The 932,392-nt window shown below is 37.5% G+C and overlaps 3 protein-coding genes across 6 annotated transcripts; 2 read left to right on the plus strand and 1 right to left on the minus strand.

Moving 5' to 3' along the window:
- Positions 1 to 25,939: 25,939 nt before the first annotated feature.
- Positions 25,940 to 375,976, plus strand: LOC150084658 (uncharacterized). Its single transcript, XM_090375393.1, has 17 exons — positions 25,940 to 26,457; positions 62,217 to 62,389; positions 67,826 to 67,896; positions 82,241 to 82,407; positions 104,039 to 104,133; positions 117,456 to 117,565; positions 143,012 to 143,114; positions 176,299 to 176,385; positions 185,262 to 185,352; positions 237,596 to 237,647; positions 257,168 to 257,277; positions 282,905 to 283,074; positions 287,755 to 287,852; positions 314,633 to 314,774; positions 330,292 to 330,375; positions 346,549 to 346,658; positions 375,850 to 375,976. Exons 1-17 carry the CDS (start codon positions 26,130 to 26,132, stop codon positions 375,893 to 375,895), a joined length of 2,037 nt encoding a protein of 678 aa, XP_090231519.1. The 5' UTR covers positions 25,940 to 26,129; the 3' UTR covers positions 375,896 to 375,976.
- Polr3F (RNA polymerase III subunit F) lies at positions 346,576 to 661,775 on the minus strand. Of its 4 annotated transcripts, none has more exons than XM_090375396.1 (12): positions 661,278 to 661,493; positions 659,612 to 659,678; positions 612,500 to 612,569; positions 603,273 to 603,390; positions 574,623 to 574,687; positions 519,131 to 519,198; positions 500,293 to 500,405; positions 474,770 to 474,913; positions 460,372 to 460,479; positions 446,785 to 446,970; positions 430,206 to 430,270; positions 346,576 to 346,626 (listed from the first exon to the last, which is right to left on the minus strand). In XM_090375396.1, coding segments are annotated over exons 3-12 (930 nt in total). In that variant the 5' UTR covers positions 612,562 to 612,569; positions 659,612 to 659,678; positions 661,278 to 661,493; the 3' UTR covers positions 346,576 to 346,625. The 4 variants fall into 4 exon arrangements, with proteins under 4 accessions (XP_090231522.1, XP_090231523.1, XP_090231521.1 ...); XM_090375397.1 differs by lacking the exon at positions 346,576 to 346,626 and adding an exon at positions 381,629 to 382,013; XM_090375395.1 differs by lacking the exons at positions 346,576 to 346,626; positions 661,278 to 661,493 and adding an exon at positions 661,670 to 661,775 and having other exon boundaries at positions 430,193 to 430,270.
- A 5,924-nt stretch (positions 661,776 to 667,699) lies between these two features.
- Positions 667,700 to 896,375, plus strand: Psn (presenilin). Its single transcript, XM_090376534.1, has 10 exons — positions 667,700 to 668,086; positions 702,108 to 702,355; positions 730,297 to 730,438; positions 767,263 to 767,330; positions 780,396 to 780,616; positions 816,827 to 816,925; positions 842,485 to 842,589; positions 868,983 to 869,174; positions 882,244 to 882,356; positions 896,064 to 896,375. The coding sequence occupies exons 1-10, from the start codon at positions 667,943 to 667,945 to the stop codon at positions 896,217 to 896,219; spliced, it is 1,488 nt and encodes a 495-aa protein (XP_090232660.1). The 5' UTR covers positions 667,700 to 667,942; the 3' UTR covers positions 896,220 to 896,375.
- The last annotated feature ends 36,017 nt before the right edge of the window (positions 896,376 to 932,392 follow it).

Consider the following 932,392-nt stretch of genomic DNA (forward strand, 5'->3'; position numbering starts at 1 on the left):
GTTCCGGGAGTGTCCCGCTATATAGTGAAGAGTTCTGACGGGCATGTTCCTGTGCTAGAAGTTAATCTGGAAGCTGAGTAACAAGCCAGTCAGATAGTGCCCTGGCTTCTACTACTGCTGTGGTAATTTCCTTCAGTATTAAAAAAGAACTGTTACCAAAATAAGACAGTACTAGAAGAAAGACTTCACTGTGCTTCATGGAAGGAATCCACACAAAGGAATCCAACCGTGAAAGAGAAGGAAGGCAATTCCTCTGAACTCTGTTGTATTGAAAAGGGTGCTTAGATAAAACTGTAATTATTTTAAAGGATGAAGTTTAAGAAATTACAAGAATTCACAGAAATGTTTAGTATTGAGTTGGCTTATTGGTTGAAGTTGTAACGAAAATTGATTAAGTCAGCTTATGGATTGCTGTTGTGAAGAGAATTGATATTGCTGATTAAGGGAAATATGAGGAAGTGATTAAGATTAAATTAGTTTAGTGTTTGCAGCTGTAGACAGAGTTGTTATTGTTAATTGAGAGAAATTTTATGGAAATGATAGCATGTATTAAAAGATTAAATGAGAAAATTAAAGATTAGATGTAAATGAATATCAATTATGCATATACTGTACTTGTAAGTAGTTTTGTATGATAAATGATTTTTGTTTTATAATATTTGTGTAATTGCTCATGAGAAACTATGGGGAAACCTTCTGCTCCTTTAATGTAGTCAGGCTGATGCTACATAAGCAAGCTTATGTAGCATCAGCCAAAAAAAAATTTCCTCATTTCACCCATCCCCTCACTCCAAATGTTTGTCAAGTTCTGCCTTGAATCTATTTAAGCCACCAACTTCTACAACGACAGATGGAAGTTTGTTCCAGCCATCAACAACCCGCTGGCTAAAGACAAACTTCCCCACATCTATCCTACAACAGTCTTTTCTCAATTTGAATTTATGCCCTCTCAGGTGATTATTCTGAGCAAGAGGAAGAATTCCATTAGCACTGAGCATGCTCAAACCATTCAAGGCTTTATACACTTCAATCAGATCATCTCACAGGTGCCTAGTTTCCAGACACTGTAATATACAAAACTTAAGCCTTTCTTCGTAAGAGCAACCCTTTGTTCTGTTCACTAATCTTGTTACACTTCTCTGTACTCGTTCCAACAGCTCTACGTCCTTCTTAAAATGAGACCTCCAGACCTGTATACAGTACTCAAGGTGTGGCCTGACCATTGCCTTATACAAGTGGATAATCACCTCCTTATCCCTGCTAGAAAAATTCCTGTATATCATTGACAAGACACCATGAGCTACTCTTGCAGACCATCTGCACTGCTCAGAAAACTTCATATCTGCCTGTACAATTACCCCCAGGTCCTTTTCATTCTGTACCACTGTCAGTATATTACCACAGAATTGATACGTTACTCTGGGGTTACTGCTTCCCATATGTAGTACGTCACATTTGTCAATGTTAAACTTCATTTGCCACCTCTCAGCCCATCTGCTCAACTTTTCTAGATCCAGTTGCAGCAATGTACTGTCATTAGTGTCCTTAACAACCCTGCCAACGTTCGTATCATCTGCAAACTTGGACATTAAGCCTGATATACCATCATCAATATCATTTAAAAAATACAGAAAACAACAATGGACCCAACACCGAACCCTGAGGGACTCCACTAACAACATTAGTTTGTTTGTCTGATTGGCTTTTATTGGCGCATCAGCAACTATGACTATAATGCGCCAAAACCTTGTCATAAAAAGTAAAAACTTCCAGTGACCTACTGAATTAGGTCACTACGTCAGGTTATAAAAATACGTATAAACTGCAAAAGACAAATATCAGTAAAAAGTAACAATAGTAAATCTTAAAATAATAAGATTTTTTTAAATATGAGGAAAAAGGTTTACTGATTTTAGGAAATTAAAAATAGCAGACACATGGTCATTGTCGAATAAAATCTGACTGAGTGTATACAGCTCAGTCAGATGGTTAAAAGCGGTAAAACGAGCATTTCTAAAACTGGTACAGTCAACTAAAATGTGTCTGATTGTTAAACTTGTGCCACAGGACTCACACATAGGAGGGTCATCAGCCCTCAGCAAAAACAAATGTGTCAAATGACTATGTCCTATGCGGGTCCGGGCAAGAACAACTTCCTCCTTACGATTCCTGCGCAGACTAGACTGCCACGGTTCAATTACAGGCTTTATACGATATAGTTTATTTCCAGTCTGTCTATTCCACAAATCCTGCCATTGGGAGTGTATTTTCTCGTGTATTATTTGCCTGTAGTCTGTATAGGGGACTGACAGGCAGAGATTATTATTGGGGATCGCTGATTTGGCTGCGGTGTCAGCCAAATCATTTCCCCTAATCCCAATGTGGCTGGGAATCCAGCAGAAGCGGATATCATATTCACGTTCTCGGAGGAATTGAATCTTCTGCTGAATGCTAGAAAGAACCGGATGAGGATTATACCTCACAGATATTAAAGCCTGTAACACACTGAGAGAGTCAGAATATAAAATGAACCGTTGGTATTGGCATTCACTAATATGATCCAAGGCTAACTCTATAGCGTGCAGCTCTGCAGTAAATATGCTGCATTCAGAGGGAATCTGCTCCGATATAGAGCTGTCTGTAAAGACAGCAGCAGATCCCACATATGAGTCCAACTTCGAACCGTCTGTGTAGACTGGCGCGAAGTCGGAATATTCAGTTCGATGTGCTGAATGAAGCTGCAGGTAGACAGATGATGGAGTGTCCAACTTTCCCCAATTTCTAAGAGATAAGTCACATGCCAGGGTGGAAAGGGTTGCTTTGGTGTTTGGGCAACCTTGTCTACCTTGATATTAAGTTCATTGAGTAGCTCTTGGAGACGAATACCAAAAGGACGATTGGCAGTCTTACGAGTATTGTACAAGTTTCCCCATCGTGGCTCAAAAACGAATGGCCACGTTGGATGGTCTGGCAGGGATTTCAGTTTTAAAGCGTACTTTAAAGACAACTGCTTACGTCAAACCAATAACGGTGGTTCGTTTGCTTCGACGTATAAGCTCTGGACAGGAGATGTTCGAAATGCTCTATTAGCGATACGGAGAGCCTGATGATGGACAGGATCCAGCCATCGAAGTACACTGTCTCTGGCCGAATTGTATACCAGGGACCCGTAATCTAGTCTGGATCATACAAGTGCATGATAGACGCGTAGTAGGGTGCATCGATCCGCACCCCAAGATGCTGAGGAAAGAGAGCGCAGAATATTCAGCCATCTTGTGCACTTTGTGCGGAGTTGATGGATGTGATCCAGAAAGGTCAGCTTTTTATCGAATACGAGTCCCAAGAATTTTGTGTCTGCTGCTACTGGAATTGCATTTTGTCTGAGCTTTAATTCAGGTTCAGGATGAAGATTACGCTTACGACAAAAGTGTATGCAAACGGTCTTCTCCGGCAAGAACCTGAAGCCATTAGCAAGAGCCTAGGAGTTGAGGCGATCAATAGCTTTCTGCAGTTGTCTTTCAATAACCCTAATGTTGCATGACTGACAAAATATGCTAAAGTCATCAACATAGAGGGCACTGTTTACAGTTGGAGGAAGTTGTTCTGTGATGGAATTTACTTTGATGGCAAAAAGCGTGACACTTAATACTGATCCTTGTGGTACTCCCTCCTCTTGGCTGAAGGAACGAGAGAGTGAGGATCCCACACGAACTTGGAAAGATCGATTGGCTAAAAAGTTTTTAATAAAAATGGGGAGTTGCCCCCTAAGGTCAAGGCTATACAGATCTTTTAAGATGCCAAATCTCCAAGTTGTGTCATACGCTTTCTCCATGTCAAAGAACACCGACACCAAGTGTTCGCGTTTTAGGAAAGCATCCCGGATGGATGTTTCCAGTCTAATAAGATGGTCCAAAGTGGACCGGTTCCTTCGGAAGCCGCACTGGATGTGGGAGAAGGAGGTCATTTGATTCTAAGTACCATATTAAACGAGAGTTAACCATTCTCTCCAGGATTTTGCACAGACAGCTAGTCAGAGCAATAGGACGATAGTTGGTGGTGACTTTTGGATCCTTTCCTGGCTTAGGAAAGGCAAGAACGATTGCCTTTCGCCAGGAGTCCGGAAACTGCCCTTCAGTAAAGATTCTGTTATACAGAAGGAGCAGACAATCCATAGATTTTGGTGAAGGATGTTTAATCATTTCATAATGGATGCCATCTGGTCCAACGGCACTTGCTTTGGAAAGAGAGAGGGCTCTTTTCAGTTCCTGAATAGAGAAATCCCCGTTGTAGGGAAAAATGCTCTTAGATTTAAAGTTAAGTGCCTGTTTTTCGATTTTATATTTCAGAACCAGGAACTCTGGAGAATACGAAGATGTTGCAGAGATGTTAGAGAATGTTTCCCCATGAGAATTGGCTATTGCAGCTGGATCTGCAATAGCGCATCCATTATAATCTAGGATTGAAGAAGGGTGGGATGTATATTTTCCCTTCATTTTCCGGATTTTATCCCAGACTACCTTAGAGTTGGTAGACTGGTTAATAGATGATGTAAAACGGATCCACGATTCCTTTTGACTCTGACGGCTGATATATCGTGCTTTGGCTCGTGCACGCTTGAAGGCTATTAGATTAACAGTGGTAGGATATCAACGGAATATCCCCCACGCTTTGTTTTGAGCCTTTTTTGCTGCTGTGCATTGTGAATTCCACCAAGGTTTGGGAAATAGTGGAAACCGGGCAGATGTTTTTGGAACAGCATTCGCAGCTGCTTGGACAATATTTTCTGTGATGTACTTAACTGCATCATTGATAGGCTCTTGACTGACTGTGCTAAGATCAAAATTTGCCTGATGTTGGAAGGCAGTCCAGTCAGCCTGATCAATCTTCCACCGTGGTAACCTGAAGGGAAGACATGGTCTCCCACTGTGTAACGAGGTTATCACAGGGAAGTGATCACTTCCGTATGGATTCTCCTCCACTTCCAAAGTGAGTGAAGGGAGTAGAGAAGGGGAGCAGATAGAGAGATCAATGGCAGAAAAAGTACGGGTAGGCACGTGGAAGAAGGTTAGAAGGGAGAGGTCATTGTCATTGAGCATACGCTCTATGACTCGTCCCCTTCCGTTGATGTTAGCACTACCCCACAGGGTGTTATGTCCATTAAAATCCCCAAAAAGTAAGAAAGGGGGAGGCAACTGCGTTACAAGATCATCAAGGTCTTCCTGGGAGATGTCAGTCCCAGGTGGCAAATAAATAGAGCAGACCGTTAATAAAAATCCCACTGTAAGGCAAATTGCAACAGCTTCTATGCTAGTTGTAATTAGCAAGGGCTGAACTGGGGTCTGGTTTCCCACAAGGATACCCACTCCTCCATGAGCAGGACCATCCGCAATTCTATCCTTACGAAAAAATGGTGGTGTTATGCATTGTGGGATCATCATTTGCCTTTAGGTAAGTCTCCTGCAAGCAAAAGCAAACTGGCTCGTGCTTTTGCAGGAGGGCCTTGATGTCATCAGTATTTCGCCGGAATCCACGCAATTCCACTGTAGGAATTTAGCCATTATTTTGGCTTGGTGGGTCCTGAACTCTTGGTGGGTCTTGGACCCACCAAGAGTTCAGGCGAGTTCCAGAGTTCAGGCGGCTTCCGAGGTGCTGAGGGCTTACTTTTATCAGTCTTGGGTTTATCTTTTTTTGGGAAGAATGGTCCCGTGTCCATTTCTTCCTCCGCAGAGAGTTCCAAGACTGAATCTTCGGGTACCTTCTTCTGCTCGACATCCATGTTTACTTGGGTAGTAGGGGAGACTTCCCCTTTCTTATTGTTTTCTTTCATAATTACCTTTGTTACTTGTGGAGCATTAGGAGGTACTGATATAGGAGTGGCAGCTGATTGGTCCTTCTGTGCAGGTTTTTGAGAACTTAAGAGATAACGCGCGACGGGAGTGAAAGACTCCTTTGGAGGAATGGTCATGTCCGTCTGAGTTCCGACGGAACATCTCCCTGCTACCTTCTGGGCGTAGGTAGGTCTGTTGATATTCCGGGGTTTGACCGATTTCCTTGCCTCCTGGTATGATATATTTAGCTCTGCCTTCAGCCGTTGAATTTCTTTTTCTTCTTTCCACCTCTGGCATGCTCGTGAATGGGCCGGGTGTTCGCCTTCACAGTTAATACAGGTGGATTTTGCGGCTGAACATGCTGTTGTTTCGTGGTCCTTTGCACCACGAAAGGACTCCACGGCAGGCCATTTGAGAATGTCCATACTTCTGGCATTTAAAACACCGTAAAGGGTTCGGAACGTATGGACGCACTGAACAATTGATGTATCCAGATTTAATCTCATCAGGAGGTTTAGGAGAGTTAAAAGTCAGGATAACGCTCCTGGTTTTAACAAGTTTTCCATCCCTTCGCGCAGTAATTCTTTTGACGGCAATAACTCCCTGTGGTTTTAATTTGGAGCAGATTTCCTCCTCGGTTACGTCGAGAGGGTCCCACTCCGAAATGACACCTCTCGATGAATTGAGTGTTCTGTGTGGTGTCACTGTTATAGGGATTCCTCCGATTGACGTTGTTCGGAGTAGATGTTCAGATTGCCTGGCATTTTTAGTTTGAATTAAAAGGTCTCCAGAACGAAGCCTCTTAACTGATTTGGGTGAACCTGCTAATCCATCTAACCCTTTTTGAATAAAAAAGGGCGACATTTTACCAATCGGTGTTTCATTTGTAGAATGTATGATTAAGAACCTTGGGACAGGCCCTGATGGTAATTCGGTTCGCTGCCTCTTTTTAGCAATAATGCTATCTGCATCTTTTTCATTGATTTCTGATAGGGACCGGGTTGGGGTCCCTGAAGAAGTAAGTTTATCAGGATTCATATAGTTTTTTAAATTGTTCAGTGCCCGGGCTCCCCACCCACCACGGAGCCCAAAGGGCCGCCCACTACCCGGCATGCAATAAATGCGCTCGGGAGTGGGACGCCAGGGCTACCCAGACACTATACCCACACTGCAGCCATCCTGAATCCTGTCCCTCGGACCATGAGGGTAGGGGCGTGGCATTGACACGGTTGACCCTCGCAGGCGAGCCTACTAGCCGATTGATCCTAGCCGGGCCTTCCAGGACCACCCGTCTTGTCGAAGCAGGGGCCAAAGCGGTGTATTGAAGCTGGGCCCCTCAACCACCAGGATCCCCCTTTCCGAATTTCCACGGGTTGCAGCGCACGGCAAACACGCCGGATTCCATTGATGTAAGCCTGGAACCTAGGCTGTGGGCGTTGGATCCCAGTGATGCTAGTCTGGAAGTCCAGCAGCATCACTGGGAGGTCCCCTCACCATGTACAGGTGCCCACGTTGAGGGGAACAACATGAGTCCAAGAAGAGCAGTGTCCATTGATTACCACTCTCTGTCGTCTCCCACTGAACCATCCCTTTATCAATTGTAGCAACTTACCCCTTAATGATATACCTCTCCAAATTGTACAGCAGTCTTTCATGTGCAACAGTATAAAAGCTTTCCTGAAATCCAAGTATTTGATATCAAAATTATTTTTGGCATTCAGTTCCTTTGTGACCACATCATAGTATCCAATCAAATTGGTCAGACAAGACCTCCCCTTAACAAACCCAAACTGTGTCTTAACTATTACTGTAGTCTTGTGTAGATGATTCTGCAATGCTTCTTTAACCAGTGATTCCATTATCAAAGACACAAGTCATTTAATTTTTGGGGACATTTTTCCATGGGGACCTCCCCTGATTCCAAGGAAGCTCTCATAATTATGGCTAAGGGTTTGCTTACTTCCTTTGCTACCTCCTTTAATATAACTGGATAGATCCCATCCAATCCAGGTGCCATCTTTATGTTTAAATTCAACAATTTCTCCTCCACTTTGCAACACTGCCTCGGTAGCATCAGCAAATATTCTCAGTTATTACAAAATCACTTAGCTCCCTGTTAGCGTTTGATAAACTTCTGGCACTCCCCTCATTGAATAACTCCTCATGTGTGAATGTAGATGCAAAATACATATTCAGTTTATCAGCTACCTGAGCATGATCATCAATAGTCAACCCATCTATGCTAAGTGGTCCAATCTGATTCATTCCTTTCCTTCTAGAGTTTACATAAGTAAAGAACTCTTTGCTGTTTTTCTTTGCATCCTTTGCCAAAGATTTCTCGTAATCTGCCTTTGCCTGCCTAACCTCCTTTGTGACTTGATTACAAACTAGTTTATACCTGCCATAGGCTTCTGTGTCACCTGATACTATATATGCATCCTGTACATTTTTCTTCTCTGCCACGAGCTCATTAATTCATCTGACATCCATTGAGGCCTAAACCTTGGACAGTATTCCGTAGTTGGAATGAAAAGCCTAGTAGCCTCCAAAATTAAGTCCCTGAAGGCTTCCCATTTAGAATTCAACGTTGGTAACATCAACAGTTGATCCCACTGTACAGAATTTAAAAACTGTCTGAGACCTCTGTAGTCACCTTTACGAAAGCAGAAGCCCTTCCCTTTAGCCTTGATGGTAGTTAGATCTTTAAGTAATTTCCAAATCAGTACATTGTTATCACTGTCACCCAGTGGTTCCTTTATCTGCAAATTCTTAATGCATGAATAATCACTGCTAATAATCAGATCAAGAGCATTACTCCCTCTGGTTGCCTCTCGAACATGTTGCTGTAGAAAACAGTCACCAATAAATCCACAAAAGTCCTGCTAGTGTGCAAGTGACCAACCCACAAGTTCCAGTCAATATCTGGAAAGTTAAAATCCCCCATTATAAGACATTCTGATTTACTAGCCCACTATTTCTCTGCACAATTGCTCATTATATTCATCATATTCATTAGGCCTATAACACGCACCTACTCTCATTTTTCCTTTCCCAGTGCTTATTTCACATCAAACAGACTCAACATTGCGTTATCTAACAACATCAACTGGATGCACTTTCTTAGATTTTGTGTTTCTTAACTAAAAGCATAACCCCTCCTCCCTTCCTGTCCTGTCTATTCTTCCTATACACATTGTACGCCCCAAATTCCAATTCTGCACTGCTTATATCTGTGTGACACCACGTCTCTGATATCTCAACAATATCTGCCTTTGATGTCTTGACTAGCACTTCAAGCTCATCAAATTTATTAACTATACTCCTAGCATTGGTGTACATGCATATATATACACCTGTTCCTACTCTTGGTCACCCAAACACAGCCCATGTATTTACTTGTTTCACTATTACTCCCAACAGCCCTGGAAATCTCCATTACCTTGCTTTCCAGGCTGCTACTCATTCTAATCGAAGTAGCGCAAGAATCATTTTTGCCTCTGCCTGCAGCCACTGTTAACCTTTTAGTCTGTGTATCCCGCCCTCCCCAAGCTAGCAGTTTTCCAACCCACCTAACACTGCCTCAATAGCATCAGCAAATATTCTTGCAACCTTTCTATTAAGTGTACCCCATTCTTGTAGAAGCAATCTCTCCTGTCAACAAGGACAGACCACGCTGAAAAAATATTCTACCCCCTGAGCCTTGCACAATCTCTCCTGGGCCGAATTAATTTGCATTAGCATTAGTAGAGGCATATGGTGCAAGAAAGCAAGTTTATGCAGCATCAGCCAAAAAAAAACCACTCCCATTTCACCCCTCCATTCGTTCGAAATACCTGTCCAGCTGAGCCTTAAATTTATTTAGGCTATCAACTTCCACAACAAGGGATGGAAGTCTGTTCCACCAACCAACTACCCGCTGGCTAAAGGCAAATTTCCGCACACCTATCCTACATCTGTCTTTCCTCAATTTGAATTTATGCCCTCTCAGGTGATTATTCTGAGCAAGAGGAAGAGTCCGATCGCCATTGAGCATGCTCAAACAATTCAAGGCTTTATACACCTCTATCAGATCACCTCGCCGGTGCCTTATCTCCAGACACTGTAATTTGCAAAACTTCAGCCTTTCTTCCTAAGAGCAACCCTTTGTTCCGTTCACTAATCTTGTTGCCTTTCTCTCTACTTGTTCCATCAGCTGTACATCCTTCTTGAAATGAGGCCTCCACACCTGTATGGTGTGGCCTGACCATTGCCTTATACAAGGGAATAATCACCTCCTTATCCCTGCTAGAAAAATTCGTGTATACCATTGACAAGACACCATGAGCTACACTTGTGCCCGTCTGCACTGCTCAGAGAACTTCATATCTGCCTGCACAATTACCCCCAGGTCCTTTTCATTCTCTACCACTGTCAGTGTAATACCACAGAGTTGATACGTTGCTATGGGGTTACTGTTTCCCATATATAGTACTTTACATTTTTCAATGTTAAACTTCATTTGCCACTTCCCAGCCCACCTGTTCAACTTTTCTAGATCCTGTTGCAGCAGCAGCGTACTGTCATTAGTGTCCTTAACAACCCTGCCAACATTCGTATCATCTGAAACCTGGACATTAACCTTGATGTACCGTCATCAATATCATTTATAAATACAGAAAACAACAATGGACCCAATACTGAACCCCAAGGGACTGCACTAATAACATTAGTCCACAATGAGCAGTGTCCATTGATTACCACTCTCTGTCTCTCCCACTCAATCATCCCTTTATCCATAGCAGCAATTTGCCTCCAATGCCACAATGCTCCAATTTGTGCAGCAATCTTCCATGTGCAACAGTATCAAAAGCCTTTCTAAGATCCAACTATATGATATCAAGGTTATTCCTTGCATCCAGTTCCTTTGTGACCACATCATAGCATTCAATCAAATTGGTCAGGCAAGACTTTCCCTTAACAAAACCATGCTGTGTCCAAGCTATAACTGAAGTCTTCTCTAGATGATCCTGCAGTGCTTATTCCTGAGTCCAAAGAAGCTCTCATAATTATGGCTAAGGGTTTGCTTACTTCCTTTGCTGCCTCCTTTAATATAACTGGATAGATCCTATCCACCCTGGGTGCCTTTTTTATGTTTATCTTCAACAATTTCTCCTCCACTTTCCTCTCAGTTATTACAAAATCATCCAGCTTACTGCCAGAGTTTAACTCACCTCTGGCTTTCCCCTCCCTGAATAACTCCTCATGGGTGAATGTAGATGCAAAATACTCATTTAGTTTGTTAGCCACCTGAGCAGGATCATCAATAGTTGAACCATCAATATCCAGCGGACCAATCTGATTCATCCCTTTCCTAATTACAGACACTTTCATATTCAACCCTAACTCGCAACTTTAATTGACAAGGCTCTCATCATATACACCCTCCTACTGTGTCTGGGCAGAATTACAGACACTTTCACATTCAACCCTAACTCGCAACTTTTTTTCAACATTGATTTGTACTTGTTGAGTAAATCTGCAGATCTCTTACTCTTAATGTCATTAATTCCAAATTGTACAACAATATCACCTTTTGTGCCCTTAATCATCAACTTTTGGCCCTGGCAGACATACCCTGGTCCGGTTCCATCTATCCTTCTTACATAGTATATTCCCTGTCTCCCTCCCAATAACTATTTCCATTTGGACCAGCACATTCTGCCTTGGAGATTGCCTCTGTTTTGCCTGATGCACAGGAGTAAGCTCTGTCATTGAGCTGGGCAGCTGAGAGCTTGATGGGTCCCTCATATTAATTTCATTTTTTGAGGACATTTACCCTACACCTCAAGCTCTTGACACTAGACACTTAGCACACACACAAAGGCATCCTCCTTGGCTAGATCATGTCCTGTTTTAGAAAGGTTGGCAAACATTTCACATTTCACACATTTTTTGGAACTGTGATGCGTTGGAGAATCGCACCCTTCGTTTCTTCCCCAAGTCACAGCACTCCCACTAGTCTGTGATCTTTGCGTTGCAGCTCTAGCCTGGGTCATGATTTCCGTTTAAATACAATTTAATTAACAATGAATTTTAATAAGATTAATATTATTTTTGATTGATAATACTATAATAAGCTAACAGATTCCTAATACAGTGCTAGTTAAAAAATATTGGTCCCAACATTGGGATTTGTAACTTTCAAAAATCTCTAGTTAAATTCAAAATAAGAAGTTAACGAACGCTATTAAACTTATTTAATATCTCTGTAAAACACAATGTACTATGTTAATTAACGAAGAATACGGTAAAAATTAAAAATACATCCCTTTACAGCAGCCAAAAATCCACCACAGTATTAATAAACAAATCTGATTATGACAGCAAACTGACAAACCTCCTACAAGATACATATACATACCAAAAACTAGAAAAAAATCCTATTCCCACCATCAGATCAAAAAAGAATTAAAAAGATTACAAGCAATTTGCACACAGATCTCTCAGCCCATAACATCTTTGCCCTACACCTTCATAAGTTACACAAACCCGACAAACTATTAAGGCCCATAGTAAGTTTCAAAAACATGTCATCAGCAAACTTGGCAAATGTGACTTATAAAAAACCTTTAATGAATTATTCGAAATATCACAAACAATATGGAACACCTATTTCCATCAGTCAATTGGAACTGGATGACAAATTATATTCCTTTGATATAAAATCACTATATATAAATGTACATGCACAAAAAGCAGTGAAGGCTACTCGGCATTTGTTACGCAATGATCCCACAACAAAAAACAGAAAATTAGAAATCACTGACATAACAAATTTACTAAACATTCTGTTTTCTGCCAATTATTTCACCCATGAAGGAGTCTTTTACCAACAAGTCTTTGGGGTACAAATGGGTGGTTCCATAAGTGGACATCTCTGAATTTTGTCTCTTGGAAATAAGAAAATCAACATCATTCCAAGTACTCTTCCCCATCCCTGAAATTCTATGGAAAGTATGTTGATGATTGTCTGCTTATAGGAAAACCGGATACCATAAATAAAATCTTTCATGAATTGAATACTGTAGATGAAAGGCTACAATTCACAACAAAAAATGAAAAAACAATGGCATAAACTTCCCAAATCTAACATTAACAAGAAATGCCACCAAAATCAATACTAAAATATATCACAAACCTAAAAATAAGGGAAATTATTTACATTTTGACGGCTATGGCCCCCTTTCTCACAAAAAAATCAATCCTAATAGTACAGTTCAGCAATGCATTCAAGTATTCAACTATACAGGATGACTGTAAACAGGAAATAGAATCACTTGACAGATTCTCCAATCGTGGTTATGGCTCATAAAGGTATTGCTCAAAACATCAAAGGCAGATATTGTTCGGATATCAGAGATGTGGTGTCACAGAGATATAAGGAATGCAAAACTGGAATTTGGGGAGTACAATGTGTACAGAAAGGATAGACAGGAAAGGAAAGGAAGGGAGGTGGGGTTATGCTATTAGTTAAGAAACACATAAAATCCAAGGAAGTGAAGGCAGTCGACATCGTTGGACAGTGCAGTGCCGAGTCAGTTCGGTGTGACATAAGCATTGGGAGATCAAAATTGAGAGTAGGAGTGTGCTATAAGCCTAATGACTCTGATGAGTATAATAAGAAACTGTACAGGGAAATAGAGTGGGAGAGTAAATCAGAGAGTCTTATATAATGGGGGATTTTAATTTCCCAGATATTGACTGGAATTTGTGGGTTGGTCACTCACACACTAGCAAGGCTTTTGTGGATTTATTGGATGATTGTTTTCGACACCAGCATGTTCAAGAGGCAACTAGAGGGAGTAATACTCTTGATCTGATTATCAGTAGTGATTTTTCATGCATTAAAAATCTGCAGATAAAGGAACCACTAGGTGGCAGTGATCACAGTGTGCTGAAGTGGGATTTATTCAAAGAGGTAACTACCATTAGGGGTTAAAAGAAAGGTTTTTGCTTTCGTAAAGGCGACTACGGTGGTCTGAGACAGTATTTAAATTCTATACAGTAGGACCAACTGATGATGTTACCAACAGCAAATTCAAAATGGGAAGCATTCAAAGAACTTATCTTGGAAGCTACAAGGCTTTACATACCAACTAAGAAATATTGTTCAAGCATTAGGCCTAAATGGATGTCAGATGAACTAATGAGACATGTGGCAGAGAAGAATAATGCATGGGATACATATAAATTAATGGGTGACACAGAAGCCTATGATAGACATAAGCTGGTCTGCAACCAAGTTACAAAGGAGGTTAGGCAGGCAAAGGCAGATTATGGGAAATCCTTGGCAAAGGATGCAAAGAAAAACAGAAAAGAGTTCTTTACCTATGTAAACTCTAGAAGGAAAGGGATGAATCAGATTGGTCCATTGGATATTGATGGTTCAACAGTTGAGGATCCTGCTCAGGTGGCTAACAAACTACATGAGTATTTTGCATCTACATTCACACATGAGGAGTTATTCAGGAAGGGGAATGCCAGAGGTGAAGTAAATTCTGGCAGTGAGTTAGATGATTTTGTAATAACTGAGAGAAAAGTGGAGGAGAAATTGTTGAGGATAAACATAAAAAAAAGGCACCCGGGGTGGATGGGATCTATCCAGTTATATTAAAGGAGGCAGCAAAGGAAGTAAGCAAACCCTTAGCCATAATTATGAGAGCTTCTTTGGACTCAAGGGAGGTAACCATAGACTTGAGATGTGCAAATGTGACCCCAATTCACAAAGGAGGATCAAAAGCTGACACAAGTAATTATAGATCTGCGAGTTTAACTTATGTTCCAGGAAAATTAATGGAGGCACTGGTTAAAGAAGCACTGCAGTATCATCTAGACAAGACTTCAGTTATAGCTCGGACACAGCATGGTTTTGTTAAGGGAAAGTCTTGTCTGACCAATTTGATTGGATACTATGATGTAGTCACAAAAGAACTGTGCAGGGAATAACTTTGATATTATATATTTGGATCTTAGAAAGGCTTTTGATACTGTTGCACATGGAAGACTGCTGCACAAATTGGAGCAGTGTGGCATTGGAGGCAAACTGCTGCTATGGATAAAGGGATGGTTGAGGGGGAGAAGACAGAGTGGTAATCAATGGACACTGCTCATCGTGGATTAATGTTATTAGTGGAGTTCCTCAGGGTTCGGTGTTTGGTCCATTGTTGTTTTCTGTATTTATAAATGATACTGATGATGGTATATCAAGCTTAATGTCCAAGTTTGCGGACAATACAAAGATTGGCAGGCTTGTTAAGGACACTATTGATGCTATGCTGCTGCAACAGGATCTGGAAAGGTTGAGCAGATGGGCTGAGAGGTGGCAAATGAAGTTTAACATTGACATATGTAAAGTACTACATATGGGAAACAGTAACCCCAGAGCAACGTATCAACTCTGTGGTACTACACTGACAGTGGTAGAGAATTAAAAGGACCTGGAGGTAATTGTGCAGGCAGATATGAAGTTCTCTGAGCAGTGCAGAAGGGCTGCAAGGGTAGTTCATGGTGTCTTGTCAATGATATACAGGAATTTTTCTAGCAGGGATAAGGAGGTGATTATTCCCTTGAATAAGACCACACCTTGAGTACTGTATACAGGTGTGGAGGCCTCATTTTAAGAAGGATGTATAGCTGGTGGAAGAGTTATAGAGAAGGGCAACAAGATTAGTTAATGGAACAAAGTGTTGCTCTTACGAAGAAAGGCTTAAGTTTTGCAGATTACAGTGTCTGGAGATTAGGCACCGGCGAGGTGATCTGATAGAGGTGTATAAAGCCTTGAATGGTTTGAGCATGCTCAATGCTGACGGGATTCTTCCTCTTGATCAGAATAATCACCCGAGAGGGCATAAATTCAAATTGAGGAAGGATAGATGTGCGGAAATTGGCCTTTAGGCAGCGGTAGTTGGTTGGTGGAAGAGACTTCCATCCCTTGTTGTGGAAGTTCATAGCCTAAATAAATTTAAGGCTCAGCTGGACAGGTATTTCGAATGAACGGAGGGGTGAAATGGGAGTGGTTTTTTTTTTTTTTTTTGGCTGATGCTGCATAAGCTTGCTTTCTTGCATCATATGCCTCTCTACTAATGCTAAAGGGTGCTTTCTTGTTGCTTCAACTACAAGATTGATACTTCAATCAATGCTGTTTTCCAGAGACATTTAGATACGTTGCAATCGCAAGTATACATCTCTTACTTTAGTTATTATAAATCCATTGTACCTTGTGTTTCAGAAATTATGAAAATTTCTGAATGGTCAATAAAATATTTACAATAAAAAAAGCTCTTTTATTTCATAATCAATACATACAAATCAAAATTCCTAAAAGAAACACGACGGATGTTTCACATAAACCATCTACCTTACATGCTCGGCACACCTGCAACTTTTTTATTCGTCTTTTTTTTTTTTTTTTTTTTAACAACTAGGGAAATGTAATGGATACATTTTTTTTCATGATAAAATTTTAATATTGCGAATAAAAAATAACATGAAATATTTCCCATATCACAAAAAACAAAAACTATGGCAAAACATTCCAGAATATAAAAACAAATATTACATAAAAAACAAACTATTCTAGAAAATGTATACAAAAATCACAGATTACATGAAAAAAAATTATTACACAAATATTCAATAAAAATTTATTCTAAAAACTGCCATATACAATTTACTTCTTTATTAATAATTGTTGTAAATCTTCTGCTTTGCTGAATAGCTGAGTGATGATTACAGAGGAATGATTTGATGTAACAATCCAGATCAAACTGAAGCAACAGTTTTCCATTTAGATCATATTAATCTGTAACGTGTTTAATTGTCAACATTATTCATTACGCTGAAAGCTTGCTCAGCTTCAGCAATGGCTTCAAAGATATTTCTTGCCTTCTTAATTGAAAAGGGAATTTCACTCGATTTTAAAGATAAACCATCGTTGACAAAATCTCTAAAATTATTAATTTTTATTTCATATTTTATCAGAAAACTTAAATTTCTTATTCCACGATTTCAGATAGCATATGTTTAAAATTTTTTTTTGATTCCTCGTCGTCAATGATATCATTATCTAATTTAAAATCATTCTGTTGCATTAATAACTTATTGTTTAAGGATAAAACAATGCATTTATTAACTTGTCACGAGGTAATTTTTTAAATGTGTCCTTACTTTCGAATTTGATTCCTTCAAATTCTTTCTACTTGAATGCTCTCAATTTTAGCTTAATAATTTCTTTCAGAATTTTTCAAATTAGCTATAGAATTGATAGTTCGAATAATTAATTTATCTGCTTTTACCATAGTGATTCTGTAAAGCTTCTGAAAGGTAAGAGAGCTCCTGCAGGATGTCTATCATTAGTGCTAAATAGTTAAGAAATTCCAGATTTAAAAGTCGATTTAATAATCTGGAATATTTAACTTCTGATTCAAATGTTTGCACAAAGCGGGATAATTTCTCTAACCGTCAATTGCCATCTGCAATTGTTAAAAGTTCTTTAACAATCATCCTTAATTCGCACTGGGTTTTTGGAGATTGGTGATATAACGCATCGTTTTTTTTTTTTTTTTTAAATTATTGCCTGTATTTATATTTTAGAACATTTTTTACACAATGAAAGGCTCCACGAAGTTTAAAAATCTGCCAACATTTCATCTTTGTGAAGTTCATATAATATCTTAGTTGACTCATCCCCCCCACCCTCTATGTTGCTATTGTCACTAGTTCTTCAACTATTGTGCAAAATGCCAGAATCACATAGATATTCAGCTACTGTGACCATGTAAACATAGACAGGAGAAATTTACTGGAAGGCAATGGATCACTCACTTCTCCGAAAAACATATGCCTGTTTGTCGGAGTAAAGGGAAACCACAACACAGGTTGACCAGAGGCTATTATTCATGTTGGGAATCTTAATCCTCTGACTGGCTATGGAAAGCATATTGTGTAGTGTGTGTTTAGTGTCAAACGGCACCGGGGGGTTTCCCTCATCTCCGCATAGAATACATTGTAGGTGTGAAACAGAACACTGTCTGTGCCACAGGTTTAAAAATGGACCTTGTACATGTGTAGTGTCGTGTACCGTTGTTCCTCTGGTCATTTGGCCGCTGAGCCCCTAATGGGACCCAACATTGCTTACACTTCGCCCAGTGGAGGAAGACCAGGTACACGAGTACAGGTGACCCCCGCTTAACGCTGATCATTCGTTCCGGAAAAACAGAGCGCTAAGTGAATCCGCGCTAAGCGAGCGCCGCTTTCCCATAAGGTAACATATATATTTGTGAGCTGTGGTCGGTGCCATAGGATATTTCCTAATCAATAATAAATGGTAATGAAAAGATGCACAAATGTCGGTCAAAATATTTAATATTCAAATATTTGCACATATAAAATATTCTGCATTACATACGTATAATTATATGGTAACTACTTGCGTATCAAAAGTAAACTTAAAATTCTAATTAAAATAATGAATTTAATTGATTTAATTTAATGGATGAATTTAATCATGAAAAATGTGTGGATTTGAGTTGAACTTTGGCCCTCTTCCAAATAAACTAAAAGGGGTATTAATTTTAAATGGCCCGCAGCATTACCACCCAACAATAAAGTCAACTGATCCTTCGCCGCTTTGAAACTTGGCATGTTTTTTTCTTCTTTCAATACGAAACTTCTTTTAGGCATTCGTTTCCACAAAAGTCCCGCTTCATCTATGTTAAAAACTTGTTGAGAAGTATAACATATAATACCCCGCTTCAATAATTTTAACAAGTTCTTTTTTGAAAGTTTTGGCTCCTTGATCTGAACTAGCGGCTTCTCCCTGGATTTTAAATCTATTCTACCAGCCCTTACTAGTTTTAAATGGTTCCACATTTTTTTTTTATTTTTTTTTTAGGCAAGTTTTCTTCAGATCATCATATTGGCTAATCTCTTTCTCTTTCTCTCTCTCTTTTTTTTTTTTAAATATTTAACTTGACTGAATTCTGCATTGGAACATTATCTTCAATAAAATTAGTCTTTCCATTTCAATCCTAATAGCCGGCCTAGTCCTAGTTGCTTGCAGTGGAACAGCTATCTTTCCCGCTGCTAAAATTAATTCTTTATTTTTTTTATAATTGTTCTTACAGTTAAAGGTGCAAGTCCTAAATTATGGCACACATCCGCTTGTCGTTGACCGGAATCGATTTGCTTCAAAACGTCTAATTTAATTTTCAAATTCAGTCTTTTTCTTACATTTATAGTCTTCATACTGCGCCCAGACGTTGTTGCCTTTTCATTCCTGTCGGTCATTATTAGTTCTTCGAAAATATAACTGCGTTGGTTGAATTAATTATGATACAATGTTCAAGTAAACTTTCCGTTACGCACGATGTCTAATACTGTACTGAATGATGACTAGACTTCGGATAAATGCATGTAACGCAAATATTACAAACAATATATTTGATCATTTTTTAAAATTTTGATCTCGGAACTACGTAACAAGTGACTGTACTGCAATTAAATTAGCGTGAGAGAAAATTTCACTGAGCGTGGGAAAATTCCTCAAGTCGGCGTGGGAAATGTTTTAATGCTGTTTTGCTATTCATTTTCAAGCTATCGACTCCATCAAATGAAACGATTTCGTTAAATATGTCAAAGTGTAATCTGTAAAAGAGCGTTATAGTGATCTGTGACAGCGTTATAGTCAGATACGGTTTATAATATAAGAACAGCGTTATAGCGAATCAGCGTAAAGCAAACCGCGTTATAACGGGGGCCTGCTGTATTATAGTTATTTACTCTGGCAGGTCCTGCCACCTAATTTCCTGAGATTTCAGTGGCTAGGATCTAAAAAAAAACAACAAAAAAATTTTTTTTGGGTGTAGGGCTCAAGCAATTTAACAATGATTTGAATGCTAGTAATTGTAAGTTAGAGGAAACTGAAGGCTGGGGGAAAAAGAGAGATATGGAATCAATAGAGAAGATGATCCCCAAATCAGTGGAGCAGGCCTGCTCCACCAGAGAGGAAAGAAGGGGCAGCGAGGGGGGGAGACCAGAGATAAGCTCCCCTCCCGCCCGGGGAGTGGAGGCAAAGACCATGCAAGGAATGCCTAATGGCAGCAGCTGAGCTCTGCTTGTGGTTGTATCCCACCAGGGACAGCATTCCACAGCATGCTGGCTAGGAACAGCCAACAGCATGGATGACCTTCTGGTCCATAAGGTTCCCATGGCCATCTGTCCATCTTGTGGAGAGGCTGGAACAGAACATGCAATTTATATCATTTGCTCACACACAAATTTTTTTTCCCCCTACATTTCAAGGCAACATTTTATAGTTTTTACATTTTACAACTTTTTTAAACTTTTTTTCCCCCTTCTTTTTCCATTCATCCATCATTCTCATCAGGGAGGGGTGACTTATTAAACAAGCAAAATTGACACCAAGCTGTCAATTCCGCCTGTCCAACCATTGCTTTAAAGACAAAGCAATAATTTAAACAAGCAATTAATTTAAAGAAAGCTCACAGAATTTAAATGACATACAAATAATAAAAAAAAAAAAAAAATCCACACACATTAATATAACAATTATACTAATGCTAAATTTTTTTTTCTCTTTTAAACAAACTTTCTATTATACTTTTACATTCTGCTTTCAACATTTATACATTCAACACTATTTCTCGCATTCGTTCACTCATCCAGGCCCACTTTTACATTCACACAGCCCATTTCACTCAGACTCCACAGTCATTTGCTAATTTTACTCAATTTCCACATTTACTCTTTCAGCACTCACCCCTTCTCACACATTCATCCCTCTCACACACACACAGGCATAAATTATTATTCACTCACCCTTCCTAGCATTTCCTTTCATACTCTTGCCTTTACACTCACTACATTCTCATTCATACTAGCCCAGTTCAGAAACCTGCAGCTAACTAGTTTTTTCCAGCTGACAGGTAACCCTGGCGGCATGTCTATACCAGTCTCTTTAAAGTCCTTTCTGTGAGTATTGTCGTGTTTGGGAATTCAGTCTGTTTTGGTCGGATGTATACTATGATGAGGGCTGTACCAGCCTGCCTTTATTCCCATCAGTCACATTTGGTTATTTTCCAACCTCTATGGTCCACTGGCAATGAGCCAAAGGAGTCACCAAGGGGCAGGGTGTCAACTCTAGTAAAGTCCTGGTAATTTCTGAGTCAATTCAGTCATGTAGTGATTGTGTCATTTGCTGGGCATGGGGAGGGAAATGGGCTGGTTATATATTTGGTCTATTGATTTGCTACAGGGACTGGTTGAAGAGCCTGTCTCTGCAAGGTTCGGCAGATTTCAAAAATGGTTTGAGCATACTTGAAGGCCTTATAAAAGACCTCCTCCATGATGAATTGGTGTTCTTGGCCCCCTAGGAAAGGGTCCAATTTCTGTGATTAACTGTCTATGTTGATTTTCATAGATTACACATTCATATAGAATGTGTGCCCAATCCTCACTTTCGCCACAGGTACAGTTGGGGGGGGGGGTCATTGGCCAGTCCCAAAGAGTGCAATTTAGCTTTAAGGGATCCATGACCTATCAATAGAAATGTGGTATAAAGTCCTGGAGCATACCACTTAGGTGGTTTTGGGCTAACCATAGCCACCTGTGGAAAAAACGTTTTGGTAGTAGCACCTTTGGTCTCTTGCTCCAATTCAGTTTGCCATATCTGATGTAGTAGTGTGGCAATTTGTCATTTCTCTGCCATGATGTCATTGGCAAGGTTTGGGATTATGCCTAGGAAACCCACAGGGATTCCTTTTTTAAGTCTTTAATATAGCCCCTTTTTTGCAATTTCAAGGTGCATTGGTAGGGTGCCAGCCAAAACTTGCAGGGCCGGGATACTAACTGTACAGCATGCTCTAGTTATTGTTAATAAGATTGTTCTTTGAATGCTATTTAATTTTGCTCTGTTTCTAACTATGGCTGTGCGATGGAACCATATGCCAGCACCATAGGAGATTACAGGTAAAAACATTACTCTGTAAATGAGTGCCAGGGTTCTGCGCTAGAGACCCCAATTGGCTCGGCTGATTCTGGCATAGTTTTAGACTTTTTTGGCCAAGTACGACAGGTGTGGATAGAATGTTAATTTGGAGTCTAGAATTATGTTAAGTATTTCAATTCTTGGACCATGTGAATTGAGGCATTACCTATTTTTATCACTGGTGGTCATCTTATATTTAGATTTCCTTTTAGTAGGATACATTGTTTTTTCTGCTGAGATTTTGAGCATGTGGGTTAGCACCCATTCCTGCAGTTGTTTGAGTGCCACGTTTGCTCTTTTTTCCACCACCCTTCTGGTGTTACCTTTTACCAATAAGACAAGGTCATCAGCAAAGTCGACACTGTCTGTAAGGCCTAAATCTTTTGTCAGGAATTCATTAAGTACACAGGTCCAAAAGACCTAGTACTGAACCCTGTGGGCAACCCTTTTGTAACTGAGCGTTTTATTTCTTGGAACTGTGTGCAAACTACTACACGTCTGTTACCAAGATACGTGTTTATACATTGATATAGATTTTTTGGTACATTTGTCTGGCGGAACCTTTGAGGATACTTGGCCACCAGAGGGTGTCAAAAACGCCAGCGAAGTCAACAGGTATTGCCAGCATGTACTTTTGATCACTATTATTTACTGTTGTCAGGATATAGTGCATGGCATCCTCAGTTCAGGATCCTTGCTTGAAACCAAATTGCTGTTCAGAATTTAGGTTGGCTTCAGTATAATATAAATTAAGTCTATAGAGGAGTAGGCATTCCATTATTTTTCCTAGAACAGGCAATAAAGCCATAGGTCTGTATGATTTAGGTTCAGTAAGATTTTTTCCCAGATTCTTTAAGATTAATCTAATTATAGCCAGTTTCCATGCTTGTGGGAACAAACCCTCAGCCAAGCAGTGATTAAATAAGTTCAATAGAGTACCAGGAGAAATTTCTGCTAACTTTTTAATGGTTTCTATTTCAATTAAGTCAGGTCCAGGGCACTTATTGTTTTTGGTTTTTAAGAGTGCTGTTTGAAGTTCTTCCACGGTGAAGGGTGGTTCTATTGACATATTGCTATAATTTTCATTGCTGACCATTATGTCACTCTGAGTCTGGGTTAACCTCTGGTTCTCAGACTGGAATAAATTATCTAATATGTTATTTGTGGAATCTGCCCAAGTGCGAGTTGCAGTTCCATTTGCCTTAATTGTAGAATTCACCACATCACCTCTTGGCTGTTTGTTGGTGACAATCCTGTAGCTCACACCCCAAGGTACATGACCATATCTTATGAATGGGGGATGCAATCACTGCTGGGTTAATCTGCAATGTTTGATATGACAAGGAAACTTCAAAATGGCAACACAAAATTTAAGATTTAAAATATTACAATGCTCTTTGAGAAAATAATTCTCTTTTTTGGATTGGTAAAAACTTGACACTTTTACATATTACATATTGCAAAATGGTAAGTTAAATCCACACAATTAATTTAGTTATATTTCTTTCAAGACCCCTGATTGAGGTTCTTGAAATTGAGGATTGGGGAAAATAGTGGTCACTGTTTAAAGAAGCACTGCAGAATTATCTAGACAGGACTGCAGTTATAGTTCAGACACAGCGTGGGTTTGTTGAGGGGGGTCTTGTCTGATCAATTTGATTAGATACTGTGATGTGGTAACAAGGGAACTGGATGCAGAAAATAATTCTGATATCATGTGCTTGGATTTTGGAAAGGCTTTTGACGCTGTTGCACAAGTTGGAGCAGTATGGCACCGTGGGCAAGTTGCTGCAATGGATAAAAGGATGGTTGAGTGAGAGAAGACAGAGTGGTAATCAATGGACACTTCTCTTCATGGACTAATGTTATTAGTAAAGTACCCCAGGGGTCCATGTTGGGCCCATTGTTGTTTTCTATATTTATCAATGATACTGGTGAAGGTATAAGATGTTTGCAGATGATACGAAAGTTGATAGAGTTGTTAATGACAGTAAGGATGGTACGCAACTGTAACAGGATCTAGAAAAGTTGAGCCGATTACATTTGTCAATGTCAAACCTCAGCTGCCATCGGCAGATGGGCCAGTAGCAGCTGAGGTTTGACATTTACAAATGCAAAATACTGTGTGTAGGTAGCAGTAACCCTGGAGTAACATACCAACTGTGTGGTACTACACTCAGGATAGTGGAGAATGAAAGCGACCTGGGTGTTTTTGTGCAGTTGGATGCGGTATTTTCTGAGCAGGGCTGCAAGAGTGGCTCATGGGGTTGTCAGTGATATATAGGAGTTTTTCATTATCCCTTGTGTAAGGCAATGGTTGGGCCACACCTTTAGTACTGCATACAGGTCTGGAGACCTCATTTTAGAAGGGATGTTGAGCTGCTGGAGTGGGTGCAGAAGGATTGGTGAGTGAGTGGAGCAGGGGGTTGCTGTTCCAAAGATAGGCTTGACTTCTGCAAGTTGTGCCGTTTGGAGACTAGGCACTTGCGGGGTGACCTGATTGAGGTGTATAAGGCCTTGAATGGTTTGAGTGAGCTCAACGATGGGATTCTTCCTCTTACTCAGATTCCAAACCTGAGGGGGCATAAATTCAAATTGAGGAAAGACAGTTGTAGAATAGATGTGTGCAATAGATTTGCCTTTAGTCAGCGGGTGGCTGATTGGTGGAAGTTGACCGCATAAATAAATTTAAGGCTGGAACTAGACAAACTTTTGGAGTGGATGGATGAGTGAAACGGGAATAGTTTTTTTTTTTTTTTTTTTTGGCTGAGGCTAAATAAGCTTGCTTTCTTGCATCATATGCCTCTACTAAATTTTGTGGCATGGTATGTATGATGGCGTGTTCTGCAACTCTTCCAACCAATGTCAGATGTGGCTACAGCCCACTGCACTAACGAGTCATCCCCCCCCCCCTCCTTCCATATACATACACACTTTAGCAGTTCTTTGTTCTACAAAATACATTTTAATAAAAATATTCTTTCGTTATGGACCATTTATTTAAGCAATTTTTTGCTCAAATACATTTACATGAATTTCATTGAAAGTATTTACATTTCAATAATCCCACAAAACAAAGTGAGATGAATATTAACATAAATAGGCCAGATAATGGCCTTTTATTTGAAACATTTTATTTGAAACAATACCCATTTCTTGTGTTTTATTTCAATTGATAAGAGGGATATGGTTAATTTTTTTTTTCATTATGGAGATAATTTAAATTTCCTTCATTAGGCAACCACCACAGTTCTGTCCATTATTTAATGGAAATATATAAGGAAAATTGTAGCAAACATGAAACGTATTGTCTCACCTACTGAGACATATATGCAACTAATAGAAAATATACATATCACAGTTTACTGAACATAAACTTCATGTTTCGAAGAGTTATAATGCGGAGTGGCGAAACTAATAATAATCAGCTTTTTTTTTTTTTCACTTAATTGATTATTTTTATTTCGACTTTATTTTTATATATTTTTTTATTACATGGAAATTAAATATTTTAAAATGTCCATTTTTAATGTGTCAATTAATAACCTCTAATTGAAAAAAAAAACATATCATTATGATATTTTACAAAATACGTAGATTTTAACTACAAGCTCTAATATGATTGTAAAGTTTTTGCCTCCGTTTGTTTCGCGATGTTTCAAAAGTCGCGAAGCTACGAATTTAGGCTTAAATGGGACAGCAACTGCTAGGTCAGGGTTTCGGCGAGTGCTAATGTTTAAGATGTGACAGTAGCTAGTCAACGTTACCTGTTCTGATGTCGTTTATCATACGCATCGTACATCCAAAATAGCACAAATATATACATTTATATATCAAATACTACATGTTGTAAATAAAGGTTCTCAGAGATAAAAAAGAAACAAATACTTACGTACTCTATCACTGCCTATTATTACCTGCCGCCATTGATTTAAACAACCTTGAAAATCTCGAACCAGAGTTTGTTACATAGAAGAATGAATAAATGAACAGATTAAAATGCAACTACCATTTAAAATGAGCAGTTCATAGGAATTCAATATTTCAACAAATATATATGTTGAAACAAAATATATGTATACTCAGCTTAAATGCGAGGGTATGCTTTCATTGTAGCGGAAAAAGGTATTTTGTTTACGAAATAGTTATGATATTATCCCCTTCAAATATTTCATTGAATTGTGATTTTTGTTTTTTTTAATTCAGTGGTGTAGTAAAAATCCTTTTCGTGTTTTGTGTGCCAGAAATTTCTGAATATGTCAGATGTGATAGATGATATTTTAAAACTATTGTGTGGTTCTATGAAATTGCAACGTGATCATGGACTGTCAGAACTACAGAAGTATTTGATTAGCACAGATAATGAATCATTTCATAGTTTACAAAATAGTTTATGCAGCTTGCTAGAAAACGAAAGTTCTCCTTGGGAAACCAAGCATGGTGCATTACTTGGAACTAAAGTTTTGATACCGTATATGAAGCAAAATACCTCACAACGTGAAACACGTATATTCTTGAACAAAGTGCTATGGATTTCAGTTCATATCTTGCAGGATTCAGAAGTTAGAGTGAGATTAGCGGCAGGTAAGAAATATTTCATATTTAAAAAGTTAAGTTAGATTTCCTCACATGCTAGCGAATTTTAGAGGTTGTGTCTACCAAAAATGCAATTTGGAGTTTAGAATGGAACTCCAAAGTACAGGCTAGATTCTCAATGTCGAATTTTTTCTGTATAATGTAAACCAGCTTTACTCAAACTAGTGCTTATTGATACTCGAAGTGCATGCCGATTTACATCCAAAATTTATTAAAAATATTTTTAAGTTTTGCAACCTAAACATAGTATCTTTTAAACTTATGTAAATAATAAAAGGGACCTCCATTTGGTCGCTAAAGTGTATGAATCGTTATCGTGGCACTTTTTTTTTTTTTTAATTTTAAATCCTTGGCTTTTTTTTTTTTTTTTTTTTTGCAATTCTATTGCATCTACATTCACACATAAGAAATTCTTTTAGGGTAGGAAATGCCAAGTTTATCAAACTCTAACAAGTAGCTAAATGACCTTGTGATAACTGAAAGGAAAGTGGAGGAGAAATAGTTCAGGAGAACATAAAAGCCACCTGGGGAGGACGGAATCTATCCAATTATAAGAAAGCAAACCCTTAGCCATAATTATGAGAGCATTCTTGGATTTGGGGGATGTCCCTATGGACTCGAGGAGTGTGAATATATTCCCAATTCTTAAAGGGGGATCAAAAGGCAACATGAGTAATTACAGACCTGTTAGTTTAATGTCTGTTCCAGGGATAATAATGGAATCATTGATTAAAGAAGTAAATGCAGGACCGTTTGACAGGTATGCAGTTATACTACAATCAAAGCATGGAATTGTCAAGGTGGTCTTGTCTAACTAATCTGATAGGTTGCAGTGACCAAGGAACTGGATGCAAAAAATAATTTTTCCATCATATACTTAGATTTCAGGACAAATTTTGATACTGTTGCATGTAAAAGAATGCTTTACAAACAGGAGCAATGTGGCATTAAAGGCAAGTTACTGCTATGGATAAAGGGATGGTTAAGTGGAAGAAGACAGCTGTTATCAATGAGCACTCCTTTCACAGACTAATGTTATTAGGGGAGTTCCCCAGGGTTGAGTGCCGGGTCCATTGTTGTTTTCAATATTTATCAATAATATTAATGAAGGTATATTAGACTTATTGTCTAAGTTTGCAGATGATACGAAGGTTGGTAGGGGGGGATAACAACAGTCATCAGGTTGAGCTACTGCAACAAGATCTAGAAAATTTGGATTGATGGGCTGAGAAATGGCATTTGAAGTTTAACATTAACAAATTCAAAGTACTGCAAAAGGTATAGCATTCACCCCAGAGTAACTTATCAACTGTGTGGTATTACACTCAGGGTAGTGGAGAATGAAAAAGACCTGGAGTAATTGCACAGTCAGACAAGAGATTCTCTGAGCACTGCTGACATGCTGCTAGGACAGCTCATGGACAGTCAATGATAGAAACTTTGCTAGCAGGGATAAGGAGGTAATTATTCCTTTGTATAAGGCCATGGTTAGGCCACATCTTGAGTAATACTGTATACAGGTCCAAAGTCTTCACTTTAGGATCTACTTGAATTTGTGCAGAGAAGGGCAATCAGATTGGTGAAGGAACAAAAGGGTGCTCTTACCTAGAAAGGCTTCACTTTTGCAAATTGCAGCATCTTGAGACCAGTCACTTGTGGGGAGACCTGAATGAGGTGTTTAAAGCCTTGAATAATTTGTGTAAGTAGTAGTAGTAGTGGCATGTGATGCAAGAAAGCAACTGTATGAGCTTATGCAGCATCAGCCAAATAAAAAAAAAATCGCACCATTCCCTCCAAATGCCTGTCCAGTTCCTCCTTAAATTTATTTAACCTATCAACTTCCACAACGACAGATGGAAGTTTGTTCCAGCAATTAACCACCCGCTGGCTAAAGGCAAATTTCCGCACATCCATTCTACATCTGTCTTTTCTTAATTTGAATTTATGCCCCCTTAGGTTCGTAATCTGAACAAGTGGAAGGATCCCATCAAAATTCAGTGTGCTAAACCCATTCAAGGCCTTATACACCTCAATCAGATCACTGCGCAGGTGCCTAGTCTCCAGCCACTGCAATTTGCAGAACTTAAGCCTCTCTTGGTAAGAGAATCCCTTCATTCCCCTCACCAATCTTGTTGCCCTTCTCTGTACACGCTCAAGCAAATCTACATCCTTCCTAAAATGAGGCCTCCAGACCTGTACGCAGTACTCAAGGTGTGGCCTGACCATTGCCTTATACAGAGGGGCAATCACCTCCTTCTCCCTGCTAGCAAAATTCCTATATATCATTGACAAAACCCCATGACCGGCCCTGGTAGCCTGTCTGCATTGCTCAGAAAACTTCATATCTGACTGCACAATTACTCCCAAGTCTTTTTCATTTTCTACCACCTTAAGTGTAGTACCACACACTTGGTACGTTTCTCTGGGGTTACTTCTACCCATATGCAGTACTTTGCATTTGTCAAGGTTAAACTTCAGTTGCCACTTCTTAGCCCATCTGCCCAAATTATCTAGATCCTGTTGCAGTAGCACACTGTCATTAACAGCCCTGCCAACCTTTGTATCATCTGCAAACTTCGACATTAAGCCTGATATACCTTCATCAATATCATTGATAAATATACAAAACAACAGTGGACCTAACACCGAACCCTGTGGGACTCCACTAATAACATTAGTCCACAAAGAGCAGCACCCATTGATTACCACCTTCTGTCTTCTCCCACTTAACTATCCTTTTACCCATTGTAGCAACTTACCCTTAATACCATTCTGCTCCAATTTGTGCAATAGTCTTTCATGCGCAACAGTGTCAAAAGCTTTCCTGAAATCCAAATATATGGTATAAAAAATATTTTTTGCATCCAGTTCCTTTGTAACCACATCATAATATCCTATCAAATTTGTCAGACAAGACTTTCCCTTAACAAACCCATGCTGTGTCCGAATTATTGCTGCAGTCTTGTCTAGATGATCCTGCAATGTATCTTTAACCAGTAACTCCATTATTTTCCCTGGAACAGAAGTTAAACTAACTGGTCTGTAATTACTCGTGTGACCCTTCGATCCCCCTTTGTGAATTGGGGATACATTTGCACATCTCCAGGTGCCTTTCTTATGTTTAACTTCAACAATTTCTCCTCCACTTTGCTCTCAGTTATTTCAAAATCATTAAGTATCCTGCTACAATTTGATAACCTTCTGCCATTTTCAAACCTTAATAATTCCTCATGTGTGAATGTAGATGCAAAATACTCATTCAGTTTGTTTGCTATCTGAGCAGGATCATCAACAGTCGAACCATCGATGTCAAGTGGACCAATCAGATTCATCCCCTTCCTTTTAGAGTTTATATAAATAAAGAAATCCTTGCTGTTTTTCTTAGCATCTTTTGCCAAGGATTTCTCGTAATCTGCCTTCGCCTGCCTAATCTCCTTTATGACTGATTACAGACTAGCTTATATCTGCCATAGGCTTCTGAGTCGCTTGATAATTTATATGCATCCCATGCATTTTTCTTCTCTGTTACGAGTCTCATTAGTTCATTTGATAACCATTTAGGCCTAAACCTTGAACAATATTACTTAATAGGTATGAAACTTTTAGTAGCATCCACGATTAATTCCTTGAATGCTTCCCATTTGGAATTTACTGTTGGTAACATCATCAGTTGATCCCACTGTACAGAAATTAAAAACTGTCGGAGACCACTGTACTCACCTTTACGGAAGCAAAAACCCTTTCCTTTACCCCTGATGGTAATTAAATCTTTAAGTAAATCCCACATCAGTACACTGTGATCACGGCCACCTAGTGGTTCCTTTATCTTCAAATTCTTAATACACGAATGATCACTGCTGATAACCAATCAAGAGTATTACTTTCTCTGGTTGCCTCTTGAACATGCTGCTGCAGAAAACAATCATCCAATAAATCCACAAAAGTCTGACTAGTGTGTGAGTGACCAACCCAGAGTCCAGTCAGTATCTGGCAAGTTAAAATCCGCCATTATAAGTCATTCAGATTTACTAGCCCACTCTATTTCTCTGTACAATTGTTCATTGTACTCATTCGAGTCATTAGGCCTATAACACACTCCTACTCTTATTTTTACTTTCGCAGTGCTGTCACACCAAACTGACTCAACAGTGCACTGTTCATCTATATCAACTGGATGCACTTCTTTTGATTTTATGTTTTTCTTAATTAACAGCATAACACCTCCTCCCTTTCTATCCTGTCTATCCTATCTGTACACATTGTACTCCCCAAATTCCAGTTCTGCATTCCTTATATCTGTGTGACACCATGTCTCTGCTATCCCAACAATATCTGCCTTTGATGTCTTGGCCAACACTTCAAATTCATCAAATTTATTTACTATACTTCTAGCATTGGTATACATGCGCCTACTCCTATTCCTAGTTACCCTAACACATCCCATATACCCATCTATTTCAGCTTAATGTTAATGGTATTCTTCCACTTTCCGAGACTGGACAGATGAGGAGGCATAAATTCAAGTTCAGGAATGATGGTTGCAGGACAAATGTGTGGAAGTTTACCTTCAACCAGGAGGTGGTTAATTGTTACCACAGGCTTTTAGAACTAGCATTAGCATTAGTAGCGGCATATGATGCAAGAAAGCAAGCTTATGCAGCATCAGCCAAAAAAAAAACCCACTTCCATTTCACCCCTCTGTTCGTTCGAAATACCTGTCCAGCTGAGCCTTAAATTTATGTAGGCTATCAACTTCCACAACAAGGGATGGAAGTCTGTTCCACCAACCAACTACCCACTGATTGTTGGTCGCTGGCTTCCATCTATTGTTGTTGAAGTGGATGGATTGAATAAATTAAGGGAGAACTAAACAAATTCTTGGAGTAGATGGATGAGTAAACTGTGTTTTTTTTTTTTTGGCTGATGCTATATAAGCTTGCTTTCTTGCATCATTTGCCATTACTACTAATTAAATAATTAATGATGCAGATTGAAAGTGAATACCATATTTAAAGAAAATTTAAAGTGATATTAAATATTATTGTTTTAATTAGTACACCATCATGTATGCACACACCCATCATGTGGCCATTGATATATGACTACCTACCTAATGATATGCTGGACCTCCTCAATTTTCGAAATCAAAGCTTTCTTTTGTTGTGGGCTTACAGAATTACATGACAAATGACAATGTTTTCCCATGTTTGCTAAGTTTCCTGTAGCTGGAGAGATCCAAAAGTAGTATTGCAGTTGATAGCTAAGTGGGATAACAGTAACGAATATTAGGGTTTTTGAAGGACTTGTTAGCTTTCTAAGTTGAAAAAAGGTGCTCTCCACCTTAATAGATAACTTGTGTTTAGTCTGTTGTCACAAGAAGTCTGTGTTGTTTCCCAATGCTCAAGGCCTTTTCTCTAATACAGCAGTCCCTTGATTAATGCAGTTTCAATTAATGCGATTTTGAATTTAGTGCACTTTATAGTTTGACACCACATTTCAGATAACATGGATCCAAATTCGATTAAGTGCACTTTGCCTGCATCTTGTATGATGCACACACACACACACACACACACACACACACACACACACACACACACACACACACACACACACACACACACACACACACAAGAGCAGGTGTTGAATACACTAAGATAGATTCATGAGATGAGTATGGTTCTAAGTGTCCTAGTGTGAGCATTATTTGGCTATTGTTTCCCCGCCATTGCATGTTTTATTTTATATTATTGTCTTTACATGATACCCTCAATGATTATCGACAAAAGACGGTGAATAGTAGCAATAAAAAGAAATGTTGATTACTTTTGATTAGATTAGAAATGTTGATTACTTTAGAAGAAAAATTTGAAATAATTAAAAAAATAGAAATATGATAGCAAAGCAAAATTTGGTCAAGAACTGGAATAAATGAGTCAGTAGTATGCAATATTTTGAGTAAAGCAGATCAATATAAGGAAAGGGGCAAAGTTGCATCAAATTCAGTAGAAATGCAGACAACTGGGAATAGAAGCATTATGAATGAAATGGAGTGCCTTTTTGTTTATATGGATTGAAGATTTTAATGAAAAACAAATTGGCACCTCCGTGGGCAGGAGCAGCAGTGCATAGCACACACTTCTTGATCAGACCGAATGCGGAAAGGTCAGGAAATAACCACCGCATATCTGGAGCAATATGGCCTTAGTTGCTAATGCTCCTAAAAAACAAATTCTGCTCTGCACTATGACTATCAAAGCGAAAATATGTAAGTCTTTTCTCAACTGTGAAAGAAAATGGAACGAAAACGTGACTCAGGCGGAAACTGAAGAAATTTTTCTTGTAGTTCTGGCTAATTTGAACATTTTAAAAATCAAACAGGACTGCATACTGTTCAAATGACAGGTAAACCTGCAAGTGCTTATAAAGAAGCTGGATTAAAATATCCAGATATTTTGAAGAAAATAGTGGAGGAAGGAGATTATAGTGTTGAACAAATATTTAATGTGGATGAAACTGGGTTGTTCTGGCAACGAATGCCTTTATAGGCTTTTTTTTATCACAGAAAGAAAAATCTCAGCCTGATTTAAGGTGTCAAAATCATTTAACACTTTTTTTTTTAGGAGGTAACAATGCTGCAGAAGATTTGAAATCGAAGCCAATGCTTGTGTATCGTTCACAGAACCCCAAGGTTCTTAAAAGCTATAACAAACAATCACTACCAGTAATTTGGTGTGCTAAATAAAAAGGCAGGTTGACCGAAGGACTAAGATTGGTTTCCCACCTGTTTTTGCCCTACAGTTGGAAAAATATTGTAAGAAAAAAAAAATTTTGATTTTGGATAATGCCCTTAGTCATCGCACTGCACTTTTGGTAACGTGTGAAAATGTTAGTGATATTTTTGCCTGTGAATACTACATCATTATTCCAGCATTGGGTCAAGATGTACTTGTAACTTTGAAGACTTTTGCAGAACAATTAAAGCTACAACAGGAGAAAATGCAATTTTGTTGGTAGAATTCTAGAAGAAATATAATGTAAAAGATGTGGTTTAAAAATATTCATGAGCAGTGGCTTGAAGGGACAGCAAGCAGTATGAGAGCTGTGTGGAAGCACATTATGCTGCATTGTGCAAATGATCTTATGGCTTTCCGGCTCAGGTGTAAACTGTTATTGAAGGAATCACTGACATTGGAAGAGAGCTAGATTTAGATGAATTAGACACTGCAGATGTTTGTGAATTTCTTAAATCCCCGAATTACATATTATGGGAGATATCTGGACGATGTACTTATTATCACTGATGATGATAACAGTAATGACGTTTTAAATTAATAAAGTTCACACAAGGTTGCATTTTACGCTTGGAAAAGGAACATGAGACTAAGTCTCTAAATTTCTTAAACTTTACCCAAGCCATACTGGTATGCTTCTCCACTATAATAGTTACCATCCATTTACATACAAGAGATCTGTCATATTTAACCAATTCCTCAATGCCTATAAATATTCCACTACACAGCCTGCCTTACACTTAAGAGATTGAAGAATTAACCAACAGGTTTTTGAACAGCAGTTACCCTCTCACTACTATTAATAGAATAAAATTGCAGGTCAGAAAATACCATGCTAAGCAATAAAATTAATAAAAAATACTTTATTTCCATACCATACATAGAACAATGGCATAAGCAACTTAGTAGACTCTTTAGGAACACTGAAATTACACTCCATACTAAAAAATCATACTATCCTTTCCTCCTTTTCAGTACAAATAAATGACCCCGTATATAACATTTCATGTACCGAATGTAGCTCCACTTACCATGGCTCGACCAGATGTATTCTAGACCTGAGATTGCAGCAACATGCTGCATTAGTTCATGCTTCACGTGCTACAGTGTCAGAATTTTCTTTTAATGCAGTAAATGAAAATCATACAGTCCTATTTAATGAAGCAAAAATTCTAAACATCCAGCACAACTATACTAAATTATTAATCACCGAAACCTTGGAAATGAAGTTGCATGATAATTCTATCAACGTTCAACGTCCCTTCCTCATTTCCGATTCATGGTCATTCACACGCAAGGTAGGACAAATAATCTGTTATTAATTAATCATTTTCCAACCCGTGAACAAGACATTAGTTGAAGCCCAGTTTGCTTAAGGGAAAGAAATCATTCGTAAAATAGTTTTATCTCACCATAATGATTTTAAATTTATATCATTGTCACGATCAATTCTTATGCATTAGTGAATTTGACACAAAAATGTCTTTATCACTCAGAGTTTCGTGGGGGTTTGATATGTTTGGGGCCTTCAGCTATGATCCAGGGGTCTCGAATTGTTTGTGTGGAAGTGGAAGAATGCATTAAAATTATTTTAAGTCGGTTATATTTGGAGTGTCATATAGAAGATATCCTACCTAGCTGAATGAGGTAATCTCTGTTATATTTTTTAAAATTGCTTAAATCTTAAAGACCGAAGAACTCAGTAAATAATGACCTTATTAATTTTTGAAGTGAGGACAATTGTGAAGCAGATGAAAATGAACTCAAAGGAGTTCACTTTAAAAGAATTCAAAGAAATATTTTGCACTCTTGGAGGCTTTAAAGCAACAAATTATAGATGCAGATCCCAACATTGAATGAAGCCTGCAAGTTTGCCGAAACCGGGAGAAAGATATTAGCTGCTACAGAAAAATGTATGAGTAGAAGGAAAATTACACGGTTCAAACTTTGCTGTTGAAGTATTTTACCAAAAAATAAATTACATAATTTTTGACAATTTTTTATCTATGTATCTACAGCGGAATCTCGTTAATGCAAAGTTCAAGGGACCTAAATTTTCACGTTTTGTAGTAACAAGGTCCCCCAAAAGTGTCAAATTTTTTTTTTTTGGTAGATGCTGTATATCTAAGAATGATAAATAATAATAATATCAAAAATAAATTAATAAAATAAAATAAAAACAAAAGCCTCGTCTAACAATACAGTAATAAGAATAACATATTTTTTAAAGATTTTATTTTATTTGTAAGATAAACTAAGAGAAAAGTAATATTAACGGAATTGAAAATATTGTACAATATATATTTTGATATATACAATATTTTAGTATCACAGTAAAAAAGAATTACAATCTTAATATAAAAGGAGACATACAAACCATTAACTTTTTAATAAATTAATCTAATTTAAAGAAAGAATTCAATGTTGTTTGCACAGTTAGCATTAGCATTAGTAGAGGCATTTGATGCAAGAAAGCAAGCTTATGCAGCATCAGCCAAAAAAAAAAAAAAAGAAAAAAACCACGTCCACTTCACCCCTCTATTCGTTCCAAATACCTGTCCAGCTGAGCCTTAAACTTATTTAGGCTATCAACCTCCACCACAAGGGATGGAAGTCTGTTCCACCAACCAACCACCCGCTGGCTAAAGGCAAATTTACGCACGTCTATCCTACATCTGTCTTTCCTCAATTTGAATTTATGCCCTCTCAGGTGATTCTTCTGAGCTAGAGGAAGAATCCCATCAGCATTGAGCATGCTTAAACCATTCAAGACTTTATACACCTCTATCAGATCACCTCGCTGGTGCCTAGTCTCCAGACACTGTAATTTGCAAAACTTAAGCCTTTCTTCGTAAGAGCATCCCTTTGTTCCATTCACTAATCTTGTTGCCCTTCTCTGTACTCGTTCCAGCAGCTCTACATCCTTCTTGAAATGAGGCCTCCAGACCTGTATACAGTACTCTAGGTGTGGCCTGACCATCGCCTTATACAATGGAATAATCACCTCCTTATCCCTGCTGGAAAAATTCCTGTATATCATTGACAGTACTCCATGAGCTACTCTTGCAGCCCGTCTGCACTGCTCAGAGAACTTCATATCTGCCTGCACAACCACCCCCAAGTCCCTTTCATTCTCTACCATTGTCAGTGTTGTACCACAGAGTTGATACGTTGCTCTGGGGTTGCTGTTTCCCATGTGTAGTACTTTACATTTGTCAATGTTAAACTTCATTTGCCACCTCTCAGCCCATCTGCTCAACCTTTCCAGATCCTGTTGCAGCAGCATAGTGTCAGTAGTGTCCTTGACAACCCTGCCAACCTTTGTATCGTCTGCAAACTTGGACATTAATCCCGATATACCATCATCAATATCATTTATAAATACAGAAAACAATAATGGACCCAACACTGAGCCCTGAGGGACTCCACTAATAACATCAGTCCACGATGAGCAGTGTCCATTGATTACCACTCTCTGTCTTCTCCCCCTCAACCACCCCTTTATCCATAGCAGCAATTTGCCTCCACTGTCACACTGCTCCAATTTGTGTAGCAGTCTTCCATGTGCAACAGTATCAAAAGCCTTTCTAAGATCCAAGTATATAATATCAAAGTTATTCCCTGCATCCAGTTCTTTTGTGACTGCATCATAGTATCCAATCAAGTTGGTCAGGCAAGACTTCCCCTTAACAAAACCATGCTGTGTCTGAGCTATAACTGAAGCCTTGTCTAAATGATCCTGCAGTGCTTCTTTAATCAGTGCCTCCATTAATTTTCCTGGAACAGAAGTTAAGCTCACAGGTCTATAATTACTTGTGTCAGCCTTTGATCCTCCTTTGTGAATTGGGGTCACATTTGCACATTTCCAGTCTATGGGTACCTCCCCTGAGTCCAAGGAAGCTCTCATAATTATGGCTAAGGGTTTGCTTACTTCCTTTGCTGCCTCCTTTAATATAACTGGATAGATCCCATCCACCCCGGGTGCCTTTCTTGTGTTTATCTTCAACAGTTTCTCCTCCACTTTACTCCCAGTTATTTCAAGATTCTGTAGCTTACTGCTAGAGTTGAATACACCTCTGGCATTCCCCTCGCTGAATAACTCCTCATGTGTGAATGTCGATGCAAAATATTCATTTAGTTTGTTAGCTACCTGAGCAGGATCATCAACACTTGACCCATCAATATCAAGTGGACCAATCTGATTCATCCCTTTCCTTCTAGAGTTTACATAAGTAAAGAACTCTTTGCTGTTTTTCTTTGCATCCCTTGCCAAGGATTTCTCGTAATCTGCCTTCGCCTGCCTAACCTCCTTTGTAACTTGGTTGCATATCAACTTGTATCTATCATAGGCTTCTGTGTCATGTGTTAATTTGTATGTATCCCATGCATTTTTCTTCTCTGCCATATGCCTCATTAGTTCATCTGACATCCATTTTGGCCTAAACCTTGAACAATATTTCTTAGTTGGTATGTAAAGCCTAGTAGCTTCCAAGATAAGTTCTTTGAATGCTTCCCATTTTGAATTTGCTGTTGGTAACATCATGAGTTGGTCCCACTGTATAGAATTTAAATACTGTCTCAGTCCATCGTAGTCGCCTTTACGGAAGCAATAACCCTTCCCTTTACCCCTAATGGTAGTTACCTCTTTGAGTAAATCCCACTTCAGCACACTGTGATCACTGCCACCTAGTGGTTCATTTATCTGCAGATTCTTAATGCATGAAGAATCACTGCTGATAATCAAATCAAGAGTATTACTCCCTCTAGTTGTCTCCCGCACATGCTGATGTAGAAAACAATCATCCAATAAATTCACAAAAGCCCTGCTAGTGTGTGAGTATCCAGCCCCCAAATTCCAGTCAATATCTGGGAAATTAAAATCTCCCATTATAAGGCACTCTGATTTATTGGCGCACTCTATTTCCCTGTATAGTTCCTTATTATACTCATCAGAGTCATTAGGCCTATAGCACACTCCTACTCTCAATTTTGATCTCCCAATGTTTATGTCACACCAAACTGACTCCACACTGCACTGTCCAGCGATGTCGACTGGCTTCACTTCCTTGGTTTTTATGTGTTTCTTAACTAATAGCATAACACCTCCCCCCTTCCTATCCTGTCTATCCTTTCTGTAGACGTTGTACTCCCCAAATTGCAGTTCCGCATCCCTTATATCTGTGTGACACCACGTCTCTGATATCCCAACAATATCTGCCTTCGATGTTTTGAGCAATGCCTCAAATTCATCAAATATATTTACTAAACTCCTAGCATTGGTGTACACGCAAGTATACCTGCACCTTTTTGTTTTGCAGTTTTTGTCCTATATACATTTTTAACTACAGCACAGACGTTATCAAATGCAATAGTTGTTTCTTTATGAGCATTACTGCAGGCCAACACATTCTCTATTCTGTTAAATGCATTTTGGGCATCTTTTTTAGATGGCAGTGTGCGCTTCTTCACTTTCGCTGTCACTGGTAACAAAAACATTGTTTTGTTTGGTACCCAGCAGCTCTTCTGGTGTTGGCATTGCAGTGGTAGCAGCTTCATCATCCACCCTCACAAACCCTTCAAATTTGCCAACAACATCCATATGCTCCTTCAAATTCCTCCTTTCCTCAGCGTTGCTATCACATTCATCTGCTGGACCATGTTTTTCAATGATATTCTTTCCAAAGCCACTCTTTCTGAAGCAGTTGATTATTACACTTGATGTAATACTTTCCCAAGCAATAACAAGATTACGGATACTATCCAAGATATTCCAATTTGGCTGCAAATTGTTCCCTCCTTCTGTGTTGCAGATCAAGTACCTTATCAGGCGGGCTCTATATGCTCTCTTGAGGTTATAAATAATGCCTTGATCCAGTGGTTGCATTAAACTGGTGGTATTGAGGGTAAAAACAACAGCCATATATTTGTCAATTTAAGTTTCTTGGTAGAATGCTGTACAACGGTCTAAAATCATCAAAATGTTCCTTTTTTTCTGAAACCATTCTTCTGTCCAATTTTGATAACCAAGACCGAAAAATTTTGACCATAAGCCAAGCACTTCCGTTGGTCTCATAATCACAGGGAAGTTGGTTAACTGCTTTAAAACATCTTGGCTTGGAAAACTTACTAGTCACAAGTGGGCGTAGTTTTGTACTGCCATCTGAATTGCAGAATAACAGAACAGTGAGTCTTTGTTTACCAAATTTTCCACGACAAGACATTTCCTTGAACAGCAAATGTTTTGTTTGGCAGCAAATTATAAAATAAACCTGTCTCGTCAAGATTAAAAATATCCTTTGCCTCATAATTTTCAAGGATGGACTGTACAGGACACACCCTCTCCGTAACCTATTCTTTGCCGACTAATCCAGACGAACTGCAAACATTTCGCAAAACCAAGTTATTTCTGTCTTTAAATCTTTGGAGCCAGCCACTTCTGCATTTGAAGTCGCTAATCCCATGTTGCTAAGCTAGATAATTTGCCTTTTCTTGCAAAATCGGATATTGGCACATTAGATGCACGCATTTGTTGGTACCACTCGAAAAGTTTTGTTTCAAGCTCCTTGTGTTTTGCACCACAAATTCATTTCCTGTTTTTCATCGCTGCTCCAGTGTCACACACTTCAAGTCTTTTTCGTTTTTTCAGTATTGTAGTTAAAGGGATGTTGTATTCCTTTGCAATGTCCGTTTTGCTTCTTTCCATCCTATCAGCCTCTTGTATAATTTTTAGTTTAATTTCCAGGCTTAATTCTTTCCCTCTACGCTTTGTCATCATAACACTGCTAGATAAGGTTTAATATAAACAAATTTTAAATTAATTTAAAGACAAGTTCCAAAAAAGACATCAGCTCATATAAAATGGCACAAAAAATAGATTGCTGTATACGATAGCAAAAGACTCTTTGAACTGGGGTAACAATTACAACTGACCTTATTCCCGTGGAGAGCAAGGGAGTGCATGTAAACAACTTAGAAAATCTTTTTATTCTTTTGTTAATTTAACAACTCATCCTACAGAAAGATGTTTTTCAGAGTTCACTTGATGTTGTAGTTGCCATAAACTGCTTTTGTTTACACAAAACTAATTTCTAACAAGTCAGTGCCATTTTTCGGGAAGTAGGGAGCCAGGTGGCTGGGGCAATAATCGGATCGCTCTGCCAAGATTTGTATTAAACATACAAAATGACAATATTTATTTCTCAAGGGGTGAAAAAGAACTTTGTAATACATATTAACCAAATTTTGTAATAAACGAATATATATACATAGAAAAGCCTATCCTTTCGCAGGGGAATGGTATGTGCTTCATATAAACGAGTACTTTGTATAAACTGAGTTTGTATTAACGAGATTTTACTGTATATGCTTTTGTAATAAAATACCGTTCTGGTGCTTACGATGTGGTAAGCACCAGTCATTGTGATCGTGCTTGCGAATTGAATTTTAATTCGATTAAACGGCGATTCTGATAAGCAAAAATAGGAGGAATATTATCCAGGCTATTAAAGTAAAGATTACAAATTTACACTTTATTACATTACTAATTAATAAAATTAAATGACTCTTGAAAATTGGAAGAATATTTTCCACAGATTAGCAAAATAAAAATAAATTTACACTTACATACATAGCTTAATTAATATTGCAATATGCATGCTAACTAACTGATATTTCTGTTCACTGACATTTTAGGGTGGGGGTTGTAAAATTTAAAACAAGATAAGAACTCAATAACAAAAACATGGCATGCACAAATTGGAACCTGCGCGATACACATGAGATACAGAGTAACAAGTTTAAGAAGCTTAAAAAGTAGGAATGAAAAGAAGATTCTGAAAATTTATTTATATGTTTTACATGATTGAAGGGGAAACACATTCCACTGTAATAAGGTAAAAACTCACAGAATTCCAGTTATTCGTATTATTGCAAATGCAATAAATTGAGTTTTCTACTCGTATATAGCTTGCATGGTGAATGTAAAGAAAGCCGATATGAGAACCATGGCAAACTTTTGGACACTTACCGGAACAACTGGTTTCCCACTATCGCAGTTTCTCCTTGCATTCTAGATAAACAGATAGTGTGTGTGTTATCGGTAGTGGCAGTAGAAGTCAATAACTATGTATTGAGTTTTTTTTCTCATTATTAAAAGCAGATTATTGGAATTCATGAGTGTAATGCCTTCGCAGCTGAAATTTACTTACAGGTACACCCTCCAGACTGCCTCATCTTAGGGTGTTTATCCCCCCCTTCCAGCTGTTTTAAAATAGGAAACCGACTTCTACAGACAGTGTGTGTTATTGATAGTGGCAGTAGAAGTCGTTTTCCTATTTTAAAGCAGTGGGAAGGGGGGATAAACACCCTAAGACTGAGGCAGTCTGGAGGGTGTACTCGTAAGTAAATTTCGTCCGCAAAAACACTCATGAACTCAAATAATCTGCTTTTAATAATGAGAAAAAACTAATCAATACATCATTATAGACTTCTACTGCCACTACCAATAACATTCACAGTCTGTTTACTGAGAATGCAGGGAGAAACTGCAGTAGAGGGAAACTAATTTGTCTGACAAGTTTCCAGAAGTTTGCCGTGGTTCTCCCCAGAAAATTTTTCCAGCTGGGTGGCATTATGAAGTAACTTGGGCAAGTGTAATACTTTGCATAATATGTTTGAATTAATATTGATCGAGATCAGTGAGCAATACGATACGGTACCACGAGAATCACTTAACTTTTAGCTGGGCAGTCAGTTAAATGGGGTTTGCCCATTCGATAGGTCCTGGGGAGAACACTGAACTGGAAACTGCAAATTGTTTTTATTGTGTTATGGTCGTGACCTCCAAAAATGTGCTTTAGAAAAATATCACAAAGGCATTCAAAATTAATTCTTATATGATAACGACGAAAGTATAGTGTTTTAATGATTTGAATTGGTTTTTTGAAATTTTATTATGTAAAGCAGCTAATTCTACTAACCAGTGATCATGTTAACTGGCACTTATTTCACCTTACAATAGAATGGGCTTACAATTGTCTCTGACCATACCACATGGTCCCTCCTCTCAGCCAATAGCAGCGTCTGTAAACGTGTTGGCCACATGTTTGTTTTTGCATCCTTCAGTTGAAGTGATTTTTTATGTTGTGCTTTAATCAGTATATTAGTTTTAATCATTTTTTAATCAACATATACAATTTCCATTATAAAAATCACCTTTTAGAGAGATAAATAGCTTAGTTGAAAAGCAAAAATTTCAATTTTTGTGGTCTTGGAATGAATTACCAAAAAACAATGTGTTATTGGGTGCACATTACGATATTTTCACATACGATGGTGTCTCTGGAACAGATTAATATCGTAAAGTGGGGGTTCACTGTAGTTAAAAAATGCATTTTTATAAATTTAGTGCATATTTTGAGAATCTTAGAACCCACCCAATTTTTCTTTGAACATTGTTTTCATTTAGTGCAGCACTTTCCAGGTACATAAAAAATTTAAAAAAAAATAGTTTATTTTTATTACTTTGTTTTGCAAAGGAAGGTTCAAGAGCAGAAAATAAAGTTTACAAAAATATTTTAAAAAATGCATATTCTAATAAAAATATCTAAGATCAAATAATATATGTAAATTTATTTAAAAAAAAACAACTCAATTTTCATATTTTTCTCATGAATGTACTTTTTTAAATATCATGCTCATCTTTTAAAAAGTCATAAAACTGCATACAACTCATATCAAAATTGCATTTATTATAAATGCTTGCTTCCACTGTTTTCGACTTTTAGTTGTATATTTTTGTTGGTCCACATATTGTTTATAACCAAAAATATTCTCTCAGTAGGAGCATTTGATCCTAAGAGAAAGGCAAAATTCTGCGATTTTTAAAAGATTTGTTTAGTAATAAAATATCTAAATATTTCAACCCATTTATGATGGCAGATCAATTCCTCATTTTGTTGCCACTCTTTGAGTTTTTCCTTAGTAACATAATTTTTAACACAACAAACTTCATTCAATAACTCGCCATCGTCAATTTTCAGTTTTCTTTTATTTGAAATAAAAGAAACGCTCTCTTCAATCTTCATCCACAATAGAATTTCTCACAAAATGATCCATTCAAATACTTCCGTTTCTAGGAAGCCGCTGTCCCATTGATTCAAATAGTCAATGCAGGTTTGGTAAAATGATTAAACTCATCCCTTAAATAATTTTACATCAACATTGTTTTGTTTTTTTTTTCTAATTCTGAAATGATTTTCTTAATATTCATCGGTAAAAATTCTTGATGTTTTCGTTCACTCAACTTTAATTTCAATTTATTTAAATTGACAAAAGTTTCACACATAGAAATATCTTGGAATCCAATTTTTAGAACATGTTTATAAAAAGTTGAAGCTTGACTGTGAACAAAAAATAAACATGATTCAGCTAATGGATCATTAAAAAAGTTTTTGAGAACTGTGGGACATCTTTCTTGTTCCAAAAAATACAATTTTAGCTGCTTAAAAAGTTTCAAAATCCTTTCTAAAGCTGGTAGAAGAATCAACCATCTAGTTTTGCTGTAATCTAGTAGTTTTTATACTGAACATGTATACAGCAAACCCCTGCTATTCGCGGGGGTTACGTTCCTGAGAAATGCCGCGAATACCGAAAACGCGAATACTGAGTTATGACTCCCATAGTAATAAAGGGGTTCCGTTCCAAAGGATGAAATATATAAGAAAAACTATTCTAAAATTTTGTCTATGTATGTATTATATGTACCTTCATAATATGACTATGTACATATATATATGTACATATATATAGTGAAATGCATTTCACTATATATATGTACATATATATATAGTGAAATGCAAGCATATGGCATCAAAATGAAAATAAGAAACAATTTAATATTAAATGTATTATTTATTAGAAATTTCAAACCAGCGTCTTTGCTAGCTAAAAAACTTATCCCGCCAGTGCTATCACCTGTTTCGCTAAAATATTGATGAAGGAGTTTTGCCTTTTCGCGAAAGATTAGTGAACTTAATGGAATTTTATTTTGAGTTCGGTCTTCTATCCACAGATTTAAAGCTTTTTCCATTTTTTTATAATTTAACATCACGAGTTACAGAGCAAATTTTTGAAGCAATTAGCGCGTTTTCACGGACACTATGGCGGATTTTTTCTTCCGATTTCTTGATTGATCTTACCGTTGACTCATTGATTTTATAATGTTTGCCACTGAGGAGACACTTTCACCATTAGAAATTTTATCTAATAACTCAATTTTATTCGCTTAAGTTATCACTTTCTTTGATCTTTTCACATTTCCCTTGTTATTCGTAGCCATATTTTTGTACGGGTTAGAAAGAACTTGTCCACAATAAAGTCACTTTCTTCCATTAACACACTCAAAAAAGTTTGTTTTATACTGCAGAATGGTAGATTTATCACTTTTGTAAGCATATCAATTTATAAATTGATAAATTCATTCAATTTATAAGCATATAAATTAAAAGCAAACGACGAAACCTTCCACGACAAGCGCATAACACATACTAAACAAGGATTAGCTATAAACATCCACGCTCACGATTTTGTCACCCCTCTTCCCCACCCACCGAGCGCTGTTTTGACCGGGAATGATAATTTTAGCCACGCCCATGTTTTTCTATGGCGGAAAATGTTCATGGTGCTTTAAAATTCACATTTTTTTAGGTTTCATTTTATATTAAATCAACGACTGTGAATACAGATACCGCGAATAGCGGGGGTTTACTGTATCATCACTTATTCCCTTAAATTTTTCAATTCTAATTGTGTTCATGTAAAAGTATGAATAAATTTTGGTAAAACTTTAGAACAGGGTTCCCTTCCAAAATGGTGGCAAGAAGAAGAGGAAGCAGGCAGTGACTGACATGCCTAACCCACTATGGTTAGTGTTTATCTCCCCCTTTGCCTCTGTTTTAAAATCTGGAACTCGAACTCTTGCCTCTATTTTAAAATCTGGAACTCGTTTCCCTACTTTTAAAACAGCAGAAGATAGGGATAAACCCAGTGGTGGGATTCAGCCAGTTTGCACTGGTTCGGCAGAACCGATACCTAATTTTTTGTTGAGTTCGGCGAACCGCTTGTTAAAATGGCACTTGTGATCAGAGTTCTCTCTAAGGTGGGCGCCTGGTATTCTATGCCATTTATTAATTCAGCAAGAAATTTTTGTTTAGTATCGATAAAATGAAGAAAATGTATTTTCTGACTGATGTTTATCAATGGTATAAGCATAGTGCTTTGTTTATAAAAGTTTATGATATGACCACACGGGGACAGAACCAGTAAAAATATTCAAATATATTGGCACATATCCGCTCCTACTCTATAATATATTAAAATGAAACATTTTTAAATTTTTTTTGCAGTAGCCCTTAAAAGGATGAAAAGGCAACAGAGTTTGACAGATTTTTTTCAATAAGAAACCAAAATCAGAATTTGTTGTATTAGAATTGGCCTTGGATTCAGTTACATCACCAACAATTTTCGTTGAACTAGTTGAATTGGAAAAAAAGATGCAGAGACAATATGTTTTTCAGTTATGGAAAGTTTAAATAATGTTGGGCTTACTAAGAACTACCTAGAAAAAAAATTAATAGGATTTTGCTCCGATGGTGCCAGCTTTATGCTTGGGAGAAAATCTGGAGTGAGCACTAGGATTGCAAAAGAGTTTCCAAACATAATAATATGGCACTGTTTAAATCATCGCCTCCATCTTGTTTTAGATGATTCGATAAAGGAAACAAAGCAAGTAAATCATTTTAAAATATTTATTGATAAGATATATACTATTTTTCATCAATCCAATAAGAACCAAACTGAACTTTCCAAAATATCCGAACAACTTGGAATTGAAATTATAAAGATTGGTAGAGTTTTGGGACCAAGATGGGCTGCCTGTAGTTTAAGGTCAACCCTAGCTGTGTGGCGCGCTTATCCAGCGCTACATCACTATTTTTATTCAAATAAAAAGTACTTAGGTATGGCTGCCCGTCTTGAAAATATATATTTTATAACTGATTTGGCATTGATGATTGATATTTTAAACGAAATTTCTCTTCTTTCAAATGCACTGCAAGCAAGAAATATAGACATAATAAAGGCTGAAAAACTCGTGATAAGATCTATTAAAGCATTTCAAATGCTTGGAAAGGAAAAGGTTCCATACGAAAAAAAAGTTGATGAATTAATTACTTCAGAAACCTTCAAAAATATAAAATTTGTAGAAAATCATCGATTTGTCTCGGGCTTCCTCGAGAAAGACTTTTAGAAAACATCATAACGAATTTGAAAAAAAAAAAAGACTAATGGATTGTGAACATTTAAAAGCATGTTGTAGCCAATTTCAAGAGAGGAATAAATTACAATTTCTCAATTTTTTGGAGCCAGATTACTGGAATATTGAAGAAGTACTAGTTCCATGGAAAGCAGCTGAAGAACAATTGCTCGTATTTAATGACATTTTTAATTACCAAATTGATATTAATGATTATCGAGATTTCTTGGAAAACGTTTTAAAAAATTCCCAGAATTATGCAATTCCTGAAAGTGTTCAAAGAGCTAAAAATATTGTCAGAACAATTGCTGTAAGTTCAGCAGAAGCGGAAAGGGGTTTTTCAAAGATGAACATAATGTTCAGAGAAGAGAAGTCACCTAACTGTTTCTAATATATCAAACACAATGACTATTAGTCTAATCGGCCTACCTCTAAAGGAATGGGATCCTACTCCTACAGTGGTTAAGGATAGATCACTCAGCCAATGATGCTCGGATAAAAGCGAAGAAAATTGCAAGCGAGGATACCAATCAAGAAGCAATATGGAAATATCTTAAATAACAGTTTTAGTTTTTTGTCAGGTATTCTTTAATATTTTTTCATTAATATTTTAAAACTCTTTCTTATAGAGGTCCACAAAACATAATCTAGTTTTGTGGACCTCTTTTATTGTTCTTATTTAAGTATTAACTGCATGAAATAATAAACTACCTTTCGGTATATAGTTTTTTATACTTAGAACGGTCATTAGGGCAGCGAACCGGTTGTTAAATTATTTGAATCCCACCACTGGATAAACCTAGTCTTAGGGATAAACACACTAAGACTGAGGCAGTCTGAGGGGGGCCCTATTCTAAAGATCAGCCACTAAAACAAATACAACTATAAATACTAATTCAATATCAACTTCATCGGCATTTTCCGTGCGAAGCGTACTCGCTACATCGGGTCTTTCTCGAAACACTTGTGTAATACTAAAAACACTAACGCATTTTAAGTGAGCCATGACATTATAAGAATCGAATATTAGAAAAGGATTTTGTGGAATCAGACCATGTATTAAGTGGTTCCATTTGTACAATAAAAGTTAAATGATAAACAAAAATAAAGGATAAAAGTGGGTTTTTGCATAATAAATAAATTAGGACAGCTTCCTGAAATAAAGGACTGTCCTTTATAATAAAGGATGTAGGGATACCATATACTGAATTTCAGCCTTTCTATGGAAAAAAAAAAAAAAAAAAAAAATATATATATATATATATATACAGGGCGTCTCAAAAATATTAGTACAAATGTTTAGGGAAGGTAATTAACATCTAAAGGAATGTGAATCGCTTAGGAACCCATAACCGGAAATGTCACCGTAAGTCGGTAGATGGCACTGTTCATCAGTTTGCGAGAGGAAAAATTTCTGGTTTACTTATTTAAGCAGTACTCGCAGCACGAAGAGCATGCATCGATATATGAACTGTGAGCTGGCAGACATGCACCTAGTGTATTGCCCTCTGCTAATCCATACACTAGACATGCACCTAGTATAATCCTACTACCCGCACATGTGCCATTGCCTCTGCCTTATGAGTGTCTCGTTGCAGTGTATAGCGTGTCTGGCACGACGATTCCTTACACTCCTTTCATCTCCAAAGGGTTCAGTTACTGCTACCCCAAGGTCATCCTGCACGTGTGGCTTTTGCGCAGTGAATTCTCCAAGAAAGTGTTCAAGGCTTAAATTTTCCAGCCTATGTTTTTTGTTCACAGATGAGGCTTATTCAATCAGCACAATGCTCATGTGTGGGCTCGCGACAACCCACACGTGTGTGCGCCCCCATGCAGCACAACATCGCTTCGCAATAAATGTGTAGGCAGGTATGCTCGGTGACTGCTTAGTCGGCCCATACTGGTTACCATCCCGCATGAACTCCGCTAAATATCGGATCTTTCTTGAACAAGTTCTACCAGGGTTACTTGACGATGTTCCAGCAAATGTGAGATGCAACATTATGGAAGGTGTGTTCGTGACCATTTGAACAGGCGTTTTGGGCATCGATGGATTGGCCGTGGTGGACCCGTTGCCTGGCCCCCATGCTCACCTGATTTATCGAGCCTTGATTTCTTTCTGTGGGGGGGGCCCTCAAATCTATCGTGTATGAATCGACTGTGGAGACGGAAATGGATCTCGTGGCGAGACTCGTCTGCACTGCTACTACTGTCAGAAACTCCAGGTGTTCGACCGTGTCTGCCAATCCATGCTGAGTCGGTGTTACACATGCATAGTGTCTCGTGGCGAAACCTTCGAGCAACTGTTGTAACATCATGAAATGCATCCATCTCGTACTCCATTGTTAATATTATGTCAAATAAATGTTTGCCACTAATTACTGTCTTGTGTTATTTCTGCTTCTTGTGCCTCTGCTACTACTTTCCCGTGACGTTTCCGGTTATGTGTTCCTGTGCGATTCACATTCCTTTAGATGTTACCTACCTCCCCTAAACGTTTGTACCAATATTTCTGAGACACCTTGTGTATGTATATATATATATTTTTTTTTTTTTTAAGAAGTTTGATATTTTATTTTGTAAGTTTAGTTCAAAGAAGTCAATATATTTAACTTATATTTTGTACGTGAATATTTTTTATATATAATAAAATTTCTGTATAGTTTCTGGGGGTGAAAAATTCCCTCCCCCCAGATGTCTTGCATTGGAATGCTAAAGATCTAGTCACTTTATCCTACATATATCTTTACCTTCCGGTATCCTGCATAATAGAAATCTGTGGAGAATATTCTTGTTCTCTGAGAATGTTTTTTTACCCACTTCATTATCCCTTCCACTTTTGAGGTGACTTACAAAACTAACTACAGTTGATTCTGGTTATTTGGGACACATCGGGACTAGTGCATTTTGGCCCGATTAAGTAGCTGCCCCAATTATCCGAAGTTTCACGTAAATAGTTAAAAATACAATGTATCCCCTCCTTTACAATTAGTTCATTGTGCAGTCAAATCACGTTACGACGAACTCACCATAGTAAAGTACCGTTCACTATTTGATGTGTAGTAAGCGCCGGTCATTGTGATCACGTTCGTGAATTGAATTTTAATTCAATTAAACAGCGATTCTAATTAGCAAAAATAGGATATTAAGCACAAATTTACTCTTTATTACCTTACCAATTAAAAAATTAAATGATACGTGAAATTCGGAAGAATATACGTGAAAATCGGAATAATTAATACGCACTGTAATATGTACATACTAACTAAACTAGTTGACATTTTTGTTCACTGACATTTGTGGGTGGGGGTTAAAATTTAAAACAGTAAAAAGATAAGCAATCAATAACAAAAAACACGGCACACACAAATTGCAAGTAACACAATATACGCTGCCAAGTGAGAACGGAGTAACGAGTTACAAAGCTTTAAAAATAGGAATGAAGAGAAGATTCTGAAAATTATTTTTTTTTATATAATTGAAGATTCCACGAAAGTGTAAACACATTTCACCATAATAACCCACAGAATTCCAGCTGTCGGTATTATCGCAAATTCAATAAGATTGAGTTTACTATCCGTTTATGAAAGATTGCACTAACAGAAAAGCCCAGTAAACAGGTGACTGCTAATTGTTTTATGGTTGTGACCTCCAGAAATCCGACCAAACTACGTGGTATGATCAGAGACAATCGCAGGATAATCTCCGGTACTGAAGTCTCCTGCCCCGATTAAACAGCATTTTGTCCCAATTAAGCTAAGTAAACCCTGGCTATTTTCTCGATTGGTTTCTGTTTTTTAAGATTTGCCCCGATTAACCGGTGGCCCAAATAACCGGAATGCAATGTATTTGTTTCTGCAAAATGAATTCTGTGCCATTTTTTTCAGTATTTTCTTGAACCCTAATTATATTTTCTTCTGGTTGCTTTCCCTTTATAGAATACTATAATGCAAAACATTTTAATGACTATTCGAGACATCAGTTGTAATATGTATAGTACAGGTTCAACAATCATGTCTCTAGAGAAGTCATTGAGATCCATAAAGTCAAATACACTCTCATATATATACACTGGTGTTCAAAGAAAGTGCATAACCCTTAAAATTGTAATTGTCATCTGAATAATGTAAGTATATATGAGAATATTTCTTACAGATTACATCAGATAAGATTGACACGCGTAGGCGATGATGTAATATTGCATCAACTGTTACTTTCAGCTATATAAGCACGCTCTGCAAGAGTTGCTGTCATTCCCTGCTTGTGTGAGGATGACAAGTTACATGCAGTCAATGCCACGGAGAAACAGTTCTATTGTTATATTACGTGAGGAAGGACGTTCTTCCCGTCATATTGCTTATAGAGTTTTTTAATCAGTCGACAGTGAGTAGATTTCTTTCCAAACCAAAGAATACTGGTTTTGATGATAGGAAAAGAGGAACTGGATGCAAATGAGTCTCTACGTCAAAAGAGGACCGCATTTTGAAGTGCTTATGCCTTAAAAACCGTAAAGTTTGTTCGTCTGAGATGAAAAGAGAACGGGAAGAATATACACGAGTGGTAGCAAGTGCAGTAACAGTCAGAAGATGCCTATTCAAAAATGGAGTTGTAGCCCGGCATCCTAAGAAGCCCTCCTCACACAAAAAATGAAAAAGGCCTAATTAATTTGGTATAAGGAGCATGTCAAATGGTTCCCCGAGCAGTGCAAGTCAATTATTTTTCTCAGATGAGAAGAAATTCAACCCGCATGGCTCTGATGGAAGACAAACTATTCGCTGTAGATGTGGTGAAGAATGCCGTGCAGACTGTGTGGTGTCTACAGTAAAATTCCCTACCAGCTAAATGATATGGGGGTGGAGGGCATTTCGTATCGCAGAGTAGGTCACCTGCAGTTTATAAAAGGTTCCGTAAATGTCAATAGATACCTGGCTATATTGGAAGGCAAATTGCTGCCAACCATTAGAGAACATTTTAACCTGCAAAGTAACTGCATCTTTCAGGATGACTCTGCTCCTTGTCATCATGCGAAAAGTGCAAGTAGGCACTTCTGTTGTTACTTTAGCTTCATTTCTGCATTACAGATTTGACAGTAATGTCTTTACATTTGTTACAGGTTGAAAAATGGTTGGAAGAATGGTCCATTACAACTCTTAGCTGGCCAGGAAACAGCCCTGACCTGAATCCTATAGAGAACCGTTGGCATCGTGTGGAATCTGCAGTTGCCAGAAAGAAACCAAAGACATTTCGTGAATTTCAGGAAGCCATAATTCCTGTTTGGAACCACAAACTATCAATTGATTTTGTCAATGCCTCGATGGTGTGCTGCCATTTTAATATCAACTAAATATTAGTTTGCACCTGGTGAACTTTTCATTTTGTTTTCCATTTAAAATGATAAACTGAAGCAAATTGAGGGCTTGTGATGACATTTCAGCCATAATTGTCGTGTTTACCAAAACTGTTGTATAAAGGTTGCAAATGCTCATTTTGGAATATTTTGATAGCACCTGTAAAATATTACTTAACTTTGTCTTAACTATTAATAAATATCTTTTGTTTATATTTCTATTTGCGATGCTAGTCATTAATGTAACATACCAAGCCAAAAAGATTAGAAATGTGAAATTCCTCGGCGATGCACTTTCTTTGAAGAACAGTATGTGTGTATTAGTGATAAACAACTGTTAAGAACAGTTGTTTATCACTAATACATAAATAAACAACTGTTGGGTGTGTAACGACCAACCTTACACACCCAGTAAGTTCAGTATTTTTAATGACTTTTTCTACACTCTTTATCTTTATACTGTCTTTTTCTATTTTTTCCCGTTACGTAGAACTATTAGTGTACTATGAACTCTCCGTGTATCCTCAATTCCATCGCTATTTTCGCCTTCTTTTGACCATCTTTTCCTCTCCCCAAGAATTTTACCATTCCCTATACCATTGGCTTGTCTACACTTTTCGTTCAAGCTTCTAAGAATTTTAATTTTCTACCACATTAACTTAACAACCTTCCGCACATCACATTTGTATTATATTTCACTTTACACTTTTGTAAATTTGTATTTATTTTAATTTACGTGATTAACTTTATTTTTACACTGCGTAGGGATTACCTTGTCTATTAATATTACGATAAAGGCTGCATATTTGCTTCCCCCTTTTTGTAATACTATAGACAAGGTTGTAAACGCAGTGCCTGGTACATGGTGAGGAGTAGTCCCCTGATGAATTTCTTGACTATGTATCATTTTTTCATCTAAAATATTCAGATATTGCATATTTGCCACCCCCTGATTTGACCTTTTGCAAAATTGCCCTCCCATATCTGAATAGACTACCACTGTAGCCGAGTGGTCAGGAGTGGGAGTGCAGTAGCACACGCTCTTTGAGTAGACCGGGGTTCGAGCACCTGACTGCTGAATACGGTCGATCTGCCAACCCGCACTGGACCAGCGTGGCAGATTATGGCCCATTTCCCTTAGCATGAATTGTTGAGGAGGCTTCAATCCTGCAGTGGGTTGATAATGGCTGCAGTCTGAATATAGTGTTTTTCTTTATTTATTTATTTATTTGTTATTTTTTATTATTATTTTTTGCTACCTCAGTCCCAGTTCATTTTTGAACTAGGTTTTTCAAATTCTTTCACCTGTTTAACCACTACTTCACTTCCTTTTTCGATTATTCCTCAATCTTCTCTTAGTTCAGGTACCTTGTGTACTTTTCCATTTTCCCAGACTTAATCTATTTTACAAACCACACATTATATATATGTATAATGTGTGTCTGTGTAATGCCATTCTGATTTTTGGGAGGTTACAAAGCAAAAGAAATTTGCTAAACATTGGTTTGCATTTTTAGTAATGAAGTTATATTCACTTTTAATTATAAGTTTCATGATATTACACTTTTATCTTTTGTTTGACTGTTTATAAAAAAAGTTTTCATTAATATTTCTGAAATCATAAGTTTCATATACAGGGTGTCCAGGCTAGAGGTATCCAAAATTAATGGCTTATAATGCGAGATTCACTCATTATATTTTCTCAAGCAAAAGCACAATCGATAGGAAATCTCTCCAAGATTTGTTTCGTCACACTGTCAAGGTCACTAGTGCAGGTGCATCACCAGTAGTTGCACATGAGCAAAAATGGCATAAGACTGGCTATAGCCTCAGTTGAGATGTGGACGCCACAGCAGGAGGTGCAGTGTGTGCTTTGGTAAGGCGGCATGCACAAGGGGAATGGAATGTGGATCCTCCCACATCCAAATCCATTCTTCAGACAGATAAGACTAAAAGAGACAGGAAGTTTTCATCGAGATGTTACCACATTTTTGAACAACACTTAACTGGATAACCAATTACAAAAAACAGTTGGCAAACCATAAGATGGAAGCTTGTTGAGATGTCAAGGGCAACTGCTTGTGTTTCACCAAACTTTTACATTGAATTTGTCCATAAATGGGTAACATAAACCAGAATATCTCCAGTGGATCAACATTGAAAGAATCCATACTGGCAATTGTTGAACCAATTGAATCAATTAACTGGCAGTTAATTGATTTCACCATTACTTTAGAAAGAGTAGAAGTAATTGCAATGGGACGATAATTGGATGGGAGGGATTTGTCACCCTTTTTAGGAACTGGCTGGATATGAGCAAATTTCCAAGCAGAAGGAAAAACACCTTTGGAATAAGAAGTTGAAAAAACGCAGCAAAGAACAGGAGCACAGGTTTTGAGAACAATTAGAGAAAAACAATCAGGACATGGAGCTTTCTTAGCATCAAGGTTCGTCAAAATCCTTCTGACATCCTTTTGACAAAAGACCACAGGAGGCATTGAATGGAGCGTGTTGGGAATGGTGGGAGGTGTTTTACCAAGATCATTAATACATGAGTTGAAAAAAAAATGGATGCTAGCAGGTCAGCTTTATCTTTGGCCGAAGTGACCACAGAACCATCTGGTTTTGACAGAGGTGGAAACAGAAATCGGCAAATGTTGCGGCCAATAGCTTTGGCAAGAGACCGGAATGCTCGGCTACCATTAGGGCAAGAAGCATGTTTTCTGCCCTTAGCCTGTTCAAAATATAGTTAGGACTGATTAATAACTGTTTTACAATTGTTGCGAGCTTTGGTGTATGCAGAAAATGAAACTGAAGAATTGGAAACAAGCCAATAATGATATGCAACATTCTTCTCTTAGCACATTTATTGAAAAACCAAGGTTTAGATAAAGGACGAGAGTTTAAAGTGGAGTGGGGGATAAAGGATTCCATTCCTACAAGAATAATTTCACGGACACTGACGTTGACATCAGAAGTTTTGAAATAGTAGTCCGACCAAGGAAAAGAAAAGAAATCTCGCAGATCATCTCATTTTGCATTCTTGTAATGCCAAAAAACACAAGGTTGGGAATAATCACAAGATAAAGGCTTCATTGGAGAAGAGACAATCACCAAGTTGTGATCTGAGGTGCCTGAAGACCACTCACTTCGATTGTTTACTTAGAAGGGTTTTTGCAAGAAAAAGATCAAGTGTGTTGGCCCTACGGTTAGGATTGTCTGGTATTCTTGTAGGTAAATGAACAATCTGTACAAAGTCATTAGTAATTGCAAAAGCCTCAGCATCACGACGAGCTGGGTCGGTGTGACTAGCAAATGGAAGCCAGCTGGACTTGTGAACATTAAAATCACCAAGGAAAATTACCTCACTGTTAGGAAAGTTGAACTGGAGAAATTCAAGTTGCAAAGAGAGGAAGTCGAAGAGCTCCAAGTGCTTAGTGGAGTTGGGAGAATGGTAGCGACAACAGATGAATTTGATGAATGAGGTAGAGATATTTTAAGCCAGAGAAGATCGAAAAGAGGAGATTCCAGATTAACAAGTCTCTGACAGGGAATATTGGAACGGACATATGCACAAGTACCACCTTTGAGGTGAAAGGAATCATACAGCGAATAATTTGGGCAACTGAGATGAGCAGTAGTTGAATCAACCAATAACTGAGATTCTGTCAGAAAAAGTACATGGCATTTGGGAGACTGCAAGTGGAAATGGACATCGTTGAAATTAAAATTGAGACCACGTATATTTGTGAAATGAATTAAGAAGTGCTTGGGAGGTTTAGATCTTTTTGCAGATAAGCTTGTTCTATTAGTTTGACAGTTCATGGTGTATTCAATGGTAAGAAAAAGTGGGTGGGACAGTAATGAAATTTTTGGATATGGCGTACATGTGGTAAGATTATACCCAGATCCTTGACATAACGTGGCCTCGACAATGCGCCCCGCATACACACTACTCGGACTCCCTCCAGTCTCTATCTGGTAGATTAGAGGTAGCAAGATTATACACTAGCTGATCCGGAAGCCTCCTAGAGAGTTACCAATAGGTTCAGTCCGGTGTACTAACTAGCGGCCGGCCTGCGAACACCGTTTTAGAGCTGTACCCTCGAAATGTAAGGAATATTGGATCTCGCCACGACGTTCATCATAACCTCAAAAGTCATCAGTCGTACTGCATGAATTTGATAGAATGATGGAAGAGATGGGGAAGGGTTGACTGGAACTTAGCTCTGGAGACTAAACATGTGTTCCACCACTTAAAGCCTCCAATAAGCAAAACGGTGGTATTGCACCAGTTCATGAGAGTCATCTACCACCTAGTATTGCTTGGTAACACAGAGGGGGGGCCATTCCTTCATGTGTTGTGGGGGCCACAACTCGACCCCTGCTTATGTTGGTTCACACCTGGTTGGTCACTCACAGTGTGCTTGTGTATGGGGGTTATACCCAGGATTACTAACAGTCCTACCATCGTGAAGGTGCAAGCAGAGGATTTGGCTGTCACAGACCATCCGGACTTCACCGAAATTGGGTCCACTTGACTTGGGGGGTCACCCGAATATCAGTTCCATCAGTGTTTTAGAATCCTAGGTAGCAAGTACAGCTTGTCTGGCATATCTGAGAAAATGTCTCCGACAGCCTCAAAGGACCAGTCAGCAATGATAGAAGTTAGGTGTTCCCACTGAACTGTCAGTTAACAGTGATCAGAGCATGCCATGAAAACAGTCCCAAAGCCACCACTTCCAACCTGCTGAACACAAACAGTGCATCCAAGTACCTCGATCTCATGTTACTTTCTCCAAATGCTGATATGCCAATCAGTATGATTGAGTTGGAAACAGGATTCATCAGAACAAGTAATAGATTTCTTCATGTTTGGAGTCTGGCTTCTTGTGTTTCGCAGTGAGTATGTGTACCTCTGATGGCTATCAACTATAGTCTATACGAGCTAATATTATTGTACAGTGCATCTGGATATTGGTCTTGCTATTCATTCATTGTACTGGTTGGTTAGCTGGACCACTGTGCTGTACTGTTGCTGTGTTACAGCCACATTACTGTGGCTGTTCCATGTGTGATCTTTGCCTGGTTGTTTGACTGCTGAATGGTAGACTCATGGTGCCTCAGAAGAACAGGAGCTCTTAACATGTTGGCTGTTTTCTAGATACTGGCATCTTTCCCTCACAATCATTCCACATTCAAAGTTGAAAAGATCTCGATGCTGGTCCATTCTTCCTCACAGACTCAAAAATTGAGTGCACACATGCAAATTGTCTGTCCCCAACTTTGAGCCTTCACTAGCATCACAGACCAGTCCCTACACAAAGGGGCATTTCTAATGCAACCAACAGTGTATATGCCGAGCTATCAGTGGTATAAAATAAATTGGGGTGGGAGACCCCGTCCCCATCACTTTGAAGTCGAAGCAGATCATTATTAAAACAGTGTGAGAGAATTTTTTTTTTATATATTGCAACCTCAACCGATCCTTCGCCGATTTGAAGCCTGGTATGTTTTTTTCTTCTTTCGATGTGAAACTTCTTTTAGGCATTCGTTTCCAAAAAAGACCTGTTTCATCTATGTTAAAAACTTGTTGAGCAGTATAACACCCCTCTTCAATAATTTTGATAAGTTCTTTTTTGATAGTTTTTGCTCCTTCTTGATCTGCACTTGCGGCTTCTTCCTGTATTGCTACATTGTGTAGGTTATAGTGCTTTTTAAATCTATCAAACCACTCCTTATTGGTGTTAAATGGTTCCACAGTTTTTTTGGGGTGAGCTTCCTTAAAATCTTCATATAGGCTCTTCGCTTTTTCTTTAATAATAATTGAACTTAATGGAATTGTGCGTTGAATATTATCTTCAAAAAATTATTTAGAAGTTTTTATTATTATTATTATTATTATTAGCCATATGGTGCAAGGAAGCCTGAGGCTTATGCTGCACCAGCCAAAAAAAAAAAAAAAAAAAATCCCTGAGAGAGAGAGAGAGAGAGAGAGACAGAGAGAGAGTCAGAAATAGAAAGGAATCACCAAGAAAGAGAAGAATGATGATATCCAGCTCAGGACCCTGGGATTGTTTGTTCATTTCAATCATAATAGTTGACTTAGCCCTAGTCAATTTAGTTGCCAGCAGGGGAACAGCTGTTTTTCTGGCTGCTAAAATTGATTCTTTATTTTTTATAATTGTTCTTACAGTTGAACCTGCCCGTCCTAAATTATTGCACATATCCACTTGGTGTTGACCAGAATCGATTCACTTTAAAATGTCTTTAATTTTCAAACTCAATGTTTTTTTTTACCTTTCCAGTCTTTGTACCGCGTCCAGATGTTGCTTTTTCATTCTTATCCACCATAACTCTCTGAAAATGTAACTGCGTTGCACTGATTGTGATATGATGTTCGAGTACAGTAAACTGTCTGTATGTCTACCACTGTATATACTGAATGATGACTAGAATCCTACTGGCAATTGAGCTGAAGACAGCGACAACAAGTGTTTTTATTTTTCTGGAAAGTTTGATTTTACCTTGTGGTAAAATCAAATGGTTGTACAATAATCCTTTATTGCATGAAAAGTACTGTAATCAATTATGGTGGAAAACTGGAGTTTTTCATCTTTTTTGATTACAGATTTTTCTGATTGTACGAGTATATCTGATATATAATAAAGGGATAGGTGCATTATAGCCAAAGCAGCTTATGCACCATTAAACTCCCACAACAACCAGCCAATCAATTATGGTGTGAGTCGTGGAGAATATTTTGTGCTTCAAACGGATGGAAAGTGCTTGTCAGTATTCCATCTGGAAATAATGTTGGCTAAGGTAAAGAAAGTCAACACGAGAACGACGAGAAACGCCGGATAACTTACACAGAAAATTAGTTTCCCAACATCGGACTCTAGCGCTGCTCGCTCGGTAAACAGACGGTAGGTGTTATCAGTCTGGAGCCGATATTGAGAAGGATATATTGATTGACAGGTAGGCATGGCAAATGATGAAATGATTGGTGGTGGGCATGACAGAGGATAAGCTACTGTGTAGTCATTGGTTGGCATTATAATGTGTATTTTTGAGTAAAGAATGGTGCATAATAGTTTTGTAATGAACGGTAAACAGGTAATAGTAGCAATGAATCTTTTAAAGATGGAAGAAATTTGTAATGAAAATAAAATGTTGGTTGATTTTTTGATGAAAACTAAATTAATAAAAGTTTCGTTCTGTTCATTTTTATGTTTTTGATTATGTTTTTTTTTTTCTCATTATTAAAAGCAGATTTTTGAAGTTCATGAGTGTTTTTACTATACTGTTGATTTAGGTTTGGTTACGAAAAAAGGAAAAGGTTTCTTTATTTTTCGTAACTTGATCTTAAATGGTAGGTTAAGAAATAATAGAAACAGTTTCCTTATGTTTAGTGACCTAACCTTAAACGTTAGGTTAGGAAATAATATAAGAAAAGAAAGAAAGAAGCAAAAAATATTGATTGAGGTGTTGATTGACGTTATGATATGTGTGTATCCACACAAGTGTCTTTAAAAATAAAAGTACAGTAATAAAAAAAATATTTTGTTTATTTTTGTTAAAAAATAAACAATTTATGCGCATGATTCTAAAGAGAAAAGGTTAAGTTACCCCTTCCATTTTGGGAGGGGTTCAGGCTCCCATGGGATTCAAGTGGAGGTAACCTGACCTTTTTTGCCATTAGGGCATACTATTGAACAAGAAAATAAAAATACAGTCATAAAAAAATTTATCTTTTTATGAATGTATTTCTAAATATGACTGTGATTCTAAAGAAAAAGGTTAAGTTACCCCCTTCATTTTGGGTAAGGTTCAAGCTCCCATGGGAATCAAGTGGAGGTAACCTGACCTCTTTTCACCATTATGGAAAGTGTTCATTAGAGCAGGTTACCATTAGTGCTTCTGAGTGCTACTAAAATGATACTAACCCGATGTTATAGTGTGTTGTGTTCGCTCACTAATCAGCACATCATTTTCCCTGCCTCCTGTCAATCAATATATTGTTCTCAACTTTGCTCCAGACCGATAACACCTACCGTCTGTTTCCCGAGCAATCAGCGCTAGAGTGCTGTATCGGGAAACTAATTTTCCGCGTAAGTTATCCGACGTTTCTCGTCGTTCTCGTGTTGGCTTTCTTTACCTTTGCCATAATGTTAAGTAGCATGAAGACAATAACAATAGGTATTTTATTATGTTATGTTACCGAAAGTAATTCGTTACGGTGGGGGAATGTAAACTTCTTCTAATAGATGTATTTTCCAATATTCCCAAAGGGGATAATCTCAAGGCAATCCAGCTGAGAAGATAGAATGGAGTACATATGGCCATTTGGACAGTAAAACAAACAAATTTTCTGTACTTCGGGATGACCATACTGTCAGAGGAGTTCAGAAGATAAGAGAATACAAGCAGCAGCACTGCATTTAACACTCGTGGGGTTGATTGTTTGAAATAACCTTTTCACAAGTTATAGTTCCCAAGTAAAACAAAAGAAGAGATAAGAAGTAAATCCATTTTTCAATCGGATATTTCTTTCTATTACAGGTCAGAACAGGAAATGCAGACTTAATAACAGAATATGACACTGGATGGTGAATTTTTTCAGCTTGTGTACTAAAAAAGAATTTCTCCGTTGAAACTTTGTGATAACATCAAATCCACACCAAGAAAAGAGCATATTGAAAGTTTCAATTTTTTACATAGAGTAGAAATTATAAAAATAATTAGTTAATTTCATGATGGTTATTTTCTCCTTTTGCCAAAAAAAGGCTTAAAAACGGACTTGACTGAAGCAGGGTTTGTCAAAAATTCAATCTTTACACTAGTAAAATAGCATTATAGTGAGTTGTGTTTTTTTTTTTTTTTTTTTAGTTAGTTGTTGGTGCATCGGCTTCTGTGGCCATAATACACCTCCCAAAGTTTTTGCAGTACTCTGATCCAAGCCCGAGGCGGGATTCGAACCCGTGACCTTTGGGTTGCCAGGCTGGCACTTTACCCACCCGGCTAGCCCGGTCGGCAATATAGTGAGTTGTGACACATTATAGTGTGATATGGGTTATAATATAAGAACAGCGAATTAGCATAAAGCGAACCACGTTATAACGAGCGACTGCTGTATAGCAAATTAATGATAAATAAAGTTATTTTTACATATTTATGTAAAAATAAGAATAGTTTAGTTGTATTAAACATAAAACTTTGAATTTTCTTTTCAGAAAACCCAGTATTCATACATATATACATACACACAGAACCATATACAGTATATATGAGTCAGCAAAATTTTTTTAATTTTTGATGAGATCCGTAAATTTTTTTTTTTTTTTTTTTTTTTGAAAGGGTCTGTAGATCTCAATAGTTTGGTAACTACCACTGAGATAGCAGGTGGTCTTTAGTCAACACACAGACAAGTGTTAAAAATTGTTCCATTGTTTACTTCTATACAAAATCAATTTTGAAAGTTTTCATGTAGCTAAAGGGCATTGTATTATCTATGCACTAAGAGTTGAGTTTTTTGCTTAATATTTATTGAAAACTGCTTAACCTCTAGGTAATACTAATTGGTATACCTCTGAAATCTGGCCTCTCTTAAACCCGAAGTCAGGTTTTAAAGAGGTTACTGTATTTATAATTTATTACATATATGAACCAGGCCTCCATAGCCGATTGGTCAGGAGCAGGAGTGCAGTAGCACACGCTCTTTGAGTAGACCGGGGTTCAAGCCCTTGCTGCTAAATACGGTCGATTTGCCAACCCGTATTGGACCAGCGTGACAGATTATGGTCCATTTCCCTCAGCATGAATTGTTGAGGAGGCTTCCATCCTACAGTGGGTTGATAATGGCTGCAGTTTACCTTTTTTACAAATATGAAATATTTTTACGCATATATATATACATTTGTTTATCTTGATCAGATGAAAACAGTGAATGACATTCATCAGTAGTTAAGTTTTTCAGTTTATTTCTGGAGTTTTTGAAAAGTGGCTTTCAAGACAATTTCACTTAATTTCACTTTGTCAAAATAAGAAGAAAAAAAATTACATTTAAGAGTATTTATATATAAGGCTTGTTATTCAAAGTTTATTGACTACGCTTGCTCCTCAGTGCTGGCTGCTGGTGGAAAACTCACTGCTGGTCCATGCATGTTTAGGAAATTTATTTTGAAAGGGTTAACAATTTCATTAATGTACTGTAGGCATATGGTGATTTCTTAATCGCTTTGTGTAGTAATTGATCTTTACTTTCTAAAAACATTTTATGCATTCGTTTCAGGAGAAGTGTTAGGAAGTCTTTGTCAGCTGCTAGGACCTTCAGTATATGAAGAATGTAAAGATGCTGTGCTTGATTTAGTTAAGAATAATTTAGAAAGGGAAGCTTCTGATGTCAGCAGTGCACAGTCAGCAAATTCAGAGCAGAGCGAAAATCAGGGTGAACAGTTGCAATTAGTATGCATTTTCAGAAATCTTATAATAGTGTGTTATAGTTTGTAAATAGCATAATGAAAATAGATATTGCATTCAAACTTTAGCACTTTGACTTTTTATTATGTTATCAGTAAATTTAAACTACAGTTAACTCATGATTTCTAAGGGTGGGAAGAGGAAGCAAATATAATCAAGAAACAAAATGCAGAAGTTTCTTCGATTTTTGTCATATGCTTTTTCAGAATAAAAATGCCAAATGGAATTTATAAAATCATTTACAGAATGTTATTGTGTTACTGTAACTTTATCAAAAGTACTGTATGTCTTATTTCGTCTCATCTGCTGACAACCGATAGCAAAATATAACACGTCTCCATTATGTGGATGATATTCGAATGTTTTAAATGATGTTAAAACTCGATGTTCTGATACTTGATTTTAAAATAAAAAATTAAGCAGTTATACTCTTATTAATGCACAGAAGATCTGTGCGGTAATAAGGAAACCATTTAACAAATAATGCTCTGATATTTGAAGAAAGGGTCTGTGTGCAGTTTGTTCCACATATGTTAACAGATAGTCAATAACAGGTGTGCGTTTAACACTGCAGAAAACTCTTTGAGGCTACTGAAAACAATGCCAATCATTATTAGTGAAAAGACATGGTGTTTTCAGTTGAATTCCATGGCAGAGTGGAAGTTGATAAACTCACCCAAAGCCAAAATAAAGCTCTTCAAGAAAGGTCAAAAGTCAAAACTGTGTTCATCACTTCCTACAATAGCAATGGAATTGTGCATAGAGTTCATGGCCAATGGTCAGAGTGTTACTACTGCCTACTATTTAGCCATTTTGAAATCTCACAGATTGTTTTAGAGTATCTGTCATGTGCAGCCTCAGTATGGAGAAGATGGCAGTTGGCTCCTCTCGCACCACAACGTACCATGCCACAAGGCTCTCGTTGTTCGGGGGTTTTGGCCAGCAAAAAAGTCTTTGTGTTTTTGCACTCACTGTATTCACCAGACTTAGCCCCGTGCAACTCCTTTTTGTTCCCAAAGCTCAAGGCACCACTGAAAGGCTGTTATTTTTATGATATCGACACTATTCAAAGAGCTGTGATGAGAACGTTGAAAAAGTATACCAGTCACTGCCTTTCACCAGTTGTCTCATTCGCTTTGTGAACATTTTTTTTTTTTTTTGTAGTTGTTTGCGCATCGGCTTCTGTGGCCATAATGCACCTCCCAAGGTTTTTGCAGTACTTTGATCCAAGCCCGAGGCGGGATTCGAACCCGCGACCTTTGGGTTGCCAGGCAGGCACTTTACCCACCCGGCTAGCCGGTCGGCTTGTGAACATTACATGCAGTGTGTGAATAAACCAAGGTTAGTTTACTTATACATCAGATCATTATTTTTTCTAGCATCACTCTCAATTTTCCAATTGCCACACTTAATGTGTATTAGGCTATACCATTATGCTCGTAAAGTTATAAGTTAATTATAATAGCTAATAAAATTGTCTATTTGTTTAACGAAGTTATCTATATATTTGTGGTAAATAGGCATACAAAATTTTGCAATGCCTATTTACCACTAATAAACACTAGAATTTCCCTGTCACACATAAGTACAAAGTTACGAGATATATTTATTCAAATCACTGATACGAGGGTCCTATGTATATTAAGTAATAGCTTACAAATGCTCTAATTAAATCAAAAATTAATGAATGTGATTAGGACTATAAACCTATTTATAGAATATGATTTAATATGCTAATTAATTAATAAAACAAAATATTTTTGTTTTGGCAAAATATTTTTCAAAAACCTATCTGTTCCGAGGTGTTCAAAATGCTTTGACTAGTATGTGGAGAGATTCAGAGTAATCTACCTAACCATACTAATACTAAAAAGAAGCATATGCTCTTTTCTATTGCAATAACTGGCAGGAGACTAAACCTATTCTTGGGTGAATATTGCCAACATGCAGTGCTGCTTGCTGTGTACTATGTGTACTGATTATATCTGCTTCTTTCATTATCATTTCAACCCTACTGTTTGTAGACTTACGAGCACCATCAAAATTCACCCTGCAAGAAGTTCAAAAGACAGCCTTCTTTCTGTAAAGTCATGGTGATAGTGTTTTGGGACAAAGATTGGGTCTTGCTTGTGGACTTCTTGGAGCCTGCCACAACAATCAACTCAGATCGACATGCGGAAATGTTGAAAAAGTTGAAAGCCTGTATCCGTAGAGTTTGACTTGACAAAAACCTTAATGAGCTTCTCTATGACCCTACACCAGTCTGCACGATGGAAGCCATTGCAAAACTGGGGTGCACTGTTTCTTCCTCATCCCTGTCATAGCCTGTATCTTGCCCCTTCCAACTCTTACCTCTTTGGCCCTCTGAAGGATGCACTCCATGAAACCCATTTTGCAGACTACGATCAGCTCATCAAGCCCTCTGGAGCAAGAGTAAGGACTTATATAGAATTGAGATACAGCATCTGACTCAGAGGGGGGGGGGAAGTGTATAGAAAGTGATGGTGACTTGGTGGAAAAGGAATAGTGTGTTTATTAATGAACAAGGATTAATTGATGTAAAAGGCATAGTTGTAAGAATTAAATTTTCTGAGGGAAAAAAATAGGAAGCATTACTTTCATACCACTCCTTGTAGTTTTGCCTGAGCATTGCTGAAAATATAATTCACTGAATTTTCCTATGTGCTCTTGTTTTTAACCTGTTATTCCCCCTCTTCAGCACTTGACGAGTCATACCTTTTGCAGTGGGTTACTGCTGCTGCTGCCCCAGAAAGGCAGGTTTACATTCTATAGACAAATACACAGATGAGCTAAAACATTATGACCTGCAAGTTGTTATGCAAATCGAAGCAACTGCAGGTGAACTACGGCGCATGCACGGGTCGGGACACAGTATAAAAAACACCTGATATTGAGCTCCGTTAATCAGCGTTACTCTTTTTCTTCAGATGGGAAAGGCAGCAGACTTAAGCGAGTTTGACAAAGGCCAAATTGTAATGGCCAGACGACTGGGTCAACACATATCCGAAATGCCACGGCTGCTTACTATCAGCCGTGGTTAGTACCTACCAAAAGTGGTCCGAGGAAGGGAAACCCACGAACCATCTGCGAGGTGTTGGATGACCACGGCTTATCGATGCTTGAGGTGAGCGAAGGTTCTCCCAGTGTCGTGCTTTGGGCGGTGTTCTGCTGGGATACCCTGGGTCCAGTCAATCATGTGCTGGGCACTTGTCTGGGTAGACGTCATGTCTACCACCTACCTAAACATCATTGCTGACCAGATACACCCTTTCATGGCAATGGTCTTCCCCTCTGGCGGTGCTGTCTTTCAGCAGGATAATGTGCCATGCCACACCGCCCGGATTGTTCGAGACTGGTTTGCAGAACGTGAGAAGATTTCCAGGTATTGCCCTGGCCTTCAAATTCCCCAGACATCAATCCCATCAAGCATCTATGGTTTGTTTTGAAACAGCAACTCCGATCTGCAGTGTCTCAACCACGGACCTTAGAGGAGTTAAAGGATTAACTGTTTAAATGTTGGTATCAGATACCGCAAGACACATTTAGAAATCTTGTAGCGTCCATTCCTCAACGAGTACGAGCTGTTTTGGCTGCACGTGGAGGACCAACATAATATTAGGTAGGTGGTCATAATGTTTTGCCTCACCGGTGTATACCAAATATACATACGCTGAACATAACACTATTTTTCACAGCTCCATAAAATATAAATTGCATGCATAAAACTCACTATATATCAAAAACCACAATCTGTTTACTTTTTTTACGTGCACTATTTACACTCATACAAGATGGACATTATTTATACACTGTATACACAGTTGTAAACTATATATATATATAATTAATATTAACAGGTTGTAGTGATTACTACAGAATGTCTAAAAAAAAAACGAAAAAAATAATAATAATATCTTAGAATGGATTATGGATCCAGGACACTTCTAGTAATAGCAGAAATGCCCAACAACCATAATGAAATATATAAGCAAATAGATTAGATAAATGTATGGGTGCTGACCTGACAAGTGTGACAAAAATGAAAAATTTAAAAAGCCTGAAAAATAAAGGCACATCACATAACTGATTAATATAATTAAATTAAAAGAAAATATGTAAATGGTACTTAATGCTGTATGTCCCAAGATTAACTATGTCATCAAGGGCCGGCAGCCAAAATCAAAGGATGCATAGCAAGGTCTCCGTTTCTGTTATGATGTATACATGGCAGACAGAAAAAGTGAGCAGGCATATACATCATAGCCGACCAGACAGAAAAGAAATAAAAACAAAACCAATATAATACTAAAATAAATATAAAAAAAAAAGTAAAATGCAAAATTACACTAAAATTAAAACCAATTGATACTAGTTAAAGAAAAAATGAAAGACAGCAAACAGTCCTATGTGAATTTTTACAAAAAAAAGTGTTATTTCGGGACGAAAGAAAATAGTCTGGAAATAAAAACTTACTGACGAACCAAAGGAAGCGAAAGCAACAAGGCTGTAACAGAGACAAAAGAAGTTAGCTGAAAGCTCCCAGTGAATTTTTAAAAACTGAAGTAACTCCGAGTGGAGGGGAGAAAAATATCTCGTGAACGATTAGGCTGACCGAAAGCAATATTCAAGATGCTATTTTTCTGCTGTTACTCCTTTTTTCTTCTAAAGAAAAGTTTAGAGTCTTTTCAGCACTACTTTGTTAGTCTAGATTCATTTGTTTAATTGCCAACTTCTCCGTCATGCGGGTATGGTTCACTCTGACTAATTTACACCTTCCCCCCACCCCACACGGGGTTACTTCAGTGGTTATAAATTCGTTGGGAACTTTCAGCTAACTTCTTTGGTCTCCGTTACAGTCTTGTTGCTTTTGCTTCCTTTGGTTCGTCAGCAAGTTGTCATTTCCAGACTATTTTCTTTTGTCCTGATATTATCCCTTTTTGTTAAAATTCATGTAGGACTGTTTGCTATCTTTCATTTTTGCTTTAACTGGTATCAACTGGTTTTAATTTTAGCGTAATTTTGCATTTTACTGTTTTTTATTTATTTTTGTATTATATTGGTTTTGTGTTTTTATTCCTTTCTGTCGGGTTTACTATGATGTATATGTCTGCTTTTTCTGTCTGCCCTGTATACATCATAACATAACATCATAACTTTTTATACAGCAAACTCTCATGTGGGACTAATTTGGATACATTATGGTTGCATGTCATATATGACCCTTTCTTAGTATCATTTTAAATAAATTCACACTGAAGCAAATTGTTATTGTGGAGTTAATGATTGTACTTCATAATAAGTTGGCGATTGGTGATCTTAATAAATTGTAACCTGAATATGTGTTCAAAGTTATTACTGTAAATTTTCTACTCCTTATGATAAAGAGTTCATTTACTTTAGAGTGGAAAAGCAAATGCTGCCCAGATTTTTCATGATACTGCAGGATGGAAATGTCTAGAAACAAGTATGAAGTAAGTACCATTAATATTTACTTCAACTTCAGTTGCAAGATGAATTTTTGTTGACAGAAAATTATCTGTTATTAAAAATATTTAAGCATCTTAATTATTTGATGATAAATATATAAAGAAAGCTTCAATTATTTATACAATTAATTCATAACCTTTGCTCTAATGAAAATGTATATCAAATACCAATTTTGGTATACAGTGATTAGTTCTTTATCAAATTGAGTTCCTTTTCAAAATTTGGTGTAATATACCATTTGTTTTGCAGTATGTCTTTTACTTAATCAGGACACTTATTTTGAGTTGAAGTCATCGTAACATCTGTTTGGGGGAAAATTGTGTACTCGTAAATCATTAATTTAGTTGATATTTACGGTGAATTACATATCAGTTGTTTTTGTTGTTGTTTGGTTTTTTAGGAGCATTAGCAACTAAGGCCATATTGCTCCGCTACATATCAGAGACAATTGCCTTAACATGGACTCCCATACTGACTGATGTTCTTGGGGCTTCTTCAACCTGCTTCATGATATTTCCATAGGCAAAATATGTGAAGTACAAAGTACCTTTTTTATGATTCATCAAAACATTCCATGAAGTTGTGAGGCTGTCCACGAATACACAAATCATGATTCATGGAATTGGTTGTTTGATTGAGGTATTACCTACAATTTAAAGGGGTGCCTCCGTAGCCAGGTGGGCAGGAGCAGCAGTGCATAGCACACGCTTCTTGATTAGACCAGGGTTCGAGCCTGTGATCACCAAATACGGAGGATGCGGAAAGGTCAGGGAATGACCACTGCATATCCCCGGAGCAGTATGGCCTTAGTTGCTAATGCTCCTAAAAACCAAATAAACAAACAAACAAACAAACAAACAATTTAAAGGTATTTAACTGTAGGTAATACCGTAATGAAGAAAAAGTCGGGAAGCCTTTTATTTCATTGGAAACTTAAAGGTTTGCATAAAGGACCTTTGACATCAGTGGGACTTCGAAAACTAATAAAGAATTTTGAAGCGACCAGGGAGTTAAGTGTAATTCCAGGAAGGGGATGTCTATGTATCAGAACGGAGGTAGTGGATGAAGTGGCGGTTGCAATGGCCTCCAGGTCAGAATGTGAAACACTACCAGTCAGTAGTGCCAGAGGTGTGTCAAGGGGCTCGAACCTTCCTTGGTCTACTGTATGTAAAGTGCTTCGAATAATATTACACTGGTTACCACACAAGATTCATGTAGTGCAAAAACTAAAGTCTTGTGATCAGCAACAATGAATAGACTTTGCTCTACGATTTCTTGCTCGTATGGAACTCGAGGATACATGGGCTCGAATGATCTTCTTGTCTGATGAGGCACATTTCACTCTTCATTGGGCTGTAAATGCACAAAACTGCTGAATATGGGGAACTTCTCATCCATCTGCTGCTCATAAAAGACCACTACAAAGTCCATACATTACAGTATGGTGTAGATTCACAGCAGACTGTTTATAATCGGACAATTTTTCTTTGAGGAATCTACACGTCATGGCCCCGTAAGGTGTACTGTAACTAGTGCACAGTACTGCACTCTTCTAAGAGATCACATTATTCCCACTCTGGAAGAAAGGCAATGCTTGGAGACCATAGTGTTCAGGCAAGATGGTGCCCCTCCCCACGTTGGTCGACAAGTGAAGGAACTGCTCTGTTCAACATTCGGAAATGATCACATCATTTCTAGAGACTTTCCGCAGCTGTGGCCAGCCTGATCAGCAGATCTCAATCCTGTGATTTCTAGCTATGGGGGATACCTGAAAGATAGAGTTTACCGTGGCGGCATATAGACGCTTGTCGATTTGAAAGCAAGCATTAAACGGCATGTAGCCAACATCCCCAATGAGATGAAAATGTGAAACTGTTTCACACGCAGTCCTAAGTTTTCAGAATGTCATCTCAAGTGAAGGAAAACACATAGTGAATCACTCAAGTGAAGGAAAACAATATCTGTAGATTTCTAAGTTCCGATTTTAAAATCTAATCCTAAGTTAAATATTCCATCTCATTTTTACAGTGCCAATTTCTCCCCCTGGTGGCAGAAATTTGAACTATTTTTTTTACTTCTACAAATCGCTTCCCCATACCCTAAATGACATACCCACCAATTTTCCCAGCGCTATCTCTAACCATTTTGACACTAGGGTCTCCCGAATAGTGTAACTTATTTTAAAATCACTTGGTATATATATATATATATATATATATATATATATAACGTACTTTGCATAAATTGCATACAGTAATTTTCTAGTAGAAGTTTGGTATATGTAATATTAATTTTAACATAATAGTAATTTGATTTATTCTTTTTTCTTTCTGTTCTTAAAAAACAGCTCATGTATGGTTTGAGGATTGTTTCTGGTAGAGTTCCTGAAATGTTTGTTTGTTTGTTATTTGGTTTTTAGGAGCATTAGCAACTAAAGGCCATAATTTTTTTTATCTCATGTGCAGGAAAAATTACAAAAGTATATAAAATTACAAAAGGAGAGAGAGGAGGTACACAGTAAACCTCCAGTCAGCTATCCATTTCCCAGGCTGAAGCCTATTCTTGGTTTTAGACTAATTGGGTTCTTATATCATAGTCTTTAGAATTCAACTTATAACACAATATAATAAATTTTAACTCAACTCAAAATATAAAAATTTATAATACTTTAGCATCTTGAAAGAAAGATCTAATATAAAATTGCTTCCATGATCTTAAGGTCAAGAGTTACCGCCCCTACCGCTATGAGGCGTGGCTCTACTATCTAGCTGTAGATGCCCTCTTCTTTTAAAAACCGCGGCCACATAATTATTGAAATAGGAAAATAACCGTTTATCTGTGAATAGGATCCACAAGGTTCCCCCTTCCAAGATTTCCCATAGAAACCTCCAATTCATGTCTCAAATCAGTATACCCTGCACAATCTAACATGGGCGCCTCCGTAGCCAGGTGGGAAGGAGCAGCAGTGCGTAGCACATGCTTCTTGATTAGACCGGGGTTCGAGCCCGTCACCACCAAATACGGAAGATGCGGAAAGGTCAGGGAATGACCACCGCATATTCCCAGAGCAATATGGCCTTAGTTGCTGATGCCCCTAAAAACCAAACAACAACAACAATCTAACATCATATGCGTAGATGTTTCCAATTCACCACAAGTGCAAACCCACCATTCCTCACCCCCAACTGACAAAGTCTCAAGACAAGTCCGTGTCCCGTCAAAAGAAATGCCACATGCATCCCAAATTGTAGCCAGGGTTTCCTTTTGCTATCAATTATATCCACTCTTGGTATAAACTCATAAGTTTCCCTTCTTTTATCTGTTTCATTCCACTGCACTTGCCATTTCTCTTTTATTTCATTCAATATCCTTTTCTTTTCATATTTCACATCCATAGCAGTGTAATCTCGATTTATATCTGGGCAAGATATTATATCCATATTAGTTTTTCTGATATTCCTTTTTGTAAAATATATCATGCCAGACAACAAAACTTCATACCAGACAGGGACCCTTCCTGAGACCACCTGTAAGGCCTCTGTAGAGATGGTTCGACATGCTCTAGTTATAGACAATAACACGAATCTTTGAGTCTGACTTAAATGTTTTTGAACCAGAAGAGTTGACACTCTATGCACCCAAGCTGAAGAGGCATATGTTACAATTGGGATAAATAGGCATTCATATAAAATATTTATAGCTTGGCCTTTTATTCCCCAATCAGCTCTTATCACCCTCCGCAACTTCGCATAGAATGCCCTCACTTTTTCCTTTAAATACTTAACATGTTCAGTGAAAAATAGTTGCTCTTCTAACTTTAAACCCAAATACTTGGTTACCTTTACATATCAAACCGACTCACCCAGAAGCCTCACTGTAGTGGCATGGTTCATACTAAGTTTACCTTTTAATAGCATTTGCACTGTTGTTTTCTCTTGATATTTGCAGTCCATACTTCAGAGTCCAATCCTGGAGTGTATTTAAAGCAATTTCAGCCAACGTTTCTATTTGAGATCTTGCATTCCCTTTTACTATTAAGACAAGGTCATCAGCATATGCAATTTTATCAACACCAACCGATTCCAAATTTAAATATTCATCAAACACAATGTTTCATGCAAAGGGACCAACCACCGAGTCTTGTGGACAACCTCTATATACATTCTTCTTAAACTCAGTATATTTTGTTCTTACTACAACTTCATGATTCACAAAGTAATTCCTAAAAACAGAATATAACTTATTGGAACACTCTGTCTTGCCTATCCTATTCATAATGCCCTACCACCAGAGACGGTCGAAAGCACCTTTAAAATTGACAAATATATCAAGGACATATCGCTCATCACTGTCTCCCACCATCTGAACCAGTCTATATGCTGCATCTTCAGTAGAGCAACCTTTTATAAACCCATACTGATTTTTAGATGCTAGACATTTATTTTCATATCTAATCATTATACAGTTCATACATAACTGTTCATATGTTTTTGCCAGAACAGAAAGGAGAGCAATGGGACGGTATGTCCCGGTTTCATTTAGCATTCTATCCGTGCTTTTAATCAATAATATTATTTGTGCAATTTTCCATACTGGTAGGAAAGCCCCCTTTATCTAAACATTTATTATATAATTTTACATACAATTCAGGAAACATCCTGAATGTTCTCTTAAACACCTCTACCTCTATTTTGTCCAGACCCGGCGATTTGCCATCCTTTGCATGGTCTACTGCGTTACTAACCTCCAAAATCGGAAAAGGCTCATCCTCTTCATTCGAATTATATCTATCATTTTCTGAGTTCATTTGTCTTTGCAGTATACTTTCCTGATCATCATTATCCCGGGAAGAGTTCCCCTAAGATCCCATTCACAGAATCTTTCCAAGTCAGTGTTTCATTATCATCACTTCCTATTGTATAAGATATTTTTCCTAAGTGCTTTTTATTATTTAAAATTTTAAATACTGAATTCCAAGGGTCCCTTGATCCTTGCTCTCCCACATACTCCCTCCATTTAATTACCTTGCTTTTGCAGACAGCACAAACAAAGTCACGCCTTAAACTTCTATATTGTTCTCTCACAGTCTCACATAAATCCGAATCACCAAATCTTCTTAATCTTTGAAACTGATGCCTCTTCTTAAACATTTCTTTTCTTTTCCAACCTAATTCTTCAGTCCACCAAAACACAGGATAATTAACAGATTTCGTAGTCTTCATACTCTTTTTACCTGATCTCTGTATAAATTCATTTAACTTATTCACAAATTGTTCTGATGTTAAATCATTCCATTCATTTAACGAAACACTATTCCTAAATTCATTGTCAAATCTTGACCACATCGCACTTTTTACTCTAAATATATCAATATCACAATATCCTCTTGTATTATTACAATTTTCTATTGCAAAGGAGATGCCATTATGGTCACTTGTACTACAGTTTTCTTGACCCTTCCAATTTCTAATATTACGTATCACAGAATATGTTGCAAGAGTTATATCTATATATGACTGCCCATGTATTGATGAATAGGTAGGCAGATGTCCAGCCACATTCACTATCTCCAATTGAGAAGCAGCAATGAATTCCTCTAGTAATACTCCTCTTTCATCAGATACATCACTACCCCATAGTGGAGATTTAGAATTAGAATCTGCCACAACCACCAAACTGCACGATCCAACAACCCTGCATAATCTCTCCAAATAATTAACATATATTTCTATATCTTCTGTAGGTGGACAATAAACAATTGCTAAATACACTCTTCCAAAGTTGCCTATAATTTCACAACACAACCAGTTTTCCTGGCATAATGACACAATGTTTGTAACAACCAACTTATCCCTTATTATAATCGCAGTCTTTGGATTACCACCTTCAGATATGATACGATATTTTTGAGGATATCCTCTAATTTCACCATTTACAGAGCATGGCTCCTGCAGCAAGGCAATCGCAACATCCTTTTCCATTACATAATATATCTGAGCAGCAATGGCTTTTGCTCGTTGCGCATTTATCTGTAATATTTTTGTATAACTACCCATAATTAATTCTCTTTTTGTAATTTTCTAATGCCTTATTGTACTGTGGACAGCTCCTATCCACCGCCACATGCACAGCTACAACATCCTTTTTCTTGCAATTAATACAAACTCGTTCCTTATTTTGATCATTACAGTCCTTAAATGTATGACCAGATTTTGCACAGTGGCCACACAACATCTTCCTCTTACAGTACTTGGCAACATGGCCAAAATCAAGGCATTTATAGCATTGCGTTATTGAATATATTTCTTTAAACTTACAGGATGACCATCAAGCAAACAAATGAGTCCTATCACGTAATTAACTCCACATTTCCTCTGTAATCTGCACTATCCAATTATTTTAACTGAGTTTTCTTATTCCTATTTACAGTCAAAATTTCAACACTTTCTTGAAACTTCTTTTCACTGATTTTAAGTTCTCTTTCCACAACTGACTCTTTAGTTCATCCTTATCAACATCTTGTTGCATATCAAAGAGAACTATTCTTCGATATATTTCCTTTGGAGAGAGAGGAGGCAGACAACATCAGCAAGTTTTACCTTTCGAGCATTGTTGCCAGAATTAACTCTCCAGCTGATAAGCAAGCCGCTGTGGAGATTTAGACGGAGTTTTTTCCAACATATCACAAAATTCTTTGCAGCTGCAGAAATGGCACTGTCGACTTCACCACATACATTACTGTTTTGGAAACCGGTGTGATTCTTGAACCTATTAAACCACTCATTGCTTGTCACGAACTTGGCTTGGGGTTCGCTGTATTTATCCTTAATATCTTCATAAATACTTATTGCTTTTGCTTGATTGACCATTGGACTTAGGGACACTTTCTTCTGAATCTGATTTTCCATCCATATTATTAATAGCTTTTCCATCTTTGATATAGCACCCAAATGCTGTTTTTTGATCACTGTTGATCTTAAATGCGTTGATCCTTTAACATGTTCTTTTATATGTGCACTGTCCTTTAAAGTAGTATTCGCTGTTGAAGCAGTGAGACCTAATTCCATGCAATGGATGCCAAACTTTATCCTGCTTCGTACATCTTAATTAATCATGTTCATTTCTAAAAAAAAATTGTTTCGTTTCCCAGCACTGCCAGCATTGCACTTTCTTTTGTTTTCTTTCCCTTCACCATTGTAATAAGTAAATAAGAATGATCAGAAGAGAAGATTTTGAAAATTTATTTATGTTTTTTATATGATTGAAGATTTCAGTGAAAGGGAACTCATATCACCATAATACCGTAACGTAAAAACCTACAGAATTCCAGTTATGGGTAAGGCACCTCTGTAGCCAGGTGGGCAGGAGCAGCAGTGCATGTCACACGCTTCTTGATAAGACTGGGGTTCGAGCCCATGACCACCAAATACTGAGGATGCGGAAAGGTCAGGGAATGACTACCGCATATCCCCGGAGCAATATGGCCTTAGTTGCTAATGCTCCTAAAAACCAAATAACGACGACAACAGTTATAGGTATTATCTCAAATACAATAAGATTGAGTTTACTTTATAGTAGATTGCACTAACAGAAAAGCCCAATAAATCGGAAAGTGTAAATTGTTTTTATTGTTTTAGGGTAGTGACCTCCAGGAATGTGTTTTAGAAAAATATCACAAAGGCGTTCAAAATTGCGCCTCCGTAGCCAGGTGGGAAGGAGCAGCAGTGCGTACCACACGCTTCTTGATTAGACCGGGGTTCGAGCCCGTCACCACCAAATATAGAGGATGCGGAAAGGTCAGGGAATGACCACCGCATATTCCGGAGCAATATGGCCTTAGTTGCTAATGCTCCTAAAAAAAAAAAAAAAAAAAAACCAAACAACGTTCAAAATTGATTCTTATAACAGAACACATGATAATGATGAAAATGTAGTGCAATTTCCATTATAAAAATGACCTTTTAGAGAGATAAATAGCTTAGTTATATAGCGAAAAATTTCAACTTCCGAGATCTTAGAACGAACTACCAAAAAAAAAACAATTGTTGTTGGGTTCACATTACAATATTTTCACGATACCTCCATTTATTCCTACGGATGCAAAATACATTTCCATGATTTTTTTTAAGTTTGCATCGGTCAGCAAAAACTTATGCAAAGTCGAATTTCTTTAAGTCGAGTATTACGTAAGCTGGGGAGCTTACGTAATACTCGACTTTTATGTAATATTGCGAAAATTACGTAATTTTCCATACACACAGAAATAAGTATATGGAAAAAATAATGGATACACGTAATGTGAAAGTAGTAGTTTCTGTAATGGCTGTATGATATATTTGTGAACATGCAGTGAGGTTTTTTTTTTTTTTTGATTTTTGATTTTTTTCCTTACAGGTAGTACTGTAAAGAAAGCTGATTATTTAAAAATGATATAAAAACTACACAACGAAAATAACCAACCTGTCTGAATTCTAAAGAGATCAAATTGCTGGTATATGTTTAACAGGGACATCATTGAATAAAAACCCCTGATTTTTTTTTTTTTTTTTTTTCCTTTTTATATCCAGAGAAACTATTAAAATTGATGTCTGCATTCAGAAAGTATAGAAAAACAAAATCTGATGGGACAAATTAGGGAAGAAAATCAAAGCTGATTGAAAGAAACTGCTGGACATGAAGAGGGATTGTAGCCCAAAAACATACAACTATTTAGTCCTTGAAGTTGTCAGAGACATTCTCTCAGATATGCCAGACAAGCAGTACTTGCTACCTGGGAGTCTAAAACACTGATGGAACTGATATTCGGTTGACACTCAAGTCAAGTGGCCCAGTTTCGGCAAAGTCCAGACAGTCTGTGACAGCCAAATCCTCTGCATGCACTTCACGATGGTAGGACTGTTAGTAATCCTGGGTATAACCCCCATGCAAAAGCACACTGTGGGTGACGACCCAGGTGTAGCACCCACACCACATGAAGGAATGCCGCTCCTCCCTATTACCAGGCAATACCAGGTGGTAGATGACTCTCATCAACCGGTGCGATACCACTGCTTTGCTTATTGGAGGCTTGAAGTGGTGGAACCCATGTTTAGTCTCTAGAGCTAAGTTCCGGTCAACCTTCCCTATCTCTTCCATCATGCAGTATGATTGACTTTTGAGGTTATGATGAACGTCGTGGCGAGATTCAATATTCCTTACATTTCGAGGGTACAGCTCTAAAATGGTGTTCGCAGGCCGGCCGCTAGTTAGTACACCGGACTGAACCTATTGGTAACTCTCTAGGAGGCTTCCGGATCAGCTAGTGTATAATCTTGCTACCTCTACTCTGCCAGATAGTGACTGGAGGGAGTCCAAGTAGTGTGTAAGGTGGGAGCATTGTCGAGGCCACGTTATGTCAAGGATCTGGGTATATTCTTAGCATGTGTACACCATATCCAAAAATTTCATTACTTCGTATGGCATGTCACCCCCCTTTTTCTTTTTCTGAGGCGCCTCCGTAGCCAGGTGGGAAGGAGCAGCAGTGCGTAGCACACGCTTCTTGATTAGACCGGGATTCGAGCCCGTCACCACCAAATACGGAGCATGCGGAAAGGTCAGGGAATGACCACCGCACCGGAGCAATATAGCCTTAGTTGCTAATGCTCGTAAAAACCAAATAACAACAGCAACCCCCCTTTTTCTTACTATTGAATACAATATGAATTGTCGAACGAAGCTTATCTGTGAAAAGATCTAAACCTCCCAAACACATCCTAGTTCATTTCACAAATATATGTGGTCTCAATTCTAATCTCAACAACATCCATTTCCACTTGCAGTCTGCCAAACCCCATGTACTTTTTCTGACAGAATCTCAATTATCGGTTGATTCAACTACTACTCATCTCAGTTGCCCAAATTATTCGCTGTATGATTCCTTTCGCCTCAAAGGTGGTACTTGTGCATATATCCGTTCCAATATTCCCTGTTAGAGTCTTCGTAATTTGGAATCTCCTCTTTTCTATCTTCTCTGACTTAAAATCTCTCTACCTCATTCTGTCAAATTCATCTGTTGTCTCTACCGTTTTCCCATCTCCACTAAGCATTTGGAGCTCTTCGACTTCCTCTCTTTGCAACTTGACTTTTTCCAGTCCAACTTTCCTAACAGTGAGGTAATTTTCCTTGGTGATTTTAATGTTCACAACTTCAGCTGGCTTCCGTTTTGTAGTCACGCCAACCCAGCTGGTTGAGATGCTGAGGCTTTTGCAATTACTACTGACCTTGCAAAGATTATTCATTTACCTACAAGAATCCTGGACAGTCCTAACCATACAGCCAACATCTTTTTCTCACAAACACCCTTTCTAAGTACACGGTCGAAGTGATTATTAGGCATCTCAGATCACAACTTGGTGATTGTTTCTATCCCAATGAAGCCGTTATCTCATGGCTATTCCCAACCTTGTGTTGTTTGGCAATACAATAAAGCAAAATGGGATGACCTGCAAGATTTCTTTTCTTCATTTCCTTGGTGAGATTACTGTTTCAAAATTTCTGATGTCAACGTTTCCTCAGATCGTGTCAGTGAAATTATTCTTGTAGGGATGGAATCTATGTCACACTCCACTTTAACATCTCGTCCTTTATCTGAACCTTGGTTTTCCAATGAATGTGCTAAGGCTGTTCAAGAGGAATGTTGCATATCGTAATTGGCTTGTTTCCTATTCTTCATTTTCTGTCCACATCAAAGCTCACAACAATTGTAGAGCAGTTATTAATCAGTTCAAACTAGATTTTGAACAGGCTAAATGTAGAAAACTTGCTTCTTGCCCTTATGGTAACCGAGCATTCTGGTCTCTTGCCAAAGCTATTGGCCGCAACTTTTGCCCACCTCTGTCAAAACCTGATGGTTCTGTTTTCACTTCAGCCAAGGATAAAGCTGATGTGCTAGCATCCCATTTTTCTTCCAACTCATGTATTAATGATCTTGGTAAAACACCTCCCACCATTCCCAACATGCTCCATTCAATGCCTCCTGTGGTCTTCTGTCAAAAGGATGTCAGAAGGGATTTGACAAATCTTGATGCTAAGAAAGCTCCACGTCATGATGGTATTTCTCCACTTGTTCTCAAAACCTGTGCTTCTGATTTACTCCTGCTCTTCCGCCTTTTTTCACTTTCTTATTCCAAAGGTGTTTTCCTTCTGCTTGGAAATTTGCTCATATCCAGCCAGTTCCTAAAAAGTACAGCAAATCCTTCCCCCCCCCCCAATTATCGTCCCATTGCAATTACTTTTACTCTTTCTAAATCAATGGAGAAATCAATTAACTGCCAACTCTTAAACTACCTAGAAACCTTCTGTCTGATCAATGATCGCCAGAATGATTCTGTCAGTGCCGATCCACTGGTAATATTCTGGCTTATGTTACCCATTTATGGACGAATTCAATAGAAAAGTTCGGTGAAACAAAATCATCTCATGTTTGGCATAAAGGTCTTCTAAACAAGCTTCCATCTTATGGTTTGCCTACTGTTTTTTGTAATTGGTTTTCCCGTTTTCTCTCTGATCACTGACTGAGGGTGATGGTAGATGGCTCTCTGTCTTCTAACTTCTCCACTAATACTGGTGTCCCCCAAGGTTCAATTTTTTCCCCCACTCTTCTCCCCTTGTATATTAATGACCTTCTTCCATTGACTGGAAATCCTATCCATAGTTTTGTTGATGATTGCACGTTGCATACCACTTTTGATTTTTGAGAAACCTTGCCCTGCTCAATCAGCTTCAACTTCTTGAATATCCGCTACCAATTCCTTTAAATACTGATCTCCAGTGGGGCAAAGACAACTTAGTTGATATCAATCCTTCTAAAACTCAGTCTTGTCTTATATCTTGCAAAAAGTATTCTTCTACTCCTATGCTTATCTTTGGTGACACTCTGATTTCTAGGCAAGATGATATGTCTCTTTTGGGGATTACCCTGACTTTTAATCTCTCTTGGCACAAGCACATTGCAAATATTGCTTCCTCTGCATCTAAAAAAACTTGGTTTTCTCTTTCGTTCTCTGCGTTACTTTTCTTCCAAGCAGCTGTTCTCTCTGTACAAATCGCAGATTCGTCTTAAAATGGAATATTGTTCCCACATCTGGGGCTGTGCCCCCAAAACCTCTCTCAGGCTTCTAGATTTCATTCAGAAGAGGGCAGTGCGGTTAATTAATGATTCATCCCTAACAGAGTCTCTCCACTCGCTGTCTCATAGACGTACTGTTTCTGCTGCATGCCTTTTGTACAGATACTTCCATGGGAAATGTTTTTCTGAATTAGTTTCTATAATTCCCACTCTTCAAAACAGTTCAAGTCCAATGTCAACAAATATCTTCTTTTGTCTTCTCAACCTCCAACCCAAGCACGGTACTAAATACTGTAGGATCTAATACCTTTTTATAAAAAAAAACTACTGCCCTCAAAATAACTGCAGGACCTAATGTAAGTCTTAGCAATTCAGTGAGAACTTCATAAAGATGGAATTTTGGCAGATCCTGTGCATGTGAATTGCTGCCAGGGCAGGAGCAGCAGTGCGTAACAGACGCTTCTTGATTAGATCGGGTTCGAGCCCATGACCGCCAAATACGGAAGGTGCGGAAAGGTCAGGGAATGACCACCGCATATCCTCGGGGCAGTATAGCCTTAGTTGCTAATTCTCCTAAAAACCAAATAACAACAACATATTGAATCTCTTCTTTATTTGTATAATACAAGCTACGGTCCATTCCGGTTATTTGGGACACATCAGGACTAGTGCATTTTGGCCTGATTAAGCGGCTGCCCCAATTATCCGAAGTTTCACATAAATAGCTAAAAATACAATGTACCCCCCCCCTTTACAATTGGTTCACTGTACAATCAAATCACGTTACGATGAACTCAACATAGTAAAGTACGGTTCACTATACGATGTGCAGTAAACGCCGGTCATTGTGATCACATTTGTGAATTGAATTTTAATTCTATTAAACAGGAATTCTAATTAGTGAAAATAGGAGGAATATTATCCACAGGCTATAAAAGTAAAGATATATTAAGCACAAATTTAGCCTTTATTACCTTACCAATTAAAAAATTAAATGATAAGTGAAAATCTGAAGAATATAACTAGTTGGCAGTTCTGTTCACTGACATTTGTGGGTGGGGATTGAAATTTAAAACAGTAAAAAGATAAGCAATCAATAACAAAGAACACACGGCACACACAAATCTATGCGATTCACATTCCTTTAGACGTTACCTACCTCCCCTAAACGGTGCCTCCGTAGCCAGGTGGGAAGGAGCAGCAGTGCGTAGCACACGCTTCTTGATTAGACCGGGGTTCGAGCCTGTCACCACCAAATACGGAGGATGCGGAAGGGTCAGGGAATGGCTACTGCACATTCGTGGAGCAATATGGCCTTAGTTGCTAATGCTCCTAAAAACCAAAAAACAAAACAAAACAAAACCTCCCCTAAATGTTTGTACCAATATTTTTGAGACACCCTGTATATATATAATTTGTATTATGAATTGCGATTTTTAATTCTGGGAGACCTTTTGCACGACTGCTTTTAAAATTGGTATTCAAAACTTTAAATACTTTCTCTCATTTAGGTAACCATGTGCTCATTCTTAGCAATCAATAACAAAGAACACGGCACACACAAATTGCAAGCGATACAATATGCGCAAGTGGAAACGGAGTAACAAGTTACGATTTAAAAATAGGAATAAAGAGAAGATCTGAAAATTAATTTATTTATATGATTGAAGATTTCATGGAAGTGTAAACACATTTCACCATAATAACCCACAGAATTCGAGCTGGCGGTATTATCGCAAATTCAGTATGATCAAGTTTACTGTCCATTTATGATAGATTTCACTAACAGAAAAGCCCAATAAACAGGTGACTGCTAATTGTTTTATGGTTGTGACCTCCAGAATTTCGACAATCGTAGGGTAATCTCCAGTGCTGCAGTCTCCTGTCCCAATTAAACGGCATGCTGTCCCAGTTAAGCAAAGTAAACCCTGGCTATTTTCTCGATTGGTTTCTGTTTTTTAATATTTGCCCCAAATAAATGGCTGCCCCGATTAACCGGTGGCCCAAATAACCGGAATCCACTGTATTTTAAAAGAAAAGGATGTGGCCCAACACAGTATTAGTGTATACCCGTGTCTCTTATCATAGCTGTTTCCATTATTCCCTCTGCCCTTATATGTATGTGTGAATGTGCCTAAAAATACATACCATTTTCTAAAACTGAAAAATAATTCAGCAAAAACTTATTTTTTTATTATTGTTATTTATTATTTTTTTTACAGAGCTTTGGAAGCAATGATAAATGGATGTGGAATTCATTTTCATTTTTGGATAGATCAGTGTTTACTGGATCTTTTGTTTGAAACTTTGAAACACACAAATAGATTTGTTAGAGAAACAGGATTTTATGTGATAGCATCTCTTGTGAGCTGTGGAAATTCTGAATCTGGTAAGTATATTATGTTTTTGTGGAAATTTATGAAGAACATTCAGAAGGTTTCCAGAATAATTATAATTTTTTGAAAAAGAGAAAATGTTATTCCTTTTAAACAGCATTTCCTTTAACCCAACAGTGACGGCATTTGTAAAATAGGTCCATCAGTAAAATATTTATTGCTGGTTTGGAATTATTAGTTGTTACACCCTTTATTTCTTTCTAAATATATGCAGGCTTACACGAGTGATTTTTTACACAAATAAATTTACACAGTAACACACATGGTGGTGTTACTGTTTTTGTCTTCCACCTTGTTTACACAATTTCAGTTCTCATCAGGTGATTGATGCTATTTCTATGGTATTTTACAGTAGGTTAGATGCATTAGCTTTGTTTGAATTATTATGTAAATTGGTTTCCTGTTTCTGATATTATTGTTTATTTTATTTAATAAACATGTTTTTTTACATGCACATGTGTAAATTAATTGGATGGAAGTTTTGGCTGATGCTGTATAAGTTTGCTTTCTTGCATCATTTGGCTCTACTAATGTTAATTTGATTTATTCCTCACTTGACAATTTTATAAACTTGAAAATGGAAGTTGCTAATAGTATTGTGCTTAAAATACTTATATTTCTTTTTATTATTTATCATTAGCAAAAATAACTAAAAGTTCTGTTAACCCTTTACTGGGCATGTTGGTGATAAATGTCCACTAAAGCAATATATATTTGAAAATAAAAATAGCTATTAAAATGACATTAGTGTGAAATTTAGTATTTCTTTATTATTGATTTGATTTTCAATCTGTTTTGTTAATAGAGAAACATTGGCCATAAAAAAGAAATAAATGAAAGTTTTAAGTAGTGGTGGCAAATGATGCAAGAAAGCAGCCTTATACAGCATCAGCCAAAAAAATCTAGTATCACCTTCCCATCCCATCCAATAGTTTTTCTAGTTCTTCCTTGAATTTATTCAAACTATCCACTTCCACAACAACAGATGCAAGTTTGTTCCAACAATCAGCGATTCCTCTTCAATTTGAATTTATGCCCCATTGTGTGTAGTCTGAGCAAGAGGAAGAATGCCATTAGCATTGTGCTTACTCGATCCATTCCTAGCCTCAAATACCTTAGTCAGATCTCCTTGCCTTGTCTCCAGATGCTGCAGTTTGCAGAACTGAATATTTTCTCAGTAAGAACACTGCTTTGTTCCCCAAACTAATCTTGTTGCCCTTTTCTTCACACGTTCCTGCAGTTCACCATTCTCCCTATAATGAGGCCAACAGACCTGTATGCAGTACTTCAGATGTGGCCTGACAATTGCCTTGTGCAATGAGATAATCACCTCCATAATCCTGCTAGCAAAATTCCTATATGTCATTGACAAAACCCCATGAGCTGTACCAGCAACCTGGCTCCACTGCTCAGTATTTTGCATTTATCAATCTTAAACTTTAATTACCATTTCTCCTCCCATCTCTCTAATTTTTCTACATTTTGTTTACTTGATTACTGTCATTAACCACCTGCCAGCATCTTTATCATCTACAAACTTGACATTAAGCCTGATTTACCTTCATCAATATCATATATAAATACAGAAAGTAACAATGTGCCCAGCACAGAGCTCTGATGAACTCCACTGATAACATTAGTCCACGAAGAGCAGTGTCCATTGATAACCACTCTCTCTCTCTCGCTCTCGCTCTCGCTCTCTCTCTCTCTCTCTCTCTCTCTCTCTCTCTCTCTCTCTCTCTCTCTCTCTCTCTCTCTCTCTCTCTCTCTCTCCTACTCAACCATTCCTTTATTCATAACACTACCTTGCCCTTAAAGCCACACTGCCCCAATTTGTATAGCAGTCTTTTATGTGCAACAGTACCAAAGGCTTTTCTTGAAATCCAAGTATATGCTTTAAAAATTATTTTTTGCATCCAGTTCCTTTGTTTCTGTTATATCCAATCAAATTGATCAGACAAGATAATTCATTAAAAAATCCACAATGTGATTGAAATATAACTGCATTCCTGTCCAAATAGTCCTGCTTTCTTCTCTAATCAGACCCCATTATTTTCCCCTCTAACAAACAGAAGTCAAGCTAACAGGTTTTAACTTAATGGAAACTAAACTAACAGTTGCATAATTACTCGTGTCAGTCTTTGATCCCACTTCCACCTTGTGAATTCAGGCTGCATTTGTCCATCCCTGATCTTCAGGAACTTCCCCTGAATCCAAAGATACTCTTATTATTATGAATATTGATTTGTTTACCTCCCTTGCTGTCTCCTTTAATATAATTGAATGGATTTCATTCACCCCAGTTCCTGTTTTCATTTTTAGATTCACCATTTTTTCTTCTCCTTTCCTCTCAGTTATTATATCATTTAGTTCCCTGTTAGACTTTGATAAAAGTCTGGCATTTCCTTCCCTTAATAATTTCTCATGTGTGAATATAGATGCAAAATACCTATTCAGTTTGTCAAACAACCTCAGCAGGGTCATAAATCATATCAGAGGTTAACCATCAATATCAAGTTACTAATACATCAATGAATGTGATTCTTCCTTCTAGTATTACTGCTGTTTTTCTTTGCATTCCTTTCCAAAGACCTCATAATCTCTTAGCTTGCCTAAACTTCCATTGTGAAATGATTACTGACTAGTTTATCTTTCATATGCTTCTGTATCACCTGATAATTTATGTGCATCCCATGTTTTCTTCTCTGTCACAAGTCTTATTTGTTCATCTGACATCCATTTAGAAATACTGTTCAAGGCTAAGGCCTTGAACAGTATTTCTTAGTTGGTATGAAAAGCCTAATAGCTTCTATCATTATTTCCAGAATTCTTCCCAGTTAGAATTCTGGTAACATAATCAGTTGATCCCATTGTATATAATTTAAAAACTGTCTGAGACCATTGTACTTTTATCACCTTTATGAAAGCAAAAACCCTTGATGGATGATAGTTACATCTTTAAGTAAATCCCACATCAATACATTGTGATCACTGCCACCTAGTAGTTCTTTTATCTGCCAAATCTTAATGCTGAAGAATCATTGTTGATAATCAGATCAAGGGTATTACTCCCTCTGGTTTGCCTCTTGAACATGCTGCTGAGAAAACAGTCATCCAATAAATCCACAAACGTCTTGCTAGTGCAGAAGTGACCAATCTACAAGTTCCAGTCAATATCTGGAAAGTTAAAATCTGCTATTATAAGACTTTTTAATTTACTGGCACATTCTTTTTTTCTGTGTACTGGTTTGTTATACCCATCACAATTACTTATGCACTCCTACTAATGCAATTACTAATGCACTCCTACTCTCATTTTTGGTTTCCTACTGCTTATGTCACACCAACCTGACTCAATATTGCACTGGCCATCCATATCAATTGGATGCACCGTCTTAGATTTAATATGCTTATTACGTAAGAGCATAACCCCCTCCCCCCTTCTGTTCTGTCATGAGGAAGTGACCCTCAGTGCCACTTGATAATGAACACTATACTCAATGTCCTTTCTTTATCTTGTGCTTACATCAGCAATCACTCTGGCACCTTCACCTGATCTTGCTTTACTGCAGGCCCATGGAAGACATCACTCCCAGCATTTGCTACCTGAAAAATATTCTTTTGTCTCTACCAGACCAGAGCAATCTGGTGGCAATGGATGCCAATTGCCAATCCAGACTGTGGCACTGCCTGACTGAGGACTGTGCTGGTACTCAAAATGGCCAGATTTTACAAGATTTTCTTGCATCAACAACTCTCTCAGTTCTGAATAAACCACACCCTCTGCCCATCCTCCTTAGTTCTTCTATGTGGGAATCAACAATTGATATTTATTTTCCCTACTACAATAAGGTTCGAGCCTGTCACCACCAAATACGGAGGATGCTGATAGGTCGGGGAATGACCACCGCATATCCTGGAGCAATATGGCCTTAGTTGCTAATGCTCCTAAAAACCAAATAACAAACAAACAATCCTAAAAACCAAATAACAAAACAAACAACCTGTAGATGATCATGCTGTTACTTTTGACCAACAAGGAATTTGTTACAATAATTAGAATTACAGTGCAGAAATAGAACCTCCCTTTTCCCAGGAAGAGCTAAAGGCAATTTTAGAATATACAAAAAATAACAAATGTCCAGGATACATTATTATGTATATAACGTTATTCAGTTAACTTTAAAGTGTTTGTTAACCTTAAGTAGGTGTTACGGAGGTACTTCTGGGATTCTGTGTTGCTATATGAAGAGAGGGAATTCAGGTGCTCCTAATATTTTTCACCATCAGTGTACTTATGGTTCTTTTAGGCACCATTGACCCTTTAATATGTTCTAAACTTTCGTCTAGCTTAATGTATCCATCTAGTGGTAAAATAGGACAATAATCTTGTATATCCTAAATATTTAAAAGTAGGGGAATCGCCCTACCAATAAATATTGCGATTTGGATTAGCATTGTGTTTACATTAGAGACTTCAGTTATGCAAATTAGCTTAAAATCTCTAATGCCACAAAAACCTTTCTTGATTCTAAAACTGGTTTTTCCTCTGGTGTAAATGAAGTGGTAGCAGAGAGATGGACAATCATTTCTTGTAGCAGCTTAAAACATTTAACATTTATTATAACAGCTTAAAAAAACAATCATACATCACACTTTCCATCCAACAAGATTAAACAGATCAAAGACATGAACATATATGATATTTATGAGAATAAGACAACATAGTAATTAGTTATGGTGGTCACTCGCTTTTGCCCATATTATAGGAGTTACAAATAAGTAGCAATCATTATTGCTTTACCTGAGTACATAGAAAATGCATTACTGATAGTATCAATTCATTTGGCATATCTATTAAGTTACAAAAATGCTAAGTGACACAAGATATACTAGGCATAAAACATTAAGAAGAAATGTATATTCTTAGGAAGAAATCATTGTTCCTTATAGGTAAGAATTAACATGAATATTTTCTGTTCGTTATCATTTACTCACATTCCTTGTTTGTGAGTAAGTTGAGTTGGGCGGTGGCCTTCTTCTTTGCAATGGCACAGCACTACACCACAAAGAAAATACTTATCACGACATGTTTTGCGCACTGCGTTCAAAAACTGCACTGACGACACCTCTCGACATTTCTCCTTCACTGCTGCTCCCCTGGGTCTCCCAGGACCCAGTTTCTAAAGAGAGAAGTCTCTTCAAAGTTTACGCAAACCTGAGATTCCATTGGACTCTCCAGCAATCGTCCCATGCACCTGGACAGCACGTGATGAAAAACCGCCTTGAAGAGGGTATGAATGCGGATTCCTCAGTCTCTATTAATGGCATTGCTCTCAGAGGAGTAAATCTGCAAGCTCTTGAGCCATTTGCGGTCCCAAAATCTACGTGCCCGTCGACGATAACAGCTTCGTCTGGGAAGATTTGATGATGCTCCTCCCAAAAATGTTCTGCCACAGCAGACTTCCCATAATCTGTGGTCTTTATCACATTCATATGCTCCCCCAGATGATCTTTAAACCGACGTTTCACCAATATAACATTCCCCACAATCCGGGTACCTTATCTCATACATGACCCCACTTGTCAAGGACCTCATTCCCTTGGTATGGGGTGACCTCTGACACAACTGTGTGCAATCTCCGCCCTGGCATCTGCACACAGCTTGTCTGGCAATCACGCAATACCTGAACTATATGCTCAGTTAGGCCTGAATAGTAGGGAATGTATGAGGTGGCAACTGGTGTAAATGGTTCTCTTCGTCCGTGCTCCGCTTCGCAGATATATTTATCTATGATCCTCTGTGGGTAGCCGCATTTTCTGAGATCTGCTGTGACACATTTAATTTCTTCTTTTCTATCCTCAAGAGGTGTTGCAATGGGACCCAGCCCTATCCAACAATGCCCTAATAACACTGTTCTTATGATGGTTGGTTTGTGCCGTATTGTAATGCGTATATTGGCCCAGCACATGGGTTTCCTATATACACTGGTTTTCACCCTTTCCTATGTACCAACACATCAGAGAAACTACTTCTACCTTCGAGATAAACTGAATAAACAGGGAGAAGCTATTGAGGAAACTAAGCACCTCATCCTTTCTCCCCCTCCGAATAATTGTAAATGTATCGTTTCCATGCACGCATGGGGAGAACAGATCCATCAAGAATCCTGGCTTCGAGCTCCTCCATAGCTAAATTTGCTATGACAGCACTAATAGCGGAACCCATTGCTGCGCCGTGAACCTGCTTGTACATTGTGGTTTGAAACACCATGGTGGTACTTGAGAGACAGAGCTCCACCGCACTACAAATGTTCTCTATGCTATTGCTTAGGGTGTTATCCTTCTCTAATGCCATACATGCACATTGCACCCCATGGTCAATAGGAATGCATGTGAACGAAGGATATCACATCGAATGATACCATGGCTTTGCCCCCTTCTATAGTCTGATCCCTTACAAATCGCATGAAGTCTCCACTATCCCTGATGGTAAAATCGGAACATCCAACAATAGGAGAAATTAGTCTGGCTGAGAACCTGGACAAAGCATATGTAGGACTGCCTATAAATGACACAGTCGGCCTAAGTGAACCCCCACCTTACGAATCTTTATAAGGCCATAGAACCTAGGTAATTGGATCCTGTTGCATCAATGTCCAATAAACATCTTTAGAAATCTTTTTAGCCTTCAACCAACCTTATAGAGTCTTGTTTACCTGCCGTTCCAAACCAACGAATGGATTCCTACGAGTAACACTGTATGTCGCTCTATCATTCAAAAGTACCAATGTTTTTATCTGTCGAATGAGGTTTTTCACACTTAGTGATTCTGTAACCAACCCTTATACAATGCAAACAATCCTTTTTGCGTCACAGACATTGTTTTTGAAAAAAAAGTTATTTTTTTATTTTTTCTCATTAAAAGCATATAATTTTCTCTGGAAAATTCTCATCTCGTAAATGTATTCTGCATGTACACTTTCAAGATGTTGTTTCAATTTATTAGGTTTCATGTTTTCAGCAGCTAAAACATTCATAGAAAGCAAACATAGCAGTCTTTCCTTTTTGTCAATAATAGTAGTTATGAATCCCAATGATAAAGAAGAAAGAAAGGAAGGGTGCAAGGATATTTACTGATGCTATCGAGGCGGTGTTGAGTGGGTCGAGGGACTGCTGGCTTGAAGGGATTCACAGACTGGTGGATTAACATTGACGGCAGGCGGGGTTGAGGGTGATTCTTCGACTGCTGTTGTAATGAGCGGCGGCATGGAGAGCGGGGTGCTGGGGATTTCCAGGACTGCTGGGGGTTATCATGGAACAAGTGGGTACATGGTCTGTGTTGTGATAACTGGGAGTAAGAATGGGTGCATGCGTACTTGCATATATGCCGGTGCGGGGAGTGTAGTGAATGAATTTGTTGAGTTTGCAGTGCTGGTGGGGGCATCGAAGGTGAATGTTGTTGGGATATCACAGACGTGGTGTCACACAGAGAGAGGGAATTTAGAGTTGGAATTTGGGGAGTACAGAAAGGATAGAAAGGGAGAAGGGGTCATGATGTTGGTTAAGAAACACATAAAATCTATGGAGGTGGGCAGCACAATGTTGAGTCAGTTTGGTGTGACATATGCACTGGGAGAGCGGAATTGAGACTGGGAGTGTGTTACAGGCCTATTGACTCTGATGAGTACAATGGAAAACTATACAGAGAAATAGAGTGCGGCAGTAAATAAGATTGTCTTGTGGTGGGGATTTTGGCTTCCTAGTTATTGACTGGAGCTTGTGGGTTGGTCGCTCGCACACTAGCGGGGCTTATGTGGATTTATTGGATGATTGTTTTCTGCAGCAGCGTGTTCGGGAGGCAACTAGAGGGAGTATTATATGCTGATAATCATATCAAGAATGCTCTTGATATGATTGTCAGCATTGATTCTTCGTGCATTAACGAGTTGCAGATGGAGGAGCCGCTGGATGGCGGTGGCCACATTGTACTGATGTGGTCAACACAATCTGGTCTTTACCCCTGATGGTAATTGCTTAAAGATGTAACTGCCATCAGGGATGAGGGGAGGGGTTTTTGCTTTTGTAAAGGTCACTGCAGTGGTCTGGGACAGTTTTTGCATTCTGTACAGTTGGACCCCATGATGATGTTGCCAATAGCGAGTTCTGGGTGGGAAGCATTGAAGGAGGTAATCTTGGAGGCTACTAGGCTTTTTGTTCCAACTAAGATATATACTGTTCAAAGTTTAGGCCTGAATAGATGGCAGATAAACTGGTGAGACTTGTGGCGGAGAGGAGGGGTGCGTGGGATTCATATAAATTTTCAAGTATGGTAGATATGGGCTGGTCTGTGATCGGGTTACGGTGAGGGTTGGGCGGGCGAATGGGGATTGTGGGGGGTCTTTGTCAAGGGATGCAGACAAGGGCAGCAAGGACTTGTTTGATTATGTAGACTCTGGAGGGAAGTGGATGAATCAGATTGGGCCCCCTTGATATTGATGGTTTGATTGTTGATGGGCCTGCTGAGGTGGATGACGGGCTGAGGGAGTGTTTTGCATCTATATTCACACATGAGGAAATCTGTAGGGAAGTGGAAGCCAGAAGCTTCTCACACTCTAGCTGGGAGCTGAATGATTTTGTAGTGGCTGGGAGTGGGGTGGAGGAGAAATGGTTGAAGTTGAACATGGGGGACCGCCTGGGGGGTGTATGGGATCTGTCAGGTTGTATTGGGGGAGGCGGCGGAGGAAGTAAGCGAGCCCTTGGCCATAGTTGTGGGGGCTTCCTTGGACTCAGGGAAGATGCCGATGGACTGGATGTGTGCGGGTGTGTCCCCGGTTCACAGGGGGGGGATCGCAGGTTGATATGAATAATTATGGAACTATTTGTTTGGCTTATGTTCTAGGGGGAATAATGGAGTCACTGGCTAGGGAGGCACTGCAGGATCATCTGGATGGGACTGCAGTTGTGGTTCAGACACAGCGTGGATTTGTTAGGGGGAGGACTTGTCTGACAGATTTGGTTGGGTACTGTGGTGTGGTCGCAGGGGAGCTGGATGCGGGAAATGGTTTTGATGTCATATGCTTGAGTTTTTGGAAACCTTTTGCTACTGTTGCGCGTGGAGGGCTGCTGTGCAGATTGGAGCAGTGTGGCGTTCGGGGCGGGTTGCTGCAGTGGATGGGGGGGATGGTTGATTGGGAGAGGACAGAGTGTGGTAATCAGTGGACACTGCTCTTCGTGGACTGGTGTTTGTTGGTGGAGTTTCCCGGGGTTCGGTGTTGGGCCTAATGTTGTTTTCTGTGTTTGTCGGTGATATTGATGGGGATATGTCAGGGTTGGTGTCTGAGTTTGCGGATGATATAGGGGTTGGCACGGTTGTTGATGAAATTAATGATAGTGTGCTGGCGCGGCGGGATCTGGAAGGGTTGTGGAGGTGGGCTGGGGGGTGGAGATTGATGTTTGACATTGACAAATGTAGAATGCTGCATGTGGGTGGCGATGGCGGTGGCCCCAGTGTGGTGTGCCGGCTGTGTGGTGCTGTACTCAGGGTGGTGGAGAATGAAAGGGACCTGGGGTGGTTGTGCGGTCAGATGTGGAGTTTTTTGCGCGGTGCAGACGGGCTGAAATAGTGGCTCGTGGTGTCTTGTTGGTGATGTATGGAAATTTTGCTGGCAGGGATAAGGAGGTGATTGTTCCCATATGTATAGGGCTGCGGTCGGGTCACGACTTGAGTGCTGCGTGCAGGTATGTAGGCCTCATTTTGGTAAGGATGTGGAGCTGCGGGTACAGAGAAGGGCGATGAAGTTGGTGAGGGGAATGAACTGTTGCTCCTGCCAAGATAGACTTTGGTTCTGCAAATTGCAGTGTCTGGGGGCTGGGCACATGCGGGATGATCTGGTTGAGGTGTATAAGGCCTTGAGCAAGCTCAGTGCTGATGTGCTGATTGAATTCTTCTTCTTGCTCGGATTGATCACTTGAGGGGGCATGGATTCGGGTTGAGGAGGGACAGTTGTGGAGTGGATGTGCGGAGATTGGTTTTGGCCGGGTGGTTGATGGTTGAAACGGGCTTCCGTCTGCCGTTGTGGAGGTTGAAAACCTAAATGGGTTCAAGGTGGAACTGGACAAGCATTTGAAGTGAAAGGATGGATGAAATGGGAAGGTTTTTTTTTTTTTTTACTGATGATATATAAGCTTGCTTTCTTGCATCATATTCCTCTACTAATGCTAAAGTTCCAAGGCTTTGCTACAATATTCTTCTTTTTCAAAGATCACCGTTGACCTGTCCTTATCTGCGGGCAAGACCACAATACTACCATCTTGTCTAAGCTCCTTAAGCGCTTTCCTCTGACTAATTCTGAGGTTGGAGGGAGCTGCCCGAGCCTGACTCAGAATGGCTCAGGTTCTTGTACGGATTTCATTGGCCATGACCACAGTAACTTACTCACAGCTCTTTTGATGCCCATAGCCACTTCCACATTTGATGGATTAGGAGGGATCACTGCAAATTTTGTACCTAAGTTTAACACCCCCTCTTGTTCCTTAGTTAATTGTTTGCTGCTCAAATTGCATATAAAGTTACTGGTCACATTACCACTTCTACGTTTGGCCGCAGCCTCTTCCATTAACCTGTTAAACTTGCCTTTGTCTGTAAATATCTGAAATTCGGGTTGCTTTGGCTGACACTATCCTCATAATAAGCAAAAAATGTGCAGGAGTCACACTACCACTTACATTACTCAAAAACAAACGATACGTTTACAATTATTCGGAGGCGGGGGAGAGGATGAGGTGTTTGGTTTCCTCAGTAGCTTCTCCCTGTTTATTCAGTTTACCTCGGAGGTGGAAGTAGAGGGTACCCTCCCTTTCCTGTGTATATAGGAAACCCATGTGCTGGGGCCAATATACACATTACAATACAGCACAAACCAACCATCATAAGAACAGTGTTATTATAGCATTTTTGGATAGGGCTGGGTCCCATTGCAACACCTCTGAGGATAGAAAAGAAGAAATTAAACATGTCACAGTGGATCTCAGAAAATGCGGCTACCCCCAGAGGATCATAGATAAATATATCCGAAAAGCGGAATGCGGACGAAGAGAACTGTTTACGCCAGTTGCCACCGCATACATTCCCTACTATCCGGGCCTAAGGGAAGATGGATCTGCGGCAATTTTGGAAGATATTTAGCCTCCTTGATGGAATGTGCATTTCAAGAGCCTGGAATGATGTGACAACAACTTGAGCGGAGTTTTTGGGAAAAACTTCTTCTAAAGCATTTTGAGCATAACAAAGATGAACTGATGTCTTCTGTTGCCAAAGGAATTGTAAACTTAGCCCAAGTGGACTGGTCCTGGTGGACTTAGATGTAGATGAGCTTATGGATGAAAGGTGATGATTTAACAGCAGAAGACATAGACCACTTGAACATGCAAAGAGTTGACGAGCGAGGGAGAGCTGAATCTGTTGAGGAATCAGAGCAACCCAAGAACCAAGAAGCAGTTTAAATTAAAGGAAATGGCAGAAGCATTTTGTAAAATTCAGGAAAGTCTCTATGTTTGATGCAATAGATGAAAACACCAAACCTTTCTTGAAAATAGAAAGAAAAGTTCAAGATTGCTTATCGGCTTATTGCGAAATTTATGAAAAAAAAAATTATATGAAACAGATGGAGATTGAAGAGTTCATGTCACGTACTACCTCCCTAACCTCTACTCAGCCTACAGCACCCTGTGATTAATGTATCTTCTTAATGCTTCAGGTATGTTTTAATTTACCTTCACTTCATCACCAGACTTTGATTCATTGTGTGGTTTAGTCAAATTTTCTTAAATATGTACACTTTGGTTTTGATTCTCTTAGTAGCCTTTATAAAGCTTACATGGCATACGAAATACATATCAGTTTTTACAGTAGAATAACATCCCTTTTTTTCTTCCTTTTATGTTTTCTTTTCTTATGTGCCACTCAGGCTACTTGACTGCTGTCACCAGATAGTTTTTAATTGTTATGATATATAACTATTTTTCTTCATTCTTCTGAGGATATTATATGGTTTTGTTAATTTTAGAATATCAAAAATATAGTAGCAATATTTTATTAGTCATTCCTGATTTATTTAAAACACGACATATGTAAGGAGTCCTGGAACGTATCTCTTACGTATATTGGGGATTTACTTACTCTACATGTCGTGATTTTTATTGTGTTAATATCACAGATTCCACATGTCCAGTTGCAGGGTATATTGGGGGGGGGGGGGAATTTAGTTTGATTAGAGCAGCATTTCCAAACATTTTATTCATTTATGTATGTTCCAAAAATAATTTTTTGTGCACTTTTTTTTTTTTTTTTTTTTTTGTATCTCATCTTCAATCCTTTAATGACTAGATGCATATATGCATTGTCACATGTGGGTCATTACTTATATGTGTGTCACATATAAATAATGTGTCTACTTATAAGCAACTATCTTGAAATCTTCAAATAGGTATTGCCGTACTGTGATAGCTTTGAAAATTCATGACTATTAATGGGTGTTGGCCAGCTGGGTGCATACAAAATCCAAAGTTGATAAAACCGAATCTTGTGATATATAGATGACTCTCATCAACCAGTGCAATGCCACCACTTTGCTTATTGGAGGCTTGAAGTGTGGAACCCATGTTCAGTCTCCAGAGCTAAGTTCCTGTCAACCCTTCCCCATCTCTTCCATCATGCAGTATGACTGATGACTTTTGAGTTTATGATGAACATCGTGGCAAGATCCAGTCTTCCTTCCATTTCGAGGGTACAGCTCTAAAACAGTGTTCGCAGGCTGGCCGCTAGTTAGTACACCTGACTGAACCTATTGGTAACTCTCTTATACACTAGCTGATCCGGAAGGAGGCTTCCGGATCAGCTAGTGTATAATCTTGCTACCTCTATTCTGCCAGATAGTGACTGGAGGGGGTCCGAGTAGTGTGTATGCGGGGAGCATTGTCGAGGCCACGTTATGTCAAGGATCTGGGTATATTCTTATCCTGTGTGTGCCATACAAAAAATTTCATTACTTCTTACAGCGTGTCCCTCCCACTTTTTCTTACTATTGAATACACCATGAATTGTCAAACTAATAGAGTAAGCTTATCTGCGAAAAGATCTAAACCTCCCAAACACTTTCAAATTCATTTCACAAATATACGTGGTCTCAATTCTAATCTCAATGATGTCCATTTCCACTTGCAATCTGCCAAACCCCATGTACTTTTTCTGACAGAATCTCAGTTATCGGTTGATTCAACTACTGCTCATCTCAGTTGCCCAAATTACTCACTGTATGATTCCTTTCGCCTAAAAGGTGGTACTTGTGCATATGTCCGTTCCGATATTTCCGGTCAGAGACTTGTTAATTTGGAATCTCCTCTTTTTGATCTTCTCTGGCTCAAAATCTCTTTACCATATTGTGTCAAATTCATCTGTTGTCTCTGCCATTCTCCCAACTACACTAATCACTTGGAGCTCTTTGACTTCCTCCCTTTGCTACTTGACTTTCTCCAGTCCAACTTTCCTAACGGTGAGGTAATTTTTCTTGGTGATTTTAATGTTCACAACTCCAGCTGGCTTCCGCTTTCTAGTCACACCAACCCAGCTGGTTGAGATGCTGAGGCTTTTGCAATTACTAATGACCTTGCACAGATTGTTCATTTACCTACAAGAATACCTGACAATCCTAACCGTACAGCCAACACGCTTGATCTTTTTCTCACAAACAACAATTCTAAGTACACTGTTGAAGTGAGAGGTCCTTTAGGCATCTCAGATCACAACTTGGTGATTGTCTCTTCTCCAGTGGAGCCTCTATCTCATGGCTATTCCCAACCTTGTATTGTTCGGCATTACAAGAATGCAAAATGGGATGATCTGCGAGATTTCCTTTCTTCTTTTTCTTGGTCTGATTACTGTTTCAAAACTTCTGATGTCAACATTTACTCAGATCGTGTCAGTGAAATTATTCTTGCAGGAATGGAATCCTTTATCCCACACTCCATTTTAAAATTTCGTCCTTTATCTAAACCTTGGTTTTCCAATAAATGTGCTAAGGCTGTTCAAGAGAAGAATGTTGCATATCGTAATTGGCTTGTTTCTAATTCTTCGGTTTTATTTTCTGCCTACACCAAAGCCCGCAACAATTGTAAAGCAGTTATTAATCAGTCCAAACTAGATTTTGAACAGGCTAAATGTAAAAAACTTGCTTCTTGCCCTAATGGTAGCCAAGCATTCTGGTCTCTTGCCAAAGCTATTGGCTGCAACTTTTGCCCATCTCTGCTCCCACCTCTGTCCAAACCAGATGGTTCTGTTGTCAATTCAGCCAAGGATGAAGCTGACCTGCTAGCATCCCATTTTTCTTCCACTCATGTATAAATGATCTTGGTAAAACACCTCCCACCATTCCCAACACGCTCCATTCAATGCCTTCTGTGGTCTTCTTTCAAAAGGATGTCAGAAGGATTTTGATGAATCTTGATGCTAAGAGAGCTCCAGGTCACGATGGTATTTCTTCACATGTTCTCAAAACCTGTGCTCCTGAACTTACTGCTGTTCTTTGCCGACTTTTTTCGCTTTCTTATTCCAAAGGTGTTTTTCTTTCTGCTTGAAAATTGCTCATATCCAGCCAGTTCCTAAAAAGGGGGACAAATCCCTCCCATCCAATTATTGTCCCATTTCAATTACTTCTACTCTTTCTAAAGTAATGGAGAAATTAATTAACCGCCAAGTCTTAAACTACTTAGAAACCTGTCTGATCAATGATTGCCAGTATGGATTCCGTCAATGTCGATCCACTGGTGATATTCTGGCTTACGTTACCCATTTATGGACTAATTCAATGGAAAAGTTTGGTGAAACACAAGCAGTTGCTCTTGATATCTCAAAGGCTTTCAATCATGTTTGGCATAAAGGTCTTCTAAACAAGTTTCCATCTTATGGTTTGCCAACTATTTTTTGTAATTGGTTATCCAGTTTTCTCTCTGATCGCTCACTGAGGGTGATGGTAGTTGGCTGTCTGTCTTCTAATTTTTCCACTAATGCTGGTGTCTCCCAAGGTTCAATTCTTTCCCCCACTCTTTTCCTCTTTTATATTAATGACCTTCTTCCGTTGACTGGAAATCCTATCCATAGTTTTGCCGATGATAGCACATTGCATTCCACTTTCCATTTTGAGAAACCTTGCCCTGCTCAATCAGCTTCAACTTATCGAAAATCTGCTACCAATTCCTTAAATGCTGATCTCCAGGTAATTCTCCAGTGGGGCAAAGACAACTTAGTTGATTTCAATCCTTCTAAAATTCAGCCTTGTCTTATATCTCAGAAAAATGATTCTTCTGCTCCAATGCTTATCTTTGATGATACTCCAATTTCTAGGCAAAATGATATATCTGTTTTAGAGATTACCCTGACTTCTAATCTCTCTTGCCCCAAGCACATTACAAATATTGCTCCCTCTGCATCTACAAAACTTGGTTTTCTTTTTCACTCATGGCATTACTTTTCTTCCAAACAGCTATTCACTCTGTACAAATTGCAAATCCGCCATACCATGGAATGTTGGCCCCACATTTGGGGTGGTGCCTCCAAAACCTCTCTCAGGCTTCTTGATTTCGTTCAGAAAATGGCAGTTAGGTTAATTAATGATTCGTCTCTAACAGAGTCTTTCCACTCGCTGTCTCATAAAAAGGTAAAGTGCAGCCATTATCAACCCACTGCAGGATGGAAGCCTCCTCAACAATTCATGCTGAGGGAAATGGACCATAATCTGCCATGCTGGTCCAGTGCGGGTTGGCAGATCGACCGTATTCAGCAGTCGGGGGCTTGAACCCCGGTCTACTCAAAGAGCCTGTGCTACTGCATTCCCGCTCCAGACCACTCGCCTACGGAGGCCGCTGTCTCCTAGACGTACTGTTTCTGCTGCATGCCTCTTTTACAGATATTTCCATGGGCACAGTTCTTCCGAATTGGCTTCTATAATGCCCACTCTCTCTTTCAAAACAGGCCGAACATGTGCCGCCACCAGCCAAAATCCATTTACTCTCTAACTTCAAACTCACAGAAAAAACTTTTCATCTTCCTCGTTTATTCATTCAACTGCCATTTTCTGGAACAACCTTCCTTCATATGTATTTCCTGAAAATTACAGTCTACAGAAGTTCAAGTCCAATGTCAACAAATATCTTCTTTCTTCTTCTCGACCTCCAACCCAAGCATGGTACCAAGTATTATAGCTTCTAATAACTCTCGTGTTTCGGGTTTACATAAAAAAAAAATAAATAAAAAAAATAAAAAATATATATTTCTGCATTGAAATACAAAATATTCATAAGCTTATTTAATTTTCATGATTTGATTTGCATTTTGTTTGAAGTAAAAATAAAACATTAAGTTTTGGGTGTGAAATGTTTATTAAATTTCAAAATTCTCCAAAGAAACTCTCTCCAGAGAGTCTACTACTATTGAAACTTGCCTGCATATGCACAGTCGCATTCCAAGAATCACTCTGGAAAAGTTAAGTTGAATTCAAATGCAGCAGGAGCAGTTTCCTTTTCTTTAAGCCACAAACATCTAAACAACAGTAAGAAATAAGGAAGATTTGGTGTACTTGAGCATAAGCTTAACCAAGGCAGTCTGAAATTTTTGACTGTCTGAAACTTTTTTGTTAATTCGTAGAATTAACAAAAAAAGAGGATGGCACTTGATAACATATGCTAATGCTTGAAGGCACTTATTTTCTTCTGAAATCAAGAAAAAAACTTCCGTAATATATCTGACAGTAAAATAAGGAACTACTTGCTAAATCAAAACTTGCAATTTCTTCTAGAGAGGAGTGTAAATTATGCAGCAGTTACAGCATGGATTTGTTAATCTTTTCTTACTAATTAGATTGGATACTATGATGGAGTAACAAAGGAACTAGATGTAAAGAATAATTCTTATATCATATACTTGGATTTCAGGCAAATTGATACTGTTGCACATAAAAGACTGCTTTACGAATTGGAGCAATGGTGGCATTAAGGGCAAATTACCGCTGTGGATAAAGGGATGGTTAAGTGGGAGAAGATAGGGAGTGGTTATCAACGGACATTAATCTTCATGGACTAATGTCATTTATTCAGTTCCCCATCCCAGGGATCAGTGCTATGCCCATTGTTGTTTTCTATATTTATTAATGATATTGAAAAAGGTATATTAAGCTTAATGTTCTAAGTTTATAATTGATGAAAAGGTTGGCGGGATGGTTAATGACAGCAATCAAGGTATGTTATTGCAAAAAGGTCAAAAAAAAATTAGGCAGTGGGCTGAGAAATAGCAAAAGAATATTAACATTGACAAATGCTAGGTAATGCTTATGGTGATTGCAGTGATCAGTTTCAGTGAAGTGTGATTAATGTACCAACAGTGTAGTACATTAATTGCACTGTGGATAATAAGAGAATGAAAAAGACTTGGAATTAATTGTGCAGTCAGCTATGACAGTCTGTCAAGTCAGCTCAAGGAGCTTTGTCAATGATATACAATAATTTTGATAGCAGAAATACAGAAGTGATTATTCCATTGTACAAAGCAATAGTGGTCAACTCTTGAGTATTGCATACAGGTCTGATGGCCACATTTTAGGAAGAATGTAGAACTGCTGGAATGAGTGCAAAGAAGGGCAATGCGATTGGTGAGAGAAACAGAGATTCTTACCAAGAGAGGCTTCAGTTCTGCAAATTGCACCATCTGAAAAGAGAGTGGGCTGACTAAGGTTTTTAAGGCTTATCAATAATGATGGCATTTTTCCTTTTGTTCAGATTGCATACACACACACACACACATTAGGGGACATAAATTCAAACTGAAGAAGGATGGGTGCAGGTTATATGTACATAAGTTTGCCCTCTGCCAGTGGGCAGTTGATTATAGGAACAAAATTCCATCTTTTGTGGCGGTGGAGAATGGTCTGAATAAATTCAAGGAAGAACTGATCAAATTATTGGGGATGGGTTTTTAAGGCTTATCAATAATGATGGCATTTTTCTTTTTGTTCAGATTGCACACACACACACATTAGGGGACATAAATTCAAACTGAAGAAGGATGGGTGCAGGTTATATGTACATAAGTTTGCCCTCTGCCAGTGGGCAGTTGATTATAGGAACAAAATTCCATCTTTTGTGGTGGTGGTGGTGAATGGTCTGAATAAATTCAAGGAAGAACTAATCAAATTATTGGGGATGGGATGGGCAGGCAAAATGTTTCTTTTTTTTTTTTCTTTGCTAATACTATTAAATGTATGGTCATACCAGTACTGTGGTGGTGGTGCATGACCTTGATTGCAAATGGCATTAAACAGTTCTAGTATCTCTTAACTTCCTAGAATCAAATTTGAAGCTAAAATGTATTATGTATGTAAAATGTATATATCATCTTGGTTGCTGCTTTGGCTACAACAAAAAGAAATCTCTCTCTCTCTCTCGCACGCGCGCACACACACACAGCTACTCATATGAATATCACTTGATACATTCTTGATTATGTTATAGGAGTTTTTAAACCCTTGGTTCACATTATTTAATAAATTGAACACACCTGAAATGTAATGTTTATGTTTATATTACCAATCTTGTTTTAATATAAAAGCTATCTCCGGAAATACGAATGGCTTATTTTCCATATTCCTCACACTGATGCCATTTTGTCTCTAGACTTGAATGGGAAAAACGATAACCTATATTGGATGGAAGCACATGTTCTTTGCTTCCTTTGGTGGTATGCTTGGCATAAACTTACATGTTTCTTATAAATGTATGACATTTAATTCAGTTGAATAGTTTGAGGCTTTCTGCCTCAAATCTCATTTGCAGGGGATCCTCATTATCCGAGGATAATTGCACAAATTAATATTAATTGAGTGAGCAGTATCATATGGTACTGCAAGACTCACTTAAGTTTTAGCCGAGTGGTCAGTTAAATTCACCAGGCAATGCACCCATTTGATATGTTCTGGGGAGAACACTAGTTCCAGAAAATTCCACTTAAAACGGGGACCAATTTTTTGTAATGTGTATTTTTTACTTTTACATAGTAAAAAATAGATTAAAGGAACTGAAAAAGGAGACAATTATTTTATTTGACATTTTTTATTGGGACTGAAAAATGAAACAATTATTTTATACTTTTTTTATTATAATGTGTTGAACATCGTAAAGTTTATTGAAGGTATACTATTTTACAGTTCTATTAATAAAGAATGAATCCAGAATTTGTTTTTTTGCCATATTTTTTCAGATAAAATTATGTCATACCATTTAGTTATGTCTTTAACTTCGTGCTTAACTTTTGCATGATCATGAAGAGGGTCATTCTCACAAAAATATTCAAGTGCTTGGTCAATTTTCTGAGTGGTTTCCTTTAATTCTTTAATTTTCAAATCCTTATTCTCTGGTAATTCAATTGCGTCATCATTTTCGGTTTCCTCTTCTTCTGTTGGTACCTGGACTAATTCTGCTAGCTCCTCATTTGTAAATGGTTTTGCACTTGATTCAAGCAGTAGTACGATATCTTCATCATAAACTTTGTTGAATCCCACTTCTTTTGCAAGACTTTCAATTTCATTTTGTAACCCGGTTACAATGCATTCTTCATATTCATGAACAGTGTCAGGGTATAATTTTTTCCATGAGCTATTCATTAATCTACACGAAATTTCTTTTCAAGCTTCTCCAATCATACTGTGCAGAATATTAAAACTTTTCCAGAAATCATCCACATTATTTTCATTATACTTGTATCAGTTTCAGAAATTAACTTTCTAAATGTAAATCGAAGGTAATAAGCCTTCAAAACAGCAGTAACTCCTTGGTCCGTGGATTGCATTACTTGATGTCATTTGTGGCAGTAAAAATATAATTTTAACATTAGGGCACAAGTCATTGTCAGCTTCAATGTTATGAGCTGTGGCATTGTCTACAATAAGAAGGACCTTGAACTCTATATTTGAACCCTTGCAATATTTTTTTACTTCAGGCACAAAGAAATGAATAAACCAATCATGAAATATTTCTTTCTTAATCCACACTTTTTGTTGGGACTTCCATTTCACTTGTAGCGAACTTTTTGGTATGTTTTTTAAAGCTCTTGGATTTCCACTCCTGTAGACAAGTAAAGGCTTTAGTTTTTTGTCGCTGTTTGCATTTCTGCCAAAAAATAAAGTTATGCAATCTCTTGACATCTTGAAACCAGGTGCTGCCTTTTCTATGATTGATATGTACATCTTTGACGGCATTCACTTCCAATTTAATCCGGTTTCATTAACGTTAAAAATTTGTTTAGGACAATATTGTCCCTCTTCAATGAGTCTTTTAAATTCTAAAGGATAAGATTCCACAGCTTTTGAATCTGTGCCAGCAGCTTCTCCTTGAATTTTGACATTTTTGAATCCGTACCGTTTTTGGAATTAATGAAACCAACCTTTAGAAGCTACAGAATTTTGGCTACATTCTCTCAATTCTCTTTCTGTATATCCTCGGGTGATGCCATGTCTCTCTTTCCTCATATGAGCATTATGGATCCTCAAGCAGTCTGAGGGTTACAAGTTTGTCGTTGAAGGGTCCATGGCCCATTATTTAACCTCAGAATGCTGGATCACATTCTTCCCTCCGCTTTCCATATCTCCTTCATTAATTAGGATGGTGTGAATTGTTGTTTCCGGGATCTCAAGGGAATGCGTGATATTGATTACTTGTTCTCCAATTCTTTTACAATGTATAACTTCTAATTTAACATCTAAACCATAACTTTTTTTTTTTTTTTTTTTTTTTCCCGTGATGTTTTATCCTCAGCACTTCACTTTGTTTAATAAAAATAAGAAAACCAAGAATTCACTTAATGTAAAAATTATCGAAAATAACAGACGCAAATACTACAAGCAAGAGTAAACGAGAAACTGACCATAGGTAGATTGAGTCGAGTCAACAGGATACAAGTGCTTCAAATTTGAACACCTCTGATATATTTTTAAAGCACATTTCTGGAGGTCACCATCATAAAACAATAAAAACAATTTGCAGTTTTTGGTTTATTGCCCTCTTTTGTTTGTACATTGTATAAATGGGTAGTAAACTCGATCTTATTGCATTTGCGATATTACCGATAGCTGGAATTCAGTGTGTTTACATCATTATGGTGAAGTGCGTTTCCCCTTCACTGAAATCTTCAATCATATAATAAACATTAAATAAACTTTTAAACTTGTAAACTTTTTACACCTCTGTATATCACTTGCGCATGTCATATTAGTTCCACTTTGTGCATACATAGATACAATATAATAGTATCTATGTGCCTTACATAGATACTATTATATTTTTTATGTTTTCGTATTTTTTTAATGTATTATTTGTAACCTTGTAACTATAGGGACTCGGACAATGAATACTCGAATATCAGGGACCCCCCTGTATATATAAACTTTGTAGAAAATATAAAGCATCAAGATATCAGTAATTTAATGGACTTTTATCACATGGTGCTGATGTTTTACTATGAATTCTTTAAGAAATTTTTGTATTGCCTTAAATTATGCTTTCTCCCTTCCCTCTCCTGCAAAGATACCACTTCTGCACCTTCTCCTTTACAAGCTGAACGGTTTGGTCATCAAGTTAGCAGTGCTATTGGTAAAGGCCTTGGCGATAATTGGAGTCAGGTGAGTGTGGTCTTCTTACAAATTTCATATGTAATATTGTGCTGCATGGATCACTGGAAATTTGCATGCAAAAATTATGAAGCTGTCCAGTACCGTTCGTTGGGGGGGGGGGGACCTTGGACTATACACTGCCGACAACCCAAAAGGGAAAAGTATCTATAACACTGAACAGAAAATTTTGGCTCTTATCTTGTTACGGGCATGAAAGTAGTTTTACTTGATAGATTTTGGGGTGCTAAACACAGAAATAGTGCTTAAAATGGCAGATTGGCTCTTGTTTCGGAAAAAAGTAGTTTTTTATATTTGTGCAAGGTATTTTTTATTTATGTGGTAGTAAGACGTAGCTACGAACATACCATGTATCAAACATGGGACCTTTTTTTCACTTCTCGCTTATATTCAGAGCATCCCTTTTCATCATCCAACAATAATCAGAACACAATGGCACTCCATTTACTTTTGTATCTTTGTTCCATTGCTGTGATGTCTTGGTGGAAATGCTCACCATGTTCATCACTGATGGCACCACAGTTTGTGGGAAGAAATCCAGGTGTGATGCAAGAAGTGCATCTTCAATAACATGTTGCACCCCAGTTTTTAATAAGAAGTAAAGTGTATTTAGTGTCAATCAGCACCAGGGGTTTCTCGCATCTCCGTGTTCCTTTCATTGTAGGTGTAACAGTTCACTGTAAAGGCCAGAGATTTAAAAGTGTATGGATCATGTATATGTGTCCATTTAGCCGTTGGGCCCCTGATGGGACCCAACATTGCCCGCACTTGGCCCCGTGGAGGCAGACCAGGTACCCAGTAGCTCTATATTTTACTCTGGCAGGCCCTGCCACCTAGTTTCCCGAGATTTCAGTGGCTAGGGATTTCCCGAGATTTCAGTGGCCTATGTAAAAAAAAAAGAAAAGGTGCGGGATGCTAGAATTGAAGGCCAAATGTTGTTGATTGCAGTTCAGTTTTCGTGATTAAATTTAGACATACGCTGGTGTATAGATAGAGTAGGGGAGGAGACTGAAGGCTGGGGGAAAGTTAGAAGTATGGGGGTGACAGAGAAGATGTCCCTTGGTGGTCAGTGAGGCATGCCCGTGCCTCACCAGGAGAAGAGAGGAGCAGCAGGGGGGGGGGAGACAGTTGTCTCTTCCCAATGCCAGGGAGTGTGAATTAAAGTGAGCCAGGCTAGGGCCCAGTTTGGATTACCCATTGGTGCATTGTCAACAAGGTTTATTGTCCTACGTTGGTAGTTGGTCTAAATCTTGTTATTGTCATGTCAGGTCGAATGTTGTACTTCAGCTGATGATCTCGTTCCTGTGCTTGGTCTCATCTGGGTTGTTGGTCACATTCAGGAGTTGTCATGTCCTCTATTATTATTGGTCCACATCCTTGGGATACGGCATTGGGTTTTATTTTCATTGTTGTCTATTTCTTGTTACTACTGTAGCTCTTCTTCTCATGAAGAGGTGTTGCACATACTTTGAGGAGTCCAGGGGGTGGTGTTCCCAGTCCTGGGATATGTAAGCAAGCTGTGTGATGAAGTTCCCATGCAGGTCCTCATAATTTGGGCATTGGTGCATCAGGTGATGCCATATCTCTATTTCCCCACATGAGCATTGTGGGTCCTCAAGCAGTCCGAGGGCTACAAGTTTGTCGTTGAAGGGTCTGTGGCCTGTTAGAAAATATGTTGAGTATAGTCCTGGTTGGAATCAGGGTGGTGATTTTAGATAGAATTTGTCGACATTGGGTAGGAACTTATGTGTTCTCTCTCCATTGGTTGAGGTTGTCCAACAGTTTTGCCATTCCTGTTTCCGATGAATCGCCAGTTGGATCTTTTCTCAAGAAGTAATGAGATCTTCCACAAGCTGCCTATAGTTGCTGGCTTTAACATTTCCTAGAAAACCAGCCGGAAACATTTAGAGAGGCTTTCCATGCTGATTTCTCACCATCACTAAGAACACATTTGAAATGTTCGTCTTTGAAAAGTTCGAAGTGAGTGGTCCTGCATTCACATATTTGTATATATTCTCTGTACTAAGTCTTGGGAATTTGTCTTGCAAATATGTGAATGCAAGACCACTCACTTCGAAAGCCTTCTTGAAATTTTTCACGAGCCACAGTTGATGTGGAGTGGTGGATGCAAAACTTTATTTGTATCTACCAGAGGTTCAAATGCTAAGTTCTTCATTCCAGGTGTTAATGATTTTAGTTGAGACCAACTCCTCTTCTCATAGTGCATATCTTTGGCATGACTTCCCACTTGCAGAGAAAACAACAATACTTAGTGTACCCTTTTTTAGTCCTAATAAAATGGCAATTACCTTTAAATCACCACATATATGCCACTCATACTTCTGAGAATGCACACTTTAGAGGACGTTCTCCATGTTTCCGTACGTTTCTTATTTGTGGATGTCACACACAAGAGGTATTGAAGGCATCATATTTCCATAATAACACAGTCTTAAGGCTAACCTTAGAAGCGTCTATAAATAGCCGCCATTTTTCCGGAATGTGCTTCATGTTCATTGCTGCCATTAGACCATCAGCATTCTTACAAACAGTGAGTTCACCTTCTATTTGATAGAATTTATCATAGCCTTTATTTTGAAGTATGAAATGTTGTCACTTTCACAGAATGATCTAGAAGATTCCACTGGTGTAGCCTTGAGGCCAAAAGCTCTGCCTTATTCTTTGGCAGTTTGATCTCCTGAGGACATTAAGCTCACTTTGAGTGATCTTATGTGGTTCAAAGGATAAAGGTTTGGATAAAATGATGTATCTCTTGGCATGGATGGCTGCTGTACTTCTTTGTGTATATGAAGTTAATGTTCATCAGTGTCTTCATCTTCATCAGATTGTATAGAAAAATGATCGGATGGTTTAGGAATAGGTAGTATTTCACTGTGAGGCCAGGGATGAATTGCAGATGGTATATGGCACACTATGGCTGTAGATGCCGATGCACCTAATAAATCCCCAAACAAACAGGCAGATGGTATATTTGGGTACATCACTGTCCACTTTTTATTCATTGTCATCCCTTTTCTAATAGGAGGCACCATACAGAAGTAACAGTCTCTGACGTGATTTGTTGATTCCCTCCATATCGTGGGCACTGCGAAAAGCATAAACATCCCTTTCGGTTCATCCACTGGTTGAATTTTGATGAACAGGTAGTGCATCATATGTGTGAAGCCCAGTTCTTGTCTCGGTTGCCTACTTTACCACCCAAAGTACAAGAAGTAGGCCTTCAAAAACTTCATGAATCCGGAAAAATACATTCCTTCTGTGGCCGCAACTCGGTCCCTATCTCAGAATTTGACAGTTGACAGCCATTACAGATGCTATTGCAAACACTTTCATTGGTTTCACTTTCCCCAACGTCAACATACAACATGAGGTATGAGGTATGAGGTATATTGAGGGTCTAGCGGCTCCTGGGATTTCTCCCATCTCCGCGAATGTTCTATGTATCGGTGACAGTACCCTGTCAAAGCCAGAGATTTAGAAGTGTGTGGGTCATGAGTAGTGTTATATGTTGTGCCCATTGTTTATCCGGCTTATTGGCCGCCAGGCCCCTAATGGGACCAGACGTTGTCCATACCTCGCCACGTGGAGGCTAGCCGGGTGTTACCATTGAGTCAATTGTACTCTGGCTGGTCCTGCCACTTACTTTCCTGGGATTTTAGTGGCTAGGACCTAAAATAAAATTGGAACGACCGCGGTTGATTTTAAATCACTTACATTAAAGCACTAATATGGGGTTGACGCTGAAAGCCTGTTTCTGAAGTGCCTAAAAGGTTGGGCGAAATTTTTTGGTGTATTTAAATTTGGACGTGTAGGGCTATACGCTGTGCAAGAAAAAGTGCTGGGAGGAGAGAATGAAGGCTGGTGGGTGAAATAGGAAGAAGAGGGTCGATAGGGTAGGTGACTCCCAATTTTTCAGTGAGGCATGCCCATGCCCCACCAGAGGGAAGAAATGGTGTGGCAGGGAAGAGAGGCGACAGCAAGCCGTCACCTCCCACCCCTGCCGGGTGTGGGAGTAAAAGAATTGCACTGCACAAGAGAGTGCAGAGCATAGAGCCAATATGGCTCCGTTGAGGCAGCAACTTGGAGTTCTCTATCTTCGGTGGTCTTCTCTGTCATTGGTAGCCATATTTTTCCTCAGCTATGAACACTGGTCAGGTCCATTGTTGGTCTGTTAGCTATGGCTCTGGTTCTCTTCATCATGGGAAGATCCACAGCTCCATGGGGTTATTCTTGCGATCGCTGGTTTTAGATGATTAGTAGTAAGCAGGTTCCTGGGCGAGGTTCTCCTTGAGTCCTCTCCACGCATGTTCTGTGTTTTTTTTTTTTTTTTTTTTTTACCTTCTGTAGATGGCTATCAATGTTTTACGCCTACCAAATAGTTTTTGGGCATATTCCTTTAGTTCCCTGTATTCCTCAAGTGAGTCCAATAGATGTGATTCCAAGTTCTTGGGGAGGTAGTGTATTGCAGTGATCAGTCTGCACCTGAGGTCCTCATAATGGGTGCAATCATACATAATGTGCTCCCAGCACTCAAGCTCCCCACAGGCACATCTCGGATCCACCTCAATCCCCAGCGCTGCCAGCTTGGCTGTAAAGGCCCCGTGACCAGTCAATAAATAGGCGGTGTATAAGCCAGGATGAAACCAAGTTGGGGGACTGGGGTACATCCTGTCGATGTTCGGAATGAATTTCCTGGTGATATTTCCCTTATTTGAGTTGGCCCAGCGCTCCTGCCAAACTTGCATCAGGTGTTTTTGCAGCCTTGTCTTTTCATTTTTTTGTGGTGCATTAACGTCCACAGTATAGCCATGGTATGTACAAGGTATTCCTTTCTCTATGTGGTAGTTCATTCCCCTACGCATGATCTCTAAGTCAAGGGGAAGAGCTCCGGCCAAGACCTGCAGCGCGTGGGTACTGGTTGTCCTACAAGCACGTGTAACTGTCAGTAGGATTGTTCTTTGCGTTGCATCAAGGATGCGTCGGTTTACTACAGTTCCTGTTTTGGAAAACCATATTGCTGCGTAAGTGATGATCGGTAGGAAGGTTGTTTTATAAAGTGATGATCGGTAGGAAGGTTGTTTTATCAGAGCCAAAATCTTTTGATTTTGGCTCTGATATAAGTTAGATGGTGTTTAAAAGTAAGATTACCATCCAGTATAACTCCTAAATATTTTAACTGGGTCACTAATTTTATTGTGGTAGGTCCCACCTTTATTTGTGGCGGTCTACGTATATCAAGCTTGCCTTTTAGCAGGACGGAGGACGTCTTTGTTGTTGATATCGTCAGGCAGTGGGTTCTGGTCCAGTTTTGCAATATCAGCATTGCCTGATTGGCCTTTTCCTCTAGCTGGGCCCGGCTATCTGCAGCAATGGTGAGGACCAAATCATCAGCAAAGGCCTGGGAGCGCACATCACCAAGGTGCAAAGCCAAGAACCCATCCAAAACCATATTCCACAGGAGCGGCCCCAGAACAGAACCCTGGGGACAGCCCCTGTGGACATCACGATTCACTCTACCATAAGGTGCTTCCACGATGATGCGTCTCTCAGAGAGATAAGACCTAATTATGGAATATAAGTTGATCGGCACATGTGCCAGCCTTAGTCTTGCCAGTACACCCGGCCACCAAATGGTGTCGAATGCCCCAGCGAAGTCAACAGAGATGGCTAGAAGATATTTATTATTGCAGTTTGCTGCTGATTCCGATAGGCTACGCAAGGCTTCCACAGTAGACGAACCCTTCTTGAATCCGTATTGCGATGTCTCTGTGAGTTTCACTGCCTGGTAATGCTGATTTATCCTTGTACAGAGTAGTCTTTCAAGCAGTTTGCTTGCAACCGGCAGCAGGGCTATTGGCCGATAGGAGTTTGGCAGGTGGGGTGGTTTGTTCGAATTTTTGGCGATTAATTTTACCTTTGCTGTCTTCCATTTTTTGGGGAAGATGCCCTTAGCCAAGCAGCTGTTATATAGGTGTAAGAGGAGGTCTGGAACGATCTCCACGGTCTTCTTAATAATTTCGGGTTCTAAGTAGTCCAGGCCTGGACATTTATTATTTCTTATCGTGGTTGCCATTTGTTGTAGTTCATCCCGTGTGAAGGGTGGCTCCTGAGTGTCTGTTGAGTAAACTTCATTATCTTGACAGATGATAAGTTGCTCTGGCAGTGATGGCTCTATTGGTTTCGGGAAGATGGCATCCAATATATTGCTTATAGATTGTTGCCACGTGGTGGTATAATCACCTTGTGGTGTCTGGGTGGTTGAAATGACTTCCCCCCTGGGAAGTTTATTCGTCACTATCTTGTATACCACACCCCAGGGTTCGGTGTTCCCTGTTGTGCTTACAAAGGTCTCCCAGGCCTTGCGTTTGCTCTTGACGATCGCATTTGTGTAGCTGTTTCTGGCTTCTCTATATCTTTCCCTTAAAGCTTCAACCTCATGGGCCGGCCATGTACGCCTTGCCCGTTGGAATTGTTTTCTTCTTGTAATTGTTTCCCGTCTGAGCTGTTGAATTTCCAGGGTCCACCACGGGACAGCCCCCCGGATCGGGCTTCTTCTTTTTATTGCTGCGTTGCTGGCTTCTGTTATTATCTTGGTTACTTTAGTTTGGGTTTTATTGGGTTCCTCGAGCTGATTTGTCTCAGTTAGATGTTGGGCCGTTGCTGGTATTAGGATTTCCTTAAAACGTTCCCAATTTGCTTTGCGAATGGCATATCGGCTCTGTATTTGCTTGGATATTGGGGCTCTGTCAAGTGACCTTGCTATCTGATGGGTAATCACTCTGTGATCGGACATTGTCCACGAATCCCGAACAAGCCAATCCTTAATATAGCCTGTGACGTTCCTAGTGGACAGCGTGACGTCGATCGTGGCCTCCCACAGTGTGTTACAGAACGTGGGCAGTTGGTGTGGCCGATTTAGTACCATGATCGGGGAGTTAGAAAGATATTCGTCTAGTATTTGCCCGTTCCGAGTTCCGCTTCTGTCCGCAGTCAGGCTGTGCCAGGTGGGGGATCGGCAATGGACATCTCCCCCTATGATTATTTTCTCGTCCGGGAGCAAGTCTACCAAAACTTGAAGGTATTGTGTAGCTGGGGTAATGTCCTCCCCTGGTCTACAGTACAGTGCCACTATGTAGAACTGGCCTAGTGGCGTCAATACGTGGGCACAAGCTGCCCATGACGAGCATAGTTGTTTAACTTTCGTGACTGTGTAGTCTGGGTTGCGTACCACTACCGCCGCCCAAGGGGTATCTTCCTCTTCGTGTACTATCTTATATGTGATTGGGTATCCACACACCCGTTTAGAGTGGGTGTACGGCTCCTGGAGTATGAGGATGTCTGCATTGATTTCGTCAGCTTTTATCCTTAGCTGTTCTGCCACTGCTCTGGCTCTTTGTGCATTTTGTTGGATGATCTCTATTTTGGATGTATTATATTTCTTATTGTTTGTCTCCATAGTTGGTTCTCTTTTGGTATTGACCCTTTGCTTTGATATAGACCGGGCAATTTGGATCTCTGATCGAATGTGTGTATTCCATTTTGGCTGCTTTACAATTGGCACAGGTTGGATCCTGTTCCCTGTTGGGGCAAGTTTTGTACTCATGGCCCTTGCCAGAGCAATGGCCGCAAGTAGGCGTTGTCTGAGTACAGGTGTGGGTTGTGTGTCCGAACTTGCAGCACCGAAAGCATTTCGGCACCGCTGCATGCTCCCGGAACCGGTGGGATCCCCATTCTATATATATTCTGTTGCAGTTTTTCAGCTGTTGCCATGCAGATGGGTCTAGTTCAACTACCCAGTTCCTATTGGTTCCCGATCTGGTACCGGTTGAATACCTTGGTGTTACCGTGCATTTTTTTTGTTCTTCCTGGGCTAAATTCCTTAAATTTCTGGTGACAATTTCAGTTGCTAGTTGTTCAGGCGTTACGTCTTGGTCTACATTAAATATTATAATTGAAGGCCCACGCTTTTTTGGCGGCTCCGCTGTTAGCCCTAACTTGACAAGTTTTGGGTTTTCCATTATTGCCTGTATATCTTCCTTATTTTCTGTTTCTATTATTAGTCCCGTGCTTCTTGTTTTTCTTATTGTTTTAATTCTAGTAGTCCTCAAGTCATCTTTCATCTCTTTCATAAATTTAACCTTCAGTTCTTCGCTGGATTGGACATTTTCAGCGTTTTCCAGGGTTGTCGGTCTGAGAACCACCAAGTTTGGTGTTTTCAAGAGTGGTTGCCTTTTTTCTTGTTGCCCTTCTTCGTTTGGTTGTAACTGGTTTGAGCCATTCCTCAGCGCCTGGACATATGTGGGGGCACGCTGTTGCATTTGATTTGCCCCACATTGTTCGTAGATTTGTATCTTCACGTTTGCCTTTTCATTTTCCAGGAAGGTCTCTATCAGCATGGCTTCCATCTTACTAAAAATGTTTGCAATCCGCGATCTAATACCTGTTGTAATTCTGTTTGATGGTTCTTTGAAAACATTCTCTAATGCTGTCTTCAAGGCTAGAGATTTTTCATACACTGTGCCATCAGGCAAGGTAGGATCCAAGGGAACTTCTGTTGACTTCTCTTCTCTGGTGTCCTTATGAGATGTGGTTTGCATACTTTACAGCTCGCAATCCGTGATGGTCTGAAAGGAGCTCATGCAGCTAATCTCATAAGTAAGTTGCGCCAGGTTGCTGTAGCTGCTTGAACCCCCAAGATTGATGCTATTCTGAAGAGGTGCTGTGGAAAAGGAGCTCTAATTGATCAAGCTACTAGATGGGGCAGTGTTTATTTAATGATCAAACGTCTTTTGTAATTAAAGTCTCTATTTATTGATATGGCAAATCCTGAAATAACTTTATCTGATCATGAATGGGAAGAAGTTGAGTAGCTTGAAAGATTACTTCGCCACCCATATAATGCAACTTCCAAGAGTCTTACTTAACACCTGGATCATTCTACAAAGAATGATCCAGGATACAAAGTCTAATCTTCAAGTTTTCCCAAATTGGTGGTCTCATTGCTGATGGAATCAAACAGTCTATGGAACACAGAGAAACTAATTTAATAGAAAATGATATCTTATTAGCAGCAATTTATGTTGATCCAAATTACAGAATTTTGCTATCAGAGGATTAGGTAGCCAGAGGAAAAGCTGCACTACTTGATTTAAGTGAAAAAATAACAGGATTAAAGCAAGAAGATTATGTGGCCTCCCCTGAGCTTGACACATCACCTTCTTCTTCTAGTTCAGAATTTGATGAATGTGATTTTGAAAAACAGCTTGATCACCAAAAAAAAATAAAAAAGAGATGCATTCAAGCTAGTAATACAAATACCAACAAAGGAGAAGCTGCAGCACTGGAAGCAACCAGTTATGAGAAGTTCCACTTTGATTTCTATCAAGCTTTAACTTTAGTGGAGAAAGTAGGTCGTACATCAAAGTTACATGTGATAGATGCAATAAAAACAGATCCACTAATAGTTCAAGATGCAGCCTTTTGCGTTACTGCTCTACCACCTACCCAAGTCAGTGTTGAAAGGCTGTTTTCAGAACTCACAATAATAAAATCTGATTTACGTGCTTCGATGAAAGAAGATTTGATTGAGTCCATACTGTTTTTGAGAACTAACTCAATCTAAAAGACAATGTATAGTTTAGTTTTAGTTTTTACTAGTTTTTTGCTCTTTTTGTATTAAATAAAATTAAAAATTAGCGTATTAGTGCATTGTATTGAATAAATAATGTTTGTATCAAATATATATTGTGTAATTTCAAATTTGCATTAAATAAAAAAAATATAGCTACAGCCATTTGAATTCTGAATAGTGATTACCATATAATCATAATGTAATCAGAATTCCGTGATTACGGAATTCTGATTACATTATGACAACTGTGATTACACTGTGTCAACTATTGGTTCCTTTATCTGCAAATTCTTAATGTATTTATAATGACTGCTGATAATCAGATCAAGAGTATTACTCCCTCTGGGTGCCCATCGAATATGTTGCTGTAGAAAACAATCCTCCAAGAAATCCACAAACGTCTTGCTAGCATGCGAGTGACCAAACCACAAGTTTCAGTCAATATCTGGAAAGTTAAAATCCTCCATTACAGGACATTCTGTTTTACTTTCCCACTCTATTTCTCTGCACAACTGTTCATTAGTATTTATCAGAGTCATTAGGCCTATAACACACTCTTACTCTGTTTCCCTTTCCCAGTGTTTATGTCACACCAAACTGATTTAACATTGCACTGTCCACCCATGTCAACTGGATTCTCTTCCTTAGATTTTGTGTTTCTAAACTAACAGCATAACTCCCTCCTCCTTTCCTACCCTGTCTTTCCTTTCTGTACATATTGTACTCCCCAAATTCCAATTCTGCACTGCTTATATCTATGTGACACCATGTCTCTGATATCTCAACAATATCTGCCTTTGATGCCTTGATCTGATGACCCTGGTCTGTCAAGTTTTCATATCTTGGTCGATTTTGGATTGTATTGTCCCTCTTCCTGGTAAACTAAAAGGGGTTTTACTTTAAATTCCCTGCAGCATTACCACTCAACAATAAAGTCAACTGATCCTTCGCCACGCTGAAGTCTAGCATGTTTTTTTCTTCTTTCGATATAAAACTTCTTTTAGGAATTCGTTTCCAAAAAAGTCCTGTTTCATCTATGTTAAAAACTTGTTGAGGAGTATAACACCTCTCTTCAATAATTTTAAGAAGTTATTTTTTGAATGTTTTGTCTCCTTCTTGATCTGCACTTACTGCTTCTCCCTGAATTTTAAATCTATTGAGCCAGCCCTTACTAGCTTTAAATGGTTCCATATTTTGTTTTTGTTTTTTCAGCTTTCTGAGCTTTCTTCAGACCATCAGATAGGCTAATTGCTTTTTGTTTAATAATATTTAACTTAACGGAATTGTACGTTGGATATTACTTCAATAAAATTATTTAGAAGTCTCTCCATTTCAATTATAATAGCCAGCCTAGCCATAACTAATTTAGTTGTTTGCAATGGAACAGCTGTCTTTCCCACTGCTAAAATTAATTCTTTATTTTTTTATAATTATTCTTACAGTTGAATCTGCCAGTCCTAAATGATTGCCCACATCTACTTGTCGTTGAACAGAATCGATTCACTTCAAAAATGTATAATTTACTTTTCAAATTCAGTCTTTTTCTTACCTTAGTAGGCTTTGTACCGCATCCAGACATTGTTGCTTTTTAATTCTTATCTGCCATTATTCATCTTCGAAAATGTAACTGCATTGCATTAATTATTATACACTGTTCGAGTAAACTGTCCGTTACCTAACACTGTACTGAGTGATGACTAGACTTCGGATTAATGCATATAATGCAAATATTACAAGCAATATACTTGATCATTTTTTAAAATGTTGATCTCGGAACTACGTAACAAGCCACTGTACTGCAATTAAATTAGCATGGAAAAAATTTTCACTGAGCATGGGAAAATTTTGCAAGTTGGTGTGGGAAACTTTTTAATGCTGTCTTGCTATTCATATTCAAGCTATCGACTACATCAGATGAAACGTTTTCGTTAAACATGCCAAAAATTTAATCTGTATGCTGGTAAAAGAGCATTATAGTGAGTTGTGACAGCGTTACAGTGAGATATGGGTTGTAATATAAGAACAGTATTATAGCAAATCAGCATAGAGCGAACTGCATATTATAACAAGGGCCTGCTGTATTAATTAATCTTCTATCTAATATGGAAAAAGCTATATAACCTAGTTAAAGTCCAAGTGTTTTCCATAAATATATGGAAAGCTTTTAGACTATTCACTGCAGTTACCAGTGTGCTGTCTGCAAAAACACATTAGTGGCCCTGGCACTTTTTAGGTGTGTTAGCGCTTAATGTTTTCACCATGTCCATCTGTCTGTTCATTCATTGCAACAGATCTTTTCCCAGTGGATGGATGTTTATAAAATTTTATATTTAAGTCTTTTAAAAACTTCGTTAAGCCATCCCAAATTTCTTTAAACTGAGACAAATAGAAATATCCAGCAAATATTTTTCCTGTCATTGCTTTTTTCTAAAAATTTTTATGGAAAAAAGAAGTTCATGGATTTAATATACTTTTAATGCAGTATCGTTAGCTTTACCTAGTCTATGCACACTTTGCATGTATGTATTGTTATCTGAGAAGAGAGGTATTGCTTATGAAATGAGACAATGAGAGATAGAGAAGAGAGGCTGAAAAAAAATTGTATGTGAAGAGGCCAAGTTTAGGGAATGTAAGACATATAGAGTTTTATTTTATGTTCTATAAAGTTTTAATCTTAGTCATTAATTGATAAGAAGATATTTACTTTTCACTTCAGTTAATCATAGAAAAAAAAATCCAATTAATTTTAAAGAAGAACCTAGACTTCACCTGAAATGTAGCACATTGCATAAGTTACCTAACTTGGTAATGGAAGTATGTCGTTGAATGTTTAGACATTCTTTAATAAGAAAATTTTCAATCGATTCCACATTTTCAGTGTATATTTTGTTGGTCTCTGGAAATTTTTAAAATCAGTCATAACCCACCACCACCACCACAGAAATCTATTCATATGAATGAAAGTATATTTTGCATATTAGTCTAGAAGGAAAAGTGGGATCAAGGCCAAATTTTCAAACTATTTTGTTGTTCTTTGGGAATATTTAAGGTCTAGTTATGATTTCACAGCCCTAGTTTCCCCTTACAAAAATTGGCAAAAGTGAAAGAATGGTTTTAACATATATTCTTTTGGTCCTTGGAACGGTTCCAAGTTCAATTCTGATTTCATTGCATTCCCTCCCCAGTTTCCCCTACAGAAGTATTGCTATAAATTTGGAACAGGAGCTCTGATCCATTTCAAAATTTCAATGCTTACTTGGAAATTTTAGGAGTCTAACAGATTTTCATATCAATTGGTTGACTTATTTGTGACATAATGAATTTTTACTATTTGCTAACTTGCCTGAAATTTAATGCACTTTGTACATTAAACTAACTAATCACAAAAGGAAAAGAACTAAATTTTAAACAAGTGTTTTAAATTTTCCATCATTCATAAATGAGATTGGTATCCTTGGCTATCTAATGAATTTTGTGAATTTAAATGAGTATGCTCCCCCTTTCCTAACCTCCTTTATTCTTTAAATACAGTATATTAAAGACCACTTGGTCAATGTTATCTCCATTTTATCTCCACAAAGTATTTAATGCATATGTGTTATGCTATTTTTAAATAACTGTCAATAAGCAAGCTGAATTCTAACTGCTTTTGTAATTTTAGGTGAGACTTGCAGCTTCTGAGGCAGCCAGAAAATTTCTTCTCTCCTTCAAAACAGATGCAGACAGAGAAGTATTTTTTCCAGAATTGTTGCCAAAAATGTGCTTGAACAGGTTATTTTTTCTCAGTATAATTATATCTTGACTAAACTGGAAAAGATATATTTAAAGATAATTTTTTGTATTTCCCAAAGTGTGGTCCACAGCCTAGTCCTTAGAAAATATACAAATAATCGTGCAATCTTATTATTATTATAGGGCAACATTCGTGAATGCAGCAAGTCACAGCATATAGGTGTGAAACTAGTTTGTCATTGATTTTCCCTCAACAACAAGTATAGAAATAGATAATGTCAAACCAAAATGAAGAATAAAATTGTCTTTGAAATCAAGTTGCTATTTGGTTAAATGACATCTTCATTCACTTTAGTTCTGTTCTTGGTTATTTAAAAGCTATAAAGGAAACATAATGAATGACATTATTATAAGATTAAATAAGGAGTGAATTTATTATTTTTTGCTTTATTCTATATGTGTTGATATTTTTGGGCCACAAAATATAAGGTACTGGGAAAAAAATAAGTCTCATAACTATCTAAACCATTCTCCAGTTATATAACATTTAGCAGATGCTGCTGTGGAATGAAAGAACATTATAATAAAAACAAAATTCTGCATTGAGGGCTGCAGAATGATTTATTGACCTATTTATGCCTAGCATTCTTTTTATAAGTATAATAGTATTCATAGAAATGTGCTTACATAGAAAATGGAAAAGTACTATGCCCACGTGTTCCAGGAATTTTTGGAGAAAATATACTCAGTGTTGTTTGCAACTTTTAAGTGATAGGTTTATTGTTGGCTCTTATCAAAAAAGCTAAATTTTTGAGTTTCAATTTTCACACATATCCTATTCACACAGATAAGTGTTTGAGTATTTGTCAGTTCTAAAATTCATTTTTTATGTTTATTTTAATCAAAAAGCATTAAATTTTAACCAGTATAAGTTTTAAGTTTATCAACAGAAATGAGCTTGGGTTGTATGCATTTACAAATCAGTGTTGTATATTTAGGATGCAAGGCATTTGCATAGCAAAATGTCTGATGGTAAGGATATTACAACCGTTTGATTCTTTCAGTTTACACATATATGCAATACAAGATATATTCATTCTTGTCTATATACATAAATAGATATGTGCATACATTCACACATACATATTGACATCCCCCGCCCCCAGCAGAATGGACCCTAAACAGTTCAACAGTAAATCCAAATTTACTCAAAACTAAATGACATTTTGGATTCAGCTGAAGATAGCTCTCTACCCATGATAAAGAAAATAAATTTTATTACTATATTACCATCTGAGAATTCAACTGGAAATATTACTGATGAAGGTTCTGGTGAAGAAGATGGTCCAGGAATGATAAATAATTTGCTTGTAAGCATGATTAATGCGTAAGCTGCTTTAGATGATTCTTCAGTTGAAGATGAGGAATAAAAAATCCCCTCCAAAGGAAAAAAATGAAGAAATATCTACTTAAGTGCAAATGAGAAAAGAGAAACATTGAGCCTAGAATTGCAACTTGGTCAGCAGAAGACATTCACATGGAACAACTCAAAAACCAAAATCTGTCACCATCACTATATTTTGAATTATTCTTTGATGATGATATAAGTGTATTTGCCACAGAAATCAATAGGTATAGTTTTCAACAAAAATCAAAACTTGCAGGTAACGAACAAAGAAATGAAGTGCTTCTTACTTAGGAATTCTGTTTGGCTATTATTCAGCATCAAGAAGGATGTTTTGGGAAAATGCATCTGATACTCATCATTCTTTTGCTGCCAATGTAATGAGACGTGATAGATGTGAGGCAGTCTTTTCAAATTTACACTTTACTGACAACACTAAATTAGATGATTCTGATAAATTTTCTAAACTCAGACCTCTGATGAATCATCTGAATGAAAAGTTTTTTTCAGTATACCCATGATTTCCAAAGTATTCACACTTTGACAAGTCAGTGTGTGAATACTTTGGAAATCATTAGCATTATTCTTGAAAAACAGTTGTCAAAGTATAAATGAAAAGGTTTTGGAATGTGTTTCAATAGAATTTCAGCAAATCTGAAAACAATATATTCCCCTAACACAAAGCCCATTTCTATTTCTGCTCCAGTTGTAGGATTTCTTCCTTGATATGGTTCAAACCATGCCAAATGTCCAAGTGTTGTAGCAATGCACCACATCTTGTAACCAAAACGAATTGGTTTTCCACAAATCAACTGTTTACATTCTTGATCTGGTTATTAGCAGTGATCATTCGTGTATTAAGAATTTGCAGATAAAGGAACCACTAGGTGGCAGTGATCACAGTGTACTGATGTGGGATTTACTTAAAGATTTAATTACCATCAGGGGTATAGGAAAAGGTTTTTGCTTCCATAATGGTGAGTAGAGTGGTCTCAGAAAGTTTTTAAATTCTGTACAGTAGGATAAACTGACGATGTTACCAACAGTAAATTCTAAGTGGGAAGCATTCAAGGAATTAATCGTGGAAGCTACTAAAAGTTTCATACCTATTAAGAAATATTGTTCAAGGTTTAGGCCAAAATGGTTATCTAATGAGACTCGTAACAGAGAAGAAAAATGCATGGGATGCATATAAATTATCAAGGGATTAGAAGCCTATGGCAGATATAAGCTAGTCTGTAATCAGGTCATAAAAGAGGTTAGGCAGGCGAAGGCAGATTACGAGAAATCCTTGGCAAAAGATGCTAAGAAAAACAGCAAGGATTTCTTTACTTGTATAAACTCTAAAAGGAAGGGGATGAATCTGATTGGTCCACTTGACATTGATGGTTCGACTGTTGATGATCCTGCTCAGATAGCAAACAAACTGAATGAGTATTTTGCATCTACATTCACACATGAGAAATTATTAAGGTTTGAAAATGGCAGAAGGTTATCAAATTGTGGCAGGATACTTAATGATTTTGTAATAACTGATAGCAAAGTGGAGGAGAAATTGTTGAAGTTAAACATAAGAAAGGCACCTGGGGTGGATGGGATCTATCCAGTTATATTAAAGGAGGCGGCAAAGCAACTAAGCAAACCCTTAGCCATAATTATGAGAGCATCCTTGGACTCAGGGGAGGTTCCCACGGACTGGAGATGTGCAAATGTATCCCCAATTCACAAAGGGGGATCGAAGGGTGACACAAGTAATTTCAGACCAGTTAGTTTAACTTCTGTTCCGGGTAAAATAATGGAGTCACTGGTTAAAGATGCATTGCAGGATCATCTAGACAAGACTGCAGCAATAATTCAGACACAGCATGGGTTTGTTAAGGTAAAGTCTTGTCTCACAAATTTGATAGGATATTATGATGTGGTTACAAAGGAACTGGATGCAAAAAATAATTTTGATATCATATATTTACATTTCTGGAAAGCTTTTGACACTGTTGTGCATGGAAAACTATTGTACAAATTACAGCAGAATGGTATTAAGGTTAAGTTGCTACAATGGATAAAAGGATGGTTAAGTGGGAGAAGACAAAGGGTGGTAATCAATGGGTGCTGCTCTTCGTGGACTAATGTTATTAGTGGAGTCCCATAGGGTTCGGTGTTGGGTCCTCTGTTGTTTTGTATATTTATCAATGATATTGATTAAGGTATATGAGGCTTAGTGTTGAAGTTTGCAGATTATACAAAGGTTGGCAGGGTTGTTAACGGCAGTGTGCTACTGGAACAGGATCTAGATAATTTGGGCAGATGGGCTAAGAAGTGGCAACTGAAGTTTAACCTTGACAAATGCTGCATATGGGTAGAAGTAATCCCAGAGAAACTTACCAACTGTGTGGTACTACCCTTAAGGTGGTAGAAAATGAAAAAGACCTGGGGGTAATTGTGCAGTCAGATATGAAGTTTTCTGAGCAATGCAGACAGGCTGCCAGGGCAGATCATGGGGTTTTGTCAATGATATATAGAAATTTTGCTAGCAGGGAGAAGGAGGTGATTGTCCCTCTGTATAAGGCAATGGTCAGGCCACGCCTTGAGTACTGCATACAGGTCTGGAGGCCCCATTTTAGGAAGGATGTAGATTTACTTGAGCGTGTACAGAGAAGGGCAACAAGATTGGTAAGGGGAATGAAGGGATCCTCTTACCAAGAGAGGTTTAAGTTCTGCAAATCGCAGTGGCTGGAGACTAGGCACCTGCGCGGTGATCTTATTGTGGCGTATAAGGCCTTGAATGGGTTGAGCACGCTGAATTCTGATGGGATCCTTCCACTTGTTCAGATTACGAACCTAAGGGGGCATAAATTAAAATTAAGAAAGGACAGATGTAGAATAGATGTGTGGAAATTTGCCTTTAGCCAGCGGGTGCTTAATTGCTGGAACAAACTTCCATCTGTCGTTGTGGAAGTTGATAGGTTGAATAAATTTAAGGAGGAACTGGACAGGCATTTGGAGGGAATGGTATGATTTTTTTTTTTTTTTTTGGCTGATGCTGCATAAGCTCATACACTTGCTTTCTTGCATCACATGCCACTACTACTACTACTACATCCATGATTTCCAAAGTATTCACACATTGACTTGTCAAAGTGTGAATACTTTGGAAATCATGGATGTAATTACTTATTACATATTACTTACTTACTTAATTACTTATTACAAGATTTGGTGCATTGCTACAACACTTGGACATTTGTGTGGTTTGAACCATATATCAAGGAAGAAATCCTACAACTGGAGCAGGAAAAGAAATTAGCTTTGTGTTAGGGGGATATCTTGTTTTCAGATTTGCTGAAATTCTATTGAAACACATTCCAAAACCTTTTCATTTATGCTTTGACAACTGTTTTGCTAGAATAATGCTAATGGAAAAGTTAAGAGATGTCGGTCAAAGCTACAGGAACCATTCGTGATGACACACTCAAATTGTTGAGTGGAAAATAAAAATTATTTAAAAAAAGGGATAGAAGCTCATTTTACTTTTTATTACAGACTTAAACGATGAAGTATTGGTGTGCAGATAGAACGATAATGTTGTGAGCCTTTCTTAAAATGCAGTGGGGGTTAAACCTATTATTCAGGCTTCACACTACTCATCGGTATCTAAAAGTACAGAACTGGTATTCGAGAAAAAAAACAATGGCATTCTATGATTATTACATATATGATAGATGTAGCTGTGAATAATGCCTGCAGCTACATAGAATAAGCAAAGTGAAAGATACAGTGGACCTATTAGGTTTTTGTAGAACTATGGCTAGATCTTATTAGAGCGATATTGCAATACATCACAACAAGGCCAGTGAGGAAGACCACAGCAAAACTTGAATGAAAGTCGATTTGGCCTGCATACACATTGGGTTGTTCTCCAAGAAAATCAAATACAGTGTGCTCATTGTCACATGAAAACAACAACAAAAAAGATGTGAGAAATATAATAGAGGGTTAGTTACATGTAAAAATGCTTCAAGGCCAACCATATTCAGTAACACTTAAATAAAATAATATATTTTTGTAAGGTATTTTCCTAGCATCCTATATATAGGACACCTTGCATTTTCATTGTAAATCATATTTTGATGAATAAAACTGCGTTTCTCATGTCATTAGATTTTATTTATCCTTCTTTCTCACATAATTGTAAAAATCATAAAAAATTCTGACTTCAGGCATAAATGGGTTAATTTATATTCTAACTTAAATTAAAGCAAAGGCTTATGTTGAGACAACTCAACTTCACTGCTTTCAATGGTAAAACTTTGACTTAGTGGACTATATGGAGTTATGTCTATTAACTTTAGAAATAATTTTATTAAGCCTAATCCTATGTAAAGAGGAAGCAATAAAATCTTTTTCACTATCAACTAGTGGCGAATGATGAATGTTCTAGTAATATGTGCTGTTTCAGATTATCAGTTCTTGACAATGTAATGGGAACCCCTTGCTGTGCTTTTTTACACAGAAAACAACAATATTTTCTTTGAAGTTATGCTTGGACTTAGATCATCCCTTAAGTCATGAAAAACAGTCTAGAAGAGTGAGATATCCTGTCATAGAAAAAAATTAAATCACCTTTGCAGCTACAATATCCACATATGGTTTAGTGTTGTACTATGTACCATCCTTGATGGAACTTGCTCACTCAACATATGGAATCCAAGAGCTCAGCTTGACTCTTAGAAAGATGCGAATCTCAAATCAGGTCATTTAGTTCCATTTGGATAATCAAAATGAGGTTCTCTCTTGTGGGATGGTATATATGTTTTTTTTTTTTATTATCAGATACTACCATTTGTTCATCTCCACAAGATGATATATCTTCATCCAAAGTCTGTGTAAAGGTGTTTGAGGAGACTTAGGAATTGTCATGTCATCAATTTGAGCTACTGACCATATTGTGAGGAAGGCAGACCGGGGCATATATTAAATCCAGATCATTAATTTCACAACTAAGATCTAACACAGGCAGCACAGAGCATCAACAAGTAGTGCAGGTGTCCTTCCTCCTTTCCCCAGTGGCAAGGGACAAGAATTATCCACAAAGTAGACCAGTGGCACGTTCACAAACACAAATCTCTACAACTTAGATGATGTTAGCAGATTATAGGGCGATCCCAGAGAACCCTGTAAACGGATAAATGATACAAATATGTAGATAAATAGACTAGATACATTTACAAAGATAAGACTAAGTTAGGACTACAGATATCTTACTTATTAGATATATAGCTGGATTTGATAAATATTCCTGATTATCATATCATTACACTCAACACTTGGTATCTGCTTTTGTGTATGTGTAATCAGCAGATGTGTAATTTCATTGTAATAGCTTTCACTAAATTGATGACTTCATCTTTAGCTAAGTCTCTGCTACTATTCCAGATGTTTTGGAATTCTGTGGTGCCTTTTTCCTGTGGAATAATAATTAAACTATATAAGAGAATATATTTAGATATCTACAATCTGATAAATTATATATTGTGTACTTCTGTTACAAATTCTGTTACATGATGAAATTAAAGGGAAATTAATATATAGAAGGAAAAGACTTAGGACTAGGCACTCTGGTGGTTGAATATTGCTTTGTTGTCTGATATTGATTTTTGGCTTGTTTTGGATGAGCCTTCCTAGATGAGAACAAGTGAAACCAATATCAAACAAAATAGCAAGCTTATACAGCATCAGCCAAAAAAAACCCTTCCCATTTCACCCATCCATTCACTCCAAATGTGTGTCTAGTTCTGCCTTGAATTTATTTAATCTGTCCACTTCTACAACGATAGATGGAAGTTTGTTCCAGTAATTAACCATCTGCTAGCTAAAGGCAGATTTCTGCACATGTATTCTACAATTGTCTTTCCTCAATTTGAATTTATGACTATTAATCTGGGCAAGAGGAAGAATTCCATCAGCATCGAGCTTGCTCAAACCATTCAAAGCCTTATACACCTCAGTCAGAGCACCTTGCAGGTGCTTAGTCTCCAGACACTGTAATTTGCAGAACTTAACTTTAACCTTTCTTCGTAAGGGCAACCCTTTGCTCCATTCACTAATCTTGTTGCCCTTCTCTGTTCTAGTTCCAGCAGCCCTACATCCTTCCTGAAATTAGGCCTCCAGACCTGTATACAGTACTCAAGTTGTGGCCTGACCATTGCCTCATTCAAGGGGATAATCACTGGCATGTCCCTGCTTGAAAAATTCCTGTGTATCATTGACAAGACACCATGAGCTACTCTTGAAAACCGTCTGCACTGCTCAGAAACTTCATATCTGGCAGCACAATTACTCCCAGGTATTTTTCATTCTCTACTACCCTGAATGTAGCACTGCACAGTTGGTATGTTACTCTGAGGTTACTGCTACCATATGCAATACTTTACATTTGTCACTGTTAAACTTCAGTTGCCACCTCTCAGCCCATCCGCTTGACTTTTCTACATACTGTTGTAGTAGCATACTGTCATTAACAACCTTGCCGACCTTAGCGTACTGTCATTTGTGTCCTTAATACCCTACAAATCTTAGTATCGCCTGCAAACTTAGACATTAAGCCTGATATATCTTTCAATACAATTAATAAATACAGAAAACAACAATGGACCCAACACTGAACCCTAGGGGACTCCACTAATAACATTAGTCCATGAAGAGCATTGTCCATTGATTATCCCCCCCTTCTCTCTCTCTCTCTCTCTCTCTCTCTCTCTCTCTCTCTCTCTCTCTCTCTCTCTCTCTCTCTCTCTCTCTCTCTCTCTCTCTCTCTCTCTCCTCCCACTCAACCATCCCTTTATCCAGTGCAGCAACTTGCCATTAATGCCACACTGCTCCAATTTGTACAGCAGTCTTCCATGTGCAACAGTATCAAAACCGATCCTAAGATCCAAATGTATAATATGAAAATTATTCTTTGCATCCAGTTCCTTTGTGACAACATCATAGCATCCAAACAAAATTGGTCAGCAAGGCTTCCTCTTAACAAACCCATGCTGTGACCATACTATAACTGAAGTCTTGTCTAGATAATCTTGAAGTGCTTCTTTAACCAGTGCCTCCATTAAATTAATTTCCCCGCAACAGAATTTAAACTAACAGTCTGTAATTACTCGTGTCACCCTTTGATCCTCCTTTGTGAATTGGGGTACATCTCCAGTCCATAGGTACCTCCCCCTGAGAGTCCAAGGAAGCTCTCATAATTATGGCTAAGGGTTTGCTTAGTTCCTTTGCGAGGCGCCTCCTTAGCCAGGTGGGAAGGAGCAACAGTGCGTAGCACACGCTTCTTGATTAGACCGGGGTTCGAGCCCGTCACCACCAAATACGGAGGATGCAGAAAGGTCAGGGAATGACCACCGCATATTCCCGGAGCAATATGGCCTTATTTGCTAATGCTCCTAAAACCAAACAAAAACAAACAGTTCCTTTGCTGCCTCCCTTAATGTAACTGAAAAGATCCCATCCACCCCAGGTGCCTTTCTATTTTCAACAATTTCAGCTACACTTTGCTCTCAGTTATTACAATATCATTTAGATCACTGCCAGAGTTTAATACACCTCTGGCATTCCCTTCCATGAATAACTCCTCATGTGTGTAAATGTTGATGCAAAATACTCATTCAATTTGTTAGCTATCTGAGCCAGATCATCAACAGTTCATGTGGACCAATCTGATTCATCCCCTGATTCAAGTGGACCAATCTGATTCATCCCCTTTCTTCTAGAATTTACATAAAGAAAGAACTTTTTGCTGTTTTCCTTTACATCCTTTTCCAAAGATTTCTTGTAATCTGCCCTTGCCTGCCTAACCTCCTTTGTGACTTGATTACAGACCAGCTTATGTTTACCACAGGCTTCTATGTCACCTTCAATGGGTGCTGCTCTTTGTGGACTAATGTTATTAGTGGAGTCCCACAGGGTTTGGTGTTGGGTCCACTGTTGTTTTGTATATTTATCAGTGATATTGATGAAGGTATATCAGGCTTAGTGTCGAAATTTGCAGATGATAGATATGTTGGCAGGGTTGTTAATGACAGTAATAGCAGTGTGCTACTGCAACAGGATCTAGAAAATTTGGAAAGGTGGGCTGAGAATTGACAACTGAAGTTTAACATTGACAAATGCAAAGTACTGCATATGGGTAGAAGTAACCCTAGAGGAATGTACCAACTGTGTGGTACTACACTTAGGGTGGTAGAAAATGAAAAAGACCTGGGAGTAATTGTGCAGTCAGATATGAAGTGTTCTGAGCAATGCAGACAGGCTGCCAGAGCAGGTCATAGGGTTTTGTCAATGATATACAGGAATTTTGCTAGCAGGGAAAAGGAGGTGATTGTCCCTCTGTATAAGGCAATGGTCAGGCCATGCCTTGAGTACTGTGTACAGGTTTAGGAAGGATGTAGATTTGCTTGAGCATGTACAGAGAAGGGCAGCAAGATTGGTGAGGGGAATGAAGGGATCCTCTTACCAAGAGAGGCTTAAGTTCTGCAAATTGCAGTGGCTGGAGAATAGGCACCTGCGAGGTGATCTGATTGAGGCGTGTAAGGCCTTGAATAGGTGGATCATGGTGAATTCTAATGGGATTCTTCCACTTGTTCAGATTACGAACCTTAGGGGGCATAAATTCAAATTGAGGAAAGACAGCTGTAGAATAGATGTGCGGAAATTTGCCTTTAGCCTGTGTGTGGTTAATTGCTGGAACAAACTTCCATTTCTTGTTGTGGAAGTTGATAGGTTAAATAAATTTAAGGAGGGATTGGACAAACATTTAGAGAGAATGGTTGTGTGAATTTTTTTTTTTTTTTGGCTGATGCTACATAAGCTCATATGCTTGCTTTCTTGCATCAGATGCCATTATTACTATTACCTGTTAATTTATATGTATCCCATGCATTTTTCTTCTTTGCTGTATGTCTCATTAGTTCATCTGACATCCATTTAGGCCTAAACCTTGAACAATATTTCTTAGTTGGTGAAAAGCCTGGTAACTTCCAAGATTAATTCTTTGAATGATTCCCATTTAGAATTTGCTGTAGGTAACATCAGTTGGTCGCACTGTATAGAATTTAAAAACACTCTCAGACCACCGTGGTCATCTTTACGAAAGCAAAAACCCTTCCCTTTACTCCTGGTGGTAGTTACTTCTTTGAGTAAATCCCACATCAGCACACTGTGATCACTGCCACCTAGTGGTTCCTTTATCTGCAGTTACTTAATGCATGAAGCATCGCTACTGATAGTTGACATCCTGACTGCTTTGCCCCAAGTTGTTTGCTTTCTCACACATTCACACACACACACACACACACACACACACACACACACACACACACACACACACACACACACACACACACACACACACACACACACACACTTCTTGACTTCATCATCTCTCTTAGCTGTAATAAAAGAACTCAGTGTATACATTTTCTGAACGTAGATATTTTAATTAGCTCTACTATATAGTTTAGCTATTTTTCCACAAAAGTAGGCACCATAGTGTTCTAAAAAATCTGAAGATTGCAATGTATGGTTAATCAGCAATATGCTTACTAACCATAGATCTCCTGTAGATTATTAAATATTTAAATTATGTTCTTTCAATGGAGGGCAATATGTTTCTTCATGAAATTATTATTTTCTGCATGCATAATAATGTCCTTCAACTCTTGTCATTTGAATAATATTTATTTTATTACCTCCTTCATGAGAAGGTTTTAGGCATTTTTCATGTATTTTTATAGGAATTTGAGTTTTTAAGAATTTAAAAATTATGCAATATTGAAATCCTTTTAAATGTTGATTATTTTTTAAATATTAATAATTGATTATTAAAATATTAATTATTTTAATATTAATCATGACCTTGAAAATACTAGAGTAGGATTATTACCAAAATTTTTTAAAAAGTTATAAACCACATAAAAAATAGTCAATTTTTCTTTGCAGTAATCTTTGATGCTTATATATCTATTATTGGACTCAGTTTTTTTCAATCTTCAGGATCCAAATTTCAAAGAATTATTTCAATTTTAGCTTGTGTCTCAAATCTTGTTAATAGACTGCATATTTCTGTGTGATTTTCAATATTCCTGTAAATATAATAATGACAATGCGTATCTCTAGAGGTTCAAGGGAATTTCCATATAGGCAATAATTTGTTGATATATTGTATTGGACAGGAAAAAAACTTCAAACATATATATATATATATTTGTATACTCGTGAAAAGGCTACCTTAATCAGTACTTAGTACTGATCAAGGTAGGAAGAGGGGAGAAAAATATACTTCAGTCAAACTGGGACTTACTTACTTGAATGAATAAATGTAAGAGAGAATATACAAATTGACTTCTGTTCATAATAGATTTTATAATAATATTTACTTGAAGGAAATACTATCAAAACATTTTAGATTATACATAAAATTTGCCCATCATCATGGAAGGTGTTCAAATTAATTGACTTTCCTCCTTTGAAATAGTCTCTTTTTGCATACAAAATTATCAATGCCTCAGGAGGTTATTGAAGCAGCTTTGGAAGTCCTTTATTGGATTATTGTTCATACGGCGTGTTGCAGAGTCCATTCTGCTGAATTGTGTGTGGAATGTCTTATACAGTAGAGGCCCGATTAACTGAAGTTCTGCATTATCTGAGGTGAATTGTTGAAAAGTTTTATATACAATAGAACCCAGATAAAAAATTTTCCAGTGGACTGGAGGTTTAGAACTTCGAAGGAAAAATGACCTAAAGGTATGAAATATTTACTATACAAATAAAAATGAAAAGATTCACATACATGTGAATTGTAGGGAAACTATCAAGAATAAAAATTGTCATTTAATGCAAAACAATATTTATTAGTCATGATTTAATAAGAATTCAAAATTATAACAAGGATGCAATGAGAAGAAAGGTAATGAGAATAATAAAAATCAATTACAATAATTACAACTAGTACAAAAAAATAACTAAAAAATGTTTAGAATTTTTCAAGTAGTTTTCCAGAGAAGACTGCTTCAAATATTTTGGGGAGAGCTTCATACAGAATAAATAAATTTCCCTAACACATTTCAACATTGACTCAGGATCATCAGGCACACTATGAATGAATTGCTGCAGTGAAGAGAAGCCAAGCATTGCATCTCGGAATGTTGGTACAGCAGGCTCATCTTCTTGTTCAGACTCACTATTAGTCATCTTTTGATCTTCATTGCAAATATCTTCAATATTTTGCAATTCACATGCAATGACATCATTGTCTATAGCAACATAATCATAAAAATTTACTGTAAATCCCAAACTACTCTGTAAGAAATCCATTCGTCAAAAGGAATTTCTTCCTGTTCATCACTTTCAACACTAAACATTTTCTTCTATATCATTATAGATCCCAGTCTTTTTAAAGGAATTAATTATAACAGTAGGGCTCAGTGTGTCCCATGATGCTTCTAAATAGTTCATTGCATTTAGCAAAGAAATTTTGAACTTTTTAGCTTTTCCATTCAGTTTCACAAGGGTAAGCAATTTATGTACAAGGTACTTATGAAAATGTATCTTTAAAACTTTGATCACTCCCTAATTGGTTGCACAACTGACGTGGAATACCCAAGGAAGAACTCCACATGGACATTGTTTAAGTGCTCGTTGTTTTTCGGATGAGCGGGGCATTTGTTGACAAATAAAAGAATTTTTCCATCCTCTCCTGCCATCTTTGAATCTAGAGCTTTTAAATACTCATCAAAAGGAGCATAGGAACAATAAAACATGCTGATTTATTGTTCCTTTATTTACATGGAAGCGTTTTCACATGTTTAAAACAGCTGGGGTTACTTGTCACAAGCAATGGTAGTTTCTCTGAGCCATCCATATTAGCCCCCACTAGCACTGTAAAACTTTGCCCCATGGTAGTTCTGTCCTTTGAATGCATGTCTTATTAGGAAGTAGGTTATAAAAGAGTTCTAATCATCAACATTAAAAATATCACACTTTCTATATTGTTTGATCAAAACATGTAGTTTCCTTTTTCTCCACTCATCAACTTGTAACATATTCTCACTAGAAGAATCTCTGCAAATTACTTTGTAAACTAAACCATATTTCTTCTTAAATCTATCAATCCACCAGTTGGAAGGAATGAAATCCACTCCAAGCCTATCAGCAATTTTGATGCCCTTCTTTCTCAACAAATTGCTATTAACTGGAACATTTGCAGCAACAGATATCTTCTTGACCCAAACCACTAATGCCTTCTCCACATCTCCATATTTTCTAGTTCATCTCCTTTTAACTTTACAGGAAACATTAAGGGCATTTGAGTTCAACACTTTTTTTCATGACATAATTCCACGTACTGTAGAAATTGCCATATTAAGTTTTTTTGCCACCTCGACTCGTGTGCAGAGGGATTTGATTCTACCGTTTTTGTGACATCAAGTTTTTCTTTTAATATCAAAGCCTTTCTTTTTATTCCTTTGTAGTTCATCCTTCCAAATTATAAAATAGTATAATTAATAATTAATATTTGTAGCGTTCAGATAAAATTGCCAAGGAGAGACGAATAATTAGAGCCAGCATCGTAGATAGACAAAAATACGGTTATTCTTTAAAGATTTACCAAAAATACTAATGGTAATCTACAGAAATAAATAAAGTACAGTATTATAAGTTTAGCTTTCAACGTACCTTAAAAGGTCACAATTACAATAAGACACAGCAACAATCCAGTAAGTAATTCAGAAATGTGAGAACTTAACGGCAAAATCTTCGCATGGTTGACGTGTGTAGAAATAAAGAATTTTTATATTTAAAAAATGTATTAAGTGGGAACACATCATTATAATAATACATTGTGTATTCTTTATCACAAACTTTTTACCTGGGAAACTTCTTACGTGGGAAAATAATGCATTACAATATATAAAGTTGAAGGAACTTGAGAAACCAAACCTAGTACAGGGGAAAACTTCTTATGTGGGAATTTCTTATCTAGATTCTACTGTACTTTGTGATCAAAGGCAAGAGTATGTGGTTCAGTACAGAGTAGGAACTCACACCAGTTGACTGTTGAGCAATGCTGATTGTTTATATTTGTTGATATCATGGCTTTTTACTCTTTAATTTTAAAGATTTAATAAAAACAATTTAAAGATTTAATTAAAGATTAAATAATAAAGAAATAAAGATTTAAAAATTTTACTCTAATTTTCCAATTTTTTTTTATTTGCCATGTTTCATCTAGGGTTAGTATAAGCACTATGCACTTTCACTCCCCCTCTTATGGCAGTGAGAGGATCACAGTGGAAGCAGAGGGTGCTAAGAATCTCGGGGTACGTCCAGGCTGCCATGCACGGAAACTGAACTTGGCCTGTTACACCGTAAGATTGCTCATCGGTGAAGACAGGATATTAGAGCTGGAAAAGGAGTTAGAAAATGTGAATTGGAATATCATGGCTGAAACAAGAAGAAGAATTGAATCATAAGTTTATCAAGTGGAAATCTGCTGTACACCAATGGAAACAGTGAAAGTAGCGAAGGTGGAGTTGGCTTTCTGGTCCATAAAGATATAAAAAACAACATTTTGGAATTCAAAAGTACATCACCAAGGGTGTCTAGACTACTACTCGGGATTTCTAAGTGATACAAGCTAAAGGCTATAATGATTTATGCACCAACATCGAACCATGATGACGAAGAGGTTGAAGAAATATACACAGAAATTGAGAGTCTTCTAGACGAGCAGAAAACCCACTACACTATCATTATGGGGGACTTCAGTGCTAAGGTTGGAAAGAGACAAAACAGTGCAGAAAGGGGAACTATAGGAAATCTTGGAATTGGTGAAAGAGATGAAAGACTTGTGGAATTTGCAGAATCTCAAGGATTGTCAGTAATGAACACATTTTTCAAGAAATAGGTGAACAGAAAGTGGACATGGAAGAGCCCAAATGGATTAACAACTAATGAAATCAACTTCATTCTCACTAACAGAAAATATATTGTGAATGATGTTACCATACTGAACAAGATTAATGTTGGAAGTGATCACAGAATGGTAAGGTGCACACTTGTTATAGATCTAAGAAAAGAAAGGAAAAAACTGACTTGAGTAAATAATATGAAGGTCTTTGAGATAACAGAAGAGGACAAAAGCAGTATGTACTGGAACTTAAGTTTGAGCTTCTGCAGACTGCTCAGGACCAAGATATCGACGAGGAATATTATAACTTTCTGAAAGTGATAAAACCAAAGAAACTTATAAGTAAAAAGAAATCCAAAGAATAAAAAATTAGTCAAGAAACGCTTGTCATGATGAACCGAGGATGACAAATGAAGAGCAAGATAAACACTGACAAGGAGAAAATTGAGTATACTGAGTTATGCAAAGCCATTAGACAGAGACTCAGAGAGGACATATGAAGATTTAACACAAGAGAAGTAGAACAAGCATTAAGGGAAAACAAAGGACTTAAATCAGCAGCCATGAGCAGTAATACAGAAAGACAAATGATACTGAAACTGAAGAATAGTGATGGTTTACTTATAAATAGCAGAGAAAGCATAATTCAAATAGCAGAAGACTACTATAGAGAATTATACAAGGAGCGAGGGAATGGTGCCAGCAGTGGGAAGATGGATCACAAATTAGTAGCACATACGACATACCCAATATCCTTCCTGATTAGGTAGAACATGCGTTGAAGATAATGAAGAATCATAAAGCCCCGTGGGGGGGGGAAGATGAAGTTACTGTAGAGTTGTTAAAATTGGGAGGAAGAGACATAACACACAAAATTCATTAGAAAAGGCACACCTAAAGAGTGGAATAATGCAATCATAGTTCTGCCGCATAAGAAAGTAGATAAATCAGAAATTGGAAATTATAGGCCAATTAGCTTGTTATCCCACATCTACAAGTTGTTCACAAGGGTCATTACTAACAGATTAGAAAGAATACTTGATGAAAATCAACTGAAAGAGCAAAGCTGGCTTTAGGATAGCATTCTCAACTATGGATCACCTTCATGTAATATCACATCTAATGGAGAAAGCAAATGAATATAAAACACCATTATGCCTGGCATTTGTGGATTATGAAAGGCATTTGATTCCATACAGCATAAGGCAATGTTTTGGGCACAGGAAAGACAAGGCATAGATACCTCATATATTGTGATTTTGAAGAAAATATGAGAACATTACCTCCTTTATTAGACGAGACAAAGACAGTAGGAAATTTAAAATTGAGAAAGGAGTTGACAAGGAGACAATATCTCCAAAGTTGTTTACAGTCGCCCTTGAGAAAGCTTTCAGAAGATTAGACTGGTCGGAGAAAGGAGTAATTGTGAATGGAGAGTACTTAAACTATTTACGATCTACAGATGACATTGTGGTCATAAGCCATGATCCCAAAGAATTAGAGGAAAATCTTAATCAGTTATGCAGAGTTAGTAAGGATTTTGGACTAAAGATGAATATGGCTAAAACAAAAGTAATGATGAACAAGTATGCCACAGAAAGGGATATAATGGTTGAAGAAGCAGTAATTGAAAAGATGGAATCATATACTTATCTGGGACAAGTCATTAGCTGTAATAATGATAACTGGCTCGAAGTCAAGAGAAGAATAAATTTCGGATGGATAGCATTCAGGAAATATAGTCACATACTGAGAAGCAATATCCCAATTTGTCTGAAACATAAAATCATTATATCCTGTAAAATAATGAACCAATGTATACTCCCCACCATGACTTATGGAAGTGAAACTTGGCCACTCACCAAAAGAATGGAAGAGAAGCTGAGAACAACACAGTGAAGAATGGAACAAATTATATTGGGAGTCAGACTGTTAAGAAGAGAAACACAGGGATTAGGCAGCAAACTCAACTAAAGAACATTCTTATCAAAACTAAAGAACTAAAATGGTCTTGGGCAAGACACATAGCTCGAAGACATGATGACAGATGGACTAAGAAAATAACAGAATGGTACTCGAGGAGCTAGAAGAAAACTTGGAAGACAACGACGGAGATGGACAGATGAAATTCATGAGTTTGTGGGTAGTAAATGGATGGCCATTGCACAAAACAGAAGGAACTGGAAAGTTGCTGGAGAGGCCTTCATCCTGCAGTGGATTGAAAATGGCTGATGGTGATGAAACACTATGAGTGGAAAACAGAAGTGTGTTGCTGTTGTGTCTTTAGATATGAAGTTGAATGCAATCAAATGCTTGAATCAAGAAAAAACAAAAGAAAAATGGCTAGAGACTTAGATTTTAAAGTAACTGGAGGAGAAAGGGAGCAAAAATTGAAAAATTTCCAAAAAAGTTCACAAAGAGAATCTGTGATAATGAAAATTTGAATAGAAAAATAATGGAGGGAGAATTTGAACAAACTGAGCTCTTTTTTTGTGGTTCACACAGATGAGAGACAAAGGAAGCCTGATTTTACAGGCTGAGGTTTTAGAATATTGTAAGCATTTTAATGATTTACCACAAGTATTGGTTGGTTGGATCTTTGGAACAAAAGATTTGTAGTTAGAAATCTGAACATCGTGGGGAAAAATTATCAGCTACTACGGATGAAATAGCAACATTTACTGCCAAATTAGCAAAAATTATTCAAGAAGAAAATTTGAATTTGGATCAGATTTACAATTGTGATGAAACAGGCCTGAATTATAAAATGCTCCCATCCAAAACCCTTGCAGCTAGAAAAGAAAAATCAGTTCCCGGTTATAAACGAAGCAAGGAGAGAATGATGGTACTGACATGTTCAAATTCATTAGGATGGTATAAGCTTAAACTAACTCTCATTGGAAAATCAAAAAACCTCAGAGTTTTAAAAATGTAAAATGTTTGCCTGTTAACTATGCAAATCAAAAAAATTCGTGGATGGATTCAAGTTTGTTAAAAACATGGTTTCGTGAAGAATTCATCCCTAGCACAAAAAAAATATTTGAACGAAAAGAAATTTCCCCATAAAGCAATTTTAATTTTAGACAATGCTCCATCCTATCCAGACGAAAGTGAGCTAGTTTTTGGTGACAGAGCTCTGATTTTGCCACCTAATGTGACATCCCTTCTTCAACCTCTGGATCAAGGTGTTTTTGAACTTTGAAACGCAACTGTAGGCGACATCTACTTAAAAATCTTGAAACAGTGACTAGTTGTTGAGAATCTTAAAAAAAATAAACATCAAGGACATTGTTTACTGGTTGGCAGAAGCGTGGCACAACGTTAAAACATCTACTCTTATTAAATCCTGGAAAAATATTTTATGATTCCAAAATGAAGCCAATGAGAACGAGATGGCAAATGAAGATGAGAGAAGTGAGGAAACCCTTTTAGAACTATCCAATAACCTTAAATAAAAGTGTCCTATTTTGAACACTTACTACAGAAGATATTAAAGAGTGAATGAATTCTGATTAACAGCTTGAAATGACTGATGACATGATCATAAAGCTTGTTGATGAAAGTGACGATGAAGAGTGTACAGAAACTACAAAAAAAAAAAGACACACACACACACACACACACAGAAGGTCTAAATGCTATTGAGTCAGCTTTACATTATATTGTACAGCAGGAGGATACCATGCCTGCTGATGTTTTGTTACTTAGGCGCCTACAAAATATAGCAGCTAAAAAGTGAAGAGCTTCTATGAAACAAACTCATTAAGGAATTTTTTATATGATATTAAGGTGTAGTGCTAATGACTGTAGGTGTACATTTTTCTTGTCTGTGACTTGTAATTTTTATACATGTATTATTTTTTCAAAATTTTTATATTATAACAGTTGTTAATAAAATTAAGTGTTTTATTGTTTGATTTAAAAGTTATTATGTTCGATAAGTAGGTCTAACCTGAAAATGGTATACATCATCATGTTAATGTATTCAAATCTTGTTTATTTAATAATAATTTACCAAACCTTCCGTGTTATCCGATTTTTTGATTATTCAAGGTTCCCTCAGTCCATATTACATTGGATAATCGGGACACTACTGTTTTGATGTCCTTTTGTTGTTATTTTCACCTGTGGGAGCAGAAGAAAGTCCATTGGTAAAAATTCTGGTGAAAAATACATGGATCAGGTAGAAATGTTTGTCTGAATCTGTTGGGAAGACAGTTCTTTGTGTCTACATGCACATCTTATGTAAGAAACAATTTTTCATATTCCTGCATCGCATCGCAGGGAGTATTTGTGAGTAAGCAGAATTTGCTTACTCACAAATACCTTGTAAAAAGCTCTTGTAAAAATCTTGAATAATAGTTACATTGGCAGGAACAAATATGCACAATTCCCTTTACATCAAAAAATGAGTAGGAATTTCAATTTTGACTTCTAATCACAAATTTTTTTTTTCAAAGGATGCAATATGATTCCTCTCCGCTTGCAATTCTGTCACTTTATTGACATGTCATATTGAAAGTAACATCTTTCATCTGCATTGAAATGGAAATAACAATGATTTAATCATTAAATGAATAACAACTATTTCATTACTCCATTGCTTTTTTCCAAAGTAATAGAGAAATCACATAAACACTGATAGAATCCATTGGAGATACAGCCTATGGTGCCTGTCTATGAACAACTTCAATGGAGAAGTCTTGTGGAACTCAAGGAGTTGCTCTTGACATTTCTAAGGCTTTTGATTCCGTCTGGCCTAAAGGTCTTCTAAACAAGCCACCATCTTATGGATTGTCAACTGTGTTTTGTAATTGGGTATCCAGTTTTCTCTCTGACTACTCTTTCTGCAGGTGATAGTAGATGGCACTGTCTTCTAACTTCTCCACTAATGCTGGTGTTCTCCAAGGTTCGATTCATTTTTCCCCACTCATTTCCTCTCTTATATTAATGACCTTTTTTTCCCGCCGACTGGAAATCCCATCTATAGTTTTGCTGATGATACCACATTGTATTCCACCTTTCAGTTTGACCTTGCCCTTTCACAAACATCATCAACTTCTCAAATATCCACCACCAGTTCCTTAAATGCTGATCTCCAGGTAATTTTTCATTTGGGCAAAGATAACTTAATTAATTCAATCCTTCTAAAAATCTAGCCCTGTCTTACCTCTAACAAAGAAGAGTCTACTGCTCCTGTTCTTCTCTTTGGTGACACTCAGATTTGTAGATAAGAGCCCATCTCTATTAGGAATTACCCAATTTAATCTAATGACTTCTAATCTGATGATTTCTAAGGATGATATAAATGCAGAACTGATCAAGTATGTTGGAATTTTTTTAAAAGACAGGATACTAAATTTATTTAATAAATGTTGGGAACAATATAAAATACCAGAAGAATGGAAGATAGCAAAAATTATTTCAATATTTAAAAAAGGAAATAGAAATAATACAAAGAATTATAGAGGGATTAGCATACTAAATATATATAAAATTTATAGCAAAATAATAAATAATAGAATTAAAATTATCTCTGATGAAATATTAATAGAAGAATAGGCAGGATTGAGAAAAGGAAGATCATGTACAGATAATATATTTATATTAAAACAAATAATAGAAAAACAAAAAGAAATTAATTTAGAAATGCATTTAGCATTTATAGATTATGAAAAAGCATTTGATTGAGTAAACAGACGAAAACTATGGGACATATTGAGTAATAAAGGATACCCAAAGCATCTTACAAGAATAATACAGAGTTTATATATCAAGGAACAAAAATAGTAATAGATACAGGTAATAAATTAACAGAAGAAAATATAATAAATCAAGGAGTTAGACAGGGATATAGCTTGTCACCAATGCTGTTTAACATATATATCAAGGATATAATAAGTAAATGGAAAGAAGAAATTAATACAGGTATATATTTAAATACAAAGAATAGGATTAATACACTGTTATTTGCAGATGATCAAGTAATTATTCAAGATAGTGAAGATAATTTACAAAGAGCAGTATTTAAATTAAACCAAATAACAGAAGAATATAAAGTTAAAATATCAATGATGAAAACTAGAACAATGGCTTTTAAAGGGAAAAATATGGTGAGAACAAAAATAGTTATAGACAAAATATTAGAACAAGTAAAACATTTTAAATATCTAGGATGTGATATAACATATGATGTCAAAGAAGATATGAACCAGAAATTGCAAAATTTCAAAATATATATGGAACAATAAAAAGAACTCTGGCTAAGAAAACAAACACAATTGAAATTTTACAAAGTAATGGTAATACCAACACTTCTTTATGGTTCTGAAACATGAATACCGAAACAAAGAGACATTAATAGAATACAAGCTGCAGAAATGAAATTGTTAAGTTAAGTTAAAGGATGTACAAAATTAGATAAAATACCAAATGTAAATATTAGAAAGGAATCAAAGATTTACTCAATGAAAAATTATAATAGAAGATAATAGATTCCCTAAATTAGCTTACACATAGAGCAAAAGGAAAAAGAGACAAAGGAAGACTGAAGAAAAGATGGCCTCTATGAGATCGGAACAGGTGGATTGCCTAAACCGGGAAGGAAGATAAGATAAGATAAGACTTCTAATCTCTCTCTCTCTCTCTCGAACTGCTTATCATGGAACATTGTTCTGAGGGTGGTGCCCCCAAAAACCTCTCAGGCTTTTAGATTTCATTCAAAGGAGGGCAGTCAGGTTAATTAATGACCCATATCTTACAAAGTTCATCCACTCTGTCTCGTAGATGTTCTCTTTCTGATGTATGCTTTTTTTATAAATACTTCCATGAGCAGTGAATCTGTAATTCCTCTACTCTCTGAACACATGTGGTAAGCAGACAGTATCCATTTTACTGTCCAACATCAAATTCACGGAACCAACTGTTCTTCTCCCTCATTTAACCCTTCACCTTCTGTTTTCTCGAACAGCCTTCCTTCAGATTTATTTTCTGGCATACTACAGATGTCATTAGGTAGCTTTAGTCTTCTCAACCCATCTATAATACTAAGTATTATAAGTTCTAACATCTCTCTTGTTTGGGGTTTACATTAAAAAAAAAAAAAAGTGAACTGTTCCTGTTCATCTCCAGTCACTATCAGACTAATCGGGACCAAAACAAGCTGGTGCAAAAGTATCAAAGGAAAGTGCATGCTGCACATGGCATGACATTTATGAATTTGCAAGAATTTGAATGAAAGTAGAGAATTTAATAAATAAATGTGAAGGAAGGCAGTTCCAGAAAACAGAATTTGAATAGTAATAAGGAAGAAGAAAAGCTGATTCTGTCAGTTCGAAATTAGACAATAAATGGATGCTGACTGGTTGTGGCATGTGTTTGGAGTGATTTGATTTTGGAGTGGGTGTTTGATTGCTGGAACAAACTTTCCTCTGTTGTTGTGGAAGTTTATAGCTTAAATAAATTCAAGGAGGAACTGGAGAAACATTTAGAGAATGAATGTGTAAAATGGGTGTTTTTTTTTTTTTTTTTTTTTTTTTTTTTGGATGATGCTACATAAGCTTGCTTTCTTGCATCACAAGCCTCTACTACTAATGCAGTTGAATTGGTTGCATCTTGAATATGGTGTGCAAGTCTGGAAGCCTCATTTTTGGAATGATGTGAATCTGTTGGAATTGATGCAAAGAAGAGCAGTAAAATTAGTCATTTGACAAAAAGAGTACTCTTATGAAGGAAGACTACAGTCTTTCTTCATAAGGCTACACTAAATTGCTCTAGTCACATAAATTCAATCCATTTAGAGTACATAGTGCTTTAGCTGTATTAATAAACTAAACTTTAGCTGTGTGAATAAACTAAATGCTGATGACATCTGTACTCTTCATAGGCAATGAACATAAGGGGGGACATAAATTGAAAAAAATATGGTTGTAGGATAGATGTGCAAAAATTTATATTCATCCTGAAACTAATTGATTGTCGGAACAAATTTCCATCTGTAGTGATTTGATAGTTTGTATAAATTTAGGGAACAGACAAATTATTAGAAATGGACGGATGATGTGGATAGTTTTTTTATATTATAAACTTGCTTCCTTACATCATTCTCCACTATTATTATAAATTTATTGATGTTGGACATTGTGGGGGCACGTATATATCATGGCAAAACTACTGTACAGGCACTCCCTGACTTATGTAATACTCGACTTATGGAAATTCGACTTTACATAAGTTTTTGCTGGCCATTGCAAACTAAAAAAAAATCATGGAAACTTATTTTGCATCCCATAGGAGTAATAGGAGGCATTGTGAAAATATTGTAATGTGAACCCAATGACACTTTTTTTTTTTTTTTCGTAATTCATTCCAAAACCTCAGAAGTTGAAATTTTCACTATACAACTAACCTATTTATCACTCTAAGAGGTCATTTTTATAATGGAAATTGCACTACACTTTCATCGTTATCATATGTTCCATTATAAGAATCAGTTTTGAACGCCTTTGTGATATTTTTCTAAAACACATTTCTGGAGGTCACTACCACAAAACAATAAAAATAGTTTACACTTTCCGGTTTATTAGGTTTTTCTGTTAGCACAATCTATTATAAATGGGTATTAAACTTGATCTTATTGCATTTGTGATAATACCGATAACTGGAATTCTGTGGGGTTTTTATGCTGCGGTATTATGGTGAAATGAGTTCCCCTTCACTGAAATTTTCAATCATATAAAAAAACATAAATAAATTTTCAGAATCTTCTCTTCATTCCTCATTACTTATTACAATGGTAAAGGGATCAACAGAAAGTACAAGTACTGGCAGTGTTAGGAAACAACAAAATTGATTTAGAAATGAAGATGATTAATTAAGAAGGGCGGAGCAGGACAAAGTTTGTCATCTATTGCACAGGAATTAGGTCTTGCTGCTTCAACAGTGAATACTATTTTAAAGGACAGTGTGCATATAAAAGAACATGTTAAAGGATAAACGCATTTAAGCTCAACAGCGATCAGGTGCTATATTGAAGATGGAAAAGCTATTAATAATATGGATGAAAAATCAGATTCAGAAGCATGTACCCCTGAGTCTAATGGCCATTCAAGCAAAAGCAAGAAGTATTTATGAAGACATTAAGGATAAGTACGGCAGATCCCAAGCCAAGTTCATGGGAAGCAACAGGTGGTTTTATATGTTCAAGCATTGCACTGGTTTCCAAAGCATTAAAGTATGCAGCTACAGAGAAATTTTGTGATGTGTTAGAAAAAACCCCTTCTATATCTCACAACCCTCAACTTCTGCAGCGGTGTACTTATCAGCTGGAGAATTAATTCTGGCAACGATGCTCGAAAGGTAAAACTTGCTGACATTATGCCTGTCTCCTCTCTCTTTTTGTAATTTTGTACACTTTTGCAATTTTTCCCACTCATGAGATAAAAAAAATTGAATAAACATTTCTATGTACATGTTCGTCGAACATTTATTTTTTGCTTCAATCAAATTCAGTGTGCATAGTTGCGAGTGCTGCATAAACATTTTGGGAAATTCCGACTTACGTAGAGTATCGGGGAATGCAACCCTTACGTAAGTTGGGGGGGGTGTACTTCAAGCCCTACATGGGCATGAGGATGCATTGCTAGTTCAGTATGGTTTTTGAAGATCATACAAAGTCCACAGTTTATAGTTTTGTCTTTGACATAAATATATGTTATTTTTGTGTGATCTCCTTGTGGTATTTATGTGTGTAAATACCACAAGGTTTTATCTCATGAGTGGGGGGGGGTGTACTTCAAGCCCTACATGGGCATGAGGATGCATTGCTAGTTCAGTATGGTTTTTGAAGATCATACAAAGTCCACAGTTTATAGTTTTGTCTTTGACATAAATATATGTTATTTTTGTGTGATCTCCTTGTGGTATTTATGTGTGTACACAACTTTTTGAAAGTTGTTTTTTCTTTTGACATCTGTTTATGTTCAAATTGTTTAGTGATATTCTGTAATATGACCTACTTTTCACATGTGTCATTAAACAGCAAAAAAACAGCACTTAAATTAAGTTTTGCTGTTATTTTTTAATCACTTCAAGTGAAGCCTGTATTTTTTCCATGTAGATATTATGTGGCTGATGGAGTTAGAATATATTCTCAAGAAACTTGGAGAGCAATTGCGAAAACAGAAGGACGAGAACTAGTGCAAAAGTACATCAGAGAATTTGTAAGTGGGTGTAATCTCTATAAGTGAATTATCTTAAGATATTTAATATTTTAACATTGATCCATTCATTTGTTATGCTCCCACCTTTATCACTGTTTGGTCCTATATCTATTGTTTATATAATAAATCAAGTATTATTCATTTAATAATAAATTATATAAAATAAACTGTAAATTTCTGAGTTTGAAAGTTGATTTTAATTACTTTTCAGATTAAACAAAAAAGTGTGCTTTGTTTGTTTGTTTGTGTATTTATATTGCATTATCTCTTTATGTATGAGGTGTGGCTATGAAATAACAGTGTCTATTGACTGTAACTACAGACACTAAACACAGTGCCACCTGTGAAACAAAGGCACAACAATTGACCGTGAACCTTTCCCTTTTTGTCTGCCAAGTCATGTTCCAATATGCTCATTCATTTTACAGTGAGACAGGTTTTCATTACCTTACATGCAGTTTGCCAGAAAAATGACAAACAACCTGCATGCGTACCTCCATGCACAAGCACACTGTGGGTGACTACCCAGGTATGAACCAACGTAAGCAGGGGTCGAGGTATGGTGCCCACACCACATGGAGGAATGAGCCCCTCTGTGTTACCAGGCAATATTTTGTGGTAGGTGACTCTCATCAACCGGTGCAAAACCACCACTTTACTTATTGGAGGCTTGAAGTGGAGGAACCCATGTTTAGTCTCCAGAGCTAAGTTCCGGTCAACTCTTCCCCATCTCTTCCATCATGCAGTATGATTGATGACTTTTGAGGTTATGATGAACGTCGTCGTGAGATCCAATATTCCTTACGTTTCGAGGGTACAGCTCTAAAACGGTGTTTGCAGGCTGGCCGCTAGTTAGTACACCAGACCGAACCTATTGGTAACTCTCTAAGAGGCTTCCGGATCAGCTAGTGTATAATCTTGCTACCTCTACTCTGCGAGATAATGACTGGAGGGAGTCCGAGTAGTGTGTATGCGGGACATTGTCGAGGCCACGTTATGTCAAAGATCTGAGTTTATTCTTACCACGTGTACGCCATATCCAAAAATTTCATTACTTCATACAGCACCCCCCCCTTTTTTCTTACTATTGAATAAACCATGAATTGGCAAATTAATAGAGTAAGCTTATCTGCAAAAAGATCTAAACCTCCCAAACACTTCCTAGTTCATTTCACAAATATATGTTGTCACAATTCTAATCTCAACGATGTCCATTTCTACTTGCAGTCTACCAAACCACATGTACTTTTTCTGACAGAATCTCTGATCTCTGTTATCGGTTGATTCAAATACTGCTCATCTCAGTTGCCCAATTTATTAGCTGTATGATTCGATTCACCTTAAAGGTGGTACTTGTGCATATGTCCATTCCGATATTCCTTGTCAGAGAATTGGTAATTTTGAATCTCCTCTCTTCAATCTTCTCTGGCTTAAAATCTCTCTACCTCATTGTGTCAAATTCATCTGCTGTCTCTACCATTCTCCCAACTCCTCTAATCACTTGGTGCTCTTTGACTTCCTCTCTTTGCAACTTGACTTTCTCCAGTCCAACTTTCCTAACAGTGAGGTAATTTTCCTTAGTGATTTTAATGTTCACAACTCCGGCTGGATTCCGTTTTCTGGTCACACCGACCCAGCTGGTCGAGATGCTGAGGCTTTTGCAATTACCAATGACCTTGCACAGATAGTACATTTACATACAACAATACTGGACAATCCTAACCATGCAGCCAACAAACTTGACATTTTTTTCACAACCCTTCTAATTACACGGTTGAAGTGAGTGGTCCATTAGGTACCTCAGATCAGAATTTGGTGATTGTCTCTTCTTCAACGGAGCCTTTATCTCATGGCTGTTCCCAACCTCGTATTTTTTGGCATTGCGAGATAACAAGAATGGCAGAATGCAAAATGGGATAACCTGCGAGATTTCTTTTCCTTGGTTGGACTACTGTTTCAAAACTTTTGATGTCAACGTTTGCTCTGATCATGTCAGTGAAATTATTCTCGTAGGAATGGAATCCGTTATTCCAAACTCCACTTTAAAATCTCGTCCTTTATCTAAACCTTGGTTTTCCTATAAATCTACAAAGGCTGTTCAAGAGAAGAATGTTGCATATTGTAATTGGCTTGTTTCCAATTCTTCAGTTTTATTTTCTGCCTACCCCAAAGCTCGCAACAATTGTAAAGCAGTCATTAATCAGTTCAAACTACATTTTGAACAGGCCAAGAGTATAAAACTTATTCTTGCCCTAATGGTAGCCGAGCATTCCGGTTTCTTTTTTCAAAAAGGTATTGGCCGCAACTTTTGCCTATGCTCCCACCTCTCGAAAAACCAGAACAATCTGGTTTTGACAGAGGTGGGAGCAGAGATAGGCAAAATTGTCATTTCAGCCAAGGATAAAGCTGACCTGCTAGCATCCAATTTTTCTTCCAACTCATGTATTAATGATGTTGGTAAAACACCTTCCACCATTCCCAACACGCTCCGTTCAATGTCTCCTGTGGTCTTCCTCAAAAGGATGTCAGAAGGATTTTGAGAAATCTTGATGCTAAGAAAGCTCCAGGTCCTGATGGTATTTCTACACTTGTTCTCAAAACCTGTCCTCCTGTACTTTGCCGCCTCTTTTCACTTTCTTATTCCAAAGGTGTTTTTTCTTCTGCCTGGAAATTTGCTCATATCCAGACAATTCCTAAAAAGGGTGACAAGTTCCTCCCATCGAATTATCGTCCCATTGCAATTACCTCTACCTCTTTCTAAAGTAGTGGAGAAATCAATCGACCACCAACTCTTAAACTACCTAGAAACTTCCGTCTGATCAACGATTGCCAGTATGGATTCCATCAGTGTCGATCCACTGTTGGTATTCTGGTGTATATTACCCATTTATGGACAAACTCAAATGAAAAGTTTGGTGAAACACAAGCAGTTGCTCTTGACATCTCAAAGGCTTTTGATAGTGTTTGGCATAAAGGTCTTCTAAACAAGCTTCCATCTTATGGTTTGCCAACTGTTTTTTATAATTAGTTATCCAGTTTTCTCTCTGATCGCTCACTGAGGGTAATGGTAGATGGCTCTCTGTCCTCTAACTTCTCCACCCTGGTGTCCCCCAATGTTCAGTTCTTTCCCCCATTGTTTTCCTTTTTCCTTTTGTATATTAATGACCTTCTTCCACTGACTGGAAATCCTATCCATAGTTTTTCTGATGAGAGCACATTTCATTCCACTTTCCATTTTGAAAAACTTTGTCCTGCTCAATCAGCTTGAACTTCTCAAATATCCGCCGCAAATTCCTTAAATGCCAATCTCCCGGTAATTCTGAAGTGGGGCAAAGACAACTTAGTAGATATCAATCCTTTTAAAACTCAGTCTTGTCTTATATCTCGCAAAAAAGATTCTTCAGCTCCTATGCTTATCTTTGGTGACACTCCAATTTCTAGGCAAGTTGATATCTCTCTTTTGGGGATTACTTTGACTTCTTATCGCTCTTGGCACAAGCACATTACAAATATTGCTTCCTCTGTATATAAAAAAAACTTTTTCTTTTTCGCTCTCACCATTACTTTTCTTCCAAACAGCTGTTCACTCTGTACAAATTGCAAATCCACTCCTACCATGGAATGTTGTTCCCACATCTGGGGTGGTGCCCCCAAAACCTCTCTCAGGCTTCTTGATTCCTTTCAGAAGAGGGCAGTTAGGTTAATCAATGATTCATCTCTAACAGAGTCTCTCCACTCACTGTCTCATAGATGTTCTGTTTCTGCTGCATGCCTCTTCTGCGGCGCCTCCGTAGCCAGGTGGGAAGGAGCAGCAGTGCGTAGCACACGCTTCTTGATTAGACCGGGGTTCGAGCCCGTCACCACCAAATACGGAGGATGCGGAAAGGTCAGGGAATGACCACCGTATATCTCGGAGCAATATGGCCTTAGTTGCTAATGCTCCTAAAAACTAAAATAACATAACAAAATAACAGCCTCTTCTGCAGATATTTCCATGGGCACTGTTGTTCTGAATTGGCTTCTATAATTCCTGCTCTCTCTCTTTCAAAACAGTCCGAACACGTGCCAACACCAGCCAAAATCCATTTACTGTCCAACTTCAAACTCACAGAACCATCTTTTTGTCTTCCTTGTTTATTCATTCAACTGCTGTTTTTTCTGGAAAAATCTTCCTTCATACGTATTTCCTGAAAATTACAGTCTACAGAAGTTCAAGTGTAATGTCAACAAATATCTTCTTTCATCTTCTCAACCTCCAACGCAAGCATGGTACTAAGTACTATAGGTTCTAATACCTCTCATGTTTGGGGTTTTCATAAAAAAAAAAATTGAATAATGAATCAACCTCACATTTTTATCAAAACTAAAGAAAACACCAACTGAAATTTATGAGTTATAACAAGTTTATGGGAAAGATACTATGTCAAGAGCCTGCGTGTTTGCATGATATTAAAAGATTTTTAGAAGGAAAAGAGAATGTGGAAGACCATGAATGGCCATCCAGTATTCATTAAATCTTGCTGAAATTGTGAACTGGGTAAGAGCATTGATTAGAAGTGATTGCCATTTAAGCATTAGAATGGGTGTGTCAGAACTCAATATGGACAGATTCCTAAAATTATAGGCATGAAAGATGGTCTGAAAAATTTTGAATGAAAATCAAAGAATGAGAAGACATGGTTTCTGAAGATGTTTTTTAAAAAAAATGAAGAAGATCCAGACTTTCTGAGTACTGTAATTACTTGCAATGAAAGTTAGCTGTTCCAATATGACCCAGCAACTAAAAGACATTCAGTGCAATGGAAGACAAAACAATCCCAGAGACCTAAAGCAAGAATGTCAAAATCGAAAATGAAACCATTCTTCTTGTTTTCTTTGATATTAAAGGATTTATTGTTGCTGAATACATCCCACCAAATCAAACTGTAAGTCAAACATACTATGTTGAACTTCTGATGAGGCTGCATGAAAAAATTCAAAGGAAGAATGGTTGGATTCTCCATCAAGATAATGCCCCACCACACAAACGTTCTCTGTTTGCCAGTTTCTGCCCATAAAAGAAGAAAAAATAAAATAAAATATCCCTTTGTGTGAACCCTTCTTGCCAGAACTAGCTCCGTGTGACTTTTTTCTCTTAAACTGAAAAGTATACTTAGAGGGAACCATTTTTGGGTCCATTGAAGACATTCAAAAGAAACGTCCAAAGTGTAAAAAACACTTACAGAAGATGACGTCCAGAAATGTTTATGTGCTTTGAGGAAACTTATGTAACATTGTGTGTACGCCAAGGCATTTTGAAGGGGATAACTTGTAAGGTACAAAATATTTATTTTACTGCAGCGGTCTCATTATTTAATAGCCATACCTTGTATGTGTTAAGTCTTAGGTGGCCTGAACTGAAAACAGCTGTGGTAAATCCACGATCTGAGCATATACCACAGCTGTGGTAAAAACACCATCATGACAGCCTTGTCGATCAATTCGACCCAGGAAAGATTGTGTAAGGCTCAAAGGGTAGAATTTTTTTCAGCCTGGTCTGTACTTGTTAACAGGAGAGACTGCTTCTACAGGGATGGGATAAACTTAAATAGAAAGGGTGCAAGAATATTTGCTGATGCTATCGAGGCAGTGTTAGGTGGGTCGGAAAACTGCTAGCTTGGGTGGGATACAAGGACTAATAGATTAACAGTAGCCACTGGCAGAGGTGAAAGTGATTCTTGCACTGCTTCTATTGGAATGAGGAGAAGCCAGGAAAACAAGATGCAGGATATTTCAGAGAGTGCTGGGAGTCATTGCGGTACAAGTAAACACATGGGTTGTGTTAGGGTAGCTAAGAATAGGAACAGGTGCATGTATACTTGCGTGTACACCAATGCTAGGAGTTTGGTAAATAAATTTGATGAATTTGAGGTATTGCTCAAAACATCAAAGGCAGATATTGTTGGAATATCAGAGACGTGATGTCACACAGATATAAGGAATGCAGAACTGGAATTTTGGGAGTACAATGTGTACAAAAAAGGATAGACAGGATAGGAAGGGAGGAGAGGTTATGCTATTAGTTAAGAAACACATAAAACCCAAGGAAGTGAAGCCAGTTGACATCGCTGACAGTGCAGTGTCGAGTGAGTTTGGTGTGACATAAGCATTGGGAGATCAAAATTGAGAGTAGGAGTGTGCTATAGGCCTAATAACTCTGATGAGTATAATAAGGCACTGTACAGGGAAATAGAGTGGGCCAGTAAATCAGAGTCTTATAATGAGGGATTTTAATTTCCCAGATATTGACTGGAATTTGTGGGTTGGTCACTCATACACTACCTGATGCCTTTAAAACCATGGTGTGACTCTGTTTTATATTTTTACTTTTGAAATGATTTTAACTGCACCCCTTACAGCATTATTTTTCATGCTGTAGGAGTCAGGCTTTCCTAGCAAGGCTTTTGTGGATTTACTGGATGATTGTTTTCTACATCAGCATGTTCGGGAGGCAACTAGAGGGAGTAATACTCTTGATTTGATTATCAGTAGTGATTCTTCATGCATTAAGAATCTGCAGATAAAGGAACCACTAGATGGCAGTGATCACAGTGTGCGAAGTGGGATTTACTCAAAGAGGTAACTACCATCAGGGGTAAAAGGAAGAGTTTTTGCTTTCGTAAGGGCGACTACGATGGTCTGAGACAGTATTTAAATTCTATACAGTGGGACCAACTGATGATGTTACCAACAGCAAATTCAAAATGGGAAGCATTCAAAGAATTTATCTTGGAAGCTACTAGGCTTTACATACCAACTAAGAAATATTGTTCAAGGTTTAGGCCTAAATGGATGTCAGATGAACTAATGAGACATGGCAGAGAAGAAAAATGCATGGGATACATATAAATTAACATGTGACACAGAAGCCTATGACAGATATAACAGTTGATATAACAGAAGCCTATGACAGTTGATCTGTAACTAAGTTACAAAAGAGGTTAGGCAGGCGAAGGCATATTACGAGAAATCTTTGGCAAAGGATGCAAAGAAAAACAGCAAAGAGTTCTTTACTTATGTAAACTCTAGAAGGAAGGGGATGAATCAGATTGGTCCACTTGATATCGATGGTTCAACAGTTGATGGTCCTGCTCAGGGAGCTAACCAACTAAATGAATATTTTGCATCGACATTCACACATGAGGAGTTATTCAGGGAGGGTAATGCGAGAAGTGTATTCCACTGTGGCAGTAAGCTAGATAATCTTGTAATAACTGAGAGTAAAGTGGAGGAGAAATTGTTGAAGATAAACACAAGAAAGGCACCCGGGGTGGATGGGATCTTTCCAGTTATATTAAAGGAGGTAGCAAAGGAAGTAAGCGAACCCTTAGCCATAATTATGAGAGCTTCTTTGGACTCAGGGGAGGTACCCATAGACTGGAGATGTGCAAATGTGACCCCAATTCACAAAGGAGGATCAAAGGCTGACACAAGTAATTATAGACCTGTGAGTTTAACTTCTGTTCCAGGAAAATTAATGGAGGCACTGGTTAAAGAAGCACTGCAGGATCATCTAGATAAGACTTCAGTTATAGCCCGGACACAGCATGGTTTTGTTAAGGGAAAGTATTGCCTGACCAATTTGATTGGATACTATGATGCAGTCACAAAAGAACGGGATGCAGGGAATAACTTTGATATTATATATTTGGATCTTAGAAAGGCTTTTGATACTGTTGCACATGGAAGACTGCTACACAAATTGGAGCAGTGTGGCATTGGACGCAAATTGCTGTTATGGATATTGGGGTGGTTGAGGGGAAGAAGACAGAGAGTGGTAATCAATGGACACTGCTCATCGTGCACTAATGTTATTAGTGGTGTCCGTCAGGGTTCAGCGTTGGGTCCATTATTGTTTTCTGTATTTATAAATAATATTGATGATGGTATATCAAGCTTAATGTCCAAGTTTGCAGACGATACAAAGGTTGGCTGGGTTGTAGGACACTACTTGACGCTATGCTGCTTCAACAGGATCTGGAAAGGTTGAGCAGATGGGCTGAGAGGTGGCAAATGAAGTTTAACATTGACAAATACATATGGGAAACAGCAACCCCAGGGCAATATATCAACTCTGTGGTACTACACTGACAGTGGTAGAGAATGAAAAGGACCTGGGGTAATTTGGAAGCAGATATGAAGTTCTCTGAGCAGTTATGAACTGCAAGAGTAGCTCATGGTGTCTTGTCAATGATATATAGGAATTTTTGTAGCAGGGATAAGGAGGTGATTATTCCCTTGTATAAGGCAATGGTCAGGCCACACCTTGAGTCGTGTATACAGGTCTGGAGGCCTCTTTTCAAGAAGGATGTAGAGCTGTTGGAATGAGTACAGAGAAGGGCAACAAGATTAGTGAATGGAACAAAGGGTTGATCTTACAAAGAAAGGCTTAAGTTCTGCAAATTACAATGTCTGGAGACTAGGCACCGGCGAGGTGATCTGATAGAGGTGTATAAAGCCTTGAACGGTTTGAGCATGCTCAATGCCGATGGGATACTTCCTCTTGCTCAGAATAATCACCTGTGAGGGCATAAATTCAGATTGAGGAAAGACAGATGTAGGACAGATGTGTGGAAATTTGCCTTTAGCCAGCGAGTAGTTGGTTGGTGGAACAGACTTCCATCCCTTGTTGTGGAAGTTGATAGCCTAAATAAATTTAAGGCTCAGCTGGACAGGTATTTGAAACGAACGAAGGGGTGAAGTGGAAGTGGTTTTTTTTTTTTTTTCTTCTTCTTTTTTTTTTTTTTTCTTCTTTTTTTTTTTTTTTTTTTTGGCTGATGCTGCATAAGCTTGCTTTCGTGCATCATATGCCTCTACTAATGCTAATCTTCATGATTTGCTATGTTGTGTTTCAAAGGTTTTATTTACATAGTCTTCATTGTGCATACATTTTTTTTTTAATAATAATTCCAAGTACAAGAAGGCTAGACCTATAGCAGTAAAAAATATAGTAATTATTATTGGTGACAACACTATTAATTTTTTCATTCAATGGCCATTGCACTTAGAATCATACTGCTGAATAAATATAGTTCCCATGATTAATATTGAGAGAGATAATTATTATGCCAAAAGAAATAAATCTTTAAAATAAAATTAGTAAAACATATATATGTCTTTTGTACTGTGCTGCACTTTGTGAAGTTGATTGAATATAAGAGTTATCTACTTAATGCAAAACAGTGTTATTTGCATTAAATCTGGAAGAAGATTTTCCACATAATATATGTAAAAAAGCTTACATTATGTTGCTGTTATACTAATATAGGTTAGTGAAAACGCATCATTTTAACGTAGCCATCTACCAAAGCAGTTAAATTAATTAATTAAATTGTCATCATTTTGGTTATATCTCATATTGTGAATGCCTCACAACGAGTTGCCATGGTATTGTACTACCTCAAATAAGTAACACTTAATCAGTGGAGAAGACTACTGTTGCTTATTCTCAGTGGATACCACCACCACCACCACCACCACCACCACCCAGACGGCACTATTTCAAAGTTTGTTGGCTTCTCCTCGGTAGTACAATACCATGGTAACTCGTTGTGAAGGCCTTCACAATATGAGATAAAACCAAAGCGATGCAAATTTAATTAATCAATTAAACTACTTTAGTAGATGGCTACGTTAAAATGATGCTTTTCCACTAACTTATATGTTAGTCATTCTACCTCGTTGCATGAAGCTTTTGCCCTTAAATATTTTATGGTCTGTATCTTTGCACACCATCAGCAGGTGGTAGATGACTTTCATCAACCGGTGAAATACCACCACTTTGCTTATTGGAGGCTTGAAGTGGTAAAACCCATGTTTAGTCTCTAGAGCAAAGTTTCCGGCATCCCTCTCCCCCCATACTTCTCCTTCAACCCATGCACAGTACTAAGTACTATAAGTTTTGATACCTTTCGTGTTTGGGGTTTTCATTAAAAAAAAAAAAAAAAATTCTCATATTGTGAAGTTATACTTCATAATTGGGTTGTCAATATTGCAACACCAGGGTACCTGCCCACCCACCGAGAAGAAGCCAACAAGCTTTGAAACGGTGCTGTCTGGGTGGTGGTGGTATCCACTGAGAATAAGTAACAGTAGTCTTCTCCACTGGCGAAGTGTTACGTATTCCAGGTAGTACAATACCATGCAAACTTATGAAGGCATTCATGATATGAGATATAACCAAAACAATGTCAATTTAATTAATTAATTTAACTACTTTGGTAGATGGCTACGTTAAAATAATGCTTTACACTAACTTATATGTTAGTCATTCTACCTGGTAGCATGAGGCTTTTGCCCTTAAATATTTTATATGTTGCTGTTATACTTGTTTTGCAAGATGTTGTGGAACTGTCAAAAGCCTTTCTAAAATCTATGAATAAATAATGTCAAAATTATAATTATTTCTTGCATCTATTTCCTTTCTGATTACCTGATGCCTTTAAAACCATGGTGTGACTCTCTTTTATATTTTTACTGTTGAAATGATTTTAACTGCACCCCTTACAGCATGATTTTTCATGCTGTAGGAGTCAGGCTTTCTCAGCCTGTAGTTGTCGAAATCATTCTTAGAGCTTCTGATTTGTACAGGAAAGATATTTTCATATTTCAGTAACATCTGCTGAACTTCACAGGAGTCTAGAGGTAGGGTGACAAAATCTCTTGTTTTGAATGGGATTATCCCATTTTTGAGTGAGGTGTCCTTTTGCCATGACAAAGGTGATACAGGATAGATAGCCCCCGTTTTTTTTTGAACACTGCCATTTTTATTTAGGAGTTACATAATTTTACGCATGCATTTAAGTAGTAATTTTATCAGTTTTCTTTGATGGGTCAAATTGACTGCATAACATGAAATAAACTGACACTACTGGGACTAAAACATTTAAAATACATGTTCAGCAAATTTCAGACTAATTGTTCTTGCTTCTAAAGCACATGCATAGTTACATCATGACAGTTGGGTTGCTACACAATGCTGTCAAAAAATACTACACATTTAAGGGAAAGATAAAGTTATACACACATTGAGTTTTTTGTAAAATAATGAGGAGTTTACCTCAATATAGTACGTAGAACTCTTCCGTATCATACTCTCCAGAAATTCAAACAAAAAAAATTGAAAAACTTACATTAGAGTAAGAAATAATTAAAAACCAATTTAACACAATTAAAAATATTAAAACAAATTTAACGAAAATATTCAAAATGATTTTTTGAATATTTTCGTTATACAGTAATACCCCGACTTACGCTACCCCGACTTACGCGAACTCGGAGTTAGGCGGTTCTTGATTTTTTCGTTTGGCAACGCTGCCGCCCACTATCTTCAAGGTCGTTTTTCGTATGTTATCGATATACGGTGCGACGGCGGAGATTGAGAGCGAAAGATGAACAAAATTCAACTTTGCTGCTTTTATGTTTTTTATATCAGTGAAGGGGAAACACATTTCACCATAATAACGTAAAAACCAACACAATTCCAGCTATCGGTATAATCGCAAATGCAATTAGATCGAGTTTACTACCAGTTTATAACAGATTTCACTAGAAAAAACGCAACTGGAAATTGTTTTTATTGTTTTATGGTAGTAACGCGTGAGGTGTTAATAGCGTATCTCTGCCTTTATGGTGTTGTTTATTCAGTTGCTACAGGCGCGCAGCTTTGTTTATGCGTATCAAGCGTGCCTCCTCGTTTTGTAATTGTGCTTTATTCCCTAAAAATGAGTAAAATACTTAATTAAAAGGTGTGAAAAGGAAGCGTCCTGGTGAAGACACTGCAGATTCAGAGAGAAAAAGAAAAGCAATTATCGATAAACAGAGGCGGACTGGATCAAAAATTCTTACCCGGGAAAATTTATAGTGGCCTCACACTATGGTTTATGGCCAAAATCACACCGGCCTCCGGCCCACCGGGGTTTCCCCGGTAAGGCTTATGGCCAGTCCGCCTCTGTCGATAGAGAAAAAATATGAAATTGTGAAACGCTTTGAGCGAAATGAAAGCCCATGTGATATTGCACGTGCTACAGGCCTAAATGAAGCAACGGCGAAAAGCACATGACAATTGCAAACTTGACAGGTTGAAAATTGAAAAGGGCTCAATTGTAAAGGGCTTAAAAATTTTAGAAAACATAGACTCCAACGAAGAACGCGTTATAGCTACAAAGCAAGGAATAAAAAAATTATTAGCTTGCTACGAAGAAATTCTGCGTGAAAAAAAGAACGCGCTGTGTCGTCAGACGAATTTGTTAGATTTTATGAAGCCATCGACATCGAAATAACTTTTTTACGTAAGTCATTTGTTTTTTTAATACATATTTTGTATTAATATGTATAAAGAACTGCAATTTTATTAAATATTTTTCTTCTAAACTAGTGTTTTTGTTAGTCCTTGGTCCCAATTAAGCAAAATTTATATGTATTTATATGCAAAGTTGTACCCCGACTTACGCGAATTCGACTTACGCGATTTTCGTCGGACCCACCTATCGCGTAACTTCGGGGTATTACTGTATTTTTAATATTTTCGAGGAAGGAAAATCGTTTTTAATATTTTCGTTAGACTCTTTTGAGGAAGGAAAATTGTTTTGAATATTTTCATTAGATTCTTTTTAGGAAGGAAAATCGTTTTGAATATTTTCATTAGATTCTTTTTAGGAAGGAAAATCGTTTTGAATATTTTCGTTAGATTCCTTTTAAGTGAGGAAAATCGTTTTGAATATTTTCGTTCGTTTCTTTTTAATATTTTTAATTGTGTTAAATTGATTTTAATTGTGTTAAAAGCAAGGAAGGAAAATCGTTTTGAATATTTTCGTTAGATTCTTTCTAATATTTTTAATTGTGTTAAATTGGTTTTTAATTATTTTTTACTCTAATATAAGTTTTTCGATTTTTTTTCGTTTTAATTTCTGGAGAGTATCATACAGAAGTGTTCTACGTACTATATTGAGGTAAACTCCTCTTATTATTTTACAAATATTAATATCAATGTAGAACATATTGAGCATTACAGCTCTGATTCATACTATCTAACACATTGAGTTAGTACACCACAGTCAGTGACCTGTTGATCAGGGAAAATGTTAATTATTAATCTGCTGTAGTGGTCTCTCAGTTAATAATGAATAGTGCCTTTGATTAACAATATTTGACTTTATAATGTGCCATTTATAGAAGATCCCTTATGTTTCATTAATGATGTTAGGCTCAATTAATTGCATCAGTATGATGCCATCCAGAAATCATTTTTGACCAAGGAAAGAGCTTGTAAGCCATGTATAATTTTGTTGTAATTGTGCAAACACACTACTCCCCCCCCCCCCCCCACACACACACCCAAAGTTTAAGCTCTCAGTGTCATGCTTAATTATAAGATTTTCTCTCCATCTGTTCCGTTCTGTTCTAAGCATCAGCATCTGAACACAGTTACGTTGGTAATAATTATACTGCAGCTACTACTCTCTCTCTTTAGCTTACTTTAGTTTTCTTTAAAAGAAAGCTAAAGTTTTCTTTAGCTTACAATTTCGTTTTTAACATACCTTTTATCAAATGGATTGATTGTACTTCTTTTATCACAGTAAGTACAATTAATAAATTTTCTGTTATTTGAACATTATCAATTCCACCATTGTGAAAGCATCAAAACTATCAAGTTCAATGAACAGGGCACATCATCAAAATTTCAGCATCAGAGAGTAACATATCGCCAATTTATTCATTTGGAAGAAATAATTATTAACTTAACATGCTTAACATTTAAAATTCTCAAAACACAAGGCATGCATTTCTTCCACATATCTTCCATGTCACAATAAAAAAAAATTTTTACTTGTAAAAATTTTTTTATTAATACATTAAACATTTCAGTGAGCACATTACTGACTTTCCAGTTAACAACATGGATCATACAAGATACCTACAAATCCTTTAGTCCTTCAAAGATCATCATCGGCCATTCTCAATCCACTGCAAGATGAAGGCCTCTCCAGCAACTTTCCAATTCCTTCTGTTTTGTGCAATGGCCATCAATTCACTACCCATGAACTCATGAACTTCATCTGTCCATCTCTGTTGCTGTCTTCCTGATTTTCGTTTAGCTCCCCTTGGGTACAATTCTGTTATTTTCTTAGTCCATCTGTCATCATGTCTTCGAGCTGTGTCCTGCCCAAGACCATTTCAGGTCTTTAGTTTTGATAAGAATGTCCTTTATTATTTGTGTGCTACATAATCAATGTATTTCTATTCTTATCCAAGAGTCTTATTCCTGATATAATTTGTTCCATTCTTCCCTGTGTAGTTTTCAGCTTCTCTTCCATTCTTCTGGCGAGTGCCCAAGTTTCACTTCCTTAAGTCATGGTGGGGAGTATACATTGGTTCATTATTTTACGTTTCAGACAAATTTGGATATCTCTCCTCAGTATGTGACTAATTTCCTGAATGCTATCCATCCGAAATTTATTCTTCTCTCGACTTACAACCATTTATCATTATTACAGCTTATGACTTGTCCCAAATAAGTACAGTGGTACCTTGGTTTGCGAGCATAATTCGTTCCGGAAACGTGCTCGTAATCCAAAGCACTCATATATCAAAGCGAATTTTCCCATAAGAAATCATGGAAACCCAGATGATTTGTTCCAAAACTCAAAAATATTCATATACTGTAAAAATGATTAATACGAAATACATACATACCTTTTCATATTTTTAATATTTAAATTTAATATACATAAAGCAATCGGATTTGTGGTAGGACGACTTTCACTGTCACTAACGGAATCACTGCTATCTGTTGACTATTTCTTTTTGTGCGACTTTAACAAGGAACCTCTCCAATGACACTTGCCTCCTCTTGAGGATTTCGCAGAAATATGACAATTGCATTGTCAAACAGATTCATCGCTCACACTATTACAAAATGAGGAGGCATGCTTGATACACATAAACAAAGCTGCGCGCGTGTAGCAATTGAATAAACAACACCGTAAAGGCAGAGATACACTATTAACATCTCACATTTTACTAAAGCACATTTCTAGGGGTTACTACCATAAAACAATAAAAACAATTTCCAGTTACGTTCCTGCTAGGGGAATCTGTTATAAACTGGTAGTAAACTCGATCTAATTGCATTTGCGATTATACTGATAGCTCAAATTGTGTTGGTTTTTACGTTATTGTGGTGAAATGTGTTTCCCCTTCACTGATATAAAAAACATAAAAAAAAATACATTTTCAGAATCTTCTCTTCATTCCTATCGTGTTGCGTTCAGTTGGGGTGATTCTGCGTTCGACTGCCATTTCTTGTAAACACAAAGGCGAATTGTGCATAAGCAAATTCGGTTCGTGTTATATAAGCTATTGTTCGCGTATTTATAAATCGTGTGTGATCGAATTCGTGTAGTGTAAACACATGTTATACGAGGACTGACTGTACTCGTATTGCAAGACCGCGCTCGTTTATCAAGTTAAAATTTATTAAAAATTTTTGCTCGTCTTGCAAAACACTCGTAGACCAAGTTACTCGCAATCCAAGGTACCACTGTATATAAATCCACCATTTCAATTACTGCTCCTTCAGTGATTATATCCCTTTTTGTGGCGTACTTTTTCATCATTACTTTTGTTTTAGCCATATTCATCTTTAGTCCGAAATCTGTACTAATTCTGCATAACTGATTAAGATTTTCCTCTAATTCTTTGTGATTGTGGCTTATGATCACAATGTCATCTGCAAATCGTAAATGGTTTAGATACTCCCCAGTCACATTGACTCCTTTCTGTGACCAGTCCAATTTGTGATCCAAACAGTGGGGAAGATCCCACTGCTTGCATAATTTCCTTGCTCCTTACATAATTCTTTATAGTAGTCTTCTGCTATTTGAATTATGCCTTCTCTGCTATTTATAAGTACTATCACTATTCTTCATTTTCAGTATCATTTGTCTTTTTGTATTACTGCTCATGACTGCTGATTTAAGTCCTTTGTTTTCCCTTAATGTTGTTCTGCCTTTCTTGTGTTAGATCTTACTCTTCTCTGAGTCTCTTTCTGATGGCTTTGCATAAATCAGTACACTCAAATTTGTCCTTGTCAGTGTTTATCTTGCTCTTCATTTATTGTCTTCGGTTCATTATGTGTTCCTTGACTAATTTTTTCTTCTTTGGATTTCTTTTTACCTGTAGATTTCTCAGGCTTTATCACTTTCAGAAAATTGTATTCTTCTTCGATATCTTGGTCCTGAAAGGTCTTCAGAAGCTCAAATCTGTTCTTAAGTTTCAGTACATACTGCTTTTTCTCCTCTTCTGTTATCTCCAAGACCTTCGTATTATTTACTTGAGTCAATTTTTTCCTTTATTTTCTTACATCTATATCAAGTGTACACCTTACCATTCTGTGATCACTTCCAACATTTACCTTGTTTAGGACCATAACATCGTTCACAATATATCTTCTGTTAATGAGTATGAAGTCGATTTCATTAATTGTTATTCCATTTGGGCTCTTCCATGTTCACTTTCTGTTCACCCTTTTCTTGAAAAAAGTGTTCATTACTGACCTTCCTCAAGATTCTGCAAATTCCACAAGTCTTTCACCTCTTCCATTTCTTTCACCAATTCTAAAATTTCCTATATTCCCCTTTCTGTGCTGTTTTGTCTCTTTCCAACATTAGCATTGAAGTCCCCCATAATAATGGTGTAGTGAGTATTCTGTTCATCTATAAGTCTCTCAATTTCGGTGTACATTTCTTCAACCTCTTCATCATCATGGCTTTGATGTTGGTGCATATATCATTATAACCTTTAGTTTGTACCTCTTAGAAATCCTGAGTAGTAGTAGTCTTTACACCCTTTGTGATATACTTTTGAATTCCAAAATGTTGTTTTTTTACTTTTGTGGACCAGAAAGCCAACCCCAACTTTGTTCTTTTGACTGTTTTCATTGGGTCTGGCAGATTTCCACTTGATAAACTTATAAGTTATTCATTTCTTCTTCTAATTTCAGCCAAGCTGATGATATTCCAATTTGCATTTTCTAATTCCTTTTCCAGTTCTAATATTCTATCTTCCCCAATGAGCAATCTTATGTTCTAATGTTTGTTCGGTTTGCCACAGGCGCCTCCGTAGCCAGGTGGGAAGGACCAGCAGTGCGTGGCACACACTTCTTGATTAGACCGGGGTTCGAGCCTGTCACCACCAAATACGGAGGATGCGGAAAGGTCAGGGAATGACCACCGTATATCCCAGAGCAATATGGCTTTAGTTGCTAATGCTCGTAAAAACCAAATAACAATCGGTTTGCCAAGTTCAGTTTCCACGCATGGCAGCCTAGTCGTACCCAGAGATTCTTAGATCCTCTGCTTTCACTCTGATCATCTCGCTGCTGTAAAAGGAAGAGTGAATGCTGCTGGGAACAGAGGGCCATTTTGTTTCGTCGTGTGGTCATGTGCTGGAGGGTTTGGTCGTTTCCCCTTCACGCTAACCAGGCATCTTGAATATCTTCAAAGATCATAGTTACATACAAAAAATACACGAAACTAACTTTAATTTTAGAAATTACCTTTACATTAACATATAACTACAATAGTAGACAATTTCCAATCCCATCATGATTGGTTTGGAAATTGTCCTCAAACAAAAGGGAAGGATTGTTTATATTCAAATATCACACCCTGCAATTTCTGAGATACAAGTTAAATGTGTTCCATGACTGCTGTACTACCATTGTCCATTGCTATTAAGTGATGAACCAACCTCATTAGTTTTCAACACCCTTGACAGCGCAAATCCTGATTAGGAGGTTGACTTGTCACAGGCTTTGACAAATTGTATTCTTCTAGTCTATTGACAGCTTCAGTTACACTTGCCTCACCTCCAAGTAGTGGTGATTGGCAACACTGGGGTCCCGGTAGCAATTATGCTTTTCTGGCTTTTACAGAGAATCTGCTAGTTAGGGTATTATTTACATGCATTTATGTTATATGGATCAAAATAACGTTTGCAAATATCTCAGAAATTTTTTATATATATATATGGCCACAAATTCTGATACAAGATGCTTTCAGGTTATAAAGTCTCCAAATGTGTTTGTAATAAAGTACACAAGGTACACAGATTAAACTTGCTTCACTTTTCAACAGTGTCTCCTAGAAGCATCACACAATTTTCACACTTGTTCTTCCAAGCTGTGAAGTCCGTGGCAGACCTTTCTTTGTAGGTATGTTGATCCCACTGGTAAATGACAGAAGCAGTGCTTGTCAACTAGGAAACCTTCTACCACAAAGAGCATTCTCTATCGTTGGGAATAGTAAAAAGTCACTAGGTGTAAGGTCACTGCTGTTTTCTTTAAAAAAAATTTTGCATATTTCCAGAACGATGGGATGAAGCATTGTCCTTATGGAAACAAATGTGATTCAGTCTGTGTGGATGTATTTTCTGAAGTAGTGCTGGGGGGAACTTTCTTCAGAACTTTTTCCTATAAGTTTCCTCTCACTGTATTGCCCTTAGGTACACAGTGTCTAAGGATTATTCCAAGAAAACAGTAACCATTGTTTTCTCTGTACTTGCAGAAATATGGAACTTTTTGGATGGTTGTGAATCAGTATGCTTCTGTTGGTTAGACTGACATTTCATTTCTGGATTGAAGAGTAGAACCCATGCCTTATCCATTGTAACATTTGAGGAAAAGCAAGATCCATTCACTGCAGCATCTCAAGTGAGCGTTGCTTCACACAAGTTGACAGACCGGCCTTTTTTGTGGATGTCTTTTTGATGAGTGAAGGATGTCATTTTAAGTATTATGAACATAGTATACTCTTTAGGGCACTGCAACCAGTGTGACATACTGCATTGTGCTGCCATCATCTGAAAACATTTAGAACTAATTAGCAGTTAAACTAAAAGCATTCCCACACATATACTCAGATTATTTTCTGAGAAATGAATTTGGAAACCTTATAACTTGAATGCACCTTGTATTAGTAAGATCTTCTGAGGATAGCGATGCCTCAACCAAACAGGAACCGATCCTAGGGATAACAAGCTTAAATAACTTCAGAAGACTTGTCAGGGCAGTCAGCTATACAAGAACACAGCCTTAACTGTATTTACAGTAATGTCAGGAATATTTTCAATAGTACAAGGGAATTTCAAGTCTTGGTTGAATCAACTGACATAGTCAAGCAAACAGAAATGCAGTGTCCCAGAAGCAGGGGATGATCAGTTCCACTGTGGTATGTATAATGTACTTAGGAAAGGTGGGCAAGTTAGAAGAGGTGTGGGTGCTGGTGCCATGTTTCATATTAAAAGCAGTCTGAGAGCAACATATGTATGCCAGCATATAATCTGTGTGGTGTGAAGTAGCTGTGTGCAAAAGTAAAATGAGAGTAGAGGGTGTGCTGCACCCCAAAAGATTGTGAATTGTATGATTAAAGCCTCTATGTGCAGATGGAATTGGAGAGAAAGTGTGAATTTATGATTGGAGCAAGTCTGAGGGAGACTTGTTGTGGAGGACAAAATTTTTAAATGAGCCTCATGATTATTATTTGGCATGTCAAATGATTTGATACACCTGATACCCATAAACCAGATAACATCATAAGGTTTGCAAAACCATTAGTGGGAATGATCCTACAGTCCTTAGTTGCAACATGAAAAGAAAGGTTATGGTTGTTAAAGATATGGGTTTTAATTTGAAAAAAAGAGGATTATGGCTGTTTAAAACACTTTATAGCCTTCAACTATGCTCTTGGGGGAGTAGGATGGATAAGTAAAGAGCTGGCCAGTCTAATAGAGTAGAAAAAGATGCTTGGGAAAGTGATCTTTGCAGACAAAAGACTCTTCATATTGGAAGAGGGTGTGTGGGTGAGACCATCAGTATGAAATTAGTGATACTATCGAATCTCATTAATACAAAGTTCAAGGGTTCTAAATTTTAATGTTTTGTAATAATGAGGTTTCTGGTCACAAGGTCCCCCAAAAGTGTCAAAATTTCAGCTTTTTTTTTTTTTTTTTTTGGTACATTAGTATTAGCAATGGCCACATGCTTCGTGTGGCTTATGCTGCACTAGTCAAAAATAAAATAAAATAACAAAAATAAATAATATAAAATAATAAGAGAAAACAAAATAGACAGGCTATGCATTTCCCTCCTCCCGTAGGTAATTATCCAGCTGACCTTTGATTTCCCCAAACTGTCAACCTCTACCACCCATGTAGGTAACTTATTCCAGTAATTTATAACTCACTGGCTAAAATAAAACTTCCTGCAATCCAGTCTAAACATCTCCCCTGTAACTTGAATTTGTGTCCCCTAGTAATAGAATCATTTATAACCGTGAAAGTTTCATCCTCATTCAGTTTACTTATGCCTCTCAGAGCCTTAAACCTCAATCGTGTCTCCTCTAAGGTGCCTAGTTTCCAAGCTCTGCAACCTATATATTCAAAGTCTTTCCTCTTGTCGATGCCCCTTTGCCGATCTCACCAGGCGAGTTACCCATCTTTGGACCCTTTCAGGAAGCACAATGTCTTTCTTTAGGTGTGATCTCCATACTTGAACACAGTATTCCAAGTGTGGTCTAACAATAGCTTTATATAATGGGATTATGATGTCCTTCTTGCAATTCTTATCTCTACTTGCAATTGTACAAAGTTATTTTGGTGATACTGTTCCCCAGGTGCAATACCTTACACTTTGCTGGATTAAAGCATAGCTGCCATTTTTCTGACCATTCCTGAAGTCTATCAGGGTCACTCTGAAGGAGCTCTGCTTGGCAGTGATCATTAACTACTCTACCAATCTTTACTTCATCTGCGAATTTAGACATCACGTCCTCTATCCATTCATTGTTGCCAAGCTGATAGAAATTTCCCCTCAAAGGCCTTGCAGAGTCCTTTCAGTCTTGAGTTAATCCACAAGGCTTTCAGCATATAATACCTCCTGTCGTGCCTGGGCAGAATTGCAGACACATAGACATTGTGGGTTAACTCACAACATTTCTTCAGCATGGTCCTATATTTGTCTAACAAATCGTCAGATCATGTATGCTTAATGTCATTAGTCCCCACATGAATAATGATATTTTCTTTACCCCCTTAATGTCTGACAGTCTATTATTGGTGACATCATTAATACTTGCTCCCGGCAGATATACCCCAGTTCTACGCCACTGATCCTTATTACAAAAAATATTTCCATTTTCCCTGACAATGGAGTCTCCTAATAAAACTAAGTCCTTTTGAACCAGAGTAGTTTGCATTTGGTTATTTTGTTCTGGGACCCAAATCGGGAGTGCATCATTTGTTGGGTTACTAAAGTCTTGAGTCCCTGATGAGCTCCCAGAAACATTATTCTCGAGGGCAAGCACACCCATTTTTTTCAGTGACTCAAATTATTCTAGCTGTGCACTAAATTTTAACTTAAGGTTGATGCACTTCTTACAATGGTGACAAAAAAAAGAATCTCTAAGTGAGCTAGGATTATCCACTAGGTCAACCTTGGAATACATACCACAGGTTCTGCAAGGGAAAAAATCATGACTCACCCAGGAATCACCATCAGCTATTTCCGTATAAGTTATGGTACCCTCTGACAAAGTGTTCAAGGTGGATCTTGTAAGAACCATTATAAAATTTATAATATTAAAAAAATCAAACTATTACAGGAAGAAAACCTGTGAAAATAAACTTTACAATATACAGGCAGTTCTCACTTTACGAGTTTTTTTTTTTTCCCCAAGTATCAAGTATCAACAAAATCGAAAATATGAACATTAATTACAAAAAATGAATGCTAAACAGCCATAAATACTGCATTCCAAATCACGTGCATAGCTATACAATACAGTGCACCCCACTTTACGATATTAATCAGTTCCAGAGACGCCATCATATCGTTAAAATACCACAATGTGAACCCAATAACAACATTGTTTTTTGGTAATTCATTTCCAGATCTCGGGAGTTGAAATTTTCACTGTATAACTAAGCTATTTATCTCTCTAAAATGTCATTTTAAAGGTCACGAGCGCGACCTTAAGACTATATAAGAGGTGGTGTGAGTGTGGTTTGTAAATTGTATTAGTTACCAATTCAAATCATTAAAATGCACTACACTTTCATCATTATCCTATAAAAGAATCAATTTTAAACGCCTTTGCGATATTTTTCTAAAGCACATTTCTGGAGGTCACCACCATAAAACACTAAAAACAATTTACACTTTCCAGTTTATTGGACTTTTCTGTTACTGCAAGCAATTATAAATGGGTAGTAAACTCTATCTTCTTGCATTTGCAAAAATACCGATAGTTGGAATTGTGTGGGTTTTTATGTTGGTGAAACATGTTTCCCCTTCATTGAAATCTTGGCGACTCCGTAGCCAGGTGGGAAGGAGCAGCAGTGCATAGCACACGTTTCTTGATTAGACCGGGGTTCGAGCCCGTCACCACCAAATACGGAGGATGCGGAAAGGTCAGGGAATGACCGCCGCATATCCTGGAGCAATATGGCCTTAGTTGCTAATGCTCCTAAAAACCAAATAACAAACAAACAAACATTGAAATCTTCAATCTTAAAAAAAACAAATAAATTTTCAGAATCTTCTCTTCATTCCTTTTTTTAAGCTTTGTAAACTTGTTACTCCTTGCAAATTGTGTTAGTTGCAATTTCTGCATTCCTTTAAAAAATGCTTATGCATGCTATTGAAATTTATAAAGAAAAGAGATTATCTTGGAAACACGCCTCTTGAAACATTTCTGAAGAAGACGACTCCTTGTGCAACAAAACAAGAGTGTCGAGCCAATAATGAGTGATCAACGAGTGTGCATTTAATCGATGATGATGAAGAATAAACATTCTTTAACATTTGTAAGTCGTAAATAATTTCTCTATTATTATAAAAATTGCTTGATTTTACAGGCTAGCTACGTTTTCATTTATTTCGATAAATCAATCATTGTTTAAACATAAACTAATTACCGTATTTCCTCATGTATAAGACGCACCCTTTTTCGAAAAAATTTGGGTCTAAAAACTGGGTGCGTCTTGTACGGTGGTTGTAGATTTTTTTACTTGAATTTCCCACTTTTTTGCGCTTGTTGTCTTTGTGCTCATTGTTTCGCACTTGTTACGAGTATATTAGGTTACGTTTTTTCGCGTTCTGCCCAGAAATGGCTCAGAAAAGATTTTCGTACAGTGCTGAATTCAAGTTAAAAGTGGTCTAGTTTGCAAAAGTGAATGGAAATCGTGCTGCTGAACATAAGTTTGGTCCTTCTCCAACTGAGAAAACAATCCGAGACTAGCTACGGGAAGAAGAAACCCTACTGAAAACGCCATGGCAGAAGAAGGCCATGAGAGGCAAGTCAGCAAAATGGCCTGATTTAGAGAGGGAATTGACAATATGGATTGAAGAGCAAAGGGCAATTGGAATTCCTGTGTCCACAAAGATGGTTCAGCATGAGGAAAGAAGAATTGCTGATGAAAAAGAAGTTACTGATTTCAAAGGAAGACACAGCTGGTGCTTCAGGTTCATGAAATAGAATGGACATGCGTACACGCACCAGACTTGCCTAAAATATGCCTGAAAGCTATGAGCAGAAGGTCCTTGAATTTCATAGTTTTGTCATTCAATGTCGGAAGACATATCAGTTTGAGTTGGGACAGATTGCAAATATGAACGAAGTCCCCCTTCAATTTGATGTCCCAAGTAACAGAACTGTTGATAAGAAGGGAGTGAAAACTGTAACTGTGAAGACAAGTGGACATGAAAAGAGCCATTATACAGTTGTTCTAGCTTGTTGTGCCGACGGAACCAAGCTGCCTCCTATGCTGATTTTCAAATGCAAAACAATGCCAAAAGAAGACATTCCTCGAGGAGTGATTGTCCACATTCACGACAAGGGTTGGATGGATCAGGATGGGATGAAGATCTGGTTTGAGAAAGTTTGGAGCAGGAGACCAGGTGGGCTCTTATGCAAACCTGCCCTATTGGTGCTTGATCAGGTCAGGGCACACATAACAAAAAACACAAAGAAGATTGCTGCAGAGCAAAAAACAAAACTTGCCGCCATACCTGGAGGCTTGACATCCCAGCTCCAACCACTTGATGTCAGCATTAACAAACTCTTCAAAGCTGCCATGAGAGACGAATGGAACTGATGGATGAAGTCTTCTGGGGACAATTTGACACCAGCAGAAAGAGTGAAGAAACCAACTATAGGAGAAGTTTGTACCTGGGTGAAAAGATCCTGGGTTAACATCAAGATTGAGATCGTTGTCAAGTCATTTAAGAAGTTGGCATTTCAAATGCCATAGATGGAACTGAGGACGAGGAAATATATGAAGACAGTGATTCGACATCAGACACAGATGAGGAAAAGCTAATGGATGGGAGTTTTGACAGTGATGGGTTGTATGAATTTGATGATGAATAAAGCTTGAGTTCAATAACTTTATGTAATACATTTTTTTTCAAATTTTGGACCCCAAAATTAAGGTGCGTCTTATACATGGGGAAATACGGTAGCTAACTAATTTCATTGTTGAGAACGTAACTCCTATTTTTAACCTTATGTCTATGGGAAATAAATTTCCGCTTTATGAGTTTTCACTTTACGAGTGCGCACTAGAAACGAATTAACTCAAAGTCGAGAACTACCTGTACTAAATAATCTTTGAAACCCTGCTCTACTTCACTAATCCTGCTCTAATCCCCTCTTATCTATATTTCTTTGCTGATGCTATGAAGAGCTGTAATAGGCACCAAACTATATAGCTATAAGCATACTATATAGCTAAGAATAATATTATCAAAAATAAATTAATCAAATAAAATAATAAAAATAAAAAATAATAAAAACCAAAGTCTTGCCTGACAATAGAATAATAGGAATAATCCTTTTTTAAAGATTTTATTTTATTTGTAAGATAAACTAAGAGAAAAGCAATTAACAGAAATGAAAATATTGTACAGTATATAATTTGATATATACACTATTTTAGTATCACAGTAAAAAGAATTACAATCTTAATATAAAAGGAGATGTACGAACCATTAACTTTTTAATAAATTAATCAGATTTAAAGAACGAATGCAATGTTGTTTGCACAATTTTTGTCCTATATGCATTTTTAACGACAGACATAATGAAATGCAATATTTGTTTCCTTATCAGCCTTACTGCAGGCCAACGTTCTCTATTATGCTCAATGTATTTTGGGCAGCTTTTTTATATGGCAGTTTGTGTGCTTCTTCACTTTTGCTGTCGCTAATAACAAAAACATCATCATTTTGCTTGGTGCTCAGCAGCTCTTCTGGTGTTGCTGTGGTAGCAACTTCCACCTTCACTCTCTTCAAATTCACCAACAAAATCCATATGCCCCTTCAAATTCCCCCATTCCTCAATGTTGCTATCACATTCATCTGCTGGACCATGTTTTTCGATGATATTCTCTCCAAAGCCACTCTTTCTGAAGCAGCTGATTATTATACTTGATGCAATACTGTCCCAAGTGATAACAAGATTATGGATAGATATTCCAATTTGGCTGTAAATTGTTCCCTCCTATATTGAGGATCAGGTACCTTAATAGGTGGGTCCTGTATGCTCTTTTGAAGCTATAAATAATGCCTTGATCCTATGATTGTATACAATTGGTAATATTGGGAGGTAAAAACAACATATGTATATTTTTCAACTTAAGTGTCTCACAGAATGTGCTGTACAATGATATAGAATGATCAAAATGTTCCTTTACTTTCTGAAGCCATCCTTCTGTCTACTTTTAATAACTAAGACTGAAATATTTCCCACTAGGTAACCCACAGTTAAATGGCCGGAGGAACACATCCCACTGCTGCACTATTCAGTCTACCAAAACTCACACTCTCTGGCCTTTACAGAGTTGAGTACTCCAGTAGGTCTCTTTCCCTTAAACCTGTCCTGGGACAGGGTCAAGGGAAAGAGACCTATTGGAGCACAACTCACAATTTACAGGCAGTACATATTGATACATTGTGGTCATAGTCTCCCTGTTGCTTATTGTGAAACTGCTTTTATCCTGTTTTCAGTAAAAGATATATATAATTAATATTATAATTAAACATATTATCAATTAATATTATAATTATATATATTAATCCTTCAGGCTGTCACAGACATTCTCTCAGATATGCTAGACAAGCTGTGCTTGCTACCTGGGAGTCTAAAACGCTAACGGAACTGATATTCGGGTGACTCAAGTGAAGTGGACTCAATTTCCGTGAAGTCTGGACGGTCTGTTACAGCCAGATCCTCTGCTTGCCTCTTCACGATGGTGGGACTGTTAGTAATCCTGGGTATAACATCCATGCGGAACAACACTCTGGGTCATCACCCAGGTGTGAACCAATGTAAGCAGGGGTCGAGGTATTACGCCCACACCACATGGAAGAATGCCGCCGTCTGTGTTACCAGGCAGTACTAGGTGGTAGATGACTCTCATCTACCGGTGAAATACCACAACTTTGATTATTGGAGGCTAGAAGTGGTGGAACCCATGTTCAGTCACCAGAGTGAAGTTCCAGTCAACCCTTCCCCATCTCTTCCATCTTGCAGTATGGCTGATGACTTTTGAGGTTATGATGAACACCATGGTGAGATCCAAACTTCCATACAATTCAAGGGTACAGATCTAAAACGGAGTTAGCAGGCTGGCCGCTATTAATACACTGGACCAAACCTATTGGTAACTCTCTAGGAGTCTTCTGAATCAGCTAGTATATAATTTGCTACGTCTGCTCTGCCAGATAGTGACTGGAGGGAGTCCGAGTAGTGTGTATGCGGCGAGCATTGTCGAGGCCACGTTATGTCAAGAATCTGGGTATATTCTTACCATGTGTATGCCTTATCCAAAAATTTCATTACTTCATGCAGCACATCCCCCCCCCCCCACTTTTTCTTACTATTGAATTCACTATGAATTGTCAAACTAATAGAGCAAGCTATCTGCGAAAAGATCTAAACCGCCCAAGCACTTCCTAATTAATTTCACAAATATACGTGGTCTCAATTCTAACCTCAACGATGTCCATTTCCACTTGCAGTCTGCCAAACCCCATGTACTTTTTCTGACTGAATCTCAGTTATCAGTTGTTTCAACTACTGCTCATCTCAGTTGCCCAAATTATTTCCTGTATGATTCCTTTCGCCTCAAAGGTGGTACTTGTGCATATGTCCATTCCGATATTCCCTGTCAGAGACTTGGTAATTTGGAATCTCCTCTTTTCGATCTTCTCTGGCTTAAAATCGCTCTACCTCAAAGAGTTCTAATCACTTAGAACTCTTTGACTTCCTCTCTTTGCAACTTGAGTTTCTCGAGTCCAACTTTTCTAACAGTGAGGTAATTTTCCTGGTGATTTTAATGTTCTAGTCACACAGACCCAGCTTGTCAAGATGCTGAGACTTTTGCAATTACTAATGACCTCGCACAGATTATTCATTTACTTACCAGAACTGCAAAATCCTAACCATACTTCCAACACACTTGATCTTTTTCTCATAAACAACCCTTCTAAGTTCACTGTCGAAATGAATGGTCCTTTAGGCACATCAGAGGCGCCTCCGTAGCCAGGTGGGAAGGAGCAGCAGTGCATATCACACGCTTCTTGATTAGACTGGGGTTCGAGCCATCACCACCAGATGTGGAAAGGTCAGGGAATAACCACTGCATGTTCCCGGAGCAATGTCGTTTGCTTTTAATTTATGTGCTTATAAATTGAATAAATTTATCAATTTATAAATTGATATGCTTACAAAAGTGATAAATCTACTGTTCTGCAGTGTAAAACAGACTTTTTCGAGTGTGTTAATGGAAGAAAGTGACTTTATTGTGGACAAGTTTTCTAACCCGTACAAAAATATGGCTACAAATAACAAGGGAAATGTGAAAAGATCAAAGAAGATGATGACATCAGTGAATAAAATTGAGTTATTAGACAAAATTTCTAATGGTGAAAGTCTCTCCTCAGTGGCAAAACATTATAAAATCAATGAGTCAACGCTTTGATCAATCAAGAAATCGGAAGAAAAAATCCGCTGTAGTGTCTGTGAAAACGCGCTAATTGCTTCAAAAATTTGCTCTGTAACTCATGATGTTAAATTAGAAAAAATGGAAAAGGCTTTAAATCTGTGGATAGAAGACTGAACTCAAAATAAAATTCCGTTAAGTTCACTCATCATTCGTGAAAAAGCAAAACTCCTTTATCAACACTTTAGCGAAACTGGTGATTGCACTGGCGGGATAATTTTTTTTGCTAGCAAAGGCACTGGTTTGAAAGATTTGTTTGAAATTTCTAATAAATATTACGTTTAATATTAAATTGTTTCTTATTTTCATTTCGATGCCATATGCTTGCATTTCACTATGTACTGTCTATGTACATAGTCATATTATGAAGGTACATATAATACATATATAGACAAAATTTTAGACTAGTTTTTCTTATATATTTCATACTTTGGAACGTAATTCCTTTATTACTATGGGAGCCATAACTCAGTATTCGTGACATTAGTATTAGTATTTTAGTATTAGTAACGGCTGCATGGTGCAAGAAAACCTATGGCTTATGCTGCACCAGCCAAAAAAAAAAAAAAAAATCCAAACAAAACAATGATAAAAAAAAAAGAAAAAAAAAAGGAAATTAAACCTATCATCCTACGCGCTTCCCTTACCTGAAAGTTCTATCCAGATGACCTTTGAATTTCCCCAAACTGTCGGCCTCTACCACCCATGAAGGCAACTTATTCCAGTAATTTATAACTCGCTGGCTAAAATAAAACTTCCTGCAGTCCAATCTAAACATTTCCCCCCATCACTTGAATTTATGTCCCCTAGTTCTAGCATCATTTATAATCTTGAAAATTTTGTCCTCATTCATTTTACTGATGCCTCTCAGAGCCTTAAACACCTCAATCAAATCTCCTCTAAGGTGTCTAGTTTCCAAACTCTGCAACCCACATATTCGAAGTCTTTCTTCATAAGGACGGCCTTTAGCCGATCTCACCAGGCGAGTCACCCTTCTTTGCACCCTTTCAAGAAGCTCGATGTCTTTCTTTAGGTGCGGTCTCCATACTTGAACACAGTATTCCAAGTGTGGTCTAACATAAGCCTTATATAATGGGATTATCACGTCCCTATCTCTACTTGCAAAAGTTCGATAGATCATCGATAGGACACCATGGGCCTTCCTTGCAACCTGTTTATAATGCTCAGAGAACTTCATGTCTGACCGTATCGTAACACCCAAGTCCCTTTCCTCCAGTACTGGGTTTAGTTGAACTGCACCAAGTGAATAAGTTTTTTTGGGATTACTCTTTCCCAGGTGTAATACCTTACACTTTGTTGGATTAAAGCACAGCTGCCATTTTCTGACCATTCTTGAAGTCTATCTAGGTCTCTCTGAAGAAGCTCAGCTTGACAGTGATCATTAACTACTCTACCAATTTTAACATCATCTGCAAATTTAGACATCACGCCCTCTATCCCTTCATCAATGTCGTTTATAAAAATTAAAAACAACAGTGGTCCTAATACTGATCCTTGGGGAACCCCACTTCTTACATCAACCCAATCTGAGGAATAGCCATTTATCACAACCCTCTGCCTCCTGCCCTGAAGCCATCCTTCTATCCATCTAAGGATTTTCCCAGTGATTCCAACCTGTTCCAGCTTATAAAGCAACCGCTCATGTGGGACTGCGTGAAAAGCTTTGCTGAAATCTAAATAAATAGTGTCGAAATTATTCCCTAAATCCAGCTCGTGAGTGACCCTTTCGAAATAGCGAACCAGATTTGTTAAACTTGATTTTCCCTTTACAAAATCATGCTGAGTATCCTTGAGAATTTCAGTTCGATCCAAATGATCCTGAATTCCACCCTTGATCATTGCCTCCATGATTTTCCCTACTACTGAAGTCAGACTGACAGGGCGATAATTTCCAAATTCACTTTTAGAGCCACCCTTATGTATGGGAGATACATTTGCACTTTTCCAATCTGAGGGAATCTCCCCAGAGTCTAGTGATACTCGCATAATTAGCCTCAATGGTTCAATGCACTCGCTTGCCGCCTCTCTTAAGATTATAGGGTATATTCCATCAACTCCAGGAGCCTTACTGGTCTGTAGGCTCGAAAGTTTTTTCATTAAATAATCTTGCGAAATATCATTAATTACATATTTTTTAACTTCGCTCCCACAATTTCCCATTGCCACAAAAGGTTTTTAATTTGTAAATATCGATGCAAAATAACTGTTGAGTTCATCTGCAACGGCAGCTGGTGTATTTATTACTATCCCCTTTCCCTTACGTAAAGGTCCGATCTGGTTTGTCCTGCTCTTCTTGGCATTTATATATGTGAAGAATTCTTTATCCCCCCCCTCCCTCTTTGCTCTGTTTGCTAGTGATTTCTCATAAACTGCCTTTGCCTGTCGAACCTTTTCTGTGGCTCTATTACATATCACCTTGTAGCTGTTATAGGCTTCAGTACTTTTTATTGCTCTGTAACCTTTCCATGCCACCTTTTTCTGCTCAAGTAATGTGGCAACTTCACTATTAATCCAACTTGGAACCCTTCTCGTGGAGTATTTTTTTAATGGTATATATGCATTTCTCAGGAACATAACTCTGAGGGTTTACTGTATATAATTGGCTATCCAGTTTTCTCTCAGACCACTCACTGAGGGTGATGGTATATGGCTCCCTGTTTTCTAAATTCTCCACTAATGCTGGGTCCCCCAAGGTTCATTTCTTTCCCCCCACTCTTTTCCTCTTGTATATTAATGGCCTTCTTCAGTTGACCAGAAATCCTATCCACAGTTTTGCTGATGATTGCACATTGCATTCCACTTTCCATTTTGAGAAACCTCACCCTAATCAATCAGCTTCAACTTTTCAAATATCTGCTATCAATTACTTAAATGCCGATCTCCAGGTAATTCTCCAGTGGGGCAAAGATAACAGTTGATTTCAATCCTTCTAAAACTCAGTCCTGTCTTAGATCTTGCAAAAAGGATTCTTTTGCTCCTATGCTTATCTTTGGTGACACTAATTTCTCGGCAAGATGATATATTGCTTTTGGGGATTACCCTGACTTCTAATCTCTCTTGGCTGAAGCACATTAGAAATATTGCTTTCTCTGCATCTAAAAAACTTGGTTTTCTCTTTCGCTCTTCGCATTACTTTTCTTCCAAACAGCTGTTCACTCTGTACAAATCACAAATCTGCCCTACCATGGAATATTGTTCCAACATCTTGGGCGGTGCCCACAAAACCTATCTCTCAGGCTTCTAGATTCCATTCATAAGAGGGCAGTTAGGTTAATTAATGACTCCTCTCTAACAGAGTCTCTCCAATCTGTCTCATGGACATTCTGTTTCTGCAGCATGCCTTTTCTACAGATACTTCCATGGGCACTGTTCTTCTGAATTGACTTCTATAATTCCTGCTCTCTCTTTCAAAACAGTCTGAACCCGTGCTATCACTAGCCAAAATCCATTTACTGTTCAACTTCAAACTCACAGAACCAACTTTTTATCTTCCTCGTTTATTCATTCAACTTCTGTTTTCTGGATCAATCTTCCTTCATATGTATTTCCTGAAAATTAATCTACAGAAGTTCAAGTCTGATGTCAACAAATATCTTCTGTCTTCTTCTCAACCTCCAACCCAAGCACGGTACTAAGTACTATAGGTTATAATACCTCTTGTGTTTAGGGTTTTCATTAAAAAATAAAAAATAATAATAATATTATAATTATTAATTAATAATATTAAAATATATATATATATATAATTTATTATATTTAATAGAATAAATAACTCATCTGGTATCCTGTTTTCAGTAAAAGATATACAGTAAGTCCCTAACATACGTAAGAGATATGTTCCAGGACTTCTAATGTAAGTCGAGTTTAACTTAACTCGAGGATGACTAATAAAATATTGCATCTATATCCCTGATATGCGAAAATTACATATCAGAGATATAGATGTGGATATAGATACCACATAATATCCTCAGAAGAATGAAAAAAAACATTTATTTTTTTTTTTTATTTTAGTTATAAATTGTAAATTAGTTCAATTAAAAACTGTGGGAACAGCGGGGAAGTAGCCAGAGTAGCACATAAGAAAAGAAAATATAAAAGGAAGGGAAAAAACGCATGTTATTGTAATGTAAAAACTGATATGTATTTCTTAGCCATGGTTATTATAGTTAACATCATTGGTGCCGATCCCTTCACTGCTTCTTGTATTCTGTCTTTATCCTTTATTATTGTGTTCACTGTTGACACTGACAAATCTAAATTACGTGCGATATTTTATAATGTGTGACCATTTTCATACATCCTTATTATATTTACTCTCACTTATTCCTTTGTCGGCACCGTGATAATGGTCAAAATGAAATTTTCTATAAAGAACTTCATAGGGTTAAGGCAGAAACACACTATTATCACCCCACACAAGTTCACATGCTCACATTTTACTAAAGCACATTTTGCAGTCACTATCATAAAACAACAAAAGCAATTTGCAGTTTCCTGTTTATTGGGCCTTTCTGTTAATGTAATCTATTATAAACAGGTTGTAAACACAATCTTATTGCATTTGCAATAATACCGATAGCTGGAATTCTGTGGGTTTTTACGTTATATGGTGAAATGTGTGTCCCCTTCACTGAAATCTTCAATCTTATAAAAAAACAATAAATAAATTTTCAGAATCGTTTCTTCATTCCTATTTTTTAAGTGTGTTACTCCGATCCTCACTTGTGCAATTTATGCATGCTGTGTTCGTCATTATTGATTGCTTTTGTTTTTTTATTTTTAACTGTTTTAAATTTTACAATCCTACAAAAAATAAAACATAAAAATTGAGTGAAAAAAAATTTAGGTAAGTCCAAAGTTACGTAACTCATTGTTACGCAAGTCAGAGACTTACTGTATAACTGTATATAATTTAATTCTTTTAAGAGAATAAACGTACTGTAAAGATAATTCTTTTTGTTCACCTGGTTAACTTATTAATATGATTCAGCTATAATATTTTTCTGTAAATTTCAGCATCACAATCAACTTTCATTAAATATATAATTTTCTATTTAAGGTTAATTATTATGTCTCCCAGACACAGGCCAACAACCATGCAGTTAGAGAAGCTGCTTGTGCCTGTATAGCTGAATTAGCTTCAAAGGTAAGTTTCTTAAGAATTTTATATATTTAAGTTTCTGAACAAATAAATAAAAATAATACAAAATAATAAATAAATAAAAATAATACAAAATAATAAATTACTAAAAATAATACAAAATAATATATAAATACAAATAAAAATAAAATAATTTATTTGTAACTGAATGTGATTTATTGATAGGTGTTACAAACCCATCTGAATAATAGATCCTAATTTGTCCAGAGAGCTAATATTTGATTGTAATAACTAAGATAGTTACCTATGAACACTCACCATCCTTTGTTATTTTTGAACTTCGTTTTTCAGTTGAGCTATTACTGTTTGGTTTGAGGAATTATTTTGTTTTGAAATTATTTTGCAATTCAGTGTGAAAAATTTGGTATAAATGCCAAAATGAAATTCCACCATCAGTCATCCTTACCAAATTCCAGCTTATATTTTTTATCCAAATTGCCTCTTTGTTTTTTTATAAGCTCATCTGCCAGAGGAGTTGCCTGTTTATGGCAAAGGTTCTCTTGCATTACCCATTGCTTGACGTAGCTCAGTGGTCAGGAGCGACAGTGCATAGCACGCGTTCCTTGAGGGGACAGGGGTTCAAGCCCATGCCTACTAAATACGATAAATATTTGTATTAAATAAATTGTAATAGATGACAACCACTGTAGTGGTTTGGGGCTATTAGTATTAGTTGAGGCATATGATACTAGAACGAAAGTTTATTGAGCATCGGCCAAAAAAAAAAAAAAAAACCTTCCCATTTCACCCATCCAGCCACTCCAAATGTCTAGTTCAGCCTTAAATTTATTTAAGCTATCAACTTCCACAGCAGCAACAACAACAACAGATGGAAGTCTGTTCCAGCAATCAACTACCAGCTGGCTAAAGGCAAATTTATGCACATCAATTCTACAACTGTCTTTCCTCAATTTGAATCTGTGCCCCCTCAGGTTCTTAATCTGAGCAAGGGAAGTATCATGTCAGCACTGAGCCTGCTCAAACCATTCAAGGCCTTATACACCTTGATCAGATCAACTCGCAGGTGCCTAGCCTCCAGATGCTGCAACTTGCAGAAAAGTCTTTCTTCGCAAGTGCACCCCTTTGTTCCTCTCACCAATCTTGTTGCCCTTCTCTGTATGTGTTCTAGCAATTCTATGCTTAATAAAATGAGGCCTCTGGACCTGTACCCAGTACTTGAAGTGTAGCTTCACCATTGCCTTATACAAAGGGATAATCACCCTCCTTGTTTCTCCTAGCAAAATTCCTGTATATCACTGACAAAACTTCATGGTCTGGCAGCCTGTCTGCACTGTTCAGAGAACTTCATATCTGACTGTACAATTAACACCAGGTCTTTTTCATTGTCCACCTCCCTGAGTTTAGTACCACACAGTTGGTACATTTCTCTTGGGTTACTGCTGCCTATGTGCAGTACTTTGCATTTGTCAATGTTAAACTTTGGTTGCCACTTCTCAGCCCATCTGCCTAACATTTCTAGATCCTGTTGCAGTAGCATACTGTCTTTACTGTCATTAACAACCCTGCCAACCTTTGTATCTTTTACAAACTTCAACATTAATCCCGATATATATCTTCATCGGTATCATTGATAAATACACAATACAACAATGGGCCCAGCTCTGAATGCTGGGGGACTCCACTTATAACCTTAGCCAACATAGATCAATTTCCATTTATTAACACTCTGCATTCTCTCACTGAACCAACCCTTTATCCATTGCAGCAACTAGCCCTTAATGTCATATCGCTCCAATTTGTATAGCAGTCCTCCCTGTGCAACAGTATTGAAAGTTTTCCTGAAATCCAAGTATGTGGAGTCCTCCAGCTCCGAATGCTGGGGGACTCCACTTATAACCTTAGCCAACATAGAGCAATTTCCATTTATTAACACTCTCTGCATTCTCCCACTGAACCAACCCTTTATCTATTGCAGCAACTAGCCCTTAATGTCATACCGCTCCAATTTGTATAGCAGTCCTCCCTGTGCAACAGTATTGAAAGTTTTCCTGAAATCCAAGTATGTGATATCAAAATTATTTTTTGCATCCAGTTCCTTTGTGACCACATCGTAGTATCCAATCAAATTGTTCAGACAAGACTTCCCCTTAACTAATCCCTGCTGTCTGAACTATTTTTTTTTTTATGTAAACCCCAATCACGAGAGGTATTAGAACCTGTAGTACTTAGTACCGTGCTTGGGTTGGAGGTTGAGAAGACGAAAGAAGATATTTGTTGACATTGGACTTGAACTTCTGTAGACTGTAATTTTCAGGAAATACGTATGAAGGAAGTTTGTTCCAGAAAATGGCAGTTGAATGAATAAACGAGGAAGATGAAAAGTTGGTTCTGTGAGTTTGAAGTTGGACAGTAAATGGATGTTATCTGGTGGCGGCACGCGTTTGGACTGTTTTGAAAGAGAGAGCGGGAATTATAGAAACCAATTCAGAAGAACGGTGCCCATGGAAATATCTCTAGAAGAGGCATGCAGCAGAAACAGTATGTCTATGAGACAGCGAGTGTAGAAACTCTGTTAGAGATGAATCATTAATCAACCTAACTACCCTCTTCTGAACGGAATCAAGAAGCCTGAGAGAGGTTTTGGGAGCACCATCCCAGATGTGGGAACAATATTCCATGGTTGGGTGGATTTGCGATTTGTAAAGAGTGAACAGCTGTTTGGTAGAAAAGTAAAGTATAATATACATCAATGCTAGGAGTATAGTAAATAAATTTGATGAATTTGAAGTGCTGATTAAGACATCCAAGGCGGATATTGTTGGGATATCAGAGACATGGTGCCATTCAGATGTAAGGAATGCAGAATTGGAATTTGGAGAGTACAATGGGTTATGCTGTTAGTTAAGAAACACTTAAAATCTAAGGAAGTGCATTGAGTTGACATCGTTGGACAGTGCAATGTTGAGTCAGTTTGGTGTGATATAAGCACTGGGAAAGCAAAATGGAGGGTAGGAGTTTGTTATAGGCCTAATAACTCTGATGAGTACAATGAACAATTATATAGAGAAATAGAGGGGGCGAGTAAATCAGTGTGTCTGATAATGAGGGATATTAACTTCCCAGATATTGGCTGGAACTTGTGGGTTGATATTACGTATCACTCACAAGTATGGCTAGTTGGTATCACTAGCAAGGCTTTTATAGATTTATTGGATGATTGTTTTCTACAGCAGCACGTTAGAGAGGCAACAAGAGGGAGTAACAGTCTTGAGCTGATTATCAGCTGTGATCATTCATGCATTAAAAATTTACAGATAAATGAACCACTAGGTGTCAGTGATCACAGTCTACTGATGTGGGATTTCCTTAAAGATGTAACTACCATCAGGAGTAAAGGGAAGGGTTTTTGTTTTCGTAAAGGCGACTACATTGGTCTCAGAGATTTTTTAGGTTCTATACAGTGGGAACAACTGATGATGTTACCAACAGCAAATTTTAAATGGGAAGCATTCAAGGAAGTAATTTCGGAAGCTACTAGTTCTTTTGTTCCAACTAAGAAATACTACCCTATGTTTAGGCCCAAATGGATGTCAGATGAATTAATGTGACTCGTGGCAGTGAAGAAAAATGCATAGGATGCACATAAATTGTCAGGCAACACAGAAGCCTATGGTAGATACAAGCTAGTCGGTAATCAAATCACAATGGAGATTAGGCAAGCGAAGGTAGATTTTGAAAAATTTTTGGCGAAGGATGTAAAGAAAAACAGCAAAGATTTCTTTACTTATATAAACTCTAAAAGGAATGGGATGAATCAGATTGGTGCTATTGATATCGATGGTTTGACTGTAGATGATCATTCTCAGATAGCTGCCGAACTAAATGAGTATTCTGCATCTACATTCACAAATCAGGAGTTAATCGAGGAGAGGGCCAGACGTTTATCAAACTCTAACAGGGAGTTAAATGAATTTGTAATAACTGAGAGCAAAGCGAAGGAGAAATTCTTGAAGTTAAACATAAGAAAGGGTAGATGGGATCTATCCAGTTATATTAAAGGTGGCAAAGGAAGTAAGCAAACCCTTAGCCATAATTATGAGAGTATCCTTGGACTTGGGGGAAGTCCCCACGGACTGGAGATATGCCAGTGTATCTCTAATTCACAAAGGGGGATCGAAGGGTGATACGAGTAATTACAGAGCTGTTAGTTTGACTTCTGTTCGATGGAAAATAATGGAGTCACTGGTTAAAGAAGCATTGCAGGATCATCTAAACAAGACAGCAGTGATAATTGAGACAGAGCATTGGTTTGTCGAGGGGAAGTCTTATCTGACCGATTTGATTGGATACTATCATGTTGTCACAAAGGAACTGGATGGAAAAAATAATTTTGATATCATATACTTGGATTTCAGGAAAGCTTTTGATACTGTTGCACATGGAAGACTACTGTACAAACTGGAGCTGTATGGGATTAAGGGCAAGTTGCCACATTGGAAAAGATGGTTGAGTGGGAGAAGACAGAGAGTGGTAATTCATGGGTACTGCTCTATGTGAACTATTGTTATTAGTGGTGTCCATTAGGGTTCGGTGTTGGGCCCATTGTTGTTTTGTATAATTATTAATGATATTGAAGAAGGTATATCAAGCTTAATGTCAAAGTTTGCAGATGATACAAAAGTTGGCATGGTTGTTAATGACAGTATGCTGCTGCAACAGGATCTGGAAAAGTTGGGTTGATGGACTGAGAAGTGGCAACTGAAGTTTAACGTTGACAAATGCAAAGTACTGCATATGGGTACCAGTAACCCCAGAGAAATGTACCAACTATGTGAGTTGGTACATATAGTGGGTAGTACATATCAGGGTAGTGGAGAATTAAAGAGACCTGGTGGTAATTCTGCAGTCAGTTTTAAAGTTTTCTGAGCAGTGCAGTCTGGCTGCCAGAGTAGGCCATGGGATGAGGTTTTGTCAATGATATTCAGCTATTTTGTGAATAGGGATAAGGAGGTGATTATCCCCTTGTACACCGATGAGCCAAAACGTTATGACCACCTACCTAATACGATGTTGGTCCTCCATGTGCAGCCAAAACAACTTGTACCTGGCAAGGCATGGACGCTACAAGATTTCTAAATGTGTCTTGTGGTATCTAGTACCAACACGTAACCAGCAGATCCTTTAACTCCTGTAAGGTTCATGGTTGAGAAGTGGTAGATCGGAGTTGCTGTTCCAACACAAACCACAGATGTTTGATGTCTGGGGAATTTGAAAGCCAGGGCATACTTGGAAGTCTGCCTCACGTTCCACGAAACAGTCTCGAACGATCTGGGTGGTGTGGTGTGGCGCATTATCCTGCTGAAAGACAGCATCGTCGGAGGGGAAGACTGTTGCCACGGCGCCTTCCTTAGCCAGGTGGGCAGGAGCAGCAGTGTGTAGCACACGCTTCTTGATTAGACTGGGTTTGAGCCCGTGACCACCAAATACGGAGGATGCGGAAAGGTCAGGGAATGACCACCGCATATTACCGGAGCAATATGGCCTTAGTTGCTAATGCTCCTAAAAACCAAATAACAAAAATAACAATAGACTGTTGCTATGAAAGGGTGTGCCTGGCCAGCAATAATGTTTAGTTAGGTGGTAGATATCAGAGTGGCAGGCGCATGGATGACTGTACCCAGGGTATCCCAGCAGAACATCGCCCAAAGCATGACACTGCAGCCACAGGTTTGGTTTCGTACCACGGTGCATCCAGGCACCATAACTTCCCCAGGTAAGCGATGCACGTGTACCCGTCTGTCCACGTGGTACAACGTGATTCATCTGAATGAGTCCAGTTTCGATGCTCGCTTGCCCATTGTAGGAGCTGTTGCCGGTGAACTATGGTTATCATGGGCACTCGAAGTGGCCTGTGGCTATGCTGCTCTATTTTCAGCAGGGTTCTCTGTACTGTGTGTTGTGACACATTACTCCCATCACCGGCATTCCAATTAACACTAAGTTGTGCCACAATCGCCTTTCTGTTGCCACATGCCATCCGGGAGAGCCTTCGCTAAGCTCGAGTATTGATGAGCTGTGGTTGTCCAACACTTCACCATCCGGATCATTGGTTCTCCCTCCTCGGACCACTTTCAGTAGGTACTAACCACGGCCTGCTGTGAGCATTCCACCAGCAGTGCTGTTTCTGATATTCTCTGATCCAGTCATCTGGCCATCACAATTTGGTCTTTGTCAAACTCGCTTAGGTCTGCTGTCTTTCCATCTGAAGAAGAACAAGAGTAATATTGATTAACAGAGGTCAGTATCAGCTGTTTTTTATACCGTGTCTTGACCCATGCACATACCGTAGTTCACCTGCAGCTGCTTCCATTTGCATAACGACTCGCTGGTCATAATGTTTTGGCTCCTCATTGTATAAGGCAGTTGTCAGGCCACACCTTGAATACTGCGTAGAACTCTGGAAGCCTCATTTTAGGAAGGATGTAGAGTTGCTTGAATGAGAACAAGAAGAGCAACAAGACTGGTGAAGGGAACAAAGGTGTGTTCTTATGAATAAATGCCCAAATGTCTGCAAATTGCACCTTCTGGAGACTAGGCACGTGCAAGGCGATCTGATTGAGGTGTATAAGGCCTTGAATGGATTGAGAAGGCTCACTGCTTATGGGATTCTTCCTCTTGCTCAGATTACAAACCTGAGGGGGGAGGGGGGTGTAGATTCAAACTGAGGAAAGACAGTTGTAGAATAGATATGGGGAAGTTTTCCTTTAGCCAGTGGATAGTTGATTGCTGAACAGACTGCCATCTCTTGTTGTGGAAGTTGATAGCTTAAATAAATTTACGGTTGAACTAGACAAACATTTGGAATGAAGGATCAGCGAAACGGGAAGGGTTTTTTTTTTTTTTTATACCGCTTCCTTAATAACTTCAGTAAATATTCTTCAACCCTTTCTATTTAACTGTATCCCCCTCTTTGTTTTGTTTGGTTTTTTGGAGCATTAGCAACTAAGGCCATATTGCTTCTGGGAGATATACTGTGGTCATTCCCTGACCTTTCTGCATCCTCCATATTTGGTGGTCATGGGCTTGAACCCCAACTAATCAAGAAGCGTGTGCTACTCACTGCTGCTCCTGCCCACCTGGATACGGAGGCTTCCTCCCCCCCCTCTCTCTCTCTCTCTAGAAATATTCTCTCCTTAGCAAGCACAGGCGATGCTAAAAAAAATTCTATGGATTCCATCAGTGTTGATCCACTGGTGATATTCTGGCTTAACTTACCCATTTATGGACAAATTCAATGGAAAAGTTTGGTGAAACACAAGCAGTTGCTCTTAACATCTCAAAGGCTTTCGATCATGTTTGGCATAAAGGTCTTCTAAACAAGCTTCATCTTATGGTTTGCCAACTGGTTTTTGTAATTGGTTATCCAGTTTTCTCTCTGATCACTCACTGAGGGTGATGGTATATGGCTCTCTGTCTTCTAGTTCTCCACTAATGCTGGTGTCCCCCAAGGTTCATTTCTTTCCCCCACTCTTTTCCTCTTTTATATTAATGAACTTCTTTCATTGACTGGAAATCCTATCCATAGTTTTGCAGATGATAGCACATTGCATTCCATTTTCCATTTTGAGAAACCTTGCCCTGCTTAATCAGCTTCAACTTCTCGAATATCTGCTACCAATTCTTTAAATGCTGATCTCCAGGTAATTCTTCAGTGGGGCAAAGACAGCTTAGTTGATTTCAATCCAAAAACTCAGTCTTGTCTTATATCTCACAAAAAGGATCCTTCTGCTGCTATGCTTATCTTTGGTGACACTCCGATTTCTAGACAAGTTAATATATCACTTTTGGGGATTACACTGACTTCTAATCTCCCTTGGCACAAGCACATTACAAATATTGCTTCCTCTGCATTTAAAAAACTTGGTTTTCTCTTTCGCTTTCGGCGTTACTTTTCTTCCAAACAGCTGTTCACTCTGTACAAATTGCAAATCCACCCTACCATGGAATATTGTTCCTACATCTGGGGTGGTGCCCCCAAAACCTCTCTCAAGATTCTAGATTCCATTCAGAAGAGGGCAGTTAGGTTAATTAATGACTCCTCTCCAACAGTCTCTCCCCACTCACTACTGCCTCATAGAAGTACTGTTTCTGCTGCATGCCTTTTTTACAGATACTTCCATGTGTACTGCTTTTCTGAATTGGCTTCTATAATTCGCGCTCTTTCTCTCTCTCTCTCTCTCTCTCTCTCTCTCTCTCTTTCAAAACAGTCCGAACATATGCCGCCACCAGCCAACATCCATTTACTGTCCAACTTCAAACTCACAGAACCAACTTTTCATCTTCCTCATTTATTCATTCAACTGCTGTTTTCTGGAACAACCTTCGTTCATATATATATTTCCTGAAAATTACAGTCTACAGAAGTTCAAGTGTAATGTCAACAAATATATTCTTTCGTCTTCTCATCCTCCAACCCAAGTATGGTGCCAAGTACTATAGGTTCTAATACCTCTCGTGTTTGGGGTTTTCATTAAAAAAAAAAAAAACCTAACAGTAATTATATTTCCCCCTCCCCCACCACTTTAGACTTGTAAAAGTTAAATCATTCACCAATACCAGACTGCAGAGTAATTTTTGGAAACATTGTTATTAGTGACTCTTAATGTAAACATCCATAGAATAAATTTTATAAAAGCAGTATGTATTTAAACAATGTTGTTTCTTATGAACTTTCCTTCCAATTTTAATTTTTGTAATAGAATTTTATTAGAACTTTCATCAGCAAGGATATAAATTAATTTGTTAATATACCTACTGATATCTGTGGTTAATCTCATTTCTCAGTTATCTATACTTTGGAATTTTACTAGCAAAAAGTGAATTACTGAACTGTTTTATAGATCAAGCAAGATGTATTGAGTCCACATGTATTATATCTGTTGGAAACTTTACTGGAATGCTTTCAAGATGATAGCTGGCCTGTAAGAGATGGTAACTATCATATTAGAAATTCTATTAAAAAATTAGTAGTTATGGTTAGTATAGAGGTTATAACTTCATATTATATCACTTATCCAAATTGTGTTACAATTCAGCATATAATTTTGCTGCTTAAAAAAAAAAAAATGAAAGTATTTATAGCAAGACATGTTGATAAAATATTAAATCCAGTAATAACTTATAAAAGTGTATAAGACATGGATATAAAATATGGCTATTCCCTGCTTTAAATCTACATCAGTCAGATTTAATTCCAACACACTAAACACAGTTCTGCTAATATATACATTTCATTGTTTGATATCTGAGTCTGGAGATTATCAGATCGTTGCACAAATTTCTGCATTGCTACATGCCTTTGCTATGGATACTTCCACAAGCACTATTGTTTTTTGAATTAGCATTGTGTTTCCAGAAAAATTCATCAGAAAAATTCCACAAAAGCATCTTCTGTGGGAGCACAGAAGATGCTTGTATCAAGCATCTTCTGGCTTCTCAGCCTATATACAGTATTAGAGTACTGTAGGTTCTAATACTTTTCATGTTTGAGCCCACCATAGAAGAGATGGGGGAACAGTAGTGAGCTATAGTGGGCTCATGAGAGCCCATTGTCATTTTTATTTAGTTTATTTTATTTATTTATTATTATTATTTTTTTAATTTGCAAGTTTATTGTCGAAACAATCATTTATCTTACAAATTAAATCCTGAATTCAATCATCACGATTATGCGACATAATCATGGTTGTCTTGTATTTGTCGGCTACATTAATTTAGCATGCATATTTTACAGAATTTGCCAATTTTCAGGAAGCAGAAGCAGAAGAAGAAGAAGAAGAAGAAGGCTATCTGAACAGTCTTTTGTCCTTTCAAACCGAACAACTCTCAAACGATGATGCTCAAAAGCAGAAAATGTCCTAGCTTGTGGATGAGGTTGCACTTAGTCAATCAAATATAACATCAGAACAATCTACTAGTACAAAAAAACCAGCATGATTGCTAAAGAACTTGATGTTAAAATTATAAAGATTGGTCGTGTTCAGGCCATGTGGGCATCTTGTAGCTTGCGGATGGCAATTGCGGTTTAGAGGAATTATCCCGCTTTGTGCAACATTTTAAAACAGAAGTTAATCTGATTAGCATCCTGTTGAATATTCAGGATTATTAAACAGACTTTTAAATCTGGAATTTCTTAATCATTTAGCACTAATGATCGACATCCTGCAGACCTCTCTTACCTTTCAAGAGAATTACAGAGTTGCAACATCGCTATATTAAAAGCAGATAAATTAATTATTCGAATTATCAATGCTATTGATAATTTGAAAAATTCTGAAGGAAATTTATGAAGCTAAATTTGAGAGCATACTGAAGTCAAAAGAATTTGAGGGAATCAAAATCAAAAGTAAGAACACATTTAAAAAATTATTAATAAATCAACTGCATTATTTTATCCTTAAAAGATAGGTTATTAATGGAACAGAGTAATTTTAAATTAATTAAAGAAAATAATGATATCATCAACGGTGAGGAATTGAAAAAAATTTTAAACATATGCTACCCAGAAACGTGGAATATGGAAGAACTTTCATCTCCTTGGCAAGAGGCTAGAAAAGGTAGACAAAAATCTGTGATTTTTGTGTACCTTTTCTAGAATAGTTTGTTTTTTTATGTAATATTAATATATTCTAGAATGTTTTGCAATAGTTCTTTATATTATTTGTTATATGAGAGTATTTCAAGTTATTTTTTATTTGCAATATTAAAATTTTATTATGAAAAAATATATATCTATTATATTTCCTTAGTTGTACAAAAAAAAAAAAGGATAAAATGTCGGCAAAACTGCGAGCTCATCGTTAAAATATTCACAATTCACCACTGGTGGGGAACCTCAGTTCAGTAGACAGAAGTATAAAAATGCAGATTCCTTCCATTGAAATGAAGGCTTTCTGAATCAATGAAATGTATAAAGATTTAAAACTGCAACATTATAGTGCTGTAGTAGTAGTAGTAGAGGCATGTTATGCAAGAAAGCAACTGTGTGAGCTTATGTAGCATCAGCAAAAAAAAACAAAAAAACAATTTCACACATCCATTCCCCATAAATGTTTGTCCAGTTCCTCCTTGAATTTATTTAAGCTATCAACTTCCACAATGACAGATGGAAATTTGTTCCAACAATCAACTACCAGCTGGCTAAAGGCAAATTTCCTCATATCTGTTATACAACTGTCTCTCCTCGATTTGAATTTATGCTCCCTCAGATTCGTAATCTGAGCAAATGGAAGAATCCCATCAGAATTGAGCGCGCTAAACCCATTTATCACCTTATACACCGCAATCAGATCACCTCACAGGTGTTCATAGCCTTGCCTAGTCTCCAGTCGCTGCAATTTTCACAACTTAAGCCTGTCTTGGTAAGAGGACCCCTTCATTCCCCTCACCAATCTTGTTACCCTTCTCTGTACTCGTTCACGCAACTCTACATCCTTCCTAAAATGAGGCCTCCAGGCCTGTCCACAGTACTCAAGGCATGGCCTGCCCATTGCCTTATACAAAGGGATTATCACCTCCTTTTCTCTACTAGCAAAATTCCTATATATCATTGACAATACCCCATGACCTGCTCTGGCAGCCTGTCTGCATTGCTCAGAAAACTTCATATGTGACTGCACAATTACTCCCAGGTCTTTTTCATTTTCTACCACCCTAAGTGTAGTACCACACAGCTGGTACATTTGGCTGGGGTTACTTCTACCCAAATGCAGTATTTTGCATTTGTCAATGTTAAACTTCAGTGCCACTTCTCAGCCCATTGTTAAAATATTCATAGCTCATCATGTGTGGGGAACCTCAGTTCAGTAGACAGAAGTATAAAAATGCAGATTTTTTTCCATTTAAATGAAGGCTTTCAGAATCAATGAAATGTATAAAGATTTAAAATTTCAACTGTATAGTGCTATAAACTGGATTATCTAAAGAAGGTAAACAAATGGCAATCAAAATCACTGCTAATATTTGGAAACGGAACAAGAGTCTCAAAAAAGATGCACAAAATAGAGGCAGGACATATAATTTCTTATTCCATTACTAGGAATCACAAGACTAGAAAAAGCATGAAGAATAATCTTGATAAAGTTAGAAAAAGTACAAAAAGTTGGAGAGAATTAAGGTGATATGAAACTGATTAGCAGTATGAGCCATTGAAAATAAATCAAGATTAAAGAAAAACAATGAAGTCTACAGACCAGTTTATATATTATTATTGAATATTTTTACCTCATTAGAAAGTGTTCTCTATCAGGGCAACTGGCAAGGCCATGAACAGTGCAGTCAAAGAATTCTGAGTTCTTAAAAACAGATGTTTTTTTTTTTTTTTTTTTAATTTTTTTTTTTTTTTTTTTTTTTTTTTTTTGTTTCCTTTTTTGGGCCGACTGGGCTAGCCGGGTGGGTAAAGTGCCTGCCTAGCAACCCAAAGGTCGCGGGTTCGATTCCCGCCTCGGGCTTGGATCAAAGTACTGCAAAAACCTTGGGAGGTGCATTATGGCCACAGAAGCCTATGCGCCAACAACTACCAAAAAAAAAAAAAAAAAGTTTCCTTTTTGTCATTTTTTTCACTCTTAATTAATGTACTAAATTGTGTTTGATAAATAGCTTTAATACCCCTGATCATGTCTGTTAGATTATTTTTAATATTGGCTAGGCATTTAATAAATTATAACTTAAAATTCTTAGAGCCCTTGTAATTAGTAACTTGAAGTGTAGTGCACTGTAGTATTTCAATTATAGTAGTAGTAGTAGTAAATAAGTAGCTAGAAGGTTCTTATTGTACAGATTGGAATTTTTTTTATTGCTAAAAAATTAGAAAGGCAATACCATTATTTGAAATGTAATAATGTGCCAAAGACCAGAATAATGCATCAAAGCAAAAAGCCCAAACTGGTGGAAATGCTTTGGCTTCAGAGAGAACAGTTAATGGTGGTTCTTTTATGAATCATAGGTATATCTGTTGTGCTAATCTTTTTTGCTGAGTTATCTGTAGTGCGACATGATATAAATAAATTTTCTGTTTATACTCGGAACGACCACACAGTCAGAGGAGTTCACAAGATGCAGAAAATATGAGAAAGTACTGTATTTAGCAATCACAGGCTTGAACCCCAGTCACGCAAAGCACATATACTTATGTACCTTTGCACATGGCTACAGCAGCTGTGAAGCCACTCATAATATATCAGAACAGTGCTGTAGACTACACTCATACAACATGAGACATGACAAGATCCTTTGATCCACCGAGGGACTTCATGAAGTTAAGAACAACACCTGGACCTAAACCATCTCATCCTAGCTGAAAACGTTTATCTGCATTCAGTCTGTCAAGGACATCCCTCACTACATTACTAATTCAACACCAGGACCCATTGTTTCCTGCAATGGAACACTCACATTGATATCAGTGTTGAGCATGCTCCAGTACAGGACTAAGCTTGTGATGTTATTTGGTTTTTAGGAGTATTAGCAACTAAGACCGTATTGCTCTGGGGATATGCGGTGGTCATTCCCTGACCTTTCCGCATCGTTCATATTTGGTGGGCACGGGCTCGTACCTAAACAGGACTAAGCTGGGTGCATCCAATCCAGATAGGTACCAACAGGGAACACACATTAATCTCTCCATCTTTCAACTTTCACCCTGTGCAGGTGTTAGGCCACTGCAGGGGATCTCCTCTATTCCCCATTTCCTCCTTTCCTGGTGGACTCCCCATCTCATCCCTCACCATTTCTGGACTGTGTCCCTTCTCTTCCTGGTCCTTTCAGTTGTCTCTCTTTTTATAGTGATCCCCAGATTGCCTTTGTTCCTGGGTGACATACTGCCAGAGAACAAACTAAGCCCTTAGTGCCCTGGCTTGTCTCCCTGTGACAGGACAGTAACTAGAGATTGGTGGTGCTCTATAGCCTCTAGGCTAAGTGGCCAGATGAGCATCATAACAACATGTCCCACACTAACTATTCGGCCCTAAAAGAGTGCTGTATAAATGCAGAGGTGATGGACACCCACTAATAACATTAGACCAAGAAGAGTGGTACCCATTAATAACAGCCTTATGTATGCCTCTCAACCATCTCTTCATGCCACGCTGTTCCAATATATACAATGGTGTTTCATGTAAAACAGTATCAAAACCTTTTCTGAAATGTAAGCATATGATGACAAATTATTTTTTTGTCATAATAGCCAATTAGATTGGTCAGACAAGATCTCCCCTTACCAATTTCATACTGTGATTGCCATTTGACTGCATTCTTGTTAAGGTGATGCTGCATTACCACTTTAATCACTGATTCTGTTATTTTCCCTAGAGCAGAAGTCAAGTTTCATCAGGCCTGTAATTTTTATTAAATATTGAAAACAGTAAGGGCTCAGACTAAGCTCTGAGGGACTCCACTAATAACATTAGTCCAAGAAAAGCAGTGTCCATTAATAGCTACCCTCTGTCTTCTCCCACTCAATTATCCTTTTATCATAATAGTAATTTGCCCCCAGTGCCACACTGTTCCAGTTTGTACAGTAGTCTTTCATGTGAAATAGTGTCAGATGCTTTACTGAAATTAAAGTATATGATGCCAAAGTTATTTTTTGTATTTGGTTGCTTTGTTCCTGCATCATTGTAGCCAATCACACTGGTCAGAGAAGATCACCCCTTCAATAAATCCATGCTGTGATTTGCACTCCTGCTAAGATGATTGTGCAGTACTCCTTTAATCCCTGACTCTCTTATTTTCCAGGCGCCTCCATAGCCAGGTGGGCAGGAGCAGCAGTGTGTAGCACACGCTTCTTGATTAGACCAGGGTTCGAGCCCGTCGCCACCAAATACGGAGGATGCGGAAAGGTCAGGGAATGACCACTGCATATCCCCGGAGCAATATGGCCGTTGCTAATGCTTCTAAAAACCAAAATAACAACAAAATAACAATCTCTTATTTTCCCTGGAACAGAAGTCAAATCTTACAGCTGCTGTAATTACTCACATTTCACTGGCCACAAGAGCCGAACATTATAGTGGTCAAGTCATTCTTTGTGTGATCTGAAAAACGATTTCTGAAAACTACAGTTTGTTTTTAGTTTTGAAAAGTTTTTCTGCTGTTCATGCTAACTAAGGTAGATTTCTTGCATATTTTAAGCTAATTTCAGAAAGGAAAACGTTCCTTTTATTACTAACTAACTTTATATCGCTTAGTCACTCTAGAGCAGAGGTTCTCAATGGGGGTGAAAATTGGTTTTTTTGGAGGTAAAAAAATCATGGGTATTACAATGGGTACATCTATGAGACATCTATGAGTACATCTATGAGACAGCGAGTGGAGAGACTCTGTTAAAGATGAGTCATTAATTAACCTAACTGCGCTCTTCTGAATGGAATCTAGAAGCTTGAGAGAGGTTTTGGGGACACCGCCCCAGATGTGGGAACAATATTCCATGGATTTGTACAGTGAACAGCTGTTTGGAAGAAAAGTAACGAAGTAAAGAGATATATCATCTTGCCTAGAAATCGGAGTGTCACCAAAGATAAGCATAGTAGCAGAAAGATCCTTTTTGTGAGATATAAGACAAGACTGAGTTTTAGAAGGATTGAAATCAACTAAGTTGTCTTTTCCCAACTGGAGAATTACCTGGAGATCGGCATTTAAGGAATTAGTAGCAGATATTCGAGAAGTTGAAGCTGATTGAGCAGGGCAAGGTTTCTGAAAATGGAAAGTGGAATGCAATGTGCTATCATCGGCAAAACTATGGATAGGATTTCCAGTCAATGGAAGAAGGTCATTAATATATAAGAGGAAAATAGTGGGGGAAAGAACTAAACTTTTGGGGACACTAGCATTAGTGGACAAGTTAGAAGACAGAGAGCCATCTACCATCACCCTCAGTGAGCGATCAGAGAGAAAACTGGATAACCAATTACTAAAAACAGTTAGCAAACCATAAGATGGAAGCTTGTTTAGAAGACCTTTATGCCAAACACGATCGAAATCCTTTGAGATATCAAGAGCAACTACTTGTGTTTCACCGAACCTTTCTATTGAATTAGTCCATAAATGGGTAACATAAGCCAGAATATCACCAGTGGATCGACACTGACGGAATCCATATACTGGCGATCGTTGATCAGACAGAAGGTTTCTAGGTAGTTTAAGACTTTGCGGTTAATGGATTTCTCCATTACTTTAGAAAGAGTAGAATTAATTGCAATGGGACGATAATTGGATGGGAGGGATTTGTCACCCTTTTTAGGAACTGGGTGGATATGAGCAAATTTCCAAGCAGAAGGAAAAACACCTTTGGAATAAGAAAGTGAAAAAAAAAGGCGGCAAAGAATAGGAGTAAGTTCAGGAGCACAGGTTTTGAGAACAAGTGAAGAAATACCGTCAGGACCTGGAGCTTTCTTAGCATCAAGATTCGTCAAGATCCTTCTGACATCCTTTTGGTGGAAGACCACAGGAGGCATTGAATGGATCATGTTGGGAATGGTGGGAGGTGTTTTACCAAGGACAGTAATATGTGAGTTGGAAGAAAAATGGGTTGCTAGCAGGTCAGCTTTATCCTTGGCTGAAGTAACAATAGAACCATCTGGTTTTGACAGAGGTGGGAGCAGAGATGGGCAAAATTGCGGCCAATAGCTTTGGCAAGAGGCTAGAATACTTGGCTACCATTAGTGCAAGAAGCAAGTTTTCTACTCTTACTTTTTCAAAATCTAGTTTGGACTGATTAATAACTGCTTTACAATTGTGCTGCGCCTCCGTAGCCAGGTGGGAAGGAGCAGCAGTGCGTAGTACACGCTTCTTGATTAGACCGGGGTTCGCGCCCGTCACTACCAAATACGGAGGATGCGGAAAGGTCACCGCATATCCCAGAGCAATATGGCCTTAGTTGCTAATGCTCCTAAAAACCAACAATAACAATTGTTGCGAGCTTTGGTGTAGGCAGAAAATGAAACTGAAGAATTAGAAACAAGCCAATTACGATATGCAACATTCTTCTCCTGAATGGCCTTAGCACATTTATTTGAAAACCAAGGTTTGGATAAATGACGAGATTTTAAAGTGGAGTGTGGGATAAAGGATTCCATTCCTACAAGAATAATTTCACTGACAAGATCTGAGAAAACGTTGACATCAGAAGTTTTGAAGCAGTAGTCCAACCAAGGAAAAGAAGAAAAGAAATCTCACAGGCCATTGCCATTTTGCATTCTGTAAAGCCAAACAACACGAGGTTGGGAATAGCCATGAGATGAAGGCTCCATTGGAGAAGAGACAATCACCAAGTTGTGATCTGAGGTGCCTAAAGGACCACTCATTTCGACTGTGTACTTAGAAAGGTTGCTTTTGAGAAGTAGATCAAGCGTGTTGGCTCTATGGTTAGGATTGTCCAGTATTCTTGTAGGTAAATGAACATTCTGTGCAAGGTCATTAGTAATTGTAAAAGCCTTAGCATCAGTTTAAGGGAACACCCCCTTAAAAAGCCGTTGGCTTATGTGTTCTCCCTTCCTTTTTTGCTGTTATCTCCCAAAAAAGTGTAACATAAAATAGGGATAAACAAATTATTATTATTATCTCGACCAGCTGGGTCGGTGTGACTTGAAAACGGAAGCCAGTTGGAGTTGCGAAAATTAAAATCACCAAGGAAAATTACCCGACTGTTAGGAAAGTTGTACTGGAGAAAGTCAAGTTGCAGAGAGAGGAAGTCAAAGAGCTCCCAGTGATTAATGGAGTTGGAAGAACGGTAGAGACAACAGATGAATTTGACAGAATGAGGTAGAGAAAATTTTAAGCCAGAGAAAATCAAAAAGAGGAGAGTCCAAATTACCAAGTCTCTGACAGGGAATATCGGAACAGACATATGCAGAAGTACCACCTTTGAGGCGAAAGGAATCATACAGCGAATAATTTGGGCAACTGAGATGAGCAGTAGTTGAATCAACCAATAAAGTATAATATCTTATTTCTTAATATTTAATTTATGTCATTTGGTTTTCTTTTCCCCTGACACAACTGATTTTTATCATATAGGTATATTATATTAGGAATGAGTGAGAAATTTTAAAAAATGAAGATGGTGGGCATGATTTGATTCAACCACCATTGGTTTTTATTAAATATTAAAAACAGTAGGGGCGTAGATTGAAATTGCTTTTCAACGCATAAGTGCTTATGCATTATATGTCTCCACAATCCTTGGCATTTGCACCTTTCTGACAGCTGTGACCTTGGAGATGGCATGGGTTATTTATTTATTCTTTTGTTTCATTGGTCAGTATATGAGGCATGGATGGGATTAGGAAATGTTTGTCTATTGTTTCTACTTTCTAAGTGACAATTAGTAATGATTTATTATTTCCTTGTGGAAGTTGTTTATTTTTCATCCACAGTGCTTTTGTGAGTGACATGGGCTATGAGAGTTTAATAAAAAAAAATTTTAACCATTTTTGATACGATGATTAGTTTTTTTAGAATGTGAAGGAGACATGGATTTAGCAAATGAGATTGGCAAACACAAAAACAACATATGCTGTATGGCTTGGATTTTTCGAAAACTTAATGAAGTATCACTTTAACTTCAAGGGAAATTATTTATGGTGATAGCTGCAAACACATATTAAAAGCTTGCACTGAAAAACTGCAAATATTTTAAAGTAATTTAATGAGAAAACAATTTCATGGTCTGCAAGAGTTAGATGAAATCAATGAATCTTTCACCGAGAATGATCTTAAGAATTATTCAGATCATTTGTGTTCTTTAAGAGGTGAAATGAAAAATAGATTTTTAAATATGTTTTCTTTTGAAGTGAAGCCGTAAATGTTAGATCCAATTGGATGCGACACTGGGTTCTGCTAGTGAGGAAATTCAAGGACTCAGTGAATTAAGTAATGAAGAATGCAAATATAAATTCGAAAAACGTGGAATGGCTGAGTTGTGGTGATCATAAACAACTAACTTCATTATCCAACAATGTGATTGAAATGGCCAAAGTACTTCTTTATTTTCCGCTTATATGGTTGAAAGTGGTTTTAATTCAGTAAATAAAATAATAACAAAGGAAAGAAAACAATTGATATATGTTGATGAGGGGACATTAGAAATAAACTTACTAACAAGTAAGTTTAATTGCTAAGAAGCATCAGGCTCAGGAATTCCATTGAATAAAAAGAGTAAGTATAAAGTATTTTCTTGTTTAATATTTCATGGGGCGATTAAGAAAAAAGATTATCTAAAAAAGCCCTTTTGGGGGCAATAATTAAAAAAAAGGTTGAGAAACACTGCTCTAGAGGCATTGGTCCTGTCTCCTCGTGGCAGGGCTGGAAACCTGGGTGGTAAAGCTAACCACCCAGGGTCAAAATGCACACAAGGGACTATCCACCATGAGAGAGAGAGAGAAAAATTTTTTATTACACCCTAAGAAAAAGTTGTTACAGAGAACTTAATGTTGCAACTGACCCATCACAGCACACATGCCAGTGGTTAACAATGCGAAGACATAATTTGAAGTAAACAAACAAAAAAAAAAAAAAACTCAGTCCAACTAATGTCATTGCGTGGATTCTATATCTTTTATCACATGCAAATTTGTTAATTTGCATGTGATAAAGTATTAAGAGCTATTTAGCTCCCAACAAAATTATGTACACTAAATTGACCATAACCTCTTTCATCAGAAGACATTAAAAAAGGACACAATCATTCAAGAACTTCCAGCTTCTTGATCATGCACTTGTTATCTGAACCTCTGAGCAACTCTCCATTCATTGTTCAAAGGTGTCTTGAAAATGCAGCAGGGTTGCCCAAAATGATCAAACTACTCAAATCAGGTTATCTACTAATAGAGACTAGACAACCTGGATGCTAACTTCCATAACCAAAGCTAAGACAAAGCTAAAACCAAAGACAACCTAAGCTAACTTCCTTAAGTGGAATTCCAGTCACAGTCACTCCACATGCCACTCTTAACTCTTGTAAAGGAGTTATAACTGAATAGGACCTGCTAAATATTTCATGAGAAATAGTCCAAGTGTTGCACGAGCAGAAAGTGATGCAAGCCAGAAGAATTTAGATTCAAAAAAGATACTAATCTAGTTCCAATACATAACATTATATTAACTTTCAGTACACTGAATTTGCCAACTTCAGTAAAAGCTGGTTACCTAAATTGCTGGGTCCAGCCCTACATTTGAAATTCCATAAGATGCTACAAATGTCAAAAATTTCACCTCTCAAACTACTTGCCAGTGTAATGCTACCTGTCCAAACTGTGGATCAAAAAGTCGTATCCAAATGGAATGCATTTCATCATCACCACTCTGCCCTATTTGCAACTGTGATGATCCAGCTTTTTCTAAAGCATGTGACCTATGGAAATTAGGAAAAAATATACAGAAATATAAAATCAAAAAGAAATTGACACACCAAGAGGTGAGAAAGCAAGTGAAGGATTGAAGCTGCACTTCAATCCTAAAAGATTGAAGACTGACCAGATGGATCAATGCTTTTTAGTCATTCCTTTTGTAGAAGAACCTGTAAAGTTTTGCAGGATCTCCTAAAATGATTAAGAGACTGTAATCAGGGGACTTATTAATAGAAACTCTGAACCAAAGGCACTCTGAAAAACTTATTACTGGAATCCCAGTGAAAGTATCTCCCCATGCACTACTAAATACAGAATCGATACAGATAAGGATATTAGTTTATCCAGTTGTGTGTGCTGGATATTACAGAAGAAGGAATAACCCAAGAGTACAGGAACAAAATGTAATTAATTCAAGCCAAGCAAATTATGATTAAAAAAAGATAATAAACTTACCCCCACCAGGGATATTATTTTCACATTCAATACTCCCAACTTATCCTCATCTAAAAGTAGGTTATCTATTTTGCTGCATTTACACCTACATTTTTGACTTGGTGCATTATGGCCTCAGCTGCCAGTGTGCCATTAAACACCAAACCAACTAACTAATCTCCCTACGTTCCCAACCCTTTGAGATGTAATAAATGCCAAATATACAGCCACTGTCAAATGGCATGCAGAGCAGAGCAGATCATATGCCTCAAATGTGGATCTCCAAATCATATATAAAATGACTGATGAAAACAATGACCTGCCCAACTGGAAAGGTGACCACCCAACTTGAACATACTTTAAGAAATATTATAGGTGAAAAAGCGAGAAAAGAATAGTTAAATAAAAAGTTGAACACAAATTTATCACGAAGCAAAGAAGCTAAATCCAAATGTACTGCCTGTGCCAGATGTGTTACCTCACAAATTTCTCTCTCAATAAAGACCTATTCTCTCCATCAAAAGGATCATATTACAACAGATGCTGCCTGTGCTGTTGTGACCATCTTTTACCTATGTTTATTATTTGTACAAAAACATCAAACAGCACTCAAAATAATGTCGCAGTTCCTACTAATATATCAATCCCCAAATTGGGCTTGAACCACCATCTCTCAGCAGTAACTCAGTGTATCTCAATAACCTAAGCTAATACTCTGAGAATATCAGCATTATCTCCTCCTCCAGTGATTGCTACCACATCCCATAGTTCAAATTCAAATGTCACAAAGAATATTATAGATGTGTCAATGGACACAGATGAACCATCCAAACAGAAAGATCCTAGAAAGATACTAGAAATTTATGTATAAGAAGATATGGAACTGTTTGTCCTATCTTTCTGAAAAAAGACAAACTGAAGTCTGAATGATATAAACCAGCCACACATTAAAAACAATCAGATACAGCTTTATCAGATAAATACAAATGTTGCCTCCTATCACATAGTGGAATTGCAGCACTGACGAAATCCAAGATTTAATTAATCACTATTTTCCAACTGGCCTCACAAATTTCCCTTTCAATTGAGAACTAATCTCTCCATCAAAGAGGTTATATTACAACAGATGCTGCCTGTAGTATTGTGACCATCTTGGTAAATTCACAGATCCCAGCTAAACATGTCACTCTTCTGACCCTGATAGAAGCTGTTGCGTTACATCTAATTATTCATGTTGCGATAACACTTTGCTCAATCTCTCTATCCCCAAACCATATTTATTCATTAACACATCTAGAAGATTTCATAATATAGCTACCTCTATCTCTCTGTATACTAGAAGATTTTAATGGGCATCGCCCTTTATGGGGGGGGGGGTCCACAAAAGTAGATGCACATGGCCAACTAATTTGAAAGCCTTCTGGAGACACAATATCTTGCCATTCTCAAAGGTGAAAGAAGATATTTGACATTAGACTTGACTCTCTTCTCTTGAAAATTAGGTTGTAATTTTCAGGAAATATGTGTGAAGGGGAAGTTGCTCCAGAAAACGATAGTTGAAGAAATAGTAGTAATGGCAAATGATGCACAAATGCAAGCTTATATAGCATTAGCCAAAAAAAAAAAAAAAAAAATCTCCACTGTTTGTCCAACCATACCCTCCAAGAATTTGTCTAGTTCTTCCTTGAATTTATTAAACCCATCCATTTCCACAACAGATGGAAACCTGTTCCAACAGGTTTCCATCTGTTGCTGAAGGCAGACTTCTGCACATCTATCCTACTCCTATCCTTAACTTGAATTTATGCCCTCTTATGTGTGTAGTCTCATCAAGTGGAAGAGTGCCACTAACATTCACCTTACTCAATCCTTTCAAGGTTTTGAACACATTAATCATATCTCCTGCAGGTGCTTATGCTCTTTCTGTGTAAGACTATCCTTTTGTTCCCGTCACCAGTCTGGTTACACTTCTCTGCACCTGTTCTAGCAGATCTACATCTTTCCTAAAGTTAGGGCTCCATACCTGTATACAGTACTCAACATGCAGCCTGACCATGGCCTTATACAAAGGGATAATCACTTCCTTATCCATGCTGTCAAGTTTCTTTATATCACTGACAAAATCCCATGAGCTGTCCTGGCAGCATGTCTGCACTGCTCAAAGAATTTCATGTCTGACTGCACAATTACTTCCAGGTCTTTTTCATTCTCCACTACCCTGAGTGTAGTACCGCAGAGTTGAGTTGAGTTAAGTTAAGTTACTCTGGGGTTACTGCTGCTGATGGTTCTTGTACTTAAACTGTGTGATGTCATCTAATTCGTGAGGGATGATGAGGTCAAGAATGTTCTCTCTACTAGTATTATCTCTGACTTGCTGGAACAAATAATAATCTGGTTTATTTAGAAACATTTTTCTCTGAGTTGAGTTCCCTTCCACTTATTCCAATCAGTCTGGGGCAGATTGAAGTCACCATAATAATACATTCACGCTTGCTTGCCCATTCCATTTGCATGTGAAGACTCTTCATATTCTTCACAATCTCGTCTGTAGATTTTTCTCACTCTCATTATATTTTTGCTTTCAATTAACTCACGCCACACAGATTCTTTGCTGGCAGATGTAACTTCAGACTTGGCAAAAGCTCTTTTCACACTCAGGCTGCTTTTGATAAGAATCATGACCCCACCACTCCTCCTATCTTTCCTAAATACGTTATACGTACTGTAGTGGAACTTGCCATCCCAATTCCCAGGTGGCACCATGTTTCTGTTAGCCCTTATTATGTCAGTATTAGTTGTCCTAACCAGGAGTTCAAATTCTGCAATTTTATTGACAACATTCCAGACATAACTGTAGACACAGTTGAGACTAAGTATTCTTCTGTAGTTTACTGTGACACACCCTTTGAAGTTATTTATGCTTGTTTCCCCTATCTTTCATATCCTGTTCATATGAAACATTTCTACACTCAGAACTTTCATCTTGCAAGCATTGGCTGTTGAGGCAACAAGCAACAATTCTTGAGGTAAGTGCAAGCATTACTTTGACCCATATCATCATATAAATGCAGATCTGTATTGCCCTTCTCCCCCAACTAGCAGTTCCCCTGAACCCTTAAGGTATCCTCAGTGATTTTCTGAGGATACCTTAAGGGGCAAAAATACATTAAGGGTACTGGAAAAAATCCTTGCACCAACTTTGTTCAAATGCATACCATCTCTACAAAATAGATTCCATATACCCACAGGTGAAGGCCACACTGATAAAAATTTCACCCTAGAGTCTTGCAGATTCCCTAAAGTCTTAAGTTAATCCACAAAGCTTTCAGCATGAATCCCTCCCAGAGGCATAGCTAGGTTTTCGGCACCCTTTGCAAATTCGTGGCTACGCACCTTTTTTGATAATTGGTAAAATCATAATAAATAATAAGTACAGTCGGACCTCTGTTTAACAAACTTCTTTTTAGTGAATTGTTCTATTTAGAGATAAATGTTTTCTTTTTACTGAATTTTTTTAGAATTCGATAAATAGAATTTTATTTTTTACTGAATTTTTTTAGAATTTTTTAATTTCTTAGTTTTATAGAAACGAAAATTTTCTTCATTTGTAAAACGAAGAAAATTTCCATATAACGACTGCATTATGAGATTTAACTGGGTACACACCGTTTGCACCCTTTGCACCCATTGGCCTTCAAGCAAGCAATAGTGCTGTTGTTATACCCAAATTAAAAGATAGAGATTACCATCTGTAACTCAGTGGGACCCTAAAACCTATCCGACTACCTATCCCATATACCGAGAAGTTGAGCTGGTCAACTACTTTCTGTGTATCCATAGCCAGTGGGCAGACCAAGGCTCTGGTCAACCTTCTATTGTAAGCACCCTGTTAGAGATTTAGAAGAGAGTGGTTTTCCTTTATCCTGACAAGTAGTCATCTGTTGTTTCATGGAAGTGAAATGGCACCGTTTCAAAGCTATTGGCCTATCATCGAGCACAATATGAGATACAGAGGAAATGATGCCTCCCACACTACTATCGTAGTTTTTTTTCTTAAGAGTTATCTATGGTGTATCCACACCGATATTATATAGATGTAAAACTCTTACTCTTAACGTATTATGACTTGTTGCATTTAGTTATTTTAAATTATTTCACTTTGTACTTTTGTTGGTAACAAATTAATAAATTCATTCTGAATTTCTGGAGATAAATAATTAGTGTGGTGTTTAATATGTGATTCCAGAGCATTTTTCATACCAATGTCAAATTGGCTAACAAATTTTATCAAGTTTTAAAATACGCCACAATTTTTTTTCCTTCGGTATCGATATTACTAGCATGTCCACAAAATGCCAAATTATTTTCAGCACAGAACAATATACATTTCAATATATGACTCCATTTCGCTTCTTAGTGCTGCTTGTGCAGCATCATCAATTAGTCCACCTTTTTGAAGACCCTTTTCTCATAATTTCCATTTTGTGAAATTGTTTTATGTGTTGTAATGAATTCTCATGAAAAAGAACTTTTGGGTTTAGATGTTTCCAATCCTTAAATCCATCTGAGCTGCAAAATGGAACATTATTTGTGCCAGATACAAATAAGAGGTACGGAAAACAATATATTGCATCTTTGTTTTTGCAATAAAATAACCGCTTCCTCTTTGTTTTTTTTTTTTTTCAATACCTTTATTTTTGTATTTCCACGAATAGTTGAAACATCGGCCATTAGTGACAGGATACGTATTTAAGACTATATGTTTGGAACTGTGTTGCACCATAAGAGATCTGTTTTTGTAGGTATTAAAGTTCCATGTGGTTGGATCATTAAAATTTAGACTTACATGTTCCATGTTAATATTATTGCTGCCATCATTTTCTTCTGCCAACTGTTGTTGGCTATTGTCCACACTTTCTAGTTCTTTTAAAAGAACTTCAACTGTTTGAGCTTTTTCTTGGACTTCCATTTCAGTGGCATCATCATTTGTTTCTTCTTCATTCGAATCATTTTCATTTCCTTTGTCACTTTCAGGGTTGGAGTGACTTATTGTAATCCAGTTTTGTAAACTAGTGGAATGTTTTTTTCTAATTTCCTCTTTATGCAGTCTTTCTACGTGGTTCTGATGTCCACTTTTTTTCTTTGGTGGCATGTCTAAAATTAATCCGGCCTGTATTGTTTTATTTAAATTATAAATCACAATATCACAATCAGATGCTACTAAAAGTTTCATCCCTATTAAGAAATATTGTTCAAGGTTTAGGCCGAAATGGTTATCTAATGAACTAATGAGACTCATAACAGAGAAGAAAAATGCATGGGATACATATAAATTATCAAGCGACTCAGAAGCCTATGGCAGATATAAGCTAGTCTGTAATCAGGTCACAAAGGAGGTTAGGCAGGCGAATGCAGATTACGAGAAATCCTTGGCAAAAGATGCTAAGAAAAACAGCAAGGATTTCTTTACTTATATAAACTCTAAAAGGAAGGGGATGAATCTGATTGGTCCACTTGACATTGATGGTTCGACTGTTGATGATCCTGCTCAGATAGCAAACAAACTGAATGAGTATTTTGTATCTACATTCACACATGAGGAATTATTAAGGTTTGAAAATGGCAGAAGGTTATTAAATTGTAGCAGGATACTTAATGATTTTGTAATAACTGAAAGCAAAGTGGAGGAGAAATTGTTCAAGTTAAACATAAGAAAGGCACCTAGGGTGGATGGGATCTATCCAGTTATATTAAAGTAGGCGGAGAAGCAACTAAGCAAACCCTTAATCATAATTATGAGAGCATCCTTGGAATCAGGGGAGGTTCCCACGGACTGGAGATGTGCAAATGTATCCCCAATTCACAAAGGGGGATCGAAGGGTGACACGAGTAATTTCAGACCAGTTAGTTTAACTTCTGTTCCGGGTAAAATAATGGAGTCACTGGTTAAAGATGCATTGCAGGATCATCTAGACAAGACTGCAGCAATAATTCAGACACAGCTTGGGTTTGTTAAGGGAAATTCTTGTCTAACAAATTTGATAGGATATTATGATGTGGTTAGAAAGGAACTGGATGCAAAAAATAATTTTGGTATCATATATTTGGATTTCAGGAAAGCTTTTGACACTGTTGCGCATGGAAGACAATTGTACAAATTGGAGCAGAATGGTATTAAGGGTAAGTTGCTACAATGGATAAAAGGATGGTTAAGTGGAAGAAGACAGAGAGAGGGTTTATAAATTGAAGTTTAACCTTGACAAATGCAAAGTACTGCATATGGGTAGAAGTAACCCCAGAGAAACGTACCAACTGTGTGGTACTACACTTAAGGTGGTAGAAAATGAAAAAGACCTGGGAGTAATTGTGCAGTCAGATATGAAGTTTTCTGAGCAATGCAGACAGGCTGCCAGGGCAGGTCATGGGGTTTTGTCAATGATATATAGGAATTTTGCTAGCAGAGAGAAGGAGGTGATTGTCCCTCTGTATAAGGCCATGGTCAGGCCATGCCTTGAGTACTGCGTACAGGTCTGTAGGCCTCATTTTAGGAAGGATGTAGATTTACTTGAGCGTGTACAGAGAAGGGCAACAAGATTGGTGAGAGGAATGATGGGATCCTCTTACCAAGAGAGGCTTAAGTTCTGCAAATTTCAGTGGCTGGAGAGTAGGCACCTGTGAGGTGATCTGACTGAGGTGTATAAAGCCTTGAATGGGTTGAGCATGCTGAATTCTGATGGGATCCTTCCACTTGTTCAGATTACGAAACTAAGGGGGCATATATTCAAATTAAGAAAAGACAGATGTAGATTAGATGTGCGGAAATTTGCCTTTAGCCAGCGGGTGGTTAATTGCTGGAACAAACTTCCATCTGTCATTGTGGAAGTTGACAGGTTAAATAAATTTAAGGAGGAACTGGACAGGCATTTGGAGGGAATGGTGTAAATTTTTTTTTTTTTTTTGGCTGATGCTGCATAAACTCATACACTTGCTTTCTTGCATCATATGCCACTACTACTATATTCACAATTACCTGTTTATATTGCAATCACAAAAACACTATAACTTATAACTTATTCAGTTTGTACACAATGCTTGAATTGCGAACTACTATGCATTCGAGCATACTCTGATGAAGTGATTGCCTGATTGGTCCCTTGAAAGTTACATTCTGGACAGCAAATAGATCTATGATGCTATGCAGTATGTACTCAGATGTAAGGATGCATGCAGGTTTGAATCGCCGTGTGAAAAATAATTTTCACCCTCCCTGTGCTGTCATCTTGATTCGACATCATCGAGGGGTGCTAATTCGTCAGCTAGCCTTGGGTGTCGAAATAGCTTGGCATTGTACTGATGTGGCCTGTCAGTGACGCCCTACTCCTGTCGGCGCCCTTTGCACCTGCCCCAATGCCAAGGCATTCCTACACCACTGATCCCTCCTATCATGTCTGGGCAGAATTGCAGACACATTCTGATCTAAAGTGCAGCATTTTTTTTTTTCAGCATTTTTTATCCAAAAAATGTTCAGGTTGGGTTCGTTTAATATCGTTAGTCTCCACATGAATAGTAATGTTCTCTCTCTCTATTCCCCTCCTTAAAATTTGATACTGTGTTGTAACATCATCTATTGTTGCCCCTGGCAAACACACCCTGGTTCTGGTTCATCTACCTTTATTACAAAAAAATATTGCCTGTTTACCTGATAAGAGTCTCCTAATAAAACTAGATCACTTTCAACCAGAGTGATGTGCTCTTGACTATTGTTATCTGGGATCCGAATCGGGGCTGCATCACTCGACAGGTCATGAGATATTTGAGTCCCTGACAAGCTCCCAGTTACATTTGTTTCTTCAGTGACTCAAATTCTTCTCATAATGCACCAAGTTTTAATTTAAGATTGGTACACTTCTTACATTGGGTGCAAAGAAAAGAATCATCAGTGGAGCTAGGCAAGTTCACTGGACTCCTTGCAGCACACGCTTCTTGATTAGACTGAAGTTCGAACCCGTGACCACCAAATACGGGGGATGCAGAAAAGTCAGGGCATGACCACCGCATATCCCCGGAGCAATATGGCCTTAGTTGCTAATGCTCCTTAAAAACCAAATAACAGTAACAACTGGACTCCTTAGAATACATGGCACAGGCTAATACAAATGATGAACTTGCGACTCACACAGGAAATGCTTGCAGACATTTCCATCTGGTTCGCTATATCCTTGGGCTTTGTATTGTAAGTGGATCTTATAGCAACCATTATTAAGGTAAAATTTGAACTTTCGAAAGGTTACAAAATTTAAATTTACAATATATTACAAAATTTTAATTAACAAACTATTACAGAAATGAAAGTTTTGACAAAACTTTAACCATTAGAGAAGTTAAATTTAAGCTACTAAACTAAAGTTACAAAGTTCCTGCCAATATATCTATAACAACAGCTGTCTGAATATTAAGCTGTAGGTTTTTGAATACTTAAGAAAATTTAAATTTACAATATATTACAGGATTTAAATTAACAGAACTTTAGCCAGTGAAGTTAAATTTAAACTACTAAACAGAAGTTACAGTTTCTGTCAAAGTTTCTATAACAAAGGCCTTTTGAATATTAAGCTGTAGCTTTGTAAATACTTAACTAAATCTAAAAATAAACTAACCTTTGTGACCAAATGGATCCAAACTATGCATTAACTGTACTTTAGCATATTAAATAAATAAAATCAAACTCAAAATTATTCCAAAAACTAACCTGCTTTGAAGTTCCGAAATGTGCAACCACCTTATACAAACAAGTGCACTAACAATCTTGGCATGAGCACATCACTAGCAAGTTATATCAGATAAAGCCTGTTATCCAACATTGGCAGTTGAGTCTGTGTAGGAACCATAGAGAGGAAGTTGTTCTAGCTCGCCTCCGCATAGGACATAGTCATCTTATTCATGCATTTTTGCTGAGGGCAGATGACTCTCCTATGTGTGAGGATTGTGATGCCTTTTTAACCATACGTCATATTTTAACGTTTTTATCCATCTGACTAAGCCTTATACACTCAGTCAGGTTTTATCTGACAACGGCAATGTGTCAGCTGTTTTTAGGTTTTTAAAATTAATAAACCTTTTTGCTTGTATTTAAATATATCGTTATATTAGTTTACCATGTACATATTTATATTTTTATACATACTCTTGATTTTTAAGAGTCCTTATGTGCTGTAATGCAATAACTAGATCGTATATATAGCTTCTTTCAGCACTCACCTCATAGTAATCCGCTTAGCTGGTGGAGAGTTTTACCACATATATAGTGGTTATAGGATTCTAATACCTTACAGGGATTATGGATTTAAAATTAAGTTATGGGCTATAAAATTTTTAAGAAAGGAAAGTGCACCTTCCATTCTATGGTTGCCTAATTAAATTAAATGAAGAGAAAAAAAAAAAAATAGAAGCTAATAATCACGCACGAGCGACTTTCGAGATTCCTCGTCTTCAGTTAGCTATAGTGGGGGTGGGGAAAGAGAGCGCGCTTGTGTTATATACGGGTTGGGTTCCCGAAATGCATTTCAGTGCACGTGGAAACTTAATACGTGCTAAATTCCAAATGGGGGAGAAATTGGCGGGAATCTTTTCAAATCACCAAAGTTCATAATAACACTAATAACCCAAACAAAATTATTAACCACGTGAACAAGAATAAGATACATAAACCCCTTATCGCGCTCCCATATCATCAACAATACGCTAGAAGACTTCAACAGATTTTTAAAAATACAGATATCAAATTAATATTCACATCTTATAACAAATTAAGTTCCAAATTCAATTCATACAAGACAACACACGAGTACGAGACACAAGATTACAACAACATTATATATTTGATCAGATGCCAATCAGATTGCCAAGCATGCTACATAGGCAGTACAACAGCAAAATTCGGGACATCAAAAATTTCCAACACGCGTGCATACTACCACTTTAATAGCTTCAAAACTAATTCAGCAAGTACAGAACTAACACAACACGTCCAATCTCAAAATCACAACCCCCTCATCGATTCAGCCATCACAGTAATTAAATTAAATTCTAGCTACAAAATCCTTGAAAACGAAGCCCTCGTCATCGAATGGTTTAAGCGCCATACATCACTCAACGTGTTAAACAAAAAGATTCCCGCCAATTTCTCCCCCATTTGGAATTTAGCACGTATTAAGTTTCTACGTGCACTGAAATGCATTTCGGGAACCCAACCCGTATATAACACAAGCACGCTCTCCCCCCCCCCCCCCCACTATAGCTAACTGAAGATGAGGAATCTCGAAAGTCGCTTGTGCGCGATTATTAGCTTCTATTTTTTTTTTTTTTTTTTTTTCTCTTCATTTAATTTAATTAGGCAACCATAGAATGGAAGGTGCACTTTCCTTTCTTAAAAATTTTATAGCCCATAACTTAATTTTAAATCCATAATCCCTGTAAGGTATTAGAATTCTATAACCACTCTGTATGTGGTAAAACTCTCCACCAGCTAAGCAGATTACTATGAGGTGAGTGCTGAAAGTTAAGCTAAGCTATATATACGATCTAATTTTTATACATATTGACATAGTGATCTAAGCAATTGCATCACTACAATTTTTACGGTTATCTTGTATAGGTCGTGGTTTTGGTGCATTATAGCCCTAGTTGTTGATGCACCATTAAAACCCAAACAACCAACCAACCAAATAAGTGCAGCAATGTACTATATGTGCACTGGTTAACCAATGAATGTGTATAATTGAATTGGAATTCACTTCCTAAAGTGAATTGGAGTATTTCATTATTTTGATTTAGATTTTGCTGAGATAAAGTTGTATTAAGAAAATATAATCGTTTTTTATGATTTAGGAATAGGCACATTATAGCCAAACAGCTTATGCACCATTAAATCCCCACAATACACACTCAAAACAAACAAAAAGCAGCTACCACGGCAATACCTCAATTATATAATGGAAAACACAAACATGTTAATTACTGGGGAATGGTGTGCAATAAAGGCAAAAGAGAAAGAAAGAAATAAAGCATGGAACTTCTTTTACAAAGCACCCCATGACAGCAAACCTCATTAATTATAAAAGACTAAAAGCCAAGGAAGACAAGTAAAGCAAACAGCAAAATAAATAATCATGGATACACTTTGCTTCTACTGTTAAAAAAGATACATATACTAGATTAATTTGAAAAGGAATTTGTCATTAAATTAACAAATATCCCCCGACATCCTCAAAGGTTGAGTGGGCAGGTCGTATTTTTCCTCCTGGAGATAGCATTTACTGATCAGTGGAAATGTTCCTCATATGATGACCAATTTGAACCTTGGGGAAAAAATTCATTATGTTCCAGCAACATTGCTCTTCCCATTTTCGGCATTATCAAAGATACACTGATGGTTCAAAAATGAGACAAAAATGTTACTGTATTGACACAGCAGCAGCAGTATTTCATACATTGTATACTGGTCTCCCAACCCTTAGAATTGTAGTATTTATATTGCTAAACTATATGCTCTTAAAAATGACTTTAGAAGATGCTAAGAACTTGTCTATTTCACAGACCATAATATTGCACTGATTCTCAGAGCACAGTAACTGCCCTGAAAAAGAATTTTTTCTCATTACACCCAAATGAGCCCACTTAATGGAATTTTAAGAGGTGGGGGAACACAGTCATGTTCTGTTGGATTTCAATACATTTTTCATCCCAGGGAACGAACAAGCATCCAACTACAACAAACATGGCTCAACTCTTTATACCATACGTATTACATATATGTTACATGTAACAAACTTTTTTAGATCAAGCAGCTACCACAACCATATCAATCTTGTTTTAGAAAATATTGGCAGGAAGAAGTAATTTTAGGACAGGTCTATGTCAGCCATGCACATTTAACTCATCTATATTTCTTAATAGAGAAAATACTCCTCGGTGCATATGTTGTTAGATTCAACTTATTAAGAAGGATTCAACTTATTAGAAGGGTGTGTTTTATATTTATATTTAAATGTATTTATTAGTAAAAGTAGCACTTTGTTGTAATTTCAATGCATATATTAATAAAAATTTGTGAAAAATCAAATTTTTGTGATTTTTGAAGTAACCCCACGTGATGGAAACAAATGAGTCATTTTTGAAATCAGCATTAGAAAATGATTCAGAAACACTTTTCTGTGAAAACATCAGTGAATTTTTTTCAAAATGCAGAGTAGTGTAATCGGAGGATACTGCTTTTCATGGACTAATGTTATTAATGGAGTCCCCCAGGGTTTGGTGCTGGGCCCATTGTTTTCTATATTTATTAATGATATTGACGAAGGCATATCAGTCTTAAATATCCAAATTTTCAGGTGAGGTTGCAGGGTGGTCAATGACAATAACCACCAAAACATCTCATAATGATATGCTACTGCAACGATCTAGAAAAATTAAGCAGATGGGCAGAGAAATGGCAGTTGAAGTTTAATGCAGCATCCTATATGCAGTACCCTGTGCATAGTACCAATTGAGAGGTGTTAGGCTCAGGATAGTGGAAAATGAAAAAGACCTAGGGATAATTGTGCAGTCGAATATGAAGTTCTGTGAGCAGTGCAGACAGTCAGCCAGGACAGCCATGAGGGTTTTGACAGTGATAAACAGAAATTTTGCTAGTCGGGCTAGACAATGGTCAGGCTGTATCCTAGTACTGCATATAGGCCTGGAAGTCCCATTTTAACAAGGATGTAAAACTGCTGAAAGGGGTACAGAGAAGTGCAACGAGATTGGTGAGGGGAATAAAAGGGTGCTCTTACCAAGAAAGGCTTCAGTTCTGCAAATTACGGCATCTGGAGACTAGGCACCTGCAAGGAGATCTGATTGAGGTGTTTAAGACTGAATGGATTGAGCAAGCTCAGTGCTGATGGGATTCTTCCTCTTGCTCAGACTGTGCTCATGAGAAGGCACAAATTCAAATTGAGGAAGGATTGTTACAGAATAGATGTGAGAAATTTACCTTCAGTTAACAGATGGTTGATTGCTGGAACAAACTTCTATCTGTTGTTGTGGAAGTGGATAGCTTAAATAAATTCAAGGATGAACTAGACAAACTATTGGAGTGATTAGATAAGTGAAATTGGAAAGTTTTTTTTTTTTTTTTTTTTTTTTTTTTGCCGACACTATATAAGCTTGCTTTCTTGCATCATTTGCCACTGCTAATACTATTAGCAGTCTCTGTGTCGTGGCTTACAGTTCTAACTAAATGTGGCTTAGTTGTAACTCTCATCAATCGGCGCAGTACCACCAATTTGCTTCTTGGAGTCTTGAAGTGGTTGAAATCCATGTTTAATTTCCAGAACAAAGTTTCTGACATCCCCCTTCTCCTTTAATCCATGAGTAATAGTACTAATATTAACTAACTAATACCATTATCAATACTAATATAAAATTACACTAATAATACAATACTATAATACTAATGTGTACTAACACCATGTATGTGATTTACATTTAAAAAAATAATAATAATAATAAAAAAATTAATTCTCTGCATAACCTGTGATATTGCAGAAAGGGGCATGTGATATTGAAGTAAGTGGCCTTGGAGTTCCAAGGCTACTCACTTTAATATCACATGCCCCTTTGGTACCCTTTCCATTATTTACCTGTATTGTCAAAAAGGCATTGAAATTAAGCAATATCTTAATTACCTGGAGCAGGCAAGAGACATCAACTAATATAATAATAACAACTATGAATGCAATTGCAAAATCTACACTCTGGTATAATGACAAAACAAACCAAAATGCTCAAAATCTAGAAGGCTTCATAAATGCAAAATCACTCATAACACTGGACCATCCTGATGATCCTAAGGCTTACAGTACTGGGCATGGTCAGTCAGATGTTGATCTCATCATTTTGCTATCTCTAAAATGGTATGCAGATTTTTGGTTGTGTACAGTGGATCATAGAGCCATTTTATTCACATTGAGCACTGCAGAATTTAAAGAAAGAATTCCCATAACAAAACTGATGCAATTACAGTAGAAATTGGCTGCTGATATAGGACATATTCAAAACTCCCTTTATTAAGCTTCCAACTTAACCATGAAGAAAAAGAAAGAATAAAAGACAATTAGCCACTCTATGGTGGACAAATGAAATAGCCAACCTCAGAAGTTTAATGAGAATACCAAATGAAAAGATAAGCTAGTCGGCTAAATAAATTAGATAACTGAAAATAAATTACTCAGAAACGACACTATAATATACCAAAGCAATAAAACTATGAAAACAAAAACGCTGGATAGAACCACTCATGATGGCAGAAACCGAATGAAGAACCACAGGATCTGATATACAAATCATCCACCAGTAAGATTCAACCTGGAGAAATAATTATTTTAATACAAAATGCATCCTCCCAGAAAACTACTACTTAGGAAGTGCCTATGGATAAAATATAAAATATTAAAATAATAAATCAAATCACCACCAAGGATAATAATGAAGGAAACTGATCAAAATAGAAAGTTATTTGTTAGGAGAATCAGAATTAATTTAAGTCATCAAATGCAGACATTTTAGGAATAGCTGAGACATGGTGTCATTCAGACATAAGTGATGCTGAATTTGAATATGGTGAGTACAATGCATACAAGAGAGGTAGAGGGGTTATGCTCTTAATTAAGAAGCATATTAAATCTAAGGCAGTGCATCCAATTGACATGGGTGACGAGCGCAATGTTGAGTCAGTTTGGTGTGGTGTAAGCACTGGGAACACAAAACTGAGAGTTGGAGGGTGTTATATGCCTAGTAACTTTCTGAGTATACCAAACAGCTATACAGAGAAATAGATTGGGCCAGCAAATCAAAATGTCTCATAATGGGGGATTTTAATTTTACAGATGTTGACTAGAATATGTGGATTGGTCATTCACACACTAGCAAGACTATTGTTGGATTTTTTAGATGACTGGTTTTCACAGCAGCATGTTAGAGAGGCAACAAGAGGAAACAGTGATTCTTCATGCATTATGAATCTGCAGTTAAATGACCCAATTGGTGGCAGCATCACAGTGTACTACTAATATGGAATCTAATTAAAGACGAGTGTCAAGGATGAAGAAAAAGGCTTTTGCTTTCGTAAAGATGACTGTAGTGGTCTCAGACATTTTAAATTCTGTTCAGTGGGAACAACTGATGATGTTACCAACAGCAAATTCTAAAGTACAGTAAACCCTTGATTTAATGAAATAATAGTGGAGAAGGGGAGTCCGTTAATGCTGAAAGTCTGTTAAATTGAATGTAACCTGGGGGGAGGAATTTTTTATTGTAAAAAAAAAGGTTTAATACAATATACTCTACTGTACAATATAAAATTATGTTGCAATTTGGCCTTTGATTTACAGATATCAGAAACAGTTTGTTTTTTTACGCTGTAAATTCCACAAACACATTCTACTGAGACACCTCATTATAATTTCTCAATTAGCCATTTTGATCCCATTTGAAATTGAAGGATTACAAAATTATTTAATAAATAAAGTCACAAATCAGAAATCACAGAAACACTCTCTGGCTTAAAATCTCTACCTCATTGTGTCAAATTCATCTGTTGTCTCTACCGTTCTCCCAACTCCACTAATCAATTGGAGCTCTTTGACTTCCTCTCTTTGCAACTTGACTTTCTCCAGTACAACTTTCCTAACAGTGAGGTAATTTTCCTTGGTGATTTTAATGTTCACAACTCCAGCTGGCTTCTGTTTTCTAGTCACACCGACCAAGCTGGTCGAAATGCTGAGGCTTTTGCAATTACCAATGACCTTGCACAGATTGTTCATTTACCTACAAGAATACAAGACAATCCTAATCATACAGCCAATACGCTTGATCTTTTTCTCACAAACAACCCTTCTAAGTACAGGGGCGAAGTGAGAGGTCCTTCAGGCACTTTTGATGATAACTTGGTGATTGTCTCTTCTCCAATCGAACAGGGAGAAGAGACAATCTCATGGCTATTCCCAACCTCGTGCTGTTTGGCCTTACAAGAATGCAAAATGGGATGATCTGCGAGACTTCTTTTCTTCTTTTCCTTGGTCCGATTACTGTTTCAAAACATCTGATGTCAACATTTGCTTAGATTGTGTCAGCGAAATTATTCTTGCAGGAATGGAATCGTTTATCGTTAATCCTTTATCCCACACTCCACTTTAAAATCTCGTCCGTTATCTAAACCTTGGTTTTCCAATAAATGTGCTGAGACTGTTCAAGAGAAGAATGTTGCATAATGTAATTGGCTTGTTTCTAATTCTTCAGTTTCATTTTCTGTCTACACCAAAGCTCGCAACAATTGTAAAGCAGTTATTAATCAGTCCAAACTAGAGTTTGAACTGGCTAAGAGTAGAAAACTTGCTTCTTGCCCTAATGGTAGCCGAGCATTCTGGTCTCTTGTCAAAGCTATTGGCCGCAACTTTTGCCCATCTCTGCTCCCACCTCTCTCCAAACCAGATGGGTCTGTTGTCACTTCAGCCAAGGATAAAGCTGACCTGCTAGCATCCCATTTCTCTTCCAACTCATGTATTAATGATCTTTGTAAAACACCTCCTACCATTCCCAACACGCTCCATTCAATGCCTCCTGTGGTCTTCTGTCAAAAGGATGTTGTTGTTATTTGGTTTTTAGGAGCATTAGCAACTAAGGCCATATTGCTCCGGGGATATGCGGTGGTCATTTCCTGACCTTTCCGCATCCTCCGTATTTGGTGGTCACGGGCTTGAACCCCGGTCTGATCAAAAAGTGTGTGCTACGCACTGCTCCTGCCCACCTGGCTACGGAGGCACCCGTCAAAAGGATGTCAGAAGGATTTTGACAAATCTTGATGCTAAGAAAGCTCCAGGTCCCGATTGTATTTCTCCACTTGTTCTCAAAACCTGTGCTCCTGAACTTACTCCTATTCTTTGCCGCCTTTTTTCACTTCCTTATTCCAAAGGCGTTTTCCTTCTGCTTGGAAATTTGCTCATATCCAGCCAGTTCCTAAAAAGGGTGAAAAATCCCTCTGATACAATTATCATCCCATTGCAATTACTTCTATTCTTTCTAAAGTAATGGAGAAATCCATTAACTGCCAACTCTTAAACTACTTAGAAACCTTCCGTCTGATCAACGATTGCCAGTATATGTATTCCATCAGTGTCGATCCACTGGTGATATTCTGGCTTATGTTACCCATTTATGGACTAATTCAATAGAAAGGTTCGGTGAAACACAAGTAGGTGCTCTTGATATCTCAAAGGCTTTCGATCGTGTTTCGCATAAAGGTCTTCTAAACAAGCTTCCATCTTATGGTTTGCTAACTGTTTTTAGTAATTGGTTATCTAGTTTTCTCTCTGATCGCTCACTGAGGGTGATGGTAGATTTCTCTCTGTCTTCTAACTTCTCAACTAATGCCGGTGTCCCCCAATGTTCAGTTCTTTCCCCCACTCTTTTCCTCTTGTATATTAATGACCTTCTTCCATTGACTGGAAATCCTATCCATAGTTTTGCTGATGATAGCACATTGCATTCCACTTTCTATTTTGAGAAACCTTGTCCTGCTCAATCAGCTTCAACTTCTCGAAAATCTGCTACCAATTCCTTAAATGCCGATCTCCAGGTATTTCTCCAGTGGGGCAAAGACAACTTAGTTGATTTCAACCCTTTTAAAATTCAGTCTTGTCTTATATCTCGCAAAAAGGATTCTTCTGCTTCTATGCTTATCTTTAGTGACACTCCGATTTCTAGGCAAAATGATATATCTCTTTTGGGGATTACCCTGACTTCTAATCTCTCTTTGGCACAAGCACATTACAAATATTGTTTCCTCTGCATCTAAAAAACTTGGTTTTCTCTTTCGCTCTCAGCATTACTTTTCTGGGGTTGTGCCCCCAAAACCTCGCTCGGGCTTCTTGATTCCATTCAGAAGTTAGGTTAATTAATGATTCATCTCTAACAGTCTCTCTCTACTCGCTGTCTCATAGACGTACTGTTTCTGCTGCATGCTTCTTCTACAGATACTTCCCTGGGCACTGTTCTTCTGAATTGGCTTCTATAATTCCCACTCTCTCTTTCAAAACAGTCTGAACACATGCCGCTACCAGCCAACATCCATTTACTGTCCAACTTCAAACTCACAGAACCAACTTTTCATCTTCCTCGTTTATTCATTCAACTGCCGTTTTCTGGAACAACCTTCCTTCATACGTATTTCCTGAAAATTACAGTCTACAGAAGTTCAAATCCAATGTCAACAAATATCTTCTTTCGTCTTCTCAACCTCCAACCCAAGCATGTAACTAAGTACTACAGGTTCTAATACCTCTTGTGTTTGGGGTTTACATAAAAAAAAAAAAAAAAAAAAACTCTATATACAACCTGACTCCACGATAGGTTGAATCAGACTGAAACAAAGCGAGTCGGTAGACGTGCAGTTTAGTGTCCCGAGTCATGTTCAGCTCTCAAATCACTGCCTGCTCTTATCTGTTATCTGTAATCTGGGAAAACAGGTATTTGAACATGTTTTCTGAAAGAATAAAAAACAATTTCCTGAATTCGATTATAAAAATAAAAGTAGGTAATTATCAAAACAATAATGGAAATAGGTAATTATTATTAATTTTTAATTAATAATAACTCTGAAGTTTTGTTTAACCTAAAAAAATAATATGGTCGAGATTAAAATGTATATTGCCGTATTATTGTTTGTCTGGTCTATTAAATCCAAAATCCATTCCGTTAAATTGAGGGTTTACTGTATTCAAAGAAGCTACTAGGCTTTATATACCAACAGCAAAACACTGTTCAAGCCTTAGACCTAAGTGGATGTCAGATGAACTATTGAGACATGTGGCAGAGAAGAAAACTACATGGAATACATAAAAATTATCAGGTAATACAGCAGCCTATGGTATATATAAATTAGTCTGTAACCAAGTCACAAAGTAGGTTAGGCAAGCCAATGCAGATTATGGGATGTCTCTGGCAAAGAATGCAAAGAAAACCAACAAAGATTTCTATGCTTATATTAATAATAGAAGGAAAGGATTGAATCACATTGGGCCACTTGATATCTATGGGTTAACTGTTGATGACCCTGCTCATGTTGCAGACAAATTGAATAGGTATTTTGCATCTACACTCACATATGAGCAATTCTTTAGGGAAGGGGTGCCAGAAGTTTATCAATCTAACAAGGAGCTAAATGACTTGGTGATAACTGAAAGGAAAGTGGAAGAAAAATTGTTGAAGATTGATATGAAAAAGGCATATAGAGCGGAAAGAATCTATTCATTTACATTAAGGGAGGCAGCAAAGGAGGTAAGCAAACCCTTAGCCATAATTACAAGAGCATCCTTGGAGTCAGGGAAGGTCTCTATAGACTAGAGATGTGTGAATATATCCACAATTCATAAAGGGGAATCAAAAGATGACATGAGTAATCACACAGCTGTTAGCTTAATATCTGTTCTGGGGAAAATAGTGGAAAACACTGGTTAAAGAAGTAATGCAAGACTATTTGGTCAGGCATGCAATTATACTGCAATCAGAGCATGGATTTGCCTAGGGGTGTTGTTGTCTAACCAATCTGATAGGTTATTATGATGCAGTCACTAAGGAACTGGATGCAAAAAAATAATTTTTACATCATATAGGATTTCAGGAAGGCTTTTGATACCATTTCACATAAAAGACTGCTGTACAAACTGGAGCAGTGTGGCATTAAGGGCAAGTTACTGTTGGGGATGAATGGGTGGTTAAGTAGAAGAGAACAGAGAGTTGTTATCAGTTTACACTGCACTTAGTGAACTAATGTTATTTGTGGATTTATCCAGGTTCAGTGCTGAGCCCATTGTTGTTTTCAGTATTTATCAATGATATTGACAAAGGTATATCAGGCGTTTTGTCTAAGTTTGCAGATAATGCAAAGGTTGGCAGGGTGGTTAATAACCTTCATCAGGGTGAGTTACTGCAAAAAGATCTAGGAAAATTGGGTTGATGGGCTGAGAAATGGCAGTTGAGGTTTTACATTGATGGATATAAGGTTACTGCATACGGATAGTAGTAACTCCAGAGTAATTTATCAACTGTGCAGTACTACACTCAGGGTAGTGGAGAATGACAAAGACCTGAGGGGGGGGGGGATGTGCAGTGCAGACATTCTGCCAGGACAGCTCATGGGATTTTGTCAATAATATACAGAAACTTTGCTAGCAGGGATAAGGAGGTAATTATCCCTTTCTATAAGGCCATGGTTAGGCCACGTTAAGTACTGTATACAGGTCTGGAGGCCTCACTTAAGGCTGCATATCTGCTAGAACGGGTGCAGAGAAGGGAAACCAGTTAGTGAAAGTGACAAAAGGGTGCTCTTACTAGAAAGGCTCCAGTTCTGCAAATTGCAGTCTTGATATATCTGTTGTTGTGGAAGTGGATGGGTTGAATAAATTCAAGGAAGATCTAGACAAATTCGTGGGTGGCATGGATGGGTGAACTGTGTTTTTTTTTTTTTTTTTTTTTTTTGGCTGATGCTGTATTGCTTTCTTGCATCATTTTCCATTACTACTATAACACTTTTGAAACAGAACTGAAAGGTAATTCAACAAGATGTGAAATTTGCAAACATTAAAATGAAAAACAGGACCTGCCCCCAGGTGAAGAGCTAATTGAAGGTGAGATAATCAAAAAGGTTACAGAAAATATCTCTCTAACACTGACAACCCTGTACAAAATCTGTCTTTCAGAATGCTCCTTTTCAAAACTCTGTCACAAAGCACTATTAAAAATTATACATAGAAGGCATGAAAAACCAGAAACTGACTACATTCATACGATTGCTCTTCTCCGTATACTCAGAAAAACATGAAAGAATAATAGCCCAAAGAATAATAGAAATTCTTGTGACTCAGGGTACTCAGTTCTCTAACCAGTTTGGTTTCATTTCTTTTTTTTTTTTTTTTTTTTATATCTTTTCAGGCCCATTGTGGTGTTCTGATTATCAGAGTAGGATTTTTTGCTGTGCACTTGTCCCTCTCTTCCTGTACTTTGTGTAGGTATTCTCATATGCTATGGATGGAAACCAGATGGTTGCAACCATCCTTAGTAAATGGCCAGTCATTCAAACCAACAACAAAACCCAACACCACCACTACATTGATTGCTCTTTGTCTAGTATGATATCTGCACATTATGCATAGTATGTAATTTTCTAAGTTTATTCCCCTTCCCCTTTTTTATGCTTGGATTAAAAAAAAAAAAAAAAACCTCCTAACCTTGGTAGATAGTAATCTGTCCCCCCCCCCAAATAATAACTATAACAATGCATAACCCCATCCCTCTACCTGTTAATATCCCACTCTCGCTCCCCCCCCCCCCTGCTCATGTCATGTCACTCCCATATGCCACTCCAGCTATAGTGGCATATGGAGTATTTCTTTCATATTACATCTTATGCAGTTTTTATATTTTATTTATTTTTTATCTTTTATTTATTTATTATTTTAGTATTCTTATATTCCTCTCCTACACCCTCCTTTCCTTTATGGGCACTCCCACTGTATTCCCAAGGTTGTGGCAAGAGGACCAAAAACTGCGATTAATTTTTTACAGAAGATGGCACACTTCCTTATTGCAAGGACAGGTGCCAGCCAGCAGATTTCCAGGTGACTTTTGCTGACTCATTGCAAAGAAGCCAGCCATATAACAGAAACTGACACAACATGCAATATACATTTATAGCTTTGCAGAGATGCTCAACCCAGAGACACAAAGCAGGTTTGGGTTAATTCTTAGGGATTGTTGTAACAAAGTTACTCATATATATCCTTCCTGTACACATTGTATGCACCTTTTTCAAATTCTATACCCCTAAATCTGAGTGGCATTTCCAAATCCCTACAATGTCTGTATTTGATGATGATCACTACTTCGCCACTAATGCTACGAGTATAGTAAAAATAACTTGTACACTAATACTATGAGTATAGTAAATAAGTCATTTTTAATGTACTCGTAATATTAGTGTATAAGCATGTACATGTGTTCCTGTTTTTGCTCTTAGTAACCCAAACGCAACCACATCCCATATACAAAGGGTACTAGGAAAGTTTTGCAATACAGCTTTGTTTATTTAATTTTTTCAAAGTAATTTCCTCTACATTCAATACACCTCTCCATCCTCCGAAACCAATCTTTAAACCAGTTCTGCCAAGTTTCACTAGGGAGTAAAGCACACTCGTTGTCCCAAGCCCGTAGAAGGTCCTCATCACTGGAAAACCGCATCCCTTTTAGCTTCATTTTCACATGCGGGAACAGTGCAAAGTCGCAGGGAGCAAGGTCTGGACTGTAGGGAGGGTGCTCGAGAAGTTTCAGTCCTGTTGTGGTCAAATATTCGGTGCAGGCTTTGGCGCGGTGAGCTGGAGCATTATCGTGATGGAGGTACCAGGTGTCCATTCTTGACTTTGGCCGCAGGTTCTTCATAGATCCAATGACTTTAGGCAGCATTGTTCAGTATACCACTTAGCTGTGACTGTCTTCTGCGTGTCCAAAATGACACGTTCCACAATTCCACTCGATTTGAAAAATACAGCTATCATTTTCTTCTTTACAGATCGGGATTTTCTGACAATTACGGGTGTGTCGTCATCATCAAAGACCCAAACTTTGTTTTGAGCCTTGGTCGGCAGATCGTAATAGTACAGCCAAGTCTCGTCACCTGTCACGATGTTGTCACATACCGAGATTGTCCCTTATCAAACCTTTTTAACATCTCCCGGCACCAAGTCACACGTCGTGTCATCTGCTCTTCAGTCAGTTGATGCGGCACCCAGAGAGAACAAAGTTTCTTCACGTGCAAATGATCTTGCAGAATCGAACGAATTGCTGGTGCATTTAGGCCCAAAGTATCCTCTATCTGTTGGTAGGTCACTCGCCTGTTTTCGTCAAGCATTTTCCTCACAGCAGTAACGTTTTCCTCCGTAACTGACGTTCGTGGCCTTCCCGGCCTCTCAGAATCCTCCAGAGTGAAATTTCCCCTTTGGAATTCTCTATACCACCTGAATATCGTTGTACGATGTGGACAATCATCATCTAGTGCAAGAGTCATTTCTTCTAAGCACTGGTCTATGGTTAAACCACGCACGAAATTATACCGCAAAACTGTCCTTATCTCATTTCGTGACCACGATGCCATCGCAAGCACTTTACACTCTCACTACTAATGAATAACTGAGCCCATCGATTTGGCGCGGCGGCTACTATGCACGTATGAACATGTCTCAACATGCAGCAACAAGCAGCTTCCTGTGATTTGTTGTTGCGTCATATTGCAAAACTTTCCTAGTACCCTTTGTATTTGCTTGCCCTGTGAGGACTTTTCCCTTCCCCACAGGTTTTGTAATCCCCAGCATCATGCTTTCCAAATTGTTGCATGACCTAGTAGAAACATTGTAAGAATCAGTTTCACCTCTGTTTGCAGCTGCCATTAATCTGTTAGTGTGCATATTCCCCCTCACCCCAAGGTAGTACTTTTCTGACCCACCTAACACTCCTCAATGGTGTTAGCAAATATTCTTGTACTCCTTATATTTAAGTGTATCCCCCCCTCATAAAAGTAGTTAACAAGCACAAACGATGCCGAAAAAAATTGTATACTCTTAACCTTGCATAATCTCTCCAAGGTTGAATTAACTGACTGGGCTCTTATTGTATACTCCCTCCTATCATGTTTGGTCAAAATTCTAAACATATTGTCAATTTTATGACTTTTTTTTTTTTTTTTTTTTTCAAGATTTCTTAATATTGCTCCGTAACTGCTAAGCAATCCTCATATCAAATATTCTTAATGTTATTAGTACTAACATATGCAACAACATCCTTGTGCCATTAAAAGGTAGTAGTAGTAGCAGTGGCATTTGATGCAAGAAAGCAAGTGTATGAGCTTATGCAGCATCAGCCAAAAAAAAAAAAAAAAAAAAAATCACACCATTCCCTCCAAATGCCTATCCAGTTCCTCCTTAAATTTATTCAACCTATCAACTTCCACAACGACAGATGGAAGTTTGTTCCAGCAATTAACCACCCGCTGGCTAAAGGCAAATTTCCGCACATCTAATCTACATCTGTCTCTTCTTAATTTTAATTTATGTCCCCTTAGGTTCGTAATCTGAACAAGTGGAAGGATACCATCAGAATTCAGCGTGCTCAACCCATTCAAGGCCTTATATACCTCAATCAGATCACCGTGCAGGTGCCTAGTCTCCAGCCACTGCAATTTGTGGAACTTAAGCCTCTCTTGGTAAGAGGATCCCTTCATTCCCTTCACCAATCTTGTTGCCCTTCTCTGTACACGCTCAAGTAAATCTACATTCTTCCTAAAATGAGGCCTCCAGACCTGTACGCAGTACTCAAGGCGTGGCCTGACCATTGCCTTATACAGAGGGATAATCACCTCCTTATCCCTGCTAACAAAATTTCTATATATCATTGACAAAACCCCATGACCTGCCCTGGCAGCCTGTCTGCATTGCTCAGAAAACTTCATATCTGACTGCACAATTACTCCCAGGTCTTTTTCATTTTCTACCACCTTAAGTGTAGTACCACACAGTTGGTACGTTTCTCTGGGGTTACTTCTACCTATATGCAGTACTTTGCATTTGTCAAGGTTAAACTTCAGTTGTCACTTCTTAGCCCATATGCCCAAATTATCTAGATCCTGTTGCAGTAGCACACTGCCATTACTGTCATTAACAACCCTGCCAACCTTTGTATCATCTGCAAACTTCGACATTAATCCTGATATACCTTCATCAATATCATTGATAAATATGCATATAACTGTTTTACAAGATCATTCACTTTTGTTCCTCGTAGACATACTTTGGTCCTATTCTGCCTATTCTTTTTGTGAAATATATTTCCTTTCCTTAACAGTAGAGTTGAGGGAGATAATTGCTCACAGGAAGTAGCTGTTGTTACTAACAATAGCTACAACCTTTTTGTCTTTGGGGATGCTGGAAGGCAACAAGTGTTGATTTTTGTGCTGCTAAAGTAAATGCCGACATCACTGACATCATCCCTGATAGTGCAGAAGATGAACAAGATTTTCCAATCTTGATTGAAGGCTGACTTCTACTGACAAGGCTACTTGACTAAATGCTTTCTCTGGAGATGGAGAACTTTTATTTATTGATTTAAATTTATTTATTAGTATTATTTTTTTTTAACTTGATTTAAAATTAGTAATGTATTTTTTGTTTCTTACTTGGCCCTTGTAATTGTGCTTAAAAAAACCACAGTCAACTTCTGCTGTCATTGTGTTAATAAAAATGTTTGAATTTTGCCACCATTCTTTTAGTATTGATATAGGGGACTCTTACAGGTTTCTACGTAGCATTATACAGTGTAATCAGTATTAGAAGAGGCTTATAAACTATAATTTATAGCAATACATATGTGTTTTAATAACTTAACTTTGTCACATAATGCATAATGTACGACATTAATATTCATAGAGCTTTTTGTATTGTTGATTTGGAATAAATATAGTACTGCGAATAGGTCTCTCAAAAGTTTGAATCATGTAGGTTGGCATTAGCTTGATTAATTTATTATCTATTATAACTACTTAGAAATTACAAATGTAATGGGGCGCCTCCATAGCCAGGTGGGCAGGAGCAGCAGTGCGTAGCACACGCTTCTTGATTAGACCGGGGTTCAAGCCTTGACCACCAAATACGGAGGATGCGGAAAGGTCAGGGAATGACCACCGCATATCCCCGGAGCAATATGGCCTTAGTTGCTAATGCTCCTAAAATCAAACAACAACAACAAATGTCCTGAAAGAGGCCTCTGAGGTCGGGAAAACTCATATCTAGGAAATAAACTCATACACCGACCATGAATAAAATTTTACTGTAACTAAAATTTTACAAATAATATAAAAATAATAATATAAAATCAAAAACAAGTTATTTACAATGATTGTATATTGCGGAATACTAAAAACTGTAATAAAAGATCATTTACAATAAAATAAGCTAAAATATAAAATTAAAAGCGCTAAAAACCTGGAGCTTTCGAGAGCGTCAGCTCTCTTCTTCAACAGTAATATGAATTCCTGCAACATCTCCTTAAATAGCAGGTTCACGGTACCTTCACACGTGGTATTTCTCCACGTGGTTCAATCGGCACATGGTCAGAACCGGAAGCGGAAATGTCTCGGGTGCGTGGCAAAGAAAATCGTTCATCCGAACTTAATACAATTGCTTCAAAAATGGGATGAATACGCATGCCTCTATCTCTGTTCATGGTATTCTTATTGGATGAGCCAATCCGTAAACCCTCGAGCCATTTACACTCCCAGTATCCGTGTGCACGATCCAAAATGATAGCGTCCTCCGGAGAGATTTGATGCTGCTTCTCCCAAAAATGTTCGGCCACGGCAGACTTATTGTAATCAGCGGTTCTTATGGCATTTAAATGTTCCCCCAGACGATCCCTAAGCCGTTGTTTTGTTTCCCCCACATAACACTCCCCACAATCCGGGCATTCTATTCTATAAATAACTCCGCTACTGAGATCTTTTGGTATACGGTCTTTGACCTGAGACACAGCTGTGCACAGCCTCAGCCCAGGAAGCTGTACACAGCGTGTCTTATAACCCCGTAAAATTCTTGCCAGATGCTCAGTAAGGCCCGGATAGTAGGGGATGTATGCGGTGGCTACCGGGACGAACGACTCCCTACGCTCGGACACTCCTCTATTATATCTATTATCTATTATTATCCAGGATCCTCTGGGGGTATCCGCACTTTCTAAGTTCTGCCGTGACACGATTAATTTCTTTCTCTTTATCTTCAGAAGTGGTACAGTGTGATCTTACTCTGTCAAATAAAGCTTTTGCTACACTATTCTTGTATTGTCCAGCTTGTGCTGAATTATAGTGGGTGTATTGACCTCTACACATGGGTTTTTTAAAAACTGATGTCTTAAGCCTAGAACCCACCCTAGAGACCAATACATCCAAAAACGACAGAGTACCGCCCGTTTCCACCTCTGAGGTGAATTGTATAAATTGGGAGAAGCTATTAAGCCAGCAAACTGCATCATCCTCCTTCCCCTTCTGGACCAAGGCAAAGGTATCATCAATGTATCTTCTCCAATTCCTGATAGGAAATGAACACCCACTAAAAACCCTACTTTCCAACTCCTCCGTGGCCAAGTTGGCCACGGTGGCACTAATGGGTGAACCCATGGCCGTACCGCGAACCTGCTTATACATAGTTCCTTGAAATAACATGGTAGTGCTAGCTAGACATAATTCTACCCCGGTACAAATATCTTCCACACCGAGAAGTGATCTATTACCAAGTGAGGCATCCCTGGTCAATGCCATTTTTACACAATATACTGCATGATTAATAGGAATACATGTAAATAAAGATACAACATCAAAAGAGATCATGCTCTCATCATCATTTATAGTCAAATTCCCCACAAAATTCACAAACTCTCTACTGTCTTTAACAACATACTCGGACTGACCCACTATGGGTGCAATTAATTTGGCCAAGTACCCTGATAGTGCATAGGAAGGACTCCCTGTAAATGAAACTATAGGTCTCAAGGGTACTTCTGCCTTATGAATTTTTGGCAGTCCGTAGAATCGTGGGAGTTGACTACCTGTAGTGTGTAATGACCAGTAACTCTCCTTGGAAATCTCCGTGTTCAACCAGGATTGTACCAATTTATTGACTCGCCGTTCCAGACCCACCAATGGGTTCCTCTGGATCACCTTATAAGTGTTATTATCTTGCAGAAGTTCCAATGCCTTCTTATTATAATCCTCTGTATTTAGGACCACTGTTGATCTCCCTTTGTCTGCTGGTAAAACAACTGTTCCTTTGTCTCTTCTCAATTCTTCTAGTGCTCTCTTTTGACCAAGGCTGAGATTCGGGGATGCCTTCCTCACCTGACTCAACGCTGCAGCAGACTTCACACGGATTTCATTAGCTAAAGGCTCAGGAAACTTATTAATGGCCCGTTCAATACCCATTGCTATCTCCGCAATGGGGGGTTTCCAAGGAACCAGCGTGAACTTAGGGCCTAAACTAAGGACTGCCTCCTGTTCTTTCGTGAGTTGTCTATTACTCAAATTATGTATAAAATGGGTGTTCCTATCATATCGCTGTACCACATTTTCACTCACCAACCTATTGAACTTCATAAATTGTCTTTGCCTATATGATTCTGCTACCCTAGCAACTTTATCCGAGACTAACCTTCTGATAAGAACCCGGTGTCTAGAAGAAACATTACTACCAATATTAGCTAAATACATGCCAATTTGCCGTCTAGTAAATCTGAGATCTTCATGCAGCTTACGAATCCAAACATTCATAATACTCTTTTGAAAACGCACAGTGGCCCGTACTAGTCGAACATCCTGGAAAAGTATTTTAACCCTAAACCCATGCGGTACCAGCCCATGCGCTCTGCAACGGTACGCAAATCTTAAATGCTGTTGTTGTCTAGCTTCTTTTACACAATACTTCTGATACTGTCGGAGATGCTGCACAACTATATGGCCATAACTACTCACAATATCCTGAAAGAGGCCTCTGAGGTCGGGAAAACTCATATCTAGGAAATAAACTCGTACACCGACCATGAATAAAATTTTACTGTAACTAAAATTTTACAAATAATATAAAAATAATAATATAAAATCAAAAACAAATTATTTACAATGATTGTATATTGCGGAATACTAAAAACTGTAATAAAAGATCATTTACAATAAAATAAGCTAAAATATAAAATTAAAAGCGCTAAAAACCTGGAGCTTTCGAGAGCGTCAGCTCTCTTCTTCAACAGTAATATGACTTCCTGCAACATCTCCTTAAATAGCAGGTTCACGGTACCTCCACACGTGGTATTTCTCCACGTGGTTCAATCGGCACATGGTCAGAACCGGAAGCGGAAATGTCTCGGGTGCGTGGCAAAGAAAATCGTTCATCCGAACTTAATACAATTGCTTCAAAAATGGGATGAATACGCATGCCTCTATCTCTGTTCCTGGTATTCTTATTGGATGAACCAATCCGTAAACCCTCGAGCCATTTACGCTCCCAGTATCCATGTGCACGATCCAAAATGATAGCGTCCTCCGGGGAGATTTGATGCTGTTTTTGATTTGTTTTTGATTTTATATTATTATTACATAAGGAACTATGTATAAGCAGGTTCACGGTACGGCCATGGGTTCACCCATTAGTGCCACCGTGGCCAAATTGGCCATGGAGGAGTTGGAAAGTAGGGTTTTTAGTGGGTGTTCGTTTCCTATCAGGAATAGGAGAAGATACGTTGATGATACCTTTGCCTTGGTCCAGAAGGACCAAGGCAAAGGTATGATGATGATGCCGTTTGCTGGCTTAATAGCTTCTCCCAATTTATACAATTCACCTCAGAGGTGGAAACGGGCGGTACTCTGTCGTTTTTGGATATATTGGTCTCTAGGGTGGGTTCTAGGCTTAAGACATCAGTTTTTAAAAAACCCATGTGTAGAGGTCAATACACCCACTATAATTCAGCACAAGCTGAACAAAACAAGAATAGTGTAGTAAAAGCTTTATTTGACAGAGTAAGATCACACTGTACCACTTCTGAAGATAAAGAGAAAGAAATTAATCGTGTCACGGCAGAACTTAGAAAGTGCAGATACCCCCAGAAGATCCTGGATAGATATAGTAGAGGAGTGTCCGAGCGTAGGGAGTCGTTCGTCCCAGTAGCCACCACATACATCCCCTACTATCCGGGCCTTACTGAGCATCAGGCAAGAATTTTACGGGGTTATAAGACGCGCTGTGTACAGCTTCCTGGGCGGAGGCTGTGCACAGCTGTGTCTCAGGTCAAAGACCGTATACCAAAAGATCTCAGTAGCGGAGTTATTTATAGAATAGAATGCCCGGATTGTGGGGAGTGTTATGTGGGGGAAACAAAACAACGGCTTAGGGATCGTCTGGGGGAACATTTAAATGCCATAAGAACCGCTGATTACAATAAGTCTGCCGTGGCCGAACATTTTTGGGAGAAGCAGCATCAAATCTCCCCGGAGGACGCTATCATTTTGGATCGTGCACACGGATACTGGGAGCGTAAATGGCTCGAGGGTTTACGGATTGGCTCATCCAATAAGAATACCATGAACAGAGATAGAGGCATGCGTATTCATCCCATTTTTGAAGCAATTGTATTAAGTTCGGATGAACGATTTTCTTTGCCACGCACCCGAGACATTTCCGCTTCCGGTTCTGACCATGTGCCGATTGAACCACGTGGAGAAATACCACGTGTGGAGGTACTGTGAACCTGCTATTTAAGGAGATGTTGCAGGAAGTCATATTACTGTTGAAGAAGAGAGCTGACGCTCTCGAAAGCTCCAGGTTTTTAGCGCTTTTAATTTTATATTTTAGCTTATTTTATTGTAAATGATCTTTTATTACAGTTTTTAGTATTCCGCAATATACAATCATTGTAAATAATTTGTTTTTGATTTTATATTATTATTTTTATATTATTTGTAAAATTTTAGTTACAGTAAAATTTTATTCATGGTCGGTGTATGAGTTTATTTCCTAGATATAACAACAAATGTAATGGTATAGTGTAATACATATACCGTAAGCTCAATATTACAATGTATGAATATATTAAATAATGTAAACTTCATTGCATGACTGGTGTAGTGTTATTGCTGAATTAGTTATGTGAGTATAGTGTAGTATTTTTAATTATATTGAATTTGAATGGAAATCATGTATCAGACCATAGCAGCAAAGTAAACGGCTCAAGATAGTGGGACTGCCGCGCTCGGCAGAGAATTGGGCGGAGGGAGTTATCCTTTGAATCACAGCCTTATGAAATGTACAGCTTGTTTGATGTTTGCAGAGCATCAGGAATGGGATACGATATTGATATCTTCATGTGCGCTTGATGTAAACAGCTTGGGGATATTAAGTGCCGACTTTATGTTGTTGTTGTGGACATTTATGAGAGCTTGAAGAACAGGGTGGATGCCCTCATAGGATTAAAATTGGGGCCCATCAAGCTCTCAGCTGCCCACATCAGTGCCAGAAATTGCACTTGATTATCAGGCAACACGGTGGCAACCCTTAAGGCAGAATGCACTAGTCCCGTAGGTGCCAGTTGCTGTCGGCAACTTATCAGGGAAAGGGGGAGAAATATATTGTGCAAAAGGATAGGTGGAATAGGGCCAAGATATGTCCGCCAGGGGCAAAAGTTGATGACATTCTAGAGCAGATACGAACTTTTAAGGCAAAAAAAAAGGTGATATTGTTGTACACATTGACATTAAGAGTAGGAGATCTGCAGTCTTATTTAATAAGTTCAGGTTGATGTTGAAAAAAAGTCATGAGTTAGTGTTAAATTTGAAATTGTCTGCAATTCTGCGCGTACACAATAGAAGGATGTATATTATGAAAGGATTGTCAAGCAATTCGGCTATGGAGAGAATGTGCAAGGGCTTATGGGGTAGAATATTTCTTAGTATGGCCTGTGCTTATTAACAGGAGAGACTGCTTCTACAGGGATGAAATATACAGGATCTAGAAAATTTGGGCAGATGGGCTGAGAAATTGCAACTGAAGTTTAACATTGAAAAATGCAAAGTACTGCATATGGGTAGAAGTAACCCCAGAGAAATGTACCAACTGTATGGTACTGCACTTAAGGAGGTAGAAAATGAAAAAGACCTGGGAGTAATTGTGCAGTCAGATATGAAGTTTTCTGAGAAATGCAGACAGGCTGCCAGGGCAGGTCATGGGGTGTTGTCAATGATATACAGGAATTTTGTTCACAGGGAAAAGGAGGTAATTGTCCCTCTATATAAGGCAATGGTCAGGCCATGCATTGAGTACTGCGTGCAGATCTGGAGGCCTAATTTTAGGAAGGATGTAGAGTTGCTTGAGCGTGTACAGAGAAGGGCAACAAGATTGGTGAGGGGAATGAAGGGAATCCTCTTACCAGGAGAGGCTTAAGTCCTGCAAATTGCAGCAGCTGGAGACTTAGGCACCTGCGAGGTGATCTGATTGAGGTGTATAAGGCCTTGAATGGGTTGAGCATGCTGAATTCTGATGGGATTCTTCCACTTGTTCAGATTATGAACCTAAGGGGGCATAAATTGAAATTGAGGAAAGACAGATGTAGAATGGATGTGCCTTTATTCAACGGGTGGTTAATTGTTGGAACAAACTTCCATCTGTCGTTGTGGAAGTTGATAGGTTAAATAAATTTAAGGAGGAACTGGACAAATGTTTAGAGGGGATTGTTTTGTATTTTTTTTTTTTTGGATGATACTGCATAAGCTCATACGCTTGCTTTCTTGCATCACATGCCACCACCACTACTACTACTGAAGTAGAAAGGGTATAAGAATATTTGATGATGCTATTGAGGCTGCATTAGATGGGTCAGAAAGCTGCTGGCTTGGATAATATTCAGACTAGCAGATGAACATTAGCTATAGGCAAAGATGAAAGTGATTCTTGCCTTGCTTCTATTAAAATGAGCAGCAGCCTGGTAAGCAAGGTACTGGGGATTTCATGGACTGCTGGGAGTCATCAAGGAACAAATAAATTCACGGGCTGTGTTAGGGATAACAAAGAGCAAGAACAGGTGCATATTCACCAATGCTTAAGAGCATATTAAATAAATAAATAAGAGTACAACAAACAATAGTGCAGAGAAATAGACTGGACCACTAAATCAGCATGTCTTATATTGGGAGATTTTAACTTTCCAGATATTGAATGGAACTTGTGGTTTTGGTTTGGTTTGGTTTTTTTTTTTTAGGAGCATTAGCAACTAAGGCCATATTGCTCCGGTGCGGTGGTCATTCCCTGACCTTTCCGCATGCTCCGTATTTGGTGGTGACGGGCTCGAACCCCGGTCTAATCAAGAAGCGTGTGCTACCACTGCTGCTCCTTCCCACCTGGCTACGGAGGCGCCATGGAACTTGTGGGTTGGTCACTTGCGCACTAGCAAAACTTTTGTGAATTTATTGAATAACCATTTTTCTACAGCAGTTCGATAGATAGGAAACCAGAGAGAGAGTAATACCCTTGATCTGATTATCAGCAGTGATTATTCATGCATTAAGAATCTACAGATAAATGGACCACTAGGTGGCAGTGGCCATAGTGTACTGATGTAGGATTTACTTACAGATGTAATTACCATCAAAGGTAAAGAGAAGAGAAGAGAAGAGAAAGACTTTTGCTTTTATAAAGGTGATTAGAGTGGTCTCAGACAGTTTTTAAAATTCTGTATAGTCGGACCAACTAGTGATGTTTCCCATCAGCCAATTCTAAATGGAAATGATTAACCCCTAAGCGGATTTTCCCGAGATATCTCGTTTTTAGTTTTAAAAGTTATTTGAAATTACACAAAATATCTCGGGATACAATAATTCCTGAATCAAACAATAATACCTCCAAATTTATGATTGAAACATATTTTCTCGGCCATTTATCTGTCTAATTTTGCATTAGCCAGATAAATCCCGAGATTTCTTGGGATTTTCTTACGTCTGGCAGCAGGCGACTGGCTTTCATTTTACTTATATTTACTTATTGTACAGCAATGTCAGAAGAGTAGTGCACATTCCTATGTGTCGCCAGTAAGCAAAATAAAATTTCCGTCCTAAATGCTGAATACTGATAAGCGTTAACCAATTAGAAAACTATATCAAAAAATTTTTCAGCGCCCTCTCGAACTTCCGCCTGAAAATGATGCTTACCTCGCCTATCCACTTGCGGCGGCCATGTGTCAGAATGTAGTTAATTCACAGTTATTGCTTGTCGTGGGAGGTTACTGCTTGTACATTCCACTTGATTTTTTAAATATATTTATATAATGAGTAATGAAGAGTGTTTTTCTCTTCCTTTCTTTTAGCTCAGGTGCAAATTTATTTAAAAAATCTGTATAATTTGCAAACTTTTTGGCATACATAAGATTTACTCAAAGAGATAACTACCATCAGGGGTAAAGGGAAGGGTTATTGCTCTCATAAAGGTGACTATGATGGTCTGAGACAGTATTTAAATTCTATACAGTGGGACCAACTGAAGATGTTACCATCAGCAAATTCAAAATGGGAACCATTCAAAGAACTTATCTTGGAATCTACTAGGCTTTAGATACCAACTAATAAATATTGTTCAAGGTTTAGACCTAAATGGATGTCAGATGAACTAATGAGACATATGACAGAGAGGAAAATTGCATGGGATACATATAAATTAACACGTGGCACAGAAGCCTATGATAGATACAAGTTGATCTGTAACCAAGTTACAAAGGAGGTTAGGCAGACAAGGGATGCAAAGAAAAACAGCAAAGAGTTCTTTACTTATGAATGACCGTTTTATAGGCAAAGATGAAATTATGTAAACTCTAGAAGGAAGGGGATGAATCATATTGGTCCACTTGATATTGATGGGTCAACTGTTGATGATCCTGCTCAGGTAGCTAACAAATTAAATTAATATTTTGCATCGACATTCACACATGAGGAGTTATTCAGTGAGGGGAATGCCAGAGGTGTATTCAACTCTGGGAGTAAGCTAGAGAATCTTGTAATAACTGAGAGTAAAGTAGAGGAGAAATTGTTGAATATAAACACAAGAAAAGCACCTGGGGTGGATGGGATCTATCCAGTTATATTAAAGGAGGCAGCAAAGGAAGTAAGCAAACCCTCAGCCATAATTATAGAGCTTCCTTGGACTCAGGCGAGGTACTCACAGACTGGAGATGTGCAACTGTGACCCTAATTTACAAAGGAGGATCAAAGGCTGACACAAGTAATTATAGACCTCAGAGTGTAACTTCTGTTCCAGGAAAATTAATGGAGGCACTGGTTAAAGAAGCACTGCAGGATCATCTAGACAAGACTTCAGTTATAGCTCGCACACAGCATGGTTTTGTTAAGGGGAAGTCTTGCCTGACCAATTTGATTGAATACTATGATGTGGTCACAAAGGAACTGGATGCAGGGAATAACTTTGATATGATATATTTGGATCTTAGAAAGGCTTTTGATACTGTTGCACATGGAAGATTGCTCCACAAATTGGAGCAGTGTGGCATTGAAGGCAAATTGCTGCTATGGATAAAGTGATGATTGAGTGGGAGAGACAGAGAGTGGTAATCAATGGACACTGCTCATCGTGGACTAATGTTATTAGTGGAGTCCCTCGGGGTTCAGTATTGGGTCCATTGTTGTTTTCTATATTTATAAATGCTATTGATGATGGTATATCAAGCTTAATGTCCAAGTTTCAGATGATACGAAGGTTGGCAGGGTTATTAAGGACACTAATGACAGTACACTGCTGCTGCTGCTTCAACAGGATCTAGAAAAGTTGAGCAGATGGGCTGGGAGGTGGCAAATGAAGTTTAACATTGACAAATGTAAAGTACTACATATGGGAAACAGTAACCACAGATCAACTCTGTGGTACTACATTGACGGTAGAGAATTAAAAGGACCTGGGGATAATTGTGCAGGCAGATATGAAGTTCTTTGAGCAGTGCAGACGGGCTGCAAGAGTAGCTCATGGTGTCTTGTCAATGATATACAGGAATTTTTCTAGCAGGGATAAGGAGGTGATTATTCCCTTGCATAAGGCCACGCCTTGAGTACTGTATACAGGTCTGGAGGCCTCATTTCAAGAAGGATGTGCTGCTGGTACAAGTACAGAGAAGGGCAACAAGGTTAGCAAACGGAATGAAGGGTTGCTCTTACAAGGCTTAAGAAAGGCTTAAGTTTTGCAAATTACAGTGTCTGGAGACTAGGCACCAGCGAGGAGATCTGATAGAGGTGTATAAAGCCTTGAATGGTTTGAGCATGCTCAGTGCTGATGGGATTCTTCCTCTTGCTCAGAATAATCACCTGAGAGGGCAAAATTCAAATTGAGGAAGGACAATTGTAGGATAGACGTGTGGAAATTTGCCTTTAGCCAGCAGGTAGTTGATTGGTGGAACAGACATCTATCCCTTTTTGTGGAAGTTGATAGCCTAAATAAATTTAAGGCTTGGCTGGACAGGTATTTTGAATGAACGGAGGGGTGAAGTGGAAGCGGGTTTTTTTTTTTTTTTGACTGATGCTGCATAAGCTTGCTTTCTTGCATCATATGCCTCTACTAATGCTAAAAGTTAACTCGGGATAGCCCAAATGGATTAATTACTCCCATATATTTTTGACTAAACAATTTATAAAAAACACAAAAAAACTATACAATGACTGTTCGCATGATGCATACTTTTAATGTGTAAAATAAAAAAAGTTGATCCATTATGGCACATTTTCAGGAAAAAAATGTTCCAGGAAGGGGTTAAGGAATTAATCATGAAAGCTTCTAGGCTTTTCATGACAACTAAAAAAATACTATTCAAGGTTTAGGTCTAAGTGGATCTCAGATGAACTAATGAGACTCGTGGAAGAGAAGAAGAATGCATATAAATTATCATGTGACACAAAAGCCTATGGTAGATGTAAGCTAGTCTGTAATCAAGTCACAAAGCAGCTTAGACGAGTAAAGGCAGATTACAAGAAATCTTTGATAAAGGATGCAAAGTAAAACAGCAAATACTTCTTTACTTATATGAACTCTAGAGGCAAAGGGTTGAATCATATTGGTCCACTTGATGATCCTGCTCAGGTTGCTGACAAACTGAATGCATATTCAGTTTGTCAGCAACCTGCATAATCTATGTTCCAAAATGAGGAATTCTTTAGGGAAGTGGAGTCCAAAAGTTTATCAAACTTAGACAGGGAACTAAATGATTTTGTAATAACTGAGAGGAAAGTGGAGGAGAAAATGTTGAAGTTAAACATAAGAAAGACACCCAGGGTGGATGGGATCTATCCAGATATATTAAGGGAGGCAGCGAAAGAAGTAAGCAAACCCTTAGCCATAATAAATATGAGAACATTTTCGGATTCAGGGCAGGTCCCACAGACTGGGGATGTGCAAATGTATCCCCAGTTCACAAGGAGGGGGTGACAGGAGCAATTACAGATCTGTTGGTTTACCTTTTTACTTTCTGCTGGGAAAATAATGGAGGCACATTGGATAAAGAAGTAATGCAGAATCATCTAGATAAGATCACAGTTACACTTCAGACACAGCATCAGCATGGATTAAGGCAAAATCTTGTCTGACCAATTTAGTACAGTGCAGACAGGCTTCAATACTACTATGTGGTCACAAAGGAACTGGATGCAAAAATAATTTTGATATCATACACAGTCGAACTTGGTTATAACGAGCATCAAGGGACCAGCAAAATTTCCTCATTATAACCATTACTCACTATATCAGTGGTGAATTAAATTTACCTCCTTTTTTTTTTTTTTTTTTTTTTTAATTCTCAGTAACTTGTTAAAAAAATAGATTCAAAAAACAAAAGAAATATTAGAGAGAAAAAATATATTAGTATATACCTACATATTATTTGTATTGATATGCATGTATAAACTACAGTACACTTAATATTGAACACAATTTATTTGTCTGTAATTTTAAAACCATACACTTAATACTAAACACAATTTCTTGTTTTATCAGCATTGTAGATGTCTTGAAATCGAAATCTTTTCTGATTTCTGCCCAAACACGGTCAATCCTTTGTTTGCCATTATTGGATCTGATTCTCCACTAATTTTTGCATAAACAATGTTATGTCGGTGGTTAAATTGATCCAGCCAACCATTGTTACATACAAAGTCATTGGGTCCCAATTGTTTAGCAAATTTTTCCACTTCTGCCTTCAAGATCAGGCCGTCTATTAAAAATCCAGCCTTTTTTGTATAGTGAAACATTGAAGCAATGCTTCATTGATACTGATTTTTTTTTTTTTTTTTTTTGTTATGTTCCTTTCCAGTGCCGATATGTAAACATGTTTATTCGTTTACAATGTCGGCACTGTTGAAGAGAACGAAGAAAAACGCTTTACACACTTTAACATTTTTTGCACCATGTTCTAACTCACAAATGATTTCGATTTTTTTGCGAATCAAAAGACTTTTTTTGTTAGTAGACATATTTCTGAAGGAAGGGTTTGTTTCTAACTGATTTTACTTATAAATGACAGTAAAGTGATATGCATACAAACAATTGTTTCAAAAATTCTTATAAGTTCCAAAATCGATTTATGGGTGAATACAAGCGAAGCCACATCGATACAAGACAATCTGTAAATAGGGTAATTCAGCCATAGAAATTACAAGCAGAATGCCAATGCTCTATTGTATAGTCCCCCCCCCCATCCTCTAAAGGACAGGGGCTTTACAGTAGCCCCGGACGGGGTTATAAACCGGCCTCTAATCTGATGCAGGTGGTCATAGAAGCTAAGCTGCCCCTTTCATATTTGTCTATTCAAAGAATTGGGTTTATTCAACTACCAGAGCAATTAAGAATGTTTGCATAGTTACCAAAATTTGTACAGTATATCCGTGTAGTACGCTCGTTATAAGTGAGTGATTGTATGGGAATACACCTAAATTAAAATCATTATGGCTTTTTGCTCATTACAGCTGTGGCTCGTTATTTCCATGCATGTTATAACCAAGTTCGGCTATACTTGAATTTCAGGAAAGTTTTTGGTACTGTTGCACATAAAATACTGCTGTACAAATTGGAGCAGTGTGGCATTAAGGGCAAGGATGGTTGAGTGGGAGAAGACAGAGAGTGGTAATTAGTGGACACTGTTCACAGAATGGAAGTAACATAATGGGAACTTCTTAAATCCTTTGAGATTATTTAATATCTTGGCAGCTAAAAATGAGTTACAAATGAATACTTTAATCAGAAGAGGCCTCCGTAGCCAAGTGGTCAGGAGCGGGAATGCAGTAGTACACGCTCTTTGAGTAGACTAGGGTTCAAGCCCCTGACTGCTAAATACGGTCGATCTGCCAACCCGCACTGGACAAGTGGCAGCCGACCGGGCTAGCCGGGTGGGCAAAGTGCCTACCTGGCAACCCAAAGGTCGCGGGTTCGAATCCCGCCTCGGGCTTGGATCAAAGTACTGCAAAAACCTTGGGAGGTGCATTATGGCCACAGAAGCCGATGCGCCAATAACTACCAAAAAAAAAAAAAAAAAAAGACAAGTGGCAGATTATGGTCCATTCCCCTCAGCATGAATTGTTGAGGAGGCTTCCATCCTGTAGTGGTTGATAATGGCTGCAATTTACTTTAATCAGTAAAAATAATCCCAAGAAATACTTTATTTCCGTCCCGTACATAGAGCATTGGCACAAACAACTAAACAGACTTTCAGGGATACAGTTTAAAATTGTGTCTAGAACCATTCGGAAACTACAGATTGAACTAAACAATCGAACAATACTTTTGTCATTTTCAACACAAATTACCAACATAGTATACATTTCATGTAAGGAATGTAATTCATCGTATCAAGGGTCCACAAGGTGTATGAAAAGAACGAGACAACATTTAGTGTTCCGTGCCGTCAACAAGAATTGCACCTTTTTATTTGGCAAATCAAAAATACTTAGTATATACTGAGGAATTACACTAAATTATTAATTGCGGAAATGCTGGAAATCAAATTACAGAAGAATTCCATTAATGTCTGTCTGCCATTTCTCATATCAGATTCGTGGTCATTTGTGCCCATGTGCCAAGATATTAAATAATCATGAAGGGTTTAAGAAATTCCCATATGTTACTTCTATCCTGTGACCAAGACAGACCGTTGAAAAACCCCAGTCCGCTAAAGGAAGAAAAGTTATTCAAAATTGAGTTGAATTATTTTAGCTAATTTTCAAAATTTTAACTTTTATATGCCGCAATCATTTTAATGATTTCAATGATTTTAATATTTGACGAGATGTCTTCTGACTCTCACGGTTATGTGGTGGTGGTTTGATGTGTTGGTGGTCGGGTTGGGAGATCTTGACTATTGATCATGGATACGTCGGACTTTCATATGTCTATGAAGGAAGGGAGCCATTGAATAATAATTTTACGTCTAATTGAATTTAGGAGGGTATTGTAGTGAAGCATTCTACAAAAAAGCATTGCGGTAAATTCCTCTTTATTTCTGTATATTAATATAAATGTAGGACTCATTGAACATTATAGCTCTGTTTTATTTATCTTAATTACTTTTGAATATACCCATGCAGTAAAAATTAAAATAGTATTCTGTGTATATCTTAAATCCATTAACAGAATATAAATGGTAAAATCTGGTGTATCATTAAAATTCTAAGAAATTGTTCTCTATCTGTCATCATCCAGCTGCTTGTCTGGCTTGTGGAAAGTTTATTGTATGCTACCCTGAAGAATCAAGGTAATATTTTTCTACTGGTCATATCTTAGCTGCTTTTAATAGTAAAGTGTGTCTTTTTAATAGTAAAATATAAATAAGTATAGCATGACATTTAGAGGTAACTTTTCTCTGAGAATATGATATCCATTATTTTCTTTCAATTTGTGTTTTGAACAACTTTTGAAATCTTAAATGTAAGTATAGTATATAAAATTATAAAAATACAGTGGTAACCACATAACTTGCATCACCCTCTTAAATTTTAATATTTACTTCTCTCTCTCTCTCTCTCTCTCTCTCTCTCTCTCTAGGTAAAATTATTTCATTGCAAGATACTGTTACATCATCTTGTAAAATTAGTGCTGTTACATATTCTGTAATATTTGAGGGGTATTGCCTCATCTTGTTTATAAAAGCATCCACCTGCTGCTGCATGTCTTCACTTCCTATATTCTGTAGCAGCAGCATGGCATATATTCACTTAATTCCAAGGAAGAAAAGCAAAATTATTGCTTTTGATAGGGAGGATTTTTCTAGTCATCACATTGCTAAAAAGGTTGGCTGTAACCAGCCTGTTATGTCAGGGTTAATGTCAAGCAAAATTCTGGAACCAGACCAAAATGGAAGAGTACTGCAGCACAGGACAGAGTTTTGAAGCATCTGTGACTTGGATGATCATTGTGCAAATTACACAGACCCAAAATTTATGTGGAAGGAACTTTCTGGGGTAAATGCAAGTGATAGAACTTCCCAACAAAGACTGGTGATGAGTGGTCTGAAAGCATATTTACTTTATAAGGACTTCTTATCCAAAAGATAAGAAGTACTTTATAAGGACTTCTTATCTTCTTATTGACAAAATCCATGAGGGGAAAAAACAATTAATCTTGTCTAAATAACATACTAATTGCACAGTTGAGCAAATGGAATCTGTAATATTCTCTAAATCCAATTTTAACCTCCACAGATTGAATGGTAAATGCTACATTTGGCATAGATCTAACAGAGCTTATTATTATTATTAGCCATATGGTGCAGCATAAGCCTGAGGCTTATGCTGCACCAGCCAAAAAAATTTCGGAATTACCCCGAGAGAGAGAGAGAGAGAGAGAGAGCGTAGAAGGGAATCGCCAAGAAAGAGGAAAGAGAAGAATGATGATATCCAGCCAGGACCCTGGGAGTGCCAAGCCCATACTCACCAGATGTGAGCCCCATCTCCCTGATTGTACAACAGTAAAGTTCCATTGAGCAAGGTTATTTGGGGATGCATAACAAGCAAAGGAGTGGACAGAATGCATTTTGTGAATGGTACTGATACAAAAAAATTTTAAAAGAGACCCCTCTGCCCATCATTGTGGACCTCTTCAAGAGCAGAAAATTGTGTTTTCCAACATGGCTCTATTCCCTGCTCTGTTGACACTGACTGTTTGAAACAAGTTAAAACTGAAACTGTTTCACCATTTTTTTTAATATATATATCTTTAGGTAAAGAAGTTCATGCAAGACTGCAATATCCAGTCTTTGTCATTCCGGGAAATAGTTCCAGTTTTGAACCCAATTGAAAACTATTGGAGTGTTATGGGACAAAAAATTCTTGCAAAAAAAGCCATCAAGCAAGAAACATTAAGAAATATTCTCTTGATCTCAATCCAATTGAATACATGTGAGAAGTTTTGGAACGAGGAGTAGGTGTATAGACATACATCCATCATCTATTCTGACACTGTGGAAAGAATTGCCAATCCCTACAGATGGCTTCAGAAATCTAGTGGATTCAATGCCTAGGTGAATAGCAGTTCTTATCTGTGCAAATGGTGACCCAACACAGTATTGGGTAGGTGGTCATAATTCCATGATCACTCAGTATAAGTCACTGGAGTGTCATACACCCTATCACACTGAGCACATAATTTTGATGTATAAATAAAGTTTAAGGTCATTTTGGAATATAATTTATTATAAAGTTATTTGAAGATTAAATGCGCAAGGCATAATATGATATGGGTTTAAATCAACTATATAATATTAGTATAGATGCACCATAGTTTACCCATAAATTTAACTACATATGTGGTGTAACGGCATCATTTAATTTAATCTCATATTGCGCCTGCCTTCACAACGAGATACCAAGTATTGCGCTACTTTGAATAAACGCTGCTCTAGTAGAGACGACTACTGTTATTTATTCTCAGTGGGCACCACCACCACCACCCAGACGGCCATTTCAAAGCTAGTTGGCTTCATCACCGCAACTGTGATGGCTTGTTTGCATTATCAGGGTACCTGCCTGCCCACCAATGATGAAACCAACTAGCTTCGAAACAGCCGTCTGGGTGGTGATGCCCACTGAGAATAAATAACAGTAGTGTCCTCTACTAGAGGAGTGTTATTTATTCAAAGGAGGAGACCGGAATTACTTAACAAGTACAGGTCACTGTTGAAAAAAAGCCGTGAATTAGGGTTGAATTTGAAAGTGTCTGCAATTCTGCCCAGACATGATAGGGGGGAGTATATGATGAGAGCCCTGTCGATCAATTCAGCCCTGGAAAGATTGTGCAAGGCTCAAGGGGTAGAATTTTTTTCAGCCTGGTCTGTACTTGTTAACAGGAGAGACTGTTTCTACAGGGATGGGATACACTTAAATAGAAAGGGTGTAAGAATATTTGCTGATGCTATCGAGGCAGTGTTAGGTGGGTCAGAAAACTGCTAGATTGGGGGGATACAAGGACTAATAGATTAACAGTAGCCACTGGCTGAGGTGAAAGTGATTCTTGCACTGCTTCTATTGGAATGAGCCACAGCCTGGAAAATAAGATGCAGGATATTTCAGAGACTGCTGGGAATCATTGGGGTACAAGTAAACACATGGGTTGTGTTAGGGTAGCTAAGAAAAAGAACAGGTGCAAGTATAGTTGTGTGTACACCAATGCTAGGAGTTTAGTAAATAAATTTGATGAATTTGAGGTATTGCTCAAAACATCAAAGGCAGATATTGTGGGAATTTCAGAAACGTGGTGTCACACAGATATAAGGAATGCAGAACTGGAATTTGGGGAGTACAATGTCTACAGAAAGGATAGACAGGATAGGAAGGGAGGAGGGGTTATGCTATTAGTTAAGAAATACATAAAATCCAAGGAAGTGAAGCCAGTCGACATCGCTGGACAGTGCAGTGTCGAGTCAGTTTGTTGTGACATAAGCATTGGGAGATCAAAATTGAGAGTAGGAGTGTGCTATAGGCTTAATGACTCTGATGAGTATAATAAGAAACTGCACAGGGAAATAGAGTGGGCCAGTAAATCAGAGAGTCTTATAATGGGGGATTTTAATTTCCCAGATATTGACTGGAATTTGGGGGATGGTCACTCACACACTAGCAAAGCTTTTGGGGATTTATTGGATGATTGTTTTCTACATCAGCATGTTCGGGAGGCAACTAGAGGGAGTAATACTCTTGATTTGATTATCAGTAGTGATCCTTCATGCATTAAGAATCTGCAGGTAAATGAACCACTAGGTGGCAGAGATCACAGTGTGCTGAAGTTGGATTTACTCAAAGAGGTAACTACCATTAGGGGTAAAGGGAAGGGTTATTGCTTTCGTAAAGGCGACTACGATGGACTGAGACAGTACTTAAATTCTATACAATGGAACCAACTGATGATATTACCAACAGCAAATTCAAAATGGGAAGCATTCAAAGAACTTATTTTGGAAGCTACTAGGCTTTACATACCAACTAAGAAATATTTTTCAAGGTTTAGGCCTAAATGGATGTCAGATGAACTAATGAGACATGGCAGAGAAGAAAAATGCATGGGATACAAACAAATTAACACGTGACACAGAAGCCTATGATAGATACAAGTTGATCTGTAACCAAGTTACAAAGGAGGTTAAGCAGGCGAAGGCAGATTACGAGAAATCTTTGGCAAGGGATGCAAAGAAAAACAGCGAAGAGTTCTTTACTTATGTAAACTCTAGAAGGAAGGGGATGAATCAGATTGGTCCACTTGATATCGATGGGTCAACTGTTGATGATCCTGCTCAGGTAGCTAACAAACTAAATGAATATTTTGCATCGACATTCACACATGAGGAATTATTCAGCGAGGGGAATGCCAGAGGTGTATTCAACTCTGGCAGTAAGCTAGATAATCTTGTAATAACTGAGAGTAAAGTGGAGGAGAAATTGTTGAAGATAAATACAAGAAAGGCACCTGGGGTGGATGGGATCTATCCGGTTGTATTGAGAGAATCAGCAAAGGAAGTAGGCAGACCCTTAGCCATAGTTATGAGAGCTTCCTTGGACTCAGGGGAAGTACCCATGGACTGGAGATGTGCAAATGTGACCCCAATTCACAAAGAAGGATCAAAGGGCGACACAAGTATTTATAGACCTGTTAGTTTAACTTCTGTTCCTGGAAAATTAATGGAGGCACTGGTTAAAGAAGCACTGCAGGATCATCTAGACACGATTTCAGTTATAGCTCGGACACAGCATGGTTTTGTTAAGGGGAAGTCTTGCCTGACCAATTTGATTGGATACTATGATGCAGTCACAAAAGAACTGGATGCAGGAAATAACTTTGATATTATATACTTGAATCTTAGAAAGGCTTTTGATACTGTTGCACATGGAAGACTGCTGCACAAATTGGAGCAGTGTGGCATTGGAGGCAAATTGCTGCTATGGTTAAAGGGGTGGTGGAGGGGGAGAAGACAGAGAGTAGTAATCAATGGACACTGCTCATCGTGGACTAATGTTATTAGTGGAATCCCTCAGAGTTCAGTATTGGGTCCATTATTGTTTTCTGTATTTATAAATGATATTGATGATGGTATATCAAGCTTAATGTCCAAGTTTGCAGACGATACGAAGGTTGGCAGGGTTGTCAAGGACACTACTGGCACTATGCTGCTGCAACAGGATCTGGAAAGGTTGAGCAGATGGGTTGACAGGTGGCAAATGAAGTTTAACATTGACAAATGTAAAGTACTACATATGGGAAACAGTAACCCCAGAGCAACGTATCAACTCTGTTGTACTACACTGACAGTGGTAGAGAATGAAAGGGACCTGGTGGTGGTTGTGCAGGCAGATATGAAGTTCTCTGAGTAGTGCAGACGGGCTGCAAGAGTAGCTCATGGTGTATTGTCAATGATATATAGGAATTTTTCTAGCAGGGATAAGGAGGCAATTATTCCCTTGTATAAGGCAATGGTCAGGCCACACCTAGAGTACTGTATACAGGCCTGGAGGCCTCATTTCAAGAAGGATGTAGAGCTGCTGGTACAGAGAAGGGCAACAAGGTTAGTGAACGGAACGAAGGGTTGCTCTTACAAAGAAAGGCTTATTACAAATTACAGTGTCTGGAGACTAGGCACCGGTGAGGTGATCTGATAGAGGTGTATAAAGCCTTGAATGGTTTGAGCATGCTCAGTGCTGATGGGATTCTTCCTCTTGCTCAAAATAATCAGCTGAGAGGGCATAAATTCAAATTGAGGAAAGACATATGTAGGATAGACGTGCGGAAATTTGCCTTTAGCCAGCGAGTGGGTGGTTGGTGGAACAGACTTCCATCCCTTGTCGTGGAAGTTGATAGCCTAAATAAGTTTAAGGCTCAGCTGGACAGGTATTTCGAACGAACAGAGGGGTGTAGTGGAAGTGGTTATTTTTTATTTATTTATTTTATTTTTTTGGCTGATGCTGCATAAGCTTGCTTTCTTGCATCAAATGCCTCTACTAATGCTAATGCTAAAAATGCTAATCTGTATAAAAATAATAATAAAGTTGAGTTGTTTCACACATAAAACTTGGAATTTTTCCTTTCGGAAAACTATGCTCACACACACACACACACACACACACGCATACACACACACTGGTGTTTAAAGAAAGGGCATCACGTAGGAATTTCATGTTTCTAACCCTTTTTTGTGATGGTATGTTATATTAATGACTAGCATTGCAAATAGAAATATAAACAAAAGATATTTTTTAATAGTTAAAGCAAAGCTAAGTAATATTGGATAGATGCTCTAAAAATATTCCAAAATGAGCATTTGCAATCTTTATACAACAGATTTGGTAAAACCGACATTTATGGCTGAAATGTTATCAGAAGCCCTCTGCTTTAGTTTATCATTTTAAACGGAAAACAAAATGTAAAGTTCACCAGGTGCAAACTAATATTGAGTCGAACCACTCTGGCCCTGATGACAATAGCACACTGTTGACAAGATCAATTTCTGAAGATAATTAACTGATAGTTTGTGGTTCCAAACACGAATTATGGCTTCCAGAAGTTCACAAAGTGTCTTTGGTTTCTTTTTGGCAACTGCAGATTCCACACGATGCAATAGTTTTCTATAGGATTCAGGTCCAGGCTGTTTCCTGGCCAGCTAAGAGTGTAAAGAACCATTCTTCCAACCATTTTTTTCACCTGTAACAAATGTAAACACAGAAATGAAGCTAAAGTAACTGCAGAAGTGCCTACTTACACTTTTCGCTCGATGGCAAGGAGCAGAGTCATCCTGAAAGATGCAGTTACTTGGCAGGTTGAAATGGTCTTTAATGGTTGGCAGCAGTTTGCCTTCCAGTATAGCCAGGTATCCATTGGCATTTACAGAACCTTTTATAAACTGCAGGTGACCTACTCCGCGATACAAAATGCACCCCCATATCATTTGGCTGGTAGGGAATTTAACTGTAGACACAATACAGTCTGTATGGTATTCTTCACCACGTCTACAGCAAAGTTTGTCTGCCATCAGAGCCATGCATATTGAATTTCTTCTCATCCGAGAAAATAACTGACTTCCACTGCTCGGGGGTCCATTTGACATGCTCCTTACACCAAATTAATCTGGCCTTTTTTAATTTTTTTTGTGAGGAGGGGCTTCTTCTAAGGATGACGGGCTACAAGTCCATTTTTGAAGAGGCGTCTTCTGACTGTTACTGCACTTGCTACCATTCCTGTATATTCTTCCCATTCTCTTTTCAGCTCAGACGAAAAAGCTTTACGGTTTTTAAGGCATGAGCTCTTCAAAACGCGGTCCTGTTTTGGCGTAGAGACTCGTTTGTGTCCAGTTCCTTTTTTCTATCAGCAGAACCAGTATTCTTGAGTTTGGAAAGAATTCTACTCACTGTCGACTGATTACAAGACAATATAAGCAATATGATGGGAAGAGCATCCTTCCTCACGTAAAGCAACAATAGCAGTCTTTCTTCTTGGCGTCAACTGCACATAACTCGCCATCCTGACACAAGCAAGGAATGACTGCAACTTTTGCAAAGCTTGCTTATATAGCTGAAAGTAATAGCTGATGCAATATTACATCATCACCTATGCGTGTCAATCTTATCTGATGCGATCTGTAAGAAATATTGCCATATACTTAGGTTATTCGGATGACAATTGCAATTTTAAGGGGTGATGCACTTCCTTTGAACACCAGTATGTGTACGGGTCTGCAAACTTGTTTTGATTTTTGAAGGGGCCCGTAATCATAGCCCTTGGTGTTTAGTGGAAAGGGTTTTCATCAGGGGAGAAGTTGGGGGGATGGTTTTTACCATATTTTAAATGGTGTTAGTTGTTGTAAATCTAGTCTTCATCAGGGGTGAAGCAGGGGAGGGGATTTTTACCATATTTTTAACTGTGTTAGTTCTTATAAATCTGGTGTACAACCCATATTTTTTTGGCTAAGTTTTTGATCTTTTCACTAATTTCGAGAACACGAAACTGTTTTTTTTTTTTTTTTCTGGTTCTTTCTCTGATGAGTATATGTTGAAATATCTCTTTTTGTTCTGATATGGAGATATTTGGGAATTTAGCAACTCTACAGTCCTTTCAACTGTTCAACAGTATCATAGAAGAAATTGCAGTTAGATTGATGTCTTTTGAAGTTATGATGGGCGCCATGTCAAGATCCAGTCTTCCTAACATTTCGAGGGTATGGCTCTAAAACGAGTAGTGTCTTTATGTGGGAGACATTGTCGAGGCTACGCTAAATCCAGGAGCTGGGTATATTCTTGCCACATACACACTATATCCAAAAATTTCATTACTTCATACAACATGTCATCCCTACCTTTTCATTACTACTGAATGCATCATGAATTGTCAAACTAATAGAACAAATTCATCTGTGAAAAAAATGTAACTAAACTTCACAGACTCTTCCTTGTTTATTTCACAAATATACGTGGTGTCAGTTCTAATCTCATTGTCTGTTTCTGCTTGGAGTCTGCCAAGCCTCACGTATTTTTTCTGACAGACTTCCATTTATCAGTTGATTCAACCCCTGCTCATCTCAGTTGTCCAAATTATTTGCTGTAATTTTCCTTTTGCTTCAAAGGTGGTATTTGTGCATATGTCCGCTCAGATATTTCCTGTCAAAGACTGTAATTTCCTCTGGCTTAAAGTTTCTCTATCCCATTATGTCAAATTCATCTGTTGCCTTTATCATTCTCGAACCCCAGTAATCACTTGGAATCCTTCGACTTCCTATCTTTGAAACTTGACTTTCTCCAGTCCAACTTTCAAAACAGTGAGATAATTTTCCTTTGTGATTTTGTTGTTCACAACTCCAGCTGGCTTCAGTTTTCTAGTCACATGGACACAACTGGTCAAGATGCTGAGGCTTTTGCAATTACTAATGACCTCTCACAGATTGTTCATTTACCTACCAGACAATCCTAACCATGTAGCCGACACACTTGATCTTTTTCTCACAAACAACTCTTCTAAGTACACAGTCAAAGTGAGTGGTCCTCTAACCACCTCAAATCACAATTTGGTCTTTTCTCCAATGGAGGCCTGTCTCTCATGGTCATTCTCAGCTTTGTGTTGTTTCACATTACAAGGATACAAAATAGATTGATCTGCAAGATTTTTATTTTTCCTTGGTTTTTGAACAGCTTGAGGCTAAGAAAGCATTGAGTTCTTGATCTCTGCATAGCCCTAAGAAAGCTCTAAGAACAAAACTATTAAGGATGCATATTTTTGTGTTGCCTAATTCCAATCACCCCATGAAAGAATCATGAATGATTCTTTTGTGTAGATGTAAAGAATTTAGATATTTGTAAAAGTTGCTTTATTCTTCTAATCCTATGTCATTGAGCGCCTTTGAAGTATGCTCACGATGATTTCTTCAGGAAAGGGAGAGAGAGGGGGATTGCCCATACTTAGTCCGACTTTTTGTTTATATAGAGCATTGGTCTTTGAGGTTGTTACAGACATTCTCTCAGATATGCCAGACAAGCTGTACTTGCTACCTGGGAGTCTAAAACGCTCATGGAACTGATATTCGGGTGACATTCAAGTCAAGTGGACCCAATTTCGGCAAGTCTGGATGATCTGTGACAGCTAAATCCTCTGCTTACACCTTCACGATGGTAGGACTGTTAGTAATCCTGGGTTTAACTTCCATGTACAAGCACACTGTGGGTGACCACTCAGGTGTGAACCAACGTAAGCAGGGGTGGAGGTGTGGAGCCCACACCACATAGAAGAATACCGCTCCTCTGTGTTACCAGGCAATTCTAGGTGGATGACTCTCATCAACTGGTGCAATAGAACCACTTTGCTTATTGAGGCTTGAAGTGGTGGTTCCCATGTTTGGTCTCCAGAGCAAAGTTCTGGTCGACCCTTCCCCATCTCTTCCATCATGCAGTATGTCTGATGACTTTTGAGGTTAGGATGAACACCATGGCAAGATCAAGTCTTCCTTACATTTCGAGGATACAGCACTAAAACGGTGTTTGCAAGACAGCCGCTAGTTAGTACACTGGACCTAACCTATTGGTAACTCTTTAGGGAGGCTTCAGGATCAGCTAGTGTATAATCTGACTGCCTCTACTCTGACAGATAATGACTGGAGGGAGTCCAAGTAGTGTGTATGTGGGGGGCATTGTCAAGGCTACATTATGTCAAAGGGCGACTCCATAGCCAGGTGGCAGGAGCAGCAGTGCGTGACCACCAAATACATCCTCTGTATTTGGTGGTCACGGGCTTGACCAGGGTTCAAGCCCGTGACCACCAAATACAGAGGATGTGGAAAAGTCAGCAGCAATGTGGCCTTAGTTGCTAATGCTCCTAAAAATCAAATAACAAACAACATTACGTCAAGGAGCTGGGTATATTCTTGCCCATTGTTTTTATATATATATAAACAATGGGCAAGAATATATATAAATATATCGTATGTAGAAAGTGCGAAGATGAAGATTTTTGTTTAAACCTACTGAATGTACGGTATACACCAGAAGTGAACTCAGTTAAATAGATAAGGAATGTAATGATATATGGTAGGATGAGGCGACCAGGTAAGATATGAAAAAGAGAGAGATAGATAGTTGCCAAGGAAATAAAAATGAGAAATGAAAAGGCAACCAAATTAATATTATATTGCAGTGTTTTTCACAATTTCAAAGTCTTCATCAGAGGCCATCCACCGAAATTATGAGAAAGATGGCAATGTTCTTGCTTCTGTTTCTGACATGTTCTGTATGCTATGGTACACATGTGCTGCAGACATGTGTTGAGAACAAAATTTTAAAATTTTGAAATTTTGCGGCAAGAATAAAGGCTAATAAATTGTGCCAATAAATGTAATTATATTGCGTAGGGCATACAGATCATGGATGACCGGCGCCTCCGTAGCCAGGTGGGAAGGAGCAGCAGTGCGTAGCACACGCTTCTTGATTAGACCGGGGTTCGAGCCCATCACCACCAAATACGGAGGATGCGGAAAGGTCAGGGAATGACCACCGCATTTTCCTGGAGCAATATAGCCTTAGTTGCTAATGCTCCTAAAATCCAAATAATAACAATAATAATATCGTGGATGTCCTTACAGAAGCAAGTAAAAAGAATTAAAGTAATGATATTGGAATGTAGGAATAGGCAAGAAGAAAGGAACTTACTGTCTTGTAACGGTAAGTTCTTTCACACTTTCTACATACGATATATATATACACACACACACATTATGGCTGTAGGGTGCATTTTGCTAATGCAGTGTCCCTGATCTATAATCAACATTATCTTCCTTTTCGTATTGTTACACTCCACCCTCCATGATTACTTAGCTTTTTAATACTATTATTCTTTTATTTTATATATATAAATATATATATATATATATACAGTGAACCCCCGCTATTCGTGGTATCTGTATTCGCGGTCGCTGATTTAATATAAAATGAAACCTAAAAAAATGTGAATTTTAAAGCACCGTGAACATTTTCCGCCATAAAAAAACACGGGCGTAGTTAAAATTATCTTTCCCAGTCAAAACAGCACTTGGTGGGTGGGGGAAGAGGGGTGACAAAATCGCGAGCGTGGATGTTTCTCGCTAATCCTTGTTCAGTATGTGTTATGCGCTTGTCATGGAAGGTTTCGTCGTTTGCTTTTAATTTATATGCTTATAAATTGAATAAATTTATCAATTTATAAATTGATATGCTTACAAAAGTGATAAATCTACCATTTTGCAGTGTGAAACAGACTTTTTCGAGCGTATTAACGGAAGAAAGTGACTTTGTTGTCGACAAGTTCTTTCTAACCCGTACAAAAATATGGCTACGAATAACAAGGGAAATGTGAAAAGATCAAAGAAGGTGATGATATTAGCGAATAAAATTGAGTTATTAGACAAAATTTCTAATGGTGAAAGTGTCTCCTCAGTGGCAAAACATTATAAAATCAATGAGTCAATGGTAGGATCAATCAAAAAATCAGAAGAAATAATCCGCCATAGTGTGTGAAAACGTGCTAATTGCTTCAAAAATTTGCTCTGTAACTCGTGATGTTAAATTAGAAAAAATGGAAAAAGCTTTAAATCTGTGGATAGAAGACCGAACTCATAATGAAATTCCGTTAAGTTCTCTCGTCATTCGTGAAAAGGCAAAACTCCTTTATTAACACTTTAGCGAAACTGGTGATAGCTCTGGCGGGATAAGTTTTTTAGCTAGCAAAGGCGCTGATTTGAAAGATTTGTTTGAAATTTCTAATAAATATTACATTTAATAATAAATTGTTTCTTATTTTCATTTCGATATCATATGCTTTCATTTCACTATGTACTGTCTATGTACATAGTCATATTATGAAGGTTCATATAATACATACATAGACAAAATTTTAGACTAGTTTTTCTTATATATTTCATACTTTGGAATGTAATCCCTTTATTACTATGGGAGCCATAACTCAGTATTCGCAGTATTTCTCAGGAACGTAACCCCCGCGAATAGCGAGGGTTTACTGTATTGGCAATCTGAAACAATTATATGTTTCAGACAATAAACAATATTGGCATGACCTTATGTTAGGCATAACGACTCGGACAATCACGGGTCGTTATGCCTTAGAAAAGCTATACTGGCCCTTTTCCAGGGATAACAACCCATTTTTATTAACCAGATTACAGTACATTTATATGTACTGTAATCTGGCCCACAGACCAAGGCTCGTATGAAGAAAAATTAACAAAATGAATATAACCTGCATATAATGAACCATGTAACCAACCTTTTACCCTATCAGAACTCAGAAAAGTACTTTTACAAACAAAGAGTGCTGACTCATATTATAACCACCTCGGGAATATGCATCACTTATTACTTTCTTACAATATACATTTAAGAATTCATTTCTGCAAAAAAATGGCATCATGCACAAGTCCTTACTTTTCCTAAGACAGGCAAAGATCCCAAATCCAGATAATTACTGCCCGTTAGTTCTCACTTGGGAAAATCTAAAAATTTGAATGTTTATGGGATAAAAATGAAGTGTGAAACTTATTCGTTATCAAAGACTTATTAGGCAAAGTACATCACATAAGAAGAAAGACAAGAAAAGACTGGGATTAGGTTTGCATCCCATTACAAGATGCCAATACCCCATTGATTTGGAAAACACTTTAAAAAAAAAAAAAAAAAAGCTCAGCTGGAATGGACATATCTCTCGAAAAAAAAAATAGCAAACACCTTTGCACAAATTTTCTCCTAGGTGTTTGTGACTATGATGAAGCCATTGGGATAAAACTAAAGGAATAAATAATAGACAACATCGTAATAGAATATGTCTGTGCAACTGATGCCACTCACCTGCTTGGGTCATGTTGTGCACACTAGTGATGCTCCACAAAAAGACTTTTGGTTTTCAGATAAGGGATTGTGGTCTTTACTACTAATAATAATAATTTTCAAGAGATGGATAATAAAAAATTTTATCAGAGCGATGTTGATTTAACCAGTTATTGCGAATAGATTTCAAAATAAAGGGAGGGGTCATGAAGGGGATTAAGATAAACAATACTCAGCTGCAGAAGATTTGTAAATAAAATACTTTTCTGTAAATTGAATTGTCATCACTAACAATTGCAACGACATTATATTCTAACAAATTTTTTCTGCAGTAATCTTTTTTTACAAATAAAATATAAATGTTAGTTTTGTAATTTGACATTTAACTTTGCATTATAAATACATAACCACGTGTAGCAGCATCAGTTCTAACTAAAGAATTTCCCCAATATGCTTCTGCCTTTATAATCAGAATAGGGTTGCAGATGAATTATTAAACTAATTTTGTAGAAGTTAAAGTGTTTAGAGATCATCAGAAAATCATTTTTTTGCTGCTCAGCTGGAATGTTTCTGTAGAGAGAAGAGCAAAGTCTATGAATAGTACTTGGGGTTGGAATGCAGAATGCTGTAGAAATTTGTAAACATGTGGAGAAATTGAAAACACCAAAGCAGAAAATATTAATACTTCAGCAGGATATCTGTATGCATTCCTTTTACTTTGTAGCAAATGTAATTGTTTGTATGAATTTAAGCATTGTTGCTTTCTCACTAAAAATGTCTTCTGCAGTTGAATTCAACAAACTATAAGCAGCATATTGTTCATAGGAAGTTTAAATGACTTTGGCTTGCCTGAACTGTTAATTTTAACACTCTGAGCAAATAACAACAGCATCAGATCTTCACGAATTAAATCTGGCAATGAAATAGGCAATGAAAGGTGCTTTACTGATCTTAAGTTCTCTTTGTCAGCATCATTCTAATGGGCATACTTCATTAAAATTATGATTCTGATCAAGGTACCCCTTTGATAATTCATTCTGAATTTTCTACTTCTCTAAACATTATAGGGAATTCTTTTCATCACAGGGAAAATAGTCAAACAAATGATGGATTTATTTCGCTTGTTATAAGGAAAGTTGTTCATATTCATCATTTTGGGAAAAGTTCATCACATGAGGCATCCTTGGTTGTGTGTCCTATAGGTAGATGAGCACATTTTCACTTCTTTATTGCTGGTCTGTATTCCGACAATGGATGGACTCACTTCTATATTCCGACAATGTCTGCAGTATGCCGGCATAATGGGGGGGTGATGCAGTCATGGCAATAAAGTACAGTACATTGTAGCAGTTTAACTTTAGTTCACATGTGAAAGTTATTATTCCAAAGTGACTATTATTTAAAAAGATTTTTCATGTCAAACTTTTAAGATTTAAGAATTTTTTTTAAGAAAACAAAAAAATAGTGCAAGAATTAAAATATTTTTATTTAATTGACAAAATGCAGACAAGTTAAAATTGGTATACACATAAAAGTATTGTATTGTTGTATTTTATGTATTGTTGCATTTTACGAATAATCAAAAATCAAAAGTTTTGGTTTATCAGTTTTGATTGATTCATCATATGATTTTAAAAACATACTTTTTGTTTGACTTTGCTGCTTCGAGGATATCCTTTTCCTTAAGCACAAATGTGTAAAAGTCTTTTTTATACAAAATAATTTGTCCATAATTCGTTGATAGGTGTGTTCAAGTTCAAAAATACAACAGCTTCTTTGAAATCAGTATGTTAGTTCCTTTTTCAGCTAGAAAAACTGGATTTTATACATTTAGTCGTCAGAAAAATCAAACCGTTTTTTCAAATATTTAAGAGATTATTCATAAAAGGCAAGGAAAGTTTTTCTTGTTAGAAATAGAATGTTTTCTATCAAGTTTTAACAACATCTCTTCCATTTTTCCCCCAATAAGCATGGCTTTTCTTTGGCCAATTTTGTTTTTCAATTTTTTCATTGGGAGAATACAGCTCTGGTGCAGTAATATTATCCTGTTCTAGTTCTTTTATTGTGCATTGGAAAGGTAAAAGTGTGTTTTTAAGAAAGGCATAGTACAGTATGCTGGTATTACACACATTTCCTCTCTGGCTGCCACTCCACTCTCACACATCTTCAAATACTTCTAAATCTGGCGAGGACAGTTGTACCCCTTCTAATGACAGCAAATACAGTTTAACAGCCTTTAGGTCACAGGATATAAAGTTAGTCATCTAGTTCCCATGTGATGCAATAAATTCTCATAATCTTCATGAACCAAAAAAGCCAAATATTGTTTTTAGCCCTTCAGTACATTTTGCAGAAGAAAAGTTATTAAATATCTTTACAACAAGACTTTCAATATCAATCTGTAATTTGTCACCAGCTTGTTTAGTACCATTATGCAAAATGTAGTAGTAGTAGTAGTGGCATGTGATGCAAGAAAGCAAGGGTATAAGCTTATGCAGCATCAGCCCAAAAAAAAAAAAAAAAAAAAAAGAAAAAAAAATTCACACAACCATTCCCTCTAATGTTGTCCATTTCCTCCTTAAATTTATTTAACCTATCAACTTCCACGACAGATGGAAGTTTGGTGCAGCAATTAACCACCCGCTGGCTAAAGGCAAATTTCCGCACATCTATTCTACATCTGTCTTTCCGCCCCCTTAGGTTTGTAATCTGAACAAGTGGAAAAATCCCATCAGAATTCAGCATGCTCAGCCCATTCAAGGCCTTAGATCACTGTGCAGGTGCCTAGTCTCCAGCCACTGCAATTTGCAGAACTTGAGCCTCTCTTGGTAAGAGGATCCTTTCATTCCCCTCACCAATCTTGTTGCCCTTCTCTGTACACGCTCAGGCAAATCTACATCCTTCCTAAAATGAGGCCTCCAGACCTGTACGCAGTACTCAAGGCGTAGCTTGACCATTGCCTTATATAGAGAGACAATCACCTCCTTTTCCCTGCTAGCAAAATTCCTATATGTCATTGACAAAACCCAATGACCTGCCCTGCCAGCCTGTCTGCATTGCTCAGAACACTTCATATCTGACTGCACAATTACTCCCAGGTCTTTTTCATTTTCTACCACCTTAAGTATAGTACCACATAGTGGTATGTTTCTCTGGGGTTACTTCTTCCCATATGCAGTACTTTGCATTTGTGAAGGTTAAACTTCAGTTGCCACTTTTCAGCCCATCTGTCCAAATTTTCTAGATCCTGTTGCAGTAGCACACTGCCATTACTGTCATTAACAACCTTGCCAACCTTTATAGGTGCCTCTGTAGCCAGGTGGGGAGGAGCAGCAGTGCATAGCACATGCTTCTTGATTAGACCGGGGTTCGAGCCCATCACCACCAAATATGGAGGATGCGGAAAGGTTCAGAGAATGACCACCGCATATCAGAGAGCAATATGGCCTTAGTTGCTAATGCTCCTAAAAACCAAAAAACAAACAAACAACCTTTGTATCATCTGCAAATTTCGACACTAAGCCTGATATATCTTCATCAATATCATTGATAAATATACAAAACAACAGTGGACCCAACACCAAACCCTGTGGGACTCCACTAATAACATTAGTTCACGAAGAGCAGCACCCATTGATTACCACCCTCTACAGAAATTAAAACCACCCTTAGTAGTTTTAATTTCTGGAAAACCAAATTGTGCTTTGCAAAACTTACACTATCATTGTCTGTGGAGTAAGAGGAAATAACAATGCTTAATGAATTTTCGAGGAGTCTTTTTAATTTGTTGATATGTCCCAGCTGATGTTTCATCCGGTCATCATAAAAATCTAGGACTTTGTTTTCTACACCATATTTTTGTGTTCAGTACTTTAATGTGATTGGGAACAGTTTGGTATGAACATGTTCGGAAGCATCACTTGCCATAGAATAAAAAGAAAGATAGTTAAGAGTGTTTGCATATCTTTCAAGCATATTTATTATTTCCTTTACAGCAGCTGGTGCTAAAACTTCAGTTACAATTGCTTCACATTTTGTACGACTACAAGATATTTCGTCATAAATAAAAAAGCATTTAATTTCATCCATGGTCGAGTGATCTGTAGGAATGCTCATGCTGTACAGAAATATATATTTGAGCCAGATCAGTGGCCATAACTTTATCAGAATTACTGTCTCAGCTAGTTACTAGTTTTTATAAATGTAGATAACAACTGATTTAACTGACCTGATTATGGAGTTGTTGCTGCTGTGTTCCAGAAGCATGCTTTTTTAATATCATTTTCTCCTCCATGAGATTTAGTAAATAAATTATTACATACCTTGCAAAATGCCCTTGAGTTATTGTCAGGTAGTTGTTTCAACCATGCATATTTTACTAACCATTCATTATGAAAAATACACATTGTCTTAGGTTTCTTTGAAAGAATCATGTTGTCCTGTAAGCATTTAAGTTTTTACATGGTAAAAACTTAAATGTCAAATGATTATACAACTAAAAAATATCCCTGCAGGATCTAATTTAAAACTTCAGCAAGGATAATTTTAGTTTGTTCACTACCAGCGAACATAGAGTGGTAACAGCAGTAACAATAGCCAGCAAATGAGTGCATCTGGAGTGGGGAGAACAGATAGTTCCCAGAACAGATAGTAATATTATCTTGCAGATAGTGGTACAGGCTCCCCTCAGTGTAGTAGCTAAACAGTGTTGCCATTTATATTTTATGGAGAAAGTTCATTTGGCTGATTGCGGGACATTTCAACTCAGGCTTACATGGGACACGAATAAAATCCAGTTTAACAGCTATCACCTGTTCACCTACAAAAAGTCTTATCTTTAATCAATTTCTCAATGTCTTTAAATATTCTACGACGGAATCTGCTTTGGGCTCAAAAATACAGATATTAACAGCAGATTCTTAAACAGGGGTAACCCCCACCCATGCTTCAATAAACTGAATTAGGATACAAGCTAACTACATCCTTCAAGCTAACTACAACAATAGTAACATCAAAAAATACTTTATTTCTGTACCACGAGTTGAACAATGGCACAAACAGCTTAACAGACTCTTTAAAGATACTGAATTTAAAATTGTGGCCAGACCAATACGGAAATTACACAACTGATTGCTGAACAATTGTTCAGTTGTGTAATACTGAACATTTGCTTAGTCCTTTACTCCTTTTAGTCCTTTCCTCGTTTGAAACACAAATAAATTACCTGGTATATAACATTTCTTGCGGTGATTGCGAATTGTCTTTTTCTGTGCTGAGGATCTATGTGGTTCCCTCTGAATTCATGTTAAACAGCACGCATCCTCAGTTCGTGCTTCCCGTTCAGCAGCATCAGAATTAGCCTTTCATGCCGTTAATGATAAACATACTTTTTTATTTAATGAGGCCAAAATACTTAAGTGTCCAGCTTAATTATACGAGACTATTAATTGCAAAAACCGTCAAAATTAAATTACATGAGAATTCTGTTAACATTCGCCATCCATATCTAATCTCCGATTCGTGGTCTTTTACGCACATGAGCGAAGACAAATAATCCCTATTTAAGATTCATGCTCACACGTATTCCGTAATTTTCATTCCTGTGATCACGACATAAGGTCAAAAAGCGTTGTCAGCTTCAGGAAGGAAAATCATTTTGCAAAATTTGTTAAATTCTTTTAGTTAATTTTTTACTTAATTTTTAATTGCATTCAATTGGTTTTTTCATTGTGTTTAATTGATTTTTTAAAATTGTTTTCAATTTATTTTTTAAAATTGTTTTCAATTTATTTTTTACTGTAATGTTTATTCGTTTTCATTTCTGGAGAGTATCATCTGGAAGTGTTGTATGTATCATATTGAGGTAAACTTCTCTTATTCTTTTACAAATATTGAGATCAACATAGAACGTATTTGAGCATCACAGCTCTGGTTTGTACTATAAAAGGTTTTTAAAAAAAGTGAAAAAATGTTAAAAAGTCCATTCAAATAAAACTTTGATTATATTTAGAAGGTACAGGAAAATCACAGGTTTTATCAACAACTAACATAAGCTTGTTATTTTCGAGAGGAACTGCACAGATCCAACCCTACTACTGCAGAGTTAAGGTCCCTTGAAAGCTCACAGAGTGAAACATAGGAACTTTTAGTTCACAGTGAAACATAGGAACTTATAGCAATTCCAAAATAAGAATATAAGAAATGCTTCCAGAGGTTGCAGAAGCATCAGGAGTATACAGTGATGAGAAAGACTACTTTGAATGGAAATACATCTGAATGACCAGCAAGCTTCATCATTTCCCAAATATTATTTCAGTGCCTTGAACTCTTTGTTCACACCTCTTATATCTACTATAGCTATGTCATATTAATAAAGTACTTTTTTCTGAGCATCCTCTTTTGTTACCAGTAATATTATATTTTTAAATTACATCTGTTTCAGAACTACAATGAAACAGCTATATCCATTGTTCTTCATTAATCTGCAAGACTGTATTCCTTCAGTGAGACAAGGGGCTGCAGGAGCATTGGCTAATGTAGTTAGAGCTTATGGTAGGAAAGTTTCTCCCCAGGAGTGGGGATAGAGAATTATTTGTAGGTTATTATTATTTGTTTCATCCTTACTTGAATAATAATATTATCTTGCAAGTATTAATATCCATAAAAATTAAATGTAATTGATATAAACAAAATTATTTGGCTAAGGTAAAGAAAGCCAACACGAGAACGACGAGAAACGTCAGATAACTTACGCAGAAAATTAGTTTCCCAACACCAGACTCTAGCGCTGCTCACTTGGTAAACAGATAGTAGGTGTTATCAGTCTGGAGCCGAAATCGAGAAGGATATATTGATTGACAGGTAGGCGTGGCAAACGATGAAATGATTGGTGGGCATGACGGACGACAAGCTACTGTGTAGTCATTGGTTGCATTATAATGTGTATTTATGAGTAAAGAACGGTGCATAATAGTTTTGTGATGAACAGTAAACAGGTAATAGTAGCAATGAATCTTTTAAAGAGGGAAGAAATTTGTAAGGAAAATAAAACATTGGTTGATTTTTTGATGAAAACTAAATTAATAAAGGTTTCGTTCTGTTCATTTTTATGTCCTTCATTATGTTTTTTTCTCATTATTAAAAGCAGATTTTTGGAGTTCATGAGTGTTTTTACTATACTGTTGATTTAGGTTTGGTTACGAAAAAAGGAAAAGGTTTCTTTATTTTTCGTTATATTTCGTAACCTGACCTTAAAAATAAAAGTACAGTAATAAAAAATTTATATTTTGTTAATAAACAGTTTATACACTAGTCCACCCATGATTCTAAAGAAAAAAGGTTAGATTACCCCCTCCATTTCAGAAGGTGTTCAAGCTCCCATGGGATTCAAGTGGAGGTAACCTGACCTTTTTTCACCATTATGGAAAGCATTCATTAGGGCAAGTTACCATTAGTGCTTCTGAGTGTTATTAAAGTGATACTAAACAGATGTTATTGTGTGTTGTTTTCATGCACCAATCAGCACATCGTTTACTACGCCTGCCTGTCAATCAATATATCGTTCTCGACTTTGCTCCAGACCGATAACGCCTACCGTCTGTTTGCTGAGTGAGCAGCGCTAGAGTGCCATATCGGAAACTAATTTTCTGTAATTTATTCGATGTTTCTCGTCATTCTCGTGTTGCCTTTCTTTACCTTCGCCAATTATTTTAATATAATTACCAAAGCATATTATGTGGAAGCTTTTTTTATGTTAAATGGGGAGATATTTAATCCATGTGTTGAAAACATATTTTAGTATTAAACATGCAGGAGGGTAGTAAAAGGTGAAAAGGGTGCACCTTGACTCAATTTACCAAAATCTGTGTACCTTGGTGTTGGCTGACCATATGCTGATGGCACAAAAATGAATTTAAGCCTAAAATCTGGGATAATGGGAACTTTGTGTGTAGGTAATTGTGCTCTAAAAATGAAAAATAAATATTTATAAAAGAGAAAATATTTTTTGATATACAGTCAGACTTCTATACAACGAAATCGATTGTTCCATTGAAAAAATGTGTTAAACAGAAATTTCATTATAAAGAAATATGACCTTTTCAACAATGAAAATTTACCATAATTCAACATTCAGAAAAATAGTGAAAGATGGGAAATAAATCAGAAATAAGTGGGAATTAATAAATTTTCTAACATTTTCAAACAATTAATTTATTAATATATATATAATAAAAAATAACTACTTACATGATGTGCACAATATATTAGTACACTTTTAACAATTATGTCATAAAATATTTGGTTATTTTTTGATGTACACTGGATTCTACTGTACACCATTCATAAAATGTTTGCATTAGTTTAAACACTCAAATATATTTTCTGTTACATTTTCTTCCTACTGAAGGCTTCAGTGCAAAGTTTCAATTGCTGCCAGCATTTCTTGTTTGGAAGGCTTAATATTGCCCTCATTTTCATCTAATCATCATCAATATTGTCACCAGTTCTTTAAATACACTCCAAAATGTTGTAGTCATTCAGATATTCAGCTACTCTGACATCATTATCAACTCCTAAAAATTCGTCAAGAGCAGTTTCTCCACTGATCATACCTCACTTGGAACTCTTCCTGAGATTGCTCAATGTCTTGTAGCAGTTCATCCCTCTTATCACTGTTAATTAGCCTTTTAGCAAAACCTGCTTTTGTGAAACAATTCTTAATTGTTGTTTCCGTCACGTCTTGACTCCGATATGCAAATCCGCAAATCTATAACAGGATCTATAGGTTGGTTCTTTTCTATTGTTAGTATAATTTTTTTTCAGTATATACGCCTTTGGTAGTGCATTTTCAAATTCTTGATAATGCCTTGATCCATTGGCTGCAGTTTGTACAGGGTATTCTGAGGGAAGAAAACAAGCTTCACACTTGTAAGTTTTGAAATTACTGAGTGAAGATGGGCACGGCAATTGTCGATAATCAACCTGATTTTTCTGGGTTTTTTTCGTCAACTTTCTATCGAAATTTAAAATCCACTGCTCAAAAATTTCACTTTTCATCCAAGAATTTTTGTTGTAGTTGTCCAACTCTAACGTCTTTACTCCTTTGAAACATGGGGGTTGTTTACTTTAGCCCAGTGGGTCACGAACCCCTGGGGGTCCACGAAAGTGTTCCAGGGGGTTCGAACTAAAAATTCTGTAATGGCATCTGCTTAGATTTACATAGGTATATTTTTAAACGATAAAATATAACTAATGGTAAACAAAGTAAAATAAAATTAAATATAAAGAATTGCCAAAGAAAGAAACCACATCTCCCACAATTCCTTATACTGTAATTAGTTTACTATCCTACAGTATATTGTGTTAAATATGTTTTTCATACTAAATTTTTTTTTCATTTTCAAAAACCATTGTTATGTATAGTTACTTGATAATAATTTTTATTATTACACAATATCGCTTATAAAAGCATAGTATTGGAAATATTTTATAATAAAAATTCAGAACTATTATACGATTTCAGAGAACATAGGCTTAGTGGTTTGCAATAAAAATATTATGTTGAAAGGGGTTCACGATAAAAAAATATTATGTTGTGAAAGGGGTCGCAAGTTAAAAAAAGGTTGGGAACTGCCTGCTTTAGCCTGTTGCCAAACGCTTCAGTTTTTCATTACCAGCTATATTTTTACCAACCAATTCTCTCCTTACTCTTTTTACCGCCTACATATTTATCAATTTTAAAAGTCAGTGTCTTGTTCGGTAAAAATTTAAAAAATAGAATTTCATCAACATTGAATATGTTTTTGGGCTCATAATTCTCCATTAAATTTTTTTTTTTCAAAACTGTTTCTTTCCAATCTGTATAGTCTTCTACGATTGCAACTCCACTGTCATAAGAAATAACTTTTTTGAGTAAGCCATGGTGCTCTTTAAATTTGTCCAGCCAACCAGAACTGGCTTAGATTGTTTTATGTCACAGAAAAGATGCATAGCCTTTTCTTTTATTAATGGCCCTGATATCGGCACATTTGGTCTCGAATCAACTTCATCCACTTAAAAGCTGCTTCACCTACATCTTCATAATTTCACATGCTTCAGACTGGGTCCCATTTCCTTAAACAGTTTGAAAATCTAAACACAGGTTTTCAGAATGGTTAATAGACAACTGGCTGGAATACCAAATTTTCAAGGTAGTCCCACTGGGACTACCTTGTCTACTAGTATTACGATAAAGGCTGCATATTTGCTTTCCCCCTTTTTCTAATACTACAGACAATTTGGAAATGCAGTGTGTGATACGTGGTTAGGAGTAGTCCCCTGATGAATTTCCTGACTATGTATCATTTTTTCATCCACTATATTCAGATTTTGCATATTTGCCATCCCCTGATTCGACCTCCTGCTAAAATTGCCCTCCCATATCCGAATATAGTGGTATTTATTTTTTTGTTATTTATTATTATTATTTTTGTACTAGGTTTTTCAAATTCTTTCACCTGTTTAACCACTACTTCACTTCCATTTTCGACTATCCCTTCAACTTCTCTTAGTTTGGGCACCGTGTGTACTTCTCATTTCCATTTTCACAGACACTTTATCTATTTTAAAAACTTCACATTATTTATATCCTTTTGCTTCCTTTACTGCTGCACACTGTTTTGGAGCATTAGATATACGATAACTTTTGTTATTTTCCTTCTTAACAGTTGTATATTACTACTATATATACAGGGTGTTTCAGTTAAACGTTTCAGAACTTCTAAGAGGGGTAGGGTACATCCTGACAACTCGAAATCATATAGCAATGTGGGGTCGGAAATGCTTTCCTGAAGCGGTATTGTACACAGAAGTCGTTGTGCGACGTCGTGCAGCACAGATTCGATTTTCGGTCAATGTATGGGCCGGTATTATGGGAGATCACTCATCGGACCTTACCTGTTACCGTGTCGTCTAACCGGACCTATCTACTTGATCTTTCTGCAGCAAGTATTGCCACAACTTTTGAGAGATGAACAGATTTCTGCATCGACGCAACAGACAATGTGGTTCCAACACAATGGAGCCCTTGCCCATTATAGCGGAGATGTTCGTAACTACCTGGATGTCACATTTGGTCAACAGTGGATTGGACGTGGTGGTCCAGTGTGTTGGCCTGCTCGGTCACCCGACCTATCATGTCTTGATTTTTATTTCTGGGGTCATATGAAATCGCTAGTTTATGACACCCCTGTTGACAACGCTGAGGAGCTGGTTACAAGAATCGCAGTAGCTGCCGAAGAAATTCGAAATTCGCCTGGAGTATTCCAGAATGTTCGGATGTCCATGCGTCGGAGATGTGAGGCGTGCATTGTAGCCCGTGGAAGAAACTTCGAACACTTACTTTATTCCATGTACCTTTTGCTTCTTTTCATGTATTATTAAAACGATTTCTCACTTACGGTCTCTTTTCTTTATGGTGCTTCTGTGTACAACACCGCTTCAGGAAAGCATTTCCGACCCCACATTGCTATATGATTTCGAGTTGTCAGGATGTACCCTACCCCTCTTAGAAGTTCTGAAACGTTTAACTGAAACACCCTGTATATATATATTTTTTTTTTTTCTGAAATCAATATTTGCTTTGGGAACTCACACACTAAGAATAATTTTTTATTGTCCACGGGTGCTTGCTAAACACAATTAGCATCCATTTTTGAGCAAAACATGCAAAAACAAAAATAGATTGAAATGGAAGAGTTCCTGTTAATTTTTCTGTCATTGTATATATACATGGAAGTAATGTAAAGAAGGATGTTGTTTCAGTAGGACTTACTTGATTGATCCCACTGAAGCTTAAGTACATGAGCTGGATATCATCATTCTTTTGTTTCTTGGTGATTCCCTTTTACTTCTCTCTCTCTCTCTCTCGAGGTAATTGATATATACAGGGTGTCTCAAAAATATTGGTACAAAAGTTTAGGGGAGGTAGGTAACATCTAAAGGAATGTGTTTCACATAGGAACCCATAACCGGAAACGTCACAGAAAAGTAGTAGCAGAGGCACAAGAAGCAGAAATGACACAAGACAGTAATTAGTGGCAAACATTTATTTGACATAATATTAACAATGGAGTAAGAGATGGATGCATTTCATGATGTTACAACAGATGCTCGAAGGTTCCACCACAAGAAGCGATGCATGCGTGCGTGACACCGACGCAGCATGGATTGGCGGACACGGTCGAACACACCTGGAGTTTCTTTGACAGTAGCAGCAGCGCAGACGAGTCTTGCCATGAGATCCATTTCCATCTCCACAGGCGATTCATACACGATAGATTTGAGGGCCTCCCACAGAAAGAAATCAAGGCTTGATAAATCAGGTGAGCGTGGGGGCCAGGCAACGGATCCACCCCGGCCATTCCATCGATGCCCAAAACACCTGTTCAAATGGTCACGAACACACCTTCCATAATGGGCAGGCACCCCGTCATGTTGAAACCAAACGTTGCATCTCACATTTGTTGGAACATCGTCAAGATCCGATATTTAGCGGAGTTCATGCAGGATGGTAACAGGTATGGGCCGACTAAGCAGTCACCGACAATACCTGCCCATACATTTATTGCGAAGCGATGTTGTGCCACATGGGGGCGCACACTGTGTGGGTTGTCGTGAGCCCACACATGAGCATTGTGCTGATTGAATAAGCCTTCCCGAGTGAAATAAGCCTCATCCATGAACAAAACATATTCAAGTCTTGAACACTTTCTTGGAGAAACCACTGCGAAAAAGCCACACGTGCAGGATGATCTTGGGGGAGCAGTAACTGAACCCTTTGGAGATGAAAGGGGTGTAAGGAATCGTCGTGCCAGACACGCTGTACACTGCAATGAGACACTCCTAAGGCAGAGCCAACGGCACATGTGCTGGTAGTAGGATTATTCTGGACGGCATTCAGCACACTTTCTTCCATGGCGGGAGTTCATGTCGAATGTGGTCTGCCCGCACTACTCCTGTTACCTCTAAATGACCCATAATTGCACAAATTTTGATGCACACGCGCAAACAAATGGTGGTTTGTTTGCACGTGTTTGTCTGGGAAGCATTCTCCATAAATTCGTTGAGCGGCTCGTCCATTGCCCTCTGCTAATCCATACGCTAGGTGCATGTCTGCCAGCTCACAGTTCGTATATTGATGCATGCTCTTTGTGCAGCGACTATTGCTTGAATGAGTAAACCAGAAATTTTCCCTCTCATGAACTGATGAACAGCGCCGTCTACCGACTTACGGTGACATTTCCGGTTATGGGTTCCTATGCGATTCAGATTCCTTTAGATGTTACCTACCTCCCCTAAATGTTTGTACCAATAATTTTGAGACACCCTGTATATATTTTTTTGGCTGGTGCAGTATAAGCCTCAGGCTTCCTTACACACCATATAGCTAATAATAATAATAAAGTTCAATATGAGATTATATGTAGATGGAAGTGAATGCACGTAATGATAAGGTAAGTGCTAACAAGGTGAAAATCTTTGCCAAAAATATGTATGAATGAAATAAAGCAAGGACATTGCATTAGTAGTGGCTGTGTTCAGATGTCTAAACCAGTGGTTCCAACTTTTTGTCACTTGATTCATACTTGGACTCATCAGACGTTGTGTTCATAACACAACTAAAGAGTCATTGCTATTGAATATGTGGAGTTTCTCCTAATCTTGTAGTACAGTTTAAGAAGATTGCAGCACCAAATTTCACGACATTTGGCGTGCTGCAGATTGGAACTATTGATCTAAAAGGAAGATTTGGAGCTTGAAAGACCTTGTTGCCGAAGTCAGAGAAGATTAAAAGAAGAGAAGTGGGCGATTCTCCAATGCATCACAGAATATTGCACATCTAAAAGAATGTACAATTTGTGAAATTTTTGTAGACTTTCTGGAACAGGACATGATCTAGCCAAGGAGGATGTCTTTGTGTGTGTTACGTGCTCACCAGAACTCGGCGATCTGGTGAGCATCTATGAGAGTTTCAAGATTAGGGTGGCCGACCGGGCTAGCCGGGTGGGTAAAGTGCCTGCCTGGCAACCTAAAGGCGCGGGTTCGAATCCCGCCTCGGGCTTGGATTAAAGTACTGCAAAAACCTTGGGAGGTGCATTATGGCCACAGAAGCCAATGCGCCAACAACTACCAAAAAAAAACCAACACCAGAACTCACTCTTGTGCATCAGGCAACACAGCTGCAATCTTTGGGACAGAATGCGCTGGTCCCACAGAAGCTAGTTATTGTTGGTGACTCTATTGTCAGGGAGACGCGAAATATATTGTGCAAAAAGAATAGGTGGAACAGAACCAAGGTATGTTTGCCAGGGGCAAAAGTAGATGACGTAGAGCAGATATCATCTTTTAAGGCACAAAGAGTAATATTGTTGTACACATTGACACTAATGACATTAAGAGTAGGAAATCTGCAGACTTACTTAGCAAGTACAGGTCAATGTTGAAAAAAAAGTCGCAAGTTAGGATTAAATTTAAAAGTGTCTGCAATTCAGCCGGGAGAGATTGTGCACAGCTGATGTGGTAGAATTTTCTTAGCATGGTATCTGCTTGTTAACAGGAGAGAGGAGAGATTGCTTCTACAGGGATGGGATACACTTAAATAAAAGGGTGCAAAAATATTTGCTGATGCTATTGAGGCAGTATTAGGTGGGTCAGAAACTGCTAGCTTTGCCGGATATACTGACTAAGAGATTAAAAATAGCTGCAGGCAGAGGTAAAAGTAATTCTTGCACTGCTTCTATTGGAATGAGCAGCAGCCTGTTAAGCAAAGTACTGTGGATTTCAAGAACTGCTGGGAGTCATCATGAATTTGAAGTTCTGGTCATGATACCAAAGGCAGATATTTTTGGGATATCAGAGACATGGTGTCACACAGATACAAGGCATGCGGAATTGGAATTTTGGTAGTACAGGAAGGATAGGAAGGAAAGAGGGGTTATGCTGTTACTTGAGAAAAGCATGATATCTAAGACAGTGCATCCAGTTTACATGGCTGGACACTGTAATGTTGAGGTCAGTTTGGTGTGACATCACAGAGAAACCAAAAATGAGAGTAGAAATGTGTTATAGGCCTATATCACTCTAATGGGTATAGTGGCTAACTGCACAACGAAATAGAGGAGAGCCAGTAAATCAGAATGTCTTATAACGAGGGAGTTTAACTTCCCAGATATTGACTGGAACTTATGGGTTGGTCACTCGCACACTAGCAAGTCTTTTGTGGATTTATTGGATGATTTTTTTCTACCACAGCATATTTGATAGGCAACCAGAGAGAGTAATACTCTTGATAGCCTTGATCTGATTATCAACAGTGATTATTCATTCATTAAGAAGCTGCAGATAAAGATACTACTAGGTGGCAGCGATCATAGTGTACTAATGTGGGATTTACTTAAAGATGTAACTACCATCATGGGTAGAGGGAAGGGCTTTTGTAAAGATGACTACAGGGGGGACCAACTGATGATGTTGCCAATAGGAAATTCTACAGTAGAACCCCATTAATCTGGATCCCAATGATCCAGACTTTCTTTTAATCTTGACTGGATTTTCAGTTGGGAAAAATTCTATCGAAAAAAATATATACAGCAGGCCCCCGTTATAACGCGGTTCGCTATACGCTGATTCGCTATAACGCTGTTATTATATTATAACCCGTGTCTGACTATAACGCTGTCACAGATCACTATAACGCTCTTTTACAGATTACATTTTTGACATATTTAACGAAATCGTTTCATTTGATGGAGTCGATAGCTTGAAAATGAATAGCAAAACAGCATTAAAACGTTTCCCACGCCGACTTGAGAAATTTTCCCACGCTCAGTGAAATTTTCTCGCACGCTAATTTAATTTCAGTACAGTGGCTTGTTACGTAGTTCCTAGATCAACATTTTAAAAAATGACGAAGTATATTGCTTGTAATATTTGCGTTATATGCATTTATCCGAAGTCTAGTCATCACTCAGTACCGTATTAGACAACGTGCGAAACGGACAGTTTACTCGAACATTGTATCATAATTAATGCAACCAACGCAGTTACATTTTCGAACAATGAAAAATCAACAACGTCTGAGCACAGTACGAAGACTATAAATGTAAGAAAAAGACTGAATTTGAAAATTAGACGTTTTGAAGCGAATCGATTCCGGTCAACGACAAGCGGATGTGTGCCATAATTTAGGACTTCCAACTTTAACTGTAAGAACAATTATAAAAAAATAAAGAATTAATTTTTGCAGCGGGAAAGGTAGCAGTTCCACTGCAAGCAACTAGGACTAGGCCGGCTATTAGGATTGAAATGGAAAGACTTTAATTTTATTGAAGATAATGTCCAATGCAGAATTCAGTTAAGTTAAATATTAGGCCTGACGTAGCCCAGTGGTCAGGAGCGAGAGTGCATAGCACGCGTTCCTTGAGTGGACTGGGGTTCAAGCCCGTGACTACTAAATACGATAAATATTTGTATTGACGATTTATTGTAAACTCTACTGACTTGGTTGTCGTGCCGGAGTATAAACAGAAAATTTATTTTTATTTTATTTATTGAGAGAGAGAGAGATCGAGATCGATCTGAAGAAAACTCGCCTAAAAATGTGGAACCATTTAAAACTGGTAAGGGCTGGTAGAATAGATTTAGAATGCAGATCAAGGAGCCGAAACTTTCAAAAAAGAACTTGTTAAAATTATTGAAGAGGGGTATTATGTGTTATACTTCTCAACAAGTTTTTAACATAGATGAAGCAGGACTTTTGTGGAAACGAATGCCTAAAAGAAGTTTCATATTGAAAGAAGAAAAAACATGCCAAGTTTCAAAGCGGCGAAGGATCAGTTGACGTTATTGTTGGGTGGTAACGCTGCGGGCCATTTAAAATTAATACCCCTTTTAGTTTATTTGGAAGAGGGCCAAAGTTCAACTCAAAATCCACACATTTTTCATGATTAAATTCATCCATTAAATTAAATCAATTAAATTCATGATTTTAATTGGAATTTTAAGTTTACTCTTAATACGCAAGTAGTTACCACATAATTATACGTATGTAATGCAGAATATTTTATATGTGCAAATATTTGAATATTAAATATTTTGACCGACATTTGTGCATCTTTTCATTACCGTTTATTATTGATTAGGAAATATCCTATGGCACCGACCGCAGCTCACAAATACATATGTTACCTTATGGGAAAGCGGTGCTCGCTTAGCGCGGATTCACTTAGCGCTCTGTTTTTCCGGAACGAATGATCAGCGTTAAGCGGGGGTCACCTGTATTTCTGTTCACTGACATTTGGGAGGGAGTTTAAAATAGAACAATAAAAAAAGATAAGCAATCAACAACAAAGAACACCGCACGCAGAAATTGCAACTAACATGATATGTGCAAGTGAGAACGGAGTAACAAGTTACGAAACTTCAAAAACAGGAATGGAGAGAACATTCAAATTTATTTGTTTTTGATAAGATTGATGATTTCATGGAAGGGGAAACACATTTTACCATAATAACATAAAAACCCACAGAATTCCAGCTGTCGGTATTATCGCAAATTCAATACAATCGTGTTTACTATCCGTTTACAATAGATTGCACTAACAAAAAAGCCTAATAAACAAGTGACTGCTAATTGTTTTTATTGTTTTATGGTTCTGACCTCCAGAAATCCAACCGGACCATGAGGTATGTCTGGTCGGAGACAATCGTAGGATAATCTCGAGTGTTTGCCTATTCAGTTGACAGCTGTAGCTAGCATTGTACACGTGTTAATTTTGAAAGTGTTTCCAAATTAAAGCAAAAAAACATTGAGGACAATTTCAAGTAAACTTCTCGAAAATAATTATTTGTGTTGTAATTTTTTTTTTTTTTTTTAGTTTTTAATTTTGTGTAATATAATGTTCTACATTAAAACTTTATCGCTTTGTACAGTATTTTGTTTACTTACCATGTTCTTTTACTTTTTATAATTTTTACTTTAAAATATTGTTTTATTAATTTAATATAAAAACCAATTTAGTTAAAATTTTGTCATTTAGTTACTTTAAATAAAAAACTGGTACGTTGAAGATAGCTTCTGGTTAATCTGGACTTTCACTAATCCGGACCGAGTGTTTTCCCATCAAGTCCGGATTAACGGCATTCTGCTGTTTATGGGAAGAATTCAAGGAATTTATCTTAGAAGCTAACTAAGCCTTTCATACTGCCAAAGCCTTTCATACTGCCAACTAAGAAATACTATTCAGGGTTTAGGCCTAAATGGATGTCAGATGAACTAATGAGGCTTGTGGCAGAGAAGAAAAATGCATGGGATACATGTAATTATCAGACGACACAGAAGATTATGGATGATATAAGCTAGTCTGTAATCAAGTCACAAAGGAGGTTAGGCAAGTGAAGGCAGATTATGAGAAATATTTGGCACAAAGAATGCAAAGGCATCTTTATTTATGTAAACTCTAAAAGGAAGGGGATGAATTGGATTGATTCACTTGATATTGATGGTTCAACTGAATGAGTATTTTGCATCTACATTCACAGATGAGTATTTTTTTAGGGAAGTGGAGGCCAGAAGTTTATCAAACTCTAACAGGGAACTAAATGATTTTGCAATAACTGAGAGCAAAATGGAGGATAAATTTACGAAGTTAAACATAAGAAAATCACCTGGGGTACATGGGATCTATCCAGTTATATTAAGGGAGGAAGAAAAGGAAGTAAGCAAACTTTTAGCCATAATTATCTTCCTTGGATTCAGAGGAGGTACCCACGAACTGGAGATGTACAAATGTATCCCCAATTCACAAAGGAGGATCAAAGGGTGACACAAGTATTTACAGACCTTTTAGTTTAATTTCCATTCCAGAAAAAATAATGGGGTCATTGCAGGTTATCCAGACAAGACTGCAGTTATAGTTCAGATACAACATGGGTTTGTTAAAGGGAAGTGTTGTCTGACCATTTTGATTGGATACTACGATGTGGTCCTCAAAGGAACTAGATGCAAAAAATAATTTTAATATCATATACTTGGATTTTAGGAAAGCTTTTGATACTGTTGCACATGGAAGACTGCTGCACAAATTGGAGCAGTGTGGCATTAAAGGCAAATTGCTGCTATGGATAAAGGGATGGTTGAGTGGGAGACAGCAGAAAGTGGTAATAAATGGACACTGCTCTAAGTGGACTAAGGTTATTAGTGGAGTCTGCCAGGTTTGGTGTTGAGCCTGTTGTTGTTTATATTTATCAATGATATTGATGAAGGTATATCAGGCTTAATGTTCAAGTTTGCAGATGGTACAAAGGTTGGCAGGGTTGTTAATGACAATACACTACTGCAACAGGATCTAGAAAAGTTGGGTAACTGAAGTTTAACATTGACAAATGCAAAGTACTGCATATGGGCAGCAGTAATCCCAAAGTAACGTAGCAACTGTGCCGTACTACTCAGGGTAGTGGAGAATGAAAAACTTGGGGATAATTGAGTAGTCAGATTTGATGTTTTCTAAGCAGTAGTGCATGGGGTCTTGTCAATGATATACAGGAATTTTGCTAGCAGGGATAGGGAGATGATTATCCCTTTGTATAAGGCACTGGTCAGGCCACACTTTGAATACTGCATACAGGTCTGGAGGCCTCATTTTAGGAAGGATGTAGAGTTGCTAGAACGAATACATAGTTGAAGAAAGGCTTAAGTTCTGTGAATTGCAGGTTTGAGTCTAGGCACCTGCAAGGTGATCTGATTGAGTTGTATAAGGCTTTGAATAGTTTGAGCAAGCTCAGTGCTAATGGGATTCTTCCTCTTGCTGAGATTGCGTACTTGGGGGATGAATAAATTCAAATTGAGGAAAGACAGTTGTAGAATATAAGTTTGGAAATGTCCCTTTAGGCAAGGTGTAGTTGATTGCTGGAAGAAACTTCTATTTGTTGTTCTGGAAGTTGGTAGCTTGAACAAAACTTTTGGAACAATTGGAAAGGTAAAATGGAAAGTTTTTTTTCTGTTTTTGTCCGATGCTGTATGAGCTTACTTTTTTTGTATCATATGCCTCTGCTGATGGTAATCTACTATTTTCTTTCTTCGTTGATTCAGTTTCATATAGCTATATATCAAGTTTAATTAGGTAGACTTATTGCATATAGCACACAGAATAGTAAAACACTCATCAGTTGAAATAACATTAACTCCTAGAATGATCTCTGAATATATACCACTGGCTGTTTAAATGATGAACTTATTATTACTCATGGGGGATTTTCCTACGGCCATTTCTGTCTGGGTAATGATATCCTGTAACAAAACATTTGAATTGATCCTATAGTAACCATTATTAAAGTAAGAATTTAACTTACTTTAATAATACAAAAAATTCAGAATTAACCTTGCAAAATATAACAGTAATTAATTCATTTTACTTCCCACATGAATAGTAATACTCTCTTTACCCTCCTTAAAGATGGACAACCTCTTGGTAATATTTGTTTGCTATTTTTCTGGACTCTGTTATCATGTTATCAGTGAATTTCAAATCATGATTATTCTGAAGAACTTTATTCTTTAGGGGTGTATTTGCCCTCACATTGGTGTCTGTCTTTCTTTCTTGGACATTGTACTCCAAGTGTGACCTCCCCTTCTCTGCAAGAAATTTCCTATAAAACTTTAGTAGGACACCATGGGCTTTCCTGTCTACACTACATGTAGAAAACTAATGTCTACCTGGATAGGACCCTCCCCCAAATTGACTTATACAAAATGATTTATTTCTGAGGTGCAGAACCTTTCATTTCGCAGCATTAAAACATAGCTACTACTTTTCTGACAATTCTTAAAGCCTATCGAATCTGCTGATTAGCACTATTAGACCACTCTCCCAATCAAGTGCAAATTTTGACATCATTCTCATTCACTGTATCTCATTGTCAGTATCATGTAACAAAATGGAAAACAACAACGGTCCCATTACTGATCCTGGAGGGATACCACTTCTGACACAATGTCAATCTTAAGAGTAACTATTAAGCACAACCCTGTCAGTCCTGTCAGATCATGTTACAACATGATCCAGTTTATACAGTAACCTGTTGTACAGGACAGTCAATTGTTTTGCTGAAATACAAATAAATGTGAAAATTATTTCCGACATCCAGCTCATGAATGACTCTTTCATAAAAGACTAATTACATTGGTTAAACAGGATGTTCTCTTCACAAAACTATGCTGTTTCCTTCAGAAATATTATTCCTTGCACTGCATTTATAATTATCCATGATTCAAAATGCATTGCAATGATTTTACCTACTAATGAAGTCTGATGCTGCATAAGCTTGCTTTCTTGCATCATATGCCTCTGCTAATGCTAAAGTTTGGTTTGTAGTTGCTCACTTCGCTCTTAGATCTGCATTTATGAATTGGTGCTTCTTTAATCCAAAGGGCCTTCCCTGATTCCAGTTTTCCCTCATAATTAATCCTAACGGTTCAGTGCATTCTCTCACCACCACCACTTTCAACATTTCTGGGTATACACTCTCAATCCTTACTTGCCTTTAGGTTCAGATGTTTTTCCAATAAGCAAGCTTCTCTAATTTAAATATTGCTGATTACATACTGCTCAGCTTACTCCATAGTTTCTCCACTCAGTGAAGGGTCTTTCATCTGTAAAGATAAATGCGAAGTACCTGCTAAACCCTTTTGAACCCAAGCACTCTGCATTTGATCAGTCTACCCAGGGTTATGAATTGGAAGTTCATTGCCTGGTGGGTTACTAAATGCCTGAAGTTCTGATGGATCCCAGTTTAATTCATTTCTAGTGGATCAATCAGTTTATTCCGTGATTCAGTTTCATCTAGCAATGCATCAAATTTTATATAGAATCTGTGTGGTTAGAAGTAGTTTGAAGCAAAGAAAAAAATGAGAGTTGAGGAATAAAATATGGCTCCAGACCTGTGTGCAGTACTCAAGGTGTGGCCTGATCACTGCCTTATACAAGGGAATAATCACCTCCTTATCCCAACTGGCAAAATTCCTGTATATCATTGACAAGGCCCCATGAGCTGCTTCTCTGCACTGCTCAGAGAACTTCATATCTGAATGCGCAATTACACCCAGAACTTTTCATTCTCCACTACTCTGGGGTTACTGATACCCATATGCAGTACTTTGTATTTATCAATGTTAAACTTCAGTTGCCACATCTCAGCCCATCTGCCTAACTTTCTAGATCCTGGTGCAGTAGCATACCACATTACTATTATTAACAATCCTGCCAATCTTTGTATCATCTGCAAACTTAGACTGACTGATGAAGCCTCATATGCCTTCATCAGTATCATTGATAATTATAGAAAACAACGAGCCCAACACTGAACCTTGGGGGGGGGCACTCCACTAATAACATATGTCCACGAAGAGCAGTGTCCATTGATTATCACTCTTTGTCTTCTCCCACTCAACCATTCTTTATCCATAGCAAAACTTATCCTTAATGCCATACTGCTCAAATTTGTACAGCAGTCTTCCACGTGCAACAGTATCAAAAGCTTTCCTGAAATCCAAGTATATGATATCAAAATTATTTTTTCCATCCAGTTGCTTTGTGACCACGTAGTATCCAATGAAATTGGTCAGGCAAGTCTCTCCCTTAACAAATCCATGTTGTATCTGAATTATAATTGCACTCTTGTCTAGATGATCCTTCAGTGCTTCTTTAACCAGTGATTCCATTATTTTCCCCTGAACAGAAGTTAAACTAACAAGTCTCTAATTACTTGTGTCACCTTTAGATCCTCCGCTCTTGTGAATTGGGGATCCATTTGCACATCTCCAGTCCATGGTGACCTCCCCTGAATCCAAGGATGCTCTCATGATTATGCTGCCTCCTTTAATATAACTAGTTAGATTCCATCCACTCCAGGTTCCTTTCTTATGTTTAACTTGAACAATTTCTACTCCACTTTACTCTATGTTATTACAAAATCATTTAGCTCCCTGTTAAAGTTGAATAAACTTATGGCCTCTACTTCCCTACAGAATTACTCATGTGTGAATGTAGATGCAAAATAGTCATTCAGTTTGTCTGCTACCTGAGCAGGATTCATCAACAAAGAACCATCAATATCAAGGGGACCAATCTGATTCAGCCCCTTCCTTCTAGAGTTTACACAAGTAAAGAAGTCTTTGCTGTTGTTTGCATCCTTTGCCAAGGATTTCTGCTTTCGCTTGCCTAACCTCCTTTGTGACTTGATTACAGACTAGTTTATATCTAACATAGGCTTCTGTGTCTGTCACCTGATAATTTATATACATCCCATGCATTTTTATTCTCTGCCACAAGTCTCATTAGTTCATCTAACACACATTTGGGCCTAAACCTTGAACACAATTTGTTAGTTGGTATTTAAAGTCTAGTAGCTTCCAAGATTAATTCCTTGAATGCTTCCCATTTAGAATTTGCTGTTGGTAACACATCAGTTGGTCCCATTGTATAGAATTTAAAAACTGTCAGAGACTTTCGTAAAGGTAACACTATAGCTACCTTTACGAAAACAAAACCCTTCCCTTTACCCGTGATGGTAGTTACATCTTTAATTAAATCCCCCATCAGTATGTGATCACTGCCACCAAGTTGTTCCTATATCTGCAGATTCTTTATGCATGAATAATCACAGCTGATAATCAGATCAACAGTATTACTCCCTCTGGTTGCCTTGCGGTCATGCTGCTGTAGAAAACAATCATCCAATAAATCCACAAGTGTCTTACTAGTGTGCAGGTGACCCACCAACAAGTTCCAGTCAATGTCTGGGAAGTTAAAATCCCCCACTATAAGACATTCTGATTTACTGCCCTATTCTGTTTCTCTGTATAGTTGTTCATTGTACTTATCAGATTCATTTGGCTTACAACACTCTTACCCTCATTTTTGCTTTCCAACTGCTTACACACCAAACTAACTGAACATTGCATTGCCCACCAATATCAACTGGATGCATTGCCTTAGATTTTGTGTTTCTTAACTAACAGCATAACCCCTCCTTCCTTCCTATCCTGTCTACCCTTTCTGTACACATTGTACTCTGCAAATTCCAATTATGCATTTCTTATATCTGTGTCACACTGTCTTTGATATCCCATCAATATCCGCCTTTGATTTCTTGACCAGCACTTCAAATTCATCAAATTTATTTACTATACTCCTAGCTGGTTATTGTTTGTTGTTGTTGTTGTTATTTGGTTTTTAGGAGCATTAGCGGTGGTAATTCCCTGACCGTTCCGCATCCTCCGTATTTGGTGGTGCTGGCTCGAACCCCAGTCTAATCAAGAAGCGTGTGCTATGCACTGCTGCCCCTTCCCATCTGGCTACGGAGGCGCCTGTTATTGTTTGTTATTTTGGTTTTTAGTAGCATTAGCAACTAAGGCCATATTACTCCGGGGATATGCAGTGGTCATTCCCTGACCTTTCTGCATCCTCCATATTTGGTGGTCACAGGCTTGAACCCCGGTCTAATCAAGAAGCGTGTGCTATGCACTGCTGCTCCTGCCCACCTGGCTATGGAGACGCCTATACGCCTAGCATTGGTGTACATCCAAGTATACACACACATCTGTCTTACTCTTAGTTACCCTAACACAGCCCATGCATTTACTTGTTCCATGATGACTCCCAGTAGTTCTTGAAATCCCTAGCAATTTGTTTTCTAGGCTGCTGCTCATTTCAATAGAAGCAGTGCAGGAATCACTTTCACTTCTTCAATCAATTATTCTGTTAATCCCCCCCCCACTCCCCCAAAGATATCAGTTTTCTGAACCACCTAATGCTTCCTCAATAGTATCAGCAAATATTCTTGCCACTTTTCTATTTAAGTGTATCCCTCCCTGTAGAAGCAGTCACTCCTGTTAACAAGCACAGACCATGCTGAGAAAAATTCTACCCCATGACCAGAGGCAGCTGGGTCAAATATTCTTACTGGGGGAAAACTTGTAGTGGCCTTATACTAGTGTTTGTGGCCAAAATCACACTGGCCTCCATTGGTCTCCGGTCTACCGAAGTTTTTTCCCGGTATGTCTTATGGCCTGTGTGCCTCTGCCCATGAGCCTTGGATTCCCCACAATCTCTTCAGGGCTGAATTGATTGATAAGGCTCTCGTCATATACTCCATCCTATCATGTCTGGATTTCTTACATCTCTCATTTCTAACATGATAGGATACTCCATCCTATCATGTCTCTCCACTCCCTCTCTCAGAGATGCTCTGTTTCTGCTGCATGCTTCTTCTATAGATACTTCCATGGGCATTGCTCTTCTGAACTGCCTTCTGTAATCCCCCCACCCTCTGTCTCTCTTTTCCAAACCAATCCAAACATATGCTGCAACCAGTCAACATCTAATTACTATCCATCTTCAAACTGAGTGTGCATGCGCCAGGAAACTGACTGGATACGTATTTTTAGCTCTCTGTTTTACAGTTTTTTAGTATAAATATATTGTTGTTTACCAGTGGAAATTGATGTCAACTGATTTATTTCTTCCTGTGGATCTCCCTGGGAAGAAAAGGTTTTACTGTCTACAGGTATCCAGCCTGATTTGTAGCGTTATTTATCCGTCTATATCTATGATTCAGATAAACACGCTGCCGTAGACAGGACATTGGAGTGTTATTGGTTATTTGGTTTTTTTTTTTTAGGAGCATTAGCAACTAAGGCCATATTGCTCCGGGATATGCGGTGGTCATTTTTTTTTGACCTTTCCACATCCTCCGTATTTGGTGGTGACGGGCTCGAACCCCGGTCTAATCAAGAAGCGTATGCTGTGCACTGCTGCTCCTTCCCACCTGGCTACGGAGGCGCCTACATTGGAGTGAGTAGTGTTCTGCTGCCACACTACTTTGAGTGGGGAGAGGCACCTCTCTGAGTGACCGTGAATGGACAGACTGTTCCTTCGTTCTCCGTTATCTCCTGTTTTCTATACTGAAAATTACCTTCTTGCATTTCCCCCATTTTGTCCCCCATTTTGCTATTTCAGGAACCATGCCTTGGAGTGAAAACTCTCTTCACTTGGTAAACCTCTCTACCTTAAGGTCTACACATAGTGACTTTTCTGTACTGCTATCAAGCAAAGAAACGCATCATTTTAATTTGCTCAAGAAGTATTACAGAATTATGTGTTACTGACTCGTTAATCCGTGTTTTGGAAACTTTTCACACCAGGTGCAATAATGTCCGATTTGCACTTGGCGTGTGACAGGAAGCATGCTGATCCCTCAGCTTGGGTCAGGTGTTGTTTAACACCTCATGACTTGAGACAGCTTAAAGGAAAAGCAAAAGATGAACCCTAAAATTTTGTATGGATTCCCCACCTACCAAGGAACTGGACTCTGATGATGAATCCAGTGAACCTGAAAGAGATGACACCAACACTGAACCCCAAGGGACCCCAATTGATTAATTCCTCCAACTTAACTCTTAAAAATATATGGCAAAGACAATCAAAAGAATAACAGTAGCCACTAGGACCGACATAGTAAAAATAGGGTTCAAGACGGAGGGGATAATCTTACACCTCCGTACAGATAATGAGTTCCTGACTGCTAAACTTGAAATGCTCACCATGGAATGGAAAAATAAAATGCCATAACATTCCCTTTCCTACTCAGAGACATTGAGGAGCAGACAGCCAGAACTACTTACTGTTGTTAAATAACAGATTTGTTAGGCCACAAAACTAGAGTCTACACCCCTAGAGTCACATTTATATTAGTGAAGCCCACAGACATGTCAAAGCAGTCAAAAGTGCTCTCATATCAAATTTTAAGGGAGCAAATGAAGACCTTAAAAATCATGAGTATGAGAAAGACATGCTTACCCAGACTTGTCATAGATACAGCTACCAGGGAGGAGGAGGTAATTTGTATTCTGCAGACCCCAAGCACCACTTCAGGTTTAAAAGTAGAGGTTCCGAAACTTAAGGGACCCTGAATCGTTTTGTTTGGTATTGACAAAATAATCAATCCCAAAGAACTAAAAGAGGAATTACACTATAAAAACCTCCCCACCTGAGTGAGGAGGGAGCACATAGACCAGAGCCTTATTCCAAAGTACTGTACCAAGACTAGTTCACCATCAACAGTAAACTGGATCGTAGAATTATCTCTGGATACCTGGTAAAAATGTTAATACATTTTTACCCAACAGGAAAGAGTCTTTGTGGGCTGAGGTTGCCATCAGTTTAAAGGACATGTCCCAGTCCCTAAGTGCTTCAAATGTCCCAAGTTTGGATAGACATCGCACACATGTAAACAACGGCAGTCAACCTATGGCCATTTGCCCAACACAGGCATGAATTCATCACATGCTCTAACAAAGACCAACCCGCCATTTGAATATGCCCTTATCACACATGCCCTAATGAACGCTTGCCATAAAAGTGACCTGCCCTAATCATGTCCCAATGGTAAGGGGTGGTGCTACTGTCAGTTGTCTTAAACAAGTATGTAATTGCATACCTTCAATCCCTTTCACTCTAATGACCCTTTACATGGGGATTGATGAGCAATTGAGGAACCACTTACACCTCTACCTGCTGCTGCTGTTAATACATTAATAATCAATCTAATAGCCTTGATAACATCAAGAAATAATCTTGCACCCCTTCTATTTAAGTTTATCTCATCCCTCTAAAAATAATCCCTCCTGTTAACAAACCCAGACCACAAAATGTAAAAGATTCTACCCCTTAGCCTTGCACAGTCTTTCCAAGGCCAAATTGATGAACAAGGCTCTCATCATGTACTCCCTGCTATCCTGATGGATTTAGAATTGCACACTTTCATCCTCCAGTTTGCAAATTTTTTCACAATATTGCTCTGTATTTGTTAATTAAATCCTCAGATCCGCCTGCTCTTAGTATCATTTGTATTTCCTGTGGCACCAAGGATCTCTGGTTTGGGCAGCTGAGTGATTGATAGGTTCTTCTCTTGTAATCAGTCAAGAACATCAACCCTATTCAACTGTCATGTGAGCCCATCAGAAAACTGAATTTGATCTTAACTTCCTCATTCTCTGTGCAACGAACATACACAAAGGCATCCTCCCTGGTTGTACTATGATCTGCTAAAGAAAGCTTCCTAAAAAGAGAAGCTCCTCCATAGCCAGGTGGGAAGGAGCAGCAGTGCGTAGCACACGCTTCTTGATTAGACCGGGGTTTGAGCCCATCACCACCAAATACGGAAGGTGCGGAAAGGTCAAGGAATGACCACCGCATATCCCGGGAGCAATATGGCCTTCGTTGCTAATGTTCCTAAAAACCAAATAACAAACAAACAACATCGGATAAAGAGAACAATTTGTGCACGTTAGGTGTATGTTTACAGGAAACCTTTTTATGTATTTTGATTTGCAGGAGAAGTCCCCTTGAAAGTTCTTTCCCAAACCAAGGCATTCTTTTCGTTCAGAAGATAACTTTTGTGACTCACCTAACCTCATTTTCTTAGGAAGTTCAGATATTCATTGTGATTTAGAAAACTGAACTTATTGTCATTAATTAAGCGGCGCCTCCATAGCCAGGTGGGAAGGAGCAGCAGTGCGTAGCACACGCTTCTTGTTTAGACCGGGGTTCGAGCCCGTCACCACCAAATACGGAGGATGCGGAAAGGTCAGGGAATGACCACCACATATCCCGGAGCAATATGGCCTTAGTTGCTAATGCTCCTAAAAACCAAATAACAAACAATTAATTAAGCTTGAGAAATGGACAGTAGGGAATATAATATTGAGAGTTCTCAGTAATTCTAGTTCATGGTATAATTTGAGTTTTTCTGCTCATCGAGGCAATAGCCACTTATGGCATCCGCAGCCCTATTTTATTGATTGAATTTGTTGTTCAGTGTAGCCCATAATCTGAGAGTGACATGATATAATAAAGTACAACATAGCAGGAAACTGTGTATAAGAAAAGTTAAAGATTGTTATAGGCCAAGCATGTGCAGATCTTGAAGAACCTCTTATTGTTTACAGTATTTATTAATGACATTGATGAACACATCAAGCTTATTGTCTAAGTTTACAGATGATAACAAAGGTTGGCAAGGTGGTTAATTACAAGAATCAAGACTTACTGCTATAGCAAAGTAGACCTAGGTAAATTAGGCAGATGGGCTGAGAAATAGAAGTTGAGGTTTAGCATTGGTAAATGCAAGGTAATGCATATGGGCATCAGTATACTCCCAGAATAACACCAGTTAGGTGGTACCACACTCAAGGTTGTGGACAAAAGTTCTCTGAACAGTGCAGACAAACTACCAGCATGGGCAAAGAGATTATTATTCCAATGTGTAAGGAAATAGTTAAGCCACATCTTATGTACTGCATACAGGTTTGAAAGCCTCATTTTAAGAAAAATGTGGAGCTCTTGAAATAGGTGCAGAGAGGAGCAACCAGCTTAGTCAAGAACACAAAAGGTTACTCTTTTGCAATTTGCCAAAGACTTTGATTTTGCAAATTGCAGTGCTTGGAAACTAAGCACTTGCAAGACCTGATTGAAGTATTTATGTAAGATGTTTATTTAAGGCTTTAAAAGAATTGAGTAAACGTAATGATAATGATAGTCCAACACCCCCCACCCCACACACACACACACACACACACACACACAAAGGAGAGTAATTGATTTTAGGAACGAACTACCATGTTGTTGTTGAGGTGGGTAGTTTGAATAAATTTAAGGAAGAATTAGACATATTTTTAGATGAGATAAACAGCATTTTCCTCTCTCTCTTTTTTTTTTTTTTTTGCCGATACTGTATAAGCTCATTTTCTTGCGTCATTTGGTACTACTACTATTAATAATAATTATCATAACAATAACAAAAACACCAGCAGCACTCTTGGTGTTTGAGGTCTTTTTGATGTAGAGGCATCTCAGATACTTTCAAACTGCATACTGTTTTTCACTCATTAAAGTTTGTGATTCCAGATACAAGGAGTGGTACGAAAGTAATACCTCCTATTTTTTTCCTGAGAAAATTGAATTCCTACAACTATGCCTTTTGCATCAATTAATCCTCAGTCATTAATAAACATGCTGTTATTTTTCCACAAAGTCACCATTATTTTCTATGCGCCTCTGCCATCTCTGAGTCAGACTGTATTCCAATCCTGTAAAAGTCCTTACTCTTGCTCCAGAAGTATTTGCGGACACTGTGCTTCAGCTGGTCGTCATCCACAAAATGGGTTCCACGGAGTGCAGGCCAAAGAGGTGATAGTCAGTGAAAGATCCAGGCTATAAGAGGGGTGAGGAAGAACAGTACACCTCAATTTTGCAATTGCCTTCATCGTGCGCAGACTGGTGCATTATCATGGAGAAGAAGAACCTCATTAAGGTTTTTGTCCGGTCAAACTCTACGGATGTAGGCTTTGAACATTTCCACATATGGATCTGAATTGATTGTGGTGCCACGCTCCAAAAAATCCACAAGCAAGACCCCATCCTTGTCCCAAAATACTATCACCATGACTTTACTGACAGAAGCCTGTCTTTTGAACTTCTTCTTGCATGGTGAATGTAAGTGTCTTACGCAATGTCTAACTGTACTCTCATCTGCAGTATTGTCACTATAAACATTTTTGACGAGCATGGGGGTCACTCCTTGCTTGGCAAATATTTCAATCACCACTCTTTGCTTGATACATATATCTGTAAGGTCCACCATTTTGAACTATCCGTGTGCTGCACTCACTATACCAATCACAGCGCCACTCAGTTTGGTAAAACTAGTAAAACTAGAGATCTAGTAGCCAAGCAGTGACACGTGAAATGATCTACGATGGCATATTTGAAAGCAAAAAATTACTTTCGTACCGGTCCTTGTATGATTTTGTTTTCTGACAAGGGGATGGTGTTATCATAATTTGTTCTACAAGGTGTCATTGTTGATGCAGCCTACTACCAAGATGTTTTAAAATGGTCGAAAGACAATCCACTGTTGAACAACTCAGAAAAGCGATGAAATGGTTGGCTCCTTCACCAGGATAGCATGCTGTGTTACACATAAGTTGCCATCCAGCAATTTTTGACTGGCAAAAAAAAAACATTCCCATTGTAAGTACACACGTTTATTCACCTGATTTGACACCATACAACTTCTAAAGGCAATTTCCAAAATTAAAACAGGACATGAAAAGAAAATGATTTGAGTTAATTCAAAATATCCAATTAAGTGCAATGAACCACATAAAAATATTCATGAACAATGACTTCCAAAAATGTGTTGATTGGGTAAGTACAATGGATGAAGTTGTGTGGCTGCAGAAGGAGATTATATATTGGACAATATTAATGCAAACATTTATTATTTAATATTTAATAAAATGGTTTTGCAACATTCATTGAAGTTTTAGAACAAAAACCTCATAGAATATCCTATCAGGACCAAAAGTACTGTTACTTAAAGCTTTTTACACCGCTGACATAGTAAATGGTTGGTTATGAGTTAGTGAGTTTTTTGTATTAAAGTTTATTCTCTCTCTCTCTCTCTGCTGGTTTTTTTTTTTTTTTTTATGGTTCATATGAATCCACTGCAGGATGGAGAACAATTTTGGAGAAGTATATGCTATTTTTTTGGGTGGTAATATATTTTATCCATTCCAACTGAGAATAAGGAGTAGAGTGATGGTGATTTGCCATTTAGTTTTTTAATGTATTTTAAAATCAGTCTGGTATTAGCATTTTTAATAATAGTAGATGCAAAGCACATTCAAGAGTCCATTCTTACCTTCCTTCTTGCTTTGGCTTCAAGTCTTATAAGGTCATTGAGTGCAGGATATTTGTGGAATGGATTCCATGCTTTTTTTCCTTTCTTGCATTTGGACATTGTATATCCACTAATAGTGTGGCATACCCTATACTCATTCCAGAAGCAAATCTTCAGGAGACTATGAATGCTCCTGTCACTAATCTTGGGAAGAATTTTTACTTAATGAAGTATGTAAGGGATGATTAATTATGTTTTCGTCATTATTATGAACCTGATGTCGTTCTTATTTTTATGTAAAATTTAATTTTGTTATTTTAATGCTATTTCATGATCATATTTATTAGACTTTAATGTAATGAATAGTTTTGGATTTATATTGCATTTGTGCACTATCTAGGTTATGAAGCATTTGACGTGATTGACCCAAAGATAAAAGAAGGACTTAAGGCAGTAGAGAAACAACCATCTGAATCAGAAAAATATGGAAGCCTTGACAAAAATCCTGCAACATTTAGTGTTGTTAAAAAGTTGCGCGACAATGATGTTGAGCTTCACACAGATAGACAGGTAGCATTACCAATTTTACATTTAACTAACTAATGATTTTCAGTTTTAGTATAATTGATGATTGAGTATTCTTTTTATTTAGCAAAGCACTAGCTCAACTTTGTTGTTGATTTATGTTGATAATTCTGATTCAGTTTACTGCGATTTTATTATACAGCAGGCCCCCTTTATAACACGGTTTGCTTTACGCTGATTCGCTATAACGCTGTTCTTATATTATAACCCGTATCTGACTATAACACTGTTACAAATCACTATAACGCTCTTTTACAGATTGCATTTTTGGCATATTTAACAAAATCGTTTCATTTGATGGAGTCGATAGCTTGAAAATGAATACAAAAATAGCATTAAAACATTTCCCACGCTCAGTGAAATTTTCTCGCACGCTGATTTAATTGCAGTACAGTTACTTGTTACGTAGTTCCGAGATCAACATTTTAAAAAAATGATCAAGTATATTGCTTGTAATATTTGCGTTACATGCATTTATCCGAAGTCTAGTCATCACTCAATATAGTGTTAGACATCGTTCGTAAAGGACAGTTTACTTGAACATTGCATCGTAATTAACGCAACCAATGCAGTTAGATTTTAGAAGAGTTAATAATGGCCGATAAGAATGAAAAAGCAACGTATGAGCTCAGTACGAAGACTATAAATGTAAGAAAAAGACTGAATTTGAAAATTAAATTAGACGTTTTGAAGAGAATCGATTCCCGTCAACAACAAGCGGATGTGTGCCATAATTTAGGACTTGCAAGTTTAACTGTAAGAACAATTATAAAAAAATAAAGAATTAATTTTAGCAGCGGGAAAGATAGCTGTTTCACTGCAAGCAACTAGGGCTAGGCCGGCTATTAGGATTGGAATGGAAAAGACTTTAACTAATTTTATTGAAGATAAAGTTCAATGCAGAATTCAGTTAAGTTAAATATTATGAAAAAAAAAAAAGAGAGAGAGAGAGAGAGAGAGAGATTAGCCAATATGATGATCTGAAGAAAACTCACCTAAAAAAAAAAAATGTGGAACCATTTAAAACTGGTAAGGGCTGGTTGAATAGATTTAAAATATAGGGAGAAGCTGCAAGTGCAGATCAAGGAGCTGAAACTTTCAAAAAAGAACTTGTTAAAATTATTGAAGAGGGATATTATGTGTTATACTTCTCAACAAGTTTATAACATAGATGAAGCAGGACTTTTGTGGAAACGAATGCCTAAAAGAAGTTTCATATTGAAAGAAGCAAAAAAACATGCCAGGTTTCAAAGCGGCGAAGGATCGGGTGACTTTATTGTTGGATAGTAACACTGCTGGGGATTTAAAATTAATACCCCTTTTTGTTTATTTAGAAGATGGCCAAAGTTCAACTCAAAATCGACATATTTTTCATGATTAAATTCATCAATTAAATTAAATCAATTTAGATCAATTAAATTCATGATTTTAATTGGAATTTTAAGTTTAATTTTGATACGTAAATAGTTACCACATAATTATATACGTATGTAATGCAGAATATTTTATATGTACAAATATTTGAATATTAAATATTTTGACCGACATTTGTGCATCTTTTCACTACCGTTTATTATTGATTAGGAAATATCCTATGGCACTGACCGCAACTTACAAATACAAAAGTTACCTTATGGGAATGCGGCGTTCGTTTAGCGTGGATTCACTTAGCACTCTGCTTTTCCGAACGAATTATCAGCGTTAAGCGGGGGTCACCTGTATTTCATTCATCTTGCAAAATAAAGTGTAAAATTTCTGAAAAAGAAAGTTTAAACAATGAAACTTTATCTCTTTAAGGTTCTTACTTTTTTGACTTTATAGTGTAGCACATAGGAACTTGATGGGATCACTGAAAAATGCTTGAGTCTGAGTACCATTTAGACAAGAGGAACTTTTATTATTATTATTATTATTGTTAGTACAGCCACTCCCCGACTTATGTAAGATAAGAGTTGTGTTCCGTGGAACTCTACGTACATCAGAATTTACCGAAATGCTTAAGCAGCACTCACAAATTTGATTGAAGCAAAAAAGAAATGTTCAACGAACATGTAAATAGAATTATTTATTAAATTTTTTTTATCTCATGCACAGGAAAAATTACAAAAGTGTACAAAATTACAAAAATTTCAAAATTTTGAAATTACAAAAAGAGAGAGGGGACAGGCATAATGTCAGCAAGTTTTACTTTTTCAGAATCGTTGCCAGAATTAACTCTCCAGCTCATAAGCATGCCACTGCAGAAGTCGAGGGCTATGGCGATTTAGAAGAGGTTTTTTCCAACACATCACAAAATTTCTCTGCAGCTGCAGGATTGGCACTGGCGACTTCACCGCATACTTTAATGTTTTGGAAACCAGTGTGATGCTTGAACCTATTAAATCATCCATTGCTTGCCACCAACTTGGTTTGGGGTTCGCTGTACTTATCCTTGATATCTTCATATTAACTCCAGGGGCTCACATCTGGTGAGTGGACTTGGCACACCCAGGTCCCTGAGCTGGATATCATCATTCTTCTCTTTCTTGGTGATTCCCTTCTCTCTCCCTCTCCCTCTCCTCTCTCTCTCTCTCTCTCTCTCTCTCTCTCTCTCTCTCTCACAGGGTAATTAAGAATTATTTTTTTATTTATTTTTATTATTTTTTTTTTTTTGACTGGTGCAGCATAAACCTTAGGCTTCCTTGCATCATATAGCTAATAATAATAATAAATACTTCTTGCTTTTGCTCGAATGGCCATTGGACTCAGGGGCACTTGCTTCTAAATCTGATTTTCCATCTACATTATTAATAGCTTTTCCAATCTTTGATATAGTATCTGAATGCTGTTTTGTGATCACTGTCGATCTTAAATGCGTCGATCCTTTAATTGTTCTTTTATGCATGCACTGTCCCTTAAAATAGTATTCACTGTTGAAGCAGCGAGACCTAATTACGTGCAATAGATTAAAAAATTTGCCCGCTTTGTACATTTTAATCATCTTCATTTCTAAATCAATTTTGTTTCATTTCCTAGCCCTGCCATCTTTGGTTGCTTTCCCTTCACCATTGTAATAAGTAAATAGGAATAAAGAGAAGATTCTGAAAATGTATTTATGTTTTTTATATGATTGAAGATTTCAGTGAAGGGGAACTCATTTCACCATAATACCGTAACGTAAAAACCCATAGAATTCCAGTTATCAGTATTATCGCAAATGCAATAAGATCAAGTTTACTGCCTGTTTATAATAGATTGCACTAACAGAAAAACCCAATAAACTGGAAAGTGGAAATTGTTTTTAGGAAGAAAATTTTGCCTGTCTCTGTTTACATGGTAGATACAAGTGTGGGCCCTAGGGTGTTAAGAAAAGAAATTGGTTTAAAAATTTGCTAGCACCTCATATGCTTGTTCATAAGTACTGTCCTGGCTATGGATAAAGGGATGATTAAATGGAAGAAGACAGAGAGTGGTCATCAATTGACACTGCCCTTCGTGGACTAATGTTATTAGTGACCTTCCCCAGAAATCAGTGCTGGGTCCATTTTTGTCTTTACTATTTATCAATAATATTGATGAAGCTATATTGGGCTTAATGTTTAAGTTTGCAGATGATGCAAATATTGGCAGAGTGGTTAACGACAGTCATCAGTATGAGTTGCTGAAACAAGATCTAGGAAAATTGGGTCGATGGGCTGTGAAATGGTACTGCATGTGGGTAGCAGTAACCCCAGAAGTAACCTATCAGCTGAGGGTAGTGGAGAAAGAAGACCTGGGGGTAATTGTGCAGTCAGACATGAAATTCTTTGAAATTCTAGCAGTGCAGAAATGCTGCCAGGAGAGCTCATTGGGTCTTGTCAATGATATACAGAAACTTTGCTAGCAGGGATATGGAGGTCATTATCTTTGTATAAGGCCATGGTTAGGATGCATCTTGAGTATGTATACATGTCTGGAGGCTTCACTTTAGGAAAGATCTAGATATGCCGGAACTGTTGCAGAAGAAGGGCAGTCAGATTGGTGAGGGGAACAAAAGGATGCTTTTACCTAGAAAGGCATCGGTTCTGCAAATTGCAGCATATGGTGACTAGGCACCTGCAGGGCAATCTGATTGAGTTGTTTAAACCTTTGAATGGATTTGAGTAAGCTGAATGTTAATAGTATTCTTCCGCTTTCTGAAACTATACACGAGGAGGAATAAACTGTAGTTGACGAAGGATGGTTGCAGGATAGTTGTGTAGGAGTTTGCCTACAGCCAACGGATGGTTGATTGAATAGGCTTCCATATGTTGTGAAAATCAATGGGTTGAATAAATTCAAGGGAGAACTAGACAAATTCTTGGAGGGTACGTATTGGTGAACTGTGTTTTTGTTTTTTGGGCTGATGCTATATAAGCTTCCTTTCTTGCATCATTTGCCATTACTACTAAAAAACTGCCAAATGCACTTTGTAGTTTTGTTTACCTTGTAACTTATTTTAAATAGAAAAACAACAACCAAAATTCTGATGTTCAGTTTTGAGTTACTGAGAGCATACTGTATTTATACATTTATTTCTTTTTTTAGCAAGAACATTCGAATCTTGCTTTTTCCTCTTTCTACTTATGAATCCCTGAAATTTGCAAATACAAATTATTATATGTGTGTATATATATATAGCAAATATAATCTTTCTGACTTTTACAGATGTATTCTTGTGGTTCTCTTGCTCCCAAGATGGGACGTGGTGGTAGTTGTGATCGAAAGTTCAGAAAACCATCAGAACCTTGGGAATTAGCAGATGGGTATATATCTATTTTTCTCTCCTGAAAATAATTAAAGTAATATATTGTTCTCATTTTTAAATGAAAAAATACAATTTGTAGTAACTGCTTTTATTAATTTGCTTCAATTATTCTGAGGTTATGATTGATTAACCTCTATTTTTTTTGTATATGTTTGTTTTGTTATTATTAAAAGTCACAGCCATTTGCTTGGTATTTATTTCCAAAATAGCTCTGTGTTGAATTGTGAGACAAAACACTCACTAATGAGTTTTTATTTATACAAAAATATTTTCTATACTGACATGAAATGAGTTTTGATTGGCTTTAACCCTTTTCAGCTACAATTGATACTTCAGCCACCTGACTAGCACAGTGACCTCAGTTATAATGACCTTCAGTTAAGAGAAAATGATAAATAAATAAGAAGTTCATTAATCAATCAGATGAAATCTCTCTCTCTCTCTCTCTCTCTCTCACACACACACACACACACACACACACACACACACACACACACACACACACACACACACACACAGTATTTAACTGAGAGGAGGAAAGGTTTGTTTGTTATTTGGTTTTTAGGAGCATTAGCAACTAAGGCCATATTGCTCCGGGATATGCGGTGGTCATTCCCTGACTTTTCCGCATCCTCTGTATTTGGTGGTGACGGGCTCGAACCCCGGTCTAATCAAGAAGCATGTGCTACACACTGCTGCTCCTTCCCACCTGGCTACGGAGGCGCCTAGGAGGAAAGGAGTACTTGGAAAACATGAGTTGCCTAGACCCATTGATGACCATTGGTAATTAACATATCGGCTTACCTACTTAAATGTGAATAACCAAGAAAAGCTTAAAAATCAAAATGAAATAATACAGAAAATGGACAATACAGCATCAACGACTCTCTCAAAATATATTGCAAGATATGAGCCATCAAATTTCAGGAAAACATGACCTCAAAAGTTTTACTAATCTTTTATGATTCTTCATCCTGAAAGAAGTAATGTGGTGTGAATTAAATTCAAGAAATTCAATACAAAATTATTCCTTCACTAGTAAACTCCCTCTCCTTTACAGGAGAATTACAATACAGGAAGTTTTAGTGAACTGAATTAAAATTACCATAGTTTTCTGCTTCCATTTGAACTTTTTTTAGTGTATTTGGAATTAGGTATAAATTTAAGTTAAAGTTAAATTTAACTCCAATTAATCTTATAAAACTTCAGATGCATGGTGTGTGTGTGTGTGTGTGTGTGTTAATTTCTGTTATGATTAGTATTCAATGTGCTCATTCTGGTGGCTCTTCGTCCTTCCTAGAGGGAGTCTTGCAGGCCTGTACGCAATGCTCAAGGTGTGGCTTAACCATTGCCGTGTGCAGGACGATGGTCACCTCTTTGTCCCTGCTCGCAGTGTTCCTGTGTGTCATTGGCAGGACCTCATGACCCACTCTGGCAGCCTGTCTGCACTGCACGGAGGGCTTCATGTCTGTCTGCACAACTGCTGCCTCTTTCGTTCTCCACTGCCCTGAGTGTGGCACAAGCCAGTTGGTTCATTTCTCTGGGTTGCTGCTACCCATGTGCAGTGCTTTGAATTTGTCAGTGTTGGTCTTCAGTTGCCACTTCTTCCTTCATCTGCCCAACTTTTCCAGATCCTGGTTTTTAGATCCTGCCACCAGATCCAGCGGCATGCTGTCATTGCTGTTATTAGTCCTTCCAGCCTTTGTGTTGTTTGCGGGCTTTGACATTGAGCTTGATATGTCTTCATCATTGTCATTGATAGATGTGCAGAACAGCAATTGGGCCCATTATATCTAAAGCACCTTAAGTTATAAGATGTGTTCATCAAATTGCCTTATAGCAAACCACCAGAAAATGTATGCCGAGATGCAAACTTCAACTACTGCTCATCTGAGTTGCCCAAATTATTCACTGTTTGATTCCTTTCACCTCAAAGGTGGTACTTGCACTTATGTCTGTTCAGATATTCTTTGTCAGAGACTTGGTAATTTGTGTGAGGATTAAAATCTCTCTACCTCATTCTATCAAATTCTTCTGTTGTCTCTACCATTCTCCCAACTCCACTAATCACTTGGAACTCTTTGACTTCCTCTCTTTGCAATTTGACTTTCTCCAGTCCAACTTTCCTAACAGTGAGATAATTTTCCTTGGTGATTTTAATGTTCACAGTTCCAGTTAGCTACTGTTTTCTGGTTGCACCAACTCAGCTGGCTGAGATGCTGAGGCTTTTGCAATTACTAATGACCTTGCACAGATTGTTCATTTACCTACAAGAATACTGGACAATCCTAACCATACAGCCAACACGCTTGATCTTTTTCTCACAAACAACCCAGGTGCCTCCGTAGCCAGGTGGGAAGGAGCAGCAGTGCGTAGCACATGCTTCTTGATTAGACCGGGGTTCGAGCCCGTGAGCCACCAAATACAAAGGATGTGGAAAGGTCAGGGAATGACCACCGCATATACCTGGAGCAATATGGCCTTAGTTGCTAATGCTCCTAAAAACCAAACAAGAATAACAACAAACAACCCTTCTAAGTACATGTTCGAACTGAGTTGTCCTTTAGGCACCTCAGATCACAACTTGGTGATTGTCTCTTCTCCAATGGAGCCTTTATCTCATGGCTATTCCCAACCTCATTGTTTGGCATTACAAGAATGCAAAATGGGATGACCTGAGAGATTTCTTTTCCTTGGTCGGATTACTGTTTCATACCTTCTGATGTCAACATTTGCTCAGATCATGCTAGTGAAATTATTCTTGTAGGAATTGAATCCTTTATTACAAACTCCACTTTAGAATCCCGTCCTTTATCTAAACCATGGTTTTCAAATAAATGCTGTTCAAGAGAAGAATGTTGTATCTCGTAATTGGCTTGCTTCCAATTCTTCAGTTTCATTTTCTGCCTACACCAAAGCTCACAACAATTGTAAAGCAGATATTAATCAGTCCAAATTAGATTTTGAACAGGCTAAGAGTAGAAAACTTGCTTTTTGCCGTAATAGTAGTCGAGCATTCTTGTCTCTTTCCAAAGCTATTGGCCGCAACTTTTGCCCATCTCTGCTCCTACCTCTTTCAAAATCAGATGGTTCTATTGTCACTTCAGCCAAAGATAAGGCTGACCTGCTAGCATTCCATTTTTCTTCCAACTCATATGTTAATGACCTTGATAAAATACCTCCCACCATTCCCAACACATTCCATTTAATGCATCCTGTGGTCTTCCATCAAAAGTATGTCAGAAGGATTTTGACAAATCTTGATGCTAAGAAAGCTCCAGGTCCTGATGGTATTTCTCCAATTGTTCTCAAAACCTGTGCTCCAGAACTTACTCCTGGTCTTTTCCTCGTTTTTTCACTTTCTTATTCCAAAGGTGTTTTTCCTTCTGCTTGAAAATTTGCTCATATCCAGCCAGTTCCTAAAAAAGGGTGACAAATTATCATCTCATTGCAATTACTTCTACTCTTTCTAAAGTAATGGAGAAATCAATGAACCGGCAACTCCTAAACTATCTTGCAACCTTCCTTCTGATTAACGATCACCAATATGGATTCTGTCGGTGTCGATCCACTGGTGATATTCTGGCTTATGTTACCCATTTATGTACACATTCAATGGAAAAATTTGGTGAAACACAAACAATTGCTCTTGTAATCTCAAAGGCTTTTGATCGTGTTTGGCATAAACATCTTCTAAATGAGCTTCGATCTTATGTTTTGCCAACTGTTTTTTGTAATTGGTTATCCAGTTTTCTCTCTGACCGCTCACTGAGGGGGGGGATAGTAGATAGCTCTCTGTCTTTTCACATCTCCACTAATGTTGTTTCCCCCCCAAGGTTCAGTTCTTTCCCCCACTCTTTTCCCCTTGTATATTAATGACCTTATTCCATTGACCGGAAATCCTATTCATAGTTTTGCTGATGATAGCACATTGCATTCCACTTTCCATTTTGAGAAACTTCACCCTGCTCAATTAGCTTCAACTTCTCAAATATCCGCTACCAATTCCTTAAATGCCGATCTCCAGGTAATCCTTCAGTGAGGCAAAGACAACTTAATTGATTTCAATGCTTCTAAAACTCAGTCCTGTCTTATGTCTCACAAAAAGGATTCTTCTGTTCCTATGCTTATCTTTGGTGACACTCCGGTTTCTAGGCAAGATGATATATCTCTTTTTGGGATTACCCTGACTTCTAATCTCTCTTGGCACAAGCACATTACAAATATTGCTTCCTCTGCATCTAAAAAACTTGGTTTTCTCTTTCGCTCTCACCATTACTTTTCTTCCAAACAGCAATTCATTCTGTACAATTCGCAAATCCGCCGTACCATGGAATATTGATCTGGGGCAGTGCCCCCAAACCCTTGCTCAAGCTTCTAGATTCCATTCAGAAGAGAAGAGGGCAGTTAGGTTTATTAATGACTCCTATCTAATAGAGCCTCTCTGTCTCATTGACGTACTGTTTCTGCTGCATGCCTTTTCTACAGATACTTCCATGGGCACTGTTCTTCTGAATTGGCTTCTATAATTCCTGCTCTCTCTTTCAAAACAGTCCAAACACGTGCCGCCACCAGATAACATCCATTTACTGTCCAACTTCAAACTCACAGAATCAGCTTTTCATCTGCCGTTTTTTGGAACAACCTTCCTTCATACGTATTTTCTAAAAATTACAGTCTGCAGAAGTTCAAGTCTAATGTCAACAAATATCATCTTTCGTCTTCTCAACCTCCAACCCAAACATGGTACTAAGTACAGTAATTTCTATTACCTTTTGTGTTTGGGGTTTTCATAAAAAAAAAAAAAAAAAATTATAGCAAACAGTTGGAAAACCATAAGATGAAAGCAGCTTATTTAGAATACCTTTATGCCAAACACGGTCAAAAACCTTTGAACTGTTAAGAGTTGCTGCTTGAATTTTATCAAACCTTTTCCTTGTATGATATATCTCTTTTTGCTATTACCCTGACAATAGATGGGAAATATAAACCAATATATCACCAGTGGATCAACACTAGTGGAATCCATTCTAGTGGTCATAGATCAGATGGAAGATTTCAGATTGATTAGTAGTTGGAATTTGATGGACTTCTTTATTGCTTTGGGAAGAGTAGCAGTAAATTCAGTGGGACAATAATTGGATGAAAGGAATTTGTCACCATTATTAGGAACTGGCTGAATATGAGCAAATTTCCAAGCATAGGGGAAAACATCAGTGGAATAAGAAAGTGTTAAAAGTTGACACAGAACAGTAGTAAGCTCAGGGCACAGGTTTTCATGTCAAGTGAAGAAATATCATCAAGATCTGGTGTTTTTTTTGCATTAATGATTACAGCATATTTAGAAAATGTTACAAAGTAAGTATATCGCTTAAGTTCTGAAAAACAATTTTTTTTTTTTAACATACATATTCTCAAGCTTTTTTGAGATCCAAAAAGTTTAAGAATATGTATGTTAAAAAAAAATTGTTTGACCTCTAATTTTGCATTGTATCCCATAGGACTAAAATTTACTGAGCCTAGCAATTTTGCCCTTGTTAGAAGCATGTCTGAATTTTTTATTTTTATTTTCTGAAGGTAAACTATTCTTTTTAATTATATTTTAAAATAGGGAATGCATTTACCACTTATTTTTGTGTTATGTTCATTTCTTTTTATTATTATTATTTTTTTCTTTGTAAATTTCACCCAAACATATTTGATTATACATCTTTAGGTGATAAGTTCTGAAGGAGCCTAAACTGGGTATTATTACTTTGGCAATGTAATTACTTTAGAATGTAACACTGTAACAGCTACAGTTAGCTGTTACAGTGATCAGTTGCAGTTATCTTGTAGACCTTTCTTTCCATGCATGAAGAGAAATTGAGTAAATACTTTAAAAAAATTACCTCATTCCCATCACATCAGCTAGTAGGAAGTAGCAGTTAAAACATATGCATGAATAAATTAAATAATTTACCCATAAATTTTATTATGTAGATTGTCAGCCTTGTTTGTATTTAGCAAATAAAATATTTTGGAAATTTTTAGAAAGAAGAAAACATAGAATACAAGAAATAAGTTTTCTAAAAGGTGAAGAAGGGTCTCTCAATCAGTTGCTCATCTATACTAATTCTTTACAACCAATAAAGAATTATTATAGTCACCATTTTGTTGTTAGGTGATGTTATTCTATTGTAAACAGGGTGGTTAAGGCATTTTCTTTTATTACTCATTTCACTTTTGATTTAGTGTAATAAGGACATGCAGTAGTGGTATCTGGTGGGCTAGTTGTTGTAACCTGACAGTCATTCTGCCATAATTTGTAACAGAAATGGCCACACTACAACTTGGACTTACAATACTGAGATCCCGTTCATTTTGTTCAGCATTTTAAATACCAATATTGATTCAAAAATACCGGTTTTTCGGCATTAATTTAAAAAAATAATTGTTTATGATTTATTCACATAAAGGTTATAAATCAACAGCAATAAATCATTAATATTACAGAATTTGTAACAGAGGGATTGTTATACACAATATAAATGCAACAGAAATCTGAAAATTTCATGAACTTGTAAGATGTAAAATCTTACAAATATATTTCTCTTAGTGAGTATAGTGTGTGGAAGTAGGGCATTTCCCAAGTATGCAGGGAGTGTGGAAGTAAGAAATAACGATAACATAGTTAAGGAAATATTTCCATTAGTGGGAGTAGTCCTGTTAGGGCACTTAAGGAATATGGTAAACACTTAGTGCATTTTGGTAAAGGGTGTCAGTATGGAGCAGTTCAAAGGTATTGTCAACAGGTGATCTAGAGGTAAAAGATGAAAGCATTTCGTTATGTGGAAAAAATATTCTGTTTTTTCCCATCAAAGGAAGAAGAGTGAGTTTCAAGAATAACACCGCGATTGGGTCAGATTTAAATTAGATAGGTGGAGATACATAAATTCATGCAAACCATATGCTTACATGCAAACCTAAGAGGGGTTTGCACATAAGCTTGCATATAAAAAAGTAGCGTGCAAACCCCTCTATACAAGGGGTGATTGTAACTCGCAATCAACTGAATAAATAAATAAATAAATGAGAAGGAAATAAATAAGGGTCTCACACCAAAAGATGGGGTTGTAGACTTGCAGTGGTAGTTCTGGGAGTGTCCCACTATATAGTGAAGAGTTCAACTGGACATATTCTTGTGCGAGAAGTTAATCCGGAAGCTGAGTAACAAGCCAGTCAGATAGTGCCCTGGCTTCTACTACTGCTATGGTAATTTCCTTCATTATTAACAGAGAACTATTCCTGAAATAAGACAGTAGTGAAAGAGCTATATGCAAAGTTCAGTAAGAAGATGGACTTCACCGCACTCCGTGGAAGGAATCCGCACAAAGGAATCCCACCGTGAAAGAGAAGGAATGAAGAGTTTCATCTAAGTATCCTTTCCAATACAACATAGTCCTATGAACTATGTTGTATTGGAAAGGATACTTAGATGAAACTGTAATTATTTTTAAGTAGGGATGAAGTTGAAGAAATTATGATAAATTTACAGAAATGTTTAGTATTGAGTTGGTTTATTGGTTGAAACTGTAAAAAAAATTAATATTGCTAAGTTAAGAGAGATATATGGAATTGTTAGTATTCTATTCAGTAAGCTTATGGATTGCTGTTATGAAGAGAATTGATATTGCTGATTAAGAGATGTGAGGAAGTGATTAAGGTTGAATTAGTTTAGTGTTTGCAGCTGTAGAAGAGAGAGTTCATATTGATAATTGAGAGAAATGTTATGGAAATGATAAATTTTGCATTGTATCCTGTTAATACATAAGCAGATTACATTGTATGTAATCTGCTTATGTATTAACAGATTAAATGATAAAAAATCAGTGATGTATATACTTGTAAGTAGTTTTGTATGATATATGACTTTGGTTTTATAATATCTGTGTCATTGCTCATGAGAAACTGACAGCTTACTTACACACACACACACGTGCGCGCACCTGACATAGCCGAGTGGTCAGGAGCGCGAGTGCCATAGCACATGCTCTTTGAGTAGACCGGGGTTCAAGCCCGTGACTGCTAAATATGATTAATATTTGTATTGATTGATTTATTGTAAACTTCACTGACCTGGTGGTTGTGCTGGAGTATAACCAAGAACATTTAATATATACTTTATGGGAAAATCTCTCAGTGCTTGAGGGGAGCTGCTGTATGAAAATCATAATAATGGCCACTGATGGCAATGTACAGGGAAATAAAAATTAATAAATAAATAAATAACCCCTACATCTCAGATTTGGTTTCCTCACCAAGCTTAAACATCAAACCCTTTCTTTCATTAATACAGACATAGAACCATAAAAAGTCAAAAAGGAAATAAGATATTTTGAAGATGAGGGAATGAGGTGGGGGGGGGTAAACTGCAACTCGTCTACAACTATCTCAGTTCAATAGCACCAACCAGCACAGAATCCAAATGGACATTTTCTGCCGCTAATCAAATATGGACCAAATTAGATCCAGTTTAAACGATAACACTATTGATTGCTTATGTTTATGCAGAGCTTACTTTATTCAGACAGGTAATGTGGATGCTTAACTAAATTTAAACATAACTAAATTTGCAGTATCAATAATATGCATATTTTTTGTTTTTAAAATAACTGTATTTTTAATAATTTTTTGTCAGAATACTTATTGCAATAAAAGTTTCATTTAAAACACGAATTGAAGTAATTACTTGTTTTTTCCATAATTTATTGTACCCAATTGTCATAAAAATTTATTGAGAAAAATGTTTTTTTTTTTTTTTTGTTTTTTTTTTGGAATACCAGTATTAAGATTTTGACTGGTATTGTGAACCCTAACTACAACTGACAGGTGTCCAACTTTCTTTTTTATTTCTGAAAAAGGTTTTTGGTAAGAAGTAAATATAAACAGAATATTTGGAATTCTGTTTAGATTTACCAATGTTTGAATTCTCTTTGGATTTACCAATTTTAGGAATGGATCGTATTGTTTATTATATTTGTTATTATATATTTATTATTATTATTATTATTTTGGGAGACTCTGAAAGAGGAATAAGTTCTTTAATGTCTTTATATAAAGTTTTTTGCAAGGTTTTTAAATGTGAAATAAACAAGATAATAGAAAATAAATTGAAAATAAGATGAGAAAGAGAAAATAAGATGAAATCAAAACAATAAATTTTATCAGGTATACAGGAATAATAAATAATATATTTAGACTATGCAAAGAAAGAAAGAAAAATCTGAATAAAAATATAAAATATATTTTTAAAATCTATATTAATTTATAGAAGTGAAACATGGACAAGCAAAATAGAAACACGAGAACAGGATTCAGAGTGCAGAACTAGTATTGAAGACAGTTTATAAATATAGACAAAAACTGATTCAACATAGTGTCTCAAAAAAATATGCACACTCATTTTAGGAAGTAAATAAAATTAATTACAACCTTCACTCCATACAGATAGAATGAGAGATGATAGATTACTAAAGTTGATCAAAAATTATAAAATATAAGAAAAACAAAGAATTGATTGATAAAAAAAGAGAGAATATGAGACAGGAACAGTTTGCTTGACCCAACTTCCTGAAAGGAAAAAGAAAAGAAAAAAATATTTTAATTTTTTTTAGTAAATTACATCATATGAATTTAGAAGACATTTATACCAAACACGATCAAAATCCTTTGACATGTCAAGAGCAGCTGCTTGAGTTTTACCAATCTTTTCCATTGAATTTGTCCATATATGGGAAACATAAAGCAATGTTCTTTACTTGTTATTTTCAATTAAATAAAACTTTTATTAATATTTCTGAAGTTATTAATTATTGTTATTAATATTTCTTTTATTAATTATTGATTAATTAATTTTATTAATTTAATAATAATACTTTTATTAATATTTCTTTAAAGATGTTATAAATACGAAGATATTAGTCCTTTCCACTTTATAAAACATTTAAGCATGCAAAATTCCAAAGCACACATTTCTGCTTATATACACACTCACAAGTGTACAATGTTTCAGTTAAAAAAACAATCACTTTTTAACTGATACAGTGAATCTACCTCATGTATTTTAAGGTTTAGATTATTTGTTTTTCAGGCCTTTATTGACATATTTGGACTAAAATTGTTTAAATTAAATTAAAATTTTGTTTTACTTGATGTACATATATATATATGTGTGTACTTCTGAAACAAAGGTAAACCAATTTTGTTTGAAGAAAAAAATAGTAATACACTGCTTATAGTGGCAAGACTCAACACAGGCTACTGTTTTACAGTTGTCTGCTCTATGCAGCTAAACACTTGTACTGAAACATACAATCATTAGCATTAGCAAATTATGCAAGAAAAAAACACCACCTTACATTTCACCTATTCATTCACCAAAAAAATAGTTTGTCTAGTTCTTCTTCTTCTTCCTGTCCAGTATTAAGCCTAGTGGCCTGTTATGATCTCACTCCATCTTTGTAGGTGTCTGCCTCTTGTCTCTCCTTCCCCAGCATTTGTAGTTTAGAATCTCTTTCAAATAGCATCCATCCTCCTTTCTCTCTACATGCTGGATCCATCTGTTTCGGTATGAATCGATAAAATTCAGTACTGAAGTTGTCTCCAGTTCTGACAGGATGTCTTGATTTATTTTCATGTCAAGTCTGGTATAACCTGCAGTTATGCACATAAAGCACATTTCTGCACCAGTCACCCTCCTCCTATCCCCTTTGCTCATTGTCCATGTCTCAGAGCCATAGGTTAGGATAGATCTGGCGAGGGTATTATGCATTTGGGTCCTTGTTCTTGTCTAGTTCTTCCTTGAATTTATTTAATTTATCAACTTCCACAACAACAACAGATGGAAGTTTATTCAAGCAATCAACCACCCGCTGGCTAAGGGCAAACTTCCACACATCTATTCTACAATTGTCCTTCCTCAATTTGTATTTGTGCCTCACTCATGTGTGTGTTCTGAACAAGAAGAAGAATCCCCAGATTGAGCTTGCTCTGTCCATTCAAAGCCTTAAATACCTAAATCAGGTCACCTCGCAGGTGTAGTCTCCAGATGCTCCTCGTTGCCATTCTCTGTACTCATTCCAGCAGTTCTACATCCTTCCTAAAATGAGGCCTCCAGACCTGTATGCAGTATTCAAGATGCCTGACCATTGCCTTATACAATGGGATAATCACCTCCTTATCCCTGCTAGCAAAATTCCTGTATATCATTGACAAAACCCCAGAAGCTGTCCTGCTCCAGTTTGTACAGCAGTCTTTTTATGTGCAGCAGTATCAAAAGCTTTTGTGAAATACAAGTACAGTAAGCATTGGTTATAGTGATCACTGGTTATTAGAATCAGCCGTTCAATAGAATCAAATTTCGAAGAACCGATCCAAATCAATAAAATGCATTACACTTTCATCGTTTACTAGAATCACATTTTCAGTTATAAGAATCAATTTTGAATGCCACTGTGATATTTTTCTAAAGCACATTTCTGGAGGTCACATTTATAGACGTCACAATCATAAAACAATTTGCAGTTTCCGGTTTGTTGTGCTTTCTGTTAGTGCAATAAATGGGTAGTAAACTCGATCTTATTCATTTGCGATAATACCGATAGCTGGAATTGGTGTGTTTGCAAGTTATTAGTTATTATGGTGAAATGTGTTTCCCCCTTCGCTGAAATCTGCTCTTCATTTCTATATCTAAACTTTGTCTCACTTGTGTGTGCCGTGTGTTTTGTTATTGATTGAAGATTATCTTTTTTACTGTGTTTTAAATTTTACTACCAAAAAAAATGTCAGTGAACAGAAAGGGAGTGAATTTGAGTGTAAAAGATAAGTTACGAATTATAGAAATGTACGATAAATTAAACTTAGGCAATATGTCTCAAAGGGAAGCAGTAGTAAAATTAGGAGTGTCTTAGTCATCTTTATCAAAATTATTAAAATCATTAAACACTAATGTGATTAGTGAATCCAGAAAAAGGAAAGTGTGATGGGAAATGCCAAACAGTAAATGAAGCTCTGTTCGTTTGGTTCAAACAGGCTAGCTCATTTAATGCTCCAATCAATCATAGTATTCTTCTTCAAAAAGCTAATGATTTTGCTGAAAAACTACACAGAGTTTAAGGCGATGGAAGGAGAGGCATGATATTGCTTACAAAAAAACTTTACAGGGAAAAACAGGATTCCGATGGTTCTGCAGCTGACACCTTATTGAAAACCTCTTGGCAAACTGTGTTAAGCACTTATAATTCTGAAGACATTTTTAATACAGATGAAACAGGGTTGTACTACAGGGCTACCCAAGACCACTGCATGATTTTTAAAAATTCCTCTGCGTCTGCAGGAAAGAAGATCAAGTACAGGATTACAGTTCTTTTAACATGCAACATGATGGAAACAATCAAGATGAAGCCGTTAGTTATCGGCAAGAGTATATCGCCTAGATGTTTTAAAGGAGTAAAACAGCTTCTTTATTTGAAGATTATCTTTGTAAATAGGTTTTGAAATTGGATAAGAAAAACAAAAAAAAAAATTGCTTTGGACAACTGCCCAGCTCATCCAAAGTTGACTTTCAGAAACATTGAATTAGTTTTTCTACCTTCAAATACCACATCACTGATTCAACCTCTCGACTAGGGAATAATAAAAACCTTTAAGACATTTTATAGATCGAATATGAGGAAAAGAATCATCCAGTCTATAGATGAGGGTTTGGGAACATCATCGACATCGCAAAGCAGATAACTGTTCTAAATGCACTTCATGTGACAATGAGTGCCTGGAATGGAAGTTTCCGAAACCTGCATTAGCAACTGTTTCAAAAAATGTGGATTAATTATTCATGATGGACAGCTAAGTCACGATAATGATCACGTTGAAAAGCCCGAAGACATGGGTGAACAGGAGTTTAATTATTGGGTGGACATAGATGGCGATCTACAAGTTACTACAGCTTTATCAGATGAAGAAATTGCCCAGTGTGTTATGATAATTTTGTCGAGGAGGAGGAAAATGAAGATTAACCCAAACGAATGCCAGTTACAAACTAGTGAAGCTATAACTGTCATGTGGAGAGCGTTGGAAGAAACTGGTGCAAGTGATCGTGAATATAGACTTTTATACAATATTGAAAAAACATTAATAGACTTTGTAGTGATAATTTAAACAATCTAAAATAAGTGACTATTTTAAATTATAATCATATTACAAATTACAAAGATATTACAAATTGTTATGTGTAATTGATATATTAATTAAGATATGTAAGTATAAATTTATTTTTATTTTGCTAACCTGTGGATAAATTTATTTTTATTTTGTTTGGAACATACAAATCAGAATATTCTTCCGATTTATACATATCATTTAATTGGTAATAAAGTGTAAATTTGCTTTATATCTTTATTTTTATAGCATGTGGATAATATATGTCAATTTTCGCTTATTAGAATTGCCGTTTATTTGAATAAAAATTCAGTTTGCAAACATGATCACTATAACCAGCGATTACTGTATATTATTCTTTTGTTTTGGATGGTTTCTTCAAATAAAATCCGTTTTTATTTTAGAAGTACACTAAGTGATTTTTTAGACAAAGCTGAGGATGGTAAAAACTTTCCCATTGAGCAAAATTCAGTTGATTAGACAAATTTTTAATTTAGAAATTGCTAAAATCTAAACAGCAAGATTTATGTATACTAATTTTAATATCAAATTCAAAACTTTCAGCCCAAATATGGCAAAAAATAACCCTGATGCCTTTTCATTGAAACACCTATATATTGGATACTATACACTGAAGTTCCATTTTACAGGTTTTCAAGAATTTTATTGCATAATAAAATTTCAAAAATTTGCACACATTTCTGTTTATATATTATGTGGGGAAAAAATATAAAAAATAAATTTAAGAACCACGTCTACATGGATTTTGCATACACAAATGTGTATGCATACACATTTTCAATATTTGCTTGCATTTTTAATATATATATTTTTTTTTTTGGAGCAACACATGTGAAGTGTAGCACAACCACTAAACAAAAAAGGAAAAAAGTTACACGAACAGTTGCCCTAGAGCTGATAGCTGCTTTCGTGAAGTTAATCTTCAAAGATTGCAAAATTTTACTACAAAAACTACTCTAGTAAAATTGTTTTATCTTTTGGAAGATAAAGTTTTAGTAATTAAGTAATAAAGTTTCAGTAATCAACCTTTAATCAAAAATTTTGTGAGAAGATCCTTTTCATGCTACATCTGTCAGGTGTACTGCAACCACTTTCAGATTAATATCCTTGTATGAGTGTATTAACAGAATTTTTGCTTGCACTTTGTTCTTTAACTCCTTCATGGATTATCCCGAAATATCTTGTTTTTAGTTTCAAAAGTTAAATGGAACTACACAAAAATATCATGGGATGTAATAATATCTGAAGCAAACAATAATACCTCCAAATTTAGGACTGAAATGTATTTTCTCTGGCATTTATCTGGCTAATTTTGCATTAGCCAGGTAAATCCCGAGATTTCTCAAGATTTTCTTATGCCTGGCAGCATATGACTGGCTTTCATTTTACTTATATTGTACAGCAATGTCAGAACCGTACTGTGCATTCCTGTGCCGCCAGTAAGCAAAATATAATTTGCTGTCCTAAATGCAAAATACTGAACCCACGAAAATAATTCACAAAAACAATATCAAAAAATATTTCAGCACCCTCTTGAACTGCCGCCTGTAAGCGATGCTTACCTCGCCTGTCCACTTGTGACGGCCGTGTGTCAGAATGTAGTTAGTTTGCGATTATTGCTTGTGGCGGCAGGTTACTGCTTGTGCGTTCCACTTGATTTTTTAAATTTATTCATATAATGAATAATGAAGACCTTTTTTTGTGCCTTTTTTTTAACTCAAGCACTAATTTATTAAAAAAATCTGTATAATTTGCACACTTTTTGGCATACACGAAATAACTCGGGATAGCCCAAATGGGTTAATTACTCCAGTGTATTTTCTACGAAAAAATTAATAAAAAACACAAAAAAACTATACAGTGAGTGTTCGCATGATGCATACTTTTAATCTGTAAAATAAAAAAAGTCTGTCCGTTACGGCCCATTTTCGGAAAAAAATTCCGAGAAGGAGTTAAAGTTCAATATAATAATTGTATTTTGAGATATTTCTTTAATATATCACAATTTAATAGAACATGTTTATTATAATGTATGTAATTGTAATTTTTAACTGCCATCGAGCCCTTTGCTTACCCTGTTGCTTCATCCTGAAGAAGAGAACCCGTTAATCAATTTAGCTCTCAAGTTTTTCTAGTTATGTTTCTAAATCATTTTTACTATTTATTTACTGTGATAATTGTAGAAGTTTAATTAAGGATATTAGTTGTTTTTACTCTTTTTCAGTCTTCGTTTTATTATTTTGCTTTTCTCTTAATCACAAAAACATGGCTACTTGCTGCTAATCTACGCAGCAAGTAGCCATGTCTGAATTGTCTTCTTCTTCTTATATCATCTACCATGCTGACTGCAATTCTAGGGAGCAAGAATTTCAGTCTCCTTCATTAAAATATAATATTTTAATAATTATACAGATTGATAGTACACTACTGCAACAGGATCTGGGAAAGTTGAGCAGATCTGCTGAGAGGTGGCAACTGAAGTTTAACAATGACAAATGTAAAGTACTGCATATGGGTAGCAGTAAACCCACAGAAACATATCAAATGAATGGTACTACACTCAAGATAGTGAAGAATGAAAAGGGGTAATTGTGCAGTCAGATACGAAGTTTTCTGAGCAGTGCAGACAGGCTGCAAGAGTAGCTCATGGTGTCTTGTCAATGATATTCAGGAATTTTGCTAGCAGGGAGAAGGGGGTGATTGTCTCCTTGTATAAGGCAATGGTCAGGCCACACTTTGAGTACTGTATACAGGTCTGGAGGCCTCGTTTTAGGAAAGATGTAGAGGAGGAACGAGGAGGACAACGAGATTGGTGAGCGGGACAAAGGGTTGGCGTTACCAAGAAAGTCTTAAGTTCTGCAGACTAGGCACTCAATTAGATTACCTCACCTGTGAGGTAATCTAGTTGAGGGAATAAGCTTTGAATGGGTTTGCGCAAGCTCAGTGCTAATGGGATTCTACCTCTTGCTCAGATTACTCATCTGAGGGAACATAAATTCAGATTGAGGAAAGAAAATTGTAGAACAGATGTGTGGAAATTTGCCTTTAGCTAGCAGGTGGTTGATAGTTGGAACAAACTTCCATCTGTTGTAGTGGAGGTCAACAACTTAAATAAGTTCAGGGCAGAATTAGACAAACATTTGGAGTGAATGGACGGGTGAACTGGGAGGGATTTTTTTTTGGCTGATGCTATATAAGCTTGCTTTCTTGCATCATATGCCTATTCTAATGCTAAAATGTCAAAGTTCTTTCTTTCCGGCACTTCTTAATCTTAGAAAGTTTATCCCTGCTAGTAAGTTTCAGCAAATATCAATTTTTCCTCATGTTATTTTATCTGCCTCCTCCAATTGGCTTGGATGTGGCGTGAATTTTGGATGACGTTATCGATGAAGTATGTTGACAAAACCAAACAAGTCCCATTGTTATTGGTGATCTTAATATTTCTAGGCTTTTGATTCTGTATGCTAGCCTACATCAACTGTTAGTTCTGCAATATTTGGCTCAACAATAACTTAACTCAGATTTGTTCATTCTCAACCCAACCAGGAATCATACTTAGCTTGATTTAGTTTTTACACAGGTTCCAGTTGTCCTTAATGCATCACAGGGAGATGAGATCATGCCATCTGACTATATTCTAATCATACTGAATTTAGATTTTGATAATACCAACTACATAGTTTTAGAAAATATCATTGTGCTGTTTCAGATTAGGAGATTGGATGTGTCTTAACTGATTTTTTCTCAGCTTCTGACTGGCAGAACTTATCTGATTTCAGTTCATTTGACTGTTGTCTTAATTTATTTTATGACCAGCTGTATGGTGGGATTCAGTCATTTGTTCTCTTAAGATCTAAAGCAAAAAAGGCTTCCCCCAATGGATGTCTAATAGCCTTATAACTTATGATCCATTCCAAGAATCTCTATGTAAGTGTTTTGTTAAGAATCGCCCAGTCATATGTGGCTTTATCAGATGAGAGGTTAAAATTCTCAGTACAGTCTATACCTTAGATCCATTTAATATGCTTTACATGACTCCAGCTTGTCTGGGGTTTTGTTAAAAGTTTGACTAACTCAAAACATATACCTACTCTCTTGCTTTTATTCTTGCTATTCTTCACCTACCAAAAAGGCAAATCTTTTTTGCACAAGTTTTCTCAGCTTCTTCCCTCAATTGTAACACTGGTTCTGAACACTTCTCGGTCAGTAGTGAACATTCAGGATTGTGTGAATTTATTTTTTTACTTCAATCCAACAGTTTTCTTAACTTTAACTGTTTAACTGTTATTTCTAAAGTCAGACCATAAAGTAAAAAAAAAGTAAAGTGCAGCCATTATCAGCCCACTGCAGGATGGAAGCCTCCTCAACTTTTCATGCTGAGGGAAATGGACCATAATCTGCCACGCTGGTCCAGTGCGGGTTGGCAGATCGACCGTATTCAGCAGTCAGGGGCTTGAACCCCGGTCTACTCAAAGAGCGTGTGCTACTGCACTCCCGCTCCTGCCCACTCGGCTACGGAGGCTTACCATACTGCTGAGGCTTACCATACTACGGAGGCTTACCATACATAACCCCCGTCTACTCAAAGAGCGTGTGCTACAGCACTCCCGCTCCTGCCCACTCGGCTACGGAGTCAGACCATACTGCTGAAAAACTTGATGTGCTACCAGTCATTCTGTTTAAAAAATGATCAAGTATCTTAATGCTTTCAGATGTTTGCACTTTTCCTATTTTCAAAAGTTATGGAGATAAATCTGATCCTTGTTATTACTAACCCATCTCAATTATTAACTTTTTAGCCAGGATCTTTGAAATTTAATCTTCAAGAATTTGCATGGTACATCCATCCTCATAAATTTCAGTTTGGGTTCAAACGCTGCTACTACTTTCAGAAAAAATTTCCTACTTTGGAAAAAAAGATATGTTTTCTTTGTGCAGTGGTAACAGTAAGCACAACTGTTATCTAATAATATTAAGTAATACTTGATATCAGTTACTGAAACTACTGTAGTTTAGTTTCAGTACACTGAGTATCTTTGTGGTATGTGTGCCCGTGTGTGTGACAAAGAAAATTGTCCTTTGTGATGAAAATATTAAAGATAAAGCTTTAAGAAATAATTCGAGTTCTCTTTGACAGTGTGGTAATTTCATCACTTGTTACTTATTTAGAGAGATCTTAGTTTGATGCGTGTCAACAGCTGAAGAATTTATAAAATTCTCTGCAATCAAGGCAATAGTTAGCTGATCTTGGGCAGAGAAAGTAGGGTCTTCTCCTATAAGTTATTCTGCATTTTTTAACCCGCACAACATGCAGTCAATCCATGAAAAATTTTTAGACACAATACACAGTGATGCAATATGGTCATAGTTGTTGATTTGCCTAAATCCCAGTGACAACCAAGTAACATAATTGATGCCATAAAGTAATTCCTCATGCACTTCTCAGACACATTTGAAATGAGTTAATTCTCATGGACAAGAAGGCAAAGATTGGAAAAAATGTGCATCCTAATGGTTTGTTAAACATTCAGGTTTGTATTTAACCCTTTCCAAAGTGTGTCCTTTTATGAGTTTGAGCACCATACAATAAGTTTACTGTGGGCAGCAGCTCTGTGGAGTGAGTTTTCTTCAAGAAATTTTGAAAATTTTAAAAATGAAACTTTATACATAATTACTTTTAAATACTAATTTGTTCTTATTTTGATGTGGTTAACCAAGGTGAAATTATTTCACAAATCAAATCATATTAAAAAAAAAAAAATAGCGAAATAAATCTTAAAAAACTTTAAGAAATCAAAAAAATCATAAAAAATTCGTTATTACCTCTTTTATACTGTAATACAATCATCTGCACATTCAGTGACATAGTGGGCTTTTTATACTAAGAATTACCATTCATGGCTTAGACCTTAATACCTGATTAATGGGTTTTGACAATTTGTCTAGTTCTTATTTGCATTTATTGAAGTTATCAACTTATTACGCTCTGTTATTCGAAATTGAGTTATCAACTTCCACAATAACAGATGGAAGTTTATTCCAACAATTCACCACACTGGCTAAAGGCAAATTTCTGCACATCTATTCTGCAACTGGCCTTCCTCAATTTGAATTTATGCCCTCTCATGTAGTCTGAGCAAGAGAAAGAATGCGATCAGCACTGAACATGCTCAATCCATTCAAAGCCTTAAATACCTCAATCAGATCACCTCACAGGTGCCTAGTCTCCAGATGCCACAATTTGCAGAACTGAAGTCTTTCTTGTTAAGAGCACTGCTTTGTTCTCCTCATCAATGTAGTTGCCCTTCTCTGTATTCGTTCAAGCAGCTCTACAACCTTCCTAAAAGCAGGCCTCCAGACCTGTATGTAGTACTCATGATGTAGCTTGATCATTGCCTTATACCAGGGGTGGCCAACAAGTCGATTGCGGTTTTAATTTCGGTCGATCATGACAAATTTTAAATATATATAAAAAATAGATTAGTCAAAAATCTAAATATTATTATTATGCACCCCACTGCATACGCTTATTACAAATCTGTTGAAAATGCATGCAGTTACATTGTGGCGAGCATGTGTATGTGTTGAATTCTTATTAAGCTTACTTAATATTAATAACTGGACAGTACTTATACGTTAATTTAATAACCCTTGATTTAAAATTAATACTGGAAAAAAGAGCAAAACATATAATTTTCATCAAGACTGGGAACTAGAATACTTCTTTGTAATGATAAAAGAAAAATACTGTTGTTTGATTTGAAATGCTTGCATAGCTATACCCAAAAAAAAGGAAATTTAGAAAGGCACTTAAATGCACTGATTAGTAGTATTTCTGCATATAAATATCAATTTTTGGCAATGGCTAAGGATCTCAAAGGGAAAAAAAATCCGATCATTTTGCAAATATGCAAGATCATTTGCAAAAATATCCTGTTTTTGAATTTTATAGAGTGGAAATATGTTTCTGAAATTGAGAAAGTTGTGGATGATTTTAAAACCAGATTAAGTGATTTTAAAACAATTGAAGACATTGTTCAATATATTTCTTATCCATTTAATGTCGACTTAGATACGCAACAAATTGCAGAAAAAAAAGGCTGAGATTTTTCGCATGGAGAAAATATTACTTGAAATTGAAATTATTACATTGAGAAACAATATCTTCCTAAAAGCCAGATCATCAGAAAAAGAGTTTTGGAAATATGTTTGCCGAGAAAAGTACCCAAATGTAAAAAAATGCAGTGAACTTTTAAATTTCTGTTTTGGTTCCACATATTTATGTGAATCAACCTTTTCATATTTGAAGCAAACAAAGACGAAGAATCGCTCTACTCTTACGGACTTGCATACAGAAGATCCTTTACGGTTGGCGTTATCACAGTATATCCCCGATTATGAAAGCTTGGCAGATGACATGAAGACACAAATTTTGCATAAATTAAAATTTTAAATACGTATGAATTTAAAATAAGAATTCTGAATTGTATTTAATTTTAAACCTTTTTAACCATGTGCAATGAAATTCTTGAGATGGTAGATTATGGCACATTTTGAAAAAAAAAAAAAAAAAAAAGTAGATTGCATCACAAAAAGTAAGGTGGCCACCCCTGCCTTATACAATGGAATAATCACTTCTTTATTCTTTCTAGCAAAATTCCAGTATCATTGACAAAGCCCCATGTGCTAACCTGGCAGCCTGCTCAGAGAACTTCATGATTGCACAATATCCCACTTTCCACTTACCCTGATAACAGCTTAGTACCATACAAATGCAAAGTACTACCCATATACATTACCTCGCATTTGAAAATGTTAAACTTCAATTGTCATTTCTCGATCCTGTTGCAGTAGCATACCATCATTACTGTATTAACCACCCTGCTAACCTTTGTATCATCTGAAAATTTGTACATTAAGCCTGGTATGCCTTCATCAGTATCATTGATAAATGTAGAAAACAACAAAGGGCCCTGGAGAAATCCACTGATAACATTAGTCCATAAAGAACAGTCTCCATTGATTACCACTCTGTCTTCTCCCACTCGCCCATCCCTTTATCCATAGCATCAACTTGCCTTAAAGCCACACTTTTCCAATTTGTTCAGCAGTCTTTTATGTGCGACAGTATAAAATGCTTTCCTGAAATCCAAGTATATGATACCAAAATTATTTTTTGCATTCAGTTCCTTTGTGGTTGCATCATATTATCCAATCAAATTGGTCAGACAAGATTTTTCCCTTAACAAACCCATGCTGCATCTGAAGTATAACTGCATCTTGTCTAGATGGTCCTGCATTACTTCTTTAACTGGTTACTCCATTATTTTCCCCGGAATAGAAGTTAAACTAACAGGTCTGTAAAATTACTTGTCACTCTTTGATCCCCTTTGTGAATTGGAGATACATCTGCACATATCCAGTCTGCAGGGACTTCCCCTGAATTCAAGGATGCTCTCATAATTATGGCTAAGGGTTTGCTGCCTCCCTTAATGTAACTGGATGGAACCCATCCGCCTGGTGCCTTTCTTATGTTTAACTTTAACAAAATCATTTAGCTGTTAGAGTTTGATAAACTTCTGTGCTCCACTTCCCTAAAGAATTCCTCGCACATGAATGTAGATCCAAAATACTCATTCAGTTTGTCAACGACCTGAGCAGGATCATTAATAGTCAAATCATCAGTATCAAGTGCACCAATATGATTTATCCTCTTCATTCTAGTGTTAATCCATCCATCTAATACTGCCTGAATAGCATCATCAGCACATATTTTTGTACCCTTTCTATTTAAGTGTATCCTGTCCCTGTAGAATAAAGAAGTCTTTGCTGAGTTTTTTTTGCTTCCTGTGCCAAAGATTTCTCATAATCTGCCTTTCCATACCTAAACCTTCTTTGTGACTTGATTTTATCTATGAGCCTCATGGCAGAGAAGAATTTATATGCATCCCATACATTTTCTTCTCTGCCATGAGGCTCATTGGTTCACCTGACATCTGTTTAGGACTATACCTTGAAGAGTATTTCTTAGTCAGTGTTGTTGTTATTTGGTTTTTAGGAGCATTAGCAACTAAGGCCATATTGCTCCGGGAATATGCGGTGGTCATTCCCTGACCTTTCCGCATCCTCCGTATTTGGTGGTGACGGGCTCGAACCCCGGTCTAATCAAGAAGCGTGTGTGCTACGCACTGCTGCTCCTTCCCACCTGGCTGCGGAGGCGCCTCTTAGTCAGTGTGAAAAGCCTAGCAACTTCCATGATTAATTCCTTGAATGCTTCCCATTTAGAATTTACTGATGGTAACAGGATCAGTTGGTCCCACTCATCACCTTTATGAAAGCAACAACCCTTCCCCTTACTCTTGATGGTAGTTAGATCTTTAAGTAAATCAGACATCAGTACACAGTAATCACTGCTATCTAGTGGTTCTTTTATCTGCAGATTTTTAATGCATGAATAATCACTGCTGATAATCAGATCAAGTGTATTACTACGTTGTGTTGCCTCTATGGTATGCTGTTGTAGAAAACAGACAACCAATAAATCCACAAAAATCTTGCTAGTGTGCGAGTGATCAACCCACAAGTTCCAGTCAATATCTGGGAAGTTAAAATCACCCATTATAAGACATTCTGATTTACTGCCCCACTATTTCTTTGTACAGTTCATTGTAATCATAGGAGTCATTAAGCCTATAACATACTCTTGCTTTCATTTTTGTTTTCCCTGTGCTGACGTCAAACCAAAGGCCACAGAAACCACAAGAACAACACAACCCAAAGCTATACTACGCAGACCAACACTAAAAGTCACACTGTCTCTGGCCTTTACAGAGTTTGTACACAATATACTTGTGACACAGTATACAAACATGCAGTTAGGGGTGGGGGGAACCTGGGGCTGTTTGACATTGAACTCTATATACTATATCCTTTCTGTAGACAATGTATTTCTTATATTCAAATTCTGTATTCCTTTTATCTGAGTAACACCACGTGTCTGATATCACAGTGCCTGCATTTGATGTTTTGACCAGCACTTCAAATTCATCAAATTTATTTTCTGTGCTCCTAGGATTGATGTATATACAAGTATACATGCATCTATTATTACTTTTGCTTATCCTAATAGATCCTGTGTATTTACTTGTTCCATGATGACTCCCAACAGTCATTAAAATCGCTGTCACCTTAACTTCCAGGCTGCTGCTCATTTCAATAGAAGCAGTGCAAGAATCACTTTTACTTCTCTCTGCAGCTATTGTTAATCTATTAGTCTATGTCCCCCCCCAAATTCCTGACCCATCTAATACTGCCTGAATAGCATCATCAGCACATATTTTTATACCCTTTCTATTTAAGTGTATCCTGTCCCTGTAGAAGCAGTTTCTCCTGTTAACAAGAACAGACCACGCTGTAAAGAATTCTATCCCATGAGCCTTGCACAATCTCTCTAGGGAAAAACTAATTGACAGAGCGCTCATCATATACTCCCTCCTATAGTATATGGGCAGAATTGCAGACAGACACTATCAAATTTAACCCTAACTCGTGACTTTTTTCAACATTGCCCTGTACCTGTTAAGTAAGTCTGCAGATCTCCTAGTCTTGATATCATTAGTGCCAATGTGTACAACAGTATCACCTTTTGTACCCTTAAAAGATATCTGCTGTACAATATCATCAACTTTTTTTCCTATCAGACATACCCCTGGTCCTATTCCACTTATCATTTTTGCAAAAATATATTTCCCAGACAATAGAGTCACTAACAACAACTAGCTCCCGTGGGTCCAGCACATTCTGACTTGGGGGTTGGCACTGTGCTGTCTGATGCCCAAGTGCAAGCTCTGGTGTTCTGATGGGCAGCTAAGAACTCGATGGAACTAATTTAAATCCATCATGAGCATCCATCCTATTCTTCAAGCCCATAACAATTATTATAAAAGCTCATAACAATTCTGAGTTGGTGCCTAATATCCTCACACTCTTTACATCAAACACACACACACATCACCCTGGCAATATCATGTCCTATCCTGCATGTATTACAGGGTATTCCTTTTGACCATTCTTGATTTTAAAAGTTGGTTAAAATTCATGTGTTGTACATTTGGCAACGTAGTGGGAGCCAGTAGAAGGAATATGGTCAAGTTTCATTGTTGATGTTTTGAAATGCGCTGTGACTGAGGCTGTGGTGCTGCTGCCATTTGTGTACAAATGGCATTAGTGCAAGATAATGCAAAGACAGTGTGGTTTTCAGAAAGCAAATCTGCTTTCACAGTTCAAAGGCAATTTAGACATGTGTTCAACAAAGATGCACCTGACCCAGAGTCTATACAGAGATGGTACAGGACATTTTTGAATGCCAGTAGTGTTCAGAAGCAACATGGAGGAGATCATCAAAGCATTTCAGAAGAGTGACTCGAAGAGGTACATGCTGCCTTTATTCGAGCATATGGAACTCAATCAGGCATGCATCAAGGAAATTGAACATGCCCCATGAAACTCTGCACAGGGTCATACACAAGCAGCTACATTTGTATGCCTATAAATTGCAGAATGATTCAAGAAATCAAGCTGAGTCACAAACCAATGCCACAAAACTTCCCTATTCATACTATTGATCACATTGACCAAAACTACAATTTTTTGAGTCGTTATTTTTCCAGTGAGGCAACATTTCACATCTCGGTTAAAGTTAACTGACACAGTGTTCAAATGTGGGGTTCTTAAAAACTGTGCTCTATCCAAGAGCACATTCCTGACAGCCCAAAACTGAATGTGTGGTCTTATGAAGAACATGATTATCAGACCATTCCTCTTCTTCTTGGTGGATACCGTTACATGAATCACATACCTAGACATTCTGGAACAATAAGCATTTCCTGAGATTGCACACCTACAGCACATTGTAATCTTTCAGCAAGATGGAGCACTGTCTCATTTGAGCTTGCAGGTGTGCACCGCTCTGAATGACATGTTTCCAGACTGTTGGATTAGGCATGGTGAGCCAATACAGTGGCCTCCTCATTCGCCTAACGTAACTCCATTAGATTTCTCCTTCTGGGCTATGTGACAGACATGGTTTATTCCAACAATGTGTCTAACATTGCCATATTACGTATGCATATTTTGCTTGCACAATGTGTGTACATAATCACATCTGCACTGATTGCCATCATCAGTGCAGGTGTGTTGGAATAAACCTGGTCTGAAATCAAGTATCATTTGGACAGGGGCTCATGTAGAAGTCTGTTGACTTTATTATAAACTGTTTGGGTTTTCTTTCCAAATAAAAAGTTATTAACACATCCTAGTGCACTGGGTTTTTTTTTTCCAAGAAATTTATGAGGGCTGTTCCGAAAATATGCGGACTGAGATCATTGCTCTGAGTCTGAGTCACTTGGGAGATTGGTTTACATTCTATACACCTTTTACAGCAGTTCACTAGCTTCTGAAACACATGCTGTAGCTCATTTTCTGAAAGGTTAAGCTCTGTTATGAGAACAATCCTTGGAAGCAATTCAGGAATAGTACTACTTGAAAATATCAAGAGTAGGCGCTCATTTGCAAAATGGGTTTCACAATTTGAAAAGGTTTCAGATTAACAGGCATATTACCTGTAGTTCTTGGCAGAAGAGGGTAGCACTTGAAGATAATAAATTGAGTGGAAATGTTTTCAAGTTCAACAAAAAATGCTGAGTAGTAATTGGAAAATGAAATGACATCCAGTTTCTGAATAAAGTGTGAGAAAGATGAAAGCAGCATTTGTGATTTTTGAGATTACCTCACAAACATTTAAAATTTCTGCTAAACACAGAACCCTAGAAATGGAAGCATTACCTTAAACTGGTTTATTGCCATGAACATTTTTCTCATTTCTTATTTGTAACAAGGAAAATAAAGCAAATGAATAACAACATTAATGCTAACATTCAAACAATGCTCGTATCATGAGCACTAAAAAAATGTGTCAAAGTGATATATTGCAGCATTATATTGTCTTGTTTTTTTTTTTCTTTTTTCTTTTTTTTTTTTTTTCAATTTCAAATTGAAAAACTATTCAGAAATAAGAAATAGGTAATACCTTAATAATAAATATTTTCATTACCCCTTTTGTTTTTTGTATTGTAGGAAATATATGTAACACTATTTGCATTTTCTTAAATTAGTAACAAGTAACTGTTATGAGCATTAGGCCAAATATTATAATGAGAAATGCATTATTATTTGATGGCTGATCTGTTGTACATCAGACATTTTTATTGTAGTTTAGTAGATATACAGAAAGTTAAACCACAGTGGATAGCTACTGCCCATTTTATATATCAGTCACCATTAACATTAGCTATGGCTACTCGTAGCACGCGCTTCTTGATTAGACCGGGGTTCGAGCCCGTCACCACCAAATACGGAGGATGCGGAAAGGTCAAGGAATGACCACCGCATATCCCGGAGCAATATGGCCTTAGTTGCTAATGCTCCTAAAAAAAAAAAAAAAAAACAAAAACAAGCTATGGCTACTAAGATAATCTTATATGATCATTGAATTCATTACAGGTGCATACATCTGGTTGCTGAATTAGCATTAGTGACAGATATGGTTCAGAAAATCCCACCATTTCTTCCTCTTATCAAAAATGCCATTAGCTACAAGCATTATACACATCATGTGTGTTTACTGGAAACACTTTGCAAGCAGGTCAGTCAGTTTTTAAGTATGCTTAAAAAAAAAAAAAAAATTCTTACTTAAATTATATTTTGTTTTATTTTTATATATCACTAGTAAGTCTGTATAATAAAACTGTGCCCCAAAGGTTATGTTAGAGAATCATACTTTATTTTTAAATTATTAATATTACAGCCTACTTCTATAAATAAATAAAATTAATAATAAATAAATAAAAACTTGATTTGTTAATCTTTTCTAGAATATGTGTATATACAATCTTCTTTAGTCAGCATGGTAGAGGACATATATACATTTTTCAGTCATTTTTCAAATGTTAAAAGCACATTAGAAATATTCTTGTAAGCGTTGCCATCTCTAGTCTCAATTCAAAGTTTAACTTAGAATTACAGATGTTCTTTTCAAATTGCAGGCTTTAAATGGTTCAGAAGCATACCTCCTTAAAGATGCAAAATACAGTAACACTTTCTCAGCTGATGTTAAGTAAGGAATTTCTTTGGCTGAGGTGAGCCTGTATGGTGCTGCTTTGGACTTGCACCTTTCCTTTCTGGTGCATATGTTACGCTGAGCTGTCTGCACAGGTAGCACAGTGGTATCGTCACCGTACTCCCCACACCAGGTGGAAATGGCCTGGGTTCGAATCCCGTCGATGATGCGAGGAAGTTTAATGGGCTTTTTTCACTCCATGGCTGAGTTAGTTGGTCTGAGGCATAGATAGCAAGGTTTTTCGTCCAGCAAAACAGGCAAATCAACCAGAGAACATACGCAATTTACAGACAAAATACATATATGGATATATATTAGAAATAATGGGTGGCCCTAGTATAATAATTTGAATTTTTTTGTGTTATAGCTGCCAGCTGTCCAGGTTTATGATGGTAATTGGCCCTTTTTTTTTTTTTTTTTTTTACTCTAGTCGCTGAGAAAAGGTTTCTCCATGATTTTGTGTAAACTCTATATTTAGTTCATCTTTTGATTTTCACAAAAAGAAAACTATGTTAATATTGAAATTTTAAAAATATATATGCAAATTTTGTTAACAAATGCCTGTTTTCATTAACAACTTGGCTATCTGGTTTGCTGTGGTAGTGGTTTTTTTTTTTTTTTTTTTTTTTTGGCAAATAAATAAACATACACAGAAAGAAATGCAAAAATTAATATTGTTTCATGTTAAAAATAGATGTTGTGTTCTACATGCCATATGTTTATTGACATATTTTATTACAGAACGTAATCTTTCTCTCAGTTGTGCTGATTATGCAAGCATGGTGTTCAGAAACATGTTTCCCAATAGTGAAATTTAAAAAAACACTTTTGGAAGAACAAAAAACAAATGGTATTGCTAGTGAAATTGCACAGATAGGGAAAGAAAAGGTTGTGATGGCTCTAAAAAATGGGCCATTTTTGATGCATATTACTGAAGGTGACAGTAATCAAAGCGATTCTATGCTATATTCCGTTGTGGTGCCCTTTTGTAATAAAAAAAAAAACCGCGTGTGTACCCTGTACGCATGAAAGATGTTTTACGTGAAAACATCTTTGACGGAAACTTGAACCATTTTAAAATCGAACAGCTAGAACCGAAGTTATGAATAATGTGAATGTTTATGCTAATGCCCGCTACTTACTCTACCAGATCAACATTAGCATCATACTTTAGTATGAATGATGTAATGTTTTATGCTCATGCCTGCTACTTACTCAACCAAATCAATGTTTGGAAGATCCAAACTAATAGCCTAATTACCCATTTTATTGTAGCCATTTGTTGAATAGTGACATCACAGTCATACAAGTATTTGTATTGTTGCAATCTGCATTTTCATTACGTTCCATTGTTAGGTGCCGCTATAGATGTTTTCACAACAATAATTTTCTTATTAGTGAAAGGGACTGAATGCCACACTGCTGTAGTTGAGTGTTCAATGATGCCTGAGTCAAATGCAGAGCGATGTCGAGAGTATCGAGCAAGCCAGCCTAAGAAAATAAAGACAGAAGTAGCAATGAGTGTGTGAGAATGACAAAGACTATTGAGATTGAGTAAAAGACAAACAGAAAATCAGTCGTTGGATTTAGCAGTGCCTTCAACCATCATGTCACTCCATCTAACAATGATGTGCCCGAAATGAGTATTAATTATGTACAAAGGAACATTTCTCAGTTGTGGAGCAGACGAGTTTAAATGATCATGCTCCTTTTCCTTACGCCGGCTACTCTTTACATAAGAATGCGCATCGAGAGTTTGAAAAGAGATTTATTATGAAAAATGATTTCTGTTCTATATATTACATATATAGAAGATCCTGAAAACGATATATATTACATATATTACATATTTCTATATATTACATAGATGATCCCGAAAACGATACAAAGAAACTAGCTGCTAAAGATGCACCTTTTCCTGTTGTTGTTGTTGTCAATGGGATCCTTGTGTGTAATAGCTGCAGAGGATCACTTAAGAACAACACCATTCCAGAGCTGTCTAAGTTGGACTTTGTCTACCAAGAAATTCCATTGCATTTACCGAAGTTGGATTTAGTCACAGAGAGGATCATTTCTTGTCACTTACCGTTCATGCAGATAAGGCACCTGAGGCACGCATACGGACAATACAGCATTCTGGGTCAAATAATCCATGTGCCCATTTCAGTCAATGCAATGGTCCATCACTTGCCAAGGAAGATTGATGACAATAATTGTATAACCATGCATATAAAATGCAAGAAAATACACAAGTCCAGCTATTTGATCAGATTAGTAAGAAGGCGAGTGGTTAAAGCATGCCTTCAGTATTTGGTCAACATGCCTCTCTACCGATTGTATCAAATCATGATAGATCAGTCATTCTTTGTGACAGTCACACGGAAATTAATTTGGCTAAAGATGACATAAGTGAAGCAGTTCCAATCAAGGAAAGTCTCATCACTCAACAGCAAACATTGTTGTGGAGCAGCGATAAATATCTTAGAATCGCCCCAGGAGAAACTAACATGCCACAAAGCTTATACTGTGTGATGAGCACACAGAGGAACTGGCCTTTCGCAGCATATATCTTGGACAATTCGGAACATTCACTGCAAATTTACATGTGATTCCATTCATGGTGGCAACAAGCGAGCTCGGATGATCTGACTAACGTAGTATTACTCCATATTATCTCCTTCCTTTATATAGCAATGAAGATAATGAGATTGCGAACGTCTTTGATGGTGGCTTTCAAATACATAGGTAAAGATACTAAACTAAGGACAATTCCAGACTCGACCTACTGCTGGGCTCATCGTAAGTGCAATCTATTCACTATGATTAGACAGCTAGGTAAACCTACTCTGTTCTTGGCTGTGAATGCCAGTGAAATCGGCTAGCCGCACGTGCTTCAGCTATTGTACAAGTTACAAAATAACGGGCTCCATATTAGGAAGTGGCATAATTTATGTAATTTCCACATTGCATTTTCACAGCAAATTGGTTTTACATCAGTCTGAAATTTAGTAGGCCCTGCCAAAGCTGTTTTCACATCAAAAACCCCTCAGATCGAAATCAGCTTGCTCTCAGTACTAGCATTCAAAGGTAACCCTGTAGGGTACATCATTGGACATCACCTGAAAACATGTGGAATATCTTCAAAACTGGATTATCAAGGGTGTTAAAAGAGGAAATTGAACACTTGGTGATAATATGGTGTCTTTGTCATCTTAGTAATTTGTGTGCTGAAAAGGGATCTACATGCCTTCCATTGAAAATGGATGTCTATTTCGGGGAACATTTACTACTATCGAAAGAGAGAGAAGCGCTAAAAGGAAAGCTAGATTTAAACAGTTTTAACCATTGATGATGCCACTGAAATAAAGAATATGAAGTATGAATGTATACATTGGCTATCTCTTGTTAAATGTCAAACTACACTGGTAGAACAATAGAAACCTTTGATAATTATATTTAAAGAAGTGGTAAGAAAGCCATATGAGCACGTTTCAGAGTTGCCAAATTGAAAAGTACAACAAATAGTCACTACCAGTATGCCACTGACTTGTATCCAAATCCAGTTCATATCCAAAAGATTTGAAAAAACAGAAATTAATGAACTCCCCAAGAAAAAGAATTTCTGAATCACAAAATTCTGGTGAAAGCAATCGTAAACAGGCCAAGGAAGTTGATAATTCTAGACATGTTATTCTCACTCATGCAGAAGGTCTGTTCATGTTTGGCTTGAATAAAGCAATTTCTTGTTTCTTTTAAATGTTGTGTTATGCCAACATTTGAAAATCCAAACATAGCTCATCAATCCAACATACCTCACATCCATGTACTGAGGTCATTATTCCTAGATATGTTGAAGAATGTTACATGCAGATTTACTTTACAAACGGTTTTGAAATATTCCAATTCCATTTTGGCAATTGATTACCATACCAGACTAAACTAGAATTTATATTGTTTTTGAGAGTAATCTCTTGTATACAACAAGAGAAGACTGTTCTTTTGCTTGGTGAGGAAGTGCTTTATGGCTGCGTGTGACTACATGGTGCAGAAGTTGACATTGAAATGATGTTCTTATAAATGCCAAAGTAGCACAAATTTCATCAATTTGTAATGTATTGTTTTCCAATTTTGAAAAGGTACCATTACTTTTTTTGATGTTATTAAAAATAAAGAAATAGATGAAGATATAGATGTTTTGTTGCATTAATTCTATCATTTCTACTGTGAGAGTCTACCAGATGCTATTATGAAAGAAGAAAGAATTGATGTACAGTGGTCCTGGGTTGAGGAACTGACAATACTAGAGAAATGGCCTCAAGCATTCAGGTTATTATTATTATTATTATTATTATTATTATTAGCCATAGAGTGCAAGGAAGCCTGAGGCTTATGCTGCACCAGCCGAAAAAAAAAAAAAATTTTGAATTACCCAGAGAGAGAGAGAGGAGGGAATCATCAAGAAAAAGAAGAATGATGATATCCAGCTCAGGACCCTCGGTGTGCCAAGCCCATACTCACTAGATGTGAGCCCCTGGAGGTTAAACATACTAAAATAATATTGCCTCAGCCAACAACTGATAAAAATTTAAATAAAAAAGGTTTATTGAAACAAAAATATATAATTAAATATTAAACTATTAAAAATATTAAGTATTAAAAACGTTAATTATTAAAAATATTAAATATAGACTGCTAAAAAAATAAAATTAAGGCAAATTAATTAAAGACATTAAAATTACAAAGTTAGATTAAAAACATAGACAGGATAGAAAGGGAGGTGGTGTTATGCTGTTAATTAAGAAAAACATAAAATCAAAAGAAGTGCATCCAGTTGATATAGATGAACAGTGCACTGTTGAGTCAGTTTGGCATGACATAAGCACTGCGAAAGCAAAAATAAGAGTAGGAGTGTGTTATAGGCCTAATGACTCGAATGAGTACAATGAACAATTGTACAGAGAAATAGAGTGGGCTAGTAAATCAGAATGTCTTATAATGGGGGATTTTAACTTCCCAGACATTGACTGGAACTTGTGGGTTGGTCACTCACACACTAGTCAGACTTTTGTGGATTTATTGGATGATTGTTTTCTGCAGCAGCATGTTCGAGAGGCAACCAGAGAAAGTAATACACTTGATCTGGTTATCAGCAGTGATCATTCGTGTATTAAGAATTTGCAGATAAAGGAACCACTAGGTGGCAGTGATCACAGTGTACTGATGTGGGATTTACTTAAAGGTTTAATTACCATCAGGGGTATAGGAAAAGGTTTTTGCTCCCGTAAAGGCGAGTACAGTGCTCTCCGACAGTTTTTAAATTCCGTACAGTGGGATCAACTGACGATGTTACCAACAGAAAATTCTAAGTGGGAAGCGTTCAAGGAATTAATCATGGAAGCTACTAAAAGTTTCATACCTATTAAGAAATATTGTTCAAGGTTTAGGCCTAAATGGTTATCTAATGAACTAATCACACTAAAATTATTAGCCATAATTATGAGAGCATCCTTGGACTCAGGGGAGGTTCCCACGGACTGGAGACGTGCAAATGTATCCCCAATTGACAAAAGGGGGATCGAAGGGTGACACAAGTAATTACAGACCAGTTAGTTTAACTTCTGTTCCGGGTGGTAAAATAATGGAGTCACTGGTTAAAGATGCATTGCAGGATCATCTACACAAGACTGCAGCAATAATTCAGACACAGCATGGGTTTGTTAAGGGAAAGTCTTGTCTGACAAATTTGATAGGATATTATGATGTGGTTACAAAGGAACTGGATGCAAAAAATAATTTTGATATCATACATTTGGATTTCAGGAAAGCTTTTGACACTGTTGCGCATGTAAGACTATTGTACAAATTGGAGCAGAATGGTATTAAGGGTAAGTTGCTACAATGGATAAAAGGATGGTTAAGTGGATGAAGACAGAGGGTGGTAATCAATGGGTGCTGCTCTTCGTGGACTAATGTTATTAGTGGAGTCCCACAGGGTTCGGTGTTAGGTCCACTGTTGTTTTGTATATTTATCAATGATATTGATGAAGGTATATCAGGCTTAATGTCGAAGTTTGCAGATGATACAAAGGTTGGCAGGGTTGTTAATGACAGTAATGGCAGTGTGCTACTGAAACAGGATCTAGATAATTTGGGCAGATGGGCTAAGAAGTGGCAACTGAAATTTAACCTTGACAAATGCAAAGTACTGCATATAGGTAGAAGTAACCCCAGAGAAACGTACCAACTGTGTGGTACTACCCTTAAGGTGGTAGAAAATGAAAAAGACCTGGGGGTAATTGTGCAGTCAGATATGAAGTTTTCTGAGCAATGCAGACAGGCTGCCAGGGCAGGTCATGGGGTTTTGTCAATGATATATAGGAATTTTGCCAGCAGGGAAAAGGAGGTGATTATCCCTCTGTATAAGGCAATGGTCAGGCCACGCCTTGAGTACTGTGTACAGGTCTGGAGGCCTCATTTTAGGAAGGATGTAGATTTACTTGAGCGTGTACAGAGAAGGGCAACAAGATTGGTGAGGGGAATGAAGGGATCCTCTTACCAAGAGAGGCTTAAGTTCTGCAAATTGCAGTGGCTGGAAACTAGGCACCTGCGCGGTGATCTGATTGAGGTATATAAGGCCTTGAATGGGTTGAGCACGCTGAATTCTGATGGGATCCTTCCACTTGTTCAGATTACGAACCTAAGGGGGCATAAATTCAAATTAAGAAAAGACAGATGTAGAATACATGTGTGGAAATTTGCCTTTAGCCAGCGGGTGGTTAATTGCTGGAAGAAACTTCCATCTGTCGCTGTGGAAGTTGATAGGTTGAATAAATTTAAGGAGGAACTGGACAGGCATTTGGAGGCAATGGTGTGATTTTTTTTTTTTTTTTTTTTGGCTGATGCTGCATAAGCTCATACACTTGCTTTCTTGCATCACATGCTACTACTACTACATAAAATCAAGCAAACGGGCAAGTAGCTTTTGAGGCAAAGAGCCTCTTTGTGAACTTATTGAAGCCTACGAGAGCAGGTCACCTTTAATACAGAAATGTAGCCTTGCACATGGATATAAATACCCAGCTGTGGGCTGCACCTAGCCAAATAAGAAAGTAGGGAGGGGGGAAAGGAATAACGGAAGAGGACATTAACTACCAGACTTAGTGTTGTTGTTGTTGCAAGGCATATTAGGAAAGTTGTTAGGTCACCGCCTCTCTCGTCACGTTGTAAAATGACAGCCTGCATAATAGGATGCATTCAATTCAATTCAATTTATATCCTTACCTCTTGTAGCACAATGCTATCTGAGCCTTTGGCTCATCCACATTACAGTCCTTATTTATAAATATACATAATAAGAGATAAATATATATACACAAAGATAAACAAGAAAAATCGTTTACACGGCCCAATAAGCCATATGTACAACATTCAGGTAAGGCTATCATGTTCAAAATTTCATCTTCAAAAAATATTATAATAATAATAAATAAATAAATAAACTCTTAAACAAATATTATATAAATTCTATACAATCGTCCCATAAAGCATCGTGTGCACTATATAATAAGACAATCATATATACTTATTCACAATCTTCTAAAAGAATACATTTAATTGTAAACCTATACACCTATAATGTAAATCTTCAAAATAAATTAAGTAAAACCATATAAACATTTATATATACCTATACAAAATGTATATACAACTTATTTATATGATATTTACATATTTATAATCATACAGTAGGCCCTCGATTTAACAGACTAATTGGAGGAAGGGGTGCCTGCTTTTGCTGAAAGTCCGTTAAATCGAATGTATTTTAAAAACATATATTAATAACGAACTTACATTGTACAGGATGTATTAAAATGTTATTATAATGTATAAGTATGAATAAAATATTATAATGTATATTGAGTAATTTATACATGCCACTAAAACATCTGTTAAAAATATAAAAATTAATTTACGACAGGAACTAAACTTTACTTTAATTAAACACGTCAAAAACTATGGAGTGTTTCCACCACACAAAGTTGTTTTCAATGTGAGCATTAGTTTTTTCATTTAAATCCATATTACAGAGGGGAAAAATTCACTGGTGTTCAAAGAAAGTGCATCACCTCTTAAAATTGTAATTATCGTCCGAATAACATAAGTATATGGCAATATTTCATACAGATTGCATCAGATAAGGTTGACATGCATAAGTGATGACATAATATTGCACCAGCTCTTACTTTCAGCTATATAAGCACGCTCTGCAAGAGTTGCAGTCATTCCTTGCTTGTGTCAGGATGGCAAGTTACGTGCAGTTGACGCCACAAAGAAAGAATGCTATTGTTGCTTTACATGAGGAAGGATGTTCTTCCTGTCTTATTGCCTATAGAGTGTCCTGTAATCAGTCGACAGTGAGTAGATTTCTTTCCAAACTCAAGAATACTGGTTCTGCTGATACGAAAAAAGGAACCGGTCACAGAGGACCACGTTTTGAAGCGCTTATGCCTTAAAAACTGTAAACCTTCTTCGTCTGAGCTGAAAAGAGAATGGGAAGAACATACAGGAGTGGTAGCACGTCCAGTAACAGTGAGAAGACGCCTCTTCAAAAATGGACTTGCACCCCATCGTCCTAAGGTGAAGCCCCTCCCCACACAAAAAATTAAAAAAGCCCAATTAATTTGGTGTAAGGAGCATGTCAAATGGACCCACCCCCGAGCAGTGGAAGTCGGTTATTTTCTTGTATGAGAAGAAATTCAACCTGCATGGCTCTGATGGGAGACAAACGATTCGCCGTAGACATGGTGAAGGATACTATCCAGACTGTATGGTTTCTACAGTGAAATTCCCTACCAGCCAAATGATATGGGGGTGCATTTCGTATCGCAAAGTAGGTTACCTGCAGTTTATAAAAGGTTCTGTAAATGCCAATGGATACCTGGCTATATAGGAAAGCAAATTGCTGCCAACCATTAAAAGCCAGGTATCCATTTCAACCTGCCAAGTAACTGCATCTTTCAGGACGACTCTGCTCCTTGTCTCCTTCTTCTCTTGTCTTACACTTTTCTGCTCCTTCGAGCGAAAAGTGTAAGCAGGCACTTCTGTAGTTACTTTAGCTTCATTTGTGCATTAGAGGTTCAACACTAATGTGTTTACATTTGTTACAGATGAAAAAATGGTTGGAAGAATGGTTCATTACAACTCTTAGTTGGCCAAGAAACAGCCCGGACCTGAAACCTATAGAGAACTGTTGGCATCGTGTGGATTCTGCAGTTGCCAGAAAGAAACCAAAGACCCTTTGTGAACTTCTGGAAGCCATAATTCGTGTTTGGAACCACAAACTATCAGTTGATTATCTTCAGAAATTGATATTGTCAATGCCTCGATGGTGTGCTGCTGTCATCATGGCCAGAGGCAGTTCAACTAAATATTAGTTTGCACCTGGTGAACTTTTCATTTTGTTTTCCATTTAAAATGATAAACTGAGGGCTTCTGATAACATTACAGCCATAATTGTCATGTTTACCAAAACTGTTGTATAGAGGTTGTAAATGCTCATTTTGGAATATTTTGAGAGCACCTGTCAAATATTACTTAGCTTTACCTTAACTATTATGTTTATATTTTTATTGTGATGCTAGTCTTTAATGTAACATATCATTGCCAAAAAGAGTTAGAAATGTGAAATTCCTAGGCGATGCACTTTCTTTGAACACTAGTGTACTTTAAAATTCTTAAACTCCATTGAATAAAAATCGTACAAGAAATGTTAAAAAAAGATACAAAATATTCAATATTAATATTAACTTAATTGAAAGAATTGCAACTTTCAGAGTCAGAAATAACTGTTATATGGAGTGAGAGTTGTTAATTCCTTGCTGGTAGAGAGTTGTGGTGAAACAGGTCCAGTTGCATTACACCTTGGTGCTGCTTCCTTATTACTGTAGATCGAAATTCTCTAAAATGTTCATAAGGAAGCACATCAGGGTCTGAGGATGATTCAATATAATGTATGTCATCCATATGTTGTCTTAAACAGACAATTTAGGATGAGGTGCAACTGATTCTTCATCTTTGTCATCATCGTCTTATTGCTCTCCATGAAGAACATTTTCAATAATCCTCAGAAAAAATTTGATAGCCTGGATCATCTTCATCATTTTCTAGCCACTGTTCCACATCATTCTCAGTTGTATTTTTGTTGCTGCCCCTCAGGAGAGTGTCCTGAAAATTAGGCACCTCCATTCCCTCAAAGACCATTTCAGATTCTACGTCATACAACAACTTCTTGCAATCATTGACTAAGGTAGTAATCTTCATATCTTTCCACGCAGCTGCTAAGTTGAAGATAGCAGATCTGATGTTGTATGCATGTAAATTTTGCAGTGTCCTGGTGCCTCTTGTATCTTCTTCTGCATCTTCCAAAACTATCATCACCTCTTCCAAAAATTCTTATACTACCTCTTATAAGCAACGATTACACCCTGATCCATCGGCTGTATCAGTGGAAACACATTTAATTCTCCCATACCTGCTAACTAACTCCTCAGCATTAGGGTGAGCAGGTGTATTCTTTAGCAGTAAAATAGCCTTTATTTCATTAGAAGGAATTTTCAGAACATCAGACGGGTGCTGTCTGATGTGCGACACTATCAGATATAAATAGGTTCTAAATTTTTCCTTTAGGACAGAAATTTTTTGTCCATTAAATCGAGGGCCTACCTTTTTTCAATCCATACATATTTACAATCTCTTAAAAGAATATATATTCATTTATGAAACTAAAACTTAAAATTCAAGATAAATTAATTAAAACTGTATTATTTAAATTCCGTACCATATTTCCATAAAAATAAGTGCACTTTATATAATAAATACACTTACTTATATATTACAATTTTTCATAAGAAATACACACTGTATAAACCACATATTTTACAAAATCATGATATTCACATATTTACATTCATTTTCTGATCCCACCATAATAAGCCTTCCTTTTTCAAAAACTTCTTTCACAAAGATCTTAAAAATTCTATAGGAGTGAATACTTTGTGAATATTTTACAAAATCATGATATTCACATATTTACATTGATTTTCTGATCCTGCCATAATAAGCCTTCCTTTTTCAAAAACTTCTTTCACAAAGATCTTAAAAATTCTATAGGAGTGAATATTTTGCATGACTGCAAAAACTGCACTTCTAATTCTTCGTACATTTTCCTGCGGGCTATCTGATATCTACAGTGCCACAGTATGTGTTCTGAAGTTTCCAATTCCTCACAGAGACATAAGCCAGAAGGTACTAATCCCAGTTCACTTAATCTAGCTCTTAGCCCATGACCAGTCACCACCATGGTCTCATGCAAACCCATATCCGGCCATTCTTTGCATTGTTTCATGTTAGTTACACAAGGCAAAAATCCATAGGTAACCCTCCCCTGCTCAGAACTGTTCCATCACTCCTGCCATTTATACTCTAATTCCTTACTAATTCTTCTTTCTGTTTTTAAATCTTTTCTTTCGTATTTCTTTTATATTACTATATCTTTCCCTTCAATAGCGCATGATTGAGTTCCCATTATTTCTATAGGATAATTCCTGACCATAGCATATTCAAGATATTTCCTTATTACAATTAAATTATTATTATTATTATTATTATTTAGTTTTTAGGAGTATCTGCAACTAAGGCCATATTGCTCCGGGGATATGCAGTGGTCATTTCCTGACCTTTCCGCATCCTCTGTATTTGGTGGGCACAGGCTCGAACCCCGGTCTAATCAAGAAGCGTGTGCTACGCACTGCTGCTTCTGCCCACCTGGCTATGGAGGTGCCTACGATTAAATCTGCAGGTTCTTTACCTGAAAGTACCTGCAAAGCAACACTTGAAACAGTCCGGCAGGCTCAGGTTACTGCTAGAAGAGCTTGCCTCTGAGCTGATATTAGTTGTTTTTTAATTAAGCTATGCTCTGTTTTTATTACATCTCCGATTATTACATATGCCAGCAGCATATGTAATAATCGGCACAAAAAATGCAGTTATATAGCAAGTTAAGAGACCTTCCTTTCACACCCCTTTCTACTCTCACAGTTCTTCTTATTTTTCAATATAAAATTCTAATCTTTTCTTTAATATATTTAACGTGGAGCAGAAATGTTAGTCTCTCATCCATCGTTACTCCCAAGTATTTCACCACGTGGGCATAATTCAGGAATCCGGTAGGAGTTTTGACCACCAGGGCTCTGTTTATACTCAGCTTCCCCTTCAGCGGTACCATGCAAGGCTTTGGCATAGATAATTCTAACTTATTCTGCTCCGTCCATTTACAAATTCTATCCATTATTTTTGTAGCCTTTTCTTCCAACTCTTTTCTAGAATTGCCTCTAATTAAAACAGCAAGATCATATGCATAGGCTACTATTTCAGACTCTCCCCAATCTTGACTTAATAATTCATCGATTACTATATTTTATAGACAAAGTCCCACAATTGAGTCCTGGGGAAACCCCCTAGTTACCTGCATATATATATCTCGTCATATTTTGTTCTCACTATTTTTCTGTTACTTAAGTAAGTTCTCATAACTTTATATAATTGCCCTCGTAATTCCATGATTCTAAGTCTCCTCATGACACTCTCCCACCAGATCCTGTCAAATAATTCTTTAAAATCTAAAAACACTCCCATCACATATTTTTCTAAACTATATTTTGTGCCGTTCACCATTTTCTTTCTGGCATCTTCAGAGGACCTTCCTTTCCAGAAACCAAATTGTCTCATGGAATATAGAACTCTTTCTTCATATTGAACCATAATACGCTTAATTATTAATCTTTTAAATAATTTGCCAATAACTGGCAACAGCGATATGGGTCTGTACGAGCCAGGCTCTGTAACATCCTTATATGAACTTTTTATTAGTATTCTGGCTAATGCCTCTTTCCATCTTCCCGGGAACACGCCCACTTGTACGCATGAGTTATATAGATCTAGGAGTATCTCCAGCCCCTTCTTTGGAAATCTAATTATCAACTCTGCTTCAATCATCTCCTGTACAGGTGCTTTCCATTTCTTAATTTGTTTTACTGCTTCATTTAACTCCATCTCACTAAAATTAATCTGCTCATTACTTCCTATATACACTTCATTCACATTCTAATTTCTTTTTGATAATCACTTTCATCTTGCTCACAGTCCTGAGGAGACAGATTACTTAATATTCCACGTACGCTCTTTTCAACCCAAAATACACCCTTGCCCAGATGCCTTTATTGTAAAAAATATTTTGTCCAGTTTTATTTTATCTATTATGATTCTATAGGGTAATCCTGTGTATCTCTATTACCCACTTTTTCAACAAAATTTTTCCATGCATTTTGCTTTCTTCTTATTATTAATTGGACATATGCTCTCCTTTGTTGAATATATTCCCTCTTAAATCACTCTATTTTGTCTTCTATTCCTGCACTCTTCTTCTTTATCTTCGCCTTCTTCCCACGTTTATATGGGGGTCAGCATTTCCGTCCTTAATTCTTTTCCTCCATTCCTCCCTATTCTGGGCTTCCTCTCTCCTCCATCCTGTCTCTTTTAAATCCTCTGCCACCTTGTCCTTCCATCTTCCATCTATCATTCTGAAACTGCCTTCTTAAGCTGAAAACTTTGCTCATCTTGACCGTAAGCTCTGCATTGCAGCATGCCACTGCATTATTATGTCTTTTCTTTCTTCTCATAGAGCCATGCAAAGCATTAACAAGCATGTAATTTATAATCTTGGCTTTCTCCTCTGCCCCACTGCCATTCCAAATTACTACTTTTTCATTCATCTCTTTCTTAATCAGAATTTCAAACTTACCCCACTTCATTGTTTTAATAGCATACCAATCCAACCGATATATCATATGTTGACTCTCTTTGTCCACAATCCAAAAGGTGATACAGCGATGATCACTAGTTGTCCACCCACACTGTACCTTCCTATTCTCAATTTTCCAATAGGATGTATGTGAGTTACAGCATTACGAGTGATGGCAGAACCTGCCACAGCTGTATGGAGGGCTTCTAACCATGAAAGAATTGTTAGTCTGATATATTATTTCAAGGTGGAACAGAGGTTATAGTTGAAATGCCGCTCATACCAGCAATGCTCAGAAATGGCTGAGCTGTCAAAGTCAGCATGACGAATAGCCCCTCATGCTCATAAATATGATCACCCAGTCTGCTTTTGTTTGACCAACATAACACACTTCACAATCCGAGAAAGTAATCTGATATACAACATTTGCAGTATGCAAAAGTGGAAAGCTGGTTTAACTTTGGATAAAACCAACTGCAATTTCCAGTCAGGGAACTGCATGTAACCAATATGGTATCTGTGCAACACCCTGTGCAGACACACCCAGATAGTGGGGAATGTAGACAGTGGCAACCAGGTCATTACCCCGATTAACATGACAAACAGACTCATTGTCAAATATCTGTAATCTGAAACGTCACTAATCTTGCACATTGTGGCGGTTTCTTTAATAGTAATGCAGTAGTTTCCCTTTTTGAGTAGCTCCACTGCCATTATGACTTCTTCTGTAATAATGGCAGTGGAGCTACTCAAAAAGGGAAACTACTGCATTACACACACCAACCATATAAATTTACTAATGATTGGTGTGTATTTAATTGAAATGCTTAACTTTAATGCTGAAGAAAAACTGAAAAATTTCTAGAAATATTAATCTCTTAACTTTAGTTCAGGTATATTAATATTTACCTGAACTAAAGTTAGGTAAATATTAATTATATAAATTCTATTGGATGTTTGCTATAAGAGGATTAAACAAATGCTGGCACATTCAATAGTGTTTTGCATTTATCGTGTCCTATCCTATCCTTCAGAATAACAGACAGATTAAAAAAAAAAAAAAATTAATATCTCATGCATGATTCTATTGTATTATTTAAGATTTTTTTTTTTTCTATATTAGTTACTGAATATTTGTTAAAGATTTTAGATAAGCAGGTTCTTATTTTTTAATTTTTCTTACAGCTACCAAATATTGCTAAAGGTTTGGGAAAAAGAAATTTCAAACCTTGTTTATACTTGTTTTTGGATCCTATTTTTTATAGTTTGGTAAGTTGAACTTTTTATTTATATATGAATGGGCAGTATATGGATAAAATCTATAATTCCTTGTTTTGTTTTGTTTTTTATAACCCCCCTAATTCATACAGTTAAGTAAGTTCTGTTCATCTTAAATGTCCATCTCTGCAACTATTTCTTTGATGTTGTACTCATTATAATATATTGCCCTTTTTAATTATTTTTAACCAGACTGTTATAAAAACAGTTTTCACTAACTGATCATTTTGATTTTGCCACAAAAGGATATATTTTATATAGTTTATAGGAAATTTTCCACTTTAATTTTCAATGCAGATGATGCCATCCATCATTTGCATGATATTATTTGTACAAAAGGCTGGTAAGGGGGATACAGTGGTCCTACTTAATAAGAATAATTATATCGAAAAATTACATATCATCGTATCGGACACAATAACATATCAAGAGGTTAACCCTTCTGTTTTTTATAATTTAGTAAATAAATATAACAAAACCCTAACTATATTACGATATCACAACTTAAGCAGATTAAAGCCCGCAACTATAATGTTCCCAACCTTTTCAGCAGAGTAAAGTTAAATAAACCAGGTAATCCTATCTGCCCAATTGTTTCTTATAAAAATTTGGCCTTTTCGTCTTTAGCAATGTTTATTCTATTATAAAACCATGTAGAGAGATTCTAAAATATGACTCACTTTTTATGAGATTAAAGGATCACAAATTAAGGAAGACTCCAAATTATATTCTCTAGACACAACATCTTTATACATTAATGTTAACATCCCATACTCACTAGATATTATTTGGGACCTACTTACTGATAAAAATATTAATATTATAAAAAACGGACTCCCCAAAAGATAATATTTTCGAACTTACCAAGTTATTAGTTACTGCCAATTACATTTTATTTCAAAATAAAATATACAGACAGATCTTTGGCTTACTAATTGGCCTTAGTATTAGTGGACTCGTTGCAGAACTATACCGGATAAAATAGAGAACATATATTTGAATCCATTTATACCACAAATCTCATATTACAAATCTCATATTGTTCTTGTCATAACAAATCATAATACTATAAATTCTATTTTACATGTTCTTAATAATATTCATACTAGATTAAACTTTACGTTATAAATAGAGAAGGAAGAAACTAAATCTATTCTTCTTCTTTATCTTCGCCTTCTTCCCACGTTTATGGGGTCAGCATTTCCATCCTTAATTCTTTTCCTCCATTCCTCCCTATTCTGGGCTTCCTCTCTCCTCCATCCTGTCTCTTTTAAATCCTCTGCCACCTTGTCCTTCCATCTCAGCTTAGGTCTCCCCCTTTTCCTCTTCCCTATCACCTCCAACTTTTCACACCTCTCCCCCACATACTCCTCACTTCTTCGTTCCACTTGTCCAAGCCACCTCAACCTAGATTCCTGCATTTTTTTACTCAGAAGTCCCACCTTTACCGTACTCTGATGTAGTCATTTCTTATCCTGTCCTTCCTTATCACACCACACATCCATCTTAGCATCCTCATCTCCATCACTTCCATCTTCTTCTCCTGGGCCCTTGTAATCGTCCATGTCTCAGCACCATACATCAATGCAGGTCTAACCACAGTTTTATACACTCTTCCCTTTATTCTACAATTTACTTTCTTATCACACAGCACCCCACTCATCTTTCTCCAGTTCAGCCATCTACATTGCACTCTATGCTGTATTTCTGCACTCAATCCTCCATCCCTCTCAACGTTTGATCCCAGATACTTAAATTTTGAAACTGATGGTAGCTTTTCCTCCTGCAGTTTTATAGAACTCTTATCTTCTCCATTCAATACCATATATTCTGTCTTTGTTCTACTTATCCTCATGCCTCTCTCTTCCAACGCTTTCCTCCATTCCTCCAATTTCTTCTCTACCTTTCCTTGGGATGATTCGCACAGTACGATATCATCTGTGAACAGCATACTCCATGGTGCTCTACTCTTCACTTCTCTCACCAACACATCCATTACCAGATCAAACAGATATGGGCTGAGAGCTGATCCCTGGTGCAGTCCAACTTCTACAGAGAACCCCTCAGTCATACCTACACTACTCTTAACGAGTCACCACTCCCTCATACATTTCCTTCACAAGCCTTACATACTTTTCTGATGCACCCTTCTCCCTCATGCATCTCCATACCTCTTGTCTGGGCACTCTATCATATGCTTTTTCCAGGTCTATGAACACCATGTGCTACTCTACTTGCATCTCCCTGTATTTTTCCATCACCTGCCTTAAAGCAAAGACTGCATCTGTTGTTCCCCTTCCCGGCATGAAACCAAACTGTTCCTCTCCTATTTCTGTCTCCTGCCTTATCCTTCCTTCCACAATTCTTTCCCAGATCTTCATCGAATGAGACATTAACTTTATTCCCCTGTAGTTCCCACATTCCTGCACATCACACTTTCCTTTATAGATTGGCACAAGTATACTTTCCCTCTACTCATCGGGTATCCTCTCCTGCTGCAACAGTTTTTCCATAAAGTCCCATAGGATATCGATCCCTTCTTCTCCCAGACTTGTCCATACCTCTACTGATATCTGATCAACACCTACTGCTTTCCCCCTCTTCATTTTTCTGAGTGCTCTTTCCACTTCTTTCCTGCTTATGCCTTCCCCTACTCTTTCATTCGTCTCTCCATCCTCACATAATGCTCTTGGGTTTTCCTCATTTAATAACTTCTTAAAATATTCTTTCCACCTTTCCTTAACCTTCTCCTGGTCCTGTATAACCACTCCCCTCTCATCTTTTATCTGTTTTATTGATGAGAAGTTATTTGATGCCTTGTCTCTCACTTTGGCTATTCTCATCAATTGCCTATCTCCATCTTTCCTTTCCAGTTCCCCATAGGCCTCGCCTTTGCTATTGCCACAGCCCTTTTTGCCTCCTTATTTGCTAATTTATATGCTTCTTTATCTTCCTGGCTACCTGTTAAATCCCATCTTTTCTTCATCTCCTTCTTTTGTTTTATCACCAATTGCACTTCCTCATTCCACCACCAAGCCTCCTTTCCCTCCGGCACCCCCTTTCCTGATGTTTTCTCCAAACTCTTCTCCAACTTTCCTTATGATACAACTATTTAACTTCCACCACTCTTGCACGTCTTCCGGTAACTTTATTCCTTTTAGCACCTTTTCTCTAAACTCCTTCCTCAACCCCCCCCCCCCTCTTTCAATCTCCACCATTTTTTCTTTATTTCCCTTCCACCTTGTCTTTTGTAGGCATAGGATCTTCACTCTTCTTCTTTGCATCAAATCAACAATCTCTCTACTCTTTCCATTCATCGTCCCAATGTTCCTGTTCTAACACTTCATCCTTCTTCTTCTCTAGCTGGACTAACTTCTTTAACCGAACCCATCCTTTGTTCGGTAGCCCTGACCCTTTTCTCACAGTTTCCGGGCGATTTAACTTCCACCACTCTTGCACGTCTTCCGGTAACTTTATTCCTTTTAGCACCTTTTCTCTAAACTCCTTCCTCAACCCCCCCCCCCTTTCAATCTCCACCATTTTATCCTTTTCTCCCTCTGTCTTGAATATGACTGCACATCGCTTAGTAGTAGTAGTAGTGGCATGTGATGCAAGAAAGCAAATGTATGAGCTTATGCAGCATCAGCCAAAAAAAAAAAAAAATCACACCATTCCCTCCAAATGCCTGTCCAGTTCCTCCTTAAATTTATTCAACCTATCAACTTCCACAATTACACATGGAAGTTTGTTCCAGCAATTAACCACCTGCTGGCTAAAGGCAAATTTCCGCACATCTAATCTACATCTGTCTTGTCTTAATTTGAATTTATGCCCCCTTAGGTTCGTAATCTGGGTACGCCCTAGCCATTCCACATCTGGCTTAAGAAACTAAATCTATTAATTTTTCTTAATTTTACATTACAGAGGGTGGGGGAAAAAACTAAATTTTAGTATCTACAGGAAACAGACTGATATGGGCATGTTACTACATTATAATAGCTATCACCCATATACATACAAAAAATCAGTCATGCTCACTCAGTTCTTAAATGATTTTAAATATTCAACCACATCGAATGCACTACAATAAGAAATCAAGGCATTAACAAAAATATTCCTCAATAGAGGTTACCCAATTAACTCTATCAACAAAGTTAAACTGAATGCCCAGGAAAAGTTAACCAGTAATAATCAGAAAACAAATATTGAAAAAAAGCATTTTATTACAATCCCATATGTTGAAAAGTGGTATAACAATCTGAGTTATTTATGTAAGGGGAATGTTGAAAGAAGATTTATATTCAACCAGAAGTAGTTGTGATAAAAGATCAAAACAAACACCATGTATTACACTTTTTCAACATAGTCATCAGATAAAATGACACACTTTAGCCACCTCTCAATACACTTCCACAGTTTTGTGGAAGCCTTCTGATTGTCCTTCAAATTAAGTCTTGGCACTGGAAATCATATCATCGTCAGCAGCATCAGACTGTTTTCCACAAAGGAGTTCAGGGCAGGAAAGAGGAAGAAATTGGAAGTTGCAAAGTAGGGTGGGAAATAAGCAGGATGTGGCAGTATTTCAGCTTTTCCTGGCACGTTGACAATGTTTCACGTGCACATTATGCACTTTCCCTCTTCTGGTAAGGGGTCAGAAGTCTGGGAACTCGTATGCAACTGTTGATGGATGATGTTCTCCACAGACCCTACACTAATGCGTAGTTCTGCAGACAATAAGGCCTATACTACTTCAGATTATTCATTAGTTTTTCCTGGTTTTAAGATAATTTTAAGGAATGTTTTTCCACAAGGTAGACTAGACGTCAAGCTCCAGACATTTATTAATGAGACAGAAAGTAATTAGAGCGAAATGAGTGAAGGAATTCAATTAGATCATTGTCTGGGCAGTTGTTCTTGAGTGGTGTGGCAGAATCCAGCTTCTCAACAGTGTGAAGAGAAAGAACAGTTTCCATTTTCATGGTGAACAGTACAATGAAATGGGGAAAATAAGAACAAAATGAAAATCAGATAATTTAAAAGCAATTATGTATAAAGAAGATATTTTACAAATTTTCAAACTCCCATGAAGCAACTCACTCCATAGAGCCAGGCACTAGTGGAAAACTTGCAACCTAGAGGCCACTTTCATTAAACTCACACCTGAAATAGTTAATAGACTTCCTTGCCTATTCCAAAACTACTTAGTCGTTCACTCTGTCAACACTCTGGTCATGTAATAGATTTGAGAGCTTGTCTTAGGGTGCACTATACAAGGAATAGCTAATTCCCCAATAGAGAAATTTCTTCATAGAGGAAACCATCTCCATGACTAAATCATTTCCATAACAATTTGAGATGATTTAGACACTTGATTATATAGGTGGTTTCAACTCTGTTTTTGTTCCATTTTTCCTTTCATAACTGACATCTGGAACTTCTCTAATCAGTGTAACTTATTAGTATTCCACCTTCCCTGTTGGCATTATTTTCTTATTGGATATCTTGATGAAATCTTTTGTCATTTTAATCACTTTGCAGCACTCATAGCTGATTTGGGGGAGGTAATCTAATGCAAATGCCTGAAATGTATATTTAATATTCCAGTGCCAATTTTAGGTTCATTAGTTAGATGCAAGAATATTTGCTGATGCTATCGAGTTAGTGTTAGGTGGGTCCGAAAACTGCTAGCTTGGTGGGATTCACAGACTGTTTGTTTGTTTGTTATTTGGTTTTTAGGAGCATTAGCAACTAAGGCCATATTGCTCCGGGGATATGGGGTGGTCATTCCCTGACCTTTCCGCATCCTCCATATTTGGTGGTGATGGGCTCGAATCCCGGTCTAATCAAGAAGCATGTGCTACGCACTGCTGCTCCTTCCCATCTGGCTACGGAGGCGCCGATTCACAGACTAAAAGATTAACAGTAGCCGCAGGCAGAGGCAAAAGTGATTCTTGCATTGTTTCTATTGTAATGAACAGCAGCCTAGAGAGAAAGTTGCTGGAGATTTCGAGAGCTGCTGGGAGTCATGATGGAACAAGTAAATACATGGGCTGTGTTAGGGTAACTAAGAGTAAGAACAGGTGCATGTATACTTGCGTGTACACCAATGCTAGGAGTATAGTAAATAAACTTGATGAATTTGATGTGCTGATCAAGGCATCAAAGGCAGATATTGTTGGAATATCAGAGACATGGTGTCACACAGATATAAGCAGTGCGAAACTGGAATTTGGGGAGTACAATGTGTACAGAAAGGATAGACAAGATAGGAATGGAGGTGGGGTTATACTGTTAGTTAAGAAACACATAAAATCTAAGGAAGTGCATCCAGTTGACATGGGTGGACAGTGCAATGTTGAGTAAATACAGCTACTCCCCAACTTACGTACTACTTGACTTACGGAAATTGGACTTTACGATGTAAGATTTTGCATCGCGTAGGAATAAATGGAGGTATCGTGAAATATTGTAATGTGAACCCAAAAACACATTTTTTTTTTTTTTTTTTTTTGGTAATTCATTCCAAGTCCTTGAGAATGGAAATTGCACTAAACTTTCATCGTTATCATATGTTCCATTATAAGAATCAATTTCGAATGCCGTAGTGATATTTTTCAAAAACACATTTCTGGAGGTCACTACCATAAAACAAAAACAATTTGCAGTCTCCGGTTTATTGGGCTTTTCAGTTAGTGCATCTAGTTATAAATGGGTAGTAAACTCGCTCTTTTTGCATTTGCAATAATCCCGATGACTGAAATTGTGTGAGTTTTTAGGTTATTATGGTGAAATGTGTTCCCCCTTCACTGAATGCTTTGATCATATAAAAACCATTAATAACTTGTCAGAATCTTCTCTTCATTCCAATTTACTTATTACAATGGTGAAGGGAAAGGAACTAACGGAAAGTGCAAGTGTTAAGAAACGAAACAAAATTGATTTAGAAATGAAGATGATTAATTAATTAAGAAGTATGAAGCAGGACAAAGTTTGTCATCTATTGCAAGGAATTAGGTCTCGCTGCTTCAACAGTGAATACTATTTTAAAGGACAGTGTGCGTATAAAAGAACATGTTAAAGGATCAACATATTTCACACCAGGGCACATCCACCCCAACAGTGATCACAAAACAGGTTCAGGTGCTATATCGAAGATGGAAAAGCTATTAATAATATGGATGAAAAATCAGATTCAGAAGCCAGTGCCCCTGAATCGAATGGCCATTCAAGCAAGAAGTATTTATGAATATAACAATAAGTATGGCAAACCCCAAGCCAAGTTCGTGGCGAGCAATGGGTGGTTTAATAGGTTCAAGCATCACCCTGGTTTCCAAAACATTTAAGTATGCGGTGAAGTCGGCAGTGCCGATGCTGCAGCTGTAAAGAAATGTTGTTGTGCTGGAAAAAGCCCCTTCTAAATCTCCACAGCCCTCAACTTCTGTAGCGACGTGCTTATCAGCTGGAGAGTTAATTCTAGCAACAATGCTCGAAAGGTAAAACTTGTTGATATTATGCCTCTCTCCTCTCTGTTTTTGTAATTTTATAATTTTGAAATTTTTGTAATTTTTTACACTTTCGTCATTTTTCCTGTGTATGAGTAAAAAAAAATTGAATAAATAATTCTTTTTACATATTCCTCGAACATTTCTTTTGTGTTGCTAACAAATTCAGCACGCATAGTTGTGAGTGGGAATTTCCCTAAATGCTTATTTAGGGAAATTCCAACTTACGTAAAATTCAACTTACATAGCGTTCCGTGGAACACAACCCTTATGTTAATCAGAGAGTGGCTGTACTGGGAAAGGGAAAATGATAGTAGGAGTATGTTATAGGCCTAATGACTCTGATGAGTACAGAGAAAGAGTGGGCCAGTAAACCATAATGTCTTGTAATGGGGGATTTCAACTCTCCAGATATTGACTGGAACTTGTGGGGGGTTGTCACTCGCACCCTAGTAAGGCTTTTGTGGGATTTATTGGGAGATTGTTTTCTACAGCAACTTGTTCAAGGGGCAACCAGAGAGAGTAATACTCTTGATCTAATTATGCATTAAGAATTTGCAGATAAAGGAACCACTAGGTGACAATGATCACGGTGTACAGGTAGTTCCCGACTTTGAGTTAATTTGTTCCTAGCGTGTGCTTATAGAGTGAAAAATTGTAAAACAGGAATTTATTTCCCATAGACATAATGTTAAAAATAGGAGTTACGTTCTCAAAAGTGAAATTAGTTAGCTAATTAGTTTATGTTTAAACAACGATTGATTTATCCAAAAGAAATGAAAATGTAGCCTGTAAAATCAAGCAAATTATAATACAGTAAATAAAGAAATTATTTATGACTTATAAATGTTAAAGAATGTTTATTCTTCATCATCAACTAAATGCACTCTCATTGATCACCCATTATTGGCTCTGCACTCATTGGATTGTTGCACAAGGAGTCATCTTCTTCAGAAACGCTTTAAGAGGCATTTGTTTCCAAGGTAATCTTCTCTTTCCTTTATAAATTTCAATAGCATGCATAAGCATTTTTTAACGGAACACACAAATTGCAACTAACATTATTTGCGAGGAGTAACAAGTTTACGAAGCTTAAAAAAAGGAATGAAGAGAAGATTCTGAAAATTTATTTATGTTTTTTATATGATTAAAGATTTCAGTAAAGGGGAAACACATTTCACTGTAATAACGTAAAAAACCACACAGTTCCAGCTATCGGTATTTTGGCAAATCAATTACATGGAGTTTACTATCCGTTTATAATTGCTTGCAGTAACAGAAAAGCCCAATGCACAGGAAAGTGCAAATTGATTTTATTGTTTTATGGTCATGACCTCCATAAATGTGCTTTATAAAAATATCACAAAGCCGTTCAAAATTGTTTCTTATAACAGAACATATGATAACGATGAAAGTGTAGAGCATTTTAATGATTTGAATTGGTAACTAATACAATTTACACTATAAAAATGACCATTTAGAGAGTTATATAGCGAAAATTTCAATTTCAGAGATCGTTGAACGAATTACCAAAAAAACAATGTATTATTATGTGTATATTTTCATGATACAATGATGTCTCTGGAATGGACTAATATCACAAAGCTGGGTACACTGTATTGTATAGCTATGTGCTTGGTTTTAAATGTAGCATTTATGAATGTTTAGCATTCATTTTTTGCAATTAATGTTCATATTTTCGATTTTGTGGATACTTGAAAAAAAAAAACACGTAAACCCAGGAACTCGTAAATCAAAAACTCGTAAAGCGGAAACTGCCTGTACTGATATAGGATTTACTTAAAGATGTAACTGCCGTAAAGGTGACTACACTGGTCTCAGACAGTTTTTAAATTCTATACAGTGGGATCAACTGATGATGTTACTAACGGTGAATTCTAAATGGAAAGCCTTCTGGGACTTAATCTTAGAGGCTACTAGGCTTTTCATACCAAATTTCATAAGAAATACGGTTCAAGGTTCAGGCCTAAATGGATGTCAGATGAATTAATGAGGCTCATGGCAGAAAAGAAAAATGCATGGGATGCATATAAATTATCAGGCAACACAGAAGCCTACGGCAGATATAAGCTAGTCTGTAATCAAGTCACAAAGGAGGTTAGGCAGGCAAAGACATTATGAGAAATCTTTGGCAAAGGAAAACAGCAAAGGGCTGTTTACTTATATAAATTCTAGAAGGGAGCAGATGAATCAGATCGGTCCACTTAACGTAGCTGTTTTGACTATTGATGATCCTACTCATGTAACTGATAAACTGAATGAGTATTTTGCATCTGCATTCACACATGAGGAGTTATTCAACGAGGGGAATGCCAAAAGTTTATCAAACTAACAGGGAGCTAAGTGATTTTATAATAACTGACAGCAAAGTGGAGGGGAAAGTGTTGAAGTTAAACATAAAAAAAAGGTGCTTGGGGTGATGGAATCTATCCAGTTATATTGAAGGAGGCAGCATAAACAATTTTCCATCTTAGATGAATTCAATATGGTTATGAAGAACACTGCACAAGAACGCACTATGAAAGAAGCACTTGGTGGCATTAGTCATCTTACCTGGCAAACCTTTTCTTGATGAACATCAGTGTGGAACTGCTAACTTTCCCTTATTAGTCAGGTGGTTTCAGACCACACAACATGCAGATTAGCCTGGTTATGTTCAGGGGCCAATTTATTGAATGTTGATTTTGATAAGTTATGCATACTAAAAGGTGTAAGCAACAAACATCATGAACTAAATTAACAAAATGGTCAGGAATGTGTTGCTTACTGGTTGCCATAGTGTAGGATCTACATCCATTCAATTTAAGCTGTTAATAAAAATGCTACATTCTTCCTTCATGAATTGTGGAGTGCCTTGGCATTAGCAGTACTTCTTTGCCTACTTGGAGTGCACTGGGAGCTGAATTTCTCTTTCCGTATCTTTTTGAAGAGGCAAAAGCCTCGGTGGTGCCTAGTTACCACTATCTCTAAAATCTCTAAAATATGTATGCGTTTTCAGTGAATTACTGATAAATGGCAACATATACAGTCAGACCTCTCTTTAACGAACTTCCATATAGCAAAATTTTCTGTTTACCAAACTTTTTTGATTTCCCCTTGGTCATTACATTGAAAATAGTTTTCGTATAATGAACTGATTTCGAGAGACCTGGTTACGCATTGTTTGCACCTCTGGCCTGTAGGCAATAAAGCTGGTGCTGTAGAAAGCATGAATTAAGAGCTAAAAGGATTAAGCATTAATCCCTTTAGCTTTTAATAGCTAAAGGCTTTAATTCCACGACTTAAGAGCTAAAACATTTTAAAATTTAATGGTGCCTGTAAAACCCTGCAGGAGGAAACTGGTCAACCACGGGGTGGGATAGAAAAAGATGGCAGTTTGGGAGAGAGGCCTTTGCCCAGGAATGGCTAAAAAGAAGTAAAACCTATACAACTTATACACTACTATGCTGAGAAGTGCCGCTGGTTAGCTGCCCACAGCCATTGGCAAAGATCAAGACATATTCCCGATGTGGGCATTGGCTCTGTTCAACCTATTTTCTACCGTAAGCATCCTATTAGAGAATTAGGAGAGTAATTTTCCTTTTATCTTGGAAATTCATCTGTTGTTTCGAAGAAATGAGTCGTCCACACTTTCACTAAATTTCACCTGTCTCTGTTTACATGGTAGCTACAAATGGTCCCTAATTTCATCTTTGTTTTAACTGCTGTGCAAATAACCTTACAGTATCTAATAAGAAATCCTTGAGTGTAGTGTGAAAAAGTGGAAGTGCTTAATACTGTAGATTGCAGCATTAAAAAAAAAAAAGAAATCACTTTAAGATTTGATGTCCCTGCCAGTAGTGTGTCAACCATTCTGAAAACAGCCCTGTTTCGATTATCAAATTGTTTGAGGAAATGGGACCTAGTTGGAAGCATGCAAAATTATGCCTTTGGGAAGATATAGATGAAGCAGTTTTTAAATGGATGAAGTTGATTCGAGACCAAAACATGCCGATATCAGGGCTATTAATAAAAGAAAAGGCTATGGAGTATGCATCTTTTCTGGGGCACAAAACATTCTAAGCCAGCTCTGGTAGGCTGGACATAAAGAGCATCATGGCTTATTGTTGTTTTGGACGAAAGTGGAGTTGCACTCGAAGAAAACTATACCCATTGGAAAGAAACAGTTTTGAAAAAAATTATGGAGCACTATGAGTCCAAAGACATTCAACATTGATGAAACATGTCTATTTTTTAAACATTTGCTGAACAAGACACAGTAAAACTGAAGCTTTTGGTAACAGGCAAAAGTAAATAACCTCGATGTTTCAAAGGAATAAAGTCTTTAGAGTTGGAATACAACTACAACAAAAAAACCTTTTTTTTTTTTTTTTTTTTTTTTTATGTGAACCCCAAACACGAGAGGTATTAGAACCTATAGTACTTAGTACCGTGCTTGGGTTACGGTTGAAGGAGAAGTATGGGAGGAGGGGGATGCCAGAAACTTTGCTCTAGAGACTAAACATGGGTTTCACCACTTCAAGCCTCCAATAAGCAAAGTGGTGGTATTTCACCGGTTGATGAAAGCCATCTACCACCTTGAATGATAAGAGAAATATTTGAGCAGTGGATTTTAAATTTCAATAGAAAGATGACAAAAAAAAACAGAAAAGTTGCGTTGATTGTCGGCAACTGCCCTGCCCTGCCCACCTACACTTGGTAATTTTGAAACAAGTGAGAGCTTGTTTTCTTCGTTAAACAGTAGAATCCAGTGCAACAAAAAATAACCAAATATTTTACGATACAATTCTTAAAAAAGTGTAATAATAAATTGTGGGCATCATGTAAGTAGTTATTTCTTAATATGTATGTATTAATAAATTATTTTAAAATGTTAGAAAATTTATTTATTCCCACTTCTTTCACATCTTATACTATATTTTTGAATTTACAGTATTTTTCATTGTTGAAAAGGTCCTATTTCTGTATAACGAATTTTTTTAAGGGAACGATCGATTTCTTTATATAGAGGTCTGATTGTATCTCCTTAGGAATTCTGCTATTTACCTGAAGTCTAAGACTGAGGTGATTTAACATGAGTTAATCCAAAAAATGAAATTGCATCGTGTAGAAAACAGTTCGCTCTTAGCTGTGCATGACTTTGCCAACTTGTGCTATGCTCAATTTTAAGTTTTATGTGACTCATGAAATGAAAATGATTTCCTCCTCATGTTTGTCATATTTATATATTTTCATTGTCATTTTTTATGGTTCTTTTATATTTTGGCCTTACTTGTCCACAAAATATTTTCTCCATGATTAGTATTAAAGAGGCAAAATGATGGAAGGAAACCAGGTTCAGTAGTGAGTTTGCTACATTTGGGTAGCAAACTCTTAGTTCTAATCTCAGCCATAAAGTAAGGTTTCGCCCCCACCCCCACAAGTTATTCCTGTTGTTTCAACTCTGCACGCCATATAGCAGCCTGTGAACACAAACTTGTATACACTGACATGGTTTGGCTTACGTTGCTAATACACCATAAAACCAAAACTATACAAGTCAGAATTAAAATAAACCTTACAAATCTTAAAATACTTTTTTTAAGTACAGTCCATTTCTTTTACCAGACCCACTTCTATAGAAATAAGTGTACGTCAGAATGTGTGGTACAACTGCTTTCCGTTGTTTGATTGGCAACTATGTTTCTGATAAATAAATGAAATTTTCAGGATAAAAGAAATGTTTCAGAGCCCAAGAATTTATTCTCTGTACCTCTCAAGTAGCGAGCATATCACTGTATATATCATATAGTTAAAGAGGCCTGTGGCTCTGTATTCATTATGATGAGTTCTTACGTAGCACAGAGTGAAGCGGAAGACAAAATAAATAAATGACAAGTTTAATATTAAATTGTAAAACACATATATTAAATACATACAGTACAAATAGCTTTCAGTTATTAGGTAACCTTCATCAGTCAAACTGACAGTTTCGGAACATAGAACATAAGGGTGTGTAGTGTCAGTCATGTATAGTGAACTGCGTGATGTAGTAGTTAACTGTTTAATGTTGAAGCCTGTGGTAGTGACCTATGCGAATTTGTTACACGACTTCCACTGCTTCTGTTGACTGAAGTATTAGAGCAGGTGATGTTCAATGACTCCAACCAGGCATGCCGCCAGCAATGGCGGGACCGATCAATAGTCACGACATCACGGTGTGGGTCAGTGTCATTTTGGGTTGACCAGAAGTGCTCCTCCATGGCCGAGCATTCTATGTCCGCTAAGCGGATGGCTCTTTTGTGTTCTGAAAGATGTTTGCCGAGCCGTCTCCCAATTTCTCCAATGTAGCAGCTAGTGCAATCACGGCAGACTAGTCCACTTTGTAGTAAGGTGGGAACCGGTGTTTTCACTTTAGAGATGAGGGATCGTAATTTCCTGCCCGGGAGCTGTACCCACTTTATCCTATGTGATTCCAGGACCCTAGAAACCTGCTGTGACAGGTTTGGGTAGTATGGAATAAAGGTGCTCGTGGAGTCATTACCTTGACTGTTCCTGTTAGTTGCCATGTGGTCATGTGTCTGAAGGTCACACCTGTCAAGGGTACTGGTGGGATAGCCACACTTCGCAAGATTTGCCTTGACCTTAGTGATCTCAGTGTGCCTCTCATCCACAGAACTAGAGTCGGTCCAGGCATGGGTTAACAAGGTCCATGCAGTGCCAAGAAGATGGCTGCATGCGTGCATGTGCTGACTGATAGTTGGTAGATTGGCCAGCACACATTGGTTTGCAGTAGACAGTTGTCTTCAAGTGCATGCCCTCACGCCGGACAAGGGTGTCTAAGTATGGTAGAGTATTGTCCGACTCTAGTTCGATGGTGAATTTTATGAAAGGCAACAGAGAGTTGAGGTGGTCTAAGAGCCGGTCGCTCTTAGACCACCTCAGTAGACAGTTGTCTTCAACTGTCTACCGCAAACCATTATGTGCTGGCCAATTTACCAACTATCGGTCAGCACACGCATGCACGCAGCCATCTTCTTGGCACTGCACAGACCTTGTTAACCCGTGTCTGGATCCACTCTAGTTCTGTGGATGAGAGGCGCATCGAGATCGCTAAGGTCAAGGCAGATCTTACGAGGTTTGGCTATCCCACCAGTACCCTTGACAGGTGTGACCTGCAGACACATGACCACATAGCAACCAACAGGAACAGTCAAGGTAATGACTCCACGAGCGCCTTTAATCCATACTACCCAAACCTGTCACAGCATGTTTCTAGGGTCCTGAAATCACATGGGATAAAGTGCGTACAGCTCCTGGGCAGGAAGTTTCGATCCCTCCCCTCTAGAGTGAAAACACCGGTTCCCACCTTACTACAAAGTGGACTAGTCTACCGCATTTCTTGTCATGACTGCACTAGCTGTTCGGAGAAACTGGGAGACAGCTCGGCAAACATCTTTCAGAACATGAAAGAGCCATCCACTTAGCAGACATAGAACACACGGCCATCGCCGAGCACTTCTGGTTGACTCGCACCATGATGTCATGGTTGTCGATCGGTCCCGCCATTACCGGCACCACGCCTGGTTGGAGTCTGAACATCACATGCTCTAATACTTCAGTCAACAGAAGCAGTGGATGTCGTGTCCACCCTATTATTGAAACAATCATTTTCATAAGTGACAAATGTTGGCAATGTTCTCATACACCACAACCACAGGCTTCAACAACAAACAGCTAACTACTACATTACGCAGTTCACGACTGGCACTACACGCCCTTAGGTTCTACATTCCTAAACTGTCAGTTTGACTGATGGTTACCATAATAACCAAAAGCTATTTGTACTGTATGTATTTAATAAATATGTGTTTTAGAACTTAATATTAAACTTGTCATTTATTTATTCTGTCTTCCGTTTGTTTCGCTCTGTGCTATGTAATAACTCATCATGTATATGTCATAGTTTATATTGTACTCTGAGGCTTTCTTATGTCGTGAATAGGCAACTTCACATATATGATGACATGTTAATGTCACAGGAAAAAGTATTGAGTGACTAGAAAAAAATTTTTTTTTTAATATTCGACAACTATTCTGCATTAACATGGTATTCATTTTATGATATTTGATGATGGTGGATTAAGTTTTATACTGTGAAGTCTTCTAGAGAGGGAATGGAGAGTTACTTTATTCATGGCAAAGGCAAATTAACTCAAAAAAGCTGTATTGCTAAACAAGTAAGAATATTCCAGAGAAAACAGAAGGGCTGAATGAAGAAAGCAATTTGATGAGTTCAAAATGTGGTGATGAATGGATTATGAGTGTTTATTTCATATATTATAATAGTTGTAGATCTATTATAACAAGACATTTTAATGTATTCTTTAAAGGGAAATGAACAATAATAAAGATGTTAATATTTATAAAAGGCAATTCTATAAGATTGGAGACTTTTAATGTGATGTTGTTTAAAGATGATTGAATAAATAGTTTATCACCAAAGTGGAAAAGAGTAATAAAGCATATTCCATTGCTTGTTCTTAACTTTGTTTCTCTAACTAGTTAATTTTTTTTTATATATAAAACAGTTAATGTTGGCACCTCTAAAAGCATTTTAATGATAGTGAATTAAAAAATTTCTTTTTAAAATTCTACATAGACCTGTGAGAATGCACTTACCTCAAGTGCTGCAAGTCAGTGTTTAAACCAGCTGTCTAGTTTTCTTGGACCAAATATTCTAAGAGCAAGGGTGGAACAACATAATCCCAGGTAAATGAGTTCATATTTCAAGGATATATTTCTTATTTTAATTTATAAAAATGTATACAAATCATTTCATTCTAATTCTAATGGATATTCTCAGAAACTATTTTTAAAGATCCATTACTTGTTCGAATAAATTGTTCTGTACTTTTTTAATATACAAAAGTAATAATTTGCAGTTTACTTATTCAGAGTATTGTTTTTGAATGCATATTTTATAAGGCATACCACACGTGCAGAAATAGGGTGCAGTAGATAAACTTACTGTAATATTTCACATATTAATAAAAATATATCTTTGTTAATGTTCTGCTTTAGCACAATCAAAATGTATGGGTTCAGATTGCACAAGTTGAACTAGATTGATAATTCTGATATTTTTTCTTTAGTGAACCACTTACAGGAATATTCCTAGAACAAAAAACTTGAAACCATGAGGCCCATTCATTATGGCACCATATCTACTTTTCATGTTTTTCTTAAAATCCCCCCCCCCCCCCATGAAATGATAACACACCATTCCCTCTCTTTAAGTAATGGCACACCATTACTTAAAAAGAGGGAAGGAGCATTCGGGCAGAAATGTGAAAAACAAAAAATTTGGTACAAAATTCTTTTGCTGCATCTTTTAAAGGCCCCTGTGCCAAGTGTTTGTGACTGAACGATTTCTCTGTGACTTTCAGTGCGATTTCTTAAAAGTGATATACAGTTATTTTACGTTCCTCTCGTTAAGCAATCTATTTATTTAATAACAGCTCTTGTCAAAAAAGTTCTTGTACAGAGCAAGAAAGGGAAGTCACCTTTCTTTTTTCTCATAACTTTATTACTAATCCCATACTACTTTATGCTTAGTCACACCAGGCACTGCTCCTGCCTCCCCGTGGCGGGGCCAGAAACCTTGGCAGAAAAGCTCATCTGCCAAGGGCAAAAAGGAGCAAAATGTGTTTCCACCTCTAGAGCCGACAAGCTCTCGGCCAGAGAATGATACTGATTTTGACATGACACAACCAAAGTGGTTGAAACCTAATTCACCAACAACAGAGTTTCCTGCTTTTCTAATTATGCACTCACTTTCAGACCAACCTGTCAGCAAGTTACCTCCTTTCCTCATCCAGAAAAACCTGGAGAGTATTGCTGGATCTCCTAAGACTGTTAAAAGGCTACAATCTGGAGACCTACTATTAGAAACAGCAAACCGTAGACATTCAGAGAAACTTTTACAGCTGACAAATTTTGCAGGTATACCAGTTAGTGTATCTCCCCATAAAACACTAAATACATCTAAAGGTGTGATATCTAGCTGGGATCTGTTGAATGTGACGGAGGACGAAATAACTCGAGAACTTCATGATCAAAATGTTATTGGGGCTAAAATAATCATGATTAAAAAAGACAATAACCTTACACCCATTAGGAATATTATCCTTACATTTAATTCCCCATCATCAGTGAAAGCTGGTTATCTTCTTTGCCGTATTCGTCCATACATACATACCCAATCCTTTGAGATTTTACAAGTGCCAAAAGTATGGCCACTCAAACGACATGCAGAGGAAACCCAGTATGTCCCAACTGTGCATCTTCTGATCATACACAATCTGAATGTTTGGCGACAGAAACGACTTGCCGCAACCATCCTGCATACTCAAAAACGTGTGACAGATGGAAGATAGAGAAAAAAATTGTTAAATATAAGGTTGAGAACAAGGTAACCTATCAAGAAGCGAGAAAAATAATTGCTCCTACTATGCCCAAACATGCCTATGCTAATATTACACAAAAACAACAAACTGTGTCCCCCCAAACTGAAGTTACAGCCCCTTAAACATATCAATCTCCAACTGGGCTTGAGCTGTCCTCTCTCAGCAATAGTCCAGTGTCCCTAAGCAATCAGACCAGGCAAGTAACACACCTCTTACAGTAATGGTGATTAGGAGGGCGCTGACTCTCTTTAGAAAATACAGCTGCGAGTTACAGGCTCCGAAAAAAACGATAAGTTTTTGCTTATTATTTACATAATTGTTATTTTATATTGTACTTAATACGTTGTCTTATAGTTCTAATTACGCTGGTTATTTTTATTTTTATTTGTATAAACTGTTTTTGTAGATATACGTAATACTTTATAAAACCGTTATTTCATTCGAATATTGCATGCATTGTTTTGTATATAGTGATCGGGAATTCAAATTTTTAATTGAGGTAGTTAGGTAGCTCTAACGTATAATTATAGAAACAGTAATATGCTTCACTGTTTCTATTAGATAGCATAGTATTGACATTTAATTTAATTTAATTTATTGATCTTATTAATTTAAAATATCATGCCCCAAACTAGAGTAGCAAAGCAATGGGCACAAAGTGGCAGGAGTGCTGTGACTCGGGGGAGAACTGAGGGGGGACGATTCTCCAACGCATCACAGCCTTAAAAAATGTGCAACTTGTGAAATGTTTGCCGAACTATCTGGAACGGAACATGATATTGCCATGGGGGATGTCTTTGTGTGTGCGCGATGTAAGGAGTGTAAGGAAATCAGGCGACAACTCAGTGTTGTTATGTGCCTATATGAGAGTTTGAAGGACAGGGTGGATGCCCTCGAAAGATCTAAATTGAGGGGCCCATCAGGCTCTCAGCTGCCCACATCAACGCCAGAGCTTGCACTTGGTCATCACGCGACACAGCGGCAACCCAAGGCAGATTGCGCTGGTCCTAAAGGAACTAGTAGTTGTTGGTGACTCTATTGTCAGGGAAATGGGAAACATCCTTTGTAGAAAGGATAGATGGAACAGGACCAGGGTATGTCTGCCAGGGGCAAAGGTTGATGACGTTGTAGAACAGATATCATCTTTTAAGGGCACAAAAGGTGATATAGTTGTACACGTTGGCACTAATGATATTAAGAGTAGGAGACCAGCAGAATTACTTAACAAGTACAGGTCACTGATGAAAAAAAGCCGTGAATTAGGGTTGAATTTGAAAGTGTCTGCAATTCTGCCAAGACACGATAGGAGGGAGTATATGATGAGAGCCTTGTCAATCAATTCGGCCCTGGAAAGATTGTGCAAGGCTCAAGGGGTAGAATTTTTTTCAGCCTGGACTGTACTTGTTAACAGGAGAGATTGCTTCTACAGGGATGGGATACACTTAAATAGAAAGGGTGCAAGAATATTTGCTGATGCTATCGAGGCAGTGTTAGGAGGGTTGGAAAACTGATAGCTTGGGGGGATACAAGGACTAATAGTTTAACAGTAGCCGTAGGCAGAGGTGAAGGTGATTCTTGCACAACTTCTATTAGAATAAGTAGCGACCTGGAGCGAGGGGGTGTTGGGGGTTTCAGGGACGGATGTCAGTCATCGTGAAACAGGTGGGTATATGGGATGTGTTAGAGTGGCTGGGAATAGGAATAGGTGCAAGTATACTTGCATGTATACCAATGCTAGAAGTATAGTAAATAAATTTGATGAATTTGAAGTGTTGGTCAAGACATCAAAGGGGGATATTGTTGCGATATTAGAGACGTGGTGTCACACAGATATAAGGAATGCCGAACTGGAATTTGGGGAGTACAATGTGTACAGAAAGGATAGACAGGATAGGAAGGGAGGAGGGGTTATGCTGTTAATAAAGAAAAACATAAAATCAAAAGAAGTGCATTCAGTTGATATAGATGAACAGTGCACTGTTGAGTCAGTTTGGTGTGACATAAGCACTGCGAAAGCAAAAATTAGACTAGGAGTGTGTTATAGGCCTAATGACTCGAATGAGTACAATGAACAATTGTACAGAGAAATAGAGTGGGCTAGTAAATCGGAATGTCTTATAATGGGGGATTTAACTTCCCAGATATTGACTGGAACTTGTGGGTTGGTCACTCACACACTAGTCAGACTTTTGTGGATTCATTGGATGATTGTTTTCTGCAGCAGCATGTTCGAGAGGCAACCGGAGAAAGTAATACTCTTGATCTGGTTATCAGCAGTGATCATTCATGTATTAGGAATTTGCAGATAAAAGAACCACTAGGTGGTAGTGATCACAGTGTACTGACGTGGGATTTACTTAAAGATTTAATTACCATCAGGGGTAAAGGAAAGGGTTTTTGCTTCCGTAAAGGCGAATACAGTGGTCTCCGACAGTTTTTAAATTCTGTACAGTGGGATCAACTGACGATGTTACCAACAGTAAATTCTAAGTGGGAATTTACTGTTGGTAACATTCAAGGAATTAATCGTGGAAGCTACTAAAAGTTTCATACCTATTAAGAAATATTGTTCAAGGTTTAGGCCTAAATGGTTATTTAATGAACTAATGAGACTCGTAACAGAGAAGAAAAATGCATGGGATGCATATAAATTATCAAGCGACTCAGAAGCCTATGGCAGATATAAGTTAATCTGTAATCAGGTCACAAAGGAGGTTCGGCAGGCGAAGGCAGATTACGAGAAATCCTTGGCAAAAGATGCTAAGAAAAACAGCAAGGATTTCTTTACTTATATAAACTCTAAAAGGAAGGGGATGGATCTGATTGGTCCACTTGACATCGACTGTTGATGTTCCTGCTCAGATAGCAAACAAACTGAATGAGTATTTTGCATCTACATTCACACATGAGGAGTTATTAAGGTTTGAAAATGGCAGAAGGTTATCAAATTGTAGCAGGGTGCTTAATGATTTTGTAATAACTGAGAGCAAAGTGGAAGAGAAATTGTTGAAGTTAAACGTAAGAAACGCACCTGGGATGGATGGGATCTATCCAGTTATATTAAAGGAGGCGGCAAAGCAACTAAGCGAACCCTTAGCCATAATTATGAGAGCATCCTTGGACTCAGGGGAGGTTCCCACGGACTGGAGATGTGCAAATGTATCCCCAATTCACAAAGGGGGATCAAAGGGTGACACGAGTAATTACAGACCAGTTAGTTTAACTTCTGTTCCGGGTAAAATAATGGAGTCGCTGGTTAAAGATGCATTGCAGGATCATCTAGACAAGACTGCAGCAATAATTCAGACACAGCATGGGTTTGTTAAGGGAAAGTCTTGTCTGACAAATTTGATAGGATATTATGATGTGGTTACAAAGGAACTGGATGCAAAAAATAATTTTGATATCATATATTTGGATTTCAGGAAAGCTTTTGACACTGTTGCGCATGGAAGACTATTGTACAAATTGGAGCAGAATGGTATTAAGGGTAAGTTGCCACAATGGATAAAAGGATGGTTAAGTGGGAGAAGACAGAGGGTGGTAATCAATGGGTGCTACTCTTCTTGGACTAATGTTATTAGTGGAGTCCCACAGGGTTCGGTGTTAGGTCCACCGTTGTTTTGTATATTTATCAATGATATTGATGAAGGTATATCAGGCTTAATGTCGAAGTTTGCAGATGATACAAAGGTTGGCAGGGTTGTTAATGACAGTAATGGCAGTGTGCTACTGCAGCAGGATCTAGATAATTTGGGCAGATGGGCTAAGAAGTGGCAACTGAAGTTTAACCTTGACAAATGCAAAGTACTGCATATGGGTAGAAGTAACCCCAGAGAAACGTACCAACTGTGTGGTACTACACTTAAGGTGGTAGAAAATGAAAAAGACCTGGGAGTAATTGTGCAGTCAGATATGAAGTTCTCTGAGCAATGTAGACAGGCTGCCAGGGCAGGTCATGGGGTTTTGTCAATGATATATAGGAATTTTGCTAGCAGGGAAAAGGAGGTGATTATCCCTCTGTACAAAGGGTACTAGGAAAGTTTTGCAATACAGCTTTGTTTATTTAATTTTTTCAAAGTAATTTCCTCTACATTCAATACACCTCTCCATCCTCCGAAACCAATCTTTAAACCAGTTCTGCCAAGTTTCACTAGGGAGTAAAGCACACTCGTTGTCCCAAACCCGTAGAAGGTCCTCATCACTGGAAAACCGCCTCCCTTTTAGCTTCATTTTCACATGCGGGAACAGTACAAAGTCGCAGGGAGCAAGGTCTGGACTGTAGGGAGGGTGCTCGAGAAGTTTCAGTCCTTTCGTGGTCAAATATTCGGTGCAGGCTTTGGCGCGGTGAGCTTTAGCATTATTGTGATGGAGGTACCAGGTGTCCATTCTTGACTTTGGCCGCAGGTTCTTCATAGATCCAATGACTTTAGGCAGGCATTGTTCAGTATACCACTTAGCTGTGACTGTCTTCTGCGTGTCCAAAACGAGACGTTCCACAATTCCACTCGATTTGAAAAATACAGCCATCATTTTCTTCTTTACAGATCGGGATTTTCTGACAATTACGGGTGTGTCGTCATCATCAAAGACCCAAACTTTGTTTTGAGCCTTGGTCGGCAGATCGTAATAGTACAGCCAAGTCTCGTTACCTGTCACAATGTTGTTCACATACCGAGATTGTCCCTTATCAAACTTTTTTAACATCTCCCGGCACCAAGTCACACGTCGTGTCATCTGCTCTTCAGTCAGTTGATGCGGCACCCAGAGAGAACAAAGTTTCTTCACGTGCAAATGATCTTGCAGAATCGAACGAATTGCTGGTGCATTTAGGCCCAAAGTATCCTCTATCTGTTGGTAGGTCACTCGCCTGTTTTCGTCAAGCATTTTCCTCACAGGAGTAACGTTTTCCTCCGTAACTGACGTTCCCGGCCTCTCAGAATCTCCAGAGTGAAATTTCCCCTTTGGAATTCTCTATACCACCTGAATATCGTTGTACGATGTGGACAATCATCATCTAGTGCAAGAGTCATTTCTTCTAAGCACTGGTCTGTGGTTAAACCACGCAGGAAATTATACCGCAAAACTGTCCTTATCTCATTTCGTGACCACGATGCCATCGCAAGCACTTTACACTCTCACTACTAATGAATAACTGAGCCCATCGACTTGGCGCGGCGGCTACGATGCACGTATTAACATGTCTCAACATGCAGCAACAAGCAGCTTCCTGTGATTCATTGTTGCGTCATATTGCAAAACTTTCCTAGTACCCTTTGTATAAGGCAATGGTCAGGCCACGCCTTGAGTACTGCGTACAGGTCTGCAGGCCTCATTTTAGGAAGGATTTAGATTTACTTGAGCGTGTACAGAGAAGGGCAACAAGATTGGTGAGGGGAATGAAGGGATCCTCTTACCAAGAGAGGCTTAAGTTCTGCAAATTGCAGTGGCTGGAGACTAGGCACCTGCGCGGTGATCTGATGAGGTATATAAGGCCTTGAATGGGTTGAGCACGCTGAATTCTGATGGGATCCTTCCACTTGTTCAGATGTAGAATAGATGTGCGGAAATATGCCTTTAGCCAGCGGGTGGTTAATTGCTGGAACAAACTTCCATTTGTCGTTGTGGAAGTTGATAGGTTGAATAAATTTAAGGAGGAACTGGACAGGCATTTGGAGGGAATGGTGTGATTTTTTTTTTTTTTTTTTTTGTCTGATGCTGCATAAGCTCATACATTTGCTTTCTTGCATCACATGCCACTACTACTACTACTACTTCTACATGTCCTTCCCCACCAGTGATTGCTACTGCATCACATAGTAAAAGTTGCATACAAAAAGTTTCAAAAAAAAAAATAAATAATAATGATCAAGACACCTCCATGGATACTAATTACTCATCCAACCAGGAAGATCCGATTTCAGAAATATATGTGGAGGAAGAAATGGACATTGGTCAGTCTACATTTTCAAAAAAAGACAAAAAAAAAATCTGACCGACATAAAACTACCATACTGAAAAAGCAGTCAGATACAGCTCCTTGTTCTCATCAAGTAATGCCTTATATTTTACAGTGGAATTGTGGAGGACTTTGTAGCAATATCAACGATATTCATTACCTTATTCTTCGCTACTCTCCAATGGGTTTCTGCTTGGAAGAAACCTATTTAACTTCCCAAATTTTCACCTCTGTAAAGAACTATTCTATATATCGAAAAGATCGCAATACATCAAATGCTGCCCGTGGTGGTGTGGTGTGGCCATCTTGATCAACTCGCAGATCCCAGCAAAGCAAATTGTTCTTCAAACAGAAATTGAAGCTGTCGCTGTACGATAATGATAAAACTAGTTTCAATCTATCTTCCACCAAATCATACCTTCTCTTACCAAGATCTGGAAAACCTTCCACTGCAGTTACCTTCCCCTATCTGTCTGTTGGGGGATTTCAATGGTCACCATCCTTTATGGGGATCTTCAAAATTAGATACACATGGCCGACTGATTGAAACTTTTCTAGATAGGCAAAATCTTACCATTCCTAATACAGGTGAACCTATGTACGTGCAATTGCCAACGTGCAATTGCCAACTGAACAAACTTCTGCAATTGACCTCTTAATATGCTTCCTGGTACTGTTTTCATTCATGGAATGGTCTGTTATGAATGATCCCATGGGCAGCGATCATTTCCCAATTATTTGTAATTTGCTTACTGCACAACCACCATTAGCCAAACCCTGCCAGAAATGGAAATTTTCTCGTGCCAACTGGGTGAAATTTCAGTCAGCAATTAAACTGAATGAGGAAATTATCCGATTACAACCCATAGATGAAGTGACAGAATATATCACATCCCCATTTTTATCAGCTGCTAAAAACTCAATCCCATTGACGAATCCCGTGGCCCGGCGTCGTTTTAACTACTGGTGGACGATTAATGCACGAAAACAGAGGGAAAAAAATAAAGCGTGGAATTTATTCAGACAATCCCCAGCCACAGCTAATCTCATCAACTATAAGAAAGGCGCCTCCGTAGCCAGGTGGGAAGGAGCAGCAGTGCATAGCACACGCTTCTTGATTAGACCGGGGTTCGAGCCCGTCACCACCAAATACGGAGGATGCGGAAAGGTCATTCAGGGAATGACCACCGCATATCCCGGAGCAATATGGCCTTAGTTGCTAATGCTCCTAAAAACCAAATAACAACAACAACAACTATAAGAAACTAAGGGCAAGCGCATATCTCATTGAAAAACAAGCCAAGAAGGACTCCTGGACTCGATTTGAATAGAAACACTGACTAAAAATTAATATGGAAGAAAATTAGACAGCTTTCTGGAAAGTTTCCAACAATCCCTTCCTGGAATGGGCAACAACTCTCTGCTCCTCTGACTATAGCAAATGCCTTGGGCAAAACGTTTGCTCAAGTCTCAGTTACATCAAGCTATTCCCCGGAATTCCAGAAAATCAAGAACATCACTGAACAGTGACCCATCAACTTTCTCACATCTGTAATCTTACCATATAACCAGCCTCTTCGGTAATTGGAACTTCTACAAGCCATTAGAACAGCATGCAGCAGGGCCCGATAGAATATATTACATCATGTTACAGCACCTTGATGACAAACAATTGCAGCTGCTGCTGTTATTTTATAATCAAACATTTCTGGAAAACATCTATCCTACGTCTTGGCACCATGCCACAATTTTGGTCTTTTTGAAACCAGTAAAGATTCCTCCAGTCCTTTTAGTTATCAGCCAATTTCCCTTTCCAGTTGCCTCGGTAAAATCCTTGAGAAAATGATCCACAGACAACTCGTTTGGATAATAGAAGACCAAAATTTAATGAGTAATAGTGAACATGGCTTTCGCCAAAACAGGTCTGCCTTAGATCTTATGATCAAGGCTGAGTCCGCGGTTCGCAATACCTTTGTCAGAAATGAACACCTTGTTATGGTCTCCATCGACATAGAGAAGGCATTTGATACCACCTGGCATCACGGCATCCTTAGAGACCTTCATGCCCTCAGTCTACAAGGCAACCTGCTTATATTCATTAAGAACTTTTTATGGAGTCATTCTTATCAAGTACGATATTTTAACTCCCTTTCTACGACATTCTTGCAGGAAGAAGGAGCTCCGCAAGGGTCTGTACTGAGTGCAAATCTTTTTGCCATTAGAATTGACTCCATTACTAAAGAACTTCCAAATACTGTTGAGGCTTACCTTTATGCTGATGATCTTTCTCTTTCTTGCCATTCTCAGAACATGAGATCTCAATTGCAGATATCACGAAATAAAATACAAAAGTGGGCAGTGCTCAATGGCTATCATCTTTCACAACAGAAAACTGTTGCTATACACTTTTGCAATCAATACAGATTACATTCAGATCCTGAACTTCACATATCAGACTTTACCATTCCGATTGGCAACAGCATCAGATTCTTGGGATTAACCCTTGACAAGAAGTTAAACTTCCTTGAACATATTAAATTCGTACGTAATACCTGTCTCAAAAAGCTCAATATACGAAGAGTTTTATCTGCCCTGTCTTGGGGAGCAGATCATACCTCATTGCTTCGACTATATAGAGCATTGATTAGATCACGTTTGGATTATGGTGCTCTAGTCTACGATTGTGCCTGAAAGAGTGTACTACGCTGGCTGGATCCTATACAACACAGTGCATTACGGATTGCACTTGGAGCCTTCAGGACATCTATACATTGAAGCTCATGAACACCCTTTGCACCTCTGCAGAAAAATTTTACTACTGGAGTATGCAGCCAAAAAAAAAAAGTTGCTGTTCCCATCCTATTCACCCATACCTCTTCAATCCTCAACTAACTAATCTCTACAGAAATAAACTAATAAAATAAGGCTAGAAGGTCTACGGCTTTTTGAAATATCAGAGTTGGAAAGTTCCTCTTCACAATAGTCAACAGGTAAATGAATTACTTTCATCCACCTTGAACTACCCCTCCCCAACTTAAATTTGATACTTATTTTCTTCGATGGGGTAAGAATCTTCTACCGACTCTCAACCTGAAACAACTCCATGCAAGTCATATTCAGAGCCATGTTGATTTCCTGCCAATATATACCGATGGGTCCAAATCTCAATCAGCCGTTGGAGCAGCAGTAGTGTTTCCCTCCACTGTTATTTCAGCTTCCCTTCCACCTGAATATAGCAACTTTTCCACAGAACTACATGGAATAAAATTAGCTCTAGAAATTTTGAATCTTTACCTATCTTCAAAATATTTAATTTACACAGACTCTCTCAGCTCAATTAGAGCAATGTAAAATCCATTCCATACGAATCACCCTGTTTTAAACCAAATCAGGAACTTTCTCTTGAAAATTGAACGTCAACAATTAGTGAACTTTTGTTGGATTCCAGCACATTCAGGGATAAAGGGAAATGAACTGGCGGATATATCGGCAAAAAATCCCTCCACATTAAATTTGACCTCTGCTCATATTCCAGCCTCTGACCATGATACCATCATAAAAGCAGCATGCCTTGAACAGTGGAAAGAGCTATGGTACACCTAGACTAATAACAAACTTTTCCAATTGAAACAGGAATCAAAATTTTGACACTCAAGCATCCAACCAACTAGAAGGGAAGAAGTGGTACTTGCACGGGCAAGAATAGGACATACTCACCTGACCCACCTCCATCTACTCACAGGTTATGATGCTCCTCAGTGTCCACACTGCTCAGTACATCTAACAATCAAGCATACTCTAGACAGAACATCAGTCGCTTTCTCTGAATAAACTATAAGAATCAATATCACTAGAGCATATTATATATGCTCTAGTGATATTGGTTCAATACAAACATTAATGAACTTTTCTGTTTTCTGAAAAAAATTGGAATTTATCATCGCTTCTGAATAGTTTCTAAAATGACATTGAAATGCCGTCAGTTCTGAATTATTTCTTAACACATGTCTATGGACAGGTGCACTATAGCCAGTGTAGCTTATGCGACATTAAACACCCATAACACACACACATCTTTTAAAACTTCCATTTCCCCTTCCCCCAAATAATACTCCTGTGTGGTGAACCGCACAGTGTCATTCATAAATTTCTAATAGTTTTTATTTTGTTGTAAATCAGTGTATTTTAGACATAGGTAAACTTGGAAAAAAAAAATTTTGTTTATATTTATTGTACTGAAATTTTCTTCAGAACCATTTTGTTCAAACGAGACACAAAATACTAATAATAAGGAAAGTGGGCAGCCAAACCTAAAAATCATTTTGTTATACTTAAAATTTTCATTAAAACTGTATTTTTTTTAATGTGATTTTATTTATTTCATAATATTCAACAATTATACTTGTCAAGATTCACAAAACATCATAAAGCACAATTATATCCAGACATGTTGCAAGATATTACAAAAATTAAATTTCAGGGCTGTCCATAAATAAAGCAACATATTTCACTGTAAATAACAACACTATTTTAAATATCTATTTTAATTAATGCTATGGAAATTAATTACACAATAGAAAGGTTATATATAGACTTAAAAAAAACTGTTCAATATGGCCACCATTTTGGTCTTTACAAAATTGTAGTCTTTTGGGTACAGAGCGACACACAGTAACAAATAATTCCTCAGAAATTTTCTCAAATTCTTTAACCATTTACTGCTGAAGCTCCAGCAGGAACCTGTTCTTATTACTAAATATATTATCCTTTAAGAATTCCCACAAAAAGTAATCACAGTGCGTTAAATCTGGAGAGTGTGTTGACCATTCAGTTGAACCCCACTGTCTGGTGCCTCCGTAACCAGGTGGGAAGGAGCAGCAGTGCGTAGCACACGCTTCTTGATTAGACCGGGGTTCGAGCCCATCACCACCAAATACAGAGAATGCGGAAAGGTCAGAGAATGACCACTGCATATCCCGGAGCAATATGGCCTTAGTTGCTAATGCTCCTAAAACGCAAATAAAAAACAAACAAACAAACCCCAATGTCCGATCCTTTGATCTCGCACCTTTTCATCTAGCAATTCACAAACAATTTTTGCAAAATAATAAGAGTTTACCATAATATGGTACGTAGAACACTTTCGCATGGTACTCTCCAGAAATTAAAACAAAAAAATTGAAAAACTTACATTAGAGTAAAAAATAATTAAAAACCAATTTAACACAATTAAAAATCAATTTAACGCAATTAAAAATATTAAAAAGAATCTAACGAAAATATTCAAAACGATTTTCCTTCCAGAAGCAGACAATGCTTTTCTACCGTATGTCGTGATCACGGAAAAGAAAATTACCGAATAGGGTTGAACATGAAACTGAAATAATGATTATTTGTCTTCCCGCATGCGCGTAACGGTCCACACATCGGAGATCAAATATGGCCGATGAACATTAACAGAATTCTCTTGTAATTTAATTTCTACGGTTTCTGCAATTAATAGTCTTGTATAATTATGTTGGACATTAAGTATTTTCGCCTCGTTAAATAAAAAGTATGTTTTTCGTCAATAGCATGAAAGGCTAATTCTGACACTGCTGAACGAGAAGCACGAACTAAGGCTTTGTGTTGATTTACACGAATATTCAGAGAAAAACGCATCGAACCTTGGTAAGACAAGTCGCAATCACCGCAAGAAATGTTGTATACCAGGTCATTGATTTGTGTTGCGAATGCGGAAAGAACCGAGCGATTGTTCAGTATAGTGTGTAATTTCCGTATTGGATTGGCCACAATTTTAAAATCGGTATCTTTAAAGAATCTATTGAACTGTTTGTGCCACTGTTCAACATATGGGACAGAAATAAAGTATTTTTTTGATATTACTATTGTTGGTTGGTTTTAGTATTTTGTATCCTATCCTTAGCCTGTACCCTAATTCGGTTTATTGTGGCAAGGGGATAACCCCTGTTTAAGAACCTGCTAGTTAATATTTGTATTTCTGAGCCCAAAGCAGATTCCGTCGTTGAATATTTATAGGTGTTTAGAAATTGATTAAATTCTAATATAATCAATCCTTTGTAGATGAACAGGTGATAGCTATTATATTAAGGCCGCTGTAGCCTAGTGGTCAGGTGCGCGGGTGCATAAGTACACGTGCCTTGAGTGACCGGGGTTCAAGCCCGTGACTGCTGAATACGGTACTGTTTCTTGTATTCTGTGTATCTTGTAAACTCCTCTGACCGTTTGGTTGTCCCGGAGTATAAACAGAAAATTTATTTATTTATAATGTAGAAGCATACCGGTGTTTGTAGGTTTTCGATAGATGCTAAATTGGATTTTATTCGATTCCCGGGTAAGCATGAAATTTAGAAAGTTTAATGACTTTGTATCCATATTCTCCCTTTCAAATGTAAATTTGAGTCTAGAATGAATATAATTAAACGAATGTAAAATGTCTTGGATAGTACTACAATCAGTAATAACTAGAACATAGTCTAAATACCTCCCGTAGTATGAGATACAGGGTCGAAAATGTGTCAAATGTATAGTATCAATTGTTGAGAGATAGATTTCTGACATTAAGCCTCTCAGGTTGAAACCCATTGATAATCCAAAAATTTTTTTGTACACCATGTCTTGAAAGGTGATATAGTTGGCCTCAACTAACAGTTTAATTAAGTGAAAAATTTCCTTAATAGGTAGCTTCGTATAATTAATTGGTATCGAGTTATTATTTAACATATCCCAAATAATATCTAATGTGTATTCAACATTTACATTCGTATTTAACGCAGTAACATCTAGTGAGAATAAATTGTCATTGTCGCCAAGTCTACAGTCTTTAAGATTTTTAAATAATGTATCGTAGTTCTTAATCCCAAATTGCATTACTTGTGTAAAGGGTTTTATAATGCCATATACATGTGTGGCTAAGGATAAAAATGCTGAGTTCCTGTAGGAAACAATAGGTCGAATAGGAAATCCAGTCTTGTGTAATTTTACTTGACCGAAAAGTGCAGGAATATTGTATGTTCTGGCCTTCAATTCCTTTAACTGAGCTATAGTAATATAGTCGTTTTTTTGATACGTGGTTAACGTTTTATTGTATTCATTGACCAAATTGGTAAACAGTGCCAGGTCTACTTCAAGATAAGTGGAGGTATCTGAAACAACTAAATCTAACTTATTGATTTAATTAGGTTTATCTAGTATTACCACTGTATCTCCTTTATCTGCCCTCTGTATAATAATATCTTTATTTTCCCAAGGTTCTCGTAAAGCTGAACCGTCATGTGTATTCAATTTAGGAAGTCGCGTTTCTGCACGTAACTTGCCATACTGGCACAAGCAAGGAATGACTGCAACTCTTGCAGAGCGTGCTTATATAGCTGAAAGTAATGGCTGATGCAATATTACATCATCACTTACACATGTCAATCTTATCTGATGCGATCTGTAAGAAATATTGCCATATACTTACGTTATTCGGACAACAATTACAATTTTAAGAGGTGATGCACTTTCTTCGAACACCAGTCTATACTGTGTTGTGTTGTGTTGTAAAGCAATTATCGCACTGAGTTCAATAACTGCTTTACAACACAAATATCCCTGCTCTCATCCAGTTGAAAAAAGAAATCTGAACACAGTTGATAAATCTCACAACTCTAGCTCCCAGTTGAATAGACAAGAAGCAGTTGTCCTTGCAAGGACACATGCTTTGAGCATTCATCTCAACCATATTCACTTGTTAACAGGTGAGGCTTCTCCTGACAGTCCTCAGTGTCTTTGAACAAAACTGAAACTTACCTTCCTTGACTGTCCCCAAAATAAAGCCTGCTTAACTTCCAAATTTTAAATTCTTTTAATGCAGCATAATTCATTAGAACTTAGTCATATTCTCATCGATAATGCTAATCTGACTGACTTATTTAGTTGTTTAAAACAGATTCATTTATACGAACATTTTTAACACATGCTCAGAAAAAATCCAATATATCACCAGATCCACTGGTGATATATTGGATTATGAGCCAATCTATGAACAAATTCAACAGAGAAGTTGAAACACAAGCAATTGCTCTTGACAACTCTAAGGCTTTTGATTGTGTTTGGCATAAAGTTCTTCTAAACATGCTCCCATCTTAATGATTGCCAACTTGTTTTTATAATTAAGTATCTAGTTTTCTCTCTGCAGGCGATGGAGATGGCTTCTCTGTATTCTAACTTCTCCACTAATGTTGGTATTCTCCCACTGTATTTCCTCTTGTATGTTATTGACCTTCCACTGATTCGAAATCCTTTCTATAGTTTTTACTGATGATAGCACATTGCATTCCATCTTCCAGTTTGAGGATCCTTTGCTATGCACAAGCAGCCTCAACTTCTCAAATATCCACCACGAATTCCTTAAATGTCTCATTGGAGAGAATTTCAGATAATTTTCCAACGGGGCAAGATAACTTAGTTAAATTTTAATCCTTCTAAAACTCAGTCCTGTCTTATATCTTGCAAAAAAAGAGTCTGTTGCTCTTATGCTCATCCCTGATGACATCTGATTTCTAGACAAGATCACATAGAGAATCTTTATCACTCTTAGCATTACTTTTCTTCTAAACAACTACTCACTTTGTACAAGTCTCAAATGTGTCCTATCATGGAATATTGCTCCCAAAACCTTTCTCTAAGGTTTCTAGATTCCATTCAAAGGAAGGCAGTCAAGTCAAGTATATAAACCTCTTAAAAAGTGTCTACACTCTGTCTTATAGAGATTGTTTCTGCTATATACCTTTTCTGTAGGTACTTCCAGGACTACTGTTCTTCTGAATTGGCATGCGTAATTGCCCACTCTGTTCCAAACCAGTCCAAATGTGTGCTGCAACCAGTCAGCATCAATTTACTGTCCAACTCTAAACCCACAGAACCAACTTTTCATCTTCCTCATTTATCTCTTGAACTTCTACTTTCTGGAACAAGCTTCCCTCCCCCATATTTTCTGAAAATTACAATATGCAGAGTCAATCTTCAGTCTTCTCGTGTAATGTAGGTTCTAATGGCTTTTGGGTTTCAGGGTTTCATTTAAAAAAAAAAAAAAAAAAGAGCATTAAGCTCCAATACAATTAACATAATATATTTTGTTATAATGCATCCACCTATGCTATTTTTTTAAGGAAAATTAAGGATAACCACATAGTGGTGATTGGAGGAAGTGGATGCAAATATTGGCAGCAGTAGGTCTTCACAGCTGAAGCCATTGCTCAAGACCAAACAAATATGCTTCTGGACTAAGATTCACTGATATTTTGAAGCGTTTGTGTTTAACTGTTAAATGTTAAGATGGTATTAATAGTGGCAAGTGATGCCGGAAAGTAAGCTTATACAGCATCTTATTTCACTTATCTTGTTCTTCCTTGAATTTATTCAAGCTATCCATTTCCACAATAACAGACAGAAGCTTCTTCTGTCAATTAACTGCCTGTTGGCTGAAGGCAAAGTTCTGCACATTCTGCAACCATCCTTCCTCGATTTGAATTTATATCTCCCCATGTGTATAGTCTGAGCAACAGGAAGAATCCCATCAGCATTGAGTTTGCTCAAGCCATTCAAAGCCTTAAACAACTCAATCTGATAATCTTGCAGGTGCCTAGTCTTCAGATTCTCCAGTTTGCAGACCTGAAGCCTTTCTTGGTAAGAGCATCCCATTGTTCTGTACTCATTCCAGCAGCTCTACATCCTTCCTAAAATGAGGCCTTCAGACCTTTATACAGTACTCAAGACGTGGCCTGACCATTGCCTTATACAATGGGATAATCACCTCCTTATCCCTACTAGCAAAATTCCTGTATATCAATGACCAAATCCCATGAGCTGTCCTAGCACCTGTCTGCACTGTCAGACAGGCTCCAGGACAATTAACTCTAGGTCCTTCTCATTTTCCACTGCCCTGGGTGTACTACCACACAGGTGATATATTACTCTGTGATTACTGCTACACATATACAGTACCTTGTATTTGTCAATATTACCAGTTTCCGTTTCTCAGCCCATTTGCTTAGTTTTTCATGATCTTGTTGAAGCAGCATAACCTTCATTACTGTCATTAACCACCCTGCAAACCTTTGTGTCATCTGCAAACTTAGACATTAAGCCTGATATACTGTAATCAATATCATTAATAAATGCTGCTGCATAAATTGGAACAGTGTGGTGTTAAGGGCAGTTTGCTGCTAGGGATAAAGGGATGGATGAGTGGGAGAAGACAATGAGTGATAACCAGTGGACATTGCTCTCTATGGACTAATATCATTAGTGGGGTCTCCCAAGTGTTGTTTTCTATATTTATCAATGATATTGACGAAGGCATATCAGACTTTATGTCCAAGTTTGCAGATGATACAAGGGTTAAAAAAGGGTGGTTATTGACAGTAATGATGGTATGCTACTGCAATGGGATCTAGAAAAGTTAGGAAGATGGGCTGAGAAATGGCAACTGAAGTTTAACATTGATAAATGAAAATTATTGTGTATGTGTAGCAGTTATCCAAGAGTAATATACTAATTGTGTAGTAGTACTACACTCAGAGCAGTGGAAAATGAAAAAGGCCTGGGGATAATTGTGCAGACAGGCTGCAAGGACAGCTAATGGGGTTCTGTCAATGGTATACAGGATTGCAGTATTTAAGATGTGATTATGCCATCGTTAAGGCAATGGTCAGACCACATCTTGATTATTGCAAGTCTGGAGGCTTCATTTTAGGAATTATGTGAAGCTGCTGTAATGAGTACAGAGAAGGGCGAGATTGGTGAATGGAACAAAGGGGTGCTCTTACCAAGAAAGACTTCAGTTCTGCAAATTGTAGCATTTGGGAAATAGAAAGCAGAGGGGTCGATAGGGAAGGTGACCCCCCATTTTTCGGTGGGGCATGCCCATGCCTCACCAGAGGGAAATAGGGTTGGGAAGGGGATGCGTGTCTCCCACCCACCAGGAATTAGGGTTTTAAAGAGATCCCGCAGGTGCGAGATTTGATAGCCAGGTGGCACTAGTTCTGATGTTATTCCAGTTTTTATCATTTTCAGGAACTTCATCGTTGTGGCACATTTGTATCAAGTCCAGGGTCAGTCCATAGGATTCTTGCTTTGGTCTCTCCCAAGAGGAGTAGCCTTGCACAGGTCTCTTGAGGTTCAAATGGCATGTTTATTTCTTCATGCTGAGGTTATTCCTTTGCTCTTGCTTTGACTCTTTTGTGTCTCTCCTTTATTTTTAATTCGTCCATGACATTTGGTTTCAGATATATCTATTGGGTGTTATTGCCCTGCCGAGGATCAGGTTGCATTGCGATAATTGTTTTCCTTCTTGTGAATAATTGTATTGTGAAGTTACGTAAGCAGGGGTCAAGGTGTGTCATCTGCACCACATGGAGGAAAGCCATCCTTCTGCTTTACCAGGTAATATTAGGTATATTTAAAATTAGCTATATTTAGCTAAATCGGATATAGATGACCGGTGCAATATGACCACTTTGTGTATAGGAGGCTCAGTGATGGAACAAATGTTGTCTTTAGAGAAGTGGTTCCTAATCTTTTGTCACTCAAGTCACACTTTAAGTTAAAAGACGAATATTCATGGCACACCAAAATAATGATTGCCATTGAACTCAATGGAATTTTTCCTAATCTTGTGGTATACTTGGAAAGGGTTGCAGCACGGCAATGTGCCACAGCACTCTGGTTGGGAACCAATGCTCCTTCTACCCTTCCATCGTGCAGTATGACTAATGTCTTTTGAGACTATCTTGGGCATCAAGATGATCCAGTCTTCCTTATGTTCCAAGGCTGCAGCTCTAAAACAGCATTCACAGACCACCGCTAGATAGTCCACCAGACCTTACCTATTGGTAACTCTATATGATGCTTCTGGATCAGCTAGTATATAATCTTGCTGCCTCTGCTCTGCCAGTTAGTGACTGGAGGGAGTTTGAGTGGCATGTAGGCAAGGAGGCATTTCCAAGGCCATATTATGTCAAAGAGCTGAGTATATTCTTGCCATATGTACAACACATACAAAGATTCTATTACTTCATATAACTTGTCCTCCCCCACCTTTTCTTACTAAATATATTGAGCATAGTAATACTAATAGAACAAAGTTATCTGAAAAAAAGATCTGAATCTTCCAAACACTTTCATGTTAATTTAATCATGTGTGGTGAATATGTGGTGTCAATTCCAATCTGAATGATGTACAGTCTGCCAAACCTCCATGTACGTTTTCTGACAGAATCTCAGTTGAACTAGTGGCATAGCTACCATGTAGGCAGGGAAGGCAATTGCCCCCGGGCCCTTTAGGGGCCCAGCATATTTGGCTGTCTCCTCTTTTTGCAATTTTCATTAATTAAGTAGGGACTCGAACATGTTCTTTGCCTCCAGGCCCGAAAAAGGGTAGCTACGCTACTGAGTGCATTCATCACCAAAATACAGTATCTACCATACGGCCAGGAGCACCGCATCTTGGACACCAGGGAGGAATATCAGGCTTCTCCAAACTATGCACTGGCCCTGTTCACAAGACAGAGAGCTCTTATTGCAGCAAACCGCAACCAACCACTGACACAATAAGGAAATTAACAAACCTCAAAGGCAGTCGTCCCACAGAAGACGCCTGGAATCCAGTGGCCTCCGATGATCAAGGCACCAGCAGCTCTGCTGCCAAATGCTATATGGTGATCTAAATGGGGTACCCTAACCTTATTCATCTTTACTTCCCTATCCCTGGCAGGAGGGAGAGGAGACATGCTCTGTTTTCTGCCAACCCATCTCTTCGCCTGGCGAGGCATGGGTTTGATTTGGTAGTTGTTGGCGCATCGGCTTCTGTGGCCATATTGCACCTCCCAAGGTTTTGGCAGTACTTTGATCCAAGCCCGAGGCGGGAATCGAACCCGCGACCTTTGGGTTGCCGGGCAGGTACTTTACCCACTCGGCTAGCCCGGTCGGCGGCGAGGCATGGGTCTGCCTCACTGACCACCTGGGGTCACCTTCTCTATCATCCCCCATACTTCTGCCTTTCACTCTCCCCCCACTCTACCTATATACCCTATCCATGGCAAGGGGAGATAACTTTTCTTCGTCTCCCCCACCTGCCATCCAAACTTCCCTCTGGTGTGGCATAGGCATGCCACACTGCCTAGCAGGGGTCATCTCCTTCAGCCTCCGTAGCCAGGTGGGAAGGAGCAGCAGTGCATAGCATACGCTTCTTGATTAGACCGGGGTTCGAGTCACCACCAAATACGGAGGATGCAGAAAGGTCAGGGAATGACCACCGCATATCCCGGAGCAATATGGCCTTAGTTACTAATGCTCGTAAAAATCAAATAACAACAACAACAACCTCTATCAACCCCTTACTTCTACTTCTACCCCTCCCCAGTCTTCAGCCTCCCCTCCCCTTCCACTATTATCTTTCATCTAACATATAGCCCACACTTCTAAATTTAATAACAACAAAATTCTGCCCGACCTATTACACCTTTTAACACATCTCTCTAGCATTCAACCCCAACCAGCGATTTCCTAACAGCAATCTTATTAAGAATTAACGTAAAATGTGTGGATTTTTTTTTTTTTTTTTTTTTTAGGTCCTAGCCACTGAAATCCCAGGAAACTAGGTGGCAGGACCTGCCAGAGCAACTTGTCATGATTCTGGACACACCCGGCTAGCCTCCACGTGGTGAGGTATAGGCAACGTTCGGCCCCACTAGGGGCCTCGCGGCCAATAAGCCGGACAAACAATGGACATCACACAGCACAGACATGGCCTACACAATTTCAAGTCTCTGGCTTGACACTGTACTGTCCTCGATACAGCGAACACACGCAGAGATAGGAGAAATTCCAGGTGCCGTCTGACACGAACATACCTTATACTGAGCTGAATTATTTATTCACTGTATGATTCCTTTCGCTTCAAAGGTAATACTTGTGCATATGTCCCCTCTGATATTCCCTGTCATTTCAATCTCCTCTTTTTGACCTTCTCTGGTTAAAATCTCTCCACCCCATTCTGTCAGATTCATCTGTTGCTTCTGATGACCCCAACTCCACTAATCACTTGGAACTCTTTGATTCCTCTCTTTTAAGCTTGACTTTCTCCAGTTCAACTTTCCTTTTCCTAGTTACACAGACCCAGCTGGTTGAGATACTGAAACTTTTCCAATTACTAATGGCCCCCTCACATGTTGTTCATTTATCTTCCAGAATACCAGATAATCTTAACAACACACTCTGGATCTTTTTCTCACAAACAACCCTTCCAAGTACATGGTTGAGGTGAGTGTTCCTGTAGGCACTTCAGATAACAACTTGGTGATGGTCTCGTTTCCAATGGAGCCTTATGTTTTTCCAAACTCACTTTGTATGGCATTACAAGATTGTGAAATAGGATGATATGTGATACACCGATGAGCCAAAACATTATGACCACCTGCCTAAGATGATGTTGGTCCTCCACGTACAGCTAAAACAGCTCATACCCAGCAAGGTATGGATGCTACAAGATTTCTAAATGTGTCTTGTGGTATCTGGTACCAACAAGTAATCAGCAGATCCTTTAATTCCTGTAAGGTCTGTGGTTGAGATGCCACAGATCGGAGTTGCTGATCCAACACAAACCACAGATGCTCAATGGGATTGATATCTGTGGAATTTGGAGGCCAGGGCAATACCTGGAAGTCTTCCTCATGTTTCATGAACTGGTCTCAAACAGTCCGGGCAGTGTGGCATGGCACATTATCCTGTTGAAAGATGGCACTGCCAGAGGGCAAGACCATTACCATGAAAGGGTGTACCTGGTCAGCAATGATCTTTAGGTAGGTGGTAGACGTCAGAGTGCCTGACACATGGATGACTGGACCCAGGGTATCCCAGCAGAACATTGCCTAAAACTTGACACCGCCACCACTGGCTTGTTTTCCTCCCATGGTGCATCCAGGTGCCATCACTTCCCCAGGTAAACGATGCACGTGTACCCGGCCATCCACATGGTGCAACAGGAAACACGATTCATCGGACCAGATGACCTTCTTCCAATCACTCAAGATCCAGTTTTGATGCTCGCATGCCCATTATAGCCGCTGTCACCGGTGAACCATGGTTAGCATGGGCACTTGGAGCAGCCTGCAGCTATGCAGCCCCATTTTCAGCAGGGTTCAATGTACTGTGTGTTGTGACACATTACTCCCGTAACCAGCATTCCAATTACTGGTTAGTTGCGCCACACTCGGCCTTCTGTTGCCACATAAGAGCATTCGAGTTGTTGTAGTTGTTATTTGGCTTTTGCTCCGGGATATGCGGTGGTCATTCCCAGACCTTTCCGCATCCTCCATATTTGGTGGTGACGGGCTCGAACCCCGCTCTAAATCAAGAAGCGTGTGCTACGCACTGCTGCTCCTTCCCACCTGGCTACGGAAGCGGCGAGCATTAAGAGAATGCTCTTACGTTAATTCTGTTGCCACATAAGAGCATTCGAGCATCGATGAACTGTGGTTGTCCAACACCTCGCCAGTGGTTCATAGGTTTCCCTCCTCAGACCACTTTTGGTAGGTACTAACCACGGCTAACTGTGAGCACCCCACCAGCCGTGCCGTTTTGGATATGCTCTGACCCAGTTGTCTGGCCATTACAATTTGGTCTTTGTCAAACTTGCTTAGGTCTGCTGCCTTTCCCATCTGAAGAACAACAGTAACTCTGATTAACGATGCTCACTATCAGGTGTTGTTTATACAGTGTCCTGATCCACGCATGTGCCGTAGTTCACCTGCAGTTCCCTCGATTTGCGTAACGACTTGCTGGTCATAATGTTTTGGCTCATCGGTGTATTTTTATTCTTGTTTTCATTGGTTGGATTACTGTTTTAAGTCTTTCTGATATCAGTGATTGCTCAAATCGCATCATTGAAATTGAAATTATTCTTGTAGGGATGAAATCCTTTATTCTGCACTCCACCTTAAAATCCTGTCTTATTTGGTTTCCCAATAAATGTGCTGAGGCTGTACAAAATAAGAACACTGCATATCAAAATTGGCTTACACTCAAATCTCCAAGTTCATTTTCTGCATACACCAAAGCTCGCAACAATTGTAAAGTAGTTATTAATCAGTCCAAACTAGATTTTGACCAGGTTAAGAGTAGAAAACTTGCTTCTTGTCCAAATAGTAGTCGAGCATTCTGGTCGATTGTCAAAGCTTTTGGCCACAGCTTTTGTCCACCTCTTGCAAAATCGGATGGTCCCATTGTTAAAATAAAGCTGACCTGCTAGTATCCTTCTTTTTTTCTAACTGGTGTATTGATGATCTTAGAAAACCACATCCTACCATTCTCAGTACACTCCATTTGATACCTCCTGTGGTCTTCGTCAAAAGGATTGCAGAAGAATTTTAAATAAAGCTGACCTGCTAGTATCCTTTTTTTCAAAAACTGGTGTATTGATGATCTTAGTAAACCACACTCTACCATTCTCAGTACACTCCATTTGATACCTCCTGTGGTCTTCGTCAAAAGGATTGCAGAAGAATTTTGAACAGCCTTGATATCAAGAAATCACTTGGTCCTAACAGTATTTCTCCACTGGTTCTTGAAACCTGTGCTCCTGAGCTTACTCCTGTTCTGCTTCACCTTTTAAACTTTCTTCTTTCACTGGTTTTCCCTTTTCCTTGGAAATTTATTCATATACAGCCAGTACCTAAAAAGTATGACAAATTCCTTCCATCCAATTATCGTGCCATTGCACTTCTATTTTTTCTAAAGTAATGAAGAAATCTATTAACTGCCAACTCTTAAACATCTAGAAAACTTCCATTTGATCAATGATTGCCAGTATGGATTGTCAGTGTTGATCCGCTAGTGATATACTGGCTTATGTTACCCATCTATGGACAAATTCCATGGAAAAATTTTGATGAAACTCAAGCAGTTGCTTTTGATATTTCTTAGGCTTTTGACCATGTTTGGCATAAAGGCGTAAATAAGCGTCTATCTTATGGTTTGCCTTTTTTTTTTTTTTTTTTGTAATTGGGTATCCAGTTTTCTCTCTGACTACTCACTGCATGTGATGGTAGATGGCTCTGTCTTTTAATTTTTCCACTAATTCAGTTGTTCCCCAAGGTTCAGTTCTTTCTCCCACTCTTTTCCTTTTATAGTAATGATCTTCTTCCATTGACTGGAAATCCTATCCACAGTTTTGCTGATGATAGCGCATTGCATTTCCTCCTTCCGGTTTGTGAAACCTTGCCATGCTGAACTTTTTGAGCATCCACTACCAGTTCCTTGAATGCTCTGACTGCTCACTGCAGGTGGTGGTAGATGGTTCTCTGTCTTTTAATTTTTCCACTAATCCAATTGTTCCCCAAGGTTCAGATCTTTCTCCCACAGTTTTTCCAGGTAATTCTCCAGTAGGGCAAAGAGAACTTTGTTGATTTCAATCCTAAAACTCAGTACTGTGTTATATCTCACAAAAAGGATTCTCCTGCTTCTATTCTTATCTTCGATGACACACATGATTTCTAGACAAGATCATATACCTCTGTTAGGGATTACCCTGACTTCTAATATCTCTCTTGACATAAAACACATCACAAATATTGCTTCCTCTGCATCTAAGAAACTGGGTTTCTCTTTTGCTCTTGGCATTACTTTTCTTACAAACAGTTGTTTACTCTCAAATCCATCCTACGATTGAATATTGTTGAGGTAGTGTCCCAAAACCTCTCTCAGGCTTCTAAACTCCATTCAAAAGAGATCACATAGATTAATTAATGACATATGTCTAACGAAGTCTCTCCACTCTGTCTCATAGAGATTCTGTTTCTGCTGCATGCCTTTTCTATAGATACTTCTGTTTGCACTGTTCTTCTAGAATTCCTGCTGTCTCTTCCAAACCACTCCAAACACATACCACAGCCAATCAGCATTCTTTTACTGTCCAACGTAAAACTTACAGAACCCATTTTCCCTCTTCTTCCTTTATTACTTCAGCTTCTATTTTACTGTTACTAAATACAGTAAGCTCCTGTTATAGTGATCGTGTTTGCAAATTGAATTTTGATTCTAATAAGCGAAAATCGATGAATATTATCCACAGGCTATAAAAATAAAGATTTAAAATACAAATTTATACTTTATTACCACAAGTTTATTACCAATTAAATTATATGTGAAAATTGAAAGAATATTATCCCACAGGTTAGCAAAATAACAATAAATTTATACTTACTTACATAGCTTAATTAATATACATATCAATTAAACATAATACTTTGTAATATGATTATAATTTAAAATGGTTACTTATTTTAGATTGTTTTAAATTATCACTGTTAAGTCTATTTATATATTTTTCGATATTGTATAACAGTCTATATTCATGATCACCTGCAGCAGTACCTTCCAGCGCTCTCCTCAGGATGTCTATAGCTTCATGAGTTTGCCGTTTTGTAACTAGAATTTGTTCAGGTTCATTTTCCGCTTCCTTGGCAAAATTATCAGTAACAGACTAAACAATTTCTTCATCTGTTAAAGCTATACTAACTTGTAGATCACCATCCATGTCCACCCACTTATTAAACTCCTGTTCACCCATGTCTTTGGTCTTTTCGACGTGATCAGTATCATGACTTAGTTGACCATCATGAATAATTAATCTACATATTTTTTTTTTTAAATAATTGCTAATGCAGGTTTCAGAAACTTCATTCCAGGCACACATTGTCATGTGAAGTACAACCACCAGAACAGTTATCTGCTTTACGATATCAGATGATGTTCTCAAACCATCATCTACAGACTGGATGATTCTTCGTCTCATATCCAATCAATAAAAGGTCCTAATGGCTTTTATTATTCCCTGGTCAAGAGGTTGAATCAGTGATGTGATATTCGAAGGTAGAAAAACAAATTCAATGTTTTTGAATATGTTGTTAATTTAGAAAAACATAAAATCTAAGGAAGTGCATCCAGTTGACATAGATGAACAATTTGGTAGTTTTCAGCAAAATGATTAGCTTTTTGAAAAGAATGCTACGATTTATTGGTGCATTGAATGAGCTGGCCTGTCTGAACCAAACGAACAGAGCATCATCATTTGGCATTTCCCTTCACACTTCCTTTTTCTGGTTTCACTAATCAAATTAGTGTTTAATGTGTGACATGATTTTAATAATTTTGATAGAGATGACTGAGATCCTAATTTTACTGCTGCTTCCCTTTAAGACATATTGCTTAAGTTTAATTTGTCGTATGTGTCTATAATTTGTAACATCTTTTACATCAAATTAATTCTCTTTCTGTTCAATGACTATTTTTGGGTAGTAAAATAGATAAGCGTAATCAATAACAGCACATGACATGCACAAATTTGAACTAACACGACACACAAGTAAGATACGGAGTAAAAAGTGAAGGAGAAACACATTTCACCATAATAACATAAACACACAAAATTCCAGCACTATTGGTATTATCGCAAATGCAATAAGATCGAGTTTACTATAACAGATTGTACAAACAAAAAAGCCCAATAAACCAAAAACTGCAAATTGTTTTTATTCTTTTATGGTTGTGACCTAACCTAGAAATTTGACCTCCAGAAATGTGCTTTAGAAAAATATCACAGAGGCGTTCAAAGTTGATTCTTATAGCCAAACATGTGATTCTAATAAACGATGAAAGTGTAGCCATATTATTGATTTGAATCGGTTCTTTGAAATTTGGTTCTATAAAGCAGCTGATTCTAATAACCAGTAATCACTGTAACTGGTGCTTACTGTACATGTGAATGGAGAAGCCTCCCTTTGTATATATTTCCTGAAATTTACAATCTACAGAGATTCAAGCCTGATGTCAACAAATATCTTCTTTCATCTTCTCAACCTTCAGTCATATACAGCAATAAGTACTCTAGGTTTCACCACCTCATGTGATAGGGGTTTGTTTTCATTTAAAAAAAAAATTGTCATAAAGAAGACTGGAAACATGTTTTATATAATTGTGAAATTTACACTGACCTAGGAACAAGTCTTTCTTTCTGATCCTCTGGAAAATTGTGAAGTATGTCAGATTTTTCAGGACTTTGCAACTGATTTCTTCCCCTAATGACATAATTTACTGGCATCAACAAATACTTCAAATAATTCTGCTCCGTGACTTCTCTGACTTGAAACCTTCTAAACAAACAACCAGTCTTGGAGAGATTATCATTCCTGTTAACAAATGGTACATGTGATTTCTAAAAATTTGAGATGCATCACAAAACTGCAATAATTGGACCTTGATTATGACTTAACTAGACTTGGCCAAGATTTACGTGATAATTACATAACTAACTTACCTGGATTTGATTTTCTGAATTTGTCTTGTGTACCTAATTTTGTCAATGATTCAGAATTGACTTGTGTTGATTTTGACCATATCAGTTGGTTTATTTTTAAACTGGATCGAGCCAAAAGTGCTGTGGAGCTGCAGGATATTGTATCCTTTTCCTTTTTTCCCTAATCCTCTCCGCCCACTTTTTTTATGCTGGCCCTGCAGCTTGCTGGGATGGGATTTTTGCTGTTGCTCTCGGTTTTGGCCACTGAGAGCAAAATATTCTTGCTGGCACCCATAGGTTTAGTGCTATCTCCAGAGGGTGTGATTTACATGACCCTTCTTAGTACTTCCCAGTACTTGTTTTTGCCTCCTTATTGACATGGACAAACATTGCAAAGCAGCTTTCCTGGTAACAAAATGGCCAGAAATAGCAACCAGATATTTCATTACAAAAACATATACTAGTCATGTGAACACCATAAAACACTCATCTCTGTTCTTTTTACATGCTAAATGGCAGAGTTGGACAAACATTCCTGGAGCTGCCTCACAAAATATCACAGACATAGTCCATAACAATGTAACTTGTTAGTGTAACATATACATAACTTTGTCACAATTTCTGTATAACTTGTGAATAGTGTAGTCTTCTTATTGCACAGGTATCTCTTAATTTATTGTGTTCCCAAATTTAATTAAACAGAAATCATGCGCCAGATTATTGTAGCAATACAAAGGGCTCTAAATAGCAAGAATACTGTGGTCCAGAGAACTGAAGAGGGCAGTTTTCCTATGCATCACAGTTTTATAAAATGTGCTACTTGTTCAATGTTTGCTGACCATTTGGAATAGGAACATATGTAGCCAAAGGGAATATCTCTGCATTTATTATTAATATTACATATTAGTAATAAATAGATTCTAAGCTTTACACAGGTGAATTGATTTAATTTTGTTTTGGTGATTTATTTATATTTAAAAAAAAAATAGCAAGTATGTGTGCAGATATCTTCTTGGGTCAGTCATCAATGAAAATTTGTCATGTAACTTAATCTTTTCTTATTAACTTCCAGAATGGATGACCAGTTAACACTTTACAGTTTCACTGTAACATGTTAATTCTCTCATTTTATTAATAAACAGTTTTAATGATTATTATAATTTTCATTCATAATTTCAGCTTCCTTACTCAGCTTGATGCCAATAGTCAAATAGCTGCATTCTAATCATGTATTTAAAGGATGGCCATTCTGAAAGCAGTGTATATGTACACTTTGTGATGTATTTTTATTTCAAACTTGTGTGACATGAAGATTTCAGAGTGAGATTTTTTTTTAGATTTCAAAAAAGAATATGTAAATTTAACTGTTACTGTGAAGATGTCTTTCTCTAGACTGCTCATAAATAAATAAATACACTAATTCAATATCATGTTTATTAATAAAGTTCTTGAATTGTGTAAATATCCTTTATGTTCTTAGCTCCACTGTCAATTTCTGTTACTACAATTGTTACCTTGTAATACTATTAAATAAATATAACAGGAGGCTGTGTTACTGAATCATAATTCATGAATTTAATATTAGCTTGTATATACTGATCATAAAGTCACAACCCATTAATTTATAATATAATTTTTATTTACAAGTACGTTGTTGTGTATATGTGTGTATACGTTTATTATATTGTACTTGTGATAGCAGTTACAATATAGACAAGTAATGATGATAGTATTAATAATAGCAACGTTCCAAACAGGGATCTTTCATAAGTAAGAACAAGTCAGATCACAGCAACTAGCATTCTGACAGGGAGGGTAGTTATTATATTCCATGCAATATTTCAAACATAATCACATTTTTCTCAATTCAGAATTTCTGCATAAATTATTTATGTAAATTGGTCTTTTTATCTTAATCTGAATATACATTCTTCACTTTTATCATCATTCATCACATCACAATTCATGTGGATATTTACAGTAACATGGGGGTTACAGATACACAGCGCCCCCAAGGTCAGGACATTGACCACTGAATTTTGCTTCAATGGGAATTGGTTTCTTATGTACTGTATTAGCATTAGTAATGGAAAATGATGCAGAAAAGCAAGATATATAGCGCCCAAAAAAAAAACTACCTCACCTCATCATCAGAGGGGATGGAGACATATTTCTATACCCTCTAATAATTTGCCTAATTCTTCCTTATATTTATTCAAACTACACCAGCTGGAATTTTATTCCAATAATGAATCATTCTCTGGCTGAAAGCTGTTTTCATATATCTGTTCTACAACCATCCTTTTTCAATTTAAATTTATGTCCCCATATATGATTTTAAAAAAATCGCATGTGTACCCTGTACGCATGAAAGATGTTTTATGTGTAAACATCTTTGACGACACCTATTAAATTTTTGCTCATGCCTGCTACTTATTGTACCGGATCACTGTTAGTGATAAATAGGATACACACGCCCGTTGCTTACTCTACCGAATCAACGTTTGGAAGAGGTTACGCCAATAGCCTAATTACCCATTTGATTGTAGCCATTTGTTGAATAGTATGATTGCAACAATACAAGTATTTGTATTGTTACAATCATACAATCATGTTACTCCATCGTGCTTTGTCACAAATTGCACATGCAGCGCTACGAGATCTGCAAGAGCCGACAGTATCCATGCATAATACGCTATTGAAACTATGACGGCTCAGGATCTCAATGAGTACAAGCATGAGATAGTAATACTGCACATTCCATTTCGCAATGAAGAAACAGAAGATACTGTCAGGGATGAAATATGTCAAGATCTACGACGACAATGAAGAGCTCATAATAAACTGTAAATTGTATGAATCGGACTTGGACATTTCAAAACGAATGAAATATGTGACAATGTGTCAAGACAATAACGACGTTGACCCTGAAGAAGCATGCTGTAATGACCTGCATAGCCTTGTAATGCCACTGCGAGAAGACTCCTTTCAAAACTTTTACAATCATCCAAACAGCACGATGAATGAGGATCTAAAGCTCGCCATGCTCAACCGACTTGGCACAATTGCAAAGAAATGCGAAAACTTGATGACCAACAAGGACTTCTGCAACTTAATGAGAATGGCCAATGACAAGGAAAAGATTCTACTCATACATGTAATTTGGAGTCTGTTATCTCCCAATCACGAATCGATTCAAATATTCTTCTGGCTCAGCTGGTTGCAGAAAAACGTTTATGATTCACCTCTTGATGGAAATATACAACTGCTTCAGTAATTCAGACGGGTACTGTAATGCCTACATTACATGCACTTCAAGTTAGTAAGGCTGAAGCACATGTAATGTAATGATCTTGGATGTGCTCAGAGCTGGTTTATGGCAAGATCACTGCCCTCAAGACATCCATTTCCCTTGTTACCAAAAGGTTTCTGCCATGGGTGGCAATGGTTAGCCCAAAGCTACCTAAGTGGTATGCGCCAAATCATAAACGTTTTTCCGCAACCAGCCGGTTTATGCAAGCTCATCCAAGATCACCTCCCATGATCCTTTGCTTTAAATGCTTTTTTTTTTTTTTCTTTTACTTTAAATTTTGCAAGATATCCATTTCTCTGGTTACCAAAAGGTTTCTGCAACAGGTGACAATGGTTAGCCCAAAGCCACTTAATTGGTATGCCCTGAATCATAAATGTTTTTCCACAACCAGCTGGTTTATGCCAGTACTGAGCACATCCAAGATCATCTCCCATGATCCTTTGCGCGATATCCTCTCCTGATTCCATTTTTCTTTGTTATTAAATGGAAATGGCATCATTTCTGCATCACAAAATCATGACAAATTGATATTACTACCGTCCAAAATTTAGTAGGTGCCGCCAAAGATGTTTACACATCAAAAATTGAGAAAGAAAGAAAAAATTACAATTGAGAAAAGGACCATCAGCATTTAGTTTATTCAATCAACTTAATGCCTTAAATACATCAGTCAGATCATCTCACAGGTGCCTATTTTCCAAGCATTGCAATTTGGTAAGCATACCATTTTGTGCCCTTGTCTAATCTCTGCACACATTCCAACAGATCCACATTCTTTTTTTAAATGAGGCTTCCAGACCTGTATGCAGGTCTCAATGTGCAGCTTAACCATTGCTTCATGCAACAGGATCATCACCCTCTGTTTTAAAAATTCCTCTGTATCGGGGTGGGCAACCTTTTTTGAATAAAAGGCTATATTCATTTTCGGAAATAGTGGAAAGGCCGCACCGATCCTTCGAACCACTACTTCTGGGGTAAAACATACTTAATTATCAGTGTTAAATTTTATTACATATAACTATAGAAAAGGCAAATAAATTTCAACAAAACATATTTACAATGTTCTCATCATAATACATTTAAAATGTAGGTTACCTACATTTTATATGAACACAAAATTTAAAAAAATATAATTATAAAGATAATAAATTATTTTCTAAATTGTTATTCAAATGAAAATTTATAGCAATTATTTAACATTCTCTCTGTGTACTATACAAGAATAATTAGAAAAAACTACTATTGTAAAAAATTATTTAATATGAGTTAACTAATGAGTTGAAGATTTAATGCTTTGGTGGTTGAGTTGTTTACCAAACCAGATGTCTCGGCTGAAACCACTTCGATTGCACATTTTTAATGAGCTAAACTCATCAGAATGCATTGGTTTCATGCGAAACATCTTTTTTGATAATTAACTAATGAGATTTTTGGGTTTGTTTTTTATTAGATAACAACTGGATATTAGGCTCCATCTTAGTTGTACGCACTTGAGTTGGTCTTCTAAATAAATATCAGATATCTGAGTCCTTAAATGACTTAATTTGTGTAAGATATGAAAAGTTGATTTGCAACAATACGTAGTTGGAAAGCAAGACAGCAGTCGACGAGCATGTTGACGTAAACGTGGGTATTCAACTGCATTTTTCCATATTTCAATAGGATTTTTTTTTATATCAAAAAAAGTCTTTATCATATTATCTTCTCCTAGTTCAATTAATTCCATCTGTAGTTCCGTGGGTGCCATCGGGATATCAACTAAATGTGGCTCATACGCCAATTTCATTTCTAAAGTATGTTTTTCGAAATCAGAAAATCTATCATTGTATTCTTCAATTAGCATGTCCAATACGGTTATGTAGTCTTTGAAAGTGTCACATACATATTTCTGCTCCTTTAACATATTTTTTAAATGAGGGAAATGTTCCCCAGATATTTCTGATTTAGAGAAAAGAGTTTTGTAAAAAATTAATTTTTTTCGAAATACCTGAATTTTTTGCCAAATGTCATATATACAAAGGGTACTAGGAAAGTTTTGCAATACAGCTTTGTTTATTTAATTTTTTCAAAGTAATTTCCTCTACATTCAATACACCTCTCCATCCTCCGAAACCAATCTTTAAACCAGTTCTGCCAAGTTTCACTAGGGAGTAAAGCACACTCGTCCCAAGCCCGTAGAAGGTCCTCATCACTGGAAAACCGCCTCCCTTTTAGCTTCATTTTCACATGCGGGAACAGTGCAAAGTCGCAGGGAGCAAGGTCTGGACTGTAGGGAGGGTGCTCGAGAAGTTTCAGTCCTGTCGTGGTCAAATATTCGGTGCAGGCTTTGCCGCGGTGAGCTGGAGCATTATCTTGATGGAGGTACCAGGTGTCCATTCTTGACTTTGGCCGCAGGTTCTTCATAGATCCAATGACTTTAGGCAGGCATTGTTCAGTATACCACTTAGCTGTGACTGTCTTCTGCATGTCCAAAACGACACGTTCCACAATTCCACTCGATTTGAAAAATACAGCTATCATTTTCTTCTTTACAGATCATCATCAAAGACCCAAACTTTGTTTTGTGCCTTGGTCGGCAGATCGTAATAGTACAGCCAAGTCTCGTCACCTGTCACGATGTTGTTCAGTATCCTCTATCTGTTGGTAGGTCACTCGCCTGTTTTCGTCAAGCATTTTCCTCACAGCAGTAACGTTTTCCTCCATAACTGATGTTCGTGGCCTTCCCGGCCTCTCAGAATCCTCCAGAGTGAAATTTCCCCTTTGGAATTCTCTATACCACCTGAATATCGTTGTACGATGTGGACAATCATCATCTAGTGCAAGAGTCATTTCTTCTAAGCACTGGTCTATGGTTAAACCACGCACGAAATTATACCACAAAACTGTCCTTATCTCATTTCGTGACCACGATGCCATCGCAAGCACTTTACACTCTCACTACTAATGAATAACTAAGCCCATCGACTTGGCGCGGCGGCTACTATGCACGTATGAACATGTCTCAACATGCAGCAACAAGCAGCTTCCTGTGATTCATTGTTGCGTCATATTGCAAAACGTTCCTAGTACCCTTTGTATATGTCTTGTTTTTCCCTGCAAATAAACATTTAATTCATTTTTCTTTTCCATAATATCACACAAAAACGCAGCATTTCTACAAAATTCTTCATCTAATAAATCACATTCTTGTTGTTCCTCATAAATTTTTTTAATTTGTTCTCTCAAAGCCAAAACTTTTACTAAAATTTGTCCTTTTGATAACCAGCGCACTTTACAATAATATGGCAAGTCGACATTATATGTCTCATCATCCAATATAAGCATGCTTCGAAATTGGCGATGTCTTAAAGCATTTACTCGAATAAAGTTAACAATTGCAGTAATTTTGTCCGAAGTATTCCTCAATGTGGAGGATTTAGCACAAAGGTTTTGTTGGTGTAATATACAGTGGAACAAAATTAATCAGTGGTTTAATCTAACACTATTGAAAAATATACATCTTTAGAGTGAATTATTACCTGAAGTTGTTCTCCTACATTCTGAGCTAATTCATGTTGTCTATTAGTTATAGTTTTTCTTGAGAGAGGTAATTGTTTGTATTTGTCAAATTTTTCCAGATCTAAACATCCTACTGCTCCAACAATACATTCTTTTATTATTTCGATGTCACTAAATGGTTTGCCTTTTTTTCCCAAGTACATGCGCTATTTTGTATGTAACATCGGTTGCAGAAGTTCCTTGCTTAATGAAAGCACCAAAAGCCTTTTCCTGGTGCTGTTTTTCTTTCTTCATTTTTTGAAGTGCAGATTTAAGAGCTTCTCCTTCAATTTTACATATTTATGGTCCTTGTGAGATAGATAATGTTGATTTGCATTGCATTTTTTTTAATGTTGTTAGTGCTGTATTACATATCAAACAAACCATTTTATCTTTCACAGAAATAAGAAAATACTGCATCTCCCAATCTTCTTTAAATGTTCTGTTTTCTTCATTCACCTTCCTTTTAACTTTTTTGGACATGATGGACAATCTAAAAATTAAGCAATTGTGAAAATCAAACATAAGAAATTACAGAATATAATTTCAGAATAATCAAAATATTCAGTTACAAATATGCACATAAAAGCAACAGATAAAAAATCACGGTCACAATTTAAATTTTAAAATAATTTTTTTTCGTCAAATTATTAATTCTGTTAAAATATTTTTTTTATTTTAGCAAACTTAACAGAGGATTAGAATTTTTCTTTTATTAAATAACTTTTGTTTTTTTTATCATTTGTGGTACATAAAAATGATTTTTAAATAAATAGAAAAAGTTAAACATGATATATTTTACTTTTTAGATCAAAAAATTTGTATTTTCCTTTTTTAATTATCTGAATAATGTTTTTATATTGTGAAAAAAAATATAAAGCTTTTTATTATTAAAACATTTTGAATATTTAATTTTAAAAAATATTAATTTAAAAGTAGTAGGATTATTTAATGATTTTGTTTCATCTTTGTGCGACAAAGGCCACACATAAGATCTTAGAAGGCTGCGGGTTGCCCACCCCTGTTCTATATCATTGTCAGAATTCCATGATCTGTGCTTGCAGTCTGTCTGCACTGCTCAGAAAACTACGTTGGAATTTACAATTATCCCTTTGTGTCTCCTTTAATATGGTGCCACCAATGTATGTGGTGTGTTCTGGGATTACTGCTGCCCATATGAAGTAACTTGCATTTATCAATGTTAAAATTCAATTGTCACTTTTCATCCCATCTGTCCAATATTTCTAGGTCTTGTTGCACTAATATGCTTTGATTCCTGTCATTAAACACATTGCCAACCATTGTATCATCTGCAATCTTAGACAATAAGCTTGATGTGTCTTCACCAATATCATTAGTAATATTGAAAACAGTAAGGGGCCTAGGACTGAACCCTAGGAATGCCACTAGTAACATCAATTCAAGAGGAGCAGTGCCAATTTATAATCACCCTCTGTCTTCTTTAACTCAACTCTCCCATTATCCATAGCACTAACTTGTCTCAATGCCATACTGCTCGAGGTTGCAGAAGAGTGTCAAAAGCTTTACTGAAGTATATGATGTCAATATTATTCTCTGTGTAATTCATTTGTTACTGCATCATAATGGCTAATGAGATTAGTCAGAGATGAGATCTCCCCTTAACAAATCCATGCTGTGATTTCTGTATAATTATGTATAATATTTCTGTGTAACATTTAACTACTGACTCCATTATTGTCCCAGGAACAGATGTCAAACTTATGGGTCTGTAATCACTCACTTAACCCTTTGATTCACTTTTATGAATAGGAGAGATATTTTCACGTATCAATCTATCTCCAATACCCTGAATCTAAAGATGCCCTCTTAATTATGACCAAAGGTTTACTTACTTTCCTTGCTGCTTCTCTTAATTTAATTGGATAAATCCCACCAGCCCCAGTTGGGATTTATCCAATACTTTAATTTCCAGTTATAACTTTATACTGCTGGTATTCCCATCTCTAAACTTCTTCACATGTAAATGTAGATGCAAAAGATTTATTCAGTTTGTCAGCAGTGTGACCAAACAGCATCATTAATAGTTATGGCATTCATATCTAATAGGCCAATTATACACAAAAAATTCTTTGTTACTTTTCTTTCTTTGCATATTAGTTTGTACTTACTCTTAAGTTTCTCTTTCCATTAATTATTCATAAAATCACAGAGAAACTGCTCCAGTGGACAGTATATTATAAATTATATGATTATATAATTTATAATCATCCCATCCATTTTTCTTATCTGCTACTAGTCTCATCAGTTCATCTGAAATCCATTTATGCCTGAACCTTGAACTAATGACACATGGCAGAGAAGAAAAATGCATAGGATGCATATAAATTATCAAGTGAAACAGGAGCCTATGGCAGATATAAGCTAGTCTATAATCAAGTCACTAAGGAAATTTTGCAAAGGATGCTAATAAAAACAGCAAGGATTTCTTTACTTATATAAACTCTAAAAGGAAGGGGATGAATTACATTGGTCCACTTGATATCGATGAGTCAACAGTTGATGATCCTGCTCAGATAGCTGATAATCTGAATGAGTATTTTGCATCTACATTCGCACGAGTTATTAAGGGAGGAAAATGCCAGAATTTTATCAAACTGTAACAGAGCGCTTAATGATTTTGTAATAACTGAGAGCAAAGTGGAGGAGAAATTGTTGAAGTTAAACATAAGAAAGGCACCTGGGGTGGATAGGATTTATCCAATTATATTAAAGGAGGCAGTAGAAGAACTAAACAAACCCTTAGCCATAATTATGAGAGCATCCATGGACTTGAGGTGTGCAAATGTATCCCCAATTCACAAAGGGGGATCTAAGAGTGACACGATTAATTACAGACCAGTTAGTTTAACTTCTGTCCTGGGTAAAATAATGGAGTCACTGGTTAAACATGCATTGCTGGGTCATCTACACAAGATTGCAGCAATAATTCAGACACAGCATGGGTTTGTTAATGGAAAGTCTTGTCTGACAAATTTCTTTGGATACTGTGATGTGGTTACAAAAGAACTAGATGCATAAAATAATTTTGATATCATATACTTGGATTTCAGGAAAGCTTTTGACACTGTTGCACATGGAAGATCACTGAACCAATTGGAGCAGTGTGGTATTAAGGGTAAGTTGCTACAATGGATAAAAGGGTGGTTGAGTGGGAGAAGTCAAAGAGTGGTAATCAGTGGATGCTGCTCTTCGTGGACTAATGTTATTAATGGAGTCCCACATGGTTCAGTGTTGTGCCCACTGCTGTTTTGTATATTTATCAATGATATTGATGAAGGTATATCAGGCTTAGTGTTGAAGTATGCAGATGATACAAAGGTTGGTAGGGTTGTTATTGTTATTTGGTTTTTAGGAGCATTAGCAACTAAGGCCATATTGCTCCGGGGATATGTAGTGGTCATCCCCTGACCTTTCCACATGATTTTTTGTATTTGGTGGTCATGGGCTCGAACCCCGGTCTAATCAAGAAGTGTGTGCTACGCACTGCTGCTCCCACCCACCTGGCTACAGAGGTGCCAGGTAGGGTTGTTAATGACAGTAATGGCAGTGTGCTACTGCAACAAGGAATCTAGAAAAGTTGGGCTGAGAAGTGCCAACTGAAGTTTAACATTGACAAATGCAAAGTACTGCATATGGGTAGAAGTAACCCCAGAGGCATGTACCAATTGTGTGGTACTACACTTAGGGTGGTAGAAAATGAAAAAGACCTAGGAGTGATTGTGCAGTCAGATATAAAGCTTTCTGAGCAATGCAGACAGGCTGCCAGAGCAGGTCATGGGGTATTGATAATGATACACAGGAATTTTGCTAGCAGGGAAAAGGAGGTGATTATCCCTTTGTATAAGACAATGTTCGGACCACGCCTTGAATACTGCATACAGGTCTGGATGCCTCATTTTAGGAAGGATGTAGAGTTGCTTGAGCATGTACAGAGAAGAGCAACAAGATTAGTGAGGGGAACGAAGGGGTCCGCTTACCAAGAAAGGCTTAAATTCTGCAAATTACAGCAGTTGGAGACTAGGCATCTGCAAGGTGATCTGATTGAGGTGTATAAGGCCTTGAATGGGTTGAGCACAACTTCAACAACTGAATTCTGATAAGGTTCTTCCACTTGCTCAGATTACGAACACGAGGGAATATAAATTCCAATTGAAGAAAGACAGTTATAGAATATATGTGCAGAAATTTGCTTTTAGGCAGCGGGCGATTAATTGCTGCAACAAATGTTTAGAGGGAATGTGTGAAATTGTTTTTTTTTTTTTTTTTGGCTGATGAGCTCATGCGCTTGCTTTCTTGCATCACATGCCTCTATTATTACTACTGATAGATAACAGAGCGGCAAAGGCTCAATATATTCTATATTATAAATAAATTAGTTCAGAAATGGAGGAATTACGTCTATGATGTCTTGTAGAACACTTCAGTGCTGATACTCTCCATTGTTGAATAACTATACGAATAGATTACAAGGAATTTGCAGCCTTGTAGAGAAAATCAATGATTTTGTCTACCAGGGTCATGAATATTTTCCTGTGATCATGACCCTGGTCGAAAAGCCTGTCTCTGCTTCAGGGAAGTAACAAAATTCTTTAGTTTCTTAATGCTTCTGAGGAGTCAATGTTTTTTATGTATGTTTTAAAGTATTAAATATATGGATTCATTATTTGGTTCCAAAGCATTTGAATTGTTTTTAAAATACGGACATATTGTATTCTCTCACTCAAAGATAAGGGATGGTGATTCAATTTAGTTTGGGCTGGGGGTCCACTTACCTCCAATTCCATGGTGCATTGGATCATTCATTTGGTCTACGAGAGTGTGGAATACATGTAATCTATTTGTATAGTTATTGTGACCCTAGTGTAACGGAGAGTATCAGCACTGAAGTGTTCTACATGACATCATAGAGGTAATTCCTCCATTTCTAAACTAATTACTACTACTATAATGGCATAGTGTTTGGGTTGGGGCACCACCGGTGGTCTCCCACAACTGCACCATCATTACTTATGTGAAGTAGGGCTCACAATACCGGTATTCCAAAAAAACATTTTCCACAATAAATTTTGATGACAATTAGGTGAAATAAAGTAAGGAAAAGACAAGTAATTACTTGAATTCATATTTTAAATCAAAACTTTTATTACAATGATAAATATTTTAACAAAAAATTATTAAACATACAGTTATTCTAAAAACAAAAAAAAATATTCATATTGAAACTACAAATTTGGTTGTCTAAGCATCCACACTACCTGTCCAAATAAAGTGAGCTCTTAAGAAACATAAGCAATCAATAGTATTATCATTTAAACTGGATCTAATTTGGTACATATTTGATTAGCAGCTGAAAATGTCCTTTCAGATTCTATGCTGGGTGATGCTGTTGCACTGAGATAGTCGTAGACGAGTTGCAGTTTATCCTCCTCCTCCCCTTATTCCCTCATCTTCAAAAAATCTTATTTCCTTTTTATCAAAAAAATATTTCCTTTTTGACTTTTTATTGCACTATATCCATATTAAAAGAAAGGGACTGACATTTAAGCTTGGTGAGGAAACGAAATCTACAATGTAGGTGTTATTTATTAATTTTATTTCCTCTGTACCTTAGTATTGCCGTCAGTGGCCATTGTTATGATTTTCGTACAGCAGCTCCCTGAAGCACTAAGGCCCTCAAGCTACCTGACTGTGTTAACAAATGAGAATTTCCAGGAGGTGAAGCATAATCCCACATAACACACACACACACAAGTATATATATTATATGTGAGCTGTCAGTTTCTCACAAGCAATGACACAAATATAAAACACAAAAGTCAAGTCACTTATCATACAAAACTACTTACAAGTATATACATACTTGGTATTCATTTACATGGAATCTATTCATTTTTCTCATTTTATCTATTAATGCATGCTATCATTTCCATAAAATTTCTCTCAATTAACAATATCAATTCTCTCTACAGCTGCAAACACTAAACTAATTCAATCTTAATCACTTCCTCATATTTCTCTTAATCTCTCTCTCTCTCTCACAATACCAATTTTCTTTACAACTTCAACCTTACTCTAAAATAATCTCCCACTTTATCGAAGTACCATTTCCAATACAACACAGTTCAGAAGACTTACCTTCCTTCTCTTTCACAGTGGGATTCCTTTGTGTAGATTCCTTCCACGGAGTGCGGTGATGTCTCTCTTTATTCTTAGTTGAATTCTGCATCGCTGTTGTATAGCTCTTTCAGTACTGTCTTATTTCAGGAACAGTTCTCTGTTAATACTGAAGGAAATTACCACAGTAGAAGCCAGGGCACTATCTGACTGGCTTGTTACTCAGCTTCCAGATTAACATACCTGGCAGAACTCTTCACTATATAGCTGGGCACTCCCAGAACTGAACACAGAACTACCACTGCAAGTCTGCAACTACTCCGAACAACAAACTCGAAACCCCTCTCTGAACAACTCCAAACCCTACTTTTGGCATGAGCACCTTATTTATTTCCTTCTCATTTATTTATTTATTTCTCCAGTTGATTGCAAGTTACAATCGCCCCTTGTACTACTTTTTTATATGGAAGGTTACGTGTAAACCCCAGAGGGGTTTGCATACATTTAAGTATCCCCCCCATCTAATTTAAACCTGACCCAATCACACCATTATTCTTTAAACTTACTCTTCTTCCTTTGGTGGGAAAAACAGAATATTTTTCTCGCACAATGAAACCCTTTCATCTTTTACCTCTAGATCACCCGTTCACAATACCTTTGAACTGTTCCATACCGACACCCTTTCCCAAAATGCACTAAGCGTTGCATCCTCAAGTAGCAGTGTAATAAAGGGATTAAACTATTGTTCAGAAGCTTTTAATTTTAACCCTTCCATGCCATACCACTTCACCATATTCCTTAAATACCCTACCAGGCCTACTCCCACTAATGGAAATATTTCCATAATAATGTTTTTATTTCCTTAAGTGCTTTGTTTTCACACACACACTATACTTACTAAGAGAAATTTATTTGTAAGATTTTGTGTCTTACTTTCATGATGTTTTCAAGTTTCTGTTGCATTTGTACTCTGTATAACAATCCCTCATTTGCAGATTCAGCAATATTAATTAATAATTTATTGTTGTCGATTTTATAACCTTTATGTGAATAAATCATAAACAATTATTTTTTAAATTAGTACCGAAAAACCAGCATTTTGTATCGATAGCGGGATTTCAAATCCTAAATAAAATGACCAGGATCCCAGTATTGTAACCCTAGTGTGAAGTAAACAGAAATCTGTAAATGTCAGAAGTGTGTGTGTACTTTTTTTGTTTAGTGTTGGGTTCTGTTGTTCTGGCTTTTGGCTATAGGATCTTATAGATCCTTTTGAAAGAGTATATCTGATTACTGTCATTAACCACTGCCTTTTATATTAAACACAGTAAGGGGGTCCAACACCAAGACTCACTCCTGTGGAACTCCACTCATCACATCAGTCCACAAAGAGCAGTGGCCATATATAACCACCATTTGTCTCCATATAACCATCTCTTTATCCATTGTAATAACTTGCCCCTAATAAGACATGGCTCCAATTTATACAACAATCATGTGAAATGATATAATAGAGTTTACTGAATTCTTAAGTGTTATATCAAAATTATTCTTTACATCCTTCCTTTGTGACAACCTCAAGCATGCTTTACATGATTGTTTAAGCATGCTGTACTGTTAACATATTCATGCCGTGATTGCCTTATGGCTCCACCTCTATCAAAATGATCTTACATTACTTTTTTTGGTGTCAACTCCATTTATTTTCTTTAGCACAGAGATTAAATATATGGGTCCGTATTTATCAACTTCACCCTTTGAACGACCCTTGTGAATAGAAAATATATTTGCACATCTCCATCTGTAGGGGACATTCTCCTGAATGTAAAGATTTTCTCATTATTGTGGCTAAAGGTTTGAATGCCTACTTCTTTTGAAGCTTTTAATAAAATTGGATGATTTTTATCAAACACTGGTGCTTTTTTTCACCTTTAGCTGTGACCATTTTTTTTTTCACTTTTAGTTGCAACAATTTCTCTTCCTTACTTTGTTATGAAATTGCTAAATTCCTAATCAGTTATCAGAAGTTTATGGAAAACTGCTAACCTCATCTGTAGGAACTTCTTAAATGTCTGAATCTGGGTAGGAAGAATGGCCTGCCTATTCTTGGCTTCCAATAATCACTATTCTCAGTTTGCTGATTATAGACTAATTTACACTGATGACTCAAAATATGAAAATAGCAGCAGTGCCATCCACTGCTAGATTTCCCTTAGAATGAGGTGTATACATAGCTACATCATATGCAAAAAAAAACTTACAAAGTTATTACACCCCTTTGCACAATGGTTATAATAACTGTTCTCCCCCACATGCAGTGCAATAGACTGGTTCAAATCCCATCAATCATATGAGGAACTTTCTGGGATTTTTTTCATTCTGAAGCTGAGTTAGTCAGCCTCAGGTAAGGACAGAAAGTATGTTTTCTCCTGGAGACTTGGTTTTTTCATCCCATAAAACAGGCAAACAAAACAGAGCACACAGACAATTTATGGACATAATTATTATTGCCTTAATATGTCATTAAACCATCATTAAAAGTACTTTATATATAGAGACTGCTTGAGTATGTATCCAACACATTCAAAAATTTGGTGAATTAGAAAAATAGTTAAATAAATAGATGAGTACATATAAATTTATGATTTGAAACTCACTTCTGCAACAAATAAATGTCTAAAGTACAGAGTGATCAACTACAGGAATATCTCCCTCCATTGAGGAAGCAGATGAAATTCTTCCAAAGACAGTTCCACAGGGGATGGGGTTGCCATAATAGATGAGATTAATGAGGTTGAGGGCCCTACCTACTACAGAAGCATCTCAGACCTAAGGAAAAACTGGTAAAAAAATAAGGCACCAACCTTGCCAGTTAAGCAGTGGTTGGATGTTGATGAAGACTGTGAACACTTGCTTGGCCTACTAAATCAAGACCTTTCCAATTTGAACCTGATTCCCTTACTGTGTCAAGGGGTAGAATTCTGCCGTGCAAATGCCAATGGTAATTCATCCAAAGACATATTTTTTCCTGGTCAGTTGTACCTGGGACAAGCCACAAAATGTTATGTAACCTGCTCATTGAAAATGAACAACTGAAGGCCAAAAACACTTTCCTGTCGGCCACTATGGACCTCTCCAGTGTAGTCAACCCGAACATAGCTATCAACATTAGGCCGGAGGCCAATACCACCTGTGTCATGACATGTCATTGTCCTCACTGCAAATGAAGAAAGTACCCTCCAGAGCAGTGAGGACATCGAAACAGGTTATGAATCCCCTCATACCAAAGCTGCAATATCAGGTATCACTGTCGAGGCAGCCTCTAATGCAGACATTGAGCAAATCAAAAAATGAGAGCCTTGGAAACATCAGCTTGAAAGCTGAAATTCCTGAACAAAGAGGTCCTGGCCTTCTAGTCTCTTTGATGGACAGCTCCATCACCAAGGAAGAGCTAGTGTCAAAAATTTTACCCATAATCTCAGTGAATACATGGATGCAGATGAGGCCAAAGGCCAGGTCAGAGTGCAGTTCTCTACAAAGACAAAGGCAGCTTAAATTGGGTGCTGGAGTTCCCCCCCTCCCCCGGGTAAGATGGATTCCACACACCCAGCCAGAATCAATTGGCTCGTCTCAGGTACAGGCACATCTTTCAGGTGTCTCCAGAAAATAGCCTGTTTGTGGACACATTTAATACTGATTGCCCTGCCAAGAAATACTGTGCCAATTGACCATTCAGTCAGAGATGATGCTTGCCCATTTTACAAAAGAGCTGTTGAGAATCCAAAACTTAATACCAATTAAGGGTCACAGTCTCTGCAGCAATGTCTGCAGATTCAAGATAGTATAAATTAATGCCCAAAATGCCACCTTAGAGGTAAATAAATGCACCACTTACTTGAAGAAGTAAGTGGTGCATTTATCCTGCTTCTACAGGAACCCTACTGCTCCAAGACAAGGTCTAAGGATGTCTGCACACAAACAAGAGAATTTAAGTTTGTGACCATCATTATTAGGAACCTACCGTGTCCACAAGATTTCACTCTCTTTGTTCACTTCACCTTGCTACATTTAACCTGGATGGTGAATTTGGGTGTATTCCATTCCTCTCATCATTAACTGAATGTTCAGCTACTTTCAGTTCAGCCAAGACTGTGGTTTTGATTTTTGGGCAGCTGTATGGTTCTCATTGTCACCGACTCAAACACAAAAGTCCACCCTGTGATACAATCTCACTATTGATGCCAGAGGGGCGCTCTTCTGGAAGATTTTCGTGCTGCGCATGATTTTATCTTTCTCAAATCATCCCTGTCTCCTCAAAAAGCCAGCGCAACCCAGTACCTTCATTTCCACCATGGGTCATTCTAATATGGATATTCCATAATTAAATGAACCATGGCCCAGCACATTCCATCTTTGGCTGGATGGTGCATGAATACGTGCACTAGTAAATGCATGGGAAATTTACTATTGTCTGGTGCATGTATTCACGCACTGGGCAATAGTAAAATAAATGAGGATGATATTTTCACAGTTATAAATGATTCTAGAACTAGGGGCCATAAATTCAAGTTACAGGGAGAGATGTTTAGACTGGATTGCAGGAAGTTTTATTTTAGCCAGTAAGTTATAAATTACTGGAATAAGTTACCTACATAGGAGGCTGACAGTTTTGGGAAATTCAAAGGTCAGCTGGATAGTTACCTATGGGAGGAGGAAAATGCGTAGGTTATCTATTTCCTTTTCTCTTATTATTATTTATTAATTATTTATTTAATTTTATTTTATTATTATTTTTTATTTTATTTATTTATTTTTTCGCTGGTTCAGCATAAGCCTTAGGCTTCCTTGCACTGTGTGGCCATTATTAATACTAATACTAACAAATCCCATTCTTCCACCAGCGGAGACTTTAGCTCACCAAGTGACAAAGAAGTTGATTCTCAGCATGCAATACAACACCCAAAGCAATCCCACACATGTTTGATTGTATTTAAGTCCAGTGATCATGCTGGCTACAGCAGTTGTTGTATACCTTCAGTTTCAGTGGTTTTTAATGCATGAAAAAATCTGCGCTGGCCGCACCCATAAAAAGTTGCACATGGGGTTCAAGGATCTGCTCTCAGTACCTCTGTGCAGTTATGGTACCCCTATCAAAAACATGATAGGCACGGCTGTTGATCATTATTCTGCCCCAGAAGAGAATGTCGCCTCCACTATAAGTCTCTCATTCTCTGATGCTAGGGGAATGGTAACACATTTCTCATCTGATGAAATAACATCTGGAATCTGCAGACTAAAACAACTCATCAGAGAACAGAACTGTACCCATTTGTCAGGGCTCCAAGTCACATTCATGGCACCAGTTTTGACGAGCTCTGTGGTGGTTTCAGGTTAATGGGATACACTGGCTTCCTCGCGTAGAGTCCACTTGAATTGAACCTTCTTAATACAGTCTGGTTAGAAATGTTTTCTCATGTGGCCGCAGCAACCTCAAAAGACAGGACATCATAGAGTTCCATCTTGGTGTTAGAGCCAGATAGGGTGCGTTCTGGTTGATGTAGCCCTTGAGCAACCTTTGCCAGCTGTTCTTGTAATCGTTCCTATCTCCTGAAACTGTTTCCATAGTGCTAAGACAACATAGCGTGAGACATTAAGCAGTGGCCAACTCTGCCTGGCTTCAAGTCCAGTGGCCTGCCTTCTCAAAGAATCATCCAAATGAAGATGATCTTGAGTACTGGAGAGGTGGCTGTCCCACTGAGCAAACCAAAAAACAGGAATGAAGTGATGTGGTCACAACCCGTTTTTATAGGCATGAATAATTTGCATAATGTGAGGTTCTGTAGGGTGGTATCAATTTATATCTGATACCTGGAACTTGCATGCCAGGATGTCTGTTATATCAAATATTTGCCTATCATGACACTGTTCACAATAAAATATTCACGAAAAACATTTTGTTCTATTAATTTTATTGCGCAGTGTATCTACATTATCTTGATAATTTTATATCCACGGTTTGTTCTGCATACCTTATGTCAGATGTCAACACTAAGTCTAATCTTTGATTTAGCTCCTTCTCTGAATCAAAAGGTAGGCTAATTGAATTTCTCCTCATATCAGTTAGTTGTTTGCAATCAACCAAATATGCCATTCACTTACTGCCCAACCAATGGTGAGAGTAACATAGACATTATGGTAACATCACCTACTATTGCTTCTGCCATATGTGATTGGTCTATACACCCAAGTTCCTGTTCTAGTGATCATTGAGCCATTTGTTTTGTTATCAAATCTTCATGTACTGTCACAACTCCTCTTCACGATCTCACCTTTCTGTTTGTAGCATTTTGAGATTGATCTGATAGTGCCATGAAGTCCTCTTTTTCTGACTGTAGACTTAATAATGTTTCTGTATTATTTTCTGAAAATTATGCAACTTACGTTGCTGATGCTATATTAGATGCCAGTTCTCGCACAGCTAGACTTAAATTTATGCCAAAAATCCCCAACACCTTGGTGGACTGAGGATCTCATATCTTACGTCACCGAGTATTCATTCCAGGCAAATATTTCAGTGTCACCGACGTAGTTGGTCATTCAAGGATATGGAGCACCTGCAGGATAAATGTTGTCCTCTTAAGAGAGAGTATATAGAGGCCATCAATCACAGTAACAGGATTATGATTATCAGGCACTCATTTGCCCTCTCCACTAGTATTTCTAATCCTTGGGGCTTAATTCTTCGGCTCAGCAGAAATAAAATTCATCCTCCTGAAAAAATATCAGTCAATACAAAATAATAATGGAGAAACTCTCTCCTAGACTTGAACTCTCTTGATGCGTTATTGTCCACAGATGATCTCACTGTGATCATCCTGCACACCAACAGTCTATCCTATCAGGTGTGTGCTAAGGATAGTCGAGTGAGTGAGCGAGCGAGCCTCTGTGCTGGCTTCAGGTTTCTGGAGCAGAATTATGTTTCCTTCTTTTTTTTTTTTTTTTTTGAATGATTAATAATGATTCTTATGCTTCCTAGGTCACCAGCAACTTTCACACAGCCAGAACTTGACACTACAATTTCCAAAATTAGGAATGAAAGTTGTCCTGGTTAACATAACTTAGAAGGAACTTTTATTAAAAGAATGCACAAATTGTTTCCTTTTGTCCTAGTAGTTCTGTTCAACAAGTGCTTAACTGAACAGGTTTTTCTCACCCTTTGGAAAACATCACTATTGAAACCAGTCCCTAAACCACGTTCTCCCTCTACCACAAAGACTTATTGTCCAATTGCTTTACTCTCAAATATAGGTAAAACTTTAGAACATATTGCTGTTTACTTAGACTCTCCTTTTACAGACCTCTCATTAAAATCACTCAATCGGTTTTGGGTTCCGTGCCAGTCGTAGTACTGAAGCAGCTTTGGTCGAACTCCTTTCCCATGTTTCTGGAAGCATTTTCAATAACCTAATGCTATATTTGTTGATTTCTCTGAGGCATTTTACTTTTGTGGGGCAGTTTACTGTCGTTAGGGCTATTAACTGTTCATCACACCTTACAATGTTACCTGTAGTTACTTTCGTTGTCACTCAATTCAAATTATTTCTGGTACAGAAAATCTGCCATTCTGTTTCTCAAGGATGCCCTATAGGTTCTGTTTCTGGCCCACTCATCTGAGATTTTGTCCTGGACGAGTGGCTGCTTTGCTCTATTCTAATACTTCAAGGAGCAGTTGATGCCAATGATATTACTCGTCTGTTTATGGGAACTCAAATTCCTCACTACAAATATCTGCTAACAAAATTATGACCAATTTAAGTTCTTGTGCTACCTCTAATAAGCACATTTCCTCAGAAAAACCAAAGCTTCTATAATTCAAAGGTACTCTATCTACATCTCCCGTTGTACAGCTTTATGAACATTCCCTCTTCGTGGTTGACTCAAATTTCTGGTCATCACATAAGACCATATATGGCTTCCGAAAACATATTTTGCACCTGAATAGTATAAAGTACACATCTACATTTGTCCACCTCTCTGACCAATCTTGCAGTCTTAATCATTGTCCTTCCTCTCCTACACCCTCTGCATAGCACAGTTCGTAGGATTACCATCCTCTCCACACTGGGTGGAAAAGACCAGGTTAGGGTCCCATTGATAACTGGAGGAATTTTTGCAGGCTTTCTGATTCTGTTATGTTAAAACGGTTCACTTTCAGAAAATTATCATCTATTCAGCAATGCGTGCTTTTAGTCATGAATCAAATATATACAGTTTCAACAGCTACATCAGGTCATAAATGGCTCTCTTCCACTGGACCTCCAGATAATCTATGGATTTTGTTTCCATCTTCGTCACTCAAGAACAATTACCTTTTTTTGGATACACTTTAAAATACTCAGTGTGACCCTAAAATTGAAAAGAAAAAACGCTGGGACTATCTTTTTTAACTGTAGCAGTATCGATGGTCCAGTACTGCAAAAGGTCTGGTCACACAAAAATTTATTTCATTGGTTACCTTTTCTTTGCAAAAAAAAAAAAAAAAAAAGTGCTAAAATGGTTTTCCCCAAGTTTAAACACTTTTCTTACTGGCTGGGCATGGCTTACTTCGTCTAAACTCATGACCTTTAATCTCCCTGATTTGCCATTATGTTTTTTTGGCCAATCTGATGATTGGGAGCATTTCCTCTTTAACTGTCCACTTTATAGTGATCTTCGTCAGCCTCTTATCTCTTTCATTTAATTTTCTCCTTGGAACAAATCTGACATCAAATAAAATATTTAATCTTCTTCAGGACATTGCAGATTATGCTTTCTCGAGTCTCCTGTGATTTCTCTGCTCCAGCTTCCATCTCCCCCGAAAGTCTCAGTGCTAAAGAAATTATCTAGGCTACAGGTCTAACTGGCAAGTTACAACTCTATATGCTGAATTCTATTGAATCCTTTCTGTATCTTCTCTCCACCATCACTGCTGGCCTTAGACTGGTGCTATGGAAGGATTATTGCTGGCACAGGCTTGCTTGTGTGGGATTTCTCATGTTTTTGCTTTTCTAACCTTGTATTTCATTTTCAGGTATTGTATTATTGTATCAAATGTGTGCTAGAGGATGGTTGAGTGAATGAGTCTGTCTGTGCTGGCTTCAGGTTTCTGGAGTGGGATTACATTTCTTATTCTTTACCTTTTTTTTTAGATGATCTCAAGCTTGCTTTGGGCATTCAAAAAAAAAAAAATTATGAAGAGAGTCCCAGTAACTAAGAGACCAGAAACAACTAAACAGTACAAGAACAAACACAATGTTACACACCTTTCAGCCTCTTACAAAGTTCTGTATCGTCATAGTGTTCCACAGCAGGGTTCAACTGTAGTTCTGGAGTCATCCTACATAAGATACTATACATGTCTACATATCCCTTAAGTATTAGTAAATTAATAAGAGGAGTTTACCTCAATATAGTACGTGGAACACTTCCGTATGATACCCTCCAGAAATTAAAACGGAAAAAACGAAAAAATCGACAACTTACCGGTCCATTAAAGTAAAATATAAATAATTAAAGTAAAATATAAATAATTAAATAATCAATTTAACACAATTCAAAACAATTAAAATTAAAATTAACGCAATTAAAAGAATAACGAAAATATTCAAAACGATCTTCCTTCCTGAAGCTGACAATGCTTTTCGACCGACTGTCGTGATCACAGGAATGAAAATCCTGTATTTTCATTCCTGTGATCACGACAGTCGGTCGAAAAGCATTGTCAGCTTCAGGAAGGAAGATCGTTTTGAATATTTTCGTTATTCTTTTAATTGCGTTAATTTTAATTTTAATTGTTTTGAATTGTGTTAAATTGATTATTTAATTATTTATATTTTACTTTAATTATTTATATTTTACTTTAATGGACCGGTAAGTTGTCGATTTTTTCGTTTTTTCCGTTTTAATTTCTGGAGGGTATCATACGGAAGTGTTCCACGTACTATATTGAGGTAAACTCCTCTTATTAATTTACTAATATTATTATCAACGTAGAACATATTGAGTATTACAGCTCTGATTCATACTATCTAATATCCCTTAAGTGCAGTGAACTGTTTACCTATCTGAATCTGTCATGGTCTCCCTGATAGGCACAGTATGGTCATAGTAGCCCTTGCACCAATAAATCCCACTCCAACAACAACAACACTGTCCCTGATGGTGCAACACTCATGATGGTCGCAACACTCATGGGATTTCCTTGTGTGAAGTTAATTTTTGTATATCAACATTTATTGAGGTTTGAAGAAGTAGGACCAAATAGGATGAACACAAGCTCCAAATTTTGGATGCATATTTAACTAGTAACATTTTTCCCCGAGGTGTAATTCTTGTGCATTTGTACATATAGGTTTTGAGCAGAGAATGTTCTAGCAGCTCCAAGAACAATTTCAAGTGTGTTGCACTGGATAGGTTCAGGCTACCCTGGTCTACTCTTCCAGGCAATTCATAGAGTAGAGTCCAGAAGTGGCACGAATAGAGAACGAGAAAGAAAGCCCAGTATGGTTAATGCCCCAGTTTTTTGGCAGATAATGCTCAAAGAATATTCATTTTATCCAGACAGTGATACAGATTTCATGTAGTAATAGTGTCCCGCGGGTTGCACTGTGATTATAATCACTATTCTCCCCACACCAAATGGAAAAGGCCGCATTCAAATCCCATCGATGATGTAAGAAATTTTTATGGGTGTTTTCCACAATGTGGCTGAGTTGGTCTCAGCTGTATGAAAACTCAAGTTTTCATACAGCAAACCGACTACATGCTATTTACAGACATTATATAAAGCACAGCATGGCATAAGTTGATTGTTGTGGGTTTTAAGCTTGAATGTGCCTAAAACGCTATAACAACCATCAAATCCAATCAATGATGCGACTTTTTTTTTTTTTCACTTTGCGACTTAGTTTTCGGTCTCAGGCGAGGATGGTGGCAAGGTTTTTCTCCTGAAAATATGGCATTTTTGTCCAGAAACACAGGAAAACCAAACACAGAATATTGCAATATATGGTTATAATAAACAAGGGTATAGATAAGGTCCTCAGGTAAATTAACATGACAATTTTTTTTTAATCTATTATTCTTTCACTGAATCGCATACTACTTGCAAACTTTATATGGTTCTGTGAATATATCAGAGAATGCACACTGCGATTTATATGGAAACATATTGTTACAAAACTTTCTTTTGATCTACAATAGTTGTAATTTCTTCATGCATGCCATGATTTTATTGACAGATTTATAGTTGAGTTTCCCCACTCTCTGGCATTAACAGATAAACGTACATGTGCAAATATATGTTGCCACATGACATGGTACAAGTTCCTTAGTATCACAAAGACTGTATGTTTTCCTAGGACTTCTTGGTCAATCCAGTTATGGGAAAAACAGGTGATCTTTTCAATTTTCAGAAACCACAATTTAAAAAAAAGCGTGTGCATACTCTGTACACACGAAAGATGTTTTCATATCAAAAATAAAATCGGTGCATCAAAAGAACCACTGGATTCCTCAAAAGCATATAATGATTGGAAGATGAAAGGAGAATGCAACTCTAAAAAGAACTGTAGAAAATCGCTACCCCAAGAACAAGACTGCACAAATTTAACAAATTATGTGTCACAATAGTAGGTCTAATGTGCTGTGAAAATGCCAAACGTAGACTGTGAAACGGTAGACAAAGATCATATGCTCCAGTGCGTCTCGATTTACATTTTTTTTTGTTTCGAGTGAATATGTAACATGAATCTGAAAGTCATGCATCAAGAATGTCTCGTGTCCACTAGTGGCTACAAAGGTGATAATTTTGTTACAGACTGGGTCTGCTCATATGAGACTGACTTCACCCTGAAATCCCACTTTTACCCGAATTACAATGAATTCTTTCAAGACAAGAACAACTATCCACCACGAAGAGCCATTCAAGCTTATATCTGAATTGTTCGAGGAATGCTCCCTAATATTTCCGACACCATCCTAGCTGCCTAATTCTTCACTATGTTGTTCTTGTTCCTGTTTTTGGGTTTTTAGGAGCACCAGCGACTAAGGCAATATTGCTCTGTGTATATTGTAAATAGGGTGTGTTAATTTTCTATTTGCTGGACAAAAAAACACGGGAGAAAAAGCCATGCCACGTTCGCCTGAGACTGACTAACGAGCCACATTGTGAAAAGGGCCTATAAAAATTCCTCCCATCATCAACGGGATTTCAACTCGGGTTTTTTCCCCTCGTGTGGGGAGGACGCTGATCCTACCAACTGTATTACCTGTGAAGGCTTCAGATCTATCCATTTGAGAATGTGTAGGATATGTTTGAAAGATCAATTCGACTTCCCTCTTCTCTGCTGACTACAAACAGCAGCTGACAAATATCTTCCAATTCCCGATGGAAGAATGGTCCAATCTGGTTACAAGCCCTCAGATAGTGGAATCCATGTCATGACATGTATGGGCCACAGTTCGGGCAAAAAAAGTGGCACTACTACACTGCTCAACGAAATTAACAGAACTGTTTTTCACAAATATTTAATTGTGAGCAGCGTAGCAGAAGGTGAATATTTGGTATAATAGGCATCCCGGCATGCAAATTCTGAATATCCAATAGAAATCAATCTACCTACTACATGGATTGCAATCACATCACTTCATTCCTGGGTTTGGCTTCTCAGTTGGTATAGCCACATGTCCAAATCTCAAGATGGCAAGTCATCGTTGTTTAGATGATTCTTTGAGATGGCAGTCTGTTGGACAACTTGAAGCCAAGCAGGCAGAGGTGGCATGTTGGTTTAATGTGCCACACTGTGTCATCTTGACATATGGAAGCAGTTTCAGGAGACAGGAACCATTACAAAAACAGTTGGCCAGGGTCACTGAAGGGTTACGTCAAGCAGAACAAATTGCTATCTGGCTTTAACAGCACGACGGATGTCCTCTCATTAACTGTCCCTTGAGGTTGCTACAGCCACAGGTGAGAACATTTCCAACCAGACTGTTAAGAAGACTAAATTCAAGTGGACTCTACGTAAGGAAGCCACTAGTTTGTATTCCATTAACCGAAAACTACCCCAGAGCTTGTCAAAAGTGGTCATGAACATGTGATTCGAAGTCTGACAAATGGAGTACAGTTCTATTCTCTGAAGAGACCCGTTTAGCCTACAGATTCTAGACATATCTTCCAACATTAGAGAAAGGGACATGGTGTATGCGATGTTCTTGTGGAATAATGATCAACGGCCATCCCCCTCAATGTTTTTGATAGGGGTACTGTTACTGCTCATGGGTACCAAAAACAGATCTTTGAACCATATGTGTGACTTTTTTGGGATGCAGTTGGCCCAGATTTTCTTATCATGCACGACGTCACTGCATATGGAGTTGAAGTGGTGAAGGAATATCTTGAAACTGGATATCCAGTGACTGCGATGGCCAGCACGATCACCAGACAATTCTGATCGATCATGTGTAGGACACCCTTGGGCATCACATTACCCAACTCCTCTGTCACTTGGTGAGCCGAAGTCTCTGCTGGTGGAAGAATGGGATTTGTTGCCACAAAATCTTATACATGCCCTTATATCGAGAATGGTTCACCACTGTCAGGCTTCGTTAGCCTTTGTATGGGATCGTATGCTGTACTGATCTCATTGACCATATTTTCAAGCATCTTGTATCAACTTCTGTTATGCGACCATTTTGGTAATTCTTATACAACTCCTGTAAATATCACTTATAGAAATTCTCGCTTTCTCCTCATTTCATCGTTTTTTATGGTACGCCACCTTACCAAATTTTGTCCCATTTCATCACAAGCTGCATGAGTTACACCATGTTTTCTACCTCTGTTAATTTTTTTAAGCAGTGTAAACACTGGATTAAGGTTTATACTTTTTATGGTGGTGAGTACATATATGGCATATCTTGAGTTTGACAAGGACTTGACATCATTGCCAATAGGTGTTTTTTGCACTGTATTTGTAAGGTTGGTTGATTAAACCTGAGAGCATAAATGTGGGCTTATTATCAATTCCTGTGTTATTCTCTCCTGCATATAATGCTAGGAGAAGATATGTTGATAGTGTTCTCGGGGGGAGAATGTAAAATTTATGGACTTTGGGTTGTGATTTGAAGTCCTAGCCCAAGAAGTTCCTGAGCGAGTCGATAACTCCATTTAGTATAAAATACTTCTATATCCAAACTCGCTATAACCATGTTCTTTTTAGACAAATTTATTAAGCATATTAAATTCTCTTTTGATCATAAACTCAAGATGTTCTGTGCTTGCAAAACCAAAATGACTGACCTTTAGTAAATTTTGTACTTCTAAAAGCCAGGTCATTCAGTTATGAATAGTTAGTTCAAAAGTTTCCCAAAACAGATAGTGGATGTTTTCCCTGGGATTTGAAATACTTTCCATTTCAAACAGTTTTTTCCATATCATTTTTATTGAACTAGTAAAGCAGTTGAGAGGTAAGTTCTTGGGATTTTAAGTTTTCCGTTTATTTAATGGCAATTTCAAAGGCTAAGTAAAGAACAAATTCACCAATTTTATCAGATAAACACAAACTGCACTACTGATTTTAAGCAAAAAATAAAATCCAATCCTTAAGTAATAAAGAAAATTCCACTTAGCAGCTCTTAAAAAGCAATCCCTAAACAAACAATTTCAAAAAAAAAAAAAAAAAAAAAACAAGAGCTGCTGCAAACAGTTAACCAAGCACCACATCAGTTGATTTCTGAGAGAATTGAATAAATTCTCTCAGAATAAATTCAGAATTTCTCAGAATTCTGAGAAATTCTGAATTTCTCAGAATTCAGAAATTGAATAAATTCATGGATTGAATACTGCTTCACAATATCAATATAAGCACATCAACTTCTGTGATATATTAGAGAATATTACAGAAATGTGAGGACTTCAAGATAGATGCAAGGATTCCTTCTGTATGTCTCTGGGCAGTAGATCAGCACCACAGAAAAATGATCTGCCAGAACTGAGCAACCTATTGGAACACACATGCAAAAGGTACTAAAAAATTTCTTGGTTCCAAGAAAAAGTACTGAAACCGAGAGATTGTTTAGTACTTTTTGCACGTGCGTGTGGTTCAAAATGATGATCAAGCTGACCACAAAAGACAGACATTCAAATATACACTTTAAATAAATATTTTTTTTTAACCCGAAGAGAATTTTTACTTTGATTTTTTTTTAAGCTTAATGTTTACGTGTTTACGTGTAAAAATATTAATACTGTATTCTACACAGAAGTGAAGTACTGTTATTAAATCTGATACAGTAAAATGGCATATTTACTTTTCTTTTATTTCTGGTAAAATCCATCTGATGCTATGCAAAAAACAGAAACCCTTTTTGAAAAATTGTTACTCGGCATTCTGAATGAAAGTTCAGCAATGTCAAATTAAAATAGTGTATCAATAATGGGTTTTCTATTTTAGAGAGACTTTTTTATTGCATTAATTGAAGGTATTGATATGTCACATAAGAGTTTCCCATGGCTACCAAAACAGAAGAAAAGTCATCTGTGTTGATCGCAAGAGTAAAAAAAATAATAATAAATAAAAAAAATAAAAAAAAAAGATCTGGCAGGTTTTTTTTTTTAACACACATTTATATTCCTGTGCATGACAGGGATATTGTTTCTGACTGTCAGTAAAAAAGTATCCCATTCACTTTGTTCTCATTATATTATTTTATTAAGGGAATATGAAAGTGATTTTGTACATGATAATTTCAGTAAAGGCATGGTGCCAAGTTCATTATTAACTTGTTTCCAAATTTTGACCAATAGCCTAGGGGGGGGGAAGAATCAGAATAATCAGGGATAGAAAAGAATACTCATACTTATTTCCAGCATCTGGGAAGTATGATCATCATCAGCCATTTTCAATGCACTGCAGGATGAAGGCATCTCCAGCAACTTTCCAGTTCCTTCTGTTTTGTGCAATGGCCATCTATTTACTGCCCACAAACTCTTGAATTTCATCTGTCCATCTCTGTTGTTGATTACTAGGGTTTCTTTTAGCTCATCTTGGGTGCCAATTAGCTTGTTCTCCCATGTCTACAAGTTGTTCACAAGGGTCATTACTAACAGATTAGAAAGAATACTTGATGAGAATTCTCATCAAGTATTCTTTCTAATCTGTTAGTAAATTAGACTGGCTTTAGGACAGGATTCGCAACTATGGATCACTTTCACGTAATATCACAGCTAATGGAGAAAGCAAATGAATATAAAATGCCATTGTGCATGGCATTTGTGGATTATGAAAAGGCATTTGACTCCATACAGCATAAGGCAATGTTTCGGGCACTGGAAAGACAAGGCACAGACATCCCATTATTATTTTGAAGAAAATATATGAGAAAGCTACCTCCATTATTAGACTAGACAATGAGAATAGCAAATTTAAAATTAGAAGGGGACTCTCTGAGTCTCTTTCTAATGACTTTGCATTACTCAGTATACTCAATTTTGTCCTTGTCAGTGTTTATCTTGCTCTTCATTTGTTGTCTTTGGTTCATCATGGCAAGTGTTTCTTGGCTAATTTTTTCTTCTTTGGATTTCTTTTTACCTATAGGTTTCTTGGACTTTATCACTTTCAGAAAGTTGTAGTATTCCTCATAGATATCTTGGTCCTGAAAGGTCTGCAGAAGCTAAAACTTGTTCCTAAGTTCCAGTACATACTTCTTTTTCTCCTCTTCTGTTATCTCGAAGACCTTCATATTATTTACTCGAGTCAGTTTTTTCCTTTCTTTTCTTACATCTATATCAAGTGTGCATCTTACCATTCTGTGATCACTTCCAACGTTTATCTTGTTCAGGATGGTAACATTGTTTACAATATCTTTCTATACATTAAAATAATTTTCCTCCTAGTGATATTTATTCAACCAATGGGAGAAGAGGGATGAGGGTTACATGTAATACATAACAAATACAAAAATTCGTAATAGAAGCTTGTTTTACTGTGGTAAAACAAGCTTCTCTTTAAGCGTGGCCACACGCTATGTTTATCTAACACGACCACACGGTACCATTCTTGATTTCCATATGTAACGTATTTATTTAAATAAACTAAATGCAACAAGGCATAATATTTTATGTTTAGTCTCTAGAGCAAAGTTCCCGGCATTCCCCCACCATATTTCTCTTTCAACCCATGCACGGTACTTAAGTACTATAGCTTTTGATACCTTTCGTGTTTGGGGTTTTCATAATAAAAAAAATATATATATATATATATATATATATAATATCGGTGTAGATACACCATAGACAAGTCTTAAAGAAAAACTATGATCGTAGTGTGAAAGGCACCCACCGATGAAAAGCCAACTGGCTTTGAAACAGTCTGTCTGGGTGGTGGCACCCACTGAGAATAAATAGCAATAGTCTTCTCTATCAGTGAAGCTTTACTTATTCAGAGTAGTGCAATACTTGGTAACTTGTTGTGAAGAATGAGCACAATATAAGATACAGATGAAATGATGCCTTTCACACCGATATTATAACATATTTATGTATTCATAGCTGAGGAAGAGACACCACAGTGTCGAAAGCTTCTGTATTTTGTTTTATCAAAAGAAGCGAGTGCAGGAGGTGAAGCCCCCCCCCCCATTATTATTATTATTATTAGTCATATGGTGCAAGGAAGCCTGAGGCTTATGCTGCACCAGCCAAAAAAAAAATTTCTGAGTAACCCTGAGAGAGAGACAACAAGGGTCAAAAGTAGAAGGGAATCACTAAGGAAGAGAAGAATGATGATATCCAGCTCAGGACCCTGGGTGTGCCAACACCATACCAGATATGAGCCTCTGGGTTATCTTATGTTAGTGAGGGTGAAGTCGATTTTGTTAGTTGTTAATCCATTGGGCTCTTCCGTGTTCACCCTTTACATGAAAAAAGTGTTCATTAATCCTCAAGATTCTGTTCTGCAAATTCCACAAGTCTTTCAAAATTTCCTGCAGTTTACATTTCTGTGCTGTTTTGTCTCTTTCCAACCTTAGCATTGCAGTCCCTCATAATGATGATGATGTAGTGAGTTTTCTCTTCATCTAAAAGTCTCAATTTTGCTGTACATTTCTTCAGGGAAGTATGGTACATTTTGTAAAAGATGAAATGCATATGACATGAAGTATCCATTTATGGCTGAAGTAGGATTACCATGCTGATCAGTTAGTTCAGTCAAAATAGCTCTATCTGCTATACAGTTGTTATACTGTATCTATAAATCAACAATAACTTAAGTATTAGTAGTGGCATATGATGTACAGAAGCAAGCTTATACAATATTAGCAAAAGGGGGGAACCCACATAATTTCTCCATCTGCTCTAATAATACAGATATGTTTTTTCAATCATAAAAAAGATATAAATAAATAATTATGGACCAGATAAATCTTTTGATAACAATTCCAAATCTGTTTCTGGTTTTAGTATAAGCCATGTAGTGCAAGGAAACCTTTGGCTTTTGATGAACCAACCAAAAAATAAAAAAATAAATAAAAAAAAATAATAATAATAAACTGCCTATTTGACTCCCTCCTCACGTAGGTACTATCCAGGTGAGATTTGAATTTCCTCAAGCACTGATGGAAGTAACTCATTCCAATAATTAACAACTTTCTGGTTAAAAGAAAACTTCCTCCAATATCCAGTCTAACCTTTTCCACTCTAATTTGAATTCAAGTCTCCTAAGTCTGGAATCATTTATAACAGTGAAAATCTCACTCACATTCATTTTACTTTCACCTCTCAGAGCCTTACACACCTCAATCAAATTTCTTCTATCTGGCCTTAGCCCAACCTGAAGAGTAACCATTAATCACAATCCTCTGCCTACTGACCTGCAGCCACCTTGCAATCCACCTAAGGATTTCTCCGTGATTCCAGTATGTTCTAACTTATACAGTAACCTCTCATACAGGACTAATGCATAGCTGAAGTAAGCAATGTTGAAATTATTTCCTACACCTGGCTCATGAGTAACACTGTGAAAATAGCTAACCAGGTTGGGTAAACATAATTTTCTCTTTTCAAAACCATGCTGTGTTTCCTTCAGAATTCCATTTTTATCTGAATGATCTTGTAATACATTCTTTATCACTGCCTCCATAATTTTACCTACCACTGAAGTCAGACTGACCATTCCGTAGTTATCTACTTCACTCTTAAAGCCAACCTTTATGGACTGACAATCCATAGTTAACCGCAATCATCTTTAACTTTGTCTTTAGCAACTGCTACCGCTATCATTCTCCCCTCATCATCCAACTTATTCCATAATTACTTCCTGCTAATGGTTCCTGTACTGTCAGCCCTATGATATCATCCAGTTCATGGAAGATGATTAGGTTCTAGAATATTTTTTCTAGTACTTTCCTAACATAAATAACAATCATTGATAAAAGTTGATTTAAAAATTTTGTTCCCCATGGTGAGTTTTCAACCACCCATAAATAAGACATTCACACTTGCTCTCCCATTCCATTTGCACATGGAGGCTCTCATCATAATCTTTTCCTACTCTAATTATACCTTTGCTTCTAGCTAACTCAAACCACACTAGCACGTGTGACTTCTGAATCTGAGGCAGCTTTTGTTGTACTCATGCCACACTAGCATGTGTGACTTCTGAATCTGAGGCAGCTTTTGTTGTACTCATGCCACACTAGCATGTGTGACTTCTGAATTTGAGGCAGCTTTTGTTGCACTCATGCTTTTGATAACCTTTATGAAGCATGATCCCACCACCCCCTACTATTCCCTATCCTTCCTAAATACATATCATAGTGAAACTCATTGTACCCTATATCTGGGCAATCCCCATGTTTACATTAACCCTATTATGTCAGGACACTAGCTGTCCTAACAGGAGTTCAGATTCACTCATTTTATTGGTGACACTCCTGGCAATTTGGTATACACAGCTAAAACTAAGTATTCTTGTATAGTTTCTGTTGTGACACACTGCTCAAACTTATTTGATTACTAGCATAAGCGTCTCACTCGTTTAAAATTATTACTATCCTCTGAACATCTTGCCAATCAGTGCCATTGCGACAACAAACAAGAATTTGAGATGTGTGCAAGAGTTACTTGGCCCATATCATCAGATAAACACATATCTATATTACCCTCCCCACCCATAACTAGCAATTTCCCTGAACCCTTAAAATCTCTTCAATGATACTGGCAAAAGCTCTTACATCATCTTTCTTCAAGTGTATCCTCTCTAAAAAATATATTCCTTCTACCTACAACAAAGTACAGACCAAACTGATTAAAAACTTTTTACAAAAGTATTGCAGATTCCTTTAAGTCTTGTGTTAATCCACATGGCTTTCGACATATTGTCCCTCATATCATATCTTTCCAACAAAAAATGTTAGTTTGTGTGTGCTTGATATCATTAGTTGCCACATCAATAATAATGCTCTCTGTATCCCCTTTAAAATATGACAATTAGCTAGTGACACCACTGTTGCTTGTATTTGTCACAAGCACCATTGTTGCTTGTGACAAATACACCCTGGTTCTAGCCCACCCCATCATTACAAAAAAAAAATAAAAAATAAAAAAGTTACCCTTTTGCTTGACAATGAAATCTCCCATTACAACTAAATCCTTTTGAACCAAAGCAGTTTTCACTTGATTATTCTGTTCTTGGGGGCCAAATTTGGGGTACATCATTTGTGCAGATTGACATTACTAGAATCTTGAGTTCCTAACAGACCCCTAGAATGCATTTGACTCTAGGATAAATGCCTGTTTCTTTAGTGTCTCAAAGTTTTCTAGCACTGTGCCAAATTTTAATTTTAGATGACTTCTTGCAACAGGAACAAAGAAAAGAAAATAATTATCAGTAAGCTAAAAGTTCACTAAGATATCCCATACTTAAGAGTTTGCTGGTACAGAAAACAGTCATCTACAGTCAAATCTTGTTAATACAAAGTTTAAGGGACCTAAATTTTCATGTGGTTCCCCAAAAGTGTCAAAATTTTACAGTATATCTAAGAATAACAATAAATAATAATATCAAAAATAAATTAATTTAAATTAATAAAATATAATATAATAAAAACAAAAGCCTTGTCTAACAGTACAGTAATAGGAATAGCACATTTTTAAAGATTTTATTTTATTTGTAAGATAAACTAAGAGAAAAGCAATTAACGGAAATAAAAATATTTTACAGTATATATTTTGATATATACAATATTTTAGTATCACAGTACAATCTTAATACAACCATTAACTTTTTAATAAATTAATCTGATATGTAGGTTAGTGAAAAAAATGCATCATTTTAACATAGCTATCTACCAAAGTAGTTAAATTAATTAATTAAATTGGCATCGTTTTGGTTACATCTCATATTGTGACTGCGTTCACAACAAGTTGCCATGGTATTGTACTACCTCGAATAAATAACACTTCACCAGTGGAGAAGACTATTGTTACTTATTCTCAGCGGATACCACTACCCAGACGGCACCATTTCAAAGCTTGTTGGCTCCTCTTCGGTGGGTGGGCAGGTACTAACCTACATATTAGCCATTCTACCTCGTAGCATGAGGCCTTTGCCCTTAAATACTTTATAAATTAATCTAATTTAAAGAAAGAATCTAATGTTGTTTGCACAGTTTTTATCCTATATGCATTTTTAACAATGTTACTGCAGGCCAACACAACATTATGCTCAATGCATTTTGAGCATCTTTTTTAGATGGCAGTGTGTGTGTGTGTGTGTGTGTGTGTGTGTGTGTGTGTGTGTGTGTGTGTGTGTGTGTGTGTGCTTTTTCACTTTCGTTGGTAACAAAAACATCATCATTTTGCTTGGTGCTCAGCAGCTCTTCTGGTGTTGACATTGCTGTGGTAGCAACTTCATCATCCACTTCACTAACTCTTCAAATCTGCCAAGATCCATATGCTCCTACAAATTATTATGCTGCTATCACATTTGTCTGCTGGGCCATATTTTTCAATGATATTCTCTCCAGAGCCACTCTTTCTGAAGCATTTGTTTATTACACTTGATGCAATACTGTCCCAAGCAATAGAGTTACAGATAGCATCCAAGACATTCCAATTTGACTACAAATTGTTCTCTCCTATGCTGTGGATCAAGTACCTCAGGTGAGCTCTATATGCTCTCTTGAGGTTATAAATAATGCCATTGGCTGCATAAAACTGGTGGTATTGGGAGATAAAAACAACAGTGGTGTATTTGTCAACTTAAGTGTCTCAGCAGAATGTGCTGTACAACAATCTAGAATCTTCAAAATGCTCCTTTTTTTTCTGAAGCCATTCTTGCGTCCACTTTTGATAACCAAGGCTGAAAAATTTTGACCATAAGCCAAGCACTTGTATTGGCCTCAAATCACAGGGAAGTTGGTTAACTTCTTTAAAAAATATTGGTTTAGAAAACTTAACAAACTGAACCATTAAAAGACTCTTCTCAAACAATAAATGCTTTGTTTGGCAGCAAATTATAAAATAAACCTGTCTCGTCAAGATTAAAAATATCCTTTGCCTCATATTTTTCAAGAATGGACCATACAGAGCACAACCAGTCTGTAGCCTTTTCTTTGTCAACTAATTCAGACTTGCTGCAAACATTTCGCAAAACCAAGTTATTCCTGTTTTTAAATCTTTGGAACCAGCCACTGCTGCATTTGAAAATGCTAATTCCATGTTGCTGAGCTAGATAATTTGCCTTTTCTTGCAAAATCAGACCTGATATTGGAAAATTAGATGCATGCATTGCACCATGTTTTGCACCATGAATTTGTTTCCTGTTTTTTTATTGCTGCTCCAGTGTCATGCACTTCTTCAAGTCTTTTTCGGTTTTTCAGTATTGTAGATAAAGTAGGTAAAGGGATGTTGTATTTCTTTGCAATGTCCGTTTTGCTTCTTTCCATCCTATTAGCCTCTTGTGTAATTTTCAAGTTCCAGGCTTAATTCAGTCCGTTTACGTTTTGTCACCATAACACTGCTAGATAACATTTAATATAAACAAAAAAATTTTAAATTAATTTAAAATTTCCAAATTTCCAAATTCCAAAAAAACATCACCTCAGATAAAATGGCACAAAAAAATAGATTATACTGTAGCAAAAGACTTTGAACTGGCATAACAACTGCAACTAATCCCATAGAGAGTGAGGGAGTGTGTGTAAACAACTTAGAAAAACTGTATTTATTCTTATGTTAATTTAACAGCCCATCCTTCACAAAGATGTTTTTCAGAGTGCACTTATGTTGTAGTTAACCATAAACTTGTTTTGTTTACACTAAAATAATTTCTAACAAGTCAGTGTCATCCTTTGGGAAGCAGGGAACCAGGTGGCCCAGATGCAATAATCAGACAGCTGTGCCAAGATTTGTATTAAACATACAAAATGACAATCTTTATTTCTCACAGGGTAAAAATAAACTTTATTAAGTGAATTTTGTAATAAATGAATATATTTACATAGAAAAGCCTATCCTTTTGCAAGAGAATGGTATGTGCTTCATATAAATGAGTACTTTGTATAAACCGAGTTTGTATTAATGAGATTTTACTGTAATTCACCCAGGAAAACTCTCCTATTGTGTAAGCAGCCAACTAAAAAGTACCAGGTATTGACTGGAACTTTCATACAAACAAATGGGATTAAGGGCTATACTAGATGGGTGCTTAAAGTGCGGTGTTCGAAACACCACACTTTAAGCACCCATCTAGTATAGCCCTTGGTTTTACAGGAAGCAGAGGGGAAAGGCATGCAAACTAGACAGGCACTTTCAATGCCGTGTTGGACGAAGTTAGCTGGTTTCCAATGCCTGCTGATGCTGTCAGAGGCATTGAAAGTGCCAACGATTTGGTGTTTATATTGCTTGAGGAGAAATTCTCCCTGTGCATGGGGTGGTCTTTGAGAATAACACGCTGAAAGCATCTGTTCTAGATGATAATCTACTCAAGTAAAGACCTATGCAGAAGTTGTTTGCCCTCAAGAGGAGGAAAGACCGAAGTTGAAGACCATCATACTGAACTGGTTAACAATATAGGTCCAAAATTTCCTACTGTCAAGATTATAGCAGTTCGACCTATCAGGAATCAGGAATAGTGGTGTAAGCTTCTTCTGAGAAAGATCTTCACAAGATAACAGAATATACAGATGTCCAGGAGATGGGTCTAGAAGTCGAGATGACTATCCGGAGACTTTCCAAACTCATATTCAATGTAGATTCTGATGTGAACAAGGATCATCTGAAGCATGAAATTTGGCAAAGAAACCTGTGTGACATCAAGATACCGAAAGACCAAGTGTATTCTGATATAACAGTGTTGACTAAAAATAAGTCCCGAGATCCTCGGGATTTAATTGTGATTGAGACTTCTGCTACCATAAGATGACGTCTAGTGGAGCAATCTGTATCAGGCGCCTCCATAGCCAGGTGGGAAGGAGCAGCAGTGCGTAGCACACACTTCTTGATTAGACCAGGGTTCGAGCCCATCACCACCAAATACGGAGGATGCGGAAAGGTCAGGGAATGACCACCGCATATCCCTGAGCAATATGGCCTTAGTTGCTAATGCTCCTAAAAACCAAATAACAACAACAGCAATCTGTATCGATTGGAGCTCACACCAAGAGCATGACTTACTGGTGCCGACACAGTGTTATAAGTGCATGGCCTATGGCCATGTAGCTATATATTGTGAGGCCGGTGCTGGTCAGATCTGCCCAGAGCATCTGACATTCTAAAAAGAATGATTATGGAGATATTAGGGTGTGGCGGTTGAGGAGGGCCTCTGTCATATCGATGCTAAGATAAAGTTTTGTGGAGGGATCGCACTCGCCACTGGTGAGCACGGCTCAGTCAGCAATACATAAATGTATTGCTGACTGAGCCTCTTTTATATATATATATATATATATATTTTTTTTTTTCCCCCTTCGCCTTTTTCCTTTATATATATGAGGTCAGCATTTTTACTGTTTTGGCATAAACATTTTAGGGCCAGTTGCTCTTCCTGATGGCAACCCTCACGCTTTATCCGGGCTGGGGATATGCGTTGGTCATTCCCTGACCTTCCACATCCTCTGTATTTGGCGGTCACTGGCTCGAACCCCAGTCTAATCAGGAAGCGTGTGCTATGCACTGCTGCTCCTGCCCACGGAAGCGCCGTATTTGACCACAATATATATATTTTGGTCAAATTCTGCACCCCTATTATTAGTTACATGTTGCAAGGAAGCCTGATGCTTATGCTGCACCAGCCAAAAAAAAAAATTTCTGAATTACCATGAGAGACAGAGCCAGAAGTAGAAGGGAATCACCGAGAAAGAAGAATGATGATATCCAGCATAGGACCCTGGGGTTATGTTTAAGTAGCACCATATTTCTGACATCCATACAAGGCTTACATTTAACCAACACTTCAAAACTCATCAAATTCATTTACTATCCTCCTAGCATTAGTGCAAAGTGCTATACATACACTAATGCTCAAAGAAAGTGCATCACCTAGAAATTTCACATTTCTAACCCTTTTTCACGATGGTATGTTACATTAATGACTAGCATTAGAAATATAAATGAAAGATATTTATTAATAGTTAAGGCAAAGCTAATTAATATATGACAGGTGCTCTCAAAATATTCCAAAATGAGCATTTGCCACCTTTATACAACAGTTTTGGTAAACATGACAATTATGGCTGAAATGTTATCAGAAGCCTTCAATTTGCTTCAATTTTATCATTTTAAATGGAAAACAAAATAAAAAGTTCACCAGATGCAAACTAATATTTAGTTGAACTGTCTCTGCCCCTATCGAGGCATTGACAAGATCAATTTCTGAAGATAATCAACTAGTAGTTTCTGGTTCCAAACACAATTATGACTTCTTGAAATTCACAAAGGGTCTTTGGTTTCTTTCTGGCAACTGCAGATTCCACACGATGCCAACAATTCTCTATAGGATTTAGGTCGGGTTGTTTCCTGGCCAGCTAAGAGTTGTAATGGACCATTCTTCCAACCATTTTTTCACCTGTAACAAATGTAAACACATTACTGTCGAACCTCTAATGCAGAAATGAAGCTAAAGTAACTACAGAAGTGCTTAGCATTAGTAGAGGCATTTGATGCAAGAAAGCAAGCTTATGCAGCATCAGCCAAAAAAAAAAAGAAAAAAAAAAACCCTTCCACTTCAACCCTCCTTGCGTTCGAAATACCTGTCCAGCTGAGCCTTAAATTTATTTAGGCTATAAACTTCCACAACAAGGGATGGAAGTCTGTTCCACCAACCAACCACCCGCTGGCTAAAGGCAAATTTCCGCACATCTATCCTACATCTGTCTTTCCTCAATTTGAATTTATGCCTTCTCAGATGATTATTCTGAGCAAGAGGCAGTATCCCATCAGCATTGAGCATGCTCACACCATTCAAGGCTTTGTACACTATCAGATCACCTCGCCAGTGCCTAGTCTCCAGACACTGTAATTTGCAAAACTTAAGCCTTTCTTCGTAAGAGCAAGTCTTCATTCCATTCACTAACCTTGTTGCCCTTCTCTGTACTCATTCCAGCAGCTCTACATCCTTCTTGAAGTGAGGCCTCCAGACCTGTATACAGTACTCAAGGTGTGGCCTGACCATTGCCTTATACAAGGGAATAATCACCTCCCTATCCCTGCTAGAAAAATTCCTGTATATCATTGATAAGACACCATGAGCTACACTTGCAGCCCGTCTGCACTGCTCAGAGAACTTCATATCTGCCTGCACAATTACCCCCAGGTCCTTTTCATTCTCTACCACTGTCAGTATATTACCACAGAATTGATACGTTACTTTGGGGTTACTGCTTCCCATATGTAGTACGTTACATTTGTCAATGTTAAACTTCATTTGCCACCTCTCAGCCCATCTGCTCAACCTTTCCAGATCCTGTTGCAGCAGCATAGCATTAGTAGCGTCCTTAACAACCCTGCCAACCTTTGTATCGTCTGCAAACTTGGATATTAAGCTTGAAATACCATCATCAATATTATTTATAAATACAGAAAACAACAATGGACCCAACACTGAACCCTGAGGGACTCCACTAATAACATTAGTCCACGATGAGCAGTGTCCATTAATTACCACACTCTGTCTTCTGCCACTCAACCATCCCTTTATCCATAGCAACAATTTTCCACCAATGCCACACTGCTCCAATTTGTGCAGCAGTCTTCCATGTGCAACAGTATCAAAAGTCTTTCTAAGATCCAAATATATAATATCAAAGTTATTCCCTGCATCCAATTCTTTTGTGACTACATCATAGTATCCAATCAAATTGGTCAGGCAAGACCTTCCCTTAACAAAACCATGCTGTGTCTGAGCTATAACTGAATTCTTGTTAGATGATCCTGCAGTGCTTCTTTAACCAGTGCTTCCATTAATTTTCCTGGAACAGAAGTTAAGCTCACAGGTCTATAATTACTTGTGTCAGCTTTTGATCCTCCTTTGTGAATTGGGGTTACATTTGCACATCTCCAGTCTGTGGGTAACTCCCCTGAGTCCAAGGAAGCTCTCATAATTATGGCTAACGGATTGCTTACTTCCTTTGCTGCCACCTTTAATATAACTGGATAGATCCCATCCACGCCAGGTGCCTTTCTTATATTTATCTTCAACAATTTCTCCTCTTCTTTACTCTCAATTATTACAAGATCATCTAGCTCACTGCCAGTGTTTACTTCATATATGGCATTCCCCTTCCTGAATAACTCCTCATGTGTGAATGTTGATGCAAAATATTCATTTAATTTGTTAGCTACCTGAGCAGGATCATCAGCAGTTTACCCATCAATATCAAGTGGACCAATCTGAATCATCCCCTTCCTTCTAGTAAAAGTAAAGTAAAGAACTCTTTGCTGTTTTTCTTTGCATCCCTTGCCAAAGATTTCTCGTAATCTGCCTAACCTCCTTTGTAACTTGGTTACAGATCAACTTATATCTATCATAGGCTTCTGTGTCACATGTTAATTTATATGTATCCCATGCATTTTTCTTCTCTGCCATATGTCTCATTAGTTCATCTGACATCCATTTAGGCCTGAACCTTGAACAATATTTCTTAGTTGGTATGTAAAGCCTAGTAGCTTCCAAGATAAGTTCTTTGATTGCTTCCCATTTTGAGTTTGCTGTTGGTAACATCATCAGTTGGTCCCACTGTATAGAATTTAAAAACTGTCTCAGACCATCGTAGTTGCCTTTACGAAAGCAGTAAACCTTCCCTTTACCCCTGATGGTAGTTACCTCATTGAGTAAATCCCACTTCACCACACTGTGATCACTGCCACCTAGTGATTCCTGTATCTGCAGATTCTTAATGCATGAAGAATCACTACTGATAATCAAATCAAGAGTATTGCTCCCTCTAGTTGCCTCGAACATGCTGATTTAGAAAACAATCATCCAATAAATCCACAAAAGCCTGGCTAGTGTGTGAGTGACCAACCCACAAATTCCAGTCAATATCTGGGAAATTAAAATCCCCCATTTTAAGGCTCTAATTTACTGGGCCACTCTATTTCCCTGTACAGTTTCCTATTATAATCATCAGAGTCACTAGGCCTATAACACACTCCTACTCTCAATTTTGATCTCCCAATGCTTATGTCACACCAAACTGACTCGACACTGCACTGTCCAGCGATGTCGACTGGCTTCACTTCCTTGGATGTTATGTGTTTCTTAACTAATAGCATAACCCCTCCTCCCTTTCTATCCCGTCTATCCTTTCTGTAGATGCACTCCCCAAATTCCAGTTCTGCATTACTTATATCTGTGTGACACCACATCTCTGATATCCCAACAATATCCGCCTTTGATGCTTTGAGCAATACCTCGAATTCATCAAATTTATTTACCAAACTCCTGGCATTGGTGTACACGCTAGTATACATGCACCTGTTCCTATTCTTAGCTACCCTAGCACAAACCATGTGTTTATTTGTACCGCAATGACTCCCAGCAGTCTCTGAAATACCATGCATCTTGTTTTCCAGGCTGCTGCTCATTCCAATAGAAGCAGTGCAAGAATCACTTTCACCTCTGCCAATGGCTACTGTTAATCTATTAGTCCTTGTATTCCCCAAGCTAGCAGTTTTCCGAACCACCTAACACTGCCTCGATAGCATCAGCAAATATTCTTGCACCCTTTCTATTTAAGTGTATCCAATCCCTGTAGAAGCAGTCTCTCCTGTTAACAAGTACAGACCAGGTTGAAAAAAAATTCTACCCCTTGGGCCTTGCACAATCTTTTCAGGGCTGAATTGATTGACAAGGCTCTCATCATATACTCCCTCCTATCTTGTCTGGCCAGAATTGCAGACACTTTCAAATTCAACCCTAATTCCCAACTTTTTTTTTTTCAACAGTGACCTGTACTTCTTAAGTAATTCTGCTGGTCTCCTACTCTTAATATCATTAGTGCCAACATGTACAACAATATCACCCTTTGTGCCCTTAAAAGATGATATCTGCTCTACAACGCCATCAACCTTTGCCCCTGGCAGACATACCCTGGTCCTGTTCCACCTATCCTTTTTACATAGCAAGTTCCCCGTTTACCTGACATTAGAGTCACCAACAACTACTAGTTCCTGTGGGACCAGCGCATTCTGCCTTGGGGGTTGCCACTGTGTTGCGTGATGATCAAGTGCAATCTCTGGCGTTGATGTGGGCAGCTGAAAGCTTGATGGGCCCTCAATTTAGATCCTTCGAGGGCATCCACCCTGTCCTTCAAGCTCTCATATAGGCCCATAACAATGCTGAGTTGTCACCTCATTTTCTCACACTCCTTACATCGTGCATGCACGCACACAAAGACAACCCCCTTAGCAATACCATGTCCTGTACCCGATTGCTCCTGTTCTCTACTATGCTCTCCAAGGTTTTCTGGATATGGAATGGCAACAGCTTTCCTATGGGTTGTTCTGTAGTTGAGTGTATAACTAAGAACATCGGTTTGGAATGGCAACAGCTTTCCTATGGGTTGTTCTGTAGTGTATAACTAAGAACGGTGAGACTAAAGTGAGTTCAAGTCTATTTTTTGTTATTTTTTTTTGAGCCTGGTTCGTTTTCATAATTTTTTCTACCAGTTTGGGCCAGGCCAATGGACCCAACTGTGTTTAAGTTTGTCAGTTATTTTTGCTCTTTTTAAATCTGGGAAAATGACTTTCTTCTCCCAGGTTTCCAGTCCCACCAAGCATTTTATTTTGTTAGAAAAAAGTGAAAAAAGGTAGTTTTCTCTCTGGGAAAATTGCTTACAGTTCATAAGTCAAAAACTACTTTTATAAATATAAACAGAATATAAAACATTTATAGTAAATAAAAACTAGTGGATAGCTTTGAAAGTCACCTTAGAAACTGTGCTAAGAGTTACTTGGCCATGTGAGTGTTTGTCACTTGGGCTATTTTCTAGACAGCTTTGGGAGCTCTTACGATTTTATCTGCTTCACTATTCCAAGGTTCACATGTACAGAAGTCAGGAAACAATTTTTTTCTCAGGATACCAAGACCAAGGATAAAAAAGATAATTTTTTTCCTTATTGTCCAACAATACATAAGATTAACCTTTTAAAGTCCGCCATTTTTAACTCTACTTTTAACCTTTAACTCTTGTCTTTTATCCCCAAAAAAACTGATAGGTGAACTTTGTACTTTCATTTCTTTAGAATTTGCTAGTGGATATTATTTCAGTCATGATTGCAAATTTTTTTTCCTTCCCTATTCTTCTATTTATTTATTAATGTTTTTCTAATCAGGTTGATCCTAACTACTCAAGTACAGATTATAAAGGTTAATGGTGTAGTCCTGCAAATGGCTAATTTTATGAGAAAGGGTAGCTGAAGTTACCATTTAATGAATCACCACAATCTTATTACACAAGGTGATGGATGAAACAAACTCGGATTTAACTATACTGCACTATCAAATTTCCAGTACTGCTCAAAAGAAGCTTTCTGCTGTCGCTACTTCATACCCTGAAGAATCTCCATTATCTGGTATAATTCTACCTATGAACCTTCAAATGCAACAAGTCTTGACATCAGATTTATTTTCACAGAAGTATGTCTAAGTGTAGTAACATTTTCTGGTACCCACTGTAAAATAGAACCTCATAAATCTGGTAACTGGGATAGAACCTTTGCTGGATCTTTGAAACCTAATATTCTACAGTTTTGCTAGTTCATATGCTCAACTATTGCACAGAAATTGTGCAATGTTTTGGTAGAATGGTGATTAGGAAACTTTCTAGATCAATACTAGAGCAATGCAACAGTGCATTGCTCTAGTATTAATAATAGTTTAGTAATTTAATTAATAATAATTTATACCACTGTGTAAATACAACCATGGAAAAAATTTTCATGACTTCCCAAAGTGTAGGTGTTTTCCCATCAATCAATCTCATTCATTATGTGCTAATCATGCCCTGATGGTTGCTGTTTTTTAAATTGTACATCATATAAATATTTAAAGTGAGTATCTTTTTTGGCTTGAGGAACTTTGCCATGGCTGCTGCTTTGATAACTATGAAAAAAGGTCCTTGAGATAATTAATACACTAATTTTCTAGGACTGCAATTAAGAGATAGATACACAGTGGATATAGTGTTAATTATATAACATCTGTTCAAATATCGCTACCATTTTGGTCTTTACAAAATTGTATTCTTTTGAACACAGTGTGTCAAACAGCAAGGCACAATGATTCAATTTCAAGTATCATATTCTATGTGTAGGGTGGTCCATAAGTAATAAAACATGTTTGATTGTAAATAACAACACTATTTGAAATATATATTTTAATTGATGCTAGCACAATAGAAGGGACATACATAAAACTTTTAAAAAAAACAAAAAAAAATTATATAATATTTGTTCAATATCACTACCATTTTGGTCTTTACAAAATTGTATTCTTTTGAACACAGTGTGACAAACAGCAAGGAACAATTCCTCAGAAATGTTCCCAGATTCCCTAACTATTGACTGCTGCTCCAGTAGGGACCTGTGCTGATCACCAAATAGTTTATCCTTAAAGCCCCCCCCAAATGTAATCAAGGGGTATTAAATGCAGGGAGCATGGTGGCCATTCAATGGAATCCCACTGTCTGCTCCATTGAGCTGGAAACTTTTTGTGTAAGAATTTATGAACAGTTTTTGCAAAGGTATGAGGGGGCATAAACACATAGGTTAAATGGTGTTTCACGTAGCATTCTCTTGTCATGATTCACTTAAATAAAAAAAAACACATCTAAGAACACCTATCCAAAAACAGCACACACTGTTGAGCTACGAGCATTTTAAATCTTTGTTAAAGAATAAATGGAGGTTGTAAGAAGTAATAAACACAGTTATTGCAATTAACAGTACCATTTTAGTTTAAATGTGGCTTCATCAGTCCACAAAACAAGTTCAGAGCAATGATATTTATATTTGTAGCACTCATGGCCAAAAACTCTTCAGCAAATTCTATTCAATCTGGATCATTCTCATTTAAACTTTGTAGCAATATAGCATAATAAAACTTTAAGTTCCTCTATGATTCTATTTAAAACATGTAACTTGTTTTAAATATTTTAAGTTCTCTTCGCTTTCTCTGAGTTTTTTTTTTTTTTTTTTACTTCTTTTAATATCATTCGCATTAGCATGCAAGAAAGCATGCAAGAATATACAGCATCAGCAAACAAAAAAAAAAAAAAAAATTCCCACTTCACCCATCCATTTGTTCCAAACGTTTGTCCACTACTTCCTTGAATTTATTTAAGCTACCACCTTCCACAACAACTGATGGAAGTTTGTCCCAGTAATCAACCACACAAAAATTCCACAACGCTGGCTAAAGGCAAATTTCCAGACATCTATTCTACAACTGTCTCTCCTCAATTTGAATTTATGACCACTCAGATGTGTAATCTAAACAAAAGGTAGCATCCCATCAGCATTGAGCTCACTCAAGCCATTTAAGGCTTTATACACCTCGCAGGTGCCTAGTCTCAAGAAGCTGAAATTTGCAGAAGTTAGCCATTGTTTAAAGAGGGCGCTGACTCTCTTTAAAAATTACAGCTGTGAATTACAGGCTCCGAAAAAGCAATGTGTTTGCCTTTTTATTTACATAATTGTTATTTTATATTGCACTTTATACGTAGTCTTATAGTTAGCTGGTTATTTTTATTTTAATTTAGATAAAGAGTTTTTGTGGATTACTACTTAATATACGTAAAACCATTATTTCATTTGAATCTTGCAGCCATTGTTTTTGTATATAGTGGTAAGGAATTCAATTTTTTAATTAAGGTAACTAGGTAGCTCTAACATATAATTATATAGCGTAATACGCTTCGCTGTTTCTATTAGATAGCGTAGTATTGACATTTAATTAATTTAATTTATTGATCTTATTAATTTAAAATATCATGCCCCAAACTAGAGCAGCAAAGTAACGGGCACAAAGTGGCAGGAGTGCTGTGACTTGGGGGAGAACTGAGGGGGGCGATTCTCCAACGCATCACAGCCTAAAAAAATGGGCAACTTATGAAACGTTTGCCGAACTCTCTGGAACGGAACATGATATTGCCATGGGGGATGTCTTTGTGTGTGTGCAATGTAAGGAGTGTAAGGAAATCAGGCGACAACTCAGCATTGTTATGGGCCACCCTATCCTTCAAGAGAGCTTGAAGGATAGGGTGGATGCCCTCGAAGGATCTAAATTGAGGGGCCCATCAAGCTCTCAGCTGCCCACATCAACACCAGAGCTTGCACTTGGTCATCACGCAACACAGCAGCAACCCCCCCAAGGCAGAATGCGCTGGTCCTACAGGAACTAGTAGTTGTTGGTAACTCTATTGTCAGGGAAACGAGGAACTTGCTTTGTAAAAAGGATAGGTGGAACAGAACCAGGGTATGTCTGCCAGGGGCAAAGGTTGATGACGTAGAGCGGATATCATCTTTTAAGGGCACAAAAGGTGATATAGTTGTACACGTTGGCACTAATGATATTAAGAGTAGGAGACCGGCAGAATTACTTAACAAGTACAGGTCACTGTTGGAAAAAAAAAAAAAAAAAAGCCAGGAATTAGGGTTGAATTTGAAAGTGCCTGCAATTCTGCCCAGACATGATAGAAGGGAGTATATGATGAGAGCCTTTTCTATCAATTCGGCCCAGGAAAGATTGTGCAAGGCTCAAGGGATAGAATTTTTTTCAGCCTGGTCTGTACTTGTTAACAGGAGAGACTGCTTCTACAGGGATTGGATACACTTAAATAGAAACGGTGAAAGAATATTTCCTGATGCTATCGGGGCAGTGTTAGGTGGGTCAGAAAACTGCTAGCTTGGGGGGGGGGGATACAAGGACTAATAGTTTAACAGTAGCCGCAGGCAGAGGTGAAGATGAAGGTGATTCTTGCACAACTTCTATTAGGATAAGTAGCGACCTAGAGCGAGGGGTGTTGGGGGTTTCAGGGACGGATGGCAGTCATTGTGAAATAGGTGGGTATATGGGATGTGTTACGGTAACTAGGAATAGGAGCATGTATGCTTGCATGTATACCAATGCTAGAAGTGTAGTAAATAAATTTGATGAATTTGAAGTGTTGGTCAAGACATCAAAGGTGGATATTGTTGGGATAGCAGAGACGTGGTGTCACACAGGTATAAGGAATGCAGAACTGGAATTTGGGGAGTACAATGTGTACAGAAAGGATAGACAGGATAGAAAGGGAGGAGGTGTTATGCTGTTAATTAAGAAAAACATAAAATCAAAACAAGTGCACCCAGTTGATATAGATGAACAGTGCACTGTTGAGTCAGTTTGGTGTGACATAAGCACTGGAAAGCAAAAATAACAGTAGGAGTGTGTTATAGGCCTAATGACTCGAATGAGTACAATGAACAATTGTACAGAGAAATAGAGTGGGCTAGTAAATCAGAATGTCTTATAAGGGAGGATTTTAACTTCCCAGATATTGACTGGAACTTGTGGGTTGGTCACTCACACACTAGTCAAACTTTTGTGGATTTATTGGACGATTGTTTTCTGCAGCAGCATGTTCGAGAGGCAACCAGAGAGAGTAATACTCTTGATCTGGTTATCAGCAGTGACCACAGTGTACTGATGTGGGATTTACTTAAAGATTTAATTACCATCAGGGGTAAAGGAAATGGTTTTTGCTTCCGTAAAGGCGAGTACAGTGGTCTCAGAAAGCTTTTAAATTCTGTATGGGATCAACTGACGATGTTACCAACAGTAAATTCTAAGTGGGAAGCATTCAAGGAATTAATCGTGGATGCTACTAAAAGTTTCATACCTTTAAGAAATATTGTTCAAGGTTTAGGCCTAAATGGTTATTTAATGAACTAATGAGACTCATAACAGAGAAGAAAAATGCATGGGATGCATATAAATTATCAAGCGACTCAGAAGCCAATGGCAGATATAAGCTAGTCTGTAATCATGTCACAAAGGAGGTTAAGCAGGCGAAGGCAGATTACGAGATATCCTTGGCAAAAGATGCTAAGAAAAAAAGCAAGGATTTCTTTACTTATATAAACTCTAAAAGGAAGGGGATGAATCTGATTGGTCCACTTGACATCGACTGTTGATGTTCCTGCTCAGATAGCAAACAAACTGAATGAGTATTTTGCATCTACATTCACACATTAGGAATTATTAAGGTTTGAAAATGGCAGAAGGTTATCAAATTGTAGCAGGATACTTAATGATTTTGTAATAACTGAGAGCAAAGGGGAAGAGAAATTGTTGAAGTTAAACATAAGAAAAGCACCTGGGAGTGGATGGGATCTATCCAGTTATATTAAAAGAGGTGGCAAAGCAACTAAGCAAACCCTTAGCCATAATTATAAGAGCATCCTTGGACTCAGGGGGGGGGTTCTCAAGGACTGGAGATGTACAAATGTATCCCCAATTCACAAAGGGGGATCGAATGGGGACACGAGTAATTACAGACCAGGTAGTTTAACTTCTGTTCCGGGTAAAATAATGGAGTCACTGGTTAAAGATGCATTGCAGGATCATCTAGACAAGACTGCAGCAATAATTCAGACACAGCATGGGTTTGTTAAGGGAAAGTCTTGTCTGACAAATTTGATAGGATATTATGATGTGATTACAAAGGAACTGGATGCAAAAAATAATTTTGATATCATATATTTGGATTTCAGGAAAGCTTTTGACACTGTTGCACATGGAAGACTATTGTACAAATTGGAGCAGAATGGTATTAAGGGTAAGTTGCTACAATGGATAAAAGGATGGTTAAGTGGGAGAAGACAGAGGGTGGCAACCAGTGGGTGCTGCTCTTCGTGGACTAATGTTATTAGTGGAGTCCCACAGGGTTCGGTGTTGGGTCCACTGTTGTTTTGTATATTTATCAATGATATGATGAAGGTATATCAGGCTTAATGTCGAAGTTTGCAGATGACACAAAGGTTGGCAGGGTTGTTAATGACAGTAATGGCAGTGTGCTACTGCAACAGGATCTAGAAAATTTGGGCAGATGGGCTAAGAAGTGGCAACTGAAGTTTAACATTGATAAATACAAAGTACTGCATATGGATATCAGTAACCACAGAGAAACGTACCAACTGTGTGGTACTACACTTAAGGTGGTAGAAAATGAAAAAGACCTGGGAGTAATTGTGCAGTCAGATATGAAGTTTTCTGAACAATGCAGACAGGCAGCCAGGGCAGGTCATGGGGTTTTGTCCCTCTGTATAAGGCAATGGTCAGGCCATGCCTTGAGTACTGTGTACAGGTCTGGAGGCCTCATTTTAGGAAGGATGTAGATTTGCTTGAGTGTGTACAGAGAAGGGCAACAAGATTGGTGAGGGGAATGAAGGGATCCTCTTACCAAAGAGGCTTAAGTTCTGCAAATTGCAGTGGCTGGAGACTAGGCACCTGCGTGGTGATCTGATTGAGGTGTATAAGGCCTTGAATGGGTTGAGCACGCTGTATTCTGATGGGATCCTTCCACTTGTTCAGATTACGAACCTAAGGGGGCATAAATTCAAATTAAGAAAGGACAGATGTAGAACAGATGTGCGGAAATTTGCCTTTAGCCAGCGGGTGGTTAATTGCTGGAACAAACTTCCATCTGTCGTTGTGGAAGTTGATAGGTTGAATAAATTTAAGGAGGAACTAGACAGGCATTTGGTGGGATTGGTGCGATATATATATATATATTTTTTTTTTGGCTCATGCTGCATAAGCTCATACACTTGCTTTCTTGAATCACATGCCACTACTACTACTGTCATTTTGTATATTTATCAATGAAACTGATGAAGGTATATCAAGCTTAATATTGAAGTTTGCAGATGACAAAAAGGTTGTCAAGGTTGTTAATGACAGTATACTACTACAACAGGATCTAGAAAAATTGGGCTGAGAATTGGCCACTGAAGTTTAACATTGACAAATGCAAAGTACTGAATAGTAACCCCAGAGAAATGTACCGACTGTGTGATAATACACTCAGGGTAGCGGAGAATGAAAAAGACCTGGAGATAATTGTGCAGTCAGATATGAAGTTTTCTGAGTAGTGTAGACAGGCTGCAGAGCAGGTCAGGGGTCTTATTAATGAAGTATAGGAATGAATTTTGCTAGCACGTATAAGAAGGTGATTATCCTTTTGTATAAGGCAATGGTCAGGCCAAACCTTGAGTACTGCATACAGGTCTGGAGGCTTCATTTTAGGAAGGATGTACAGTTTCTAGAAAGAGTAGAGAGAAGGGCAATAAGATTGGTGAGGGGAACAACAGGGTGCTCTTACAAGAAAGAGCACCCAAATGTCTGGTGATTAGGTGCCTGTGAGGTGATCTGACTGAGGTGTATAAGGTTGAATGGTTTGAGCAGGCTCAATGCTGATGGGATTCTTCTTCTTGCCCAGGTTAATCACCTGAGGGGACATAAACTCAAATTGAGAAAAGACAGTTGTAGAATAGATGTGCGGAAATTTACCTTTAGCCAGCGGGTAATTGATTGCTGGAACAAACTTCTATCTGTTGTTGCAGATTTGATCGCTTAAATAAATTCAAGGAAGAAGCAAACCTTTTGGAGTGAATGGATGAGTGAAATGGATAGTTTTTTTATTTTTTTGGCTGATGCTGCATAAGCTTGCTTTCTTGCATCATATGCCTATGCTAATGATAATTTTTTCTTGGTAAGAGCAACACTTTGTTCCTGTCATCAACCTCGTTGCCCTTCTCTGTGCTCATTCCAGCAACTCTATATCCTTTTTAAAATGAGGCCTCCAGACTTGTATACAAATGCTCAAGGTGTGGCCTAACCATTGTCTTATACAAGGGAATAATCACCTCATTATCCCTGTTGGCAAAATGTCATTGACAAGACCTCATGAGCTGCTCTGGCACCCTGTCCACACTGCTTGGAAAACTTCATATCTGACAGCACCTTTTATGTACAGGTCTTTTTCATTCTCCACTTCCCTAAGTGTAGTAATGCACAGTTGGTACGTTACTCTGGAGTTACTGCTACCTATATGCAGTACTTAGCATTTGTCAATGTTTAAATTTCAGTTGCCACATCTCAACCCATCTGCCCAACTTTTCTAGATCTTATTGAAGTAGCATACTGTCATTAACAACCCTGCAAACCTTAGTATCATCTGCAAACTTGGACATTAAGCTTGATATACCTTCAGCAATATCATTGATAAATATCAAAAGCAACAATGTGCACACCAAACTCTGGAGGACTCCACTAATAACATTAGTCCTTGATGAGCAGTGTCCACTGATCAGCACTCTAAGTCTTCTCCCACTCAACCATCCCTTTATCCCTAGCAGCAACTTTCCCTTAATGCTATACTGCTCCAATTTGTACGGCAGTCTTCCGTGTGCAACAGTATCAAAAGCTTTCCTGAAATTCAAGTATATGATAGTGAGTGCAATTGAACCGTTAAGGCTAATTATGAGAGCATCACTAAATTTGGGAGTGATTCCATTGGATTGGAAAAGTGCCAATGTATCTCCAATACATAAGGGCAGTTCTAAGAGTGAAGTGGGAAATTACCGGCCAGTCAGTCTAACTTCAGTAGTAGAGAAAATCATATAGACAATAATCAAGGTTAGAATTCAGGTTCATTTAGATAGAAATGGAATTCTGAAAGATACTCAGCATGGTTTTGTAAAGGGAAAATCATGTTTAACTAATCTGGTTAGCTATTTTGACAGGGTCACTCAAGAGCTGGATTTAGGGAATAATTTTGACATTGTTTATCTGGATTTCAGCAAAGCATTTCACTCAGTCTCACAAGAGCAGTTATTTTATAAGCTGGAACAGGTTAGAATCACAGGGAAAATCCTTAGATGGATAGCTGGGTGGCTTCAGGGCAGGAGGCAGAGGGTTGTGATAAATGATTATTCCTCAGATTGGTTTGATGTAAGAAGTGGAATTCCCTAAGGATCAGTATAATTAGGACCACTGTTGTTTTTGATTTTCATAAATGACATCAATGAAGGGATAGAGGTTGTGATGTTTAAATTGGTCAATGATGTAAAGATTGGTAGAATAGTCTATGATCACCGCCAAGCAGAGCTACTTGAGAGATGGTCAGAAAAAGGGCAGCTATGCTTTTAATCCAGTAAAGTGTTACACCTGGTGAACAGTAACCCCAAAATAACTTATACATTTGGTGAACAGTAACTCCAAAATAACTTATACACTTGGTGGACTTGAACTAAAGCCAGTAGTGGAGGAAAGGGACTTGGGTGTTTTGATACAGTCAGGCATGAAGTTGTCCGAGCATTGTACGCAGGTTACAAACAAGGCCCATGGTGTCCTATCAATGATTTATAGAACAATTGCTAGTAGAGATATGGACATCATAATCCCATTATATAAGGCTATTGTTAAACAATACTAAGAATACTGTGTTCAAGTATAGAGACCACACCTAAAGAAAGACATTGTGCTTGTTGAAAGAGTCCAAAGACTGGTAACTCGCCTGGTGAGACTGGCATAAGGGCATCCATATGAGGAAAGACTTTGAATATGTGGGTTGCAGAGCTTGGAGACTAGGCATCTTAGACGAGACTTGATTGAGGTGTCTGAGAGGCATAAGTAAAACGAATAAGGATGAATTTTCATGGTTATAAATGATTATAGAACTAGTGGCCATAATTATTTCAAGTTATGGGGGGGGGGGTGTTTAGACTGGATTGCACGAAGTTTTATTTTTGCCAGTGAGTGGTAGTGACTTACAGTTCAAAGGTCAAAGGGAAATTCAAGGTCAGCTGGATAATTACCTACGGGAGGAGGGAAACGCATAGGTTTTCTACTTCCTTTTCTCTTATTATTTATTTATTTTTTTAATTTTCTTATAATTATTTTATTTATTTATTATTGATTTATTATTTATTATTTTTTTTTTTGGCTGTTGCAGCATAAGCCATAGGCTTCCTTGCACCATGTGGCCATTGCTAATACTAAGATAATTTTGACTAATTTTTTGTTATTTTGGATTTTAGGAGCATTAGCAACTAAGGCCATATTGCTCCGGGATATGCGGTGGTCATTCCCTGACCTTTCCGCATCCTCCATATTTGGTGGTGACGGGCTCGAACCCCGGTCTAATCAAGAAGCATGTGCAATGCACTGCTGCTCCTTCCCACCTGGCTACGGAGGCGCCATAATTTTGACTAATATCAAAATTATTTTTTGTATCCGTGGAGACCTCCTCTGAATCCAAGAATGCTCTCATATTTATGGCTAAGGGTTTGCATACTTCCTTTGCTGCCTCCTTTAATATAACTGGTTAGATCCCATCCAGCCCAGGTGCCTTTATGTTTAACTTCAACAATTTCTCTTTCACTTTACTCTCAGTTATTAAAGAATCATTTTAAAGTTCCCTATTAGAGTTGGATAAACTTCTGGCCCCTGCTTCTTCCCCATAGAACTCCTCGTCTGAATGTAAATGCAAAATACTCAATTCAGTTTGTCTGCTACCTGAGAAGGATCATTAACAGCAGAACCATCGATACAAGAAAACCAAATTTGATTTATCCCCTTCCTCATAGAGTTTACATAAGAAGTCATTGCTGTTTTTCTTCGCATCCTTTTCCAAAGATTTCTCTTAAGCTGTCTTTGCTCGTCTAAGCTGCTTTATGACTTGATTACAGATTAGCTTATATCTACCCTAGGTTTCTGTGTCGCCTGATAATTTATATGCATCCCATGCATTTTTCTTCTCTGCCATAAGTTTCATTAGTTCATCTGACATCCATTTAGGCCTAAACATTGATAGTATTTCTTAGTTGGTACAAAAAGCCAAGTAGCATCCAAGATTCCTTGAATGCTTCCCATTTAGAATTTGTTGTTGGTAACATCATTATTTGGTCCCACTGTATAGAATTTAAAAACTGAGACCATTAGAGTCACCTTTATGAAAGCAAAAACCCTTTCCTTTACCTGATGGTAGTTACAGCTTTAAGTAAACCCCACATCATTACACTGATTACTGCCACCAAGTGGTTCTTTTATCTGCTGGTTTTTTTTTTTTTTTTTTTTTTTTTTGCCTGCAGATCCTGTCTTAAAAGCTACAAATTGGCAAATGTCTTGAGATACAAGGTATACCAAGTTTTGGTAGATTGCACACTATCCCACTTCACAATTTGCCTTATTTTTATTATAAGTGGTTTATGTACAAAAAACTATTTTAACTGGCATGCAATATTTTCTTATTTTGCACACAACTTTATAGTTTCAATCTTCTTATTCTTCGTTATAAGGCTCACGGTACTTTTACTTTTATGTTGAAACAAAAAAAAGAGACTATTTTACAAATAATTTATACATATCAATATCATCAGTTATGTAAAATAGTCCCTGTACTTATAGACAGTGTGTGCGTGTGTGTGTGTGTGTGTGTGTGTGTGTGTGTGTGTGTGTGTGTGTGTGTGTAAAAAAATTTAATGTTCATTTTACAAGTTCACCTGATGAGCAGTTTGAAGTACAGTAGCTATCAGTTAAACAGGAAAACCCAACAAAGAGACATTTATCATGTAGCTTGATTTGCATCATAAAGCTGTGGTAAAGTTTCCTATGGTCATATATAATTTACAACCACGATTACAGTTGTAAAGCAAAGTGTACGACCTCAGAGTAATATCTATATTATTATTTATTAATTTTAAGTAAAATGTTTAAAAAGTGCCAGATTTATGAATGTTTTCAAATTGCAGTTTATCATTGGCTTCTTCGAAAGAAAAAAAAAACATTTTAAATTGAAAAAAATTCCACCGGCCTTTATAATGGTTCAAACTGCTCTATCCATTAATAAATTGTAGTTTTACACTTTGAACAATTTATTGATTACAATATAAATTTAAAATAATTTCTAAAGTATATCTAACAATATGTTTTATCAGTATTCTAACCATTCCTTCATATATACACAAGAAGAAGGTGAGATGACTCCTCCCTCATGGCAACTATCAAAAACCTAAAAAAAGAAACCATTTTACTAATTAAGACTAATAAAAAAAGGTGAAATTGCAATTTATATTCTACAATATAATAACAAGTTTAGACATATGTAGGAACACCTCACTGTTTATGACGACTAAATAAAAAAAAATAGTGTGTGTACCCTGTATGCATGAAAAATATATTATTATGTGAAAACATCTATGGTGGCACTAGAGTAAAACCATTTAAATTTTTGAATGGTTTGATCAAAACTTACACTACTTAGAAGGTTGATGTTGATCAAAATCTTGAGAAACAGATTTTATTAAAGTCTGCATTTTTATTCATTCTCTATGTTTTTGAACTCTTTCCTTTTCGACACGAGAAGCTTCTTCGGTGGCTTTGAAGCTTTTATTCTTGCATAATATTACTACCTGCTGCTTACTTTACAGAATCAACTTTAGTGACTGAGTTGGCATCATTTAGGAAGTGACGTCATTTCAATATCTTAGTATGAACTTAAAGGTAAATTGCAGCCATTATCAACCACTGCAGGATGGAAGCCTCCTCAACAATTCTGAGTATGAACTTACTCTACTGAATCAATATTAATGACCGAGTTAGCATCATTAGCACAACAGGAAGTGATGTCATTTGCATTATTTAAAATCTAACAGCCACCTAACAGGAATTGACATCAATTGCATCATTTCCTTAAAATATTTTGTTACCAATCAACTGGGTCATTTCTGTAAAAAATTTCGTTAACAATCAACTGCATCATGTTCATAAGAAAATTTCATTATCAATCGGTTTTACTCCAGTGCCGCCATAGATGTTTTCACATCAAAAAAACGTAATAGCAAAACTGAAGCCCTCCATTATTTCATGGTGTCTGATAGAATCAACCATTTTGCTCCCCATCTCTAAATTTGGATCATAATCTCTCCTACCAATTATTACTTAATGACAATGGCAGCATGAAATGAAACTTTTGTTTTCAGTTTGATTTACTACTAATTACAAGAGAATAACTGGTTAGTCTAAATCTAATATATTCATGCTTTCTGTAATAGTTGGTTTAACACATCAGATTAATTCATCTCACCATCATTATTCCCTGATGGTGAGATTAATATGGGAAAGAAATAGGGGGTACCCCCCTTGTACCGAATGTGTATTTTTCTGCATATTTTCATCCCAAAATCAATATTCCTTTTCTTTGTGGGATGCAAAATTAAACAGGTGGCATTAGTTGAGGCATATGATGTAAGAAAGCAAGCTTATACAGCATCAGCCAAAAAAAAAAAAAAAAAAAATTTTCCCATTTCACCCATCTGGTCACTCCAAATGTTTGCCTAGTTCAGCCTTAAATTTATTTAAGCTATCAACTTATAAAATAACAGATGAAAGTGTTCCAGCAATCAACTACCCGCTGGCTAAAGGCGAGCACATCTATTCTACAACAGTCTTTCCTCAATTTGAATCTATGCCCTGTAAGCTTCTTAATCTGAGCAAGCGGAAGTATACCGCCTTATACACTTCAATCAGATCACCTCGCAGGTGCATAGTCTGCAGATGCTGCAACTTGCAGAATTTAAGCTTCTCCTGGTAAGAGAACCCCTTTGTTCCTCTTACTAATATTTTTGCCTTCTGTGTACTCTTTCTAGCAACTCTACATCCTTCCTAAAATGAGGCCTCCAGACCTGTATGCAGTACTCAAGGTGTGGCCTGACCATTTCCTTGTACAAATGTATAATCACCTCCTTGTCTCTCTAGAAAAATTCCTATATATCATTGACAAAACTCCATGCCCTGCTCTGGCAGCCCATCTGCACTGCTCAGAGAACTTCATATCTAACTGCACAATTACCCCCAGGTCTTTTTCATTCTCCACCTCCTTGAGTATAGTACAACACAGTTGGTACGTTTCTCGTGGGTTACTGCTACCTGTATGGAGTACAGTCTGTCCTCGTATAGCACAATAGCTGTGTTCCTAGAAACCCTCGTGCAATGTAAAATCGTGCAATATAAACAACAGGCCCTATGGGAAAAGTGGGGTTAGGTGCTGACCACCCAAGATTGAACACACATTTGGAACCAAAACATTACCAAACAATAAATAATCGGGTAATTTTAATCGTTATAAAATACGCATTTTATAATGATTAAAATACATAATAAAAAATAATATAATATATTTTTTATTATAATATAATAAATAATAAAAAATATTTTTTTATTATATTATAATAAAGTATTTTTAGTATTTTTTAATACTAAAAAGTATTTTTTTACGAATAAAATACGTATTTTATTCGTAAAAAATTTATTATATTAAATAAAATAGTCGTAATAAAATTATAATAGGTAAGTCGTAATAAAATGCTTACGTATTTTATTACGACTATTACGTAATAAAATATTGCTAATGCTTTTGCTTCTATCGTAAGCAAACTTGTTTTTGTTTGATTTTCTATCCAAACAGATAGAAAATCGAAAATCAGAAAAGACAGCCGTTCCATCTCTTCCAATTCTTGTGTCTTAATCTAATGGATTTTAATTACAGTTTGAGTTGTTCCCGCTATGAAAGTTGTTTTTATTTTCTCTGCATTCTTTGTAATTCTCGGCGTTGCCTCATTTAGGTCTGTAGCACGTGCAATACCACATGGTCTTTCATTTCGCTCAAAGCGTTTCACAATTTCATATTTTTTCTCTATCGACAGAGGCGAACTGGCCATAAGCCTTATCCGGGAAATCCCGGTGGGCCAGAGGCCCGTGTTGTTGTTGTTGTTGTTATTTTAGTTTTTAGGAGCATTAGCAACTAAGGCCATATTGCTCCGAGATATGCGGTGGTCATTCCCTGACCTTTCCGCATCCTCCGTATTTGGTGGTGAGAGGCCCGTGTGATTTTGGCCATAAACTGTAGTTATGAGGCCTCTATAAATTTTCCTGGGTAAGAATTTTTGACCCAGTCCGCCTCTGTTTATCGATATTGCTTTTCTTTTTCTCTCTGAATCTGCAGTGTCTTCACCAGGACGCTTCCTTTTCACACCTTTTAAGTATTTTACTCATTTTTAAAGCACAATTACAAAACGAGGAGGCACGCTTAATACACATAAACAAAGCTGCGCGCGCGTGTAGCAACTGAATAAACAACACCGTGAAGGCCGAGATACACTATTAACACCTCACATTTTACTAAAGCACATTTCTAGGGGTTACTACCATAAAACAATAAAAACAATTTCCAGTTGCGTTTCTGCTAGTGGAATCTGTTATAAACTGGTAGTTACATCGTAACTACCAGTTTATAACAGATTTTTACCCTTGCTGGTAGTTACCCTTGCTGGTAGTTACATCGTAACTACCAGCAAGCTTTTACCCTTGCTGGTAGTTACATCGTAAACTCGATCTAATTGCAATTGCAAATTATCGATAGCTGGAATTGTGTGGTTTTTTACGTTATTATGGTGAAATGTGTTTCCCCTTCACTGATATAAAACACATAAATACATTTTCAGAATCTTCTTCATTCCTATCGTGTTGCGTTCGGTTGGGGTGATTCCGCGTTCAACTGCCATTTCTTGTAAACACAAAGGCGAATCGTGCATAAGCGAATTCGGTTCGTGTTATATAAGATAACGTTCCCCTATTTATAAATCGTGTATGATCGAATTCGTGTAATGTAAACACGTGTTATACGAGGACCGACTGTACTTTGCATTTGTCAATGTTAAACTTCAGTTGCCACTTCTTACGATCCTGTTGCAGTAGCATACTGTCTTTACTATCATAACCCTGCCAGCCTTTGTATCATCTGTAAACTTGGACATTAAGCCTGATATACCTTCATTGATATCACTGATAAATACACAAAACAACAATGGGCCCAGCACCGAACCCTGGGGGATGACACTAATAACATTAGTCCACGTAGAGCAGTGTCCATATATTACCACTCTCTGCCTTTTCCACTCAACCATCCCTTTATCCATTGCAGCAATTTGCCCTTAATGCCATACTGCACCAATTTATACAGCAGTCTTACCTTGTGCAACACTATCAAAAGCTTTCTTGAAATCAAATGTGATACGAAAATTATTTTTTTCATCCAGTTCCTTTGTGACCACATCATAGTATCCAATCAAATTGGTCAGACAAGAATTCCCCCTAACAAATCCATGCTGTGTCTGAACTATTACTGCAGTCTTGTCTAGGTGATCCTGTGTCACCTCTTTAACCAGCAACTCCATTATTTTCCCTTGAACAGAAGTTAAACTAACAGGTCTAATTATTTCTATCACCCTTTGCACTCCCTTTGTGAATTAGGGATACATTTGCACATATCCAGTCCATGGGGACCTCCCCTGAATCTAAGAATGCTCTCATAATTATAGCTAAGGGATTGCTTACGTCCTTTGCTGCCTCCTTCAATATAACTGGATAGATTCCATCTGTCCCAGCTGCCTTTTTTGTGTTTAACTTCAATATTTTTTCTCCTCCACTTTGCTCTCATTTACTACAAAATCACTTAGCTCCCTGTTAGAATTTGATAAACTTCTGGCATTCCCTTCCTTGAATAATTCCTCATGTGTGAATGTAGATGCAAAATACTCATTCAGTTTATCAGCTACTTGAGCAGGATTATTAAACTGTCTATGTTAATGGACCAATCTGATTCATCCCCTTCCTTCTAGAGTTTACATAAGTAAAGAACTCTTTGCTGTTTTTCTTTGCATCCTTTGCTGAAGATTTCTGGTAATCTGTCTTCTCCTGCCATAGGCTTCTGTGTTACCTGATAACTTATATACACCCCATGCAATTTTCTTCTCTGCCACGAGCCTCAATTCATCTGACATCCATTTAGGCCTGAACCTTGAACAGTACTTGTTAGTTGGTACGAAAAGCCAAGTAGCCACCTAGATTAAGTCCCTGAAGGCTTCCCATTGGTAACATCAGTTGATCCCACTGTATAGAATTTAAAAGCTGTCTGAGACCACTGTAGTCACCTTTACAAAAACAAAAACCCTTCCCTTTACCCTTGCTGGTAGTTACATCTTTAAGTAAATCCCACATCAGTACACTGCGTGTTCACTGTCACCTAGTGGTTCCTTTATCTGCCAATTCCTAATGCATGAGTCATCACTCTGATAATCAGATCAAGAGTATTACCCCCTCTGGTTGCCCCTCAAACATGTTGCTGTAGAAATCAATCCTCCAATAAATCCACAAACATCTTGCTAGCATGCAAGTGACCAACCACAAGTTCCAATCGATATCTGGAAAGTTAAAATTCCCCATTACAAGACATTCTGATTTACTGGTCCACTCTATTTCTCTGCACAATTGTTCATTGTACTCATCAGGGCCATTAGGCCTATAACACACTCCTACTCTCATTTTCCCTTTCCCAGTGCTTATGTCACACCAAACTGACTCAACATTGCACTCTTCACCCATATCAACTGGATGCACTTCCTTAGATTTTGTGTTTCTTAACTAACAGCATAACCCCATCTCCATTCTTACCCTGTCTATCCTTTCTGTACACGTTGTACTGCAGAAATTCCAATTTTGCATTCCTTATATCTGTGTGACACCATGCTCTTATATCCCAACAGTATCTGCCTTTGATGTCTTGATCAGCACTTCAAATTCATTGAATTTATTTACTATACTTCTGCTGTTGGTGTACATGCACCTTTTCCTACTCTTAGTTACCCTAACAGAGCCCATAGTTCAATGTACACTAAGAAACATAGTTCAATATACACTATGTGACTGTGTGTTCCAATGGCAGTGATCACAAGGGACCTAACAGTTCCTCCCCCCTTTGAAATATCAGTTACTCATTAATTGCTCATTCAAATGGCATAACTTTTAGTACCTTCCTAAACAGAAACAGACAGTTTCACTTGAATAACTTTGGCAGTCAACAGTTATTTTTTACTTTAACATCTCAAACAAGACCTCCTGGATGCCACTATGCATTTTTAAATTTTGCAGATTTATAAATTTGAAAACAGAAGAGACTAACAGTACAGTATCTTTTATATATACAGTCAAACTTGGTTATAACTGGCATGGAAATAACGAGATCACAGCTGTAACGAGCAAGCCATAATGATTTTAATTTATGCGTATTCCCATACAATCGCTTACTATTATAACGAGCATACTAAACGGATACACCATACAAATTTTGGTAACTATGCAAACATTCTTAATTGCTCTGGTAGTTAAAAAATCCCAATTCTTGGAATAGACAAAAATGAAATTTTTGTCTATTCCAAGAATTGGGATTTTTTGTATAACCCCTGTTCCTTCGGGAACAGGGGTTATACAATAGTACATTGACATTCTGCATTACCCTATTTACAAATTTTCTTGTATTTACTGAACCATAAATTTATTTTGAGACTTCTAAGAATTTTGGAAACTGAACTTCTAAGAACTTTGCATGCATTTCAGAACTGCAAAGTACTTTCTATGCAGAAACTTTGTCATTTTAAAGTAAAATCAGAACAAACCCTCCCTTCAGAAACATGTTTACTAACAAAAGAAAGTGTCTCTCGATTCGTGAAAAATTCGAAATTATTTGTGAGTTAGAAAGTGATGCAAAAATTGTTAAAGTGTGTAAAACGTTATGTCCTGTTCAACAGTATCGATATTGTGGAAGAATAAACATGCTTACATATTGCACTGGAAAAGAACATAAAACCGAAAAAAAAAATAATTAGAAAGTGCAAGGTTACAAACGTCAATTTTAAGATTCATATATAAAAAGACTAATTGAAATCATGTTTATTATTAATTAGTATTGTTTTTAATTACGGAGAAATAAATTGTGTTTAGTATTGAGTGGTTTTAAAAACAATGATTTTAAAATTACAGACAAATAAATTGTGTTTAATATTAATTGTATTGTAGTTTATACAAGCATAATAATACAAATAATATGTAGGTATATACAGTAGACTCTCGATTTACCGGGATCGGATTAACCAAGATACTTCAAGACTCCAAATAAAATTAACCAGAAATCAGAAAATTCAAGTAATAACAACTAGAATAGGTATAAACAGATGTTTTGAAAGTCATAAATAGGCAACAAGAAGCGGCGTTATAAGTCGTCATTGGGAGATTAATGTACCCATTATCTTGTAACCTTTGCTGTCTTCACACCCACTGCTCAAAAAAAAGAAAAAAAAGAAGAGACAAACGATTAGCTTGTTTTAGTGCATCACGTCGATTGTTTTGTTCAGTCGCACCACAAAAGGACAAATTTTGTTTCGTTCATTTATGTCAGGGTTGTCGGAATTTTTTTTTTTTTTTTTATAGTAACTTTTTTTTTTTCTTTATAAATCGCAAAAATGATGGGCAAATGCAAGAGTTGTGCTTTCAATTAAACAAAAACTTTAAATTATTGTGACCAGACCATACATGACATTGTAACAAATAAAGGGAAGCTATTAAATTTAAAATTGACATCATAAAAAATAAAGAGATGGATCGTATTGGACATGCAAGTAATGTTAAGTTTTTCCATTTTTTTTTTATATATCGGCATACTTTGTACTTAGGTTGCTGAACATTTTTCGATGCAGTAAGTCCCTGACTTATATTATGTTATTTATATATATTTTTTTTTATATGACTGAAGATTTTAGTGAAGGGGACACACATTTCATCATAATAACCCACAGCATTCCAGCTATCGGTATTATCGCAAATGCAATAAGATCGAGTTTACTACCTGTTTATAATAAGATTGCACTAACAGAAAAGCCCAATAACCCAGAAAGTGCAATTTTTTTTTTTATTGTTTTATGGTAATGACCTCCAGAAATGTGCTTCAGCAAAATGTGAGCTCGTGTGGGGTGGATAATAGTAAGTTTTCGCCTTAACCCTGTGAAGCTGTTTTCAGAAAATTTAATTTTGACCGTTATCATGGTGCCGACTAAGAGAATAAGTGAGAACAGTACTAGTAAATCTATCAAGAAAAGAAAGGCAATCGAGTTGGATCAGAAAATTTAAATAATTTTCATTAACAAGTATTGTGCATAATTCAGATTTGTCAGTGGCAACAGTGAACACAATCATAAAGGAGAAAGACAAAATACCAGAAGCAGTGAAGTGATCGACACCAATGAAGTCAACTATAATAAGCAAATTTTTATAGTACAATAACATGCATTTTTTCTTCCTTTCATCTTTTCTTTTCTGCCACTCTGGCTACTTCACTGCTGTCCCCCAGATAAAGTTTATAATTGAACTAATTAAAAATATATAACTATTTTTCTTCATTCTTCTGAGGATATGTGGTTTTTGTAATTTTGGCATATCAGGGATATAGTAGCAATATTTTATTATTCATTCCAGGGTTACGTAAAACTCGACTTACATAAGAAGTCCTGGAACGTATCTCTTACGTATGTCGGGAACTTACGTATTTTTCGATTACCCGGGAATTTTTTTTACCATCTATCCCGTTAAATCAAGAGTGTACTGTAGCTATATAATGTTTTCTCTCTAATATTTATGTTTTTTGAATCTATCTTTTTATCAAATTATTCAGAATTAAAAAAAATAGGAGGTAGATTTAACTTATCACTGATATAGTGAGTAATGGTTAATAACGAGGAAATTTTGTTGGTCCTTTGATGCTTGTTATATCCAAGTTTGACTGTATATGTATTTATTTTACTATTATTTTAAATATTTTTGTGTGTGTGTGTGTGTAAGTAGAAGTATATGTGCATAATTTTGAATTTCAGCATGTTTAACAGTTTTATAAACTTGAAAAAGGAAAAGGTGTAGAAAACATTTTCAAATTTTTCATTAAAAAAAACTGAGTGCTCAACCTGTCTGGTCATGCCCACAAATGGCTGCACAGGATCTACGTTAGATTCTATGCAGCCATTTCATTACAATTGTGGGTACAATCACAGCTGGATTGAACACACAGTTTTCTAAAGGTATATCCACACAGTGCTTCTTTTCGTGCACAACGTCTATGCAGTGTAGTGTAGTGTTAAAGCACATTTCTCTGAGTGAAAGATGCACATGCAACATAATTCCCATCCTCCTAGTATCCCCACATTGCTTCAAATTGCCAGCTACATTTGATATATCAGTGAATCCACTTGTTTGTGCTGGAGCCTGTGCCACATATTTATTTGTTAAACAGTGGCAGAAGAAAGATCCAGAAAAAAATTGTGGATGAAGGAATATTTTAAACTAAACGAGAATAAGCAAGAAAAATAAAAGATGGTGTATCCACCATCATCTTTTTTTTTTTTATGTAAACCCCAAACACGAGAGGTATTAGAACCTATAGTACTTAGTACCGTGCTTGGGTTGGAGGTTGAGAAGATGAAAGAAGATATGTGTTGATATTGGACTTTAACTTCTGTAGACTGTAATTTTCAGGAAATATGTATGTAGGAAGGTTGTTCCATAAAATGGCAGTTGAATGAATAAACGAGGAAAATGAAAAGTTGATTCTGTGAGATTGAAGTTGGACAGTAAATGGATGTTGGCTGCACGTGTTCGGACTGTTTTGAAAGAGGGAACAAGAATTATAGAAGCCAATTCAGGAGAACAGTGCCCATGGAAATATCTGTAGAAGAGGCATGCAGCAGAAACAGTACGTCTATGAGACAGTGAGTGGAGAGACTCTGTTACAGATGAATCATTAATTAACCTAACTGCCCTCTTCTGAATGGAATCAAGAAGCCTGAGAGAGGTTTTGGGGGCACCACCCCAGATGTGGGAACAATATTCCATGGTAGGGCAGATTTGAGATTTGTACAGAGTGAACAGCTGTTTGGAAGAAAAGTAACGCCGAGATGAAAAGAGAAAACCAATTTTTTAGATGCAGGGGAAGCAATATTTGTAATGTGCTTGTGCCAAGAGAGATTAGAAGTCAGGGTAATCCCCAAAAGCGATATATCATTTTGCCTAGAAATCGAGTGTCACCAAAGTTAAGCATAGGAGCAGAAGAATCCTTTTTGCGAGATATAAGACAAGACTGAGTTTTAGAAGGATTGAAATCAACTAAGTTGTCTTTGCCCCACTGAAGAATTACCAGGAGATCAGCATTTAAAGAATTGGTAGCAGATTTTCGAGAAGTTGAAGCTGATTGAGCAGGGCAAGGTTTCTCAAAATGGAAAGTGGAATACATTGTGCTATCATCGGCAAAACTATGGATAGGATTTCCAGTCAATGGAAGAAGGTCATTAATATACAAGAGGAAAAGAGTGGGGGAAAGAACTGAACCTTGGAGGACACCGGCATTAGTGGAGAAGTTAGAAGACAGAGAGCCATCTACCATCACCCTCAGTGAGCAATCAGAGAGAAAACTGGATAACCAATTAAAAAAAACAGATGGCAAACCATAAGATGAAAGTTTGTTTAGAAGACCTTTATGCCAAACACGATCGAAAGCCTTTGAGATATCAAGAGCAACTACTTGTGTTTCACCGAACCTTTCCATTGAATTAGTCCATAAATGGGTAACATAGCCAGAATATCACCAGTGGATCGACACTGATGGAATCCATACTCTCGATTGTTGATCAGACGGAAGGTTTCTAGGTAATTTGAGAGTTGGCGGTTAATGGATTTCTCCATTACTTTAGAAAGAGTAGAAGTAATTGCAATGGGACGATAATTGGATGGGAGGGATTTGTCACCCTTTTAAGGAACTGGCTGGATATGAGAAAATTTCCAAGCAGAAGGGAAAACACCTTTGGAATAAGAAAGTGAAAAAAGGCAGCAAAGAATAGGAGTAAGTTCAGGAACACAGATTTTGAGAACAAATGGAGAAATACCATCGGAGCCTGGAGGAAAAAATTGTGGATGAAGGAATATTTTAAACTAAACAAGAAAAATAAAAGATGATGTATTCACCATCATCTTTTAATATTTGATGACATTCTAGTGAAGTTCATAAATAAGGAATTTCACAAGAATATCACCAAATGTTTCCTTGGCTTAAAGTCTTCTGATATTCTTTGCAGAAATAAGACTGAATACTTTTGATCTTCCTTTTCACTGTTTTGATATAAATTCCCATATTTTGAAGTCAGCTGTAGTGCATCTGCCTAAAGTTGTTTGTTACAATACTGATTTGAAGCAACCCATTTTCATATGGGATCTAATGAAGATTTCACATGAAATTTATTTACTTTATCTATGAAATTTATTTACTTTATCAAGTAACAGATTGGGGAGGGGAAATAGGGAAACACTTTTATCAATGCCTGTTATACTCTTACTTTTAAATAATTTCAAATAACTGTTACTTTTAAATAATTATAAATTTTCAAAATGGATTAAAATATGAGAAGATAGTAGAGTAAAATAGGAATACAATTTATAATAAATTGTAAAATAATGAGTAAAAGGTTTTCCACCTGGTGGTTGCATATGCTAGCATCATCAAACTGACACAAATGACACACAACATTCTCACTTTGGGTGAGAAACTGTACATGCCTTCTTGTGCTACATGTTCAACCAAATAGCATACTCCAGACATGCCGGCTATGTGCATTTCCACTTTAACTTGCTGCTTGCACAAAAATGGTCAAAAAGAAGCACTGTGGATGTACTCAAGTTCTGTAACTGAATTTTGTACTATACAAAATGTGACCATAAAAGAAATGAGTCCAGATTCACTGTGCAGTTTTTATAGGTAGGGTAGATTGCTTGTGTTGTTTTGCAGAAATATATTTCATCACGCAGAAATATTTACACAAAAATTTGATTAGTTTATTGCTAGCTTCTAGAGTTGAAAGTAGTACATAATGTTTTACTTGTGATATAAAATTGGGTAACAAATAATGTTTTCTGTAAAGTTGAAGAAATAAAAGTAAGACAAATCAGATATTAAACCGCCTTTTTTTTTTCCCTCTTCCTATGAAAACCCCACACACGAAAGGTATCAAAACCTATAGGTTCTAATACCTCTCGTGTTTGGGATTTACATAAAAAAAATTTTAAAAAATTAAAAGATGATGGTGGATACACCATCTTTTATTTTTCTTGCTTAGTTTAAAATATTCCTTCATCCACAATTTTTTCCTGGATATTTCTTCTGGCACTGTTTAACAAATAAATATGTGGCAAATAAATAATGTACATTAAGTACTTGGTACCATGCATGGGTTGAAGGAGATGGGGAGGGAGGTGATACCAGAAACTTCAAGCACCCAATAAGCAAAGTGGTGGTATTGCACCAGTTGATGAGAGCCATCTACCACCTAGCTGAATAAGGTTACCTAAAACAAGAATTTTGACTAGAATGATGCAACATCCAAGAAGTGGACACTGAAAAACTCATAACACCACCTTTTTGAACATTTTAACAATGTTCAAATGATGACTGATTTAGTTTGTCTGCAACAGTTAATGAAACAATCATATTCATTATAATAGAATAATTTGAATACAAGGAAATAATTATAATTATATTAATCTACCAACCAAACATTACACATGAAAAACTTTCACATAAATGACATACAAGTTCAAATTTTACAATAATGTACATTAAGTACAAAATTTAAGGCCAGTAATCTTGTTCGTAAGAATCCAACATAAAAGAGGGCTATACATTAATAGATTTAACAAATAACAGCAATGAATTCTTTAACTTGTTCCAAAGAAAAATTGTTTCGTTCTTAAAAAAGGTTTACTATTGAAAAGATATTAAGGCTGGTTTGTTTTAAATAAATTTGTACTCCTATTCAAAAAATGAAATAAGTATGAATACTTTCTGCTCTAAACAATCTGGATTCTTTCAGTGGTCAGAAAAGGCAGTGAAAGTTGACCTAAAAGTCCAATTAATCACAACATTAATTGTTTATAAAGGGCCAAGTGCATAACAATGTGCTTGTGTTTGAGGGAACACCATTTTGAAATGCAGTACAGTCAGTCCTCGTATAACACGTGTTTATACTACACGATTTATAAATAGGGGAACGATATCTTATATAACATGAACCGAATTCGCTTATGCACGATTCGCCTTGGTGTTTAGAAGAAATGGCAGTCGAACGCGGAATCACCCCAACTGAACGCAACACGATAGGAATGAAGAGAAGATTCTGAAAATGTATTTGTTTCTTCTATCAGTGAAGGGGAAACACATTTCACCATAATAACGTAAAAACCAACACAATTCCAGCTATCGGTATAATCGCAAATGCAATTAGATCGAGTTTACTACCAGTTTATAACAGATTCCACTAGCAGGAACGCAACTGGAAATTGTTTTTATTGTTTTATGGTAGTAAGCACATTTATAGGGGTACTAGATTAAATTCATATCTAGTAAAATGTGAGGTGTTAATAGTGTATCTCTGCCTTTACGATGTTGTTTATTCAGTGGCTACATGCGCGCAGCTTTGTTTATGTGTATCAAGCGTGCCTCCTCATTTTGTAATTATGCTTTATTCCCTAAAAATGAGTAAAATACTTAAAAGGTGTGAAAAGGAAGCGTCCTGGTGAAGACACTGCAGATTCAGAGAGAAAAAGAAAAGCAATATCGATAAACAGAGGCGGACTGGGTCAAAAATTCTTACCCAGGAAAATTTATAGTGGCCTCATACTACAGTTTATGGCCAAAATCACATGGGCCTCAGGCCCACCGGGGTTTCCCCGGTAAGGCTTATGGCCAGCCCGCCTCTGTCGGTAGAGAAAAAATATGAAATTGTGAAACGCTTTGAGCGAAATGAAAGACCATGTGATATTGCACGTGCTACAGACCTAAATGAGGCAACACCGAGAATAACAAAGAATGCAGAGAAAATAAAAACAACTTTCATAGCAGGAACAACTCAAAGTGTAATTAAAATCCATTAGATTAAGACACAAAGAATTGGAAGAGACGGAACGGCTGTCATCTGTTTGGATCGAAAATCAAATAAAAACCAAGTTTGCTTATGATAGAAGCAAAAGCAGTAGCAATATTTTATTACGTAATAGTCGTAATAAAATACAAAAGTATTTTATTATGATTATTTATTGTGTTTGGTAATGTTTTGGTTACAAATGTGTATTCAATCTTGGGTGGTCGGCACCTAACCCTATTTTTCCCATAGGGCGTGTTGTTTATATTGCACGATTTTGCATTGCACGAGGGTTTCTAGGAACACAACTATCGTGCTATACGAGGACTGACTGTACTTTGATTATTAAAATAAGTTCCCAATTGATGGAGAAGCCAGACTTGACACCACAAATATACTCAATGGAAATATTCAAAATTTTGGATACATGTCTAAATTCACATTACATGTAAGTTGCCAAATTTCCTAGAAACATTTTCTTTATAAAGGGTATTTTTAGATGATCTCTTAGATCTCAAATTGGCAATATTCAGTATATGATGCTGATTCCAAAGAAAAATACCTTGGAATTTTACTGGATAACAAATTAACATTTTTTTTCCCTGCCTTAAAGTTAAATATTACTATTAATACTAAAAATAAAGGGGCAACTGATGCAAGAAAGCAAGCTGAAAAAAAAGCAAGAAAGACAAAAAAAGAAGAAAAAAAATACAATTTCACCTATCCATACCCTCCGATAGTTGTCTAGTTCTAAGCTGAATTTTTTCAAGCTATCCACTTCCACAACAACAACAGATGGAAGCTTGTTCCAGCAATCAACCACCATTGGCTGAAGGAAAACTGCATATCTATTCTACAACAATCCTTCTTCAATTTGAATTTATGTCTCATCATGTTCCTAATCTGAGGAGGAAGAATCCCATCAGCATTGAGTTTGCTCAAGCCATTCAAAGCTTTGAACACCTCAATCAGAGCCGACCGGGCTAGCCAGGTAGGTAAAGTGCCTGCCTAGCAACCCAAAGGTTGTGGGTTCGATTCCCGCCTCGGGATTGGATGTCAGTAAAATACAAAAACTTTGGGGGGTGCAATATGGCCATAGAAGCTGATGTGCCAACAGCTAAAAAAAAAAACCTCAATCAGATCACCTCATTGGTGCCTACTCTCCAAACAATGCATAACTGAAGCCTTTCTTGTCAATCTGATTGACAAGAAAGGCTTCAGTTATGCATTGAAGCCTTTCTGGGTAAGAGCACCCCCTTTGATCCATTCACAAATTTGGTTGCCCTTTTTTGTACCTATTCCAGCATCTCTACATCCTTCCTAAAATGAGGCCTCCAGACCTGTATACAGTAATCAAGATGTGACCTGACCACCACCTTATACAATGAGATAATCACCTCTTTATCCCTACTAGCAAAATTCCCTTATATCATTGACAAGACCATGTGAGCTGCTCTGGCAGCCTGCCTGCACTGTTCAGAAAAATTCATATCTGATTGCACAATTACCCCCAGGGTCTTTTTCATTTTCCACTACCCTGAGTGTACTACCACACAGTTGGTACATTACTCTGGGGTTACTGCTACCCATATGCAGTACTTAGCATTTGTCAATGTTAAACTCCAGTGCCATTTCTCAGCCCATCTCCCTAACTTTGAGATCCTGTTGCAGTAATACTGTCATTAACTACTCTGCCAACCTTTGTATCATCTTGGACATCTTGGACCTTTGTATCAAACTTGGACATTAAGACTGATATGCCTTTGCCAATATCACTGATATTGACAACACTGTGCCCAACACCCAACCTTGGAGGACTCCACTAATATTTTGGACTAAATAGTGGAGTCCTCCTTTGTAGACTAAATAACATTAGTCTACAAAGAGCAGTGTCCATTGATTACCACTCTCTGTCTTCTCCCATTCATAGTAGTAACTTGTAAAGCATTAAAAACATAGTAGTAACTTGTTTTTAATGCTGCACTGCTCCAATTTGTGTAGCAGACCTTTATATGCAACAGTATCAAAAATTTTGATGTCATATACTTGAAATCTAAGTAAGCAAAAGGGTAAGCAGCAACAATTATCAATCCACTGCAGGATGGAAGCCTCCTCATCAAGGAGGCTTCCATCCTGCAGTGAATGTCATGTTAGACCTGTGCAGATTGACAGATCGACCTTATGTAGCAGTCAGGGGCTTGAACCCCAGTCTACTCAAAGAGTACGTGCTACTGTACTCCCACTCCTGACCTCTTGGCTATGGAGGTGTGTTTGTAAACTGAAGTCATTATTAATCCACTGCAGGGTGGAATCATCCTCAATGATTCATGTTAAGGGAAATGGGCCATAATCTGCCATGCTGGTCTAGTGCAGGTTGGCAGATCGAGCATATTTAGCAGTCAGGGGCTTGAACCCTGGTCTATCCCACTTCTGACCACTTGGCTACGGAGATAACAAAACCTCAACATGAATCATTGAAGTCTCCATCCTGCAATGGATTGATAATGGCTGCAGAAATCCAAGTATATGATATCAAAATTATTTTTTGCATCCAATTGCTTTGCGACCACAAATGTTTTGCTTTTGCTAACTACTTTAATAGAGCTGTTATTTATATATAGAAGTTTATAAAATATATTAATCATAAATAATAACTAATTAATATGTAATACGAATCAAAACTTACTGGACACATTGCACATGGCATACTCATTAGTCCTGTACCCTCAATAAGTGGTTCAACAGCTCTGTACAGGTTAATCATACCTTTTTTGTTAACAGATGCAGTATTATTAGCCACTGTTTTTTCAACCTTTCCATCAAAAATTAAAGTATCCAAAATGTCCTCAATATCTTCTACACTCAGAGAGATCTACTTTGAAAAATAAATAGTTTGATTTAAATCATAACTTAAATAACACTATATTTACTTTATCAAATATACAAGGTGATTAAGAAATGAGGATCCTCAATTCATCATAATGTTCCACATGAAAATTCCAACAAAAAGTCTACCGGAATTTTAAATTTAAAATTCCATTATCTAGTTATATGACTCTGAAATTTTGTGATATCACTTCCATTATTGGTGGAATTTACATTTTTTTTTTTTTTTTTTTTTTCACAAAAACCCAAAACATGGAAAGGATTAGAGCCTATAGTACTTAGTACCATGCATGGGTTGAAGGTTGAGAAGACACTCGTTAACATTAGATTTGAATTTCTGTCGATTGCAATTGTCAGGAAATACATGTGAAGGAAGGTTGCTCCAGAAAAAGTAAATTGAAGGGATAAATGAGGAAAAAGAAAAGTTGGTTCTGTGGGTACTGTCCAACTTCAAGTTGGATAGTAAATGGATGTTGACTGGTTGCAGCAAACATTCAGACTGGTTTAGAAGAAAGAGACAGAGATGGGAATTACAGAGGCCAATTCAGAAAAACAGTGCCAATGGAAGTTTCTACGGAGAAGGCATGCAGCAGAAATATGAGAGGAGATACTTCTTAGGAGATGGGTCATTAATTTACCTGATTGCCCTCTTTTGAATGGCATCTAGAAGTCTGAGAGAAACAAGTTTTTATTACACCACCCCAGAAGTAGGAACAGTATTTCATGGTAGGGTAGATTTGTGATTTTTACAGAGTGAATAGTTGTTTTGAAGAAAAAGTAACGCTGAGGGCAAAAGAGGAAACCCAGCTTTTTTTAGATGCAGAGAAAGCAATATTTATGATGTGCTTATGGTGCAACATAAATTAGATATCAGTGTAATCCATAATAGAGATATCTGATCTAGTCTAGAAATCTAAGTGTCATCAAAGATAAGTATAGGATCTGCTGTTGTTGTTTATGGACTTTTGGTACAAAAGCTACTTTGGCTATAATGCTATAGGAACAGTAGACTCCTTTTTGTGAAACATAAGAGAAAATTGAGTTTTAGAAGGACAAGAACTGCAATTAACTATCTCTCCCATCATACAATTACCTGTAGATCAGCATTTAAGGAATTGGTGGTGAACACATTTGAGAAGCTGAAACTGTTTGTGCAAGGCATGGTTTCTCAAACAGGAAAGTGGAATGCAATGTGCTATCCTCAGCAAAACTATGGGTAGGATTTCCAGTCAGTAGGAGGTCATTAATATGTAAGAGGGAAAGAGTAGGAGAAAGAACTAAACCTCAGGGAACACCAATATTAGTGGAGAATCCATAAGGTGAAAACTTGTTTAAAATTGAAAGCCTTAGAAATGTCAAGAGCAACCAACTGCTTGAGTTTCACCAAACTTTTCCACTGAATTTGTCGATAGGTGGGTAAAAACATAGCACCAGTCACATTAACATGCAAATCACATTACAGAAAACAACACACAACAGCTCATTCCAGTATTGAAATATCATCAACTTACTGCAGAAAACCAAAGTACAGAATGTTCACACCTGCAAGTATGGTTATTGTTCCTCTTGCTCAGACTACACACATGAGGGGGCATAAATTCAAATTGAGGAAGGATGATTGCAGGGTAGCTATGCAGAGGGTTGATTGATTATTAGATCAAATTTCTACCTGTTGTTATTGTTGAAGTGGGTAATTTGAATAAATTCAAAGAACTAGACAGATTATTGGAGGGGATGGGCAGGTGATGTAGGAAAGATGTTTTTTTTGTTTTTTTTGCTGATGCTTTATAAGCTTGCTTTCTTGCATCATATGCCACTATTAATAATAAATAGATTAGGAGAATTGTGCTGGGTGGGAATATACATTGGGATAAAAGTTATTGAGAGAGTTTAGATTTGCAGATGATATGATATTGGTGGCAAATTATGAGTATGGATTGCAGAAATCATTTTATAGACTTTTTTTTTTTTTTTTTTTTATGTGAACCCCAAACACGAGAGGTATTAGAACCTATAGTACTTAGTACCATGCTTGGGTTGGAGGTTGAGAAGACGAAAGAAGATATTTGTTGACACTGGACTTGAACTTCTGTAGGTTGTAATTTTCAGGAAATACGTATGAAGGAAGGTTGTTCCAGAAAACGGCAGTTGAATGAATAAATGAGGAAGATGAAAAGTTGGTTCTGTGGGTTTGAAGTTGGACAGTAAATGGATGTTGGCTGGTGGCGGCACGTGTTCGGACTGCTTTGAAAGAGAGAGTGGGAATTATAGAAGCCAATTCAGAAGAACAGTGCCCATGGAAGTATCTGTAGAAGAGGCATGCAGCAGAAACAGTACGTCTATGAGAAAGCGAGTGGAAAGACTCTGTTATTAGAGATGAATCATTAATTAACCTAACTGCCCTCTTCTGAATGGAATCAAGAAGCCTGAGAGAGGTTTTGGGGGCACCACCCTAGATGTAGGAACAATATTCCATGGCAGGGCGGATTTGCGATTTATACAGAGTGAGCAGCTGTTTGGAAGAAAAGTAACACCGAGAGTGAAAGAGAAAACCAAGTTTTTTAGATGCAGAGGAAGCAATATTTGTAATGTGCTTGTTTTTTTTTTTTTTTTTTTTTTTTTTGATTTGGTAGTTGTTGGCGCATCGGCTTCTATGGCCATATTGCACCTCCCAAGGTTTTTGCAGTACTTTGATCCAAGCCCGAGGCGGGAATCGAACCCGCGACCTTGGGTTGCCGAGCAGGTACTTTACCCACTCGGCTAGCCCGGTCGGCATGTAATGTGCTTGTGCCAAGAGAGGTTAGAAGTCAGGTTAATCCCCAAAAGAGATATATCATTTTGCCTAGAAATCGGATGGTCACTAAAGATAAGCATAGGAGCAGAAGAATCCTTTTTGCGAGATAAAAGACAAGACTGAGTTTTAGAAGGGTTGAAATCAACTAAGTTGTCTTTGCCCCACTGGAGAATAACCTGAAGATGGGCATTTAAGGAATTGGAGACAGATTTTTGAGAAGTTGAAGCTGATTGACCAGGACAAGGTTTCTCAAATTGGAAAGTGGAATGCAATGTGCTATCATCGGCAAAACTATGGATAGGATTTCAAGTCAATGGAAGGTCATTAATATACAAGAGGAAAAGAATGGGGGAAAGAACTGAACCTTGGGGGACACCGGCATTAGTGGACAAGTTAGAAGACAGAGAGCCATTTACCATCACCCTCAGTGAGCGATCAGAGAGAAAACTGGATAACCAATTACTAAAAACAGTTGGCAAACCATAAGATGGAAGCTTGTTTAGAAGACCTTTATGCCAAACACGATCAAAAGCCTTTGAGATGTCAAGAGCAACTACTTATGTTTCACCGAACCTTTCCATTGAATTAGTCCATAAATGGGTAACATAAGCCAGAATATCACCAGTGGAACAACACTGATGGAATCCATACTGGTGATCGTTGATCAGACGAAAGGTTTCTAGGTAGTTTAAGAGTTGGCGGTTAATTGATTTCTCCCTTACTTTAGAAGGAGTAGAAGTAATTGCAATGGGACGATAATTGGATGGGAGGGATTTGTCACCCTTTTTAGGAACTGGCTGGATATGAGAAAATTTCCAAGCAGAAGGAAAAGCACCTTTGGAATAAGAAAGTGAAAAAAGCGGCAAAGAATAGGAGTAAGTTCAGGAGCACAGGTTTTGAGAACAAGTGGAGAAATACCATCAGGACCTAGAGCTTTCTTAGCATCAAGATTCATCAAAATCCTTCTGATATCTTTTTGACGGAAGACCACAGGAGGCATTGAATGGAGCGTGTTGGGAATGGTGGGAGGTGTTTTAGCAAGATCATTAATACATGAGCTGTAAGAAAAATGGGATGCTAGCAGGTCAGCTTTATCCTTGGCTGGAGTGACAACAGAACCATCTGGTTTGGACAGAGGTGGGAGCAGAGATGGGAAAAAGTTGCGGCCAATAGCTTTGGCAAGAGACCAGAATGTTCGGCTACCATTAGGGCAAGAAGCAAGTTTTCTACTCTTAGCCTGTTCAAACTCTAGTTTAGACTGATTAATAACTGCTTTACAATTGTTGCAAGCTTTGGTGTAGGCAGAAAATGAAACTGAAGAATTAGAAACAAGCCAATTACGATATGCAACATTCTTCTCTTGAACAGCCTTAGCATTTATTGGAAAACCAAGGTTTAGATAATTGATGAGATTTTAAAGTGGAGTGTGGGATAAAGGATTCCATTCCTGCAAGAATAATTTCACTTACACGATCTGAGCAAATGTTGACATCAGAAGTTTTGAAACAGTAATCCGACCAAGGAAAAGAAGAAAAGAAGTCTCGCAGGTCATCCCATTTTGCATTCTTGTAATGCCAAACAACACGAGGTTGGGAATAGCCATGAGATAAAGGTTCCACTGGAGAAGAGACAATCACAAAGTTTTGATCTGAAGTGCCTAAAGGACCTCTCACTTTGACCGTGTACTTAGAAGGGTTATTTGTGAGAAAAAGATTAAGCGTATTGGCTGTATGATTAGGATTGTCCGGTACTCTTGTAGGTAAATGAACAATCTGTGCTAGGTCATTAGTAATTGCAAAAGCCTCAGCATCTCGACCTGCTGGGTCAGTGTGACTAGAAAACGGAAGCCAGCTGGAGTTGTGAACATTAAAATCGCCAAGGCAAATTACCTCACTGTTAGGAAAGTTGGACTGGAGAAAGTCAAGTTGCAAAGAGAGGAGGTGAAAGAGCTCCAAGTGATTAGTGGAGTTGGGAGAACGGTAGAGACAACAGATGAATTTGACACAATGAGGTAGAGAGATTTTAAGCCAGAGAAGATCAAAGAGAGGAGATTCCAAATTGCCAAGTCTCTGACAGGGAATATCAGAAAGGACATATGCACAAGTACCACGTTGAGGCGAAAGGAATTATACAGCGAATAATTTGGGCATCTGAGATGAATAGTAGTTGAATCAACTGATAACTGAGATTCTGTCAGAAAAAGTACATGGGGTTTGGCAGACTGCAAGTGGAAATGGACATCGTTGAGATTAGAATTGAGACCACGTATATTTGTGAAATGAATTAGGAAGTGCTTGGGAGGTTTAGATCTTTTCGTAGATAAGCTTGCTCTATTAGTTTGACAATTCATGGTATATTCAATAGTAAGAAAAAGTGGGTGGGACATGCTGTATGAAGAAATTTATTATAGTTACACACAGAGCGTACAAATAAAGAAGAAATATATGAGCTTTCGGCTATATGGTAGCCTTCATCAGAATTAAAAATACATGAATGGCAGTTGGAATGAAGATGTGCACTGCCAGGTGCGTGAGACGCGAGGTTTAATTGTTTGTTGACGTCTGTGGCTGTAACGCATGATGACGTGGCCAGCGCTTGTCCAATGATAGAACTACTGACTCTGTGATCGGGTTGACTTGGCAACCACTGTTCCTGTTCAAGGATTTATCCGAAGATTTTATATTTAACGATTCCAACCAGGTACGTTTTAGGTAATGGTGGGATCTGTCTACCACCACGACATCGCGGTGTGGGTCGATGTCGTGGTGGGTTGTCCAGACATGTTCGGCGATAGCTGAGTGTTCTATATCCGCTAAACGGATCGCTCTTTTGTGCTCCGAGAGACGTTTCTCGAGTCGACGTCCAGTCTCTCCAAAGTAGCAGCTAGTGCAGTCACGGCAAGAGATGCGGTAGACCAAACCGCTCTGCAGAAGGGTGGGGACAGGTGTTTTCACGTTGGAAATGAAAGAACGCAGTTTCTTGCCTGGGAGTTGGATGCACTTTATTCCGTGCGTTCTCAGAATTCTACCGATCTGTTGTGACAGGTTGGGGTAGTATGGGATGAATGCCCTCGTGGATCGCTCGTCACTGTTGGTGTTGTAGCTGGTCGTCACGATGTCACGTGTCTGTAGATCACACCTGTCGAGGACGTCAATGGGGTAGCCACACCTCGTAAGGTCTACTTTGACCCTAGTGACCTCTTTGCGTCTTTCATCAGCGGAGCTGGAGTGTGTCCAGGCGCGAGTAAGCAAGGTTCGGGCAGTGGAGAGGAGGTGGCCTCGCGCGTGTGCTGACCGGAAGTTGGTGAACTGGCCAGCACACATGGGCTTACGATAAACTGTAGTCCTCAGGTATGTGCCTTCACGTCGGACAAGTGTATCTAGGTATGGTAAAGAGTTGTTCGACTCCAGCTCAATCGTGAATTTTATGAAGGGCGATAGTGAGTTGAGGTATGATAGAAGTCGCTGACCTGAGTCTCTAGGGATGACCACAAACACATCGTCAACATAGCGACACCAAAAGGCGATGTGATCTGGTGCGTGTGCAAACGCACGTCCCTCTAACTCCTCCATCACGATGTTTGCTGTGACTGAGCTGACAGGGGAACCCATGGCCGTGCCATGTATCTGCTGGTAGACTGAGTCATTAAATATGATCGCACCCCCCTGTTAAGCACAGTCTGAGGGCGGCGGAAATGTCATCGGATGTGAGACCAGTTCTTTCGTTGAGGGTTCTATCATTGTCCAAGAGTTGTTTTGCACAAGAAATGGCAAGTTCCACAGGGATGGAGGTAAAGAGCGATATGACGTCGAACGATGCCATAACTTGATCCTGCGAGATGGATACAGTGCGAATCCTCTTTATGAATTCAACACTGTTGGAGACGGTGTGGGTGGTCTTGCCAACTAGAGGAGAAAGAAGTCTCGAGACAAATTTAGACAGCTCGTAAGTCGGTGATCCACAGCAGGATACAATTGGTCTCAGTGGTGTGTCTTCTTTGTGCACTTTCGGTAGGCCGTAAAACCGTGGGATCTGACATCCGGAGGCACGGAGGTGATTACGGGTTGACTGTGTGATCTTCCCTTGTTTCAGCCAACTGTTGATGAGGATATTCACCTCTGATTCCCATCGTTCTAAAACTCTGTTGGGGTTGATGGTCAGGGGTTTGTATACGGTAGTATCTCGTAAAAGTAGTAGCGCTTTCGCCATGTAATCAGTGTGATCCATTACAACCGTACGGCGGCCTTTGTCTGCCGGTAGAATGACGATGGACGAATCCTGTTTCAATGCCTTGAGGGCAGAAAACTGTGCACGGTTGAGGTTAGAAGAGACGGGGCGAGCACGGTGTAGAACTGCTGCAGTCTTCAAGCGGATTGTGTTGGCTACATCTTCTGGGAGGCGTGATAAGCTGGCTTCCACACCTAAGGCGATGTCGGTGATCGGCGGGTGCTTAGGAAGAACGGCAAATGTCATGCCAAGAGTCAATAAGTTTATTTGGTCCGCAGATAACTGTTTGCTGCTTAGGTTCAATACGAAGTCCGTGGAATTAGTGAGAGGGGTATTACGTTGGCTGCGAAATTGACGGGATTCATTAATCAAATTACAAAACTTACGTTTCTGTCGGGCACAATAAAGATCTGATTCTCTGACGGCCTGGTGACATAAAGTGTTGACCACATCGGTGTAAACGGGATCGGGAATCAGAGTCTTAAGGTCGGCTAGTAGGGTTGCCTTGCTCGCTGAAGCACGTTGTATGTCATGATGGAGGCAGCCGATCCATATACGTAGGGTTTTGAGGCCGAAGTTCCGACAGGCACGTCTCATGCGCTCATTAGAAAACGGTTGTTTGTAGCGAAACCCTTTCGGTATAATCTCGTTAGCTTTGCACCTATGCGCAAACCTCAGGTGTTGTCTACTACGGGCTATAAAGATAAAATCTTTCTGTAGTCTCACGACCATGTCGTATGCTGGTTGGCCAAGAATAGTACGAACATAACGAAACAGGCCTACGCGCTCTGGATTCATTAAGAAATTTATTATAGTTACACACAGAGCGTACAAATAAAGAAGAAATATATGAGCTTTCGGCTATATGGTAGCCTTCATCAGAATTAAAAATACATGAATGGCAGTTGGAATGAAGATGTGCATTGCCAGGTGCGTGAGACGCGAGGTTTAATTGTTTGTTGACGTCTGTGGCTGTGACGCATGATGACGTGGCCAGCGCTTGTCCAATGATAGAACTACTGACTCTGTGATCGGGTTGACTTGGCAACCACTGTTCCTGTTCAAGGATTTATCCGAAGATTTATATGGCCAGCGCTTGTCCAATGATAGAACTACTGACTCTGTGATCGGGTTGACTTGGCAACCACTGTTCCTGTTCAAGGATTTATCCGAAGATTTTATATTGAATATAAAATCTTCGGATAAATCCTTGAACAGGAACAGTGGTTGCCAAGTCAACCCGATCACAGAGTCAGTAGTTCTATCATTGGACAAGCGCTGGCCACGTCATCATGCGTCACAGCCACAGACGTCAACAAACAATTAAACCTCGCGTCTCACGCACCTGGCAGTGCACATCTTCATTCCAACTGCCATTCATGTATTTTTAATTCTGATGAAGGCTACCATATAGCCGAAAGCTCATATATTTCTTCTTTATTTGTACGCTCTGTGTGTAACTATAATAAATTTCTTAATGAATCCAGAGCGCGTAGGCCTGTTTCGTTATGTTCGTACTATTCTTGGCCAACCAGCATACGACATGGTCGTGAGACTACAGAAAGATTTTATCTTTATAGCCCGTAGTAGACAACACCTGAGGTTTGCGCATAGGTGCAAAGCTAACGAGATTATACCGAAAGGGTTTCGCTACAAACAACCGTTTTCTAATGAGCGCATGAGACGTGCCTGTCGGAACTTCGGCCTCAAAACCCTACGTATATGGATCGGCTGCCTCCATCATGACATACAACGTGCTTCAGCGAGCAAGGCAACCCTACTAGCCGACCTTAAGACTCTGATTCCCGATCCCGTTTACACCGATGTGGTCAACACTTTATGTCACCAGGCCGTCAGAGAATCAGATCTTTATTGTGCCCGACAGAAACGTAAGTTTTGTAATTTGATTAATGAATCCCGTCAATTTCGCAGCCAACGTAATACCCCTCTCACTAATTCCACGGACTTCGTATTGAACCTAAGCAGCAAACAGTTATCTGCGGACCAAATAAACTTATTGACTCTTGGCATGACATTTGCCGTTCTTCCTAAGCACCCGCCGATCACCGACATCGCCTTAGGTGTGGAAGCCAGCTTATCACGCCTCCCAGAAGATGTAGCCAACACAATCCGCTTGAAGACTGCAGCAGTTCTACACCGTGCTCGCCCCGTCTCTTCTAACCTCAACCGTGCACAGTTTTCTGCCCTCAAGGCATTGAAACAGGATTCGTCCATCGTCATTCTACCGGCAGACAAAGGCCGCCGTACGGTTGTAATGGATCACACTGATTACATGGCGAAAGCACTACTACTTTTACGAGATACTACCGTATACAAACCCCTGACCATCAACCCCAACAGAGTTTTAGAACGATGGGAATCAGAGGTGAATATCCTCATCAACAGTTGGCTGAAACAAGGGAAGATCACACAGTCAACCCGTAATCACCTCCGTGCCTCCGGATGTCAGATCCCACGGTTTTACGGCCTACCGAAAGTGCACAAAGAAGACACACCACTGAGACCAATTGTATCCTGCTGTGGATCACCGACTTACGAGCTGTCTAAATTTGTCTCGAGACTTCTTTCTCCTCTAGTTGGCAAGACCACCCACACCGTCTCCAACAGTGTTGAATTCATAAAGAGGATTCGCACTGTATCCATCTCGCAGGATCAAGTTATGGCATCGTTCGACGTCATATCGCTCTTTACCTCCATCCCTGTGGAACTTGCCATTTCTTGTGCAAAACAACTCTTGGACAATGATAGAACCCTCAACGAAAGAACTGGTCTCACATCCGATGACATTTCCGCCGCCCTCAGACTGTGCTTAACAGGGGGTGCGATCATATTTAATGACTCAGTCTACCAGCAGATACATGGCACGGCCATGGGTTCCCCTGTCAGCTCAGTCACAGCAAACATCGTGATGGAGGAGTTAGAGGGACGTGCGTTTGCACACGCACCAGATCACATCGCCTTTTGGTGTCGCTATGTTGACGATGTGTTCGTGGTCATCCCTAGAGACTCAGGTCAGCGACTTCTATCATACCTCAACACAACCCTTCATAAAATTCACGATTGAGCTGGAGTCGAACAACTCTTTACCATACCTAGATACACTTGTCCGACGTGAAGGCACATACCTGAGGACTACAGTTTATCGTAAGCCCATGTGTGCTGGCCAGTTCACCAACTTCCGGTCAGCACACGCGCGAGGCCACCTCCTCTCCACTGCCCGAACCTTGCTTACTCGCGCCTGGACACACTCCAGCTCCGCTGATGAAAGACGCAAAGAGGTCACTAGGGTCAAAGTAGACCTTACGAGGTGTGGCTACCCCATTGACGTCCTCGACAGGTGTGATCTACAGACACGTGACATCGTGACGACCAGCTACAACACCAACAGTGACGAGCGATCCACGAGGGCATTCATCCCATACTACCCCAACCTGTCACAACAGATCGGTAGAATCCTGAGAACGCACGGAATAAAGTGCATCCAACTCCCAGGCAAGAAACTGCGTTCTTTCATTTCCAACGTGAAAACACCTGTCCCCACCCTTCTGCAGAGCTGTTTGGTCTACCGCATCTCTTGCCGTGACTGCACTAGCTGCTACTTTGGAGAGACTGGACGTCGACTCGAGAAACGTCTCTCGGAGCACAAAAGAGCGATCCGTTTAGCGGATATAGAACACTCAGCTATCGTCGAACATGTCTGGACAACCCACCACGACATCGACCCACACCGCAATGTCGTGGTGGTAGACAGATCCCACCATTACCTAAAACGTACCTGGTTGGAATCGTTAAATATAAAATCTTCGGATAAATCCTTGAACAGGAACAGTGGTTGCCAAGTCAACCCGATCACAGAGTCAGTAGTTCTATCATTGGACAAGCGCTGGCCACGTCATCATGCGCCACAGACGTCAACAAACAATTAAACCTCGCGTCTCACGCACCTGGCAGTGCACATCTTCATTCCAACTGCCATTCATGTATTTTTAATTCTGATGAAGGCTACCATATAGCCGAAAGCTCATATATTTCTTCTTTATTTGTACGCTCTGTGTGTAACTATAATAAATTTCTTAATGAATCCAGAGCGCGTAGGCCTGTTTCGTTATGCTGTATGAAGTAATGAAATTTTTGGATATGCCGTACACGTGGTAAGAATATACCCAGATCCTTGACATAACGTGGCCTCGACAATACTCCCCGCATATACACTACTCGGACTCCTTCCAGTCACTATCTGGCAGAGTAGAGGTAGCAAGACTATACACTAGCTGATCTGGAAGCCTCCTAGAGAGTTACCAATAGGTTCGGTCCGGTGTACTAACTAGCGGCCGGCCTGCAAACACCGTTTTAGAGCTGTACCCTCGAACTGTGAAGAATATTGGATCTTGCCACAACGTTCATCATAACCTCAAAAGTCATCAATCATACTGCATGATGGAAGAGATAGGGAAGGGTTGACCGCACTTAGCTCTAGAGACTAAACATGGGTTCCACCACTTCAAGCCTCCAATAAGCAAAGTGGTGGTATTTCACCGGTTGATGAGCGTCATCTACCATCTAGTACTGCCTGGTAACATAGAGGGGTGGCGTTCCTCCATGTGGTGTGGGCACCACACCTCGACCCCTGCTTACGTTGGTTCACACCTGGGTGGTCACCCACCATGTACTTGTGCATGGAGGTTATACCCAGGATTACTAACAGTCCCACCAACGTGAAGGTGCAAGCAGAGGATCTGGCTGTCACAGACTGTCCGGACTTTGCCGAAATTGGGTCCACTTGACTTGAGTGTCACCCGAATATCAGTTCCATCAGCGTTTTAGACTCCCAGGTATCAAGTATAGCTTGTCTGGCATATCTGAGAGAATGTCTGTGACAACCTCAAGGACTAAAGGAAAGTTGTGATGAATTTGTGATGAGAATAAACACTGAGAGAATAAAGGTTATGAAAGTGGGGAGAGAAAGGTTGAGTTAAATATTGAAATTAGAATTGAAAAAAATAGAAGAGGTGTGTGAATATTGGTATTTGGGAAGCAAAGAAGAGCACCAAAGAAATAAGAACAGCAATGAGTAAAAATGATTTTGAAAAGTGAAAGAATAATATTATGTGGGAGATTGGGGATTAGTTTAAGGAAAAGATTTGTAGTATATCTGATATGAAGTGTTGCACTTTATGGATCAGTGACATGGACACTGAGAATGGAAGACATTAAAAGATTGGAAAGTTTTGAGAAGTGGATATGAGGGAATAGGAAAGACAGACAAGTCAATAAAGTGAGAAATAAGAAGATTTTAGGAAGGGTGGATGAGAAGAGATGTTTGACAAATAATCAAAAGGTGGAAGAGATATTGGATTGAACATCTGTTATTGGATTTGATGGAGGGGAAGAACCCCAGAGAGAAATTGAGAAAAACTATGACAGATGAATTAAAAGGAATGGTGGATATGGGGATCTGAAGAGGAGGAGGGCTGAGGAGAGAGAGAGAGAGAGAGAGAGAGAGAGAGAGAGAGAGAGACAGAGAGACAGAGAGAGAGAGAGAGAGAGAGAGAGAGAGAGAGAGAGAGAGAGAGAGAGATATGGAGAAGTGGTTTTTGAGCATATGTCTGCCATTGGCGGAGCACTGAAGATGATGACACAAATACAAAATGAAGAAATAGGTGATAGCAATGATGAAATCTGTAGGACTCCTCCAATGAGCCTGAATTTAAAAAGTTTAAGAAAAATCATGATGATGTCTGAAGTGACAATTAAAAATATAAGAATCATAGAGAATTCCGATCTCAACGTTGAAAGAAGTAATAATGTTGTTAAAGGTCATAGTGATGTCCCACTTTCTATAAGATTCTTTAACGAGAAAAAATAAGGTAACTTATCGGCTTTCTTTGAATTTTTCAAACAGGATTAGTTTATCAGGCACATGTACAGTAACTGTATTTATTCACATTTCATTTTAGAAAAATCAAATGATTTGCAAATTTTCAGGAATTTATCCAAGAAAATTATGAGTTTATATGGAAAATTTATGTTTTGCTAATGTGAAGTTTACCAAGAACATACAGAGTATTAAGTATATTCTAAACATTAAACACTGATGAAGGTATGTATAGTCATATTGAAATGTATGACTATCTTTAATATTCAGTTAAATTTTCTAAAATAAAAAAGATTAAATACACAGAGAAATTTGCTTTTTACCAAAACTTAGAATTGTTACTTTATGGTCAACTGATGTAAATAACAGAGCAACTGAACAGGAAAAACAGTTTTATGTGCTAAACTGAATAAAAAAAAAATAATAAATAAATAAAAAATATAAAAATTTCAATAACTAAATATATTTACCTTACTAATACCTAGTTTCCTAATGAATTCTGACATATCTGAAGACGACACATAAGATGCATTTCTCCTAGACAAAGGATCAGAAGAAGATTCCTTTGCTTTCTGTAGCTAAAATTAAAATGGAAGAATATATAATACAGAATATGAATGAAATACTTACAAAAAAATTAACATCAAATCTTCAGAAAGAAAGAAGACCTTTCTTCTTGTATTTTAATTAACTTGCAAGCATAATATTGAGAAGTAGGACTGAACCAACCTCATAATGAAGTAAAGTATAGATTGCTTGCCTAGGATCTTATAGGCAATTCACAAAAATCCACCTGTAATCCCGTGTCACCTATTTTCATTCAGTTATTAACCCATTCATTCTTTAAATTTACACAATCTCTGTGGTCTGCACAGCTTAAAATTTAGCTGTTTGAACAAAATGCTAATGTGACAATGAGTATTACTCTTTGGTTAAAAGAAAATGTTTGTATATTATCTAATTCTTTCTTAAATTGAACCAGTGTCCTCTAGTTTGTACTACCTAATACAAGGAAAAGATAACCCCAGGTTGTTTGTTTGTTTTTTTTCCGCAATAGTACGATTATTGGTAAAATGATATGAGGAAGCAAATCTTAAACAACATCACCAAAAAATTAATAAATAAAACTTTTTACCCATTTAACTTATCCATTAGAAGTTGATAGCTTAAATAGATTCAAGGCAGAACTTGACAAACATTTGGAACGAGTGGATGGATGAAATAAGGATGTTTTTTTTTTTGTTTTTTTTTAGCTGATGCTATATAAGCTTGCTTTCTTGTGTCATGTGCCTTTGCTAATGCTTTATAAGAAATTGTCAAGTCCTTTGCATTTATTCAAACTACCCATTTCCCTAATCCAGTGAGCACTGCTTCACACAACTTGACACTAATATCTTTTTGTTCCTGAGAAAGATGTCATGGAAGCAACAAGGCTGACACCTTGCTCATTCTGAAATCTTCATGAAGAATGTTATGCATAGCGCCAACAGAAATGCCTGTAGTTGTTGTAATATCATCCACTGTTATCCCCTGTTACCCAAAACAATTTCCTCCACTTGGTAGATGTTGGCCTTGGAACAAATGGTTCGAGGTCTTGGCTGACCAGCCCCATTCTCACAGACTCCTGTCCTTCACAAAACTTTTGCACCCAATTATATATATTTTTCACATCCAAAAACACTGTCAGGACAAACTTCAGGCATTTCCCCAATGAATTTCAATATTTTACCCATTTTTTGAAAATACTGCACATTGTTACTGAAAACTGAAGACTGCCATTTTAAGTATTACGAACATACTTTGCTATTTGAAATGTTACAATTAATGTATCATGTATTAATGTTGCATATTATATTGTGCTGCCATCTTTTGATTCTAAACAAACCATTCTAAACAAACATCCTACCATTTTCAAAGCAATCGCAATAATACACTTTGATTATTATTATTTTTTAATTCAATTTGGAGTCCTTATAACATATTTCTAGCCAAAAAGGTGATATTTTAAATCATAAATCACTGAGCAGCCATATGCAGAAATACCATCTTTAGCAAAGAAACACAACATAAGTAGTTAAAGCGTTGGTGAGCAGTAAATGAAGCACCAGCCAAGATTTGGAAGAACATACATGAAAATGGACTTCACCGAGATGACAAATGAAACCTCATATATATATATATATATATATAGAGGAGTTAATGGGTTTGATAAAAGTGCAAAGATGGAAGTGAAATTTACAGAAAATGCCAAAAACTAAAAGGGTAAGGATAGCATAAATAAGAAAAGTTGTAGGCATGAAAAAAAGAAAGAATGAATGAATGTGAATATCCTATATGTTATAACAAATTAATATAGGCTGGATTGAAAAGCCAATTAGAGAGGAGGGAACTGAAAAGTAAAATAATTAATATAAAATGATTAAACAAATAAAAGGTGAACTAGCTAGCATCAAACAGGTGGGTAAATTTAGCTGTAAGTCAAAAATAAGGGGGTAGCAAAAATGCAAAATTCTGATGTTAGCTAAAGTAAATATTGATACACAGTCAGGTATATCATCAGGGACTACACCTGACCTGTATTAAGAACTGCGTTTCTATACTCGTCCATAATAGTGGAAGAGAAGCAAATTAAAACTAATTTAGATAAAACAGCATTACTCTCAACAATATAAGGAGTACCTTGTCCATATTTTATTCTTTAATTTGCTTCTCTTCCACTATCATGGACAATTATAGAAACGCAACTCTTGATACAAGGTCAGGTGTAGCCCCCTGATGATATACCTGACCATGTATCAATATTTACTTTAGCTACCATCAGAATTTTGCATTTTTGCTACCCCCTTATTTTTGACTTATAGCTAAATTTGCCCACCTTTTTCTGATGCTAGCTAATTCATCTTTTATTTGTTTAACCATTTTATATTAATTATTTTACTTTAGAGTTCCCTCCTCTCTAATTGGCTTTTCATTCCAGCCTATAATTCTCTTAATTTGTTATAACATATAGGATATTCACATTCATTCCTTCTTTTTTCACACCTACACCTTTTCTTATTTCTGCTATCCTTACCCTTTTAGTTTTTGACATTTTCTATAAATTTCACTTCCATCTTTGCACTTTTATCAAAGCCATTAACTCCTCTACACATATATATACTTTTGCATCCTTTACTACTGCTTTGTACGTTCAGGTTCATCTGTCATATCTTACACACACACACACACATACAGGTACTCCTTGACTTATGTAAGGGTTACGTTCCACGGAACGCTACATAAGTCAGATGTAACGTAAGTTGGGGAATTTCCCCCATGCTTTGCAGCACTCACAACTGTGCTTGCTGAATTGATTGAATCAAAAAAGAAATGTTCGACAAACATGTAAATAGAATTATTTATTCAATTTTTTTTATCTCATGCGCAGGAAAAATTACAAAAGCATGCAATTTAAAAATATTTCAAAATGATATATATTGTTTTACCTCTCAAGCATCGTTGCCAGAATCGACGTATTCAGCTGATAAGTATAATGCTGTGGAGGTTGAGGGATGTGGAGATTTAGAAGGGGTCGGCCGCTCAAACTTACAAAAGAACATATTAATGGATGACTGGACTGTGGCTTTTTTCTTTTCATCGTAGATTTCTTTGTAGCAAGCAAGCATATCATTCACCCCTCTGTTAACTTTTAAGAATCGTTCACTGTCAGGATCCATCTTCTCAAATCACGCCATTGCCGATGCAATTTTACAAAATGCCACCACCATCTCTCTGATGATGAAGCGTCTCGGCTCCTCATTTGGTTCATCTTGAGCTTCTTCAGCATTTTCTTCTTTTACTATCGCTGCCTGCAAGTCAATAAGTTCTTTGTTAGATAATTCCTTCTCTTCTTCCTCTATTAACTCCTCCACATCTTTGGCATCAACCTCCAACTGAAGTAGCTCTGCAACCTTGACAATCTTATCTGTAACCTCTTCATATGATTCGTCTTTTTCAAATCCTTCAAAGCCTTTTACGTGCCGTGGGCATATTTTCTTCCATGTGCCATTTAAACAACTTAGTCATTTTTGACCAGGCCTTGTTAATGTTTAAGATGGCGTGGGAAATATTATAAGATTTCCAAAAGTCTTTTAAACTTAAAATTTTTCTCATCGTCTAACTGCAGATAATGCCTAAGCAAATGTGCGTAAATAGTATGCTTTTAAATTCAAAATAACACCCTGATCTATGGGTTGGATGAGTGAAGTCATGTTTGGCGGTAGAAATATAACTCTCATGTTCGAATTGAAATCATCTAGATGCGTAGGATATCCAGGAGCATTATCTAATAGAAGCAAAATCTTGAAAGGAACGTCGCTGTCTTTACAATATTTTTCAACCTCAGGAATGAAGCAGCATTTAAACCAATCCTCAAAGAGAGATGTTGTTATCCATGCCCTCTGGTTCTATCGGAAATGCACGGCTAGGTGGCTTTATTTATGCCCTTAAATGCATGAGGATTTCCAGAATGGTACACAAACAGTGGTTTTAATCTGTAATCTCCCGCTGCATTAGTCCCAAGAAAGAGCATGGCCCTATATTTTGATGCCTTGAAACCTGGCATTGTATTTTCCTCTTTGATGATGTATGTTCGATCCAGCATTTTTGTACAATATAGAGCAGTCTCATCAACATTAAAAATTTGCTGCATTGAATAGCTGCCTTCATCAATAATTTTTTCCAATACATCACAAAATTTCTCTGCAGATGCAGAATCGGCACTGATGACTTCACCGCATACAGTACTTTAACGTCGTGGAAATCAGCGCGATGCTTGAACCTATTAAACCACACATTGCTTCCCACAAACTTCGGTTGGGGTTCAATGCACTTATCCTTAATAACTTTACAAATACTTGTTGCTTTTGCTTGAATGATCATTAGACTCAGGGACACTTGCTTCGGAATCTGATTTTCCATCAATATAGCACCTGAACGCTGTTTTGTGATCACTGTTGATCTTAAGTAAATTGATCCTTTGACATTTTCTTTTATACATGCACTGTCCTTTGAAATAGCATTCACTGTTGAAGCAGCGAGACCTAATTCACTTGCAATAGATGACAAACTTTGTCCTGCTTCATACTTAATCATTTTCATCTTCATTTCTAAATCAATTTTGTTTCATTTCCTGGCACTACCACCACTTGCACTTTCTGTTGGTCGCTTTCCCTTCATCATTGTAATACATAAATAGGAATGAAGAGAAGTTTCTGAAAATTTGTTTTTTATATGATTAAAGATTTCAGTGAAGGGGAACACATTTCGCCATAATAGTGTAAAAACCACACAATTTCAGTATTATTGATATTATCGCAAATGCAATAAGATCGAGTTTATTACCCGTTTATAATTAGATGCACTAACAGAAAAGCCCAATAAACCGGAAAGTGCAAATTGTTTTTATTTTATGGTCGTGTTTGTTTGTTTGTTTGTTTCGGGATTTATTAGGCACATCGGCAACTATGGCCATAGTGCGCCATGCATATGGTAACTATGCATGCCATTTCTTCTCAAATAGAGAAAATAGAAAAGAGGAACCAGAAAGTATTTTTTTTTTTTTTTTTCCCTAAAGGAGGTGATATACTTTAATCAACTTGAGAAAGTTATAAATGCTTGAGACATTTGTTTCATTGTTTAAAAGTGAGGTAAGTGTAGGATCTTTTGTTGTGGCTGAAGTGCAAAGTTTCTGTCGTTCTCTTGTATATTTTGTGCATTCAACCAGAATGTGTTTCACTGAGAGGATTGTATTACAGTGATGACATTGAGGGGGTATCTCTCCTCTTAAAAGATAACCATGAGTAATATTTGTGTGTCCTATTCGCAGACGAGCCAGAATTACCTCCTGATGTTGGATTGAACTAAAGCTTGAAGGCCATCGCTCAAGGTTTGGCTTGATACTTTGAAGCTTATTGTTAGATTGATTTTCCCATGATAACTGCCATTGGCACATGCATTTTTCCTGGATTATTGGTCGATAGTCTTGATGAGGCACTTTCCACTTTTTCTCGGGTGTTAGGTGGGCTAATTTGGCAGCATTGTCCGCTAGTTCATTTCCAGGAATTCCCATATGTCCAGGGACCCAGCAGAAGTGTATGTTTTTCCCAAGTTGTGATAAGGTATGTAGAGAGCTGACTATTCTTTTCACGACTGGGTGGGTGATGTTCATGGTGTTTTCTAGTGCTTGAATTGCACTTAAAGAATCAGTGAAAATTATGCTGTTGCTAATGTCAGAAGACTCAATATGATTCAGTGCAACCTGAATTGCTATTAGTTCAGCAGAAAATATACTGAAATCACATGATAACTGATAAGCTAATGTGATGTTTTGAAAAACTGTGGCGATTCCAATGTGGACATCATTCTTTGATCCATCAGTATGTACTATGGAAAAGCTGAGAAACTGGTCCACTACTGCATGGTATAGTTGCAAGAAGTTTTCTCTATGCAATGTAGATTTATTCCATTCATGCAGATGTAAGTCACATGAGGGTGGATTGATATTCCAGGGGGCAAGAGAGGATGGGAGGCTATGTGCCACATTGTCTAAGGTTAAATTTAGTTCTTCTAAGATGAGTTTTATTCTCATACCCAAAGGACGATTAGCATTAGGGCGGTTTTGGTATAACCTGGTGTGCTGTGATGAGAAAAGTATCTGCCAGTTTGGGTGTTCTGGCATAGATCTAATTTTATAGGCGTAACGTAGTATCAGTTGTTGTCGCCTGATCGAGAGAGGAGGTTCGTGTGCTTCAGCATATAAGCTATGTATTGGAGACGTGCAATATGCTCCTAATGCAACGCATATTCCACTATGAGGATAGGGTCAAGCCAGCGAAGGGCACTAGGTCTTGCTGAACTATACACTGGTGCTCCGTAGTCAAGTTTCGATCTTATTAATGCTCTATATAACCGTAATAAAGTAAGGCGATCAGCTCCCCAATTAGTTGCAGAGAGAACCCGGATGATATTTAGTTTTTGTTGACACGATGTTCGTAGTCTTTTGATATGCTCAACGAAAGTGAGTTTATGGTCTAAAGTGATTCCTAAGAACCGTATGCTGGGATGAACTGCTATTGGTTGGCGATTCAGTTGTAGCTCCGGATTTGGATGGAGTTTGCGTTGGCGGCAAAAATGGATGCAAAATGTTTTTTCCGGACAAAGTTGAAATCCATTAGTCTGAGCCCATGAACAGATCTTATTTATTGCCCCTTGCAACTGTCTCTCAATAGTATTCATGTTTTTAGCATGACACCAAATACTAAGGTCGTCTACAAACAGTGCTTTATCAATAGTGTTTGGAATTTGTCCGGCAATGGTGTTTATTGCAATTATAAAGAGTGTAGCACTGAGTACAGAGCCTTGAGGAACTCCTTCTTCTTGTGAAAAAACTTGGGACAGTGAGGTTTTGAATCGAACCTGGAATGTACGCTTGCATAGGAAATTCTGTATGAAAATCGGGAGGTGACCCCGAAGTCCATGGCGATGTAATTCACGGAGTATTCCATACTTCCACGTGGAATCATAGGCCTTACTGATATCAAAGCAGACTAACACATGATGTTCCGATCTGAGGAATGCATTCCGAATGGTCTCTAGTCTGACTAGTATATCTAGTGTAGATCTGTTTTGTCAGACACTGTATTGTGCAGAATGCAGCAGATTGAGATTTTCAAGGTACCAGATCAGTTCACCATCTTTTCGAGAATTTTGCAAATGCAACTGGTCAAGGCGATTAGTCTATAATGAGTGGGATTTGTAGGGTCTTTACCTGGTTTAGGGAAGGCAAGGACCGTAGCATGATGCCATTGATTAGGGAATTTATCTTCCAGAAAGAGTCTATTGAATAGATGAAGAAGTAACTGTAATGATTCGGTACTTAGTTTCTGAATCATGGAATAGTGAATGTTATCTGGTCCTACAGCACTGCGTCTAGATGTTGACAAAGCTCTATGTAATTCGTGAATGGTAAAAGGTAAGTTGTATTGTTCATCTCCTTTTGAAGAGAAGTTTAACTTTTGTTTTTCTAAACTTGTTTTTAATCTTCTGAAGGTCGGTGTATAACTTTCTATTGCTGATGTTTTTGCAAAGGTTTCACCTAGTATATTGGCAATTCCAGCAGGATCATTTACATTCTGCCCTCTCCATTCCATGATGGGTAGGGGTATCGTTTTATATTTGCCACTCATTTTTCTGATTGCTTTCCAAATTTTATGTGTAGGCGTTGCTTGATTAATAGTCGAAGTGAAGCGGATCCAAGCAGCCTTTTTATTGCAGCGCCTAACATATCTCGCTCTTGCTGTAGCACGTTTATATTGAATGAGATTGGTTGTAGTTGGATTCCGGCGAAAAGAATTCCAAGCTTTGCTTTGCACTTTTTTAGCCACAAGGCATTCATCACTCCACCTGGTTTTTGGATGAATCGGTAATTTTGATGAGGATTTCGGTACGGTTTGTTTTGTTGCATGTAATATCGTTTTGGTGACATAGTCAACTGCTTCGTCAGTTGTGGATATGGTCGTGACCTCCAGAAATGTGCATTAAAAAAATATCACAAAGGCATTCAAAATTGATTCTTATAACAGGAACATATGATAACGATGAAAGAGTAGTGCAATTTCCATTATAAATATGACCTTTTAGAGAGATAAATAGCTTAGTAATATAGCGAAATTTTCAACTTCCAAGGACTTGGAATGAATTGCAAAAAAAACAGTGTTATTGGGTTCACATTACGATATTTTCATGATACCTCCATTTATTCCTATGGGATGCAAAATACGTTTCTAAGATTTTTTTAAGTTTGCACCGGCCGGCAAAAATTTACGTAAAGTCGACTTTCCGTAAGTTGAACACCAGTTTTACCAGTATTATGTAAGTCGGGGAGTTCTCTGACATAGCAGTTTCTTCTGACTGTTACTGCACTTGCTACCACTCCTGTATGTCCTTCCCATTCTCTTTTCGGCTTAGACAAAGAAGCTTTACAGTTTTTAAGGCATAAGCACTTCAAAACTGAGCTGTGTTTTGGTGTAGAGACTTGATCATGTCTGGTTCCTTTTTTCCTATCAGCAGAACCAGTATTCTTGAGTTTCGAAAAAAATCTATTCATTGTCGACTGATTACAAGACACTCTATAAGCAATATGACGGGAAGAACATCCTTCCTCACGTAAAGCAACAATAACACACTTCTTTCGTGGCATCACTGCACATAACTCGCCATTCTGACACAAGCAAGGAATGACTGCAACTCTTGCAGAGCGTGCTTATATAGCTGAAAGTAACAGCCAATGCAACATTATGTCATCACCTACACGTGTTAATCTTATCCAAAGAAACTGTAAGAAGTACTGCCATACACATCACCCCTTAAAATTACAATTTTAAGGGGTGATGCACTTTCTTTGAACACCAGTGTACACACACACACACACACACACACACACACACACACACACACACACACACACACACACACACACACACACACACACACACACACTTTAATACCTTGTATAATGCGGTTAATTGGTTCCAAGGAGGTAACCACGCTAATCAATACATTATTACATACAATGGATTATTGAGTAGTCCAAAACTACGTATTTCAACAGGACTCGGCGAAATTGGTAAGTTTTATGCTATTTAGATTTAATGATGAGTTTGTCTTCTTGTCTCACAAGGCTTAAAACATACTTACACCAATGTTTTCCCTCATTTTTCCCCCTTAAGGTGCAGTCATACCTCAGAAATGCTGACATTACAGTGTTGGACTGGCCCAGCAACAGTCCAGATTTGAACCCTATTAAAAATTGCTGGTACATAATGTCGTCTAAAATTGCTCATAAGAAGCCAACAAGTAAGATTCAGTTGCAGGAGAGCATTGTAAGGGTGTGGTACCGCGAAATTGGGCAACCGTATATCCAGAAGTTGATTAACTCTATGCCAGATCATTGCAAGTCTGTAATTGCAGCTCGAGGAGGAACAACAAAATATTGATGACTTATTTTGCTGATTTACAGTACATAATACTATTACATTAACTTGTCATTTCTGCCATTTGCATGATTTCTCATATTTCCATTAATTACGCATTTTACCCTTTGGGAAGATATTTATGGCAATTAGGTATATCTGGTGGAGTCTTTTTATTGGATTTAATTCACAGAGATATATATCCCATCTAACAAATGCATTTCGAACATTTTTGCAACCCACAATGCAGCGCAAAACACATTTATAATATATATATATTGTAAAGATTAATGGAGTATGAAAAAATTTGCTGATTATGGACCAAGGTAACTGATAGCCAGAAATGACCTCACAGCCATAATAGTATAATAAGTATGTAAATGAAAGTAGTAAAGATAAGAGAAGTATATAAAGAAATGTAGAGATAAGAAGTAAAAAGTAAGAAGAGGGAAAAGAAGTGAAAAAATTAATACATATATAAAGAAAAAAGTCAATAATATTATACTATATATATGGACATATTGTCATATATCGCACTATCCTGGTGTTGTTTTCAAGTGTCAACCACCGGAATAACCCAACAAAATGAAAATATAGTGTCCTCTGTTTCTAACGTAAAGTACAAACCATGACAAAAATAGCATTAGATCAAAATATAGTATTAGAAAAAAAAAAAAAAAAAAAAAAACAATAATGTAGAATTTAAGTTATAAGGGAGGATATAAAGAATGCTGGCATGTAATTTAAGGTTGACACAACAGAGGACCTGACAATACTTATAATATGAACAATGAAACTAAAGTTAAAGCTAAAATAAAAATGAACAAAGACAAACTGGAGCTAAAGCTAAAACAAAAATGAACAAAGACAAACTGATGTTATGAGTGGACAAAGGTTAATGGCAGAAATGCATATAAATATATAAAACCTGTATATTGCTTATATACAGGTTTTAAATATTTATATGTATTTCCACCATTAACCTTTGTCTACTCACAACAATGGCCTTTGTCTACTTGCAACAATAGCCTTGGTCTACTCGTAACATCAGTTTGTCTTTGTTCTGTTTTTTTTTTGGCTTTAGCTCTAACTTTAATTTCATTGTTCATATTATAATTATAGTTGGGTCCTGTCACGTCAACCTTAAACTACATGGCAGCATTCTTTATATCTTCTCATATAACTTAAATTCTACATTATTGCTTATAATTCCCCCCCACACACACACACACACAATACTATATTTTTATGTAATGCTATTTTTGCTATGGCATGTACTTTATGTTAAAAACAGAGGATGCTACATTTTCATCTTGTCAGGCTATTCTGGTGGTTGACACTTGAAAATGTTGGTGCAATATACGACAACACAATAATGTATATACAATCAAATTTGGTTATAATGAGCATCAAGGGACTGACAAAATGTCCTCATTATAACCATTACTAATTATATCAGTGTTGAGTTAAATCTACCTCCTATTTTTTTTTAATTCTCAATAACTTTATAAAAAGATAGATTCAAAAAACAAAATAAATATTAGAGAGAAAAAAATATTAGTACATACCTACATATTATTTGTATTAATATGCTTGTATAAACTACAATACACTTAATATTAAACACAATTTATTTGTAATTTTAAAATCATACACTTAATACTAAACACAATATTTCTCCATAATTAAAAACAATACTAATTAATAATAAATACAATTTCCTGTTTCATCATCAGATGTCTTCATCATTGAAATCTTTCCTGATTGCTGCCCAAACATGGTCAATCCATTCACTTGCCATTACTGGACCTGCAGATCAAGATTCTCCACTAATTTTTGCATAAACAATGTTGTTGGTTTTTAAATCGATCCAGCTAACCGTTGTTCCCTACAAAATCGTCACATCCAAATTGTTTAGAAAATTTTTCCGCTTAAGTCTTCAAGATCGGACCGTCCATTGAAAATCCAGAACTTCTTTATGTAGTGAACCATTGAAGAAATTCTTCATTGACATTCGTAACCTCGCACTTTCTAAATTTCTTTCTTTCGGTTATGTTCTTGTCCAGTGCCGATATGTAAACATATTTATTCTTCCACAATGTTGAAGAATAAACATGTTTACACATCAGCACATATCATTTACAAAATTCTTAGAAATCCCGAAATCAATTTTATAGTTCAGTGAATACAAGACAATCTGCGACCATAGAAAATACAAGGGGAGCACCAATGCACTATTGTATAGCCCCCATCCCCAAAAGGACAAGGTTAGGTCATAAACTGGCACCTAATCCAATGTGGGTGGTCATAAAAGCTAAGTCACCCCTTTCATTTTTGTCTATTCCAAGAATTGGGTTTTTTTTTAACAATCGGAGCAATTAAGAATGTTTGCATAGTTACCAAAATTTTTACAGTATATCTGTATAATGCACTAGTTATAACAGTGAGCAAATGTATGGGAAGATGCATAAATTAAAATCAATATGGCGTTCTGCTCATTACAGCCATGATCTCGTTATTTCCATGCTCATTATAACCTTCGACTGTATATAGTATAATATTATTGACTTATTTCTTTATATATATATTAATTTTTTCCCGTCTTTTCTTTATTTACTTCTCTTATCCCTACTACTTTTATTTACGTACCTATATATATATATATATATATATCTTATATATGCTGCCCTACCATTAATATACAGACACCCCTCCATGGATGGGGAAACAGGTCCTATACATGCAACATGTCACAGAACCTGCTATAAATATGCACACTGGGCTTCGAACAGACAATTGCAAAAGTGGGCATGCAAGTTGACATGTTCAACAGAATTAACAGATTTCCAATGTGGAATGATAGTAGGATGCCATATAAGCAAGCAATCTGTACGAGACATCACAGTTACTCTGGGATTCCTAGGGTCAATGATTAATGACGTCATATGCAAATGGAAGAGGAATGGGACTGAATCTGCCAAAAAACGGCCTGGAAAACCCTAAAAACTAACAGAAGGGGACAAGAGAATTCTGCAAAGAACTATGCACCAAATCGTAATTTGCCATTGTCTCAAGTCACACAAACCCTCTGTGAGAGTAGTGAGATTAATGTCAGCACTAGTACAATACGAAGGACACTCCATAATATGGGTTACAATGGTCGTGCAGCTGTTCACAAGCCATTCACCTCAACAAATGCTAGATGCCAATTAACATGGTGTAAGGAGCACAAATCCTGGACTGTAGAGCAGTGGAAAACAGTCCTATGAACAGATGAGTCGAGGTTTGCATTCTACAAATCTGATGGCCGTTTTTGTGGCGAATGCCAGGTGAACAGTTTCTTCCTGATTGTATCCCCCCAATAATGAAGTTTGGCGGTGGCAGACAACTCTTATCGGGCTACTTTTCATGGTTTGGCTTGGGCCCATTAGTCATTATCGACAAAACCATGAATTCTGTGCAATACCAGGGCATCCTGGACAATTATGACTTCCAACATTATGGCAGTACTTCAGGGAAGGTCCATACCTATATCAGCAAGACAACACGCCATACCATACTGCTCAGGTCATAACAGAGTAGTTTGAGGACATGGGTTTGGAAAAGTTGGATTGACTAATCCAGATCCTGTCTGAGTTCTACTGAGCATCTTTGGGATGTATTGGATCATCGGGTACGTGCACATCGAAATTGCCCAAAGAACAAGGCCGAACTGGTGGCTGCATTAAAGGCTGAGTGGAGGAACATACCACCTGGTATTTATAAAAAGCTGGTTGAGAGTGTGCTGCGAAGACTGAAGGCCATCATAAAAGCAAAAGGTTTTAGCACAAAATATTAAATGACACAATAAAAGCTCTCTTTTTTTTGTCTAAAGGCAAGTGTCCAGATATTAATGGTAGAGCAGTGTATATATTTATGAAATGAATTAAGAAGTTTCTAGGCGGGTTTTTATCCTCTAAAACAAAATCATTTCAAGTATTTTTTTTTTTAAGTTTTTTTTTTTTTTTTTTTGTATTTTTCACCAACAGTATGTTGAAATGACAAAATAAAACGAAAAGCCAAATTTTTGATAACTTTATAATTAAGCTTACAATAAATTACTATTTACAGTGGATATAAAACAATTAAAATATCATAAAATACAATAAAATATACCAGGTTAAAAGCGATAAAATATCTGTAAAACAAATGAAGTATTATAAAATACAATAAAATATATCAGGTTAAAAGCGATAAAATAACTGAAGCTTTCGAAGGCTCCGCCTTCTTTCTCAACAGTACGCTTTTTTACTTTACGGTACAACTTTAAATACCTTCAGGTTCACGGCACATGTCACGTGATTTGATGGCACGTGCACTGTTCTCGTGCGTGTCGGAACCGGAAGTGGCTCGGGAGCGCGTCAGGTGGAATCGTTCATCCCCTCTAAGGATCACTGCCTCAAAGAGGGGGTGGATACGCATACCTCTGTCTCTATTAATATTGTTCTCAATGGAACTAATCCACAAGCTCTCGAGTCACTTGCGGTCCCAAAACCTATGCGCCCGGCCAATGATAACTGCATCATCCTGGGAGATTCATTTCATTAGTTTTTTGGCTATTCACAATGCGTTATGATAAAAGTTGATGTGTTACATTAGGGAAAACAGTGTTATGTTATGAAATTTTCAGTTGCATTGTATTGTGGTAGTAACACACCCAACTCCAAGGTGCCCATAGGTCAATTTTTGATGGAGGTGTAGTTAAAAGTAGTTTCATATTTTCCAATGTTATAAATTCAAACAAATAACTTAAAAATCAAATATATATATATATATATATATTATATAAAATGAAACTATAAATAAAATGTAACTTCACCTTTTGTTGAAGGAATCTGTAACATTGTTGATTTAGAACTTCAACAAATTCTGATTCAAAGTCCTGATCACTGTACCATGAACCTCCTGTTACAGATCGATCTGGTTCCAAATTATACAACATATAAACTTTCTTTTTTGATGCCTATGAAAAAAAAATTGGAAAATATATTCAGCTACTTTCAAAATATCTTCTAAATATATGCTTAGCATGAATTGCATAAAAACAAAGGTAAAATTAATAAACAACAAATTAAGCTTTTGATTGTTTTTACCTCCTGAAATATATTACATCTCAGATTTTTATGAGTTGAATCCAAATCTGTTTACAGATGTGGATTCAGCCACAGATAAAGCAACCACAGATTTAGAGAGAAATGCATGTTGCACTTATTAGAATTTTTAATGAAATTTTAACAAGTATTATAATAAATAGAATAAAAATGTAATCATTTTTTTTTTTTTTTTTTTTCATTTGCCTTTTTCTTTTTTAATGGTCTTTCTGGCCAATGTCCAGCAATAGTCTGCCAGCATATATTGGGCTTCCAACTTCCTAAGTAATGTTTCTTCACAGTAGCAATATTTTCATGAAAATGTTCAGTGTATTCCCTACATTCAAGGTTAACTGAGAAAAAAAAAATTGGAACAGAGAAAGCGTATTTTCAGAGACATACTGGCAACTGAGAAATTTTAGCAGGTTTGTAATAAATTCTCAATCAAGATTTTACAGTGGTGTGCTCTGTTGTTGACCAAAAATATTCACAAACTTTCTTGAACGATTTCCAATCTTCTAGTTCAAAAAAAAGGGGTTAACACTCTTTCAAAATGTTCCTCTTTCACTACCTCTGTGACATGCAGTATTTAAGAGATGGCTTTCAATATTGTTTTAAATACTGAAAGCCAACTCCATACCTTTTATGAAATTTTTTGCTAGACTTTATATCTTTACATCTGGGAGGATATAAAACCGGTGCTTTTTTTGTAAAAAAAAAAAAAAAAAAAAAAATAGGTGCCGGTACTCATTCTTTGCTATCAGGAAAAATTTAAAATTAAAAGGAAATTAAAAGTACTCTAAATTTTTTCCCCCTGATATTGTTACTTTAGTAGTAATGTTTTTAGAATAAGAACAACAAATTAAGTGTATTAACACAGTTTGCATAAATTTATTATTCAAGTATATATAAAATAAGTAAATGAGTAAAATAATTAAAAATAAATTTCATAAAGTTTTTGTAGAATATTCCAAATTTTTATTAAGTTCTCATCCAACACGCTATGCTGACTTCTTTTCCTCCTCTTTGTGTGTCGGTTGCTAAATGACGTTTCCGAAGTAGCCACGAATCGGCATATTGTGCTGGATCGAAGCGGGTCAGCGGTGGGCCTGCAGTTTTAAGAAACAGTAGTGAAGAAACTGTTTTTGTCATCAACGAAACGCTGGCGATCAGATTCATTTGTGAAAATCCTCGCTCACATTCACTTTGTGAAATTGGAATCGTACTCAGAGCATTCATCAAATGCTTCAATTCTTCCAAAACCTTCTTACCAATTAGGTATCCACGAATTGCATTTAACTGTAATTGACAATTTCCTAACTTCATTTTCACCAAATGTCAACAATTCATATTTAGAAGGATTAATACCTTCATTGTCCTCCTCACGTCATCGGTATTGTCACTAGTTCTTAAATTTGAAATTTTTTTTTTTTTTTTTTTTTGAAACTGTCCAAAATATCGGTGTCATTCGGATATTCAGGTGCTGTGACCATGTAAACAGAGATAGGGAATATTTACGGAAAAATGTGGATAACGCACTTCCACGAAACAACAGATGATTATTTGTCGCTGTAAAAGAAAATCACTTTTCTAATTCTTGAATGGGGCACTTACAGTTGATTCACAGCGGTGTCCAACCTACGGCCCGCAAGGAAAGTGAACTAAAACAGCATTTTAAATTTTGTTAATTATATGTTTTGTTCAGTAAATATAATTGTGTATTGTACTTAATAAAATTTTTGAATATTTTCAATTTTACTTGCAACAAGATATCGAAAATGTAACACACTAAAGAAATCTAACTTCGAATTTTTTTGAATATGGCCCCTGTACGGGAAAAGGTTGGACACCACTGAAGGTGGGCCAGGCCCATTGTGAATACACCTTGATCTAATCACTCTTGACCAGCGCGACTTCTCCAGGTGGTTGGACAGGTTTTACCAGGTTTGGTTTGGTTTGGTTTTGATTTTATTGGCGCATTAGCTACTAAGGCTATATGCGCCAAGACCAGGTCATATATAAAAAAAATTTTAAACTTTCAGTGACCTAATTGATTAGGTCACTATGTCAAAAGGTATAACAAATGTATAAAAGGTATAAAAGAAAAATGTAAATTTTATATATGAGCAAAAATGTTTATTGATTTTAAAAAGCTAAAACCGGCAGACACATGGTCATTGTCGGATAAAATCTGACTGAGTGTATACGGCTCAGCCAGATGATTAAAAGCGGTAAAACGGATATTGCTAAAATCTGGACAATCAATTAAAATGTGTCTAATAGTTCAAATTGAGCCACAGGACTCACACATAGGAGGGTCATTAGCCTACAGCAAAAATGAATGTGTCAAATGACTATGTCCTATGCAGGTCCGGGCAAGAACAACTTCCTGCGCAGACTAGACTGCCATGGTTCAATTACAGGCTTTATATGATATAATTTATTCCCAGTCTGTCTATTCCACAAATCCTGCCATTGGGAGTGTATCTTCTGCTGTATTATTTGCCTGTAGTCTGTATAGGGGACTGACAGGCACCGATTATTATTGGGGATTGCTGACTTGGCTGCAGTGTCAGCCAAATCATTTCCCCTAATCCCAATGTGGCTGGGAATCCAGCAGAAGCGGATATCATATTCACATTCATGGAGAAAGTGAATCTTCTGCTGAATGCTAGACAGAACTGGATGAGAATTATATCTCACAGTTATTAAAGCCTGTAACACGCTGAGAGAGTCGGAATATAAAATGAACCGTTGGTATTGGCATTCACTAATGTAATCCAAGGCTAACTCTATAGCGTGCAGCTCTGCAGTAAATGTGCTGCATTCAGAGGGAATCTGCTCCGATGTAGTGCTGTCTGTAAAGACAGCAGCAGATCCCACATATGATTCCGACTTCGAGCCGTCTGTGTAAACTGGTGCGAAGTCAGAATGTTCAGCTCAGTGTGCTGAGTAAAGCTGCAGGTAGACAGATGATGGAGTGTCCGACTTTCCCCAATTTCTAAGGGACAAGTCACATGCCGGAACATGAGCATGCCAGGGTGGAAGAGGTTGCTTTGGTGTTTGAGCAACCTTGTCTACCTTGATATTAAGTTCTTTGAGTAGCTCTTGGAGACGAATACCAAAAGGACGATTGGCAGTCTTACGGGTTTTGTACAAATTTTCCCATCATAGCTCAAAAACGAATGGCCACGTAGGATGGTCTGGTAGTTTAGAAACAACTGCTTACTTCGAAGCGATAACGGCGGTTCTTTTGCTTCGATGTATAAGCTCTGGACTGGAGATGTTCGATATGCTCCAATAGCGGTACGGAGAGCCAGATGATGGACAGGATCCAGCCAACGAAGTACACTGTCTCTGGTCGAATTGTATACCAGGGACCCGTAATCTAGTCTGGATCGTACAAGTGCATGGTAGATGCATAGTAGGGTGCATCGATCCACACCCCAAGATGTAGAGGAAAGAGAGCGCAGAATATTCAACCCTCTTGTGCACTTTGTGCGGAGTTGACAGATGTGATCCAGAAAGGTCAACTTTTTATCAAATACGAGTCCCAAAAAATTTGTGTCCACCGCTAGTGGAATAGCATTTTGTCCGAGCATTAATTCAGGTTCAGGATGAAGATTACGCTTATGACAAAAGTGCACACAAACGGTCTTCTCCGGCGAGAACCTGAAGCCATTAGCAAGTACCCAGGAGTTGAGGCGATCAATGGATATCTGCAGTTGTCTTTCAATAACCCTCATGTTGCATGACTGACAAAATATGCTAAAGTCATCAACATAGAGGGCACTGTTTACAGTTGGAGGAAGTTGTTCTGTGATGGAATTTACTTTGATGGCGAAAAGCGTGACACTTAAAACTGATCCTTGTGGTACTCCCTCCTCTTGGGTGAAGGAACGAGAGAGTGAGGATCCCACACGAACTTGGAAAGATCGATTGGCTAAAAAGTTTTTAATAAAAATGGGCAGTTGTCCCCTAAGACCAAGGCTATGCAGATCTTTTAAGATGCCAAATCTCCAAGTTGTGTCATACGCTTTCTCCATGTCAAAGAACACTGACACCAAGTGTTCGCGTTTAAGGAAAGCATCCCGGATGGATGTTTCCAATCTAATAAGATGGTCCAAAGTGGACTGGTTCCTTCGGAAGCCGCACTGGAGAGAAGGCCATTTGATTCTAAATACCAGATTAAACGAGAATTAACCATTCTCTCCAGGATTTTGCACAGACAGCTAGTCAGAGCAATAGGACGATAATTTCTAGTGACTTTTGGATCCTTTCCTGGCTTAGCAAAGGCAAGAACGGTTGCCTTGCGCCAGGAATCCGGAAACTGCCCTTCAATAAAGATTCTGTTATACAGAAAGAGTAGATAATCCATAGATTTTGGTGAAAGATGCTTAATCATTTCATAATGGATGCCATCTGGTCCAACAGCACTTGCTTTGGAAAGAGCGAGGGCTCTTTTCAGTTCCTGAATAGTGAATGACCCGTTGTAGGGATAGATGCTCTTAGACTTAAAATTAAGTGCCTGTTTTTCGAGTTTATGTTTCAGGACCAGGAACTCTGGGGAATACGAAGATGTTGCAGAGATGTTAGAGAATGTTCCCCAAGAGAGTTGGCTATTGCAGTTGGATCTGCAATAGTGCATCCATTATAATCTAGGATTGAAGAAGGGTGGGATGTATACTTTCCCTTCATTTTCCGGATTTTATCCCAGACTACCTTAGAGTTGGTAGACTGGTTAATAGATAAATAAAAGATGATGTAAAATGGATCCATGATTCCTTTTGACTCTGACGGCGGATATAGCGTGCTTTGGCTCGTGCACGTTTAAAGGTTATAAGGTTGGTCGTGCTGCTGTGCATTCTGAATTCCACCAAGGTTTGGGAAATGGTGGAAACCGGGCAGATGTTTTTGGAACAGCATTCGCAGCTGCTTGGACGATAATTTCTGTGATGTACGTTACTGCATCATTGATCGGCTCTTGACTGACGGTGCTAAGATCAAAATTTGCCTGATGTTGGAAGGCAGTCCAGTCAGCCTGATCAATCTTCCACCGTGGTAACCTGAAGGGAAGACATGGTCTCCCGCTGTGTAACGAGGTTATCACAGGGAAGTGATCACTTCCGTATGGATTCTCCTCCACTTCCCAAGTGAGTGAAGGGTGTAGAGAAGGGGAGCAGATAGAGAGATCAATGGCAGAAAAAGTAAGGGTAGGCATGTGGAAGAAGGTGTTTGTTCCAGTATTTAGAAAGGAAAGGTCATTGTCATTGAGCATACGCTCTATGACCCGTCCTCTTCCATTGATGTTAGCACGACCCCACAGGGTGTTATGTCCATTAAAATCCCCGAGAAGTAAGAAAGGGGGAGGCAACTGCGTTACAAGATCATCACGGTCTTTCTGGGAGATGTCAGTCCCAGATGGCAAATAAATAGAACAGATGGTTAATAAAAACCCCACTGTAAGGCGAATTGCAACAGCCTCTATGCTGGTTGTAATTAGTAAGGGCTGAACTGGGGTCTGATTACCCACAAGGATAGCTACTCCTCCATGAGCAGGACCATCTGCAATTCTATCCTTACGAAAGATTGTGATGTTATACATCGTGGGATCATCGTTTTCTTTTAGATAAGTCTCCTGCAAGCAAAAGCAAACTGGCTCGTGCTTTTGCAGGAGGACCTTGATGTCATCAGTATTTCGCCGGAATCCACAACAATTCCATTGTAGGAATTTAGCCATTATTTTGGCTTGGTGGGTCCATCAGGCGGTTTCCGAGGTGCTGAGAGCTTACTTTTATCAGTCCTGGCTTTATCTTTTTTGGGGAAGAATGGACGCTGTCCCGTGTCCATTTCTTCCTCCGAAAAGAGTTCCAAGACTGATTCATCCTGTACCTCCTTGATCTCTACATCCATTGTTTCTGTTATTACTGGAGGCTCTTTACCACTTGGTTTTGGTAGTGGTGGAGCACTAGGAGGTACGGATATAGGAGTGGCAACTGACTGTGTTTTTTTGGTGGGCTTTTGTGAACTCAATAAATAGCGTGCAATCGGGGTGAATGACTCTCTTGGTGGTATAGTCATCTCAGTTTGTGTCCCGATAGTGCACTTTGCAGAAACCTTCTGGGCATATAAAGGTTTCCCGCTATTTACTGGTTGGATACGTTTTCTGGCCTCTGGGTAGGAGATATTCAGCTCTGTTTTCAGTTTTTGTATTTCTTTTTCATCCTTCTACTGCTGGCATGCTCTAGAGTAGGCGGGGTGCTCTCCTTGGCAGTTGACAGGTCGGTTTTGGAGCTGAACATTCCTTGCTCTCGTGGTCTTTAACACCACATCGAGCACAGGCAGGGTTTCCACGACAAGATGTTTGTGAGTGGCCATATTTTTGGCATCTAAAACACCGCAGTGCGTTTGGGATATAAATCCTCACTGGGCAGTTTAGATAGCCTGCCTTGATGGAACTTGGAGGCTGTGGGGTGTTAAACGTGAGGATAAGAACTCGGGTAGGGACGAAATTCCCATCCTTCCATATCGATATTCTCTTGACAACTGTCACTCCTTGGTCTTTTAATTCAGAGCAGATCTCTTCTTCAGAAACGTGAAGGTCCCACTCTGAAATGACACCTCTTGAAGAGTTCAAAGTTTTGTGTGGGGTTATGATGATGGGTATTCCCCCTATTGATGTAGCTTTCAGGATTTTTTCCACGTGTTTAATAGTTGTAGCTTTGACCAAAAGGTCGCCAGAACGCAGTCTTTTTACAGATTTAGGTGAACCTGCCAACCCTTCTAATCCTTTCTGGATAAAGAAGGATGACATCTTCCCAATGGACTGCTCTCCGGTGGAATGGAGAATGAGGAAAAGCGGTGTCACTGATGGTGATGGTGTATCCTGTATCCTCAGCCCTGGCTCTTTTTGCAGAGGTGTTATCTGCGTCATGATCTCGATTAGGTAGGGGCCTTGTTGGGGCCCCAGAAGAAGAAGGATTTAAATTACTCATAAGAGTAAAGAAAAATGTCTGATGCCCAAGTACCTCACCCACCACGGAGCCCTACGAGGGGACGCCCACTCGTGAACTAGCAGGTACTGCGTACACGAATGGGACGCCGAGTTCGCTTAGAACACCATACCCACGTTACCAATAAGTCTTTATCCCGTCCCAGGACCAAAGGGAGAGAGACTTATTGGAATGCAGTTGACCCTAGCAGTAAAAACCACCCGCTGATTGATCCCAGTCAGGCTGGTCCGGGACCACCTGTCTTGTCGAAGCAGGGGCCAAAGTGGTGTATTAAGGCTGGGCCCCTCAACCACAAGGACCCCCCTTTCCGCATTCCACGGGTCATGGCGCACGGCTGCACACGCCGGATTCCAAAGATGTAACCCTGGAACCAAGGTATGGGCGTTAGATCCCAGTGATGCTAATCTGGAAATCCAGCAGCATCACTGGGAGGTCCCCCTCACCACGTACAGGTGCCCATGTCAAGGGGTTTTTACCAGGTACCACTAAGTTGTAGAATGCTAATCTCTTTAGCTCTCTTAATTCATGCAGCAGCACTATTTGCCTAAAGGCCAGAAAAGTGAACAGGGCATACCGAGTTAATTCTCTCCTAATCCGTTCGCTATATAAAAATTTTCTTTGCTCAACAGAAACTATTTTAAATGTAACTTCCAAGGGGAATTCAAAATAATTAAACAGAGGTCCGACTGAGTAATTTAGAATTATAAAAATGGTTATACAGTTTTATATAGAAAAAATCTTAACAACTGACAGTAAAAAATGCAAATTTAGTTAAATCATTTTAAGCTTATTTAAATAGTAGGTAAACACGTGAAAAATATTTACAGAATATTACAAATTTCGAAATGCATTGCATCCAAATGTCACACGTCACTGTTAATAAAGGTGCTGGTTCGCCGTACTGTTGCGTACCGTCCCAAAAAAGCACTGTATAGAACTATTATTTATAAAATTCACATTTCTTGAGAGAAGTTTCATATTCTCATAGGATTCTTTCATGTAGACAGCAAGACTGATTAGTGCAGATGGACATACCTTCCACTGTGAAGTAGCCTAGCTTTTAGACTTAAGGTCTAAGTTCCATACGCAACCTTTGACTTTCAGAAAGCAGAAGGAAAACAGATTTTTGAGCCCATATTTTTTTGAAAAGCAAGAGTACAACAAAAAACACGAGGAAAACATTTTTTTAGAAAAAGGTGGTGGTTCTTTGTAGCCTACACTGCACTAGAAATTAAATTTCACTGACAACAAATACACTTTATAATAAAATACAGACATAGGATTGTTTACCAGTACAGTAAACATTCAAACATTATTATTATTATTGGCCATATGGTGCAAGGAAGCCTTGGGCTTATGCTGCACCAGCCAAAAATAAAAATAAAAAATTTCTGAATTACCCTGAGAGAGAGAGAGAGAGAGAGAGAGAGAGAGAGAGAGAGAGAGAGAGAGAGAGAGTCAGAAGTAGAAGGGAATCACAAAAAGAAAAATGATGATATCCAGCTCAGGACCCTGGGTATGCCAAGCCCATACTCACCAGATGTGAGCCCCCTGGGGTTAGTTTAACTAGGATTTTTCTATTTATGGATTCTGTTTGGATTGTCTGTTAGACATTAAATGTAATTTTTTTTTTTTAAATGAAACCCTAAACTTGAAAGGTTTTAGAACCTACAGTACTTAGTACCATGCATGAGGTGAAGGTTGAGAAGATGAAGCAAGAACCTTGAAATTTGACTTGAATTTCTGTAGATTGTAATTTTCAGGAAATTTGTGTGAAGGGAAGTTGTTCCAGAAAATGGAAGTTAAAAGAATAAACGAGGTCTACAGTACTTAGTACCATGCATGAGATGAAGGTTGAGAAGATGAAGCAAGAACCTTGAAATTTGACTTGAATTTCTGTAGATTGTAATTTTCGGGAAATTTGTGTGAAGGGAAGTTGTTCCAGAAAATGGAAGTTAAAAGAATAAACGAGGTTTGGAAGAAGGGGGGGGGGATTATATAAGCCGATTCAGAAGAACTGTACCCATATAAAGCCTTTAGAAAAGGAATAACTAGTCTATAGAAAAGAAATAGAATTGTATATAGAAAAGAATAGCAGAAACAAAATGTTTATGAGAGTGGAAACTCTTTATAAGAGATGGGTCATTATATTAATCCTACCGGTCTAGAACAGTATGATCAATATGGGGTCTAGAAGCCTGGGAGAGATTATGAGGGCACCGGATCAGATGTGAGAACAATATTCCATGGTAGGATGGATTTAGGATTTGTATAGAGTGACCAGCTGTTTAGAAGAAAAGTGACACAGAGTGAAAGAAAAAACAGTTTTTTAAATGCAGAGGAAGCAATATTTGTGATGTCCTTATTGGATATGAGCAATTTCCAAGAGATCTTGTGTGATCTTGTCTAGAAATCTCAGTGTTGTTGAAGACAAATATAGGAGCAGAAGAATCATTTTTGTGAGATATAAAACAGGACTGAGTTCTATAGGGGTGAAATTAACTAAGTTATGTTTGCCCCATTGTAGAATTACCTGGAGATCAGCATTTAAGGAATTAGTAGAGAATATCTGAGAAATTGAAGCTGAGAAATTTGTGAAGGGCAAGGTTTCTCAAACTGAAATGCAATGTGCTATCATCAGCAAAACTAATTCCTTGATTATGGATAGAATTTCCAGTCAATTGAAGAAGATCATTAATATGCAAAGTGAAAAGAGTAAAAAGAACTGAACCTTGGGGAACACAAGCAATGGTGAAGAAATTAGAGAAAGGCAGCCATCTACCATCATGCACAGTCAGAGGTCAGAGAGAAAAATGGATAACCAATTACAAAAAACAGTAGCAAACTATATGATGGAAGCTTATTTAGAAGACTTTTATGCCAAAGACGATCAAAGCCATTGAAATGTCAAGAGCAAATATTTGAGTTTCACCAAACTTTTACACTGAATTTGCATAGATGGGTAACAGCATAGCACCAGTGGATCAACACTGACAGAATCCGACTGGCAATTATTGATCAGATGGAAGGTTTCTAGGTAGTTTAGAAGTTGGCAGTTAAAGGATTTCCCATTTTCTTTAAAAATAGTAGAAGTAGGTGCAATGAGATGATAATTGGATAGGAGGGATTTCACACCCTTTTTAGGAACTGGCTGGATATGAGCAATTTCCAAGCAGAAAAAATACTAGCAGAATACCAGTGTAAAAAGGTAACACAGAACAGGATTAAGCTCAGGAGCACAGGTTTTGAGAACGATCAGAGAAATATCAGGATCTGAGCTTTCTTGGCATCAAGACTGTTAAAAATTCTCTGACATCCTTCTGACAGAAGACCATGGGAGGCATTGAATGGAGCAAACTAGGAATGGTAGGAGGTTGTTTATTAAGACTGTCAAACTTAAAAGAGTTAGAAGAAAAGTAGAATGCTAGAAAGTCAACTTTATCTTTAGCAGATGTGGCAATAGAACCATCAGGTTTTAACAGAGGTGGGAGTACAAATGGGCAAAAGTTGCAGCCAACAGCTTTGGCACGAGACCAGAATGTTCGACTTCATAGACAAGAAGCAAGTTTTCTACTCTAAGCCTGTTCAAAATCTAGTTTGGACTGATTCATAACTACTTTACAATTGTTATGAGCATTGGTTTTGTAGGCAGAAAATCAACCTGAAGATCTGGATGCAAGCCAACTGCAATATACAATGTTCTTATCTTGAACAGCCATAGCGCATTTATTAGTAAACCAAGGTTTAGATAAGAACAAGATTTTAAGGTGGAGTGTGGAATAAATGATTTCATCCCTATAAGAATAATTTCACTGACACAATCTAAGCAAATACTGACATCAGAAGATTTAAAACAGTAATCCAACCAAGGAAAAGAAGAATGGAAATATCACATATCATCCCATTCACATTCTTGTAATGCCAAACAACAACAGAAAGGTCCCACTGGAGATGAGACCATCACCAAGTTGTGATCTGAGGTACCTAGAGGACCATTCACATCAACCATATACTTTGAAGAATTGTTCACAAGGTCAAGAGTGTTTGGTATATGGTTAGGGCTGTCTGGTATTCTGGTAAGTATACGAACAAACCATTAATAATGATTAATGGTTTGTTCGTTAATAAGATATAATAGTAAAGTCTCAACATCTCAACCAGCTGGATCCATACAACCAGAAAACTGAAGCTAGCTGGAGTTGCAAACATTAAAATCACTAAGGAAAACTACCTCATTGTTAAGAAAGTTGGACTAGAGAAAGTCTAGTTTCAAAGAAAGGAAGCCAGAGAGTAACCAGAAAACTGAAGCCAGTTGGAGTTGTGAAATTTAAAATCACCAAGGAAAATCATCTCATTGTTAGGAAAGTTGGACTAGAGAAAGTCTAGTTTCAAATAAAGGAAGTCAGAAAGTTCTAAGTGATTAGTGGAGGTTAGGAGAACCATAGAGACAACAGATGAATTTGATAGAATGGGATAGTTTGAAGTTAAGTGAGAGGAAATTTCAAATTACTGTCTCTGACAGGGAATATCAGAGTGGATTATGAAGAAGTACCATCTTTGAAGTTAAAAGAAATTGTACAACAATAATTTGGACAATTAAGATGAGCAATGGTTGAATCAACCAATAATTGAGATTCTGTCAGAAAAAGTAAGTGGGGCTTGGCATACTACAAGTGGAAACAGACATTGAGATCAGAACTAAGACTACATATATTTGTGAAATTAATGCGAAGGTGTTTGGGAGGTTTAGATCCTTTTGCAGATAAGTTTGTTCTATTAGTCTGATTATTTATGATGTATTCAGTACTAAGAAAAGGTGGAGAGGACATGTTGTATGAAGTAACGAAATTATTGGATATGGTATACACAAAAAAAGAATACACCCAGCTCCTTGACATAATGTGGCCTCGACAATGCTACCCCCCCCCCCCACATACACTCCACTCAGACTCCCTCCAGTCACTATCTAGTAGAATAGAGGCAGCAAGATTATATAGCTTACATACAGCAATACCCCACATAGCACTAATAATTGGTACCAAAACTGTTCTGTGAAACTGTGCTGATTGAGGTATAATTATAATGGGTTTTAATTGAATGAGTACCAGAGAAACAGTCTATAAACAAATTATAATAAATCTATAAACAATTTGCACTTGATAACCAATTAAAAGGATTTGAAATAAAAGAATATTGCAAAAATTTTATTAATGAAAAGGTAACACCATGAGATGAGAAAAAAGCTTTATTGTTTATTTAGGTATTTCAATAATGAAGTCGTCTCTTCTTTTTCCTCAGCGTACGTCTTTGTAGCATCAAATCCCATCTTGTAAAATTTGCCATATCTTGATGCTATGTTCAACATTCGGATCTCCATTCATAATCACCTCACTGGCGATGTCAACTCCCCGAAAAACTTTCTCTAATTCTTCTGTTGAAAATTCTTTTGATGCCACTTCAGTGTTATCCACTTCAGAATTGTTTTCCTCTTCTTCATATGTAGTTTGCTCATCAGTTTCAATGAGAGTTGCATCATCTAAGTCATTTGCATGTGAGTCAATGCAGTCATGTACACTGGCAGTCTCCAAAGTTTCAAACCCCAAATCTTTTCCAATCTTCACAATGTTTTCAGCAATTGCTGAAAACATTGTTTTGCAATTCAAAACAAGTGAAATCATTTGCCAAATGGGGCAAAACATGCTGTCAAACAGAATGCATGTTAGCAGTGATTACTAGCCAAGATGCAGATATATTTTTGATTGCATTCCTGACGATATAATTTTTCAAAAATGTTTGTAAAGATGATGATCCCACTCCTTGTTGAAGCTTTAATTGCTTGGGAAAAAGTTTGCCACAGATAATACACCTTGAATGTAGCAATTACACCTTAATCCATGGGTTGTAAGAGAGACATTGTTATGTGAAAGAAGCATATTTTCATATTTTCAATGAGATCAGAAATTTCAGGTGGATGGCCTGGTGCATTGTCTAAAAGCAACAAAATTTTTAACTCCATCCCTTCATCTTTGCAGTAACATTCAACCATTGAACAAAAATAATTTGTGAACAATTCTGTAAACAATTCTCATGTAATCCATGCTTTCTTATTGGATCATCAAATTATAGGCAATGTGCTTTTTACGCAACCCTTTAGAGCTCTTGGGTTTTCTGCACTGAACACGAGTAGACGTTTCAATTTAAAATCCCCAGATGAGTTTCCACCCATCAAAAGTGTTAAACGATCTTTTGATGCTTTATATCCAGGTTAGGCCTTTTCATTTTCATGTAAAAAAAGTTCGTAAGGGCACTTTTTTACAGAACAGTCCAGTTTCGTCGATGTTGAAAATCTGTTCATCCTTGTAGTCACATTCATCAATGATGTCTTTCAATTCACTGGGAAATCTTGCAGCAGTGTCTTTGTTTGAACTTGCACTTTCACCTGAGATGTGAACATTGTGAAGCCCAACACAGTTTTTAAATCAGAAAAACCAACCATGACTGGCTGTAAATATTTCTTTAGTTTCCTCCTCTTCATTTTCTTCTTTTTCCTTCAGCGTGTTATAAAGGCTCATGGCTATCGCTTGAATGATGTTTTGACTCAAAGGAATTTTCTTTTGATTACAATCTTCTATCCATATCAATAAAAGATGTTCCATATTAATCAATAGCTAACTTCTTTGCTTAGGTATCACTTTCATCATGTAAGATGCTGTAGAAATTCTCTACTCTTTATACTGATCCTTCTTTCAAATAATCATTCGCATTGATACTTCATTCGTTCCGTTTTCATGCACAATTTTAGCATACGATGCACCATCTTCATGGCACTTGATAATATCAAGTTTTTTTTCTAATGTAAGCCGTTTATGTTTAGTAGCTCCACCGCTTTCATTACTTTTCCTTTTATGACTCATTGTTGGTATTTAAAGGAGTAAAAAATAAACTGTGAAATAAAAAGTTTGAAAAGCTATTACCTTGTCTTGTCAGGATGGAACACTGTTGCCGCTGACTGCCTGAGGAGAGCTATTGGCACGTGCATGTGAGACAATAGAGTTAGCACTACAGCATATACGCATACCTAGGCTATGACATTGCAGTATATATATGGAGTACATGTCTAGGCTATTACTGTAAATTTTAAACTTAAACTTAGTCATAAAGTTTATTGCTTCCTCTGAAAACTGATAAATTTATTATAAGTTAAGATACAAAAATATAAACAAACAGGAGCTTTCGGGGCGATGGAACGTTGTTGTCATAAAACAAACTTTATGACTATTATGGAACCCAATACCAAAGGCATTGTCACAGACTTAAACTTAATTGGAAACCATATTATAGTGAAATCCTTGCTGTTTGAAGCCGTGCTAAGCGAGGTATTGCTGTACTAGCTGATACAGATGCCTCTAGAGAGTTACTAATATGTTCAATCCAGTGGACTATCTATCAACCAGCCTGCAAACACTGTTTTAGAGCTGTACCCTAGAAATGTAAGGAAGTTTGGATCTCACCATGATGCCCATCATAACCTCAAAAGACACCAATTACACTGCATGATGGAAGAGAAGAGGGGATTGCCATAGCTTTGCTTTGGAGACTAAACATTTTCATCACTTTAAGCCTCCGATAACAGTGGTGGTATTGCATTGGCACCTAGTTTTGTCGGGTAACAAAGATAGGCAGCATTCCTCTGTGTGGTGGTGGTGGTGGTGGTGGTGGTAGAAGTAGTACTAGTAGTAGTAGTAGCAGCAGCAGCAGTGGCATGTGATGCAAGAAAGCAAGTGTATGAGCTTATGCAGCATCAGCCAAAAAAAAAAAAAAAAAAAACACACCATTCCCTCCAAATACCTGTCCAGTTCCTCCTTAAATTTATTTAACCTATCAGCTTCCTCAACGACAGATGGAAATTTGTTCCAGCAATTAATCACCCGCTGGCTAAAGGCAAATTTCCGCACATCTATTCTACATCTGTCTTTTCTTAATTTAAATTTATGCCCCCTTAGGTTCGTAATCTGAACAAGTGGAAGGATCTCATCAGAATTCAGCGTGCTCAACCCATTCAAGGCCTTATATACCTCAATCAGATCACCGCGCAGGTGCCTAGTCTCCAGCCACTGCAATTTGCAGAAATTAAGTCTCTCTTGGTAAGAGGATCCCTTCATTCCCTTCACCAATCTTGTTGCCCTTCTCTGTACACGCTCAAGTAAATTTACATCCTTCCTAAAATGACACATCCAGACCTGTACGCAGTACTCAAGGCGTGGCCTGACCATTGCCTTATACAGAGGGATAATCACCTCCTTTTCCCTGCTAGCAAAATTCCTATATATCATTGACAAAACCCCATGACCTGCCCTGGCAGCCTGTCTGCATTGCTCAGAAAACTTCATATCTGACTGCACAATTACTCTCAGGTCTTTTTCATTTTCTACCATATTAAGTGTAGTACCACAGAGTTGGTACGTTTCTCTGGGGTTATTTCTACCCATATGCAGTACTTTGCATTTGTCAAGGTTAAACTTCAGTTGCCACTTCTTAGCCCATCTGCCCAAATTATCTAGATCCTGTTGCAGTAGCACAATGCCATTACTGTCATTAACAACCCTGCCAACCTTTGTATCATCTGCAAACTTCGACATTAAGCCTGATATACCTTCATCAATATCATTGATAAATATACAAAACAACAGCGGACCTAACACCGAACCCTGTGGAACTCCACTAATAACATTAGTTCACGAAGAGCAGCACCCACTGATTACCACCCTCTGTCTTCTCCCACTTAACCATCCTTTTATCCATTGCAGCAACTTACCCTTAATACCATTCTGCTCCAATTTGTACAATAGTCTTCCATGCGCAACAGTGTCAAAAGCTTTCCTGAAATCCAAATATATGATATCAAAATTATTTTTTGCATCCAGTTCCTTTGTAACCACATCATAATATCCTATCAAATTTGTCAGACAGGACTTTCCCTTAACAAACCCATGCTGTGTCTGAATTACTGCTGTAGCCTTGTCTAGATGATCCTGCAATGCATCTTTAACCAGTGACTCCATTATTTTACCCGGAACAGAAGTTAAACTAACTGGTCTGTAATTACTCGTGTCACCCTTCGATCCCCCTTTGTGAATTGGGGATACATTTGCACATCTCCAGTCCGTGGGAACCTCCCCTGAGTCCAAGGACACTCTCATAATTATGGCTAAGGGTTTGCTTAGTTGCTTTTCCGCCTCCTTTAATATAACTGGATAGATCCCATCCACCCCAGGTGCTTTTCTTATGTTTAACTTCAACAATTTCTCCTCCACTTTGTTTTCAGTTATTACAAAATCATTAAGTATCCTGCTACAATTTGATAACCTTCTGCCATTTTCAAACCTTAATAATTTCTCATGTGTGAATGTAGAGGCAAAATACTCATTCAGTTTGTTTGCTATCTGAGCAGGATCATCAACAGTTGAACCATCGATGTCAAGTGGACCAATCAGATTCATCCCCTTCCTTTTAGAGTTTATATAAGTAAAGAAATCCTTGCTGTTTTTCTTAGCATCTTTTGCCAAGGATTTCTCATAATCTGCCTTCACCTGCCTAACCTCCTTTGTCATCTGATTACAGACTAGTTTATATCTGCCATAGGCTTCTGAGTCGCTTGATAATTTATATGCATCCCATGCATTTTTCTTCTCAATTACGAGTTTTATTAGTTCATTAGATAACCATTTAGGCCTAAACCTTGAACAATATTTCTTAATAGACATGAAACTTTTAGTAGCTTCCACGATTATTTCCTTGAATGCTTCCCACTTCGAATTTACTGTTGGTAACATCGTCAGTTGATCCCACTGTACAGAATTTAAAAACTGTCGGAGACCACTGTACTCACCTTTACGGAAGCAAAAACCCTTTCCTTTACCCCTGATTGTAATTAAATCTTTAAATAAATCCTGTATCAGTACACTGTGATCACTGCCACCTAGTGGTTCCTTTATCTGCAAATTCTTAATACACGAATGATCACTGCTGATAACCAGATCAAGAGTATTACTTTCTCTGGTTGCCTCTCGAACATGCTGCTGCAGAAAACAATCATCCAATAAATCCACAAAGGTGTGGCACCCAGAGGTCTGGGTGCCACACCTCTATCTCTGCTTACATTGGTTCGCAGCTGGGTGATCAACTCCAAAGTGCCGTATTTCAGGACTTGCATACAGGGTTTATACTCAGGGTTATTAAGTCTTACCATCATGAAGGTGCATGCAGAGGATTTGGTTGACAGAACTTTGCTGAAATGCAGTTCACCTGAATATCGGTTCCATGAGCATTATAAATTCTCAGGTAGCAAACCCAGCTTGTCATATCTGAGAGAATCTTTTAGACAACCTCAAGGCCCAAAGTGCTTTGAGGAAGATACTGTTCTAGACTTAACTCTTCAGGAATGTTTAATCAAAACTTTTTTCATAACGTTTTGATTAAACGTGAGCATTTCTGAAGCTTCACAAAAAGAAGGGGGGGGGAGTATTTGAACTCACTTTTCATTTTCACCTGGATATGTTATAAAGCCTCCTTGTGCATTTATCAGTTCCCAAACCAAGGAGCAACAATTATCAATTTTTTTTTTCTCCTTTCATAATATTGTCTGATTGGTTCTCACATTAAAACTAACAAGAATTGATGCTGCAAAACATCTATTGCTTCATCAATTTCTTTATCTTTAAAGATACCAAAAAAGTACTGGAAACTTCTTGTCTGTTTGTACAGTAGCTGGGAGCCCATAATTCAAATACAGGGTTAATTTGAAGGAGTTTATTATGAATTTGCATTTTTTTTTTTTTTTTTATGTGAACCCCAAACACGAGAGATATTATTATTATTATTATTATTAGCCATATGGTGCAAGGAAGCCTGAGGCTTATGCTGCGCCAGCCAAAAAAAAAATTCCGAGTTACCCTGTGTGAGAGAGAGAGAGAGAGAGAGAGAGAGAGAGAGAGAGAGAGAGAGAGAGAGAGAGAGTCAGAAGAAGAAAGGAATCACCAAGAAGGAGAAGAATGATGATATCCAGCTCAGGACCCTGGGTGTGCCAAGCCCATACTCACCAGATGTGAGCCCCTGAACCTATAGTACTTAGTACCATGCTTGGGTTGGAGGTTGAGAAGATGAAACAAGATATTTGTTGACATTGGACTTCAACTTCTGTAGATTGTAATTTTCAGGAAATACGTATGAAGGAAGGTTGGTCCAGAAAACGGCAGTTGAATGAATAAATGAGGAAGATGAAAAGTTGGTTCTGTGGTTTTGAAGTTGGACAGTAAATGGATGTTGGCTGGTGGCGGCACGTGTTCGGACTGTTTTGAAAGAGGGAACAAGAATTATAGAAGCCAATTCAGAAGAACAGTGCCCATGGAAGTATCTGTAGAAGAGGCATGCAGCAGAAACAGTGCGTCTATGAGAAAGTGAGTGGAGAGACTCTGTTACAGATGAATCATTAATTAACCTAACTGCCCTCTTCTGAATGGAATCAAGAAGCCTGAGAGAGGTTTTGGGGGCACCACCCCAGATGTGGGAACAATATTCCATGGCAAGGTGGATTTGCGATTTATACAGAGTGAGCAGCTGTTTGGAAGAAAAGTAACGCCGAGAGCGAAAGAGAAAACCAAGTTTTTTATATGCAGAGGAAGCAATATTTGTAATGTGCTTGTGCCAAGAGAGATTAGAAGTCAGGGTAATCCCCAAAAGAGATATATCATTTTGCCCAGAAATCGGAGTGTCACTAAAGATAAGCATAGGAGCAGAAGAATCCTTTTTGCAAGATAAAAGACAAGACTGAGTTTTAGAAGGGTTGAAATCAACTAAGTTGTCTTTGCCCCACTGGAGAATAACCTGAAGATCGGCATTTAAGGAATTGGTAGCAGATTTTCGAGAAGTTGAAGCTGATTGAGCAGGACAAGGTTTCTCAAAATGGAAAGTTGAATGCAATGTGCTATCATCGGCAAAACTATGGATAGGATTTCCAGTCAATGGAAGAAGGTCATTGATATACAAGAGGAAAAGAGTGGGGGAAAGAACTGAACCTTGGGGGACACCGGCATTAGTGGACAAGTTAGAAGACAGAGAGCCACCTACCATCACCCTCAGTGAGCGATCAGAGAGAAAACTGGATAACCAATTACTAAAAACAGTTAGCAAACCATAAGATGGAAGCTTGTTTAGAAGACCTTTATGCCAAACACGATCAAAAGCCTTTGAAATGTCAAGAGCAACTACTTGTGTTTCACTGAACCTTTCCATTGTATTAGTCCATAAATGGGTAACATAAGCCAGAATATCACCAGTGGATCGACACTGACGGAATCCATACTGGCGATCATTGATCAGACGGAAGGTTTCTAGGTAGTTTAAGAGTTGGCGGTTAATTGATTTCTCCATTACTTTAGAAGGAGTAGAAGTAATTGCAATGGGACGATAATTGGATGGGAGGGATTTGTCACCCTTTTTAGGAACTGGCTGGATATGAGCAAATTTCCAAGCAGAAGAGTAAAAACACCTTTGGAATAAGAAAGTGAAAAAAGGCGGCAAAGAACAGGAATAAGTTCGGGAGCACAGGTTTTGAGAACAAGTGGAGAAATACCATCAGGACCTGGAGCTTTCGTAGCATCAAGATTCATCAAAATCCTTCTGATATCCTTTTGACGGAAGACCACAGGAGGCATTGAATGGAGCGTGTTGGGAATGGTGGGAGGTGTTTTAGCAAGATCATTAATACATGAGCTGTAAGAAAAATGGGATGCTAGCAGGTCAGCTTTATCCTTGGCTGAAGTGACAACAGAACCATCTGGTTTGGACAGAGGTGGGAGCAGAGATGGCAAAAGTTGCAGCCAATAGCTTTGGCAAGAGACCAGAATGCTCGGTTACCATTAGGGCGAGAAGCAAGTTTCTACTCTTAGCCTGTTCAAACTATAGTTTGGATTGATTAATAACTGCTTTACAATTGTTGCGAGCTTTGGTGTAGGCAGAAAATGAAACTGAAGAATTAGAAACAAGCCAATTACGATATGCAACATTCTTCTCTTGGACAGCCTTAGCACATTTATTGGAAAACCAAGGTTTAGATAAAGGACGAGATTTTAAAGTGGAGTGTGGGATAAAGGATTCCATTCCTGCAAGAATAATTTCACTGACATGATCTGAGCAGACGTTGACATCAGAAGTTTTGAAACAGTTATCCGACCAAGGAAAAGAAGAAAAGAAGTCTCACAGGTCATCCCATTTTGCATTCTTGTAATGCCAAACAACACGAGGTTGGGAATAGCCATGAGATAAAGGTTCCATTGAAGAAGAGACAATCACCAAGTTGTGATCTGAAGTGCCTAAAGGACTTCTCACTTTGACCATGTACTTAGATGGGTTGTTTGTGAGAAAAAGATCAAGGGTATTGGCTGTATGATTAGGATTGTCCGGTATTCTCGTAGGTAAATGAACAATCTGTGCTAGGTCATTAGCAATTGCAAAAGCCTCAGCATCTCGACCTGCTGGGTCGGTGTGACTAGAAAATGGAAGCCAGCTGGAGTTGTGAACATTAAAATCACCAAGGAAAATTAACTCACTGTTAGGAAAGTTGGACTGGAGAAAGTCAAGTTGCAAAGAGAGGAAATCAAAGAACTCAAAGTGATTAGTGGAGTTGGGAGAACGGTAGAGACAACAGATGAGTTTGACACAATGAGGTAGAGAGATTTTAAGCCAGAGAAGATCAAAGAGAGGAGATTCCAAATTGCCAAGTCTCTGACAGGGAATATCAGAATGGACATATGCACAAGTGCCACCTTTGAGGCGAAAGGAATCATACAGCGAATAATTTGGGCATCTGAGATGAGCAGTAGTTGAATCAACCGATAACTAAGATTCTGTCAGAAAAAGTACATGGGGTTTGGCAGACTGCAAGTGGAAATGGACATCGTTGAGATTAGAATTGAGACCACGTATATTTGTGAAATGAATTAGGAAGTCCTTGGGAGGTTTGGATCTTTTCGCAGATAAGCTTGCTCTATTAGTTTGACAATTCATGGTGTATTCAATAGTAAGAATAAGTGGGTGGGACATGCTGTATGAAGTAATGAAATTTTTGGATATGGGGTACATGTGGTAAGAATATACCCAGATCCTTGACATAACGTGGCCTCGACAATGCTCCCCGCATACACACTACTCTGACTCCCTCCAGTCACTATCTGCCAGAGTAGAGGTAGCAAGATTATACACTAGCTGATCCGGAAGCCTCCTAAAGAGTTACCAATAGGTTCGGTCTGGTGTACTAACTAGCGGCCGGCCTGCGAACACCGTTTTAGAGCTGTACCCTCGAAATGTAAGGAATATCGGATCTCGCCACGACGTTCATCATAACCTCAAAAGTCATCAATTATATTGCATGATGGAAGAGATAGGGAAGGGTTGACCGGAACTTAGCTCTAGAGACTAAACATGGGTTCCACCACTTCAAGCCTCCAATAAGCAAAGTGGTGGTATTTCACCGGTTGATGAGAGTCATCTACCACGTAGTACTGCCTGGTAACATAGAGGGGCGGCATTCCTCCATGTGGTGTGGGCACCACACCTAGACCCCTGCTTACGTTGGTTCACACCTGGGTGGTCACCAACCATGTACTTGTGCATGGAGGCTATACCCAGTCCCACCATCGTGAAGGTGCAAGCAGAGGATTTGGCTGTCACAGACAGTCCGGACTTCGCCGAAATTGGGTCCACTTGACTTGAGTGTCACCTGAATATCAGTTCCATCAGCGTTTTAGACTCCCAGGTAGCAAGTACAGCTTGTCTGGCATATCTGAGAGAATGTCTGTGACAACCTCAAGGACCATATTCAATGACTTCAATTTGTCATTGAAGTGTCCATCGTCCTTTACATATACATTGAGTGATCACTGAATTATGACCACCTACCTAATACTTCGTAGGTCCTCCTTTAGCCCACAGTACAGCAGCTATCCAACGTAGCATTGATTCAACAAGATGTCGGAAGCGTTCGGGAGGTATGGCCAACCAAGCTGTGTGTAATACAGTCAGCAATACAGGTATGGAGGTGATTGGTATATCCAGACACCTGATATGCCTTTCCATAGTGTCCCATAAGTGCTCTATGGGATTGATATTGGGGGAGTTTGGAGCCCAATCGATATGCTAGAAGTCAGAACTGTGCTCCTCAAACCATTCCTACACATCAAGTGCCCGATGGCTAGGCGCACTGTCATCTTGGAAGACACCATCGCCATTCGGGAAAAAGTGTATCATACTGGGGTGTACACAGTTATCAAGCAGTTGACGATAGCGGAGACCGGTGATACGTGTTTCCATATGGACCAGGAGTCCAAGTTCCCCACACCATACAACTGCCTCCACTGGCCTGCACTTTTGATACCATGCATGATGGATCAAGAGCCTCATGTTGTTAATGCCAAATCTGTACAAAACCATCCACGGTGTGGAGTAAATAATGTGACTCATCCGACCAGCACACCTTCTTCCAGTCTTCTAACATCCAACTTACGTGCTCGTTGCGCCAGGCGCGTCTTTTAAGCCGACGAACCTCAGTTAGGAGAGGATGCCGTAGGGGATGTCTGCTGGTATAGCCCATATGTGCGATGCATGGTCATGCCAGATATTGTTCCGGGTTGGCCCATGTTGTATTGGGTAGTCAACTCTTCAAAGGTTCTGTGCCTGTTTGCCAGTACGAGTCATCGGACCCAGCGCTCACCTCTAACATCAACCTTTTGCTGACCTTTGCAGTTTTTCTGTTGGGTCATTGTTTGACCATTTTGATGCCAGTCCTGGTACACTTTAACAATGGCGTCTCTCGAACACCCCACCAGTTCAGTCATTTGGGAAATCGAGGCAGCAGCTCATCGAGCTCCCACAATCTGTCCTTTATCAAAGTCCGATAAATCCTTCCTTTTGCCCATCACGCTCGGAATTTTACTACCTACTGAACCACTGAAACCTTACCTACGCTACGTAGGTTGACTATCTGCGCACTCTCGTACCTCACGTCGTCAATGGGTCGCATTCAGTTTTCATAGGGGTGGGTAATAATTCAGTGATCACTCAGTGTACTTCGTATATTCATTTTGTGATCAGTGAATAATACTAGATAATTCATTGAGGCTGTGCTGGATGGATGTTTGGCAGCATTATCGGCTGTTCCATTTCCTGGTATTCCAGTATGGACTGGGATCCAGCAGAAGATAATTTTTTGGCGATGCTCTCTCAGTTGAATCAGCTCTTTTCTGATGAGCTTTAGTAAAAGATGAGTAGGTAGGGAATTGTTTTGCATGGCTAATAAGGCACTTTTTGGACTCTGTATATTATTACTGTTTTGGATTGAGAGGTGGAAAATATTTTCTAGAGTAAGCTTTATGGCATAATAATTCAGTGGTGTAATTACTACATTCTGTGAGAAGAGGTGTGTGGGTAGGGTCAAGGAGTACTACTGCTGCACCTGCTCCATTCTCAGACTTTAATCCAACAGTATAAAATTTAGGGAAGTTGGAATAATATTGTGTATGAGCAATGTGTAGTTGTTGGATGCTAATGTCTGCTAGAGAGTGTTTTTCTCACTGTTGGAAATAACTGTTATAAACATGCTGGCAAGCCATGGAAGGTCAGAGGTCTATAGGATCTCAGAAGACTTTATTGAAGTATATATCCCCAATTTTCTATTAGTTCCTTTAACCTATAATACCAACTTGTATTCATTTCCTTCAGTTTGTTTCTATAAAGGATTGTAAACTGTGGATTGTTAAGTATTAACCAAATAGGATGAGTCAACTGACTTTGGATCTCGGTTGCACAGGTCAGTAATAACAACTTTCTCCTGATATTTACAGGAGCTTCATAGGCTTCAACATACAGACTTTGTGCTCGAGACATTCTGAAAGCACCTAGAGCTATCCTCAGAGCTGAATGTTAAATAGGGTTTAGGTGAGATAAAGCACCTTCCCTAACAGAATTGAAAACAGGCATGCCATAGTCCAGCCAAGGTCTGACTATTGATCTAAATAAGTGAATCAAGGTGTATTGATCTGCTCCCCAGGTTGTGGCTGATAAGGATCTGAGTATGTTCATTTTTTTTGACAAGCAGTCTGGAGATGTGCAATGTGCTTTTAAAAGTTTAACTTTCTATCAAAAATTAAACCTAGAAGACAAATATTATTTGCTACTGGAAGAGGATGGTTATCTAAGTGGAATTCTGGTTCAGGATGCATTTTAATTCTGGCACAGAAGTAAATGACAATAGATTTCTGACTGGATAGTCTATAACTTTTGTGTCATCCACAGCTGGATGCAATTTATTGATATTTGCAGTTGTCATTCAATGTAATTGTATTCAATGTCTTGAGAATGACAGGAAATTGTGAGAACATCGGAGTAAAGGTATGAATTCACTGTTTACAGAATGATTTTTTTGATTATATATTTCAATCTGCAAATAAAGTGGCTGAGAATAAAACCTTATTTGATTCCTTCTTCTTGAGCAAAAATTTTTAGAGAGAGTGTGTTGATAAAAAAACTTGAAAGGATCTTTGTTGAAGGAAATTTTGGATGAAATATGGTAATTGACCTCCAGGCCAAGAGAATGTAGTTTCCCTTCAGTAGATCCTTTAAAATGCTGAAACATCATGTGGTGTCAAAGGCTTTCTAAATGTCAAGACAGATCATTACAAGATTGTTTTTGATCAATGCATTCCTGGGCACCTCCATAGCCAAGTGGGCAGGAGCAGCAGTGCGTAGCACACACTTCTTGATTAGACCGGGGTTCAAGCCCATGACCACCAAATACGGAGGATCGGAAAGGTCAGGGAATGACCACGGCATATCCCCAGAGCAATTTAGCCTTAGTTGCTAATGCTCCTAAAAATCAAATAACAATGCATTTCTGATATTTGCTTCAGCTTTAATCATGAGATCCAGTGATGATTGATATTTTCGGAATCCAAATTGTTGTTAATCAAGTTTCAGGACTCAAGATGACAATGAAGCATTTTTTTGAGGGTTTTGTTCAGACAGCTGGTAAGAGAAATAGGTCTATAGTTGTGAGGAATGGAATGGTCTTTATCGAGTTTTGGGATTGCCAGTAGACAGATTCAAAATCATTTAGGAAAATCAGATACAGAAATTATAAAATCATTTGTCAAACTTTTTAATTTCAACAGAATAAAATTCCTACTTACTGCAACTGATTTAACAGCCTTAATTGCTTTCTTGCTCTCTAAATTTCGAAGAATTTTGTTAACTTGAGTAATACTCAGATTGCTCTTATCCCTAATGAGCCTTATCCAGATACCTACAAAAGTAAAGTTTCTTATAAACAAAAATTTTCCCTTCAGAATTCTTCACACTATTTTATATAGCAAAATAGCATCATGAATGAATGTGCACAACAAAAAATAATAAATAAATAATGCTCTTTTTATGGCATTATGAAAAGTAGTATTTTTTGTTCTGCCTTGACCAGTAAGGTTTAATCTGTCTAGTAAATATTCTAGTCATAATGCTCACAGCAGTATTGTGCATACAGCAGGAGGGGTGGGAGGTCACTGTCAAGCCCAAGTTATGTTCAAGAAGCTGGGTACATTCTTGCTGTACGTATGCAATATCTAAAAATTTTTACTTAATACATCATGTCCCCATCTCCATTCTTACTTTACTACTACATACATTAAGAATAGTCAAATTAATAGAACACACTCAACTGCAAAAAGATTGAAACTTCCCCAAAGTTTCTTCATTCATTTCACAAATATATATGGTCTGAGTTTCGATCTCTCAAAGATGTCCACTTCCATTTTCAGCCTGCCAAGCCCCATTTATTTTTTCTGAGAGAATCCCAATTATCAATTGCCTCAATCACTGCTCATTTCAATTATCCTAATTATTCACTGTTCATCTGTACAATTCCTTTTAATTCAAAGACTATACTTGTACATATGTCCACTCTGATATATCTTGTCAGAGACAGTAATTTGGAATCTCCTCTTTACGATCTTCTCTGGCTTAACCTCCTGGTCCCATTTTGTCAAAATTTTCTGTTTTCCAGTCACATGGACCCAAACAGTTGAGATGCTGAGGCTTTGATTACTTTATACATCACATCCCTAGTTCCATTCTTACTTTACTACTGAATACACCTAGAATAGTCAAACTAACAGAACACACTCAACTATGAAAATATCCAAACTTCCCAAAAACTTGCTCATTCATTTCAGAAATATACAAGATCTCAGTTTCAAAATCAATAATATCCACTTCCATCTTCAGTCTACCAAATCCCACTTACTTTTTCTGACAGAAATCTGAATTATAAGTTGCCTCAACTACAGCACATTTCAGTTATCCTAATTATTCACTGTTCATCTGTACAATTCCCTTTAATTCAAAGGTGGTACTTGTGCATGTGTCAACTCTGATATTCCCTGTCAGAGAGAGTAATTTAGAATTTCTACTTTTCAATCTTCTCTGACTTAAAACATCCTGGTTCCATTTTGTCAAAAATATTTACAGCATCCTTTGTTCTCCCAACTCCACTAATCACTTATAACTCTCTACTTCCTTTCTTTGAAACTAGACCTTCTCTAGACAACTTTTCTAACAGTGAGGTAATATTCCATGATAATTTTAATGTTCATAACCCCAGCTGGCTTCTGTTTTCTATTTGTGGGGGGGGGGACAGAATCTCGACCAAGATGCTGAGACTTTTGCAATTACTAATGACCCTGTACAAATTGTTCATTTACCTACCAGAATACCAGACAACCCTAAACATACACCAAATGCTCTTGACCTTACTCGTGAACAATCCTTCAAAGTATACATTCAAGACAGTTTATTCTCCAATGGAGCCTTTCTCTTGTGGCCATTCTCAACATCGTGTTGTGTGGCATTACAAGAATGCAAAATGGTATCATTTGCATGATTTCTTTTCTTCTTTTCCTTGGTCGGATTACTGTTTCAAATCTGATGTCAACAATTGCTGAGATGTCAGTGAAATTATTCTTGTATGGATGAAATCCTTTATTTCATACTCCACATTAAAATCTTTTCCTTTATCTAAACCTTGGTTTTCAAATAAATGTGCTAAGGCTGTTCAAGATAAGAATGTTGCACATCGCAATTTGCTTGCATTTAAATCTCCGGGTTCATTTTATGCCTACATCCCAGCTTGCCAAAGTTGTAAAGCAGTTATTAATCAGTCCAAACTAGATTCTGACCAGACTAATAGGAGAATACTTGCTTCTTATCCAAATGGTAGTCAAGCATTCTGGTCTCTTCTCAAAGCTATTCCCACCTGTGGCAAAACCAGATGGTTCTAATCCACTACTTCAGCCAAAGATAAAGCTAACCTGCTAGCATCCTATTAACTCATGTATTGATGATCTTGATAAACCACCTCCTACCATTTCCAGTACACTCCACTCAATGCCTCCTGTGGTCTTCTGTCTGTCAAAAGGATGTCAGAAGAATTTTGACAGCTCTGAAGCCAAGAAAGCACCAGGACCTAGCAGTATTTCTCCAATTGTTCTTAAAACCTGTGCTCCTGAGCACAACACCTGTGTTGTGTCATCTTTTTTCACTTTCTTATTCCACAGCTTGGAAATTTGGTCATATCCAGAAGTTCCAAAAAAAAAAAAAAAAACAGGTGACAAACTGCTCCTATCCAATTATCATGCCATTGCACTTACTTCTACACTTTCCACAATAATGATTTCTCCATTACTTCCACTCTTTCTAAAGTAATGGAGAAATCTATTAACTGCCCACTCTTAAACATCTAGAAAACTTCCATCTGATCCATAATTGCCAGTATGGATTCCATCAGTATCGATCCACTGGTGATATACTGGCTCATGTTACCCATCTATGGACAAATTCGATTGAAAAGTTTGGTGAAACTCAAACAGTTGCTCTTGACAATTTCATAGGCTTTTGATCATGTTTGGCATAAAGAACTTCTAAATGAGTTTCCATCTTATGGTTTGCCAACTATATTTTGTAATTAGGTATCCAGTTTTAAATCTGACCTCTCACTACAGGTGATGCTAGATGGCTCTCTGTCTTCTAACTCATCCATTAATGCAGGTGTTCCTCAAGGTTCAGTTCTTTCTCCCACTGTTTTCCTCTTGTATATTAATGACATTCTTGCATTGATGGGAAATCCTATCCATAATGTTCCTGATGATAACACATTGCATTCCAACTTCCAGTTTGAGAAATGTTGCCCTGAAAGAGCTTGAACTTCTCAAATATCCACTACCAATTCCTTAAATGCTGATCTCCAGGTAATTCTACAGTAGGGCAAAGATAACTTAGGTTGGTTTCAATCATTCTAAACCTCAGTCCTGTCTTACATTTCTCAAAAAGGATTCTCCTGCTCCTGTGCTTATCTTCGATAACACTCATTTCTAGACAAGATCATATATCTCTATTTGGAATTATCCTGACTCCTAATCTTTCTTGGTATAACCACATCACAAATATTGCTTCCTCTGCATCTAAAAAACTGGGTTTTTTCTTTTGCCCTCAGCGTCACTTTTCTTCCAACAGCTGCTCACTCTGTACATTCGCAAATCCGCCCTACCACGGAATATTGTTCCCACATCTGGGGTGGTGCCACAAAAAGCTCTCTTAGGCTTCTCTAGATTCCATTCAAAAGAGGGCAGTTAGGTTAATTATTGACTTATCTCCAACAAAGCATCACTAAAGCTTGCAACAACCATATGCATTTATTAATCAGTCCAACCTAGATTTGAAATAGGCTAAGAGCAGAAATCTTGCTTCTTGTCCAAAACCATCTGGTCTCTTACAAAAGCTATTGGCTGCAACTTTTACCCACCTCTATTCCCACTTCTGCTATAACCTGAATGGTTCTATTGCCTCCTCAGCGAACAATAAAGCCAATTTACTAGCATCCTCCTTTTCTTCTAACTCTTGTATTGGGAATCATGGTAAACCATCTCTTACCATTCCCAGAACACTCTGCTTGATGCCTCCTGTGGTCTTCTGTCAAAAGAATGTCAGAAAAATTTTGAACAGCCTTGATGCCAAGAAAGCTCCAGGTGCTAGTGATATTTCTCCAACTGTTCTCAAAACCTTTCCTCCCGAGCTAAGTCCTGTTCTGTGTTGCCTTTTTTTACACTTTTTTATTCCTCTGGTGTTTTTTTCCTTCAGCTTGGAAATTTGCTCATATTCAGCCAGTTCCTAAAAAAAGGGATAACAAATCCCTCCCATCCAATATCATCCCAATACACTTACCTCTACTCTTTCCAAAATAACAGAGAAACCCATTAACCACCAACTCAAACTATCTTGAAACCTTCCATCTGATCAATGATTGCCAATATGGATTCCATCGGTATTGATCCACTGGTGATATTTTCTCTTATATTACCCATCTATGGACAAATTCAATCAAAACGTTTGGTGAAACTCAAGCATTCACTTTTGACATTTCTAAGGCTTTTGATCATGTTTGGCATAAAGCTCTTCTTAACAAGTTTCTACCTTACAGATTGCCAACTTTTTTTTGCAACTGGGTATCCAGTTTTCTCTCTGATCACTTGGTGTAAGTGATGGTCTTTTTGTCTTCTTCACTAATGCTGGAGAAGATAAAAAGCCCTGGTTCCCCAAGGTTCAGTTCTTTCTCCTGCTCTTTTCCTCTTATATATTAATGACCTTCTTCCACTGAGTGGAAATCCTATCCATAGTTTTATGTATGATAGCACATTCCTTTTCACCTTTCACTTTTGAGAAACTGGGACCATACTCTTCACAAACAGCTTGAACTTCTAGAATATCCTCCACCAATTTCTTAAATGCTGATCTCCATATAATTCTTCACTGGGTCAAAAATAATTTAGTTAATTTCAATCCTTCTAAAACTCAGTTGTGTCTTATACCTCTCTTTCTCTCTCAGGCTCGAGACTCCATTAAAAAGAAAAGACTTCAATCAAAAGTCAGATTAATTAATAACCTGTCTGTGGTAAAGCCTTTCCACTCTCTGTCTCATAGACATTCTGTTTTTTCTACATGCCTTTTCTATAGGTACCCATGGAGGTATCTTCTGAACTAGCTTCTGTAATAACCCCTCCCTCTTCTAAACCAGTCCAAACACTTTGCAACCAGTCAACATCCATTTATTGTCCAACTTTAAACCAACAGAACCAATTTTTCTTCTTCCTCATTTATCCCTTCAACTTCAGCTTTCTGGAACAACCTTCCTCAACATGTATTTCCTGAAAATTACAATTTAGAGAAATTCAAGTCTAATGTCAACAAATATCTTTTTTCATCTTCTCAAACCTTCAACCCATAGTTTCTAATACTCCTTTCACATTTAGAAACACACAGGTATTATGTAATCCATTTTCAAAAATATCTACTCTAGAGCTATAGCTTAGAGCACATACTAAAAACTAATTTTTAGAGAATGCTATGTGATGCATATCCTAATTCTATGCTGCACTTATTCGTGCTCAGATTAAGTTCATCCTTCCTAGCCAAAGATTCATTTATATAGATTTTGGCTAATATTAAAGATGTAATATAAAGTATAGGTTGTGCAAGCACAGAAAATCTACCCCACATACAGATTCATGTATTACTGGCATATGGTCGGTTATGATAAAAAAAGTAATAGTTTTAGCTTTGAAATGATAATGTGTGACAAAGCTCACTTTCATCTTAGTAGCTCTGTGAATAAGCTAAACTTAATGTTTACTTCCCTACTGAAGCAATATTTTTGGATTAATGATTGTCTTAGAAGTGTCAATATATGAACCAAGTGCATGGAGACTAACTGATTCCTCAAAAACTAAATCTCAGTTCAAGATGATGCAGAGTGTCATCTACAAACTCTAGATATACATGACACCACCAGCTAATTGCCATGATTGCAATATTAATGATCACGGCAACCTTATGGAATACAATCCCAAAAATATTTTTATAGACACTAGAATTTTATAACAATTCATCTCTGGATGTTCAGTGAGATAAAGATTCATAATCTTAATCTCACTGAACTTAATCAATCACTGGGCTAGTCAAAGATCTTATGTGCTATTGTCCTCAATTTTTCAGTGGTGTTATTTATCAGGCTGTGTGGCATAAAGCTAAGTGAAAATTAGAGAATAAAGTGAAAAAACAATAAAAGGAAGTACTTTGCTAAAGCAGTTTCTCTTAACATTTCTCACTGCTTAATGCTAACTGCTACGGCTAGCTTGGAAGTTCACAAATCAGATCAAGTGAAAACCTAACAAAAATAAATGCAAGTTAATCCAACTTTCCCAACAAATCTATGGTTCAGTTTTAAATTTCCATAGAAGTTAGGCCAGCTATCACTTATTACACAAGGGATGTGGTAAAATAGCAATTTATTCAACAACAAACAAGTTAATCCAAAGCAAATGCAGAATTTGTGGCTGAAATAATGAACAAATATGTGCAACCTATTCCATTTCCTTTATACAGGGAAGCAGAACACACATCAAACAGAAATTTAATTAAATCATTGACACTTTAATGAGAATAAGCAAACGGGTCATATAAAAAAAAATTTAATATCCACAGGGTTGAATAAACAAAAGTTCCAATACAAAATATAAATCTTAACTTCTGACAAATGGCAAAATGTAGATGCAAAACTAAAACCATGTACATGTACTATAGAAGCCAAGAAGAAAAAGGCAAACTAAAACAATCACTTTCCAGTATTTCACATTTAATGTTTACACATTTATATTTCCCTAAGTATTGTGGCAACTTATTCAGAATACAGAAGAAATGTAAAAGAAAGTACATCACCCACACTTGATAAAGTTCTCAATATATGAAATGAAGATTTCATATATAGAGAACAATATATGAAATCTGAAGCGGTAAATCCTTCAATAACATTATGACAATTAGTGCAGCTGAATGCAACCAGCTGAGGCATTTACATTACTTGTTTAACACTATAATACTACTAGTGTAAAGTGTGTTAGTTGTCTGACAACACCAGGGGTTTCCCCCATCTCTGCACTGTATTCTTTGTAGGTGTGACACAGAACTCTGTGGAGGCCAGAGATTTAAAAAGTGTGTGGGGGAGTGGTTTGTTGTGTAGAGTTATGTTCTGTTGTTTCTCTGACCATTTATTTAGCTGTTGGGTCCCTATTGGGATCCATCATTGCCCACGCTTTGCCACAAGGAGGCAGGTCAGGCACCCAATAGTTTATTTAAGTACTCTGGCAAGGCCCCATCACCTAATTTCCAAGGATTTCAGTGGCACGGCCTCTATATATTAGTGATAAAAAAGAAAGTTAATAATTATAACAACTGTAACTGTAACTAATATTTATGAGTCAATTGCAGTTGCATAGCAATCATGCATTACACCCATAATGTCTATAAAATATTAAAGATAATAGAAAATAATATAAAAAGTAAATCAATCAAATAATACATTCAGCGATTTAAGAAAACGCAAAAAAAAAAAAAAATTATTATTATCGCTTTTTACCCAAAATCCAGACGACTTCAACTGGGGCCAACCACCAAGACTGAAGTCAAAAAATGACAAGAGGTTCTCTGTTTCTGTAATGATCAATATATGCTAAGTAATTTAAATCTAAACCAAATATAAACCAATATAGGCCAAATATAAATCAAACATAGTAATTAAAAAGTTAAGAAATTTTAGAATCAAAAATAAGAAAATATAAGTAAATTATAAATGTAAGCATATATATTTATCATCGTTGACCCGACAGAGAATGTAATTTAATGATTAAAATAAGATTAAATATATAATGCATACTACATATTTACCGTATCCAGGACATAATGTAATAGTCGTCAAAATAATATGTGGTGCCCCCTATGTGATGGATATGGTAAAAATAAATAAATAATTAATCAATTAGCCAATCATTTCTAAGTTAACGCAAAAAGAAACATACAGATAGTAAGAAGAAAAACTAAAGGAGTAGGAATAATAGAACCTGAACTCCACAAAGGCCAAAAATAGTGGTATAGATAAGAAACAGTTTCTCCTATGTCCTCGGATTGCCCTAATAATTTCGGAGAAATAAAAATAAAAAGTGTAGGACAGCTTAAAGACATTACAAGATATAAGTTGTGGCTCGGGTATGCCCGGGATCGCAAACCCGTTCCTATAGTAGGACCCTGAGCTGAATTTGCATGTTACCTCAGCGTGAACTTAAGTAAACTTAAATGAATTTAACTATGTATTAAAAAGAAAAAAAAAAAAAAAAGTGATACACTGTAATTTGCAAGACGGTGGGTACAAGTTTTCTACGCTGTAAGACACCAAGAATGCAAAGTGTATCCTATGTACATATATATATGGCACTAAATATGACAATTATATCGAACCAATGGGTTCAGAAAACAAATTTTTGAAATTAATTATGCTTATCGCTTTCCTGAAGTGATATTTCAGGTAAGAGATAGGGAAATTATTATTAATCAACTTGTTGTACAATGCTATTATGTTTTTTATTATTATTGCAAATATAAGCAATCCTCGGAGATTGGGATAAAATGATATTAGCATGCACTGATTTTGATATATTAGATCTCCAGTTTGTAATGCCAACTACATTGAAATTAAATGCGTCTCTTTTATTATATATGTTTACGTCTATATTATTATGGAATATTTCTATATGAAGATCCAGGTAATTTGCTATAGTATCAGAACAATTAGTTTTTTCTAATACAAGTTCTTCTGGATATAATTTATTGTAATACTGGACAAAATGTGGACAATTAAACACACATAGGTCATCTACGTATCTGAATATAAGTAGGTTATCTTGGAATGCTCTTTCTGTATAATATAGATAAAGGTTTGCGATTATGCTTGATGCTGGACTTCCCATAGGGGTGCCAGTCACTTGCAAGTATAACGATGTTCCATCATATACATAATTATTAAAGATGCATAAATTTATTAGAGTATCCCAATAGGTTAAATCAACCTTTATAGCATTTTTATTTTCCAAATATAGTTTCTGGAGAACGACTTTTAAATTATCAAGATTAATGCTCGTAAATAGACTGTTAAAGTCAAATGTTTGTATTTGCTGAATATTGTTATTTTTTATTGCATTTATAATCGGTAAGTTATTATTTATTGTAATAGTTTTATTTAAGTATTTAATATAATTTTAAGTAACTTTTCTAATGTTTTTCCTGGAAATTTAGCATAACTATCTCTACATTATGTTATGAATATAAATGCAATAGGTGATTTATGAAATTTGGGTATGCCATATATAAACGGATATTTTAGTTTATTATACTTTAACTTTAATTTTTTATGCAATGCAATTAATTTTTTGATTATTATATTAGAGGAAGATGTTATGTGTTTGTATGTATGGCTAGACTGTAGTTCATTTTTAATAATTTCTATATAATATGATTTACATATAATTGCATAATTGCAAGCAGCTTTGTCAACAGGAGTGATTACAAAATGTTCATGTATATCTTTGAGCTGCCTATTTATTAATTTGGTATTATATAGATTATCCTGTATGAATTTCAATTGATTATATTTGTTAGATATGATATTAAGCATTGTAAATAACCACATGTGGTATGCCTCAACTGGTATATTATATTTGTATGCTGATCTTATTCAGTATTTTAATAAATCTAGATATAACAATTTTTTAAAGGTAGATTTATTAATAGGTAGATTAGGTCGAAATTTAAAACCAAGTGATAAAATATCTCTAAGTTCAGGATATGGGATTATATCTAAATTGCCAGTTATAATGTGGTTATGGTTAGGATCCGCGTATCTATGAAATGAAGGTTTGTGGCAAACACATGTATCCTGTCCGATGTTAATATTGTGAAGGTTTGTTGCTATTATTTTATAGTTACACGCTTTAAGACCAAATGGTTTAGAATATCTAAATCTGATATTAATATGTAAGTTATCAATAGGCAGCAAGTCATTATGTAAACTAATAGTTTTATGTATATCCAAATCATCCATCATTTTATTTTGAAAATATAAGACGAGGACAGAGTTTTCTGGTTGCTTGTTAATTCAAAATATTAATTCTGAATTTAACAATGTCTAGTATAATGTGCATAAGGTGAGAAGATGCAAAGACATAATCACTGGCTTTTCTGTTTAGTGCTTTGAGTACACTAAGTTTAATACTGAAAAGTGTGTTATGTATTTTACTAATATTTATAGGATCGGTGTCCCACATTTTGAATAAATCTATGAAGTCTCCTAGATGTTCTCGGTTGCTTTTATATGTGTTGGATTTACTATATTTTCTTTTGCAATTATATTTATGAAGTTTGGCAATTTGAAACATATTATAAACACAAATATCTTTTAAATTATTCGTCATCTATTTTTGATTAAATCTATTATTTAGACCGTATGGATATAGTGTTTTATATTATAACATGCTAATTTCTTCTTGCAATAATCTTTCATTTGTGTTATTAATTACATTAAGTATTGAAATGAAAATATTACCAAAAGTATGTTTTTGGAAATGTCTGAATTCAATATCATGTTCAAGATTACCGGTTTTCTTACTGGATTTGTTATTATAAGTATTAATATCGGAACGATGAAGGTTCATTCTGATATGTAGATTATTGCTAGTTTGACCAATATATTTAACATTGCAAGTGCGACAAGTGATCATATATATAACATTATTCATTTTACAGAATATTTGTGAATTTGTATTAATTGTAGCACGATTTGGATGCATATAGGGGCGAGTAAGACAATTTGAAATTACAAGGTTGAAATTTAAGACATGGTAATCAGATATTAGTGCCAGAAGCATTATATGCTAAACTGCTCTATAAAGTGTGTGATATCTGTGTATGTGTCAATGTATTAACACGGTTAGGATTACTATCCAAGAGCAACAATAATATCCTCGGTCACTTTATCCTACTCTGCCGATGTAGTATTTTATTATTACAGTTTTTAAGTAGCATAATAAGAACAAAGTTATTGAAAAAGTCAAAATATAATATAAAATAAACTCAAGATGTGCACTCATAAATCCATGAAGTTAAAATTAAGAAAGATCAATGAAGGTAAAATTAAGAAAAAAGAAAAAGAAATATAATAGAAAAAGCAATCTTAGGTAGTGTATACTTAACCTAAGCAAAGCTTTTGTATATATTTATATTAGTGATAAAAAAGAAAGTTAATAATTATAACGACTGTAATTGTAACTAATCTGTCAGGTCAACGATGATTAATATATGCTTACATTTATAATTTACTTATATTTTCTTATTTTTGATTCTAAAATTTCTTAACTTTTTAATTACTATGTTTGATTTATATTTGGCCTATATTGGTTTATATTTGGTTGAGATTTAAATTACTTAGCATATATTGATCATTACAGAAACAGAGAACCTCTTGTCATTTTTTGACTTCCGTCTTGGTGGTTGGCCCCAGTTGAAGTCATCTGGATTTTGGGTAAAAAGCGATAATAATAATTTTTTTGTTTTGCGTTTTCTTAAATCCCTGAATGTATTATTTGATTGATTTACTTTTTCTATTATTTTGTATTATCTTTAATATTTTATTTTATATATATATAAAAAAGGGTGAACAGTAGAATTTGGAAAGGCCGTTCTTCAGTTGTGGTGCAGGCCTAGCTTGCAATTTTTTTTTTTTTTTGCAGGCCAGGAGAGAATGCAGCGATAGTGTTTGTGTTAGTTAGTATATATATATCAGTCTTGGTGGTTGGCCCCAGTTGAAGTCATCTGGATTTTGGGTAAAAAGCGATAATAATAATTTTTTTTTTTTTTTTTTTTTTTGCGTTTTCTTAAATCTCTGAATGTATTATTTGATTGATTTACTTTTTCTATTATTTTGTATTATCTTTAATATTTTATTTTATATATATATATATATATATATATATATATAAAAAAGGGTGAACAGTAGAATTTGGAAAGGCCGTTCTTCAGTTGTGGTGCAGGCCTAGCTTGCAATTTTTTTTTTTTTGCAGGCCAGGAGAGAATGCAGTGATAGTGTTTGTGTTAGTTAGTATATACAGGGTGTTTCAGTTAAACGTTTCAGAACTTCTAAGAGGGGTAGGGTACATCCTGACAACTCGAAATAATATAGCAATGTGGGGTCGGAAATGCTTTCCTGAAGCGGTGTTGTACACAGAAGCACCATAAAAAGAAAAGAGACCGTAAGTGAGAAATCGTTTTAATAATACATGAAAAGAAGCAAAAGGTACATGGATTAAAGTAAGTGTTCGAAGTTTCTTCAAACTCGTATTGCTTTCGCACAGTGGTACCTTGGAAAATGTGCTACAAATCCCCTTTTTCCTGCTGAAGTGTTGTTTTCCGATGAGGCATCCTTCACAAGGGAAGGAATTTTCAACATGCATAACGACCATATCTGGGCGGTCGAGAACCCGCATGCAATACGACATCGTGCAGCACAGATTCGATTTTCGGTCAATGTATGGGCCGGTATTATGGGAGATCACCTCATCGGACCTTACCTGCTACCGTGTCGTCTAACCGGACCTATCTACTTGATCTTTCTGCAGCAAGTATTGCCACAACTTTTGAGAGATGAACAGATTTCTGCATCGACGCAACAGACAATGTGGTTCCAACATGATGGAGCCCCTGCCCATTATAGCGGAGATGTTCGTAACTACTTGGATGTCACATTTGGTCAACAGTGGATCGGACGTGGTGGTCCCGTGCGTTGGCCTGCTCGGTCACCCGACCTATCATGTCTTGATTTTTATTTCTGGGGTCATATGAAATCGCTAGTTTATGACACCCCTGTTGACAATGCTGAGGAGCTGGTTGCAAGAATCGCAGTAGCTGCCGACGAAATTCGCCTGGAGTATTCCAGAATGTTCGGATGTCCATGCGTCGGAGATGTGAGGCGTACATTGTAGCCCGTGGAAGAAACTTCGAACACTTACTTTAATCCATGTACCTTTTGCTTCTTTTCATGTATTATTAAAACGATTTCTCACTTACGGTCTCTTTTCTTTATGGTGCTTCTGTGTACAACACCGCTTCAGGAAAGCATTTCCGACCCCATATTGCTATATGATTTCGAGTTGTCAGGATGTACCCTACCCCTCTTAGAAGTTCTGAAACATTTAACTGAAACACCCTGTATAAAGTAATGTAAATTATTATTAACTTTGTATTGTTTCGGCCAATTACTTTTGCTCTTCCACTCATTCCCATTCACCATAACACTCAGTCACTCTCTCTTTCCCTCATGCTGAGTCACTCTTTCTTTCACCAAAAACCGACATTTATTTCCTTGAACCATAATTCCTATTTCACTCAGTGACCAGCCTATTCATTCTGTCTTTCATTCTCATTCATTCTACATTGCATCCCCCTACTAGCTTAGATATTTTTCAATTAATCTGCTTCCCTGGCTGCCTGTACATCTCCCCCTACATGGTTACTTATTTGGCGTGGTGCCCCAGGGCCCCCACACATGGCAGGGTAGGGCTGGGGGGGTACCCAGGTCAATCCAGTTTTGTCGTGTCAGGATGCAGAATACTGCTATCCTGACAGTTTTTAAGTCATTATCTGGGCATGGTAGGAAACCTGAACAATTTTAATTTTTATTGTTTAATTGCTGGGGGGGGTTGAATTGCCATTCTTTGGATAGTTCTGTGCATTTCGAATACTTGCTGTGTGAAAGTTCTACCCTCTTCTATGATGAACAGACATTCTTCTCCCCTGGGAAGGGGGGCCAATCCGTACTATTAGCTGTGTTCTGGGGATGTCATAAATTATACATTCATACAGAATGTGTGCCCAGTCTTCACTCTCAACGCTATAATACTGCTATGTTACAATAGCACGGACTAACTGACTTCATAGAGAAAGGTGTGGGATGGATCATAAGGATCTATACAAAACATGCACACCCCATGAAACTAATCTTCCTATAAGCCAAATTCAAACCTCAAGGGTGCTAGCATTTTCCAGTACTACTTACTTGTGGCCTTTCCCAACATACTTCACTATAATACCTTAACCTTAATTACTAGAGAATAAAATTAATTCTTCTCAATCCTTTTCCTTGACAGAACATCTTAACCCTACACAAACTCTAGGAACTACAAGAAAAATCCAACTGGCTTAACTGAAAATATCCAATGCCCTTAAAATAAACATAAAAGATACCTCTGTACATAAATGTATCCCTTCCATGGCTTAATAATTAAATTTGTAACATTCATCCCATTTAAAGAAATTCTCTAATGTGCTATTACAATCAACTGTGACACCCTTCAATCTAATTCATGCAGATATCAAGTTTCATAATATTTCTTCTTTAGCAGGTTGAATAAACAGAGGCACATACACAATATGTGCCTCTGTTTATACTTGCATTGCTCATACTTGCATAAACTGCCCTCATGGATTGCACAGTGATTATAATCAATAAATTTGTAAATTGAGCAAATAAGTTTCTTTATGATGCTAGTAAAAAGAAGCAGGCTTTGCTCTAAATTAAGAACTTACAAGTAACAATGGAAATACAAAAAACTGTATCGACTACATTTTAATAAATAACAACTGGAAATCATCCATTCAAAATGTTAAAACTCTTAGAAGTACAGATTTTGACACCGACCATGAACTGCTAGCAGCAAAATTAAATGGAAATTTAAAAATACGAAGCCAAAGAACAATAGAGCAACATTAAATATATCATGATTTGAAGATAAAATAAAGGAAATTTATGGCAAAACACTACAAGAAAAATTAAAAGATATAAACTATTCATTATCTGTGGAATATAATGGGAAAAACCAAACAAATGACTAAAGATGTAGCCTTAGAAACCTTGGGAACAAAACCAAAACCAAATAATCCTTGGATTACAGCAGAAATTTTAGATGTATGGATGGAAAAAAGACAAAAGGGAAAAATATAAAGCCCTAAAAAACTAAATATACAACCTATAAAGCTGCTAAAATGAAATGGTTGGAAGACAAAGCGAAACAGTGCGAAGAGGTAAATAAACATCACAACTCAAAAACAACTTACTTACCAGGTTATAAAGGAACTCTCTAAAACATACACCCCAAAAACACTGATGATGAAAAATAAAAACAATATAAAAACAGGAAACATACAAGAAATTTAAAAAATATGGAAAGAATATTTACCAAACCCTGTTCAAAGGGGAAGGAAAAAACACTCTTGCCTTAGATAACAGAAGAGATAAAGCACCCTCGATAACAAAAGAAGAAGTTCAGAAAGCAATTAGCCAAATGAACAATGACAAAGCACCCGGAAATGATGGTATCCAAGCAGAACTATGGAAATTCGGAGGTGATGCAACGTTAAAACACCTCGCACAATTGTTTAATCTAATTTTATTTACAGGTGATATACCAGAAGACTGGAAAATTGGAATAGTAGTACCTACACACAAAAAAGGAGATAAAGAAAATTGTCAGAATTATAGACTCATTACTTTTTAAACCATATAAATAAAATATTTATAAGGATCTTAAAAAAAGGATACTTAAAACATATGAAGAAACAATAGGGGAAGAACAAGCAGGATTTAGAAAATGCACATCAACAACAGACCAAATATTCACACTAAACATCATTACAGAAAAATATTGGAATAAGAAGAAACCTCTTTATCTGTGCTTCATTGATTTCAAGCAGGCATTTGACTCTGTAAACAGAGAAAATTTAATGAAGCAACTACAAAAAATCCCACTTTATCATGAAATAATCATGTTTGTAAATAATTTCTACAAAAATACAAGAGCAATAGTAAAATTCAACAACCTTAAAACAGAGAAATTTGAAATAAAGAAAGGAGTCATGCAGGGATGCCCTTTATCCCCATATCTATTTAATATTAACCTAGAAGAACTAATGAAATCAACTGAAGAAAAAAAGAGGCACAATAATAAATGGAAAAAATATAAACCACATAAAATATGCAGATGATATTGTGATTTTAACAGAAACCAAAGAACAACTAAAAGAAATATTAACAAACATTGATAAAGCAAGCAACAATTATGGAATTAATATTAATATAAATAAAACCAAAGTAATGCAAGTCGGAAAAAACATAGAAGACATAAACATCCAAAATCAACAAATAGAACAAGTACAAAAATTGTATACCTGGGCTCTCTAATAACCGGAAACCTAAGTAATATTGACCAAATTAATCACAGACTGAACATCGGATAGACAAACATGAACAAACTCAAAAACATATGGAAGAGCAATAAAATCTCAAATAGTCTAAAAATTACACTATATGAAACTGTCATCATACCCACAGCAACTTATGGATCAGAGAATTGGAGAATAAATAAGAAAGAAAGGCAAAAAATAATATCATTTGAAATGAGATGTCTAAGGAAAATCAATAAAACAAATTGGAAAGAACATAAAACTAATGAACAAGTATGGAGAGATCTAAATTTTGAATGCAGAATAATAGAGCAGATCTACAAAAAACAACTTCAGTGGTTTGGACATGTGAACTGGATGAAACAACACAGACTGCCTAATGTAGTACTGACAGGAAGAATTGGAGATAAGAGACCACCAGGAAGACCCAAAAGAGAATGGCTCCAATGCCTAAAGGAAAACACAGGCTTTCAGAGTTATCAACAAATGATGCAAGATTCAAGAGATCGACAACAATGGAGGACAATATCTAAATAGGGACTCAACACATGCCAAACGGAAGAGTAGAATAATGATGAAGTAGCAATACATTAAAAGATGCTAAAAGCCTACTGATACATACAGTGTTACAAAAGTCCACTGGCATAAGAATATTTAATTACAATCTAGTTATTTATAACCATGAGTAAGAGTGTGCAGTAACAGCAATGAACCAATATTGGCAAGTCAGTTGTGAAATGTTATCTATATTTCTTGAAAATAATAACATTTTATTGTGTTATGAGATATATGTAAAATGACAGATAGGTAATTTATTACAAAAATTATTATAATTGGAAGCTGAACATGTTTTTACCACTCTCTGTGGATCCTTCTTCAGTAGGTGTTGGGGTGGGGAGTTAACAATAATAAAAACTGAAATGCAGATACAGAACTTTATTATTCTCCAGGATATCTCAAGGATAATTTTTTATTTGAAGCCTTTAACGGTGACTCAGATCTAATAAAAGTTTCAAAAGGTATACTGAAAAATAACATTAATGAGACAATTTCATTTTGCCTATGTGAAGGGCTGGATGAGAGTCATGGGCAAACAGACAGGATGTAGTGATGCAGTTTAATCTCTACCAATTAGCAAAATCAATTTCTCTTTTTCTAAATATACAGGATGTTTCAAAAGTGATGGTCAATAATTTAAAGATGAACTGTACAGACTACAATATGCAAAAAAAGCCTATTAAACATGGGTCCTTAAGCGAATCGTTTTCGAGATATTGCACATTTCTAGTTGGGATCCACCACTGACAAAATGAACTGTACAGAGTTGGGATCCACCACTGTCTTGTTTGTTTAGGTTATGCTCATTCTCTCCCATTCCCCCTCTCACAATGCTCTGAGACGTAGCAGGCATACTAATACTTGTGAAAGGATAGTCAACATGGAAAGAGGTTACAGCAACAAAGAGTATGCAGACGTGCAATTCATGTATGGTAAAGCCAACGGCAGTGCACTCGAGGCTGCACATTTGTACCAAGAAGCATTTCCCCGCTGAAGACAGCCCAACAGGCGCACGTTCATCAGGGTACATCAACATCTTAGAGAATGGGCGCTTCACACATGGAGAATGAGCAGGTAGTCCCAGAAGCATAACACTAATTTTGAGGAAGGGCGTTAGAAAGAATAGAACAAAATCCAGGAATTTTGACAAGGAGGCTTGCTCTGCAAGAGCGTGTACTAAGTCATAGCAGTGTGCAGCAAATTTTACATCGCCAATTGCTGTACCCCTACCATATCCAGCATGTACAAAGTCTCAGCAATACAGACTACCCTCCCAGAGTGAACTTCTGCAGTGGATGCAACAACAGTGTGTCCTGCATCCCCAATTTTTAAACAACATTTTGTTCACTGACGAAGCTGGGTTTACTCGTGATGGTATTTTTAATTTTCATAACTTTCACTTTTGGTCTGAAGAAAATCCTAATGCAATTCACGAGTCACGACATCAGCAACGTTTCTCATTAAATGTCTGGGCAGGACTACTAGGAGACCATCTAATTAGACCACACTTTCTGCCAAACAGGCTAACAGCAGAGCTATACACCTTCAGCTCCTGCAGAATGTTCTTCCAGACCTCGTTGATGATGATAATGTTCCACTTCAGCAACATCAGAACATGCGGTTTATGCATGATGGCACACTGGCACATTTTGCTCGAGTTGTGACTCGGTATCTAACTAGAAGATATGGTTATCGGTGGGCCTGTAATGTGGCCTCCCTGATCACCAGACTTAAATCCTATGGATTTTTGTATTTGGGGTCATGTATAAAGCTTGGTGTACACTTCTGACATTAACACACTTGAGGAATTGCAGCGTCGGATTGAAGGAACCTTTCAGCAAATCAGAAATGACCCAGGAATGCCCGAGAGGATCGCAACTCAATGCAGAGAAGACTACAAAGCTGCATATGAATGCGAGAACAGCATTTTGAACACATTTTGTAACATCTGTAAAATCCTGTGGTGTTGAAACCAAAAATTAAAAATGTATTATCTTATGTTTAATAAAACCACCCTTAGCAAAGGATTCACAGCTTTCTGCTAAACTAGTGCACCCATAGTCAGTGGCGGATCTTAACAGAAAATGTGCATTATCTCAAAAACTGTTCATTTGCGGCCCGATGTTCACCGGGACTTTTTTTTCTTATTTTAGTTTGTACTTTTCACCTTTAAATTATTGACCATCATTTTTGAAACACTCTGTATTTTCCTAAGGTAATCATCTTTTAAAATACCCTGTACATATGACCTACCTTTATTTCCTGCTTCTTCAATAATCTGATAAACAAGTTTCTCTTCATTAGCAGCACCTTTCACTTTTCTAATTTTAGAGAGAGAAAAAATAAAATTACATCACAATTCTCTCTCTCTCTCTCTCTCTCTCTCTCTCTCTCTCTCTCTCTCTCTCTCTCGTTTGCCCATATTGATGATTAAGTATATAATTATATTATTGGGAAGAAAGTTAGGAAAATAATATTAAAATCAAAAAATAAGTAAACTTGAACATTGCTAGGATGTTCATAATATGAAAAATTGAGAAGTATGCTAAACTATTATCTTTACATTTTTGAAAAAATGTATTTTTTTGAATGTTTACAAATAATCTTTTCATTCAGAGAGATTTAAGATTTTTTCCAGACTACAGTATACATGATTTTTTGTTGGAAAATGTTGCCCAAAATTTCCGTGTGTCTAATGGTCCTAGGTGCACATGCACACATGCAGTGATGTTTCATCTATAGCAATGGCCAGAGATAAAATATTTTAAATAATATTACAGTTTATTATATAATAAAATTTTACAAAATTTAATATTTTGTAAAGCTAATTCTGTAATATTCAGTAAACTTAATTCTTAAATAATGGCTGTTAAAGATCCACATTGAATACTTTTACTGAGGATACCATGACTCAGGCAGAAATGGTCCTAGGTGGTTCCCATAAAAGTCACAAATTCACTGCTTGCATAGTCTGTAGCATGTAATCAAAAGTTATGTACTAAGACAAAATAAGGACAGTTGGACTAGAACCAGGATGTGCCTGTCATGAGAAATAATTAATGATGTTAACAACAGACTGTTGGGTTTTAAGGAGGATTAACAGCGCACTATTATTTGAATGGGAACTAATCATATAAAAAAGCACACATACTGACAATTTGTTAGATAAATGTAGGATGCTGAGTTAGGTCAAATATGCTGAACGCCTTGTGGACTGACTCAAGATTCGAGGGACTCTGCAAGAATTCGGAGATGGTGGGCTTTTATGAGCATGGCCAACACTTGTAGGTAGAAGGAATCTTCTTTGCAAAGATGGAATACATCTGAACAAAGGTGGTGCAAGGGTTTTTTGCCAATATCATTGAGAATACCTTACAGGATTCAGGCAAACTGCTAGTTTGGGGGGGTATTATAGATACAAATTTATCTGATGACATGAGTCAAAGTTACACTTGCACGTTTCCAGTTCTAGTTTCCTGCCACAACAGCAGACATTGGCAAGATGTTCTGAAGGTAGTGATGTTCAAATGAGAATAAAGCTAATTAATAGTAAGGAAACAAATTTAAATAACTTCAAGGAGCATGCCAGGGTAGTAAATTGTACAAAAACTTAGTCTTAACCTAAAATAATACAATAACATCAAGAATTCTATCAATAAAATCAGTGAAATTCAAACTCCTGGTTATGACAACGAACCCTGACATTAGCATTAGCATTAGCAGAGGCATTTGATGCAAGAAAGCAAGCTTATGCAGCATCAGCCAAAAAAAAAAAAAAAAAAAAAAACCCACTTTCACTTCACCCCTCTGTTCGTTCAAAATACCTGTCCAGCTGAGCCTTAAACTTATTTAGGCTATCAACTTCCACCACAAGGGATGGAAGTCTGTTCCACCAATCAACCACCCGCTGGCTAAAGGCAAATTTCCGCACATCTAAAAAGACGTGCATCCAGTTGACATAGATGAACAGTGCTCTGTTGAGTCAGTTTGGTGTGACATAAGCACTGTGAAAGCAAAAATAAGAGAAGGAGTGTGTTATAGGCCTAATGACTTGAATGAGTACAATGAACAATTGTACAGAGAAATAGAGTGGGCTAGTAAATCGGAATGTCTTATAATGGGGGATTTTAACTTCCCAGATATTGACTGGAATTTCTGGGTTGGGCACACACACACACTAGTCAGACTTTTGTGGATTTATTGGATGATTGTTTTCTGCAGCAGCATGTTCGAGAGGCAACCAGAGAAAGTAATACTCTTGATCTGGTTATCAGCAGTGATCATTCATGTATTAGGAATTTGCAGATAAAAGAACCACTAGGTGGCAGTGATCACAGTGTACTGACGTGGGATTTACTTAAAGATTTAACTACTATCAGAGGTAAAGGAAAGGGTTTTTGCTTCCGTAAAGGCGAGTACAGTGGTCTCCGACAGTTTTTAGTTTCTGTACAGTGGGATCAACTGACGATGTTACCAACAGTAAATTCGAAGTGGGAAGCATTCAAGGAATTAATCGTGGAAGCTACTAAAAGGTTCATACCTATTAAGAAATATTGTTCAAGGTTTAGGCCTAAATGGTTGTCAAATGAACTAATGAGACTCGTAACAGAGAAGAAAAATGCATGGGATGCATATAAATTATCAAGCGACTCAGAAGCATATGGCAGATATAAGTTAATCTGTAATCAGGTCACAAAGGAGGTTCGGCAGGCGAAGGCAGATTACGAGAAATCCTTGGCAAAAGATGCTATGAAAAACAGCAAGGATTTCTTTACTTATATAAACTCTAAAAGGAAGGGGATTAATCTGATCGGTCCACTTGATATCGATGGTTCGACTGTTGATGATCCTGCTCAGATAGCAAACAAACTGAATGAGTATTTTGCATCTACATTCACACGTGAGGAATTATTAAGGTTTGAAAATGGCAGCAGGTTATCAAATTGTAGCAAGATACTTAATGATTTTGTAATAACCGAGAGCAAAGTGGAAGAGAAATTGTTGAAGTTAAACGTAAGAAAAGCACCTGGGGTGGATGGGATCTATCCAGTTATATTAAAGGAGGTGGCAAGGCAACTAAGCAAACCCTTAGCCATAATTATGAGAGCATCCTTGGACTCAGGGGAGGTTCCCACGGACTGGAGATGTGCAAATATATCCCCAATTGACAAAGGGGGATTGAAGGGTGACACGAGTAACTACAGACCAGTTAGTTTAACTTCTGTTCCGGGTAAAATAATGGAGTCGCTGGTTAAGGATGCATTGCAGGATCATCTAGACAAGACTGCAGCAATAATTCAGACACAGCATGGGTTTGTTAAGGGAAAGTCTTGTCTGACAAATTTGATAGGATATTATGATGTGGTTACAAAGGAACCGGATGCGAAAAATAATTTTGATATCATATATTTGGATTTCAGGAAAGCTTTTGACACTGTTGCGTATGGAAGACTATTGTACAAATTGGAGCAGAATGGTATTAAGGGTAAGTTGCTACAATGGATAAAAGGATGGTTAAGTGCTAGAAGACAGAGGGTGGTAATCAATGGGTGCTGCTCTTCTTGGACTAATGTTATTAGTGGAGTCCCACAGGGTTCGGTGTTGGGTCCACTGTTGTTTTGTATATTTATCAATGATATTGATGAAGGTATATCAGGCTTAATGTCGAAGTTTGCAGATGATACAAAGGTTGGCAGGGTTGTTAATGATAGTAATGGCAGTGTGCTACTGCAACAGGATCTAGATAATTTGGGCAGATGGGCTAAGAAGTGGCAACTGAAGTTTAACCTTGACAAATGCAAAGTACTACATATGGGTAGAAGTAACCCCAGAGAAACGTACCAACTATGTGGTACTACACTTAAGGTGGTAGAAAATGAAAAAGACCTGGGAGTAATTGTGCAGGCAAATATGAAGTTTTCTGAGCAATGCAGACAGGCTGCCAGGGCAGGTCATGGGGTTTTGTCAATGATATATAGGAATTTTGCTAGCAGGGAAAAGGAGGTGATTATCCCTCTGTATAAGGCAATGGTCAGGCCACGGCTTGAGTACTGCGTACAGGTCTGGAGGCCTCATTTTAGGAAGGATGTAGATTTACTTGAGCGTGTACAGAGAAGGGCAACAAGATTGGTGAGGGGAATGAAGGGATCCTCTTACCAAGAGAGGCTTAAGTTCTGCAAATTGCAGTGGCTGGAGACTAGGCACCTGCGCGGTGATCTGATTGAGGTATATAAGGCCTTGAATGGGTTGAGCACGCTGAATTCTGATGGGATCCTTCCACTTGTTCAGATTACGAATCTAAGGGGGCATAAATTCAAATTAAGAAAAGACAGATGTAGAATAGATGTGCGGAAATTTTCCTTTAGCCAGCGGGTGGTTAATTGCTGGAACAAACTTCCATCTGTCGTTGTGGAAGTTGATAGGTTGAATAAATTTAAGGAGGAACTGGACAGGCATTTGGAGGGAATGGTGTGATTTTTTTTTTTTTTTTTTTGGCTGATGCTGCATAAGCTCATACATTTGCTTTCTTGCATCACATGCCACTACTACTACTACTACTACTACTACATCTGTCTTTCCTCAATTTGAATTTATGCCCTCTCAGGTGATTATTCTGAGCTAGAGGAAGAATCCCATCAGCATTGAGCATGCTCAAACCATTCAAGGCTTTATACACCTCTATCAGATCACCTCGCTGGTGCCTAGTCTCCAGACACTGTAATTTGCAAAACTTAAGCCTTTCTTCGTAAGAGCACCCCTTTGTTCCATTCACTAATCTTGTTGCCCTTCTCTGTACTCGTTCCAGCAGCTCTACATCCTTCTTGAAATGAGGCCTCCAGACCTGTATACAGTACTCTAGGTGTGGCTTGACCATTGCCTTATACAAGGGAATAATTACCTCCTCATCCCTGCTGGAAAAATTCCTGTATATCATTGACGATACTCCATGAGCTACTCTTGCAGCCCGTCTGCACTGCTCAGAGAACTTCATATCTGCCTGCACAACCACCCCCAAGTCCCTTTCATTCTCTACCACTGTCAGTGTAGTACCACAGAGTTGATACGTTGCTCTGGGGTTGCTGTTTCCCATGTGTAGTACTTTACATTTGTCAATGTTAAACTTCATTTGCCACCTCTCAGCCCATCTGCTCAACCTTTCCAGATCCTGTTGCAGCAGTATAGTGTCAGTAGTGTCCTTGACAACCCTGCCAACCTTTGTATCATCTGCAAACTTCGACATTAAGCTTGATATACCATCATCAATATCATTTATAAATACAGAAAACAATAGTGGACCCAACACTGAGCCCTGAGGGACTCCACTAATAACATTAGTCCACGATGAGCAGTGTCCATTGATTACCACTCTCTGTCTTCTCCCCCTCAACCACCCCTTTATCCATAGCAGCAATTTGCCTCCAATGTCACACTGCTCCAATTTGTGTAGCAGTCTTCCATGTGCAACAGTATCAAAAGCCTTTCTAAGATCCAAGTATATAATATCAAAGCTATTCCCTGCATCCAGTTCTTTTGTGACTGCATCATAGTACCCAATCAAATTGGTCAGGCAAGACTTCCCCTTAACAAAACCATGCTGTGTCCGAGCTATAACTGAAGTCTTGTCTAAATGATCCTGCAGTGCTTCTTTAACCAGTGCCTCCATTAATTTTCCTGGAACAGAAGTTAAGCTCACAGGTCTATAATTACTTGTGTCAGCCTTTGATCCTCCTTTGTGAATTGGGGTCACATTTGCACATCTCCAGTCTATGGATACCTCCCTTGAGTCAAAGGAAGCTCTCATAATTATGGCTAAGGGTTTGCTTACTTCCTTTGCTGCCTCCTTTAATATAACTAGATAGATCCCATCCACCCTGGGTGCCTTTCTTGTGTTTATCTTCAACAGTTTCTCCTCCACTTTACTCCCAGTTATTTCAAGATTCTGTAGCTTACTGCTAGAGTTGAATACACCTCTGGCATTCCCCTCGCTGAATAACTCCTCATGTGTGAATGTCGATGCAAAATATTCATTTAGTTTGTTAGCTACCTGAGCAGGATCATCAACAGTTGACCCATCAATATCAAGTGGACCAATCTGATTCATCCCCTTCCTTCTAGAGTTTACATAAGTAAAGAACTCTTTGCTGTTTTTCTTTGCATCCCTTGCCAAGGATTTCTCGTAATCTGCCTTCGCCTGCCTAACCTCCTTTGTAACTTGGTTGCATATCAACTTGTATCTATCATAGGCTTCTGTGCCATGTGTTAATTTGTAAGTATCCCATGCATTTTTCTTCTCTGCCATATGCCTCATTAGTTCATCTGACATCCATTTTGGCCTAAACCTTGAACAATATTTCTTAGTTGGTATGTAAAGCCTAGTAGCTTCCAAGATAAGTTCTTTGAATGCTTCCCATTTTGAATTTGCTGTTGGTAACATCATCAGTTGGTCCCACTGTATAGAATTTAAATACTGTCTCAGTCCATCGTAGTCGCCTTTACGGAAGCAATAACCCTTTCCTTTACCCCTAATGGTAGTTACCTCTTTGAGTAAATCCCACTTCGGCACACTGTGATCACTGCCACTTAGTGGTTCATTTATCTGCAGATTCTTAATGCATGAAGAATCACTGCTGATAATCAAATCAAGAGTATTACTCCCTCTAGTTGCCTCCCGAACATGCTGATGTAGAAAACAATCATCCAATAAATCCACAAAAGCCCTGCTAGTGTGTGAGTGACCAGCCCCCAAATTCCAGTCAATATCTGGGAAATTAAAATCTCCCATTATAAGACTCTCTGATTTACTGGCCCACTCTATTTCCCTGTACAGTTTCTTATTATACTCATCAGAGTCATTAGGCCTATAGCACACTCCTACTCTCAATTTTGATCTCCCAATGCTTATGTCACACCAAACTGACTCAACACTGCACTGTCCAGCGATGTTGACTGGCTTCACTTCCTTGGTTTTTATGTGTTTCTTAACTAATAGCATAACCCCTCCCCCCTTCCTATCCTGTCTATCCTTTCTGTAGACGTTGTACTCCCCAAATTCCAGTTCTGCATTCCTTATATCTGTGTGACACCACGTCTCTGATATCCCAACAATATCTGCCTTTGATGTTTTGAGCAATACCTCAAATTCATCAAATTCATTTACTAAACTCCTAGCATTGGTGTACACGCAAGTATACCTGCACCTGTTTCTATTCTTAGCTACCCTAACACAACCCATGTGTTTACTTGTACCGCAATGGCTCCCAGCAGTCTCTGAAATATCATGCATCTTGTTTTTCAGGCTTCTGCTCATTCTAATAGAAGCAGTGCAAGAATCTCTTTCACCTCTGCCAGTGGCTACTGTCAATCTATTGGTCTTTGTCTCCCCCCAAGCTAGCAGTTTTCCGACCCACCTAACACTGCCTCGATAGCATCAGCAAATATTCTTGCACCCTTTCTATTTAAGTGTATCCCATCCCTGTAGAAGCAATCTCTCCTGTTAACAAGTACAGTCCAGGCTGAAAAAAATTCTACCCCTTGAGCTTTGCACAATCTTTCCAGGGCCGAATTGATCGACAAGGCTCTCATCATATACTCCCTCATATCGTGTCTGGGCAGAATTGCAGACACTTTCAATTTCAACCCTAATTCTCGGCTTTTGTTCAACAGTGACCTGTACTTGTTAAGAAATTCTGCCGGTCTCCTATTCTTAATATCATTAGTGCCAGCGTGTACAACTATATCACCTTTTGTGCCCTTAAAAGATGATATTTGCTCTACAACGTCATCAACCTTTGCCCCTGGCAGACATACCCTGGTCCTGTTCCACCTATCCTTTTTACAAAGCATGTTCCCCGTTTCCCTGACAATAGAGTCACCAACAACTACTAGTTCCTTCGGGACCAGCGCATTCTGCCTTGGGGGTTGCCTCTGTGTCACGTGATGCCCAAGTGCAAGCTCTGGCGTTGATGTGGGCAGCTGAGAGCTTGATGGGCCCCTCAATTTAGTTTCTTCGAGGGCATCCACCCTGTCCTTCAAGCTCTCATATAGGCCCACAAGAATGCTGAGTTGTTGCCTGATATCGATACACTCCTTGCATCGCGCACACACAAAGACATCCCCCATGGCAGTATCATGTCCCGTACCCGATTGCTCTGGAAACATCAAGCAAACAGTGCATTTTATAAGGCTGTGAGTCAGAGGACAACTGCCCCCCCTCAGTTCTGCTCTGAGCCACAGCACTTCCATTAGCTTGAGCCTTTTGCTTTGCTGCTCTGGTCTGAGTCATGATTCTATTAATTTATTAATTTATTATAATTAATTATGTTATGAATTATGTTAAATATAATTAATTATATTACGTTTGTAATCTAAGTCGTTATATGTATTTATTTAAAAGTACAATTTAACTGCTAACGAAGTTCAACTAATGCTATCTAGTACGGTATATAACTATCGTATCACAAGGGCGGGAAAGTCGAACGGTAAATCTACGGACACTTAAGTATTAATTAACTTTCAAATCTCGCTGTCTCGATTCAGAATAAACTAACGATCCTTACTAGGTCTATAAGCTACTTACAGAAATAATTCGATGTAAAAAATATTCAATCAAGCGGCTAAATATGGCTAAAGAACTTCTCGTTCAGCGGAGTTGCAAACACGTGGATACCTTACCGATACTTTTATGCAATTACAAGGTCGAGTAAAGAATAAATACACCAAATTAATCAGAAAATCACAAAATAATGTTATACTACTAAATTTAAATCAAAAGTTTTAGAAAAACAATAATTTCAAATCAATAAATAAGAAAAATCCACTTAGCGGCTTTGAACACGACCATCTCCTAGTAGCCTCGTCAGCTAGTCCCTAGTCTAATGGAAATGTCGTGTCGCCTCGTCAGCTAGTCTAATGGAAATGTCGTGTCACCTGGAAATAGTGGATGATGAGTTTTGTGGCAAGTACAATGTATTTAGAAAGGCAAAAGGGTTGGTCGGGTTATGCCTCTTATCAAAAGCAACCCGAGCATGACAAAGCTTTCACAGATTCAGAAGTTATGCATGCTAGAATCTGAATCTGTGGGGTGTGAGTTAGTTGAAGTTATGACAGTGGGAGTAATCTACAGACGAGAAGATTGTAAAGATTATTATAAGAGCCTCTAAATGAAAATGGAATGGGTGAGCAAGTGTGAATGTCTTATTATGGGTGATTTAAATTTGCCCCAAATTGACTCTAACAAGTGGGAGAGAAACTGATCATGATGAACAAAATTTTTAAATCAACTAGATGATTGTTATTTGTATTAGCATGTTTGGGAAAATACTAGAGGTAAGGATATTCTAAATCTGATTGCCACCCACAAACCAGATGACATCATACAGCTGACAGTATAGAATCCATCAGTGGGAAGTGATCTTGGAATTCTAAGTTTGATAAGAGGAGAGGCAGAAGTTGTTAAAGGAATGAGTTTTAATTTCAAGAAAGATAATATAGCTTAAGGTATATTAAGATTATGACAGCTTGACTGGGAAGTAGCACACACAGTGTATAAATACTGTCAGAATTATGCTATCTTTAAAGCGATATTCAGAGAAGCCATCTATGCATTATACCAAATAAGAAAATATAGCAAGAGGAGATGTTGAGATGGATGAATAATGCATTATCCAGTTTAATAGAGCAGAAAAAAAATGGAATGGGAAAGATACAGATCAATGGAAAGTACTAAGGCCTATAACAGCTACAAGTTGATTTCTAATTGTACCACAGAAAGGGTTAAGCTGGCATGGTTAAATTATGAGACATCACTAGCTAAGAGAGTAAACAATCAGGAACAAGAATTTTTTCACATGTGAATATAAGGAAGGGTAAAACAAATCAGACTCTTGTGTAATGGGTGTGGGAAAGTCTTAGATAACTGTCTGATGTTACAGATGAATTGAACAGGTACTTTGGATCAGAGAAATGCTACTGTATTGCCAATACATAAAGGCATTTCTAAGAAGTGGGTAATTTACTCTTAGAACTAAATTTTTTCCTATCACTGAAGTCAGATTGACTGGCTGGTAGACCAGTCAGTATGACTTCAGTCACAGGAAAAAATCATGGAAGCAATGATCAGGGGCATGATAGAGGGTCATTTTCCTAGAAATGAAATACTCAAGGAATCACAGATTTCATTCATAAAGGGAAAATCATGTTTAACCAAGCTGATTAGCTATTTTGACAATCACTCATCAGGTGGTTGCAGGAAATAATTTAGATTTCAAAAAAATATTGACTCAGTCCCACACAAGAGATTACTGTACAACCTCTCCAACAAGAGGGATTGTAGTATAACTTCTTGTGGTGGAACACATTGGAATCACAGGAAAAATCCTTAGATGGATTGCAGGGTAGGAGGCAAAGGGTTGTAATTAATGATTAGTCTTCAGATTAGGCTAACATAATAGAGGTGATATTCTCCAAGGATCAGTATCAGAATCACTGTTGTTTTTTTCTTAAATGACATTGATGAAGTGATACAATACTCAGGGTAGTGGAAAATGAAAAAGATCTGTGGGTAATTGTACAGTCAGATATAAAATTCTCTGATATTCTCAGTCAGATATAAAATTCTCAATGATACACAGTTAGCAGGGATAAGGAGGTGATTATCCCTTTGTACAAGGCCATGGTTAGGCTGCACCTTGAGTATATACAGGTCTGGAGACCTCACCTTAGGAAGGATGTAGATCTGCTGAAACAGGTACAGAGAAGGGGAACCAGGTTGGTGAAAGGAACAAAAGGATGCTCTTACCAAGAAAGGCTTCAGTTCTGCAAATTGCAACATCTGAAGACTAAACACCTACAGGGAGATCTGACTGAGTTGTTTAAGGCCTTGAATGGATTGAGTAAGCCAAATGTTGATGGCATTCTTCCTCTTGCTGAGACTACATGCATGAAGGGACACAAATTCAAGTTGAGGAAGGATGATTGCAGAATAGATGTGTAGAAGTTTGCCTTCAGCCAGTGAGTAGTTGATTGTTGGAACAGGCTTTCATCTGTTGTTATGGAAGTGGGTGGTTTGAATAAATTCAAGGAAGAACAAGACAAATTCTTGGAGGGTATGGATGGACAAAGTGCATAGTGGTTTTGTTTTTTTTTTTTGGCTGATTTGGATAATTAAAATTAATAATGAAAATTAATAAGATTAATAAATTTAATTAATTAATTATCAATACTACACTATCTAATAGTTTCCTAAATGCAGTGATTTGTATTACACTATCTAGTTTTACATTAGAGCTACTATTTACCACAAGCCTAAATTTGAATTCCCTACCACTCACTCTAGACAAAAACAATGGCTGCAAGATTCAAACGAAACAACGGTTTTACGTATATTAAGTAGTAACCTACAAAAACTCCATCTAAATTAAAAATAATGAGTGTAACTAGAACTATAAAGCTACTTATAAAGTACAATGTGAATAGCAGTAATCTGGAATTACTGCTACCCATATTTAATACATAGTATCTATCAGTGTTAAACTTCAATTGCCTATTTTTCTAGATCTTGTTGCACTGGCATTGCTCTGATTATTGTCATTGACCACCTTGCTAGCCTTTTATCATGTGCAAACCTAGACATTAAGCTTAATATGCCCTCACCAATATCATTAACCCTTTACAGCCCAAAATTTCACTGTCTTTACCATGTAATCCAGCTCTAAGAATAATAAAAAAAATGACTAGGCGAAATGTGATGTTCAAAATTTATATATTTTTGGGTTTACATGAGCTAATATATATAAAACGGCAGGAAAAAAACATTTTAAAAGCTCTATTGCAGTAGTTCTTCCTGGAAAAAAATATTCTCAAAACTTATTTAAATTATTTTAAATGTTTTTTACTACAGAACACCTACATTAATTCATTTTCATTTATATGATACAATGTCCAACAGAGTTACAACATTCAAAATATCTGCAGAAATGTCTTCTTACTAAATACATTCTTAAAAAATTGAACTCTGCTGTCCCGCAGAGAACTATTTCTTTATATCAGTTTTTTTTATTTAGTCCCATGTTGATAATAACACATAAAACCTTTAGTTCACTTAGTCAGACCCAGAATCCCAGTCATACCATATAGAACAGTCTCAAAATACCTAATTTTTAAGACTTTCCTTTCATTCACTAGTTGGTGGAGGTCATAAACACCTCCACCCACTAGTGAATCCTTCTGAAATTGTCAGAAAGACCTTTACGAAATCTTGATGGCATATCTAAATACTTCACTCTAACGCAAAATGCGGGTTACTCCGACTTCTACACTGAAAAAATAAAAATAAAAAAACAACACTGCCTGCTGTTAACAATTGAATACAAACATCAGTAAACGTCTTAGTTTTTTCAGATCATTTATATGAAGTATAAATGGATTGCAGTAGAATAATTTACCAGCACAGCAGGAAAACAAATTGCATAATGGGAAACTGTTGGCTGCAATGTTGGATTAGAAGATGACTGAAAAAAAAAAAAAAAAAAACTGTTTGTGGTTAATAATTGAATGTAAACATTGATAAACATTGAATTAGTTTTACAGATTATTTATATGAAGTAAAAACAGATGGCAGAACAATAATTGAACCAGTACCCAGGAAAACAAATTTCATAACCAGAAAAGCCAACAGTCATGCCAGTTGGGTTTTTTTTTTTTTTTTGGTAGTTGTTGGCACATAGGCTTCTGTGGCCATAATGCACCTCCCAAGGTTTTTGCAGTACTTTGATCCAAGCCCGAGGCAGGAATCAAACCCACGACCTTTGGGTTGCTAGGCAGGCACTTTACACACCCGGCTAGCCCGGTCGGCATGCCAGTTATGACGTTAGACTTGAAGAGGACTGAAAAAAACAAAAAAAACTGCCCTTAACAACCGAATAAATATATCGGTTTAATTTTTCAGATTGTTTACATTACGTATAAATAGATGGCAGTACAATAATTGAGATAGTAGGGTGGTAGAACAAATTTCATAATTAGAAATGCCAATGGTCAGGGTACCATATTGCAGCACCATTAACATCCAACCAAAAGAGGGGTACAAAAAAAAAAAAAAAAATCTACCCGTCATTAACAATTGAATATAAACATTGATTTATCTTTTCAGATTATTAATATAAAATACGAAAAGAAGGCAATATTGAGCCAGTACAGAGGGAAAACAAAGTCCATAATGAGAAACACTGATGGGAATGGCAGCCACAATGTCAGGCCGAAAGGAGAATTTTATGATGCCGCAGTGGCTGTGACATTAGACTGCAAATGATTAATAAATACAGAAAACAATAATGGGCCCAGCACTGATCCCTGGGGATTTAATAACATTAGTGCAAGAAAAGCAGTGCTCACTGATAACCAATCTGTCTTCTCACATTCAACTCTTTATCCACAGCGGTAACTTGCCCTTAATGCCATAATGCTCTAATTTGTATAGTAGTCTTTTATAGTATGAACCAGAGCTTTAATGTTCAATATGTTATATGTTGATATCAATATTTATAAAAGAATAAGAGAAGTTTACCTCAATATGATAGTAGAACACTTCCATATGATACTCTCCAGAAATTAAAACGAAAACAATCAAAAATCTTACATTACAGTAAGAAATAATTAACAATAATTAAAAATCAACTGAACACAATTAAAAATAGATTTAACACAATTAAAAATTAGGTCAAAAAATTTATTTAACAAAAAAAATTGCAAAACAATTTTCCTTCCTGTGAAAAAAATTGTAAAACGATTTAATTGCGTTAAATTGATTTTTAATTATTGTTAATGTAAGATTTTCGATTTTTTAATTGTTTTCGTTTTAATTTCTGGAGAGAATCATACGGAAGTGTTCTACGTATCATATTGAGACAAACTTCTCTTATTCTTTTACAAGTAGTCTTTTATGTGCAACAAGATGGATTTCCCTGAAATCCAAGTATATGGTATCAAAATTTTTTTCCCATCCAGTTCCTTTATTACTGCATCATAATATCCAATCAGGTTGGTTGGACAAGATCACTCCTTAATTAATCCATGCTATGACTGCAGTATAACTGTTATTCTTTAATCAGTGGTTCCATTATTCTCCATAGAAAAGAAGTCAAGCTAACTTTAATCCCCCTTTGTGAATTGGGATACATTTGCACATCTCCAGTCCATAGGGACCTCCCTGAATCCAACAATGCTTCCATAATTATAGCTAAAGGTTTGCTTACCATTTCTCTTGCCTCCCTTAATATAAGTGTATCGATCCCATCCATCCCAGTATATGGATGGGATCTATGACTTTTTTTTTTTACAATTTCTCTTCCGCTTTCCTCTCAAATATCACAAAATCATTTAACTCTCTGTTAAAATTTGATAAAATTCTCGCATCCCCATCCCTAAAAAATGCTTTCTGTGTGAACATAGATGCAAAATACCTATTCAGTCTGTCAGCAACTTGAGCAGATCATCAAAAATTAAACCATTCATACCTTTTACCATGTGATTCATCCACTTGCTTCTAGAGTTTACATAAGTAAAAAGATCTTTGCTGATTTTCTTTGCATCCTTTGCCAAAGACTTCTTTTAATCTGCTTTGTCTTGCCTTAACCCCTTTTGTGGCTTGATCACAAACTAAAACTTCTTTTAATCTGCTTTAGCTTGCCTAACTTTCTTTGTGACTTTATTGCAGACTATTTACATGTACTGTAGGCTTCCCTATCACCTGATAGGGAAGTTTAACATTGACAAATGTAAAGTACTACACATGGGAAACAGCAGCCCCAGAGCAACGTATCAACTCTGTGGTACTACACTGACAGTGGTAGAGAATGAAAGGGACTTGGGGGTGGTTGTGCAGGCAGATATGAAGTTCTCTGAGCAGTGCAGACGGGCTGCAAGAGTAGCTCATGGAGTATTGTCAATGATATACAGGAATTTTTCCAGCAGGGATAAGGAGGTGATTATTCCATTGTATAAGGTGATGGTCAGGCCACACCTAGAGTACTGTATACAGGTCTGGAGGCCTCATTTCAAGAAGGATGTAGAGCTGCTGGAACGAGTACAGAGAAGGGCAACAAGATTAGTGAATGGAACAAAGGGGTGCTCTTACGAAGAAAGGCTTAAGTTTTGCAAATTACAGTGTCTGGAGACTAGGCACCAGCGAGGTGATCTGATAGAGGTGTATAAAGCCTTGAATGGTTTAAGCATGCTCAATGCTGATGGGATTCTTCCTCTAGCTCAGAAAAATCACCTGAGAGGGCATAAATTCAAATTGAGGAAAGACAGATGTAGGATAGACGTGCGGAAATTTGCCTTTAGCCAGCGGGTGGTTGGTTGGTGGAACAGACTTCCATCCCTTGTGGTGGAGGTTGATAGCCTAAATAAGTTTAAGGCTCAGCTGGACAGGTATTTTGAACGAACAGAGGGGTGAAGTGGAAGTGGGTTTTTTTTTTTTTTTTTTTTTTGGCTGATGCTGCATAAGCTTGCTTTCTTGCATCAAATGCCTCTACTAATGCTAATGCTAATACCTGATAATTTATGTTCTTGTTTGTTATTTGATTTTTAGGAGCATTAGCAACTAAGGTCATATTGCTCCGGGAAATTCGGTGGTCATTCCCTGACCTTTCCGCATCCTCTGTATTTGGTGGTGACGGGCTCGAACCCCGGTCTAATCAAGAAGTGTGTGCTGCGCACTGCTGCTCCTTCCCACCTGGCTACGGAGGCACCTTAATTTATGTGCATCCAATTCATTTTCTTCTCTGCCACAAGTCTCATTGGGAACCCAAATTTTGCCTAAATTAACAGTATTATAGTTTTATTAAAGGAACATTGGTGTATTTTTATTTATTTATTTATTTTTAATCTCTAATCCACTAATCCTGTTAATAGCAAGGGGTGAATTGACAGTACTGAACCTAATGAATATAATGCTGTTTAATACAAACAAATTAACATACTGTACTCTTTTATATTTTGCTTCTTTTTTTTTTTTCTAGAACTAATTATTTCCTCTTCAGTTGGAGGTATCAGTAATATGATGTTAGAGCTCCTGTGTTCCTGGTAAGTGAGATTGGCTATAATTAAAAGATTAAACCTCTCCACAAATCCAAATCACAATTCCATTAAAATATTTATTGACTTGCCAAATGCAGTATAATAGCTATATCTGATATTTTAATACAAAAAAACACAAGTTCTCAAAATATTCTTGTCAAAGTTCAGTAGAAATGGATCCTGTACAAACATCTTGTGTTAGTGAGATGTTTGCACAGGAACACGTTTTAACTGTCAACACCAAAACCTAAATGCAAAGATATGCACTCCCTAAGGACTGCACTGCATATGAAATGGCACTGCTTCAGTTAAGTTCTGGATGCTTCCAGCTGGAGATGACTTAAAAACAAATCATTTCTGAGATAACAAAGAGCACAAAGATTGCATTAAAAATAAAACGTAAGTAACAAATAAAGTATGATAAATATAATTTTTTTAAATAAGAAAATATTTAATTTTTTTTTTTTCTTTGACATAATATGGCACAGACTAAGCATGAAGAAGTTGTTTGTTGTTGTTTTTTTGGTTTTTAGGAGCATTAGCAACTAAGGCCATATTGCTCCGGGGATATGCGGTGGTCTATTCCCTGACCTATCCGCATCCTCCGTATTTGGTGGGTTGTTATTTGGTTTTTAGGAGCATTAGCAATTAAGGCCATATTGCTCTGGAATATGCAGTGGTCATTCCCTGACCTTTCCGCATCCTCCATATTTGGTGATGACGGGCTCGAACCCCGGTCTAATCAAGAAGTGTGTGCTACGCACTACTGCTCCTGCCCACCTGGCTACGGAGGCGCCCGCATGAAGAAGTGGAAATGGTCTCTGTGTGGACATGAGGGTGTCACACAGAGACACAATGTGGATGAATTCAATATGGAACATCCGAGTGTGTACCAATAACACAATCAGCAGTTTTTGAACCATTGCAATGAGTCAAGGAAACAACATCTGTAGCCAACAAGCCCTGTTTGTTTGTTTGTTATTTGGTTTTTAGGAGCGTTAGCAACCATATTGCTCTGGGGATATGAGGTGGTCATTCCCTGACCTTTCCGCATCCTCCCTGTATTGATATATGTCAGTCAGAATGAACGATGAAAAAAGCAATAGATATCCTTGCTAAGGTGTTTAGGGTTCTAAATGTGTTAACCAGATCACTCCACAGATTTTCTAAGCATTTCCAAAGTTGTATTCAAAGCAATGTAACATGCAGAAGTCCATTCTCTCTTGATAACCTTAAACAATTATATGCTTTTCTCTCTATCCTCTCCAACAAGCATACATTTTTTTCTAAAATGAAATCTCAAAGCCTGCATGCAATATTCAAGATTCACTCTTTGGAATATGCTGTACTACCACTTCTAGGTGATGTGTGTACTTCAGACTGATTTAAATGAAAAAAAAAAAAAAAAGTGGCCTAACTATTGTTTTATACACACAGTAATGTGATCACTGAATTATGACCACCCCATCCATAAAGGACTATACTGCATAGCTCACAGTATATAAAGTCGAACAGCTTCATAAGCTAGAGAAGTGGTAATTTGCATATGATCATGCAATTCAAAATAATGAAGTAGCAGTTAGGGCCATAGTAAAGATATCACATTATTTCAAAACAGCATGATTGTGGGAGCTCATGCGTTGGGTGCTTCCATATCAGAAACGGCGTCTTGTTGGTTGCTCATGCCCCGCTGTGGTTAAGGTGTACAAAGAAAGTGTCAAATGGATCACAGGATTATGCTATTTTTGTTATTTGGTTTTTTTAGGAGCATTAGCAACTAAGGCCAACTAAGGCCATATTGCTCCAGGGATATGCGGTGGTCATTCCCTGACCTTTCCGCATCCTCTGTATTTGGTGGTCATGGGCTCGAACCCCGGTCTAATCAAGAAGCGTGTGCTACGCACTGCTACTCCTGCTCACCTGGCTATGGAGACGCCAAAGGATTATGCAAGGTGGATGTTCGTGGTGAGTGAAGGGTTCAGCACATTGTATAGGCTCAATGGCAGGTCACTATGCAACAGTTGACATTGCAGTACAATATGGGGAATGCAAGAACAATATCCCAAATGATGTGCCGCAAACTCAAACATATGGGATTCCCACAGCAAACACAAGAAATACTCTCTCCTCACTGCTGATCATTGACAATAGCAAATGCTTTAGTGCCAACATGCTGGTTGGACAATGGAGGACTGGAAATGAGTGTGCTGGTCAGACAAGTCCAAATACCTGGTGCAATATGCCAATGGGTGCCTTCATGTGTGTCAAAAGCAACACAAGTCCATGGCCTCATCATGAATGGTGTCCACTATCTAGACAAGTGACAGTGGTTGCTTTTTGGCATATTTTGCTAGCAAAAGGCACTTTTTTCTGGCAAGTACTACGAACCTGGTGTGCATAGACCAATGTTTCACTGGTGTGGTTTCCCAGTAGCTTTTAGGACTGTGCGCAACCTGCATAGTTGAATTTTTTCCAGATAGAAATGGGATCTTCCAATGAACCATGTCATCAGGCTCACACTATGCATGAGTAGTTCAGAGAACACAGTGAAGATATCACTCATCTTAATTGGACTTCCAAGTCCTTTTTATTGTCAACTATCATGAGTTTGATGCTATCCAAATTATATATTACAGTAAACCCCCGGTATTCGCGGTATCTGTATTTGAGGTTTTGCGTATTCGCGGTCGCTAATTTAATATAAAATGAAACCTAAAAAAATGTGAATTTTAAAGCGCCGTGAACGTTTTCAGCCATAAAAAAAACATGGGCATGGCTAAAATTATCTTTCACGGTCAAAACAGCGCTTAGTGGGTGGGGGAGAGGGGTGACAAAATCGCGAGCGTGGATGTTTCTCGCTAATCCTTGTTCAGTATGTGTTATGCGCTTGTCATGGAAGGTTTCGTCGTTTGCTTTTAATTTATATGCTTATAAATTGAATGAATTTATCAATTTATAAATTGATATGCTTACAAAAGTGATAAATCTACCGTTTTACAGTGTAAAACAGACTTTTTTTGAGTGTGTTAACGGAAGAAAGTAACTTTATTGTGGACAAGTTCTTTCTAACCCGTACAAAAATATAGCTACGAATAACAAGGGAAATGTGAAAAGATCAAAGAATGTGATGACATTAGCGAATAAAATTGAGTTATTAGACAAAATTTCTAATGGTGAAAGTGTCTCCTCAGTGGCAAAACATTATAAAATCAATGATTCAATGGTACGATCAATCAAGAAATCAGAAGAAAAATCCGCCGTAGTGTCCGTGAAAATGCGCTAATTGCTTCAAAAATTTGCTCTGTAACTCGTGAAGTTAAATTAGAAAATATGGAAAAGGCTTTAAATCTGTGGATAGAAGCCCAAACTCGAAATAAAATTCCGTGAAGTTCTCTCATCATTCGTGAAAAGGCAAAACTCCTTTATCAAGACTTTAGCGAAACTGGTGATAGCACTGGCGGGATAAGTTTTTTAGCTAGCAAAGGCGCTGGTTTGAAAGATTTGTTTGAAATTTCTAATAAATATTACATTTAATATTAAATTGTTTCTTATTTTCATTTCAATGCCATATGCTTGCATTTCACTATGTACTGTCTATGTACATAGTCATATTATGAAGGTACATATAATACATACATAGACAAAATTTTAGACTAGTTTTTCTTATATATTTCATACTTTGGAACGGAACCCCTTTATTACTATGGGAGCCATAACTCAGCATTCACGTTTTCGGTATTCGCGACATTTCTCAGGAACGTAACCCCCGCAAATAGCGGGGGGTTTACTGTATTGTATGATTACCACTGCTCAGGTGTAAAACTTTGCATTTTCCAATTCAAATAATTTATCTAGATCTTGCAGAATTAATACATCCCAATTATCATTATTAGCTGCCTTGGATCATAGTCTTCACATCAAAAAATCGAAGAGATTAAACTTGAAATTCTTAGATAAATATCATTAATAAACATTAGAAATAGTAAGAGACACAACATCAAACACACTGGAACACCACCCCTAACCTAAGTGCACAAAGAGCAGCTTCCATCAATAACCATTCTCTGCCTACTGCCATTCAACTAAACCTTTATCTATAAAAGTGATTTGCTCATAATGCCATGCCAGATGCCCTTATTGTTTTCAATATTTACTAACAATACTGATAAAGGCACATTAAAGCTTAACATTTTAGTCTTCTTAGAAAAATTAGGCAGATGGGCTGTGAAGTGGATATCGAGATCTAACATAAATAAAAGGCACTGCATATGGAAGCAATAATCCTGGAATAACATACCAATGGGATGGTGCCGTGTTCAAGGTGGTGTAGCATGAAAAAGAATTAAAAATATTTGTACAATTTGATATGAAGTTCTCTCAGCAGGTAACAGGCTTCTCGGGCAGCTCATGGGGTGCTGTCAATGATATTAGTAGTGGCAAATGATGCAAGAAACAAGCTTGTACAGCATCAGTAAAAAAAATAACTTCCAAAATCACCTGTTCACCCCCCCCACAACAGTTTATCTACTTCTTCCATAAATTTATTCAAATTACTCGCTTCCACAACACCAAATAGAAGTTTGTTCCAACAATCAACTACCTGCTGGCCAAAGACAAATTTCCACACATCTATCCTGCAACAATTGTTCCTCGATTTGAATTTATGGCCCCTCACATGTAGTCTAAGCAAGAGGAAGGATACTATCAACAATGAGCATAATTAATCCATTCAAAGCCTTAAACACTTCAATCAGATCTCCTCACATGTGCCTAGTCTCTAGATATAGCTTTCTGGAGACCTGTAGCCTTTCCTAGTAACAGCACCCTTTTGTTCCCCTCACTAATCTTTATTTTTCTCTGCACCCATTCTAACATGTCCACATCGTTCTTAAAATGAAGTCGAAAATATAAAATTCTGGCAGGAGGAACAAGATGATTATCCTTTGTATACAGAAATGCTTAGCCACATCATGGGCTGTGTATAGTAACAAAAGGATCATTTTGGAAAGGATATGGATTTGTTGGAATGGGTACAAAGAAGGGGAAGAAGGTTATTTAGGGACAGAAAAAGGCACTCTTATAAAGAAAATATTAATATTAGTAGGTCAAATGATGTAAAGGAGCAAGTTTTTGGCTAATGCTGTGCCATTAGCCAAAAAAGAAATCTTGCATCATCTGTCTCCATCCCTTCCAATTCTTTGTCTAATGTTTCATTAAGTTTATTAAGCACACCAACATACATCAGTAACGGATCTATTACCTTCATTATATCTGTCCATCTGTCTGACTGAATGTAATGACTCCCAGTAGATGGATTTTAATAAAATTTTATATTTCACTCTTTCAGAAAGATTTGTTAACTCAAACTTCATTAAAATCAAACCAACAGAAATCCACCAATTATTATTTCTTTGTCCATCCACATGTAGTAACTAACTGCCAGTGAATGGATTTTCATGAAATAATATATATTTAGTTCTTTTGGAAAGATTTTTTTATTATCATCGTTTGCCACATGGTGCAAGGAAGCCTGGGGCTTTTGCTGCAACAGCAAAAAAAATTTCAGAGTTACCCTGAGAGAGAGAGAGAGAGAGAGAGAGAGAAATAGAAGGGAGTCGCCAAGGAAGAGAAGAATGATGATATCCAGCTCAGGACCCTAGGTGTGCCAAGCCCATACTCACGAGATGTGAGCCCCTGGGATAAAAATTGTCCAGCCATCCCAAATTTCAGTACAATAGGACCAATAAAAATTGAGCAATTACTATTACTCTGTTCATCCATCTGCATGTAATAACCTCTTAGTGGTTCATCCATCTGCATGTAATAACCTCTTAAACTTTCATGAAATTTGATATTTAGCTCTTTTAGATTGATTTGTAGAGCTTTCCCAGATTTCATTAAAATCAGACAAATAGCAATCATTATCATCATCACCCCCAGGGGCTCACATCTGGTGAGTATAGGCTTGGCACACCCAGGGTTCTGAGCTGGATATCATCATTCTTCTCTTTCTTGGTGATTCCTTTCTTCTTCTTCTTCTTCTTCTCTCTCTCTCTCTCTCTCTCTCTCTCAGGGTAACTCAATTTTTTTTGGCTGGTGCAGCATAAGCCTCACACTTCCTTGTACCATATGGCTAATGCTAATAATAATAATAATCATTTCCTTTTCATTCATATCACACAGGTTGGTGCCGTTAGACCCAAAAAATACTCTGTACTCTGTACAGGTTAGCCGATTGTATATTGTAACTGAAGCAATGGACATTTGTTTCCATGTGCTAAATGATGGAATTAATGGACATAAGTCTTTTGCCTTTTTTTTTTTTTTTTGTTATAAATCATGAATTATTAACTCTTTGCTAAAATGCCTGAATTGCAATTCATGCATGTTACCAAATGTACTTTAGCAGACTTCTTCAAACTAACCACTTCCACACAACACCAGATGAAAGTGTGTTAGCAATTAATTATTCTCTAGATTGAAAGCAAAATTTCACACATCCATCCTGCACCTATCCCTTTCTCAATTTATCTTTCCCCAGGTATGTCATCCAAGAAAGAATAAGAATGCTATCAGCAATTAGCTTACTCAATCTATTCAAAGCTATAAACAGCTCAATCAGGTCTACTTACAGGTGTCCACTCTATAGATGCTGCAATTAGCAGAACTGGTCTTTCTTGTAAAGGGGGGGAAATCTTTAGTGCCTCTGACTAATCTTCCTGCATTTCTATGAACCTGTTCCAACAGATCCACATCCTTCTTAAAATAGGGCTTCCAAACCTATATGCAATCCTTGAGACACACCCTTACCATTGTTTTATACAATGGAACAATCACTTCCTTGATCCTCTAGAAAAATTTCTATTTATCATCAACAGAACCCTTTCAGCTGTACTAGCAGCCTATCAACACTTCTCAGAGAACTTCACACCTAACTGCAGTTACTCTAGGTCTTTTTCATCCCTCCTCTAAATGAAATGTGATACCACGCAGTATTACTGGGATTACTGCTACCCATATGCAGTACCATATGGGTAGCAGTATGGGAAACGGGGAACATCCTTTGTAAAACGGATAGGTGGAACAGGACCAGGGTATGGCTGCCAGGGGCAAAGGTTGATGACATTGTAGAGCGGATATCATCTTTCAAGGGCACAAAAGGTGATATAGTTGTACACGTTGGCACTAATGATATTAAGAGTAGGAGACCGGCGGAATTACTCAACAAGTACAGGTCACTGTTGAAAAAAAGCCGTGAAATAGGGTTGAATTTGAAAGTGTCTGCAATTCTGCCCAGACACGATAGGAGGGAGTACATGATGAGAGCCTTGTCGATCAATTCGGCCCTGGAAAGATTGTGCAAGGCTCAAGGGGTAGAATTTTTTTCAGCCTGGACTGTACTTGTTAACAGGAGAGATTGCTTCTACAGGGATGGGATACACTTAAATAGACAGGGTGCAAGAATATTTGCTGATGCTATCGAGGCAGTGTTAGGTGGGTCAGAAAACTGCTAGTTTGGGGGGATACAAAGACTAATAGTTGAACAGTAACCGCAGGCAGAGGTGAAGGTGATTCTTGCACAACTTCTATTAGAATAAGAAGCGACCTGGAGCGAGGGGTGATGACTGCTACTATTCCATGATGACTGCCATCCGTCCCTTTAGTTGGGTATATGGGATGTATTAGGGTAACAAGGAATAGGCATAGGAGCATGTATGCTTGCATGTATACCAATGCTGGAAGTATAGTAAATAAATTTGATGAATTTGAAGTGTTGGTCAAGACATCAAAGGCGGATATTGTTGGGATAGCAGAGACGTGGTGTCACAAAGATATAAGGAATGCAGAACTGGAATTTGGGGAGTACAATGTATACAGAAAGGATAGACAGGACAGAAAGGGAGGGGGTGTTATGCTGTTAATTAAGAAAAACATAAAATCAAAGGAAGTGCACCCAGTTAATATAGATGAACAGTGCTCTGTTGAGTCAGTTTGGTGTGAGATAAGCACTGCGAAAGGAAAAATAAGAGTAGGAGTGTGTTATAGGCCTAATGACTTGAATGAGTACAATGAACAATTGTACAGAGAAATAGAGTGGGCAGTAAATCAGAATGTCTTATAATGGGGGATTTTAACTTCCCAGATATTGACTGGAACTTGTGGGTTGGTCACTCACACACTAGTCAGACTTTTGTGGATTTATTGGATGATTGTTTTCTGCAGCAGCATGTTCAAGAGGCAACCAGAGAAAGTAACACTCTTGATCTGGTTATCAGCAGTGATCATTCGTGTATTAAGAATTTTCAGATAAAGGAACCACTAGGTGGCAGTGATCACAGTGTGCTGAAGTGGGATTTGCTCAAAGAGGTAACTACCGTCAGGGGTAAAGGAAAGGGTTTTTGCTTCCGTAAAGGGGAGTACAGTGGTCTCAGACAGTTTTTAAATTCTGTACAGTGGGATCAACTGACGATGTTACAAACAGTAAATTCTAAGTGGGAAGCATTCAAAGAATTAATCGTGGAAGCTACTAGACTTTATATACCGATTAAGAAATATCGTTCAAGGTTTAGGCCTAAATAGTTATCAAATGAACTAATGAGACTCGTGACAGAGAAGAAAAATGCATGGGATGCATATAAATTATCAGGTGACGCAGAAGCCTGTGGCAGATATAAGCTAGTCTGTAATCAGGTCACAACGGAGGTTCGGCAGGCGAAGGCGGATTACGAGAAATCTTTGGCAAAAGATGCTAAGAAAAACAGCAAGGATTTCTTTACTTATATAAACTCTAAAAGGAAGGGGCTGAATATGATTGGTCCACTTGACATCGATGGTTCGACTGTTGATGATCCTGCTCAGATAGCAAACAAACTGAATGAGTATTTTGCATCTACATTCACACGTGAGGAATTATTACAATTTGAAAATGGAAGAAGGTTATCAAATTGTAGCAGTGTGCTTAATGATTTTGTAATAACTGAGAGCAAAGTGGAGGAGAAATTGTTGAAGTTAAACATAAGAAAGGCACCTGGGGTGGATGGGATCTATCCAGTTATTTTAAAGGAGGCGGCAAAGCAACTAAGCAAACCTTTAGCCATAATTATGAGAGCATCCTTGGACTCAGGGGAGGTTCCCACGGACTGGAGATGTGCAAATGTGTCCCCAATTCACAAAGGTGGATCGAAGGGTGACACGAGTAATTACAGACCAGTTAGTTTAACTTCTGTCCGGGTAAAATAATGGAGTCGCTGGTTAAAGATGCATTGCAGGATCATCTAGACAAGACTGCAGCAATAATTCAAACACAGCATGGGTTTGTTAAGGGAAAGTCTTGTCTGACAAATTTGATTGGTTATTATGATGTGGTCACAAAGGAACTGGATGCAAAAAATAATTTTGATATCATATACTTGGATTTCAGGAAAGCTTTTGACACTGTTGCGCATGGAAGACTACTGCACAAATTGGAGCAGAATGGTATTAAGGGTAAGTTGCTACAATGGATAAAAGGATGGTTAAGTGGGAGAAGACAGAGGGTGGTAATCAATGGGTGCTGCTCTTTGTGGACTAATGTTATTAGTGGAGTCCCACAGGGTTCGGTGTTGGGTCCACTGTTGTTTTGTGTATTTATCAATGATATTGATGAAGGTATATCAGGCTTAATGTCGAAGTTTGCAGATGACACAAAGGTTGGCAGGGTTGTTAATGACAATAATGGCAGTGTGCTACTGCAACAGGATCTAGATAATTTGGGCAGATGGGCTAAGAAGTGGCAACTGAAGTTTAACCTTGACAAATGCAAAGTACTGCATATGGGTAGAAGTAACCCCAGAGAAACGTACCAACTGTGTGGTACTACACTTAAGGTGGTAGAAAATGAAAAAGACCTGGGAGTAATTGTGCAGTCAGATATGAAGTTTTCTGAGCAGAGCAGACAGGCTGCTAGGGCGGGTCATGGGGTTTTGTCAATGATATATAGGAATTTTGCTAGCAGGGAAAAGGAGGTGTTGTCCCTCTGTATAAGGCAATGGTCAGGCCACGCCTTGAGTACTGCGTACAGGTCTGGAGGCCTCATTTTAGGAATGATGTAGATTTGCTTGAGCGTGTACAGAGAAGAGCAACACGATTGGTGAGGGGAATGAAGGGATTCTCTTACCAAGAGAGGCTTAAGTTCTGCAAATTGCAGTGGCTGGAGACTAGGCACCTGCGCGGTGATCTGATTGAGGTCTATAAGGCCTTGAATGGGTTGAGCACGCTGAATTCTGATGGGATCCTTCCACTTGTTCAGATTACCAACCTACGGGGACATAAGTTCAAATTAAGAAAGGACAGATGTAGAATAGATGTGCGGAAATTTGCCTTTAGCCGGCGGGTGGTTAATTGCTGGAACAAACTTCCATCTGTCGTTGTGGAAGTTGATAGGTTAAATAAATTTAAGGAGGAACTGGACAGGCATTTGGAGGGAATGGTGTGATTTTTTTTTTTTTTTTTTTTTGGCTGATGCTGCATAAGCTCCTACACTTGCTTTCTTGCATCATGTGCCACTACTACTACTACCACCACACATCTGTCAATGTTAAATCTTAATTGGTACTTCTCACTACAACTGCCTAAATTTTCTCCATCTTGTTATAGTAGCTTAACCTGATAGTTGCTATTAACCATCCCTGCCAGCTTTGTATTGTATCATCTACAAACTTAGATATTAAAAATGATATGCCTTCATCAATATCATTAATAAATATTGAAATCAGTAAGGGGGCACAGCACTGAAACTTGAGGGCCTCCACTAATAACACCAGTGTCCATTAATAACTACTCATTGACATTAATGACTTCTGCTACCCAACCATCCCTTTATCCATAGCTGCCACTATCGCCACACTGCTCCAATTTATATTAGCATTATCAGAGGCATATGATGCAAGGAAGCAAGCTTATACAGCATCAGCCAAAAAAAAAACTTTTCCATTTCACCCATCCGGTCACTTCAAATGTTTGTTTAGTTCAGCCTTAAATTTATTTAAGCTATCAACTTCCACAACAACAGATGGAAGTCTATTCCAGCAATCAACTACCCGCTGGCTAAAGGTACGCTTCTACACATCTATTCTACAACTGTCTTTCCTTAATTTGAATCTATGCCCCCTCAAGTTCTTAATCTGAGCAAGTGGAAGTGGAGGACGCTGACTCTCTTTAAAAATTACAGTTGTGAATTACAGGCTCCGAAAAAGTGATGTGTTTGCCTTTTTATTTACCTAATTGTTATTTTATATTGTACTTTATACATAGTCTTATAGTTATAGTTACGCTGATTATTTTTATTTTTAATTTAGATAAAGAGTTTTTGTATATTATTACTTAATATATGTAAAACTGTTATTTGGTTCGAATCTTGCAGCCATTGTTTTTGTATAGAGTAGTAGGGAATTCAAATTTTTAATTGTGTAACTATGTAGCTCTAACGTATAATTATATAGCATAATACGCATCACTGCATTTAGGAATCTATTAGATAGCGTAATGTTGACAATTAATTAATTAAATTTATTGATCTTATTAATTTAAAATATCATGCCCCAGACTAGAGCAGCAAAGCAACGGGCACAAAGTGGCAAGAGTGCTGTGACTAGGGGGGAGAACTGAGGGGGGCAATTCTCCAACACATCACAGCCTAAAAAAAATGTGCAACTTGTGATATATTTGCCGAAATCTCTGGAACAGAACATGATCTAGCCATGTTCTAGCCATCTTCCTTGGCTAGATCATGTTCTTCCTTGGCTAGAACATGATCTAGCCAAGGAAGATGTCTTTGTGTGTGGGCCAGGTGCAAAGAGTGTCTAGAAATTAGGCATCAACTCAGCGTTCTACTGGGCATCTATGAGAGCTTGAGGTGTAGAGTAGATACCCTCGAAGAAATTAATATGAGGGGCCCGTCAAGCTCTCAGCTGCCCAACTCAAAGCCAGAGCTCACTCCTGGGCATCAGGCAACACAGTGGCAATCTCCAAGGCAGAATGCACTGGTCCCAAAGGAACTAGTTATTGTTGGTGACTCTATTGTCAGGGAGACAGGGGAATATATTGTGTAAAAAGAATAGATGGAACAGGACCAGGGTATATCTGCCAGGGGCAAAAGTGGATGACATTGTGAAGCATATATCATCTTTTAAGGGCACAAAAGGTGATATTGTTGTACACATTGACACCAATAACATTAAGAGTAGGAGATCTGCGGATTTACTTAACAAGTACAGGACAACGTTGCAAAAAAGTCGTGAGTTAGAGTAAAATTTGAAAGTGTCTGCAATTCTGCCAAGATGCGATAGGAGGGCGTACATGAAGAGAGCCTTGTTAAGCAATTCAGCCCTGGAGGGAATGTGCAAGGCTCAAGGGTTAGAATTTTTTTCAGAGTGGTCTGTGCTTATTAACAGGAGAGACTGCTTCTACAGGAATGGGATACACTTAAATAGAAAGGGTGTAAGAATATATGCTGATGCTATCGAGGCAGTGTTAGGTGGGTCTGAAAACTGCTAGCTTGGGGGGATTCACAGACTAAAAGGTTAAAAGTAGCCGCAGGCAGAGGTGAAGGTGACTCTTGCACAACTTCTATTAGAATAAGTAGCGACCTGGAATGAGGGGTGCTGTGGGTTTCAGGGACTGATGGCAGTCATCGTGAAACAGGTGGGTATATGGGATGTGTCAGAGTAACTAGGAATAGGAATCGGTGCATGTATGCTTGCATATATACCAATGCTAGAAGTATAGTAAATAAATTTGATGAATTTGAAGTGTTGGTCAAGACATCAAAGGCGGATCCTGTTGGGATATCAGAGATGTGGTGTCACACTAATATTAGGATTGCAGAATTGGAATTTGGGGAGTACAATGTGTACAGAAAGTATAGACAGGATAGGAAGGGAGGAGGTGTCATGCTGTTAATTAAGAAAAACATAAAATCAAAAGAAGTGCATCCAGTTGATATAGATGAACAGTGCACTGTTGAGTCAGTTTGGTGTGACATAAGCACTGCAAAAGCAAAAATAAGAGTAGGAGTGTGTTATAGGCCTAATGACTTGAATGAGTACAATTGTGCAAAGAAATAGAGTGGGCTAGTAAATCAGAATGTCTTATAATGGGGGATTTTAACTTTCCAGATATTGACTGGAACTTGTGGTTGGTCACTCACACACTAGTAAGACTTTTGTGGATTTATTGGATGATTGTTTTCTGCAGCAGCAGCATGTTCGAGAGGCAACCAGAGAGGGTAATACTCTTGATCTGGTTATCAGCAGTGATCATTCATGTATTAAGAATTTGCAGATAAAGGAACCACTAGGTGGCAGTGATCACAGTGTACTGATGTGGGATTTACTTAAAGATATAATTACCATCAGGGGTAAAGGAAAGGAAAGGGTTTTTGCTTCCACAAAGGTGAGTACAGTGGTCTCAGACAGTTTTTAAATTCTGCACAGTGGAATCAACTGACGATGTTACCAACAGTAAATTCTAAGTGGGAAGCATAAACGTTTCATACCTATTAAGAAATATTGTTCAAGGTTTAGGCCTAAATGGTTGTCAAATGAATTAATGAGATACGTGACAGAGAAGGAAAATGCATGGAGTGCATATAAATTATCAAGCGACTCAGAAGCCTATGGCAGATATAAGCTAGTCTGTAATCAGGTCACAAAGGAGGTTAGGTAGACGAAGGCAGATTATGAGAAATCTTTGGCAAAGGATACTAAGAAAAACAGCACGGATTTCTTTACTTATATAAACTCTAAAAGGAAGGGGATGAATCTGATTGGTCCACTTGATGATTCTGCTCAGATAGCAAAGAAACTGAATGAGTATTTTGCATCTACATTCACACATGAGGAGTTATTAAGGTTTGAAAATGGCAGAAGGTTATCAAATTGTAGCAGGGTGCTTAATGATTTTGTAATAACTGAGAGCAAAGTGGAGGAGAAATTGTTGAAGTTAAACATAAGAAAGGCACATGGGGTGGATGGGATCTATCCAGTTATATTAAAGGAGGCAGCAGAGCAACTAAGCAAACCCTTAGTCACAATTATGAGAGCATCCTTGGACTCAGGGGAGGTCCCCACGGACTGGAGATGTGCAAATGTATCCCCAGTTCACAAAAGGGAACAAAGGGTGACACGAGTAATTACAGACCAGTTAGTTTAACTTCTGTTCCAGGTAAAATAATGGAGTCACTGGTTAAAGATGCATTGCAGGATCATCTAGACAAGACTGCAGCAATAATTCAGACACAGCATGGGTTTGTTAAGGGAAAGTCCTGTCTGACAAATTTGATAGGATATTATGATTTGATTACAAAGGAACTGGATGCAAAAAATAATTTTGATATCATATATTTGGATTTCAGGAAAGCTTTTGACACTGTTGCGCATGGAAGACTATTGTACAAACTGGAGCAGAATAGTATTAAGGGTAAGTTGCTACAATGGATAAAAGGATGGTTGAGTGGGAGAAGACAGAGGGTGGTAATCAATGGATGCTGCTCTTCGTGAACTAATGTTATTAGTGGAGTCCCACAGGGTTCGGTGTTGGGTCCACTGTTGTTTTGTATATTTATCAATGATATTGATGAAGGTATATCTGGCTTAGTGTTGAAGTCTGCAGATGATACAAAGGACGGCAGGGTTGTTAATGACAGTGCGCTACTGCAACAGGATCTAGAAAGTTTGGGCAGATGGGCTAAGAAGTGGCAACTGAAGTGTAACCTTGAAATGCAAAGTACTGCATATGAGTAGAAGTAACCCCAGAGAAACGTACCAACTGTGTGGTACTACACTTAAGGTGGTAGAAAATTAAAAAGACCTGAGTAATTGTGCAGTCAGATATGAAGTTTTCTGAGCAATGCAGACAGGCTGCCAGGGCAGGTCATGGGGTTTTGTCAATGATATATAGGAATTTTGCTAGCAGGGAAATGGAGGTGATTGTCCCTCTGTATAAGGCAATAGTCAGGCCACACCTTGAGTACTGCATACAGGTCTGGAGGCCTCATTTTAGGAAGGATGTAGATTTGCTTCAGCGTGTACAGAGAAGGGCAACAAGATTGGTGAGGGGAATGAAGAGATCCTCTTACCAAGAGAGGCTTAAGTTCTGCAAATTGCAGTGGCTGGAAACTAGGCACTTGCACGGTGATCTGATTGAGGTGTATAAGGCCTTGAATGGGTTGAGCATGCTGAATTCTGATGGGATCCTTCCACTTCTTCAGATTATGAACCTAAGGGGGCATAAATTCAAATTAAGAAAAGACTGATGTAGAATAGATGTGTGGAAATTTGCCTTTAGCCAGCAGGTGGTTAATTGCTGGAACAAACTTCCATCTGTCGTTGTGGAAGTTGATAGGTTGAATAAATTTAAGGAGGAACTGGACAGGCATTTGGAGGGAATGGTGTGATTTTTTTATTTTTTTTTGGCTGATGCTTCATAAGCTCATGCACTTGCTTTCTTGCATCACATGCCACTACTACTACCCATCAGCATTGATCCTGCTCAAACCATTCAAGACATTATGCACCTCAATCAGATCACCTCGCAGGTGGCTAGTCTCCAAATGCTGCAATTTCCAGAACTTAAGCTTTTCTTGGTAAGAGAACCCATTTTGTTCCTGTCACCAAACTTGTTGCCCTTCTCTGTACTCGTTCTAGCAACTCTACATCATTTCTAAAATGAGGTCTCCAGCCCTGTATTCAGTACTCAAGATGTGGCCTGACCATTGCCATACACAAGAACATAATCGCCTCCTTATCCCTAATAGCAAAATTCCCATATATCATTGACAAGATTCCATGACCTGCCCTGGTAGCCCATCTACACTGCTCAGAGGACTTCATATCTGACTGCACAATTACCCCCAGGTCTTTTTCATTCTCCATTCCCTGAGTGTAGTACCACACAGTTGGTACATTTCTCTTGGGTTACTGCTACCCATATGCAGTACTTTGCATTTGTTAATGTTAAACTTCAGTTGCCATTTCTCAGCATATCTGCCTAACTTTTCTAGATCCTGTTGCAGTAGCATGCTGTCTTTACTGTCATTAACAATCCTGCCAACCTTTGTATCATTTGCAAACTTGGACATTAAGCCTAATATACCTTCATCAATATCATTGACAAACACAGAAAACAACAATGGGCCCAGCACCTAACCTTGGGGGACTCCACTAATAACATTAGTCCATGTAAAGCAGTGTCCATTTTTACCACTCTCTGCCGCCTCCCACTCAACCATCCCTTTATCCATTGTAGCAACTTGTCGTTAATGCCATACCGCTCCAATTTGTACAGCAGTCTTCCATGTCAACAGTATCAAAAGCTTTCCTGAAATCCAAGTATATGATATCAAAATTATTTTTTGCATCAAGTTCCTTTGTTCCTTCCATGACACATCTGATTGGATACACATTGTAGTATCCAATCAGATGTGTCAGAAAAGACTTCCCCTTAACAAACCCATGCTGCGTCTGTAGTATTACTGCAGTCTTGTTTAGAATGCTTCTTTAACCAGTGATTCCATTATTTTCTCTGGAATAGAAGTCAAACTAAGAGGTCTATAATTATTTGTGTCACCCTTTGAGCCCCCGTTGTGAATTGGAGATACATCTGTATATCTCCAGTCCATGGGGACCTCCCCCGAATCTAAGGATGCTCTCATAATTATGGCCAAGGGTTTGCTTAATTCCCTCACTGCCTCATTCAATATAACTGGATAGATTCCATCTGCCCCAGGTGCCTTTTTATGTTTAACTTCAACAATTTCTCCTCCACTTTTCTCTCTGTTATTACAAAATCATTTAGCTCCCTGTTAGAGTTTACAGAATTCCTCTTCCCTTCCTTGCAGAATTCCTCATGTGTGTGAATGTAGATGCAAAATTCTCATTCAGTTTGTCAACTATCTGACTGGAACCATCATCAAATGGACCAATCTGACTCACCCTTCCTTCTAGAGTTTACATAAGTAAAGAAGTCTTTGTTGTTTTTCTTTGCATCCTTTGCCAAGGATTTCTAGTAATCAGCCTTTACTTGCCTAACCTCCTTTATGAATTGATTACAGACTAGCTCATATCTGCCATGGGCTTCTGTGTCACCTGATAATTTATATGCATCGATGCATTTTTCTTCTCTGCCATGAGCCTCATTAGTTCATCTGACATCCATTTAGGTCTAAATCTTGAATCACCTTGAATTATATATGGTAGTTTTTCGTATTAAAATGTATCAACAACTTTTCTGAGATCTAAATATAGGATGTCAAAATTATTTTTCACCCAGATGCTTTGTGAATGCATTATAATAGGTAATCAGATTGGTCAAACTTGATTTTCCCTTAACAAATCCATGCTGTGATTGCTGCATAACTGTATTTCTGTCAAATGTGATTCTGGATTATTTCTTTAACCACTGGCTCCATTATTTTTCTTGGAGCAGAAGTAAAACATACAGATCTGTAATTACTGATTTCACTCTTTGATTCCTTCTCTTTGTGAATAGGGAAGACATTTGCAAATCTCCAGTCTTATAAGAACCTCTCCTGAATCCAAAGATACTCTCATAATTATAACTATAGGCTTGTTTGCCTCTTTTGCTACTTCTTTTAATATAATTGGTTAGATCCAAACACCTCCAGATGACTTATTTACTTTTAACTTCAATTTTCTTCCACCTTCTCAGTTAGCACAAAATCATTTATCTCCTAATTAGAATTTGATATACTTCTGCAATCCCCATCCCTGAAAACTTCTTCATGTTGAAAGCAGATCGAAATATTTATTCATATAGTCAGCAGGATCATCAACAGTTACACTATTCGTATCTAGTAGACAAATGTGACTTATCCCTTTCCTTCTAATGTTAACATAAAGAAATCTGCTGCTACTTTTCTTTGGATTTATTCTTAGCCAGTGACTTCTTGCAATCTACCTTATCTTGCAAAACCCCATTGGTGGCTTGATAGCAATTACTATGTACTTACTGTAAACATGTGTGTCCCTCCCTGATCAATTCCTTCCAATTCCCATCTAATAAATCCTGAAAATTTGTGCTACTGTGCAAGTAGCATAAATGTTTCTCTCAAGTTCCAGTCAATCAGAAAGTTAAAATGACCCCTTATAAGATATTCTAATTTGCTGGTCCACTCTATTTACCTGCATAGTTGTTCATTATACTCACAGTCATGTGATGCATAATATATACTCTTAGTCTCATTTTTGTTTTCCCAATGCTTATGTCACACCAAACTGACTCGACATTACACTGGCCATTCATGTCAACTGGGTGCACTGCATTGGATTCTGTGTTTCTTAACCAAACAGGACAGACAGAACCCTACTGTTATGTCTGTCCTTTCTGTACACATTGTACTCACCATATTCAAATCCTACATCCCTTATATATGAGTGGCACTATTTTCCTGATATTCCTATGATGTCAGCATTTCATAACTTAACCAATAACTGAAATCAAGTACTGGTTAACTCATCAAATCAGGCATGCACATATGCTTGCATGTACACTAATACTAGGAGTGGTTTACTGTACTCCTAGAATTAGCATACAAGCAAGTATGTGTGTTTTTGCTATTAACAACTCTGAACATAACCCATATATTTGATTGTCCAGTAAAGAATCCCCCCCCACCACACATAGCAGGCCTTGTAATCCACACCTTCCTTTCCAGGCTGCTACAAATCCCAGTAGAAGCAGTACAACAATCACTTTCACTTGCAGCTGCTTTTAATCTATTATTCTGTGTAACTCCCCAAGACTAGCAGTTTTCCTACCCACATAACACTGCTTCATTAGCATCAGCATATATTTTTGCATCCCTTCCATTTACGTGTATCCTATCCCTGTAAAAACGGTCTCTCCTGTTAACGAGCACAGACCATGCTCAGAAAAATTCTAGTTAATGAAGTTTGCACTGTCTCTCTGCAAAAATGACTGACAAGGTTCTCATCACATACTCCATCCTATTGTGTCTGGCAGAATTGAAGACACTCTTCAATTCTGCCAATGAAGACTTCCAAATTTAATTCTAACTTGCAACTTTTTCTCAACATTGCTCTATATGTGCCAAGTAAATTCTCAGATCTCTTATTCTGAGTATTATTAATACCAACATTTATCAGCTTTTGTATCCCCTTAAAAGACAACAGCTGAGGTACATCATTAGATGTTGTTATTTGGTTTTTAGGAGCATTAGCAACTAAGGCCATATTGCTTCGGGGATATGCGGTCGTCATTTCCTGACCTTTCCGCATCCTCCGTATTTGGCGGTCACAGGCTCGAACCCCAGTCTGATCAAGAAGCGTGTGCTACGCACTGCTGCTGCTCCTGCCCACCTGGCTACGGAGGCACCACATCATTAGATCTTGCCCCTGATGGACATATTCTGATCCTATTCCACTTATCCTTTTTATGCAATATATTTCGCTTTTCCTTGAGAATAGTGTCACCAACAACAGCTGGTTTCTGGGGAACCAACACTCTCTACAGATGTGTTGTCAGAAGCATGTGTGTAGGCTTCAGTGAGGACCTGGACAGCTGAGTACTTGATGGGTTCTTCATTTTATTTCTTTCAAGGGCAACAACCCCATTCTTGAAGCACTCATAAAAATCCAGCAAAACACTGAATTTGCACAATCTCCTCACACTCTTTGCATTGAAAATATACAAAAACATCTTGTTTGGCCATATCACATACCTCTGCAGTGGACTCAGCAAACACGAGGTAGCACATTTTATAAAGCCTCGTTTGCCCCTGAGCCACAGTCCCAATACTTTGAATCTTTTGCTTTGCTGCTCTAGTCTAAGCCATGATTTCAATCAAAATTTAATTTAAAAATACAGTTAACCCCCGCTATTCGTGGTATCTGTATTCGCGGTCGCTGATTTAATATAAAATGAAATCTAAAAAAAAAATGTGAATTTTAAGGCGCCGTGAACATTTTCTGCCATAAAAAAAACATAGGCGTGGCTAAAATTATCTTTCCCAGTCAAAACAGCACACAGTAAGTGGGGGAAGAGGGGTGACAAAATCATGAGAGTGGATGTTTCTCGCTAATCTTTGTTCAGTATGTGTTATGCACTTGTCATGGAAGGTTTCGTCGTTTGCTTTTAATTTATATGCTTATAAATTGAATAAATTTATCAATTTATAAATTGATATGCTTACAAAAGTGATAAATCTACCGTTTTCAGTGTAAAACAGACTGTTTCGAGCATGTTAACGGAAGAAAGTGACTTTATTGTGGACAAGTTCTTTCTAACCCGTACAAAAATATGGCTATGAATAACAAGGGAAATGTGAAAAGATCAAAGAAGGTGATGACATTAGCGAATAAAATTGAGTTATTAGACAAAATTTCTAATGGTGAAAGTGTCTCCTCAGTGGCAAAACATTGTAAAATCAATGAGTCGACGGTACGATCAATCAAAAAAATCGGAAGAAAAATTTTAAGTCACAATATGTACTCTGTGATATAGCTGTTATAAAATCCCACTTGTATTGTTATAAATTTATAGTTTATAGACTTAATAAAAACACCTTTAATTAGTTACACTCGCATGGAATTACAAAAATACTGAATAGCATTTATATAATTCTTACATCAATACAATAAAGAATGGCAACAGAATTCTCTCCTTCTTTCATTTTTTAAGCCATTTCAAGAGCCAAGTAAAAAACAATCATACCTACTCTGGATGCACAAATAATATCTGGAATACAAATTTTAAAAACTGGATAACAAAAACCAATAATTTGTAGGAAATACAAGTCTACTTGGCAGCTTTCAAAATTTGGTCCCAGTCCTTGCTCAAATCAAGCATACTTCAGTTCTGAAAACTGCGGTGAACTAGGAAACTTCAGGCTTTAGGTAAACTAGGATTAGGTAAACTAAATGCTGATAGTCTTTACTCTTTTAAATCTAAAAAAAAATAATCTCATGTTTAAGGCGAATGTATGGATTTTTAAAGATATCAGTAGTAGAGCAGCATTGTATAATTCAATTTTCACAAGAAAACTAGATACTTCACTTAGAAAAACTTATAAAAACACTTATTTTATGAATTAATATATAAGGTGAGTCAAAATTAAGTATATACATTTTAACAATCCATAATTTGTGAATTAGATGACCAAATTGTATTATTTTTTTTCAGGTTGGCTGAACTCCATAAAAATGACAGAGAACACATTGTGATGAAAGAAAGGTGCTTCTTAAATGGTACTGGAAATCTGAAAATGTTGTCAAGGTCCAGAGTGAATGGGAAAGACAATACAGAGCAAGGACACCTACTTGTCTAACAATAGCCCTTCTGTGTGATAAATTTAGGGAATGGAACTGTACACAATATCAATAGGATAAGCAGTGAGAGGAAAAGGACATCAAGAAGTATTGAAAACGTTGAAGCATCATGAGTACATTTGGACGTTTCCTATAGAAGTCAACAAAACAGGCTAAGGAACTGCAAACGAGTCAATTGAGTTATAAGAATCTTAAAGGGTATAAAATTTGAAGCCTTTTAGACTTTGACCACTGCATGCAAAATAGGAATATGATCCAGATCAACGAACATATTTTGAAGGAGTTTTCATAAAAATGGTGGAATTAGAACTTTTGAGAATGCAACTGTAAGGTCAGATGATGCCAAATTCAAAGTAAATAGACATGTGAATCATAATAACTGCATTTACTGGGTCAGAAATTCTCACCTCATCTTGCAGAAAGATGTTAACCTGCCAGGGACATGTAGATGGGAATCTCCTCTCACCAGATTATCAGAGCTTACAGATTCAATGGCACTGTTACTGGTAAGAGTTATCTTGAAATGTGAAGGAATTAATTAATTAATGTTAATTAATTTTATTGCAGTATACAAATAGCTCATGAAATCCTAGGCAAAAAGAAGAGCCAAGGACCAAAAAAGACCTAGATTACAGAGAAAGTAAGAGCTGCTGTAGAGGAAAAGAAACTTGCATATCAGAAATGGCTGGGTGATAGGAATAATGCATATAGGAACATTTATGTTGAAAAAAAAGAAAATAGCCAATCGGTTGGTAGTAGAAGCGAAAAATGAAGAATGGGAAAGGAAATGCGCAACTATTAATAGCAAATTGGGCTTCAAGCAATCAGCAGAATCGTGGAAGGTCCTTAAAGATTTGAGAAAACAGAATAAACACAATTCTGATTTGCAATTAATACCTTTGAAAGACTGGACGGAGTAGCATGAAGGACTTTTAAAAGAAGACCGGGAAGAGTTCAAGACTATGGAGGATTTTGGAGTAGAAGACTCGGGCTTAAAAGTTTCTGTTAGGGAAGTGGAACTCCTGCTAAAGGAAGGAAGCAATGGCAAATCACCTAGATATGGAGGAGTTTACATGAAACTTCTGAAATATGGAGGAAGAGGAGTGGCTGTTCTGATACAAAAACTGTTAAATAGTACACTGAGAGGAGAAGAAATACCAAAAGAAATGATAACAGGATATATTACATCAATTTATAAGAAGGGCGATCGGAAAAGTTGTTCAAATTACAGAGGAATATGTGTCCTGAACCCGCTGTTAAAGATCCTTGGAAAATGGACCAGGAACCATTTAGAAGCCCGAACTGAGATATCAGAAGAACAAAGTGGTTTTTCAGCTGGGAGGTCATGTATAGATCATATCTCAACAGTACGACAGATCCTTGAAAAATGCCAATCAAAAGGAAAAAAAAATCTTTACGATTTTCATTGACCTTGAAAAGGCATATGACACTGTTCCAAGAAAACTCTTATGGGAAGCACTGAAAGAGGCAAATATTGATGGACAACTGATTAACATTATTAAGGCAATTTACAGGAATAATAGATGCAGAATTAAAGTGGGATCAGCTTTGTCACCTGAATTCCACACTTCAAAAGGCTTATTACAAGGTTGTTGGATGTCACCAACACTTTTCAAAATTTATATCGACATCTGCCTAAGATCCTGGTCAAAAAAATGTAATAAAATGGGATTGCCGATTAATAAGAACACCTATATTCACAATTTACTTTTTGCAGATGATCAGGTAGTGATAGCACAAGACTTAGAAGATGCAAAGTATGCATGTCATCAATTGTTTGAGGAATATAAACAATGGGGTCTAAAAATCAATTTTAGCAAGACTGAAATGTTGTCTTCAGGGCCAGGACACGTTCTAAATATTGCAGGTTTTAAAATCAAACAAGTCAATAAATTCAAATATTTGGGACCAATCTTACAAACTGATGGATCATCCCAAGCAGAGATCAATAAAAGAATTACAGATGGCAGAAAGACTATCGGCATGTTAAACTCTGTTCTATGGAGCAAAAATATCATAAAAAAAACAAAGAAACTTATATTTCAAACGATTGTACAAAGTCTTCTATTGTGTGGAGCGGAAACCTGGACATTGAATAGGCGAGTGGAAAACAAATTGCTCTCCACAGAAATGGATTTTTGGAGATGCTCAGCAGGAACTTCTAGAAGAGACAGAAAATGGAATGAAGACATAAGGGAAAAAATGGAAGTGAAAAAGACTATTATTGACACCATCAAAGAAAAGCGTCTAACACGGTATGGACATGTAAAACGGATGCAAGAAAACAGATATCCAAAGGCTATCCTGGAATGGATACCTCCTGGAAGAAGGAGAAGAGGAAGACCTAGGAGGACATGGATGGATGGAGTACAGGAGTGCATGACAGCCCGAGGCTTAACCGACCAAGACACCTTGAACCGCACCTTATGGCGGGAAAAAATTCCTAACAAGAAATAACTTGTAGGCTGAAGAAACCCATTGTAAATGGAAACACTCCTCTTGAAGAAGAAGTATACAATAAAAGCATGTTTTCAGATACGATGGTGTTCTTTCAGCAGGGTAGTGCACCTCTACAAATTTCATACAACAGTCCACAACTATCTGGACAGAGAATTCTATGAACAATGGATAGGTTGTGGGGGGGGGTGCATTAGAATAACCTCCAAGGTCTCCAAACCTCAGTCCCTTAGACCTTTTTACCTGGGGACACCTGAAAGACATTATGGATAGCAATACAACAGGCAACACACAGAATTTCAAATGACTTTGCCCGTTGTATACATAGGGGTAATTGAAATTGAATACCATTAGGGGTAAAGGGAAGGGTTATTGCTTCCGTAAAGGCGACTACGATGGACTGAGACAGTATTTAAATTCTATACAGTGGGACCAACTGATGATGTTACCAACAGCAAATTCAAAATGGGAAGCATTCAAAGAACTTATCTTGGAAGCTACTAGGCTTTACATACCAACTAAGAAATATTGTTCAAGGTTTAGGGAAAAATGGATGTCAGATGAACTAATGAGGCATATGGCAGAAAAGAAAAATGCATGGGATACATACAAATTAACACATGACACAGAAGCCTATTATAGATACAAGTTGATATGCAACCAAGTTACAAAGGAGGTTAGGCAGGCGAAGGCAGATTACGAGAAATCCTTGGCAAGGGATGCAAAGAAAAACAGCAAAGAGTTCTTTACTTATGTAAACTCTAGAAGGAAGGGGATGAATCAGATTGGTCCACTTGATATTGATGGGTCAACTGTTGATGATCCTGCTCAAGTAGCTAACAAACTAAATGAATATTTTGCATCGACATTCACACATGAGGAGTTATTCAGCGAGGGGAATGCCAGCGGTGTATTCAACTCTAGCAGTAAGCTACAGAATCTTGAAATAACTGGGAGTAAAGTGGAGGAGAAACTGTTGAAGATAAACACAAGAAAGGCACCCGGGGTGGATGGGATCTATCCAGTTATATTAAAGGAGGCAGCAAAGGAAGTAAGCAAACCCTTAGCCATAATTATGAGAGCTTCCTTGGACTCAGGGGAGGTACCCATAGACTGGAAATGTGCAAATGTGACCCCAATTCACAAAGGAGGATCAAAGGCTGACACAAGTAATTATAGACCTGTGAGCTAAACTTCTGTTCCAGGAAAATTAATGGAGGCACTGGTTAAAGAAGCACTGCAGGATCATTTAGACAAGACTTCAGTTATAGCTCAGACACAGCATGGTTTTGTTAAGGGGAAGTCTTGCCTGACCAACTTGATTGGATACTATGATGCAGTCACAAAAGAACTGGATGCAGGGAATAAGTTTGATATTATATACTTGGATCTTAGAAAGGCTTTTGATACTGTTGCACATGGAAGACTGCTACACAAATTGGAGCAGTGTGACATTGGAGGCAAATTGCTGCTATGGATAAAGGGGTGGTTGAGGGGGAGAAGACAGAGAGTGGTAATCAATGGACACTGCTCATCGTGGACTAATGTTATTAGTGGAGTCCCTCAGGGCTCAGTGTTGAGTCCATTATTGTTTTCTGTATTTATAAATGATATTGATGATGGTATATCAAGCTTAATGTCCAAGTTTGCAGACGATACAAAGGTTGGCAGGGTTGTCAAGGACACTACTGACACTATGCTGCTGCAACAGGATCTGGAAAGGTTGAGCAGATGGGCTGAGAGGTGGCAAATGAAGTTTAACATTGACAAATGTAAAGTACTACACATGGGAAACAGCAACCCCAGAGCAACGTATCAACTCTGTGGTACTACACTGACAGTGGTAGAGAATGAAAGGGACTTGGGGGTGATTGTGCAGGCAGATATGAAGTTCTCTGAGCAGTGCAGACGGGCTGCAAGAGTAGCTCATGGAGTATTGTCAATGATATACAGGAATTTTTCCAGCAGGGATAAGGAGGTGATTATTCCATTGTATAAGGCAATGGTCAGGCCACACCTAGAGTACTGTATACAGGTCTGGAGGCCTCATTTCAAGAAGGATGTAGAGCTGCTGGAACGAGTACAGAGAAGGGCAACAAGATTAGTGAATGGAACAAAGGGGTGCTCTTACGAAGAAAGGCTTAAGTTTTGCAAATTACAGTGTCTGGAGACTAGGCACCAGCGAGGTGATCTGATAGAGGTGTATAAAGCCTTGAATGGTTTAAGCATGCTCAATGCTGATGGGATTCTTCCTCTAGCTCAGAAAAATCACCTGAGAGGGCATAAATTCAAATTGAGGAAAGACAGATGTAGGATAGACGTGCGGAAATTTGCCTTTAGCCAGCGGGTGGTTGGTTGGTGGAACAGACTTCCATCCCTTGTGGTGGAGGTTGATAGCCTAAATAAGTTTAAGGCTCAGCTGGACAGGTATTTTGAACGAACAGAGGGGTGAAGTGGAAGTGGGTTTTTTTTTTTTTTTTTTTTTGGCTGATGCTGCATAAGCTTGCTTTCTTGCATCAAATGCCTCTACTAATGCTAAAAAAAAAAATGCTAAAAAAGGCTTTTAATAATATCAAATCATCAAGTATTGCACATAATTCATCAATAACCAGCTAACAAAAGGTAAATAGATTTTTACCAATTGTGTTTCCTTTTTCACAAAGAATTTGATTTGAGAGAATGGGCTAAACTTGATCATTCAACATTAAGGACAATAACTTAAAGTTGTCTGTCAATTTTTAATATCCAATAACTTGCCCACTAACTATCAACTTTCACCTCTCCATTAATTCTACTTTAACCAGATGAAATTTCTAATTTACACTATAAAATGTCTTTTTTTTTTTTTTTTTATAATGGATATTATATTAAACCTCTACAATCATATTATAACTAAAGGTTGACCACCTAAGGATTGCAAACCTTACTACCTTATACCAGAATCGAAAGTGAAAAAATCCATTATGATATTGGAGTAAAGATCTATAACAGTCTGTTTTCTCCATTTTGAAAATATTGGAAAAAGCACTATTAGGATCATTATCATCTCAAATTTCAGCATATAATCAAAGAAAGGGAGACTGACGAGTACATGCCTACTGTCATTATTTCATAAAATGGAATGAAAAATTCTTTCTCCATGCTATCTTCATTGACTTATCCTCTGCATTTCATACCATATTAATACCAATTCTCTTTTATCACTTGCTACTAGTAGAGAGGTGTTTTCTAATTTCTAGTAAAGCACATAAAGTTCTAAAAATTTATGCTCGCAGAGCATATACATTTTTCAAGATCCAGAAACCAAGAGTTACTTCTTTGGGCATATCACAAGGCAGGTTCCTAACTGTGCTCTTATGTGTTTGACATATTCATACCACTTTTTTTTTAACCGGAAAATGAAACTGGTGGGAGTCATCATGAAACAAATAAATACATGGGCTGTGTTAGGGTAACTAAGAATAAAAATGGGTGCATGTATACTTGCAAGTACACCAATGCTAGAAGTATAGTAAATAAATTTGATGAACTAGAAGTGCTGGTCAAGACATCAAAGGTAGATATTGTTGGGATATCAGAGACATGGTGTCACACAGATATAAGCAGTGAAGAATATGCTATGTGTACCAGAAGCAGTCCCAGGTCTATCAGCACCTTGTGCAAGATTTTTACACAAGGCACTGATAGACCTGGAATCAGTGAATCAGTGAATTTTTAGGGCATTTTGCACCCCCTAAATTTTGGCACCCTGTTCAGGGGAACCGCTCGATCGAGCCTTAAGCCGGCCCTGATGTGTACAGAAAGGATAGAAAGGGAGGAGGGATTATGCTGTTAATTAAGAAAAACAGAAAATTTAAAGAACTGCATCCAGTTGACATAGATGGACAGTACAATGTTGAGTCAGTTTGGTGTGACATAAGCACTGGGAAAGCAAAAATGAGAGTAGGAGTGTGTTATAGGCCTAATGACTCTAATGAGTACAACGAACAGCTGTACAGAGAAATAGAATGGACCAGTAAATCAGATTATGTTATAATGGGGGATTTTAACTTCCCACATATTGACTGGAACTTGTGAATTGGTCACTCGCACACCAGTAAGACTTTTGTGGATTTATTGGATGATTGTTTTCTGCAGCAGCACGTTCAAGAAGCAACCAGAGAGTGTAACACTCTTGATCTGGTTATCACCAATAATTATTCATGCATTAAGAATTTGCAGATAAAGAAACTATTAGGTGGCAGTGATCACAGTGTACTGATGTAGGATTTACTTAAAGATATAATTACCATCAGGAGTAAAGAGAAGGGTTTTTGCTTCCATAAAGGTGACTACAATGGTCTCAGACAGTTTTTAAATTCTGTACAGTGGGACCAACTGATGATGTTACCAACAGCAAATTCTAAGTGGGAAGCATTCAAGGAATTAATTGTGGAAGCTACAAGACTTTTCATACTGTTTAAAAAATATTCTTCAAGGTTTAAGCCTAAATGGATGCCAGATGAACTAATGAGACTTGGAACATAGAAGAAAAATTCATGGGATGCATATAAATTATCTGGCGACACAGAAGCCAATGGCAGATATAAGCTAGTCTATAACCAAGTCACAAAGGAGATTGGGCAAGCGAAGGCAGATTACAAGAAATTTTTCGCAAAGGATGCTAAGAAAAACAGCAAGTACTTCTTTACTTAAATAAACACTAGAAGGAAGGAGATGAATAAGATTGGTCCACTTGATAGATGGTTCGACTGTTGATGATCCTGCTCAGATAGCTGCCAAACTAATTAAGTATTTTGCATCTACATTCATACATGAGGAGTTATTCAAGGAGGAGAAAGTCAAATGTTTATCAAACTCTTAACAGGGTGATTAATGATTTTGTAATAACTCAGAGCAATGTGGAGGAGATAGTGTTGAAGTTAAACATAAGAAAGGAACCTGAAGTGATGGGATCTATCCAGTTATATTAAAGGAGGCAGCAAAGGAACTAAGCAAACCCTTAGCCAAAATTATGAGAGCAGCCTTGGACTCAGGGGAAGCTCCCATGGACCACAGATGTGCAAATGTATCTCCAATTCACAATGGGGGATCTAAGGGTGACACGAGTAATTACAGACCAGTTAGTTTAACTTCCGTTCTTGGGAAAATAATGGAGACACTGGTTAAAGATGCATTGCAGGATCATCTATAAAAGACTGCCGCAATAATTCAAACACAGCGTAGGTTTGTTAAGGGAAAGTCTTGTCTGACAAATTTGATTGGATACTATCATGTGGTTACAAAGGAACTGGATGCAAAAAATAATTTTGATATCATATACTTGTATTTCAGGAAAGCTTTTGACACACTTTTGTGCATGGAAGACTACCGCACAAATTGGAGCAGTGGTATTAAGGATAAGTTGCTACAATGGATAAAAGGGTGGTTGAGTAGGAGAAGACAGAGTGGTAATCAATGGACACTGTTCTTCATGGACTAATGTTATTAGTGGAATCCACCAGGGTTCGGTGTTGGGCTCACTGTTGTTTTGTATATTTATCAATGATATTGATGAAGGTATATCAGGCTTATTGTCAAAGTTTTCAGATGATACAAAGGTTGGTAGGGTTGTTAATGACAGTAATGAGAGTGTGCTTCTGCAACATGATCTAGAAAATTTGGGCAGATGGGCTGAGAAGTGGCAACTGAAGCTTAAAATTGACAAATGCAAAGTACTGCATATGGGTAGAAATAACCCCAGAGAAATGTAAAAACTGTGTGGTACTACACTTAGGGTGGTAGACAATGAAAAAGATCTGGGAGTAACTGTGCAGTCAGATATGTTTGTTGTTATGGAGGTTTAATGGCACATAAACTGCTATGGCTATAATGTGCCTATTCATTTATTGTATAAAGAGATGAGAAATTTCCATAAAGTCAGAAAAAATTCTGAAATCAGAACTGATTAAGAAATCCAGTTTGCCTGGGGAAGTTAAAAAATTCAGAAATATTTGTCTTATCACCAATGAGATTTTCAAGAGTTATTGGTTTACGAAGATTGACCAGCGATACCAAGGTTCTGTCTTGTTTATAGTAGAGGCAGTCAATGAGAATGTTTCACGGTCAGAGTTATAGAACAATGTGGACACTGTGGTGGATCATCTCCAGTGAGCAAATGTAGGTGGGTCAGATGGGTGTGGCCTATTCTTGTCCTTGAAAGGACTACTACTTCTCATCTTGATGTATAGACACTGGGGTGCCAAATTTTCAGATGCTGTTTGAATTGAAAGAGTTTATTATTAGTCTGAGAATGTTCCAGAGGGCTGTCCATTCTGATAGGCATGCAGCATTAATGATCAAGGTATAGTCTGATGCTGGAACACGGATATTGGTTAAATCAAGGGTGGATGGATTTTTCGCAGCTTGATCGGCCAGTTGATTGCCCAAAATACCAGAATGTGCCGGAATCCAACAGAAAGTGACCCGTTGATGGCGTTCTTCAATCTGAAGTAATAATCTTCTAATTTCATTTAGAACGGGTTGAACTTTATATGAGGAAAAACACAATGCCTTGATTGAGCTGAGAGAATCACTATAAATAACAGCTTTGAAAGAACAATCAGAAGAGAGATTTTCTAAGGCCAGTTTAATTACATATAATTCCGCTGAGAATATACTGATTTCAGATGGGAGGGACGCTGAAATAGTGGTATTCAGAAACACTGCGGCTGCTCCAACGTTTGAATTAGATTTAGACCCCAACTGTATAAATTGGAGAAAAATCAGTATATCGTTGAGTGTGAACTGCAGGAAGTTTGATAGCGGATACTGGTAAAACACTCTTTCCCCATTGGGAGTTGTATAGGAGGAGGAGGATGATCCCATGGTGTTTGAAAGCAAGTTTCTATCTGTTGTACGGAATGGGTCGAAACATTCCAAACCTGCATCAGTTCAAGAAGGTGAAGACCAGCTGGCTTCACTATGCTAGGCAGCACCATTATGGGCTGTTCTAATAGAATGCAAGAGTTCAGAATATTGCAGAGGTTTGTTATATTGCAGACGACAGGCAGTTTTAAAGTTAATAGAATGCTGTTCTGATGTGTTTTTAATTTGCTGAAAAGATATAGTATAAGCTGAAGCTGCTGAGATTTCAGCAAATATATTGCCCAAAGCATTAGTTATATCCAAAGGATTAGATAGCTCTTACCTATTCCAGGAGAGGATTGGTGAAGGTGTGGTTGGAAACTTACCAAAAAGCTGTCTAATTTTTTTCCAAATTACTTTGCTGTCAATGTTTCTGTTAATGCTGGATGCAAAATGGGTCCAGGATTCCTTCTTGGCTTGTCTTTGTATGAAACATGATTTTGCCTTTGATTTCTTATAATTTATCAGATTGGTTGTGGTTGGATATTGCCGAAACAAATTCCAGGCTTTATTTTTTGCTTTTGTTCATTCCTCATTCTACCAATAATTATGTTGCTTACGGCCTGGAGGATTTGATTGTGGTATTGTGTCTTTAACCACATTTAGGAGATGCGACATGATGTATTCTGTCACATCATCAATAGGCTGGAGATGGATTTTTCCCTCATCAAAAGATATTGATGACTGAAACTTTGCCCAGTTTGCTCGGACAAATTTCCATTTTCTGCAGGGTTCAGCTTGAGGAGTCAGTGCTATCAAGAAGTTGCATACTATTGGGAAGTGGTTGCTGCCCATGGGATTATTTATTATATACCACTCTATGACTGGAACCAGTACTGGAGAACAAATTGAGAGATCTATTACTGATGTTTGTCCAGTTGGGAGCTGTACATGCGTGGGTGCACCAGTATTAAGTACGGTAAAATTTAGTGCCTCTAAAAAACTTTCAATTAGTCAACCCCGCCTATCTAATTTAGTGTAGCACCCCATAAGGGGTGGTGCCCATTAAAGTCCTCTAATACACAGATTGGTGGAGGTATCTGTATGAAAAGGTCTTCAAGATCTTTTAAAGAGTAAAAATAGTTTGGCTATAGGTCAATTGAGACAAGTGTTATTGCAATATGGAGAGTTATATGAACAGCAACAGCTTCTATTTCTGTTTGAAGTGGTATATGTTTAGTTGGGATCTTTGAATTAACTAGGATTGCCACACCACCATGGGCAGCATTAGCTGTATTTCGATCTCTTCGATAAAGGCAATAGTTCTTTATCAAAGGAGAAAATTTGCAGGGTTTTCTGAAGACAAAGAGCTACTGGAGAAAATCGATTAATTAGATCTTGGATATCCTCCGTATTGCAACGAAAACCTCTACAGTTCCATTGTAAAATACAAGGCATTATTTGTTTTTAGTTGATGGAGCTGATTCTGACTGCTTTTTGAAGGTGACTGGTTTATGGCGTTCCAATTTCTGTTTGTCTTTTTTTTTAGGAAAACTGGCCGACCAGTGTCCATTTCTTCTTCTTCGGCATGGATTTCTAAAATAGGATCTTCCTGTATAGATGTGCCATCTGTGTCCATTGAGTCCTGAATATTTTTAATAGCATTTGTGTTTGTAATACGAGATGTGGTAGCAATCACTGGAGAAGGAGGTGCCGCTGGTATTGACAGAAGAGTATTATTTTCTTGATCTGTGGTCTTGGATTGTTGCTTGCGTACAATGGTTGTAGCTCAGAGAGGACATTTCTAGCCCAATCAGAAATCGATTTATTAGAAGCGACTGTGACATCAGTTTGAACAGAGACAGCTTGATATTTTTTTACAGCATTTGCATAGGTAATATTTTGGTTTATATTTGGTGCAACTAGTTTTGGTAACTGACTTTGTTTTCAACCTTGCATTTTACTATTTTTTTTCTCTGTTTTCCACTTTTCACACATCTTGGAAAATGTAAAAAGTGGAATAAAGGATTTCAAGTGCTGGTTAAGATATCCAAGGCAGATATTGTTGGGATATCAGAAGCATGGTGTCACTCAGATATAAGGGATGCAGAAAAACTGTACATCAAGTACTATATTTAAATATCAGCCTCTTTTACAGAAACACAACAATCTGCCAAACTCAATGGAAAGAGAATAAAATTGTTTCTACCATACAAGTCTTTTTGAAATAGTCCAGAGCAGATTCTTGAATAATTGCAACTTCGGTTCCAATTGTGAGAATTTTCTTGTAAGAGGCACAATTACCAAGACATGCAGCAGATTGAAAAAGTGTCTAAAATCATGTTGCTTAATTTGAATATACAGAGAAAAAAAAAAAAAAAAAAAAAAAGAGTTAAAATCTTTTTTTTTTTTTTTTTTTTTTTAAATTTTTATAGTATTTTTTATTGTTTGTGTTCTTTGTTCTATCATTGTACTACATTTCCGATCAGCACACTGTAGTTTTATATCTTCATAATTTTAATGTTAATCCCACAGGAACTAGTTATTGTTGGCAACTCAATTGTCACGGAAACGGGAAATATATTGTGCAAAAAAGGATAGGTAGAAAAGGACCAGGGTATGTCTGACAGGGGCAAGAGTTGATGACGTTGTAGAGCAGATATAATCTTTTAAGGGTACAAAAGGTGATATCATTGTACATGTTGGCACTAATAACATTAGGTGTAGGAGATCTGCACATTTACTTAGCAACTACAGGTCAATGTTGAAAAAAAGTTGCAAGTTAGGGTTAAATTTGAAAGTGTCTGCAAACCTGTCCAGACACAATAGGAGGAGTACATGATGAGAGGCTTGTCAATCAATTCGGCCCTGGAGAGATTGTGCGGGGCTCGTGGGGTTGAATTTTTCTCAGCGTGATCTGTGCTTGTTAACAGGAGAGACTACTTCTACAGAAATGGGAAAAACTAAAATAGAAAGGATGCAAGAATATTTGCTGATGCTATCGAGGCAATGTTAGGTGGGTCGGAAAACTGCTAGCTTGGGGGGGATTCACAGACTAATAGATTAACGCTAGCTGCAGGCAGAGGTGGAAATGATTCTTGCACTGTTTCTATTGGAATGAGCAGTGGGCTGGAAAGCAAGTTGTGGGGATTTCAGGAACTGCTGGGAGTCATGAAACAAGTAAATACATAGGCTGTATTAGAGTAACTAAGAGTAAGAACAGGTGCATGTATACTTTCATGTACACCAATGTGTATAGTAAATAAATTTGATGAATTTGAAATACTGGTTAAGACATCCAAGGCAGATATTATTGGGATAGTAGTAGTAGTGGCATGTGATGCAAGAAAGCAAATGCAGCATCAGCCAAAAAAAAAAAAAAAAAAATCACACCATTCCCTCCAAATGCCTGTCCAGTTCCTCCTTAAATTTATTCAAGCTATCAACTTCCACAACGACAGATGGAAGTTTGTTCCAGCAATTAACCACCCGCTGGCTAAAGGCAAATTTCCGCACATCTATTCTACATCTGTCTTTTCTTAATTTGAATTTATGCCCCCTTAGGTTCGTAATCTGAACAAGTGGAAGGATCCCATCAGAATTCAGCGTGCTCAATCCATTCAAGGCCTTATATACCTCAATCAGATCACCGTGCAGGTGCCTAGTCTCCAGCCACTGCATGCAGAACTTAAGCCTCTCTTGGTAAGAGGATCCCTTCATTCCCCTCACCAATCTTGTTGCCCTTCTCTGTACCCGCTCAAGTAAATCTACATCCTTCCTAAAATGAGGTCTCCAGACCTGTATGCAGTACTCAAGGCGTGGCCTGACCATTGCCTTATACAGAGGGATAATCACCTCCTTTTCCCTGCTAGCAAAATTCCTATATATCATTGACAAAACCCCATGCGTTGCCCTGGCAGCCTGTCTGCATTGCTCAGAGAACTTCATATCTGACTGCACAATTACTCCCAGGTCTTTTTCATTTTCTACCACATTAAGTGTAGTACCACACAGTTGGTACGTTTCTCTGGGGTTATTTATACCCATATGCAGTACTTTGCATTTGTCAAGGTTAAACTTCAGTTGCCACTTCTTAGCTCATCTGCCCAAATTATCTAGATCCTGTTGCAGTAGCAGACTGCCATTACTGTCATTAACAACCCTGCCAACCTTTGTATCATCTGCAAACTTCGACATTAAGCCTGATATACCTTCATCAATATGATTGATAAATATACAAAACAACAGTGGACCTAACACCGAACCCTGTGGGACTCCACTAATAACATTAGTCCAAGAAGAGCAGCACCCATTGATTACCACCCTCTGTCTTCTCGCACTTAACCATCCTTTTATCCATTGTAGCAACTTACCCTTAATACCATTCTGCTCCAATTTGTACAATAGTCTTCCATGCGCAACAGTGTCAAAAGCTTTCCTGAAATCCAAATATATGATATCAAAATTGTTTTTTGCATCCAGTTCCTTTGTAACCACATCATAATATCCTATCAAATTTGACAGACAAGACTTTCCCTTAACAAACCCATGCTGTGTCTGAATTATTGCTGCAGTCTTGTCTAGATGATCCTGCAATGCATCTTTAACCAGCGACTCCATTATTTTACCCGGAACAGAAGTTAAACTAACTGGTCTGTAATTACTCGTGTCACCCTTCGATCCCCCTTTGTGAATTGGGGATACATTTGCACATCTCCAGTCCGTGGGAACCTCCCCTGAGTCCAAGGATGCTCTCATAATTATGGCTAAGGGTTTGCTTAGTTGCCTTGCCGCCTCCTTTAATATAACTGGAGAGATCCCATCCACCGCAGGTGCTTTTCTTACGTTTAACTTCAACAATTTCTCTTCCACTTTGCTCTCAGTTATTACAAGATCATTAAGCACCCTGCTACAATTTGATAACCTTCTGCCATTTTCAAACCTTAATAATTCCTCACGTGTGAATGTAGATGCAAAATACTCATTCAGTTTGTTTGCTATCTGAGCAGGATCATCAATTGTACAGAGAAATAGAGTGGGCTAGCAAATCGGAATGTTTTATAATGGGGGATTTTAACTTCCCAGATATTGACTGGAACTTGTGGGTTGGGCACTCACACACTAGTCAGACTTTTGTGGATTTATTGGATGATTGTTTTCTGCAGCAGCATGTTCGAGAGGCAACCAGAGAAAGTAATACTCTTGATCTGGTTATCAGCAGTGATCATTCATGTATTAGGAATTTGCAGATTAAAGAACCACTAGGTGGCAGTGATCACAGTGTACTGACGTGGGATTTACTTAAAGATTTAATTACCACCAGGGGTAAAGGAAAGGGTTTTTGCTTCCGTAAAGGCGAGTACAGTGGTCTCCGACAGTTTTTAAATTCTGTACAGTGGGATCAACTGACGATGTTACCAACAGTAAATTCTAAGTGGGAAGCATTCAAGGAATTATTCGTGGAAGCTACTAAAAGTTTCATACCTATTAAGAAATATTGTTCAAGGTTTAGGCCTAAATGGTTGTCAAATGAACTAATGAGACTCGTAACAGAGAAGAAAAATGCATGGGATGCATATAAATTATCAAGCGACTCAGAAGCCTATGGCAGATATAAGTTAATCTGTAATCAGGTCACAAAGGAGGTTCGGCAGGCGAAGGCAGATTACGAGAAATCCTTGGCAAAAGATGCTAAGAAAAACAGCAAGGATTTCTTTACTTATATAAACTCTAAAAGGAAGGGGATGAATCTGATTGGTCCACTTGACATCGATGGTTCGACAATGATATCAATGATATCAGAGACATGGTGTCACTCAGATATAAGGGATGCAGAAGTGGAATTTGTGGAGTACAATGTGTACAAAAAGGATAGACAGGATAGGAAGGGAAGAGAGGTTATGGTGTTAGTTAATAAACACATAAAATCTAAAGAAGTACGTCCAGTTGACACAGATGGACAGTGCAATGTTGAGTGAGTTTGGTGAGATATAAGCTCTGGGAAAGCAAAAATGAGGGATAGGTGTTTGTTATTGGCCTAATGACTCTAATGAGTACAATGAACAATTATACAGAGAAATAGAGTGGGCCAGAAAATCAGATGTGGGATTTACTTAAAGATGTAACTACCATGAGGGGTAAAGGGAAGGGTTTTTGCTTTCTTAAAGGAGACTACAGTGGTCTCAGAGATTTTTTAGGTTCTATACAGTGGGACCAACTGATGATGTTACCAACAGCAAATTCTAAATGGAAAGCATTCAAGGAACTAATTTAGTAAGTTACTACGCTTTTTGTTCCAACTAAGAAATACTGCTCTAGGTTTAGGCCCAAATGGATGTCAAATGAACTAATGAGACTCGTGACAGAGAAAAAAATGCATGGGATGCACATAAATTGTCAGGCAACACAGTTGCCTATGGTAGATATAAGCTAGTCTGTAATAAAGTCACAAAGGATGTTAGGGAAGCAAAGGCAGATTATGAAAAATCCACTGCAAAGGGTGCAAAGAAAAACAGCAAAGACTTCTTCACTTATACAAACTCTAAAAGGAAGGGGATGAATCAGATTGGTCCAATGATATCAATGGTTTGACTGTACATGATCACTCTCAGATAGCTGCCAAAGGGATCTATCCAGTTATATTAAAGGAGGTGGCAAAGGAAGTAAGCAAAACCTTAACCCATAATTATGAGAGCACCGTGTACTCGGGGGGAAGTCACCACGGACTGGAGATGTGCAAATGTATCTCCAATTCACATGGGTGACACGAGTAATTACAGACCTGTTAGTCTGACTTCGGTTCCAAGGAAAATAATGGAGTCACTGGTTTAAGAAGCGTTGCAGGATCACCTAGACAAGACAGCAATGATAATTCAGACACAGGGGGGAAGTCTTGTCTGACCAATTTGATTGGATGCTATGATGTGGTCACAAAGGAACTGGATGCAAAAAATAATTTTGATATCATATACTTGGATTTCAGTAAAGCTTTTGACACTGTTACACATGGAAGACTACTCTACAAATTGGAATAGTATAGCATTAAAGGCAAGTTGCTACAATGGATAAAAGGATGGTTGAGTGGGAGGAGACAGAGTGGTGATCAATGGATACTGCTCTACATGGACTAATGTTATTAGTGGTGTCCCTCAGGATTCGGTGTTGGGCCCATTGTTCTTTTGTATATTTATCAATGATATTGATGAAGGTATATCAAGCTTAATGTCAAAGTTTGCAGATGATACAAAGATTGGCAGGGTTGTTAATAACAGTAATGACAGTATGCTGCTGCAACAGGACCTGGAAAAGTTGGGCAGATAGGCTGAGAAGTGGCAACTGAAATTTAACATTGACAAATGTGAAGTACTGTATATGGGTAGCAGTAACCCCAAAGAAATGTACCAACTGGGTGGTGCTACACTCAGAGTAGCGGAGAATGAAAGAGATCTGGAGATAATTGTGCAGTCAGATATGAAGTTTTCTGAGCAGTCCAGACAATCTGCAAGATTAATTCATGGTGTCTTGTCAATGATATACAGGAATTTTTCTAGCAGGTATGAGGAGGTGATTATCCCCTTGTATAAGGCAATGGTCAGGCCACACCTTGAGTACTGTGTACAGGTCTGGAGGCCTCATTTTCAGAAGGATGTAGAGCTGCTAGAACGAGTACAGAGAAGGGCAACAAGACTGATGAAGGAAACAAAGTGGTGCTCTTAGGTAGAAAGGCTTAAGTTCTGCGAATTGCATCTTCTGGAGACTAGGCACTTGCGAGACAATCTAATTGAGGTGTATAAGGCCTTGAATGGACTGAGCAGGCTCAATGCTGATGGGATTCTTCCTCTTGCTCAGATTACAAACATAAGGGGGGGGGCACAGATTCAAACTGAGCAAAGACAGTTGTAAAATAGATGTGCAGTAGTTTGCCTTTAGCCAGCAGGTAGTTGATTGCTGGAACAAACTTTCATCTCTTGTTGTGGAAGTTGATAGCTTAAATAAACTCAAGGCAGAACTAGACACATTCGGAACAAATGGGAAGGGGTTTTTTTTTTTTTTTTTTTGTGGCTGATGCTGTATAAGCTTGCTTTCTAGCATCATGTGCCTCTACTTATGCTAAAAAGTGTGTAATTTTATTGTTACAATGTGTTTTTTTTTTTCTATGCATTAATTAAAATGCATGAAGAAATAAAATACAAAACATGGGGTTTTTCCTTTACTGCACAAAAAACGAATAAAATAAATGTACAATCAAATCTACAGGTCAACTAAGTGATCATGCTTCTTAATTCACATCTAAAATAAAATGTGCACTCAATATATGGAATAGGCAAGAGCTGATCTATGGGTAGGAGGGAGAAAATAATGGAAAATTATGATAATATTATAATAATATCATATTAAAAGTATTTGTGAAGATACTTTCAGATGTTTTAATTTTCCTATACTGTTAACTCCTAAGAGAAGTATTCACAGAGGTCAGTAGCATACCTATCATTTACACAGACCACCACTTACCATGAGTGCCCCCTTCCAATAATTTCATCAGTTCACTACATGGAATCATTTATTTACATAAAGTTACTTGTCACTTTCCTTAGGCAGGTTGAGTACTGAATCTCTTGAACATTCAGTGACTTCAATTAACAATCCATTTAAATTCACTGTCCTGCTACTATGCCAAACAGTAACTTATTTCAAAGCAACTTGATGACCTAAGACACTGACTCAAGTCACTTTTCTGTAGTGACTCAACTGTGAGTCAAATTACCCAAAATACTAGTTTTTTCCATCGCTACCATACAAGATACAAAGAACTTACTAAAAATTTCTAGATTGGCAACACATACAACAATGACATCCCATTAGCAATTTTGGCGACATTATGTCACTTTATCACAATCAATTATAACATTATTATAAGACAATAAAACACTGCAGCATTACTCTGTCATTATTTAGTCCAAGTTGGAATATTTGAGACAGTTTACATATTACTATGTACTTACTTGGCTATTTCAGGATCCTTTAACCTGTATAAAAGCTGCTTTCCTTTCAGAACTTCTAACTTACCCTATGGTAAATAAATAATACAGAAAACCAATCACTGAGCTGTTTAAGCACAAAGAATACTTTTAATGAATGTGCTTTTAAGAATGAGACCATTTTCCTGTACAACAGAGACAGTTTATTCAGCACAAGTCAACATAAAAGCTGTCAATAAATACTATTAACAAAAAAATTATTTCAATATGACTAATTTAGTTGGATCTCTTTCTAAGCTGAATAACATTATATTTACAGAAATATTAACAGACATATAGACTGTTGCCAAGTATATGCTGTCAGTTTTTTGTGTTGCAATTCTTGGAGAGTTATTAAGATGTAAACAAGTTGCCTGGTTCTAATGGAATCTATGTGATTCTTTTAACTATAATAAGTTTGAGAATGGTCAATGGACCTATTAATGATTTGTTTTTAAATATATTTATCTGGATATGCTGTGAAAATAGTGTGCTGATTCAGGTGATGCAAATAAAGATAAAATAACACAACTGCACCAAAAAGAATGGTTTTATTCAAACCATACATAACTCTATTCCACTCTGAGAACCCTTTTCAGTGAACATTAACTCAAGAACTAACCGATTTTACATAATAAATTTTTACCCAAAAATTAAATAAATTACCGGAGAAACTAGCTGATACAGAATACACTAAAAATTCTACTGTAACAAAGCTTCAGTCCTTGAAAGTCTGGAAACTGCGAGAAACAAAGATGAACACAGGGCAACTGTTGATTGATTGGAGGTTAAGTAACCTCATCCTCAATCCTGAGAGACAGAGGATCTTCTATTGATTTTGTTTACTATCCTAGCAAACCTCTTAGTTGTGCTACAAGAAACCGTCACTGATTCTCTGTTCTCTATAGTCTAAATGATACATGCACTGTAAAAAACTGGTTGTAATGTGGGTTAAAGCTTTATTGAAGCTCCAGGCTCTGTTTGCCGCATCAAAGTTGGGATGCTTCAGATTTGAAAAAGCTTAGCTATTTTGGGGGATGGGGAAGGACTTGCCTATCCCCATTATTGACCATTCTTTGTCCATAATTCAATTGTATGCAATAAGCTTTGAAGTCAGTCTGCTAAGGCAGATTATGAGAAGGTCTCTATCTTAGAGCACAAGAATTTTGTGCTTATTTTAACACTAGAAGAAAAGGAATGAATTATATTAGTCCACTTGATATGAATCGGAAAAAGTATTCATGTTCATGTATACTCACAAACTGAATAAATATTTTGCATCTATATAAACATGCGAAGAATTTTTTAGAGATAGAGATACTAGAAGCCTAAATAACAATGACTAGGATTTATTTCAGTTCTTTCCTGATAACCGAAAGCAAACTGAAAGAAAACTATCACAGGTAAAAGTAAACAAGGTGCCTGGTCCTAATGGAATCTATCCAATTACATTAAAAGCAGCAGCAAAAGCGCTCAAACCTTTGGCTATAATAATGAGAACATCCTTGGAATCAAGTGAAGGTCCTTACCTACTGGAGACATGTGAATATCTCCAGTAGGTGAATGTCTCCTATTCACAATAGTAGCTTGAAAGGCAAAGTTAGTAATTATTAGACCAGTAAGTTTGAGCTCTGTGTTAGGAGAAAATTATGGAGCCCACAGTTAAAGAATACAAGATAATCTGCAGAGGAATGGAAGTACAAGGCAATCACAGCATGGATTTGTTAAGAAATTATGCGCAACATCTAATTGGCTATGACAAGGCTGTTCACAAAGGCTCTACATCCTGGGTTCCCAACCTGTGGGTCGCAACCCCCAAGAGGGTCACAGTGTTTTCTGGGGGGGGGGGGGATTAGCACAGTTATTTTTAGTTGCAATTATATTTATAGGAAATTTCACTATGAATGTTTTCAACACTTATTTATTTCAATATGGCATATAGCTACACTGCAATATTCTACTAGTGGTTGGTTGTAACACTGATTTTTGATAAATGAAAGGAAGTGACTTAAGGTCCACTGCAGCGGATACTTAAAAAATATTAAAAGCCTGTCATGTTCATACATATTAAACATTTTATATTATTTTAATTATTTGCTATGGCAGGCGGGCCTTTAATATTTTTTCTAATTTCTGTCGCAGCAGACTCCCTAAAAATAAAATATACAAATACATTGTTATCATTAGAATAAAATTCTATGTTACTAATAGTAAGCTGAAAAAAAATATTCACTATGATGCAAAATTCAATATCAAAATTCATTTTTAATCAGTGTCTCAATGTGTGAATAACAGATGTCGAATATGGACCATTGAATAAAGGTGAGTTGCTCTCTTAGCGCAGTTGAAGATCACCCCGTATGTTTTGCTGATGCTGCCATGTTTGCAATGATGTAATTCAATAATGTCCGCGATGGGCCATCTAATGCAAACTGGCATGAACTTAGTTCGCCAACAGTCAACCACCTTTAGTTGACACCATGATAGAAATCAGCCACTTGCTGTAGAGCACAGGTTAGCTACTGCTTGCACTTTCTAAAATCTAAAGAGCATCAGTAGATTGTCATCAGACTGTGCTAAATCCGTACCCATGGAGAAAAAAAAGTAAATATTCAGAAGACTATCTAAAATTTGGCTTTACCGCTTTGATCAGCAATGGCATAGAGAAGCCATAATGCATTTTGTGCAATGTCGTTCTCAGTTCTAAATCTATGAAACCTTCAAAACTGAAACGTCACTTAGAGACAAAGTTCAGAACATACTAAAAAGGATTTGGAGTTCTTTCGACGCCATGAAACTGGTCTCAGATGTTAGAGACTTGATCCTACAGGAAATTTTCAGCACCAGAGCACAACAGCAGTACAAGCATCATATGAAGTCGCATTGGCCAAACAAAAAAATATTTACACCGGTGATTCCCAAACTTCTGAGATCTACGGACCCTTTCAAAAATCAAAAAAAAAAGAAAAAGTTTAAAATTTTATGTTTAAAACAACTCGGCTTTATTCTTATTTTTACACAAATATATAATAATAACTTTTATAGAACGAATAATTTGACCAGTTCCGGAGGGTCCATTTCGCAGACCCCCTGGAACTGGTCTACGGACCCCAGTTTGGGAAGCGCTGCCTTACACGATTGTAAAAATGATCATCACACCTTGCATGCTGAAGTTAATTCTTGGGGAAGCCAGCAAGATAAAGATGTGACAAATATCTCTGTCCAATAACACTATTCAGAGGTGCATTTCGGATATGTCTTTGGACATGAAAGAGCAAGTTTTGAATGAAATCAAAGTTTCTCCATTGTTTTCTTTTCAAGTTGATGAATCAACAGACATATGTTCATGTTCTCAGTTGCTTGTCTTCGTGAAATATATTCACTCAGATGACATCAAAGAAGAGTTCCTGTTTTATAGTGCACTTGAAACTACCACAAACGGTAAAGATATTATGGAGAAGATAAATACCTTTTTTGAAACCGGAGGACTACAGTGGAAAAACGTCTGTGGGGTTTATACAGATGAAGCACCAGCTATGCTAGGGTCAAAGTCGGGCTTTCAGGCAAAAGTGAAAGAACTTGCTCCCCAAGCAAAGGGCATTCACTGCATGATTCACCGATATACTCTTGCCAGTAAGACTCTTCCAGCTCCTCTAAAAGCGGTACTTGATTCTCTGATCAAAATTGTGAATTACATCAAATCTGGAGCCCTCAACATCTGTCTGTTTAAAGAACTATGTAAAGACATGAATTCTGATGACAAAATTCTTCTTTTTTACACTGCTGTATGCTGGGTTGTCAAAAGGAAATGTTGTCAATTGTGTCTTTGAGTTGAAAGATGAAATCAAGTTGTTCCTGGAAGTGCAAGGGAAACATAACCATGTGGCTTACCTTTAATGATGTAGCTTGGAAGAAAAAAGTTGCTTACTTAGCAGACATTTTAGGCCAGCTAAATAAGCTGAACCTGAAACTTCAGGGAAAGGAAACACACATTATCCAATTTCAAGACAGTCTTCAGGCATTTGTATCCAAGCTGCAAAACTGGTATTGGAAAGTAAATCTTGGAAACATTGCCATGTTTGAAAAACTCTGCAGTGTGGTAGAGGAATCTGAAGGTGAACTGGATGAGAATCTGAAGGAGGAGATTACTGGGCACCTTGAATCCCTTGAAAAGGAATTTCAGCAGTACTTCCCTGATCTTACAGAAGAAGAAGCTGCACTGGTACGAAACCCATTCTCTGCTTCCCTGCATGTAGCCAGCATTCCCAATGAAATACAGGATGAATTCTTGGATCTGCAGAACAATTCTTTGGCACGTAATTTGTTTTATGAAAAATTGATGACTCAGTTCTAGTGTGCTATGTATCAGTCATATCCAAATGTCACCATGATTGCCCTTCAAGTTTTACTTCCATTTGCCTCTACATATCTCTGCGAGAGAGTGGATTTTCAATGCTTCCTCATATCAAAACAAAGGCAAGAAAGAGACTGAATGTTGAGGATGACATGAGGTTGGCTTTAACAAACACTCAGTTGCAAATTTTGAAGCTGGTTGCCCAGATGCAAGTACAACCATCGCATTAAATATTAGGTTAGAATTATATTCTGAAAAATCTATTTTTAATGTGTTTTCTTTACCCTATTAAAAATGCCTTTTTATGCAAATGTGGCAGGGGTCACAAGTTACTTGGCTATTATAAAAGGGGTCACAACTCAAAAAAGGTTGGGAAACGCTGCTCTACATGTAAAAAACAATTTTGGTAAATTTACTTAGATTTTAACAAAACTTCTGATACAGTTCTGCATAAACTGAAATAACATGACATTAGTAACACGATACTACAGTGAATAAAGAGATGGTTAAGTGACAAGAAACAGAATAAACATAGACCAAAGTAATAAAGCAGGATTCCACAAGGTTCAGTGTTGGGTTTCTTTATTGTTCATGTATTGCAATAAATGAACATTTATTGGGTTCATTTATTTCTGATATTTATTAATGATATTGATTTTGGAAAATAAAATTTAATGTCTACATTTTTTTGATAATAACAGATAAGCTGGTTAGTTAATGACATTAATCAGGATCTGCTACTTCAACAAAATTTAAATAAACTCTTCAGATCTGCTAAAATTTGGCAATTGAAGTAAAAACTAAGTATGACCTTATAAACTTATAACATTATTACATGTAAAGTACTACATTTAGACAGCAGTAATCCAAGAATAACATAACTTCAGTAGCACAAAACTCAAGCTAGTTGATAACAAAAGGCCTAGGGATAACTGAATAGCCTGAGCAGTGCAGACAGGATACGCTGGAGTTTTTTCACCGACAGGAACACTGTAAGCAGGGACAAAGAAAGAATTATCCCATGCTAAAGTGATAGCACCCCCAAATTTTGAATATGGCATGCAGGTCCTATGTAACAATGGATGCGACAAGCAAGGAACAGTACGCTGCTCTCAAAATTTGTTTCTGTCTAAAAGAGGCTTCTGGGGAATCTATGCTTCCATATAGCACAGCTCACAGCTCTTTAAAGATAAATGTGATTCAATCCCAAAAATTGGCAGTCCCGGAGCTCCAACCACTGCCATCACCACAGAAACCATGAACACTGCTTCTATAATCATGAGAGAAGGTCATCGTATAACAGAAAGGCAACTGGCAGAGATGCTGAGAATATCAGTAGGAAGCCTGCATGGTATTCTTCGTGATCATTTGCATATGAAACACATTTGTGCATGCTACGTTCCAAGGCTACTCACTTCTGAGAAACAGCAAGTTCACATGGTTTGTCAGGAGTTGCAATGGATGGTTACTGAAGATGGTGAGGTTCTGCACAAGGTGATAGGGGCAGATGAGACATGGCCACATCAATTCGACCCAGAGAGAAAGCAACAAATCTCTGTTTGGGAGTCTGTGTCATCACCAACACTAAAAAAAGCAAATGTTGTGGCTTCTTGGAGGAAAGGTCATGGTCATCTTTTTTTTTTTTTTTTTTTTTTTTTTTGACATTCGAGGAATGGTTTACAGCATCTTGTGCCATGTCGGGCCCAGCACTAGAGTTTTTGGAGCCCTTGAAGATTGTAATGAATACTACAATTTTGAATAAATATAAATGAAAATATAGTTTTTATTAATTTTATTAACATCAATTACATTCTCACTTTACGTACTTTAATAATGACAAAATCATATCCAAGTTCAGATACATTTAATTGTTTGCAAATATTGTGTTCTATAGATATCATTGCCAGATTTATAAGCTTATCTTGAGACATACCTGATTTTAAACAGTTTTTAATAAGTTTTAATCTGGAAAATGATCTCTTTTCCTGCTTGTGACACTCACCGGAATTGTTAATAAAATTCTTAGGGCTATTGTCAAATTTGGAAAAGGCAACTTATTTGTGCAAATTAAATTTAATGTTTCATAGCGATTATTAAATTTATCTAAATCCAATTTAAAAAGATCCCTGAATACAAACATTTCGTCGAATAACTTTAAGTTCTATTTATGTCTTTGTTACCTCTGTCTGTTAAATGTATTTGCCAATTATTACAATTCTGACAAAGTTTTTCATGATCAGAATCACTGGATTTATGTAAATCACACAAAAACTTAAATTGCTCATTGTATACTTTTAGTTGTTCAAATCTTCCATTTAGGGAAGGCATCGCAACACCTAAAATGGCGTTGAAGAAATCCACTTGAAATTTATCTTCTGGCGATTTCAACGATTTGTCCTCATGCTTTTAGTCAAAATGCTTACATTTTTTATTTCGCCGACCTTATTCAACAGTTTGGAATAGCATAATTCATATTCACAAAAATTGTTTTGCTTCTTGTTGAAGTTTCTCATAGCTGGAATCAGAACAACAATTCGAAATAATAGTTGGCATTAGCATTAACCATTAGTAGACGCATATGATGCAAGAAAGCCAGCTTATACAGCATCAACTAAAAAAAACTGTTTTGCCCATCCATTCACTCCAAAAGGTTGCCTACTTTAGCCTTGAATTAATTTCAGCTGTCAACTTCCACAACAGATGGAAGTTTGTTCCAGCAATCAACTACCTGCTGGCTAAAATCAAGTTTGCGCACATCTATTCTACAACTGTCTTTATTCAATTTGAATTTATGCTCCTCATATTTATAATCTGAGCAAAAGGAAGAATCTCATCAGCACTGAATCTGCTCAACCCATTCGAGGCCTTATACATTTCAATCAGATCACTTCACAGGTGCCTAGTCTCCAGGCTGTAACCCCCATGTGCAAGTACACTGTGGGTGACCACCCAGATATGAACCAACGTAAGCAGGGGTCAAGGTGTGGCACCCACACCACACAGAGGAATGCTACCCCTCTCTGTTACCAGGCAATACTAGGTGGTAGATGACTCTCATCAACCAGTGCAATACCACCACTTTGCTTATTGGAGGCTTGAAGTGGCAGAACTCATGTTTAGTCTCCAGAGCAAAGTTCTAGGCAACCCTCCCCCCATCTCCTCTATCATGCAGTATCATTGATGTCCTTTGAGGTTATGATGAACACCACGGCGAGATCAAAACTTCCTTATGTTTTGAGGGTACCTAAAATGGTGTTTGCAGGGCAGCCGCTAGTTAGTTAGTACACTGGACTGAACCTATCAGTGACTCTCTAGAAGGCTTCTGGATCAGATAGTGTATAATCTTGCTGCCTCTACTCTGCCAGATCTTTAGTAGTGTGTATGTGGGGGCATTGTTGAGGCCACTTTAAGGATCTGGGTATATTCTTACCACATGTTTGCCATATCCGAACATTCTATTATTTCATATAGCATGTCCCCCCACTTTTTCTTACTACTGAATACATCACGAATTATCAAACTAATAGAGAAAACTTATCGACAAAAGGATCTAAACCTCCTAAACACTTCGTAGTTAATTTCACAAATATTCGTGGTCTCAGTTCTAATCTCAATGATGTCTATTTCCACTTACAGTCTGCCAAACCCCATATACTTTTTCTGAAAGAATCTCAGTTATCGGTTGATTCAACCACTGCTCATCTAAGTTGCCCAAATTATTCGCTGTATGATTCCTTTTTGCCTCAAAGGTGGTACTTGTGCATATGTCCTAACATAAGAGAGCATTCTACTTATTTTCCTATTAGCCCTGTTCACTGCTAGATAATAACCATTATCTGACATGAGGAATGGTGTGCTAAATTTTAGACTGACACATATACAGTCTTTAGTCACAGTACTATGAAAAGTGACAAAAGCAGCTGAAGGATCCATTCATCACTATACAAAATTTTGCTACTGCTTTCTGAGACAGCATATTTACTAATGATCAGATTCACACCATGAAATGAGAACATGCAAATTATGACTAATGAATGAAGCAGGATAACTGCATTTTAAAGAAAAAAAAAACTGAAGGCCTTTAAATTTAGCATTAGCATTAGTAGAGGCATTTGATGCAAGAAAGCAAGCTTATGCAGCATCAGCCAAAAAAAAAAATAAAGTAAAATAAATAAATAAAAAATAACCACTTCCACTTCACCCCTCTGTTCGTTCAAAATACCTGTCCAGCTGAGCCTTAAACTTATTTAGGCTATCAACTTCCATGACAAGGGATGGAAGTCTGTTCCACCTACCAACCACCCGCTGGCTAAAGGCAAATTTCCGCACATCTATCCTACATCTGTCTTTCCTCAATTTGAACTTATGATCTCTCAGGTGATTATTCTGAGCAAGAGGAAGAATCCCATCAGCATTGAGCATGCTCAAACCATTCAAGGCTTTGTACACCTCTATCAGATCACCTCGCTGGTGCCTAGTCTCCAGACACTGTAATTTGCAAAACTTAAGCCTTTCTTCGTAAGAGCACCCCTTTGTTCCATTCACTAATCTTGTTGCTCTTCTCTGTACTCGTTCCAGCAGCTCTACATCCTTCTTGAAATGAGGCCTCCAGGCCTTTATACAGTACTCAAGGTGTGGCCTGACCATTGCCTTATACAAGGGAATAATCACCTTATCCCTGCTAGAAAAATTCCTGTATATCATTGACAATACACCATGAGCTACTCTTGCAGCCCATCTGCACTGTTCAGAGAACTTCATATCTGCCTGCACAACCACCCCCAGGTCCCTTTCATTCTCTACCACTGTCAGTGTAGTACCACAGAGTTGATACGTTGCTCTGGGGTTGCTGTTTCCCATATGTAGTACTTTACATTTGTCAATGTTAAACTTCATTTGCCACCTCTCAGCCCATCTGCTCAACCTTTCCAGATCCTGTTGCAGCAGCATAGTGTCAGTAGTGTCCTTGACAACCCTGCCAACCTTCGTATCGTCTGCAAACTTGGACATTAAGCTTGATATACCATCATCAATATCATTTATAAATACAGAGAACAATAAAGGACCCAATACTGAACCCTGAGGGACTCCACTAATAACATTAGTCCACGATGAGCAGTGTCCATTGATTACCACGCTCTGGCTTCTCCCCCTCAACCACCCCTTTATCCATAGCAGCAATTTGCCTCCAATGCCACACTGCTCCAATTTGTGCAGCAGTCTTCCATGTGCAACAGTATCAAAAGCCTTTCTAAGATCCAAGTATATAATATCAAAGTTATTCCCTGCATCCAGTTCTTTTGTGACTGCATCATAGTATCCAATCAAATTGGTCAGGCAAGACTTCCCCTTAACAAAACCATGCTGTGTCCGAGCTATAACTGAAGTCTTGTCTAGATGATCCTGCAGTGCTTCTTTAACCAGTGCCTCCATTAATTTTCCGGGAACAGAAGTTAAACTCACAGGTCTATAATTACTTGTGTCAGCCTTTGATCCTCCCTTGTGAATTGGGGTCACATTTGCACATCTCCAGTCCATGAGTACCTCCCCAGAGTCCAAGGAAGCTCTCATAATTATGGCTAAGGGTTTGCTTACTTCCTTTGCTGTCTCCTTTAATATAACTGGATAGATCCCATCCACCCCAGGTGCCTTTCTTGTGTTTATCTTCAACAATTTCTCCTCCACTTTACTCTCAGTTATTACAAGATTCTCTAGCTTACTGCTAGAGTTGAATACACCTCTGGCATTCCCCCTCGCTGAATAACTCCTCATGTGTGAATGTCGATGCAAAATATTCATTTAGTTTGTTAGCTACCTGAGCAGGGTCATCAACAGTTGACCCGTCGATATCAAGTGGACCAATCTGATTCATCCCCTTCCTTCTAGAGTTTACCTAAGTAAAGAACTCTTTGTTGTTTTTCTTCGCATCCCTTGCCTAGGATCTCTCGTAATCTGCCTTCGCCTGCCTAACCTCCTTTGTAACTTGGTTACAGATCAACTTGTATCGATCATAGGCTTCTGTGTCACGTGTTAATTTGTATGTATCCCACGCATTTTTCTTCTCTGCCATATGCCTCATTAGTTCATCTGACATCCATTTAGGCCTAAACCTTGAACAATATTTCTTAGTGGTATGTAAAGCCTAGTAGCTTGCAAGATAAGTTCTTTGAATGCTTCCCATTTTGAATTTGCTGTTGGTAACATCATCAGTTGTTCCCACTGTATAGAATTTAAATACTGTCTCAGTCCATCGTAGTCGCCTTTACGAAAGCAATACCCCTTCCCTTTACCCCTAATGGTAGTTACCTCTTTGAGTAAACTCCTTTATGTAATTTCTTTATGTCACTGTAGAAGAAGGGCATAGCCTCAGTCTACAGCAATTAGGCAACTTAATTTATTATCTATAAGTGCACTAATCTCAATATTATGAGGGGACACTTCAACAAATTACCTTGGTGCACCAAGCATTTTAGCCTTGCAGTTCTTGCAAGACATCTCCTAGTAGCTGCTCCAAATATTGATTGGACATTAATTGTTGGTTCAAGGTAAATGGTAGTATATATATCTACCTTCCTAAATATAGACACAGTTTCAATGAGTAGTTCTGAAAGCAGTTATTGTTTACTGCAGAAAATTAAGCATGCATAATTTTGAAATTTTGCATACAGGTAGATCCCGACTTTACGAGTTACTTTGTTCCTAGCTTATGCTCATAAAGTGAGAATTTATTCCCATAGATGTAATGTTAAAAACAGGATTTATGTTCCCAATGAAATTTTACCATAGTAATGTCAAATAAAGGTAAACAAAATAATAGTTTATGCTTAAACAATGATTTATTTATCCAAAGAAATTAAATCAAGTAAATTATAATAATAAAGAAATTATTTATGCCATACAAATGTTAAAGAATGTTTATTCATCATCATCGACTAAATGCACACTCACTGATAGTTCCTCACTTGTTGATCGTTCATCACATTGTTGGTTCAACACTCGTTGTTAGTTTGTTGGAAGCACAAGGAGTCGTGTTCTCCTTCAGAAATGCTTCAAGAGTCATATGTTTCCAAGACAGTCTTCCCTTTTCTTTATAAATTTCACAATAGCATTTCGCACAAAGATCTTTAATAGTCATTCCGGCTGCATGTTTGCTTAAGATCTCATATTTTGTTTCCAGTATTATTCCTCTTCGCTGGTTCTTTTTATTAACATCACTCTCCGTAGCATTACTTAGTTTTGGCATACTGTACAGTATTAATAAGCAAGATAAATTTGAAATTTGATAAGACAAGACAGCAAAAATGAAGAGCAACACAAACACTCTTTGTAATGTCAGGCGTGGTAATTGCTTTATGTTATGTGAGTCAGTGAGACACTCTCATCTACCTGAAAAACAAACGCATGCACAGTACTACTGTACTGTATAGATATGTGAGTTGTATGAAATGCCTTATTTGTTAGTTCAAACTCTGAGAATGAGGAAGAGGTTGAGGAAGAACCATGCCAAGAGAAGAAGTTTGACTTTGAAAACCTAGTGCAGGCAACGCGTGATGCCAAATGCCTTGTGGACTTCTTCTGCAAATACAAAGACAACATGATTTGTTCAATGAAATTCAAGGAAAGCCTCAACAATATTTTAAACCATAATCAAACTATGTTCAAAGAGTTCAAACAAAAAGCAGCTTCCAATCACAATGTTCCTGAAAAGGACAACTTCTACATCGACGCCTAAAACTCCTCGTACCCCTGAACCAGAAGTCTCGACGCCAGCCAACCCTGCTTCTTCTCCAGCCTCTAAGACCCCTACTACTAAAGAGTATTGAATCCTGTGGTGAATACCCTGGCACATGCCTTATTTTAACTATGTAATAAAATTTTGATACAGCATTTTCGAAACATGGGTCTAAAATGTTACTCATTTTTGTAAAACACAATTAAAACCTTTAAACAAATTTAAAAATTTTTTGGCTAATTATAAATGGTTGCATAACGGGCTATTTGGGCGAGAGTACAGATTATTGTGGGAAGTGTTGACATGTAAGCCCCGTGAATAGGGAGATGTGACTGTATGTTCAAAAACTAAGATATGTGCTTAAAAAGTTCTCATCATCCTCAGTTTTCAAATATCGTAGGTTGATGGCCGAAAACCAAGACCTGCCATTAAAACTTTATTTCCTACATTCCCATTTAGACTTTTTTTTCCTGAAACCTTAGAAGCTGTCTTCAATGAACATGGTGAAAAGTTTCCCTAAGATATTTCACAAATGTAAAAAAGATACCGGGGAAAATGGAGTCCAAATATGTGGCAGACTACTGTTGGAATCTCGTATGGGAGACACCAAAGGACGATTATTAAAGGCAAACATTTTTGTAAATAGAATAAGGTTAATAGAACAATTGTTCAATATTTAGTACTGTATGTAACATTTTCTTAAAATATATAAAATCTTTTTTACTAGAAACTTTGACTTTAATCCCTTCTCCCTTAAAATGGGTGGGTGTTACAACAAATATGGTTGCCATATTTGAATTCAGCAAAGTCAAAGTTACAAGAATCACCCTGAATTATTTTAACAGGGAGTGGGGGGGGGGGAATTTGCCAAAAAGTGTAATTGGCATTCTGTCAGAAAAAGTATGTAGAGGTTAGGCAGACTAAGTGAAAATGGACATCATTGAGATTAGAACTGAGACAACATATATTTGTGAAATGGACAAGGAAGTGTTTTGGAGATTTAGATCTTTTCACAGATGAGTTTGTTCTATTAAGTTTGATAATTCATGATGTATTCAGTAGAAAGAAAAGGTGGGGAAGGTACGTTGTATGAAGTAATGAAATTTTTAGACATGGCATACACATAGCAAGAAAATACCCAGTTCCTTTACATAATGCAGCCTCGACAATACTCCCACATACACACTATTCAGACTCCCTCCAGTAACTACTTGGCAGAGTAAAGATGGCGAGATTATAACACTAGCTGATCCACAAGCCTCTTAGGTAGTTACCAAAAGGTTTGGTCTGGTGAACTATCTAGCAGCTGGCCAGCAAACTCGGTTTTAGAGCTGTACCCTCAAAATGTAAGGAAGATCGGATCTCCCCATGATGTCCACCATAACCTCAAAAGACATTAATCATACTGCATGATGGAAAAGATGAGGGTTGCCAGAGCTTTGCTCTGGAGACTAAACATGGGTTCTACCACTTCAAGCCTCCAATAAGCAAAGTGGTGGTGTTGCACCCATTGATAAGAATCACCTACCACCTAGTACTGCCTGGTAACACAGAGGCGCTGCATTCTTCCATGTGGTGTGAGTAACACACCCCCGACCCCCGCTTATGTTGGTTTGCACCTGGACAGTCACCTCCAGTATACTAGGCATAGCATTTCAGGACTTGCACATGGGGTTACCCCCAGGGTTACTACCAGTCCCATCAACTTGACAGTGCAAGCAGAAGATTTGGCTGTCACAGACCAACCAGACTATCACTGAAATTTGGTCCCCTTGACCTGAATATCAATTTCATCAGTATTTTAGATTTCTAAGTAGCAAGCCCACTTGACATACCTGAAAGAATGGCTGTGATAACCTCAAGGACCTAATGTCTGTGATATGAGTAATAAAATAAAGAAATATAGAAAAGGGTAAAGCTCTCTCTCTCTCTCTCTCTCTCTCTCTCTCTCTCTCTCTCTCTCTCTCTCTCTCTCTCTCTCTCTCTCTATATATATATATATATATATATATATACACACACACACACACACACACAAGTAACCCTCGTATATAACGTGGTACCTATACAAAGCTGTTTATAAATTGTGGCTACCCTTGTATGACACAGTCGTGGTTTCGATATAACACGATCTACGAATTGTTGTATTGCTTCTTTTCACACACTTTTACCACGCGACTTAAAAATCAAACTTTATGTTCATTAAATTTGTGTCTGCTCATATAATGGGTGTAGTTGCCAGAACCAAATTTATATAAGGGGCTTATATAAGGGAATTAAATAATTTATATAAAAATATTTACGCAGTAAATATTTTTTTTGTAGTGCCAATTTTTTACCTTATAAAGAGTTAATTGTTGCACAAGTAGTTATAAATAGTGAATTTATTTGCATTAGTAGAGGCATATGATGGAAGAAAGCAAGCTTATGCAGCATCAGCTAAGGAAAAAAAAAATCCACTTCCATTTCACCCCTCCGTTCGTTCGAAATACCTGTCCAGCTGAGCCTTAAATTCATTTAGGCTATCAACTTCCACAACAAGGGATGGAAGTCCACCAACCAACTACCCACTGGCTAAAGGCAAATTTCTGCACATCTATCCTACATCTGTCTTTCCTCAATCTGAATTTATGCTCTCTCAGGTGATTATTCTGAGCAAGAGGAAGAATCTCATCAGCATTGAGCATGCTGAAACCATTCAAGGCTTTATACACCTCTATCAGATCACCTCGCCGGTGCCTAGTCTCCAGACACTGTAATTTGCAAAACTTAAGCCTTTCTTCATAAGAGCAAGCCTTTGTTCCATTCACTAATCTTGTTGCCCTTCTCTGTACTCGTTCCAGCAGCTCTACATCCTTCTTGAAATGAGGCCTCCAGACCTGTATACAGTACTCAAGGTGTGGCCTGACCATTGCCTTATACAAGGGAATAATTACCTCTTTATCCCTGCTAGAAAAATTCCTGTATATCATTGACAAGACACCATGAGCTGCTCTTGCAGCCCATCTGCACTGCTCAGAGAACTTCATATCTGCCTGCACAATTACCCCCCCCAGGTCCTTTTCATTCTCTACCACTGTCAGTGTAGTACCACAAAGTTGATACGTTGCTCTGGGGTTGCTGTTTCCCATACGTAGTTCTTTACATCTGTCAATGTTAAACTTCATTTGCCACCCCTCAGCCCATCTGCTCAACCTTTCCACATCCTGTTGCAGCAGCAGCATAACATCAGTAGTGTCCTTAACAACCCTGCCAACCTTTGTATCGTCTGCAAACTTGGACATTAAGCTTGATATACCATCATCAATATCATTTATAAATACAGAAAACAATAATGGACCCAACACTGAACCCTGAGGGACTCCACTAATAACATTAGTCCACGATGAGCAATGTCCATTGATTACCACTCTCTGTCTTCTCCCCCTGAACCATCCCTTTATCCATAGCAGCAATTTGCCTCCAGTGCCACACTGCTCCAATTTGTGCAGCAACAGTATCAAAACCCTTTCTAAGATCCAAATATATAATATCAAAGTTATTCCCTGCATCCAGTTCTTTTGTGACTGCATCACAGTATCCAATCAAATTGGTCAGGTAAGACTTTCCCTTAACAAAACCATGCTGTGTCCAAACTATAACTGAAGTCTTGTCTAGATGATCCTGCAGTTGTTCTTTAATCAGTGCCTCCATTAATTTTCCTGGAACAGAAGCTAAACTAACAGGCCTGTAATTATCTGTCTCCCCCTTTGATCCTCCTTTGTGGATTGGGGTCACATTTGCATGTCTCCAGTCCATGGGTACCTCTCCTGAGTCCAGGGAAGCTCTCATAATTATGGCTAAGTGTTTGCTTAATTCCTTTGCCGCCTCCTTTAATATTACTGGATAGACTCCATCCACTCAAGGTGCCTTTTTTGTGTTTATCTTCAACAATTTCTCCTCCACTTTACTCTCAGTTATTACAAGATTATCTAGCTTACTGCCAGAGTTGAATGCACTTCTTGCATTCCCCTCCCTGAATAACTCCTCATGTGTGAATGTCGATGCAAAATATTCATTTAGTTTGTTAGCTTCCTGAGCAGGATCAAGAACAGTTGAACCTTCGATATCAAGTGAACCAATCTGATTCATCCCCTTCCTTCTAGAGTTTACATAAGTAAAGAACTCTTTGCTGTTTTTCTTTTCATCCTTTGCCAAAGATTTCTCGTAATCTGCCTTCGCCTGCCTAACCTCCTTTGTAACTTGGTTACAGACCAGCTTATATCTATCATAGGCTTCTGTGTCACATGTTAATTTATATGTATCCCATGCATTTTTCTTCTCTGCCACATGTCTCATTAGTTCATCTGACATCCATTTAGGCCTAAACCTTGAACAATATTTCTTAGTTGGTATGTAAAGCCTAGTATCCTTGGCAAATAAAAAATTTATTTTTTATAGTAATGGCCACCAAAACTGCAAAAGAAGGAAAAAACCAATATTGAAAAGAAAATTCATTTCTCTCGAAGAAAAAATTAAAATCTTGAATCGGTTGATAAATGGAGAAAAACAAGGAGTTGTTGCAAGGACTTTGAATTTAAATGAATCAACAATTCGTACAATCAAACAAAATGAGCAGAAAATCAGAGATAGTGTTATTGCTGGGTCAACGATAAGTGCAAAGCGTATTGCTCGTGTATGCGATATTTTAATGGGGAAAAAAAAAAAAAAAAAAAAAAAAAAAAATGGAGAAATCTCTAATGGTCTGGATTGAAGATTGCCCTCACAATAAAATGCCTTTGAATGGAAACCTTATTAAACAAAAAAGCCCTCAAAATTTATCAATATTTAAAAGAACTTGAACAAAATTTTTCAGAAGAAAGCTCTCAGCATGAATTTTGTGCCAGTAAGGGATGGTTCGAAAATTTTAAAAAGCGTTTTTCTTTGCATAATCTTCAGCTCCAAGAAGAATCAGCATCAGCAGACATAGATGCTGCCCAAAAATTTCCAGAAGAACTTTTAAAAATCAGTGAAGAAGGTGGATATAGTGCAGACCAGGTATTCAACGCAGACGAATTTTGGTTAAACTGGAAAAAAATGCCAAAACACACTTATATATCGAAAAATGAAAAAACAGCACCTGGATTCAAAGTTTCTAAAGACAAAATTACTCTACTGTTTTGTAAGGGGCCTCCGTAGCCAGGTGGGAAGGAGCAGCAGTGCATAGCACACGCTTCTTGATTAGACCGGGATTCGAGCCCGTCACCACCAAATACAGAGGATGAGGAAAGGTCAGGGAATGACCACCGCATATTCCCGGAGCAATATGGCCTTAGTTGCTAATGCTTCTAAAAACCAAATAACAAACAAACAAACAACAACAACTGTTTTGTAGTAATGTGTCAGGTGATTACATGACAAAACCAATGTTAATTAACCGATCTTTAAACACTCGTGCTAAAAAAGCGATTAACAAGTCCACCCTCCCTGTTTAGTGGAGATCCAACAAAAAGGCATGGCTTACAGCTAGCATATTTGAAAATAGGTTTTTTAACTGTTTTGTGCCTGATATAGAAAGATACATAAAGATAAAGAATATCGTCTTTAAAATTTTACTAATTTTAGATAACGCACCAGGGCACTCAAAAAATGTAACCCATCCAAATATTAAAATAATTTATTTGCCGCTTAATACAACATCACTTATTCAACCCCTTGATCAAGGGATAATTTCAACATTTAAAGCATATTATATTTTCTTCAAACATTCGAATTAATTTTGGAAAAAATGGAATCTAATCCAAACATGACACTGCCTCAAGAAAAGTGTCATGTTTGGATTATAAACATAACATTGAAATTGAAAATTCAATTTCAATGTCAAAAAAAATTGAAAACTCTTTCTTGTGGAAAGAGTTTTCAATATTTAATTGTGTAAAAATTATTTCTCTATATGTAAAGGAGTTAAAACCCTCTACACCGAAAGATTGCTGGAAAAAAATATGGCCTGGTGTCGTCCTTAATCAAAATTTCATACCTCCTGTAGATGCTGAACTAAATCGTATAACAAACCTAGCACACATTTGTGGTGGCGAGGGATTTTCCGATATGGTTGAAAATGAAATTCGTGAATTAATTAATGAAGAAACAGATTTAAATGAGGAGGAATTGGTTCAATTAATAGAAGACGGCAAACCAAATACAAATGGTGAGGAAAGTTCTACTGAAGATTCTGATTGTGCTGAGTCTGTTAAAGAGTTCAGTCTAAAGAAATTAGCAGAAGGATTAAATTTGGCGCAAAAGTTAGGAAGTTATTTTACGGATAATGATCCCTCAACAGAGCGCTCGGAAAAATTCAAAAGACAATTGGACAGTTGTTTAACTCCATATTATGAACTTAATAAAAAATTGCAGCATAGTGGTAAGCAAGGTCTTATTATCGACTTTTTGATAAGAAAACCAGCTGAAGTACCCAGTGAGAATTATACAAATGATATCGAAGAGATTTCAAGTGATAACGACATCCGGCCACTCGTAAATAAAGAATATCTACGAAATATTTTTTCTGAAGAAAGTGATGACAATTAAAATATCCATTTCTTTAATTTTGAAATTTATGCATTATGTGCAATGAAATTTATGTACAATTCCTAATTTTTATAATTTTATGCTATGTATTTGTTAAATAGTTAGTTACATGAAGTCATTGTTGTTTTTATAATTAAAAAAAACACTACAGAACATAACCCTACATTTTGTATGAAACCTGAACCTCATATAATGCATGATATTTCTGAAACCTAATCTCTGCATTATACAAGGGTTACCTGTATATGTGTATAATCCAATTAATCCAAAATTAAATAAAGAGATAAAAAGTAATCAAAATATATATTAAAAATAAGAAAAAATATATATATTAAAATAAATAGGAAAAAATAGTAGAAAAGCTAACACCAGTGGCAGCAGAAAAGCACAATCCACTAGATGTTGCTTATAATAAGCTAAAATAGGATATTTGCCAGCAGCATGGCAAACCAGTAGAGTGAAAAAGAACTCAACCAAATAAAATAACAATAACAGAAAAATATATAGGGGGGAAAAAGAAGAGGTAGTGTTGAAGCAACGTTCCTAAAATAATTTAGGAAATTAAGCCAATTAAAAGAAATTTAGTGGCACCCTTGAAGGCACCCATTTCCGAATTATGTGAAATCTCACTAATGTGGAAACGTAAACTAACAACATTACATGACCAAATAAACTGAAAATAATAATTAATAAAATGAAATGAAATAAAATAGACTGACCATTATGCCATATCTCGACAGAGGACCACGACGCCAATAACAGTCAGGGAATCACTGTATTTCGAACGCTAAACAAATCCATGCAACGTTGGAATGATACTAAGATCAGACCGTCGATGCAATAGATTTGCATAGCGGTGGTCCTTATGCAGCGAAAAATAATAAAACAGAAAGAAAGCCTAGTACTCGCATGGCCAAACCACACCACTGACAAAGCAACAGTTGAACTGAAAATATATAGAAACAAATTAGGCTATACGATAGCGGTACGAATGCAGCATTAGCACATCGTCATGCTACCTCCATGTAAATATAATCCAATTAATCCAAAATTAAATAAAGAGATAAAAAGTAATCAAAATATATATTAAAAATAAGAGAAATATATATATTAAAATAAATAAGAAAAATATATATAAATGAGTTTTTCTATGTAACTCTTTAAAGAAAAAGTTTAGTTACACAGAAAAGGTTTTTTTTTTTTTATTTTTTTTTAGGAGCTTTAGCAACTAAGGCCATATTGCTCCTGGGATATGCGGTGGTCATTCCCTGACCTTTCCGCATCCTTCGTGTTTAGTGGTCACGGGCTCGAACCCCGGTCTAATCAAGAAGAGTGTGCTACACACTGCTGCTCCGGCCCACCTGGCTATGGAGGTGCCAGAAAAGAGGTATACAGTAGATGAAATGGTTTCAGTGAAATAAAGTTCAATAAATTAGGTATAACAGATGCACCTAAAAGCACAAAGCAGCTTTTAATCATGTAATAATGTTAATTTAATTAAGTATGCATAAATGGATGTGAAAGTACACAAGGTGCCAGTAACTATAAGGGTGAGGAAAGTAGAAAAAGAAGAGTAATAGATTAGCGAAAAGCGAAACAATGTTAATATCCTAGAGGTTATGATGAATTAAGTAAATTATGGGCTGAATTGCCAAGCCAATATAAAGTGGGGGAAACTATAAAGTAAAATTAGTACAACAAAATACTAATAAAATAAAAATAAAATGAATATGGTATAGCTGTCATCAGATATTTTTTTTTTTTTTTTTTTTTTTTTTAAGGAGCATTAGCAACTAAGGCCATATTGCTCCGGGATATGCGGTGGTCATTCCCTGACCTTTCCGCATCCTTCGTATTTGGTGGTGACGGGCTCGAACCCCGGTTTAATCAAGAAGCGTGTGCTACGCACTGCTGCTCCTTCCCACCTGGCTACGGAGGCGCCTCATCAGATATGAGGGAAACATATTTAGTAAATGGTCTAATATAGGTAATGCAAAAAATGCTTGATCTAATGTCGGCTGAAATAAATATTGATATGTATAAATATTTATTGATACATACTGATACAACCTGATCATGTATCAATATTTATTGATACATACTGATAACAACCTGATCGTGTATCAATATTTATTGATACATACTGATAACAACCTGATCGTGTATCAATATTTATTGATACATACTGATAACAACCTGATCGTGTATCAATATTTATTGATACATACTGATAACAACCTGATCGTGTATCAATATTTATTGATACATACTGATAACAACCTGATCGTGTATCAATATTTATTGATACATACTGATACAACCTGATCATGTATCAATATTTATTTCAGCTGACGTCAGATCAAGCATTTTTTGCATTACCTATATTAGATCATTTACTAAATATGTTCCCCCATATCTGATGACAACTATACCATTTTAATTTTATTTTATTAGTATTTTGTTATACTAATTTTACTTTACAATTCCCCCACTTTATATTGGCTTGGCAATTCAGCCCCATAATTTACTTAACTCATCATAACCTCTAGGATTTAACATTCTTTCACCTTTCACTAATCTACTACTCTTCTTTTTCTACTTTCCTCACCCTTATAGTTACTGGCACCTTGTGTAACTTTCACATCCATTTATGCATACTTAATTAAATTAATATTATTACAACTTTTATTTATATATATATATATATATATATATATATATGATGTAATATAAAAATTAGACAAGAGTAATAAAAATAAATAAATATAAAGCTATCATTAGAGGCAGCAAATGCAAATCCTCCACATGAAGCCTAATTATATCTGATAATTAAAATAAATCTGATATTTAAAATAAAATAAAAACATCAGCCAGTAGTACGGCAAAAAAGTAGAGCGAAAAACAACGTAAAATAATATAAAATAAACAAACAGGGAAGGGAAAGTAAGAGTAATAATAAGACAAAAAAGTAGTCGATAATCCCCTGTATAATTTAGTCATTAAACCCAATTAATAAAAACGATGTAATTTTAAATTAATGCCAATTATAAATAATTTAGCGGTTCCTCCCCAGAAGGTACCAGTTCCAAAAGACGTGAAATATCACCAAAAATGGGGGTTAAAGAAACTACAAAAAATTAAAATATCGAAATGATAGACTGACCATCATGCCCCATATCGACAGAGGACCACGAGGCCAATAATGGTCATGGAATCGCTGCATTTCAATCGTCATACAAACCATCGCAAAGGCGGAAATATCGAAGAACCATACCACCCTACCATTCTCCGATAGATCAACCAATGCAGAGGATTTGCATGGCGGTGGTCCTTATGCAGCGAGAAATAATCTATAGAACAGACAGCACTCTAGATCAGAGCCACACCACTGACATAATGTAAGCTTAACCAGCTTATATAATAGAAAGAAAAGAATAGATGGCGGCACAGGCACTGCTTATTAGCATATCAACCCACTACTGCCACTAATTATATGATGTAATATAAGGGATATGTTTCCCTCATCAGATATGAGGGAAACATATTTAGTAAATGGTCTAATATAGGTAATGCAAAAAATGCTTGATCTAATGTCGGCTGAAATAAATATTGATATGTATAAATATTTATTGATACATACTGATACAATCTGATCATGTATCAATATTTATTGATACATACTGATAACAACCTGATCGTGTATCAATATTTATTGATACATACTGATAACAACCTGATCGTGTATCAATATTTATTGATACATACTGATAACAACCTGATCGTGTATCAATATTTATTGATACATACTGATAACAACCTGATCGTGTATCAATATTTATTGATACATACTGATAACAACCTGATCTATCATTTCGATATTTTAATTTTTTGTAGTTTCTTTAACCCCCATTTTTGGTGATATTTCACGTCTTTTGGAACTGGTACCTTCTGGGGAGGAACCGCTAAATTATTTATAATTGGCATTAATTTAAAATTACATTGTTTTTATTAATTGGGTTTAATGACTAAATTATACAGGGGATTATCGACTACTTTTTTGTCTTATTATTACTCTTACTTTCCCTTCCCTGTTTGTTTATTTTATATTATTTTACGTTGTTTTTCGCTCTACTTTTTTGCCGTACTACTGGCTGATGTTTTTATTTTATTTTAAATATCAGATTTATTTTAATTATCAGATATAATTAGGCTTCATGTGGAGGATTTGCATTTGCTGCCTCTAATGATAGCTTTATATTTATTTATTTTTATTACTCTTGTCTAATTTTTATATTACATCATATAATTAGTGGCAGTAGTGGGTTGATATGCTAATAAGCAGCGCCTGTGCCGCCATCTATTCTTTTCTTTCTATTATATAAGCTGGTTAAGCTTACATTATGTCAGTGGTGTGGCTCTGATCTAGAGTGCTGTCTGTTCTATAGATTATTTCTCGCTGCATAAGGACCACCGCCATGCAAATCCTCTGCATTGGTTGATCTATCGGAGAATGGTAGGGTGGTATGGTTCTTCGATATTTCCGCCTTTGCGATGGTTTGTATGACGATTGAAATGCAGCGATTCCATGACCATTATTGGCCTCGTGGTCCTCTGTCGATATGGGGCATGATGGTCAGTCTATCATTTCGATATTTTAATTTTTTGTAGTTTCTTTAACCCCCATTTTTGGTGATATTTCACGTCTTTTGGAACTGGTACCTTCTGGGGAGGAACCGCTAAATTATTTATAATTGGCATTAATTTAAAATTACATCGTTTTTATTAATTGGGTTTAATGACTAAATTATACAGGGGATTATCGACTACTTTTTTGTCTTATTATTACTCTTACTTTCCCTTCCCTGTTTGTTTATTTTATATTATTTTACGTTGTTTTTCGCTCTACTTTTTTGCCGTACTACTGGCTGATGTTTTTATTTTATTTTAAATATCAGATTTATTTTAATTATCAGATATAATTAGGCTTCATGTGGAGGATTTGCATTTGCTGCCTCTAATGATAGCTTTATATTTATTTATTTTTATTACTCTTGTCTAATTTTTATATTACATCATATAATTAGTGGCAGTAGTGGGTTGATATGCTAATAAGCAGCGCCTGTGCCGCCATCTATTCTTTTCTTTCTATTATATAAGCTGGTTAAGCTTACATTATGTCAGTGGTGTGGCTCTGATCTAGAGTGCTGTCTGTTCTATAGATTATTTCTCGCTGCATAAGGACCACCGCCATGCAAATCCTCTGCATTGGTTGATCTATCGGAGAATGGTAGGGTGGTATGGTTCTTCGATATTTCCGCCTTTGTGATGGTTTGTATGACGATTGAAATGCAGCGATTCCATGACCATTATTGGCCTCGTGGTCCTCTGTCGATATGGGGCATGATGGTCAGTCTATCATTTCGATATTTTAATTTTTTGTAGTTTCTTTAACCCCCATTTTTGGTGATATTTCACGTCTTTTGGAACTGGTACCTTCTGGGGAGGAACCGCTAAATTATTTATAATTGGCATTAATTTAAAATTACATCGTTTTTATTAATTGGGTTTAATGACTAAATTATACAGGGGATTATCGACTACTTTTTTGTCTTATTATTACTCTTACTTTCCCTTCCCTGTTTGTTTATTTTATATTATTTTACGTTGTTTTTCGCTCTACTTTTTTGCCGTACTACTGGCTGATGTTTTTATTTTATTTTAAATATCAGATTTATTTTAATTATCAGATATATATATATATATATATATATAAAAATGGGTTTTCAATATAACTCTTTAAAAGAAAAGTTTAAAGAGTCACATAGAAGAGATGTAAACAGTAGATAAAATGGTTTCGGTGAAAGCAAGATTAATAAATTAGGTATGACAGATGCACCTAAAAGTGCAAAGCAGCATTAAAGGATGCAAGAGTATATGTAATTTGTATTAAGTATAAATCGATGTGAAAGTTACACAAGGTGCCAATAACTATAAGGGTGAGGAAAGTAGAGAAAGAAGAGTAGTAGATTAGTGAAAGGTAAAAGAATTTTAATATTCTCGAGGTCATTAAGTAAATTATGGGCTGAATTGCCAAGCCAATATAAAGTGGGGGAACTGTAAAGTAAAATTAGTACAACAAAATATTAATAAAATGCAAATAAAAATGAAAATAAAAAGCAAATGAAAATAAAAAGCAAAATAAAAATAAAAATAAAATGCAAATGAAAATAAAAAGCAAATAAAAATAAAAAGCAAATAAAAATAAAATGCAAATGAAAATAAAAAGCAAATAAAAATAAAATGGTACAGCTGTCATCAGATATGGGGGGAAACCAATTTTAGTAAAAGGTCTAATATAGGTAATGCAAAAAATGCTTGATTTGATGTCAGCAGAAATAAATATTGATACATGAACAGGTATTTCATCAGGGGACTAATTTTAGCTGGAAAAACACAGTTCCTGACCATGTATCAGGAACTGTGTTTCTATACTTGTCCATAATAGTAGTAAAAGAAAAGTGAAAGACCAAAAAGGAATGAAATGAAATTGGCACTTTTTAATACAGTATAAACAAGGTAATTCCAAAACAGTGTAATTTATTTAGGTAAAAATAAGTATATTTAATATAAGCATCAAGCTGGGATAAAAATGGTTAATATCAATATGTTTAATATAAGCATCGAGTTGGGATAAAAATGGTTAATATCAATATATCTTTAATATAAGCATCGAGTTGGGATAAAAGTGGTTAATACCAATATATCTTTAATATAAGCATCGAGTTGGGATAAAAGTGGCTAATATCAATATGTTTAATATAAATATGTGGAATTTAGTGTAGGATTTAATTTTGTATAGATAAGAAATCAGTGTAGTTTAAAAATAAATTTAGAACAAGCAAAATGGTATAAGGATGAGATATTAAATTGAGGATGGGGGAAGGGAAAAGAAGTATTTTAAATAAATAAAGATGAAAAATAGCAATAGAAGTAGGTAGTAGGAATGTTCGTTTCACCCTCGTATTACACTAATAGTTTAACGAATGGGAATAAATTTAGAATTAGACAGCAGAAAGATAAAAAAAGCATACAAATAGTTATTAAATAACACTAAGCTTACTGGAGTTGTGAAGCCCAACCTTGTAGTAAGGGCTCTGGCATTTGTAAGCGTTAGTATAAAAGAGAGCTAATACCAAATGCTTGTATTTAAAGGAAAAATATACAGAGACATTCCAAGAAACGAATCTAAAATGAAACCGAAAGTATGATAAGACAGTGAAAGTGTATGATACCTGGAGTAAATCAAGAAATGCGAGAAAATGAGCTGGCAGAAAAAATAAAGGCGGGGAGCTGAGATGCACAAATTGAGTAGCGTAGATGAATATATGCAGGTTTAAACTAAATGATATATATATATATATATATATATAGGGTGTTTCAAAAGTGATGGTCAATAATTTAAAGGTGAACTGTACAGACTACAAAAAAAACCTAGTAAACATGGGTCAAGTGAATCGTTTCTGACATATTGCACATTTCTAGTTGAGATCCACCACTGACAAGGTGAACTGTACAGAGTTGGGATCCACCATTGACTTATTTGTTTAGGTTAGGTTATGCTCATTCTCTCTCTTTCCCCTATCTCAATGCTCTGAGACATAGCAGGCATACCAGTACTTGTTAAAGGATAGTCAACATGGAAAGAGGTTACAGCAATGAAGAGTATGCAGCCATGCAATTCATGTATGGTAAAGCCAACGGCAATGCACTCTACACTGCGCATTTGTGCCAAGAAGCATTTCCCCGTCAAAGGCAGCCCAACAGGTGCACATTCATCGGGGTACATCAACGCCTTAGAGAACATGGGCGCTTTGCACATGGAGTATGAGCAGGAGGGCCCAGAAGCATAACACCTGATGTTGAGAAAAGGGTGTTAGAAAGAATAGAACAAAATCCAGGAATTTCAACAAGGAGGGTTGCTCTGCAAAGCATGTACTGAGTCATAGCAGTGTGTGGCGAATTTTACATCGCCAGTTACTGTACCCCCTACCATACCCAGCGTGTACAAGGTCTCAGCAATACAGACTACCCTCCCAGAGTGCTCCCATAGTCAGTGGCGGATCATAACAGAAAATGTTCATTTGCAGCCTGATGTTCACTGGACTTTTTTTTTAGTTTGTACCTTTCACCTTTAAATTATTGACCATCATTTTTGAAGCACCCTGTATATACATATATCTCTATACATTAAAAGAGTTTTTTTCTTAGTGACATTTATTCGAGCCAATGGGAGACGAGGGCAAAGCAATTACGCCACTACAAATGCAATTAATTATTGACAACTGCCTCCATAACGTTCACCAACCTCATGCATGTGATTCACTGTCTAACATATGATGTTCCATTGAACATGTTTTTTATATATTATTGAATATTGTATATTTGTAAATACTCTAGTTTAGTATTTTGTACATATTTTAAATATTTGTATAGTTTGTAAATATTCAGTTAAATATTTTAGTCCTACTCTTTCGGATGCAACAATATTCCTGGTGTATTATGGAACCTGAAGCAAAAGGCCTTTTCCTAAGTGACCTAATAAACGCAGATAAATAATTGCATAGTGATATTGGCTGAAGTCCAGTATACTATACGATTTTTTTTTTTTTTTTTTTTTTTGATTTGGTAGTTGTTGGCGCATCGGCTTCTGTGGCCATATTGCACCTCCCAAGGTTTTTGCAGTACTTTGATCCAAGCCCGAGGCGGGAATCGAACCGGCGACCTTTGGGTTGCCGGGCAGGTACTTTACCCACTCGGCTAGCCCGGTCGGCCCAGTATACTATACACCAGCAGTACTTCGATGAAAGCGAGGAAGACGGCGATAATTGATAGGTGAAGGCACCTCCCTTTTCTGATTGTTTTATGTTGTCGAGTAGAGGGGGACCTAGCTTAGGTAGGGCGTTTATCCCTCCATCCCACTGTTTTAAAATGGAAAAACACATTCCCAATTTAAAAACAATGGCAAATGTGGGGAAAAACACCCTAGGCATATCAACCTAGGAGGAGAGTGGGCAGGGAAAGCAGTGGCATCTGCCAATCACTGCTTTGTTCCTATCCATTTGTCGAAATATGGGCGCACAACTTGTCAATTACTGCTTTAACACTGTTTTGCTTGCCACCATGTTGGAGGGTGTACCCTGTTCTGAAGTTTTACCACGATATTTATTTGACATTGAGAAAGCCGTGCACTACAAATGCACAGGTAAATAATTGCATAGATCATTTCCTGAATAGATATCGACCAACGCATTTCGACACGTGTGTCTTTTACGTAGAAAAGATCTGACATACTCCACATACCTCTACATTTTACGTAGAAAAGAGTGTGTGGGAGTGGGCAAGCAAAGCCCTCTAGTATATATTAAAAAATATTTTATATGATAGTTATTATAATAACATAATTACAAACAAAATTACAATTCATAATACAAATTATATATACTTACATAATAATTTATTCTTTATATAAAGGTACTAAATAAACATCAATTATAGATCACTACAAAATTAAAAAGATACCGTACAATGGATATACCATATACCTTTATATAATGAAATAAATATATAAATTTAAAAAAAAATAAGTTTAAGTAACTTAAACCTAAATTATGTGGCACCCCACCCCTGGAATTTTGTTGTGGCACCCCAGTTGAAAACCACTGGCCTAATCCCTTACCTTACTGTTTCCAAGGCATTTTCTCATGTTAATACAAAACTTAACACAAACATAATTCTGAACTATGACACTTATACCACTGTTATAACACAAATGACTGAATGCAGATGACAAGATAGGATTATGTGCAAGTTTACCAACAAACAAGTATTTTATCTAATATATGGCTCAAAACTATTCCCATGTGCTTGAATAAATACATCCATTTCAGAACTTTCTGATAGATCCTCATATATGATAATATACCTGAGATAAAAGTCTATTTAATGCTGTAACCATCTGTTTAGCATCGAATGAAGGAATTTCAGCATATAATATTTTTTCTGTAACACCTGATGAATTTTCTTGGCAAAGCTTGACAATCCTTAAAAAAAAAAAAAAAAAGTTACATTTAAATTTTTAAAATTACATCATTTTAATTACACAAAACAAAAATTTATTTGTTTTGTAATAATTTTATCTTAATTTCAATAATTTCAAACTTAAATGATAAAATAATAATGCATTTTAAATTAAAATAGATAACTGCAATGTGTCAACTAGTCCTCCCCCCCAATACATATTCACAATTAAAAAAATGCTTAATCTCCTCTTGCCATCCTTGCCTGTCCATTTAGGGATGAGTGGGATATATAAACTCAATAAGAAAAAAAACACCATTTTTATCTAACTTTGCAAGTATGAGCTTACTCTCAAGTCATACAACAGCTCAGATGGCCAACAATTTACATAAACTTTTTTCTTTTTTTTTTATCTATACAAAGTTGAATGGTTGCCCTTGACTTCTGTTGATTGTCAAAGTGGAAGTCACCCGTATGGACAACTGTATAGTGGACATTACAAAGGTGGGGGGGGGGACTGTGGCCCTCCTTGATGTTCATTATTAAGTGAGAAATACCAACAATTACTCTTTTTCTTACCAGTTAAGATTGTACAGTAAATGATCAAGCAGACATTGTTAGTATAGATAATTTTATCAATATCACAACAGCTTCTATCTTCATTTTTCAGTCTTTGCAATAGTAAACCAGAAAATGAAAGAGGACAGATATTCAGGTTAACAGTGCAATATCTCTGCATCATTATCCCATACCCTTTCCTTCACAGCTCACTGCAAATCTTACACAGCGTATTTCATCACAGGGTAAACTACTGAAAACCTGCAATTGAAGTAGCAAAATTCTCAAAAAACCAATAAGACAAGGGTCATGGAACCAAACAATACTTGTAAGACAAGGAGTCAAGACAGTTCTACAAGTTTTCAATAAAAGTAAAAGAAAACTGCATTGTATTGTGCATAGTTTACTCTTGAAAGTGGAAAGCCTGATCCAAATACACCAGGCTGCAGCTGCATATGTGACAATAGGCAGAATGACAGCCTTGTAGAAAGTGGTTAATGTTTTTTGACTAAGGCCCAGTCATGGTGAGTGAGTCTGGTTATTACACCAGCAAATTTTTAAAATTTATTGTATAAAAAGGATAAATGAAGACAGAACATCGGACAGTTATCTATAATTATTCCAAGATATTTGATTTTGGTGGCATAACAAATACTGGAACCATTAAGTTTAATTAAGAGAGGTCTGTTAGTAGATAAAGAACCTTTAAATACTATCATAGAAGTTTTGTGTGTTGAAATTTTTAGTTTTTTAGCTTCAGCCCATTCCCATTCTACTAAGTCTTGTAGGATGTTATTAGCTCAAGTTTCTACCTGGGCAAAAAAGGACAAGTCCCAAAAACTTTTTCTGAGTGGCTTAGAAGGGAGGTCTCAAAGAATCTGGTTGTCAATTGGTTTTTCAGTTTTCACAATTGCAGATTTCCAGACTGCAGCATAAGATCTTAAGTATAAGCATTTGTTGAATAGCTAAACCAAAATATGTGGGTATTTTTGATGCAGTTCAATTATAAATGTACTCTCAATAAGGTCATCCCCTGGACATTTGTCGGGGCTTATTTTTGCAACTGTGTGTGTGTGTGTGTGTGTGTGTGTGTGTGTGTGTGTGTGTGTGTGTGTGTGTGTGTGTGTGTGTGTGTGTGTGTGTGTGTGCAAGTATGCCATATCTTATCAATGATTTACCATGCCTTTGTGCCTACTGAGGACATTACAGTTACATAATACAAGTCAATGATGACGACTACATAATACAAGTCGAAAATGAAAAAATAGCACAAAATAATGCTCTTTATTCATACTTGTTTTTCATACCCATTTCTAAGTTTTATGATTTATTACTGTGATGGTACAGTAACTTTACAATTGTTTTAATGGTATATTAAAAAAATAAATAAATAAAAAGGTTGAGCATCCCTAATCTAGAAGCTTGAGGGAGGCTTTGGGGACATAGATATACAAACAATATTTCATGAGAGGAATTCAGAAGAAAAGTACTACGAAAAAAGAAAACCAAGTTTTTTTTGGGGTTTTTTTGATGCAGAGAGGCACAATATTTGTGACACATGCCGAGAGAGAGAGAGAGAGAGCGAGGGGGGGGGGTTACAAATTAGAGATTAGATTAGAAGTCAGGATAATCTCTAATAGAGATATGTTTAGAAATCTGAGTCATTCAAGATGAGGCATAGAGCAGGAGACTTTTTTTGCGAGAAATGTGATATGACTAAGTTTAGAAGGATTGGATTTAAGTTTTTCCTGTAATTTCTTAGCATTTAAGAAATTGGTGGCAGATAATCAAGAAGTTCAGGCTGTTTGTGCAGGGAAGGTTTTCTAAAATTGGAAGGAGAGGTCTAGAAGATTATTAATATATAAGAAAAGAACAACTGAATCCTGGGGAACACCAGCATTAGTGGAGAAATTAGAAGACAGCACCATCACCTACAGTGAGCATTCAGAGAGAAATCTGAACAGAAGAAGCAATACTTCCCCATGCAAAAAACAGTCAGGACATAAGGTCAGAGCTTGTTTAGAAGACCTTTATACCAAAAAAAACCAAAAAAATTTGAAATGCTAAGGGCTACTGATTGAGTTTCACTAAACATTGCCATCATTGCTTCCATAACAGTGACTACAGTGCTGGTCTCAAACAGTTTTTAAATTGTGTACAGTGGGACCAACTGATGATGTTACCAACAGCAAATTTTATGTGGAAAGCATTCAAGGAATTAATTGTGGAAGCACTAGACTTTTCATACCGATTAAGAAATATTGTTCAAGGTTTAGGCCTAAATGGATGTCAGATGAACTAATGAGATGCATGGCAGAGAAGAAAAATGCATGGGATGCATATAAATTATCAAGCGACACCGAAGCCTGTGGCAGATATAAGCTAGTCTGTAATCAAGTCACAAAAGAGATTAAGCAAGCAAAGGCAGATTACAAGAAAACTTTGGCAAAGGATGCTAAGAAAAACAGCAAAGACTTCTTAACTTACATAAACTCAAGAAGGAAGGGGATGAATCAGGTTGGTTCATTTGATATCGATGGTTCGACTGTTGAGGATCCTGCTCAGATAGCTGATAATCTGAATGAGTATTTTGCACCTACATTCATAAATGAGGAGTTATTCAAGGAGGAGAACACCAAATGTTTATCAAACTATAACAGGGAGTTAAATGATTTTGTAATAACTGAGAACAAAGTGGAGGAAAAATTGTTGAAGTTAGACAAGAAATGAACCTGGGGATTTATCCAGTTATATTAAAGGAGGTGGCAAAGAAACTAAGCTAAGCAAACCCTTAGCCATAATTATGAGAGAATCTTTGGACTCAGTGGAAGTCTCCACGAAGTTGGAAAAACATTTGTACACAGCATCATCTAGTGCTTTATCAGTAGGAATCTGCATTCATTTAACTTTACTTTTTTTTTCTTTCTCCATGTATAACTTGAGAATAAAATTACGAATTTCACTTTTTTTCTTTTTAATGTCCGACACAGTTTGTTTTGCGATGCCGTACTCAAGACAGATGCTGGACACCGAAGCTCTTTTTTCAAGTTTTTCTATCACTGATAGTTTATCGTGAAGAGAAAGAATTTTATGCTTACACTTCTCTCCTACACTAGATATTGTTTAACTGTACAGCACAAACGACAAAAGACAGAAGCGCATAACTGAGGAGCAAGCGACAAACTGCCCAAACTGCAGCTGGGAAGCAGGTTGTTTGTGCAACATGAGTCATCACGGCCCAATGACCTCAGACAATACATATGACCTTTGAGCCCAATTGTTGTTTGATTTTTACACTTCTAAATTTTTTTAGAGCTGTCCGGATTACCGGGATTCGGATTAATGAGGGTTTACTGTACTTGGATTTAAGGAAAGCTTTTGACACTGTTGTGCATAGAAGACTACTGCACAAATTGAAGCAGTATGGTATTAAGGGTAAGTTGCTACAATGGATAAAAGGGTGGTTGAGTGGGAGAAGACAGAAAGAACAAAAGCTGCTCTTCGTGGATTAATGTTATTAATGGAGTCCCACAGGGCTCGGTGTTGGGCACACTGTTGTTTTGTATATTTATCAATGATATTGATGAAGGTATATCAGGGTTAGTGTCGAAGTTTGCAGATGATACAAAGGTTGGCAGAGTTGATAATGACAGTGTGCTACTGTAACAGGATCTAGAAAATTTGGGCAGATGGGCTGAGAAATGGAAACTGAAGTTTAACATTGACAAATGCAAAGTACTGAATATGGGTAAAAAATGCAAAATACCTGGGAGTGACTGTGCAGTCAGATATGAAGTTTTCTGAGCAAAGCAGACAGGCTGCCAGAGCAGGTCATGGGGTATTGTCAATGATATACAGGAATTTTGCTAGCAGGGAAAAGGAGGTGATTATCCCTTTGTATAAGTCAATGGGCAGGCCACACCTTGAATACTACATACAGGTTTGGAGGCCTCATTTTAGGAAGGATGCAGAGTTACTTGAGTGTGTACAGAGAAAGGCAACAAGATTGGTGAGAGGAACAAAGGGGTCCTCTTACCAAGAAAAGCTTAAATTCTGCAAATTACAGCAGCTGGAGACTAGGCACCTGTGAGGAGATCTGATTGAGGTGTATAAGCCTTGAATGGGTTGAGCATGCCGAATTCTGATGGGATTCTTCCACTTGCTCAGATTACAAACCTGAGAGGGCATAAATTCAAACTGAGGAAAGACAGTTGTAGAATAGATGTGCAGAAATTTGCCTTTAGCCAGTGGGTGGTTAATTGCTAGAACAAACTTCCATCTGTCATTGTGGAAGTTGATAGCTTAAATAAATTCAAGGTGGAACTGGACAAACTTTTAAAGGGCATGGTTATGTCAAATTGTTTTTTTTATCTGATGCTACATAAGCTCGTACGCTTGCTTTCTTGGATCACATTCCTCTATTACCATTACTATCAAATTTTCCCAAACATCAGTAACATAAGCCAATGTAGTCACTAATGGATCAATCCCAACAGAATGCATTGTGGCAATCATCAACCAGATGGACGGTTTTAGATAGTTTAAGAGTTGGTGGTTGACGGATTTCTCCATTATTTAGAAAGAGTAATGGTAATTGCAATTAGATTATAACTGGAAAGGAGCGCTTTCTCATCTTTTCAGGAACTGACTTGATACAAGCAAATTTCCAAGTAGAAGGAAAAATAGGGATAGAATAAAATAGGCTACAAAGAGCAGGAGCATAGGTTACGAGAACAAGTGAAGTCCAACTATTCTTCTAACATCCTTCTGCCAGAATACCGTGGGAAGGCACTGAGTGAAGTGTACTGGGCATAGTAGAAGGTGATTTACCAAGAAAATTCATACAAGAGTTAGCCAAAAAAGTGGGATGCTAGTAAGTCAGCTTTATCTTTAGCTGAGGCAATAGAATCATCATGTTGTAAAAGAGGTGGGAGTATATATGTAGAGAAAAAGCAGAAAACAGCTTTTGCAAGAGTCCAGAATGCTCTACTGCCATTTGGACAAGAAGCTTGATTTATACTCTTAGCCTGTTCAAAGTAAATTTGGGATTGGTTAATTACTGTTTTAAAATTGTTGCAGCTTTTGCACAAAGGAAGCTGGGGGTTTGGATGCAAGCTAAATGCAATGATTTTAGTGTTTACAACTCCAGCTGGCTTCCATTTTCTAGTGACACCGACCCAGCAGGTCGAGATGCTGAGGCTTTTGCAATTACTAATGACCTTGCACAGATTGTTCATTTACCTACAAGAAAACCGGACAATCCTAATCATACAGCCAACATGCCTGATCTTTTTCTCACAAACAACCCTTCTAAGTACAAGGTTGAAGTGAGAGGTTCTTTAGGCACTTCAGATCACAACTTGGTGATTGTCTCTTCTCCAATGGAGCCTTTATCTCATGGCTATTCCCAACCTCGTGTTGTTTGGCATTACATGAATGCAAAATGGGATGACCTTCGAGATTTCTTTTCTTCTTTTCCTTGGTCAGATTACTGTTTAAAAACTTCTGATGTCAACGTTTGCACAGATCATGTCAGTGAAATTATTCTTGAAGGAATGGAATCCTTTATCCCACACTCCACTTTAAAATCTCGTCCTTTATCTAAACCTTGGTTTTCCAATAAATGTGCTAAGGCTGTTCAAGAGAAGATTGTAGCATATCGTAATTGGCTTGTTTCTAATTCTTCAGTTTCATTTTCTGCCTACACCAAAGCTCGCAACAATTGTAAAGCAGTTATTAATCAGTCCAAACTAGAGTTTGAACAGGCTAAGAGTAGAAAACGTGCTTATTGCCCTAATGGTAGCCGAGCATTCTGGTCTCTTGCCAAAGCTATTGGCCGCAACTTTTGCCCATCTCTGCTCCCACCTCTATCCAAACCAGATGGTTCTGTTGTCACTTCAGGATAAAGCTGACCTGCTAGCATACCATTTTTCTTTCAACTCATGTATTAATGATCTTGGAAAAACACCTCCCACCATTCCCAACACGCTCCATTCAATGCCTCCTGTGGTCTTCCGTCAAAAGGATGTCAGAAGGATTTTGAAGAATCTTGATGCTAAGAAAGCTCCAGGTCCCGATGGTATTTCTCTACTTGTTCTCAAAACTTGTGCTCCTGAACTTACTCCTATTCTTTGCCGCCTTTTTTCACTTTCTTATTCCAAAGGTGTTTTTCCTTCTGCTTGGAAATTTGCTCATATCCAGCCAGTTCCTAAAAAGGGTGACAAATCCCTCCCATCCAATTATCGTCCCATTTCAATTACTTCTACTCTTTCTAAAGTAATGGAGAAATCAATTAACTGCCAACTCAAACTACCTAGAAACCTTCCGTCTGATCAACAATCGCCAGTATGGATTCCGTCAGTGTCGATCCACTGGTGATATTCTGGCTTATGTTACCCATTTATGGACTAATTCAATGGAAAGGTTCAGTGAAACACAAGTAGTTGCTCTTGACATCTCAAAGGCTTTCAATCGTGTTTGGCATAAAGGTCTTCTAAACAAGCTTCCATCTTATGGTTTGCTAACTGTTTTCAGTAATTGGTTATCCAGTTTTCTCTCTGATCCGCTCATTGAGGGTGAGCATCAGCAAAAAAAAAAAACACAATAATGCAAGATCATCTTAATAGGAGTATAACCACAAGGCAGTCACAACATGGATTTGTTAAAGGGAGATCATGTTAGCTAATATGAGGATGTTACAAAGGAACTGGATGCAAAGAATAATTTTTACATCATATACTTCAGTAAAGTCTTTAATACGCTAAACTTGTATAAATTGGAGTCGCAGTGTGGCAGCTCCAATTTATACAAGTTTAAATTGGAGCTGCCAGATTGGAACTACTGTGTGGTATAAACACAGGGTGTCCCAAAAGTCCCTGTATTTTGTTGAAATACACTGAATTTTAAATAAATTTCTCAATGGATATAATTACACATTTATTTCTATGCAATATTCAAATGTTAAATTACTGTCTGATTAACTTTTCATTTTTTTTTTATTTCAGATCCATATCATTGATGAACATGCAGGAACATGTTATGGTAATAACTTGTCACATCAGAGGAATGAAATGTGAGATTAGAGACCAATTCACATGAAAATTTCATACACCCCTGGATCTACAGACAAAGCAGTTTGTGAATTAGCAAACAAATTCAAAAAGACTGGATCTGTGTATGACAAAGAAAGAGATACCCACCAACAGCACAACAAAACATTGAAGCTATTCGCATAATGTTCAAAGAGAATTGGAAAAAGTTGGCTCAGAACATATCACACAGATTGAAAATACCAAAAACAACTATTCACAGAACCTTGTGTTCGACAATGAAGAAGTGTTATCACATTCAACTACTAAACAGCTTAAACGAGAAAGATTATCCAAGATGAGCAGCAATGTGTGTGTATGTGTTGAGCTGGTTGAACAAATCAATAGTGACAATTTAATAGACCACAATCTGTTCAGCAATGAGGTGACTTTTCACAACTGTAGTAAAATCAATCAACATAATTGTCATATCTGGGCTAATGAAAAGCCAACTGGGTTCACTTAATGGGAGATACCTAAAGTCAATACATGGCTTGGAATGACAAAGTGAAGATTTACAAAGTCAAGTCATTTATTTTTTGCAGAAGCTACAGTGACAGGACCGTTTACCTTGATGTGCTTCAACCAGATGGGGTACCATGTCATTATGCCAGAACTGTTCAGACATACCTCAACAGGAATTTTTCAAATCATTGGATTGGATGTAGAGGAAAACATGCCTTGGACACTACAATCTGCAGATCTGACCCCCCCCCCCTAGATTTTCTAAATTTAAAAAAAATTTGAGATTTACCAGATCTGTGAGATCGCATTAGGCAGGCCATTCAGAAAATAAACCCCAAAATGCTTGCAAATGTGTTCCACAATACAGCAGATTGATTTTAGATTTGCAGACATACTGATGGAGCACATGTGGAAACTAATAATTAAAGATTATTGCAATACATTCAATCTGTATTAATACCTGTACAGAAATACAAAATACAAGTGTATTCAAGTCATTTGTATTCAAGTTATTGAGCCATTGGTTTGAAATTCAGCCTATTTCAACAAAATTGATAGGAACTTTTGGGAACTTTCCTTAGAACAAGGCAAAGTTTCAAAAGACTGGTACTACCAGATGCTACTATCCTAAGGCAGAATTTAGGTGTTATTGAAATTATCTCCTTCAGTTTTTATATTGCTAGTTTATTTTATTTTACAAATTCTGCACCCCACAAAAGTGCCATCTACAGAGGATGAGATATAATTTCAGCAAGCACTTGTAAAACTAATGTTTTAACTACTTTCCAAAATATTCTTTCTAATTGACACAGTACAGGGTAGTAAAATACATACTAGGAATACAATTGTAATTCCTGCATATAACCAGTATGCATTATGATATTAAGTTTACTTGACCAAGGCAACTGATTCGCCTGCTCCCTAAATTTGATTAAAATCTGAAAAAAAAAAAAAAAAAACAACATACAGACAATAATATCCAAATATGGCAAAAGAAAAGTAGACCAATAATATTACTTACTTATTCTCAAGATCCAGTGCATCTACTGTCTCACATTTAACTTTTATGGATTCATTAGCCATGTTTTTTCCTAAAATTTTTAAACTTATAATTACAAAAATGCTACTAATGAATACAATTGTCATACAGTTAAAAATACATCAATTAAATTACTTCGGGAGTACACAAATAAACAAAATAACTCATATACAAAAAGAACTTGCATACAGAGCAGTATTTGTATCAGCTTTTAACTATACAGTGATCACGTAAATTAGTGGTTTCCATCAGTTCACGAATTATGATTAAGCGAAACTTAAATTAATATACAATTAAGAGAAACAAAAATTTAGGCAACTAAAGGTAAAAGTGCTACAATCATAATGTACATGAAATCAATTAACACAATGTTATAATTTAATTAATACAGGATCATCAAAACAACTCTGAATGCCTACTTTTTTTTTTTTTGGATAATTTGCACTGGTGAGTTTGGTGTCACTAAACATAAGGCACAGCAGTTTATTATTCAAGCAAAGGCATATTCAATATGTGATCCCTGTGCATCCTGCACCTTTTGCAGATGCCAATTAAAGTGTTTCACAGTAGTTAGTATTTTCACATTTCAATTCTTCAGTGGTATGCAGATATACACTGTCTTTCGGGAATCCCAACAGGAAATGAAGAACCAAACATTTGCACCACATGTTGTCTTAATCCATCACGGAAAAATGATTCTTCCATGTTTACTCTCATGCCTTAAAGAGTCAGAATCAGTCTTGAAAACAGGGATGGAACAAGAATAGACGGGGCCATGGCACAAGAAAAGGTTGTCTATTTGTGCGAAGTGTATTTTAATATTATTTTAACCAATTAAACAAATATATTTAATATAAATTTATTTAAATAATAGATTTAATTGTAGTTGAATGACATACAAAAAGTTCATTTATCAATGGGTTTTAACCTTATTTTGGAATAGTACTAGGCGTTTATAAGATAATTATTGTGGCTTCGAAGTGTACGGAGGGCATGGTAAGAACTTTTATGACTTGGAGATAAAATCTCTGTCTACACTCCTCCGCACCCAACAAAACTGTATATATAACAAAAAGCATACAAAGTGTGATCAAAAAGTTTGAGGGACTTTGTATCTTGAAACTGAGGTGTAATAGTGAGTTACAACTTGTTGCAATGTGTTTTATTACTTGTTTAGACATAGTAATGAATGAATCACCCATTTAGTTTAGTTATACTGAATTAGGAAACATTAAATATTTTATGCATGTGTGTCATTTTAAAATGAGTGATTTTACTGAGCAGCAGCAGGGACATTTCAGGCACATTAGATTTTAATTTCTTAAATTAACTGAATTTTTAATTTTTCTGTGATTAATAGAAGTTAAAAATAAAAAGCTATTTATCTTGTTACCAAGTAACTACTAATTTATTAACTAAAAATATATAAAAGTAATCGTTTACACTTCACTGCAGATTACCTCCCAACATAATACTCAACTCCACATTTTTCAATATGTTACAATCAACAGCACATGAAATTCATCACATATCAAGCTCTGTGATTTAATAAATTAAACAATCATAGTGTACTATTAAAAAGGGCCAGACCATATAAGGATTGATGATTTTGTAATGCAGTTTTATTTATTTCTTCCTGGATTTTAATACAGTTGAAATATAACACATAATTAACATTTCTGCTTGATTAATATAATATGCAAAAACTAGTGATTTTTATGCACAAACTGAAAACTGATTACATTTTGTTTCTTTGCATCTGCCATATGCCCATTCATTTCTCCAATCAGTACATGGCAACAAACATAATATCTAGTGCTTCAGCTACAATATACGGTATATGGATAGCCTATGCAACATGTATGAAAAAATTAAATAATAATTTCTGGATCTGTATTGGTTGTTTTTTCATGAAATTGGAAAGATGGCTCGAAAAATCTTTTTAAAAGAGCCAAACATAAAACATGAAAATCCATCCATTGATAGTCAAGTGATTACATGTGGACAGACAGTTGTACAGATGGCCACAGTGAAGACAATAGGCACTTGACACACATACACATGCTAACACACATACACATGCTAACCCTGAAAGAAGCTTTCTGAGAAGATGCTATTTGTTATTCAAAGAATTCAGTGGTTTAAAAAATTTAAAGAAGGCCACTAGTCTATCAAAGATGACCCTTGCTCTTGCGACCCTTAAATTTCAAAAATGAGTGATTCAATCACCCATATTTGTGATCTGATGGGGGGGAGAATGTTAAGTAATGGATGTTAACTATTCACAAAGAAATATTGATTTCACTTTTAGTGAAATCAATATTTCTTATGGAACATGTCAATCATTTTTAAACAGAAAATTTGGGTATCAACACATTTCAACCATTTGTGCCATACATCCTAAATAATGATCATCATAGAGAGTGGAGAGTTCTCATGTGTAAGGATCTTCATCAATGTGTAGCTGTTGACTCCACACTTTGTTTCTTACAACATCATTAGTGATGAATCAGAGGTGCATAGCTATGACACAGAAAAAAAGGCCCAGTCCTCTCAATGGAGGCTCCATCTTCTCCAAAGTCCAAAAAACAAAGACAATTTCAATCAGATATGAAGATCAGGCTTATTGTATATTTTTTTTAATTCACAGAGCACTGTTCATTACGAATTTGTCCCACACAGTCAAACAGTGAATCTGAATGTTATAAAATGGTTCTACTGAGATTGTGTAATAGTGTCTGGAGAAAAGAGCCAGAAAAGTCAGCTTTAGGCAAATTGGTGTGCTTGCATAAAAACAACGCTCCTGCACACTTGGCACTTTCCATTCAATTATTTCTTGAAAAGCACTCCATTACTCTAGTCTCCAAATCTGCCATACTCTGATTTAACTCCCTGTGATTTTTCCCCAAGCATAAAGCTCCCTTGAAAGGTTTGCAAAGATTAAGGAAATTATTTAAAACATAATACAGGAATTCCAAAAGGAGGATGCTTCCAGAAGTTGCAAAAGCACTGAAATTGATGAACAAAGATATAAGATGGACCTCTACTCTTTCAAAGGAGTAGAGATCCATCCAAATAGCAGGTAAGCTAAATCATTTCCCAAATATTAATTCAATTCCAAATAAATTTTTGTTCGCATCTCAAATTTCTTTTCCCGTTTTTACGGCTTCTTGTTTTGTTAATTGTGATAGAATTGATTTGTACAATTTTTCATTGCCGATTACAGTATGTTAGCCTGGATCCAATTAGGGTGAAGGAGGCTGCACCTCAAGCCCCTATGCAATGGACGGGGCCCAAAAATTTTACATAAATTACAATTTACTTACGGTGGTGGTGGCGGACAAAAAAATTGCATTACCTTAAAAAAAGGAACATTTGTAGTGAAATATATAAGATATTGTTTGATTACAGTCATTTTGTTTGTCACAAAGCAAAGGTATTGCATCAGATAACGCTTCTATTGCATTAGACAGTAATTGCAATGTATTGCGTCAGCAGTTTCTATAAATACGGTGTTGGAAGGATATACGCGCTCATCAGTATCCTGTTTTGCGGAGGTGTAAGCATGGCTCCATATGTTCAGTTGGCACCAAGAAAAAAAAGTGTAGCTGTTGCTCTGTCTCAGGAAAGGCTTCCCACGCATGCTATTGCTGATAAAATAGGCTGCCACCAGTCAACAGTATCCCGGGTGCTGAAATTAAAGCATGAAACCAGTGATGTGAAGAGATGACTCCGTAAGAGAGTTGTTGTTGTTATTTGGTTTTTAGGAGCATTAGCAACTAAGGCCATATTGCTACGGGGATATGCGGTGGTCATTCCCTGACCTTTCCGCGTCCTCCATATTTGGTGGTCACGGGCTTGAACCCCGGTCTAATCAAGAAGCGTGTGCTACGCACTGCTGCTCCTGCCCACCTGGCTATGGAGGCACCCCGTAAGAGAGTGACTACGCATTCCCAAAATCAATATTTGAAATGGTTATGCTTTCGTAATCGCCATACTAGTGCTCCTGATCTAAAACTGGACTTTGAGATGGCCTCTGGTGTAGAAACAAGTGCACAAACTATCCAAAGAAGGCTTTCGGAATGTGGTCGGCATGCCTATCGACCCAAGAAGAAGCTTTGTTGACCCAACAAATGAGGAAGAAGCAACTTGCTTGTGCTAAAACCATTGTTCTTTTGTCCACGTTTCATGGACAAAAGAACAATGGGACACAGTCATCTTTTCTGACGAATCAAAATTCAACCTGCATGGCTCGTTGATGGAAAGCGATATGTCAGAAGACAAAAATCGGAGACAAACCATCCTGACTACATAGCACCGAATGTAAAGTTGCCAGTCAGATGGTCTGAGGATGCATAACAAGCAAAGGGGTGGGGCAAATTAAGTTTATTAACAGAATGGTGACTGCAGAAACCCACACTGCTATCTTGGAGGAGTGCCCGAAACTCATTATTAGGGATCACCACACAGATGTCCAAAACTGCATTTTTCAACAGGACTCAACACCTTGCCACACAGCAAAATTGGTAAGTTTTATGCTATTTAGATTTAATGATGAGTTTGTCTTCTTGTCTCACATGGCTTAAAACATACTTACACCAATGTTTTCCCTCGTTTTTCTCCCTTAAATTGCAGTGATACCTCAGAAATACTGGCATTACAGTGTTGGACTGGCCCGGCAACAGTCCAGATTTGAACCCTATTGAAAATTGCTGGTACATAACATCATCTAAAATTTCTCAGAAGAAGTCAACAAATAAGATTCAGCTGCAGGAGAGCATTGTAAGAGTGTGGTACCACGAAACTGGGCAACCACATATCCAGAAGCTGATAAACTATGTCAGATCGTTGCAAGGCAGGAATTGCAGCTCAAGGAGGAAAAACAAAATATTGAGGACTTATTTTGCTGATTTATAATACATAATATTATTATGTTAACTTGTAATTTCAGTTTGTACACGTAAATGCAATAAAATGTAAGTTTGGTTGTCATGATTGCCATTTTCATGATTTCTCATATTTCCATGAATTACCCTTTTAGGCATTTTACCCTTTGGGAAGATATTTATGGCAATTAGGTATATCAGGTGGAGTCTTTTTATTGGATTTCATTCACAGAGATATATATCCCATCTAACAGATGCATTTCGAACATTTCTGCAACCCATAATGCAGAGCAAAACACATTTGCAAAATTCACAAGTGATGCAGTTTTTTTGTCTCCAACTGTATATATTCAGGCAATCTAGGGATCCCAAAATTGTGCCCAGTCTTAGGGTTCCATGAGCACTTAAATAGACCATTAAAAATTTACCCCTTAAAATCAATGCGGATTTGTTATTTAAGCATTTATGATAATGCTAAGCTAATGAGTGATCATTGTTTATTGTTGTCCACCAGGTTTTTGTATTTACCCTAGAACACTCCTCTTTGCACCAGGATAACAACACAACACGTTGGCACATTAGAGTTTATTGCATCCATGCTAACTGTTCCTAACATTAATATCTAGCAATTATGAACAAGTTAGCTAACATATGCAGTGCATTACATTTCAAGCATGTTCATTTTTTTTATATTAAATTATTTGTTTTTTAAAATTTCAGTGATAATAAGAGAAATGAAAAGTAATTATAGTTACCTCTTTATAAATTAATTACTAAGATTATAAATTTACAGAACACTTAATAAAACTCTATACATTTATATTTCTAAAACAGCCATTTAGTTTAATTACAATTGTATAATATTTATTGCCCTCATCCCATATTAGTCCTTTTTTCTTTTTTTTGACTCCATTCTCTCTCTCTCTCTCTCTCTATATATATATATATATATATATATATATATATATATATCTCTCTTCACAAGTGACATCATGTTCCCGAGCCTTGCATAACAATACACATGACACACGTATGGACTGTCCAAAGCATTAAAGCTACATTTAAATCTATGAATTTCTTTTTTTCATATAAACTGTATGAAAAAAAAGAAGAAATAATTGCCGGATTTCTGTTTGTCTGATTTTAATGAAATTTGGTTTATCGCAACAAATATTTTTAACAATTTTTAATAATTTATAGAAAATTTCATGAAAATCTGTATTTTCATGAAATTTTCAAAAAATACTGTAGTATTTTTCATTGTTGAAAAAGTCATTGTTCAATATTCATAAATATAGTAAAAGATGGGATAAAAATCAGAAATAAGTGGGAATGAATAAATTTCCAAAGATTTCAAAACAATTAATTTATTAATATATACATATAAAGATATGACTACTTACATGATGCTCACAATATATTAGTACATTTTTAAGAATTATTTTGTAAAATATTTGGTTATTTTTTGTTGTACACTGGATTTTACTGTACATTGTTCGCATTTGTTTAAACATTCAAATATATTTTCTGGCACATTTTCTTCACACCGAAGGCCTCAATGCAAAGTTCAAATTCTGCTAACATTTCATGTTTGGAAGGTTTAATATTGCCCTCATTTTCATCCAACTCATCATCGATATTGTCACTTTTGAATACTCTCCAAAATGTTGCAGTCACTCAGATATTCAGCAACTGTGACATCATTATCAACTCCTAAAAATTCGTCAAGAACAATTTCTCCACTGATCAAACCTTGCATTTGGAGTTCTTTCCAAGATTCCTCAATATCTTGTATAATTAGTCCCTTTCATCGCTGTTAATTGGTGTTTTAGCAAAACTTGCTTTTGCAATACAATTCTTGATTATTGTTTCCATTACACCTTGACTCCACACTTTTGCCAACTCTGATATGCACATCTGCAAATCTATAACAGAATTTATAGGTAGGTTGGTTTTTATTCTCAGTATAATTTTTTTCAGTATGCGCCTTCGGTAGTGCATTTTCAAATTCTTGATAATGCCTTAGTCCACTGGCTGCAGTTTAGACGAGGTATTCAGAGGGAAGAAAACAAGCTTCACACTTGTAAGTTTCTAAATTACTGAGTGAAGATGGGCAGGGCAGTTATCGAAAATCAATGCGATTTTTCTGTTTTCTTTCATCGTCTTTCTATCGAAATTTAAAATCCACTGTACAAAAATTTCACTTGTCATCCAAGGTTTTTTGTTGTAGTTGTAATCCAACTCTAACAACTTTACTCCTTTGAAACATTCGGGTTGTTTACGTTTGCCTATTACCAAAAGCTTCAGTTTTTCATTATCAGCCACATTTGCACCAATCAAGGCTGTAATTCTCTCCTTACTATTTTTAACACCTAAACATTTACACCTTTAAAAGTCAGTGTTTTGTTCAGCAAACATTTAAAAAATAGACTTAATTCATAAACATTGAATATGTCTTTGCATTCGTAGTACATAATTTTTTTCAATACTGTTTCTTTCCAATGGGTATAGTCTACTTCGATTACAACTCCTCCTCTTTCACCAGAAATAACTTTTTTGAGTAAGCCATGGCACATTTTAAATTTGCCCAGCCAACCAGAAAAGATGCATACTACATAGCCTTTTCTTTTATTAATGGCCCTGACATTGTCAAGTTTTGGTCTCAAATCAACTTCACCCACTTAAAAATGACTTCATCTATGTCTTCATACTGGCATAATTTTGCACGCTTCCGAACAGGTCCCATTTCTCAGAGTTTGAGAACTGAAACAAGATTTTTCTGAATGGTTGACACACTACTGGCAAGGATACCAAATTTTAAAGCAATTTCTTTTTTTTAACATCCCAGTCTACACTATTCAGCACTTCCACTTTTCCACTACATTTAAGGATTTCCTCTTAGACAATGTAAGATCACTTGCACAGCAGCTAAAACAAAACTGAATTTGGGATCACTTGTATCCACCATACATGTAAACAGAGACAGGTGAAATTTAGTGAAAGTGTGGATGACTCATTTCTGCGAAACAACAGATGAATTTCCGGGATAAAGGAAAAATCACATGCTGCTAATTCTCTAATAGGATGTTTACAACAGTAGAAAACAGGTCAACCAGAGCCAATATTGGCATCAGGAATATGCTTGACACACACACACACACACACACACAGATAGCAATTGACCAGTGTAACTTCCCAGTACAGTACAGTGGTTGTATAGGTTTTAAAGGCACTACTAAATGGTGGAATGTTTCAGCTCTTAATTCGTTGTTTCCAAAGCATCAGCTGTATTGCCTAAAGGCCAGAGGTGCAAACAATGCATACCCAGGTCTCTCTAAATCACTTCATATGGAAATTTTCTTCATTATACAGAAACAATTTTTAATGTAATGACCAAGGGGAAATCAAAAAAATTCACTAAATAGAAAAAATTTGCTAAGTGGAAGTTATTATTATTATTGCTGCTCTTATATTATTTCTCCCTGGTTGGGGGTTCCACCTCGTGACGGGTATTGCTACCAAGTACATAGGGTGGTTTGTTGTTATGTCTGATGTTACTGCTGGTCGAGGAACTCTCTGACAATCCTACAGGTGTTCAAGATTGCGACTTTCTGGAGTTCCTTGTAGGTGTTCACTGGGAGACCTATTGTTGCTAGGCTGATATGTAGGGTCTTTGGCACCATACCTGTGGTTCACACAATGATCGGGATGGTCGTTACTTGTTGCATATGCCACATCTCTTTGATCTCCTGTCAAAGGTTCGTGTACTTCCTGATTTTTTCCCCATGGGTTTTCTGCAGGTTGCCAGTGTTGGGTACCACTATGTTAATCAGATAGGTCACCTTTTCCTTCTTGTCCACAAGGGTTATGTCCAGTCTGTTGTGTGGGATTGTCCTATCCATTATTATGGCACGGTCCCAGTACAGCTTGTGGGTTGGGGTCTCTAGTACTGCCTGGGGTTCGTGCTTCTAGTACGGTACACTTTTTTTGGTCAACTGTATTTCCTCTCTAACTTCTGATGTATTATCCTGGCTACCTGGCTATGTCTATGAATGTACTCAGTATAGGTGATCACCTTGCACCCCGCGGTGATGTGTTGGATCGTTTCTGAGGCCAGATGGCATCGTCAACGTGTCATCTAACACTCCAGGGCCCTTGGTGATGTATTTATTATAGTTCCTAGTATTGATTACCTGGTCTTGGATGGCGAGCATGAATCCTTCAGTCTCTAGGAAGAGCATCTCACTCATGAGCCATAGGCGCCTCCATAGCCAGGCGGGAAGGAGCAGCAGTGCGTAGCACATGCTTCTTGATTAGACCGGGGTTCGAGCCCGTCATCACCAAATACGGAGGATGCGGAAAGGTCAGGGAATGACCACCGCATATCTCGGAGCAATATGGTCTTAGTTGCTAATGCTCCTAAAAAAACTAAAATAACAAAAAAATCATGAGCCACTGCCATGGAGTGTCTTCTCTGCCCACCTTTCTAGCATCGTTTGTACCTCCTGGTTGGGGGGACTCCTCGCTTTATACCGCTTGTCTATCTTCCTTATGGCCTGGTGGACTGCTGCTGTGTATTTCTGGAAGTAATCCTTCAGGTTAACTATATCGCTGTCTTCTGTTGCTCAATGTCTATCAGGCCCCTTCCTTCTTCTTCTTCCCGGGCAATTGTCAGTCTCTCCATGGCAGCTCTTGGGTGGTGTTGGCATCTCTTGGTCATCACTGTCCTTGTCTTTCTCATGATATCCTCCAGCTCGGTGTTAGTCCAATCTATGACCCCGAAGGAGTATGTTAGCACTGGGACTGCATAGGTGTTTATGGCTTTAACTGTGTTCCCTCCGTTCAGCTTTGCTTTCAGCGGGCTTCTCAGTCTCTGATAGTATTTTTCGGTCCAGTCCAGTAGTTGTGGCCTTAATTTCCTTGTGCTGTAACTGCTGAGCCTGCATTATCCCCAAGTATTTGTAGGCCTCTCCCTCTGCCATGGCTTCGATCTCTTTACCACTCTGTAGCTGGTAGTTTCGGTTGACTAATTTTCCCTGACGCAATCCGTGGATCTTGCATTTCTCTAGACCAAATTCCATCCTAATATCCTTGCTGAATTCTTCGGTGATCTGGAGTAGTTGCTGAAGGTGCTTTTCGGTTCCCACGTAGAGCTTGATGTCATCCATATATACATCAGGTGGATGAGGGTGTACAGGTTCTTCCTTCCTTCTTTGAGGTTATATCCGTACTAGCTACTGTTGAGCATGGTGGATAGTGGATTAAGTGCTAGACAGAATCACAATGGGCTCAGGGCATCTCCCTGAAAGATTCCTCTCCTGATGGGGATTGGCCTGGTTGTGATGTTTTCGACCTTAATGATGGTACTCCATTTCGCCATCATTTCTCCTAGGACGTTTGTCACTATCGGATTGACTTTGTAGATTTTCAGCGCCTGTATTAGACAGCTATGAGGCATGGAGTCGAAGGCCTTGTGGTAATCGATGTAGGCAGTGTACATGTTGTGCTGCTTCTTGTATGCTTGCTCCATAACTGCAGAATCTGTGGTTAATTGCTCCTTGCATCCTTTCTTCTGTTCAGCCATTATGCTTTGGCTCTCCAAGTGGTCTGTTATCTTCCTGGTTATGCAGCTGGTCAGGATCTTGTATATTGTTCAGAGGCAAGTGATTGGCCTATATTTCGCTGGGTTTCTTGTATCTTCATCTTTAGGCTTCAGATTCCTTGAGTGAGAAACTTCGGGATTGTCTCTGGGTGCCTTATCATTTGGGTGAATTGCTCTGCCAAGTGCTTGTGTATGCAAGTGAGCTTCTTGTACCAGTAGATGTGGACATTATCTATTCCTGGAATTCATCAGTTGTGAGAGTTCTTGATCATCTTTACTTCTTCTTCCCGAATCTTCCATCCTCTCATTTCTTGTACATCCTTGGTTTTCTTGCATTCTAGTTCTATCCAGGTAGCTCGGCTATTGTTTTACTTCCCTGCCCCATATGTTTCCCCAGAAATCCTCAATCATCTTCTTCTCGGGTGGTCCGTTCCCTCCCCGTCTTCTCCAAGATTCCTGTAGAAACCTCTTTGGACCTCATCGAAGATTTGGCTGAAGATTTGGCTGTTTATTTTCCTCTTGGAGCTCTCTTTGTATCGGCGTAGTCTCTTGCTAAGTGCAAGAAAGTTCTGCTTCAGTGTGTCCAAGTACTCTCTTATTCTCTGATTTTTTGTCTCGTGTTTGCTGTGGATGCTGTCTCTCTTGAGGATGCTCTTCACTTTTCCAATTATTTTCTTACTCCTATTGCCCCATTGGTACTGGGTCAATTGGCCTATCTTGACTTAATTCTTCTATCTTCTGAAGTGGTCTTCTTTCCCAAGCTCGTGGTTCCTTCTGTTTTTGGTTCTTTTGCTGCTGGTCTCTCGCTTCTCTTCCATTAATCCTTGTGGCTGCTACCGCAGCACAATACACGGCTATGTGGATGGCCTCCAGTGTTGCATTGCTGTCGAGGTAATGTGGTATTATGTGCAGATTCAGGTGATCTGTGACTCTCCACAAGGTTCTATTCGGCCTCTGCTTCGGTATCATGCGAGTCTTCGTGTGGTCCATTCCTTCGAATTCTGTTAGGGCCTTCTTCCACTCATCCTCTATTCTGGATATCATGACCTCGTCTGTTTCCACTTCAGTTGCTGGCACCTCCATAGCCAGGTGGAAAGGAGCAGCAGTGCATAACACATGCTTCTTGATTAGACTGGGGTTTGATCCTGTCACCACCAAATACGGAGGATGCGGAAAGGTCAGGGAATGACCACCGCATATTTCCAGAGCAATATGGTCTTAGTTGCTAATGCTCCTAAAAACCAAATAACAAACAAACAAACTTCAGTTGCTACGGGTTATATTTCCTCTTGCTCTTTTGCCTCTGGTTCGTCGGTGGTATGTTCCTCCTCCTCTGGTTCCATATTCTTTATCCTTTATAGTTGATCGCTCATGTCCTGCTTGATTTTTTTTTCCAAGATCGCAGGGGCTATTAGCTTCTTCGTGACGATGGTCTTTCTCTGGTCTACTATTCGCTGTTCGGCGACCTGAATATCTGGGAATCGTTCCAGCCACTTGCTATGTAGTCTCACCCTGTAAGTTGTCATATCAGTCTCCAACTTCGTGATTTCGTAGTATGCTTGCACGATATATGTATTCATTTCGATGCTCCACCATGCATTGGCGTTTTCTCCCTTCCTGGGTGGTCACTAGCACAGTTGCGCAGGAAGCACTTCCAGTTGGTGAGCTGGATGGTCTTGCCCTTCTCATGTGGTAGCCATACGGGGGACAGCGCCACTCACTCCACTGTCTTCCTCGGGAGACAGTCTCTGATTTTTCGAACTGACCCCTCTACCTAAGGCCTGAATACGAGTGACTTTATCCTGTGCCACACTCAATGCATTATGATTAATATTTCTCTGTGACATCATCCATTATTGGAGGTGGACCTGTTTAGCTTCGGCTTATGTCCACTGGTAGTTCTCGTGTGTGACACCAGAGGGCACCACAATCTGCCTTAGCCGCCACTCCAACCTTGGGGGTAGGTAGGTCCCTTGGAGCAACTTTCACGATGTTTATTTATTTTATTAAATTTTTTATTACTATTATTATTATACCGGTCTCCCAGCGTGATGGAGCCGTGTTCGCTTCCGCCAAGGCGGTACTCGAACCCGGGTCCATCAGGCTGGTAGTCCAGTGTTGTAACCACTGGGCCATTGCGCCCCTTTTTATTATTATTGTTGTTGCTCTTATTTCTCCCTGATTGCAGGATTCCACTCCGTGATGGGTACTGCTACCAAGTACACAGGGTGGCTGTAATATCTGGTGTTACTGTCGGTCGAGGAAATCTCTGACTATCCTACAGGTGTTCGGGATTGCAACTTTCTGGAGTTCCTTGTAGGTGTTCTCTGGGAGACCTATTGCTGCTAGGCTGCTATGTAGAGTCAGTGGTTGACACGATGATTGGGATGGTTGATATGTCTTGCATATGCCACATCTCCTTGATCACATGTCTCAGGTTCTTGTACTTCCTAATTTTTTCCTCGTGGGTTTTCTGGATATTGCTAGTGTTCGGCACTGCTATGTCAACCAGGTAGGTAGCCTTTTCCATCTTGTCCACAAGGGTTATGTCCAGTCTGTTGTGTGGGATGGTCTTATCCGTTATTATGGCACGGTCCCAGTACAGCTTGTGGGTTCGGGTCTCTAGTACTACCTGGGATTCGTACTTGTATGGTACACTTTCTTTGGTTGACTGGTATTTCCTCACTAGCTTCTGATGTATTATCCTGGCTATGAGTGATCACCTTGCACCCTGTGGTGATGTGTTGGATCGTTTCTGAGGCCAGGTGGCATCGTCGACATGTGTCATCTGACATTCCAGGCTCCTTTGCGATGTATTTTCTATAGTTTCTGGTGTTGATTGCCTGGTCTTGGATGGCCAGCATGAATCCTTCAGTCTCGGGGAGGAGCATCCCACTTGTGAGCCATGCATTGAAAGCAATGTTATCGATGTGATCTTGATGGAGGTTATTGTAGTATCTGCCATGGAGTGTCTTCTTAGCCCATCTTTCTAACTTCGTTTCTTGTACCGCCTGGGCAGGAAGGGTTTCCTCACTTAGGTTGAGTGGGGTATACCACTTATCTATCTTCCTTATGGCCTGGTGGAGTGGTGCTGTGTTGTTCTCTTCAGGTTAACCATCGCTGTTTTCTGTTGTTCACTCAGGTCTATCAGACCCCTTCCTCCCTCTTTCCAAGGTATTGTTATTCTCTCCACTGCTGACTTTGGGTGGTGTTGGTGACTCTTGGTCATCATTGTCCTTGTCTTTCACATGATATCTTCTAGATCGGTGTTAGTCCAATATATAACCCCAAATATGTATGTTAGTACTGGAGCTGCATATGTGTTTATGGCTTTAACTGTATTCCCTCCATTCAATTTTGCTTTCAGCAAGCTTCTGAGTCTCAGATGATATTTTTCGGTCAGGCACTTCTTGAATTCCTTGTGTTCTAACTGCTCAGCCTGCATCATCACTAGGTATTTTTAGGTATCTCCTTCTGTCATTGTTTCGATCTCTTTACCAGTCAACAGCTGGTTGTTTCGGCCAACTAATTTTCTCTGTTGCAGTGTGTGGGTCTTGCATTTTTCTAGACCAAATTCCATCCTGATGTCCTTGCTGAATTCTTCAGTGATCCGGAGTAGTTGCTGGAGTTGCTTCTCGGTTGCAGCATAGAGCTTGATGTCATCCATGTACATCAGGTGGGTGAGGTTGTACAGGTTTTCTTCCTTCTTTGAAGTTATATCTATACTTGCTGCTGTTGAGCACGGTGGATAGCGGGTTGAGTGCTAGACAGAACCATAGTGGGCTCAAAGCATCTCCCTGAAAGATTCCTCTTCTAATGGGGATTGGCCTGGTTGTGATGTTCTCGACCTTAATGGTGGTACTCCATTTCGCAATTGTTGCTCCTAGGAAGTTTGTCACTATCGGATTGACCCTGTAGATCTTCAGGGTCTCTAAGCCAGCTATGAGGTACGGAGTCGAAGGCCTTGTGGTAATCGATGTAGGCCGTGTATAGGTTGCAGTGCTTCTTCAAGGCTTGCTCCATAACTGCAGCATCTATGGTTAATTGCTCCTTGCATCCTTTGCTTGTATCCTTTCTGCTGTTTGGCCATTATGTTCTGTCTCTCTAAGTGGTCTGATATCTTCTTAGTTATGCAGCTGGTCAGGAACTTGTCCATTGTTTGGAGGCATGTGATTGGCCTGTATTTCGCCAGGTTTCTTATATCTTCATCTTTAGGCTTCAGATATGTGACTCCTTCAAGTGAGAAACTTTGGGATTGTCTCCGGGCGCTTTATCATTCGAGTGAACTGCTCTGCTAAGTGCTTGTGTGTGCAGGTGAGCTTCTTGTACCAGTAGTTGTGGATGTTATCAATTCCCAGGGTTCACCAGTTGTGGGTGTTCCTGATCGACTGTTTTACTTCTTCTTCTTGAATCTCCCACTCTCTCATCTCTTGTATGTCCTTCGTTTTCTTCTGTTCTACTTCTATCCAGGGTGCTCTGCTGCTATGTCTTACTTTGCTGCTCCAGATATTTCCCCAGAACTCTTCGATCATCTTCTTCTCGGCTGGTCCATTTCCTGCTTTCTCATGTCCACCCAGTTTCCTGTAGAAGGCTCTTTGGTCCTCATTGAAGATTCGGTTGTTTATTTTCCTCTGGGAGCTCTCTTTGTATCGGTGTAGTCTCTTGCTGAGTGCGAGGAGGTTCTGCTTCAGTGTGTCCAAGTATTCTCCTATTCTCTGATTTCTGGTCTCATGTTTGCTGTGGACGCTGTCTCTCTTGAGGATCTCTTCACCTTTCCAATCAATTTCTTACTTCCATTACCCTAGTATTGGGTCAACTGACCTATCTTGACTCCTAATTCTTCTATCTTCTGCTGAAGTCTTCTTTCCCAAACTGGTGGTCCCTTCTGTTTTCGGTTCTTCTGCTGCTGGTCTCTTGTTTCTTTTTCATTAATCCTAGTGGCTGCTATGGCAGCACAGTATATGGCTATGCAGATAGCCTCCAGTGTTGCACCATTGTTGTCAAGGTAATGTGGCATTATTTGCCGATTGAGGTGGTCTGTTACTCTCCACAGGATTTTATTTGGCCTCTGCTTAGGTATCAAGTGGGTTCTTGTGAGGTTCATTCCTTCGAATTCTGTTAGGGCCTTCTTCCACTCATCTTCTATTCTGGATAGCATGGCTTCATCTCTTTCCACTTCAGCTACTCTGGGTTGTATTTCTTCTTGCTGTTCCTCCTCTGGTTCCATATTGACCATATTCTTTGTGGCATCCTGCTTTGTGGCTGACATCCTGCTTGAATTTTTCCAAGATGGCAGGAGCTATTAGGTTCTTTGTGATGATGGTTCTTCTTTGGTCTGCTAATCGCTGTTCGGTGACCTGAATATCTGGGTATCGTTCCAACCACTTGATATGTAGTCGCGATCTGTACGTTGTCATATCGGTCTCTAGCCTGGTTATTTCATAGTATGCTTGCATGATGTATGTATTCATTTCAATGTCCCACTTTATGCATTGGCATTTTCTTCCTTCCTGGGTGGTCACTAGGGCAGTTGTGCAGGAAACACTTCCAGTTGGTGGGGCTGGATGGTCTTGCTCTTCTCTTGTGGTAGCCTTATGGGGGACAGCACCACTTACTCCGCTGTCTTGCTCAGGAGAGAGTCTCCAACTTTTCGAACCGACCCCTCTGCCTAAGGCCTGAATGCGAGTGACTTTATCCTGCACCGCACTCGATGCAGTATGAATAATATTTATCTGCAACATCATCCATCTATGGAGGTGGACTTGTTTAGCTTCAGTTATGTCCAGTGGTTTATTTAGTTCTTGCAAATGACACCAGATGGCGCCACTATCTGCCTCAGCCGTCACTCCGGCCTTGGGGAAAGGTAAGTTCAATGGGGTAACTTTCGTGATTGTTTTTTTTTTTTTTTTTTTTTTTTTATGATTTAATATTATTATTATATTGGTCTCCCAGTATAATAGAGCCGTTCGCTTCCACCAATGCAGGATTCGAGCCCGGGTCCATCAGCCTGGTAGTCTAGTGTCTTAACCACTGGGCCATCACACCCCCCTTATTATTATTAATATTACTATTATTATTATTAGCCATATGGTGCAAAGAAGCCTGAAGCTTATGCTGCACCAGCCAAAACAAAAATTCCCCAAGTTATCCTGAATGAGTGAGAGAGAGAGAGAGATAGAGAGAAAAAAGTAGAAAGAAATCACCAAGAAAGAGAAGAATCATGATATCCAGCTGAAGACCCTGGGTTTACCAAGCCCATACTCACCAGATGTGAGCCCCTGGAGTTCGTTAAAGAGAGATCCTACTCTATATGCAAAACACACCTTAAAGTGCTCCATTTAAATGATGAATTCCAAAAGTGCATGTGAAATTAATTTTCTACATGAAGATTAATACTGATTAGTTGTACGCTTTACATCAAAATAAAATTATTTATCATTTAGCAATATGTTATAGTAATACTGATTAGTTGTACGCTTTACATCAAAATAAAATTATTTATCATTTAGCAATATGTTATAGCACTCCTACCACACCCAAACTCTTAGAAATTGGATTAAAGCCCAGTAAACGTAATTCCCCAAAGAGACCTGTGGCATGTAAAAATAATCTCAAACCCAGTTTAAACTACTTTCAACATACATGAATTTGCACTCAACTAAATTTTCGACTAATTCTAATTTTTTTTTTTTTTTACAAAATACCAGGCACTGCAAAATGCAGTGCCTGGTATTTTGTATTTTGGATGCAACTTGTAAACAACTGCTAACTGCTTTTTTGACTTAAAATTTTCTGACCCTCAATCTTGTTTGTTGTTGAACTCTGTTATTGAATAATCCATTCCAAAGGTCAGGTATATCTCTACCATGGTTTCTGTTGAAAGTTTTTTGTTAAAATTTTCTAAAAATGCTTCCTTTATCTTACTTTTAATGTAATCTCCTGCCTCCCACAATATCAATATTTTTAAGCTACTTTCATCATACATGAATTTTCACTCAACTACATGTTTGACTAATTCTGATTTTGATTTTTTTTTTTTTTTTGGCAGTGCCTGGTATTTTGTATTTTGGGCACAACTTGTAATATTGGGGGGGAAGGGGATTCAAAGGAAGCATTTTTCTTTATTAGAAAATTTAATAAAACCTCTCAACAGAAATAAATGTGGAGTGGTAGATCTACTAAATGAGCCCAATTAGGAGAATATAATGATGGATGAAACTGTCAACATAACTAGCAATTTATATTTCGAAGACACATCTTTACATTTATTAAAATAATAAAGGTAATATGTATTATATAGCAGGTTTGTTAAAATTCTTATAATGAACAAGAAACAAACACATTGTTCTAACACACACACACGCGATAAGCCCATGGTGTCCTATTAATAATTTATTGAACATTTGCTTGTAGAGCAAGGGATGTCATCAAGCCTCTTGAAAGGATCCAAAGATGAATAATGCACCTGATGAGATCAGCAAAACGGTCCATATGAGGAAACACTATGAATAATGTGGGCAACAGATATTGGAAACTGGGCACCTCAGAGATTTGATTGGGGTATATAAGGCTCTAAATGTAAAATGAATGAGGGTGACATTTTCATTGTAATAACCGATTTCATAACTAGGGGCCATAAATTCAAATTATGGGGAGGAAGGGGAGTAGACTGGATTGCAGGGAGTTTTCCTTTAGCTAGCAGGGTGTTAATTTGAATAAGTTGCCAGCATGAGTGGTTAAAAAATGGCTTAGGGAAATTCAAATCTAAGCTGGATAAATACCTATGGGGGGATTGAATAATAGATGATTTATTTTTTTTTTACTGATGCAGCAAAAGACCAGGAATTCTTTGCACCACATGGCTGATACTAATAAACAAAGCAGCAAAATAAAAAATGAGCAGATACTATGACAATTTATTCAAATCCCTCTTCAAACCTTTTGTTCACACTAATTGTTCAATAAATTTGCTATAATAACCTAAAGTTTTGGTGAACTTACTGAACAACGATTTCAGCAAAATTTCTTTCATTAAATAACAGTCCATAATCATTCGGATGATCTTCCACTAACATAGATCTGATGCTGCTCTATAAAAAATATGATATCATAATATCCAAATTGTACTTGTTTTTATTTCAAAAAACTCTGCATTCTCTTAGTCAGTGGAGCCCATGAATTGAGGGGGCCCAGAGAGCATTTGTAGACCTTGCCATCTGTTAGATCTGCCACTGCTATGGATATATATCTACCCTTTGGAATAGATTATTCAATAACAGAGTTAAATAGAAAAAAGATTCGGGAAGTTTCAACCACTGAAAAAGCAGGTTGAGAAATCTATTACTGACTTTGAGATCATTTATACATTTCATACATCTCTTTGTGTTGTTTCATACATATCTCTGTTTACCAAGCTTCAGTCCAGTTTTAAAATATTGCTGAAATATTTAAATATTGCTGAATAACAAATGATTTTATCTGATGCAGAGTGCAAGTAATCAGCATCAATATTTATGGATAATGCTCACAAAGAAAATAACTGATTTAAAGTGTTTATTATATCCATCAGTTGCAAGTTTTACAAATACAGAGACAACAGCTTTCCTTGAAACAATACAGTTTATGCAGTTACTTCACTGGATTTAAAAAGAGAAAAGGTTACTCTTTTTTTTTTTTTTAATATGTACATGAAATTGCATGTCATACAATTCTAAAGATTGTTTTTAAAATTTCATTCCTGAAATGCAGCTGCTTGCGCACCTGACATTTCCTTTAAGTTTTGAGATTTAAAAGTTTACCTACTAGGCATATCTCCCCCATATTTCTTGTACGCAACCTTGAAATCTTGTAACGTAAGTGGAACATTTTAAGAGGATTTTCCTAATACCTTGTTTTTTGAAACTGTTCTCTCCCCCCCCCCCGACAGTGTCAGTCTGCTTTTATAAGTTTTCCTAGCAGATCCCACTAAAACTACTTTTTCTCCAAAACGCATAGCCAGTAATCGTTTATTCTTTTTCATTTAACGATTTTGTTTACGTTTTCATTTCAGCCTTCCTTTCCAACTGGCATTTCTTTCTTCATTCAGATGAATAACACTTCCATTCCACAAACTTAAATTTAGTTAAAGCGATTTTGCAAATTACAACTTATTATTTGTATGCTAATGTATTCATGTTTTGCGGTGAATATCATAACATAACAAGTAGTGCTTTTGATTTGATTTGGTGTTTAATGGCACATTGGCAACTTAGGCCATAATGCGCCAAGTCAAAATATAATACTAAATATTTGTGATAGCCTATAAAAACAAAAGTGGAATAATAGAGTTCAATTATGATAATTAGCTCAGAGGTTCTAATCGCTTGTTAGGCATTTTTTTTTTGCTAAGAAATTTGACTTTTTATTAAGGACATAACTAATTTAAGACTGCAATTGTAACAGTATAGAATAACGTATATCTTGTACTTGATAGCATAAGGTAAAACTTAATAACATAAGATGTATCACTGCATTTAGGAATCTATTGCTTAGTGTAGTATTGTCAATTAATCAATTTAATCAATTAATTTTATTAATTTTAATTGATGATCAATTAAATTGTATTCAAACAGATACCATGCCCCAGACTAGAGCAACAGAGCAAGAGGCACAAAGCAGCAAAAGTGCTGTGGTTCAGGGGAAAACCAAAGAGGGAGATTCTCCTACAAATCATGGCCTAACAAAATGTGCAACTTGAGATATGCTCGCTGATCTTTCTGGAACAGGACATGATACAGCCAAGGATACTCTATGGTTAGTAAAATGGTTAATATATTGTGCAAAAAAGATAGGTGGAATAGGACCAGGGTACGTCTGCCAGGGGCAAAAGTATATGATGTTGTAGAACAGATATCTTTTAAGGGTAGAGAAGGTGACTTGTTGTACACACTGGCAATAATGATATTAAGAGTAGGAGATCAGAGGACTTTACTTACCAAGTACAGAGCAATGTTGGGGAAAAATCACGAGTTAGGACTGAATTTGAAATATGTCTGCAATTCTGCTCAGACATGATAGGAGGGAGTACATGTTGAGAGCCTTGTAAATCGATTTGGCCCCCGAAGAGAATGTGCAAGGTTCACGGGGTAGAATTATTCTCAGCGTAGTATGTGCTTGTTAACAAGAGAGATTGTTTTTACAGGGGGTACAAGAACATTTGCTGATTCTATCAGTGATAGATGGATCAAAAAAGGGCTAGCTTGGGGGGGGGGGGATACACAGATTAATAGATTAACCAGAGCCACAGGCAGAGGTGAAGATAATTCTTGCACTGCTTCTATTGAAAAATGCAGCACACTGGAAAGAAAGTTATCAGGGATTTCAGGCCTTGCAGTGGGTCATCATAGAACAACTGAATACATGAGCTGTGTAAGTGTAACTAAGAGTAAGAACATCAGCATGTATACTTGCAAATACACAAATGTGAAGAGCATTATAAATAACTGGAAGAATATGAAGTACTGATTAAGTAACAAAATGCAGACATTGTAGAGATAGCAGACACATGGTGTCACTCAGATATAAGTGATGCTGAATTTCAGTATGGCAAGTACAATGTATACAGGAAGGACAAACAGGGCAGGAGAGGTGGAGGGATCATGTTCAGAGTTAAGAAGCATATTAAATCTAAGGCATGCATCCAGTCGACATGGGTGACTAATGCAATGGTGAGTCAGTTTGATGTCATATAAGCATTGGAAACACAAAACTGAGAGCAGGAGTGTGTTATTGGCCTAATAACTGTGATAGTAATAGTAATAGAGGCATTTGATGCAAGAAAGTCAGTGTATGAGCTTATGTAGCATCAGCTAAAAAAAAAAATTCACACAACCATTCCCTCTAAAAGTTTGTCCAGTTCCTCCTTGAATTTATTTAAGCTATCAACTTCCATAACGACAGATGGAAGTTTGTTCCAACAATTAAACACCTGCTGGCTAAAGGCAAATTTCCGCACATCTATTCTACAACTGTCTTTCCTCAATTTGAATGTATGTCCCCTTAGGTTCGTAATCTGAGCAAGTGGAAGAATCCCATCAGAATTCAGCATGCTCAACCCATTCAAGACCTTATACACCTCAATCAGATCATCTCACAGGTGCCTAGTCTCCAGCTGCTGCAATTTGCAGAACTTAAGCCTCTCTTGGTAAGAGGATTCCTTCATTCCCCTCACCAATCTTGTTGCCTTTTTCTGTACACACTCAAGCAAATCTACATCCTTCCTAAAATGAGGTCTCCAGACCTGTATGCAGTACTCAAGGCGTGGCCTGACTATTGCCTTATACAAAGGGATAATCACCTCCTTTTCCCTGCTAGCAAAATTCCTATATATCATGGACAAAAACCCATGACCTGCTCTTGCAGCCTGTCTGCATTGCTCGGAAAACTTTATATCTGACTGCATAATTACTCCCAGGTCTTTTTCATTTTCTACCACTCTAAGTGTAGTACCACACAGTTGGTACATGCCTCTGGGGTTACTTCTACCCATATACAATACTTTGCATTTGTCAATGTTAAACTTCAATTGCAATTCACTCAGCCCCTCTGCCCAATTTTTCTAGATCCTGTTGCAGTAGGACACTGCCATTACTGTCATTAACAACCCTGCCAACCTTTGTATCATCTGCAAACTTTGATACTAAGACTGTTATACCTTCATCAATATCATTGATAAATATACAAAACAACAGTGGGTCCAACACCAAACGCTGTGGGACTCCACTAAACATTAGTCCACAAAGAGCAGCATACATTGATTACCACCCTCTGTATTCTCCCACAAAACCACCCTTTTATCCATTGTAGCAACTTACCCTTAATACCATTCTGCTCCAATTTGTACATTAGTCTTCCATGTGCAACAGTGTCAAAAGCTTTCCTGAAATCCAAGCATATGATATCAAAATTATGTTTTGCATCCAGTTCCTTTGTAACCACATCATAATATCCAATCAAATTTGTCAGGCAAGACTTTCCCTTAACAAACCCATGCTGTGTCTGAATTATTGCTGCAAGTCTTGTCTAGATGATCCTGCAATTTGCATCTTTAACCAGTGACTCCATTATTTTACCTGGAACAGAAGTCAAACTAACTGGTCTGTAATTACTCATGTCACCCTTCGATCTCCCTTTGTGAATTGGGGATACATTTGCACAACTCCGGTCCATGGGGACTTCTCCTGAGTCCAAGGGTGGACTCATAATTATGGCTAATGGTTTGCTTAGCTCCTTTCTCACCACCTTTAATATAACTGGATAGATCCCATCCACCCCAGGTGTCTTTCTTATGTTTAACTTCAACAATTTCTTCTCCACTTTTCTCTCAGTTATTACAAAATCATTAAGCATTCTGCTACAATTTGATAACCTTCTAGCATTTTCCTTCCTTAATAACCCCTCATGTGTGAATGTAGATGCAAAATACTCATTCAGTTTATTTGCAATCTGAGCAGGATCATCAACAGTCAAACCATCGATATGAAGTGGACCTATCTGATTGATCCCCTTCCTTTTAGAGTTTATATAAGTAAAGAAATCCTTGATGTTTTTCTTAGCATCCTTTCCAAAGACTTCTCGTAATCTGCCTTCGCTTGCCTAATCTCCTTTGTAACTTGATTACAGACTAGCTTATATCTGCTGTAGGCTTCTGTGTCACCTGATAATTTATATGCATCCAATGCATTTTTCTTCTCTGCCATTAGTCTCATTAGTTCATTTGACAACAATTTAGGCTCGAACAATATTTCTTAATAGGTATGAAAAGTCTAGTAGCTTCCACGATTAATTCCACTTAGAATTTGCTGTTGGTAACATCATCAGTTGGTCCCACTGCACAGAATTTAATTGATGAGTATACTAAACAGTGATAAAGTGAAATAGATTGGGCCTGTAAATCAAAATGCATTATAATGGAGGAATTTTAACTTTCCAGATGTTGACTGAAATTTGTGGCTTTGCCACTTGCACAATAGCAAGACTTTTGTGGATTTCTTGGATAACTGTTTTCTACAGCAGCATGTTCAAGAGGCAACCAGAAGGAGTCAGTCTTGATCTGATTATCAGCAGCAATTCTTCAAGCAACAGGAATCTGCAGGTAAAAGGGAGGCAGTAATCACAGTAAAACAATGTGTAATTAAATTAATGACATAACTACTGTCAGGGGTAAAGGCTTTTGCTTTCATAAGAGTGGCTACAGTGGTCTCAGAGAAAGTTTTAAATTCTCTGCAGTGAGGTCAACTGATGGTATTACCAACAGCAAAGTAATCATAGAAGCTACTCAGCTTTTCATACCAATGAAGAAATACTGTTCAAGGCTTAGACCTAAATGATTGTCAGATGAACTACTGAGACAAATGGAAGGGAAGAAAATTGCATAGAATGCATATAAATTATCAGGTGATTTTTAATCCTATGGTAAATATAAATTAGTCTGTAATCAAGTCACAAATGAGGTTAAGAAAGCTAAAGCAGATTTGAGAAGTCTCTGGCAAAGAATGCAAAGAAAAGCAGCAAAGACTTCTATGCTTACATTAACAGTAGAAGGAAGGGACTGAATCACATTGGGCCACTTGATGTTAATGAGTTAACTGTGCATAGGTTGCTGACAAATTAAATAGATATTTTGCATCTACATTCATACAGCAGTAATTCTTTATGAGAGGGATTTATCAAACTCAAATGGGGAACTAAACGACTTTATGATAACTGAAAGTAAAGTGGAAGAAGAATTGTTGAAGATGAACATAAAAAAGGCACCTTGGTTTCATGGGATCTATCCAATCATAATATAAGAGGCAGCAAAGGAGGTAAGCAAGCCTTTAGTCATAATTATGAGAGCATCCTAGGATTCGGGAAAGGTCTCTATGGACTGGAGATGTGTAAATGTATCCCCAATTAATAAAGGGGAATCAAAAGGTGCCATGAGCAATTACAGACCAATCAGCTTAACGTCTGTTCCAGGGAAAATAATGGAGTCACTGGTAAAAGCAGTAATGCAGGACCATCTGGAGAGGAATACAATACTGCAGTCACGGCAGGGATTTCTTAAGGAACAGTCTTGCCTAACCAATCTGATAGGTTATTATGATGCAGTGACCAAGGAACTGGATGCAAAAAATAATTTTGATATAATATACTTGGATTTCAAGAAGGCTTTTGATACCGTTGCACAGAAAAGACTGCAACACTGGTGTTCAAACAAAGTGCATCACCCCTTAAAATTGTAATTGTCATCCGAATAACGTAAGTATATGGCAATATTTCTTACAGATTGCATCAGATAAGATTGACATGGGTAGGTTATGACGTAATATTGCATCAGCTATATAAGCACGCTCTGCAAGGGTTGCAGTCATTCCTTGACTGTGTCAGGATGGCAGGTTACGTGCAGTTGACGCCACGAAGAAAGAGTGCTATTGTTGCTTTACGTAAGGAAGGATGTTCTTCCCATCATATTGCTTATAGAGTGTCTTCTAATCAGTCAACAGCGATAGGATTTTTTCAAAACGCAAGAATACTGGTTCTGCTGATAGGAAAAAAGGAACCGCATGCAAACGAGTCTCTACACCAAAACAGAGTCCCGATTTGAAGCACTTATGCCTTAAAAACCGTAAAGCTTCTTCGTCTGAGCTGAAAAGAGAATGGGAAGAACATACAAGAGTGGTAGCAGGTGCAGTAACAGTCAAAAGATGCCTCTTCAAAAATGGACTTGTAGCCCATCGTCCTAAGAAGAAGCTCCTCACACAAAAAATGAAAAAGGCATGATTAATTTGGTGTAAAGAGCTTGTCAAATGGACTCCCGAGCAGTGGAAGTCGGTTATTATCTCGGATGAGAAGAAATTCAACCTGCATGGCTCTGTTGGGAGGCAAACGATTAACCGTAGACGTGGTGAAGAATACCATCCATACTGTATGGCGTCTACAGTGAAATTCCCTACCAGCCAAATGATATGGGGATGCATTTCGTATCACGAAGTAGGTCACCTGCAATTTATAAAAAAGGTTCCGTAAATGGATACCTGGCTAATTGGCTAGAAGGCAAATTAGCTGACAACTATTAGAGACCATTTCAACCTGCCAAGTAATTGCATTTTTCAGGACAACTCTGCTCTTTGTCAGAGTTGTCCTGAAAACTGTAAAACGGGTGAAAACTGTAAGTAGCCGCTTCTGTAGTTACTTTAGCTTCATTTCTGCATTAGAAGTTCAACAGTAATGTGTTTAAATTTGTTACAGGTGAAAAAATGGTTGAAAGAATGGACCGTTACAACTCTTAGCTGGACAGGAAACAGTCCAGACCTGACTCCTATAGAGAACTGTTGGCATCATGTGGAATCTGCAGTTGCCAGAAAGAAACCACAGACCCTACGTGAACTTCAGGAAGCCATAATTCAAGTTTGGAACCACAAACTATCGGCTGATTATCTTCAGAAATTGATCTTATCAATGCCTCAACGGTGTGCTGTTGTCATCAGGGCCAGAGGCAGTTCAACTAAATATCAGTTTGCACCTGGTGAACTTTTCATTTTGTTTTCCATTTAAAATGATAAACTGAAGCAAACTGAGGGCTTCTGATAACATTTTAGCCATAATTGTCGTGTTTACCAAAAGTGTTGTATAAAGGTTGAAAATGCTAATTTTTTAGAATATTTTGAAAGCACCTGTAAAATATTACTTAGCTTTGCCTTAACTATTAATAAATATGTTTTGTTTATATTTCTATTTGTGATGCTAGTCATTAATATAACATACCATTGCGAAAAAGGGTTAGAAATGTGAAATTCCTAGGTGATGCACTTTCTTTGAACACCAGTATATATAAACTGGAGCACTGTGGCATTAAGGGCAGATTATTGCTATGGATAAAGGGATGGTTAAGTGGAAGATAAAGAGTGGTTATCAATGGGTACTGCTCTTCATGGACTAACGTTATTAGTGGAGTCCCCCCTCCCAGGGTTTGGTGCTGGGCCCATTATAGTTTTCAATATTTATTAATGATATTGATGAAGGCAAAAACTGCACCAATTATCAACCCACTGCAGGATGGAAGCCTCCTCAACAATTCATGTTGAGGGAAAACGACCATAAATCTACCAGGCTGGTCCAGAGCGAGTTGTCAGATCGAATGTATTTAGCAGTCAGATAAAGGTACATCAGGCTTAATGTCAAAGTTCACTGATGATACAAAGGTTGGCATGGTAGTTAACAACAGTAATCAGAGTGAGCTACAGCAACAAGAGCTGTAGAAATGGCAACTGAAGCTGGATCATTGTGCTGAGAAATGGCAACTGAAGTTTAACATTAATAAATGCAAAATACTGCATGTGGGCAGCAGTAACCCCAGAGTAACATACCAACTGTGTGGTACTACACTCAGGGTAGTGGAAAATGAAAAAGATATGGGGGTAAAATTGTGCAGTCAGACATGAAATTCTGAGCAGTGCAGACATGCTGCCAGGAACAGCTCATGGGATTTTGTCAATGATATACAGAAACTTTGCTAGCAGGGATAAGGAGATGATTATCCCTTTGTACAAGACCATGGTTAGGCCACATTTTGAGTATTGTATACAGGTCTAGAGGCCTCACTTTAGGAAGGATGTATCTTTGCTGGAACAGGTGCAGAGAAGGACAACCAGATTCGTGAAGGGACATAGGGGTGCTCTTACATAGAAAGGCTTCAGTTCTGCAAATTTCAGCTTCTGGAGATAAGGCACCTGTGGGGGTGATCCGATTAGTGTTTAAGTTTCTTACATCATTTGTCACTACTACTACTACTGCTACTAAAAAACTTGCAGAGATCCAAGCTAGTTGTAGAGAAACTTGCTTTTTCCTCTTCTGGTAAAAAGAAATAATACGAAGTGGATTCCAGATACCAATTATGCATTGTGAGACAGAAACCCACAAGACCTACCAATTATTCAAATGATGCAACATAACGGTTTCTTTTATCTCCATAAGAAAAAATGCTACCATAAAAACCTTCCTTGCTAGGAAACAAAGATGATTTCTGTGATAGCAAAAATGCTGGATATTTATGGAACAGGGGAACATACTGACCTCTCCTGATTTACAGCCTAATCTCCAGCCTTAAATGATAATTTTTGAGGAATACAGTATAATATAATTATATTATATATTTGCAAGGCATATATTTAATATTGCAATTTTTATAAATTTCATATAAGATTTACATTGCTACTTCTATAGTGCAGTGGATTCCGGGTATTTGGGACACGTCGGGATAGTGCATTTTGGCCCGATTAAGCACCTGCCCCAATTATGCGAAGTTCCACATAAATAGTTAAAAATACAGTGGAAACCCCCCCGCTTTACGATTGATTCTCTCTAAGATCAAATCACGTTATGACAGACTGACCATAGTAAAGTACATTCACTATATGATATTTCGTAAGCACCGGTCAAGTTGGTGAATTGAATTTTAGTTCTATTAAACATCGATTCTAATATGCGAAAATAGGAGGAATATTATCCATAGGCTATAAAAGTAAAGATATATTAAGCACAAATTTACACTTTATTACTTTACCAATTAAAAAATTAAATGATATGTGAAAATTGGAAGAATATTTTCCACAGGTTAGCAAAATAAAAATAAATTTACGCTCACATGCATAGCTTAATTAATGCATACTGTAATATGTACATACTAACTGGTTGATATTTCTGTTCACTGACATTTTGGGGGGGGGGGGCAGTTTAAAATTTAAAACAGCAAAAAAGATTTCACCATAATAATGTGTGCATGTGTGTTATGGAGGTTTAATGGAGCATAAGCTTCTGAGGCTATAGTGCACCTATTCATAGTGAAATGCTAAAAAACAAAATTCAGTTGTAATGACTTCATTTTTTATTATGGAGATCTTTCAGAATTTATGATAAAGTCCAATTTTTTTCAGAAAAGAGAAAAATTCAATAATATTTGCTTCCTCGCCAATAATATGCTTTTTCATCGGTTCTCGCAGATTTGTCAGGGAAGATAGGATGTATGTTCTGTCCTGTTGATACTGTCGGGCAGTCAATTAGGATATGTTTCACTGATAAATGTGCTGAACAGTGTGGACACTCAGGAGGATCCTCTCCTGTGAGTAGATGGAGGTGAGTCAGATACTTATGTCCTATTCGTGCCAGTGCAAGTACCACTTTTTCTCTTTGCACTGTTTTGGTGCTAGAGTGACAAAGCTTTGGGTGCTGTTTCAACTGATAGAATTTATTATTGGTTTGGGTGTGCCATAGATCTTTCCACTGCATGAGACATGCTGTTTGTATGATGTAATTGTAGTCAGAGGCTGGAACATGGACAGAGGTTAAATCAAAAGTTGATGGATTTTTAGCAGTTTTGTCAGCGAGTTCGTTCCCCTTTATCCCCAAATGTGCTGGGATCCAGCAAAAGGTCACCGATTGATGACATTCTTCAATTTGCAACAGGAAACTTCTGATTTGATTTAACACACGGTGAACCTTGTAGGAGGAATTTTGTATTGTTGTAATTGAGCTGAGCAAGTCTGTGTATACTATGTATTTTACAGAAGGGTAGTGATTCAGGATTTCTAAGGCTAATTTTATTGCATGGAGTTCTGCTGAGAAGCTGCTATACTCAGCTGGAAGAGCAGCCAAAATGATTGTAGAAGGAAATACTGCCGCTGCTCCAACGGCTGAATATGATTTGGAGCCATCAGTATATATTGGAACAAAATCAGCATATTTTTGAATATGGCTTGCATGGAGTTGTTTCACATTGATTATTGGTAGGCAATTCTTTCCCCACTTGTGAAGATAAGTATCGCAGGTTAATTGCAGAAGGGGAGTCCAATGGTTGAGAGTAATTCATTACTTGTTGCCTGATGAAAATAGGAACATTCCAACCCTGTGTTAATTCAATAAGGTGCAAGCCTGCTGGTCTTATTTTAATGGGTTTGTTTCTGTAGAGATTTTTCAGTGGTGGATTAAAGAGGTATGGCTCAATAGAATGCTGCCAGCAACTTTGTATTCGGGGCTGCATACTTAAGTTAATTTTTTTTTCTGTGGAGGTAAAGAGGGGGCTCATTAGCTTCAATATATAAACTATGAGTACGAGATGTCCTGAAAGCACCAAGTGCAATCTGCAATGCACTATGCTGTATAGGATCCAGCCATCGTATTGTAGTCTTACGGGCAGAATCACAGAGCGGAGCACCATAATCCAAAAGGATCTGATCAATGCTCTATATAAGAGCAACAAAGATGTACAGCCTGCTTGTTTGTTTGTTTGTATTGAGGTTTAATGGCGCATGGACTACGCGGGTCATAATGCTCCAGTTCATACAGTGTGATGTGTTTCAGGGGTGTTTACTTTCGATTTCAATTGTTCATTTTAACCTGATTTATACGTTCTTGTGTTAGTCTGTTGCTTATATTCACTTCCTTAGAGGAGGTGGTATAAATTGATAGCTTTAAGAAAGTTGAAAACATCTGTGCAGTCATGTTTATTTTTCAAGAGATCTGTTAGTGTAATGGCGTCATGTGTCTCATAAATATCTTTGAAGACTTGTTTAAGTTCATTTGTATATGTAGGACAGTCTATTAATATGTGTTTTACTGATTGAACGGTGTCACAAGTCTGGCATCGTGGTGGTTCCTCTGCTCGCAACAAAAATGAGTGCGTAAGATGGGTATGGCCAATTCTTAGCCTGGTGAGTGCTGTTTCTTCTTTTCTCGACCTTCGACTGCTAGAAATCCAGTTTTCAATATTCGGCTTTATTTGGTATAATTTGTTTGCAGTTTGCTGATTCCAGGTTTCTTGCCATTTCAAGTGGCAAATACGCCATATCGCAGGCTTGTAATCGGAATACGGAACTGATATATCCTCTCCGATCTGTAGTACGGCTTCTTTGGCTGACTTGTCTGCTGCTTCGTTTCCCGCAATCCCTGTATGCCCTGGGATCCAGCAGAAAAAAATATCCTGTTCATTTTTGGCGCAGTCAGTTAGTATTTGCCATATGTGCCAAAGGATTGGGTGTTTGGATGTACCTATGTTTTGCATGGATTGTAAGGAACTCAAGGAATCTGTATATATTACACTTCTCGTGTAATGCTTATCTTGTACATGAGTTAAGGCTATTTTTATTGCGTATAATTCTGCTGTGTATACACTGCACTCTTTCGGTAGCTGTTGTGTTAAAGTTATATCTGGGAATACAGCTGCTGCTCCCACTAAAGTGTCTGTTTTTGAACCATCTGTGTATATTGGAATATAGTCAGGAAATTGAATTCTGTGCTCTGCATGTAACTGTTGGAAGATTGTTGAAGGTATCGCTTTTTTATTCCATTTCTGAAAGGAGAAGTCGCATATCGGGATATGCGAATCCCATGGTGGAGGAGTATGAACTGGCATGTGTGCTATTTTGTCTATATTAAGGTTATGTACTGCCAGAAAGTCTTGCATTCTAATTCCCAGGGGTCGGTTTGCTTGTTGGCGATTCTGATATATGTTTCTGCATCGTGGATCAAAGAGGGTCTCCCAAGTAGGGTGTCCATGCATAGATTTTATTTTAAATGTATAATACAATGCGAGTTGCTGTCGCCTAAGAGTTAAAGGTGGTTTGTTGGCTTCAGTATAGAGACTATATATGGGAGAGGTACGATAAGCGCCAGTAGCTATACGCAGTGCATTGTGATGAATTGGATCCAGCCATTTCAGAGCTGTTTTCCGTGCTGAATCGTAAACTGGGGCTCCATAGTCCAATTTTGATCTAATTAGTGCTTTGTATAGGTTTAGTAAGGAATATCTGTCTGCTCCCCATGCTGTTGACGAAAGGATTTTAAGTATGTTCATGTGTTTTGTACAGCTTTTATGCAGCTCTCGGATATGCTCCACGAATGTGAGTTTCTTATCTAAGATTAGTCCGAGAAATTTTGCCTTCGGCTGCGTTGGTATATTTTTGCCTTCTAATTTTAGTTCAGGATCAGGATGGAGATTTCTTTTGCGACAAAAATGTACACATATTGTTTTTTGTGTTGACAGTCTGAAACTGTTATCTAGTGCCCACTTACTTATATTGTTCATTGCGCATTGCAATTGTCTCTCGATAGTTCTCATGTTCTGTGCCTGACTAGAGATACTAAAGTCATCAACGTAAAGTGCATGTGAAACCGAAGGAGGGAGTTGATTTGTGATCGAATTAATCTTTATGGCAAACAAAGTGGCGCTCAAGACTGAGCCCTATGGAACGCCTTCTTCTTGTTGGTAGATTTTAGAGAAAGAAGTTTGTACTTTGACTTGGAAGGTTCTGTTCATAAGGAAGTTCTGGATAAAACAGGGAGATTGCCTCTGAGTCCAGCGTGGTGCATATCTCGCAGGATCCCATATCTCCAAGTGGTATCATAAGCTTTTTCGATGTCAAAAAATACTGTAACCATATGTTGTGATCTGATAAATGCATTTCTGATGTTGGCTTCTATCCTGACTAGATAACCAGAGTAGATCTTTGATGTCTAAAACCACATTGCGTGTTTGTGTAGATGTTATTTTCCTCTAGATACCAAATCAGTCTTTTGTTTATCATTTTTTCTAATAGTTTTCCTAAACGGCTGGTGAGGGCTATTGGTCGATAGTTGCATGGATTTGTCAGGTCTTTGTCAGGTTTCGGGAAAGCTAGTACTATTGCATGGCACCATGTGTTTGGAAATACATTTTCTTGGAATATTCTGTTATACAGTTTCAATAAATTTTCTAATTCAGTCTTGTTAAGGTGCTTGATCATGTCATAATGTATATCGTCTGGGCCTACTGCACTTGGCCTGGCTGTGAACAAAACTTCGTGTAGTTCGTTTATTGTGAATGGTTGATTGTAGGGTTCATTACCTTTTGATTTAAATTTGATCTTATGCTTTTCTGCTTTTTATTTTTGGATCAGAAATTCCGGATGGTATGAATCTTTCACTGATACTTTTGCGAAGGTCTCGCCTAATGTGTTTGCAATAACGGTAGGTTCAGTCAAACTAATTCCATTGCAGATCAGTACTGGTGATAGCCTATTTCTATATTTACCTGTCATTTTTCTTATTTTATTCCAGACTATATGTGCATTTGTTTTTTTGTTTATTGTAGATGTGAATTTTATCCATGCTGCTTTTCGACTCTGCTTCCTGGTAAATCGCACTATGGCACGCATTCTTTTGAACTGAATCAGATTTTCTGTTGTGGGATACCTGCGAAAACGGTTCCATGCCCTATTCTGTTGTTTTCTTGTTTCAGTGCAGTCATCATTCCACCATGTTTTCGGACGGTTTGGAAAACGTGATGAAGTCTTAGGGATTGTTAGCTTGCCTGCGTTTTGTATGGTTTCTGTGACATGTGCTAGTGCAACAACTACTGTTTCCTGCTCAATGATATTGGTGTTGAAAACTGCTTTCCTCCTGAATGCTTCCCAATTAGCTTTTCCTATTTTCCAACGAGGAGTCCTGCTGGTATGATATGGATATTCACTGACCAGTGTGGAAATTACTGGATAATGATCACTCCCAAGAGGATCCTCAAAAACTTCCCAATTAAATGCTGTGTAAAGTGTAGGGGTACATATGGTAAGATCTATAGCTGTGGTGGTCCGAGTTGGAAAATGGAAGTAAGTGTGGTTACCCCTGTTAAGAAGTAAGAGGTTATGATTATCTAGCAGTTGTTCAATGATGCATCCTCTTCTGTTGTAGTCGGAGCATCCCCACAAAGGGTTATGTCCATTCATATCTCCCATCAGACAAATTGGGGGTGGTAGTTGTTGTAGTAATGCGTCTAGGTCTTCATAAGAGACATCATCTCCTGGTGGAATGTATAATGAACATATGGTTAATAGGGACCTTGCTATTGTACGAATTGCTACCGCTTCTAATGGGCTATTTAAATGCACCTGTTGTGTTGGTATTCTGTCATTTACTAATATAGCAACTCCTCCATGTGTTATACTTTGAGTTATTCGGTCTCTTCTGTACATTGAGTAGTTCCTGATATTCAGGGTATCTTGTTGTTTGAGGTATGTTTCCTGGAGACATATACAGATTGGTGTGTAATGGGTGATCAGATACAGTACGTCGTCAAAATTAGTACGTAATCCACGACAGTTCCACTGGATGATTTTATCCATTATTTATATTTGCTCAGCCCCTCGAGCTGTTTTCGTTGGGTGACTGTCTTTTGTTTTTCTGTCCTTACTCTATCTCTTTTGGGAAATATCGGTTTTCCGGTATCCATATCTTCTTCTGATTCTTCGGCATGGATTTCCAATGTATCATCATCTATCTTTCCCGTTTTCTCAAATTCCATAAATTCTGAGTTAGGTTCGTGATTTTGTGGTCTGCTATTACTCTTACACTGTTGCAAGGTTGGAGAATCTGAGGGGATTGAGATGGGTGTGTTTACTGTTTTCTCTTGTTTATCTTGTTGCTTTGCTTGGAGTAAGTGTTTGACTTGTGGAGAAAAAGATTCATTTGGAGGAACTGAGATTTCAGTTTGACATTCCACTGATTTAAATTTAGTTGTTACTTGTGCGTACGTTGGTCTATTGGTTATGGTTGGCTGGACCATTTTTCTTGCTTCTTGGTATGTAATATTGTGCTCTGTTTTGTATTTCTGTATTTCTTTTTCTTTTTTCCATCTATCACATGCTCTGGAGTATGCGGGATGTTCTCCTTTACAATTTGGACACTTTGGGGCTCTGGCTGGGCACTCATCAATCTGATGTTCTTTGGATCCACATTTAGCGCATGTCGGTGTGTTTCTACATGCTGTTTGCGAGTGTCCAAATTGTTGACACTTGAAACAGCGCAGAGGATTTGAAATATATACTTTTACTTAGCAGTTCAAATATCCTGCTTTTACAGTGCATGGGATTTTTGGTGTGTTAAATGTCAGGATTAAGGTTTTGGTAGGTATTACATTTCCATCTCTCCGAATAGAAATCCGTCTTACATTTGTCACTCCTTGATTTTGGAGTTCTTTGCTGATTTCCTCTTCAGTAACGTGCAAGAGATCCCATTCGGAGATTACTCCCCGCAAAGAGTTTAAAGTGTTATGGGGGGTGACCACTACTGGTATACCTCCAAAGTTTGATACATTCAGTAGCTTTTCTGAATGTCTAATACTAGACGTTTCAACAAATAAATCCCCAGATCGGAGTCGCCTGACCGTTTTTGGTGTTCCGGCTAGTCCTTCCAAGACTTTTTGGATGAAAAATGGGGATTTCTTTCCTAGTGTCTCCTCTCCAGTGGAGTGGATGATTAGGAACAAAGGAATCGGTGATGGTTTGGAGCCGTCTGTTCTTTGCCTTTTGGCAGTATTTTCTGGTTCTTCATCAAGCCGATTTGGTGGGATCTTTTCTGAAGTCCCTTGGGAAGTAGTGACTTTACTACACATGATTTACTCTTTTAGCCCTGGGAGCGTACCTTCCAACTCCCAGGTTTCCAGCCCCGCCACGAGGAGGCAAGAGCGGTGCCACCAAGTGACCAAGCAGATGCTATAAGTTAGTAGGGTTGGTGATTAGTTTGAGATAAGAGAAAAAAGAAAGGTGACTTTCCTTTCTGTTAGTTTGCTAGGTCCTTTTAGCAAAACTTACTTATGAAGTACTAAAAAATTAAGATCGCTATAAATATAATAAACTAAGTATAATTGAGAAGCGCACTCTAGAATCACTTGGAAAACGCTTGGCACTCGGGGCCGTACAGCCTGCTTCCCAAGACAAGGCAGATAAAGCTCTTAGTATGTTTAGTTTTTTAAGACAGGAAGTACGTCCAAATTTAATGTGTTCAAGGAAATTTAATTTCTTGTCAAGGATTAATCCCAAGAATCTGATGATGTTAGTCACTGGAATGGTAAAGTTTGACATATGAAGTTCAGGATCTGTATGCATTTTCCTTTGATTACAAAAATGGATTGCAACAGTCTTCTGCTGTGATAGTGATAGCCATTTAACCTTGCCCACCTTTGGACTTTATTCAGGAATATTTGCAGTTGCTGTTCAACGGATCTCATGTTCTAAGAATGGCAAGAAATAGAGATCATCGGTGTAAAGGTAGGTCTAAACAGTATTTGGAAGTTCTTTAGTGATGGAATCGATTCTAAGGGCAAAGAGGGTTGCACTCAGTACAGACCCTTGTGGCACTCCTTCCTGTAAAAATGTTGCAGGAAGTGAGTTGTGATATCGAACTTGGAACGAACAATTTTGGAGAAAGTTCCTAATGAATATAGGCAGGTTGCCTCATAGATCAAGAGCATAAAGGTCACTGAGAATGCCACAATGCCAGATAGTATAAAATGCCTTCTCTATGTCTATGAAACCATAACAAGATGTTATTTTTTTACAAAGGCATTACGAATTGCAGACTCAGGTTTGATCATAAGATCCAAGGGGGACCTGTTCTTACGAAACCCATGCTGATGATGTTATTTGGTTTTTAGCACATTAGCAACTAAGGCCATATTGCTCCGGGATATGCAGTGGTCATTCCCTGACCTTTCCGCATCCTCCGTATTTGGTGGTGATGGGCTTGAAACCTGGTCTAATCAAGAAGCGTGTGCCACACACTGCTGCTCCTTCCCACCTGGCTACGGAGGCGCCACCCATGCTGATGATTACTCATTAGGTGTTCTGTTTCGATAATCCAAACAAGTTGATTATGGATAATTTTTTCAAGTAATTTATTGAGGCAGCTGGAGGTGGAAATTGGTCTAACTGTGCGGACTGGTAGGATCTTTTCCAGATTTCAAAAAGGCAAGAACTGTGGCATGATGCCAAGAGCTGGGATAAATGTTTTCCAGAAATATTTGGTTATAGTAGACCAGCAGTATTTGCAAATTTTTGTCACCAAGCTTTTGTAACATGATATAAGATATTCCATCTGGCCCAGCAGCACTGTTGCGTGTTGTTTTAATGGCGTGTAGAAGTTCACAATATTGAAGAGGCTGGTTACGTGGAAGGGAAACTGAGGTTCGAAAGTTGATGGCACGTTGTTCAGTCATGGTCTTTATTTTCTGGAAATCCGGAGAATAATTTGATGATGCAGAAACCTGGGCAAAGGTTTTGCCCAAGACATTTGCTATGTCCTCAGGAGCAGAGAGTTCTTGCCCATTCTGCGAAAGAATTGGTGAAGGGGTGGTTGGAAATTTGCTGAAAATCTGCCTAATTTTCTTCCATATTAACCTGGAGTTAGTGTTTATATTTATGGTAGATGTAAACCGAATCCAAGAATCCTTCTTGGCTTGCCTCTGAATGAGATGTGCTTTTGCCCTTAATTTCTTGTAGTTGATAAGATTAGCTGTGGTTGGGGATTTACGAAATAAATTTCATCTTTATTTTTTAACTTTGCTTTTGTGCATTCTTCATTCCACCAATAGTTAAGGTGCCATCGGGACTGGGGATTCAACAATGGAATTGAACAGTTAGCTGCAGATAGTAGGTGTGAAATGATATAATATGTGGCTTCATCTATCAACTGCATTCATATAAATTTCTCATCCACAGTGACAGCTGACTGAAATTTGACCCAGTTGGCTTGAGAGAACTTCCATTTCTTGCAGGGTTTGGCTAATGGCGGTTGTGCAGTGTGAGCAAATCACAAATAATAGGAAAATGATCACTGCCCATGGGATCGTTCATAACAGACCATTCCATGATTGAAAACAGAATCAGGGAGCATATCGAGAGATCGATTGCAGAAGATTGTCCAGTTGGTAATTGTATGTGAGTAGGTGTACCAGTATGGTAAGGTTTTGCTTATCTACGAAGGTTTCAATCAGTCAGGCATGCCTATCCAATTTAGTAGACCCCCCCATAAGGGGTGGTGGCCATTGAAATCCCCCAAGAGACAGACTGGAAAAGGTAGCTGTGTTAGCAGGTTTTCAAGATCTTGGTAAGAGAAGGTATGACTTGGTGGGAGATAAATTTATACTAATGTTAACTCAATTTGGGTTATCAAATGTACAGCAACAACTTCAATTTTCAAAACAATTTGCTTGGTTGGGATCTTTGAGCTGATCAAGATGGCCACAGGCAGAAGTTGAAGTATTACGATCGTGGGATCTTTGAGCTGACCAAGATGGCCACGGGCGGAAGTTGAAGTATTACGATCATGTCGATAGATAGAATAGTTCTTTATGCTGGCAGAAATTTGAGAAGTTAGATAGGTTTCCTGTATACAGAAACCAACTGGAGAGTAGCGGTTAATTAAGTCTTGAATATCGTTAAAGTTTCTACGAAATCCTCTACATTGAAGAATATAAGGCATTATTGGTGTTTAGTAAAAGAAGCTGTGTCTGACTGTTTTTTTAATGTGACTGATTTATGGTGTTCAGGTTTCGGTTTGTCTTTTTTGGAGAAGAATGGCCGACCAGTGTCCATATCTTCTTCCACATGTATTTCTAAGACTGGGTCTTCCTGTCTGGACGAGTTAATTGTATCCATGGATGTGTCCTGAATATTCGTTTTTATGTTTAAACCTTGATTATTTGATGCAGAAGCATTCATTGGAGGAGGAGATTTCGCTGGTACTGTAAGAGCAGTATTGCTTGCCTGGTTCAACTGTTTGGGGATAATGGACTGCTGCTGGGAGAGAATTCATGCCCAGTCAGAGATTGCGGTGTTTGAAGGAACTGTAACATCAGTTTGGGTGGCCACTGATTGATATTTTTGTGCAACACTGGCATATGTACATTTGGTAATACTGGGAGCAATTAATTTCCTCATTTCTTGAAAGCTTACTTTATTTTCAATTTTATACTTCACAATTTTCTTTTCAGTTTTCCACCTGTCGCATGTCCTAGAATAAGCAGAATAAGCCTTAACAGTTAGGGCAGATCATTTCTGTTGCTGAACAATCATTTTGAGTGTGATCGGAGGACCCACAGTTGGGAAAAAACTGGGTTTCCTCTACATGCTGTTTGAGAGTGGCCATACTTTTGGCACTTATAACATCTCAAAGGATTAGGAATGTACGGTCAAATGTGGCAAAGAAGATAACCTGCTTTTATGGACAAATGTAGGTTTGGGGTATTAAAAGTGAATATAATATTCCTTGTAGGTGTGAGTGTATTGCCCTTTTTAATCATGATTATTTTCACTGCAATTACATTTTGTTCCTGAAGCTCTTTACTTATCTCCTCCTCTGAGACATTCATTAGATCCCAGCTGGATATAACTCCCTTAGATGTGTTTAGCGTTCCGTGGGGAGAAACTTTTACTGGAATTCATTCAAAATTTGTAATTTTCAGTAGATGCTCTGAATGTTTCTGGCTGTTTGTTTCTACTAGTAGGTCGCCTGATTGCAGTCTTTTGACTGTCTTAGGAGGTCCTGCCAGACTTTCCAGGTGTTTCTGGATAAGAACAGGAGACAGTTTAGTCAGAGGCTGATCTGTAAGAGAGTGCATTATGAGAAATGCAGGAAAATCTGTTGCCAAGAAGTTGGTTTTAAACTTCTTGGGTTGCAACGTGTCATGTTCGGTTTTATGTCTGGCCGAGAGCTTGTCCGCTCTAGAGGAGGCTCTAACATTATGTTCCATAATTGCTGCTTTTGGCCCTTGGCAGATTAACTGTTCTGCCGTTTCCAGCCCCACCACTGTACAGCAATCTTTTATGTGTAACAGTGTCAAAAGCTTTCCTGAAATCTAAGTATACGATATCAAAATTATTTTTTGCATCAAGTTCCTTTTTGACCTCATTGTTTGGTTTGGTTTGGATTTTATTGGCGCATTAGCAACTAAGGCTATAATGCGCCAAGACCAGGTAATATATAAAAATTTAACCTCTCGGTGACCTAATTAGTTAGGCCACCATGTCCAGATATATAAAAAAAAATATATCAATAAAAGAAACAAAATAACATATAAATTTTAAATACAAGTAAAAACCTTTATTGATTTAAAAAAGCTAAAAACAGCAGACGCATTGTATTGTCGGATAAAATATGACTGAGTGTATACGGCTCAGTCAGATGATTAAAAGCGGTAAAACAGATATTGCTAAAATCTGGATAGTCAACTAAAATGTGTCTGATTGTTAAAATTGTGCCACAGGACTCACACATAGGAGGGTCATCAGCCCTCAGCAAAAAAGAATGAGTCAAATGACTATGTCCTATGTGGGTCCGGGCAAGAACAACTTCCTCCTTATGATTCCTGCGCGGACTAGACTGCCACGGTTCAATTACAGGCTTTATATGATATAATTTATTCGCAGTCTGTCTATTCCACGAATCCTGCCATTCGGAATGTATTTTTTGGTATATTATTTGCCTGTAGTCTGTATAGGGGACTGACAGGCAGCGATTATTATTGGGAATTGCTGATTTGGCTGCGGCGTCAGCCAAATCATTTCCCCTAATCCCAATGTGGCTGGGAATCCAGCAGAAGCGGATATCATATTCACGTTCACGGAGGAAGTGAATCTTCTGCTGAATGCAAGACAGAACTGGATGAGAATTATATCTCACAGTTATTAAAGCTTGTAACACGCTGAGAGAGTCAGAATATAAAATGAACCGTTGGTATTGGCATTCACTAATGTGATCCAAGGCTAAATCTATAGTGTACAGCTCTGCAGTAAAAATGCTGCATTCAGAGGGAATCTGTTCCGATGTAGTGCTGTCTGTAAAGACAGCAGCAGATCCCACATATGATTCCGACTTCGAGCCATCTGTGTAAACTGGCACGAAGTCAGAATGTTCAGCTCGGTGTGCTGAATAAAGCTGCAGGTAGACAGATGATGGAGTGTCCGACTTTCCCCAATTCCTAAGGGACAAGTCACATGCAGGGACATGAGCATGCCAGGGTGGAAGGGGTTGCTTTGGTGTTTGGGCAACCTTGTCTACCTTGATATTAAGTTCTTTGAGTAGCTCTTGGAGGCGAATGCCAAAAGGTCAGTTGGCAGTCTTACGGGTGTTGTACAAATTTTCCCATCGCGGCTCAAAAACGGATGGCCACGTAGGATGGTCTGGCAGAGATTTCAGTTTTAAAGCATAGTTTAGAGACAACTGCTTACGTCGAAGCGATAATGGTGGTTCGTTTCCTTCGACGTATAAGCTCTGGACTGGAGATGTTCAATACTCCAATAGCGGTACGGAGAGCCAGATGATGGACAGGATCCAGCCAACGAAGTATACTGTCTCTGGCCGGATTGTATACCAGGGACCCATAATCTAGTCTGGATCGTACAAGTGGTAGATGCGTAATAGGATGCATCGATCCGCACCCCAAGGTGTAGAGGAAAGAGAGCGCAGAATATTCAGCCCTCTTGTGCACTTTGTGCAGAGTTGATGGATGTGATCCAGAAAGGTCAACTTTTTATCAAATACGATTCCCACAAATTTTGTGTCCGCCGCTACTGGAATAGCATTTTGTCCGAGCCTTAGTTCAGGTTCAGGATGAAGATTACGCTTACGAAAAAAGTGTACACAAACGGTCTTCTCCGGTGAGAACCTGAAGCCATTAGCAAGTGCCCAGGAATTAAGGCGATCAATGGCTTTTTGCAGTTGTCTTTCAATAACCCTCATGTTGCATGACTGACAAAATATGCTAAAGTCGTCAACATAGAGGGCACTGTTTACGGTTAGAGGAAGTTGTTCTGTGATGGAATTTACTTTGATGGCGAAAAGCGTGACACTTAAAACTGATCCTTGTGGTACTCCCTCCTCTTGGGTGAAGAAACGAGAGAGTGAGGATCCCACACAAACTTGGAAAGATTGATCAGCTAAAAAGTTTTTAATAAAAATGGGGAGTTGCCACCTAAGACCAAGGCTTTGCAGATCTTTTAAGATGCCAAATCTCCAAGTTGTGTCATACGCTTTCTCCATGTCGAAGAACACTGACACCAAGTGTTCGCGTTTTAGGAAAGCATCACAGATGGATGTTTCCAATCTAATAAGATGGTCCAAAGTGGACTGGTTCCTTCGGAAACCGCACTGGATGTTGGAGAGAAGGTCGTTTGATTCTAAATACCAGATTAAACGAGAATTAACCATTCTCTCCAGGATTTTGCACAAACAGCTAGTCAGAGCAATGGGACGATAATTTCTAGTGATTTTTGGATCCTTTCCTGGCTTAGCAAAGGCAAGAACGGTTGCCTTGCGCCAGGAATCCGGAAACTGCCCTTCAATAAAGATTCTGTTATATAGAAGGAGCAGACAATCCATAGATTTTGGTGAAAGATGCTTAATCATTTCATAATGGATGCCATCTGGTCCAACAGCACTTGCTTTGGAAAGAGTGAGGGCTCTTTTCAGTTCCTGTATAGTAAATGCCTCATTGTAGGGATAATGGCTCTTAGACTTAAAATGAAGTGCCTGTTTTTCGATTTTATTTTTCAGGACCAGGAACTCTGGGGAATACGAAGATGTTGCAGAGATGTTAGAGAATGTTCCCCAAGAGAGTTGGCTATTGCAGTTGGATCTGCAATAGTGCATCCATTATAATCTAGAATTGAAGAAGGGTGGGATGTATATTTTCCCTTCATTTTCCGGATTTTATCCCAGACCAACTTAGTACTAGTGGACTGAGTAATTGATGAAGTAAAATTGATCCACGATTCCTTTTGACTCTGACGACGGATATAGCGTGCTTTGGCGCGTGCACGTTTAAAGGCTATAAGATTGGTCGTGGTAGGATATCTGTGGAATATCCCCCATGCTTTGTTTTGAGCCTTTTTTGCTGCTGTGGATTGGGAATTCCACCAAGGTTTGGGAAATGGTGGAAACCGGACAGATGTTTTTGGAACAGCATTCACAGCTGTTGGACAATGATTTCTGTGATGTACGTTACTGCATCATTGATAGCCTCCTGACTGACTGTACTTAGGTCAAAATTTGCCTGATGTTGGAAGGCAGGCCAGTCAGCCTGATCAATCTTCCACCGTGGTAACCTGAAAGGAAGACACGGTCTCCCACTGTGTAACAAGGTTATCACAGAGAAGTGATCACTTCCGTATGGGTTCTCATCCACTTCCCAAGTGAAAGAAGGGAGTAGAGAAGGGGAGCAGATAGAGAGATCAATGGCAGAAAAAGTATAAATGTGGAAGGTGTTTGTTCCAGTATTTAGAAGGGGAAAAGTCATTGTCATTTAGCATACGCTCTACGACTCGTCCCCCTTCCATTGAGGTTAGCACTACCCCACAGGGTGTTATGTCCATGAAAATCCCCGAGAAGTAAGAAAGGGGGAGGCAACTGCGTTACAAGATCATCAAGGTCTTTCTAGGAGATGTCAGTCCCAGGTGGCAAATAAATAGAACAGACGGTTAATAAAAACCCCACTGTAAGGCGAATTGCAACAGCCTCTATGCTAGTTGTAATTAGCAAGAGCTGAACTGGGATCTGGTTGTTCACAAGGATAGCCACTCCTCCGTGAGCAGGACCATCTGTAATTCTATCCTTACGAAAAATTGTGATGTTATGCATGGTGGGATCATCTTTTGCCTTTAGATAAGTCTCCTGCAAGCAAAAGCAAACTGGCTCGTGCTATTGCAGGAGGGCCTTGATGTCATCAGTATTTCGCTGGAATCCACGACAATTCCACTGTAGGAATTTAGCCATTATTTAGGCTTGTTGGGTTCATCAGGCGGCTTCCGAGGTGCTGAGGGCTTACTTTTGTAAGTCTTGGATTTATCTTTTTTTGGGAAGAATGGACGCTGTCCCATGTCCATTTCTTCTTCCGCAAAGAGTTCCAAGACTGATTCATCTGGTACTTCCTTGTTCTCTACATCCATTGTTTCTGTTATTACTGTTGGCTCTTTACCACTTGGTTTTGGTAGTAGTGGAGCACTAGAAGGTACAGATATAGGAGTGGCAGCTGACTGCATTTTTTTGGTGGGTTTTTGTGAACTCAATAAATAGCGTGCAATCGGAGTGAATGACTCTCTTGGTGGTACAGTCATCTCAGTTTGCGTACTGATAGTTCACTTCGCAGAAACCTTCTGGGCATATGAAGGTTCCCCGCTATTTATTGGTTGCATGCATTTTCTAGCCTCTGGGTAGGAGATATTCAGCTCTGTTTTTAGATCTCTTTTTCATCCTTCCACTGCTGGCATGCTCTGGAGTAGGCAGGGTGCTCTCCTTGGCAATTTATACAGATCGGTTCGGAAGCTGAACATTCCTTGCTCTCGTGATCTTTCGAACCACATCAAGCACAGGCAGGGTTACCACAACAAGCCGTTTGTGAGTGGCCGTATTTTTGGCATTTAAAACACCTCAGTGGGTTTGGGATGTAAAGCCTCACTGGGCAGTTTAAGTAGCCTGCCTTGATGGAACTTGGAGGCCGTGGGGTGTTAAATGTTATGATGAGAACTCGGGTAGGGACAAGATTCCCATCCTTCCGCATTGATATTCTCTTGACAGCCGTCACTCCTTGGTCTTTTAGTTCAGAGCAGATCTCTTTTTCAGAGACATGAAAAAGGTCCCACTCTGAAATGACACCTCGTGAAGAGTTCAAAGTTTTGTGGGGTGTTACACTGATCGTATTCACCCTATGGATGTCGCATTCAGTATTCTTTCTGCTTGCTTTGTACTTGAAGCTTCGATTAAAAGATCGCCAGAACGCAGCCGTTTTACAGATTTTGGTGATCCTGCCAACCCTTCTAATCCTTTCTGGATAAAGAAGGGTGACATCTTCCCAATTGACTGCTCTCCGGTAGAATGGATAATGAGGAAAAGCCGTATTATAGATGGTGTTTTATCCTCAGTTCTGGCTCTTTTTGCAGAATTGCTCTCACTCTCATCTGATCAATTAGGTAGGGGCCTTGTTGGGGCCACCAGAAGAAACTGGATTTAAATTACTCGTAAGAGTAAAGAGAAAGTGTCTGATGCCTAAGTACCTCACCCACCACGGAGCCCTACGAGGGGACGCCCACTCGTGAACTAGCAGGTACTGCGTAAACGAATGGGACGCTGAGTTCGCTTAGGAGCACCATACCCACGTTACCAATGTCTTTATCCCGTCCCAGGACCAAAGGGAGGGAGACTTATTGGAACGCAGTTGACCCTACCAGTAAAAAACCACCCACCGATTGATTCCAGTCGGGCCGGTCTGGGACCTCCCGTCTTGTCGAAGCAGGGGCCGAAGTGGTGTATTAAGGCTGGGCCCCTCAACCACCAGGATCCCCCTTTCCGAAATCCACGTCGCAGCGCATGGCTGCACACGCTGGATTCACAGATGTAACCCTGGAACCAAGGTATGGGCGTTAGATCCCAGTGATGCTAATCTGGAAAACCAGCAGCATCACTGGGAGGTCCCCTCACCATGTACAGGTGCCCACGTCAAGGGGGACCTCATTGTAGTATCCAATCAAATTGGTCAGACAAGATTTCCCCTTAACAAATCCACACTGTACCTCAACTATAACTATAGTCTTGTGTAGATATCCTGCATTACTTTTTTAACGAGCGACTCCATTATTTTCCCTGGAACAGAAGTTAAACTAACAGGTCTGTAACTACTCCTGTCACCCTGTGATCCCTCTTTGTGAACTGGGAATACATTCGCACATCTCCAGTCCATAGGGACCCCCCCCCCCCCGAATCCAAGGATGCTCTCATAATTATGGCTAAGGTTTTACTTACCTTTGCTACCTTCCTTAATATAATTGGATAGATTCCATCCACCCCAGGTGCCTTTCTTATGTTTAACTTCAATTTCTCTTCCACTTTCCTCTCAGTTATTACAAAATCTCCCTGTTAAAGTCTGATAAACCTCTGGCTTTCACTTCCCTAAAGAATTCCTCATGTGTAAATGTACATGCAAAATACTCATTCAGTTTGTCAGCAACCTGAGCAGGATTTTCAACAGTCAAACCATCGTTATCAAGTGGACCGAGCTAATTCATTCCCTTCCATTTAGTGTTTACATATATAAAGAAGTCTCTGCTGTTTTTCTGTACATCCTTTACCAAAGATTTCTTGTAATCTGTCTTCACCTGCCTAACCTCCTTTGTGACTTGATTTGACTAGTTTATATGTACTGTAGGCATCTATATCACTTGATAATTTATAGGCATCTTTCATTGCTGCCACAAGTCTCATCACTTCATGTCTATGCCTTGAACTGTTTCTCTTTTTTTGGTATAAAAGCCTAGTAGCTTCTACAATAACATTTCTGAATGCTACCCATTTAAAATTTACTCTTGGTAACTTTATCAGTTTATCTCACTGTATAGAATTTAAAAACTATCTGAGACCACTGTAATCACCCTTTATGAAAGCAAAAGCCCTTTCCCTTGATATTGACATTAGTTATATTATTATTATTAGCCACATGGTGCAAGAAAGAGAAAGAAAGAAAGAAAGAAAGAAAGAAAGAAAGAAAGAAAGAAAGAAAGAAAGAAAGAAAGAAAGAAAGAGAGAGGAGGAGGAGGAGGAGGAGGAAATCATCACCAAAAAAGAGAAGAATGATAATATCCAGGTCAGCGTGTGCCAAGCCTGTACTCACCAAATGTTAAATAAATTCCATATCAATATATTGTGATCACTGCCACCTAGTGGGTCTTTCATCTACAGATTCTTAATGCATGAAGGGTCACTGCTGTTGATAATCAGATAAATATTGCTTTCTCTTGTTGCCTCTCTAAAAAACTGGTGTAGAAAACAATCATCCAATAAATCCACAAAAGTCTTGCTACTGTGTAAGTGACCAACCCACAAGGTTCAGTCAATATCTGGAAGGTTAACATCACCCATTATAAGACATTTTGATGGCCCACTCTATATATCTGTACAGTTTATATTGTTGTTGTACAGGTATAGTAACTAATCAGACAAGATCCATCTTAACAATCCCTGCTGTAATTGGCATAACTTGTATTCCTGTGAAAATGATCCTGCATTACTTCTTTAACCACTGACACCATTATTTTTCCTAACACAGTAATCAAGCTTAAAGGGATGTAATTAATCACTCAGCTCTTTGATCCTTCCCCCCACTCTAAACAGGAGACATTTTCACATCTCCAGTCTGCACACACATCACTCCTCCTCCAAGAATCTAAGGATTCTCTCATAATCACAGTTAAATGTTTGATTTAGCTCTTTTGCTGCTTCTTTTAGTAAGAATGAATATATTTTATCAGCCTCATGTGCCTTCTTTACTTATTTTTACTGTAGCTTAGACTGGGAGTCTAGTTTAAACTAAAAGGGTCATAGGTTAAGACAAAAATAATAACTTAGTTCCTAATTTAATGGTCATGACATAAATAATAGAACAGAAAAATAAATAATGGAACTTTTTGCAACCCAATAAGAGATTGCTACATCACACATTTAGTTTTATTCAATACAGTTTTGCCCAAAATGAAAAACTGGTTTAGTCTTATTTTGAGTTTGCCCAAAATGAGAACAAAACTTTTTTTTTAATGAAATGTTGACATCTCTGACACTCAAGTATCATGTGAAGTTTGTGAAGGCTTATGTGTTTTTAATTTTTTTGGTGCATTAGCAACAAGGCTATTAGGCACCAAGACAAAAGTTTGTGAAAGCAAATGATTAGTAAAGAAGCACAGTAATATTTTTAGCAGAGTACAGTGCAGGTAGCAAATCTGAGAAAAAAATGCTACTCACCTTATGGTTTTTCTGTTTTTTTTTCTGCCTGGCCAGTATTGTTCACATAACAAGGAACAGCACTTTTCTGAAATTAAGAGAAGATATACCTGTTAACCCTAAATCGACTCAAAATGCTCCATTATAAAGAATAAAGCATTTATAATTTTTTTTTTAAAAGTGATAATAAAAAAATTATAAAAATTATATTTTTTTTAAAATTGTAAAATTATTTTTTAGCCTTTCTGTTGAACTGAAAACTGTTATAATTTATAACATTTTTTTATAATTTTCAAAACTCAATTACAAAATATTTGCCAAAACTAAAAGAGAGGAACAAATAATAATAATATTAAAAATAATTCCTCGGGTGTCAGAATTAGACATAATAATAATAACAATATTTTATGGTATCTTAGAATGTCCAGGAACTCATCCACTGGTGGTGGACCCAAGATTTTCCTGGCTAAAGTTATTAAAGGTAAGAGCTTAAGCAATACAAGAGAAATTACTAAATTTTAATCATCATGAAGCAGTAAAAAAATCCATATTATTTTGATCATCAAGGGAGAGTTTCCACCTAGCAGAGCACACCACTGTCATCCACGATATTGAAACACAGACACTCACATGCTGTAGTAGAAGTAGTAGTGGCATGTGATACAAGAAAGCAAGTGTATGAGCTTATACAGCATCAGCCAAAAAAAAAATTTCACATCATTCCCTATAAATATTTGTCCAGTTCCTCCTTAAATTTATTTAACCTATCAACTTCCGTGAAAGATGGAAGTTTGTTCCAGCAATTAACGACCCGCTGACCAAACGCAAATTTCGGCACAACTATTCTACATCTCTTTCCTTAATTTCAATTTATGCCCCCTTAGGTTCGTAATCTGAACAAGTGGAAGAATCCCATCCGAATTCAGCATGCTCAACCAATTCAAGGCCTTATACACCTCAATCATTTCACCGCGCAGGTGCCTAGTCTCCAGCCACTGCAATTTGCAGAACTTAAGCCTCTCTTCGTAAGAAGATCCCTTCATTCCCCTCACCAATCTTGTTGCACTTCTCTGTACATGTTCAAGCAAATCTACATCCTTCCTAAAATGAGGCCTCCAGACCTGTATTTAGTACTCAAGGCATGGCCTGACCATTGCCTTATACAGAAGGACAATCACCTCCTTTTCCCTGCTAGCAAAATTCCTACATATATATCATTGACAAAACCCCATGACCTGGCCTGGCACCTGTCTGCATTGCTCAGAAAAATTCATATCTGACTGCACAATTACTCCCAGGTCTTTTTCATTTTCTACCACTCTAAGTGTAGTACCACACAGTTGGTACATTTCTCTGGGGTTACTTCTACCCATATGCAGTACTTTGCATTTGTCAAGGTTAAACTTCAGTTGCCACTTCTCAGCCCATCTGTCCAAATTTTCTAGATCCTGTTGCAGTAGCACACTGCCATTAACAACCCTGCCAACCTTTGTATCATCTGCAAACTTCGATTCTAAGCCTGATATACCTTCATCAATATTGATAAATATACAAAACAACAGTGGACCCAACACCAAACCCTGTGGGACTCCACTAATAACATTAGTCCACGAAGAGCAGCACCCCATTGTTACCACCCTCTATCCTCTCCCACTCAACCATCCTTTTATCCATTGTAGCAACTTACCTTTAATACCAATCTGCTCCAATTTGTACCAAATGCCACAGCTGTTCGTGTTTCTTTTCTGCAGAGCTGGCAAAACCAAAATTGTACAGACAATTAACAAATTTTACTGCCATCGTGTGGCGTAGTATCCCACCCTTTTGTGGCAACAGAGATATTATTATTATATCTCTGTTGCCACAAAACGGTGGGATACTACTATCAAGTTAAACAACTAGTAGTGGTCCAAGTGTAACTGAAGCAGACAATAATACACATTTTAAGCTACAAAAAAGTACACAGCTCGCTATTGGCTGCTACGCTGGTAAAATGATAAAATAATACTATTACAAAAATGTTGTAAAGTCATATAGACGTATTTTAACGGAAATAAATCTATTTTTAAACTTAAGTACCTTTAATAACACATGTGAAATCGCTACTACAGTATTTAGGTGGTAATGGAACAGTGGCGGCAGCTGACGACAAGATATTGAAACAATAGAGAATGTTGAAGTGCCATTACCGACCACGAATACAATTTAACCTTATTGAAGGCTATAGTGGAGGATATACGCAATATATCCAAGGATTTTTTTTAGGTGACTAGCGTATACCTACCGGTTTTTGAAAGACTTAGAAGCACAAATATTATTAAAATATTTACTGAATATTAAAAAAATAATAAATTCAAAAAAATTTGATTCTTAGGCAATACTTAGAGCTTTATTATTTTTAATATAATATATTCCGTACATATAAGTAAGTAAATAGGCCGTGTATATATACTGAGTGATCACTGAATTATGACCATCCCTATGAAAACTGAATGCGACCGTTGACCGCGTGAGGTACGAGAGTGCGCAGTTAGTCAACTATACTGTGATATCATCACCAGAGTTCTGGAGATGTGCAAATGTATCCCCAATTCACAAAGGGGGGGGAGCGAAGGGTTACACGAGTAATTACAGACCAGTTAGTTTAACTTCTGTTCCGGATAAAATAATGGAGTCACTGGTTAAAGATACATTGCACGATCATCTAGATAAGACTGCAGCAATAATTCAGACATATCATGAGCTTTAGCATTACCATTAGTAATGCTTATAATGGGGGATTTTAATTTCCCAGATATTTACTGGAATTTGGGGCCTGGTCACTCACACACTAGCAAGGCTTTTGTGGATTTATTGGATGATTGTTTTCTACATCAGCATGTTCAGGAGGTAACTAGAGGGAGGAATACACTTGATTTGATTATCAGCAGTGATTATTCATGCATTAAGAATCTGCAGATAAATGAACCACTAGGTGGTAGTGATCACAATGTGCTGAAGTGGGATTTACTCAAAGAGGTAACTACCATTAGGGGTAAAGGGAAGGGTTATTGCTTTCGTAAAGGCGACTACGATGGACTGAGACAGTATTTAAATTCTATACAGTGGGACCAAGTGATGATGTTACCAACAGCAAATGCAAAATGGGAAGCATTCAAAGAACTAATCTTGGAAGCAACTAGGCTTTACATACCAACTAAGAAATATTGTTCAAGGTTTAGGCCTAAATGGATATCAGATGAACTGATGAGACATATGGCAGAGAAAAAACATGCATGGGATACATACAAATTAACACATAACACAGAAGCCTATGATAGATACAAGTTGATCTGTAACCAAGTTACAAAGGAGGTTAGGCAGGCGAAGGCAGATTACGAGAAATCTTTAGCAAGGGATGCAAAGAAAAACAGCAAAGAGTTCTTTACTTATGTAAACTCTAGAAGGAAGGGGATGAATCAGATTGGTCCACTTGATATCGATGGGTCAACTGTTGATCATCCTGCTCAGGTAGCTAACAAACTAAATGAATATTTTGCATCGACATTCACACATGAGGAGTTATTTAGCGAGGGGAAAGCCAGAGGTGTATTCAACTCTAGCAGTAAGCTAGAGAATCTTGTAATAACTGAGAGTAAAGTGGAGGAGAAATTGTTGAAGATAAACACAAGAAAGGCACCCGGGGTGGATGTGATCTATCCAGTTATATTAAAGGAGGCAGCAAAGGAAGTAAGCAAATCCTTGGCCATAATTATGAGAGCTTCCTTGGACTCAGGGGAGGTACCCATAGACTGAAGATGTGCAAATGTCACCCAAATTCACAAAGGAGGATCAAAGGCTGACACAAGTAATTATAGACCTGTGAGTTTAACTTCTGTTCCAGGAAAATTAATGGAGGCACTAGGTAAAGAAGCACTGCAGGATCATTTAGACAAGACTTCAGCTATAGCTCGGACACAGCATGGTTTTGTTAAGGGGAAGTCTTGCCTGACCAATTTCATTGGATACTATGATGCAGTCAGAAAGGAACTGGATGCTGGGAATAACTTTGATATTATATACTTGGATCTTAGAAAGGCTTTTGATACTGTTGCACATGGAAGACTGCTGCACAAATTGGAGCGGTGTGGCATTGGAGGCAAATTGCTGTTGTGGATAAAGAGGTGGCTGAGGCGGAGAAGACAGAGAGTGGTAATAAATGGACACTGCTCGTCGTGGACTAATGTTATTAGTGGAGTCCCCCAGGGCTCAGTGTTGGGTCCATTATTGCTTTCTGTATTCATAAATGATATTGATGGGGGTATATCAAGCTTAATGTCGAAGTTTGCAGATGATACAAAGGTAGGCAGGGTTCTCAAGGACACTACTGATGCTATGCTGCTGCAACAGGATGTGGAAAGGTTGAGCAGATGGGCTGAGAGGTGGCAATTGAAGTTTAACATTGACAAATGTAAAGTACTACATATGGGAAACAGCAACCCCAGAGCAATGTATGAACTCTGTGGTACTACGCTGACAGTGGTAGAGAATGAAAGGGACCTGGGGGTAATTGTGCAGGTAGATATGAAGTTCTCTGAGCAGTGCAGACGAGCTGCAAGAGTAGCTCATGGTGTATTGTCAATGATATACAGGAATTTTTCTAGCAGGGATAGGGATGTGATTATTCCCTTGTATAAGGCATTGGTCAGGCCACACCTTGAGTACTGTATACAAGTCTGGAGGCCTCATTTCAAGAAGGATGTAGAGCTGCTGGAACGAGTACAGAGAAGGGTAACAAGATTAGTGAATGGAACAAAGGGTTGCTCTTACGAAGAAAGGCTTACATTTTGCAAATTACAGTGTCTGTAGACTTGGCACCGGCGAGGTGATCTGATAGAAGTGTATAAGGCTTTGAATGGCTTGAGCATGCTCAATGCCGATGGGATTCTTCCTCTTGCTCAGAATAATCACCTGAGAGGGCATAAATTCAAATTGAGGAAGGACGGATGTCGGATAGATGTGCGGAAATTTGCCTTTAGCCAGCGGGCAGTTGGTTGTGGAATAGACTTCCATCACTTGTTGTGGAAGTTGATAGCCTAAACAAATTTATGGCTCAGCTGGACAGGTATTTCGAACGAACGGAGGGGTGAAATGGGAGTAGTGGTCGTGTTTTTTTTTTTTTTTTTTTTTGGCTGATGCTGAATAAGCTTGCTTTCTTGCATCATATGCCTCTACTAATGCTAATGCTAATTACGAACCTAAGGGGGCATAAATTGAAATTGAAGAAAGACAGATGTAGAATAGATGTGCGGAAATTTGCCTTTAGCCAGCGGGTGATTAATTGCTGTAACAAACTTCCAGGAGGAATTGGACAAACATTTAGTGGAATGGTTTTTTGTGTTTTTTTTTTGGCTGATGCTACATAAGCTCATACTCTTGCTTTCTTGTATCACATTGCACGATTACTATTACTATAAGCAAATTGATAGAATGGAGTGATGAAGATTTATTGAAACACTGCAAAGATATACACATTAAACTGAGCGATAATAAAAATTCGACGATCGGGATATTGACGGTATGACTTTGTTTGAAGATTTAAAGACTTTGCAGTGTTTTTTAAAAAAATATATATATGTCTCCTCACGATATTTTTAACTATATATATGAAGAAAAATTAACCGATACGTTTCCAAATACTGCCCTTGCATTGCATATTTATTTAACCTTACCTGTATCCGTAGCTTCCGAGGAAAGGAGTTTTTCAAAGCTAAAATTAATAAAAAATTATTTGTGATCAACAATGTCCAAAGAACGTCTTACCGATTTATCAATAATATTATGGATACTTTAGATTATAATGCATTTAGGGTGCATGCCTCAGGCTGCGAGAAAGTCTAGACTATGTATAAGTTAAATGCAAATGCATCATTAATACACAGGCAATTCTAAATTAGCAAATTATTTGCAAAATCGGCATCGTTTTAAGTCATATTTCATATTGTGAATACCTTCACAACGAGTTGCCATGATATTGCACTATTTTGAATAAGTAACGCTTCACCTAAAGGAGAAGACTAACGTTACTTATTTTCAGTGGATACCACCACCCAGACGATTCCGTTTCAGGGCTATTTGGCCCTTCTTCGGTGGGTGGGTAGGTACCCAAGTGATGGAATGATGGCAAAACAGTTTTGCCATCATTGCATCACTTGGGTACCTACCTACCCACCGAAGAAGGGCCAAATAGCCCTGAAACGGCACCAGGGGAGCCTGATGATGTCAGGAGTTTCCAAGAATAGGTAATAACAGTCCTTCTCCAATGGGGAAGCGTTGTCTATTCGAGGAGTTTATGAGTGGTGTGAGTTGAAGGAGTTACTGTCCCTTTCATTCTTCAACACCGTTTCTTTTCCTCTTTCACTCCTACTATTACTTTCCCTGTACATTTTTGCTTTTCTAAGTCTAATAGTAACAAGTGGATAGTCGAGTTATTATCTCACACATATACAAAATAGCCCTGAAAGGGTGCTGTCTGAGGGGCCTGATGGCCACTGAGTTTCTGAGAATAGGTAACAACAATCTTCTCTACTGGGGAAGCGTTGCCTATTCGAGGAATTTATTAGCTTTTGAGTAGTGTGAGTTGAAGGAGTAACTGTCCTTTTCTTCATTGTATGGCATTTCCTTCCTCTACCTCTCCTACTATCACCTTTCTACATCTTTTTTGCTTTCCTAAGTCTAATAGGGATGTATGAGAATAACACATATCTTTATCTCATACCATATTTCAAACGGTGCCGTCTGGGTGGTGGTATCGACCGAGAGTAAGTAACGTTAGTCTTCTCCTTTAGATGAAGCGTTACTCATTCGAAGTAGTGCAATATCATGGCAACTCGTTGTGAAGGTATTCACAATATGAGATATGACTTAAAACGATGCCGTCTTTGCAAATATTTTGCTAATTTAGAATTGGTTGCGTATTAATGATGCATTTGCACTTAACTTATAGATTGGATACTTTAGATATAAAAGATCTAATTAAGAATTTTGTGGCGGCTAAAGCTAGGAGGATAAATATGTAATAAATGACATATCATATATACCAAAGTCCAGAATGTATTATTGTGTTGCGATTTTTTTGATAATTGAAAAAAAAAATTTTTTTGAGATGCTCTATTTTTATGTAAACATAGTGACTAACTAAAAAGTCACTACTAACTAAATACTGAATAAAATAAAAAATTCTTGAAATAAATTTCATTTTAATTTGCAAATTCTATTTTATGGGGGCGCTGAAATATAACTTTGAATTACTATTACTACTCTGTGACTTTGAACGAAGTTATGTTTTAACTTAACTTAAAATTTTAATAATACTGTATAACAAAGTTATATTATAACTTTCAACAGTTATATTTTAACTTCCTGACTATATAAGAAGTTGATTGTAAAATAATAAAAGTAGGTAATTATAAAAACAATAAGATGCAATGGCCACTTCCTGAAAATTGTTTTTTCTTACTGAAAACGCGTTGAAATAGCTATTTTCCCAGAATACACATAAGATAGAAAAAATATTACTGCGAGTACATGTACATTGCCGGGATACACAGTATATATATAGTGAGAATCACGCATGCTCAGTCAAGTCGCAACTGATAGTAACTTGAGATCTGGCCATGATGCGTTAAAAGTAGACAAACATTACTTAAAATGTAGAAAATTACCAAATTATTTCTGAAAACAGATTAAAAATATATGAAAAAATTAAAAGATCTTATTTTTCATTACTTTTAATTCAGCGAGCGCCGCGCATGCTCCGTCAGAATTACAGGTTCAGTGAAAAGTCGGAACTGTTCTATTAGAATACGATTGACGACAGGTTGGAGCTGGCGGTAATGCGCGACTAACTAAAAAGTCACTACTAACTAATGACACTAACTAAACTGCAGGATTACCATATAACACACAAAGAGAGAAATATAACTTCATAGTAACACACGGAGAGTTACCGGTAAAATGGCGACAGCTCTTTAATGTCATTGCTCCGGCCATATCACTCCTTTGGAACAGTGACAAAAGCACAAGTTGTGATTTCATGACCCAACCATAGTTGTATTCAGTTTACAGTTCACTGCACTACCGCAGATGAGTTTCAGTAAATGTTTGAAAAGTTCCCAAGTGTAATATTAGAAAGGCGGTTTTGTGTGCTTAAGGTTAAGTAGAGCCGAATATAGTTTAGTTTACGGTTGCAATTAAAAATAACAAAAAAGAAAATAATTTGAGTTCGTGCTCCTTTTTTTTTATTATATATCACTGCCTTGTGGTAGGCTTCATTTCTCACAACACGCATATCATAGCGTGACAGCTGGTTCTATGAACGAAAGTGACGGAGAATCCGCTACAGAGTGTACCAAACTAATGTCGTACCATTGTGAACAATCACGAAACAATCTTCAAAGTCAGGTGGTGAATGCAGTTTGCCGAAGAATACGCCACTCAGGGCATGAACTGGCTACGGTATGCATATTTAAGAAAATAGTTGTAATCATGTTAAGTACTAATAGTTGCTTACAGCAGTCTTTGCCACAGAACCGAAACTTCCTATTCTGTCCGCCCCTCTGTGCTCTTCGAACATCACACTAAACAGTATGGATGCCATTTAGTCTGAAAATATGACAAAGAAACCGTCTCGGATTGCCTGTGGTGGTGGACTAAACCAAAGTTACCCTCTCCCATTTTTAAGTTTCAGTTAAGGAATTCAGGGTAGTAGTAAAGGTACTTGATGCAAGAAAGCAAGCTTATGTAGCATCAGAAAAAAAAAAAAAAAAAAAAAACCTTTCACACATTCATTCCCTCAAAGTTTGTGCAGTTCCTCCTTGAATTTATTTAAGCTATCAACTTCCACAATGACAGATGTAAATTTGTTCCAGCAATCAACTACCCACTGGCTAAAGGCAAATTTCCACACATCTATTCTATGACTGTCTTTCCTCAATTTGAATTTATGCCCCCTCAGGTTTGTAATCTGGGCAAGAGAAAGAATCCCATCAGAATTTAGCCTACTCAACCCACACAAGGCCTTAAACACCTCACAGGTACCTAGTCTGCAGATGCTGCAGTTTGCACAACTTAAGCCTTTCTTGGTAAGAGGACAGCCTTCATTCCCCTTACCAATCTTGTAGCTCTTATCGCTTTTTCGAAGCCTGTAATTCACAGCTGTAATTTTTAAAGAGTCCTGCAGCAATAATTCAGACACAGCATGGGTTTGTTAATGGAAAGTCTTGTCTGACAAATTTGATAGGATATTATGATGTGGTTACAAAGGAACTGGATGCAAAAAATAATTTTGATATCATATATTTGGATTTCGGGAAAGCTTTTGACACTGTTGCGCATGGAAGGCTATTGTACAAATTGGAGCAGAATGGTATTAAGGGTAAGTTGCTACAATGGATAAAAGGATGGTTGAGTGGGAGAACACAGAGGGTGGTAATTAATGGGTGCTGCTCTTTGTGGACTAATGTTATTAGTGGAGTCCCACAGGGTTCGGTGTTGGGTCCTCTGTTGTTTTGTATATTTATCAATAATATATATGATGAAGGTATATCAGGCTTAGTGTCGAAGTTTGCAGATGATACAAAGGTTGGCGGGGTTGTTAATGACAGTAATGGCAGTGTGCTACTGCAACAGGAACTAGATAATTTGGGCAGATGGGCTAAGAAGTGGCAACTGAAGTTTAACCTTGACAAATGCAAAGTACTGCATATGGGTAGAAGTAACCCCAGAGAAATGTACCAGCTGTGTGGTACTACACTTAAGGTGATAGAAAATGAAAAAGACCCGGGAGTAATTGTGCAGTCAGATATGAAGTTTTCTGAGCAATGCAGACAGGCTGCCAGGGCAGGTCTTCGGGTTTTGTCAATGATATATAGGAATTTTGCTAGCAGGGAAAAGGAGGTGTTGTCCCTCTGTATAAGGCAATGGTTAGGCCACGCCTTGAGTACTGGAGGCCTCATTTTAGGAAGGATGTAGATTTGCTTGAGTGTGTACAGAGAAGGGCAACAAGATTGGTGAGGGGAATGAAGGGATCCTCTTACCAAGAGAGGCTTAAGTTCTGCAAATTGCAGTGGCTGGAGACTAGGCACCTGCGCGGTGATCTGATTGAGGTGTATAAAGCCGTGAATGGGTTGACCACGCTGAATTCTGATGGGATCCTTCCACTTCTTCAGATTACGAACCTAAGGGGGCATAAATTAAAATTAAGGAAAGACAGATATAGAATAGATGTGCAGAAATTTGCCTTTAGCCAGCTGGTCGTTAATTGCTGGAACAAACTGCTATCTGTTGTTGTGGAAGTTGATAGGTTAAATAAATTTAAGGAGTTACTGGACAGGCATTTGGAAGGAATGGTGTGATTTTTTTTTTTTTTTTTTTTTTGGCTGATGCTGCATAAGCTCATACACTTGCTTTCTTGCATCACATGCCAGTACTACTACTCTGTATTTGCTCAAGCAACTCTACATCCTTCATAAAATGAGGCCTCCAGACCTGTATGCAGTACTCAAGGCACGGCCTGATCATTATACAGAGGGATAATCACCACATTTTCCCTTCTATCAAAATTCCATATCATTGACAACACCTGCTCTGGCAGCCCATGTGCACTGCTCAGAAACTTGATATCGGACTGCAGTCTTTTTCATTTTCCACCACCCTAAGTGTTGTACTGCACAGTTGGTACATTTCTCTGGGGGTTACTGCTACCCATATGTAGTACTTTGCATTTGTCAATGTTAAACTTCAGTTGCCACTTCTCAGCCCATTTGCCCAATTTTTCTAGATCCTGTTGCAGTAGCACACTGCCATTACTGTCATTAACAACCCTGCCAACTTTAGTATCATCTGCAAACTTGGATATTAAGCCTGATATACCTTCATCAATATCATTGATAAATATACAAAACAACAGTGGACCCAACACCGAACCCTGGGGGACTCCACTAATAATATTAATCCATGAAGAACAGACATCTATTGATTACCACTGTCTCCTACTGAAAAGTGGAATTAACTGTGCATAGGGAAATATAAATTGCAATCATCTGGCTTATATAATATCTACAGAAGAAGCAGATATATAATATCTGCTCCTTCTAATAGAAGTGTTGAAGGACATTTATTCATATTTTGGGGTATACTCGTGTTGATATTCATGTCTTAATTTATAGAGTTGTCCATATCTTTCACAGACTCCTTGAGTACGGACAGTTACTGTACTCCTGAGGCTTTGCATAATTTAAAAACTTCTCATCCAATTTTCAACTAAATGACTTAGAGAATAATGAGAAAATAAGCACTTTAGCTTGCATAGTGGTAGTATGTCTTTAATTTCTTATAGGACTACAGATTATTCTTAGATTTTTCCTGGTATTTCTACCATGTCTTCAGTGACTAAATTGTTGATCTTTTTCCCACTACGCAATAATGAAGCTGATGGTATAATGACAGCAGAGAAGTAAAAGTGGGATTACACTGTGCATAGGTTGAAGGGTTTATTTTCTTACCCTTGTTGATTTTGATTTACTTTGCGCCATACTGCCAAAGAACAACTTAGAGCTAAACGATATTTACCATATTCATTTTTTTTTTGGTTCAAAATTATGTTGGAATTAAGGGAAATGAACAAGCTGATGAAGGAGCAAAACTAGCATTGTCTTACTGTTCAGGACCTCTTAGTACCATGTTTTGATTATACTAGAATTCATCCAAGAGCATTGCTTTTTACTGTGGCAGTCAATCTGTTTGGGAAAATATAAATCCGTAAGGCATTGGCTTATAAAATGTTTTTAATACAAGCATTGGAAGCCATTTTTTCATTCATATAAGGTGCCTCCATAGCCAGGTGGGCAGGAGCAGCCGTGCATAGCACACGCTTCTTGATTAGACTGGGGTTCGAGCCCATGCCCACCACTGCATATCCCCGGAGCAATATGACCTTAGTTGCTAATGCTCCTAAACACCAAATAACAATCATTCATATAAGTACTATTAGTGTAGACCAGGGTTCGGCAACCTGCGGTTTGTGAGTCGCATGCGGCTCTAACTTTTAGCCCACATAAAGCAAAGTTTGAAATGGAATTAGAGGACTTAAAAATCAAGGACATGTGGAGTGCAAGAAATGCCTTAAAATTGAAATCGAGCATTTGGAGAGGCAAAAGGCTACCCTTGAAATTCTACATAAATGGATGCCGATAGATGATAAAAAACTTCCCCCAGCTTGAGCTGAAGTGCGACTCTCCAGATTCTCCCTTTTTTATAATTAGATCAAAATTGGCTCTTCACTCAAAAAGGTTGCCAACCCCTGGTGTTGTGTACAGGCTTTACACAACATCAAAACACCATCCAGTTTTCAACAAAAAGGTAGTTACGATAATCATAAATTATGGGAAATGAACAAAGTGGAAAAGGAGAAGAATGAATATGGTCTATCATACAAAACTTCTTAGTTTTGTATTTTCATTATATATAAAATCATTTGAGAGCCTAGATTTTCATGGTGGCAGTCAACCTAGCACAAGTACAAATAAATGTCACCACCTCCCCCTTCCCAAAAAAAACTGGCCTTCTGGCCTCCAATAAAGGAACACAAGAAGTAATAGTAACTCAGCTACAAATAGGTTGCTATCTCTTTTACCCACTTTTAAATATTACAAGTTGAGAATCCTCTGTGGTGTAGAAATTCCCTTCAACACATCCTAACCAAATGCCATATCCTTAACAAAGAAGGTTAAACTCAGCCTCCTTTTGATTGAGAGAGTTCAACAGCTTTTAGCAGATGAAGACTTTAAAGCATATTTTCACTTTCCTGCAGAAAATGAAGCTATATTGTACTATGCAGTTTCATACCCTATAAATGTATGTTGATACAAGAATACGTCAATGCTATACAAAACCCCATGACCTGCCCTGGCAGCCTGTCTGCATTGCTCAGAAAACTTCATATCTGCCTGCACAATTACTTCAAGGGTTTTTTTTATCATTTTCTACCACCTTAAGTGTAGTACCACACAGTTGGTATGTTTCTCTGGGGTTACTTCTACCCATATGCAGTACTTTGCATATGTCAATTTTAAACTTCAGTTGCCACTTCTTAGCCCATCTGCCCAAATTATCTAGATCCTGTTGCAGTAGCACACTGCCATTACTGTCATTAACAACCCTGCCAACCTTTGTATCATCTGCAAACTTAGCATTAAGCCTGATATACCTTCATCAATATCATTGATAAATATACAAAACAACAGTGGACCCAACACCAAACCCTGTGGGACTCCACTAATAACATTAGTCCACGAAGACCAGCACCCATTGATTACCACCCTCTGTCTTCTCCCACTTAACCATCCTTTTATCCATTGTAGCAACTTACCCTTAATACCATTCTGCTCCAATTTGTACAATAGTGTTTCATGCGCAACAGTGTCAAAAGCTTTGCTGAAATCCAAATAGATGATATCAAAATTATTTTTTGCATCCAGTTCCTTTGTAACCACATCATAATTATCCTATCAAATTTGTCAGAAAATACTTTCCCTTAACAAACCCATGCTGTGTCTGAATTATTGCTGCAGTCTTGTCTAGATGATCCTGCAATGCATCTTTAACCAGTGACTCCATTATTTTACCCGGAGCAGAAGTTAAACTAACTGGTCTGTAATTACTCTTGTCACCCTTCGATCCCCCTTTGTGAATTGGGGATACATTTGCACATCTCCAGTCCGTGGGAACCTCCCCTGAGTCCAAGGATGCTCTCGTAATTATGGCCAAGGGTTTGCTTAGTTGCTTTGCCACCTCCTTTAATATAACTGGATAGATCCCATCCACCCCAGGTGCTTTTCTTATGTTTAACTTCAACAATTTCGCCTCCACTTTGCTCTCAGTTATTACAAAATCATTAAGTATCCTGCTACAATTTGATAACCTTCTGCCATTTCCAAACCTTAATAACTCCTTGTATGTGAATGTAGATGCAAAATACTCATTCAGTTTGTTTGCTATCTGGGCAGGATCATCAACAGTCGATCCATCGATATCAAGTGGACCAATCAGATTCATCCCCTTCCTTTTAGAGTTTATATAAGTAAAGAAATCGTTGCTGTTTTTCTTAGCATCTTTTGCCAAGGATTTCTCGTAATCTGCCTTCGCCTGCCTAACCTCCTTTGTGACCTGATTACAGACTAGCTTATATCTGCCATAGGCTTCTGAGTCACTTGATAATTTATATGCATCCCATGCATTTTTCTTCTCTGTTACGAGTCTCATTAGTTCATTAGATAACCATTTAGGCCTAAACCTTGAACAATATTTCTTAATAGGTATGAAACTTTTAGTAGCAACCACGATTAATTCCTTGAATGCTTCCCACTTAGAATTTAAATAAATAAATAAATAAATCTTTATTGTGAAGTAGATTTACAGCACAATATCCCATCACGGCGACGAGCGCCAGGGGTTCACATATAGATAACATAAGTACAAATTCAAATGGCTACAAAATATAGCGAACACATACAAAAGGCTACAAAATACAGATTACAAATGCAAAAAGAAATACAAATACATCATAAAAACAAGGAGCTGAACACAAATAAAGAAAAACAAATACAAGTTGGCAGTGATTCAGGTTTCAAGAGCTTTGATAAACTTGTGTCTGTCCTTCTTTTTACTTATTATGGTGTCGATGTCGGCGTCCACACGGTTGAGGGCAGCGAGCATCTGCTTGGGCAGAAATCTTTCGGTGAGTACAAGCCTGTTGTGGTGAGCCACAAGTGCTGGTACCGACCTTAGGCTTGGCTGTGGAATCCTCCAAGAGCAAGCATTCCAAATATTTGGAGATGATATTTGGCCTGAGATGAGTTTGGCTGTGAAGACCAGCCTCTTTTCAACGATCAGGAACTTCAACCTCGGGATGTCGAGTGCTTGTGCCATCATTTACTGTTGGTAACATCATCAGTTGATCCCACTGTACAGAATTTAAAAACTTTCTGTACTCACCTTTACGGAAGCAAAAACCCTTTCCTTTACCCATGATGGTAATTAAATCTTTAAGTAAATCCCACATTAGTACACTGTGATCACTGCCACTTTGTGGTTCCTTTATCTGCAAATTCTTAATACACGAATGATCACTGCTGATAACCAGATCAAGAGTATTACTCTCTCTGGTTGCCTCTCAAACATGCTGTGCAGAAAACAATCATCCAATAAATCCACAAAAGTCTGACTAGTGTGTGAGTGACCAACCCACAAGTTCCAGTCAGTATCTGGGAAGTTAAAATCCCCCATTATAAGACATTCTGATTTACTAGCCCACTCTATTTCTCTGTACAATTGTTCATTGTACTCATTCGAGTCATTAGGCCTATAACACAGTCCTACTCTTATTTTTGCTTTCGCATTGCTTATGTCACACCAAACTGACTCAACAGTGCACTGTTCATCTATATCAACTGAGTGCACTTCGTTTGATTTTATGTTTTTCTTAATTAACAGCATAACACCTCCTCCTCCTCCCCCCTTTCTATCCTATCTATCCTTTCCGTACACATTGTACTCCCAAAATTCCAGTTCTGCATTCCTTATATCTGTATGACACCACGTCTCTGCTATCCCAACAATATCCGTCTTTGATGTCTTGACCAACTCTTCAAATTCATCAAATTTATTTACTATACTTCTAGCATTGGTATACATGGAAGCATACATGCTCCTATTCCTATTCACCCTAACACATCCCATATGCCCACCTATTTGAAGATGACTGCCATCCGTCCCTGAAACCCCCAGCACCCCTCACTCCAGTTCGCTACTTATTCTATTAGAAGTTGTGCAAGAATCACCTTCACCTCTGCCTGCGGCTACTGTTAAACTATTAGTCCTTATATCCCCCCAAGCCAGCAGTTTTCCGACCCACCTAACACTGTCTCGATAGTATCAGCAAATATTCTTGGACCCTTTCTATTTAAGTGTATCCCATCCCTGTAGAAGCAGTCTCGCCTGTTAACAAGTACAGACCAGGCTGAAAAAAATTCTATCCCTTGAGCCTGGCACAATGTTTCCAGGGCCGAATTTCTCGACAAGGCTCTCATCATATACTCCCTTCTATTGTGTTTTCAAATTCAACCCTAATTCCCGGCTTTTTTTCAACAGTGACCTGTACTTGTTAAGTAATTCTGCCGGTCTGCTACTCTTAATATCATTAGTGCCAACATGTACAACTATATCACCTTTTGTGCCCTTAAAAGATGATATCCACTCTACAACGTCATCAACCTTTGCCCTTGGCAGATATACCCTGGTCCTGTTTCACCTATCCTTTTTACAAAGCATGTTCCCCGTTTCCCTGACAATAGTCACCAACCACTACTAGTTCCCGTGTTACCAGTGCATTCTGCCTTTGGGGGTTGTTGTGTTGCATTATGACCAAGTACAAGCTCTGGCATTGATGTGGGCAGCTGAGAGCTTGATGGGCCCCTCAATTTAGATCCTTCGAGGGCATCCACCCTGTCCTTTAAGCTCTCATATAGGCCCATAACATCCCTGAGTTGTTGCCTGATTTTCTTACACTCCTTGCATCGCGCGCACACACATAGACATCCCCCATGGCAATATCATGTTCCGTTCCAGAGAGTTCTGCAAACATTTCACAAGTTGCACATTTTTTTTATGCCTTGATGTGTTAGAGAATCGCCCCCCCCTCAGTTCTCCCCCGAGTCACAGCACTCCTGCCACTTTGTGCCCGTTGCTTTGCTGCTCTACTTTGGGGCATGATACTTTAAATTAATAAGATCAATAAATTAAATTATTTAAATGTCAATACTACGCTATCTAATAGAAACAGTGAAGTGTATTACGCTATATAATTATACGTTAGAGCTACCTAGTTACCTCAATTAAAAATTTGAATTCCCTACCACTATATGCAAAAACAATGGCTGCAAGATTCGAACGAAATAATGGTTTTACGTATATTAAGTAGTTTGTTTGTTTGTTTATTTATTTGGATTTTAGGAGCATTAGCAACTAAGGCCATATTGCTCCGGAATATGCGGTGGTCATTCCCTGATCTTTCCGCATCCTCCGTATTTGGTGGTGACGGCTCAAACCCCGGTCTAATCAAGAAGCATGTGCTACGCACTGCTGGTCCTTCCCACCTGGCTACGGAGGCACCCTTATTAAGTAGTAATCCACAAAAACTCTTTATCTAAATTAAAATGAAAATAACCAGTGTAACTATAAGACTACGTATTAAGTACAATATAAAATAACAATTATGTAAATAAAATGGCAAACACTTATTGCTTTTTTGGAGCCTGTAACTCACAGCTGTAATTTTTTTTTCAAACTGGGGGATCCTTCCAGTTGTTCAGATTACGAACCTAAGGGGGCATAAATTCAAATTAAGAAGACAGATGTAGAATAGATGTGCGGAAATTTGCCTTTAGCCAGCGCGTGGTTAATTGCTGGAACAAACTTCCATCCGTCATTGTGGAAGTTGATAGGTTGAATAAATTTAAGGAGGAACTGGACAAGCATTTGGAGGAAATGGTGTTTTTTTTTTTTTTTTTTTTATTTGGCTGATGCTGCATAAGCTCATACACTTGCTTTCTTTCATCACATGCCACTACTACTACTATTACTGCTACATGTATTTTATCCATTTCATCTAAATAGGTATCTAATCTCTCAAAGTACTAATCATCCCATTTTCATATACATAAACCCCCGCTATTCGCGATCGCCGATTTACTATAAAATGAAACCTAAAAAAATGTGAATTTTAAAGTGCCGTGAATATTTTCCGCCATAAAAAAACATGGGCGTGGCTAAAATTATCTTTCCCGGTCAAAACAGCGTTCAGTGGGTGGGGGAGAGGGGTGACAAAATCGCGAGCGTGGATGTTTCTCGCTAATCCTTGTTCAGTATGTTATGCGCTTGTCATGGAAGGTTTCGTCGTTTGCTTTTAATTTATATGCTTTTAAATTGAATAAATTTATCAATTTATAAATTGATATGCTTACAAAAATGATAAATCTACCGTTTTGCAGTGTAAAACAGACTTTTTCGGGTGTGTTAACGGAACAAAGTGACTTTATTGTGGACAAGTTCTTTCTAACCCCTACAAAAATATGGCTACGAATAACAAGAAAAATGTGAAAATATCAAAGAAGGTGATGATATTAGCGAATAAAATTGAGTTATTAGATAAAATTTCTAATGGTGAAAGTGTCTCCTCAGTGGCAAAACATTATAAAATCAATGAGTCAACGGTACAATTAATCAAAAAATCGGAAGAAAAAATCTGCCGTAGTGTCCGTGACTAATTGCTTCAAAAATTTGCTCTGTAACTCGCGATGTTAAATTTGCTCTGTAACTCGCGAACTCAAAATAAAATTCCGTTAAGTTCACTCATCATTCGTGGAAAAGGCAAAACTCCTTTATCAACACTTTAGCGAAACTTGCGATAGCACTGGCGGGATAAATTTTTTTAGCTAGCAAAGATGCTGGTTTGAAAGATTTGTTTGAAATTTCTAATAAATATTACATTTAATATTAAATTGTTTCTTATTTTCATTTCGATGCCATGTGCTTGCATAGTCATATTATGAAGGTACATATAATACATACATAGACAAAATTTTAGATTAGCTTTTCTTATATATTTCATACTTTGGAACGGAACCCCTTTATTACTATGGGAGCCGTAACCCACTATTCGCGTTTTCGGTATTCGCAACATTTCTCAGGAACGTAACCCTCGCGAATAGCGGGAGTTTACTGTACTGAAGTTAAATTTAAATAGTTTGAAATTAACCTTTCTTTGTGAGGTCATCATACTTGGCTTCCAAATATTGCAACTTGCTGAATTATGAAAAATGAGTATTTAGAAGTATTTTTGACTTAAATACTTCTTGTCTTAACTGACTTCTTGACTTCCTGTTTTGACTTAACATTTTCATTTTTATAATTTTTTAAAAATTTCACAAAAAAATTCACTTTACAAAGTGGCTGACTAAGCATATTACATCTTCAACAAACTCGCAAATGAAAGAGTTCAAGTGCATAACAGAACTTGGCACTTCTGTTTTAGATGAGATTAGCATAAGCCGAGTATTGAATAAGCTAGTCTTTACTGTACCTACCATAACTAACAGTTACTCCTCTGCCTAGTAATGTCACCATAGCTGTCCATCTCTGTATTTCTTAATAAGATAGTAATAAAAAAGTATCATATTAGAATCACCTCCATACATTGCACATAACCATACTGTTACCTATTATTAAGACTTTCATGTGGAGGTAATCTACATTGACTTGTCTAATAGACAAGGAAGTCTTGCTGATGCCTGGAAATATCTAGCTATTAGCAAGGCCAGCCGAAAATATCCAGCCTCTTTTCTAGCCACTTCAAATATTTTTTATTTTTACTTCATACATTCTTCATAACCCCTCCATTCTGAAACAGGGCAGTTCACAAAATATTAATATGTTTGCATTGTAAATCAAAGCTGAACCATTAGTTGAATTTTGTTTAAAGTTGGTGGTAGTCTCCAGTAACTCCTTGAAAATTGTGTAGCTAGAGAGCACCATTAAATAACAGCACTTTTACATCTTTATGAATCTGTGCTCACATCACTAAGCAATATGGCTGAGAGATTGCACTTCACAGTTAAGCAGAAGACTAAAGTTGGCTTTTATTTCACGCTGAAACAGAGTAACCTGCATTGGGATGATTTCATGCTTTTTTTTTTTTTTTTTTTTTAAACTAATTGGCCACCTACAAAAATTGCAATATTTTTTCATCCCAGCAATTTGAAGATGAAATGTGTGCAAAAGCACACATTTCATCTTCAAAAACAACCCCTCATGACTTGTTTTCATTTTCCAGAAATTGACAAAAAAAAAAAAACACAACTCATGAAATTGGAAAATTTCAGCATTCTGTTTAAAATTGTTCCCCGCAAAGTACTGTTTAAACTCTCCAGTAATGATTTTCATTTGGGACTGAACAAGCAAACAGTTTTGGACAACAGAACTCTGCCAGCTTCATGAGAAAAGTAACCACAGAAAAAGTGACAGTGTGAATAGCCCTGTGAAGTAATTATTTAACTTGACCCTTCTTCACTGAAGCTGTTAACTCACAGTTGTACTTGCATATGCTTCAGAATAACTTACCGCTATAGAGTTCATGGCAGCTGAGCCTCCCACGGACACCCAGTGGTTTAGGCAATATGTTATTGCAATCCACTATGACAGCTAATATTGGAGTTTTTTCACTCATTTTGGTTCTTGCACATTGTTATAGTGTTATACTGTGATCATCACAACTGCAGATATTTTTGCCATTTCTAAGTCCAGACTGATGTCCATGTGGCTCTTTCTTGTGGGTTTCTTGAAAGAGAAGTTATTTTGTAGGAAAACTGCTGCACTCATCAGTGACTCATTAACCTATAGGCAAAAAAGACATCTGCCTAGGGCCTCGATCTGAGTGGGGGCCCCGAAATCACTGCTTCAAAAATTCATTGCTGTATTTTTACTAATATTTTAAGTGATTTTTATTGGAAACTGAACTTTCTACCTGCCAAGGTCAATGAACTTTACTTAGAGATTAATTTAAAAATTAAATTTTTTTTAAAAAATGGTTTTACCGATTTTGATGAAATTATATACAGTCGGGCCTCTCTTTAATGAACTTCCACATAGCGAACTTTTCTATGTAGCGAACTTTTTTGATTTCCCCTAGGTCATTACATTGAAAATAGTTTCCATATAACGAACTGATTTCGAGAGACTTGGAGCCGTATTGTTCGCACCTCTGGCCTTTAGGCAATAAAGCTGATGCTGTAGAAGGCACAAATTAAGAGCTAAAAGGATTAAGCATTAATCCCCTTTAGCTTTTAATAGCTAAAGGCTTTAATTCTGCGAATTAAGAGCTAAAACATTTTACAATTTAACGGTGCCTGTAAAACCCTACAGGAGGAAACTGGCCAACCATGGCGCGGAATATAAAAAGATGGAAAAGTTTGGGAGAGGCCTTTGCCCAGCAATGACTAAAAAGAAGTAAAACCTATACAACTTATTCATTAATATGCTGTGAAGTCCTGCTGGTCAGCTGTCCACAGCCATTGGCAAAGATTAAGGCATATTCCCAACGCAGACATTGGCACTGGTCAACCTATTTTCTGCCGTAAGCATCCTATTAGAGAATTAGGAGAGTGATTTTCCTTTATCTCAGAAATTCTTCTGTTGTTTTGAAGAAATGCGTCATGCACACTCACTAAATTTCCCCTTTATCTGTTTACATGGTAACTACAAGTGGTCCCTAATTTCAGCTTTGTTTTAACTGCTGTGCAAGTAACCTTACAGTGTCTTAAGAGGAAATCCTTGAGTGTAGTGTGAAAAAGTGGAAGTGCTTAATAGTGTAGACGCGGCGTTAAAAAACAAAGAAATCGCTTTAAATTTTGATATCCTTGCCAGTAGTGTGTCAGCCATTCTGAAAAATCCTGTTTTGATTCTCAAACTGTTTGAGGAAACGAGACCCAGTTGGAAGTGTGCGGAATTATGCCTTGGGGAAGATGTAGATGAAGCAGTTTTTAATTGGATGAAGTCGATGCGAGATAAGAACATGCCGATATCAGGGGTATTAATAAAAGAAAAGATTATGGAGTACACATCTTTTCTGGGACACAAAACATTCCAAGCCAGTTCTGGTTGGCTGGACAAATTTAAAGAAAGTCATGGCTTACTGAAAAAAGTTATTTCTGATGAAAGTGGAGTTGCAATTGAAGAAGATTATACCCATTGGAAAGAAACAATTTTGAAAAAAATTATGGAGGACTAAGAGTCCAAAGACATATTTAACATTGATGAAACGTATATTTTTTAAATGTTTGCTGAACAAGGCATTGACTTTTAAAGGTGATAAATGTTTAGGTGGTAAAAATAGTAAGGAGAGAATTACACTATTGGTTGCCAATATGGTTGGTAATGAAAAACAAGCTTTTGGTAATAGGCAAAAGTAAATAACCCCAATGTTTCAAAAGAATCAAGTCTTTAGAGTTGGACTACAACAAAAGACTTTGAATGACAGCGAAATTTTTGAGCAGTGGATTTTATATTTTGATAGAAAGATAATGAAAGAAAACAGAAAATTCGTGTTGATTGTCAACAACTGCCCTGCCCACCTTCACTTGGTAATTTCGAAACTTACAAGTGTGAAGCTTGTTTTCTTCCTTCTGAATAATTTGTCTTAACTGCAGCCAATGGATAAAGGCATTATCAAGAATTTGAAAATGCACTACCAAAGGTGCATACTGAAAAAAATTGTACTGAGAATAGAAACCAATGAACCTATAGATTTGTGGATGTGTTGGCAAAAGTGTGGAGTCAAGATGTGATGGAAACAATGATTAAGAATTGTTTTGCTAAAATGCTAATTAACAGATTTTTTTTTTTTTTTTTTTATGAAAACCCCAAACACAAGAGGTATTAGAACCTATAGTACTTAGTACCGTGCTTGGGTTGGAGGTTGAGAAGATGAAAGAAGATATTTGTTGACATTAGACTTGAACTTCTGTAGACTAATTTTCAGAAAATACATACGAAGGAAGGTTGTTCCAGAAAACAGCAGTTGAATGGATAAACGATGAAGATGAGAAGTTGGTTCTGTGAGTTTGAAGTTGGACAGTAAATGGATGTTGGCTGGTGGCGGCACGTGTTCGGACTGTTTTGAAAGAGAGAGCGGGAATAATAGAAACCAATTCAGAAGAACAGGCTCCATGTATCTGTAGAAAAGTCATGCAGCAGAAACAGTATGTCTATGAGACAGAGTGGAGAGGAGTCATTAATTAACCTAACTGACCTCTTCTGAATGGAATCTAGAAGCCTAAGAGAGGTTTTGGGGGAACCGCCCCAGATGTGGGAACAATATTCCATGGTAGGGCAGATTTGCAATTTGTACAGGAGAACAGCTGTTTGGAAGAAAAGTAACATCGAGAGCGAAAGAGAAAACCAAGTTTTTTAGATGCAGAGGAAGCAATATTTGTAATGTGCTTGTGCCAAGAGAAATTAGAAGTCAGAGTAATCCCCAAAAGAGATATATCATCTTGCCTAGAAATCGAAGTGTCACCAAAGATAAGCATAGGAGCAGAAGAATCCTTTTTGCGAGATATAAAACAAGACTGAGTTTTAGAAGGATTGAAATCAACTAAGTTGTCTTTACCCCCACTGGAGAATTACCTGGAGATCGGCATTTAAGGAATTGGTAGTGGATATTCGAGAAGTTGAAGCTGATTGAGCAGGGCAAGATTTCTCAAAATGGAAAGTGGAATGAAATGTGCTATCATCGGCAAAGCTATGGATAGGATTTCCAGTCAATGGAAGAAGCTCATTAATATATAAGAGGAAAAGAGTGGGGGGAAAGAACTGAACCTTGGGGGACACCAGCATTAGTGGAGAAGTTAGAAGATAGAGAGCCATCTACCATCACCCTCAGTGAACTATCAGAGAGAAAACTAGATAACCAATTACAGAAAACAGTTGACAAACCATAAGACGGAAGCTTGTTTAGAAGACCTTTATGTCAAACACGATCGAAAGCCTTTGAGATGTCAGGAGCAACTGCTTGTGTTTCACCAAACTTTTCCATTGGATTAGTCCATAAATGGGTAACATAAGCCAGAATATCACCAGTGGATCGACACTGATCGAATCCATATTGGCGATCATTGATCAGACAGAAGGTTTCTAGGTAGTTTAAGAGTTGGCGGTTAATTGATTTCTCCATTACTTTAGAAAGAGTAGAAGTAATTGCAATGGGACGATAATTGGATGGGAGTGATTTGTCACTCTTTTTAGGAACTGGCTGGATACGAACAAATTTCCAAGCAGAAGGGAAAACACCTTTGGAATAAGAAAGTGAAAAAAAAGGCGGCAAAGAACAGGAGTAAGTTCAGGAGCAAAGGTTCGAGAACAAGTGGAGAAATACCATCAGGACCTGGAGCTTTCTTAGCATCAAGATTTGTCAAAATCCTTCTGACATCCTTTTGACGGAAGATCATGGGAGGCATTTAATGGAGTGTGTTGGGATTGGTGGGAGGTGTTTAACCAAGATCATTAATACATGAGTCAGAAGAAAAATGGGTTGCTAGCAGGTCAGCTTTATCCTTGGCTGAAGTGGCAACAGAACCATCTGGTTTTGACAGAGGTGGGAGCAGAGATGGGCAAAAGTTATGGCCAATAGCTTTGGCAAGAGACCAGAATGCTCGGCTACCATTAGGGCAATAAGCAAGTTTTCTACTCTTAGCCTGTTCAAAATCTAGTTTGGACTGATTGATAACTGTTTTTACAATTGTTGTGAGATTTGGTGTAGGCAGAAAATGAAACTGAAGAATTGAAAACAAACCAGTTACGATATGCAACGTTTTTCTCTTGAACAGCCTTAGCACATTTATTGGAAAACCAAGGTTTAGATAAAGGACAAGATTTTAAAGTGGAGTGTGGAATAAAGGATCCCATTCCTACAAGAATAATTTCACTGACGTGATCTGAGCAAACTTTGACTTCATAAGTTTTGAAACAGTAATCTGACCAAGGAAAAGAAGAAAAGAAATCTCGAAAAGATGAGAGGGATTAACTACTAGAAGACAATGAGCAATCTTGGGAAGAGTTCCAAGTGAGGTTTGATCAGTGGAGAAATAGTTCTTGCCAAATTTTTAGGAGTTGATAATGATGTCATAGTAGCCGAATGAGTGACTCCAACATTTTGGACCGTATTTAAAGAACTAGTGACAAATTCGATGATGAGTTGGATGAAAATGAAAGCAATATTAAACCTTCCAAGAAAATGTTGGCAGCATTTGAAACTTTGCATCGAGGCCTTCAGTGGGATGAAAATGTAACAGAAAATATAACTGAGTGTTTAAAGTTTAAACACATGCTTACAATTTTATGAACGGTGTACAATAGAATCTAGCGTACAACAAAAAATAACCAAATATTTTAAGACATAATTCTTAAAAGTGTACTAATGAATTGTGGGCATCATGTAGTAGTCATTTCTTAATATATATGTGTATTAATAAATTGTTTTAAAATGTTAGAAAATTTTTTCATTTCCATTTCTTTCCCATCTTTTACTATATTTCTGAATTTACAGTACAGTGTATTTTTGATTGTTGGAAAGGTCATATTTCTTTATAACGAATTTTTTCAGGTGAACCATCGATTTCGCTATATTGAGATCCGACTGTATTTAGTTCTATGTCATATAATTTATTTGTTTTGTTGTCACAATAAAATGAAATTGAAAATGTTCTTTATTAGTTTTTTCTTTAGATGGGGCTCCAAATTTCATTTTGCCTTGGGCCCCATGAAGGTGTAATGCGCCACCACCACTCATGAATTTGAGTGCCATAATCATTTAGTTATGTCCTAAAATTGGTGAAAACACATGGTATCATGCCATTGCTATATACTGTACCTTCAGGAACTTTTTCCTCAAAGTGGAGGACATTGAACATGTGGTAAAATAAGAATGTTTTCCAAGAATTTGAGCATCAAATTTCATGAAGTTTGTAACAATTAATGAAAAAAGCAAGTTTCTTAGGGAACATTTAAGTGTGCCACTCTGTAGGTTTGTCTGGCCATACTTTAAAATAAGATTATACAAAAGTGAAAACATAAAACAGATCAGCTGACATTTAGAATATACAGAATGTTTCGTATAACATGCATTAGCTGTTCAATTAGTTTTGATTTTAAGAAATTTTTATTTAGAGATCTGTTCTATATTTCTTGTGAATTTTAAAGATAAGTCAATATTGATATAAAATGTTCTAGTACAATTTTATGATTTCTGACTTTAAAATTTTCATAATCTGCTTTTTTGTCAATGGCAAAAGTATTATCTTATCATTTGTTTAGTTTCAAAGCAATAAATTTATTTTAAAATCCTTCTCTGAACCTTGATTTGTCAGGTAAAAATAAGTGCATCACAGATAACTATTAAGTATGTATGATAAATCAGAAAAGCCTCCAAGGTTGTGATGAACATCACAATTACTAGAGGTTTGTTACATTTTTATTTGAATAAAATATAGTGTGGACACAAGGCACCACATTAATAGGATGATATAGTCATCAGTTGTTTGTATGGTAATATTAATTAATATTAGTAGTGGCAAACAATCTATGCAAGCAAGCTTATAGAGCATCAGACAAAAAATCAAAAATAAAGCACTTTCCATATTGTCTGTACATCCCCCTCTAATAATTTTTCTAGTTCTTCTTTGAATATTTTTCAAAAATATCCACTTCTACTCCACTAGCTAGAGGTTTGTTCCAACGACTGCCTGCTGGCTCAAGGTAGTTGAAAACCAGATTGTTTTGGATCATAAAAGAATTAATAATAATAAAATAATTAAAATGAAATAGTTAATAAATACAATAATAAGTTAATCACATAAACAAATTGACAAAAATAGTGACAGATGAGCTGGTAGCACGTTCTCCATTTACCTGTACTCACATTTCAACATTTACCTTGACAGTTCATGCTGAATCATATTCATGATTCAAAAACTGGTAATCTCCATGTTCCAAGGTATCCAGTTTTTGGATCTGCACCTTTATTTGTTAAACAATGAATACAGTTAAAGAAGAAAAATATATGAATGCTTAAATTGTCATCCCACTATTAATCTGAATTTCATAAATTAATGATAATTCCTGAAAAATGGGAACATTCTGTAATATTTTTTAGTTTAATTCTTACCTTAGTAATTGTTACATGATCCACATTGAATACTTCACAGAAACCATGACAGATGGAAGTGGCTACGGGCAATTCTATTATGAGTCATGAGTTCATTGCATGCGTAGCCTATGGCATGTATTCATTGGTTAGTCTAGTTGATAATCATAGCTTAACTGAGATGATTCTTTGCTTTGTCTGTGATGTAAAAAAGTGTATTGCTCTCAAATTAAAATTTTATGCGTTACTAGATGAATTCAAGTTGCTGAAGAAACAGGTGCTTGTTTGATGCTCCAGAACAGAATAATGAAGTGCATACTGCTCTGGTTCAAGATTTAGTTTTATTAGGAGATTCCATTCTCAGGGAAACAAGCAACATTTTTTTTTGTAGTAAGGATAGGTGTGTCTGTAGTCAGCAGCAATTGATTGTCACCAAGATTGTCTGACTCTAAGGGGGGGGGGGTTAAAGCAAGCTTAATTATTCATGTAGGGGGCTAATGATATTAAATGCACAAGAACTGATGATTTGTTGGATAAATATAGGACTACACTAAAAAATGCCACCAGTTAGACCAGAATGTATGTGCATTTCTGTCCAGGGACATGGGACTATATAATTTAAAGCCTTGTGGATAACTGAAAACTTGGACTCTACAAGGCTTTTGAGTGGAAGTTTTGATTACCAAAGTCCACATTTGTAGGCAGAAGGAATCTGTTTTATATAGACAGAATACATTTGGACAAAGGTAGTATAAGGATTTTGTTGATATCATTAATAAGGTATCCTAAATGATAGCAACAAGCCATAGGTTACGCATGGGGTAATATAGATTAGCACATTTGCCAATATCAGTAAGAATTGCTGAGGTGCGTGTGCATGCATGATCATAACACTTGCGTGCATGCGCAAGTGTTATGATCCATATCATTAGATAAGTGCATATCTATATTACCCCCCCAACTACCAACAGGGATTTTGTTGATATCATTGAGGATACCTTAATGATATTAACAAAATCCTTATTACCACCTTTGTCCAAATGTGTTCTGGCTATATAAAACAGATTTCTTCTGCCTACAAGTATGGACTTTGCTAATCAAAACTTCCACTCAAAAGCACTGTAGAGTCCTTCAAGTCTTCAGTTATTCCACAAGGCTTTAAATTATATAGTCCCTTTTATGTCCCTGGACAGAAATGCATATACATTCTGATATAACTAGTGGCAAAGTAGACAAGGTAGAAGGGTGGTTATGCTTCTTACCAAAAACAGCTTGAGGGTGGCTAAAGCTTTCACAGATTCAGAACTAGAATTTGTGTGGTATGAAGTAGTTGGATGTAAAGGAAATTGAGAGGGGGATATGCTAACAACCTGCAGATTATGAAGAGTATGACAAGAACCTCTATATATAGATGAAAAGGGTGAGTAAGTGGTGATTGTCTTATTATAGGTGATTTTGATTTGTCCTTTATTGATTGTAGTAAGTGAGAAGGAAACATACAATGGTGGCAAAGTTTTTACGTATACTAGAAGTTTTTTTTTTTTTTTTTGCATCAGCATGTTAGAGTAAATACTAGAGATAAGAATATTCTATACCTGATCATTGCCTATTAATCAGATGACATTGTGGAGCTCACAGTAGAGGAACCATTAGAGAGTGATCATGCAGTCCTTAGTTTGAGGAGATGAAGAAAGAGGTTGCAGTTATTAAAGGTGAAGACTGCTGCATCATATCCAGGTTTCATCGTAAGGGGGCATGACAACCAGGTTTTTGAGTTTTTTTTTTTTTTTTAGATAGACCTAGGAACACATATACACCTGGTTAAGGGGGGAATATTCTCCCTCTGCCCCCTGAATACCCCTTGGTTGAAGGGATGGATTTAATTTCAGCAAAAGAGCAAAAAAGAGTTTGCTCAAAATGCTTCCCATTTTGAGCAAACTCAAAATGGGAAGCATTCAAGGAACTAATCTTGGAGGCTACCAGGCTTTACATACCAACTAAGAAATATTGTTCAAGGTTTAGGCCTAAATGGTTGTCAGATGAACTAATGAGACATGTGGCAGAGAAGAAAAATGCATGGGATACATATAAATTAATGGGTGACATGGAAGCCTATGATAGATATAAGTTGGTCTGTAACCAAGTCACAAAGGAGATTAGGCAGGCAAAGGCAGACTACGAAAAATCCTTGGCAAAGGATGCAAAGAAAAACAGAAAAGAGTTCTTTACATACTTGAACTCGAGAAGGAAAGGGATGAATCAGATTGGTCCACTGGATATTGATGGTTCAACAGTTGAGGATCCTGCTCAGGTGGCTAACAATCTAAACGAGTATTTTGCATCTACATTCACGCATGAGGAGTTATTCAGGAAGGAGAATGATGTAGGTAAAGTAAACATTGGCAGTGAGCTGGATGATTTTGTAATAACTGAGAGGAAAGTGGAGGAGAGATTGTTGAGGATAAACATAAAAAAGGCACCTGGGGTGGATGGGATCTATCCAGTTATATTAAAGGAGGCAGCAAAGGAAGTATGCAAACCCCTAGCCATAATTATGAGAGCTTCTTTGGACTCAGGGGAGGTACCCATAGACTGGAGATGTGCAAATGTAACCCCAATTCACAAAGGAGGATCAAAGGCTGACACAAGTAATTATAGACCTGTTAGTTTAACTTCTGTTCCAGGTAAATTAATGGAGGCACTGGTTAAAGAAGCACTGCAGGATCATCTAGACAAGAATTCAGTTATAGCTCAGACGCAGCATGGTTTTGTTAAGGGCAGGTCTTGCCTGACCAATTTGATTGGATACTATGATGTAGTCACAAAAGAACTGGATGCAGGGAATAACTTTGATATTATATATTTGGATCTTAGAAAGGCTTTTGATACTGTTGCACATGGAAGACTGCTGCACAAATTGGAGCAGTGTGGCATTGGAGGCAAATTGCTGCTATGGATAAGGGGATGGTTGAGTGGCAGAAGACAGAGAGTGGTAATCAATGGACACTGCTCAACGTGGACTAATGTTATTAGTGGAGTTCCTCAAGGTTCAGTGTTGGGTCCGTTGTTGTTTTCGGTGTTTATGAATGATATTGATGATGGGATATCAAGTTTAATGTCCAAGTTTGCAGATGATACAAAGGTTGGCAGGGTCGTCAAGGACACTACTGACGCTATGCTGCTGCAACAGGATCTGGAAAGGTTGAACAGATGGGCTGAGAGGTGGCAAATGAAGTTTAACATTGACAAATGTAAAGTACTGCATATGGGAAACAGTAACCCCAGAGCAACGTATCAACTCTGCGGTACCACACTGACAGTGGTGGAGAATGAAAAGGACCTGGGGGTAATTGTGCAGGGAGATATGAAGTTCTCTGAGCAGTGCAGACGAGCTGCAAGAGTAGCTCATGGTGTCTTGTCAATGATATACAGGAATTTTTCTAGCAGGGATAAGGAGGTGATTATTCCCTTGTATAAGGCAATGGTTAGGCCACATCTTGAGTACTGTATACAGGTCTGGAGGCCTCATTTCAAGAAGGATGTAGAGCTGCTGGAACGGGTACAGAGAAGGGCAACAAGATTAGTAAATGGAACAAAGGGTTGCTCTTACGAAGAAAGGCTTAAGTTTTGCAAATTACAGAGTCTGGAGACTAGGCACCGGCGAGGTGATCTGATAGAGGTGTATAAGGCCTTGAATGGTTTGAGCATGCTCAATGCCAATGGGATTCTTCATCTTTCTCAGAATAATCACCTCAGAGGGCATAAATTCAAATTGAGGAAGGACGGATGTCGGATAGATGTGCGGAAATTTGCCTTTGGCCAGCGGGTGGTTGGTTGGTGGAACCGACTTCCATCACTTGTTGTTGAAGTTGATAGCCTAAACAAATTTAAAGCTCAACTGGACAGGTATTTCGAACGAACGGAGGGGTGAAATGGGAGAGGGTTTTTTTTGGGCTGATGCTGAATAAGCTTGCTTTCTTGCATCGTATGCCTCTACTAATGCTAATGCTAAGAGAACTATGACAGTCTAAGATATGTGGGAAGATAGCAGAAGGAGGGTTAATACATTTGAATTATGGAATAGCTTTAGTCACAGAATCCATGAATGCATAATATACAGTACAATCTTGATATAAAGCGCATATTCATACCATGGTTTTGGATATATACCGTGGGCATGATCATGTCCCCCAAAATGAATTATGAAAAAAAAAAAAAAAGTAGTGTGCTGAAAGACCTAGCAATTTCATATTGGAAACTGGAAAAGGCGAATACTGTATATACTACCGTATATCCTACTACCTTATTTCTAATAGGAGGAAATTAGCTAACAATTAACTGTGTATTCACTTTGATGTATTTGGTAGCACAGTAATTTTTGTAGACAAGTCTCTTCAGAGACTAATTACTGTAGACATCCAGTTTCTCCCTTCATCTGGAGATGCAATTAAAGAGTATATCAGTGGAATGCAAATTACAAATAGCAATTTCTGGAGGGGAATACAGCTGCCGTTCATCAAATGCATTACATTATAAGTTTAAAAGTAAATTTTTGTAAACAACAGCATACATTCTTTCTTCAACTAGAAGTTACACTTAGGATAGCAAAAGGTGCTAAGGACTAAACTACATAAACTGACAAATGATTTTTGGATAAATCACGTGACTTCACTTTGGCACTGTGATAGGCCGGACAGTTTGGTTTCAATTTAGTTTTCTCAAAATGCGGTAAATTCTTTGGCATCAGAAATAAATACACGACAAAATTAGTAAATCTGTAGGACTTAAGTAATGGCCACCAAAAGAAAAAATTATGCAGTTGAAGAAAAGTTAGATTATTGAAAGAGTTAAGAGTGGCAAAACAAAATGCAGTATGTTTTTCAAGTGTGGAATTCCAAAGGGAACGATCTGTGGTTGAATTAAAGAGGAAGAAAAATTATGTTCATTCTTGACTCAATAGAAGATGTAGATGAAAGAAAACTAGACTTTGTGAAAACAGTGATGTGGACTAATGCTTATACAAGTGGTTTCTACAAAAGCGTAGCAAATGAGTACTGATAAATAGGGTAACTTCGAAAGCACAGGCACTTATATTTCATATAATTTTTGATGCTGTTGCACATGGAAGACTGCTGTACAAATTGGAGAGGTATGGCATTAAGAGTAAGTTGCTACAATGGATAAAGAGGTGGTTGAGTGGGAGACGACAGAGTGGTAATCAATGGACACTGCTCTTCGTGGACAAATGCTATTAGTGGAGTTCCCCAGGGTTCAGTGCTGGGTCCATTGTTGTTTTGTGTATTCATTCAATGATATTGATGAAGGTATATCAGGATTAATGTCCAAGTTTGCAGATGATACAAAGGTTTGGCAGGGTTGTTAACGACAGTAAAAACAGTATTCTACTGCAACTGGATCTAGATAAGTTGGGAAAATGGACTGAGAAGGCGGCAACTGAAGCTTAACATTGACAAATGCAGAGTACTGCATATGGGTAGCAATAACCCAAGAGAAACGTACCAACTGTGTGGTACTACACTCAGGGAAGTGGAAAGTGAAAAAGACCTGCAGGGTAATTGTGCAGTCAAATATGAAGTTTGCTGAGCAGTGCAGAGGGTGCTGCCAGTCAGGTCATGGAGTCTTCTCAATGATATATAGGAATTTTGCTAGCAGGGACAGGGAGGTGATTATCCCATCGTACAATGCAATGGTCAAGCAACACCTAGAGTACTGTGTATAGGTCTGGGGGCCTCATTTTAGGAAGGATGTAGAGTTGCTAGAACAAGTACAAAGAAGGGCAACAAGATTGGTGAGAGGAACAAAGGGGTGGGTGCTCTTACCAAGAAAGACTTTAGTTCTGCAAATTGCAGCACCTGCGAGGTGATCTGATTGAGGTGTATAAGGCCTTGAATCGGTTGAGCAAGCTGAATGCTGATGGGATTCTTTCTCATGCTCAGATTAAGAACCTGTGGGCCATAGATTCAAATTGAGGAAAGACAGTTGTAGAATGGATGTGCGGAAGTTTACCTTTAGCCAGCAAGTGTTTGATTGGTGGAACAGACTTCCATCTTTTGTTGTGGAAGTTGATAGCCTAAATAAATTTAAGGCTGAGCTGGACAAGTATTTGGAATGAACAGAGGGTTGAAATGGGAGGTTTGTTTTTTTTTTTTTTTTTGGCTGATTTGCTTTCTTGCATCATATGCCTCTACTGATGTTAATATGCTACTTGGTGGAGATGACACATTTAAATCTTCTGAAGGGATATATCGTCATGGGATATATCCCATGTTAGTCTTGTAGGCGAACCTGCATTTGGTAACATTACAGCAGCAGAAGCATTTCCTGAATTTCTCTGTAATGTAATTCAAGATGGTGAATTCACAGTTGAACAGATGTACAACTGTGATGAAACAGTACTGTTCTGTAACCTTCTTTACAAATTGGATATTAAAATGGCCCCAACAAAGCAGGCGTGAAAGCTTATGCACATGTGTGTGTGTGTGTGTGTGTGTGTGTGTGTGTGTGTGTGTGTGTGTGTGTGTGTGTTACTGTGCACAAACAATACTGGAAATCACTAGCTAAAGCCATTGTGCATCAGTAAAAGCCAAAGTTCTCCAGTAGTTTTAGCATATCAACATGAAACCACTACCTGTGATATATAAAAATAGCATCCAACACTTGGATGATGAGTGATATTTTTACATCATAGTTTGAATGTTTGTACCATCAGTGAGATGCCACTAGCTCTCCACAAATCTTTAAAAAAAGGCTCTGTTACTGTTGGATCACTGCCCAGCTCATCCTTTGGCTGATCTTCTGAAATTGAAAAATGGCAAGATTCAGAGTCACGTTTCTACCAAAGAACACAACTGCACTAATTCAGCCCATGGATCAGGGTGTTATTCGAGCCTTCAGAGCCTACTTTCTTGCCGAGCTACTTGAAGGAGTTGTGAACTCAGAAATTGAAGTTCTAGAAGTTCTGAAAATATTAACACTGAAAGACATGGCATACAATATAGAGTGTGGGAGAAAGTAAGCTGCTGGAAGAAATGTATTGGAAAAGACAAGATTACTAATAATAACCTTGAATTAGCAGTACCTTCAGAACAAGAAGCAAAGGCTGTTTATAACATATTTGGTGGCAGTCGTACAGCAAATGATCTGGCTGCTTGGATTGAGTTGGATGCAGAAGCTCCAGTTGTACATTACCTGAGTGAGGAAAAAATCGCTGCCTCTCTGAACAGTGGAAAGACAGTTGACGGACAGGAAGAGACTCAGAAGATAATGTGGATGACTCGTGTAAGGAAAAAGCACCAAATATTAACAAAGTGCTTGAAAACATTAATAAGATGATGGCCTGGTTCGAACGTCAGAGTGATAGTGAGCATCTTTATTTATTACATCTGACCACTTTTAAGAATTACTTACTGAAAAAATGCTGTCATCAGTTCTGGCAAACTAAATTACGTGACTATTTCAGAATGGATGCATGAAATGTTAGTTGATAACAGCATTGTGTATTAGTAGAATGTAAAGGGAATGATATAACTTTTAATACTTTCTCTTTTAGTTTGTATACTCATGAAACATTAGCAAATAAAGTATTTATTTACTAAGTAACATGATATAACCTTTAATACTTTCCCTTTTAGTCATGAAACATACTCATGAAACATTAGCAAATAAAGTATTTATTTACTAAGTAACATGTATTTATGTTAAAAAAAATGGCAAAGGTTTTTTGGCTATAACTTGCTTTGCTTATAACACAGGTATTAAAATTGTTGCTTGACACCTGCATTATATTGAGGTTGCACTGTACCATTAAGAAAGTATAGCATAAGGGGGGGGTGCAGAGTTGGATGAATACAGAGCTGGTTAGTCTACTAGCACGGCAAAAAAATGGCATGGTACAGATATAGTGATGAAAAGCACTGAAGCCTATAATAGCTACAAGTTTATCCATAATAGCACCACAGAAAAGGTGAGGTTGGCAAAGGCTGAGTATGAGAAATCACTGCTTAAGAGAACAGAGAGGACAAGGAGTTTTCATATATGCAAATACAAAAAAAAAAAAAAAATCTGATTGGGCCCTCATGTAACAGATATGAAAAAAATCTCAGATAACCCAGCTGATGTTGCTGATGAATTGAACAAGTATTTTACATCTATCTTTACAGATTAATGACTATGGTAAGCAGAGAGATTTTCTGAGTGAGACAAAGGAGGATGAAATTAGTTGTATTTCAGCTGCCAACTTTTTTGGATTTATGATGGAGGATCCATCTTTTACATTTGATGTAACCCCTTCTCCATCTGCAGAAACTCAGTTTTTCTCCAGCTTTTATTTTGCTTTTCTAAGGAAATAGTAAACTTAAATTGGAAATTTATTATTTTTTTAATTTTGCAAATTTCTTATTTTTGTTAATGAATTGGCCATTAGGTGTCCTAGTCTATATTGCAAAATAGGAATGTGGGACAATAGCATTCTCAGTAATATGCAATTTTATTGCACTTGTGTGATGTGAAACTAAATAAAAAAATTTTCAGTAAAATGCCAATACAATGTAAAATTTCAGAAGACATTTATGCAAAATTTTCTGTGTTGTAAACTCTGAAAAAGGTAACAAGTTTTTCTTGTGTACTGTATATGGATGTGATTTTTTAATTTCATCAGTGGGAAACATGATGTAAATCAGATATTTGCAAACAAATAAGCATAATGACAGTATGAAGTGCACACAAAGAAGTGCAAAAATAGATGTTGCAATTCATTGTGATGACATATGTGCTAATTGCTTATTTGCATCTTTTTTCATTGAACATAATTTTCCTGTGAGTTGTGCAGATCATGTAGTTGCATTATTCAGAAATGTTTCCCAATAGTGAAATAGCAAAAAAATACAGTAGCGGAAGAAAAACAACAGGCATAGCAAAATTGCACACATAGGGAAAGAAGAGGCAGCAAAGGCTTTGAAAAATGGGTCATTTTGATTGCTTAAAACCACTTTGATGAGTAGTCAGAGTGATTACTGATCAAAGGGAGATGCATGCCTTCCTGTAAGAGTGCATGAACATTTGAATATTTGGTGCTCAACTACTATTTACTATGATGAATAGAAAGAAGTGCTAAAAGGAAAGATAGATTTAAACAATTTCAACTGATGCTGCTGCTGAAGTAAAAAAAAAAAAAAAAAATTAAAGCATTCATGAACACTGACTGTCTTGGGTTAAATCTGTAACTAGACTGGTAGAACAGTGGATACCTTTGACAAGTCTGTTTAAAGAAGTTAGAAGTGGTGAGAAGAGTCATATATATAAGCATACAAAAATACATCTTTTCAGCATTACAAAATTGAAAAGCACAAGTGATCACTAGTAACGCCACTGACTCGTATCCAAATCCAGTTTGTAGTCCAAAAGAAGTTTTGAAAGAAGATAAATTAATGAACTCCCTGAGAAAAACAGATTTCTGAATCTTAAATTTCTCTTGAAAGCAATCTTAAACAGGCTAAGCAAGCTTATAATCCTAGGTATGTTATCTTTCATGCAGAAAGCCTGTTCAAGTTCCTCTCTTCTGACTTGAATAAAACAGTTTGCTTGTTTCTTTTAAATGTTATGCCAATGCTTGAAAATCCAAACATTGCTCTATGTTATATGTAAATTTATTATTCATAAATCCAAACATTGCTCTACATTATATGTAAATTTATTATACCAGCAGTTTTTAAATCTTCCACTTCCATTTTGGAAATTGATTACCATAGCACAGCGATTCCCAACCTTTTTGGACTCGTGAACCCCTTTCAACATAATATTTTTTATCGCGAACCCCTTTCAACATATTTTTAATGTGAACCACTAAGCATATATTCCTTGAAATCATATAATATTTCTGAATTTTTATTATAAAATATTTCCCATACTACATTTTTATAAGTGACATTGCATAATGATAAAAATTAATATTAAGTATTTATACTTTATAAAGCAGTTGTTAATTACTCCAAACTAGATTTCGAACAGGCTAAGAGTAGAAAACTTGCTTCTTGTCCAAATGATAGCTGAGCATTCTGGTCTGTTGCCAAAGCTATTGGCCGCAATTTTTGTTCATTTCTGTTCCCACCTCTGTCAAAACCAGATGCTTCTGTTGCCACATCAGCCAAAGATAAAACTGACTTGCTAGCATCCTATTTTTTTCCAACTCATGTATTGATAATTTTAGTAAATCACCTCAAACCATTCCCAGTACATTCCATTCAATGCCTTCTGTGGTCTTCCATCAAAAGAATGTCAGAAGGAATTTGATGAATCTGATGCTAAGAAAGCTCCAGGTCCCAATGGTATTTCTCCACTAGTTCTCGAAACCTCTGCCCCTGAATTTACTCCTGTTTTGTGTCATCATATTTTACTTTCTTATTCCAAAGGTGTTTTTCCTACTGCTTGGAAATTTGCTCATATCCAGCCAGTTCCTAAAAAGGGTGGCAAATCCCTTCCATCCAATTATCGTTCCATTGTGCTTACTTCTACTCTTTCCAAAGTAATGGAGAAATCAATTAACTGCCAACTCTTAAACTATCTGGAAATCTTTCATCTGATCAATGATTGCCAGTATGGATTCCATCAGTGTTGCTCCATAGGTGATATTCTGGCTTATGTTACCCATCTATGGACAAATTTTGGGAAAAGTTTGGTGCAGCTCAAGCCATTGCTCTTGACATTTCAAAGGCTTTTGATCATGTTTGGCATAAAGGTCTAAATAAGCTTCCATCCTATGGTTTTCCAGCTGTTCTTTGTAATTGGGTATCCAGTTTTCTCTCTGACCGCTCACTGCGGATGATGGTAGATCGCTGTCTTCCAATTCTCCACTAATGCTGGTGTTTCTCAAGGTTCAGTTCTTTCTCCCACTCTTTTCCTCTTGTATATTAATGACTTTCTTCCATTGACCAGAAATCCTATCCATAGTTTTGCTGATGATAGCACATGCATTCCACCTTCCAGTTTGAGAAACCTTGCCATGCTCAAACAGCTTCAACTTCTTGAGTATCCACTGCCAAATCCTTAAATGCTGATCTCCAGTGGGGCAAAGATAAACTTAATTTCAATCTTTCTAAAACTCAGTCCTGTCTTATCTCACAAAAAGGATTCTTCTGCTCCTATGCTTATCATCGATGACGCTCCGATTTCTAGGCAAGATCTTGGGGATTACCCTGACTTCTAATCTCTCTTGGCATAAAGCACATTGCAAATAATACTTCCTCTACATCTAAAAAACTGGATTTATATCTCTGTAGAGTCAACAACTGTTGACTCTGTAGAAATCATAAATCTGGCCTACCACAGAATATTGTTCCCACATTTGGGGTGGTTCCCCAAAATCTCTCACGAGCTTCTAGATTCAATTCAAAAGAGGGCAGTTAGGTTAATTAATGACCCATCTCTAACAGAGTCTCTCCACTCTCTGTCTCATATACTGTTTCTGTTGCATGTCTTTTCATAGATACTTGAGTGGGCACCGTTCTTCTGAACTGGCTTCTGTAATTCCCACTCTCTTTCAGAGAAATCTGAACATATGCTGCAACCAGTCAACGTCCTTTTACTATCCAAGTTGAAACTCACAGAACGCTTTTTTTCTTCCTCATTTATTCATTCAACTTCCGTTTTCTGGAACAACCTTCCTTCATACTTATTTTCTGAAAATTACAATTTACAGAACTTCAAGTCTAATGTCAACAAGTATTATCTTTTCAACTTTCAACCCATGCATGGTACTAAGTACTTTAGGTTCTAAAAAAAAAAAAAGTACTGTACATAATAATGATACTTGAGTATGAAAAAAAATTTCGTATGGAAAACATATTTAGCATGATATACTGTAAGATAGTAAATCATTAGCATTAGTTGAGTTTTATTTTACTGTATTGTTTATTATTAGTTATATTGTATACTTTAATAATATACCTATGTAAATCTAAGCAGATGCTATTACAGAATTTTTTTTAGTGCAAACCTCCTGGAACATTTACATGAACCCGCAAAGGTTTGCAAATCACCGGTTGGGAACCGCTGCCATAGCACAATAAACTGGAAGGATGATTCTTATTTAATCATAGGCATTTCTGCTACTATGGTTATGGAGAGTCTAAAACAAGGGGAGGAGATTATTTTTTTCTTCAATGAGAAGGTACTTTATTGCTACATATGATTACATGGTTTACAAGTCCCCATCAAAAAATTATATTATAAATTCCAAGGAAGCACATTTCATTAGTTGGCATTGCATCATTTTAAATTTTAAATTTTTTGTGGACATGCTGCCAGTACTTCTCAGTGCTATTAAAGAAAAAGACATGAGGAAGCAGTAGATGTTTTGCAGCATCAGTTCTTTCAGTTTTAGTTTGAGAATCTACCAGACACAATTATTGAAAGAAGAAAGTGAAAGTGTATGAGAAAGCATGAAATATAACAAAAGTTATCCCATGTCATTCTTAGAATTTTAATAATTCCTCATAGCAATGCTTGAATGTCAGAGAATATTTAACTGAGTGAATACTAATAATAAACAAACCCTCAATTCAGATCTTTTCTTTCTGGTAAAGCTTTTGAAATGGTCCTAATAGATTAGGTTAGCCTGAACAGCAATATTAAGTTAAAGCCTAAACAGCAATACCATTATTATAAACAAAAATTTGACTCAGCTTTTCTGAAGATGTGAAAAGTCTGCAATAGTATTTTTCTCAATATTTCTTGACGCAATCATAATCAGTTGATGTCTAACAGACAATCAAATCCACAGACAGAATTATAAGTAAGTTAACTTTTAAAATGATACCAGTAAATGTGTATTTTGTCTGTGATTTCTAGTGCATTGTGAACTTCAAAATCTTCCTGGTTTTTCCAAAATTATAATATTTAAAATTAATATTTCAATATATTGTATTAAAATATAAAAAATATTATATTAGATTATATTATTATATTTTAATAAATATTTTAATAATTATTTTATTTATTTTAATACAATATTATAATTAAAATTATAGTATTACAATATTTTTCTGAAATTGCAGTATTTAAATTACAAATATTTTTCTATTAATAAACCTTTCAAGCCTAAAGGCAAGTAAAGCCCTTGGAGTTTATGGCATATATATCCAGTAATCTTGAAGGCAGTGGCAAGACAGTGCATTTGATCATCATTAATTATTATGGCATCTGGAGATATTTCTTGGGATTGGAGAAATTCCAGTGTGTCACCAATATATAAAGGCTGTTTAAGAGAGAGGTGGGCAACTACAGACCAGTCACTCTGACTTCATCGGTAACAAAAATCATAAAGCTATTTTGTGCAGTTTCTCATGAGCTGGATGTTGGAAATAATTTATACATTGTTTGGATTTAAGCAAAGCATTTGACTCGTTCACTCATGAGAGGCTAATCTGTAAGCTGGAACATGTTGGACTTACAGGTAAAATCTAAGATGGATGGATCTCAGGATAGCTGCAGCACAGGAATCAGATTAATGTTTACTCTTCAGATGGGTCTAATATTTAAAGTGGGATCTCCCAAGGATCAGTTCTTGGACCACTGTTATTTTTAATTTTCATACGTGACATCATTGAAGGGATTGAGCGCGTGATTTTTAGAATATGTGAAGGTTAGAAGACTGTTCAGTAATCACTGTCAGTAGCACCCTTTCAGGTTGGTTGGGACAGACTTCATGGATGGTGAGAAAAGTGGCAGCTATGTTTTAAAGCAGCAAAATACAAGATTTTACTCTTGGGCAATAGCAATTCCAGAATAACTTGGTGTGGTTCAATTAAAAACAGTAGAGGAAGAAAGAGATTTGAGTTGCGATATGATTGGACAAGAAGTTTTTTGGGTAGCATAGATAGGCAGCAAGGGAAGTCCATGGTATCCTGTTGATGATTTATTGAATATTTGGTTACATAGATAGGGAGGTTGTAATCTTGTTGTTTAAGTCAACAGTAAGACTGCACTTGGAATACCGTGTCCAGTTAGCATTAGTAGAGGCATGTGATGCAAGAAAGCAAGTTTATATAGCATCAGTCAAAAAAAAAAAATCTTTCCCATTTCACTCATCCATTCGCTCCAAAAGTTTGTCTAGTTCAGTCTTGAATTTATTTAAGCTGTCAACTTCCACAACGACAGAAGGAAGTTTGTTCCAGCAATCAACCACCCGCTGGCTAAAGGTAAATTTCCGCACATCTATTCTACAACTGTCTTTTCTTGATTTCAATTTATGCCCCCTCAGATACAGAATCTGAGAAAGAGGAAGATTCCCATCAGTATTGAGCTTTCTCCAACCATTCAAGGCCTTATACACCTCAATCAGATCACCTCGCAGGTACCTAGTCACCAGACACTGCAATTTGCAAAACTTAAGCCTTTCTTGATAAGAGGACCCCTTTGTTCCCCTGACCAATCTTGTTGCCCTTCTCTGTACTTGCTTAAGCAAGTCTACATCCTTCCTAAAATGAGGCTTCCAGACCTGTATGTAGTACTCAAGGTGTGGCCTGACCATTGCCTTATACAAAGGGATAATCACCTCCTTATCCCTGCTAGAAAAATTCCTGTATATCATTGATAAGACCCCATGAGCTGCTCTTGCAACCTGCCTGCACTGCTCAGAAAAGTTCATATCTGGCTGCATAATTATCCCCAGGTCTTTTTTTCATTCTCCACTACCCAGAGTGTAGTACTGCACAGTTGGTACATTACTCTGAGGTTGCTGCTATATACAGCACTTTACATTTGTCAATGTAAAGTGCTGTATTTATTCAATTTGTCAACTTCAGTTGCCACCTCCCAACCCATCTGCTCAACTTTTCCAGATTCTGTTGCAGTAGCGTACCAACCTTCGTATCATCTGAAAACTTGAACATTAAGTCATTATGGAGACAGCATAAAAAAAAAAGACATCAAGCTTCTTGAAAGGGTCCAAAGACTGGCTACCCAAACAGTAGAAGAAGGAAGAGATATGCGAGTTACAATATGGTTGGACAGGAAATTTTTTGGTTAGCAGAGATAGGCAGCGAGGGAAGTTCATGGTTTCCTGTTGATGATTTATCAAATATTTGCTTACACAGATAGGGAGGTTGTAATCCTGTTGTATAAATCAACTGTAATACTGCACTTAGGAGTACTGTGTCCAGTTATGGAAACTGCATTAAAAAAAAGGCATCGTTTCTTGAAAGGGTCCAAAGACTGGCTACCCACTCAATGAGATCTGCAAAAGGGTACCCATATAAGGAAAGATTTTAATTATGTAGGCTACAGAACATGGCAGCTTGGCGTGTTAAAGGGGAAGGAACCTGATTGAGGTCTAAGGCTGTGAGAGGGGATGGCAAAATCTTAACTGTATAAATGATTCCAGAACTAGAGGCCATAAATATAAATTATGATGAAAGAGATTTAAACTGGATTGTGGGAAGATTTCTTTTGGCCAGCGTGTTGTTAATTATTGGTATAAGTTACCTTTGTGGATAGCCGAGGCTGACAGCGTGGGGTATTCAGTGGTAAATTGGGTAGTTACCTACATAAGGAGAAAAATACATATTCTTTTTCTTTTTCATGTATTTATTTTATTTTTATTGTTTACTTATAAATTTAATATATTTTACTTGTTTTACCTGAGACTTCCTTACAGAAATTCCTTTTAAACATTTCCATTTTTTTCCCCTCTTTTTTTTCCCTCTCTCTCAGCAACAGAATGGCCCAGTGGACCAAGAAGTTATGGTTCGAGATGGTCATCTGAGTGACACCACACCTGAAGGAGAATCAGATCATCTGCCAAGTAGAGGAGGGCAAGTATGGGATGAAGAGGAGGAGGAAGAGTTGAAATATGGAGCTAAACATGTGATAAAATTATTCATTCCAGTATCCCTGTGTATGCTTGTTGTTGTTGCTACTATAAGTTCTATTACATTTTACACTCGTACTACAAGCTATCTGTGAGTATATTTTTTTATTTTTTTGTTTCAGTGATCTATGTATAATCTAAATTTATAAATATTAATGCCTATATATAATTGCAATTTATACGCAAAATTATTTTAACACAAATGGAATTGTAATTAACCCTAATCCGTAGTGTTAAGTATTAAATTGAGAAAAAACAATTTTGTTCTAAAAATCTGGGGCCTGTACTTAATCTTTTCAGTATTGAGTTTGTGTTATATGGGTGCATTCCTTTCAGTAATTTTTGTAGTGGGGAGGCTCTGTGGAGTGAATTTTCTTGTCAAATTTTGAAATTTTGCAAATATGAAAAATTTTTGCCTAAATAGTCTTTGCTATTTTACATTTATTATGTTATTATTTTGATTTATCACTCAAAAGAGTAAAAGTATTGTAAAAAATCAAATCGAAGTTGAAAAAAATTATTAAAAAATTCATAAAAAATCTGTAAATATACCTAGTCATTAATATTTTGATGCAAAAGTAGTATCTTCTGAATCTATTTGTGTATTAATTGATTTTTATCAAATGCTTGATCTGAATTCCACAAAAATTCTTCAATTTTGGCATTGGAAATCACATTTAGACATTTATTTGTGAACTCAAATCAGACAGTCGAAGGAATAATTGCATCAGTTAATAGTTGCAATCCGCTCCTCCGATTTCAAAACTGTTTTCATACTGTCATCTGTTATAAACTGTTTCTACAGTTAGTTGGAAACACTGATAAGAGATGGCAAGTAGTAGCAAAATTTAGACAATTCATGTATTAAAGGAACATGTTGTTTGAAGTGACATTCAATACCTAAATTATTTACATAACTCACAAAGCCCACACATGGAAAATAAATGTATAGCTATATGTTTACTGCTGAAAAGGTTAAGCAAAATTATAGCAAATGTTGAAAATAAAACTTTTTAATGGAAATTATTATTGTTTTTAATGTTTCATTTGGCATTTAAAAATAAAATGCTATATTTGACTAATAGGTATGCAAGGTTTGCATCTCTAGCAAATTGTTTATATTAATATGAAGTCACAGAACTTAGGTGAGTTGGTTATTTAAATGTAAATAATATTAATTTAATTAATATGAAGTCACAGAACTTAGGTGAGTTGGTTATGGTCAGCAGTTAAAACCATAATGTATCAGTACAAAATTTATGGAACGTATAAAAAGCACAATTATAAAGAAGTACCTATAGTTTTTAATAATGTGTTTTCATAGTCACTTGTTTTGAATGTTAAAATTAAACACATTCTAGTATGTAGTGCAGACTTCATAGTGAGTTTTTGCTTAATTGCATTTTTTTTTTTGTAAAACCTCAAACAAAAGGTATTGCAGCCTATATTACTTAGTACAGTGTATGGAGTAATGCATGATCACATTAGAGTTGAATTTCTGTAAATTGTAATTTTTGGGAAATATGTGAACAAATCTTGTTCCTAAGGCAGAAGGAAAAAGGAATATCAGTGTACATATGCACAAGTTGATTCTGTGAGTTGTAGTGAACTGATGTTGGCTGGTTGCAGCATGTGTTTAGTGGTGCAATTACAGATGGTCTAATTCAGAATAGTGCCCATGGAAGTATCTATTGAAAAGCAAGTAGCAGAAACTGAACAGCTGTGATAAAGAGAGAGTGGAGAGATTTTGTAAGAGGTGGGTCATTAATTAACCTGATTATTCTCTTTTGGATAGAGTGAGTAGTTGTTTAGAAGAAAAGTAATACCACAAGCAAAAAACAAAATCCAGTTTTTTTTTTTTTTTTTTTTTTATGCAGAGGAATCAATATATGTGATTGATTTACTTATGCTAAGTGAGATTAGAAATCAGAGTGATCCCCCAGTAGAGATTTGTAGTCTTATATAGAAATCTGAGCACTGCCAAAGAAGAACATAAAAGCAGTAGACTTTTCTTAGTGAGATACAAGACAGGACTTAGTTTTATAAAGATTGAAATTAACTAAGTTTCTTTGTCCCATTGGTGAATTCTGTGGAGATCGGCATTTAAGGAATTGGTTATGGATATTCGAGAATTTAAGGTAGTTTGCACAGGACAAGGTTTCTCAAAGGTGAAGGTGGAATGCACACACTTCTCTTTAACTTCTCGAATCAGTGGAAGAAGTCATTAATATTGAAGAGGAAGTGTGTGTGTGTGTGTGTGTGTGTGTGTGTAGAACCTTGAAAAACACCATCTTTAGTGGAGAAGTTTGAGACAGCACTGTCTACCATTGTCCATATTGAATGGTCAGAGGGAAAACTGGATACCCAATTGCAAAAAACATTCATCAGATCATTTGATGGGAGTTTCTTTAGAAGAAGCTTCTTCTTCCTTTATGCCTTTGTACTTTTTAACTAAATACATATAACGACTTAGATTAAAAACATAACATAATTAATTAATACATAACTTGATATGGAAGTTATATAAATGGAAATCGTAGATAATACTCGATACTGAAAAATATATGTAGCATTATAACTGTGTTGGGATACAAGTTTAGGGTTACAATTTTGTACTGAAATTGAAATTTTATCGAAATTAAATCGAAATCATGACTCAGACCAGAGCAGCAAAGCAAAAGGCTCAAGCTAATGGGAGTGCTGTGGCTCAGAGGAGAACTGAGGGGGGCAGTTGCCCTCTGAATCACAGCCTTTTAAAATGCACTGCTTGCTTGATGTTTGTGGAGCAATCGGGTACGGGACATGATATTGCCAAGGGGAATGTCGTTGTGTGTGTGCGATGTAAGGAAATCAGGCTTCAACTCAGCATTGTTATGGGACCTATATGAGAGCTTGAAGGACAGGGTGGATGCCCTCGAAAGATATAAATTGAGGGCCCATCAAGCTCTCAGCTGCCCACATCAATACCAGAGCTTGCACTTGGTCATCACGCAACACAGCTGCAACCCCCAAGGCAGAATGTACTGGTCCCACAGTAACTAGTAGTTGTTGGTGACTCTATTGTCAGGGAAACGGGGACCATGCTTTGTAAAAAGGATAGGTGGAACAGGACCAGGGTATGTCTGCCAGGGGCAAAGGTTGATGATGTTGTAGAGCGAATATCATCTTTTAAGGGCACAAAAGGTGATATAGTTGTACACGTTGGCACTAATGATATTAAGAGTAGGAGACCGGCAGAATTACTTAACAAGTACAGGTCACTGTTGAAAAAAAGCCATGAATTAGGGTTGAGTTTTAAAGTGTCTGCAATTCTGCCCAGACACGATAGGAGAGAGTATATGATGAGAGCCTTGTCGATCAATTCGGCCCTGGAAAGATTATGCAAGGCTCAAGGGATAGAATTTTTTTCAGCTGGTCTGTATTTGTTATCAGGAGAGACTGCTTCTACAGCAATGGGATACACTTAAATAGAAAGGGTGCAAGAATGTTTGCTGATGCTATTGAGGCAGTGTTAGGTGGGTCGGAAAACTGTTAGCTTGGGGGGGATACAAGGACTAATAGATTAACAGTAGCCACTGGCAGAGGTGAAAGTGATTCTTGCACTGCTTCTATTGGAATGAGCAGCAGCCTGGAAAACAAGATGCAGGATATTTCAGAGACTGCTGGGAGTCATTGCGGTACAAGTAAACACATGGGTTGTGTTATGGTAGCTAAGAATAGGAACAAGTGCATGTATACTTGCATGTACACCAATGCTAAGAGTTTGGTAAATGAATTTGAGGTATTGATGAATTTGAGTTAGGAGTTTGGTAAATAAATTTGATGAATTTGAGGTATTGCTCAAAACATCAAAGGCAGATATTGTTGGGATATTAGAGACGTGGTGTCACACAGATATAAGGAAAGCAGAACTGGAATTTGGGGAGTAAAATGCATACAGAAAGGATAGACAGGATAGGAAGGGAGGAGGGGTTATGCTATTAGTTAAGAAACACATAAAATCCAAGGAAGTGAAGCCAGTCGACATCGCTGGACAGTGCAGTGTCGAGTCAGTTTGGTGTGACATAAGCATTGGGAGACCAAAATTGAGAGTAGGAGTGTGCTATAGGCCTAATGACTCTGATGAGTCATTAGGCAATGGCAATGGTCTGTGAGTATAAGGCAATGGTCAGGCCACACCTTGAGTACTGTATACAGGTCTGGAGGCCTCATTTCAAGAAGGATGTAGAGCTGCTGGAAGGAGTACAGAGAAGGCAACAAGATTAGTGAATGGCACAAAGGGTTGCTCTTACGAAGAAAGGCTTAAGTTTTGCAAATTACAGTGTCTGGAGACTAAGCACCTGCGAGGTGATCTGATTGAGGTGTATAAAGCCTTGAATGGTTTGAGCATGCTCAATGCTGATGGGATTCTGTCTCTTGCTCAGAATAATCACTTGAGAGGGCATAAATTCAAATTGAGGAAAGACAGATGTAGGATAGATGTGCGGAAATTTGCCTTTAGCCAGCGGGTAGTTGGTTGGTGGAACAGACTTCTATTCCTTGTCGTGGAAGTTGATAGCCTCAATAAATTTAAGGCTCAGCTGGACAGGTATTTCGAACGAACGGAGGGGTGAAATGGGAGTGGTTTTTTTTGGCTGATGCTGCATAAGCTTGCTTTCTTGCATCATATTGCCACTACTAATGGTAATGCTAATGCCAAAAACAAAACAATTAAAAGCCTTAGATATTATTAGCAATATGGTGCAAGAAAGCCTGAGGTTTATGCTAGACCAACTAAAACAAATTTCTGAATTACCCTTAGAGAGAGAGAACAAGAGTCAGAAGTAGAAGGGAATCACCAAGAAAGAGAAGAATGATGATATCCAGCTCAGGACCCCTGGGTGTACCAAGCCCATACTCACCAGATATGTGAGCCCATGGGGTTAAATGTCAAGAGTAACTGTTTTTTGTTTTTTTTTAGTTTCAACAAATTTTTCCATCGATTTTGTCCAAAAATGAGTAACCAAGGTGATTATTTTGCATAAAGCATGAGACTACATTCACTAGTGAACGGGTTAGTGCTATTGCACCATATTTTGTGTGTAGTGAACTGGAGAAGTAGATGATTGGCATCGTTTTAATTGTATCTCATATCCTTCACAACAAGTTGCCATGGTATTGCACTACCTCAAATAAGTAATGCTTTACCAGCTGAGAAGACTAATGTTACTCATTCTCGGCAGATACCACCACCCAGACAGCACTGTTTCAAGACTTGTTGGCCTCTCTTTGGTGGCCAACTCTCTTAAGTTTGCCAATACTATGGCAACTCATTGTGAAGGTATTCACAATATGAGATACAATTAAAATGATGCCAATTAGCTATTTCAGTTCACTACAAACAAAACATGTTTGTTGTGAACTGCAATGGCATTAACCCGTTCACTAGTAAAGATGAGTAATATAAGCCAGTATATCACCAGTACATTAGCACTGGTGGAATCCCTATTCCTCATCACTGATCAAGATGGAGATAGTTTTGAGATAGTTTGATTTGGTGGTTGATGGATTTCTCCTTACTCTTTCCATAGGGCAATTACAATAGGACAATAATTGGAAGGGAGGAATTTATGGAATAAGAAAGTATGAAAAGAAATTCTAACATTCGTCTGTCAGAAGACCACAGAAGCATTGAGTGGAGTGTATTAGGTATGGTCAGAGATGATTTGCTATTGATAAAAGAGATAAGAAAAGTAGGATGCTAATAAGTTACCAACCATACTAGCATCCTCTGCTCCAGTGGTGCAGCGAGTGCCTTTTATTTACAATAGTGCAATACCAAGGCAACTCATGGTGAAGTGCCTCCACAATATGAGATTGATGCACTAAGTAGCAAACCCAGTTTTCTCATAACTATGTTCAGGAAAAGGCTGTGCATGACATTAACAATGATTTTCATAACTTGAGGTTTTTGCCCTGAACTTAACTATGTCTCCTCTACTTCGTCCACCCTCTCATATCTCACATATTGTGGATATATCTAGTCACTGGGTTGGTTAGTTCTTCATAATGCCTGCCTGCCCACAGATAAAACTCCAGTCAGAGTTGAAACCTGGGTCTGGACAGTGGTTGTGCTTTAAATAAAAGCAGCATATCTTTAGAGTAGTGCACTACCACGGCAACTTGTGATGAAGTGTCAGCACACTATGAGATTGATGCATTAAGTAGCAAACCAGGGATATTTAGATAGATATGGCATTCTGAAGGACACACACACATGGTTTTGTTAAGGGAAAATCATGTTTAACTAACTTAGCAGGCTATTTTTACACAGTTACTCATGAGCTGGATATTGAGAACAGTTTCAACATAGAGTACAGTAGACTCTCGCTTAACCAGGACACTTCAAGACTCCAAATTAAAAAAAAAAAAAAAAAAATCAACCAGAAATAAAAAAATTCAAGTACTGTAATAACTAGAATAGGTATAAACAGATATTTTGCAAGTCGTAAATAAAACGCAAGCGGCATTATAAGTTGTCATTGGGAAATTATGTACCTATTATCTTGCAATCCCCGCTGTCTTCACACCCGCCACTCAAAAAAAAGAGACCAAATGTTTAGTTTATTTTAGTGTGTTGCATTGATTGATGTGTTCCGTTGCGGTGCAAGAAGACAAATTTTGTTTCATTATTTATGTCAGGGATGTCGGAATTTTTTTTTTTTATAGTAAATTTTTTTTTTTTTTTTTTTTTTGTTTAGAAATCGCAAAAATGATGGGTAAATGCAAAAGAGTTGCATTTTCAGTTAAACAAAAACTTGAAATTATTCAAAAGTTTGAAAATGATGCTTCTGTTAAACCTCTAAGGAATCATAATAAGGATGTATCAAAATGGCCAAACATTAACAAGTATCATGCGGAATTCAGATTTGTCAGTAATAATATAGTAAAAAAAGGTAAAGTGCAGCCATTATCAGCCCACTGCAGGATGGAAGCTTCCTCAACAATTCATGCTGAGGGAAATGGACCATAATCTGCCACGCTGGTCCAGTGCAGGTTGGCAGATCGACCGTATTCAGCAGTCCGGTCTACTCAAAGAGCGTGTGCTACTGCACTCCAGCTCCTGGCCACTCGGCTATGGAAACACTAATAATATAGTAGCTATATGTTACTAGTCAATCCTGAGTTACACAAAACTTGACTTAGTAAGAAGTCCTGGAACATATCTCTTACGTATGTCCGGGACTTTTGTATTTTTGGATTAACCAGGAAATCAGTTATCTGGGATTTGTTTTTTACCATCTATCCCAGAAAATCGAGAGTCTACTGTATTTGGATTTTAGCAAAGCATTTGAGTTGGGCCCTCATGAGAGGTTACTGTATAAGCCTGAACAGGTTGGAATTACTGGCAAGATTCTAAGATGGATTGCTGGGTGACTGCAGGGCAGAAGGCAGAGGGATGTGATTAATGGGTATTCTTCAGATTGGTGTAATGGTAGGAGTGGGGTCCCTCAAGGATTGGTTCTTGGACCACTGTTGTTTCTCATTTTCTTATAAATGATATGGAAAAAGGGATAGAAGGTGCAATGTCAAAATTTGCAGACAATGTAAAGATTGCTAGAGTCATTAATGATTAATGCCAAGAAGCACACCTTCAGGATGACTTGAAGGAATGGTCAGAAAAGTGGCAGCTAAGTTTTATTGCAGCAAAACGCAAGGTCTTACATTTGGGGAAGAGCAAAACCAAAATACATTATACACTTGGTGGAGTTGAATTGCCGCTGACTTCCCCAGATTCCCATTGCTGACACCATGACAGAGGACTCTATGCCTTACCTGGGTACCTTTTCTGCCATTGATCTTTCTATCTGCTCCCCTTCTCTACTCCCTTCACTCACTTGGGAAGTGGAGGAGAATCCATACGGAAGTGATCACTTCCCTGTGATAACCTTGTTACACAGTGGGAGACCTTGTCTTCCCTTCAGGTTACCACGGTGGAAGATTGATCAGGCTGACTGGTCTGCCTTCCAACATCAGGCAAATTTTGATCTCAGCACTGTCAGTCAGGAGCCGATCAATGACGCAGTAAAGTACATCACAGAAATCATCGTCCAAGCAGCTGCGAACGCTGTTCCAAAAACATCTGCCCGGTTTCCACCATTTCCCAAACCTTGGTGGAATTCACAATGCACAGCAGCAAAAAAGGCTCAGAACAAAGCATGGGGGATATTCCGCCGATATCCTACCACTGTTAATCTAATAGCCTTTAAGCGTTCACGAGCCAAAGCACGCTACATTCGCCGTCAGAGTCAAAAGGAATCATGGATCCGTTTTACAACATCTATTAACCAGGCTACCAATTCTAAGGTAGTCTGGGATAAAATCCGGAAAATGAAGGGAAAATATACATCCCACCCTTCTTCAATCCTAGATTATAATGGATGCGCTATTGCAGATCCAACTGCAATAGCCAATTCTCTTGGGGAAACTTTCTCCAACATCTCTGCAACATCTTCGTATTCCCCAGAGTTCCTGGTCCTGAAACATAAAATTGAAAAGCAGGCCCTTAGTTTTAAGTCCAAGGGCCTTTATCCCTACAACGGGGTATTCACTATAGAGGAACTGGAAAGAGCCCTTACTCTTTCCAATGCAAGTGCTGTTGGACCAGATGGCATCCATTATGAAATGATTAAGCATCTTTCACCAAAATCTATGGATTATCTGCTCCTTCTATATAACAGAATCTTTATTGAAGGGCAGTTTCCGGATTCCTGGCGCAAGGCAATCGTTCTCGCCTTTGCTAAGCCAGGAAAGGATCCAAAAGTCACTACTAATTACCGTCCTATTGCTCTGACTAGCTGTATGTGCAAAATTCTGGAGAGAATGGTTAATTTTCGTTTAATATGGTATTTAGAATCAAATGACCTTCTCTCCAACATCCAGTGCGGCTTCCGAAAAAACAGATCAACTCTTGATCATTTAATTAGACTGGAAACATCCATCCGGGATGCTTTCCTAAAACGCGAACACTTGGTGTCAGTGTTCTTTGACATGGAGAAAGCGTATGACACAACTTGGAAATTTGGCATTTTAAAAGATTTGCATAGCCTTGTTCTTAGAGGCCATCTCCCCATTTTTATTAGAAACTTTTTAGCCAATCGGTCTTTCCAAGTTCGTGTGGGATCCTCACTCTCTCGTTCCTTTAGCCAAGAGGAGGGAGTTCCACAAGGATCAGTTTTAAGTGTCACGCTTTTCGCCATCAAAATAAATTCCATCACAGAGCAACTTCCTCCAACTGTAAACAGTGCCCTCTATGTTGATGACTTCAGCATATTTTGTCAGTCATGCAACATGAGGGTTATTGAAAGACAACTGCAGAAAGCCATTGATCGCCTTAATTCCTGGGCACTTGCTAATGGCTTCAGGTTCTCGCCGGAGAAGACTGTTTGCGTACATTTTTGTCGTAAGCGTAATCTTCATCCTGAACCTGAATTAAGGCTCGGACAAGATGCTGTTCTAGTAGCAGGGGACACAAAATTCTTGGGACTCATATTCGATAAAAAAACTGACCTTTCTGGATCACATCCGTCAACTCCGCACAAAGTGCACACGAGGGCTTAATATTCTCCGCTCGCTCTCCTCTACATCTTGGGGAGCAGACCGATGCACCCTTCTACGGCTTTACCGTGCACTTGTGCGATCCAAATTAGATTATGGGTCCCAGGTATATTCCTCAGCCAGAGACAGTGTCCTTCGATGGCTGGACCCTGTCCATCATCAGGCCCTCTGTATCGCTACTGTAGCATATCGCACATCTCCTGTCCAGAGTTTATACGTCGAAGCAAACGAACCACCGTTATCGCTTCGACGTAAGCAGTTGTCTTTAAAGTACGCTTTAAAATTGAAATCCCTGCCAGACCACCCTACGTGGCTATCTGTTTTTGAGCCACGATGGGAAAATTTGTACAATACCCGTAAGACTGCCAATCGTCCTTTTGGTATTCGTCTCCAAGATCTACTCATAGAACTTAATATCAAGGTAGACAAGGTTGCCCAAACACCTAAGCAACCCCTTCCACCCTGGCATGCTCATGTCCCGAAATGTCCCTTCGGAATTGGGGAAAGTCGGACACTCCGTCATCTGTCTACCTGCAGCTTTATTCAGCACACCGAGCTGAACATTCTGACTTCGCGCCAGTTTACACAGACGGTTCGAAGTCAGAATCATATGTGGGATCTGCTGCTGTCTTTACAGACAGCACTACATCGGAGCAGATTCCCTCTGAATGTAGCATATTTACTGCAGAGCTGCACACAATTGAGTTAGCCTTGGATCACATTAGTAAATGCCAATACCAACGGTTCATTTTATATTCAGACTCTCTTAGCATGTTACAGGCTTTAATATCTGTGAGATATAATCCTCATCCAGTGCTGTCTAGTATTCAGCAGAAGATTCACTTCCTCTGTGGACGTGAATATGATATCCGCTTCTGCTGGATTCCCAGCCACATTGGGATTACGGGAAATGGTTTGGCTGACGCCGCAGCCAAATCAGCAATTCCCAATAATAACTGCTGCCTGTCAGTCCCCTATACAGACTACAGGCAAATAATACACGAGAAGATACACTCCCAATGGCAGGATTCGTGGAATAGACAGACTGCGAATAAATTATATCATATAAAGCCTGTGATTGAACCGTGGCAGTCTAGTCTGCGCAGGAATCGTAAGGAGGAAGTTGTTCTTGCCCGGACCCGCATAGGACACAGCCATTTAACTCATTCGTTTCTGCTGAGGGCTGATGACCCTCCTATGTGTGTGTCCTGTGGCACAATTTTAACGATTAGACACCTTTTAATTGACTGTCCAGATTTTAGCAGCACCCGTTTTACCGCTTTTAATCATCTGACTGAACCTTATACAGTCAGTCAGATTTTATCTGACAATGACAATGTCTGCTGTTTTTAACTATTTTAAATCAATAAAAGTTTTTAATTGTTTTTAAAATTTATGTCATTGTTATCTCTTTATTGGTTTATTTTTTATATACGTGTTATTATATATCTGGACTGGTGGCCTAACTAGTTAGGTCACTGAATGTTTTAACTTTTTATAATATGACCGGTATTTGGCGCATTATAGCCTCAGTTGCTGATGCGCCAATAAAACCCAAACAAACAAACAAACAAAGCCTTACCTGGCAAAAGACAATCATTACTGGACCTTGGATGATTGGAGACAGGTGTCCTTGTCTGATGAGTCCTCTTTCCAGTTATTTTGAGCAGATGGAGGGTGTGTATCTGGCGGAAGCTGCACAAAGCTATGCACCCATCATGTCAAAAAGGAATTGTTCAGGCAGGTGGGTGGGTGGTTGGTAATGGTTGGGGGTGTTTTCAGCTGTCACATGTTGGGACCTCTGGTATGTCTAGATGTATCTCTGAATGGTCCAGGTTATGTGTCCATCCTTGCAGACCATCTGTATCCCTTCATGGTCATTGTGCACCCACAGGGCAATCGACTCTTCCAGCAGGACAGTGCGCCTCCACAAAGCCGTGGTGACTGGAACATGGTTCGAGGAGCATTCTGCAGATTTTACCATCGTGGAATGGCCTTCCCATTCACTAGACATGAACTCTGTGGAGCATCCTTGGGATGCTGTGGAAAGGTCTGTTCAAGCTTTGGATTCTGCACCCAGGAATGCGATGGAATTATGGACAGCGGTGCAGCAAGCATGGATCGAAATACCTGTAGAATGCTTTCATGAACTAATGTACTCAATGCTTTACCGTGTAACTGCCCTTATCCGGGTGAAAGGTGGGACTTCCCATTACTAGGTAGTTAGGTAGATATCCCGTGATTTCTGTCCATTCAGTGTACATTCTTTTACATTCTGTAACCAAAGTCCTGTAATTAGATATACCTTCAATCAGTGCACATATTTAATTCAGATTTGATTTCATAAAAGTCACTGTAGAAAATAATAAATTTGCACTTACTGAGTTGAGAACCATGAGCTTATTTTCTCTTATGAGGTGACTTCATTTCATCAAAAACTCATCTTCTAAATTATGATTATGTTGAAGCAAAAGATACTTGCTTCAAAAACATGATTATCCAAGGAAAGAAAGTGATAAATTCTTGAGATCGATCAGTATTTTAGGTATCTCAGTATGAAAGATAGAATACTACTCTGTATAGCAATAACTTATTAGCATTAATAGAGGCATATGATGTAAGAAAGCAAGATTATATAGCATCAGCCAAAAAAAAAAAAATCCTACCCATTTCACCCATCCATTCACTCCAAAATGCTTCTCTAGTTTTGCCTTGAACTTATTTAAGTTTTCAAACTCACTATGACAGAAAGTTTGTTCTAGCTATCAACCACCTGCTGGCTAAAGGCAAATTTTCACACATCTATTCTACAGTTGTCTTTAGTCAATTTGAATTTGTCTCCTCAGGTGAGTAATCTTAGCAAGTGGAAGAATCCCATCAGCATTGAGCCTGCTCAAACCATTCAAGGCCTTATACACCTCAATTAGATCACCTCACAGGTGCCTAGTCTCCAGATGCTGCAATTTGCAGAACTTAGTCTTTCTTCAAAACCCTTTGTTCCACTCACCAATCTCATTGTCCTTCTCTGTACTCATTCCAGCAGCTCTACATCCTTCCTAAAATGAGGCTTCCAGACCTGTATGCGGTACTCAAGATGTGGACTGGCTATTCCCTTATACAAGGGGACAATCACCTCCTTATCCCTGCTAGAAAAATTTCTGTATATCAGTGACAAGACACCATGAGTTACTCTTACACTGCTCATAAAAATTCATATCTGACTGCACAATTACCCCCAGGTCCTTTTCATTCTCTACTACTGTGAGTGTATTGCCACACAGTTGGTACATTACTCTGGGGTTCCTGCTAAACCATATGCAGTACTTTACATTTGTCAATGTCAAACTTCAGTTGCCACCTGTCAGCCCCCTCTGCTCAACTTTCCTAGATCCTGTTGCAGTAATATACTATCACAACTGTCATTAACAACCCTGCCAACCTTCATATTGTCTGCAAACTTAGACATTAACCCTGATTACCTTCATCAATATCATTGATAAATACAGAAAACAACACTGGGCCCAACACCGAACCCTGGGGGGGGCACCACTAATAACATTACTCCACATATAGCAGTGTCCATTGATTACCACTCTGTCTTCTCCCACTCAACCATAGTTTTATCCATTATAGCAACTTGCTAAAATTGATAAAGTAAGATTACTGTACAAATTGGAGCCATAGTGCTCCAATTTGTACAGTAGTCTTCCATGTGCAACAATATCAAAAGCTTTCCTAAAATCCAAGTATATCATATAAAAATTATTTTTTGCATCCTGTTCCTTTGTGACCAAATCATGTTATCCAATTAAATTTGTCAGACAAGATTTCCCTTTAATAAATCCATGCTGTGTCTGAACTATAATTGCAATCATGTCTAGATGATCCTGCAGTGCTTCTGTAACCAGTGACTCCATTATTTTCCCTGGAACAGTAGTTAAACTAACAGGCCTGTAATTACTTGTTGCACCCTTTGATCTCCTTTTGTGAATTGTGGGCACATTTGCACATCCCCAGTCCATGGAGTCCAAGCACATGCACTCCCCAGAGTCCAAGGAACCTTTCATAATTAGGGTTCCTTTGCTGCTTACTTCCTTTGCTGCCTCCTTTAATATAACTGGATAGATCCCATCCACCCCAGGTGCCTTTTTTATGTTCAAATTCAACAATTTCTTCTCCACTTTGCTCTCAGTCACCACAAAATCATTTAGCTCCCTAATAGAGTTTGATAAGCCTCTGGCCTCCACTTGCTTACAGACATTCCTCATGTGTGAATGTAGATACAAAATATTCATTCAGTTTGTCAGCCACCTCAGCAGGTTCATCAACAATTTAACTGTCGATATCAAGTGGATGAATCCAATTCATCCCCTTACTTTTAGAGTTTACATAAATAAAGAAGTCTTTCTGTTTTTCTTTGCATCCTTTGCCAAAGATTTTTCATAATTTGCCTTCACTTACCTAACCTCCTTTGTGACTTGATTACAGACAACTTATCTACCATAGGCTTCTGTGTCACCTGATAATTTATATACATCTCTTGCCATGTATTTCATTAGTTCATCTGCTATCCATTTTAGCCTGAACCACAATCAGTATTTCTTAGTTGGGACAAAAAGCCTAATATCTTCCAGGATTACTTCCTTGAATGCTTCCCATTTAGAATTTGCTGTTGGTTGGTAACATCATCAATCGATCCCATTATATAGAATTTAAAAACTGTCTGAGACCACTGTAGTCACCTTTATGAAAGCAAAAACCCTTTCCTTTTTTCCTGATGTAGTTACATCTTTAAGTAAATCCCCCATCAGCACACTGTGGTCACTGCCACCTAGTGGTTCCTTTATCTGCAGATTCTTGAATTATTGAGTAGCACTTTTTTTTTTTTTTTTAATGTACAATAGTAAATCAGGCTAAATAATAATAAACTAAGTAAACATTAGTGAAAATGAGTAAAACCTGAAATAGAAATAGAAAAAATGTAAGTAAAATACCACCCTGGGCAGTTGTTGCCAAAAGGCTATCCTCCGACCTCTCTGCTACTGTTCCCTCTAATTTCCTCTCTTTTAAAACTTCTGCAACCTCTTACACAGACTAAAACATATACCCTAAACCCAGATGATGTCTTGGGTGAGTGTCAATGTGGTATTCGTATTAGTAGTGGAAAATGATGCAAGAAAGTAAGCTTTTGCAGCATTAATCGGGAGGGGAGCATCACACATCCACTGACCCTCTAATAATTTGTTAAACACTCATTTCCACAACACCAGATGGAAGTTTATTCCAACAATCACCTACCCAATGGCTGAAAGCAGATTTCTGCACATCTATTCTGCTGCTACCCTTCCTCAATTTAAATGCATGTCCCCACCCTACTCTCACGTTGTCTTAGGAAGGGTACATATGCCATCAGCATATAATTTACTCAGTCCATTGAAAGCCGTAAACATCTCAATCAGATCTCATTACAGGTGTCTAATTCAACATTCCAGTGTTTGCAGTCCTGAGACCTTTAGTGGTTAGAGTACCCTTGTGTTCCCTCACTAATCTTGTTGGTCTCCTCTTTGCCTGTTCCAACAGCTCAACATCCTTCCAAAATGGGCTCCCAGACCTTACATTCAGCATGACCTTACATTTTATAATGTAAAGGTCAATTGATCAGTTTGTACTTTGTCATAAGTCCCCACATGTATTACCATGCACCCGTTAGTATTATTATATCAAACACTAATAAATTGCTACATCATAATTAATCTTGGAAGTTACTAGGCTTTTCACACCAACTAAGAAATATTGTTCAAGGTTTAGGCCTAAATGGATATCAGATGAACTAATGAGATGCGTGGCAGAGAAGAAAAATGCATAGGATGCATATAAATTAACAGGTGACACAGAAGCCTCTGGTAGATATAAGCTGGTCTGTAATGAAGTCACAAAGAAGGTTAGGCAGGCAATGGCAGATTACAAGAAATCTTTGGCAAAGGATGCAAAGAAAAACAGCAAAGAGTTATTTACTTATGTAAATTCTAGGAAGGGATAAAATCAGATTGATCCCCTTGATGTTGATGGTTCGACTGTTGAGGATCCTGGTCAGGTAGCTGACAGACTGAAGAAGTATTTTGAATCTACATTCACATATCAGGAGTTATTCAGGAAGGGGAATGCCAGTAGTTTATCAAACTCTGGCATAGAGGTAAATGATTTTGTAATAACTGAGAGCAAAATGGGGGAGATTGTTGAAGTTAAACATAAGAAAAGCATCTGAGGTGGATGGGATCTATCGAGTTATATTAAAGGAGACAGCAAAGGCAGTAAGAAAACCCTTAGCCATAATTATGAGAGCTTCCTTGGACTCAGGGACCTTCCCTGAGTCTAAGGAAGGCGATGGAGTCACTGAAGGATCATCTGGACAAGACTGCAATTATAGTTCAGACACAGCATGGGTTTGTTAAGGGGAAGTCTTGTCTGACCAATTTGATTGGATACTATGATGTAGTCACAAAAGAACTGGATGCAGGGAATAGCTTTAATATTATATTCTTGGATCTTAGAAAGGCTTTTGATACTGTTGCACATGGAAGACTGCTGTACAAATTGGAGCAGTATGACATTAAGGGCAAATTGCTGCTATGGATAAAGGGATGGTTGAGTGGGAGGATGCAGAGAGTGGTAATCAATGGACTTAATCAGGCGTAATGTCCAAGTTTGCAGACAATACAAAGGTTGGCAGGGTTGTTAATGACACTAATGACAGTACACCACTGCAACAGGATATAGAAACGTTGAGCAGATGAGCTGAAAGGATGGCAGCTGAAGTTTTAACATTGACAAATGTAAAGTACTGCATATGGGTAGCAGTAACCCCAGAGTAATGTATCAACTGTGTGGTACTACACTTAGGGTGGTAGAGAATGAAAAAGTCCTGGGGATAATTGTGCAGTCAGATATGAAGTTTTCTGAGCAGTGCAGACAATCTGCAAGGTTAACTCATGGTGTTGATATACAGGAATTTTTCTAGCAGGGACAAGGAGGCAATTATCCCCTTGTATAAGACAATGGTCAGGCCACACCTTGAATACTGTGTACAGGTCTGGAGGACTCATTTTCAGAAGGATGTAGAACTGCTGGAACAAGTACAGAGAGGGGCACCAAAATTTATGAATGGAACAAAGGGTTGCTCTTACAAAGAAAGGCCTAAGTTCTGAAAATTGCAGTGTCTGGAGACTAGGCACCTGCGAGGTGTATAAGGCCATGAATAGTTTCAGCAAGCTCAATATTGATGGGATTCTTCCTCTTGCCCAGATTGGTTGCCTGAGTGGGACATAAATTCAAATTGTGGAAAGACAGTTGTAGAGTAGATGTGTGGAAATTTGCCTTTAGGCAGCAGGTGGTTGATTGCTGGAACAAACATCCATTTGTCATTGTAGAAGTTGACAGCTTACATAAATTCAAGGCAGTACTAGACAGATATTTGGGGTGGATTAGCATTAGTAGAGGCATATGATGCAAGAAAGCAAGCTTATACAGCATCAGCCAAAAAAAAAAAAACACCTTCCCATTTCACCCATCCATTAATTCTAAAAGTTTGTCCACTTCTTCCATGAATTTATTTGAGCTATCAACTTCCACAATGACAGATGGAAGTTGATAGCTTAAATAAAATAAATTTGCCTTAAGCACTCATCGGGCAGCTGAGTGCTTAAATAAGCACCCAGCTGCCCACTGGCTAAAGGCAAATTTCTGCATATCTATTCGACAACTGTCTTTCCTCAATTTCAGTTTATGCCCCCTAAGTTTGTAATCCAAGCAAGAAGAAATTTACATCAGCATTGAGTCTGCTCAACCCTTTTGAGGCCTCATAAACCTGAATCAGATTACCTCGCAGTGCCGTCTCTAAGAGCACCCCTTTGTTCCCATCACCAGTCTTGTTGCCCTTCTCTGTACTTGGTCTAGCAACACTACATCCTTCCTAAAATGAGGCTTTCATACCTGTACACAGTACTCAAGGTGTGGCCTGAACATTGCCTTATATAAGGGGATAATCACCTCCTAATCCCTTCTAGCCAAATTCCTGTAGATCATTGTCAAGACCCCAAGACCTACTCTGGCAGCCTGTCTGCACTGAGTTTCTTGGCGCAGTATGACTATAGTTGTTTTTGCGCCAATAAACTCAAAATCAAAATCAAATGTCTGCACTGATCAGGAAACTTCATATTTTGACCTCACAGTTACCCCCAGGTCCTTTTCATTCTCCACTACCCTGATTGTGACACCACCCAGTTGGTACATTTCTCTGGGGTTACTGCTGACCATATGCAGTACATTTGTCAATGTTAAACTTCAATTGCCACTTCTTAACCCATCTGCCCTACTTTTCCAGATCCTGTTGCAGCAGCATACTGTCATTACTGTTATTAACAACCCTGCCAACCTTTGTATCATCTGCAAACTTTGACATTAAGGCTTGATATACCTTAATCAATGTCATTGAAAAATATACAAAACAACAATGGGCCCAACACCAAACCCTGAGGTACACCATTAATAACATTAGTCCACAAAGAGCAGTGTCCATTGATTACCACTCTGTCTTCTCCCACTCAACCATTCTTTTATCCATTGTAGCAACGTGCCCTTAATTCCATACTGCTCCAATTTGTACAGTAGTCTTCCATGTGCAACAGTATCAAAAGCTTCCCTGAAACCCAAGTACATGATATCAGAATTATTTTTTGCATCTAGTTCTGTTGTGACCTTATCATAGTATCCAAAAAAGTGGTCAGACAAGACTTCCTCTTAACCAACCCATACTGTGTCTGAATTATTACTGCAGTCTTGTTTAGATGATCCTGCAATGCTTCTTTAACCAACGACTCCATTATTTTCTTGGGAATAGAAGTCAAACTAACAGGTTTGTAATTACCTGTATCACTTTGATCCCCTTTGTGAATTTGAGATACATTTGCACATCTCCAGTCCATGTGGACTTCCCATGAGTCTAAGAATGCTCTCATAATTATGGCTGAGGGTTTGCTTATTTCCATTGCCTCCTCCTTTAATGTAACTGGATAGATCCTATTTGCCCTAGGTTCCTTTCTTATGTTTAACTTCAACAATTTCTCCTCCACTTTGCTCTCAGTTATTACAAAATCATTTAATTCCCTGTTAGTGGTTGATAAACATTTGGCCTTCTTGAATAACTCCTCACGTATGAATGTAGATGCAAAATACTCATTTAGTTTGGCACCAATCTGAGAATGATCATCTACAGTCAAACCATTGATATCAACTGGACCAATCTTATTCATCCCCTTCCTTCTAGAGTTTACATAAGTAAAGAAGCCTTTGCTTTTTTTCTTTGCATCCTTTGCCAAAGATTTTTCATAATTTGCCTTCGCTTGCCTAACCTCCTTTGTGACTTGATTACAGACTAGCTTGTGTTTATAATAGGCTTCTGTGTCACCTGGCAATTTGTGCATCCCATGTATTTTTCTTCTCTGTCATGAGTCTCATTAGTTCATCTGACATCCATTTGCACCTAAACCTTGAATGGTATTTCTTAGTTGGTATGAAAAGCCTAGTAGATTCCAAAATTACTTCATCGAATGCTTCCCATTTAGAATTTGCTGTTGGTGACATCATCAGTTGGTCCTACTGTATAGAATTTAAAAAATCTCTGAGACCACTGTAGTCAGCTTTACAAAAGCAAAAACCCTTCCCTTTATTCCTGATGGTTGTTACATCTTTAAGTAAATCCCACATCTGTACACTGGTCACTGCCATCTAGTGGTTCCTTTATCTGTAAATTCTTAATACATGAATAATCACTGCTTATAATCAGATCAAGAGTGTTACTCCCTCTGGTTGCCTCTCTAACATGCTGCTGTAGAAAACAATCATCTGATAAATCCACAAAAGCCTTCCTAATGAACAGCATAACCCCTCCTTTCTTCTTATCCTTTCTATTCTTTCTGTACATGTTGTTCTCTCCAAATGCCAATTCTGCATTTCTTATATCTGTGTAACACCAGATCTCTGATATCCCCACAATATCTGCCTTTGATGTCTTGACCAACACTTCAAATTCATCAAATTTATTTACTATGCTCCTAGCATTGGTTCACATGCAAGTATATATGAACCTGTTCTTGCTCTTAGTTATACTAACACAGGCCATGTATTTACTTGTTTCATGACTCACAGTAGTTCCTGAAATCCCCAGTAACTTGCTTTCCAGGCTGCTACTCATTCCAGTTGAAGCAGTGCAAGAATCACTTTCACTTTGCCAGCGGCAACTGTTAATCTATTAGTACGTGTATCCACCCAAGCTAGCAGTTTTCCGACCCACCTAACACTGCCTCAATAGCATCAGCAAATATTCTTGCACCCTTTCTATTTAAGTGTATCCCATCCCTGTAGAAGCAATCTCTCCTGTTAATAAGCACAAACCATGCTGAGAAAATTCTACCCCACAAGCCTTGTACGGTCTGTCCAGGGCTGATTTGATTGACAAGGCTCTTATCATATACTCCAACCTATCGTGCCTGGGCAGGATCGCAGACACTTTCAAATTTAATCCTAACCCTCACCTTTTTTTCAACATTGACCTATACTTCTTTAAGCAAATCCACAGATCTACACTTAATATCATTAGTCTAATGTGTACAGCAATATCACCTTTTATGCCCTTAAAAGATGATATCTGCTCTACAACATCACTACTTTTGTCCCCTGGCAGACATACCCTGGTCCTATTCCATCATTCCTTTTTTTGCACAATATGTTTCCCTTTCCCTTTCCCTTTCCCTGTTTCCTCCTGTGGGACCAGCAAATTCTGCCCCGAAGTTTGACGCTGTTACATGGTGCTCAAGAATGGGCTGTGGCATTGATTTGGGCAGCTAATAGCGTAATGGGCACACCCATCAGAATGTTGAGTTGGCACCTAATTTCTTCGCATTCTCTGCACCTAGCACACAGAAATGGCTAGATCATGTCCTGTTCCAGAAAGGTCTGCAAAATGTCACATTTTACATTTTGTACATTTTTTTAGACTGTGATGCATTGGAGAGTTTACCCCCGAACCACAGCACTTCTGCTACTTTGTGCGCGTTACTTTGCTGCTGTAGTGTGGGGCATTATTTCAGTTTAAATACGATTTAATTAATAATAAAAATTAATAAGATTTATAAATTTAATTGATTAATTGACAATACTCTGCTAAGCTAACAGATTTCTAATATAGTGCTATGCATTACACTATCTAGTTTTACGTTATACCTTACACTATCTAGTTTTACGTTATACCTTACACTGTCAAGTTTGAGATATACATTACACTATTCCATATCGATCTAATATACTAAAACAATGGTGGCAAGTTTTGAACGGTACAAGTTTTACCGATACTAAGTAATAACCTACAAAATCTCTATCTAAATTCAAAATAAACTAAGTACCTTAACTAGGAATATAAAGCTACTTCTAGAAAATAAATTAATATTCCAATTAAGTCAATGAAATGGCAAAAATTTAAGAAAAACTTCTCTATTAGCTAGAGCCGTAAAAACTTCTGCATGGAGCTACTCTCGTTCCTGAAAAAGGATGGGTGAAATGGGAAATTTTTTTTTTTTTTTTGGCTTTCTTGCATCATACGGCTCTGCTAATGCTGTCATCAACTTTTGCACCCAGCAGATGTACTTTGGTTTATCTCTCCCGCCCCACACATAATGTTTCCCTTTTGTTGGAGTCCCTTTTTAAGTTTACTGTTTTTTCTAGTGTGGTTTTCCCCATCCTTTCAGTGATAAAAGGGAAAGGGGTTTCCTGGAAAGGTTTAAAGTATTAATTCAGCAGTTTTTATGTGGTTTTAATTAAATTTATTATCATCATTATCTCTAACATTTCAATGTGGTGTTTTCTCCCTGGACCTTGCAAACTGATCCTTTTAGAATAGTATCGTGCAAACATTTTGGCTTTATACTCCCTTTGGTTTCTAGCATTACTGGCCAGACCTCCTAAATAAGATATCTTTTTGTTTTATTGTTAATAATAAAATATTGCAATCAACAAACAAAAATATTTGTAATCCACCTTCAAAATTTTGCCCTTTGATGTTTCTAAATATGCAAATTTAAAAATTCAAATTAAAAATCTATTCATTTTCCTCTCTCTCTCTCTCTCTCTCTCAATATGTAATTGCTTATATTTGGGCTTTCAAAAATGCTGGAGGAATAGAAAAGAGAAAGGGAAAAAAAAACGATTTCTACGTAAAAAAAGGTATCTAATAACTTGCCTTTCACAACTTAGTATGAAGTGAAGGGAAAGTTTGTATCTTCTTTTTCTATGTGACTCATTTGTGGAACACATAATGAGCAGAGGAAAACCTGGAAGACAAAGGCGGAGATGGATAGATGAAATTCATGAGTTTTTGAGTAGTAAATGGATGGCCAGTGCTCAAAACAGAAGGAACTGGAAAGTTGCTGGAGAGGCCTTCATCCTGCAGTGGATTGAAAATGGCTGATGATGATGAATGAGCAGAGAGTCCACCTTCTTGCAAATCCCCCTAAGGTGTGCAGAATGCAGTTGCTAGAGACTTGAAATTGACATGTTATTCTTATGCCTCATAGCTTATGCTATAACTTTTTAAGTCATGCCAGATGTAATTTTACTGGTTTTTATATTCAGGTAATATATTGGGATTTGAAACCATGATTTTTAGTTTGTGATTTATATAAGCTACTACTTCTCATATTAGAAGAATTTAAAAAGATATTTTCAATCTATCAGGTTTACTAGATGTAGAATGTAACACTTCACTTTCTGTTAACAGAAATTACAAAATCCAAGCAGAGGAAAGCAAACAACTGATTAATAGCTTCAACAATGTTGGCTGCTCAGCTCCTTCAGCAGTCAAGAGCATCTACCACCTATCCCTTTGATAGTCGCCTCTCAATCAAACCATTTTTCTAAATCACATGATCTTCTTTTGTCTGTAACTTTGTCTCACTTGATGCACAGAAATTCTTAATTATAAAGAAGTGCAAGAATTGTGTTCATGTGGGCTTTTATTCATTTATTTTTCTAATTTCGAAAAAAAATTACTTCTAATAAATTTGTAGTGCATTCATTTTATTAATTCTCAGAGATACTAAATGCTTTGATCGTTAGTCAGCACACTTATAGTGATTCACATGGGATGTGTCCCTCGGTCAGTATGACTGAATTACGTGACTACTTCCTGTTATTTCAAGTTTAATTCAAAGATGTGGATGTGTATGTTATGAGTGGCTTTCAGTAACGTTGTATTCTAAAAATAAAAAAACAAAACCTGTTTGAACTTTTTTTTTTTTAATATATGTTTTCATTTTCTTTGTTTTTCAAGCTCGAAATTGATAAAAAAAAAAATTTATTTTTTGAATGAAATGCATTATAAAGCTATTAAACTGAAACTTAAAATGAAAACATTATAAATGCATTAAAAAGCTATTAAACAGGGGAAGGTGGAGTTGGGTTATGAAGTATATCTACTTCAAGAAGAAAGTATACAAAATTTATATGAAAAAAGGATTAAAGACGAAATAAGTAAAACATTGGAGAGAGAACAAATAGAAGAAGAATGGAATAATATACGAAATATAATTCAAAAGATAGCAAAAGAGACACTAGGACAATCCAGGAAAAACTATAAGAAGAGGGGGGGTAAAGATATGGAATGAAGAAATAGCTAAAGCAGTACAAGATAAATATCTTAAATATATACAAAACAGGACAAGGGCGAATGAAGAAATATATAAACAAGAATGCAAGAAAACTAAAGATATAAAATGGAAGGCTAAAGCAGAGTCATGGGACAGATTACCGGCCTCCGTAGCCGAGTGGTCAGGAGCGAGAGTGCAGTAGTACACGCTCCTTGAGTAGACCGGGGTTCAAGCCCCTGACTGCTGAATACGGTCGATCTGCCAACCCGCACTGGACCAGCGTGGCAGATTATGGTCCATTTCCCTCAGCATGAATCGTTGAGGAGGCTTCCATCCTGCAGTGGGTTGATAATGGCTGCACTTTACTTTTTTTTTTTTACATGGGACAGATTTATAAGCACAATAGAACATGATGTTCATGGAAGACAAAATTTGGCATATAAAATGATGAAACACTTGAATAGCACAGAGAAAGACACTTCAAGAATAAATATAATAATTAAGGAAGAACAATGGAAAAAACATTGAAGAATTGTGGAAAGACCCAACATATCAAATAGAAGAGATACAGTTAGACCCGGTTAGTGACATAGATCCAATAACGAAGGAAGAATTGGAAAAGGCATTGAAATCTACAAAAAATAGGAAAGCAGTAGAAATGGATGGTATAAATGCAGAACTGATCAAGTATGGAGGAAGTTTTTTAAAAGACAGGATACTAAATTTATTTAATAAATGTTGGGAAAAATATAAAATACCAGAAGAATGGAAGATAGCAAAAATTATTTCAATATTTAAAAAAGGAAATAGAAATGATACAAAGAATTATAGAGGGATTAGCATACTAAATACAGTATATAAAATGTATAGCAAAATAATAAATAATAGAATTAAAATTATCTCTGATGAAATATTAATAGAACAGGCAAGATTCAGAAAAGAATGATCATGTACAGATAATATATTTATATTAAAACAAATAATAGAAAAACGAAAAGAGTTTAATTTAGAAACGCATTTGGTATTTATAGATTATGAAAAAACATTTGATCGAGTAAACAGACGAAAACTATGGGACATATTGAGTAATAAAGGATACCCAAAGCATCTTACAAATATAATATAAAGTTCATATCAAGGAACAAAAATAGTAATAGATACAGGTAATAAATTAACAGAAGAAAGTATAATAAATCAAGGAGTTAGACAGGGATGTAGCTTGTCACTAACGTTGTTTAACATATATTGAGGATATGATATGTAAATGGAAAGAAGAAATTAATATAGGTATATATCTAAATACAAAGAATAGGATTAATACACTGTTATTTGCAGATGATCAAGTAATTATTCAAGATAGTGAAGATAATTTACAGAGAGCAGTATTTAAATTAAACCAAATAACAGAAGAATATAAAGTTAAAATATCAATGATGAAAACTAGAACAATGGCTTTTAAGGGGAAAAATATGGTGAGAACAAAAATAGTTATAGACAATAAAATATTAGAACAAGTAAAACATTTTAAATATCCTGGATGCGATATAACATATGATGTCAAAGAAGATATGAACCAGAAATTTCAAAATATATGTGGAACAATAAAAAGAACTCTGGCTAAGAAAACAAAGAAAGAAACACAATTGAAATTTTACAAAGTAATGGCAATACCAGCCAACACTTCTTTATGGTTCTGAAACATGGATTCTGAAAAAAAGAGACATTAATAGAATACAAGCTGCAGAAATGAAATTTTTAAGATATGTTAAAGGATGTACAAAATTAGATAAAATACCAAAAGTAAATATTAGAAAGGAATTAAAGATTTACTGAATTAATGAAAAAATTATAGAATCTAGACAAAGATGGAAAGAACATGTAGAAAGAATGGAAGATAATAGATTCCCTAAATTAGCTTACACATACAGAGCAAAAGGAAAAAGATACAGAGGAAGACCAAAGAAAAGATGGTCAGACCTCTTCTAGATCGGTACAGGCAGATCGCCTAATCCATGAAGGAAGATAAGATAAGATGAGATGCATTATAAATTTTGGTAGATGCCATTTTTTTAATTAAAAAAATTAAAATCACAGTATTCTGAAAAAAATTAAAACATGTTAGCCATTTTTAGATTCATTTGCATATATATGCATACGTGCCTATTGTCTTCATGTTGTCTGTCCACAAGTAACAACTCAATTCCCAGTGGACAGATTTCCATGAAATTTCATATTTAGTTCCTTTTGAAACATTTGTGAAGCCATCCTAAAGTTCATTAAAATTGGACCAATAGAAATCTGGAAAGATTCAATTCAATTCATAGATTAAATGTAATTTTAATGCAGCATTTAGACAGTGGGCAGCTTTAGACAGTTTGTGCATACTTCATGTATATTGTTATGTAGCACTCATGAATGTAGTATTGTTTGTGAAGATATATATATATATGTGGAGAGAGAGAGAAAAGAGACTTAAAAAAAAAAGAAGACTATGGAGAACAGTAATAAATATTATATAGTTGTAAATAAACTGAATGGTACAGTTCAGAGAATGTTCTATAAAGTTATAATCTTAGTAATTAATTGATAAGGAGATAACTATCTACTTTTCACTTCTATTAATCACAGAAGAGAAAAAAAAATTCAATTAATTTAAGAAAAAAAATAAAATGGCCTGAAATTGTTAAGGCACTGTATACATTGACTAATTTATTTCTGACTACAGTTTTATGTTTCTCTCTGACTGAATTTAGCCCGAAAGATTTATTGAAGATATATTTAATAACATTTTCAAAGACTGCCATAACATTAAAAAAAAATTGAAAAAGAAAATTTTTTTTTTTTTTTTATTTGTTGAAGAAATTAGTTTTACAAATAGAATGGGATTATCACCTCCTTATCCCTGCTAGCAAAATTGCTGCATATCATTGGCAAGACTCCATGAGCTGTTCTGGCAGCCTGTCTGGAGAAACGTTTCTGCAAATTTAACTGTCCTATCTGGATCGTCCTCATCAAGTGTGTGTGATGTAATTAATGAGGATTTTGGATTGTAAACATCCTGTATATCCTGAATATTTTAATTTTTCTTACTGAAGAATTGAAAAAGATTCAGAATACTGGTTTGGTAATATTAACTCATTTGAAAGCTTTCTTGTGGGGTTTTAGGATGTTCATTTTGGTGCTTAACGTGTATCTTTATCTTTGAGGGTGATGGAGAGTCAGAATGTTTAGGCCAGTCTGTTCGCATGATCTCCCCATTACATAAGAATGGTTAGGCTGCATCTTTGAGTACTGCATAGGTCTGTAGGCCTCATTTTAGGAAGGATATAGATCTGCTGGAAACAGACGTAGAGATAGGCAATGAGATTGGTGAGTGGGGAAAAACAGAGTGCTCATACCAAGCAAAGCTTCAGTTCTGTCAGTGGCTAGGCACCTGGAAGGTGATCTGATTTGAAATGTTTGTCTTTCAGTGGATTGAGCAAATTCACTGCCTGCGGCATTCTTCCTCTTGCTTAGAATACACAGAAGGGGTTTAAATTCAAATTGAGGAAGGATAGTTGCAAGATAGATGGCAGAAGTTTGCCTTCAACCAGTGGATAGTTCATTGTTGGAACAAGGAAGAACTAGACAAACTATTGGAAGTGATGGACAGGTGTTGTGGCAATTTTTTTTTTTTTTTGCTCACGCTGTATAAACTTGCTTTCTTGGATCATTGCCACTACTACTAATAATACTAGATGTGTAAAAATAATGACACTCTTGAGCCCCCCCCCCCACTTTGCAGGCTATTTAAACTTTGCACACTATTAAGTTTGCAAAAATGTGCCAGAAGACACAATCTTGAGGCCTCCCAATTTGCAGGTAAAAATGTCAATTTTACCATTTAAATTTTGTGATTTAAATTTGTGATTAAAAATGGAATGCACTTTAAGTTTCTTTTCTTACTGAGTGGAAATATTACTTCATATAGCTATTTAACAGTTTTCCAAGATTTTTCTTATGGTATTGAGGCAAAAGACTTCTGTTCATATAGGATGGTGTTCCTGTACATTATTCCTCAAAATTAGGAATTTCTGAATGAAAAATTACTAAATGAGTAGATCAAGCATTGTGGCCCTATTGAGTGGCTGCCCAAATAACCAATTTTAACCTCTACAGACTTTTTCTGCAGACTATTTAAGAGACCGTGTGTATTCCAGGAAGCCTCATACTGTAAGAACCCAAAAATAGTGATAACTGAAGAATTCACCAAAAATTGTGCCAGAAGACTGCTTCAAGCCTTCAAGGTACATTTTGAAGTTTTTTATCTTTCTGTATAGATGTAAACAGTTTTTGAGTTTGTTAAAATAATAAACATTTAATTTATATCATAATGTTTCTATACTTTTTTAAGAGAACTTAAAATAAAAGTTTACCCAGATTTTGGCCTGTGCATTAGCAATTTAGAACATAAATTTAGCAGAGACTAGGCTTACACATACATGTGTTAGTTTGTTTCATTTATTTTATTTTTTATTATTTCAAGCTACATATTTAAATACTATTAGACTGAATACTAGTAAAAAATGACTGGAAGCTGCACTTAACTTCTGTGTTGTTAAAAAACATAACTGACTACAAACTTTCATTTAGAAATAGCAGTTATTTATTTCTCTCACTTTGCCATCTGTTGTGAATGGGGATAAATTTATTGTAGCATAAGTTTTGAAGAAATCTTAATATTTTCTCTTATTTTTTTCAGAGTCTACACACCATTTACTGATCAGACAGTTGATACACCTACAAAAGTTTGGCAGTCTTTTGCTAATGCTTTCATTTTAATGGGAGTTATAGTTTGCATGACAATTCTTCTTATTGTACTTTACAAATTTAGATGTTACAAAGTAAGTAGCTAATGTGATATTTGCAGTTTATTATAATTTGTTCTAATTAGACAATATTAGATTATTTGTTTACCTGTGTTTCCTTGTATCTTAAAATTTGATATTAATTAGATAATTTGAATAATTAAAATAAAGATATACTCCAATATATGTTTAGGATATGTTCCTGAAAAGTGCAATGTAAATTGAGAAGACATGATTTAAAGCATTTTTTCCCCCCATACAAATTATTGGAATTAATTAAGGAAAGATGTATACAGAAACTCACATTGTATCCTCACATAGTTGAAATAAGCATGCATAATGAAACAACATTCATAACACCATAGCATGGTTTTGGGAATTTTTTGTAGGTGCTGCCTTCCCTTATCTGTGTTTCCAAGTAATCGAAATTGTATTTGGCTATTGGATACCCTCCCCCTTTTAAAAACATGGATCTGGAAAACTAAGTTTCTTGTTATCACGTTTTATTGATGTCTCAAATAATGACACGTGAAACCTGAAATGACAAGCAAAATATCTGTATTGAGAGATAACCAAAATTTAAATCACTGTTAATTATAATTACCTTTATAAACAGCATCACATTCTGGAACTTATACCAATCCCTTAATCACATGCACTACTATACCATTCCTTAATCACATACACTACTTCTCTTGATGGTCAGGATGTTCAGGCAGATGAAGGGAAGTAATGTCTAACAGTGATTGACTCCCAATTGGTCAGTCAGAATGACTCAGTAACTTATCCCGCCAACTGAAGATCAGATATCTTGTAATTGTGTACATTGATTTTGAACCCAGAGTTAAATAAAAGAAAGAAAAAAACATTTTTTTAAAAATTATTATAAATTTAGAATATCATTATAAAGATAGTTATCTTTATATCATTATAAAGATAATTATCTTTATCTTTATAAAGGTATAGTTAGAATATAAATTAAATTTATATTCTGAAGAAGTTGTGACAATAAATAGAAATATGGGTGGGATATAGATTCATTATGGATGCATCAATTGAGCAATAGTATATAATTTACAAAAATCCTTTTTTTTTTTTTTTTTCCAATATATATAATTCCATGAAAACTGATCTCTAGCGTGGGGTAGGATAAGTTACTTGGTCTTGATAGATCAGTTGGGAATCATTTGTTCTCTTATGATGTCATCTCCCTTCACTTACTTGCCTGGACTTCTTGACCATCAAGAGGAGTAGTGCATATGATCAATAAGATTCTGGAATGGAATGTGATGCTATTTATTATGGTAATTATTGTGTTGTAACGGTGGTTTAAATTGTAGTGATTTCTAAATAGAAATAGCTTGCAAAGGTAACAACTCATTTAAAATCATGATTACGGAAAGATATCTCTAGATATAATTTTTAAAAGAGATTTGTATGCAAATTTTCTTTCATCCAGAAAATAATTGATTGTTGGGATGAACTTTCATCTGGTGTTGTTGAAGTAATTAGAATATTTAAAGGACTGGACAAATTATTAGAAGGTGTGTGTGTGTGTGTGTGTGTGTGTGTGTGTGTGTGTGTGTGTGTGTGTGTGTGTGTGTGTGTGTGTGTGTGTGTTATGACGTTTCATAAGCTTGCTTTCTTGCATCACTTTGCCACTGCTAACACTACAGATTTCTTAACCAGTAAAATTTTTGCTTAACTAAAGGGTGGCCACTAAAGTTATTGCCAGTTTGCTTATCTATACAAGAAACCAAATTAGCAGTCTGGCCTGCTTAAATTATTTTTCTTATTAAAAAAAATAATAAGTTTGCAAAGGTTAGCATATTATAGAAAATGTTTAGAAGTTATGCAGTTCAAGATTTTGAACATAGCAATTCTTTTTTCATCTTTCAAGTTTATGTTCCTTCTTAAAGCTTCTTCAAAAGTCTTAGAACCATTCTGGCATTTATTTAAGGCTACCATTACCATTGGTTTTATGATTTTTGAAAGGGTTCAAATTTCTCATTTGGTGAATTGGGAAATGATAAACAAGAAGTAACTTACCTCATGCTCTTGTGTTGAGAATCTCTGCTCTAGAAAAATACTTTCCTTGTAAAAGTTGATTTTAAAAGGAAAATAAACTTGTAGCATTTTCTCTTTCATTCCTATGTCTCTTTTTTGTTTTTCCTACTTTCTTTAAAAGTTTTACACAGACTTTCCATATCCAAGCATACTTTAGCAAAAATATACTGGTTGCAAGCACACACTCTAAATCACCATTTGGAAAGCAAAAAAATGGAGGTTATTGCTGGACTAACATGTGTAGGCTATACAAATAAATATCAGTAATAAATAAAAGAAAGCAGCTAACAGTAAAGTAATTTAAATGAAGTTATTGCTCTGAAGTATTACGATTACTAAAAGTTCTTGTATAATACAGTTGAGAATGGTATGAAAATTAAAGTGAATAGCATGTAACTTTACAGGTACTTGCTGTTACTATAGTTCTATACTGACAGTTTATGGTAGGAAAGGAACATTTCTACACTATCAACTGGCCTAGAATTCTGATACCATTGTTATTATCCGATACCATTGTTATTCTGTTGGCAGCAACATATCGAAACTATAAAACCTCATTTTTAGAGGTTTGGGGTGAAACATGAACAGTATTCTTGTCAACACTGAACAGACAGAAAATGTGATTTAAAGTAGTAAAATAAAGTACACTTCATAAGAAAGAATATCAGAAAAGAAAGAAAGAAAATAGTCTGCAAGTTTAGGGTTTCTAAAAATAAAAACTGGAATAAATGCAAGAAAACTTTTCAAGAGAAAACTCTGGAACACCGGTGAAACAGTGTCTCCTAAGTTTCTCACAAACTGAAATAAAAATTTATAAAAAGTGAAAATGAAGAATAAATGAAATAAAGAATAAAAGAAAATAGCTAAAAAATAAGAAATAAATTTTAAAAAAAGAAGAGGAATGTTTTGGTAATGCCTTATCATTTTCAAGGGGAAGCTACAAGGCACCTCAGCTGGCAAAGGACGAACATAGTATGTCAATAACCACTTAACATAGAAGAGTCTGATTTGAGCAGTTGTAGCCTGATGCTATGCAACTACTAAACAGATATAGTACCGACCAGTGAAGCACTCAAAGCCATGAAAAAATTAAATAGAAAACGTGCGAACAAAATATAAATATTCAAAGGTGGAGTTTCTAGTGACAGTAAAAGTAAAGATTATCTCATAATTACAAAGTATGAATATATTAAAATTAAACAAATTTTGACAAAAAGGTACTATAGGATACATAATTTAGAAGAAGTTGAAAATAACAGGTGAAATGAAAGCAAAGTAACTTTTAACAAGCAAAGCTGCAGGAATAAATTATATAACAAACTGAAAAGACCATTATATGGAAGTGGAGAATATGTGGGAAACAGCAAATACTGAAAGTTGCAAATTGCACAAAATTAGTATGGTGCAAGGAAGTAAGCTTATGAAACAACATCAGCCAAAAAAAAAAAAAAAAATGTACATTTGTAATTTTATGTCTAGTTCTTCTTTAATTTTATTCTACCTTTCTATAACTACCCACTTCCACAGAGCAGCAGATTATGAATTAGGTGTTAGGGAAGTTTATTCCAACAATCAACTACCCACTGGTTGAAAGCAAATTTTTACACATCTATCCTGAAACCATCCTTTCTCAATTTAAATTTATGCTCCTGCATTAGCATTAGTACAGGCATATGATGCAAGAAAGCAAGCTAATGCAGCATCAGTCAAAAAAAAAAAAAAACCCAGGCACTTCCCATTTCACCTAACCATTCACTCCAAATGTTTATCTAGTTGTTGGGACTTTATTTAAGCTGTCAACTTCTACAATGACATGGAAGTTTGTTCCAGCAATCAACCATCCACTGGCTAAAGACAAATTTCTGCACATCTATTCTACAACTGTTTTTTCCTCAATTTGAATTTATGTCCCCTCAGGCGATTAATCTGGCAAGAAAAGGAATCCCATCAGCATTGAGCTTGCTCAAATTATTCAGGTCCTTACACCTCAATCAGATCACCCCACAGGCGCCTAGTCTCCACACACTACGTAAGCCTTTCTTTGTAAGAACAAACCTTTGTTCCATTCACTAATCTCATTGCCCTTCTATGTATTTGTTCCAGTAGCTCTACATCCTACTGGAAATAAGGCCTCCAGACCTGTACACAGTACTCAAGGTGTGGCCTGACCATTGCCTTATACAAGGAGATAATCACCTCCTTATCCTGGTTAGAAAAATTCCTGTATATTATTGACAAGACACCATGAGCTACTCTTGCAGCCTATCTGCACTGCTCAGAAAACTTCATATCTGACTGCACAATTATCCCCAGGACTTTTTAATTTTCTACCACCCTGAGTGTTGCACCACACAGTTGATACATTACTCTGTGGTTACTGCTACCCATTTGCAGCACTTTGCATTTGTCAATGTTAAACTTTGGTTGCCACCTCTGAGCCCATCTGCTTAACTTTTCTAGATCCTGTTGCACTAGCATACTGTCCTCGGTGTCATTAACAACCATATCATTAATAAATACAGAAAACAACAATGGACCCAACATCGAACCCTGGGGGACTCCTGTAATAACATTAGTCCCCAAAGAGCAGTGTCCATTGATTACCACTCTCTACCTTCTTCCACTCAACCATCCATTTATCCATAGCAGTAATTTGCCCTTAATGGCATACTGCTCCAATTTGTACAGTAGTCTTCCATGTGCAACAGTATCAAAAGCTTTCCTAAAATCCAAGTATATCAAAATTATTTTTTGAATCCTGTTCCTTTGTGACCACATCATAGTATCCAATCAAATTGATCAGACAAGTCTTCCCCTTAACAAACCCATGCTGTGTCTGAACTATAAATGCAGCCTTGTCCAGATTATCCTGCAGGGCTTATTTGATCAGCGCCTCCGTTAATTTCCTCGGAATAGAAGTTAAACTAACAGGTCTGTAACCTTATGTCACCCTTTGTGAATTGGGGTCACATTTGCACATCTCCAGTCCATGGGGACCTTCCCTGAATCCAAGGAAGATCTGATAATTATGGCTAAGGATTTGCTTACTTCCTTTGCTGTCTCTTTTAATATAACTGGATAGATCCCATCCACCTCAGGTGCCTTTCTTATGTTTCACTTCAACAATTTCTCCTCCTCTTCAACAATTTCTCCTCCGCTTTGCTCTCAGATATTACAAAATTATTTAGCTCCCTGCTAGAGTTTGATAAACTTCTGGCCTCCACTTCACTACAGACATTCCTCATGTGTGAATGTAGATGCAAAATACTCATTAAGTTTTTCAGCTACCTGAGTAGGATCCTCAACAGTCGAATTATCGATATCAAATGGACCAATCTGATTCATCCCTTCCTTCCAGAGTTTACATAAGAACTCTTTGCTGTTTTTCTTTGCATCCTTTGCCAAAAATTTTTCACAATCTGCCTTCGGCTGCTCATTTATGCCTGTCTGACTAAAAGGAAGGATGTCATCAGCATTTAGCCTTAAACACCTCAATCATATTTCCTTGAAGGTGTCTACTTACCAGATGCCATAATGTGCAGACCCAAAGTCTTTTTCAGTAAAATTTCCCTTTGTTCACCCCAATCTCATTGCTCTTCTCTGCATCCATTCTAGTAGATCTACATTTTTTCTAAAATGAGGCCTCCAGGCCTATATGCAGTACTCAATGCCTGACCATTGCCTTATACAAGGGGACAATCACCTCCTTATCCCTGCTTGCAGAATTCCTGTATATCATTGACAAAACTCCATGAGCTTTCCTGGAAGCCCGTCTGGACTGCTCAGTGAACTTCATATCTGACTGCACAATTACCCCCAGATCTCTTTCATTTTCCACTACTCTGGGTGTGGTAACACACAGCTATTATATTAATCTAGGATTACTGATACCCATATACAGTACCTTGCATTTGTCATAGTTAACATTGACTTTCACTTCTCACCATCTGTATGAGATGGTATGAGAGCTACAGCAACAAGATTTGGAAATCTTGTTGCTGTAGTATACCCTGATTACTGTCATTAACCATCCTACAAACATTTGTATCTGTAAATTTATACATTATGCCTGATATGCCTTAATCAGTATCATTAATAAATATAGAAAACAACAGTGTACTTAACACTGAACCCTAGGGGGACTCCACCACAATTGAACATCATAAGAACTAAAACATAGCAAGTAAACTCCACACACAGTATAATAAAGAGATTAAAATTTGGTTATGAAATCAAAACATAAGAGAAAAAAATGGTGTTATAAATGTGAGGCAGTTTAAAATTTGGTTATGAAATCAAAACATAAGAGAAAAAAATGGTGTTAAATGGTGATATGCCTTAATCAGTATCATTAATAAATATAGAAAACAACAGTGTACTTAACACTGAACCCTAGGGGGACTCCACCACAATTGAACATCATAAGAACTAAAACATAGCAAGTAAACTCCACACACAGTATAATAAAGAGATTAAAATTTGGTTATGAAATCAAAACATAAGAGAAAAAAATGGTGTTATAAATGTGAGGCAGTTTAGTTAATCAAAAAAATTAACAGAATATTTATATTTTGTTTGCACATTTTCTATTTCATTTTTTCTTGGCTTTGAGTACTTTGGTCATTGTCAGGACTGTGTTTGCTTACTGGTTGTGTAGTGTCAGGGCTACAGCTGCTCAACTTAAAATCTTCTGGGTTGGAGGATTATTGAAACACTACATTCATCCTTCACTTGCTGAATTGCCTTGTAGTTTCACCTCGAAAAGATGGTGCTTTGGTTGCCATATTTCATTTATTCTTTTTTAGATATCCTTCATTTTATTCAGTTTACTCTCTCTAAATTTTCATTTCTTTGGCCAGTGAAGGAGATATATCATCTCACTAGCATTCACACCTGAATTTTCACTTCTGAAATATTTTTTTATTTTCATTTTTAAAAACCCTAAATCTGCAAAGAGACATACTGTTTCTTTTAGTTTTTGGCATTTTCCTTCTTTTTCTATTATTCTTTCTGTACAAGAAGACCTTATTTTACTACTTTTGATTTTTTGTAACATTTCCTGTCTGGTTGGTGTCAGCAAGGATAATCATAAGTTAGTGTGTTTTCTTTGTGATTTCTGTAATTAAGAATGTTCAATCTTTTTAGCATTAGTAGTGGCATTGGTAGTGGCATATGATGCAAGAAAGCAAGCTTATACAGTATCAGAGGAAGAGTTCTGAGTGAACTGAAATCAAAATTTTGAAAAAAAAAAATTAAAAACTAAAAAAAAAAAAAAAGTTGCAAAATGTTAAAAATCACGTACTTAATTTTTTTACTGAATTTTTTATTTGCAATAATGTCCTTTACATTTATATATGTATTATTTAATTCAGTTTAATCAACTTACACAAACAGTTTTCTGGAATTCGACTTCAATTGGATTCCAGCAAATTTCTTCAATTTTAGTTTGTGTAAGCTCATGAATTGTCTTAAAGCTTGTTAAATGGGCCATGGACTTCTGTGCCAATTTTTGTAACTATCATAAATATAAAAGCAACTGCGGTTACTTGTAAATACAGTTGATAGCTAACAAAATTATGGGCCTCGAGGTTCATATACAACAACACCACCAAACCTTGGTGTTCCCCCAGGGTTAGGTGTTGGGCCCACTGTTGTTTTGTATATTTATCAATGATATTGATGAAGGTATATCAGGCTTAATGTTGAAGTTTGCAGATGATACAAAGTTGGCAGGGTTGTTAATGACAGTAATGGCAGCGTGCTAGTGCAACAGGATCTAGAAAAGATGGGCTGAGAAGTGGCAACTGAAGTTTAACATTGACAAATGCAAAGTACTGCATATGGGTTGAAGTAACCCAAGAGTAACATACTAACTGTGTGGTTACTACACTTATGGTGGTAGAAAATGAAAAAGACCTGAAAGTAATTATGAAGATATGAAGTCTTCTGAACAGTGCTGCATACAGGCTGCCAGAGCAGGTCATGGGGTTTTGTCAGTGATATACAGGAATTTTGCTAGCAGGGAAAAGGAGGTGATTGTCCCTCTGTATAAGGCAATGGTCAAGCCACGACTTGAGTACTGCATACAGGTCTGCAGGCCTCATTTTAGGAAGGATACAGAGTTACTTGAGCATGTACAGAGAAGGGCAACAAGATTGGTAAGGGGAGCGCGAAGGGGTGATATTACCAAGAAAGGCTTAAGTTCTGCAAATTGCAGCATCTGGAGACTAGGCACATGCGAGGTGATCTGATTGAGGTGTATAAGGCCTTGAATGGGTTGAGCAGGCTCAATTCTGATGGGGTTCTTCCTCTTGCTCAGATTACGAACCTGAGCAGGCATAAATTCAAATTGAGGAAAGACAGTTATAGAATAGATGTGTGAAAATTTGCCTTTAGCCAACGGGTGTTGATTGCTGGAACAGACTTCCATCTATCATTGTGGAAGTTGATAGGTTAAATAAATTCAAGGCGGAACTGGACACATGTTTAGTGGGAATGGATGTGTTTCTCAATGAGAGAATTGTTCCCTGTTCTCAGCATTTAGTCTATATCAACTTTTTCTAGGAGCAAAAGTATGTGATGTTGTAGAGCAGCTCTCAATTTTTAGGAGCATGAAGGTGATATTGTATACATTGGTACTACTGATATTTTGAGAAAAATTTGATAGTTAGAATTAAATCTGAAAGTGTCTTCCATACTGCCCAGACCTCGTCAATTAATTTAGCTCTGGAGAGGCTGTGTAATAAGGCTCATGGAGTAGAATTTTGTCAGCATATGTGCTTATTCATAGGAGAAAGAGTGCTTTTACAGGGAGGAGATACATATAAATAGAAGAAGAATAACAGAAGTTTACCTCAATATGATATATAGAACACTTCCGTATGATACTGTCCAGAAATTAAAATTAAAACAATTTAAAAAATCGAAAAACTTACATTACAGTAAAAAATAATTAAAAATCAATTGTGAACACAATTAAAAATTAATTTAATGCAATTAAAATTAAGTAAAAAAATTGCAAAACGATTTCCTTCCTCTTTTAACATCTATCGCAATCCAATTTAACCTCTATCATAAACCTACAAACATTGGTATGCTTCTGCATTATAACAGCTATCACCTGTTCACCTACAGAAGATCGATTATCTTTAATCAATTTCTTGATGCTTATAAATATTCACTGACGGAATCTGCTTTGGGCACAGAAATACAAATATTAACCAGCAGATTCTTAAACAGGGCTTACCCCCCTTGCTACAGAAAACTGAATTAGGGTACAAACTAAGGATAGGATACAAAACACTACACCAACCAACAATAGTAATATCAAAAAATACTTTATTTCTGTCCCATATGTTGAACAGTGGCACAAACAGCTTAACAGATTCTTTAAAGATACCGATTTTAAATTGCCGCCAGGCCAATACGGAAATTACACACTATACTGAAAAATTGCTCAGTCCTTTTCTCGTTTGCAACACAAATAAATGACCTGGTATACAACATTTTTTGCTGTGATGCAACTTGTTTATCTAGGTTCCACACGGTTTCCTCTCAATTTTTGTGTTAATCAACATGCGGCCTCAGTTCATGCTTCTCGTTCAGCAGTGTCAGAATTAGCCTTTCATGTCATTAACGAAAAACATACTTTTTTATTTAACGATGCCAAAATACTTAGTGTTCAGCGTAATATATGAGACTATTTATTGCAGAAACTGTCGAAATTAAATTACATGAGAATTCTGTTAATGTTCACCGGCCATATCTAATCTCCAATTCATGGTCTTTTGAGCACATGCGCGAAGACAAATAATCCCTATTTAAGTTTAATGCTCATCCCTATTCAGTAATTTTCATTCCTGTGATCATGACATACGGTTGAAAAGGATTGTCAGCTTCAGGAAGGAAAATCGTTTTGAAATTTTTTCGTTAAATTAATTTTTTACTTAATTTTTAATTGCATTAAATTGATTTTTAATTGTGTTCAATTGATTTTTAATTATTTTTTACTGTAATGTAAGTTTTTCAATTTTTTAAAATTGTTTTCTTTTAATTTCTGGAGAGTATCATACCGAAGTGTTCTACGTATCATATTGAGGTAAACTTCTCTTATTATTTTACAAATATTGATATCAATGTAGAACTTATTGAGCATTACAGCTCTGGTTTATACTATCTAATTTAAATAGAAGGGATGCAAGAATATATATACTAAAGCTATTGAGGCAGTGTTAGGCAGGTTAGAAAATTCTAGCTAGTGGGGAATATACAGACAAATAGATTTACCTCTGCTTGCAGCTGCTATTAAAGTGATTGTTACACTGCTCAATTTCAGACAGCATCCTGAAAAGCAAAGTGTCAGGGAATAAAAGGCCTGCTGGGAGTCTTCATGGGACAAGCAAGTACATGGGCGTGTATCAATGTTACTAAAAGTAAAAACAGGTGCACATATACTTGCTGTGCACTAATGCTAGAATTTTAGTAAACAAATTTGATGGATTAAAGTACTGATTAAGTCAACAATGCTGAATTCGATACAGTGAGAACAACTTGTACAGAGAGGAGGACAGACAAGACTTGGAAGTGGGTGGGGAATGAAGAATTCTTGGTTAAAAAGCACATAAAATCTAAGGGCAATGCACCCATTTGTTGTTGTCAGTGTAATGTTGAGTCAGTTTGGTGTGATATAAGCTCTGGAAAAACATGAGAATAGGAGTACATTATAGGCTAAATGTAACTGAGATGAGTATAACAAACAGATGTAGAAGTGAGTAGAGTGGAAAAGCAAATCAATATCTTTTAAAGGGGATTTTAATTTTTCAGATATTATGTATAATATCTGAAAAATTAAAACACGGCACTCAGCAGAACTTTCCTGGACTTAAAATTGGATGATTATTTTATAGGCAGGTTAGAACAGATATAGTAGCATGTTAGAGTGGCAACAAGAGAAAGCATTATGCTTCATTTGATTATCAGCAGTGACTCTTCATTCATTAAGAATTTCCAGATAAAGGAATCAGTAGGTGGCATTGATTATAATATATCCTTATAGGATTTATTTAAAGATGTAACTGTTATCAAGGGGTAAAGGGAAGAGATTTAGTTTTTGTAAAGGTGACTACAATAGTCTTAGTTTTTAAATGCTTTTCAATGGATGATGTTACCAACTGCAAATTCTAAACAAAAAGCATTCAGATATGTAACCAGAAGCTTCAGCTTTTTATAACAACTAAGAGATATTGCTCAAGGTTTAGACTTAAATTGAAGTCAGACAAACTGATGAAACAAATGGTAGAGAACCAAAATTCAGGGAATGATTATAAATTATCAGGGTACACAGAAATCTACAGCAAGTACAAACTAGTCTGCAGTCAAGTCACAAAATGAGTCAGGCAGGTTAAGATAGATTAAAAAGTCTTTGGCTAGGAACGTGAAGAAACGTGGCAAATAGTTCTTTGTTTATGATAGCAAATGGTTTATGATAGACAGAATAGGAATGAATGAGCCATATTGGTTCACTAGATATGAATGGCATAATCATTTATGATGCTGTTCAGGTTTCTGACAAATTTGAATAAATATTTTGCATCTGCATTCACGTGTAAAGTTTTTAGGGATTTGAATACCAGATGTATATCAAGTTACAGCTGGAAACAAAATCATTTTGTGATAACTGAGAAGGAAGAAGAAGTGAAATTGTTGTAAATAAGCAGCTGGGGGCTGATGGAATCTTTCCAAATATGTTAAAAGGAGCAGCAAAAGAGGTAAGCAAACATTTGCTCATAATTATAAGAATTTCTTTGAATTCAGGGGAAGTACTTATAGATTGGAGATGCCAAATTGTCTCTCCTATTTACAAAGGGAAATGAAAGGATGAAGTGAATGATTACAGATCTGTAAGCTTGACTTCTGTTCCTGGGAAAATAATAGTGTCAGCAGTTAAAGAAATAGTACAGAATCACCTTGAAAGATAAGCAGTTATACAGAAATCACAGAATGGATTTCCTAGGGGGAGATCTTGTCTGACCAATCTGATTAGTGATTGGTTATTGTTAGTAGTGGCAAAAGATGCAAGCAAGCAATCTTATATGGCTAAAAAAAAAAAAAAAAAAAAAAAACACTTCCCACATTATCTGTCCAACCCAGAACACTACACGTTATTAATTAATTTGTTTAGTTCTTCCTTAAATTCATTCAAATTATTCACTTCTACAACGTGCTGTCTGCTGGCTATCATAGATCTTGTTGCAATAGCATATTGAAATTACTGTCATTAATTCATCCTACCAACCTTTGTATCATTCTCAGACTTAAACATTAAGACTGATATACCTTCATTAATACCATTAATAAATAATGAAAAGAACAGTACTGAACATTGGGGACTACACTGATAACATTATTCCAAGAAGTGCAGTGCCGATTGATAAACACTCTACCTTTCCCCATTCAGCCATCCCTTTATCCATAGCAGTAAGTTATTCTTGAATGTTATACTGCTCCAGTTTGCACTGCAGTCTTTTATATGGAACAGTATCAAAATCTTTTCTGAAATCTAAGTATATGATGTCACAATTATTTTTTTTTGACATTGAGTTCCTTTGTTACTCTATCATAGTACTCATCAGAATGGTTAGTCAAGGTCTTCCCTTAGAAAATCCATGCTGTGACTGGTATAACTGCATTCCTGTCTAGATGGTCCTGCATTACTTTTTTAATCAGTGACTTGATTATTTTCCCCCTGGAACATAAGTGAAACTTACAAGGTCTGTAATTACTTACTTCACCCTTTGATCTCCTTTTGTGAATTGGAAAAACATTTGCTCATCTTCAGTCTATAGGGACTTACAAATCCAAGGTTGCTCTCATAATTATGGTTAAAAATTTGCCAATCTCTATTGTTGCCTCTCTTAAATGTAATTTGATGGATCGCAGCTGTCTTAGGTCTCCGATTTAGGTTCATCTACAACAATTTCTCTGCCATTTTCCTCTCAGTTATCACAAAATCATATAGTCCCCTGTTAGGATTTGACATACTTCTGCCATTCCTATACCTAAAATTTCTTCTTGTGTAAATGTAGGTGCAAAATATCTGTTCAGTTTGTGAGCAATTTGAGGATCACACCAGTATTATCTAGCAAATCAATATGATTCATCACTTTCCTTCCAGTGTTTACTTAAGTAAAGAAGTTTTTCTACCACCTTTGTTTGCATTCTTTGCCAGACTTTGTAATTTCCTTTGCTTGCGTAACCCACTTTGTGATTTGATTGCATACTAGTTTGTGCCTACTGTAGGTTTCTGTCTCCCCTGATAATTTATAAGCATCCCATGCATTTTTCTTCTGAAATTCAGCTAGTCTCATCAGTTTGGTACTGACATCAATTTTGGTTTAAACCTTAAACACTATCTCTTAATCAGTATAAAAAGTCTAGTAGCTTGTACGATTACTTCCATAAATGCTTCCCGTTTAGAACTTGCTGTTGGTAACATTGTGAGTTGCTTCCACTGAAAAGAATTTACAAATTGTCTGGGACCACATAATCACTTCTATGACAGTAACAGCCCCCTACCCTTGATAATGATTACATTTTTAAGTAAATCTATTTAAGTCATCATGTAGTACACCATGATCACTGCCATGTAGTGGTTTCCGTTATCTAGAGATTCTTAATGCATGAAAAGTCACTGTTGATAATCCTCTCTCTCTCTCTCTCTCTCTCTGACTCTAACAAGCTGGTGTACAAAGCAGTCGTCCATTAAATCCAGAAAATTCTTTCTATTGTGTGAGTGAGCAACCCACATGTTCCAGTCAATATCCAGGGAAAGTTAAAATCCCCTGCTATAAGACAATCAGCGCCTCCGTAGCCAGGTGGGCAGGAGTGGCAGTGCGTAGCACACGCTTCTTGATTAGACCGGGGTTCGAGCCCGTGACCATCAAATACGGAGGATGCGGAAAGATCAGGGAATGACCACCGCATATCCCCGGAGCAATATGGCCTTAGTTGCTAATGCTCCTAAAAACCAAATAACAAACAAACAAACAAACAGCTATAAGACATTTTGATTTACTAACACATTCTATTTGTCTATATAGTCATTCTTTTTTTGAAAACATTAACCAAGAAAGGTTTCAAGACTTATAGTACTTTGTACCATGCATGGGTCGAAGGAGATGAGGAGGGAGCAAATGCCCGAAACTTTGCTCTGGTGACTGAATGTGGGTTTCACCACCTCAGGCCTCCAATAAGCAAAGTGGTGGTATTATTCATTGTAGTCATTAGGTCTCTAACACACTCCCAATCTCATTTTTGTTTCTCAATGCTTATGTCATACCAAACTGACTCAACATTGCACTAGTGACTTGTTTTGCCTGGGTGCAGTGTCTTATATTCTCTGTTCTTAATTTAGGACGTAACTCCACTGCCCCCTCCTGTCTATCCTTTCTGTATGCATAGTACTGGTGGGGTGTGATGGCTCATTCCCACCATGAGACCAATGGCCACTACTAAAGCCACTATAATTAGCATTAGCGTTTTAAGTTGACCCATGGGTGTCTGTTATATTGTGTCGAAATTTACTAACAAACTTGACAAGTTGTGTTCGATAACAGATGAGAGTATTAGCTGCATATAGATGGAAGCCTAGGGGATAGCTTGATGCATGTTCACTAAAATGTGAACGTATGCATAGTACTCTCAATATTCAAATTCTACATTCCTTATGTCTGAGCAGCACCATGCCTCCATTATCCCAATTTCTGCATTTGATGGCTTATCTAGTATTTAGTAACCCTGTTAGAGTCCATGTATTTGCTTGCTCCACAGGGCCTTCTATGCTTTGACACCTTGCTTTCTTGACTTATATATCCTAAAAAAGCAGTGCAAGGACATTTAAACCGCTGCCTGTGTTTCTGATTACCCCCTTAAAGCTAGCAGTTTCCAATCCACCTAACTTGGCCTTGCTATCATCAGCAAATAAGTCTTGCACCCCTTCTATTTAAGTGTATCTGAATTAACAAGCACAGACTGTTAACTAATAGATTTATGACATAATAAAAAAAGAACTGGATGCAGAAAGTAATTTTGACATCATCATATGCTGGACAACACGAAAGACTTCTGTACAAATCAGAACCATGTGGCACCGAAGGCAAGTTACTGCTATGGAAAAAGGCATGGATGAGTGTAAAAAGACAAAGATTGGTTATTGTTGTTGTTATTTGGTTTTTAGGAGCATTAGCAACTAAGGCCATATTGCTCTGGGTATATGCGGTGGTCATTCCCTGACCTTTCCGCATCCTCTGTATTTGGTGGATCACGGGCTCGAACCCTGGTCTAATCAAGAAACGTGTCGCACTGCTGCTCCTGCCCACCTGGCTACGGAGGCGCTGATTGGTTATTAACAGACTCTTGGACTAATGTTAGTATGCTTGTGGCAAATGATGCAAGGAAGCAAGTTTATATAGCTTAAAAAAAAAACACCAACACTTCCCACATGACCTGTCCATCCCTTCTAAGAATGTTACTAGTGGGATCCATCATGATTAATTTCTGGGCACTTTACTGTGTTTAGTATTTATCAGCACTATCCTTGAAGGTATCTTCAAGCTTGTTGTCCAAGTTCAGATGATATAAAGGTTGGTAGGGATGGTTAATGACAGGAATAAGGGAGCATTGCAAAAGACTTAAAAAAAATTAAGTGATGGGCTGAGAAGTAGCAATTGTTTGACATTGATAAATGCAAGGCACTGCAAATGTACATAGTTTATATTATCAAGCGGCACCGGGGATTCCCTTCAACTCTGTGTTTGTGTAATCTGTATCACAGTACAAACCCCGTAACGGCCAAAGATAACATGAATTTTAGTGTTGGTTGCAAATATACAGCAGTAATGCCAGAATAACTGGCATTTATTGCAGGCAGAACATAACAAGTGGGTACCTTACTCAAGGTGGTAGTCGTAAAAACAGGCTTTGAGCTAATTGCAAAGCCTCTGAGCAGTACAATTCCTGTGTATCATGGACGCAACTCCATGGGGTTGTGTCTGATATACAGGAATTCTGCCAGCAGGGATAAGAAGATAATTATTCTGCTGTATAAGGCAATGGTTATATCACATCTTGAGTACTACACACAGATATGGACGCCTAATTTTAAGAAGGATGTAGCTCTGTTGAATTGGGCATAGGACGGGCAACAAGATTGGTCAAGGATCCAAAAGGCTATTCTTACAATGAAAGACTTCAGTTCTGCAAATTGAAGCACTTTGATCATCTGCTCAGGAGATATTAATTACAGTGTGTAATGCTGTAAATGGATTGAGTAAACTAAAACTTAATCTTTCTCAGACAACACACATTAGGGGACATAGATAGAAAAAGGATGGTTGCAGAATAAATCTAGAAAAATTATTTTTTTTTCAGTCAAAGAGTTTTTTTAATATGAAACTCCAAACACAAAAGGTATTACAACCTACAGTACAGTTAGTCCTCGTATAGCACAATAGTTGTGTTCCTAGAAACCCTCATGCAATGCAAAATCATGCAATATAAACAACAGGTCCTATGGGAAAAGTAGGGTTAGGTGCCGACCACCTAAGATTGAACACACATTGTAACTAAAACATTACCAAACACAATAAATAATCGTAATAAAATACGTAAGTATTTTATTACGACTATTACGTAATAAAATATTGCTAATGCTTTTGCTTCTATCGTAAGCAAACTTGTTTTTTGTTTGATTTTCTATCCAAACAGATGACAGCCGTTCCATCCCTTCCAACTCTTTGTGTCTTGATCTAATGGATTTTAATTGCACTTTGAGTTGCTCCTACTATGAAAGTTTTTATTTTCTCTGCATTCTTTCTAATTCTCAGCGTTGCCTCATTTAGGCCTGTAGCATGTGCAATATCACATGGTCTTTCATTTCGCTCAAAGCGTTTCACAATTTCATATTTTTTCTCTATCGACAGTGGCGGACTGGCCATAAGCCTTACCGGGGAAATCCTGGTGGGCCAGAGGCCGGTGTGATTTTGGCCATAAACCATAGTATGAGGCCACTACAAATTTTCCCGGGTAAGAATTTTTGACCCAGTCCGCCTCTGTTTATCGATATTGCTTTTCTTTTTCTCTCTGAATCTGCAGCGTCTTCACCAGGACGCTTCCTTTTCACACCTTTTAAGTACCATATTTCCCCATGTATAAGACGCACCTTTTTTCAAAAAATTTGGGGTCTAAAAATTGGATGCATCTTATACAGTGGTTGTAGATTTTTTTTTTACTTGCATTTCCCGCTTTTTCGTTCTTGTTGTCTTTGCACTCATTGTTTCGCACTTGTTACCGGTATATTAGGTTACGTTTGGCCACGTTCTGCCCAGAAAAGGCTCAGAAAAGATTTTCGTACAGTGCTGAATTCAAGTTAAAAGCAATCCAGCTTGCAATGTAAATCGTGCTGCTGAACATATTTTTGGTCCTCCTCCAACTGAGAAAACAATCCGAGACTGGCTATGGGAAGAAGAAACCCTACTGAAAACACCACGGCAGAAGAAGGCCATCAGAGGCAAGTCAGCAAAATGGCCTGATTTAGAGAGGGAATTGAAGATATGGGTTGAGGAGCAAAGGGCAATTGGAATTCCTATGTCCACAAAGATGGTTCAGCATGAGGCAAGAAGAATTGCTGATGAAAAAGAAGTTACTGATTTCAAAGGAGGACACAATTGGTGCTTCAGGTTCATGAAACGGAATGGACTAAGCATGCGTACACGCACCAGACTTGCCCAAAAGATGCCTGAAAGCTATGAGCAGAAGGTCCTTGAATTTCATCGTTTTGTCATTCAATGTCGGAAGACACATCAGTTTGAGTTGGGACAGATTGCAAATATGGACAAAGTCCCCCTTCAATTTGATGTCCCAAGTAACAGAACTGTTGATAAGAAGGGGGTGAAAACTGTAACTGTGAAGACAAGTGGACATGAAAAGAGCCATTATACAGTTGTTATAGCTTGTTGTGCCGACAGAACCAAGCTGCCTCCTATGCTGATTTTCAAACGCAAAACAATGCCAAAAGAAGACATTCCTCGAGGAGTGATTGTTCACATTCATGACAAGGGTTGGATGGATCAGGATGGGTGTTTATTCAGTTGCTGCGCGCGTGTAGCAACTGAATAAACACCACCAAGGCAGAGATACACTATTAACACCTCGCATTTTACTAAAGCACGAGCCCGTGCCCACCAAATACGGAGGATGCGGAAAGTTCAGGGAATGACCACCGCATATCCCCAGAGCAATATGGCCTTAGTTGTTAATGCTCCTAAAAACCAAAAAATAACAATAACAAATATAACTAAAGCACATTTCTGGGGGTTACTACCATAAAACAATAAAAACAATTTCCAGTTGCATTTTTGCTATTGGAATCTGTTATAAACTGGTAGTAAACTCAATCTAATGGCATTTGTGATAATACCGATAGCTGGAACTGTGTGGGTTTTTACGTTATTATGGTGAAATGTATTTCCTCCTTCACTGATATAAAAAACATAAAATACATTTTCAGAATCTTCTCTTCATTCCTATCGTGTTGCATTCAGTTGGGGTGATTCCGCGTTCGACTGCCATTTCTTGTAAACACAAAGGCGAATCGTGCATAAGCGAATTCGGTTCATGTTATATACGATATCGTTCCCCTATTTATAAATCGTGTATGATCGAATTTGTGTAGTGTAAACACGTGTTATATGAGGACTGACTGTAATGGAGAAATCCATTAACCACCAACTGCTATATCTCGAAACATTCAATCTGATCGAAGATTGCTCGTAGAGATTCCATCATTCATTTACTGTCCAATGTCAATCCACTGGTGGAATTGATGGAATCCACATACTGGCTTATCTTACCTATCCATAGACAAATTCAAACAAAAGTTTGATGAAACTGAAGCAGTTGTTCTTGACATTTCTAAGGCTTTTCATCGTGTTTGGCATAAAAAACTTCTAAATAAACTCCCATCTTATGGTTTGCTGAATATTTTTTGCAATTGAATATCCAGTTTTATCCATGACTGCATTCTGGACATGATGGTAGGTGGCTCTCTGTTTTCTAACTTCTGTACCGATGCTGGTGTGCTCCCAAAATTCAGTTCTTTCTCTAATAAAACTCTTTTATTCTTGTATATTAATGACCTTTTTCCACTAACTGGAAATTCTATCCATAGTTTTGCATTCCACTCTGAAAAACTGGAACCTTGTCCTTCAAAAACAGCTTCAACTTCTCAAATATCCTCCACTAATTCCTTAAAATGCTGATCTCCAGGTAATTTGCCAATGGGACAAAGATAATTTAGTTAAGTTCAATCTTTCTAAAACTCATTCCTGTCTTGTATCTTACAAAATGAGTCCACTGCTCTTATGCTTGTCTTCAATGACAGTCAAATTTCTAAATAAGATCATCTATCTGTATTAGGGATTACTCTGACTTCTAATCTCAACTGGTATAAGCACATCACAAATACTGCATCCTCTGAATCTAAATAAGTGAGTTTTCTCTTTTGCTCTTGATATTACTTTTCTTCTAAACTACTACTCACTCTGTATAAATCTCAAATCTGCCCTAACACAATATTGTTCTCTCAAGCTTCTAACTCCAGAAGACAGATGTCATGTTAATTCCCACCCTCTTCCAAAGCCATCCAAACAGATACTGCAATCAGTCAGCATTCATTTACTGTCCAACATCAAAATCACAGAACAAACTTTTCTACTTTTTCATTATCCCTTCAAATTTTGTTTTCTGGAACAACCGTCCTTCAGAAAACAGTAGAGCGTCAGTTATCCGGAATAATTGATGTCAGACCGCTTCTGGATAGCCAAATTTTTCAGATAATCGAACCAGAAAATTTTCCGGATAATTTTTCCGGTAAGATTAAATAAACTTAATCTTACCTTACAATTAAATTAAATAAGATTAATTAAATTTTAAAAAATTATAAACCAATCTCAGAAAACAGAAACATTCATCCAGGCATTTTTATGATTTTATACAAAACAGGAAAATTAGAAAGATTTTTAAATGCTCTTAGTTTTTTTGACTTACCGATAACGAGCACAGACAATCTGTGCATCCCAGTAGCATTTGCACATACAGCAATTGTAACTCTTGCTTTTCTCATCTTAAAACCTGGTGCAGGCATTTCTCTTTTAGCGGCTAGAGTTTTTCTCAGTAATGCTTTCCATAATAAAACCATCTCATCGACATTATAAATGTTTTCTTTCTCATAATTTACTATAACTGAAGCGCAAACTTACTTTTCAAAGGATATTGCTGTCAATTCGTCTGCAGAAAGTTTCTTTCCTTGAATATCTAGTTCACGTATACCGTGTCTCAGTTTATTAAGTTTTTCAGCCAACCTGTGCTTGCCTTAAAATCTTTTATTACCTATTAATTTTCGATTAAAATCCAATGCTTTTTCACACAACATTGGGCCAGACACTCGTTCACCTAAATTTTGCTCTGAAGAAAACAAAAAATAAAAAAATAATGTTGCTCTAAAGCGACATTTTCAGATTTTGACAGTCTTTTTCCTGCTAGATCCTCCTTTACTATTCATAATCGACACAAATTCTGTTATAGCATTAGAATATTTCTTGATGTCGTAAATTGTTGAAGTCCCTACATAAAACTCTTTGGAGAGATTTGCTAAATTTTCACCTTTTCTAATTCTATTAATAATTTCCAGTTTTTGTTGCAACGTTAAAGCTACGCGTTTTCTTTTCGTTCACATTTTTTTACCGTAAAAAAATTGAGAAAAATAATAAATTGCAGTTTTGGGCAGATATTATTCTTACCAAATCTGGAGCTAAACTAATCTGAAATTTGCTCATGGTTTCTGAGAAAACTCAGTAGTCTCTGTGATATTTTTCTAAAGTATATTTCTGAAGGTCATATAGAATTCTAGAAGTCACAACCATAAAACAATATAAACAATTGCAGTTTTCGGTTTACTGGGCTTTTTGTATGTACAATCTGTTATAAATAGGTAGTAAACTCTCTATCTTGAGCTTATTATAATCAAAATTCAATATGCAAACATGGTCACTATAACCGGAGCTTACTGTACTATCATTAATAAAAAAAAAGATCAGCCTTTCAAATTATTCTAGACAACTGACGTTCCAGATAAATGACTTCCGGATAACCAATGTTCTACTGTATTTCTTGAAAAATACAAACTACAGAAATTCAAATCTAACGTCAAGAAGCATCTTCTGTTTCAACCTTCGTTCAAATTAAGTTTATTTGAGAGTAGAGGTAGGTGATATGGGACAATAATTAGATGGGAGGGATTTGTCACCATATTTTGGAATGGGCTGTATATGAGCAAATTTCCAAGCAGAAGGAAAATTGCTAGTGGAGTAAGAAAGTGTAAATAAGTAATAGTATTTGCTATATAGTGCAAGGAAGCCACAGGCTTTTTCTGCACTGGAAAAAAAAAAGACAAAAATAAGCCCAACCAAGTAGATAAGAAAACACAAATTATATGCTTCCCTCTTCACACACAGGTAACTATCCAGTTAAGCTTTGAATTTATTCAACTTCCAACCTCAACTACCTGCAAGGGCAACTTGTTCCAGCAATCAACAACTCGCTAGCTAAAAGAAAACAACCTCCTACAATCTAATCTAAACCTCAAGCCCTGTAATTTGAATTTATGATCCCTAGTTCTGGAATTCTTTATAACAGCGAGAATTCTGCCTTCATTCATTTTACTAATCCCTCTCAGAGTCTTGTAAACCTCAATTGAGTCACCTCTGATGTGCCTGGTTTCCAAGCTCAGCCCACATGATTGGAGTCTTTCTACCAATCTTACCATTCGAGTTGCCCATTTTTGGACCCTCAGGTGACACAGAATAAGAACAAGTTCAGGAGCACAGTTTTTGAGAATAAGTAGAGGAATGGCAACTAAACCTGGAGCTTTCTTGGCATTAAGACTGTTCAAAAATCTGCACATCCTTTTGATGGAAGACTACAGAAGGAATTGTGTGGATTGTTCTAGGAATGGTAGGTGTTTAACCAAGATCTTCAGTCCAAGAGTTAGGAAAGTAGGATGCTATGTATGTATATATGGTCTTTGGTAGCCCCTAGACATTAGTCTAAATCCACCTAATTTTACTGTCTGTAATAACAAAACCAGAATTACCACAGTTCTGGGGGGGGGGAATGTAAAATTTTATGTTGTGTTAATGTGTGTGTTTATGTTGTATCCAGGCCATCTAGCCTCCAGACAGCAGCCAACACCTAGGCAACTGCCGCCCGGTGCCCGTCCCAAGGCACTTGGAGTGCATGGATTTACTACACTGTGTGCGCTAACAGCACAAAAATTTAGCACCCAATGGTAGAAGTGCTAAACCAAAAGGTGCCTGCAATCCCGCTCAAAAAAAGTGTATAAATAACGAGAAAAAAAAAAGTGTATAAAATAATAAAATAAATAATATATAATATAAAAATAAATAAATATATAAAAAAATAATAATAATAAATAATGAGGAAAAAGAAAAAAATCCAAACCCGCATGAGTAAAATCCCACACAAGCTGCCTTCCCTGGTGCCAGCAAAAAAAAAAACAAAAAAAACCTCAAACGAGTTTGTTACTGATAGCTAAAAGAGTACAGAAACTGTAGAATAATTTGCAGTCTGTGCACAATACCAAAAAAAAAAGAAAAAAAAAGCGTGTGGAGGAGGGAGAGTAATAGAACACCTCCAGTGCACAATTAAAAAAAAATAATAATAATAAATAAATAAATAAATGTATAGTTAATTAGCTAACATCAGTTATTATATGAATTCACTTTCTTTTTGTAAAAGCCTTTCTAAAAAATTCTTGTAAGGCCAAAAAGTAATCTGGAGTGAACATTAACGAAGTTTCAGACCCTCTACCAAAATTTGGTATCAAAGATCTTAATGAACATCTATACTCTTGATAAATGGAACGGTCATATAGTACACGATCCCACGTTTCCAGCATACGACAAATACAATATGGTTGTTCAACTAGACCCAGATGGAATAACTTATTTTTTAATGAGCCATGACCAGTGATTACATAGGAAGTCTCCATGTAGGGATAAAACCACCCTTTTGCTGAATTGTTAAAATTATAGCTTACTTTTGGAATAAACAAATACGTTGTCCTACCAGTTACACTGTTATCCCATCTAACTTGTCACTGATCCACTAATTTTTTAATGATATTTTTCTTTTCCTTTTTAATTTCCACAGAGAGATTATTAGCAATGCCCTTAAAAGAAATCTGTTTACCTTTACACATAAAATAACAAAGCTGTAAAAGTTACTACTAAATCTAATAGTAGTAGTATGTGATGCAAGAAAGCAAGTGTATGAGCTTATTGAGCATCAGCCAAAAAAAAAAAAAAAAAAACACACCATTCCCTCCAAATGCCTGTCCAGTTCCTCCTTAAATTTATTTGACCTATCAACTTCCACAACGACAGACAGAAGTTGGTTCCACCAATTAACCACCCACTGGCTAAAGGCAAATTTACGCACATCTATTCTACATCTGTCTTTTCTTAATTTGAATTTATGCCCCCTTAGGTTCGTAATCTGAACAAGTGGAAGGATCCCATCAGAATTCAGCGTGCTCAACCCATTCAAGGCTTTATATGCCTCAATCAGATCACTGCGCAGGTGCTTAGTCTCCAGCCACTGCAATTTGCGAACTTAAGCCTCTCTTGGTAAGAAGATCCCTTCATTCCCCTCACCAATCTTGTTGCCCTTCTCTGTACACGCTGAAGCAAATCTACATCCTTCCTAAAATGAGGCCTGCAGACCTGTACGCAGTAATCAAGGCGTGGCCTGACCATTGCCTTATACAGAGGGACAATCACCTCCTTTTCCCTGCTAGCAAAATTCCTATATATCATTGACAAAACCCCATGACCTGCCCTGGCAGCACGTCTGCATTGCTCAGAAAACTTCAGTACAGTAATCCTCATAATGGAGGGCGTATATTTTTTTATTTTATTACTCAAATAAACCAAATGCGGTGTAAACAATTTGTCGTCTAAAATTACTCCTAAATGTTTAACACAGGAAACTAATGATATTTGTTTATTATTAATTACTAAATGAGGAGTCCTATTATTATCTAATCCTCCTTTCAGTAACATCATAACTGTTTGAAGATATTTTAAGTTTATTTGTTGAAGCCCAGTCCACAAGATCATCAATAATAAGTTCCAACCTACCCTCAGTGACATGCTTGGACTTACCTGTCACACACAATACTAAATCGTATGCATAAGCTACCTTGTGGCAATTAGAAAACTCCCTTTGCAATCACTGATTAAGGACCAGGTTCCTAAAATCCGGTGGACATCCTCGATTAATATCCCTTTTAAAAGTAAGGTGTTGCAATCTTACAATAATTTTCTTTCCAGTAAGATAACTGTTTATAGTTAAGTATAATGACATAGGGCTTGATAATCTTGAAGAAGAGAGGATGCTTTGATGCCAAGCTGTATAAAATGCCCCCTCAAAATCAATAAAGAGGGCTAATACATATTTATCATTAGAATTTAAACTATAAGTAATCAAATCTTGAATAGCATCTTCAGTTGAACAATTTCTTTTAAAAGTAGGATGCTAGCAAGATGTCTTTATATTTACTTGTGGTAGTGATAGACCCATCCAGTTTTAGCAGAGGTTGGAATATAGATGAACAAAAGTTGTGGCCAATAACTTTGGCAACAGACCAGAGTGTTTGACTATCATTTGGACAAGAAGTAAGTTTTCTACTGTTAGCCTCTCGGAAATCTTATTTTGTCAAATAATAACTGCTTTGCACTGCTTTACAATTGTTTAGTTTCTGCCTAAACAATTGATTACTTTAGCTTTACAATTGCTAATTTTTTGCCTAGACTAAAGAGACTACAGCTCTAAGAAGAAAAATGGACCTAGAGATTTTGTTGCAAGCCAGTTGCAATATACAACATTCTTATCTTGAACAGTCATAACTTATTAGAAAACATGGATTAGATAAAGGATGAAATTTTAAGGTGTACAGACAGGGTAGGAAGGGAGGAGGGGTTATGCTGTTAGTTAAGAAACACAAAATCTAAGGAAGTGCATCCAGTTGACACGGGTGGACAGTGCAATGTTGAGTCTGTTTGTTGTGACAAACACTGGGAAATGGAAAATGAGAGCAGGTGTGTGTTATCATTAGCATTAGTAGAGGCATTTGATGCAAGAAAGCAAGCTTATGCAGCATCAGCAAAAAAAAAAAAAAAAAAAAAAAACCCGCTTCCACTTCACCCCTCTGTTCGTTCAAAATACCTGTCCAGCTGAGCCTTAAACTTATTTAGGCTATCAACCTCCACTACAAGGGATGGAAGTCTGTTCCACCAACCAACCACCCGCTGGCTAAAGGCAAATTTCCGCACGTCTATCCTACATCTATCTTTCCTCAATTTGAATTTATTCCCTCTCAGGTGATTATTCTGAGTGAGATGAAGAATCCCATCAGCATTGAGCATGCTCAAACCATTCAAGGCTTTATACACCTCTATCAGATCACCTCGCTGGTGCCTAGTCTCCAGCAACAACTGTTTTGCAAATTACAGACACTGTAATTTGCAAAACTTAAGCCTTTCTTCGTAAGAGCACCCCTTTGTTCCATTCACTAATCTTGTTGCCCTTCTCTGTACTCGTTCCAGCAGCTCTACATCCTTCTTGAAATGAGGCCTCCAGACCTGTATACAGTACTCTAGGTGTGGCCTGACCATTGCCTTATACAAGGGAATAATCACTTCCTTATCCCTGCTGGAAAAATTCCTGTATATCATTGACAATACTCCATGAGCCACTCTTGCAGCCCGTCTGCACTGCTCAGAGAACTTCATATCTGCCTGCACAACCACCCCCAAGTCCCTTTCATTCTCTGCCACTGTCAGTGTAGTACCACAGAGTTGATACGTTGCTCTGGGGTTGCTGTTTCCCATGTGTAGTACTTTACATTTGTCAATGTTAAACTTCATTTGCCACCTCTCAGCCCATCTGCTCAACCTTTCCAGATCCTGTTGCAGTAGCATAGTGTCAGTTGTGTCCTTGACAACCCTGCCAACCTTTGTATCGTCTGCAAACTTGGACATTAAGCTTGATATACCATCATCAATATCATTCATAAACACCGAAAACAACAACGGACCCAACACTGAACCTTGAGGAACTCCACTAATAACATTAGTCCACGTTGAGCAGTGTCCATTGATTACCACTCTCTGTCTTCTGCCACTCAACCATCCCCTTATCCATAGCAGCAATTTGCCTCCAATGCCACACTGCTCCAATTTGTGCAGCAGTCTTCCATGTGCAACAGTATCAAAAGCCTTTCTAAGATCCAAATATATAATATCAAAGTTATTCCCTGCATCCAGTTCTTTTGTGACTGCATCATAGTATCCAATCAAATTGGTCAGGCAAGACTTCCCCTTAACAAAACCATGCTGTGTCCGAGCTATAACTGAAGTCTTGTCTAAATGATCCTGCAGTGCTTCTTTAACCAGTGCCTCCATTAATTTTCCTGGAACAGAAGTTAAGCTCACAGGTCTATAATTACTTGTGTCAGCCTTTGATCCTCCTTTGTGAATTGGGGTCACATTTCCAGTCTATGGGTACCTCCCCTGAGTCCAAGGAAGCTCTCATAATTATGGCTAAGGGTTTGCTTACTTCCTTTGCTGCCTCCTTTAATATAACTGGATAGATCCCATCCACCCCGGGTGCCTTTCTTGTGTTTATCTTCAACAGTTTCTCCTCCACTTTACTCCCAGTTATTTCAAGATTCTGTAGCTTACTGCTAGAGTTGAATACACCTCTGGCATTCCCTTCGCTGAATAACTCCTCATGTGTGAATGTCGATGCAAAATATTCATTTAGTTTGTTAGCTACCTGAGCAGGATCATCAACAGTTGACCCATCAATATCAAGTGGACCAATCTGATTCATCCCCTTCCTTCTAGAGTTTACATAAGTAAAGAACTCTTTGCTGTTTTTCTTTGCATCCCTTGCCAAGGATTTCTGGTAATCTGCCTTTGCCTGCCTAACCTCCTTTGTAACTTGGTTGCATATCAACTTGTATCTATCATAGGCTTCTGTGTCGTGTGTTAATTTGTAAGTATCCCATGCATTTTTCTTCTCTGCCATATGCCTCATTAGTTCATCTGACATCCATTTTGGCCTAAACCTTGAACAATATTTCTTAGTTGGTATGTAAAGCCTAGTAGCTTCCAAGATAAGTTCTTTGAATGCTTCCCATTTTGAATTTGCTGTTGGTAACATCATCAGTTGGTCCCACTGTATAGAATTTAAATACTGTCTCAGTCCATCGTAGTCGCCTTTACGGAAGCAATAACCCTTCCCTTTACCCCTAATGGTAGTTACCTCTTTGAGTAAATCCCACTTCAGCACACTATGATCACTGCCACCTAGTGGTTCATTTATCTGCAGATTCTTAATGCATGAAGAATCACTGCTGATAATCAAATCAAGAGTATTACTCCCTCTAGTTGCCTCCCGAACATGCTGATGTAGAAAACAATCATCCAATAAATCCACAAAAGCCTTGCTAGTGTGTGAGTGACCAACCCACAAATTCCAGTCAATATCTGGGAAATTAAAATCCCCCATTATAAGACTCTGATTTACTGGCCCACTCTATTTCCCTGTACAGTTTCTTATTATACTCATCAGAGTCATTAGGCCTATAGCACACTCCTACTCTCAATTTTGATCTCCCAATGCTTATGTCACACCAAACTGACTCAACACTGCACTGTCCAGCGATGTCGACTGGCTTCACTTCCTTGGTTTTTATGTGTTTCTTAACTAATAGCATAACCCCCCCCCCTTCCTATCCTGTCTATCCTTTCTGTAGACGTTGTACTCCCCAAATTGCAGTTCTGCATCCCTTATATCTGTGTGACACCACGTCTCTGATATCCCAACAATATCTGCCTTTGATGTTTTGAGCAATACCTCAAATTCATCAAATTTATTTACTAAACTCCTAGCATTGGTGTACACGCAAGTATACCTGCACCTGTTTCTATTCTTAGCTACCCTAATACAACCCATGTGTTTACGTGTACCGCAATGGCTCCCAGCAGTCTCTGAAATATCGTGCATCTTGTTTTTCAGGCTTCTGCTCATTCTAATAGAAGCAGTGCAAGAATCTCTTTCACCTCTGCCAGTGGCTACTGTCAATCTTTTGGTCTTTGTCTCCCCCCAAGCTAGCAGTGTTATAGGCCTAATGACTGATGAGTACAGTGAATAGTTGTGCAGAGAAATAGAACAGGCCAGTAAATCAGAATGTCTTGTAATGGAGGATTTTAACCTTCCAGATATTGACTGGAACTTGTGGGTTGGTCACTTGCATGCTAGCAAGACTTTTTGTTGATTTATTGGAGGATTGTTTTCTACAGCAACATATTCAAGGGACAGCCAGAGGGAATAATACTCTTGATCTGATCATCAGCAGTAATTATTCATGCATTAGGAATTTGCATATAAAGGAACCACTAGGTGAAAGTGACCACAGTGTACTGACGTGGGATTTACTTAAAGATGTAACTACCATCAAGGGTAAAGGGAAGGGTTTTTGTTTTCATAAAGGTGACTACAGTCATCTCAGACAGTTTTTAAATTCTATGCAGTGGGATCAACTGATGTGTTACCAACAGTGAATTCTAAATGGGAAGCCTTGAGGGACTTAATCTTGCACACTACTAGGCTTTTCATACCAACTAAGAAATACTGTTCAAGATTCAGGCTTAAATGGATGTCGGATGAATTAAAGAGGCTCGTGGCAGAGAAGAAAAATGCATGGGAAGCATATAAATTATTAGGCGACACAGAAGCCTACGACAGATATAAGCTTGTCTGTAATTAAGTCACAAAGGAGATTAGGCAGGCGAAGGCAGATTATGAGAAATCTTTGGCAAAGGACGCATAGAAAAACAGCAAAGAGTATGTAAACTCTAGAAGGAAGAGGATGAATCAGATTGGTCCACTTAACATAGATGGTTCGACTACTGATGATTCTGCTCAAGTAAATATTACTTGTAATTATTTGTAATACTTAGAGCAAAGTGGAGGAGAAATTGTTGAAGTTAAACATAAAGGCACCTGGGGCAGATGGAATCTATCCAGTTATAATGGAGGCAGCAAGGGAAGTAAGCAAACCCTTAGCCATAATTATGACAGCATCCTTAGAGTCAGGGGAGTTTCCCATGGACTTGAAATGTGCAAATGTCCCCAATTCACAAAGGGAGTTTAAAGGGTGACAGAAATAATTATAGACCTATTAGTTTAACTTCTGTTCTGGGGAAATTAATGTAGTCACTGGTTAAAGAGGTGATACAGGATCACGTAGACAAGACAGCAGTAATAGTTCAGACACAGCATGGGTTTGTTAAGGGAAAGTCTTGTCTGATAAATTTGATTGGCTACTACGATGTGGTCACAAAGGAACTGGATACAAAAAATAATTTTGATATCATAGACTTGGATTTGAGGAAAGCTTTTGATACTGTTGCACATGGAAGACTGCTGTACAATTGGAGTGGTATGGCATTAAGTGCAAGTTACTGCAATGGATAAAGGGATGGTTGAGTGAGAGACAGCAGAGAGTGGTAATAAATGGACACTGCTCTAAGTGGTGCAGTGTCATCTCCAGAGTTGGGTGCTGCGCCCATTGTTGTATATCAGGCTTAATATTCAAGTTTGTAGATGATACAAAGGTTGGCAGGGTTGTTAATGACAGTAAAGGCAGTATACTACTTCAACAGGATCTAGAAAATAAATCAACAGGATCTAGATCAGGGGTTCTTAACCTTCTTAGTTCCACTGACCCCTTTGCCAGTCAGGTGAATGAAATGGACCCCTTCTCAGAATAATGTTTTTAAATGCATAAAATAAAATTACAAAAACACCAGTTTAATGAAATAGTTACCAAAATTAAAAAAAAAAACATTATACAGTAATATATGTGTTTCTATCTTAACACATTAAATAATAATACAATACATTTAAAATATAGGAAAGTTGAAGTTAAATTTTATTTTTTAAGGACATATCAGTGTGAAGACTGTTGTTGTTGTTTATCTTGAATAAGAACATTAAACTGTGGTGTGGTATTTGACAAGGCAACACGCATGTCATGTTGTACATCTAATCGATTTCGATATTTTGTTTTCATTGTTACAAGTGCTGAAAATCCCGATTCGCACAGATATATTGTTGCAAATGGTATCAAAGCTTCCATAACTCGCTTTACAAGACGAGGATTGGCTATGATTGGAGTTTACCTCAAAATTTTGAGGTAAACTCCAATGTAGTAAGTTTTTTGACCTAAGATCAATGAGTTCATCTTTGGTTAAGTCAGCATCTTCGATACAGTTTATATCAAAAAGGAAAGGATTTCGGATCCATGGTTCAATTTTCATGCCTTCAAGATAGAAATAACTTTTAAAAGAGTTCTGTAATATTTCCAAGTGTTCGCAGATCTCTTTTCAAAAAAATTGAGAGAGAAGTTGCATTTCAACTACATCTTGGTAAAGCACTTCTGCAACAGTGGAAAGTTTACAAGAATGTTGGTCTCTACTCACTTCTTCCATATTGGTAACTTAGCCAAGAAAGCTTGTAATATTTCAGTTGCATCCATAGTGGTGACTTCATGACCTTGAATGGAAAGATTTATCTCATTTATATGGTGAAAAATATCTGCCAGGTAAGCCAACCCATGAATAAAATCCTTCCTTTCAAAATGTTCCAAGAGTGGGTTTTCTCTTTCTTCCAGAAAAAGTGAAACTTCTGCCCTTAGTTCGAACAAGCGCTTCAAGACTTGTCATCTTGAAAGCCAGCACACTTCTGTGTGGTAGAGAAGCACTTCATATTCTGCTCCCATTTCTTGACAAAATCTTTTAAAAATACGATGATTCAGAGAACTTCTTTTGATAAAGTTGATAACTTTTATGGCTGTTGACAATACTTCTTTCAGGGTTGTTGGAAGAGTCTTTGTTGCCAGTGCATGTCTGTGTAAAAAGCAATGAGTGATGACGACTTGAGGAGCTTCTTTTTTCACTAAAGTAGCAAAACCAGATGCATTACCAAGCATCGCAGGAGCTCCATCAGTGCAAAGAGAATGAAGTTTTCCTTTCCATTCAAAGTTTCGTTTGTAAAAAAAACTTTTTACCATTTTGAAAACGTTAACGGCCTTTGTAGTTTCTGAAAGAGACTCACAAAATAAGAATTCTTCTTTGATGGCATCAGCATGCACATAGCGAACAAAAACAAGGAGCTGGCTACATTTGAGAAATGTCTGTAGTTTCATCCAATTGCATACTCAAGGAGAATGGCGAGGCTGCCATTTCCTCGATGACCTGCTTCAAAATATTAAAAGGCATATCAACTATTCTAGAATGTATTACATCATTTGACAAGGGAACAGCTTCCAGTTTTTTTCTCTGTTCCAGTCCACAGACCAGTTCGACCATTTCCAATGCACATGGCTTTACTAAAGTCTCTCCAATAGTGTGGGGCTTCTTTTGCTTGGCAATCCGGTAAGCAACTTTATAGGATGCTTCAAGAAAAGGTTTTCGTGAAATGGCAAATCCAAGTTTTGGAAGTGTCCCTGCTTTTCGAATTGAGATTTTTTCGCACGAAAAAAACCAGCATCTTTAGATGCATTTTCAGCCAACAAAACTGAAAGAATCTTTAGATGTCTTTCAGTTTTGCTGGCTTCATACTTCCGTTCGCAAGAATTTTTCCACATAAAAAACACTGCGGTATTTGAGTCCCGTCATGTTCATTAATGCAAGTGAAGCCAAATAATACATAGTTTTCATCATACTTCCTTTTCTTCGACATTTCAACTTAAATTTGGTAACAAATGTTAAATAATTAATGCAATATTAGCAACTAAGAAAGACATATACGAAGACTGTGTGCATCGACAGACACACGGTGGGCATGCATACACGCCTGTAGCACTGCAGGGACCTCCACCGTTGGACCGGTATACGCACACACACAGCAGTGAAAAGGTTAAATTACACACTTCAACTGTTATCTAAACGTAGGACGTGTTTGAACATACTTGGTTTACACTCATAGCCAGCATGTCTATTCGTGTTAAAAGTGGCCTACTAGGCGCTGATTTGCCGGATAGTTTGCCAACTACGTCGCACGATAGTCTGTCCATAGCAGGACTGCAATCAAGTGCGATCTAGTGGCAGGTCTAATAACTGCCGTAATTTCAAAGTAACGATGAGCGTAAGTGATTTTTCGTGATATGCAATAACTATAATATGATATGAAAATATCTATTATTTCTATTGGTGACTACAGATACAGCTAATACAATTGTAATTTATTACATACATACATTCATAAGTGAAGGAAATTATCCCATCCAAGCTCACGGACCCCCTGAAATCCTTCCATGGACCCCTGGTTAAGAAACCCTGATCTAGATAAATACCTTTCTTCCTTCCTTTTTAGTTTTGGGAAATGGATGATAGGGACTAAATTCTAGGAATCATTCATGGTGCAGTTTGTGTACTTCGTAAAAATCATTTCCAGTTCAGGTGACATTTATTTCATATTTAATTTGAACCTTTGACACTAGAAAGGCCACTCTTTACAATGCATTGGCTTTGTTTATTGGTGCATTCACAGGCTCTCCTCATTTTTTTATATTCAACATTGTTCATTCGCTTCCCTTTCTAGTATATAGCAGTCGGTGTCATGTCTGTGTTCAGTGGTATCAATAAATTTCATGAATGATGAAATTTATTACACATTATTATTATGTTAATACAAAATTATCATGGATAATTATTATAGTAAACTTTTTAAAATTTGGTGCACTCAGGGATTGAGAAATGCAAGATTTTAAAATTTTCTGGATTTTAGAGGTATATTGATTGAGCAGTTTTAGAGGAGCACATTTCAATAAACGTTAGCACAAACAACTGAACTTATTTACATTTGTAAACATTTATAATGACTACCTTGTCTTTTCATTTGTTTTTGCAGGCAAAGAATTTAAAAACTATATAAATAATGCAATAGTTCTTAATTCCCACAAGAGGACAAACTTGCCTTTGTAACGAGTTGTCCTGTATTGCATTACTTTCAACAGGTAGCTTTAGCTATATTATAACTTTGAAAACAGATTTTATATACAGGCCAAACATACAACAATTCTTTACATATTGTTCTGTATATTAGCATTAGAGACCACCTGCTATCTGATGAGGGACCAGTTAGTCCTGCAACAGGCTCTCATAGCAGTCTCATCTTTTAAAACAAATGGGCAGTTAACTTTTTATAGAGGGCATCTGTTTGAAAGTAGTACATTACCAGGGCAACTTATTGCCCTGGTGATAAGTTGCCTTGATTCTGACAGCCGAACAAAGGCAAATTTGTTCAGATGTCAGAATCTAGATCAGCATTATCTGCATTTAAATAATGAAAACAGGACAAGATAGTTGTGCAAGCATCTTATAAAGAAAGAAATGTCACTCTTTTTTTTTTCTGTATAGATTCTTAAACACAAGTGTGATCACTGACAAGTGCTGGTTTGCTATTTTAATATAATATTTTATTTAATGATTAAAATGTTGATTGTTAACTCTCTATACATTAAAAAAGTTTTCCTCCTAGTGATATTATATTTATTCGAGCCAATGGGAGAAGAGGGCATGGCAATTACGTCACTACAAATGCCCAGGTAAATAATTATATTGTTGTCTTCCATTGAAAGATAACTGCCTCCATGACGTTCATCAACCTTCTGCACGTGCTTCACTGTCCAATACATGACCATGCCTGGCATCATTTGATGTTCCATTGTAATGTCAGCTGATGAAGGGACCCAGTATATAGTCTAGTATTTTGTAAACATTTTAAATATTTGTATAGCTTGTTAAATATTTTAGTTAAATATTTTAGTCCTGCTCTTTGGGATGCAACAGTATTCCTTTGGGATGCAACAGTAACTGCATTATGGAACCCAAAGCAATAGGCCCTTTCCTAAGTGACCTATGTAAACACAGGTAAATAATTACATAGTGATATTTATTCCACCTTGAGAATGTTGTGTGGTGGGATAGCCAATGGGAGAAGAAGATATTTGGTTTGTGTTGTACAACTGGGCAGGGCAATTACGTCACTACAAATGCACAGGTAAATAATTATACAGGTCATTTCCTGATTAGATATCGACCAGTGTGTTTCGACAGGTATGTCTTTTACGTAGAAAAGATTTGACTTGCTCCATCAAACCTCTATATTTTATGTAGAAAAGCATGTGTGGGGAGGGCTGGCGAGCATTAATTATTATTATTAAAAAAATTAATAATTAATTATTATTATTATTTTTTTTTGTTAAATGTGCTGGATTATAATGAATTCCACATTTTAGAGTGCTGGATTTTATAGGGTTTGCTGTATTATTATATATTGATACTAATAATTAGGACTAAGGTAAAGAAAGCCAAGACGAGAAACATCAGATAACTTACGCGGAAAATTAGTTTTCTGACACCGGACTCTAACGCTGCTCGCTCGGTAAACAGATGGTAGGTGTTATTGGGCTGGAGCTGAAATCGAGAAGGATATATTGATTGACAGGTAGCCGTGGCAAACGTTGAAATTATTGGTAGTCGACATGACAGACGACAAGCTACTGTGTAGTCATTGGTTGGCATTATGATGTGTATTATGAGTAAAGAACGGTGCATAATAGTTTTGTGATGAACAGTAAACAGGTAATAGTAGTTTAAGATGAATCTTTTAAAGATGAAAGAAATTTGTAAGGAAAATAAAACAGCTGATTTTTTGATGAAAACTAAATTAATAAAAGTTTCGTTCTGTTCATTTTTATGTTCTTCGTTATGTTTTTTTTCTCATTATTAAAAGCAGATTTTTGGAGTTCATGAGTGTTTTTACTATATTGTTGATTTAGTTTTCTTTATTTTTCGAAGGTTTCTTTTTTTTTCGTTATATTTCGTAACCTAACCTTAAACGTTAGATTAGAAAATAATAGGAAAAGAAAGATTCTTTATATATATATATATATATATATATACATACACACACACACACACGTTTAATTGTAGATTGTTACCGATTATTGGTGTTTTTCATATAAGTATTAGTGTTCATACAAATTTGTAATCAAGTTAACCTAGTTTGGTTATCTTCATTCCATATAATGTACAATTGGCCTATGGCAAAAATACAATGGCATTAACGCAGCACAGAAGAACTCGCAAATCTAAAAGAATACATACATCTAAACGTAATAACCACATTTTATATATATATAGTGAATAGCTACTGAGGTGTTGATTGACGTTATGATACGTGTGTATCCGCACGAGTGTCTTTAAAAATAAAAGTACAGTAATAAAAAATTAATATTTTGTTCATAAACAATTTATGCACTAGTCCACCCATGATTCTAAAGAAAAAGGTTAGGTTACCCCACCCCATTTTGGGAGGGGTTCAAGCTCCCATGGGATTCAAGTGGAGGTAACCTGACCTTTTTTCACCATTAGGGCATATCATTGAACGAGAAAATAAAAATACAGTCATAAAAAAATTTATTTTTTTATGAATGCATTTCTAAGTATGACTGTGATTCTAAAGAAAAAGGTTAGGTTACCCCCTTCACTTTTGGAGGGTCTCAAGCTCCTATGGGATTCAAGTGGAGGTAACCTGATCTTTTTTTAACCATTATGGAAAGCATTCATTAGGGAATGTGCGATTAGGGCAAGTTACCATTAGTGCTACTAAAGTGATACTAAACCAATGTTATCGTGTGTTGTGTTCGCACACCAATCAGCACATCGTTTGCCATGTCTACCTGTCAATTAGTATATCATTCTTGACTTTGCTCCAGACCGATAACACCTACCATCTGTTTACCGAACGAGCAGCACTAGTGCCCCGTATCTGGAAACTAATTTTCCGCATAAGTTATTCGACGTGTCTCGTCGTTCTTGTGTTGGCTTTCTTTACCTTCGCCATAATTAGGTATTATTAAGTTAATTCTAATAATTATAATTAAATATATAATAGTTAATTCTATAATTAATAATAGTTAATAATTATTAACTATTATTATTATATTAATTTTTTTTTCTATTTTCATTCTTGTTAATAGCATGCAAAAAAAAGGTATTAAAAAAGCTATATCATGACTGTCATGATTCCCACAGCTTTACTCTGTTCTCTACAACCTTGGATATTATCTCCTTTAGGGTCTAAAAAAGGTTGAAGGTATTGAAAAAATAAGCATAGTACATTAAGTGTGTAGGTCTTCAAGTAATGTCAATCATTGCTTCATATACTTAAAAAAAAAACTACTAAAAATCTACTAAAATATTGACAAATTATGAAGGTCTGGAAAATGTAGTCCTGCTTAGTGTTCTCCAGGTGCTGGAACTAGGGTTTATCATATTTAGGTATACTTAATATTTGTATTTTTCTATTTCTGAATGTCCATTTTAAAATTAAAATAATTAATTTTTGGTTCAGGATAGAGTTTATATAATTAATGTAAAATGAAATTAATTATGATTTAGACAACTGCTTTAAAAACATCAGTTGGAAAATATATAATAATTTTTAAGGAAGCTTGATTTTCAGTTGTTTTCCGTATGTTTTTTTTTTTTTTTTAACTTTTATGGTATCTTTAACAGGTTATTCATGGGTGGCTAATTGTATCTTCATTGATGCTCTTATTTTTCTTTTCATATATCTATCTTGGGTAAGTAAATTTGGCAATTCTTTTTTCTCCTAATAGATATATTTTGAACTGGCATTCTATTTCCTGTACTTACCTGGTAAATGGGATGTCATTTATAATGTTTTAATTGTTTTAATATCAATGTAAATCATTTAACCACTGAAATATCCTTTGCTGAGTTTGAAAGTCTGCTTGCCAGTGGCAAGTAAACTCTCGATATCACAAGTATAAAATAACATTCTCTCCCTAATAAACAGAAAAATGATATTGCCATAGTTCTATTAAACAAAACAGATGAATATGAGTTTGCTCCGAGAATGTAATTTTCACCTTTCTGAATTTTTTTCCAGTCATTCACTTGAGTGCCAACTGGGCTAGCTGGGTGGGTAAAGTGCCTGCCTAGCAACCCAAAGGTCATGGGTTCGAATCCCACCTCGGGCTTGGATCAAAGTACTGAAAAAACCTTGGGAGGTGCATTATGGCCGATGCGCCAATAACTACCAAAAAAAAAAAAAAAATTCACTTGAGTCATAAACTTAACCTGTGTTCACTATGGCATGTTTGTGTAACTTGCTCTAGCTAAATTTTGTTTGCTAATTAATTATTTTATTTTAATACAGTTATCTGTTTATTTCTCTTTAGTTCAGTGTTAATTTTCATATTTGCATTTATTTTAGACCTAGCAAATGATTGCATCAACATTTAAATTTGCATTTTGGTTTATGTTTGCGTATTTAACATAGATCATAGTGGCCACGACATACTTTCTACTTAAGTTTGAGTTCTTTGTTATTCATTATCTGCTTTGGATTGTATAGAAACACCCAATGGCACTTTGTTGGAAAGTGTCAGTGATTGAAATGAGATTCTTGTAGGTTCCCAGTTCTTCCTATTTTCTCATTTACAAAAATGAGAAAAATAGGAAGTTCATTTTAACCTTTAGTAAGTGTGAGCATATGTCTCCTTGGGTTATGCCCTCACACCATTTCAGATAAGTATTGCTTTGTTTTGTTTCCCCTTATTTTATATCAGTTTATTTCATTTTATTTTTAGATTGTCTTTGTATATAGCAGAATCACACCTTACCAAGTTTAAACTTAATAAGACAGCAGGAATTTGTACAGGCAACCCCCCGTATAATGCAGCATACTTCTACAACACGTTTTTCTCTCTAACACGGTTAGAGAATTAATTGTGGCAAACCTTGCGTAACACAGTATTTTTGAGCTTTTGCATGGCAGAAACCCTGCTATTATGTTGGATGTAATTTTTCAACATTTCCATTCTTTTTTGTGAATCCTCTCTGTTGACCCCCTAGTCGTTATGCAAAAAAAAAATATATATATATATTGGGAAATTCCCATCTTTTATTTTGTTGGGAAATCCCTGTGTTATTTCTGTGCTATTGAATTTGTACTTATTTGAGACCATAAAAAAATTGACTTTGAAGCGTGTGGTTCATGACTTTTAATGTTTTTGTAAGGTTATTTTCATTTTTATTTGATCGTTTAGTAATACATACCCATGTATTACTAAACTTTGTTCTTAAAAACTGTATTGGAATAATTTCTTTATTGTGAATTAAATTCCAGTCCTAAATTATGCTGAAGAAAGTAAAAAAGTACAGCTCAAAAGAAACTATTTCTTTAGAATCAAAGATACAAATTTTGGATCATCTTAAAAAAGGGGAAGGTATCATATGTTGCAAAAAAGTTTAAATTTAAATGAAGCAACAATCCTGACCATAAAGAAAAATGAACAGAAAATTCATTTCTGCAAATATGACAGCTTGTCCCTGAGCGCCAATAACTGAGAAAATGGAAAAGGCACTCGGTATTTGGATTGACAGTAACAGTAAAAAATGGATCCCATTAAACAGCAATGTAATTAAACAAAAAGCACTAAAAATTTATAACCATTTAAAAGAAAATCGAGGCTCTTCTGTTAACCCAGAGTTTGTTGCCAGTAAAAGTTGGTTTGAGCAATTTAAAAACTGCTTCTCTTTACTTAATTAAGAATTCAGGGGGAAAGTGCATCGGCTGATAATGAAGCTGCCAGGAAGTATGTAGAGGAATTTCAAAAAATGATTGAAGAACACGAATACACACCACATCAAGTTTTCAATGCCAATGAGACAGGTCTTTGGTGAAAAAAATGCCCAACAGGACATTGATTTCAAAAATAGAGAAAACTGCACAAGGTTTTAAGGCATCAAAAGATCATATAACAATGCTTATGTGCAATAATGCATCAGGAGATAACATTATAAAACCTATGCTAGTTTATAGATCCTCTAATCCTTGTGTAATGAAAGGTGTAAATAAAAACGCATTACCCAGTATATTGGATGCAAATAAAAAACCTTGGGTAACTGCCAATTTGTTTAAAGAATAGTTTCTAAATTATTTTGTGCCAGATGTGGAAAACTATTTAAAGCAGAAAAATCTAAATTTCCAAGTTTTATTACTATTGGATAATGCGCCAGACCATCCAAATGATTTAAGTCATCCAAATGTTGAAGTAATGTTCCTACCACCTAATACAACTTCTTTAGTTTCAGCCATTTGATCAAGGCATTATATTTACCTTTAAAACTCGTTACATCAGAAAATTGTTGCAATGGAATTTGGAAAAAAATTGATTCTGAACATATTGTTCAGAATCAATTGGTTTACATTTTCCCTACCACTGAAGTCAGACTGACAGGTTGATAATTTCCCACTTCACTTTTAGAGCCACCCTTATGTATGGGAGATACATTGGCACTTTTCCAACCCAAGGGAATCTCCCCAGAGTCGTGATGCTCACATAATTAGCCTCAATGGTTCAATGCACTCACTTGCCCCCTCCCCCTCCCTTAAGATTATAGGGTATATTCCATCAACTCCAGGAACCTTACTGGCCTGTAGGCTCGAAAGTTTTTTTCATTAAATAATCTTGCGAAATTTCAATGTCATTAATTACATATTTTTCAACTTCACTCCCACAATTTCCCATTCCCGCAAAAGGTTTTTCATTTGTAAATATCGATGCAAAATAACTGTTGAGTTCATCTGCAACGGCAGCTGGTGTATTTAATAATATCGCCTTTCCCTTACGTAAAGGTCCGATCTGGTTTGTCCTGCTCTTCTTGGCATTTATATATGTGAAGAATTCCCTATCTCCCCTCTTTGCTCTGTTTTCTAGTGATTTCTCATAAACTGCCTTTGCCTGTCGAACCTTTTCTGTGGCTCTATTACAGATCACCTTGTAGCTGTTATAGGCTTCAGTACTTTTTATTGCTCTGTAACCTTTCCATGCCACCTTTTTCTGCTCAAGTAATGTGGCAACTTCATTATTCATCCAACCCGGAACCCTCCTCGTGGAGTATTTTTCCAATGGTATAGACGCATTCAAGGCATCTGTGATTAATGTCCCAAAAGCATACCATAGTTCAAATGTGTTCATTCTCTGCACGATATCTACCCAGTTAATAGAGGCTATGTAGTACCTCAAGGCATCGTAATTTCCTTTTCTGAAATTAAAACCCATTCCTTTGCCTTTTACTGCTACTTCTCTCATCATCATCCACCATAAAACTCCGTGATCACTTCCTGCTACTGGTTCCTCTACTGTCAGCCCTGTTTTTGTCATCTGATTCATGGGTGATGATGAGGTCCAGGATATTCTTCTCTCTAGTACTCTCCCCGGCGCCTCCGTAGCCAGGTGGGAAGGAGCAGCAGTGCATAGCACACGCTTCTTGATTAGACCGGGGTTCGAGCCCATCACCACCAAATATGGAGGATGCAGAAAGGTCAGTGAATGACCACTGCATATCCCAGAGCAATATGGCCTTAGTTGCTAATGCTCCTAAAAAAAAAAAGTACTCTCCCCGACATGCCGATACAAATAGCAGTCATCTAGTTGATTTAAAAATTTTGTTCCCCATGTCGAGTTTCCTTCCCATTTACTCCAATCAATTAGAGGCAAATTGAAATCACCCATAATAAGACATTGATGCTTACTTTCTCATTCCATTTGAATGTCGAGGCTTTTGTCATAATCTTCACAATCACCTGGTCTGTAGATTACTCCTACTCGCATTATACCTTTGTTTCCAACTATCTCACACCATACAGATTCTATACTAGCATGTGAAACGTCTGAATCCTAGAAAGCTATCGTCACACTCAGGCTGCTTCTGATAAGAAGCATACCCCACCACCCCATAACTGCTAGGCTTGTACATATGTATAATCAATACTCCCAGCCTCTCTGGTGTCTTGCAAATGTAGAAAACTTGTACCCCCTTCCCCCCCGATTGGCTATATATAGGAGGATTTATTTACTTATTTATTTTTTACTATTAATTCTAATCTTATTAATCATATTTATTATTATCTTCATATAACATACCTAAATATCTGAAGGATGCTCACAGAACTATGTTCAGGGTCCTACTATAGGAATGGGTATAGCAACCCCGAACTGCCCCAGCACTATCGTTTTGTCTTCTCTGGTACTCTTTTATGCTTTCCTATCCCCTATATTTTTATTTCTTGTGAGCCATTAGTTTATCGAATGCAGTATTCGAGATGCTTCTTTTCTGCTTTAAAACACTTTTCTCGCCTATATAAAGTTTAGCGACTATTAACAGCTACTTTGCTAGCTTATTCCTTTCTATCCTGGGACGCATTCCTTCACGTGTTTAACCCCTACTTCATTTTACATTCATAACTTAATTTACTGCTTAATTTACTTTAATCGAATTTAATTTAATTTAATTTACTACTTCTCTAATTTAATTTATTTTACCACATCTGCAACTCAACTTTCAACGCATGGGGTAGTTAGCTTAATTTAATTTTAATTTTTCTGATTTCTTACACTATAGATCACCAGCTTAAACCATATATACTTTAGCTCACATTCAGTTGAAACTTTTTATTACTCCACTGCAGTACAGATTGCCACGACCCTAGTAATTTATCCCATTTCTTTCTTTTTATTCTTTTTTAATCTTTACTTCCAGCCTCTGTCTGATCAGCCATGAAATATACGCACACCCTATGATTTGAATTTAAATCTTAACCCTAACTTACTTTACCTACTTTTCACCTGTACCACGTGCTGCATATATTTCATGTCAGAAACACAGGCTTTACCTGTTTCCTCCTTTCATTTTAGCGGCTGGCCCCGGATGAAGGTGCTGAGGTCATAGGATGAACAGCATTAAGTAATTCTTATTACTTCTTTTTATCTTAGCTCCCTTCTTTGTTCACCGTGATAGCGATTTCTTTTCCATTAGCCCTTTATTCTCCATAACGTTAGCGCGTTGCCTTTCTCTACTACAAACTTATATATACATATATATATCTGTATATATGTATCTATATGTATGTACAGTGAAATTTCTCCTAACGGACACCTCTCTTTAACGGACATCTCTCTACAACTCACATTTTCAAATTCCCCAACTCTCCTCTATTGGTTTTAACGTGTTTTCAGCTTCTGTCTAGCGGAATTCTCTGTAACGGACGCGGACAGGCAATTCGCACTGCTTCGTTTAGATTAGCATTTAATTTGATCTCCCAATAACGGACAGCAGGCGAGCTCACGGCCCTTTTTCTAGGAATGTTTCTTCCGTGTATTGGCTCAATCGTGTGTTTATTTTCTATTTCCGATTCTCTGAATTTTATCAAGGTTTACGTCGCAGTTCTAAACCCTTTTTCAAGAATTTTAAGGCACGTGTAAAACTTCTGATGAATTCGGTGTGTGCAGGGGGGGGGGGATTTTGTCGGCCTTTCGTCTTTTGAGTTTCAGTTTTCAGTTTTGTTCAGTGTCGTGAAGTGCACAATGTCTTCTCGTAAACATTTAACTTTAAAAGATAAAGTCGAACTCATTAATACGTATGATCGGCAAAAAAATAGTGTTCGCAATCTCGCTGCAAAATTCAAAATCGGGAAGACGCAGGTAAGCGACATCCTAAAGAAAAAAAATGAACTGCTCAAACAATTTTGGCAACACGGAAATGATCAGGTTCAAAAATAATTCCCGAAAACTGTTGGACTTCAAATTGACAATGTTACGTATGAGTGGTTTTGTCGCGCACGTGCTAAAAAAATTCCCCTTAATTGGCCTATTATTAGGGAAAAGGCTTTGGAGGTTGCAAAATCTATGGGAGTAAATGAGTTCAAAGCTTCTGTGGGATGGCTAGACAAGTTCAAAACTCGGCATAAAATTTCTTGGAAAACCATAAGTGGTGAAGGTGGATCTGTTGATACTGGGGTTGTAACAGAGTGGACAGTCAAATTGGAAGATTTATGTCATGATTTTGAAGCTAAGGATATTTACAACAATGACAAAACAGGGTTGTTTTTTAAAGCTCTTCCTGAAAAAACAATGAGTCTAAAAAACGAAAAGTGCCAGGGCAGAAAAATTTCTAAGGAACGCTTGACTGTACTATTGTGTACAAATATGCTGGGAGACTTTGAACAACCTCTTGTTATAGGAAAACCACAAAATCCTCGTTGTTTCAAGGGCATAAAGTTGAATCTTTTGAACGTTGACTGGAAGTCTAATAAAAAAGCATGGATGACACGAGATATCATGAGTGAATGGATAAGTCACTTTAACCAAAACATGATTCATCAAAACAGAAAAATTATTCTTTTCATGGATAATGCTGCATCTCACCCGCACATTGAATTGTCCAACATTCAAATCGTTTTTCTGCCACCAAACACATCTGCAGAGTGTCAGATGTGTTCTGCCACCAAACACATCAGCCCTTGGATCAAGGGATAATAAAAAATTTTAAACTTCACTACAGAAAACGTGTTTTAAGACATCTCATTGCAAACATGAACGATGTAACATGTGCGAGTGACCTCGCAAAGAAACTCAGCATCCTAGATGCGATTCAGTGGATTTCCTCTTCAGTAAACGCAATTAGAAAACTGAACTGTTTTGTAAAGTCTGGCTTCTCAAACACAAAAATTGAAGTTGTGAACAGCAATGTGGAGCACCAAGAAGAACAAGAACTTCAACATCTATTGATAATGTACGATACTTCCGCTACAAGTGACCCTGGCTACAAAGATATAGACTCGAACCTCACTACAGAAGATGGTGCTTTAGATATCAACGACATTATCATCGATATTTTTGAAGAAGTTCCTCATGAGGATGAAGAAATGGAAGGAAGTCATTCTGTCGAAGAACATATTAATGACGAAGCACTGATGAAAATAGAAAAGCGCTCGTACAAATCAATCATTTAAAAATGTTTTTCGCCGCTGAAGAAGATACTGAAGGACTTTCAATGGTTTCTTCACTCCAAACACATGTTGAAAACAAAATTATCAGCCGGAAGAAGGTGCAGAAGAAAATAAGTGATTACTGTATGTATTTTTCTTAAGATAAAGTCATAATATGCATAGCACAATTGTATGTATATTATTTACAAAAATATTGTGAAAAATCTGTATATAATTTAATTTAATTTTACATTAAACGTTTAATGATTTTTCTTTCTTTCTTTTTTTTTTTCTCCCTCAGACTTCTTGTTAGCGGACACTTCTCTCTAGCGGACACATACTCGTTCCCCATGGCTGTCCGTTAAAGGGAAGTTTCACTGTATTGATATATATATATAAATATATATATCGGTATATACATATGTATATATCGGTATACACACACACACACACACACACATATATATATATATATAGCCTATATATCGGTATATAGGCTTTGACTGTATCTACTAGCTGTTTTGATGATTTTTAAATCCTGTTTTGTTGTTAATTTATAAGAATAAATTAATTACATTAAAAATATTTCTTCTTACATCCATTGTAATACTGTTAAGATAATGAATACATTAAGAAGTGCACAATTTTAATTATTAATTGACTTTATTCTAAACATTTCCCTGATATCATGATGGGTTCAGCACTAGGTGTGACTTTTAGAAATGTGCCTTCCAGAGGATTAAATGTTGTGCCAACATTTGAAAATCCTAACATATTAGCATTAGTAGAGGCACATGATGCAAGAAAGCAAGCTTATACAGCTTGCTTTCTTATACAGCTTATACAGCATCAGCAAAAAAAACCCTTCCTATTTCACTGATCCATTCATTCCAAATGTTTGTGCCTTTCCTTCTCCCTTGAATATATTTAAGCTATCAACTTCCACAACAACAGATGGAAGTTTGTTCCAGCAATCAACAACCCGCTGGCTAAAGGCAAACCTTCGCACATCTGTTCTACAACTGTCTTTCCTCAGTTTGAATCTATGCCCCATCAGGTTTGTAATCTGAACAAGAGGAAGAATCCCCTCAGCATTTAGCCTGCTGCCGACCGGACTAGCCAGGTGGGTAAAGTGCCTGCCTGGCAACCCAAAGGTCACTAGTTTGAATCCTGCCTCTGGCTTGGAACACAGTAAAATGCAAAAACTTTGGGAGGTGCATTATGGCCACAGAAGCCGATGTGCCAAGAACTAACAAAAAAAAAAAAAAAAAAAAATTAAGCCTGCTCAATCCATATAAGGCTATACACCTCAATCAGATTGCCTTGCAGGTGCCTTGTCTCCAGAAGCTGCAATTTGCAGAACTTAAGCCTTTCTTAATAAGAGCACCCCTTTACCTTCACCATTCTTGTTGCCCTTCTCTGTATTCATTCTATCAACTCTATATCCTTCCTAAATTGAGGCTTCCAGACCTGTATGCTGCAGTACCCTAGGTGTGGCCTGACCATTGCCTTATACACGGGGATAATCACATCCTTATCCCTGCTCGCAAAATTCCTGTATATCATTGACAAGACCTGGCAGCCTGTCTACACTGCTCAGAAAACTTCATATCTGATTGCACAATTACCCCAAGGTCTTTTCATTCTCCAACACTCTGAGCGTAACACTACATAGTTGGTACATTTCTCTGTGGTTACTGCTACCCATTACAGTACTTTGCATTTGTCAATATTAAATTTCAGTTGCCACTTCTCAGCCCATCTACCCAACTTTTCCAGATCCTGTTGCAGCAGCATACTGTGTCATTACTGTTATTAGCAACCCTGCCAGCTTTTGTATCATCTGCAAAATTTGACATTAAGCTTGATATACCTAAATCAATATCATTGTTAAATATACAAAACAACAGTGGGCCCAACACCAAACTCTGAGGGACACCACTAATAACATTAGTCCATATAGAGTAGTACCCATTGACCACCACTCTGTCTTCTCCACTCAACCATCCTTTTATCCATTGTAGCAACTTGTCCTTAATGTCATACTGCTCCAATTTGTACAGTAGTCTTCCATGTGCAACAGTATCAAAAGCTTTCCTGAAATCCAAGTATATGATATCAAAATTATTTTTTGCATCCAGATCCTTTGTGACCACATAATAGTAACCAATCAAATTAGTCAGACAAGAATTCCCCTTGACAAACCCATGCTATGTCTGAATTATTGCTTCAGTCTTGTCTAAATGATCCTGCAATGCTTCTTTAACTAGTGGCTCCATTATTTTCCCTGTAATAGAAGTCAAACTAACTGGTCTGTAATTACTTGTACCCTTTGATCCCCCTTTGTGAAATGGATATACATTTGCATATTTCCAGTCCATCAGGATTTCTCCAGAGTCCAAGGATGCTCTCATAATTATGGCTAAGGGTTTGCTTACTTAATTTGCAGCCTCCTGTAATATAACTGGATAGATCCATCCATCCCAGGTGCCTTTCTTATGTTTAACTTCAACAATTTCTCCTCCACTTTGCTCTCATTATTACAAAATAATTTAACTCCTTGTTAGAGTTTGATAAACATCTGTCCCTCTCCTTGAATAACTCTTTATGTGTGAAAGTAGATGCAAAATACTCATTTAGTTTGGCGGCTTCTGAGAATGATCATCTACAGCCAAAACAACCCCGGGGGCTCACATCTGGTGAGTATGCGCTTGGCACACCCAGGGTCCTGAGCTGGATATCATCATTCTTCTCTTTCTTGGTGGTTCCCTTCTACTTCTCTCTCTCTCTCTCTCTCTCTCTCTCTCTCTCTCTCTCTCTCTCTCTCTCTCTCTCTCTCTCTCTCTCTCTCTCTATCTCTCCTCTCTCTCTCTCTCTGGGTAATTCAGAATTTTTTTTTTTTTGCCTGGTGCAGCATAAGCCTTAAGCTTCCTTGCACCATATGGTTAATAATAATAATAATAATAACCATTGATATTAAGAGGACCAATCTGATCATCCCCTTCCTTTTAGAGTTTATATAGGTAAAGGATTCTTGCTGTTTTTCTTTGCATCCTTTGCCAAAGATTTTTTATAATTTGCCTTCGCTTGCCTAACCTCCTTTGTGACTTGATTACAGACTAGCTTGTATCTACCATATGCTTCTGTGTCACCTGACAATTTGTGCCTCCCATGGATTTTTCTTCTCTGCCATGAATCTCATTAGTTTATCTGATATCCATTTGGACCTGCTTTTTGTTCAAACTATTTCTTAGTTTGAACAAAAAACCTAGTAACTTCCAAGATTACTTCCTTGAATGCTTCCCATTTAGAATTTGCTGTTGGTAACATCATCAGTTGGTCCTAGTATAGAACCTAAAAATCTCTGAGACCATTGTAATTGCCTTTATAAAAGCAAAAACCCTTCCCTTTACCCCTGATGGTAGTTACATCTCTAAGTAAATCCTGCATCAGTGCACTGTTACCTAGTGGTTCCTTTATCTGTAAATTCTTAATGCATGAATAATCACTGCTGTTAATCAGATCAAGTGTTACTCCCTCTTGTTGCCTCTCTAACATGCTGCTTTAGAAAACAATCATCCAATAAATCCACAAAAGTCTTGCTAGTGCACAAATGACATACCCACAAATCCCAGTCTATATCTGTGAAGTTGTTAAAATCCCCCGTTATAAGACAGATTTACTGGCCCACTATATTTCTCTGTATAATTGTTCATTATACTCATTGGAGTCATTAGGCCTATAGCTAACTCCTACCCTCATTTTTGCTTACCCAGTACTTATGTCACACCAAACTGACTCAGCATTGCAGTGTCCATCTATGTCAACTGGATGCAATTCCTTAGATTTTGTGTTTCTTAACTAATAGAATAACCCCTCCTCCCTTCCTATCCTGTCTATCCTTTTTGTACACATTGTACTCCCCAGATTCCAATTCTACATCCCTTATATCTGAGTGGTGGCACCAAGTCTCTGATATCCCAACTATATCTGCCTTGGATATCTTAACCAGCACTTCAAATTCATCAAATTTGTTTACTATACTCCTAGCATTGGTGTTCATGCAAGTATACATGCAGCTGTAGTAGTAGTAGTAGTAGTAGTGGCATGTGATGCAAGAAAGCAAGTGTATGAGCTTATGCAGCATCAGCCAAAAAAAAAAAAAAAAAAAATCACACCATTTCCTCCAAATGCCTGTCCAGTACTTCCTTAAATTTATTCATCCTATCAACTTCCACAACGACAGATGGAAGTTTGTTCCAGCAATTAACCACCCGGTGGCTAAAAGCAAATTTTCGCACATCTATTCTACATCTGTCTTTTCTTAATTTGAATTTATGCCCCCTTAGGTTTGTAATCTGAACAAGTGGAAAGGTCCCATCAGAATTCAGCGTGCTCAATCCATTCAAGGCCTTATACACCTCAATCAGATCACCGCGCAGGTGCCTAGTCTCCAGCCACTTAAATTCGCAGAACTTTAGCCTCTTTTGGTAAGAGGATCCCTTCATTCTCCTCACCAATCTTGTTGCCCTTCTGTGTACACGCTCAAGCAAATCGACATCCTTCCTAAAATGAGGCCTCCTGACCTGTACGCAGTACTCAAGGCGTGGCCTGACCATTGCCTTATACAGTTCTGTTCTTACTCTTATTCTTATACAATTTACTGTTCTTACTCTTAGTTACTCTAACAAAGCCCATGTATTTACTTGTTCCATGATGACTCCCCAGCAGCTCTTGAAATATCCAGCAACCTGCTGTCTAGGCTGCTGCTCATTACAATAGAAGCAGTGCAAGAATCATTTCCACCTCTGCCTGTGGCTACTCCTAACCTATTAGTCTGTGAATCCACCCAAGTTAGCAGTTTTTTGACCCACATAGCATTGCCTCGATAGCATCAGCATATCTCTTCTATCCACCATTCTCATATCTATTTAGTGAAGTTGCTATTCCTAGATGTATTGAATAATGTAAATTCCATTACTACTAGATATATTGATGAAAGTCACATGTGTAAATTTTTTATACCAAGAGTTTTGAAATCTTTCACTTCCATTTTAATTGGAAAGATGGTTCTTCTGCCAGGATCATGAAGAATCAAAACAAGGAGAAGATTCTGTTTTTTTGCCCAGTGAGGAAGTAGTTTATTGTTGAACTTTAGGTTTAGATGTTTTATTTCTGTTAAAGCTTTGAAAATACTCTATTCTTGACAGCTAACTCAGGGATGTTGTTATGAACCAAACTTTGACTCAGCATTTGTGAAGAGGGCATATCTTATAATCATAGATTATAATCAGTTGACATCTGACAGAAAATCTGAACAGAAATCAACACAGAAAAGTCATAGATAAGCTATGGCAAGTAGAATAAGTTTTAAAAATCAACACAGAAAAGTCATAGATTAGCTATGGCAAGTAGAATAAGTTTTAAAACCATACTCTGTTGGTCAGCAATCCTGTGTTTGTATTTTAATTTAAATAGTTTGTTTGTTTTTTATCTTCTGGTAATTTTAAAAAAATAAAATATTGTAAAAAAAACCACCTGCTTTTTTCTGAAAAATCTCCGTTTACCTCCTGTTCTGTAAAGAACTGCTTTTTGTAAAAAAAACAATTTTTTTTTATAAAAAGACCTAAAAATCTCCTCCTGTTTTGTTCCTGCTCACAATTACCTGATCTCAGGTAATTGTAAGATCTAAATTTAGTTGTTTTTCCTTTAATTAAATTCTCTGATTCCTTTGATTCTTTGACACTCATTAAAATGGAGGTCTTACACAAAGTCAGAAGTTGGCAGCTGCATATAGTTATTTAGCCTGTTTCTTCTTCCCTTTCACAGTTTATTTTCATTTTTTTAGGGAAGTTCTTCGTGCATATAATATTCCTATGGATTATATAACTGTAGCCATAATAATGTGGAATTTTGGTGTAGTTGGAATGATCAGCATTCATTGGAAAGGACCTTTGTTTCTTCAGCAAGCATATTTAATACTGGTTTCTGCCCTTATGGCATTAGTGTTCATCAAATATCTTCCAGATTGGACAACTTGGGTAGTTCTTGGAGTAATTTCTGTTTGGGGTATGTAAAATAGTTTATTATTATTTATTTTTTTTGTTTTTTGTTTGCTTCCAGTGGAACTTAATATACACTGATGTTCAAAGGAAGTTTGTTGTTTGTTATTTAGGAGCATTAGCAACTAAGGCCATATTGCTCCAGGGATATGCAGTGGTCATTCCCTGACCTTTCCGCATCCTCCGTGTTTGGTAGTCACGGGCTCGAACCCAGGTCTAATCAAGAAGTCAAAGGAAGTGCATCACCCCTTAAAATTGTAATTGTCTTCCTAATAACGTAAGTATATGGCAATATTTCTTACAAATTACATCAAATAAGATTGACACGCTTAGGTGATGATATAATATTGCATCAGCTGTTACTTTCAGCTATATAAGCAAACTCTGCAAGAGTTGCAGTCATTTGTTACTTGTGTCAGGATGGAGAGTTACATGCATTTGACGCCATGAAGAAAGAGTGCTATTGTTGCTTTATGCGAGGAAGGATGTTCTTCCTATCATATTGCTTATAGAGTGTCTTGTAATCAGTCGACAGTGAGTAATTTCTTTTCAAACTCAAGAATACTGGTTCTGCCGATAGAAAAAAAGGAACCGGATGCAAATGAGTCCCTACGCCAAAACAGGACTGCATTTTGAAGCTCTTGTGCCTTAAAACCGTAAAGCTTCTTCGTCTGAGCTGAAAAGAGAATGGGAAGAACATACAGGAGTGGTAGCAAGTGCAGTAATGGTCAGAAGACACCTCTTCAAAAATTGACTTGTAGCCCGTCGTCCTAAGAAGTCCCTCCTCACACAAAAAATGAAAAAAGCCCGATTAATTTTGTGTAAGGAGCATGTCAAATGGACCCCCGAGCAGTGGAAGTCAGTTATTTTCTCGGATGAGAAGAAATTCAACCTGCATGGCTCTGATCGGAGACAAACGATTCACCGTAGACGTGGTGAAGAATACCATCCAGACTGTATGATGTCTACAGTGAAATTTCCTACCAGCCAAATGATATGGGAGTACATTTTGTATTGCAGAGTAGGTCACCTGCAGTTTATAAAAGGTTCGGTAAATGCCAATGGATACCTGGAAGGCAAATTGCTGCCTACCATTTGAGACCATTTCAACCTGCCAAGTAACTGCATCTTTCAGGACGACTCTACTCCTTGTCATCGGGCAAAAGGTGTAAGTAGGCACTTCTGTAGTTACTTTAGCTTCATTTCTTCATTAGAGTTTCAACAGTAATGTGTTTACATTTGTTATGAGTGAAAAAATGGTTGGAAGAATGGTCCATTACAACTGTAATCTGGCCAGGAAACAGCCTGGACTTGAATCCTATAGAGAACTGTTGGCATTGTGTGGAATCTGCAGTGTCCAGAAAGAAACCAAAGACCCTTTGTGAACTTCAGAAAGCCATAATTCGTGTTTGGAACCACGAACTATCAATTGATTATCTTCAGAAATGATCTTGTCAATGCCTCGACGTGCTGCTGCTGTCATCAGGGCCAGAGGCTGTTCAACTAAATATTAGTTTGCACCTGGTGAACTTATCATTTTGTTTTCCTTTTAAAATGATAAACTGAAGCAAATTGAGGGCTTCTGTTAACATTTCAGCCATAATTGTCGTGTTTGCCAAAACTGTTGTATAAAGGTTGCAAATGCTCATTTTGGAATATTTTGAGAGCACCTGTCAAATATTACTTAGCTTTGCCTTAACTATTAATAAATATCTTTTGTTCATATTTCTATTTGTGATGCTAGTCATTAAAGTAACGTACCATCACGAAAAAGGGTTAGAAATGTGAAATTCCTAAGTAATGCACTTTCTTTGAACACCAGTGTAGATAGATCCATATAATTTTTTTTACTGTTTTTTTTTTTTTTTTTTTCTAATATTGAATGAAAATCTGTGAAACAGCAAAGGATGAACAAGTAACTAAAGAAACTGTAAAGCAGGAATGGAACACCATGAAAGAATGATCTGATTTTGATCAAAATTGTTAATATTAATGTTGTTAATAATTGACTAAATTTTCAAATGATTAAAGTCACTGATATCTCAAATAAGTAAGTTTTATTCGAGATATCAGTGACAAAAATATTTACATTGTCGAAAATTAATATTGGGTATGACCCCTACATACTTGAATACAATTGCTGTTTCTAGCATGCTTTCAGTCAAAGAGGTGTTGGATGTCATTTTTTAGTATATCGTTATCACCAGCTTTGATCAGAAATCTTTCTCACTAGCATTTCATTTTATGGTTATCTGTGAGGGCATGCTGCATATTTTAATTTTTTTTATATATTTTATTTATAAAAAATTATATACAGTTCCTATGTATACATATTCCTATTACCTGTACTATAAACGATGAGTGCAAAATAAGACAATGCTCAAAAGGGTAAAATGTATATATATTAAATATTGAAATAAAAATGGAAATTTTAAAATTTTGGCAAAAACAGTTTTCAAAATGGATCCAAACATCGAAGAAGCTGCATATTCAAAAGAAAATTGGGTGATCTAAATGAGCAGCTACAGATTAATTCATTTTAAAAGAGAAAAAAAAGTTAAGCAACCAACCTTACATTCATTCTTTGATTACATTTACTATTCATGAATGTTTTATTTCATTAAATTTTATTTAATCAATCATAGTGCAATATATATTAATAAGAATAAGTTTGAGAATGGGATATTGACAATTTATAGTTTTTTTGGAACCTATTTCTGATTATTATATGAAAATATGCAGTAGCATGCATTTCTACTGTGCACCTGTTTTTCAGAATGTGTCTCACACATAGTGAGATGGGGCTGTATTTATTTATTTATTTTTTTTGTTAATTCTGTTTATTATGATTTAGTTTTCAAGGTTTGGCATATTTGCATTTGGTTTAGACCTGTCAGTTGGATGAATTGACATTTAAATTTGCATTTTGTTCAAGTTTGTTTTTGTTTGTTTATTTAAACTCTGGGGTGGGGGGTTGAAAAGTTTGTGGCCTGAGTATGAAAGGTTGGTAGTACAGTGTTAAAAATTTAAATTTCTGTACTTAACGTACAGTACTTCAAACAGTAACCTACCAAGTTTCGTGCAGGTTCAGTAACTTTTTTTTTTTTTTAAGTACAGGTCCTGAAGTCAGCAAAGTTGTGTGAATGAGGAAAGTTGGACAAAATCAGTCACCCTGCAGTCATCTAGTATTTGGGAAAAAAGGGACTAATGCCAAAGCCAATTCATGAGGATATGGTTACAACATTGGGAAAGGATGCCCCTTCCTATTAATGGTTAAGAAGAGGGCAGAAGAATTTAAATGAGGGAGGGAAACCTGGAAGATGACTCAAGCTGTTGAAGACCTGCAAAGTCCATCACTCAAAAAATTATTGAGTGTGTGAGAACTGGTGATTGACGAGTGAGAGTTCGGTACATTGCCAGCATCTTGTCTGAATGTGTGTACTACAGAATAACAGAGGTTCTTGCTCTGAAAAAGGTGTCAGCACATGAGTTCCAAAGTTGGCAGCAGATCAAAAATAGACAAGAGTTGTCAAGTGAACATTTTGCATCATTTTCAAGCAGATCCAGTGAATTTTCTTGCAAGGTTTGTGACCATGAATGAGACGTGGGTCCATCACTTTCAGCTAGAGACAAAGGAGCAGTCCAAACAGTTCTGGAAACACAGCTCTCCTTCTCCTCCTCCTCCTCCAAAGAAATCTAAGTTGATTCCTTCTGCTGGCAAGGTGATGGCATCAGTTTTTTTGGGATGCTGATAGTGTTGCTAGCAAATTACTTTCAGAAAGGCTGGGGCATATTACACAGACCTTGTGTGAGACATGCATGAAAACATCAAAAACAAATGCCAAGAAAAACTTCAAAGGAGTATTATTCCACCAGGACAACATGCCTTCTCACAAGTTTGTCATTGCCATTGCTGCACTGCATAAGTGTGGCTTTGAAATCTTGGACCACCCCCCATATTTCTCAGTTCTAGCACCATCAGCCTTTCACTTATTTCCTAATTTGAAAAAAATATCCAGCTGGTATCCATTTTCCCACTGACAGTGATGTCATTGCTACAGGGGATACATTTCTGGAGGCCCAAGAGGAAAGTGTTTTCACAACTGGAATCAACAAATTGCAGCATCAGTAGCAAAAGTGTATTGACTCCAAAGGAGACTGTGTAAATGTAACTTGTTACCAGATTCCTGAAATAAACCCTTCATACTCAGGCCACAAACTTTTCAGATGCCCCCTCAGATTGCATTAGCATTAGTAGAGGCATATGATCCAAGAAAGCAAGCTTATACAGCATCGACCAAAAAAAAAAAAAAAACTTATTTCACCCATCCATTCGCTCCAAAAGTTTGTCCAGTTCTTCCTTGAATTTATTTAAGCTATCAACTTCTACAATGACAGATATTTCTGATATGTATGCACATATATTTCTGTTTATTATGTATATAAATATTATTAAAAATAATAATAAATAATAACATTTGTTATTATATTTGATACCTTATACTGTCAGTTACTTCTGCTTTCAGAATTATTATTATTGTGAATTATTCACTTTTAACATTACACTTGCTAATTAACCATTACACTTACATATAAACATTATTGTATGCAGGTTTACAATGGGTTACAATGAGGTTCCGTTCTTAAAGGAACTGTCACAGAAAAAATCAGCGTAAAATGAACCTAATTATATAATGTAAGTCAATGAGTTACATTCCAGGGCTCTCTCAAAATTGAATAAGTAATATAATATTATTATATTTAAAGCTCTGAAATGAATGTTATAAATGTAAACAGTATTTTTTTAAAAATATAAATCAATTAAATGCAATACAGTACTGTATGAAATAACCAAACTAATTTTAAATAAATAAAAAAAAAATTTACTTTTGTACATTTACTTTGATATGTTCCAAGCCCAGACCGAAAGTTTTTGTAAGCACCACTGTAAGGCCCTGCATTGATCTTTTTTGACAGTGGTGTAATGCAGAGTTTTTACTACAGTGATGAAGTTCCTGGTTGAGGATCTTCCCTTTTTTGAAGAAAGAATGCAATGTTGACTGTTGAGATTTCTTCTTTCTTTTCTTGAGAATCTCAGAATAAGGGCCAATGATGCAATTACGCTCCTTTTCACTTTTGCACTTCACTCGTAGTCTTGATCAATCTCACAGAGCTATTCAGTGAGGGTTTCCATGGCTGAAAGGATGTGCTATAGATCACTTTTATTCATAGATTTTAAAGGAGGCTCTTCATCTTTTTCTGTGACTTGGCGCATTATGGTCTTAGCTGCCGATGCGCCATAAAAAATCAAATCAAATCAAATCATCTTTTTCTTTCTCCTCCTTCTGTTGGCTTAGTTCTTTAGCCAGTTCTTCCAAGTCTTCATTGGAAAGTTCCTGTCTATGACTATCCAACAATTCTGTTACATCTTCAGCTGTAACCTCTTCCAATCCCGCCTCTTGCACAGGCCTGCTAACATTTTAAACAGTATTCTTCACTGGCTCTAATCCTGTGAAGTTGTGCATAAATTGTGTGAGAAGTTTGCGCACATTTAAACAGTTCACTGACACTTCCTCCCAAGCGGCATTGATGTTATTAATGCCCTTCAAAATGTCAGATGAGCACAAATAATCCTTGATAGTTTTGTCTGACCTGTCCAAAACTCTCACCATTTCCATGAAGGTTTGGCAGAGGTTACAGGCTTTAAAGGTTGCTAATTACCCCCTGATCAATTGGTTGCAAAAATCAAGTAGTGTTTGGTGGCATATAAACAACATTGATGTCCAGAGGTGTTCCGACTTCAGCAAGGTTTGCAAGATGGCCAGGTCCAAGAGAAGAAGAGCCTTAGCTAGTAACTCATTCTCTTGTGTACCAATTCAAAAAGATTTCTTGTCGCCCAAGTAAGCCCTCCTGTTCCATTTCGAGTAGACAAGCAAAAGGCTTTGTTTAGGTCCTTGAGAGCACGTGGTGTCTGTGAATGGTACACCAACATTGGTTTTAATTTTCAAGTGCCAGAGACATTTCTTTCAATAAAGCCCGGTCTCATCAACATTAAAAATGAGATCAAGAGGATAATTTGTAGCATTTCCTGCAGAATGGTCTGAAACTCTGCAGGAAATGCTGCAGCTGCTTCAGCATCTGCACTTGCTGCCTCGCCATTTAATTTCACATGGCAGCACTTACTTCGAGATTTAAATTGCACGAACCATCCCTTGCTACCTAAAAATGTCTCATCACCACCTTTTTTCTTAAGATCTTCAAAAATTGACTTTGCCTTATAAAAGCTTGAGTCATGGAATGTTTTTTGATTTAAGTCATCCACCCACAATGACAATTTCTCCATTTTTTTAAAAAGTTTATTTCTGCTATAACTCACTTGCATCACACTTACTGTCATAGCATGTTGTATCAAATGTTTTATTTTATCTGCATTTTTCATTATGTTGATGGAGGCAATTTCATACTTCTATACACATTAGGATGTGACTGACCATCTTCCATTTTGCAAATTACCTCCATCTTTTTTTCTAGTGTGATAGATTCATGTGACTTTTTAGCGACATTTTCAAGTTCACTTGGCTTTACTGCACTTCTCTTACTAGACATTGCGGCAGTTATTTTGTTAATTTAATCAAAATTTTTTAAGTAAAACTCACAAATTGACACTGTAGAATAGTGGCCCAACTGAGTGTTCCTCTCCTCTTATCTCTGGCCTATTCATCCTTGATTGGCTTAGATTGTAGATGGGAATTCTGTGGTGTACTGGTAAATTTTTTAACACCCCCTCTCTCTCTCTCTCTCTCTCTCTCTCTCTCTCTCTCTCTCTCTCTCTCTCTCTCTCTCTCTCTCTGGAAACTACATGGCAGTTCTCCCTTTGTGAGAGTTACAACCCTACCAAAGAACAAATTCCATTACAGTATCAGAAAACATGTACCTCACTTTGCCTGGGCCGCTTTTAGGGTAATGTCGAATTGTCAAGAATTCTGGAATTGTTGTGAACCTGATAAGGTTCATGACAATTATAGAAATTAGCATTAGTAGAGGCATATGATGCAAGAAAGCAAGCTTATGCAGCATCAGCCAAAAGAAAAAAGAAAAAAAAAAAAACGTTCCCATTTCACCCCTCTGTTCGTTCCAAATACTTGTCCAGCTCAGCCTTAAATTTATTTAGGCTATCAACTTCCACAACAAAGGATGGAAGTCTGTTCCACCAACCAACTACCTGCTGGCTAAAGGCAGACTTCTGCACATCTATCCTACATGTCTTTCCTCAATTTGAATTTATGCCCTCTAAGTTGATTATTCTGAGCAAGAGGAAGAATCCCATCAGCACTGAGCATGCTCAAACCATTCAAGGCTTTATACACCTCAGTCAGATCACCTCGCAGGTGCCTAGTCTACAGACACTGTAATTTGCAAAACTTAAGCCTTTCTTTGTAAGAGCAACCCTTTGTTCCGTTTACTAATCTTGTTGCCCTTCTCTGTACTCGTTCCAACAGCTCTACATCCTTCTTAAAATGAGGCCTCCAGACCTGTATACAGTACTCAAGGTGTGGCCTAACTATTGCCTTATACAAGGGGTAATCACCTCCTTATCCCTGCTAGAAAAATTCTTGTATATCATTGACAAGACACCATGAGCTTCTCTTGTGGACCGTCTGCACTGCTCAGAAAACTTCATATCTGCCTGCACCATTATGCCAGGTCCTTTTTGTTCTCTACCACTGTAAGTATGTATATGTATACCTGTCTCACAGTGGCACCAGTACTATTCGTCCATCTCCATCAATTGTCATGTAGAGGGAAAAAAAAAAAAAAAACTCTTAATCACATCGGCCTGAAGTGTAAATGTGTATTTACCAGGCCTCTCTGCCATTAGGTAGCAGCCACCAACATGGGCAAATACCACTCGATGCTTTCCCTAGCATAAGGAGTCGAACCTGGGTCTGCTCCTATGTCAGTGCTAGCATATCACCAGAAAATCCCGCACCACCAGTGGCCGTGCAAAACCGGCAGGTGCCTGCAAAATCCAGCTCCCAGGTCGCCCACACCCGAGAACCAGCAAAAAAAAAAAAAAAAAACGATCAGATGCCAGCAATTCCACTCATCAATTGCAATGTGCACATATTAGCCAGCATGCAGATTGCAAATGAGACTCAGCTTAAAAAAAATAATAATAAATAAATAAATAAAAAAAAAAGTCTTATCCCCTGGAATATAAATCCAAACTTCGAGATATATAATATCCCGCCCACAGTTACCCTGAAACTACAGGCCAGCAAAAAAAAAATAAATAAATAAATAAAATAAATAAAAAAGAATAAAAAAATAAATAAATAAACAAAAAATATTTTTAAAAAAAGTTAATAAAAATAATAATAAATAAATTTAAAAAAATTTTTTCCCCAAAGTATATGTATGCAACTATCAGCGTAGTACCACAGAGCTGATACATTAATCTGGGGTTACTGCTTCCCATATGTATTACTTTACATTTGTCAATGTTAAACTTCATTTGCTACCTCTCAGCCCATCTGCTCAACTTTTCTAGATCCTGTTGCAGCAGCGTACTGTCATTAGTGTCCTTAATAACCCTGCCAACTTTCTTATCATCTGCAAACTTGGACATTAAGCTTGATATACCATCATCAATATCATTTATAAATACAGAAAACAACAATAATACTGAACCCTGAGGGACTCCACTAATAACATGTCCACGAAGAGCAGTGTCCATTGATTACCACACAGTCTTTTCAAATTTAACCATCCCTTTATCCATAGCAGCAATTTTCCTCCAATGCCACAGTGCTCCAATTTGTTCAGCAGTCTTCCATGTGCAACAGTATCAAAAGCCTTTCTAAGATCCAAATATATGATATCAAAGTTATTTCCTGCATCCAGTTCCTTTGTGACCACATCATAGTATCCAATCAAATTGGTCAGGCAAGACTTTCCCTTAACAAAACCATGCTGTGTCCGAGCTATAACTGAAGTCTTGTTAGATGATCCTGCAGTGCTTCCATTAATTTTCCTGGAACAGAAGTTAAACTAACAGGTCTATAATTACTTGTCACCCTTTAATCCTCCTTTGTGAATTGGGGTCACATTTGCACATCTCGAATCCATGGGTACCTCCCCAGAGTCCAGAGAAGCTCTCATAATTATGGCTAAGGGTTTGCTTACTTCCTTTGCTACCTCCTTTGGCACCTCTGTAGCCAGGTGGGCAGGAGCAGCAGTGTGTAGCACATGCTTCTTGATTAGACCGGGGTTCGAGCCCGTGACCACCAAATACAGAGGATATGGAAAGGTCAGGTAATGCTCCTAAAAACCAAATAACAACAACAACAGCTGCCTCCTTTAATATAACTGCATAGAATTCATCCACCTTGGGTACCTATTTTATGTTTATCTTCAACAATTTCTCCTCCACTTTCCTCTCAGTTATTACAAAATCATCTAGCTCACTGCAGAGTTTAACTCACCTCTGGAATTCTCCTCCCTGGATAACTCCTCGTGTGTGAATGTAGATTCAAAATACTCATTTAGTTTGTTATCCACCTGAGCAGGATCATCAACAGTTGAACCATCAATATCCAGTGGACCAATCTGATTCATCGTTTCCTTCTAGAGTTTACGTAGGTAAAGAACTCTTTGTTGTTTTTCTTTGCATCCTTTGCCAAAGATTTCTCATAATCTGCCTTTGCCTGCCTAATCTCCTTTGTGACTTGGTTACAGACCAGCTTATATCTATCATCGGCTTCCATGTCACCCATTAATTTATATGTATCCCATGCATTTTTCTTCTCTGCCATATGTCTCATTAGTTCATCTGACATCCATTTAGGCCTAAACCTTGAACAATATTTCTTAGTTGATAGCTTAGTTAGTAGCTTCCAAGATAAATTCTTTGAATGCTTCCCATTTTGAATTTGCTGTTGGTAACATCATCAGTTGGTCCCACCATATAGAATTTAAATACACTCTCAGACCACTATAGTTGTCTCTACGAAAGCAAAAACAATTCCCTTTACCCCTGATGGTAGTTACCTCTTTGAGTAAATCCCACTGCAGCGCAATGTGATCATTGCCACCTAGTGGTTTCTTTATCTGCAGATTCTTAATGCATGAAGAATCACTACTGATAATCAGATCAAGAATATTACTTCCTCTAGTTGCGTCCCGAACATGCTGATGTAGAAAACAATCATCCAATAAATCCACAAAAGCCTTGCTAGTGTGTGAGTGACCAACCCACAAATTGCAGTCAATATCTGGGAAATTAAAATGCCCCATTTTAAGACTCTCTAATTTACTGGGCCACTCTATTTCCCTGTACAGTTTCCTATTATAATCATCAGAGTCACTAGGCCTATTGATCTCCCAATGCTTATGTCACACCAAACTGACTCAACACTGCACTGTCCCATGATGTCAACTGGCTTCACTTCTTTGGATTTTATGTGTTTCTTAACTAATAGCATAACCCCTCCTCCCTTCCTATCCTGTCCATCCTTGCTGTACACATTTTACTCTCCAAATTCCAGTTCTACATTACTTATATCTGTGTGACACCACATCTCTGATATCCCAACAATATCTGCCTTTGATGTTTTGAGCAATACCTGAAATTCATCAAATTTATTTACCAAACTCCTAGAATTGGTGTATACTTGCGTATATACACCAATCCTAGGAGTTTGCAAAATGCAAAATCTTCAACAGATGTCGAGCATGGGAATGTCATTACCTTAAGAAAAAGCAGCCCAGGCAAAATTAAGTGGATGTTTGTTGAAAATAATATTGCTAGTGGAGATAATCTCTACACAGGCTTCTGCTGCGTAAGGAAGGTGGTGGGAAAAAGGACGTACAAAGGGTGCTGAAATAAGCCCACCCCAGCTGAATTTTCCTTGTCACCGTTTTATTGCCCAAATTGCTAGCTATTGTGGATTGGAGTGTGTGCTGCTCTACAGTTTATGGTCATTGTCGGTTTAACTGTAGCAAAATCCTTGATAATTTAACAATCACGAGCCGGCTCCATCACACCACTAGGGATAGCTCTCATCTCTGATTAACTGTGCTGTGTCTTTACATCGTATCCACTATTTATAGTTGCACATTTTTGACATTTTTTTATATTTTTTGATATTGTCCTTCTGTTTTCAAAACCGTTGTTATTGTGAATCGTTGCAAAACAAACCGTCATAAACTGAGGGCTACTTGTTTATATATTTTTTAACACCTGAGACTTGGCTGAACTGGCCTACCCTAGGCACATATGTACAAATTAAAACTAGGTCTTTTCACCTCTCTTTCTCTCTCTTCATTTTTTTTTTTTTTTATGAGAAAATTTTTCATCTCTCTGTCTCTTCAGGATTTCACAACTCTTCACAATTTTGAAATGGTTCAATCAGAACTATCAGTTTTAGGATAACTTCTTATTCTGGCTACAGATGAAATTTATAATTATTCAAAATACTTTGTTTACCACACCCTTTTAAAAATGAATGTATTTTATTTATTTTTTTGTTTTTACTGTTTCAGCCAGTTTTTAATGGCTTAACCTTTTTCTTAAACTACTCTGTTAATGACATCTGTAGTATGTATAGTCATCACTATCCATAATGGTCCCCTTGCTTTATTAATTACTTCTTAAAGTAATTCTAGAGAAAGCTCCTTTGTTTCTCTATAGAATATACTTTAAAAGTTAAGTCATTGCTCCCATTCTTTGTTCCATCCATTTATTTTTGTTTAAATATAAACCTTCCTATATAAATATACATAATAAATATTTTCCTCCTTATTCTCCTACTATTATTTAATTAATACCTGTAAAACTTCATTACATTTCCAATCAATAGCTTGTGTACTGAGAAAATGTACATTAGCAGTTGTCCCCTCCCAGTCAGGGGACAACTGCTAATGTTGCAGTAAAGGTAAACTGCAAAACTGCAACCATTATCAATCCACTTCAGGATGGAAGCCATTATCAATCCACTTCATGATTCATGTCGAGGGAAATGAACCATAATCTGCTATGCTGGTCCAGTGTGGGTTGGCAGATCTACCGTATTGAGCAGTCAGGGGCTTGAACCCCGGTCTACTCAAAGAGCACGTGCTACTGCACTTCTGCTCCTGACCACTTGGCTACGGAGGCTGCCAAACTGGCCAATAGTATTCATGCTATGCTGGGAAACCATATATGGAACTACCCTTCAGTCAGCAGATCTTTTGAAATACAACTCCAGAAATTATCAATAAACCTAAATTTCACACTTGACAATGGTGTGACCACACCCAAGTTCCTACCTCCACCATAGAATTTAATTCTAACACAGTGCATTCATGCACTCCAAAGGCAGAACAAAAATATGCTACCTAAAGAGAATATCTTAGATATACACTTTACTATCAGTGACTACTGCTCGAAATACATTCCAGTATATAAGGAGCCGGCGCCTCCGTAGCCAGGTGGGAAGGAGCAGCAGTGCGTAGCACACATTTCTTGATTAGACCGGGGTTCGAGCCCGTCACCACCAAATACGGAGGATGCGGAAAGGTCAGGGAATGACCACCGCATATTCCGGAGCAATATGGCCTTAGTTGCTAATGCTCCTAAAAACCAAATAACAAACTAACAAGTATATAAGGACGTTGTTGAAGAGCAAAACCCAAGTCAGAGTACATGCAGTTTTTTCCTAGCTTAGCAGTCAGGCACAATGGTACATAAGTACAAGTGTTTTCAGGTGCCTCCGTAGCCAGGTGGGAAGGAGCAGCAGTGCATAGCACACGCTTCTTGATTAGACCGGGGTTCGAGCCAGTCACCACCAAATACGGAGATTGCGGAAAGGTCAGGGAATGACCAACGCTTATCCCGGAGCAATATGGCCTTAGTTGCTAATGCTCCTAAAAAAAAAAAAAAAAAAAACCAAAAAAATAATAATAATAAAAAGTGTTTTCAGTGACCATGGTTCAAGTACAGCTGCTTGTTCTGTTTTCTATGTCTGTCTTGTGAACTCTACAAAATTCTACAAGTGGCAGTCACAGACATGCTTCCATTTAGCTCCAATGGATTAACTACAGAGGATTAGATCAGGTCTCTGGGTAGACAAATTTTTGTTTCCTTAATTTTTTGAAATTAATTTTTACAGTATTTCATAAATTTAATCCCTACCTTTTCTGAGTATTTCTGCTAAGTTAACATTCTTTATGGTGAATTTGATAAGATTAATTTTTAACTTCAGTAGTAGGTAAAGTTCTTATTTTTTAGCTTTCAGTAGCAGATAAAGATAAAATTAACCAAATATAAATGTTAATTTAAACTCTGTGATATTTTGCTAATTTAAATTCTGTGATATTTTTAATGTTCACAGATTACCTAAATAATGTTTGTTACCAGATACAGTTTCAATAGTTTATCTGACAATATTAAGACATAGAATGGGTGCAGGAATTTGTGGTATGAGTCACAAATTTGTTGTTTGTATAGCCTGTGGAATGGATTCTAATGTTTGGTCTAGGAAACAAACTAAGCTCAACTGACTGTTATTTTCTTTGGGCTCATGTAAGGAATGTACCAATTTCAAATTAAAACTGTGCATTATTAGATGAATTTGAGTCACAAAAGAAATGAGTGCTTACCCCAGAGAAAAAGAAAAATTGGAAGCTTATCAGGGACTCATGTATCTAGTGACCTGCCAAGTGATGCACATCCAGTTTGGTCTCTAGAACAGAATAATCAAGTAATAAGCAAGCATTAATCAAGTATATACTGCTCTGAATTCAAGATTTAGTTTTACTAGGAGACTTTATTGTCAGGAAAAAATAGGTAACATTTTTTTTAAAATGGTGTTTTCTGGGATCGATATAACTGATGATGTTACTAACAGATTATCAGATTTTAAGGAGGTAAAGCAAGCATTATTATTCATATAGAGACAATAATATTAAATGAACAGAGCTAATGATTTGTTGGTTAAATATAGGATCTTGCTGAAAAAATGCCATGAGTTAGGTCAGAATGTATATATCTGCCACTCAGATACAATTGGAAAGATTATGCCCTGAAAGCCTTGTAGATTAACTCAAGACTTTTGGGTATCTGCAATGATTGGGGGGATTTTTATCAGTGTGGCCCTCATTTGTAGGTAGAAGGAATCTATTTTATAGAGGTGGTATTTATTTTTAAAAAATGCGGTGTTCAAGGGTTTTTGCCAGTATCGTTAAGGATACCTAAAGGGAAAGGGAAACTTAAGGGGGTTAGGGGTATTATAAACACAGGTTTATTAGAATGATGATATGGATTAAAGTAATGCTTGCACAGATCTCAAGAATTATTTTTTGTTGCTGCAACAGCTGATGTTGGCAAGCTGTTCTGAAGGTTGCAAATGAACAGGAAAGTAAAGCTAAAGAAACAAGTCTAAAGCTCTTTTTGTGCTCAGGGGGTTTGCGTCAAGGGGTGTGTCAGGGTGATAAACTATAGAAGAATACTTAGCCTTAACTGTGTCTACACTAATGTCAGAAGTTTCATAAATAAAATGAGTAAATTTGAACTCCTGATTAGGACAACTAATGCTAACATAATCAGTCTAACAGAAACGTGGTGTCACCCAGAAATAGGGGATAATGAGTTTAACTGTGGTATGTACAAGTATAAGCAGCCAGAGTAAAAAAAGAGCTTTTGAGATTCAGAAGTTACGCATGCCAGCCTAGGATCTGTGTGGTGTGAGTTAGTTGGAACAAAGGCCTAATGAGAGCACGGGTAATCTACAGACCAGCAGATTGTGAAGAGTACAATGAGAGTTTCGACATGCAGATGGAATGGGTGAGCAAGTGTGATTGATTTCAATTTTCCCCTAATTGGTTGGAGGAAGTTGGAGGAAAATTTACCATGGGGATCAAAATTTTTAAATAAACTAGATGACTACTTGTCCAAGCACATTAGAGAAAATACTATAAGTAAAAATATTCTAGACTCGATCATTACTCATGAATCAAATTATATCATAGGGCTCACAATATAGGAATCATCGGCAGGAAGATGTAGTTGTTAGTTGAAGGATGAAGAAAGATGTTGCAGTAGATAAAGGTAAAGGCATGTTTTAATTTCAGAAAGGGAGACTACAATGGTTTAAAACACTACATGGTGGCATCTATCAGTTGGACATTACAGAGGGAGGGTGAATATAGCAGAATTATGGAATACCTTTAAATTAGTTGTCACAGATGCCAAACTATTAAGAAAATATAGTACGAGGAAATTGTCAAGACGTATGGAAACTCAGCTTATAGGTCTAATAGAACAGAAAAAGTTGGCATGGCAAGGGTGCAATGAATAGTACCTATTCAATTCATCAGCAGTATCAGCTGAGTACAAGAAATCACTGAATAAGAGAAAAAAGAATGGGGACAAGGAGTTTTTCATGTATACGAATACAAAGAAGAATAAAACTAATCAGATTGATCCCTTGTGTAATGGGTGTAGGAAAGTGTTAACTCAGCAGACTTTGCTGACAAATTGAATATGTACTTCTCATCAATCCTCACTGACAAAAGACCCTTCATTGTGAGGAGAAGCTGTGCGAGTGAGGCTGAGATGTACAAAATTAGCAATTTCAAAATTACAGATGACTGTTTATCAGAGAAACTAAAGGCAAGTAAGGCTTCTGGAACCGATGGAATATAATCAATAATTTTAAGAGAGGTGGCCAAAGAGAGCATTGAGGTTAATTATGCAGAGGGGGTATCACTAGACTCAGGAGAGAAATTGCTTTGGATTGGAGCAGTGCCAATGTATCACCTGTTCATAAAGGCAATTCTAAGAGTGAAGTCAGTAACTACAGACTAGTTAGTCTGACTTCAGTGTTAGTGAAAAATCTTGGAGGCAATGATTAAGAGTGCAATGCAAGGACATTTAGAAAGAAATAGCAATTCTAATGAAGACACACAACATGGTTTTTTTTTTTTTTTTTTAAGGGAAAATCACGTTTAACTAATCTATTAAGCTGTTTGACAGTTACTCAAGCTTGTGGTCCATCTTAGAATCTTACTGGTAAGATTAAGATGGACAACAAGGTGGTTACTGCATAGAAGGCAGAGGTTTGTAATAATGGATATGCTTCAGATTAGTGTGGTGTCAGAAGTAGGGTTCCCCAAGGATTGGTACTTGGACTACTGTTGTTTCTGATTTTCATAAACAACAAATGAAGGGATAGAGAGTGTGATGTTAAAATTTGCAGTGATGTAAAGATAAGGAGAGCTAGTAAAGGTCAGTGTCAAGCAGCACTCCTTTACAGTTCCTTGAACAGGCTTTGTGTGGTCTGAAATATGGCAACTATGTTTTAATTCAGAAAATGCAAGGTTTTATGCTTGGGGAATAGTAACCCCAAAATAACTTATGTTTGTTATTTGGTTTTTAGGAGAATTAGCAACTAAGGCCATATTGCTCCAGGGATATGCGGTGGTCATTCCCTGACCTTTCCGCATCCTCTGTGTTTGGTGGTCACGGGCCCGAACCCCGGTCTAATCAAGAAGCGTGTGCTACACACTGCTGCTCCTGCTCACCTGGCTACAGAGGCACCACCAAAATAACTTATACACTTGGTGGACTGAATTGTGAAAACAGTAGAGAAGGAAAGGAATCTTGGGTCATAATATAGGCAGATATGACATTCTCTGAGCATCGTAGACAAGTGGCCAGGAAAGCTCATGGTGTTCTATCAGTTATTTATTAATCAATAACCTCAAGAGATAGGGAGGTTATGATCCCACTGTAAGACCTCTCTTGAAATACCATGTCAAGGTATAGGCACCTCACCTAAAGAATGATATTGAGATTTTGAAAGGGTCCTAAAGAAAGATATATTGAGAATTTTGAGCTCATGGGAAAAGATAAGTTTTTTGGAAAATTTTACCATCTTTTTGATTAATTAACATAATAAATTGTGTTTGACAAATAGTTTAATAGTTTTAGTCACATTTGTTAGTTTATTTTTAAATTTGGCTGGAAATTTTCAACTTATTCATAAAGCTTTTGTATTGGTGTTTTGGTGCAAATATCATAGCATGTAACTAGCAGTGCAATGGAATTGTAGGGTTTTAATTGTGATAAATAAGTAGCCCAAGGACTAATCACATAGCTTGGCATATATTTTTTTGTTTTTAGCCAAGAAATTTTAAAACTTTAATTTAAAACTCAGCAAACATACAAGTGTAGTGTAATGTATAACGTAAAATTGATCATTGTATTTATGAATCTATTAGCTTAGTGTAGTATTATCAATTAAAAAATTAAATTAATTTTCATTGTTAATCAATTAAATTGTATTTAAATGGAAATCATGCCCCAGACTAGAGCAGCAAAGTATCGGACATGATACAACCAAAGGGACTTTCTTTGTGTGGGTTTGATGCTTATAGTATGATGAAATTAGGCACTAACTCTGCATTCTGATGGGCACTTATGAGAGGTTAAAGAGTAGGGTGGATGCCCTTGAAGGAATTAAAATAGGTGGCCCATCAAGCTCTCAGCATTGGTCAATACAGCAGCAATCCCCAAGGCATAATGCACTGGTCCCACAGGAGGTAGTTATTGGTGACTCAATTATCAGGGAAATGGGAAATGTATTGTGCAAGAAAGAAGATGGAATAGGACCAGGGTATATCTTCCAGGGACAAAAGTAGATGACATTGTAGAGCAGATATCTTTTAAGAGCATAAAAGGTGGTATTGTACACACTGGCACTAATAATATTAAGAGTAGGAAACCTGAGGGTTTACTTAACAAGTACAGGGCAATGTTTGGAGAAAGTTGCAAGTTAAGATTGAATTTGAAAGGGTCTGAAATTCTGCCCAGACATGACAGGAAGGAGTACATGTTGAAAGCCTTGTCAATCAATTCAGCCTAGAGAGATTGTGCAAGGTTTATAGGGTAGAGTTTTTCTCAGTGTGGTCTGTACTCATTAACAAGAGAGGCTATTTTTACAGGGATGGGTTACACTTAAAATGAAGCAAATGCAAAAATATTTGCTGATGCTATCAAGGAGTAATGAGGAGTTAGAAAACTGCTATTTGGGGAGGATACACAGACTAATAGATTAACTAGAGCTGCAGGAAGATGCGAAAGTGATTTTTGCATTGCTTCTATTAGAACATACAGAAGCCTGGAAAGCAAAGTGTCAGGGATTTCAAGCCTGGCTGTGGGTCATGTAAAAAGTAAATATCTGAGTTGTGTTTAGGGTAACTAAGAGTAAGAATATATGCATGTATAGTTACAGGTATACTAATGCCAGAGCATTGTAAATAAATTTGATGAATTTGAAGTACTGATAAAGTCATCAAATGCAGACATCATAGAAAAAGCAGAAATATGGTCAATTAGACATACAGGATGCAGAATTTGAATATGGGGAGTACAATGTATACAGGAAGGACATAGAGGACAGGAGCCGTGGGAAATTATGCTCTTAGTTAATAAGCATATTGAATCTGAGCAGTGCATGCAGTCAGCAATGGTGATCTGTACAATGTTCAGTCCGTTTTTGTGTGAAATAAGTACTGAAAAAAAAACAAAAATGAGAGTAGGAGTGCACTGTAGGCCTAATGACTGTGATGAGTGTACCAAACAGCAAATCAGAATGTCTTATAAATGGGGATTTTAGCTATCCAGATATTTACTGGATCTTATGCATTGGTCACTAGCAAGACTTTTATAGATTTAGCATTAGCAAAGGCACATGATACAAGAAAGCAAGCTTACATAGCATCAGCCAAAAAAAAAAAAAAAAAAAACCCCTTATTTCACCCATCCACTCACTCCAATTGTTTGTCAAGTTCTGCCTTGAATCTATTTAAGCTATCAACTTCTACAACGACAGATGGAAGTTTGTTCCAGCAATCAACCACCCGCTGGCTAAAGGCAAACTTCCACACATCTATCCTACAACTATCTTTCTCAATTTGAATTTATACCCTCTCAGGCGATTATTCTGAGCAAGAGGAAGAATCCCATCCGCATTGAGCATGCTCAAACCATTCAAAGCTTTATATACCTCAATCAGATCACCTCGCAGGTACGTATTCTCTAGACACTGTAATTTGCAACACTTAAGCCTTTCTTCGTAAGAGCAACCCTTTGTTCCATTCACTAATCTTGCTGCCCTTCTCTGTACTCGTTCCAAAAGCTCTACATCCTTCCTAAAATGAGGCCTCCAGACCTATATACAGTACTCAAAGTGTGGCCTGACCATTGCCTTATAATCACCTCCTTATCCCTGGCAAAAAAATTCCTGCATATCATTGACAAGAGGCACCTCCATAGCCAGGTGGGGAGGAGCAGCAGTGCGTAGCACACGCTTCTTGATTAGACCGGGGTTCGAGCCCGTCACCACTAAATACGGAGGATGCGGAAAGGTCAGGGAATGACCACCGCATATCCCCGGAGCAATATGGCCTTAGTTGCTAATGCTCCTAAAAACCAAATAACAACAACATTGACAAGACACCATGAGCTACTCTTGCACACCATCTGCACTGCTCAGAAAACTTCATATCTGCCTGCACAATTACCCCCAGGTCCTTTTCATTTTCTACCACTGTCAGTGTGGTACCACAGAGTTGATACGTTGCTCTGGGGTTCCTGTTTCTCATATGTAGTACTTTACATTTGTCAATGTTACACTTCATTTGCCACCTCTCAGCCCATCTGCTCAACTTTTCTAGATACTGTTGCAGCAGCGTACTGTTATTAGTGTCCTTAACAACCCTGCCAACCTTTGTATCTTCTAAAAACTTGAACATTCAGCTTGATATACCATCATCAATATCATTTATAAATACAGAAAACAACAATGGACCCAACACTGAACCCTGAGGGACTTCACTAATAACATTAGTCCACGATGAGCAGTGTATATTGATTACCACTCTCTGCTTCTCCCACTCAACCATCCCTTTATCCATAGCAGCAATTTGCCTCCAATGCCACACTGCTCCAATTTGTGCAGCAGTCTTCCATGTGCAACAGTATCACAAGCCTTTCTAAGGTCTAAATATATGATATCAAAGTTATTCTTTATATCCAGTTCCTTTGTGACTACATCATAGTATCCAATCAAATTATTCAGACAAGACTTCCTCTTAACAAACCCATGCTGTGTCCGAGCTGTAACTGAAGTCTTGTCTAGATGATCCTGCAATGTTTCTTTAACCAGACCCTCCATTAATTTCCCTGGAACAGAAGCTAAACTAACAGGTCTGTAATTACCTGTGTCTCCCTTTGATCCTCCTTTGTGGATTGGGGTCACATTTGCACATCTCCAGTCCATGGGTACCTCCCCAGAGTCGAGAAGCTCTCATAATTATGGCCAAGGGTTTGCTTACTTTCTTTGCCGCCTCCTTTAATATAACTGGATAGACTCCATCCACTCCAGGTGCCTTTCTTGTGTTTATCTTCAACAATTTCTCCTCCACTTTACTCTCAGTTATTACAAGATTATCTAGCTTACTGCCAGAATTGAATACACTTCTGGCATTCCCCCTCCCTGAATAACTCCTCATGTGTGATTGTCGATGCAAAATATTCATTTAGTTTGTTAGCTACCTGAGCAGGATCAACAGCAGTTGAACCTTCGATATCAAGCGGACCAATCTGATTCATCCCCTTCCTTCTAGAGTTTACATAAGTAAAGAACTCTTTGCTGTTTTTCTTTGCATCCTTTGCCAAAGATTTCTTGTAATTTGCCTTCGCCCACCTAACCTCCTTTATAACTTGGTTACAGACCAGCTTATATCTATCATAGGCTTCTGTGTCACATGTTAATTTATATGTATCCCATGCATTTTTCTTCTCTGTCACATGTCTAGTTAGTTCATCTGACATCCATTTAGGCCTAAATATTGAACAATATTTCTTTGTTGGTATGAAAAGCCTAGTAGCTTCCAAGATTAAGGACCAGGGTTTGTCTGCCCCTGTCAGACATACCCTGGTCCTGTTCCATCTATCCTTTTTGCACAATATGTTTCCCGTTTCCCCGACAATAGTCACCTACAACAACTAGTTCCTTTGGGACCAGCGCGTTCTGCTTTGGGGGTTGCCGCTGTGTTGCGTGATGTTCAAATGCAAGCTCTGGCATTGATTTGGGCAGCTGTTGAGAGCTTGATGGGCCCCTCAATTTAAATCATTTGAGGGCATCCACCCTGTCCTTCAAGCTGTCGTATAAGCCCATAACAATGCCGAGTTGGCATCTGATTTCCTTGCACTCTTTACATTGCGCACACACAAAGACATTCCCCTTGGCAATATCATGTCCCGTTCCTGATTGCTCCACAAACATCAAACAAGCAGTATATTTCAATAGACTGTGATTCTGAGCATTTATTGGATGACTGTAGAAAAGTCTACAGCATGTGAGACAAGCAAAAAGAAGCAGTACTGTTGATCTGGTCATCAGCAATGAGTCTTCAAACATTAAGAATCTTCAGGTAAATGACCACAATGTATCAGTGATCACACTGTACTAATGTGGAATTTAATTAATGGTATAACTACAGTTAAGGGTAAAGCTTTTGCTTTTGTAAGGATGACTACAGTAGTCTCAGACAGTTTTTAAATTCTGTGCAGTGGAACCAACTGATATTACAAACAACAAATTCTAAATGAGAAGCATTCGGGGAAAGTAATCATAGAAGCTACTAGGCTTTTCATATACCAGCTAAGAAATACTGTTCAAGGCTTAGACCTAAACCTGTCAGATGAACTGATGAGACTTCTGGCAGAGAAGAAAAATTTGTGTGATGCATATAAATTACAGGTGATACAAAACCTGTTATATATACATACATAATTAGTTTGTAATCAAGCTACAAAGGAAGTTAGCATTAGCATTAGTAGAGGCATTTGATGCAAGAAAGCAAGCTTATGCAGCATCAGCCAAAAAAAAAAAAAAAAAAAACCACTTCCACTTCACCCCTCTGTTCGTTCAAAATACCTGTCCAGCTGAGCCTTAAACTTCTTTAGGCTATCAACCTCCACCACAAGGGATGGAAGTCTGTTCCACCAACCAACCACCCGCTGGCTAAAGGCAAATTTCCGCACGTCTATCCTACATCTGTCTTTCCTCAATTTGAATTTATGCCCTCTCAGGTGATTATTCTGAGCTAGAGGAAGAATCCCATTAGCATTGAGCATGCTTAAACCATTCAAGGCTTTATACACCTCTATCAGATCACCTCGCTGGTGCCTAGTCTCCAGACACTGTAATTTGCAAAACTTAAGCCTTTCTTCGTAAGAGCACCCCTTTGTTCCATTCACTAATCTTGTTGCCCTTCTCTGTACTCGTTCCAGCAGCTCTACATCCTTCTTGAAATGAGGCCTCCAGACCTGTATACAGTACTCTAGGTGTGGCCTGACCATCGCCTTATACAATGGAATAATCACCTCCTTATCCCTGCTGGAAAAATTCCTGTATATCATTGATCATTTATGCCCTCTCAGGTGATTATTCTGAGCTAGAGGAAGAATCCCATTAGCATTGAGCATGCTTAAACCATTGCAGCCCGTCTGCACTGCTCAGAGAACTTCATATCTGCCTGCACAACCACCCCCAAGTCCCTTTCATTCTCTACCACTGTCAGTGTTGTACCATAGAGTTGATACATTGCTCTGGGGTGCTGTTTCCCATGTGTAGTACTTTACATTTGTCAATGTTAAACTTCATTTGCCACCTCTCAGCCCATCTGCTCAACCTTTCCAGATCCTGTTGCAGAAGCATAGTGTCAGTAGTGTCCTTGACAACCCTGCCAACCTTTGTATCGTCTGCAAACTTGGACATTAATCCCGATATACCATCATCAATATCATTTATAAATACAGAAAACAATAATGGACCCAACACTGAGCCCTGAGGGACTCCACTAATAACATCAGTCCACGATGAGCAGTGTCCATTGATTACCACTCTTTGTCTTCTCCCCCTCAACCACCCCTTTATCCATAGCAGCAATTTGCCTCCAATGTCACACTGCTCCAATTTGTGTAGCAGTCTTGCATGTGCAACAGTATCAAAAGCCTTTCTAAGATCCAAGTATATAATATCAAAGTTATTCCCTGCATCCAGTTCTTTTGTAACTGCATCATAGTATCCAATCAAGTTGGTCAGGCAAGACTTCCCCTTAACAAAACCATGCTGTGTCTGAGCTATAACTGAAGTCTTGTCTAAATGATCCTGCAGTGCGTCTTTAACCAGTGCCTCCATTAATTTTCCTGGAACAGAAGTCAAGCTCACAGGTCTATAATTACTTGTGTCAGCCTTTGATCCTCCTTTGTGAATTGGGGTTACATTTACAGTCTATGGGTACCTCCCCTGAGTCCAAGGAAGCTCTCATAATTATGGCTAAGGGTTTGCTTACTTCCTTTGCTGCCTCCTTTAATATAACTGGATAGATCCCATCCAACCCGGGTGCCTTTCTTGTGTTTATCTTCAACAGTTTCTCCTCCACTTTACTCCCAGTTATTTCAAGATTCTGTAACTTACTGCTAGAGTTGAATACACCTCTGGCATTCCCCTCGCTGAATAACTCCTCATGTGTGAATGTCGATGCAAAATATTCATTTAGTTTGTTAGCCACCTGAGCAGGATCATCAACACTTGACCCATCAATATCAAGTGGACCAATCTGATTCATCCCTTTCCTTCTAGAGTTTACATAAGTAAAGAACTCTTTGCTGTTTTTCTTTGCATCCCTTGCCAAGGATTTCTCGTAATCTGCCTTCGCCTGCCTAACCTCCTTTGTAACTTGGTTGCATATCAACTTGTATCTATCATAGGCTTCTGTGTCATGTGTTAATTTGTAAGTATCCCATGCATTTTTCTTCTCTGCCATATGCCTCATTAGTTCATCTGACATCCATTTTGGCCTAAACCTTGAACAATATTTCTTAGTTGGTATGTAAAGCCTAGTAGCTTCCAAGATAAGTTCTTTGAATGCTTCCCATTTTGAATTTGCTGTTGGTAACATCATCAGTTGGTCCCACTGTATAGAATTTAAATACTGTCTCAGTCCATCGTAGTCGCCTTTACGGAAGCAATAACCCTTCCCTTTACCCCTAATGGTAGTTACCTCTTTGAGTAAATCCCACTTCATAGGCTTCTGTGTCATGTGTTAATTTGTAAGTATCCCATGCATTTTTCTTCTCTGCCATATGCCTCATTAGTTCATCTGACATCCATTTTGGCCTAAACCTTGAACAATATTTCTTAGTTGGTATGTAAAGCCTAGTAGCTTCCAAGATAAGTTCTTTGAATGCTTCCCATTTTGAATTTGCTGTTGGTAACATCATCAGTTGGTCCCACTGTATAGAATTTAAATACTGTCTCAGTCCATCGTAGTCGCCTTTACGGAAGCAATAACCCTTCCCTTTACCCCTAATGGTAGTTACCTCTTTGAGTAAATCCCACTTCAGCACACTGTGATTACTGCCACCTAGTGGTTCATTTATCTGCAGATTCTTAATGCATGAAGAATCACTGCTGATAATCAAATCAAGAGTATTACTCCCTCTAGTTGCCTCCCGAACATGCTGATGTAGAAAACAATCATCCAATAAATCCACAAAAGCCCTGCTAGTGTGTGAGTATCCAGCCCCCAAATTCCAGTCAATATCTGGGAAATTAAAATCTCCCATTATAAGACACTCTGATTTACTGGCCCACTCTATTTCCCTGTACAGTTCCTTATTATACTCATCAGAGTCATTAGGCCTATAGCACACTCCTACTCTCAATTTTGATTTCCCAATGTTTATGTCACACCAAACTGACTCCACACTGCACTGTCCGGCGATGTCGACTGGCTTCACTTCCTTGGTTTTTATGTGTTTCTTAACTAATAGCATAACACCTCCCCCCTTCCTATCCTGTCTATCCTTTCTGTAGACATTGTACTCCCCAAATTGCAGTTCCGCATCCCTTATATCTGTGTGACACCACGTCTCTGATATCCCAACAATATCTGCCTTCGATGTTTTGAGCAATACCTCAAATTCATCAAATTTATTTACTAAACTCCTAGCATTGGTGTACACGCAAGTATACCTGCACCTGTTTCTATTCTTAGCTACCCTAACACAACCCATGTGTTTACTTGTACCACAATGGCTCCCAGTAGTCTCTGAAATACCATGCATCTTGTTTTTCAGGCTTCTGCTCATTCTTATAGAAGCAGTGCAAGAATCTCTTTCACCTCTGCCAGTGGCTACTGTCAATCTATTGGTCTTTGTCTCCCCCCAAGCTAGCAGTTTTCCGACCCACCTAACACTGCCTCGATAGCATCAGCAAATATTCTTGCACCCTTTCTATTTAAGTGTATCCCAACCCTGTAGAAGCAGTCTCTCCTGTTAACAAGTACAGTCCAGGCTGAAAAAAATTCTACCCCTTGAGCCTTGCACAATCTTTCCAGGGCCGAATTGATCGACAAGGCTCTCATCATATACTCCCTCCTATCGTGTCTGGGCAGAATTGCAGACACTTTCAAATTCAACCCTAATTCTCGGCTTTTGTTCAACAGTGACCTGTACTTGTTAAGTAATTCTGCCGGTCTCCTACTCTTAATATTATTAGTGCCAACGTGTACAACTATATCACCTTTTGTGCCCTTAAAAGATGATATTCGCTCTACAACGTCATCAACCTTTGCCCCTGGCAGACATACCCTGGTCCTGTTCCACCTATCTTTTTTACAAAGCATGTTCCCCGTTTCCCTGACAATAGAGTCACCAACAACTACTAGTTCCTTCGGGACCAGCGCATTCTGCCTTGGGGGTTGTCTCTGTGTCACGCGATGCCCAAGTGCAAGCTCTGGCGTTGATGTGGGCAGCTGAGAGCTTGATGGGCCCCTCAATTTAGTTTCTTCGAGGGCATCCACCCTGTCCCTCAAGCTCTCATATAGGCCCAAAAGAACGCCGAGTTGTTGCCTGATATCGATACACTCCTTGCATCGCGCACACACAAAGACATCCCCCTTGGTAGTATCATGTCCCGTACCCGATTGCTCTGCAAACATCAAGCAAACAGTGCATTTTATAAGGCTGTGAGTCAGAGGACAACTGCCCCCCTCAGTTCTGCTCTGAGCCACAGCACTTCCATTAGCTTGAGCCTTTTGCTTTGCTGCTCTGGTCTGAGTCATGATTCTATTAATTTATTAATTAATTATGTTATGTTATTAATTATATTACGTTTGTAATCTAAGTCGTTATATGTATTTATTTAAACGTACAATTTAACTGCTAACAAAGTTCAACTAACGCTATCTAGTACGGTATATAACCTACGGTATATCTAGTACGGTATCACAATGGCGGGAAAGTTAATAACGGTAGCGGTAGTTACGAACACGTGGAAACCCTTACCGATACTTTTACAAGGCCGAGTAAAGAATAAATACACCAAATTAATCAAAAAATCACAAAATAATGTTATACTACTAAATTTAAATCAAAAGTTTTAGAAAAATAATAATTTCAAATCAATAAATAAGAAAAATCCACTTAGCGGCTTGGAACACGACCGTCACTAGTAGCCTCGTCAGCAGACTCCTTTGAGAAGCTAAGGCAGATTATGAGAAGTTTCTGGCAGCAAAGACTTCTATGCTTATATTAACAGTATAAATGGAGTTGAATCACAAGTTGGGCTACTTGATATCAGTGGGTTAACTGTTGATGACCTTGCTCAGGTTACTGTCAAATTGAATATGTATTTTGCAACTACATTCACACACATGAGGAATTCTTTTAGGAAGGGGATGCCAGAAGTTTATAAACTCTAACAGGGATCTAAATAATTTTGTGATAACCTAGGAAAGTGAAAGAGAAATTGTTGAAGCTAAACATAAAACACACCCCTGTGATGGATGGAATCTGTCCAATTATATTAAGGGGGGCAGTAAAGGAGGTAAGCAAACCCAGCTGCTTCATGCATTTATAATAAATAAATAGATTGGCTAGGCAAGATTTCTCATTCACAAATCCACTGTAAACCATTAAGAATATCATTCTTCATAGATATGGTTAAATCTCTTATCCCTGAATTCACTCACTGCACCTGTTTTTAGTAAAACAGGATGTGTACTGGGCACTCCTGGAACCCTGTCTTCCCTCATTTCCTTTTCCAATAGACTCTTCTCCTAGATCACCATATCACTTAAACTACAGCAGTCTGATTTGTCATAGTTCCCTTGTGGTTCAAACAGCCTTTCAACTCTAAAGACCTTTGCAAAATACCTATTCATCTCCTCTGCCACTTCTGTTGGACTTACTATGATTTTCCCATTTTGATCACGTAATGGATCTGTCTCATTCTCTTCTTTTTGGAATTCATTTACAAGATGTACTTGTCTCCATTTTTAGAGCTCTTTCCTAGTGATTTCTCATATTTAGTATTGTCTCTCTTTCTCCAGTGGTTTTGTTACATGTAGGTTTATAATACTCGTATAAATCACTCTTATGATTTCTAACTGTCCCATGCTTTTTACTTTTGCTCAGTTAAACCTTTAACTCTCCTGTCATCTGTTTTGGCCTTATACAATAGGATAATCATCAGCTCTTTATCCTGCTGGCATAATTCCTGTATGTTATTGACAAAACACCACAAGCTGTCCTATCAGTCCATCTTCACTGCACAGTTTCCCCGAGGTCTTTTGAGTGTGATACTACACAGTTGGTATGTTATTTTGGAATTACTACTACTCATAATCAGTACTAGAGCTTACAATACCGAGATCCCGAATACCAGGATCCCGGTCATTCTTTACTGGTTTCGATACAAAAATACCGGTTTTTCGGTACTAATTTAAAAAATAATTGTTTCATTTAATCACATAAAGGTTATAAAATCACCTACATCCAAAAATCCCAACATACCGATTGTATTTAAAAAAACAAAGTTAGTCTATATCTCAGAAACTGTATTTGCAATAAAAAATGTTTTTTGTGTAATCAAAACTGCCACTAAAAACATTAATTTTATTTGAACACATGGAACATGTATATTGCAGTTATGCAAACAGTATATGATAATGTTAATGTTTTATGTCATATTAATGAATAAACAACACACACTTTTATATGTGTATATATATAGTATACAATCCTGAGGCCTGGTGTAGCCGAGTGGTCAGGGGCGTTAGTGCAGTAATATGCACTTTTTGAGTGGACCAGGGTTTAAGCCTGTGACTGCTAAATACGATTAAAGTTTGTATTCATGGTTTACTGTAAACTCTACTGACCTTGTGGTTGTGCCGAATTATAAACAAGAACATTTTTATCTGTGCAAGTGGTATCATCACCGTCCTCCCCATGCTGAGTAGAAAAGGCCTGGATTCGAATCCCGTTGATGATGCGAGGAACTTTTATCAGCTTTTATCAACTTGACTTGAGACTGTTTCCGAAACCATCATCAACAGCCTAAAAACTCTTGTTACATACTTAGCACAGTTCTCTCTTCAGATTAACACAAATAAATCTGCACAAATGGTGTTCTCACTCAAATCACACCCAACTCAACTAAACCTGAAAATCCATGGAACCTCTATCCCTCCAGTAGCCAAGCACAGAGATCTGAGAATCATCTTTGGCCCTAAACTCAGCTTTAAACACCATGTCACAGATATTCACAACAAGATCTGCCAATCCAGATGGCTTGCCAAACAACACCTTCATGTCACAGAGTCTCAGTACACATTTCAATATACAGTCAGTCCTCGTATAGTATGATAGTTGTGTTCCTAGAAATCCTTGTGCAATATAAATAACAGGCCCTATGGGAAAAATAGGGTTAGATGCTGACAATAAATAATCGTAATAAAATACTTACGTATTTTATTACGACTATTACATAATAAAATATTGCTAATGCTTTTGCTTCTATCGTAAGCAAACTTGTTTTTTGTTTGATTTTCTATCCAAACACATGACAGCCATTCCATCTCTTCCAGTTCTTTGTGTCTTGATCTAATGGATTTTAATTACACTTTGAGTTGTTCCTGCAATGAAAGTTGTTTTTATTTTCTCTGCATTCTTTCTAATTCTCAGCGTTGCCTTATTTAGGCCAGTAGCACGTGCAATATCACATGGTCTTAATTTCACTCAAAGTGTTTCAAAATTTCAAATTTTTTCTCTATCAACAGAGGCGGACTAGCTATAAACCTTACCGGGGAAAAACAGGTGGGCCGGAGGCCGGTGTGATTTTGGCCATAAACGCTAGTATGAGTCCACTACAAATTTTCCCAGGTAAGAATTTTTGACCCAGTCCACCTCTGTTTATCGATATTGCTTTTCTTTTTCTCTCTGAATCTGTAGTGTCTTCACCAGGACGCTTCCTTTTCACACCTTTTAAGTATTTTACTCATTTTTAGGGAATAACGCACAATTACAAAATGAGGAGGCACGCTTGATCCACATAAACAAAGCTGCCAGTGTGTAGCAACTGAATAAACAACACCGTAAAGGGAGAGACACACTAACACCTCACTAGCTCACATTTTACTAAAGCACATTTCTGCAGGTTACTACCATAAAACAATAAAAACAATTTCCAGTTGCGTTTCTACTAGTGCAATCTGTTATAAACGGTAGTAAATTCGATCTAATTGCATTTGCGATTATACTGATAGCTGGAATTGTGTGGGTTTTTACGTTATTATGGCGAAAAGCGTTTCCCCTTCGCTCATATAAAAAACATAAATACATTTTCAAAATCTTTTCATTGCTATCGTGTTGCGTTCAGTTGGGGTGATTCCGCATTAGACTGCCATTTCTTGTAAACACAAAGGCGAATTGTGCATAAGCGAATTCGGTTCGTGTTATATACAATATTGTTCCCCTATTTATAAATTGTGTATGATCGAATTTGTGTAGTGTAAATACGTGTTATACGAGGACTGACTCTATTTACCGGATTCTTCAGCCAGTCATCTAAAGATATGAAATCTGGGTGTCGGCAGCAAAAACCATGCTAAAGAACATCTCATCTGATGAGTACTGGCTGCTTCAGTGGGTGCTCTTCAAGCACAAACTTCCACCCCTCACACACTTCAGAAATGACCAAACTTCTAAACTACAGAAAAGTCTAAGAATTGGTCTTCGCTCTCCTCTTACTCGCTACCGTTAAAATGATAGCAGGTAAAATCAATGCACCAAGTTTTTGACAGAGGTGTAATTGGAGAAAATCTCCCCCCCCCAAAAAAAATACCATGGAGGGCCCTCCCTTCTTTACAGTCTGTGGAGTGGAGCTCAGGAAGGGCGACAGATTCATGCCAATGGAGATGCTCCAAAATGTCCAAGAGATGGATGCTGATTACAAGAAATTCATCGAGGGCAAAGCCTACAGAAGACGCATCATCAGGGAGCAGCTTGTCTTCAACCGAATGACTGTCATTGTTTTTCCTTTATCAGTTTGTTGCTATTGTGTGGTGGGGTCAAAAACTGTTTTCATGTGTTTACAACTTTTTTCCTGTTTTAGTTCCTTTTTATGTTAAACCCCTAGCATTTTTGCTGTTATGGGCATTACATTAGGCAGGCAGGCATGTAAAATTAACTTATTTTCACTGATTGCAATAAAGATATTATAATCAGTTCACAAAAACCACATTACTTGACAATGATCACAGATTAAAATTTGCAAAAAAATCATACAAATTATAATCAAACGTTTAAGTATTATAATAATCTTAATAATAATACTTAAATAATCTTAAATATTATAATAATAATAATAAGAAGAAGAAAATGGGATATTTTTTTCCTGTTACCCCTTTCAGTATATCCTGCTGGCACCTGTGGTCGTGCCTATATGACCTTGTCAAAGGAATTCCTCAAGTACATTCCTCAAGTTAATAACAAATACCTGTATAATTACAGTTTTAGTTATGCCAATGATATTTATGACAAATGTTACGCAGCAGCAAAAATACATTACTCTAAATTTTCATATTCCTAAAGTATTCTGATTTTAAGTTTTTTATATTTAGCATTTCAATGCTGTACCTATAATTATTGCTCAAATGCCCTATACAAATACCAAAATTCGACTTGAAAAATTACCAATTGAATGCAATATAATAAAATAAAATTAAGTTGTTTTTATTTGCTGATCGTATGTTAAAACTGTTTGCTTCCGTAACAAAAAACATGATCTTAAAATTGAGAGGTATTTGTCGTTAAAATTTTTATTTTTTATATTCTTTCTACAAAATTAATCTAATAAGGTAAATATTTACTTACAAAAAAACTAATAAATATATAGAATTATATTCATATATTTTTACAATACAGTAGATACTTCAGGATTTTGGCTGTGGGGATTTTGGGCCAGACCCGTGATTTAATAACCACCAACCAAAAATTATAAAAAATATTTACAAAAGTATACTGCAGCAGAATTTAGCAAATAAATTTTCATGCAATTAGATTCCAAAACTCATTGGAACAGTTATTGTCCATGCTTAAAAGCTTTTTTGAGTTGAGATATTATTGTGTGCAGAAAGCTTTAATTGATTTCGATTTAAGTATTTATTTCTGTGAGGATGAATATAATTTATGCCTATAAAGTTAGCGGTAGATATGCTATGCTGCAAAGAAGCAAATCTGTTAACTGCAGATGAGCTGCCATAAAATTTATGATGAAACTCTTGGCAATCAAAATTCTGAAATAGCTAGAGAAGAATTGGATACAGCATTGACTCTCCGTATTTCACATACACATACTAATTTATCACAGGTTCTTCAGGATTTGCAAAGTGGGACACAGTATGATAGCAAATTATTAGTAATGGCCATATGGTGCAAGGAAGCCTAAGGCTTATATTGTACCAGCCAAAAAAGAAGGAAAAAAAAAAAAAAGAGTAAAATAAATGATAAAAGAAAAGCAAATAGACAACCTATGTATTTCCCTCCTCCTGTAACTGTCTGGCTGACCCTTGAATTTCCTCAACCACCCATGGAGGTAACTTATTCCAGTAATTTATAACTTGCTGGCTAAAATAAAACTTCCCGCAATCTAGTCTAAGCCTCCCCCCTCCCCGTAACTGGAATTTATGGTCCCTAGTTCTAGAATCATTTATAACTGTGAAAAATTCATCCTCATTCGCTTTACTTTTGATGGTCAGAGCCTTAATACCTTAATCAAATCTCCTCTAAGGTGCCTAGTTTCCAAGCTGTACAACCCACACTGCCGACCGGGCTTGCCAGGTGGGTAAAGTACCTGCCTAGCAACCCAAAGGTTGCGGGTTCGAATCCCGCCTCGGGCTTGGATCAAAGTACTGAAAAAACCTTGTGAGGTGCATTATGGCCACAGAAGCCGATGCGCCAACTACTACCAAAAAAAAACAACCCACATATTCGAAGCCTTTCCTCATATGGTTGCCCTTTTGCCAATCTCATCAGGTGAGTTACCCATACTTGAACACAGTATTCGAAGTGTGGTCTAACAGTAGTTTTATATAATGGGATTATGATGTCCTTATCTCTACTACCAAATATTCGATAAATCATTGATATAACACCATGCAACCTTGAAGCCTGTCTACAATACTTGGAGAACTTCATGTCTGACCATAATGTAACTTATAAGTCATTTTCCTCCACTACTGACTTTAGTTGAACTCCAACAAGTGTATGTTATTTTGGGGTTGCTGTTTCCCAGGTGTTAAGACCTTGAATTTTGCTTAATTAAAGCATAGCTGCCATTTTTCTGACCATCCCTGAAGTCTATCTGGTCACTCTGAAGAAGCTCTGCTTGGCGGTGATCATTAACTACTCTACCAATTTTTAGAGCAAATTGGTAGAGTCTAAATTTGCTATCATCTGCAAATTTAGACATCACGCCCCCTATCCCTTCATCAATGTCATTTATGAAAATCAAAAACAACAGTGATTCTAATACTGATCCTTGGGGAACCCAACTTCTTACATGAACAACCCAATCTGAGGAATAACCATTTATCACAACCCTCTACCTCTGGCCCTGAAGCCATCTTGCTACCCATCTAAGGATTTTCCCCGTGATTCCAACCTGTTCCAGCTTATAAAGTAACCGCTCATGTGGGACTGAGTCAAATGCTTTTCTGAAAATCTAAATAAAAAATGTGGAAATTACTCTCTAAGTACAGCTGAGGGACCCTGACAAAATAGCTAACCAGATTTCTTAAACATGATTTTCCTTTTATAAAATCATGCTATGTATCCTTCACAATTCCATTTCTATCTAAATGATCCTGAATTCCACCCTTGATCATTGCCTACATGATTTTCCCTACTACTGAAGTTAGACTGGTCGGTTGGTAATTTCCCACTACACTCTTAGAACTACCTTTATTATTGGTGATAAATTGACACTTTCCAATCCAACAGAATCTCTTCTGAGTCCAGTGATGCTCTATTAATTAACCTTAATGGTTCAATGCACTCACTTGCCACCTCCCTTAAAATTATTAGGTGTATGCCATCAACCCCAGGAGCCTTACTCGCCTATAGGCATGGAAGTTTTTTTTCATTAAATAATCATATGAAATTCATTAATTACATATTTTTCCACTTCACTCCCATATGTTCTTATTGACAGAAAGGGTTTTTCCCTCTGTAAATATCAATGCAAAGTTACTGTTGAGTTCATCTGCAACATCAGTTGGGGTATCTAATACTATCCCACGCAATTACATGTGAGTTCGATCTGATTTGTCATTCTCTTCTTTGCATTTATATATGTGAAGAATTCCTTAACTGCACTCTTTGCTCTCTTCTTTATTCCTTATCCCCACTTTTTGCTCTCTGCCTATACTCAGTAAAGATACTATAGTGAAAATTATACTGCGCTTAATATAACGTCTTTCTCTTTCAGAAAATGAACAGAATTCAACCTTGGAAGACCAACATGAAACAGAACATCAGTGTTCCACAAATTCTTTCCAAAATAAGAAATTGCCTGACTCTAATGAGATTTTAAATGATAAACTTGAGTTGGCAATTAATGAAATACATTTAAATATTCATGCTAAAAAAGTTCAAAGCCTCGAAAGTATGGATTGAGATCACTTGCGACTATCTCAGTACAATAGCATCATCCAACATAGAATCTGAAAGGGCGTTTTCTGCCACTAATCAAATATGTACCAAAATTAGATCCAGTTTAAACGATAACACTATATGCTTATGTTTCTTAGGAGCTCACTTTATTCAGACAGGTAGTATAGATGCTTAAACGTAACTAAATTTTGCAGTACCAATATGTATTATTATGTTGTTTTTAGAATAACTGCATTTTTAATATTTTTTTTTTCAGAATATTTATTATTGTAATAAAAGTTTATTAAAACATGAATTTAAGTAATTACAGTAATTATTTTTTCCTTACTTTATTGCACTTAACTGTCATCAAAATTTATTGAGAAAAATGTGTATTTTTGGAATTAAGATTTTGATTTCTGGTATTAAGATTTTGACCGGTATTATAAGCCCTATGCAGTACCTTGCATTTGTCAATGTTAAACTTCACTTGCCACCTCTCAGCCAATCTGCATAAGTTTTGTATCAACTGAAAACTAGTGTGATAGGTCTTCTTCAATATCATTATTAAATATTGGAAGCAAAGAGACTCAGCATTGAACTCTGCAGGACTCTGCACCACTAATAACATTAGTCCAAAAAGAGCAGTGCCCATTTCTAGCCTCTGCCTTCACCCATTCAACCATCATTTCATCCATAGCAGTAATTTACCCATAATACCATGCTGGTCCAGTAGTCTTTCATGTCAAACAGTATCAAAGGCTTTTCTGTAATAAGTATATGATGTCAAAATTATTTTTTGCATTGAGTCCCTTTGTTAATGTGTCATAGTACCAAATCAGATTGGTCAGAAAAGATTGCTCCTTAACAAATCCACTGCCATATAACTGCTTTCATTTCTAGATTTTTTGCATTTCCTTTTTTGATCAGGTCGGGAAAAGAACTCAATTAGTAAGTGAGAGAGTAAATACATAAAAAAACTGACACAAGGCACAGATATTTAGGAGATAACATATATTAAATTTAGCAAATACAGAACATACAAAGAAGCTTTCGGTTACTGAATGTAGCCTTTTTATGTGCTATAGCTGACCTTCGAGTACATAAGCATGCAAGGTCACCTCTGTGACCTCGTGCTTACGTACTCTAAAACTTCATGTATGAATGTAGGTGTAAAATGTCTATTCAGTTTGATAACAACTTGAACAGGGTGAAGAGTTACACCATTCATATCTATTGGATCAGTGTGATCCTTCTTTTTCCTTCTAGTGTTAACATAAATAAAGACGTTTTTGCTGTTCTTTGTCTTAGCTTGCCTAATCGCTTTGTGAATTGATTGCAGACTATTTTATTCTTACTATGGATTTCTGTATTCCCTGATAATTTATATGCATTCTACATTTTTCTTCATTGCCACTAGTGTCATCAGTTCATTTGACATTCATTTAGGTCTAAGCCTTGAATAATGTCTCTTACTTGATTCTGCAACTACTTTCCTGAATGCTTCCCATTTAGACCATTTAGAATTTGCATTTGGTGACATCATCAGTTGTTCCTACTGAATAGAATTTAAAAGCTGTCTGAGATTGTTGTCATTTTTACAAAATGAAAAATAAATTCTTCCTCTCTACCTTTTACTGTAGTTATATCTTTAAGTGGATACAATGTGATCACTGCAGATAATCATTCAAGCATATTGCATTCTCTTGTTGCCTCTAATGTTCTGGTGTAGAAAATGGCCATCCAGTAAACCCAGAGGTCTTGCTACCCTGTGAGCAACTAACCCACAAGTTCTATCTCAGAATTTAAAATCCCCTATTATAAGGCTTTCTGATTTACTAGCCCAATCTCTTTGCCTATATAGTTGTTTGAAATATAATGTTACATATTATATGGGAAGAAGCTGAATCATTATATTATGCCTGCAGAGCCACAAATGGAGTACATCAAACTGTAGCTTGAAATACTTTAAATTTGTTTTTTTAAATAAAAATTGCCTTTCTATATATCTACTGGTTTTGTCACAAATTTTTGAAATGAGAGGGCTATTTTTGAGAACTACTGCTTTATAAATTTAGTTCTTTAGTGTAGTTTTGTTTTTCTTTGTTGGTAATTGCTGTATACTCTAAATGAAAATTTAAAATATGAATGTTTAATACCTTGCAGATCTAATAGCTGTGCTGTGCCCAAAAGGTCCATTAAGAATTTTAGTTGAGACAGCTCAAGAAAGGAATGAACCCATATTTCCAGCTCTTATATATTCATGTATGTAAATTGTGTAATTTATATATCGAATTTATGTATGATGTTATAACAAGATAGAAATTAGATTGTCACCAACTATAATGGTGTTCAGTAATTATCCGTGTTCATCTAAAAAGAATAAACTGTAGAAACATGTTATTTTTATGTCAGATAGCTCATAATTTCTGTAACAGTGGAGAAAATTTTGAAACTCTACAATTGTATGTTTGTTACAAAATTGGCAAAGTTGAGTAATAATATATTATCTGCTTCCTGTTTTCAAAGGGAAAAACACTTAACAGCTAAAAAAACTGAGGACATGAGCTTGAATATATTTGAGAGGATTGTCCATCTTTTTATGTTGTTGCAAAGTGGTGAAGGCAGTTCAAGTGGGGACATACTAGTGTCCATGATTCAGAAATTCCATTGTGACAAAATTGTTTCACAAAAAACATGAAAAAGGAGAATATAGCAATTTGAATTGGCTAATAAGGTTTGAGTATCGTCTCTGTGGAAAACTGTTTTACATAGACAGTACTTTCTGCTTCGTGCATCACTAAATTATTGTCAGAAGATGTAGAATTTCCAGATATAAAATAACTTTTTTTTACCAGTTACAGCTATATATATATATATATATATATATATATATATATATATATATATATATATATATATATAAATGGTAGTTATATATATATATATATATATATATAACAGTTAAGAAGCGAAATAAGCAGAAAAAGGAAAATAACAAAAAAGTATGTCTAATGCTCCAAAACATGCCATCCCCTGATTCGACCCCTTGCTAAAATTGCCCTCCCATATCTGAATATAGTGTTATTTATTTATTTATTTATATATATTTTTTTTTTTTTTTTTTGTCCCCTCATCCCAGTTCATTTTTGCACTAGGTTTTTCAAATTCTTTCACCTGTTTAACCACTACTTCACTTCCACTTTCTACTATCCCTTAAACTTCTCTTAGTTCTGGCCCCTTGTGTACTTTTCATTTCCATTTTCACAGCACTTTATTTATTCTACAAACTACACGTTATTTATATATATATATATATATATATATATATATATATATATATATATAGTAGTAATATATAACAGTTTTGAAGTAAAATAAGCAGAAAAAGGAAAATAACAAAAGTTATAATATGTCTAATGCTCCAAAACGTGCAGTGCAGCAGTAGAGGAAGCAAAAGGATATAAATAATGTGCCCCAGTGTTGGGCCCATTATTGTTATATATTTATCAATGATATTGATGAAGGTATATCTGGCTTAATGTCCAAGTTTGCAGATAATACAAAGGTAGGCATGGTTGTTAATTACAGTAATGATAGTATGTCACTGCAACAGGATCTAGAAAAGCTGGGCAGATGGGCTGAGAAGTGGCAACTAACGTTTAACATTGACAAATGCAAAGTACTGCAATATGGATAGAAGTAACCTCAGAGAATCGTAAAACTGTACAGTAGTACTACACTCAGGGTGGTAGAGAATGAAAAAGACATTGTGGTAATTGTGCAATCAGATATGAAGTTTTCTGATCAGTGCAGGCTTCATTTCTGAAAATTGCAGCGTCTGGAGACTAGGCACCTGGGAGGTGATCTGATTGAGGTGTATAAGGCCTTGAATGGTTTGAGCAGACTCAATGCGGATGGGATTCTTCCTCTTGCTCAGATTACAAACCTGAGGGGGCATAAATTCAAATTGATGATGGACAGTTGTAAAATAGATGCACAGAAATTTGGGTTTAGCAGCAGGTGGTAGATTGCTGAAAAAAACTTCCACATCTGTTTCTGTGGAAGTTTTTAACTTAGATAAATTCAAAGAAGAACTGGACAAACTTTTAGAAAAAAAATTATTTTTTAATTTTTATTTATTTATTTTTTTTTTGGCTGATGCTGTATAAGCTTACTTTCTTGCATCATATGCCTCTGCTAACTCTGCTGTGTATATCTACATTCCTGTGGAATCTTCTAAGAGATCATCCTATCTGGGAAGATGGCAGCGAATCCTACAAATGACTGATTTTGAGCCATCAGTAAAGATGGGCAGGAAATCAGAGTAAGTAGACCAGTGGGGGGCATAGAGCTGTAGTTAGACAATGGGGAGGTGCTTGTCTTTCCTCCAATGTTAAAGGAAAAATTGCAATGTGGAAAGTGTTGCCTTGGTAACCGGGCAACGTTGTCTACCGTGATGTGAAGTTCTCTGTGCAGCTCTTGGACAGGAATACCAAAGGGACAGTTGGGTGTTATAGAGATTTTCCCATCGTGGCTCGAAAATGGATGTCTATGTAGGGTTGTCTGGCAGGGATTTTAGTTTAAAAGCATATTTTAGTGACTGTTGCTTTTGTTGTAGCGACAGCGGTGATTAAGTTGCTTTGATGTATAAACTCTGGATAGGGGATGTTCGGAATGCTTCAGTAACAATGCGGGTGGCTTGATGGTGAACTGGCTCTAGCCACTGAAGTACACTGTTACTAGATATGTACACTTGGGAACCATATTCTAATTTAGATCAGGCAAGTACACGGTAGAAGTGCAGTAAAATGCAGCGGTCTGGTACCTACCCAGTTATTGAATGAGATTGCACGTAACAGATTCAGTGCCCTTGCCACTTTGTCTGCAGTTGGCGGATATGAAGTAAAAAAGTCAAGTTACTATCGAAAATGAGCCCCAAGAATTTTGTCTCAGATGCTACTGGAATAATGTTTTGTCCAGGCTTGATTTCTGGTTCAGGGTGAAGGTTCTTTTGTGACAAATGTGTAAGCAGATGGTCTTTTGAGTTGAGAACCTGAAACCATTACTGATTGCCCAAGAGTTGACATGGTCAACGACATGCTGCAATTTGTCTTTCGATAACCCTCATTTTGCATGACTGTAAAAAGATGGTAAAGTCATCAATGAAGAGGCCACTTTTTACAAGTGGAGGAAGTTGTTCAATAATAGAATTAACTTTGATAGCAAAAAGCATAACACTTAGCACTGACCCTTGGGGACTCCCTCCTCTTTGCAAAAAGATCGAGAGACACGGACCCACACGAACTCCGAATGAGCAATTCAATAAAAAAATTTTAATAAAAAGGGCAAGATGGCACTTAAGACCAAGGTTGTAGAGCTCTTTCAGGATTCCAAATCTCCAAGCAGTGTCATATGCTTTTTCCAAATCAAAGAAAATCGGCACCAGGTGCTGTTGTTTAGGGAAAGCATCTCATATAGCATTAGTAGATGCATATGATGCAAGAGAGCAAGCTAATATAGTATCAGCCAAAAAAAAAAAAAAAAAATTCCCATTTCACCCTTCCATTCACTCCAAAAGTTTGTCTAGTTCAGCCTTGAATTTATTTAAGATGTCAACCTCCACAGTGACAGATGTTCCGAAGTTTGTTCCAGCAATCAACTGCTCACTGGCTAAAGGCAAATTTCCACACATCTATTTTATAACTGTCTTTCCTCAATTTGAATTTATGCCTCCTGAGGTTCAGAATCTGAGCAAGAATATGCAAAAATGATGTTTTCATTTTTATTAAATGATCAAGTGTTGATCTATTCCTTCAGAAGCCAATGTACCTTGGAAAGAAGGCCATTTGTTTCTAGATACCACATGATGCGGTGCAAGTTCAAGGTCATTTCCAGGACATTTCACAAGCAGCTTTTCAGAGCAGTAGGACGGTAATTTTTCTTAATTTTCGGATCTTTCCTGGCTTGGGAAAGGCAACTATTCCCTTATGCCAGGAGTCTGGAAACTGGTCTTCACAAGATATATTCTATTGTACAGACAGAGCAGATGATCCATAGATTCAGATGAAAGATGTTTAATCATCTCATAATGGATGTCATCTGGCCCAATGATACTTGCTTGGGATAGCGATAGAGCTGCTTTTTGTTTGAAAACCAGAAACTGGGGGGGGGGGGGGGTTGGATGATTTGGCAGACACTTTTGCAAATACCTCCCCCCAGGGTGCTCGCAATTGCAGTTGAGTGTGCTGTGGTACCTCCATTATGTTCTAGAATCGATACTGTGTGAATTGTATATCTACCTTTCATTTGTTGGACAAAAGATTAAGTGTCATAGTCAGGGAAATGGAAGCTGTCAAACAGATCCAAGATTCCTTCTGACTCTGACACCTTTCTTGCTGCAGTGCATTCGGCATTCCACCACGGTTTTGGGAAAGGTGGAAATCATGTCAGCGTCTTCGGAATTAGTTGCCACCGCTTGGACAATACTTCCCACGATGCACGTAACTGCATCGTTAATTGGCTGTTTGCTGACTATGGCATTATTAAATGTTGCCAGATGTTTAAAGGCATTCCAGTGAGCATGATTGATCTTCCACCATGGTATCCTAGACGAGTGGCATGGTCTCCCTTAGCAAAGGGTGGATATCACAGGGAAGTGATCACTACCGTAAAGGTTGTCTCAACCCCCATGTACAAACGAGCAATGAAGGGGAGCGTACAGAGAGGTCTCGCAGTAAATTGATGGGTAGGCATGCGGAAGGAAGTGTCAGATCCCACATTTAAATGGCCCAGATCATTGTTTTCTAGCATACGCTTGACAATCTGATCCTTTCGTTTGATGTTAGCACTACCCCACAGAGTAGTATGTCAGTTGAAATCCCGTAGTAATAGAAAAGGGGATGGCAACTGCTGATTGAGATCATCAAGGTCTGCCTGGGGGATGTCGTTCCCAGATAGCAAATAGATAGAATAAACAGTTAAAAGAAACCCTACTGTTAGGCGAACTCCTACTGCCTCTATGGTGGTGGTAAGTGACATAGCTTGAAAAGGGGTATGGTTAACCACAAGGATGGTTACTCCTCCAGATCCAACCCCAGCTCTGTCTTTATGAATAATAAAGCAGTTACACAAAGGTCCTCATTTATCTTTAAATAGGTCTCCTATAAAGCAAAAGCATGTTGGCTTGTGCTTATGGAGGAGGAGGAGGAGGGCCTTGATGTAATCACAATTCTATGGAATTCACGGCAATTCCACTGTAAAAATTTTAGTGTGGTCATTATTTAGATTTTGGTGGTCCGTGTGATGGGTTTCGAAGAGCTGAGGGCTTTATCTCCTCAGTCCTGGATTTTTCCTTCTTTGGAAAGAATGGGTGTTGGCCTGTATCCATTTTTTCTTCTTCGGCAAATAGTTCCAGGGCTGAATCATCTGATACGTCCTTGTCTTCAACATCCATTTTCTCTTGTGTTATCAGTGGTGCTTCAGGTTTTTGTGGCTTTTCTTTCCCACTTGGTTTTGGTGGTGGTGGTGGAGTGTTTAGATGGTATTGATATTAGGGTGGCAGCTGACTGGTTTTTTTGCATGGGTTTTTGAGAGCTCAATAAATAGTGCTCGATAGGAGTGAATGACTCCTTTGGTGGGATAGACATATCAGTTTGTGTTGCAGTGAAATGTTTCCCTGCAAACTTTCTCTGCATATGTAGGCTTTTTGCTATTTATTGCCTTGGCTGCTTTCCTTGCCTCCTGACAGTATATGTTCAGCTCTGCCTTGAGCCTTTGTATCTCTTTCTCATCATTTAAAACATTGCAGTGGGATTTACGGAATTTATAGCCTGAAATTGCAATTTATATACCCAGCTTTTATTTCATTAGGAAATGTTGGACAGTTAAATGTAAAAATGATGTTTCTAGTTGGTACCAACTTCCCATCCTTATGCATGGAAATTCTTTTCACAGCTTCCACTCCCTGCGGTTTTAGTTCGGTGCATATTTCCTCCTCAGTGACCTCAAGGAGGTCCAACTCGGAGATTCTGTGTTGTGTCACAGTTATAAGTATTCCTCTGATCGATGTTGATTGGAGTAGCTGCTCTGAGTGCCTATTGCTTTTTGTTTCAATTAGAAGGTCCCCTCTTAACTGATTTAAGGGAACCTGCTAACCTCCCGTAAACCCTTCGTATAAAGAAGGGCAACATTTTCCCAATGGGTTTCTCAGTTTGGGAATGAATAATCAAGAATCTTGGTTGGTATGGGACCTGAGGGTACTTCGGTTCGTGCCCTCTTTGCTACATTCGCTTTGTCTATATCATTGGTTTGATTTTCAGTTAGGGACTGGGTTGGGGCCCCCAGAAGAAATTAGTTTATCAAGATTCATAGCGTTTTTTATTATGGTTCAGTGCCCAGGCTCCCCACCAACCACGGAACCCAAAAAGGTGCCCACTACCTGGCAAGCAATAAATGCACTTGGGAGTGGGATGCCAGGGCTACTCGGACACCATACCCGCACCACCGCCAGCCTGAATCCTGTCCTTGGATCATGAGGATAAGGGCATGGCATTGACACGGTTGACCCTTGCAGGCGAACCCACTAGCTGATTGATCCTAACCACGTCATCCAGGGGCACCTGTCTTGTCGAAGCAGGAACCAAAGTGGTGTGCTGGGTCCCTCAACCACCAGGATCCATCCCCCTTTCTGAATTTCCATGGGTCACAGTGCTCAACAAACATGCCAGATTCCATTGGTGTTAGCCTGGAACTTGGGTGTTGGATTCCAGTGATTCTAATCTGGAGGACCAGCAGCGTCACCAAGAGGTCCATTCACCACGTACAGGTGCTTGTGTTGAGGGGTTTGGCATTAGTTTTCCTAACCAGAGTTTGAATTCAGACATTTTCTTGACAACATTCCCGACATCCCTTACTGTAGACACAGTTAAGACTAAGTATTCTTCTGCAGTTTCCTACCTTGACACACACCATTTGAAGTTATTTTAGGCTTGCTTCTCTAGTTTTATCTTCCTGCCCATGTGAAACGTTGCCACACTCAGAATATCTTGCCAACATTGGCTGTTGCAGCAACAAACAAGAATTCTTGAGATGTGTGCAAGTATTATTTTGGCCCATATCATCAAATAAATGAGTGTCTATATTACCATTCTCTCCACTAACTAGCAGTTTCCCTGAACCCTTAAGGTATCCTCAATGATACTGGCAAAAACCCTTGCATCACATTTGTTCTGATGAGTACCATCTCTACAAAAATAGATTCCTTCTATCTACAAGTGCAGGCCACACTGATAAAAATTTCCCCCTAAAAAAGTCTTGCTGAGTCCCTCATGTCTTCAATTAATTCACAACACTTTTATCATATCTGAATTTGTAGATTCATCCATATTCTGATGTAACTTATGGCATTTTTTCATCACCACACAAATATTATCTCTTCTCCCATAAAATTGAAAATCTGTTGGCAACATCATTGATTGTTGCACTTGGCAAACACATAGTGGTTCTCGTCCACCTATCTTTATTACAAAAAAAGTTATCATCTGTTTTCCTGACAACAGGGTCTCCCAGTAAAACAATCTCCTTTGGCTAGAGTAGTATGCATTTGACTATTCTGTTCTGGGACCGGAATCAGAGTTGCAGCATTTAGGTCATGAAATACTTGAGATGCTGATGAGCTCCTAGTTACGTTTGTTTCTAGGGTAAGCACCCTTTTCAATGACTCAAATTCTTCTAGTACTGCACCAAGTTTAATTTGAGATTGGTATACTCCTTACATCAGGTTCAAAGAAAAGAAACATCATTTGGGCTTTATCTACTAAATTGACATAGAATACATGCCACGGGCTATGCAAGTGAAGTCACACTAGAAATGGCTGGAGGAATTTCCATCTAAGTCGTGATGTCTTAGATGATATGCTGAAAGTGCACCTTTTAAAAACCATAATTTAGGTAAAATTCGAACTTAAGAAAGTTTACAAAATTTAAAATTTACAATATATTACAGAATTTAAAAAATATATTACAGAATTCACTAGCGAAGTTAAAATTAAGCTATTGAAGTTACTGGAAAGAATTTAAATTAGCAGAAATACTTTAGAAGAGTTAAGAAGTAAATTTACAAAATATTGTAGAAATGAATTTCACAGAATTACTCAAATAATATTTAAAAATTAGAGAAATTAAATTTAAACAAATTTTAAACAAAATATTTTGTCTATTCGACACATGATCTTAATCCCCTTCAGTTATGCCACCTGAGCCAACTTAAAATATGTCTGCTCTCTTCGAAATTTTTAAATTAACAGCAATACACACTAGGGTATTAGAACAGAAATCGTATTCAAGTTCCAGCTTTGAAGGACTGTTTAATTTTATGGAAAATATTAATATACAGAATTTTTTTGATGACTGTGTTAAGATAGAAAAATGTATGGCTTTGTCACTTGCCAACATTTTCTTGTGGATCAGCTCCACTGATAGTCCAATTAAAGATATGGCAAATTGTCAGATTACAAGGTACATGGAAAATCCTTGTGCATGTCTTCTGAAATTTTATATCATATTTCTTTGGCATCTTAAACACTTAATTAGCTCGGAATCTCATGTTACAGTGAACAACACTATTATCATTAATTTCTGTTTTGAATCATAAGACTATCACAGCACTTTATTTCTAGAATTTCCTTCTTTTTAACTGCAAATTAGAAATAAAAATTTTATTAACTTATACTCGTTTTTATAATCTAACTGTACCAGCTGAAATTGTTTAATTCTATTTTTTCTTTTAGCACTTTTTTTCTAGACAGTAGTCAATTTCCATGAAGTATTCATTCACTTTCACTGAAAGGTAGTAGTAGTGGCATGTGATGCAAGAAAACAAGCGTATGAGCTTATGCAGCATCAGCCAAAAACAAAATACAAAACAATCCCCTCTAAATATTTGTCCAGCTCCTCCTTAAATTTATTTAACCTATCAACTTCCACAACGACAGATGGAACTTTGTTCCAGCAATTAACGACCCGCTGGCTAAAGGCAAATTTCTGCACATCTATTCTACATCTGTCCTTCCTCAATTTATGCCCCATTAGGTTCGTAATCTGAACAAGTGGAAGAATCCCATCCGAATTCAACGTGCTGAACCCATTCAGGGCCGTATATGCCACAATCAGATCACCTCACAGGTGCCTAGTCTCCAGCTGCTGCAATTTGCAGAACTTAAGCCTCTCCTGGTAAGAGGATCCCTTCATTCCCCTCACCAATCTTGTTGCCCTTCTCTGTACACGCTCAAGCAAATCTACATCCTTCCTAAAATGAGGCCTCCAGACCTGCACGCAGTACTCAAGGCGTGGCCTGACCATTGCCTTATACAGAGGGACAGTCGCCTCCTTTTCCCTGCTAACAAAATTCCTGTATATCATTGGCAACACCCCATGACCTGCCCTGGCAGCCTGTCTGCATTGCTCAGAAAACTTCATATCTGACTGTAGATCTGTCTTCATATCTGTCTTTTTCATTTTCTACCTCCTTAAGTGTAGTACCACACAATTGGTATGTTTCTCTGGGGTTACTTCTACCCATATGCAGTACTTTGCATTTTTCAATGTTAAACTTCAGTTGGCACTTCTCAGCCCATCTGCCCAAATTTTCTATCTCCTGTTGCAGTAACACATTGCCATTACTGTCATTAACAACCCTGCCAACCTTTGTATCATCTGCAATCTTCGATACTAAGCCTGATATACCTTCATCAATATCATTGATAAATATACAAAACAACAGTGCACCCAACACCGAACCCTGTGGTACTTTACTAATAACATTAGTCCACCCATTGATTACCACCTTCTGTCTTCTCCCACTCAACCATCCTTTTATCCATTGTAGCAACTTACCCATAATACTATTCTGCTCCAATTTGTACAGTAGCCTTACATGTGCAACAGTGTCAAAAGCTTTCCTGAAATCGAAGTATATGATATCAAAATTATTTTTTGCATCCAGTTCCTTTGTAACCACATCATAATAACCAATAAAATTTGTCAGACAAGACTTTCCCTTAACAAACCCATGCTGTGTCTGAATTATTGCTGCAGCCTTGTCTAGATGATCCTGCAATGCATCTTTAACCAGTGACTCCATTATTTTACCCGGAACAGAAGTTAAACTAACTGGTCTGTAGTTGCTCGTGTCACCTTTCGATCCCCCTTTGTGAATTGGGGACACATTTGCACATCTCGAGTCCGTGGGAACCTCCCCTGAGTCCAAGGATGCTCTCATAATTATGGTTAAGGGTTTGCTTACTTCCTTTACCACCTCCTTTAATATAACTGGATAGATCCCATCCACCCCAGGTGCCTTCCTTATGTTTAACTTCAACAATTTCTCCTCTTTGTTCTCAGTTATTACAAAATCAATAAGCACCCTGTTACAATTTGATAACCTTGTGGCATTTTCAAACTTTAACTCCACATGTGTGAATGTAGATGCAAAATACTCATTCAGTTTGTTTGCTATCTGAACAGGATCATCAACAGTCGAACCATCGATATCAAGTGGACCAATCAGATTCACCCCCTTCCTTTTAGAGTTTATATAAGTAAAGAAATCCTTGTTGTTTTTCTTAGCATCCTTTGCCAAAGGTTTCTCGTAATCTGCCTTCACCTGCCTAACCTCCTTTGTGACTTGATTACAGATTAGCTTATATATATCATAGGCTTCTGTGTCACCTGATAATTTATATGCATCCCATGCATTTTTTTTCTCTGCCACGAGTCTCATTAGTTCATTTGACAACCATTTTAGCCTAAACCTTGAACAATATTTCTTAATAGGTATGAAACGTTTAGTAGCTTCCACTATTAATTCCTTGATTGCTTCCCACTTAAAATTTGCTGTTCGTAACATCATCATAATCAGTTGGTCCCCCTGTACAGAATTTAAAAACTGTCTGAGACCACTATAGTCACCTTTACAGAAGCAAAATCCCCTTACTTTATCCCTGATGGTAATTATATCTTTAAGTAAATCCCACATCAGTACAATGTGATCACTGCCACATAATGGTTCTTTTATCTGCAAATTCTTAATACACAAATGATCACTGCTGATAACCAGATCAAGAGTATTACCCTCTCTGGTTGTCTCTCGAACATGCTGCTGCAGAAAACAATCATCCAATAAATCCACAAAAGTCTTACTAGTGTGCGAGTGACCAACCCATAAGTTCCAGTCTATATCTGGGAAGTCAAATTCCCCATTATAAGACATTCTGATTTACTAGCCCACTCCATTTCTGTGTACAATTGTACATTGTAGTCATTAGGCCTATAACACACTCCTACTCTTATTTTTGCTTTCGCAGTGCTTATGTCACACCAAACTGACTCAACAGTGCACTGTTCATCTATATCATCTGGATGCACTTCTTTTTATTTTGTTTTTCTTAATTAACAGCATAACACCACCTCCCTTCCTATCTTGTCTATCCTTTCTGTACTAGTCATCTAACCCATTCCTACTTGCTGAGGGCGGATGACCCACCTATGTGCGAGATGTGTAATATTATTTTAACCGTCCGTCATATTTTAATAGAATGTCCTGTTTTTATAGAAGCACGACGCTTGTATTTTACTGCTTTTAACAATTTGACTGAGCCATTTACACTCAGTCAGATTATAGGTGACAGACACCATATGTCTGACGTTTTTAATTTTTTACAATTTATTAATTTTTATACAAAGATCTAAGTTTTATGCTTTTACTTTTATACCTTTTTAACACAATAATTGATTGTTTGACGTGGTAGCCTTGGCTACCAAAATGTTTAATAGCATTTTAAATTTGACTTGGCGCATTATGGCCTTAGCTGCCAATGCGCCATTAAAAACCAAACCCAAACCAAACCAAACCCAAACCAAACCAAACCTTTCTGGACACATTGTACTCCCCAAATTCCAGTTCTGCATTCCTTATATCTGTGTGACACCACGTCTCTGCTATCCCAACAATATCTGCCTTTGATGTCTTGACCAAAACCTCAAATTCATCAAATTTATTTACTATACTTCTAGCATTGGTATACATGCAAGTATACATGTACCTATTCTTATTATTAGTTACCCTAACACATCTCATATACCCACCTGTTTCATGATGACTGCTATCAGTCCCTGAAACCCCCAACACCACTCACTCCATGCCGCTGTTTATTCTAATAGAAGTAGTGCAAGAATCACCTTCACCTCTGCCTGCAGCTACTTTTAACCTTTTAGTCTGTGAATCCCCCCCCAAGCTAGCAGTTTTCCAACCCACCTAACACTGCCTCGATAGCATCAGCAAATATTCGTGCACCCTTTCTATTTAAGTGTATCCCATCCCTGTAGAAGCAGTCTCTCCTGTTAACAAGCACAGACCAGGCTGAAAAAAATTTTACCCCTTGAGCCTTGCACATTTCCTCCAGGGCCGAATTGATTGACAGTGCTCTCATCATGTACTCCTTCCTATCGGGTCTGGGCAGAATTGCAGACACTTTCAAATTTAACCGTAATTCACGACTTTTTTGCAACATTGACCTGTACTTGTTAAGTAAATCTGCAGATCTCCTACTCTTAATGTCATTGGTGCCAACATGTACAACAATATCACCCATTGTGCCCTTAAAAGATGATATATGCTTTACAACATCATCAACTTTTGCCCCTGGCAGACATACCCTGGTCCTATTCTATCTATCCTTTTTACACAATATATTCCCTGACTCCCTGACAATAGAGTCATCGACGATAACTAACTCCTGTGGGATCAGTGCATTCCGCCTTGGAGGTTGCCGCTGTGTTGCCTGATGCCCAGGAGTGAGCTCTGGCGTTGAGTTGGGCAGCTGAGAGCTTGACAGGCCCATAATATTAATTTCTTCGAGGGCATCTACCGTTCACCTCAAGCTTTCATAGATGCCCATCAGAACGCTGAGATGATGCCTAATTTCTAGACACTCTCTGCACCTGGCGCGCACGCACACACACACACACACACACACACACACACACACACACACACACACACACACACACACACACACACACACACACACACACACACATCCTCCTTGGCTAGATCATGTTCCATTCCAGAGAGTTCAACAAACATTTCAAAAGTTGTACATTTTTTTAGGCTGTGATGCGTTGGATAATCGCCCCCCCCTCTGTTCTCCCTCGAGTTACAGCACTCCTGCCACTTTGTGCCCGTTGCTTTTCTGCTCTAGTCTGGGGTATGATATTTTAAATTAATAAGATCAATAAATTTAATTAATTTGTCAATACTACACTATCTAATAGAATACTAAATGCAGGGATGCAAATTACGCTATATAATTTTACGTTAGAGCTACCTAGTTACCACAATTAAAAATTTGAATTCCCTACCACTCTATACGAAAACAATGCCTCCAAGATTTGAACGAAACAACGGTTTTACGTGTATTAAGTTTTCAATTTAAATTTTTTTTTTATTATGAGAAATCACCATAATGGATTATGGCCATTATAAGCAATAATGGCCCAGCATATTTTTCAGAACTATTACTAAATTTTCTTTTCTTATCTGTGCACTTTCATGAACAATGTTTTTTGTTCTTCCACAACAGTATTTTTCTGCTATTTCTGTACTGGTAAACAATTCTGAACAACTCAGAGGAAGATTATGTTCCATGACAAGATGCAAATAAATTTGGCACATATGACACCAATGTCACCCTGGAATACAACATCATATAAGCAAATGCTGTTCCTATACTTATTTGTTTGTAAAGGTCTAATTACATCGCATTTTCCAGTATCACATGAACTTGAAATATCAATATCACAAATGTGTTACCTTTGTCAGATTACAAGATACATGGAAAATCCTTGTGTGTGTCTTCTGAAATTTTATATTATATTTCTTTGGCATCTTACTGAAAGACACTTAATTAGCTCAGAATTGCACGTTACAGTGAACAACACTACTATCATGAATTTCTGTTTTGAAACATAGACTATCACAGCACACCTGAAAGTCAATTTGTTAACAAAAATAAGTAAAAATTTGGAAAAAAAGAAAAGAAAATCAAATTTCAATAAAGTTTTAATTTTAATTTTTTTTTTTTTGTGATCAAGATGAAGAAAAACTGAGTTTTTGCAGAAAGATGGAGAAACTCTATCACCAACTAGAATGTCCTTGGTGTTCCAAGGTACTGTTCTTTCTCCCACTCTTTTCCTCTTGTATATTAATGACTTTCTTTCACTAAGTGGAAATTCTAATAATAATTTTATTGATGATAGCACACTATATTCAACCTCCAAGCTTGAGAAATCTTGTTCTGCATAAACTGCTTCAATTTCTGTATTATCCACCAATTCCTTAAATCTGGTAATTGGCTCTGGTAATTGTCCAATGGGACAAAAAAAAAAAAAAAACCACCATTGTAGCTTACTTCAATTATTCTAAAATTCATTTCTGCAGTACTTTTTACAAAAACAGTCTGCCGATCACATGCTTATCTTCAAGAACAGTCAAGTTTCTAGACAAGAGCACGTCTCTATTGAGTAACCCCAACTTCTAACCTATATCATTTTGACATAGTTTATTTGAAGGCATTTGGCTCAGTCCCTCATGACTGATTACTGTATAAGCTGGGATATGTTGTGATTACTTTAATGTTTCTAAGATATAACGCAGGGTGGCTGAAGGGCAGAAAGCAGAGGTTTTGTAATTAATGGATATTTTTCAGGTTGGTGTAACGTCAGAAGTGAGGTTCTCCAAGGATCGTTTCTTGGACCACTGTTGTTTCTGATTTTCATAAATGACATCAACAGAAGGATAGAGGAGTGATGTAAAAATTTGCAGATAACATAAAGATTGGGACAGTCATTAATGAACAGTGTAAAAACAATTTGATGTCATATATGATGATTAGATTTCAGTGAAGCTTTTGACACTGTTCCACACAAAAGGCTGCTGTGTAAATTGAAGGAATTTGGCATTAGGAGCAAGTTACTGCTATGGATAAGTGATGGCTGAGTAGCAGAAGACAGTAGATGGTTATAAATGGGCTCTGCTCTTCTTAGACTACTGTCATTAGTGGGGAGTCCCTTAGGGTTCAGTATTGGGTCTCTTACTGTTTACAATATTTATGAATGATATTGATGAAGGCATATCAAGCTTACTGTCTGCATTTGTGGATGATACAAAGGTTGGTAGGATCCTTACACCATTAATTTCCGCTACTACTACTAATTAAAAAATAAAATAATAAAAAAAAATCATAACTGCTTTTCTGAAATAAGATTTTGCTTGTTTTGTTCCTGTTTCTTTTTGAAAAAGTAATATTCAATCATATTGTCAATTTTCTTAGTTGGGAACTGTTGTTCAAGTGAGTATTTTTTATATATTTTATCTCTTTTTGAAAGGTAACAGTCTTCACAAAGCTGGTCTGCTCTCTACCTTATCAAGCAGTTTGAAATTTGTATTTCTGCCTAAATCTTTTTTTCCCCCCCATTAAACATGCATGGTTGTTATTAGTATTAGCAGTGGCAAGTGATGCAAAGAAGCAAGGTTATACGGCATCAGCTAAAAAAAAAAATTTCCACATCACCTGCCCATCCCATCTAATAATTGTCTAATTTCTTCCTTAACTTTATTAAAACTGATCATGTGGAAAGAGGAATACATGGTTAGTCATACATATAGATTAAATGACAACTAAGTATGCTGTTATATCACTACCGCTTCATGAACGTATTTATTAAAGAGTTGCCACAAAAAAACTATACTTAAAATATTGGCAGTGTTTCAATGTTTCACTGAATCCTGCCTTCAGGGTTCTGGAGGGGAATTTTGAGAAATTACATATGTGTCTAAACAGTAAATATGCAGTACAAGTTCTGTAATAGTAGCTACACAAGTACTTTAACTATCTTAAAAGATAATGTTATAGTAGCAGAGAGTTAAAAAATAAGAAGAAAATTAAATTATAATTGTTAATAACAAGTTAGTAAAATTCCAGGCAGGTTACATTATATTATTATGAAAGGAAAGAGAAAAAATCTTAATCTTAAAATTTTTTTTTCATCCCCTCCAACTTGGCTATCATTGAGTGGATTTGTAAAGGAAAGAGTTCAAACAAATTTGTCACATTTTAGACATAAATGTGACAATTTTTTAACAATTACCACACTTAGGCAGGTAAAAGTGTTTTTCCTAGGTTTTCATGGTACTAGTTGCACAGTTTTTCAAATCTTATTCCTTGATTACAGTGATATATTCTGTATTTATCTGAACTATTTTCTTTCCAAATCTACCCAATTTTACAAACTAGTCAGGATGAAGGTGATCTGTGGTGACAATGTAACCTACCTAGAATTTCACTAATTTGTTATTAATAATTCTAATTTAACATTACATTAATATTAGTTGAGGCATATGATGTAAGAAAGCAAGCCCATATAGTATCAGCCAAAAAAAAAAAAAAAAAACTTCCCATTTCACCCATCCATTCATGCCAAAAGTTACTATTATTATCAGCCATATGGTGCAAGGAAGCCTGAAGCTTATGTTGCACCATCCAAAAAAAAAAAAAAAAAAAACTTACCCAGAGAGAGAGAGAGAGAGAGAGAGAGAGAGAGAGAGAGAGAGAGAGAGAGAGAAAAGCAGAAGGAAATCACGAAGAATGATGATATCCAGCTCAGGACCCTGGGTGTGCCAAGCCCATGCTCATCAGATATGAGCCCATGGGGTATTGTCTCCTTCAGTCTTGAATTTATTTAAGTTGTCAACTTCCACAACAGCAGATAGAAGTTTGTTCTAGCATTCAACCACCTGCTGGCTAAAGGCAAATTTCTGCACATCTATTCTACAACTGTCTTTCCTCAGTTTGAATTTATGCCCCCTAAGGTGTGGATTCTGAGCAATACATGCTATTGGGATTTTGTGTCAGGATAGCAAATTGCATACCAAGAGAAAGTATTTCACCCTTGGCCCACAGATGGTTCATTAGCATTAGTAGAATATGATGCAAGAAAGCAAGCTTATGCAGCATCAGCCAAAAAATAAAAAAAAAAAAATAAAATAAAAATAACCTCTTTCACCCATCCATTCACTCCAAAAGTTTGTCCATTTCTTCCTTGAATTTATTTAAGCTATCACCTTCCACAACAGATGAAAGTTTGTTCCAGCAATCAACTACCCGCTAGCTAAAGGCCAATTTCCGCACACCTATTTGACAACCGCCTTTCCTCAATTATGATTTATGCCCCCTCAGGCACTGAAATTGAAATTGGAACTGAAGTTCAGGATAAACTGTGCCATATCAATATATATTACTCTGATGAGTAGCCTGAATACCATGAACTTCACAGATAAGCATATTAACTTATCCCATTTGCAAAAAAGTAAAGGTCACACTCAATAAACATGCGTATTGAATGCTGCCAAACAATGTACGTCCACAGGAATGACATTGATTAGAATTCCAAAAGTAAATAGCCACTACTGCTTTATTTCACAGTCAGCTGTCTTAATGGCTGCGATATTCTGTGAGTTTCACTTAGGTAAATGATATTGCAAATAAGTATTAGTTATTAAATAGGAAGAGTCCCATCAGCATTGAACTTGCTCAAATCATTCAAGGCCTCATACACCTCAATCAGATCATCTCGCAGGTTCCGAAACTCCAGATGCTGCAATTTGCAGAACTTAAGCCTTTCTTGGTAACAGCAACTCTTTGTTCTACTCGCTAATCTCGTTACCCTTCTCTGTACTGATTCCTGCAGCTGTACATCTTTCCTAAAATGAGGCTTCCAGACCTGTATGCACTTCTCAAATTGTGGCCTGACCATTGCCTTATACAAAGAGATAATCAACTCCTTATCTCCGCTAGCAAAATTCCTGTATATCATTGACAAGATGACACCATGAGCTGCACTGCTCTGAAAACTTCATATCTGACTGTACAATTACCCCCGGGTCTCTTTCATTCTCCACTACCTCAATTACATGTAGTATGGCACAGTTTATATGTTACTCTGGGGTTATTGCCACCTTTTTGTAGCAATTTGCATTTGTAAACATTAAACTTCAGTTGCCACATCTCAGCCCATCTGCTCAATTTTTCCAGATCTTGTTGCAGTAGCATACTATCATTACTGTCATTAACAGCTTTGCCAGCCTTAGTATCATCTGCAGACTTCGACATTAAGCCTGATATACCTTCATCAATATCATTAATAAATACAGAAAACAACAATGGACCCAAAACCAAACCCTGGGGGACTTCACGGATAGTCCATGAAGAGTAAAGTCCATTGATTACTACTCTGTCTTCTCCCACTCATCCATCCCTTTATCCATAGCAGCAACTTGCCTTTAATGCCATACTTCTCCAATTTATAGAGTAGTCTTCCATGTGCAACAGCATCAAAAGCTTTCCTAAAATCCAAGTATGATAACAATATTATTTTTTGCATCCAGTTCCTTTGTGACCACATCATAGTATCCAATGAAATTGGTCGGACAAGACTTTCCTTTCACAAAGCCATGATGTGTCTGAACTATTGATTGCAGTCTTGTCTAGATGATCCTGTGCAGTACTTTAACCAGTGACTCCATTATTTTCCCTGCAACAGAAGTTAAACTAACAGGTCTATAATTACTCATGCCACCTTTCGATCCTCCATTGTGAATTGGGGATACATTTGCACTTCACATCTCCAGTTCATGGGTCCTCCCATGAGTCCAAGGATGCCCTCATAATCATGGCTAAGGGCACTTCGTTTGCTGTCTCCTTTAATATGACTGGATAGATCCTATCTGTCCCAGGTGCCATTCTTATGTTAAACTTCAACTTCTCTCCACTTTGCTCTCAGTTATTACAAAATCATTTAACTCCCTGTTAGAGTTTGATATGCTTCTGGCCTCCAGAAGCATATCAGACAGAATTTCTCATGTGTAAATGCAGATGCACAATAGTCATTCAGTTTGTCAGCTATCTGAGTAGAATCATTAACAATTGAACCTACAGAATTCCTCATGTGTGAATGCCGATGCAGAATAGTCATTGTTTGTCAGCTGTCTGAGCAGAATCATTAACAGTTGAACCATTGATATTATGGACCAATCTGATTCATCACCTTCCTTCTAGAGTTTACATAAGTAAAGAAGTCTTTACTGTTTTTCTAGGCGCCTCCGTAGCCAGGTGGGCAGGAGCAGCAGTTCGTAGCACACGCTTCTTGATTAGACCGGGGTTCGAGCCCATGCCCACCAAATGTGGAGGATGTGGAAATGTCAGGGAATGACCACCGCATATCTCCAGAGCAATATGGCCTTAGTTGCTAATGCTCCTAAAAACCAAATAACAAACAAACTGTTTTTCTTTGCATCTTTTGCCAAAGATTTCCCGTAATCTGTCTTTGCTTGCCTAACATTCTTTGTGACTTGATTACAGACTATCTTATATCTACGATAGGTATCTGTGTCTCCTGATAATTTATTTGCATCCCATGCACTTTTCTTCTCTGCCATGAGTCATTAGCATTAGTAGAGGCATTTGATGCAAGAAAGCAAGCTTATGCAGATTCAGCCAAATTTGCTGAGTCTCATTAATTCATCTGACATCCATTTAGGCCTAAACCTTGAACAGTATTTCTTAGTTGGTATGAAAACCCTTAGTAGCTTCCTAGATTAATTCATTGAATGCTTCCCTTTTTGGAATTTGCTGTTGGCAACGTCATTCGTTTGTTCCACTGTATAGAATTTAAAAACTGTCCGAGACCACTGTAGTCACCTTTATGAAAGCAAAAACCCTTCCCCTGCCCCTGTTGGTAGTGACATCTTTAAGTAAATCCCACAACAGTACACTGTGATTACTGTCACTTAGTGGTTCCCTTATCTGCAGATTCTTAATGCACGAATAATCATTGATCAGATCAAGAGTATTACTCCGTCTTGTTGCCTCTCAAACATGCTGCTGTAGAAAACAATCATCCAATAAATCCACAAAAGTCTTGCTAGTGTGCATGTGACCAATCCACAAGTTCTGGGAAGCTAAAATCCCCCATGAAAAGACATTCTGATTTACTGGCCCCCTCTATTTCTTGGTACAGCTGTTCGTTTAATTTGTTTAATTAATTACCTTTATTTTTTTTTACTCTTTGCTAGTATAATCTTTATGCATCTTAATGTGAAAGTACTTGTACTACTATTTAGAATGTTATGAATTTCTTTGACATCCCCCCCCACCACCCAAGCCCAAAGATGTGCTTCAGCAGAACCTTGAAACGTTGCCATTATTTTAATTATAGATCGGTGTGGTAATGCTTCAATAAATACAATTTAAAATACATTCAGGTAGTATAATAGGGTACATAGTTGTTATTTAATCTATACTTATTCAAACTACCTATTTCTACAACATCAAATGGAAGTTTGTTCCAATAATCAACATCCCTCTTAAGGCAAATTTACACATGCCTATCCTGAAACCATCCTTGTTCAGTTTAAATTTATGCCCTCTATATGTGTTGTCTGAGCAAGAGTAAGGATGCCATTAGCATTTAGCTTGCTCAATCCATTCAAAGCAACCTTAAACATCTCAGTCATATCTCCTCGCAAGTGCCTTGTTTCCAGATTGTACAATTTGCAGTATTGTAAGTCTTTCTTGATAAGAGTACACTTTTGTTCCCCTCATTAATCTCATTGCTCTTCTCTGCACTCATATCAACAGATCCATATCCTTCCTAAAATGAGGCATGCAGACCTGAGGCAAGAATTAGCCTACTGTTAGTTTTAATGACCCATCACATCTGAAATATCAGCAGCTTTAAACTACTAATCACTCTATTATCCAAAATTGCCAAATATTCTGCCAATTTATTATTCCCGTATTCCCATCTCAAAAATATATCATAAACTTACAGACTCATAATAATAATTTGAAGGTGGTTTGTCTAATGGCATTTTCTTTAAATATCTCCATGAAAATTTCTGCCATGAGTGAAGAAAGGATGATTGCCCATGCTTAGCCAAATTGTTGCATATAAATTTTGCCTTCAAAAATAAAGTATCCAGCTTCTATCCCTAACCATAGTAACTCTATAAATGTGTTATTTGGTAAAATTTTTGTTAAATTTGGTAATTCTCGCTTTCCAGCTACTGATCCTGCATGTTACGACATTCATCAACTGAGATGTAGTGAACAGTGAATCAATATCCATATCACTAATATTTCTTATTTGCTCTTGTATTATGCTTATTTATTTGTTCTTGTTTAATAACAGTAATAAAATCCAACGTGTTCTTGAACTGATTATCCTTAAGTGGTGACAGAATGTTAGCTAGCCATTTTAATTAATTCAAAATGGGTAGTTAACATTGCCAGATTATATTTATTGTTAACTGTAGATCTAATGAGATTACCTACTTTAAAAATTTGGGCATTTCATTATTTGTTGAGCTGATAAAATTATAGGATGCTTCTTTTTTTATTGATAGTACCTTTATCTAACAGGATTTTTACTTTTTTTTTTTTTTTTAATCCTTTCTCTATTCTCTGTGAGATATTTATTGTCTATATTTCCAATTTCAGAATATAATCATTTTTGTTCATAACCAGATTCATATATTACCTTTATCAGCTTTCATAATCTTGATATATTTATCATTGTTTAAATTGCTGAACAGTAATAGTTTATTTCCTGTTAAAGTTTAAGGAAGTAGTTATGGTTACATCTTTTTTTTTTTTTTTTTTTTTCCCATTGGAGTTAGGTGGTAAATGAATGCTGACTGGTTACGGTGCATGTTTGTACTGGTTTGGAAGAGAGTGGCGGAATTACAGATGCCAATTCAGAAGAACAATGCCCATGGAAGTATCTATAGAAAAGGCTTGCAGCAGAAACATAAATATGTATGAGACAGAGAGTGGAGACACTTTGTAATAGATGAGCCATTAATTCACGTGACTGCCCTCCTTTGAATAGAGTTTTGAAGCCTGAGAGAGAGAGAAAGAGTTTGTTGGAACAATATTTCATGATAGGATGGATTTAGAAAGTTAAGTAATTCCTCATAGGATATGTGATTTTGTCTAGAATTCTGGATGTCATTGAAGATGATTACTGGAATAGTAAACTCTTTTTTTGTGAGATGTAAAACAGGATTGAATTTTAGAAGGATTGAAGTTGACTAAGATTTCTTTGTCGCATTGGAGAATTACCTGAAGATCAACATTTAAGGAGTTGGTGGTGAATATATGAAAAGTTGAAGCTATATGTGCAGGGCAACATTTCCCAAAGTGGAAGGTGGAATGCAATGTGCATTCCATCATTAGCAAAACTATGGCTAGGATTTCTAGTCAGTGGAAGGAGGTCATTAATATACAAGAGGAAAGAGTTGGCAAAAGAAATGAACCATGAAGAACACAAACATTAATGGAGAAGTCAGAAAGCAGAGAAATGTGCCACACCCACAGGCCTAGAGGAAACTTGACACCCAATTGCAAAAAAAAAAAAACAGTGAGCATTCCCTAAGATAGGAGAATTTAGAAGACTTATGCCAAACATGGTCAAAAGCCTTAGAAATGCCAAAGAAACTGCTTGAGTTTCACCAATTATTTCCATTGAATTGACCATAGTTTGGTTACATAAACCAAATGCAATAGGGTGATAATTGGAAGGGAGGAAATTTGCTAATATCCCTGGCTCAATATGAACAAATTTCCAAACAGAAGGAAAAACACCAATGTAATAAGAAAGTGTGAAAAGGTAGCACAGAACAGGCTCCAGCTGAGGAGCACAGGTTTTGAGAACACTCAAAGAGAAAAATGAGAGAAATTTCACTTTGAGAAAAATGAAATCAGGACTTTTAGTTTCCTTGGCATCAAGATTATTCAGAATATTTCTGACATCCTTTTGTGAGACCACAGGAGGCATTAAGAAGTTTACAATAATAGAGCATCAACTATTATTGTAAACTCCACTGACCTGCTGGTTGTGCCGGAGTATAAACAAGAACATCGCTTATGCTACATATTAGAATTGGAGTGGGGGGGGGTCAGAGATTTGCTCTGGAGACTGCACATGGTTTCACCACTTTGAGCCTCCTGTAAGCAAAGTGGTAGTATTGTACTGCAACTTTGTACTATGAGAGTCATCTTCCACCTAGTATGCTTGGTAATGCAGGTGGATGGCACTCTTCTGTGTGATGTGGATGTCACACCTGGGTGGTCACCTCTAGTATACCAGAGTCCTGCTCTGAACATTGGAGGTGTACCCAGGGTTACCAACAGCCTCACCAATGTGAAGGTATAAGATGAGAATTTGTTGCAAAAAGACTAGCCTTACCCAAAATTTGGTTCACTTTACTTGCAAATAGAACCTGAATTTCAATAACATTAGCATTTTAGACTCCCAGATAGCAAGCCCTAGCTTATCATACCTGGAAGAATATCTGCAAACCTCAGGGACCAAGTCTTAATAATTTAAAAGCATGATTAAGGAAGGAAAACATTTTTCTTATTAGCTTTCATTTTCTTTGTTAATCCATTTTTTTTAATAAAATGAACAAAACTCAAAGTGGGGAGAACGTAAGAATATTAATACAAAAGTAAACTTTTATGCAGAATCACCAGATTTCTTGGAATGAATTCTAGTTCTGAAATCGGCATTTTGCTGTTTTCCTTTCATGCATTACACCAGACTGCTTCCTAAACAAGACCAACAGTAATCTGTTATCTTGTTTAGTATTTACTTTTCCTGTATATTCTTTCCTTCTCTTTATATCTTTTGATTGAATCTCTCACCCTGTTTCTTGCTGATAGAACCAAGATTTTCTGGAAAAAATTCTATGGTAAGAAAAAGAAATGAATGAAGCTCATCTCACATCCTTATTTTATAAATTTATGGAGAATATTTTCAGCACTGCTTGTTAATTAGCACCTTTTTGCTCCGTAAGAATTGTAAATAGCATTTTTGAAGTCACTCCATGCTTCATTTCAACTGTGATCATCAACTCATTGCATGTCAAATCAACTTTCTTATCTGTAGTTCCAAAAAAAAAAAAAAAAATTGCCTCCAGGCTTTCAAATCGGATAAACACAGAAATTGATTGCAAAGATATTTAAAGCAACTACCATTCTTTGTTGCCTTAACTCCTTTTTTTTTTGCACCTAGTACAAGGTGCAGAAAAATCTCTGCTTCCTTATCCTTTTGGTGCAATATGGCCAAAGTAAGCAAGCTTTGCTTACTGAAATTTTGACAAAAGGCTATTCAATAACCGATCCCTTTCATTAAACCATTTTTATTTTAAATGATATACTCAGTCACAAAGGCATTTTTTCAAATAATTTCTCTTCTGAGTTTTGACTTCTCTGTTCCTGATCTTAAACGTTTCATATTTCAGTAATTGACATGCCAGCACATGGCACTAGTCCTGGAGTAGTGATTGATAAATATAAAAATTGCAAATTTGAAATTCCTTAGTGGTTTTTTGGATTCAAAAGCCATGGGCAAGTGAAATTACAGTAAACCCCCGCTATTCGCGGTATCAGTATTCGTGGTTTCGCGTATTCGCGATCGCTGATTTAATATAAAATGAAAACCTAAAAAAATGTGAATTTTAAAGCACCGTATAAAAAAAAAACATGGGCGTGGCTAAAATTATCTTTCCCAGTCAAAACAGTGCTCAGTGGGTGGGGGGAGAGGGGTGACAAAATCGCAAGTGTGGATGTTTCTTGCTAATCCTTGTTCACTATGTTATGCGCTTGTCATGGAAGGTTTCGCTGTTTGTTTAATTTATTTAATTTATATGCTTATAAATTAAATAAATTTATCAATTTATAAATTGATATGCTTACAAAAGTGATAAATCTACCGTTTTGCAGTGTAAAACAGACTTTTTCGAGTGTTTTAAAGGAAGAAGGTGGACAAGTTCTTTCTAACCCGTACAAAAATATGGCTACGAATAACAAGGGAAATGTGAAAATATCAAAGAAGGTGATGACATTGGCGAATAAAATTGAGTTATTAGACAAAATTTCTAATGGTGAAAGTGTCTCTTCAGTGGCAAAACATTATAAAATCAATGAGTCAACTGTACGATCAATCAAACAATCGGAAGAAAAAATCCGCCGTAGTGTCCGTGAAAACGCGCTAATTGCTTCAAAAATTTGCTCTGTAACTCGTGATGTTAAATTTTAAAAAATGGAAAAGGCTTTAAATCTGTGGATAGAAGACCGAACTCAAAATAAAATTCCCTTAAGTTCACTCATCAATCGTGAAAAGGCAAAACACCTTTATCAACACTTTAGCGAAACTGGTGATAACACCGGCGGGATAAGTGTTTTAGCTATAACAAAGGCGCTGTATTGAAAGATTTGTTTGAAATTTCTAATAAATATTACATTTAATATTAAATTGTTTCTTATTTTCATTTCGATGCCTTATGCTTGCATTTCTAATGGTCATATTATGAAGATACATATAATACATATATACATAGACAAAATTTTAGACTAGTTTTTCATATTTCATACTTTGGAACGGAACCCCTTTATATGGGAGCCATAACTCAGTATTCGCGTTTTTGGTATTCGCGGCATTTCTCAGGAACATAACCCCAGCAAATAGCGGGGGTTTACTGTAGTGCAAGGCATCGTTTTATTTATTTATTTTTTTTTTTATTTTATTATTTTTTTTTTTTTTTTGAAACATTAATCCAGAGAAAGCTTGAGACCCATTAGCGACCACCTGTAATTTCTACAAAAGTAAATGGCATTTTCATAGTGATTTTCTTTTCTTTTCAGCTGCTATGGCATGGTGCATTACAATGACCGACTCTGAAGACATTACTCAGCCTGGCACTGGAAACAGACCATTTGATACATTTTTTGACAGTAATGCTGCACAAGGTAAGATCTTAGAGTAAAATTTAGTGAAGTTTAGAAAATACTCTTTATATGCTGCAAAGGTTTTAATCCGTTTTCGTTGTACACACACACACACATATATATATATATTTCAAAGAGAATACACAGGAATATTATAGTTTCCCAAAGCTTAAGACTGATAAAAATATGTAATAATGCCAGCAATATCATAGAATCACTTATAGACTTGAGGTCTGAGCTTATTAATAATGGATTTCCAGCTAATTTTATCGCCAAACATCTTCAGAAAGCCATTTTTATTGCCGTTAATAAATGGCACAATAATATAAATCCAAATTACATCATAGCTAAAATATGTTTTTAATAAGTATTTCAATTCTGCTAGCTCTCAACGTTCACAAAGTTTGATATCGCATTTCTTAATGTTCTCTATAATCCTCTTCTTGTTCATACAAGTCTGCTATTACAATTCTATAAGCCGACCGGGCTAATCGGGTGGGTAAAGTGCCTGCCTGGCAACCCAACGGTCGCGGGTTCGATTTCCGCCTTGGGCTTGGATCAAAGTACTACAAAAAAACCTTGGGAGGTGCATTATGGCCACAGAAGCCTATGCGACAACAACTACCAAAAAAAAAAAAAAAAAAAAAAAAAACAATTCTATAGTAGCTGTTTAAAAATCACATTAGTCATTTTGAGAACTTGTACATATGTATACAGGGTGATTCACTACCAGTGCGACAAACTTGCAGGAGGTGTAGGGAGCACAAAGACGAAACGGAATCATTGCAGGGTCTGAAATGCCTTCGTCATGTGGTAGAGGACGTTGAATGGGAGGTAGCGTGAACAGCGATCCCGCTGGAAGGCAGCATTTGCAAACCGTTTCTGTTGAAGAAACCAAGTAGCAAAAGTCCTCCGGAGTGGATAATCCGCAGGCTCCAATGATTGGACGCGTTGCAGATGGTATGAACTCATTTGGTTTGTTGACAGTATCCTCCATACAGTGGATTGGGAAATACCCAATCGCTCGAGTTGGTCACCCGGATTGCCTTCTGCAAGACGTAGGACATTCTCCTCATTGTCTGGCGTCCTCGTCATTCGCTCTCAATTCATTGTACCTCTCGTGAAACAACCAGTCTCACGTAACCTTCTGTGCACATGTGCAAAAATCGTATGATGAGGATCACGCCTGTGCGTGAAACGTTCCTGGTACGAGGGCAGAGCGGTGCACCCGTTATAGTCCGCAGCTCCATACGCGAGGTGCATGTCGGCCAGTTCAACGTTTGAATATTCGTCCATCCTACTGCCTCGGGAACCGGTTTGCAAATGCTGACTTCCAGCGGGATCGCTGTTCACACGACCTCCCGTTCAACGTCCTCTACCGCATGACGAAGGCATTTCGGACCCTGCAATGCTATGTGATTCCGATTCGTCTTTGTGCCCCCTACACCTCCTGCAAGTTTGTCGCACTGGTAGTGAATCACCCTGTATAGTAGATACTACCTTTAGAGCATATCACATATAGCTTACGCTCATTGAAAAAGTTGTACCTATATTTGTACTTAAGGCAGTAATTAATTTCACCTTTAATAAAGGGAATTTTTCATTTCTACTTTGTAAAACATTTAAAGGTACTGTATTGTTTTCTGCAGAAGCATGTTCGAGAGGCAACCAGAGAAAGTAATACTCTTGATCTGGTTATCAGCAGTGATCATTCATGTATTAGGAATTTGTAGATAAAAGAACCACTAGGTGGCAGTGATCAGTGTACTGATGTGGGATTTACTTAAAGATTTAATTACCATCAGGGGTAAAGGAAAGGGTTTTTGCTTCCGTAAAGGCGAGTACAGTGGTCTCCGACAGTTTTTAAATTCTGTACAGTGGGATCAACTGACGATGTTACCAACAGTAAATTCTAAGTGGGAAGCATTCAAGGAATTAATCGTGGAAGCTACTAAAAGGTTCATACCGATTAAGAAATATTGTTCAAGGTTTAGGCCTAAATGGTTGTCAAATGAACTAATGAGACTCGTAACAGAGAAGAAAAATGCATGGGATGCATATAAATTATCAAGCAACTCAGAAGCCTATGGCAGATATAAGTTAATCTGTAATCAGGTCACAAAGGAGGTTCGGCAGGCGAAGGCAGATTACGAGAAATCCTTGGCAAAAGATGCTAAGAAAAACAGCAAGGATTTCTTTACTTATATAAACTCTAAAAGGAAGTGGATGAATCTGATTGGTCCACTTGACATCGATGGTTCGACTGTTGATGATCCTGCTCAGATAGCAAACAAACTGAATGAGTATTTTGCATCTACATTCACACGTGAGGAATTATTAAGGTTTGAAAATGACAGAAGGTTATCAAATTGTAGCAGGATACTTAATGATTTTGTAATAGCTGAAAGCAAAGTGGAGGAGAAATTGTTGAAGTTAAACATAAGAAAAGCACCTGGGGTGGATGGGATCTATCCAGTTATATTAAAGGAGGCGGAAAAGCAACTAAGCAAACCCTTAGCCATAATTATGAGAGCGTCCTTGGACTCAGGGGAGGTTCCCACGGACTGGAGATGTGCAAATGTATCCCCAATTCACAAAGGGGGATCGAAGGGTGACACGAGTAATTACAGACCAGTTAGTTTAACTTCTGTTCCTGGTAAAATAATGGAGTCACTGGTTAAAGATGCATTGCAGGATCATCTAGACAAGACTGCAGCAATAATTCAGACACAGCATGGGTTTGTTAAGGGAAAGTCTTGTCTGACAAATTTGATAGGATATTATGATGTGGTTACAAAGGAACTGGATGCAAAAAATAATTTTGATATCATATATTTGGATTTCAGGAAAGCTTTTGACACTGTTGCGCATGGAAGACTATTGTACAAATTGGAGCAGAATGGTATTAAGGGTAAGTTGCTACAATGGATAAAAGGATGGTTAAGTGGGAGAAGACAGAGGGTGGTAATCAATGGGTGCTGCTCTTCTTGGGCTGATGTTATAAGTGGGGTCCCACAGGGTTCGGTGTTAGGTCCACTGTTGTTTTGTATATTTATCAATGATATTGATGAAGGTATATCAGGCTTAATGTCGAAGTTTGCAGATGATACAAATGTTGGCAGGGTTGTTAATGACAGTAATGGCAGTGTGCTACTGCAACAGGATCTGGATAATTTGGGCAGATGGGCTAAGAAGTGGCAACTGAAGTTTAACCTTGACAAATGCAAAGTACTGCATATGAGTAGATGTAACCCCAGAGAAACGTACCAATTGTGTGGTACTACACTTAAGGTGGTAGAAAATGAAAAAGACCTGGGAGTAATTGTGCAGGCAGATATGAAGTTTTCTGAGCAATGCAGACAGGCTGCCAGGGCAGGTCATGGGGTTTTGTCAATGATATATAGGAATTTTTCTAGCAGGGAAAAGTAGGTGATTATCCCTCTGTATAAGGCAATGGTCAGGCCAGGCCTTGAGTACTGTGTACAGGTCTGGAGGCCTCATTTTATGTAGATTTACTTGAGCGTGTACAGAGAAGGGCAACAAGATTGGTGAGGGGAATGAAGGGATCCTCTTATCAAGAGAGGCTTAAGTTCTGCAAATTGCAGTGGCTGGAGACTAGGCACCTGCGCAGTGATCTGATTGACGTGTATAAGGCCCTGAATGGGTTCAGCACGCTGAATTCTGATCGGATCTTTCCACTTGTTCAGATTACGAACCTAAGGGGGCATAAATTCAAATTAAGAAAGGACAGATGTAGAATAGATGTGCGGAAATTTGCCTTTAGCCAGCAGGTGGTTAATTGCTGGAACAAACCATCTGTCGTTGTGGAAGTTGATAGGTTGAATAAATTTAAGGAGGAACTGGACAGGCATTTGGAGGGAATGGTGTGATTTTTTTTTTTTTTTTTTTTGGCTGATGCTGCATAAGCTCATACACTTGCTTTCTTGCATCACATGCCACTACTACTACTACTATTTCATTTCATTTGGTCTTGTTACCTGTCATTCTAAAAAATTGAGAACCAACTATTTATTTTCATAGGACATTATATGAATAAAGTTCATATTTGTAGAGTACTTTTAAACTATAATTCAATCTATTAGTTAGTCCTAAAGTTACATGAAATTCAGAGGGCTCTGCTTTCTTTGGTTAATAATTATTTATTTAATTTATTTAGTCTGTCTCTAAATTATCTGAACTGATAGGGTGCTATTGTCGCTATTTGTTTTATAATAGGTAACGTGCTCAAATAATTGATTCTTTTTACTTAGTACTGAACAGGATGGTAAGCTGCATATTCCTATTTATTTTTTGTTGTAATTGGTTATTCTTAATTTAACTGTTCTGTATAGATGGTCTGCAATTTATTACTAAATTAGATAGAATGAATTATATTAATTATTATAAATCTTCCTACAAATGTCAATTTATTTAAATATTCCTACGTTTGGTGATAGTCATTTCTTTTATTTCCTTATTATCTACAATTGTTATTCTATATTTCTTCATTATTGTAATCCTGTATCTGTTCATTAAATACCTTCCTTTAACCCCCTTATAGTTATACCATGATCCCTTACTAAAGGGTCGGGCAGTTACCCTCCCGGTATATATATCCTAAGTAGCATTATAAAAAGCTTTTTTTCTTTGCTTTTCACTTTTTACTTTCTAACCCTAAATTTTATACCTCAAGATCTATTAGACTAATTCGAGGGAAATTGAGGTACTATTACTATATTTATTCTTACCTCCTTTCTCCTTATGTCGGCATAAGCTTTCTTTTGCACATGTATAAAAAAATTTAAAAAAATCACCACAACTGAAATGAAAATTATGGTTGGCACTCCTTTTTTTTCTGTATTATATTCTGTATATTCATTTCAAAACTATCTGTTGGGCTAGCTGTTATCTTGCCTGTTTGCTGTTAAAGTTTAGCATAAAACACCTTTATGTTTATTATTTGGACCTAGTTAAACAGGCAGATAACAATCAGAAAACAGCCTTGCTAATTATTATTGGGATATATTGAATGGGGTTAGCCCTTGAAAAAGTTCCATTCATTGTATCCGAATATTAATAATTAGCTACATAATCATTTTATTTTATTTTATTTTATATGTTTATATTATTGTTAATTATATGTTTATTTCTAGGGTATAGCAGTGTAGACCAGCAAAGGCTATCTTAGCCTTTATAGGTTCTTTTGGCCTTATGGCCGCCGACCGGGCTAGCCGAGTGGGTAAAGTACCTGCCTGGCAACCCAAAGGTCGCGGGTTCGATTCCCGCCTTGGGCTTGGATCAAAGTACTGCAAAAACCTTGGGAGGTGCAATATGGCCACAGAAGCCGATATGCCAACAACTATCAAATCAAATCAAATCTAGCCTTATGGCCTGCAGAGTACTTTTATGCCTACGTTTTAATACCTACATAGTACCAATTATACTCTTACCATAGTAATTATATATATTTGTCCAGAGGATAGCATTTTCCTTTATTTATTTTTGCATTATACTTATACATAGTTTATTTTTTATTAACAAACTTCTTTTATTTGCATTAACACATCTTTTCGTTCATATAGCTTCCTATTGCTGTCACAGGCACTCCCCATCCCACACACACTAACTCAGAATAACATCCAAAAACTCTTAAGGCCATCAGAACATTTTCATTGACATAGGGCATATTGCTTACAGCAATTCATCATGCCACAATTCATGAAGGGTGTGGCTGAGCACTACAATTTAGTTAGCACACATAAAACAACCTGAAGGCAGGAATATGATCTCTTTTTCAGTCTGACCCCCACAGAACAAGCAGGAGGTAGGGACCTATTCGCATTTAAGCTGATACATACCCGTTGGGCTTTGTGTTGCCCATCCTGTTTGCTGATTCTGACAATTTTACAAAATTTAAACTTAATACATATTACCATTTCACATTTATTTTCTTTACAATTACCTAAGAGTTAAACTCAGGCAAAACTGGTATGGGGACAACAGAAACGGGTATGTATGAGACATTCTTTTAGTCTGGCTATTGTCTGCTTAAAGCCCCTGATGAAGTAGCAGACTGATGACCAAGTGGAAGAATGTTATATTCACTATTCTAAATTCTGTTTTCCTTTGCATTCTGTTATTAGCTTTCACCTTTAGAATATAGACCATTCAGACTAAAGCTAGTTTTCTTTTACTAACTTATTAGTTTGGTCCTTATATGCCTAATTCCATACAGATAGATATCATATAATAAAATTAACTAATATATATATATGCAAGGTGGAATTAATAGATCTGTTAAAAAAAAATGTGAAGGTGGAAGTGTAAATTACACAAAATGCCATAACTAATAGAAGGATGTAGTGTATAGTGTGTTCGTGTCTAACTGCACCTGGGGTTTCTCCCATCTCCGCGTTGCTTTCATTGTGGGTGTAACAGTTCACTGTAAAGGCCAGAGATTTAAAAGTGTATGGATTTTGTAAGTGTAGTGTTGTGTATCGTTGTTCTTCTGGCCATTTAGCCACTAGGCCCCTGCTGGGGCCCGATGTTGTCCACATTGGGCCCCCAGCAGGGCCATTCAGACTAAAATTACTGGGTACCTGGTCTGCCTCCATGGGGGCAGACCAAGTACCCAGTAATTTTAAATTTTCACTCTGGCAGATCCTGCCACCTAATTTCCTGAGATTTCAGTGGCTGGGACCTAAAAAAAATAAAAATAATAAAAAAATAAATAAAAAAAGGGGGGGTGGCAAAACACTGGAAAAGTAAGGCCAAAAGAGGTTTATATTAATGCGGTTTAATTTTGGACATTGTTGAATTTTGACATTGTGTGGGGTGTACGCCGACAGTTTAGGCAGAGTGAGGAAAAAGACAGCAGTATGGGGACGATAGAGAAGGCAACCCCAAAAAAAAGTCTGTGGGGCAGGTCCAGGCCCCACCAGGAGAAGAAGGGGAGGCAGGGGAAGCGAGGAGACAGACACCCCCCCCCCCGGGCCTAGGAAAGGGGATTTATAGGGAACTGGATTAGGCACCTAGTTCGAATCACCAGATGGCACTTGATGGGATTTCAGTGTGTCAGTTTCCTTATCTTCCGCTGTGCGTTAATGGAACTTCTCTCTCAGTCGAGGCTCCAGTCAGTGATTCAAAGTTGCGTCGTGAGTTATGGGTGGTACTGTACAGTTTTCAAGTTTGTGTCCGTGGAAGCGCCCTGCATCGGGTGAACAATTCTTGAGCAAAGTGCGTGAAGGCAACGTAGTCTTTGGAGTTATCGTGGACGTGCTGTAAGGTAGGTAGTGGATTTTGGTGAAGAGAATACATCTGAAGTCCTCATAGAGCTCGCAGTCATACATTAAGTGGCTCCAGCTTTCTGAGGAACCACAGTTGCATAGGGGGTCATCAATAATGCCTAGTTCTTGTAATTTCCCTTTAATGGGCCCATGGCCAGTTAAGGAGAACGTGCATGGAGGCCTGGGAAGAACCATTTTGGCATTTCCTGATAAACCCTAGTAGTGTCGGGAATGAACTTTCTCATAATCTCTCCTTTAGAGGAGTTGGTCCACCTGGATTGCCAAGTTTAATTTTTTGTGTAATCCATGATGGCTACAGCTTTGCCCTTAGAGAGGTGATATAGCAACCCCGCATCTGACGACCTCAAGGTCCAGGGGTAGCACACTGGCCAGCACCTGAATGGCGTGGGTGCTAACCGTGCACACTGCCCTGGTAATGGTCAGTAGCATTGCTCGTATTGTTTCAATCTTTCTGTAATTGACTGCTGTTATGGCCTTCATGTACCAGATTCCTGCTGCATACGTGGTTATTGGTACGAAAATGGCTCTGTAGTATATGGAAAGAGTTCGTTTCTTCAATCCCTAGTCGCGGCGAGAGACTCTGTTTACTAGTGAAGTGTAATTACAGATCTTTTTACGTAGATACGTCAGATGAGGGGTAAAGGATAGGTTCTTGTCCAGGATTATGCCTAGATACTTCATTTCGGTGGCAAGCTTGCCAGTTCTGCCCTGTATTTTTAGTTGTGGAGGTCTCTGGATGTCCAGCATTCCTTTAAGAAGTATGGAGCAGGTTTTGTCCGATGAGATCTGGAGGTTGTGCTCATTAGCCCAGTTCAGTAGGGTAGCAAGTGCTCTGTTTCCTATATCTTCCAGCTGTGCTCTGTTATCGGCTTCCAGGGTAAGGATCAGGTCATCTGCATATGCCTGAGCATTGACTTTTGCTAGGTTGGTAGAAAGAATTCGTCTAGGATGATGTTCCAGAAGAGGGGCCCCAGCATGGACCCCTATGGGCAGCCCCCTGTAGATTGGTCGGGTTATCTGGTTGTATGGTGTTCTGACAGTTATGCTGCCGTTTGAGAGATAGCTGTGGATGCAAAGATATAGGTTTTGGGGCAGGTTTGTGGCTCGAAGTCTACCCAGGACGCTTGACCACCAGAGTGAGTCAAAACACCCCAGTGAAATCAATTGAGATTGCAAGGAAATATTTCTTGGTAGAGCTTTTGGTGGTTGTGACGATGTTATCCAGGGCGTCCACAGCTGACCATCCCTTCCTGAAGCCATACTGGTTTTGTGACTGGAGATTTGCATTGACATAATGAGTTGTTATTCTGCTATGTAGGTGATGTTCAAAAAGTTTGCTAAGGCAGGAGAGAAGAGCAATTGGGCAGTAGGAGTCTGGTCTATCTGGCGGCTTGTTTGGATTTTTTAGGATCAAGCGTCACTTGCTACTTTCCATGCACTTGGGAAATATCCTACTTGGAGACAGTGGTTGAAGAGGTCCAAGATAGGGTCTGGGGTATATTCAATTAGTTTCTTAATAATTTCTGGCTCGAGTTTGTCCAGACCAGGTGACTTACACGTCCTAATTTTTGCTGCTGCTAAGTTTAGTTCCTCTAAAGTAAATGGTGGTTCCGTTGTTTCTGTGCTGTAGTCATCATTTTCTCTGCATAGCAAGAGAGCTGTTGGGTTGTTACCATTGCCGGCTGCTTAAAGATATTGCATCAAGAATATTATTTATCTAGCTGGTCCAGGTGTTTGTCATACTTCCCGTTGGTATTATGATTGACGGGATAACTTCTCCTCTAGGGAGTTTGTTGGTGGTAACCTTATATACCACCCCCCAAGGGTTTTTATTTCCAACTGAGGTGACAAGATCTTCCCATGATTTTTGTTTTCTTTTTCTAATTAGAACAGTATACTCATTTCGGATGTCCCTATATTGTTGTCTTAATTCTTCAACCTTATTGGCAGGCCAAGATCTCCTGGCACGCTGAAAGATTTTCCTCTTCTGGTTCACCTCCTGTCAAAGATTCTGCAACTCTGCGGACCGCCAGGGGACAGCGCCTGGTCTAGGATTAATTTTCTTCATTGCTGTGTCACACGCACTAGTAATGAGGTTGGTAACAGTTTGCTGGTGTAAGTTAGGGTCATTTAGCCTAGGATCATCTGCTGGTAACTGGTGGAAGAGTCCGCACAGGGTCTTTTGAAAGAGGGCCCAGTCTGCCTTATCGACCGCATACCTCTGTGTCATCAATCATTGGATCGGAATGCGGGCAATGGAGCGCTTCATTTCAAAGGTAATGGTCCGGTGATCAGAGGTGGTCCAAACCTCCTGGACCACCCAGTTCAGGAGGTAGCCTGACATTGATTTGGTAGCAAGGGTTACATCTACGGAAGTCTCCCACAGGGTATTGGAGAATGTAGGAAGATTGTGAGGCAGGTTGAGGATTAACAGTGGAATTAGCCAAGCATTAGCATTAGTAGAGGCATATAATGCAAGAAAGCAAGCTTATGCTGCATCAGCCAAAAAAGAAAAATCACTCCATTCCCTCCGAATGCCTGTCCATTTCCTCCTTAAATTTATTCAACCTATCAACTTCCACAACGACAGATGGAAGTTTGTTCCAGCAATTAACCACCTGCTGGCTAAAGGCAAATTTCCGCACATCTATTCTACATCTGTCCTTTCTTAATTTGAATTTATGCCACCTTAGGTTCGTAATCTGAACAAGTGGAAGGATCCCATCAGAATTCAGCGTGCTCAACCCATTCAAGGCCTTATACACTTCAATCAGATCACCGTGCAGGTGCCTAGTCTCCAGCCACTGCAATTTGCAGAACTTAAGCTTCTCTTGATAAGAGGATCCCTTCATTCCACTCACCAATCTTGTTGCCCTTCTCTGTACATGTTCAAGCAAATCTACATCCTTCCTAAAATGAGGCCTCCAGACCTGTACACAGTACTCAGTGTGGCCTGACCATTGCCTTATACAGAGGGACAATCACCTCCATTTCCCTGCTAGCAAAATTCCTATATATCATTGACAAAACCCCATGACCTGCCTTGGCAGCCTGTCTGCATTGCTCAGAAAACTTCATATCTAACTGCACAATTACTCCCAGGTCTTTTTCATTTTCTATCACCTTAAGTGTAGTACCACACAGTTCGTACGTTTCTCTGGGGTTACTAATACCCATATGCAGTACTTTGCATTTGTCAAGGTTAAACTTCAGTTGCCACTTCTTAGCCCATCTGCCCAAATTATCTAGATCCCGTTGCAGTAGCACACTGCCATTGCTGTCATTAACAACCCTACCAACCTTTGTATCATCTGCAAAATTCAACATTAAGCCTGATATATCTTCATCAATATCATTGATAAATATTCAAAACAACAGTGGACCCAACACCGAACTCTGTGGGACTCCACTTATAACATTAGTCCACGAAGAGCAGCACCCATTGATTACCATCCTCTGTCTTCTCCCACTTAACCATCCTTTTGTCCATTGTAGCAACTTACCCTTAATACCATTCTGCTCCAATTTGTACAATAGTCTTCCATGCGCAACAGTGTCAAAAGCTTTCCTGAAATCCAAATATATGATATCAAAATTATTTTTTGCATCCAGTTCCTTTGTAACCACATCATAATATCCTATCAAATCTGTCACACAAGACTTTCCCTTGACAAACCCATGCTGTGTCTGAATTATTGCTGCAGTCTTTTCTAGTTGATCCTGCAATGCGTCTTTAACTAGTGACTCCATTATTTTACCCGGAACAGAAGTTAAACTAACTGGTCTGTAATTACTCGCGTCACGCTTTGTTCCCCTTTGTGAATTGGGGATACATTTGCACATCTCCAGTCCGTGGGAACCTCCCGAGTCCAAGGATGCTCTCATAATTATGGCTAAGGGTTTGCTTAGTTGCTTTTCCGCCTCCTTTAATATAACTGGATAGATCCCATTCACCCCAGGTGCTTTTCTTATGTTTAACTTCAACAATTTCTCATCCACTTTGCTCTCAGTTATTACAAAATCGTTAAGTATCCTGCTACAAATTGATAACCTTCTGCCATTTTCAAACCTTAATAATTCCTCATGTGTGAATGTAGATGCAAAATACTCATTGTTTGTTTGCTATCTGAGCAGGATCATCAATAGTCGAACCATCAATGTCAATTGGACCAATCAGATTCATTCCCTTCCTTTTAGAGTTTATATAAGTAAAGAAATCCTTGCTGTTTTGCTTAGCATCTTTTGCCAAGGATTTCTTGTAATCTGCCTTCACCTGCCTAACCTACTTTGTGACCTGATTACAGAGTAGCTTATATCTGCCATAGGCTTCTGAGTCGCTTGATAATTTATATGCATCCCATGCATTTTTCTTCTCTGTTATCAGTTTCATTAGTTCATTTGATAACCATTTAGGCCTAAACCTTGAACAATATTTCTTAATAGGTATGAAAATTTTAGTATCATCCACGATTAATTCCTTGAATGCTTCCCACTTAGAATTTACTGTTGCTAACATCATCAGTTGATCTCACTGTACAGAATTTAAAAACTTTCTGAGACCACTGTACTCACCTTTACGGAAGCAAAAACCCTTTCCTTTACCACTGATTGTAATTAAATCTTTAAGTAAATCCCACATCAGTACACTGTGATCACTGCCACCTAGTGGTTCCTTTATCTGCAAATTCTTAATACACGAATGATCACTGCTGATAACCAGATCAAGAGTATTACTCTCTCTGGTTGCCTCTCGAACATGCTGCTGCAGAAAACAATTATCCAATAAATCCACAAAATTCTGACTAGTGTGTGAGTGATCAACCCACAAGTTCCAGTCAATATCTGGGAAGTTAAAATTCCCCATTATAAGACATTCCGATTTACTAGCCCACTCTATTTCTCTGTACAATTGTTCATTGTACTCATTCGTGTCATTATGCCTATAACACACTCCTACTCTTATTTTTGCTTTCGCAGTGCTTATGTCACACCAAACTGACTCAACAATGCACTGTTCATCTATATCAACTGGGTGCACTTCTTTTGATTTTATGTTTTTCTTAATTAACAGCATAACATCTCCTCCCTTTCTATCCTTTCTGTACAAATTGTACTCCCCAAATTCCAGTTCTGCATTCCTTATATCTGTGTGATAACATGTCTCTGCTTTTGATGTCTTGACCAACACTTCAAATTCATCAAATTTATTTACTATACTTCTAGCATTGGTATACATGCAAGCATACATGCTCCTATTCCTAGTTACCCTAACACATCCCATATACCCACCTATTTCACGATTGCCATCAGTCCCTGAAACCCCCAACACCCCTCACTCCAGGTCGCTACTTATTCTAATAGAAGTTGTGCAAGAATCACCTTCACCTCTGCCTGCGGCTACTGTTAAACTATTAGTCCTTGTATCCCCCCAAGCTAGCAGTTTTCCGACCCACCTAACACTGCCTCGATAGCATCAGCAAATATTCTTGCACCCTTTCTATTTAAGTGTATCTCATCCCTGTAGAAGCAGTCTCTCCTGTTAACAAGTACAGACCAGGCTGAAAAAAATTCTATCCCTTGAGCCTTGCACAATCTTTCCAGTGCAGAATTGATCGACAAGGCTCTCATCATATACTCCCTTCTATAGTGTCTGGGCAGAATTGCAGACACTTTCAAATTCAACCCTAATTCCTGGCTTTTTTTCAACAGTGACCTGTACTTTTTAAGTAATTCTGCCAGTCTGCTACTCTTAATATCATTAGTGCCAAAGTGTACAACTATATCACCTTTTGTGCCCTTAAAAGATGATATCCACTCTGCAATGTCATCAACCTTTGCTCCTGGCAGACATACCCTGGTCCTGTTCCACCTATTCTTTTTTCAAAAGCATGTTCCCCGTTTCCCTGAAAATGGTCACCAACAACTACTAGCTCCTGTGGGACCAGCGCATTCTGCCTTGGGGGTTGCATGATGACCAAGTGCAAGCTCTGGCGTTGATGTGGGCAGCTGAGAGCCTGATGGGCCCTCAATTTAGATCGTTCGAGGGCATCCACCATGTCCTTCAAGCTCTCATATAGGCCCATAACAATGCTGAGTTGTCGCCTGATTTCCTTACACTCCTTACATCGCACACACACAAAGACATCCCCCATGGCAATATCATGTTCCGTTCCAGAGAGTTCGGCAAACATTTCTCAAGTTGCACATTTTTTTAGGCTGTGCTGTGTTGGAGAATCGCCCTCCCCCTCAGTTCTCCCCCTAGTCACAGCACTCCTGCCACTTTGTCTATCAGGGCCAAACAGAAATGCAAGAGTTATGAGAATTTCCACAGCATCAGCTCTGTGTGAATTCACAAATAAAATACGCTACAGACATCCATTTAACAAAAAAAAGCAGTTTTATTCTTAAGTGGGTGAATGTATGTGTCCATTTAGATTAATGTATTGGGAGATTTCCCTTACTTGTTTCCAGTTTCCAGCAGCAGTTGTGCTATCCTTTAACCAGAAGACCATGCCTCTGTGCCTGCCTGGTTGAGTGTAGGCTCCAGCTTATCCACCCTGTATTTTTACTTTTATTTGTTTTATTTTATTTGGTATTTTGACATAATTTTTTTTCTTAATTGGCAGTTGGTCCCTCTTCAGAATCACTTGTTGCAATTTCAACAATTTCTTTAATGTAGTATAGTGTTTAATTTTTTAAATTATTTTTTTTGTACTATGCTTAATTTACACTTAGTAATGATATTGAATCAAGTGTTAAATAAGTATAGAGATCATTATTACATCAGAAAGAAAGTAACTGAAATTTTCATGATTATTTTTGTTATTCTGATTTTATTTTTTTATTATAATTTCACTAATGATGTTGGGAAGTCAAAATAAAGAATAAATATTTAAAAGCATTTATATAAAAATTTTCAATTTTACATAACTTCAAAATTCCATGGACAATTCACTGTAAAGCCAGACTCCATCTGGAAACTCTCTATTCAAAGCACACACAAAAGGATTAAGAACTAGTAAGAGAGATTCAAGAAGTTCTAGCTATTTGTGTAGAGAAGATTTGTCAAATTGTAATCAGCAAAACTGATTAGAAGCTCCATTCAATGGATAATTAATGACAGGAGAGAAATGGTGGTTGAATCGCACAGTTTTTTTTTTTTTTTATGAAAACCCCAAACATGAGAGATATTAGAACCTATAGTACTTAGTACCATCCATGGGTTGCAGGTTGGGATGATGAAAGAAGATATTGGTTAACATCAGACTTCAACTTCTGTAGATTGTAATTTTCAGGAAATATGTATGAAGGAAGGTTCTTCCAGAAAACGGAAGTTGAATGAATAAATGAGGAAGAAGAAAAGTTGGTTCTGTGATTTTGAAGTTGGACAGTGAAAGGATGTTGACTGGTTGTGGCATATGTTCTGACTGCTTTGAAAGAGAGAGCCAGAATTATAGAAGCCAATTCAGAAGAACAGTGTCCATGGAAGTGTCTATAGAAAAGGCATGCAGCAAAAACAGAATGTCTATGAGACAGAGTGGAGACTCTGTTAGAGATAAGTCATTAATTAACCTAACTGCCCTCTTTTGAATGGAGTCTAGAAACCTCAGAGAGGTTTTGGGGGGCACCCAGGCCCAGATGTGGGATCAGTATTCCATGGTAGGAAAGATTTGCAATTTGTACAGAGTGAACAGCTGTTTGAAAGAAAAGTAATGCCAAGCGTGAAAGAGAAACCCCAGTTTTTTAGATGCAGAGGAAGCAATATTTGTAATGTGCTTATGCCAAGAGAGAGATTAGAAGTCAGGGTAATCCCCAAAAGAGACATATCAACTTGTCTAGAAATCGGAGTGTCACCAAAGGTAAGCATAGGAGCAGAAGAATCCTTTTTGCGAGATATAAGACAGGTCTCAGTTTTAGAAGGATTCAAATCAACTAATTTATCTTTGCCCCACTCTCCAGTGGGGCAAAGATAAATTAGTTGATTTGAATTTAAGGAATTGGTAGTGGATATTTGAGAAGTTGAAGCTGTTTAAGCAGGGCAGGGTTTCTCAAACTGAAGGTAGAATGCAATTTGCTATCATCAGCAAAACTATAGATAGAATTTCTGGTCAATGGAGGAAGGTCATTAATATACAGGAGGAAAAGAGTGGGAGAAAGAACTGAACATTGGGGAACACCAGCATTAGTGGAGAAGTTAGAAGACAAAGAGCCACCTACCATCACCTGCAGTGACCTGTCAGATAGAAACCCAGATATCCAACTACAAAAAAAGTTGGCAAACCATAACATGGAAGCTTATTTACAAGATCTTTATACCAAACACGATCAAAAGCCTTTGAAATGTCAAGAGCAACTGCTTGAGCTTAACCAAACGTTTCCATTGAATTTGTCCATTGATGGGTAACATATGCCAGAATATCACCAATGGATCAACACTGACAGAATCCATACTGGCAATCTTTGATCAGATGGAAGGTTTCTAGATAGTTTAATAGTGCGGTTAACTGATTTCTCCATTACTTTAGAAAGAGAAGTAATAATTGCAGTGCGATGATAATTGGATAGGATGGATTTTTCACCCTTTTTAGGAACTGGCTAGATATGAGCAAATTTCCAAGCAGAAGGGAAAAACAATTTGGAATAAGGAAGTGAAAAAAGGAAACATAGAACAGGAGTAAGTTCAAGAGCATAAGTTTTGAGAACAAATGGAGAAATGTCATCAGGGCTCCGGAGCTTTCTTAGCATCAAGGTTCATCAAAATCCTTTTGACAGATGACCACAGGAGCCATTGAATGGAGCATACTGGAAATGGTGGGAGGTGGTTTACCAAGATCATTAATACACAAGTTGGAAGAAAAATAGGATGCTAGCAGGTCAGCTTTATCTTTGACAGAAGTGGCAATAGAACCATTTGGTTTTGACAGAGGTGGGAACAGAGATGGGCAAAAGTTGCAGCCGATAGCTCTGGTAAGAGACCAGAATGCTGGGCAATTGGACAAGAAGCAAGTTTTCTACTCTTAGCCTGTTCAAAATCTAGTTTAGACTGATTAATAACTGCTTTACACTTGTGGTGAGCTCTGGTGTAGACAGAAAATGAAACTGAAGATTTGGAAACAAGCCAATTATGATATGCAACATTCTTCCCTTGAACAGCCTTAGCACATTTATTGGAAAACCAAGGTTTGGATAAAGTTAGAGATTTTAAGGTGGAGTGCGGAATAAAAGATTCTATCCATACTAGAATAATTTCACTGACACGATCTGAGAAAACATACTGGGAATAGTGGGAGCTGGTTTATTACTCTTTCAAAATCAGGTTTTGAAACAGTAATCCTACCAATGAAAAGTAAAAATCTAACAGATCATACCATTTTTCATTCTTGTAATGCCAAACAACATGAAGTTGGGAATGGTCATGAGAGAAAGGCTCCATTGGAGAAGAGGCCATCACCAATCATGATCTGAGGTGTCTAGAGGACCACTCAACCCAACGGTTGTTCGTGAGTAAAGAATGGTTGTTCGTGAATAAAGGATCAAGTGTGTTGGCTGTGCGGTAAAATTGTCTGGTATTCTGGTAGGTAAATGAACAATCTGTGTGAGGTTGTTAGTAATGACAAAAGCCTAGGCATCTCGAAGAGCTAGAGTTGTGAACATTAAAATCACCAAGGCAAATTACCTCACTCTTAGGAAAGTTGGACTGGAGAAAGTAAAGTTTCAAAGACAAGAAGTCAAAGAGTCCGAAGGGATTATTGGAGTTGGGAGAATGATAGAGGCAACAGATGAATTTGACAGAATGTGGTAGAGAGATTTTAAGCCAGAGAAGATTGAAAAGAGGAGATTCCAAATTACTAAGTCTCAGAATGAACATATGCACAAGTACCACTGTATCAGAATGAACATATGCACAAGTACCACTGTATCAGAATGAACATATGCACAAGTACCACCGTATCAGAAGAGATTTTAAGCCAGAGAAGATCGAAAAGAGGAGATTCCAAATTACTAAGTCTCAGAATGAACATATGCACAAGTACCACTGTATCAGAATGAACATATGCACAAGTACCACCGTATCAGAATGAACATATGCACAAGTACCACCGTATCAGAATGAACATATGCACAAGTACCACCTTTGAAGCAAAAGGAATCATACAGCAAATTATTTGGACAACTGAGCTAAGCAGTGGTTGAATAAACTGATAACTGAGATTCTGTCAGAAAAGTACATGGGTTTTGGCAGATTCTAAGTGAAAATAGACATCATTGAGATTATAACTGAAACTACATATATTTGTGAAATGAACGAGGAATTGTTTGGGAGATTTAGATCTTTTTCCAGATAAGTTGCTCTACTAATTTGACAATTCATTGTGTAATAAAAAAAAAAGATGGGGGAACATACTATATGCAGTAATGAAATTTTTTGATATGGCTTACACATGGTAAAAATATACCTAGCTCTTTGACACAACGTGGCCTCGACAATGTCCCCCACATGCACACTACTCAGACTTCCTCCATGTACTATCTAGTAGAGTAGAGGCAGCAAGATTACACAGTAACCAATCTGGAAGCCTCCTAGAAAGTAACCAATAACTCCAGTCCAGTGTACTAACTAGCAGCCTGCCTGTGAATGCCATTTTAGAGCTGCACTCTTGAAATGTAAGGAAGATTGGATCTCACCATGATGTCCATCATAACCTCAAAAGACATTAATCATACTGCATGATGGAAGAGATGGGGGGGTTATCGGAGCTTAGCTCTGGAGACTAAACACGGGTTCCGCCACTTCAAGGCACCTCCGTAGCCAGGTGGGCAGGAGCGGAAGTGCATAGCACACGCTTCTTGATTAGACCGGGGTTCGAGCCCGTGACCACCAAATACAGAGGATGCGGAAAGGTCAGGGAATGACCACCGCATATCCTCGGAGCAATATGGCCTTAGTTGCTAATGCTCCTAAAAACCAAACAACAACAACAGCACTTCAAGCCTCCAATAAGCAAGGTTGTGGTATTGCATCAGTTGATAAGAGTCATCTACCACCTAGTATTGCCTGGTAACACAGAGGACCAGCATTCCTTTGTGTGATGTGGTGTGGACACCACACCTCAACACCTGCTTACATTGGTTTGCACCTGGGTGGTCACCCTCAGTGTGCTAGGTGCCATATTTCAGGACTTGCACATGGGGGTCAAGCCTCCAATAAGCAAAGTGGTGGTATTGCATCAGTTGATAAGTCATCTACCACCTAGTATTGCCTGGTAACACAGAGGACCAGCATTCCTTTGTGTGGTGTGGTGTGGACACCACACCTCAACCCCTGCTTACGTTGGTTTGAACCTGGGTGGTCACCCTCAGTGTGCTAGGTGCCATATTTCAGGACTTGCACATGGGGGTTATACTCAATGTTACTAACAGTCTCACCATCGTGAAGGTGCAAGCAGAGGATTAGTCTGACACAGACCAACCAGCTTTCACCGAAATTAGGTCCACTTGACTTGAGTGTCACCTGAATATCAGTTCCATCAGTGTTTTAGACTCCCAGGTATCAAGCACAGCTTGGCATATCTGAGAGAATGTCTACGACAAGTTGGGGAACTACAGCATTAGTTGAACCATTAAAAGACTGCTATCCCTATTACATATGTTAGGGATATTAATGAATGTTAGTGAATGGTTAAACAAACTGGCTACTCTGTTGCAAAAATTAAAAGGCCTTTATGCCAACATGATAAAAAGCCTTGGAAATGTTGAATAGCCATTTTAATTTAGTTCCAGAATTTTCCATGAAATTTGTTACAGCTGAGTAACATAAGCCAAGATATCACCAGCAGACTGGTGCTAATATAATTCATTTTTGCAGTTGTTAATCAAATAGAACAGCGGGTCCGCAAACCCCTGGGCATCTGTATACCAGTTCCAGAGGGTAACGTTCAGAAGATATCAAGTAATATGTGTTTATTTTCTTAAAAAATATACTGATGCAATTAATGAATTTTGTTATAGAACATTTATCATTTTCGATAACAGTTAGTAGATATATTTGTATTCATATTTCAAATTATTCATTCTATGTAAATAGAATAAAAATAAGAATAAAGTTGAGTTGTTTCACACACAAAACTTTGAATTTTCTTTTTAGAATACCCAGTGTTCGTGTGTGTGTGTGTGTGTGTGTGTGTGTGTGTGTGTGTGTGTGTGTGTGTGTGTGTGTGTGTGTGTGTGTGTGTGTGTGTGTGTGGCGCGTGCGTGTGTGCGCGTGCGTGTGCACAGCATATATACACAAACATTGAGCCATAGTGATGAAGAGGTTGAAGAAATGTATACCGAAATTGAGAGACTTCTAGATGAACAGAAAACTCACTACACCATTGTTATGGGGGACTTCAATGCTAAGATTGGAAAGAGACAAAACAGCCCAGAAAGAGCAACTACAGGAAATTTTGGAATTGATGAAAGAAATGAGAGGTGAAAGACATGTGGAATTTGCAAAATCCTAGGAATGTCAGTAATGAACAATTTTTTTTCAAGAAAAGGGTGAACAGAAAGAGGACATAGAAGCACCCAAATGGATTAACAACTAATGAAATCGACTTCATCCTTACTAATAGAAGATATATCGTGAATGATGTTACCATCCTGAACAAGGTAAATGTTGGAAGTGTTCACAGAATGGTAAGATGCACACTTGATATAGATGTAAGAAAAGAAAGGAAAAAACTGACTCGAGTAAATAATATGAAGATCTTTGAGATAACAGAAGAGGAGAAAAAGCAGTATGTACTGGAACTTAAGAACAAGTTTGAGCTTCTGCAGACTGTGCAGGACCAAGATATCGCTGAGGAATACTGCAACTTTCTGAAAGTGATAAAGCCCAAGAAACCTATAGGTAAAAAGAAATCCAAAGAAGAAAAAATTAGTCAAGAAACACTTGTCGTAATGAACCAAAGAGGACAAATGAAGAGTAAGATAAACACTAACAAGGACAAAATTGAGTATACTGAGTTTCCAACAAACCCCCTCCCACCATACTTTTCCTTTAACCCATGCACGGCACTAAGTACTATAGGTTTTGGTATCTTTCGTGTTTGGGGTTTTCATAAAAAAAAAAAAAAAAAATTCCAAGCCATTAGAAAGAGACTCAGAGAGGACATAAGAAGATTTAACACAAGAAAAGTAGAACAAGCATTAAGGGCATACAACCGACTGAAATGAGCAGTCATGAGCAATAATACAGAAAGACAAATGATACTGAAACTGAAGAATAGCGATAGTGTACTTATAAATATCAAGAGAAGGCATAATTCAAATAGCAGAAGACTACTATAGAGAATTATACAAGGAGCGAGGGAATGATGCCAGCAGTGGGGAAGATGGATTGCAAATTAGTAACACATACAGCATATCCAATATCCTTCCTGATGAGGTAGAACATGTATTGAAGAAAATGAAGAATCAGAAAGCCCCAGGTGAAGGTGAAGTTACTGTAAAGTTGTTAAAAATGTGAGGAAGAGACATGATGTAGAAACTGGCAAGACTCTTCACAAAATACATTAGGAAAGGTGTGATGGCTAAGGAATGAAATAATGCAATCATAATTTTGCTGCATAAGAAAGGAGATAAATTGGAAATTATAGACCAATTAGCTTGTTGTCCCACATCTACAAGTTGTTCACAAGGGTCATTACTAACAGATTAGAAAGAATACTTGATGAGAATTAACCGAAAGAGCAAGCTGGCTTTAGGACAGGATTCTCAACTATGAATCACCTTCATGTAATATTGCAGCTAATGAAGAAAGCAAATGAATATAAAACACCATTATGCCTGGCATTTGTGGATTATGAAAAGGCATTTGACTTACGGAAGAGAAACTTGGGCACTCACCAAAAGAATGGAATGAATTATATTAGGAATCAGACCGTTAGATAAGAAGAGAAACACATGGATTAGGCAGCAAACACAAGTAAAGGACATCCTTACCAGAACTAAACAACTGAAATGGTCTTGAGCAGGACACATAGCTCGAAGATATGATGACAGATGGACTATGAAAATAACAGAATAGTACCCAATAGGAGCTAAGAGAAAACCTGGAAGGCAAGAACAGAGATGAACAGATGAAATTCTGTTCATTTCAACAGATGAAATACATGTAGTAAATGGATGGCCATTGCACAAAACAGTAGTATAAGTAAGAACAGTAGTATAGGTAAGAATAGTTTGAGAGTGAAGGAAAGAGAGATTACAGAAGTACATAGAAGGGGGGGAAATATATGTATAGGGGTCCGCAAACTTGTTTTGATTTTTGAAGGGATCCACAAATCTCAGTAGTTAGGAACCGCTGAAACAGAAGGTTTATATTTGAAGTTAACTATTTATCCTGACTTCTTATTTAGAATGTTTTTTAATTATAGAAGTAAGGGTGGTTTTTTGTTTATTGTTACGTAACGAAAAGTAAAACTGAATAACCTAATTTATTAATTTGAAACATGACAAAAATTTATAACAAAAATAAGATTATTTTAAATATTTACATAGTAAACATTTGATGGCCACTTTTAAAGCAAAAAATCTGGCTGGTCAAATAGAGCAGAAAAAGATAATATGGGACAGCTACACAGTAATGAAAAGTACTGAAGCTTACAACAGGTTCAAGTTGATGTGTAACAATACCACAAATTAAGTTAGGGAGGCCTACATATCAGAAAGCACTACGAGAGCAAAGAATGGAGACAAGGAATTTTTCATGTATGTGAATACAATGAAGAAGAAAGCTAATCAAATCAGACCCTTGTGCACTAGGTGTGTCTTAGATAACCCAGCTGATGTTGCGGATGAATTGAATGGGTACTTTGCATCAGTTTTTACTGACAAAAGACCTTACATGCTGAGAAGAGGCTGCAATTGTTTGTTTATTAGAAAAGATGATTACAGATGATTGTTTATTAGAAAAACTTTTGAGCATAAAGGCAAGTAAGGCTCCCAGAGTTGACGGCATATATACCCTGTAGTTTTGAGGGAAAACACGAGGGAGTGTATTGAACCATTGAGGTTTATGAGGGCATTGTTGGACTCAGAGGAGATTCCTTTGGATTGGAGAAGTGCCAAGCATATCTCCAGTACATAAGTGTTTCTAAGAGCAAAGTTGGTAACTACAGACCAGTCAGTCTGACTTCAGTGGTAGGAAAAATCTTAGAGGCAACAATTAAGAGTGCAATCCGGGGACATTTTGATAGATACGGCTCTGAAGGACACATAACATGACTTTGTTAACTTGGAGAATAGCAACCCTGAAATAAATTATACACTTGGTGAGGTTAAATTAAAAACAGTGGAGGAGGAAAAGGATATGAGAGTTACAATATGGGCAGACATGAAATTTTTTGAACAGTGTAAATAGGCAGCCAGGAAAGACTGTGGTGTCCTATCAATGATTTATTGAACATTATCCTATACAGATAGGGAGGTCATAATCTCACTGTATTGTAAGACCACATTTGGAATACTGTGTTCAAGTATGGGGATCTCATTTGAAAAAAGACATTGAACTTCTTGAAAGGGTCCAAAGATGGGCAACCCGAAAGGTGAGATCTGGGACTCAGATCTCACCTTTGAGCTTGAGAACCAGGCACCTTAGAGCTGATTTTATTGAGGTGTATAAAACTCAGAGAGGAATTAATAAAATGGATCAAAGTGGAATTCTCACTGTTATAAAGAATTCCAATACTAGGGGTTCATAAATTCAAATTGCAGGAGTTGAGGTTTAGATTAGATTGTACAAAGGTTTCTTTTAGCAAGCTAGTTGTTGATTGTTGGTACAAGTTACTATCACAGGTAGTTAAGGCTGGCAGTTTGAATAAATTCAGAGGTCAACTGGATAGTTACGTGTGAGAGGTGGGAAGCATATAATTTGTATTTTCTTATTTACTTGTGTGTGTGTGTGTGTGTGTGTGTGTGTGTGTGTGTGTGTGTGTGTGTGTGTGTGTGTGTGTGTGTGTGTGTGTGTGTGTGTGGGCTTTTTTTTTTTTTTTTTTTTCCAGTGCAGCAAAAGGCTGCAGCTTCCTTATATTATATGTGAAATACTATTACTATTACATTCATCATGAACAGTCAAAATTCACTGATACTTAGTGCAAATAATTTCAACTGTGGTATGTTCCTTGCAGACAGTTTTATGGCAGTTACTGCATACAATAGAATGTTTTTTGTTCGCTTAAGATTGTTCAATTCTTCACCTGCTTGAAGAATCTCTCTGGCGGCACTGCTGTTTCAGAAGGTATGGCAGATTTTGAAAGTGTTGCTGGCAATTACACAGACTCAATTTGAAAGAGAACAATAGTGGTAATGATGTAATGAAAGCATCCAGTTGTCATCCTTCTTCTGTTTCAGAAGATGTTCGGCACAAAATAAAAACATTTAATAATTTTCATAACTGAGAATCATAATGCCTAAGACCATCTAGTGATGAACCCACACTTCCATTTATGGAATTATAACAAAGAATCATGCCAAGCTTTTGGTAGTCCTGATCTGCCTTATTGTATTTGCGAGTAGTACGAAAGTAATGCCTCTTATATTTTTACCTCAGAAAATTTAATTCGTACAACTATGCCTTTTACATCAATTAATCCTCAAATCATTAATAAACACACTATTGTTTTTCCACAGTCACCATCATTTTCTATGCATTTCTGCCATCTCTGAGTCAGGTCCTTATTCTTGCTCCGGAGGGCTTTGCGAACACAGTGCTTGAACTGGTCTTTGTCCGCAGGATGGGTTCACGGTGTGCATCCTTCAGCAGGCCAAAGAAGTGATAGTCAGAAGGTGCAAGATCTGGGCTATGAGAAGGGGTGGAGAAAAACAGTGCACCCCAGTTTAGCAATGGACTCCATTGTGCACAGACTGGTGTAGGGTCATGTGTTGTCATGGAGAAGAGCAACCTAAGATTTTTGTCCGGTCGAACTCTATTGATGTGGCCTTTCAACTTTTTCAGCATTTCCACGTATCGATCTGAGTTGATTGTGATGCCACACTCCAAGAATTCCACAAGCAAGAACCTATCTTTATCCCAAAACAGTCACTGTGAGTTTACCGACAGTAGGCTGTATTTTGAACTTCTTCTTGCACGGTGAATTTTGGTGGTGCCATGCCATCAACTGTCTCTTCATTTCAGGGTCATAATGGTGAACCCAGTGTACACAAACCATTGTCATGATCATGAGTTTTTGCCTCACAGAGACAGAAAAATCTTTATCTCATACATGTTTGGTTTGCTTTTCATAAATATTTAAAAGTCACATTTTTTCCTCTGAATCCCACCAACATTTCATCTATTGTTAAATACAGTGGATTCCGGTTATTTGGACCACCAGTTAATTGGGGCAGCCGTTTATTTGGGGCAAATCTTGAAAAACAGAACCCAATCAAGAAAATAGCCAGGGTTTACTTCGCTTAATTGGGACAACGTGTCGTTTAATCGGGGCAGCACTGGAGATTACTCTACGATTGTCTCCAACCATACCACGTGGTTTGGTCAGATTTCTGGAGGTCACAACCATAAAACAATTAGCAATCACCATTTATTGGACTTTTCTGTTAGTGAAATCTATCATAAACTGATAGTAAACTCGATCTTATTGAATTTGCGATAATACTGACAGCTGGAATTCTGTGGGTTATTATGGTAAAATGTGTTTACACTTCCATGGAATCTTCATTCCTATTTTTAAAGCTTCGTAACTTTTACTCCGTTCTCACTTGCGTGTATCGTGGTACTTGCAATTTGTGTGCGCCATGTTTTTTGTTATTGATTACTTATCTTTTTACTGTTTTAAATTTTAACCCCCACGAACAAATGTTAGTGAACAGAACTGTCAGCTAGTTAGTATGTACATATTACAGTACGTATTAATTATTCCGATTTTCACGTATCATTTAATTTTTTAATTGGTAAGGTAATAAAGGGTAAATTTGTGCTTAATATATCTTTACTTTTATAGCCTGTGGATAATATCCCTCTGTTTTCGCTAATTAGAATCGCTGTTTAATAGAATTAAAATTCAATTCACAAACGTGATCACAGTGACCGGCGCTTACTACACATCGTATAGTGAATGGTACTTTACTATGGTGAGTCCATCGTAACGTGATTTGATTGTACAGTGAACCAATTGTAAAGCGGGGGTCTATCCGCTTAAATGGGCCAAAATGCACTAGTCCCGATGTGTCCCAAATAACCGGAATAGTATTTGGCAGGTAGATAAGTCTTTTGACCAATTCAAATATGTCTCTTGTTGGGCCCCTGCTCTGTTATGGTTTCTTTGATTTCTTGATGAAATGCTATCAGATTGCTTCAGACACATAGCAAAGAAAAAAATATTTTTGCTGACATTATTCCTTAAAACATATCCTTGTCCATTTAATGGAACTGGTAGAGATATATTTATATATTAATGCCTTCACAACAAGTTGCCCTGATATTGCATAGTGTGGAGTTATACTTCATAACTGGGTTGTCACTTATTGTAACACCAGGATACCTACCCGTCCACCGATGAGAGGCTAAAAAGCCTTGAGACGGTGCCATCTGGGTGGTGGTGGTATCCACTGAGAATAAGTAACATTAGTCTTCTCCAGTAGTGAAGTGTTGTTTATTTGAGGTAGTGCAATATATAAGGGCAACTCATTGTGAAGGCATTCATAATGAGATATAGCAAAAACGATGCCATTTCAGTGATTTACTACAAATTAAGATGATGATATGCACTAACATGTTCGATTAGTGAATTTTCTGTAGTGTGAGGCTTTCAGCCCTAAAACCTTTTTAGTCTTTATAAAGCATTTTTTAAAATGTACACTGCACTTTATAATACTGACATATCATTTGAGATAAATTATTATATACGTTAATTTTATCTTTTCACTAAATTCTAACTTTAACATATTGAAGTTTTTAATCCATTTAATAATAAGTGAAGAGAATTGTGCATATTATTGTAGCTACTTCTATCTTTGGCCATTTTATTGAGAGTTAGTATTTTTATTTTGAATTATTACTTATAATGAAAGATATAAAATGAATAAAAGCAATTGTTCTGATAGATGTGTATTGCAATAACACTGAAAATGAACCTGAAGCAAATGAACCAGACAAAATAGGAAAAGGTGACGGTATTCAAATCAGACAACCAAGAACAGGCTCTCACAGCTGTAGGCAGCGGAGCAGCTCTAGACGGACTGGTGAAAATCAAACTCCACCACCACAGACTGATACGCATGCAGAAGAAGAAGAAAGTAAGTTACTTCGGTATATTAGTAGTAATAGTGGGAAATGATGGAAGTAAGCATGCTTATAAAGAATTGGCCAAAATGTGGGGGGGGGGGGGAAACGCTCCCATATTATCAGTCCATTCTCTCCAGTAATTTATCTAATTCTTGAATTTATTTAAACTGCCCACTTTCATAACACGGAAGTTTATTCCAACAACCAGTTACCCACTGGCTGAAGGCAAACCTCTATACAAGAAATGTTTGCAGGATGGTTGCAGGACAAATTATACAAATGTATAAAATGTCCTGCAATCATCCTTCCTCAATTCATGTGTAGTCTCAGCAAGAGAAAGAATGCCATCAGCATTGAATTTGCTTAATCCATTCAAGGCCTTAAACAGCTCAATCAGATTACCTCACAGGTGCCTAGTCTCCAGATGCTCCAAATTCTGAAGTGAAGCATCTTGATAAGACTACCCTTTCGTTCCCTTTGCCAATCTCATTGCCTTTCTCTACATCTGTTCCAGCAGATCTACATCCTTCCCGAAATGAGACCTCCAGACCTGTATGTAGTAGTCAAGATGTGCCCTATTGCCTAATACAACAGGATAATCACTTCCTTGTCTCTTCCAGCAAAGTTCCTGTATATCATAGACAAAACCCCAGGAGCTGTCCTGGCAGCCCACCTACTTTGCTCAGAGAACTTCATATCTAACTGCACAATCACCCCCCCCCCCTGTTTTTTTTTTCATTTTCGACTACCATGAGTACTACACCATTGATACATTAATCTGGAATTTCTGCTACCCATATTCAGTAACATTGCATTTATCAATGTTAAACTTCAGCTGCTATTTCTCAGCACATCTGTTTAATTTTTTTAGATCTTGTTGCAGCACCTTACCCTGATTACTGTCATTAACCACCAAATATCATTAATAAATATATTAAAACAACAATGGGTTGGGTGCCTCCTTAGCCAGGTGGGCAGGAGCAGCAGTGCGTAGCACACGCTTCTTGATTCGACCGGGGTTCGAGCCCGTGACCACCAAATACGGAGGATGCGGAAAGATCAGGAAACGACCACTGCATATCCCCTGAGCAATATGGCCTTAGTTGCTAATGCTCCTAAAAAAAAAAACCAAATAACAAATAACAATGGGCTGGCTTAGCACTGAACCCTGTGGGTCTCCAATAACAATGGTAGTCCGTGGAGGGCAGTGTCCATTAATAACCATTCTGTCTTCTCCCACTGTGGCATTAAGGGCAACCCAAGTAATGGGACACTTAGATCTAGTAACAGATTTAAGATATTTTTTATTTTTAAGATAGTTTCCTTTGTTCAAGGTGATTTTCCCCTCCAAAACTGGGTAACCCCATTACTTCAGTTATAACAGGTCTAATGTGGGAATAGACACATCAAATTATTTCTCCCAACGGAAGAAACAATATAATATGGACAATATGACTGAAAAGGACTTTTAAATATGGACAAAAAAATGCAGAAACCAGGAAACAACCCTAACTTAAATATAGGGGATATCCCAGACTCAGATATCAGAGTTTTAAGGGGGCAAACCCTCCAACAATAATGAGGAAATAAATAACAGACATTGAAGCATGTCCCTCAGGCCCCCTTGGTATGAAAAGGGCCAAAAGAGGGAGAAATCAAACAGAAAATAAAGAGTAGAAAGATAAAGATAATAATGAAAATACAGAGAACAAAACAAGAAAAGGAAATAAGGTTTGAAACATCAACCAGATTCAAGACCCCATCAAACAAATTAAAGTTAAAAACTTTACTTAGAAGATTTCCTCCACAAGCAGACAAATAGAATAACATCTGCAACAAGACTACAGATAGTCAACTTCTGGACAGTCTTGGAGCAGGGAGTCACAGTTGAACACAGAAAACAGAGTTTTAAAAAACAAAGTGGAAACTGTGACAGAAGAAAAAAAAATAATTATAAAGAGATCAACACATTAAGTTATGCCCAAGGAGCAAGGGCAAATAAAACAGTGTCTACACAGCCAAAAGAGGTTAGCAAGTATTCAATGTTTGTCATATTCAGTGTTTTATGTCTAGCTGGGTGGGGGAATATCCCCAGTTTCAGTCTGAATAATACTGTCTAGGATGTTATTTACAGAATCTGTCCAACACAGGGTTTGGGTTCCATCTGGTTTGTCAGTAGAGTCTAAGACATCTCCTCTTGGCAGCTTGTTGGTCACTGTTCTGTAGACCACTCCCCAAGGGTTATTGTTTCCAGTAGCTCCCAACAAGTGCCTCCAGCATTCCTTTTTCTTATCTCTTATGAGGGCTGTATACTGATTCCTTAGATTTCTATAAGAATCTCTCAGTGCATCCACCTCATTTTGTGGCCAAGAAGTTCTGGCTCTGAAAATTTCTCCTCACCCAGTGCACCCTTCTCCTGAGTGTAGTCAGTTCAGAGCTCCACTACGAGTGCCCTGAACTGACTACTGAAATTCATCTATTACTGGAGATCAAAATTGAGAGTAGGAGTGTGTTATAGGCCTAATGACTCTGATGAGTATAATAAAAAAAAACTTTACAGGGAAATAGAGTGGGCCAGTAAATCAGAGTCTTATAATGGGGGAATTTCCCGGATATTGACTGGAATTTATGGGTTGGTCACTCACACACTAGCAAGGCTTTTGTGGATTTATTGGATGGTTGTTTTCTATATAAGCATGTTCAGGAGGCAACTAGAGGAAGTAATACTCTGATCTGATTATCAATAGTGATTCTTCATGCATTAAGAATCTGCAGATAAAGGAATGACTAGGTGGCAGTTATCACAGTGTGCTGAAGTGGGGTTTACTCAAAGAGGTAACTACCATCAGGGGTAAAGGGAAGGGTTTTTGTTTTTGTAAAGGTGACTACAGTAATCTCAGGCAGTTGTTGAATTCTTTACATTGGGATCAACTGATGATGTTAAAAACAGTGAATTCTAAATGGGAGGCCTTCGGGGAATTAATCTTGAAGCTGCTAGGCTTTTCATACCAACTAAGAAATATTGTTCAAGGTTTAGGCCTAAATGGATGTCAGATGAACTAATGAGACATGTGGCAGAGAAGAAAAATGCATGGGATACATATAAATTAATGGGTGACATTGAAGCCTATGATAGATATAGGCTGGTCTTTAACCAAGTCACAAAGGAGATTAGGCAAGCAAAGGCAGATTATGAGAAATATTTGGCAAAGGATGCAAAGAAAAACAGCAAAGAGTTCTTTACCTATATAAACTCTAGAAGGAAAGGGATGAATCAGATTGGTCCACTGGATATTGATGGTTCAACTGTTGATGATCCTGCTCAGGTGGATAACAAGTTAATGAGTATTTTGCATCTACATTCACACATGAGGAGTTATTCAGGGAGGGGAAGGCCAGAGGTGAATTAAACTCTGGCAGTGAACTAGATGATTTTGTAATAACTGAGAGGAAAATGAAGGAGAAATTGTTGAAGATAAACATAAAACAGGATCTGCTGGGTGGATGGGATCTATCCATTTATATTAAAGGAAGTAAGCAAACCCTTAGCCATAATTATGAGAGCTTTCTTGGACTCGGGGAAGGTACCCATGGACTGGATATGTGAAAATGTGACTCCATTTCTCAAAGGAGGATCAAAGGGCAACACAAGTAATTATAGACCTGTTAGTTTAACTTCTGTTCCAGGGAAATTAATGGAGGCACTGGTTAAAGAAGCACTGCAGGATCATCTAGACAAGACTTCAGTTATAGCTCGGACACAGCATGGTTTTGTTAAGGGGAAGACCAATTTGATTGGATACTATGATGTGGTCACAAAGGAACTGGATGTTTAGTATCATATATTTGGATCTTAGAAAGGCTTTTGATACTGTTGCACATGGAAGACTGCACAACAAATTGGAGCAGTGTGGCATTGGAGGCAAATTGCTGCTATGGATAAAGGGATGGTTGAGTGGGAGAAGACAGAGTGGTAATCAATGGACACTGCTCTTAATGGACTAATGTTATTAGTGGAGTCCCTTGGGCTTCAGTGTTGGGTCCATTGTTGTTTTCTACATTTATAAATGATATTGATGATGGTATATCAGGCTTAAAGTCCAAGTTTGCAGACAATACTAAGGTTGGCAGGGTTGTTAAGGACACAAATGACAGTATGCTGCTGCAACAGGATCTATAAAAGTTGAGCAGATGGGCTGAGAGGTGGCAAATGAAGTTTAATATTGACAAATGTAAAGTACTACATATGGGAAGCAGAACCCCAGAGTAACGTATCAACTCTGTGGTACTACGTTCTGTGAATGAAAAGGACCTGGGGGTAATTGTGCAGGTAGATATGAAGTTTTCTGAGCAGTGCAGATGGTCTACAAGAGTAGCTCATGGTGTCTTGTCAATAATATACAGGAATTTTTCTAGCAAGGATAAGGAGGTGATTCTTCCCTTATCAATGGTCAGGCCATACCTTGAGTTGGAATAAGTAGAGAAGGGCAACAAGATTAGTGAATGGAACGAAGGGTTACTCTTATGAAGGAAGGCTTAAGTTTTGCAGATTACAGTGTCTGCAGACTAGGCACCTGCTAGGTGATCTGATTGAGGTGTATAAAGCCTTGAATGGTTTGAGCATTCTCAATGCTGATGGGATTCTTTCTCTTGCTAAGAATAGGCATAAATTCAAATTGAGGAAAGACAGTTTTAGGAAAGATGTGCAGAAGTTTGTCTTTAGCCAGTGGGTAGTTGATTGGTGAAGAGACTTCCATCTTTCATTATGGAAGTTAATAGCCTAAATAAATTTAAGGCTAAGCTGGACAGGTATTTGGAACGAACAGAGGTGAAATGGGAGCAGTTTTTTTTTTTTTTTTTTTGGCTGATGCTGCATAAGCTTGCTTTCATGCCTCTGCTAATGACAATGCCAATATTGACAATGCCTCTGTTTACTATACAAGACATAGAAATAAAGAAGAATTTACCTCGATGCTTTTTTGTAGAATGTTTCACTACAACACCCTCCTAATTCAATCAGATGTAAAATTATTACTCAATGGTTTCCTTCCTTCACAGACATATGAATGGTCTGATGTATCCACAATCGCCAGTCAAGACCTCCCAACCTGACCACCAACACATCAAACCACCACCACATAACCTTGAGGATCAGAAAACATCTTGTCTAATAATAAAATAATTAAAATCATTAAAATGATTGCAGTTTATAAAAGTTAATCTTTAAATTAGTTAAAATAATTGAACCCAATTTTGAATAACTTCTCTTCCTAAAGTGGACCAGGGCTTTTCGACAGTCTGTCTTGGTCACAGGATAGAAGTAACGTATATATTAATACAAATGTAGAACTCATTGGGCATTATTTATCATAAGACTTGGAAATAGCACTATCTAAAACCAAAAAGAATAAATGCTCAGGTTTTGAACTCTCAGAGGTTGAGATTATCAAAAAATTAGCAGAAATAGCACTAGACAAATTAATAGCACTATATAATAACTGTATGACAGAAGGTACATTCCCAAAAATATGGAAAAAAGCTGTTAAGATTAATTATCAAAAACCCTGAGAAAACCCTTTACTTATCCCAAATCATATAGACCAGGGGTCGCCAAACTTTTTTCACGATGGGCCAGATAACCAAGAGATTGACGAGCGCGGGCCGTATAATCATTTTGTTCAATATGCACAATTCAGTAAGATAACAAATATATTTATTTACAATACACAAAATATGTAAAAATAAAGAATATATAGAAAAATAAAGATAACAAATATATTTATTTATCAAAAACTTATCAAGGAAGGTGACATTAGGAATAAGATAAGCAGAAAAGATTAATGTGATTTATGGATTTATTTCAGTTTTGAAAATGCTTGCTCACAGACATAAGTTGTACCGAACATTGATGCCATACCAGAGGCAAATTTCTTTAATTTTGAAAACTCGTTATCAGATAAGCAGCGATTAAAATTCTACAAGATTTCCTTCTTTGTGTTTCTCTTTCAATAGGTCATTTGCTTGTAAATCAATGATCTCTAACTGTAGTTCGACTGACACGTCATCAACGTTACAATGAAACAGATTTTGAAACAAAAGAATATCACTCTCAATTCTGTCGAGGTCTGAAAATCTTTCCAAAAAATGCTTTTTTAAGTCATTAATAATTTTCTTTGGAAACTCGAGATTGATATCTTCTCCGATTTCAGCAAGAAACACTGAAAACTTTGAAACACTGAAAATGAGAGAAATCTCCTCTTTCTAGTTGTGCTTCAAAAAGTAATAGCTTTCTTCGAAATCCTTTAATGATTTGGTAAAGGTCACAGATAAAGTTGTCCTTTCCTTGAAGTTTTAAATTCAATTCATTCATGTGAGATGTTATGTCAACCAAAAATGACAATTTTGATAGCCAGGTAGGATCTGATAGAAGTGTATTTATTATATTTCCGTATAAATAATTACAATATATTTTAGAAATTTTGATCATTTGTAGCACAGTGCGGGGCAGGCCGGATGAACAGACTACGCAGGCTGGATCTGGCCCACGGGCCGTAGTTTGGTGACCCCTGATATAGCCCTACCAATAGCCCTATCAGGACTACCCTGCCATGTGTAGGAACCTGGGACCCCAAACCAAATAACCATGTAGGGGAGGGAGATGTACAGGCAGCCAAGGAAGCAGATTAGCTTAAAAATATTAGTAAGCTAGTAGGGGATGAAGGAAAGAGAGAAAGTGAATGAGTGTTCTGATGAATGGGCATGAGCGAAAAGCAAATGTAATTGGCCAAAAGAATACAAAGTTAATAATAACTTGCATTACTTTATATATACTAACAACACAAACACTAGCACTGCATTCTCCCCAGGCCTGCAAAAACTTGCAGTTAGGCCTACACCACAACTGAAGAAACAGAAATAAGTTGAGTTGCCCAGAGAGTGCAGTGCAGAAAGCAAGAGTCGAACAAATGAAATTAAAGCCAGAAGAATTTAGCCTTGATGTAACTACCATCAAGGCTAAAGGAAAGGGCTTTTGCTTTCGTAAGGTGAATACAGAGGTCCCAGACAGTTTTTAAATTCTGTACAGTGGGATCAACTGATGATGTTACCAACAGTGAATTCTAAATGGGAAGCTACTAGGCTTTTCATTCCAACTAAGAAATACTGTTCAAGGTTTAGTCCTAAATGGAGGTTAGATGAATTGAGGCTCGTGGCAGAAAAGAAGAATTTATGGGATGCATATCAGGCGATACAGAAATCTATGGCAGGTATAAACTAATCTATAATCAAGTCACAAAGGAGGTTAGGCAGGCAAAGGCAGATTATGAGAAATCTTTGGCAAAGGATGCAGAGGAAAAACGTCAAGGAATTCTTTACTTATGTAAACTCTAGAAGGAAAGGGATGAATCAAATTGGACCACTTAACATACATGTGTTGACTATTGATGATCATGCTCAGGTAGCTGATAAACTGAATGAGTATTTTGCATCTACATTCACGCATGAGGAGTTATTCAATGAGCGGAGTTCCAGAAGTTTATCAAATGCTAACAGGGAGCTAAGTGATTTTGTAATAACTGAGAGCAAAGTGGAGGAGAAATTGTTGAAGTTAAACATAAGAAAGGCACCTGGGGTGGATGGAATCTATCCGGTTATATTAAAGGGGGCAGCAAAGGAAGTAAGAAACCCTTAGCCATAATTATGAGAGCTTCCTTGGACTCATGGTAGGTACCCATGGACTGGATGTGACCCCAATTCACAAAGGAGGATCAAAGGGTGACACAAGTAATTATAGACCTGGTAGTTTAACATCTGTTCCAGCGAAATGAATGGAGGTACTGGTTAAAGAAGCACTACCAGGATCATCTAGACAAGACTTCAGTTCAGAAACATAATGGATTTGTTAATGGGAAATCTTGTCTGGCCAATTTGATTGGATACTATGATGCAGTCACTAAGGCACTGGATGCAAAGAATAATTTTGATATCATATACTTGGATCTTAGGAAGGCTTTTGATACTGTTGCACATGGAAGACTGCTGTACAAATTGAAGCAGTGTGGTATTAAGGGCAAGTTGCTGTTATGGATAAAGGGATGGTTGAGTGGGAGAAGACAGAGAGTGGTAATCAATGGATACTGCTCTTCGTGGACTAATGTTATTAGTGGAGTCTCCCAGGGTTCAGTGTTTGGTCCATTGTTGTTTTCTATATTTATTGCTGAAGATATATCAGGTTTAAAATGTCTAAGTTTGCAGACAGTACAAAGATTGGCAGTGTTGTTAATGAACTGAAGTTTAAAATTGACAAATATAAAGTACTACATATCAGTAGCAGTAACCCCAGAGTAACATATCAATTGTGTGGTACTACACTCAAGGTGGTAGAGAATGAAAATGACCTGGGGATAATTATGCAGTTAGATATGAAATTTTCTGAGCAGTGCAGACTGTCTACAAGAGTAGCTTTATGGTGTTTTGTCAATGATATACAGGAATTTTTATAGCTTGAATAAGGAGGTGATTACCCCCTTGTATAAGGCACTGGTCAGGCTACACCCTTGTACTGTATACAGGTCTGTAGGCCTTATTTTAGGAAGCATGTAGAGCTGTTGGAACAAGGAGTTGCTCTTACGAATGAAAGCTTAAGTTTTGCAAATTACAGTATCTGGAGACTTGGCACCTGTGAGGTGATCTGATTGAGGTGTATAAGGCTTGAATGGTTTGAGCAAACTCAATGCTGATGGGATTTTTCCTCTTGCCCAGATTAATTACCTGAGGGGACATAAATTCAAGTTGAAGTTGTAGGATAGATGTGTGAAAATTTGCCTTTGGCCAGCAGGTGGTTGACAGCTTAAATAAATTCAAGACAGAACTAGACAAACATTTCAAGTTAATGGATGGGTGAAATGAAAAGGCTTTAATATATTTTTTTTATTATAATTTTTTTGGCTGATGCTGTATAAGGTTGCTTTCTTGCATCATATGCCTCTACTAATGGTAATGCTAATAAAATCAAACGTGGTTTGCAAAAGACTCCTTTTCCAACTAAAAGTAGAAGACAAAAAAAAGGGCATCCATAAAGGATGAATTCTGCAATGTAATCCTTTAGTTTCTCTTATTCTGTATTTAAGCCATGAAAAGAAGCATAGAAAAGTAGCCAGATGTGTATGGCCACTTCTTTATATTCTAAATTCCTAATTGCCAGTGAATAAATGTTAAGTCCAACAGCACCATTAGACATCCCTGATGGAGTTGAAAAATCCATCTTAAATTTTTTATATCCTTAAAAATTTTCTCTTTATATTTTAATATTATGTTTTATGATACATACAATACTTTCTCTGTAACTTTAAAATATTATAATTGCAACAGCAGTCAATCCTTTTTCTTGTTTAATTTTATAATCTAAGTAGCAAAAATAACTGAGTTTCATATTTAAGCATATAACACTGTTATATGCTTAAGCTATATAACACTATTACATACAAATATTTCTCATCGAAAATTTTTAGGGCTTCTTTTATTACTACCCCTTAAATATTGAATTATATGTTTATAGTTACAGTAGTTAATTTTTTATAAATAGTTAAACTGAATATTTTTATAACTTTTCCACTCTTCTAATCACCTTTTAAGAAAATAAGCAACACACTGCACTAATTGAGAGAGAGGGGGGGGAAAGTGGGAAAGTTTGTTATTTCAGTGCCTCATAAAACATGCAGCTTTCATAGTTTTATGTCTTCTAATCCCCCACCCCCACAAGCAATCTCCATTGTTGTTTGAAGCAGTGAGTATCATTGATTATCTGCTCTACAGCAGAAAACAGTCCAAAGCCTCTTCATAAAAAGTTACACAAGTGAGAGTATGGAAATCTACTCAGAGGACTTTTGATTACAGCTCTGATTGCAGTTGCTGAATTTAAATGAAATTTATTGCTACTGACTTGTTTGGAATTTCTTTAAAGATACTTGAAAGTACAGTCATCCCTCGATTTGCACATTTTTTTATTGTGCGGTCAGGTATTTACTACCAAAATTTTAGAGTGCTCAGTGAGTTTTGCTACCTGCACGATTTTTGTTTACGAAACTTGAAAAATAAGAATGGAGCAGATTTTGAAACTTTATTTATGTTTTTTACATGATTGAAGATTTCATTGAAGGAGAAGCACATTTCACCATAATAGCATAAAATCCCACAGAATTCCAACTATCGGTGTTATCGCAAATGCAATAAGATCAAGTATATTACCCATTTATGATGGATTGCACTAACAGAAAAGCCCAATAAACCAGTAGGTGCAAATTATTTTTATGGTTGTGACCTCCAGAAATGTGCTTTAGAAAAATATTACAAAGGCGTTCAAAACTGATTCTCATACCCAAACATAGCAATAAAATGGTGGTGTGTTTGTCTGGTTATTTTTGAAACAACTTCCTCACTTGGGAACCCCCTTCATCAGTAGGTTCAGACAGGATCTTTTTCTGATTTGCATAACATAGTGTTTTAATCGGTAAGCATTCTTTTGCTGATTTAATATTTCTTGTCTATATAAAGTGTGCGTTTAATTAGTGCCTAAAATGAAGAAAGCTAGAGCAAAAAAATTTTTTAATTTAGCTGAAAAATTAAAAATCATTAAGGATTTAGAAAATGACAAAAAATGTTGTAACATTGACCAAGAAATACAGCATAAATATATCTAGCATTCAACGAATTAGGGAAAATGCTGAGAAAATTAAAAATTCAGTTATCTGTTCCTATCATTGGCTGCAAAAAGCACCACAAAAGTGAGAAAACTGAAAAAATTACTTTCTTTCTGGATAGAAGATCTTAACCAAAAAAAGAATGCCTCTTAGTTCAGATATTATTTGTGCCAAAGCTCTGAAAATTTTTAATCGCTTACAAGAGGAAGCTGGTCCATCCAATGCAGATATTTTTCAGGCCAGCGTTTTTCAAGGGTTGGTTTGAAAATTTTAAAAAATTTCAGTCTTCACAATCTAAAATTAATGGACAAAGCAGCCAGTGCAGATACGGAAGCTGCTTCTTCGTATCCAAAAACTTTAAAGGGTGTTATTGCGGCTGAGGGCTATCTAGTAAGTCAAGTATTTAATGCTCATGAGACCGGCATGGCATATTTTGGAAGTATATGCCAAGCTGAACATTCATTTGAAAAGAAGTGAAAACTGCCCCAGGTTTCAAAGCTGCAAAAGATAGGTTAACACTTTTGTTATGTGGCAATGCAGAGGACAACTTTAAGTGTAAACTGTTTTTAATTTATACATCAGAATATCCTTGTGCTTTTAAAAACATATCAAAAAGCTCCTTACCAGTTCACTGGAAATCGAGCAAAAAGCCTGCATGACAGCTAAAATATTCAAGGGTTGGTTTTTAAATTGCTTTTGTGTCGAAACAAAAAGATATTGCCTGAAGAATAACATAGCATTCAAAATCTTGCTCATTCTTGATAATGCACCCAGTCATCCTGCACATTTGTCTGATCTGCACACGGCGCCTCCGTAGCCAGGTGGGAAGGAGCAGCAGTGCATAGCACACGCTTCTTGATTAGACCGGGGTTCGAGCCCGTCACCACCAAATACGGAGGATGCAGAAAGGTTAAGGAATGACCACCGCATATCCTGGAGCAATATGGCCTTAGTTGCTAATGCTCCTAAAAACCAAACAACAACAACAACTGATCTGAACCCAAATGTGAAAGTTATCTTTCTTCCACCGAATACAAGTTCGTTAATTCAACCGATGGACCAAGGTATTATAGCTACCTTTATACTTTATTACCTAAGAAGATCTCTTTTACAATTGGTAGAAGCTACTGTGATGGAATAGGCAGTCTTTTAATTCAAGATTATTGGCAGAATTGTAACATTCTTGATGCTGTAAAAAATATTGAATTCACATGGGGTTGAAGTTAAGAACTCAACAATGAATGCCATGTGGAAAAGCTGTGGCCACAAAGCTGCACTAAAGAAGCCATGCTTGAAATTCCGGAGATAGTTGAGATTGTGAGAATTGGTGACACGATTAGCGGAGAGGGATTTGAAGAACTGAAACCAGCAAATACCACATAAGTCCTTGAATCTCTTAGAGAACAATTATCAGTGGACGATATTTTTTTGCAATGTGAAGAAGATAACAAAAATGATAAAAACAAAGAAGATGCACACAAAAATTTGACCACGAAGAGACTGGCTGAATTTTTAAGACTTGCAAATCAGCTTAGTCAAGAAGCTCTGGATATGGATCAAAAAGTGCCAGATACTGTTACAAGTTTATCACAGGAAAACAGCGACGAAGAAGCAATGAATTTAGATTAAAAATCTAGGGGTAAGTTATTAGCAAGATTAATTTTATGGACATGTTTGTAATTTTTTTCTTACCGAATGAAGACAATTTTTTTTTCAATTTAATTTTTTTTGCACTTTTTTTTTGTGTACAGGTATGAAACCCTCATTGTGTCATATAAACTGTGTTTCGCATTGCGCGGATTTGGACTACACGGTGTTTTCCCAGAACATAACCCCCTTGCAAATCGAGGGATGACCCTGTATCAATATCAGAATTTATTTAAGCTGTCACTGATAAATTAAACTATCTGTAACAATAAATTTTATTTTTACCATTGCATCCTAAGCAGTGAAGTGATATCTCTCTGAAAAATGTGTATATGCATGTGAATGGGTCCCTGCCCATTCACATTGCATATACATGGCTCACTTCATGTCAAAAAAAAAAACATACAATAACCTCTCTTCTTTTTTTACCATATAGTTAATTTCTTGCAGTGCACTTGTATTATATATGCATCAATGTGTAGGTTTATGAATTTTGGTCATTGATGAAAAGATCTGAAGGGAATTAAATGTGCAGCTTCTCCCAACCTTTCATTGTGTAAAACAGAGTTAAATACATGGACTCATTATTACATTATATTTTTTTTTGTAATGTATACCTCCTCCACCATATTATAGCAGGTCTAGTATATGAAAATAAATAATCTTTTATCAAAGCAATTTAGAAGTTCATAAAATTTGTTGCCAGTAAAATTATTTTATTTTTACTTATTTTAAGGAGGAGTTAAGCTTGGTCTGGGTGATTTTATCTTCTACAGTGTACTTGTTGGTAAAGCTTCCTCATATGGTGATTGGAATACGACAATAGCCTGTTTCGTTGCAATTCTCATTGTGAGTGTTTTATATTTAAAACTTTGAATATTTAATTTTTCCTGTGAAATAAATTAACCGTACTGAGTGCTAACTTGTTCTAGGTATTTGGCAGCCAGCAGCAGACTTCAACTGCCGTATGTAATAATATAGTCTTAACCCTCTAGCTGGCATGTTGATATATTTGATACACACAGGCAGCAAAACTTATGAATTTAAACATCTATCAGAATCACATTAGTGTGGATTTTAGTATTCCTCCAATAGGATTTTCACTTTTGAATCTCCATATTTTTTTTAATTGGAAAATTTTACCTGTAAAAAAATTCTCTACAGTACCTTGTATGTCAAAAATCATTATTCCTATGGAAACTTAACATTGATTTTCAGATTTTTTTTTTTTTTTCTCAGCTCATGACCCCAATTTTTTGACTGTACGGTAAGAAATATAAGTTAGTTAAGAAATATTTTTTTTGGATAACAAGATTGTTTCTAATGTTTTTTAATCTTATTATACAATATGCTGTCAGAATTAAGAATAAAATTTTTAAAGTTTTTCCATTTTAAATTATTTTACTTCATCAATCAGAATTTTGTCCAAAAAAATTCAAGAAATGTCTTTGAAAGAAAGACATTTCTTGTCTTTTTTGTTTTGGGAAAAAATGAATGCTTATTGGCAAAGTAAAGACATCCTACTTTTATGGTATTTCGCATGCCCTCAAGAGAGTTAATACTTACGATAGAACAACTTCCTTAACCACAAAGTGCTTAAAAAAACAACATCATTGAACAGCTAGTGTAAACAACATCATTGAACAGCTAGTGTTTGTTCAAAATAAGATACTACTGCCGACAGTCTGTTTTAGGACTTAGTCTCTCCTCATATAGTAGGTTGATACTTAGTTTAAAAGTAATGCTTCCTATAAAATTAATTAACCCCTTCCCAGAACATATTTTTCCTGAAAATGTAATGGATACACTTTTTTTATTTTACGGATTAAAAGTTTGCATCATGCGAATACTCATATAGTTTTTTTATAAATTTTTTAGTAGAAAATACATGGGAGTAATCAGTGCTTTTTTGTTAAAAAAATAGGTGCCGGTACTCATTCTTTGCTGTCAGGAAAAATTTAAAATTAAAATGACATGAAAAGTACAGTACTCTAAAAAAATATTTCATGGTATTGTTACTTTAGTAGTAATGTTTTTGGATTAAGAACAACAAATTAAGTATATTAACACAGTTTAATAAGCATAAATTTATTATTTAAGTAGAGTCAGTCCTCATATAACACGAATTCGATCATACACGATTTATAAATAGGGAAACGATACCGTATATAACATGAACCGAATTCGCTTATGCACGATTCGCCTTTGTGTTAACAAGAAATGGCAGTCAAACGTGGAATAACCCCAACTGAATGCAACACGATAGGAATGAAGAGAAGATTCTGAAAATATATTTGTTTTTTATATCAGTGAAAGGGAAACACATTTCACCATAATAACATAAAATTCCAGCTGTTGGTATTGTCACAAATACAATTAGATCGAGTTTACTACCAGTTTATAACAGATTCCACTAGCAGGGACGCAACTGGAAATTGTTTTTATTGTTTTATGGTAGTAACCCCCAGAAATGTGCTTTAGTAAAATGTGAAGTGTTCATAGTGTGTCTCTCTTCCTTCGGTGTTGTTTATTCAGTTGCTACACGCGCACAGCTTTGTTTATGTGTATCAAGCGTGCCTCCTCATTTTGTAATTGTGCTTTATTCCCTAAAAATGAGTAAAATACTTAAAAGGTGTGAAAAGGAAGCGTCCTTATGAAAACACTACAGATTCAGAGAGAAAAGGAAAAGCAATATCGATAAACAGAGGCGGACTGGGTCAAAAAATTCTTACCCAGGAAAATCTGTAGTGGCCTCATACTAGCGTTTATGGCCAAAATCACACCAGCATCCGACCCACCGTGGTTTCCCTGGTAAGACTTATGGCCAGTCCGCCTCTGTTGATAGAGAAAAAAATATGAAATTGTGAAACACTGAGCGAAATGGAAGATCATATGATATTGCACGTGCTACAGGCCTAAATGAGGCAACGCCAAGAATGCAGAGAAATGAAAATTTTCATAGCAGGAACAACTCAAAGTGTAATTAAAATCCATTAGATTAAGACACAAAGAATTGGAAGAGATGGAACGGCTGTCATCTGTTTGGATAGAAAATCAAACAAAAAACAAGTTTGCTTACGATAGAAGCAAAAGCATTAGCAGTATATTTTTTATTACGACTATTACGTAATAAAAAATATTACATAATAGTCGTAATATTTTTTATCGTGTTTGGTAATGTTTTGGTTACAAATGTGTGTTCAATCTTGGGTGGTCGGCACCTAACCCTATTTTTCCCACAGAGCCTGTTGTTTATATTACACTATTTTGCATTGCACAAGGGTTTCTAGGAATGCAACTATCGTGCTACATGAGGACTGACTGTATATAAAAAAAATAAGTAAAATGTGTAAAAAAAAAAAAAAAGTAAAAATAATTTCATAATAAAGTTTTTGTAGAATGTTCCAAATTTTTATTAAGTTCTCATCCGACACACTATGCCAGCTTATTTTCTTCTTCAAAAAGGCCTCTGAGGTTGGGAAAGTTCATATTCACGATATTACATTAATACACCAACCGTTGAGTTAAAATAATTTAATACTGTATATATACCAACAATACAGAGGATACTGTAACATAATCTATTTACAATAACTAATTGTGAATAAAGCCTGAAAATAAAATAAAATATATAAGGTTAAAAGCGTTGAAACTACTAAAACTATACAATTGGAGCTTTCGGGGGCGTTCGCCTCCTTTCTCAACAAGAAATAATGCTTACACAGCACATCCTTAAGTATCAGGTTCACGGCACACATGGTTGATCAGGCGCATGAACAAAAGTTCCTACACGTACCCCAGCTCGGGAACGTGGTAAACAGTTGATTGGGCGCATAGGTTCTGGGACCGCAAGTGGCTCGAGAGCTTGTGGATTTGCTCATCCGATAACAATACTATGAATAAGGATAGGGGTGTGTGGCTTCACCCCCTTTTTGAGGCTATAGTCCTCTCAAAAGATGAGCATTCTGTTTACCACGTTCCCGAGCTGCTTCCGGTTCTGGGGCACGTGTAGGAACTTTTGTTCATGCGCCTGATCAACCACGTGTGCCATGAATCTGATACTTAAGGATGTGCTGTGTAAGCACTATTTCTTGTTGAGAAAGGAGGCGGATGCCCCCGAAAGCTACAATTGTATAGTTTTAATAGTTTTAACACTTTTAACCTGATATATTTTATTTTATTTTCAGGCTTTATTCACAATCAGTTATTGTAAATAGATTATGTTACAGTATCCTCTGTATTGTTGGTATATATACAGTATTAAATTATTTTAACTCAACGGTTGGTGTATTAATGTAATATCATGAATAATTATTTTCTTCTGTTTGTGTCTGTTGCTGAATGACGTTTCCGAACAGCCAAGAATTGACATATTTTCTGGTTCGAAGTGTGTCATCGGTGGGCCTTCAATTTTAGGAAATAGTAGTGAAGAAATTGTTTTTGCCATCAACGAAGCTGTGCTTGGGCTGACAATCAGATTCATTTGTGAAAATCCTTGTTCACATTCATCGATGAAATTGGTATCGTACTCAGAGCATTCATCAAATGCTTCAAATCTTCCGAAACCATCTTATCAATTAGGTACCCCCAAAATCCACGAATTGTATCTATTTCATTTAACTGCAACCTAATTGACAATTTTCTAACTTCATTTTCACCAAATGCCACATTTCACATTTAGAAGGTTTAATACCTTTGTTGTCCTCATTTTCCTTCTCTCGTCATCGATATTGTCACTAGTTCTTTGAACTAGTTGTTAAATTTGAATTTTTTTTTTTGAAACTGTCCAAAATGTCGGTGCCATTTGGATATTCAGGTATTGTGACCATGTAAACAGAGATAGGGAAAATTTGCGGAAAAATGTGGATAGCGCAATTCCGCGAAACAACAGATGATTGTTTGTCTGGATAAATGAAAATCACTCTCTAGTTCTCGAACGGGGCACTTACAGTTGATTCACAGTAGTGTCCAGCCTACGGTCAGCGTGGAAAGTGAACTAAAACAGAATTTTAAATTTTGTTAATTTTCAAAAAATTCTCTTTAAACGTTTTGTTCAGTAAATGTAATTGTGTATTGTACTTAATAAAATTTACGAATATTTTCAATTTTTCTTTTACATGTAACAAGATATGGAAAATGTAACACTGATTTTTCTCGAATCGCTGAGTGTGACCCACGAAAGAAATCTAACTTTGAATTTTTTTTAATATGGCCCCTGTATGGGAAAATTGTATTTGTGTTTTTGTATGGGTGGTGACAAAAGTTCTGCCCAAAACTTAATGTAATTAAGGACTCCAAAGGTAGGAAATTTTAACAGAGGAGAATGCAATCAAAGGAAGGTGGAAAGAATACTGTGAGCAGCTCTTCTGAGCACCTGCTGGCACTAATGATCTGCCACTCTCTTTTCAAGAGTGTGATCGTGAACCAGTTCCGCTGAAGGAAGAAGTCGAAAAAGCCATCAGAGAACTAACGTGTGGCAAGAAAACTGGAATTTATGAAATCCCAGCGGAATTGATTAAAGCTACAGGTGTGAAGGGCACTAAATTTTTTCATAAAATGATTGTAAAAATTTGGGAAATGGGAACCGTGGCCATCAGATTGTAAGAAATCAATTTTCATCCCCTTGCCAAAAAAAAGGAGATCTGAAAATTTGCTCAAATTACAGGACTATTAGCCTAATTTCTCATCCTAGCAAGATTCTTCTTAAAATCATATTGAACAGAATCTCAAGAAAACTTGAAGAAGAAATGTCAGAAGAGCAAGCAGGTTTCAGAAGGGGTAGAGGAACCAGAGATCAGATCTTAAGCCTACAACTGATTATTGAAAAATGCAAAGAATTCAATGTTCCAGTCGTTTTGTGTTTTATAGATTATGATAAAGCATTTGATTGTGTTCAACATGAGAAACTATGGGAAACGATGACTATTATGCTTTTCCCAATCCACATAATTCAGCTGATTAAGCTACTGTACCAGGAACAGGAAGAAACATAGAACGAACATGGGAAACAGACTTTTTCACAATAGGTAATGGTGTCAGGCAGGGCTGTATTTTGTCACCTCACCTTTTTAATCTTTATGCCGAAGATATCATGTGTGAAGCTTTAGAAGATTTAGAGATTGGCATCAAAATTGGAGGCCTGAAGATAAACAACCTTCATTATGCACATGATACTGTGCTAATTTTTAATTCTAAGGATCATTTTAAAGAAACTCTGAGGAGAGTATGTGAAGCAAGAAAAAAGGATTGTTTCTGAATGTCTGTAAAACTAAAATTATGGTGATTGGTGATAATCTCGATTCCAGTAAAGTGAAAGTTAATGGGCAAGATATCGAAGAAGTTTACGAATTTGATTACAGAATAAATAAAAATAGTGACTGCTCAAGCGATGTAAAGAGACGACAGGCAATTGCTAAAACGTTGGTCACTGATCTGATAAAATTATGGAGAGCTCATGATCTGCCCCTAAAGGTGAAACTGAGAATCATTGATTCGTCAATTTTTCCAGTTGCCGCTTATGGATGTGAAGGATGGAATCTGAAAAGAGTTGACAGGAAGAAAATTGAGGCATTTGAAATGTGGTGTTACAGGAGAATTTTAACTCAACCTATTTATTTAATTCTGTTTTCCCCAGTAACGCAACATTGTTTCTCCAGTAACATTTGTGTTACATTACAGTAGGTTTTAACTGTGAGGTGGGCGTACAAGATCTTTTTGATATGATGATTTTTAGCTCTTTTACAATTTTCAACCATCATATCCATACAGCTGAAATTCATCCTACCTTCTAAGAAAATTGTTTGCTTTAATTTTTACTACAGAGATAAACTCTGCTGCCAGCTAATGTATGTGCTCTGCAAAAAAGAGAAAGAAAGAAAAATTAACTTTTTTTTTCTTTCTTTTTTTTTTTTTCTTTTTTTTTTTTTTTCTTTTTTGAATATTTCAAAAAAAATGAAAACCATATTATCATATTTTCTTGGATGTGTATTTCATCTGGTAATAAAACTTAAGGAATATTGTCTATTAACACTACCTGTGTAAAGAACTGGACTCAAACAGAAAAACCTTTGCATCTACTCATAACAAATTGTTTTGAAAAAAGAAAAAGATAACATGAGAGAATTTCTTGGAAATACAGTAAACCCCCACTATTCGCGGTTTCGCGTATTCGCGGTCACTGATTTAATATAAAATGAAACCTAAAAAAATGTGAATTTTAAAGCACCATGAACATTTTCCGCCATAAAAAAAACATGAGCGTGGCTAAAATTATCTTTCCCGGTCAAAACAGTGCTCTGTGGGTGGGGGAGAGGGGTGACAAAATCGCGAGCGTGGATGTTTCTCTCGCTAATCCTTGTTCGGTATGTGTTATGCGCCATGGAAGGTTTCGTCGTTTGTTTTTAATTTATATGCTTATAAATTTATCAATTTATAAATTGATATGCTTACAAAAGTGATAAATCTACCATTTTGCAGTGTAAAACAGACTTTTTCGAGTGTGTTAACGGAAGAAAGTGACTTTATTTGGACAAGTTCTTTCTAACCCATACAAAAATATGGATACAAATAACAAGGGAATGTGAATGTGAAATTTCAAAGAAGGTGATGAGATTGGCGAATAAAATTGAGTTATTAGACAAAATTTATAATGGTGAAAGCATCTTCTCAGTGGCAAAACATTATAAAATCAATGAGTCAACGGTACGATCGATCAAACAATCGGAAGAAAAAATCTGCCATAGTGTCCGTGAAAACACGCTAATTGCTCCAAAAATTTGCTCTGTAACTCGTGATGTTAAATTAGAAAAAATGGAAAAATCTTTAAATCTGCAGATAGAAGATCGAACTCAAAATAAAATTCCCTTAAGTTCACTCATCAATCGTGAAAAGGCAAAACACCTTTATCAACACTTTAGCGAAACTGGTGATAGCACCGGCGGGATAAGTGTTTTAGCTATAGCAAAGGTGCTGTATTGAAAGATTTGTTTGAAATTTCTAATAAATATTACATTTAATATTAAATTGTTTCTTATTTTCATTTCGATGCCTTATGCTTGCATTTCACTATGTACTGTCTATGTACATATAATACATACATACATAGACAAAATTTTAGACTAGTTTTATATATTTCATACTTTGGAACAGAACCCTTTATTACTATGGGAGCCATTACTCAGTATTCGCGTTTTCGGTATTCGCGGAATTTCTCAGGAACATAATCCCCTACTGTTCGCGGGGGTTTACTGTATATTTTTCTAGTAACAAAATCTCAAATAAAATTATCTATCAATAACTATATAAACTGCAAAAGTTGAATTAAATAGAATATTTTGCATTCCATACAACATTGCCCACCATCCACATTGTTTTAACATATTTCTCTGGCATCTGCTTGAAAAAACAAAATTTTTAGGAATATTCTCTGTTGTCAAGCTTGTTATAAACAGTTAAAATTGTATCAAAAACTTTGTATCCACCTTACAATTGTATATGAAAAAGACAACAAAAAATTTGCACTACTCAAAGAATTGTTGTTTGAAATTCTTATTGTTGCGACATCTTTCTTTGATAAGTATTTGACTTAAACTTATGGACATAAACATGGAGACTGCTAACATGCCCAGTGGAAGCAGGAGGGGACACTTAAGTTGATGGGACTTGACTAACACTTAGTCATACCTTGCCACTAATCTCAAATCAAATTGCAATAAAAAAATTTTTTTGCTTCTGCAGTAACATTAGCATATTAATGTAAATAATAATAAAAAAAAAAAAAAAGTTATATTCAGGACTGTTATCGCATGAATAAGCTTCTTTACATAAAGAGAACAGTAGTTGTCCAAGTAGTAAGTTCTACCATTTTTTTCCTCAGTACGTAACATTGTGCAAAAAACCATAATGTAAAATTGCTGTACCCATTTTTTTCCTCAGTACGTAACATTGTGCAAAAAACCATAATGTAAAATTGCTGTACCCATTTTTTTCCTCAGTACGTAACATTGTGCAAAAAACCATAATGTAAAATTGCTGTACCCATCTGATGGGAGAGGGGAATATTAACATATTTGCCACGGCTTGAGCTATGACTTTAATGAACCAAATTCAAAAATCACAGGATTGAATCAGTTTGGATTGTGGAGGGCAGAGACATTTTTAGGCTTTCTTCTCACTATGGGTGAATTAATGAAGGTATGATGGAACTTTGCTTGACTAAAATATCCAATTCTTCTTCCATCAATTGGAAGAAAATGTTTCTTAAAACAAGGTGGTTTCTCATCCGCTTGGATGAGAAACCAGCTGACCTTAAGAATATGCATATGCATCAACCAGATTACAGCAAGATGAGGTTATGCATTTCCTTTCTTAATACTGCAGAGCAGACAGAGCATATAGTCCAGAAGCTGTGAAACTCATTGCAGACTTTCAAAAAAACTACTCATTCCAATATCAGAAATAGCAAATAAAGCACTATGGTTTTAGAAGCCACTCCCTGGCTGTCTGCATTAATAAAATTAATAAATTTATAACAAGTCTTCATCGGAAAGTTCTTTCATTCTCCTTTACACTAGTATTTTCCTCTCATGTTTCTTGTAGGAATGTGGGGGTAGAGTCTTGCATTGATTAAGTGCCTACAATGTGGGTTAGATTGTCAGTAATTTTTCAGTTAACGGGTCAGGTGCAGTTCCTGCTTTTGAACGTAAATAATTTAATATGCCAGTGCCAAACTATTTTATAATTTAATATATACTCATAAGTAACACTTACAAAATCACCTGCCCATCTCCTCTAACAGTTTGTCGGATATGCTAAAGAAAGCCAACACAAGGACTACTGCAAACTTCAGGAAACTAACTGAGAAAACTGGTTTTCCGCCACCCCACTTTCTCCCTGCATTCTCAGTAAACAGACGGTGAGTGTTATCATTAGTGGCAGTAGAAGTCGAGGACATTATATTGATTGACACGTATGTGTGACGGACGATGTAATGTTTCTCTAATTTAGCCTTAAATTTATTTAAGTCATCAACTTCCACAACAAAAGATGGAAGTCTGTTCCAGCAATCAACTACCCGCTGGCTAAAGGAAAACTTCCACACATCTATTCTACAACTCTTTCCTCACTTTGAATCTATGCCTCCTCAGGTTCTTAATCTCAGCAAGTGGATGTATCCCATCAGCATTGAGCCTGCTCAAACCATTCAAGGCCTTGTACACCTCAGTCAGATCACCTCACAGGTGCCTAGTTTCCAGATGCTGCAACTTACAGAATTTAAGCTTCTCCTGGTAAGAGAACCCCTTTGTTCCTCTTACCAGTATTGTTGCCTTCTCTGTACTTGTTCTAGCAACTCTATATCCTTCCTAAAATGAGGCCTCCAGACCTGTATGCAGTACTCAAGGTCTGGCCTGATCATTGCCTCGTACAAAGGTGTAATCACCTTGTCTCTGCTAGAAAAATTCCTATATATCATTGACAAAACTCCATGATCTGCTCTGGCAGCCCATCTGCACTGCTCAGAGAACTTTATATCCTACTGTCAATTACCCCAGGTCTTTTTCATTCTCCACCTCCCTGAGTGTAGTAAAACACAGTTGGTACGTTTCGCTTGAGTTACTGCTACACATATGCAGTACTTTGCGTTTGTCAATATTAAACTTTAGTTGCCACTTCTCAGCCCATCTACCTAACTTTTCTAGATCCTGTTGCAGTAGCATACTGTCTTTACTATCATTAACAACCCTGCCAACCTTTGTATCATCGACATCACTAATAAATGCACAAAACAACAATGGGCCCAGCACCAAACCTTTGGGGGGGGGGGACTCCACTAATAACATTAGTCCATGTAGAGCAGTGTCCATTTATTACCACTCTCTGCTGTCTATCACTCAACCATCCCTTTATCCATTGCAGCAACTTGCCCTTAATGCTATACCACTCCAATTAGTACAGCAGTCTTCCGTGTGCAATAGTATGAAAAGCTTTCCTGAAATCCAAGTATATGATATCAAAATTATTTTTTGCATCCATTTCCTTTGTAACTACATCATAGTATCCAGTCAAATTGGTCAGACAAGACTTCCCCTTAATAAACCCATGTTGTGTCTGAACTATTATAGCAGTCTTGTCTAGGTGACCCTGCATCACTTCTTTAACCAGGGACTCCATTATTTTCCAGAATTAAACTAACAGGTCTATAATTATTTGTGCCACCCTTCGTGAATTGGGGATACATTTACACATCTCCAGTCCATGGGGAGTTCCCCTGAATCTAAGGATGCTCTAATAATTATGACTAAGGGTTTGCTAACTTTCCTCACTGCCCCCTTCAATATAACTGGATAGATTCCATCTGCCCCAGGTGCTTTTTTATGTTTAACTTCAACAATTTTTCCTCCACTCTACTCTCCATTATTACAAAATCATTTAGCTCCATGTTAGAGTTTAGTAAACTTCTGTCCTCCCCTTCTGTACAGAATTCCTCATGTGTGATTGTAGATGCAAATTACTCATTCAGTTTGTTAGTTATCTGAGCAGGATCATGAACGGTTGAACCACCAACATCAAGTGGACCAATTTGATTCATCCCCTTCCTTCTAGAGTTTACATAAATAAAGAAGTCTTTGTTGGTTTTTTTTTTGCATCCTTTGCCAAGGATTTCTTGTAATCAGCCTTCACTTTCCTTACCTCCTTTGACTTGATTACAGACTAGCTTATTACAGACTAGGTATAGGCTTTTGTGTCACCTGCTAATTTATATGCATCCTACACATTTTTCTTCTCTGTCACGAGCCTTATTAGTTCATTTGACATCCATTTAGGCCTAAATCCTGAACAGTATTTCTTAGTTGGTATGAAAAGTCTAGCAGCTTCAAGATTAATTCCTCGAAGGCCTCCCATTTAGAATTCACTGTTTTTAACATCATCAGTTGATCCCACTGTATAGAATTCAAAAACTGACTGAGACTACTGTAGTCACCTTTACAAAAACCCTTCTCTTTACCCTTGATGATAGCTACATCTTACAGTAAATCCCACATCAGTGGACTGTGATCACCTAGTGGTTCCTTTATCTGCAAATTCATAATGCATGAGTCATCACTGCTGATAATCAGATCAAGAGTATTATCCCCTCTGGTTGCTCCTCGAACATGTTGCTGCTGAAAGCAACACTCCAATAAATCCACAAAAGTCTTGCTAGCGTGTGAGTGACCAACTCACAAGTTTCAGTCAATAACTGCAAAGTTAAAATCCCCTATTACAAGACATTCTGATTTACTGGCCCCACTCTATTTCTCTGTGCAATTGTTTGTTATACTCATCAGAGTCATTAGGCCTATAACATACTCTTACTCTGATTTTCCTTTCCAAGTTTTAATGTCACACCAAATTGACTCAACATTGCACTGTCCACTCATGTCAGCTGGATGCACTTCCTTAGATTTTATGTTTCTTAACTAACAGCATAACTCCTCCTCCCTTCCTTGCATGTTTGTCCTTTCTGTACACATTGTACTCTCCAAATTCCAATTCTGCACTGCTTATATCTGTGTGACGTCGTGTATGATTAATATGCTCCATAATTGTTTATAACATACTTGCAGGAGGGTAATTATTCTCCTGATCTGATTTTTAATGTTGACGAGACCAGGCTTTTTTGGTAGAAATTGCCATCACAAGGTTTGGATGAGGTCTGCACCAGCTTTCAAGGCTGCAAAAGACAGGCTTATGCTTCTGCTGGGTGCAAATGTCTCTGGCACTTTAAAATTAAAACCAATGTTTTGTACATGTATGTGTGCATTCACAGACACCATATGCTGTCAAGGGCCTAAACAAAGCCATATTTCCAGTCTACTAGAAATGGAATAGGATGGCTTGGGTGACACAACAAATCTTCTTGGATTGGTACACAAACTATTTTTTCCATACTGTGCTCTGTTTTTGTCAAGAGAATGAGTTACCAGCCAAGGCTCTTCTTCTCTTGGAAAATGCCCCAGCCATCCTGCAAACCTTGCTGAAGTCGGAACAGTTCTGGATATCAATATTGTCTACATGCCACCAAGCACCACTTGAGTTTTGCAACCAGTTGATTAGAGGGTAATAGCAACCTTTACACCATTTCCATGAAAGTTTGGTGGAGGTGACACTCCACCAAACCTTCATGGAAATGGTGAGAGTTTTGGACAGGTCAGACAAAACTATCAAGGATTATTGGTTCTCATTTGACATTTTGAATGGCATTAATAACTTCAATGCAGCTTGGGAGGAAGTGTCAGTGAACTGTTTGAATGGAGTGTGGTGCAAACTTCTCCCACAATTTATGGACGACCTCACAGGATTTGAGCCAGTGGAGAACATTGTTGAAGACATCAGCATGCTGGTACAAGAGGTGTAATTGGACGAAGTCACAGTTGAAGATGTAACAGAGATGTTAGATAGCCATGGACAGCAGCTTTCCAATGAAGACTTGGAAGAATTGGATAAAGAAATAAGCCAACAGGAGGAGGAGGAGAAAGAAAAAGATGAAGAGCCTCCTTTAAAATCTATAAATAAAAGTGATCTACAGCACATTTTTTTAGCATGGAGACCCTCACCAATTAGCTCTATGGGATTGACCATGACTGGGAGCGAAGTAAGTGCAAAAGTGAAAAGGAGAATAATTGCATGCATTGGCCCTTATTCTGAGATTCTCAAAGAAAGAAAGAAAGAAAGAAAGAGGAAACCTCGACAGTCGACACTGCGTGCTTTCTTTAAAAAAAGGAAGATCCTCAACCAGGGACTTCATCATAGAAGTAAAATCTCTGCATTATTCCACTGTCAAAAGAGATCAGTGCAGGAGCCTTACAAAAACATTTGGCCTGTGCTTCAAACATATCAAAGTAAATATACAAAATTAATTTTTTTTTATTTAATTACATTTAGCTTAGTTAATTTATACTATATTGCATTTACTGAATTTATATTCATAAAAATATAAAGTATATAAATTTATATTTATATTCTTGTCAATGAATATGAATATAAATTTATATTCATTGACAAATTTTATATTCATAGCATTTATTTCAGAGCTTAAATATGATAATATTATATTACTTCTGTCAATTTTGAGAGGGGCCTGGAACGTAACTCATTGGCTTACCTTATATAATTAGAATCATTTTTACACCGATTTTTCTGCAACAGTTGCTTCAGGAACGGATGTTCCAACAGAAGCACTGCAAGGATCACATGCACCTCTGCTTGTGGATGTGGTTAATCTGTTAGTCTGTGTATCCTCTTCCCACCGAGCTAGCAGTATTATTAGGCTAACTCACCTAACACTGCCTCGATATCATCAGCAAATATTCTTACACTCCTTCTATTCAAGTGTATCCTATTCCTGTAAAAACAATTTTTACTGTTAACAGGCACAGACCAAGCTGAGAGAAACCCTACCGTAGAACCTTATACATTGACATCTTCATTCAACAAAAATTTTGTTTTTATATAGTCATACTCATGAAAAATTTCTATAGATTGTAAAATGTTTATTACATTTTATTTTCTTTATAGGGCCTTTGTTTGACACTGCTTCTTCTGGCTATATTCAAGAAGGCTTTACCAGCTCTCCCTATATCAATTACATTTGGATTAATATTCTACTTTACTACAAGTTCATTAGTTCAGCCCTTTTCAGACAGCTTAGCCAGTGAACAGGTGTATATTTAACAACAGTTGCTTATTAACACGAATGCTTATTAATATGTGATTTCGAAAAATGTCCCATTATTAACTCATGTATATGATGTTTCATTGTCATTCATTTCCAATTAATTGTATGTTTTATAGTCTACAAAAAATTAGAACTACAATATTTTTATTTTGTCAGAGTCCCTTTTTTTTTTTTAACTTATGTTAAATTTAGAATTACTTGAAGTTTCTACAGCATATCGATAAAAGTTGATTTTTATGCTTTATTTGAAGACATAAACATCAACAAATTTTTATATTACATTGCCTTCACTAAAAGACAGAGACACATTTATATTTTTGTATTTAGTTGTGAAATTTCTGGCCTTTCTCTATTGATAAAATTTTACAGCTATGCAGTTCAACACTGGAAGGCATTTGGAGGGAGGGGGACTTAGCAATTATTTAATTTTAAGTTACTTCCCTTCCTTTTAGTCCTACCAAGATGAGCATTATGCTCATTATTGCTACTGTATATGGTTCATGACGTCCTACTATCCATTTTTACCTATTTAAAGTTATTACAGACTCCATATTCATGCATTGCTACTCTACTAAGATAAAACTTCATAACAGACAAATACACAATATATACTCATCATGTTTATACATATTCAGTGCAGAATATGTATAAACATGTATACTCATGTTTATACATATTCTTCACTGAATGTGTAAAGGATATGTCTCTGTGGGCTTCCAGGAATAGTCAGAAATAAAGAATACCTATATTATATACTCTTCAAGCAAAGGTTGGTTAGATGAAACAACATATTCCTAGTAATCCCATCTCCCAAAGAACTGATTGATTTTATGAGAGAGTTATGTACAACTAGATTTGTCCATATGCATTTTTCAATAGATTAGTTACCTAAGTTAGTTCTAGCTCTCAGAGTCAAGATGCTTTGGTCATGCAAAGTGGAGAAGGATCACCAGCAGCTGTCAATCTAACGATAATCCGTGCATTCATTAGTGGTGCAACCTGGTGGTTTGTGTAGGGACATGCTATATTTACTTGAAAATCCATTTTATATGTGTATTATCAGTATGCACGTGTACAGATAATTGTGGTATATGCTGTACAATAAAATCCCATTACAGAAAACTTGGAAATTCACAAATCATTTTACTAGATGAAAAAGATTTCATTCTAAAAAATAGTGCTGAAAATTATTTCAAAACCATTGTTCGAATAAATTCTGCTGTATTTTTCTGACGTATAGGAGTAGAAATTTCCCCTTTATTTTACTGATATATTTACTTTATAGTCTGTAATAAATAAAATGGCAAAATATGTACTGCAAAAAAGTATTTTTGTTGAAATTATCAATTAGAAAGCATATTTTACTTTTAAGAAATAGTTTTATAAAAACCACACTATTCAGAAATAGCAGATACAACATCTTTAATTTTTGTGTATTATATTACTTTCTGTTTTTAATGTTTAACTTTTTTCCTCCCTACACGACTTCTGGCAGTTCCTTCCCTCTCTGAATGACTGAACTGCTTGTGGAAATGTTTATAAAATGAAATATTCAGAATCATGAAAACCCAAAATGCCTATATCCTTTCCACTTTTTTTTTTTAATTCAAGCTTTTTATTTATTCTGAAAAAAATAAAAGAAAAAAACTACTACTATGAGAATTCATTGCCTTACGGACCTTATCCCCTCCACCTTTGACATAAGGATGTTAGTACAGCATATTGTTGCATACCACAGGAGGAGCAAAAAGGAAAAAAAATTGGATTTCGGCATATTCAGAAATGTGAAAAATGTAGGTGTGATACAGAATTCTTTTGCCACATCTTTTATAATCTACATTTTTTTCTTCAAGCGAATCTTCCCATAGCCATGTTTACAATATGCAGCATCATACATAATTTTAACAGTATTTATTTCACTATAAACTATACAATGTAGGCATAGGTGGCTTTGAAAAAAATTACTGACTTATTCATTCAAACAAGACTAACAGACCACTAATAATAATTCAGCAAAGATCTGGAAATATTTTCATTATAGTGATATTGTTGTTAACACGTTTCAACAGGATTTTAGTACCCATACAAACTAAAAACATTCATCCATGCAACAGCAATTGCAGTATATTAACACTGCTTGACTAAATCAACTGTTCCTGTTATCTAAAATGGGGAAGTAAGCTAAACATACGGCTTCATTTCATTAATACCTTTGGAAAATTTAAAGCTCATTGAACTGAAAACTGTGGGAGACATGGAAGGATTTTTTATTTTATTTTTTATTTTATTTTTTGCTGGCACAGCAAAAGCATTAGTAGCTGAATTTAAAGATAAGAGATAAAACTTTAAGGAATTAAAAAATACATATTACATTTTACTTATGAGTCTTATGAAGCATAAACCTAATTTTGTATTAAAAAATGTTTTAAATATTTTATTCCATTTACTTCATTTCCTGTAAATAGTTCATTCTCTTAAGTGTGACGTCATTTCTTTCTGTTAATTTTTCTTCTGCTTTGAGATTTACAAAAAATTCAATCTCATCAAGATTTTTTTTTTTCGAGTTTCTTTCTATATTAAAATTTAATGTTTGTTTTAATACTGGGATTAATTTAGTAATAGTTGGTACTTCATTATCAAGTGTGAAATTCCTGGATTGTTAGTCTTATGACATCACAATAAAATTGGCCCAGAGGATAACTAACCTGTATAAGTTTTTTTTACATTTCTTGGGCAGTAAGAAACTTAGAAAATAGTTACCTTTTGCTTTACTTCAAATCCATTTTATGAATCATTGCAAAATCATGTTGCTTTGTTACTTTCTTGGTTGGTATACTCAAATTATCATTTAATGCTTCTTTATCAGCGAATAGCAGGGGTTTACTGTGTGTGTATGTATATATATATATATATATATATATATAGGCATCTGTAGCCAAGGGCGCCTCCGTAGCCAGGTGGGCAGGAGCAGCAGTGCGTAGCACACGCTTCTTGATTTAGACCAGGGTTCGAGCCCGTGACCACCAAATACGGAAAGGTCATTTACATTTACATTTATTTATACACACAATTCTATATACATTCTCAAGATTTATATACATCCATTTATATATACATGATACAAGATTTATATACAATTTATATACATTCTCACATATATATCCATTCGCGACATGTATACAGAAAGTGTATTTGTAAGTTATTAGCGGCTTCCAGGGTTTCCCCTATATCCGCCGTTTGTTAGGCTTTTTGCCAAGTTGCCGGCTTAGAAAAGAACTTAAAAGAGCATCAAAATTTCACGTATATATTTAACACAAAACAAAAAAAAAAAAAAAAAAATTCTTTAAATTTTTTAAGTTTTTTGAATTTTGAGAAGAAAAAAAAAAAAAAAAAAAAATGCATCTGATAGATGAAATATGTAATTAGGTGTGCATTAGTGTTGTGTTTGCGTTGTGTGTTAGCCGGCACCTGGCATTTAGCAGTAGGGGGCTGTGGCAGGTTTGTGTCACAGCCCCTCACTCCCATCCCTAGCCACATGGAGGCAGCCAGGATCTACTTTATCTTAAGAGGACACGGACTGATCCGGTCCTGTGGTTAAGTTTTTGGACGTCTGATGTCCCATCAAGTTAATCCTGTGTGGCCGGGTAATGCATCAGGGAAGGTCCCCTCAGAATTACCAGGGCACACTTTTTTGGTTTTATTTCCCCTTAGATATGAAATAAAATAAAATAAAATAAAATAAATAAAACAATTAAAATAAAGTAAAGTAAAATAAAATAAGATAATTAAAATAAATAAAATAAAATAAATTAAACTATAATAATATAAGGACTATCATTTACTTTTCGATATCCCTATACCCCATCTCTCACAGGGCTCAGTCCTGGCCAAGAGTGGGAGGGATGTACTATTCCATCTCTTGCAGGGCTCAATCCTGACCAAGAGTGGGAATGATGTGATCAGTTCATATTGGTACGCAATCTGGCATGGTAGTGTCCATTTCTTCTTGTCTTTCTTTTTCCCCTCTCTTCCATTTTCCTTCTTCTTCTTTCTTCCCTTCTTCCCTCTTTTCTCCTTCTTTCCTCTCTTTTCTTTCCTCCTGGATATGTCCTTGTGTGTACCTTTTCCTATACACTCTAGATATTCCTTTGGCTCAGGCACTGGCAGATTCATCCGGTCTTGTTAAGCCTGGCACTTGTGATTTATGGTACATACCAAGTTTATGACCATTGTTATGGTTCTCTAGAATGTCAGGTCTGTATTCATCATTCATTGTTTTCAATAGTCTATCTATTTATAGTAGAGTACTGTGATGTCCGAATCATGGACACTGAGGATGTTGGTCAGTATCATGCCCTTGATTTCATTTTTGTTATTTTCAATGTCTCAGTCAGTACTGTGGTGTCTGCTACATAGACACTGAAAATGTAGGTCAGTGTCTTGTCCCTTGATTTTAGTTTTGTTGTTTTCAATGTCACAGTCATTGCTTCTGTTCATATAGTACTACTGTGATCCAGGGTGATTACTCCCCATTATCTATGTACTCTAGATATTCCTTAAGCCTAAGCCATGACAGATTTATCTGGTCTTATTGAGCATGGCACTGGTGATTTATGGTACATACAAGTTTATGACCAGTGTTATGTTTCTCTGAGTTGTTAGGGCTGTAGGTGTCATGCAACATGCTTTCTTCTCATTAGCACATAACCTCTTGTAAGGTAAGAGTACTATAATGCCTGGAACATGGACACTGGGGATGTAGGTCTATATCTTGCCCCTTGACTTTATTTTTGCTGTTTTCAATGTCACAATCATTACTTTTGTTCATGTAACACAACTGTGATCTAGGATTTTTACTCACCATTACCCATTCACTCTAGGTGTTCCCTAGGCTTAGGCAGTGATAGGGTTGACTGGTGTTGGTGAGCATGGCACTAGTAGTTTGTGGTACTTCCATAGTTTATGACCATTGCTATGGTTCTCTAGAATGACAGGTCTGTATTCATCATTCATTGTTTCCAATAGCCCATCTTCTTTTAGTAGAGTGCTGTGATGTCTGAATCATGGACACTGATAATGTTGGTCAGTATCATGCCCCTTGAATTTATTTTTGTTGTTTTCATGTCTCAGTCATTACTTTTTCTTCATGCTGTACTACTAATTTGGTCAGGGATAATTATGTATGTCAGTCCCTTTCCGTACATCTGACCCCGTTCTTGTTGTGTTTCCTTCCCATTTTAGATATGGGCTTGTGTGTTGCAGCATGCCTTACTCTGGCATGCCTTGGAGAGTTCTTCTTTTAAATGCTTTTGTTGCAAAGGTTGCTAGTGCTTGGAATTTTTCTGGTGATTCCAATACTTTTGGAAAATCATCTGTGTGGTACACCTCTGTTATAAGCTGGAGTGGTTGCCTCAGATCCGTGTAGTTTATGCATTCCAGCATTATATGTTGTACTGTTTCTTGCAACCCGCATTTGCAGTTGGGGGAATCTGTTAGCCTCAGAGCAAGCAGTCTTGCATTTAGGCTTCCATGACCCGATAAGAGGAAGGTAGTGTATAAACCTGGTTGCAGCCAGGGTTTATTTATTTTACTTATTTCCTGTGCCAGGGGGAAGAACTGGTATGTTGTTCTCCCTTTGGTGTCTTCTCTCCATTCTCTTTGCCATTGTGTGAGAAACATTTCTCTTAGTCTTCTTTGTTCTTCTTTGTCTGTTTCATTTGGATCTGTTATGCGGAAAGGTCAGGGAATGACCACCACATATCCCCGGAGCAATATGGCCTTAGTTGCTAATGCTCCTAAAAACCAAAATAACAAACAAACAACTGTAGCCAAGTGGTCAGGAGTGGGAATGCAGTAACACATGCTCTTTGAATTTCCCTGTGTTCAAGCCCCTGACTACTAAATACTGTCATCTGCCAACCTGCGCTGAACCAGTGTGGCAGATTATGGCCCATTTCCCTCAACATCATTGAGGAGGCTTCCATCCTGCAATGGATTGACAATGGCTGCAGTTTATCTTTTACCTTTATATATATAAAAGCATCCTGTGTTTATGTGAGGATCCATGGTCATTTTTTGAAGGCAAAAGTGGTCCATAAGAAAAATAAGTTTGGGAAACACTGCTCTAAATGATGCCAAGAATTTTATGGACTCTTTTTCACACTGGCTGTGTTAGTATTAGTATTTTTCTGCATCTGCCACGTTGCCCAAAAGTAAACTCCATGAGATCCAACTTTCATTCAATCCCCAAAATTTTGCAATCGTACCACCTGGTTCTTCTCTCTTTTGCCAGTGAAAATATACCATCATTCATTTTACTGATTCCCTTCTGAGCCATATACCTCAATGAGGTTCTCCCAAAGCACCCTCATCCATTGCATTCTGCACTTTCTAAGTTCTCGTGTGGACATCAATTAGTACTCCTTATGAATCTGTTGCTGTTATACAATTTCTAGAGATCTATCTTCAAGTGTGGCTTCCAGAACATTGTCTTCAGGTCTGAAGTCATACTTCAAGAAATCTGGTCTCACCATTGCCTCATAAATGAGTAATGACATCCTTTTCCCTACTTTCGAATGCAATGTGTATCATCAAGAAGACATCATGTACTTTCCTGTTTTTCACTGCACGAAAAAATTTCATGTCTGATTGCATCATAACCACTTAGTTTTTCGTTGTGAACCACATTTAATCCTATCCCCCTAACATATATGTATAATGCCTGGATTTCTGTTCTCTAAGTGAAAACCTTGCATTTAGAAGCAATTAAGCTGCATTCAAACCATTTATGCAACCGATCTAGGTTCGCATTAGTTGAGGCATATGATGCAAGAAAGCAAGCTTATATAGCATCAGCCAAAAAAAAAAAAAAAAAAAAAAAACACCCTTCCCATTCAAGTCATTCCAAATGTTTGTCTAGCTCAACCTAAAATTTATTTAAGCTATCAACTTCCACAACAAGAGATGGAAGTCTGTTCCAGCAATCAACTACTCACTGGCTAAAGGCAAACTTCTGCACATGTAAGGAAATTATAAACTGATATTTTTATTTATTCTATTTACTTTCAATAATATGGCATACAGAAGTAATATGAAAGGTATTAGGATCCTAAACATATTCTAATGTGCCTATTGGGTAACTTAGCACTACAGAAATATTCTGCAAATAAACAGCATACAGAGTGGCCACTTTATATCTAATAGAGAATTGTTCACCTTTAGCCATGAGAACAGCTAGATTTGTTACTGCATGGATTCAATGAAGTTTCGAAAGCATGTCACCGGGATTTGGTCCATGTTGGCTCAATTAACTTCCACAATTGTGAATCTGAATTCCAAAGAGTTTGTTCCATCTAATTCCATAGGTGTTCAATTGGATTGATTTCTGATCACTGTGTGAAGGCCACGGCATTAGACTGAAATCACTCTCATATTACTGATTCTGTCCTTGTGAAATGGCACACTATCCCGTTGTTATCCTTTATGGCTGCAGTAGATGGATACACTGCAGCCATTATTGTGCCTTGTTGAAAACAATTTCCAAATAACCTCTAGCATTCAAATCTTCCACAGGTGTGGTGCCCAACATGCACCTTGCAAACACTCCTCACCTGTTACCAGCAGCCTGCACTGCTGGCACCTGCAGGATGGGTCTGTGGGCCCATGCTATTTTCACTATATTCTGGTCCATCAGCATGAAACAACAGGAGAGATTCATCAGGCTAGGCTACATTCTTCTAATCAGGCACCTCCGTAGCCAGGTGGGAAGGAGCAACAGTGTGTAGCACATGCTTCTTGATTATACCGGGGTTCGAGCCCGTCACCACCAAATACGGAGGATGCGGAAAGGTTAGGGAATGACCACCGCATATTCCTGGAGCAATATGGCCTTAGTTGCTAATGCTCCTAAAAACCAAACAACAAACAAACAAACAATTCTTCTAATCCACCATCCAATGTTAGTGTTCTCGAGCCCACCATTGCTGTATCAACTTGTTTTTGCTGACAGTAGTGGAATCTGGTTTGATCACTGCAATATCACCATCTGTGACAAGGTAAACAGTCGCTCAAATCCAATCAATGACGCGAGGAATTTTTATTGCCATTTTTTGCATACTGGCTGTGAAACAGTATTAGTAGTGGCAAATGATGCAAGAAAGCAAACTTATAAAGCATCAGCCAAAAAAAAAACCTCCCAACTCACTCATCCATCCAGATATGGACCTTCCACAATGTGCTGTGACAACACAGGTAATGCACTATTGGAAATTACCCATGTTGGGAGGAGGGAAACAAGATTGGTGATGGAATGAGCAAGCTCAATGCTGATGGTCTTCATCTATCCTACAGCCATTCTTCCTCAATTTGAACTTATGCTCCATTTGTGTAGTCTGAGCAAGATGAAGACCATCAGCATTCCATTGACCATCTGACCATCAGATGCTCATTCCATTTAAAGCTTTAAACACTTCAACTATATAATTTTGCAATTGCCTAGTTTCCAGAAGCTAAAATTTGCAGAACTGAAGCCTTTCTTGGTAAGACCATCTTTTTGTTTCCCTCACCAATCTTGTTTCCCTCCTCCCAACATGGGTAATTCCCAATAGTGCATTACCTGTGTTGTCACAGCACATTGTGGAAGGTCCATATCTGTCCAGGACATCTAGATAGACCTGAGTATTCGTGGTCATGGTTTTGTTCAAAACAATGGTCCCAGGCTGAATCAATGGCCTTCACTCTTCCTTCACAAAAGACCGTTGCCATGAAAGGGTGTACTTGGTCAGCAATGATATTTAGGTAGGTGGTAGACATCACAGTGCCCGGCACATGGATGAATAGACGCAGGGTATCCCAGCAGAACATTGCCCAAAGCATGACACTGGCTTGTCTTCATCCCACAGTGCATCCAGGCGCCATTACTTCCCCAGGTAAATGACGCACACATACCTTCCTCACGGTGCAATGGGAAACGTGATTCATCGGACCAGACGACCTTCCAATCACTCAAGGTCCAGTTTCAATGCTCGCATACCCATTATAGGTGCTGTTGCCGGTGAACCGTGGTTAGCATCGGCATTTGGAGCGACCTGCAGCTATGCAGCCCCATTATCAGCAGGGTTTAATATACTGTGTGTTGCAACATATTACTCCCTTTACCAGCATTCCAATTACCAGCAAGTTGCACCACAGTTGCCCTTCCGTTGCCATGTACTATCCAGGAGAGAGCCTTTGCTCACCTTATCGATGAGCCGTGGTCATCCAACACCTCGCTGGCAGTTTGTGGATTTCCCCTCCTTCGACCACTTACAGTAGGTGCTGACCATGAGCACCCAGCAGCCATGCCGTTTCGGATATGCTCTGACCAAGTCGTTTGGCCTTTGTCAAACTCACTTAAGTCTGCTGCCTTTCCCATCTGAAAAAAGAGTAACCCTGATTAATGGAGTTGAGTATCGGGTGTCTTTTATACCGTGTCCCCATCCACGCACATGCTGTAGTTCACCTGCAGTTACTTCGATTTGCATAAAGACTCATTGGTCATAATATTTTGGCCCATCGGTGTATATTGTAATGCCAGGAATATTTTATATAAATTGAACTTAATTTTAGCTTTTCTAGGTTGGCCAATGCTGAGGTAATAGAATTAAGGAGACATGGTGTCATCCAGAGTTAAGGGAAGATGAATTTCATTATGGTGAGTACGTGCATTCAGCATAGTTTGCGAGGATCATGGAGATTAGGAGACATGCTTCTTATCAAAAGTTCTGTGAAAGCAATTACTCTACCCTGAGTCGATCAAGTTCAGATGGACATTAAGTCTGTATAGTGCAAGATGACTGAAGTAAAGAGAATAACTATCATATCTGGGCCACAAAAGAAAGAATTCATATGCCCATGCGTAATATGTCCATAAATCGTGTTCTCTAGTCAATTTGCCTGTTTTGCTGAACGAGTTTCTGGGAATAAAAACCTTTCTGATCATGTGAGGAACTTTTATGGAAATTTCCCCCCAAGTGGCTGAATTAGTCAATCGCAGGCATGAATAAAAAGATTTTATTCTGGTGGAAAAGGCCCAGGTTCGAATCCGGGGCTTTTCCACGTGGTGTGGGAGGACGGTTACAACCATTCTGATACCCGTGCAGAATAGACCTAGACCTAGCAGTAAAGGGAAGAAAGATAATCGAAATTTATTACATACCAAACGATTCGTAGGGTACAATAGAAACAGCGCTATGTGCAGGTAGCACAATCAGTGCCCTACCCAGGCTGCGTGGAAAATGCCTGGGTTCGAATCCTGTTGATGACCCAAGGAACTTCTGTGTGCATTTTTCATTCCGTCACTGAGTTAATCAGTCTCAGGTGTAGACGGCAAGGTTTTTTTCCCAGTACCAGAGGTTTTTCGTCCAGCATAGACAAATCGACCAAAGAACAAATGCAATTTAGAGAGGCAATACACGTGGGTAGAAGAAGTAACCTTCCAGGTGATCCTAATAAAAAAAATTTTATAGCAACATGAAGGCCAGATGTAATTGCCTCATTGTTGTAGATTTAGCCTGCTGCTATACTGGCACTACACTGGAGAAAAAATTTTTGAGCTGTCTCGATGGTTAATCCTTATTCCAACATGTTCAGAGAAAGTAGAAGGGTCTCTAACACCCTCGACTTGTTTCTCACGATAGATCCAAAATTTGACATTGCAGGAACCTGTAGCAGGCAATGACCACAGCCACTGGCTGTTACTGATTCATAAAATAGATAGTATCCAAAGTGGTTTCTGTGGTGAAAGGAAAAGGGGAAGCTTCGGCTTCAAAAAAGGGGACATGGATTGGGGTATTTCTCTAACTAGATGGACAAGTATGCAATTTTTGGATACAAAGTTATGGCAAATATTCAAGGAATTTATCCTAAGAACTACAAATGCATTTGTTCCAGTGGAAAATTCCAAACAGCACTGGGAAATGCTCTTAAGGCTTGCAATACAGAATTTCATATTACGGATTTATCACAAAGTTCAATCGCCTTTGATTCAAGAAGGATGCTGAATGCAGTTTTGGACTCTACTGCCATGTGAATTTCAGGCAGATCCATTTTTATTAGTGATAACCAGGCATCAACTTTTTATTGCTGCCATAAATTCCAACATTCGGTACTGCCGGTGAAGGAAAAGTCTCCCAATTCTTACTAAAGCGCGTCAGCCCTTACGTCATCAATCCTCTGCTAGTTATATTTATCTCCACGTATTACTTCGCTCCCCAATGGAATGTCGAACCATTAGCAAAATCTCGCACGCCTACATTTGTGAACCGCTATAGACCAATCATGAATATCTGTATTCTTCCCAGATTGCTAGAGAATTTTCACCAAGTAGATTCTACCGAGTTTCTCCTCTGGGAGATTTATTACTCTATTCCAAACTGATCCATGTCAACAATCTTCTTGCTACCACAAACACCATCCTTTGAAAAGTCTACTGAGCTTGGCTTGCGGTCACCTATATCACTTGAAATTGGCAGTCAATGTGCCTACTTTGCTCCAGCTCTTTTAAAAGCCACTTCCTCATTGATGCAGATGTTCTGCTGTTTCTCTCCTTGTGTCTTTGTAACGGGATAATCAAGCTGTTATCTGTAAACACAGTCCCATAAAGCACGGTTCTCACTGGGCTCCAGTTTATTCTGCTTTCTCTCCACTGGTTAGCAACAGGACGGATTGCATCAGTCATGCCGACGATATTAAGACACTCACCCTTATCACAACCAAAGATAATCCTATCCAGACAACAAGGTTCATTTGACATTGTCACATATATCATGCAAGTTTATTTTTAAATTAAGTTGATGAGGTAAGACCATGCATGCATGAGACCAGTAAGTCTAGATGAATACTCTTCTCGTTGCAGACAGACCCCACTGCCATCATGCCTTATAGAGCCTCCATACCCATGTATCAAGCCACACTGACTTGTGGATAGGGTTTAAGGCCCAAATTAAGATTCAGTCGCCATCTTTGCCTCACCCGTGCTGCACGTCTTAAATGGATTGCTAGACAACACCTACAATATGTTGAGGCACTACATTCAGGCCGTCTTTTATACGCAACTGAAATTTGGGTGTTGGCCACTCTACTACAATAAAACCCATGGCTTCATCGAACTGGCTGCACAAATGGGGTACAAGGACAAAGTTCCTTCCCAGTGCAGAGGAACAACAACAATGACAAACCTGCAGATACAAAGGCTACCAACACTAATCACATGCAGGCTTGTCGCTAGCTACAGTTAAGCTACTTACTGGCCAAATTGCCTTCTAGGATATGTTAGTGGAAAATCCTGTCAACAGTTCTTAAAGTGGCTCCTGTGCATTGATCCCATAAAGCTCATCCCTACTTTGTATATCGTTTCTGCCAACTCAGCTGCGTCCACTTTTCAACAGCTGGATGCTCAATTTTGATGCATTTTGTTCTCTACATTTGTGGAGAACAGAATGTATCAAAATCTCATCCTGAATCACGTCCTTGTCCTTAATTGCTAGCAGCCACGACTACCGATATTTCTCTCACTTAGTACAATCTTATTAGTAGAATCATTCTAGTTCTAGAATCATTTATAACTGAAAATTTCGTCCTCATTCATTTTAGGGTGCATAATGGCCTTTAGCTGCCATTGCGCCGTAAAACCTCCAAAAACAACATTCATTTTACTTTTGCCTCTCAGAGCCATAAACACTTCAATCAAGTCCCCTCTACAGTGCCTAGTTTCCAAGCTCTGCAACCCACATATTTGAAGTCTTTCCTGATATGGATGCACTTTTGCCGATCTCACCAGGCGAGTTACCCGTCTGGACCCGTTCAAGAAGCATGATGTCTTTCTTTAGATGCGGTCTCCATACTTGAACACAGTATATTCTAAAATGTGGTCTAACAATATACAGGGTGTCCCAGGAGGAAAGGTCAATATTCCAGGAGGTGAAAGGATAGGTTATTTTAAGCGAAACAGTTCATATAAACATGCCCTATCCCGAATGGTTTCCGAGATAGAGCTACTTTAATGTATGTAATAAATTGGCGCGCAATATTTTCCTTCCCTCCCATCAGACTGCGCCATTTGATTGTCAGTTATCAGTTGATTGTTGTGGCTGTAGAAGTGAATCAGTGAGTAGCGTCAGTTGTGTTCTCAACTGAGAACTTGCTAAAATTACCGCACATTTTAGAGAACGTGTGGATGTAGCAAGGTACTTCCGATGCTGCTGCAAGTACGGCCATACAACATACACCTGCCCCCAAAAAGTGGTGCAACGTGGCCACCGCTCTGAAACGGGCCACAATTACAGCAGCTGCCCAAAGAAAGAAAAAGATCCCAGCTGCAAATCCCTGAGATTAGATCATGCCCATTGCACACGCGACACAAACTACCCAACCTACCAGACAGCTACGAGTTCATACCAGTCACGAATCAATTATGGGGATACACCATAAGAAATTTAATAACGGAATCCTTGTGGTGCACCAAATAAATGCGTAGCGGGCCAGAGCAGTGGCCGACCAAGTATGGCAAAGCGCTGATGAGGCTAACGCAGATGTTATCCTGATACAGGAGCCCTACACTCACAGGGCAAGCCAGGAGATATCCGCTCCAATATAAAATTGTACAATGCAACGAAGACACTCTTGAGGGTGGCGGTCGTAGTACAGAACCAGGAGATAACCACGACAAAAATACCACAACTGTGCACGCCATGGACAGCAGTGCCCATATTATTAGCTCTGTTGGCAGCCTGTATATGATCTCGCTTTACTGCAGACCCGGAATAGAAATAGATTTCGCTATCACTGACCTACAAACGGTGCAAGAAACCCTAGCTGGACAAAGAGTCGTAATCGGTGCCGATGTAAACTGCCGCTCCCCTGTCTGGCACAGCACTACACCGGACCGACGAGGTACTAGGAATGTACAGAGGCTTGAGGAGTTCCTAGCAAATTCTATCTTCACTGTCAAGAATCAACCCTTAAATCTACCGACATACTGCAACACCTTATGGGAATCAGCCATAGACATCACGCTAACCACAAGAAACAAAGAAGCTCATGTGACCGATTGGACTGTGCAAAACGTCTGGACCACATCGGATCACCACATAATCACCTTCAATATTAGGTGAACGATGCCAAGACCAACAAATGTCAAATACTGGGAGCTCTTTCGAGAACAATTGATCCGCGAAGCACAAGCACAGGAGGAAGTGACCGGATGGGAGAGTGACAGGATGGAAAATGTAGACAGGATGCAGGAGAAATTCACCCACATAACCACTGCAGCGGAAATGGCGATGAAAAGGAAGACACCCTCCATAGGAGCCATGCCGTGGCTGACCCTGGAGTTACAAAGAATACGAAGGCAAGTTCAACTAAAGAGAAAAGAATACCAGAAGGTGCGGAGAACCTGGCCACCAGCAGAGGTAGCCTATCTAAGACATCAATACCAACAGCTATTCAATGCCTACACTTAAAAAAAAATAAGAAAGCCTCCTAAGAGTGACCCGAAATGAGTACCCCTGGGGGGGGGGGTATATACAAAATAACCATAAATAAGCTCCCCGGGGGAGAAATAACGACGGCAACAAAACGCCTCAAGGATCCCTCACTAAAACATGGGATGATTCAATTAATAACATTCTAAATACAATCATTCTAAAACCCCCAGACAACCTCGGTGACAAGCAGGAAGAAATCTCCTGAGCAAACAAGGCATACACATCACAACAAATGCAGCCGCCCTTCACCATAGAAGAGCTACAAAATGCGCCACAGATGTGAAATAGGAAATGCCCGGGACCTGGCCTCCTGCTCAAACTTCTAAACTGCTGCCTGCAAGCGGGGAAATTTCCGACCTTCTGGAAAACCGCAAATCTGAAACTCATCCTGAAGAACCCTAACAAGCCACCGGAACAACCGGATTCCTACCGACCGATAGCTTTACTGATTACCCTGAGTAAACTATACAAAAGGCTGTTGCATAAAATAATTATGGGCCGCTGCAAACCTGAATCACCAAAACAATATGGATTCAAACCGGGATTATAAACAATAGAAGCAGTCTAAAACCTTATATTCAAAGCAACCCAATGCGACAGGAAGTACTTCCTAGTCATTGCAGTGGACGTTGCCCAGGGCGTTCGACACCCTGTGGTGGCCGAGCATCCTTGGGAGGCAGCGCTCCCAACAAACTTCTACAAGTGTATAAAAGGATTACCTAACTGACCGAAGAATTGAGGTGGTAACCCTTTTTGAAAAGTGACTCGATGGTCCTGGGGCCGCTCCTGGGTAGGGGCTGGTCCTGGGGCCGCTCATGTGGAACATTGTCTTTGATGACTTCCTGGCTCAGGACTTGGGCGAAGTGAGCTGCGAGGCCTTTGCTGACGATTTGGTCCTAATGGTGGAGGTGGACTCCAGATCGGGCCCTGGAGACTCAGGCAATGCAGGTGTTACAGGATTGAGCAAAGCTACACATGTTGAAGATCTCACCCACGAAGAGGAACTCTGTTCTACTGAAAGGAATGCTCGACATCCACAGACCACCGCAAATAAAGATAGCAAGAGCCACCATCAAACTTGCAAAACAAATACGATACTTAGGAATTACAATCGACAGTAATTTATCCTTCACCCCTCACATCATCCACATGAAAGAAAAACTAAGGAATTACGCAGCATTAATAGCAATTCTCACGCAGGGACGGGATTAAACAGAAAAACTGTCCCTATACTACAAAGCAATTTTCATCCCAGTCATTACCTACGGATCCCCGATATGGTACAAAAAAGCAGGACCAGTAGTAAATAAAAAACACCTAGACACAATCCAGCATAGCATTATGCTCATCATCTCTCATGCAGGTAGAACAGTGAGCACACATGCCCTCCAGGTCTTGACAGGAGTCCTCCCACTGGACCTGGAGGTGACTCGCTGCGGGCTGATGTACTACCTGTCTAAGGGAACACTCACTAGAATCTATGGACTCACCCTAGAACCAAACAACCGCAAAGCAGAAAAGCATAGAATCGTGGCTCACCTGCTACAGCTGTGGCAGGACAGATGGACAGCATCAAACAAAGGCAAAGTGACGAAGAGATTCATGCCACTGGTTGCCAAGATATATCCAAAAGCGTCCCCCTCCCGTGGTTTAACTTGGGGTTAAATGCAACTTACTAACAGGCCATAGCCCATTCAAGGCAAAATTGAACATGCTGGGTATAACGGAGGAACCTACTTGCACCTTTGGTGAGCCTGAAACATGGCATCATAATGCATGACTGGGAGTGCTATGAGGAACACAGAAGCGGGCTAATAACTAAAATACAGTACATAGCAAAAAACAAAGAACACCATCGATTGAACACAGAAGACGACTATGCAGCTTTCAGCCAGTTTGCACGAGACGTCTTCGACGGAAGAAGAACGGAAATTGCCATCCACAATGAATGAAAGTAAATTACATACTCGAAGGAAATCGACCACCCCACAAGACTGCAAAGAGCAAGAGGAAATCAAAATAAACATGGAAGAAGACAACCCCGACCAAAGTGAGGCTACAAACGGATCAAAGGACCCAACAGGACCCTACAAAGATGAAGAAAATAGCAAAGTGACAAAGAACATGGTCAGACACAGCCATAGAAACTAACCCACGAAGATGAGTATATGCAAACAAACGAAGTGACAGAAAACCTGGACTGGACATAAATGCAGGAACTACTTGCAGTGCTCCATATGACGGTCTGAATAGGACTCCCTAGTCCTATTCACCTTTAATTCCCAATCCCCAGACAGGGGGAGACGGTTTCCTGTTCTCTCTCTCCCCTGCCACTCCCTGCTTCTCTACTCCTGGTGGGGCATGTACCTGCCCCACTGCTTTTGGGGACACCTTATTGTCCCCATACTTCTCGCTTTTCCCCCCAGTCTTTAGTCTCCCTCCCCTACGCTGTCTATACACCAGCGCATGTCCCACACAATGTCAAAAATTAAAATATGTCCAAATTCAACCCGGGCACGCAGAACTCTTTCGACTTAAACCTTTTTTTAGCGATTATTTTATTTTTATTATTATTTATATATATATATATATTTTTTTTAGGCCCTAGCCACTGAAATCTCAGGAAACTAGGTGGCACAGCCTGCCAGAGTAAAATATCAACTACTGGGTACCTGGTCTGCTTCCACGAGGCTGTGTGGAACGCTCGGCCCCCAGCAGGGGTCTAGCGGCTAAATGGGGAGAAGAACAACGATAAACAACACTACACTTACAAAATCCATACACTTTTAAATCTCTGGCCTTTACAGTGAACTGTAATTTCCAAGTGAACTGTTACACCTACATTGAAAGCAACGCGGAGTTGGGGGAAACCCCTGGTGCCGCTAGACACGAATACACTTTACACTTTTTATGCAGATATTAGATAAAAATTTATAGATAAGAGTAGAAAAAAAAATTAAATTTAAAAAATAAATAAATAAAATAAAACAGTATTAAAAAAAAGAAGTTATTATTTGGTTTTTAGGAGCATTAGCAACTAAGGCCATATTGCTCCGGGATATGCGGTGGTCATTCCCTGACCTTTCCGCATCCTCCGTATTTGGTGATGACGGGCTCGAACCCCGGTCTAATCAAGAAGTGTGTGCTACGCACTGCTGCTCCTTTCCACATGGCTACGGAGGCGCAAAAAAAAAAAAAAGTAAAATAAAATTTAAAAAAATGTATATAGATACAAAGTAAAAAAAAGGTAATTGCTAATAAAATTAAATTAGATAAAAAAAAAAAAAAACCCAGTTGCCCAGATTTTCTTCTATTTTCTCTAGCTGGTACGGCTAAAGAAAATAGAAGGAAAAAGAAATTACACAAAAGTAAGTAAATAAAATATATTAAAAATGAATAAATAAAAAAAGGGAAAAAAATATATATATAAATAAATTTAAAAGAAAAAAAATTAGTTAAAAAAATAAAAGTGAATTGTCTAAGATTGGACTATAAAATTTTTTATTTAAGTTTATTTTACCTTTTTTTTTTAAATTATTTTATTTATTAATTTTTTTCTCTATGCTGGTACCCCAAATTTGGGTAGCTGTGGGTACAGGATTTGCTGGCACCTACTGGTATAGCACTATCTCGAGTGGGTGCGGAACTTTGCCCTCTTCAGGGCAGACAAATATTATAATGGTCTATCTCCACTTGGCTAAGGACATATCTAGTTGTGGCCCACCTCCTCGTGGTGTAGATGGGCACCGGGCAGGCGATCTCCTGGAAAGCGTGCCCCGTAGCAAAGAGGCCAGAAACAACTAAACAACACATAATATACACAAACATAACACTACACGTTTCTGGCCACTCTACAAAGTTTTGTATCATCACAGAGTAACAGGGCGGAGATGAACTTGTGCTCCTGGAGCCGCTATAGAGAAGATACTATACAAAAAAAAAAATACGCAGATATGCTGTATGTTTACGGCTTCTGCGATGGTAGTGCCCCTGCTGCTGTTGAAGACTACCATCGGCGCTTTCCTACACGTCGAACTCCGGATCGTAGAGTGTTTTCCAAAGTTTTCAACACATTGCGTGAAAGTGGTATGCTTCCCAGTGCTCATGTTTCATCTGAACGAGGACGTCAAGAAAATGTGCAGAAACGGGAATACATTCTGAACATGGTTCAGCGTAGTCCTACAATTAGCACGCAAAGACTTTCTGCATGTCTCGGTGTTTCACGAACACTACATGAAGAGAGCTTGTACCCATTTCACCCAGTGTGTCCAAAATCTTCACATAGGGGACAGTGCCACGCATCTTGAATTTTGTCATTGGTTAAATGCCAATCGTGAAGTGCTTCCGTCAATACTATTTACTGATGAAGCCACGTTTACCCGGAATGGAATCAACGACACACGTATCACTCATCGATGGTCGCACAAGAATCGACATGGTACAGTGGAAATAAATTTCCAAGTTCTTTTCTCAATCAATGTGTGGTGCGGTATGATCGATAATCTGTTGATAGATACCGTTATTTTAGAACATCGAATGACGGGACACAATTACCTTCAATTTTTGCAAAATACATTAGGTGAACAACTAGAGGAATTTCCTTTGGCCACACGATGTGCTATGTACTTTCAGCATGACGGGCCCCTTCCCATTCTACCAGACGTGTGAAGCAACATCTGGACCGAATGTTCCCTAATCGGTGAATTGGTCGTGGTGGTGCCATTAACTAGCCACCAAGATCTCCAGACCTAACCCCATTAGATTTTTGTTTATGGGGTTGGATGAAGAGTGAAGTGTACAGAAGAAAGGTGGATACAATAAATGATCTGCTAGCTGGCATAATGGACGTTGTTGCCCATATAAAGGAACGTGAAGATACACTTAGACAGGCAACACGCCATGTTCTCATGAGAGTAGAAAAGTGCATTGAAGTTGATGGTGGCATATTTGAAAATTTATTATAAACTGTTCCAGATTTGTCACTTGAAAAATAAATATTCAAATGCCTCTAACTCAGAAACCATTCGGAATTGGGCACAGTTTATATGTACTTTTTTGCTTAAAATGACCTACCTATCCTTTCACCTCCTGGAATATTGACCTTTCCTCCTGGGACGCCCTGTATAATGGAATTATGACGTCCTTATCTCTACTTGCAGTTGTTCGATAAATCATCGATAGGACACAATGGGCTTTCCTTGCAACCATGTGTGGACATGTCTATATATAAAGGGCGGCTCCTAGAACGTCATTTCAACACCGCTTCCTATCTCTGTGAAGAATAGTAGCACTATAAAAGGACCAGAAATGTGATTGGTGTAGGTTTGAGTGTGTGTTCTGTTGTTCTGTTCTGACCGCTTGGCTACCCAGAAGCAATCACCTGGAGAGATGATTCTGTATACTCGTTCACATCACAGGAAGGTGGGCCAGTCCATGTAAAGCACGTACTGTCTCAAAAAACACTCTGACCCACCTGGTGTTGCCCAGAAGGTAGGGCAGGATCCTCTGGGGCCCATACCAGAGGGGAAAAAATCACCCATGGTGCTGGATATGGAAAAGAAGTGAATAAAAATAAAATAATAAATGAAGTAGAATCAAATAAAATAAAATACGTATAATAAAAGTAAAGAGAAAGAACGTAGTGGTGCTGCTAAAGTAAAAAATAGATAAATAAATAAAAGGAAGAAAGTAGTGATGCTGCTAAAAAAAAAAAACCTTAATTTTGTCGGAGGGGCTAATCCAGAGGAAAAATTACATTTCTTCATTTGTTGAGGATTTCAGTTTACATATTCAACAAATATTAAAGGAGATCTAACCAGCTATGCATAAACGGGGCCATTGCATTGTATCCTGTTGAGATCTGACGACAGTGAATGCCCTTCGCAGAAATACACCTTGAACAAAAGCCTGAAGAATCAGATATGACTCCAAGCTTTGAAGCAGAGCTGACTCCTGTCCTGGTTGAAAATTAGTAAGTGCATGAGGAGAAAGTGAAATCATCATACAGAGAGCAATGAAACAGGATGTGATCCCAACTTTCTGACGATTCACACAAACAGAGGTCTGTTTGTGATAAATTGTACCTAAAAAGACTCTGGTTCATCGATCCATGTCCTGTGCAAAGGTAAGACGTAAATACAACCATGCAGAACCACAATCGAATACGTTTATTCAGGAGAAATGAAACTTTTGGTATGAATTTTCTCGTTATTGCACCAACAGGAGCTGTATCCCATCAAGACTGCCAAATATCAACTAACTCGTTCCACATTCTCCTTCTTTCTCTTTTAGTATCACCTTGAAGGTTGATGGTTATTCCCAGAAATTCAGTCTTAATCTGTTTTTTCAGTCTGTATAAAAATCCTCTATAAGTAACCTGGAAGTTTAAAGGTAATGTTTCGGCCAGTATCTGCAGAGCTTGAGTTGAGGCTGTCCTGCATGCCTTAGCTATACATTGCAAAATGGTTCGCTGCAAGTAGACAAGTTTAGATTTGAAGTGATTGTGACGTGCCCTGTGAAACCACGCACCGGTAGCATACGTGATCAGAGGGAGAAAAACTGCATTGTAATAGATCCTTAAAGTTTTTCTAGAGAGAGACTCCATTCAACACAGTACACCCTAACAATTGCACAAGTAAATCTGCGTATTTTAGATGACAAGTTTCTCAAGTGAGGAATAAAATGGAGACTGGAATCAATTACTACTCCTAGAACCTTGTTCTCTTTAACTATGGAGAGACGAATATTGTTGATCTTGACCAACGAAGGACGAGAGATATCCAACTTTGATCCAAGAATCATCATCTTTGATTTTGACAAGCTGGTTTTAAGCTTATTGGTAACAATCCAATCGTAGAGATCCCGGAGAACAAATTTTCAGTAGTTTCAAAAGCGGTCTTAGAGTTACCATTGACCAAGATGGTGAGATCGTCTGTGTACGCTATTATTTTGAGGTGATCGGAAGATCCACTGCTGGAGCATCATGTTCAAGGACCCAATATAGAGCCTGTGGGCACTTTCTAAATACTGATCTTGATACTTGGCTATGTTTAGCCTTGAGTAATTACGGGTTAAAAAATAAAGGTGGTTTGAGCACCTAGCTGATCGCAGACGCTCTCCCACCAAAGGGAGTCGAAGGCGCCCGCGAAGTCGATCAAAATAGCCAGGGTATATTTGTGTACCGAGTTTTAAACTGAAGAGACAAAATACACAAGAGCATCCTCGCAGGAACGTCAGGGACAGAACCCATATTGTCTTCTTAAAAGCAGATCCTGTTCTGCCAGTAGATTATTCAGTCTAATGGCCATTAGTTGCTCTAACAATTTATCCAAATTTAGCCAGCAGAGCGATCGGCCTGTACGATCTAGCGCTCCAAAAAGCTTATCCGGCTTTTTGATCAACTTAACGAGAGTGCCCTTCAAAATTTCCGGAAAAGTTTTTTTCCTGAAGGCATCTGTTCAATAAGTTTAGAAGAACATAAAATTCTAATTTCACCACACTGATAATAATGTTTTCTGCAAGATCTAGTCCTGGGCACATCCTGGTCATTAACTTTATGCAAGACAGCGTGCAGTTCATCCAACGTAAAAGGTTCGGTGGTTGTTGAGGACACATAAGATTCATTGTCTGATCGGATTTTAGAATGAACAGCAAAAAAAAAAAAAAAAACTAGCTATGATATTAGCGTCCCCTGTAAATGATTACATCTACCCATATTTATTTTGTCTGTAAATTGCGTGTGTTCTCCAGTCTGTTTGCTGGACGAAAAAAACCACAGTTTCGGGGGAAAAATACCTTGCTATCTACGCCTGAGACCGACTAACTCAGCCACGGAGTGAAAAAAGCCCACTAAAGTTCCTCGCGTGATCGACGAGATTCGAACCCGGGCCTTTTTCACCCGGTGTGGGGAGGACAGTGACGATACCACCGAGCTACCGCGCAGACCATTCCTTGCAACCATGTAGACATGTATAGTATCTTATGTAGGACGGCACCTGAACGAAAGTTCAACTCCGTCTTTGTACACTGTGATGGTTACAGAGCACTGTAACAGGCCAGGACTGTGTGTAACGTTATGTTCGTGCAGTATGTGTGTGTTGTTGTTTCTGGCCGTTTTGTCACCAGGCAGGCGATCCCCTGGAAAGCCTGCCCAGTGTCCGTCTACAACACGGGGAGGTAAGCCACAACCGCGCATGAACCATAGCCAACCTCAACAGTCACGGACTGAATGTCCAAAGAGGGATTTGGAGCCATTCAAAAGAACCCAGTGCCAGCAAGCCGGCAGGCAACAGCACACACACACACACAGTAATTCCTTGCAACCAGTCTACAATGCTCAGAGAACTTCATGTCTGACTGTACCGTAACACCCAAGTCCCTTTCCTCCACTACCGGCTCTATTTCAACTCCGCCAAGTGTATAAGTTATTTTGGGGTTACTATTCCCCAGGTGCAATTCTTTATACTTTGCTGGATTAAAGCATCGCTGCTATTTTTCTTACCCCTGAGTCTGCGCGGTAGCACAGTGGTATCGTCACCGTTTCCCCACTTTAAAGTGCTTTAATGAGCTTTTTTCACTCCGTGGCTGAGTTAGTCGGTCTCAGGTGTAGATAGCAAGGTTTTTCCCCAGAAACGCGTTTTTTCGTCCGCAAAACAGACAATTCAACCAGAGAACACACCCAATTTACAGACAAAATAAATATATGGGTAGATGTAATCATTTACGGGTGATCCTAATATAATTTTGACCATTCCTGAAGTCTATCAAGGTCACTCTGAAGAAGTTCTGCTTGGCGGTGATCATTAACTAGTCTAGCAATCTTTACATTACTGCAAATTTAGACATCACGCACTCTATCCCTTTGTCGATATCATTTATGAAAATCAAAAACAACAGTGGTCCTAATACTGATCCTTGGGAAATCCCACTTCTTATGCCAACCCAATCTGAAGAATAACCATTTATCACAACCCTCTGCCTCCTTCCCTAAAGCCATCCGGCTATCCATCTAAGGATTTTCCCTGTGATTACAATCTGTTCCAGCTTATAAAGTAACCGCTCATGTGGGACTGAGTCAAATGGTTTGCTGAAATCAAAATAAACAATGTCGAAATTATTCCCTAAGTCCAGCTCTTGAATGACCCTGTCAAAATAGCTAACCAGATTAGTTAAACATGATTTTCCATTTACAAAACCATGCTGAGTTTCCTTCAGAATTCCATTTCTATCTAAATGATCCTGAATACCACCCTTGAACATTATCTCCACGTTTTTTCCTATTACTGAAGTTAGACTAACCGGCAGGTAATTTCCCACTTCACTCTTAGAACCGCCCTTATGTATTGGAGATACATTGGCACTTTTGCAATCCAACGGAATCACTCCCGAGTCTCGTGATGCTCTCATAATTAACCTCAATGGTTCAATGCACTCACTTGCCACCTTCCTTAAGATTATAGGGTATATGCCATCAACCCAGGAGTTACCAGCCCGTAGGCTCGAAAGTTTTTTCATTAAATGAACATGTGAAATTTCAACATCATTAATTACATTTTTTTTCTACTTCACTCCCATAATTTCTCATTGACGTAAAGGGTTTATCTTCTGGAAATATCATTGCAAAGTAACTGTTGAGTTCATCTGCAGCTTCAGTTGGGCTATCTGATACTATACCACGTCCAAAAATCCCACACCCATAGCTGCCCATACTAAGGGTACTAGCAAAAAAAAAATAATAATAATAAATAAACAAATAAAGTATTTATAATAAAAATTAAAAATAAAAAAAAAAACTCCCAGGATTTCGTAAATTGTCAATAGGTAGTCATTTACAAAATTTACCTTCATGAAGGTCCATAAATGTATAATTTATGGACCTTCATGAAGGTAAAACATCTCTGACAGACTCGATTCGAGGCCATATAATTCTGACCGTATTTCAGCCAAATGTTCAGTGAACTTAGTTTGTACTTAATATTAAGTTATGCTTTTTAATTTTTTTTTCTATTTTTATTTATTCCTATGGATACTGTATATATATTTTATTTATTTTACATCTAATTTTGCTCTTCTTTATAGTTAGGGAAGGACGTCACATGGTTGTTTTCAATTAAGATTATTACTATATTTAATACCACTCTTATACCACTTGAAATTAATAATATAGTTTAAGTTATTCGCCTAAACTACAACTGGTGTGCAAAAATTAAGGACCAACACTATTTCTAAAGGTTACAACCACAAAATCTTTACTTAAGGTACTCTTTATGATGAGAGTAGATTCAGTCTCAGCAGCGATTCTGGACGTCAGGTAATCTGGCGAAAGGTTTGCACACGGTATCACCCCGCAAACATCACTGAAAGGGATCGATAAGGCGGTCGAGGTTTTCTCGTGTGGGGAGGCGTTATCTTGGATGGACGTACACAACTCCAGATACTGGAAGGCGGTACTGTAACCGGTGCACGCTACTGTATTGAGGTAATCCTTCCCCATGTGCGTCTGTTCCGAGGTGCTATTGGCCCCGAGTTCGTGTTTATGGATGATAACGCCACACCTCATCGCACTACAGCTGTTGTATGCTTTTGGAAAGTGAGGACATTTTTTGTATGGATTGGCCTACCCGTTTCCACCATCTAAATCCTATTGAAGACATATGGGACGCTCTGGGGAGACGCCTAGTGGCACGTCCTCACCCACCAGAAAATGTTCACCAGCTGAAGATGGCGCTGACAGAGGAATGGACGATGTTACAGCAAGAACTTATCAACAAAATTGTTCCAACTATGTTCCAAGTGCAAAAGCTGCATCGACATTAGAGGTGGCCAAAGCTCCTACTGAGGACCACCTCTTCCCTTTGTTCCACCTCTGGCAGTGATGCATCTGTATCATGGCAGCCAGTGCTATGTTGCCATTTTCGAATAAAGTCCCTCTGTACCGTTTTTTTTTTTCGTTGTTGTGTCGGTGTTGTTTCCTTCATCATTTCTGTACCTCACGAAGTTCCTTTGCTATGCTTTTTCCATATCCAGGTCACTCCTATGCGAAGCTACAGGTAAAAACCTGACTGGTCCTTAAATTTTGCACACCAGTATACTATACATTAAGGTAATGTTTCAGGTATCTTACCGACCATCCATCCCACCATCAGATCGTGCTGTTGGGGGAACAAAAGTAGAAAGGTTACAGATTTGAATCCAATTACCAACGTTACAATTGCAATTATCAATATTACGATTACAATTGCCATCATTTCCATTACCAATATTATGATTTTAGAATTACAATTACAATTTGCAAATAAACAATTATAAGTTTGGATTATTGTTACAGTAGAACCAAATATTAAATTAGGTGAATACAAAGAGATTAAATTCTTACCTGCTGATTCCTCTTGCCAGTGCTCCCAGAAACCCGATGTGTAAAAAAAAATTCTAAATTACCCTGAGAGAGAGAGAGAGAGAGAGAGAGAGAGAGAGAGAGAGAAAGAGAGAGAGAAAGAAGAATGATAATATCAAAGAAGAATGATAATATCAGAACCCTGGATGTGCCAAGCTCATACTCGCCAGATGTGAACCCCTGGGGTTATATAGGCGTGAGGCGCTGCCAGCAGTTAATTTCTAGGCGAGGAATTAATTCCAATGGCTAATAGAATTGGGCCAGGTTTTCTATCCTAGATCCGGGGCACTTGTGTAGTGGAATCCTGAGGTGACCTTTGCTCTCCTACTCTGTCCATCAGGGTTGATGTGCAGGGAGTTCTTGTGATCTGGAAGGGGTTGTATGTGGGCTACTCCCCCGGACAACTGGCCTATTTTCTTTTCCTGGTTTCTCATTTCTTCTTCTATTTTCTTATTAAAAAGAAACCTTTCAAAGGAAATTCAAAGACACCTTTCTGATAAAAAATGTTCGGAACCTTAGCTATCAATAGAAATTGGGGAGTAGAGTTCAACCCGCAATATTTTCATTTTAGTGCCCGTCTACACGACGAGGAGGTGGGCCACAACTAAGCATGAAACGCATTTTACCACAGGCACTACAATCATTATCTATAATGATTGTAGTGTCTGTACAATCATTATCTATAATGCACTATATTATCTATAGTGCACTACAATCATTATCTATAATGATTGTAGTGTCTGTGCATACCAGTGTCAGCAAAAATCCAGCACCCACAGCTGCCCATACTAGGGGTAACAGCAAAAAAAAAAATAAATAAAATAATAATAATAAATAAATAAATAAATAAAGTATATATAATAAAAAAAAAAAAACTCCCAGGATTTCGTAAATTGTCAACAGGTAGTCATAAGTTGGTAATAAGTTAAATCTAGACAATTGGGAGCAAATCAGATGGTCAGCACCCAGAAATCAACATTCGTCGGTAGATATTATTAGTAGCCTTGTGGGGAAGCCACAAGAGCAGAAATTAGTTTCGTAAGGCCTGATTGAAATTACTTAGAGTTTATAGATCCTATCCTGTTAAGAGATACACTGTGCCGACCGGGCTAGCCAGGTAGGTAAAGTGACTGTCTGGCAACCCAAAGGTCGCGGGTTCGATTCCCGCCTTGGGCTTGGATCACAGTAAAATGCAAAAAAACTTTGGGAGGTGCATTATGGCCACCATAGAAGCTGATGCGCCAACAACTAACAAGGAGATACACTGTGCTGCCACTTTATTAGATACACCCCTGCTGTGCACACAAATGGTTTGTCCCACAACGTTGCAAGTCACATGACCACACTTGTGGATATAAATTCAGCAGAACAACCTTTCTAGTATCAGTTACGCGTACAAACTGTAGCAAGAAAAGGAGCGATCTAACGGACTTCGAACGTGGCATGGTAGGTGCAAGACGTGCTGGACAAAGCATCTCTGAAACGGCAGTTCTCCTGAACTTTTCACGCACCAGAGTTTCAAGGGTGTATCCCCCAACGAACAGAAAACATACTCTCTCAACGGCACTCCTATGGAAGAAAATCGCTTGTTGATGAGAGAGGTCAGAGGAGGATGGCTAGAATTGTGCAAGCAAACAGACTGGCCACAATGTTGCACATCACGTCACAATACAACCTTGGTGCGCAGAACAAAATATCGCAACGAACCACTAGTCGCACTTTGTCGCGAATGGGCTACAACAGCCGACGGCCACATCGCGTACCATTGTCATCAATGAAGAACAAGAGAGCACGCCTCCTGTGGGTACAGCAACACCAGAACTTGACTATCGAGGATTGGAAAACCGTTGCTTGGTCTGACGAGTCGAAGTTCCTGGTGCATCATGTTGATGGAAGGTTCAGAATTTGGCGAAAACAACATGAATCCATGGACCCGTCATGTCTGACGACTACTGTGCAAGGTGGTGGGGGCAGTGTTATGGTGTAGGGAATGTTTCTTGGCACACGTTGGGTCCATTGATACCCATAGATTCACGTCTGAATGCCACATCATACCTAAACGTCGTTGCTGACCAAGTGCATCCGTTCATGTTGACAGCTTATCCTCAGTCAGATGGTTACTTCCAGCAGGATAATGCGCCGGTGCATAAAGCCCGAATCACTATGGAATGGTTCCAGGACCTTTTCTCTGCTGCAGTGGCCCGCTCAGTCCTAGGATCTCAGTCCTATTGAACATCTTTGGGATGAGCTGGAAAGGCTGTTCGCTGCAGGCCTTACACCTCCGTCGAATCTCAAAACTGCGTGACACACTCATGTCTGCATGTCTGTACTCCATTCCTGCACAACGTTTTCAGCATCTTGTTCAATCCATGCCTAGACGAATTCAGGCTGTTTTGAAGGCTAAAGGAGGTTCAACACGCTACTAGGTAGGTGTACCTAATAAAGTGGCAGCACAGTGTAGGTGGTAGTTTCATTTGGAGAGAAACTACAGTTTACATTTTTCTTTGTTGCAAAAGTAACTTGTGAGGTAAATGAGCTTACGTAACCTGTCCTGCAGTACTACTATCCCAACGGATTTGCCAGATATGTAGTACTTTTTTTTTTTTTCTCTCTCTTTTAATGAACACCCCAAACACGAAAGGTATAAAAATCTATAGTACCGTGCATGAGTTGAAGGAGAAGGAGTCGGAGAGAGGATGTCAGAAACTTTTTTCTAGAGACATTGTTCTAGAAACTTTGTTCTAATGGGTTTCACCACTTTAAGGCTCCAATAAGCAAGGTGGTGGTATTGCACGGTTGAAGAATCATCTACCACCTAGTACGTTCCAGATGCGGCGTTTTTCTCTTTTAATTTATCTCGACTATTACATCGCAGGTAATGCCTAAATTTTCAGTTGAAATTGCATGCTTCATTCTATAGAAAGGCCTTAATATATATCACATGGAGGTCGAGAGATGAAAATCTGGAAAGAACTTGCTGTACATTGATGTAGCCTGCTCGGTAGCACAATGTTTATAATCACTGTCCTCCGCACACTGGGAATCCCCCAAATGACGCAAGCAACTTTTATTATCTTTATTCGCTCCATGGCTCAGTTAGTCTATCTGAGGCGTGGATAGCAAGGTTTTTTCTTCCAGTAAAGCGGGCAAATCGACCAGAGAACACACGCAATTTATGGAGACAATGCAGATGGGCTTATAAGTTCAGACTTGAGTGGCCCTAATAATACAGTTATGAACTTTCATATTTCTGTGATTTTTTGTAAATCGATATGTATAAATAAATTAAAGAAAAAATTATTTAGAAATCGATATACAAAAAATCAGAATCAAAAATATGAATGTTTGAAGTTAACATTATATAAGATGGAAAAATATACCAGCAGCAAACAAATAAGGCTGTGATGCTATTAGGTTTTCTATAACAGATATTAGAATTTGTTGGTCCGCTACTAGCTTTAATTACCTTTTTTTTTTTTCTTTTTTTTTAGGTTCATCAGCAACTTAGGCCATATTGCACGGTATATGTAATAAATTGAGTGTGTTTCCTGTCTGCTGGGCGAAAAACCCGAGTTTCTGGGAGGAAAAAACCGTGTTACCCTCGTCTGAGACGGACTAACTCAATGTTTAGTTAAAAAGACCCATAAAAATTCCTTATCATTTGGCGGGATTCGAACTCGAGCATTACCTCCTTTCACCTGTCTGGCATGGAATGTATCAGATTCTTGATATAATCGATTGATATGTATCTTGCTTGATGGGTTTTTTTTTTTTTTTTTTTCCTTTTCCTGTCCATAACACTCCAGCAGTTTTCAATCGGGTTTGAATCGGAACTATTTTCTGGCCATAATGAGGATCGGATATTGCAGGCTTGCATAAACTTCTTCACTTAAAATAAAAAAAATAATAATAAAATAAAAACCTGATAAAACAGTCTGTGTTTGGAACAAATGAAAATCAGCATACTAGAAATTGCATCAAATGATTGTTGTCGTATTACGGTTTTCGGAGCACTAGCAATTAAGGCAATATTGTTCCGTGTCTGCAAATTGCGTGTGTTCTGTGGTCGATTTTCTGTTTACTGGACGAAAAACCCGAGTTTCCGAGAGAAAAACCATGCTACCCTCGCCTGAGACCTACTAACTCAACCACGTTGTGAAAGAGGCGCATAAAAATTCCTCACGTTATCGACTGGACTCGAACTCGGGTCTTTTCCAACCGGTGTGGGGAGGATGGCGATTCTACCAACTGTGCTACCCACAAAGGCTATCAAATGATTATGCAATGTTGTATTAATCTTACATGTAGTATGGCAAGGTGCAGAGTTAGTTTGGAAAGCGCAATTTTTGTTCCTTGAAAGAGGTCTGATGTGTTTGTACATCAAAGACCTCTTTTAAAAAGAGTATCTTTCAATATTTTGTGTAGTAGTCACCATTAACAGTACCATTTTTAAAAAATGTATTCTGCCCACTCTTTGCTCGTTATGCACCCCCAACCCATCTAGCCTAATGGAAATTTTACTATTGTTGAATACCATTAGGGTGCTAAGCTTCGTTAGATCCATGTCGAAGGTAACATTTATCACCCGAACCGTAGAGGTTAATGGATTAATCAGAGAATATTACAGATTCCCATTGCTCAACTGTCAAATTAGCATGTTCTTTATCCCAGGTTAGTTGTTTTTTTATCATTAATTTTGTCATTAAAAGCTTATGAGGTCGATATGTTTTCAGAACACCATCATAATTCTTCGTCAGACTATTCTGTCACTTGCATTTACCCCATTATGTTCCTATACATGCATTTTAGATCATTGTAGATGTATGTAACTTGCTCGACGATTATGGAGGCATAGAATCTTCAAAACTCTGTCCTGTGTTGCAGTACTTCTCCGTTTCAGTCCGATTTGCCCTCGCGGTAGCACAGTTGGTTGGATCGCCTTCCTCCCCACACCAGATAGAAAAGACCTGAGTTCTAGTCCCGTTGATGACAGGAGGAATTTTTATGGGCCTTTTTAACAACGTGGCTGAGTTATTTGATCTCAGGTGTGGGTAGCATGGTTTTTCTCCCGGAAACTCGGGTTTTTCGTCCAGAAAACAGAAAATTGACCTCAGAACATATACAATTTACCGGCAGTATACACGGAGCAATATGGCCTTAGTCGCTGATGCACCTGAAACCCTATTACAAAAACAACAACAGTCCGATTCCAGATATTCTTTTGACATCTCCGGTTTCATGTTTCCTTTTAATTAAACTTGACACAGTAGGCTGGATACAGCCAACTTTTGCAGCTAAATTATTATTATAATCCATATGGATGGTGCAAGGAAACCTAAGGCTTATGCTGCACCGACCAAAAATAATAAAAAAAAAATTGAGAGAGGGCGAGAGAGAGAGAGAGAGAGAGAGAAGTAGAAAGGAATCACCAAGAAAAAGAAGAATGATGATATCCAGCTCAGAACCCTAGGTGTGCCAAGCCCATTCTCACCAGATGTGAGTCCTTGGATCTTGACTAGAAAAGCCCTTCCCATCAAGAGCAATAATTACGATTTTTTTCTTTGAAGTATACTGAGTGTATACCGTACTGCTGCAGAATAGGAACTGAAGACAGAAAGCAGCAGATGGACGCTTTTATAAACAAGTTGATACCACGCTAATATTACAGAACGATGACGCAATACCGCACTTCTTTTACATATGATAATGTCTTTACGTGATGTAATTTTACTTCTAGAGAGGATTATTAATTAATGACGGCACGCGACGGCGATGCGCAAATTCGGCGATGATCAACTCGACGAAAAAAATTATTTTGAAAAGAAAATTATATACATGTTTTCATTTAGGGTTATTATAAATTTATTAATAGAAATTTGTTAAGTCAAATATATTTGCGCAATATGTTATTTATTAAGAACACGCATGTTTATTAGAAGAGAATTTATTGCGTAGTTAAATATATATCTTTGAATTTTTTTAAAAAATCCTGGAAAATAAACTATAAAACTACAGATCCTTTACTTTTTTAATCGATATTGTAGTAGTAGGATATACCACGAAGATATTCTATAATATTTTGCAGATTATAGTTATTGACCTTATTTAAAATTCTGCGGGTATTCGTTTCTTTGGGCGTTCGTGGCCGGCGACATGTTTTTTCGTAATCGTAATATTTTTTTTCGTAAGTTTTTTGAATTTTCCTTAACTTATACCAAAGCCTCACTGTAATTTACGATGGCAAGCTTCTGCAAAATTGTTTGTTCTATCGCTTTCACTTAATGTTCTTTGGTGTATGGACTAATTATTAGAGGGAAATGTTGGTGCAGCTCTGGTACCATTGTTTCTGAGGCGTACTATATACGTATTGGAAGACCATTCTAAATTTGGTTCTAACTCTTCTGGTAAATAATTTTCTAGACTGGTAATTGTATGAATAATGTATTCTGGGGGGGGGGGATGCAACAGACGCGATAATTTTTGAATGTAATACAAAGTTGCAAAGTCAACATCCGTATTGTATCTTCCTAGATGGCATGATACTACGTGTTTCCGAAGATTAAGTGGCATAAGCAACCGTTAATGTTTACTTTTGGAAACGCTGCACAAATAGCTTGATGGATTGCAAGTTTAATCCACATTGATGCTCTCTGGATTCAGTTGAGGCCAAACTTCGGGTATCGTGTTAAATAATTTTATATATGTTTCAGCTCTTTTATCGGGTAGCACACAAAACAATATAGGAAAAACTGCACCTCCATCTTTTCCAGCTAGTATGACGAAAATTTGAGAAAAAAGAGGAGAGAGCAAAAGAGTTCCGCCCATAAATAATCCTTCGTATGCTCACTCCACATTGAGTGATATTTCCTATCAAATAACAGGATGCGCTGCGGGTCGGACTGGCCTCTTCCTGATTCTGCTGGAAGAAAATGCTCAAAATTTGTTAAAGTTTTGGTTCTTCTTCTTTGCATGTTTCTGCGCATAACGTTACTATTTGGAACAATACCTTGCACTGAAGCAGGAACATCTTCAATGACTTTTGCCCTTATTTGCTGGGTTTTCCATGGTTGTGTCTTCAAGATGTTTCACGACTGTATTTACATTTTGGAGTATAACATTTGCTGCCTTTCCTAAGCTACTATATGTACAGTATGTTCATTTCGTTGAGAATGAAAAGAATCATCCTCTATGTTGGCCCATATTAGAGAGAGAGAGAGAGAGAATCTTTATTGCCCTTCACGGCCATAAAGCCAGGGGTGTTCCGGGATACTCGAACAATTATTTACAAAATGAAAAAAGGTAATTATACAAATGAAAACATATTTCAATACAAAGGAGAGAACTTCTCACGAGAGTTAGGTCTGATCGAGCTGGCTTAACATCGAGATAAGACCACCAGCTTAATCAAACAGGAGCAGATGCAAGGTACACATCAGTCATTGCTGATTAGTCCTGCTAGTCATAGTTTTTTTCCGGTAATTCCGGTCAATGGCGAATTTGTTCTGGTCGGCGTCAAGTGCCTGGGTTTGCTTGAGCATCTGCTGAGGGAAGAACCTGTCCGAGAGATGGAGTCGTGCTGAACGTGGGTAGAGCTCGGGATTAGCCCTAAGAGCAGAAGGGGAATCCTCCAGCCACAGAATGAAGGTGTTACAATTATGCCTGTTGTCATCTTGACCCGACGTTGCCCGCCACCACCACTAGGAGGTGAGCCAAGCTGCCCTAATACTCTGGCTGATCTCCGCCAGGGACCCTGAGCTTTCTGGACGGAGAAAAAAAAGGAAGGGGGGAAGAGAGTGGGGAAGATAGTAAAAGTGGTGGGGTCAAAGTAGGAAAAAGGAGGAGGATGAGGAAAGAAGGTATCCTCCACCGGAAAGAAGAGGTGGGAATGGAGAAGTAGGAATCACCCCCAGTCTGGGAGCCCACCGAAGGCCAGAGAAAGGAAGACAGCTTGCAAAACAAGGGAGGGCTGCAAAGTTGGGTAGGTAATGGGAAGTGTGTGAGTTGAATTGCTATCAGTTCAATGCCGCCATTCCTACGAGGAAGATGCCCAGTTGGGTGTTCATTTAGTTGTGATAGTGGCCGGTGATGAGGGAAGAGCAGGTACGAGGAGAGATCGTAGCTGTTTCAGGAATGTCTGGTCTACATGTCTATATTGTGGGATCAGACGTGGAGAGATGATAATTGATTATTTATCCCTGTTTTGTGTTACAGTTGTTGGGAATTTTGTGTTATATTTTGTGTTACAACGGCAAGAAGGGAGGGAGAACACATAAGCCAGAGGCTTTTTAGGGGGGTGTGTTCCCTTTGAAAAAGATAACAATAAAAACAGATCTGAAATTACACAGGTATTATTTAACAGATACACCATAAATAAATCGGAAATGTTTCTATATTCCATTACAGAGACTTCGAAAACCAACCACATTTTTTTTTAATGAAAACCCTAAACAGTTGGCAGACCACAGGACGGAAGTTTGTTTATGCCTTTATGCCAAACACGATCGAAAGCCTTTGAGATGTCAAGAGCAACTGCTTGTGTTTCAACGAACTTTTCCATTGAATTTATCCATAAATGGGTAACATAAGCCAGTATATCACCAGTAGTAGTAGTAGTAGCAGTGGCATGTGATGCAAGAAAGCAAGTGTATGAGCTTATGTAGCATCAGCCAAAAAAAAAAAAATCACACCATTCCCTCCAAATGCCTGTCCAGTTCCTCCTTAAATTTATTCAACCTATCAACTTCCACAACGACAGATGGAAGTTTGTTCCAGCAATTAACTACCCGCTGGCTAAAGGCAAATTCCCGCACATCTATTCTACATCTGTCTTTTCTTAATTTGAATTTATGCCCCCCTTAAGTTCGTAATCTGAACAAGTGTGGAAGGATCCCATCAGAATTCAGCGTGCTCAACCAAGTCAAGGCCTTATATACCTCAATCAGATCACCGCGCAGGTGTCTAGTCTCCAGCCACTGCAATTTGCAGAACTTAAGCCTCTCTTGGTAAGAGGATCCCTTCATTCCCCTCACCAATCTGACTGAATCCATACTGGCGATCGTTGATCAGACGGAAGGTTTCTAGGAAGTTTAAGAGTTGGCGGTTAATTGATTTGCTATGAGTTTGTTAATAAGGGGAGACTCGCTCATGAACAATTTCAGCTGTCTGTTAAATTTAAAAGGAGTACAAACTACAATTCAACTAATTGTTCTAATAAGAGGCTCGGATAATCCCCAAAAATTTAACAAGAAGCCCTCCCTGAGTCCCCCCTTCCTCTACCACTCTCCTGGATATACGCCACTCAACAGTATTCAACCAGTCTTTCCTCACTAAGGAATAAAAAAATTTTAAGAGAAGGAGGAATTTACTTCCTTTTTGTTTAATAAAAACGTATATATCACTCTCAAGAATTAAAAATTACTCCCCAAAGAAAGATTTTCCAATTCTTCCATCCTCATTAAGCTAAAGTTCCTTTGAATATGCACTCCCGCCTAAAAGTTTGGAATCACGTTTCACTTTTCTCAGTTTTCAATTTTTTTTAAAATAAGACCAACTTGTTTACCAATTTTTTAAAAACATTTTATATTATTAATAAAAATCAAAAAAAATTTAAATAATATTTAAGAAATTTCTAAAATTTCTAGAATATTACAGATAGGTGTAGAAAACTCCTGAATGTAGAAGAACGTTGTAGATGATTCTTGAGTATTTTGCAATAACATAAATCGAGGTGTGAGAGCTGTAACTTATAAAATCAAACACCCTCTTTCAGAAAGAACTTTTGGTGTAAGTTTGTGATTCGTGATAAATATGGCAAGAAATAAGGAAGTGAGTGTTGAAAAAAGTAGTGCTATCATAACTCTGTATAAAGAAAGTTATTCTATGAGAAGTATTGGTAAAAACCAAGGTGTTTCTTTTAAAGGAGTACAAATTTACCATGCAACGATTCAAGGAACTTGTGGCAGTTTAAAGGACAAACCTTAATCAGAACGACTGCGCGTAATAACGGAAGCACAAGATAAGGCCATAACACTGATTTATAAACGCAATCGACGACTTACCGCACCTGAAATCTGAGCTGAGCTGAGTTCAATAGGTTCAAACTTCCATGTCTACTTCCACTGTAAAACTTCGTCTTAAACAAGAAGGACTTCATGGTCGTGTCTTATTAAAATCGAAAAAACAGTTAACTTGGGCAAATAACTATCAACATTGGACAATTGAAGAGTGGAAAAACGTACTGCGGACGGATGAACCT

This window comes from Mastigoproctus giganteus, chromosome 6 (genome assembly GCF_048544385.1).
Source record: "Mastigoproctus giganteus isolate SK-2022 chromosome 6, ASM4854438v1, whole genome shotgun sequence".
Classification (NCBI taxonomy): Eukaryota; Metazoa; Arthropoda; class Arachnida; order Uropygi; family Thelyphonidae; genus Mastigoproctus; species Mastigoproctus giganteus.

Bases quoted from the DNA above. Each gene is read 5' to 3' on its own strand.
- Polr3F (XM_090375395.1), bottom strand. From the start codon at position 612,561: ATGGCTAATGAATCCATAAAAGTTAAATGTGAGACAGTAGATGCACTG. The intron at 500,406-519,130 runs GTAGGTCATATG...TTACTTTTGTAG, and splicing joins TGAAGAAGCAGGAAATAAAG to GTATCTGGATAAGGCTCATT. The intron at 460,480-474,769 runs GTGAAGTTACAT...TTTTAATTTTAG, and splicing joins ACAGATTCCTTCAACAAAAG to CTACAGAAAGCAAAGGAATC.
- Psn (XM_090376534.1), top strand. From the start codon at position 667,943: ATGAACGAAAGTGACGGAGAATCCGCTACAGAGTGTACCAAACTAATG. The intron at 816,926-842,484 runs GTATGTAAATTG...TTTTCTTTTCAG, and splicing joins TCCAGCTCTTATATATTCAT to CTGCTATGGCATGGTGCATT. The intron at 882,357-896,063 runs GTGAGTGTTTTA...TTTTCTTTATAG, and splicing joins GTTTCGTTGCAATTCTCATT to GGCCTTTGTTTGACACTGCT.
- LOC150084658 (XM_090375393.1), top strand. From the start codon at position 26,130: ATGTCAGATGTGATAGATGATATTTTAAAACTATTGTGTGGTTCTATG. The intron at 257,278-282,904 runs GTAGGAAAGTTT...TGCACTATCTAG, and splicing joins TAATGTAGTTAGAGCTTATG to GTTATGAAGCATTTGACGTG. The intron at 314,775-330,291 runs GTCAGTCAGTTT...TTTTTCTTACAG, and splicing joins TGGAAACACTTTGCAAGCAG to CTACCAAATATTGCTAAAGG.